The sequence below is a fragment of the Heterodontus francisci genome, chromosome 6 (genome assembly GCF_036365525.1).
Source record: "Heterodontus francisci isolate sHetFra1 chromosome 6, sHetFra1.hap1, whole genome shotgun sequence".
NCBI lineage: Eukaryota > Metazoa > Chordata > Chondrichthyes > Heterodontiformes > Heterodontidae > Heterodontus > Heterodontus francisci.
This window is the reverse complement of record NC_090376.1, coordinates 120,069,953-121,122,032: the sequence shown is the minus strand read 5'-3', so window position 1 is coordinate 121,122,032 and position 1,052,080 is coordinate 120,069,953. Positions and strand designations below refer to the sequence as shown.

Below are 1,052,080 nucleotides of genomic sequence, written 5' to 3'. Positions count from 1 at the left end.
TAGAGAGAGTAAGCATGAGACAGAGAGAGAGAGAGAGTAAGCATGAGACAGAGAGAGAGAGAACGCACGAGACAGAGAGAGAGAGAGAGAGAGAGAGAGAGAACGCACGAAACAGAGAGAGAGAACGCACGAAACAGAGAGAGAGAGAGAGAGAGAGAGAGAGAGAACGCACGAGGCAGAGAGAGAGAGAGAACGCACGAGGCAGAGAGAGAGGGAGAGAGAAAACACGAGAGAGTAGAGAGAAAACACGAGAGAGAGAGAGAGAAAACAACACAGAGAAAAAACACAACATACAGAGACTCAGAGCACACGAGACACAGAGGGAGCACACACGAGACACAGAGAGAACACGCACTAGACAGTGAGAGAACCCACGAGACAGTGAGAGAGAAAAACACAAAACATATCAGCGAAAGCCTTGTGTTATTTTCCAACTCTCAATATTGATTGACTGGGAGGATCGGACAAATCCCCATAACACACTGCATCATCAATATCAGTAACATTCACACAACTTGAGAAATCTGTGAGGTTAACCTTTGAATACATGAATATATTTTTCCAGTACTAATAGCATGGGTTTAAAAAAAAAAATTTATATTTCTGTTTATAACATGAATAAAGAGAATGATTCTTATGAATTGTTTGACTCTGCTATTTTAAATATTAAACATTAAGAGAGCCATAAGATACGATAGCAGATGACTGCAGTTTACACTGTGCAATCTATAGATACTGCCAAAAGACTTAATTATTATTTGAAGTTCCTATTTATTCTGTTGGTTAGCTTTTTAAAAAAAGTGTTCAAAAATAGTACACAGTGCAAAGTATTGTGACATTAAACCACAAAGAGAAACCCAAAATAACTCACTGCAGTTCATTTCCACAGTTCTGGAATGTGACAATCCAACACTCTCAGAATAAAACTGGATATTTATGGCTTGCAGATTGATGGGATTCAGATTCTGAGAGAATCAAATTATGCTTCAAGCAAGACTTGGCTGCCACACAGGTGCCTGTGGTTTAGCCTCGAAATGCACGAAATTCGGATGATTGCACGGAAGTACCACATCACAACACTCACTCTACACTAGGTACAGAGGTCAATGAATATTTTGTAATACCTTCATAAATCATACAAGATTGCAATTATTAAAAAAAGTGTTCTTTGAATTCAGTGTTGGTTGAAACAGTCTTGTGTACTTAGGCAGGTCTGTAATCCAAACTTTCCTGTTTCATTATACAGAGTTTTTTAGATTGCTGTCATGCCATCCAATTGGTTGTTTTTTATTCAGTGTATGAGAAGGCAGCTATTATCTTTTTGTTCTACCAGGAAATCAGTTTTGTTTTGCACCACCTCAGCTATGGCTTAAATTCCCAGAGGCACTCTGACAATCCGCCTTGCTAATCAGACTTGTAATCATTTTGTGCCACTTGGCAGCAGTGACTCTGAGCTGGGGTAACCCACACACATTCAGCAATAAGAACAAAGAGAGGAACTTGCATTTATATAGAGCCTTTCACAATCTCTGGACATTCCAAAGCGCTTTACAGCCAGTGAAGTACCATTTTTTGAAGCATTGCCATTGTTGTAATGTAGGAAACATGGGAGCCAATGAATGCACAGCAAACTTCCACAACCAGCAGTTTGATAAAAAGATTATCAGGTCCCAGTAGCTCCTTGACACACGGAGTGTCAATGGAAAGGAGCTGTCTCTATTTTCACACCTAGATTGGCAAATGGCAGCATCAAAGGGACAGAGGGAGATTCTTTTTAATTCATTCATGGGATGTGAGCATCACTGGCTAGGCCAGCATTTATTGCCCATCCATAACTGTCCTTGAGAAGGTGGTGGTGAGCTGCCTTCTTGAACCGCTGCAGCCCATGTGGGGTAGGTACACCCACAGTGCTGTTAGGAAGGGAGTTCCAGGATTTTGACCCAGTGACAGCGAAGGAACGGCGATATAGTGCCAAGTCAGGATGGTGTGAGACTTGGAGGGGAACTTGCAGGTGGTGGTGTTGCCATGCATCTGCTGCTCTTGTCCTTCGAGGTGGTAGAGGTCACAGGTTTAGAAGGTGCTGTCGAAGGAGCCTTGCGTGGTCGGTAGTGGCTGCCTAGAGATCAATGCTGGAACATTTGCTATTCCTATTTTCTATCAATGCTGTGGGATAAAGGCCTGCTACCCGACCCAAACCCGACAGGACCCAACGACATGTGTGGGGGGTCGGGTCGGGTCGCTCTTCCGGGCAGCTTTCGGGCTCGGGTCAGGCCGGTTCCCAATCAAACACACATACCTTTTGCTCTGCTGGGAAGAAAAGGAAAGTTGAGTAAGTAAGGATCAAAATTTGAAAAACCCGCCTGAGCTGGGAGTGCAGGACGTCAAGGAGGGAAACGTGCATCCGGGCTCTACAGACTGAGTCTGTGCAGTGAGTGAGTGAGCATCTCTATGACATCATCGTGCACATGCTGCAGCTTCCTTCCATTCCATCCATCCAAAAGTGGTAAGTACAGTGAGTGCACTATGGTCGGGTCAGGTCGGGCGTCGGAAAAAATGGAAGGACTCGGGCCGGGTCGGGCTCGGGTCCAATGTGGTTCTGTTCGGTTCAGGTCGGGTTTTATTTCCAGACCCGAGCAGGCCTTTAATATGGGAGTTGCGATCGAGACAAAACTGTCCAGATTGGACAATAGCACCAATATATGTGTTGAGAGGGTCTGGAACAGATATAACTATTTCACAGACAGGGTGGTGGATATTTGGAATGGAGTGGTGATTTACAGAGAGAGTTACACAAATATTTAATGAGAAATTCAATTGAGGGTATCAGCGGTAAAGCAGGCTTTCTGTTTCTGAATGTCAGGGTCAGCTAGATGGACCAAAAGCTTCCCTTTCCGGACCTGTGTTTCTACATGTCAAGCTTAGGTAACCCACAGAGAAAGCAGCTTCCACACAGCGATATTGAGGGTCACTGAGCACATGCAAGATTGAAGCCATGTTAATTTCCACTGGAGATTTTCATCCTGGTTTTCAAATCCCTCCACGGCCTCGCCCATTCCTATATCTGTAACCTCCTCCAGCCCTACAACCCTCCAAGATCTCGGTGTTCCTCCAGTTCTGGCCTCCTGCATACTAATGATATTCACCACTCCCCCATTGGCTGTGCCTTCAGCTGCTAAAGCCCTAAGCTCTGGAATTCCCTCCCTAAATCTTGCCACCTTCTCTACTGCTCTCTCCTCCTTTAAGATGCTCCTTAAAGCCTTTGACCAAGCTTTTGATCTCAATGCAAATTGTTGTTGTAAACCGGAACTCAATCCCAGATCATTACTGCTGAATCAGATAATAGCTGCACGCTCCGTGAAAATCCTGGAACTCCCTCCCTAACTTTGAGAGCACCTTCAGCACAAGGACTGCAATGGTTCAAGACTGCGTCTCACCACCACCCTGTCAAGGGGAAATTGGTGATGGGCAATAAATTCTGACCTTGTCAGCAATGCCCACATCCTCAAGAAAGAATATTTTTTTTAAAACTCTCAAATGTAATTTAGCAACTTCAGTACAGCTGGGATACGTACTTCTGATTGAAAGAGCTGAAGATACAGAATAGAACAGCAATACCGAATGTCCTCCTTCTGTGCTGAAACCATTCTACAATTTTATACGATAGAAGTCTATAAGCAACTGGAAAGCACAGTCTATGCCAGCTGCAGTTATAGCGTATCTGTCACTGCCCTCTCTTCAATGCTAGGTGAGTTCTTGCTGACGTCAAGGTTAAAACCAAGCAGTTAACACTATGCATTTCTGGAGTAGGTCACTGCACTTGGACTTTGCTCATTACAGTTTAGAGAGGGAAATATAACAAAGTGTAATAGATGGGGATTAATTCTATACTGAGCAAGTCAAGTGTTCGAGGCAGTTCTGTAAAGAGAGAATCCAATTAGGAAAAACGGTTGACACTTTTGATAAATATCTGAAGGTTTGTGAAGATGAACCACACAGACCATAGCAAAGATAAATCAAACTGACCGACATCTCCATTCAGTTAAGCAATGCCAGTGGTTAGACTAAACAACAGGATTGTAACTGCATGACAGGAAATGGGGAGTTCTTCCCAGCAAACACTCCCCCACTCCCCACAGCACTTGAATTTTGACACAACTCATGCAAATCCAGGAGAAGAGGCTGCGGCATCTTGAAATAATCAGGCACCAACACTGGAGACAATAAAAGCTTTCAAATCATACATTTCGACTGGTATCCTGAAGCTTATAAGCCACAAGCTCCTTTACACACGCTGACATGTCACTTGGTGAGTTTAAATACTATACCAAAGTACACAAATTATTTTGGTTAAAACAAAAATCCATGTATTCTACTTAACAAAAAAAACTCCCACTCAAGATGCAGGTTAGTTATTTGAGGATGAATCAATGAAAAAAAAGCAAAACCAAAATGCAACCCCATCTACACTTCCAAAGAACACAAGAAATAATAGCAGGAGTAGACCATGTAGCCCTTTGAGCCTGCTCGTCCATTCAAAACGATCACGGCTGATCTTAGACTTCAACTCCACTTCCCCTCCGCTCACCATATCCTTTGATTCCCTGAGCCAACAGAAGTTTAAATAATGGTTACCCCAGCCCACATACAATTTACAGAAGTGCAAGTGAATCACGATGACCAAAATTTTCCTTGTGCCTTTCTCACTTTACAAGTCCTATCTACTCTCAAGGTTCTTGCATTGTATATGTTTTAAGTGTAGAATGTACAGTGCAGAAAAAGGCCATTCGGCCCAGCTGGTCCATGTCAGTATTTCTGCTCCACAACAGCCTCCACCCAACCATCTTCAGCTCACTCTAACAGCATAACCTTCTATTCTTTTCATGTGTTCATCTAGATTCACCTTAAATGCATCTACATATGCACCTTAAATATACAAAATCTTGAATTTAGTTTCAAGTATTCCAGGCTTATTCATTTTGAATTCTGACTCAACTTTGCCAGTTGGTTCAACTAACTCAAATCTTTACTTCCTTCAAGATTATTTATAACTAATGGTGGATGTAAGATCACATGACACAGCAGTGTTTACATACTGCAACACATAGCCTTAAGGACAGCCATGTTTGTTCTCTATAGACCTCCTATTGATGGGTATGAGTTTGATTCATAGAATAGTATAGCACAGAAGGAGGCCATTCAGCCCATCGAGTCTGCGCAGCTCTTTCAAAGAGCAATCCAGTTAGTCCCCCCACTACCCCACTCTTTCCCCTTATCCCTTCAATTTTTTCTCCTTTAAGTATTTATCCAGTTCCGTTCTGAAGGCTCCAATTGGATCTGTATGCCCCGCTCTGTCAGGCCGTGCATTCCAAATCCTAACCACCTGCTGTGTTACATTTCGCCAAATCGTTTATCTTACAATTATGGAACAGCATACTCCTCTTATATTTTTGAAGTCTCATGAAAATAGATGAATTTTATGTAGGGTTTACTTAGAAAAAATATAGAAACCTTGTCTTCTGAATAAAGCACATAGAGTGCAAAAGCAAGGAGGTTATGCCAAATATCCAGTTTAAAAAAACTGGTCAGACCTCATCTGGAGTATTCTGTCCAATTCTGGGCACCACACTTTAGGAAGGAAGTCAGGGCCTTGGAGAGGGTGCAGAGGAGATTTACCAGAATGGTCCCAGGGATGAGGGACTTCAGTTATGTGGAGAGACTGGAGAAGCTGGGATTATTCTCCTGAGAGCAGGGAAGGATAAAGGGAGATTTAATAGAGGTGTTCAAAATCATAAAAGGATATTGATAGAGTAAATAAGGAGAAACTGTTTCCACTGGCAGGAGGATCGGTAACCAGAGAACACAGACTTAACGTAATTGGCAAAAGAGAAAGGAGAAGGAATATTTTTACACAAGTTGTAACTTTCAAAAGAAAAATTTTGCAGGGCTGTGGGACTAATTGGATAGCTCTTTCAAAGAGTTCAAAGTGTCATGATGGGATCCTTTTAACAAAGAACAAAGAACAAAACAGCACAGGAACAGGCCATTTGGCCCTCCAAGCCTCCAAGATCTTGATGCCTGCCTAAACTAAAACCTTCTGCACTTCCGGGGTCCGTATCCCTCTATTCCCATCCTATTCATGTATTTGTCAAGATGCCTCTTAAACGTCGCTATCGTATCTGCTTCCACCACCTCCGCCGGCAACAAGTTCCAGGCACTCACCACCCTCTGTGTAAAGAACTTGCCTCGCACATCCCCTCTAAACTTTGCCCCTCTCACCTTAAACCTATGTCCCCTAGTAACTGACTCTTCCACCCTGGGGAAAAAGCTTCTGACTATCCACTCTGTCCATGCCGCTTATAACTTTGTAAACCTCTATCATGTCGCCCCTCCACCTCCGTCGTTCCAGTGAAAACAATCCGAGTTTATCCAACCTCTCCTCATAGCTAATGCCCTCCAGACCAGGCAACATCCTGGTAAACCTCTTCTGTACCCTCTCCAAAGCCTCCACGTCCTTCTGGTAGTGTGATGACCAGAATTGCACGCAATATTCTAAGTGTGGCCTAACTAAAGTTCTGTACAGCTGCAGCATGACTTGCCTATTTTTATACTCTATGCCCCGACCGATGAAGGCAAGCATGCCGTATGCCTTCTTCACTACCTTATCCACCTGCGTTGCCACTTTCAGTGACCTGTGGACCTGTACGCCCAGATCTCTCTGCCTGTCAAGACTCCCAAGGGTTCTGCCATTTACTGTATACTTCCCACCTGCATTAGACCTTCCAAAATGCATTATCTCACATTTGTCCGAATTAAACTCCATCTGCCATTTCTCTGTCCAAGTCTCCAACCGATCTATATCCTGCTGTATCCTCTGACAATCCTCATCACTGTCCGCAACTCCACCAACCTTTGTGTCGTCCGCAAACTTACTAGTCAGACCAGCTACATTTTCCTCCAAATCATTTAGATATTCCACAAACAGCAAAGGTCCCAGCACTGATCCCTGCGGAACACCACTAGTCACATCCCTCCATTCTGAAAAGCACCCTTCCACTGCTACCCTCTGTCTTCTATGACCGAGCCAGTTCTGTATTCATCTTGCCAGCTCGCCTCTGATCCCATGTGACTTCACCTTTTGTATCAGTCTGCCATGAGGGACCTTGTCAAAGGCTTTACTGAAGTCCACATAGATAACATCCACTGCCCTTCCTTCATCAATCATCTTTGTTACTTCCTCAAAAAACTCAATCAAATTAGTGAGACACGACCTCCCCTTCACAAAACCATGCTGCCTCTCGTTAATAAGTCCATTTGTTAACAAATGGGAGTAAATCCTGTCCCGAAGAATCCTCTCTAATAATTTCCCTACCACTGACGTAAGGCTCACCGGCCTATAATTTCCTGGATTATCCTTGCTACCCTTCTTAAACAAAGGAACAACATTGGCTATTCTCCAGCCATCTGGGACCTCACCTGTAGCCAATGAGGATGCAAAGATTTCTGTCAAGGCCCCAGCAATTTCTTCCCTTGCCTCCCTCAGTATTCTGGGGTAGATCCCATCAGGCCCTGGGGACTTATCTACCTTAATGCTTTGCAAGACACCCAACACCTCCTCCTTTTTGATAATGAGATGACTGAGACTATCTGCACTCCCTTCCCTAGGCTCATCATCCACCAAGTCCTTCTCCTTGGTGAATACTGATGCAAAGTACTCGCCCATTTCCTCTGGCTCCACACATAGATTCCCTTCTCTGTCCTTGAGTGGGCCAACCCTTTCCCTGGTTACCCTCTTGCTCTTTATATATGTATAAAAAGCCTTGGTATTTTCCTTAATCCTGTTTGCCAATGACTTCTCATAACCCCTTTTAGCCCTCCTGACTCCTTGCTTAAGTTCCTTCCTACTGTCTTTATCTTCCTCAAGGGATTCGTCTGTTCCTAGCCTTCCAGCCCTTATGAATGCTTCCTTTTTCTTTTTGACGAGGCTCACAATATCCCGCGTTATCCAAGGTTCCCGAAACTTGCCAGACTTATCCTTCTTCCTCACAGGAACATGCTGGTCCTGGATGCTAATCAACTGACATTTGAAAAACTCCCACATGTTAGAAGTTGATTTACCCTCAAACAGCCGCCCCCAATCTAAATTCTTCAGTTCCTGCCTAATATTGTTATAATTAGCCTTCCCCCAATTTAGCACCTTCACCCGAGGACTACTCTTATCCTTATCCAAAAGTATCTTAAAACTTATGGAATTATGGTCACTGTTCCCGAAATGCTCCCCTACTGAAACTTCGACCACCTGGCCGGGCTCATTTCCCAATACCAGGTCCAGTACGGCCCCTTCCCTAGTTGGACAATCTACATATTGTTTCAAGAAGCCCTCCTGGATGCTCCTCACAAATTCTGCCCCATCCAAGCCCCTAGCACTAAGTGAGTCCCAGTCAATATAGGGGAAGTTAAAATCACCCACCACGACAACCCTGTTACCTTTACATCTTTCCAAAATCTGTCTACATATCTGCTCCTCTACCTCCCGCTGGCTGTTGGGAGGCCTGTAGTAAACCCCTAACATCGTGACTGCACCCTTCCTATTCCTGAGCTCCACCCATATTGCCTCGCTGCCTGACCCCTCTGAGGTGTCCTCCCGCAGTACAGCTGTGATATTCTCCTTAACCAGTAATGCAACTCCCCCACCCTTTTTACATCCCCCTCTGTCCCGCCTGAAGCTTCTAACTCCTGGAACATTTAGCTGCCAATCCTGTCCTTCCCTCAACCAAGTCTCTGTAATAGCAACAACATCATAGTTCCAAGTACTAATCCAAGCTCTAAGTTCATCTGCTTTACCTGTTATACTTCTTGCATTCAAACAAATGCACTTCAGACCACCAGTCCCACTGTTCTCCGCAACATCTCCCTGCCTGCTCTTCCTCTTAGTCTTACTGGCTTTATTTACTAGTTCCCCTTCATTTATTTCACTTGCTGTCCTACTGCTCTGGTTCCCACCCCCCTGCCACACTAGTTTAAACCCTCCCAAGTGACGCTAGCAAACCTCGCAGCCAGGATATTTGTGCCCCTCCAGTTTAGATGCAACCCGTCCTTCTTGTACAGGTCCCATCTGTCCCTGAAGAGAGCCCAATGGTCCAGATATCTGAAACCCTCCCTTCTACACCAGCTGTTCAGCCACGTGTTTAGCTGCACTATCTTCCTATTTCTAGCCTCACTGGCACATGGCACAGGGAGTAATCCCGAGATTACAACCCTAGAGATCCTGTTTTTTAACTTTCTACCTAACTCCCTAAACTCCCCCTGCAGGACCTCATCACTCTTCCTGCCTATGTCGTTGGTACCGATATGTACCACAACCTCTGGCTGTTCACCCTCCCCCTTCAGAATGCCCCCTGTCCGTTCAGAGACCCCTGGCACCAGGGATAGGTCAATGACGACAGCTGCTAACTATTCATTTTTAATGTTTTTTTCCATCATCTGTCAGCCTGCAATACACATTCTCCCCTTAACTAAGAGGGCAGGCAGTTAACAAATTCATACTAAGGTGGCTCTAAGTCAGCCACTAGTGCGAGAAATTGCCTCAAGTCATCCAGGAATCTGATTTACACTCCTTCCCAGAAAGGATGCACCCATCATTCAAGAGGCTTTTCCCAGGCAGCACCCAGCAGAGATGGGAAATTACTTGCAGGCATCACAAATGAAAGATGGTGTATTCTTTAAGTCCGTACTCTCCTGGGTCAATATGTCAATGCAGCACCGGATGTTCAAGAATTTTCTTTTCAGATAAGTTAATGCAATCCTTTAGGAGAGAGTCCAAAACTAGGGGTTGTAAGTAGAAGATAGTCACTAATAAATCCAATTGGGAATTCAGGAGAAACTTCTTTACGCAAAGAGTGGTGAAAATGTGGAACTCACTACCACAGGGAGTGACTGTGATTAATAGTACAGATACGTTTAAGGAGAAGCTAAATAACATGAGGGAGAAAGGAATAGAAGGATATGCTGATAGGGTGAGATGAAATAGGGAGGGAGAAGACTTGTACGGAGCATAACCACTAGCATGAACCAGATGGGCCAAATGGCCTCTTTCTGTGCTGTAAAATCTATGTAAAAGAGAAAAGAAGTTGAAGAGTAGAGGAACTGGTGCATAAAACACAGAATCAGAAGTACAGCGACAATTCCACATCCATCTGTAGAGAGCAAGCTTATTCCCGTCACTTGGCAGAAAAGTTACAACTCAATTCTTCAGAAAGTTTTCAGGAAACAGGTGAAAAAACAAACCACATTAAACATTAAACCCGAGCTCAGTTGGTTCGACTGAAGCTGCTGCGAAGGTCACCGCCCTTTCAAAGCTAATCTTCGTGAACAAAGGCACTGGAGTAGAACAGACACGTGGGATTATATCCTGTCCCTTTGAAGCTGCTCTTGGCTTTGCTCCTCTCTTCCCAGACCAGAGCTGGGCTTCCTGCTCGGCAAAAGAATACTCCTCCACAACACCTTTCTTATATTAGTGGCAGGACTTGGTGGGGTTGTAATTTGGCTGTGTGCACACACAGCAATCTTTCTAGACCACTCAAACATCCTCAAATTTAACTTAAGGGGTTCCAAAATTTGTCACAGTGTTCTCCGGTCCTCAATGAAACGTTAAAAAAAAAATCCATCCCTTCCTCATCACCATCTTCCTGTGGTGTTTGGCCTGCAAATAACTCACACTGAGACTCTACTTAATCAGCTATGTTGTCTCCCACCTTTATTCAAATCTCCTCCCACCAGAGAGGGCAGTATTACAATATGGTCAGCTTTTCCCATACAGTGGCACCTTTACAAATCTCCTGCCAGTAGCTATCCTCTCAGAATCTTGCAGCACAGAAGGAGGCCATTTGGCCCATTGTGCCTGTGCTGGCTCTTTGAAAGAGTCCCACTCCCCCTGCTCTTTCCCCCTGCAAATATTTCCTTTTCAAATCTATATCAATTCCCTTTTGGAAGTCACTACTGAATCAGCTTCCACCGCCCTTCAAGAAGTGTATTCCAGATTGCATAGGAATGTATTAAACCATCACTTTAAAATAAAATTAGGTCTCACCACAAATCTACCACATTGCATTAACTTAAAGTCATTTTTCTTCAGAAAAGCTTGTGTCTAATGTTTTGAAACAGTAAGTGCCCTCTTCCAACCTCACTTGCTTCTGTGTCCGAACTTCCAAAATTCTCTCGCCCAAACCGCTTGCAGGTGCATTCCCTGAATCCTGGTTTGCTGAATAGGAGGGCAGAGTGACGGGGCATAAGATAAAATAAAACTTCTAGCCAGCTCCAACATTCATCACACATCCACCTTCCAGCAGGAGCAGACATCATTCCCAATCCTACATCCCAAGTCCTGTCATCCCAAATTTCCTATTATGGGCAGGACAGAGTTGGGAACAGTACAATGTCTTATTTATTTAACATGACAATAAAGACTTCCTCATGCAGGAAATAAGTTTGTGACACCATTCCCCATTTACAAATCTTGTCATTACCATACCCTACAGCCTCACCAAATCGCTTGATCATGGGGTCTATTTTCTTTTGCCAGCAGTAGTTCGGAGTGCGTATAATGACAGCCAGTGCACTTCTTATAGAAAGCATCCAAACACTGAAGGATTAGTGATCAATATGAACTGCAAAATACTGAGAAAATAATTAGAAAATTAGCAGTAAATAAAGGCAGCACTGTATATATTGCAAGATCATTTTGCAATTCTAATATTGTGGAGGAGGATTTCCTGGAGTGTGTACGTGACGGTTTTTTAGATCAATATGTTGAGGAACCAACTAGAGAACAGGCTATCCTAGACTGGGTATTGTGCAATGAGAAAGGATTAATTAACAATCTTGTTGTGCGGGGTCCCTTAGGGAGGAGCGACCATAACATGATAGAATTCCTCATGAAGATGGAGAGTGAAGTAGTTGAATCCAAAACTAGGGTCCTGAATCTAAATAAAGGGAACTATGAAGGTATGAGGTGTGAGTTGGCTATGGTAGATTGGGGAACTTTACTAAAAGGGTTGACGGTGGATAGGCAATGGATAATATTTAAAGAACATCCGCATGAATTACAACAATTATTCATTCCTGTCTGGCGCAAAACTAAAACTGGAAAGGTGGCTCAACTGTGGCTTACAAAAGAAATTAGGGATAGTATTATTTCCAAAGAGGAGGCATATAAAATTGCCAGAAAAAGCAGCAAGTCTGAGGATTGGGAGCAGTTTAGAATTCAGCAAAGGAGGACAAAGAGGTTGGTTAAGTGGGGGAAAATAGAGTATGAGAGTAAACTTGCAAGGAACATAAAAACTAACGGTAAAAGCTTCTATAAATATGTGAAGAGAAAAAGGTTAGTGAAGACAAATGTAGGTCCCTTACAGTCAGAAACGGGGGAAATTATAATGGGGAACAAAGAAATGGCAGAACAACTAAACACATACTTTGGTTCTGTCTTCACAAAAGAGGACACAAATAACCTCCAAGAAATGTTAGGGAAGCAAGGGTCTAATGAGCGGGAGGAACTGAAGGAAATCAGTATTAGTAAAAAAAGAATAGTGCTAGGGAAATTAATGGGGTTAAAAGCTGACAAATCCCCAGGGCCTGATAATCTACATCCCAGAGTACTAAAGGAAGTGGCCCTGTAAATAGTGGATGCATTGGTGGTCATCTTCCAAAATTCAATAGACGCTGGAGCAGTTCCTACAGATTGCAGGGTGGCAAATGTAACCCCACAATTTAAAAAAGGAGTGAGAAAAAACAGGGAACTACAGACCAGTGAGCCTTACATCAGTAGTGGGGAAAATGCTAGAGTCCATTATCCACCGTCAACCCTTTTAGTAAAGTTCCCCAATCTACCATAGCCAATTCACATCTCAGACCTTCATAGTTCGCTTTATTTAGTTTCAGGACCCTAGTTTTGGATTCAACTACTTCACTCTACATCTTAATGAGGAATTCTATCATGTTATGGTCGCTCCTCCCCAAGGGACCCCACACAACAAGATTGTTAATTAATCCTTTCTCATTGCACAATACCCAGTCTAGGATAGCCTGTTCTCTAGTTGGTTCTTCAACGTGTTGATCTAAAAAACCATCACGTACACACTCCAGGAAATCCTCCTCCACAATAAAGTTCTGATAGCAGAACTCCTGGAAGGCATAAACAGGATTGGGCAAAGTCAGCATGGGTTTACAAAAGAGAAATCATACTTAACAAATCTACTGGAGTTTTTTGACGATGTAACTAGTAGAACATATAAGGGAGAACCAGTGGATGTGGTGTATTTGGATTTACAGAAAGATGTTCTTGCCATGGAGGGAGTGCAAAGAAGATTTACTAGGCTGATTCCTGGGATGGCAGGATTGACGTATGAGGAGAGATTGGGTCAACTAGGCCTATATTTACTAGAGTTTAGAAGAATGAGACAGGGTCCCATAGAAACCTATAAAATTCTAACAGTACTAGACAGGCTAGATGCAGGGAAGATGTTCCCAATGGCTGGGGAGTCCAGAACCAGGGGTCACAGTCTCAGGATACGGGGTATGCCATTTAGAACCGAGCTGAGGAGAAATTTCTTCACTCAGAGGGTGGTGAACCTGTGGAATTCTCTATCGCAGAAGGCAGTGGAGGCCAAATCATTAAATATATTCAAGAAGGAGATAGATATATTTCTTAATGCCAAAGGGATCAAGGGTTATGGGGAAAAAGCGGGAACAGGGTACTAAATTAGATGATCAGCCATTTTTGGAATGGGACAGCAGGCCCAAAGGGCCTAATGGCCTACTCCTGCTCCTATTTGCTATGTTTCTATGTTTAAAGCTGAATATTAAATTATTTAATAGCCTTAAAAACAGTTACATCATTCATACGCTTCTTTAAAAACTGCAAATTACATTGAAATGAATTGGAGAAGTTTAGAAAATTAAGTGGCACACTCCGCACAAGAGTAAATCTAGACATGGTAAAAAGGTACACTTTTCCAGCTACAGATTATCAATCTCAATGATCAGTCAGACTTCAAAATTCATGATCTGTTGGAATTGATATCCTTGGGGACACATGCAGTTTTCTTGCAGTCTCCTTATGGCTCCGGGTTTAGCCAGTAACTCAGACAAATTGAGGAAGTATGAGGTTCCATCCCTGGATTATCTCATCTCAGCCTTACTCCAGAGACTTGAGCACAAAATCTACGCTGACACTCCCAGGGCAGTACTGTGGGAGTGCTGCACTGTCGGAGGTGCCACCTTTCAGATGAGACGTTAAACCGAGGTCCCATTGTTTTTTTTCTATTTGTACGTTAGGGATGTGGGGGTCGGTTAGCACAGATGGCTGGAGTGTGATGTAAAAATATGCCAACAGTGCAGGTTCAAACCTCGTACTGGCTGCGGTAATTCGTAGAGCCTGCCTTCTCGCCTTTCTCACGCTTGTGGAGTGGTGCCCATCAAGCTGTACATTACCAACTAATGGAGAGAAATGCCTATGGTAAAGGCCTGCTACTATACCCAAACCCGACGGGACCCAACGACATGTGTCAGGCTTGGGTCGGGTCGAGTCGGATCAGACACACTCTATCATCACCTCAGGTAAGTGACTTTAATGTTAATTTACTTTTTGGACTTTAAAGGTGGTTTTATTACAGTTATTTTAAGCTTGTGGAAGTAAGAAACAAAGTGAAAAATGGAAGGCAGGTTAACTGATGGTCGGGTCGGTTGTGGGAAAAAATGGAAGGACTCGGGGGTGGGGTCGGGCCCGGTGTCAGATGGGGTTCTGTCGGGCTCGGGTGGAGCCTCGTTTACAGACCCGAGCAGGCCTTTAGCCAATGGTCCTTTGGGAATATGGCTACAACAACAACAACAACTTTACAGATGTGGATGTCACTGGCTAGGCCAGCATTTATTGCCCAACCCTAAATGCCCTTGAACCACCACAGTTCTTGAGATGTTGGCACACCCACAGTGCTGTTAAGAGTTAATCTACTCTCTCAGGTGGACATAAAGATTTCATGGCACTATTTTGAAGAGCTGGGGTGATCTGGCCAATATTTATCTCTCAACCAATACCACTAAAACAGATTATCTGGTCATTATTACATGACTGTGGGAGCTGGCTGTGCGTAAATTAACAGTTGCCTTTCCGACATTACCACAGTGACTACACTTCAAACATAATTCATTGGCTGTAAAGTGCTTTGGGACACTGTGAAATGGTGATAGGTGCTGCAGAAATGCAAGTTGGTTAGAATCACACAGCACAGGAGGCGATTTGGCCCATCGTGCCTGTGCTGGCTCTTTGTAAGAGCTATCCAATTAGTCTCAATCCCCAACTCTTTCCCAAAGCAAGTTTTTAATGTTTCAAATATTTATACAATTCCCCTTTCGAAAGTTATTGAATCTTTCAGGCAGCGCATTTTGCTTCATCGACAAACCCAGTCGAAGAGCGTTTTGACTTGTATTAATGATGTTTGAGGCAATCAGCTGCTCTGTTGGTCAGGAGGCGCCCACCCCTCACTTTGAATTAGATTTGTAGCAACAGCAACGAGTGAGGACCAGGTTTAAATAACATCGCTAAAACCTACCTGCAGAGACCGGACATTCCAACCCAGGGTCACTGTGCAAAGATCAATTAAAACCGAACTTCCAGCTGACTCAGGAATACGGAAGTATTTAACATTAAGCCATGGGAGGGGTCTTAGACCAGCTTTTTAATAATACACCACAGTTTCAATGTGAAGCCAGGCAGGGTGTTTTTATTGTGTGTCTTCCTGATGCTTCTTACAAATTAAAATTACACCAAGACTATACAAGCTGCCTCTCCAGGAATTAAAGCAAATTTCCTAGTCACCGCTTCAAGCATAATCCTGGAAGTTCTCCTTTCACATTGCGGCATGATGGAAAAATACTGCAGAGGGGCGGGGCTGATTGACTGACAGTCAAGAATCAACCAATCATAGGATGAAGAATCTATTTGCTTTCTGATTGGAGCAGGAAGACAATAAAAATTAAAGATGGATGTGTTGCCAAACCAATGGTAAGAGGGAAAACCAAACCTCTGGAAATATTTACAACTAGAGCAGGCAACTGTATTTGGAAGGAGCTTTGATGAGGTGGCATGAATGGGAAAGATTTGAGTTGATACACAAGGCAGAGGGTACATCAAAAGCTCTTGACGGTAGTACGCTTAGCCATCTCATCTTCTTCCTTGGCCTCCTTGTCTCGGGAGACAATGGGTAAGCGCCTGGAGGTGGTCAGTGGTTTGTGAAGCATCGTCTGGAGTGGCTATAAAGGCCAATTCTAGAGTGACAGACTCTTCCACAGGTGCTGCAGATAAAATTGGTTGTCAGGGCTGTTTCGCAGTTGGCTCTCTCCTTGCACTTCTGTCTTTTTTCCTGCCAACTGCTAAGTCTCTTCAACTCGCCACTCTTTAGCCCCGCCTTTATGGCTGTCCGCCAGCTCTGGTGATCGCTGGCAACTGACTCCCACGACTTGTGATCAATGTCACAGGACTTCATGTCGCGTTTGCAGACGTCTTTAAAGTGGAGACATGGACGGCCGGTGGGTCTGATACCAGTGACGAGCTCACTGTACAATGTGTCCTTGGGGATCCTGCCATCTTCCATGTGGCTCACATGGCCAAGCCATCTCAAGCGCCGCTGGCTCAGTAGGATGTATATGCTTGGGATGTTAGCTGCCTCGAGGACTTCTGTGTTGGAGATATGGTCCTGCCACCTGATGCCAAGGATTCTCCGGAGGCAGCGAAGATGGAATGAATTGAGACGTCGCTCTTGGCTGACATACGTTGTCCAGGCCTCGCTGCCGTAAATTTTTGTTTTTCAGATTTTAGAGATACAGCACTTAAACAGGCCTTCGGCCCACCGAGTCTGTGCCGACCATTAACCACCCATTTAAACTAATCCTACACTAATCCCATATTCCTACCACATCCTCACCTGTCCCTATATTCCCCTATCACCTACCTAGGGGCAATTTATAATGGCCAATTTACCTATCAACCTGCAAGTCTTTTCGCTGTGGGAGGAAACCGGAGGAAACCCACGCAGACACAGGAAGATCTTGCAAACTCCACACAAGCAGTACCCAGAATTGGACCCAGGTCGCTGGAGCTGTGAGGCGGCGGTGCTAAACACTGTGCCGCCCCTAAGCAAGGTACTGAGGACACAGGCTTGATACACTCAGACTTTTGTGTTCCATGTCAGTGCGCCATTTTCCCACACCCTCTTGGCCAGTCTGGACATAGCAGTGGAAGTCTTTCCCATGCGCTTGTTGATTTCTGCATCGAGAGACAGGTTACTGGTGATAATTGAGCCTAGGTAGGTGAACTCTTGAACCACTTCCAGAGCGTGGTCGCCGATATTGATGGATGGAGCATTTCTGACGTCCTGTCCCATGATGTTTGTTTTCTTGAGGCTGATGGTTAGGCCAAATTCGTTGCAGGCAGCCGCAATCCTGTCGATGAGTCTCTGCATACACTCTTCAGTGTGAGATGTTAATGCAGCATCGTCAGCAAAGAGGAGTTCCCTGATGTGGACTTTCCGTACTTTGGTCTTCGCTCTTAGACGGGCAAGGTTGAACAACCTGCCACCAGATCTTGTGTGGAGGAAAATTCCTTCTTCTGAAGACTTGAACGCATGTGAGAGCAGCAGGGAGAAGAATCCAAACAGTGTAGGTGCAGGAACACAGTCCTGTTTCACGCCACTCAGGATAGAAAAGGGGTCTGATGAGGCGCCGCTATGCTGAATTGTGCCTTTCATATTGTCATGGAATGAGGTGATGATACTTAGTAGCTTTGGTGGACATCCGATCTTTTCTAGTAGTCTGAAGAGACCACGTCTGCTGACGAGGTCAAAGGCTTTGGTGAGATCGATGAAAGCAACGTAAAGGGCCATCTGTTGTTCACGGCATTTCTCCTGTAGCTGGCGAAGGGAGAACAGCATGTCAATGGTGGATCTCTCTGCTCGAAAGCCACACTGTGCCTCAGGTAGACGCGCTCAGCCAGCTTCTGGAGCCTGTTTAAAGCAACTCGAGCTTAGCCATCTTTTGTTATAAAAGGCACCAACATTTCTATTGAGTGTATAAAATAACAAAACTCTCAGCAGTTTCCTGGAATTACAAGTTTTGCTGCTTACCGACTCACCCCAGAGCTAATACCCCAGATTACTTATTAAAATACTTGTAAACTTCACACCACACTTACACGTTACACAGTCCTTTTTGATGGCAAAATCCTTTCCAGTTAAAAGTCTCAAACTCCTCCCGGTAGCAATGGGTTGGACCTCCCAAACCGTTCCAAAAATCAATGTCCTCTTTGCGCACTTCGCTGAGCACTACTGACCTAGATGTCTGTGAAGAAGGAGTTTCCTGGTGATCTTGCTGGTCTTCTACTTCTCTGCAAATTTCAACTTTCAAAACAGGTTCAAGTCTTCGCCACCTTTCGCTGTATCAAGATTCCGAGAGCAGGTGTTCCCTCTCTCTCCCTCTCGAGGCCGCCACTGTTGGTTATCTTCCTTTCTTACAGCCTCCTTGGAGGCCGCAACCGCTGGTTTCTTCTCTTACAGCTTGTCTGCCTTCAGAAAGTCTGTGAAATTTATCTGGACTCAAAAGGCAATAGCTTATTGACCTGTTTCAATATGCAGAGTCCAGAAGTCTGGTTTCACAGAGCCACTTGGGGCTTCCATTGTTTCCAGGTGTTAACAGCTGCCTGGTACATATGCATCTTCCAAATTAATGACTCTTTTTTTACGACCCAAAGGTCTGAGAGGGCGAAAGCCATTTTTCTTCAGGTGTTAGCCTTGCCGTGTCTGTTTTTCAAAAGAAAGACATTGATGTGTTCTCTGTTGCCCTGGTAACCAAGACTTCTGTCTTGTCTTTTTGCAGAGTGGATGTGACTCCATCTTGAACTTTTAAAAATCACTTTTTAAAACATATTCATGTAACAGGGTCCAGCGTTCATAACATCAGTGGCAGCTGAGGATGACCTGGGGGGTTTGCTAACCCTTCATGATTGTCCTAGAGTCTCCAGGAATTATTCTCCCTGGCCACTGCTGCTTGCAACCCAAGAGGAAAATCGCAGAGGAATTAAAAAATGGTCTCATTTTCATTTTCATTGAATATTTTTATAAGTTGTAAAATGTATTTGGTGATGCAAGGACAGGCTGATAGCCAAATATCATCCAATGGGATAATGAAGAGTCTATTTGTTTTCCGATTAGTGTGAGGAAGCAGTGCACAGTGAGGATGAACGTATAGGGCAACCAATGGCAGGAGTGTGGTGCTGGGCGGTTACAGGCACCAAGGTCATATTTTTCCTCTACCTCCATGTTAGATTTCGATAAGACGCAACGTGTTAATATGTTTCTTCTTCCCTTCTCAAAATCTTCCTCTTTATTACCTGACACATTTTCTCCATTGTTACCTCCAGCCTTAACTGTTCCAACACACTCCTGGATGGCATCCTACATTCTAGCCTCTATAAACTTGAACTTATACAAAACACTGCTGCCCATATCCTAACTCACACCAAGTCCCATTCATCCTTGAGCGCACTGACCTACACTGGCTCCTGGTTAATCAGCATCTTCATTTTAAAATTCCCACCCTTGTTTTCAAAGCTCTCCGTGGCCCTGCCACCCCCATCTCCCCTCACAACCCTCTGAGATCTCTGCACTCCTCTACTCTGGCCTCGTGAGCATCCCTGATTTTAATCACTCCACCACTAGCAGCAGTGCCTTCAGCTGCCTCGGCCCTAAGCTCTGACATTCCCTCCCTAAACCTCTGTCTGTGCTATTAATAGCATCACCATCCCTCTATGCCATGCTGTGTGCTTTGGCTACTGACCAACCTGCCATTGAAAAATTTCCAAAGTAATTTGCAAGTATCTGGAATGTGGTAGGGAAATAGTATTAAAATCGTCTATCATACAAACGTACGAACATACAAATTAGGAACTGGAGTAGGCCACTCGGCCCTTCGAGCCTTCTCTGCCATTCAATAAGTTCATGGCTGAACTGATTACTCCACATTTCCACCTACCCCCGATAACCTTCCACCCCCTTGCTTATCAAGAATCTATCTACCTCTGCCTTAAAAATATTCAAAGACTCTTCTTCCACCACCTTTTGAGGAAGAGAATTCCAAAGACTCACGACCCTCCAAAAAAAACATTCTCATCTCTATATTAAATGGGCGACCGCTTATTTTTAAACAGTGATCCCTAATTCTAGATTCTCCCACAAGGGGAAACATCCTTTCCACATCCACCCTGTCAAGACCCCTCAGGATCTTGTATGCTTCAATCAAGTTGCCTCTTACTCTTCTAAATTCCAGCTGATACAAACCTAGCCTATCCAATCTTTCCTCGTAAGACAGCCCACCCATTCCAGGTATTAGTCTAGTAAACCTTCTCTGTACTGCCTCCAATGCATTTACATCCTGCCTTAAATAAGGAGACCAGTACTGTACCACAGTACTCCAGATGTGGTCTCACCAATGCCCTGTATAGCTGAAGCATAACCTCCCTACTTTTGTATTCAATTCCCTTCGCGATAAACGACCACATTCTTGACTGTGATCTCTCCACATATTAGTAAAGGGTGTAATATTTTACCCCTTCATTCCTTCGGTAACTTTGCCGTATTACAGCATAGAGTAAACTTTCCCAACTGCACATTTTTTTAATTCGTTCATGGGATGTGGGCATCATTGGCTAGGCCAGCATTTATTGCCCAACCCTAATTGTGAGCTGCCTTCTTGGACCGCTGCAGTCTTTGGGGTGTAGGTACACCCACAGTCCTGTTAGAAAGGGAGTTCCAGGATTTCGACCCACCGACAGTGAAGGAACAGCGATATAGTTACAAGTCAGGATGGTGTGTGGCTTGGAGGGGAACTTGCAGGTGGTGGTGCTCCCATGCACCTGCTGCCTTTGTTCTTCTCGTTGGTAGAGGTTGCGGGTTTGGAAGATGTTGTCGAAGGAGTCTTGGTGAGTTACTGCAGTGCATCTTGTAGATGGTACACACTGCTGCCAGTGTGTTGGTGGTGGAGGGAGTGAATATTGAAGATGGGGTGCCAATCAAATGGGCTGCTTTGTCCTGGATGGTGTTGAGCTTCTCAAGTGTTGTTGGCGCTGCACCCATCCAGGCACGTGGAGAGTATTCCATCACACTCCTTGTGCCTTGTCGATGGTGGGCAAGCATTCAGGAGACAGGAGGTGAGTTACTTTTCACAGAATTCCCAGCCTCTGACCTGCTCTTGTAGCTACAGCATTGATGTAGGTGGTCCAGTTTCTGGTCAATGGTAACCCCCAGGATATTAGTGGGGGAGTCAGTGATGGTAATGCCATTGAACATTAATGGGAGATGGTTAGATTCTCTCTTGTTTGAGATGGTCATTCCTGGTACTTGTATGGCGTGAATGTTACTTACCACTTATCAGCCCACCCTGAATGTTGTCCAGGTCTTGCTGCATATGGACATATGAGTGCGAATGGTGCTGAACATTGTGCAATCATCAGCGAACATCCCCACTTCTGACCTTATGACGATGGAGGGAAGGTCATTGATGAAGCAGCTGAAGATGGTTGGGCCTAGGACACTACCCTGAGGAATTCCTGCAGTGATGTCCTCGGACTGAGATGATTCCAACAACTACAACCATCTTCTTTTGTGCTGGGTATGACTCCAACCAGTGGAAAGTTTTCCCCCTAATTCCCATTGACTCCAGTTTTGCTAGGGCTCCTTGATGCCGCACTTGGTCAAACGCTGCCTTGATGTCAAACAGCCGTCACTTTCACCTCACCTCTCGAGTTCAGCTCTTTTGTCTATGTCTGAACCAAGGCTGTAATGAAGTCAGGAGCTGAGTGGCCCTGGCAGAACCCAAACTGAGCATCAGTGAGCAGGTAATTGCTGAGTAAGTGCCGCTTGATAGCACTGTCGATGACCCCTTCCATCACTTTGCTGATAATTCAGAGTAGACTGATAGGGTGGCAATTGGCCAGGTTGGATCTGAGCTGCTTTTTGTGGACAGGACTTACCTGGGCAGTTTTCTACAATTCTTGGTAGATGCCAGTGTTGTAGCTGCACTGGAACACCTTGGCTAGGGGCGTGGCTAGTTCTGGAGCACAAGTCTTCAGTACTATTGCCAAAGTGTTGTCAGGGTTCATAGTCTTTGCAGTATCCAGTGCCATCAGCCATTTCTTGATATCACGTGGAGCGAATCGGATTGGCTGAAGACAGGCATCTGTGATGCTGGGGACCTCAGGAGGCGGCCGAGATGGATCATCCACTCAGCACTTCTGGCTGAAGATGGATGCAAATGCTTCAGCCTTGTCTTTTGCACTAATGTGCTGGGCTCCCCCATCATTGAGGATGGGGATATTTATGGAATCTCCACCTCCTGTTAGTTGTTTAATTGTCTACCACCATTCACTACTGGATGTGGCAGGACTGCAGAGCTTAGATCAGATCTGTTGGTTATGGGATCGCCTAGCCCTGTCTATTGCATGTTGCTTCTGCAGTTTGGCATGCAGGTAGTCCTGTGTTGTAATTTCACCAGGTTGACACCTCATTTTGAGATATGCCTGTTGCTGCTCCTGGCATGCTTTCCTGCACTCTTCATTGAGCCAGGGTTGGTCCCCAGGCTTGATGGTAATGGTAGAGTGGGGGATATGCCGGGCCATGAGGTTACAGAATACAATTCTGCTGCTGATGCTGATGGCCCACAGTGCCTCGTGGATGCGCAGTTTTGAGTTACTGGATGTATTCGAAATCTATCCCATTTAGCATGGTGGTAGTGCCACACAACACGATGGTGGGTACCCACAGTGTGAAAACGGGACTTTGTCTCCACAAGGACTGTGCGGTGATCACTCCTACCAGTACTGTCATGGACAGATGTATCTGTGATCGGTAGATTGGTGAGGACGAGGTCAAGTAGGTTTTTCCCTCTTGTTGGTTCCCTCACCACCTGTCGCAGACCCACACTAGCAGCTATGTCCTTTAGGACTCAGCCAGCTCGGTCAGTAGTGGTGCTACCGAGGCACTCTTGGTGATGGACATTGAAGTCCCCCACCCAGAGTACATTCTGTGCCCTTGCCACCCTCGGTGCTTCCTCCAAGTGGTGTTCAACATGGAGAAGCACTGATTCATTAGCCGGGGCGGGGTGGAGGTTGGAGGTGGTAATCAGCAGGAGGTTTCCTTGTCGATGTTTGACTTGATGCCATGAGACGTCGTGGGGTCTGGAGTCAACGTTGAGGACTCCCAGGGCAACGCCCTCTTGTCTGTATACCACTGTGCCGCCACCTCTGGTTGGTGTGTCCTGCTGGTGGGACAGGACATACCCGGGGATGGTGATGGTGGCGTCTCGGTATTTAACCCCGTTTTTTGTCAGGCTGTTGCTTGACTAGTCTGGGGGACAGCTCTCCCAATTTTGGCACAAGCCCCTATATGTTAGTAAGGAGGACTTTACAGGGTCGACAGGGCTGGGTTTGCAGTTGTTGTTTCCAGTGCCTAGGTCGATGCCGGGTAGTCCGTTCGGTTTCATTCCTTTTCTTAGCGGTGTGATACAACTGAGTGGCTTGCCAGACAATTTCAGAGGGCTCATATGTAGGCCAGACTCAGTAAGGATGCCACATTTCCTTCCCTAAAGGACATGAATGAACCAGATGGGTTTTTACAACAATCGACAATGGTTTCATGGTCACCATTAAGACTAGTTTATAATTCCAGATTTTTTTTATCAATTGAATTCAAATTTCACCATCTGCTGTGGCATTCGAACCCATGTCCCCAGAGAATTAGCCAGGGCCTCTGGATTACTAGTCCAGTGACATTACCACTAGGCCACTCCAACACCAGATGAACACTGGAAACAGAACCAATCTGCTACAAAATACTTCCTCCATATGACAGGATCAGAAACCATGTCACACACGTTTAATTTAGAGATACAGCACTGAAACAGGCCCTTCGGCCCACCGAGTCTGTGCCGACCATCAACCACCCATTTATACTAATCCTACACTAATTCCATATTCCTACCACATCCCCACCTGTCCCTATATTTCCCTACCACCTACCTATACTAGGGGCAATTTATAATGGCCAATTAACCTATCAACCTGCAAGTCTTTGGCATGTGGGAGGAAACCGGAGCACCCGGAGGAAACCCACACAGACACAGGGAGAACTTGTAAACTCCACACAGGCAGTACCCAGAATTGAACTCGGGTCGCTGGAGCTGTGAGGCTGCGGTGCTAACCACTGCGCCACTGTGCCGCACATAAAGTCACAGAGGACTTTATGGTTATGAAAGGGTTTCAATAGGAGAGACATAGAGATGTTTCCACCTGTACAGGAGACCAAAACTAGGTGCCATAAATATAAGATAATCACTAATAAATTCAATAGTGAATTCAGGAGAAACTTTTTACCCAGGGAGTGGTGAGAATGTGGAACTCACCACCACAAGGAGTGGTCGAAGAGAATAGCATAGATGCATTTAAGGGGAATCTGGATAAACGCGAGGGAGAAAGGAATAGAATGTTATATCAATAGGGTGAAATGAAGAGGAGTGGGAGGCAGCTTGTGCGGAGCACACACACCAGCACAGACTAACTGGGCCGAATGGCCTGTTTCTGCACTGTAAATTTGATGTAATTCTATCAAGGAAAATCTACTTATTTTTGTGTTTCAGTAAGAGGTGAGGTAGACACCAGTTACCACTCTTGAAATTGGTCACATTACAAACATTTAACCTAACAAAATAGAACAAAGGTTGGATGTAAAAGCATATTTTAATGACAATATAAATGTTTTACATGTTAAAATATGTACAATTCAAAACATGCCATTAATATACTCACTGGATAACTAAGTTTCATTATAAACTCACTGTTTGCTTAAATGTTCTCTCCCGATTTTAGGAATTCTCAAGGTGATCCAAATGAAGGCACATTTATAAACAGTGTAAGATACTTTAGCAAATTGAAAAGATTGAATGCTTTCATTCAGTATCTTTCAGGTGCTGATGGGGTCTTGCTGTGATTTCTCTACATCTCTTTTCAATGATCACAAGAAACAGGTTTCAAACTGGGAAAACTAAACAGAAGCCAGTTGCTCCCTGCTCTCTTCTATCACAAACATCATCCGCTTTGGACCCAAGAAAGGTCGATCAGACTGTTTTCTAAATGGTGAGAAGCCATGCACTGTGGAGAGATTTAGGGATCTAAGTACAGAAATCACAAGAAGCTAGTGGACAGGTACAAAATAAAATTGAAAGGGCTAATGGAATGTTGACCATTAATCTCAAGTGGTCTGGAATACAAAGGGCTGAATGTTAGGCTACAGTTGTATAAAAGTTCTGGTTAGACCCCATTTAGAGTCCTGCATTCAGTTCTGGGCACCGCACCTGAGGAAGTATATATTAGCCTTGGAGGGGGTGCAGCACAGATTCACCAGAATGATACCAGGGCTCAAAGGCTTAAATTATGAGGAAAGTTGCATAGACTGGGCTTCTATTCCTTCCAGAATAGAAGATTAAGGGGGAATTTAACTGAAGTGTTTAAGATGATTAAAAGGAGTTGATATGGTAGATAGAGAGAAACTATTCCCTCTGATTGGGGGGAGTCCAGAACAAGGGAGCAGAACTTAAAATTAGAGCCAGGCCGTTCAGGGGTGATGTCAAGAAGCACTTCTTCACACAATGGGGAGTGGAAATCTGGAACTCTCTCCCACAAAGAGCTGTTGAGGCTGAGGTTCAAATGAAAATTTTAAGACTAAGATTAATAGATTGTCATTGGGTGAGGGTATTAATGGTTACAGAATGAAGACGGGTAAATGGAGTTAAGATACAGATCAGCCATGATCTAATTGAATGGCGGATCAGGCTCGAGGGGCTGAATGGCCTCCTCTTCCTGTTCCTATGTATGCTACCTCCTGTGCATCTGGGTTAAAACTCATGACATTCTACAATTTGTGATCAAAGGGGTTTATCATCAGATTCTGGCAATGCTATCCCAGATTCAAAACTCTCAGTGTCTGTCAATATTTGGAATTTGACTGGGGTTTCCAAGAAGCTGAGTCAATCACAACATTTAAGAGGGAATTAAGCAAACATTTGAAGAGGAAGGGTACAGGGAAGCACAACTAAGCAGATGTGGAATGAGCGTTGTCACAGTACAAACATTATGGCTTACACTGAGATTGCTTTGGGAGTCTCATTCACTAGTGTTGCAGTTAACCATTTTCTAACAGTGAGAACTTATAATTTTAGTTATCCTTCAACTTTCTCCCATTATTGTCAGCCTTTCTTCACTTGTTCAAGTTTTTTCTTCAGCAAGTTGTAGTTCTCCACGATCCCCGGCGAGGCTGGATCAAGCCTCAGAGCAAGCTTGTATTGTTCACTGGCCAGATCGAGTCTCCCCCAGCGATGGTAAAGTACAGCTGCAGCCGAAGCACAAACTTTCCATTACTCAAACATGGTTAAAATGTATTTGGGTTGCAGACTGGTGTTCTAGGATAAAGGACTAGTAAATGAGTGGAGAAGCTGTGCTTGTTCTCCTTGGAACAGAGTACACTAAGAGGAGATTTAATAAAGGTATTCAAAATTATGAAGAGCTTTGATAGTTTCTCCTTCGTTACTCTGTTTCTACTGGTAGGTGGGTTGGTAACTAGAGGACACAGATTTAAGATAATTGGCAAAAAACTCTGGGGGAGAAATTTTTTTATTTTTTAAAATGCGAGTTGTTGTGATCTGGAATGTGCTGCCTGAAAGGGCAGTGGAAGCAGATTCAATAACAACTTTCAAAAGGGAATTGGATAAATATTTGAAAAGGAAAAAATTGCAGGGCTATGGGAAAAGAGCAGAGGGAGTGGGACCAATGGGAAAGGTCTTTCAAAGAGAAAGCACAGGCACGATGGACAAATGGCCTCCTTCTGTGCCATGTGATTCTACGATTCAGTATGAGCTGCATGTGAGATTTTGCTTCAAGTGTACTACTGGGTAAATATAAAGGGAGTTTTATCTTTTATTTAGTAAATCCATACATATCTGTTCAATAATAATGGGTCTGTAGATGCTCTGCCTGTTTACAGGTATACACTTGAGGTTTTTGCTCGAAGGAAAAGCCATTTTCCCCACTAATTATCAACCTATAGTTAGAATAGACAGCAAATCCTCCTGATGTCTTTGATAACTCTCCTGTGAAGCAGCTTGGGACGTTTTACAACATTAAAGGTGCTATATAAATGTAAGGTGTTGTTGTGCAATGAGTCATGTCTTTCGCTTAACAACTCTCTCATTGCACAGCAACAAGTTGCATTTATATAGCACCTTTAACATAGTTAAATGTCCCAAGCTGCTTCACAGGAGAGTTATCAAATTTTGTTTGATAACGAGCTATGTTAGGAGATATTAAGACAAATAACCAAAAGCTTGGTCAAAGAGGTAGGTTTGACGAAACGAGGAGGAGAGAGAGGCAGAGAGGTTTATGCAGAGAATTCCAGAGCTTAGACGCTTGACAGCTGTAGGCATGACCACCAATGTTGGAGCGATTAAAATCCGGGGTGCACAAGATGTCAGAATAGAAAGAACGCAGAGATCTCGGAGGGTGTGGAGGACATTACAGAGATAGGGAGGGGCGAGACCACAGAGGGATTTGAAAATAAGGATGAGAATTATAAAACCAGGACATTGTTGGACCGGGAGCCAATATAGGTCAGCGAGCACAAGGGTGATAGGTGACTGGGACTTGATGCAAGTTAGGATAGCAGCCACAGTGCAGTTCTTAATAGACATTAGGTCACAACACTGCCACACTTTGATTGGCAACAAATATTCTTTGGATGCATAGTAAAAATCATTATAAAATGTATTTACTTTCAGGGTTCACTGAATTCGTATTTTTTAATGTTAATTTATCAGTAATAATACAACCATCAGTATTTTGTCTATCTTTAAGCAATTACAAGGAATGCTAGAGACTATTAACAGGATAAAATAATATTCTCCATACAGTAACAAAATCTGGAAGATATACTGGTACAACTTTGCTAGTAAAAGCAGCAAGTAGTTTGAAATACGTTCAAGGTTTCAGTTGCTTAGAAATGAAACCTACCTAAATTTCCACGGTAGCTTGCTATGGTAGGATTAATCTGAATTGCTTTTAGAAACAGACCTTCAGATTCCTGTATATACAAAAACAGTTAACAGTTCACACACGTTTAAAGGTAAAATCTTAAAATTATGAACTTAAAGAAAAGCTACAGAATAAGGTCCATATCAAATGAATTGTCAAGAATAAAGTTAATTACACCATGACTATGTGCCAGTTCTGTTGCTTCCATTAGTTACATGTCTGTGTTCTGTTATTGTGGTTTTTAATTATTGACAGCAGTGGCTCAGTGGGTAGCGCTCTCACCTATGAATCAGAAGGTTGTAGGCTCAAGTCCCACTCCAGAGATTTGAGCACAAAATACAGGCTGACACTCCATCCAGTGCAGTACTGAGGGAGTGCTGCACTGTTGGAGGTGCTGTCTTTCAGATATGTTAAATTGAGTCCCTTCCTGCCCTCTCAGGTGGACGTAAAAGGTCCCAGGGCCACTATTTAGAAGAGAGATGGAGTTCTCTCCAGTGTCCCAGCCAGTATTTATTCCTCAAAACGACATCACAAAAAAACAGATTATCTGATCATTATCATGTTCCTGTTTGTGGGAGCTTGCTGTGCGGGAATTGGCTGCCATGTTTCCCATATTACAGCAGTGACTCCATTTCAAAAGTACTTCACTGGCTGTAAAGCGCTTTGGGACATCCTGAAGAACTCTGTATAAATGAAAGTCTCTCTTAGTTATGAACTGCAGAATTAAAGCACAATTGCCAACTTCTTGCAAACATACCTTCAGGCACACAACATTGTCAGTTATTATGGGGTATAAGGTGTCACATTGCTGAGAACAATTTGTTACCTTTCCTAAAGCATTAATTATGTCAAATCAAGAAACATAAAAGGAATCTGGTTTAAAAAAAACTTGCATTTATACAACACCTTTCATAACCTCCCAAAACACCTGCTCTTCAAAATAGTGCCATGGGATCTTTTATGTCAGAAGAAGCCTCAATTTAATGTCTCAACTGGAAGACGGCACCTCCAACAGTGCAGCACTCCCTCAGCATTGCACTGTGAGTGACAGCCTGGATTTTGTGCTCAAGTCCCTGATGTAGGGATCAGTGTTGGGACCCTTGCTTTTCCTGATATATATTAATGACCTAGACCTTGGTGTACAGGGCACAATTTCAAAGTTTGCAGACGATACGAAACTTGGAAGCATTGTGAACTGTGAGGAGGATAGTGTAGAACTTCAAAAGGACATATACAAGTTGGTGGAATGGGCAGACAGGTGGCAGATGAAGTTCAATGCAGAGAAATGTGAAGTAATTCATTTTGGTAGGAAGAACATGGAGAGACAATATAGAATAAAGGGTACAATTCTATGCAGGAGCATAGGGAACTGGGTGTATATGTGCATAAGTCATTGAAGATGGCAGGACAGGTTTAGAGAGCAGTTAATAAAGCATACAGTATCCTGGGCTTTATTAATAGGGGCATAGAGTACAAGGGCAAGGAAGTTATGTTGAACTTGTACAGGACACTAGTTCAGCCTCAGCTGGAGTATTGCGTCCAGTTCTGGGCACCGCACTTTAGGAAAGACGTGAGGACACTGAAGACCGTACAGAAAAGATACACGAGAATGGTTCCAGGGATGAGGAATTTCAGTTATGAAGATAGATTGGAGAAGTTAGGACTGTTTTCCTTAGAGAAGGCTGAGAGGTGATCTGATAGAAGTATTCAAAATCATGAGGGGTCTGGACAGAGTGGATAGAGAGAAATTGTTCCCACTCATGAAAGGATCGAGAACGAGTGGGCACAGATTTAAAGTATTTGGTAAGAGAAGCAAAAGTGACATGAGGAAAAACTTTTTCACACAGCAAGTGGTTAAGGTCTGGAATGCTCTGCCTGAGAGTGTGGTGGAGGCAGGTTCAATTGAAGCATTCAAAAGGGAATTAGTTATATGAAAAGGAAGAACGTGCAGGGTTATGGGGAGAAGGCAGGGGAATAAACTGAGGAAATTGCTGTTTCAGAGAGTCAGTGCGGACACGATCAGCCGGATGGCCTCATTTTGCACTGTAAGGATTCTGTGATGTGGGACTTGAACCCACAACCTTCTGACTCAGGAGCGAGCGTGCTACCCACTGAGCCATGGCTGACAGTATTTAAAATGTGAACCAATGGTTTGAAAACAGAATAAAAAGCACTTGACTTCACGTACCCGAGAGCAGAATTATGAGCGCGTTTCTTATACTTTAAAAATGAACGCGTACAAAGTTTCCAATTTGTGGCAACTCACCTTGTACTTTTTCAATTTACCGAGCACATTTGCAAATGAAAACATGATTGTGTGATCACTGGGTAGCAATTTTAGGGCTTCTTTTCCAACTGCTTCAGCTTGTGCTAAATTGCCTAATTATTAAAACAACACTGGTTTAGATATTAAAATAGCAGTTATTTACAGCAGTTGTAACTGGGGTATAATTTCCACTTCTTTATGCTTTTTTTTTTAAAGCAGATTACGGCCTAAAATTGCCTAACTGGTGCAAAAGATTGCAGAACTTTAAACACAAATTACATTCAGCACATATCTAATTTCTGCAACATTTGCCGTTAGTTTTAAAAGAGATTCTGCTGGACGCAGAGCCCCGCATACAAAACTGGCCACGCCCCCAGGCTGAATTAATTGACATGATGAGTTTCTGCTAATTGTGCTCATTTGTGGACCTTCCAGGAGGCACCAAACATTTAGCTGGATTTCTTTTTGGGTGCAGGAACACTAATAGGAATGTTTTGAAAGGTTTTGAATGATTTTTTTAAAGTTTACTAAGGAGCTGACTATTGTATCCCAATCGAACTAGAAAATGGTTCTGTATTTTTTTTAAAAGTCATTTTCCAGTAATTTCAAAGCAAGTTACTCAGAGATGATGGATTGACCTGTCATTTAAAATGCTTATTTTTTGTGATAAACCCAATCAAACTCCATCAAATTACTACTCTTAAATATATCAAGAAACATTTTAAAGCAAATTTTTTTGAAATATTGTTTTAAAACACTACTTGATTGTGCTGGCTTGCGGCAGATTTTGCATTTGGCAATATGTAAATGAGTTTGAGCAGAAAATTGAGGGGGAAAAAAACTTCTCGAAAAGGGAAAAATTTGTGACTGGATTGCTGATTGTGCCCAAAGCGGAAACTGTAACCCCATACATATATACAGTTTGCAGCAACTAAATTAACCTTTTGCGTAACTTACAATACAAATCTTGAAAACAGAGTTTATAGTAAATTCACTGTCAAACATTAATTTCAACTTTGTTTTTAATATTTGTTTTATTTTATTCATGCTTGATAGTCTCCTTCTCCCGAAGAGGTGTTCAACATAATGAAGGGTTTTGATAGAATACATTAGGAGAAACTGGCAGGAGGGTCGGTAATCAAAGGACACAGCTTTAAGGTAACTGGCAAAACAAAAGGGAGAAATGTTTTTACACAGTGAAGTTGTTGTGATCTGGAATGCGCTTCCTGAAAGGATGATGGAACTAGATTCAATGGAAACTTTCAAAAGGGAATTGGATAAATATTTGTACAGGTCAAATTCACAAGGTTATGCAGAAAGAGTAGGGTAAGTGGGACTAATTGATAGCTCTTTCAAGGAGCCAGCACAGGCACGATGCGCTGTCAAAGGCCCTCTTTCCTTTCTGTGCTGTGTAATTCTAAGTCATTGGCAGGAGAATGTACCAAAGTAATGTACATTTTAAAATAGAATGTTATGCTTGTGTTGTAGAAAATGCAGCAGAACCTCCTCAACATTCCAGCCTCACTGTGTGCAGGGGAGCATTGAAATGGTGGAAGGAGATAGAGCAGCAGAGCTCAAAATTATGTATTATCCCTCAAACTTCACTAAAAACAGATTATCTGGTCATGATCTCGTGGGTGCCTGTGGGAGCTTGCTGTGCACAAATTGGCTGCTGCGTTTCCTACATTACAACAGTTGGCTGCACAGCACTTTGGGATGTGCTGAGGTCATTAAAAGCACTATATAAACACCAAATTCTTTCTTTCTGATTGGTCTTGAAGAAATGCTTGTAATGGTTTTGATGCAATGTCTCACCCACTCAGTGGCAACTCCGGTGTAAACTTATCAGGTCCACGATCACCTGCTATCAGGAAGACCCGCTTGTACAAAAGCAATATACTGCAGATGCTGGAAATCTGAAATAGAGTCAGAAAATGCTGGAAATACTCAGCAGGTTAGGCAGCATCTGTGGAGAGAGAAACAGAGTTAACGTTTCAAGTCTGTGACCATTTTATCAGAACTTAAGGACATAAAACAGTGAGTTTTGGTAAATGTTTGTTTTTCAGACTGGAAGATGGTGGACAATGGTGTTCCCCAAGGGTCAATGCTAGGACCACTGTGTTTTTTGCTATACATAAATGACTTGGATCTTGGAACACAGAGTAGAATTTCAAATTTTTTTAATGATACCAAACTTGGAGGGGTGGCAAACAGTGAGGATGATACGAACTGCCTGCAACAGGACACAGATAAGCAAACAGAATGGACAGAGAAGTTGCTGATGGAATTTAATACAGAGAAGCGTAAGGCGATGCATTTTGCAAGAAGGGATAGGGTGAGGCAATATAGACTTAATGGCACAGTTCTAAAGAGCGTGCGGGACAGAGGGACCTGGGGGTACATGTGCATCGATCTTTGAAGGTGGCAGGACATATTGAGAGAGTAGTTAGCAAATCATATGGGATCTTGGGCTTCATAAATAGGGACATTAAGTACAATAGCAGGGAAATTATGCTGAACCTTTATAAAGCTCTGGTTAGACGCCAATTACAGTACTGCATCAAGGTCTGGTCATCACACCTTAAAGGGATCTTGAGAGGGTGCAGACAAGCTTTACCAGAATGGTTTCAGGGATGGGGGATTTTAGCTACAAGGTTTGTTTGGAAAAGCTGGGGTTGTTCTCCTTGGAGGAAAGGAGACTGAGGAGAGATTTGATAGCGGTGTACAAGATTATGACAGGCTTAGATATGTTAGACAACAAGATACTGTTCCCATTAACTGATGGCACAAGGCCTAGGAGACACAGATTGAAGGTTTTGGACAAGAGATGCAAGGGGAATGTGAGGAAGAACTTTTTTACGCAGCAAGTGGTAATGACCTGGAAGTCACTGCCCACAAGGGTGGTGGAAGCAGAGATAATCAATCATTTAAAAGGGAATTGGATGAGCACTCAAAGGAAATAAACTTGCAGGGCTATGAGGATTGAGCAGGGGAGTGGGACTGACTAGACAGCTCCACGGAGAGCTGGCATGGACTCGATGGGCTGAGTGGCCTCTTTCTGTGCTGTACATGACTCTATGAAACATTAACTCTGTTTTTCTCTCCATAGATGCTCCCTGCCCTGCTGAGTATTCCCAGCATTTTCTGTTTTTATTTAAGACCCATTTATACCAGGTTTATCCCACTTTGCAATGCAGCAGTTTCCACAATGTGGTTGCCATCAGGTAAACCTGCCCTTCAGGAATGGAAAGTACAAGCATCCCTCAGAGCCCAACGTAAAGAAGTAACCATTCCATACGACACTGTATTAAATTCCTCTCTTTCCCAACAACAACTAATTGCATTTATATAGCAACTTAACATTGTAAAACATCCCAAGGCGCTTTCACAGAAGCGTTTAAACAAAATTTAGCACCGGTATGGGGAAAATGGGAGCTGTAGCATTGTGACAGTCTTCATCTGAACCGTGCTGGGACCAGTGTTCTGGCGAGTCGTATTAACTAGAGCAGTAGAGAGGGCTTTAAACTAAATAATGGGGGCGAGGAATCAAGTGAGGGAAAATGTGATAAATTAAAAAGAGAGAGGACAAGGCAAGACAGCAAGGTAGCAGTAAGGGAATTGATAATCTTGAGTGTGGCCGGAAGGAACAGAGCATACAAACTTCAGAGTACGCCATCAGATAAGGCTAGAAGTTGCAAAAATAATAAAAGGCAGAATTTAAAGGCACTCTATCTGAATGCACACAGCATTTGCAACAAGGTAGATGAACTGACAGCACAAATAGAAGTAAACAGGTATGATCTCGGCCAGTATTTGTTGCCCATCCCTAATTGCCCTTGAGAAGGTGGTGGTGAGCTGCCTTCTTGAATCGCTGCAGTTTGTGTGATGTAGGTGCTCCCTCAGTGCTGTTAGGGAGGGAGTTCCAGGATTTTGATTAAGCGACAGTGAAGGAATGGTGATATACTTCCAGGTCAGGATGGTGTGAGAGTTGATGGGGAACTTGCAGATGGTGGTCTCCCCATGTATCTGCTGCCTTTGTCCTTCTAGGTGGTAGAGGTAGCGGGTTTGGAAGGTTAACTGATCTCAGCCAGTTGGTTTGCAACAGTTGCCTCAAGATAGACCAAAAGGACAAGAACAAGTAATCTTTTTAATTTTTTACCACATCCCTTATTGCTAAACAGGAAAAAGCCTGGAAATTTAAAAAAAAATCATCTTAACAATGAATTACTCAGAATTATTATCTTAAACTAAACTACCTAACTTCTACAAAGAAAGAAACAATACTGTACAAGTCTAGAACACAATCTGTTACCTGTGTTATCAAGTAATATGATTAAGTTATTCCAAGCCAGACTGTGGTTAGGTTTGAGAAGGGTAGCATTCCGCCAGGCGTTGAGAGCATCTACAGTCCGGTGCAGGTCTGCGTACTAAAAGCAAAAGGAAAGATTAAAAAACAGATGGCAGAAAAATTATATCACGTAATAAGTTGACATTTACCCAAAGTTTTATGGCCAATTGCTTCTTATTTCTAGCTCTAGTAATGCAGTGAATTTTATCACTGGAGTATAATCTTACATCTTCTGGTGACTGGCTGAAGGGCAACAGTGGTGGGAACCTGGAGATGTGTTAGTCACGGATCTACCCAAATGAGGATGTCTTCCAACCAGATAATGCAGGGTGAAAATGATAGGGGTGCGGTGTAATAAAGGAATATAAAAGCCACCCACAAATGTTAGTAAGCCACCGACAAAAGTAGAGGTGAAATGTTAGATTGGGTAGAATAGCTTGTGGAAATGTTACAAAACACAGAGCTGAAACAGAGCAAATACCCAACACTTAACTTTGAAATTACTCCATATAGAATTTACAGCACAGAAACTGGCCATTTGGCCCAACTGGATGGTTTAAACTCCACATGAGTGTCTTCCCACCCCATCAATATGTCCTTATATTCCTTTCTCCCTCATGTGCTTAACTAACTTCCTGTTAAATGTATCTACGCTATTCACCTCAAAGTCTCCCTGAGGTACGGAGTTCCACATTCTCACTACTCTCTGGGTAAAAAGGCTTGTCCTGAATTCCATATTGGATTTATTAATGACTGTCATATTTATGGCCCCTAGTTTTGGACTACGTCACAAGTAGACAAGTTATTCATGTGGAAACAATTTAAGTTTGTACTTCTGACAAGTACAAGGATGCTTTTATCATATTTAAATTCAGACACACTGACACCATATTTCAAACATACCTACCAGACGTCCTAAATTGTAATAGCAGTCTGGATATTTTTTTCTGTATTTTATTGCTGTCCAGTAACTCCTTTCAGCCTCTTCAAATTTGCTCAAACTATTCTGTACGATTCCTAGATTCATCCAGGCAGCAGCGAAATCAGGTCTGTGCATCAGAAACCAAGTGTGAAGATTAAATCCTCATGCTTTCAAAACAAGCTACGATTGAACAGAATTACATAGAATTAACAGCACAGAAACAGCCCATTCAGCCCATCTGGTCTATACTGGTGTTTATACTCCACATGAGCCCCCTCCCACCCCTCTACATCTCATCCTATTAAGAGCATAAGAAATAGGAGCAGAAGGCCATTTGGCCCTTTAGCCTCTCGGGCTTGCTCCACCAATCAATACCATCATGGTTGAAGTACCCCACCTACATCTTCCCAAACTATACCAATATCCCTTAATTCTCTTAGTCTCCAAAAATCTGCCTATCTCTGACTTGAATATACTCAATGACTGAATATCCACAGCCTTGTGGGACAGAATCCAAAGATTCACAATCCGTTGAATGAAGAAATTTCTCATCACCGTCCTAAATTGCCTATCCCTTATTCTAAGACTGTAACCCCATGTTCTAGGCTCCTCAGCCAAGGGAAACATCCTGCCTGTGTCAATCCTGTTAAGTCCCTTAAGAATTTTATGTTTCAATGAGATCAGCTCTTATTCATCTAAATTCCTGGGAATATAGGCGCATTCTACTCAATCTCTCCTCTCTCCATGGGTGGGACAGTGGCGCAGTGGTTAGCACTGCAGCCACACAGCTCCAGCGTCCCGGGTTCAGTTCTGGGTACTGCCTGTGCAGAGTTTGCAAGTTCTCCCTGCGACTGCATGGGTTTCCTCCGGGTGCTCTGGTATCCTCCCACATGCCAAAGATAGGGTTGATAGGTAAATTGGCCATCGTAAAAAAAAAAATTGCCCCTAGTGTAGGTCGGTGGTAGGAGAATTGAGGGAAGGTGGGGATGTGAGAGGGAAAAATAGGATTAATGTAGGATTAGTATAAATGGGTGGTTGATGGTCGGCGTAGACTCATTGGGCCAAAGGGCCTGTTTCAGTGCTGTATCGCTCTATGACTCTATTGGACAGACCTCTCATCCCAGTGAACCTTTGTTGCACTCCCTCTAGGGGTAGTATATCCTGCCTTAGGAAAGGAGACCAAAACTGCACGCAGCACTCCAGACAGTACTTCAGTAATCAAGGATTAACCTTCTACTCCTTTCTCCGTGTGTGTTTATCTAGCTTCACTTTAAATGCATCTATATTATGCACATCAATCCCTCCTTATGGTAGCAAATTCCATATTCTCAACAATCTATAGGTAAAGACGTTTCTCCTGAAATCCTTATTGGATTTATTAGTGACTAACAGTTATGACCCCTCGTTTTGGTCTCCCCCACAAATGAATTAATTAAAATTAAACATAAATTGAAACATACTGAATGGCTACAGCTCTGGAGAGTAGCTTCTCTGCTTCATGTAGCTCCTTCCTTTCCTTTAAGATGTTTCCGAGATTGTTCATAGCATGGACATACTTTGGATTGAGTCTGAAAAATAAAATGAAAAGTTTCTAAAATTTTCACCACAATTAAATTTGTTTCTATTTAAGGAGTGAACTTTGCACCTTCTATAATATAATTCTTAACTAATAAAACAAGGTGTGTGAATACCTAACAGCTTCTCTATAATACTGGATTGCAGATATCTCTTTTCCTCGGTCAGCTAGATTTTTGCCAACATTGTAGTGTACCTGCAGAAAAAAATGGCTTCATCAGTATTGAATGACAAGGGCTTCATAATGCACTCCAGTACACAGCGATTAACAGAGTCAGCTGTGGCTCAGTTGGCAGCACACTCGCCTCCGAGTCAGAAGGTTGTGGCTTGAGCACAAAATCTAGGCCGACAGTCCCAGCGCAGTACTGAAGGAGTGCTGCACTGTCAGAAGTACCGCCTTTTGGTTGAGACGTTAAACCAAGGCCCCGTCTACCTTCTCAGGTGGATGTAAAAAAAATCCTCTGGCACTAGTTTGAAGAGCAGGGGAGTTGTCCCCAGTGTCCTGGCCAATATTTGTCCCTCAAAACAACATCACTAAGAACAGATTATCTTATCATTATCACATTACTGTTTGTGGGAGCTTGCTGTGCACAAATTAGCTACCCCGTTTCCTACATTACAACAGTGACTACACTTCAGAAGTACTTCACTAGCTCTAAAGCGCTTTGAGACGTCCTGGGATTGTGAAAGGCGCTATAGAAATGCAAGTCTTTTAGTGCATGGGCAGCGTATTGAGCAAATTAAATTCAAATGTGCATAAAATTTCATTCATAATTTAGTCATTAAGAGTATTATCTTCCAATATTTTTCTAAATTAATTATTCCAGAAAATTTGCATTAAGTTCTTTTTATTCTTATTAAGCATCTTTTCTTACTTTGGCATTGAAGGGACATACTGACAAAGCACTTGTGAAAAGATTTTCTTCTGTCCTCCAATGGCAACTACGTCTGACACATTGCATAATATTCAGAATTACCAAGCCTGTCACAGCAACAGAGATGATGTTCTAAAGAAAATCACAAAGAGAAAATTAAAAAGTGCGATTCATAACCCATTTTAACCCTGCAATTTATGAAGCTTCCATTTGTTAACAGAGGGACGAGGAAGTAAAAATGTGTCCCTACCTTGATTCTCCTGCCTTGTCTCGACAAAATGCAAATTCCATAAGCTAATAGCATGCAGTAACCAGCACTGGAGAGATAGATAACCCTCTCTGCAATCACAAACCCTACTCTGAAGAAAATGTTTGATGCAGGAAGGAACGGGATGACCACAAGTGTGATTCCAGAGGCAAAGATTCTGTAAATGTATTCAAATACATTTGTTTACACATTATGTTTGCAGCTTAGAAAACGAATATCAGATCAACATGACAATATGGATTTTAGTTACCTTAAAAGTAGACACAGAGTTAAAAAGTCTTTTGGAGAGACAGCCAAGTTACCTTAACATTAGCCACATGCAAACACAAATATGCAAATCTTTTTAACATTTGCTTTGGGAGTTGAAGGGCAACATGCAAATCAAAGGTTTGCTCCTGGAATACAACCCAGCTAACGGTATTAAAAAGATTATCTCAGTTCCGCGCAGCAATCTGCAATGTACTGGGCAATGCAATAAGCAGGCAACATGCAAAAGAGAAAAAATTAGAGGAACCACTGACTGTGAGACCCTTAGCTCTAAACTCCCCAGCCAAGGGAAACATCCGCCCAGCATCGACCCCATCAAGCCCCTTAAAAGGAGTTTACTTCATTTGCAACTGGTAATGGTAAATATTTATCAAAACCAAACACCTTACCTTCTTTCATCTGTGTTGGTGGAGCATAAAGCTTGCCACATGATCCCGATAAGGAAGAACCAAAGTACGAGGGGGGCAAATATTCTAACGTCGCTGATTGATTTAATCAGAGGTAAACAGCCCATTGACCAATCAAAGCACAGCCACCAGGGATACACTAGTAGCCATGTGTTCAGAGAGTAGTAGTAATTATAATTAATAGCCTGATAAACAAAATAAACAAGAACATTAGCTTCTTAAAAAAAATTAATCCATTTCACCAAAAGCAATGCTAAATAACCAGGCTAGAATCAGTTGTATAACAGAGATGTATTTTACAACAAAAACAAAACCACCTTATCCAGTGAAAGACTGAAGCTGTTACTTCTTGTTTTATATATCAGGTGGCACTGGGAGAAGCTGCAAGGAGTGACAGCTCGTGACTTTGATACTGGTGGTGGTTGGGAGCACAGAAAATCTGGACAACTGGTACTGCAACACTAATGAGCAACTCACATTTTTGAATCATACAGCGCAGGAGGAGGCCATTCAGCCCATCGTGCCTGTGCCAGCTCTTTGAAAAATCTATCCAATTAGTCCCAATCCCCTGCTCTTTCCCCATAGCCCTGTAAATTTCGCATTTTCAAGTATTTATCCAATTCCCTTTTGAAAGTTACTATTGAATTTGCTTCCACTGCCCTTTCAGGCAGTGCATTCCAGATCACAACAATTCACCGCGTAAAAAAATTTCCCCCATGAATTATTTTTGCTAATTACCTCCAATCTGTGTCCTCTGGTTACTAACCAGTGGAACCGCCAATTGAAACAGTTTCTCCTTATTTACTCTAACAAAACCCTTCATAATTTTGAACACCTCTATCAAATTTCCTCTTAATATTCTCTGCCCTAAGGAGAACAATCCCAGCTTCTCCAGTCTCTGGACATAACTGAAGTCCCTGGGACCATTCCAATGAATCTCCTCAGCACCCTCTCCAAGGCCTCAACATCCTTCCTAAAGTGTGGTGCCTAGGATTGGGCGCAATACACCAGCTTAGGCCTAGCCAGTGATTTTATAAAGGTTTAGCCTAACTCCCAACATCAAAATCATTCCCCAAATGGAGAAATGCAAAAATACTGGCTACAAGGGTTAGGAAATACATACTTGGTAAAATTTGCGATATATAAAAACAGTACAAGATGCATGTAAGGGGAAGCTAGATAAGCACATGAGAGAGAAAGGAATAGACGTTTCTGCTGATAGGGTGAGATGACAAGGGGAGGGAGGAGGTTCGTGTGGAGCATAAACACCAGCACAGACCAACTGAGCTGAAATAGCTGTTTCTGTGCTGTAGATACAATGTAATATAATATATATTCACAACATGAATACTTAAAATTTAAATGCACTGGGTTGTGAACTATTTGACTTTGGATTACAAAAAAGCAGAGCACTTCACTTTCAAAAGTAGTGACCCCAGCTTACCCGCACAATAGCGCTGTCTGCAAAAGATGCTGGGTTATCCACTTCAGTGAAAGCTGGGGGGCCTGTGCCCATGATCCTCCAGCGGCAGTACAGCAGTGTGATTCCACCAGATGCCACCAGGAGAATTCGGGTCAAAAATCCTCTTTTCCACGGTAGAACTTTCTAAGAATCAGGCAAAAAAGAAACAGAAAACTTAACAAACCAGAGCAGCAAAATGTTTCCGAATATTATGAATTTCCTTTCCACATAAATGAACTGAAGCCCTCACGTAATTAGCTTTTATAACTTTACTGCTTTTTTAAAAAAAAACAGGAATGCATTCTTTTAATATAATTATATAGAATTTACAGCACAGAAACAGGCCATTTGGCCCAACTGGTGCATGCCAGTGTTTATGCTCCACACCAGCCTCCTCCGACCCCTCTTCATTTTGCCCTATCAGCATAGCCTTCCATTCCTTTCTCCCTTGTACAGACATTACAGAAGGAGGCCATTCGGCCCATCGAGTCCATGTCTCAACTAGCTTCCCCTCACCGCTCTCTGGGTAAAGACGTTTCTCTTGAATTTCCTATTGGATTTATTATTGACTATCTTATATTTATAGCTTCTAGTTTTGGTCTTTCCCAAAAGTGGAAACATCTTCTCTACATCTACCTGAATGACTTACAGTTTCGAGTCATCACAGGCCATTCTCAAACACTTGAGCTGGCTCAAGTTGCATTGTAGATCCCTCGGTGCTGCTTGTCTCCCTACAACCTCACATTTATTTTAAATAAACAGAAAAGAAAACTTTACAGAAACAAAACTTCCAGTTCAACGGTGTTTTTTGATGAAGAAAGGGATGGAACAGCTGGAACCCTCAGACCCATTACACATTTCCCAACTGGAAGACAACAGGAGAGGCCCAAGACCAGAATGGAATGTGCATGGGCATACATAGAAATAAAAGGAATAGGAGCAGGAGTAGACCATTCGGCCCTTCGAGCTTACTCCGCCATTCAGTAAGATCATGGCTGATCTTCTATCTCAGCTACACCTTCCCACACTATCCCCATATCCCTGGATTTCCTCAGCATCCAAAACTTTATTGACCTCTGTTTTGAATACATACAGCAATTGAGCATCCACAGCTCTCTGGGAAAGAGAATTCCAGAGATCCACAACCCTTTAAGTGAAAAAAATTATTCCTCATCTCATCCTAACTGGCTGACCCCTTATTCTGACACTGTGACCCCATGATCTAGACCCTCCAGCCAGAAGGAAACAACCTCTCAGCAGCTACCCTGTCAAGCCCCTCGAGGTTAGTATATGTTTCAATGAGATCACCTCTCATTCTTCTAAACTCTAGAGAATACAGACCTAGTCTACTCAATCTCTCCTCACAGGACAATCCCCTCTTCCCAGGAATCAGTCTGGGTTGGGAGTTGAAGTGGGGAGAAAAGTGAGAACATAAAATGAGGGAAGAAGGAAAACAAAACCTTACACAACAACAACTTGCTTTTATAGTGCCTTTAACTTGGTAAAATGTACCAAGGTGCTTCACTTGACACCAAGTCACATAAGGAGATATTAGGGGCAGGTAACCAAAATGTTGGTCAAAAAGGTAGGTTTTAAAGAGCATCATAAAGGAGGAGAGAGAAGAGGAGGAGAGTTTTAGAGAGGGAATTCCAGAGCTTAGGGTGAAGGTAGGCGAAGGCACGGCCACCAATTGTGGAGCGATAAAAATCGGGAGAAGTGCGAGAGGCCAGAATTAGAGGAGTGCAGAGATCTCGGAGGGTTGTGGGCTGGAGGAGATTACAAAGATAGGGAGGGGCGAGGCCCTGGTGGGATTTGAAAACAAGGATGAGAATTTTAAATTTGAGGTGTTGCCAGAGTGGCAGCCAATGTAAGTCAGCGAGCACAAGGGTGTTGTTTGAATGGAATCTGGTGCAATTTAGGACACAGGCAGCAAAGTTTCAGCTAAGCTCAGGGCTGAGATTTTACCCTTGACGGACGGGAGCCGTCCACTGACTGAAAAGTCAGTGGCGAACCCGCTTCCGCCTGGCCTGGGGATCCGACCCGTATTTTGCAGGTCCCCAGTTTTTAATTGGCCTGAGGCAGGACTTCCACCTGCTTGAGGCAGGATGTCCTGTCTAATAGAGCTGCCAGCCGGCAGCTCTTAGTCCCAGCAGCGCACTGGGAGCAGTGGCGACTGCTGGGACTGCAGCCCAGCTACCCGAAGATGTCGGGGAGCCCGAAACCAAGGTTACGTTTTGGTTGCGTCGCCGAGGGTGATCAGTCGGGCCCCGGCAAGGCAAGGGTGGTCGATTGAGGGGACGGGGGGAGGGTGTATTGGGTGTTGGGGGTGGTTGGGACAGCGGGGGTGGCCCTCCATCGGGTACAGGGTGCCTGATCATGAAGCCACCCCCCTCGTCCCCCCACCCTCAACCCAAGCCATCAGACAGCCCCCTACCTTTGTCAGCCAGCTTCTCTTGCCCTACCGGCCATGGGTAAAATCTCCATGGCGGTGGGCGGAGGCCCTTAAGTGGCCACTTAAGGGGCTCGATTGGCCTGAGGCAGACTGGCCGTTTTTCCCTTCCGCCATCCTGTGTAATGCGGTGACGGAGGCAGGAGCGGGTGGGGAAGGGCCCCCTGAGCCTCCCACTCCATTTTATGCCCCCCACCCGCTACCTTCCCACTCTTTGGGGGATTGTAAAATTCAGCCCCAGATTTACAGTGGGTGCAAGTTGGGACAGGGAGCCAGAGAGCAGTGGAATGGTCCAGTCTGGAGCTAACAAAGGCAATGATAAGGGTTTCAGTAGCTGATGAGCTGAAGCAGGGAGGAGAAGGGCAATGTTACCGAGGCGGAACTAGGCAGTCTTCGTGATGGAGTGGATATGGGGTCGGAAGCTCAGCTCAGGGTCAAATTGGAAACAAATCCACGGGGGAAATATTCTAAAGTCATAGTTTTACCTCAGACATATTGTCTTTTCGTAACAATGCCATGCCTAGTTGCAGGATATCCATTTTGCAGATCACAAGCGCATCAAACACTGTATTCACACCCTGTGAGTACGGACAAATGAGATTAATAAACCTGCATTCAGCTAGTAAATTCCCAACAGCAACTTAAACAGACTGAAGGCCAGCAAAGCACAAACATGTATTTTTCCACCTCAATAACTGACACTTTCTCACCAGGACTGTGATACCCTGTTCTTTGCAAAGCATCGCTACTGCACAAAGCAACAAGCTGACAAAGATCCAGTGAAAGGAGAATTCTCCTACTGCATCATCTGAAAAAGAATCAGTGCAATAATTGGTCTTAATTCCGATTTAGTAGATAACACCACTGCAAAAGTAACAACTTTATTGATAGGGGTGCATATGCATAGATCTTTGAAGGTGGCAGGACAGGTTGAGAGAGTGGTTAGTAAAGCATATGGGATCTTGGGCTTCATAAATAGAGACACTGAGTCCAAAAGCAGAGAAGTTATGCTGAACCTTTATAAAGCTCTGCTCGGCCCCAACTGGAATATTGTGTCCAGGTCTGGTCACCACACTTCAGGAAGGATGAGAGGGTCCTTGAGAGGATATAGAGGAGATTACCAGAATGGTTCCAGGGATGGAGGATTTTAGTTACAAGGTTAGGTTGGAAATAAAAACAGAAAGTGCTGGAAATACTCAGCACATCTGGCAGCATCTGTGGACAGAGGAATAGAGTTAACGTTTCAGGTCTGTGACCTTTTTGATGTTCTGATGAAAGGTCACAGACCTGAAACATTAACTCTATTCCTCTGTCCACAGATGCTGCCAGATGTGCTGAGTATTTCCAGCACTTTCTGTCTTTATTTCAGATTTCCAGCATCTGCAGTATTTTGCTTTCATTTTAGGTTGGAAAAGCTGGGGTTGTTCTCCTTAGAACAAGTGAGATTGAAGGGAGATTTAATAGAAGTGTACAAGATTATGACAAGGCAAAACTGTTCCAATTAACTAAAGGTACAAGGACTAGGGAACACAGATTGAAGGCTTAGGGAAGAGATGCAGGGGGAATATGACAATGCACTTTTTTTTAATACAAAGTGGGTGGTGATGACCTGGAACTCGCTGCCCACAAGGGTGGTGGAAGTGGAGACAATGACTTCAAGAAGTAGCCACCTGAGAGAAATAGACTTTCAGAGCTGTGGGGGTTGAGCCAGGGAGTGGGACTAACTGCATAGCCCCGTGCAGAGCCTGCCTGGACTCAATGGCCTCCTTTTGTCCTGGAAATGACTCTATGACTATGACTATAACTACCCATCTACGAGGCACAAGTCAGGAGTGTGATGGAATACTCTCCACTTGCCTGGATGGGTGCAGCTCCAACAACACTCAAGAAGTTCGACACCATCCAGGACAAAGCAGCCCACTTGATTGGCACCCCATCTACAAACATTCACTCCCTCCACCACCGACACACAATGGCAGCAGTGTGTACCATCTGCAAGATGCACTGCAGCAACTCGACAAGGCACATTCGATAGCACCTTCCAAACCCATGACCTCTACCACCTAGAAGGGTAGCAGATACATGGGAATACCACCTGCAAGCTTCCCTCAAAGTCATACACCATTCTGACTTGGAACTGTATCACTGTTCCTTTATTATCACTGGGTATAAATCCTGGAACTCCCTCCCTAACAGCACTGTGGTAGTATTTATACCACATGGACCATGGCAGTTCAAGAAGGCGACTCACCACCATCTTCTCGAAGGCGATCAGCGATGGGCAATAAATGCTGGCCTTTCCAGCGATGCCCACATCTCATGAACATATACAAAAAGCATGGTTATAATAAACAACTGGCATTTATACAGTTCCTTTAACATAGCAAAACATTATAACACTCTCCATTAATGAATATCAACGCTGAGGGGTGTAAAGCCAGGATTTCCATCCAATCCCGTGAGTTTCCTGCCTGATGTTAAGTTAAAATTACCACCGTCTACGTCACCATGCAAACAGGTAAGCCACTGATGTGTGGTGTGCATATTGTAGAAACACACAAAATCGCTAAACAATCATACATACATTTTCTGAAGGCTTTACAGTAGCTGATGAAGGACAGTAGAAAGAACAGAGCACAGAGGAGATCTGCTCTGCCAACAATTCCAGCAACCTGGAAGACAAGAATCAAAAAAGTCTAGTGAGTGCGAACATTACTACTGTAAGGTGATTTGTGCAGCACCTGCACTCCAGGCCAGCCTCCCACCTTCCACCCTCCCTAAACCTCAGCTCATTCAAAACACTGCTACCAATATCCTAATTCGCAGTTAACCCATCACCCCTGTGCTCGTTCACCTACGTTGTCTCCCTATCCAGCAATACCTCAATTTAAAAATTCTCATCCTTGTGTTCACATTCCTCTACGGCCTCACCCCCTCCCTTTCTCTGTAACCTCCTCCACCCTTACAATCCTCCTCAATCTCTGCACTCCACCAACTTTGGCCTCTTGTACCTCTCCTACTTCCTTCGCTCCACCAGTGGCAGCCATGCCTTCAGCTGCCTCGGCTCTGAGCTCTGGAATTCATAACTTAAACCTCTCTGCCTGTCCCTCCTTCTTTAAGATGCTTCTTAAAATCCAGCTTTGACCAAGTTTGTCATAATATGACTCAGTGTCAAAATTTATCTGATAACGTCCTGTGAAGCGCCTTTGAACAATTTACTACGTTAAAGGCCCTATATAAATGCAAGCTATTGTTTTAAATGGAAAACTGTCATTCCTATTGGAGGGGATAGGAGATTTAGGCTCTTAGGGTATTATTATTTATAATACCCAACTAATTTCCTGAAATGTGCAATACTAAAGGTGGACCGAAACACATTGTACTGAAGTGTTGATGTAAAGTGATGAGACCCAGTGAATTCCCACAAACTTACATGCAGTTTTAAACCTGCCTTGAAATAATTTACTTACACTTTCCGTGTGTATCGGATGCACAGCAAAGAGCACTGCAGCTAGAAATGATGCCTTTGGTGCCCTATTGAGCAGCCTCCCTTTCTCATCATATGCTAGACCACCTATAAGCACTGAGAACACATCGAGGATCATTACAGAAATCACACTGTGGAGTGCAATGTTGACTACGTGAAACCCAACCGGATGTAATCCTCCCGCTATCAGGTAGTTCAACCTAAGAAGGATGAAAATACAGACAGATGTAAAATTAAAGTGTGTGTACATAATTTGGACTGCTCTGGATTTTACAAAGTGCTGCTATAAGATTTTACACCACATACTTTATTCTTGCACTGCTTCTATGCATTTATGTCGATTTCTACCAAACTACAACATATCGATACTGGCACTAGAATAATGGGTTATACAGACATAACCTGCAAGTGCAGGCACACAGATTCTTTTTATTCATTCAGCAAGGTCGGCATTTATTGCCCATCCCTAATTGCAATATTGGTGGGTTGAACATCAACAACTTGAGATAAGCAGATGACACTGCAGAGTCAGAAGAGGCCCTGCAGGAAACTGAACAAAGTAAATGTAAGGAGTGTTGAATATGGATTAAAAATGAAGGTGAAGAAAACCAAAGCTATGGTGATAATCAGGGACCTAACCCTGGAAAGTGAAAACTGAAGTAAATGGACAAGTACTGAAACAAGTGAAAAGGTTTACAGACCTTGGGCAGCTTATCACAAATGATCAGATATCTAACTGTGAGATCCAAAGGAGAATTAAGAACCAAGACCAGCTTTGTCAGAATGAAGGGCCTGTTAATGTCAAAGAAACTGATCCTGAATCTTAGGAAAAGAATGCTGAGGTGCTACATTTTGTCATCTATGTTCTCTGTCTCAGAGACATGGACATCAAATAAAGCGACTATTAATAAGCTGAATGCATTCGAGATGTGAACATATCAGAGGATATTCCATATATGCTGCACAGACAGAAAGACTAATGAGGAAATGCTGGAAATGGCTGAAGAGGAAATTAGTGCAGAACACCAAAGAGAGAAAGATACAATCCTTCAGTCACGTCATTAGATCAGAAGGTGGACGGAGACAATTATTGGAAGGAAAGATCGATGGCAAACGTAGGAGAGGGAAGCAGAAAGAAAATGGATGACAGATATAATGAACTGGATGCAGTTGACCTGTGCAGAATGTGTAAGGACAGCCCAGAATAGACAGAGATGGAGATCCATGTCAGTCAACCTTCTGGTAAGAAGATGACACCAACGAACGAATGAATTGCCCTTGAGAAGGTGATGATGAGCTGCCTTCTTGAACCGCTGCAGTCCATGTGGTGTAGGTACCCCCACAGTGCCATTAGGGAGGGAGTTCCAGGATTTTGACCCAGGTGATAGTGAAGTAACGCTGATATAGTTTCAAGCCATGATGATGTGTGTCAGTAAGGTGGTGGTGTTCCCATGCTCCTGCTGCCTTTGTCCTTCCGAGTCAGGGGTCTGCAACCTGTGGCTCATTACGGACTCGTGCGGCACCGACCTTCATCGATCAAATCCATTTTGATGGTAATTAAATGGCTTGTTTCATTTTTAAAAAACTTTTATTAACATTGTACTTGAGAGAAAGTATCATTCAAGTAGCAACTTTTTTATAAAAGCCTTTAAAATGTTGTTGAAATGGTCCCTGTCTTGTTTTTCACTACTAATTGGCATCTGAGTAACAGCATTGCAGCTCTTAAGATATTGTATTTTTGACTAAATTTTTAAAAATGGTTCTTCTTGGGTATCACGCTTCCCGAACCTTGTTCTAGGTGATAGAGCTCGCAGTTTTGGCAGATTGTAAATAATACTGAACAAGAGGATTGTACTGCATCCACACAGATTGTGATGGCAAATAAAAACAACTTCTTCCCCCCCCCACTTCCATTTCCCTTGCTCACAGCCGATTACATTTCCAACCTTTGCTAGTTCTGAGAAAGGTCACAGACCTGAAATGTTAACTCTGTTTTTCTCTCCACAGATGCTGCCAGACCTGCTGAGTATTTCCAGCACTTGCTGTTTTTATTTCAGACTTCCAGCATCTGGAGTATTTTGCTTTTATTATTGTGATGGCACATGGTACCCACATTGCCCTACATAGTGTTACGACCAGATGAGAAGGGGTCAGCCTTTGCCTGGTTTAACCATAACAGCGTTTAATTTTAAAACACCGTCTTTTTAGCTCCCCCTCAGTGAATCCTTGTTCACTGCTCCAATTGTAAGGCAAAGAAATCAAACAGGTTTCCTTAGGTTTAAACAAGAAAGGTAGAAGTTTATTAATCTTAAATTCTAATTCGGTTAACGAATACGAATTTGTGACGCAACCACGCTAGCATGCATACACGATAAACACACATGCAGTTAGAGACAGAAAAAGTAGAAGGAATGAAGGGGAAAAGTTAGAGGCAATATCTGGTAGTTACAGTCCTTTAAGTTCAATGTGGAGTCTTTGGTTGCCGGTAAGTCTTGCAACTAGTTGGTGCCCAGTTCACGCTTCAACTTGCTCCGATGTAGGAGTCTTTTCTCTTGAGGTTTATGTGTCTTCCGTGGGTCTGGTGGCTTGGGAGAAAGTGAGAGAGAGAGAGACAGCCAGAAGAGAGACTCGCTTGTTTCAGTTTCGGTTGCACACTGCTTTCTGAATTCAAACTGTCCTGTGGCTATTTCAAAAAAGCCAGTTAGTCATGTGACCAGCTGATTTAACCAGTCCTGGCTTTGTGGATTGTATCATCTTAGCATGGTCTGGAATTCGCTTCCTTACCCCTTCAACGTCTGGTGATCAAAATCCATTTGGGTTAATTGGAGCAGGGAATAGCCCTTTGTCTCCACAAGCAGCGTCTCTTAGTATGAAAATGTCCTTCCAGCCCAGTGTCTGGTGATCTTCAATCAAGTCATTTCTTCACTCCAACAGTTTAAAACCAATGTTCATATGACAAAATTAATATGCCTCATTCTTGGCAGGTGGGGGGGGGGGTCTGCATGAGAATAGTGGAACACATTAGTACACCCAAGGACTTTTGATTGAGTCTTGCTGAGGCTACTGTAAGCAGTCAAGGTGTCTTGGTTGCGACCTCCTGAAAGGTTCTGGGTAAGGGAGTTGAATTGGTACCTATACTTCATACACATGGCATGCAAGGGGTTATGTTGTAATTGATTTGATTTAATAAAGAGTATTAACCGGATGTTTCAGTGATTCCCTAATCCTCAAACTTGCATTAGAGGTAAAGGATGTACAGCAATATCTATAATACCCCACATAAGGGATATATGCCAATATCCTGCAATAAACCAAACACTGCTACAAAGTTGGCCTTCCACACTGTACAAGAAATATACCATTAGCCACATCAACAGAATGACCGCCTTCACACGCAACCACAAGAATGTCCTTATTTTTTATGCTTTGACTTTCACCACACCATTAGCTTTGCCTTTGCCCCATGATCTCCTTGTCAGTTAATCTCTCCAGCCTCTGTCCTATCACACACCTTTGCTTTTGTTCTCTTTCCCCCGCCCCCGCTTTACTTGCTTAAAACCTGTCTACATTTGTAACCTTTGCCAGTTCTGATGAAGGGTCACAGACCTGAAACGTTAACTCTGCTCTTCTCTCCACAGATGCTGCCAGACCTGCTGAGTATTTGCAGCACTTTCTGTTTTTATTTCAGATTTCCAGCATCGGCAGTATTTTGCTTTGACTTATTTATTCCACTCTCTGCACTATAACTATAGAGGTTATGCACACTATTAGATGGCACTAATGCACACAGTACTGCTGGAATGATATCTTTAATGTAAAGAAACATAAAGCTAAGAGTTTGCTCATTCTACTTTCATTTGTTGAGATGATAACCCAACCATGCAACATTGTCCAGAGAATAAATTTTAATAAAATCAAACAATCCTAATGATTTGCTGGCAAGTAGCAACCTACATCTATCTTTAATTTGTTTTTAAATTTGCTGTTAGTGCTCGGTACAAACTGTCACATTTACCTACATAACAGTGATTGCACTTAAAAATGGGGAAGTAATTAGCTGTGAATGTCTTGAGAATTTCTGTGTTCATATTCACTGTAAGTCGTACTCCATTAATCCAAGACTAAAAACGCAAATGATAACTGTTAAGTTTTGTAAGAGTTTGTGCAAGAACCTTAATTTCTATCGATTTAAAGGTATCGAAAACCATAGCTTTAAAATAAACTTCTACTTGCCTGATATAACATGCACATATTACCGTATAAAAATAAACCAAACCCTTTCACAATAACAAACAGGCTTACCTAAATGTAAGGACCGTCAACGGTCGATAGGATTTATGACTAGTGTTGCTAATAAGGTTAGTCCCCCAGAAGTCATGTTCCCAAAGGCTGCTAAGTGATGTCTCTGGTCGAAGATCCTGACATATGAAGGAAATACCAAAAGTTAATTGATGCAATGTTCCCTTTCTTAAGATGTTTTACTTGCTTTTCCACCACTGTCCCTCCATGGCCTCACCTCCCCCGATCTCTGTAACCTCCTCCAACTCCACAACCCTCGGAGATCTCTGCACTCCTCCAGTTCTGGCCTCTTGTGCTTCCCCAATTATAATCACTCTTCCAGAGCTGGCTACGCCCTCAGCCCTCCTAAACCTCTCCACCTCTAAGACACTCCTTAAAACCTGCCTCTGCCGCTAGTAGTGGTTTAACTGAGTGGCCACTTCAGAAGGAAGTTAAGAATCAACCACTGGAGCGATTAATGGACGGCAGATTTTCTTCCCTAAATTACATCGCTGAACCACTTGGGTTTTTAACAACAACCCAACAAGCCCACGGTAAGCCTCCGGATTGCTAGTCCAGTAACATAACCTACCTGCACTAGCACATATCGCCCTTATAGCCATCAGAAAGAAAAGGATTTTCATCCTATTAGTCTGGGCTGCTTTTGACCCAGGTTCTACAGGTGAAATGCACTAATTGACTATGAAAGTCTCTTCCTCAATTACACAGTTACTTCTACACAATTACATGAAGTTTACAGCACAGAAACAGCCCATTCGGCCCAACCAATCCATGCTGGTGTTTGCACGACACATGAGCCTCCTCCCAAATCTCTTCATCTCACCCTATCAGCACATGCTTCTATTTCTTTCTCCCTCAAGTGTTTATCTGGCTTCCCCTTAAAAAGCATCTCTGCTATTCACCTCAATCACTCCCTGTGGTAGCAAGATTCACATTCTCAACACTCTTTGGGTAAAGAAGTTTCTTCTGAATTCCCTATTGGATTTCTTGGTTCCCATCTTATATTGTTGTCCTCTAGTTTTGCTTTCCCCCACAAGTTGAAACACCTTCTCACTGTGCCTACTGTGTCAAGACCTTTCATAATTTTAAAGACCTTAATAGTTCACCCCTCAGTCTTCTCTTTTCAAGAGAAAACAGCCCCAACCAATTCATCCTCTTCTGATAAGTATAAGTATCATCCTTGTAAATCTTTCTGCACCCTCTCCAGGGCCTCTATATCCTTTTTATATGGCAACGAGAACTGCACAAAAGTGTGGTCTAACCAAGGATCGATATAAAGTTCAGCATAACTTCTCTCTAGAGAATAGAACGGGAATAAAATCACATAAATTATTAAGAGCAACAGCAGTTCACAAGAAATCAAGAAATAGGAGCAGAAGTAGACCATATAGTCCATCGAGCCTGCTCCGCCATTCAATATGATCATGGCTGATCTTGGGCTTCAATTGTACTTTCCTGCCCGCCCCCCATATCCCTTGATTCCCTGAGAGACCAAACATCTGTCTATCCCAGCCTTAAATGCATTCAACGATCGAGCATTCACAACCCTCTGGGGTAGAGAATTCCAAAGATTCACAACCCTTTGAGTGTAGTAATCTTCCTCATCTCAGTCCTGAATGATTGACCCCTTATCCTGAGACTGTGTCCCCATGTTCTAGATTCCCTGACCAGCGGAAACAATCTCTCAGCTTCTACCCTATCAAGCCCTTTCAGAATCTTGTATGTTTCAAGTTTACCTTAACTACTTTCACTTTTGTCAAAGAATCCAACAATAATTAACTTGTAATAATCGTCTTGACTTTTAATTGCAAAGCCACATACCTTATTATTGATAATTGCTTCTGAGTCATCAAAGACAAAGTCCCCATCGTAACTGATGCCAAAGCACAGAAGAGCGAATACACCAATAATAGCTTTTGCCCAAAACTGAGGGAGCTGTGGCACTGGTAGAGTGTTGTCCAAACTCCATTCAGACTGCAACATCATGCTAAACCTTACACCATACCTGGGACTCTGGCATTCTGCTATCCATAACCTAGGAAGGGAAGCACAAGATCTGCATAAACATCTCTGGAAAACTACAAGAATATCATTTTGACGGGACAGAAAATCATGGGCTACATACACAGTTTGAGAGATATGCACCTCTGTTGAATGCACGGTTGCCAACTCTGGTTATACATATTCCTGGAGGTTGTGTGACATGAAATGTGGTCAATCATCACAATACACTACCTTCCCACACCAATTGGATAATCAACAAACTCTCTGTTACCTGATTGGATGATTCCTGACTGCCAATCAAACTGTCTTCCACCCCCCCCCCCATCTCCAATATTTTTATAAGTAATGAATGAAAATGTTTCAAAAAAAGTAAATAAAACAAATTTATTTTTAAATGATTTTTCTCATGGGATTTTGCTTGCATCAATGTCTTGGAGATCAGTCTTCTATTCCCAGAATTTCGAGACCATCCTGGAGGATTGGTAACCCTTATGATCAATCTTGCCTTTCAGATTTTGTTAGTGAATCAATTCCAATCGCCAAATGTCGAGGCACAACACGAAAAATAATGGCAGTCTGTTAAGGGTGACCATCACTCATAGAGCTGTACCCTAATATGTCCTGACTCTTGTTGGGGGCGTGGGGTCATGGAGAATGTAGGAATAGGAGGCCATTCAGCCGCCCCCCCCAATCTTATTCTGCCATTCAATTAGATCATGGCTGATCTGTATCTAACACCACCTACCTGCCTTGGTTTTGTAACGCTCCAAACCCTCACCAAACAAAAATCCATCAATTTCAGAATGCAGAGAGGGATTGGGACCCACAGTTTATTATTTTTCAACTTTATTTCAGTGGGTAGCACTCTTGCCAGAGTGACAAGGTTGGGGGTTCAAATCCCACTCCTGTGAGTTGAGCAAAAAAATTGAGACTGACACATGCAGTCCAGTACTGTGGAAGTACCACACTGTTGGGAGGTGTCGCCTTTTGGATGAGTTGTTAAACCGAGGCTCCACCTGCCCTCTCGGGTGGACATAAAATATCCTGTGGCACTGTTTGAAAGAAGAGCAAGATGAGATTTATCCCTCAATCGACAACACAAAAACAAATTATCCAGTCACTACTACATCGTTGCTTGTGGGATCTTGCTATGCACAAATAGGCTGCTGCGTTTCCTACATCACAACAGTGACCATGCTTCAAAAGTGTTTAATTGACTGTAAAGTGCTTTGGGACAGCCTGGGGTTGTGAAAGATGCTATATAAATGCAAGTCTTCCTTTACCTTATTGTTATTTAATTTCCACACCTTTTCATTGAAGTAACCCCTTTCAATTTGAAAATAACCTCTTCAAATCAAAGATAGACTCTTCAAATTGGAGATAACACACTTAATTTCGAAATAATCTGTTTAAATTGAAAATAACCCTCTTTAATTTCTAAATAACGCAACACAAAACTTTTTTTTCAGACCTGCATACGGTGTCACAGCTGATCCTCACCCTGCAGAACAAAAAAAGCTCGGAAATGTACTTTTTTGTTATTTTTATTTTAGTTTTATTTATTTTTTTTACCTCAAAGGAAAAATTGTCCGCACACCCCGGAACCATCAGTCCACATCGCAGAACCGAGAAGTGAACGCTGTGCTGGCGGGATGTAGGTGGGGCACATTTTGGTGTGGGACCCACTTCCGGTGTGGGCACGGCGGCAGGTGCGCATGCGCATGCGCAGATTTCGCAGCCCCAGATACCTGAGCTGTCAATCAAATCGCAGCAGCGTTGCAGATGCACCAAGTGGCGCAAATCTCTGCAGGCAAGCTGCAAAAATACCTGCAGAGAAGCCAAAGCCAGAGAGGAAAGAATGTGATGGCAGAGCACATGGAAGCCGAAAGGCAAAATCTAAACGTAGAAAGTGCAAAAAATTGCTTTTTGCATACCTAGGAGCAGTTTGAATTTTTATAATTTTACATTAACACGATGCGTTCTGGCTCATTTTAAACACTTTTATAACGACATCACAATTTATATAGCACCTTTAACGTAATAAAGCATTTCGTGCCACTTCACAGGAGCTTCATAAAGGAAAATTAAACCCAGCCACATAAGGAAATATTCGGGCAGATGGTCCAAAACTTGGTCAAAAAGGGAGGTTTTAAGGAATATCTTAAAGAGACATAGGCGGTGAGGTTTAGGGACGGAATTGCAGAGCTTAGGGCCTTGGCAACTGAGGAAACAGCCGTCGATGCTGGAGTGATTAAAATCAGGGAAGCTCACAGCTAATGAGGATATTAAATCTTAGAAAAACAAAGTGACATTCAGATTCTCAACAGACCATCCTTCCCCCAATAGTCACCTCAACAGTTTCTCTCCCAGGCTCCAGTTGGCTCAAATTGCATCTCAACAAAACCAACATCCCATGGATGCTGGAAATCTGGAATAAAAATGGAAAGTGCTGGAAACACGCAGCAGGTCAGACAACATCTGTAGAGAGAGGAACAGAGATAATGTTTCAGATTAATGACATTTCATCAGAACTGGGATAAATTAGGGGTTTAACAGGTTTTAAGCAAGTACAGAGGCAGGGAAAGGGGGAGGGGAAGAAAAAAAACAAAAGGGAAGGTCTATGATCGGGTGGAGGCAGGAAAGATAAATGACAAAGGGATGATTGTGCAAGGCAAAAGGAGATGGTTATGGTAATCCATTTAATCATGTCATTTAATCTCCCTTGTTTTAAGTGACAGGCAATAGCCCTGTCAAAAAGAAAAAAGCCTGGGACATAGATGCCAAATTTAACCCTAGGATTGCCAACTCTTTTTCAGCATAGTTCATCACATGAGCTCCTGCCTCTGACTGCAAATTGTAATTGTATGAAACAGTCAAACAGTCCTTTGTTCCACTGCCAATATTTTTCTAAATAATTGAAGCAAGAGTCCAAAGAGCATGAAAAAGAAACACAGACAATTTATTTAAAGACCCTATGATTTTTCTCCTGGGTTTATTCACAGCAGTGTCCTGGAGAAGAATCTGTAATTCCCGGAGACTCTAGGACATTCCTGAAGGGTCGGCAACCCCACTTGGCCCACATCAGGTGTTGAGTGAAGCACCACAAGGACGTAACCAACCTATCTTTTGATAACAACAACAACTTGAATTTATAGAGCACCTTTAACTTAACAAAACATACCAAGGCGCTTCACAAGAGCGATGTAAAACAAAATTTGGCACCAAGCCACTTGAGGAGGTATTCGGGCAGATGATCAAAATCTTGGTCAAAGAAGTAGGTTAAAGGCGCATCTTAAAGGAAGTAAGAAAGATAGAGAGGCAGAGAGTTTCAGTGAGGGAATTCCAGAGCTTAGGGCTCAGGCAACTGAAGACATAGCCGCCAATGGTGGAATGATTAAAATTGGGGATGCTCGGGGAGCCAGAATAAAAGGAGTGCAGATATCTCACAGGGTTGTAGGGCTGGAGGAGGTTACAGAGATAGAGGGTGAGGTCATGGAGAAATTTGGAAACAAGGGTGAGCATTTTAAAATCCTGGCCTTGCTTAACTGAGACCCAATAAAGGTCAGTGAGCGCAGGGGAGATGGGTGAGCGGGATTTAGTGCAAGTTAGGACATGGGCAACAGAGTGGATGTCCTTAGGTTTATGAAGAATAGAACATGGGAGACTACCCAGCAGTTCATTGGAATAATTAAGTCTAGAGGTAATAAAGGCATGAATGAGGGTTTCAGCAGCATATGAACTGAGACAGGGGTGAAGTTGAGCAATGTTATGGAGGTGGAAATAGGCGGTCTTAGTGATGGCGCAAATATGTGGTTGAAATCTCATCTCTGGTTCAGATGTGAAAACAGGGTTGTGAACTGTCTGTTCCGAACTGTTCCGAAGAAGGGTCACTGACCCGAAACGTTAACTCTGCTTCTCTTTCCACAGATGCTGCCAGACCTGCTGAGTGAATCCAGCATTTCTTGTTTTTGTTGTGAACTGTCTGGTTCAGCCTCAGACAGTTGCCAGGGAGAGGGATGGAGTCGGTGGCGGGGGAATGGAGTTTCTGGTGGGGACCGAAGACAATGGTTTTGGACTTCCTAATATTTAATTGGAGGACATTTTTGCTCATCCAGTACTGAGTATTGATAGGCAGTCTGATAATTTAGAGACAGTGGCGGATTCGAGTGAAGTGGTGGTGAGGTAGAGCTGGGTGTGGTCAGTGTACATGTGGAAGCAGATAATGTTGCTGAGGGGCAACATGTAAATGAGAAATAGGAGGGGGCCAAGGATAGATCCTTGGGGGACACCAGAGGTAACGGTGTGGGATTAGGAAGAGAAGCCATTGCAAGTGATTCTCTGGCTACGATTAAATAGTTAAGAATGGAACCAGGTGAGAGCAGTCCCACAGTCTACCACAGATACTTTTGGCAGAAGTGAAGTTGAATAAGTACTTGAAAAGGAAACATTTGTCAGGCTATGGGGAAAGAGCGGGTGAAAAATATGACTATTTGGACAGCTCTTTCAAAGAGATGGCACAGGCACAATGGGCGGAATAGCCTCCTTTTCTGCTGTATTATTCTATGCTGTACTATTCTGAGATATAGTGCTCTACTGCCTGTATCCTAACTTCCACCAAGTCCCATTCACCTATCAGCCCTGTGCTCACTGATTTACATTAGCTCCCTGTCCGATAACACCTCAATTTAAAATTTTCACTTTTTCTTATCAAATCCCAAAGCCTCCTATCTCTGTAATCTCCTCCAGCCCTGCAATCCTATGTGATATCATCGCTCTTCCAATTCTGGCCTCTTACACATCACCAATTTTAACTGCTCCACTACTGGCGGCCATGCCTCCCGCTGCCTGGGCCCTAAGCTCTAGAATTCCCTCCCTAACTGCTCTGCCTCTCGACCTCTCCCTCCTCCTTTAAGATGCTCCTTAAAACCTGCCTCCTTGACCAAGCTTTTGGTCATCTGTCCTAATATCTCCACATGCGGACCAATGTCAAATTTTGTTCAATAATGTTCCTGCGAAGCACCTTAGGATGTTTTACTATGTTAAAGATGCTATATAAATGCAAGTTGTTGTCACTCACTGACATTAATATGTAGCTCCAAATTTAACAGGACAAGAAATAAAAACAGGAAGTGCTGGAAATACTCAGCAGGTCTGGCAGCATCTGTGGAGAGAGAAAGAGTTTAACATTTCAGGCCAGTGACCTTTCATCAGAACTGACCTGATTACTGACTTCAACAGGCCAGATGTTTGTTTGTTCAATGAAGGCACGGCTTTGTTTTATAAGAGTAAAAGAACAAACCTAGAAGAGTATTTCAAATATAGACTAAAAGAGGCTTTGTGGATTTCTTATTTGGACAATTACTTAAGGATAACAATTTTTGACCAGTTTTTAAAGTTCAGCAGTTTAATATGTCACGGGAGATGAATTGAATTTCAAAGAACAAAGAACACAGAAAATTACAGCACATGAACAGGCCCTTCGGCCCTCCAAGCCTGCGCCGATCCAGATCCTCTATCTAAACATGTCACCTATTTTCTAAGGGTCTGTATCTCTTTGCTTCCTGCCAATTCATGTATCTGTCTAGATACATCTTAAAAGACGCTATCGTGCCCGCGTCTACCACCTCTGCTGGCAACGCGTTCCAGGCACCCACCACCCTCTGCGTAAAGAACTTTCCACGCATATCCCCCCCTAAACTTTTCCCCTCTCACTTTGAACTCGTGACCCCTAGTAATTGAATCCCCCACTCTGGGAAAAAGCTTCTTGCTATCCACCCTGTCTATACCTCTCATGATTTTATACACCTCAATCAGGTCCCCCCTCAACCTCCGTCTTTCTAATGAAAATAATCCTAATCTACTCAACCTCTCTTCATAGGTAGCGCCCTCCATACCAGGCAACATCCTGGTGAACCTCCTCTGCACCCTCTCCAAAGCATCTACATCCTTTTGGTAATGTGGCGACCAGAACTGCACGCAGTATTCCAAATGTGGCCGAACCAAAGTCTTATACAACTGTAACATGACCTGCCAACTCTTGTACTCAATACCCCGTCTGATGAAGGAAAGCATGCCGTATGCCTTCTTGACCACTCTATTGACCTGCGTTGCCACCTTCAGGGAACAATGGACCTGAACACCCAAATCTCTCTGTACATCAATTTTCCCCAGGACTTTTCCATTTACTGTATAGTTCACTCTTAAATTGGATCTTCCAAAATGCATCACCTCGCATTTGCCCTGATTGAACTCCATCTGCCATTTCTCTGCCCAACTCTCCAATCTATTTATATTCTGCTGTATTTTCTGACAGTCCCCTTCACTATCTGCTACTCCACCAATCTTAGTGTCGTCTGCAAACTTGCTAATCAGACCACCTATACTTTCCTCCAAATCATTTATGTATATCACAAACAACAGTGGTCCCAGCACAGATCCCTGTGGAACACCACTGGTTACACGTCTCCATTTTGAGAAACTCCCTTCCACTGCTACTCTCTGTCTCCTGTTGCCCAGCCAGTTCTTTATCCATCTAGCTAGTACACCCTGGACCCCATGCGACTTCACTTTCTCCATCAGCCTACCATGGGGAACCTTATCAAACGCCTTACTGAAGTCCATGTATATGACATCTACAGCCCTTCCCTCATCAATGAACTTTGTCACTTCCTCAAAGAATTCTATTAAGTTGGTAAGACATGACCTTCCCTGCACAAAACCATGTTGCCTATCACTGATAAACCCATTTTCTTCCAAATGGCAATAGATCCTATCCCTCAGTATCTTCTCCAGCAGCTTCCCTACCACTGACATCAGGCTCACCGGTCTATAATTACCTGGATTATCCCTGCTACCCTTCTTAAACAAGGGGACAACATTAGCAATTCTCCAGTCCTCTGGGACCTCACCCGTGTTTAAGGATGCTGCAAAGATATCTGTTAAGGCCCCAGCTATTTCCTCTCTCACTTCCCACAGTAACCTGGGATAGATCCCATCTGGACCTGGGGACTTGTCCACCTTAATGCCTTTTAGAATACCCAACACTTCCTCCCTCCTTATGTCGACTTGACCTAGAGTAATCAAACATCTGTCCCTAACCTCAACATCCGTCACGTCCCTCTCCTCGGTGAATTCCGATGCAAAGTACTCGTTTAGAATCTCATCCATTTTCTCTGACTCCACGCATAACTTTCGTCCTTTGTCCTTGAGTGGGCCAATCCTTTCCCTAGTTACCCTCTTGCTCCTTATATATGAATAAAAGGCTTTGGGATTTTCCTTAACCCTGTTTGCTAAAGATATTTCATGACCCCTTTTAGCCCTCTTAATTCCTCAAAATTCAGATTTGTCCTACATTCCCGATATTCTTTCAAAGCTTCGTCTTTCTTCAGCCTCCTAGACCTTATGTATGCTTCCTTTCTCCTCTTAGCTAGTCTCACAATTTCACCTGTCATCCATGGTTCCCTAATCTTGCCATTTCTATCCCTCATTTTCACAGGAACATATCTCTCCTGCACGCTAATCAACCTCTCTTTAAAAGCCTCCCACATATCAAATGTGGATTTACCTTCAAACAGCTGCTCTCAATCTACATTCCCCAGCTCCTGCCGAATTTTGGTATAGTTGGCCTTCCCCCAATTTAGCACTCTTCCTTTAGGACCACTCTCGTCTTTGTCCATGAGTATTTTAAAACTTACGGAATTGTGATCACTATTCCCAAAGTAGTCCCCTACTGAAACTTCAACCACCTGGCCGGGCTCATTCCCCAACACCAGGTCCAGTATGGCCCCTTCCCGAGTTGGACTATTTACATACTGCTCTAGAAAACCCTCCTGGATGCTCCTTACAAATTCTGCTCCATCTGGACCTCTAACACTAAGTGAATCCCAGTCAATGTTGGGAAAATTAAAATCTCCTATCACCACCACCCTGTTGCTCCTACATCTTTCCATAATCTGTTTACATATTTGTACCTCTATCTCACGCTCGCTGTTGCTAATTTCTGAAGCTAATTAATAGTGAGGGAATGACTGTGCAATGAAACAGAATAGTAACAAGGTATTAATGCCTTCAATGGTGAAACATAGAAAATTTATGGCACAGAAGGAGGGCATTTGGCCCATTGAGTCTCTGTCAGCCGAAGTAGAGCTATATCCAAGTGTTTTTTAAATGCAATGAGGGTTTGTGCCTCTAACACCCTTTCAGGAAGTGAGTTCCAGACCCCCACCACCCTCTCGGTGGAAGAATTTCTCTTTAACTCCCCTCTAATCCTTCTGTCAATTACTTTAAATCTATGTTCCTTGGTCCTTCCTATCCACTCTGTCTCGGCCCTTCATAATTTTATTCTGTTCGGATGAAAGGTCACTGACCTGAAACATTAACTCTGCTTCTCTCTCCACAGATGCTGCCAGACCTGCAGAGTATTTCCAACATTTCTTGTTTTTATCCCAGCCTATCCAATCTTTCCTCATAGCTAAAATTCTCCAGTTCTGGCATCATCGTTATAAATCTCCTTTGTATCCTCTCTAGTGCAATCACATTCTTCCTGTAATCATAGAATCATAGAATGGTTACAGCACAGAAGGGGCCATTCAGCCCATCGTGTCCATGCCAGCTCTCTGCAATAGCTACTCAGCTAGTTTCACTCTCCCGCCTTTTCCCCGTAGCCCTGCACATTTTTTCTCTTCAGGTAATTGTCCAGTTCCTTTATGAAGGCCACAATTGAATCTGCCTCCACCACACTCTCAGACAGTGCATTCCAGATCCTAACCACTCGCTGAGTAAAAATGTTTTCCCCCATGTCACTGTTTGCCAATAACCTTAAATTAGTGTCCTCTGGATCCTTCCACCAATGGGAACAGTTTCTCTCTATCTACTCTGTCCAAACCCCTCATGATTTTGAACACCTCTATCAAATCTCCTCTCAACCTTCTCTTCTCGAAGGAGAAAAGCCTCAGCTTCTCCAATTTATCCACATAACTGAAGTTCCTCATCCTGGCACCATTCTCGTGAATCTTTCCTGCACCTTCTTTCAATGCCTCAACCTCCTTCCGAAGGTGTGAGGCCCAGAACTGCACATAGTACTCAAGCTGAAGCCAAACCAGTGTGTTATACAGGTTAATCATAACTTCCTTGCTTTTTTTCTCTATGGCCCTATTTATAAAGCCCACGATCCCCTGTGCTTTATTAACCGTTTTCTCAACATGCCCTGAATGTTCAATAATTTGTGCACATATACCCCCGGGTCCCTCTGCTCCTGCGCGCCCCCCCCCCCCCCCCCTCAAATTTCCCCTTTATTTAAATTGCCTCTCCTCGTTTGTGGTGACCAGTACTGTTGCTAAAGTCTAACGGGATGGTCACAAGTTTGCAGATGTGTTTAATGTTGAATAAATACAATGCAAAAAAAAACAGGCACTTTAAGAAGTATCAGCTTTGCTCTTCATTGTGACTTGTCCAGTTTAGGAGGATGGTGTTTGCAAAGAAGTACAAAGCTGCAAAGGTTAAAATCCGAACCAGAGGACACCGAGTTAAGGTGAGTGGCAAAAGAACCAGAGGGAAAACTTTTTTTGCGTAGTGAGTGGTTAGGATCTGGAATGCACTGCCTGAGAGTGTGGTGGAGGCAGGTTCAATGGTGGCTTTTAAAGGGGAAATGGATAATTACCCGAAACTATTTGCAGAGAGCCAGCACCAAGGCTGTAGTCATTCTAACATTCAATGAGTGTATAATGCAACAACTTGCAGAGAGCAGATTATCTAGACTCTTACTCAACCCATAGTATGCAATTCCTCGGTAGTATAGTGGTCAGTATCCCCGCCTGTCACGCGGGAGACCGGGGTTCAATTCCCCGCCGGGGAGGTACCTAACTTATTTTACACATCCTACAAAATACATCATTTAACAAACACACTCACAACCTTCTCCATTTTCTCTTTCTCTCTCTCTGCATTTCTCTTCTTGCCTTTTCCTCTATCGTTTGCATCACCCCTCAGCATTACTACTTCACTTCTCTGCTCACACATCTTACCATTTCAAAATACACTCTCAAAAACGTTCTGCACAGCAAAAATACTCAACAGAAATACTGCAACAACATGGCTAAACACTTCTCTGCGCTTGCTCACTGCCACAATAAGCCCCTTTGCTTCAGTCTCTTTAATCCATGCACAGGCTTTAAAAACAATTAACACCTCAAAACTCTTGCAACCCAACTACACTTATAAGTTTTTATCTAGATTTTTTGAAGGGACGAATTATCATCATTGTTTTTAAGACATGCATAAAGGATGTACATTCCTATATAACTGTACACATCAGAGGTGTTATTACTGTATGTTGTCTGTAATCCGTTCAATTATTATGGGAGGATAAATGTCTCAAAATTGCAAATGAATTGTGTGTCAGCCCTGGTCACTGTGCAATTTGCTAAAAGCCCAAAGAGCTTTTACAAAGAAACTGAACAAACCTAGCTATGAATCAAAATGCAAATATTCCGGAAATAGTAGCAAAATGCTGATAATGTTTAGCAGGTCAAGCAGTATTTTCGTGTTGTGCAAACATTTCTGCTTTGTATTTTTTTAAAAAAGAAAGTGGATAATGAATACATTTCATTCTAATTTAAGCATTTGTCTCTTTCAGTGCTCACTTGAATTTGCGAGCGGTATTTATTACGTGATTTTTCAGGACAGTTTTGCACAGTGCTACCTCCTCGCGGTTTTTTGGAAATAATGCAGCAGGGCATGCTTAGATTGGAAAAGGTGCCTATACTTTGTATTTTACGATGACTCAATTCCTTTGCAAAAGCTCTTTGTACATTGACACGGTCTAAAACACACAATTCATTTGCAATTTTGAGACATTTATCCTCCCATAATAATTGAACGGATTACAGACAACATACAGTAATAACACCTCTGATGTGTACAGTTATATAGGAATGTACATCCTTTATGCATGTCTTAAAAACAATGATGATAATTCGTCTCTTCAAAAAATCTAGATAAAAACTTATAAGTGCAGTTGGGTTGCAAGAGTTTTGAGGTGTTAATTGTTTTTAAAGCCTGTGCATGAATTAAAGAGACTGAAGCAAAGGGGCTTATTGTGGCAGTGAGCGAGCGCAGAGAAGTGTTTAGCCATGTTGTTGCAGTATTTCTGTTGAGTATTTTTGCTGTGCAGAACGTTTTTGAGAGTGTATTTTGAAATGGTAAGATGTGTGAGCAGAGAAGTGAAGTTGTAATGCTGAGGGGTGATGCAAACGATAGAGGAAAAGGCAAGAAGAGAAATACAGAGAAAATGGAGAAGGTTGTGAGTGTTTGTTAAATGATGTATTTTGTAGGATGTGTAAAATAAGGTATTTACCTCCCCGGCGGGGAATTGAACCCCGGTCTCCCGCGTGACAGGCGGGGATACTGACCACTATACTACCGAGGAACTGATGTCAAACGCTAAAAGCTACTCTTCATGAATATAAATTACAACTTCTGTATGGAAAGGCAACAAAATTTTAGAATCCTCACAGTGCAGAATGAGGCCATTCGGCCCATCGTGTCTACACTGGCTCTCTAAAACAGCAATTCCCTCAGTTCCATTCCCCTGCCTTCTCACCAGAATCCTGCACATTCTTCCTTTTCATATAACTGTCTAATTCCCTTCTGAATGCTTCAATTGAACCTGCCTCCACCACGTTCTCAGGCAGCACATTCCAGACCTTAACCACTCTCTGCATGAAAAAGTTTTTCCTCATGTCGCTTTTGCTTCTCTTACCAAATACTTTAAATCTGTGCCCTCTCATTCTCGATCCTTTCACGAGTAGGAACAGTTTCTCTCTATCTACTCTATCCAGACCCCTCATGATTTTGAATACCTCGATCAAATCACCTCTCAGCCTTCTCTTCTCCGAGGAAAACAGTCCTAACTTCTCCAATCTATCTTCATTACTGAAATTCATCATCCCTGGAATCATTCTTGTGAATCTTTTCTGTACTCTCTCCAATGCCCTCACGTCTTTCCTCAAGTGTGGTGCCCAGAACTGGATGCAATACTCCAGCTGAGGCTGAACTAGTGTCTTATACAAGTTCAACATAACTTCCTTGCTCTTGTACTCTATGCCCCTATTAATAAAGCCCAGGATACTGTATGTTGATTAACCACTCTCTCAACCTGTCCTGCCACCTTCAATGACTTATGCACATATACATCCAGGTCCCCCTGCTCCTGCACCCCCTTTAGAATTGTATCCTTTATTCCAAATCGTCTCTCCATGTTCTTCCTACCAAAGTGAATCACTTCATATTTCTCTGCATTGAACTTCATCTGCCACCTGTCTGCCCATTCCACCAACTTGTCTATGTCCTTTTGATGTTCTACACTATCCTCCTCACAGTTCGCAATGCTTCCAAGTTTCATATCATCAGCAAATTTTGAAATTGTGTCCTGTACACCAAGGTCTAGGTCATTAATATAAATCAGGAAAAGCAAGGTTCCAACACTGACCCCTGGGGAACTCTACTACAAACCTTCCTCCAGCCCGAAAAACATCATTACTTTTTGTTTCCTGTCACTCAGCCAAATTCATATCCATGTTGCTACTGTCTCTTTTATTGCATGAGCTATGACTTTGCTCACAAGTCTGTTGTGCGGCACTGTGTCAAATGCCTTTTGGAAGTTGTTACGACCAGGTGAGGAGGGGTCTAGGGGTTCCCTCTCAGCCTTTGCCTGGTTTAACCGTAACAGGGTTTAATTTTAACAAGACCTGTTTTTAGCTCCCACTCAGTGAATCCTTGTTCACTGCTTTCCAATTATAAGGCAGAGAAATCAATCAGACAGATTTTCTTAGATTTAAACAAGAAAGGTGGAAGTTTATTAATCTTAAACTCTAATTCAGTTAACGACTATGAATATGCGATGCAACCACGCTAGCATGCAAACACGATAAACACACATGCAGATAGAAACAGAAAAAGTAGAAGGAATAAAGGGGAAAAGTTTGAGGCAATAGCTGGGTTTCTATTTATAGTCCTTTGAGTTTGATGTAGAGTCTTTGGTTGCTGGTTAGTCTTGCTGTTTCATTGGAGACCCAGTGCACACTTTAAAACTTGTTTTGATGTAGGAGTCTCTTCTCTCTTGAGCTTGAAGTGACTTCAGTGGATCCGGAGATTAGAGAGAGAGAAAGGGAGGGCTCTCTTCTTCCAAGTTTAGTTGCAATCTGCAGTCTGACCCAAGCTGTTCTGTGAGCAGTTCAAAACCAGACCAGGCCAGCAAGTTAGTCATGTGATTCACCGTTTAAACAAACTCCTATGTTTGTGGATTCCAAAGCTCTCCGTGGGGGGTGTAGTGCTGTCTCTTAGACTGACAGGATATGGATCACCACTGCCCAGACCAATCTCTGTTAATTGAATCAGTGAGCAGTTCCCATTGTCTTTTCCTAGGCGACTGTCTCTTAGAATGCAAATTTTTTTCCAGCCACTGCTGTTATCTCTTTAAACAAGTCATCTCTCCATTCCAGCAACAGTTTAAAATTAATGTTCATGTGACAAAATTAATATGCCTCATTCTTGGCAGGTGGGGGTTTTCATGACAAAGTCCATGTACACCACATCAACAGAATTAGTATCATCAACCCTCAACTTCCGTAAATTAGATAAACACAATTTTCCCTTAACAAATCTATGCTGGCCTTCCTTAATTAATCCGCATTTGTCCACATGACTATTAATTTTGCACCGAATTATTGTTTCTAGAAGTTTCCCCACCACCAAAGTTAAACTGACTGGCCTGTAGTTGCTGGGCTTATTGTTACACCCTTTTTTGAACAAGCCTGTAACATTTGCACTTGTCCAGTTCTCTGGCACAACCCCTGAGTCTAAGGAAGATTGGAAAATTGTGGCTAGTGCTTCCACAATTTCCCTCACATTCCTCAGTATCCTTGGATGTATCTCATCTGATCCCGGTGCCTTAACAACTTTAAGTACAGACAGCCAATCTAATACCTCATCCTTATCAATTTTAAATGCTTCTAGTGTATCAATTACCTCCTGTTTCATCATGACTTGGGTTGCATCTTCTTCTTTGGTAAAGACAGTTGCAACATTAACTTTACTCATTCATGGGTTGTCGGTTTTTTGCCCATCCCTAATTGCCCTTGAGAAGGTGGTGGTGAGCTGCCTTCTTGAACTACTGCAGTCCATGTGGTGTAGGTATACCCACAGTACTGGGAGGGAGGGAGTTCCAGAATTTTGACCCAGCGGCAGTGAAGGAACGGTGATATATTTCCAAGTCAGGATAGTGTGTGGCTTGGAGGGGAACTTGCCGATGGTGGTGTTCCTATGCATCCTTCTAGTTGGTAGAGGTCACGGGTTTGGAAGGTGCTGTCGAAGGAGCCTGTGCATCCTGTATATGGTACACACTGCTGCCACTATGCGCCGGTGGCGGAGGGAGTGAATATTTAAGGTCCTGGATGCCACATTCTACTCTGTAAACTTGAGGTCATTCAAAACTCTGCTGCCCGTGTCCTAACTCGCACCAAGTTCCATTCACCTATCACCCTGTGCTCGCTGACCTACATTGGCTCCTGGTCAAGCAACATCTTGATTTAAAAATTCTCATTCTTGTTTTCAAATCCCTCCATGGCCTTGCCCCTCCCTATCTCTGTAATATCCTCCATCCCCACAACTCTCTGAGATATCTGTGCTCCTCTGATTTTGGCCTCTTGTGCACTCCTGATTTTAATGGCTCTACCAGTGGTGTCTGTGCCTTCAGCTGCATAGGGCCCAAGTGCTGGAATACCCTCCCTAAACCTCTCTGCCTCTCTACCTCCCTTTCCTCCTTTAAGACACTCCTTAATACCCATCTCTGACCAAGCTTTTGGTCATCCGACCTAATATCTCCTTTGGTGGCTCAGTGTCGTACTTTGTTTTATAATGCTCTTGTAAAGCACCCTGGGAAGTTTCATGACATTGAAGGTGCTATATAAATATAAGGTGTTGTTGTTGGATGGTGTCGAGCTTCTTGAGTGTTGTTGGAGCTGCACCCATCCAGGAAAGTGGAGAGTATTCCATCAGACTTCTGACTTGTGCCTTGTAGATGGTGGACAGGCTTTGGGGAGACAGGAGGTGAGTTACCGCAGGATTCCTATCTCTGACTTGCTCTCGTAGCCACAGCATTTATGTTTTACTATATTAAAGGCTGTATATAAAAATACGTTGTTGTTGCAGGCAAGACAAATGCATTTTAAATGGCTGTTCAAAGTCATTTTCATCTGCCTCAGCTGTTCAGCTCTGCAGGTGATCCACTGTGAAGGCAGATACTCATGAAATCCACAGGATTCGCAAATCCTGAATATCACGGAAAACCACCCTGTTAACTTTGAACACTTGCAGGAACAAGAAGTCTCAGCCTTAAAACTATCCTTTTGTTTAAAAGAATCCTTCAAATGTTCTACAATAACACTTTTACATGATGCATTATTTAAAAGCTGAAGAAACCCATGTTCTGATCTTTGCTGAAGGTGGGTTACATTTTAAACATGAACTGGAGCAACATCTCAAACACTCCTTCCAGGTGAAGCCATGATTTACTTGTACTTCTTTCAATTTAGTATACTGCATTCGCTCACAATGTGGTCTCCTCTACACTGCGGAGATCAAACGCAGATTGGGTGACCGCTTTGCGGAACACCTCCGCCCAGTCCGCAAGCACGACCCCGAGCTTCCAGTTGCTTGTCATTTTAATTCTCCACCCTGTTCTCATGCCCACATTTCTGTCCTTGGCCTGTTGCAGTGTTCCAGTGAAGCTCATCACAAGCTCGAGGAACAGCACCCTCATCTTCCGACTAGGCACTCTACCGCCTTCTGGACTCAACATTGAGTTCAACAATTTCAGACTATGACTGCCATTTTGATTGTTTTTTTTACCATGTGCCAGTCTTAAACTTGTTTTTCATGTTTTTGCTATTGGTTGAAACTGTTCATTGTTCTGCCATTAACACCCTCTCTGGACAAATGCTTTGTCTTTTACAACGGCGATTACTACTTCCCTTTGCCCTTTGATCCACGATATCTTTGTCATTTAATCTCTCCTGCCCTCCCCCCTAACACACACCTTCCCTTTTGTTCTTCTTGCACCCCCCCCCCTGTCACTTTTGCAAAGCCTATTACATTTCTAACCTCTGCCAGTTCTGATGAAAGGTCACGGACCTGAAATGTTAACTATTTCTCTCTCCACAGATGCTGCCAGACCTGCTGAGTATTTCTGTTTTTATCTCGATACAGCGTATGTGTTGCTCGTAGCTCAGTGGGTGGCACTCTTACGGTGAGTCAGAAGGTTGTGGATTTGTAGTCCCTCACCAGAGCCTTGAGACCCTAATCCAAGGTGAAACTCCCAGCGCAGTGCTAACGGAGTGCTACACTGTTAGTGATGCTGTCATTTGGATGAAACCAATGCCCCATCTGTCTCTCAGGTGGACATAAAAGATCCCATGGCCACTATTGCGAAGAGCAGGGTTCAAGGGCAATTTATTCCTCAACCACCACCTAATAAAAAGGTGTTTGGTCATTTAGCTCATTGTTGCTTGTGGGATCTTGCTGTGCGCAAATTGGTTGCTATGGTTCCTACATCACCACAGTGACTGCACTTAACAGTACTGGCGGTGAAGCACTTAGGGATGACCCATGATTGTGAAAGGCACTATATAAATGCAAGTCTGTCTTTCTTTTCAACCTTTCAGTTTATTGCTAATGCGGAAATAGACCATTTGGCAAAATATAACTCTGTGCATTCCTGAATTTCATCCATGCTGTGCAGATAGGTCTTGAATAATTTATTTGAATTTGATTTCATCCAGGAAGAAAGACTGCTAATTCCTATAAAAATCAGTAACTGTGACCATGACAGTAGATTTCAGTCAGTGTTGTTACAGCAGGATTGAGCAAATATATATGCATGAACACCTGTAATTACTTGATACATTTTTTCTTTGCCAAAATAAATTTCTGAAATATAACACAGCTTGTTCATTTGACCAAGAAATTCTACAGATAGGCAACATCCCCTTTTGGAGTGCATTCCCGGGTACCATTAATGTACTATTAATAGGACACCTTTCCAATGTGATGGAATCACATGTATACTTACTTTCCAAACAGTGTTCGTGATCTGTAATTTCTGTCTCTGGCTGGTATTGAGTTGTGTTGAATATAGAAAAGAAGGGAAAATGTTCTGCTATTGCAAATTACAACCACAGGCACAAATAGTTTTTGATTTTTTTATTGAGTTGGCAATTGTGGTTCAGTTGGGAGCTCTCTCACCTATCAGTCAGAAGGTTGTGGGTTTAAATATCACTCCAGAGACTTGAACACAAATTCCCAGGCTGCCACTCCAGTGCCAGTCAATGTACCATCTAATTTTTTGGGGAGTGTGGGCGTGGTTTATTTAAGTGCATGAGCCCTTTAATGCACACACATTAACCTAAAGGGGCCAACTTGTGCACGGCCTGCTCAGGAACTTTCTGGTTGCTGTGCGGTCAAGCAGCTGATAGGAAACATTTTTTTTTATTCATTCATGGGATGTGGGTGTCGCTGGCTGAGCCAGCGTTTATTGTCCATCCCTAATTGCCCTTGAGAAGGTGGTGGTAAGCTGCCTTCTTGAACCACTGCAGTCTATCTGGTATAGGTACACCCACAGTGCTGTTAGGAAGGGAGTTCCAAGATTTTGACCCAGTGACAATGAAGGAACGGCGATATAATTTCAAGTCAGGATGGTGTGTGACTTGGAGGGGAACTTGCAGATGGTGGTGTTCCCATGTATTTGCTGCCCTTGTCCTTCTAGTTGGTAGAGGTCGTGGGTTTGGAAGGTGCTGTTTACGGAGCCTTGGTGCCTTGCTGCAGTGCATCTTGTAGATGGTACACACTGCTGCCACTGTGCGTCGATGGTGGAGGGAGTGAATGTTAGTGGATGGTGTGCCAATAAAGCGGGCTGCTTTGTCCTGGATAGTGCTGAGCTTCTTGAGTGTCGTTGGAGCTGCACCCATCCAGGCAAGTGGAGAGTATTCCATCACACTCCTGACTTGTGCCATGTAGATGGTGGTCAGGCTTTGGGGAGTCAGGAGGTGAGTTACTCGCTGCAGGGTTCCCAGCCTCTGACCTGCTCTTGTTGCCATGGTATTTGTATGACTACCCCAGTTCAGTTTCTGGTCAATGGTAACCCCTAGAATGTTGATAGTGAGGGATTCAGCGATCGTAATGCCATTGAATGTCAAGGGGAGATGGTTAGATTCTCTCTTGTTGGAGATGGTCATTGCCTGGCACTTGTGTGGTGCAAATGTTATTTGTCACTTATCAGCCCAAGCCTGGATATTGTCCAGGTCTTGCTGCATTTCTACATGGATGAGGAGTTGTGAAAGGTGAACATTGTGCAATCATCAGTGAACATCCCCACTTCTGACCTTATGATGGAGGGAAGGTCACTGATGAAGCAGCTGAAGATGGTTGGGCCTAGGACACTACCCTGAGGAACTCCTGCAGTGATGTGTTGGTACCAGTACTGAGGGAGTGTCAGAGGTGCTGTCTTTTGGATAAGTTGTTAAACTGAGGCCCTGTCTGCCCTCGCAGCCGAATGCTACAAGACATTTTCTCTTTGCACAGAAATTATTTTTTAAAAACTGTTTTGATTGTTCATCTACAATCAGGCCACTGTGCCCTTGGAAACACAAACTTTTTCTATTGGCAGGAGGGTCGGTAACCAGAAGAGATAGATGTAAGGTGATTGGTGAAAGAACCAGGGAGGAGATGTGTAGAACTGTATATGCTAGAACTGTATAGACCAGGGGTCTGCAACCTCCGACTCCACAGCCGCAATGGGGCTCTTTACCATCTCATTTGCGGCTCCCAAACTTTTCCAGTTGGATCACATTAACATGCAAAAAGCCTAAAAAAAGCCAAGAAAACTAAGAGTCGTGTTTCTCTTAGGGGGATAAAAAGCTAATCATGCGGTACTTTACGATTTCAAATGATTGTTTTAATGAAAAAATCATCGTGCTGTAAATAAACCTTCTCGAGTGGTATAGTTACACTATGGTTATTAATAATGCTTTTGGTTTGATGAATAGGTTTTAATGGTTGTGACCGTTACTGTTTCTAGTGTAGCTGAGATGATAAATTATTCTGAATGTGCTATTAGAAGCAATTCTTTTTATCACCAGAATCAATAGTCGAAAACATTGCCGTAATTCTACACACCTTAAGTCAAACTTCGTTTTAAGATGACTTCGCTGACAAACTAATAGCTAAAAAAGTCACAAAAAATGCAACAATTCAGAGTTAGGTCCGATTTTAATTTTGATTTTTTTTCTATTGATATATAAATTCAATACATGTATTTTATTTATTATCGATACAAATTATGCATTCTACCAGAGACAGCTGGCAATTTGCCAAGTATTTGGTTTAAAAATGTCGAATTTTTGTCTTGTGGCTCCCAATAGTTTTTATTTTAGGCAATTTTTTAAAAAGGACTCTTCAGGTAAAAAAAGGTTGCGGACTCCGGTATTGAACACAAGTTAGACCACAGCAAGAGTACTGCATACAGTTCTGGTCACTGCAGTGGATGTGATCGCACTAGAGAAGGTACAGAGGAAATGTATGAGGACGTTGCCAGGACGGGATAGGCTGGGATTGTTTTCTTTGGAACAAAGGAGGCTGAGGGAGATTTAATTGAGGTGTGCAAAATTATGAAGGGCCGAGATACAGTGGATAAGAAGGATCTATTTCCCTTAGCAGAGAGGTCAATAAACAGTGGGCATAGATTCCCAGTAATTGGTAGAAGAATTAGAGGGGTGTAGAGGAAACTTCTTTCACCCGGAGAGTGGTGGGGAGTCTGGAACTCACCATCTAAAAGAGTGGTAGAGGCAGAAACCCTCATCATACTTAAAGTTGCTTGTATATGCACTTGAAGTGCCGTAACCTACAGGGCTACGGACCATGAGCTGGAAGCTGAGATTAGGCTGGCAGGGACATGCTGGGCTGAATGGCCTCCTTCAAGTGCCACACCTTTTCCTATGCTTCTAAGTTTTTATCTCATCTGAAAGCCAACATCTCCGACAGTGCAGCATACGTTCAGTACACACTAAGCACACATTCAGCGCATGCTCAGCGCACGTTCAGCGCACTCTCAGCGCACACTCAGAGTACACTCAGCGTACACAAAGTACTGCACTGGAGTTTCAGAATGTATCAGGCAGTCAAGTCTCTGGAGTTGGATTTGAACCCACAACCTATGACAACACCAGCAGCAACAACTTGCATTTATATAGCACCTTTAAAGTAGTAAAATGTCCCTAGGTGCTTCACAGAACCATTAGCAAATTTTGACACTGAGCCACATGAGGATATATTAGGGCAGGTGACCAAAAGCTTGGTCAAAGAGGTAGGTTTTAAGGAGAGTCTTAAAGGAGGACAGAGAGGTAGAGAGACGGTGAGGTTTATTAAGGGAATTCCAGAGCTCAGGGCCCAGGCAACTGAAGGCATGTTCGCCAATGGAGGAGCAATTAGAGGATTGCAGATATCTCGGAGGGTTGTGGGACTGGAGGAGGTTACAGAGATAGGGAGGAGTGAGGCCATGGAGGGATTTGAAAAAAAGGATGGGAATTTTAAAATTGAGGCTTTGCTTGACTGAGAGTCAGTGTAGGTCAGCGAGCACAGAGATGATGAGTGAACGGGACTTGGTGTGAGTTAGGACATGGGCAGCAGAGTTTTGGATGACCTTAAGTTTATAGAAGCTGGAAGATGGGATGCCAGCCGGGAGAGTTTTGGAATAGTCAATTATAAAGGTAGCGAAAGCATTGTTGAGGGTTTCAACAGCAAATGATCTGAGGCAGAGGCGTAAGTGCTACCCACTGAGTCACGTAATGCTAATTTAATTCATAATAAGAAGTCATGGAAAAGCATAGTCTTTTTCTCTCAGGCTAAGATATTAGTTTAGTTCAGTAAGTGTGATTCATTGAAAAGCAGAATATTGCCATTTCTGAGTGTCTGCAGCAAATTATTTCTGTCAAACAGCTTCGCCAACACCCAAGAGGGACAGAGGAGTCAGGGCCCGAGTCATTGATCAGAACAAAGGAAACACTATGAAACTCTAAATCTTGCTGTGAAACAGTTTTACACAATAGCTTACTGTAAAAGATTTATGCATTTACTATTCTGCTCTAACATTCCAATAACTCAAATCTAGCAACATTCTGAAGAAGTGTCTTTCAGCTGAGACTGCGATAGATAATATGAAAAACCCGACCGGCAAAGGTTGTATTAAATTTATTTGCTCAACAGGCTTTTGATAATTAGTGGTATCCTGGTTCTATTCCCAGTGCCCTCACTTTGAGAAGGGCTTTAACCAAGCATATCTCACAGTTTGTTTAATCCTTTCCCACATCGAGCCCTCTCGAGGGGCTGCCTCTCTCTCCTTGCCGAGTCTCAAAGATGAAAGTGAAACTCCTGATCACATAGAGAAAGTGAGAAAGTTCACTTCTGTTGTCTCAGTAACTGCTGCTGGAGCTGTCTGAGAGTAGACTCAGATTTGGTTAATGGAGAGAAATATCTTGACGTGATATGAATTAATCGTCAATCTATGATTGTCACTCAACAGCTTCTTCAGTGTAAATGACAGCGCTCTGATTTAAAGTCTTTAATCATCCTGCTAGGTACTTAATTTAAGGGTATTAAATATTGTTTGATAATGCTTCTGTGAAGCACCATGGGACATTAAAGTTGCTATATAAATGCTGGTAGTTATTGTTGCAATCTGAATATTAATGTGCCATTGATTCTAAAAAATAACAAGTATGAAAAAAATCTGCCAAGCACTAATTTATATAAAATAATATTTTTGGTACATGGTATCTGGAGCTTTGTTACTTGTGAGAATGTAGAACAAGCCTGTTATATGATTTCCCTTAGGAGTGATGCCCCTTTAAGATCTTAGTATTCTTTCTTTTTTCTTTTGGGCCTCCTTATCTCGAGAGACAATGGATAAGCGCCTGGAGGTGGTCAGTGGTTTGTGAAGCAGCGCCTGGAGTGGCTATAAAGGCCAATTCTGGAGTGACAGGCTCTTCCACAGGTGCTGCAGAGAAATTTGTTTGTTGGGGCTGTTGCACAGTTGGCTCTCCCCTTGCGCCTCTGTCTTTTTTCCTGCCAACTACTAAGTCTCTTCGACTCGCCACAATTTAGCCCTGTCTTTATGGCTGCCCGCCAGCTCTGGCGAATGCTGGCAACTGACTCCCACGACTTGTGATCAATGTCACACGATTTCATGTCGCGTTTGCAGACGTCTTTATAACGGAGACATGGACGGCCGGTGGGTCTGATACCAGTGGCGAGCTCGCTGTACAATGTGTCTTTGCGGATCCTGCCATCTTCCATGCGGCTCACATGGTCAAGCCATCTCAAGCGCCGCTGACTCAGTAGTGTGTATAAGCTGGGGGTGTTGGCCGCTTCAAGGACTCCTGTGTTGGAGATATAGTCCTGCCACCTGATGCCAAGTATTCTCCGAAGGCAGCGAAGATGGAATGAATTGAGACGTCGCTCTTGGCTGGCATACGTTGTCCAGGCCTCGCTGCCGTAGAGCAAGGTACTGAGGACACAGGCCTGATACACTCGGACTTTTGTGTTCCGTGTCAGTGCGCTTAGTATGCTGGTGAGTTAAGTACCAGGCTGTAGTCATGTGACTCAAAGCCAGAGTAACTTTGCAACTGTAACACCCAGTGTAAGGTTCTGTGAATAGTTTGTTCTGTACTGTATATAATATTTTAGCTGTAATAAGCCTCTTTGAGATCTTCAACCAACTGGACTCCTCGCATCTCATTTATGTTGCATCAGACAACATAAAGAACTTATTATAAAACCTAAAACATGAATAGAATAAAATCAGAAAATGGGTGAAATACTCAACAGATGTGGCATCATCTGTGGAGAGAAACAGAGTTAATATTTCAGTTCTGTGACCTTTCACCAAACTGGGATTTTCTGTTTTTATTTCAGATTTCCCCAGCATCCGTAGTATTTTGTTTTTGTAGCATGAATGAGAGTTAGGTTTGTGTGATGTGTTGTCTCTTGCACGAGTCAAACATCTGCACTGGATAACTGGTGCTAATAAATACATGGAAACAGATCCTGAATCAATTTAATGGCAGTGTGCAGAGATGCATTGTTCTGAAATCACAGTTATACCAACTTGAAACCCTGAGCTGGTAGCATTGGAGGAACAGCATAGTGAGAGGTTTACTGTATTACAATCCTGGTGCATAGAATTCACACTGCAAATTTCCCTCTGGAGCTAACCCAGTATTGTTTCTTCTCTCCAATGGGATTTCCGTTTGTCTCTTTTACCATGTTCACCTTCATTGCTTTCCATTTCCCTCCTGGTGTTTGATCGGGTATCTACCAAAACTCGTTTTCATAGCCACACGTCCCTCCTCAGTGACTGTCTCCAATTCCAAATTATTCCACGTGGATTCCAACTGAAGTTCCATTCTTCATGTTTCGAATCCACCCAGGATTACAGATATCTCCGAGATATACTCCGGACTGCTGTTCTCGCCGCAACCTGAGATCCACACTCAGTGCCATGCACCTCTACTTGTACACACTCGACTTCTCTCTCCAGAAGCACCGACTCACCCTATCTCAAAGCTGTCCTGCTCCACAGTTTCATTTCATCCATCATCCCAGTACTTGCTGACCTACATTGACTTCTGGTCTGGCAACACCTCGATTTTAAAATTCCCATCACTCCATGCCCATCACCATTCCCTATCTCTATAATCTCCTCCAGCCCCACACTCTCTGCACTCCTCCAATTCCGGCCTCTTGAGCATCCCCGATTTTAATCGCTCCAACATTGGTGGCTGTGCTTTCAGTTGCCTGGACCCTAAGCTCTGGAAATTCCTCCCTAAATATCTCCATCTCTCTATCTCTCTAACCTAATTAAAGATGCTCCTTAAAACCTATCTCTTTCACCAAGCTTTTGGCCGTTTGTCCCAATCTGTGGCTCAGTGTCAAATTTTGTTTGATAATGCACTGCGATGTTTTACCATTTTAGAGGTGCTATATAAATGCAAGTTTTCTTTAGATGTTAACACCTCTACTTCAGCAACTTGTATTTATATAGTGCTTTTAACGTAGTAAAACATCCCAAGGTGCTTCATAGGAGTGTCATCGAACAAAATTGACACCAAGCCACATGAGGAGATGTTAGGACAAATGGCCAAAAACTTGGTCAAAGCGATGGTTTTAAGGAATGGATTAAAGGAGGAGAGAGAGGAAGAGAGGATAGAGATGGCACAGAAAGCTGGAGTTTATTTCTAGTATAAATTATCTAAATAACAACCATTTATTACTGATCAACTAGCAGAGAACCGCTAAACATTGGTGCTCAAACTAATATCTTTATTACTGCAAACAATCAATTAATTTTACTGATACTGGGGCTAAAAGGGTTAACTACCAGGACGGGTTGCAAAGACTAGGCTTGTATTCCCTCCAGTATAGAAGATTAAGGGGTGATCTACTTGAGGTGTTTAAAATGATTAAAGGATTTGATAGGGTCGATACAGAGAAACTCCGTTCGGGGTGATGTCAGGAAGCACTTCTTCACACAAAGGGTAGTGGAAATCTGGAACCCGCTCCCCCAAAAAGCTGTTGAGGCTCGGGGGTCAATTGAAAATTTCAGAACTGAGATTGATCGATTTTTGTTGGATAAGGGGATTACAGGTTATGGAACCGAGGTGGGTAAGTGGAGTTAACGTACAGGTCAGCAATGACCTAATTGAATGGTGGAACAGGCAGCACAGTGGTGCAGTGGTTAGCACCGCAGCCTCACAGCTCCAGCAGCCCGGGTTCAGTTCTGGGTACTGCCTGTGCGGAGTTTGCAAGTTCTCCCTGTGACTGCATGGGTTTCCGCCGGGTGCTCCGGTTTCCTCCCACAGCCAAAGACTTGCAGGTTGATAGGTAAATTGGCCATTGTAAATTGCCCCTAGTATAGGAGGTGGTAGGAGAATGGTGGGGGTGTGGTAGAATTAGTATAAATGGGTGGTTGTTGGCCAGTACAGACTTGGTGGGCCGAAGGGCTTGTTTCAGTGCTGTATCTCTAAATAAACAGACTCAAGGGAGCTGGATGGCCTCCATCTGTTCCTATCTCAGACAAAACAATCTAATCCTTCAACTAGTGAATGGTGGTACAGCAAATTTATTCTAAATTCCCATCTACAAAGTTTGACGCCTCATAAATTACTGTGTTTACAGTGGTACTAGATAACTGCTTGTCCAAGATACCCATTACCTTTCAAACAAAATGATTCATGGCTCCCTAGTCAAATCTAAATCATCCACCTTTTTCCACTTTCATTAAAGCCGTCTTGCTCAGCTATACTTTGCTAACTGTGCCACTAGTTTGCAATGAAAGCAAGCATGTGAATGGTTTCAGATGGCTGGTGAATCTCAGGAAAATGTCTAAAGGGAGTTACACAGGCAGCCAGTGACATCTGTATTTAAGCTGCTGTTGGAAGTCTGTTTAATTCTCCAGCGCTTCAAGATCTTGGCCTTCTTCCAATTCCGGCCTCTTACACATCCCCCATTTCCTTTGTCTCACATTGGCAGTTGTGCCTTTAGCTACCTGGGCCCTAAATTCTGGAATTCCCTCCCTAAACCTCTCCGCCTTGCTACCTCTCTTAAGAGAGCTGGGGGAAGTAGCGATCCAGATTATTTTTGTTGGGGCAGCTGGAAAAAGACTTGCATTTCTATAGCGCCTTTCACAACCTCAGGACACCCCAAAGTTCTTTACAGCTAATGAAATACTTTTTGAAATGTCATCACCGTTGTAGGAAATGCGGCAACCAATTTGTGCACAGCAAGCTCCCACAAACAGCAATGTGATTATGGCCAGATCATCTGTTTAGAGATGTTCATTCAAGGATAAATATTGATCCAGGACACTGGGAAGAACTCCCCTACTTTTCTTCGAAATAGTGGCCATAGGGATGTTTTACATCCACCTGAGAGGACAGATGTGGCCTCAGTTTAGTGTCTCATCTGAAAGATGGCACCTCTGACAGCGCAGTGCGCTGGGAGTGTCAGCCTGGATTTTGTGCTCGAGTTTCTGGAGTGAGTCTCGTACCCACAACCTTCTGATTCAGAGATGAGAATGCTGCGAGTTTATAAGCTGGTATCCCGCGCTGCGATTTCAGTTACAAAAGCAAGGCGCATCTTTTGACCCAGATAGTCCAATAGGTCGGGATTTTAATTGCTTGAGCAGGCAGCCCTCTTTACTCACAGGGAACGTGTGCTTATTCTAAAAGCTGGAATGGGCAGTTGGCACTGGAGAGGTTAAACAGAGCACTCGTCTGCTGATGAAGCCATTGGGTGGCAGTGAAGTCTGTCTCATCTCAGAGTAAGCAACAATAATGAACTTTGTTGGAGATGCTCTCCTGACAGTTACTGACATCCACCAGAGGGTAGCAAGTTTGATTCCCAGTCATGACTGTCATTCAAGCCTGGCTTCCTCCCTCCTCACACTGTGAACTAAGAAATGATTTGTATTTCAGTCCATTGCTCTGATCCTACCACATAATGTTCAGCATAAAAGGAGAACCCCAGGCTGACAATAATGTACGGTTATTATACAGCTAGCTTACCTGATGAATGACACTCGTTTATCTTTATTATGACAGGTTATCAATGAAAGTCTCACAAAGTAAGGATTTGGACTTACTGAGAGAAGCCATCAGCAGTGGGGAATAGACAAAATTAGGTCACACTTGCTAGAGCAGGGAGACAGGGGAGATTCAAGGGGGGGCATACTCTGAACTTGCAACTATTTAAAATGTTCATGGCAAATAAAACAGTAGGGGCAGGGGGCGGTGAGGTGAGATCTCAGTGGGTAAGTGCATCATATGCAGGGCCACAGTTTGAAGGATAGGTGAATGAGTCGAACCACGTTTTTATTATGAGGAATTATAGGATCTTTGTTGGTGTGTTCAGGATCCACAATTCCATCTATTTTTCCGCAAGAAACAAACACAAATCAGAGGCTGTGGTCATGTGGTGCTGCACTGAGCCATGAGGTTCAGGAGAAGTCCAGGATCAATCTAAGGGGAATTAGTCAATCTCAATATCTCAGACATCTTATGGCAATGGTGTCACCTGAACTGGATTCAACACCCACTGGATAAAAAGTCAGCCCGATTTCCTGCTGTCGATCACAGTCCATTGAGAGATAAAACCCAAGAAAAGAGAAACTCAATAAAATCACTCATAATCACTAAATGAGACAAACACTGTAGGTCAACCCAATATGGAGAAATGAATAAAAGTTGTTTGAAGGTGATGGTGAGAGTGATAACTTTGCGAAAGATGATTCTACGGTTTTACACCATGTGAAATCTGCTCTGAAAAGAGCAGTTGTTTCCTGGAAAAAGGAGTTCTTCTGCCTGTCGTTAGGAGGAATAACTGGAACGGGTGAAAACAGTGATATGTGGCGGAGAATGGGAATGTGGACAGGATCACAGTGTAAAACCAAAAAATGAATAGTTAGTCTGAGAGTGTAGTAAAAATAACTGGTCTGACAAAGTTGCAAAAGGATGTGAGCAAAGAGCAGGGGGGAGTGGGATTAATTGGACAACTCTTTCAAAGAGCTGGTTCAGGCACGATGGGCCGAATGGCCTCCTTCTGTGCTGTATGATTCTATGATTTAAGGCATTAGGAAACCAATATAGGTTAGTGAGATTGGGGGTGATTCACAAGCAGAACCTGATGTGGGAAAGTAGAAGGCTAGTGAAAATCTAGAATTCTTACCCTCAAAGCTGTTGAGACTGAGGGAGGGGGGGGGGGGGGGGGGGCTGGGCGGCGGGGTGGAGGGGGAAATCAGTGGAAAATTTCACAACTGAAATTGATAGATGTCTGTTGGGTAAGGGTTTTAAGGGCTACGGAACTGAGGCAGGTAGATGGAGTAGAGATATAGATGAGCCATGATCTAATTGAATGGTAGAACAGACTCAAAGGGCTGAATGGCCTACTCCTGTTCCTCTGACCCTGTGGTAGGATACAGGCCAACAGAATTAGATAAGCTGAAGTTTACAGAGGATTGAGCTTCTCTTTTCCCATGGTGTACTTGAGGAAATTAAACACAGAATCTTTTCAAAAGTTAACAAAGGAATCCTTGATTACGGAATACATAGAATTGGGGATAGAGCAGGAACAGTAGGCCCAGAAGATAGACTGGGATCAAACTGATGTTGACTGGCCAAAGCATACTTCCCCTGTGGGACAATTTTGTTTGTTATAGAAATATTGGAAATGGGGAGGAGGGGGAGGCTCTTTATTATACAGGGTTGTTGGAGGCAGGAGAGCAACATCCAGGAATACGTCCAACCGGAGTTGGCAATCCTAATGTAGAGCCACTTGCATTCCCAGCAGAGGCCCCCAGGTAGGTCCTGGGAGGGGCGGGGGGTGGGGGGGGGGGGGGGAGGCGGGATCTGAGTGAGTTGCGTGGAAGGGGGCCAATCGCAACTCCTGTAGAGTCAGGGCAGCATTCTTGATATCTGCCCTGCTCAGTGGGGATTAATTTCATCGTGAGGTCATTCCACAGACATCGGGTCTTGAAATTTTCTTTAAGTGCTCAGAATTGGGCAAAATACCCCAGCTCAGGCCTGACTAATATTTTATAAAGGACTGGAGTAATCTCCTTGCTTTTGCACCCTATGCCTACATTTATAAAGCTAGATGCTTTAGATCCTAGATGCTTTTCAACAGCCTTCTCAACGTGTCCTGCCACCTTTGATGACTTGTGTACACATAACCCCAGGTCTCTCTCTTTCTGTACCTCCTTTACAACTGTACCATTTTGTTTATACTGCCTCTCTTCATTCTTCCTATCAAAATATATCACTTTGATAGCCCTGTTAATGTAATAAAATGCCCTGAGCTGCTTCACAGGAAGGTGATCAAACAGAATTGGTCATCGAATCATATTAGGCGAATTTAGGAAGGTGACCTAAAGCCTGGTCAAAGAGGTATGTATTCTCATTGTCCATTTTTTCTGTGAAATGCCTTGGGACGTTTCTCCACATTAAAATACTACATTAATGCAATTTCCTCATGTTTTATGAGAGAATGAAGGAGAAATCCTTCTTTCTCCTTTTACGGTACTTCCTGATGTGTTTATTCTCTGCCCCAATGGGTCACTCTCTTGCTCCTGAGTCAAGAGGGTTGTATGTTCAAGTTCCCTGCAGAGACTCAAGCACATATTGTAGGCTGACAACTCCGGTGCAGTACTGAGGGAGCGCTGCACTGTCAGAGGTGTCATATTTCGGATGCGATATAAACTGAGGCCCTGTTTTCCCCCTCAGATGGGTGTAAAAGATCCCACAGCACTATTTTGAAGAGGAGCAGGGGACTTCTCCCTAAAGGCCTGCTCGGGTCTGCAACAAAAAACCCAATCCGGCCCGACCATCAGTTAACCTACCTTCCGTTTTTCACTTTGTTGCTGCACCAGCTTAAAATAACTAACAAAACCACCTTTCTACTCCAAAAATTACACTAATATTGGAGCTACTTACCTGTGATAGAGCGTGTCTGACCAAGCCCAAATGCTGGACCCGAAAGTGCAACCCGATCCAACCCGAACCATGTCCTGCATTTCCTACATTTCAACAGTGATTTGGGACATCCTGAGGTCATAAAAGGTCTTTCTGTTTTTTTTAATGTAAACATCCTTACTTTATAATGACATCTGTCTTCTGTCCAAAATTGCGGATGTTGTAAAATAATCTTGATCCATGTTTCATGACTGCCTCTACATGTGCCTAGTTACCTTCTTAGACAGCAAGAGAAAATATTTCTTGCAAATATTTTAGGCTATACTGAAATGGTACAAAGAAGGTTCTGGACTCGGAGTTGAAGCTACCTTTATAGATTTCACTTAAGGCACTGTCAGCACAGAGGAATGGTGCTAGGTTACCTTCTTTCAGAAGCAGTTGTGTTATGCTTTTTCATGCTCTGACTGTTGTCGTTGCAGTCAAGACTGGCAATGAAACGTGTATATGACCAACTCCGTGCACCTAAGGTATTGTTTTTTTCTGAATATGTAGTTAAACCCAAGCCATCAAAGGGTTGCATCAGTAGTTAGGCCTTTACTGACTCAGAGTATCCTGCTGCTACCTTTATCTCTCTGAGTGAATTAGGCAGTATCACAGCAAAGTGCATCTTGCATCACTCGGGCACAGTGCTGCAATTATGATTTCTTACCATTCAGTGCTTATTGAAGAAACCTTCTGCCAATGAATTATTTAGTTGCAATTTACACTCGGGGAGGTGATTTTCGACAGCTCATTAAAGTGCTTAAGAGCCTCCGATATGGACAAGATAGGATTTTGAACTGAAACGTCAGTTTAGCCCCTGTTTCGTGTAAGATGCCAGCTTGGTAAAGGGGTTGGCTTGGACCGGCCTCCCAAAGAATCATTAAGCAGCCAGTAGCCACTTGCATCATCTGCTAGCCCTCATTAATAAGGCTGCATGGATTTTGGTGGGTAGTGTCCTAGCATCACCTTGACAGTGACCAAATGATTGGGAGCAAACACGTCATTGCTGAGGATTTTGAGCATACTCACAGATATATCACCTTTTACTATTCACTTGCTGCTGGAGGTTCGAAAAAAATGTTTTGAGACACTTTGGCAGATTTTCTTGACACTTTGTCAAGACTTCACCAACACTCTACAAACATTTATTCCGGATACTCTCTGAGGAGTACAGCTAAAGTATGAGTGCTCTGCTACTCCACCTTATTGGAGTCATCAGGAAAAAGGGTGTGCTTAGTCATTGGCATCTCCTTAGGGGGACCCTATTGGTCTGCAGGAGCAATGGGAGCAGGAGCTGAGACAAGGCAGAGCAGCTGCTGTAGGAGAGGGGGACAAGGTGGGCTCCTCCAATGCCCCTGAGGGTACAGGACATCTCTCCTATGCTGAATTCTCCGCCAGGATCCCCAATGCCAGGTCCAAGAACCTGTGCGCTGTCTAACTCAGTCCCAGTGCCATCCTGCAACCCATTGGTGTGTATGTCACCATCAGTGGAAGTGGGTGCATGGAGTCCACATATAGAGCTTCATGAATCAAATCGGTGTCTCTGCTTAAAGTAAATAAAGAGAAACTGTTTCCGCTGGTAGAAGTGTCAGTTACCCTAGGACACAGATTTAACGTAAATGGCAAAAGAACCAGAGGGCAAAATGATTTTTTTTTTTACACAGTGAGTTGTTGTGATCTGGAACGTGCTGCCTGAATGGGCGGTGGAAGCAGATTCAATAGTAACTTTCAGAAAGGAATTGGATAAATACTTGAAAAGGAAAAATTTGCAGGGCTTTGGGGAAATAGCAGGGTGAGTGAGACTATTTGGTAGCTCTTTCAAAGGGACAGCACAGATATAATTGGCCAAATGGCCTCCTGTTGTACTGTTATCCATAATTTTATAAACTGTTGCCAGCACGAGTTGAGCACTGAACTGAGAATTAAAAGCATTTGTCCAATATTGTCCAAACACTTCAATTGAAAAAATTGCAATGTGATTTATAAAGGGCAACAGTGCCTTTTACTGGCATAAAAATATTACAGGAACATTTCTGTTCTTGAACCACAAATCTAATAATTAAGTACAGCTGATGCAACATGCATCAGGTACACAATGTACAGGAAGTGCTGGTCTCTCCTTCCCCCACACTTGCAGCAGAGACTCAAGGTCAGTAAAAGTAATGGCATTATTACTAGCAAGACTCACCTGCTAGTGGAAACAATTTCTTTCTATCTATTCTGCTGTCAGGAGAACAATCCCAGGTTCTCTAGTCTCTCCACCTTTTATAGATTTTTTTTTTATTTCCAAAATATACTTTATTCATAAAAATCTGTAAAAAATACATTACCGGTTTCAAACAGCACCAAGTCAAAAATTACAAACAGTGCAAAGGTGATCAGTTTCCTTCAATACAATCATGTGCTGCCTCACAACCCTTCCATTTCATTGTCATGCCATATACATTTTTACATTTTACAGCACACAAAATTTTCCCGATACAGTTCGAGGGGTTTCCCATGGATCCAGCCCCTCAGTTCAGCTTGGTGGGAGGACCTTACACTGTGGTCTTTCCCCATTGAGCCTTTGCTGCGGCTGCCCCAAGCTTTAGTGCGTCCCTCAGCACGTAGTCCTGGACCTTGGAATGTGCCAGTCTGCAACATTCGGTCGTGGACAACTCTTTGCGCTGGAAGACCAGCAAGTTTCGGGCAGACCAAAGGGCGTCCTTCACCGAATTGATAGTCCTCCAGCAGCAGTTGATGTTTGTCTCGGTGTGCGTCTTTTGTAGATACGCCTCCTATCACCAAATCTGTAAAGCAGAAATATGTTGGAAATCGCCATGCTCCAGCAACCCATATAATCCTTTTTGCTTTTGAGTACGTACTCTGAAATGTGCTGCTATGAAAACTGTCATATAATCAGGTGTAGTTAGATTTTTAAAAATTTCTTGAAGCCCACGGTGTCTCTCTAGGTACCTAGAAGAAATGCATGTGCACGCAGGATAACAATTAATTCATAATGACTCTGTTATTAATATCAAAGGTGTTAGGACCAAGGTGGGAGGAGTGCACTGTCTTTTTTAGTTCCACTTCTCCACAGGTCACAACATATATTTAAATGTATACCCAGTTACCGATGCGGTCAATCATAGACTCTATTTTTTTCCCAGAATAAAATGCACCAACCAGGTTTCTTTAATAAACAACAAAATTATCAGTTTATTATAAAACAAGACAAAATCAATAACAAAGCAAATCATTAACACACAGAGTGAAATATGAAAGTTCCCTTTTACCTTAGCCCCTTACTCACACACACATCGGTCGATAAAAAGAGACAAAAAAAAAAAAAACTTTGGCCAAATACTTGCTAATTCTTGAAGAAAAAAAAAATATGGCAAGATATCAGTTGTCCCTTTTTGGTTTGGCGTCCCAAATAGGCATAGACGGCTGTCACTGGGACCTTTCTAGAACAGTTCTTTTCAGGCAACATCGAAGATCAGTTTGGCAGGTTTTCCAGAGAAAAGCGACAGCAGGGGTTTCTGGCAGGCTTTCCGGGAGAAATGCAGCATCAGTTTCTCTATTTCTTGCACTTGATTCTCAGGACATTCTGAGAGAGATGGAAGAGGGTGCTGACGTTGACTGCTCTCTTGACTGGTTTTCTCCAACGCCCTTCAAAACAGTTCACACCCCAACACACTGTCCAAAGTGAAACGAAAAACAACATCTCAAGAGTAAAGCCTCCTGACCTCTATAAATCTTGACCTGCCACTTCTCTGTAAACATCTCCCCCAAGTAAAAAAAAACCCCTGCTGGATATTCATCTGAAGACAGATGACTTCCAGTAAGTGTTGTTTTCAAACAAGACCTCTCAGTGTCCTTTCAATGACCCCAGTGAATAAATATCTGTGGAATCCTTTTCAGTTTTTCTTAAAAAAAAACTTTAAAAAGTATAGAGGCACCATCATTACAACAGCCAAACACTTATTTTAATTCAAATCACAATAATAAATGGGATTGACCCAGGTTTCAAAATTACCATCATTGCTCATACATTTCCTAGCAATTTAAAAATGGCTAAAAAAAACCCCTACTGTGTTGGAAGAGGAAACAGAATGTCTGCGCCCAGTTCTGTTGTACAATAGGCACAGTGGCGCAGTGGTTAGCACATCAGACTCGCAGCTCCAGCAACCCGGGTTCGATTCTGGGTACTGCCTGTGCGGACTTTGCAAGTTCTCCCTGTGACCGTGTGGGTTTGCGCCTGGTGCTCCGGTTTCCTCCCACAGCCAAAGACTTGCAGGTTCATAGGTAAATTGGCCATTATAAATTGCCCCTAGTATAGGTAGGTGGTAGGGGAATTGAGGGAAGATGGGGATGTGGTAGGAATATGGGATTAATGTAGGATTAGTATAAATGGGTGGTTGATGGTCGGCACAGACTCGGTGGGCCGAAAGGCCTGTTTCAGTGCTGTATCTCTAAATAAATAAATAATATTATAACAAGGAAATCAAGGCACTAGTGTGGCTGCAAAATAGATTTACAAGGATGACATCAGAACTGAGAGGTTGCAGCTATCGGGAAAAACTGAACAGGCTGGGGCCTGAAGAGAAGGCTGAGGGGTGGCCTGATAGAGGACATTAACAATATGAAAGGGCTCAACATGGTAGACACAGAGATGATGTTTCAATTTGTGGGTAAGAGCAGAACTAGTGGCATAAATATAAGATAGTCACTAATAAACCCAAGGGGAATTCAGGAGAAACTTCTTTACCCAGAGAGTGGGGAAGAATGTGGAACTTGCTACCACAGGGAGTGGCTGAGGTGAATAGTATAGATACATTCAACGTGAGGCTAGATAAGCATACGAGGAAGAAGGGAACAGAAGGCTATGCTGATAGGGTGGGAGGGGGCTTGTACAGAGCATAACACTGGCATACATCAGTTGGGTCAAATGGCCTGTTTCTGTGATGTAAATTCTATGATCTTTGATCAGTATTTCAATCCAAGTACTTTCTGCAGCTAAAGGAAAATCGAGACTGTATTCACCAAGTCTGCATCATCCTATTTCGTATACAGCTTTTACTGAGGGTTACTGCCTCAGGGGCCTGATGATTCAGAGTCTCCTTAAAATGATATACGATTTACAGTTTACTGTAACTTGGCCCTGAATCCAAATGTTATCTGATTTAAAACGGCTTATTTTGCCAGGAGGCACTTTGTAGTATTAACATCAGTTCACAGCCACCAAAGTAGATTGCACAGTACTTTTAAGAAGAGACTCTTAGACCACAAGCTGTGACAAAGCTATTCAGTCACAACGGATTTCAAATGAAGTACGATACAAGAGAGTGCACAGGAAATACATCCGATATGTGTAGAGAGGGAACTGAATGCTACAAAGTAAGTTACAGAGCCATGGGGAGAGAGTGAGGCAGTTGGATTAATTTGAATTCCTTGAGCAAAGAGTTGTCACAGAGCTGGGGAAATCAAATGACATTCTTCTATGCCATAATTGTCTTGTTCCAGGAGAGGAAATGCTAACCTTTGCCAATTTATGGAGAAGTGAAGGTGAAATCACACCACCCCCCCCACCCCCAACCCCCCACCCCATCATGTCTCTGTATTGCAAACTTTTCATTTCTGGAACTTGTAATAGACTCGTGAGGTGTTTTGCCTAAGGACAAGAGGAGACCATTCAGCCCCAACTATTCTATTAGATCATGGCTGACCTCTATCTGACCCCTATCTACCCGCCTTGATCTGCAACCCTTAATACACTTACCCACCAAAAATCTATCAATCTCAGTTTTGAAATTTTCAATTGACCTCCAACCTCAACAGCTTTCTGGGGGAGAGAGTTCCAAATTTCCACTCCCCTTTGTGTGAAGAAGTGTTTCCTGACATCACCCCTGAATGACCTGCCTCTAATTTTGAGATTATGTCCCCTTGTTCTAGGCTCCATGCCCCACCCTTCAACCTGGGGAACTGGTTCTCTCTCTACCCAATCAACTCCTTTTAATTGCTTTCGGAAGGATGTGAAGGCTTTGGAGAGAGTGCAGAAAAGATTTCGGAGAATGGTTCCTGGGATGAGGGACTTCAGTTACACGGATAGATTGGAGAAGCTGTTGTTCTCTAAGAGAAGGTTGAGAGGAGATTTGATAGAGGTGTTCAAAATCATGGTCAAATTAAATCACATGATCAAAATCAAATCAGTTCTGATGAAAAGTCACAGAACTGTTTCTTTCCCCACAGATGCTCCCAGACCTGCTGAGTATTTCCAGCATCTTCTGTTTTATTTCAATATCGTGAGGGGTCTGGCCTGAGTAAATAGGGAGAAACCGTTCCCATTGGCAGAAGGAGAACCAGAGGGCACCAATTTAAGGTGATTGGCCAAAGAAACAATGGCGACATGAGGAAAAACTTTTTTAATCAGCGAATAGTTAAGATCTGGAATGCACTGCCTGAGTGTGTGGTGGAGGTAGATTTAATCATGGCGTTTAAAAGGGAATTGGATAATTACCTGAAGGGAAAGAATTTGCAGGACTCCGGGGAAAAGGTGGGGGAGTGGGACTAGCTGAGTTGCTTTTGCAGAGAGCTAGCATGGGTTTGACGGGCCCAATGGTTTCCTTCCATGTTGTAACCATTCTATGATCATCTTAAACATCTTGATTAGATCACCCCTTAATCTTTCAAAACTGATAAATTGTGTAATCTCATTTGGCAATTCAGCACCGTGTTGAGGGATTACTGTTTTGTTGGGAGGTACCAGTTTTGGATTGAGATATTAAAATTGAGGTTCCTTCAGCCTGTTTAGATAAATTTAAAAAATTCCATGGCATTGACTGGAAGGAGAACAGGAGAGGTGTCCTGGAAATCATTTATAATCATTCCACACCTTCAAAATTAAACGAATGAACCAACCCCTCAACTGTGAAAACGAGGTTGCACTTTCTTACAAAACAACAGCACACACTAGAACTAACTGGTTGTGAGTGGTTTTGGGATGTTCCAGGGTGTGAAATGTCACATTAGCAATGCAAGCTCTTCCATCATTTTGAAACAAGTTGTTTTGTGGCTCGTTAACTGATGACTTACCAACTTCATGAATATATTTCACAGTGAGAAACTCACAGTCTCTTCTGTAATAACTCAGAGTTGAGCCGGTTGGGGCTCATTTGCACATAGTTATCTGTTTAATAGTGTTGCGCCTAATCTGCTTAATGGATGAAAAGAGGTTTTGTTAAATGTCCACTTTAGCACCAACTTGACATTGGTAATGTCACAATTTTGAAAGCTATACAACTGAATAAAAAGCATTTGATCTTTATCGATGTAAAATGGATAATGAAACCAAACTTCTGGCAGACCAAATGATGGATTCTTTATTGATATTTTATATTTAAAATATTTAAAATAAACTGGTATGGTACCCTCACACAATCTCCTGATTAACAATGGCAATAATGTAGGAAACACACAGAGAAACCAACAGTGGGTAAGTATGGTTAAATGTACAATGCAATTAAAAAGAATTGGAAATATTCACTTTGAATATTCTTCTGCAAATAAAAAAATGCTTTCGATCAGACGTGAACATTTAGTAAAGGCACAGTATGTTGCAATTTCAGTTTACTCACACTGATGGATTATAATCAAACAAAGGTTATAACTACCTTAAGTTCACACATACACACACACACACACACACACATATTTGTATTAACCACTGACATTTCTATAAAAAGGTTTTACATCCAATATGGTTATGAGAACGAAAATGTAAATTCCACAAGTTTCGGAGTAAGGGTTGATCCTCACTGAAGTAGTTATGGCTTATTTACTGCAGTCTGTCTTTGGTTGTGACTTCTCAAGACACTGCACTCAACAGAATTCCACACCAGAGGGCAGCAAAGCACAGAAATCATTTTTAAAACTCGCAAGCTCTTTGCATTAAATGTGAATGCAAATAATTTGACGTGGATCTACCCAGGCAGGCAACATCCAATGGACGGTTGGCAACCTCCAGGATTGGTCTGGAGTTTCTATGAGTTTGAAGACTGATCTCCAGGACACTGCTGTGAGCAAACCCAGGAGAAAAATCATAAGGGCATTAAAAGAAGTTATTTTTTCATATTCTATGGACACTTTTTTGTTTAATTGTTATTTTAAAAAACTGGAGAGAGGATTAAAAGGTTGTTTGACTGACAGTGAAGAATTATCCAACTGGGTAGTGAGTGTCTGCTGGTTCTCTGGCCGAGGGGGAGGGGTGCCATGAGGATTGATGTGTCAGGTGACCAATGGCAGGAGTATGGGGGTGGGGTGGTTGAACGTAGGAGTTCATGAGATGAAACCTCCAGAAATATGTCCAGCCAGAGTTGGACACCCACTAATCCAATGTCTAAAGTGCAATTTGTGGTGGTGTAACTTAATCCCCAAGCTTTAAAACCGAGCAGATGCGCATCTCATTCTGATGGTGATCCATGATCAAGATGGAAAAACATCACAGAATCGTTCAGCACAGAGGGTAGCCATTCAGCCCATCATGCCTGTGCCAGCTCTTCAATGAGTTATCCGATTAATCCCACTCCCCCCTGCTCTTTCTTCCCCCCCCACCTCCACCCCACATTTGGATAACCTCAATCCAGGTCCCAGTGGAGATGAACCTATCACTCAAACCTCAGCAACCACCCCCTCTGCCGCAAACATTTGGCAAGATCAGACAGACAAAGAATACAAAAAGAATGAGGAAATTGTGCTCCTCCAGTAGGCAGTGCTCGTCTGAGGCTGGTGCAGGCCTTCTATTTGGGCAGTGACAGGGCAGCTTTGAGTCTGAAGGATATTTGATGCTGTATTCTGGTGCAAAGTTAAAAATCTGCATCTCCAATATTTTGGTTCTTCACCTTGAGAAACACAAATATACAATACACATTTCAGAACTCATGGATCGGTTTTTGTAAAGGTTCAAAAAAGCAAAAAGATCTCTAGAGTGGGAATTTCCTTGGATTTGCTTTTGGTGCAACATGGCCGGATGTGAAGTGAGAATTCTGCTTAAACATTCACGTCCTCCACCACCGACGCACAGTGGCAGCAATGTGTACCATCTACAAGATGCACTGCAGCAACTCACTAAGGCTCCTTCAACAGCACCTTCCAAACCCGTGACCTCTACCACCTAGAAGGACAATGGCAGCAGGTGCATGGGAACACCACCACCTGCAAGTTCCCCTCCAAATCTGGGGCTGTTCTCCTTAGGGAAGAGAATATTGAGGAGATTTGATAGAGCTGTTCAAAATCATGAGGGGTCTAGACTGCGTAGATAGGGACAAACTGTTCCCACTGGTGGGAGGATTGAGAACGAGAGGACACCGATTTAAGGTGATTGGTAAAAGAACCAAAGGTGAAATGAGGAAAAACCTAAGCAGCGAGTGGTTAGGATTTGGAATGCATTGCCTGAGGGTGTGGTGGAGGCAGATTCACTTGAGGCCTTCAAAAGGGAAATGGATAAGCACCTGAAGAGAAAAAATATGCAGGGTTACAGGGAAAGGGCGGGGGAGTGGGACTAGCTGAGTTGCTCCTGCAGGGAGCCAGCAAGGACACAAAGGGGCTGAATGACGTCCTTCTGTGCTGTAACCATTCTATGATTCTAAGCCACTCGCCATCCTGACTTGGAACTACATTGCCGTTCCTCCACTGTCACTGGGTCAAAATCCTGGAACTCCCTTCCTAACAGCACTGTGGGTATACCTGCCCCACAGGGACTGCAGTGGTTCAAGAAGACCACCACCTTTTCAAGGGACAATCCAGGATGAGCAATAAATGCCAACATCCACATCCCAAAAGTAAATAAATACATGCATGAACAGGGTTTTTGTTGCGCTTCCTGTAAAGTCATGGACGATGAGTGGAAACAACTGCAAGGAAATTCAGACCCCAGATCAAAGCTCTGAATATTGCAAATAAATAACAAACATCAGATGGTGGTAATTCGGAAACAAAAAGTTACTTCACTCATTATCTACATGCAATAAGCACAGGCAAGGAAAGCAAACATTTCATATCCGTCCAAATAGTTGCATGTCACGTCAGCCTAGGCTGTAGGCTATTTGACTGTGAGAAGCATCACGAATGAATATAATCCTCATCTCAAGGTCCAGAATTTCCTTGGCGTGATTTACATTAGTTTGTTTTTTTTTATTTAAAAAAAAAGTGTAAGTATCCTTGGGTATGGTCATATTGGTACAAATAATCGGGTTAAATCAGTGCAAGCAGGTGAACCAACAGGCAATTTCCGTGCAGCCTTTAAGAGGCACTATTTTGCAACGCACTAATCATTGGGACACTAAAGAACAAGAAGGTAAGGCAGGAAAACTGCTCAGCTCTTTAATTTCTCTTTCAAAGTTCTTCATTATGCAGCTTCCCAGTATTTTTTGTTACACAGACAGAATTATGAGTAATTGCCATCCTGTGCCTCTGAGCAGCTGGACATTTCCATGGACCAGAATCTACCGCTGGACTCATTCAGACCTCCTGGAGGGGTACTGAAGGCAGATTGAACACATTCCTGGGTGCAGCTGACACCAAGTAACACAGAATTATAGGAACATAGGAACAGGAGCAGGACATTCAATCAGATCATGGACTTGTATCTTAAGTCCATCCATTCCATATCTTTGCAATTCTCTACCTCAGAGAGCTGTGGAAGCTCAATCACTGAGCATGTTCAAGGTAGAAAATCAACAGATTGCTGGAGACTTATGGCATCAAGGGATATGGGGATAGCACGGAAAGTGGCGTTGAGGTAGATGATTGGTTATGAGCTAATTAAATGGCGGAGCAGGCTCGAAGGGCTGAATGGCCTACTCCTGCTCCTATGTTCCAATGTTCTCCTGCTTTGGTTCCATATCCTTTTCTACCCTTGTCTAGCAAATCTATTGATCTCAGATTTAGATTATTCTTTGAGCCCCATCATCTACTGCTATTTGTGGGAGAGACTCCCACACATCTACTACCTTTTGTGTGAAGAAGTGTTTCCTAATTTCACTCCTGAATGGCCTGGCTCTGATTGTAAGCTTTTGTCCCCTTGTCCCACACTGTCTCACCAGCGGAAAAAGTTTTTCTCTATCTACTCTTGTCAATTCCTTTCCAAATTCTAAAAACCTCAATCAAATCACTCATTAACCTTCTATATTCCAGGGAACACAAGCCGAGTTTATGGAATCGCTCCTCACAATCTAACCCTTGGAGCCCTGGTAACATTTGGGTGAATCTACACTGCACTCCTTCCAAGGTGTGGTGTCCTGTACTGTACACAGTGCTCCAGATATTGTCTAACCAGGGCTTTGTATAGCTGTAGCAAAATCTCCTTTCTTTTATATTCTAGCCTTCTAGTTATAAAGGCTAATATTCTCAAGCCTTTTTGATTATATTTTGTACCTGACTGCTACATTTTAATGATCTGTGTACACGGATCACTGAATCTCATGTTAACTGAGGGATGGCACTAGCGCTGGCACTGACTGCCAGCTCCCTGCCTCCCAGGGCTAGACACCAGTGATGCATGAAGCTGCACATTCTCAGCAGCACAGGCCATGAAACACACTGGGACATCTCTCCCCAATTTCCTTGGGGACCTGCACCCAAGAAGCATTCAGCCACAAGCGCAGTTGTTCCAGTTTCCAAAAATCTTCCTTAAATATTTTCGGTCCTCTATTTCAAGAACTCCTCATTTCTGCCTTTCATAGGATGAACTTGAGCGCATCCAAACTCTGCTGCCCGTATCCGAACTTGCACGGAGTACCATTCACCCGCTATGCTCGCTGACCTACATTCGCTCCCACTCTGGCAACGCATCAATCTTAAAATTCTCATCCGTGTGTTCAAATCCCTCCATGACCCTCACCCCTCCCTAGCTCCGTAACCTTCTCCAGTCCCACAATCCGAGATTTCTGCACTCCTCCAATTCCAGCCTCTTGTGCATCCCGAATTTTAATTGCTCCACATTGGTGGCTGTGGCTTCAGCTGTCCAGGCCCTAGGGCTGGATTTTGTTCTCCTCCGGGTGTGCTATCCTTGTTGGGTGGGTGGGTGGTGATGGGGGGGGCTGAAGTTGGCTCTGTACCTTGATGCCAGTAGGCCCCAGCCCAATCCTCACAGAGGTGGCGGCCCACCCCACCCCTGCTGCTGCAATTTACCTATTCAAATGAATGAAATTAATAAATTTACATGGACGTACCTGCGATCTTGAGGGACCCCCGCAATCTTTGGCACGGTGGCCGGCACTCCTGCACCTTCAGATCCCCGTCCAGGGAAACACGGCACCGCACAAGTGGGGAGGGAGGCAGGAGGTACGTCTGTCAGTGCGGGGGGGTGTGGGGAGGAAACGGTTAAATATATGTAATGGGTGTAGGGGATGGTGGGAAGAGTTGAACCCTAAACTTTGTGCAGTCTTGCGGGGGAAGGTTAGATGTAAAAGGTAAGTGTTTTGGGAGGAAGAACAAATAGTTAATGTAATCGTTATTTGTGGGGGGAGGGGTTGTGGGAAAGGGGCATTAGAAAATTATTTATTTAATTTTGTGGGGTAGGAATTAAAAAATTTAAATTGGGCGGCAAGGCTGGCTACCCTTTAATAATGGCACCAGCTCCTGTGCACAGGCAGCTGACGCCTTTGCCAGGGATGGACAGCCCACCCCCTCCACCGCTCTGAAAATCCAGCCCCTAAGCTCTGGAATTCCCTCCCTAAACCTCACCGCCTCTCTATTTCTCCCTTTCCTCCTTTCAGATGTTCCAAAAACCTGCCTCTTTGACCAAGCTTTTGGTCACCTGTCCCAATATCCCCTTTATTTGGCTCGGTGTCAATTTTTTCTGGTAACACTCTGTGAAGCACTTTGGGTCATTTTACCATGTTAAAGATGCTATATAAATGCAAGTTGTTGTTGTACCCACAGTCACTGGGCTTTGGTGAAACAGGTGTAATTCACCCCGTGTTTACTGGTGCAGTAAAGTTTGTGCAACTGTCACCCAATGTGCACAGGTCACAGATTCTGTGTAGAGAGCATTGAAATGGCTCTCTACTAACCACAACGCACAGTGTAAAAGCCACAGAAAGTCTGTGGGCAGGTGTAAATCCAATAACCAGCGAGCTCTCTTCCTTCGCCACTGACTGCAAAATCTGGGCCCTTGCTCTATGTCTAAAGAATGGAAGACTTGTATTTATATAGCGCCTCTCATGACTTCCGAACGTCCCAAAGCGCTTTACAGCCAATGAAGTACTTCTGAAGTGTAGTCACTGTTGTAATGTAGCTCTACCCTATCGAACCCCTTTCTCATTGTTAAGACCAGTCTCAGGTCATCCCTCAGCCTTTGCTTTTTTCTGATAGCTTTTTGTTGTACTTAGCAAAATATCAATTACCCACTTGATACACTGGATACCTATTGTAGATTAAATGATAGAGACATAATAATATTAACTAGGAAAGCAGTCACACCATCACCTACCACCTTTTCAGAGTCCTCCATCTATCTTAATTAAATATCTAAGAGATCGTCTGCACTCTCATCACTTTCCACAGTTAGTTGTCGGGTCCACCATTTCTTCACATCCGATCCTGAAGAGGCAGCATCTGACATCGGGTTAATTTTGCACATAACGGACCTAATGGCCGTACGACCTCCGAATCGTAGATTCACTGTCGACACGGAGTGGCTGATAGGTTTAGGAGCTGGAAGGCCAATGGAAAAGCTACATAAGCAATTTTATCTTCAATTAAGCCCAAGTCAAACCAAGTTCAAAAACATGGGCCAGTGCAGCAACTTTATAAAATAATTGCAAACTTAATACAAATTACTGATAATAAACACAGAAGTTATGACACAGAAACAGCCCATTCGGCCCAGTTGGTCCATGCTGGTGTTTATGCATCAAATGAGCCTCCTACCACTCTATTCACTTCAGCTCAACCTTTCATATCCTTTCTTTAGGAAGGATGTCAAGGCCTTGGAGAGGGTGCTGAGGGGATTAACATCATGATACTAGGGATGAGGGATTGCCATTATATGGAGAGGCTGGTGTTCTCCTTAGAGCAGAGAAAGTTAAGGGGAGATTTAATAGCTGTTCAAAATTTAAACTATTTCCATTAGCAGAGAGGTCAATAACCAGGGGCATAGATTTAAAGTAATTGGTAGAAGGAGTAATTTTTTTCACCCAGTGGGTGGTAAGGGTCTGGAACTGACTGCCCGAAAGGGTGGTTGAGGCAGAAACCCTTATCGCATGTAAAAACATACTTGGATATGCACTTGAGGTTCCATAATCTACAAGGCTACAGACCAAGAGGTGGAACGTGGGATTAGGCAGGATAGCTCTATTTCTGCCAGCACATACATGATGGGCCGACTGATCTCCTTTTGTGCCATAAATTTCTAAGGCTCGACATAGGGTTTTAATAGAATAAGTAAGGAGAAACTGCTTCTGTTGTCACACCGACACAAAAGTATTGGTAACCAGGACACAGATTTAAGATAATTGGCAAAAGAACCAGAGGAGGAGATGAGGAGAATGTTTTTTTTTTACACAGTGAGTTGTTGTGATCTGGAACGCGCTGCCTGAAAGGGCGGTGGAAGCAGATTCAATAGTAACTTTCAAAAGGGAATCGGAGAAATACTTGAAAAGGTAAATCGCAATGGGGAAAGAGCAAGGGAATGGGACAAATTGGGCAGATCTTTCAAAGAGCCAGACATGATGGGCTGAATGGTCTCCTCCTTTGCTGTAAGATTCTATGATCAGAGAATGGTGTTATTACACAGCAGACAGAAGCCCTGAAGTCAATGGCTACTCACCCCTCGGCTTTGCAGCAGTACCTGCATTTTTACCCCTCAATTCTGGCCGGTGTTGGGCCATGGATTGTGACCCGAATCCAGGTGGGTTCAGGTCATTGGGCAGAGTGCTCTTTGAACCTGCTCTGCCTGACTGTGCCCTGGCAAACAGGCAACGAGGAAATTCAAGCCCAGGTATTTTTGGGGTTTTCTTTTGCCTCTGTCCACATCACAACATCATTATTCAATCGAGAAGGTTCATTGGTAACTAGTTTGCAGACCTGTGTTGATGTCACTCCATGCAGAAATATGAATATTCCTCCTCCTTTTCTTTCCTGTAAGATAATGTAAACTAAGCAAAATAGGAACAGACTGGACATTGGTGGCTCTTCTATTCCCAGTGGGCAGCGAGCCTTTGGAATACTTTGCATGATGGTGCGGCGGCTGCTGACCTTCTATCTCTTCAAGTAGGAGCTGGACTCGTCTTTGAATGGTGCACAGATCGTATTATATAGATGGTGAGTATATTTACAGTAACACTCAGTCTGTGTGATCTCCTGGACTGGTTTTGATCGACTGAGGGGAGGGCTGGTTGGAGAGGGATTTCCCAGGAGTATTTTCTCCCTTATTGCCTGAGTTTTTTCGCCATCCCATGAGACTAACATGGCACTGGGAGGGGGTTTGAGAGGAAAGGTGTGTTAGTTACAATGCTCTGGCCATTGTGGGGAAAGGGCAGACTCGATGGACCGCTAACCTTCCCTGCCGCCAGTGTTCGTTTGCAACGGTCATCTTTTGCTTAATGGAGCAACTAGGTTTCACCATTAATCATGGAAAAAATGACTAGCAACGTGCCACGAATGCAGACTCTCAGCTGTCCCTGTGGTAGGAGATCCTTTGTTCCTGTTAAATGATCATCTTAGTTATTTCTGCAAATTCTTTCAGAGCTGTAGTTATGACAACACAAGACACGACTCTCAAAGTACCTGATGGGAGGCGCCACTGACCAAATTTTCTTTGAGGCTTTCCAATATCGGCAGCGTCTGATCGATAGCCACCCCTGTCCGAATGTGTGGGACTAAGCAGCTGCTGTTGACTACTGGACTGCACAGGAGACAAGAGTGATGATTGTTGACAATCTCATTATTGTTGAGTTAGCAATCACTCTATCATTATCAACAGGAAGAGCAATCAGCGGACAGATGCTCCTTTTCCGGTAATGACTGTGCATGCCACCATAAATCACATTTTATATAATTATACAGCAGGGGAACACTAGTCCAGTGGTTACAATATTAAACTATTAGCCCGGGCGTGGGGAGTTCAAATCCCACTGCGCAAAGTTTAATTTAACCAGTCTGGTCATGTGTGACTGGCCACTAACTACTAAATCGTTCACGAAGGTCCTTCAGGGAATAGAACCTGCCATCCCAATCTGATCAGGCCCATGGTGAGGGAGAGCTTCCGCTACCTTTGTGCGCTAAGACCAAACCAGCACAAAACCACTGGCGTTCACTTTTATGCTGGATCAAGATTCAATTCAAAAGTGGGCAGTAATGGGACAATAAAACAAAAGATGGCCCAGAGGAGCGGGACATGACAAAAATAAAATCCATCATCCCTTTTGCCATTAATCTCTCCTGCCCTGCACCCGATCACAAACCTTCCCCTGTTTGCTCTTCCTCTCCCTCCCCTGTCTCTGTACTTGATTAAAACACGTTAGACTTCTAACTTTTTCCAGTTCTGATGAAAGGTCATCGACCTGAAACAATTAACTCAGTTTCTTTCTCCACAGATGCTGCCTGACCTGCTGAGTATTTCCAGAATTTTCTGTTTTTATTACAGATTTCCAGCATCCGCAGTATTTTCCTTTTCTATTGATTAAACTGTCACTGATTATTACTAACTCTTAAATACATCAAGCAATACTTATTAATGGAGAGATATAAGAAACAGTTATGTCCTATTATGCTGCCTGATTGCACTGGCTCATGGAAATTTTAAGTTTGTGATTATGCAAATTAATTTTGGCAGAAACCTGAAGCTGAACCTTAGCAGTGCAATTTCAAGCGCATATGCTAGGCTCAATTTCCTGATTGCACCCAAAGAGCTTAATTCCCTCGGTAACTAGCAATGGACAATAAGTATTGGCTTGCCAGTGTCACCTCCATCCCAACAGCAAATTTTTAAAAATGCTATTGGTTGTGGTACGTTACAGGTGAAAAGGTTCTCACAGATGCATAGATTGAGGATCATTCATAGTTCTATATTCCTGGATGGCATTAAGCTTTGGAAGAGATGGTTGATTTTCAACACTGTGTAGGAAGGTGCATCAAGGACACACTGAATAGGTGTGGGCAAAGTTTCAATAGGGAGGCATTGCTGGGCAGTAAGGAGCTGGGACCCTCATTTTTCACAGTTGATCACAGGTTTCCTTCGGCTGTGTTGGTTCTGGGTCTGTGGAAGGAGATGGTCTTGACTTACAGATTCTCCTTCATTCTAATGCATTTTCCTGTTTTTATAGATAAGCAGCAGTGTGGCTATGATGTCTTGTGCTTACAAGGTCTGGGGACCCAACCCACATGACAATTCATGTTCCGAAGTTTTTACACCGTTGCACACCACAGATTATTAAATACACAGGGCCTTGTTTTCAAATGTCTCCAAGGCCTCACTCCCCTCCCTATCTCCGTCACCTCCTCCAGCCCTGCAACCCTCCAATTCTGGCCTCTTGTGCATCCCTGATTTTTAATTGCTCTATTTCTGGTGGCCGTGCCTTCAGCTGCCTGGGCCCAAAGCTCTGGAATTCCCTCCCTAAACCTCCCTGCCTCTCCACCTCTCTCTCCTCCTTTCTAAGATGCTCCTTAAAATCTACCTCTTTGACTAGGCTTTTGGGCAACTGTCCTAATATCTCCTTATCTAGCTCGGTGTCAAATTTTATTTGATGATCGCTCCTATGAAGCACCTTGGGACAGTTTATCACTTTAAAAGATGCTATATAAATACAAGTTTTTGCTGTTGCAATGCACTCTGAAAGGCAAGAGGTTTAAGAAATGTATAATGGTCATTGTGAATATGAAAGGCAGAAGGGAATTACCTACCTCAGGTGGAGCTTCACTATCTTGATTGCTGGCGAGCATTTCTTCACTGGCTTGGGTTGTTTCAATGCTGGGAGGTATAAGGAACCTGCTTAGTTCCTGCTGCTGACTCTCTCGCAAACTGTGGATGATGCTGCAGGACTGTTGCTGTTTCTGAAGACACAGGATAACATTTGCTCAGGAAGGTAAAATATCAGGTCTGAAAATACTTACAGGCAAGACAGGCAGTGAATCCATTAGGACAGTAGGCTGTGGGCATAATATTTGATTTTTATGGCCCCCTGGAGAAGAAAAGCTGAGAACGTGGAGTCTCCGCTAAGGGTCCAATGGAAAACTGTGCCCAGAACAAGACCAACACTGTGCCTGTTTGGCTGAGCTGTCACGCAAACTCTTTAGCAGAAGCACGAAGGTGAAATCTCCTGTAAATCAGTGCGATTAAACAGCGTAATCAATCGGAATTGATCTGTGACTGGAGCACAGTCAATGGGGCATCGTAGAGAGGATTGGGATGGCCAGGTCATGAAGCATTCTTTGTCTTTTTAAAGTAATTGATGATTTCTATAGCAGCAGGACAGGACTTGTGGCGGTAAATGACTGCTAGCAGGGTGATTAATGCTGGAGTCGTGTGATCATGGGGAGCCTGTGCACCTGTAAATCTGGGCGCAGTTCATTGAATGAAAGGAATAGGCGAAACTCGCCTGTGTGACCCGGGCGCGTAGCCAGTTTTGTGGGCACAGCTTAGTTCGGGCGAAGGGTCTGTCGAGCGGACTTCAAAGATCTCATGGATACTTGGGGAGGAATGCAGATATGGTTGCAACTTTCTTACGCTCAAAATGCACCAACCTTTTGCATATTTGATTTGATTCCGCCCAGATTAAGCTGTTATCTGGGTGGAAATTACACACAAACACCAGGTTATGATGTTAAAAGCGAAGTTCACTGTAATTGGAACTTCGGCGAGACCACACTTGGAGTAGTGTGTGCAATTCTGATTGCCATATTATAAAAAGGATATAGTGACATTCTTCAGACTACTAGAAAAGATCGGATGTCCACCAAAGCTACTAAGTATCATCACCTCATTCCATGACAATATGAAATGCAAAATTCAGCATAGCGGTGCCTCATCAGACCCCTTTCCTATCCTGAGTGGCATGAAACAGGGCTGTGTTCTCGCACCTACACTGTTTGGGATCTTATTCTCACTGCTGCTCTCACATGCGTTCAAGTCTTCAGAAGAAGGAATTTTCCTCCACACAAGATCAGATGGCAGGTTGTTCAACCTTGCCCATCTTAGAGCGAAGACCAAAGTACGGAAAGTCCTCATCAAGGAACTCCTCTTTGCTGACGATGCTGCTTTAACATCCCACACAGAAGAGTGTCTGCAGAGTCTCATCGACAGGATTGCAGCTGCCTGCAACGAATTTGGCCTAACCATCAGCCTCAAGAAAACAAACATCATGGGACAGGACGTCAGAAATGCTCCATCCATCAATATCGGTGACCACGCTCTGGAAGTGGTTCAAGAGTTCACCTACCTAGGCTCAACTATCACCAGTAACCTGTCTCTCGAAGCAAAAATCAACAAGCGCATGGGAAAGGCGTCCACTGCTATGTCCAGACTGGCCAAGAGAGTGTGGGAAAATGGCGCACTGACACAGTACACAAAAGTCCGAGTGTTTCAAGCCTGTGTCCTCAGTACCTTGCTCTACGGCAGCGAGGTCTGGACAACGTACGTCAGCCAAGAGCGACGTCTCAACTCATTCCATCTTCGCTGGCTCCGGAGAATCCTTGGCATCAGGTGGCAGGACCGTATCTCCAACGCAGAAGTCCTCGAGGCGGCCAACATCCCCAGCTTTTCCACACAACTGAGCCGGCGTCGGTTGAGATGGCTTGGCCATGTGAGCTGCATGGAAGATGGCAGGATCCCCAAGGATGCATTGTACAGCGAGCTCATCTCTGGTATCAGACCCACCGGCCGTCCATGTCTCCGCTTTAAAGACCTCTGCAAACGCGACATGAAGTCCTGTGACATTGATCACATCGTGGGAGTCAGTTGCCACTGATCGGCAGAGCTGGCGGGCAGCCATAAAGGCGGGGCTGAAGAGTGGCGAGTCGAAGAGACTTAGCAGTTGGCAGGAAAAAAGACAGAAGTGCAAGGAGAGAGTCAACTGTGTAATAGCCCCGACAACCAATTTTATCTGCAGTGCCTGTGGAAGAGTCTGTCACTCTAGAATTGGCCTTTATAGCTGCTCCAGGCGCTGCTTCACAAACCACTGACCACCTCTAGGCGTTTACCCATTGTCTCTCGAGACAAGGAGGCCAAAGAAGAAGATAGAGAGACATTGGACAGGGTGTAAAAAAAGATTTACAAGGATGACACCATAACTGCAAGGTTATCAGGAAAGACTGAACAGCTTGGGGCTCTTTTCCCTTGAAAACAGAAGGCTGAGGGATGACCTAATAGAGGTCTTTAAAATGATGAGAGGTTTTAATGGAGTAGACAGAGAGATAGTGTTTGCACTTGTGGTGAAAAGGAAAATGAGAGGCCATCAATATAATATAGTTACCAAAAAATCCAATCGGGAATTCAGAAGAAACTTCTTTACCCAGAGAGTGGGGAGAATGTGGAACTCACTACCACAGGGAGTGGTTGAGGTGAATAGTATCGATACATTTAAGGGATAGTTGGATAAACACATGAGGGAGGGAGGGAGGGAGGAATAAGGGTTTTGTTGATAGAGTTAGATGAGAAAGGATGGGAGAAAGCGCGAGTGGAGCATAAACACCGGCATGGACTAGTTGGGTTGAAAGACCTGTTTTTGTAAATTCTGTGTAATTATATTCCTGTTACCACAGTAGAAGAGGCACAAAAAAGCACCCAATTCTGAAGAAAGAAATAACTGTTTCATTGAGAACAGCTCAATCTTTTTGTGGTACTTTTCTGTCTTATTTTCACATCTTATCAATTGTTCGGCATGACTCATTGTGCTAAAGACACAGCAGCTCTGAGCAATAAAGTCACCCAACCCTGTTAAAATGGCTCAGTTGATAGCACTCTTGTCTGAGTCAGAAGATTGTGGGTCTAGGCTGACACTCCTAGTGCAGTACTGAGGGAGTGCTGCACTGTGTTTTGGATAAGACATTAAACTGAGATCTGTCTGCCTGCCCTCTCAGGTGAATGTAAAAGATCCCATGGCACAATTTTGAAGAGCAGGGGAGTTCTCCCCGGTGTCCTGCCCTGAAAAAGCATCAGTAAAATAAAATAAACAGATTATCTGGTCATTGCTATTTATGGGGGCTTGCTGTGCACAAATTGGCTGTCGTGTATCCTGCATTACAACAGCGGCTGCATTTCAAAAAATACTTAATTGGTTGTAAAGCACTTTGGAACATCCTGAGGAAATAAAGGGCGCTGTATAAATGCAAATCTTTATTTCTTTATACAAATACAGAGGCTGATACTTGAAGCCTGTAAAACCTGCCAACATATAGTCTTCTCTTCTGCTAGGAACTCACTTCTTGAATATCTTGTGACATAGACTGCAAATGCAATGCATACTTTATATTCACAGTGCGGTCCATGATATCAACAGCTTTTTAATTTTATAATTGATGCTATTCAGATAGGGAAAAGAATCGTTGTTTAAAGTGGTGTAAGTGCAAAGGTAAAAAGGATGTTACATTTAGTAAGCATTTAGAAAGTAAAATTGATTTTTCATATTTTTTGCGAGCCATCCAGGTCCCTAAATTACCCATTACAGTCTAAATCCCTAATGCATCGCTGAAACATTACTCACGTCCAATTTGTTGTCTGGATTTTGGAGAGTGAAAGAGGAACACTCACCAAAAGCAGTTATTACTGATTGCTCTGCTCTGATTTTCTATATTGAATTTCCACTGAGCTTCACTCAAACTTTTCTCTATCAGCAAGTTAAAAATTACAGTCCAATTGTCATGGTAGTATCACTGCACAAGGCAATTAATGAAGTAGCTCATGCAGTAAAAGCCATTCTTGCCCCTCTGCTCCTTCACGCTTTAGTCAATTCTGAAAGATGTGACCGTCAAATTATGGAAGCCCCTGTGGCTCCTTTTCAGAAGCTATCCCTGTTTCTTATTCCTTTTACTGACACCCTTCAGCATCAATTGCTGCCTAGATGTGTAGCTTTCATATTATAGAATGGTGCAGCACTTACTTGTGGGAGAGTCCATAAGTACAAGATAGTGACTAATAAATCCAATAGTGAATTCAGGAGAAACTTCTTTACCCAGAGAGTGGTGAGAATGTGGAACTCGCGAGCACAGGGAATGGTTGAGGTGAATAGCAAAAGGAAACCAGACAAGTTCACGAGACGAAAGGGAATAGAAAGATATGCTGAGAGGTTGAGATGAGATAGATGGAATTGGAGGAGACGCGTGTGGAGTATAAACACCAGCACAGACTAGTTGGGCCAAACGGCCTGTTTCTGTGCTGTATATTCCAGGCAATCAGAGGGCATTTGGCCCATCGTGCCTGTGCCAGCTCTTTGAAAAGGCTGTCCCACTTCCCTGCCCTTATTTAAAGGGAGCTTCACTGAGTCATATACATGAATTGATAAGAATTTACAGCACAGGAACATACCATTCGGCCCAATTGGTCCATGCCGATGTTTATGTTCCACATGAGCTTCCTTCCACCCTACCTCATCTCACTCCATCAGCATATCCTGCTATTTCTTTCTTCATGTATTTTCTAGCTTCTCCTTAAATGCATCTATTCATCTCTACCACTCCCTGTGCTTGTTAGTTCCACATTCTCACCACTCTCTGGGTAAAGAAGTTTCTCCTGAATTCCCTGTTGGATTTATTAGTGACTATCTTATATTTATGGTCCCTAATTGTGGTCTCCCCCACAAGAGGAAACATCTTCTCTACATCTACCCTAATTTTGAATTTTAAAGTCCTCTATCAGGCCACCCACTCAACTTTCTCTCTTCTCAAGAAAAGGTGCCCAAGCTGTTCAACCTTTGACGAACATAAAAATTAGGAGCAGGAGTAGGCCACTCGGCCCCTTGAGCCTGCTCTGCCATTCAACAGGATCATGGCTGATCGGATTGTAACCTTGACTCCACATTCCCGCCTACCTCCGCTAATCTTTCACCTCCTTGCTTATCAAGAATCTATCTATTTCTGCCTTAATAATATTCGGACTCTGCTTCGACCACCTCTTGAGGAAAATTCCAAAGACTCACGACCCTCAGAGAAAAAATTTCTCCTCATCTCTGTCTTAAATGGGCGACCCCTTATTTTTAAATAGTGACCCCTAGTTCTAGATTTGCCCACAAGAGGAAACATTCTTTCCACATCCAACCTGTCAAGACACCTCAGGATCTTATATGTTTCAATCAACTCCAGTGGATACAAGCCTAGCCTGTCCAACCTTTCCTCATAAGACAACCCGCTCATTCCAGGTATTAGTCTAGTAAACCTTCTCTGAACTGCTTCCAACACATTTACATCCTTCGTTAAATAAGACCAATACTGTACACAGTACTCCAGATGTGGTCTCACCAATGCCCTGTATAGCTGAAGCATAACCTCCCTACTTTTGTATTCAATTCCCTTCACAATAAATGATAACATTCTATTAGCTTTCCTAATTCCTTGCTGTACCTGCATACTAACCTATTGCAATTCATGCACTAGGACACCCAGACCTCTCTGCATCTCAGAGCTCTGCAATCTCTCACCATTTAGATATGTTTCTTTTTTATTCTTCCTGCCAAAATGGACAATTTCACATTTTCTCCACATTATACTCTATTTGCAACATCTTTGCCCACTCACTTAACCTATCTATATCCCTTTGTAGCCTCCTTATGTCATCTTCACAAGTTACTTTTCTATCTATCTTTGTGTCATCAGCAAATTTAGCAACCATACCTTCAGTCCCTTCATCCAAGTCATTTATAAATTGTAAAGATGTGAGGCCCCAGCACTGATCCCTGCGGCACACCATTCGCTACATCTTGCCAACTAGAAAATCACCCATTTATGCCTACTCTCTGATTCCTGTTAGCTAGCCAAACTTCTATCCATGCCAACATGTTACCCCCTATAACAGGAGCTATTATTTTTCACAATAACCTTTGATGTGGCACCTTAGCAAATGCTTTCTGGAAATATAAGTACAGTACATCCACCGGTTCCCCTTTATCCACAGCACATGTTACTTCTCAAAGAACTCCAATAAATTGTTAAACATGATTTCCCTTTCACAAAACCATATTGACTCTGCTTGATTACCTTGAATTTTTCTAAGTGCCCTGCTATAACGTCTTTAATAATAGCTTCTAACATTTTCCCTGTGACAGATGTTAAACTAACTGGCCTGTAGTTTCCTGCTTTCTGTCTCCCTCCCTTTTTGAATAAAGGAGTTACATTTGCCATTTTCCAATCTAATAGAACCTTCCCCAAATCTAGGGAATTTTGGAAGATTAAAACCAATGCATCAACTATCACACTAGCCACTTCTTTTAACACCCTAGGATGAAATCCCTCAGTACCCTAGGACTTGTCAGCCCGCAGTTCCAACAATTTGCTCAGTACCGCTTCCCTGGTGATTGTAATTTAGAGTTCCCCCTTCCCTTCCATTTCCTGATTTACAGCTATTTCTGGGATGTTACTTGTATCCTCTATAGTGAAGACCAGTGCAAAATACCTGTTCAGTTCATCTGTCATCTCATTATTTTCCATTATTAATTCCCCAGATTCACTTTCTATAGGACCAACGCTCTCTTTGTTAACTCATTTCTGTTTTAAAATATCTATAGAAACTCTTACTTTCTGTTTTAATATTTCTAGCTAGCTTTCTCTTGTACTCTAATCTTTCACTCCTTATTAATTTTTTAGTCATTCTTTGCTGTTTTTTATATTCTGTCAAATCTTCTGACCTGCCTCCCATCTTTGCACAATTATATGCTTTTTCTTTAAGTTTGATACTACCTTTAACTTTTTTAGTTAACCATGGATGGTGGGTCCTCTCCTTGGAATTTTTATTTCTTGTTGAAATGTATCTATTCTGTGTATTCTGAAATATCCCCTTAAATGTCTGCCACTGCATCTCTGTTGACTTATCCCTTAACCTAATTTGACAGTTCACTTTAGCTAGCTCTGCTTTCATGCCCTCATAATTGCCCTTATTTAAGTTTAAAATACTAGTCTTAGACCCATTCTTCTCACCCTCAAACTGAATGTAAAATTCAATCATTTTCGGATAGTTATAACCTCTCAGTTGTGTTATCATCCTTGTAGATCTTTTTCTGCACCTTCACCAGTTCTTCTCTATCCTTTCTGTAATTATGGAGATCAGAATTGTGTACAGTACTCAGAGTGTGGTCTAACCAAGGTTCTATATAAAAAAAAAGTCATTGTCTATTGTACATCAGTTTCCTTCTGCTGACTGAAGCAATTTTTGGGGGGAAATTACTTACTGCTCTAATGCGTTTTAAACATTTCTTCAGCCACATTCGTATCGTTTGTTTTGCCACCTCTTCTTCTATAGTGTATTCAAGTTGTTCTCTTGCGAGCAGTTCTTCGAGCTGAAGGCTTTTTCTGATGTCCACTGATCTGTATGAAAGCATGCTGGCAGGAGAGTAAAGAACCTTGGTTTATTATATATACATGTATATAAATGACTCTTTGCATATTTCAGCCTGAATCTTGTTTTTGCAGCTGTTCATTATTCTACCATTCACCTTCTCCGGATACATGTTTTGTCTCTTTGCTTGTCCTGTTATTACTCCCTTTAGCTCTGCCCCACCAACTCATCATTTAATGTCTCCTGTCTTCCACCCTATCACAGACCTTCCCTTTTGTTCTTTTTCCACCCTCCCCATTTGAACAACTTAAGACCTATTAACATTTCTAACTTTTCCCAGTTCTGATAAAAAGTCATCGTCCAGAAACGTTAACTCGGTTTCCCTCTCCACAGATGCTGCCTGACCTGCTGGGTTTTTCCAGCATTTTCTGCTTTTATTATAGAAAATTTCTTTAGTTGGTTGAAATCATGTTTTATATGGAGCAGAAGCAAGGGCTAAATAATGGAGGACAGGTTGCAAAGACGAGACTTGTATTCCCTCTACTATCGAAGATTAAGGGGTCACCTAATTGATGTGTTAAAGGTTGGTTGGCATCCTTTCATCTACGAAAGATGATGGACATGAAGCAAACAATCCATTTCGGTGGGCTGTCTTCTCTTGGTGCACCTTTGCTGATGGTTGTGAAGGTCAATCCTTGAGAGGCAGGTTCTGCCACAAGTGCTACACGTAAAGCTGCCAAGTGACGCTCTGAGTTATTGTTTTTGACATTGGCACCTGTTGCTAAGCTGCTATGGCAACAGGTCATTGTGGTAGTGCACAGTCCACAGGATGTGTCGCCATTTCCCTCTTTCGCCAGCTAGTGACTCCCGGGTGCGATAATCGCCATTTAGGGCCTTCATGTCATGTTTGCAAGCATCCTTGAAACGGAGCTTTGGGCACACCACTGGTCATCTGGCCACAACTGACTCACCATAAAGTAGGTCCATTGGTATGCGACCATTTTCTGTCCTGCAGGCATGTCCAATCCACCGAAGCTGCCCCGGTTTGATTAGTGCCAACATGCTTGGGAGCTTCTTTTCCTGGTAGCTGTAAGTCACCCTTGTTTCACAGCCATTCAGCAAGGTGCTGAGAACATAGGCCTTATAAACCATCAGCTTGGTCCTAAGGGTCAGCTTGGTGTTATCCCACGCATGTTTTGCAAGTTGGCCTAAGGTGGTAGCTGCTTTCCCTATGCGTGTATCGAGCTCTGCATCAAGGGACAGATTATTTATCACTGTGGACCCAAGCTAGCAGAATTTGCTAACCACTTCCAGTGGGGTGTTTTCTATTATGATTGGTACGGGGATGCGACACTTTGTCCCATGAACACAGTTTTCTTGACGCTTATAGTCAGGGAGAACAAGTTACAGGCATGGGAGGGACAGTCCACAAGTCTTTGCAGCTGAGTTTCCATGTAAGCAACTAGCGCAGCATCATCAGTGTAGAGGAGTTCTCTGATCAGGATGTAATGTGTTTTTGTCTTTGTTTGATAGATTGCCATCTGACCTAGTGTGCAAGTAGACTCCTTCCATATATGCAGGGAAGGTGAAGGAGCCTGGAGAAGAAGATGCCAAACAGATTGGGGGCTAAGACACAATCCTGTTTCATGCCATTCTTTACTCCAAAACTGTTGGAAGTGGAACCATCAAACTGTACAGTGCAGTGCATGTTGTCATGGAAGGAGTGGATGAGACTGAGGAGCTTTGGTGAACAGCCAATTTTTCCCAAAATCTTGTTGAGCCCTGCTCTGCTGATCGTGTTGAATGCTTTAGTGAGATCTACAAAAATAAAATGGTATACTCTGTTCCCTACACTTCTGTTGTAGATGGCGTATGGAGAAGATCCTGTCCACAGTGGATCTGCTGGCATGGAAACCACACTGAGTGTCTTTTAAGTATGACCCTAGCAAAGGCCTTCCCCATGACGCTAAGGATTGAGATGCCCCTGTAGTTGTCTCCTCTGTCACTTTTGTTTTGGTATAGTGTGATGATTTTGGCATCACACATCTCCTGTGGAGCAGAGCCTACTTGTTAAAGATAATTAAAGGATTTGATCGGGTCGATAGAGAGAAACTATTTCCTCTGGTGGGGGGAGTGCAGAACAAGGGGGCAGAACCTTAAAATTAGAGCCAGACCGTTCAGGGGTGATGTCAGGAAGCACTTCTTCACACAAAGAGTCATGGAAATCTGGAACTCTCTCCCACAAAAAGTTGTTAAGGCTGTGGGACGACTGAAAATGTCAAAACTGAGATTGATAGATTTTGGTAGGCAAGATTATTAAGGGTTAAGAAACCAAAGCGGTTAAATGGAGTTAAGATACAGATCAGCCAAGATCTAATTGAATAGCAGAGCAGGCTTGGTGGGGGTGGTGGGGGGTGGGGGGGGGGGGGTGGGTGGGTTTCAATAGTCTCTTCCTGTTCCTAAAATAAATGAAAGGAAGGTGGAAACACAATGTTACAAATGCATTTTAAAATTTAAGGTCCCTAATTTTGGAATACTGGAATTTAATAAGACATGCATTCACAATATGAAGTATCCTCATGCTGTTAATTCATGGCAAATCATAGAATCGTACAGCACTCAAGGAGGCCATTCGGCCCATCACACCTGTGCCTGCTCTGAAAGTTAACCAATTAGATTCGCTCTCCCTGCTCTTTCCCCATAGCACTGAAAATGTTTTAGAGTGCATATAATTCAATTCCCGATCACTCTTTCAGGCAGCACATTCCAGATCACAACAACTTGCTGTGTAAAAACATGTCTCCTTACCTCCCCTCAAGTTCTATTTGCCAGTTACCTCAGTTAGAAACCTGTATTCTCTGGCTATTGATCCTCCCGTCAGGGGAAACAGTTTCTTATTTACTCTATTGAAAACCTTCACAATTTTGAACATCTTGAATAAATTGCCCGAAGGTGAATAATGGGAATAATAAGGTGGACTGCAGTGGTTCAAGAAGGCAGCTCACCACCACCTTCTCAAGGGCAATTAGGAATGGGCAATAAATGCTGGCCTTGCCAATGACGCCCACATCCCATGAATGAATTAAAAAAAAATCTCAGCTTCTTCAGTGTCTCCACTAGTAAAGTTGGATCTCCACATTGTTGTGGTCAAGTGAAATGAAAAGCACATACTGTCAGCTGTTTCTTCTCCTAGATTTAAAATTAGTACTAGGATAATACAATTGCTGGAATATTATTAAATAATATTAAAGATTTTACTGTGCTTTTCACCTCAACTACTCCCTGTGGTACTGAGTTCCACATTCTCCCCGCTCTCTCGGTAAAGAAGTTTCTCCTGAATTCCTGATTGGATTTAGTAGTGACTGTCTTCTATTTATTGACCTGTAGTTCTGGACAACCCCACAAGTCTACGTCTACCCTATCTAACCCTTCCTAATCTTAAAGACCCCTATCAGGTCACCCTTCAGCCTTCTCTTTTCTACAGTGAACAGCCCCCGCCTGTTCAGTCTTTCTAGCTGAAGATATTGAAATTGTTACTGCCAAGACAGTTGAGTCTTAGGAAGAAAGCAAAACTGTTCTGATACCTCAGTACATCATGAAATGTGACATCTCCACCATTGTGCAGCCTTTCCATCTCATAACACATGTGCTTGAAAAGCAGCTTATCCTTCTCCAGGTCAACTTCCAGCCTCCCACGTAGCAGGCGCAGCAAGAACTTCACACGGGAGGTTGGGATTGCTCCCTGGTGTAGAACAACATTTTTGATAAGTTAGCTTGGCTGCTTGTAACTTTGGAAGTGTTGGCTAATGGAATAAAACAAACCCCAGCCTCTTCAGCTAACAATAACAACTTGCATTTACATAGCACCTTTTAATGTATTAAATCAGTGGTTCTGAAAGCGTGGTCCGTGAGGATCCTATAGGTGGTCTGCGGGCTGCTCCAAAATTGAAGTGACTGACGTGCAACGCCACGACCGAGGCCATATCAGAGAACAGATCAGAACCACTCGCATGACGTTACACAACCAGACTGGGTCTCGTGTGCATTGCACCCATTGTCATAAGCACGAGCAACAACAATGTGGTTTTATTAGTAAGATTTATGTTATTGTCACAACATACAACTGTGAGATCAGATTTTCAACACTTGTGGGGCTGAAAACAAAGGAGGAGGAACCGGCTGAACGTGGAGCCCGACGTGAGACTGAAACTCTCCAGCTTGGAACCAGACATCACCTCACTGGTATCTCATCAAAAGGAGTTCCGTTCTTTCCATTAATTCTGATGAGTTTTTTTGCGGAGGTGAGAGAGAGCGGGTAGATTAGGACCGGCAGGTGGTCCATGAGGTCTTTTGTCCTTCCTAAGCGATCCACGGACGAAAATGTTTGAGAACCAGTGTATTAAATTGATTGATTTTTGTTGCGTTAAGGGTATTGAGGGTGATAGAATCAGAGGGGGTTAAGATACAAATCAGCCATGTTCCAATTGAACGGTGGAACAGGCTTGAGGGGCTGAATGGCCTACTCATGTTCCTATGCCACCAACTGAAAAGCTCCTGGTAACAATCTCAGATTCAGCCCCCAAAAGGCCATCTGAACTTGTAGAAAATGAAAGTTGTCTGCGCAATTAGGTTAAAAATTGTAATAGACTTACATTTATATAGCACCTTTTATGACGTCAGGATTGTCGCAAAGCACTTTACAGCCAAGTAATTACTTTCGAAGTGTAGTCACTGTTGTAATGTAGGAAACGTGGCAGCCAATTTGCGCACAGCAAGCTCCCACAAACAGCAATGTAATAATGACTAGATAATCTGTTTTAGTGATGTTGATTGAGGGATAAAGATTGGTTAGGACACCTGGGAGAGCTCCCCAATTCTTTTTCAGGATTGCGCAGTGGAATCTTTTACATCCAGCTTAAGGGGACAGACAAGACCTCAATTTAGCATCACGTCCAAAAGATGGTGCTTTTAACAGTGCGGCACTTCCTCAGAACTGCACGGAGAGGCTCAGCATAGATTTTTGTGCTCAAGTCTCTGGAGTGGGACTTGAAACCACAACCTACTGACAGAGAATCAAGAGTGCTACTCAACTGAGCCATAGTTGACATGGGAGATCTGTGTCACCGTGTAAATAAATGAGGCGATAATTTAGAATGAATTACATCTTCATTGTGACTCTGAAGGCTTCATTGCTTTTCTTTGTACCAGTCCCACTGATTTGTCCAGTGCACATGATGGCTGGTATAACGTTAATAAGACTAAAATATAAAGAAACAGAAATCCAAATCAGATTTCATAAACCCACACAGTGCTGGTTGGGCACCAGAAAGTTAATGGCACTGACTTAATCTGAGGGTTCCAGTACTAACAAACTGCTAAACTTCCACCATCATGGATTATATCACTCAATGGAGTTGGCGTCTTGTGATTGACTTTCTCCCACCGACTGTCTCCTGTGCTGCGGGCGGGGGGGGGGGGGGGGGCGGGGGGGGGGGAGGACTTGGAACATTTTCCTGTGATAATTAAGCAGCATTTTAAATTGTAGAATAATCGGCAACCCAAGGCAAGTGAAGTCTGCCTTAATAGGGCTCATTTATTAAATTCAGTGTACCTTAACGAGGCATCAACTACAGCAGAAATACAGAAGTTTCCTCTTCAGTTAAATTACAAGGAGAGATTACACAGACTAGGGTTGTATTCCCTGGAATTTAGAAGGTTAAGGGTTGATTTTATCAAAGTTTTCAAGATATTAAGTTGAACAGATAGGGTAAAGAGAGACAGAAACTTCCCCCTGGTTGGGAAGGACAGGACTAGGGGACAGAGTCTAAAAATTAGAGGCAGACTTTTCAGGAGTGAAATTAGGAAACACTTCTACACACAAAGGGTGGTAGAAACTTGAAAGTCTCTTCCGCAAATGGCAATTTTAAAACTGAGATTCGATTTTTGTTAACCAAAGGCATTAAGGGATATGGAGCAAAGGAGTTAGGTCACAGATCAGCCACGATCGCACTGAATGGCAAAACAGGATCAAGGGGCTGAATACCCTCCTTCTGTTCTGCATGAAATAAACACAGCGCTTAAGACACTGTAACCGGCAACTCTGAAATTGACATTGATGCAAGTGGTTATTGCTCATCGCTTTTATGGCCGATGTAAGCAACTGCCCATTTTAAATGTGGGTGTTTCAAGTGTGGGGCACACAGCACTAACACTCCTGAGTTCAGAAACAGAGTCACTATTCACTTTTTGTAAATGTGTTTCTCAGGCAAATGGCTCCTGAACACCTGATTCTCATTTATTTTATTTTTTTTATTTAGTGATACAGCACTGAAACAGGCCCTTTGGCCCACCGAGTCTGTGCCGACCAACAACCACCCATTTTATACTAATCCTACATTAATCCCATATTCCCTACCACATCCCCACCATTCTCGTACCACCTACCTACACTAAGGGCAATTTACAATGGCCAATTTACCTATCAACCTGCAAGTCTTTGGCTGTGGGAGGAAACCGGAGCACCCGGCGGAAACCCACGCGGTCACAGGGAGAACTTGCAGTTGGCTGGTCTGCCCAGACTCTGCAATAGCACAAAAAAGCACCCAAAATAGATACCGACAAGGCAGGACCACTCTGCTTTCAGAAACTCTTTCTTGAGCTGGTTGAGGAGTGAGAGGAGGGAAAAAAATAATCTTCACACTCAAACTTAAACAAAGCCAGGATGATTTCATATGTTGTAAATAATTTAACCAACGGTCACCTACCTCCCTTTTGTCATCCACCATGTTCCAAATTATTTGAAAATGTCGAAGATCGTTGTAACTCAGCAGCTGATCCTCTTCAGTTGAATAAAACAATGAGAAATTTTCTACAATGATAGCTGATGGAAAGAAATAAAAAAATGATTAATTATTCAATTTCCTTCAAAGAAAGGATCTTTTTGCAGGACTAAACCTGGGAGATAAGTTTGTTCCTTTATGGCATATAGCCCTACGAGATGCAGTGCAGCAACTTGCCTAGTCTCCTTCGACAGTACCTCCCAAATCTGTGATCTCTTCCACCTAGAAGCCAAGGGCAGCAGATGCGCGGGAACATCACCATCTGCAAGTTCCCCTCCAAGCCACACACTGTCCTGACTTGCAACTATATCGCCGTTCCTTCACTGTCACTGGGTCAAAATCCTGGAACTCCCTTCCTAACAGCCCTGTGGGTGCGCCAACACTACATGGACTGCAGCAGTTCAAGGGCAATCAGGGATGGGCAATAAATGTTGCAAGCAATGCCCATATCCCAGGAATGAATAAAAAACAAAATAAGGGGTTTTTGGCCCCATAAAGGGGTATGCTTAACTCCTCGTTTCCAGTTCTGATGAAGGGGCAGCATTAGAAAGATTAACCTGCTTCCAGATACTGATGGAGCTGCTCTGTATTTCCAGAAGTTTCAGCTTTCCAGGGTAAAAAAGCATTTCATACCAACATGGAGTCATGGAGTCATGGAGTTAGACTGTTGGTCCCATTGATAACTGAGGTCCCAGATGCCCCATTGTGCTGTTATCTACTTGCACATCCAGCAAAATGCAGCATTAAAAAAAAATTCCAGCCTGAAGGTTGAGGGGAGAAAACATCGAACAAACAGGCATCACCGTGAGAAATCCCACTTCCGCAAAGTTCTGGGTCATTACTTTTCCACCAAATTATTTCACCCTGGTTTGAAAGATAAAAGCAGGCCTACTTACCAACAAGCAGATTTAACATTATATATGCAATGATGACATAAAAAGAACAAAAGTACATCAGAGCTCCTGCATAGTTTCCGCAATCCGTCTCCCAGTAATTCTCATCGTCCGGAGTACAGAAAGGTGGCTGAACCTGTACCAGAGATACAAGAGATATCAATGATCTGGAAACAGGGGTTCAAATCCCACCACAGCCACTGGGATATTTTAATTCAGTTAATTAATTAAATAAATTTGGAATAAAAAGTTAGTATCAGGAATGGTGACCATGAAATGACTTGATTGTTGTAAAAAGCAATCCGGTTCATAAATGTCCTTTAGGGAAGGAAATCTGCTGTCCTTACCTGGTCTGGCCTACATGTGACTCCAGACCCACAGCAATGTAGTTGACTTTTAACTGCCCTCTGAAATGGCTCAGCGAGCCACTCAGTTGTGCAATTGTGGGTGGGCAATAAATGCCAGCCTTGCCAGCGACGCCCACATCCTGTGAATGAAAAGAAACCCAAAAGAATTGATAACCCACTAGGAAGAAACCTCTGCTGGGGTTGCCAACCCTCCAGGATTGACTTGTAGTCTCCAGAAACTGCTGCAAGCAAATCCAGGGCAGAAAGATCATGGGGTATTACAAAAACGTGTGTTTCTTCCCCATTTTCTTTCAATGCTTTTCTTTATTAGTTATATAAAAAAAATTTGAGGTGTGAAGTCATGTGATGAAACCTCCAGGAATCCATTCAACCAGAGCTGGCAACCCCTAGATGACAAGCACCACATGTTTTGATGCAATTAGTGAGGTTAGCTTTTTTATACTTGGTGTACTCCTTTGTCCAGGAGGGGTAGACCCAGGGCTGGTGGCAGGATATGAGACAGAAGGCAGCTCACTGCAATGAGAAAACACAAGAACAGGGAGGAGGTCATTCAACTCCTTGAGACTGTTCTGCCAATCAATTAGATCAGGGCTGATCTATTTCTTAACTCCATTGCCCCGCCTTGGTTCCCTCACCCTTAATATCCCTTATCCAACAAAAATCTATCAGTCTCAGTTTTGAAATTTTCAATTAATCCCCAACTTTCTGGGGAGAGTGTTCCACATTTTCACTCCCCTTTGTGTGAGGAAGTGCTTCCTGAAATCACCCCTGAACGGCCTGGCTCTAATTTTAAGGTTCTGACCCCTTGTTCTGGACTCCTCCCACCAGAGGAGATAGTTTCTCTCCATCTACCCTATCAATTCCTTTAATAATCTTCACAAGCTCGATTATCCCTTTATCTTCTCTAACTCTTGTCTACGCAGCCTGTCCTCATCATTAAACCTTTTCAGTCCTGGTATAATTCTGGTAAATCTTCTCTGTTAATCCTCTGAGGCTGGAGCTACTGGGATAGGTCACTAGACGTTGATTGTGGGCAATGGTGTCGCTGTTGGTCCAGTGCCAGCTGCGGGTACTGTACTCACCATGCAGTCATGCATGATCTTATTCCAATCTTCCCCTGTAACAATGCGGAATAGAACTGTGATGGCTTTACCAGCAGAGGAGAAATTTGCATGCCTGCGTGGGAAACAAGAGGATGATTCTTTATAATTAGCGAGACAGTGATGAACTGAGAAATAGATCACCTCTAGCAATCAATCTCTAAAACCGTGAAAGTAGTCAACACACAACCTACCAATTTAAACAGTTAACTCGTGTCATTTCCTTGTATAAAATATAAAATAATTCTTTTTCAGTGAAAAAGTATTCCTTGCACACCATATCTCCATCATTACTACTGTAAATACTGCCTTACTATTTGGTTAACCACTAACCAGTATATGCATCATACATTGCCTAGTATGAACTATAAATATATCTAGAAACTGCACAATTACTGGAAACATCAGACCAATATACAAATAAATTACTCTGGCTGTAATGGAAGGTAAAAAGGGACAGGGTGTAAAATGGACGGCTAATCTTCTTCCTGTCAATTTCTCGCCTCTGAGTCACAAGGTTGTGGATTCAAGTCCCACTCCAGAGACTTGAGCACAAAATCAAGGCTGACTGAAGTACTGAGGGAGTGCTGCACTGTCAGAGGTGCCGTCTTTCAGATGAGATGTTAAACTGCGGCTTCATCCGCCCTCTCAGGTGGATATAAAAGATCCCGTGGCACTATTTCGAAGAAGGGTAGGGGAGTTCTCCCTGGTTTCCTGGTCAATATTTATCCCTCAACCAACATCACAAAAACAGATAATCTGGTCATTATCATGTTGCTGTTCATGGGAGCTTGCTGTGCACAATTGGCGGCTGCATTTCCTACAACAGTGACTACACTCAAAGTACTTTATTGCCTGTAAAGCGCATTGAGATGTCCTGAGGTCGTGAAAGGCGCTATATAAATGCATGTCTTAATTGTTCTACTGCACGAGGACCAGGAGTCTTGGTCATCTGCTTCTCTACCGCTTAGAAGAAAATCACCACACAAACATTGACAGCACTGGCTCATTTCAGGCAGCCACTGCTGATCTCTGAGATTTGGGCCAGGCTGCAGTAGATGCACACATTTGACAGGTGATCGATGCCCTTCTCGGAATAGCTGGAGGCATTCATCGCCTTTGTCCCTATTGTGAGGCAGCATGAGATGTTAACAACAACAACTTGCATTTATATAGCGCTATTAATGTGGTAAAACATCCCAAGGTGTTTCACAGAAGCGTTATCAAACAAAATTTGACAAGGAGCCAGATAAGGTGATAATAGGGCAGGTGACCAAAAGCTTGGTCAAAGAGATAAGTTTTAAGGAGCATTAGGAGCAGAGAGGTTTAGGGAGGGATTCCAGAGCTTGGGGCCCAGGCAGCTAAAGGCATGTCCGCCAATGGTGGAGGAATGAAAATTGGGGAGATGCACAAGAGGCCAGAATTGAGGAAGTGCAGGGATTCTGGAGGGTTGTGGGGCTGGGGGAGGTTGCAGAGATAGGGAGAGGCGAGGCTATGGAGGGATTTGAAAACAATTTTAAGATTGAAGCGTTGCTTAACCAGGAGCCAATGTAGGTCAGGCAGCAGAGGGGTGATGGGTGGACGAGACTTGGCTTTTATTCCAGCGACGGGTTGGAAGGTGTGACGAGACCCCGCCTTCGCTCTCCATTGGACCCCAATTGCTATTTCATGGTGGGTAGGCAATTAACTGCTTGTTGTTGGAGACGCCATCCATTTAGGGGACAAGTTCCCGCCTCCAGAGCTGCCAGCCAATAAGAAGATCAGGAGCGGTGTCCGGTACTGCAGGAGGCCGTGCAGAGAAGACCCCGGGAGAGTTAAGTGGGGTCTGGGTCACCGGGGCCATTCAGGCAGGTACTGGCAACGGGGTCGGTGGGGGTGGAGGGGGAACGGGCGGGTGGTGGTGTTAGTGAGGGTGTGGGGGTGTCTTCCCACAGGGCCAGCCATCACAGCCAGGGGTGTCCTGGATTGTTCCCAAGGGAGGGATTCTCCCCCCCCCACCACACACTGATCCCACTAGAAGGCTGCCATCTCCCCACAATGGCAGGCCCCTCCGCCTTCAACAAAATTGTAAAGGAGGCGGGAAGAGGTCCTTAAGTGACCATTGATTGGCCACTTAAGGGCATCAATTGGTCTGGGGTGGGAAGGCTGGCCTCAATCTTCTCTAACCTGAATTAAATGGCAGGGGGCCCGGGAACGGGACCCCCTGCCTTTTTGTTTGTCCCCCACCTCCATGCCGACCTCCGAAGGCAGAACAAAATCCTGCCCTTGGTGTGAGTTAGTACATGGGCAGCAGGGTTTTGAATGAGCTGCAGCTTATGGAAGGTGCAAGATAATGTCCAGTTTAATGGGGTTAAGAAGCAGAATACCTCTTCGGCTCTCTCCCTGTGAAGCACACGCTCAAGTAATTATCATTTCTACAGACTGAAGAGACATGTCTCAAAGCATTTCAGGGTGCCACTGGGGGAATAAAATTACAAACCTGTTGATGTTCTCCCCGTATTTGACAGTTCCAAACAAAACAACTCCAGCAAAAGCGTAACAGATAAGCAGTAGGAACATCCCCACTATAATAAAAAAACTCTTGTACATACTGACAACCACAGTCAGCAGCAACATCTTCAGTGTCACCTGGAACCAGAAAGCAAAGGAATTCCACTTCACTTGACTGCATTCAAACACTAAAAGTAATAGCAGGGAATCCAAACTACTTGTAAACATAGATTTGTCAAAGTTTCTACTTTAAAAAAAAGGCTCCAGAACTTCAAACTCTACACTTTTTGCAAGTCATTTTATGAGCAATAGTCTTAGCAATGTAAATGCCATGTTACCCAACTCAATGAATGTATTAAATGAAGTTCTGATGAAAGGTCACAGACCTGAGAAGTTAACTCTTTCTCTCTCCACAGATGCTGCCTGGCCTGCTGAGTGTTTCCAGCACTTTCTGTTTGTATTAAATGCAGTATCAGCCTCAACAAAATGGAAAACCTCCAACTGACAGATGGCACTTTAAAGGTAAATCCAATGTTTTACTTTTTTTTTTACTCTGCGATGACCTAAACTTCTTTAAAAAATGGACCTGAAGTGGGAATGGCTCAACTCCTTGAAGTGATCAGATCTCTGCACCGTCTGGTCACCAGTAACGATGGACACATCAACCCACACAGTGACATCTCGTTGTGGGCGGTCGAGGGAAACGAGAACCACATCAAAGCAAATAAAAACACAAATGAATGCAATGAATGGACGTAAAGCATGTTACAGCATTATTCATTCCACACAAGACAACAGGAACATGATACACAGCGTGTGTTTATAGCACACATAAATGAAGGCATGCAGCTGCACATTTATTTGACTGCAATCACCAAATGCAGCACTTGCTCTGTAGAATACGTTGCTGTTAATTTAGCTTGCGTACTCACGTGCTTTCCACAAATGGAAAAGAACCTGAACACAATTACACAGGCTCCCATCATGTACGTGTATTCATTCTGTAAATTAACAATAAATACATTGAACATGCAAACTTTTACAGACTTATTGAGCCTGCAGCACAGAAACAGGCCATTCGGCCCAACTGATCTATTCTGGTGTTTATGCTCCACACAAGCCTCCTCCCATCCTAATTCATCTCACCCTATCAGCATAAACTTCTATTTCTTTCTCTCTCAATGTGCTTGTCTAGCTTCCCCTTAAATGCTTCCATGTTATTCACCTCAACCACTCCCTGTGGTAGCGAGTTCCACATTCTCACCACTCTCTGGGTAACGATGTTTCTCCTGAATTCCTTATTGGATTTATTAGTGACTATCTTATAGTTATGGCCCCAAGTTTTGGATTCCCTACAACGAGAAACATTTTCACCATGTCTACCCTATCAAAACCTTTCATTATCTTAATCTCTTAAAAGTTCATTTCCTTTAGTGCCCTCTAATTCACAATTCCTTTCATAAATAAAGTACTTGGGCTTCTTTCAATCTCATCAGTAATATCTGAATAATAGTGCAGGGTTAAGTTAGAGGACAAGTTGCATTGACTAGGTTTGTATTCCCTCTGCTGTATGATTGCCTTTAAGAGTGATATCCCTTTAAGATCTTAGTATGCTAATGAGCTAAGTACCAGGACATATTCATGTGACTCAAAACCAGAGTCACTCTGCAACTGTAACAGGAATGTTCTGTAAATAGTTTGCTCTGTACTGTATACACTTGTTTAGCTGTAATAAACATATAGAGAGGGAGAAAGAAATAGAAGGATATGCTGGTAGGTTGGCATGAAGTAGGGTGGGAGGAGGCTCAAGTGGAGCTCATACATTGGCACAGACCAGTTAGGCCAAATGGCCTGCTTCTGTGCTGTAAAATTGACGTACCAGTGAGGAGCTTGGTGACACAGGGGTGTCATCACATCACGGATTGCAGCTATGTTTAAAAACATTGGCAGGAAACCGTATTCAGGCCTCCCTGCAATAGCTGCCAAAATGGGAATCTGCAAAAGAGGCTGTTTCAGGGATCCGGCTGGTCCTAATCTCTGTCAGTAAATGACACTACTCCTTTGATTTTACATATTAAAATGGGCATCAGTGAATTGTTGGACTACTTACAAGTAAAGCAAAGTGTAACACGACCCATATTACACCAAGTGATGTCACTAATAGATCATAACGGTTCCGCCTACTTTGCCAGAAACCAGATGGTGACATGGCAGTGATCTTCATAGTTACCTGAAAGAAACAGAAACATCACCTTGTTCAAACACAGAGATACATTAAGGTCAAATATTCAGCTCAGAAACCTCTTTACAAAGCTTACATCAAATGTTACAGCACAGAAACGGGCCATTCAGCCCATCTCGTCCATGCTGGTGTTTATGCTCCACATGAGCCTCCTCCTACCCCCTCTTCATCTCATCCTATCAACATATCTTTGCATCCCTTTCTCCCTCATGTGTTTATCTAGCTTCCCTTTAATTGTATCTATGCTATCCACCTCAACCACTTCCTGTGGTAGTGAGTTCCATATTCTCACCACTCTCTGGGTAAAGATGTTTCTCCTGAATTCCCTGTTGGATTTATTAGTGACTACCCTATATTTATGGCCCCTGATTTTAGACTCTCCCACAAGTGGATTAAAAACACCCATCAATGAATAAAGAAATAATGCTAATGCATTGGATTTTCGCCACTTGACAAGTATGTGAAGCTACAGTGCGCATTTGGAATAATAGAATGGTCTATGAGCTCTATTTGTTCATTGTTAGGCAGATCTGAACCATACTTTAGTGAGAGCTCTGGTCATGCATGGGACATTTGAACTGATCCCTGTTGGAGTGCAAGAGTTATGCAGAGGATAAGAAATTAAATTAAATGAGTTTACTGGGAGGCAGATCTTTATTGACTTTAATTAGGATCAATCAATATCGAAAGACATGTTTTGAATACTGAGAGTTTACAAGTCCTGATGAATTTGATAGCGTACAGGGCTATGTTAATTTATTCCTTTACATCAGTCAGTGTAATAAATAGCTAGACTTTTCAAATTGTGTGATGAGAATCTGCCATCTATCATTGTCTGAGTGTCTGTCTTCAAGAAAATTGCAATGGAAAGTGGTGTAAAATTTCTGCTTCTTGTGGTTGCGATAAGGTGTAATAGCTTTTATCTCTCATTTATGACATAATCTCAGTTCTTCTAATGGATTATCTTGCTACCCTGCAGGGTGTATTTGCTGCAATTTGTAGTGAAATGTGATTGCTCATCATTTTTCCTCTTTTTTTGCTGTGTCATCTTCAATATAAACTATATTGTGCTCTCCAATAATTTCCACTCTGAAAACAATGGCTCGGATTTTGCAGTGGTAATGATGGTGAAACTGTCAGCATTCATCGTCATTACTTCACGGGAACTGACAGCAACTTGTGGAGTCTGCACATGTGCAGGAAAACGCAGGGACAAGCATCTTTGATTCACCGCTGACCGCAAAATCTGGGCCATTAAGTGAGGTTTGATCATAAATTGTATATCACAATCCAGATTAAAATAACTCGCTGCTTGTGCACTGCAAGTTGGAACCTTGCCTCCCAGTAGCACATACTGGAAATTTGGGGGGGGAGAGGGTGTGTGGGGGGTGGTGGTCGGTGGTGGTGTTGAACACCATTTTCAAACCGTTCATTAAATGGTTGGAAAATCTTGCACAGTATCCTTCTAAATTTCCAAAATGTACTTCCACAGAAACTCCTCCACTGGAAGTTTGGTCAGTAAAGGTACCACATATATGCATAAATTAAACATTGCAACAGTTTGAAAACTGCCCTGAGCTTAATATTTTTCAATTATTTTACATATTTAATTCGAATTTTCTCATGCTTTGGGCCATTTTCCCTTAAAAAGGTTTCAGTAAAGATACTGAACCTATTCTCCTGGTTTCAATTACCTATGCCCTGTGTGTGAATGGTTAGAAAACGATCTCCCATCGAAGACACTTTAGTGCCCATTTTATCACCCGAAAACTGGGCATTGCTCCACCCAATTTCTAGTGTGGTGCCAAAAGTTAATGAGTTCCTTTAGTCTCATTACTCTACCAACATTTTCTTTCAAATTCAGCCAAGAATGCCAAGTAATTATGAAATGCAGAGCTCATTAACAATTTGACCTTTAATTCTCAAGAGTTCATTAGTAAATAATAGATTGCAGGCTCCGTGTTTCCCTAGAAACTAGAACACATCCAACAGATAATCAAAGCTAGTCAAGAGTAGGTAACATTTTGGAAACTAGTTGTTAACTGCTCTTATGCCAAAAGTCATGTACAATCTACTAATGAACAGTCAACCAACTGGATTTCTATCGTGCTGGTGAAAGATCCTACACTCTTAGCTTTCAAACAATATTCAGCTTTACAGAATGATACTTGGAATACAAGAATTTAATTATATGAGGACAGGTTGCATAGACCAGGCTTGTATTCCCTTGAGGAGAGAAAATTAAGTGGTGATCTAACTGAAGCATTTAGGATAATTAAATGATTAGACATGGTAGATGTAGAGAAACTATTTCCTCTGGTGGAAGAGCCCAGAAGAAGGGGACAGAACCTTAAAATTAGAGCCAGGCTGTTCAGGGGTGATGTCAGGAAGCACTTCTTCACACAAAGGGGAGTGGAAATCTGGAACTCTCACCCCCAGAAAGCTGTCGAGTCTGAGAGTCAACTGAAAATTGCAGAAGTGAGATTGAGGGAGATTAGCTACGATCTTATTGAATGGCGGAGCAGTTTTGAGGGGCTGAATAGCCTATTCCTGCTCCTATTTCTTATGTTCAAAGTGTATTATAACCACTGAAGAATTTTTGAAATGTAGTCACTGTTGTAATATAGGGAAATGAAGCAGCCAATGTGCACACAGCAAACACCCACAATTAACATTGAGATGGATAAAATAAAAATCCTCCTGACAAAAGGTCATTGACTTGAAACATTAACACTGTTTCTCTCACCACAGATACTGCCCGAGTTGCTGAGCATTTCTTTTTATTACAGACTTCCAGGTTTTGCTTTTGATTTAATGTGATAAAAGATCAGATAATCTGTTTTCATTGATGTCGATTGAGGGATAAATATTAATTCAAGATAGAGGAGAACTCTCCTGCATTTTTTTTGAAATAGTGGGCTGGGATTTAATTGAGCTCCATGCCAGGTGGGGTGGGCAGGTGGTGCTGGAAGATTGTTCCGGCAGTGGCCTGCCGTGGAGACAGACGCTGGGAGGGCTGGGCCTGATCTTCCCGATGGTGACGAGGCTCCGTAGAGGCCCACCCCCCCCCCCGGTTGCTGAGTGCTGGGACCGGATTAACATATTTAAATTCATGAAATGAATACATTTAAATAAAATCAACAGCGATCTTATCTTCGGGCCACGATCATTTGAGTGGCGGCTGGCACTTATGTGCCTTCACTTTCCCGTCCAGGAAAAGCAGGCGCTACCATGGTGGGGGAGGGGGGAATCTTATGATTTTTAGTGCAGTGGGTGGGAGGGTGGGGGGAGAATGGTCTCTAATGCAAATTACTAGTGTATGGAAGGGTGAAAAGGGATGACCTCTGTAGTTTGATTGGTTTGTGGGGGGGGGGGGGGGGGGAACAAAGGTGAAGTGTTGACGGTAAGTGTTTTTGGGGGGGCAGGGCAAATGTTGAATTTAATTCTTATGGGGGAGGAAGGGGTGATAGATTTATTTCCGGTACATTGGAGGGGGGGGGGGGGGGGGTAGCCCTTTAAAAATGTAAACGGCCCGGCAGGGCAGGCTGCCCTTTAAAAATGTGCACAGGCAACTGACGCCACTGTCGGCATCGGAGAGCCCGCCCCCTCCATGTGACCAGCTCATTATCCTAGGACGCCACTTGGAAGATCGTGGCAGCGTGGGGGCGCGTGGCTCGCAAGTGCAGGCTGTCATTTTTTCTGCCCGCCACTGCTCCCTATGGCGGGAGTGGAAAATTCAGCCCGTGGTGTGGGTTCTTTTACGTCCACCTGAGAAGGCAGATGGGGCCTCAGTTTAACGTCTCATCCAAAAGATTGATGGCATCTTCAGTGGGATAGAGAGATGACGTTTGCTGTCAAAATTATTTTTTCCCCCCCATGATTCCACAGAAGAGAATGTAAACATATACTGAAGCTCAGTTCCAGAAATATGCTTTTTTCATATTTAAACTATATATTCCAATTACGTTTACTGTAACTGCAATATTGTTACTCAACGTTGATGCTACTTTTTACAGTTAAATGGATTTTACACCCAACACCGAATTGATCAATGCTACATGATGCAAAGTCAGTGCTCTTAAGACTGAAGATACATTGCATTTACAGTTGGGGTGTTAACTGTATATTAATTGTGTTTAATTGTATGCAGGAGGTGGGTATTAACTGGGGATTCACTTGTGCTCCTATGAATATGAACAGACTGAAATTGAGGTAGTTGGGTGAGAAGGAGCATGTTTGTAATGTGTATCTCTGTAAATAAAAGCCTATAAAAAGTGGTCAAAGATTGGCTCCAGTTCTATCCTTCACCACCTGACTTTCTGGAATAGAATATGGGGACAACAGTTACACCTTCTATGTTGGTACCAATGTCACATGTGAAGGAATGGAAACATAGGCAAATTATTGGAGGGGACTGGGTGCCTGTGAAAGTGACACCCTTGCACAAGTCTCTCTTTTCGGGAAGGACAACAACATCAACAGGAGGAGAATGGGAAATAGATTTCCAAGGTATGTCCTTCAGCAAAACTGAATATAGAGAGAAAACCTATAAAAAAAAAGTAATTTAAAAAGAAAAAATAGAACTTGGGGTCACATCTCGAGGAAAGTTATTGTATTTACTCCTAGATGACTTCACTTCTTAAAAGTAATTTCATACTGCAGTTGCCGGTTGTTCTCATCATGACATTGTGTTATTCCCAGTGCACACATCTATGTGTGCAGCATTGAAAACCATCAGTAGAGGTAATAAGTTCAATCTATTTACAAATGAATTAAGAAATTCCACTGCACATCTGTGAGGTTTTCATCTAAACTAAATAGGGCTACATCATTTATTTTTACATGTGGCTCCTCCACTGTAGCCATTGCATCAGTTAAAAAGAAAAGGTCTTGTCAGTAAAAATGACCTTATTCATCAGTAAAAATAAGTTTCAACAGTGGCTGACAACCGAGAATATATAATAATGAAAACTGGTATTACCCGAGCCAAACATTTAGCAGAGAGGGAGAAAGGAAAATACTAAAAATGTTACCTCAAGGACAAAAATAAAGGTGAAGATGACTGACATTGTTGCCAGAGGAACTGTAACTGGATTGTCAACGTCCCACTGTAACACAGAAAGAAATCAAATTCTTAGTCGTGTATTTATTTACAGGCACTGAATGAAGGCAGCACTTTATTTTCAAGAAAATTACTTATCCATTGTGTGTGAATTATATTTTTATAACCCCTTTCATGACCTCAAGATGTCCCAAAGCTTTTTACAGCCAATTAAGTACTTTTGAAGTGTTGTCACTGTTGTAATGTAGGAAACATAGCAGCCAATATGCACACAGCAAGATCCCATAATGACCAGACAATCTGTTTATTTATTTAAAAAAAAAATTTGTTCATGGGATGTGGTCGTTGCTGGCAAGACCGGCATTTGTTGCCCATCCTTAATCGCCCCTTGTAAAGGTGCTGGTGAGCTGCCTTCTTGAACAGCTGCAGTCTGGGTGGTGTAGGTGCTCCCACAGTGCTAATAGGGAGGGAAATCCAGGATTCTGACCCAGCAACAATGAAGGAATGGCAATATATTTCCAAGTCAGGATTGTGGGTGACTTGGAGGAAACATGCCACTGGTGGGGTTCACTTGTGCGCGATGTTGGTTGAGGGATAAATATGGTGCACAGTACTGCACAGGGAGTGCCAGACTAGATTTTGTGCTCAAGTCTCTGGAGTGGGACTCAAACCCACAACCTTCTGATTCGGAGGAGAGAGTGCTACCCACTGAGCCACTGCTGACACCAAACATTAGCTGACCTGGCTAGGAGAACACAAACGGATGGAACATTGTTTGGCTCTTTGTTTGGTATTTTACGAGTTTGGATGATGTACTCTAGCAGCTCAAGCACCTGTAGGTACATGAAAGAAGTGACTCAAAGCTCACAGGATCATTGCTTCATAACACATATCATTTTGCAACAAGAGTAACAACCTCCCATTAATGCAAAAATCACTAATTCCTGTCCATAATGTAAAGTACCTTCAATGAAAGCAGCACAGACTGGGCAAGGACTAGGACTGCAATGGTCCTCTTGAAGAATGGGTGCTGGGTTATATCGTACATTTTAGCTCTGAAGCCACCATTGTCTGGAAAACAAAACACAATAAAAGGAAAGTTGCTTCAATATACAGCACAAAAACAGGCCCAAACCATCCATGCCAGCTCAAGCTTCTTCCCGCCCCACTTCACCTTACCCTATCAGCAGAACCTTTTATTCCTTTCTCCCCAATGTGTTTATCACGCATTCCCCTTAAATGTATCGATACTATTCACCTGAACCACTCCCGGTGGTTGCGAGTTCCACATTCTCAACACACTCTGGGTAAAGAAGTTTTTTCTGAATTCCCTATTGGATTTCTTGGTGACTACTTTATATTGATGTCCTCTCGTTTTACTCTTCCCCACAAGTGGAAGCACTCTGTGTCGACTCTAACAAAATCTTCCATGATTTTAAAGAACCTATTAGGTTCTCCCTGCCCCCGGACCTCCTCTTTGCAAGAGAAAAGAGACCCAGAATGTCATCATTCCATGACAGGAAGAGCCTCAGTTCTGGTATCATCCTTGTAAATCTTTATTGTACCCTCTCCAGTGCCTTCATATCATTTTTACACTATGGACACCAAAGTTATCAAACGCAAGCTTTTAATTTAAGGAATGAGTCCAAGCCCCTCATTTCACACTGGGGTGGAACTTCCCCAGTTTTACATCTTTTTAAAAAAATTATAATGTATTTGTTGAAAATGATTCACCTGCAAAGGTAATCCAAATTCTGAAGAATGTAAGATTTACTGGTTAGAAAAAAACCCAGAAGAGACTAGATTGTATGATCTAATCTGCATACAGAACATAAACTTGAGCTCCAAAATTGTTTAATTGGCAGATTAAGTCTCAATCCATTACCGACAGAAACCAACAAAACTTGCATAGATTTCTCAGCTTTCTTCAAAAAAGGACATAATTTAAACTCCCACTGCTACAAATTTTTGATCATCTTGTATTCAAATCATCAGATTCTTTAAATCTTATTGTATTTCAAGAGTTTCATTTGTTTAATTACCACCAAATTTCCATTTCATAACCATTAGCATTCATACAGCACCTTGAAAGTCAAAAACATCCCAAGGTACATCGCAGAGGAGGAAGAAAAATATCGTAAACAAAAGAGGGTTTTGCTCATTGTTTGTCTAGCCACTTGTGAAAGTTAGGGGCGTGACTGAAAGCTGGATTGAAGATAAGGGACTACTCTTTGACTAATTTATGAAGTTAAAAATTCTCCCGTGCAAATTTAGAAAGAGGATGTGAAGATGCTGCAATCTGAAATGTTTTCTCAATGAGACCAAAGGGAATTGTTTCATCTTTATGCTGTTTTCTGGTTCCCAGATGTTGGAAAGAATCTCACCTTAAACTTGGAAAAGGCTGGAGTCAGTCTTGTTTATTTCAGCACCAGGCTGTGTCCTATAGAACCTGATTCCACTGGTCCTTGTGTTACATATAACATGACACCTCAGTGCAGCCATGAATGTGCACCCCCCCCCCCCACTGGAACACCTAAACATAACAACTAGTTCCTAGCTAATTAGTTTCTAATACTTTACAGATATCTAACAATATATACGTATAGAAAAGGAATCTACCAGGTCGAGCTGCAAGGTGAAGAGGTTGGGCAATCTTTAGTCGACTTTTCAAATCCTCCCACCTCCTCTGGTCCACAGTCAGTAAGGCTGTGCCCTAGAAAATCAGGACAAGAACATTAATTCACTGATCAGTTCACTTCATTTTGAAATTCATTTTTCAGCCTAATTAAGAAGATTAATTGGATCACTTCACGTAATATATCTTTTCCAGTCAACACATACAATAACTTTTGATTTTAGTTCAACAATCAAATCTGTGATGTTTACTGTAAAATAACTATAAAAATCCGATGAAATTATTGAGGGGTATGATAGAGTTTGAAAAGCTACACATCTTTTTTCATTACATTACATAAATCGTCAGAATGACAGCAATAACTTTGACATTTAATTATGGAAAACACAGGGAGCTAAGAGATCAAATTGTGCCACAGGTTTAACAAAACAGAATGGAATCAGTTCTTTTTCATGCATTTAGATCTAGTTTGGAAACAGCATTGGATGAGCACAGTAAGGGGTTTCTTTAATAGTGGTGACTAACCCCTACCTTATTTTCATTGAAATTAGCGATGACAACTCCAACAAAAAGAGTCAATCCAATCATGCAGCCGAGGAACACAAAGACATGGATGTAGATGCCGTGAATCTGTGGGGGAGAGAGTTTGGAGTTAGACACAGTGACATGGATTTTGTGTTCACAATAACAGTGAGGATATCAGCACTCAACTTTGTTAAGGAGTAAATCCAACAGCGATTTCCAGCATTCGCATGTGTGCAGTTAAATACGGAAATCAGGAAGTTGCTGTTTAGGTTGCTCTGCTTCTCACAAGCTTCGCTAAGTGGTGCTTCATCAATAGGCTCAGAATTAAAACACACGAAGAGTGTGAATTCATCCAGTAATTACGCCAAAAGGTTTGGGCTGGTGCATTCAGGTGTAAGTGAATTTCTAACAGCGTGATAAGTCTTAATTACTGCCAAACAACCTCTCTGACCCTGCAAATGTAATTTTACAAGTATGAAGTCTCATTCCATCTGAACGTAATTATTGTTGGAGATTTGAAATTTAAAAAAAAACTTTTTCTATTTTCTTTCTCAATCCAATCTTTCTTTGCCTCTCTTTATTTCATTTTCAGTACCTGATTTTACAATGAGTTAAATATTCTAATTTATACTTCCTGGTTTACATTCTGCATGTCTTGATTGTTTGAAGAGCTTTGATGTTGCTTGCCCTCCTCACACATGCCACAAATCCCCTGTAGATGGCGATGCATTGAAAAGGAGCTCTACATATTGTAAGTTGCCACTCAAAGGTTCACAAAGAATCTGTGGGCAGCTGTTAATGTAATGAATGGCTAGCGTTGTTACTTTGCTGCTGACTGCAAAATCTGGGCTAGTGGACATAAGAAATAGGAGCAGGAGTAGGCAATTCGGCCCCTCAAGTCTACTTCGCCATTCAATAAGATCATGGCTGATCTTCAGACTTAACTCCACTTTCCTGCACCATCATATCCCAATTCCAAAGATTCACATCCCTCTGAGTGAAGAAATTCCTCCTCATCTCAGTGTTAAATGGCTGACCCTTTACCCTGAGGCGATGCACCCTAGTTCTGAACTCTCCAGCCAGGGAAAACATCCTCTCAGCATCTACCCTGTCAAACCCCCTCAAAATCTTATATGTTTCAATGAGATCAACTCTCATTCTTCTGAACTCCAGTGAGTATAGGCCTAGTTTACTCAATTTCTCATCGTAAGACAACCCTCTCATCCCAAGAATCAATCTAGTGAACCTGTGGTGCACCATCTCCAAGGCAAGTATATCCTTCCTTAGATAAGGCGACCAAAACGGTGCACAATTCTCCAGGTGTGATCTCACCAAAGCCCTGTACAACTGTAACAAGACTTCCTTATTCTTGTACTCTAACTCCTTTGCAATAAAGGTCAACATGCTATTTTCCTTCCTTATTAACATAATTGTTCCAAGCTGTTAGAAATATATGATGCAAATGTTCTTACCGGGCCCACTCGATGAATGATGACGTCCCTGACTTCCACCCAGCCTTTCAACGACAGCACTTCAAACAAGGCCAGCAACGCACTGCCAACATTGTCAAAATTGAAATTTCGAGGATTGGCCCTGGAAAACAGAAAACCATCCTTTTTGTAATTTCCACAATCAAATTATAAATAAATTCTCCAGGGTCTCTAGACAACAAGAAGAACAACTTGCATTGATGTGACGCCCTTAACATAAAATAAATCCTAAGCCACCTCACAGGAGCCTGATGGGTGAATGACACTTGGTGTGAATTGGAACACAGGCAGCAGAGTTTTGGATCAGCTCTGGTTTATTGAGGGTGGAAGATGAGAGACTGGCCAGCAGACCATTGGGATAGACGAGTCTGGATATTTCAATGCTAACTATGGCTTTCAAGTTATTATAAGATCACAACAACAACTTGCATTTATATAGCGCCTTTACTATAATAAAACATCCAAAGGTGCTTCTCTCTCTCTTTCTGTAGCATATCACTATGGGGCAAGGCGAGGAGGCAGGCCCCAAGAACTACCTCAGCTGGTATAGGCACTGAAACCACGTTATACTGCACCACACTATAGCCATCTAGCCAACTGATCTAACTGACCCCTCAAAGGTGCTTCACAGGAGTGATTAACAAACAAAATTTGACATCATCACATAAGGAGATATTAGGACAGGTGACCAAAAGCTTGGTCAACAATATAAGTTTTAAGGAGTGTCTTAAAGGAGAGAGGCCATTCCAGAGCTTGGAGCCCAGGCAGCTGAAGGCATGGTTGCGAATGGTGGAGCAATGAAATTCGAAGATGTGCAAGAGGCCAGAATTAGAGGAGCTCAGAGATCTCGAAGGGTTGTGGGACTGGAGGAGATTACAGAGATAGGAAGGGGCGAAGCCATGGAGGGATTTGAAAACAAGGATGAGAATTTTAAAATCAAGACGTGGCAAGACTGGGAGCCAATGTAGGTCAGCGAGCACAGGGGTGATGAACCTTTATTGGGTGCATTATTATTCAGAGTCAAAACATAATTATATCTGATATAAGACAGTGCACTGTCTTTCTCTAGTTCCACTTCTCCGCAGGTCACAATATATATTTAAATGTTTACCCAGTTACCGATACGGCCAATTATATACTCTATTTTTATTTCAAAATAAAATTCACCAACCAGGTTTCTTAAATTAATTATTTTGTTGTTTATTAATTATAAAACAAGACTTATTCAGTAAAGATGCAAAGTATTAACACACAGATTGAAATATGAAAGTTCCCTTCTAAATTAGCCCAACACACACACACGTTAAAGAAAAAAAAATGTTTTCTCTGCAGAGATCTCTTGACAAAAAAAAGCCAAATAAAAATTTTGACCAATAACTTGTTAATGCTTGAAGGAAAAGGAGAAGATATGGAATGATATCAGTTGTCCGTTTATTCTGGCATCCCAAATACACGTAGATGGCTGTCACTGGGATCTTTTTGGAGCAGTTCTCTTCAGGTGATGTCGAGGATTAGTCTGGCAGGCTTTCCAGGAGAATCACTGCATCAGGGGTTTCAGCTATCACACTGGATTCTCAGGGTTTCTCAAAAGGGGTGGAAAAAGGATGAGCAGGGTGCTTCTCTCTTAGCAGGCTGACCCCCAACTGACTCAAAACAATATCCAAAATGAAACCAACTCTTGACCACCATAAATCTTGACATGTCACTTCTCCGTAAACAATTCCCTCTAGTCAACAAGGCTCTTACTGTTTATTTAGCTTAAGACATATGACATCCAGTAAGGGTTATTTTTAAACAAAATCTCAAGTCCTTCCAGTGACCTTTTTTTTAAAAACCAAAGTCCAGCATCTATGGAATCTCTTCAGTCATTCAAATGAATCCATTTCCACAATTTTAAACTAGAATCCTCAAAAAATATTTACTGTTACGACCAGGTGAGGAAGGGGTCTCAGGCTCCCCTCTTAGCCTTTTCCTGGCTTGGCCATAACAGGGTTTAACTTTTAAAACACAGTGTTTTTAACTTCCCCTCAGTGAGTCCTTGCTCACTGCTCTCTAATTATAATTGTAACCAACCAGACAGGTTTTTTCACATTTAAACAAGAAAGGTGTAAGTTTATTAACCTTAAAACCCTAACTCAGGTAAAACTACTAAGAATACATGACATGACCACGCCAGCATGCATACGCGATAAACACACACACAAATAGAGACGGAGAAGGAGAAAAAATTAAAGGGGAAAGGTTTGAAGTAATAGATGGAATTCAGTTACTGGTTTTGGGTTGGATGTAACGTCTTTGATTGAAGTTAAGTTTTGCAGTTCTCGTTGGGGCCCAGTGCACACTTTCAAACTTGTTTCGCTGGTATCAGAAGGTTTCAGGGGTCTTCTGTCTTGAAGCTTACGTTACTTCCATGCGTCCCTAGAACTTTGAGTGAGAGAGAGAGCTGCTTTCTTCTTGAAGTTCAATTGCAGTCTGTCTCAAAACTTTACTGTGAGCATAATTCAATCAACTCCAGGTTGACCAGCAGCTTAGTCAGGTGACTCACTTTTTGTCTGAAACAGCATCACCTGCAAAGTTTGTTAATTCTTCCAAGCTTACCAGACACACTCAGTGGGGGTGGGTGGGGGGTGGGGGGTAGAATGCTGGCTCTTACACATTCAATGACTCTCAATGTCTCTTGATCATCACTATTGACAAAACCCATCTGGCTAATTGGATCAGGGAGTACTTCCATTGTCTCTCTAGGCAACTGTCTCTCAGAATGCAAATGTGCAGCCATGTTTTCAGCCACTCAGTCCTGTGGTCTTTTTAAACAAGTTAATTCAATGTCCAGAAAACATTCAAATTATGTTCCATATGACAAAATTAATATGTTTCCTTTTGGCAAGTGTGGTTTATGGCATGGACTACCATAGGAACATAGCAGCAGGAGTAGGCCATTCAGCCCGTCGAACCTACTCCGCTATTCAATTAGAGCATAGTTGATCATCTACCTCAACTCCAATTTCCTACGTTATCCCCATATCCCTTGATGTCATTAGTATCCAGATATCTATCGATTTCGGAATGGTCTGTTTCAGTGCTGTATATTCTATGTAGAAAGATTTAAAGTACATTTATTAAGAATGTTATGAATATTGAGTGGAATAGGAGCATCACTTCACAAGATAGATACCATTTCATTGATTGAAAGGAGCACTTGCATTTCTGTGGTGCCATTCACAAGCTCAGGATGTCCCAGAGTGCTTTATAGCCAATTAAGTACTTTTTTAAGTGTAGTCACTGTTAATGCACAAAACATAGAGACCAATTTCCACACAGCAAGATCCCACAAACAGTAATGTGATAAAGATCAGATAATCTGTTTCAGCGATGTGGGTTGAGGGATAAATATTGGCCAGAACACTGGGAAGAACTCCCCCATTCTTTTTCAAATTGTGACAGGGGATCTTTTATACTTGAGAGAGCAGGCTGGGTCTCGGATTAAGACCTCATTCGAAAGCCAGCACATCCGAAAGTGTAGCACTCCCTCAGTACTGCATGGGAGTGTCAACCTAGCTTTTGTGCTCAAGTCTCTAGATTGGGACTTGAACCCACAACCTTCTGACTCAGAGGTGAGAGTGCACAGTTATAACACTGAATGACCTATAAGCTGACAGCGACTCATGTGAAAAATCAGAAACTGAATATCTCTATCTTGATTCTACCCACGGCAAGAAATTTCCACAATTAGCGTGGTGGACTGTTAAATTTGTCTAGTCTGACAGTAGGGGAAGAAAAGGCTGGTCCACTGACTTGACCAAGGCAGAGACAAAAAACCTATACTTTTTCAGACAGACACAAAAACGTGCAGAAATTCTCCCTTGGCAGTCAATAAAAGCTTCAGCATCAGCAGTACATGAGTTCAGTTAAATGCACCTGGGGAATCTCAATGGTTCCACTCTAATCCCCTCAGCTACTCAGAGTTATTTTAAGCTGCACCTTTCAGGCCAACTTTTGATAACTACTGGCTGTCAGCTGTCTTACTAACAGACCAGCATCACTCCTCTCTGAGTATTGCTCAGGAGATTGCAAGCTAATCCTAGCATTTCCTCACATGCAGCAAATCCTTCCGTGTCAGAGAACCGCTGTCCTTTGGCAGTTACCCTGTACATCATAAAGTGACTAGAGAATCTGGGATTGTTCTCCTTGCAGCAAAAGAGGTTAAGGTGAAGATTAAATAGAGGCATTCAAAGTTATGAGAAGAGTAAATAAGGAGAAATTGTTTCTACCAGCAGGAGGGTAGGTAACCAGAGGATTGAAGGTAATTTGCAGAAGAACTAAAGGGGAGAATAAGCTAAATAATGACATAGGATTACATGGAATTTACAGCACAGAAAGAGGCCATTCGGCCCAACTGGTATATGCTGGTGTTTATGCTGAACACATGCCTCCACTCACCCTACTTCATCTCACCGATTCAGCATATCCTTCCATTCCTTTCTCCCTCATCTGTTTATCCAGTTTCCCCTTAAATGTATCCATACTATTCACCACAACCACTCCGTGCAGTAGCGAATTCCATAGTCTCATTATTCTCTGCTTTTTTTCTAGTCAAATGCAAAGCTTAAACTTGAAGCTGACAGATTTACTGAAAATTTCATTATTACGATTATTTTTGTTTAACTAGCAACTGCAGGTAACTCAGTGCACAGTTCCGGTCTCCATGTTGCAAAAAAGATAGAGAGGCACTGGAAAAGGTGCAAAAAGATTTACAAAGATGATACCAGAACTGAGAGGTTATAACAATCAGGACAGATTGAACAGGCCGGGGCTCTATTCTCTCGAAAAGAGAAAGCTGAGGGGTGACCTGATAGAGGTCTTTAAAATTACAAAAGGGTTCGATACAGAAGATGTTTCATTTGTGGGACAGTCCAAAACTAGAGGCCATAAATATAAGATAGTCACTAATAAACCCAATCGGGAATTCAGGAGAAACTTCTTTACCCAGAGAGTAGTGAGATTTTTAGATTTAGATATACAGCACTGAAACAGGCCCTTCGGCCCAATGAGTCTGTGCCGACCATTAACCACCCATTTATACTCATCCTACACTAATCTCATATTCCTACCACATCCTCACCTGTCCCTATATTTCCCTACCACCTACCTATACTAGGGGCAATTTATAATGGCCAATTTACCTATCAACCTGCAAGTCTTTTGGCTGTGGGAGGAAACCGGAGCACCCAGAGGAAACCCACGCAGACACAGCGAGAACTTGCAAACTCCACACAGGCAGTACCCAGAATTGAACCCGGGTCGCTGGAGCTGTGAGGCTGCGGTGCTAACCACTGCGCCACTGTGCGTAACTCACTACCACAGGGAGTGGTTTGGGTCAAATAGGATAGATACATTTAAGGGGAAGCTAGATAAACATGTGAGGGAGAAAGGAATAGAAGGATATGCTGATAGGGTGAGATGAAGAGGGGGTGGGAGAAGGCTCATGTGGAGCATAAACACCGGCATCGTCCAGAAGGGCCGAATGGCCTGTTTCTGTGCTGCAAGTTCCATGTGATTTTATATAATACAGAAAACACTCCATGGCAGGAGATAAGACCCATAGAACCATAGAAATATTATGGCACAGAAGGAGGCCATTCAGCCAGTCATATCCGCGCCAGCTGAAAAAACAACCCGCCCAATCTAATCCCACCTTCCAGCACCTGGTCCATATCCTTGCAGGTTACAGCACTTCAGGTACATGTGCAGGTACCTTTTAAAAGAATTGAGGGTTTCTGCCTCCACCACCGTTCCTGGCAGTGAATTCCAGACACCCACCACCCTCTGGGTGAAAAAGTTTTTCCTCATGTCCCCTCTAATCCTTCTACCAATCACCTTAAATCTGTTCCCCCTGGTAATTGATCTCCTCACTAGGGGAAACACGTCCTTCCTGTCTACTCTATCTTGGTCCTCATAATTTTGTACACCTCAATTCAGTCACCCCTCAGCCTCCTCTATGCTAAGGGAAACAACCCTAGCCTATCCAATCTTTCCTGCTTTTGTATTCTATACCTTGGCCAATAAAGGAAAGCATTCCATATGCCTTCTTCACCACTCTATCTACCTGTCCTGCCACCTTCAGGGAACTGAGAACATGCACTCCAAGGTCTCTCACTTCTTCTTTCCCTCTCAATATTCTGCAATTTATTGTGTATTCCCTCGCTTTATTTGCCCTTCCCAAATGCATTACCTCACACTTCTCTGGATTGAATTCCATTTGCCACTTTTTCACCCACTCAACCAAACCATTGATATCATTCTGAAGTCTACAGCTATCCTCTTCATTAACAACTACACGGCCAATTTTTGTGTCATCAGCAAATTTCCCAATCATGCCTCCCACATTGAAGTCCAAATCATTAATGTATACCACAAACAGCAAGGGACCCAACAATGAGCCCTGTGGAACGCCACTGGAAACAGCTTTCTATTCACAAAAACATCCATCAATTACTATCCTTTGTTTCCTGGCCCTGAGCCAATTCTGGATCCAACCTGCCACATTCCCCTGTATCTCATGGGCTTTCATTTTGCTGACCAGTCTGCCATGTGGGACCTTGGCAAATTCCTTGCTAAAATCCATGTAGACCACATCCACTGCAGTACCCTCATCAATCCTCCTTGTTACTTCCTCAAAAACTCAATTAAGTTAGTAAGGTAGGACCTTTCCTTAACAAATCCATGCTGACTATCCCGGATTAATCCGTGCCTTTCTAAGTCACAGTTTATCCTGTCCCTCAGAATTGATTCTAACAATTTACCCACCACCAAGGTTAGACTGACAGGCCTATAATTATTTGGCCTATCCCTTGCACCCTTTTTAAACAATGGTATAACGGTCGCAGATCCCCAATTGTCTGGTACCTCTCCTGTATCTAGTGAGGATTTGAAGATGATCCTCAGCACATCCGCTTTTCCTCCCTGGCTTCCTTTAATAACCTGGGATGCAATCAATCCGGCCCTGGCGATTTATCCATGTTCAAGGATGTCAGACCCTCTAGTATTTCCTCTCTCATTATGCTTACGGTATCTAATATTTCACACTCCTCCTCTTTAACTATAATGTCTACATCAACCATCTCCTTTGTGAAGACAGAGGCAAAAAAACTCATCAAGAACCCTGTCCACATCTTCTGCATCCACACATAGGTTCCCTTGTACAACTCCGATAGGCCCTACCCTTTCCTTAGTTATCCTCTTGCTCCTAATGTACTGATAAGACATCTGGGTTTTCCTTGATTTTACCTGCCAATAATTTTTCATATCCTCTCTTTGCTTTTCTAATTTCCTTTGTTACTTCACCCCTGCACTTTCTATACTCCTCTAGGCTTCCTAAAGTATTAAGATTTTTGTGATCGTCATAAGCTTTATTTTTCTGCTTTAACTTACCCTGTAAGCTTCTAGATAGCCAGGGGCTCTAGATTTGGCAGTACCACCCTTTATCTTTGTGGGACTCTGCCTGTAGAATCTCGCTTTTGAATGTCTGTACTGGTTTGCCACTGATTTTCCTTCAAGGAGCTGTATCCAGTCCACTTTCACCAGATCACCTCTCAGCTTCTTAAAATTTGCCTTCCCCCACTTTTGAACTCTTACTCCTGTTTTATCTTTGTCCTTTTCCATGATTATGCTAAAACTAATTGTATTATGATCACTATCTCCAAAATGGTCACCCACTGTCACTTCCTCCACTTGCCCAGCTTCATTACTGAAGACTAAATCTAGAATTGTGTTCCCCCCCATCCCCCTTCATTGGGCTCATTACGTGCTGGCTAAGGAAGTTCTCTTGAATGCAGTTCAAGAATTTTGTCCCCTCTGTTCCCTTCACACTGTTTGTATCCCAGTTTATATTGGGGTAGTTGAAATCCTCAACTATTATTGCCCTATAGTTTTTGCACTCAGAAATTTGCCTACATATTTGTTCTTCTATTTCCGTCTCACTATTTGGGGGTCGATAGTACACTCCTAGTAGTGTGGCTGCCCCTTTTTATTTCTGAACTCCACCCATATGGCCTCATTTGATGATTCGTTTAGCAGATCATCCCTCCTCAAAGCTGTTACTGATTCCTTAATTAATAATGCTGCACCCCCTCCTTTTTTATCTCCCTCTCTATCCCACCAGAAAACTCTATATCCAGGGATGTTGAGTTGCCATGCTTGCCCCTCCTTCAGCCAAATTTCCATTATAGCAATGATATCATGCTGCCATGTGTCTATCTGTGTCCTCAGCTCATAGGCTTTATTTACTATACTCCTTACATTTAAATAAATACCCTGGACCTGATTAAAACCAATAATTGTCTTGAATTAATAACGCAGCACATGCTTAGTTATCATTTAATATTTCAATTTGTTGAACAAATAATCAATCATAATTCAGTTCTGATGTCAATGGTCACTCTAAGTGTGTTATTGTTTTATTTTAACTACATCGACAACTGCAAACTTTGGTGCTCACTAAATCTAAATGAATTGGTGCCAGTGCAGAGACAGCCTTATCTTTAGAACTCCAATAGTTTTGTTTCTCACTCTTGAGACCAGAAAATCTTCAAAGAAAGACCACACTGCATGAGTCATGTTAAATTCTGAGTACACGCAAGCTGATGAACTTCATTCAAGACTTTTTTTTTCTATTGGCAACTTCCTCTCAAGAAGCCGTTGATATTATCTCGCCCGACTCTGTCCCTGCCTCAGCTCATCTGCTGCTGAAACCCTCATCCATGCCTTTGTTACCGTTAGACTTGACTATTCCATTGATTACCTGGCCAGCCTCCCATCTTCCACCTTCCGTAAATTCAGCTTATCCAAAACTCTGCTGCCCACGTCCCAACTCAGTGAGTGTTGGAAGGTTATTCAATCATGGGGAGTATATCGTGCCAGATCCCTTCACCCAGACATTCCGCAAGGACACATCCAGCAGGGGTTACCAGATGATCATTGGGAACTTTGGCTGATTTCCCCCTTTCCTCCCCAGCTAACTCAGCACAAAGCACTGATCAAACATCTGCACTCTTTGCCTTCTCGCGGAACGAACTTACTGAATAAATGTAGAGAATATAGAGGCACTGGAGAAGGCACAAAGAAGATTCACAAGGATGATGGTTATCACCTCTCAGTTCTGCTATCAAGACAGACTGAACAGGCTGAGGCTCTTTTCTCTAATTCAAAGAGACAGCTGGATGGTGATAGAATACAGCTCTTCAAGATTATGAAGTGGAGTGTGATAGAGCAGATGTAGAGAAGATATTTCCAATTGTGAGCGAGTCCAAAGTTGGGGTTCATAAATACAAGAGAGTCACTAATAAATCCAATAAGAAATTCAGGAGAAACTTCTGGTTAGAATTCTGGAGTGATGAGAATGTGAAACTTGCAGCAATTGAGGTTAACAGCATTGCTGCCTTTAAGGGGAAACTAAGTAAGTACATGAGGGAGAGAGGAATAGAAGGATATGCTGATAGCTTCAGATGAAGAGGGGTGGGAGGAGGATCATGTAGAGCATAAACACCAGATTGGAACAGTTGGGGCGAATGGCCTGTTGCTAAGCTGTAAATTCTACGTAACTCCATCAGTGGAGTCCTATAACAGATTTAATCTTGAATTTATTTCATATGTGTAACATTTTACTGTTCAGTGCCTCATGACTGTGCGGTGATATTAATCCCTGTGTTAGCAGTAGAATTATAAACTGCACTCTGCCACTATGGGTGACACAACCCTCCGAGATCTCTGCGCTCCTCTAATGCTGGTCTCTTGTGCATTTCCCAGTTCAATTGCTCCACCATTGGTGGCCGTTCCTTCAGTTGTCTAGGCCTTAAGCTCTGGAATTCCCTCCATAAACCTCTCTGCTTCTCTCTCCTCCTTTAAGACACTCCTTAAAACCGACCTCTTTGACCAAGCTTTTGGTCACCTGCCCTAATAGTGCCTTAGGTGGCTCAGTGTCAGGTTTTGTCTGATAATCGCTCCTGTGAAAACGCCTTGGGACGTTTTGTTATGTTAAAGGTGCTATATAAAAGGAAGTTCCTGTTATTGCTGTTCGTGATGGTGTTGCATGGAGAGGAGCTGAGCAGGATCCAGCAGTATCCAGGGCTAGTGCTCCAAATGAAAGCCAAAAGGGAAAGGAAAGAAAATAAATCAGAGACACTCGTTTAAACTGTTTTATTAAAGTGCCTTATTGACTAGAGAAGCTGGGAATTGTTCTCCTTAGAGCAGAGAAGGTTAAGGGAGATCTAATAGAGATGTTCAAAATTACTTTAATGCAGTAAATAAGGGGAAATGGTTTCCAGTGGCAGGAGGGTTGGTAACCAGAGGGACACAGATTTAAGGTAATTGGCAAAAGAACCAGAGGGGGAGCTGAGGAGAATTTTATTTATGTCGTGAGTTGTTGTGATCTGGAACGTGTTGCCTGAAAGGGCGGTGGAAGAAGATTCAATAGTAACTTTCAAAAGGAGAATTGGATAAATACTTGAAAAGGAAATTATTTGCAGTGCTATTGGGAAAGAGCAGGAGCTTGGGATTAATTGGATAGCTCTTTCAAAGAGCCAGCACAGACACAATTGGCTGAATGGCCTCCTTCCGTGCTGTGTAAATCTATCGGGCTTGTGTGTTTTATTTAATTTGTTTGGGGGAATGTGGGTGTCGCAGGCTATGCCAGCATTTATCACCCATCCCTAATTGCCCTTGAGAAGGTGGTGGTGAGCTGCCTTCCTGAACTGCTGCAGTCCATGTGAGGTAGGTACACCCACAGTGCTGTTAAGAAAGGAGTTCCAAGATTTTGACTCAGCGACGGTGAAGGAATGGTGATATAGTTCCAAGTCAGGATGGTGCGTGGCTTGGAGGGGAACTTGCAGGTGGTGGTATTCCCATGCATGTTGCCCTTGTCCTTCTAGGTGGCAGAGGTCGTGGGTTTGGAAGGTGCTGTCTAAGGAGACTTGGTGAGTTGCTGCAGTGCATCTTGTAGGTGGTACACACTGCTGCCACTGTGCATTGGTGGTGGAGGGAGTGAATGTTTGTGGATGGGGTGCCAATCAAGTGAGCTGCTTTGTCCTGGATGGTGTTGTTGGAGCTGCACCCATCCAGGCAAGTGGAGAGTATTCAAATACACTCCTGACTTGTGCCTTGTAGATGGTGGACCGGCATTGAGGAATCAGGAGGTGAGTTACTTGCCGCAGAATTCCCAGCTTCTGACCTGCTCTTGTAGCCACAGCATTTATGTGGCTGGTCCAGTTCAGTTTCTGGTTAATGGTGACTCCCAAAATGTTGAGAGTAGGGGTTTCAGCAATGGTAATGCCATTGAACGTCAAGGCGAGATAGTTATATTCTCTCTTGTTTGAGGCAGTCATTGCCTGGCACTTGTGTGGAGCGAATGTTACTTGCCACTTATCAGCCCAAGCCTGGATGTTGTCCATGTCTTGCTGCATATGGACAAGGGCTGCTTTAGTATCTGAGGAGTCGTGAATGGTGCTGAACATTATGCAATCATCAGTAAATATCCCCACTTCTGACCTTATGATGGAGGGAAGTCATTGATGAAGCAGCAGAAGATGTTTGGGCCGAGGACACTACCCTGAGGAACTCCTGCAGTGATGTCCTAGAGATGAGATGAGATGATTGACCTCCAACAACCACAGCCATCTTCCTTTGCGCTAGGTTTGACTCCAACTAGCGGAGAGTTTTCTCCGATTCCCATTGACTCCAGTTTTGCTCAGGCTCCTTGATGCCATACTCGGTCAAATGCTGCCTTGATGTCAAGGGCAGTCACCCTCACCTCACCTCTGGAGTTCAGCTCTTTTGTCCATGTTTGAACCAAGGCTATAATGAGGTCAGGAGCTGAGTGGCCCTGGCAGAACCCAAATTGGACATCAGCAGCAGGTTATTGCTGAGCAAGTGCCACTTGATAGCACTGTCGACGACCCCTTCCATCACTTTGCTAATGATCGAGAGTAGACTGATAGGATTGGCTGGGTTGGATTTGTCCTGCTTTTGTGCACAGGACATACCTAGGCAATTTCCCACATTGCTGGGTAGATGCCAGTGTTGTGGCTGTACTGTGTCGCCCCTGAGGTGGGGTCTGAGGTGGGGGGGGCACAGAGAATTGTGAAGGGTGGCAGTGGAGGGCCCGTTGCTTTCTCATCGCCAAGCGATCTTCCCAGGGGCGGAATAGGCCGATGGCCTTTCCGCCCAGAGGTCAATTGCGGCTCTTAAATGACCTATTAACGGCCAATTAAGGGCCTCTTCCCACCGCCGCTGGGATCTTACCGGGGGGGCCTCCGCCACGCAGGGAGGTCGCTTTGTAAAACAAGGCACCCTCCCTGGGGGCTTGGGGGTAGCCCCCTCCTCAGTGGGTAATCTGTGGTCCAAGGAGGACCCCCACCAGGAACCAGTTTACCCCCGGGACCCCACTCCTCCTGGACATCACAATCATCACCCCCGCAACCCCCCCCCCCCCCCACCCCGCAGGCCCTCTTGCCGGGGGCCTTCTGGACTGGCCCCAGTGACCCCGCCTCACCTACCTCTGCTCCAGGGTTCCTGTGCTGGGCCTGGGTCTGAGGCGTCTGCAGTACCGGAAGTGACCACTGCTCCCGGTGACTCTGCCGATACTATTGAGCTACCAGCTCTCTGATTGGCTGGCTGCTCATGGAGGTGGGATCCCCGTCTTTAAAGGGATGGAGATCCTGGCTCCTGAAACTGTGATTTAGAAAGACCGGAGATTTGCTCTGGGGCGGGGGTGCGAAAAGGCAGAGGCAGGGTTTCGGCCGGGAGCCCCACCTCCAACACAACATCCATTCCCCTGATTTACCAAGGACTGATGTTAAGTGAGCTATGTAATTGCTGTTTAAAAATGGAAAGATTGCAGCAAATGCACGGAAGACATTATGGAAGAGATACAGGTAATCATTTGCTTTTACGAAAGGTTTCAGTCAAAGCCCCCGTTAAACAGTTAATATCCAGTGAATCATTTCACAACAGATACTAAGCAACAAGCATAACATTTACTTTAGACCAATTTTTCTCAGCAATGAGGTATCGATGCTGTCTCCTGATGTACTTTGTCTTGTTCTTTCTCTTTGAACTTACCAAACTCGAGGTACCCAAAAGCCCGGCTTTTTTTCACCCGCTTTTAACTTCAGGTTGAGATCCTTCGAGACGCTGACGTTAATTCTGAACATGCCGTGACAATGCTCCTGAAACCCACAACATGGAACGTTAACCATTCGCAAAATATTCAACGATTTACTCTCAAAGTTCAAAAAAAAGATAAAACAATGGAGATATATAACTTTAATTAAAACCTTCTAGTGTACTATCTATGACAGAAATATCCCTTCTCCTACATATTTAAATAATAAAAACAGTCCCCAGTGCTTAAAGCAGGGTTTTTTTCTGTGAACACGATTTGCCTGTGATACATGATGGGCTAGTATAATAGGCTAGTGCTCTGACAGTATCTACCACATACCACAGTGGAGTTGGAGTCTGGGAATAAGGGGAAGAAGCCTGAAAATTTGAGCCAGACAGTTCAAGAGAGAAATTAGGAAACACTCCTACACACATGTGGTGATTGAAGTTTGAAACTCTTTTCCGCAAAACTGCAATTGATATCAGATCAATTGTTAATTATAAATCGGAGATTGATAGATTTTTGTTAGCCACATATTAAGGGATACAGGGCCAAGGTGGGTAACACAAGAATACAAGAAATAGGAGCAGAAGTAGACCATACGGCCCATCGAGCCTGCTCTGCCATTCAATACAATCAGGGCTGATCTAGGGCTTCAATTCCACTTTCCTGCCCACTCCCCATATCCCTTGATTCCCTTTAGAGACTAAACATCTATCTATCCCAGCCTTAAATATATTCAATGATGGAGCATCCACAACCCTCTGGGGTAGAGAATTCCAAAGATTCACATCCCTTTGAGTGAAGTAATTTCTCCTCATCTCAGTCCTGAATGATTAGTCCCTTATCCTGAGATTGTGTCCCCGTGTTCTAGATTCCCCGACCTGTGTGAACAATCTCTCAGCTTCTAAATAAAGTTAGGTCACAGATCAGCCACGATCTCATTAAATGATGGAACAGGCTCAAGGGGCTGAATGGCCTCCTTCTGTTCCTATGTTCCTAGATCACTATTGAAGTTATGTTTGCTACGACAGTCTGTGCTTGGTACAAACTGTAACCCCACAGCATTTATAGGGGATTAGAAGGGTTTAAGTAAATAAAAGGTAATTGGACCTTATTGTGTCTGTTCTTGCATTCAGTGCACCTTAATGAGATGTGAATTGGTGCATAAATACAAAAATAAACAGATGTTGAAGATGCTGTAACCAGCAATGTGATATTGACAGGAATGCAAATGGTTATCACTTTTTGGCTGAAATTATCTAGCATTGGCATGATGGGCTGAATGGCCTCTTCCTGTATTATCCCATTAGTGACAGCCCATTTTCAAGGTGGATGTTTTAAATGGTGGAGACTATATAGAAATATAAAAGCCAGGTAACCACTACGAGAGAGCCAATAACTGTCCAAGAAAATCACAGCCAGCAATAGCACAGCTTGATCATTAAAAAATGCATCTATTAATTGTATCTGATAAAAAAGTAGTTTCAGAAAGATATTAGATCCTATAATCACCATTACATAATAAATAGGAAGATTCATGACAGAGGAGTTGGGTTTGAATGATTTGCTTTTACAAATGAAGAAGCATCAGCCAGCTCTTCCTCTGTGAAAGGCATCACTGGAGAAGGTTGTGGAAATTATCCAAACTAGAGGAAGACACAAAGATGAGAATACTTGGCAGGGACTGAGCTTAGACTGCTCTAGACTGGCCAAGTGACAGGAGCAATTACACTCACTGCAACTCCAAGTGGCAGATGGGCTCGGTGGGGTTCCCCTTTGCCAACACTAGTGTGGCATGTCTATTCCCGTTCTTCATTAATTAAAAGGGATGTCTTTCTGGGCTCCGCATCAAATATGAATTTCTCAAGAAATAAAGATGGTAATTAACGAATGACATGGCACACAGCACTAAAGGCATCCCAGAGATTCACAATGGGGCTCATTGCAAATTGGCAAGTCCTGGAAGTTGCAATTCACTGACTTGAAAAGTTATACATTTCACCAAGTTTAAACAGGACCATAGACAATTAGGCCAAGCACCGAAACAATACAGATTCACAGTTAAATATCAAATATTTTTGACCAGTGACAATATTGATAAGCCATTAGCTTGAATACCAACAGTCAGTATTTGCTTGACCTTGATATTTTACCAAGCACTCGACTGAAAAGAACACAGCTTCAAAGATTTTGTTTTGTAAGTCCTTTCCCTCGGGAAACAAACTTGGATGAGCTCAAACAAATTTAAAGATGACTAAGAAAGATGGAGTTTCATTATCAGTTTAATGATGATAAATCTCTTACCCGTCTGGTGATGTGTGGGTCATTGCACTTTGCAAGTTTTCCAGCAAAAAGCTGAACACCAAAGCTTGCAAAAACTAGCATCAGTGTCAGCAACAGGATTGAAACCTGAAGGAAGAGAAGGTTATCAGTAGACTGTTTCAAAAATGAATAGCACAGGCTCACAGTCAACTCAAATTCAGTCACAACTTTAAAAAGGTGACTTGGCTAAATATCTGAAGATTAAGTATTTGCATTGCTGTGGGGAAAGAACAGGGAAGTAGTGTAACTAAATTGGATAGCTCTTTCAAAGAGCCAACATAGGTATGATGGGCCAAATGGCCTCCTTCTGTGCAGTAAGAACATAAGAAATAGGAGCAGGAGTAGGCCATTTGGCCCTTCAAACCTGCTCCACCATATGAAAAGATCATGGCTGACCTTCTACCTAAACTCCAATTTCCTGCCTGATCCCCATGTTCCCTCGATTCCCTTAGTGTCCAAAAATCTACTGATCTCAAACTTAAATATACTCAACAATTGAGCATCGACAGCCCTCTGGAGTAGAGAATTCTTAAGACTCACAACCCTCTGAGTGAAGAAATTTCTCCTCATTTTCATCCTAAAGAACTGACCCTTTATCCTGAGACTATGATCACTAGTCCGAGACTCTTCAGCCACAGGGAAACAGCCTCTCAGTTACTACCCTGTCAATCCCTCTCAGAATTTTAAATGTTTCAATTAAATCACCTCTCCTGTATCATTCTATGTGTTGGGAGTTTTGACACATTGCTGTTGTTGTTTGCAAAGACACAATGGCAAAAAAGAGACAAATGACTTCTTGACATCTCTAAAACACAGCTACTCAGAGACCTATCGGAGTAACTCTTCCCCGTTTGCTGCAAATGGGCCACACCATAAGGAAGGCTCTTTTGTGGATTACCTAGGGAATAAATAAATCTCCCTTTTGTGTCTCAACTCTTCATCTTCTAAAACCAGTAGTACACAGGGGAAGCCCAATTTCTTACTATTTAAGCAACAACTTGCATTTATATAGCACCTTTTAATATAGTAAAAAATCCTAATGCACTTCACAGGAGTGTTATCAAACATAAGGAGATATTAGGTCAGGTGACCAAAAGGTTAGCCAAAGAGGTAGATTTTAAGGAGTATCTTAAAGGAGGAGAGAGAGGTAGTGAAGAGGAGAGGTTTAGGGAGCAAATTCCAGGGCTTAGGGCCTCAGCAGGTGAAGTCACATCCACCAATGGTGGAGCAATGAAAATCAGGAATGCGGAAGAGGCCAGAATTGGAGGAGCACAGAGATCTTGGAGAGACAAAAGCAAAATACTGCAGAAGCTGGAAATCTGAAATATAAACAGAAAATGCTGGAAATACTCAGAAGGTCTGGCAGCTGTTCATTATTCTGACATTCACACCTCTTCTGTCTCTTTACTTGTCTCATTACCACTCCCTTTGGCTCTGCCCCACCAACTCTTTTGTCATTTCATGTCTCCCTTCTTCTGCCCTATCACAGACCTTCCCTTTTGTTATTTTTCCACCCTCCCCATTTGACCTACTTAAAACCTATTACATTTCTAACTTTTCGCACTTCTGATGAAAGGGCATTGACTCAAGATCTCGGGGAAGGTTCCAGCGATTAGCAATACAATAGTACTGCGGCATTCCTTAACATTTGGAATTGGGAAAGTGGAGACAACTTTAGAAAGCAAGATGATTCTGCATTACAATAAAGAAACTGCACTGAAATAATCTGGCCAAACCTCTGCTCCACCCACAACTAGTGGCTTCAATCCCTTTTGAAGGAGTTTATTAAGAGTAACTACACTGTTGGTGCTGAGAATGGGCTTATGAAACGATCAGCAATGTTGTTCCCTCGACTGAGCACCATGTACATTTCTTACAAGCATCTGATTTGAAGCAAGATAAAGAAAGTCTAGCAGTTCTTTAGCGCCTTTCATGACCTTAGGATTTGATTTTTTTAAAATTCATTCCTGGGAGGTGTGAGCATTTGCTGCCCATCCCTAATTGCCCTTGAGAAGGTGGTGGTGAGATCCCTTCATGAACTGCTGCAGTCCACCTAGTGCAGGTAAACCCACAGTGTTGTTAAGACGGGAGTTCCAGGATTTTGACCCAGTGACAGTGAAAGAACGGTAATATAGTTAGAAGTCAGGATGGTGTGTGGCTTGGAGGGAAACTTGCAGGTACTGGCGTTCCCCTGCATCTGCTGCCTTTATTCTTCTAAGTGGTAGAGGTGCGGGTTTGGAAGATGCTGTCAAAGGAGGCTTGGCGAGTTGCTGCAGTGCATCTTGTAGATGGTACACACTGCCACTGTGCGTCGGTGGCGGATGGGGCTGCTTTGTCCTGGGTGGTAAAATAAAAGAAAAATACTGTGGATACTGGAAATCTGAAATAAAAACAGAAAGTGCTGGAAATACTCAGCAGGTCTGGCAGCATCGGCAGAGAAAGAAGCAGAATTAACGTTTCAGGTCTGTGACCTTTCATCAGAACTGGCAAAGGTTAGAAATGTAATAGGTTTTAAGCAAGCGAAGGGGTGGGGGGGGGGGGGCAGGGTGGGAAAGAGAACAAAAGGGAAGGTGTATGATAGGGCAGAGGGTTGGAGAGAATAAATGAAAGATATCATGGGATGAAGGAAAAGGGAGTGCTAATGCTTGTGGTGAAAGACAAAGCTTTAGTCCAAGGAGAGTGTTAATGGCAGAATATTGAACAGCTCTGTCCAAAAGCACAAACATGAAAAAACAAGTTTAAGGCAGGCACACGGTTAAAAAATAATAAAAGAAAAGAAAAAGAAAAAAAGGCCAGTCATGCTCTGAAATTATTGAACTCAATGTTCAGTCGGGAAGACTGTAGAGTGCCTAATCGGAAAATTAGGTGCTATTCCTCGTGCTTGCGCTGATGTTCACTGGAACACTGCAGCAGGACAAGGACAGAAATGTGAGCATGAGAGCAAGGGGGAGTGTTGAAATGGCAAGCAACCGGAAGCTCGGGGTCATGCCTGTGGACTGAGCGGAGGTGTTCCGCAAAGTGGTCACCCAATCTGCGTTTGTACTCCCCAGTGTAGAGGAAACCACATTGTGAGCAGCGAATAGTCTAGTAAATTGGAGTACAAGTAAATCCTTTCTTCACCTGGAAGGAGTGTTGGGGTGCTGTGCAAGGGGAGTCTGGATCTTGGGTGCTTTACAAGGGAGTTGGGGGTCGCTGTCTCCAATGGGACTGCCGGCTGAGCAAGGTCTCAGGTGGTCTGCAAGGGGGGAGCTTGGGTTTGAGTGGTTGTATTGGGTAGCTACTCTGTTGGGTGAGATGTTTTGTTGCCCATACTGCTGGATGAGAAGGTTGGCTATCAGCAAGGGTGGGCACTGAGATCAATCAGGGAGTCTGCTGGAAGTAGTAGTAAAGGGAAAACTGCCAAGGCTGGCAGGTCTCTGCTTTGACAGTGCTCTGTAGGCCCACTGATTACCTGGCATGGGTCTCATACACCCTTTCTTATTGGACCCCCATGGCGTGATTCAGCCCCTCTGGCAGAGGGAGGGCCAAGAGGTAGCTGTTCCTGCCCATGAAGCTAGACGATGAGAGCAGCAGTAGCTGGCCTTGCCAAGAAGGGACCACGTGCCAGACAGCGTACCGGACTCAGCTCAGCTCCCTCCAAATGTCCGAGTGGCATCGTCAGCGAAGACTACAGCTCTCTATGTGACTAGCGGGAAGTAGTGTGAATCCAGAACAAGGGGGCAGAACCTTAAAACTAGAGCCAGGCTGTTCAGGAGTGATGTCAGGAAGCATTGCTTCACACAAAGGGGAGTGGAAATCTGCAACTCTCTCCCCTAAAAAGCTGAGCCTGAGGTCATTTGAAAATTTCAGAGCTGAGATTGATAGATTTTTGTTGGGTAAGGGGATTAAGGCAGGTGGATGGAGTTCAGATACAGATCTGTCATACTCTAATTGAATGGTGGTACAAGCGTGAGGGGCAGAATGGCCTCCTCCTGGTCCTATGATACAATGCAACACACAATAGCCATTGTAAGATACATATATGACTACGTACCAGAAAAATCTCTTTGAAACCGCTAAATAGTTCTCGTAACACTTTCCTCATTTGAGGAACTAACTTGAATATGCGGAGTGGTCTGAGGCACCGGAGCATCATCAGAAGTTGTGCCCCAGATTTGGCAGGAACGTTATGTGGCATCCAGCACAGAAAGATCAAACTTTGCTAAACAAAAGCATAATAGGGGAAGCATCATTAAAACAAGAAAATGTCTTTTACAGCATATCCTTCTGCTCCTTTCTCCCTCGTGTGTTTATCCAGCTTCTCCTTAAATGTATCCATTCTATTCACCTCAATCACTCCCTGTGGTAGCGAGTTCCACATTTTCACCACTCTCTGGGAAGTTTCTCTTGAATTCACTATTGGATTTCTTTTATATTTATAACCCTTAGTTCTGGTCTCTGCCACAAGTGGAAACATCTTTTCTACATATACTCTATTAAACCTTTTCAGAATTTTAAAGGCCTCTATTGGGTCATCACTAGAGATTCTAGAGAAAAGAGCCGTAGCATGTTCTGTCCTGATAGTTACAACCTCTCAGTTCAGGCATCATCCTTGTGAATTGTTTTTTGCGCCTTCTCCAGTGCCTCTACATTCTTTTTGTAATATGGAGACTAGAACCGTTCACAGCATTCAGAGTGTGCACAGATCTTAGATTTGTCATTTATTTACATTCAGTTAACTTTTATTAGAGCTGATATTATTCACTGTTCATTCTTGTTCCTTAGAGATCTCAATAGCTGGCCTTAAGAACTTAGCTTTAAGGTACAATTCCAAAACTTACAAGGTAAATAAAGATGTCCATCACTCCTCCAAAATCCCTGATGACAGCTGTAGGTGTGAAGAATAGGCCATCTGCCAAAATCTTCAGATTCAGCTCAATGCTCATGAAAATTACAAAGGCGTACTCGGCAATCTGGAACATAAAACACATCAATAAATGTAAATGCACGCAAAATGGAAATGCAAATCATACCTCATCAAATAACATTCGTCACTAATCAGGAGCGCACAGGTGTAAGATAATTGGCAAATAATATGGTGGGGTGGGTGGGAATGAGGAAATTTTTATACGCAGGAAGTTCTTATGATCTGGAATGCACTGCCTGAAAGACTGATTTAATAGTAACTTGCAAAAGGGGAACTGGATAAACACTTGTAAAAGGAAAACATTTACAGGGCTATGGGGCAAGGGCAGGGGGAGTGGGACTAATCGGATAGATATTTCAAAGAGTCAGCACAGCCACGATAGGATGAATGGCTTCCTGCATGATGTGCTGAATGATTCAATGATATAATTTTAAACAAATCTACAAATTGTTAATAATTCAAGGATATTTTTCTGCTGCAATTAAAAATTGGATCAAGTGTATTTTAGAACATAAAGCAACAATAATCTTTACAGTTTTATTTATTTGTAATAAATAAGTTGATTATAAAATGACGACAACCCTGATTGTAAGGGCCTTATATGATTGTGTTACACATGGAAACGGGCCAAACAATTTGGCGTAAATGGGTAATCTTACTCAGTTCCTGCACTGCTTCAGAAAATTAATTATTATTGATGTAGATCTCTTTATTGGGAAACGCTTATCCTTTTAATAACACATTCATGGAAGCTAGGTCGTAGCATGTATGACAATTAACTTCATTTGTTACTGTTTCTAAACATTCATCACGACTATGTACAGAGGACTCCACATAGTCCTACATCTAAAGACATCGTGTGTAAAGAACTCCCTGGAAATTGTCTGCAATTGTCTGTTTAGGTTGTTCATATTGGCTCTCCCTGAAGGTAGCTAACTGAGTTTTGATTTCTATCCCTCCTTTATTCCATGTTAAAAACAATTGTGTATTGTCCAATTCTTGATGAGTTAACTTTGTTAGGTCATCAAATAGATTGTGGGACACACACATCCATATAAAGGGCCTCGTCCTATCAACATTCGGTTCCCACTGCACAAAATTTCATTCTCCTCGAGTTAAAAAAAACTTGCATTTTTACAGCAGCTTTCATAATATCAGGATGTCCCAAAGGGCTTCACAGCCAATAACAACAATAGCTTGCGTTTATATAGCACCCAAAGAGCTTTACGGGAGTGTCATCAAACAAAATTTGACATCAAGCCACATAAGGCAATATTAGAGCAGATGGTCAAAAGCTTGGTCAAAGAGGTAGGTTTTAAGGAGCATCTTAAAGGAGGAGAGAAGTAGAGAGATGGGAAGATTTAGGGAGGGATATTCCAGAGCTTAGAGCCCAGGTAGCTGAAGGTATGGCCACCAATGGTGGAGCCATGGAAACCGGGGACGTGCAAGAGGTCAGAATTAGAGGAGTGCAGAGATTTCAGAAGATTGTGCGGCTGGAGAATATTACAGACCTCAGACCCAGCCCAATTAATATTTTGTTTTTACATTGAGGGTGCCGCCCTGCTCAATATCACGAGTCATCATGCCTCAGCGCAAGCAGCTTGACTCTAACAAAGCAAAGTATAAATTCTGATTGTTTTGCATTTTGTTGCACTTTGCTTTTTTTTATTTAAAAAAATGCACTATAGCAAGAATTGCAACCCTCCACGTTCCTCAAATTACTAACCTGAGGAAAAATATAAATATGAAGAATGGCAAACACAAGTAAAATCATGTGGGATTGTTCTAATTTTCAGTGTCGATTTTATACAGGAGATGTTTTGAAATGGGCCAATAATTCATAATTAAGGGGTCAAGTCAAACCAGAAAACAAACTGTATTGCTTAGTCTTAATTTTAACTTTTTTTAAATTATCAGGTATGAGCGACTAACTCAACAAGTGCAGAGTCCTTACAATAAATCTACCTCAATCCACTAGGGCCCTGCCAGAAAGGAACCCTGAGATTAGAGTTGACAAAATCCCATTATATTTTAGTAAACAACATAAAAACCCATGTCAAGGCAGCTATCTAAGCTACAATGTGCATTTAAATATCCCCTTTAATGCAATAAAACATCCCAGGGTTATCAGGAAACGTTTATCACCGAGCTACGGAAGGAGATACCAGGACAGAAGACCAACATTTTGGTCAAAGCAGTAGGATTTTAAGGAGTGCCTTAAAAGGAGAGAGAGGTGGACCTGCAAACAGCTTTAAGGAGGGAACTCCAGGGGTCAGAGCCTAGGCAGCTGAAGGCACGGCCGTAATGGTGGAGCAATTAAAATCAGGGATATGCAAGATACCAGGATTGGAGGAATACAGAGATCCCGGAGGGTTGTAGGGCTGGAGGAGGTTAGACTAGTTGTGCAAATAGTTTTATGTTTATTCATTGGCTTTATTCTGCCTGAGAAAATCGTATCACAAAAATCTATTGCAGCAGCAATAGGCTACAGCTAGGATTTGCCAACCCTCCAGGATTGCTCTGGATTCTCCAGAAACTGAAGGTTTATCTCCTGGACACTGCTGCGAACAAACACAATGCAAAAGTGATGCAGTGGTTAGCACCACAGCCTCACAGCTCCAGCGACCCGGGTTCAATTCTGGGTACTGCCTGTGTGGAGTTTGCAAGTTCTCCCTGTGTCTGCGTGGGTTTTCTCTGGGTGCTCCGGTTTCCTCCCACAAGCCAAAAGACTTGCAGGTTGGTAGGTGAATTGGCCATTATAAATTGTCCCTAGTATAGGTAGGTGGTAGGGAAATATAGGGTCAGGTGGGGATGTGGTAGGAATATGGGATTAGTGTAGGATTAGTATAAATAGGGTGGTTGATGGTCAGCACAGACTCGGTGGGCTGAAGGGCCTGTTTCAGTGCTGTATCACTAAACTAAACTAAAAAAAAATCAGCAGGAGCATAAAAAAAATGGGGAGATGGGAGGGGCAGATGGAGGGCTGAAGTCATGTGATGAAAACTCCAGGAATACGTCCAACTAGAGTTGAAAACCCAAATACAGGTTCACACCACGTGACAATTTCCAGTTGAGAGAACTTAACAAGTCACATGATCTTTATCCACACATCAAAGCTTCACATTTGCCAACATTTCCAGCCCTGGTGTGGGGAGTAATGAGCATGTTCAACATTGTGCACTACCTTTTTTTATTCATTCATAGGATGTGGGCATCACTGGCAACACCAGCAGTTATTGCCCATCCCTAAGTGCCCTTGAGAAGGTGGTGGTGAGCTGTCATCTTAAACCGCTGCCGTCCACGTGGGGTAGGTACACCCACAGTGCTGTTAGGAAGGGAGTTCCAGGATTTTGACCCAGCGACAGTGAAGGAACGGCGATATAGTTCCAAGTCAGGATGGCTTATGGCTTGGAGGGGAACTTGCGGGTGGTGGTGTTCCCATGCATTTGCTGCCCTTGTCCTTCAAGGTGGGAGAGATTGTGGGTTTGGTAGGCGCTGTTGAAAGAGCCTTGATGAGTTGCTGCAGTGCTTCTTGTATATGGTACACACTGTTGCCAATGTGTGCCTGTGGTGGAGGAAGTGAATGTTTTAAGGTGATGGATGGGATCCTGATCAAGCGGGCTGCTTTGTCCTGGGATATGTTGAGCTACTTGAGTATTGTTGGAGCTGCACTCATCCAGGCACATGGAGAGCATTCCAAAACACTGCTGACTTATGCACGTTCTGCACATGCACGGAAACATTGCCTATGCACAGAAGTGGCAGCGATAGATCCGAAGCACTGCATTAGTTGCACGGACAGTGACCTGAAACAGTGGCCGATTGCTCTTTTAAGCAGTCGACACCAAGTAGAGAGAGATAATGGGCCTTCTGCTGGTTACTCAGGGTGTTGCCAGAGTTACTCCATCAGGGCAGCAGGTGTGTATGTTAGGAATTCAGGCATGTGGTACCCATGATTTTCTAGCGATAATTTTAAACAACTGGAAACTCAGGAGCAGGTCCTGCCCACATTTGAACACTCCGAGTAGATCAGGCATCCTACCAGGAGCATGCAGATTGAAAATCACCCCCTAAAACACAATGACTATAATTAAAATTAAGAGCAAGAAAGAACTTGCATTTATGTAGTGCCTTTCACAACCTCAGAATGTCCCACAGCGCTTCCCAGGCAATGAAGTACTTTTGAAGTGTAGTCACTGCTGTAATGTAGGAATTTGCACACAGCAAGATCCCACAAACAGCAATGTGATAATGAGCAGATCATCGGTTTTCAGATGTGGGTAGAGGGATAAATATTGGCCTTGACACCAGGGAGAACTCCCCTGCTCTTCAAAATAGTGCCATGGAACTGTTTCTGTCCCACCTGAGACAGCAGAAGGGACCTCATCTGAAAGATGGCACCTCTGACAATGCTGCACTCTCTCCACTGCACTGGAAGTGCCAGGCTAAATGTTGTTCTGCAGTCTCTGAAGTGGGACTTGAACCCACAACCTTCCGACAGAGGGGAGAGTGCTGCCCACTGAACCATGAATGACACTGTTAATGTAGTGATCGATTCATTTAAAAATTGAAGAATGCATGAGTGGAAATGCAACCCTGGAGACTTAACCTGGAAACTGTAAGATGCTTTTATTACACGTCATATTTTAACGTGTTATATTTTGGCAGAAGTAGGATATTTACTGATTTAAGAGCAGATGTGTTACAGATGTAAGTTTACCTGCAGAGTAGGTGTGTGCATAACTGTTGTAAAAGGTGTTTCAAACATCATGGATATACACGAGCAGATTGTGACGACAATCATCACCCAGTCTAGGTATGTGACCAATCCAAGCAAATCACTAGGAGACAGTACAATAAAAGAGTTACTCTTTAAAGGATACTATCGAGTTATTACATCAGTAACCAGAGGACATAAATTGAAGATAATTGGCAAAAGAACCAGAGAGGAGATGAGGAGAATTAATTTTATTTTTTTTTTACACACAGCAAGTTGTGATCTGGAATGCGCTGCCTGAAAGGGCGGTGGAAGCAGATTCAGTAGTAAATTTCAAAAGGGAATTGGATAAATACTTGAAAAGGGAAATTTCCAGGGCTCTGGGGAAAGAGCAGGGGAGTGGGACGAATTGGATAGATCTTTCAAAGAGCAGGCACAGGCACAATGGCCAAATGGCCTCCTCCTGTGTGGTATCAATATTTTCCCTTCGGCTCATTTCAATCTGCAGGATTACACTCTGACTTTCTAGGGGTGGGGATCAGGTTGAGTCAATGGGAGAGCTGGTGATGCACCTTTCCAAGAGAGGCAGCTTGCTCGAGCTATGAGGATAATACCGATCCCAGAACATATGGGAATCTGGTCTTGGAGGAGGGCTGATGGAGATTCCTCACCATGGCACTTACACCAATGCAGTGCTGTGAGGGCCTCCTGGAAATTTCCAGATTACCTTCACAGCTATTAACTTTGTGTTTAAACCATCACCGCGCGCAATACATTCTGAAGTTATAAAGTCAGACTTTGACATAATTAACACGCAACACTGCTCACATTAAACAAGATGATGAACAGAAAAGAAACTTACTACAGTTGATGGTATTTGGTATTCTTTACTGCTCCTGTAATTGGATCAGTCTTTGATCTACAAAATAAGAGCCTGGTTGTGACATGTGAAAACAATGTTCTGATTTTAAAATTCTCATCCTTGTTTTCAAAACCCTCCATGGTCTCGCTCGTCCCTATCTCTGTAATCCCCTCCAGCCCCACAACCCTCCAAGATCTCTGCACTCCTCCAATTCTGGACTCTTAAGCAACCCTAATTTCCATCGCTCCACCATTGGCAGCCATGCCTTCAGCTGCCTGGGCCCTAAGCTCTGGAATTCCCTCCCTAAACCTCTCTGCCTCTCTCTCCTCCTTTAAGTAGTTCCTTAAACCCCACCTCTTTGACCAAGCTTTTGGTTACCTGTCCTAATATCTCCTTACATGGCTCGGTGTCTAATTTTGTTTGATAACGCTCCTGTGAAATACCTTTGGGCATTTTGCTATGTTAAAGATGTAATATAAATCCAATTTGTCTTTGCTGCATAGAGGTGAAAGTACAAGTCTTCATGTCAGTAGTAGAAACTAACAGCTTCTGCCCCCATAATTTAAGTCCAAGTTGGTTGATCTGCTGATGTGCATGAAGTCATCAGTAAACTTGCTTGAATTTTTCTTGTCAATTTTTCCCCCCAGATGTGACCATTTGCTTTAACCTTCACAATAAAACCATGAAAAAAAGAACAAGACTAAATAAATAACGCGTTGGTCCAGAATTTGCTGGCGTGGGGCTTCTTACGGTGAGTGACAATGAATTAGCTTTTTCCCACACCTTTTAAGGCCCTGTAACTTGCTGGGTGTGAGCTGATAACAGTGCATGAGGGGCACTGGAGCATCTGGGACCTCAGTGTATGATAGTATCAACAGTCGATCTCCTTAACCAATGAGATTTAAGGATTGAGAAAGACACAGAAGAACGACAGAGAAGGAAATCGGGTGAATTAGCGTTAAATCAGGTAGAGAAAGAGAAATAAAGCGAGGGAAAGAAAGATTGGATTGAGAGAGAGAAAAAAGGGGCAAAAAGGAAAAGTAATTTAACATTTAAAAAAATCTAAGAACAATTTACTACCTGCAGGAGTGAGACTCCACAGTTTCAATTGTTCCCTTTCCGAACGTGTGGGGTTGAAGTTCACATCAGGAACATAAATCTCATCAGTAAAAGGATTCTTACGTTAGAGAGATACAGCACTGAAACAGGCCCTTCAACCACCCATTTATACTTTCTTTTGGGCCTCCTTATCTCGAGAGACAATGGATACGCGCCTGGAGGTGGTCAGTGGTTTGTGAAGCAGCGCCTGGAGTGGCTATAAAGGCCAATTCTGGAGTGACCCATTTATACTAATCCTACATTAATCCCATATTCCCTACCATTCTCCTACCACCTACCTACACTAGGGGCAATTTACAATGGCCAATTTACCTATCAACCTGCAAGTCTTTGGCGGTGGGAGGAAACTGGAGCACCCGGCGGAAACCCACGTGGTCACAGGGATAACTTGCAAACTCCGCACAGGCAGTATGCAGAACCGAACCCGGGTTGTTGGAGCTGTGAGGCTGCGGTGCTAACTACTGTGCCGCCACATTGCTAAGTACCAGCACAAACTTTCTGCTGCAAGCTTAATGGGTAATTAATGTGCAAATGCAGAAATTTCTGAAACTCAAGTTGTCGTGAGGCTAACAGCAGAAGGGATTAAATCGTCCAATAACTTGTAGCGATTCACAACTCACAGGGGACCTCTTCCTCACCACAAGATTTTTTTTTTTTAAAGCATTAATGACAGTGAGTGCCATTAAACTCACCATTATTTTTTTCAGCAATTTCTGGGTTAATAAAACCTAAGCACATAAGAAAACATTTTCTTTTGCAGAGCGAAAGAGAGAGACTTACGCATTAAATCGAGCCCTCACTACCACACGGCAGAATGTTCTAAATCTGTGCTCTCGGCCAACTATAAAGAGAGGTTTGTCAAAATAAGGATGATTTTCACGTAATTCTTCTTCTTGAACCTTGCTGAAGAGAGAAGCAAGTTGGGAAATTTTTAATTAAGACTGTTCAGAAATGTTTCTCGGAAGATAAAAACAGAGTTGAAAATGTTTGCAGAGAGCAGCAAACTTACCGTTTCATTTCAGCTTGTTCCTTCTTTTCCTGAATCATCTTTATTTCACTGTCTTCCCTCTGAGCGTTTCGGTATCGGACTGTGCTGGAGTGCTAGACGAAGAATGTAAAATTATTTCCCATGTATTGAGAGAATTACACATAAGAAACCGGTGTTATGACAGCAACTGAGAACAAAAGTTGTGCATAGGTACGGTAGCGTAGTGGTAATGTTACTAGACTAGTGATCTAAATAATGATCTGGAAATATGAGTTCAAATCCCACCACAGCAACTGTGGAAATTTAATTTCAGTTAAATAAAAATAAATCTGGAATAAAAAGTCAGCATCAGTAATGATGTCATTAAAAACCCATCTAGTTCACTAATGGCCTTGAGGGAAGGAAATCTCTTGTCCTTACCCAATCTGGCCTGTATGAAACTCTGGTCGCACAGAAATGTCAAGCAAGCCACCTAATTGTACTTAAGAAGGCAGCTCACCACCATCTTCCCAAGGGCAATTAGGGATCAGTGATAAATACTCCATGATGCCCAAATCCCATGAATGGATACAAAACAAAATTCCATTTAGTGGCATTGATCTAAAATAATGGACTAGATTTTGCAGTCATTCGAAATAAAAACAGAAAATGCAGGAAATACTCAGCAGGTCAGGTAGTATCAACCTAAAATGTTAACTCTGATTCTCTCTCCACAGATGTTGCCCGACATGCTGGAGTGTTTCTGCATTTTCTTTCAGATTTCCAGCATCTGCAGTATTTTGCTTTTTGCCGTTAGTTAGACTCGCACTTGCGCGTTTAGGTTTTAAGCTTTCTTGTGCGGCAAGTTGCTGAAAGTGTGAGCTGAGACTGTCGCAGTGAGGGAAAGTGTGTGAACACGGCAACAATTGTGTATCTCCTTAACCAATCAGACTGATGGGTTGTGAAATTAACAGCACAGGGCTTAAGATGGAATTGTAAATTAGGGTGGGTGAATTCAATGTCAAAGCAGGCACAGAGAGAGAAATAAAGACAGGGAAAGAAAAAGAGGAGTAAGAGAGAGAGGAGAAAAAGAGAGACAGAAAGGAAAGTTAAAAAATACTTTAAAATGTTACATTTTTAAAGTCTCCAACAACAGTTAGAAGCTGAAGGAATGATATTCCACATAGCAAAAGTTTTCAAGGCCAGAGAGATTGTTTAGCGGTAATTAAGACTTAACACATTCTTTAAAAGGGTATTTAGATGGAAATGGACATGCCTAACTTTCTGTGGTGAATTCAGTCCATGTCCATGTACAGGAACCTCATGGCGTTCAATACATTTCAATGGTGAGGCAGATAGTGAGATGCCGTTTTTTGTGCAGATCATGATGCAGCAGCACACCTCAGCCAACAACTTTTGGATTTCCGTGTTTAACCAGGCATCTGTTCTCGTCGAATGCTGTTGTTTCCATTTATTTATAAATAACGGGAAGAGCCATTATTCTCAGCGTTATTTTGACAAGAAAATTTGGCCCAATATGTTGTTGTTATTGATATTCCCAAGATTTAGTTCCTGGTCTTAAGTTTAAACTATATCTTTGGTAGTCATGGAAACATACGAGCAGCAGTGGAGGACAAGCACTATCTATACTCCCAAGGTTATTTTCTCACTCACGTCTTGTGTCAGCGTTTCCAATGATTTCCCTCTGCTGATTCTCTGACTACTTGAACCATGTCGGAGGGACCTGGAGTGTCAGAAACAATAATCAAAGCACTGTATTCAAATGAACACCTTCACCCAGAGAGATTATAGTATGGAAATGAAAAAGAGAATCACAAAAATTATCTTTTATATAATTGCAGATTCCCGATAACAGCTTGTGCAGGGAGAAGTCGTGCATTATAAAGTGTGTGAATTTTTAAAAAACCTTATGTTAAAATTGCCTTTTTAAATGAATGCCAATCTCGATAATTGAAATATGCGAAATGTTACATTTGGAGACTGATCTTAAAATGTCAATGTCACGATCAATATCCATTACTTTTATAAAGTTGTTCTCTGCCGTTCTCCCCTTCCATCCTCACAGCCCCAGTAGACAACACACTTTGCCCAGAAAGTGTGGCTGGAGATTTTGGTCCCAAATTTCCTATATGACATTTTACATCTACCTTACATAGAATTTGCATAAAGATTTACAGCACAGAAACAGGCCATTCGGCCCAACTGATCCATGCTGGAGTTTATGTTCCACATGAGCCTCCTCCCACTCCTCATCATCCCATCCTATCAGCATATCCTTCTATTCCTTTCTCATGTGTTTATCCAGCTTCCCCTTAAATGTATCTATACTATTCGCCTCAACTACTCCATGTGATGGCAAGTTCCATATTCTCACCATTCTCTGGGTAAAGAAGTTTCTCCTGAATTTCCTATTGGATTTACTCACGATTCAAGCCAAAGAATCTACAAGCTACGATGGTAAACTAGTTAACCCACCAAGCTAACCAGTACCTAAAGTGGTTTTAATGATTTCCATTAATAAACACGGCAACTATTTTGGATTAGCAATCTCTGACATTCATACAGCTAAATGTTGACCTAAAATCCCCTGAAGTTTTAATGGGCTTCTGTCTCACATATTTTAACGGCAGCCTTTAACACGTCTGATCGTCCAATTACCTGCGTTCTTGACGGATATGGTGCTGAACACTTAAAATAGAACGTTCTTTTGCAGGTTGTCCTTCAAAAGATCCACTCAACATTCGCTGTCGAGTGCAGGCCCTGCAGAAACCAAAATAAATTGACGCAAATATATTTTTATTTTCAACTGAGCGCTAAACAATTTTCTTTTACAACACTCAATCGCACTGATTTTTTAAAAAGTATGAAGGGGCAGAGTTTCCACTTCGGGCACAAATTGTGTCCATTTTGTAAAGTTTATATTTCTCCCCATGAGTTTATGCTCAAACTCATTTGCATATCACCAGATTCAAGATCTGCCATGATTCCAGTGCACTCGGGCAGTATGTTAAAATGTAATTAATTTTCTTTAACAAATTTTGCTTTCAAAGATATTCTTTGGTATATTTAAAAGTGGTAAATTGGTAAAGTTTGACTAATACAGCTGAAAATGAGGTTATCAAAAAAAATAAACATTTTAAATTAGATTATCAATCCACCGTGAGCATCCCGATGTTAAATAACTGAAAATTACTTAAAAAAAAATATAAAAGACCATTTTCTAGTTAGATTGGGGTACAATAGTCAGCTGCTTAGAAGATTTTAAAAAATCATTCAAAATCTTTTAAAACATTCCTATTAATGTCCCTGCACCCAAAATATCCAGTTTAATACTTGGAGCCTCCTCAAATGACTGCAAACCTATTAGCAGAAACCCGTCACAAAGACAAATGCATCCTGGGGGAATGGCCAGTTTTGTGGACTGGGTTGGCTTTTAGCACAATCTTCTCTAAAATTAGTGCAAAATATCGCAGAAACTCCAATTAGGCTGAATGCAAATTGTGTTTACATTTCCGTGATCTTTTGCAATTGTTGCCCTAATATTGGAGGAATAGCGCCAGAAAAAACAGTGCAATCAAGCGGAAACTCCAGGCTGATAACTTTTATTGGACAGGAGGTCGTGTACAGGAGTACTGTCAACCAGTCACATTCTTTCCAAAAAACGGTAAAAATATTAATCTTTTGTGTATAACTCATACTAAATCTATTGCCGTTGCAATTAAACACCAACAGTATTAATGTGCATACAAGTGATGAATGTGCTATGTTTTCATTGATTTGATGAAATGCTTATTGAGCAGCTGTAGTATTTTTATACTTCATGTTCCCAGTTTCCCTCCAACACAGCATCCCATATAATAGAACATTCCCAGATTCTGCCATTAGCCGAGGAAACAGGCAGGAAAGAATGGTCTGTGGCCGAGCAGCTCTGCCACACCACAGACAGGAACTTGTTCATTCAGACCTGTTCTGTTTCACTCAGGTTGTTAGACAGTGGGCTGACTTTTGACTACAGTGGGGTTAATACAACTGGTGTAAATCCTGCCCCGAAAGCTCTTGCAACTAAGAAGACTAATTTTTTTTCCCTGATGTGAACTCATTTACAGAATCGTTCACCCATCCAGGTTAGCAATGAGAAAGGAAAATTGCGTGCAATTAAAATTCAAAGGGATGGAAATAACTAGAGGGGCTGACAATCCCATGGATCGCCTCGGGACATTTTCCTATGTTAAGAGGTGCTATATAAATGCAAGTTGTTGTTGACGGCTTAGGGCAGGATTTTGCCCTTTGGGGTCAAATGCAGGTCACAACCCCACACTGTGAGGAACAGTCAACTGGCAGTGATTTTCCCCAAATTGGCCAATTAGTGGCCACAGTGCGGGCTCGCCTCCCAATTAAGGATGTGGGCGGGCTCACAAAGCTGGAGGACAAATAGGAGGCCTTCAAGCATGGAAGCAACAGCAGGCTGCCTTTTCAGGTAAGAGATCGGAGCGGGAGCTGCAAGATAGAGGCACCGTCTCTCCAACATTTTAAACTTTAAAATAAAAGATAGACTCAGCAGCTGGGCCATCATTGTGGAGGGTAAACCGCTCCACAGGGTGGCCTGCACCTGAAGCCAAGCAGACTGGGAGGGCCATTTTTATTAATACATTTCTTTTTAATTTGTTTGGGGATGTGGGTGTCGCTGGCTAGGCCAGCATTTATTGCCCATTTCTAATTGCCCTTGAGAAGGTGGTGGTGAGCTGCCTTCTTGAACCGCTGCAGTCCATGTGGGGTAGGTACACCCACAGTGCTGTTAGGAAGGGAGTTCCAGGATTTTGACCCAGTGACAGTGAAGAAACGGTGATATAGTTCCAAGTCAGGATGGTGTGTGGCTTGGAGTGGAACCTGCAAGTGGTGGTGTTCCCATGCATCTGCTGCCCTTGTCCTTCTAGGTGGTAGAGGTCGTGGGTTTGGAAGGTGCTGTCGAAGGAGCCTTGGTGAGTTGCTGCAGTGCATTTTGTAGATGGTACACACTGCTGCCACTGTGCGTCAGTGGTGGAGGGAGTGAATGTTGAAGGTGGTGGATGGGGTGACAATCAAGCAGGTTGCTTTGTCCTGGATGGTGTCGAGCTTCTTGAGAGTTGTTGGAGTTGCACCCATCCAGGCAAGTGGAGAGTATTCCATCACACTCTTGACTTGTGCTTTGTTGATGGTGGACAGGTCTTGGGGAGTCAGGAGGTGAATACTCGCAGCAGAATTTCCAGACCCTGACCTGCTCTTGTAGCCACAGCCTTTATGTGGCTGGTCCAGTTCAGCTTCTGGTCAATGGTGACCCCCCAGGATGTTGATAGTGGGGGACTGACTGATCGTAATGTCATTGAAAGTCAAGGGGAGATGGTTAGATTCTCTCTTGTTTGAGATGGTCATTGCCTGGCACTTGTGTAGTGTGAATGTTACTTGCCACTCATCAGTCCAAACCTGGATATTGTCCAGGTCTTGCTGCATACAGACATGGGCTGCTTCAGTACCTGAGGAGTCGCAAATGGTGCTGATCACTGCAATCATCAGCGAACATCCCCACTTCTAACCTTATGATTGAAGGAAGGTCATTGAAGCAGCTGAAGATGGTTCAGCCTAGGACACTACCTTGAGGAACTCCTGCAGTGATGTCCTGGGACTGAGATGGTTGACGTCCAACAACCACAACCATCTGCCTTTGTGCTAGGTATGACTCCAACATAGATGGGTAATATAATTTAACGGTCTTTTGTTGTTCCTTAACATGAAAAATCTTACCTAAGGATTTTATTTATCGCATTTTCCTTTTCAAGAAGATTTCGGGCACAGATGCTGGAAACTGATCGTCGCAACTGAAAATAACCATGAATATGAGAGCGAAGTTAAACCAGGACCTTCCTGGAAATCTAAAGAGACAGTTAATGCAGTGTGATCTTGCTATTGTTAATGGAAGTGAGTTAGACATAACTCTTGGGTCTAAAGGGATCAAAGGGTATGGGGCAAAAGCGGGAACAGGTTACTGAATTGGATGATCAGCCATGATCATAATGAATGGCGGAGCAGGCTCGAAGGGCCGAATGGCCTACTCCTGCTCCTATTTTTCTATGAAATGCAGCTAAATCTCGGGTTTTTAAAGAGAATAACCTTTTCCCAAATAGGCCACAGGTTATATCCACCAACACTGCAGTTTGCTTTCAGGTTATTCGCTTCCATTGCTTCTAGTCAACTTCGGCAGTATAAGTTGTGACACTGGGCTACATTTTCCTCCGCATTAGCACATTTTAGTTTGACACTGTATTTGCAGAAAAGGCCACACACCATAAGATCTATGACAATGGCACCTTTTTTGGAAAGTTCCACTCCAGGGACATGAACACACAATAAAGCTGGCACTCCCAGTGCCGTACTGAGGGAGCTGCACTGTTGGAGATGCTGTCCTTCAAGTGTGACATTAAACAGAGGCCCCGTCTGCCCTCAGGTGGGCCTAAAAGATCCCACAGCCATTATTTGAAAGAAGAGCGGGGAGTTTTCCCTGAGCTAGTATTTATCCCTCAACCAACATCACAGAAAACAGATGACTATCTGGTCATTATCACATTGCTGTTTGTGGGAGCTTGCGGTGCACAAATAGGCTGCTGTGTTTCCTACATTACAACAGTGATTACACATCAAAAAATACCTCATTGGCTGTAAAGTGCTTTGGGACATCCTGAGGTCATGCAAATTCTTTCAAATTTATGACATTTCCAAAGGCATCAGGCAATTTTCTGGAAATCAATTACTGCAATACTATTCTGAAGCAAAGGTGCAATGTTTGGCAATAAAGTCTGTACTTTCTGACCAAGTTTTGCAGAGAACAACCTTGTTTTTCTGTAAGAGTGTCATTAATATTGCTACAGTTTTACCTTCTGATCAATATATTTATTATCCTCAATACAGGATCGTTTAGAATGGTCACATGATGACGATCCTGAGGGTAACCTGCGGAGCAAACAACTCGTGTCTTGCTGCTGACGATCAATAAACTGCTTCATAAAACTTTCCCTAAAGATAAAAACAATGAGGCAGATAGTAAGACAAATAAAGTCTGATTTACAAGTACTCACTACATGCCATTTATGATAGGGAGTTTAATTTAATAAAACAATTTGCTATGGTGTCCATGGCACCTTCTTCATTCAAAGGGTTGTGAATTTTTGGAATTCTCTACCCTAGAGAGCTGTGAATACTCAGTCATTGAGTATATTCAAGACTGACTGATAGATTTTTGGACACCTAGGCAATTAAGGGATGTGGGAATAGTGCAGGGATGTGGAGTTGAGGTGGAAGATCAGCCATGATCTCGTTCAGCGGAGGAGGAGGCTAAAATGGCCAACACCAGCTCCTGTTTATGTTCTTACAAATGAACATCCTGCAGATTCAGAAACAGAACTGTATTTTACGGTGGTATTTTGAAACTATACTGGTTAAAAATTAAACTAATGTGCGAAAAGAAAATGCTGGAAATACTCAGCAGGTCTGGCAACATCTGTGGTGAGAAAAACAGTTAACGTTTCAGGTCGATGACCTTTCATCAGAACTGTTCTGATGAAAGGTCTACCCCCAGCCTGCTTTCAGGAGAAGCATTTCCAACACTACTGTCAAAACCTACCGGATTCTGGGAACTGAGAAGTCCGATGGTAATTTAGATATTTTCACCATCTGTGGTCTGTTGGGGAACTTTTCAAAGATTCGTAAGCGAAGTGGAAGCTTTTCCTTAGTATCAGCATTGGCTTCACTTTGTTTAAGCTGAAATTAAAATAATATATATTATAAATCAGTGATAACTTGTTTTGAAATTTTAAGCTAGCCTGCTTTTAGAATTCATTCATGGGATGTGAGCATCGTTGGCAAGGTTTTCATTTATCACCCATCCCTAATTACCTGTGAGAAGATGGTGGTGAGGCACCTTCTTAAACCTCTGCAGTCCAGGTACACCACAGTGCTGTAGGGATTTTAACCAAGCAACAATGAAAGCCGTTGCCTAGGTTGATGCTGGGTGTTTTGTCTTATTAAAAATCGGGGATGCTCAAGAGGCAGGAATTGGAGGAGCGCAGATATCTCAGAGGGTTGTGGGGCTGGAGGAGGTTAGAGAGATAGGGAACGGTGAGGCCAAGGAGGATTTGAACACAAGGATGAGAATTTTGAAATCAAGGCATTGCTTAACCAGGAGATTAAGTAAGATGTGGAGTCGGTAGACTTGATTTGCTCTAAGATAGACTGTTTGCTATGAGTCTTGCCATAAGACCTGCCCCAACTCCAACTCATTGGCTGACTGTGGGGTCAATGAACATTCTGGAACTTTATGGAACTTACTGTAGAATACAAGTCAGTGGAAACTCCAATTAAATGACAATGTTCTGTTAGATGACACCCTCAGCACTACATCCATTTCTGGTCACAAGGGAGCTAGCCCAATGAAATGCCAACAAGGCCGACCCAAAGTGATCCAGACTAATTTCAAGGCCAGTGTTTTACTTTTATAAATGTTGATCTACAAAGTGTTACCGCAAAATAGTGATACGTGTAGTATTGATCATGTGTAGATATTGCGCAGGGAAAGAAATGACTGACATTTCCAAAATTAATTGCTGGAATTTCCAAGGCATAATAGGTAGTTTTAAAGTTAGGTTTAGTGATTTTTTTTTTTGAGAATTATGTTTTATTCATGTGTTACGTTCTGAATTAAATTTTTAGGTGTATATTGGTCAAATGACACAGAAAGCAACAAAAAAAGTTACCAAAACAAATTTGATAGGTCGGTTTAGTGGTGATTGCTGGTTTGTGGATAAAAACTTAAAACAATTCACCTGTTGGACAGTTCAGTCTTGTACTCACAGATAATTCATCATCTTTGCTAACTGCCTCATGGATGAAACTAGTTTAATTGGTTTGCGTTTAGTCAGTTCGAATTGGAGACCTGCCAGTGAGGTTACCTCGACTGGGAAGTAGTTTCTTGACCCAAGCACCATTTCCTAATGATCTGGAAACAGGAGTTTAATTCCCACCACAGCAACTGGGGAGTTTAAATTCAGTTAATTAAATAAATCTGGAATTAAAAAGATAGTATCAGTAATGGTGACCATGGGATTACTGGATTGTTGTAAATTCCTATCAGTTCACTAATGTCCTTTAGGGAAGGAAATCTGCCCTCTTTACCTGGTCTGGGCCTACAAGTGACTCCAGACCCACAGCAAAGTGGTTGACTCTTAACTGCTCTCTGCAATGGCCTAGCAAGACACTCAGTTGTAATAAACCACTATGAAAAAGTCATCATAGCAGTACCTTCATCGTCACATCTCCGGGTCTACACTTAGGGACCGATAAAGTGGACGAGGCCTCGGTGACACCCCCGCCAAACTGCATCACATGGACTGCAGCAGTTCAAGAAGGCAGCTCACCACCACCTTCTCAATGGCAATTAGGGATGGGCAACAAACGTCAGACTTGCCAGCAGCACCCACATCCCATGAATGAATAAGAACCACCTAATGAACCTTTGTCGCACCACTTCTACGTCCGGTATATCCTTCTCTAGGTAAGGAGCCAGAACTGCAGTTTACACCTCTGAGGAATTTCAGGGCGATCGACAGTACTTCACTGTCACTGGAAGATCTTCTACAAATTCTTTTCATTGTAATGTCACTTCCATACACAGGACTTTCTGTACCTATGTCTGACTCATCAGAAATGACACCTCAGGAGATCTGATAGCAATAACTAATAATAAAAAGGCTTGCATTTATATAGCACCGTTCAAGGTCCCAGGACATCCCAAAATGCTTTATAGTCAATGAAGTACTTTTGAAGCCTTGTCATGTAGGGAATGCGGCAGCCAATGTGTGCACAGCAAGCTCCCAGAAACAGCAATGTGATAATAATCAGATTTTTTTTTTTTAAAGTGATGTTGATTGAAGAATAAATATTGACCAGGACACCCGGGAGAACTTCCCTGCTCTTCAATATAGTGCCACGGAATCTTTTATGACCACCTGAGATGGCAACCAAAAGATGAAAGCACATCACAACATAGAATGATATAACACAGAAGGAGGCCCTTCAGCCCATCACGCCTGTGCCGGCTCTTTGAAAGAGCTATCCAATTAGTCCCACTCCTCTGCTTTCCCCATAGCCCTGTAAATGTTTCTTGTTTAAGTATTTATCCAATTCCCTTTTGAAAGTTACTGTTGAATCTGCTTCCACCGCCCTTTCAGGCAGCGCGTTCCAGATCACAACAACTCACTGTAAAAAAAAAAATTCTCATCTCCTCTCTGGTTCTTTTGCCAATTACCTTAAAACTGAGTGCTATTGTTACTGACCTTCCTACCAATGGAAACTGCTTCTTCCTTTTTTTAAAATTCATTCATGGGATGTGGGCATCGCTGGCTAGGACAACATTTATTGCCCATCCCTAATTGCCATTGAGAAAGTGGTGGTGAGCTGCCTTCTTGAACCACTGCAGTTCTTGGGTTTACGTACACTCAGTGTTATTAGGATGGGAATTCCAGGATTTCAACCTTGTGACAGTGAAGGAACAGCAATATAATTCCAAGTCAGGATGGTGTGTGGCTTACAAAGGGAACCTGCAGGTGGTGGTGTTCCCAGGCATCTGTTGCCCTTGTCTTTCTAAGTGGTAGAGGTCACAGGTTTGGAAGGTGCTGTCTAAGGAGCGTGGGCGCATTGCTGCTACTGTGCCTCGGTGGTGAAGGGAGTGAATGTTTGTAGATGGGGTGCCAATCAAGCGGCTGCTTTGTCCTTGATTGTATCAAACTTCTTGAATGTTGTTGGAGCTGCACCCATCCAGGCAAGCGGAGAGTATTCCATCACACTCCTGCCTTGTAGATGGTGGACAGGCTTTGGGAGTCAGGAGATGAATTACACGCTGCAGGATTCCTAGCTTCTGACCTGCTCTTGTAGCCACAGTATTTATCTGGCTGGTCCTGTTCAGTTTCTGGTCAATGGTAACCCCCAGGATGTTGATAGTGGGGAATTCAGCAATCGTAATGCCATTGAATGTCAAGGGGAGATGGTTAGATTCTCTCTTGTTTGAGATAGTATTGCCTGGCACTTGTGTGTGATCAAGAATTATTCATTCAATCAGGTCTGTTGGTTTTCCAATTGGTGTGGGGAAATGATGTGTTACAAGGATGAACACATTAGATGGGGAAAGGGATGCTTGGAGGAGGTCAATCATGTGATGAAAGCTCCAGGAATACTTTGAACCAGAGTTGGAAACCCTAGATTAAGGGCAGAAGACTTTGTATCTTCTAACATACCAGGAGCAATGCCGCGGGAGATCGGCTAGTACTGTACATAAGCAACGCAGGATGAAGATTAGTGAACAGCAAGATTGCAAATTGTGGAGTGCTCAGAAGATGGCAGTAGAGAACTGTGCACCATAGCAGGTGAGGCCAAAAGAGTAAGCACAATCTTGTGATCATCGGTGAAGATTTCTGGCTACTTTCCAAACACATCAAATTGAGAGTTAGGTGTGATGCATTAGGACAATGAAATGAACACTAAAGGTGAAAACAAACATATAGAGACAGTAATTAGCGAACTGCAAACCTCCAAACCTATCCCAACAGGCATAACAGGTTGTCAACAGATGTTGTTGGAGCCATGTCTTTAGCTGCCTACATCCTTGAACTTTGCAGTCCTCCAGGGGAGGTAATACTCTGCAGACCAAGGATTTTGGGTCAGAAATGGCTGGGAAGTTGAGTCATTGGGATAACGCATTACCGGCCCTCACTTTATCAATTCATTAACAAAATCCAGGAATTTGCAGAGTTAAGTATATTGGCCTTGGAAGAGGTGCAGCACAGATTTCCCAGAATAATACTGGGGCTAAAAGGGTTAAATTATGAGGATAGATTTAATAAATTAGACTTGTATTCATTCCCGGAGGTGTATAGAAGATTAAAGGGTGATCTACTTGAAGATAGAGACAAACGATTTCCTCTAGTTGCGGGGGTGGGGGAGGGCGTGCGGAGTAGTTCAAATTCCCTTTGCAAGCCACACACCATCCTGACTTGGAACTATATTGCCGTTCCTTCACTGTCGCTGGGTCATAATCCTGGAGCTCCCTTCCTAACAGCACTGTGGATGTACCTACCCCACCTGGACTGCAGTGGTTCAAGAAGGCAGCTCATCACCACCTTCTCAAGAGCAATTAGGGATGGGCGATAAATGTTGGCCTCGCCAGCGATGGCCACTTCCTGTGAATGAGTGAATAAAAAAACATAAGGGGCATAACCTTAAAATTAGAAAAGCAAAGCTGGAAATTTGAAATAAAAAGAGAAAATACTCAACAGGTCGAGTAGCATCTGTGGAGACAAATCAGAGTTAATGTTTCAGGTGGATGACCTTTCATCAGAACATATTTATTACCTTAAAATTAGTGCCAGGTCATTCAGCAGTGTTGTTAGGAGGCACTTCTTCACACAAAGACTAGTGGAAATCCAGAACACTCTCCTCAAAAAGCTGTTGAGGCTGGTGGGGTCAATTGAAAATTTCCAACCTGAGAGCCATAGATTTATTTTTGGGTAGGAGTTATTTAGTGTTACAGAACCAAGGCAAGTAAATGGAGTTAAGATACAGATCAGCCATGATCTAACTGAAAGGGGGAACAGGCTTGGGGGGTTGAATGGCCTCCTCCTATTCATTTGTTCTGGGATACACCAGGAGTTCTGACTCTCTGCATGTTGCTGGATGATTTGCATTGTTCTGCAGTCAGCTTCGCTAAAACTGAATAAAGAACCATCTTGATATGAGGCTCCCCTTTGAACCTAATGGTGATCTTGAAATTGCTGGATTTAGGGCATTTTTAAGAAATATTCCTGATAATTAATGCTGTAGAGGACCTTGTTAATGACCTCTTTCATGGTCCTGACATGACACTCAACAATGGAGGCCCAGAACAGAACCAGCAGAAGCGGAGGAGACACTCTCACTCTAGCAGGCAGTGAATTGTTCCTAGAGGTTTTTTTGTTTTATTCTTTACTGCTTTGGCAGTAGATTTGTGCCATCCTTGCATTCACACTCCTGTTAGTGTCTGAAGGCAAACGTTTTCAGGGCACAGAGCTGTTATGACACTCAGAAGATACAAATTAGATATATTGCTTTCAGAAATTAACACTTTGGGATCCAGTGTCTGAGTAACTTGAGACGCGACGGGTGGAGCTATCGGCCTGCTTGTAACAGGCGACGATGGTTTCTAAAGCTCTCCACCACTGGGGGGCTTTTCCTCACCTCATTTCTGGGTCTGTTGTAGACCCTTTGATATAGATTGATCACTGTGATGAGTCAGTAACTGCATTATTATTGTATCATATGACAAGCAGGATGATAGACAGTGAGCTTGATAGACCAGGGTCTATCAGCTAGCAAATCCCATGAAAAAAGTGCAATGATGCACCCACTGGGTTTTCCACTATTCCTGATCATGATGGACAGGCAGCTGCTTCTGTATTTCATGAGTTCAGAATATTTGAACTTTTTACACATTTGCCAGTCACTCTCAATTCTCACGGCCCAATACAGCACTTCCTAAACTCAACCTGATTACTGTGTCTCTTTTAAATTTCTTACTTTTCCTTTCTCTCAGCCGTGGCTCAGTGGGTGGCAGTCTCAACTCTGAGTCAGAAAAAAGAAAGGACTTGCATTTATATCACAGTTTTCATGACCACAGGGTGTCCAAAGATGACATGCTTAAGTCCTGGAGTGGGACTTGAACCTATGAACTTCTGACTCGGGTGAGAATGCGACCCACAGAGCCATAGCTGACACACAAGAAGGTTAAGGGTTCAAGTCCCACTCCAGAACTTGAGCATAAAATCCAAGCTGCCACTCCAGTGCAGTACCGGGTGAGTGCTGCACTGTTGGATGTGTTGTCTTTTGGATGAGATGTTAAACTGAGGCCCAGGCTACTCTCAGGTGGGTGTAAAAGATCCCATGGCACTATTCTGAAGAAGAGCAGGGGAGTTCTCCCCAGTGTCCTGGCCAATATTTATCCCTCAATCAACAACACAAAAACAGATTAACTAGTCATCATCACATTGGTGTTTGTGGAATCTTACTGTGTGCAGATTGGTTGATGTGTTTCCTTCAAAACAGTGACTGCACTTCAAAAAGTACTTAATTGGTTGCAAAGAGCTTTGGGTATCCTGTCGTCATGAAAGGGGCTATATAAATGAAAGTCTTTCTTTCCATCTCTTTTCTACTCATCTAGTGAGAATTATTTTTTGCTCATTTATCAGGCCATGTAGATTGCCTTGACATTAATTTGAGACTAAGAATTATAGGGTAAAAGATGTGATTAATGACTCATGGTGCTTTACAGTGTCCACCCTCTGATTACTTACACTTAATTGCATACTAGTTAATCTCCCGTGCTGTTCCACACAGAGAGTCAAGACCCACTGCAGTATTCAGGTCAAGCAAAATTAGAGGGCGGCGAATAAATGGACCCAAATCGAGGTCAGGCAAAGGATAGAGGGGAGGAGGAGTTGTCATGCTGCTCAGTTGAGGACAGGACGTGGTTGGGGAGGGTGGGAGGGGTGGAGGGGGTGGAGGGGTGAGGGTTTGATGAAATGCTGTTCAGTTGCAGGGGCAGAGGGAAGGCTCCTGTTAGATGACAGAAGCGAAATGCAGCACTGTTATGATCCACTCATTGATTTTAATGTACAAGAGATGCAAGAATGATGATCAGAGGGAGAAGCAGGCTTTCACATAGTTTACCATGATTTGTGCATAACTTTGAGAAATGGTGTATGTTAACCATTCTGTTAGTGCAGAGACGTGCTTGCTTTACAGAAGCATGCAGTGATATTGGGCACCCATTACTAGAAGCAAGAAGTGGGGGGGGGAGCGGGAAGAAGGGTGGGCAGGGGACAGGGGTGGGCAGGGGAGATTCAGAGAGTGGCATGTGATCTTGCAAGGAGTCTAGTATGGAGGGGGAAGGGGAGGAGCCTTCACAGGGGGCCTCACCCTTGTTCATAGGGTCCACACCCCAGAGGAAACTAACTGTACCTCAGTAAGGAGTAGTGTGAGCGAAGACTGTTCTTACCAGAGAAGGAAGTTGCAGTTAATGGCCACAGCTGGTTGCATTGTCTGTGACATTGTCTCTTGAAGTTCTATGAATCACTCAGGGTTTAGCTGGAGACAGTCATAGAATTTACAACACAGAAACAGGCCATTCAGTCCAACTGATCAGTGTTTATGCTCCAGATGAATCTCCTCCCACTCCTCTTCAACTCACCCTATCAGCCTATCCTTTTTATTCCTTTCTCCCTCATGTATTTATCTCGCTTCCCCTTAAAATGCATCTACGTTATTTGCCTTAACAGCTCCCTGTGATAGTGAGTTCCACATTCTCCCCACTCTGGGCAGAGAAATTCCTCCTGAATTCCCTTTGGATTTATTAGTGACTATCCTATATTTATCACCCCTAGTTCTAGTCTCCCCCTGCAAGTGGAAACATCTCCTCTAAGTCTACTCTACCAAAACACCTTCATAATTTTAAAGACCTCTATCAGGTCACCCCTCACCCTTCTCTTTTCTAGAGATAAGAGGCCCAGTGGTACATTAGGGGCTGAAGGTTGAAAAATCGTTGCCCAATTTCTTCACCCCAGATAGAACCTTAGTGTCCTATACTGGAACTGCAGCAACCTTGTGTGGATTGGCGGGGGTGGGGATGGGGTGGTTTGGGGGTGGGTGGGGGTGTTGGGTGACAGCATTTCTGCTAATGTATCCCTGGATTTGGGTCAGCATCTATGGATTTCAATCTGGTTGGTCATGAGGACTCCTCCACCACGCATATGCCAACTAACTGGCCTATTGGCATTTTGGTCCCAGTTTATATGACCAAGGGGAGTTAAAATACAGTCGCCAACTTTTGTGGCAACATTTCCTCATGTGTTGGCCCTTTAAATGTAAGGAACGCACAAACCCTCTTCACAAAATTGACAAAGATTTGCATAATTTTGCACTCACAGATGCAGCCCTGCTTTTAAAAAAAATAAATACCAGAATAGAAACTCATTAAAATGTTCAGTGAATCTGTACTGCATTTGACATCAAGTACCTTGGTGATTGACATACACCTCCCCACTTCATGTTTCGAGTGCTAAGAGCCAATTTAAAACATTTTTCAAGAACCCTCGGTATCACATTAATATACAATACAAGCTTTTTCAAAAAGTATTCCAGCAGTATATTATTACAGAACATATATAGAATTTACAGCACAAAAACAGGCCAGTCAGTCCAACTGGTCTATGCTGGTGTTTATGAGCCTCCTTTCAACCTGACTTCAGCTCACCCTATCAGCATATCCTTCTTTTCCTTTCTCCCTGATGTGTTTATCCAGCTTCCCCTTAAATATATCTATGTTATTCGCCTCAACCACTCCCTGTGGTAGTGAGTCCCACAGTCTCACCACTCTCTGGATGACGTTTCTCCTGAATTCACTATTGGATTATTAGTGACTATCTCATATTGACACCTCTAGTTTTGGTCTCCCCCACAAGCAGAAATGTCATCTCTACATCCAAGTGAAATATTCGGGAAGAGAAATGTAGTATTTGTCGCACGCTAACTTTCAATGTCTGGTAAAGAAATAATAGACGCATTTGATTATTTCACTGCATAGACAAAGACACACAAGATCACAGTTGAACATCATCTAATGTAATCAGAGGGAAAGAGATGGAGGGGCCAATCACTCAAGCCACTCTTGTGCATTGCTTAGTGCCTGGTTATAGAAACTTGGGAGTTGGTCACTTAACAGGGCTTGGGAATAATGTATGAGAGACAAGAAAAAAATTCACCCCACACCTGGAATAAATAAATAGAAATTTCAAAGGTTTGATATGTGAGTTTCAGAAAGGGGAGAGTTTGGTGGTCAGCACAGCAATTTAAAACAGATGAAGCAGTACTGAACAATGGGAAGTGTATCCTGCTTTTCAAACACTTGCCATACAATATTAGCACCTGTATTTCAAGTCAGGAATTCCCAATATGTTTCCTGTTAAAATCCCAATTAAAGACACTTTTCTGGCTATCCAAATTTTTAAGAAAAAAATGTATACATATGTTACATAAATAGGATCATAAAATAATATTCCCGAATGGATGGTGGAAGCAGATTTAACAATAACTTTCAAAAGGGAGTTGGAAAAATACTTGGGAAAAAGGGTTGCATGGTTATGGGGAAAGGGAAAGTGGTGGAACTAATTGGAAAAGCTCTTTCAAAGAGATGGTACAGGCACAATGGGCCGAATAGCCTCCGCCTGTGCTATATGATTCTACAACAAATTAAATTGAACTTGTGGGAAATGATTGCTTGAATACATTGCAATGAACTTTCTCAATCCTGTACATATCTATGCACTTAATCCAAATTAGCATGACGGATGTGGCAAGTTCCTGGGTTATCTATGTAAGGTAATTGTTGCAGATATCGAACGATGAAGAATCTTATGTAGTGCATGGATACCTAAGCATGATTGTCACTCTCTCGACGTAGCAAATATAGGTTAAACCAAAGCCTTCATTTCCATATCAGTAGCTTTCACAGCAAGTTTGCACACAGAAGAACATCTTGGGACTCCCACATCACACCACTGTTGCGATTAATTAGCATTTTTAAATCCTTTTTTAAAAATAAAAACTTAAGCTCACTGGCATGACAATCTATTAATGATCTCTACAAGTCTCCTTTTTTAAAAAGACTAAAAAAAAAGTGTTTTCAGCATAGAATCCAAGTAACAACCAATGATTTAAAAGCCTAGCTATCACAAGTAAAGGTAAATAACAGATACGTTTAAGGGGAAGCTGGATAAACACACGAGGGAGAAAGGAATAGAAGGATATGGTGATAGGGTGAGATGAAGAGGAGTGGGAGGAGGCTTGTGTGGAGCAGAAACAGACATAGAACAGTTGGGCCGAATGGCCTGTTTCTGTGCTGTAAATTCTCTCATTTTTAGTGATAAACCTTTCGAACTGACATAAAATATGGTTAATAAAAATTGTCAAGCTAGAATATTTCATGGATTTGACAGTGGTACATGGACATACTGGGAACTTTTATTCTATGTTTTCCATAGATTAGTTTCCTTCTGGGTTCAGTGAGTTGACAATCAAAGTACCTGAGCTAAAAGCAAAATACTGCAGATGTTGGAAATCTGAAATAAAAACAGAATGTGCTGGAAATATTCAGCAGGTCTGGCAGCATCTGCAGAGAGAGAAGCAGAGTTAACATCTCAGGTCTGTGACCTTTCATCAGATGTTCTGAGGATAGGTCACAGACCTGAAATGTTAACTCTGTTTCTCTCTCCACAGATGCTGCCAGACCTGCTGAATATTTCCAGCACATTCTGTTTGTATTTCCAAGTACCTGAGCTATTTTGCAAGTAGCAGTACATATGATCCCAACCAGCCAATTTCAGCTATTTACCCACTGCCTAGGATGCTTTGCAAACTCTTTCCCAAGCACGCATTGTCCCACTCAAAGTACACAGTCAGAATGACACTGCAATAACAGATTAAAACTCAACCCTCAAGAATCATCAAATTTTCATTGCAGTTGAGATAGGAACTATGGAGGAGGCGAGAGTGTTAGGAATCCAAGAACAGAAATCATGAAGCTACTGGACAGATACAAAATGTTAATAGAATGTTAGCCTTTGTCGCAAGGAAAGAGGAATACAAAGGGGTAGAATTTAGATACCGTTGTATCAATCTCTGGTTAGACCACAAATGAAGAACTGCACTCAGTTCTGGACACTATACCTCAGGCAGCACATACTGAGCTTAGAGGGAGTGCAGTGTGGATTCATCAGAATGATACCAGGAATAAAAGAGTTAAACTATGAGAACCAGTTGCATAACCTAGGCTTGTATTCTCTTGAGTATAGAAGAATAAGGAGTGATCTAATTGGGGTGTTTAAGATGATTAAAGGATTCGATAGGGTCGATAGAGAAAAACTATTTCCTCTGGTGGGGGGGGGGGGGGGGGCGGTGGAGTCCAGAACGAGGGGGCAGAATCTTAAAATTACAGCCAGGCCGTTCAGGGGTGATGTCAGGAAGCACTTATTCACATAGAGGGGAGTGGAAATCTGGAACTCTCTCCCCCAAAAAGCGGTTGAGGCTCAGGGTCAATTGAAAATTTTAAAACGCGATAGGCATTATGGTCGGCATGGACGCGGTGGGCCGAAGGGCCTGTTTCTATGCTGTATGACTCCATGATTGATTTGTGTTCGGTAAGGAGATTAAGGTTTATGGAATTAAGGCTTGAAATGGAGTCAAGATACAGAACAGTCATGATTTAATTGAATCTATTGATCTTAGTTTTGAAATTTTCAATTGACCCCAGCCAAGCCTCAACAGCTTTTTATTGGGGTGGGGGAGTGAGTTCTTGCTGCAAACTGTTCAAATATCTGATACGTCTGATAACTTTATAAAACACTGGTTCGGCCTCAACTGAAGTATTGTGTCCAATTCTGGGCACCAATCTTCAGGAAGGATGTGAAGACATTGGCGAGGGTGCAGAAAAGATTTACGAGAATGATTCGAGGGATGCGAGATATCAGTTACGGGAATAGATCGGCAAAACTGGGACTGTTCTCCTTGGAGGGGAGATTTGATAGAGGTGTTCAAAATCATGAGGAGACTGGACAGAGTAGATAGAGAGAAACAGTTCCTGTTGATGGAAGGATCGAGAACCAGAGGACACTGATTTAAGGTGACTGGCAAAAGAACCAGAGGCGGCATGAAGAAAAACTAGGTTACACAGCGACTAGTTAGGATCTGAAATGCATTGCCTGAGAGAGTGGTGGAGGCAGATTCAACCATGGCTTTCAAAAGGGAATTGGGTAATTACCTGCAGAAAAAAAAAGATTTTCAGGGCTATGGGGAAAAGGCAGGGGAGTGGGACTAGGTGAGTTGCTCTCATAGAGAGCTGGCATGGACATGATAGGCCAAATGGCCTCCTTCTGTGCTGTTACCATTCTACGATTCTATGATTCTAAGTGTTGGTATGGATGAATCAGCAAGTTGATGCTTGTTCAAACTGGCTGAAGGCAAAGCGTCTGCTTTTGTGGCATTGTGAACAAATGAACAACAGAAAACGATGTAGAAAGGTCATTCTACTGCTTTGTGTCCTGCAAAAAGTGTCCCATTTAGGCCATTGTCCAAGTAAATGAATAATTGTACAGGATAGGAATTATTAAAATAAAGCTAAAACATAAACAGCTCAGGAAGTAACACCTAAAGAAAATGGAAGAAAAAAGTGAGAATAAAGATTAAATTGCACAACTTTAAAATACGTTATTAATTAATGCATTTTACTCTGGCTGTATAACCCAATTTTAAAATTATGGTGTGATGTCATCTTTTGTCATGTCTATGCCTGGGATCGTTAAATACATTAAATCTTCATCATAAAACAAATTTTAGGAACACACCGACTGGGCTTCTGATCAAGGCCACACTGCAATCAAGCAAATTATGAGCAGTCTTTTACTTAAATCAAATTGCGTTAGAATGATTAGAAATTTGCAAACTATAAGAGGGAGATTGATGACTACATTATTTCATTTAGAATTGAAGACTGGGAGAACTGCACTCAAACACTTGCACGTGATTCCTGATAGAAACATTTAAATTATACAGATGCAGTGAAATAGATTGTTAGCCTAGAACTAGATTTAGGATCGATATTAGATCTGGTATTCCCTTGCTTTCTAGTTTTCATATCCAATGCCGGAAATGTTTCTTTCAAAGAGAAACACACTATAAAATAATGGAGAGCTTTTTTTTTTGCCTTACTGGCAGTTTTATCTGAATCTAATGCTTACGATCATGTCACATCACTCGATACCGGACTCTCGGATGCAATGATATTGGGAGCTGGGTTCCGAACTGAAAGACCGAAGGAACATTACGGATCCCAGGATCAGTACCGGAAAGAAATTGATGGAAAACTTGTTGCCACAACACATTTAGCAGCAATGCAAACAAACAAATACCTCACTTAGTATGTACATTCAGAACTCATTTAATCATCAACATATCTTTAATCAGCCTTCCAACAGGACTTCCTTCCTTCAAAGCTATGACAAGTCCAAAGGAATCAGAACCACACTTTTTCCCTTCACCATTCAGCCCATCGTGCCTGTGCCAGCTCTTTGAAGGAGCTATCCAATTAATCCCACTCTACCCTGCTCTTTCCCCATAACCCTGCAAATTTCTCCTCATTGAATATTTATCCAACTGCGTTTTGAAAGTTGCCATTGAATCTGCTTCCCTTTCATTCTAGATCACAGTAAATCACGGTGTTGTAAAACATCTCTCATCTTGCTTTTGCTTTGGTGCTGACAAAACTCACTTATGTTTACAAGTTATCTTATTTTTAAAACCCTATATTGTCAAGGAATTCTGGCTTTCAGACAATAAACTCCTATTCAATAAATCAAGACGCTAAATATTTTATTTGTTTGTGGGAGTCACTTGGCTAGGCAACCATCCCTAAATACCCTTGAACTGAGGGGCCTGCTAGGGCATTTAAGAGTCAACCACATTGCTGTGGGTCTGGAGTCACATGTGGGCCAGACCAGGTAAGGACGGCAGATTTCCTTCTCTCGTTAGTGAACCAGATGGGTTTTTACAACAATGGTTTCATGGTCAGACTAGCTTTAAATTCCAGATTTATTAATTGAATTCATATTTCACCATCTGCTGTGGTGGGATTTGAACCCATGACCCCAGGGCATAAGCCTGGGCTCTGGATTACTAGTCCAGTGACATTACCACTAGGCCATTGCCTCCCCTATGAGACTATATTTGTGGCACTAGGTTAAAATGCTAACCGTGCTACTAAAAAGAATTAAAAATCCCTTCAAAAATGTTTTACAAAAAAAAGTTGAGAAGTTTGAAATAAAAATTTTCATATGGAGGTTGGTGTGAACGTTAAACTTTGAAAGCAACGCAAACAGATTTTATTCGGAAAAAGAGCTTTCATTCTGAAATTTCATTTTGCAAGGATTCCCAAGGCCTGTACTTGAAGGTAACACTCATGCTATTGTTATGGCAAGAGCTTACGCAATGGCTAATGTTGGATTCAGTGGTCAGAAAACGGAAGCATAGTTGTTTTCGACAGCTCGAAACTTAAATCTGCAGGTCAGACGTGTTTAACCCTTTCAGTTTTTCCAAAACAGAAGCCCAGCAAGTTTGAAGAGAATTTTCAGAAAGAGCTAAGCATTAAATTATTGTTGTCCTATTAACATCTCCCTTTTGTTATTTAATCTCTCCTAGCCTCCTCCCTATCGAAGATCTCCCCTTTTGTTCTTCCCTCCCTTACACCTCACCTCTTTTCCCTTGCCTCTCTACTTGTTTACAAAGTGTTAAGTCTCAAACATCTTCCAGTTCTGATGAAAGGTCATCAACCTGAAACATTAACTCTGATTCTCTTCGCAGATGCTGTTCGATTCGCTGAGTAGTTCCCGTATTTTCTGTTTTTACTAATTACTCATATATCAAGCTCCCCTTCAAGTCACACACCATCCTGACCTGGAAATATATCATCACTTCTTCATTGTCGCTGGGTCACAATCCTGAAACTCCCTCCCTAACAGCACTGTGGGTGTACCTACACCACATGGACTGCAGTGGTTCAAGAAGGTAGCTCACCACCACCTTCTCGTGGGTAATTAGGGATGGACAACAAATGCTGGCCTTGCCAGTGATGCCCACATTCAGTTAGCAAATAAGAAAGATATGCATTTAGTATACTATTCACTTTTATCCACCTATATATAATTTCATGTAAGCTCTGGTTGCTGGGAAATTAGATGAACGTTGAGCCAGTGTACATCCTAATTGGCAGGTCCATTTATTCAGCCTCAAGGTTAGTGAAGCAGAACCAGAGAGGTCTATTTACTATGGCAATAAAAAACATACAAGCCCGTTTAGTCTTGTTTGATCAGTGAATAGAGACAATTTCATGACAATGCATTAATTCTGCCTTGGATTTAAATTAAATTCCCAGAATGGTCCCAAAAAAAAAAGTGGAAAAATCTACAAATACAGGCAATTCCTGAGTACCATCAGCTGGAAACAAAGGAGGTGATTCCTTGTTTCCTTTATTCTGAGATTCTAAATGCATGCATAAAAAAAATTAGGATTTCAATACAAATTGGTCAAGACTACGGAATTGTACCCTGAAATGAATTGGATATCCAGTTTTGATAAAGATTCCAAGCTTTGTAACATAGCAAAAAGAACTCATGCACAAAGGTTTTGGATCACAAGATGTTGCTGTGTGCATATTAATATTTAAGTCTAAATTCTGAGAGCCCCCGTTGGTGATGCCAACTCTGCTTGGATATATTCTTGCAGATATCACCATATGGGACCTCCAGCCTCCAAAGGCCCCGCCTCCACACTCTGGCAATTGGTCATCTGACATGTACATCCTCGCGATACCCCATCTTCCCACAGCCAACTGGAAAGCAAATGATCTCCTCATTGATAGTCAACAGTCATCCAATCAGGCAAACAGCTTCCCCACCCCCCTGTCCACTATTTTTACAACTAATAAACAAAAGTATTGAATGAAAATTACATTGTTTTTTTTTGCGATTTCTCTCCCAGGTGTTTGCTTGTAACAGTGTCCTGGAGATTAATCTTCAGTTCCTGGAGACTTCCTGGCAACATTAGCTCATACTGATGGGCTGATACCTTGGGCCTGATTTTAACTCTATCTCAGTGAATGGTGTTGAGATGTTAAAATCAGGCCCAAGCTCGTCTCCCACACAAACTTAGAAAATTAATCTCTTCATGAGGAGAAATTTCTTCACTTAGAGGGATGCAATTCTTTAGAATTCTCTACCCCAGAGGGTTGTGGATGCTCCATCATTGAATATATTTAAGGATGGGATAGAAAGGGAATTGAGGGATATGGGGAGCGGGCGGGAAAGTGGAGTTGAAGTCCAAGATCAGCCATGATCGTATTGAATGGCGGAGCAGGCTCAACGGACTATGTGGTCTACTTCTGCACCTGTTTCTTATGTTCTTAAGTGAACATTAAAAACCTTTGTTTTAAGTTTTTCTGTTTATAAATCTATAATAATGTTAATAACTTCCATCTGCATGCACTTTATGTACAAAACCTTATTTCCTGTTGTCACATTATTGTCACACTTCAGTGTCAGGCATGGCTCAGTAGGTAGCACTCTCACCTCTGAGTCAGAAGGTTGTGGGTTCAAGTCCCAGTCGACTTGAGCCCAAAATCCAGGCTGACAGTGCAGCACTCCCCCAGCACTTCACTGTCAGAGGTGCCGTTTTTCAGATGAGACGTTAAACCGAGGCCCCGGTTTCCCTCTCAGATGGATGTAAATGATCCCATGGCCACTATTTTGAAGAGCAGGGGAGTTCACCCCATTGTCCTGGCCAATATTTATTCCTCAACCAACATCACTATAAAAACAGATTATCTGATCATTATCTCATTGCTGTTTGTGGGAGCTTGCCGTGAGCAAATTGGTAGCTGTGTTTCGTACACTTCAAAAGTACTTGGCTGTAAAATGCTTTGGGACATTCTGAGATCAAAGCAGGCGCTACATGAATGAAAGTCTTCATTATAAATTCCTATACTTACATTTTACTGGGAGCTGGCAAAATGAACACTAACTACACACTCATATCAGTGGTGGCGCTCTCACCCCCATAGCTTCACATCTCACAGCTCTTTAACGTATACTTTCAGGGAAACTCTAACCAGCTCAACTACTTTGCTACCCTAATTGCTGGAAGCTTTGCTATTAAACATAAAATTAAAGTATTATACAAAAAAAATACAGAATATGACTTTATAAAAGGGAGTGTATTACTTCCCTATGCTGCCTCTGCTATTATCTCATGCGTTCAAGTCAGCTTCAACCTGGAGACCACACTTGGAGCTGGATTTTATGGGCTCCCCTGGGGCGGGGTCAGAGGCGGCGATGGAGCAGGGAGAATTGCGACAGGTGGCGTGGGGCGGAGAGCCCATTGCCTCCCCATCACCAAGCGATCTCACCTGGGATGGGATAGGCCGACATCGGCCTTTCTGCCCAGAGGCCAACGATGGCCCTTAAGTGGGTTGGGGGGCGGGGGCACGAAAAGGAAGAGGCGCGCTACCGCCACCTTTTCGGCCTGGTGATGGAAGCCCCGCCTCCAACACAAAATCCAGCCCTTGATTTGGACTACAAACGTGGGACAGGAGCTCCAACAGTTTAATAGGAAATTTTACACAATGTACAGCACAGGAACAGGCCATTCAGCCCAACCAGTCCATGCCAGTGTTTATGCTTCTCATGAGCCTCCTCCCACCCTACTACATCTTACCCTATCAGCGTATCCTTCTATTCCTTTCTCCCTCGTGTGTTTATCTAGCTTCCACTTAAATGTATCGATGCTATTCGTTTCAACTATTCCATGTGGTAGCGTGTTCCACATTCTCTCCATTCTCTGGGTGAAGCAATTTTCTGTGACATAAAAAAAATCAGATAAAAGCCAAAGGCAACTTAGGTTTGTAAATTGAGAAAGGCCAAAGGTCAAAGTGCAGACACCACCGAATCTGAAAAGAAGCAGGAAATAAAATGAGGGTATTCTAGAATTAATGGAGTTGATGGAAAATGTAAGAGAGGGGAAGCAGAGAAGAAAATGGATGACAGATATAATGAACTGGATGCAGTTGACCTGTGCAGAATGTGTAAGGACAGCACAGGATAGACAGAGGTGGAGATCCATGTCAGTCAACCTTCTGGGAAGAAGGTGATACCAACGAACGAAGAAGCAATAGGGACACACTTTCTACAGAAACAGCCATGAGAAACCTCCCACTTTGTAATTCAAAGAAAAATCCATGGCATATTGTTGCTGTTAAAAACATAAGTTTTGTTAGTGATAGGTCAAATGCTTGTTTATTAGTTATCCTGAAATAAGACTGGAGTCAAATAAAAATACACATATCGATTGGAAGCCTTGCAAGAACTCCAGTGGGGTTTTACAGCTGAACAGATTATCTGTGAACTGAAAATGGAAAAGGTCTCTATTTTCCGACTCTGCATTTTGTGTGTGCAGTTCATAGATATGTTATCACAGCGATAGCAAGTATGAAGCTCGTACTTACATTACAGATAAACCTCTTCCAAATGGTTTTTATTTTGGAGGGTGCAGAAGAGATTTCCTAGACTGGCACCAGGTATGAAGGGACTCCAGTTATGTGGAAGATTGGAGAAGCTGGGATTGTTCTCCTTATGGCAGGGTACATTAAGGGGAGATTTAAAAGAGGTGCTCAAAATTCTGAGAGATTTTAATAGATTCATCAAGGAGAAACTGTTTCCACTGGCAGGAGGGTCAGTAACCAGAGGGTCAGTAAACAGATTTAAGATAATTGGCAAAAGAACCAGAGAGGGAAATGAGGAGTTTTTTTTTTTACACAGTGAGTTGTTGTGATCTGGAATGTGCTGCCTCAAAGGGTGGTGGAAGTAGATTCAATAATGACTTTCAAAGGGGAATTGGATAAATACTTGAAAAAGAAAAATTGCAGGGCTATGGGGAAAGAGCAGGGGTATGGAATTAACTGGATAGCTCTTTCAAAGAGCCAGCATAGACACGATGGGCTGAATGGCCTCTTTCTGTGCTGTAGGATTGAATGATACTAGGACAGAATTTCCCCTTCTAACAAAAAGGAAAAAAATTCAGCACATTTTATAATTCATCAAACGACACAAATATTTATACCATTCAAACATTAATATCAAAGGTTATTACAGTATGCAAGTTTTTCAGAACGTGAAATATTTGGAGACATTCCACATTTGTGCTTTTCTTAAAAAAAGGGTTTGCAATAAAGGATAGCAAACCCTTAATTTTGTTAATCATAGCCCATATAAAAGAGTAACATTCTAGAATGCAGCAGTTAAAAGCTACAAGATATTCAATGAAAGGTGGTTGCCAAAAAACCCCAATAGTTTTAATCAGTTGTTAATAGCACGCTGTTAAGTGATTTGGATTTACAGATGCCAATCGGCAGGCACCACTACAAACAATTTTTTTTGCTGGAAGAGAGCTGAAGCAGGGTTTTAATTAATTTGGCTCCAGCTGGACTCCATTTGCCTTCACACTCCAGTAAGAGCTACGCAGAAGTGAGCATTAACCCCAGTCACCTGCCACTAGTCCACTTCATCCATCAAACAAATGTGTTCTGATCGTAAAATGATGTGACTATTTAGACGGTACTTCATTAAAATAGCAAAGTATTCATTATGTTAAAATCTGCCTGCAAAACACAAATTATAATACTTCCTGAACAGGTGAATTATTCACTTTTCATCATAACTTGGAGAACATTGCCTCTTCACACACACATCACAAACACACCCCACCCCACAAAAGATTAGCTTACCAAATGTGGAAAAAGCGTAGGTTACAGTTGCCTCTTTAAAGCTTTATCACTTCCTGCTTCTGTCAAACATCGCCTCCCTACCAACATCCACAAACAAAGCAAACTTTCTTCTTTTTGACCAGTAAAGCACCAAGTCTCGTTCCCCCATCACCCCTGTGTGCACTGACCCACATTGGCTCCCGGTTAGGCAACTCGTTGATTCAAAGATTCTCACACTCGTGTTCAAATCCCTCCATGGCCTTGCCCCTCCCCATCTCTGTAACCTTCTCTGATCCTACAACCCTCCGAGATCTCCGTGCTCCTTCAATTCAAGTCTCTAGCGGATCCCTGATTTTCATTGCTGTGCCTCCAGCTGCCTGGACCCCAACACTCTGGAATTCCCTCTCTAAACCTCTCCACCTTTAAATGCTCCTTAAAACCCCTCTTTGACCAAGCTTTTGTCATCTGTCCTAATATCTCCTTATGTGGTACAGTATCAAATTTTGTTTGATAACGCTCCTGTGAAGCATCTTGGGATGTTTTCCTATGTTAAAGATTCTATATAAATACAAGTCGTTGTTCCCAAACTGCAACTTTAACAGATATCAAACGAGGGATGACAGAGACTCTGCGAAGCATACACGTGTCCCTGTAACATTCACCATTATCCTTAGTTGATAAATGTATGTAGCTTGTATAGACAATTTATAAAAATAAGAATCAAATATGTTAAATTAAAGTATATCAAGTACAACAATTAAATCGCCATCAACTGTCAGTTTACATGTGTGTTTATCTATTGGTCAGTCTTGTCTAATATGTAATCTTAAGTGTAGATGGTTATTATCACTAGTTTCTTAGCACTGTGAAAGCTAATAACAGATCTGAGACATCCTGTTCCCTTAGCGTATTCTTCTTTGAATCAGAACAGTATGACAAAGTCAATTAAGATCAAACCGTGAGTCATCCCATCACAATGTGAAAATAACATAACATTTCACTGCTTTCTTTTAATTTAAAAAACAAAATTACAGTGAAGTCCAAACAAATTGAAAAATAATATTTTGCAGCTGAAAAGCTGTAATAGCAAAAATGAAAAAATCTGAAAACTGAGATACCAGAATTGAGAGGTTATAACGATCAGGAAAGAATTAACAGGCTGAGGCTCTTTTCTCTAGAAAAGAGAAAATTGAGGGGTGACCTGATAGAGGTCCTTACAATTATGAAAGGGTTTGACTTATGCTATTCACCCCACTCTTTGTGGTAGCAAGTACCACATTCTTACCACTCTCTGGGTAAAGAAATTTCTCCTGAATTTCCTGTTGGATTTATTCGAGACTATCTGGAATCTACTGCCAGCTCCTTAGACAGCACCTTCCAAACCCGTGAACTCTACTAGCTAGAAGGACAAGGGCAGCAGATGCATGGCAACACCACCACCTGCAAGTTCCCCTCCAAGTCACACACCATCCTGACTTGGAACTATATCGCCGTTCCTTCACTGTCGCTGGGTCAAAATCTTGGAACTCCCTTCCCAACAGCACTGTGGGTGTACCTACCCAACACAGACTGCAGTGGTTTAAGAAGGCAGCTCACAACCACAATCTCAGGAATGATAATAAATGCTGGCCTTGCCATTGATGCTCACATCCTGAGAACGAATAAAAAAGGGAAGAAATATCATATGGAGCATTGAAACAAGTGTTTTTTCCCACACTTTTGTTTATTAAAATATTGGAGATGAAAGGGTAAGACAGTTTGATTGGGTGAGGTGAGGTGGTTGGAAACAGGAGGACATGTCATGAAACCTCCAGGAATTAATAAAGAACATAAGAAACAAGAGTAGGAGTTGGCCATACAGCCCTTTGATCCTGCTCTGCTCGTAAACAAGATCGTGGCTGATCTCCAACCTCCACTTTTCCACATTATCCCCTTGTCCCTTAATTCTTCCAATCAGAGTTGGCAATCTCAACTATGACATGTTGTGGACCTCGAATGCCTCAAGCTTCTACCTTGGATAATATAGGTGTCTACTGTTGTATTATCTGTCGCAGAGAATTAATACTTAACCAAAGAGGAAGAAGAAAACGGACTAATAATTTGATATAGGCGACAGACTTAACAAATATAATGTAGGTAACAGGCCAGAGTAGGGGTTGCCAACCCTCCAGGATTTGTCTGGAGTCTCTACCACTCGAAGTTTCATTGCCAGGATACTACTGCAAGCAGACCTGGGGAAAAAAATCATTGAGGAGTTAATTAAAAGTGTGTTTAATTCCCCATTTTCCTTGAACACACTTGTTCACACTTGTGGACACAATTTGAAAGTTTGCAGATGATGTGAAACTTGGAAGCATTGTGAACTGTGAGGATAGTGTAGAACTTCAAAAGGACATAGACAAGTTGTTGGAATGGGCAGACAGGTGGTAGATGAAGTTCAATGCAGGGAAATGTGAAGTGATTCATTTTGGTAGGAAGAACATGGAGAGACGATTTTGAATAAAGGGTACAATTCTAAAGGGGGTGCAGGAGTAGAGGGACCTGTGTGTATATGTGCATAAGTCATTGAAGGTGGCAGGACAGGTTGAGAGAGCTGTTAATAAAGCATACAGTATCCTGGGCTTTATTAATAGAGGCATAGAGTACAAGAGCAAGGAAGTTATGTTGAACTTATATAACACACTAGTTCGGTCTCAGCTGGAGTATTGCATCCAGTTCTGGGCACCGCACTTCAGTAAAGACATGAGGGCATTGGAGAGAGTACAGAAAAGATTCATGAGAATGATTCCAGGGATGAGGAATTTCAGTTATGAAGATAGATTGGAGACGTTAGGACTGATTTCCTTCTCAGAAGAGAAGGCTGAGAGGTGATTTGATAGAGATATTCAAAATCATGAGGGGTCTGGCCAGAGTAGATAGAGAGAAACTGTTCCCACGCGTGAAAAGATCGTGAACGAGAGGGCACAGATTTAAAGTATTTGGTAAGAGAAGCAAAAGTGATATGAGAAAAACATTTTCATGCAGAGAGTGGTTAAGGTCTGGAATGCGCTGCCTGAGAACGTGGTGGCGACAGGTTCAATTGAAGCATTCAAAAGGGAATTAGACAGTTAAATGAAAGGGAAGAATGTGCAGGGTTATAGGGAGGAGGCGGGGGAATGGAACTGAGTGAATTGCTCTTTCAGAGAACCAGTGCAGACATGATGGGCTGAATGGCTGCCTTCGGAACTGTAACAATTCTGTGATTCTGTTTATTAATTATAAAAATATTGAAGATGGAAGATAAAAGTCTGCTTGATTGACAGTCAAGGATCATCCAATTGAGTAATGAACAGTCAATCACTTTCCAAATGGGAAGGCTGAGCAATACAAGGATGGGCATGTGAGGCGATCAATGGCAGGAGTGTTGGGGCGGGGCATTTGGAGGCAGGCAGTCATGTGATTAAACCCTCCAGGGATACGCCCTTGTTGGCCATTCTAGACGAGGGATAATTTTATGAGTTGGTGCTCCTGTTGGGAAGCCTTGCCTACTAGGAGGGAGCAATATAGCTGTGCATTGCCCCAGTTTCCCAATCCTTAAAATAAAATGATGTAAAACTGGTAAGCACATGTGGCCTGAATTTCCAACATGCGTTCCTGACAGGCAAGCAACCCTCTGTGACCATGGAATTATAATATCACCACCTCAGTGCATGTAACAGACCAAGAAATGTCATTAGAGAGCTAGAACACATCATTGGCATCATGAGCATTACCATTACATTCTCTTTATCATTCACCCCTATTCTTAAATGCAATTATCTCCAGAGGCAAGAAAGTGACTTGTATAAAACGATACCAAGATTAAAAGCACCATTTGCTTTTTCAATCGCACATTCAGGTACTCTGATGGTGACTGTTACTTTCAGCAGGCCATGATAATTAATTATTTTTACAACTTATTTTGTAGCACTGCAGTAGTGCACAGCATCTCATTGCAGTCGAGATTGGACAATTATTCTCAATAGGGCATTCTGCTCTAATTTGTACAGAATGTGTACACAAGGTAAAACTAGACAAGTACATGAAGGGAAAAAGGAAAAGGAGGATATGTTGATAGGGGCAAGTTGAAGAGGGGTACAAGGTGGCTCATGTGGAGCATAAACACCAGCATGGAATGGTTGGGCCAAACGGCCTGTTTCTGCCCTTCTTTGAAATATCGGATTGTTCGTCTTGTGATGGATGGGTATGCAGAGATGGGCCTTTCATAGAGTATTGTTGACTATGCATAAGCACTGAGTGCACAGTGGTGTAGAACGGGTCATTCGGGAGATACATTTAACTTAACACCAGGTGGAAACTAAATTAAAGCGAATCAGCTTCCCATTTTACATTCTCGCAGCTCACAATCACATCCCTCCCTCCCCCCACCAATTCACTATCACCCATTGTTAGTCCAGTGAGAAAAGTTGAAATTACCCTCATGGTATTTCACTGATGCCCTGTTTATAGTGGGCAGTATGGTTGGCATGGAGATGCACAGAATCTGTTGCAGGTTGATTCCAAGATTCAGCATCCGCATTATATCGTCCATCATATCAGGGTCAGTGTCTTCATAGATAACACTTGGTCAGTGTGTTAGTCTAGGGAGGAGTGTCTAGTGGTGATGTTCAAACCATCGTGAGTGTGTGGGGCAGGTTTAATGACGCTGCTCGTCTTTTCCTGCCATCATGTTTAGGCCATTGAAAAATCGTGTTTATTTTTAATGTCCTCCCTGATTCAAGCATCATCATTTAGAGAATTAGAAATTTAGTGTTAGGGTTTCCACAAGAAGATACTGAGGGATAGGATCTATTCCCATTTGGAAGAAAATGGGCTTATCAGTGATAGGCAACATGGTTTTGTGCAGGGAAGGTCATGTCTTACCAACTTAATAGAATTCTTTGAGGAAGTGACAAAGTTGATTGATGAGGGAAGGGCTGTCGATGTCATATACATGGACTTCAGTAAGGCGTTTGATAAGGTTCCCCATGGCAGGCTGATGGAGAAAGTGAAGGCGCTTGGGGTCCAAGGTGTACTAGCTAGATGGATAAAGAACTGGCTGGGCAACAGGAGACAGAGAGTAGCAGTAGAAGGGAGTTTCTCAAAATGGAGACGTGTGACCAGTGGTGTTCCACAGGGATCCGTGCTGGGACCACTGTTGTTTGTGATATACATTAATGATTTGGAGGAAAGTATAGGTGGACTGATTAGCAAATTTGCAGACGACACTAAGATTGGTGGAGTAGCAGATAGTGAAGGGGACTGTCAGAGAATACAGCAGAATATAGATAGATTGGAGAGTTGGGCAGAGAAATGGCAGATGGAGTTCAATCAGGGCAAATGCGAGGTGATGCATTTTGGAAGATCCAATTCAAGAGTGAACTATACAGTAAATGGAAAAGTCCTGGGGAAAATTGATGTCCAGAGAGATTTGGGTGTTCAGGTCCACTGTTCCCTGAAGGTGGCAACGCAGGTAAATAGAGTGGTCAAGAAGGCATACGGCATGCTTTCCTTCATCGGACGGGGCATTGAGTACAAGAGTTGGCAGGTCATGTTACAGTTGTATAGGACTTTGGTTCGGCCACATTTGGAATACTGCGTACAGTTCTGGTCGCCACATTATCAAAAGGATGTGGATGCTTTGGAGAGGGTGCAGAGGAGGTTCACCAGGATGTTGCCTGGTATGGAGGGCGCTAGCTATGAAGAGAGGTTGAGCAGATTAGGATTATTTTCATTAGAAAGACGGAGGTTGAGGGGGGACCTGATTGAGGTGTACAAAATCATGAGAGGTATAGACAGGGTGGATAGCAAGAGGCTTTTTCCCAGAGTGGGGGTTTCAATTACTAGAGGACACGAGTTCAAAGTGAAAGGGGAAAAGTTTAGGGGGGATATGCGTGGAAAGTTCTTTACGCAGAGGGTGGTGGGCACCTGGAACGCATTGCCAGCGGAGGTGGTAGATGCGGGCACGATGGAGTCTTTTAAGATGTATCTAGATAGATACATGAATGGGCAGGAAGAAAAGAGATACAGAACCTTAGAAAATAGGCGACATGTTTAGAGAGAGGATCTGGATCGGCGCAGGCTTGGAGGGCCGAAGGGCCTGTTCCTGTGCTGTAATTATCTTTGTTCTTTGTCATCCCTTGTTACTCTCAGTATCAATCACTCATTGTATTTCCATGAGCATAATCAAACTTTCCTCACCAAAGATGTTATAATAGATTCTAATTTTTGCGTCATTCACTGTAGAAACTGAACGAAAATAATTTTGCTAAGTTTATGACTTCATAATAGGGACTTTCTACAGGGATGAAAGTTGTGCAGAGACTGGAGAAGCTGGGATTGTTCTTACTGCAAGAGAAAATTAAGGGGTGATTTAATAGAGGTGCTCAAAATTATGAGGGGTTTCATTAGAGTAAGTAAGGAGAAACTGTTTCCAGTGGCAGGAGGGTCAGTAACCAGAGGACAAAGATTTAAGGCAAAGGAACCAGAGGAGAGATGAGGAAAATTTTACTTATGTAGTGAGTTGTTGTGATCTGGAACGCGCTGCTTGAAAGGGTGGTGGAAGCAGATTCAATAGTAACTTTCAAAAAGGAATTGGATAAATACTTGAAAAATAACATTTACAGGGTTAATGAGGAAAGAGCAGGGGTGGGGTGGGGGGTGCGGTGGGACTAATTGGATAGCTCAAAGAGCCAGCATAGGCACGATGGGCCGAATGGTCTCCTTCTATGCTGTACGATTCTATGAATACATACATGGCTTCCTTCAAAATATACATTTGTCAGTCAACTTCAGATCAAGCTAGGTAATAATGGATGTGTGGGTGTTTAGAAGGTTGGAATTGATGATAACACAGCTTGAGTGAAGGACAGGTCTACAACTGCATATCCTCAATTACAACCTACCACACACCCACACATACATTACTGCTATTCAATTATACTTCCCCTCCCCTTTTATCTATTTAATATTTTATACCAAATTAAAAATCTTTTAAAAATGTTTCCATCACGTCACTGGTTCTGGCAATGCTTCAGGCAGTGATGTTTAATGATAACTTTACTAATGGATGTCTGTATGTCTGGAGATAAGTTTTTTTTTCTAAATTTAAGGTCAGCTTAACTTAACTGGCAGCACAATGTGTCTGAGACAGACGCCCCACTTGGACATTCATCAAGGCTGATGCATGAGCTAAGAAGCACTTTGGGACGTTCCAAGGTCGTGCAAAGTGTTATATAGAAATGCAAGCTGGTTGTTAAAATTGAAACTCTGTTCACCTGTATAAATGGACATTAAAGTTCTCATAGCACTATTTCAACAAAAGAAGGGAGTTCTTCAATGGCCTGACCAACGTTCCATGGAGCCACTGAAGACGAACATTCAGCAAATTGGGTCCGAACCAGCTATTTGCTAAAGCAGAATTTTTACCCTTTGCAACAATATAATTTCAAGGCTTTTGACAATAACTTAATAAAATACAATCATCAGAGTTCCTGTTTAATGGTTCATTCACCCTATTTGGGAATGCAGGATTGCAAATGAGTGGAAGCTGATTAGGTCATAAGGATAAGGGAGCTCAGTGCACATCAATAACCACCTCACTCCCTGCAAGTTTCTAGAACATGTTTTCTTCAAAGTTCTTTAAAAACTCTATAAACTTTACATATAAACATACAGTTGAAAGAATGCTGAAGATGGTTCTAGACATAATGTGCACTCACACACACAGCGAGAAATGTTCAGACGAGGAAGTCGGGTCAACGTGTAAATCTTTACCTGTTTTAGTTTCTTTAAATCTTCATCCAATTCTAGATTGTCCAGAATGACAGCAACAAACAGACTCAATAGAATCTGCAGTGTGATTAAAAACACTTTTCAGATAAAACTTTCATCATGTTAAAACAGTAATTGTTTTGTAACTCAGTTTAAGGAAACATAAATACATACAAAAAAAATCTGAATTTGAACACAACATGCAAACAATTCATATGACAAACAGTAGAAGTACAGGCAGAATATGTTTGTTCAATTGGTGTAAAAATATTAAAATGAGCAGGCAGTTGTTTTGTTAAATTACAAAATAACTTTTTATACATGAACTTCACATAAAATTCATACACTCTACATAAAAATAGAATTACATTAATTTTACAGCACAGAAACTGATCTAAGCTAGTGTTTATGTTCCACAAGAGCCTCCTCCCACCCTACCTCATCTCATCCTATCAGCATATCCTTCTATTCATTTCTCCATGTGTTTATCCAGCTTCCCTCTAAATATCTCTATACTGTTCACCTCAACCACTCCCTGTGGTAATGAGTTCCACATTCTCACCACTCTCTGGGTAAAGAAGTTTCTCCTGAATTACCGGTTGGATTTATTAGTGACTATCTTATATTTATGGCCCCTAATTTTGGACTCCTCACAAGTGGAAACATCTTTGAGTTGTTGTTGAATTCCCTCCCTACACCTCTCTCTCCTCCTTCAGGACTCTCCTTAAAATCCACATCTTTGACCAAACAGGTGTCCCAATATCTCCTTATGTGGCTCGGTGTCATATTTTGTTTGATAATGCTGACGTTTTCATGGATTAATCAAGGATAGTCAACATGGATTTGTTAAGGGAAGGTCGTGATTGAATTTTTTAAGGAAGTAACAAGGAGGATTGATGAGGGTCGTGCAGCTGATGTGGTCTACATGGATTTTAGAAAGGCTTTTGACAAGGTCTCACATGACAGACTGGTTAAAAAGAATAAAAGTCCATAGGATCCAGGGAAATGCAGCAAGTTGGATACAATATGGGCTCAGTGGCAGGAAACAAAGGGTAGTTGTTGAGGGTGTTTTAGCGATTGGAGGGTTGTTTCCAGTGGGGTTCCGCAGGGCTCAGTACTGTGTCCCCTGCTTTTCGTGGTATATATTAATGATTTGGACATAAATATAGGGGGCATGATCAAGAAGTTTGTAGATGTCACAAAAATTGGCCGCGTGATTGATAGCGAGGAGGATAGCTGTAGATTGCAGGAAGATATTTTGCGTGGCCCAGGCCTTTAATTGGCAATAGCACCACCCTTGTCCACAGGTTTGATCACAATGTTGTAGTTAGGCCTGAGAGAACAAAGTGCAGCAGGTTCAGAGGGAGACAGGCTAGAGAGTGAGCAAAGGGAGCTGAGAAATTGAAATGGCCGATGTCAGACCGTTGGTTCTCAATGAAAAGATCAAGAGCGGGTAACAGGTCAGAGGGAGGGGTCCAAGTGGAGGGAGAATACTAGGGGTGGGTGAATGGATCTGCTCTTCGGGGGTAGGACTCCTGGTCAAAGAAGTGAGCCAGATTGGGTGACTGCTTTGCGGAACACCCCTGCTCAGTTCGCAAGCATGACCCCAAGATGCTGGTTGCTTGCCATTTCAACCCACCACCCTGCTCTCACACCCACATTTCTGTCCTCGGCCTGCTGCAGTGTTCCACTGAACATCAATCCAAGCTCGAGGAACAGTACCTCATTTCCCGATTAGACACTCTACAGCCTTCTGGACTCAACATTGAGTGCAATAATTTGGGAACATGACTGGCCTTTTTATTATGATTTTATTTTATTTTAACCATATGCCTGCCTTAATCTTGCTTTTTCATGTTTGTGCTTTTGGGGAGAGCTGTTCATTCTTCTGCCATTAACACTCTCTCTGGACTAATATTTTATCTTTTACCACAAGCAACAACACCCCCTTTGCCTTTGTCCCATGACATCTTTGTCATTTAATCTCTCCGGTCCTCTGTCCTATCACACGCCCTCCCTTTTGTTCTCTTTCCCCACCACCCTGGTTTCACTTGCTTAAAAGCAATTACATTTCTAACCTTTGCTAGTTCTGATGAAAGGTCATAGACCTGAAATATTAACTCTGCTCCCCTCTCCACAGTTGCTGCTAGACCTGCTGAGTATTTCCAGCATTTTCTGTTTTTATTTCAGATTTCCAGCATCCACAGTATTTGGCTTTTATTTCAAGGAATAGAAGGATATGCTGATGGGGTGAGATGAAGTTTGGCTGGAGCAGACACACCAGCAGAGACCAGTTGGCCCGAATGACCAGTTTCTGTGCTGTAAATTCTATGTAATTCATATTTACCATCTCAGTTTCTCAATCAATAAAGTTTAAGTGCAAGACTTGTGTGCTATACATACGTGTATGCATATGAATTAGGAGCAGGAGTAGGCCACTCGGCCCCTCGAGCCTGCTCCACCATTCAATAAAGTCATGGCTGATCTGATTGTAACCTCAACTCCACATTCCCGCATACCCTTGATAACCTTCCACCCCTTTGCTTATCAAGAGTCTATCTACCTCTGCCTTAAAAATATTCAAAGGCTCTGTTCCTCAAAAGGCAGTGGAAGCAGAGTTCCAAAGCCTCACTTATGGTTGGCTGAACTTTCCAAATTTTGTATCTGCAAAGTGTTTCAGCTCATGCGTAACACAATCAACTGTGGGAATAAGCTCCCTTCAATCTCCCCCAATAATGTGTCACCTTCCCACCACTACTCTTAACGCACAACTGTTAAGCACATTGGGCTGAATCTTCCAAACTTTGAAAATTTTCGGCAGTCGGGACTATTTCTGTGTCCCGACCCCATTCGCAGCAGCAGTGCACCTCCCAGAGTAATTTTATAGAAGGCGCCCAATTAAGATGCTGCCTCTGGGATCATTGTCCAATTGGGGATGGTGAGTGGGTTGCGGAGGTGGGAGGATGAGACAGTGTGGGAGGATGAGACAGTGTGTGAGGCCTCAAGGCCAGCCGACAGCCTTCACTGTGTCTGCAGTGAGAATGCTGCTGGTGTGCATGGGGCACAAGAGGACAAGACAAAATGGAGGAGTGACATGGCTGGAGGCAACGGCTGTCACTTCCTCACCACCTGCACTGTACCTTACTGCAGTCTCCAGGAGACTGGAAGGAAATTGCAAAGCCTCTGCCTGCAGAGGACCTCAGGCTGGTAATTTGCATCTTAAGGCGGTTGATTTAATTTATTTGTTTATTTATCGTGGCACTCTGACCTCCCGCTCTGCACCGCCTCCTGTTACCAGACGAGCTGCAGACACAGCAGGGGAGGGTGGGGGATGGTCCCATGTGACGCCAGTAAAACCTCATTTCCACCAGAAAATTGCTGATGAGCCATCATTGGCTTCCCATCACTGCACTGAAGCTGCCTCCAGGAAAAACGTGAGGAGGCAGGAACATGTCAGGGAACCAGCAGTGCGATTTTCCCTGCACCCCCCGCCCCCCACCTCCACCACCCGGTCCCTGCCGCCTCCAAACATATCTCCAGGTCCCTAGGAAGATTCCTCCCATTGATTCTGAACTTGCTCTGGGCTTGGGGCCCAATGCAGGGTGAAGGGGGCAGAAAAGATGATTGAAACATTGGATAAAATATCCATTCTGCCAAAGACTGGAATCTCAGTTGACAAAGCACAGAAAGAGGCCATTCAGCCCATTGTGCCTGTGGCAGCTTTTTGAAAGAGTTATCCAATTAGTTTCACTCCAACAGCTCTTTCTCCTGCTGAGAAGATCAAGTTTCTGATTGGGAGTCAGTGATGGCACTTTGAACTCCGAGATACCCTTGTAAGGTCAGGAGAGGAAAAGGTCAGTTGCGCCGAGCTGGACCACGAATATGTGGCCCGATCATTGTCATGAGCAAGGTGTGGGGCAAGAGAACTGAATGGTAAACAGTCCTGGGCTTAAATTCACCTGCAACTGTTTTGACACCATCTATTTTCCTTCCCTATTTAAATTTCTATAATGCCTCTCATGACCTCAGGACGTCCCAAAGCACTTCTCAGCCAATGAAATATTTTTGAAGTGTAGCAACTGTTGTGATGTAGGAACACTGTAGCCAATTTGCACACAGCAAGATCCCACAAACAGCAATCTGATAATGACCAGATAACCTGTGTTTTGTGATGCTGGTTGAGGGGTAAAAATGTTTTGCAATTTTTAATGAGCATTTTACATATGTTCTCAGCTACTGATGGGGAAATTTTACAACAACAATTAATGCAACATTTGCACTTTAAGTCTGCTTACCGAACCATTTGTTACAAATTTACACAATTATTAAATACAAATGTGCCAAAATGCTTCTTAGTTTAATTTATATTGTACAAAGCGTTTGCATAATTTCCATCAGTACTGATTATATGCAACAGAACACTTTCAAAACCCATGTGATATTTCTGTCACAACCTTCTGGTACTTGCTTAAGAATTGTATGAGATATAATGACCAGCAGTATTTTAATGACCTCATTTTGTTCAGTAATTACAATGCTGATGGGAATCCCAGGAACAGCAGAATTCAAGGTTGTGCAGCTTGAAAATCACTCAAGCAGTCTGCCATAAAGAGCTCTTCACTAAATAACTGCTGCACATTTACAGTGCAAGCTGTGCTCAGCACAAGCATCTCACTGGGACAGACGATGACTGCGCTGGATTTAGAGAGAAAGAGGGATTCCTGTGCAGCAGGAGAGTCAGGTGCGCATGCACCTCCTGGTATCCGACGCTCAGTTGCAGACGGTCCAGGAATTACCTCGCGATGGGACCCGTGCAGAACTATTTGGGCATGCATAATCTAAGCCAACACTCGCAGCACCATATTGAAGCAGTGCTGCACTGCCATCCTTCAGGTGAGTTGTTAAACCAAGGGCCTGCCTGCCCTCTCAGGTGGGAGCAAGAGTTCTGTTGGCAGTGCACTAGCATGAACTTGCATTTACAGAACATCTTTAATGTAGTTAAACGTCCCATGGTGCTTCAGAGGCACATGTCCAAACAAGATTTCACATCGTGCCACATAAAGAGATAGAGGACAGGAGAGGTAGGCTTTAAGGAGTGTCATAAAGAAGAGGAGAGAGGTGGAGAGGTTTACGGAGGGAATTCCAGAGTTTAGGGTCCAGGCAGCTGAAGGCATGGCCACCAATAGTGGAGCGATTAAAACTGGAGAAGTGCAAGAGGATAGAAAAGCAGGGGAATTCTCCCCGGTGTCCTGGCCAACATTTCTCCCTCCTCAAACATCGCTATCCTGACCTGGAACTATATCGCCGTTCCTTCACTGTCGCTGCATCAAAATCCTGGAACTCCCTTCCTGACAGCACTGTGGGTGTACCTACCCCACACGGACTGCAGCAGTTCAAGAAGGCAGCTCACCACCACCTTCTCAAGGGCAATTAGGGATGGGCAATAAATGCTGGCCTGGCCAGCGACGCCCACATCCCATGAAAGAATTTAAAGAAAACAAAAAACAGATTATCTGGTCATTATCACATTACTGTTTGTGGGAGCTTGCTGTGTGTGAATTTTCTGACACATTTCCTACATTACAACAGAGACTACACTTCAAAAGTACGTAATTGGCTGTAAAGCGGTTTGGGACATCCTGAGGTTGTAAAAGATGCTAAAGAAATGCAAGTCTTTTTTCTTTCCCTTTTTCTCTCTCCCTTTCTTTCTTTCTTCCTGAGATTGAGCAGGGAGGCAGGCATCAATTTGTGTTGTTTACAGGAAGCCACATTTCAATCTGGAATCAGCATGGTTACAGCCCTCGAGTACTTCAAAATAGAATTCTGATTATACTGGCTGATTTATTTTCTTCAGATGCCTGTCCTGGGTTTCTAATTATGGCCACAAGGTGCAGAGTTTTTCTTATTGAAAATTAATTATGGTAAGCAAATTAATACCATGGGAAGGAGACAGAAAAAGATCTAGTGATTCATAAGTTTGAATTTCCTAGTCTTCAGAACTTGTTTATTTTTTTTTTAAAAGGCTGTGTCAGCAGCTTTGCTTCACAGGTGTGAGATTTTTTTCCTCTTAAATTATGGAAATTATTGGTTGATTTCTCACGAGAGTTTTCACAAACAAAAAGAAAAGCCCCACATTTCCTTGTTGGTTTTAGCAGAATCAGGGGAGTTAATTGCAGCAAGGAATTTTTCTGGCAATTCATTTTGGGAACCAGGAGAAGCAGCTCAGAAATTATAGGAGGAGTTCAACGAAATATGTAAATGGACAGAATTTTGGGTCAACTCTGGTGCCAGCCTTGGCTCAGTTGGTAGCACTCCTACCTCTGAGTCAGAAGGTCTTGGGTTCAAGTCCTACTCCAGAGACTTGAGCACATATTCCAGACAGACACTCCCAGTGCAGTACTGAGGGAGTGCTGCACTGTGGAGGTGCCATTTTTCGGATGAGACATTAAACCGAGGCCCCATCTGCCCTCTCAGGCGGACATAAAAGATCCCACGGCCACTATTTTGAAGATGAGCAGGGGAATTCTCCCCTGTGTCCTGGCTAACACTTCCTCGAAGGCCATCACTAAAACACATTATCTGGCCATCGTCACATTGCTGTTTGTGGGAGCTTGCTATGCTTAGCTGCCACATTTCCTACAAGTGACTAACTTCAAAAAGTACTGCCTTGGCTGTAAAGCACTTTGCGACATCCTGAGGTTGTGAAAGATGCTATAGAAATGCAAATTCTTTCTGAAGAGAAAATGAAGGCCAGTATCATGCACAAATAAAAGCTTTGTTACATGAGTAAACCTACCAACGTAGCAAATAGATGGTACAAGATGAAATAAATGGCAACCAATGGTGCCCACACACGTCCTACTGCGATCAAAGTTTGATCCATTACGTCAACCCATCCTTCCTGTGTAATAATCTGGAACATGGACATAAAAGCCTGGAGAAAAACAAGCAAAAATTATAAACATTAGTCAAGCATACATAGTCTTGTATGGAAGAGAATTGCTATAATTACTAAGAACACTGGCTAACCTTCTGTCAGATTTTACTTGAAGACATGCTTGGGCAATTTGGCTTTTTCACAGCAGGCTGCGGCAAAGCACAGCAATTCTAATCACTCTCAAAATGTTACTTATTAGCCATCAGTTGAAAGCTTCCTGTTTCAGTGAAATGGAAGTGACTAAATACGTCTCTGTAGTGAGACGTAACTTTGCTCTCCATATTATAAAAAAGAACATAGAGGCCCTGGAGAAAGTACAAACAAGATTCACAATGATGATCCCAGAATTAAGGTGTTATAACTATCAGGAAAGACTAAACAAGCTGAGGCTTCTTACTCGAGAAAAGAGAAGGCTGTGGTAACCTAATAGAGGTCTTTAAAATTATGAAGGGAGTTTAATAGGGTAGATTAGATTGATTAGATTAGAGATACAGCACTGAAACAGGCCCTTCGGCCCACCGAGTCTGTGCCGAACATCAACCACCCATTTATACTAATCCTACACTAATCCCATATTCCTACCAAACATCCCCACCTGTCCCTATATTTCCCTACCACCTACCTATACTAGTGACAATTTATAATGGCCAATTTACCTATCAACCTGCAAGTCTTTTGGCTTGTGGGAGGAAACCGGAGCACCCGGAGAAAACCCACGCAGACACAGGGAGAACTTGCAAACTCCACACAGGCAGTACCCGGAATCGAACCCGGGTCCCTGGAGCTGTGAGGCTGCGGTGCTAACCACTGCGCCACTGTGCCGCCCTAAGACGCCGTGAAAACTTTTGAAAGCATCTAAAACTAGGGGCCATAAATATAAGATAGTGATGAATAAATCCAATAGGAAATTCAGGAGGAACTTCTTTACCCAGAGAATGGTGAGAATGTGGAACTCGCTACTACAGGAAGTGGTTAAGGTGAATAACAAATGCATTTACGGGGAATCTGGATAAACACGAGGGATAAAGGAATAGGTTATACTGATGGGGTGAAATGAAGTAGAAAGGGATGAGGCCCGTGTGGAGCATTGACCAGCTGGGCCGAATGTAATTCTATGTACTTTCCTAACCAGGATCGAATATTTTAGTTGAAAATTGTAAAAGATTTTGCTCCTCCAGCATTCCCTCAAGAAATTAAAAAAGGTCATGCCATTGGATTGAAATGGTAATACTGAATTGAAGCTGATGTTTAAATCAAAATGCCTTATCATTAACCTGAGGAGTTTAAACAGAGCAGCCCATATGGAAATTTCAGCACAAGATCTATTTAAATACATCTCCTTCCAGGTTAGCAATACCTGTTGTGACAAATTTTAGTGGTCTGGAGATAAGTAGGTGCCAGTCCTCCCCGCAACCAATATTTATCCTTCAATCGACATCACGAAAACAGATTATCTGGCATTATCACTTTGCTATTTGCGGGATCTTGCTGTGCACAAATTGGCTGCCTCTTTTCCTGGATTACAACCGTAATGCAGCGTAATGATGACTTCACCTTTAAGAAACTGTACCTTTGAGACCAGGCCACTGATGCAACTGGTGACATCATCAGACATATATGAAGAGGGGACACTATTTTGAGAGGTACGCTCAACATATTGGTTGGCACACGCAGACAAACAGACACACACACACACATATACACACACAAGAGGAAAAGACCTGGATCTGAGATCATTCAATGTAGATAAGTAAGACAATAAATAGTTTATGTGTTGAATCTGAATATAAAGCATGTGGTTATCATTTAATGAAGGATTAAGAACACTGTACAACACTACATTTTTCTGGCATCGAGGATTAAATAAAAAAAAGAAACCATACAGACAATCCAGGAACATACAGAAGTCTTGCACTAAGGATTTCAGATTTTACAAAAAACAATCACCATGTCTGTGCAACAACTGCCACTCTTTCCAGCCTTTACAGAGACAGTCAGCAACCCAAGGCCACAGTGGAGCAAATGGCTAGCAAGATTCGAACACCTAACAGTGACGCTCGATATCGTTACAACCCAAGAAAGACAGCCTTACTCCTACACTATTTTGGACCAATAGTCAATGATATGTTCAATACACTAACAGACACCGGAACGGACGATGATTATGATGCAGCAAAGTATGCTCTAACAAGATATTTTCAACCCAGGGAAAATACTCACTACGAAATTTATGTCTTCAGGCAAGTAAAACAAGATAAGTCCATTATGTGACACGACTCAGAGGTCTGAGTCAGAATTGCAACTTCACAGATGTGGACAAAGAAGTTATCTCCCAGATCATTATGATGTGCTAATCACCAAGACTAAAAAGGCAAGCTCTTAAAGAGGGAAAATTGTTAAACTTGCAAAGGTTACTCAATATTGTGAGAACGCTGCAAGCCAGTGAAAGACAAGCTGAAGTCTTACAAGGAAAAGAGGCAAATAAGATGAGAATCTCCTGAGGCCAGGTCAGGATTGTCGACAGAAATCAGTGAATACCACACGTGGAAAGTTTCACCAGAGAAACAGACCAAACACAAAGGAACAGAGGAAACCCAGGAGTAAAAGGTCCAAGGCACATCAAGAAAAACCAAGACAGAGTTCACATCACATAATGTTTGAACAAGCTATCATTGCAGTGGTGCATTTCCTCACTACAAAATATGTCCTGCCAGACTAAAGAAGGATCCTGTCAGATGGTTCCCTGAGCAGACTGCCAAAGTCATTTGGCGGAATGCCTCATCACCAGAACTTTCAAACAAGCACCAAGATGTAGCTTGGCTGGTGGTGAGAAGAGCCCTCCCTGTCAGATCCATCCTGCATGCCCGAAGTCTCACCCCTTCCGCACAATGCCCCCGCGGTGGCTGTGGGGGGGGGGGGGGGGGGGGGGGGAAGGGGGAAAGAAACGGTTGCCCACCTCCTTCTGAAATGTGTCTTTGCAAAGCAGGTGTGGAAAGAGATGCAGTGGTTTTTGTCAAGGTTCATCCCAAGCAGCTCTGTAACACAGGAGTCTGTGCTCTACGGGCTGTTCCCAGGGACGCACACCGAGATAAACATCAACTGCTGCTGGAGGATCATCAATTCGGTGAAAGACGCCCTTTGGTCTGCCCGAAACTTGCTGGTCTTCCAGCGCAAAGAGTTGTCCACGACCGATTGTTGCAGACTGGCACATTCCAAGGTCCAGGACTACGTGCTGAGGGACGCACTAAAGCTTGGGGCAGCTCAATGGGGAAAGAGCACCGTGTAAGGTCCCCCCACCAAGCTGAACGGAGGGGCTGGATCCATGGGGAACCCCTTAAACTGTATCGGGAAAATTTTATCTCCTGTAAAATGTGAAAATGTATCTGGCAAGACAAATGTGAAATGGAAGGGTTGTGAGGCGACTCATTATTGTATTGAAGGAAACTGTTCACCTTTGCACTGTTTGTAATTTTTGACCTGATGCTGTTTGAAACTGTTTGGTAATGTATTTTTTACAGATTTTTATGAATAAAGTATATTTTGGAAATTAAAAAAAAACTAAAGAAGTGTAACACCTGCAGAAAAAATGGGACATTTCACAAGAGTATGCCTATCGAAGACATTAATAAAGTTGAAGGCCAGAAGGAAGATTACATATTCGCAGAATGAGAGATTTTTGTTGCTCACAACCACAAATACCGACGACGCCTGCCCATATGCGATGTGTTCATAAGCAATTTGACAATCTCTGCAGTAATTGACTCAGGAGCAACAGTCAACATAATGGATGCCCAGACATTCCACAAGTAACAGAGAAAACAGAAACTGCAAGTGAACAAGCCGATATCTAAAATCTTCTCCTACGGATCACATACTCCTCTACTGGCCCTAGGGATCATCCAAGTTACTCTGAAATCCTCCCATGGGTCCACATGTCAGACTAGGTTCCATGTTGTAGACTCAAGCAAGGGAAATCTGTTAAGTTTCGAAGCTGCCAGGGAATTGAAGCTGTTCATGATCAACACCATCAGCGGACAGAACTACCTGATGAAAAAAGACATTCGGAAAAAGAATTCACAATTATTCAAAGGCATCGGCAAAGTGAAAAACAAGAAAATCAAGCTCCATATAGATGAGTCAGTCCAACCCAAACAACAGGAGGATTCCATTCCATACCAGAAAAGAATAGAGAAAGAATTGGACAGACTGGAGAAGTTGGACATCATTGAAAAAAGAGAAGGGCCAATGCCACAGATCGGTCCAATTGTTGTAGTCCCCAAATCCACAAGACAAGTATGAATTTGCGTGGACATGAGAGTGATAAAAAAGGCCAACAAAGTGATAAAAACAGGAAAGGCTCCAAATGCCAAGGCTAGAGGAGATAATTGAGGACATGAATGGGTCAACAATCTCCAATACCATGGATTTGACTGCTGGATATCACCAATTTAAGTAGGATGAATCCAGTCGATACGTAAATACCTTCAGTATCTGTTGGATTAAGAGGGTACAAGTGCTTAATGTTCAGAGTAAACGCAGCCTCTGTAATCTTTCAATCAGCAGTAACAGAAAGACTTACAGGCCTAAATGGTGCCAAGGGTGTCTCAGATGATATTATTGTATATGGGAGAACACGAGCATGATATGACAAGCACTTAGAAGCAGTCTTGGATCGACTCCAAGTGCACAATTTGTGACTCATTGAAGACAAGTGCACTTTTTCAGCGACAGAAGTGAAGTTCAAATGGACACAAATTTAATGAAAAAGGTCTATCTCCAGATTCTAAGAAGGTGGAGGCAATGTTGAACGCAGATCCTCCAGCAAATGCAAAACAAGTCAAATCTTTCCTAGGATTAGCATCGTACATTGTGAGATTTATCCCAAAGTGTGCCTCTATCACAGCCCCACTTTGACAGCTCACTTGACAAGATGTCAATTGGAAATAGGACAAGGCAGAAATGCAGGCATTTCCGAACTTAAAGGAAACTCTGACAAACACTGACTTATTTCGATCCCAGAAGACACACTGAGTTGATAGTACATGCTAGTCCAGTTGGTCTCTGAACCATGCTCTGCCAAGACAACAAAACAATATCATGTGCAAGCAGACACAGAAACAAGATATACACAGAACAGAAAAAGGAACGCTCGCAGTTGTATGGGGAGCAGAACATTTCCACTTATACGAAGCAAAGTTTAATGTCGTGACAGATCACAAACCATTGCAGGGCCTTTTCCCGCTGGTGAATATATTTTAATCATAATAGATAATTACAGCAGATATCCTGATGTAGAAATAGTGACATCGACATCTGCAAGAGCAACTTACCCAAATTTGATGCCGTCTTCACAAGACGAGGGATACCTGATACAGTAAGAACAGACAATTGCTGCCATTTAATGGTCATGAATCTGCCGATTTTGCTACCCACTTAGGATTCACCCATCAAAGAATCAAACCCTTACGGTCGAGAGCAAATGGAGAGGTTGAATGTTTTAATTGCACCCTAATGAAAACCATATTAGAATTAGAACATTACAGCGCAGTACAGGCCCTTCGGCCCTCGATGTTGTGCCGACCTGTGAAACCATCTGACCTACACTATTCCATTTTCATCCATATGTCTATCCAATGACCACTTAAATGCCCTTAAAGTTGGAGAGTCTACTACTGTTGCAGGCAGGGCGTTCCACGCCCCTACTACTCTCTGAGTAAAGAAACTACCTCTAACATCTGTCCTATATCTATCACCCCTCAACTTAAAGCTATGTCCCCTCGTGTTTGCCATCACCATCCGAGGAAAAAGACTCTCACTATCCACCCTATCTAACCCTCTGATTATCTTTTATGTCTCTATTAAGTCACCTCTCCTCCTCCTTCTCTCCAACGAAAACAACCTCAAGTCCCTCAGCCTTTCCTCGTAAGACCTTCCCTCCATACCAGGCAACATCCTAGTAAATCTCCTCTGCACCCTTTCCAAAGCTTCCACATCCTTCCTATAATGCTGTGACTCCATTTGCCATCTCTCAGCCCAGCTCTGCAGCTATCTATGTCCCTCTGTACCCTACAACATCCTTCGGCACTATCCACAACTCCACCGACCTTCGTGTCATCCGCAAATTTACTAACCCACCCTTCTACACCCTCTTCCAGGTCATTTATAAAAATGACAAACAGCAGTGGCCCCAAAACAGATCCTTGCGGTACACCACTAGTAACTAAACTCCAGGATGAACATTTGCCATCAACCACCACCCTCTGTCTTCTTTCAGCTAGCCAACTTCTGATCCAAAGCTCTAAATCACCTTTAACCCCATACTTCCGTATTTTCTGCAATAGCCTACCGTGGGGAACCTGATCAAACACCTTACTGAAATCCATATACACCACATCCACTGCTTTACCCTCATCGAACTGTTTGGTCACCTTCTCGAAAAACTCAATAAGGTTTGTGAGGCATGACCTACCCTTCACAAAACCGTGCTGACTATCGCTAATGAACTTATTCTTTTCAAGATGATTATAAATCCTGTCTCTTATAACCTTTTCCAACATTTTACCCACAACCGAAGTAAGGCTCACAGGTCTATAATTACCAGGGCTGTCTCTACTCCCCTTCTTGAACAAGGGGACAACATTTGCTATCCTCCAGTCTTCCGGCACTATTCCTGTCGACAATGACGACATAAAGATCAAGGACAAAGGGCTCTGCAATCTCCTCCCTGGCTTCCCAGAGAATCCTAGGATAAATCCCATCTGGCCCAGGGGACTTATCTATTTTCACACTTTCCAAAATTGCTAACACCTCCTCCTTGTGAACCTCAATCCCATCTAGCCTAGTAGTCTGAATCTCAGTATTCTCCTCGACAACATTTTCTTTCTCTACTGTAAATACTGACGAAAAATATTCATTTAACGCTTCCCCTATCTCCTCTGATTCCACACACAACTTCCCACTACTATCCTTGAATGGCCCTAATCTAACTCTATTCATTCCTTTATTCCTGATATACCTATAGAAAGCCTTAGGGTTTTCCTTGATCCTATCCGCCAATTACTTCTCGTGTCCTCTCCTTGCTCTTCTTCGCTCTCCCTTTAGATCCTTCCTGGCTAGCTTGTAATAGCTCACGCTGAAGGAAAGAGCTGTAAACAACTCTTCATATTTCTAAGAGCCTACAGGGCAACCCCTCATTCGACCACAAATATATCACCAAGCTTTGCTCTAAACGGAAGACAGATAAAGTGCGAACTGCCACAATTCACGCCCACACAACCCTACACTCATTCAACAGAAAGCTTGACGGATAGAGACAAGAGTCAAAAACAGAGGATAAAGACACATGCAGACTGCCAGATGCTCGCAAAAGACAGAGAGAGAGATAAAAGGAGACAAAGTCCTGGCTCAACAAGAGAAAACATCTAAAATTAGCTCACCATTTGACCAAGACTGCTTACGGTAGTTCAGAGAAAAGGAAGCATGCCCATCATGAAGAAAGGAAACTATATTGTGAAGAGAAATTTAACCTTCTTCCAAAAACTTAAATGCTAAACACTTCCAGACGACAGTGAAAACAACTTGATGACTTCACACCTGCGACAACTGAAGAAGCAGCTCAGCCAAACCAAGCAGAGACGAGATCGATACTGCAAGATCCATCATCGAGACCTCATTGATTCCTGTTCGAGTTAAAGACTATATCCTGCATTGATGAAAGGAGCCAGGGGGAAGAAGTCTGTTGTTGAGGGTGGTGTGCTTGAAACCGCTCCCCTCCAAATTTTCAAACTTCAGTCCAACCGAGTTTTGTTCAATAAAATTTTACATTAAGTAGCTAGAGAGTAATTGTTAATTATTAAAGGGGTAAACTTTAAATTTAAAAGGGGATATTGTAATATAGTATATTGGTGACTTCATCTTTAAGAAACTGTACCTTTAAGAGACCAGGCAAGTGATGACATTATCATACATATATAAAGGAAGAGACACAATTTTGAGAGGCACATTCAAACACACGGCTGGCAGAGCACACACACCCCCAGAGAGGAAAAGGCCAGGACCTGAGAACATACAATGTAGATAAGTAAGACAATAAATAGTGTTTGTGTTGAATTTGAATATAAAGTTTGCGGTTATCATTTAATGAAGACTTAAGAACACAGTACAACACTACAATAACAGTGACTACACTTCAAAAGTACTTCATTGACTGTGAAGTGCAGTGAGATGTCCTGAGGTTGTGAAAGGTGTGAGATAAAGACAAATCTTTACTTCTCAAGGACCAACTACCACTGGTTACAAAAACAGAATAAATATGTGCACCTATCTTGGTTACTGTGGCTTCTGCCACAAACATTGCTCGTTTGCTCACTATCCTGAGATGATTGCGAGGACCAAGAAAACCAACAAACATTGGACAGATTGAAATAAAAACAGTAAAATGCTGGAAACACTCAGCAGCTCAGAGGGACATGTTGAGGACTTCATGCTTTGAAATTTTAATCCTTCATTCTTCTCTTTACACATGCTGCCTAAGCTGCTGAGTGTTTCCAGAATTTTCCTGATTATATTCCAGCTTTCCTGCATTTAGGTGGGGAGTCTAGGACATAGGGACATAACCTTAAAATCAGGGCCAGGCCATTCAGGAGAGAAGTTAGGAAACACTTTTTCATGAAAGGGTGGCAAAAGTGTGGAACCTTCTCCTACAAAAAGCATTAGACGCTAGTGCAATTAATAATCTAAATCAGAGATCAATAGATTCTTGTTAGACGAGGGTGGGGAGGGATACGGAGCCAAGGCAGGTAAATGGAGTTTTATTGTGTTAAAGGCACTACATAAATGTGCAAGCTGCTGTTGCTACAAAAAGAGGAAAACTATGTAGATACTGACCCTGGGAAATGTTGTAAATCTGTCGAGCTCCTCCACAAAACAGAACATCTGAAGGCTGATGGAGGACATCACAATCAAAAGACTGGCTGTGAAGACCACCAAACTGCCAAGCTTTTTCCCAGGCCCGAATATTTTATATACAAAGTCCTCCAGAGCTGGGGAGATTTTAATCAGTCGGACAACCCTGAGCACCTGACAGAAAGAAAAATTAAAGAAACAATTACATTTCAACTTGAGAAAATAATACTTTTTTTATTTTTAAAAAGTCAAATAGTTCTCATGCACAATTGAAAGTCAATATGGTTTCATATTTATTGATACCATTGACCAGAAACTGAGCTGGAATAGTCATATAAATACCGTGGCTACAAGAGCAGGTCAGAGGCTAGGAATCCAGCGGCGAGTAACTCACCTCCCGACTCCCCAGAGCCTGTCCACCATCTACAAGGCACAAGTCAGGAGTGTGATGGAATACTCTCCACTTGCCTGGATGGGTGCAGCACCAAAAACACTCAAGAACCTCAACACCATCCAGGACAAAGCAGCCTGCTTGATTGGCCCACCATCCACAAACATTCACTCCCTCCACCACTGACACACAGTGGCAGCAGTGTGTACCATCTACAAGATGCACTGCAGCAACGCACCAAGGTTCCTTAGACAGCACCTTCCAAACCCGCGACCTCTACCACCTCGAAGGACAAGAGCAGCAGATTCATGGGAACATCACCACCTGCAAGTTCCCGTCCAAGTCACAGACCATCCTGACTTGGAACTATATTTCCGTTCCTTCACTGTCGCTGGGTCAAAATCCTGGAACTCCTCCCTTCCCAACAGCACTGTGGGTGTACCTACCCCACATGGACTGCAGCGGTTCAAGAAGGCAGCTCACCACCACCTTCTCAAGGGCAATTAGGGATAGGCAATAAATGCTCACATCCCATGAATGAATAAAAATCTACAATACTGTCCTTAATTATATATCAAACATATTAATTGGGTTACAATATGTATTCAACGCTCCTATTTTAAATGCATCCTATGGAAGATCCCATTATAAAAGTTCCCACATTTCACGGAATCCTACTGGACAGAAGGAGGCCACTTGGCCCATTGTGCCTGTGCTGGCTCTTTGGAAGTCCACAAGTTGTTGCTGTTGTTGTTTCTCTGCTCTTTCACCATAGCCTTCCAAATTTCTCCTTTTCAAGTATTTATCCAATTGCCTTTTGAAAGTTACTATTGAATCTGCTTCCACTGCCCTTTCAGGCAGCGCGTTCCAGATCACAACAACTCACTGGGTAAAAAAGTTCTCATCTCCCCAATTACCTTAAATCCGTGTCCTCTGGTTACCAAACCTCCGGATGGAATCAGTTTCTCCTTATTTATTCTATTAAAACCCCTCCATTAAATCACCCCTTAATCTTCTCTGCTCTAAGGAGAACAATCCCAGCTTCTCCAGTCTTTCCACATAAACTCAAGTCCCTCACCTCTGGTACCATTCTTGTAAATCTCCTCAGCATCCTCGAAGACCCCGATAGATTTATTGTGGGTGCCCTTGCCTCATTTCACATTGTGGGGTTTCTGTCCTTGTGACTGTGCTCTCTGGGTGCTCGAGGTTGTACAAATGTGCAGCACCATCTCGTTCCATGTGCTCTGGGCAGCTCAGCCTGGAGGATGCTCCCTGGCATGGACATCAGGACCACTCTCCCCCAGCCCTCTGTATATCCATGCTCCCGACTACTCAGAAATTTCAGCCGCCAAAAAACATCCTCTCTAGTTACAATGTTACATGTAACAAGAGATTGAAGTGCACCAGATAAATATTTACTTCATGGGCTTTCTGCTTGTAGTACTACATTGAGGCTACCCTTTAATTAAAGGCCACAATTATCTGTGAGGTTACCTGAAAATATGTAAACTGAGAATGGTAGAGGTCTGGATAAATGTGCAGCGTTGTTCCCACCACCAGCAGTAGCTCAAACTTGTGAAGGGAGGAGCTAATGTAACCAGTGAAACCCAAACACCAGATTTTCACAAGTGCCTCCAGGTCAAACAAGATGGTGAAAGCAACCTAAAAGACAATTTAAGAAAATAAACATGAAAGATGTTTCCAAATGTTAATCAGAATTAATAGATTTTCTAAAATAAATGCATTTACCTTGTAAGAAAGGTTTTGAGTTCAGAAATATCAGACAAATTGGTATGCTTTATTTTGAAGTACAAATTAATAATGAGCCTGTAACAAAGACCTGTTTACACTATTTGAGTATTAACAATGACCTCCATTTCAAACTGGAAAGGTCGCACATGTTTCCATCATGACTGTAATAGTATGGGCTATGGGGAAAGAGCAGGGGAGTGAGATTAATTAGATAGCCTTTTCAGAGAGCCAGCACAGACACATTGGACCAAATGGCCTCGTTCTGTGTTGTAAGATTCCATTCTATAATTCTATTCTAAAAATGCACGAATGTCATCATCAAAATAAATTTATCACAGGATCAATGAATAAACCCCTATAGTACATTCAATCTCATTCATTTAGAATAACTATCATCCCATTGAAAAATCTAGCTATTTCTCTTTAAAAAAAAGCATCTAGGATTCTGGCTCCAACTACTCTTCCTCACAGTAACAATCTGTATTCCATTCCTAGCAAATTAGGCAACTCTTGCTTATTAAAGAACATTTAGTTTAGTTTTAGTTTAGTTTAGAGATACAGCACTGAAACAGGCCCTTCGGCCCACCGAGTCTGTGCCGACCATCAACCACCCATGTTATACTAATCCTACACTAATTCCATATTCCTACCACTTCCCCACCTGTCCCTATATTCCCCTACCACCTACCTATACTAGGGGCAATTGCTAATGGCCAATTTACCTATCAACCTGCAAGTCTTTGGCTTGTGGGAGGAAACCGGAGCACCCGGAGAAAACCCACGCAGACACAGGGAGAACTTGCAAACTCCACACAGGCAGTACCCAGAATTGAACCCGGGTCGCTGGAGCTGAGAGACTGCAGTGCTAACCACTGCGCCACTGTGTCTAGACTGGGAACTAAATATACCAGGTTATAAGGTCTAATGGATAGGGAAAATGGAAGAGAGGGAGGAGTAGCCTTAGTGATTGAGGATAATTTACATGGAATAAGCAACAGTAATTATATTAAGAAAGTTTCTTTTCAATTATTACATGCATTGATGTGTTAGAAATATGTCTGCTTCGCTTGGGATTTAAACATACAAAGACTTTTTTGTCCAGCCAGAATTATTTTTCCACTTTTGCTTCCCAATTCTTCTGGCTCGCGCTAATAGGATTAAATCAGACATCTACCCGAGGAATCAGTCAGTAAATCACTCAACCTCCAATATTCAAACAAACTTGCAGGACCAGCAGATTCTAAATACCTGTATCTAAAATTGACAACTTAAACTTATTTGTCTTTGCCTGAGCGCATCTCATTTAATAAATAAAATAGGTGTTTACATTAGTGATACACTTTAATTTGTACAAGTTTCCACCATCTACAAGGCACAAGTCAGGAGTGTGATGGAATACACTCCACTTGCCTGGATGGGTGCAGCGCCAACAACATTCAGGAAGCTCGACACCATCCAGGACAAAGCAACCCACTTGATTGGCACCTCATCCACCACCTTCAACATTCACTCCCTCCACCATTGCTGCGCAGTGGCTGCAGTGTGTACAAACATCAAGGCTTTTTGACAGCACCTCTCAAACCCGTGATCTCTACCACCGACAAGGACAAGGGCAGCAGACACATGGGAACACCACCACATGCAAGTTCCCATTCTAGTCACACACCGTCCCGACCCACCAAACACCACTGCATACCTACACCACATAGATTGCAGCAGTTCAAGAAGACAGCTCACCACCACCTTCTCAAGGGCAATTAGAGGTGGGCAATAAAAAAAAAACTTGCATTTCTATCATAACCTCTTTTGAAGTCACTCGTGTAATGCAATGTGGCAGCTAATTTGTACACAGCAAACCCCCACAAATCAGCAAGGAGATAATGACAAGTTAATCTGTTTTAGTGATGTTGATTGAGATAAATATTGGCCAGGACACTGGGAGAACTCCCCTGCTCTTCTTTGAAATAATGCCATGGGATCACACATCCACTTGAGGGGGCAGATAGGGCTTCTAACACTTCATCTGAAAGATGGCAGCTCTGACAGTGCAGCACTCCCTCAGTACTACACTGGAAGTGTCAGTCCTGATTTCTTTGCTCAAGTTTCTGAAGTGGAACTTGAACCCACCACTTTCTGACTGAAAGGGGCGAATGCTACCAACAGAGCCACAGCTGACAATAAATACTGGCCTTGACAGCAACACCCACATCCTATGAATGAATAAATAAAGTTAAAAAAAATAAAGGTTCATTAATTGCATATCTTGTCTGCAAGAATCTATAACCTCTTGCACCACATCAACATTTAAAATTATCACAAGATACAATGAATATGCTTATTTGGAAATATCCAATGTACCATCCAGTTTTTTAAAAAAAACAGTAAGCACATTTTATTCTGAGAAAACAGTCAATCACAGTCTTCCTGCCAAAACAATAAGATTCTATGGTCCACTGACAGATAAATGTTACTGAAATATTTGTGTTTCACGTGGACAATACAGAAGAGACATCTTTCCCAAGCCAGTCTGGTTAAAACTCAGCTTGATGTTCGAAGGGAGATTTGTTTAACTTTAAATTTCCGAAGAATAGCATCTCTCTTGTCATTTCAGGTAACTTTGGGGAAATTTGGAAACTTGTTTAAGTGAAAGTTGAGAACACAATTTGACAACTGCCCTCTGCACGTCAGAAAGTTGTTGGTGCTCTTTTTGGAGAAGGTCGTTTGCTTTTCCAACATTTCTGTACATTTTAATAACAAACTGTACTTTTTGCAAACTAAAAATGAACTATGAGGTAAAAATCAAGTCTTAAAAACGCTCTGTTCACTTGACAGTCGGGCAATTGAGATATTTAAGATGATCAATGGAGTTGATCCCATGAAACTATTTTGAAGAGGAGCCGGAGAGTTCTCCCCAGTGTCCTGGCCAATACTTATCCCTCAACCAACATCACAAAAACAGATTTTCTGGTCTTTATCACATTGCTGTTTGTGGAAGCTCCGTGTGTGCAAATCGGTTGGCATATTTCCTACATTATAATAGCGACTACCCTTTAAAAGTACATCATTGGCTGTAAAGTGCTTTGAGATGCTCGGAGGTTGTGAAAGGCACTACAGAAATGCACGTACGTTCTTCTCAAACTCTGGCATAGGCAATTAGGTCAATTGGCCTGTTTCTGTGCTGTAAATACTATGTGATATAAACTTCAACTTAAAATAAGGTTGCTTCCAGGAACTGTTATGTAACTAATGCTGCCCGTTACTCAACTGGTGGCAACAAGTCGAACTAGTCACCACGTAAAGCATTTGGATGTTTCGGTCTGCTGTCAGCTCATTACCTCTTGGCATTTCCAATCAGAAAACACATCCAGGGAGCAAGCTGACAGCTTTCTACACTGTCAGACACTGGCTGAAGCCAGTCAGTTCGAGGTATATCAGGATGCATAAGGGAGTAGAGAATGGCATGTGATTAAAACACTCTTGAACTAGAGTGGCTTTGCTATTTCTCTCAGGAAATATCCAAGTAGTTTATGGCACACACCTCTGCCAGATAAAACATATCGTACTGGCTCCTGGAATTCTCCCCCTTGTAGTAATTGCTGGCAGCTACAGTGACATCAACAGCGACCATACTCAGAACAAACATGTGGAAAATGGAAGATTGCATCATTTTCTGAAAAAAAAAAGGCAAAGGTTAGATTTTTAACATTATAGAAGGCAATTCATCAAGTTGAATGCTTAGCATGTTCACAATATAGACAGGCTTTCATTTCTAGACCATGAGCTATAATCTGTCCAAAAGCATCTGTTTAAAAAAAGCATACGGGATCCTTGACTTTAATAGGAGGCATAATGTAGAAAAGCAAAGAGGTTACACTCAACCTTTATAAAACACTCGTCAGACCTCAGCTGGAGTATAGTGTTCAATTCTGGGCCCCACACTTTAGAAAGGCCCTGGAGAGGGTGCAGAGGGAATTTACAGTCAATGAAGTACTGTTGAGGTGCAGTTACTGTTGTAAGCTGGAAACAAGGCAGGCAATTTGAACACAGCAACATGATAATGACCAGATAATTTTTTTTTAAAAAAAGTGATGTTAGTTGAGGAATAAAGATCGGCCCCAGGACACCAGGAAGAACTCCTCTGCTCCAATATATATTATGATATATAAATACACTTGGCCAGACTTTCCAATTTGTCACTGGGCATAAAACTGACATTGCAGATTGGTCTCACGTACAATTATTTCCAATGCCGGTCAGGATGAGTGAAGACTTGGTCATGTATTTTTAATTAAAGTTCTCCCTCCTCTTGCTGATTTGCCTAATGGATAAGATGGGGCCATTATGCAAATTCAATTACTCCCTCAAAGAGAAATATAGCAAGTTCACCTCGCGGACCCCTGGGATATTAAGCATGTACAAGTTTCACATTGTTAATTGTCATCAGTGCTAAGGACCATTAAAGTCACTTTTACAACCAATTAAAAAAAAACTCAGTGGGTACATTTTCACCTTCAGCGCATCTGCTGGTAATGTGGCAAAGCAGATTGTGCACCTGATAGAAACAGCCCAACTTTCATCCCAGATGAGAAGATTTTCATCAACAGATTTTTTTTGTTTTAAAGAAGTTATAAATAGTTCTCACACCTAAATAAATACAAATTGTCCAGATCTTGTTTCTTTTCTGTTGACAAAGAGGCACTCATCTTACATTTGTGACATCAAACACAACACATGCACTATGCAATGATGGAGGTGCCTTGGTATGCAAATCTGATTTTTGTGAAGAAAATATTGTGAAACTACTTGGTGGTGGCAGTGATGGGGGAGGAGGGGATGGGGGAGGAGGGGATGGGGGAGGAGGGGATGGGGGAGGAGGGGATGGGGGAGGAGGGGATGGGGGAGGAGGGGATGGGGGGAGGAGGGGATGGGGGGAGGAGGGGATGGGGGGAGGAGGGGATGGGGGGAGGAGGGGATGGGGGAGGAGGGGATGGGGGAGGAGGGGATGGGGGAGGAGGGGATGGTGAGAGGGGATGGTGAGAGGGGATGGTGAGAGGGGATGGTGAGAGGGGATGGGGAGGGGTGGGGGGAGGGGTGGGGGGAGGGGTGGGGGGAGGGGTGGGGGGAGGGGTGGGGGGAGGGGTGGGGGGAGGGGTGGGAGGAGGGGTGGGAGGAGGGGTGGGAGGAGGGGTGGGAGGAGGGGTGGGAGGAGGGGTGGGAGGAGGGGTGGGGGGAGGGGTGGGGGGAGGGGTGGGGGGAGGGGTGGGGATGGTGAGAGGGGTGGGGGGAGGAGAGTGAGACTAATTGGATAGCTCTTTCACAGAACCGGCATCGGCACGATGGGCCGAATGGCTGCCTCCAGTGCTGCATCATTCTCTAAAGTCAGTAAAATCTGAAGGTCCCTGGTTTGCTGGGATTCTAATCAAACCATCAAACATCAAAATACAACAATCAAAATCAGCCAAGTCTAAAGGCTTCTTTCTATAATCATCAACATGCCTCGAGAGGTTTCAAAGAGATAAGCCTTACTGCTGTTAGATAGATGCGTTATTTTGAACTAAGCTAGTTTTAATGAAAATTTTGGAGGTACTTTTCTAATGAGCTGGTGTTCATTGTAAATTTGAATGCATTGATTGAATCATGGCTCACTGCATCACTTGAAGATGAATGTCTGATTTCAGAGTAAATGTTAACAAGTTATTTAGCATGATCCATTGTGCCAATATGCTTTAAATCATTTCTTTATCTGTGCAGAAACAGTAGTAACGTACCCATAAATAGCCCTAGAGCACAAAGTCCAGTGCAGTACTGAGGGAGGGCTGCACTGTTGGAGGTGCCATCTTTCAGATCAGATGTTAAACAGAGGCCCTCACCTTCCACTTATGGAGTGGGTGCCTGCACACCCTCTTGTGAGTATAAAAGATCCCACATCACTATCTTGAAGAAGTGCAGGGGAGTTCTCCATGGTGTCCTGGAAAATATTTATCCCTCAACCAACATCACAAATAAACAGAATATCTGGTTGTTATCACATTGCTGTCTGTGGGAGCTTGCTGTGCACAAATTGGCTGCCGCATTTCCTGGAGCTGGCATCAACCCACTGTTCAGATGGATGGAATTGGGGGACGCATGCAGCATAAAAAAACCAACCCCTCATCACTGGGTCAACAGCAGAGGTTCCTGTCTTCAAGCTCCCTCAAAGACAGTGGACAGCCCTCAACTGAATCCACACAGGGCATGGGCGTTGCAGCCACCTGCTCCATAAGTGGAAGGTGAGGGATGACCTGATGTGCAATTGTGGCCATGAGTCCCAGACCATGGAACACATCACATTGACCTGTCCACTAAGATCTGTTGTGGGAGGCACCTCATTTCCCCACTCGGCATCTTAGGAGGCCATCGAATGGGTTGTCAAACCAGACATCCCATTATAAGCCTTTCCCATCATACAAAAGTGGTATCAGTTCTCTACAGGGAATAGCATAAGTACCCACTGACTCAAATCTTCAGTGAAATCATACGATCATTTTAACCATTCAATCGCTCTTAGCTTTTACAGTGATAGCTTCCAGGAACTACACTTCACAAGGTTTCTGTTTCCCTAATGGCTACTTAACATTTTGTAATAAAAATTAATTAATCATTTAAACAGATATGAAAATGATACCAAGCTATTTATTTTTGTAGATCAATTTGTTGCGATATCCCATATCACTAATATGCCACTTCAGCAGAATTTTATGCTCAAGTTTTATGAATCTGTAGGAAATTATTGACTTGTTTTAATATGAAAGTACCTACACGGGTTAAATATTTCTGAATTAATCCTTACTGCTCGAGTGCTTAGACAGGGAAGGAAATATTTTTCATTCATTCTATTTCATTTACATTGTTAATGAGTAAATGTGAAGTCAGGTTGAAAACTGGAAATACGGCTGTAAACTATACCACAGTTCCAGAGAGTCAGTGATGGCATTACAGTGCAAGCTACTGTTACTTGCTTTAACAAAGATAATTCCAAGAGATACACTGAAACAGAATCACTAATGTTTAAGAGAGGAGGTGGGGGGGGGGGGGGCAAATAAGAGGAGGGTGGAAAGCAAGAGGCAAAGAAGATAAGAAAGAAGAAGAGGAAGAAGAGTGGGAAATCTTGTTCTGTAAGTGGGAGGTGGTGCAGGCTGGTAGGAAGAATAAGGAGGCCACATCCGCCTTGACAAAAAGAGTATACATAGGATAGAGGAGTAAACAAATCACATCATTAAACAGGTTAACATGGCTATAAAAACTGTAAAGCACTGGGAATTATTTCTAGAGGAATAGAATTGAAAAACAGATAAACATTATGCTAAACATATATAAAACTTTAGTTAGACCACACTTGCAGTACTATGCACTGGCAAACTGGCAAAGGTGCAAAAGAGGTTTACAACGATGACCAGAACCGAGAGGTTATAGCTATCAGGAAATACTGAACAGTTGTTTCTCTAGAGAAAGGGCGGCTGGGGGAGGGGGGAACCGGATACAGGGCTTTAGAGGGTTTTGATAGAGTAGACGTGGAGAAGACGTTTCCACTTGTGTGGGATTCCAAAACTAGGAACCATAAACATAAGATAGTCACTGATAAATCCAACAGGGAATGCAGGAGAAACTTCTGTACACACAGGAGGGTCAGTAACCAGAGGACACAAATTTAAAGGTAATTGACAAAAGAACCAGCAGGGAGATGAGGAAAATTATTTATTTTTTTTTTTTTTTACACAGTGAGTTGTTGTGATCTGGAACGCGCTGCCTGAAAGGGCGGTGGAAGCAGATTCAATAATAAATTTCAAAAGGGAATTGGATAAACACTTGAAAAGATCTTCAGGATTACAGGTACAAAGCAGGGGAGTGAGACTAATAGAATAACTGTTTCAAAGAGCTGGCACAGGCACAAAGGGCCAAATGGACCCCTTCCGTTCTGTAATAAAAACAAAGTGCTGGAAATACTCAGCAGGTCAGGCAGCATCTGTGGAGAGAGAGAAAGAGAGAGTAAATGTTTCAGGTCTTTGATCAGAACACTCCTGCATTGTTCTATGATTCTATGAGTTCAGAATAGTTGCTGTAAACACAACCCGGGTTGGAGATACATGTACATAATCAAGTGTAATAAATAAAGTCACGAAATGTCAATCTGGCAGCTTAGAATTTCTGTTGGTTGAACGTATGAGCTGGTGAGTAGACAGATAAATCCATGTTAACCATCATGAGCACCAGCGTATGGATCACCAGGAGGAGAAGCAACTACACTGGAATCGTGAACAGCAACAGCCTGATGATCCTCAATGAGTGGTTTAGGTCTGTAAAACCTGCCGGAGAGCTTGCCTCTCTTGTATCGAGCTTATCAGCAGCATAGTCATCAAGACCTGTTCTCTTTCTGGCTCAGCTAGAGTAGCATCAGCTATGGCTCAGTGGGTAACAGTCTCACCTCAGGGTCAGATGCTCGTGAGCTTGAGCCTCGCTCCAGAGAACTGGACATAAAATCTAGGCTGACGCTCCCAGTGCAGTACTTTTGGATGGATGTTGAACCTGAGGCCCCGTCTGCCCTCTTAGGTGGGTGCAAAAGAGCCCATGGGACCAAAGTGCATGGCCTTTGAAATGTTTTTTTTTACAGACATGCACGTGCAGTAACTTAAAGGGGCCAACTTGTGCATGACCTGTGTGGGGACTTTATGGTTGCAGCATGGCCATGCAGCTTAGAGGGAACATTGCATGGCACTATTTCAAAGAGAAGGCACGCACTAAAGCTTGGGGCAGCCGCAGCAAAGGCTCAATGGGGAAAGACCACAGTGTAAGGTCCCCCCCACCAAGCTGAACTGAGGGGCTGGATCCATGGGAAACCCCTCGAACTGTATCGTTAATATTTTCATTTGCTGTAAATGTAAAACGGTAATTGGCATGACAATTGTGAAATGGAAGGGTTGTGAAGAAACTCATGATAGTATAGAAGGAAACTGATCTCCCTTGCAATGTTTGTATTTTTTGATGCTGTTTGAAACTGTTTGGCGATGTAATTTTTGCAGATTTTTATGAATAAAGTATATTTTGGAAATAAAAAAAAAAAATTTCAAAGAGAAGGCGAGTTCCCCCTGGTGCTCTGGCTAATATTTATCCCTCAACCAACATCACAGACAGATTATCTGATCATTATCACAAAGCTGCTTGTGGAAGCTTGATGTGCATAAATTGGCTGCCGTGTTTCCTACATCACAACAGTGACAGGAATTCAAAAAAAAGCACTTCATTGGGAGGCCATGAAAGGCCCTGTGGAACGCAGCGCCTCTTTTATTTTCTTTTACTAGGGTTGTCATCAGAACAACTATCAATCAACAACCTTGCTCTGTAGCTTGTTCTTCTGGCTATAACTGTGAGCTCAATTGTTTCTGTTCAGTTTGTAGATGCTGCCATTTTATATTCAGGTATTCATATGGTGAAATTGAAAATGATTAGTTCTTGTGCTTTAGGCGTCTTTCACTAGAATGGAACATAGAACACGATTTTCATTTGCTTATTTTACCCGTTTGTATAAAGAATATAAATTGCTGAGAAACACACTTAATTCCAGTGGCAACAATGAATGGACTTTTATCCTCTCCTTAAAATGATACAGCACAGGAGGCCATTCAGCCCATCATGTCTTTGCTGGCTCTTTGAAAGAGCTATCCAATTAGTTCCACACCCCTGTTCTTTCCCCATTGCCCTGCACACTTTTCCTTTTCTAGTATTTATCCAATTCCCTTTTGAAAGTTACTATTGAATCTGCTTCCACTGCCCTTTCAGGCAGCGCGTTCCAGATCACAACAACTTGCTGTGTAAAAAAAAAATTATCTTCTCCCTCTTTGGTCCTTCTGCTGATCACCTTAAATCTGTGTCCGCTGGTTACCAAACCTCCTGCCAGTGGTAACAGGTTTTCCCTTATTAGAGTAAATTCATGATTTTGAACACCTCTATTAAATCTCTCCTTAACCTTTCCTGCTGCAAGTAGAACAATTCCAGCTTCTCCAGTCTCTCCAAATAACTGAAGTTCCTCATCCCTGGGACCATTCTAGTAAATCTCTTCTGCACCCACTCGAAGCCTAACAACCAGTTTAATGTTTAACTGTGAGAATCACATTCGAGGCTCTAATCGACAGGGATGATACCAGATCAGAGAGGTTGTTCCTATCAGGAAAGACTGAACAGGCTGCGACTCCTTTCTCTCGAAAAGAGAAGGCTGAGGGATGACCTGGCTGAGATCTTTAAGATTATAAAGGGTTAGATAGGTTAGATGTAAAGAAGATGTTTCCACAAGTGGGGGAGTCCAGAACTACAGGTCAATAAAATAGAAGACAGTCACTAATAAATCCAAAAGGGAATTTAGGAAAAAACTTCTTTACCCAGAGAGTGGTGAGAATGTGGAACTCGCTACCATAGGGAGCATAGATGTATTTAAGAGGATACTAGATACACAGGTGAGGGAGAAAGGATGCTGAAAGGATGAGATGAAGTAGGGTGGGAGGAGGAGAGTGTGGAGCATAAATACTGGCATAGATCAGTTGGGCCAAATGGCCTTTATGTTGTAAATTCTAGAGAATTAGAATGCCGTCTAATTGATATGATTGCTGATATTGGGTGTATCGTTTACAGCTACCAAAATAGCAGAGGAAATGCACGACCAGCCATCTATAAACATACAAAAATGTAAACACTGCAGTTGCTGAAAATCTGAAATAAAAACAGAAAATGCTGGAAACACTCAGTAAATCAGGCAGCTTCTGTAGAGTGAGGACTCAGTAGGATTAATGCAGTCGGGCACCTTCCTGAAAGAGAAGTGCCTTAAGGTTAAGCTGAGAGGATGTTGAATAAATGTTACCAGTGCAGCAAAAGATCAAAGCAATTCACTTATTTTGAATGCAATTTTTTTTTTTAAGCTGATTAAATGTATAAAACTTCAACATAAACTGACAGTGCATAATTGCATCAGCACAATTACCTTTACAAGAATAAATGAGAACGATTCATGTGTCTTGTGCAAAGGTTACCGTAGGCTATTTTTCAGAATCCAAAGCTATCCAATCGAATATAATAATGCAGATGCCTAAGAAAATATTCTCTCATAACATCAACAACTTATGCTGTTCCTGACCTTGTTGATATGCTTGGCTTCATACTGCTCTCCATCCTCTGCCAGTCATATCACATTATTTTAATTAAACCACCAATGTCAGTGGAAAGTTTCCATTTGATAAATCTAACACAACTCAAACCTCAAACTGCTCAATGTTCCAAGCATAAGAACATGAAAACGTTTGATAGGGTAGACGTGGAGATGATGCTTCCATGCGTGGGGGAAACCAAAACTCGGAGCGATAAATATAAGATAGTCACTAATAAATCCAATAGGGAATTCGGGAGAAACCTCTTTACCCAGAGAGTGGTGAGAATGTGGAACTCATTACCATAGGGAGTAGTTGAGGCAAATAGTATAGATACATTTAAGGGGAACCTAGATAAACACATGAAGGAGAAAGGAATAGAAGGATATGCTGATAGGGTGAGATGAAGTAGAGTGGGAGGAGGCTCGTGTGGAACACATGCACCAGCATAGACCAGTTGGGCCGAGTGGCCTGTTTCTGTGCTGTAAATTCTATGTAATGTTACAAGTTCTGCCCCAAATCAACATTGCAAATCCAAAAGCAGTGGATGTTCACTTTTGGCAGGATTGGAAAACTGATGATGATGAATTGATTACCTGATATAAACCACTGAAATCGAATGAAAGGAAAAAAAAAAATCAGGAAGGCAACCTACTACTGCCAAAAGTGAACCTTACACCCAATCTAATCTACTTACTGACCCAAGGTTTATTCCCTCAAGCCTGTTGGGATCTGGAAAGTGCTGCCCAAAAGGATGGCAGAAATAGATTCAACAGTAACTTTCAAAAAGAAAGAAATTGGATAAATATTTGAAAAAGAGATATGTACGGGGCTATGGGGAAAAAACAGGGGAGTGGGACTAATTGGATAGCTCTTTCAAAGGGCTGGCATAGACACAATGGGCTGAATGGCCTCCTCCTGTGCTCTAAGATTCTACGATTTTAATAGGAAACTGGCACAATTCGACTTATTCTTCAGGAACTGAACTGCCCGCTGTTGATCATGGAGAATATCATTAATCAATATTGAGAAATCCAGAATACAAAACTTCCTCCCATATTCCGGAGAGGAATTTAAACAACTTATTTATATATCAATACATATCTCTGATTGTCTCAGATTACTACCCTGGTACAATGGTATCGACAATTTTTGTTGGCCTGACTGAAGGCCCCAAGCTCTGGAATTCCCTCCCTAAATCTCTCCATCTCTCCACCTTCAAGTCGCTCCTTAAAACCTACCTCGTGGATGAAGTTTTGGTCACCCGTTCCATTATCTCTGTGGCTTGGTGGCAAATTGCGTTTGATCATCGCTCCTGAGAAGTGCCTTGGAACGCTTTACTATGTTCAAAACTATGTTAGCAATGGACTTTATTGCAGAAACCCTAGTTTGAGAGGAAACATGCCCATGTTAAACAGTGACCGTGTTCATACCTGCAAGCATGCTGGGGCTCTGCCCTGAGGCTTATTCATGTCCACCGCGACCAGCTGCCATCCGCCAGCAGCATCTTCATGGAACATCTATAGGGAAAAGACAATTCTGTTCACCAACATACTTGCTTTAAATAACCAGAAAATAGCACATTGATTCAATAATATTTACCATACAGCTATGTATAGAGGCTGGAGAAGCTGGGGGTGTTCTCCTGAGAGTAGAGAAAGTTAAGAGGAAATTTAATAGAGTTGTTTAAAATTATGAAGGGTTTTGATGGAGCAAATAAGGAAAAACTGTTTCCACTGGCGGGGTGGGTGGGGGGGGGGGGGGGGGGGTGGCGGTGGTGGTCAGTAATGAGAGGACACAGATTTGAGGAAGAGGAGGAGAATGCTCATTTCACGCAGTGAGTTGTTGTAATCAGGAATGAAACGGTGGTGGAAGCCGACTCAATAGTAACGTTTAAAAGGGAGTTGGATAAATACTTGAAAAGGGGAAAGAGCAGGGGAGTGGGACTAACTGGATAGATCTTTCAAAGAGCCAGCACAGACACAATGGGCTGAATGGCCTTCTTCTATGCTGTATAATTCTTTGTTGTGGAGTAGGTGACGTAATTTGAATCACTATTTTCACATAGTGTTAATACAACTTACAGATCACTGCCACTCAGTGAACTCAATATTGGCCCCAATATTTACTTAGTGTTGGGAATAGAGTGGTGGGATGTTTCAACATGAGACCCAGAAGCGAGGCTTTCTTGAAGATCCTGCTGAGTATAATGGTAGGACATCTCAAATTTTTTCAACAGATTTCCCGCCTGCCAGCCACATTGACGGGGTAGCTGCCTGTTTGGGAGGAAAGCAGTCAGGGAGCGGAACTCAGGATGTCTCCAGCACTGGCACACAGTGGCAGCAATGTGTACCATCAACAAGATGCACTGCAGAAACTTGCCAAGCATCCTTTGACAGCACCTTCCAAATCCACGACCTCTACCAACTAGAAGGGCAAGGGCAGCTGATGCATGGGAACACCACCACCTGCAAGTTCCCGTCCAAGCCACACACCATCCTGACTTGGAACTATATCGCCATTCCTTCACTGTCACTGGGTCAAAATCCTGGAACTCCCTTCCTAACAGCACTGTTGGTGTACTTACACCACATGGACTGCAGCGGTTCAAAGCGGCAGCTCACCACCACCTTCTCAAGGGCAATTAGGGATGGGCAATAAATGGCATCGCCAGCGTTACCCACATCCAATAAATGAATAAAAAGCGAGTCTTGTGTTGTCAGTAGGGGTGGGTGGGAGTCAGACATCAATAAGGGCAGGGTGTGACGATCGGGGGGTTCTGATTACATGGCAAGAAGCTTGTTGAGTCTGAAGAAAACACTCGTGCTCCTCTTGGCCCACAAGCAGTGCTGGAAATACACTTACCTCATGGATCCAGCCCTTCCTGCCTCCTTTTATCTGCCAGAAATCCAGACCTCCACGTGATAAAAATCTCCTTAAAGATTTCAGTCAGGACCCGTCTCCCGAGCGTGGACTAGTTGCCCCTCCCCCAGCGGAATTTAGTTAAAACCAGAAGTGGGGTCAGGTTTGAGAATTTTTATAATTTTACCTTCCTGCTCGCCTGTCCTTGAGGGTTAAACCCCTCCCCCCACCCCGTGAAGCTCATTGGCATGATAATGAAATTGTGCGAGTTAGCAGTATAAGGCTGATTTCGCAAACGCGCTTTGCCAGTAGACAGACTTGCCTGCTAGTCATTTCTATTTGAAAGACTGGCCCTTATACATACAGGAAATAAAAAAACCTAAACAACAAACATACACACCGTCCTTTCATAGAAAATTGTTATACTTTAGTGGCAGAGCATAGCCATTGCAATATTACAAAAGAGAAATACTGCAGATGCTGGAGCTCTCGAAGAAAAACAGAAAGTGCTGGAAACACTCAGGGTTTCTGGCAGCATTGGTGCATCTGTCACAAATTTTCACAAATGCTGCCTGACCTGCTGGGAGTTTCCAGCACTTTCTATTTCATGTCTTTTTGCATATTTTTGTGGTTAACAGCGTAGGGGAGGGAACTTTCACAAGGTGTGAAAGACCAGGAATAGATTAACACTAGCAGCGTATATGAGTTAAGCAACATTTTGTTTTTAAAATTCTCTTCGTTTTTTCACATCCCTTCATGGCCTTGCCACTCTCCATCTCTGTAATCTCCTCCAGCCCTACAACCCTCCGTGATCTCCGCGATCCGCCAATTCTGGCCTTTTGCGCATCCGCAATTTTAATCACTTCACGATTGGCGGCTGTGCCTTCAGCTGCCAGAGTCCCGAGCTCTGGAATTCCCTCCCTAAACCTCTCCACCCCTCTCTCCTCCTTTAAGACGCTCCTTAAAACCGACCTCTTTGACCAAGCTTTTGGTCACCTGTCCGAATATCTCCTTATTTGGTTTGGTGAACAATTTTCTTTTATAATGCTCCCTTCAGGCCTCTTGGGACATTTTATGATGTTAAAGGCACAATAGAAGTACAAGAATACCATTCTCAAAAATAAATGACCACGTCACAGTTTACTATTCTATTTCATTGCTGGGTTTATAAATACATCTTTGTGTTTCAGACTATTAAGTCAATTCAAGGTGCTTTTCTTTTTTGACATTTCCGAGGCATGAGCAATCCCGATTCTGGACAGTAAAATTATACATCAAAGCCATGACATGAAGACATGACTTATCACCAGCGAAACTGAATTATGGTTATTCTTTCAAGTGTGAAAAGCTATAATTTACGATTGCTAGATATGTGAATGTAACTCACTGCCACAGCTAACAGCATCTGCTAAATTTAAAGGGCAAGGTCCTGGTGGAGATCTGAAAAAGTAATCTTTCTTTCATTTTAAAAACCCATTACACTGAGCTATGACTAACTATGATTCCATTTGGTGAACGTTCAATTTTGGGAGAAGTTTGGGAGGAGGACTGTTCAGGTGGACAGTAGTGGAATACGCAATGGAAATTTGTTACACTGGATCTTTTAACATTCATTCTAGGAATGGCATTGCTGGCAAGGCTGGCATTTATTACCCATCCCTAGATGTCCCTGGGTTTGATACAGCTGAGTGGTTTGCTGGGCCACTTCAGAGGGCAGTTACCAATCAACCACTGGTGTGGGACTGGAGTCACAAGGACGGCACATTTCCTTCCTTCAAGGACATTAGTGAATCAGTAGTGTTTTTAGTGATAACCCATCAGTTTCATGGTCACTTTTAAATGATAGCAGCTTTTTATTCCCAGAAATATTTTCTTTTAAATGAACTCTCTTCAGTTGTGCATCCATGACAGTTTCCACCCTCATTACCAGCAGTCAACATTGTGGCTTAGGCTGAGAAGTGACAAACAACATTTATGCCACACAAGTGGCAGACAATGACAACCTCCAACAAGAGAATGTCTAACTTCCCCATGATGTTCACTGGTGTTACGATCAGTGAATTGGGGTTGGTATCTCTCAAGCAGGCTTAATACCTTCATTGTTATTTATGGAACTAAATCAACATAACAATCACAATGAAACTACTCCTACCTACCTACCTTAGGAATGGTTTATTTGAGGATGTTGACAGACGGTTTGCAACCTTGCCATCCCCCTATTGGGCCCTGACATCAGCCAACCTGTGATCTTTCCTTCACTAAGACTGCCTACTTCCACCTCTAACATTGCCCATCTCCACTCCTGCCTCAGCTCATCTGCTGCTGAAACCATCATCCATGCTTGTATTATCTCTGGACTCAACTATTCAAAAACTCTCCTGGCCAGTTTCATACCTTGCACCCTCCTTCAACTGGAATTCATTCTACTGTACGTATAGTAGCTCATGCCAAATACCCATCATCCTGTGCTCACTCACCTATATTGGTTCCTGGTCTGGCAATGCCTTGAATTTAGAATTCTCATCCTTGCATTCAAATCCCTCCATGGCATCGCCCCTCCCAATCTCTAACATCCTCCTGCCCTACAACCCTCCAAGATATTGCGCTCCTCCAATTCTGGTCTCTTGCGCATCCCCATTGGAGGCCATGCCTTCAGCTACCTGGGCCCTAAGCTCTGGAATTCCCTCCCTAAAACTCTCCACCTTTCTACCTCTCTCCTCCTTTAAGATGCTCCTTAAAACCTTCCTCTTTGACCGAGCTTAGTGTCAAACATTGTTCAATAACGCTCCTGTGAAGCACCTTGGAATGTTTTACTAAGTGGAAGGTGCTATATAAATGCAAGTTGTTGTTGCTTGATTTTTCCATACGTGAACTCATGGTAGGTACATCACCTGTGTAGTGGCAGTGGAGGTCGTGCTGCTTCTTGGCCCCCACATCTGCTGAAATTGAACTCGTATTTCTGCAAATGTCTCGATGATAACTGCAATGAATACATTCTGAAATTAAGGGGAGAGAGAAAATTAACAAAATTTATAAGCACATGAGGGAGAAGGGAATAGAGGGTTGTGCTGATAAGAGTGAGATGACGAAAAATGGGGGGAGGTCCAAGTGGAGCATTAATGCCAGCGTGGACTGGTTGGGCCGAACGGCTTGTTTCTGTACTGTAAACACTATGTAGTCCTAATGCAAAAAAAGTAACAATTTAATAGTGGAAAATTCATGAAAAAGTGCTTGGCAAACTGCAACAATCAATGTACATATGAACATGGAAATAGGAGCTAGAAGAGACCATTTGGACCTTTGAACCTGCTCCACCATTCAATAAGATCATGGCTGATCTTATACCTCAACTCCACCTTCCTCGACTATCCCTATATCCCTTAATTCCCAAAAATCTATTTATCTCAGTCTTGAATATACTCAGCGACTGAGCATCCACAACCCTCTGGGGTAGAGAATTCCAAAGATTCACAAAATCTCCAAGTGAAGAAATTTCTCCTAATCTCAGTCCTAAATGTCCGACCCCTTATCCTGAGACTGTGAATCCGTGTTCTAGATTCCCTGACCAGAGGAAACCCTTTCTGAGCAACTACCCTGTCAAGCCCCTTAAGAATTTTTGTATGTTTCAATGCAATCACCTCTTAATCTTGAGACTCCAGGGAATATAGACCTAGCCAATTCAATCTCTCCTCATAGAACATAGAACATAGAACATTACAGCGCAGTACAGGCCCTTCGGCCCTTGATGTTGCGCCGACCTGTGAAACCATCTGACCTAAACTATTCCATTTTCATCCATATGTCTATCCAATGACCACTTAAATGCCCTTAAAGTTGGCGAGTCTACTACTGTTGCAGGCAGGGCGTTCCACGCCCCTACCCCTCGTAGGACAATCTCCTCATCCCAGGTAATAACACAAATTCTCGTTGCTTGCTCTGGTGCAAGGTCATTGAACTGAAATGTTAACTCTGTTTTTCACTCCCTCCACAGATGCTGACTGAAAAGCTGAGTGTTTACAGCATCTTCTGTCCTCATATTACGTTACTTGTACACACTATCATCCTTAAAAAAATAGGGCCTGTGTTTTTTCCCTCAAGAAAAAGTTGTTCACACCAGAATGATGCTGGGGCTGAAAGGGACAAGTTGCACAGACTAGGCTTGTATTCCCGCGAGTATAGAATACTAAGGAGTGATCTAATTGATGTGTTTAAGATGATCAAATGGTTTTGATAGAGAGAAATCAACCCTATTTGCTCTGTGGCGGGGGGTGGGGTGGGTGCATAGCCTTAAAATTAGAGCCAGGCCGTTCAGGGGTGATGTCAGGAAGCACTTCTTCACACAAAGGGGAGTGGAAATCTGGAGCTCTCGCTCCCCAAAAAGCTGCTGAGGCCGGGGGTCAATTAAAAATTTCAAAACAGAGATTAATATCCTAACAAAAAATCCATCAAAGATTACAGAACCAAGGCAGGGGAATGGAGTTGAGGTACAGATCAGCCATGATCCAATTCAGCGGTCATCAACCTTTTCTTTAGTGAGAGCTACTTCTGATAAAGAAAAAATATCACAAGCCACCCACACCACCCGCCACCCCCCCCCCCCCCCGCCTCCTGTTCGCACCCTGCATCATTCCCCCCCACTCAACCCTTGTCCCATTCTGATGTCAGTGCGCGGTGACGTCAGGATGCATTGTGCAATCGGACTGTGTTGTCAGGAGCTTTATGCGAGCTACTCAAAGGCCAATGTGAGCTACCAGTAACTCTCAATCAACATTCTGGCGACCCCTGATCAAATTGAATGACAGAACAGACTCGAGGGGCTGAATGGTCTCCTGTTCCTAAGTTCCTTCCTATTTATTCATGAAGACATCGTCTAAAAGAGAAATAGTCAGGGATAATTTTATAGGTTTGCAATCCCAATGCAGAACTTTGTGTATATGACACTGCCTGAAAGGGCAGCGGAAGCAGATTCAATAATAATTTTCAGAAGGGAATTGGATAAATAGTTGGAAAAGAAAAGTTTCCAGGGCTATGGGGAAGGAGCAGGGGGAGTGGGACTAATTGGATATCTCTTTCAAAGAGCCAGGACAGTCACAATGGGCTGAATGGCCTCCTTCAGTGTTGCATTATTCTGTCACCAATGCAATTTGGACTCACAACCGCCATGATTTCCCTTTAGTAATGAATAGGACATTGAGGGCCAGGCTTCCAAATGTGCTGTCTATGTCCAAAGCTCGAGGCTTTTAAAATTACCCCTATATCTCAATCTAAATACTTTCCATGTAAAAACAGGGAGGCGAGGGGAAAAAAAAACATAGAATCATAGAATATTACAGCTTCAAGCATTTATTCAACTATTCTTTTGAAAGTTACTATTGCATTTGCTTCCACCGTCCTTTCAGACAGCTCATTCCAGATCACAACAACTCACTGTGTAGATTTATTTTTCCACATCTGGTTCTTTTGCTAATTATCTTAAATCTGTGCCCTCTGGTTACTGACCCTCCTGCCAGTGGAAACAGTTTCTCCTTGTTTACTCTATTAACAGCTTTCATAATACTGCAATTATGAAATTAAATGAAATCTCCTCATAACATTCCCTGCTCCAAGGAGAACAACTCCAGTTTCTCTGGTCTCTCCAAATCCCTGGTACCATTCTAGTAAATCTCCTTTGCATCCTGTTCAATGTCTTGATATCCTTCCTGAAGTATGATACACAGAATTGGACACAATATTCCAGCGGAGACCATACCAGTGATTTAAACTAGATTTAGTGTGACTTCCTTGCTTTTGTACACCATGTCTCTATCAATAAAGCCAAGGATCCCATATGCAATAATAAAGACAGAAAATGCTGGAAGTACTCAGCAGGTCTGGGAGCCTCTGTGGAGAGAGAAACAGAGTTAATGTCTGAATGACCTTTCAACAGAACTGGAAAAAGTTAGAGATGTAAAAGCAAAATACTGCGGATGCTGGAAATCTGAAATAAAAACAAGACATGCTGGAAATACTCAGCAGGTCTGGCAGCATCTGTGGAGAGAGAAGCAGAGTTAACATTTCAGGTCAGTGGCCCTTCTTCAGAACTGGTTCCAGTTCTGGTGGAAAGATGACCCCCCCAGGCATGAATCGATATTGGATCTCACAATAAAAACACCAGCCCATCCCCAGATGAAGTGAACACCAGACCTCGAGGCTGAATTGAACATTGATTCCTTTCCAGAATGATAACTAGGAAGAATGATGGTCACGTTTCCATGGTGACAACCTAAACACTGTTACAAATTTACAGCACAGAAACAGGCCATTCAGCCCAAACGGTCCATGCTGGTGTTTATCCACGAGCCTGCTCCCACCCAACTTTATCTCATGCAAGCAGCACAGCCTTCTAGTTAAACACATCACATGAGCATCTTTTCTCAGAGACTCAAAGCATTGCCATGTGAGACTGATATTTCTTAACTGCCGATTCCCTCCCCAGCAACTGAATACGCCCAGCTTTTGTTCTCGCCATTGCAGTACCTTTTAAGAGGACTGCTTTGGATTAAAAAGAACACTTCTTCACCTTCCTCATGACAGTATCACTTCCCTTTAAATAAAAGGAAAAGCATCCACTAACTGATAACATTAATTTTCTGCATCAGCGTCAATGAGGCAGATTAGCAAACTAGCCAGGTATCGTCCCACTCAGTCGTGTTTAGTATCTACAACTGTGAACTGCACCTTAACGAGCCAAGCGAGGAAGAAGATCAAAGTGATGAAGTAGAAGTATGACCGCCATCGCGGGAAGCTGTCAATTGCCCGGTACATGAAGAACACCCAACCTTCCTGTGAAGCAGCTTCATAAACCGTGAAGATACTGGTGCCTGGTGAGAGACACAAGACATCCAACAAGCATTATAAGGACTTTGAAAACTACAAAGATAAAAGGTTTGAAATAAGTTCAAACTTTTCTTCTACCTACACACAGGACTCACTGTTGTTCTTCCTTTCATGAATAAAGTAATAACTTGTGACTGTACAAGTTTACAGTGACAGAACCAATTCTGTCATTTTAAATAGATCTTGTTCAGATCCTTTAAGAACCAGAGGCAAGATGAGGATTTTTTTTTTTAAATGCCACAAGTTGTTGTAATCTGGAAATCGCTGCCTGAAAGGACAGTGGAAGCAGATTCAATAGTAACTTTCAAAAGGGAATTGGATAAATACTTGAAAAAGGCGAAATTTGCAGGGCTATGGGGAAAGAGCTGGCTAGTGGGACTAATTGGATAGCTCTTTCAAAGAGCTGGCACAGACACGATGGGTTGAATGGCCTCCTACTGTGTTGTAGCATTCTATGATTCTATATATGCAACAAAATGCTATGTGCTCAAAATCCCTCCATGGCCATGGCCCTCCCTATCTCTGTAACCTCTTCCAACCCAACAATCCTCTGACATCACTGCGCTCCTACAATTCTGCCCTCTTCCATGTCCCCGGCTTTCATTGGCTCATCACTGGTGATGTACCTTCAGCACCCGAGGCTCCAAGTTCTTGCATTCTCTCTCTAAACCTCTCCACCGGTTCTTCAACTATCCCAATATCTCCTGCTGGGGCTCAGTATCAATTTTTTTCTGACTTATGCCTGTGAAGCGCATTGGGAGTTTTGCTGCATTGAAGCCATCATGTCTGGCACATGATGGGCCGAATGGCCTCATCAGTGCCCTTATATTTTCTATGCTTCTACATAAATGCATGTTGTTGTTTGAACAGATAGCAATAGATGTTGTAATCCTTAGGAATAGAAAATATATAATGTCAAAATTTCATCATTGACACATTCCTCTTTGTCATGTACATCTTAACATTACAATCAAACCAAATATCGTGACAACAGCATAAAAACCTGAAAAAATTTTGGATGCATCTTGTTCCTAAACTAACCCTGACAGCATGAAGCAAATGACAGATGTCTGCAGTGCATCTGACTTAATGTTCATGTCCACGTTTACACCATCCATTTTCCTCTTCAACACTTCTAACATATTTGCTGAAACTGCCTCTGGATTCTTAACTAATTTCAGTCCTATTATTCGGAGTGCTGACGTTAATTGTATTTGGCTGGTTGGGTAGCATCAATGGTTATGAAAAATAATTAATTCTATTAACATAGCCAACATCTACGACAGGCATTTATCTAAAACATTGTTCATGCCTAAACGTTTGGAAATTGAAAATGCTTTTCACTCTTGGTCAGTTTACAGGTGTTGTGATTTGATTCAAAACTTCTCTGGATTCAGGTCATTCATTTGCTGTTTTCATGAGCAAACCCATTTTCCTAGTAAATTGAAAATTAAATAACTTAAAAGAACTGAATTGGAGCTGTGGGCGTCAGGGTTAATATGCTCTGCATGTAATGCTGGATTACAGATCAGTAACCACATGGATTATCAAGTCTATAGTTCCAGATCTTTTTGGACTAAGAAAACCACCGTACTATTGGACAGGACTATTTATCTCACAAAAAGAAAAATTGAAAAACTTGCATTTATATAGCGACTTTCACAACCACAGGATGTCTCAAAATGCTTCACAGGCAAATGAAGCACTTTTGAAGTGTAGTCACGGTAGCAATGTAGGAAACATGACAGTCAATTTGAGCACAGCAAGATTCCACAAACAGCAGAGTGATAATAACCAGATAATCTGTTTTAGTGATGTTGGTTGAGGGATATATATTGGCCACGACACCGGGGAGAACTCCCCTGCTCTTCAAAATAGTGCCATGGGTTCTTTTACATCCACCTGAGGGGGCAGACGGGGCCTCGGTTTAATGTCTCATCCAAAAGACAGCACCTCTGACTGTGCAGCACTCCCTCAGTACCACACTAGGAGTGTCAGCTGAGATTCTGTGTTCAAATCTCTGGAGTGGGACTTGAACTCACAACCTTTTGTCTCACAGGCGAGAGTGCTACCCACTGATTTGTAGCTGACAATCCACACAGTCCAGGTGGATAATTACCCTCCTATATTTGACAAAGAGGTCAATGCTGGAGAGAGATCAGCTTCTTCCAGTTAAAGACTCGGCAGGGGTTAGGGGTGAAATTTTGGATGGGGCACAAAAAGGAGCGTAATGGATGAGGCTCCTGGCTTATACGCCCCCTACCCAATTTTCCTTCTTGTTTACATTTGCACCAAAGTTGAATTTCAGCCCCATCTCTTCACCAGCCATTGTGGTCAACTTAGAGCAAGGTCTTCCAACTACTTTCAACTTTTCTGATAAACGGCAAACCTTTATTGGCCATTCTGCTTGGGCACCAGAACTGCGTCCTGGAGAGTTCTAAAGAGTGAAATTCTTTAAGCTAAAACTTACATAAATTGACTTCAGATGTGGACTGTTTATTGCCCATCGTGGAGGCAGACTGCAGTCAATATGTATTTCCATGTGGTGGGATCAGTAATAAATGGAGTTAACAGCTGTTAATATTATTAACCTTTGATGTTATCACACAATGCGTAGTTTGTGTCTTTAAAATATATGTTCAAACGTGCTTTTTGTTTCGAGTATTCAAAATTTTAAAACTTTGAAATAGAATTAAAAAATGTAACTAAAAAAGGAAACTTCTGACAAAAATTTTATGAACTTTCCCTTCTACTGAACCAGGACACATCTTGTGTTAAACTCTAGTTTTACAGTTCTCTCCAAAACACCTTTGAGCAGTGCAGCAAACCTTCAACATCTGCTTATTTCTTGTAAAAAAATTTTTTTATCATTCCTGAGCACGGCAAACACATTTATGAAAAGCAGTTGAATAATAAAACCTGGCGCTGACACGTGAAACTGTTACAGAAGTTGAGGGTCTGCCTTGCAAATTGGATCCACCAGATGTGCACTGCCATATGTCTTTGCATATGGTGAACAGCAAATGATGCTTCGCAATGGAAGGTGCAGGGAATACAACTTATACAAGAAAAATTTTTTCATTCATTCTTACCCAAAATGGAAAGTGCTTTCAGAAATCTGAATGTAATTAATACTCTGCACCATGGCTGCAGACAGAAGGGAATGGGTTTATTATTTTTATTCAAGGTGGGCACGGGAGTGAATTTTCAAAGATGTATTTTACAGCTCCTTGGTAACGTAATACAAAATAAAATGGTAACACCAGGTAACTATGGCAACCTTGTTCCATACTGAGCCTTCTAAGGCAAAGAAAGTTGATGGTCGTCACTGTGCACGAGACAGCTTTAGAAGGATAAAGTGTCAGATTTCCAGCATCCGCAGTATTTTGCCGTGGGATAAAGCATCAACCGTACGCACACCTGAGACTTAAAAAAACAGACTAAATAGAATTACTTTAAATACAAAACTTTGGATGCAATAGAATTTTTGGATCTCTCTTAAATAAGCTTTTGCAAAGTGGAAAAAGTTTGTGGCAGTGGAGATACAAATGGGAAGAGAAAACGCACTGCTGATTTGCTATCGCCAGTTTTACACTGTAAGAAGATATGAACATACGGATTAGGAGGAGGAGGCCACTCGGCCCTTCGAGCCTGCACCACCATTTAATAAATTCATGGCTAAACTGATTACTCCACATTTCCACCTAACCCCGATAACCTTCCACCCCGTTGCTCATCAAGAATCTATCTACTTCTGCCTTAAAAATATTCAAAGACTCTGCTTCCACCACCTTTTGAGGAAGAGAATTCCAAAGACTCACGACCCTCAGAGAAAAAAATGTCTCCTCATTTCTGTCTTAAATGGATGTCCCCTGATTTTTAACTGTGACCCCTAGTTCTAGATTCTCTCACAAGGGGAAACATCCTTTCCACATCCACCCTGTCAAGACCCCTCATGATCTTGTATGTTTCAATCAAGTCGCCTCTTACTCTTCTAAATTCCAGTGGCTACAAGCTTAGCCTGTCCAATCTTTCCTCGTAAGACAGCCCACCCATTCCAGGTATTAGTCTAGTAAACCTTCTCTGTACTATCTCCAATGCATTTACATCCTTCCGTAAATAGGAGACCAGTACTGTACGCAGTACTCCAGATGTGGTCTCACCAATGCCCTGTATAGCTGAATCATAACATCCCTACTTTTGTATTCAATTCCCCTCACGATAAACGATAACATTCTATTAGCTTTCCTAATTACGTGCTGTACCTGCATAATAACCTTTTGCGATTCATGCACTAGGACACCCAGATCCCTCTGCATCTCAGAGCTCTGCAATCTCTCACCATTTAGATAATATGCTTTTTTATTCTTCCTGCCAAAGTGGACAATTTCCCACTTTCCCACATTATACTCCATTTTCCAGGTCTTTGCCCACTCACTTAACCTATCTGTATCCCTTTGCAGCCTCCTTATGTCCTCTTCACAACTTACTTTCCTACCTATCTTAGTGTCATCACCAAATTTAGCAACCGCACCTTCGGTCCCTTCATCTAAGTCATTGCACAACAGTCAGAATTACCGCCATTGACTGATTTTCCCAATGTTCACCTGCAGGAAATTATGGCTCATTCAATACTGGATGCCGGACAAGCAGTCTGACAACACAGAGGCAGTGCAAAGGTCAAGAGAGGTGCAGCCGGCCATGTTGAAGCTGACCTCATGTCAATGGATGACGTGCAGATTGGGAAGAGAATGGAGCCTCGAAGGACTCCAATGGTGATGGTGCAGGAGTGAATTAAAGAGAAGCCATTGCAATCAAATGCTCTGGCTAACAACGGATCGGTAAAAGTGGAACTAAGTGAGGGCAGCCACACTGAGCTGGACAAGAGGAGTGGCATAGGAGGATGGTGGTGTGGTCGGCTGTGCTAAAGAATGTTAAGGATGGAGCCTCTGCCTGTCTCAAACATGGCCAATCGTTAAGAGGGGCAGGGCCAGAAGTCAGATATCAGGAGTTCCTGCTTTCTTTGCCCTCAATCAAATCCATTGTGAAGTTAGCAATAGCATGTCAGCCTTACCTCAGTGGGTGGCACTCTAGAATTGGAAAATTATGGGTTCAATTCCCACTCCAGAGACTTCAGCACAAAATCTAGGCCGACTCCCAGTACAGACTGGGGTATTAGGAGAAATTCTACAGAAATTGCATTTCTATGGTGCCCTTCTAGACCTCAGGACATCTCAAAGCACTTTACGACCAATGAAGTACTTGGAGTGCAGTCACTGTTGCAATCTAAGAAATGCAGCAGTCAATTTTGCTCAAAACAAGTTCCCACAAACAGCAATCTGACAATGATCTGTTTTCATGATGTTAGTTGAGGGATAAATATTGGCCGGAACACCAGGGAGAACTAAAATAAAAGCAAAATACTGCGGATGCTGGAAATCTGAGCAGGTCTGGCAGCATCTGTGGAGAGAGAAGCAGAGTTAAAGTTTCAGGTCTGTGACCAAAAGGTGATAGTCCATCCACCTGTCGCACAAATGTGGAAATACTCAGGTTTTATGAAGAATTATGCAGGACAATGAAATCAATCCTTATTATTGGGCAATATATGAATGTAAAGCTCAGTAAATAAATACAGCTTGCTACTCATTTCATAATACAAAATTGGAATGGAGTAGTGCTTGCTGATTACACCAAGGAATTCAACTGCTGGCCCACAAATTATAACGTTGCAAAGAACAGGGGAAACGTTGGGATATATAAATTTTGACAAATGCTTAGGAAGCACAGCTGAATTGAAACTCAATTCAGAAAGAAAAAAAGTGGAAAAATAGCATCAGGAATTTTACAACTCGTTTAATACCAGGCAGTTCAGACCATAAGAGCATGATAGAAAACACTCATCTTAGCTTGTAGGGCTCACAGAACAAAATGGAAATTTAGACTAGAGTGAAATCAGCAACACAAAACACCAACATTTATTAACAAATTTACTAACAAATTTTCCAAACTTTGCAATAAAAACGTGAAAAACGCATCAGAAGAATACTGACTCTAACTAAAAGCAGTAGCTAAAGAAGCAAAGACTATCTCAAGAAAACAAGTTACTGGATGAAATTCAATCTCAAAAAATGATCCCTACATCTTGCCCCTGCAAGGATCAGATATTTTTTCTGATGCAGATGGCATTCAGGTTTCCAGCTTTATAAAGGCCAGTTTTCCATCAATTACTGCCTCAGATCCAGCAGAGCCAATGCAAGAAATAAGAGCTGCAGGAGGCCATTTAGCCCTTTGAGCCTGTTGCACCATTCAAGATGATCATGGCTGACCTTCTACCTCAACTCCACCTTCTTTCACTATTCCCACATCCCTTAACTTCCTTAGTACGTAGAAATCGATCGACCTCAGTCTGGAATATAACCAACGACAGAGCACGCAGGGTAGAGAATTCCAAAGATTCACAACCCTATATAGGCGAACATGCACATGTCCAGACTCACTTTGTCATTTGGAAGTTGAGGTCTACAGGATCTCTTAGCTTTCTCTGTGTATCTGGGCCTCGTCTAAGTGACGAGGCCCAGCCAAGTAGTGAACACCAGAGCAGAGTAGTGTTGCTCAGCACTATAGATCCCAGAAGGCACTCAAGCCTAACCCCTAACCTGGGGATGAGAGGATTGTCCTATGAGGAGAGATTGAGGAGGCTTGGCCTATATTCCCTGGATTTCAGAGGAATGAGAGATGATCTCATTGAAACATGTAAAATTCCTAACGGGTTTGACAGGGTCATACTGAGGAATTCCCTGGCTGGGGAATCTAGAACACGGGGTCACAGTCTCAGAATAAGGGGTCGGCCATTTAGGACTGAGATGAGGAGAAACTACTTCATTCAGAAGGTTGTGAATCCTAAGAATTCCCTACCCTGGAAAGCTGCAGATACGTAGTCAGCATGACTGAGATCAGTAGATTCTTGGACACTGATGGAATTAAGGGATATGGAGACAGGGTGAGAAAGTGCGAGATGAGGTAGATCAGCCATGATCTTATTGAATGGTGGAACATGCTTGTGGGGCTGTACGGCCCACTGCTGCTCCTATTTCTTATCTAATCCTAACCAAGAGGAACAAATCATTGTTAAAAAACTTCTGTTTTTAAAACCTATTATGCCCTGCAATATACTATTTGTTTTGTGTGACATGTTTAATTTTCAACTACAGTGAGGATACAGTTGCTGTATTAAACAGTGACCATACTCTGCTCTGTAGAAAAGATATTTCCTTTCTGAATTAAAGCACACCAAGCAAACAGTGATCATAACTGAAGTAACAGGATCTGGTGGGACCCCTCACACTAGATGCTGATCCACCTACAGAAGCCTGTAAAGTCCAGAATTTGTACATTATCCGAATTGGAAAAAAAAATCTCATAACAAACTGACAATTCTCACAAGCAAGAACCAGTGTGGTATTCTCAACCATAATGATCAGAAAGATCCCAAATTCAAATCACTTGACTGTATCAAGTTGGGGCTTTTTTCATTGAAAAAAGGAAGATCAAGGAGACCTGCTAAAAGTCTTTACATTATGAATGGATTGTACAGGGTAGATGTGGAAAGATATGTGGGAGAATCCAAAACTCAGGGCTATAAAGATTAGATAGTCACTAATAAACCAAATTGGTTAAACGAGTTTCTCCTGAATTCCCTGAGATTAGTTAGAATGTGGAACTCGCCACCACATGGAGTAGCTGAGGCAAATAGTACAGAGGGTTTCAAAAGGAAACTAGACGAGTACGTGAAAGAAAAAGGAATAGAAAGATATGCTGAAAGGCTGAGATGTGGCAGATGGAATGGGAGGAGACTCATGTAGAGCATAAACACCAGCACAGACTACTTGGGTTGAATGGCCTGTTTCTATGTTGTATATTCTAGCTAATTCTAAATTAGCCGAACACAGACAGAAGAAGGGAAAATGGGACTTTCTACAATTGGACTGCGTGTTCCTGTGCTGTGGATGAGTAAAGTCAGACCAGGTTATTGTTCCTTTCACAGTCAACTGACCCCAGCTGGATGTGGACAGAATGTGTGGACAGGCACCAGTTTGTACTGCCCCAGTCCAAAGGCATAACAATATTCATTATCTGGTCTCTCGCACTGAGGAACAGCGACATCAATGAAATATCAGACAGCTGGCCTCTGCAGAATCAGATTCCTATATGAAGCTGAGCCTTCAGAACAGTATGTGAAATGGACTAGGCCATTCTGCCCCTCAAGCCCTGGTCTGCCATTCGGTTAGATCATGCCTGACCTGTATTTTAACTCCATCTACCTGCCCCATCTATCAGACACTAGGAAGAAAGGCGTCTTCTGCCACTCCCAAGCTGGGAGGGATTGTGAACACCTCAATTATATCAATCCTTAATGTTCTATATCAGGGGAATACAAGCCTAGACTATGCAACCTGGCCTCATAAACTAACCCTTTTAAAAAGAAGCTACTAGAAAATAGAGTTGTTAAAACCATGACAGACCTAGTTCATTAAATCCACTGTAGCCCAGCTCTTGTCTGGTAAGGCCAAGGTCTTCAAGGTCCATGCATTTAAATCCCAGTGGGCACTGATATCCCTCTCCATCAGGTGAGCAGTGGGTGTCCGGGATAGCCAAGTTATTCCAGGTCACGTTCCTGCAGAATAGAAGGAATTGTAAGCTCACCTTTATAGCAACATCATTCATTTGACGTGAATATTTAGAACTGCAGGGCAATAAGGGGAGTAGCACCTGTGTGGACCATTTCACCAGTTCCCATACATCGAGTCTACAGCACAGAAATAGGCCATTTGGCCTAGCTGGTCTTTATACTCCACACCAGCCTCCTCCCACCCGACCTCATCTCACCCTATCAACATATCCTTCTATTCCTTTCTCCCTCGTGTATTTATCCAGCTTCCCCTTAAATGTGTCTATACCATTCGCCTCAACCAGTTCCTGTGGTAGCAAGTTCCACATTCTCACCACTCTCTGGGTAAGGAGGTTTCTCCTGAATTCCCTATTGGATTTTTTAGTAACTCTTATATTTATTGCCCCGAGTTTTGGTCTCCCTCACAGGTGTAAACATCTTTCCCATGTCTACCCTATTGAACACCTTAATAATTTTTAAAAACTCTATTAAGTCACTCTTCTGCAATCTCTTTCCAGCAAAAAAGAACCCTAGCTGTTCAGTATTCTGATAGTTATAACCTCTCAGTTTTGGTATCATCCTTGCAGATCAGAGCCTGCGATATGATCCTTTTTCCTCCACAATCCTCTACAAGTACACGCCCCAACTGCCTTTTGAAATTAAGGCAGAAAGGCTAAAAAAAAAGTGGATTGCCAAAGGTTGACAAAGAAACATCTAGGCTTTTATATTATCAGGCTCATAAAATCAGGTTGAACCAGAGAGTACAATGAAGGGCATCAAAATGCAAAACAATTGTCTCAATGACACCTCCAGATCCAGATATTCAAATTCCCACAATGAAAGCTGGTGAGCAGCTTCTACAGTATTTAGTTTCATTAATGCTCGCCGAGACTTCATAAAAATAATTTAAAAAGTAATAATAATAATAGATGGTGGAAAGAGATTCAATAGTGACTTTCAAAAGGGAACTGGATCTGTACTTAAAAAGGAGAAAATTTGCAGAGCTGTGGGACTAATTGGATAGCTCTTTCAAAGAGCCAGCACAGCCACGATGGGCCAAATGGCCTCATGGGTCGCATCATGCTATGATCAGATAATGGTTCTCAAACGTGATCTCGATGGTTTCCGAGAGTACAGTAAGTGCTCTCTGGAAAGTTGTGTACATAGTGACTTTACTGGAAAATAATTGGCAAGCCTTTTATTTGCTAAGCAGATGAACAACAGTTCGGCTTCTACACTCACCAATCCTCCACCCAGTTAACACAAATAAGCAGAAAATTTCAAGTGGGGAAGCACAGAAGCAGAGTTTTTAGCCGAGAATTATTGACACAATTCACATTAACAAGTGTTGTTATTCTTCGGCAATAGTTCAAGAAATCTATTTCGTATCTAAGTTATACAGACTAGGGAAGTTTCTAGCTTTATCCAAAAGCTTGGAATTTCCTGGAACTACAGTGCAAAAGCAGGGTAGAACCATTTCTCACTAGGAAATTTGCTGCTCTTTGTTTTTCTGTCTGAATTTTTGTAATAAGTCTCCTGTGAAATAACTTAGGAAACACATTCTGTAAATCTATGTACCAGATCTATTGCATTTCCTTTATTTATGAACCAATCAGCTCCTTCAAAACAACATGGAGATATGAGTAGATGCATGGCATTCCAGACAGAGTCACTTGATGAAAAACTCCAGAAAAATGAGTGGGGTTATAAACCTGGAAAATGAAAGGAGTTTCCGACCACATCACTAAGACAGTCTATTTCCACCTCCATGAAGTTGTCCGACTCCGTCCCCACCTCAGTTCACCAGCTGCTGAAACCCTGTGTTACCACAAGACTTGACTATTCCAATGCTTTCCTGGCCAGCCTCTCCCACACAACCCTCCGTAAATTTGAGGCCATCCAAAACTCTTGTTGCCTGTGTCCTAACTCGCACCAAGTCCCATTCTTCCATCATCCTCATTTTCAAATCCGCCAAAGCCTTACCCCTCCCTTTCTCTGTAAACTCCTCCAGTCGCACAACCCTCCGAGATCTCTGCACTGCTCCAATTCTGGCCTCCTGATGTTTTCACTCCACCATTGGCGGCCGTGCCTTCAACTGCCTCAGCCTCAAGCTCTGGAATTCCCCCGCTAAAGCTCTCCGCTTCTCTACCTCTCTCTTCCCTCCTTTAAGTCATACCTTGGTCACCTGCCCTAATAGCGCCTTATGTGGCTCGGTGTCAAATTTTGCTTTATAACGCTCCTGTGAAGTGCCTTGGAATGTTTTATGATGTTAAAGGTGCTATATTAATATAAGTTACTGTTGTACAACTGGTTTCCACAAAAACACTAGCACGCACTAACCCCTTTGACCATTTATGACTCTTCCGACATTGAAATCCTCCACTAATAAATTTCCTAGCTCCACGCCCTCATGCACAGGATTAGTTCCAGGAAGCTTCCTGCATTTACACCGGTAATGCACTGGTGTAGATTTACACCCAATGATTTAGGCACAGCATAGTTCAATGCCACCTGACAAATCAGAGATGCGCAAGAGATCAGAATTGGACGAGCACAGAGAGCTTGGAGGGTTGTGGGGCTGGGGGTGACTACAGAGATAGGGAGGGGCGAGGCCATGGAGGGAATTGAAAACAAGGATGAGAATTTAAAAATTGGGTGTTGTTGGACCAGGGGCCAACGTAGGTCAATGAGCACTGGGATGATAAATGAACAGAACATGGTGACAGTTAGGATAATGGTCAGTTCAGCGATCCAACAGAAGGTTCCAGCACCTGTGGAGATGTACTGCAGCCTTCAGGAGAGGAAGGAAGGAGAAACAATTGGCGGGGAAAAGAGAATAAGTAAAATATTGCATTAGCACATTGCAGAAGATTGTTGTACTAAAAGTGACAGGATAGGCTCATGTCCATTTGTCTTTCCTCATACGACACACGGTTATCCATTCTCATATCACACAATAAACCAGGGACTAAAAGGGTTAGAAACATAGAAACCTAGAAACATAGGAGCAGGAGTAGGCCATTCGGCCCTTTGAGCCAGCACCGCCATTCAATACGATCATAGCTGATCATCCAAACTCAGTACCCTGTTCCCGCTTTCTCCCCGTATCCCTTGATCCATTTAGCCCCAAGAACTATATCTAACTCTTTCTTGAATATATTTAGTGATTTGGCCTCAATTGCTTTCCGTGGTAGAGAATTCCACAGGTTCACCACTCTCTGGGTGAAGAAATCCCTCCTCATCTCAGTCCTAAATGGCTTCCCCCTTATCCTTAGACTGTGATCCCTGTTCCTGGACTACCCCGCCATCGGAAACATCCTTCCTACATCTAGTATGCCCAGTCCTGTTAGAATTTTGTAGGTTTCTATGAGATCCCCTCTCATTCTTCTAAACTCTAGTGAATACAAGCCTAATCGACCCAATCTCTCTTCATACATCAGTCCTGCCATCCCAGGAATCAGTCTGGTGAACCTTCGCTGCACTCCCTCCATAGCAAGAACATCCTTCCTCAGATAAGGAGACCAAAACTGCACACAATACTCCAGATGTGATCTCACCAAGGCCTTGTACAATTGCAGCAAGACATCCTTGCTCCTGTGCTCGAATCCTCTCGCTATGAAGGCCAACATACCATTTGCCTTCTTAACTGCCTGCTGCATTTGCATGCTTACTTTCAGCGACTGGTGCACAAGTACACTCAGGTCTCGCTGCATCTCCCCCTTTCCCAATCTATCCTCATTCAGATAATAATCTGCCTTTCTGTTTTTGCCACCAAAGTGGATAACCTCCCATTTATCCACATTATACTGCATCTGCCATGTATTTGCCCACTCACTCAACCTGTCCAAATCACACTGGAGCTTCTCTGCATCCTAATAAATTATGAGGACAGGTTGCATAGAATAGGCTTGTATTCCTTCAGTATAAAAGATTAAGGGTGATTTAATCAAGGTATTTAAGATGATTAAAGGATTCGATAGGGTCGATGGAGAGAAACTATTTCCTCTGGTGGGGGGAATCCAGAACAAGGGGGCAAAACCTTAAAATTAGAGCAAGGCCGTTCAGGGGTGATGTCAGGAAGCACTTCTTCACACGAAGGGGAGTGGAAATCTGGAACTCTGTTACAGCTGGGGCTCAACTGAAAATTTCAAAACTGAGAGTGAGAATACCCTTATCCAACAAAAAAAAATTAAGGGTTATATAACCGGGGTGGGTGTAGATGGAAAAGATCTAATTGAATGGCAGGACAGGTGCAAGGGGCTGAATGGCTTCCTCCTGTCCCCATCATCCTAAAGTAAATATCAGAGCACAACAGTTAGTACAATGGATTTTCAGCATAAGAGTTAATACAAAGCAGAAACATCTCGAAAATATTTTAGTTAAAAAAGTTACTTAACTAGAAAGAAATTTTATTGACACTAGGAGGAAGCACAGATAAGAATTTAGAATCATAAATATTACCTAATATTGAGCAAGAAAATCAACATTTGTATGCTCACCCTGGCTGTGTATCATTCGTTACACAATGGTAGGTAAAGGTACCAAACATCTGAACTCCCAAAATTCCATATAATAACAGAAAGAAGAGCAGGAAAATGGACACACTCCAGATTTGTTCTCCCGATCGCCTGCAGTAAATCAATGTGACAAGATGTAAACAATGCACAGTTTCAAATATTTTGCTCATCATTCATAAACCCATCAGACAATGGGCTGCATTTTACGCTGCCCCAGCGGGTTGGATGGTGGCGTGGGGGCAGTGTAAAATTGAGCGGGAGGCTCCCGCCTCTGGTCAACTTTATGGCATCGGACGGTGGGAGGGGGAGGGGGGAGGGGGGGGGGCGGTGGAGGGGGGTAAATGGCCCGCCCGACTGCCTGAGGCCGATCAAGACCCTTAAGTGGCCACTTAACAGCCACTTAAGGGCCCTCGCCTGCCTCTACGGGTATTTTACCCATGGCAAGCAGACGTGCTGGGGATGTGAAAGGCTGCCCAGCGATAGCTTGGCCTTTCCGCGCGTCGGGGTGGGGCCTGGCAGTCGGGCACAGGGTATCCAATTGGGGGCCGCCTCCGCCTCCCAACCCATCCCCGGGAACCAAGTCGCCCCCCCCCGCCCCCCAAAACGACCACTCCAGCCTCACCAGGGAAGGACCGATCTCCCTGGTGAGACATGCCCAACTTACCTGGACTCCTAGCTCCATCTGGTCGGCTGGGCTGCAGTCACAGCAGTGGCCACCGCTCCCAGTGGTGCTGCTGGGACTAAGAGCTGCCAGCTCGCTGATTGGCCGGCAGCTCACTGAGGCGGGACCTCATCCCTCAAGCGGGTAGAAGTCCCGCCTTGGGACAATTAAAGCCCGGGGACCCGTAAAATGCGGGATGGATCCCCGGGCGAGGTGGAAGTGGGCTCGCCACCGACTTTTACATCGGTGGCGCATTCCCGTCCGCCTAAAGTAAAATCTACACAATGATAGACATCACCCCATCTTAGGTCATCGGCCATGGCTCAGTAGGTAGGACTCTAACCTCTGAATCAGAAGGTTGTGGGTTCAAATCCTGCTCCAAAGACTTAAGCACAGAATCTAGGCTGACAGTCCCAGTGCAGTACTAAGTACTGAGGGAGTGCTGCACTGTCGGAGGTGCCGTCTTTCAGATGAGATGAGGCCCCGAATTCCCTCGCAGGTGGATGTAAAAGATCCCATGACACTATTGGTGACGACGACCAGGGGAGTCCTGGCCAATATTAATCCCTCAACCAACAATGCCAAAACAGATCACCTGATCGTTGACACATTGTTTGTGGGAACTTGTGTGCAATTTGGTTGTCGTGTTTCCCACATTACAACAGAGACTACACTTCAAAAAGTACTTAATTGGCTGTGAAACACTTTGGGACACCCTGAGTTTGCAAAAGAAATGGGAGTTCTTTTTCTCGATCTTACTTCAGAATGTTTGTAATCCTTGTACGCGGGAGCTCAAACCGAAAGTAGATTCGAAATGCTCGAATCATGATGAGTGGCCTTGGGATTCGCAGCATGCTCAACGGTGACATCTGGTCAACTATCTGAGCTATTTCAAAGACCTGAAATGTAAAGATTAAGAATTTGTACGAGAGTTTGACAGTTTACTCTGTGGAAAACTGAAAAAAAACTTAAGAAATAGCACAAACTATTTGGCAGTACCTGTAATACTAGGGACACCCAGAGACAGAAGACCATGAACCCATCAAACACACACCACCGGTCTTTCACATATGAGTTATCGCCCTATGAAACAAGAGTAATCTGTCATCAGAACTGGATGGAAAAACAAAAGTCGATGTACAGCTACCAATATTCAACCTCCTGGGATGTGGATATAAACTTGAAAAGGAAAGATCGACAGGGCTATTGGCTAACTGCAGGGAAGTGGAATTCATTAGATATCTCATTTAAAGAGCTGGCATGATGGACCGAATGCCTTCCTTCTGTGCTGTATCATTTTACAATCTGTGTATTACTTATTCCAGCTGAATTTCTGAATGCATATTCCCAGCTCAAAACAAATGGGTGGAATGTGATGGGAATGTATGAGTGACTTCCTGATGCACCCACCTGGTGGATGCAGCTTGGAGTCATAAGCAAACATTTGGAAAAAAAAGTCCTATCCTTTCTGCGATGATTAGGCTCAAAAACAAAATGCATGCAGAGGTAAGGTTAAAGCAATGTTAAACATCAAATCCATTCATATATTTGACACCAAACACATGGATAATGGCCAAGTACCATGAGCCATTTCAGGTAAAACTAAAGTGGACCTCAACTGAAAGAAACACAGTTGAACTGCACATTCCAAGTCACTCATTAATTCATCTTGCAATCAGAACAGCAACATTTCCAAACTCTGAGATAATCTTCTTTCATTATTCCAACTGAATATGTAGTTTCTCAAAAAGATGGCATTTGAGATAGCTGAACTGTCAAAGAGAAAGTAGTTGTGTGTGTGTTAGATCCATCACCATTGCTCTACCGTAGTGCAGAATGCATCTATTATACATTAAATTCAACACATGCTGTGCACGACTAATTGAAAGCTTTCAAACGAACCTTGTTCCCATGGGGGAAAACCTATACTAGTGCCTGCAGAATACCAGATATACTTGTTAGTGGCACTGTGGCAGGAATTTTCAATGTTAAAGCGTTTCACATCTTGCCTGTCACTCAGCCTGGTGACCAACAAATGTGACGGCAAGGGTAGGGTTATGAATTTTAAATCTTAAAGGAAGTAGGGAAAATAAAAGCCGTGAAAAGTTGAAACACTACCAAACTGCCTTTCGAGTTGCCAATAATTCTAGTCATGATGGAAAGGAACAACAACAAAAAACCAAATGTAGATAGCATCACAGGTACCAAAAAAGATATTTCAAATCAGGCCAAACTGCACTGGTTTTTAACAAAAAAAAAAAAACTTGGTTCAAAGAATTAATGTCGAAATGCAATATTCTTGCTTCTCTTCCTCCCGTTCTTCACTAGGCCTTCCGAGCCATCGCTAATCCTCACTAACCCTCCCTAGCCTCCATCACCCGCCCTCCATAACCATCCTTTTAGATCAGGCCAGCATCAATAACTCAGTGGAAATTTAAATTAGAGTTGAATTTCACCCCCCACCCCCCCCACCACCCCACCTCAGTTCTTCTAAATGGTTATGACCCACTCTGAAAGTTCACGTTACTGCTGTACATTGCAATAGCACCCGTAATGCATAGGCTTCAGCAGTTGCTCTGAGCACAAACAGTGCTGACAAAAGTCACTTCCTCTCACATAATTTGTCATTTTATAAAAAGGAGGACTGATGGCCAAGCTGGAGTAGAAATAAAAAGCAAGTTATACACAGAGCTATTTTACAAAACTATAAATGATTTCACATTGAGAAAAAGTAAAAATGAAAAAAAAAATTAAAAGCTCCTTCAGCATTTTAATGCCAACTTAATTATACCTTTCAATAACAACTTGGATTTATACAGTGTCTTTAACATAGTGAAAACATCCAAAGGAGTGATTATCAAAGTTTGACACTGAGACACATAAGGAGATATTAGGACCACTGACCAAAAGCTTGGTCATAGAGGTAGTTTATAAGGAGCAACTTAAAGGAGGAGAGAGGTAGAGAGGCAAAGAGATTTAAAAGAAGGAATTCCAGAGCTCAGGGCCCAGGCAGCTGCAGGTATAGCTGCCAATGGTGTAGCGATGGAAGTCAGGTATGCTCAAGAGGCCAGAAGTGAAGAAGAGTAGATATTAACGTTTTACAAAGTGTGCAATATTATTATCTTAATGAATTATAGGCAGCTGCATTTAGGTAGCTGTGGACTCAAGGGATGATAAAGAAATTGTAATGAGGAAAGAAACAGGACAGGAGGGATGTGATTGGAATCAAAGTACAATTTTTCCTTAGTTATTCTATCGCAACATCTTCATAGTATTGTTAGGGTCAGTTACTGTATTTTACAATGCTATACAAAGTTTTCTGCATAATTTTACATTTTGAAAATAGGAAAATGGAAAAGAAACTCCCACTGAACAAAGATCCTTAACTGAAGTTGCTTCAGGGGAGGCCCAGGCTAATCTTGCCAGTTGGCTGGTCTAATGGAACCAGGCACCAGTGACCATAATGGACAGATGTCTGCACTTACTGAGCAGTGTACATTGTTAATCAGAAACTTGCTGCAATTTGTGCTGTAAATTAGACTATTTAAAGCCATGCCATTTTACAAACTATAGTTCTTTCAAGGCAGCAGGCGCACAGGAACACCACCACCTGCAAGTTCCCCTCTGAGTCAGACACATCATCTTGACTTGGAAATATATCGCCGTTCCTTCACTGTCACTGGGTCAAAATCCTGGAACTCCCTTCCTAACAGCACTGTGGGTGTACCTCCCTCACATGGACTGCAGCGGTTCAAGAAGGCAGCTCACCACCACCTTCTCAAGGGCAATTAGGGATGGGCGACAAATTCTGGCCTAGCCAGCGACACCCACATTCCATGAATGAGTTTAAAAAAAAATTAGCTTCAGTAAGGACACAGCACAACTCGCCAATGTTTTGCTCCAATAGTTTAAGACTTGTTGCAACATTGGGCCAACCAATCTGAAGACTGTTCAGCTACAAGAAAGGATCCTTCAAGTGAGTCGCTATTTGCCCCCATGGTGCATTTGAGACTAGCGAGATGGCAAATGATTGGCAAGTTATTTAATAATCAATCCAGGCTTTCAGGGAGCCTGGTCTTGTTAGCATTTCCAAGGCCTTTATGGATGCATAATGAATGTGTGTGCGATGATTCTGACATTTCCTAGCAATGATTAGGAAGCAGTTATGCTGTATGTTAATTTGACATCATGCTTCATTACATATTTCCAGTACAATAGTCTTTCAAATCAACCTCCCATACTTCAGGCATGACAATAACTTTACCAGTTCATGCAAGAATATCTTGTCTAATACTTCCATAACCTCACATGTCACTGTATAACCTGACTGCTTTAGCAAAGCTCTTCTCTACACTCCCAATACATTCTTATTATCGCTGTTCGAATAACTTCTGCAGGGGAATGGTCATGCATTCTGCATTTTAACATTCCTGGTATGTATGTGTGCTGCATAGTGTTGGCCAGTAACTGGGCAAGATGATGTTTGCTGGGACAAGATCAAGAATTGTGATATTTCAACATATGATGATGCTGAAGATGGTTCCTAAAATGCGCAAGATAGATTGAGCAGTTGGGAAAAGTGGCTAGGTGTGCTCAGGATGTTTTGCCAAGTTACATGGGCTGGAATTTTATGTTCAGGCAGAGGCCCCGCCCACTGGCTGAAAGGTAGGAAGCGAGCCCGCCTCCGCCAGGCCTGGAAGCCACGCAGCGAGTTTGAGTGGCCCAGGCCCGCCTCCGAGAGCTGCGGTCAATCAGTGGGCTGGCAGCTCTGCAACCGTCATTGGGAGTGGTGTCCACTGCCGGGACTGCACCCAGCCAGCACCAGCAAGATGGAGGTAAGTGTCTGGACCTCGGTGAGGCTGGGGGGAATGGGAGTGGGGGCGGGGGGGGGGGGGCGTGGGGAAGGGGTTGATTGAGAGGGCGGGGGGAGGTGGTCCAGTGGGGGGCAGGGGGTGGGACCGTTTTCCACCTCCCCTGCCACTGGTACAATAACAGTGGGGTGGATAGGCAATGGGAATGGCGCCCCCTGCCTCCCACTTGATTTTACAAGCCCCCCCCCCCCCCCCCCCCCACAACATCCGCCATCTCCAGCCCACTCCCGGGAGTGCAGCCAGAGTATCTATCCAGCTTCCTCTTAAATGTATCTATACTATTCACCTCAACCACTCCATGTGGTAGTGAGTTCCACATTCTCACCACTCTCTGGGTAAAGTAATTTGCAGTATTATGAGTTTAAAAGGAAGAACTTAAAACAGTGGAAGTTTTTACGTTAAACCCTAAACAAAGTTTTACCCCAAAAATCACAGTGACTTCTCATTTTCTCCTTTTTCTAATTTCCAATTTTCTTACTGTTAATTAGAACTTCTAACCAGTAAATTTTAAGTTAATAGCTTTTGCTGATATTAACAAGAGTTTCATCTGTTCTTTTTATTGGCTATCTGGCTCTTTTACTAGAAACAAAAGCCAATATCAGGTAAGCTGGAAATTCCCTGCAGAGAATCACATCAACCCGGAACAATAACGACGTGTTAAAGACACAGGTTATTAGTGCGTAAATCATCGGGTGAGTTCAGAGGCTGAAGAGAGACGCCGTGAGATGTGAATCTCCAGATCTTGCCGGTTAATTTACACTGTTTTACTGTTTGCTTCACACAAAGGGCATCTCACCCACAACCTCCTTGTTATTTTTAAGACCTTACTGATAACGGCACAGTGAGGGCAATGGGGCACCTGGGACCTCAGTGAACGACAGGACCAACAGTCTATCACCTTAGCCAATGAGATTTAAGGATTGAGCAAGAAACAGAGGAACGACCGAGAATGAAATCGAGTGAATTGAAGTCAAATCAGGTAGAGAAAGAGAAATAGAGAGAGGGAAAGAAAGAATGGTTTAAATTGCTTAATTCCAGGGCCAAATAGATCCATCAAGAACTTACTGAATTTGCACAATAATTACCAATTAAACTCAACACATAAAATTAGGGCTGTAAATTAAGAGTGTAAGTACCTTTTTAACAAAGTTCTAATTTGAGGATTGCTGAAAATAGAGACATGTTGTTGAAGCTTTTCATCTTGCACTCATCAGGACAATGCGCAAGAATAACCAATGTAAGGGAAAACAAAAACTTATACTGCATGAGAAGAGAGTGCTGATTGGTTGGCAAGTGAACTCTGATTGGTAGAGGCAGTTGCCATGGAGAATGCACCAGTTTACAATATGCGCAAATGCTACATATATTAATATACAGGGCCCTGTTCTTTGCAGACAGAAAGAACATGTGCACACATTGTGCCTGTTTCAGCTGAACAAAATGAGTGACAGTCATTCACCGGTTCATTCCTCAGGGCAAATTGACCAGAGTCAAGCTGCCTGGTTTAAATTTCAAACAAAACTTGGCAGTTAACTATCAGTCACCATAAACTAGGGCATTCTCCATGGCAACACTAACCAAACAGCACTCTCTTCTCATGCAGTACAAGTTGTTGTTTTTCCTACGTTGATTATTCTTGTGTATTGTCCTGATGAGTGCAAGACGAAAAGCTTCGACAACGTTTCTATTTTCAGCAATTCTCAAGTTCTGTACTACCAAACCACTATCTGAAGTGCTAATTGTTAATTCAATTAATCTCTTTTTCCTCATTCTAAATCCAATCTTTCTTTCCCTCTCTATTTCTTTTTCTACCTGATTTGACTCTGTTTCACCCGATTTCCTTCTCTGTCATACCTCTGTCAGTTGCTACTTGATACCCTGGGTTGGATTTTCCTCCTCCTGCCCAGACAGTAACAGTGTGGGACTTCTTCCCACCACTCCAACCCCAGCACTGTTTCCTGTGCGGGGAAAAGTGGGGAGAGGGCAGTAAGAATTTAACCTTACTTCCAAATCTCTACGTGGCTTTGCCCCTCCCTATCTCTGTAACCTCCTCCAGACCTAGAGCCCTCAGTGATCTCTGCGCTCTTCCAATTCTGGCTTCTTGCGCATCCTCGATTTCCACTGGCCCACCATTGGTGTCATGCCTTTGGCTGCCTGGGTCCCAAGCTCTGGAATTCCCTCCCTAAATTTCTCTGCCTCTCTCCCCTCCTTTAAGACATTCCTTAAAACCTACCTCATTGACTATGTTTTTGGCCACCTGTCCTAATATCTCCTTACGTCACCTTTGGCTTGAAAAATCTCTCATGAAGTGCTTTGGGATATTTTACTATATTATGGGTGCTATATAAATGCAAGTAAATGTTGTTAGAATCCCTGCCAGTAAGTGAGGGGGGGGGGGGGGGGGGGGTGAAAAACCAATGGTTGTGAGCAAGGTGCAGCCAGCAGAATCTCTGGAAAAAGCAGGAATTGCATTGAAAAGGTCGAGACAACAGGAGATCTTCCAGGTGAAGGTTGCAGGTGAGATGGAGGCTTTCAAAGAGACATATGCTGGAGACAATTAAGGGACAGGAGGCCATTACAAGGCTCTCTCTTCCTACCAGGGAACTTTGGGGTCTGCCTGTTACTACCTCAGGGACCACTTTCAGGCTTCCGCTTGTGGTCCCAGTTAGTGCCAATAATTACTCAACAAGTCCGTAACAAGCTACCCTAGTTTCTTTAGCACTTTACACATGAGAAACAGGCACTACCCAAAACTTTTATTTATTTATTTAGAGATACAGCACTGAAACAGGCCCTTCGGCCCACCGAGTCTGTGCTGACCTTCAACCACCCATTTATACTAATCCTACATTAATCCCATTACCCTCTCACATCCCCACCTTCCCTCAATTCCCCTACCACCTAGCTATACCCTATACTAGGGGCAATTTATAATGGCCAATTTTCCAATCAACCTGCAAGTCTTTGGCTGTGGAAGGAAACCCACACGGTCACAGGGAAAACTTGCAAACTCCGCACAGGCAGTACCCAGAATTGAACCCGGGTCGCTGGAGCTGTGAGGCTGTGGTGCTAACCACTGCGCCACTAAAACTATCAGATTTCTGTACCAATTTATGTCTTTATTTTGTGAAGCAGCTAGTCCCATAAAGAGAGGGGGGTGTAGGACTAATGGGATTGTTATTGTGCCTGTGCCAGTCCTTTACAAGGAATGGGCCAAACTGTCGCCTTCTGTGCTGTATCATTGTATATATGAATTAGAGAATAGGTGTGTGTCAGCAGTTGTACCATTTTTGACTGTGCTGTTTTCAATTGTTACAAGTTGTACCATGTGATCAGACTCCAGAATTTTCTGGATTGCACTTTGGGCAGAAACTTGTAAAGAAAATATGGACCGTACATAGATCCTCACACACAGAGCCAACATGAGTTCAGTAACAGTGTGCTGGTCAACTGGCATTATTCAACAGTTACTCTTCCCACTAAAGATACACATACCTTGACTATGCCACGAATGTGCATCTTTGCAATCATCTCAGAAGTGTACAGAAACATCAGGAGTGTGTCCAGGGCAAACGTTACGTACTGAAGTGGCGGATAGTGGTGAAAGGTCTTTGGTGTGTTCATGCAGACGGAAATAACACTGATGATGGCGCAAACTCGCAGCAAAGAGTGAACCCACTACACACAAAGAGAAAGCATTAGAAACAGTGTCTTTCCTCTAAGGAACAGGGAAACCTGGAAATGACAGATAACTCAGGGACTAGCAGCGGCTGTGCTGTCTTTACAGTTGTTCTTATTTTCAAAATGGTTATTGTATATACTGAAGAGGCTGTGGGGTGATTAAACCTCGGGTATAGGCAGCAACAGATTATCACTGGATTTCTTTCCTCAGTCATCACAATCTTCAGAATCAGATACAGTGCATACTTTGAACATTTTATAGCGTGACGTCCCGTGTTTTAAGTTGTAAACGGACTGTGGGGCATCAAAGGTTGCCCATGGTTTGTAATTTGCGAGAGTCCGTGGTTTCAAAGTGTTTCCTGTATCGGTTATAACACAAGTTATTTGAGTCTCTCAACAAGCGTGTTTGTTTCCAGGTGTCCAGTTTTTGGGAGTGTTTATTTATACAGGATTCACTGTAAATCACAAGTGCTACCACAACCTCAACTGGCACATTCTGGATACAGTGCAACTATTAAAATCATTCATAAAAACAGAAAGTGCTGATGATGAGTAGCTTTTATTCTTTTATAATGGTGTAAATTAAAAACAGTAATGGTTTGGATGGATGGTTGAAGGACAAAGAATGATATTGTTATGAAGGCAAAATACTGTGGATGCTGGAAATCTGAAATAAAAATGAAGTTCTGGAAATACTCAACAGGTCTGGCAGCATCTGAGGAGAGAGAAACGGAGTTAACGTTTCGAGTCTGTGACCTTTCATCGGAACATTAACTGTTTCTCTCTCCACAGATGCTGCCAGACCTGTTGAGTATTTCCAGAACTTCATTTTTATTTCAGATTTCCAGCATCCACAGTATTTTGCCTTCATAACAATATCATTCTTTGTCCTTCAACCATCCATCCAAACCATTACTGTTTTTAATTTACACCATTATAAAAGAATAAAAGCTACTCATCGCATTACAGCTCTTTCAATTCACTGACGCTCACGTAGGGTTCTGTCAGGGCCACTTAGCTCCTGACCTCATTACAGCTTTGGTCCAAATATGGACAAAAGAGCTGAACTCCAGAGGTGAGAGTGACTGCCCTTGAGATCAAGACAGCATTTGACCGAGTATGGCATCAAGGAGGCCTAGCAAAACTGGAGTCAATGGGAATCAGGGGGAAAACTCTCCGCTGGTTGGAGTCATACCTAACACAAAGGAAGATGGTTGTGGTTGCTGGAGGTCAATCATCTCAGTCCCAGGACATCACTGCAAGAGTTCCTCAGGGTAGTGTCCAAGGCACAACCATCTTCAGCAATTCACAAATGACCTTCCCTCCATCATAAGGTCAGAAGTGGGGACGTTCGCTGACGATTGCACTATATTCAACATCATTCACGACTCCTCAGATACTGAAGCAGCCCATGTCCAGGTCTTGCTGCATCTGGACAATATCCAGGCTTGGGCTGATAAGTGGCAAGTAACATTCACACCACACAAGTGCCAGGCAATGACCATCTAAAACAATCTAACCATCTCCCTTGATGTTCAATGGCATTACCATTGCTGAAACCCCCACTATCAACATTCTGGAAGTCACCTTTGACCAGAAACTGAAATTGTGCAGCTACATAAATATTGTGACCACAAGAGCAGGTCAGAGGCTGGGAATTCAGTGGCGAGTAACTCACCTCCCGACTCCCCAATGCTTGTCTACCATCTACAAGGCACAAGTCAGGAGTGTGATGGAATACTGTCCACTTGCCTGGAAGGGTGCAGCTCCAACAACACTCAAGAAGCTCAACACCATCCAGGACAAAGCAGCCCACTTGATTGGCACCCCATCCACCACCTTCAACATTCACTCCCATCACCACTGATGCACAGTGGCAGCAGTGTGCACCATCTACAAAATGCACTGCAGCAACTCACCAAGACTCCTTCGACAGCACCTCCCAAACCCGCGCCCTCTACCACCTAGAAGGACAAAGGCAGCAGATGCCTGGGAACACCATCACCTGCAAGTTCCCCTCCAAGCCACACACCATCCTGACTTGGAACTATATCGCTGTTCCTTCACTGTCGCTGGGTCAAAATCCTGGAACACCCTTCCTAACAGCACTGTGGGTGTACCTACCCCACATGGACTGCAATGGTTTGAGAAGGCAGCTCACCACCACCTTCTCAAGGACAATTAGGAATGGGCAACAAATGTTTGCCTTGTCAGCGACGCCCACATCCCACAAACAAATTCAAAAAAAAACCCAAGCTTTTGTAACACCATTCTTCCATTGCTTTTAATAGAGTTTTCATCTCTGCAATTTGCAGTATTTTACTTTCATCCATATTAAATTTCATTCACCGAGCAACTATTTCATCAATTGTATACGTTCTAATTCATTTCATGCTGAGCAAATTCAACTTCCCCGAACTTGCACAGAAAGCCAGTTTGAAGTGAGATTCTGAATGCATGGGCAAGATTTTTACCCCGATAATTTCACACCGCCAGCCGCCTGCTGGTTTGGTGGCACCATCATGCCCCTGAACCATATTGCTGGAGGCTGGTTTGGGCGTGGAATGGCAAGCAGCATGTAGCTTGTTGAGATCATTTAAATATCAAAAAGAGATCCCGTGACGTCTGGAGCCCAGCAGATGCCTGGAAGCAGCTTCATGTCTTTGAGGTCCTCCCTACCTGCCGACCAACCTACCTGGCCATAGCTGCAGCCGCAGGCTGCCCTGTGGACGGTGGTCCAGCAGCTGTGGCAATTTTTTAATTCACAAGTATTTAAAGTGCTGAGATGGAGGACCTGCATCTGCAGGCTGAAGCTCCTTCAGTGCTGGGGGGGGGGGGGGGGGGGGGCTTCCTATTAGCCCTCCAGCTTCAAGAGTCCACCCGCCATCCTTAACTGGATGGCAAGTATGCGCTCTGGCTGCTCACTGGCCAATTCAGAGAAAATCATTGTTGGGTGCTTGCTCCTGACACAGTCTGTGGTCGATACCCCCACTTGACCCTGACGTCAGGGTCCCAATCCAAAACCCAAAATCATGCCCCAAGTTGCTAATGCAAATTGAGAAATAGAGACACCACAAATGACAGAAATCGCTAGTGAACTCCGCTCAAAACTTGTACCTCGCCCCTTCATACAAACATTACTCCAATGACAAGATCCTTGCACAGGGTACAGAGGAGATTTACCAGAATGATACCAGGGATGAGGGACTTCGGTTACATTAAGGGACTGGAGAAGCTTTGATTGTTCTCCTTACCGCAGAAAAGGTTAAGAGGAGGTTTGATAAAGGTGTTAAAATCATGAAGGATTTTGATAGAGTAAATAAAGAGAAACTGTTTTCAGTGACAGGAGGGTCAGGAATCAAAGGGCACAGATTCAAGGTAACTCGGCAGAGGGTGGGGAAAAGAATATTTTTCTTGAATAAAGACAGTGAGTTGTTGTGATCTGGAATGCGCTGCCTGAAAGGGCAGTGGAAGCAGATTCAACAGTAATTTTCAAAAGGAAATTGGATAAATACTTGAAAAGAAAAGTTTGCAGGGCTGTGGGGAAAAGAGCAAAAGAAGTGGAACTAATTGGATAGCTCTTTCAAAGAGCCGGCACAGGCACAACTGGCCGAATGGCCTCCTCCTGTGAATTTCTTTTTCAGGCACGTATCCAATTCCCTTTTTAAAAGATAGTATTGAATCTGCTTTCAGCACCTTTTCTGGCAGTGCCTTCCAGATTAGGTAAAAAGTCTGGAAGAGATTGCAAATTGTATCCAAGCACTTAAATGGACAGTTCAATGTTAATGAAGGCACAAGTTATCAGCAAAATATACAAAACGTTATTTATTAAGGCATGACAGCATAAAGTGATATTTCAGGTTGGGACCAAGCACAGACAGAAAAGCCAATTTTGTTAAAAATTTGGTCATATAGAAGCAAGAATATGATAATGTATGAGTAAAAGCAAAATACTGCGGATGCTGGAAATCTGAAATAAAAACAAGAAGTGCTGGAACCACTCAGCAGGTCTGGCAGCATCTGTGAAAAGAGAAGCAGAGTTAACGTTTCGGGTCAGTGACCCTTCATGTATGAGATCAGCTGGATGATATTTAAGGGCAATCTAGGTAAACACATGGGAGAAAGGAATGTAAGGGTATGCTGATAAGGTGGGAGGAGATTCGTGCAGAGCATAAACACCAGCAGAGACCTGCGGGGCAGAATGGCCTGGTTCTGTGCTGGACATTCTGTGTCACAACCAGAAGGAGGAGCTATGGCACAGCGTCCCTTTTTCCTACTCAATAATATTACAATTGTCAGCTAATGGAGTCGAGTTCAACATTTTAATAGGTGGCAGAGTGAAACTGCTGCCAACTGATCAAGACCTCAAATTCTCTTTTGATGGAGATGAATTAAAATCAAAAGCCTACCTAAAGGACGAGGAAATACCACAGCGTAGACAGTGCTGGCCAGAAAATTCTACTCAGATTATTAGGATCCATTAAAATAAGAGACCCTTCACCACATTCTGAGATAGATGTGCAATGCCTCCTTCTTTGAGATAGGGAACACTAACCTAGAAGTGGATTGTTTTCAGAAACATTGGGTCCACAATTCTGATGATGTCCCCATTCCATCAGAACCAAGGCAGAGAGAAACTCCTACCTGTTCTGAGCTTTTGGCATTAACCTGATGGTAAATAGCAGAATGTATTTACATACTCGTGGGAATCACAGAATCTTACAGCACAGAAACTGGTCATTAAACCCATCATGTCTGTGCCGGTTCTGTCCAATTTACTCCCACACCTTAGGTTTTTCACCAAAACCCTGAAAATTAGTTCTCTTCAAATACATGTTCCACTATCTTTTGAAAGTTACTTTAGAATCTGAGCTCACAATCCTTTCAGGTAGTGAGTTTCAGACCATAATCTGTGTGAAAAAATTCTCCTCATTTCCCCCTGTATTGCTTTCACCAATTATTTTAAATCAACGATCTCTGGTTCCTGACCCACTTGCTACCGGAAACAGTTTCTCCCTATCGACTTGATCAAAACCCTTCATGATTTTTAACACCTCTATTAAATCTCTACTTAACCTTCTCTGCTCTAAGGAGAACAATCCCAGCTTCTCCAGTCTCTCCACATAACTGAAGTCCTTCAAAATTGGGACGATTTTAGGAAATCTTCTCTGTACCCTCTCCAGGACTCAATATCCTTCCTAAAGTGTTGCCCAGAACTGAACAAAACACTCCAGCTGAGGCCTGACCAGTGATTTATAAAGGATTAGTATAACTCCCTCGTTTCAGAGACAATCTGGCTAAATGCAGCGTGCAATATGTCACATATGGCAGAAGGGATGGTAGTGGCAGGGGATATTTGAAACAGGGCAAAAAGCCAGTTAACAGCCCAAGATGGGCCATGAATGGTCATGGGGCGGGGGGTGGGGTGGGGAGCGGGAGCGGGGGGATGGGAACGCATCAGGCAATACCTGGAGGAGAGGCAGAGACCCAGATATTTCATATTTTAGACATTACATTAATTGCAGATATAGAAAAGTTACTTTGAAGTAAACAACAACTTGTTCAACATAATTAAATATCCCAAAGCATTTAACATTAATGTTGTCAATAAAAAAAAATAATTTTGTCACTGAGCCAGTAAGGAGATAATAAGTGAGATGATCAAGAGCTTAGTCAAAGAGGTAGGTTTTAAAGGAGGAGAGAGAGAGAGGCAGAGAGGTTTAGGGAGGGAATTCCAGAGCTTAGGGCCCAGGCTGCGGAAGGGAAGGTTACCCACGGCAGAGCGAAGGAAATCGGAGATGCTCAAGAGGCCAGAATTAGAGGATCGCAGAGTCCTTGGAGGCTCGTAGGGCTGGAGGAGATTATAGAGATAAGGAGGCAATTGAGGGATTTGAAAACAAGGATAAGAATTTGAAAATTGAGGCGTTTAACCTGGAGCCAACGTACGTCAGCGAGCATAGCAGTGCTGGGTGAACGGGGCTTGGTGAGTTAGGATACGGGCAGCAGAGTTTTGGATGAACGGACACTGATGGAGAATGGAACCTGGGAGGTCGGCCAGGAGAATGTTTAGAGACTTCTGAACTGAAATATTTGTGAGGCCTTTGCCACAAATCAAACTTACCGGCTTGTTAATCCACAGAATATCGGCATTGTCTGTGAGCATTTCATCAGGTCCAAAGTCTGTGACAGGCTGACTCTCCACTCTTGAACTTTGTTTCCGTTTCAGCATCTTTGAAATGAACTTTTTCTAAGAAATAGAATTCTGTCAACGTAAAAAACAGGAAGACAAAAATAACACATCTCTCCTGCCTCCGCCCTATCAGACATTCCCTGTTGCTCCTACCTCTCCTTCCCCCCTTTCCCTGCCTCTGTACTTGCTTAAAACTTGTTCAATCCCTAACTTTTTCCAGTTCTGATAAAAGGTCTTCAACCTGAAATATTGGGCTGAAATTTTACCAGCCCTCTGGGGACGGGTTGGGAGGGAGAGGTGTCCGTAAAATGGCGAGGGAAGGTGAGGGGTGGAATTCCTGGCATCTTCCCATTGCCATGCCATTGACCCAGCACAAGGGAAGGTGGAGGATGGCCCTCCTGCCCAGGGGCCAATTGAGCCACTTAAGTGGCCAATTAAGGGCCTCTTCCCACCACTGCTGGCATTTTACCAGCTGTGGGAGGGCCCTCCACCATGTGGACAAGCAGCCAGCTAAACCCTGTGGCTTCTCAGTGGGCTGGGGGTTGGGGCACCCTCTTATTCGGGCACCCTTTGGCCCATGGACGGACCCCTCCGGTGGCAATGGTTGTCCCTGTGGCAATGGTGCTGCCTGCCCTCACCAACACCTGCCCCCAACCCCTCTCCATGGTTATTTGACTGGCCCCAGTGCGGCCAACGCTCCCGGTGGCGCTGCTGAGCTGCCGGCCATCTGATTGGCTGGCAGCTGCTGGGGGCGGGCAGCAGCCAATTAATTGGCCCTCTGGGGATGGACCGCCGCAGGCAAGATGTGGTCCTGGGTCCCGCAGACCACCAAAGTGGAATTGCGCCCCCAACCACCTCCTCCTCCTTTCGGGCCAGTAGGTGGGACCCACGCTGCAATAACAAAATCCAGCCCATTGACTCTGTTTCTCTCTCTACAGATGCTGCCTGACTTGCTGAGTATTTCCAGCATTTTCTGTTTTTATTTCTGATTTCCAGCATTCACAGTATTTTGCTTTTATATTGATGTCTATGGAGATTCTCTGGATCAGAGTGTGGAGTGAGTTATATTCTTAGTTTGCTGAATACTCCACCCTCATTCTCACTTTCTATCTTTTAATTGTAATTGGGAAGGCTGCATCCCCTCAGGAAACAAACAACAACAAAACCAACAGCATTATTAATCCTTAAATTTCACACTTATAATTTCTTTTTCATCAGTGGAACATCTGTGAAGTAAAAAAAAACACTTTTGGACGTTGCAGCATTTTCATTTTTCAGATGTCCAAACAAAGTGGTTAGCACCGCAGCCTCACAGCTCCAGTGACCCGGGTTCGGTTCTGGGTACTGCCTGTGCGGAGTTTGCAAGTTCTCCCTGTGACCACATGGGTTTCCTCCGGGTGTTCCGGTTTCCTCCCACATGCCAAAGACTTACGGGTTGATATGTAAATTGACCATTGTAAAAATTGCCCCTAGTGTAGGTAGGTGGTAGGAGAATTGAGGGAAGGTGGGGATGTGAGACGGAAAAAATGGGATTAATGTAGGATTAGTATAAAATGGGTGGTTGATGGTTGGCCCGGACTCGGTGGGCCGAAGGGCCTGTTTCGGTGCTGTATCTTTCTATGACTCTAATTGATCTGCAAACAAAAATAAAGTTCACAATCTCAGTAGTTCTCAAACCTTTTAGGCTGATGGACAGCTTTTCAAATAGATTAGTAATCACGGGCACCCCCGTCTAAATTATAATACTGGATATGAAAGCAAAGCAGTGTTTTAATATTACTTTGAGGAAACCAGCTATTTGCTTGTGTGCCACACTCAGTGCTCCTCCATACGTGCTCCCCTCCTAGGTGAGACAGGCAGCCCACACTGTGCTGCAGACGTGGTGATTACACCCCACTCCTGACTCCCACTTTCACATTATTTTGTGGAGCCCCTGGAAAGTCTCTACTGACCCCCAGGGTTTCTGGGACTCCAGTTTGAGAACCACTGCACTCTCTCACAGTAAAGAATAAAGTTAGATACCTCGTCCTCCAAGGATTCAAAAACGAAACCAAAGCCCAAAATAATCATTCTCATGCTGACAACAAAGTTCACAGGGTGCTGGGAGAGGGGCCTTTGCTAGTTTGGGGACAAGGGGGTGCTCTCACCTGCAGCCCCACCACCACCGCCCCCGATAAAGAACCTGTGAAGACGGGTGGAACATGGCCAGCTTAGATGTGTCAGATCTCTGCACACTTTGTGCCAGAACAGGAAAGAGTCTTGCTCCAAGCTCCACGTCAGGAGACTCATTTCAACATTAGAAACATAACAAATCGTCCCTCTGCTGTCTTCAGGTTTAATCCCAGCCTGGACCCCAGCCAGGTTTCACTTCAACTGGTTTTGGTGAGGCATGCTTGGTCAATATCCAAGACAAGCCATAGGCAGTGCCCTCACAAGTATGTATCCAGGCATATTCAGGCCCCGATCACATTTGTAGTCATTACAGCAACAACCACTTGTATTTATATAGCACCTTTAACATATTAAGATGTCCCAAGGTGCTTCACAGGAGCGTTATGACACTGAGCCACATAAGGTGAGATTAGGACAGATGACCTAAAGCTTGGTCAAGAGGTAGGTTTTAAGGAGCATTTTATTTTTTAAATTATTCGCTCATGGGATGAGAGTGTCGCTGGCTCGGCCAGCGTCAATTGTCCATCCCTAATTGCCCTGGAGAAGCTGGTGGTGAGCCATCTTCTTGACCCACTGCACTCCATGTGGGGTAGGCCACACCCACAGTGCTGTTTGGAGGAAAGAAAGAGATGCTTAGAGAGGGAATTCCAGGGCTTAAGGTTCAGGCAACTGAACGCACGGCCACCAATGGTGGAGTGATTAAAATCGGAGATGCGCAAGAGGCCACGGAAGGTTGTAGGGGTGGAGGAGATTATAGGGAGGGTCGAGGCCATAGAGGGATTTATAAACAAGGATGAGAACTTTAAACTCGAGTCATTTCTGGACTGGGAGCTAATGTAGGTCAGCGGACACAGGGGTGATGGATGAACGGGGATTTGGTGCGTGCTAGAATGCAGACAGCAGAGTTTGGAGGCGCTTAATATTACAGAGAATAGAATGTGGGAGACTGGCCAGCAGAGCACTGGAATAGCCAAGTCTGGAGATCACAAATACAGTGCCATGAATCAGTTATTTTCAGAAGATCAATTTTTGGTCATCCACAGAGGGACATACACTAAAACGACATTCTCACCATACTTACTATCTAGCTAGGAATTGAAAATGTGGAATTAGTATACAGAAAATTAATCTCAGCGCTCGAAAACAATTCCTATTTGCACCGACTCAAAACACAATTTCTGCTTTTGTTGGGGATGGCTGGGAGAAGGATGTTAAAATTATTACAAAAGATGAACGTGCAGAGCATCTTATTTGGGAAAGATACTTTAAAAAAAAATGTAAACGGCTCTGATTCCTGGGCCTGATTTAAGTCTGTCCTCATCTGCTTGCCTGAATGATGTAACCATGGCAACAGCCCTTTAAATCTGAGTTTATTCGTCGGCAAATGCATCTTTGGTCATCTGCATTCGCAAAATGCTGCAGCCTTTAACGCTTTTGCATCGACAAGGAAGGGCAAATTGTTGTAATTCTCGACCAACCTCTTCTTTAACGTCCCAGATATTTATTTGGAAGGTTGAATTGATGCTAAACTCAATGCCAAGACAAACCCTTCAATGAAATAGACTTGAAATGAGCAAGATGACAATTACACTCATCACCTACCTTCCGATTAATACCTTCAATGCGATGAAAGGGCCGTTTCTACATTTTTCTTTTTCCTCCACTAATTCTAGTAGAGACCTTGGTACCGGAAGTGCAGAGCCTTCTACTGAGAGGAGGCGGGACTTCCGGTGAGAGCAGGTGAAATTGCCATGAAACTCACCTGGTGGTGTTCCTTTCTCAATAAAACCACAAAACCTTGGCTTGTCCCCTGTGTCAGTCAATGGTAACCCTCATAGTCGTGCCCCCTTTGTAAGGGGGCACAACTAATAGAGAACTAAATCATAACACAAAGGAAACTTACAACTTAAAACAGTAAGATTATTGGCAAAAGATCAAGAGGTTACATGAATACTTTCTGAATGCAGCAGGTTGTTGTGATCTAGACAGCACTGCCTGAAAGGGCGATGGAAACATAAGTTACAGCACGATTACACCCCTTCAATGTATCTATGGCATTTGCCTCAACCACTCCCTGTAGTACTGAGTTCCACATTCTCCCCACTCTCTGGGTAAAGAAGTTTCTCCTGAATTCCCTGTTGGATTTATTAGTGACTGCCTTACCTGATGGCCTCTAGTTTCTGTCTCCCCCACAAGTGGAAATATCTTCTCTCCAGCTACCCTATCGAACCCTTTCGTAATGTTAAAGACTTCTATCAGGTCACCCCCGAGCCTTCTGTTTTCTAGACAGAAGAGTCCCAGCCTGCTCAGCAGATTTAATAATTTTCAAAGGGAAACTGGAGAAATACTTGGGGTGGAAAATTTACAGGGCTATGGGGAAAGAGAAGGAGTGTGGAACTAACTGGATAGCTCTTTCAAAGAGCCGGCACAGGTACGATGGGCTGAATGGCCTAATTTCTGTGCTGCATCATTCTGTAATTATGTTGCCACCTGTTCTGTTGACTCTGCCCTCCAGTCCTCAGGGGGGCCATTGATCGCAAAAGGTCTTAGGTACACTGCCTGACACCAAGTGTTCCCTCTCCAGGTCACCTGGGTACAGACAAAGCTGTGGAAGAGAGCTAGGCAGCCGGAGTGAACACAGCCACTGGCCAAGTCCATCTTGGACCTATGAGGGCCATCTTGGCCAGGTCCGGACCAAACCCATGAAGAGGTCATAGAATCATAGAATGATAGGGCACAGAAAGAGGGCATTCAGCCCATCGTGCCTGTGCCAGCTCTTTGAAAGAGTTATCCAATTAGTCCCACTGAGAAACAACAACAACTTGCATTTATATGGTGCCTTTAACATTAGTCAAACATGCCTAGGCACTTCACAGGAGCATTATCAAACAAAATCTGACACTGAGCCACATGTTTTCCCTTAACGGAGAAGTCAATAACCAGGGGGCATAGATATAAGGTAAGGGGTAGGAGGTTTAGAGCGGATTTAAGGAAAAAAAATTTCGCCCAGAGGGCGGTTGGAATCTGGAACGCACTGCCTGAAGAGGTGGTTGAGGCAGGAACCCTCACAACATTTAAGAAGTATTTAGATGAGCACTTGAAACGCCATAACATACAAGGCTACGGGCCAAGTGCAGGAATATGGGATTAGAATAGTTGGGTGCTGGATGGCCGCATAGACACGATGGGCCGAAGGGCCTGTTTCTGTGCTGTATAACTCTATGATTCTATAAAGAAATGTTAGTACAGGTGATCAAAAGCTTGGTTAAACAGGTAGGTTTTAAAGAGCATCTTAAAGCAGTAGTGTAGGTAGAGAGCAGAGAGGTTTAGGTAAAGAATTCCGGAGGTTAGGGCCTAGGCACAGCCACCAATGGTGCAGGGATAAAAACTGGAGATGCGCAGAATTGGAGGAGTGCAGAGATCATGTGGGGTGTGGGGCTGGAGGGGATTACAGAGATAGGGAGGGACATGGCCATGAAGGGATTTGCAAATAGGATGAGAATTTTAAAATTGAGAATCTGCTGGACCAGGTGCCAATGTAGGTTAGCGAGCACAGGGATGTGGAGATAATCTAACATCCCAAGGCGTTTCACAGGAGTGTTAATAAACAAAATGTAATAGCAATAGTATCAATATGCAATATGTGTACCATTGAAAGATAAGCATTTTATATCTAGCAGCACTTGGTAGGATGGAAAGATTGGCTGCACTTTACGAATATTTCTGGGCTTTGCTACCATAGCAGCGATGGTCTTTTCTATTTGTGTTGGGGTGGGAGTTCTGTATTTTAGCAGTACTGAGAGGTCTTGGAGAGGGTGCAGAGGAGATTTACTAGAATGGTACCAGGGATGAGACACTGGAAAAGCTGGGATTGTTCTCCTCAGAGCAGAGAAGGTTAAGGGGAGATTTGCAGAGGTGTTCAAAATTATGAAGGGTTTTGACAGAGTAATTAAGGAGAAACTGTTTCCACTGGCAGGAGGGTCAGTAACCAGAGGACACAGATTTAAGGTAATTGGCAAAAGAACCAGAGGGGGAGACGAGGAGAATTTTTTTTTTACACTGCGAGTTGTTATGATCTGGAACGTGCCGCCTGAAAGGTCAGTGGAAGCAGATTCAATAGTAACTTTCAAAAGGGAATTGGATAAATATTTGAAAGGGTAGAATTTGCAGGGCTATGGGGAAAGAGCAGGGGAATGGGACTAATTGGATAGATCTTACAAAAAGCCAGCACAGGCACAACGGGCTGAATGGATTCTCCCTGTGATGTAAGATTCTGTGATTCTGGGTTGTGATGATGAGGTTTCTGAGGTTTTCCAGCTTGGTGATGGAGAGGGGTGTATGTGGCAGGGATGGTGTGGTGCTGGTGGGGATCTTGTGTTCCGTCATTGTGTAGAAGAACTGGAGGTTTAGCAGAACCGGAGGATGGAATGTGAGGTATGGCTCACTGGTGGATACTTGAGATAGGACAGCAGTGAATAAAGGGATGGTGTGGACCAGACAGCAGTGAGACCATCTGAGAAATCGTTGCAAGCAATGGATTCAGAGTTTTGGAATTGGTTCCTGGATGTGTAGGAACATAAGAACAGGTGGAGGCTATTCAGCCTCTCAAGCCTGTTCTGCCATTCAATTAGATCATGTCTGATTTGTATCTTAACTCCATTCAGCCACCTTGGTTCTGTAACCCATGATATGCTTACTCAACAAAAATCTATCAATCTCAGTTTTGAAATTTTCAATTAACCCCCTGTCTCAACAGCTTTTTGGGGGAGTGAGTTCCAGATTTCCACTACCCTTTATGTTAAGAAGTACTTCCTGACATCACTCCTGAATGGCCGGGCTCTAATTTTAAGGTTCTGACCCTTTGTTCTGGACTCCCCCCACCAGAGGAGATATTTTCTCTCTATCGACCCTATCAACTCCTTTAATCATCTTAAACACGTCAAGTTAAACCTTTTAGACCTGGTATCAAGAAGCAGTTAGACATAGCTCTTGGGGTGAAAGGGATCAAAGGATAGGAGGGGGGGAAAGAGGGAACAGGTTACTGAGTTGGATGATCAGCCATGATCATAATGAATAGCGGAGCAGGCTCGAAGGGCTGAATGGCCTACTCCTGCTCCTATTTTCTATGTTTCTATGTTTCTATCTGGTATGTATCTGTCTATCTATTTCCTTCTCAATGCCCTGAGGGGCTGGTGCTGGGTCTAGTCCTAGAATAGCTGCAGTCTTTATGGTGATCTGGGCTCAGAAATGGTGTAGGGTCAGAAATTACAGGATTTTGATGGAGCAACGAAGAAGGAACAGCAGTGTATGTGAACAGCAGTGTATGTGAACAGCAGTGTATGTCCGAATCAGGATGCCTTATGACTTGGAGGGGAACTTACAACTATTGGAAGCAGTGCATTCTGGACAAATGATCACACAAGCCTTACAAGGATGGAGGTTGGTGTGGCCACCCTTATAGAGTGAATGCTAGTCTGTAACACCATCTCCTTCCTTGGCGGTTATTGAAGGCAACATATCTGTTACCTACTGATTGATCAGAACTCTCATGGGCTGAAATCCCTGTCGAGGGCAGAAAGTGGGCAACTTGGCTGGTGGTGAATGCAATTTGCGCTGGATCTCAGTTTGCGAGGATTCTTATTCATTTTCGTAGGTAGCCATAAGAATGGGGAGGGGCTGAGGGGAGGGAGGGGGAGGGTGCGGGGACTCTCAGTGGATCTTCTAGGGAGTAATCCGTTCTATATTCAATGCTTAATACCAAAGCTGGAAACACACACATTTTCCATGGACAAGTTGTAAATAAAAAGGAGACCTAGTTTTTCCACAGATTTGCTAAATTTTGTACTTGCTGACTGCAAGCAATGAACCATCTGGTTGGAACAAGTGTTTCTAATTATCTTCCCTACATCTCTGGAATTTGGTTCTTTGGCACTAACGTTCCGCCTTGCTCGTTTCCACACGGCCAAAACTAATCAGATACACTTGCATGAGTACAATAATAAGCCAATAAAGATTTAAGGCGGTCTTGGCTAGTTTGAAATCAGCTTTAGTTTTGCCGTCTGCCCATTAGAGAATGTCCGAGGCGCCTGCAGACATTAAAAGTTTAATTTTGTCACCTTCAGCCTAAACATGCACGCAGACGTTCTGGTAAATTCCATCGTTTTGCTAAGTGTTGTGTTTGTTTCTCAAAGCTTCTTGCAGTCTGCAAGGTGAGTACAGCACTCCTGGAGTGCTTCATTATCTGTTATTATGGACATCTGTTAAACTCTTATTTAATAGGATTGCAAAATACCAGGAAAAAACTTTTGACGGCTGTGTAATGACAGCGCTACATGTAAGAGAATTATAAAAATAAACCAGGCAAGTACATATCTGCAAAAATAATAGAAATGCACGCATTGCTTTCTTGAAGAAAATTGTGAATTTGTACTAGAAATCACAATTAAAAATGAACAAGTTTCTTTATATCACCTTCTTGCATACTGTGCAGATTGGTAATTTTCTCATTTAAACCTGATATGAGACAAGATGACTTTGGATGTTTGACTACAGATTTTGTTACAATGAAGAGAAGGTGAAATTGTCTTAAGCAACATGTATCTGTTATCAAACAAACAATATAAATCCATCTTCTCAATTGATTATCCATTGTTACAGAGATGTGATAGGAACGAGAACGTTTCCATGATCTAGGGGATCTTACTACCACAGTGTTCAGTCAATCGATAGTTAGAATCATCCCATTAACTTCAATATTGGAATATGTTTCCTGATATATATTTAAAATAAGAGTTTATTATTTTTGCTCACCTCTTGAGAAGTTGTGAGAGATTTTGAATACCATTTGGAATTAAGTACTGAAGCAATTGATTTGAAAAATATTATGAAAATACTTCTATGATGCAGAAATTATTAATAGTTAAAGTTACTCGAGGTTATTAGTGTTTGAGGTATAAGGGCTTCCCTGGTAATTTAAAAAGGCAGGGATTAGGGTGAACGAATCCTTAATATGACTTTTGATGCACTAACAGCAATATATCAAATCAAAAGGGGAAAGCATAACGCATGAAGATAGCAAAACAGTTCTGACATAAAAATGCAATGGCAGAGTAATTTACTGTCTGGTAATTTAGTGCTAGCGATAAAATAAACCACCTAGTGATAAATTAAGTGAATTCATTATACTTCAAAAACAGAAAGTCAACCAATTAACCTTCGCTAATGAGTCTGGTCCAGTGATTTCCTTTCATTTGTTCTCAGGTTGTGGGCAGTGCCGGCAAGGGTGGCATTTATTACCCATCCCCTAGTCGCCTCTGAGTCAGAAAGTCATAGGTTCAAGTCCCACTCCAGGGACTGGAGCACAAAAATCTAGGCAGACACTCCCCGTGCAGTACTGAGGGAGTGCTGCACTGTCAGTGGCGCCATCTTTCAGATGAGATGTTAAACCAAGGCCCCATCTACCCTCTCAGGTGGATGCAAAAGATTCCATTTGGAAGAAGAGCAGGGGAGTTCTCCCCTGTGACCCGGACAATATTTATCCCTCAATCAACATCACAGAAATAGATTACTGAAACAGATGATCTGGTCATTAGCACATTGCAAAGAGAAAACAGGAGTAAAACTTCTAAATTGGGGGAAGGCAAATTTTACAAAACTGAGAGGTGAGATACAGCTCCTTGAAGGAAAACCAGTGGCAAACCAGTGGGAGGCATTCAAAAGCGAGATACTACAGGCACAGTGTAGGCATGTCCCCACAAAGATAAAGGGTGGTTCTGCCAAATCTAGAGCCCTCTGGTTATCTAGAAGCTCACAGGGTAAGTTAAAGCAGAAAAAGAAAGTTTATGATGATCACAAAAATCTTAATACTTCAGAAAGCCTAGAGGAGTATAGAAAGTGCAGGGGTGAAGTAACAAAGGAAATTAGAAAAGCAAAGAGAGGATATGAAAAATTATTGGCAAGCAAAATCAAGGAAAACCCAGAGATGTTTTATCAGTACATTAAGAGCAAGAGGATAACTAAGGAAAGGGTAGGGCCTATCAGAGATGTACAGGGGAACTTATGCATAGATGCAGAAGATGTGGGCAGGGCTCTTAATGAGTTTTTTTGTCTCTGTCTTCACAAAGGAGAGGGTTGATGTAGACATTATAGTTAAAGAGGAGGAGTGTGAAATGTTAGATACGATAAGCATAATGAGAGAGGAAATACTAGAGAGTCTGACATCCTTGAAAGTGGATAAATCGCCAGGGCCGGATGGATTGCATCCCAGATTGTTAAAGGAAGCCAGGGAGGAAATAACAGATGCGCAGAGGATCATCTTCAAATCCTCACTAGATACAGGAGAGGTACCAGACAATTGGGGATCTGTGAACGTTGTCCTATTGTTTAAAAAGGGCGTGAGAGATAGGCCAAATAATTATAGGCCGGTCAGTCTGACCTCTGTGGTGGATAAATTGTTAGAATCAATTCTGAGGCACAGGATAAACTGCCGCTTAGAAAGGCATGGATTAATCAGGGATGGTCAGCATGGATTTGTTAGGAGATGGTCATGTCTTACTAACTTAATTGAGTTTTTTGAGTAAGTAACAAGGTGGATTGATGGGGTAATGCTGTGGATGTGGTCTACATGGAATTTAGTAAGGCATTTGATAAGGTCCCACATGGCAGACTGGTCAGTAAAATGAAAGCCCGTGGGATACAGGGGAATGTGGCAGGTTGGATACAGAATTGGCTCAGTGACAGGAAACAAAGGGTAGTAGTCAACGGATGTTTTTGCAAATGGAAAGCTGTTTCCAGTGGCATTCCACAGGGCTCAGTGTTGGGTCCCTTGCTGTTTGTGGTATATATTAATGATTTGGACTTAAATGTGGGAGGCATGATTGGGAAATTTGCTGATGACACAAAAATTGGCCGTATAGTTGATAGTGAAGAAGATAGCTGTAGACTCCAGAAAGATATCAATGGTTTGGTTGAGTGGGCGGAAAAGTGGCAAATGGAATTCAATCCGGAGAAGTATGAGGTAATGCATTTGAAGAGGACAAATAAAGCGAGGGAATACACAATAAATGGGAGGATATTGAGAGGGGTAGAAGAAGTGAGAGACCTTGGAGTGCATATCCACAGGTCCCTGAAGGTGGCAGAACAGGTAGATAGAGTGGTGAAGAAGGCATATGGAATGCTTTCCTTTATTGGCCGAGGTATAGAATTCAAAAGCAGGGATGTAATGCTGGAACTGTATAAAACGCTGGTTAGGCCACAGCTGGAGTATCGCGTACAGTTCTGGTCACCACATTACAGAAAGGACATAATTGCTCTGGAGAGAGTACAGAGAAGATTTACAAGAATGTTGCCAGGGCGTGAAAGTTGCAGCTATGAGGAAAGTTTGGATAGTTTAGGGTTGTTTTCATGAGCACAGAGGAGGCTGAGGTGTGGCTTAATTCAGGTGTACAATATTATGAGGGGCCGAGATAGAGTAGACAGGAAGGACCTGTTTCCCCTAGCAGAAAAGTCAATTACCAGGGTGCACAGATTTAAAGTGATTGGTAGAAGGATTAGAAGGGACATGGGGAAAAACTTTTTCACCCAGAGGGTGGTGGGTGTCTGGAATTCACTGCCAGGAATGGTGGTAGAGGCAGAAACCCTCAACTCTTTTAAAAGGTACCTGGACATGCACCTGAAGTGCTGTAACCGGCAAGGCTATGGACCAGTTGCTGGAAGGTGGGATTAGATTGGGCGGCTAGTTTTTTCAGTCAGCACGGTGGGCTGAATGGCCTCCTTCTGTGCTGTAATTTTCATATGGTTGTATGGTTGCTGTTTGTGGGAGATTGCAGTGCAAATTGGCTGCCGTGTTTACTACATTATAACAGTTACTACACTTCAAAAGTACTATATTTGCTGTAAAGTGCAGTGTTTGATTGAACTAGGTTTGATTGTATTAGTCTGTCCATTGATCTGTGTTCATGGTGTTTGATTGCTTAAGCCTATGGTGGAGCTTAAGAGTTAAAACCAAAATTAAATGACAGAGCTAGAATCTTCTGCAAAAAACACACTGACTGCTCTGAGAAGACATAGTACTGAGATCTAGTTAGAACTGATATATTTTACAGTGCTGTAAATAAACCAGTTTGTGATTTAATACAAATGCGATATTTGCATTGCTCCGATATAAATTAGATATACATAATATATCCATCAACCCAGCGTAAACACAACATAAAGTGCTTTGGGATGTTCTGAGGTTGTAAAAGGAACTATATAATTGTAAGTCTGTTTTTTGAGAAGGTGGTGGGCTGTTCCCGAACCTCCAAAACAAAACTAGTGAGAAATTAAGGGTCAATTGTGAACAAAATCAGTAATTCTTGCATTTCATTTGATGCCGAAAATTTATATCATAGAATTTAAAAAAACTATAGTTGGCAAATTTGTTGATTGACTTGACTATTGGTTCAATAGAAACAGATCACGACACCCAGTACTGGATGAGCAGAAATGTCCTCCAATTAAATATTGGGCAAACCAAAGCCATTGTCTTCAATCCCTGCCCCAAGCTCCATTCCCTCGCCACTGACTCCATCCCTCTCCCTGGTCTCTGAGGCTGAACCAGACTGTTCATGTCCTTGGTATCCTACTTGATCTTGAGCTGAGCTTCCAACCCAATGTCTGCTCTATCATCCAGACCACCTACTTTCATCTCCATAGCATTGTCCATCTCTGTCCCTGCCTCAGCTCATCTACTGCAGAAATCTTCATCCATACCTTTGTTACTTCCAGACTTGATTATTCTAATGCTCTTCTGGCCGACCTCCCATCTTCCACCCTCTGTAAATTTGAACTCATCCAAAACTCTGTTGCCTGTGTCCTAGCTCACACCAAGTCCTGTTCACCTATTACCCCTGTGCTCGCTGACCTACATTGGCTCCTGGTCCAGCAAAGCCTCGATTTTTAAATAGTATTCAAACACCTTCATAGCCTTGCTCCTCCCTATCCCTGTAACCTCCTCCAACCCTAGAAACCTTTGAGAACTCAAATTCTGGCCTCTTGCACATACCCCATTTTAATCGCTCCACCATTGGCCCTCAGTTGCCTAGGCCCTAAGCTCTGGAATTCCCTTCCTAAGCCTCTCTACCTCTCTCTACTCCTTTAAGATGCTTCTCAAAACCTACCTCTTTGATCAAGCTTTTAGACATCAGACCGAATATCCCCTTATGTGGCTCAGTGTCAAATTCTGTTTGATCATGCTCCTGTGAAGCTCCTTGATGTTTTACTTTGTTAAAGGTGCGATAATAAATGCAAGTTGTTGTGATAGTGTGTTTACATAGTGGAAGGTATGATTAGATAGTGTCATGTTAACTATTATGTTTAATTATAGAATAGAATCTTACAGTACAGAAGGAGGCCATTCAGCCCATTGTGTTTGTGCTGGCTCTTTGAAAGAGTTATTCAATTAGTCCCACTCCCCTGCCTTTTCCTTATAATGCTGCACATTACTCTTCATGTACCTGTCCTATTACCTGTTGAAAATGCCAAGGAATCTAATTCCACCACCCTTTCAGATAGTGTGTTCCAGATCTTAACTACCCTCTGTGTGAAGAAATTCAAAGCTTGCTACATAATGATTCTCCTCATGTGCCTAACTCTCTTGCTGGTAATAATCGGTGACATTCTTGCTTGTGTTTGCTGAATCATAATCTGCGTGTTGAAATGGGGAAGGAGGGCAGTACAATGTGAAACATGTAGCCAGTGGGATGCAGCATCAGCAAGACAAGCTACAAATCCCAGGTTTGAGCTATTGCAACAAACCATCCCACAGAACAAGAGCTCAGCAAGGTGAACTGAAAAAAGTGAAAAGACTTGCATTTATATAGCACCTCAGGATGTCCCAAAACATTTTACAGCCAATCAAGCACTTTTTGAAGTACAATCTCTAGTGTAATGTAGGAAGGTCAGCCCTTTGAAGTGCTGGCATAAATCAACATCACTTGCTTCAGATTTCCACTTTGTTTTTGGATGCAGAAGTGCAGGGCAAAAAAATTGGAGCAATGGTGTTTCTCCATTTTGATAAATGTGTAAGGTAAACCAGTCACTAGAGGGGCTCCAAGCACAAATAACACAGGGAGAAATCGCCAAAATGCTATTGCAGGTTCCTCTCTCTATTCGTTACAGATGTGTAATTATATATGCGAGGCTATCATTTGCCTTATCTTTTAGTTGGGGAATAGCGTATAGCTTAGGATAATGTTTTAGGAACATTGGAACAGGGGTAGGCCATTCAGCTCCTCGAGCCTGTTTCACCATTCAATGTCTGATCTGTAACTTAACTCTTAACTCCATCTACCCACCTTGGTTCCATATCCCTTACCCAAAGAATCTATCAGTCTCTGTTCTAAAAGTTTCAATTGACTCCCAGCCTCAAAACATTTTATTTCAAAAATAAAGAGAAATCATTTCGTAAAATTAATAATAGTGCTTTTAAAGAATCTGTCTTTTTTAAACAAGACACAAACATGCAATTAATTGCTATGTAAGACCTAAGTGAAAAGAGGAAATATTTATATGTTTACAAATCAATACATTATTATTTTTCTACATCTGAAGGCTTAAATATATATCCAGAAAATTTCCCTGCATTCAAACATTACCATCAGCTGATCAGCAGATTCTTTATTTCAAATATTACATCTTCAGAAGTAACAGATTTTTCATGGCTTTGTAATAATGTTTTCTGTTGATAGAATTGTCTCACATGTAATGTGCAAAGTAAGTTCCCTGTTTATTATATTGATTACTTGAATTTTTGAGATAAAGTAAAATAATTATTAAATATTTTAGGGGTTTTATTTGTTCTAAAATTATGCTTCTTTTTCCTCCCGTGATGTAACTTAAAGGCATACCTCCGGTTCTTGCAAGTTATCATTGGAAGCATCAGAAAAGCTCTGCCAATCTCTGGATGGTTTGATCTGCAGCGGCAGAGGACAATGCGATTGTGGAATATGTGTCTGCCTTGTCAGTGAATCAGGCAAATTCTATGGCTCTCGGTGTGAGTGCCTGGACTGGCTTTGTGAAAGTTACGATGGGAAGATTTGTGGAGGTAAACAATTCCTACTGCATCTGTGTCTGAAGTCAGGTGATACTAGCGCATGCCAACCTTTCTAGAATTGCCCTGGAGTCTCCAGGAATGGCAGATTAATCTCCAGGGCACAGCTGACAACAAACACAGGAGAAACTTCAGAGGGGCTGTTAAAATAAATTGCCTAGTTTTGTTTTAATTTTCTTTGAGCACTTCAGCTTATTAGTCAGAAAGGTATTGGAGAGGGGAGGGGTAATAGGCTGTTTTACTGACAATCATGAATCATCCCATTGGGTAATGAGCAATCAATTCACTTTTCAATTGCTGTTGGATGCAGAGCACCATGACAATGAACATGTTGGGCAAGCAATCTTGGGATCGTGGGGACAGGGCTGTTGGAGAGCATGTGATGAAACCTCCAGGAATACATCCAACCAGAGTTGGCAACCCTTTCCGTTACATACATGTGAACTGACCTAACAATATAACACATGGGCCATGTTGTGCTTGGTCAGGTTCAAGAGTTGTTTGCATGTTGTATCACACCAGAACTGGAGTGATACCCCATTTATACAGTGACTGCAAAAGTTACTTGCTAAAATGTGCAAGTTTTCCGCAAATGATGGTAAATGAAATAAAAGGCATAATTTAGTTAATGTGCTAATGTTTAATGTCACATCTTTATGGTTTGTAGTTTTTTCAGAATTTGTGTTTTTTTAAATTGCGTTTTATTAGGAGAGAAAAACTAGACTTTAGATTTTGAACATTCATTCATATATTTAATGAAACTGTTATAGCAAGGTATACATTCAAATATTTTATGAGGCCATTGTACAGTTAAGGGTATATTTATATAGATATTTTAAGAGGTTACTCTGTATATTGAGGTGTACAACCACTTTCGGCTGCTTACACTTGAAGCAATATGGGGTCAGAGGCCAAGGCAATGTATTTGGTCAGGAGTGTTGGTTAGGATTGAGGGGCCGGTGCCATGAATACTGATGGTCATGTTGACTGGAGTTGGTGCTTCTCCTGTGTAGTGGGTGTGTTCCTGCGCTAAGGGTATACTTTGTGTTGGATGGGTTTTCTTGAATCAAGGGGTATCAAGGAATATCAAGGGATATGGGGATAGCACGGGAAAGTGGAGTTGAGGTAGGTGATCAGCCATGATCTAATTGAATGGCAGAGCAGGCTCGACCGGCTGAATGGCCTACTCCTTCTCCTGTGTTCCTATGGGTCCATGACTGCCTAGTATTTTCCCAGTTCCAGACAGTTATTCATTATGATTGATGGATATCCCTGGTGTGTTCAAAGTTTTTCAAAGTATTTACAGCACAGAGACAGGCCATTCGGCCCACAATGTCTATGCTGGTGTTTATGCTCCACATGAGCCTCTTCCCTCCCTACTTCATCTCACCCTATCAGCATAACCTTCTATTCCTTTAACCCTTACATGTTTACCTAGCTTCCCCTTAAATGTATCTACACTATTCACCTCAACCACTCCCTGTGGTAGCGAGTTCCACATTCTCACCACTCTCTGGGCAAATTCTCCTGAATTCCCTATTGGATTTATTAGTGACTATCTTCTATTTATGCTACCTAGTTCTGGTCTCACCTACAACTGGAATCATCTTCTTTACATCTACTCTATCAAACCCTTTCATAATTTTGAAGACCTGTATTTGGTCACCCCCAGGTCTCTGTTTTCTAGCGAAAAGAGTTCTAGCCTGTTCAGTCTCTCCTGATAGTTATAACCTCTTGGTTCCATTGATGTTTGTTATGGATGGGTCTGCACCCCGCACAGACATGGATGGCATCTTCTTGTAGCCAGCAACCAAACCTACTCAATGCGTGGGCCGCTTTCTCCCCAGTGGGTCGACCATAAAGCACTGAGCTTGGTCCTCAGGGATCGTGCAGCTGGCTATGTCCCTAATGATCTCTCTGATTGCTATGGCTAGATACAGGAAGTTGACCAAAGTATGTAATAGGGAGAGTTCCCTTCAAGTTGCAACTCCCTCCCCCACCTCCTTGCTCATCCGAGTGATGATCTGTAAAGGAGAAGTGGAATTTGTGGAATATGTATGGGTGCAACATGTGAATTGTATGGTTTTGATTGGCCTTCCTGCATGTTGTTGCTGGCTAGGGCTTTAACTGTTCCCTTTGCCATTCCTCCTCCTTACCAGTCAGCCGCAGTCGTATTCCCAGACTTCCTGCAGGTTTATTGTTCCAGTCAAGGAAATAAGAATTCCCTACAAGGTGGGGATCCATCCACATAGGACCGTAGGAACAGGAAGAGGCCATTCAGCCCCTCGTGTCTGTTCCGCCATTCAATTAGATCATGGCTGATCTGCATCTTAGCTCCATTTACCCGCTTTGGTTCTGTAACCCTTAATCCCCTTACCCAACAAAAATCTATCAATCTCAGTTTTAAAATTTTCAATTGACCCCCAGCTTTTTGGAGGGGAGAGTTCCAGATTTCCACTCCCCTTTGTGTGAAGAGGTGCTTCCTGACATCACCCCTGAACGGCCTGGCTCTAATTTTAAGGTTCTGCCCTCTTGTTCTGGACTCCCCCCACCAGAGGAAATAGTTTCTCACTGTCTACCCTATCAACTCCTTTAATTATCTTACATGCCTTAACTAGATCACCTTTAAACTTCTATATTCATGGAAAACAGAGGCCTCGTCTGTTCAAATTATCCTCATAATTTAACATACACGGTTGGAGAGTGGAGGACATTTTTGAAGAGAGTTAGCTCAAGCTGCGATCAATAAAATTTTGCAGGGATCTGAAGGAAGTGTTTTATCTGGAGACAGCAGTATTTGTCATGTTAGGTGAGATAATACTTGTGTGCTTGCTGATGCAAGGTTAGTATCTGACCTTCATGGGGAAAATGGCTTAATCTTGTCTTTCCTTTCTCAAACTAGACTCTGCATCCAGCTTAGGAGATCCGTCTTGGAATAACGTTTTTCAGATATGTAGAAATAGCTATGAGGCTCCGAGACTTTCCTTGAAATCGCTTTGGGACAGCCTGGAGTCGATAAAAACTCTGTATAAATTCAGGACAGTCTGTCTTTCTGCCTTACTTTCTTTCCATTCTATTTCCACCACAGTTTCTAATATGAAATTGCTTTTTCAAACCTCTTCCTCTGTTCTTTTAATGGTCTCAAGTTTATGCCCTCTAGTAACTGGCTCACTGATGAATGGTAATAGATTTATCTCCATCTACCTCATCAAAACCCTTCATTATTCAGAAAAAAAAAGGCATAAGCAGTTGAAGTTCTACCTCTTTATATCTCATTAATTATCTTCTGAGCAGCATTTGTGGGATATGGGCTAAAGGGATGTCACTATCAATTTGACTAACATACACCTGGTTCTATTAGGAAAACTATTAATACTGTACTGAGTCATGGCAGTAACAAAAAAAAAATGAGACAATGTTTTTAAATTACATCCTAGATGTATTTTGCCAGCTGTTTGTGGTATCACTCAACCAGTAAGAACCCAGTAACCCTGAGATTATGGCTTTTACCCAACCCGACCACAGAAATAATAATGGTAATCACTGCCTCCAAACAAAATTAAATGTCATTCCTAACTGTATTTATGGTAAATTACATGGTCTGGCCTTATGTTATTTGTCAGTGTTTTAAAACTCTTAACTGTTTGTGAACTGCACTAGGGTTTCTGAATTTTCATCCAATGTTGAGGTAAATTGGGAAGTGATGGGAATATTGGAGGGCTGTGTTGGTACTCTACAGTGGTGTTCCAGTGAACTGTGGCATTAGGCATTGTGTTCAAAGTTCCCACACAGTAGGGGGAATGTTATGCGCTCCCCCATGTTGGGTTTGGAGGCAGGAAGAGCAGATAATCAGGCAGGATGGGAGCACGTCTAGCAAACCAGTGTGGGTCACTTGCTGACTCTGCGGGGGGTGGGGCAGTTTTCTCATTAAAAGGCATAGTGTCTGAATGAGGGGCCCGGCATCAGAAAGGGGAGGGCCAACTGGGAGCATCCAACCTGCCCTTGCTGCCGATCCCTTTACACCCCACCTCCCCTGTGACCCCCCCACCCCACAAAACCCCTTCTGCCCTGACTGTGGGCTGGATCCAGGGCCTTGGGTGAGTCCATAGAATCATAGAAAAGTTATGGTACAGAAAGAGGCCATTCAGCCCATCGTCTGCACCGGCTGAAAAAACTAGCCACCCAAACTAACCTCACCTTGCAGCACCTGGTCAGTAGTCCAGTACCGGCAGCGGCCACTGCCTCCACGGTAGCGCTGCTCAGATAAAGAGCTTCTGGCCTCTGATTGGCCAGCAGCTCTCAGCAGGTGGGACTTCTGCTGCTGGGGGTCCTTGATCCCAGGGAAGGCCAGCCGCTGTCCAAGTAAGTGCCGAATTGGCTCTTGATTTAGTGTGCCTTCTCCAGAGGAGGCGACGCGGGGCTCTCACTGGCACCTTTGCCGGTGGTCGAGACCCCCATCTCCTTGATAAAATCCCGGCCGGTATTTTTCTGATCCAAACTGCACCATAAAGGAGGAGAAGAAATAAACAACTGCCAGGAATTTTGCTCAAGGATGAAGAGAAGGATTAAAGGATGCTCCAGCTCAGACACTTCTTCCATATAGAATCATACAGCACAAGAAGAGGCCATTCAGCCCATCATGCCTGTGCCAGCTCTTTGAAAGAGCTATCTAATTAGCTCCACCTCCCACTCTTTCTCCATAACCCCTCAAATCTTTCCCCTTCATGTATTTATCCAATTTCCCTTTTGAAAGTTACTATTGAATCTGCTTCCACTGCCCTTTCAGGCAGCGTGTTCCAGATCACAACAACTCACTGTGTAAAAATAATTCTCCTCATCTCCACTCTGATTCTTTTGCCAATTACTTTAAATGTGTTTTCTATTTAGAGACCCTCCCGCCACTGCAAACAGTTTCTCCCTATCTACTCTATCAAAACCCTACATGATTTTAAACACCTCTGTTAAATCTCCCCTTAACCTTCTCTGCTCTAAGCAGAACAATCCCAGCTTCTCCAGTCTCTCCACATAACTGAAGTCCCTCATCCCTGGGACCATTCTAGTAAATCTCCTCCGTACCCTCTCCAATGCCTCGACATCCTTCCGAAAGTTTGGTGCCCAGTTGTTTAATTTAAGACTAGTATTGCAAACATACAACAGTTCAAACCCACATAGGAATTGATTGAAAGCAGGTAAATGGCAAAAGATAGAAATTACAGAAAGCTAAACAGAGAATTGTGTAGACAAATAGGACAAATACTAAACAGCAAACTGCTTTGGCAGTTAATAAATAAATGTATCTTGTAAAGTTGTGAATATTGGTCAATTGAATAAGATCCACTTTGGCCATGCAATGTTGTCATCAAATACTCCAAGGTGAGGTATAGTTTGCATAAATGCAGAATAAAGCTTCCTGTACTCTCTCCCAATGGGCCACATCTTGCTGAGTAAGGCATCTCATGCAGTGCTCCATTAGTTAGACTTCTTCTCTCACCCTTCAGCTGAAAAATGTTTTGCCCTGTAACTTGCTGGGAGTATGAGCTGGTAACGGTGTGGTGAGAGGCAATGGGTATCTAGGACCTCAGTGAACGATGGGAACAACAGTCTGTCTCCTTAACCAATGAGATTTAAGGCTTGAGAATGAAACAGAGGAATGATGGAGAAGGAAATTGGGTGAATTAGAGTCAAACCAGGTAGTCATAGTCATAGAGTCATAGAGAGATACAGCACTGAAATAGGCCCTTCAGCCCACCGAGTCTGTGCCGACCATCAACCACCCATTTATACTAATCCTACATTAATTCCATATTCCCTACCTTCCCCCAATTCTCCTACCACCAACTACACTAGGGGCAATTTACAATGGCCAATTTACCTATCAACTGAAATAAAGAGAGGGAAAGAAAGATTGGATTAAGAGAGAATAAAAAATCATGAAAGAAAAAATAAGAAAAAAAATAAAAATTATAACTTTGACATTTTCTTACATCTCTAAGAGGAATTTAGTTCCTGCAGGAATGAGACTCTATAGTTTAAATTGTTCACTTTCTGAGTCAAAGAGGTTGATTGACATTGCATTGACAATTATCACATTGTTCAAAGGGGACTTATGTTCTTAATTACCAGCACTATCTTTGTGCAAAGACTTTTTGGGCAATTAATTCACAAATCCAGCAAGTTCTTAAAAATAATGAGAGGGGTGAGGACGAGATGCCATTTATGTGAAGCAAATAGCAGAGCAGCATTAATCTAGAGATTCACAACTCGTGGTGTATCTCCTCATCCCCTGAACCTGCCGTACAATTTGTGCATTAATAACGGTGTGCGTTATTAATACATCGTTCTTGTTCCAGCAAGATTTGGCCCAATATTTTGCCTTAACATCAATATCTGCACAGCACTAATTGCTGTGACAATAAGAAATCTTCCTTTTTCCACAGCAGTCATCCTTCCTCTGCTCTCTGACTGAGACTAACACATCTTACAGAAATATTAGCAGTTTTATGCAATGACCATCTGCTTATAATGAAGTGGCAGACGCTGCCCATACTGATGGAATAGAGTCAGTGATTGTTGCCATCACCTTGGGAACAGTTACTAGTGAATAGAATGTCTTCCACTGCTGTTGCTTCGAAGGATAAATAGGTTTTCATTTGACGTTATATGCTGGTTAGCATCCTTCCATCTATGAAAGATGATGGACATGCAGCAAACAATCCATTTCGGTGGGGTGTCTTCTCTTGGTGCACCTTTGCTGATGGCTGTGAAGCCCAATCCTTGAGAGGAAGGTTCTGCCACAAGTGCTGCACGTGAAGCTGCCAAGTGGCGCTGTGAGTTGTTGTTTTTGATGTTGGCGCCTGTTGCCAAGCTGCTGTAGCAACTGGTCGTCATGGTAGTGCACACTGTCCACAGGATGTGTAGCCATGAGTCTTTGCAGCTGAGTTTCTGTGTTAGCGATTAACGCAGCATCATCAGCATAGAGGAGTTCTCTGATCAGGACACAATTTTTTGTGTCTTTGCTTTCAGCCTTGCTAGATTGTAGAGCTTGCTGTCTGACCTAGTGTGCAAGTAGACTCCTTCCATATCTGCAGTCACACTTTTTATTGTCTCACTGCTAAATAGAATGTCTTCCATTGCTGTTGCTTCAAAGGATAAATAGGTTGTTTTTTGACATTGTACAACAAGGTGCTATATAAATGCACCATTTTTTGGATGAGACGTTAAATCGAGGCCACATCTGCCCTCTCGGCTGGATGTAAAGATCCCATGGCACTATTTCGAAGAAGAGCAGGGGAGTATCCCCCGTGTCCTGGTCAATATTTATGCCTCAACCAACATCACTGAAAAAAAACCCATATCATGATCTCATTGTTGTTTGTGGGATCTTGCTGTGTGCAAATTGGCTGCTGCATTTCCTACATTACAACAGTGACTACATTTGAAAAAGTACTACATTGGCTTTGGGATGTCCTGAGGTTGTGAAAGGTGTTATAGAAGTGCGAGTTCTTTCTTTTATCTCAGGCACCATACTGAGAAGAGAGCCCCAATATCTGGAGCATTGTGTACAGTTCAGGACACCACACCTTAGAAAGGATATATTGGCCTTGGAAGGGGTGCAGGTCAGATCCACCAGAACGTTACCAGGGCTCCAAGGATTAGATTGTCAGGAGCGATTCCATAAACTCGGCTTGTGTTCCCTGGAATATAGAAGGTTAAGGGTGATTTGATAGAGATTTTTAGGATTTGGAAAGGGTAGATAGAAACTTTTTCTGCTGGTGGGGAGCCTAGGTGAAGGGGACATAACCTTAAAATTAGGCCAGGCCATTCAGGAGAGAAATTGAGAAACATTTCTTCACATAAAGCTAGGTAGAAGTGTGGAACTCCCTCTCACAGGAAGCAGTAGATGCTGGGGCTCAATTAATCATTTTAAACCTGAGTTTGAAAGATTTTTGTTAGCCAAGGGTATTAAGGGATATGGAACCAAATCGAGTGAATGGAATTAGGATACAGATCAACTATGATCTCATTGAATGGCAGAACAGACTCAGGGAATTGAATAGACTCCTCCTGCTCCTATGTTGCTATTTTAATTTTGCTTACATGTTTCGAAATCAGAGCATGCAGGATCATGTAGAGCAGTCAGGAGGCCAGCTATCTGGCAGAAACCAATCTGTTATTTCTAAATGTTAATCTTTTGTCCAGCACAGCCTGAAATCCATACATAGTAACAGTCAAAGCAACATAATGGGTAATGTATATTCCAGTTCTAAGTTTGCAAAGTCATGTTGCAAGACAAACTGTATGTCAGTGCTGAGACCAGTTAGTCCACAATGACAGTATCTTTCCAACTCACCTCCACCTCTGTTAAGTTATTCCAGATAATGGACTGAATTCCTGCCGAGAAAGTACCCAGTACAGCACCCATTACTGGATCTTTGCACTACTGTAACATTTTTGCACATTGGCCATGTCATAGGCAGTTTTGGTTTGATCACACTTGGAGTATTGTGCACAGTTCTGGTCTCCATGTTCTAAAAAAGATATGGGGCTGGATTTTACACTGGCAGACGGGAGCTAGCCACTAACGTAAAAGTCGGTGGTGAACCCATTTCCGCCCAGCCTGGGGATCCGACCCGCATTTTATGGGTCCCCGGGCTTTAATTGTTCTGAGGTGGGACTTTTACCCGTTTGAGGGAGGAAGACCCGCCTCATTGAGCTGCCGGCCAATCATCGGACTGGCAGCTTTTAGTTCCAGCCGCGCCACCGGGAGCGGTGGCCTCAGCTGGGACTGCAGCCCCGACGGGGTACACGGAGCCAGGATCGAGGTAAGTTTGGTTTGCCTCACCGGCCAGATCAGTCGCGACCTGGTGAGGCAAGGGTGGTCATTTGGGGGGCAGGGGGGGTGGGGGGTGTCTCGGGTCCTGGGGGTGGTTGGGGAAGCGGGGGCAGCCTCAATTGGGCACCCTGTGCCCGATTGTCAGGCCCCCCCACCCCCCGGTGCGCTGAGAGGCGAAGGGCCTTAAGTGGCTGTTAAGTGGCCACTTAAGGGCCTTGATTGGCCTAGGGCAGGCAATCCGTTCCCCCCCCCCCACAACCCGCAGCCCACGTAAAGTAGGGCGGAGGCGGGAGTGGGTGGGAAGGCTTTCCAGAGCCTCCTGCTCAATTTTACGCCCCCCCCCCACCCCACCATCATCCGGCTTGCTGGGATGGCGTAAAATTCCAGCCATTAGGTCAGTGGAGAAAGTGCAAAAAGGATGATACTGGATCTGAAAGCGTACAACTATCAGGAAAGCCTGAACAGACCAAGGATCTTATCTGTAGAAAAGAGAAGGCTGTCGGATGACCTGATAGGGTAGTTATAGAGAAGCAGTTTCCACAGCACCGAAACATAATATTGTATATAAAAAATGCTGCAGGAGTACTAAAGAAATTGAGGGGAAAAGGTGACTGTGAAAGACTTTCAAACGGCATATTTTGGTAATTTGATTTCCATTGTTCCGTGATGTGGTGCCAAAACCAACAAGCACAAAGATAGATCCAGATGCGTCGTTTCAGAAACGATGCATGAAATCATATGGTTGTGTTATCTTTGAATAGCAAAGCACTTTTCAAAGTAGGAAAAATAACATTCAAAAGAAAAATACTGCAGATGCTGGAAATCTGGAATAAAAACAGAAAATGGTGGAAATATTCCGCAGATTTGGCAGCATCTGTGAAAGGGAAACAGAGTTAACGTTTCAGGTCAGTCACCTTTCATCAGAAAAATAACATATTTATTAGCACAAAGCCAACCTTTACCCCTTTTCATGGCTTACCTCAGCAATACCTCAAAACAAGGAGAAAGCAAAATTGGAGCATGTAGCTTGGGGTTGCCAACCCTCCAGGACTGGCCTGGAGTCTCCAGAAATTGAAGGTTAATCTTCAGGACACTGTTAGGAGCAGCACCCAGGAGAAAAATCATCATGGTCCTAAAATAAAAGTGTTCTTTTTATTTTATTTGAACAAGTTTGGTTTATTAGTCACAAAAATATTGGCAACGGGAAAAGGGGCTGTTTGGCTGACAGTCAAGATTTAACCAATTGAGTCATGAAGAGTTTGTTCAGTTTCTGATTGGCCGTGGAGAGGTGGGACACTGCGAGGATGGACATGTCAGGCGACCAATGGTGGGATTGTAGGGGGGAGGGAAGGGCGGGTCGGTTGGAGGTTGGAGATTGTGTGATGAATTCGCCAGGCATATGTCTGGGCAGAGTTGGGAACCCTAGGTGTAACTTTCATGGCAGTAACAATTTTATCAGAAATGTTGCTGCCGTGCCATTTGTTTAAAACCCTAATTTGAATGCTTCCAGTCAATTGCAAATTTCAACACTGAATTTAATAGATTTTTGTTGGGTTACTGACCTGAGGTGAGTAGATGGAGTTGAGATGCAAATGAGCCATAATCTAACTAAATGAGGGGATAGGCTCGAGGAGCTGCATAGCCTATTCCTGTTATTGGCTTATATATATGTGGAAGCAGCCATCTTCTTCAATTCAATTGGTATAAATCACCGAGAAGCCTTATTTAATATAGTTTTGAAAAAAGTTGATATTTATTGCCCATCCCTGAACTGAATGCCTCACTAGATCATTTCACAGCATAGTTAGATGGGTTATGGTAGCATAGTGGTTGTATTACTGGGTTAGTAATCATAGATCAAATCCCACCATGGCAGCTGGGGGAATTTGCAAAAACAAACATAGGTGGCTCCATAGCTCAGGGGGTTAAAGCACTGGTTTTTATAGACCAGGGGTTGTGAGTTCAAATTTCTCTACTTCTAGCTCAGTTTTTCAGACTTTATAAGGTAGCATCGTGGTATTGTTGCTGGGCTAGTAGTCCAGTCACCTAGATTAATGATCCAGGGATGCGTGTTCCAATCCCAACAGCTAGTGGAGTATAAATTCAATTAATTAATAAAATCTGGAATTGAAAGCTAGTGTCAGTAATGGTGCTGTGCAACTTTCATCAATTCTTCTCCCGTGAGCAGTGGAGGCTGGGTCATTGAATTTATTCAAGGCTGATTTAGATTTTTGATAGACAAGGGAGTCAAGGGTTATGGGGGGCAGACAAGAAAGTGGAGTTGAGACCACAACCAGATCAGCCATGATCTTATCAGGTTTGAGGGGCCGAATGGCCTACTCCTGCTCCTAATTCTGATGTTCCTTAAGAGTCAACCTAATTGGTATGGGACTGGAGTCACATATAGGCCAGACCTGGTAAGGACAGCAGCTTTCCTTCCCTAAAGGACATTAGTGAACCAGTTTCAGTGCTGTAATTCAATGGAACTCTCTGGAACATTATATTTCAAGCGTTCCTAAATAATACTACACCTTTCTTGGTCTAATTTCATACTTTGACTTGCATTTCGCTATCTAGATCTTGTCAGTATTCAATGGCAGTGACAAAGAGAATCTTGTTTTAACCAAACAGTAAAAACATTGAATATAATCACATGGCACATCACATCAAAACGCCCTCACAGATTTTTGTTTAACAGGAAACTGTTTCAACAAGTTAAATCAATGCACTTGCTAGGAATGATGTGTTAAAGGTCAAATATCGTGCTGAAATGAAAACACCTGCCCCAGATGATATGATTTTGCAGACTGTTCCTTTTTGATGCCAACATGAGCTTCTGACCAGATACGCACGCCATTACTAAAATCACCGATTTCCACCTCCCTAATCTCACCCGAATCCCTGCCTCAGATCATCTGCTGCTGAAACCCTCATCCATGTCTTTGTTACCTCGAGGCTTGAATGTTCCAATGCTCTCCTGGCTGCCCTCCCATATTCTACCCTCTATAACTTGAGGCCATCCAAAACTCTGCTGCCTGTGTCTTAACTCACACCTATTCCCTGTTCACCCATCAGGCCTGTGCTTGCTGACCTACAATTACTTCTGCTTGAGTAACGATTCGATTTTAGAATTCTCATCCCTCTGTTCAAATCCCTACATGGCCTCACCCCCTCTCTATCTTTGTATTCTCCTCCGGCCCCACAACCCTCCGAGATCTCTGCACTCCTCTGATTCTGGCCTCAGGCATCCCCGATTCATCGCTCCACCATTGGCAGCCGTGCCTTCAGTTACCTGGGTCCTAAGCTCTGGATTCCCTCCCTAAACCTCTCCACCTCTCTATCCCTCACCTCCTTAAAGATGTTCTCAATATGTAGATCGGCCGACTAGAGGGGAGGCTATGTTGGACTTGGTGCTTGACAACGAACCAGGCCAGGTGGCAGATCTCTCAGTGGGAGAGCATTTCGGTGATAGTGATCACAACTCCCTGACCTTTACTATAGTCATGGAGAGGGACAGGAGCAGACGGGATGGGAAATATTTAATTGGGGGAGGGGGAATTACAATGCTATTAGGCAGGAACTGGGGAGCATAAATTGGGAACAGATGTTCTCAGGGAAATGCACGACAGAAATGTGGAGGTTCTTTAGGGAGCACTTGCTGCGACTGCTGGATAGGTTTGTCCCGATGAGGCAGGGAAGGGATGGTAGGGTGAAGGAACCTTGGATGACAAGAAATGTGGAACAGCTAGTCAAGAGGAAGAAGGAAGCTTACTTAAGGTTGTGGAAGCAAGGATCAGACAGGGCTCTAGAGGGTTACAAGGTAGCCAGGAAGGAACTGAAGAATGGACTTAGGAGAGCTAGAAGGGGACATGAAAAAGTCTTGGCGGGTAGGATTAAGGAAAATCCTAAGGCGTTCTACACTTATGTGAGGAACAAGAGGATGGCCAGAGTGAGAGTAGGGCCGATCAGGGATAGTGGAGGGAACTTGTGCCTGGAGTCGGAGGAGGTAGGGGAGGTCCTAAATGAATACTTTGCTTCAGTATTCACTAGTGAGAGGGACCTGGTCGTTTGTGAGGACAGCGTGAAACAGGCTGATATGCTCGAACAAGCTGAGGTTAAGAGGGAGGATGTGCTGGAAATTTTGTATGATATGAGGACAGATAAGTCCCCGGGGCCAGACGGGATATACCCAAGGATATTACGGGAAGCGAGGGAAGAGATTGCTGCGCCTTTGGCGATGATCTTTGCGTCTTCACTGTCCACTGGAGTAGTACCGGATGATTGGAGGGTGGCAAATGTTGTTCCCTTGTTCAAGAAAGGGAATAGGGATAACCCTGGGAATTATAGACCAGTCAGTCTTACGTCGGCAAATTATTGGAGAGGATTCTGAGAGACAGAATTTATGATTATTTGGAAAAGCATGGTTTGATTAGAGTCAGCATGGCTTTGTGAGGGGCAGGTCATGCCTCACAAGCCTTATTGAATTCTTTGAAGATGTGACAAAACACATTGATGAAGGAAGAGCAGTGGATGTGGTGTATATGGATTTTAGCAAGGCGTTTGATAAGGTTCCCCATGGTAAACTCATTCAGAAAGTAAGGAGGCATGGGATTCAGGGAAAGTTGGCTGTCTGGATACAAAATTGGCTGGCCCATAGAAGTCAGAGGGTGGTAGTAGATGGAAAGTATTCAGCATGGAGCTCGGTGACCAGTGGTGTTCCACAAGGATCTGTTCTGGGACCTCTGCTCTTTATGATTTTTATAAATGACTTGGACGTGGAAGTGGAAGGCTGGGTTAGCAAGTTTGCCAATGACACGAAGGTTGCTGGAGTTGTGGATAGTGTGGAAGGCTGTTGTAGGTTGCAACGGGACATTGACAGGATGCAGAGCTGGGCTGAGAAGTGGCAGATGGAGTTCAACCTGGAAAAGTGTGAAGTGATTCATTTTGGAAGATCGAATTTGAATGCGGAATACAGGCTTAAAGACAGGATTCTTGGCAGTGTGGAGGAACAGAGGGATCTTGGGGTCCACGTCCATAGATCGCTCAAAGTTGCCACCCAAGTTGATAGGGTTGTTAAGAAAGCGTATGGTGTGTTGGCTTTCATTAACAGGGGGATTGAGTTTAAGAGCCGCGAGGTTATGCTGCAGCTCTATAAGGCCCTGGTTAGACCACACTTGGAATATTGTGTTCAGTTCTGGTCGCCTCATTATAGGAAGGATGTGGAAGCTTTAGAGAGAGTGCAGAGGAAATTTACCAGGATGCTGCCTGGACTGGAGGGCATGTCCTATGAAGAAAGATTGAGGGAGCTGGGGCTTTTCTCATTGGAGCGAAGAAGGATGAGAGGTGACTTGATAGAGGGGTACAAGATGATGAGAGGCATAGATAGAGTGGATAGCCAGAGACTTTTTCCCAGGGTGGAAAGGGCTATCAGCAGGGGGCATAATTTTAAGGTGATTGGAGGAAGGTTTCGGGGAGATGTCAGAGGTAGGTTCTTTACACAGAGAGTGGTGGGTGCGTGGAATGCGCTGCCAGCGGTGGTAGTAGAAGCAGATACATTAGGGGCATTTAAGCGACTCTTGGATAGGTACATGGATGATAGTAGAATGAAGGGTAGGTAGTTAGTTTGATCTTAGAGTAGGTTAAAGGTTCGGCACAACATCGTGGGCCGAAGGGCCTGTACTGTGCTGTACTGTTCTATGTTCCTTAAAATGTACCTCATTGACCAAGTTTATTGGTCACCTGCCCTAATATCGCCTTGTATATCTTGGTGTCAAATTTTGTTTGATGAAGCTCCTGCGAAGTGCCTTGGGACATAAGAACATAAGAAATAGGAGCAGGTGTAGGCTGTTCGGTCCTTTGAGCTTGCTCCACCATCCAATACAATCACCTCAACTCCACCTTCCAGCAATATCCCCATATCCCTTAATTTCCTTTAGAGTCTAAAAATCTATCAACGTCAGTCTTGAATATACACAACCAATGAGCAACCACAGCTCTCTGGGGTAGAGAATTCCAAAGATTCACAACCCACTGACTGAATGAAGAAATTTCTCCTCAACTCAGTCCTAAATGGCCGACTCCTTACTCTGAGACTGTGACCCCTGGTTCTAGTTTCCCCAATCAGGGGAAATATTTTCTCAGCAACTACCCTGTCAAGCCCTGTAAGAGTTGTATATGTTTCAATGAGATCACCTCTCATTCTTCTAAATTCCAGGGAATCTAGGCACTCACTCCTCGTAGGACAATACCCTTATCTCAGTGATGTTTCATTACATTAAACACGCTAGAGAATGTACAAGTTGTTTTTGTTATTGCATTGTAAGTAAATGCACGATATCCAATTTATTGTGAGATATGGATCCCTTTTTCTTTAGTGATTGAATGTTTGGTTAGATCAATTTCTTTGATCACTTCAATGCAAGCAAAATACAGATTTCACCGATATTGCCTACAATTCCTTCAAAACCTTTTAACCAAACACTTTCCTTATCATATGACTAAGTTATTGCCTGTTGTGTGAGAAATGGGCTGAATTTAGTTGTGCTGGTGGGGCTCCCGGTACTGGGCCAAAAAAGTGAGGGGAACCCGCCTCGGCCTTTCAGAACCCCCCGCAGTGTGATTCAATGGCTCTCAGGCACATAACTGCCCAGCTCCGGGGTCCCTGTCCCTTTAAGAACAGGGATCCTGCCTCCAAGAGCTGCCAGCCAATCACAGGGCGTGCAGCTCAGTAGCATCAGCAGTGGCCACCAGGAGCGGTGTCCACTGCCGATGCTACAGGAGGCCCAGGACCAGACCTGAGTGAGGCTGGGTCACTAGGTCCAGTCCAGCAGGCCCTGGTGATGGAGGTGGGCGAGGAAAACAGGGTAGGTGCATTACCGGAGGTCTGACCTTTGTCATCGGGGACCCTCCGTGGGCTACGGATTGCCTACAGAGGAGGCCCGCACCCCAAGCCTGCAGGGAGGCCGCATTATTTTACTGGGCAACCACCCCACGTGGCGGAGACCACCCCCCTCCCCCAACCGCCACTGCTGGTTTAATTCGACTGCTCCTGATTGGGCACTTACGGGCCTCAATTGGCTTCTTGGTGCGAAGGCCATCTTCAGCCTTTCCCGCCCCTGAATTCATCACCGTGCAATGGGCCCTCTGCCCTCCGCCTTCCATCGCAATTCTATGGGCCCCCCACCTTCTTCCCGCCTCCTAGCCTGTCTCCGGGGGTGGCATTAAATTCCGCCCACTGTGTGCAATCGTCCCATCATATAAGCACTTTAATACTAGAGCTGGTAATAGAGATTCCTCCTTATAAACAAAAATAACACAAATGCCAGCTATTTCTCCAGCAACGTTTTATACAGATGTATAAGTGGCCAGCATAAGTTTTTTCCTATTGAGTCATACATTAACAGATTCAAATACCTTGTTAGAATTATATAGAATGTGCAGCACAGAAACAGGCCATTTAACCGAACTGCTCTGTGCTGGTGTTTATACTCCACCTGCACCTCCTCCCACTCCTCTTCATCTCGCCCTACCATCATAATCTTCTATTCCTTTCTCTGTCATGTGTTTATTCAGCTTCCCCCTAAATACATCAATGCTATTCCCCTCAATCACTCCATGTGGTAGCGAATTCCAAATTGTCACCACTCTCTGGGTAAAGAAGATTCTCCTGAATTCCCAATTGGATTTATTAGTGACTGTCTTATATTCATGGACCATAGTCTTGGACTCCCTTTTAGTGTTAGCAGAAAATGTTGGGCAGCAACATAAACAACAACAAGTTGCATTTGTATAGTGTCATAAATGTAGCAAAATGTCCCAAGGTGCATCACAGGAGTGATTATCAAACAAAATTTGACACTGAGCCACATAAGATGATATTCGGACAGGTGACCAAAAGCTTGGTCAAAGAGGTAGGTTTTAAAGAGAGTCTTAAAGGAGGATAGAGAGGTAGAGTGCGGGAGTTTAGGGCATAAGCACAGTCCAAATGTACCATCATATATATTGTGAGAGGAACTACGAAATATGTGTCTGGTGAAGGGATAGTTCATTACTGAAGATGAAAAAAGAAAATGATTTGTGTGTGTTCATTGACCATTCATCAAATTCACTCACGACAGTATGCAATTTTACGCACCCCATTCTCGAATGGATATTAATATGTTGGATAATGAGGATTGTTAAATCATGATTGAGGACTAAAACAAATTAATTTGATTTTCCTTAGCACTGACCTATAAAAATAAGAGAAAATATAGTGCAGGTCTTTTAAAATATTCTGGGAATACATAATAAACATGTAAATAGGCAGTGTAATTTGGACTACGACTATATAGCTGGAGAACAAAAGTACAAACATGAAAAACCTCAACTGAGAAGATTTCGAAGAATATTTTCCACAGAGTAACAGACATGATGGGCAAAATTATTAATGCTCTGACGAATAATTCCTTTAAAACAGTTTGATGACTATCCAATTTGGAAAGGGACTGTTGAAGAAGTTGTGTCTCAGTGAGTAGCATGCTTGCTGCTGTATCGCAAGGTTGTGGTTCCAAGTCCAACTCCAGAGACCTGAGCACAAAATCTAGCTGACGCTCCCAGTGCAGTACTGAGGAGGTGCTGCACTGTCACAGGTGCCGACTTTCGGATGAGATGTTAAACAGAGACCCCCATCTGCTGTCTCAGGTGGACATAAATAATTCCACAGTGCTGTTTTAAAGATGAGCAGAGGAAAACAACTCGGTATCCTGATCAATATTTAGCCCTCGACCAACATCACTAAAAACAGATTATCTGGTCATTACCCTGTTGCTGTTTTGTGGGAGCTTGCTGTGGCGCTGGCAAATTGGCAATCCCGTTTCCTACATTACTGACTACACTTCAAAAGTACTTCATCGGCTGTAAAGCACTTTGGGACGTCCTGAGGTTGGGAAAGACGCAATTTCTTTCTGGAAGTTTAAGCTTGTATATCCAGAAAAGGCTATCAAAGTCCATACATGCTAGCTGCCAAAGATGATTAAGAACTCTGTGGACCTGTGTTGCTGGAGCTATGGAAACATGCCACAGAAAGCGATTGACAAAATGAATGATATAGGTTGTAAGGTTAGATAGATGTTCTGGCACTTTGCTCAATTATTTTTCCAGCAGGCAGAAAGAAACGTTTCAAAAATTTCCCCTCAAGGTACGATCAAAACAATTTAAGAGGCAAGTTGTGCATGCGGGACTCTGGAAGGAGTCATCTTAAAATCCATCACAAATTTCCTTTTCACAGGTCATTTAAAAAAAAATTCTTAACCTTTATTTAAATTTGTTGTACTTGTCTCACTTATTTCACACGTCGCATCTTTAGAAGAAAGTCACAGTACTGCTGTCACGTAAGGAATATTACCCCAGCAAACATGTCCGATACTAAAAAATACTCTAAAAACACGAGTAACACAGAAGATTTTTCAAAAATCCTTCTGAAGCATTAACAGTTTTCTGTTATCTTTTCCATAAAAGTCCCATCTAAGTAATAATTCCTTTTAACTTATTTATCTTAGACTCATTTAATTTTTTTTACCTTTTTAAATAGTCATGGAGTTGATATATTTTTCCCTGTGGATTACTTGCATATATCCCAAAAGGGCAGTGGAAGCTGATTCAATAGTAATGTACAAAAGTGGAATTGGATAAATTCTTGAAAAGGAAAATTTTGCAGGGCAAGAGGAAAGAGTAGGGATAGTGGGCCTAATTGGATAGCTCTTTCAAAGAGCCAGCACAGGCATGATGGGCCGAATGGCCTCCTTCTGCGCTGTATGATTCTATGTTTTAACCTTTTCTCCATAGGTGGGTAATTTCACTGATCCCACACTCAAGTCTCAGGGATCACAAGCAGGAAATGTGGGCGTTTGTTGGAAGAGTAGAATTGTTATCATGTCAAACACCTTCTCCTACATTCCCCCAGCCCTCTCTGACAGAGCACAAGATGGACAGAAGCTCTTGGTCCACTCCCAGTATTACTCTAATAACTGGTTGTTTAGAGGTGCATAGGATCTGTCCAATGTGAATCTCCATCTGATTTTTCTTCATCCTGCTAGGAAATGACCTTGTAACCTTTCCCTGCCTACTCATCACTAGCTTATTATTTTATTCATTCATGAGATGTGGGCGTCGCTGGCTAGGCCAGCATTTGTTGCCCATCCCTAATTGCCCTTGAGAAGGTGGTGGTGAGCTGCCTTCTTGAACTGCTGCAGTCCTTGTGCTATAGGTGCACCCACAGTGCTGTTAGGGAGGGAGTTCCAGGATTTTGACCCAGTGACAGTGAAGGAACAGCAATATAGTTCCAAGTCAGAATGGTGTGTGACTAGGAGGGGAGCTTGCAGGTGGTGGGGTTCCGATGCATCTGCTGCCCTTGTTCTTCTAGATAGTGGAGGTCGCGGGTTTGGAAGGTGCTGTCGAAGGAGTCTTGGCGAGTTGCTGCAGTGCATCTTGTAGATGGTATACACTGCTGCCACTGTGCGTCGGTGGTGGAGGGAGTGAATCATCACCACATGAGGCATCTTGGTGCGAATCTACCTGTTCAGCTGATTGTACCACAATGGTGTCTCCCAGTTTGGATCAAATTTTCTTTATTCTTCCACCGCTGTTGAGGAATGAAATGACTTGAATTTATTTTGTCCCTTCAGTCATCAGTGGGAGAATTATGGGATCGATTTAAAAAATGAAATAATTCTTAAGATGTGAATGTCACTGGCAAGGCCAGCATTTATTGTCCATCCCTCACTGCTTTGACAACTCAGTGCCTTACTAGGCCATTGCAGAGGGAAGTTACAAGTCAACCACATTGGCATGGGACTGGAGTCACATAGAGGCCTGGACCAGGTAAGGACGGCAGATTTCCTTCCCTAAAGGACATTAGTGACCCAGCAGGATTTTTAAGACATTCTGATAGCTTCATGATCACTTTTACCTAAAAAGCACTTCTAATTTCCAATTTTTAAAATTGCCCCTCGTGGTATTTGAACCCTTGTTCTCTGAGATTATTAGTCCAGTCATATGGCCACTACACTACGATCCCTCATTTAAGTCCATGGTCCAGAGGTGAAAGGACATTATTCTAAACCACATGGCTCTTGATCTTTCAAAACCTGAAACTTGCATTAATTAGCACTGTGTTGTGCGTAGAAATCCAAGCAGACATCTGTACCAGCCTATACAAACTTAGAGACTGTATTTCCCCAAAATAATCATGCAAATTCTAGTTAAACAGGAATAACATTTCTATATTTTTGGGCTCATACTTACAAGCTATAGATAAGCACATTATTGCTGGAACAATAATGATATAACAATGCACACTTTTATTAATATGTAAATCATCAGCAAGTTCTGGGAATAAGAGAGATGCCATGAGTAGCGAATCTCCAAAACTTGCTGGTCGATATATATCACTACGCTATTTGCTTCACGCAAATGGCATCTCGCCCTCAGCCTCCCTGTTACTTTTTAAGAACTTGTTGGATTCACAGATTAATTGCCCATTAATTTCATTGCCCAATGTTAGGACTGTTAATTAATAGCATAAATACCCTTTTAACAATGTGATACCTCTCTGGCCCAGAAAGGGAACAAGTTAAACTGTGGAGTCTCATTCCTGCAGGTAGTAGATTGTTGTTAGAGATTTTGGAAATGCCCATTTTTTTCATCATTTCTTACTTTTCCTTACTGTTTCTTTTTTCTCTCTCAATCCAATTTTTCTTTATCTCTCTTTATTTCCCTTTCTGTCCCTGACTTGACTCTAATTCACCCAATTTTCTTCTCCGTCATTCCCATTTCTTTCTCAGACCTTAAATCTCATTGGTTAAAGAGAGTGACTGTTGGTCCCTTTGTTCTCTGAAGTTCCAGATGCCCCGTTGCCTGTCGCCGCACTGTAATCAGCTCACATCCCAGTATGTTACTGGGCAAAACATTTTGAGCTGAAGGTTAAGGGTAAAAGTCCCACTAAAGGGACATGTCGCAAGATCACCCACTCCAGCAAGATATTTGACCCAGTGTTTTCAAAGCTGCTTCTTAATTTAAATTGGAATCCTGTTACTGTTGTCATCCTGGGTGTTTCGTTATTAAGCTGAGATCCCTGATTAAACAGATTAAAGATCCTAATTCACTAATTGAAATGAGGAGGTTAGTCCTGATTGGCACCTGAGCCAAATTCCCCAAAGAGCCCGTGCCAGCGTCGTTTCCCTAAAGCCCAGGATAAATGAGATGTGACATTTCATGCTGCCTTGATGAAATAGCTGTAAGATAAATAGAAAAAATATATCACACTAAGATGCAAGTCAGCCTTTGATGTTATGGTGGTCACTATTTTGATTTTTTATTCTGCTTGTGTTTGATTTATAGATCTATTCGCATCCTACTTTGATACATTCTGAGTTTCAGTAATATTTCATCCTTACTTCATTTGTGACTGGTTGGTTTTGCTGCCATCTTACCTGTAACTCATGTCCTCATTCCTGTTTCCACCCCTATCTGTAAGCTATTTTTTAGAAAATGTCCACGCTTGATTTAAAATTTGCATTTAAGTTGCGTTTTTCTGCCGTAATATAAATCATTTGTACAGCACTATACAATACGTTTTTTTGAAAAACAAATATGCAGTCAGTTTGACTGTGCTTCAGGCCTCTGATGACTGCATGGCCATGTGTTGCATGTTGCAGAGAGCTCCAAGGCTGCCTGAAATGAGGCTGTGCCGTTAAGGTTGAGTGTGGTAGTCAACTTCATAGCCATAGAGAGTGCAAACAAATGACTGTTATTGTAGACCCTCATGCAGCCATGGTTCAGTTTCCCTGTTACCTCCTTAACATGTGCACACTTAATGTACACATGGAATTGTAGAAACCCACAGCGCAGAAGCAGGCCATTCAGCCCTTTATTTCTGAGCCAGCTCTTTGATAGATCTATCCAATTAGCCCCACTTCCCTGTTCTTTCCTCCAAAGACCTGCCAATCTTTTCCTTTTCAAGTATTAATCCAATTCCCTTTTGAAAGTTACTATTGAATCTACTTCCACTGCCCTTTCAGGCAGCACATTCCAGATCACAACAACTCACTGCGTTATAAAATGTTTCCTCATGTCCGCTCTGGTTCTTTTGCCAATTACCTTAAATCTGTGTCCTCTGGTTACCGACCCTCCAACAGTAGAAACAGTTTCGCCTTATTTACTCTATCAAAACACTACATAATCATGGGGGTCAGTGGGTGTGGGTGTTGGGGGGGGGGGGGGGGGGCGGGAGGGGGTCAAGGGTTAAACTCTCCTGCTGGTCTCACACTGTCAGAAGCAGTGAGCTTCAGGTCCAGGCCTGGGTTAGCAGAATGGCCAATAACAATACAAATTGCTGCAAAGATGCCATTCCTCGCTACTGAAATTATTTGTGAAATTCTCCACAGTCTCCTGGGATGTTTTACTGTGTTAATGATGCTATATAAACACACTTGTTGCTGAGTAAAACTTTTCAATGCTTTTTAACTGTAAACAGTCTGGAGTATAAGTAAAATACAGAATTCTTGCAACTGACCTTTTCGGATCAACAAGTCTGAAGGTTTACATATTTATGCTAAAGTCATAGCCTTGCTACGCTTGTGCAAGGACCGTGCTAATAATACCTTCTGTGCGTTTTGATTTATGAGGCTTTCAATGTGTTTGTGGTCCTGGATGCTTATGATAGTAGCAGAAAAAAACCTTAATGCTGATCATTTGAGCCTTTTGTTCAGATAATGTTCTGATGATATTGAAACTGAGGAGCTCATGGCTCGTCAAGTTGTTCGGTATGTTCTTTGAATGAAAAGGAAACTAAAGAACGGATATTTTACAACTAATTGAGCTCTGGAGTCAAAGGGTAAAAAGTTAATTCGTTCCCTAGAACTCCCTAGGATTTACAGCACAGAAATAGGCCATTCGGCCCCACTAGTTTATATTGGTGCTGGTGTTGTTCACAAGCCTCATCCCATCTTACTTCATCTCACCCTATCAGTGTAGCCTTCCATTCTTTTCTCCCCTGTGTGTTTATCTAGGTTCGCCTTAAATGTATCTATATTGTTACGACCGGATGAGGAAGGGGTTTCAGGCTCCCCTCTTGCCCCTTTCCTGGTTTGGCCATAACAGGGTTATCTTTTAAAATGCAGTGTTTTTAGCTTATCCTCTCAGTGAGCCCTGGCTCACTGCATTCTCATTACAATTGAAAATGAACCAATCAGACAGGTTTTCTTAGCTTTATTTATTTATTTTTTATTATTTTATTTAGAGATACAGCAATGAAACAGGCCCTTCGGCCCACCAAGTCTGTGCCGACCATTAACCACCCATTTATACTAATCCTACACTAATCCCATATTCCTACCACATCCCCACCCTCCCTATATTCCCCTACCACCTGCCTACACTAGGGGCAATTTATAATGGCCAATTTACCTATCAACCTGCAAGTCTTTGGCTGCGGGAGGAAACCGGAGCACCCGGCAAAAACCCACGCGGTCATAGGGAGAACTTGCAAACTCCGCACAGGCAGAATTCAGAATTGAACCCGGGTTGCTGGAGCTGTGAGGCTGCAGTGCTAACCACTGCGCCACTGTGCCGCCCATCTGTTGGTCCATCCCATATCCTCATGGAAGTCGTTTACGACCCACCTCATTGTTTGTCAAACTCGTTTTGCGACATGAGCAAATTTTAACATCATGCTCCTTACATCTAAGTTCAAATTTCATTACCATCAAGCCGAGGGACCAACCCTGGTACAATGAAGAGTGCAGGAGCAGCACCTGGCATACCTCAAAACGAAGTGTCAACCTGATGAAGCTACAACCCAGGGCTACTTCCATGCCAAACAGTGTAAGCAGCTTGTTTAAACAAGAAAGATGTAAGTTTATTAGCCTTACCACTCTAACCCGGTTAAAATAATTAAAATACGCGATGCAACCACGCTCACATGCATACGAGAGGCACAAACATACAAATACATACAGAGGGGGAGAAAGAATTGGTGGTGGGGGGGGGTTGTTGAAGTAGAGTTTGTAGTAAATGGAATTCAGTTACTGGGTGGTAATGTCCTTGATACAATGTCCTCAATTGAAGTTAAGGTCTTGGAGTCCTCACTGGGCCTCAGTGCACAATTTCAAGCCTGCTTCTCTGGTGCCAGAAGGCTGAAGAGAGGCTTTGTCTGTAGTCTTGAAGTGTAGAAGCTGTCACCATGGATTTCCTGGGACTTCGCTGGAGAGAGAGAGAGAGATCTTCTCTTTGATTTTTCAAAATTGCAGTCTGTTTCCTTTCTGTGAGGCACAATTCAAAAAGCCCCAGTCTTACCAGCAGGTAGGTCATGTGACCATCTCTTTGAAACAGCAACTTCTGGGAGGGTTGTTGGATTTCAGAGCCTCCCAGACATACTCGGTAGGGGTGGAGTCTTGCCTCTTACAAACTCAAAAACTATCGGTGTCTTTTGATCAGCACTATTGTCCAGACCAATCTTGTTAATTGAATCAAAGAGCACCCCCATTGACTCTCCATTCATGGCTCTCAGAATGCAACCATGTTTTCAGCTACTCAGTTCTGTTTTTTTAAAAAAAAAGGTTCTTTGCAATGTCCAGTAAAAAAGGTTTAAAGTAGTGTTCCATATGACAAAATTAATTTGGCAGGTGTGATTTCCACCACAATACTATTCACCTCAACCACTCCCTGTGGTAGTGAGTTCCATATACTCCCCACTCTCTGGGTAAAGAAGTTTCTCCTGAATTCTCTATTGGATTTATTTGTGAATACCTTATAATTATGATCTCTATTTTGAAACTCCCCCACCTCTTCTCTACATCTACCCTATCAAAGAACTTCATCAGGCCACCCCTTCACTTTCTTAGAGAAAAGAGTCCCAGTCTGTTCAATCTTTCCTGATAGTCATGACCTCTCAGTTCCAGTATCATCCTTATAAATCCTTTTTTGCACCATCACCAGTGTCTGTCTATCCTCTTTATAATATGGCAACCAGACGGTGCACAGTGCTCCAAGTGTGGTCTAACCAATGTTCTATACAAGTTTAACATGGCTTTTCAAATCTATTCCTCTAGAAATGAATCCCAGTGCTTCATCTGCATTTGTATGTGGCCTTGTTAACCCTTTCCTATCACTTTAATTGTGAATACATTTTAAGAAACCTTTGGAAATGACTGTGATTTTAGACATGTCAGTTTTGACACTGACACTTAGCTACAATGCTACATAATCACAGTGCTATGTGTAAACAGAACTTTATAGTCACATCGATATATATAGATGTGGAGCAATGCAATTTCAGTACCTGGTAGTCAGTGTGCATGCGTGTACTCACAGCCTAGGGTAGTTATTGTGCTGAATGTACTCTGCAGTCTCTGTTATATTTAGTTCCAGTGCCGTGCAATCATGGAGCTATGTGGTCACATTGTTGTGTGGTTAAAGAGCTGTATCATGGAGAGGCAATGCCTTTACGATGTTTTGTAGCCACAAGTACTCACAGTGCAATGTGATCATACGTATACAGTGCTGAATAGCCACAATAGCATGTAGTTCTGGTGCAACTAATTATCTCTCTGTCACACCTTTTGTCTCTTATTTTTCATTTCTATTTCTAATTTATCTATTAGTCAGGATACTCTGCGTCACAAAACCTATGTTGTCTATAGTCATAGTCGTTTGCACAATGACAAAGCTGTGCAATAGAGGTGACATTGAGTCACGGTTTGTTAATGTCACTGTGATCTGTGATATCTTTTGATTCTAACTTATGCTGAGGTGCAGGCGTGACAGAGACTTTCCCAAGATTTGTTTGAATTGGAACTTCATTTCAAACACATTGATTTGCTTTTGCATTGCTGTCACGGGAAACAGCTTTGCCTTTTTCTGCAGTCTGACACCAACTATGGTAACATAAACTGTGAGGGAAATTACAGGCGATCGCAGTCTAGCAGAATGGGTGAAAGGCAGCAGACGATGAGAAATGTGAAGTCGTACATGTTGGGAAAAAGAATAGTGAGAAAAAATATTCCCTAAACAGGAAGAGTCTTGGATTTCTTTGCTCTGAGTAATTCTAAGTGAGGATACTAGCTGCTCGATTCTCAGCCTCAGTGTTTAATATCGCTCTGATTCAAAGGGCTCAATATTAACGGGGCGATGGGGACAGTGTGAGTGAGCTGGGTCGTGGGCGATGAACCTGGCAAGGATGAGGGATTAGCAGGAGTGACAGGGATGTATTCAAATAAAACTCTGCAGAGTCCTGCCTGAGACCTGGTCAGATTGACTGCAAGGCTCGAGTGTGAGAGCGGGAATTTGATGGAATCCATGGGAACGGCCCATCTTCCTTTGTGCTAGATTTTACTCCAACCAGTGGAGAGTTTTCCCCTGATTCCTATTGACTTCAGCTTTGCTAGGGCTCCTTGGTGCCACACTCAGTCAAATCTTGCCTTAATGTCAAGGGCAGTACTGTCACAGTTCTTGAGTTGAGCTCTTTTGTCCATGTTTGGACCAAGGCTCTAATGAGGGCCGGAATTTTACGGCCCCCCCACAACGAGTAGGCTGGTGGTGGGGGGGAGGGGCCACAAAATTGAGTGGGTGGCGGGGGATCGCAGGGCAGTGGCAGCGAGAAATGGCTCGTCCGCCCCAGGGCAATCAAGGCTCTTAAGTGGCAATTAACTGTCACTTAAAGGCCTCCTCCCACTGCTGCGGGTGTTTTACCCTCGGCGGGCTGATGGCAAAGGCCCCAAGAACACCGCCAGGTGAACGCTGGTGGCCTTCTTGCGGGCTGGGGGCTCCCTCCTGATCGGGCACCCTGTGCCCCATAGAGGGCCGCCCCCGAAGCCCCAACCGCCCTCACCGCACAACACTCCTCCCTTCCCCCCACCCACTCAAAAGACCCCCCCTTGCCTTGCCGGGGCCCAGCTGATTGTCTCTGTTGAGTCCCTAAAAACTGAGTTTCATTCCGGGGCCGTCCTTCACCTTGCTTCTGATGGCTGCATGTAATTCCAGTATAGGCCACCGCTCCCGGTGGCGCTGCTGGGACTAAGAGCTGCAACCCGTTGATTGGCTGGCAGCTCCATTAGGCGGGACTTCCTGCCTCAAGGAGGTGAAAGTCCCGCCTGAGGCCAATTAAGGGCCTGGGGAGGAAAAAATCCTAACATGGCTCCCCATGCCCAGCAGAGGCTGGCTCGCCCCCGACTTTTCAGCCGTTGGGTGGGGCTTCCTGCCCAATGTAAAATTCCGGCCAAGGTCTGGAGCTGAGTGGCTTTGGCAGAACCCAAACTCAGCATCTGTGAATAGGTTGTTGGTGAGTAATTGCTGCTTGCCAGCACTGTCAATGACACCATCCATCACTTTGTTGATGATTAAGAGTGGGTGTATTTTACCTGATTGATTTATCTTGCTTTTTGTGGACAGGACATACCTGGGCAACTTTCCACTTTGTTGGTGAGATGCCAGTGTTGCAGCTTTAATAAATGTAAGATAGTCACAAATAAATTCAATTGAGAAATCAGGAGAAACATCTTTACCCAGAGCTTGGTGAGAATGTGAAACTCACTACCACAGGGAGTGTTTTTTTAAATTTATTCATGGGACATGGGTGTCACAGGCATCTCTAATTGCCCTTGAGTGGCTTGCTAGGCCATTTCAGTGTCAACCACACATTGCTGTGGTTCTGGAGTCACATGTAGGCCAGACCAGGTAAGGACGGCAGATTTCCTTCCCTAAAGGACATTAGTGAACCAGATGGGTTTTTAACAACAATTGACAATGGTCACCATTGTCTTTTTAATTCCAGATTTATTAATTGAATTCAAATGTCACCAACTGCTGTGGTGGGATTCAAACCCATGTCTTCAGAGCATTACTTTGGGCTTTCTGTATTGTTAGTTCAGTGATATTACCACTACACCATCATTTCCCCTAATTGAGGTGAATAGTATAGATGTATTTAAGGAGAAGCTGGATAAATACACACAGGAGAAAGAAATAGAAGGATTGTTGATCGGGTGAGATGAAGTCGGTGAGAGGAGGCTTGTGTGGAGCAATAACACCAGTATAGACCAGCTGGGCCGAATGGCCTGTTACTCTGCTGTAAATATTGTGTCAGTCTATATAAGATTTTAGTATTATTGTCATTTGTTATGGCCTTCAATAAATGTTGCTGTAAAGTATTCTTATGATGATAATTAGTCTACCTTGTACACACACCAGTTAGAGGAAGTGCTTACTACCTGTCTCTCTTCCCACATGTCCTCCTACTCACAAAACATAATGAAAAGCCCACCAACCTCTATATGTGGATCAAGCAGGATTTGTGAAAAGCAGATTCACACCTGGTAATATTAGGCAGCTTCCAGATTTAGTTGCCCTGCAGAGTCAATAACTGCAGCAAGTAGAGAGACCTGTCAACTTATAGCTTGTAGTGTTAATGGAACTTAAAAGCACTGAACCTCAAGGGATGTATGAGTTTACCTGTTTAATTGTGCCAGGGGCTCGATGAACTGTGGGATTCTCTGTTCTGAGAAAGAATAGCTTTTCATCTTCTGGATCTAATTCCAAGTCAGCACCAGCCCTAACAAAAAACAGATTATCTGGTCCTCATCATATTTCTGTTTGTGGGAGCTTGCTGTGCACTAATTGGCTACCGCGTCTCCTATATGACAACAGTGACTACACTTCAAAGTACTTTGTTGGCTGTGAAGCACTTTGGCACATTCTGAGGTCGTGAAAGACGCTGTAGAAATGCAAGAGACCAGAAATAGGGAGGCCATAAATGTAAGATAGTCACAAATAAATTCAATTGGGAGTAACTTCTTAATCCAGAGAATGGTTAGAATGTGGAACTCACTATCACAAGGAGTGGTTGACATGAATAATAAATACATTTAAGGGGAAGCTGGATAAACGCATTTGGGAGAAAGGAATAAAAGGATATGCTGATAGGATGAGATGAAGAGGGGTGGGAGGAGGCTCGTGTGGGGCATAAACACCAGCATAGACCAGATGGGCCAAATGGCCTGTTTCTGTGCTGTAAGTACTTTGTATCTTGTGAACACCAGCCTCCTGGTGGAAACCAGCTTAAAGGCCTGCTTGAGTCTGCAAATCAAACCTGACCTGTGCCCGACAGAACCACATCCGACCCGAGCCCAACCCTGCCCAAGTCTTTTCATTTTCTCCCATGCCCGACCCGACCCGACCACCGGAATATAATCAACTTTGTTGAAGAGGTTGCGCTCTACCTTGGATGGAATCGCTCACTGCAGACTAGTGCAGAGTGTTTCCCGCCTTGACATCCTGGCTGTCACTGTGTCCGACCCGGCCGGACCTGACCCGAGCCAGAATGCCGGACCACCGGAAGAACGACCTGACCCGACCCGAACCTGATACATGTCGTTGGATCCTGTCGGGGTCGGGTCGGGTAGCCACGCTCTAAACCAACTGACGATCTCTGAGACTGGGAGCCCTCTCCTCCCAGTACTGCCCCTCTGATGCAGGGAACCATGTTTGGAGTGGGCAGGCATTCTGTGCCTTCAGCTACCTGGGCCCTAAGCTCTGGAATTTACTCCCTAATCTCTCTGCCTCTCTACCTCATTCTCATCCTTTATGATGCTCATTTAAACCTACCTCATTGACCAAGCTTTTGGCCACCTGTCCTAATATCTCCGTATGTGGATCAGTATCAAATTCTTTCTGATAACTCTCCTGTAAAGTGCCTTGTGATGTTTTACTACATAGGTGCTACATAAATGCAGGTTGTTGTTGAATCTGGGAGCATGCGAGAGGCCAAAGGATTTTTTCAGCCTTAATTAATATGTTCAGTTAATTTTGAGTAGCTTGTTGTACTCATTGATTTTTTACAAAAATATCAACTGTTTGATTGGGCTTGATTCATACACTCCTTTAAGATGCAGGTAAAGTGCGAAAAGCTGTTTCGTATAAATGGTGTTGCTTATAAAATGCAAATTGCAAACATAAAACATAAATATGCTGACTGCCCGTAGAATAGTATAATTAGACTGAAAGCTTGTCAAAAACTTCACATAATACAGTCATTGATTCATTTAGATGGATTCTTGAGAAATGCATGAAATATCACTGCTGTGCATAAAAAACAGAATATCAGATTTTCGAGTCTAACATATTTGAAATGGGAAGACAAAGGGCCAGAGGATGCTGTCTGCGATGCACTGCTCCATCATAAGCTTCCTGAAAACAGCACCTTGCCGTCTGGTTCCCCATGCAAATGTATTGAATAGTGTCAAGATCCTGTACTCCCACTGTGGATACTGACTAAACTCACCACTTTTAACAGTGTGATATGTTTAATTACTGCCACAAAATCTCTCTGGCACTGAAAATTAACTTTTAAAGTGTGGAGTCTCATTCCTTCAACTTTTAATTGTTCGAGATTTAAAAAAGAAAAAAGAAATAATTTTGTTTACTTTTTCTTTGTCTTTTTCTCTCTCTCTTAATCCCATCACTCTTTCCTTTTCTTTATTTCTCTTTCTACTGATTTGACATTGAATTCACTATTCTAACTTACTCTTCCTGGTTCAGACACTGTGCTGCTGATTGATGATTCTTCAATGTAATTGCTTAAGGAGATACACTATTACGTGTCCTGTTCACTCAGGTTTCAGATGTCCAGTTTCCCTTACTGTGATATTATCAGCTCACAGTTTCAATAACTTGCCATGCCAAAAATGTAAAACCCTAAATGTGCAAGGCTGAGTCTAACTAATGGTAGATGCTGTTAGGTGCCCGGCTACAGCAAAATTATGGCCCAATATATTTTCATAATTTAACTCAATGCTAGTTTTTATTTATTTTTCCATGACTCATTGGCAACGTAAAGCTCCTTACAGCCAATTGTGGCTCAAAGTTTCAGAGAAATTAAACAGATGAAGGCATCAAACAGACTAAGTTTGTTAGCTACAGTATATTCTGGCCCAATGAAATCCATTATATCTTGTTAATGGTACATGAGGACGCATAACAAAACTCAGCTCCCCAGAACTTGTATAAACAATCTGAACTGCTCACATTGAAATGACTGACATTTACCTCGGGGTGAGGTTTAATGGCAGTGGCAATTCTGACAAATATGGGCAAGTACCAGTATAAACACATAAAAGCACTCTCTCGTAAATCATTGTGTGTCTCACATGCCACACTTGATACTCTCCAGGTACTGCGGCTATTTTCCAACCTTAACAACTAATATTATTAAAAATGCAAACATTGTGGGTACATATGACTCTTGTATATGGCAACAATTTTAATGTAACTGTTTTCCCAAATCCTTCTGTGTTTTTTCTTCTTCTCTTACTCTGTTATCCTAAGGTGGTGACTTGGTTGGACAGCAGCTCAGTGGCCTCCAGACCTCAGTGACCATTCTAATGTGTGGAGCCAGGGCATCAAGAGTGCAGTTAAACATAGAAAATATTGCAATGAAGCCAGAAAAAAAGACTTGTATTTATGTAGTGCCTTCCACAACCTCAGGACATCACCAGCGCTTTATAGCCAATGAAGTATGTCCGATGAGTGATCACCATTGTAATTTAGGAAACACGGCAGTCAATTTGTGCACAGCAAGCTCCCACAAACAGCAATGTGATAATGACCAGATAGTCTGTTTTTTTGTGACGTTAGTTCAGAGATAAATATTGACAGCAGGAAGAACTCCTCTGCTCTTCTTCAAAATAGTGACAAGGGATCTTTTATGTTCAATGGCGAGGGCAGACTGGGCCTTGGTTTAACACCTCATCCAAAACACTGCGCCTCTGCCAGTGCAACACTCCCCCAGTACTAAACTGGAAGTTTCAGCTTAGAATTTGTGCTCAAGCTTCTGACTCAGAGGCAAGAGAACTACCAACTGAGCCATGGCTAACAATCTAAATCTGTCTGAGATGTGCAACTAGTTGAAGGTGGTGAGGTGATTCACATTCATACGCAGGCATTGCTACTGCATGTTGTGAGGCTGTATTTCCAGTGTCATGCATTTGTCACACTTCCTCTGCTCATCCTCTGACTCTGTGTAAGCAATGATGTAGATAACCTATTACATAAACAGTATAACTAGTATGCTCCAGACATTACATTGCAGACTTCACACTTCACACTTTGTTACAGAGGCAATGCGATCTTAAAAATAGTCAGGTTGTTTTTCTAATGGTTATGGCCTGAAACTTACAAGCAGTTTCCAATCTGCAGGATTTCCTGACCAAATCACAATTAAGTTCCAACTTGCCCCTATGATTACGAATCTATAATTATATTTTGTGACTTTAATATGCACAGCTCCACCTGAACAGAGTAATACAGTGTAATGTCCTCATTAAACGGCTCATTATTAATTATCGAATCTTACAGCATAGAGGGAGGCCATTCGGCCCATCATGCCTGTGCCGGTTCTCTGAAAGTGCTATCTGGTTGGTCTCACTCATCCTCCCTTTTCCCCACAGAGCTGCAAAGTTTCCCCTTCAAGTATTTATCCAATTCCCTTTTGAAAGTTACTATTGAATCTGCTTTGACGATTCTTTCAGTGCAAGCCAGACCATAACAACTCGCTGCGTAAAAATGTTTCCTCATGTCACCTCTGGTTCTTTTGCCAATTACCTTAAACCTGTGTTCTCTAGTTACCGACCCTCCTACCAGTGGAAACAGTTTCTTCTTGTTTACTCTATCAAAACCCTTCATCATTTTGAACACCTCTGCTAAATCTCCCCTTCACTGTCTCTGCTCTAAGGAGAACAATCCCAACATCTCCAGTCTCTCCACATAACTGAACTTCCTCAACCCAGTACAATTCTGGCAAATCTCCTCTGCACCCTCTCCAAGGCCTGACATCCTTCCTAAAGTGGGGTGCCCAGAATTGGCCACAATACTCCAGCTGAGGCCTAACTAGTGTTTTACAAAGGTTTAGGGTAACTTTCTTTTTCTTCTTTTGTTTTCCAAAAATATACTTTATTCATAAAATCTGTAAAAATACATTACATAACAGTTCAAATTTGACATTACATAAAAGCGCAATACAGATCAGTTTCTTTCAATGCAGAATTTGAGGTGTTGAACTCCACTTGCCTTTATAGGTTATATTTACAATGTATAATAACATTCCATGTCAAACATTCTCTGGTGCATTCTCCATGACCCCACCACCAAACATTAAGCCACTGTCTCCAGGACTGTCACTGACCTCAACTCCTCCGGAGATCTTCTCTCTACAGCTCCCAACCTCATAATCCCACAGCCCCGGACAGCCCGCTTCTACCTCCTTCCCAAAATCCACAAACAGGACTGTCCCGGCAGACCCATTGTGTCAGCCTGTTCCTGCCCCACTGAACTTATTTCTTCCTGTCTTGACTCTATCTTTTCTCCGCTGGTCCAGTCTCTTCCCACCTACATCAGTGACTCTTCTGACGCCCTACGTCAGTTCGACAATTTCCTGGCCCTAACTGCCTCTTCTTCACTATGGATGTCCAGCCTCTCTACACTTCCATTCCCCACCAGGACGGTTTGAGGGCTCTCTGTTTTTTCCTTGATCAGAGGCCCAACCAGTCCCCATTCACCACTACCCTCCTCCACCCGGCTGAACTTGTTCTCACATTGAACAACTTCTCCTTCAACTCTACTCACTTCCTTCAAATAAAAAGTGTTACTATGGGTACCCGCATGGGTCCTAGTTATGCCTTTTCTTTTGGGATATGTCGTACATTCCTTGTTCCAGTCCTACTCAGGCCCCCTCCCTCACATCTTTTTCCGGTACATTGATGACTGTATTGGTGCCGCTTCCTGCTCTTGCCCCGAACTGGAAAACCTCATCAACTTTGCTTCCAATTTCCACCATTCTCTCACCTTTGCGTGGTCCATCTCCGACACTTCCCTTCCCTTCCTCGACTTCTCTGTCTCCATGTCTGGGGATAGGCTGTCTACTAATATTCATTACAAGCTCACCGACTCCCACAGCTACCTTGACTACACTTCCTCATACCCTGTTTCCTGTAAGGACTCCATCCCATTCTCCCAGTTTCTCCGTCTCTGATGTATCTGTTCTGATGATGCAGCCTTCCACAACAGCGCTTCTGACATGTCTTCCTTTTTCCTCAACTGAGGTTTCCCTCCACTGTGGTTGACAGAGCCCTCAAACGTGTCCGACCTATTTCCTGCACTTCTGCCCTCACCCCTTCCCCTCCCTCCCAGAACCGCCACCTTGTCCCCTTCCCATGGCACCTTCCCATGCAATCGCAGGTGGTGTAATACCTGCCCTTTTATCTCCTCTCCTCACTATCCAAGGCCCCAAACATTCCTTCCAGTTGAAGCAGCGATTTACTTGTACTTCCTTCAATTTAGTATACTGTATTCACTGCTCAGAATATGGTCTCCTGGATATTGGGGAGACCAAATGCAGATTGGGTGACCACTGTGCGGAACATTTCTGCTCAGTCCAGAAGTATGACCCCAAGATTCTGGTTGCTTTGCCATTTCAATTCACCACCCTGCTCTCATACCCACCTGCTGCAGTGTTCCAGCGAACATCAGCGCAAGCTCGAGGAACAGCACCTGATCTTTCGATTAGGCACTCTACAGCCTTGCGGATTGAATATTGAGTTCAATAACTTCAGAGCATGACTGGCTTTTTTTATATTTTTCTATTTTTTTTATTATTTTAGTTTATTTTATTTTTTAACCATGTGCCTATTTTTGATGTAGACAGAGCTGCTCATTATTCTGGTATTAACACTCTCTCTGGACTAATGCTTTGTCTTTCAGCACAAGCATTAACACACAATTTGCCTTTGTCCCAGGACATCTTTGTCTTATAATCTCTCCTGCCCTATCAAACACCTTCCCTTTGTTCTCTCCCCCACCCGCCTCCCCTTCACTTGCTTAAAACCTAATTCTTTTCTAACCTTTGCCAGTTCTGAGGAAAGGTCACAGACCTGAAATGTTAATTCTGCTTCTCTCTCCACAGATGCTGCCAGACCTGATGAGTATTTCCAGCACTTTCTGTTTTTATTTCAGATTTCCAGCATCTGCAGGATTTTGCTTTTATTCTCTGGTGCATGCAGCCTGAGGGGTTTTACACATGTTCGAGCCCCCTCGGTATACTATGGTGGGAGGACCTTATACAGTCGCCTTTCCCCGTGGATTCTTTGCAGCGGCTGCCCCAAGCTTTAGTGCGTCCCTCAGCATGTAGTCCTGGATCTTGGAATGCTTTTGTACTCTATTCCTCTGTTAATGAAGCCAAGGGTCCCATAGGCTTTTTAACAGCTTTCACAACTTGTCCTGCCACCTTCAAAGACTTGTGTACATACACTCCTAGTACCTGCTCCACATGGACTGCAGTGATTCAAGAAGGCAGCTCACCACCACCTTCTCAAGGGCAATTAGGGATGGGCAATAAATGCTGGCCTGGCCAGTAACGCCCACATCCCAGGAACGAATAAAAAAACCTCCTAGTTCTCTCTTTTCCCACACCCCCTTTAAAATTGTACCGTATCATTCATGTTTTGATTATATTACATACTATAAATTATATTTTGTTTTCATTCTGGTAATCTAGTAACAGGGGGAGAGCTTATTAACATATGTAAAACTTCATTCTCTTGAATTTTTAATTCAAATTATTTGTTTTTGTTGTGTAGCTCACTGACAGGAGGTACCCAATAAAAAAGCAAAATACTGTGGATGCTGGAAATTGGAAATCAAAACGAAAAATTCTGGAAATACACAGGCATCATCCGGAGAGAGAAAGAGAGTTAACTTTTCAGGGCAATGACCTTTCATTAGAGCTGGAAGAAGTTAGAGATGTAACAGGTTTTAAGTAAGTACAGAGGCCGGGAAAAGGCAGAGGGGAGGAGGATGATAGAGTGAAAGGCAGGAGAGATTAGCTAGAATCATAGAATGGTCACAGCATAGAAAGAGGCCATTCAGGCTGTTGTGTCCATGCTGGCTCTCTGCAAGAGCAATTCAGCTAGTCCCACTCCCACGTCCTTTCCCTGTAGCCCTGCAATTTTTTTCTTCAGATATTTACCCAATTCCCTTTTGAAAGCCACGATTGAATCTGCCCCCACCACACTCTTAGGCAGTGCATTCCAGATCCTAAACACTCACTATGTAAAAAAGGTTTTCCTCATGTTGCCATTGGCTCTTTTGCCATTCACCATAAAATCGCCGTCCTCTCGTTCTCGATCCTTTCGCCAATGGGAACAGTTTCTCTCCATCTACTCTGTCCAGACCCCTCATGATTTTGACCACCTCCATCAAATCCCTGTCAACCTCCTCTTCTCTAAGGAGAACACGTAACTGAAATCTCTCATCCCCGGAACCATTCTCGTAAATCTTTTCTGCACCCTCTCTAATGCCTTCATGTCCTTCCTGAAGTGTGGTGCCTAGAATTGGGCACAATATGCTAGTTGAGCCGAACCAGCGTTTTATAAAGGTTCATCATAACTTCCTTGCTTTTGTACTCGATGCCTCTATTTATAAAGCCCAGGATTCCTTACGCCTTATTAACCACTTTGCCAACCTGCCCTGTCACCTTCAACAATTTGTGTCCATATACCCCTAGGTCCCTTTACTCCACCTTTAGAATTGTATCCTTTATTTTATGTTGCCTTTCCTCATTCTTCCTACCAAAATGTATCATTTCACAATTTTCTGCATTAAATTTCATCCGCCATGTGTCCACCCATTCCACCAGCCTGCCTATATCCTCCTGAAGTCTATCACTATCCTTCTCACAGTTCACAATAATTCCAAGTTTTGTGTCATCCACAAATTTTGAAATTGTGCCCTTGTCAACTTTGCTGACAAGCCTGTTACGTGACACTTAATCAAATGGTTTTTGGAAGTCCATGTACACCACATCAACTGCATTACCCTCATCAACCCTCTGTGTGGTCTCACTAAAAAAGCTCAAATTATTTAAACATAATTTACCTTTAACAAACCTGTGCTGGCTTTCCTTAATTCATCCACATTTGTCCAAGTGACTGTTGATTTTGTCCTAAATTATTGGCCGGAATTTTACACCCCTCCCCCACATGAGCAGGCTGGTGGTGGGGGAGGGGGGGGGTGTCATAAAATTGAGTGGGAGGTGTGGGGTGGGTGCCATCCCTGATGCCTTCCCACCCCAGCTGCACTTTTATCAGGGGCGGCAGTGGCGAGATATGGCCTGCCTGCCCCAAGCCCATCAAGGTCCTTAAGTGGCCAATTCACTGCCACAAGGGCCTCCTTCCACCACCACTGGTATTTTAACAGTGGCCGGCGGGCACCTTAGGCTCCACAGAGGTGGCCTCCTTGTGAGCTGGGGCAGGGCTTTCCTGATCAGGCACCCTGTGCCCCATGGAGGGCTCCCTTGAAGCCCCAACTGTCCCCACTAAAATAAAGACTCACCCCGCCCTCCCAAACTGGCCCCCCCTTGCCTCGCTTGGGAGGGGCAACATGATAGAGGTTTAGAATGTTATGAGCGGCATGGACAGAGTGGATAGTCAGAAGCTTTTTCCCAGGGTGGAAGAGTCAGTTACTAGGGGACATAGGTTTAAGGTGAGAGGGGCAAAGTTTAGACGGGATGTGCGAGGCAAGTTCTTTACACAGAGGGTGGTGATGCCTGGAACTTGCTGCCGGGGGAGGTGGTGGAAGCAGGTATGATAGCGATGTTTAAGAGGCATCTTGACAAATACATGAATAGGATGGGAATAGAGGGATACGGTCCCCGGATGTGCAGAAGGTTTTAGTTTAGGCAGGCATCAAGATCGGCGCAGGCTTGGAGAGCCGAATGGCCTGGTCCTGTGCTGTACTGTTCTTTGTTCTTTGTTTGTTCTTTGATTGTCCCTGGCAAGGCATCAAAACGTACCTGTCTTTTGGGGTCAACATCCACGATCTGACTGTTAGCTGGGTGCAGTCCCAGCAGTGGCCACTGCTCCCAGTGGTATTGCTGGGACTGTGAGCTGCTAGCCTGCTGATTGGTTGGCAGCTCTTGGAGGTGGGACTTCCTTCCTCAGTGAGGTGGAAGTCCCGCCCAAATCCAAATAAGGGCATAGGAAGCGTAAAGTCCTGGCGCAGCTCCCCAGGCCAGGCGGAGACAGGCTCGCCTAATGTAAAATTCCAGCCCTCATTTCTAAAAGCTTTCCCACCAGTGAGGTTAAACTGACTGTCCTGTAGTTGCTACATTTATCCTTACACCCTTTTTTGAACAAGGGTATAACATTTGCAATGCTCCAGTCCTCTGGTACCACCCTTGTATCGAAGCAGGATTGGAAGATTATGGCCAATGCCTCCACAATTTCCACCCTTACTTCCTTCAGCTTCCTTGGATGCATAAGATCCAGTCCTGATGACTTAGTAACTTTAAGTACAGCCGGCCTATCTAATACCTCTTCTTTATCAATTTTTAGCCCATCCAGTGTCTCAACTACCGTCTCTTTCACTATGACTTGGGCAGCATCTTCTGCCTTGTTAAAGACGGATGCAAAGTACTCATTTAGTACCTCAGCCATGCCCCCTGCCTCCATGCGTAAATTCTTTTTAGGTCCCTAATTGGCCCTACTCCTCCTTTTACCACCTTTTTACTATTTACATGCCTATAGAAGACTTTTGGATTCCCTTTTGTTAGCTGCCAGTCTCTTCTCACACTCTTGTTTTGCTGCTCTTATTTCTTTTTCCACTTCCCCTCTGAACTTTCTGTATTCAGCCTGGTTCTCACTTGTATTATCAGCCTGACATCTGACATACGGACACTTTTTTCTGCTTCATCTTACTCTCTATCTCAAAAGGGATGATGGTTTAAGGCAAAAGGAGATGGTAAAAAGAAAAGAAACAAAACACTGGTCTAGAGGAGATGTAAATGGTTACAGCAGAATCACAGAGGGGGAGGGAAGAGGAAAAGAATCCCATGGCCTGGGGGGGGGAAATTTTACGCTTTCCCCCATGGTGGGTTTGAAAGCAGGAAGAGCATAAAATCGGGTGAGATGATGGTGGTGCGGGGGGTGGGGGGGGGGAAGTGTTCCCACTAACATTTACTCCGGGGTTGGAAGGCCTGTGAATGGCCTTTCCCACCCTCCCCCACGCCCCGCTGCCAATTGAGGCCCTTAACTGGGCAATTATAATCCCCAATTTAGGGCCTCTTCCCACCACAGCTGCAATTAGCCTTGCAGTGGGTGGCCCTGTTGTTGCATGGGAACATGGAATGGTGGCGCTGCAGCTGCTGGCCTCTGATTAGACAGCAGCTCTGTAAGGGCGGGACTTCTGGTGAAGGGGGTCCTTGATCCCGTGGAAGGCCCGCCACTGTCCACTTAAGTGCTTGATTGGCACTAAATTCTACGGACCTTCCGTAGAAGGGCAACATGGAGATTAGAGAGTCCGTTTTTCCCCAAATAAGGGCATAGGAAACCCCCCGCTGCCTGGATAAAATTCGTCCCCTAGGGAATGCAGTGAAGAGAGGTGGATATCCCCAGGGGTTCAGCTTCTGGGTCAACCCAGACCTACCTTCAGCTGTTTCCCCCTGTTCTGGTGGATTTAGTTTCCTTCCACTTGTTCCCTTTCCTTGATAGCACCAGACGAGATCAAGACACTTACTGTGCGGAAAATCACAAGAGTACATTCACCTTATTTTGACTTTGAAGCAGGCCAGTTAGAAACCCCTTAAAGATCCAACGCAATTCTGAGTCCTCCTCATCGTTCTACTGTTACCATGGCGATGGCACCACTGGATCCTCTCTGATCATGCACTTTCCTCTGCACAATTTGCAAACTGTTACCATCTCTCTGTTTAAACAATGAGTACAAAGGAGTACACTGAAAAATTAGTCCGTGTGGCGAACTCCAACACAGTTGGAAATCCACCTTGGCCCCTAATTGACTGCTGTATAATAAAGCATCAGTCTGTTATAATATAGAATGTTGATTGGCCCCAGCTGTCACAATGTGGAGCAGTGGAGTTTCCCTTTCATGATTCACTCTATAAAATATAATGATCTCCAGACGTGCTCATTTTTTTTCAGAGTCACAGTTTTTTACAGTTTATTACTTTGTGTGTTGCCAAAGGCTGCCTTGATGTTCAGAAGTTCTCCTATTAGATCCATTCTCCCTTCACAGAACTAACACATATTTGTTTCCAGGATAATTCAGTATTTGATCTTGTTTCTTGGTTATCATTCTTTATCTTGTATTCACTTCAAACTTACTCTGCTTTGTACGTTAAACATTTGGCATCAGTACTGATTCTCTTCAGCTAAAACTAAAACGGACAAATATGCTTCAATATATTGATAATGAGACCACCTGAAAGAGTGCCTTTCAGCTGTATTATTGAAGGACGCTGTGTATTGAGCCTGCACTAAAGGGTGAACCTATTAGGGTCAGAATTTGTGGAAAATATAATGGGGGCTGAATGGTGCTCACTGTTATTGTGCACAAATTATTAATGCACAAATTATTCAGCAACTTGTGGTGAGGGAGAGATTCCCCGTGAGTTGTGAATCACCACAAGTTTCTGGATGATTTGCTCCTCTCTGCCAGTAGCCTCACAAAAACGGCAGCTTGTCCTGAACCTCCCCATGAGTTTCAAGAAATAGCTGCATTTGCACATTAATTACCCATTAAACTCACCGCAGAAAGTTAGGGCTGGTACTTAACAGCGTAAGGGCCCTTTTAATAGGGTGATAATTGTTACTAACTGCCAATCAACCTCTATGGCCCAGAAAGGGAACAATTAAAAACTGTGGAGTCTCATTCCTTCCAGTTATGAATTGTTGTTGGAGATTTTTTCTTACTTTTCCTTTCTATCTCACTTCCCTCTCTCTCAATCCAATCTTTCTTACCCTCTCTTTATTTTTTTCTCTACCTGATTTGATTCTAATTCATCCGATTTACTTCTCTGTCGTTCCTCTGTTTCTTTTTCAATCCTTAATTCTTAAGGAGATAATCTGTTGGTCCCATCATTCACTGAGGTCCCAGATACCCCACTGCCCTCATCATACCGTTATCAGCTCACACTCCCAGCAAGTCACACAGCAAAGCATTTTTTTCAGCTGAAGGGTGAGCAGAAAAGGTCTGACTAATGGGGCATGGTACAAGATGCCCCACTCAGGCAACATCCTTCCACTTACCTTTTAACATTAAACTGCTTTCTGCAGCACATTCCCTTGTTATTTATTTACATACAGATAACTCAATTGATTGAAAATAGTTAATTCAGCATTGCCTTCGGAGCAAACTGTCAAACAGTGAAATGTGGCGGGGAAAAGCTTTTTTCACTGGTAGATGAATTGTAACGAGTTGGCATAAATTTAAGATCATTGCTAAAAGAATGAAGGGAAAAGCTAGGAGAAACCTGTTTTACAACAGCGACTTGTATTTATATTGTGTATTTAAGTTGTAAAGTGAGGTAATGTTGTGATGTCCTGAGGAGTGATTATTAAACACACATAAGGAGACATTAGGACCGGTGACCAAAAGCTTGGTCAACCTGTATTATGCATGCCAGTGATATTTCAAACATTTCTCGAGAATCCATCAAAATGAATCACTTGTCTGGATTTTATGACAAGCTTTCAGTCTAATTGTGGAATATGGGAAGTCAGCATATTTATGTTTTATGCTTGAAATTTGCATTTTATAAGCAAAACCATTCTTACCCCAAACAGCTCTCCACCTTATATCTGTCTGCATCTTAAAGGAATGTGTGAATGAAACCCACAAAGCAGTAGTAAAAACAGAAAATGCTGGAAATACACAGCACAGCAGATCAACTGCCCGAGATGGTCTTGCCATCGGGTCATTCTACCGACAGCTGGACAGGAAGCAGAGAGGCTGCCCCGGAGTGGGCAGCCAATTTCCATAATTAAAGGCCCAACTAGGGGCCATCAGCATTTTGATGATGGCATGTGGCCCCCTGTCGTGTGGGGAGGTCTCCCTTTTGTTCTTTCCTCCCCTCCCCCCTTTCCCTGCCTCTGTACTTGCTAAAAACCTATTAAATCTCCAGCTTTTTCCACTTCTGATGAAAGGCCATTGACCTGAAACGTTAACTCTGTTTCTCTCTCCACAGATGCTGCCAGACCTTCTGAGTATTTCCAGGATTTTATGTTTTAGTTCCAACCAAGCAGTTGATTTTTTAAAATAAAAAATGTAATTAAAAATATCTAATAAAGATTAATTGAACAAATTAAGGTGGCAAAAATCTATTCCCAGCATGAGGCAACAATAACAACTTGCATTTATATATTGCCTTAACATAGCAACATGTGACAAGGTGCTTCACAGGAATGTAATCAAACAAAATTTGACACCCAGCCACATAAGGAGACATTAGGACAGATGACCAAAAGCTTTGTCAAAGAGGTAGGTTTTAAGGAGTGTCTTAAAGGAGGGGAGACAGGTTGAGTGGGCAGGTTTAGGGAGGGAATTCCAGAGCTGAGGGCCCAAGCAGCTGAAGGCACAGCCGCCCATGGTGGACCAACTAAAATTGGAGATGCTGAACAGGACAGAATTGGGTTGTTAGGAAATGGAATGCTCTATCAGAAACGATGATGGAAGCTGAATATATAATTGCTTTTCAAAGGGATGGGGTTGCCTATGCTGGCTGTTCAATGAAAGAACAGTCATGCTTATTTTCATCTCCTCTTTATTTGTCTATACCTCTGTAAGTTCCTCATCCTCAAATACCTGTCCAACACCCTTTTAAAATTATTTATGGAATCTGCTTCCACCACCTTTCCAGGTAGATCCTTCCAGATCCCAACAACTCTCTGAGTGAAAAAAACCCCCTAATTTCTTTGTTAGATCTTTTGCCAATGTTTTTGAATCTATGATCTCTGGTTATTGATCTGCTCGCCAGAGGAATAGGTTTTTCTCAATTTATTCTATCAAAACCCCTCAACATCTTGAAAACCTCTACTCGGACACCTCTTATGGAACTGAGTGAATAATTCATTCAAGGAGACAGTATAGACATGATGGGCTGAATGGTCTCCTCCTTTGCTATAAAATTCAATGATTCTATTATTTCATTTCATTGTATGGAGTTCAACATTTTGTATAGAATGGGTTCTATACTACCGTGGGCACAACGTTTAGATATTCATGTATGTTAATTAGAATTTGTTGATATGGTTTGATCCCCAACTATTGATTTACGTTTTCCTGGACTAGGCAACAAGGACGTATTCATCAGCTGCTGAGAAACATTTACATATACTCACTTCCAGGCTTGAAATAGAGTTATTTCCCATTTAATGATAATCAGTCATAAAACATTATGTGAAAGGGACATTATTTTGGTATAGTTTATCGGACTCTTTCATAATTCTAAAGACCTCTATCAGGTCACCCCTCGGTCTTTTCCTTTCTAGAAAAAAGAGCCCCAACCTGTTCAATCTTTCCTGATAGCTAAAAATCTCCCAGTTCTGCTATCGTCCTTGCAAATCTTTTTTGCACTCTTTCCAGTGCCTCGATATCCTTTTTTAATACAGCAACCAGAACTGTAAGCAGTATTTCAGGTGTAGTCTAACAAAGGTTTGATAGAAGTTTACCTTTGATATAATGCAATGAAACTTTATTAAAGCAGAAATATTTAATGGCTGTGGAATAAGTGTTCTGAAATTGAGGCCAGGCATTGTGCAAGCCACTGGCTAATGGTGGAATATCTAATGCAACCTCAGAATGACATATACTTGTTTCATTTACAGTTAAGACTAATCCAATGTAGAATTCCATCTGAACTCATTATACCTCAGATTTTCAGGGTTTATTGTTTGTCACGGTCAAGTGAGGAGGGGTCAAAGGGCTTCCTTCTTTTCCCTCTCTTTGTTTGACCACAACAGGTTTAATTCTTTCTTGAAGTGGATGTCCTGGCCAGTTCATTCAGTAAGTGTTTGACTGATAACTTACTTGCTATGATCATAACAAGAACCAGACAGGTTTTCTTGTGTTCAACAAAGAAAGAGGTTAACTTTATTGTACCTAAACCAAACTAATGAAAATAATAAACTTTCACCAACTTTCACTCACACACACACACTAGAGGTTTACACTCACACAAATAGATTACAGAGTAGGGAAAGATAGATTGGTTGAGTTAGAGTCTATAGAAAAGAGGTATATAGTCTATGGCACTTGATGATTCGGCTGGCTTCTAGCTGAATTCAGTGGCCCTGAGGCTTTTAGTTTAAAGAGGTAGATGACTGGTTCAGTAAGTCTCTTGGAGACAGAGATGTGGATGATTTCCTCCAACGGGGTTTCTGATTGTAGCCGGAGTAGGCGGAGGTAGTTAGTCAACAGGCAGGATTTGAAAGTTTTCAAGCTGGAATGGAGACAGAGAGGGAGACTCCCACTTGGGTCTGCACTTGTCAGAGTCCAATAGCTTCTCCTTTGGCTGCAGAGAAACACAAGCTTAAAAGCACAGATGGGGAGGGGCTTGTCACATGACAGTCACTCAGTGATTCAAACATAGCAGTTATCAGTATTTCTCCTTACTAAAAAGAACAAGTAGTTCCCTTAAATTTCCTGGGTCTTGGTTCTTGCTGGGGATATGGGCAGACATTTCATCTCCCTCCTCACAAGCCTTGCATTGTCAGACACAGTGTTGCAAATTAGGTAGCCATCTTAAGCTGCTAGCAAAGTCATCTTTTTTAAATGTCTTTAAAAAAATATATAAATTCAGATTTCCAGTCAGTGGATTAAAGAAAATTATCATTCAACAAAGCAAGTTGGCGTGACAGTTTACATCAGTGCTATTTTGACTTCAGGCTTATTTCCTCTGAGGCATTCTTTCTGATCCACGCATCTTCGAATCTGATTTGTTTTGATGTTGTGATGGTGGAGTCAACACTACATTTACCCTTTTCCGGTGTTCCCCATGACAATTAGTTCGATTTCAGACTTGAAAATCAGTGAACTAATCCTTTCTTAGATTAAGGTTTATGTTGAAACAGATGTTACGAAACATATTACCATATTATTAATTAAATAGCAATTCAACTAACTAGAGAAAATGGGATAGAATAATTAGAAATTTACATAAAGGTGATTATTTCCCCTATATAATTGTAACCCACAGTTGTTTCCAGGTAGCTGTTGCCTGATTCAACCATTATAATCTGGCATTGTATTTCCATGTACAACAACAACTTACTTTGTGACCAAAAGCTTGGTCAAAGAGGTAGGTTTTCAGGAGCGTGTGAAAGGAGGAGAGAGAGAGGGACGGAGAGGATTAGGGAGGGAATTCCAGACCTTTGGGCCCAGGCAGCTGAACACTCGGCCGCCAATATTAAAGTGAAAGAAATCAGGGATGTGCAAGAGGCCTAGAGGAGCGCAGAGATCTTGGAGGGTTTGTAGGACTGGAGGAAGTTACAAAGATTGGGAAGGGGCGAGGACCTGGATTTGAACACAAGAAGACATTCTTCTAGTTACTCTTGATGGTTAATGACTGATTACAGTCTATTCATGTTTTCTTTCCCATTTTATTAAATCTTTATGGAGCTTGCTCAGCTTCTCACGATGTTGGTCATTCTGTTGAACTGTCTTGCAACCTCCACCTAAGACTTTCTGAGAAGATGGTGGGATTATGTTGGTTTCACTAATGGAGCCTCTCTGGGCTATTTCCTCCTCCGAGCATGTTTATTATTTTCTTTCAGTTATTGGTTTTCAATAAGGTTACCATCAAAATTAATACGTGGTTATTCACAGGAGTCACAGGAATTAATTATTTTTTAAAGAAAGAACTTACAATTATGTCATAGAAGCATCGAATGATACAGCACGGAAGGAGGCCATTTGGCCCATTGTGCCTGTGCTGGCTCTTTGAAATAGCTATCCAATTATTTCTATTCTCCTGCTCTTTCCCCACAGCCCTGTAATTGTTTCATTTTGAAATATTTATTCAAATCTCTTTTGAAAGTTATTATTGAATCTGCTTTCACTGCCTTTGCAGGCAGTGCGTTCCAGATCACAACAACTCAATGTGTAAATTTTTTCCCTCATGTTGCCACTAGCTCTTTCATTGATTACTTTAAAAAAAAATACATAACCTCAGGACATTCCAAAGTGCTTGACAGCCAAGGAAGTGCTTCTGAAGTGTAGTCACTATTGTAGTGTAGGAAATGTGATAGTGATCTGTCAGAGGGCAGGCTCTCTGCTCATTTCTCCATGCCTCGAGGTCTTGCTGTTTCCTCTTCAGTTGCTCGTAGGAACCTTGCATTTTCAATTCCAAGTTGTGTAACATCATCATTCCCTTTCGCCCTCTTGGTCTACATCTCTCTAATCTTCCTTCAATCACCTCCTTCAGCAAGTTCTCGTGCCTTAGAATATGGCAAATCCAACCTTGTTGCCTTTTCTTGATGATATTCACTAATGATTTATCCTCCCCCTCCATCCTGAGAACTTCTTCATTGCTCTTGTGTTCTCTCCAAGTGACCTGCTCCATCCTTCTCCAGAACCACACATTAACACACAACGTGAAATGTGTGAATATAGGAAGTGTGGCAGCCAACTCGTGCACAGTAAGCCCCCAATTTTTGCTTGTCCATAAACCTAACTGTGATCATTACCCAACGGTGTAACTTACTGCTTGAGATACGTTAAAGGAGACTGGCTCAGAACATTGCACGTCAGCGTCTTGGTGGTTACTGAACATTGGGTTGAAACTAAAAGTACCTTGATGCCTGCAAGTTAAAATGTCGGGCCTGAGAAAAAGCTTTTGCTACTAATTAAATTCAAAGAGTAAACTACACAGATTTTAAGAAAATGCATACCAGTTTTATGTAAAATAAATTCTAATTGTTCATTCCCATTGAATGAATATAAACATGAACTGACAGTGAAAAATGGCACATTTTTCAGAACATATGATGCATAAATACTTTATAATTACAGCTGCAAGTTTTATTCCATGACCATTTTTTAAATTACGTTTCCACAGGATGAGTTTCAGTAATTACTGCAAATACTTTTGTGTAGGAATCATGGATAATTTTTTAAAATCAGAGCCAAACAAACATGTTACACTTTTCCTTCTGTCACATTTTAACAGCTGTAATTAACATTGGTGTCAAATTTTGCATACTGGTGCATTTAGTATGTATGCAAGGTTAAGAATAAGTTCCAAAAACCCCTGCCAGATTTTTCAATTTTTGTTGAATTTCAGCAGGGCAGTTTTCCCAGGCACACAACCTTTCCACAAGTCACTGCAACTTTGCAGCAATTGGGAAATTTGATTTGAATTCACAGTGACTGCTCCACACATTGCTGCTGCTGTTGTGCGCTGGCATTATCAGACAAATGGAAACTGGGACCAGGAGCTATTTTAAATAATCGTCACAATGGAAGTCAGAACCTTTTCTTCCAGCCAAATGACTTTAAGATTAAAGAAAGACTTGCATTTCTATTGCGCCTTTCACAACCTCAGGACATGCCAAAGTGCTTTACAGTCAATGAAATACTTTTGAAATGTAGTTATTGCTGTACTGCAGGAAATGCAGCAGCCAATTAGCACACAAGAAGTGCTCCTCCCGAACCTGCAACTATGCCTTGAGATTCCCCGATTGTGCCGTAAACCTCCCTAAACCTCTCTCTCCTCCTTTGAGACACTCCTTAAAACCTAACACTTTGACCAAGCTTTTGGTCACCTGTCCTCATACCTCCTTATTTGGCTTGGTGTTAAATTTTGTCTGATTCAAGCTTTTGTAAAGTGCTTTGGGGTGTTTTACTGTGTTAAAGGTGCTACATAAATGCAAGTTGTGGTTGTACTGATTTAATTTAATCGGGTTGGTGAGTGGCTGCAAAACACATATTGCACAAAGCTTGGGACATCACAGACAAGATATTAGTTTTCAGGTCAGTGATTTAGCTATGTTGATGGTTATTCTGAGTCACATGTGCTTGAATTCACCATCCTGACCCTTAGGACCAAGCTGATGGTTTATAAGGCCTGTGTTCTCAGCACCTTGCTGTATGGCTGTGAAACATGGGCCACTTACAGGAAAAGAAACTCAATAATTTCCATCTTCGCTGTCTGCGTATATCCTGGCACGACAAAATCACAAATGCGACAGTCCTCTTAAAGGCAGAGCTCCCAAGCGTGTTGGCATTAATCAAACAGAGCCGGCTTCAATGGATCGGACATGTCGGCAGGATGGAAGGTGGTTGCATATCCAAGGACCTTCTGTATGGTGAGGTAGCCGGGGCTAGACGACCAGTGGTGCGCCCAAAGCTCTGCTTCAAGGATGCTTGCAAGCGTGACATGATGGCCCTAAATGTCGACAATTGCACTTGGGAGTCACTAGCTGGTGAAAGAGGGCATTGGCGACACATCCTGTGGACTGTGTGCACTACCATGATGACCAGTTGCTACGGCAGCTTGGCAACAGGTGGCAACGTCAAAAACAACAACTCAGAGCGTCACTTGACAGTTTCATTTTCGGCAATTGTGGCAGAACCTTCCTGTCAAGGATTGGCCTTCACAACCATCAGCAAAGGTGCACCAAGAGAAGACACCCCACCTAAATGGATTGTTTGCTGCATGTCCATCATCTTTCACAGATAGAAGGATGCCAACCTAACCATGTGCTTGGAATCTTGGAAGATTAGTTGCTTTGCAGAAATAGTCCAAGGCATTCCTTGCCCTGATACACAAGACGTCACAGATTGCTAATCATCCCTTCACTCTCTGCTCGGTTCAGATTGTACATTTGCATTAGGGATGTAAATAACTTCCTCTTGTTCCCTCACTGAATGTTTTGCAAAAATAAACTCTTTCATTTAAGTGTTAGACATTTAGTTTTTTTGTGCAATCTTTTCTGATTCACAAGATGTGTTTAAGATTTCAGTTCATCTTATGAAGATCTCCCATAATTGTAATGGGTGTGGTTAACCCTTAAGCATTCCTTGCACTTTGCACTGCACTTGCAGTGAGATTCTTGGACAATGAATTAAAATGATGATGCACTTTGTTTTGCTTTCTTCTCAATGCACCTGTAACAACTTAATGCAGCATTTTGCAAACCTGCACAGTTTAAAACTGACATTTGAATTTAACCTTGATGCTCCATTGAGAACAAATTTCAAGAAAATGTAAATGTTCAGTTTCTGCCAGTCTTGATTGATTTAAAGCATAGACATTATCCTCTCAGATGCTCCATAATATTGTTTCTTATTTCTTAACAGAAAGGAGGATGAGGTTCTTATATAATAGACTTTATTCTTAAAGTAAATTACACTATTTTACAATAAAAGCTTTGGAGAGAGTGCAGTGAAGATTTCCCAGAATGTTACTGAAGATGAGAGACTTCAGTTATGTGGAGAGACTGGAGAAGCTGGGATTGTTCTCCTTAGAGCAGAGAAGGTTAAGGGGAGATTTATTAGAGGTGTTACAAATCATGAAGGATTTTGATGAAGTAAATAAGGAGAAATTGTTTCCACTGGCAGGAGGGTCGGTAACCAGAATATTCAGATTTAAAATAATTGGCAAAAGAACCAGAGGGAGAGATGAGTTCTTTTTAACACAGTGAGTTGTTGTGATCTGGAATGCGCTGCTTGAAAGGGTGGTGGAAGCAGATTCAATAGTAACTTTCAAAAGGGAATAGTTGAAAAGAAGGAACATTTTCAGGGCTATGGGGAAAGAGCAGGGGGAGTGGGTCTAATTGGAAAGCTCTTTCAAAGAGCTAGCACAGGCATAATGGACTGAATGGCCTCCTGTGCTGTGTTATTCTATGAGGGCCGTACCCAGTATAACCTGTGTTTAATGGACTGGTTTGTACTCTGCTGACTGTGGCCTAACAAACACCAAATCCTGTTCACCCATCACCCCTGTGCTCGCTGACTTAATTTTAAAATTCTCATCCTTGTTTTCTAATCTCTCCATGGCCTCACACCTATTTCTGCAACCTCCCTGCACCCCCCCCCAACCCCACCAACCACCCCCAGTCCCACAACCCTCCAAGATCTCTGCACTCCTCTAATTCTGGCCTCTTGTGCATCCCCGATTTTAATCGCTCCAACATGTACTCCCAGAGTACTAAAGGAAGTGGCCCTAGAAATACTGGATGCATTGGTGGTTATCTTCCAAGATTCGATAGACTCTGGAACAGTTCCTACAGATTGGAGGGTAGCTAATGTAACCCCGCTATTCAAAAAGGGAGGTAGAGAGAAAACAGGGAATTATAGACCAGTCAGCCTGACATCAGTAGTGGGGAAAATTCTAGAGTCCATTATCAAAGATTTTATAGCAGAGCACTTAGAGAACAGTGGTAGAATCGGACAGAGTCAGCATGGATTTACGAAAGGGAAATCATGCTTGACAAATCTATTCGAATTCTTCAAGGATGTAACTAGTAGAGTTGATGAGGAAGAGCCAGTAGATGTGGTTTTTCGGACTTTCAGAAGGCTTTCGACAAAGTCCCACTTAAGAAGTTAGCATGTAAAATGAAAGCGCATGGGATTGTGGTAGTGTATTGCGATGGATAGAAAATTGGTTGGCAGACAGGAAACAAAGAGTAGGGATAAATGGGTCTTTTTCCAAATGGCAGGCATTGACTAGTGGGTTACCGCAGGGATCGGTGCTAGGACCCCAGCTACTCACAATATATATTAATGATTTAGATGAGGGATCTAAATGTAATATATCCAAATTTGTAGATGACACAAAACTGGGTGGGACGGTGAGTTGTGAGGAGGATGCAGAGAGGCTTCAGGGTGATTTGGACAAGTTGAGTGAGTGGGCAAATGCATGGCAGATGCAGTATAATGTGGATAAATGTGAGGTTATCCACTTTGGTGGCAAAAACAGGAAGTCAGGTTATTATCTGAATGGCTATAAACTGAGAGAGGGGAATATGTAACGAGACCTGGGTGTTCTCGTACACCAGTCACTGAAGGTAAGCATGCAGGTGCAACAGGCGATAAAAAGGGCAAATGGTATGTTGGCCTTCATAGCGAGAGGATTTGAGTACAGGAGCAGGGATGTCCTGCTGCAATTATACAGGGCCTTGGTAAGGCCACACCTGGAATATTGTGAGCAGTTTTGGTCTCCTTATCTGAGGAAGGATGTTCTTGCTGTAGAGGGAGTGCAGCGAACGTTTACCAGACTGATTCCTGGGATGGTGGGACTGACATATGAGGAGAGATTGAGTCAGTTAGGATTATATTTGCTGGAGTTCAGAAGAGTGAGGGGAGATTTCATAGAAACCTATAAAATTCTAATAGGACTTGACAGGGTAGATGCAGGAAGGATGTTCCCAATGGTGGGGGAGTCCAGAACCAGGGGTCATAGAGTCATACAGCACAGAAACAGGCCCTTCGGCCCATCGTGTCTGTGCCGGCCATCAAGCACCTAACTATTCTAGTCCCATTTTCCAGCACTTGGCCCATTGCCTTGTATGCTATGGCGTTTCAAGTGCTCATCTAAATACTTCTTAAATGTTGTGAGGGTTCCTGCCTCTACCACCACTTCAGGCAGTGCGTTCCAGATTCCAACCACCCTCTGGGTGTCCCCCCTCATCCTTCTCTGTTCTAAGGAAAACAACCCTAGCCTTTTCAGTTTCTCTTCATAGCTGAAATGCTCCAGTCCAGGTAACGTCCTGGTGAATCTCCTCTGCACCCTCTCCAGTGCAATCACATCCTTCCTATAGTGTGGTGACCAGAACTGTACACAGTACTCCAGCTGTGGCCTAATTAGTGTTTTATACAGCTCCATCATAACCTCCCTGCTCTTATATTCTATGCCTCGGCTAATAAAGGCAAGCATCCCATATGCCTTCCTAACCATCTTATCTACCTGTGCTGCTGCCTTCAGTGATCTATGGACAAGTACACCAATGTCCTCTGACCTTCTGTATTTCCTAGGGTCCTACCATCCATTGTATATTCCCTTGCCTTGTTAGTCCTCCCAAAATGCATCACCTCACACTTCTCAGGACTAAATTCCATTTGCCACTGCTCTGCCCATCTTACCAGCCCATCTATATCGTCCTGAATTCTAAGGCTTTCCTCCGCACTATTTAACAACAGCACCAAGTTTCGTGTCATCTGTGAGCTTAGTTATCATACCTCCTTTATTCACGTGTAAATCATTAATGTACACTACAAACAGCAAGGGTCCCAGCACCGATCCCTGCGGTACACCACTGGTCACAGGCTTCCACTCGCAAAAACAACCCTCGACCATTACCCTCTGCCTCCTGCCACTAAGCCAATTTTGGATCCAATTTGCCAAATTGCCCTGGATCCCATGGGTTCTCACCTTCTTAACCAATCTCTATTGCGGGACCTTATCAAAAGCTTTACTGTAGTCCATGTAGACTACATCAACTGCTTTACCCTCATCTATACATCTAGTCACCTCCTCGAGAAATTCAATCATGTTAGTTAGACACGATCTCCCCTGACAAAGCCGTGCTGACTATCCGTGATTATTCCCTCCCTCTCCAAGTGGAGAATAATCCTGTCCCTCAGGATATTTTCCAATAGTTTCCCAACCACTGATGTTAGACTCACCGGCCTGTAATTACCTGGTCTATCCCTGCTACCCCTCTTGAATAACGGTACCGCATTCGCTGTCCTCCAGTCCACTGGCATCTCTCCCGTGGCCAGAGAGGATTTGAAAATTTGTGTCAGAGCCCCTGCTATCACCTTCTTTGCCTCACATAACAGCCTGGGATGCATGTCATCTGGGCCTGGGGATTTATCCACTTTTAAGCCCGCTAAAGCATCTAATACTTCCTCCCTTTCAATGTTAATATGTTCAAGTATATCACAATCCCCCTCCCTGATCTCTACACCTACATCGTCATTCTCCACAGTGAAAACAGATGAAAAGTAATCATTTAAAACCTCACCTATGTTCTCGGCTCCACACACAGATTGCCACTTTGGTCCCTTTTTGGCCCTACTCTTTCCCTGGTTATCCTCTTGCCCTTAATATACTTATAAAACGCCTTAGGATTTTCCTTTATATTGACTGCCAATGTTTTTTCCTGTCCCCTCTTTGCTCTCCTAATTACTTTTTTAAACCCATCTGGTTCACTAATGTCCTTTAGGGAAGGAAATCTGCTGTCCTTACCTGGTCTGGCCTACAGGTGACTCCAGATCCACAGCAATGTGGTTGACTCTTACATGCCCTTGAAATGGCCTAGCAAGCCACTCAGTTCAAGGGCAATTAGGAATGTGCAATAAATGCTGGCCTAGCCTGCGACGCCCACATCCCATGAATGAATTTTTAAAAAAAAGTATCCCCCTACACTTTCCATACTCCTCTAATGTCTCTGCTGTTTTCAGTGCTCCTAATCTGCCATAAGCCTCCTTTTTTTCCTGATCCAATACTCTATATCCTTTGACATCCAGGGTTCGCTGGACTTGATGGTCCTACCCTTCACCTTAACGGGTACATGTTGGCTCTGAACCCTCACTATTTCCTCTTTGAATGACTCCCATTGGCCTGATATAGACTTTCCTACAAGGAGCTGCTCCCAGTCCACTTTGGCCAAATCCTGTTTTATCAAATTGAAATCGGCCTTCCCCCAATTCAGTATCTTTATTTCTGGCCCGTCTTTGTCCTTTTCCATAACTACCTTAAATCTAACAGAGTTATGGTCACTATCCCCCGAAATGCTCCCCCCGACACTTCTACCACTTGTCCAGCTTCATTCCCTAGGATTAGGTCCAGTACTGCCCCTTCTCTTATCGGACTTTCTACGTACTGGCTCAAAAAGGTCTCCTGTATGAAGAATTCCTCCCCCTTTAAGCCTTTTGCACTAAGACTATCCCAGTTGATATTAGGCAAGTTGAAATCCCCTACTATTATTACCCTATTATTTTTACACATCTCTGAGCTTTGCTAATATATCTGTTCCTCTATCTCTCTCTGGTTGTTTGGAGACCTGTAGTACACGGTAATAGGGTCATAGTCTAAGGATGCAGGGTAAATCTTTCAGGACTGAAATGAGGAGAAATTTCTTCACCCAGAGAATGGTGAGCCTGTGGAATTCATTACCATAGAAAGCAGTTGAGGCCAAAACATTGTATGTTTTCAAGAAGGAGTTAGATATAGCTCTTGGGGCGAAAGGGATCAAAGGATATGGGGGAAAGAGGGAACAGGTTACTGAGTTGGATGATCAGACATGATCATAATGAATGGCGAAGCAGACCTGAAGAGCCAAATGGCCTACTCCTGCTCCTATTTTCTATGTATCATTGGTGGCCGTGCCGTCAGCTACCCAGTCCTCAAGCTCTGGAATTCCCTCTCTAAACCTCTCCAGTTCTCTCTCCTACTTTAAGATGATCCTTAAAACCTTCGTCATTGACCAAGCTTTTGGTCACCTGTCCTGACATTTTCCTATGTGGCTCGGTGTCAAATTTTAGAAACGTCGAAAAATTCACAGCACAGGAGGAAGCCCTTCAGCCCATCATGTTCATGTGGATGCAAAAGAGCTTTCCGGTCTAATCCCAATTTTCTTTTAATAATTGCTCCTGTGAACCATCTTGGGATGTTTTACCATGTTAACGGTGCTATATAAATGCAAGTTGTTGTTGTTAGTCAGTGAATTTTGGTAAGATATTTTACTATGGAAGGCACAGCAGCTGAACCCCAATCCTCTCTCCCTCGCAGTGTCTACATACACAAGTTTCCACAAATGATTTGTGGAGAGAAGTGAAATTAAGGGAGGCTGGGGATGCAATTTTAACCAGACCTGGCTGTCGGGGACCCATGTGATTGGGTAAATCACTAGTCTTATACCCTGCCTGGTTTTACTCTGCATTGAAGTAAACATTGGTGAGGGGAGGGGGGTGGGGTTGTAAAATCAGCTTTCCATCCCATCCAGTGGGTTTCCCGTGCTGCGTGCTCAGTTAAAATTGCCCCAAGTGTTTCAGGTCAATGAACTAGTTAAACAAACTGGGGTCGTATTCCCTGCAATTCAGAAAGTTTGGGGGTGATTTGATTGATGTTTTCAAGAAATTAGGGTAACAGATAGGGTAGATAGAGAGAAACTATTTCCGCTGGTTGGAGAGTCTAGGACTAGGTGGCATCATCTAAAAATTAGAGCCAGACCTTTCAGGAATGAAATTAAGTAACACTTCTACACACAAAGGGCGGTAGAGGTTTGGAAGTCTCTTCTGCAAATGACAAGTGGAGCTAGGTCAATTGTTAATTTTAAATCTGAGATTGATACATTTTCGTTAATCAAAGGTCTTCAGGCATATGGGGCAAAGGTGGGCATATGGAATTCAGTCGCAGATCAACCAGGATCTAGTTGAATGGTGGAACAGAGTTGAGGGGTTCTATGGCCTCTTCCTGTTCCTGTGTTCCTATGCCCTAACTTTCTTTCATTCTAATGAAGGGTCATTGACCTGAAATGTTGAGCTGAATTTTGTCAGTATTTGAGATGTCCTGCCCCCGGAACGAAAACGGGAGCCGACCCTGTGCCAACCGGCAGTGGGACCCGGGGCGGCATTTTGCCGGTGGTGGCCAATTAACAGGCTGCCACCTGGACTGCTGTCCAATTGAGGATGGCAGCCACCTCTCAGAGCTGCTGGCTCAATCAGAGGGCTAGCAGCTCGGCAGTGCCACCGCTAGCATGAAGGAGAGGGTGCCTCAATGTCGAGGCGCCCTCATAGAGGAGGTAGGTTTTGTGGATTGGTGGAGGTTGGCCCTAGTTTTGGTCTCCTACACAAGTGAAAATACCTTCTCTACATCTACCCTTTCAAACTCTCTCATAATTTTAAAGAACTCTATCAGGTCACTCCTCAGCCTTCTCTTTTTCTGGAGAAAAGAGTCACAGCTTGTTCAATCTCCCCAGATTGTTAGAACTTCTCAGTTCTGGATCGTCATTGTAAATTATTTTTGCACTTGGTCCAGTGCTTTGATATCTGTTTTATAGTACCGAGAGCAGAACTGAGCACAGTACTTTATTTCATTTTTATTGTTAAAAATTGGAAAAACAAGAAATTAGTTGACTTCCGTTCCTTGCAATCTGATAACTTACTAAATTGCTGCTAAATCGTTGACCAGTTTTTAACCAGCATTTACCTGTTTGTTAAAATGTAACAGTGGATATAATGGCCACATCTGACCAGCAGAGGTACTTTCGTGTTGGGCAATAATTCGTTTTTAAAATGTAATTGAATGCTGGAAAGATTATGCTGTGATTTTAGAGGCACTTTCTGAAGCTGACAACAGAATTCTTTCTCTTGACATTTACTTAAGCATCAGTTCTGTGCCACTCGCTCTTGGATGTCATCGAGTAATTCTCTCAGCAGAACTGGCTCATCTCACTGTTAGTGTGAATCAGTATGCTGATTATTGAAGCCAACAAAAGCTTTTGGAGGCTTTGATTAATTCAGTTGTTCCACCCACGCCATCAAAGTGCCTTCAGAATGAATGAAAGGAAAGACGAGCTCTTGCCTCTCGATGCAGTATTTTTCTCTGGCCTCCTTTCCTCCACAAAATAGAGGCAATCATACAACAAAACACTTTGAGTGTGTCAGCTACTTTTTCACACGTCATTTTTGAATGAAAGAAACAGATCAGCCAGTTTTTTGCGATATTTCCAGCGGTGACAGGGCAAAAGTTGTTAGCCCCCCTGCCCCCCACTCCTGAAATTAGTCACGATTCTGGTTGGACATAGGGATGGTGCTTCAGAACAGAGAGGTGCTCAGGCATTGAAAGAAAGGGAAGACTTGTGTTTATCTAACGCCTTTCATGGCCACAGGAGGTCCTAAAATGCTTTATAGCCAATGAAGTATTTTTGAAGTGTAGTCACTGTTGTAATGTAGTAATCACAGCAGCCAATTTCTACACAGCAAGCTCCCAAAAAACAGCAATGTAGTAATGAACAGAATATCTGTTTTAGAGAGAGGACAGACAGGACCTTGGTTTAATGTCTCACCCAAAGGAGACCAGCACTGACACTGCATTACTCCCTCAGTACTGCACTGGAAGTGTCAGCTTTGATTTTTCTGCTCAAGTGCTACAGTAGAACTTGCACCTACAACCTTCTGAGGTGAGAGTCACAGCTGACCCAGCATAACACAGGCGAGCTGCGGACACCAATTAGCTTCCGGAACACAGTGCGCTTGTCAGGGCAAATCCATTACTGATCAGTGGCAAGGGTCATGGGTAAACACAGGGGTAGGCAATCGGGAGGTGAGTGGTGGGGGGAGGGGGGCAGGGGGGGCAAGGGCGGGTGGTTCGCAGTTGTTTCATTGAGCCAGGAGCTGCATTCCTCCTTCTGACTAAGAGTTTCCAACTCCGCTTGGGTGTATTCCTGGAGATTCCATCACATGACCTCTAGCCTTGAACCACCCTACCCCCACACTCCTGCCATTGGCGCGTCCTCCAGGCGCACATCCTTCCTCAGCCAATGGGAAAGCAAACAGGCTCTGTATTACCCAATTGGATTAACCTTGACTATGACTGAAACAACAATTTTTCTCTCCCATCTCCAATATTTTTATAACTAATGCATTAAAATATTCAAAGAAAATTTAGAAAAATCAGTTTTCTTCATTGTCCCAGTAATTTTTTTTCTGGGGTGTTGCGTCCAGGCGATTAATTTTCAATTCCTTGGAACTTTGTACCAATCCCACAGAATTGGCAACCCCTTTTCTGCCTCCAGACACACCACATTCCTGTAAGGTTTGGGGTCTTTTTTGGGCAGCCTCCATTTGCAGGCCACTGGTTTGGCCCAAAAATACTAGTCAGACTGATACTGACTAGTCCAAATGAATTAACAATCCAGACCTGATAAGAGTGCAAGTCTCCTATTTCAATATTGAGCTGAGGTCTGCACTCAATTCGGGTCAAGCTAGGGCTTCCTAAAGAAAAAAGCCCCAATCAACTTAACTGTGGCCCAAACTCACTTGCAGAACAGGAGCAGGCCTCTGCCCGGCTAAATCGGTTATCGCTGCACACGTTTTAGGCCGATATAGTGGGTGCAGGTGATGTTGAATTAGACGCCAATGTATCTGAGCCATCAGCACTCTGGCAAATTCTCCAAGCACTGTCCAGTGCAGGACTGAGGGTGTGCTACACAGTCTGAGGTGCCACCTTTTGGGTGAGACAATAAACTGAGGCCCCGTCTGCCTCCTCAGGTGGATGTAAAACATCCCATGCCACTATTTTGAAGAAGAGCAGGGGAGTTTTTCCTGGGGTGTCCTGGGGCTAATATTTATCCCTCAATCCCTTAATCTGTAATAATAAAAACAGATTATTTGGTCATGATCACATTGATGTTTGTGGGACCTTGCTCTGTGCAAACTGGCTACTGTGTTCCCTATATTACAACAGTGACCATACTTCAAAAAAGTACTTCATTGGCTGTGAAAGATGCTACACAAATTCAAATCTTTCTTCCTTTTTAAATTAACACTTGGATCTGAAGGCTGTCTCTTAGCCTAACCCCAGAGATCTTAATTCTAGACACCTGTTATTGTGGGTCCAATTGTTTGTACTTGGTAAATAAATCTTCTCGACTTTAGATTCATCGCAACCAAGGCTTACTTTTCGATTCCCTCTTGGCCCTTTCAATTTAATTAATCCCTAATATTTATTTAGTAAATGACCAAAGGGAATTAGAGTTTGGCTAAATGAATTTGGCAATACATGTTGTTTCACCACAAACCTCGAACAGTTTAATGCACCATTATGTGAGCAGAGAGTTGGGGGACAAAGAGGTCAAAACTAACCACTAATTCACATTGTTTTTTTTGATATTTAAGTATGAAACAGTGTCTGAAAACAATCTTATTTTACTTATCATTAATAGGCACTGAACGTCCATCAAGCTCAATATCAAAACATAGAATCTTACAGTGCAGAGGGAGGCCATTCTGTCCATCGTACATGTGCTGGCTCTTTGAAAGAGCTATCCAATTAGTCCCGCTCCCCCTGCTCTTTTCCTATATCCCTGCAAATTTTCTTCCTTTTAAGTATTTTTCCAATTCCCCTTTGGAAAGCTACTATTGAATCTGTTTCCATCACCCATTTTGGCAGCGCATTCCAGATCACAATAACTAGCTGCATAAAAAAAAAATCACCTCGTCTCTCATCTGGCTCTTTTGCCGGTGATCTCAAACCTGCGATCTCTGGTTACTTTGTGATCTCTTGGCAATGCTATGACACAAATAGAGTTCGATTTTAACTCCGTGTAAGTGAATGGGTTTTGTAGCGGATGGAATGATGGTTCCATGACCAACACATCCCCCATAAGATTCAAATATAGTTTGCACACCAACGAAACTTACCTTCAAAGGACAGTGTGAATACTGTCTGTGACATGAAAACAGCCACAACTTATATTTATATACCACCTTTAATGTAATAAAACATTCCAAAGTGCTTCACAAGAGCATTAGAAAACAAAATATGACACTGAGCCACATAAGGAGATATATCAGGTCAGGTGACCAAAGAGGTAGGTTTTAAGGAGTGTCTTAAAGGAGGAAAGCGAGGTGGAGAGGCGGAGAGGTTTAGGGAGGGAATTCCCGAGCTTGGGGCCCAGGCAACTGAAGGCACAGCCACCAATGGTGGAGCGATTAAAATTGGGAATGCTCAAGACTCCAGAATTGGAGAAGTGCAGAGCTCTCAGAGGATTGTGAGGCTGGAGGAGATTATAGAGATAGGAAGGGGTGAGGCCATGGAGGGATTTGAAAAAAGGATGAGAATTTAAAAATCAAGAATTTACTTGATCGGGAGCCAATGTTGGTCAGCGAGCACAGGGGAGATGGGTGAACGGGACTTGGTGCGAGTTACGACATGGGCAGCAGAGTTTTGGATGACCTCAAGTTTACGGTGGGTAGAATGTGGGAAACCAGCCAAGAGTGCATTGGAATAGTCAAGTCTGGAGGTAACAAAGGCATGAATGCGAGTTTCAGCAATAGATGAGCTGATGCAGGGGTGAATTTGGGCAATATTACGGAGGCAGAAACAAGCAGTCTTAGTGATGTCACAAATATGTAGTCTTAATAATGTTACTTCAGTCCTCTGATGCTTCTAGATGTGAATAGAGTGACAGGATGCAAATTGTGGTCATGCTACAAAATTGCATCACTCTAAAAGTCGTAACAGAATACAATAATTATAATTTCTGTCATGTAGATTTGACTATATTTGAGGTAGATCACAGCCCAAATAACCTGCCTTTACGGATGAAATTTGGCTGAACACAAAACGAATATGACTGAAAAGTTATACCATTTAAACACTCCTGAATTGGGCAAAATTACTCAATTCTGCACTGCAAGTTTAGACTAATGGCAATCCCAGCAGTTGAGTGGGAATCAGTGAGTGCCCATAAAAATTGTATTTATTTAGTTTTAAGCATTACAAAAAATTAAAGGGATTAATTACACACAGAAAATCTCATTTGTTACAGAGCTATTTATAGGCTATTTTAATTACTCTGTGCAAGTTGAAAATCTTCTATTGTTGACATTAATCCTGTGTAATGCCCGCTCGTTCTGATCATGGATCCAGTAAATTAGGATCACTGCCAACTCAATTTGTAAACTTTGCATGTGTGCAGAAAAAACTCAGAGTCATGCAGCAACATTTAAATATCGCAGCTAAATCATGTAACAAATTAGCTTTTCTGGCAGCAAAGTCTTTTGCTTATATTTAAAACCTAATGAATGTGTTTTTAGGCCATTTTAGATTTAATTATGTAGATTCTGCTCATGAATGCCACAAATAGAGTGTAGCTTGGAGCTCCATTCATTGTAGAGTGATTGATGGAGCTGCACGAAATCAAATAAAGTTCATCACAATCATATTCAAGGTACCCTTCAGCTGTATAAGAGCTGGTTGTCCTGCGATTTAAGAGAATAAAATATATTAGGAATTGGAGAATTAACTAGTCTAATCAGCAAATATTCTCAAATCAGTCTTGAACTCCATCTTGAACCGGTTTATATTGTCAAAGGTTTGGAAGCCTATGTTTTGCACGTTACCATCCCATTTCCAGTTATTAATCTTGCTGTTTCAAGCCCTTCATGGCTTCATCCCTACCTAATATCTCCTATCCTTCTTCACCGCTACAACTCTTTGTTCCTCTGCCCTCCTATGCCAACTTCAATTGTGCAAAATTAACATGCCAAGGAATTCATATAAATGAGAAAGAGTCAACATGCTATCATGTGTTTGACACGCTAACTTCCAGTAGAAAAATTTAGGAGAAAGAGCACAAATTTGCACCACTTTATTCAGGTGAACAATAGTGTTTATTCTCTTAATGCATTATTAGTGCATTCAGTAATTCCAATGCTCAGGGCAAATCAAAACCCTCGTCTCCCCTTCAGCATTCTTTATTTATTGTATCATGTTTTAGACAACATATGAGGCAAGGATCAATATAATGCTTTATTTTAATTCCTTCACTTTTTCACCATACTGTGGGTTTAAGTATGCAAATTAGCCAATGACTGTTGCATGTGATTTTGTATTTCTAACCAGAGTCTGTACCATAGGGAAAATATATTTGCTTTCGTATTGATTTAGAAAATTGTAGTGACGTGGACGGTATTTTGTCAGGCAGGAAGACAGAACAATTTTTGGAGAAAAGATCTGGAAAGATGCAAGTTAGAGTGATCAAGACACAGTAAGAATGACAGACGAACAAAATAGGGGAAATACTGCATGAATTATCCAGAAACAAAGACAGATGTATAAGAAAAAACAGTAAGGCTGATCAGAAAGCTATGATGCTGATTAAGAAGGAAGGATGATAGTCTGGGATGGAAAGTGAAAAAGACACACAAAGATTAGAGCAGAGTTGGAAAGAAGCTGAATGACATTGTGACCCAATTGTAACATTCATTGCAATTTAATCAGGTGCACATATAACTCCACTTCCACCAGTTTCACATAATCAATGTTGGTTCTTTTGATATTTTAAGGAGGAAGGTTACTTGGTGGATAATAGCTCTCATGAATGGGGGTATGCCAATAGCAAAAAAAGAAAGCTTGCATTTATATAGCGCTTTTCACCACCACAGGACATCCCAAAGTGCTTTACAACCAATGAAGGACTTTTTTGAATTATAGTCACTGTTGTAATGTAGGAAACATGGCAGCCATTTTGTGCACAGCAAGCTCCCAGAAACAGCGACGTGTTAATGACCAGTTCATATGTTTTTGTGATATTGACTGAAGGATAAATATTGGCCAGGACACCGGGGATAACTCACCTGCTCTTCTTTTAGTCATTTTGAAAGGGCGGTGGAAGCAGATTCAATAGTAATTTTCAAAAGATTATTGATAAAGACTTGAAAAGGAAACATTTGCAGGACTACAGGGAAAGGGCAGGGGAAGTTGAACTTAGTGAATAACTTTTTCAATGAGCCAGCACAGGCTTAATGGACAGAATGGCCTCCCTCTGTGTTGTATGAATCTACTGTTTAGTATGTCTCGTTCATTTTACTGTTGCCACAATATTGCATTCTTGGTGGATTTGCAAATATGCAAAAGGCAGTTAGGAAATAAAGGAAACTGAAAAATTAGTCACCTGTCACAGTTTTGGAAATTGGAACCTTCATTGTACCCTCATATGTCACAAATGTTTTATTTTTGAACATTCAGACATTCTGATACTGCTGCACAAAAGACATTCAGACTAACAAAGAGAGGGTGAGGACACTGGGTGCATGTTAACTGTTTCGTTAGACAGACTTTTCATTTTCCAAAACTGAGATCTTCAGAGTAACATGGTTTCATGGGAGCCTCTTTGTTAAAAACTGACAGAAAGGCAATGTTTAATGTAAATGTTAACAGTAAATGTGCTCTTTTCTTCCATCACTTTGCTGATGGTGACAGACAACTGTGCATGCAGCAACATTGCTACAAACTGGATCTTGTTAATAGAAGTTTCATAAATCAAAATCCTGACAATAGGTGAATGCAACTTTTTATGGGTAAATTGTGTCAAATACCCGACATGTACTGTACCTAATTACTGATTTGAGCAGGTACAGAAAGTGCTGGAAATGTGCAAGTTTTATATATTTTATATATACTGTATAAGAAAATAAAAATTTTATAGAAAGTAAATGGAAATGAAAGTAACAGTTGGTTCATGCGATCCTCTGGAAAGGTTTCCATCGCCTGAGAGAATGAGACAGGAATTTTCCAGGGTATTTTTTCTCCTTGTTCACTTCTTCCTTTTTTTTACTCTCCCAGGTGAGTACAAGGCTGTTGGGGAGGAGAGGTGGTGGGGAATTTTGGGAAGTGGGAAGTGTCCAGTCACATTGCTCCATCCATCATGAGGTACTGGGGCAGGCTTGATAGACCATTTGATCTTTGTCTGCACATCTGGAACTCACTGCCTGAAAGGGTAGTTGAGGCAGAAACCCTCGACTCATTCAAAAGGAGTCTGGATGTGCACCTCAAGTGCTGGAATCTGCAGGGCTATGGACCAAATGCTGGAAGATGGGATTAGACTGGGTGGGTCGACACGATGGGCCAAGAGACCTCTTTCTGTGCCGTGAACTTTCTATGATTCTATGATCACATTTGTATCTTCATAAATGTAAATCGGAGGTCCTATGATGTAATTAGGCAGTGGTGACATCTTGTAATTACACAGTGACTAGTTTACATAGGAAGTTACTGCTGTAAACATGGACATAGGAATATACAAATAAAATTGACCTGAACAGAGGAAGGAACATAGGAACATGAGGAGGCCATTCAGCCTCTCAAGGCTGTTCCGTCATTCAATGGGATCTCATGGCTGATCTGTATCTTAACTCTTATTTACCCATCTTGGTTTCCTAACACTTAATCCCCTTACCCAACAAAAATCTATCAATCTCAGTTTTGAAATTTTCCATTGACCCCCGGCCTCAGCAGCTCTTTGGGGGAGAGAGTTCCAGATTTCCACTCCCCTTTGTGTGAAGAAGTTCTTCCTGACACCAGCCCTGAACGGCCTGGCTCTAATTTTAAGGTTCTGCCCCTTTGTCCTGGACTCCCCCCCACCAGAGGAAATAGTTTTCTGCCTCAGGGAACCAGTTCAGCTCCCTCTTGGAGGTGATGCAGAGAGACATCACCCACAACACCAGAATGAGGAACCCACCCTGCTTTCAACAAATCCATTTTCCACCACAGTCAGTTTCTGAGTTAAAATTGCAGTCAGCGGGTTTCCACCAGGGATGAACAGGAGTTCATTGGTTTTCAGTTTTAACCATATGTGCAATTGGAAGGAAAAGTAGAAGTGCAGTAAAAAGCGACAAAGGGATACAAAGGCAGTAATCAAAGATACTAATGCTGACAGCAAAAGTTTTTACAGATATATTAAAAGAAAAAGAGTGGTAACAGGGAATGTGGTCCATTAAAGTCAGGTGCAAGGAGACTATAACAGATAATAAGGAAATGGCAGACTTAAGGGATGACTTGTACCCGTTTTCACAGTAGAGGAAGAGGATGAATTACAAGCCATACAAGGGAACCTAAAACTAAGACAAGGCGAGGAAGTTAAAGGATTTACAGAATCACAGAATTGTTACAGTAGAGAAGGATGCCATTCGGCCCATCGTGTCCGCACTGGCTCTCTGAAAGAGCAATTCCCTCAGTTTCATTCCCCCACCTTCTCCCTGAAACTCTGCACATACTTCCTTTTCATATAACTTTTCATATAATTCCCTTCTGAATGCTTCAATTGAACCTGCCTCCACCACGTTCTCATTTAATATAAGTAATGGAGAAAATAATGTGACTTAATATAGATGAATCTCCAGGACAGTGTCAAAAGAAAGAGCTGTTAATTATTTTTTTTATTCATTCATGAGATGTGGGCGTCGCTGGCTAGGACAGCATTTATTGCCCATCCCTAATCTCCCTTGAGAAGGTGGTGGTGGTGAGCTGCCTTCTTGAACTGCTGAGCCCATGTGGGGTAGGTACACCCACAGTGCTGTTAGGAAGGGAGTTCCAGGATTTTGACCCAGCGACAGTGAAGGAACGGCGATATAGTTCCAAGTCAGGATGGTGCGTGGGTTGGAGGGGAACTTGCAGGTGGTGATGTTCCCATGCATCTGCTGTCCTCGTCCTTCTAGTTGGTAGAGATCGCGGGTTTGGAAGGTGCTGTCGAAAGAGCCTGGGTGCGTTGCTGCAGTGCATCTTTAGATGGTACACACTGCTGCCACTGTGCATCGGTGGTGGAGGGAGTGAATGTTTGTAGGTGGGGTGCCAATCAAGCAGGCTGCTTTGTCCTGGATGGTGTCGAGCTTCTTGAGTGTTGTTGGAGTTGCACTCATCCAGGCAAGTGGAGAGTATTCCATCACACTTTTGACTTGTACCTTGTAGATGGTGGACAGGCTTTGGGGAGTCAGGAGGTGAGTTACTCACTGCAGTATTCCCAGCCTCTGACCTGCTTTTGTAGCCACAGTATTTATATGGTTACTCCAGTTCAGTTTCTGGTCAATGGTAACTCCATAGATGTTGATAGTGGGGGATTCAGTGATCATAATGCTATTGAATGTCAAGCGGATGAATCATAATTTTCCAAAAATCTCTAGATTCAGGAATTGTGCTTTTGGATTGGAAAATTGCAAATGCCATTCTGTTATTTAAGTAGGGGTGAGAGAACTCCAGGCAACCAGAAACCTGTCAGTTTTGCATCAGTTGTGAGGAGGTGATGGCTAATCGATATGGACACTGTAATTGACCAGTGTGGATAGGGTTAATCAGGGCAGTAGCAGAAATCCCATGGCTGTCTCGATTGCTGAGTGACTCTGCTAGTCTTGTATTGCTTTGCTTAATCTCAGTGTAAATTTTAACTTTTATTGGTTAAACTTACTTAAGCCACAATTTATAAAATAATTAATGCACGTCTAGTAACTGTTTAACTGTTGTGTGGAAAGGAAATGGTTTAAAACAGATGGTCTTTTGAATGGGCCAATGACTAAGGGAGGTGGTTGAAGTTGGAATGAAACAAGTCAGGTATGGCTTTGCAATGAAATATTGCACGACAGGATGTGCAAACTTGAAAGTTGCCAGGTTTTTACATGGAGGTCCCTCCCACCGGCTGAAAAGTCAGGAGCGAGCCCGCCTCCGCCGGACCTGGAAGCTGTGCAGCGATTTTACATGGCCCAGGCCCTTAATTGGCTTTGGGTGGGAGTTCTGCCCCTCTCAGGCAGCCACCTGAGGAACATCGGCCCTGAAAAAGGTAAGTGGGGTTTCGGGCCTCGCCAGGGACAACCGGCTGGGTCCCGGTGAGAGGGTTGGGGTTGACCAGGAGGGTGTGGGTAGGTGCTCCAGTGGGGGCAGCTTGTGCTGCTGGGGGGCACAGAGTTCCCAAAAGGGGGACCCTCCAGGGAACACAGGGTGCCCGATCAGAAGGGCCCCCCCCCCGGGACTGCACGGAGGCTGCCTCATCAGCTGACAAAGTGCCCAGCTGCCACTGGTAAAATACCACCGATGGTAGGAGGAGGCACTTAAGTGGCAATTAATTGGCCACTTAAGAGCTTCAATTGGCCTGGGGCAGGCGGGCTGTTTGCCACATCCACCGCTGCTGGTAAAATGGCAGTGGGGGAGGGGGGGGCACGGGTAGGTGACAGGAACGGCACCCCCCACCTCCTGCTCAATTTTATGCCGCCTCGTCTCCAGCCAGCTCCCTGGGGGGTGTAAAATTCCGGCCTGGTGACTGGATTCACATGGTTAAACACCATTTGACTGCAGGAAGAATGCACTGGGTGATTGGGCTTCTGGAACTTATTGATCCAAATGGCAAGGTACCATTGTGTTAATTTTCCTTCCGTTACATAATAAAGTTTATGTCAAGCCTGGGAGACAAAGGGAAGCTACTGCTGGAACAGGTTGATGAGTGTCATGGACAGTCATAACAAAACGCATAAAGAGAGTGTGTCTGCACCTAGACTGGGAGCAGCAGTGAGTCCTCCACAGAAGTCAGTTGGCCTGATTGTTGGCACGGAGATAATCACAACATCCTACACAAAGTATTTTCAGCACAGAAACAGGCCATTCGCCCCAACTGGACCATGACTGTGTTTATGCTCCACACAAGCCTCCTCCCACACTACGTTATCTCAACCTATCAGCATACCCTTCTATTCCTTTCTCCCTCATGTGGTTATCCAGCTTCCCCATAAGTGTATTCATACAACACAGACACGATGGATTGAATGGCCTCCTGCTGTGCCGAAATTATTTTATGATTCTATTCTCCTCAACCACTCCCTGTGGTAGTGAGTTCCACATTCTCGCCACTCTCTGGGTAAAGAAGTTTCTCCTGAATTCCCTACTGGATTTATTAGTAGCTTATATTTATTTATTAATTTTATTTACCAATACTGCACTGAAACAGGCCCTTCGGCCCACCAAGTCTGTGCCAACCAACAACCACCCATTTATACTCATCTTACATTAATTCCATATTCCCTACCACATCCCCACCATTCTCCTACTACCTATCTACACTAGGGGCAATTTACAATGGCCAATTTACCTATCAACCTGCAAGTCTTCGGCTGTGGGATGAAACCGGAGCACCCGGCTGAAACCCACATAGGGAGAACTTGCAAACTCCGCACAGGCAGTAGCCAGAATCGAACCCGGGTTGCTGGAGCTGTGAGGCTGCGGTGCTAGCCACTGTGCCGCCCTAGTTCTGGTTGCACCCCCACCCCCGCCAGTCAGGCAGGCCCTAGTGGGTGGGGTGGGGGTGCTGGTTGTGAGTTCTTCCAGAAGACTCGGGCCTTGCCATGGGTGGGGGCCCTCCATAGGCCACAGGGTGCCCAATCAGGAGGGCCGCCCCACAAGGCTGCAGGGGGGTCGCCAGCTTTTACAAGGCAGCCTCCCCATGTGGCAGAGGGCCATGCCCCTCCACTATTAAAATACCAGTGGAGGCAGGAAGAGGCCTTTAAGTGGCCTTTAATTGGCTACTTAGGGGCCTCAATTGGCCTCTGGGCAGGAAAGCCATCCTCAGCCTTACCCGCCCCTGCTAAAATTCCTTGGCGTCGGGAAGGCAATGGGCCTTCCCTCGCCGGTATAAGCTACCCTTCCCCCGCCTCCTTCCTAAATTCCAGCCCAGAGTGACTGAGCACTTGGACAAGATCAACTGATCAAAGACAGTTAACATGGATTTGTGAAGCATCGCTCATGTCTGACTACCACTGTTGAATTTTTTTTGCAAAGGTCACGAGCATGATGGACAGGGGAGTGTCTATGGATGTTGTCTATAGCCATTTGATAAGGTTCCATACAAGGGATTATTACTAAAAAGTAAAAGCAACTGTATTAAAGGTAACTCTGTGACGTGGGTTGGTAATTGGTTGGGAAGATAGGAAGCTGATTACGGATAAAGGGACCATTCACTTAATGACAGGATGTGACAAGTGGTGTTTCCCAGGGATCTGTACTGGCGTCTCAGCTTTAAACCATATATATTAATGATTTGGATGAAGAAATGGAGAGTTGTCTATCCAAGTTTGCAGATGACACTAAGTTAGCAGGCACAGTAAAAGGAGCATTGCTAGATGCAGTGTGGATCTAAGTGTGGGAGATGGAGTTCAATGTGGAGCAGTGTGAAGTCATGCACTGCATCCAAGAAAGATAAATCGGAATATTTTCTTAAAGGTGAAAGACTAAGAACTGTGGAGGGGCAAAGAGTTTTAGCTATTCATGTACACAAATCACTAAAGGCTAGTGGATAGGTGCAAAAGTCAATCAAAAAAGTCAATGGAATGTTACCCTTTATCTCACAGGGTTTGGACTACAAACAGGAGGATGTGATGCTTCAGTTATACGGAGTCCAGAGCCTGGCCACCATCTACAAGGCACGAGTCAGGAATGTGGTGGAATACTCTACACTTGCCTGGATGAGTGTGGGTCCAACACTCAAGAAGCTCGATGCCAACCAGGACAAAGCAGCCCACTTGATTGGCACCCCATCTACTACCTTCAACATTCACTCCCTCCATAACCGGCACAGTGGCAGCAGTGTGTACCATCTACAAGATGCACTGCAGCAACTTGCCAAGGCTCCTTAGACAGCACCTTCCAAACCCATGACCTCTACCAACCAGAAGGACAAGGGCAGCAGATACATGGGAACATCACCACCTGCAAGTTCCGGTCCAAGCCACACACCATCCTGATTTGGAACTATATCACCATTCCTTCACTGTCGCTGGGTCAAAATCCTGGAACTCCCTTCCTAACAGCACTGTGGGTGTGCCTACCCCACATAGACTGCAGCGTTCAAGAAGGCGGCTCACCACCACTTTCTCAAGGACAATTAGGGATGGGCTTGCCTGCGACATCCACATCCTATGAACAAATAGAAAAAATGCCTGGCCAGATCCTAATGGGTGAAATGCATTCCACTCTGGGCACTAAACTTCAGGAAGGTTCTTGGGTTTGGAGAGGGTGCAGTGTAGATTCACCATGCTCTGCACGATAGTTTAAAATCCACCTGAATCATTTCATACTGTTTTCTGCTGACCTGGACTGAGAGTTTACAAAGACCTGCAATCTGAAAATGGCCCACAGCAATAACAACAATAACAACAATTTGTCTTGATACAGCACCTTTAATGTGATAAAGCATCCCAAGGTGTTTCACAGGACTGTTATCAAGCAAAATTTGACATCACACCACATAGGGTGATTTTAAGGCAGGTGACCAAAAGCTTGGTCAAAGAGGTAACTTTTAAGAAGAGTCTTAAAGGAGGAGAGAGAGGTGGAGAGGTTTAGGGATGGAATTCCAGAGCTTAGGGCCTAGGCAGCTGAAGGCACAGCCACCAACGGTGGAGCAATTGAAGTTGGGGATGCTCAAGAGGTCAGAATTGGAAGAGTGCTGAGATCTCAGAGGGCTGCGGGCTGGAGGAGATTACAGAGGTAGGGAGGAGCTAGGCCCTGGAGAGATTTGAAAACTTGGATGAGAATTTTAAAATTGATGCGTTGCTTACTGGAGCCAGTGTACGTCAGTGAGCAGACGGGTGATGGAGGAACAACATTTGGTATGAGTTAGGACACAGGCAGTAGGGTATTGGATAACCTCAACTTTTCAGAGGGTAGAATGTGGGAGGCCAGCCAGGAAAGTGGTAGAATGGTCAAGTCTAGAAGTAGTTCATTAATTCAATGGGAATTAACCCCTTATTAACCTGTTCAATTTAGTTTTTGTAGTCTTAAAGGGATAGGCTAGATTATACACTCTTGCACATTAGCGGCAGTGCAATTTATCATGCTATTTATGGTATTAAAGCTCTTACTGCTGTAAATCAGCAAATCTTTACATAACAGGTATCAGCCACATCTCAGTGAGTAGCACTCCCATCTCTGAGTCAGAAGGTTCATAGGGTTAAGTCCTACCCCAGCAACTTGAGCCCATAATTTGGGGTGACACTCCCAGTGTCGTCTTTTAGATGAGATGTTAAACTGAGGGCTTGCCTGCCCCCTCTCAGATGTAAAAGATCCCGTGGCACTATTTCGAAGGAGAGCAGGGGAGTTCTCCCCGGTGTCCTGGTCAATATTTATCCCTCCAACCAACATGACTAAAAATCAGGTTATCTGGTCATTATCACATTGCTGTTTGTGGGATCTTGCTGTGTACAAATCGGCTGCCGTGTTTCCTACATTACAACAGTGAATACATTTCAAAAGTGGCTGTAAAGTGCATTGGGATGTCCTGAGGTTATGAAAGGTGCTATATAAATGCAAGTCTGTCTTTTTCTTTTCCTTCTTCTGAATTGCCAAGGGAAAGTCTCCTGATGTGAAAGGAAAAGATAAACTAAAGCTTCAGGCTGAATCTTTGATCAGAACAGACGTGAGGGAGGCATTTTCCCAAAACATTAACCCATCTTTCCCATTCTGATTTAGGCAGGTTCATCGAGCATTTGCAGCATTTTCTGCTTTTATTTTCGAATTTCTAGCATTTTCAATTCTCTCCTGTTTATCTCACTTACCTGAACACTCAGGTTCTGACATTTCTGGCATCATTCCAGAAGGTTCTGCAGCTCTATATCTTCCACAGAAGCAGCAATCATTAGTTATTTGCTTCTAGCAGATCCAGGCTGTTAATTGTATCACACAGCAGTTAACATAATGTAGCATTGTGAATCCTGCTCCTTCGATGCTTTTCTTACACAATATACTTTTGTAAAAAGTTATTATGAAATATGCTCATTTTTAAATCATTGTAGTAATCTGTTATTCAATTCAGTTTCCTAATGATGGACCTGTTTCAGAATAATCACTGATCTTCATTATCTGACTTAAGGGTGCATCAAATATTGCTTTTTTGAAAAATAGACTTCTGATTCTCTTCATTATTTTGTAATTATTACTTGAACATTTTGTGATTAAAGAAGAAACATTGTAATTAGACTTAGGGCATTGGTCAAAAATACAGTATTCAATTCATTGTGTTAGTTAAACCAACGGAAATTGGAATAAAACTAGAAAGATAATTGTCTACACTCACCAGCTTAATCAGAGTTTGAAATAGAAAAACAAGCTGATGTCTTGGCTGGTGACTTTCATCAGTTACATAAAGCTTTGGTCAGACCCCATCTGGAGTAATTACATTCAGTTCTGGGCACCGCACCTCGGCAAGGATATATTCGCCTTGGAGGAACTGCAATGGAGGTTCACCAGAATGATACTGGGACTAAAAGGGTTAAATTATAAGGACAGGTTGCATAGACTAGGCTTGCACTCCCTTGAGCATAGAAGATTAAGAGGTGATTTAGCTGAGGTGTTAAGATGATTAATGGAATTGATAGTGTAGATAATAATATTACCAGTGGTGGGGGAGGGGTGGGGGGGGATAACTTTAAACTTAAAGCTAGACCGTTCAGGGGTGATGTCAGGAAGCACTTCTTCACACAAAGGGTAGTGGAAATGTGGAACAATCTCCCCCAAAAAGTTGTTGAGATTGGGGGTCAATTAACGATTTCAAAACTGACATCAATTGATTTTTAATAAAAACAGAAAATGCTGGAAATACTCAGCAGGCCAGATAGCATCAGTGGAGAGAGCAACTGAATAGGTGTTTCAGGTCTGTGACCTTTCATCAGAACTATTGATTTTTGTTGGGTATTTGGGTATTAAGGATTATGGAACCAAGGTGGGTGGATGGGTTAAGATACAGATCAGCCACGATCTAATTGAAGGTAGAGCAGGCTCGAGGGGCTGAATGGCCTACTCTTGTTTGTATATTCCCAGAATACATTAGAATACTGCAGGTACCTGGATGAGTACTGTTGGGTCAGTCTTTGGCCTTGTAATTGGAATAACTGCGTTAGAACGATTACGTTAGTTTTAAATTTTTCTCTCCTTTGTTTTAGCGGAGGTGTGAAACCCGTTTATTTTTAAGCAGGGAAAGAAATTTCAGGGAAACACATTAATCATTTGTACACTAGTGTCCCGCAGCGTATCTCCAAGGTCATGTGGCATGAATTTTCTGGCAAGTTGTAAACTATTAAAAACATTTTGTGGACGTTTCATTTGAAATTTCTCTTATAGCACAAGGAAAATTTATTATCTGTTTGTTTCTTCGATGCTGCAACTAGGTCATGGGAAATGCGATTGTGGGAAATGTATCTGTGACCCCGGCTGGTCCGGGAATGCTTGTCATTATCCCAAGACTTGCAACCTCCCGAGGAAGAAAAGCAATGAAATGTGTCGCAGTTCGGAGGGTCTGATATGTTCCCATGCAGGTCAGAAAAACTGTTCATTATTGCATGTTCTAATCAAACTTTAAATGGCTGTCACTGATTTGAAATATGCAAAAAATCTGAGTGCCATAAATATTTAATATCTCCAGGGGTGCAAAGTGATTCCTCTTTCCTCACCATTACAAAATACTAATGTATGTCTTTAGGCATGATCGGATATTTTAATCATTTTGCTACACTCAGCTAAAGTATATCAAAAGCGTTGCTTTTAGTATGCATTTGCTATGTCTCGCTTACTTCCTGTCACACTTCAGACATAACACATAACATATCCTCTTATTTGCCACAAGAAATCTACAGGAAATACACTAGTAATACTTCAAATGTTTTGTGTGCTGCATACAGTTTCTGAAAGTATCTCCTTTACTTTCTGTAATTCTATCCCTGTCATACTTTCCCCATCACTGTTGTTGATATCCTTTTGTTATAAACAGCCTACTCATGGATTCATTGGATTAACTGTTAAACCATGTGTGATAACAACAATAACTTGTATTTATATAACACCTTTAACTTAATAAAACATCACAAGACATTTCACAAGAGCATTATAGAGGAAGATTTGACACTGAAGGCCATATTAGGGCAGAAGAACTTGGCCAAAGAGGTAGGTTTTAAGGAATGTCTTAAAGGAGGAAAGTGAGGCAGAGAGGTGCAGAGGTGTAGAGAGCTGAAGAGACAGCTGCCAATGGTGCACTGATTAAAATCACTGATGGACAAGGGGCTAGACTAAGATGAGCGTGGATATTTTTGAGGTTTGTGAGGCTAGAGGAGATTACAGAAATGGAGAGAAGAGGCCATGGAGGGATTTGAAAGCAAGGATAGGAATTTTAAAATGGAGGTATTGCTTAATGGGGAGACAATGTAGGTCAGTGAGCACAGGGCTGATGGGTGAACAGGAACTTATAGTATCAATATGATAGGTACAAGGCCAAAATGGTAAAATATTGGGACCAGGGTTGCAGAAGTAATGAAAGAAATGTTACAATATTCCAAGGCAAATGTTGAGGTATTATTCCCACCAAAACATCTAGCCTGGACATTTGGAAATGTTTCAGTAACCTTGTTTTACACTATTGGCACATAATGATTTGTCTGAACTTATCAAACAGTAGTGAAAATTACTGTTCATTTGGAATGAACAAATAATCATGACCAGCTAAAGAGCCATCTGTATAAGCTAACTGTTGATGCTAATTAAGATTAGCAAGTTAATTGAACCATGACTATTGCTAGCTGGTAACACAATGCAGAATTTAAAACCTTGTTCAATAATGTCATTTAATCTCTATTGCAGACCATCTCTTTTGCTCTTTTTCCGCCCTCCCCTTCTTTCACTTGCTTAAAACCTGTTACATTTCTAACTTTTCCCAGTTTTGATGAAAGGTCATTGATCTGAAACGTTAACTCTGTTTCTCTTTCCACAGATGCTGCCAGACCTGCTGAGTATTTCCAGCATTTTCTGTTTTTATTGCAGAAAATATGAGATACTTTAGTTCAGGGCCAGAGTTTGATGTGTTGTGTAAAACCTTATGCTTTAATTTAGGCCACGTACCTACCATTTGAGGTGACTAGTCTGGATGTGCAAAATTAATTACTGTTGGTCCCAATAATTAATTTAGGCTCAAAGTTCTAATAATAAGGGCCTAAAATTCCTGTATACGACCTAGGCAATCACCCTCTTTTCCTGTCCTTTTCTGTGTCTCTGAACATCTTGGCTAAGTTTAGCAAAATTGTAGGCTTGAGTACGAGCTGATGTAATGTCAAGAGAAAGAATCAAGCGATGATTCATTTGTGTTCCACACTAATGTGAGTATTCATATTGTTTCAAAAAACCCAATGACACATGAGAAAAACAGCCCAATTATTGCCTATTAAAGGTCATTAATGGTAGGTTTGTGCAGAATTTCTTAACTGCATAATAAAAATCAAGAAGTAAATATATTACTCCAAGCTAGGCTTGTTTTCCTTGGAGCAGAGAAAATTAAGGGGCAATTTAATGGAGGTGTTCAAAATTATGAAGGGTTTTGTCAGAGTAAATAAGGAGAAACTGTTTCCACTGGCAGGAGGGTTGGTAACCAGAGGGCACAGATTTAAGCTAATTGGTAAAAGAACCAGAGGGGGAGATGAGGAGAATTTGTTTTACGCAGTGAGTTGTTGTGATCTGGAATGCGCTGCCTGAAAGGGTGGTGGAAGCAGATTCAATAGTAACTTTCAAAAGGGAATTGGATAAATACTTGAGGGGGAAAATCTGTAGGGCTGTGGGGAAAAAGCGAGGTGGGGGGGGGAGTGGCACTAATTGGATAAGACACGGTGGGCCGAATGGCCTCCTTCTGTGCTATATGATTTGATGACGCAATATAGCCCCAGCTTCTGAAGCCTCTGCACATGACTGAACTCCTTCATCCCTGCTACCGTTCTAGTAAAATACTTGTGTCAGGACAATTTTTTTTCTTAATATCTTTAACGACTGCTACCTTCCTGCATATCTATCTATGGCTTTTGCTGCAAGTTTAATATTCATACTTTATCTCTGTGCTCTTCTTTAAGTTATACTACATCTTCTAGACTTCCAGCAGATTTCTCAAGTAGTTAACGCAAAGTTCAGTAATATATATTGTCGTTCTTTGTGTAGTTGGAAACTGTCTCCCTTGATCAAAAAATGTGCACATATCAGTCTATGACAATAGATACCAGGACTTGCTGATAGGGTTAGATAACGAAGGGTTCGAGGAGGATCACGTGGAGCATTGATGCCACCATCGACCAACTGGGCCAAATGGCCTGTTCTGTGCTGTAAATACAATATGATTCTATGTCTTGTTGCTAAATCGTGATTTATTCTCACTTGTTCAACAGATTTGTGTGCACTCCACAACAAGATTGATAATCCTTTTGACATTAACATCTGTTTGTGATTTGATAATTGCTTGGAGAGATGGTTAAAAGTTTGTTATTGTGGGTGCGTTATGACTTTCTACTCATTTGTGATGCCGCAAGTGAAATTGCATCTTACAAAGCACTGGGTTTCTATACGTATAACAGGAAACTTTTCTCCCATTTTTCATGCAAAGGGTAACATCAGGCTTATATTGATAGTCCATTTTAATGAGTAGTAAACTATTTCCTCTCAATTAAATAATCGGCAAGTGCACTGAGTATTTGGGTACTATTTTCTAATGCATGACAGCCTATCACATTCAGCATTAGTAAATAACATTGCAACATTACACACTCCGTTCAGCAAATCATAGAACAGGATGATACAACGCATAAGGAGGTCATTCGGCCCATCGTACCTGTGCTGGCTCTTTGAAAGAGCTGTCCATTCGTCCCACTCCCCGGCTGTTTCCCCATGCCCCTTCCATTTTTTTCCTTTTTAAGTAGAGATCCAGTTCCCCTTTTGAAAGTTGCTATTGAAATATTGGAAAGAGGAGGAAAAGGGAATCTGTGGAATAACTGACAAGTCCAATCAACAATAATTGTAGCCTTTCACTAACTCTCTTCAATGACATAGACTATTATAACATGGATAAAATCATTTGATAGAGACCCACAGTGTTTAATCTCACACAAATATGAGTATGACGGAAATAACTACATTCATAAATCCTTTAAATGGTTTTGTCTGGAATTCCAGAAGTTACTTCATTCGAAAGAACAATGTGAGTTTCCAAGACTATAGTGACATTGCCAATGTTGAAAAGACAAGAAGAGAATAAATTAATGAATTCGAAGCATAAGGTGCCATTAATCTCAGATTTTCCTTAAATGCATCTATGCTATTCCCCTCAGCCACTCATTGTGGTAGTGAGTTCTACATTTTTACCACTCTCTGAGTAAAGAAATTGCTCCTGTATTCCCGATTGGACTTATTAGTGTTAGATTCAAAGAAAAAGCTAAAGAGTTGGAGACATAGCAATGAATCTTTATTACAACACAGAGAGGATGCAGAGAGGAGGAAGTGCATGTAGAATTGTGCTATAATTGCTAATATATTTTATAATTAAATCATGTTTTATGTATCTATTTTATGATGCAAAAGACAATGGAATTCATGCAAGCAATGTCAACTATGGACAAAAACTAAGTGGCCCTTATTTTTCACATTTTCTAGGTACCTGTCACTGTGGGAGGTGCATATGCAACAATCCTGGGGATGACCAACTGATTTATGGAAAGTTTTGTGAGTGTAATGACCAAGATTGCATTGACGATGAAACTGGCGAGATTTGCGGAGGTACACACTAATATATTTCATTTTAACACTTGCTGCATTCCACAGTACTTACCAAAACTTCAGTAGAATCTCCAATGGTGCCATTTGTTAGAACTTTCATGTTACATTTTATAAAACTTGCCCGAGGCTTCCTGTTATGAGCTTTGAAAGAATCCGAAGAGCATACGACTGAAAGAAATTGAATTTACTGAAGATAGGTTTACTGGGGTATTTTGTTGCATTTGAGACATCGTTTAAAAATTGTGTTCCTCTACAAAATGCCACATTATGTTAGTTTCTGATTAATTGGGAAGTTAGTATAAGTAGAATTGGGCTATTCTTTCTATCTGATCCTGTAACAACTGATGACATTTTCCTGAAAGTTATCTTGTTCATTAGATTGTATGGTAATGACAAACTTCTTGTAGATGTTGTCCAATTTTCTTCCCTTGTCAAAATGTTTTGCTTTATGCTCAGGTATTAATTTTTTTTTGGGTGAAATAAAAGCTAAACTCTACAAGATTTGTATTTAATCTTATATATCCCCCACATTCTATAACTTCTCCATCACAAAGAGTGCTACTTATACCTCCATAACATTACTCATCTCCCCACCCCCTGCCCTCAGCCCATCAACTCCTGGAGCCCTCAGCCTTTGTCACTATCAAACTAGACTATTGCAATGCTCCCCTGGCAGGTCTCCCATCTTTCACCCTCCATAAACTACAGCTGATTCCAAATTCTGCTGCCAGTATCTTATCCTGAACCTATCACCTACCAGCCCTGTTCTTACTGAGTTCGAAGCTCGGAGGAATCTGAATTTTATTGCTCCACCTGTCACTTGGGTGTCAGCCATAACTCAGTGGGTAGCGCTCTGAGTCAGAAGGTCATAGATTGAAGTTCCATTCCAGAGATTTTGAGCAGAAATTCTAACTGGACACTCCCAGCGCAGTATTGAGGGAGTGCTGCGCTATCAGAGGTGCTGTCTTTTGGACGAGATGTTCAATTGAGGCCCCGTCTGCCCTCTCAGGCAGACATAAAAGATCCCATGGCACTTTTTGAAGAAGAGCAGGGGAGTTCTCTCTGATGTCCTGATCAACATTTATTGCTCAATCAACATCACTAAACCAGATTTTCTGATCATTCATCTCATTGCTGTTTGTGGGCTCTTGCTGTCCGCAAGTTGGCTGCTGCGTTTTGCTACATCAGCGACAGCAGCTCAAAAAGTACTTCATTGGCTGTAAAGCGCTTTGGAACATCCTAAGATTGTGAAAGGCGCTATAGAAATGCAAGTTCACTCTTTGCTTCCTTATTGACCTACATTGGCCCCCGGCCCGCCATCAGCTGAAAATAAAATTCTCATGCTCGTGTTTAAACCCTTCCATAGCCTATCTCTGTCATCTCTTGCAGCCCTATAATTCACACAAATTGCTTTAACTCTGGCCTCTGTGTATTCCCTCCTTTGGTCATCCAATGACGGTCATACCTTCAGCTGCTTAGACCGTACACTCTGAGATCCAGTGACTGTCCACTCGCCCCACCTCATTTCAAACCCTCCTGAAAGCCCACCTCATTGGCCTATCTTTTGGTCACCCCTCCTCGTGTATCCTTTGGCTCAGTGCTTTGGCTTCCTTGTTTCCCTCCTGTGAAACACCTAGAGGCGTTTTTCTGTCAAGGGCGCTATATAAATGCAAATTCTTTTTGTTATGTAAGCTACTAAAACTTTTTATTGAACAGGACATATTTTTTGAAACTCCTTTATGTGTTGTTGGGGTTCTCAGGGAAGCCTGCTCAGGTTCTGTTGAATTATTTAGAATCATTTTGGAGCAATGTGTGGAACGAACATTCTATTCTATTTCTCTTCTGACTAAGATTCATGATCCAGCTCACCTGTCATCCAAACAGGTCACTTACTTTGGACAGTTCTCTGGCAACTGCAAGACTGAATCATGGTTTATCTTTAATTAAATCTTTTTAACCACTTCCGTGCAATAGTTGGGTTGTGTGCGGGGAATTTTCTTGACATTAGAAACCTGTGTGTTTGTACTATAATTGTAAATTATTTTATATGCCTAGGATAACATCTGTCTGGAAGTATGTCAAATTACTTCAAAATTAGTCACAGAGTAATTACTAAAAAATCAATCTGTGAAATAAAAATGCCAGCTAAATATTGCCAAAATCTTCTTAAATTGTGATTTTGTTGCATTACCCGATATTTCTTCTGGTTTAAGGGCATGGAAGGTGTTACTGTGGTAACTGCTACTGTATGCCTGGTTGGCATGGTGATAAATGTGAATTTCAGTGTGACATTACCCCATGGGAGAGCAAGAGGAAATGCATGTCACCAGACGGCAAGATCTGCAGCAACCGAGGTGTGTCTTTCGAAACAGTTCAAATGCAAAAAATGCTAATGATAAAGATTGGAAGTTAGAGCAAATTATGTTACCCACTTCTGCTCTGATTGCTTTGGTTCATTATGGATGAGAGCACTACCTAATGCGATAATGTAGCTATTGTTTGGTGTCTCCGAAAGACTCTCAAACTTAGTATACGAATATTTCAAAACCTGGCAAAGCTGTTATTTTCTGATTTGTTACTGTTTTTAAAAAAGAGCTAATGAATATGCTGAACGCAAAGAATAAGTGAAAGAGAGAGAGAGAGACAGCGCATCATTTCAGGAGCTGTTCTACTTGGCTACCCCAGAATGACAGTGAAAATTGAGAATGTTTCTGTGCTGGCTGCTGTCCAAAAAACTATTACACAATGCAACCGGAATCCAGGGCTCGCAGGTTCCCAACCTTCAGAGTGTGTAGCCATGCCATAACACATAAACAATTGCCAGAGTCTGGTCAGAGAATGCTTGTGTTAATTTTAGGCAGATTTAAAGCCTGTATGAAATCACCTCATTGAGCCAGCATTCACATATATTACATACTGGAATTTAAACTGCACCCTTACTGGCCAGTTTTGCTTTTATGAAAAAAAAACAAGGGTGCTAAGTGTCTTTCTCGTCCGATACCACGCTGAACTAGTGAGGACATTCTTCTTCATTAGTTAAGGAAGGAACTGTCGAGCATGAGCATATCAATATGATCTCCTGCTTCTTACTCTTATGGCTCTTGTGATTTAAAAAGGAACTGCTTGAACAGGAATACTGGAGCTGTTAAGTGAATTGAAAGGAATGATAGAACACTGGGTGCAGCAATAGAAGAGAGGATGAAGATAAGGTGTGATGAAGTGGGTTGGTAGGAGGCTCACGTGGAGCATAAACACAGGCTGGGGCTCTTTTCTCTGGGAAAGAGAAGGCTGAGGGGTGATCTGATAAAGGTCTTTAAAATTCTGAAGAGTGATAGGACAGACGTTGACCAGATGTTTCCACTTGTGTTTGGGTGGGGAACTAGAGGCCATAAATATAAGATAGTCACTAATAAATCCAATAAGGAATTCAGGAGAAACTTTTTCACTCAATAGTTGAGTTGATTAGCATGGATGCATTTAAGGGAAAGCTAGATAAGTGCATGAGGGAGAAAGGAATAAAAAGGTGAGATGAAGAGGGATGGGCGGAACCCAAACTGGTTAGGCCAAATGGCCTGTTCCTGTGATGTAAATTCTATTCTATGTAATTTACATACGTAATTGCCTCATTTTTTTATTTTGAATTATTCTGCCAATTTTTGAACCACAAATTATCAAAGTTTTACATCAACACTTGAAGATGTTAAACATTTAAGAGCACTGGGAGAGATCAGGAAAATGGGAGTTGTATAGGTTTCTCTAGCGTGGAGCTAGCAATGATACAGACTCAATGGGATGAAGTTACCTCCAGTTGTGCCTGAATTTCTGTGATTCTATAATTGCTGGGGGTGGCTTTCAGTAAATGTTGTGCATTGCAGTGATTTTGGGGAGATGGTTGAAAATTCCTTCAGTAACCCATCGTCAGGCACTGATCAGAGGAGGTGTGTACAGCCCACACCATCATTTTTTGCTTTACTGATCTTTATCTTGTACAAATGTCAGCAGCTGAGTAAATTTAATACTATTAGCACAACTTTTGGATAGAACAGTTTTAATTTCTTCCCATGTTGGGTTTCAACCCTCTCCTTGGGGCATTGTCTGGTGAGGCTGAGCATTTATTCCAATTGCACTTTCAAATAAAATGACCAACTCTCATGTATTTTGTTTTCCTTTCAATGCAATGGCCTAAAAATTTGATTGGACCCCAGAATCCAGTGCGCAGAGAGTGGGACGGTGTTTGCTGCCTACGTCTGTAAATATGGGCACAAGGACAAAGTATAATGGGCATGACCTTGCTGGAGTGGGGCATCTAATGGCGTGCCACATTAGTTAGACTTTTTCTCTCACCCTTCAGCTCGAATTTTTTTTACACCATAATTGATTGGGAGAGTGAGCTGGTAACAGTGCAGCGAGGGCAATAGAGCTTTTGGTATTAATTGTATATCAATTGTGTGTTAACTGTATTCAGGTGGTGAGTATTAGTTGGATTCTCACCTGTGCTCATATACATAAGAGCAGGCTGAAAGAGAGGAAGATGAGTTGCTGGATATATAATGTGTATCTCAATAAATGAAAGCTTGGAAGTGCATAAAGACGAGACTCCAGTGTTCTATTCTTCATCACCTGGCTGTCCGAGTTTCAGCATCTGGGACCTCAGTGAATAATGGGACCAGCAGTCTATCTCCTTAACCAATGAGATTTAAGGGTTGAGAAAGAAACAGAGAAACAAAGGAGGAGGAAATTGGGAGAATTAGAGTCCAATCAGGTAGAGAAAGAGAAATAGAGAGGGGAACAAAGATTGAATTAAAAGAGAGATAAAAAGAGCCAGAAAGGAAAAAAAATAAAGATTTTTTTAACAACATTTAAATAAAGAATGTAAAACAATTTACTAGCTACGGGAATGAGACTCCACAGTTTCAAATGTTCCCTTTCTGGGATGGAGATGTAGAGTGGCATTTCAGGAACAGAAATCTTGGCATTAAAAGGGTCCTTACACTGTTAAGTGCCAGCCCTAAGTTTCTGCAGTGAGTTTAATGGATAAAGAATGAACAAATGCAGGAATTTCTTGAAACTCACAGGGAGGTTGAGGATGAGCTGCCGTTATCCCGAGGCTAACAATATAGCGGAGCAAATCATTCAGCGACTTGTGGCGATTCACAATTGACGGGGAATCTCTTCCTCGCCACAAGTTGCTGGAGGATTTACACATTAATAAAAGCGAGTGCCATTAAACTCAGCATTATTTTGCCAGAAAGTGCTGGGCCAATGAGCCAGGTCTGCAGCCAACACTATGTATGCTGTTCATTTGCTGTGTGCCTGTTTAGGAATGGTAGAAATTGGGCTTCACTGATATTGCAGACAGAGGGGAAACTTCAGGGAAACCACTGGTTGAAAAATGGCTTCAAGGGGATCCAGAGGGAGCACTCCCAGGTTCTCTGATGCACCATTGGGATCCCTGGTCCAGGCAGTGGACAGGAGGTGCGAATATCCTGTTTTCCAGGTTGGAGGGGAGGGGTGCGGTGTTGGGGGATAGAAATCCCGCCAGGCCATGCCCCTAGCCAAGCTGTCCCAGTATGGCTAAAACACTAACATCTACCTGACAATGTGGAAAATTGCCCAGGTATGTCCAATTCCACAAAAAGCAGGGCAAATCCAATCCAGCCAATTACTGCCCCATCAGTCTACTCTTAATCAACAGCAAAGTGATGGAAGGTGTTGTCGACAGTGCTATCAAACAGTATTTAGTCAGCAATAACCTGCTCACTGATGCTCAGTTTGGGTTCCGCCAGGACCACTCAGCTTCAGACCTCATTAAAGTCTTGGTCCAAACATGGACAAAAGAGCTGAACGCAAGAGGTGAGGTGAGAGTGACAGCCCTTGACATCAAGGCAGCATTTGACCGAGTATGGCATCAAGCAGCCCTAACAAAATTTAAATCAATGTCTAAGGCCAGTGCGTCAAATTGAATGAAATTAGAAGCATTACACACAGTACTAAATAAGTATCATTCATGTGCCACAATTAATAACCCAAGGCAATGGAAGTAAAGCTTAGCCCGGAAATCGTATCACTTAGGGATCTTTTTAGGATGAGATGGTCTGCTGATGGTCTTTGTCAGAACAAGTATGCCACTTCAACAAGAGATTGTGATGGGGGCATGAGAAAGGAAAAGTACTTGCAATGACTACGTAATAAATATAATTTACACCAGACAAGTATGGATTACATAGCATGGGTGGCTTTGATGACAGCACAATACCATCCTTCTCAATTCATGCTGTGATTTCTCTTTAGGGAATTGCATTTGTGGTGAGTGTACATGCTATGACCTGGATCCCAGTGGGGAATATGGTGACATTCATGGGGCAACGTGTGAATGCGATGAGCGAGACTGCCATGCTGTATATGACAGATACTCTGATAGTTTTTGTTCAGGTAAACAAACTCTATAATACACAGATTCGTGGCTGACTTTTATTTTAAAACAAGTTGGCAAATAATTGTCCAGATTTACTGTGCTTCACTCCCCCTCTATTATTCTGCTGTAGCTATTTAGAGCTGCACCAGACCCATCTTGTGTTTCTTTACTTGTCCCATTGCCATCTTCTTTTGCCTTGCCCCATCATCCCTTTGTTGTTTAATCTCTCCTGCCTCCACCTTATCACAGACCTTCCCTTTTGTTCTTTCCTCCCCTCCCCTACTTTCCCTGCTTCTGTACTTGCTTAAATCTCTAACTTTTTCCAGTTCTGACAAAAGATCTGAAACGTTAACTCTGTTTCTCTCTCCACAGATGCTGCCAGACCTGCTGAGTGTTTCCAGCACTTCTTGTTTTTTTTTTTACTGCCAACATCTTTAAAATCTGTTTCTAATACAATATAGTTTTCCTTCGAACAAGCATGCCCTGGTCACCTGATAAGGGTAGTGCACAAGAGATGTGGTTCAGAAGAAGGAGTCCCTGCATATTCTATTCCACATGAGCCATCTGTACATCCCACAAGATTTTCAGATGCAGAATATAGGAGCAGGAGAAGGCCATTCAGCCCCTCAAGCCTGTTCCACTATTCAATTAGATCATGGTTGATCTGTATCTTAACTCTATTTCCCCGCCTTGCTTCTGTAACCCATCACCCCCTTACCCAACAAAGATCTATCAATCTCAGTTTTGTAATTTTCAATTGACACCCTCAGCATCAACAGCTTTTAGGGGGAGAGAGTTCCAGATTTCCACTTCCCTTTGTGTGAAGAAGTGCTTCCTGACATCAGCCCTGAACGGCCTGGCTCTAATTTTAAGATTCTGCCCCCTTGTTCTGGACTCCTCCCACCAGAGGAAATAGTTTCTCTCTATCGGCCCGATCAAATCCTTAATTATCTTAAACGCCTCAATTAGATCACCCCTTAATCTTCTATCCTCAAAGGAATACAAGACAAGTCTATGCAACTGGTCCTCGTAATTTAACCCTTTTAGCATTGACTGCTTCAAATCCACTTGTTGGGAAAAGAGTAAAAAAAAAACTTGTCTGTGAAATCTTCAGCTCAACTCTAGAAAACCCTGCAGATTCTCCAGTTCATAGGGATCTAGGGATTAGGACCTGGTGGCAACTACCTTCAGGGACCTATGCTGGACTGCCCAAGGAGCATTGGAAGCAGGAGGCAAGGAGTTCACACTCGGAGTTCTGTGCACAGTTCTGGTCTCTGTATTATAAAAAGGATAAAGAAGATGCATTACACAAGGTACAGGAATGAAATACCAGGATGTTACCTGAACTGAGAAGATATTCTTAAGAAAGATGGACCAGGGCTTTTCTCTCTAGAAAAGAGAATGTTGAAGAGTGACCTGATAGAGGTCTTTAAAATTATGGAAGGGTTTGATCGGGTAGTCATAGAGAAGATGTTTCCACTTCTGGGGAAATGGAAACGAGGCGCTATCAAAATGAAAGTCAATAATTCGAGGAGAGACGGTTGCCCACCTCCTCCTGGAATGTGTCTTTGCAAAGCAGGTGTGGAAAGAGATGCAGTGGTTTTTGTCGAGGCTCATCCCAAGCAGCTTTGTAACACAGGAGTCTGTGCTCTACGGGCTGTTCCCAGGGACGCACACCGAGATAAACATCAACTGCTGCTGGAGGACTATCAATTCGGTGAAAGACACCCTTTGGTCTGCCTGAAACTTGCTGGTCTTCCAGCGCAAAGAGTTGTCCACGACCGAATGTTGCAGACTGGCACATTCCAAGGTCCAGGACTATGTGCTGAGGGACGCACTAAAGCTTGGGGCAGCCGCAGCAAAGGCTCAATGGGGAAAGACCACTGTGTAAGGTCCCCCCACCAAGGTAAACGGAGGGGCTGGATCCATGGGAAACCCCTCGAACTGTATCGGGAAAATTTTGTGTGCTGTAAAATGTAAAAATGTATAAGGCATGACAATGAAATGGAAGGGTTGTGAGGCAACTCATGATTTTATTGAAGGAAACTGACCTCCTTTGCACTGTTTGCATTCTTTGACTTGGTGCTGTTTGAAACTGTTTGGTAATGTATTTTTTTACAGATTTTTATGAATAAAGTATATTTTGGAAATTAATAAAAAAATTCCCAATAGGGAATTCAAGAGAAACCTCTTTACCCAGAGAGTGGTGAGAATGTGCAACTCGCTACCACAGGGAGTGGTTGAGATGAATAGTATCGATGTATTTAAGGGGAAGCTGGATAAACACACGAGGGAGACAAGAATAGAAGGATGTGCTGATGGGGGGAGATGAAGTAGTGCGGAAGGAAGCTTGTGTGGAGCATAAACTTTGGTATAGACCAGTTGAGCTGAATGGCCTGTTTCTGTGCTGTAAAATTCTCTGTAATACTATGGAATGCCCCATCTCCATCCTCAGTTACATAGGAACAGCAAACAGTACCTACTACAGGCACAGGCTGGAATCTGCTAATAGGCGAGCCTAAGGAAATGCCAGAGAAAGCAAGAGGTGATGGAGTGGGTGCGGATATCTAACAAAGCTGCTCTCAGTCTCTTTTTCTTCTTCACTGTGTGAGAAATGCTGATTCCTCCTGCTCCCGCTAATTGCAGTGAACAGCGGAGCATTATCAGATAACCATTTGATACTGAGTCACATAAATAGATATTAGGGCAGATGACCAAAAACTTGACTAAAGAGGTAGGTTTTAAGGGGCATCTTAAAAAAGGAAAGCAAGGTAGAGAGGCAGAGAGGTTTAGGGAGGGAATTCCAGAGCTTAGGTGCTTGGCAGCTGAAGGCACGGCCACCAATGGTGGAGCGATTAAAATCGGGGATACTCAAAAAGACCAGAATTGGAGGAGCGCAGAGATCGCATAGGGTTGTGGGGCTGGAGGAGGTTACAGAGATAGGGAGGGGCAAGGCCATGGAGGGATTTGAAAACAAGAATGAGAATTTTAAAATCAGGAAGTTGCTTGACCGGGAGCCAATATGGGTCAGCGAGCACAGGGGTGATGGGTGAACGGGAATTGGTGCGAGTTAAGACATTGGCTGCAGAGTTTTGGATGAAGTCAAGTTTACAGAGGGAAGAACATAGGAGGCCAGCCAGCAGAGTGTTAGAATAATCTAAGTCGAGAAGTGGCAAAGGCATGGATGAGGGTTACAGCAACAGATGAACTGAGACAGGGCAAAGTTGGGCAATGTTATGGAGGTGGAAATAGGCGGTCTTAGCGATGGCATGATTATGTGGTCGGAAGCTCGTCTTGGGTCAAATATGACATTAAGGTTGTGAACAGTCTGGTTCAGCCTTAGACAGTTGCCAGGGAGAGGGATGGAGTCGGTAGCTAGGGAATGGAGTTTGGAGCGCTGACTAAAAACAATATCTTCAGTCTTCCCAATATTTAATTAGAGGAAATTTCTGCTCATCCTATACTGGATGTCGGATAAACAGTGATAATTTAGTGACAGTGCAGGGGTTGAGAGGGGTGGTGGTGAGGTAGGGCTGAGTGTCGTCAGCATACATGTGAAAACTAACGCTGTGCTTTCGGATGATGTTGCTGAGGGGCAGCATGTAGATGAGAAAGAGGAGGGGGTCAAGGATAGATCCTTGGGGAACACCAGAGGTAACGGTGTGGGAGCAGGAAGAGAAGCCATTGCAAGTGATTCTCTGGCTATGATTAGATAGATAAGAATGGAACCAGGTGAGAGCAGTCCCACCCAGCTGGACGACAGTAGAAAGGCATCGGAGAGGATGGTGTAGTCAACCGTGTCAAAGGCTGCAGATGGGTTGAAAAGGACGAGGAGGGAAAGATTACCTTTGTCACAGTCACATAGGATGTCATTTGTGACTTTGATAAGTGCTATTTCGGTACTGTGTAGGGGGCAGAAACTGATTGGAGTGATTCAAACATAGAGCTTGGAGAAAGATGGATACGGATTTGGGAGGCAACAACATATTCATGGACCTTGAAAAGGAAAGGGAGGTTTGAGACAGGTGGTAGTTTGTAAGAATGGAGGGATTAAGTGTTGGATTAATGAGGAGGGAGGTGATGATGACAGATTTGAAGGAGAGGACAGTACCTGAAGAGAGAGTACCATTAACAATATCAACTATCATGGGGACTGGGAAGGGAAATTGGATGGTCAGTAGATTTGTGGGAATAGGAATGAGGGCGCAGGAAGGGGGTCACATGGAAACCAAGACAAGCTTGGAGAGGGAATGACAGGAGATAGGAGAGGAACAACAAAAATCTACAAAGAGAAAAATAATCTTTTAGTGTATCTGCCTACTTAGCAGGAATGAACTCTGGTTTCTGTCTCACATCATGTTTTGCATGGTCAAGTATTTGTCACATATCTCTCAAAATCATCAGGCACTATCTGTATTCCTATGGGTTTTAGGTGTGGAAGGAATGTTCAATTTGCAATGGTTCCTACTCATGCTGTCGATATATTTGAAGTCATGGTTTTTGTCCACACCAGTGAGCAGGGATAACAGTTTTTTTTGAGATTTGGAATTTGGTATTCATGTCCTGAGCATTTGGTGCAAGCATTTCCACTGCCTGCCCTGTGAAATACATTCCCCACGAGCATCTGAGTAGGTGAAACTCTAAGAAAGGGCATTATCCTAGTCATCTGATCAGCTCACCCAGCCTTTCCTGTTCTTTTTCAATTAGAAATCAAAATTAATCCAAAATTAAGTTGATTAAGAACAATTCACAGACACAATTAGCCATTGTAAAATGATTCTGCTTGTTACTTGTCTTCTTTTTTGTCAGTTGAGGATTTCATAACCATTCTGCTTTAAAAGGCAGTGAAAATAGACAGAAAGGATCACGCAGGGACTACACCATGTAGCATTTATAATATCTGGAGCACTCTTAATCCTGAAGTTGCTGAGCCTGGAAGACTGAATACATATTTTGATCTCGTCTGAGACTGATCAAACTGAGTCAGATCAGAATCGCAGTGAGACTCGGAGACTCAGAGGAGGGAAGTATTTCCCTGTTCCTGCTAACCAGAGCAGGGCTTTCACTGCGTGTTTCCTGACAGTTTTAATTGGAAATGGTGGAAGAATAATGAGGGAAAGAAAGATTGTGTTCAGAAAAGGATGGATTAAAATATCATTCTGTTTCCCCCCATTTCTACCTCTGTAATAATGCTTGACTGCCCTGCGTCAGCTCATCTGCTGTTGAAACCCTCAAATGGAATTCTTGTTCAAATTTAGTTTTGCATAGAATTACATTGAATCTACGGCAAAGAAAGAGGCCATTCGGCCCAACTGATCCATGCTGGTGTTTATGCTGCACATGACCTCTCTCCCGCTGTACCTCATCTCACCCTATCAACATATCCTTCTATTCTTTTCTCCCTCGTTTTTTTTTAGCTTCCTCTTAAATGTATCTATACTATTTACCTCAACCACTCCCTCTGGTAGTAAGTCCTACATTCAGATGCAGAACAACAGATGCCCCTCTACATTGCTTTCATTGATATCACCAAAGCCTTTGACCTCGTCAGCAGACGTGGTCTCTTCAGACTACTAGAAAAGATTGGATGTCCACCAAAGCTACTAAGTATCATCACCTCATTCCATGACAATATGAAAGGCACAATTCAACATGGTGGCTCCTCATCAGACCCCTTTCCTATCCTGAGTGGTGTGAAACAGGGCTGTGTTCTCGCACCCACACTTTTTGGGATTTTCTTCTCCCTGCTGCTTTCACATGCGTTCAAATCCTCTGAAGAAGGAATTTTCCTCCACACAACATCAGGGGGCAGGTTGTTCAACCTTGCCCATCTAAGAGCGAAGTCCAAAGTACGGAAAGTCCTCATCAGGGAACTCCTCTTTGCTGACGATGCTGCTTTAACATCTCACACTGAAGAGTGCCTGCAGAGTCTCATCGACAGGTTTGCGGCTGCCTGCAATGAATTTGGCCTAACCATCAGCCTCAAGAAAACGAACATCATGGGGCAGGACGTCAGAAATGCTCCATCCATCAATATTGGCGACCACGCTCTGGAAGTGGTTCAAGAGTTCACCTACCTAGGCTCAACTATCACCAGTAACCTGTCTCTAGATGCAAAAATCAACAAGCGCATGGGAAAGGCTTCCACTGCTATGTCCAGCCTGGCCAAGAGAGTGTGGGAAAATGGCGCACTGACACGGAACACAAAAGTCCGAGTGTATCAGGCCTGTGTCCTCAGTACCTTGCTCTATGGCAGCGAGGCCTGAACAACGTATGTCAGCCAAGAGCGACGTCTCAATTCATTCCATCTTCGCTGCCTCCGGAGAATACTTGGCATCAGATGGCAGGACCGTATCTCCAACACAGAAGTCCTCGAGGCGGCCAACATCCCCAGCTTATACACACTACTGAGTCAGAGGCACTTTAGATGGCTGGGCCATGTGAGCCACATGGAAGTTGGCAGGATCCCCAAAGACACATTGTACAGCGAGCTCGCCACTGGTATCAGACCCACTGGTCGTCCATGTCTCCACTTTAAAGACGTCTGCAAACGCAACATGAAATCCTGTGACATTGATCACAAGTCGTGGGAGTCAGTTGCCAGCGTTCGTCAGAGCTGGCGGACAGCCATAAAAGACGGGGCTAAAGTGTGGCGAGTCGAAGAGACTTAGTAGTTGGCAGGAAAAAAGACAGAGGCGCAAGGGGAGAGCCAACTGTGTAACAGCCCCGACAAACACATTTCTCTGCAGCACCTGTGGAAGAGCCTGTCACTCTAGAATTGTCTTTTATAGCCACTCCAGGCGCTGCTTCACAAACCACTGACCACCTCCAGGTGCTTATCCATTGTCTCTCGAGATAAGGAGGCCAAAGAAGAAGAAGACTATTTACCTCAACCACTCCCTCTGGTAGTAAGTCCCACATTCTCACCACTCTCTGGGTAAAGACGTTTCTCCTGAATTCCCTATTGGATTTATCAGTAACTATCTTTTATTTATGGCCCCTGGTTTTGGTCTCCCCGACAAGTGGAAACATCTCTATATCTACCCTATCAAACCCTTTCATAATCTTCAAGGCTTCTGTTTGATCAGCCCTCAGCCTTCTCTTTTCCAGAGAGACGATCCCCAGCCTGTTTAAGCTTTGAAAGTTGAGACGTCTCTATTAATTATTGGGGAAGAAGGGATGTTCAGAACATGTATACTGGATTAAATATGTACACTCTTTCCTGATCTGTCTATTATTTACGTATGCAGGGTATGAATTTGAGCCTTCCCTTTTGTTGGTTGCTCATTTGCCTAGTTATCCCAATAATTAATTACAAAATTAAGATGGAATAAAACACTTTCGACAAACGAGTGTAAATTCGAGCAATAAGTGTTGATTTTGATAGTTTGACAATATCTATTCCTGTAATGTTGCACAAGTAGTTGAAATATTGCAGCTCCTGGACAAAGTGCCGAACTGGAACATTCATTTTATTGCATTATCAACAACAACTTGCATTTATATAGCACTTTTAATGCAGTAAAACATTCCAAGGTACTTGACAGGAGGATTATCAGACACGAATTTGACACTGATACAGAGATATTAGGACAGGTGACCCTGGTCAAAGAGGTAGGTTTTAAGGAGCAGAGAGAGGCAGAGAGGTTTAGGGAGGGAATTCCAGAGCCCGGGGACCTCAGCAGCTGAAGCTGAACAATAAAACTTGGGGATGCTCAAGAGGCCAGAATTTATCACGGATTAGTGAAGAATATTGGTTTTGATGGTGTAACATTAACTCTAATATCTGACTTTTGGATTTAAACTGAAGGTGTTGGGCAATGCAACTGTGGAAGATGTGACTGCAGGGAAGGATGGACTGGCAGAATGTGTGAGCATCCAGTCTCGTGTCCCATGACAGCTGAGAAAAGTTTAAGAAAATGTCGTGGAAATTCTAATTTGCCCTGTTCAGGACGAGGTAGGTGAAATCTCACTTTTTGTAGCTACATTAAGTTTGTGCCATTTGCTTTAATATTAACAAAAATATATCAGATATTTGTCACGCAGTCAACATTCCTCTGATAATTCTCATTCATGCTCTGTAATCATGATGGAAAACAGAGTTTACAATTTGTACAGTTTGGTACCCGAGGAAATGTCAACTGTGCAGGATGCAGATGCAGTGTGTTCCTTCCTTCAAGCGAAGATGTGACAATTAATGGGCAAGGGATTGGCATCCAACCGTGTCTACTCTCAAGCAACATATAGTGCTGGAAAGACCGAAAAAAGAAAAGACTTTCATTTAGTTTAGTTTAGAGATACAGCACTGAAACAGGCCCTTCGGCCCACCGAGTCTGTGCCGACCATCAACCACCCATTTATAGTAATCCTACACTAATCCCATATTCCTACCACATCCCCACCTGTCTCTACCACCTACCTATACTAGGGGCAATTTATAATGGCCAATTTACCTACCAACCTGCAAGTCTTTTGGCTGTGGGAGAAAACCGGAGCACCCGGAGGAAACCCACGCAGACACAGGGAGAACTTGCAAACTCCACACAGGCAGTACCCAGAATTGAACCCGGGTCGCTGGAGCTGTGAGGCTGCGGTGCTAACCGCTGCACCACTGTGCCGCCCATAATTTCTATAGCACCTTACATGTCTCAGGATGTCCCAACGTGCTTTGCAGCCAATGAAGTATTTTTTGAACTGTAGTCACTGTTGTAATGTAGGAAACGCAACAGCCAAATTGCACACAGCAATCTCCTACAAACAGTAATGTAATAAATGACCACATCATTTTTTTAGTGAATTTTTACATTCATTCATGGAATATGGGTGTCGCTGGCTATCGCTAATTGCCCTTAAGAAGGTGGTGGTGGTGGGCCACCTTCTTGAAAAGCTGCAGTCTGTGTGGTGAAGGTTTCCACAGTGCTGTTAGGTAGGGTGTTCCAGGATTTTGACCCAGCAATAATGAAGGAACGGCCAATACATTTCCAGATCAGTATGTGGTTCGGAGATAAATATTGGTCAGGACACCAGGGATAACGTCCTTGCTCTGCTTCAATTAGTGCCATGGGATCTGAAAAGGCAGGAGGGTTTTTGCTTTAACATCTCGTCCAAAGAACCGCACCTCCGACAGTGCAGCACTTCTTCAGCACTGCACTGGCAGTGTCAACCTTGATGATGTGCTCAAGCCACTGGAGTGGGACTTGAACCCAGAACGTTCTGAGTCAATGGGCAGAATGTTGCCCACTGAGCTACAACGAAGGTAGATTCATGGTATTGGGGATAAGGTAAGTGGGTTTGGCAAAGAAGGTTTTATTTTAATTTCTTTACATTATTATTGAGAATTTTCAAAAAATATTTTCATAACTTGAAATTTATTTTAACATTTCATTGCTGATTTGCATTTTTTGAGGTGGCAAAAAATAGAGACAACATTGCGATCTGGGCCTGGAATTTCCTGAACTTTTCGGTGCAACTACAGTGTAAGACTGGTGTTGCGCGGCTTGTTTGCTATGAATCGATTTATGCTGCTTTACATTCAACCACGCTTAAATCAAATCTCCTTGATTTGTCAAATGCTTCCGAGATCAGTCTGCCAGAAGCCTCCGTCCACTTAACATAACGCTGCACGCATACAGGAAAAAAACAGCTCGTGTAACTTTCTGTGTAAGTGCAAGCCAGGAAATTCTGAGCCCTGGTCACATGGTACAAGTTGAAATAAGTACTGTCAAAAGTGGTACAACTGCTGAATCCTCACCTATTTCCTAATTCATTCATATAATGATAGGAGGATGCAGCAAAGAAGATAATTCAGCCCATTGTGACTATGCCGGCTCTTTGAAAGAGTTATCTAATTAGACCCATTCCCCCTGCTCTTTCTCCACAAACATTTCCTTTTTAAGTATAATCTAATTTCCTTTTGAAAGTTATTATTGAGTCTGCTTCCATCAGCCCTTCAACCAGTGCAATCCAATTTCTCCTCACCTCCCTCTCTGGTTCTTTTGCCAATTATCTTAAATCTGTGTCCTCTGATTACTGACCCTCCTGCCAGTGGAAACCATTTCTCCTTATTTACTCTATTGACACCCCTCATAGTTTTGAACATCGCTGGTAAATCACCTCGTAACCTTCTCTGCGCTGAGGACTATCCCAGCCCCTCCAGTCTCTCCACATAACTGAGCTCCCTCATCCCTGGTGCCATTCTATGAAATCTCCTCTGTACCCTTCCCTCAGTGTGAGTAATAAATGTGTTTTTTGATATACCATTTGCGCATCATATTTGATCCTGTGTTTTCTACATTCTCAGCACCAAAGCAATAGTTTCCATGACAATAACTCTCTGCTGGCTGCAGTGTAGTTGTAGATATGCACCTTACTACTGTATCATTAAAGCAGCTAAATTATAACCTTTTCCATGACTGTGATTTGCAAAGCCAGGACAACTGCAGCAATATTAAAACAATAACAGCTTCATCTCCTTAGGAATCAAAATTAGTTCAGACATCATTCAACTGAAGCTAAATCCAAGTGCATTGCTGTTTAAAATATTTTACTCCCAGAGATAAACTATTCCCTCCGGTGGGGGGTGCAGTCCAGAACAACGGGGCAGAACCTTAAAATTAGAGCCAGGCCATTCAGGGGTGATGTCAGGAAGCATTTCTTAACACAAAGGGGAGTGGAAATCTGGAACTATCTCCCTCAAAAAGCTGCTGAGACCAGGGGTCAAATGAAAATTTCAAAACTGGGATTGATCGATTTTTGTTGGGTAAGGGGGTATTATAGATTACAGAACCAATGCAGGAAGACGGAGTTAAGATACAGATCAGCCATGATTTAATTGAATAGTGGAACAGGCCCGAGGGGCTGAATGGCCTCCTCCTGTCCCTGGAATTATGTAGAGTATATGAAATTACTGTCTAACAAAATTTAAAGAACACAATGAGGCCATGATCACTATTATCGAGGGAATTATAGCATGCAAAGAGCAATTGTCAGCACCTGAAAGACGGGGGCAGGTGAGATGGGAGGTAAGGGGTAGGTGGGGTGACGGGTTGGGGAGGCGAGGGGGTGAGAGGGTGGGATGGTGAGGTTAGGAAATCTTATTGGGAATCAATCCAACATAATAGTTGAATCCAGGAACTTCCTTCTTGTACAAATATTGCATGTAATTTTTTTTTAACCATTTTCTTTTCTTATTAAAGATTTTAAACCTAGACAAAATGTATCATTGCAAAACAACAGCTTGCATTTATATAGCGACCTTAATGTAGTAAACCATCCAAAGATGTTTCATAGGAGAGATTATCAAACAAGCCACATTTAGAGGTATTAGGACAAGTGACCTTGTACAAAGAGGTAGGGTTTAAGGAGCATCTTAAAGGAGGAAAGAGAGGTGAAGAGGTTTAGGGAGGGAATTCCAGAGATTTGGGACTAGGCAGCTGAAGGCACGGTCACCAATGGTGGAGCAATTTAAATTTGGGGATACTCTAGAGGCCAGAATTGGAGGAGTGCAGAGATCTCAGAAGGTTGTCGGGCTGAAGGAGGTTCCAGAGATATGGAGGGGTGAGACTATGGAGAGATTTGAACACAAGGATGAGAATTTTAATATTTTAAGGCATTACTTGACTGGGAGCCAATGTAAGTCAGTGAGCACAGGGATTAGGGGTGAACAGAAAGTATTGTTGCAAAACGGATACAGTCACAAGTCAGAACAGTGATTATTGCAGTTGCAATATGAAGGTGAGTAAATATGAGCACAGTCCTGTCGCTCCAGCCTGTTAGGAATGGGTTGGGTGCATTTTAATTAGGAATAGTTATCATGCGACCATTCACTAGAAATCCAGATTTACAGCAGGGAAGTTAACTGGGAATTTAGATTGTATAATTCTGCAAATAAAGCTAAAAATTACAAACTCTGAAAGGACAAATTTCCCAGGCTGTTAACTGATACATCCTTGTCTCACAGCAGCAGGAGAGGGAAGGTGATCAGGGAGGGGGTCCAGTTTTCAGAATCTTGTTGGAAGGATATACAATAAATCTTTTCACCCCATCCTTAAGCGCTCTCGTTCAAAATGTGCGCGAGCTCAATTTCAATACTGATTTTGATGAAATGTAATACGTCTTTGTGCTATTTCCTAGAGCTGCCCATGTAAATGACTGTTAAAGGCTAGAATCTCACTGGTCTTTCTCCTTGTCATGGATTAAACACAAACAGTGACCTCCTCATGATTAAGTAATTTAACTGCTTTCATGGTTTAAAAGCACTTAATCTGGTTTTGCATATAATGTCCCAAATGGTACAATTTTAAAGGGACAGAGAGACCTGGGGGTTCACATACACAAATCTTTGAAGGTGGAAGGACAAGTTGAGAAGGCTGTTTTTTTCCCTTAGATTTATTAATAGACGCAGAGAGTACAAAAGCAAGGAAGTTATTATAAAACTTTCTCAAACACTGGTCAGGCCCCAGCTGGAGTATTGTGTTCAGTTTTGGTCCACACTTTAGGAAGGATATCGAGGCCTTGGAGAGGGTGCGGAGGAGATTTACTAGAATGGTGCCAGGGATGAGGGACTTCGGTTATGTGGAGAGACTGGAGAAGCTGGGATTGTTCTCCTTAGAGCAGAGAAGGTTAAGGGGAGATTTGATAGAAGTTTTCAAAATTATGAACAGTTTTGAAAGAGTAGATAGAGTGAAACTGTTTCCACTGGCAGGAGGGTCAGTAACCAGAGGACACAGATTTAAGGTAATTGGCAAAAGAACCAGAGGGGGAAATGAGGAGAATTTTTGTTGTGATCTGGAACACGCTGCCTGAAAGGGTGGTGGAAGCAGATTTAATAGGAACTTTCAAAAGGGAATTTGATTAATACTTGAAAAGGAAAAAAATCACAGGGCTATGGGGAAAGAGCAGAGGAGTGGGATTAATTGCATAGCTCTTTCAAAGAGCCAGCACAGACACGATGGGCCAAATGGCCTTGTTCTGTGCTGTAGGATTCTATGATTCTAATCCTGCTGTGCACCATTTTAGATAAAGCATTGGAAAATAAGCCCTTATGTTGGAACAAATAGTTTGCCCGAATGATGTCTCATTATTCCAGAACATTCCAGAGTCTCTGATGAATTCACTTCCACCACTGCCAAAACAAATATCCTGAAATACAGAACATTTGCTGGCTATTTTTGTTAAATTGATATGTTCAGCTTTTTAGAAAGAGATGCCTTTATTACATTTGGAAAAGTCTTAGTGAATTGTAAGACTTAACTAACAGTGAGTGATTGTCGAGCCAATTATCCCAGTAATTAAACAGGAAAATATAAAGCTGAATATCCAAGCAACTTCCAAACTCAAAGTGACATTATTTCCATTAGTTCAACCAAATTGGGAAAGTGTAATCACACAGCTAATGAAACAGCCACCTGTTTTGAGTTGTGTTTTGTTCCTGGCTTTGACCAAACTTCTGATCATCTGTCTGAAAATCTCCTTATGTGGCTTGTTGTCAATTGCAGTCTTGCCTTCACTAGCCTGAGCCCTCTGAAATTCCCTCCATAAAACTGTCCACCTCTCTACCCCTCTCTCTTCCCTTAAGAAGATCCTTAAAACCAACCTCTTTGACCATCTGTCCTATAACCTCCTTATGTGGCTCTGTGTCAAAATTTGTCTGATAAAAGCATCCTGTAAATTCACACCATTAATACACGGGGGTTCAGAGAACACATAGTGCTCTCAGTCCTGAATTCAGAGAATGCACAGCAATAACACTCATAAGTTCAGACAAATTGTCAATCACCACAGTTTAGAGAACGCAGTGTTAGTGAAAAGGGCTCTATCGTGGCACGTTTTTCTTTCTCAACAGCATAATTGATTGTTAATATTTATTTTAAAGCTCTGTAAATCGGGATAATCGGGCACAGATATAGAGCAGTCTGTACAAAGACCTGCTTAGCTTTACTTTGAACTGTCTCCTTTAAGAGTCACTTATTGCTGTTAAATTATGGGGCTGCTTGGTGATATATAACAATGTCTTCATTCTTTCGTTGGTGTCATCTTCTTACCAGAAGGTTGACTGACATGAATCTCCACCTCTGTCTATTCTGGGCTGTCCTTACACATTCTACACAGGTCAACTGCATCCAGTTCATTATATCTGTCATCTATTTTCTTTCTGCTTCCCTCTCATACATTTGCCATGGATCTTTCCTTCCAATAATTATCTCTGACTACCTTTTGATCTAATGATGTGACTGAAGGATTGTATCTTTCTCTCTTTGATGTTATGCACTAATTTCCTCTTTTCTTCAGCCATTTCCAGCATCTCCTCATTAGTCTTTCTGTCTGTGTAAAATATACGGAATAGCCTCTGATATGTTCACATCTTGAATGCATTCAGCTTATCAATAGTCTATTTGTTGTCCATGTCTCCGAGGCAGAGAACATAGATGACAAAATGTAACATCTCAGCACTCTTTTCCTAAGAATCAGGGTCAGTTTCTTTGATGTTAACAAGTCCTTCATTCTGACAAAGGTGGTCTTGGCTATCCCAATTCTCCTTCAGATCTCACAATCACATCTCCCATTGTCTGTGATAAGCTGCCCAAGGTAAGTAAACTTTTTCATTTGTTCCAGGACTTGTCCATTTACTTCAGTTTTCACTTCCAGGGTTAGGTCCCTGATTATCACCATTGCCTTGGTTTTCTTCACCTTCATTTTTAATCCATATTCAACATTCCTTATATTTACTTTGTTCACAGTTTCCTGCAGGGCCTCTTCTGACTCTGCAATCGGTTCAGTGTCATCTGCCTATCTCAAGTTGTTGACTGTAAGTCCACAGTCTACTTTCAGCTAAAACTACTTGAGTCACCTGCAATCTTCCTTGGCCAAAATCTTCCTTTCCCCTGGCAGGATTTAATTTCTGTCTCAGTGATTAAGAGAATGGCCGTGGGCATTGCCTAAAGTTAGTTTGCTGAGTACAGGACTGTTGGAACTAATTGGGATTCATCATCTAACAGTTAATTAGATATTAGTCAGACATTCTGAGGGTGCTCTGAATTGTGTGGAGCACAACGGTGAAATGTAAAGCATAAGAAACAATACTAGAGGTTGCCATAGGTGACAAATGATAATGCAAAATGCAAAACCGCTTATTGAGAATAGAATAAAATCAGCCTATTGTCGCAATGCCCAGTGTATTGGCTTAAACTGATATCAACGATTTCTTCTGTGAACACATTGCATTGGAGGTGGTGGGTTGGGAGAATTGATTCTATTCTTACACTATTGTGCTCTGGCGCGGAGTGGGGGGAGGGGGGGGGGGTTGTTTGCCGATGTACTGGGAGTGGGGGCAATGGGGAGGGTGGGGCTGGGGGGGAAGTCAGTCATTCACAGGAAACCTAGAACTTTGCATTTCCCTGCATGATGTGGAGTTTTGTCCATCTTCCATCATTGACAGGTTCCGGCCTGATATTCAGCCTGATTGACTGGCTTGGTTTCCAGTCAGGCAGGGAGCACTCGGGAGGAGAGTGCGGGAGCAGGTAGGTCAGATCCCTGACCCTGAAGGAGGGGAGGAGCCAATCCCAGACCCCGGCGAGGTTCAATCCACAATCGCAGATGAGGGTGTGGTTCCATCCTGGGGCAGGGGTGTCTGATTGTGGAGGGGGTTGGGGTTTGTATGGGGGCGGTGGGTGGGGCGCTGAGGACCAGGAGGAAGCACCTCTGCTCCTCGTGGCCCACAAGGAGAACTGTGAAGTCCCTGCCCTCACCTTGTTGCTGTTGCTGAGTTTCCAAAGGCTCAGGAAACCCAGGCAGCCTTAGTCGAACCTGCAAAGTGGGTTTAAAGATTTTGATAGAGAGGTTGAAAATCATGAAGGGTCTGGTCAGAATAAATAGGGAAAAACTGTTGCCATTGGCGGAAGGATCAAGATGCAGAGGGCATCGATTTAAGGTGATTGATAAAAGATAAGAAAGCGAGATTAAGAAAAGCTTATTTTACACAGTGAGTGGTCTGGATCTGGAATGCGCTGCCTGAGCGTGTGGTGGAGGCAGATTCAATCATCGTTTTCAAAAGGGAATTGGATAATTATTGGAAGGGGAAAATTTGCAGGGCTACAGGGAAAGGGCGGGGGAGTGGAAGTAGCTGAGTTGCCCTTGCAGAGAGCCAACATGGACACGATGGGCTGAATGGCCTCCTTCTGTGCTGTAACCATTCGATGATTCTATGATCCGATCTGAGGCTTCCAGCCTCATGCAACACACCTCCTGAGAGCGGATTGGCTGCCTGTACCTCTCCCACCTCAATAAAACCCGTTTCCATTGTTTGCTCATTTAACCCCCCTGCCCCCCCCCACCATATTCACACCCGGTCCTACCCACTCACCCATATTAAATCTCCCTGCTCTAGTTTCAAATCTTATACAGGTGTTTCAGGCCTTGGAATAGGGATGTTTATATATGAAGTGTGGGATTCTTGAGGGATCACCATCATCCAGTAGCAGCCCACTGCTGCCAACTGGGAATTCATCGGCATTACCGAGAGAAATGGAGCCCAGATTAAAGGTCAAAGAAACATCAAAGATAAGAGAAAGGCCCAAAAAATATTTTATATAGCAACTTTCATGGCCACTGGATGTCCCAAAGTGCTTTGCAGCCAATTTGAGTACTTTTTGAAGGGTAGTCACCGTTGCAATGTAGGAAACGCGGCAGCCAGTTTGTGCACAGCAAGATCCCACAGACAGCCATGAGAAAATGACCACATAATCTGTTTTTGTGATGTTGATTGAGGGATCAAATATTGGGACAGAACACCGGAGACAGTGCCAGTGGGCCTCAGCTAAACATCTCATTCAAAAGATGACACCTCCGACAGTGCGACACTCCTTCAGTACTGTCCCTCCAACAGTGCAGTGCTCCCTCAGTGTTTACCCTCCGACAGTGCAGCGCACCCTCAGTACTGACCCTCCGACAGTGCGGTGCTCCCTCAGTATTGACCCTCTGACAGTGCGGTACTCCCTCAGTACTGACCCTCTGACAGTGCGGTACTACCTCAGTACTGACCCTCTGACACTGCAACACTCCCTCAGTACTGACCCTCTGACACTGCAGCACTCCCTCAGTACTGACCCTCTGACAGTGCAGCACTCCCTCAGTACTGACCCTCCGACAGTGCAGCACTCCCTCAGTACTGACCCTCTGACAGTGCAGCACTCTCTCAGTACTGACCCTCCGACAGTGCAGCACTCCCTCAGTACTGACCCTCCTTCAGTGCAGGACTCCCTCAGTACTGACCCTCCTTCAGTGCAGGACTCCCTCAGTACTGACCCTCTGACAGTGCAGGACTCCCTCAGTACTGACCCTCCAACAGTGCAGCACTCCCTCAGAACTGACCCTCCAACAGTGCAGCACTCCCTCAGTACTGACCCTCCAACAGTGCAGCACTCCCTCACTATTGTGCTGGCAGGGTCAGCCTGGAATTTTGTGCTGGAGTTCATGAAACAAGTAAAGCTTCAAATAATGATAACATGTTACCTTGTTCTTCACAAAAATGCTGATCCCATGCTTCATTATGTTTGCTTGAAGGTATAAAATTTCTAAATAACATTATAGGATCATAAAATGGGATTCCATTACAGAAAGAGGCCATTAAGTCAAGATTTGTCAGTTTCTACTGGCCAGTGTGTGTGTGTCTGATGGAGTGTGTATGTGTGGCGGGTGGGGGGAGAGTATGTGAGTGTGTGTGTGAGTGTGTGTGTGAGCGCGTGTGTGAGAGCGCGTGTGTGTGGGACTGTGTGGGATTGTGTGTGTGTGAGAGTACATGAGTGTGGCGAGGTGGGGAGGCTTGTGACAGTGTGAGGCAGATTCGCTGGGGGGTGTGCTGTGTGGAAGAAGCAGTAAGTGTGAACAAGAGGGGAGGTTGTTGGCTGAAGAAAGTGTGTAAACTGCAAAGTATCAAAGAGAGATATGTAAATGGACAAAGTGCATTTCTGTTGGTGACTAATCCCACATCAGTTGACTGTGGAGGCATATTTAATGTCTAAATGTACATTGTGATTGGGTGTTACATAGTAACCTTGGTTGAATCTTCAAAGTACCTGGTTTGTACACAGGTGGCAAGGGTGATAATCCAGTCATGTTTACATTCTAACTGGGTTTCTAAGATTAAAACAATGTTGGGGATCAGATTTTGCAGCTTCGACTGATGACTTTAAGCATATGTTGAAACCTGCATTCCGTGCTGTGTGCTTTGATGGGAATGAAGCAGTCAGAATTCGACCAGTACGTGCAGAGCAGAGTGCCTCTTACACAGTAGTTTGCAGGAATTGTTGAGGCTGAGCACAGTTTGCAGAATGTAAAATTGAAAATCCAATCATTGGTAAGTGCATGCGTTACAGGCAGTGCAGCATTTCATTAGAGTGAACACTACCTTTAAAACAGAAACAGTTTCTTAGCTGCACATTGTGGAAAAGTATTAAGCAGGAACAAACAGCGATCAGGGTGTGTAACACCACAAGGCTTGGTTATGAATTTCCTGGCAAATGATTTCCAAGACCTAGTATCAGGTGTTTACATTTGCTTTCAGAAGGATCATTGGGTAAGAAGATCCAGCAACAACTTGCATTTATATAGCACCTTTAACGTAAGGCAGTTTAATCCCATGGTACTTTCTAGGAGTGTTATCAGACAAAATTCAGCACATAAGGAGATGTTAGGATAGGGGACCAAATGCTTGGCCAAAGAGGAATGTCTTAAAGGAGCAGTGAGAGGTTTAGGGAGGGAATTCCAGAGCTTAGGTCCCAGGCAGCTGAAGGCACGGCTGCCAATAGAGGAGTGATTAAAGTCAGGGATGCTCAGGAGGCCAGAACTGGAGGAGAACAGAGATCTTGGAGGGTTGTGGGGCTGGAGGAGATTAGAGATAGGAAGGGATGAGGATTTGAAAACAAGGATGAATCATTGCTGGACCAGGAGACAATGCAGGTCAGTGAGAGTAGGGGATGATCATCATTTATGATTCTCAGCTGTTCTCATCCGTTCTCCAGGGTCTCTGACTTTTTCCTGCCTGAGTTACAGGAGGGGATTGGAACAAATCTTTCAGGACCAATATCTCTATTTATCCACAGAACTCACCTTCAAATAAAATATTTATGTTGCCTAGAATTACAGAGAATGTACAGGACAGAAACAGGTTATTCGGCCCAACTGGTCCATGCTGGCATTTATGCTCCACACAAGCCTCCTCCCACCCTACTTCATCTCACCCAATTAACATTTCCTTCTACTCCTTTTTCTTATTCCTTTTTTTAATCTTTCATGGGATGTGGGTGTCGCTGACAAGGCCAGCATTTGTTGCCCATCCCTAATTGCTCTTGACAAGGTGGTGGTGAGCTGCCTTCTTGAGCTGCTGCAGTCCTTGGGGTGTAGGTACACCAGCACTGCTGTTAGGGAGGGAGTTCCAGGATTTTGACCCAATGACAGTGAAGGAACAATGATATAGTTCCAAGTCAGGATGGTGTGTGGCTTGGAGGGGAACTTGAAGGTGGTGGTGTTCCCGTGCGTCTGCTGTCCTTGCCTTTCTAGGTGGTAGAGGTCGCAGGTTGGGAAGGTGCTGTCAAAGGAGCCTTGGTGAGTTGCAGTGCATCTTGTAGATGGTACACACTGCTGCCACTGTGTGGAGGGAGTGGAAGTTGAAGGTGGTAAATGGAGTGCCAATCAAGCGGGCTGCTTTGTCCTGGATGGTGTTGAGCTTCTTGAGTGTTGTTGGAACTGCACCCATCCAGGCAAGTGGAGAGTATTCCATCGCACTCCTGACTCATGCCTTGCAGATGGTGGACAGGCTTTGGGGAGTCAGGGGGTGAGTTACTCGTCACAGAATTCCCAACCTCTGACTGCTCTTGTAGCTTCTCTCTCATGTGTATATCTAGCTTCCTCTTAAATATATCCATGCTATTTGCCTCAACCACTCCCTGTGGTAGTGAATTCCACATTCTCACCAGTCTCAGGATAAAGAAGATGCTCCTGTATTCCCTATTGGATTTATTAATGACTATATCTCCTTCTGTGTTGTAAGTTTCTACAATTCCATGATTCGATATTTATGGTCCGAATTTTGGTCTCCCATCATTTAGTAGTTTTATACTCTATCCATTATATATTTGAAGAAACTTCACTGTGGAGCCAATGTCCTGTTTTACTGCCTAGTTAATTTGGGCCTGATCCCATTTGAAACATATCCAACACTCTTACGTTTCACTCTCCATTATCCTTTTCTATTTTTAATTGAACTTAATTATATGGTGCTTACTATTCCCCAAATGTTCTCTTTTAATCATTTTGAGCATATTCTTAGACCTCTCTGTTTAATTGCCCCATTTATGCTTCTTGGGAACTGCTACATACTCATCTTGGATATTGAGCAATAGGTTTTAAAATGGTTCTCTTTGCCTTAGTTGAAACATTCGGGATAAGTGGGCATAACCTTAAAATTAGAGCCAGGCCGTTCAGGGGTGATGTCAGGAAGTATTTCTTCACACAAAGGGGAGTGGAAATCTGGAACTCTCTCCCCCAAAAAGCTGTTGAGGCCAGGGGTCAATTGAAAATTTCAGAACTGAGATTGATCGATTTTTGTTGGGTAAGGGGTATTAAGGGTTACAGAACCAAGGTGGGTAGATGGAGTTACGAAACACATCATTGAAGAGGACTTTGTGACTAGAACTGAGAGGTTATAACTGTCTTAAGATTTACATTGGCTATGGAAAAGGACAAGGAGTAAACCAGAGTAAAAATAATTAATTGGGGGTGGGCCAACTTCAATGGGGTGAGAATGGATCTGGCCGGGTAAATTGAAATCAAAGGTTGGTAAGCAAAACTGTAGCAGAACAATGGGCTGCCTTTAAAGAGGAGATAGTTCAGGTACAGTCGAGGTACATTCCCACAATGGGGAAAGGTAGGACAAACAAAGCCAAAGATTCCTATGGGAGTAGAGGGATACGATCCCCGGAAGTGCAGAAGGTTTTAGTTTAGGCAGGCATCAAGATCAGCGCAGGCTTGGAGGGCCGAATGGCCTGTTCCTGTGCTGTACTGTTCTTTGTTCTTTGTTCCTGGGTGACAAAAGAGATAGAGAGTAAGATGAAGCAGAAAAAGCAAATGAATCAGATGAACACAGATGTCAGGCCAGGCTGAATATAGAAAGTTCAGAGGGAATGATAAAAGAAATAAGGGAAGCAAAGAGACAGTTTGAGAAGAGACTGGCAGTTAACATAACATGGAATCCAAAAGTCTCCCATAGGAATATAAATAGTAAAAGGGTGGTAAAAGGAGGAGTGGGATTGATTAGGAACCAAAAAGGGTATTTATGCATAGAGACAGAGGGCATGGCTGAGGTATTAAATGAGTACTTGGCATCTGTCTTTACCAAGGAAGAAGATGCTACCAAAGTCATAGTGAAAGAGGAGGTAATTGAGACACTGGTTGAGCTAAAAATTGATAAAGAGGAGGTATTAGAAAGGCTGGTTGTACTTAAAGTTGATAAACCACCAAGACCGGATGAGTTGCATCTGAGGATACTGCGAGAAGTAAGGGTGGAAATTGTGGAGGCACTGGCCATAATCTTCCAATCCTCCTTAGATACAAGGATGGTGCCAGAGGACTGGAGAATTGCAAATGTTACACCCTTGTTCAAGAAAGGGTGTAAGGATAAACCCAGAGACTGCAGGCTAGTCAGTTTCACCTCAGTGGTGCGAAAGTTTTTAGAAACGATAATCCAGGACAAAATTAACATTCACTTGCATATAGTCACTTGATTGAGACTTGATGAGGTTACAGAGAGGATTGATGAGGGTAATGTGGTTGATGTGGTGTACGTGGACTTCCAAAAGGCATTTGATAAAGTGCCACATAACAGTCTTGTCAGCAAAATTAAAGCCCATGAAACAAAAGGGGCAGTGGTAGCATGGAAACGAAGTTGGTTGAGTAACAGGAAACAGAGAGTAGTAGTGAACAGTTGTTTTTCAGACTGGAGGAAGGTATATAGTGGGGGGTTGCCCAGGGATCGGTATTAGGACCGCTGCTTTTCTTGATCTATATTAATGACCTAGACTTGGTTGTGCAGGGCACAATTTCAAAATTTGCAAATTACTTGGAAGAAAACTTGGATTGTGAATTGTGATGAGGATAATGATCGACTTCAAGAGGACATAGATAGGTTGGTGGAATGGGGGGAATCACAGGGCAGATGAAATTTAATGCATAAAATAAAGGATACAATTCAAAAGGGGGTGCAGGAGCAGAGGGACCTGGGTATATATGTGCAGAAGTCATTGAAGGTGGCAGGGCATATTGGGAAAGTGGTGAATAAAGCATATGGGATCCTGGGCTTTTTAAACAGGCATCGAGTACAAAAGCAAGGAAGCTATAATGAAACTTTATAAAACACTGGTTCAGCCTTAACTGGAGTATTGTGTCCAATTCTGGGCACCGCACTTTAGGAAGGATATGAAGGCATTAGAGAGGGTGCAGAAAACCAGGGATGAAGAACTTCAGTTATGTGGATAGGTTGGAGAAGCTGGGGCTGTTCTCCGTAGAGAAGGTTGAGAGAAGATTTGTTAGAAGTGTTCCAAATCACGAGGGGTCTGGACAGAGTAGATAAGGAGAAACTGTTGCCGTTGGTGGAAGGGTCGAGAATCAGACGACACCGATTTAAGGTAAATGGCAATAGGTCCAAAGAGACACGAGGAAAAACTTTTTTACGCAGCGAGTGGTTTGGATCTGGAATGCACTGCCTGAAAGTGTGGTGGAGGCAGATTCAATTGTGGCTTTTTAAAAGGGAATTGGACAATTATTTGAAGAGAAAAACTTGCAGGTCTACGGGGGAAAGGCGGGGGAGTGGGACTTATGCAAAGAGTCACATGGACACGATGGGCTGAATGGCCTCCTTCTGTGCTGTAACCATTCTAGGATTCTCGGATTCTGTAGGCTGAACAGGCTGGGGCTCTTTCTCTAGAAAAGAGACAGCTGAGGGGTGACCCAATAGAGACCTTTAAAATTATTAAGACGTTCAATAGGTTATTCAGAGAGAAGATGTTTCCACTTGTGGGGGAGACTAAAACTGCGGGCCATCAATATAAGATAGTCACTAATAAATCCAATAGGGAATTCAGGAGAAACTTATTTACATAGGGAGTGGTGAGAATGTGGGACTCACTACCACAGGGAGTGGTTGAGGTGAATAATATAGATACATTTAAGGGGAATCTAGATAAACATATGGGGGAGAAAGGAATAGAAGGATATTCTGATAGGGTGAGATGAAGAGGGGTGGAAGGACTCTCGTGTGGAACATAAACATCAGCATAGACCAGATGGGCTGAATGGCCTGTTTCTGTGCTGCAAATATTATTAAACTAATATCTTGGTCTTTGAGCTGTCCTTGCCTGATTTCCTGATTCAGTGGCATAATGACCAAGTTCTGTTGTGCACTTTAATTATTGCAGATCTTATGTATTGGCACATCTGAGCTTTAATCCTGTATGTTGAACTGAAAGTGTAAAGATTGTAATTTTGTTTTCATCTCCCCCAACTCGCAGTGCTGCTGTTTTGAAGAGACAAGCCACAAATCAGTAAAACAAAAAGAAACATACAATTCAAGTGGATAAATAATATGCTGTTTGGCTGCTCAGGGCTTTGAGGGCTGGAACAACCCCACTCAACCTTTAATCTCACAAGAAACAGAGGTCAGAAACCAGTGGATGATTCACCTCGTACCCCATTCTCTGACTTCAATAATGCCTTTGTACTTCAAATCCCAGCAAGTGAATAAAACATTCATTAGAGAAGGAATATAGAAAAATAACATCTGCACTAAGACTGGAACTGAATAAACAATCTCTAATAGATGTTTAACATCAGGCAAGGAGCAATTTAAAGAAAAACCTTGCATTTTTATCGCCCCTTTCAGCTCCTCCCAACATCCCAATGCACTTTACAGCCAATGAGTTACTCTTGAAGTGTTGTCACTCTTGTAATTTAGAAAGGTGCAGCAGACAGTTTGTGCACAGCAAGCTCTCAAAAACAGCAATGTGATAACGACCAGAAAATCTGTTTTTGTGATGTTGGTTGAGGGATAAATATTGGCCCCAGGACACCAGGGATAATTCCTTTTGCTTTTCTTCAAAATAGTACCAGGGGATCTTTTACGTCCACCTGAGAGGGCAGAGAACCAAGATACAGCACCTCTGACAGTGCAGCACTCCCTCAGTATGCACTGCAACTGTCGGCCTAGGTTTTTGTGCTCAAGTCTCTGGAGTGAAATGTGAGGAAAAATTATTAGTAACTTATGGGTTTTAAATAATTACCACTTGGTGCAATGTGACCGACATGTTCTTGATTTATGGATGTATGTTTTGTGGTATTTGTAACAAATAGGGAAATATAGCAGCATAACTAAAATCTATGGCTGCTTCTTGTGGCGTTCTCAGATCATAGATTGATACAGAAGAAGGACATTTGGCCCATGGTTGTGCTGCTTGTTTGAAAGAGCTATCCAATCAGTCCCACTCTGTCTGCCCTTTCCAGGTAGATATACAGTGAAATCAAGCAGTCAGGGCCCATATTCTCAGAAGATGGAGTAATGAATGTATTGGTGCAATGAACTGCAGGAACTGCACATTGGAGAGGCCTGATAGGAATTGGTACAGCATTAATGAGGCAGTAAATTAGCATCTGCTGTGAGTTACTGACTGGAATAAACAGTAACTACAAACTGGTTGTATGTCAAAATTGCTTTTTATGTTACCATATTTTATGCAGCACAGTGAAGGAAAAGTTTTCTATGGTAGATTTAAATGTCTTCAAGTTTAAGCTCAGTATTATATTTAAGTATTGCATAGATAAATTTCTTCTTCTTTATTATCTTTCCTTTCATTGGTCTCTTCCCCGCCCCGCTATGCTTCACACTATTCTTGGCCAAAGTAAGTGACCTGCTCTGCTCAACTTTGCTTAGTAAGTGTCTGTTAGAAAGTGTCTGAGAGCAGCATGGGGTGGGGGTGGGGATGGGGGGTGCGGTGGGGTGGGGGGTGAGGTCTCTCTAGTTTTTCCTACGTCCTTATCGCTCTTTAAAGAAAACTGACAAGCTTGCATTTACATAGCACCTTTCATGACCTCAAGACATCCCGAAGCACTTTACAGTCAATGAAGAACTTTTGAAGTGGAATCACTTGTTATGTAGAAAACATAGCAGCCAATTTATGCACAGCAAGATCCCACAAACAGCAATGTGATAATGACCAGATAGTCTTTTTAAGTGATGTTGATTGGGAGATAAGTGTTGGCCAGGATACCAGGGAGAACTCCACTGCTCTGCTTTGAAATAGTGCCATGGGGTCTTTAAAGTCCACCTGAGCAGGCATTTGGAGACTCAGTTGAAGGTCTCATCTAAATGACAGTACCTCCAACAGTGCCGCACTCCCTCGGTACCTCACTGGGTGTGTCAGCCTCGATTTTTATCCTAAGTTTCCAGAGTGGGACATAAATCCACAACCTTTTAACCCAGAGGTAAGAGAGCCACCCACTGAGCCACAGCAGACACTGTTGAATGATACTTCATCATAAATCATAACTTTGAACTTGCACCTGACCACTTCCTCAAACAATATTTGGGTATTCAATGCATTGAAAAGGAGAATTTTGTTTAACGCAGTGAGTTGTTGTGATCTGGAACGCGCTGCCTGAAAGGGCGGTGGAATCAGATTCAATAGTAACTTTCAAAAGGGAATTGGATAAATTATTGAAGGGAAAAATTTGCTGGGCTATGGGGAAAGAGCAGAGAGTGGGACTAATTAGAAAGCTCTTTCAAAGAGCTGGTAGAGGCATGATGGGCTGAATGTCCTCCTTCTGTGCTGTATCATTTTGTGATTCTATGGCTACATTTGAAATGAAAAAGTTAAGGTTACATGATCTTGCAGTTATCTTTAATTCCTAAAAAGCAGAGTATTCGGGAGGGAGAAAAGTCAGGGCTGGCATCTCAGTGTTGCAATTATTTAAATGCAGTAACTTTTCTGAACAATTTTCCTCTATTTCGCAGGTTAGGAATTGATTCATGCCCCTCTTGCTTTATAGACTTGAAATAGGCACCTTAGGATCCAATATGGCAGGCTGCAAGTGAGCACTCATCCTACGCCAGATCTGCGCTGTCCGCCATATTAGTAAAAGGTCGTCGAGCATGTGGGCTTGACTCGGGCATTAAGCAATTAGTGGGACCAAGTCTTGTTTGAGCCCTGTGTGCTGCGGTCAGTATTTTCGGTGCCTAGCAACTAAAACAGTAATCCTTAGAGGATGAGAATCTGACATCAGAGAGATAAGCTTTCATTCCATTCCTTCACTTATTGTGGAGCTGGGAGGAACCAGAAATTTGCGAGCCACTGCCAACTGCAGCTCGCCTCTCCCCTCTGACCCTTCCCAATTGCTTCTCTGCACTCCCAGAGACCCTTTACCACCTCAGCCGCTTTGTACACTGCACGATCTCACCAGTCCGCGGACAACAGTTGTTGAAGATGTTTTATCACTGATTCCATCCACCTTTTTAATAATTCTCAAAAGACACTTTTCCAGAGAGCTATGTCCCTTTAAGATTCAGCTTAAAGAACAATTAATGCATCGAGATAATATATTATTTAAAAGAGAGCGAGCGGAAATAATTTGTTGTTAAAGTCCGCCCACAACCCTCTGAAAAGAGAGGAAAAATGTCTCATGCTTGAGAGAAGAGATTCTTGGTTTGGCTCCTGTAAAAAAAAAAATGCTCAGATATTTATCATCTCAAATGTCCTAGCTAGAAAATATATGTTAAGCTGACATTGAACTTTTGGTCTTGAATTCCAATGCTGGCCATAAACTCAGCATTGGGAACATAGGAACAGGAGGAGGCTATTCAACCCCTCGAGCCTGTTCTGCCATTCAGTTTGATCATGGCAGATCTGTGTCCTAACTCCAGCTACCCACCTAGGTTCCATAACCTTTAATATCTTTACCCAACAAAAATCTATCAATCTCAGTTTAAAAATTTCAATTGACCCCCAACCTCAACAGCTTTTTGGGGGAGTGAGTTCTAGATTTCCACTCCCCTTTGTGTGAAGACGTGCTTCCTGACATCACCCCTGAACGGGAATACGACTTGTCCTCATATCTTTACCTTGTTAACCCCGTTATCATTCTGGTGAGTCGACACTGCACCCTCTCCAAGGCCGATATATCCTTCCTGTGGTGTGGGGCCCAGACCTGAGTACAGTTACACCAGATGGGATTTGACTAGAGCTTTATACAACGGTAGCATAACTTCCTCCCCTTTGTATTTCAGCCCCCTTGAGGTAAAGGTTAATATTCCAATAGGCTTTTAAATTATTTTTTTGTACCTGTCCACTAGCTACAAAGGATAACATTCTTTCAAGCAGAAATTCTCCATCTATTTCTTAGATTCTTCTATTATGCTGTTGAATCTAAATCCCGATAAACCACAGCAACAATATGCATAGTTTTTCCAATAAGCTTCAAGACAACAATTTGCATTTATATAGCACCTTTAACTTAGTAAAATATCCAAAAGAGATTCAGAGGAGCGATTATCACACAATATTTGACACTGAGTCACAGAAGGAGATATTAGCACAGGTGAGCACCAGCTTGATCAAAGAGGTAGGTTTTTTAAGAGCATCTTAAAGTAGCAGAGAGAGGTAGAGGCTGGAATTTTACACCCCCCCCAAAGAGCAGGAAGGTGACGGGGGTGGGGGGAGGGTTGTGTAAAATGGAGCGGGAGGCTCGGGGGGCCTTCCCGACCCGTTCCGGCCTCCACCACCAATTTACACAGGGTGATGGTGGCGAAAAACGGCCCGCCCGCCCCAGGCCAATCAAGGCCCTTGAGTGGCCACTTAATGGGATTTTACCCCTTGCTGGTGGGGTAACCCAGACACAAGTGAAGCTGCTTGACAAAACTAGGCGGCTCTCTGACGGCCTGTGGTGGGGAGGGCCCTCATGATCGGGCACCCTGTGCTTGAAGGAGGGCCACCCCCACTGCTCCAACCACCCCCAACACGCCCCCCCCCCCCCCCCCCCTCCGTCTCCCCAATCGACCACCCTTGCCTCGCTGGGGCCCAACCGATCACCCCCGGCGAGGCACCAAAAACTTACACTGGTTCTCCAGGCTCCCCGACATCATCTTTGCGAAGCTGGGTTGCAGTCTCAGCAGTGGCCACCGCTCCCAGCTCAATGAAGCGGGACTTGCTCCCGCAAGCGGGTGGAAGTCCCGCCTCAGAACAATTACAGGCCGGGGAACCGCAAAATGCGGGTCTATCCCCAGGCCAGGTGGAAGCGGGTTCGCCATCAACTCTTCAGTCGGTGGACGGCTCCTATCTGCCAAGGGAAAAATCCCAGCCAGAGAGTCTGAGAGGTTTAGGCAGGGAATTCCGGAGCTCAGGGTCCAGGCAGCCAATGGTGAAGTGATTAAAATCGGGGGATGCACAAGAGGTCAGAATTGGAGGGACACAAGGATCTTGGAGGGTTGTGGGGCTGGAGGAGATTACAGAGATAGGGATTTGAAAACAAGGGTGGGAATTTTAGACCAAAGATGAAGATAGTTAAGACCTAAAGTAATAATTTTTTAAACGTAAATAAAAAAAAGCATAATTTAAAAAAAAAGATTGACAGAAATTTCAATACGCTGTGCAAAGGAATGGTGGGTCAAAGATTGAGAACCCTAACACTAAACCAGACAACCTCCCAATCTCACCATGCTATCAGGGCAAGTTCTGAATTTTGGCCCAGTACATCCAGGACTGCTGAAAAATGCTGGCAGATAAATTAACCCAGGGAGTTCCTCAGCACAAGCTCAATGATGGAGATGTTGGCCAAGGAATCATTTGTGACTGTAAGAGATAAAGCAAAAAGATACAGCAAATAGGCAACAATAAAATAGTCATAGAATATCAATCTCAGTTCTGAAATTTTCAGTTGACCCCCGGCCTCAACAGTTTTTTGTGGGACAGAGTTCCAGATTTCCACTAGCCTTTGTGTGAAGAAATGCTTCCTGACATCACCCCTGAACGGCCTGGCTCTAATTTTAAGGTTCTGCCCCCCTTGTTGTGGACTCCCCCCATCAGAGGAAATAGTTTCTCACTATCAACCCTATCAAATCCTTTAATCATCTTAAACCTCGATTAGATCACCCCGTAATCTTCTATTAACAAGCCCAGTCTATGCAACCTTTCTCATAATTTAACCCTTTTAGCCCCGGTATCATTCTGGTGAATCTGTGCAGCACCCCCTCCGAGGCCGATTAACGAATACTCAATAACTGGTAGCAGTTAACAAAATCTAATTTTTATAAGTATGTGAAGAATTGATTAGTGCTTGATGTCGAGTAATGAAACACGATCAATATGTTCCAAACTATCAAGGATTTGTTGGTAATAATTACATAATGCTAAAGTGGAAAAAGTTATTTAATGGAAAAGCCTGGGCCATCAAATATATGTGAGAGATTAAACTCAGGCGATCTCTAATTATAAATGAGTCAAGCTGTTAAGTTCAGCCCACTCATATGTCATTTATATTTAGATGAAAGAAATGCAAAGGTACCTTCTAGGCTTTACTGAACAACAGTAACCCTGAAAAGCATTGAAGAATATTCTTTAGAATGTGATAAAAAGATGTCTATCTGCATATGTTTTAAGAGTGCTCAACTTGTCACATTGGGCAGAAGTATACCTGTTCCTTGGTGGCAGGAACGGAGCTGCAGAGGCTGATGAAAGATCAGGCTGCCTCTTCGGGATGGCTCCCTGATGCAGTCCCGCCGCTGGGGAATTTTCCCGGTGGTTGGCTGCAACTCGGATTGGCTGCCTGCTCCAAGGAGGTGGGCAGCCGATTTGCATATTTAAAGACTCTATTAACGGGCCATTTTACAGAGCCACTGGCATTTTGCTATGACGGAGCGATGGAGCGACCCCCCCTCCCACCGTCGTATGGGATGCCGCCAGCTGAATGGAGACAGCCTCCCTGTGACAGCCCAGGGGGTCATCGGAACTGGAGGCTCCATGCCCCACAGAGTGGGCTGCAGGCCGAGAAGGCAGCCCTGTTTTCCCAACGATCTCCCTGGAGAGGTGTTCCCACTGACCCTTGTCCCCCCTGAATTTTTCATTTTTTATTCACTTACCTGCAGGCGCCTAGAGGTCTCCTGCCTGCCTTGGCAGTGCCCACCTCTCTCGGTGGTGCTGCTGAGGCTTCAGAGCTGTCGACCCTCTGACTGGACCAGCAGTATCCAGAGCTCGGCTGCCATCCTTAACTGGACGGTGGGCCTGCAGGCATCCTATGAGGAGGTGACCTGCAGTAAAATGGCCGAGCTGGTCCCGTTGCCGGCAAGTGTGGGCTCGGGACTCGCATTTTCCCAAACATCGGGGTCCCAAAGCCTGCAGTAAAATTCAGCCCATTGGCTCCCAGTCCGGCAACACCTCGATTTTAAAATTCTCTTTCCTCCTTTGAGATGCTCCTGAAAACCATCCACTTTGACTAGGTTTTTGGTCTCCTGTCCAAATTCGCCTTATGGGTCAAAGGTCATCTGATGACACTTCTGGGAAGCTCCTTGGGATGTTTTACTACATTAAAGGCGCTATATAAATGCAAGTTGTTGTTTGCATTGAACAACAGTGATAAATTTCACACTTGTGCCTCATGTCCTTAACCATTGTGAATTAACAGGCAGGTCATCAGAGGGTCATCTAAGAAAAGGTGAATGTAATAATAACTTATCAGAGATAATGCTGCACAATGGCCTTGCAGCAGAGGGTGGATTAATGCAGCATCATTCATTTCATGGACACGAATGAGAATTGCATCTCAAAGAAAGGCATTTAATCAGGGGCAAGATTAGTCCAGATTCAGGCTTAACATCTTCCATCATTTTCAGAAAGAAAGTGATTTACGGCAAATCATAGATGTTCATGTCGTCCCAGGCTGTTTTGATGAGCCATCTAATACACACACAGAAGCTTCACACCACCAAGAAACCCCTAGATCTGGGCAATGAACGTCCCATTTCCCTTTGTTGAAAATAGGGAGTCATTCTGGCAGAGAGAGCATGCTGCACTGTCGGAGGGTTAGTACTGGGGAAGTGCTGCACTGTCAGAGGATCAGTACTGAGGGTGTGCCGCACTGTCAGAGGGTCAGTACTGAGGGACTGCTGCACTGTCGGAGTGTTAGTACTGAGGGAGTTCTGCACTGTCGGAGTGTTAGTACTGAGGGTGTGCCGCACTGTCAGAGGATCAGTACTGAGGGTGTGCCGCACTGTCAGAGGGTCAGTACTGAGGGAGTTCTGCACTGTCGGAGTGTTAGTACTGAGGGAGTTCTGCACTGTCGGAGTGTTAGTACTGGGGGAGCGCTGCACTGTCGAAGGGTCAGTACTGAGGGAGTGCCGCACTGTCAGAGGGTCAGTACTGAGGGAGTGCTGCACTGTCGGAGGTCAGTACTGCGGGAGAGCTGCACTGTCGGAGGGTCAGTACCGAGGGAGTGCTGCACTGTTGGAGGGTCAGTACTGCGGGAGTGTTGCACTGTCGGAGGGTCAGTACTGATGGAGTGCTGCACTATCGGAGAGTCAATACTGAGGAAGCGCTGCACTGTCGAAGGGTCAGTACTGAAGGAGTGGTGCACTATCGGAGAGTCAGTACTGAGGGAGCTCTGCACTGTTGGAGAGTCAGTACTGAGGGAGTGCTGCACTGTCGGAGGGTCAGTACTGAGGGAGAGCTGCACTGTCGGAGGGTCAATACTGAGGGAGTGTTGCACTGTCGGAGGGTCAGTACTGAGGGAGAGCTGCACTGTCGGAGGGTCAGTACTGAAGGAGTGCTGCACTGTCGGAGGGTCAATACTGAGGGAGCGTTGCACTGTTGCAGGGTCAGTACTGAGGGAGTGCTGCACTGTTGGAGGGACAGTACTGAGGGAGTGCTGCACTGTCGGAGGATCAATACTGAGGGAGAGCTGCACTGTCGGAGGGTCAGTACTGAGGGAGCACTGCACTGTTGGAGGGTCAATACTGAGGGAGTGTTGCACTGTCAGAGGGTCAGTACTGAAGGAGTGATGCACTGTTGGAGGTGCAGTGCTGAGGGAGTGCTGCACTGTCAGAGGAACCATCTTTCACATAAGACATTAAACTGAGACCCTGTCTACCCTCTCAGGTGGGTGTAGACGCCTCATGGCACGATTGGGAGTTCTCCCTCAAATATACATTACATTCTCTGCCAATTGTATTTTTAAAATATTTGTTGTGCCAACATTAGGGAATAGAAATAACATAGAATCAGACAGCGGAGAATTACCTGGAATATACAGTACAGAAACAGGCCATTTGGCCCAACTAGTCTATGCTGGTGTTTATACTCCATACGAGTGTTCTATTCTATCTACCTCATCTCAGACTTTCAGTGTATCTTCCACTCCCTTTCCTCTCATGCGTTCACCTGTCTCTTCTTAAATACATCTATGTATATTGCCTCAACCACTTCCCGTGGCACCGAGTTCCACAATCCAATCACTCTGAGTAAAGAAATTTCTCCTCCTTTCCCTATTTGATTTATTCGTCAGTGTCTTATATTTATGACCCCTAGTTTTGGATTCTCCCACAAGTGGAAACAATCTCTCCACATCTCCTCTGTCCAACCCATTCATAATTTTAAAGACCTTTTTCAGGTCACCCCTCAACCTTCTCTTTTCTAGAAGAAAAATTCCTAATCTTTTCTGACAGCTGTTCCAATAACATCCCTGTGAATCTATTTTGCACTTTCGCCAGTGCTTCTGTGTCCTCTTAATAGTACTGAGACCAGAACTGTGCTCAGCATTCTATGAAGGCCATTCAGCCCATTGTGCCTGTGCTGGCACTAACTTTCAGCAGAAATTCCAGCACAGTGGCGCAGTGGTTTGCACCGCAGCCTCACAGCTCCAGGGACCCGGGTTCAATTCCGGGTACTGCCTGTGCGGAGTTTGCAAGTTCTCCCTGTGACAGCGTAGGTTTTTGCCGGGTGCTCAGTTTCCTCCCACAGCCAAAGACTTGTGGGTTGATAGGTAAATTGGCCATTGCAAATTGCCCCTAGTGTAGGTAGGTGGTAGGGAATATGGGATTACTGCAGGGTTAGTATAAATGGGTGGTTGTTGGACGGCACAGACTCGGTGGGCCGAAGGGCCTGTTTCAGTGCTGTATCTCTAAATAAAAAAATAAATGGTGTACTGCTTTAATGGAGAGGACTGGTTTCCAGAAATAAAGGTTTTGACAGCTCTGTCAGATGAAAATTTGCATTCCAAGTGACATATGTCAAATGATAGCCATATGATTAATAGTCATATACCTTTCTGCAAATATTTCAATGAGGTGGAATGAGGTATTAATGGAATAACCTCTCTGCCTTCTCTGATAACCAAGTCAAGCTCAGGTCCCTATCTATCAGAGACGCTGATGGTTGTCACGCAGTAAAAATTAAACTGTATTATTATTTTCTTATTTAGCAGGTGATAATTAGGCATCTGGGTGAAGGCTTAAGTGTCTGTCAAAATACATCTGTTGTGATATAGACATGAACTATGGCCTCAGATCAAAGTGAGCGAGTGTATGTTTGTAGAGAGTGACAGTCTGTTTCAGGTAATGAATATAGTTAACATTCTGGTGATTAAAGCTTCCCAAAGCTGTTGGCATTTTTCAGTAAATTAATCTCCAAATCAGATTTCCCTGCGGATTTCAGTCCTGCCTTCTATTGCAAGGTATGTCATTAAAATTGGTTCACAATCAACTCACCGAAGATGATAAAACCAGCAAAATGCATGAAGCAGCTGAGACATGAGGGGCTCAATTACCTCTGAGCAAATCTTTAACTCTTTGGGGAATGGCAGTCGACTTGGAATGAACCAGAGAGAATGGAAAATAACTGGTAGTGAGAGGGATTATAGAACCATACAACACAGAAGGATGGGCTATTCAACCCATCTAGCCTGCGCCGACTGTTTGCAAGTGATTTCCTGTTGCAAAGGCGACATCTTAAACTATGGGGGAGAAACTCAAATGGCCTATTGTTATCTGGTCTGTCAGATGAGATACATTTCAGTGGTTTCCATCCATTGTTTTATAAATATTAACAGATATTTCATGACGAAAATTGAAGTCAGACCATTTAGTGCCTTTGCTGGAGTCTGAAAATGTCTCATTTTGTCTGTCATTATCATTATTTGTGCCCATGTTACTCCATTCAGTCAGTGTGTGTTGATTCTCTTCATAAAGGCTCTTCTTATACAGAAGCACAGTACATCAAATGCCATTTCAAACCTTGGTGTTAAGCAAACATTTAATAGCCGACTCTAAACTGGTGGTCATTTCGCTCAGTTTTTCGCAGATCGTTTTGCTCATTTTCAGATGGTAAATAACACTAATGGTGCATGTTTGGGCGTACTCTGTAAGATAAATGATAGGTCAATTCATTTTAGAACAATAAGTGTGTTAATGATGCTTACCACTTTTAATGCGTAAATTGACGAGCAAGTTCAGGGGATGAAGGGAGACGCCATGAGTTGTGAATCTCCAGAGTTTGCTGGTCGATTTATGCCGCTCGGCTATTTGCTTCACACAAATGCAATCTCGTCCTCAAGCTCCCTGTTATATTTAAGAACTTGCCGGATTTGCAAAATGAATCGCCCATTAAACTCTCCGCAGAAAGTTAGGGCTGGTAATTAACAGCATAAGGACTCTTTTAACAGGGTGATAATTGTCAATCCAATGCTTATAAATCTCTCTGGCTCAGAAAGGGAACAATTTAAATTGTGGAGTCTCACTCCTGCAGGTAGTATATTGTTCTTAGAGCTTTTTAAAATTTTAAATGTTAAACTTTTAAATTCATTCCTACTTTTCCTTTCTGCCTCTTTCTCTCTTAATCCAATCTTTCTTTCCCACTTTATTTCTCTTTCTGTCCCTGATTTGACTCTAATTCACCCGATTTCTTTCTCTGTCGTTCCTCTGTTTCTTTCTCAATTCTTAAACCTCATTGGTTAAGGAGATAGGCTGTTGTTCCCATCATTCACTGAGGTCCCAGATGCCCCACTGTCCCTCTCCGCACTGCTATCAGCTCACACCCAGCAGGTTACAGGGCAAAAATGATATTCGAGCTGAAGGGTGAGGAGATGGCCTAACTAATGGAGCACTCTGTGAGATAACTGACTCCAGCAAGATGTGGCCCAATATGTTTCTCTTGTGACTGACTGCTGTTTAATTCTTTAATAATAATGGAGAAAAGAGGTCCCGTCCATGAGTTTAGAAGAAAGAGGTGATCTCATTGAAATGTGTAAAATTCTTAGGGGGCTTGACAGGGTGGATGCTGAGAGGCTGTTTCCCCCTGGCTGGAGAGTCTAGAATGGGGGGGGGTATAGTCTCAGTATTAGGGGTTGGCCATTCAGGGCTCAGGTGAGAAGACATGTCTTCACTTAGAGAGTTCTGAATCTTTGGAATTTAACCCAGAAAGGTGTGGATGCTCAGTTCTTGAGTATGTTCAAGATTGAGATTGATAGATTTTTGGACACTAAGGGAATTAAGGGATATGGGGATTGTGCAGGAAAGGAGTTGATGTAGAAGATCAGCTGTGATCCTATTGAATGGTGGAACAGGTGCAAGGGGCCTAATGGCCTACTCCTGCTCCTATTTCTTATGCTCTCATGATGTATTTAGACAGTGAACTCTTTATTTCCTTACAACTGCAGATATATCTGACTCATGGCAGTATACCAGAAATAAGCAAACTAAATCTGCCTGAAGTACTTCAGCCTTGTAGCTATCTCTTTCTGTGCCTGATCCTTTGACTTCACAGCACAGTTAGTTCACAAAACAGTTGAAAATTTAGAGGCTGCATGAACCTGCATTTCTGTAGTGAGGTTTCCAGAGAATCCCACAGCACAGAAGGAGCCCATTCCGCTCATTGTGCCTGTGAAAGAACTTTCTAATTAGTCCCACTCCTCTGCTCTTTCCCCATAGCCCCATAACTTCTTTTCCTTTTCAAGTATTTATTCAATTCCCCTTTGAAAGTTACTATTGAATCTGCTTCCACCGCCCTTTCAGGCAGCGCGTTCCAGATCTCAACAACTCGCTGTGTAATAAATTCTCCATCTACCTCTCTGGTTCCTTTACCAATTACCTTCAATCTGTGTCCTCTGGTTACCGACCCTCCTGCCACTGGAAACAGTTTCTCCTCATTTACTTTATCAAAACACCTCATAATTTTGAACACCTCTATTAAATTCTAACAAATATTGTGATGTGAGGTGATTGCCATCATGGAGAATCAGTGTACAAGAGAAATCGTAGGATTTACAAGTTTATCTCACGTTCCCTGCAAATTCTTATTGGTATTAGGGACTGAAAGAGACATCCAGACTTCACTTTCAACATCAAAGGCAACACATCAAGCATTTCATCTTTCAAGTGTTTTATTGATGTCAGAGTGCAAGGACAGTTCCAAGGTCACAGCAGAGCTCATCTCTTCAATACGGGTTCCTTGACTGATTGTAACAATTCAACCCTTTCCAGTTCAAGTAAACACCTGCTTCATCACTTTAGATATTGCAGTTGTGATCCTTTCAAACCAAATACAAACTGTTCCCTCTTCAAAGCAAACAATGCACAAACCTGATTTTCATCACTCCACCATTAGCGGTCATGTCGTCAGCTGCCTGGGCCCTAAGCTCTGGAATTCCCTCCCTAAACCTCTCTGTGTCTCTACCTCTCTCTCCTCCTTTAAGATGCTGCTTAAAATCTACCTCTTTGACAAACCTTGTGGTCATCAGCCTTAATAGCTCCTTATGTGTCAAATTTTGTTTAATGTAATAAAGCATCCCAAGGTGTTATCAATGTGGCTCAGTGGGTAGCCCTCTCATCTTCTAGCTCATCGGGTTGTGGGTTCCTGTCCCACTCCAGGACTTAAATACAGAAATCAAGGCTGGTACTTGCAGTACTGAGCGAGGTGCTGGCTTGTGGATAAGAGGCACCATCTGCCCTGTCAGGTGGATGTAAAATATCCCATGTCGCTATTTTGAAGAGCATGGGAGTTCTCCCTGGTGTCCTGGACCAATATGTATCTCTCAACCAACATCGTGGAAATAGATTATCTGGGTCATTATCACATTGCTGTTTGTGGGAGCTTGCTGTGCGCCAATCGGCTGCTGCGCTTCCTACATTGCAACAGTGACTACACTCCAGAAGTACTTCATTGGCTGTAAAGTGCTTTGAGATGTCTTGTGGTCACAAAAGGCGCTATTTAAATGCAAGTCTTTATTTAAAGGGGCTATATAAGTTGTTGTTGTCGTAGTGAGTCTTTCAAATTTTATTGCATAGAATTACAGAGAATGTACAGCACAGAAACAGGCTATTGCACTCAACTGCTGGCATTGATGCTCCACATGTGCCTTATCCCATTCTATTTACTTCATCTCACTCTATCAGCATTTCCTTCTATTCCTTTCTCCCTCATGTACCTTTTGAGCTTCCCCGTAAATGTATCTATGCTATTCACCTCAACCACTTCCTATTGTAGTTAGTTCCACATTCTTGCCACTCTCAGTAAAGAAGTTTCTTCTGAATTTATTGGGACTGTGAGCTGTTAACAGTACAGTGAGGGCAACGGGGCACGTAGGACTTCAGTGAATAATGGGACTAACAGTCTATCAGAGAGTTAAGGTTTGAGAAAGAAACAGAGGAATGACAGAGAAGGAAACCAAGTGAGTTAGAATCAAATCAGGTTCACTTTCTGGGCTGGAGAGGTTGATTGGCAGTCATTAGCAATTATCATGTTGTAGTAGCGTACTTACATTGTCAATTACTAGCCTTCACTTTCTGAAGTGAGCTCAATGGGTAATTAATGTGCAAAAGCAGAAATTTCTTGAAACTCATGGGAAAGTTGAGGACGAGCTGCCGTTTTTGTAAGACTAATGGCGGAGCAGAGCAAATCATCCAGCAACTTGTGGCCATTCACAACTCACGGGGAATCTCTTCCTTGCCACAAGTTGCTGGAGGATTTACACTTTAATAATGGCGCGTGTCAATAAACAGCAATATCTGAGCCAATGCTCTTTAATAAGTGCTCTTTATAATCATTGTTCATGTCCCTTCATGGAGATTATTTTAATCTACTGATTGACCATTCGATTTAGGAAAGTGCCAGTGTGGCCAGTGCTCCTGTTTTCCACCGGGAGATAGACGTGTCTACAGGAAAAACTGTGAATGTGATGACCGTCAGTGTGAGGACAGTGAAGGAAGCATCTGTGGCGGTGAGCGGTTTTATTTTTGTTCTGGAATACATGAAGAGACTAGGCATTGTCCCTAAACACAGAAATTCTTTTATTCACTGAATTGTTTATTATAACATTTGCTGCATAAGTCATACCTCTACCTTAATCATCAATATAGACACCTCCAGTGATTCTGCCAAGGATAAGTTTGCATGACTACTTTTTAATTAATTTTGGGATTTGGACGCTGCTGGCAAGGCAAGCATTTATTATCCATCCCTAACTGTCCTTGAGCAGGTGGTGGTGAGCTGCCTTCTTGAACCACCGCAGTCCATGTGGGGTAGGTATACCCACAGTGCTGTTAGGAAGGGAATTCCAGGATTTGGACCCAGCGACAGTGAAGGAACGGCGATATAGTTCCAAGTCAGGATGGAGTGTGACTTGGAGGGGATCTTGCAGGTGGTGCTGTTCCAAAACGACAATGATTGTTTTGTCATTAATTGAAATAACACAAGAACATTTTCAGTAGCTCCAAAATGCTTAGGGTTGGAAACAATGAAGAATTAATTTCAATTGATACTGTTAGTAAAAAACGACACGGCAAACTAACTGAATGCGTCTCATCATCATAACTCATACAAACCGCCAGTTGTAAACTCGATTACAGTGAAGAGCAGAGTAATCTGATTAATCAAATCTTCAAACAAACCATGATTCGAATGGAAATGAAGATAAGATCACGTTATGTTAATTAATGTGTAATATTCAAATGGAAAGAAGGCCAGGCCAATCACAATGCAATAATTTATAATTAAAATGACAACAAGCCCACGCTGGTTATATCAGTGAACCTCACAGTCCGGAGCTCATTTTCCACATCTCAACACAAAATCCATAATTACAACTATGTTTCTACATGAAATTATTACACACAGTAAAAATCAGATAGGAAATACTCAAGATTATTTATGTCGTTATCTTTGTATTAGTTCTTTTTGCCGGTTAGTTTTGGCATCACAAAATGAGTATTAAATCTGCACACACATCTCTAATATGTTTTAAAAACTTTGAGAAATGTGGCTGCGAACTCACAATTGATGAAATTGAGCATAGGATAGGAACTTTGGGACAGAAGGAGGCCATTCAGCCCTTTAAACCTGTACCGCCATTCAGTTAGATTATGCCTGATCTGTAGCTGAATCCATCTACCCGCCTTGGCTCCGTAACCTTTAATACCCTTTACCCAACAAAAATCTGTCAATCTCAGTCTCGAAATTTTCAAAGTCTATGCAACATTCCTCACAATTTAACCCTTTTCGCCCTGGTATCATTCTGGTGAATCTACACTGCACCCAGTCCAAGGCCAAGAAAGTACTCCTGAGATGCAGTGCCCAGAACTGAGTGCAGTATGATCAACCTCATGTGCAGACAGAGTTTCACAGCATAGAGTTAAATTTAAACACATCAGAAATCCGTGTGCGGATTGAATATACACACAATGGCACCTTGTGATGTCAAATCTAATGTGCAAGAGAAAAGGAACACAAAGTTTTCAACATAAACAATCTCGAGCTTTTGTGATTTTTTTTTACTGTGGGGCTAAAAATATGTACAACATTTTAAAACAAAAGAAACATTTTCATGATCATAACTTCAAGCGTAAGAAGGTTTAAGGAAATTTCCAGTGAAGTCTGTTCATCACTGTGCCAGTAGAAAAGTACTTATTCACTTGCATTTTTCTACAAAAGTGTTACAATCTTCTTTACTGACAATGATTTTATAAAAGGCTGGAACAACATTCCTCCTCTAGGTTGCAAATTCTGAACTTAGCCTGGCTGGTGTTTACTTATTCTCATTAATGTCTTAAATTAGGCATTGAAACCCCGATACTGTTTATCGTCATTTCTCATCTATCTGTTTTTTTCCAATATACTAGCTGAATTCATGTGGTATAAAAACAGAAAGTGCCGGAAATACTCAGCAGGTCTGGCAACATCCGTGGAGAGAGAAACAGAGTTAACGTTTCAGGTCTGTGATCTTTGCCAGCTCTGATGAGTGTTTCCAGCACTTTCTGTTTTTATTTCAGATTTCCAGCATCTGCAGTATTTTGCATTGAATTCATGTTGCTCACAGGCAAAAACAAAAATCTTTATGTATGCGAATGTTCAATCTGTTCGTTCACGCTTGATATATGATGGCCTGAATTGGGTGGTATAATTGGGGAGGAGTTGGTAAAATGGAGTTGGGTAGCCTACTGCCAGATCCCTGACCTTAAAACTATCGTCGTAACTCCCCTCCTTCCACCCTCAAACAGATATTTTATGGTTTCCCCTTTGAAGTGCTGACAATCCCAACAACAACAACAACTTGTATTTACCTAACACCTTTAACATAGTAAAATGTCCCATGGCGCTTCACAGAAATGATTATCAAACAAAACTTGTTACTGAGCCACTTTAGGAGATATTCGGACAGGTGACCAAAAGCTTGGTCAAAAAGGTAGCATCTTAAAGGAAGAGAGAAAGCTGGAGGTGGAGAGACTTGGAGAGGCAATTCTACAGTTAAGGGCCACCAGTGGTTGAGCGATGAATATTGGGGGTGTGCCAGAGTCCAGAATTAGAGAAGCACAAAGATCTTGGACAGTTGTAGGGCCTGAAGAGATTACAGCGAGGCAATGGAGGGATTTGAACACAAGGATGAGAATTTTAAAATTGAGGCATTGCTGGACAGGGAGCCAGTGTAGTCAGCAAGCACAGGGGGTGATGGGTGAACAGGACCTGCCTCAAATTATGATATGGGCAGCAGAGCTTTGGATGAACTCAAGTTTGTGGAGGATGCAAAGTGGGAGGCCAGGAGAGCTGGCCAATATCATTCTATATGAAACACAATAATAATATTGCAACATTAACAAACTAAGTACAAGATCATAACTGTCAGGCACCTGAAGCAAGATGAATTAATTAACTGATATTTAAAAACAAAGACAAAGATTATCAACCAGAACTAGACTGAAGCGAACTAGAGGAGGCCTACTTAGACCTGGTATTGGCAGCACTCATTGAGATCGAGGATAGCAAGTCATGAAGTTTGGCAGGATTCAAGATGTCCAAAGGATTAGTCTAACAAGAGGGAAAAGATATTTTGTGCTGCTAAGTAAAGATTTGATTTTAAACACGGAGGCAAACGATCTTATGATTGACTGTAAAGCATTTATTGTCTTTTTTGTTTATCTTAATTACTTTTAACTGATTGTATGAAACAACTTAGCAAATTGAAACTGAATATTGTGTTTTGATTGATTGCTGGTCTTTAAATCCAACCTCTGTAAAGTGAGAGGATCACCATCTTGTGAAAAGCATTTCATTGATCCCCCAACAGATCTAATTACAGTTCAGACTTAAAGTTCTGTGCATCCCTGTAAATGCTAATACATTCTAGCTCGTAACAAACAATATTCTGCCTATGTTTCTCTGGTCGCTGTGCACATTGTACAAGAATAATTGGACAAGTCCAAACATTTTGAGCTGCAGTGACCTGCAATCAATAACCGGGGCTAGTAATAGCAAGGTGACTGAATTTATTGAAGCTTCTTACAGTCTTTGATTAAACAATATGAAAGAGTCCCAGATGGATACAACCACTGATTATAGATGTGCTTGACGATTCATAAGTCAATAAAGGAACCAATTTGAAGAACTTTAAGGAAATTGGAAATTTCTCAAATATTACTCTAAGGTTTAGACTTAATGGATGTTTGTAGGCTTGCAGTTAATTTAGACAGCTGGAGCTAGATTTACCAATGGAGAATACAATTTGTTTTTAATATATGGTCATTCTGTACTTACCCACTGAACAGGCAATGGCATCTGTTCATGTGGTAGATGTATCTGCAACGATGCCTGGTTTGGGAAACACTGCCAGCATCCGAGGATTTGCAACATGTCGGAGAAGAGGAGCAGGAGTCTGTGCGAATCATTCAATGGAACAATCTGCTCCGGCAAGGGTGAGAAGCTTCCATGTAACTTCTGAAATTATTATTTATCTTTTATGTTATGTTTATAAGTGTAGAATCATATAGCGCAGAAGGAGACCATTTGGTCCATCGTCCCTGTACTGTTTCTACAGTTGAACTATCCAATTAGTCCAATTTCCCTGCTCATTCCCCATAGTCCTGCAATTTGCAAGTGTTTGTCCAATTTCCTTTTGAGAGTTACAATTGAATCTGCTTCCACCGTCCTTTCAGGCAGCGCGTTCCAGATCACAACAACTCGCTGCTTAAATGAAATTTTCCTCATCTCCCCTCTGATTCTTTTTCTAATTAGCTTATGTCTGCATCCTCTGGTTACTGACCCTCCTGTCAGGGGAAACGGTTTCTCCCTATTTACTCTATCAAAACCCTCAATGAAATGCATATCAGTCCAGAGTATTGCGCACCTTGGCAAGTGGTGTGAGTGGGACATGAGTTCTCAGAGGTTGCTTAGCTTTATTTAGTTTGTAACATTTATTGCTATGATTTTTTCATTGACTTGACGTTGCAAATCTTTTCCAGGTTCCTGCCATTGTGGGAAGTGTATTTGTGGCTCTCCCCAGCAATGGTATATCTCGGGTGAATTGTGCGAATGTGATGATCGAGAATGTGACAAGCATCAAGGTGTCATCTGCACTGGTAATTACTGCACCTCTTACTTTTCTAATCATCAAGGTAGTGCACATCATTGCAGAAACTGTAGTGCGCCTGCGGCCAGACTAAACTTTACAGGCTCTGCATGTTCTTCTAACCTGATCTTAGTAACAAATTCATTGAGAGATTTGTCAGGTAAGCTCCCCACCTGCCAAGAATGAGGAAAATTAATTTTGCCACATGAACATTGATTTTAAACAGTTGTTGGTGAAGAAAGAACTTGCTTTAAAAAACATTTGGTGACTTTGGCAGGAGAGAGACATTAGCATATCAACAGACAAGTACTGCGAAGGATAAAGGAACTATTGCCTGCTCCACTTTAATCCACAATGGACTTTTGATTACCAGCTGAGGAACCAACAAGAAAACAGGCCATCCTAGACTGGGTATTGTGTAATGAGAGAGGAATAATTGACAATCTAGTGGTGCGAGACCCCTTGGGAATGAGCGACCATAACATGATAGAATTCTTCATCAAGATGGAGAGTGACATCGTTGATTCTGAGACTAGGGTCCTGAATCTTAGTAAAGGAAACTATGAAGGTATGAGGCACGAGTTGGCCATGACGAATTGGGAAACGTTACTTAAAGGGATGACGGTGGATAGGCAATGGCAAACATTTAAAGAGCGCATGGATAAACTGCAATAATTGTTTATCCCTGTCTGGCACAAAAGTAAAACGGGAAAGGTAGTCAAACCATGGCTTACAAGGGAAATTAGAGATAGCATTAGATCCAAGGAAGAGTTATATAAATTTGCCAGAAACAACAACAGACCTGAGGACTGGGAGCAGTTTAGAATTCAGCAAAGGAGGACCAAGGGATTGATTAAGAAGGGTAAAATAGAGTACGAGAGCAAGCTTGCAGGGAACATAAAAACTGATTGTAAAAATTTCTATAGGTATGTGAAGAGAAGAAGATTGGTGAAGACAAATGTAGGTCCCTTACAGTCAGAAACAGGGGAATTTATTATGAGGAACAAAGAAATGGCTGACTAACTAAATGCTAAATGCATACTTTGGTTCTGTCTTCACAAAGGAGGACACAAATATCACACCAGAAATGTTGAGGAATACAGGGTTTAGTGAGAGAGAGGAACTGAAGGACTGAATGGCCTACTCCTGCTCCTAGTTTCTATGTTTCTATGTTGAAGGTGGAAAGGCTAGCATTCCAGGTTATGCTAAGATGGCCGAATACACAAACAGACGTGGTCTGACCGGTTTGGGTCACATGACTAACTGAATGTTGGAGTTTTTTTAATTTAAACTTCCAGCAAGAAATTTGAAATCAGAAAGCCGTTTTCTCCTGGACTGAGAACACCTCTCTCCTGTCTGCTGTCATCTCACTCTCACCAGCTTCGGAAACCATTGAAGACAAATGAACCCCAAGACAGAAAACAAGATTTAAGAAGAATTCTGGGCCCCAATGAAAAGCAAGACTACTTACAAAAGAACTACAGTGAGCTCGAAGCACAGTAAACAAGAAATTCTTCTGATATTGCCTCAAGCCTCTCCATTTTATTTTTCGTCTGCTCTTTTCTGTCCCTATTTGCATGTATGTATCGCGTGTGCATGCTAGTGTGGGCGCGTTGTATATCGGTAGGTATTAACCATATCAGAGTTTAAGTTTCAGGTTTAATATATTTCACTTTTCTTCTTTAAACCCAAGAAAGCCTGTTTGTGCTCATTTCTTTGCCTTATAATTGGAAACGGTGAACAAGGATTTACCAAGGGAGAGCTCAAAACACAGTGTGTTTAAAATTAGACCTTGTTACAATAAGACCAGGTGAAGTCAGTTAAAGACCCCTGGACACCTTTCTTACCTGGTGGTAACAGAGTCTAAAGGGTTGAGCCATGAGATTAATTAGGGACAAGCTGCAGGGTGATTCTTCAGTGACTGAGCATCTGATTTCAAACATTTCTGTTTTTGGGGTTATTAATCTTGGGGGTCACGGCCAGGAACTTCAGGGAGTAATATAACCCATTGTATAGCCTTCCTTCAGATATTAGAACAGCTATACTGGAACAAAACATCTACAAAGCAGATTTGGATTTATACAAATATCAATGTAATTGAAGCATAGAAGGCTTGTATGCTAACTGTTTTGATATAAATGTTCTTCTGATCCAAATATAATTTTGATTAATGGAATCATAGAATTATGTTGCACAGAAGGAGGCCATTTGACCCATCATGCCTGTGCTGGCTCTTTGAAAGATCTATCCAATTAGTACCACCCCTTCCCCCACCCTGCTCTTTCCCCATAACCCCGCAAATTTTCCTTCTTTTCAAGTATTTATCCAAATCCCCTTTGAAAATTACTGTTGAATTTGCTTCCACCAGCGTTTCAGGCAGCGCGTTCCAGATCACAACAACCCTGTCCATAAAAAAAATCCCATCATTCCCTGGTTCGTTTTCCTTCATTCTGTGTCCTCTGGTTACTGACCCTCCTTCTGGAGATTCAGGCATAAATGTTCTTGATAAACTAATGATTAATTTCTGAGTATTGAGTGGTGGCCCTAAAAAGCCAATAGAATTAACAGAGTTACATAAACATCACAGCACAGAAACAATCCATTCAGCTCGATTAGGCTGGTTCCACATGATCCTTCTCCCACCCCTCTTCATCTCACGCTATCAGCATATCCTTCTATTCCTTTCTTCCCCATGTGTTTATCCAGCTTCCCCTTAAATGTATCTAGAGTTTTTGCCTCAACCACTCCCTGTGGTAGTGAGTTCTACATTCTCACCACTCTCTGGGTAAAGAAGTTTCTCCTGAATTCCCTGTTTGATTTATTAGTGACTATCTCATATTTATGGCCCCTAGTTCTTCTCACAACATGGTATAGCATGTGGGCGTTTTGAGATAACCTATTTACTGGGGAACCTTAACCTTATTGAAAGAAATAAAGTCTGCATAATGTAACTGTATGGATGTACCAGACTCGTACAAATACTGAGGGTGATTCCAAGATTCAGTGCTACCTGTGGGAAGTAGAAGTCCCAGGGATTGCATCTCTGGAAGTAAGGAGCACACAGCTGTAATTTCCCATTTGTTAATTTTAAATTGTTTCCACACCTGCTCCCGATAAGTGATGTTTCCCCCTTGGGAGCATCTGATTGTGGAACTCGCGCCTCGACAATCCTCTTTTGTTGCCCAATTCACTGAAAGGTAATAGCATTCATGAAGTGCAATAAAGTCCTGCCAAGGTTTGCGATTTCTTTGTTATAACTGAAGAGATTGCAAACATTGTTAACTGTATATTAATTGTGTGGATGCAGGTGGTAGGCATTAACTGGTGATTCACTTGAGCCCCTATGAATAGGCACAGACTAAAACTGTGGTTGGTGGGTTCAGAAGCATATGCTTGTAATGTGTAACTCTGTAAATAAATGTAAAAGTTGGTGAAGATTGGTTCCAGTTCTATCGTTCACCAACTGGCTTACTGGATTGGATCAAACAGATCTTATATCTTGACAGGTGTACAGTGCAGCTGAAAATATCTAGCATGTCCATCGTACCATTTAAACAGTAAGAAATTAAATTGGATTATTTTTTATAAATACACAGACGCAATTTGGGGATTGAGTTTTCCACCGATTGCACAGTCGTATCTCGGACTGTTTGAAACATCCAGTCCACTTTTTACTGGTTGCTTTGACATTCCCCTAACTATCAATCTGTTCCTGTGCCTGTTTCCTCTACTTGCATTTCTCTCTCTGCTTGGTGCCTGAAAACTGACTTCAATTGAAGGAATCTTAAACTCTCCAAACCATTCATTAGCACCCCACTCTCACCAATCACATTTCCTCTCTATCTCTCTCTCTCTCTGCAGGTCTGCTACCCGCTTGCCAGGCTGTTGATTACAGCTCTCTCCTTTTTATATAGCAGCTTTCACCTTGTTCCATCTTCTACAGTGGCATCTGATTCTCCTATTTGAAAAGAAATAATTATGATTGCTCCATTCCTCTCCTTTAAATCTGCTCTGTTATCCTCAATAGTTTAGTTTTAACATCCTAACTAGCAGATTGAAAGCGAATGGCCCCAAATCTTTCTGGAAAAATAACAACTTGGTCAGAGGTGGGTTTTAAGGAGGAGAGAGAGGTAAAGAAGGGGAGAGGTTTAGGGACAGAATTCCAGAATTTAGGGTCTAGGCAGCTATAGGCTATAGTCAGGTACAAAAAAATAATCAAAAAGGCTAAAGAATGTTATCCTTTATAATCAGAAGGCTAGAATGTAAAGAGGAGGAGTTTTTGCTACAGCTATACAAAGCGCTGGTTAGACAATATCTGGAGCACGGTGTACAGTTCAGGACACCACACCTTAGAAAGGATATATTGGTCTTGGAAGGAGTGCAGTGCAGATTCACCAGAATGTTACCAGGGTTCCAAGGGTTAGATTGTGAGGAGCAATTCCATAAACTCGGCTTTTGTTCCCTGGAATATAGAAGGTTAAGGGGGTGATTTGATAGAAGATTTTAGTCATTTGAAAGGAATTGACAGGGTAGATAGAAAGAAACTTTTTCCAAGAAACTTGGACTGGTGGGGAGTCTAGGGCAGTGGGACATAGCCTTAAAAATGGAGCCAGGCCATTCAGGAGTGAAGTTAGGAAAAACTTCTTCACACAAAAGGTAGTTGATGTGTGGAACTCTCTCCCACAAAAAAGCAGTAGAAGCTGGGGCTCAATGAATAATTTTAAACCTGTGTTGGATGGATATTTGTTAGACAGTGTATAAAAGGACACAGGACCAAGGCAGGTACATAGAGTTAAGATACAGATCAGGTATGATCTCATTGAATGGTGGAACAGACTCGAGGGACTAAATGACCTCGTCCTGTTCCAATCTTCCTAAAGCATGATTGCCAATGGTGACTCTATGAAAATCGGGGGTGCTCCAGAGGCCAAAATGGGAAGAGATCTCAGAGGGTTGTAGGGCTGGAGGAGGTTACAGAGATAGGGAGGAGCGAGACCGTGGCAGGATTTGAAAACAAGGATGGGAATTTTTAAATTAGGGCGTTGTTGGACTGGGAGCCAATATAGGTCAGTGCACACAGGGGTGATGGGTGAATGGGACTTGGTGTGAGTTCAGCTATGGGGCGGCAGAGTTTTGGCTAAGATGAAGTTTATGGAGGGGGGAACAAACAGAGCGGGATTGCTACATCTGGCTTCACAAAACAACTGTAGTCCTTTCTGATCACCTCCCTTCCACCTGCCCCACACACATTCCCAGATTTACCTGTGGGCCTTGGAACAGGGTGAAATTAATAAGGGCAGAGAGGTGAGCTGTCTCAGAGTGCCCAATTGGTGTCTGCAGTTTGCCTGATTTATTGTGCTGAGGCCCAATTGCAAGTTTAATTTGGCAATCAGGCCTTTCTATTCCAGTGAACCATTTCTTGAGTGGTGTCTGTTTTGGGAAGTAAAGGCTAAGGAATTTAAACCCCCCTATTTCTCTCCCTACTCCAATGCTGGTTGAAGTACAAGACCTCAGCCAAGAAAAGGTATTACATTTTTCAGTCTTTGTTGCTAATCTGCTCCACTTAAGCGGTTAATATGCCAGTAACATGGTGAAGAGTTCCTCTCACAGATATGCCATCAATATCTGCTGAGGCAAAATCCCAGTCCCCCATCAGCATTGTACCAAGCAGCTGGCGGAATGTGACAGCTGCATTTTTCATTCCGAACAGCAAGACTGTGAACCTGTAATTTTTCTGAGGGTTTAGCAGATGCAGAGTGTAACTTGGCGTCTGTGCTAAGATGCACTTGCCAGCAATCTTCTGTCAATTCTAAAGGCATCAGATATTTGCTGCCTATTTGCTTTCTCCAGAATCTTTCCTTTGTGGGTCATTTGGTTGTCAATTACCTCTGTGAAATCACCTGACTTACAATAGTCAATGCAAAACCAAGAGATCAACACCACCAGTCAGCAGCTAGAGTATTGTGTTCAGTTTGAGGCACCACTCTTTAGGATGGAGGACAAGGACATAGAGAGGGCCAAGAGGAGATTCACTAGAATGGTATCAGGGATGAGGGACTTCAGTTATGTGGAGAAGCTGGGATTACTCTTTACATAGAATTTACAGCACAGGAACAGGCCATTCGGCCCAACTGGTTCATGCCAGTGTTTATGCTCCACATGAGTCTCCTCCCACTCTCTTCATCTAACCTGCTCATCATATCCTTCTATTCCTTTCTCCCTCATGTACCTATCGAGGCAGGAATACAATTGGCTGCCAGCGCCACAGAGGCAAGCTGACAATTTAGATAAGGAGTGATTTAGATGGCCTGCCGGCGGAGCAGCCCCGTCCCCTGCACCCCCACCCCCCCCGCCCCATGCGGAGGCCGCCAGCTCCCCGCTGCAGGCTGGGGGCCCATCGGAGCTACAGGGTCCATCCTCCAAAGAGGAGGCTGTCAGCAGCAAAGGTCGCACTTGGCAGTCCAAATGCTGCTTCTCTCTGCTCTGAGGGATAGGCCTGCTCGACCCCTCTGAATTTTTACTTTAACTTTATGCCTCTGAGGGTGCCTCCATTTTGAGCTGCCCTCACATTCTCCTGCCTGCTTCAGCAGGTCCCACCTCTCCCGGTGGCTGTACAGCTGCTGGCCCTGTGATTGCCCTGGCAGCTGGCCCAGGGCGGCAAGCGTGGAGGCAGCAATTAGGAGACCGCCTGCAGGAAAATGGCTCCCTTGGTCTGGCCACCAGCAAGTGAGGGCTCAGGGTCTCCATTTGGTCCCAACATCGGGGCCCTAAATCCCACGGGGAATTCCTGTCCATCCTGTTCAGCCTTTCCTGATGGTTATAACCATTCACAGACTTCCGGTAATAAGAGACACTTTCAATGATATCCATTGCCAGTAAAGCCAGAAAATGAAAATCAAGAATTAGAGCATCATGAGGTTCCAGGAATTAATGTTTACAGTCTTGGATGTTTATTTTTGTAGGCTTTACATTGAAACATTTAGGGTATTGTCATGTACATTATTGATGTACACCTTTGCTTACAGGGTGCCTGTGCTCAATAATTTACAGATCAATTTCTGAGAGTCAGGATCATTAGCCCATGCTTGATTGATCATTTTCCAGTAATGAGGTACAGCTTTGGTATTTGCAGCAGACTATTATGTTAAGAATTAGGATATGAAAATAATAGTTAAAACAAAAATCTTGATTCAGTGTCCAAAGTTTCCTAAAGATGAGCATCCTTACAAATCTTAATGTACTCTGCACTTAGAGATTTAAGGTAGTTCTAAGGACAGCATTAGTGCTAAAATGTCAGTGTTGGAATAAGAATGACCTTCTCTAGTTATTCACAAAGTATCTGTGCTCATTACTTTAACGAGATGTTAATGAGGGCAGTAGTCATGGATTTGCACTGAGATCTAACATCTTAATCTCAGTTTAGCACTCAGGGGAATGGGAGGAGGCCTTTCAGCCCCTCAAGACTGTTCCGTTATTCAATTAGATCATGGCTGATTTGTATCTTAACTCCATTTCCCCGCCTTGGCTGTGTAACCCATAATCCCCTTACCCAACAAAAATCTATCAATCTCAGCCTTGAAATTATCAATTGACCCTCAGCCTCAGCAGCTTTTTGGGGAGAGAGTTCCAGATTTCCACTCCTCTTTGTGTGAAGAACTGCTTCCTGACATCACCCCTGAACGGCCTGGCTCTAATTTTAAGGTTACGCCTCCTTGTTCTGGACTCCCCCCATCAGAGGAAATAGTTTCTCACTGTCTACCCTATCAACTCCTTTAACAATCTTTAACACTTCAATTAGATCACTCCTTAATCTTCTATACTCAAGGGAATACAAGGCCAATCCATGCCAACTGTCCTCATAATTAAGCCTTTTTAATCCCGGTGAATCTGTGCTGCACCCCCTCTAAGGCCAATATATCCTTCCTGAGGTGCCCAGAATTGAACACTGGACTCTAAATGTAGTCTAACCAGAGCTTTGTGCAGCTGTGGCATAACCTCTTTGGATTCCAGTCCATTGAGATAAAAGCCAACATTCTACTACCTTTTCAAATCATTTTTGTGCCTGTAATTGTGACAATAGATTAACACTCATGGTGCTATTAGGTTGTTTCTGAGTGTCCTTGTCACCCTCTTTGTGTTGAGTGTTTCCGACGCATGATCCCAAATAGGCCACCATTCACTGCCTGCTCGAAGCAGGAACATTCCACTCCTGATAGGGAGATTCCAGGCTTCTATAGCCTGGAGGAGTTCTGTGTGTAAGACATCAGATTCATTTTAGTTTTAGTTTTAGAAATACAGCACTGAAACAGGCCCTTCGGCCCACCAAGTCTGTGCCGACCATCAACCACCCATTTATATTAATCCTACACTAATTCCATATTCCTACCACATCCCCACCTGTCCCCTACATTTTCCCTACCACCTACCTATACTAGGGGCAATTGCTAATGGCCAATTTACCTATCAACCTGCAAGTCTTTGGCATGTGGGAGGAAACCGGAGCACCCGAAGGAAACCCATGCAGACACAGGGAGAACTTGCAAACTCCACACAGGCAGTACCCAGAATTGAACCCGGGTCGCTGGAGCTGTGAGGCTGCGGTGCTAACCACTGCGCCACTGTGCCAGCATTTATTGCCCAAACCTAATTGCCCTTGAGAAGGTGGTGTTGAGCTGCCTTCTTGAACTGCTGCAGTCCATGTGGGGTAGGTACACCCACAGTGTTGTTAGGAAGAGAGTTCCAGGATTTTGACCCAGTGGCGGCAAAGGAACGGCGATATAGTTCCAAGTCAGGATGGTGTGTGGGTTGGAGGGGTACTTGCAGGTGGTGGTGTTCCCATGCATCTGCTGCCCTTGTCCTTCCTGGTGGTAGAGGTCGCAGGTTTGGAAGGTGCTGTCAAAGGAGCCTTGGTACGTTTATGCAGTGCATCTTGTTGATGGTACACACTGCTGCCATTGTGCATCGGTGGTGGAGGGAGTGAATGTGTGTGACTGGGGTGACAATCAAGAGAGCTGCTTTGTCCTGGATGGTGTTGAGTTTCTTGAGTGTTGTTGGAGTTTAGAGTCATAGAGAGATACAGCACCGAAAGAGGCCCTTTGGCCCACCGAGTCCATGCCGACCATCAACCACCCATTTATACTAATTCTACATTAATCCCATTTTCCCTCGCACATCCCCACCTTCCCTCAATTCTCTTACCGCCTACCTACACTAGGGGCAATTTTTTTTACAATGGCCAATTTACCTATTAACCCGCAAGTCTTTGGCATCCGTCCAAGTAGAGAGTATTCCATCACACCCCTGGCATGTGCCTTGTTGACAGTGGACAGACTTTGAGGAGTCAGGAGGTGAGTTACAAGCCTCTGACCTGCTCTTGTAGCCACGGTATTTGTATGGCTACTCCAGTTCAGTTCCTGGTCAATGCTAACCCTCAGTATGTTGATAATGGCAGATTCAGCGATCATAATGCCATTGAATGTCAAGGTGAGATGGTTAGATTTTGTCTTGTTTGAGATGGTCATTGCCTGGCACTTGTGTGTCACAAATGTTATTTGCCATTTATCAGCCCAAGCCTGGATATTGTTCAGGTCTTGCTGCATTTCTACACGGACTGTTTCAGTATCTGAGGAGTCGTGAATGATGCTGAACATTGTGCAATCATCAGCAAACATCCCCACTTTTGACCTTATGATTGAAGGAAGGTCATTGATGAAGCAGCTGAAGATGGTTGGGCCTAGGACACTACCCTGAGGATAATAATGTAGCTAAGCATACAAACATCAATGGAGAGCAGCACAACTGTATTAGCAAGCAAAATAGTGTGCAATGCCAATGCGAATTACTTTTGTTGACAGAATAGAGCTAGCTACACCACGTCACCAGGTGGTAGATGGAACTTATCGAATGACCTCTGTGGATTCACACTGTGTCAGGAGTGTAAGTTCATCCAATAAACTATGAAACTCAAGGAGAGGATTGTTATTGTTGTCATTGAGGTGAAGCAGTAGAAAAATCAGCAATAGGAAGACAGACCATTTCTCAGATTGCTCTTGTCACAAGACAATTTAACCCATGATGGTCTCTGTTTGTGCAACTTCTCCATCTGCTTGTAATATGTGTCTGAAGACAGGGCAGCCAACAAAAGGGCAGTGATCTCCAAATCAGGAGAATTTTATCGGGTGAAGCAGATCATACTTCAGAAGAGTCATGTAAAACATGAAAAGCAGAGTGGAGCAGGAAGGGACAGAGAGATTAACGGTAAGGAGCCAAGACTAGTTTATTCATCTTGACAGGCTGTGAAACCAGGTATCTCTCATGAACAAAATGTAATTTGCTCACCAAAGCTAGTGACAAAATTAGATAAACACAATTACAAATAAAGAGTGCCCTTCAGTTCCTCCAGTAAAGCTATTCTCAAATTCACATGTCTATATTTCAGTCTAACACTGTCGATTCCGATTCAGCTCTGACAAGATAATTATTAACAAAATGTTTTTATGCAAAAAGTTGAGCGGTTGTTACTGCATGTATTATTTAGTTACGAAATGTTTAGTCATTATCTGTAAGATAGTACTCCAGACTAACCAATTTGTGTTGTCATGAAAACCACACCTGCCAAAATGAGACATATTAATTTCGTCATATGGAACATTAATTTTAAACTGTTATTGGACTGAAAAAAAACTTGGTTTAAAAGGCCACTGAAACATGGCTGCACATTTTGCATTCTAAGAGACAGTTGCTTAAGGGAGACAATGGAACTACTCACCGATTCAATCAACAAAGATTGGTCTGGGCAGCAGTGATGATCCACATCTTGTCTGTTTAAGAGACAGCACTAAACCCCCCACCGAGAGCTTTGAAATCCAAAGACTGCAGGAGAGGTTGTTCGAAATAAGGGGTTAGTCACGTGACTAACCTGCTGGCCAACTTGGAGTTAATTGAATTGTGCTCACAGAGCAGTTGTAGAAGAGACTGCAATTTGAAGACAACAGAGAAGGAAGGTCTCTCCCTGACTCCCTTTCTCTCTCTCTCATGAAGTTCCAGGGATCCATGGCAGCCACTGAAACCTCAAGATAGAAAACTCCTGCAGCTAAACAAGTTTGAAAGTATGCACTGGGCCCCAATGAGAACTGCAAGACAACTGCAATCAAGTACTTTACATCGAATCCAAAAGCCAGCAACTGAACTCCAGCTATTACTTTAAACCTTTCCCCTTCTTTCTCCTCCTCTGTCTCTATTTGCGTGTGTGTGTTTATTGCGTATGCATGCTAGCATGGTAGCTTCACATATTTCCAGTAGTTTTAACCGAATTAGAGTTTTAAGGTCAATAAACTTACACATTCCTTGTTTAAATCTGAGAAAATCTGTCTGGTTGATTTCTTTGCGATCACAATTAGAGAGCAGTGAACAAGGATTCACTGAGGGGAAGCTAAAACACGGTGTTTTAAAAATTAAACCCTGTTACGGCCAAACCAGGAAAAGGCTGAGAGGGGAGCCCTAGACCCCTGCCTCACCTGGTCATAACAATGTCCAAGCCAAATCTATTACCCGTTAGCAAAGGTGCACTTTTAACATAATGTAATTATATGACACAGACAACTTTCAAATGACATTGGCCACTCAGGTTATCTGCCCTCAAACTAGATAGTAAATGATGTACATTGCAGTTACTGATCTTTGACATACTTAGCTGCTAGGTAGCTGCTAGGTTATTTTAAACACAAGGTTAAAGGCTTAAAGCAGGGGTGTCCAACCTTTTTACGTGGGGGGGGGCACATTACAATTTTTGTCTTATATAGAGGGCTGCTGAGACAATTTCAGACAGGTAAAGCCACTAAAAATGTATCTTACTATCAATCAAAACAACAAGAAATGTATATTTTACGAACATACGAATGCATGAATTAGGAGCAGAAATAGGCCATGCGGCCCCCTCGAGCCTGCTCCGCCATTCAATAAGATCATGGCTGATCTGTGTGTCTCGAATTCCACACTCCCATCTACCCCCAATAACCTTTGATTCCCTTGCCTATCAAGAATCTATCTACCTCCGCCTTAAAACTATTCAATGACCCCGCCTCAACCACCTTCTGAGGCAGTGAGTTCCAAAGTCACACAATCCTCTGAGAGAAAACATTTCTCCTCACCTCTGTAAAGAAGCTTTAAATGAGAAGACTAATTTATTGACTTACTTTCTGTTCACTATGTTGGACACTGATTTAGTGAGATACCTGTCATTTTTTGCTTGCACAAGTAGTCAATAGTTTCCTGCACACTTGTAGCGATACAGTATTCCACATAGACATCCATCTGTCAGGAGTGATCTTGATTGCTCTCTCTCCCTCCATCCCCCTCTCTCTCCCTCCTTGTCCCTTTCTCTCTCCCTGCTCTCTCTCTCTCTTCCCTCTTCCTGTCCCCTCTCACTCTCTGCCTCTGTCCCCTCTCACTCTCTCTCTCCCTGTCCCCTCTCTCTCTCCCTGTCCCTCTATCTCTCTCTCTCTCTGTCGCCCTGCCCCTCTCTCTCCGTCCCCCTCTCCCTCTGTTCCTCTGTCTCTCTGTGTCCCTCTCTCGGTCCCTCTCTTTCCCTCTCTCTCTCCCTCTGTCTCCCTGTGTCCCTCTCTGTCCCCCTCTCTCTCTGTCCTTCTCTTTGTCTCTTTCCCTCTCTCTCTCTCCCTGTTCCTCTGTCTCTATCTCCCTCTCTCTCTTTGTCCCTCTCTCTCTCTGTCCCTCAATGATAGTTGCAGAATGCGGGAACTCTCAGTCGAGCAGTTTTGCGATTGGTTAGTTTTAAAAAAAAGTCACACCTGTCACTTTCACACTGACAGGTGATTGAGCAATTCACCTCCGATAGTGCAGCACTCCCTCAGTACTGCCCCTCCGACAGTGCAGTGCTCCCTCAATACTGACCCTCCGACTGTGCAGCGCTCCCTCAGTACTGACCCTCCAACAGTGCAGCACTCCCTCAGTACTGACCCTCCGACAGTGCAGCACTCCCTCAGGACTGCCCCTCCCACAGTGCAGCACTCCCTCAGTACTGACCCTCCGACAGTGCAGCACTCCCTCCGTACTGAGCCTTCGACAGTGCAGCACTCCCTCAGTACTAACCCTCCGACAGTGCAGCACTCCCTCAGTACTGACCCTCTGACAGTGCAGCGGTCCCTCAGTACTGACCCTCCGATAGTGCAGCACTCCCTCAGTACTGACCCTCCGACAGTGCAGCACTCCCTCAGTACTGACCCTCTGACAGTGCAGCAGTCCCTCAGTACTGACCCTCCGACAGTGCAACACTCCCTCAGTACTGACCCTCCGACAGTGCAGCACTCCCTCAGTACTGACCCTCTGACAGTGCAGCAGTCCCTCAGTACTGACCCTCCGACAGTGCAACACTGCTTGTGGTAGTGAGTTCCAAATTTTCACCACTCTCTGGGTAAAAGAAGTTTCTCCTGGATTTCCTGTTGAATGTATTAGTTACTCTTTTATTATATTGATGGCCTGTAATTTTGCTCTCCTCCACAAGTGGAAACATCTTCTCTCTGTCTACTCTATCAAACACTTTAATAATTTTAAAGAACTCTATCAGGTCAGCCCTTAGCCTTCTCTTTTCTCGAGAAAAGAGCCCCAGCCTGTTCAATCTTTTCTGATTGTTATAACCTCTCAATTCTAATATCATCCTTGTGAATCTTTGTTGAACCTTTTCCAGCACCTCTGTATCCTTATCCAACACTGTGCTCAGTGCTCTAAGGGTGCGACTGCGGAAAGTAGCGGTTCGAACTTTGCACTCAAATCCTAGAGTAGGACTCAAACTGACAACCTCCTGAGCAACTGAACCAACCTTCAATCACTTCCTAACCACATATTAATCTTCTCCAGTGCAGGAATTCATTAACAGAGTATTCAGTGATTATCCACTGCCCTGTTCGTGTAACCAGGTGAGACGAGATGGTCGAAGGTTTCTTTGAATGCTTTGTGTTCCTTTAGGATTTCTAATTCATCTCAGCAACCATCATCAGTTTAAAAACCTGCATATATCTACTGGAATATAGCAACATTCAGCCCCTTGAGCCTGTTCTTCCAATGAGGTCGTGGCTGATCTAACTCCAGAAACCTGCCTTTGCTGCGTATCCTTTAATGTCTTTGGTTAATGAAAATTTATCAATCACAGGTTTAAAATTAACCATTGATCTAGCATCAACTGTCCTTTGTGGAAGAGCGTTCCAAACTTCTACCACCCTTTGTACAAATGTTTCACTCCTGAAAGGTCTATCTCCATTTTTTTTGTCTTTACCCCCTAGTCCTAGACTCACCAACCAGCAGAAATAGATCTTCTCAATATTACAACAGTGGTTACAATTCAAAAGTACTTTATTGACTCGAAAGCACTTTGGGATGTCCTGAGGTCATGAAGGATACTATAGAAATGCAAATGTTTCTTTCTGAATGGGGGAAAGGTTCTGTTACAAAGCAGAAGAGGGTTTTGGCTGAGGTTTCACAGAAGATTGAGAATATTTAAGAGTATCGTAACAAGGTTGTATGTCACTCACATGCACACTTCCTCGATCCTTTACACTGAAAATTGGCATAACTTAGTACTTGTGCATGTAAATTCCAAGAAGGTTCAGGACCATAATCATCTGGAAAATGCTTAAAATCCATCTTAAAATGTTGTCACTGTGGCAACTGTTTGTAATTTATAAGAACTCTCCTAGCTATTTTCCAAATTCTCTATTTGCTTCCACAGTCTCATTGTAACATTTGCTACAACCTCCATTCACTCGCGACTCCTACAGACAGCGGCCAAAAAATAGCAATTACACTTCTTGTCAAACCTTTAGGAAATTGTGTCGACGATGCGGAGACATTCTGAAATCCTTGGAGATTGAGGGGAAGTAAATGACTTTCTAAAAAACAATGGAGAATAGACAATTGCATTATGTTGGAATGTTAGATCCAAACATGCATAACTCTAAGAAGTGTAAATTAGATTTAAGTCACATACAGAAATGAAAATAAAGATTGGTAAAGAACAATGTGATTAGGCGACAGGTTTAGATAGAGGATCTGGATCGGCGTAGGCTTGGAGGGCCGAAGGGCCTGTTCCTGTGCTGTAATTTTCTTTGTTCTTTGTTCTAATGTTGCATTGAAACTTTGCAGTAAATCTATTGATAGAGCTATTTCAGAATGAGGCAATGCTTAACATTTCAATTGGTAACATGAAGATTTACATATATTAATGATGCCAATTAAATATACATCAGGACCAGAAAGATCTCAGAAAGAGCAAATGGCCATTTAAAAAAAAATCATCCATGGTATGTGAACGTTGCTGGAAAGCCTGGCATTTATTGCCCTCGAGAAGGTGGTGGTGAGCTGCCTTCTTGAACCGCTGCAGTCCATGTGGGGTAAGGACACCCACTGTGCTGTTAGGGAGGGAGTGCCAAGATTTTGACCCAGCGACAGTGAAGGCGATATAGTTCCAAGTCAGGATGATGTGTGACTTGGAGGGGAACTTGCAGGTGGTGGTGTTCCCATGCATCTGCTGCCCTTGTTCTTCTAGGTGGCAGCAGTCTGTAGTGAATTAAATAATACAGCTTTCCTGGAATTTCTGCTTTCCTGCATTTAATATGCCTTTAAATGCCCTCCTGTCATAACTGCAATTATTTTTATATGGATGAATCTCCACATCACTTTGAAATGGTACTAATATATTTTAGAATAACAATGTTACTGAAGAGATAAAAAATGGATATCAGAATGCCTTTTTTAAAAACTTGGTAAATTCTGGAAAAGCACAATGGGTCATCACAGAATGGTTACAGCACATTCGGCCCTTCGTGTCCATGCTGGCTCTCTGCAAGAGTAACTCAGCTAGTCACCCTGCCTTTTCCCCAGAGCCCTGCAAATTGTTTCTCTTCAGATAATTATCTAATTTCCTTTTGAAACCCACAACTGAATCTGCCTCCAATACACTCTCAGGCAGTGCATTCCAGATCCTCACCACTCGCTGTGTAAAGAAATTTTTCCTCATGTCGCCTTTGCTTCTTTTGCCAGTCACCTTAAATCCTGTCCTCTGCTTCTCAATCCTTCCGCCAATGGGAAAAGTTTCTCCCTACCTACTCTGTCCAGACCCCTCATGATTTTCAACATTTCTATCAAATCTCCTCTTAATCTTCTCCAAGGAGAAAAGCCCCAGCTTCTGTAATCTAACCACATAATTTAAGTTCCTCATCCCTGGAACTATTCTCATAAATCTTTTGTGCACCCTCTCTAATGCCTTCACATCCTTCCTAAAGTGTGGAGTCTAGAATTGGACACAATACTCTAGCTGAGGCCGAACCAGTGTTTTATAAAGGTTCAACATAACTTCCTTGTTTCTGTACCCTGCCTCTATTTATAAAACCCAGGATCCTGTATACCTTTTTAACTATAGTCTCAACCCATCCTGGCACCTTCAACAAATTGTGCACATATATCCCCAGGTCCCTCTGCTCATGTACCCCTTTTAGAATTGTACCCTTTATTTTAATATTACTTCTCCTTGCTCTTTCTACCAAAATGTATCACTTCACACTTGTCCGCATTAAATTTCATCAGCCATGTGTCTGCCCATTCCACCAGCTTGTCTATGTCCTCTTGAAGTCTATCATTAACCTCTTCACAGTTCCCAATACTTCCAAGTTTTGTGTCATCTGCAAGTTTTGAAATTGAGCCCTGCACACCTAAGTCCAGGTCATATATATAGATCAAGAAAAACAGTGGTCCTAGTACCGATTCCTGGGGAACCCCACTATATACCTCCGAGAAACAACCGTTCACCACAACTCTCTGTTTACTCTCACTCAGCCAACTTCATATCCATGTTGCCACTGTCCTTTTAAGTCCATGGACTTTAACTTTGCTGGCAAGTCTGTTAAGTGGCACTTCATCAAATGCCTTTTGGGAGTCCATGTACACCACATTAACTACATTACCCTCATCAACCCTCTCTGTTTATCTCATCAAAAAACTCAACCAAGTTAGTTAAACATGATTTGCCCCTAATAAATCTGAGCTAGTTTTCCTTAATTAATCCACATTTGTCCAAGTGAGTGTTAATTTTGTCCTGGATTATCCTTTCTAAAATGTTTCCCACCACTGAGGTGCCTCCACAATTTCCACCCTTACTTCCCTCAGTATCCTCGGATACATCTCATCCAGTCCTGGTGACTTCTCAATTTTAAGCACTGCTAGCCGCCATAATACCTCCTCTTTCTCAATTTGTAGCCCATCCAGTGTCTCAACTACCTCGTCCTTCACTATGACTTCAATCAGTAATTGAAAAACAAACCTGAGAAACTTCCAGTTGGTATTCTTCCCAGAATTGCCCTGATCCTGATCAAACTGCTCTACATATCGAGCATTTTCTGATTTCATTTAACATTCTTAATGATATTAATGTATAATAATTAGTATTTTGGGTTATAGATTTCTTAAAATATTATATTGTAATATGCAGCTCAGTAATGAAGGAAGAAGAAATCGCTGTCTATGATGTTAAGAGATAATGAAAGATCTAACCTGCAATTTATTTAGTGAATCAGCTATCTACACTCTGTGTTGTAATTGTGACACCTATGCTCTTTTAACGCAGGGAACGGCGTGTGTAATTGTGGAATCTGTGAGTGCTGGGATGAATGGACCGGGAATGCCTGTGAAATTTGGATTGGATTGGAAAGCTATTGAAATTCCACAGTAACAGAAAGGACTGCTGAATGTGGTATCGCTTCTGCTGCATGACTAAGGATATTACCAGAAGCAGTCTTCAAAATGCACTGCACTCACAAATAAACATCCTCTTTTGCTAACATATCCATTTTAGGTTTGCTATTTGGCTTGCACCATCGGAAGCCAACACACCAATATAAATGGCAAAATGACCTTTAGTGACAAATGTACTGGGGTCATTAGCATGGGTGTCCAACAGCTATGTTGCCTTTTAATGAGATGAGCTTCTATAGCCAATAATCTACAGGTATGCTAGCAAACTGTTTTCTTGTATGCCGAGCAAATGCTTAGGAATTGAGGTCACAACAGTATTATTTTGGCTGTTAGCAAATGTGCTACTGATTATTTCCCCATGTTGGCAGTAAATCTGTGAATGGCTAAGAGATTTGACTGATCGGCAAATGACTGTTGTAATAAATATGGACTGGTGCAGGAGCTGCCTGTTCTGACAGTCATTCAATAAGTGATTTAAACAACTTATACAGCTTCCTAGTGTAGTCTATTTTTAACCATGCTTTTACAAAGATGTACTTACAGTTTGAATAAAATGAATGACATTATTAAGCAATGTGTCTGACTTGTCAGTTTGTATTACTTCTAGATGCCACTTGGATAATACCAGATGAAATGGTTATTTTCTCCATTAGAAAAAAAATCATCAATATAAGATAGTCACTAATAAATCCAATAGAGAATTCAGGAGAAATTTCTATACCCAGAGAGTGGTTAGAATGTGGGACTTGCTACCACAAGGAGTAGCTGGGGTGAATAGCACAGATGCATTTAAGGGGAAGCTGGATAAACAGGGAGAAAGGAATAGAAGGATATGCCGATAGGGTTGGATGAATCAGGACTACTAGCCTACCCGGTGACTGCCTTTTTATAGTTTATGCAGTCTTTCATTCACCATTATTTCTAGCACACCTGCCTGTAAACTATTCTGTTCAGTCCCGCATACTGGACTAGACAAGGTGCAATCGCTTACCGAGTGAGTTGTGAATCTTTGGAATTCTCTATCCCAGGGAGCTGTGGATGCACATTCGTTGAGTATATTCAAGGCTGAGGTTGGTAGATATTTGGACACTACATGAGTCAAGGGATATGGGGATAGTGCAGGAAGGTGGAGTAGAGGTAGAGCTCTGATCTTATTGAAAGGCAGAGCAGACTCGAGTGGCCAAATGGCCTACTCCTGCTCCTATTTCTTATGTTCTTATATTGATAGAATTTTTTTTCACTATGTATTTTCAGAGCGTTATTTAAAATCTATTTGCTCAAGGGATGATGGTAGAACTGGTGAGGATACATTTATTGCCCATTGTAAATTGGTTTGAGCAGGTGATAGTGGTGAGGCTTCTCAGTGAACCAAGCAAGAGTTTATAACCGAGTGGCTCATTTGACTGATTTAGAATCAAATACATAGTAATTAACTACTGTATGTCACATGCATTATTATTGTTAAACTTTACACTATACAAACTAATATTTGACCCAAACACCAAACACCAGTCTCCCAGCGTAGATGGGTTTTATTTGTGACTGTGTTAAACCACATACCTGTTTGATTCCATCAGTCCCATCAAACAGAAGCACCTTATGTTAACCACAATTCAACAGCAATTTCTCGAGCCCACTTAAGAATATGCAAATAGACTCTGTGCCAAAATTATTCAGAGCACCCTCTGTCCTTTTATGTATAATTCTGCACATCACAAGTCGATTTCTGGAATCATAACCCACGTGCCCAGTGGGAAAAGGTTTATAAACATTCTGACCACACTCAATGATGGCCTGATGTGCACACTTACAATTCAGGGATGAAAATATGTAAAAAAAAAAATGGGCAATGGAGCTAAAATGGATCTTTGTTGTCCCAAATCTCACCCTGGACAGAGCCAGAGCATACTGGCCACACTTTATCCTTGTAAAGTTTATGGGCTATTGGTGCATTATGGCTTCATAGAAATATTTTATTCAATATGTTGTATTTGTGTACAACAAATGATAAACATTTAAACTGTACAATGCAGACAAACTTTTTTGCATATATGTATGTAAATTTAGTAATACATACCAACAGTTCTTGATACATACAACCTACTACATGCAGTTCTGTTTCATCATTGCCATCCTTCTCCCATGCAACAAATGAGACAACAGACAAATTAGGAACCGAAGCACAAAGAACTAATATCACCCTCTGCTGTACTTTTTTTTTTAAAGAAAACATGATAAGAATTAGTTTGTCAAGGACAACCATTCATTTGGAAAAAACACTCTCACGGACAACTCATGAACAATAAAAGGAAAAAAAAAACAGAGGGGTTAACAACCATTGTTATTAACAAAAATAAATTCAGCCTAAATTTAATAAGCCAACTGGTTTGCGAGGGGCAAACGGTAAGGGCTCACTGCCGAAAACTGCGTGTTGTATGCGGTCTCTGGGAACACCAACTCCCCCATAAAGCCAAAATCAAAATTACTCTTACAAGTGGTTTTATTTTTAATCACAGCATTTAATTAGCTCAGTACAGAGACTCCGCGCTGGCTGGCCGATGTGCTTAAATCTTCTTTTCTGCTCATTTAAAAAAAAAGAAATCAACACAAATATTTCATTGGACAAACAATGAATTATAAATTGCTAAAAGTTATCAGATGTAACACACTAGCAGCGTAGCAGCAGCAGAGCGACATTTCCTACTCGTTAAGAATCTGCAGAAATTGTAAAATAAATCAGAAATATTAGAAAGGCGAAATACTTATTAATAGATTTCAAGCTTGTAAGAACTGCAAAACCTGCAGCTTGACAAACAATTCCTCGTAATGCGGAAACACTTTGACCATCTATATTACAAGTAAATCTGATGAGAAAATGCGAAAATGTTTGCACAATCTGGTTGAAAATAAAATGGTTGAAACATACTGAATAGTGCCAGACTACAGAATGGCTTTCATTAGTACAAAGCTTGTCTTTGAAAATTCACATTTATAAAGCCCTACTCATTATTTTCTAAATTAGTCTTCCTTCACAGTGCAGCAAAGTCATTATTTTCTGATTGTAAATTAAACTCAGTATTCACACTTCTCTCCTTTTTCAGTTAAAATGCATTTTTTATGATTTCCATTCTCCATTAGATTGGATCTCGTTATATTTATAGTAAGCGGCCATGACTTTCACGACTCGTCTTTGTTCTGAGGCAGTGGTGTTCGTAAACATGTTTCAGAATAATTTTCATTCAACAAATGACAGTTTAGCTAGGTGTATGGGATTCATACTTGACTTCATTTTGGTAATACTGCCATTGTGTACTATATTTCCAAAGATTTAACTTAGCTTTATAAGGATAGTTTTTCCTGAATTAAATACAACTTTTTTTTTGCCATTTTACTTAGTTTGATGCTTTCTCAAATCCTATGCTCGGGAATTATAACATCTCAACTTTCTGTTCAATATTCATCAGAATAAAACACTTCTCACTTGGTAGAATTACAGTAGAAAGTATGTTGAAGAAATTTATACCTAACACGTGTTAAAATTAGTGGAGGAGCACAGTTAAAATATAGATGTTGCATTTTGGTTTTTTTTTTATCAATGTTTCAGCACTTTGAAGACTGTTTCGCTAGAATCCTGCAGTAAGCAGTTATCAGAGTAAAATGAGAAGTTCTAGTTAGAAAATTAGTTGGCTGAAAAAGACTCAAATTGTTCCCTTTTCTGGCTTGTTTATTTCAGTGGAATAAGATAAAACATGGAACAAATCCAATTTGAAAATAAGATGGAGCTTTTTGACATTGTCTTGCGATTAGAAAAAATACTATTTGAAGCACTTAAGAATGACTGAATAGTTCGGACAAATCAATTATCTGGAGATTAATATGACTCACGGTAATCGCCTCCTTTTCCACTGGGGCTCTTGGTTTTGGTATGCATTTAAAAACAAGGCAAATCACCTTCAGCCCAGCAGTTTCCAGTGACTAATGGCCAGCTGCATGCTGGGCTAGAGGTATGCTGGCACATTGACCACAATGAGCAGTACTTCATGCTGAGCTTAAAGAGGAAAAGAACATAAAAAAAACCTCTCTCACAAATCTCCCTCACAACCATTTAAATCCTTGTTTTTATATCCTCCAGGGTGATAACAAAAGTATCTCCTTTGAGCCCCACCTCTTGTTGCCATGGCAAGGACACACACCAGTAGCTTTGCTTATGCTGGACAGGAGTGGGTCAGAGCCCCATGACTTGTCGTTTCAGCATCTGTAGTGGGCCACGTATAGCACAATCCCAGGTTGGTGAAAGTGCAACTCAAAATTTCCAAGGATGCAAGGGGGGGGAAGGAAGGAGGGAGAGAAGGAAGGTTTGGCTTTTGTGCACGGACTACCCAGATTTCCTAGAGTCCAGACACAATTTGGGTGTAGTGGGCCCTGCTTACTGGACAAGGTATATGGCACCACTACCATGTGTGTGGAACACAATGTCACAAGAAGGGAACTGTGGAGGAGCTTGGTGCTAATCAGAGCACCTTCTACTGATTGTGATTGACTCGATTCCCTCTACATTACCACCAATCTAAAGAGCAATTCATCAGACTCTGGGCAATCTTTTCATTTACATGTCTAGTCAATAGTCTGAGACATTGATTCCATTGCCCATTGATGCACATTGTTGTGATAATATTTGCTGATGCTCCCCATATCCCTGATAACTGGTTTGTGTTTCCAACATTGGAGTCAACCCAGCAATGGCGTTTTACTTTTCCTGTCGTCTACTTTTTCTTGATAGCAAAAAATACACAACAGTCCCTGCGAAAGAAAAAGAGGTTAGGACAGTGCATAGAGCAGCCATGTTAAAAAAGGAGAGAGGGACTTAGTCCTGGATGAGCAGAGATTTACAGCGATGATCTGCGATCCCCACTGCTGTCTACTGCGTTACAAATTGAAAGGTCCGAAACACTTAACCTTCTCCGGGACTCAAAAAAGAGAGACTCTTTCAGGTGTGTGTTTAGCAGGCAATGTACCAAATGCAGTTGTGAAATACGTCATTCTCATGGAGTGTCACAGTTAAGAGGAAATAGATAAAAGGCATTCCATTATCTTGGTAGGACATCCATGGTCAGAGTTTAGCTGGTTCTCCAGATGTCTTCTTGTTGTGGAAATAGCTACGCATTGGGATTTATCCACTTGCAATGAAATAGACCAAAGACTGCAATGAACAAGGGTTCACTTGCTTTACCTGATCCACAGACATTAGAAGGAGATAGTCTGCCAGGAATAAATCACACAACAGTGTAATGGTTTAGGAATTCACGTCCTCACCAAGATCAGGCTGGCTATGTTGATTTGTTCTTTTTCACTTGCTTTCCTCCATTCATTATTGCAGAGGTACTTGTGCTTTTACTGGGGGTGGCTGCGTTTTTCGGTACGGTTTCACCAATGTCGTGCAGTGATGGCTCACGGTACATGGCAACTGCAAGTGATCGGAGAAAATGCACATGTGAAATAGCCTCCTGAGTTTTTGATGGGCAGCATTTGTATTGTTCACAACAAACTCTAACTTGCCTTTGCTCCATGACCTGCTGGTCAGTTATTCTCTGTGACCTTGTCCTATCAACACCTCTTTTGTTATCTCTTGCCCCGTCCCCTCATTACTTGCTTAAAACCTATTACATTTCTAGCCTCTGCCAGTTCTGATGCAGGGTCACTGACCTGAAACGTTACCTCTGTTTCTCTCTACACAGATGCTGCCAGACCTGCTGAGTATTTCCAGCATTTCTTGTTTTTAGTTCAGATTTCCAGCATCTGCAGTATTTTACTTTTATCTAAATTGCCACAACCTTTCAATAATTATAAGGATTGGGTTTTGTTTGTCAGAGGATATGAACCTGGAAAGCCAGGTATCATTTTGTTCCGGTTTCAGATCCAGTAATATATTTCAATGTAATTTACAAGCAAGAGGAGGTTTGCCAAACCCTTTAACATAAAGTGGTTATGCTTTTGCATAATTGAAGAGCAGAGAACTTGCCTCCCTGATTGAAAAGCCAGAGAATGTGGTTTTTCTTCGTAATTAATGAGCTTGCTAATAAAATTCCATTCTCAGCTATGGCACGTTCCAAATTTTAACCTTGAGTAGATTTCAGGTGTGGGGAGGAGTGGTGGAGCTGAGGAGCTGGTAGGTGGTGTAGGAAGTGTGGTGAGGATGAGGGAAGGGAGGAGGAGGGGGAAGGGGGAAGGTGGGGTGAGGGTGGGGTTGTGAGTGAGGAACTGCAGTGGGTGGTGGTGAGGGGGGAGGGGAGACAGGAGCCCAGGAATGGGGTAAAATGACAGCATGGGGAATTGTGTAGGTGTGTGTGTGTGTGTGTGTGTGTGTGTGTGTGTGTGTGTGTGTGTGTGTGTGTGTGTGTGTGTGTGTGTGTGTGTGTGTGTGGTGGGGGGGGGGGTGGTGAGTAGAGTATTGGGGGAAGGGAAGAGTGATGGGAAGGGGATAGGATCAGAGGGAGAGGGCCAGTGCAAAACGCCAACACTGTGAAAGAATTTCAGAATATCCAGAATTGGAAGAGTGATGGGAAAAATACAGGGAGAGTGGGACAAATTGGATAGTTCTTTCAAATTGACAGCACAGGCAGGATGGGCTGAATGACCTCCTTCTGTGCGGTATGATTCTATGAACTCCTGGGCATCGTCTCCATGCCACCTGTCAGCTGCCCACCCCCAAACATACAGGAATCAGCAACGATCCAGTTGGCAGGACAGGAAGTTTAGGAGACTCCGGGGTTTGCTTAGCGGACTAACACAAGCATTAGCGATACCAACCCTCCAGGATTGGCCGGAGTGTGCAAGAATTGAATATTAACCCCCCAGGACACTGCTGAGGGCAAACATCCAGGAGAAAACTCACAGGGACATTAAAAGCAAATAATTTTCGTTCACCACTTTTGTTTATCAGTTTTAAAAATGTTGGAATTGGGAAAGAAAAGGATATTTGGGTGACAGTCAATCAGGTTACAGAGAGTCTGGTCATGGGAAGGCAGGGCACCGGGGGAATAGACACGTGGGGGTGCCCAATGGGAGGAGAGAAGGGGTGAGGCAGTTGGAGTGAGGAGGAAATCTCCAGGAATTGGAGTTGGCAACCTTAGAAAGGTACTCCTCCTGCCCCCCCCCTCCCCACCAGGAGTGTGTTGGGGTTAGCAGGGTTCAGCATGGTCCCACAGGTGTGCAAGGGGTGAGGGAAGAGCAGATAGTCCTCTCTCAGCAATCTGTCCCTCCTGAGCCTTATAAGGAAGAATTTGACATGTACCATGGAGGGCAGCTTCAGTCTGGCAGGAAATCCTCTTCTAACATTTGCTTCAAAAATGAGAGTTGGCAGACAGAGCATGCCCAGCAAAGCTACCATTTGGCCTGAGCCATCTTGAGGCCCAGGTAGAGTTGGCCAACTCTGGTTGGATGTATCCCTGGAAGGTTCATCATATGACCTCCAACCTCTAAATGCCCTGCCCTACGCTCCCACCATTGGTCGCCTGACACATCCATCCTTGAGGTGCCCCACCTTCCCGCAACCAATTAGAAAGTGAACAGACTGTTACCCGATTGGATGAATCGTGACTGTCAGATGAACAGCCATTTTACCATTGCCAGTATCTTTATGACTAATTAACAGTAGTGTTGAAAGAAATGACATAAAAAAGGCAATTTATTTTTAATGTCCCTAGGATTTTTCTCCTGGATTACTTGGGCAGCATCCTGGAGACTAATACTTAATTTCTGGAGACTCCAGAACAGTCCTGGAATTGGCAACGCTAGGCCAATGGGCTTTATTTGCTTGGCTCTGGTGAGCTGTGTGTGCCATTTGGGATAATAGCTTGATACTCACACCTGGAGGTGATGGGGCAAGGGGGGAAATCAGAGCATTGATGTGGTATTGCACTGGTGTATTTCTGTAGGGCATTCCTGCTCTCCTGGAGGGTTGGTATCGCTAATGCTTGTGTTAGTCCGCTAAGCAGACCCCGGAGTCTCCTAATGCTCCTGTCCTGCCCACTGACTCGTTGCCGATTCCTGGATGTTTGGGGTGAGCAGCTGACCTGTGGCGTGGAGATGACGCCCAGGAGTTCATAGAATCATACCGCACAGAAGGAGGTCATTCAGCCCATCGTGCCTGTGCTGTCTCTTTGAAAGATCTATCCAATTTGTCCCACTCTCCCTGTATTTTTCCCCATCACTCTGTAAATTTTTCTTTTTCAAGTATTTACCCAATTCTGGATATGTACCCTGGATTGAAAGTCTTTCACAGTGTTGGCGTTTTGCACTGGCCCTGTCCCTCTAAGCCTCCCCTCTCCCCATTACACCTCCCCTCCCCCAACACCTTACTCACCACCCCCCACACACCTACACAATTCCATGCTGTCATTTTACCCCATTCCTGGGCTCCTGCCCCCCCTCCTCCCTCACCACCACCTGCTGCAGTCCCTCACTCACAACCCCACCCTCACTCATGACAATAAAATATGAAAAATGTTTTTTTGAGCAGACTCTGCAAGGAGTTTTGGTTAGGCCACTCAATGCCAGTGTAAAGCAGCAGACGTGCAAAAGGCATTTGTGCCTTAAAATCACAATAGGATCCTAGGTACCAAATTGCATGCCAAAAGTGACCCTCCTGCCTGAAACAGGCAGGTGCTTGAGCTGCCTAAGGTCCCTACTAAGCTGATGGCCACAAAACCATAGCTGATGTTATTTTCAAGTCAGTTCCAATCCTATAACTTAGATAATTTACCTGAAGTAGAACTAATCCTATCCAAACTGGGAGTTTAGATGGCAAAAAGACTTTCATTCAGGTCCATTAATAATCATTCCGAGATAGAGGGATGCACTATCTCAGCCAGATTCAAGCTCATTCTGAGAGATGAAAAAGATGTTTATAATAACTGAAGGTGATAGGATCTGTTTTCCCCAATCAGATTAAAGGAAGCAGCTTTCAGAGGATATCTGCCTAGTGACAGTGGATTATAGCAGTTATCTGTGAACATTCCAAAGCAACTTGCGATAGTTGAATACACAGTGATCGAATCATAGAACAGTACTTCAGGAAGGAGGCCAATCAGCCCATTGAGCCTGTGCTAGCACTTTCGAAGAGCAATTCAGGTAACCCACTCGCCCGCTCTTTTTCCATAGCACTGCACTTTTTTCTCCTTCAAGTATTTATCCAATTCCCTTTGTTATGCTACTATTGAATCTGTATCCACCACCCTATCAGGCAGCGCATTCCGAATCCTAACCACTCGCTGTGTTAAAAAGCTTTTCCTCATGTTGCCTCTGGTTCTTTCCCAATCACCTTAAAGCTCTGGTTATCAGTCCATCAGCCATTGGATACTTTCACTTTATTGACTCTAAGCCACAAATAGCGAAACGTTTACAGCTCACTATCACTATTGATACACCAGGCCCTATGTCACATATGTTTCACTGGCAAAACAATATTTTGCAGTAGGGGAACATTTGCATTAGTTGCCAGATAGATATAGACTACTGTCTAGTTGTTGCTTCACAAGGAATTGTGCACCAAGATTCACAGCACCCCAACTTCAGTACTATGGCTACAGCATAAGAAAGTAGTAAAGGTTAAATATTACAATCAATATAAAAAAAGGTTATTCAAAGTGGCATCTATGCAGAATTCAATTATTAATCAACAACATCTTGAATTCATATAGCACCTTTAATGTAGTAAAACATCCCATGTCGCTTCACAGGAGCGTTATCAAACAGAATTTGACACCGAGCCACATAAGGAGATAATAGGACAAGCTTGGTCTAAGAGTTAAGTTTTAAGGAGTGTCTCAAAGAAGGAGAGAGAGAGATGGATAGGTTTAACGAGTGAATTTCAGAGCTTAGGGCCTAGGCAGGTGAAGACATGGCCAGCAATAGTACAGCAATGGAAATCGGGGATGTGCAAGAGGCCAGAATTGGAGGAACACAGAGATCCCAGAGGATTGTGGGACTGGACAAGATTACAGAGGGCCATGGAGGGATTTGAAAACAAAGATCAGAAGTTTAAACTCGAGGCATTGCCAGACTGGGAGCCAATGTAGGTCAGCGAGCATAGGGGAGATGGATGGACAGGACCTGGTGCAGGTTAGGCAGAAAGGCCAGAATTGGAGTAGCGCAGAGATCTTGGAGGGTTATAGAGCCAGAGGAGGTTACAGAGATAGGGAGGACCATTGGAGGGATTTGAATGATAACTATTAATAATAATTAGATGTACACTTAATGTCACATTTTCGATAATACGAGTCACTGGAGAAGTCACACATTTATGGTTCTCGAACTCGAGCGGATTGGCTGGTAATGCCTTATCGAATTCTCAATTATTAATTCTAACCACCCACTTTCTAAACCTTTCCTTCCACCCTGCTACATGCCACATGTTCATTTGCATTACATCATCTAATTAGTTGCAAGAACTTTAGTTTTAACAAGAATTGTTTTCCAATCCATCACTTTGATTGAATTGTCAATTAAATCACTCAAGTGGAGGCAGTTACAGGGAACTGAGAGAACATAGGCCGTGTTTGCTGAAAGAGCAGAGGCCTGAAACGTTGACTCTGTTTCTCTCTCCACAGATGCTGCCAGACCTGCTGAGTATTTCCTGTATTATTTTTTTATTTCAGATTTCCAGCATCAGCAGTATTCTGCTTTTGTGTTAATTCCTCATACTGTGAGTCTCTGTTGCAATTTTCAGTTACTGAAAGGGATTCCAGTCAATGTTTTAGCGGATAAGGAGGATCAGCAGAGACTACACACTGCCTTTGTGAGATATCGATGAGCATGCTTTGACTATTGCTTTGAAAAACCATAGCTTTAGATGGTGACTCCTCCAAGGGCGGCTGTGTAACATCCAAATAGACAGGCCATTCTTCCCTATAACTGCCTGCATTTGAATGATTGGATTGATTTTACCCTCTGCTCTGATGTTAGAGTGACTCATTTCTGAAATCAAGAACTAGCTTATTTGTTAATTTCCAAAGATTTATTTAAAACTAGTTTCTACTTGTATTTATGGGAGTGCTACAAATACAACAACAGGGGTGCAGGGGGTGAGGGGGCGTGGCCTCTGTAGAATACAGACTTTATCCCATTCATTGCTGGATAACTCATGGGCTTCGTAACTGAGTGCCGTACCATCAATTCTATAGCATTTTACAGTCTGCAATCTAAACACCAGTGAAAAATGGATGGGTTTGGTCGGATACATCAAATAATTGAGTCACCAACAAGTCTAACGCAACTGATGATGAGCAATTTACCTTCCAATGGTTTGGGCAGGAAATGAGATGCTGGTTTGGTTTTCTTCACGCGATTTCCCTTCATGATTTGGCCATCCTTGTTGAAACCCAGATACCAAGCTCTACCAGATTCCTGCTGTCTGTACAGCATTGATGAATAGATCACATAGTAGTTCTCATACACTGATTCCTTAAACTTGCATTCAGGTGTAAAAAGTTCCTGTGGAGCAACAACATCAAAAATGGTTTTAACCAAATGTTTGAGTCAGATGGCAATCTATATCTTTAAAAAAAATTACATTCCTCCTGTAGAATCATAGAATGGTTACAGCACAGAGGAGGCCATTTGGCCCATCATGTCCTTGCTGGCTCTCTGCAAGAGCAACTCAACTAGTCCCACTCCCCTGCCCTTCCTCCATAGCCCTGCAATTTTTTTCTCTTCAGGTGCTTACCCAGTTCCCTTTTGAAAGCCGCTATTGAATCTGCCTTCACCACGCTCTCAGGCAGTGCATCCCAGATCCTAACCACTCACTGCGTTAAAATGTTTCCCCTCATGTTTGATTCTTTTGCCAATCACCTTAAATCAGTGTCCTCTGGTTCTCAACCCTTCCACCAATTGGAACAGTTTCTCCTTATCTACTCTGTCCAGACCCCTCATGATTTTGAACATTTCTATCAAATCTCCTCGCAACCTTCTCTTCTCCAAGGAAAATAGCCCCAGTTTCTCCCATCTATCCACGTTACTGAAGTCCCTCATCCCTGGAACCATTCTTGTAAATCTTTTCTGCACCCTCTCCGATGCCTTCACATTCTTCCGAAAGTGTGGTGCCCAGAATTGGACGCAATACTCCAGCTGAGGCCGAACCAGTGTTTTCTAAAAGTTCATCATAACTTCCTTGCTTTTGTACTTCCTCTATTTATAAAGCTCAGGATCCCATTGGTCTTTTAAACTCATATCCTGGATTTTGGAGGTACTGGTAAAATTCCAGTTGCTGCCAAACTTGGTGTTTTCGATCTTATCAACATAACTTTCCTTCTCCTTCTCACTAAGTTGAAATGAAGACTCAACACTGAACCCTCTTTTCCCCAGGGCATTGATAACATGGAACGTCTCACCTTCCTTTGTCTTCTCTTGTCACTGCAATCGTCATATTTTTGAAATTCAAATTTGGTGCCATCTACCATTTCTGCCCCCAACACAGCTGTGTCTCAATGGGTCGCACTCTCTCTAGAAGGTTGTTGCACTCCAAAGACTTGAGCAGAAAATCTAGGCTGACACTCCCAGTGCCAGTACTGAGAAAGAAAGAAAGAAAGATTTGCATTTCTGTAGCACCTTTCACAACCTCAGGATCCCCCAAAGTTCTTTACAGCCAATGAAGTACTTCTCAAGTGTAGTCACTGTTGTAATGTAGGAAATGCTGCAGACAATTTGTACACAGCAAGCTCCCACAAACAGCAATGCGATAATGACCAGTTAATCTGTTTTAGTGATTTTGATTGAGGGATAAATATTGACCAGGACACTGGGGGGAGCTCCTCTGCTCTTCTTCAAAATAGTGCCATGGAATCTTTTATGCCCATCTGAGAGGGCAGACGGGACCTCAGTTTAACATCTCATCTTAAAGACAGCACCTCCGACAGTGCAGCACTCCCTCAGTACTTGCACTGGGAGTGTCAGCCTGGATATTTTGTGCTCAAGTCTCTGGAGTTGGACTGAAACCCAGGACCTTCTGACTCTGAGTGCTACCAACTGAGTCATAGTTGAGAGAGTGCTGCAAAGTGGTTTGGGATGTCCTGAGGTTGTGAAAGGTGCTACTGAAATGCAAGTCTTTCTTTCTTTGAAGTTTAGAGCACAGAAGCAGGCCGTTCAGCCCATTGTGTCTACACCAGATGTTTGCTACAGCAATCCAATGTAGGTATTGCATTTCTTTCTTTTTTACAACAACAGCAGAAGCTTTCACCTTCTTATTTTAAATGAATTAACACTGACATTAAAATAAGAGACAGAAAAATGTCATAATACATTAAGCACCCATTCAGTCATATCACAAATAATAAATGTTAAGACTTATACCAGTGACACCTTGGTCCACAATAACGGACATTGGAAACCCATTTCATTTCTCTCCATTTGTCTCCCTATGTGTATTGATTTATCTACCTCCTCCCCAACCTCCAGCAGCATCTGAATGTGAGTAGCTATTCCACCAATTTGCATTGAAAGATAATAGTTTTATCTTCTAATTGCAGTTTGTGCTCAGCACAATTTTTGCATATTTATGAGGAGGTCCCGTCACAGTGAGCAATCTCATTGATTTTACTCTCTGCTTGTAGAATAGCTCGAACTTTGCGAACCTTAGGGTCGACACCTAAACACGCCTCTTCTCTGAGCTTTGGGCAGAAGAATGTTCTGAATTGACGAGGTGTTTGTAAACCCCTATTATATAAAAGCTCTGCCTGGGCAGGCACTGTGTTATATGGCATGAACGCTATTTAAAAGGGACAATAACCTATCATATTTAGCTGGGTAGAATTACTGTCAATCAGCATGTCCACATTTCCCATTGTGAAAATTGAGTGCAGTACCTGGATGAAAGTATGAATTTAGATTACATAGTTCATGTGCACCTTCCCTGAACCTGAGAGTTAAACAAAATATTTTATTTTAAATGCTGATGATCTCAATTAATTTATGACGAGTGGGGTGTGGAATAAATTGATCAGCTGTTCAGACAAAGATATTAAAGAATTCCCAGCCTCTGATCTGCTCTTGTAGCCACAGCATTTATGTGGCTGGTCCAGTTCAGTTTCTGGTCAATTGTGACCCCCAGGATGTTGATAGTGGAGGATTCAGCGATGGTAATGCCATTGAACATCAAGGGGAGATGGTTACATTCTCTCTTGTTGGAGATGGCCATTGCTTGGAATTTGTGTGGTGCGAATGTTACTTGCCACTTATCAGCCCAAGTCTGGATGATGTCTAGGTCTTGCTGCATATGGACATGGACTGCCTCAGTATCTGAGGAGTCGCGAATGGTGCTGAACATTGTGCAATCATCAGCAAACATCCCCACTTCTGACCTTTTGATGGAGGGAAGGTCATTGATGAAGCAGCTGAAGATGGTTGGGCCTAGGACACTATCCTGCAGTGATGTCCTGGGACTGAAATGATTGGCCTCCAACAACAATCCTCCTTTGTGCTAGGTATGACTCCAAGCAGTGGAAAGTTTTCCCCTTGATTTCCATTGACTTCAGTTTTGCTAGGTCTCTTGATGCCATACTTGGTCAAATGCTACCTTGATGTCAAGGACAATCACTCTCATCTCACCTCTTGAGTTCAGCTCTTTTGCCCATGTTTGGACCAAGGCTGTAATGAGATGAGGGGCTGAATGGCCCTGGCTGAACCCAAACTGAGCATCGATGAGCAGGTTATTGCTGTTTAGGTGGTGCTTGATAGCATTGTCGATGACACCTTCCCTCATTTCGTTGATGATCAAGAGTAGACTGGGCAATAATTGACTGGGTTGGATTTGTCCTGCTTTTTGGGGATAGGATATACCTGGGCAATTTTCCACATTGTCGGGTAGATGCCAGTGTTGTAGCTGTACTGGAACAGCTTGGCTAGGGGCGTGGCGTGTTCTAGAGCACAGGTCTTCAGTATTACAGCTGGGATGTTGTCAGGACCCTTTGCTATATCCAGTGTCTTCAGCCATTTCTAGATAGCACGTGGAATAAATTGGATTGGCTGAAGACTGGCATCTGTGATGCTGGTGACTTCAGGAGGAGGCCGAGATGGATCATCCACTTGGCACTTCTGGCTGAAGATCGTTGCAAATGCTTCCGCCTTGTCTTTCGCACTGATGTGCTGGGCTCCCCCATCATTGAGGATGGGGATATTTGTGAAGCCACCTCCTCCAGTTAGTTGTTTAATTGTCCACCATCATTCATGACTAGATGTGGCAGGACTGCAGAGCTTAGATCTAATCTATTGGCTATGTGATTGCTTAGTTCTGTCTATTGTATGCTGCTTACGCTGTTTGACACACAAGTAGTCCTGTGTTGTAGCTTCACCGGGTTGACACCTCATTTTTAGGTATGCCTGGTGCTGTTCCTGGCATGCTCTCCCGCACTTTTCATTAAACCAGTGAGGGATGGAGTCCATCATTGTGGTTTGAAACAACTGAGTGGCTTACTAGGCAATTGCGGAGGCCAGTTAATAGTCAACCAAATTGCTGGGTCAGTAGTTACATATAGGCCAGACCGGGTAAGAATGGCAGATTTCCTTCCCCTAAGTACATTATGGAACTAGATGGTCTTTTTACAACAGATAGGGAGAGCAAGGCCATGAATGGATTTGAAAACAAGGATGAGAATTTTAAAACCAAGGCATTGCCTAACCAGCAGCCAATGTAGATCAACCCTCCGAGATCTCTGATCTCCTCCAATTCTGGCCTCTTGCGCAGTTCCTCCTTTAAGACATGCCTTAAAACCTCCCTCTTTATAAAGCTATTGGTCATCTGTCCTAACACCTCTCTATGGGTCTCAGTGTCAAACTTTGGCTGATAACACTCTTGTGAAAAGCCTTGGAATGTTTTGCAACACCAACTGGAATTCATATAGCACCTTTAATGTAGTGAAACATCCCAAGGAGTGTCACAGGAGTGTTATCAAACAAAATTTGACACAGAGCTATTAGGACAGACGACCTAATGCTTGGTCAAAGGCACTATATAAATACAAGTTGTACTGGAACTTATGATAAATTAGCAGTGACATTAGGAGCTTTCTAAAATAAAACAATCCAGCAAGAAAGAGAAACAGAAACTGAGAAGAAAAGGCTTCAAGGCAGGAATGGAGAATGCAACAAGAATGTGACAGAATAGGAATTAAAGGATTAATTGACTAGTTGCATACTAATGAGAGGGGAATGCAACAACAGCAGATGTGACGATATCGGGAATCTCACAAATCAAATTTAGGTTAGTCACAGTTAACTGAAATAACAGAATGTGGAACTACTTCTAAGATGAAATAGGACCAGTGATATAGAATATTTTAGAATCCTTTGGTGAATAACAAAGACTGACTTGCATTTATATAGCGCCTTCCACAACCTCAGGATGTCCCAAAGTGCTTTACAGTCAATGAAGTACTTTTGAAGTGTAGTCACTGTTGCAATGTAGGAAACTCAGCAGCCAATCTGTGCACAGCAAGCTCCCACAAACAGCAATGGGATAATAACCGGATAATCTGATCTTTCTTTAGTGATGGTGTTTAAGGGATAATTATTGGCAAGGAAACTGGGAAGTACTCCCCAGCTCTACTTTGAAATAGTGGCCATGGGATCTCCTGTATCCACCTGACATGGCAGACGAGGCCTTTGTTTGACATCTCATCTGAAAGCCAGCATTGCCGACAGTGCAACACTCCCTCAGTACTGCCCTGGGAGAATTAGCCTGAATTATGTCTTCAAGTCTCTGGAGAGGGACTTGAACCTTCTGAATCGAAAAGAGTGCTACCCCCGGGCCATAGTGGACACCTGAAGACATCATTGGGTTGCCAGCACATCTGTGTTACTTAAAGCCAACAGCGTACAGACTGGTCCTTTTTGAATAATAATTCAATTTCTGCATATCTGGGCCCTGAAACTCTTTCAATCTAGTATGTGACTAGAATTGACGCTTCTGTCTTGCGAATTACATAGTTTATAAACTACATATAAACTATGATAACCCAGATTAAAATGGTGGCTGTTCAAACAACCCGATTTGAAAATGGTCGATCGGTGATGTTTAAACTGTGAGAAGAGGCAGGTTTTTTGATCAAGGACTAGTTAATCGGAATGCTCAGCACACTGAGCTTAAAATGCAAATAAAGTCGGCAAGATGTCAGGATCTGAGCAATTCTGCCGTAAATTATAGTGTTGTATTTTAGAAGGATCCACGTTAAGTGCCTGCAGCAAGAAGCAAAATTGGGTTTTCACCTCGGGGAGTAGCATGTGAGTCCATGTTATTGCCACAGGCACAAATGCTTTTATATTAATATTTAATTTAATCAAGGTTGTGTGTTCAAAATCCACTCCAGACACTTGAGCAAATAACGTGAGCTGACACTCCAGTACAGTACTGATGGAGTGCCGCACTGTCAGAGGGTCAGTACTGAGGGAGCGCCGCACTGTCGGAGGATCAGTACTGAGGGAGCGCTGCACTGTCGGAGGATCAGTACTGAGGGAGCGCCGCACTGTCGGAGGGTCTGTAGTGAGGGAGCGCTGCACTGCCGGAGGATCTGTACTGAGGGAGTGCTGCACTGTTGGAGTGCCGTTTTTCCAATGAGACATTAAACCAAGGGTCCCATCTGACCTCTCAGTCGGACGCTGAAGGTCCCCTGGTCACTATTTCAAAGAAGAGCAGGGGAGGTCTCCCTGGTGCCCTGCCAATATTTATCCCTCAATCAGCATTAGTAAAAAACTGATTATTCTTAAGGTCTTTTTTTGGATAGAGTTCTGCAGTTATCGGGCTGAATTTAGTGAGCCCGTTGCGGGTCCTGGCGGCAGACCTGGCAATGTGCACCATTCCACTAGTCATGTATTTGGCTGGCCCACCGTAATCACGCAGCGGGCGAACACTTTACATAATGGAGGTGTGTGGCCTGTGCAATCACGCAGCAGAGTGGAATGCGAGACACCGAATAGGCGTTGGATGACTCCAGAGCAGGTGCTGCCTTGGACTCATTTGCAGTCTCTCTGGTGAATTCTTTGCAGTTGTGACTGCTGGACACCCCCACATCTGGAGACGGACCCCACAGGATGGCAGAGGCAATACACATGATGGCCCATTGTTTAGCAATGCCTCCCTGGACATTCTCCTCCAGGCTTTAAGGAAAAGGTGGGAGGTCCTCTTTCCCAGCAATGGCAAGAAGAGGTCCTCCTGCCTAACCAAGCAAGCCTTGATAGAGATCGCTGAGGAAGTTCACAGCCGTAGGGTCATCCCCCCGGACATGGTTCAGTGCCGCAAGAAGTAAACAACCTCCTTCATTCTGCCAAGGTCAATGCTCCATAACTCTCTCTTTTTTTAGTGATTTCAAGTGGCTACGCAGCAGAAAGTGGGACATGAGGAGGGAAGCACCAGAAAGGCACTGGCAAAGGGGGTTAAGCATCACCTCATCCTGACAGATCATTGGTTGTATCTCACTTATAAACATGTAAAGAAAACACCTAGAGACACTTGGAGTTTCATGAGTGTTCAAAATTTGACGTGCTGTATCATATAAAGTTCTTTGGTTTTCGAAATTAACCTTCATTGTGTAAAAGTGATTATTCTATTATGTATTAATTATGAGCTGCTGACTTCACCCTTCCCCCTTAGTGGATGCCAATGTAGGCACAGCCCTCATTTGAATAAGGTCTCCCGTGGGCCGTAGCATGCGGTTCCGCTGGGCGCTAGGCACGGAACACAAATAGAAAGGAGGCGACAGACAGCATGCATTGAGGTGAGTCTTTGTTGTTTTTACTCTACGTGGCCATTATGGTGGCTGGAAGTGGGTAAATATGAGTTTGTCTCTTGCCATCTTGGCCCATCACTCAATCTGCCTGGCCTCTGGTACAAGAGCTTCAACATCCAGTGCTGCTTGCTCATCTCCCCCCTCTGCATCCTTCTCGTTGGTGGAGGTGTGTTGTTCAATCACATCCTCATCCTGTTTGGCCTCCCCCCTCTGCAGTGCTAGATTGTGCAGAGCAGAGCAGACCACCACGATACGCGAGACTCTCTGGGGCATACTGCAGGGATTCACCAGATCAATCGAGGCAATGGAATCTATCTTCAGCAGCCCAATAGTCTGCTCAATGGTCGCTCGGGTGGAGGTGTGGCAAGTGTTGTATCTCTCCTCCACTGCATTGCAAGGGTCCCTCGCAGGCGTGAATAACCATATCTTCAATGGGAAGCCTTTGTGCCCGAGACTCTATCCCTGAAGGTGAGCGGGGCAGGGGGGGGGGTGCCTGGAACTGTCGAAGTAGGCATCATGGTTGCTTCCCGGGAAGCGGGCACACACCTGCAGGAAATGCTTTCGGTGGTTGCAAATTGATTGAATGGAAGCCCTTCCTGTTGTTAAAGGCGGCTGGCTGGTCCGTTGGAGCCTTGATGGCCACATGCACGCAGTCTATCGTACCTTACACCCGGGGGAATCCAGCGATGGCCATGAACCCAATGGCCCTCTTGACCTGACTGTCAGGGTCGGTCCATTAGTGCACATGATTGCTGGTCCTCTTGAATAGGGCATCGGGCACCTCCTTGATGCAGTGGTGGGTTGCTGCCTGAGAGACACCAATCATGTTCCCGGTGGATCCTTGGAATGATCCAGAGGCATAAACGTTTAGTGCCACAATGATCTTCGGGGCCACCGGTTTAGGGTGACCTCCCAAAACCTATAGATCAAAGAACAAAGAAAAGTACAGCACAGGAACAGGCCATTCGGCCCACCAAGCCTGCGCCGATCTTGATGCCTGGTTGCAACTCGTCCTGAAGCAGGACACTTAAGTCGGTGACAGTGTCCCTGGAGAGCTGTAGTCTTCACTGACAATGCCGCTTGGACATTTGGAGGTAGCTGAGCTGAGTCTGGTACACTCTCTGGCACTAGTGGGCCCCTACTTGGCATGGCCAGCTGCTGCTGCTCTCGTCGTGGAGCTTCACGGACAGGCGCAGCTGCTGCTTGGCCCTCCCTCTATCGGAGATGTAGCATTACACCACTGGAGTCCAAAGACACAGTGTATGAGACCCATACCAGGTGTCGAGGGAGCCTCCAGAGCGTCGTTGATGCAGAGACTACCTTGCCTTAGCAGCTGGGCTTTTGCTACTTCTCCTAGCAGACTCCTTGCTGACCCTCAGTGCCCACCCTTGCTGATAGCTAACCCCCTCATCCAGCAGTATGATGACCAAATATCCCACCCAACAGTTTGCCCACTCGATCCTGGCACCCAAACCCAAGCTTCCCCCTTGTAGACCACCTGAAACCCTGCTCAGTCGGCACTCACACCCGAGACCCTGCTCACTCGGACTCCTAACTGAGACTGAGCACACCCATGCAGAGCACACAGCACTGTTGGCTGACAATGGCCTCTGTTCGCTCCTCTTCCCCTATGCAGTGCAAGTCATGGCTGCTTACCCGTCGCAACCCAGCCTTCAACGGGTGGAGATCCAAAGGTACGTGAGGGCTGCCCATCGTCCACTTAATTCCAAGCCCCCATAGAATCACGATGAATCACATGCTAATGTATTAAAAGTGAGTGTTCTACAATTTAAATTGCAGTTCTGTTGCGTCAGGGTGCCAACACCACCTTGGTGCTTTCCTGCTTCTGACTAAATCCAGAACTGATGCCATAACGTTGGATTTCCGGGTGGGCATGTCTGACACGATTCTCCGGCCTCCTCCCCCGCACCTCTGTTCCCACTCCAAACGGCTGCACTAAATTCAACCCCTTCTCTCATTCTCAATGTGTCAGAATGAACAGTCCTTTAGCAAATAAAAATAAGAAATGCTGGAATTATTCAGCAGGTCTGGCAGCATCTGTGGAGAGAGAAGCAGAGTTAACGTTTCGGGTCAGTGACCCTTCCTTGGAAGTTCTGAAGAAGGGTCACTGACCCGAACGTTAACTCTGCTTCTCTCTCCACAGATTCTGCCAGGCCTGCTGAGTATTTCCAGCATTTCTTGTTTTTATTTCAGATTTCCAGCATCCGCAGTATTTTGCTTTTATTTTAGTTCTTTAGCAAAGATTGCGTGACACACATTTCCATGAAATGTGGTATCACAGAACTGAGAGACATTGTTGGTTCTGTAATTAATGGAATTGTTGCTTTTGGGGGTCAAAGTTTCACTCTATTCCAACTCAATCCTGACAGGTCTCCTGTATTCTACCCTCTGTAAACTTGAGCTCATTCAAAACTCTGCTTCCCATGTCCTAACTCACACCCAGCCCCTTCACCATCACCCCTGTGCTCACTGACCTACATTGCCTCCCAGTACGGCAATGCCTTGATTCTAAAGTTTATATCCTTGTTTTCAAGTCCCTCCACAGCTTCGCCCCTCCCTATCTCTGTGACCTCCTCCAGTTCCGCCACCCTCTGAGATCTCTGCACTCCTCTAATTCTGGCCTCTTGTGCATTTCCAATTTTAATCACTCCACCATTGGCGGCCATGCCCTCAGTTGCCTGGGCCCTGAGCATTGGAATTCCCTTCTAAACCTCTCTTTCTTCCTTTAAGACACTCTTTAAAATGTACCGCTTTAACCATGTTTTTGGCCATCTGCCCTAATATGTCCTTATGCGACTTGATACCTAATTTTACTTTATAATGTCTCTATGAAGTGCCTTGGGATGTTTTACTACATTAGAGGCATTACATAATTGTTGCTGTTTTTGCATTGCATTTCTATCTCAAGAATATGGGGTATTGAATTTCCATTTTTGAAGGGTAGGGGTTTCTACAAAGGTAACATGAGCAAGAATTACAATCTCCTGTGTCTTTCAGTAGTCAGTCTTACGTTCTGTTTCCCCCCTGAGATATTTGAGTCATACTTAACTCATTCAGGATGTGTGTGTTGTGAGCACTCCACAGAGGACAAGCATCTAACTGCATAAATCTGTGCCCATGACCACGCACCATTTGCCTGTTAATGGAGCAAGAATTTTGCTCATAAAAGGGTGACAGGTGCAGGAAAAGCTCACGAGTTCAGTCAGTGGTGCTTTGCATCTTGGGAATGCCACACATCTCAAAAACTTCCATCTGCTTTATTCAGCTGTTCCTAAAACTAAAATCAGTAAGTTCAGACTAACCAAGAATAAACATAACACCATCCCTTTGAAGTGTAGTCACTCTTGTATTGTAGGAAATGCAGCAGCCAATTTGTGCACAGTAAGCTCCCACATACAGCCATGTGCTAATGACCAGATAATCTGTTTTAGTGATGTTGGTTGAGGAATAATTATTGGACCAGGATACCTGGGAGAATTCCCCTGTTCTTGATTTTTATTTATTCATTTTCAGGATGTGGGTGTTGCTGGCCAGGCCAGCATTTATTGCTCATCCCTAATTGCTCTTGAGAAGGTGGTGGCGAGCCACTTTCTTGAACCACTACAGTCCATGTGGGGTAGGTACACCAACAGGGCTGTTAGGAAGGAAGTTCCAGGATTTTGACCCAATGACAGTGAAGGAACGGCGATATAGTTCCAAGTCAGGATGGTGTGTGAATTGGAGGGGAACTTGCAGGTGGTGTTGTTCCCATGCATTTGCTGCCCTTGTCCTTCTATGTGGTAGAGGTTGTGGGTTTGGAAGGTGCTGTCGAAGGAGCCTTGGTGAGTTGCTGCAGTGCATCTTATAGATGGTACACACTGCTGCCACTGTGTGTCGATGGTGGAGGGAGTGAATGTTGAAGGTGGTGGATGGGGTGCCAATCAAGCGGGCTGCTTTGTCCTGGATGGTGTCGAGCTTCTTGAGTGTTGTTGGAGCTGTACTCATCCAGTCAAGTGGAGAGTTTTCCATCACATTCCTGACTTGTGCCTTGTAGATTGTGGACAGGCATTGGGGAGTCAGGTGATGTATCACTTGCCACAGGATTCCCAGTCTCTGACCTGCTCTTGTAGCCACAGTATTTATATGGCTGCTCCAGTTAAGGATCCAATAAATGGTAACTCTCCAGGATGTTGATAATGGGGGATTCAGCGATGGCAATGCTATTGACTATCAATTTTTTTTTTGTTGGTCATTGCCTGGCATTTGTGTGGCGCGAATGTTACTTGCCGTTTATCAGCTGAAGCTTGAATATTGTCCAGTTCTTGCTGCATATGGGCATGGACTGCTTCATTATTTGAGGAGTTGCGAATGGTACTGAAAAATGTGTAATTAATACCAAACATCCCCACTTCTGACCTTATGATGGAGGGAAGTTGATTGATGAAGCAGATGAAGATGGTTGGGCTGAGTACACAACCCTGAGGAACTCCTGCAGTGATGTCTTCTTTGAAATGTTACCATGGGATCTTTTATATCCAGTTGAGAGGGCAGATAGCGCCTTGATTTAACGTTTCATCCGAAAGACCTGCTTTACTCACTCATCGGACCTTTGTCACCCCCTTTCAGTGACTGAGCATCATCTTCAATTGGCAAAAATTAGTGTGAGGTGTGAATAGACCTTCTCCTGAACGAGCTTTCACACGACCTGTCAATTGCTCATTAACAAATAACAAAACATTTACCATGGGTCTGTATGCTGACATGGCAAGCAAGTATTGTGGGGAGGAAGAAAATGTGAAGCGGTGAAAATTCTATTGCACCAGTCGTGCAAGTCTGGAGTTTGTATTGGGAAATGGCATGCCCTTAGTCTCCTGTTAATGTTCAGTTCCTGATGTGCATTCCCCGTGTGTACCAGAAGCAGGTATAGCAGAATTTTTATCCTTATTCTAAAGCACAAAATTACTATCTGATAATACTTATTTACAATCTATACAGATGAAATGTACACTTAACACTTTTAGAATCAAACAGTGCAGAAGGAGCCCATTTGGCCCATCGTCCTGTGCTGGCTCTTCAAAGAGTTATCTAAATAGTCCCACTCTCCCCTGCTCTTTGTACAAATCCATGCAGATATTTTTAAAAAAAATCTTTTTAAGCACATATCCAAATCCTTTTTTGAAAGTTACTTTCAAACTACACATAGAAATATTTCTAAATCTCACAAATGTTTACGTAAGCCTGTCAACTTGAAGAAAAATCAAAACAGCAACCATACCGCAAAAGAGTCTCTTGCATTTCAACACCGAAATATTGAAAATGGTGAGGAATGTAAATAAGCGTGATGCTACACAGCTCATGGATTTTGTAGTTGCAGAATTTTTTTTTAAATTGTACATTTTAGTTATTTTCTCTCCTTGTCTTTCCTCCCTCCAGTGATATTTATCATTTCCTGGCTGAGAGACTGAGCAGACTGCCAATGCAGCCCCAGTAACAGACAGCCGGGAGGTGTATGAGAGAAGCCCAGGGTGATTCATCCTCTATTTTCACTCCTTCCTGGTGGGAAAATAACTTAATTTCCACTTTGAGCTTCCACTAGAGGCTGCTTGGCTGTGATCTGCAAGCTTGCTTGGTAGGAAAATCCTGAAGGCGCTCTCAACTGCGGCATCGTATTAACTTCTAGACATGGCAATCTTCCTGTGACCTTCAGGCATCAAGGCTGCTCTGACAGAATTCAAAAGCGTTGGTCCTTATCCCCTGTTCTATAACGATGGGAAATTTGTTGTTTTCTTTTTGTCTCCCGTACGCACTGCATTCTTACATTCACAGACCACCTATGAAGATCATTTTTGCACACACTACCCTGTCATCCATTGACTTTACTCTGTGCAGGAATTTGGAAAAGATAAGTCAAATTCTGATTTTGTTACAAGGGATTTATTTTAATAGTGCTCTAAGGATCACAGCCTCTGATTCTATTTGTTAGTTCTGTGAAAAATTAAATCGAATTGTCCTAATCATGACTAGAAATGACATCCTAGATATTACCCTAGGCATGTTGCCCAATCAGAGAACTGCATTAACTGTTCATATTGTATAACACTAGTATGTTTCTGCCTTTAGCACTCTAAGTACTTAGGCTTTTATTTTTGGTCAGTAAGTTTAACCAATTTGATGTTGATGCTTTGGTTGAACATTTAGCCTACATCCCCCACTGACTGCACAGTTATTGTTGTCAACACTGAAGTCAATGATAGCAATTTGAGTCAGAAGGTTGTGGGTCATGCGCTACCCCAGACACTTGAACACAAAATCTAGGCTGACACTCCCAGTGCATTACTGAGGGAGAGGTGCACTGTCAGAGGTGCCGTCTTTCAGATGCGACATTGAGCCGAGGTCTCTCAGGTGGATGTAAAAGATCCCATGGCCACTATTTTGAAGAAGAGCAGAGGAGTTCTCCCCAGTGTCCTGGAGCCAATATTTAACTTTCAACCAACATCACTAAAACAGATTATCTGGTCATTATCACTTGCTGTTTGTGGGAGCTTGCTGTGTGCAAATTGGCTGCTGTATTTCCCACATTACAACAGTAACTATACTTCAAAAGTATTTCATTGGCTGTAAAATGCTTTGAGATGTCCTGAGGGTGTTAAAGACACCATATAAATGCAAGTTCATCAATCTTTCTTTCTTTCTTTCTTTCTAATTCTTTCGTTGGAGAGAAGCTGGGCGCAGGCCTATTCTTTGATCCATCGTCCGAATGTAAGCAATGCTGGGTAAGCTGTTTTCATTGTATTGCTTCTTGAAAGGCTACAGTGGTGCTGTGCTCCCATGGTGGTATTAGATTAGGCACTTTATAAAGGTTTTGTGCACTGTTGTGCTAAGCAGAGGCCCCCTGCTTCTGCACAGCCTCAAAATGGACACTATTTGAGGATTGGGAAGTTAAATGAGAAGGAAAGCTGGCAGATTACAAATATCAAGAACAGAGGAAGGAAGGAACCAGGTAAACACAGACCTGTAGGCTTGACATCACTGATGAGGAATTTTTAAAAATTCTTTCACGGGATGTGGGCATCGCTGGCAAGGCCAGTATTTATTGCTCACTCCTAATTGCCCTTGAGAAGGTGGAGGTGAGCTGCCTTCTTGAACCGCTGCAGTCCATGTGGGTAGCTACACCCACAGTGCTGTTAGGGAGGGAGTTCCAGGATTTTGACCCAGCGACAGTGAAGGAATGGTGATATAGTTCCAAGTCAGGATGGTGTGTGGATTGGAGGGGAACTTGCAGATGGTGGAGTTCCCATGCATTTGCTGCCCTTGTCCTTCTAGGTGGCAGAGGTCACGGGTTTGGAAGGTGCCGTCGAAGGAGCCTTGGCAAGTTGCTGCAGTGCATCTTGTAGATGGTACACACTGCTGCAGTTACTGGAATCTATCATCCAGGACAGAGTGACTAAACACTCAGACAATTATAAGCTGATCAAAGAGAGTCACCATGGATTTGTGAAGGGTAGGCATATTTGACCGGTTCATTCTTTTCAGAAGGTCACCGAGCATGGTGGTCAGGGACTGTGTATGGATGTTGTCTATATAGACTTCCAGAAGCCATTTAATAAGTTCTGCCCAGGAGATTATTAGCAAAAATGAAACTGCATGGAATTGGGGGTAACCTTGTGACATGAGTTGGTAATTGGTTGGAACGTAAGAGACATTGAACATAAGAAAATAAGAAATAGGAACAGGAGTAGGCCATTTGGCTCTTTGAGCTTGCTCTGTCGTTCATAGAATCACAGAAAGTTTAAGGCACAGAAAGAGGTCTCTTGGCCCATCACGTCCGTGCCGGCCAAAAAACGATCCACCTATTCTAATCCCACCTTAAAATAAGATCATAGCCAAACTTCTACATCAGCTCCACTTTCCTGCACTATTCCCAGATCCTTTGATTCCCTTACAGTCGAAAAACTATCAATCTCAGTCTTGTCTCAGTCTTGACTCAGTGACTAAGCATCGACAGCTCTCTGGGGTAGAGAATTCCAAAGATTCACATCCTCTGAGCGAAGAAATTTCCCCTCATCTCAGTCTGAAATGATTGACCCCTTATCCTGAGATTATGCCCCTAGTTCTAGATTCTCCAGCCAGGGGAAATATCCTCTCAGCATCTAACCTCTCAAGCACTCTCAGAATCTTACATGTTCCATTGCGATCATCTCTCATTCTTTTAAACTCCAGAGTATCGGCCCATTCTACTCAATCTCTCCTCATAGGACAACCCTCTCATCCCAGGAATCAATCTACAGACAGAGCCATAAATCTTTCACTCTGTGATTGGGGGATATGATCTATATCATATATATCAGGGATACATACTCAGTTTTTCACCATACATATTAATGACTTGGATGAAGGAGCAGAGGGTTCTATATCCATGTCTGCAAATGATATTAAGTTGGGATGGACAGTAAGTTGTGTGGAACAGAGCAGGAAGTTGCAAAGAGAGATTGATCGATAATGTGAATGGGCAAAACTGTGACAGATGGCGTTCAATGTGGGAAAGTGTGGGATCATCCACTATGGATCTTAGAAAGACAAATTGGAATATGTTCTTATTGGCGAGCGACTAGGATCTGTGTGGGAGTAAAGAGATTTAGGTGTCCATGTGCACAGATCAATAAAAACTAGTGCACAGATACAAAAATAAATCAAAAAGGCCAATGCATCAAGGGGAGACAGAATACTAAAGTGAGGAAGTGATGTTTCATTTGTACAGAGGCTCCGTCAGACCCAACCTGGAGTAATTGCGTTTAGTCTGGGCATCAAACTAAGGAAAGATATATTGGTCTTGGAGATTCTACGGAATGATACGAGGGCTTAAAGGGTTAAATTATAATACAAATTGGCTTCTATTTCTTTGAGTTGAGAAGTATCTTCTGTTTCTGATGAGAAAGGGATTCAATGAATAGATACAGCAAAACTATCTTCGCTGACGGAGAAACAGTACAAGGAGGTATAATCTTCAAATTAGAGCTATTCAGGGATGAAATCAGGGAGCACTTTTTGACATAAAGGGTAGTGGAAACTGGAACTTGCCTCTCCAAAAGCAGATGAGGCTGGGGATTAATTGGAGATTAGCTCGATAGATTTATATCAAGGAATATAGAACCAAGGCAGGAAGATGGGTTTAGGATATAGATCAGCTGTGGTCTAATTGAATGGCAGAACAAGCTTAAGGGGCTGAATGGCCTCCTCCTGTTCCTATGTATACAACTCTCTCACTCTATTAACATGTCTGCCCTTTATTTGCACTAAGGTCCAAGACCTCTGCCTATCCCCAGGGGCAACCCTGGAAATCCCCACGCAACGTAAAGGGGATGGAGACACAGTCTCATGTCAGTCCATCCTCCTTTCCTTGCCTCCCGTTTAAAGCATCTTAGTTATTAGCTAGGCTAAAAGAGCTGGGACTTTTCACATCAGAGAAGTGAAGACTTAGGGGTGATCTGATCGAAGTTTGTAAGGAATGAAGGGAATTGACTGTGTTCCAGCTGATAATTAGTTCCAGTTAAATAGGTTAGGGAGAACCAGGGGTCACAATTTTAAGTTCTCTCAGGCTAGATCTAGGTTAGATATCAGGAGGTTTTTTTTTACTCAGAGAATGGTGGTTCCTGGAATAGTCTGCCGTCTCGTGCAGTGGACTCTGATTCATCGAACTCCTTCAAGTGAGAGCTGGACCTGTTCCTGCCGGGAGCAGAGATCACCTCGTACAAAAGGGGTACAGCATGGAATTCAGGGCCAGAGGGATCTCCTGGAATAGTTATGATTGCCTGGGGGGAAGCAGGGTGGAAGGGGGGTGTTGGGGGGTACAGAAAAGAATTCCCCAAATTTCCTTCCACCAGCATGGTTGAGATGAATAGCAGAGATGTATTTAAGGGAAAGCTAGATGAACACATGAGGGAGAAAGGAATTGAAAGTTATGCTGAAAGAGTGAGAAAAGGTAAGGTGGGAGGAGGCTTGTGTGCAGCATAAACACTAGCATAGACCTGCTGGGCTGAATGGCCTGTTTCTGTGCTGCACATTTGGTGCAAATTGGTCTGGGTTTTGATCTAGTTTCTCGTCTCTTCCAGGAAGACACATGGTTCTTGGGTGGGGCAGAACATCTAAATTTTGAAACACAAAAGTATCACAATTGCGTGGGACAGGCTGGATGGAGCTGAGAGTCTTTGCCCATCAAATGAATGTATATTCCCCGGGCATGTCTGAGAGGAACATCAGGCTTATCAATACTAGAGTCTGTTTCTATGATAAAACAGCAGTGGTGTCTTACACTGGTACAGGAGAGTGAAATACCTGACAGAGCCTAACCCATACATTTTCTGGACACCTGGCAAATGGAAATCAAAGTTGTATATTTCCCACATCGTCCTTACTGTGTATTGCAATATTTCAGTGTGTAATCATAAATGAGTAAGATGGAATAAATGATACAAAGCAATGCAAAGAGAGTTGTGTGAGTTTCCACTTCTCAATATATTTATTGCAGTCGACTGAGGCATAACATGTTTTTCTTGGCAACAGATAGAGGCAGCCAATAGTTAGAAGGCAGCAGCTGCCCTGAGTATCAAAACATCATCAAAATTAAAGAACCCCAGGAGGGAGTTTTTCAAGTTTAATTTACTCAGCTGTTTCGGTTTTACAAGCCTCAAAAGGGAGTGAGCATTTAAAAGGTGCTTATGTTAAAATTGAGCATGAAAGACATGTTCACTTTCAGACCTATAGCCCAATAATTTGTCATAATGGGCCTTGACAGATCTAGGCCAACAATTTAAAGCTTTATTGACTTGCTGCTGTTCTGAGGAAGAGGAGAGGGTCTCGGAAAAACATCAGGCTAACAATGATCATATGCCAAAGGCTAGAAACTAACTTCCTTACAAGTCTCAACAATAGAAAAAAATATAAATTCAAAGAAATTTGGAAAATGTGGGGGGGTGAAAGGGGTGAAGTGTGGAAGAGACCAGAACTAGAGGCCATAAATATAAGACAATCACTAATAAATCCAATAGGGAATTCGGGAGAAACTTCTTTACCCAGAGAGTGCTGAGAATGTGGAACTCGCTACCACAGGGAGTGGTTGAGGGGAATAGTATCGATACATTTAAGGGGAAGCTGGATAAACACATGAGGGAGAAAGGAATAGAAGGATATGCTGATAGGGTGAGATGAAGTAGGGAGGGAGGAGGCTCGTGTGGAACATAAACACTGGCACAGACCAGTTGGGCCAAATGGCCTGTTTCTATGCTGTAAATTCTATGTAATTCCATGAGTTTCTTTTGGATTACCAGGTAATAGTTTTCCTAAAGTTTGTTTTTCCTTCTGAATTAGAAATATGTAGTGCCATTTCTTTCAACTGTTGAAAAGCCAAGGTGAAAACCAAGGCTTAAAATCCCAGACTCCACCAAGGACAGAAGTGGATTAAAGACACTGGGATATTTTCTGAAACACCCAGCATCTAGGCACTGGACAGGTGCACAGAATTACACAGAATCTACAGCAGAGAAACAGGCCATTCGGCCCAGCTGGTCTATGCTGGTGTTTATGCTCCACAAGAGCCTCCTCCCAACCTACTTCAACTCACCCTATCAGCATATCCTTATCTTCCTTTCTCTGTCATGTGTTTAATCTACTTCCCCTTTAAATGTATCTATACTATTCCCCTCAACCACTCTCTGTGGTAGCGAGTTCCACATTCACCACTCTCTGGGTAAAGAAGTTGCTCCTGAATTCCCTATTGGATTTATTGGTGACTATCTTATATTATTACTAGCCAGTGTGTTGTGCCTTTCCAGGTTGAGGTACTCCTAGATTGCGGGGGAGGGGGGGGGGGGGGGGGAGGTTGCTGGGTCATTAATATGGGCCCAATAGCCCTCCCCTCACCCACCCCACCCTCCCCAGCACAAATACAGCATCATAGATTTCTCATGCTTCTTCATGACCTTTGTTCTTCAGGACTAGGCGCTTCCCTAATGATGACCCCAGGAAAACTGCCCCCACCTCACCACCCCCACACTAAATAGAGTTTAAAAGGCCTGTAGAAGTATGAGGAGAGGAAGACTGGTAGGAGGAGTAGATTTGGAAAAGGAGGAATTGGAGTAAGAAACAGTAATTTGAACACAGTGGAGATGTAACAAGGAGAAAGAACATCCAGTGTGGTGTTTTGGGGCTTAGGAGAAAAAAGAGATAAATGTTTAGTGCAGCAAGATCATGTGAAATATTGCAGAAAGGGATGACACTGAAATCAGTATAAGTTATCGATCTATTTTGGTTATAGAAAAGCTATATCATTGTTCACTAAAGTTATTGCCCAAATTTTAAAAAAGACTTGTATTTATGTCGCGCCTGTCACCACCTCAGGATGCGCCAAAGTTTTACAGCCAACGAAGTACTTTTGAAGTGTAGTCACTGTTGTAAAGTAAGAAACACAGCAGACAATTTATGCGCAGCAAGCTCCCACAAACAACAATGTGATAATAATCAGATAATCTGTTTTTTGTGATGTTTGGTTGAGGGATAAAATTGGCCAGGACACCACCTCTGCACTTCTTTGAAACAGTGTCATGGGATCTTTTATAACCACCTGAGAGGATAGATAGGGCCTCAGTTTAATATCTTGCCTGAAAGACAGCACCTCCAACAGTGTAGCATTCCCTCAGTACCAGCATTGAAGTGCCAGTCTGGATTACATGCTCTTATCTCTGGACTGAGGCTTACACACACAACCTATTGGCTCAGGGATAAGATTGCTACCCACTGGGCCACTGCTGACTCCTAAACTAATCCTTCAAATAACGCAAAGTTATGGTTTAAGGATTGACAGTTTTTTTTGTTGGTGAGTATTTGCAGTTTGTTTACAGAATTGTAATACAAACATCCGGGATTTAAATTGATTAGGTTTCCAATTGACAAATACGGATTCTTTGCATTTCTTGGCGTAAAGTAGTAACTAATGATGATTTTGATTTATGCACCCGAGTGTCTTTGGGCCTTCATATTGGAACCTGTTTAATCAATGACAAAAGCTTGTATTGATTTGTTCTGTAGGGATTGAGTATACCAGAGCATGAAATTATTAGACCACAGGAGCACAGCATCTATAATTTGACTTGTATAACATAAACCTCGTAAAACCACATTTATTTCACATGAAGATAAAGTACTTATTATTTCTAGGTAGTTGCCTTATCAGGCCAATTAAAACAAATGAACAATGTCAACTGTACTTTACTGGGAGTTAAGGCAGTAAAACCGATGGGCCAAAGCTTGCTGGGACAACAACTATGAGTTAACGACGCTCGCTGTTATTAATGTAAAATTCCGCCAGCAAGTTCAGGGGATGATGAGAGACGGAGTTGCGAATCTCCAGATCTTGCTGATTGATTTATGCAGCTCTACTGTTTGCTTCACACAAAAGGCATCTCGCCCACAACCTGCTCTTTATATATAAGAACTTGCTGGATTTGCACATTAATCCCCATTAAACTCACCATAGAAGGTTAAGGCTGGTAATTAATAGTGTAATAGTGAGATAGATAGATTTTTGGTCTCTCAGGGAATCAAGGGATATGGGGAACAGGCAGGAAAGTGGATGTGAAGCCCAAGATCAGCCCTGATCGTATTGAATGGTGGAGCAGGCTCGATGGGCCATATGGTCTACTTCTGCTCCTAGTTCTTGTGTTCTTGTGTAAGGACCCTTTTAACATTCCTGCAGGCAGTAAACTTTTCTCAGCGATTTAAAAAAAAATTAAATTCTAAATTCTGTCTCTTGTTTTTTGCTCTCCATTAATCCAATCTTTCTCCTCCTTATTTCTCTTTCTGTCCCTGATTTGACTCTAATTCACTGGATTTCCTTCTCTGTCATTCCTCTGTTTCTTTCTCAATCCTTAAATCGCATTGGTTAAGAAGATAGACTGTTGGTTCTGGTCATTCACTGAGGTCCCAGATTCCCCATTGCCCTCACCACACCGTTATCAGCTCACACTCCCAGCAAGTTACAGGGCAAACGATTTCCAGCTGTAGAGTGAGGGAAAAGGTCTAACTAATGGGGCATGCCACAAGATGCTCCACTCCAGCAAGATTTGGCCTAATGTTTTACAAGTGCATCTTAAATGAAGAATACCTGTATTACCCACGCCTCCAATCTGTAGAAACTGCTGAATGAACATGGGCAGGAAAGAACTGCTTCAGAGCTTGCAGACTGGGTCAAATTAAATTATTTTGTTAACAGTAACAGACAAACTGTTTTGACAAAATGTGGACACCAGAGTCATCATGTACCCACAATCAAATTTGTTCCAACAATCATAAAGCCACAAAAGAGAGCTGGTGCCGCAATAAATTGGAGAAATACTTGGAAAGGAATAATTTGCAGAGTTATGGGGAAAGAGCAGAGGAGAGAGTGGGACTAATTGGAAAGCTCTTCCAAAGAGACAGCCCAGGTCCCATGGGTCGAATGGCCTTCTTCTACGCTGTAGGTTTCTATGTTTCTATGAAATTAAGAGTCCTTTCTTTCAGTTTTAACTCACCTAGTTCCTTGACTGTCATGTTCTAGCTTGTCCACCCAATATTCCCTGTGCCCCCTGAAGTCCACAGATAATGCTAGCAGTATTCGCTGAGCAGTGATCCTAGGTACAGAATGGCCCTTTGGCTGTTTGTGCCCCAAGTTCTGGCTTCCACCCCACTTCTATTGTTGTCAGTGCATCATGAGCTACAAGCAGGGAATGAGCTGATTGTGCATCGTGAACAGAGGTAGGGGCAGACTGGCTTCCCGAAAGAGTGTGTCATTTTTCAGGACTCTTACGGGAGAATCAGGAGGATGTATTGGCATTATGGCGATATGAAGCCATTCACCGGCACACTCTCCCAAATCCCCATTTGACTAGTTTGACCCTACTGTGCAGGTATTGATCTGGGCATTGTGTAGACAGGATAGCATAATTGACCCCTTAAGTTGACATAAAATTGAAATGATCAATAATGCTTAAGAGTCACTAAAGTAGCATTTGTGACTCTCTATAAGCACAGAGTGCAGAAGGAATTTCACTCTGCACCTAATCCAGGCACACTGTGGGAGTCGAGGAGGAGAGGATTTGAACAGAACGTCTTAACAGCCTTGGACCTACAAGATGGCCCAGGGTAGACAATCATTTTGGGCAGCATTCAGTTGACTGCCTGTATACACGCCACTCAGTGCTCAGTTCCATAGCAGTCAAAGGAATTCTATATTGGGCGAGGAGTAAAGTGGGCACCTGATTTGGTACTGTCCATATTGCACAGCAAGATCCAACTTATCCCTCGATATTTGTACTTCCTGGGTTATCATGCACTCTAAGGCAACTCACCAAGGCTCCATCGAAAGCACCTTCCAAACCCGTGACCTCTACCACCTAGGGCAAGGGCAGCAGATGCATGGAAAGACCACCACCTGCAAATTCCCGTCCAAGCCACACTGCATCCTGACTTGGAACTATATCGCCGTTCCTTTAATGTCGCTGGGTCAAAATCCTGGAACTCACTTCCTAACAGCACTGTTGGTGTACCTATCCCAAGGACTGCAGCGGTTCAAGAAGGCAGCTCACCACCACCTTCTCAAGGGCAATTAGGGAATGGCCTAGCCAGCGACACCCCCATCCTCCAAACAAATACAAAGAATACAGTTAGGGGTTGCCAACTCTGCTGAGATATATTCCTGGAAGCTTTATCACCTCCAGCCTCCAACCGTCCACTCACTCAAACAGTCTTTTTATCTAAATCGAGGTGTTGCTGGAATGGGAAACAATATTGGGTCACAGATCAGCCGTCTCATTGAATGATGGAAGAGGCTCAAGTGGCTGAATGGCCTCCTCCTCTTCCTACCTCTGATACTTTTTTTTTACAAACAATGAAGGATTGCATCTAAAGAACATGAAAACACAGACACACACACACACACATACACATACACAATTCTGTTTAATGTCCCCCCTCACCTCTTGATATTTCTCCTGGTTATTATTTGCTGGCAGCGGTGTCCTGGAAATTAATTTTTAATTCCTGGAGACTCTAAGGTAATTGTGGATGTTTGGCAACACTTTCACACAGTGGAAGGTAGATGAAGCCTCCACAAAGTTCAGCATGTATCTATCTGGCTGCAATAAATTGCACAAGACTGAGGAGTAGTGCATGTAGAACACTGCAACATTAATACTTCTGAACAGCAAGTATTTGTTCCCAGTGATGTCTGAAAGGACCAATTGGGAATGCTTCCAAACTGAGTAACAATTATGAGCATGGACAGAGTTACTTTGGAAAAAAAAGCCTTAGGTGAAAAAGTGCCTTTGTTCTGTCTCTCCACGACAAGCCTACAGGGAGCATTAAACTGTTATTAAAATGGTTGAATGTTTTACAGCCAGTGCTCGCACTGTGCAGGGTACAATCTAAGATGGCTTTGCCTTAAAGCAGTAACAAAATAACTAGAATAAATTAAAGTTATCTACCATCAAAGTGAAAACATTAACTTGAAGTGCAGGAAGAATACAAAGACTGAAACAGATTTAAAATACCGCTCATGAATCTCACCTACAAAACCACTCACTCCAGTCCAACTATCTTAATTATAGGGAATAATTTAACATGAAGTCACACTGAGGGGGTCACTGTGGTGTTTGCAGTATGTCAAGAGGTCACAGAGTGAAGTAAACCTCAACCATCACACCTCTGTTTGCTGTCCTACATTGGCTCTCAGTCAAGCAACACTCATTTAAAAATTCTCATCCTTGTTTTCAAATCCCTCCCTATCTCTGTAACCTCCTCCAGCCCCACAACCCTCCCTATCTCTGTAACCTCCTCCAGCTCCTACAACCCTCCCTATCTCTGTAACCTCCTCCAGCCCCACACCCCTCCCTATCTCTGTAACCTCCTCCAGCCCCATAACCCTCCCCATCTCTATAACCTCCTCCAGCCCCACAACCCTCCCTATCTCTGTAACCTCCTCCAGCCCCTACAACCCTCCCTATCTCTGTAACCTCCTCCAGCCCCACAATCAATTGGCCAATTTTCCTTGCTGCCTTTCCAATGCAAGAATTTAGCTTGTTACCGAGAAATAGGATTTATAGCACAGAAACAGCCCATGCTCTATGCTGGTGTTTTTAATATGTCACATGAATCTCCTCCTACCCCTCCTCATCTCACATTATCAGCCTAACAAACAAAGCCAGAGCTCCCTGGATGATGAAAGAGATATAGAGTAAGATGAAGCAGGAAAAAGGGGGCATATGACAGATGTCAGGTTGATAATACTAGTGAGACTATAGAAAGTTTAAAGGGTAAGTGATAAAATAAATAAGAGAAGCAAAGAGAGAGTATAAGAAAAGCTTGGCAGTTAACATAAAAGGGAATCCAAAAGTCTTCTCTAGGCATATAAATAGTAGAAGGGTAGTAAGAGGAGGGGTGGGGATGATTAGGGACCAAAAAGGGGATCTACGCATAGAGGCAGAGGGCATGGCCAAGGTACTAAATGAATATTTTTCATTTGTCTTCACCACGAACACAAGAATTAGGAGCAGGAGCAAGTCACACGGCCCATCGAGCCTGCTCTGCCATTCAAAACGATCATGGCTGATCTTAGAATTCAATTCCACTTTCCCGTCCACTTGTCATATCAAGGAAGGAGGAAGGGTGGGGAGTGGGACTAGGTAAATTGTAGAGAGCCTGCATGGGCTTGATGGGTGAATGGCCTCCTTCTGTGCTGTAACCATTCTGTGATTCTATTCTATAAGTTATCTTAATGCAGCGATCATGCCGATTGTTGATCTATCGAAACGGAGGCCACACTGACTCTCTGGATAAATACAGTCAGCAAACACTTGAGATCTGTTAAGAATGACTTGCCAGCAACACTGAGGAGATGAATTGCCCTAAAGCTGCTGCAATTGCACTGATCCCCTTTTTGTTTTTGTCTAATGGAATGATCTTGGCATCCCACATGTCTTGTGATACCTCTCAAACAAGCAAGGAGGACCTTGTGCAGATATTTGAGCACAACCTGTACCCCTCATTTTGGTATTTCAGAACTGGAATTCCACCTTTGCTCACAACCTTTCCGGATGCTCAGGAAGGTGATTGCTTTTTCAAGCTCATTTATAGATAGCTCTATATCAATCTCCTCAATGGCCTGAGGACTGCATTTCACACTGCTTCAGAAGCAGTGTTACCATGTAAATAAAATTCATGTTGGTATTCTAGCCAGAATTGTGTGTGCTTGTCTCTTTCACTGATGATATTCCTATGGCGGGATTTGCATGGTGCAAATCTTCTTGACTGAAGAACTAGCAGACAGACCTTTCAGCCCTTTAATTCCAAAGGCCCTTTGTATCTTCCCACATAGAATTACCTAGTATAATTGAACACATTTCCTTGCTGTTGGTTGCAATTTGGTTTTGGCTGCTCATAGATTAGCACATGTCTCAGGAGAGGGGTTCAGCCTGTGATGGAGATGTGCATTTTGCACTGATAACTGGACAGATGTCCTCAGAGTACACTGTGAACCAATTTTTATCCCGTACAGTCTCTTTTTTTAAACCATCAGTTAAGACTGCTTCTTTATGTATTAGTTCTGACTGGATTCCATGCTGCATCAACATTCAGAGATGGTGGAATTGATAACTTAGTTGCTTCAAAACTCGCAGTCAATTGTAGAAACCTTTTGTATTTTTCATATTAGTATGTGGGTGATAACTCTGTTTGGTACAATGAGATTTCCTGAGTGAAAGGATTATCATGCAGCATGCAAGTGTGTGTCACAATCTGCACTGTGAAAACGGCGAGTATGAAGAACATCTGCAGATGTTTTCTATGGATGAAAATTAATGGGAGGACAAAGGAACAAACAGGTGTGTCCTCCAAGACACAGATATGCCAAGTATAGAGGCCATGATAATCTCACATCAGCTGAAATGTTGTCAGAATACCCGATTCAAGACTGTTCAAACAGGTGCTCTACTCAGAGCTATTTACAAGAATGTTGCCAGGGCTTGAAAGTTGCAGCTGTGAGGAAAGTTTGGATAGGCTAGGGTTGTTTTCCTTAGAGCAGAGGAGGCTGAGGAGTGACTTATTGAGGTGTACAAAATTATGAGGGGCCTAGATGGAGTAGACAGGAAGGACCTGCTTCCCCTAGCGGCGAGGTCAATTACCAGGGGGCACAGATTTAAGGTGATTGGTAGAAGAATTAGGGGGAACACGAAGAAAAACATTTTCACCCACAGGGTGGTCGGTGTCTGAAATTTGCTGCCTGGATCAGTGGTGGAGACAGAAACCCTCAACTCATTGAAAAGGTAGCTGGACCTGCACCTGAAGTGCTGTAACCTGCAAGGCTATGGACCAGGTGCTGTAAGGTGGGATTAGATTGAGCAGCTAGTTTTTTCGGCTGGCGCAGACATGATGGGTTGAATGGCCTCCTTTTGTGCCATAAATTTTCTATGGTTCTATGCCAGGGAACCCATTCACATAGGAGCCAAAAGAAAACAGTCTCAAAGCCTCCATGAAGATCTGCTCTATTAACATCAACACATGGGAAGCAGATGCCCAATCATGAGCAAAATGGGAATCCATCATCAAAAATAGTGTCAACACCTTCCAATCAACAAGAGCAACCAGTGAGAGGGCAGCTGCTCGAGCCAACAATCTACCACCACCTTGAGCCGACAACTGACGTCCTAACTGTGGGAGAGCCTGCAAGGCTAAGATAGGGCTCGTAACCCTTCTGCAAACCCACAGCCAACACTGACATCTCAGCTGGCCAGCCACCCACAAGGAATAATCATCCTCAACATGAGGGATTGCCAAAGAAGAAGATGAAGAGCATCCTGCAGATACTTTCTACGGATGATGATTGAGTCGAGTTGGGTGTTATTTCCCAGATCTGGGGCACACCATGAAACCCATTCAGTCAGTGGTGAGGGCCTTGGGAGGAGGTGTTGGTAAGTCACAGTCTTTGATGAATGGAAATCTCCAATCGTTCTCATCCAGCCATGACTCAATTTAAAAATGCTCATCCTTGTTTTCAAATCCCTTCACAGCCTCTCCCCTCCCTAGCTCGGTAACCTCCTCCAGCCCTACAACCCTCTGAGATCTCTGCGTCCCTCCAATTCTGGCGTGTTGCACATCCCCAATTTTAATTGCTCCATCATTGGCGGCCGTGCCTTCAGCTGCCTGGGGCCCTAAGCTCTGGAATTCCCCCCCACGAAACCTCTCCATCTCTCTACCTCTCTCTCTCTCTCTTATTTTAAGACACTGCTTAAAACCCAAGTCCTTTCCTAATATCTATGTATGTAGTTCAATGTCAAATTTTATTTGGTAAGTACTCCTGTGAAACACCTTGGGATGTTTTACTACATTAGAGGTGCTATGTAAATACAAGTTGTTGTTGTCTTTAACCATTATCATTCATTTGTCTCACACCATGGTGAGCAATATGAAGCAGTCACATCTTATGATCTGATATGTCTCTAGTGTTAAAGTTTCCGAGCAAAGATAATCACTCAGCCGCACTAACTCACTGATAGCACTGCCAAATCAGATAGAACAGGTTGCTTATCTACAGAGGGGGAGGAAAGTGCTGGGGCATTTATCTTGGTGATGTTAACAATGTCCCAGCAGTAGAGATTCCTAAATATAAGAGGCAGCAGTGTGTACCATCTACAAGATGCACTGCAAAAACTCAGCAAGGCGCTTTCAACAGCAGCTTACAAATCCACAAACTCTACCACCTAGAAGGACGAGGGCAGCAGATGCATGGGAACACCACCACCTGCAACTTCCCCTCCAAGCCACACACCATCCTGACTTGGAACTATATCACCCTTCCTTCACTGTCACTGGGTCAAAATCCTGGAACTCCCTTCCTAACAGCACTGTGGGTGTACCTACCCCACACGGACTGCAGCGGTTCAAGAAGGCAGCTCACCACCACCTTCTCAAGAGCAATTAGGGATGGGCAATTAATACTGGCTTAGCCAGTAACACTCACATCCCATGAATGAATAAAAAAAAAAATCAGCCTTGAGTTTTCACTAGGAGGACGCAATTGGGAAAATGCACTCCAAAGATGCTGGAAGTTGGATTTTTCAAGTTGAAGTGGTGTCCTAACCCCTCCTCACTTGAAGAAACCCACACGTAAAATCCCCCATGAATGAGTGATATCAAGCAGTGCAATTGAATGGAATCAATTATTGATGGGAACAAAACCAATGGGGCCTCAAGGTGACTGAATTAAAATGAAAACATACTCCAAATAATTGCTGCAACCTAAGAAACTGGCCAATCCGTAGTTTCAGCTGACTGCTGGTCTAAGGTCATATACTCCAAGGTCCATATTAATTACTGAATTTGAATTCATTTAAACTGAATTTAAAGTAATTTGAAATAATTGTGCTATCAGCAGGGGTAACAGACCTGAGCCAGACCTGAACTGACCACTGGTCATTGCAAAGGGCAGGTCAGTAATAATGGATTAATGTGACCAGAGGAGCCTGTGAATCCGCAGTTCTGGGCACAATGTGATATACACTCTGAATGGGTCCAATTGTTGACATACACCATGCCGACCTAGGGCATGGCCAGTCTTTGAGGCGGGGACTGCTTCAGGCAAATTGACCTTCGAACCAACGTCAAAAATTGTGGATACTCCAGTGTAAATGGTTATGGGTGTAACTCACTTAGCTTTAAAATTCCGCCATCTTTTGTGCTATTTCAGTTGATTCTGCCCAGAATGCCCCAGTATCTGGGTGGAAAACTAGCTGGCACTCCGGGCCATAATACGCTCTGCTATTGAAATGGGACTTTCAACCATGGTTAGCAATAAATTTTATTTACAAATACCACACTGATCCTGTTGGCTTTTACCATGACTGAAGAAGGTGTAAGACATCTTGCATAGAGGCCCTGAATCAATTAGTCCAGTCTTGATGTAGCAATTTCAAGTTTTAACAACTCTCCATTGATGATGGTAGTCTTTTGTCAAAAAAGGAGGTATTAGGAGGAGTAAAACTTTGGTCACGGATGTTGACTTAAAGGAGCCATTAAAGGAGGATGGAGAGGCAGAGAGGTTTAAGGAGCAAATTCCAAAGCTTTGTATCTAGGTGGCTGACAGCACGGCCGCCAATGGTGGACAAAGGAACTGAGGAAAGTCAGACACGAAGACATTTGATTGATAGGCTCCTCAAAGCTGTTAACTTGTCAGCTATCTAAGGAATTACTCAAAGAAGTCTCACCAATTTATGACTTCAGACTCTGGTCAGTGCTATAGTTAATACTCAGCATTACTAGTGAAGATCTCACAGGCACTGTTGCCAAAAAGAGTAGGGGAGTTCTCCCTCGTGTCCTGGCCCATATTTATCCCTCAACCAATGTCACTAAAACAGATGATCTGGTCATTATCACTTTGCAGTTTGTGGGAGCTTGCTGTGTGCAAATTGGCTGCAGTGTTTCCTGCATTACAACACTTCAAAAACTACTTCATTGGTGGTAAAGCACTTTGGGACATCCTGAGGTGTTGAAAGGCGCTATATAAATGCAGATTTTTCTTGACTTTAGTCAAATTGCTACAATTTATTATCCAGAAACATGCCACGTTCACCAATCTCTATCAGCGTACAAATCTTTTCCACCATTCTCTATTAAAGCTGATTGATTAGAAGAAGCTATAGAAGAAACTGCCCTACCCAAGTCCTCATGTACCCAACGTGACTGTTCATATATTGAATTACAGCACAGAAACAGGCTATTCTGCCCAACTGGTCTGTTCTAGTGTTTATATTCCACATCAGTCTCCTCCTGAGGCTTAGGTCACTCTTTTAATTTCACTGTGTGGCTGAGTTGCTAGTCTAATTGTATTTACAAGCTTCTCATTGCCATAAAGAATCCATTAAATAACTTAAAATAGCTTCTGCTTAACTTAAAATTCTCAGCTGCCATGTCCAGATTAAACTCCCACCCACAGATCTCCCATGTTCACACTGAATCCCCGTGACCTACTGCTTAATCAATTTGCTCTGCTTCTACTCATTCCACCTCCTCATCTTCATTCATCTGGACTTTTCAACATTCATCTTATTTAGTTATTTAAGGAGAAAACCTTTTATTCCCCAAATGGAACGTTCTAAAGGTTTCTATTACCCACCACTAGAGGGCTGCATTGTGGCTGGTTGGTGCGACAGTGGGAGGAAACACTGGTTGTAAATGTCTCATTGATTGATTTAAAGTGGAATATTGCTAGGGAAAGATTCCACAAATTACATTAATTAATATCAACAACAACAGTAATATCATTAGATTATAAAGATTTAGATTATAAAGATGCCCCTTTAAGCAACAGCATTTTGCATTTATATATCACCTCGAATGTAGTAAAACATCCCAATGTGCTTCACAGCAGTGTTATCAGACAGAATTTGACACCGAGCCACATAAGGAGATATTAGGACAAAAGTTTGGTCAAAGAGATAGGTTTTCAGGAGTGCCTTAAAGAAGGAGAGAGAGGTAGAGAGGCGGAAAAGTTTAGGGAGAGAATTCCAGAGCTATGGCCCAGGCAGCTGAAGGCACAGCCGCCAATAGTGGGGAGATTAAAATCAGTGATACTCAAAAGGCCAGAATTGGAGGAGTGCCTCGGACGATTGTAGGGCTGGAGGAGGTTACAGAGATAGGGAGGGGTGAGGCCATGGAGAGATTTGAAAACAAGGATTGGAAATTAAACTTGAAGAGCTGCTGGCCAGGGAGCCGATGTAGGTCAGCAAACACAGTGGGGTGATGGATGAACAGGACTGGGTGTGAGTTAGGATACAGGCAGCAGAGTTTTGGATGAGCTCAAGTTTACAGAGAGTGGAGGTGGCAGGCCAGCTAGGAAAGCAATAAATCGTTCAAATTGTGTTGTGTGATATTTAAAATAAATGGGTTAGTATCTCTGATAAAACAGTGAACAAAGATATTTCATAGGCTCACATTAATAGGTTTGTTACTAATATCACATAGTGAAATTTCAATTGAACCATCTGTTACAGCTGTAGAATATTTAGGGGGGTAGGAATAAAAGAGATGGACACAGTGGTATCACAAATGTGTTATGTGAACCAGTATCAAGTGGACAATAAGCACCATTACATCCTTTTATCAGATCTTACTTTAATTGTATTTTTGGCTGCTTTCATAATGCAAGGTGGTACCTTCACGTAATAATAATACTTGCCTTTACATTTTATATCCACCCTCTTGAACCCATTCATAATGTTAAAGACCTCTATCAGGTGACCCCTCAGCCTTTTCTTCTCAAGTTCAGTCATTCCTGATAGTTATAACCTTTCAGTTTCCTATGATTCTTGTAAATCTTTTTTTTTTGCACCATCTCCAGTCCCTCTTTTTCCATGTTGTAATATGGAGACCAGAACCGAGCAGCGAGTGTGGTCTAACTGTTTATACAACCAGTGTGGGGATGAAGAGACATGCTGACAGGTTGTTAGCAAAACAGATGTGAGATATGGTGCTTGTCAGATTTACATTTGATAACACCAGACCAGAGCTATATTGCCATGCATGGGCAGAAATGAACAGCATTAGTTTTAAGTCAGCTGTTGAACTGACACATTGAAGAGCATTTCATTGTTAACGAGAGACAGGCACTGCTCTAATGGTATAATAAATACAATACAAGAATGAATTACATTCCACTTTGAAAGGAATTCTAAGGGTTAGTGCTAGGGCATGCCTCATTGACATTCATTTTGCTTTAAATGTAACATTAAAAAATTCTTCAGAATGCATAAAGTGGTTTTAAACATTGAAATGTTTTTATTCATTTCTTAGTTACATTTAACAAGTACTAGTGATAGTGAAAGAATCAGTATAGAGCTATTTCAACAGTAGGATTGCAACCTGAAGACACCACTCTTGCAGTGCTCTTGTGTCTCACTATATACCATGCTTTGAATAGTCCCATCCATGCTATGCTAGCGAGAATACGCCAGCAGTCACACACAGCTAGGACAGTTCAAGTATGGCATGTAATTGTCACACATAGTGACCACATGCATTATTGAAGGGAAAGGTATGAAAATAATTGCCCTAACAAATAATAAAGTTGTCATCAGCAGCTCAGTGGTAACAATCTTGCATCTGAGTCAGGAAGTCATGGGTTCAAGTTCCTCTCCAGAGATTGCGCACAAACTCTAGACTGGCATTCCCAGTGTAGTACTGAGGGAGTGCTGCACTGTTGGAGGTGCTATCTTTCAGATGAGATATTAAACCTGAGGCCCCATCTGCTTACTCAATATAAATGTAAAGCCTCAAACAGCTGTCCTGCCCACTGACATTTTGTTTTATTCATTCTCAGGATAGGGGAGTTACCGACAAAGCCAGCATCTGTTGCCCATCCCTAATTGTCCTTGAGAAGGTGGTGGTGAGCTGCTTTGTTGAACTGCTGTAGTCCATGTAATGTGGGTGCTCCCGCTGTGCTGTGGGAAGGGAGTTCTGGGATTTTGACCCAGTGATGATGAAAGAACAGTGATATAGTTCCAAGCCAGGATGGTGTATGACTTGGAAAGGAACTTGCAGGTGGTGGTGTTCCCATTCGCCTGCTGCCCTTGTCTTTCTAGGTGGTGGAGTAGATAAATTTGGAAGGTGCTGTTGTGGAAGTCTTGATGAAATGCTGCGGTGCATCTTGAGGGCAATAGATACCAACACTGGCAACTACCCTAAAATGTGGAAATATGTCCTGTACATAAAAAAAAAGGCAGGGCAAATCCAACCCGGCCAAATACCCTACCCCATCAGTCTACTCTCACTCATCAGCAAAGTGGTGGAAGGTGTCATCGACAGTGCTGTCAAGCACCACTTAAACAGCAATAACCTGCTCACTGACGCTCAGCTTAGGCTCCGCCAGAACCACTCAGCTCCTGACCTCAGTACAGCCTTAGTCCAAACATGGACAAAAGAGCTGAACTCAAGAGGTGAGGTGAGAGTGATGGCTCTTGACATCAGGACAGCATTTCACCGAGTGTGCCTTAGCAAAACTGAAGTGAATGGAAATCAAGGGGAAAACTCTCCACTGCTTGGAGTCATACCTAGCACAAGGAAGATGGTTGTGGTTGTTGGAGGCCGATCATCTCAGTCCCAGGACATCACTGTAGGAGTTCCTCAGGGTAGTGTCCTAGGCCCAACCATTTGCAGCTGCTTCATCAATGACCTTCCCTCCATCATAAGGTCAGAAGTGTGGATGTTTGCTGATGATTGTACAATGTTCAGTACCATTCGTAACTCCTCAGATACTGAGGCAGTCCTTGTCCATATGCAGCAAGACCTGGACAATATCCAGGCTTGGGCAGATAAGTGGCAAGTAACATTTTCCCAAACACAAGTGCCAGGCAATGAGCATCTCCAATAAGAGAAATTCTAACCATCTCCCCTTGACGTTTAATGGCATTATCATCGCTGAATCCCCCACTATCAACATTCTGGGGGTTACCTGTGGAGTGAAATAACTGGGGTGGGATCAATTCTCGAATATTTTAATAAATAGCAATCTATTTTCACTACTGATAAATAGGCTGCAGCCACAAACCAAACTGGTGATAATGAGAACAGATTATTCCCCACTTCCAAACTAATTCTCTAGATAGCAAAAAAACTTAAGAAGCAATAAATCATAATTAAAAATTGAGCATTAAAGTGTGCTGCATCATTTCTTCTGTTATCTAGGGGAAATATCTTCAACGTAAAAAATGTACTTGTCATTCTTTGTCCAAGGAAAATCCTCCAATTCAACAACAAACTTGCATTTATATAGCACCTTTAATGTAGTAAAATGTCCCAAAGTGCTTCACAGGAGTGTTGTCAGACAGGATTTGTCACTGAGCGACATAATAAGATATTGGGACAGGTGACCAAAAGCTTGGCCAAAGTCGTAGGTTTTAAGGAGCAATTTAAAGGAGGAGAGAGAAGTAGAGAGACGGAGAGGTTTAGAGAGGGAGTTTCAGTGCTTTCGGCCCAGGCAGATAAAGGCATGGCTGCCAATGGCGGAATAATTAAATAAAAACAAGAAATGCTGGAAATACTCAGCAGGTCTGGCAGCATCTGTGGAGAGAGAAGCAGAGTTAACGTTTCAGGTCAGTGACCCTTCATCAGAACAATAGGAATAATTAAAATTAGGGATGCTCAAGAGCCTGGAATTGGAGGAGTGCAGAGATCTCAGAGGGTTGTGATAGGGAGGGGCGAGGCTATGGAGGGATTTGAAAACAAAGATGGGAATTTTAATCGAGTCATTGCTGGACTGGGAGCCAATGTAGGTCAGCGAGCACAGGGGTGATGGGTGAAAAGGACATGGCGTGAGTTCTGAATTGGGAGCAGAGTTTTCGATGAGCTGAAATTTACAGAGGGTGCTAGGTGGGAGGCTGGCCAGGGGATACAAGTCTAGAGGTAACACAGACATGGATGAGGGTTTCAGCAACAGATGGGCTGAGGCAGGGGTGGAGGTGGGCATTGTTACAGAGGTGGAAGTGGTTGTTCTTGATGATAGAGAGGATATAGGGTCAGAATCTCAGTTCAGGAACAAGGTTGCAAGCAGCCTGGTTCAGGCTCAGATAGTGGTCAATGAGGGCAATGGAATCAGTGGCTAGAAAAGAAAGTTTGTGGTGATATCCAAAGACAATGGCTATGGTCTACCCAATATCTAATTGTCGGGAATTTCCACTTAATTCCTTGCTTGACTAGACGCATTGTCTGCACCATAGCTCCTCAGCTACTCCCTTTAAAGCAGACCAGCATTATATAATATTCCAACCACCTCATCTAACCCTAGTCAGGCTGAATGAGTGTTCTGATTAGGATCCAGTGCATGCTGTCACAAAAATTACAAGATGGTATATAGAACCGAACACTATCTGACTATAGCTTAACCACAAGAATTGCAAACCTAAAGGTATGAATTGCTTCTATTCCAATACAAGAATCTGGTTGGACAGCTGTCAGAAAATATGGTCTTGGATTTTCGGAAATACAACATTTGCCTTATTCATATCAGAGGAGACCCAAACAAAATATGACTTGCATCACAGAACACGTTCTTCAGCAAATTATTATTCAGAGGTCTGTTAAAACCTGGAGTTCTGTATTCTTAAAACATTTAATACAAAGCAACAATGAAATAATCAAGCCACATTCTGAAAGCATTCTCTGATAGATAGCATTGGGAAGTTCTTAGAACAATGTCGTAAATCTCCCTTCTTGTTTCAAAGCAGTTGACTCGGTTATTCACACTACAGTGAGCTTAAAGCTGATTCACACATACACTATGTACGGGCATTCAATTAATCACCTTGAAGACAAAATTCTAGGAGATCGATCAAGAACCTCCCCCACATCCCACTGAACGCGTGCCGCCTTTACATATTGTCAGGATCATCCCATCTCCCGGAGCACCCCTGAGATCAGACTGGGCTTCTGGTGGGCCTGCCATGGAGCTCTTACTGGAATGTCCTGTCAATCTCATCGCTGAGCACTGTGCGAAACGGTGAACAACTGCGAAACCACACAGCTCGACCGAAACACAAGAAACAATGCCCTTGTGCTAATTGAGTATTTGCCACCTCCACATTTCTAGATAATTAGTAACAGTTATAAAGTATTATCCCTGTATCATTTCTTTTAATAAAAATCCATCCTCAGTTTTGAATTTAAGCAATAAAACTTGCTTTCCTCACATTTCATTGTCTCATATATGCAATGTCTTCAAATCTCCCATTTTTTAAATTCACACTTCACTGAACAGTTTAATAATTGCAAGGTCAAATTAAAAACATTGACTAAGTGATGCAAAAACATTGTCTAATTTGAATTCAATGGGCTGAATCTTCCGTGCCCGCTGCCAATGTTGACGGTGGGCGAAAAAAAGCGGTGGCCCAGTCGCAAAGCCGCCGCAATCTTCTGTGCGGCGGCTCATTTAAATAGCTGGGGTGGCTCGCCCACCACCAACCCTCCCACCCCCTCCCCGACCATGTGGTGGGACTGAGTTGTCCGTCCCCGGCAATGGTATCAGCTGTATGTGTGCAGGCGCTGATGCCACTTTTAAAGGGTTGGCAGCCCTACTGGTAAATTTAAATATTTAAAGATGATGTAAATAAATAGAAATAGAGACATTTCTTCAGCCCCTCTCCCAAACCCCAATAACAATAACATTAATTATTTGCCCTTTCCCTCCCCAAAACACTTACCTTGTCCATGTGACATTCTCCCCCACCCCCTGCAAACTGCACAAACTTTAAACTCCAACCCTTCCCACCATCCCCTACACCCATGATACTACTTTGAGCACATAATCTAGGCTGACACTCCAGTGCAGTTACTGAGTGAGTGCTGCACTGTCAGAGGTGCCAGCTTTCAGGTGAGACGTTAAGCGGAAGCCCCTTCTGCCCTCTCAAATGGAAGAGAAATATTCCATGCTCTATTTTGAAGGAGAGCAATGCTCCCCAGTGTCATGACCATTATTTATTCCTCAAACCAACATCACTAAGAACAGATTATCTTGTCAATACCACGTTGCTGTTTTTGGGAGCTTGCTGTGCACAAAATGGCTGCTGCATTTCCTACATTACAGCAGCGACTACACTTCAAAAATAATTCATTGGCTGTAAAGTGCTTTGGAAAGTCCTGAGATCGTGAAAGGAGCTTTATAAACATAAGATATTCTTTACTTTTTTCATGGCATTTTGAGAATTTTAATTCCGTTTAAAAAAATCTGGGCTAATATGTACACTTGAAAGGACATGTTCCCATTGTTCATATCCCACGCTTCTTGCCCATTAATTTCACTGAGGTGTTAGGTCTTGTGACTCTTTGTAAATCAAATTTATCTTTGAAGGGGACAATCTTTACACATTTTGTATGTCCTGTCAACATTATGGTATTAGTAAAAGTTTATTTTGTTAGAGACCTTTCCTTTATCCTGTCAGAGCAAATTGTTATTTCTAAAGTAGAGATGGAATGGCCTGGAGGATAGACTTGGTACTACAAAGGGGCAATGTCTGATCCACTCCTACTGCCTTTTCATCAGCTGACTATCATCCTTTTATGCTGTTACAATAACTGGACAATGGCACAAGGTTAGCCAACTCTAGTTATACATATTCCTGGAGGTTTCATCACATGACCTCCTGCTTCCAAAGGCTCCACCCCTACACGCCCACCATTGGCTATCTGACATGTCCATCCGCGCAGTGCTCTAACGTCCTACACCAATCAGAAAGCGAGTGGCCTCTTCATTACCTGATTGGATAACTCTTGACTGTCCGTCAAACAGCTTTTTTCTCATGTCTGATAGTTCCATAACTAGTAAACAAAGGTGTTGAAATATTTTTTTTGTAAAACACAATTTTCTTTTATAGCCCCTGTGTTTTCTCTCCCATGTTTTTTGCTTGCAGACGTGTCTTGAAGATTCCAGGGCTTGAGCGCAAAAATTAAGGCTGACACTCCCTGTGCAGTCCTGAGGGAGTGTAGCACTGTCAGAGGTGGTATCGTTCAGACGAAATGTTAAACCGAGGCCAATCTACCTGCTCAGATGGATGTAAAAGATCCCATGGAGTTATCCCCAGTGTCCTGGCCAATACTTATCCTTCAATCAATATTGCAAAAACAAATGATCTGGTTATTATCACATTGCTGTTTCTGGGAGCTTGCTGTTCACAAATTGATTGTTGCTTTCCCTATATTGAAACTACACTTTACAAAGTACTTCAACGGCTGTTAAGCACTTTGAGACATCCGGTGGTCGTGAAAAGTGCTATATAAATGCAAGTCGTTCTTTTCATGGAGACTCCAGGACAATTCTGAAGGGTTGGCAACCCTACAATTGGCAAAGACCAGTTTAGATTATCAGCACGACTAGAAAATTTATAGACAAACGCTGTTAACTAGTCTATAAACTACAATGATGAGGTCTTAGTGACAACAAGCTGATGATCAGAGACAGATGCAGATTATTTACACAGGACACAGCTGTGTCCACACCTCGGGCTGGAGTTATTTAGCCCATTATGGGTCCCGGTAGCGGACCCGGAAGTGGGTGCCATTCCCGTGATCACGCGGTGGGTGGCCAATTATAGTAATGGAGGCGCAGGGCCTGGCCAATTACGCGACTGTAGCGGGATTCGAGGCACGAATCTGGCGTCAGATAAGTCTGGAGCGGATGCTGCCGCCATATTTAAAGGGCTACCAGCTCTGCATTCACTCCTGCCTGGTTTAAAAGACTGCTTTCCTGAATGCCCTCTGCTGTCCCAGGACCCGTTCTGCTACCGCAGGGCCTGTGCTGCTGCCTCTGCTCCCTGATAGGTAAGGAGCTGAAAGCAACCCTGCAGCAACCATGGCCCCATGGTTCAGCGACGCCTCCTTCAAGATTCTCTTCCAGGCTGCAAGGAAATGGCAGGAGGTCCTCTTCCCCAGTGATGGCAAGAAGATGTCCTCCCACCTGACCAAGATCGCTGAGGAAGTTAGCAGTAAAGGTCTGCAAAGGAAACCCGACCGAGCCCGAATGCCAGACCCAGAAATGCGTCCCAACCTGACCCGAACCCGACACATGTCGTTGTGTCTCGTCGGGGTTGGGTCAGGTAGCAGGCCTGTACATGAGCACGTGGCTTCTCCATCAAGAGGTAGGTGACCCTCATGGCGAGCCAGATCCCACAGATGCGCACAGACCTGCACACCATCACCTTGGCCATGAGCTCAATGCAGCAGTGGCAAGGTGAGAGAAGGACATGGCGCCTGGAGTCTTCTCCAGCTCCTTGAGCAGGGAGGTTCAAGCAAGCTTTGAAAGGGAGGGGGAGAAGCTGACCTCCACATCTAGGGGCTCCCTTCAGGGCGCACTGAGTGTGGACAGCGGCTCTTCAGCCCCTCCGCCAGTGAGCCCAGCTCCAGTAGCCACAATGCCCGAGGACAGTCCAGCACCAGTGCAGGAAATCCTCAGGCAGCCAGGGTCCTGCAGGCCTCAGGCAGCCAGAGGACAGCCGCCAAAGTCAGCACAGGCCAAGAGGCAGCCTGATCAGCAGCCCATCTACAGCCCAGCTGCTAACACAGGGGTCACACCTCATCGAAGCACATATACAAATCTAAAGAAAACACCTAGAGACACTTTGGGTTTCACAGGTGTTTGAAATTTGACATTTGTTTTCTCTTAGAAAGTTCTTTTTTGAAATTAACCTTCATTGTGTAAAGGTGATTACTCTATTATGCATTAATTATGAGCTGCTGACTTCACCCTTCCCCCTTAGTGGATGCCAATGTAGGCACAGCCCTCATCTGAATAAGGTCTCCCGTGGGCCATAGCATGCAGTTCCGCTGGGCACTAGGCATGGAACACAAATAGAAAGGAGGCGACAGACAGCATGCATTGAGGTGAGTCTTTGTTGTTTTTACTCTACGTGGCCATCATGGTGGCTGGAAGTGTGTAAATATGAGTTTGTCTCGTGCCATCTTGGCCCATCACTCAATCTGCCTGGCCTCTGGTACAAGAGCTTCAACATCCAGTGCTGCTTGCTCATCTCCCCCCTCTGCATCCTTCTCGTTGGTGGAGGTGTGTTGTTCAATCACATCCTCATCCTGTTTGGCCTCCCCCCTCTGCAGTGCTAGATTGTGCAGAGCAGAGCAGAGCAGACCACCACGATACGCGAGACCCTCTCTGGGGCATACTGCAGGGATTCACCAGATCAATCGAGGCAATGGAATCTCATCTTCAGCAGCCCAATAGCCTGCTCAATGGTCGCTTGGGTGGAGGCGTGGCAAGTATTGCACCTCTCCTCCACTGCAAGGGTCCCTCACAGGTATGAATAACCATATCTTCAATGGGTAGCCCTTGTGCCCGAGACTTTATCCCTGAAGGTGAGCGGTGGGGGGCCTGGGACTGTCGAAGTAGGCATCATGGCTGCTTCCCAGGAAGCGGGCACAAACCTGCAGGAAATGCTTTCGGTGGTTGCAAATTGATTGAATGGAAGCCCTTCCTGTTGTTAAAGGCGGCTGGCTGGTCCGTTGGAGCCATGATGGCCACATGCACGCAGTCTATCGTACCTTACACCCGGGGGAATCCAGTGATGGCCATGAACCCGATGGCCCTCTTGGCCTGACTGTCAGGGTCGGTCCATTAGTGCACATGATTGCTGGTCCTCTTGAATAGGGCATCGGTCACCTCCTTGATGCAGTGGTGGCCTGCTGCCTGGGAGACACCAATCATGTCCCCGGTGGATCCTTGGAATGATCCAGACGCATAAAATTTTAGCGCCACAATGATCTTCAGGACCACGGGCATAGGGTGACTCCCAAATCCCACAGGCATACAACCTGTCCTGAAGCAGGCCGCACAAGTCGGTGACAGCCTCCCTGGAAAGCTGCAGTCTTTACCGACAATGCCGCTCGGACATCTGGAGGTAGCTGAGCTGAATTCAGTACACCCTCTGGTGCTGGTGGGCCCTTCTCGGCATGGCCAGCTGCTGCTGCTCCCATCATGCAGCTTCATGGGCAAACGCAGCTGCCTCCTGGCCCTCCCTCCATCGGAGATGCCGCATTACATCACAGGGGTCCAAAAAGACAGGGTGTATGAGACCCATGCTAGGTGGCCAGTGGGCCTTCAGATCATTATCGATGCAGGGAGGGCCCTGTCCTCCCAAATGAGCTTTTGACACTTCTCCCAGCAGACTCCCCATGGCCCTCAGTGCCCACCCTTGCTGATAGCCGACCCTCTCATCCAGCAGTATGGGGATCCGATACTGCCACCCAAACCCAAGCCCCCCGTTGCAGACCAGCTGAGACCCAGCCCCACCCCGGTACTTCCACCTGAGACCCAGTACCCACCACCCATCCCACCACTGCCCCCAGTACTGCCACCCGAGACCCAGCCCCTCCCCGGTAATGCCACCCAAGATTCAGCTCTCCCATGCAGAGCGCACAGCATTTAAGACCGTGGCCTCCACATCCCCCTCTTCCCCATGCACCGCTGGATTTGGCTGCCTACCCGCCGCGGCACTGAGGCCTTGCCTCGGTGCCTTCAGCTTTCAATGGCTCGGGTTCCAAAGGCACGTGAGGGCTGCCCGTCGTCCACTTAATCCCAAGCCCCTGATTGAATTGCTTACAATTACATGCAAATGCATTAAAACTAACTATTCTGCAATTTAGATTGCAGCCCCGTGACGTCGGGATGGCAAGGCCACTGTGGTGCTTTCCCACCACTGACTAAATCCGGAACCAACATCACAACGTTGGATTTCCGGGTGGACGCGTCTGACCCTATCCTCCACCCCCAAGCCTCCATTCCTGCTCCAAATGGCCTCATTAATTTCAGCCCCTTGAGTGCAACTGATGATAAACCAGTGGACTGGTATAGCTTCTAAAGTCAAAATAATCAGGAACCTAAAATATGTTTATAAAGCTTACAGAGAGAGGGGAGAAAGAGAGATTTTAAAAATGTGAGAGGAGTGAGAAAGAGAGTACATAGAATCTACAGCACAGAAGCAGGCCATTCGGCCCAACTAGTCCATTCTGGTGTTGATGCTGCACATGACCCTCCTCTCACCCTTTTTCATCTCACCCTATCAGCATATCCTTCTCTTCCTTTCTCCCTGATGTGTTTATCCAGCTTCCCCTTAAATGTATCTATGTTATTCGCCTCAACCACTCTCTGTGGTAATGAGTTCCACATTCTCACCACTTTCTGGGGAAAGAAGTTTCTCCCGAATTCCCTATTGGATTTATTGGTGACTGTCTTATATTTATGGCCCTTAATTCTGGACTCCCCCATCTGTGGAAACACCTTCTCTACATCTACCCTGTCAAACCCCTTCATAATGATAAAGATCTCGATCAGGCTCAGCCTTCTCCTTTCGAGAGTTCCACTTCACCGAGATGTGTCCTTACACTTTCGGAATTGTGGTTAATAACTTTGATTTTGAAGACGTGGCCAAACATAGACAGACATGAGCATTATGATACAAAAACAAGAAATGCTGGATTCACTCAGCAGGTCTGGCAGCATCTGTGGAAAGAGAAGCAGAGTTAACGTTTCGGGTCAGTGACCCTTCTTCGGAACTGACAAATATTAGAAAAGTCACAGATTATAAACAAGTGAGGTGGGGGTTGGGCAAGAGATAACAAAGGAGAAGGTGCAGATTGGACCAGGCCACATAGCTGACCAAAAGGTCACGGAGCAAAGGCAAACAATATGTTAATGGTGTGTTGAAAGACAAAGCATTAGTACAGATTAGGTGTGAATATACTGAATATTGAACATCAGCAAGTGCAAACCTGAAGAAAAACAACCTGAAAAAAACAGTGGGTGAGCAAACTGAACAAACTAAGATGAACTGAAATAAATACAAAAAAAGATTGTAAAAAATGTAAAAAGGAATGCCCAAAAAAAAAAGGAAGAAAAAATAACTAAAAATGAAAGTAAAGTGGGGGGCTGTCATGCTCTGAAATTATTGAACTCAATGTTCAGACCGGCAGGCTGTAGTGTGCCTAATCGGTAGATGAGATGCTGTTCCTTGAGCTTGCGTTGATGTTCACTGGAACACTGCAGCAATCCCAGGACAGAGATGTGAGCATGAGAGCAGGGGGGAGTGTTGAAATGGCAAGCAACCGGAAGCTCAGGGTCCTGCTTGCGGACTGAGCGGAGATGTTCCGCAAAGCGGTCACCCAGTCTGCGCTTGGTCTCCCCAATGTAGAGGAGACCACACTGTGAGCAGCGAATACAGTATACTACATTGAAAGAAGTACAAGTAAATCGCTGCTTCACCTGAAAGGAGTGTTTGGGGCCTGGGATAGTGAGGAGAGAGGAGGTAAAGGGACAGGTATTACACCTCCTGCGATTGCAAGGGAAGGTGCCCTGGGACGGGGACGAGGTGGTGGGGGTAATGGAGGAGTGGACCAGGGTGTCGCGGAGGGAACGATCCCTTCGGAATGCTGACAGGGGAAGGGAGGGGAAGATGCGACTGGTAGTGGCATCACGCTGGAGGTGGCGAAAATGGCGGAGGATGATCCTTTGGATATGGAGGCTGGTGGGATGAAAAGTAAGGACAAGGGGAACCCTGTCACGGTTCTGGGAGGGAGGGGAAGGGGTGAGGGTAGAGGTGCGGGGAATGGGTCGGACACGGTTGAGGGCCCTGTCAACCACAGTGGGGGGAAATCCTCGGTTGAGGAAAAAGGAGGTCATATCAGAAGCACCGTCATGGAAGGTAGCATCATCAGAGCAGATGCGTCGGAGACGGAGAAACTGGGAGAATGGAATGGAGTCCTTACAGGAGGTAGGGTGTGAAGAAGTGTAGTCGAGGTAGCTGTGGGAGTCAGTGGGCTTATAATGGATATTGGTAGACAACCTATCCCCAGAGATGGAGACAGAGAAGTCGAGGAAGGGAAGGGAAGTGTCAGAGATGGACCATGTAAAGGTGAGAGAAGGGTGGAAATTGGAAGCAAAGTTGATAAAGTTTTCTAGTTCAGGGCGGGAGCAGGAAACGGCACCGATACAGTCATCAATGTACCGGAAAAAGAGTTGGGGGAGGGGGCCTGAGTAGGACTGGAACAAAGAATGCTCGACATATCCCACAAAAAGACAGGCATAACTAGGACCCATGCGGGTACCCATAGCGACACCTTTTACTTGAAGGAAATGCATGGAGTTGAAGGAGAAGTTGTTCAATGTGAGAACATTATGATAATGCTTCCTTGTAACTTTCCTTCACTAACATTTATTGAATTGAATTGTTTCATCAAGTAGAAGAAAAATGAACATTAAATAGACAATTCACAATAAGCAATAAAGGTGACAAAATGATTAATGAATTAAAGCTTCTTGGAGTGTATAACATGAACATAACAAATTGTTCAGCAGAGACAATTATTTTTTAAAATGTAATGGATTAAATTGAAATAATCTATGTTATTAGGCAGTGAATATCTGTATTGAATAAATGCTAATGAGTGTCATAGCAAAGATATTTATACATGAAAACGGAAAGCTTTAATATGACACTGAATACCTGACTGATCACAATAAATTATACATTTGTAAACAAAACATTGTTCATCTAACCAAGGTGTCAGCTGTGTCTCAGTGGGTAGCACTGTTGCCTGTGAATCAGAAAGTTGAGAATGCAAGTCCCACTCCAGAGACTTAAGCATAAAATCCAGACTGACACTCCTAGTGCAGAACTAAGGGCATAAGTGCAATTCTGGCCTCTTGAGCATCTTCAATTTCCATCACATCACTATTGGCGGCAGTGCCTTCAGCTGCCTGGTTCCTAAGCTCTGGAATTCCCTCCCCAAACCTCCCCATCTCTGTAACAATCACTCGTCGTTTAAGATTTTAAAAATTCTTTCATGAGATGTGGGCGTCACTGACAAGGCCAGCGTTTGCTGTCCTCCCAATTGCCCTAGACAACTGAGTGTCTTGCTAGGCCATTTCAGAGGGCAGCTAAGGGTCAACTACATTACTGTGGGGCTGGAGTCCCCTGTAGGCCAGACCAGGTAATGACGGCAGATTTCCTTCCCTAAAGGGCATTAGTGAACCAGATGAGTTTTTACGACAATTGATGATAGTTTCATGGCACCATTACTGAAACTAGCTTTCAATTCCAGATTTTTATTAATTAATTGAATTTAAATTCCACCAGCTGTCATTTGAACCCATGCCTCCAGGCCATTAGCCCGGACCTCTGGATTATTAGCTCAGTGACATTACCATTACACCACCATCTCCCCTTTCCTTAAAACCTCTCTTATCCAAGCATTTGGTCACCTGTTCTAAAATCCTCTTAAATGGCTTGGTGCCAAATTTTGTTTGATGTGCTGTGAGAAACTTGCCTCCCCTCTCAGGTGGAAGTAAATGATCCTACAGATACTATTTTGAAGAAGAGCAGAGCTGTTATTCCCAGCACCCTGGCCAATATTTATCCCTCAACCAACGTCACTGAAAACAGATCATCTGGTCATTTATCACACTGCTGTTTGTGGGATCTGCTGTGTGAAAATTGGCTGCCATATTTCCTATAATGTAATAGTGACCTCAGTTCAAAAAGTTCTTCATTAGCTGTAAAGTGCTTTGGGACATCATGAGGTTGTGAAAAGTGCTATATAAATGCAAATTCTCTCTTTATTTTGGAAGTTGAGCAGTCTCCATGCCAAACAGTGTGGTCTATTTCAGTAATAAATGCACAAATGAAGCACAAGATTTATAGTGAACGATTCTGGGGAAGAAAGTTAACAGTACATCATGACCATTTGGAGCCTCAAATGACCAGTGTTGTTTGTAATATGTAAACCTCTCTACATTAATTCTGACCTTCAGTCTTACCAGTGTGGCAATTTACATCAACAAAAGCTCCAAATGTACTGAGTTGCAAAACGATAAACATGTTTGGGCTACTCCATTGCAAAATCTTTAAAGATAAATTGTTCTTACAAATACATTTCCAGAAAAATTATTCACATTAATGGAAATGTCAAAACACAGCCATAATTTAAAACATAAGAAATTAGGAATAAATAGAGAATTCAAGCAGACTTGTACATAAGAGGTAATAGTCTCATCAAAGAAATGATAAGGAAAATCATTATGTATTTAGATTCCAAAGAAATCAGGTCAGATTCTGGAGATTGATGGACGTGGTAAGAAGGGGTTGAGATAGGAGCATGGGAACAGGAGTAGGCCATTCAGCCCCTCGAGCCTGTTCCGCCATTCAATTAGATCATGGCTGATCTGGATTTTAACTCCATTTACCCACCTAAGTCAGAGACCCTTAATCCCCTTACCCAACAAAAATCGATCAATCTCAGTTCTGAAATTATCAATTGACCCTCAGCCTCAACAGCTTTTTGGGAGAGAGAGTTCCAGATTTCCACTAGCCTTTGTGTGAAGAAGTGCTTCCTGACATCACCCCTGAATGGCTCTAATTTTAATGTTATGCCCCATGGTTCTGGACTCCCCCAACCAGAGTAAATAGTTTCTCTCATCTACCTCATCAAATCCTTTAATCACCTCAATTAGATCACCCATTGATCTTCTAAACTCGAGGGAATACAAACCTACTCTGTGCAACCATTTCTCATAATTTCGCGCTTTTAGCATCAGTATCATTCTGGTGAATCTTTCTAAACAAACGACTTGCATTATATAGTGCCTTTAATGTCATAAAACATCCCAAAACACTTCACAGGAGCATTAGTAAGACAAAATTTGACACTGAACCACAAAAGGATATATGAGGACAGATGATCAAAAACATCTTAAAGGAGGAGAGAGTAGAGAGGTGGAGATGTTTAGGGAGGGAATTCCACAGCTTAGGTCCAGAATTAGAGGATGCAGAGATCCTTGTAGGTCTGGAGGAGTTTATAGAAATAGGTAGGAAAGAGGCCATGAAGGGATTTGAAATCAAGGATGAGAAGTCTAAAATCGAGGCATTGGCAGATTGGGAGTCAATGTTGGACAACAAGGATGGGAGGGATGGGTGAATGGGTGATGGGTGAATGGGATTTGGTGCGAGGTAGAATATGAGCAGCAGAGTTTTGGAAATGAGTTTAGATTTATGGAGGGTGGACGATAGGAGGCTGGCCAGGAGAACATTGAAATAGTCAAGTATGGATGTAATAAAGACATAAATAAGAGTTTCAGCAGCAGATGAGCTGAGGCAGAGGTGGAAACGGGTGATGTTACAGGGGTGGAAGTAAGCGGTGATGGAGTGGATATGTGGTTGAAAGGCCAACTCAAGCACAAATATGAGACCGAGGTTGTGAACAGTCTGGTTCAGCCTCGGACAGGGAGAGGAATGGAGTTGGGGCCAGGGAATGGAGGTTGTTGTGGGTTTTAAGACAATGGTTTACACCTTTCCAATGGTCAGCTGAAGGAAATTTTTGTTCATCCAGTACTGAATGGCAGATGAAACAATGGTGGTGTTGAGAGAGTTGGTGGTGAGGTAGAGCTGGGTGTCATCAGTGTACATGTGAAAACTGATGCTGTGGCTGGAATTTTTCCAGCTTGCCGCTGATCTCATTTAGATGGCCAGGGCAGAAGCCCCCTGATGACATGGAGGGGGCGAACGCTCCATTCCCAGCAACGGTGTCAGGCACCACTGCGCAGGCGCCGGCACCATTTGTAAAAGGCTTCAAGCCCTTCCAATTCATTAACATTTTTAAAGGTATAGGAAGTGTAACTTAAAAATGAAAACCTTAATAAAAATTTCAATACCCTCTCCCACCACCCCCCCCCCCCGACAAAACAAATGATTACTTGCCCTCCACCAACCCCCCCCCACCAAAAAAAAACTTATCTTGCGGTCCCAACCTTCCCCCCTCAAAGTTTACAAACATTGAACCTTACCTCTTCCCATCACCCCCGAGACCAATCAAAAATGTTTCATCCCGCTCCCCCCGACCACCACCCTGAAAACCTACCTCCTCCCTCTCCGGTCAGAGATCCAAAGGCACAGGAGACCCGACAACTGGCTGGAATATGGCAGAAAGACGGCCGACGGGAGAAGGTAGGTAATTAATTCATTAATTAACATATTTAAATCCTGCTCCTGACGCCGAGCGGTGGGGGGCCCGCACGAGGCCTCGCCATCGCTGGTACTATGGGGCAGGGCCTTCCCGGCATCGAGGCCCGTGGCGGGCCGCTCACGAAGGCATTTCCTGGGCCAGTAGACATCAGGGGATTGGTAAAATCCAGCCCTGTGTTTTCAGTTGATGTTGCCGGGGTGCAGACTGTAGATGAGAAATAGGAGTTGCCAAGGATAGATCGTTGTGGATGTATTAGATAAGAATGGAACCAACGAGTGCAGTCCCACCCAGTGGAGAGGAATTGGAGGAGGATGGTGCGGTCAGCCAGGTCAAGCAGGACAAGGAAGGATTGTTTAACTTTCTGATAGTCACATAGGACGTCATTTGTGACTCGGATTGGGGCCATTTTGGTCCTGTGGCAGGGGCAGAAACCTGGTTAGAGGGATTCAAACATGGAGTTCTGGGAAAGATGGCACGGATTTGGGAACTGATAACATGTTCAAGAACTTTGGAAAGGAAAAGGAGATTGAAGATATGCCGGTAAGGACGTTGGGTTAACAGTTGTTTTTTTTTTTGTTTTTTTGTTTTTTTTTTGAGGTGGGGTTGTTGACGGCAGATTTGAAGGAGAGGGGAACAGTACTTGAGGAGAGAGAACCATTAACAATATCAGTTAACGTGGGGGCCAGGAGGGGAAGTTTAATTTAGTGGGAATAGGATCGAGGGAGCCCAAGGTGGGTCTCAGACAAGATGCGAGCTCAGGGAGGGCACGAGGGGAGATCGGAGGGAAACTAGAGAAAGATGTGAGCTCAGGGCTAAGGAGTGGAGTGGTTGTGGGTTTGGGGGGGGGGGGGGGGGGGAGGGGGTGGGTGGGTGGTGGATCCTCAGGGGCAGTTTGACCGAGTGGGCTGGGGAAAGGTTAGTACAAAGGCTTTTTCCTGTTCCTGACATTTCCTACTTTCCTAAAGCATAAAACATGTCAAAAAAGTTGGCAGAGAGAAACAAGGGTGCTGTAATATTGTTCTATTTTTCTGGATTATTTGTATGTATAATACACAGGTATTTTTTGTTACGACCGGGGTGGGAGGAGTTCACTGTCTTTCTTTAGTTCCACTTCTCCACAGGTCACAACATATATTTAAATGTTTACCCAGTTACTGATACAGCCAATTATATACCCTATTTTTATTTCAGAATAAAATTCACCAACCAGGTTTCTTTAATAAACAAAATTATCAATTTATTATAAAACAAGATGTATTTAGTAAAGATGCAAAGCATTAACACACAAATTGAAATATGAAAGTTCCCTTCTAACTTAGCCCAACACACACAGACACAATGAAGAAGTTTTCTCTGCAGAGATCTCTTTACAAAAAAAAAACTTGTTAATTCTTGAAGGAAAATGAGAAGATATGGAATGATATCAGTTGTCCCTTTATTCTGGCATCCCAAATACACGTAGACGGCTGTCATTGGGATCTTTTGGAACAGTTCTCGAGGCAACGTTGAGGATTAGTCTGGTTTTCCAGGAGGAATGCAGCATCATGGATTTCAGCTCACACTGGATTCTCAGGGTTTCTCAGAGAGGAGGAGAAAGGATGAACTGGTCTTCTCTCTTAGCAGGCTGACCCCCAACTAACTCAAAACAATATCCAAAACGAAACTAACTTCTGACCACCATAAATCTTGACATGTTACTTCTCTGTAAACAACTCCCCTAGTCACCAAGGCTCTTACTGTTTATTTAGCTTAAGGCATGTAACATCCAGTAAGGGTTTGTTTTTAAACAAAGTCCCAAAATCCTTCCAGTGACGTTCTAAAAAATAAAACAAAGTCCAACATCTATGGATTCTCTTCAGTCCCAAATGAATCCATCTCCACAATTTTAAATAAAAGCAAAATACTGCAGATGCTGGAAATCTGAAATAAAAACACGAAATGCTGGAAACACTCAGCAGGTCTGGCAGCATCTGTGGAGAGAGAAGCAGAGTTAATGTTTCAGGTCAGTGACCCTTCATCAGAAATGAAGAACTGAATACAGTTCTGAAGAAGGGTCACTGACCTGAAACGTTAACTCTGCTTCTTTCTCCACAGATGCTGCCAGACCTGCTGAGTATTTCCAGCATTTCTTGTTTTTATTTCACACTTTTAAAACATGACTCCTCATAAAATATTAAAAAATGGCAGCATTTTTATAATAGTTTGTGTAATTGCACAGTTTTGTACTACAATTGCACTATTCAATAAGACAGTTTGAATAGCTGAACAATAAAGCCAATTATTGTTTTAGTTAGTGCTACATTTACAATGTCTGCACTCACATGAATACATCTTTGGTTGCCAATCATTGCTAAAATGTTTTATCTGTTCTTGTACTTCCTTGTCCTACCCTGTGTTGTTTAGAATACTGTCGCCAATTACTAGTCTATTTATGCAAAGCCACTATTTCTAATGAAATCCATTTACAAAATATGCAGAAAGGTCTCACTTGTAATCGCTGGAAAATAGAAATGCCCCATTCAATGAATTACTTTTCAGGTGTAACTGAATGAAACACTTATACTGAAATCCCATTATGTTCATGGAACTGACTCATAAAACAGGTGATAATATAAGCAGAACAGATACAGATTCATAAAACAGAGTTAGTTGAATCTTATCCTCATGGGTTTGTCATTACAAATGATCTTTCTTTCATACTTGTCTGGATGATAGTAACAGGGGAAGTGAAGCATATTCAGTACCAATTAAGTAACAGAAATTGCAGAGATGTGGAAGAATATGGCAAGACTGTCTCATTGTGCTATTTATGTCTTCGTTATTTCCAGTGACTGATGCAATGGGAAACAGTAGTGCCTTCCAGAAATTCCTCTGGTTAGATATCCAATTCCACTCATTTCTCAACAGCTATAGCAACTACTGCAACAACAACTTGCATTGATATAGCACCTTTAATGTAGTAAAATGTCCCAAGGTGCCATTTTTCCCATGTAGTGTAGAATCATAGAATGATGCAGCACAAAAGGAGGCCATTCAGCCCATTGGGCCTGTGGTGGTTCTTTGAAAGAGCTATCCAATTAGTCCCATTTCCTGCTGCTAGTTCCCCACAGCTGCCAGTCACAGTTTAATGACTAGTGCACCCTAGTGAGTCCTGCTCCTGACTGGAAGTGTCTGATCAGGATATCGGTGCCTTGCTTGTGATTTGTTGGGTTGAAGCCCTGAATGATTCACTTAAATTTCAGCCTCCATCACCAAGCCCCTCCCTCCCTCAATTTCTACTTGGATGGGTGACTAATTGAGATGTAACGTTATTTATAGGATATCTCAATGCTAAGGAAAAAAAGAAAGAAAGAAAGACTTTCATTTATACAGCACTTTTCACGACCACCAGTCTTTTCAAAGTGCTTTACAGCCAATTAAGTACTTTTTAAAGTGTAGTCACTGTTGTAAAGTAGGAAATGCAACAGCCAATTTGCATGTAGCAAGCTCCCACAAGCAGCAATGTTAAAATGACCAGATAGTCAGTTTTTGTGATATTGAGCAAGGGATAAATATTGACTGGTACGCCAGGGAAAACTCCCCTACTCTTCTGCAAAATAGCGTCTTGGGATCTTTTACGTTCACCTGTAAGGGCAGATGGAGCCTCAGTCTAACATCTCATCCAAAAGGCAGCACTCCCTCAGTACCACACTGGAAGTGTCCACCTTGATATTTGTGCTCAAGTCTGGAGTGGGACTTGAACCCATAACTGTGACTGAGAGGTGAGAGTGCTACCCACTGAGCCACTATGTTGGGTCAAAGCCCTAACTGATTCACTTGGAGTGCAACATCCATCTTGCTCAACACCAAACCCTTGCCACTCAATTCCTACATTGGATAGGTGGCCAACTGAGATGTAATGTTATTTAAAGGCTATCTCCAGACTAAGGACACACTCCTGCATACTAAATGACTAAAACAAATCTCAAAAGACTTCATAGTCATGAATTTCAAGTTCCAGTCTACATATATTAATGAGTAAAATGTGCTCCTTGGCCATCAGAGTTGCTCTTTAATTCATTATTTCTCAAGCTTCCTTACACTTCCATTTCTGCTTTTGATACCTCACATTCTAATTACTTATAAAAAAAAAACAGTATTTAATAAAAATGGCTGCCCAGCAAAACATCAATAAGCCAAATATTCCTCTTGCCCCTGTACATGGGTACCAGGCAGAGGGAATGCGCCTGAATTTTGGCTCCAATTACTCTGTTCAGGGGAAGCACTGGAGATCCCATGGTAATGAGGAGGTCCATGATACTTAGCCTATGCCTAGTGTTGCCAACTCTGATAGGGTGCATTCCTGGAGGTTTCATCATGTGACTTCCTGCATCCAGCTGCTTCACCCCCATCCTATTGCTAATGGTCACCAGATACGTCCATCCTCCCACTGCCTTGCCTTTCCCACAGCCAATCAGAAAGTAAACAGACTTTCAGTACCTGATTGGATAATTCTTGATCTTCAGTCAAATAGGTCCTTTCCTTTCCCCATTTAAACAAGCGTTCCAAGAAAATTTTTTATAAATGCAATTTTTTTTAATGCCCAATCTTTGATTTTTCTCCTGGGTTTTGCTTGCAGAAATGTCCCGGCGATCTGTCTTTAATTCCTGATGACTCTAGGCCAATCCTGGAGGGTTGGCAACCCTGTCTCTGACCCTCTTTCTTCTGTTTTGTGCCTTGGGCATAGGCAGAATGAAACAGAAGACAAATGGCCTGAACTACTTTGAGAGGGGAAAGAAAGGGGGGAATTTCAATAAAAGTAAAGAAGGAAGCAAAATGGACAACTCCTGTATAGTATTTAAATAAGTTCTACATCAATAAACAAAATATTCTTTCTGTGTTCCTCTGTCACTTAATAATGTATGCTTTTCTGTCACAAAGGCTCCAGGTGAATAGGCTTGACAAATGGTCTTCATTATTCACAAGAGACAAAAAATATTTACAGAATATTTTCAAAATATCCAAACATTTCAGAAAATGACAAGCCATTAAAAAGTTCAAAACTCAATACAATGCAAATTTTCAAAACGGAGATTGATAGATTAAGCAAACTAAGGGATGCCGAACCAAGGTCAGTAGCTGGCCTTTGAGGTACAGATCAACCATGATCTAATTGAATGGTGAAACAGGCTTGAGGGGCTGAATGATCTTTCAGCACAAGTGGCTTCCATGGATTACTATTCGACCATGTATCAGAAACTTCCCATTTTTGTACTGTTGGAGACTTCTAGAACATTTGGAAAAGCCATGTGTCAGTTGTTTGGTTAACCTTTCAGAGAAAATGTTGACAGTAAATCAGTAAGGTAATGTTCCATAAATATATTCTTTCAAGAATGTTCATACAACAGTTTGTGAAGTACCATATACTAAGTTGACACATTCAAATAACTGAGCACATGCCAATACAGATATAGTACAAGCCCTCATCAATCATAAACCACCTGCTATATTTAAAACCGGAACCCTTTTTATTAAAAGCCGTAAACGAAGGAGAAGCTAGGTTAAGTATATCAGGGGGAAAGGGGCCATATTGTCTACTCCTGCTCCTATTTCTTGTGTTCTTACAAGGCTACGCTGATAGGGTGAGATGAAGTAGGGTGGGGGACCCCAACATCAACCAGTTGGGTCAAATGGACTGTTTCTGTGCTGTAAATTCTCTGCTCTGGGTGCAATTGGCGATTCCAATGCAAATTGCACCCAAAATTTGCATTTGTTCTGAAAAGTGCTTTCTTTCTCCGAGTTTCCGCTCAAACTTATTTGCATATCGTAGAATGCAAAACCGGCAATGATTCCAGTGCAATCAAGCAGCGCTTTAATAGGTAATTTCTTTTTAAAAAAAGTTTTGCTTTGAAAGATATTCCTTGATGTATTTAAGAGTGGTAGCTTGGTAAAGTTCAACAATACAGCTGAAAATGGTATTAGCACACAAATTAAGCATTTTAAATCACAAGCGAATCCACCACCTGTGAATAACGCGACTTTAAATTACTGAAAATTATTTTTAAAAAATATGTAAACCTATTTCTAATTAGATTTGGGGTACAGTCCTCAAAACCTTTCAAAGCATTTCTACTCCTGTCCTTGTGGCCAAAAGATCCAGCTGAATTTTTGGATCCCCCTCAAAGGCCAGCAAATAAACACAATTAGCGAAATCTTGCAAAGGTGATTTGTCCATCTTTGAGGAGTAGCCAGTATCGTGGGCAGGTTCGGCTACTAGTTCGATGTTTTTAAAAACTAGTGCAAAAGATGGTTGAAACTTCAGTTGCACTGAACACTTAAGAATTCCGTGATCTTTTGCGCAGGTTACTACAATATCGTGGGGAATACACCGGAAAGGCAGAGCAACCGAATGAAAACTCAACCAATACCAGAGAGTTTTCTCGACCAGTTCAGAATCCAAATGCTGATAATAGATTAGTTGAGCTTCATTCACACGTTTTATGACATCATTGAAATCCTCGGACTAGATTGTTAGTTTACAATTAACTGAAGTATTCATTGTGTTTTATGTAATAATTCTCAATTATCCACTTTCTTACTTGTAAATTGAAATTATCAGTCAATCACCAGGACAGATCAAACCAGAACAATTATCTTCAATTACTGACATACTGCACCCATTAATTGCTGAGCTTTGACTGTTTTCAACCCACTAAAATGTTTTTCTATTGCAAAAGCCTGGAAAGAAAGCCTTCTGCAAAATTTCATTTAGAAAAGCTAATTTGAAGAAATACGCATAATTACCTCCCTCATGTGTTTATCTAGCTTCCCTTAAATGCATCAAAACTATTCACCTCGGCCACTCCCTGTGGTAGCAAGTTCCACATTCTCACCACTCTCTGGGGAAAGACATTTCTCCTGAATTCCCAATTGGATTTATTAGTGACTGTCTTATATTCATGGCCCATACGATTGGTCTCCCCCACAAGTGGAAACATCTTCTCTATGGACACCCTATCAAACCCTTTCATAATCTTGATGACCTCTATCTGGTCACCCCTCAGCCTTCTCTTCTCTAGTGAAAAGAGTCCCAGCCTCTTCAATCTTTCCTGACAGTTATATCAGTTCTGGTATCTTCCTTGTAATGCTTTATCGCATCTTCTCTAGTGCCTATATATCCTTTCTTGAATATGGAGACCAGAACTATATACAGTGCTCTAACTATACGCACAGCTATTACACTTTACCTATTAACAGTCACTTCTGATTAAAACTAAAATCCTTCACTATTGTGGAAAGAGAACTCTCAAAATATCAAACCAATAGTCTACTGCCAATGCTCTGTCCACCTCTAAATACTCAAGAAGGCACGATTTCCACATCTCCCCCTGACATTGCTAATTGTATTCAATGCTATGATATGTAGGAAGTTTGCTACAACAATTAAAATGAAGATGTATTTCTCATTATCAGTGGTTCAGGCTTTTGTATTCTGTTATTTGAGGGACATTAATTCAACGTGCTGTTTTGCCGATTATACAAAGTGGAGCATTGCATTAGCGTTTCCTACACATCATTTTGCAGATTCAGTATTGCTGCAAAAAAAATCATCACTGTCGTGGCAGTGATATAGTCACAACATCATACACAATGTCACAGGTTTTGCTGCCCAAGTAACAATGAGTTTAATGGTGCTCAGTGTTATTGCTGTGTAAATCCTTCAGCAACTTGAGGCCAGGAAGAGATAAAAGCAGGACAAATCCAATCCAGCCAATTATCGACCCATCAGCCTCCTCTTGATCACCAGCAAATTGATGGACGGTGTTGTCGACAGTGCTATCAAGTGACACTTACACAGCGATAACCTGCTCACTGACGCTCAGTTTGAGTTCCGCCAGGGCACCATGGCTCCAGTCTCATTTCAGCCCTGGTCCAAACATGGTCAAAAGAGCTAAACCCAAGAGGCTGGGTGAAAGTGACTGCCCTTGACATCAAGGCAGCATTTGACTAGGCCATCAAGGAGCCCTAGCAAAATTGAAGTCAATGGGAATCAGGAGAAAACTCTCCGCTGGGTTGGAGTCATACTCGGCACAAAGAAAGATGGTTGTGGTTGTTGGAGGTCAATCATCTCAGTCCCACAACATCACTGCAGGAGTTCCTCAGGGTTGTGTCCTAGGCCCAACTATCTTCAGCTGCTTCATCAATGACCTTCCCTCCATCATAAGGTCAGGTGGGGATGTTTGCTGATGATTGTATAATGTTCAGCACCATTAGCAACTCTTCAGATACTGAAGCAGTCCGTGTCCAAATGCAGCAAGACCTGGACAATAGTCAGACTTGAGCTGATAACTGTCAAGTAACATCCGTGTCACACAAGTGCCAGGCAATGACCATCTCCAACAAGAGAGAATTTCGCCAGCTCCCCTTGATAGTCAATGGCATTACCATCACTGAATCCCCCACTATCAACAGCCTGGGGGTTACCATTGACCAGAAACTGAACTGGACTAGCCAGATAAATACTGTGGCTACAACAGCAGGTCAGATGCTGGGAATTCTAAGGTAGGTAACTCACCTCCTGACCCCCCAAAGCCTGTCCACCATCTACAAGGCACAAGTCAAGAGTGTGATGGAATACTCTTCACTTGCCTGGATGCTTGCCGCTCCAACAACACTCAAGAAGCTTGACACCATACAGGACAAAGCAGCCTGCCTAATCAGCACCCCATCCACCTTAAACATTCACTCCCTCTACCACTGACTCACAGTGGCAGCAGTCTGCATCATATACAAGAATCACTGCAGCAACTCACCAAGGCTCCTTCGACAGCACCTTCCAAACCTGCAACTTCTGCCACATAGAAGGACAAGTAGATACATGGGAACATCACCACATGCAAGTTCCCCTCCAAGCCACACACCATCATGACTTGGAACTATATCGCCGTTCCTTCATTGTCACTGGGTCAAAATCATGGAACCGCCTCCCTAACAGCACTGTGGAAGTACCTGCACCAGATGGACTGCAGCGGTTCATGAAGGCGGCTTATAGCCACCTTCTCAAGGGCAATTAGAGATGGGCAACAAATGCTGGCCTAGCCAGCGATGCCCACATCCCATGAAAGAAGGAAATAAATACCCCAGTGTTTGTGAATTGCCAAAAGTGACTGGATGATTTACTCCGCTCCACTGTTAGCTTCACGAATATGGCAGCTCACCCTCAACCTCCCAATGAGTTTCAAGAAATTGCTGCATTTGTATATTAATTACCCATTAAACTCACTGCAGAAAGTTAGGGCAGGTACTTAACAGTGTAAGGACCCTTTCAATGATGAGATTTCTGTTCCTGCAATGTCATTCAACCTGTCCGGCCCAGAAACCATGGAGTCGCATTCCTGCAGCTAGTAAATTGTTGTTAGAGATTTAAAAATTTTGAATTTTCACATTTTTCTTACTTTTCCTATCTGTCTCTTTTTCTTTTTCTCTCTTAATAAAATCCTTCTTTCCCTCTCTTTATTTACCTTTCTTTACCTGATTTGACTCTAATTCACCCGATTTCCTTCTTCCTGTATTTCTTTCCCAATTGTTAAATCTCATTGGATAAGGAAATAGACTGTTGGTCCCATCATTCACTGAGGTCCCAGATAGCCATTGCCCTCACCACGCTGTTATCAGCTCATACTCCCAGCAAGTTACCGGGCAAACATTTTGAACTGAAGGGTGAGAGAAGAAGTCTAAGCAATGGGACACACAACGAGATACCGCACTGCAGCAAGATCTGAACCAATGAGATTGGAGGCTCGGAGAGCTCTGATGATGTTTATTTAGCAGCATTTTTCTATAGTCACATTGTACGTGATGTAATCATTATTAATTATCAATCAGCGACATACCAACTTTAACAGAACAACCATGCTACTCGAAAGAACAGTTACATCCAATTTCCAGCACAGAAACAGGCTATTTGGCCCAACTAGTCCATGACAGTATTTACGCTCCACACGAACCTTCTCCCACCCCTCTTCATCTCACTCTTATCAAAATGTCCTTCTATTCCTTTCCCCCTCATGTACTTTCCAGCTTCCCCTTAAATGTATCTATGTTACTCACCTTCGCCTCAATCACCTTCTCAAGGGCAATTAGGATTGGACAATAAATGCTGGCCTTGCCAGCGATGCCTACATCCGATGAAAAACAAATTAAAAATAACACTCCCTGTGGTAGTGAGTTCCACATTCTCCCCACTCTCTGGATAAAGAAGTTTCTCCTGAATTCCCTATTGGATTTATTGGTGACTATCTTATATTTATTGACCTCTAGTTCTGATCTCCCCCACAAGTGGAAACATCTTACCAACATTTACCCAATCCAACCCTTTCATAATCATAAAGATCTCAATCTGTTTATCCCTCAGCCTTTTATTTTCTAGGGAAAAGAGCCCCAGCCACTTCAGTCTTTCCTAATAAGTATATCCTCTCAGTTTTGGTATCATCCTTGTAAATCTTTTTTTTGATTTCTCCTGTGCCTCTTTACCATATTTATACTATGGAGACCAGAGCCATGCTGTGTACTCTGAGTGTGGTGTACAGATCCCTTCCCCGACAGGACCTTGCTGAAGCACAACCTGTCTCGCCATTTTGTAGAAATGTTAAGAAGATGCAGAACTATATTCAGTGGCACTGGCGGTAGAAATCTCTGCCTGTAAATCCAAGAAGAGCGTAAGTGACAGTGTTATGAATGCATATGAGTTACAATTTATACAGCATTTATGTACAATGCCTTCAATCATCAAGCACAATCTGGGAGAGTACAAGATTTGTGCTATGCAGTTCAATGCTGCTAACACCGTGCGTGAACAAGGCTCATTTTCTTATCTATTCTTCATCATACTCATTTGCACTAAGTTATTACATTCTGGGCATTTGGCCAGTTAATGAATCCTGGTAAAATATCAAAGGCCCAAGGGTCAATCTCATGGATTCTTTCCAATCATTTATATCCTGCTACTCAACAATGTTTCTGTGATTATCAGTCGACACAGTTCATGCTTAGTCCTTCCCTGCTGCCTTATGAGCCTCCCCCTACTTAGTGCAGATTGGAGATTGTGCAGGTAACCATGGATACAGAAAACTTAGGGAGGTGGGGAGGAGAGAAAGCACGAGAAAGTAAACATGAGGAACAATAAAGGAAAAAGAATAGGAATAAAAGGGGAAATAATAAAAGATGATTTCCAAATAAAATAATTAACTAATTTAATTTAATTAATTTAACCAACATCGCAACAGTGATGTTTCTTTTTTAAAGTACTTCATTGGCTATAAAGCACTTTGGGACATCCTGACGTTGTGAAAAACACTATATAAATGCAAGTCCTGCTTTTTTCTTTAAATACAGAAATATTTAATAATTAGTGTGCTACCACATTACTCAGAATGCCTTAGAGGAGTCTGCACCATCTGCACAATCACCAAGGTGCTTATTTCCACCTCCGTAACATCCACCGACATTGCCCTGCCTCAGCTCATCTGCTGCTGAAACCCTCATCCATGCCTTGGTTATCTCTAGGTTTGACTATTTTATCTCACTCTTGATTGGTCTCCCACAATCAATTCTCCAGAAATGTCAGGTCATCCAAACCTCTGCTGTCCTTGTCTGAATTCGCACCCAAGTTCCATTCACCTATCACTCCTGTGCTCGCTGACCTCGCAGACTGGCTCCCGGTCAAGCAATGCCTTGATTTTAAAATTCTTATCCTTGTCTTCAAATCCCTCCATGGCATTGCCCCTCCTTATCTCTGTAACCTCCTCCAGTCCTACAACCCTCCAAGATATCTGCGCTTATTTAATTCTGGCATTGAGTTCTCGATCGTCATCGCTCCACCATTGGTGGCCGTGTCTTCAGCTGCCTAGGCCCTAAACTCTGGAATTCCCTCCCTAAACCTCTCCACCTCTCTACCCCTCTTTCCAAAGCTTTGGCCATCTGCCCTCAAATCGCCTTTTGTGGCTCGGTGTCAGATTTTGCTTTATAACGCTCCAGTGAAGCACCTTGGGACGTTTAATTGAGTAAAGGTGCTGAATAACCAAGTAGTTGTTTTCTAAGTCTAAAGTTAAGGAACTGTGGTATAACACTTAACTCCAAGCTCAGCATACTCGCTCATATACAATATCTCCAAGATCACTTTTCTTATCTCTAAAATAATGCCCATCTCCACTGCTGATTATCCTTCTCTGCTGTTAAGACCCAATCTATATCTTTATCTTCCCATGGTTTTCCTTTTCCAACTCCCTGCTTGTTGGTAACATCACTTCCATCCTCCAGAATTTACAAGTCTTCACATCCCCATCGCCCAGCCCTTACCAGGATCCAATGGCATTCAATGCCACAGGGATTCTGAGCCCCCAGCTTCAATTCTCTCCATGATCTCTCCCCTTCTGGGATCTCCTCCAGTATATGTCCCTGTACACACCTTCCACTTCAACACTAGCCTCATTCCTGTTTCCCCACTTGCTCTGCTCCACCATTGCTGGTCACTCCTGAAGTCACTCTATCCACACTTTCTGAAACTTCTTACTTCAGCGTCTCTACTTAGTCACCTCCCTCCCTGCCATCCAAAACCCACCTTAAAATCACTCTCGTCCCTCCAGAGCCTCTTCCCTGTCTTGCTTTTGCTTGATGTCCAATCGCTACCTGTCACTGATGCAGAGAAGGGTGAAGTGATGCATTTCAGTTGAAAGAACGAGAAGGTGCAGCGACAGAAGGTCCTGGGGTTTACAGGACAAATCTTTGCAAGTATCAGGGTAAGCTGAGAAGGTGATGAAAAAAGCATGCAGGATCCCTGATGTTATTAATGGAGGCACACATTACAAAAGCAAGGAAATTATGCTAAACCTTTACAAAACACTGATTAGACCTCAGCTGGAGTATTGTGTTCAGTTCTAGGCTCCACACTTTAGGAAGGATGTCGAAGCCTTGGAGTGGGTGCAGAGGATATTTACTAGAATGGTACCAGGGACGAGGGACTTCAGTTATGTGGAGTACTTGGAAAAAGTGGGATTGTTCCCCTTAGAGCAGAAAAGGCTAAGGGGAGATTTAATAGGGACGTTTAAAATTATGAGCGTTTTAACAAATTAAATTAGAAGAAACTGTTTCCAGTGGCAGGAGGGTCAGTAACCAGAGGACGCAGATTTAAAGTAATTGGCAGAAGAACACGACATGAGAAAATTCCCCTCTGGTCCTTTTGCCAATTACCCAAAGGCTGAAACACAAACAAGAAAGTGCTGGAAATACTCAGCAGGTCTGGCAGCATCTGTGGAGAGAGAAGCAAACTTGATGTTTCAGGTCAGTGACCCTTCATCAGAATCCAAAGGCTGCGTTTGCTCACAATGTAACCACTAGGTGGTACAGTGCTGGCACATGCATAAATGCAGCCTCATGCACTGAAATGTCACCGTCTGCGACGTCTCTGGCAGCTGCCAGTAATAAAGATGGTGCAGTTCAATTTATCACAAAAACAAATTAAACCCGAATCCTCTCAATGGCTGCAATCGCCACCTCCATCCCACCCCCAACTGTATCCCGCTCCCCCCTGCCATCGTCGTTTCTCTTCGCCACTCCCTTCCGCGCCCATCTGCTCGCTCACCCCTTGCTCCCCACCTCGCTGCTTCGGCCGCTTGTTCCACGCCTCGCCACTTCCACTCCTCGTGGCCGCTTGCTCTCTGCTGCACCACCCGGAGAAGCGGCGGGGGTGGGTAGCAAGTGGCCGAAATGGCGAGCGAGCAGCCGAGGGGGTGAAGCAGCGAGGTGGGATGGAGTGGCAAATAGTCAGAAGCCACTGAAGGGTGAGGCAACGTTCGGATGTTATCGCACGGGATTGTCAACATGCGCATGTGCACATTCATACTGGCAAGCTGGCAAATGTTTGAACGCACTGATGGCATCGACAATCACTCCATGCATGTTCTGCATTGTCAGGAGACACTCCGTTACCCAAATTTCCCCTCACTCTGTGAAATGAGATTTTTTTTTACACAGTGAGTTGTTGTGATCTGGAACGCGCTGCCTGAAAGGACAGTGGAAGCAGATTCAATAGTAACTTTCAAAAGAGAAATGGATAAATACTTGTAAAAGAAAGATTTGCAGGGCTGTGGGGAAAGAGAACGGGGAGTGGGACTGATTGGATAGATCTTTCAAAGAGATGGTGCAGACACAATGGGCCAAATGGCCTCCTTCTGATTCTATGCTCTGAATTCTCAGGGCTCTCTAAAGGTAACAATCAATAAGTTATTGCTGTTTTCACAGATGTGAAAGTCTCTTAGATCAGTCGTTAAGTGATGATCCCCTTTTACGTCAGTGAGAAAGTGTTGGCTAATATGTTTAAACATAGACAATAAAATCTATTCCAGTCACTTTGAGTTCAGTTTGCAATTTGACATTAATCCTCTGTGAATGAGTTCCACATGTGCATTTGAGGCTTTTGTCTTTTCCAGATTTACCTCAATCTGTTCCATGAAACATTATTCGGTAAGATATACAATTAGACTGAAGCCAGCTGTCTCCTTTAATCATAGGCACTGGTTTAAATTTGACCACAAGTCCAATAATAAAAATAAATAGTTCCAAATATAAAAACTGCTCTATTACAAGGGGCTCCACTAAAAACATTATTTTGATCAATAGAAAATGCTGGAAATGAACTGCAGGTTAATCACCATCTGCAAAGCCAAGAAAAGTTAATGGTTTTGTTGTAAGAGCTTGTCAGAACTGACCAGTTCTGACGAAAGGTTACATTTAAAATATTTACTACTTTTTCCCTTTCAGACTTCAATCAGCTTGTTCTTTTCCAGCCTTTCTCTTTTTTTATTATTTCAGTTTTCCAGCATTTGTGTTTTCTTAAATGAAACGTGACATCTAAATTGGATCTTCCATAGTAACCTGCCTCCACTCACCACCTCCAATTTCACTCGGCCAACCTTATAAAGTCAGTAAAGAAGTGAATGAGCTTTTGTTTAAAAAATCGTCTACAAAATATTGCAAATATGCAAAATATTGACACTAGCCATCATTGCAAAAGGGGCCATCAGCTTATCCAATACCCCTGTGCTCGCTGACCTACATTGGCTCCCAGTCAGGCAATTCATGAAATTTAAAATGGAGTGTCTCCTGACAACACAGCCAAGCACCAACATCATCGCTATTGTCTGACTGCGCACATGTGCAGAACGTGTTTATCCTTGCACTTGTGCAAATTGCACCCGGGCATGTGCGCGAATACATCAACACGCAAAGGGACGTCAGCCTCCAGCATGAGTTTTGGTAAATGGCCTCAATCACTGCTTCTCTTCCCTGCTTCCTCCTGCCATTCTGTCTGTGCCCACCTGCTCGCTGCTCCATCCTGCTACTCGCTTCCCGCCTCGCCGCTAGCACTCTACTCGCTCCCCCTCCCCCCACCAACCCGCCACTTCTCCGGGTGGTGAGGCGGGGAGCAAGTGGCGGGAGGGACCGGCGAGAAGGCAGGCGTTGGAGGGGGCTGGAAACTGAATGCGGCGACTGAGCCGGCAATCGCAGGAGGGAGCAGGAAACAGAAGTGGTGATCACGAGAGGGAGCAGGGTACTGTTGGGAGGTGTGGAGGTGGCGATGAAAGCTATTGAGGGGTGAGGAGGTTTGGGTTCAATTTTCCTGTGCGTTAAGTTGAGCAGCGCTATCTTCATTCCTGGCAGCTGTCTGAGACGTCGCAGACAGCGGCGTTTCAGTCGGCTCCATCTTTATTACTGGCAGCTGTCTGAGACGTCGCAGACAGTGACATTTCAGTCGGCTCCATCTTTATTACTGGCAGCTGTCTGAGACGTCGCAGACAGTGACATTTCAGTCGGCTCCATCTTCATTACTGGCAGCTGTCTGAGACGTCGCAGACAGTGACATTTCAGTCGGCTCCGTCTTTATTACTGGCAGCTGTCTGAGACGTCGCAGACAGCGGCGTTTCAGTCGGCTCCATCTTTATTACTGGCAGCTGTCTGAGACGTCGTAGACAGTGACATTTCGGTCGGCTCCTTCTTTATTACTGGCAGCTGTCTGAGACGTCGCAGACAGCGGCGTTTCAGTCAATGAGGCTGCACTTACGCATGTGCCAGTACTGCGCCACCTAGTGGTTGCGTTGTCAGCAAACACAGCCAAATTAAAATTCTCATCCTCGCATTCAAATCTCTCCATGACCTGACCCCTCCCTATCTCTTTAATCTTCTCCAGCCGGACGACACTCCAAGATCTCTGTGCTCATCTAATTCTGGCCTCTTGCGCATTAGCTTCAAGAGCATGGCAGAGGCTGGGAATTCTGCAGTGAGTAACCTGCCTCCTTACTCTCCAATCCACCACTTTCAACATTCATTCTCCCCACCACTGACACACAGTGGCAGCAGTGTGTACCATTTACAAGATGTAATGCAGCAACACACCAAGCCTCCTTCAACAGCACCTTCCAAACCCATGACCACAACCACCTAGAAGGGCAAGGGCAGCAGATGCATGGGAACACCACCACCTGCAAGTTCCCCTCCAAACCGCACACCATCTTGACTTGGAACTATATCACTGTTCCATTACTGTCGCTGCGTTAAAATCCTGGAACTCCCTCCCTATCAGCAATGTGGGTGTACCTACACAACATAGACTGCAGCGGTTCAAGAAGGCAGCTCACTACCACATTCTCAAGGCCAATTAGAGATGGGCAATAAATGCTGGCTTTGCCAGTGACGCCTACATCCCATGAACGAATAAAAGAAAAAAATTGCTCTACCATTGGTTGCCATGCCTCCAGCTGCCTGGGTCTTAAGTTCACAAATTCCCTCCCTGAACCTCTCCGCCCTTCTACCTCGCCTCCTTTAAGACACTCCTGAAAACCTACCTCTTTGACCAAGCTTTTGCTCATCAGCCCTAATAACCCCTTATGTGACTTGGTGTCAAATTTTGTTTGCTGACACTTTTGTCAATGCCTTGGGATGCTATATTAAAGGCACTCTATAAATACAAATTGTTGTTCTATTGTTGACTGTTGAATGTACCAAAGCAGCCTGCAGAAGGCCTTGAAGCAAAATGTATTTGTATGTCATATGGGGGTCAAGTACTACAGTACTGTACAGTATGTGGTTTACTGAAGAATGTATAATGCAGCTTCACTGGAGAGTATTCTGTTCTGCTGGTGACATGTGTGGCAAAGGGGATGGTATGAGATTGATTACATGGAATTAACGGTATCTAATGCAAAGTATTTTTGTATTACTGGAGATTCCCTGTGGAACAGACCTTTGTGACATCACAGCAAGGGACATTTATATAAAATTCCATCCAGCGGAATGTCATTTATAGATTTTCAGCACCGAAACTGCCCAACATTCAACACAAGTCTCCTCGCACCCATTCATGTTCAACTAACCCAATCTGCATACCCTGCGATTCCTTTCTCCCTCATGTGTTCACCAAAATACACAGGATCTTTTATACCCACAGTATATACCCACTGAGGGGGCAGATAGGGCCTCAGCTGAACATCCCATCCAAAGGGCAGCATCTCCAGCAGTGCAGCACTCCCTCAGCACTGAATATATAAATTACTGCTTCAATAAGAATGAACATTCCAGTCTCTCTGTTAGATTTGACTACATGGTGATGCGTTTTAAGTTCCCAGAGCATTAATCGCCTGATTTTGATTCAGCCTGTTTGGAAAAGGAGGAAATGAATTCAAGTACAGCATTGAGGCTGTAAAAAAAGACAGCTCCTTATTGCTTGAATGGTTGCTCTTCCTGGTTTAATTACTTAATATATTAACTACTGTAGTATCAATTTCTTGATTGCATAAATATGTATTAGAAAACATATCTTCAAACTGAATTTTATATCATTCTAGACAGTGAACTAGAAATCATCATTGTGTGAGACAAATAAGAATTTAATGAAATTCTTCACGGAGGATATTACTTCGTATATGAATTTTTTGACATGGATGTATTTGTTTCTTTCCAGATTAAACTCAGTACATATTTCACAGAATATTACATCGTAACACAGCATATTGATATGGGCGTCGCTATTGATTCTCCAATTATTGCTGTGCCAAGGAGGGTTTTACCAAGGATGCTGTTTTTATGTTGAAGATTCCTGATGGGCAATCTCTCAAGCCTGGTCAGGTTCAGTGGAAACCAAGTGTTTTTTCTATGAGGGAGGGCATGGGGTGGGGAGGAATGAGGGCAAACTAAAGAGTAAGTTCAAAGAAGCACGGGAGAAGGTGCAAAACAAGATTTACAAAGATGATACCAGAACAGAGAGGCTATAACTATCTTCTATAACTATAACTCCTTCTTGAAAACATACAATGTTTTGGCCTCAACTGCTTTCTGTGGTAGCGAATTCCACAGGTTCACCACTCTCTGGGTGAAGAAATTTCTCCTCATCTCAGTCCTGAAAGGTTTACCCCATATCTTTAGACTATGACCCCTGGTTCTGGACTCCCCCATCATCGGGGACATCCTTCCTGCATCTACCCTGTCAAGTCCTGTTAGAATTTTACAGGTTTCTATGAGATCCCCCCTCACTCTTCTGAACTCCAGCAAATATAATCCTAACTGACTCAATCTCTCCTCATACGTCAGGCCCGCCATCCCAGGAATCAGTCTGGTAAACCTTTGCTGCACTCCCTCTATAGCAAGAACATCCTTCCTCAGATAAGGAGGCCAAAACTGCACACAATATTCCAGGTGTGGCCTCATCAAGGCCCTGTATAATTGAAGCAAGACATCCCTGCTTCTGTACTCAAATCCTCTCGCTTTGAAGGCCAACATACCATTTGCCTTTTTTACCGCCTGTTGCACCTGCATGCTTACCTTCAGCGACTGCTGTATGAGAACACCCAGGTCTCGCTGCATATTCCCCTCTCTCAGTTTATAGCCGTTCAGATAATAATCTGACTTCCTGCTTTTGCCACCAAGGTGGATAACCTTGCATTCATCCACATTATACTGCATCTGCCATGCATTAGCCCACTCACTCAACTTGTCCAAATCACCCTGAAGCCTCTCCGCATCCTCCTCACAACTCACCCTCCCACTAGTTTTGTGTCATCTGCAAATTTGGAGATATTACATTTAGTTCCCTCATCTAAATCATTAATATATATTGTGAGTAGCTGGGGTCCTAGCACTGATCCCTGCGGTACCCCACTAGTCAATGCCTGCCATTCGGAAAAAGACCCATTTATTCCTACTGTTTGTCTCCTGTCTGCCAACCAATTTTCTATCCATTGCAATACACTACCCCCAATCCCATGCGCTTTAATTTTACACTCTAATCTCTTATGTGGGACTTTGTCGAAAGCCTTCTGAAAGTCCAAATAAACCACATCCACTGGTTCCTCCTCATCAACTCTACTAGTTACATCCTCGAAGAATTTAAGTAGATTTGTCAAGCTTGATTTCCCTTTCATAAATCCATGCTGACTCTGCCCAATTCTACCACTGTTCTCTAAGTGCTCTGCTATAAAATCTTTGAAAGTGGACTCTAGAATTTTCCCACTACTGACGTCAGGCTGACTGGTCTATAATTCCCTGCTTTCTCTCTACCTCCCATTTAAAAATAGTGAGGTTACATTAGCTACCCTCCAATCTGTAGGAACTGTTCCAGAGTCTATAGAATCTTGGAAGATGACCACCAATGCATCCACTATTTCTAGGGCCACGTCCTTAAATACTCTGGGATGCATACCATCAGGCCCTGAAGATTTATTGGCCTTCAATCCCATCAATTTCCCCAACACCATTTCTCTACTAATACTGATTTCCTTCAGTTCCTCTCTCTCACTAAGCCCTGTGTTCCCCAACATTTCTGGTATGATATTTGTGTCCTCCTTTGTGAAGACAGAACCAAAGTATGCATTTAGTTGGTCAGCCATTTCTTTGTTCCCCATAATAAATTCCCCTGTTTCTGACTGGAAGGGACCTACATTTGTCTTCACTAATCTTTTTCTCTTCACATACCTATAGAAACTTTTACAGTCAGTTTTTATGCTCCCCGCAAGCTTACTCTCATACTCTATTTAGGGCGGCACAGTGGCGCAGTGGTTAGCACCGCAGCCTCACAGCTCCAGGGACCCGGGTTCGATTCTGGGTACTGCCTGTGTGGAGTTTGCAAGTTCTCCCTGTGTCTGCGTGGGTTTTCTCCGGGTGCTCCGGTTTCCTCCCACAAGCCAAAAGACTTGCAGGTTGATAGGTAACTTGGCCATTATAAATTGTCACTAGTATAGGTAGGTGGTAGGGAAATATAGGGACAGGTGGGGATGTTTGGTAGGAATATGGGATTAGTGTAGGATTAGTATAAATGGGTGGTTGATGTTCGGCACAGACTCGGTGGGCCGAAGGGCCTGTTTCAGTGCTGTATCTCTAATCTAATCTAATCTATTTTCCCCTTCTTAATCAATTCCTTGTTCCTCCTTTGCTCAATTCTAAACTGCTCCCAATCCTCAGGTCTGTTTTTTTTCTGGCAAATTTATATAACTCTTCCTTGGATCTAACGCTATCTCTAATTTCCCTTGGAAGCCATGGTTTGGCTACCTTTCCCGTTTTACTTTTGCGCCAGACAGGGATAAATGTAAAGTAGATGTAGAGGAGATGTTTTCACTTGTGGGGAAGACTAGAGCTTGGGGCCATCAATATAAGATAGTCACTAATCAATCCAATAGGGAATTCAGGAGAAACCTCTTTACCCAGAGAGTGGTAAGAATGTGGAACTTGCTACCACATGGAGTGTTTGAATTGAGTAGCATAGATGCATTTAAGAAGTTAGATAAACACATGATGGAGAAAGGAATAGAAGGATAGGCTGATAAGGTGAGATGAAGAGGACATGGGAGAGGGCTCGCATGGAACATAAACACCAGCACGGACCAGTTGGGCCAAATGGCCTGTTTCTATGCAGGATACCCCTGCCGACTCATGGAGAGACTGGAGAAGCTGGGATTGTTCTTCTTAGAGCAGAGAAGCTTAAGAGGAGATTTGATAGAGGTTTTCAAAATTGTTAACAGTTCTGATAGAGTAAATAAGGAGAAATTGTTTCCAGTGGCTGGAAGGTCGGTAACCAAAGGACAGTGATTTAAGGTAATTGACAAAAGAAGGAGGCGGAGATGAGGAGATTTTTTTTTTACTCAGCGAGTTGTTGTGATCTGGAACGCACTGCCTGAAAGGGCGGTGGAAGCAGATTCAAGGGTAAAAATTTGCAGTGCTCGGGGCAAAGAGTCGGGGAGTGGGTCTAATTGAATAGATCGTTCAAAGAGCTGGTACAGGCACAATGGGCCAAATTTACAAGAAAATATGATTTTGGCATAATTCTGGCATAAAACTGATATTATTAAAATATTTCATTTTAATTTAGCTTCATTCTGTATCTTCATCTCAATATTTAAGTGATGCGTGGCATAATCAATCTTGACTTTTACCCAGTAATAAAAATGACCTTCTGGGATTTGTTTTCCTGTCGTGTTTTGCATCCTAATTTACTCCAACGTGTGCATTTTCATTGCAGATGCATGCTTTTGTAAAAAAATATATTGTTCTCATGGGTACGATATTGAAATAGTTCAGTCTGCGAGTAATCTTCCTCTTTGTTCTGAGCCAGTCACCCTCGATTGTTCTTAGCCTTGTCTTAGTGTTTGCTTTTAACACCAATGCTTCCAAGTAGCTGGTTCAAGTGGGTTTATTGAGGTTGTCAGTAAGTTCACTTGTGTAACATCGATCAAGAGGAAAATACTGGAATCCATTATTAGTAAAGTGGTATCAGGGCACTTAGAAAATTATGATATGATTAGGCAGAGTCAACATGGTTTTAGGAAAGGGAAATTGTGTGTTGACAAACCTGTGAAGAGTTTTTTGAGGATGAAAGCAGCTGGGTAAATAAAGGGGAACCGGTGGATGTAGTATATTTGAATTTTCAAAAGGCATTCGATAAGGTGCCACATGAAAGCCTGATGCACAAGATAAGGGATCAGGGGCTTAGGGATAATATGTTAGCATATATAGAGGATTTCTTCAAGGATAGAAAACAGAATTTTATGGGGCGAGCAGCAGCAGGATAGGAGGAGGAGGGGTGGGGGGGGAAGGGGGTGTGGGGTGGGGGGGGGGGCGAAAAATAGGGAGGGAAGGCGAGGGCTGGAGTGCCTGTCACCTTCCTGCTGCATGGCATTTTGCCAGTGGTAGGGAGGATGGAGGACTGCCCTCCCATCCAGAGGCCAATTGTGCCACTTAAAAGTGGCCAATTAAAGGCCTCTTCCCATGGTTGCTAGCATCTTCCCAGTGGCGAATGGGCCCTCCACATGCCTTAGGGGTGGGGTGCCCTGCTAATCGGGTACCCTGTGGCCCACAGAGGAGGCCCCAGTGGCAATGGCTGCCCCCCAAAGGCAACACTCCACCCTACCATCACCAACAAGCCCCATCTCATCAGGGCCTGCCTGACTGGCCCCGGCAACACCCCACCTCACTTACCAGCTGCAAGCCCTGTATCCATCACTGCATCTCTCAGCTGGGTGCTGTTTCAGTAGCAGTCACCGCTCCCAGTGGTGCTGCTGGGACTGAACAGCTGATGGCCCTCTGATTGGCCAGCGGCTCTTGGAGGCAGGCTCCCATCTTTTAAAGAGACAGGAGCCCTGAGAGCAGCTCATTAGAACATAGAACATAGAACAGTACAGCACAGTACAGGCCCTTCGGCCCACGATGTTGTGCCGAACCTTTAACCTACTCTAAGATCAAACTAACTACCTACCCTTCATTCTACTATCATCCAAGAGTCACTTAAATGCCCCTAATGTATCTGCTTCTACTACCACCGCTGGCAGCGCATTCCATGCACCCACTGGCATTGAATGCAGCTGGGGCTTCCCCAAACAGCCGAGGCAGGGTTTCCCCTGCTTTTCCAGCGAGTTGTTGGGGCCATCGCCAACTCGACAAAATCGAGCCCCCAAATGAGTCATTTAAGGTTTGGTAGGCTGCTATTAGTGAGATGCTGTAAGGACCAGCTATTTACAATCTATATTAAAGACTTAGATGAAGGGGCTGAGTGTAATGTATTCACATTTGCTGACAATACAAAGTTAGATGGGAATGTAAGCTGTGAGGAGGACACAACAAGGCTGCAAAGGGATATGGACAGGTTAATTGAGTAGGCAAGAAGATAGCAGATGGAGTTTAATTCAGGGAAATGTGAGGTTATTCACTCTGGTAGGTTGAATAGAAAAACAGAATAGCTTTTAAATTGTGAGAAACTTTTACTTTTCAATGTACAGAGAGGTTTGGGTACATACAGGAAAAACAGAAAGCTAATATGTAAGTACAGTAAGCACTTATTGCAAGAGGGTCAGAATACAAGAGTAAGGAAGTCCTGCTGTAATTGTACAGGGCTTTGGTGAGACCACACTTGATGTATGTTGTACAGTTTTGGTCTTCTTACCCAAAGAAGGATATACTTGCCATAGAGGGAGTGAAACAAAAGTTGACTAGACTGATTCTGTGTTGAGGGGATTGTCCTATGAAGAGAGATTGAGTAGACTGGGTCTATATTCTCTAGAGTTTAAAAGAATGAGAGATGATTTCATTGAAACATGAAAGATTCCGAGAGGGCTTGAAAGGATAGATGCTGAGAGGCTGTTTCCCCTGACTAGATTCTAGAACTAGGGGACAGTTCTCAGAATTAGGGGTCAACCATTTAAGACTGAAATGAGGAGGAATTTCTTCACTGTGAATCTCTGGAATAAAAGCGTGGCTACCTGACCCGAACCCGATCAGACCCGACGACATGTGTAGGGTTCGGGTCAGGTCGGGTCTCTCTTCCGGGTCCAGCATTCGGGCTCGGGTTGGGTCGGGCTGGACGTGGACAGTGCTGCTTTGCTCCAGGATGTAATCTTCAAATGAACCTTCAGTAGGTCAAGGTGGGAAAGTCCGGTCTCCACACTCTGCAGTAAAGCCTGGCTACCCGACCAAACCGGAGTACATGTGTTGGGTTTGGGTCGGCTCGGGCATTTAAAAAAATTAAAGGACTCGGGCCTGGGTCGGGTTCGGGTTGGCTGTTGCCGGGTTGGGCCTGGGTTGGGTTTTAATTTTATACCTGAGCCAGGCTTTACTTTGGAATTCTCTATCGTAGAGGCTGTGGATGCTCAATCATTGAGTATATTCAAGGTTGAGAGCGACAGATTTTTGGACACTAAGGGAATCAAGGGATGTGCGAATCGGGTAGGAAAGTGGGGTTGAGGCCAAGGACCAGCTAACAAACTCGAGCAGCTGTATGGCTTACTTCTGCCCATATTCCTTATGTTTTTTTTGAGATACAGCACTGAAACAGGCCCTTCGGCCCACCGAGTCTGTGCCGACCAACAACCACCCATTTATACTAATCCTACATTAATCCCATATTCCCTACCACATCCCTACCCTTCTCCTACCACCTACCTATACTAGGGGCAATTTACAATAGCCAATTTACCTATCAACCTGCAAGTCTTTGGCTGTGGGAGGAAACCGGAGCACCCGGCGAAAACCCACGCGGTCACAGGGAGAACTTGCAAACTCCGCACAGGCAGTATCCAGAACCGAATCGGGTGCTCTGGAGTGTATCACTGTGACTGTCCATGTGTGTGTTTGTCTATATGAGTCTATGTGCCTATATGTATGTGTTGGAGTGTGCGTTCGAGGGTATGTGTGTGTGTGTCTGTCTGTTTCTCTATATGTGAGTGTGAATGTGTGTGTCTCTCTGTCTGTGTCTATATGTGTGCATGTGTTTTTGTTGGAGTGTGTGAGTGTGTGTGTGTTGGAGTATCTGTGTATCTAAGTGTGTGTGTTTGTTGGAGTGTCTGTGTGCGTTGGAGTGTGTGTATGTGAGTGTGTGTGTGTTGGAGTATCTGTGTATCTAAGTGTGTGTGTTTGTTGGAGTGTCTGTGTGTGTATGTGAGTGTGTGTGTGTTTGTGTATATCTGTGTGTGAGTGTCTGTCTGTTTCTACACCCACACATATACAAAACCCTGAGAGCCTCAGCTACAATCACAATTCCAAATGCAAGCATTCCAATGTGTCTGCTCACTCATGTTACTGCACATTTGCCAGCAATGAAATTAAACAAAGCAAAACAACACTAAACAGAACAATGTGCCCATTTGGGCAATACCTGCCCATTTACCTCCTCTCTCCTCACTATCCCAGGCCCCAAACACTCCTTTCAGGTGAAGCAGCGATTTACTTGTACTTCTTTCAATGTAGTATACTGTATTCGCTGCTCACAGTGTGGTCTCCTCTACATTGGGGAGACCAAGCGCAGACTGGGTGACCGCTTTGCGGAACATCTCCGCTCAGTCCACAAGCAGGACCCTGAGCTTCCGGTTGCTTGCCATTTCAACACTCCCCCCTGCTCTCATGCTCACATCTCTGTCCTGGGATTGCTGCAGTGTTCCAGTGAACATCAACGCAAGCTCGAGGAACAGCATCTCATCTACCGATTAGGCACACTACAGCCTGCCGGACTGAACATTGAGTTCAATAATTTCAGAGCATGACAGCCCCCCACTTTACTTTCATTTTTAGTCATTTTTAGTTATTTTTTCTTCCTTTTTTTTACATTCCTTTTTACATTTTTTACAATCTTTTTTTGCATTTATTTCATTTCATCTTAGTTTGTTCAGTTTGCTTACCCACTGTTTTTTTCAGGTTGTTTTTCTTCAGGTTTGCAGTTTCTGCTGTTCAATATTCAGTATATTCACACCTAATCTGTACTAATGCTTTGTCTTTCAACACACCATTAACATATTGTTTGCCTTTGCTCCGTGACCTTTTGGTCAGCTATGTGGCCTGGTCCAATCTGCACCTTCTCCTTTGTTATCTCTTGCCCAACCCCCACCTCACTTGTTTATAATCTGTGACTCTTCTAATATTTGTCAGTTCCGAAGAAGGGTCACTGACCCGAAACGTTAACTCTGCTTCTCTTTCCACAGATGCTGCCAGACCTGCTGAGTGAATCCAGCATTTCTTGTTTTTGTTTCAGATTTCCAGCATCCGCAGTATTTTGCTTTTACTAAACAGAACAATACCTGGTTACTCGAACATAACACCGCTGTAAAATAGAGTCATTTAAAATAGAAATCCCCTTAACTCTACTGTTCGGCAGTGACTGACTATTGTATAGTTCATCGGGTGACAATAGCCCTCTGGTACTTTGCCTAAAGACCCACCTATGCTTCATGCAAAAATGAACAGTGAATCTGACCATCTCTTTCTTTTTCTCTTTCATGTATTTTACTAAACTGTCCCCCCATTGCAGCTTATATGAACTAGAAAATGCGAACAATCAGATGACTTATTTTGCATTCAACCAAAATATTGCAGTAAAAGCCAATTGCAAAATCAAACTGTATTTTTGCACTGTTCCAGGACAGCGAGCTCAATTTTACTCTCACTTCTCGGCTCTGAGCTGGTCTTTTTAGCATTGCTGGGTTCCTGAGGGAGATTTTGGTGCATGGTATATATAAGAGGGATGGAGTGGTGGGACCTGGCAGACAGGAAGGGACAGGGCAGGATTGGGAGAAGAGGGGAATAGTGTGGAGAGGTGGGGCATGGTTGCGAAAGAGCAGGACAGGGCAAGGAGCAGTAATAAACACAGTGAGAAGCCTGAATGGTTGGATCTCCATTGACTGTCAGGCAAGCTGCCTGTGTGGTGTCTGAGTTTATCGGTATTGGGGCGCAGGGTTTTCAGCAGGTCTAACGCCTATATAAAAGGTGCATCGCTCTCTATCTCTGCAACCTCCTCCAGCCCTACAACTGTCAGGGATCTCCGTGTTCCTCCAATTCTGGCCTCTGCAGCATCCCTGATTTTCATTGCTCCACCAGCCATACCTACAGCTGCTGAGGCCCTAAACTCTGGACTTCCCTCCCTAAACTTCTCCTCTCCACCTTTCTCCTCCTTTAAGGTCCTCCTTTCTGGAGTGTATTATTTTTGAAGGTTACTTTATTAAATTTCCTTCCTCCACTTTATGTATCAGAACTCAGTCAAGAAAGCTCCTACTTTCTGAGCTCTTCCAATGTTTGTTCCGATCACTAGGAGCTGTGTGGAGTAGCCTGTGGTGATGGAACCTCACATTCTGTCTCCTTCACTATGTCTGCTGCGTGTTTGGCAGCTCCCGCTGATTGCGTAATTCAACTGGGAACGTAAATCGCAGGAAGAAACCCTTTTCCTAACACTCTGCAGCACAGTATGCTGGAGCTCTAATGTGCTAAACCAATAGAGATTATGTTTAACAGATGTCACAGCAATAACGTGGGAACAAATGGGAATCGTGCATCACAGAGGATGCAGGAAGTACGCTGTTTCCTTCAAGCAAATTAAATCAGTTTCCTCGTTGGTGGCCGCTGCTTCAATCAGTCTCCTGCTTTGTAGGAACAGAAGGAGGCCATTCAGCCCCTCGAGCCTTTTCCCCCATTCAATTAGATCATGGCTGACCTGTATCTTAATTTCATTTCCCCACCTTGGTTCCATTAGCCTCAACCCCTCGCCCAACAAAAATCTATCAATCTCAGTTTTGAAATTTTCAATTGACCCTCAGCATCAACAGCTTTTTGGGGGAGAGAGTTCCAGATTCCCACTCCCCTTTGTGTGAAGAAGTGCTTCCTGACCTCACCCCTGAATGGCCTGGCTCTAATTTTAAGGTTCTGCCCCCTTGTTCTGGACTCCTCCTCCCCCGCCCCCCCATCAGAGAAAATAGTTTCTCTCTATCGACCCTATCAACGCCTTAAATCATCTTAAATACTTCAATTAGATCCCCCCTTAAACTTCTATACTCAACCTGTCAATCTGTGCAACCTGTCCTCATAAATTAACTCTTTCAGCCCTGCTATCAGTCTGGTGAACCTGCACTGCTCCAAGGCCAGTATATCCTTCCTGAGGTGTGGTGCCCAGAAGTGAAAACCATACTATAAATGGGGTCTAACCAAAGCTTTGTATAACAGTAACACAACTTCCATACAAGATTCATGGAGGCAAATAATGGTGCCAAATTAATTAAAGCATTCCTGTCAAAGCCATCATTGCAGTAAAATCAAATGTAGCTTGTACACAGAGAGCACAGTGGAGGTACAGTGCCTAAAATGTCATTGAACATATATTTCACACACACAGGCAGGTTATGTCTAATCAACCATGCTATACTCCCTTATTCTGTCTGTTTGCTTTTAAACATGTTCTTAAAGACAATGCATGCTGCACACACTGAGTTGAAGAGCAAGGAGGTTAGGCTAAACCTTTAGAAATCTCTGATTAGGTCTCAGCTGGAGTTTTGTTTCCAATTCTGGCCTGGGTGAGGGTGCAGAGGAGATTTACTGGAATGGGACCAGGGATGAGAGACTTCAGATATGTGGAGAGACTGGAGAAGCTGGGATTGTTCTCCTTAGACCAGAGAAGGTTAAAGGGAGATGTAATAGTGTTCAAAATTACGAGGTGTTTTGAACGGAAAATAAAGAGAAACTGTTTCCAGTGGCAGGAGGGTCAGTAACCTGAGGACACAGATTTAAGATAATTGCAAAAGAACCGGAGGGGAAGTAAGGAATTTTTTTTTTACACAAATTGTTTTTATGATCTGGAATGCACTGCTGAAAGGGTGGTGGAAACAGATTCAATTATAACTTTAAAAAGCAAATTGAAAAAATGCTTGTAGGGAAAGCTTTTGCAGGTCATTGTGGAAAGAGCAGGGGAGTGGGACTAATTGGATAGCTCTTTCAAAGAGCCAGCATGGGCATGATGGGACAAATGGCCTCCTTCTGTGCTGTATCAGTCTATGATTCTACAATAATTCTTGTCCTGTGCTGTACCATGGATGCCCATAAATAATGTTTTTTCCATTTAAAGTTTGCTTAGTTTATCTCCTCATATGTGTATAGCCAATAACTGCGTATTCAACCATCCTGTAAGTCTACAGCTTACAAACATTGTCCCCTCCTCACTGCTATTAAGGTGTGTGTAATATGATGAGGGAAATATTATGCAGCTTCTGCCTTTAACTGTCATCCTTAAAAATGCTAATTTTTTAATCGTTAATCAATTGCAGTTGATCATCTCGAAGAATTGTACTCTAAATTTTTTAAATTATTAGCTGTCTAATTCGTCTAAATAGAAAAGATAATCTTTCTAATTAAAATTTATTTTTGCAATAAATTATAGATTACCTGCATTTTGTACAACACCCTTCAATACGTTGCAGAATAAATTGTGGTGTTTCAGTTCTGAGCTTAATAGGAGTGAATTGGATGTAGGGTGTATGTAAACAATCAATAGCTGTCTCTTCTGCCATCTAAATCTACCTGAAGCAGTGATTGAAAACTTGTGATATACAGTAACAGTTTAAACACAAATTAAAACGGAGGAATTTTTAACAAGGTCTTAGAATTCAGATCAATCCACGAAGTGAGATGATTCAGAATAAATTAGAAAAATGTTGGTTTGAATCAATCTCGATGCTCAATATTTAGATGGAGTTATTTATAATAGTTTGGTGTGTGGGTGTGTGCCTGCATGTGTGTATGAGATTTCTTTTTTTTTTGCACCATCAACAGTTTGTGCGTGGACACAAGGACTGGCCAGGGGAGAGGCGAAAGTGGTTGCTCTTGAAGTCAAGGCAGCATTCAACCAAGTTTGGCACCAACAAGGCCATGCACAAATAAGGCAAACTGAAGTCACGGGAAAGCCCTGCTGTAGCCGGAATCATACCTAACACACATTAAGATGATCGTGGTTAATCATTGCAGCCCTAGGATATTATGGCAGGAGTTCCTCAAAGTGCCTTAGGCCCACTATTGCCACTATGAATGACCTTTTCCCTATCATAAGATAGGTGTGAGGCCATTTCTAATAATACCACAGTGTTCAGCTCCTTTGATGATAAACTAGTAAGATCCACAACATCCAGATTTAGGCTGACAAGTGGCAGGTCAAGCATGCCTCACAACAGCACCAAGCAATGGTCAACCTCATCAAGGAAAAGACCAAACATGTCTCCTTAACCTTCAATGGCACCACCATCACAGAGTGCCCTGCCGTCAACATCTTGAGGGTTCAACAGTCACCAAAAATATAGAGCTGGATTTTTGTTCTGGGGTTGGGAACCCAACGCCCCGAGCATGTCGGGGGTCCCGACTCGGACATGTCACAACGCGATTTGGAATGCAAATGCCCGAATTGGGTAGGGAGATGGGCTCAGCACCCAATTCGAGGCGGGAGCTCCCTGCCAGGGGCTAGTGGCAAAGGCAGGTGGCAGCCATATTGGGAGCTGCCACCTGTCTTGCTGTGAAGTGCAGGCAGCTCCTGAAAGGGCCAGGGAGGGGACAAGGACGGAAATTGACCATGGAGGCCAAGTGAAGGCACAACATTCGACCTGGAGCTAGTTGACTCCTCAAATTTATTTCTAACACACTTTCTGATAAAATTTATTTGGCCATGTGGTGACCTTGACAGTTGTGCACCAGACCAAGGGCGGCACAGTGGTGCAGTGGTTAGCACCGCAGCCTCACAGCTCCAGGGACCCGGGTTCGATTCCGGGTACTGCCTGTGTGGAGTTTGCAAGTTCTCCCTGTGTCTGCGTGGGTTTTCTCCGGGTGCTCCGGTTTCCTCCCACAAGCCAAAAGACTTGCAGGTTGATAGGTAAATTGGCCATTATAAATTGTCACTAGTATCGGTAGGTGGTAGGGAAATATAGGGATAGGTGGGGATGTTTGTTGGGAATATGGGATTAGTGTAGGATTAGTATAAAATGGGTGGTTGATGTTCGGCACAGACTTGGTGGGCCGAAGGGCCTGTTTCAGTGCTGTATCTCTAATCTAATCTAATCGCTGAAATCAGAATTGAAAATTGCCTTCCCGAATGCCCTGGCCCCTTAACAAGCCCCTAAAGGAGCTTAATGGGCTGTTAATTGGAAGTGAAAATCGGGAATTCCAGAGGTGACCTCTGGGACTGCACTTTTCAAATCACGTCTGCTTCAGTTCCCCACCCCACTGTCCTTTAGTAATCTCAAAACTGCTCCTCTATTTACAAGGCAAAGTTAGGAGTGTGAGGAAGTCCCACCTCTTGCCTGGACTTAAGGTTCAACATCATCCAGGAATCAGCAACCCCACCTGATTGGTGCCCTTGTCATTAAACTTAATAACCCACTACACCACTGGCACACAGTGACTGAAGTGAGTACGATTGACAAGTTATACAGTAGCAACTCACCAAGTTTTCTTCAACAGAAATTTAAGTGTGGTAATTAAGAGCTTAAGTTCCCTTTTAATGAGGTCGTGATTGTTGATGCAATGCTCAACAACTTCTTTGGCCCAGAATGGGAACAATTTAAACTGAGTCTCATACCTTCAGGTGGTAAATTGTTATTAGAGGTTTTGAAAAAGTCAAATTTTAATATTTTAAAAATTTTTTCCTTTCTATTTCTTTTTCTCTCTCTCTTAAACCACTCTTAATTTCCCTCTCTTTCTGTCCCTGATTTGACTCTAATTCACCCAATTTTCTTCTCTGTCATTCCTCTGTTTCTTTCTCGATCCTTAAATCTCATTTGTTAAGGAGGCATAATGTTGGTCCTGTTGTTCACTGAGGTCCCGGATGCCCTGTTGCCCCTCACCTTGTTGTTATCAGCTCACACTCCGAGCAAGTTACAGGGCAAAAGCTAAAGGGTGAAGGACAGTCCAAGTAACGAGGCACGCAGCGAGATGCCCCAGTTGAGCAAGATTTGGCCCATTGGAAATGGGTGACCTTAGGAAATTTTTGTATTGTGAAAGCTCTAAACAAAGAGCTGCTCTGTGGATATTTTCACTTGTTAAGTTATGGCTTTAGTGCACTGTACCTTTTAGCTTTGAGGTATTACTGTCACAAGGCGATGGTCTTTTGAGACCATACCTAGGAGATCAGATTTAAGGAAAAACAAGATCAGTACCAAGTAGAAATGAGTTCAGGACCAGGAAAAATCAAGGTGAAAAAGATATCAGGGCAGTGACAAGCGGTGATTACCTACAATAACATTTCAAAACGGAATTGTCAGCCTCATAAACCTTCGAGAGCAAACAGGAATATGTCAGCTGTAAAACCAAATAAATGTTGGTTGTCATTTCACGGCACATTTAGAATATTTGAATGTTTAAATGAGATCTAATGTTACATGGAAGTTACAGCACAGAAACAGGTCATTCGGCCCAACTGGTCTATGCTGGTGCTTATGCTCCACAGGAGCCTCCTCCCACCCCTCTTGATCTCACCCAATTAACATATCCTTCTATTTCTTTTTCCCTCGTGTTTCTCTAGTGTCTGAAATGTATCAATACTATTCACCTCAACCACTCCCTGTGGTAATGAGTTCCACATTTTTACTACTCTTGAGTAAAAATGTATCTCTAGCAATCCTCTTTAATAGAATCTTCTAGGTCTGACAAAAGGTCATCAACCTGAAACATTAACTCTGTTTCTCGTTCCACAAATCCTGCCTGACCAGCATTTCCTGTTTTTGATTTCAGATTACCAGCATATGCAGTATTTTGCTTTTGTTTTCTTCTCTTTAATAATAAATAAAATGGTCTTGTTGTATAAATGGTGGTATACACACAAACACCTGGGGAATAAAATGAGATGTAGTACATTTGCAAGGAGTAAAGGTTTTAATAAAACTGATAAAAGATATTCTACTGCTCTGTTGGAGGATGTTTAACGTGGGAATAGGAAAAGGGAGAGAACCGCACAAGAGATAATTTAGTACAGTTCAGCAGTACTGTAAGTACACTTATTCTAAGATTTCTTTAACACATTTAAATTCAGTTTTCTACACGTGATTCAGCTTTGAATTCTTTTTGTTTAACTTAGAAAAAAATTTACTGGCAATTCTTGAAAGAACTTGAAGCTGATTTAAAGAAAGTTAATCCAAAAACATGAGCCGATAATCCAGGCACACACTCCCAGTGCAGTACTGAGGGAGTGCTGCACAGTCAGAGGGACAGTACTGAGGGAGCGCTGCACAGTCAGAGGGTCAGTACCGAGGGAGCGCTGCACTGTCAGAGAGTCAGTACTGAGGGAGCGCTGCACCGTCGGCGGGTCAGAACTGAGGGAGTGCTGCACTGTCAGAGGGTCAGTACTGAGGGAGTGCTGCACTGTCAGACGGTCAGTCCCGAGGGAACAGTGATTGTCGGAGGGTCAGTACTGAGGGAGTGCTGCACTGTCGGCCGGCCAGTACTGAGGGAGTGCTGCACTGTCAGAGGGTCAGTACTGAGTGAGTGCTGCACTGTCAGAGAGTCAGTACTGAGGGAGTGCTGCACTGTCAGACGGTCAGTCCCGAGGGAACAGTGATTGTCGGAGGGTCAGTACTGAGGGAGTGCTGCACTGTCAGAGGGTCAGTACTGAGGGAGTGCTGCACTGTCAGACGGTCAGTCCCGAGGGAACAGTGATTGTCGGAGGGTCAGTACTGAGGGAGTGCTGCACTGTCGGCCGGCCAGTACTGAGGGAGTGCTGCACTGTCAGAGGGTCAGTACTGAGTGAGTGCTGCACTGTCAGAGAGTCAGTACTGAGGGAGCGCTGCACTGGCGGCAGGTCAGTACTGAGGGTGTGCTGCACTGTCAGAGGGTCAGTACTGAGGGAGTGCTGCACTGTCAGACAGTCAGTACCGAGGGATCACTGCATTGTCAGAGGGTCAGTACTGAGGGAGTGCCGCACTGTCAGAGGGTCAGTACTGTGGGAGTGCCACACTGTCGGAGGGTCAGTACTGAGGGAGTGCTACACTGTCGGAGGGTCAGTACTGAGGGAACACTGCACTGTCGGAGGGTCAGTACTGAGGGAGTGCCACACTGTCGGAGGGTCAGTACTGAGGGAGCGCTGCACTCTCGGAGGGTCAGTACTGAGGGAGTGCTGCACTGTTGGAGGCGTGGTCTTACAGGTGCGATGTTAAATCGATGCCCTGTCTGCCCCGTCAGGTGGACCCAAAATAACCCACGGTACTTTCTGGAAGATAAGGGGCGTTCTTCCCAGTGTGCTGGCCAATATTTATCCCCTAACCAATATTAATAAAAAAAGATTTTTTGGTTATTATCACATTACTGTTTGTGGGATTGTACTGTGCGCAAATTGGCTGTTTTGTTTCCTACATTACAACGATGACTACACTTCAAAAGTCTTCATTGTCTGTAAAGTATTTTGGGCCATCGTGAGATTGTGAAAGGCTCCTCAGATATACAAGCTTTTTATTTTCAATTGCAAGCCAGTGAGTTCTGCTGTCTACTGAATGCTTTCTCAATAATGGGATTAGTTTGTTTAATATACTGGATACTCTTGTTTGTCACTCTCCGGTGGGATCTGATATTTATCTCACAGATCAATCAGTATGGATTCTCCCTCACATGTGGTGTGAGAATTAGATCGATTCCCCATCATAGCGCTGAATATTTCTGCAGTGAACAAGTGAGGATCGTTACTTTCAACTGCACAAAAGTAAGTTAGGAATGATTGCAACATAATACTGACTGACGGTCCAGTGGAATGTTTCTGCAGAATTCTAGATTCTGTTGAGTATTATCTTCTGAAAGTGTTCGTGGTGGAAGTGATGTAACAGCAACAAATAAATAGGTCAAAGAAGAGGGAAGACTTGCATTTATACAGCGCCTTTCCTGACATCAGGATGTCTCAAAGTGCTTTGCAGCCAATGAATTATGGTTGAAGTGTAGTCACTGTTGTAATGTTTCAGCTGATGACTCCCACAAACAGCAATGTCATAATGACCAAGTCACCTGTTTCAGTGATATTCTTTCTCTTCTCTCTCTTTGGCCTCCTTGTCTCGAAAGACAATGGGTAAGCGCCTGGAGGTGGTCAGTGGTTTGTGAAGCAGCGCCTGGAGTGGCTATAAAGGCCAATTCTAGAGTGACAGACTCTTCCACAGGTGCTGCAGATAAAATTGGTTGTCGGGGCTGTTACACAGTTGGCTCTCCCCTTGCACTTCTGTCTCTTTTCCTGCCAACAGCTAAGTCTCTTCGACTCGCCACTCTTTAGCCCCGTTTTTATGGCTGTCCGCCAGCTCTGGTGATCACTGGCAACTGACTCCCATGACTTGTGGTCAATGTCACAGGGCTTCATGTTGCGTTTGCAGACGTCTTTAAAGTGGAGACATGGATGGCCGGTGGGTCTGATACCAGTGACGAGCTTGCTGTACAATGTGTCCTTGGGGATCCTGCCATCTTCCATGTGGCTCACATGGCCAAGCCATCTCAAGCGCCGGTGGCTCAGTAGGGTGTATATGCTGGGGATGTTGGCCGCCTCAAGGACTTCTCTGTTGGAGATATGGTCCTGCCACCTGATTCTCTGGAGGCAGCGAAGATGGAATGAGTTGAGACGTCGCTCTTGGCTTACATACGTTGTCCAGGCCTCGCTGCCGTAGAGCAAGGTACTGAGGACACAGGCTTGAAAGAATCGGACTTTTGTGTTCCGTGTCAGTGCGCCATTTTCCAACGGAAAGGCGGACGCCTTTTCAGTGATATTCTTTACAAAATAAATATTGGCCGGGATATTGAGGCGAACTCCTCTGCTCTTCAAAATTGCGTCGTGGGATTTTTCCACATCCATCTGAGAGGGTGGGCAGGGCCTCAGTTTAACATCTCATCTGAAAGACGGCACCTCTGACAGTGCAGCACTCCCTCATTGTGGCACTGGGAGTGGTAGCCTGGCTTTTGTGCTCAAGTTTCTGGAGTGGGTCTTAACCACACAACCTTCAATCTCAGAGGTGAGAGCATTACCCACTGAGCCATGGCTGAAAGACAGTTTGTGGTTTAAGTGATCACGTTCCATAATTGTTTAGCGACATCTAATCATATAAATAATCAAAAATCCTACAATTATTTGGGAGGATATGTAAATATAATTAGTCTGGATTGATACAGCTTGAGTGTCAGAGACAAAATTAGAGCCTTTAATTCTTTTTGTGAACTTAGATGAAGAGTGAAAGAATGAGGGACTGAAAGTGTTTTCACCATATGCAATACCATCTGTCCATATTGGAGCTTCCTTTATGCCTTAACACTAATCCCAGAAGAGCACTCCCACTTACTAGACTAACCTGCCATCTCTGTTTCTCACACCAAACATCCTTGCGGCTTTTCAGTGAAACTGGCAACTGACTGACATTTAAACATGGAATTGTGGTGATCTTTGTGATGTGGACTCATTCCCACTAGAAAGCTGGCCTGACACTACCCAAATTGGCTGACATGTTCTAGTCTTTAGCTTAGTTTTAGTTTTCGAGATACAGCACTGAAACAGGCCCTTCGGCCCACTGAGTCTGTGCCGACCATCAACCACCCATTTATACTAATCCTACACTAATTCCATATTCCTACCACATCCCCAACTGTCCCTACATTTCCCTACCACCTACCTATACTAGGGGCAATTGCTAATGGCCAATTTACCTATCAACCTGCAAGTCTTTGACATGTGGGAGGAAACCGGAGCATCGGAGGAAACCCACGCAGACACAGGGAGAACTTGCAAACTCCACACAGGCAGTACCCAGAATTGAACCCGGGTCGCTGGAGCTGTGAGGCTGCGGTGCTAACCACTGTGCCGCTGTGCCACAGATGTACACTGTAGAATCATAGATTCTGACAGCACAGAAAGAGGCAATTGAGCCCATCGTGCCTGTGCCAGCTCTTTGAAAGAGCTATCCAATTGATTCCATTCCTTTGCTGTTTCCCCAATAACCCTGAAAAATTTTCCCCTTCAAGTATTTATCCTATTTCCTTTGAAAAGTTACTATTGAATCTGCTTCCTCTGCCCTTTCAGGCAGCGCGTTCCAGATCACAACAACTCACTGTGTAAAATAAATTCTCCTCATCTCCCCCTCTGGTTCTTTTGCCCATTACTTTAAATCTGTGTCCTCAGTTTATCGACCCTCCAGCCAGAGGAAACAGTTTCTCCTTATTTACTATATCAAAACCCCTCATAATTTTGAACGTCTCAATTAAATTTCCCCTTAACCTTCTCTGCTCTCAGGAGAACAATCCCAGCTTCTCCAGTCTCTCCACATAACTGAAGTCCCATTCTAGTAAATCTCCTCAGCACCCTCTCCAAGGCCTCAACATCCTTCCTAAAGTGTGGTGCCCTTTCTCTTCCAAATGGTACTGCAGAGACGGTCAGCAGATTTCATTGAAATTAAGTAAAATCACAAAATGTCACTCTGTGAATCCACAGCCACAAAGTGTTCAGGCAAAGCAACATCCACAGTTCAAAGTGGGTTCTGTTTGTGTATTGAGGGCTTCTTTTTTCAAGTGGTTTTAATCTGGTGCACAAGTGTAATTTATCATTTCCTTCCATGACTCCCACCACTGCAGACAGACCCAGTCAGTCAGCACACTTTCCCAAATTAATCTGCTTCTTTACAAGTTCTTTCACAGCTCGAGGTAGTTTACTGACTGGCAGCTGTGCAAGTGAAGCTTTGGAATCAATTTGATTCTGTCTTCTAACTTCGCCTCTCCTTCAAAGATATCTTGTTTTGTAAATTTTGGTGAGCCCTCCATCACTATCATCTTCTGATGACTCCCCATCACAGGTTGCAGATGTTAAAAGTTTTTGCCATCAAGTACCCCTCTAAATCCAAGAGGAACTATCTGAAATTAAATGTTGTACTTCTTGCACAGAAATACATACATTTGTAACACAGAAACAGGCCATTCGGCCCAACTAGTCTGTGCCGGTGTTTAAACTCCACATGAGCCTCCTCCCACTTCTCCATGTACTTATCAATCTTCCTCTTAAATGCATCTTACTGCTCTTGAGGTCTTAAAACCCTGACACTTAATTTTCACAATACTTTCACTTCTGTTTTAATGAGGGTGTGTATTGAAATGTTAGAATTCTGCAGCTCTATCTGCCACTCCAATCATCAAGCAAATTCAAGAAGCAATTTTAAACAAACCTGCCCATTGGGAAATGAATTGGGATGAGGTACAACACTGATTTTACATCCGCTCAATTTATTCTCCTTCGACTGCATGGAGATTGATTCCAGGCGGGGTGTCATACCAGCTTTCCCCCAACCCCGATCCCCTGGATCAATGCCTTAGGTTAAAATTACAGCCCTCAGTCTCAGCTAGAAGCTGCCACTTCACACAAAGGTGAGTGGAAATCTGGAGTTCTCTCTCCCAAAAAGCTGTTGAGGCTGGGGGAGGATTGAAAATGCTAAAGCTGAGATTAATAGATTTTGTTGGATAAGGGCATTAAAGCGGGTAGATAGAGTTAAGATTAACCATGATCTAATTGAATGGCGGAACCAGTTCGAAGGGCTGAATGGGCTCGTCCTGCTCCTACGTTCTGATAGCACCACAGTCCAGCTGTGTCAAGCCTCATTCTTCCTGATATGCAATTTTCCACCGTATCCCTGGTCTATTTCAGGAGCTTTACAAAATTTCTTAATGTCTTTGTTAGTCTCATCAACCTAAAATTGTTTCATCTCAGTTCAAACAACCTTGACATTCATCTCGACACAGTCGTCCTTTTCAAACTGGTGAGAGTCAGTGACTCTCCACAGCAATTATGACATCTTTTAACTGCTTAAATCAAATGTGATACAATTTCATAAATGCCCCAAATTCCCTTAACAGTCATTCTGTTGCTCGCTGGGTAGCTTGCCAGCTTTAGTTTGGTTGCAGATTATACATTTTGAATAATGGATTCACAGAACAATACAATGGCTGCATTCTTGGCACTTAATATTTGAATTTTCTGTTTTACATGATATTTCAGCTGAAGTGGTCACACAGTTAAAGACAAACACTGTCGGTAGAGCATGGCTACCCACCCCGAACCTGACAGGAACCGACGACATGTGTCGGGTTCAGGTCAGGTCGGGTCGCTCTTCCGGGTCCGGCATTCGGGCTCGGGTCAGGTCGGGCCGGGTCGGACAACCAGGACGTCAAGGTGGGAAACGTGCATCCGGACTCCGCACTAGTCTGCAGTGAGCAATTCCATCGAAGGTAGAGCACAACCTCTTTAATATAACTAACTTTATTCCGGTGGTCGGGTCGGGTCGGGTATGGGAAAAATGAAAGGACTCGGGCCAGGCCGGGCTCGGGTCGGATGTGGTTCTGTCGGGTTCGTGTTGGGTTTCATTATTAGACCCGGGCAGGCCTTTAACTGTCTGTTCAATTCGATTGATTTCAGAGCAGATCTTTGAAGTTGCAGGACGTTGGGTCTCCAATGCTTCAAATGGTTTTTATTGTCCCCCTTTCTGACTCCACCTTGAAAACTTTCTGTTATTTTTAATTTTGCAACTAAGTAGATTTTGCTCTTTAGTTCATTTGGTAACAAATCAGAAGACTTCTGAGCTTCAGAGTTTGTGCCATGCATTGATTGGCCATTCCAACAAAGGTATGTGCCACCATCAACCATACAAAAGCTCTCAGGAATTTTCCAGTACTTGACTGAGTGCACAAGTTCACACCAACATTGACTCTAGTACCTATAGTACTCAAAAGAGACAAAGCACTGATAGAATCATGGAATGATTATGGTAGACTCCTCATTGTTCCGAGTATGTCCAACCTGTAAATGATTTCATCATCATCAATGGGTCCTCTCATGAATGAAGAGTCCGAGTCAGGATCGGCATAGACGTCCACAGAACTGACAGTTCATATTGTCATTGTTGGTGCTTGGGGGCACTTATGCAGCTGTGCCACTTCTGGCCTTCCTCTGGGCACATCAGATGTTGTGAGTTTGCTGTAGATGGTCGTTGAAACATGCTGAACCAAACCATGGAATGATACAGCACAGACGGAGGCCATTTGATCCATTGTGCCTGTCTGTGCTGGCTCTTTAAAAGAATTATCTAATTAGTCCCACTCCCCCTGCTCTTTCCCCATAACCCTGCAAATTTTTCCCTGCAAGGATTCATCCAATTCCCTTTTGGAAAGTTACTATTGAATCTGCTTCCACTGCCCTTTCAGGCAGCACATTCCAGATCACAACAATTCGCTGGGTAAAATAAATTCTACCCCTCTTGTTTTTTGCCAATTATCCTCAATCTGTGTCCTCTGGTTACCGACCCTCCTGCCACTGGAAACAGTTTCTCCTTATTTACTCTATCAAAACCCTTCATGATTTTGAGCATCTCTATTAAGTCTCCCCTGAACCTTCTTTGCTCTAAGGAGAACAATCCCAGCTTCTCCAGTCACTCCACATTCTCTGATCCCTGGTACCATTCTGACAAATCTCCTCTGCACCCTTTCCAAGGTATAGTGCGTGTTACGACTGAGGTGGGAGTAATGCACTGTTAATTCAATCCCACTACTCCACAGGTCACAGCATACTACTAACTTATCCCACCTACGGAAAAATAGCCAAATTAATCACTTTATTTATCCCGAGAATAAAGAACGCCAAACCAAGTTTCTTTAAACAACAACAACATTAACTATTTATTAATAAACCAAGTTTTAAATGATAATGAGATGAATCTACATGTATGAAAAGACTTTATAGCTTCTTAATCTTCCTAACCCTCATGCACACACATAAATTCAATTACCAACGGTAACCGAGGAAAAGGGTTGTACTGACTTTACAAGAGTCTCTTAGGAATAAATAAATAACTGGGTTGTAACGTTTGGTTGTATTTTCCTGGATCGGTGAGGTGTCCCAGTGTCAAATATGCAGATGCCACTTGATGTCTTTCCAGGTGGAATTAATGAACAGTCTATGATGGGTAGGGGTTCAAGGCAGTTCATCTGCAGCAGGCATCACTCAGATCTTTTAGCAACCTGTTGTAGCAACAGGGTTATTTAAATTTTAAAGTAGCAGTCTAACAGTATAAACTTTCTTGAGAGTTCACGAGCTTCCAAAAATACAAAAGTCAACAAGACGTACTCTTACAAAGAAGCCTAGGAGCCTTCTCCACAGAGTATAGCAATTACAGAACTCACTCTTCAGGTAGGAATCCTTGAGTGAAGGCAACAGCAACTTTCCACACTTGAAAGAGATTTCCTTTCTCCAAAGCAGTATTTCTCCACGGAGGGTAGCAATTTCCCTTTTCTCTGAGTCTCTTCCTCTCTATTCAGGCAGGTCAAAACCTCACCTTCAATGTAACACTTTTTCCCTTGAAATGCAGAGCTTATTTTCAGAGATAATAGGCCTTTTTCTCTGGTCTATCAGCAACTCACAGCTCCAGCCACTGCTCACAGCTCTCTCTCTCTGTCTTATTTCACTGCAGAACTGCCACTAACAGATTTTTTTCACAAGAGTCATAAGACTGTCATAAAATCTTGCTGTTGCACGGATACTAATTGCCCTGTACTCTTCAAACCCCAAACGTCAACACTCAATGCACAGAAGGTCTTTTTTTCTCCTCAATCTTAAAGGCACACAGACCTTTTAAAACAAAACTCTTATGACATATGATATTCTAGAATAGTGCAACCCCAACCCCCCAACCCGCCGGCCAGGTTTCTTTGTACTGAGGCATAGAAACTTGAAATAACTGTTAGAGAACTGGCTTTCAATCTAAAATCTTCTAGAGGATACAAGCACTGCAGAATCTGATATTGTTTGCTATCCTCTCCTCTATCTTGGCACCAAGATATTAATCTATAATTCATGTACTTTTGCGAAGCTAATCATGCTTAATGTTTCTTTTAATGATAGTCCATTGTGTGTTTTTGTAAAGCCCAGAGATTTTAACATTTCCCAGTCGACAGCTCAATCCACTGGTAAATTAAAACTGGATGGTTAGGATGCCAATCTTTACCTCACTGGGAAGGAAGATCATAAATCCTGTATCATAGATTTGGCCAGTTCCCCAGTGTTAAGCCTCAGCTGGAGTATTGTGTCCAATTCTGGGCACCACATTTTAGGAAGGATGCCAAGTCCTTGGAGAGGGTGCAGAGGAGATTTACCAGAATGGTTCCAGGAATATGAATGGCGTCAATTATGCGGAGAGTCAACAACAACAACCTTGATTTATATAGCACCTTTAATGTAGTAAAACATCTCAAGGTGCTTCACAGGAGTGTTATCAAACCAAAATTTGATACTGAGCCACATAAGGAGATATTAGGGCAGATGACCAAAAGCTTGGTCAATGAGGTAGGTCTTAAGGAGTGTCTTAAAGGAGGAGAGAGAGAGAGGTAGAGAGGCGGAGAGGTTTAAAGAGGAAATTCCAGAGATTAGGACCTTGGTAACTGAAAGCATGGCTGTCAATGGTGGAATGAATAAAATCAGGGATGTGCAAGAGGCCAGAATTAGATGAGCACGGGGGCTGGATTTTCAAAGGGTCGCGGGGTCGGGAACCAGTGCGGGAATGATTTCAAAATCGTGTTGCTGGAGGTCGTCACGGTATCCCGCCACCTCCAGGACAGTTTGTAATTTTGAAAGGACCAGTGGCGGGGGAGGGAACTGGAAAACGGCTTGCCTCCAACTAACGGCCTCTTAAATCCCTTAAGCAGTTTGTTAAGGGGCCTGTCTGGTGCAGAATGGAATTTTTAAACTTTATTTTGGTGCACTCAAACAGTCGAGTGCATGTTAGTGCTCAGCTGTTGGGTTCGTTGAAGGGCCAAACAAAGTTCATGAGTCTGTGTTCTGACAGTATTTTCTAATCTACCTTCTTGCCGAATGCTAGGCACTGGACCTTCATTTTCCCCTCTGGGCCACTTCCATCCCCGGGTACACTGCTGGCCCGATTAGGAGCTGCTTGTTCTCATCGGCAAGGCAGCGAGAGCCCCCAACATGGTGTCTGCCAGCCTTTACTGCTGGTGTCAGGCAGGCAGCTCCCGTCTCCTGGAGGCACTCAGCACCTCTAATTGGACACCAAGCTCACCTCCTGCCCAATTAGGGCACTTACATTTAAAAATGGTGTCGCAAGAGCGATGCAGCTGAGACGTGGGATCAGGAAGCCGACGCCCGGATTAATTCCGGGTCCTGACCCCGATTTGAACACACGGGTGATTGGTGAATGGTATTTGGTGTGAGTTGGAATGACCTCAAGTTCACCGGGGGGTGGGGGGGGGGGGTGGTGGGTAGAATGTGGGAAGTCGGCAGATGTGCTTTGGAACTGTCAAATCTGGAGGTAACAAAGGCGTGGATGAGAGTTTCAGCAGCAGATGAGCTGAGGCAGGGGCGAAGTCAAGGTTATGGAGGTGGAAATATCGGTCTTAGTGATGGCGGAGTTATGTGGTCAGAAGGTATTCTTGGGGTCAAATACAATACCAAGGTTGCGAGCAGTCGGTTGAGCCTCAGACTGTTGCCAGGGAAAGGGTTGGGAGCAGTGGTCAGGGAATAGAGCTTGTGGTGGGGAAGAAAGACAATGGCTTCAGTCTTCCCAATGTTTAGTTGAACAGAAAATGGGATTGTTCTCCTTAAAGTGGAGAAAGTTAAGGGGAGGTTTAATAGATTCAAAATTAAGGAAGGTTCTGACAGAGTAAATGAGAAACTGTTTCAATAAAAGCAAAATACTGCGGATGCTGGAAATCTGAAATAAAAACAAGAAATGCTGGAACCACTCAGCAGGTCTGTCAGCATCTGTGGAAAGAGAAGCAGCGTTAATGTTTCAGGTCAGTGACCCTTCTTCGGAACTAACAAATATTAGAAATGTCAAAAGTTGAGAAGGTTGAGAAACTGTTTCCACTGGCAGGAGGGTCAGTAACCAGTGGAGACAGATTTAAGGTCATTGCTGAAAAAAAGAGGGGAGATGAGGAGAATTATTTTTACGTAGCGTGTTGTTGTGATCTGGAACGCACTGCCTGAAAGGACGGTGGAAGCAGATTCAATAGTAACTTTCAAAAGGGAATTGGATAAATACTTGAAAAGGAAAAAAAAATTGTGGGGAAAGAGCAGGTGAGTGGGAATAATTGGCTGTCTCTATCAAGGAGCTGGCACAGGCAAGATGGATCAAATGGCTTCCTTCTGTGCTGTAGGACTCAGTCCATACAATAAGTCTGAGTGTCTGGCTGTCAGAGCCACTTAGCAACATTGAAAATTCCTTTTTTTGGTAAACTTTTGGAGGACAAGTGAACCAGGGAATTATATACATCAAACCCATTTTCCAGTTGACTGCTGCCTCTTCGTAAGGCAATGTTCCCAGTGCTGGATCCTGAAACAGAACTATTACAGCTTTATTTACATAAGACGAGTGACCTTTGGCTGCCGCACACCCTGAACTTAAGATCTGTTGTATTTTGCTGAGCAGCCAGTCACTCACATAGGCTATTAACTCACCAGTTTAAAAAAGCTCTGCTGAATTCTCTTACTTTCCTTCAATCTTGCATGACTGCATTCCTCAGGAGACCTTCTCCAAATCCCCTCCCCAATGGAAGTCAGCTCCAATCACTGTACGTCTCCAATGTTACTTGGAGGTTACTTGGCAGAATTCTTTTCAGCCTTTTCTTTTCTTGGGTAGAAGCAAATCATTGGGGTAGAATTTTCGTAAACAGCAAAATCAGCGAGTTACCCCAAAATTTGCACTGGTTCTTGCACTGATGTTTCCGGCACTGAAAAATCCTGCCAAATTCATCAGCATATGTCGGAGTGATAAAACTGGTGTAAATAATCGGGGCTGCAAGGAAAGAGCACATGCTCATGCTTTAAGTTCCCCTTTAACTAAAAAAAATTTCAAACCAAGAAACTGTTATTTATTCACATTTAGCACAGAAAGTTCAAGAAAATGCAAGTAGGAAGACGTTTCAATTTTTAATTCAGTCAATTTTGATGCTAGAAAAATGCATTCCAAAACACAGAAAATATTGTATGGGTCTCAGTGAGAAGAAATTAAAATACATTGGTTAAAATATCACATGACGGGGAGGGGTGATGATGGGGCAGGGTGATGGTGGGGGAGGGTGATGATGGGGAGGGGCAATGATGGGGCAGGGTGATGGTGGGGGAGGGGTGATGATGGGGCAGGGTGATGATGGGTGAGGGGTGATGATGGGGAGAGGCAATGATGGGGCAGGGTGATGGTGGGGGAGGGGTGATGATGGGGAGGGGCAATGATGGGGCAGGATGATGGTGGGGGAGGGGTGATGATGGGGAAGGGCAATGATGGGGTAGGGTGATGGTGGGGGGGGGGCAATGATGGCGTGATGAAGGGGGAGGGGCAATGATCGGAGGGTGATGATGGGGAGGGGTGATGATGGGGCGGGGTGATGGTGGGGGGGGCAATGATGGGGTGATGAAGGCGGAGGGGCTATGATCGGAGGGTGATGATGGGGAGGGGCGATGATGGGGCGATGATTGGAGGGTGATGATGGGGAGGGGTGATGATGGGGGAGGGGCAATGATCGGCAGGTGATGAAGGGGAGGGGTGATGATGGGGGAGGGGCAATGATGGGGTAGGGTGATGGTGGGGGAGGGGCAATGATGGGGCGATGATGGGGAGGGGTGATGATGGGGAGGGGTGATGATGGGGGAGAGGCAATGATCGGCAGGTGATGAAGGGGAGGGGTGATGATGGGGGAGGGGCAATGATGGGGCAGGGTGATGGTGGGGGAGGGGCAATGATGGGGGTCATGAAGGGGAAGGGGCGATGATAGGAGGGTAATGATGGGGCAGGATGATGGTGGGGGAGGGGTGGTGATGGGGGTGATGAAGAGGGAGGGGCTATGATCGGAGGGTGATGATGGGGAGGGGTGAGGTGGGGGAGGGGCGATGATGGGGTGATGGGGGGGCGATGATTGGAGGGTGATGATGGGGAGGGGTGATGATGGGGAGGGGCAATGATGGGGCGGGGTGATGGTGGGGGAGGGGTGATAATGGGGGTGACGAAGGGGGAGGGGCGATGATCGGGGGATGATGGGGAGGGGTGATGATGGGGGAGGGGCAATGATGGGGCAGGGTGGTGGGGGAGGGGCAATGATGGGGGTGATGAAGGGGAAGTGGCGATGATCGGAGGGTAATGATGGGGCAGGGTGATGGTGGGGGAGGGGTGATGATGGGGGTGATGAAGGGGGAGGGGCAATGATCGAAGGATGATGCGGAGGGGTGACGGTGGGGGAGTGGCAATGCTTGGGAGGGTGATGATTGGGGTGATGATGGGGTAGGGCGATGGTGGGGTTGGGCGATGGTGGGGTAGGGCGATGGTGCGGGACGGCGACATTGGGGTGGGGTGATGATGGAGGAGGGGCAATGTTGGGGTGGGGACGGTAGAACCCATCAGTTCCTTTAAAGTGGAATCGGGGGAATAATCCTGGAATCACCATTATGGACTTGTAGCTGTCTTGACAGAAAGACCGAGAGAGAGAGAGACAGAGAGAGAGGGAGAGAGGCACTAAAGCAGATATTAGAGTTTAGATGCCACTCACACCTTCAGCTAAGAAAAACTGAGAAGAAAACCAGGACAAAAAACAGAAAAAAGGAACACAAACATGAGAGGTTAGGAGGCAAAGGCTTGTTGACTATGTATTCTTCCTCTGCATTGATATGTCTCATTCTGTATTTTAAAAAGTCTGATGAATTCTTCAACCTTTCCAAAATCAATCTCAGGCACAGACATGATGGGCCAAATGGCCTCCTTCTGTGGTGAAAATTTCTATGATTCTATAATTCAATCTGACAAAACATCATTGACCTGAAACATTGGCCAGGATTTTACCCTAGGCGGACAGGAGCCAGCCACCAACTAAAATGTTGGTGGCGAACCCGCTTCCCCCTTGGCTGGGGATCTGACCTGTATTTTGCAGGTCGCCGGGCTTCAATTGGTGTGAGGCGGGACTTCCACCCGCTTTGAGGGAGGAAGGCCCGCCTAATAGAGTTGTCAGCCAATCAGCGGTCCGGCAGCCTTTAGTCCCACCGGAAGCGGTGGAACTACAGCCCAGCGTGAAGAAAAGAGTTCAGGGAGCCTGGAGCAGAGGTAAGTTTTGGTTGCCTCGCCAGAGTAACTGGTCGGGTCCTGGCGAGGCAAGGGTGGTCGGTTGGGGGGAAGGGGGGCATGTTGGGTTTTGGGGGTGGTTGGGATAGCAGGGGTGGCCCTCCATTGAGCACAGGGTGCTCGATCATGAAGGCTCCCCCCCGCCCCCGCCACCCCGGGACATTCGAGAGCCGCCTGCATTTGCCAGGCAGCTTCTTTCGGGTCTAGGATATCTGCTTGCCACGCATAAAATCCGTGTGGAGGCGGGCGAAGTACCTTAAGTGGCCGTTAAGTGGCCACTTAAGGGCCTTGATTGGCCTGGGGCAGACGGGCCGTTTTCCGCCGCCACCGCCCTGCGTAAAGTGGAGGTGGAGGTGGGAGCAGGTCAGGAAGGGCTCCCCCCGAGTTTCCTGTTCCATTTTACGCCACCACCCCCCGCACCACCATCCCACTCTTTGTGTAAAATTCAGCCTGTTTCTCTCTGCCAGATCCACTGAGTGTTTCCAGCATTTTAATTATTCCAATACATAGCAGGTAGCTGTTGAATTTTTTAATAATGAATTGAACATCTTTCCCCTGTTGACTGAATGTGTCTAAACTTGTAAGTAAAGAGTAATGTGGAGCTTGCGATGTAATTATTTGTATTTTTAAATAAGGATCCATTTTTACAGTCACCAGTAAATCTACCATGCATTTGCTTTTGTTAAAATGACTATTGCATTTCTACCAGCCATTGGTCTACTGAACATTTTTTTTATATTGACATTTTTACATCTGTTTTAATTACAGATTTCCAGTATACACAGTATTTTGCTTTTGTTTTACAATACTTTCTGAAGATGCTTATCAGACTGTGCAGGCTTCTACTCCCTTCCAATATTCCAGCAAAGTGATATTAATAGGACATGAAAAGGAGATACAGAGAAATGTAGGTGGGTGAAAAAGCTTCCTGCACCTGCCTGGGAATGGAATTGGAAACCATTAAAAGACACCCAGTGGGGCGTGAAATACCAAAGCTACGTGCTGGAGAAGATTTTATGGAAGATCTTTGGGTTTTAAACCTGTTTTTTGAACAGTCTGTATATCAATGAATTGATTCAAGCTCCAACTGACCTGCATTTGCTGTGCGTGATCTTTTCAAAAATATCTGAGCTCAGTATTACTCTGCAATTCCTATGTCTGTATTCACCAAATAACAGACAGCATTTTCCCAGTACTGGCAGATGTAAAAGATGTGGAATAGAAGATTAATATAAAAGATATTCAACAGATCGATGTCTGGTAAAAATGCAATAGTCATTTTAACAAAATGAAATGCATGATACACTTAACTGGTGACTGTAAAATAAATACATATATAAAAATACAAACGATTACATCCCAAGCTGCACATTATTCTTTAATTACAAGTTTAGTCGTACCCAGTCAATGGGGGAAAAGATGTTGATTTAATTAAGATTCAGCAATTACTAGCTATGTTCTGGAGCGATTAAAATAAAATAGAAAATGTTGGAAATATTCAGTAAGTCAAACAAGTCTGTGGAGAGAGAAACAGAGTTAACATTTCAGCTCAGTGGGCTTGTAGCTCTCTACAGATGCTGCCTGACCTGCTGAGTGTTTCCAGCATTTTCTGCTTTTTATTTTAGATTTCCAGCATCCACAGTATTTTGTTTTTGTTCTGGAATGATTACCTGGTCATATAATATTACCATGAGGACAGTTTATCTTTTCTCTAATGCTTGCATTTTATTTTTGAAAACACACCCTTAATCTAGCATTTAATAAAATTTCAAATGGACATGTATTTATGACATTATAAGAGTTTTACCGCATTCTATACATTCCTTAAATCATCTTCTCTGTAAAATAATGTGTTATATTTAATATTATTTTAATGACCTGATAGATGATAAATTAATAGAAAAACTACCCAAATAATATCCAATATATAAGCTGTTTAAAATTGCATAGAATTTTACAGCACACAAACAGGCCATTTGGCCCATCTAGTCTATGCTGGTATTTATGTTCCACATGAGCCTTTTGCCACGCCCTCTTCATCTCACCCTATCAACAGATCCTTCTATTCCTTTCTCCCTCATGTGTTTATCCAGCTTCCCCTTAAATTCATCTCTGCTATTCACCTCAACCACTCCCTGTGGTAGCGAGTTCCACATTCTCAGCACTCTCTGGGTAAAGAGGTTTGTCCTGAATTCCCTATTGGATTTATTATCTAGCAAAATGATCTCAGAAAAAGTTCAGCAGCAAAGTATATGGATGCATTAAAGTTTAAATCTGAAATTGCAGAATTGATTACACCAAAAAAAAATTCAGTGAATCCAAATTCCTAGTAATGGTACATTTTTGTCCAATATAATCTTGAAAGCAGGATTCATTTTAATTCTAAAAATTCAAAGCCTTTGCATACTTAAAATTTCAAAGAGAGAAGTAATGTCCTGTCTTATATTCAAGATAAGCATGTGTGCTCGTTGGCCTAGATCCATGGTTGTGTGTGGGATATGAATGCTGAGGGTGATTGAGCCTCACCTCTGAGTACAGGCTAGGATTGTGTCCTAGAACTGATAGGAAGGACAGAATTACAGCCTCAAACCATTCAGACAATCTTGGCTGGGTCTCCAGCTCCCACTCCCATCAGGGAGTTAGCTTGTAGTGGGGCAAAAACGGCTAGTTACAGCCTCAGCGTTGCTGATGGAAATCCTCCCAAATATTTATTTTCTTTTGCAATGTGGCATCTGAGCAATCAGTTGTCCATCTGTAAACTGCATGGCCTTTTGGGACATTGAATTTCCCCCAAACTTGTATCCTGCCCTCAGCAAATGGTCCAGATTTCCCATTATTTGCATATTATTAAGGCTCAGGGGCTCGGTGTTAAATCTTGTCTGACAATTCTCCTGTGAAACACCTTGGGACAGTTTGCTACATTAAAGGTGCTATATAAATGCAAGATGTATTTATATAGAAAGTTCTCAATGGTTTGAGATAAAACTGTGGGAATATTAATCTACAAATGCACAAAGTTCATATAAAAAGGACTAATGCTCCAATTAAAATAGTAAGCAAAGGAATTTTAAGCATTCACACGGCCTTATTCACACAGTTTCATTTCAAATCCTTTTCTGATGTACTTTAAGCTTTTCAAATGTTAAGCACCTCCTGAGTGCAGTAGATGTGGCACTAGATTTTAACCTCCACTAGCCGGGTGACAATTTGGCAGAGCAAATCGCCTCCCATTACAGAACCCACCCTGTACTCACATCATTACAATCGAGTGGGCGAAAATCAGGTGGGTTCCATAAGGGACGGGAAATCTGCTTGTCCAACTCTTCGCCCAATTTCTAATTCACTACTTCAACAATTCATTTCAGCCAAAACCCTGTTAAAGTCCAGGAAATAGATTTGGTTCAAGCGCAGGGCTTGGGAGATTCCAATTTACATTAAAACACCAACATTTTTCATTTAAAAAATATTGTAGAGGCCTCCATCATTTGGTGCTTTCTCCTCTAAGTCTCACTCTACTTCCCATCCTTGTTATTTACTATTCCTTGCTGAGAGGTCATGCTAGCAAATTGTTTCAGGTTTCTCGCAACGCTACGCTGTAACTAGATACTAAGGGCCACAGGGGTATGATACCAGGTAATTTGTTCTGATCCTACCTTCTTCTCTGTAGCTCAGTACCTGGCCTCTGCTTGGCTGGTCCCCCCTAATGACCCAACTGAAATCATCAATTCACTGTTCTGATGTTCACCACCCGACCAACACACCGATAGACCAGGGCGAACCGAAATAAAAAAAAATACAATTCAAGACTTGTTTACTCATTAAATCTCAAATTGAAATGATTGTTGAGGTTTGACGAACAATCAGAAGATGCAAAGGTTTGCACTCAATAATAGCATTTGTGTCAAGCTTCCAAAATCCTAACTATAATGCCACTTGCTGCATTTACGAAACTAATCAAAAGCGAAGAGTAATGCCTGTGGGCCAGTAAGCTGTGAGAAAACTGAGCTCTAACACTGCCATTGCATCACAGAGTCTCTGATTTATACTACACAGGACAATGAATGACAGACAGCTGTTGACAGTACGCAGAGAGTGTGCTTCAGTCTGACTCCCGATGAGTCATGATTAACTAATCTTTGTTTGTTCTTTACTTTAATCATGAGCAATAAGCATAGTGAGAATGAAGTACAAACCTCGCACGTCAGTACAGCACATACACAGCAAAGGCAGTTCAGATACCATTGACGTTTTTCATTCTTGGTTTAACACCATGACAATAATTAAATGAAAAGGATTTGAAATAAGGAACTCTTTCCAAAGCCCATACTGCAATTATTACCCAGTGATTGTAATGCGGTCAGAGCCCTTCCTGCCGTTCTCACTGATTAAAATATCACCTTATGGAAGGATTACCCCTTTCAAATTATGGACAATCAAGGATATGACATTCAAGATGCAATGGTTTGTATGTATTTTTACAGACAAAGACTGAGAGTCGGTCTCATTTTTCATACAGACTCCTACTACCTCTGAAGCGATGCCTCAGCTGCAAAATTTGGAAGTACTCACTGATGTGTAAAGGTATCCTTCACCATTCATGGCAACGTACAGCCCTGTCTTCACACCCTGAATGGCAACGACGCGGAGTCCCACTGGCACAAGGTTGAACAAAGCTGGAAGCACAAACAAGCACGTTAATAGGATGCCTAGAGCAAATTCTGACTGCAAATATTAAAAAGAACCAGAGAAAGATCCACATAGAACAAGCAAACAAGGATGATTCCAGAACGGAGAGGTTCTAACAATCAGAAAAGACTGAACAGCCTGGGGCTCTTTCTCTAGAAAAGAGACGGCTGAGGAGTGACCTGATAGAGGTCTTTAAAATTAAGAAGGGGCTTAAATGGGTAGACACAGAGAAAATGTTTCCACTTGTGGGGGAAACGAAAACTAGGCACCATAAATATAAGATAAGCGCTAATTCCCAATAGGGAATTCAGGAGAAAGTTCCTTACTCAGAGTGGTGAGAATGTGGAACTTGCTACTACATGGAGTGGTTGGATCAAATAGCAGAGATGCATTTAAGGGGAAGCTAGATAAATACAAGCGAGAGAAAGGAATAGAATAATATACTGATAGCGTGAGATGGAGGTGGGAAGAGGCTGGTGTGGAGTATAAACATGGTACAGACCAGTTGGGCCAGATGGCCTGTTTCTGTGCTGTGAATTCTACGGCCAGAATTTCACAAGGAGGCTGTGGACCCGCCAACTGGCTGGAAAGCCGGGGGTGAGCTCGCCTCCACCAGCCCTGGAAACTACGACACTATTTTGCATGGCTCAGGCAATTAATTGCCTGAGGTTGTGGCTTCCACCCCCTCTGAGGCGGGTTATCCCACCTCCTAGAGCTGCCAGCCAATCACAGGGCCGAAAGCTCTTCAGTCCCAGCAGCGCCAGTGAGAGTTGGGGCCACAGCTGGGACTGCAGCAGGCCCCAGAACCAGCCAGTGCTGGAGGTTGGAGAAGAAGGTAAGTGGGGTTGAGGCTCGTTGAGACCAAACAGCCAGGCCCTAGTGAAGGGTAGGGGGTCAATCGAGAGGGTGGGGGGATCTACCAGCAGTGGCAGCCCGTGCCACCCAGGGGAGCTCTCCATGGTGCACAGGGTGCCCGATCAGGAGGGACACCCTCCCCCAAACCTGCAAGGAGGCCGCCAGGTTTTACTGGCCCACCTCCCCAGGTGGCAAAGTGCCCATCCACCACTGGTAAAATACCAACGGCAGTGGGTAAGCGATGGACACAGAACCCCCTGTCATCCCAGCCGATTTTATGTAGCCCTTGCCTCCCAGCCTGCTCCCGGTTGGGGGAAGTTGAGGGGAGCATAAAATTCCAGCCTTATACAGGGTCAAATCCAAACTGTATTGGTCCCAATATGAAACTGTCCCTTCCATATCATTTCCTAATTGATGGAATTTAATTCTAATTTTTTTTTTGATGTAACAGCTTTTTTTCATATTAGGCAACTAATCATTCCTGGTCATATGGAGTTGTTTATCATCTTCCTGCACTGGAGGTAACAGCACCATGAGAACACAATCAAAACAAGACCATTGAAGAGGCACATGAACAGGAAAAAAATTACAGGGCTATGTGGAAAGAACAAGGAGAGTGGGACTAATTGGATATGTCTTTCAAAGAGCCATCCCAAGCGTGATGGGCTGAATGGCCTCCCTTTGTGCTGTGCTAATCTATGACTTACATATGTTCGTAGTTTAGGATGTGAACAGTGACATTCTAAGGGGTTCGTTCACCAGCTCCATTGTTTATCAATGATGAAGTTGTGTCATCAGTCTTTAATATAATTGAAATTATTTTGTGATAATTCCTAGCAGTTCAGACCAATTACTGACTGGTTTAGCTGATGTGTGTGTGCGTGCGTGCGTGCGTGTGCATGCGTGTGTGCGTGTGTGTGTGCGTGTGTGTGTATGTGTGTGTGCGTGCGTGCGTGCGCGTGCGTGTGTGTGTGTGCGTGTGTGTGTATGTGTGTGTGCGTGTGTGCGTGCGTGTGCGTGCGTGTGTGTGCGTGTGTGTGTATGTGTGTGTGCGTGCGTGTGCGTGTGTGCGTGTGTGTGTGTACGCGCGCGCGTGTTTTTAATTTGTTGCATTCTATATTTTCTTTTCAAACTGAATTATCTTCTTGTCAAAAAGATGGAGAAATACATAGCGGATTGCTGTGGTTTGATTGATGTGTTTTTGATGGACTACTGGTGCAGTCCGCTGGGTTTGCCAAGTGCTGTGTGATTCTATTACACGTCATTGCACTGCGATGTGAGGTAGATTACTAGCCAATGTTAATCCGTCCTGCTTCTCTGCATAAGGTTCTCTGGCCTACAAACACCAATCATCGATTGCACTATTGACATGGCCCATTCATAAAGTGCATAGCTACAATTCAATGTTCAAGTATCACAAAGGCTTCCTGATAAGATGCACTTGATTTTCATTGCTTATGTAACGTACGTTTTTTTTTATTCGTTCACGGGATTAGCTTGTCGCTGGCCAAGCCAGCATTTATTGCCCATCCCTAATTGCCCTTGTGAAGGTGGTGGTGAGCTGGCTTCTTGAACTGCTGCAGTGAATGTTGAAGGTGGTGGATGGGGTGCCAATCAAGCAGGCTGCGCTGTCCTGGATGGTGTCGAGCTTCTTGAGTGTTGTTGGAGTTGCACCGATCCAGGCAAGTGGAGAGTATTCCATCACACTCCTGACTTGTGCCTTGTAGACGGTGGACAGGCATTCAGGAGACTGGAGGTGAGTTATTTGTCACAGAATTCCCAACCTCTGACCTGCTCTTTTATGTGTTTATGTGTTTTTTTGGCTACTCCAGTTTCTGGTCAATGGTAACCCCCAAGATACTGTTGGTGGGGAATTCAGCGATGGTAATGCCATTGAATGTCAAGGGAGATGGTTAGATTCTCTCTTGTTGGAGATGGTCATTGCCTGGCACTTGTGTGGTGTGAATGTTACTTGCCACTTCTCAGCCCAAGCCTGGATGTTGTCTAGGTCTTGCTGCATGTGGACATGGATTGTTTCAGTATCTGAGGAGTTGGGTTGATGGGGTTAATGGTGCTGTTGTGGTGTACATGGACTCCCAAAAGGCATTTGATAAAGTGTCACATAATAGGTTTGTCAGCAAAGTTCAAGAACATGGAATAAATGGGACAGTGGCAGCACGGATATGAAGTTGGCTGAGTGACGGGAAACAGAGTGTCGTGGTGAACAGTTGTTTTTTGGACCGGCGAAGAGATATGGCGGGGTTCCCCAGGGATCGATATGAGCACCACAGCTTTTCTTGATACATTAATGACCTAGATGTGGGTGTACAGGGCCCAATTTCAAAATTTGCAGATGAAGCAAAACTTGGAAGTATTGTGCACTAGAAGGAGGATAGTGAGAGACTTCCAAGAAGAGATTAACAAGTTAGTCGAATGGGCGGACATGTGATGAAACTCAATGCAGAGAAACGTGAATTGATACATTTTAGTAGGAAGAATGAGGAGAGGCAACATAAAATAAAGGATACAATTCTGAAAGGGGTGCAGGAACAGAGAGACCTGGAGGTATATGTTGCCAAATCATTAAAATTGGCAGGGCAGGTTGAGAAAGTGGTTAAAAAAGCATATGGGATCCTGGGCTTTATAAACAGAGGCATAGAGTACAAAAGCAAACAATTTATGGTGAACATTTATAAAACACTGGTTTGGCCTCTGCTGCAGTATTGTGTCCAATTCTGGGCAACACACTTTAAGAAGGATGTGAAGGCTTTAAGAGAGGGTGTAGGAAAGATTTACGAAAATGGTTCCAGGGATGAGGGACTTCAGTTACAAGGATGGATTGGAGAAGCTGGTGTTGTTCTCCTTAAAGAGAAAGCTGAGAGGAGACTTGATAGAGGTGTTCAAAAATCATGAGGGGTCCCTTCAGAGTAGATAGGGAGAAACTGTTGTCATTGGCAGAGGGTCAAAAACCAGAGGACACCCATTTGAGGTGATTGACAAAAGAAGCAATGGCAACATGAGGAAAAATGTTTTGTCGCAGCGAGTTGTTAGGATCTGGAATACACTGCCTGAGAGTGTGGTGGAGGCAGGTTCAATCCTGGATTTCTAAAGCAAATTGGATAAGCACAAACAGAGAAAAAATTTGCTGGACTATGAGAAAAGGTCAGGGGAGTGGGACTAGGTCATCTGCTCTTGCAGAGAGCTGGCTTGGATGTGATGGGCTGAATAGCCTCCTTCTGTGCTGTAACATTCTATGATTCTATGAGTTGCGAATGGTGCTGAACACTGTGCAATTATCAGCGAACATCCCCAGGGCCTAGGACACTACCATGAGGAACTCCTGTAGTGTGTCCTGGAACTGAGATGATTGACCTCCAACAATCTTCCTTTGTGCTTGGTATGACTCCAAAAAGTGCAGAATTTTCCCACTGATTCCCACTGACTCTAGTTTTGCTCGGGTACTTTGATGCCACATGTGGTCAAATGCTGCCTTGATGTCAAGGGCAGTCACTCTCACTTCACCTCTGAAATTCAGCTCTTTTGTCTATGTTGAGACCAAGGCTGTAATGAGGTCTGGAGCTGAGTGGCCCAGGCAGAAGCCAACTGCACGTCAGTGAGCAAGTTATTGCTGAGTAAGTGCTGCTACATAGCAATATCGATGACCCCTTCCATCATTTTGCTGATGATCGAGAGTAGACTGATCAGGTGGTAATTGGCAGGATCGGATTTGTCCCACTTTTTGTGGATGGGATATACCTGGGCAATTGTCCACATTGACGGGTAGATGCCAGTTTTGTAGCTGTACTGGAACAGCTTGGCTAGGGGCGTGGCTAGTTCTGGAGCACAAGTCTTCAACACATAGCTGGGATATTGTCAGGGCCCAGAGTCTTTGCTGTTTCCAGTGCCTTCAGCCGTTTCTTGATATTACGTGGAGTGAATCGGATTGACTGAAGACTGGCATCTGTGATGGTGGGAACCTCAGGAGGAGGCCAAGATGGATCATCCACTCGGCACTTCTAGCTCATGTTGGTCTAAATTTATAGGAATATAGGAATAGGTAGAGGCCATTCAGCCCCTTGAGCCTGTTCTGCCATTCAATTAGTTCCCAGCTGATCTGCATCCTAACTCCATTTCACCTCCTAGATTCCATAACCCTTAATCCCCTTACCCAACAAAAATATCCTGTTTATATGTGTGTGAGTGTGTGTGTGTGTGCTTGTCTTAGCTTGTGTGAGTATGAGTGCGTGTGAGAATGAGTGTGAGTTTGTGAGACTGTGTGAGTTTGTGAGTATGAATGTGTGAGTGTGTGCATGTGAGCGAGTGTGAGTGTGTGTGAGAGCATGTGTGTGGATGCATGTGTGTGAGTGTGAGAGGTTAGTGTGTGTGTGTGCGGGAGAGTGAATAATGATGCATGACAGAGTGTGTGTGACTTTGAGTGAGTGAATGTGCGTAAGTGTGTGTGTGTGAGTATGAGTGTGTCTAAGTGTGTGAGTGTGAATGAGAATATGTTTGTGTGAGGGTGTGATGTTATGAAGGTGTATGAATGTGAATGAGTGTGTGTGTGTGTGTGTGTGTGTGTATGTGTGATTGTAAGTGTGTGTGTGTCTATGTCAGTGTGTGGGAGTAAGCATGTGTGTATGTTTGTGTATATGTGTGTTTAACAGCATGCATAAGAGTGTGTGTGAGTGTACGGGCTGAATTTAGTCGTGCTGGTGGGGCTCCCAGTGCCGGACCGAGGAAGGTGAGGTGAACCCCACCTCAGACCTTCGGATTCAACAGCGCTCCGGGACTTAAGTGCCCAGCATCGAGAGTCCCGTCCCTTTAAGGACAGGGATCCCGCCTCCAAGATCTGCTGGCCAATCAGAGGGCCTGCAGCTCAGTAGTATTGGCAGTATCACCGGGAGTGGTGGCCCCTACCGGTACTACAGGAGGCCTGGACCCAGGCCCAGCGCTGAAGAGCAGGACCAAAGATAAGAGAGGCAGGGTTGCTGAGGCCAATCAGGCAGGCCCCAGCGATGGGGGGAGAGGAGGGTGGGTGATGAGGGTGATGGGGGTGGGGTGGGTGTTAATGGACGGTTAGCCTTTGCCGCTGGAGGTCCTCTGTGGGCCACAGATTGCCCATGGAGGAGGACCCAGATTCAAGCCCGCTGAGAGGCCGCCTTGTTTTACTGGGCGACCTCTTTGTGTAGCAGAAGCCACCCCCACCCCCCATTTCTGCTGGTTTAATTCCAGCAGCAGCAGGAAGAGGCCCCTAAGTAGCTAGTGATCGGCCTCAAATGACCTCTGCGCAGGGAGGCCGACTTTGGCTTTTCCCGCCCCCGACTTTATCGCGATGCGACAGAAAGGCGACGAGCCTTCTGTTGTAACTCTATGGGCTTCCCCCCCACCCCACCCCTAGCCTCCTAGCCCGTCTCCAGGGGGGGGGACCATTAAATTCTGCCCTATCTGTGTGAGTGTATGAGTGTGAGTGAGTGTATGCGTTAGTGTGCAAGTTGTTGTCATTGGACGCTCCAAGGTTTACACAGAAAGCTGATTGTTGCTTTGTTCTGTGTGGTCTGCCTCATGCCAAAATGAAACATTACACAGTTACTCAACAAAACACATTGAGTTGTCAATCAATTGCTTCTGGCTAATGACAGAAATAAACTTCAGCATTATGTGCAGTTGCTCTCATTTCAGTCTTCATTCCAAAGTATTACTGTACAAAAATTGTGTCACATCTGCTCCATACTGGGGTCACACAGGGTCAGGCAAAACTCAGGATTTCATTTGGACAAATTTGTGTGTGGAATTTATTTTTTTTCTGTTGAAAATTGTACGGTGATAGAATTTTTTGGAAGATATAAGCATTACTTTTCCTGCTCCAGTAGTGGTTATGTTACTAGACCGGCAATGCAAAAACCTAGCACTAGTTAATCCAGAGAATATGATTCGAAATCTCACTGTGGCAGTTTGAGAATTTGAATTCAGTTTAAAAGTCTGTAAAATCCGTTATCAGTAGAAGTGACCATGGAGCTGTCGGATTTGTCAAAGCCCAATAGGTTCAGTAACGTCCTTTAAGGAAGGAAACCTGCCATTCTTAACTGGTCTGGGCCTATATGGTTGATTCTTAAGTAGCTTCTGAAGAGGCCTAGTAGTATTGAAACACATTCACCACACAGACTGCAGCAGTTCGTGGAAAAGGCCCATCACCATCATCTCAGTGAAATACAGCTTGGCCTTGCCAGGAGAGGCCACATCTTGAAAATGAATGTTACAAAAAGCTTTGCCTTTAGCAGTGGAGGAAATACTGCTGGTTTCAGAGCAAGAGGGGAGCTGCCTGATGAGACATTGAGTGGGGCAAAAATATCACTTTTGACGCAATTTTCTTCTTTGTCAAGATCTTTGATTACCAGGACCAACTGGTTCATCTCATTCCACTTTCGTTGCATGCATTGGTAGTCTGCTGCTTATCAAATTTTGCTGATATCTCTTTTGCTTTGCTTAGAAAAAACCATGGAAGTTCAAGGCAACAGTTGATTAGAGATACAGCACTGAAACAGGCCCTTCGGCCCACCGAGTCTGTGCCGAACATCAACCACCCATTTATACTACTCCTACACTAATCCCATATTCCTACCAAACATCCCTTCCTGTCCCTATATTTCCCTACCACCTACCTACACTAGTGACAATTTATAATGGCCAATTTACCTATCAACCTGCAAGTCTTTTGGCTTGTGGGAGGAAACCGGAGCACCCGGAGAAAACCCACGCAGACACAGGGAGAACTTGCAAACTCCACACAGGCAGTACCTGGAATCGAACCCGGGTCCCTGGAGCTGTGAGGCTGCGGTGCTAACCACTGCGCCACTGTGCCGCCCCTGTGCCTTTACAATCTCTTGTAGATCTATCCCAGTTTTCCAGGTTTTGGCACACTCCCATGACTGCCTCACTAGTGAATCAGAGGTAACAATGGCAGTTCTCCTCAGGCATGTCCAGGTGGGTGAACCTTTGCCTCTACACATAGATCTTTCACGTCCACCCGAGAGGGCAGACGGGGCCTTGGTTTAACGTCTTAAATTAAAAGAATTAAAAGCATTTGAATTCATATAGCACCTTTCATAGCCTCAGGACTTCCCAAAGTGCTTCACAACCAATGAAGTAATTCAGCTACTGTTAGATTGAAATAAAGTTAACACTTACTGGAATTGGTGCTGTCATCTTTTGTTCCATCGACAGCTCCATCGGGGTTCATTTGCAAGTAGAAGCCTTGCCTGCAATATAACCTGGTCACTATACCCTTGAGCTGGGAATCTGAAAAACAGTCGAAGGTTCAGGTTGAGATTTGCTCTCACTGCACCAGTCTGACATTTGCATTTCCACAATAACCCTTCAATTCTTCTCAAAGCTAAGGTCACGGAATTAGTGATCGTTAATGCTGAGTTTGAGATTTCTTTTGTACTCAACATTTGTTCTACTGCCAATTACACTGAGACACTCAATGCTATTCTCACGCCTACTCATCACCAATAAGGATGTCAAGGCTTAGAGATGGTGCAGAGCAAATTTACCAGAATGATGCAGGGAATGAGGGAATTCAGTTATGTGGAGAGACTGGAGAAGCTGGGATTGTTCTCCTTAGAGCAGAGAAAGTTAGGGGGAAATTTAAGAGATGTGTTCACAATTATGAAGGGCTTTGATAGAGTAAGTAAGGAGAAGCTGTTTCCACGGCCGGAGGGTCAGTAACCAAAGGACACAGATTTAAGGTAATTGGCAAAAAAACCAAAGGGGAATTAAGGAGATTTTTTTTGCACAGTGAGTTGTTGTGATCTGGAATGCACTGCCTCAAAGGGCGGTGGAAGCAGATTCAACAGTAACTTTCAAAAGAGAATTGGATAAATACTTGAAAAGGAAAAATTTGCAGAGTTATGGGGAAAGTGCAGGGGAGTGGTACTATCTGCATAGCTCTTTCAAGGAGCCAGCACAGGCATGATGGGCTGAATGGCCTCTTTCGGTGCCATATGATTAATCCTAAGAAGAAAGGACATTGTTCCTCTTTTTGGGCTGGCTCCAGGATTAAAAGGACAATGTCCCATTACCCTATAATGCTCCTGGGCCAGACCACACAGGATGTCAGAAACATCTATACTGTAAGAATATCTATAGAGATATCGGTGCAACAAATAAACTGAACATGTAAAGCATGTTTATACATAATTCTTACGATATTCAATATATTTATGAATGCATTAGAAAAGGGGTTTAACCAAAAATCATTGCTAAAAGCTGTTCTCTAAATGTTTTAATCAACTACTTAATTGCAATTCAAGCAGCAACAACATTAAATATTACTTGTTCAAGAACTTATAATGAATTAACTCATCAGTCTTTCAAATTGCTTGTTATACAGTTTGACAACATTAAATAAATCCCATTGCACAGCATAAAGAGGGATTTTAATTAAAGTTTAAAATGAAGGGGAGCTGACAATCCATGGGTTGAGTGGATGTGACCTGGGGAAGTGTAGGGACCTTCCCCACTGCTTCCAAAAATTGCAAGGTCAGGGGGAAAACCCTTGATTTGCATCTACTGATGTGCCCATCTCCTTCCACAGACAATCTGTGGTACATCTGTTGTCGCTCTGGGGTAGTGCCAGAATATTTTCCCCCACGTCCTCTCCCCAACCCCAGGGAAAGACTGCCAGTTTCAAGGGGAAATTCTCTCTCTTAAAATAAAGAGGTGCCTTTGTTCAGGGACCCTTTGCTGCTGGTGTAATCCTCATCTTTCTCCATCTCTGCATCAACAATTTAGCTTGGAATGGAAGGAGCTTCTGTCCCACAAGGCCAGACAGAAGCACCGGCTTTATCCCTGTCCATATCAAATTTGAGATGTTTCCATCACACTCCCACTGGAGTTACGAGAGTGTGTTACATTGAATTACACGGAATTTACAGCACAGAAACAGACCATTCGGTCCAATTGGTCTATGCTGGTGTTTATGCTCCACCCACCTCCTCCCACCCTACTTCATCTCACTCTTTCAACATATCCTTCTATTCCTTTCTCCTTCATGTGCTTATCCAGCTTCCCCTTAAAATGCATCTATACTATTCACCTCAACCACTCCATGTAGTAGCGAGTTCTACATTCTCAATATTCCCTGGGTTTCTCCTGAATTCCCTTTCAGATTTATTAATGAGTATCTTATATTGATGCCCACAGTTTTGGATTTCCCCAAAAGTGGAAACATCTTCTCCTTGTCTACCCTGTCAATCCTCTTCATACTCTTAAAGTATGCTGGTCACCCCACAGCCTTCTCTTTTCTAGAGAAGAGAGCTCCAGCCTGTTCAATCTTTCCTGATAATTAAAACCTCTGAGATATGGTATCATCCTTGTAAATTTCTTTTTGCACCTTCTTCAGTGCCTCTATATCCTTGATGTAACATGGAGACCAGAACTGCTGACAGTTCTCCAAGCGTGGTCTAACCAAGGTTCGATACAAGTTTAACATTGCGTATCAGAAGGACTGTGGACTTCTGAACCCATAAACTCCTGTTCTTAACCAATCATTCCTGCAGCCAAACTATCAATTAGAATTAAGTGACCTGCCTTTGCACTCAGTGTACTCAAAATCCCCATTTTTACTTCTCTCCAATATTTCTTGTAATGACATTTAAGAAAAGGCATAAGAATGTCCATAACTCCTTTGGTTAAAAGGCAGATTTTTAATTAAAGCAAGTTCTGGTCCACAAGATGTTCCAATTAAAGTGAGTCACTGGATTTTAATATCACACATTTTATGTCTAAAGACACAGAGAAGAAGAGATCAAAATGAAAAGATTCAGAGGAACAAAGCAATTCCAATCAAAGGACAAATCATACAGTTCTTCAAATCTAGTTCCCAATACAAGTTTCACTTTTAGATGCTTTACAGCAATAGCGTGGCTTAGAATTTCCTTTCTAAAAGTTTTATTTGACCTTGTTCACATCTTTGTTACATTAAAAAATGTTTTTTTTTAGATTTTAAAACATTGGATTAAACTGAGGGATCTTATCTCCTCTCGTCTTGTCTCCAACTTTGGTGTTACGTTAGATGCAACATTGGTTCAGATTTTGCTATTTAACGGAGCTCACTGTTAATAATGTGTAAATTCTCCAGCAATTCGTAGCGAGGAAGAGATTCCCGGTGAGTTATGAATCAACACAAGTTACTGGACGCTTTGCTTTGCTCCGCCATTAGCCTGGTGAAAAAGGCAGTTCGTCCTCAACATCCCTGTGAGTTTCAAGAAATTGTTGCATTTGCACATTATTTACGCAGTAAACACCGCAGAAAGTTAGGGCTGGTACTGAAACTTTAACAGTATGATAATTGTTAATAACCGCCAATCTACCTCTCTGGCCCAGAAAGGGTACAATTAAAAACTGTGGAGTCTCAACTAGGGGTCACTGTTTAAAAATAAGGGATCTCCCATTTAAGACAGAGATGAGGAGAATTTTTTTCTCTCAGAGGGTCATGAATCTGTGGAACTGTCTTCCCTGGAGAGCAGTGGAGGCAGGGTCATTGAATGTTTTTAAGGCAGAGGCAGACAGATTCTTGACAAACAAGGGAATTAAAGAGTATCAGGGGTAGGCAGGAAAGTGGAGTTGTGTCCACGAATAGATCAGTCATGGTCTTATAGTACAGCGGAGCATGCTCGAGGGGCCGAATAGCCTACTCTTGCTGCTAGTTCATATGTTCATATTCCTTCCAGTTGTGAATTGTTGTTGGAGATTTTTAAAATGCCAAATTTTAAATCTTTAAGTTTTCTTCTGACTTTTCCTTGATGTCTCTTTCTCTCTCTCTCTCTCAATCCAACCTTTCTTTCCCTCTCTTTATTTCTCTTTCTTTCTCCACCTGATTTGACTCTAATTCACCCAATTTCCTTCTCTGTCATGCCTCTGTTTCTTTTTCAGTCCTTCAATTTCATTGGTTAAGGAGATAGACTGTTGGTCCCATCGTTCACTGAGGTCCCGGATACTCTGTTGCCCCTCTCCATGCTGTTATCAGCTCACACTCCCAGTTAGTTACAGGGCAAAAAAATGGGGCTAGCTAAAGGGGCATGCAGCATCATGTTCCACTCTAGTAGATTCTAGGCCCCTGCCATCTATTTGAAAAGCTGTCTGTTTATTTACTTATGCAACTTCAATTCTTTTTCTGGAGTTGAGTAGGGGAAGGTGAATAGTTGTCAATCACTGTCCCTCCCACTCAGTCTATCTACATTAAAACTCACAATCGTAGCATGTTATTATGAAACTTAACCTACTTTTAATTAAAAATGCTTACATGCTTTAAAAAAATCTACCCTTGACAAACAAATAGTCTGCAGCCAACATCACCACAGTAAATTTTGAGGCTCCTTTAACTCCAGATCACAAATGATTAAAGATTCACAATGTGCTTGTAGAAATGTGATTAATAAAATTACTTTACAAGTTGTGTTTTTAAATTATAATTGTAATTCTGGTTTTACTATATGAAGGAATTTGGTTGAGTAAATAAGAAGAAACTGTTTCCACCGACAGAGGAGTTGGTAACTGGAGGACACAGATTTAATATAATTGGCAAAAAACCAAGGGAGAGATGAGGAGAAATGTTTTTACACAGTGAGTTGTTGTGATCTGGAATGCGCTGCCTGAAAGGGCGGTGGAAGCAGATTCAATAGTAACTTTCAAAAGGGAAATGGATAAATACTTGAAAAGGTGAAATATGAAGGGCAATGGGAAAGATTTAGGGTGGGAGGGTAAGTGGGACTAATTGGATAACTCTTTCAAAGAGCCAGCACAGGCCGATGGGCTGAGTGGCCTCCTCTGTGCTGATTCTATGACATTAGAAATGTGCACTGAAAGTATACCACTAGATTCCTTAAATGTTGACCTTTGTTAACTGTATCTACTCAGAAATCTGGATCCATGGATGACTTCTCCAATCCCTAGAAGTGATTAAATGAACACGATAAATCGGAACTGTATAAATGAATTAGTATTCGTACCATTGAATGAAGAAAACTTTGCTTTCACTCACTGTCATATCTGTTTTACTTAAACATGTTCACACTACAATAATATCACTATAAATGTCAACTTTGATTAAAACGGCATGCTTTATTTCTTGTTTAATGATGACAAAGGTATATCTGTGACTCTTTGATAAGCCCAAATGGGCATAAGGTAGGATTTTGGGTTTAATGGACCATCCTTTAAAAATACCCTTGAAAAAAGTCTAAAAAATGAAATGATTTTCTTGAGGATAAAACACTCCTGAATGACGGATTGGCAATCCTTAAAGCACCAACTTGTGTTCTTGATGGGTATCATTTAAGAATCTTGACAAAATATGAATGCAATTTGATTCTGAAATATATGAAGCCCATCCTTGTAGTGATAGTCTTATTACTGAACCTTTTTAGCAACAGCACAGTTCTACTTTTAGTGATAATACTGATTGAAAGATGGTGAATCTAAGTCAAAGATGTCCAATGGAGGGGGCTTGACAGGATAGATGCTGAGAGGATGCTTAACCTCCTGGGGGAATCTAGAGCTAGAAGGCACAGTTTCAAAATAAGGAGTCTCCCTTTTAAGATGGTGATGAGGAGGAATTTCTTCTCTCAGAGGGTCGTTAATCTTTGACATTCTCTTCCCCAGAGAGCAGTGGAGACTGGGCCATTGAATATAATCAAGGCTAAGATAGATTTTTGATTTACAAGGGAGTCAAGGGTTATGAGGGGCAGGCAGAAAAGTGGAGTCAAGGCCACAATCAGATCAGCCATGATCTTATTGAATGGCGGAGCAGGCTTGAGGGGCCGAATGGCCTACTCCTGCTCCCATTTCTTATGTTCTTAAGTAAGTCACAAAATAAAAGATGTGCACCATCACACAATAGTTAACAGCAGTAAATCTGTTAGAATGCTTCAGATAGAACAACGAAGAGCTAAACTGAATGAAAAATTAACACTGTCATTGCCTATTGATAAAATAATTATACATCCATAAAGGTTGACAGCAGCTATATTTCTGTGCCATTATATTGTGTGGTAACAATTGCAAGTAAGGTAGCATTCACAATAACAATCTATGTTTCACGCTGCTTGTAAAGTCTCAAAATCTGAGTCACTAATTCCATAACATATTTGATATTCTATATCAAATTTTATCATCTGTTTTATCTCTTTTCAGTTCATAAATGATTGAGGAAAACAGCCTTTGCTGCAGGACGATAGGAAGGATCTCAAACAAGTTTGCATTTAAAAGAAAATTATGTTGACTGAAAGTTATTGACGGATATTGTCAACTGTATCCATCGGTTTGCAAAGGGATAAGATCAGAAGTCGCCAAAACATTATTTCTGTTAAAATATCACGATTTCCTCATCACTTGGAGGTAGATTTTTGTCTTTACTGGTTGAGTGTTAAGCATTGACTGGACAGAGCACAGATAGAACAATCTGGCAGGGAGGACCCTGCATCCCTTACAGAACCTTCCAGATTTTGATAGAATCATACAGCACAGAAGGAGACCATTTGGCCCATCGTGCCTGTGCTGGCTCTTTGAAAGATGAATCCAATAGTCCCACTCCCCCGTGACCTTTCTCCATAGCCCTGTATTTTTTTTCCCCTGCAAGTATTTATCCAATTCCCCTTTTGAAAGTTACTATTGAATCTGCTTCCACCGCCCTTTCAGACAGCGCGTTCCAGATCACAACAACTCACTGCATTAAAAAAATTCTTCTCACCTCCCCTCTGGTTCTTTTGTCAATTACCTTATATCTGTGTCCTCTGGTTACTGACCATCCTTCCAATGGATGTAGTTTCTCCTTATTTAATCTCTCAGAACCTTTAACAATTCTAGCTTATCCAGTCTCTGCACATTACTGAAGTCCTTCATCCTTGACCTTATTCTTATTAAGAATACTATTCTTTCCTTCTATTCATTTGAGAGGCAGGAAAATGAAGTGGCATACAAAATTTCACCCAGGTCTTTAAAGTACTGTCATAAGAAATACAATATTTTTGTAAAGTTACTACATGGACTGAATGGAAGGTTCGAGTGACAATTTCAGTCTGACTAGTTTTGCTCACATCTCGATATTTCTCAGGTAATTAACATTGCAATGGGAGACAGCAATAAGCCCAGCAGTTGTACGCAATCTTTTTTTTTAAATGGTGGATTAACAGTGATTGATGACATTTTAAGCAAAGCATGTGACACGAGACTTGGCGAAAAAATGGAATCAGTTTTCATTTAGCAAGAGCTTAGCTAGATAAAGAGCATACAGCATAACTTCTGCCACCGGCTCACAGACAGACAGGGAGTAAAATGAATCAAACAATTCTTGCAGAAATGTTACTTATTGTCCAAAATCAAAACTCCAGGAACTGTTGTCAGAAACCACCACACATCTATCCGTCAAATAAACATCACTAACCATTACAACCATCTGATTAAGCTAATATACAACAGATCTAAATCAGAATGCCACACGTGAGGGGCTGAATTTTATTCGCGCAGTGGCGCCCTTTAAACTCAGCGGGGGGCGCCCACATTCAGCAGCCGCTGAGCAGACCCCGCGATATTTCCCGCAGGGGCTCATTTAAAGAGTGGGGTCGGAGCGCCCGCCCCCGGTGACATGCAGGCAGCTGCCATGTCCCTGGCAATGGCTTCCTGTGCCACCGTGCAGGTGCGGCACCATTTTTAAAGGGCTTTAAGCCCTTACAAATAATTATAATTTTTAAAGGGAAAATATAATCGATTTTTATTAAATATAAATGATGGAGGCCCTTCCCCACCACCACCCCCCCCAATGGCCATTTCATTGCCTGAAATGACCATCCATTGATTTTTCAAATACCCGAACTTTCCCCCACAACCTTCAGTCTTTTGCTCTTCAACCCCTTCCCACCATCCCCACATCCAATAAAAATTGATTTCCCCGCGCCTCCACCCCTCCCACCCTGAAAATTTTATTACTCCCCCCTCCCCACCAGGTTCTCGCCTCGGAACTCCATGTGCAGAATTTTACCGGCCCCCGCGCCGCGACCTGCAGCATCGAGGGGCTAGTAAAATTCAGCCCGAGATTTTCATTAACGTCCATGATGATATCCCGTCAAGTTCATTTAAAATTCACTGAGCAGTGAGAAGCCCACAGAAAAAAGCCACAAAGCCTGAAGTTACAACAACATCTTGCATTTATATAAGGCCTTTAAAGTAGTAACATGACCCAAAATGTTTCACAGGAGTGCCATCAAGCAAAATTTGACCCCGAGACACTTAAGCAGCTATTAGGACAGGCGACCAGAAGCTTGGTCAAACAGGTAGGTTTTAGGAGCATCTTAAAGGAGGAGAGAGGTAGAGAGACAGAGAGGTTTTGGAGAGAATTCCAGAGCTTAGGACCCAGGCAGCTGAAGGCATGGCCGCTAATGCTGGAGCGACGGAAATTGAGGATGCATGAGGAGCACGGAGATCTCGGAGGGTTGTGGGGCAATTACAGAGATAGGGAGGGGTGAGGCCCTGGAGAGATTTGAACACAAGAATGAGAATTTTAAAATCAAGGTATTCCTGGAGAGTGTGTCAGCATAGTTCAGCGAGCACAGGGGTGATGGATGAAAGCGACTTGCTGTGTGTTAGGATACGGGCAGCAGAGTTTTGGATGAGTTCAAGCTTACAGAGAATGCAAGGTGGTATACTAGAATAATTTATATACGAACACTTAATATGCTCATCTCACTTTCCTCTCTACTATTTTAGTATAGGCACAAACTGTTTAAAACAATAACAGAGCAGGAAATTTTCAATAAACATGTTAAATGTTTGCGCAATAGTATCCCATTGCATAATTTCAGGGACAAGGCTAGCTGGAAGATTCAGAGCTTCAAATATAACAACTAGAAAGAAAAAACTTGCATTTATATAGCATCTTTCACATTTTCAGGTTGTCCCAAGGTGCTTCACAGCCAAGGAAATAATTTTAAAGTGTATTAATTGTTGGAATGTAAGCAAATGCAGCAGCCAATCTGCGCACAGCAAGCTCCCACTTTGGGCTATGAGATAACTGACCAGATGATACAAAGGGCAGGATTTTCCCTGCGGATTTCTGAACTCCTCCATCAGGCTCAAATGAGGGTCAGAAGCCCACACTGTGGGGGGCACAGTCACCCAATATGAATTTCCCCAGAAAGGCCAATTAATGACCAGAGGGCGAGCTCACTGTCCAAATAAGGGCGGCGGTCGGGCTCTCGAAGCTGAAGGGCTAATCAGTGGCTTTCTAGCTTGAAAGCAGCAGCAGGATGCCATGGGTAGGTAGGTGAGGGAGAGGACGCTTCAACATGGAGACACCCTCCCTCCAACTTTTTTAAAGTTAAAATAAAAAATGGCCTTTGCAGCCTGACCACCACTGTGGGGGATGAGGGGCTGGGGGTGTAGCCCCTCTACAAGGTGGCCTGTGGCTGCCCCTGCAACTTTTAGCCTGCCTGGAGCACAGGCCCATAAAATCTGCCACTGGGAAGCGACCTCCAGGCAGCTAAACTGTCCCCCGCTGCCTGCGGGAAGCTGGAAATTCCCAGTTGGCTTTCATTAACAGGCCTTAATAGTCTTTAACTGGGACAATTGGCTACCCATCACTTGTGGACGGATAGGTATGCCACCTACCTCTGGGAAAATGAGCCGGGAGTGCGATGGAGCCGGGGAACCGGCACACAGGCCAGCGGCACGAAATTCCATGCCCATCCGCTTCTGTTTCTGGCCCCTGCAGGAGCTAAACATCCAGTCCCAAATTTGGGGTTTAACCAGATAGTCATACACTTCTAAACAAACCCTTTACATCCATACAATGTTTCAGAGAATCTGAACTTTCTTTTATAAAGATGTGTTTAATAGAGCAAGTTTTGCAGAATTGTATTTTACTAAGTGTTAAATCAGTTTCAACCAGGGGAAAAGTGCCAAGTATGGAAATGCTATTTGCTTCAGTACTCTGACACAACACTCATAATTCACAGCTGGAGCCAAGTCTTCAACAAATTGTTATTACTAAAAATTGCTTTCTATCAACTCTTATTTTTTAAGAGGGGAGGAGAAAAACTAAATCACTTTAAAATCTGTTGGCACCTTGGCAAGTTTTTCCAAAAAAAACAATGCCAGATGTGATTTTTTTTTGCTCCTATTAATCTCGTCAGAACATTAACTTTGTATTAATTGAACAATTAGGCAGATTAATGTTAATGCCAAACAAATCTGGCTATTTCTCCCTTCAACATTTGGGCTGCAGAGAGTGATGCCACTATCCCCAGCCAGAATGCAGGTGATTGGCTAATTCGCCCGTCAATCATTCCTGGAGCCCGCACTGCTGTAAGTGACTGGGATTGATTTTAGCTCATCATTTGCATCATGTAACTATCCTCCACTCACTGCATTTTGCTGCAGAAATAATCCTGCTTTTATCAGGAGACTTCGCTGTAGTTTTGGTCATGAGTTCTATTTGCTGTAGTTTGTAGAGACTCTTTTTAAATAGACGCTGTGGACTGTTCGCTGTATATTTTACACATCCTTTGCTATTGTTGTCTGATTATTGTATCCTTCCTTCAGTACAGTCAATCAATTACTTTAATTGCAGTAGCTGCTGTGCAGTATCAGCTTTGAACTTGTAACTTTCAATCAATAGTTGGGAACTTTTAAATTCTCTGATTACTGACCCAGTGGAAATTCCCTCATGACTGCTTATGGCAAAAGGAAACCTTATTTCTGAGGAAGCAGCTAGAAAAAAGGAAATAACTTGCAATTCTATTGCAACTTTCACGACTTCAGGAAGTCCCAAAACACTTCACAGCCAATTATAATACTTTTGAAGTGTAGTCTCTGTTGTGATGTAGGAAACACAGCAGCCAATTTGTGCACAGCAAGCTCCCATAAACAGCGCATTGATAATGACCCAATAATCTGCTTTATAGGTGTTGGTTGGGTGATAAATATTGGTCCAGGACACCGGGGGAGAATTCCTCTGTTCTTCTTTGAAATAGTGCTGTGGCCCTGTCTGCCTTCTCAAGTGGATGAAAAAGATCCCATCACACTATTCAAGATTTGGGCTCTGAACCAACAAATGGTTTATTTACAATATAAAACAGTGAATCATACACTTCACTGCCCTCCTTGATATATGCATGCTAGGAAAATACTTGCAAGAGTCCTGCTAAACTGCTTAACACTGCATCTTGAACTAGTCCTTCTACCAGAGAGTCAATGCGACTTCAGAAACGGTCGTGATGCAGTTGACATGCTGTTTGTTCCATGTCAGCTCCTGGAGAAATGCCAAGAACAGAGTTGCAACTTGTACTCAACATTTGTTGATTTGACTAAAGCCTTCGAACAGTTAATCACGAGGGTCTATGGAAGATCATGGCAAAATTTGGCTGTCCAGAAAAATTCATCATTATGGTTCAGCAATTCAACGACAGTGCTGATGTCCTGGATGGTGAAGAGTCTTCTAACGCCTTCGTATTCACAAATGGAGTGAAGCAGGGCTGTGTGTTGGATCTTACCCTCTTCAGTATGATGTTCTCTGCGATGCTTTCTGAAGCATTCTGTGTTAGCGAAAGTGGCATCCACATTAGATATTGCACAGATGGCAAAGTCTTCAATTTGAAGAGATTACAAACCAAAACAAAAGTGCATGAAGCTGTGGTTTGTGACTTTCTTTTTGATGATGAATGTGCCCTAAATGCCTGTTCAGAACAACAAATGCAACATAGCATGGGCTGCTTCTCATCTGCATGTGAGAACTTCAGTCTCACCATCAGCACCAAAAGACGGAAGCCATGTATGAACCCACCCCACAAAAGCAGTTTGTGAAACCAACTATTATAGGCAAAGGTCAAAGGATTGAAGCAGTCGACAAATTTACCTACCTCGGCAGCACCCTCTCCAGAGCAGTTCACATTGACAATGAAGTCAACGCCAGAATAGCTAAGGCCAGTGTTGCCTTTCACAAGCTATGAAAAACTGCCTGGGAGCGAAGAGGAATTAGTCTCTCGACAAAACGAAGGTATACAGAGCAGCTGTCCTGCCCACACTCTTGTATGTTTGTGAGACGTGAACAGTTTATTCCAGGCGTGCAAACAAGCTACATCACTTTCACATGACCTCCTTCTGGAGATTACTCAGGATCAGATGGCAAGACAGATTCCTAATGCTGAGATTCTCTCCCTGATTGACATGCCGAGCATCCACACTCTGCTGAAGAGAGCTCAGATAAGATGGACAGGACGTGTTGCCAGGAAGCCTGATGAGCGATTTCCATAAAAGCTCTTCTATAGCGAGCTAACTGAAGGGAAACGTTCACATGGATGCCAGAAAAAATCACTTCAAGGACACCCTGAAGGTCACATTGAACAGTTTCAACATCGCCCCTGAGACATGGGAGAACCTTGTACAGGATCGCTCAATATGGCGCAGTCTCATTAGCAAAGGCACTGCCTCCTATGAACAGAATAGAGTTGCACTGGCCAATAGGAAACTTGAACTTCGCAAGCCCAGAGCCGCAAGCACCTCTTCCGCACCAATACACGTGTATCCAACATACAACAGATCTTTTTGTGCTCATATTGGACTGATTAGTCATCCTCAAACACATCGCACCTGAAACTTAACTCAATGAATTCTGGTTGATGTCATGGTCATCTTCGACTATGAAGTACAAATGAAGAAAGAATTATATTCAATAATCAAGAGGCTACTCACTTGCTTTCTATCAATAGAGTTGAAAACAGAAGATCAATCCCCAGGTTTTGAACTTGGTACAGATTCAGCCTTCCATGCTGTGCAACACAATCTTAAACACAAAACCCTGCAGTTGACTGGAAAGCTGAAAGTGACTCTCAAATTATGCAAATTGAGCCCAGCATTAACCTCTCATTGTAGATCCCAGCCACGAAAACTATCACTCAGAGAGGACACAGACAATTAAGCATCCTTCTCAAAGGCTGCAGACACAACTGTCAATCAAGCTCTCCGTCCTAGGCTGGGCTTGATTCATGGATTTGTGCCAAGGTGGTTTGGGACTTCCAATGTAGAATTGAGCAAGCAGCCCTTTTGAAAAGGATTGAGATATTAATCTTTTACAATGAAAAGAAATCCATGTCTTTCTATTGTTATTTAAAGTTAAGAAAGTATAAGTGTTTACAACTAATAGGTGGACCTAGCTGTTTTCCAAAACATATTTTATACAGTGAGTTGCTGCAATCTACAATGCGCTGCCTGAAAGGGTGGTGGAAGCAGATTGAATAGTAACTTTCAAAAGGGAATTGGATAAATACCTGAAGGGGAAAAATCTGCAGGACTATGGGGCAAGAACATACAAACATAAGGAACATGAGCAGTAGGCCATTCAGTCCCTCGAGCCTGCTCTGTCATTCAGTAAGACCATGGCTGAACATCTGCATCAACTCCATTTTTCTGCACTATCCCTATATCCCTTGATTCCCTTAGTGCCCTAAATAACTAATCTCAGCCACGTACACAATCATTGACTGAGCATCCACAGCTCTCTGAGGTAAAGAATTCTAAAGATTCACAACCCTCTAACTGAAGCACCTCCTCAGCTAGGTGCTAAATGGCCAACCCCTTACGCCTTATCCTGAGACAATGCCCTCTAGTTCTAGACTCTCCAGCCAGAGGGAAACAGCCTCTCAGCATCTACCCTGTCAAGCCCCTTAAGAAATGTATATGTTTCAATGAGATCACCTCTCATTCTTCTAAGCTTCATGGAATACCGGCCCATTCTACTCAATCTCTCCTCATAGCACAGCCCTCCCATCTTAGCAATCAATCTAACAAACCTTTGTAGCACCTTCTCTGAGGTAAGTAAATATCCTTCCTTAGGTGAGGAGACCAAATGTGTGCACAGGTCCCTGGTTGTGGTCTCAACAAAGAGCAGTGGGAGTTGGACAACCAGAGCTAGCACAGGAATGATGGGCTGAATGGCCTCCTGCTCCACCACTCTATGGTTGAAATTTCCTCTTTATGTGTGCCTGACAAATATGGTAATGACAGTAATAAATTCTTGCAATAAGGCGCGACACTCAAAGTGGCCACAATTCAACAAAATGTCAGAGAAAGAGATTTACTTTTAAAATGTTGTATTAAAGGTTAGATTTTTGCTACTAAAATCAGATTGATCAATGTTTATTGAGACAGGAAAAGGAAGGTGATAGGGGTTCAGACAGACTTACTAATTTATAAATATTCTTTCATGGGATGTGGCCATCACTGGCTAGGCCAGCATTTATTGCCCATCCTAATTGCCCTTGAGAAGGTGGTGGTGAGCTGCCTTCTTGAACTACTGCAGTCCATGTGGTGTAGGTACACCCACAGTACTGTTAGGAAGGGAGTTCCAGGATTTTGATCCAGCTACAGTGAAGGAACGGCGATATAGTTCCAAGTCAGGATGGTGTGTGGCTTGGAGGGGAACTTGCAGATGGTGGTGTTCCCATGCATCTGTTGTCCTTGTCCTTCTAGGTGGTAGAGGTCGCGGGTTTGGAAGGTGCTGTCTAAGGAGCCTTGGTGAGTTGCTGTAGTGCATCTTGTAGATGGTACACACTGCTACCACTGTGCATTGGTGGTGGATGGGTTGCCAATCAAGTGGGCTGCTTTGTCCCGGATGGTGTCGAGCTACTTGAGTGTTGTTGGAGCTGTACCCATCCAGGCAAGTGGAGAGTATTCCATCACACTCCCGACTTCTGCTTTGTAGATGGTGGACAGGCTTTGGGGAGTCAGGAGGTGAGTTACTCATTGCAGAATTCCCAGCCTCTGACCTGCTCTTGTAGCCACAGTATTTATGTGGCTGGTCCAGTTCAGTTTCTGGTCAATGGTAACCCCGAGGATGTTGATAGTGCGGGATTCAGCGACAGTAATGCTATGGAATGTCAAGGGGCGATTATTGGATTCTCTCTTGTTGGAGATGGTCATTGCTTGGCACTTGTGTGATGCAAATGTTTTTTGCCACTTATCAGCTCAAGCCTGAATGGGCTGCTTCAGTATCTGAGGGGTTGCAAATGCTACTAAACATTGTGCAATCATCAGCGAACATCCCCACTTCTGACCTTATGATGGAGGGAAGGTCATTGATGAAGCAGCGGAAGATGGTTAGGCCAAGGACACTATCCTGAGGAACTTATGCAGTGATGTCCTGGGACTGAGATGATTGACCTCCAACAACCACAACCATCTTCCTTTGCGCTAGGTATGCCTCCAACCAGCGGACAGTTTTCCCCCCGATTCCCATTGACTCCAGTTTTGCTCGGGCTCCTTGATGCCATACTCAGTCAAATGCTGCCTTGATGTCAAGAACAGCCACTCTCACCTCACCTCTTGAGTTCAATGTTTGGAGCAAGGCTGTAATGAGGTCAGGAGCTGAGTCACCCTGGTGCAACCCTAAGTGAGCATTAGTGAACAGGTTACTGCTGTGTAAGGGATGCTTGATAGCACTATCGATGACCCCTTCTATCACTTTGCTGATGATCGAGAGTAGACTGAGGGGGTGGTAATTGGCCAGGTTGGATTTGTCCTGCCCTTTTTGTGTACAGGTCATACCTGGGCAATTTTCTGCATTGCCGGGTAGATGCCAGTGTTGTAGCTGTACAGGAACAGCTTGGCTCAGGGAGCTGCCAGTTCTGGAGCACAAGTCTTCAGTACTATTGCTGGAATGTTGTCAGAGCCCATAGCCTTTGCAACATCCAATGCCTCCAGCCATGTCTTGATAGCAAGAGGAATCAGCAGCAGTTAATACCATCAGAAAGAACATAGGCATAGAATAAGATACGATTCATGCAGAAATATTGAAATTCATGTATTCATGTGTTGTACTGATATACACAGGATTTTAGATTCAATGGTAGCTTTCAAAAGGGAATTGGATAAATGCTTGAAGGAGAAAGAAATTGCAGAGATAGGGGGAAAGAGCAGGGGGGTGAAACTAACTGGATTGTTCTTCGAAAGAGCCAGCACAGACTCGATGGGCTGAATGGCCTCTTTCTGTGCTGTACACTTCTATGACTTTAAAAATTGAGGTTTGGTGGACATCACTTTTCGAGAAAGATGTACTGACTTCTGTTCAATTGTTGTGTATTTGGTCTATAACTTTGGACTTTCCAAATTTCTTGCATAAAATTTCCTCTTTTTTATTTTTCTTACAACCCAACACCTTGGAAATTATATTCGTTAAGTCTTTGACTGAAGCATTTACTGTCATTCCGCCCACACTGTGTCATGCTATGAGTGCTCCAGCCCTCTTTCCTTGCTTTGCAAAAAAAAAAATTAAATCTTGCAAACAGGAAGCTGAATGGTGTGAATTAAATTAACACTTGTCATAAAACATCAAACATTTTGCAGCTACAGTTTAATTTGATTTTTTAAATAATATTCTGGTGCCACAAAATAATAAATGAATGAAGGTGGATGAAGAGAGCAGGAAGTATTCTGGACTGTGAGTAATCTTTTCCATTGAATATTTCTTTAATGCACCAGAACCCAATTAACAAAATTTAACCCAATACGACAAGAATGTTTAAATTAAGTTTGGAATTGTATTATCCATTCCCATCACCTCAATATTTACAAGTGCAATCTACCTTACTGTTTGAGAACAGCAAAGCTATAAAAAACACACAAATTATGTAACATGGAGGTGTCAAAGACAAGGATTAATTTTAGATGATAAATAGACATGAACTGTCAGGACTTGTCTCGAGCATCAACATGAAACTATATCTCTGAAGATTTTACTTTCATCCAACTCCCGAGACTTGAACACATAACCCAGGCTGAGACTCCCAGTGCAGTACTGAGGGAGTGCTGCACTGTCGGAGGGTCAGTACTGAGGGATTGCTGCACTGTCAGAGGGTCAGTACTGAGGGAGTGCTGCACTGTCAGAGGGTCAGTACTGAGGGAGTGCTGCACTGTCAGAGGGTCAGTACTGAGGGAGTGCTGCACTGTCAGAGGGTCAGTACTGAGGGAGTGCTGCAGTGTCAGAGGGTCAGTACTGAGGGAGTGCTGCACTGTCAGAGGGTCAGTACTGAGGGAGTGCTGCACTGTCAGAGGGTCAGTACTAAGGGAGTACTGATGAAAGGACATCAAGCTGAAACATTGGTTGGAATTTTAAAGGGCCTGTGGTGATGGGCTGGAGTGTTGGGGGGCAGACAAAATGGGGTGGCACAGGCAGCAGGCACTGTGGCAGATAGGAAGTCCACTGAGAGACCAATGGAGCCAGTTGTGGCCCATTAAGGACCACTTAAGGGCCGCCCCCTTGCCTTCGCTGCCATTTAGCCAACATCAGAGAGGCCTGCTACCATGTGGAGACACTGCCTGGTAAAACCTGGCATCTCCTTTGATTGGCTGGCAACTCTCGGAGGCAGGCAGCCATCCTTGGGATGGGAGCCCCAATGGTGGGCAGTTAATTGCCTGCCTGGCGTTGAATGTGGCCAGGGGTCCAACAAATAGCCAAAGCAAGGTCACCTACCCCCAATTCCTGGCCCGTCACCCGGGAACCCCGCCACCAGAATAAAATCCAGCTGTTAACCCTGTTTCTCTCTCCACAGATGCCATCAGACCTTTCCAGCATTTTCAATTTTTATTTCAGATTTCCAGCATCTACAATATTTTGCATTTGTAGTATTTGCTGCACTGTTGGAGTTGCCGTCTTTCAAATGAAACGTTAAACTGAGGCCCCGACTGCCCTCTCAGGTAAATGCAAAAGATCCTATGGCACTGTTTCGAAGAAGAGGAGGGAAGTTCTCCCCAGTGTCCAAGGTAATATTTATCCCTCAGCCAACATCATGAAGCAGATGATCTGTTCATTATCATGTTGCTGCTTATGGGAGCTTGCTGTGTGCAAATTGGCTGCCATGTTTCCAAATTGCAACATTGACTCCAATTCAAAATCCCTTCATTGGCTATAAAGCACTTTGGGTCATCCTGAGGTCGTGAAAGGCGCTACATAAATGCACCAACAAATGCACCAAAGCACAGTCCACATCTTAAGCACTATCAAACATGCTTTAATGAACAATGTTTTATTCATTAAAAGAGGAAGCCGTTTTCTCTTTGATGGTAAAGTTATTTTCTTCAGTAGAAGCATGAAAATCACAACGTAAGACGTAAGAACTCATTTTATTTAGCCTTGAGGTATCTTTTTAACTCTGGATAATTTGATATACGAAAGTAATAGCGGAGATCTAAAACAATCAAATCCATTCATGATTGCATATGCAAAGTCCAAAATCCTCTTTGAAAAACACTCTGGCACATTATGTTTTCATTTGAAACAGAGAAATTGTGCTCAATCAATGACAGACAAGCAGAACAATTATTTTAGCAGATTTACTGAACAGCAAACAGTCCAAGCTAAGGCACTTAGAAATACTGGTAAACAGAAGAATGTGAGGTCTAGATCATAATACAAGAGTTTTAAAGTACAGTCATTTCTCTTTTTCATTTCAATGTTATCATAAAGAAATGTATTTTCTTCGTATCAGTTATTAGGGAAGGAAATCTGCCATCCTTACCCGGTCTGGCCAATATGTGACTCCAGATCCACACCAGCGTGGTTGACTCTTAACTGCCCTCTGAAATGGTCTAGTGACCCACTCAGTTATATCAAAAACCATTGTTTGGGGCTACTAGTGACAGGCAAAAAAATCCTGGCCTTGCCAGCGATGCCCACATCCCGATGAATGAATTTTTAAGAATCGCATCAGTGCACGCAATCATCGTTTTTTTTTGAGAAGCAAAACGATCTTCAAACATTGGTTGTTTCTGACCAACAGATCTAACCTCCAGCCTAAAACTGGAAACCAGGAGCAGACTTTAAATCTGGGGTAGTTTTTGGTGGTTGAGTTTTTAATCCAACCATTATAAAAATTGCTCTTGGTAGGATCTTCCTGTGTGCAAATTGCCTGCCACGTTTCCTACATTACAACAGTGACTACACTTCAAAAAGTAGTTAATTGGCTGTAAAGCACTTTGAGACATCCTGAGGTTGTGAAAGGTGTTATATAAATGCATGTCTTTCTTTCAATTACATGGTATGACCCTCTTGTCATTAAAAAAACAGCGAAACATTTGAATTTACCATGAACAATCCCACAAGAGACCTGCTGGTTCAAAATAACAATTTATAATGGTCTATAGAGACTGAAGTGTGTTGATACTGCAAAGGCAAAAAAAGGCACAGAATATTCATGACTGCAAATTAAGTCCAATTGTCTGATTTTATCATGTTAGCTTTTTGACTTTGAAAGGCTGGATTCTAACAGTGATTTCACAGTCTTAAAATATGTTTGCTGAGATTTTACGGGCCCCCAAAGCGGGGTCGGAGCCGGGGGCTCACGGAGTATCATGATGGGTGGCGGGAGGGAGCGACGGGGCAGAGGGCTTGCCGCCTCCCAGTCGCCCAGCGATCTTCCTGAGGGCAGGATAGGCCAATGTTGGCCTTCCCACCCAGAGGCAAACTGAAGCCCTTAAGTGGCCAACTAAGGGCCTCTTCCCATTGCTGCTGGGATCTAACCAGCAGCGTGGGGGGGGCCTCCACTGCATGGGGAGGTTGCTTTGTAAAATGAGGCACCCTCCCTGTGGGCTTGGGGAGGGGCCCTCCTTCATTGGCAATATGTGGCCCACGGAGGACCCCCACCGGGAACCAATTCGTCCCCATCCCCAGGACTCCCCTCTGCCCCACCCCCCCAGACCGCAAGATCAACCCCCCTCGTCGGAGCCTTCCAGACTGGCCCTGGCGACCCTGTTTCACCTACCTCTTCTCCAGGGTTCCAGCGCTGGGCCTGGGTCCGAGGCCTCTGCAGTACCGGCACTGGCTACTGCTCCTGGTGGCACTGCCGATACTGCTGAGCTGCCGGCCCTGTGATTGGCCGGCAGTTCTTGGAGGTGGAATCCCTGTTCTTTTAAAGTCTTTAAAAGGACGGGGAACCTACCTCCTAAAACTTTGCCATAAAAAGACTGGAGGATCACTCCGGAGGGAAAGGCAGAGGCGGGGCTCCCCGCCTTTTCGGCCCAGTGCTAGGAGCCCCGTCAGTTTTAAAGCGCACCCACTCCCATTCTCTACCCCACGGGCAACTGAAAATATCGACCTTGTTGGTGCTTTAACCCAGAATCACACTGATTGTTCACTCATTATCCACTCTTCTCTGTCCCTGTCTGCGGATGTAACATAGAGATATCTTTGAAGTGTTCACTGTTCCACCATACTTGCCCCATAATCAGTAACCTGTGCACAAAATCATTTGCCGCAGTATGTCAGCTTGAATGAGATCTGGGTGTCTTTAGGGTGTATTTATGTCCGTGAGAGATCCCAAAGCTGATCCTAAGTTTAGAAGCAAAATTCACAATATAAAAGAAATGGAGCAAGTCCAAATATATGGATAAAAACATAGCGATGAGTCTTTGTTAACTTTCTTTTTACAGTGAAATAGCTCATTGCAAAATGATACAACTCATTCAGTTACTGCCGCGGAGCAAAGCTAACAATGCATGGGCATGTTATCAAGGAGGTGGAAAGGATCCAGTCAGTTACGATTAGCCATTTCACACAGTCCTGAATGTCACTAAAGACTACAATAGAGGGTCTGGGCTCTGTCTAACCCACAGATTCACGTAAAGCTGCTTATTTATACTGTTAAATAACAGAATCAGCTTTAAGACGTAAATTTTCAAAGGACTGGTTTTCCCCTCTTGTCTCCCATAGAGAGCGGGATTTTTATTAGCTTGTGAGGGTGGGAAAGAGGGTAGGCGGTCCCATGCTGGTTCAGCATGCTGGTTTCCCAATGTGAAACCGGCACGCTCCGAGTTCACAAGGTAGCATCAGCAGCGGGAAGAGGCGACTTGCGGATGGCCACAAGCCCATTAACATACTTGTTGTCAGCTCGTTAAAGGGCCAGTTTTATATTTTCTTTCTAAGGATGCACCATCTGCCATGACAGGGAGGAGGAGGCAGAAGCACAGCAGGGAACGAGTTGGAAGGGCAGGACTGCAGCAAGAGGCAGCATTGAAGAGGGAAGGCTCAGAGAAAGCCCTCATTCACAGGCAACCAGTTTGCTGAGTCAGAAGAATTACCTGTCATATCTCTGCACTCTTGACAAGGGCATTCTCAGGGGCCAGGATTGGGGGGAGGGAAGGTGTAGCAGGAGAAACTGGGTCCTTCTGCTAACAAGTCTCATGGGCTCATGACGGGTTGGGGGGAGTGGGTGTTCAGGAAGACTCCACATTCCATTGTCAACAAAGGAAGGGCATTAGAGGAAATGGGATTGAGCTTTTCCAATAAAAGCAAAATACTGCGGATGCTGGAAATCTGAAATCTGTCCTCACTTTTCATCCCACCAGCCTCCATATCCAAAGTATCATCCTCCGCCATTTTCGCTACCTCCAGCGTGATGCCACTACCAGTCGCATCTTCCCCTCCCTTCCCCTGTCAGCATTCCGAAGGGATCGTTCCCTCCGCGACACCCTGGTCCACTCCTCCATTACCCCCACCACCTCGTCCCCGTCCCAGGGCACCTTCCCTTGCAATCGCAGGAGGTGTAATACCTGCCCATTTACCTCCTCTCTCCTCACTATCCCAGGCCCCAAACACTCCTCAGGTGAAGCAGCGATTTACTTGTACTTCTTTCAATGTAGTATACTGTATTCGCTGCTCACAGTGTGGTCTCCTCTACATTGGGGAGACCAAGCGCAGACTGGGTGACCGCTTTGCGGAACATCTCCGCTCAGTCCGCAAGCAGGACCCTGAGCTTCCGGTTGCTTGTCATTTCAACACTCCCCCCTGCTCTCATGCTCACATCTCTGTCCTGGGATTGCTGCAGTGTTCCAGTGAACATCAACGCAAGCTCGAGGAACAGCATCTCATCTACCGATTAGGCACACTACAGCCTGCCGGACTGAACATTGAGTTCAATAATTTCAGAGCATGACAGCCCCCCACTTTACTTTCATTTTTAGTCATTTTTAGTTATTTTTTCTTCCTTTTTTTTTTGCATTCCTTTTTACATTTTTTGCATTTATTTCATTTCATCTTAGTTTGTTCAGTTTGCTTACCCACTGTTTTTTTCAGGTTGTTTTTCTTCAGGTTTGCACTTGCTGATGTTCTATATTCAGTATATTCACACCTAATCTGTACTAATGCTTTGTCTTTCAAAACACCATTAACATATTGTTTGCCTTTGCTCCGTGACCTTTTGGTCAGCTATGTGGCCTGGTCCAATCTGAACCTTCTCCTTTGTTATCTCTTGCCCAACCCCCACCTCACTTGTTTATAATCTGTGACTTTTCTAATATTTGTCAGTTCCGAAGAAGGGTCACTGACCCGAAACGTTAACTCTGCTTCTCTTTCCACAGATGCTGCCAGACCTGCTGAGTGAATCCAGCATTTCTTGTTTTTGTTTGAGCTTTTCCAAGCTTGCTCCGACCAGCTGTGAGCAGCAGAGGCAGACCCCTGGCCAACGGAGGCGAAGGGGTGAGGAAGGAGGACCAGGAAGGTTCCAAACTCTCCACCTTACACAATCTTCACCAGCTCACTCCATCGGTCTGCCAACCCTCACTTCCCATTCTCCTGCACCTCATCAACAAGAAATGGAAACACACAAGTCAGCCTTAGTGCAACAACTTTCCCAGTGCTTTATCGCTTAACAGTAAACTATTATTTACATTAAAAACATCCAAGTGACCCACAAAGTGACAATCACCAACATGGTGGCCTGTGCTCACAGCCGCTCCAACGAGGTGCTCCCCCTGTGGCTGAGGATAAGGTGGAGGCAGACTGCTCACGAGTGCCTGTCTGGGACTGAGATACCCGTGGTGTTCGGCCTCAGGGGGGAGGTGGTGGGGAGGTGGGGGAGGGGGCACCTCCTCCAAAGGCTGCTGTACCGGCAGCGCTGCAGGGGCAGCCGCTGTCACAGTGCGTAACTCCACAGATGCTTCGCCCATCAGAGGGGCCATAGAGGTGGATGATGATGAAGGAGTGCTGTGAGGAGTGGCCCCTCATCAAAATCTGTTGCCTCCTCAGCCCTTTCTTGGCACCCTTAATCGCTGGAGTGAACCACGAGCTGGGACACAGCTGGCATCCACTCCATTGCGCCATTTGTACCACTGACCGGGCAATGCTCCAGACTGCAGCTTGTATTCCTTGCACTGTTAGTGCACTGTTCCTGCATCCACTCTGAGTGATGCTGCATTTGGCTCTCCATGAGGTTGGCCACTCTCTCAATGGAGCAGCTCAAAGCATTGAGACATTGTGGAGACATGAGATGAATGGACTCCTCCATTCTCATCCCATGACTCCACTGTGCCTCAGGTATCCTGTGCCACCCTCTTGAATAACGTGCGAGGACTGATTGAGATATGAGTGTCTGCACTGGTGGAGGGTGCGCAAGAAAGATGTGATGCTGCAGGCTCTGAGGTGTCTTCCTGCTCTGACTCCTCGAGAACTTGTTGTCTTTGTCTGGCCTCCTGCCCCTCTTTGTCTGGCCCTGTGGGAGACATAAGAGGAGATCTGGACTGTCAACAGATGCTCACACTGCTAAAAACAATGAAATGATGACTTAGGCATTGACAGCTCGTTGCACAGAGAACATTGCCATGCATCCCCTGAACGTGGAGATGGTGAGATCTTTTCACCCTGTCTATGATGGACTCCTCTTTCTCCGTTCCCAGCATCCCAGTGGCTTGACGCTCTGGCCAAGTCAAGGGTGAGCTGTGGCAACCGCCATCCAGACATCCCCTCTCCTGCTCCCTGGCATTCAACTCCTGTTGGCCTGCAAGGTGAAGAAAGATGCCATTAGGACTATGTCTCTCTCCCTCACCATTCACAGCTTTTCAATTGCATACGCTGATGCAGTCTGCACTCCAGTCTCCTGTCCAGCAGCACTAGGGTTATGGACTATGCTTATGGGTCATCAGAGATGCTGAGCACAATCTCTCCCATGGTCAGGAGAGCTCTATGTGCCCTCAGGATGTCTGTCTCTTATTCACTCTGGTGACTGCTGACCAGGAGGTAGGTTTACAGTTGGACTCACCTTTCCAGACCTGAGAAGAGTTTCCTGCACTGCACCCAGTTCCTCCGCGCCACTCCTCTGCTGCTGACCTCGTGAACCACCTCCAGCCATGCCCTCTTGGTCAGTCTTGCAGGCTTTCTGTTGCCACTGGCAGAGGACAAGATGTTTCTGCACTCAGTCACCACCTCCAGCAGCACCTCCTGTGAGGCATCAGAATAACAGGGGCTGCCCTGGCACAGTGGGTAGGGTGGGGGGCAACCTCAGCAATAGATGCCGCCCGCCCATTAATTCAGGCCCATTGCTGCCTAAGTCATGCTTCCTTCCCGTGTCCACCACCGCTAATTAAGCGGCAACGCAACTCCAGGCCAATTATCTGATTTCCATAACATGCTGATGCAGTGTGGAGTGACTACGAACTCAGGTCCCGACCCCAGAATGGAAATCCTGCCCATAGTGACTTAAAAATGGGTCCCATGTTCAATGGGTACTGAAGGAATCTGGAATTTTACATATGAATATACAAACATACGAATTAGGAGCAGGAGTAGGCCACTCGGCCCTTCGAGCCTGCTCCGTCATTCAATAAGTTCATGGCTGAGCTGATTACTCAACATTTCCACCTACCCCCGATAACCTTCCACCCTTTTGCTTATCAAGAATCTATCTACCTCTGCCTTAAAAAGATTCAAAGACTCTGCTTCCACTGCCTTTTGAGGAAAAGAATTCCAAAGACTCATGACCCTCTGAGAGAAAGGATTTCTTCTCATCTCTATATTAAATGGGCGACCCCTTATTTTTAAACAGTGACCCCTAGTTCTAGATTCTCCCACAAGGGGAAACATCCTTTCCACATCCACCCTGTCAAGACCCCTCAGGATCTTATATGTTTCAATCAAGTCCCCTCTTACTCTTCTAAATTCCAACGGATACAAGCTTAGCCTGTCCAATCTTTCCTTGTAAGACAGCCCACCGATTCCAGGTATTAGTCTAGTAAACCTTCTCTGTACTGCCTCCAATGCATTTACATTCTTCCTTAAATAAGGAGACCAGTACTGTACACAGTACTCCAGATGTGGTCTCACCAATGTCCTGTATAGCTGAAACATAACCTCCCTACTTTTGTATTCAATTCCCCTCACGATAAATGATAACATTCCATTAGCTTTCATAATTACATGCTGTACCTGCACTAGGATACCCAGATGCCTCTGCATCTCAGAGCTCTGCAATCTCTCACCATTTAGATAATATGCTTATCTTTTATTCTTCCTTCCAAAGTGGACAATTTCACACTTTCCCACATTATACACCATTTGCCAGGTCTTTTCCCACTCACTTAACCTATCTATATCCCTTTGTAGCCTCCTTATGTCCTCTTCACAAGTTACTTTCCTACCGATCTTTGTGTCATCACCAAATTTAGCAACCATACCTTTGGTCCCTTCATCTAAGTCATTTATATAAGTTGTAAAAAGTTGAGGCTCCAGCACAGATCCCTGTGGCACACCACTCGTTACATCTTGCCAACCAGAAAATGATCCATTTATGCTTACTGCCTGTTTCCTGTTAGCTAGCCAATCTTCTATCCATGCCAATATGTTACCCCTTACACCATGAGCTTTTATTTTCTGCAATAAACTTTGATGTGGCACCTTATCAAATGTCTTCTGGAAATCTAAGTACAATACATCCACTGGTTCCCCTTTATGTAACTCCACATGTAACTCCCTTAAAGAACTTCAATAAATTGGTTAAACATGATTTCCCTTTCACAAAACCATGTTGACTCTGCCTGATTACCTTGAATTTTTCTAAATGCCCTGCCATAACATCTTTAATAATAGCTTCTAACATTTTCCCTAAGACAGATGTTAAGCTAACTGGCCTGTAGTTTCATGCTTTCTGTCTCCCTCCCTTTTTGAATAAAGGAGTTACATTCATTATTTTCCAATCTAACGGAACCTTCCCTGAATCTAGGGAATTTTGGAAAATTAAAACTAACCCATCAACTATCTCATTAGCCACTTTTTTTAACACCCTAGGATAAACTCCATCAGGACACGGGGACTTGTCAGCCCGCAGCTCCAACAATTTGTTCAGTACCACTTTCCTGGTGATTGTAATTTTCTTGAGTTCCTCCCTCCCTTCCATTTCCTGACTTACAGCTAATACTGGGATGTTACTTGTATCATCTATAGTGAAGACCAATGCAAAATACCTGTTCAGTTCATCTGCCATCTCCTTATTATCCATTAATAATTCCCCAGACTCACTTTCTATAGGACCAACGCTCACTTTGTTAACTCTTTTCTTTTTAAAATATCTATAGATACTCTTACGATCAGTTTTTATATTTCTAGCTAGCTTTCTCTCGTACTTTAATTTTACCTTCCTGATCAATCTTTTAGTCATTCTTTGCTGTTTTTTATATTCTGTCCAATCTTCTGACCTGCCTCCCATCTTTGCGCAATTAGAGGCTTTTTCTTTAAGTTTGATACTATCTTTAACTGACTTAGTTCATCACTGATGGTGGGTCCCACCCTTGGAATTTTTCTTTCTTGTTGAAATGTATCTATTTTGTGTATTCTGAAATATCCCCTTAAATATATGCCACTGCATCTCTATTGACCTATCCCTTAACCTAATTTGCCAGTTCACTTTAGCTAGCTCTGCTTTCACGCCCTCATAATTGCCCTTATTTAAGTTTAAAATACTAGTCTTGGACCCACTGTTCTCCCCCTCAAATGTAAGGTTCATTCATATTATGATTGCTGCTACCTAGGGGCGCCTTAACTATGAGGTCATTAATTAATCCTATCAATACCAGGTCTAGTATAGCCTGCTCTCTGGTTGGCTCCAGAATGTATTGTTCCAAGAAATTATCCCGAAAACATTCTATGTACTCCTCATCTAGGCTATCTCTGCCCATCTGATTTTTCCAGCCTATATGTAGGTTAAAATCCCCCATAATTATCACTGTACTTTTCTGACAAGCTGCCATTATTTCTTCCTTTATATCCCATCCTACAGTGTAGTTAAAGTTAGTTGGCCTGTACACCACTCCCACAAGTGACTTCTTGCTTTTATGATTTCTTATCTCTACCCAGACTGTTTCTACATCCTGGTTTCCTGAAGTTAGATCATCCCTCCCTATTGCGCTAATACCACCATTAATTAACAGAGCTACCCTCCCACGTTTTTCTAGCTTCCTGTCCTTCCTAAATGTCATGTACCCTTCAATATTCAGGTCCCAATCTATGTCATCCTGCAGCCATGTCTCTGTAATGGCTATCAGATCGTACTTATTTATTTCTATTTGTGTTCAATGTGGATTTTTAATGCCAGTTTTAAAGAAAGTTATAAGGATGGGCTGGAAACCCTGCATTATTTGCAAATAGAGCAGAAATTGATTAAAAGTATTAACAACAAAGAATATTTTGTGGAATTTCCAGACTAAGGTTTGCAGAAAGGATTCACAAGGGTGAGATCAGAAGTGAGAGGTTATAACTATCCAGCAAATTAGAACAGATTGGGGTTCCTTTCTCTCGAAAAGAGAGGGCTGATGGGTATTCAATCGAGGTCTTTAAAATTATGAAAGGGTTTGATAGGGTTCCCCCCAGAGCAGGGAACCCCCTGACCCCGCTAGCAGGCTGCCAGACTTTACCTGACAGCCTCTCCCGCAGCAGCGGGCCCCTCTGCCTTCAGCAAAATTAAGGTGAGGGTGGGAAGAAATCCACTTAAAGGCCTCAGTTGGCCTGGGACAGGAAGATCATCCTTAGCCTTCCCTGCCCCGGATAGGTGGCAGGGGCCCTGAGTGACATCGGGAATGGCACTCCCTGCCATTTTGTTTTCCCCCTCCGCCTCCGTACTCTTTTCCAAGGTTGCCTGATGTTTCTACTTGTTGGCGAGACCAGAACTAGAGGCCATTAATTTAAGACAGTCCAATAGGGAATTCAGGAGAAACTTTTTTACCCACAGAGTGGTGAGAATGTGGAACTCACTACCACAGTGAGTGATTGAGGTGAACAGTGTAGATACATTTTAAGGGGAATCTGGATAAACACATGAGGGAGAAAGGATTAGAAGGATATGCTGATAGGGTGTGATGAAGTGGGGTTGGAGGAGGCTCCTGTGGAGCAGAAACACCAGGATAGACCAGCTGGGCTGAATGGCCTGTTTCTGTGCTGTACATTCTATGTAATTCTATGATAGAACACAGAGCTGTTATAAAACAGTATGCTGGGAAGCTTGACCAAGTTTAAAAAGGAGATTATTATTGTTTCAGACTGTTTAGGAGGCTATCTGAACCCATGTACCTCCGTGGATTTAAAGGAGGTTGAAGATGAGGCAGCAGCCTAGCTAGGCCTTTAACTGACTGTGGAAAACTTTAAATGCTATAATATAAATTGCAGTTGCATCTGTGAGAAGGGCAAATCAGCTGGAAACCTTTTTTTGCTAGCAGCAGACCGATATAAAACCAACCATTTCATTACGTTTGAGGAGATTTTCCAGAGGTATGCTAAGATGGCTGGAGAATTAACCCCTCGAGTCTTTGTGACTGGTCCTAATGACTGAGATTTTAAGCATTTCTCTTTGTGAAACTGTCATGTTTAAATGTCAATAAAACCAGTTATTAGAAAAGTATAATTCCCTGGTTGATCCTTATCTCTGGCTTACCCTAAAGAGCAAAGAGAGTGTTTAAAAAAAATCTTCAGTGCTGATCCTTTCTCCCTCATCCTGCACTCAAGTTGGCATTGCACATGAGCATCCTGTAAAGCTGCGCCTAACCACACCTGAAGAGGGTTCAGTGATGCTAATGGACTGGGGTCTGTGCACACAAATTTCCTCTAAACTGTGCCACTTATGGATTCTTTTTTAATTCATTCGTGGGATGTTGGCAGGGCCAGCATTTATTCCCCATCCCTAATTGCCCTTGAGAAGGTCCAGGGCAGATTCTTCTCTTCTTCTTCTTCTTTGGCCTCCTTGTCTCGAGAGACAATGGGTAAGCGCCTGGAGGTGGTCAGTGGTTTATGAAGCAGCGCCTGGAGTAGCTATAAAGGCCAATTCTAGAGTGACAGACTCTTCCACAGGTGCTGCAGATAAAATTGGTTGTCGGGGCTGTTACACAGTTGGCTCTCCCCTTGCGCTTCTGTCTTTTTTCCTGCCAACTGCTAAGTCTCTTCGACTCGCCACACTTTAGCCCCGCCTTTATGGCTGTCCGCCAGCTCTGGTGATCACTGGCAACTGACTCCCATGACTTGTGATCAATGCCACAGGACGTCATGTCGTGTTTGCAGATGTCTTTAAAGCGGAGACATGGACGGCCGGTGGGTCTGATACCAGTGACGAGCTCACTGTACAATGTGTCCTTGGGGATCCTGCCATTGTCCATTATCCCTATTATAAAAACCTGGTGCTCCTGCTATCTGGGCTGCAGTGTTTACCTTGCTATTTATCTTCAGGCATGGGGATTGTCAAGAAAGGGCCATTACTTTCAGCTTCTTGAATAAAAAGTGTTGCTTCTTCAGTATTTGTTGTGGAGTCTTTCAGGGATGGAGGCCTTGCTCTTCCACTGATTGGCTTAATTTGGGCAGAAAAAAATGCACTGCTTCCCAGATCTGTGTTTCACCAATTCCGGCCTCTTGTGCATCCCTGATTTCCAGCGATCCACCATTGGCGCTGTTCCTTCAGCTGCCTGGGCCCTAAGCTCTGGAATTCCCTCCCTAAACCTCTCCACCTCTCTATCCCTTTTCTCCTTTAAGACTCTCTTTAAAACCTACCTCTTTGACCAAGCTTTTGGTCACCTGTCCGAATATCTCTTTATGTGGCTCACTGTCAAAATGTTCTTTTATTGATAACTCTCTTGTTGAGTACGTTGGGACATTTTACTACATTAAATGCAAGTTGATTTGGTTGTTTGTTCATTCCTTGGTATTTGACTGATTTAGTCTGATGTTTGGGAGGCCAAAGGGAGTCTGAGACCTGCCTCGCAGCTTTTTGCAGGCCTGTACTTGTCTGGCCTGCCCATTTGAGACTGACCACTCACTTGTAAAGCACGGGGGCTGAGGCAGCTGTAATTGTGAGTTTCCAGAAAGTGTAACCTCAGCCCCCACCCAGCACCAACATGATGATCTTTGGTCCCTTTTACTTCCATCCTAAGGGTGGTATACCTGTAGAACATGGAGACAAGGGAACATAGCCTTAAAATCAGAACCAGTCCATTCAGGAGAGAAATTAGGAAACACTTCTTCACACAAAGGGTGGTAGAAGTGTGGAACTCTCTCCCATAATGAGCAGTAGATGCTGGGGCTCAATTAGCCAAGGGTATTAAGGGATTAGGAGCAAAGTAGGTAACTGGAATTAAGATACAGATCAGCCACATTCTAATTGAAACACAGGACAGGTTTGAGGAGCTGGACATCCTCCTCCTATTGCTATGTAGAACTCAGAAGGGGTCATATACAGACTCCCCCTGGATCCCTGGATAACCCAGGAGCCCATTTATGATCACCATTCTCAAAAAGGAAATATTCAACATGGGGCCCACAAGCAACAATACATAATCTCACAAAAAGCAACACTTCAACCCTGTAAGATCTCTCTCCAGCCTTCTTGATTTTCTACAAACCAATTAGAACTCAAGGATTGTTGCCGAACTATCTTCATCGACCAAGTGCATATTGTCCCTATAAACAGTACTAAGACTTCACTAAGTAAATATTTAAAAAGCAAGACTTGCATTTCTATAGCGCCTTTCATGACCTCAGGAAGTCTCAAGGTGCTTTACAGCAATTTTTTAATTGCACTTTCTATTATAATGTAGGAAATGTGGCAGTCAGTTTGTGCACAGCAAGCTCCCACAAACAGCAATGTAATAATGACCAGACATCTATTGTAGTGATGTTGGTTGAGGGATAAACATTCTTTTCACCAGCAGCACCAGATCGCAGAAGAAAATAATCAATTACTGATTCAAACCCAAAACTATAAATAAATTGAACAACTTACACCTACTCAATACATGCTAAGGGTGCACTTAGCTTGCTGTTAGCAGCCGAAGAGCATTAGATGCAACTGAAGGTTCACTAGGAAGCGCCACCAAGTATCTATTGAGCTCATTCACACCATTGGGCATGGGTTCCCTCAATCTATGATCTGCAGATGTCATCAACAATCCTTGTCTACACTAAAACATCCAAAACAAATGAACAATGTGGAGAGGATGTTTCCACTTGTGGGGGAGATAGAAACTAGAGGTCATAAATATAAGATAGTCACTAATAAATCCAACAGGGAATTCAGGAGGAACTTCTTTACCCAGAGAGTGGTGAGAATGTAGAATTCACTACCACAGGGAGTGGTTGAGGTGAATAGTATAGATATAGTTAAGAGGAAGCTGGATAAACACATGATGGAGTAAGGAAATAGAAGGATATGCTGATAGGGTGAGATGAAGAGGGGGTGGGAGGAAGCTCGTGTGGAGCATAAGCACCAGAATAGACCTGTTGGGCCGAATGGCCTGTTTCTGTGATGAAAATTATGTGTAATGATTTCTTTTGCTGAATTGAAAACTGCCTTACTTCTTATGCTGTCATAATTATAATTTTGTGGTGCAGTGGTTAGCACCGCAGCCTCACAGCTCCAGCAACCCGGGTTCGATTCTGGCTACTGCTTGTGCGGAGTTTGCAAGTTCTCCCTGTGACCGCGTGGGTTTTCACCGGGTTCTCCGGTTTCCTCCCACAGCCAAAGACTTGCAGGTTGATAGGTAAATTGGCCATTATAAATTGCCCCTAGTATAGGTCGGTGGTAGGGGAATTGTGGGGATGTGGTAGGAATATGGGATTAATGTAGGATTAGTATAAATGGGTGGTTGATGGTCAGCACAGACTCGGTGGGCCGAAGGGCCTGTTTCAGTGCTGTATCTCTAAATAAATAAATTATAATTTTTTGTTAAATTGGGTCATACAGCAAATTATATTTATGTTTATGTTAAAGATATATGCTATTTATACATTAATTTATTCTATTTATACATCAGAAATGTGCAGGCCTATGCAAGTCAAACAATGATTTTCTACACTTATTAGCTTGACCTATTTGCAGGATTTCAAATTACTCATGTCAGTCATTTTGCATACCTATAACAGAATTTGCATATAGAGTACTGTGCTCAGTTCTGATCTTCATATTGTGGGAACCATGTGGAGACAGTGGAGTGGGGAGATTTACGAGGATGATACCAGAACTAAGCGGTTATACAGGAAAGATTAAACAGGCTGGGACACCTTTCTCTAGAAAAGAGAAGACTGAAGGGCTGACCTGATAGAGGTTTTTAAGATTATGAAGACATTTGATTGGGTAGATGTGGAGAAGATGTTTCCAATTGTTGGTGAGACCTAAACTAGGTGCCAGAAATATAAGATAGTTCCAATAAATCCAATAGAGAATTCAGGAGAAACATTTTTACCCAGAGAGCGGTAGAAGGAGTAGTTGAGGCAAATAGCATAGATCCATTCAAGGGGAAACTAGATGTGCATGAGGGAGAAAGGAATAAGAAGGATTTGCTGTTAGAGTGAGATGATGTAGGGTGTGAGGAGGCGCATGCGGAGCATAAACACTGGCATGGACCAGTTGGGTTAAAGGGCCTGTTTCTGTGCTGTATATTCTATGTAATTCTCTGTAATAGTGATTCAAAGAGGGTTATTTCTACAAGTGACTTGAGTAAACTACATGTTTGCCTTTTTGTTGTGTTTAATGTGAACATTCAGAGCACAGTGTAGAGTGTGCAAGATGAAAACCCCCTGCTAAGCAATGTAGACAACATTAAGTAAGGTCTTCAACCTGCACCCGACAGCACGTTGGCTCACAATACCATTATGCAAGTTGAATCCGCTGTTTGGATCATTTCCACAGCACTAATTCATCAATGCTTTATCTTCAAGGCCTAACATTGCTTCATAGCCAAAGGGTAAGATCCACTTTTAACAAGCAGGTAGATACTTTAAATAATGAATGAGTACCAATCCTAACAATAAGTGTTTGAATGACAGTGCATCCTTTGACAGCAGTCACGCCACGATGCACAATTCCGAACTCCAATTCTTAGTAAGGAGTCAACGAGAAACAAAAGAAGATAGGAACAGGAAGAGGCCCTTCAGCCCCTTGAGCCTGTTCGACCATTCAATGAGATCATGGCTGATTTGTATCTTAACTTTGTTTACCCGCCCTGGCTCCATATTCTTTTTTTACCCCTGATTAGCAAAAGTCTTTCAATCACAGATTTAAAATTATTAGTTGAGCCCCAGCATCTACTGCTTTTTGTGGGAGAGAGTTCCACACTTCTACCACCCTTTCTAGGAAGACATGTCTCCCAACTTCTCTCCTGAATGGTCTGGTTCTGATTCCAAAGTTATGCCACTCACCACAGATCCTAGGTTCCCTCACCAGCGAGAAAGACTTCTCGCAATTAGCCCTAAGACTGGGTGTGTAAGAGATGGGTGTGTAACGGTCGGTGTATAATGGACAAGTGTGTAAAGGTAAAGTGTGTAATGAACAGATGTGAAACGGGCATGTGTGTAACAGGTGAATGTGTAGTGGGCGGGTGTGAAATGGGCTGGTGTATAAAGGGCAGATGTAAAATAGGCATGTGTAACAGTTGGATGTGTAACAACAGGTGTCCAACAGGCAAATGTATAATGGGTGGGTATGTACTGAGCAGCTGTGTAACGGGTGAGTGTATAACGGGCGAGTATATAACAGGCAAGTGTGTAAGGTGTGTAAGAGAGGGTGTGTGTAATGAACAGGTGTGTAACATGTGAGTATTTAACATGTGGGTATGTAATGGATGGGTGTGTGACAGGTGGGTGTGTAACAGGCAGGTGTGTAATGGGCATGTGTATAATGGGCAAGTGTGTAACAGGTGGGTATATATCGGGTGGGTGTGTAACAGGCAGGTGTGTAACAGGCAGTGTATTACAGGTGGGTGTGTAACAAGTGGGTGTGTAATGGGTGGGTGTATAACAGGCAGGTGTGTAACAGGCAAGTGCATAAAGGGCAGGTGCATTATAGGTGTGTGTCTAATGGTGGGTGTATAATGGGCATTTGTGTAACAGGCAGATGTATAATGGGTGGGTGTATAACAGGTGGGTGTGTAACAGACAGGTGTGTATCATGCACGTGTGTAACAAGGGGTGTGTGTATAATGGGCAAGTGTGTGACAGGCAGGTGTAAAACAGGTGGGTGTGTAACAGGCAGATGTATAACGGGTGGGTGTGTAACAGGCAGGTGTATAACGGGTGGGTGTGTGTGGGTGTGTAATGAGCAGGTGTATAATGGTTGGGTGTGTATCAGGTGGGTGTGTAACGGGCGTGTGTATAACAACCGGGTGTATTAGAGGCAGGTGTATTACAGGCGGATGTGTAACAGGCAGGTGTACCACAGGCAGCTGATCTGCATCTTCCCATTTTGTTCTCCCACCAACATTGAATTTCAACCTCTGTAAGCATGCAATGAGTTGAACTGAATCAGCACATGAAGACATAGGAAGAGAACTATGTGTAATCGTTCATTAATCACACTCAGTGTCTAGACAAAGCAGCAAAGAAATTTAAAAAAAATGTTGGATTGATAACCAGAAGAATAGAATACACTCTAAATGTACAAAGTCCTAGTTAAATCATAATTGAAATTGTGTTCAACACTGGCCACCATACTATCAAAAGAAGACATACAAGCATTAAAGATGATAGAAAGGAGCAGCAAGGTTAATTCTTCCGAAAAGGGAATGTGTACTGAGGAAAAATTAAAAATACTCAAACCAATAGAGGGCTGTTGAAGAGAGAACTTAATTGACACGTGGGGAATATTAAATGGTTTAGATCATTAAGGTAAAACATGGATAGTATTTCACAGTAAGTCAGGAAATTAATGACCAAAGAACACAACTTCAAATGAATGAAATAGATATTAGGAGAACTTTTATTCAGAGTGATAAATATTTGGCATGGTTTCCCAGATAAGATGATGTAAAAGCATGAGGACTATTCAAAGGATAGCTGGGTGTTGAGATGGGAGCAATAGGATTCTACAGGGATGAGCTTCAATTTTTTCCATGCTTCACTTTACTGATGTTCATAGCAAAGACAAGATTAATAGTCATCTGATTGGTGAAGTAGATTATATAAGATACAAGGCAACATTTCTGCAGTAAACTAGCTGCACATTCATTATCTACAGGATATGCTCATCTATCACAAATATGAGAGGGAGTAACCCATGACTACTCAAGGGGGTAATTTCTTGAGGATGTGCTGGTGTTGCAGAATTCCAGGAGTCGCTGCAGGTATCAGAAAATTACAGGCAGACTGCTCGCAATTTTCTGACTTGCTGGTTGCCGGTGAGGTTCCCCAACACTGACACATACTCCAGATATTATCCCATCAACATGAATCCAATCTCTCAAGGGTTTCCTCACAAATCCAAACATTGGAATGCACATTGGATATGCAACCATATTCTGTTCTATTCCGTTCCTTCTATTATTTTTAATTTGGTTTCGGGAGTGAGATGACTGATCAGCTTTAAAAACAGCGCAATGTTTATTTCACTTATATGTTTTAACAAAATATATTACATCTTCTGGTCTTTAACAGTTAAAAATAGTGCCAATATAATAGTGTTTGAATGTTGTATTTCTATCAAATAATACTGTAGGGGAGCCACAGGTAAGAGCAAAACCAATAGATTTATTGAGATTGCAATATCTATACTGTCCATTAGATATTTTGTTATGGTATATGATAATGAAACCTACAATTTTAATTAACTGACAGTCAGACTCAACACATGCAAAAGATTACATGAGAAAAATACCTTATATAGAGAATCAAGGGAAGTCTAATAACCTTCCCAAAAAGGTAGTTAAAACTGAGGCAGTTTATATTTTATTAATAACAGCAGTAATTTACCAAAAATACAGAAATACATGATCTGGCAGTCCAATAATAATGATGCAAACAGAATGATCGGCAGAAGATTGGCACAACTGTTTATAAAGAGTTGGGGCAATTCCAGGATTTTGAAAGGGCAGATATCTAACAAAACAGAGAGGCGTGAAGACACATGACTTTCTCCTGCCCCTCTCTCCACATTGGTTCCAGCTATGGAGCAGCAGACAGTGACTAAACATTTGTAATCTTAATGGCATGGTAAGATGATGTCACCATTTGCAAGAGTGAAGCGAGGCCAATTTATAATCTCTAAGACTCTGAAATGATAAAAGAAAGACTTGCATTTATATAGCGCCATTCATGGCCACAGGACATCTCAAAGTGCTTTACAGCCAATGAAATACTTATTGAAGTGTAGTCACTGTTGTAATGTAGGAAAACGCAGTAACCCATTTGCATACAGCAAGATCCCACAAACAGCAGTGTCATAATGTGAAAATGACCACATAATTTGTTTTAGTGATGTTGTTTGAGATATGAATATTGGCCCAGGACACCGCAGATAACTCCCCTGCACTTCTTCAAAATAGTCCCATGGGATCTTTAATGTCCACGTGAGAGGGCAGATGGGTGCCTCATTTTTATCATTTGATCCAAAAGACAGCACCTTCAACAGTGCAGCATTCTGTCAGTACTGCACTAGGAGCAGAATTTTTACATTCAAGTCCCAGAATGGGGCTTAAACTCACAATCTTCTAACTCAGAGGTAAGAGTGCTACCCACTGAACTACAGCTGACACCATCATCATAAGTAATAATTGCATTACAAACCGTCATGTTTCAGTGTCCTATACTATACCGTTGTGGGACTATCGCAGAAGGAACATGCCAGTGACTTAATTTTATTTCTTTTTAATGTGTTGTTATTCTCCGGCTAATGAATGTTATCCATTAAAACATAGGCTGACATATTTGAAGAGCATTGCAATGATTGTTTTAAAATTAGCTGTGTCATTTTTGAGATACCATTTGATAGCCAACTTCAGCTGCTCAGTGACATTAACTTGCATTTATATAATGCCTTTAACATCCTGAGGTGCCTCACAGAGCATAATCAGAAGAGACATTAGGACAAATGACCAAATGGTAGGTTTAAAGGTTAAGTTTTAAGGAGTATCTCAAAAGGTGCAAGAGAGGCGCAGAGGTTTAGGGAGAGAATTACAGAGCTTAGGGCCTTGTAGACTGAAGGGTCGGCCACCAGTCAGTAGTGGAAAGATGGAAATCAGGGATGCACAAGAGGCCAGAATTGGAGGAGCGCAAATATCTTGGAGGTTCGTAGGGCTGGAGGAGGCTATCGAGGTAGGGAAGGGTGAGGCCATGGAGAGATTGGAATGAGGATGAGAATGTTAAAATTAGGTGTTGCTGGACCAGAAGCCAATGTAGGTTAGTGAACAAAGGGGTGATTGGCAAATGGGACAGTAAATTCCATAAAATTATAGAATCATAAAATAGTGCAGCACAGAAGGAGGTTATTCACCCCATTGTGTCTGTGCTGGCTCTTTGAAAGTGTGATCCAATTAGTCACACTCCCCACCTGCTCTTTCCCCCCAGCCCTGCAAATCTTTCCTTTTCAAGTATTTATCTAATTCCCTTTTGAAAGTTATTATTGTATCTGCTTCCACCACCCTTTCAGACAGCGCATTCCAGATCACAACAATCTGCTGTATATAGAAAAGAGTTCTCCTCATCTCCCCTCTGGTTCTGATGCCAATCACCTTAAATCTGTGTCCTCTGGTTACCGACCCTCCTGCCAGTGGCAACAATTTTTCCTTAACTACTGTATCAAAACCCTCCATACTTCATATAAGGTAACGCAGGAGGGTGAATTTCCATGGGGGAATTTCTTGCCTGTCCATTGTAGCTATGGAAGAACAGCTGCAAAATTCCAGGTAAGTGTTTACACCATTTTCCAGGGGTTCCATGGTTCCTTCAATGAGGTTAAGACAGACAAGTTCATCAGAATTCACCCCTGTATCTTTAGGTTGTCACAAGACATGAGGCAATAAGGTTTAGAGAAGTTTGGATTCTCTGAAAAACTTCAAGAGTGAAGCTCAAATAATTGATCCATATCATCTCAATCTTGAAATATGAGAGATAGACATTATTACTATTGTTTTATTATTTGCACGGATATGATGGTGTATTGGCTTTGTTCCTGGAATAGAAATTCAGAGGCCTGGACAAGTAACAGCTTAAAGGGGGAGTGCGAGAGATATTAGAGAAACTGACTGAAAGGATTTATTTTAACACATTTTAAGATGACAATGTCTGTGCAACACATGATTAATTCCTGTATCTCTGCTATTGAGCAATGTTGGGGCATTGTAAATCCTTTCAGCCAGTTCCCATGATAATGCTATTAGCACTCAGCATTAAATAAAAATATCCAAATCATAAATGTAAGATAGTCACTAATAAATCCAATAGGGAATTCAGAGAAAAAAGACTTGCATTGATATAGTGCCTTTCGTGACTATCGGACATCTCAAAGTGCTTTACAGCCAATGAAATACATTTTAGAGGTGTAGTCACTGTTGTAATGCAGTAAATGCGGCAGCCAGTATGTGCACAGCAAGCTCCCACAAACAGCTAGGTGATAATGATCAGATAATTTGTTTTTAGTGATGGTGATTGAGGGATAAATATTGGCCAGGACACCAGGGAGAACTCCCCTGCTCTTCTTCAAAATAGTGCAATGGGATCTTTTACATCCACCTGAGCAAGAAGATAGGGTACAGTTTAACGTCTTATCTGAAAGACAGCATCTTGTCCTCAGTACTGCACCAGAGTGTCAGCCTTGATTTAGTACATAAAGCCTGGAGTGGGACTTCAACCCAGAACCTTGTAATACAAAGGCAAGAGTACTACCCACTGAACGGCAAGAACATAACACTCACGACCACATGGAGTAGTTAAGGCGAATAGCATAGATGGACTTAATGGGAAGCTAGATAAACACATAAGGGAGAAAGGAATAGAAGGATATGTTACTAGAATGAGATGATGTAAGGTGGGAGGAGGCTGGTGAGGAGCATAAACATGGACCAGTTGGGCCAAATGGCCTCTTTTTGTGCTGTAAATATTGTGTGTTCAGTAACAATGAACCACAAATTCTGAAAGTTCAATGATTTTATTTAGCCAATAGTTGAGCTGTGAGGACTAGAAATTTCTCAAGTTTGAATCCTAGTCTGAACTAGTTTAATTTAGCAAAAATGCTTTTAGAGGTATTACAATTGACCTCAAAATCCCTGAGTCAGGGTCAGCGAAATCAATCATTGCACCTCAGTTCAATTCCCACCATGAGAATTTGAATTTAGTTTAAAATAAGTCTGGAAATGTAGAAAAGCAGGTCTCAGCAAAAGTGATCACGAAGCTGTTGAATTGTTGTAAAAACCGAATAGGGTCGCCAATATTTATCAGGGAGAAAAGCCTTCCATCCTTAGCCGGTCTGTGTCAATACGTGATTCCAGCACCACACCAATGACTCTTAACTGTCCTCTGGAGTGGCCTAACATGCCATTCAGTTGTGTCAAACCACTTGATATCAATGGTCCCAGAAGAAGGTTCATTATCACCTTCTTAGGACAACTAGGGGTGGGCAATAAATGCCTTGCCAGTAATGCTCACATCTTGACAATGATTAATAAATTGGCTATAATTTTTTTAAGTTTTTATTCTTTGCTAATTGCGATTGGGCATCACGTTACCATAATTGAATGACAGGACTTGAACAAAAGGGATATCGGCCATGATATGACCAGCAGTGGTATTGCTGTGACTGTACATTACAGGGGGTTGGTAAAGCTTGGCAATGTTATTTAGGATAACAGAGAGCCAGCATCAACTTACAAGTCAGTAATATTATCAGTTGCTTCTGAAAGCATTCAGCCCACATGGGATGATCACAAGAGATTTTTTTTTCCTCATCCTCTTTTGAGACAGCTTGGGATGTTTCTCTACATTAAAGGTATCTATAAATGTACACTGTTGCTGTTTACAAACATCAGCACAACTCCGAGATTGGATTACTGCCTTAAGCGTAATAAAGGTGAAACCTAAAGACAGATAACACACTCTATAGTGCTCGAGGGCACATCTTTTTACATCTTGCCAGTTGACCAGGACATAAACTATAAAAGTATAATACATTTAATAAGGTGGATGCTTCAAAACTCAAGGAGCCATGCACATCAGGCAAACAACTCTTATCTGGAAAAACAACCTGGAAATAACAAACAGTATGGAATATAATCGGGATTCCTGTAACATACAAGAATTAATTTGTATTTCTACATATAATTTGTATAGAATTCAAAAATAATATAAATATACATTATATTATGAGCCTACTACCAGCTGCTATGATCGTTAACATACACTGAATTCCATTCACACTAGACGCCAGTGAAATATTTAGCTCTTGTACAGGAACCTGGGTGATTAATTCGAAAGCAAATCCCTAAAACATCAAACGCAAGCTACTCAAACAACAGCTGAAGAATTCTGATTTGATTTTCATGCTCATTGTGTTTAACCTGTCTGTATAGACTTCTGGGTTACCTCATGCTCATCGATCATTTGTGAACCAGTTTCAATATTTGTCCTTTTTAAAAAAAAAGAATCCAGACTAGTTTATTCTGAGAAAAACACATTTTATTTCTTTTCTGTTTGCAAATGAACTATGAGAGAGAGAGCTATGGATATCCAACACATAATCTTAACATAGTTGGATCCGAGTTAAGATCAATGGATTAAATTGAAAACAAATTTATATTTATTTCTTTATTGTGAAAGAAGGATGACACGTTCTTCCCAAATAAATCACAAACTTCATCCTTAACACAATGTCATTTAGTCCCAAATCTTTAATTTTACGTTTATCACAAGATTGATATTTCTAATACTGATATTTACTGACAGGAAATTAACGTGTGTCATTATTAAATCCCTGGAATTTTTGAGATTCTTTAATGCCTGGTTTACTTCGATCTAGCAGTTCTGCCAGACTCGACCTCAGAAACAAAGTAAAGATATAGTTTATAGAGATGACGTCTGAAGTTTTTCACACTGAAAGTAATTGAAGCTGGACTAACTATCATTCAGACAATGGCCCTCATGCGGGAACTATTTGTGGTCTGGGATTAGTTTGCAACACAAAGCGAATTTAAACAGCTCCGAATTGGAGTAAGAGATTATGGGGGAGTGTTACACTGAGCAGGGGTTAAAGCGATGTTAATATATTAAAACCTGGATTTTCACAGATTTAATAGTTCAACAAACAAATAATTAGAAAAAAATATCGATAACTTCCCCAATGGTTTTACTTGTAATGTGTAAAGGTGACTGATGTTTGGGGCAATTGGACACCCTTTCCCTGTCCCGTTAAACAATAACTGAATTTGCTCAAACTCTACCTGTTCATTTTTACTCAACTTCAATCTTCGCTTAATCGTTTTCCCGGAAAAAAAACTATTCTCCTAACGAAATTTAAATAGTACGCCAATGTTGGATCCTACAAATTGGATTGTTTTATTAATACTAGGTATTATATTGTCCCAAAATGTGTAAACCTCTGACTGACAGCAGCAATAACTCGGAGCACTTTTCCACTCCAACTTCAATGGGCTCCTGTTAGAGATTTAATGTATTAGACAGTGGACGCGCGCAAATGTTTCTTTCAAAGCAACTTTGAAAGGTCGCAAATATAGGATTAGGCTATTGAAGGAACAATTCCTAGCAGCGCCAATGTCACCCTCTCGGATGAACTGCTGTCTGGATTTGAAGAGCTTGTTGCTCAGATCCTGTCTCTACGTCGAGGACTGGTGCTTTTACAGCAATGATAGTGAGGAATGGAAAAGATCTGAGCCTTGAACAAATCGCCATGAGAAGTTTAATTAACATTAATGGGCAAGCAGTGCTTCAGACAGTTTATAGAACAGGACGATTTGCATTTGCCACGGGGTTTTTTTTTTGGTATTTATCTGAAAGTACGAACTCGATGCAAGATTTGTAATTTGCTACATTAGTGTGGTTTGACCATGGTTAGTGTTGACCTGGACAATTTGTGATTTATAGGGTGTTTTGCTCTGTCCTCTGGCAGTGCCTTTAGAGACTGAGAATCTACGGTGTGAGCTGCCGTCAGATGGAATGATCAGCTCCAAAATCTTCTTTAAGGCTGAAACATCCCAATCTGGATATGATTCTGCATGTTTAAGGAACGAGTAGCTGGGATACAGGTTTACCCCAACACTCAAAACCTGCAAATGTACCACCAAGTTTAAAATCTACACAGTTTATTGGGTTAGTGGGTTGTATGCGCACACACAAAATAAGTTAGGCTTAATAATGGAACACACGAATCCATTTTCGGGAAAAATATGCACCTTTAGTGCAAATTTCTGCGCCACAAAAATCCTTTTAGGTAGATTTCGAACGCAGCAAATTTCCAATTCCACATCACCGCTTTTCATGCTGTATTATCTGAATTGCAAGGATTTGCCATCAAGTTGAATTAAGGGAAAGGTCGGGATTATAAATGATGAAAGGGAATATTCCCTGTATTTACTGAGAAATTAGGTGATTGCTGCTAAATGACTTGCCGTGGCCCAAAAACAGCTCTTGAACTGCTGAAAGACCGGTTTCCTTGTTAAATATTGACACCATATCCAGTTTTAAATGTTGTCACAGTCCCCACCTGATGATTCTCCGGCTGATACATTCTCTCATTCCGGCTCAGGGAACAGTATGGAAACGACCCACACCTTATCAAACCAGCACATTTCCAATGCTATTTTAAAATCTGCTATTCAGTACTGTTCACCTGCCAGCCTCCTCTCAATATTTATGTAGCGGGAGCCGCTCCACAAATTAAATCAGGAAACATTTCTCTTACTCTCTTCAACTGAGCAAACACATTCTAATTACTCACACTGAATTTTTAATCGCCCTCCTAATTCCAAGGTAACATTGTCTGTCTGTGTTTATCTTTCCTAAGGGGAAAGATTTCTTTTTTGCAATTAAAACATTACAAACCTGGTCTCCTTAGCCTCCTCTTCTTCATCCCGAAGATCCTGACTTTGGAAAAGATATCTACCAGATTCCCATTGCAGATTCCTTTGTTTTTGTGAGGACTATTGATGCGTTTGCTAACCATCGGTCTTTCGAAATGATGCTCCCGGGCCTGCCGTTTCTGCCGGATCAGAGAGCTCGCAATAGCCGCTGCCATGGCCAGCTTTCGCAAAAGGGATTATTACACTGGGGGGAAAAAAAACAGCCCCTAAAAACAACAGCAATCCAACGCACCTTTCCACCTCTCAGTGCCTCAAATCCTGCATGGAGATTTGTTTTAAAAAATCTTGATTGGAATGTCCCTGGTTTAAACTTGTTATATGTTTAAGAGCGAACAGCCAAAGGACTCTCTCACTGTCAAGCACAGAATCTTCTTCATACTTAACCCCGATCCAGCAAGACCCTGCTCCCTCATCAACTCTTCCATCCTTCAAACAGATCTTTATTTCCAGTCGCCCATGCCAGGAATTCGCCTTACTGTACCCAGGATTGTCTTCTTGTGCTGCAGTTTCGCCACATTATTTAATCTCGGAACTTATTTAACTATCTCCAACAAGAGCAAGGCTGAATATGTTTCCCCCCCTCCTCTCGTTTTTATACCTAAAATCACCTTTACTGTGGGCGATGTCACATTGTCTAAGTAAGAATGGCTGGTAAAAGCAGCTCGCTCTCTCTCCACTCGGAGTGGACAGTCTGAGGTTACACCAGTCACAACAAAAGAAAATCCTTGCTCTTTCCTCGAGGTGACGTCTGCTCCGTGTGACAGCTGCGCACAAATAGTGAAAGTTTAGCAGACTCCCGGAGGGTGGCGGAAGATTCAGTCTGCAGGCAGGCTCACATCTACCTCCCTCGCCTCTTCCACACTCAGCTTCTTCTGTCAGAGGTGGTCTCCAGTGGGACCGGAGGATTCCCTCCAGCGGGACGGGAGGATTCCCTCCAGTGAGATGGGTGGTCTTCTGCAGTGAGCCGGATGGTCTCCATCGAGACGCGTGCACTCCAGTGAGATAGAAACATTCCTGCAGTGATGGGTGGTGTCCAGTCCACAAACACCTCAGTCTATCATTTGAAACAAGTTTCCGATCCCTCGGGGTCTAAACATTGCGGCTTGATCAAGCGGCCAACAGACAGAAAGCCGGGGCTTAGCACCTTTCTCCCCTGGCAGCACACAATCCCCCTCCCCACCACCCCCCCATCCAACATTACCCCTCGCCCATCCCACATTCCCCCTCCCCCAAGCAACATTCCCCCTCCCCATCCAACATTCACCCTCCCCCATAACATTCAGCCCCGCCCCCACCCCCTTTCCCCAGCGCTCTGCACATCAGCCCATTCGGAAGAAAACAGCCCCAAGCACAGACGTGACGGGGAAAGACCAGCGCAAGACGGTGCCTTCTCCTGAAGTTGCATGTGTGCAAAACCCCAGCCTCACCCCCAGCCACATTTTATGCGTTATGCACAAATAATTAACACAAGCGACGAAATGGGGGTTGTGGGAGGAGAGGGAGGGGTGCCTGTGATTTGTTTTAATATTGAGCTCGGTGAGGAACGGGGCTTTCCCACTTTCAGCACCGTGGACAGCGGCCGCTGCATTCAGCAGCATCGCACTGTCCAGTCACAGAACCGGGGGCTCTCTGTGGCCCAAAACCCAACACCAGGGAACCAGAACACAGCCAATTCCATCAAATAAACCCCTGGGATGGTGGGGGAGGGTGAAGGTGACCAATATAAATGTGCTTTCTCAAAGCCTGTGTGATACGTGATTTCAGGAATTCCTATTTCCCTTTGGACTGCACCTCCCCTTCCTTTGACTGAATCTCTGCTTGATTGTAATGTCAAGATTTCTGCCGGAATCCTTCAAGAAGGATAAAGAAAAATAAAAACCCATTCAACAGCAGATCGTGAAGCGGCAGGAATGTTGATGTGATGCTATTCTGTCTAATTGATGATTGCTGCAGGTTGAGCCCGCTCACAAAGCCTGCATTGTAATTCCGGATTTGGGTCACGTTTTAATAAAGGGGGTCTTCTCCAAGAGGAGCTGCCGGTACTACCGGGGACCCCCAACTGCCCTCTAAATACAGACCCTGCTCGCTCCCCAGTCAATCACAAAGCCACCCCCCCCCCCCCGCTCCCTCCACTCCAGGCTCCACTGCTGAAGCTACGCCGGGTTTTCCTGCTCTAAGCTTGGCCGGAAACTCGAGGGAGCCCTCTGCTGCCATACCTGGAGCGGTGCAATATCAAGCAAACTCAGTCCCAGCTCCAGCGCTGGATCACCGGGCAAATTTGTAATGAGAGTTAGAATCTCTTATGACAATATATAGATGTGCAAAGAATAATGTAAAGCGATACAATGCTTTTTTTAGAAATGCATGCCAATTTTCCAATGTTGTTTCTTAAATACAGGCGAGTCCAATGGTACATTGGAGGACTGTGGCACCTGAATGACAGCAGGATTAATTATTATCTTTCCTGAGGGATTATAAGTAAATGTGCTACCAGCTGTGCTGCCACACAGCAGGATCAAAGTCCAGTCTGTCTGCACTTAAATGATCTCAATCAGGACATTGCCAATAACACTAACACTGACTTTAGAGTTGCTGGGCTAGGGGAGTGGGGGTGGGGTGGGGTGGGAATCAGCCAGGTTCCTGTTCCTCATCACTATCCAAAGAAATAAAAACAGGCTTGCATTTCTATAGCACATTCACAACATCAGCCAATGAAGTATTTATTGAAGTCCAACATTTATTGCCCATCCCTAATTGCCCTTGAGAAGGTGGTGGTGAGCTGCCTTCTTGAACCATTGCAGTCCATTTGGGGTAGGTACACCCACAGTGCTGTTAGGAGGGAGTTCTAGGATTTTGACCCAGCAACAGTGAAGGAACGATGATATAGTTTCAAGTCAGGATGGTGTGTGGCTTGGAGGGGAACTTTCAGGTGGTGGTGTTCCCATGCATCTGCTGCCCTTGTCCTAGTTGGTAAAGGTCGTGGGTTTGGAAGGTGTTGTTAAATGTACATTGATGAGTTGTTGCAGTGCATCTTGTAGATGGTACACACTGCTGCCACTGTGCATTGGTGGTGGAGGGAATGAATGTTTGTGGATGGGGTGCCAATCAAGCGGGCTGCTTTGTCCTGCATGGTGTTGAGCTTCTTGAGTGTTGTTGGATCTGCACCATCAAGGCAAGTGGAGAGTATTCCATATCACTCCTGATTTTTGCCTTGAGGACAGGCTTTGGGGAGTCAGGAGGTGAGTTACTTGGCACAGAACTGCCAGCCTCTGACCTGCTCTTGCAGTCACAGTATTTTTGTGGCTGGTGCAGTTAAGTTTTGGTCATTGGTAATGCCCAGGATGTTGATAGTGGGGGTTTCAGCAATGGTAATGCCATTGAACATCAAGGGAGATGGTTAAATTCTCTCTTGTTGGAGATGATCACTTGTGTGGCACAAATGTTACTTTCCACTTATCAGTCCAAGCCTGAATGTTGTCCAGGTCTTGCTGCATACAGGAACGGTCAGCCTCAGTATCTGAAGAGTTGTGAATGGTACTGAACATTGTGCAATCATCAGCAAACATCCCCACTTCTGATCTATGTTAGAGGACGGTCATTGATGAAGCAGCTGAAGATGTTTGAGCCTAGGATACTACCCTGAGGAACTCCTGCAGTGATGTCCTGGGACTGAGATGATTGGCTTCCAACAACCACAACCATCTTCCTTTGTGCTAGGTATGATGCCAGCCATTGTTGTAATGTAAGAAATGCAGCAGGCAGTTTGTGCACAGCCAGCTCCCACAAACAGCAGTGTGACAAGTGGTCAGATAATATGTTTCAGTGATATTGGTTGAGGGATAAATGGTGGTCAGGACACTGAAGAGAACTGCACTGCTCTTCTTTGAAATAGTGCCACTGGATGTTTTGCATGCACCTGTGAGGGCAGACAGGGTCTCAGTTTAACATCTGAAAACAACACTTCTGACAGTGCAGTACTTTCTCAGTACTGCTCTGGGAGTGTCAGCCTGGATACTGTGCTCTAGTCTCTGATGTGGGATTTGAACTTACCATCTTCTGCCTCAGAGGTGTGAGTGCCACCTACTGACCCATTCAGCATACACATTTATGAATCTGCATAAGATTGGACAGGACTGTGACATCCCATGCCAGATAATTTACTGAACAGTCACATTCTAGGTTCCCATGTGGAGAATGGTCACTTGGAAAAATGCCCGAGGGCTAGCAGCACCAGTTCTCGGCAAGGATGGTGTTTTCAGAAGATTGGAAAGAATAGGAAGAACGTTGAAGAAAAATAATTACTAAAAGGTGATTTTGAAAAATGTAAACATCCAAGAAACAGCCACATCACAACAGTTGGCAATGCAGGGGACACATCTGTAACAAGGCAAACTACAGCCATTCGGGTGGTGGTGAAGGACAAGGAAGGAGATACACCAGCTGACTGTACCTTCTTCATCAAGAGAATCCTCATTGATTACTGTGGATTCCAAGCTACGGACCTCTTCTGCCTGCAGGACTTCCCCAGCAGTGGATATTTCGACGTGACGTTCAAGAACGTGGCGGGATGCATCAAGTTCCTGAAGGTGTTCAAGGAGAGAGGAAGCCAGGCACCGCTGTCCATCCTCAAAGCAGAGCCACTCTTCACGCTGCCATCACAATGTGACCAGGTGGTGACAATTCACCTCTATAACCCCCATGTTCCTGTCGTGGATGGACTCACCTTCCTCGCCAGGTACGTCGAGGTGGCTGGCAGCAGCACTGATGTCAAGGACCCATTAGGGATTTGGACCAGCAAGCGGCAGATCAAGGTGACCTTGAAGGTCGATGCCAATGGAGCCATCATCCACCCTCCCTCCAGCTTCGCTATCGGGGGTAGTCGAGGCTTCTTGGTCTACGCTGGGCAGCCCAGAGTTTGTCGCACCTGTGGCAAATCTGGTCACGTGGGAGCTAACTGCAGCACAGTCATCTGCAAGAACTGCAAGAAGGAAGGCCATCAGACCAAGGACTGTAAGCAGAGTAAGTGCTGCAACCTGTGCCGTGAGGCAGGCCACCTCTACAAAATCTGCCCCAAACGCTGCCTCAGTTATGCTCAGGCAGCAAGGTCCAAGTAAAGGCCGGAAGAAGGAACGACAAATGCGTCTGGTGCTGGGAAGGAGACAAACAACCCTCTCCACAGCGAGGAAAGTCTACTTGAGAAGGAGAAGAAAGGAGAGGCAGCTGAAACCAGCGACCCAACACCTACCCTGTGCCCGGAAACCCCTCCTCCACAGACAGAATCAATGGAGGAGGAGGCAGCAGATGGACAAACAGGCCAGTGGCAAGTGGTACAAAGGAAAACCACAAAGAAAAAGCCTCCAAAAGTGGAACAGGCCACCACCCAAACCTACCGTCTGAGACAGACTACAGCAGCTCCTCTTCACTGGACGAGGAAGTGTCGGAACGACGGCACCTACAAAAGAAGCGGCAGAACTCAAAGAAGCTGGAAGAGAAAGTCCCCCAACCCCTGGGCACTGGAAGTTGTGATGGGCCCAGCGCGCCCCAAACCCAAAGCGCCGAACCTAGCAACACGCCTAGCGCATCCCAGCTCCGGGACACCGAGAACAAAGAAGCATCAGGCGCTCTCCAGCTCCGGGAAGCTGGGAACAGTGATGTTTTCGAGGAGGAACAGAGGGGAAAGATACAAACAGCAGAGGACAGCCCAATCCTTGCTGCCTACAAGACCGCCCGCCCCCCCAATGTCACCCCAGTGAAACAAACCCTGCATGAGAAACCAGGAGGGGTTTCTGAGCCCAACGGCTTGAAACAACTTGTGTACACTACAGTATGTTCCTGCATACACAAAGGACTGGAACTAGCAAGGACAAATGGTGTGGGAAGCAACAACTAACTTAAAAATGGGTATAAAGATTGCTTCAATTAACGTGCGAAGCATTAAATCTACTACATGATATGTTTCAACCTTGGATTATCTCGCCAAGGTCAAAGCTGACCTACTGTTTCTGCAGGAGTGTGGAATACCACATCTCAGCACCTACAGGCAATAGTTGCGATGGTGATCCCACGAGCCATCGATCTGGTCAGGGAGTAATGATTCCCGTTCCTCCGGCCTGGGCATTCTGCTGCGGGGAGGTAACTTCACCATCTCTGAGATTAAGGAGGTGGTGGGCGGTCGCCTCTGCGTAACAGATGTAATGTACAACAATGCTCCGCTCCAGCTGATCAACGTGTACGCCCCGGTTCAATGCAACGAGCGGCTGACCGTCTTCCAGCAGCTCCCACTGCTGCTGGCGACGTCCAGGCCGGTCATTCTAGGTGGTGACTTCAACTGCATCATCGATGCGGCTGGACGATCCGGCAGAGACGACAGCAAACTGGATGCTACGTCCAGATTCCTAATAGAAACAGTTAAAGATGCCAAGCTGCACGACGTCTTCAGCAAACCGGCAGACGGAGCACAGCACACCTGGTCAAGATCAGACGGGTCTGCCCGTTCCAGGATTGACTTCCTGTTTGTATCCCGTGCTGTCACGGTCAGATTCACCGACATCAAGCTGATGTTCTTCTCCGACCATTGCCTCTTACTGGCCGACTGTCACTTACAGGATGAACAGCAGTTGGCAGGGGGATATGGAAGCTCAATGCTACACTGCTAACCCCAGAGAACGTTGAGGAATTCAAAAGGGATTACAAAGGTTGGGGAACCAAGAAACCTTTCTTTGAGTTTCCAGTTCACTGGTGGGAGGCGATCAAGGAGAACATCAAGAGGTTCTTTATCTTCAAAGGTGTTCAGAGGGCGAGAGAGAGAGACAGAGGGAAATGTCCTGACTCCAGAAAAGTATGCAAAATCTGCTCTGGCTGCATTCGATGGGGGTCAAGGTCAAGGAGGACCTCCATGAGCCAGCAGGCCTCGCTCTTTGCCACAGAGGCCTCCAAGATCATCTTCCGGTCTAGAGTCCGCTCCATTGAGCAGGATGAGACGTGCTCGCGTTACTTCTTCCAAAAGGTACACAGAGAGCTCTGTGATCAGCAGCCTGAAGAAAGAGGTTGGCTCGGTAACGTCTTCGCAGTCCGACATACTAAGGATCAGCAAATCCTTTTATGCTGGGCCCACGAACAGCAGAGCCTCCCAGTCCTTCCTGTCATCTATCACAGAGGTCTTAGATGACAGCATGAGGGAAAGACTGGACAAGCCACTAACTCTGGATGAGCTGACAAAGGCCGTCAAGTCCTTCGAGACAAGGAAAACTCCCGGAAGCGATGGCTTACCGGTTGAGATGTATTCAGCCCTGTGGGACTGGGTCGGCCCAGACCTGCTGGAAGTGTATGAGAGTATGCTCCTGGCCAGCAGCATGTCAGAATCCATGAGGAAATGCATTATCACCCTCATCTAAAGCGGAAGGGGGAGAGGGCAGAAATCAGAAATTGGCGGCCCATCTCACTGCTTAATGTTGACTACAAGATTCTGTCCAAAGTCATCGCCAGTCGAGTCAAGTCTGCTCTGGAGTTGGTGATTCACCCTGACCAGACCTGCACTGTACCCGGCAGGAAGATCTCTGATCGTATCCCTGAGTTGCGTGAGACTATCGCCTATGTATGGGACAGGATGGTGGACACCTGCCTCATCAGCCTGGACCAGGAGAAGGCTTTTGACAGGATATCGCACACCTACATGATGGACGTGCTTTCCAAAATGGGGTTTGGGGAGGGAATCTGCAATTGGATCAAACTGCTCTACACAAACATCAGTAGCGCAGTCTCAAAAAATGGGCGGGAATCAGAAAGTTTCCCCGATCCAATCTGGAGTCAGACAGGGCTGTCCTCTCTCCCCTGTCTTGTTTGTTTGCTGTATTAAACCCTTTGCTGAGTCTATTAGGAAGGATGAGAGCATAAGATGGGTGACAATCCCAGGCAGCGGAGGCACTCAGGTTAAAACCGCCTTGTACATGGATGACGTCGCCGTCTTCTGCTCGGATCCGCTGTCCGTGCGCAGACTGATGAGCATCTGCGACCAGTTCAAACTGGCCTCGGCAGCCAAAGTTAACCACGGCAAGAGTGAGGCCATGTTCTCTGGGAACTGGGCTGATCGATCCTTTGTCCCCTTCACCGTCAGGTCAGACTGCATGAAGGTGCTGGGGATATGGTTCGGAAGGGCTGGGGCGTACACCAAAACCTGGAGGGAGCAAGTAGCCAAGGTACAACACAAGCTGAATATGTGGGAGCAGCGATCTCTCTCCATTATGGGTAAGAACCTGGTCATCAGGTGCGAGGCGCTCACGTTGTTGCTGTACATGGCGCAGGTCTGGCCCATACCCCACTCCTGCGGCGTGGTGGTCACCCGAGCCATTTTCCGCTGCATCTGGGGATCCAAAATGGACCGGGTCTGGAGGGACACGATGTTCAAACCTCTGGATAAGGGCGGGAAAAATGTACCCGACGTTGCCCTTATCCTGATGACTACCTTTGTGTGCAGCTGCATCAAGCTGTGCGTAGAGCCCCAGTACGCAAACTCCAAGTGTCACTACATGCTGAGGTTCTATCTGTCCCCAGTGTTGCGAAGGATGGGCCTGGTCACATTGCCGCGGAACGCTCCATCCAGCTGGACCGTGCCGTACCACCTATGCTTCATGGAAAAGTTTTTGCAGAAAAACACCTTTGACCACCAATGCATCAGGCAGTGGTCTGCACGCAATGTCCTCAAGGCCCTATGGGAAAAGAAGATGGTGGATCCTGTCGGATGGTTCCCCGAGCAGACTGCCAAAGTCATTTGGCAGAATGCCTCATCACCAGAACTTTCAAACAAGTATCAAGATGTAGCTTGGCTGGTGGTGAGAAGGGCCCTGCCCGTCAGATCCTTCCTGCACACCCGGAGTCTCACCCCCTCCGCACAATGCCCTCGAGGTGGCTGTGGTGGGGAAGAGACATTTGCCCACCTCCTTCTGGAATGTGTCTTTGCAAAGCAGGTGTGGAAAGAGATGCAGTGGTTTTTGTCTAGGTTCATCCCAAGAAGCTCTGTAACACAGGACTCTGTGCTCTACGGGCTGTTCCCAGGGACGCACACCGAGATAAACATCAACTGCTGCTGGAGGACTATCAATTCAGTGAAAGACGCTCTTTGGTCTGCCCGAAATTTGCTGGTCTTCCAGCGCAAAGAGTTGTCCACGACCAAGTGTTGCAGACTGGCACATTCCAAGGTCCAGGACTATGTGCTGAGGGACGCACAAAAGCTTGGGGCAGCTACAGCAAAGGCTCAATAGGGAAAGACCACTGTGTAAGGTTCCCCCACCAAGGTAAACGGAGGAGCTGAATCCATGGAAAACCCCTCGGGTTGTATCCAGAAAATATGGGTTTGCTGCAAAATGTACATGGTACGTAAAATGCAATGGAAGGGTTGTGAGGCAACTCACTCCTGTATTGAAGGAAACTGATCTCCTTTGCGCTCTTTGTATTGTCAACTTGGTGCTGTTTTGTAATGTATTTTTTTTTTTTTACAGATTTATATGAATAAAGTATATTTTTGGAAAAAAAAGCAAACTAGAGCTGTGACCAAAATGGCAGCTGTGAAACCATTTTTTTATTTGTTCACGAGATGTGAGTGTTGTTGGCAAGGCCAGCATTTATTGTCCATTCCTAATTGCCCTTGGGAAGGTGGTGAGCGGCTTTCTTGAATCGCTGCATTCCTTATGGTGTAGATAGTTACATCATCAATAGACCTAAAGAGCAACATAGACATGCAAAAGCCAGCTTTTCGGGAACTTAGTGCTAACTGGTATGGCTATGAGGTCCTCACGATTCTTTTGAAGATTCTTCTTCATTGCTGCCCTCTGACCCTGCGACCTCCAGACATCTCCTCAGTCGCTTCAGGCCATCTCTGGACATCCTGCACATTGGACATCTTCTCAGCTCTGCTTTTGTTTGGAATGATTCCCTTCTCTAATTGTTTAATGTTGTCAGGATCAATTCTTACTGCTAACCAGTTTCCCAGCTTGTCATTGTGCACAGTATCTAAAACCTTGAAGACTTCCCCTCGGGGAAAATTCAAGCTTTGTGGACGTTCTTTCTCATACTCGAAGTGCGTTCTAATGAAGAACGGTGTAGATGGACTGCAGCGGTTCAAGAAGGCAGCTCACCACCACCTTCTCCAGGGCAATTAGGGATGGGCAATAAATGCTGGCCTTGTCAGCGACACCCATGATATGAATAAAAAAAGGTACACCCACAGTGCTGTTAGAAGGGAATTCCAGGATTTTGACCCAGCGACAGTGACGGAACAGCGATATAGTTCCAAGTCAGGATGGTGTGTGGCTTGGAGGGGAACTTGCAGGTGGTGGTGTTCCCATGCATCTACTGTCCTTGTCTTTCTAGGTGGTAGAGGTCATGGGTTTGGAAGGTGATATCGAAGGAGGCTTGGTGAGCTGCTGCAGTGCATCTTGTAGATGGTGCACACTGCTACCACCGTGCAGTCAGTTATCTTTGGAGGAGGCAGTTATGAGCGTATTCAAAAACAGAACTCACCAACAGAAAAACAATGGCCCTTATACGAGCTCGGCAACATCATTGCTGGCTAGAGAGGGACCAATAAACTAACTCTCTACCTAACTTTACTGTGGGAGTACCTTCATCAGTCAGACTGCAGCAGCTTAAGAAAGCAATGCCCAAATTCCAAGAGTTTGGGGCCTCAGTTTGACATCTCATCTGAAAGGCTCCCACAGTACTTCATTTGGAATGCCAGTCTCAGTTTTGTGCTTGCATTTCAGGAATAGGCTTTGAACTCACAACTTTCTGACTCAGAGGTTAAATTCTTACTCCAAAATATAGTTAAGTTTGCTTTGTAATCTTTCCCACATGCATAATAGTGCAGAAAATATGTTACTCAGACTGCATAAAATATCAACAACTATGAAATTCCATAAGGAGCCACATGGTAGATGAAATCTCAAACGGCTCATAAAGCCATAAAGTTATATGATTATATAGATGGATCTATACTGTTGTTAGTTTGCAAAGTATACAAGTATCAGAAGCATTGATAATAAAAATCCATAGTAATCTGTGTAACCACAGAGAGAAAACAGGAGCTGACAATTAAGGAGATGTGCAGAATTCTAATTAATGAATCAATTGTATTGCACCCATAATTCCTAAAGACTTTATAAATCATTATTTTAGTGTTAGGAGCAAGAAAACAATTCCCACTACAGGATAGAAGTGTCAACTTTGCAGCTGCAACAATGGTTTTCCAGGATTAAGTGTCTCTCAGTCCAGTTCAAAGGTGGTCCTACCACCTACAAGAATATGCACAATCTGTGTTTGTCCCCTTCCTCGGTAACTGAGATCAGTGATCATTGTGAGGATAGGAGGTGACCCTCACATTTTTAAAGCTTATTGCAAAAAAAAAATCTATGTTATATTTTACTCTGTCAAAAAGACTTTAATTGCTATCCACAATCTGCTACCAAAATGGCAGTTGTAAACGTTAATTTTCTGCAATACAATTTTATTAGAGACAAAGAAGGAACATTCAACCAATCACAATGCACCTGGAATATCAAGCCTCTGACATCACTCAAGCAACTAATGAAGCTTTTAATTGCAAATAACGGTGTCAGGTCAGTGTGCTGAACTAGCCACACTTGAGGCTATTAGTAGTGAATACCACAGTACACTCATTCAATGCAGGGGGAATATCTTTCACTGATGTATATTTACTTAATAAACACCGATCATCATTCTGTAACCAAGTAAAACATTCACAACTATCAAAAAAACACTCGCATACTTGGTGCTGCCGTTTTGACTAACAAGTTTCCAAAACGTTAAGCGTCACATGTATACCCTTAGGAAAATGAGACAGTGTCTACTACTCATTTTTTATCTACTAATCAGCAATGCAAATGGCCACATCTGGAATCCCAACATGTGGTTAGCATGTTGGACAATATGGCTGAGTGGCAGAAATTGGTTTGTGCACTTATTTCTGTTTTAATTTGCTTTCTGCGGATTGGACACTAAATCATCGGTTAAAAAAATTCAATTGCTGTTGATTAGAAAGTGTAAAACATTCGATACTTAGTTATAAAAAATCTCACTCACTCAATGAGTTGACTCACAGGTACTAAAGTACAAGCTTGAGGAAAAGTAATTCAATCTTATGTGATTATGGACTGAAATAATGGTTTGTAGCTTGATCCAAAGTAAGGTTTTAATATTGCAGAATTGATCTGAACAGCGACAGTTCACACAGAAATGAATTACATTTCATCAACATTGTACATCCAAATTCAAGGAGATTGAAAGCAAGGATTCCTCCCCTGTCAGGTGTTAATGTTTGAGGTTTAACATTAAAGCTGGTCAGGCAGTTATGAAGTCTGCCAAATAATGTTCTTGGATACTAAGAATGCAGTTTTACAAACATTTCTGCCGTTCTCACCTTCTATCAATACAAAAGTGGCAATGTAGCACCAGAGTTAAGCCCCTATCACACTCCAGACTGAAGTAGTGTGATACCCATGGGCAAGACCTTTCACACCACTTGGATTGACATCACATGGAGAATAACTCCAATACAAAAGAGCTCACAAAGTTCTCAAAGGTTCATTGAAGCTCTGGACATCTTATAAACTGCAGCAGAGCTCGTTTGGATGTTTCGAGATTGTGAATGCTCCTGCCAGTGTTCACACAACAATTACAATTTACCATCCGAGAGTGAAGATCTGCACATGTGTATCAACACATGTTCACTGAGATGACTGCTGCACCTGTATCAGCTGTGGCTCCGAATCAGAAGGTTTTCACTTCAAGTCCCACACCAGACACTTGAGCACAAAACTTAGCCTGACACTCGTACCGCAGTACTGAGGGAGTGCGACACTGTTGGAGGTGCTGTCTTTCAGGCAAGATGAGATGAGGTGCCTGTCTGCCCTCTCAGGTGGATGTAAAAGACTCCATGGCACTATTTCGAAGAAGAGCAGGTGAGATCTCCCCGGTGTCCTGGTCAGTATTTGTCCCCCAGCAACAACACTAAAAATAGATTATCTGATCATTATCACATTGCTGTTTGTGGGAGCTTGCTATGTGCAAATTGGCTGCCACATTTTCTCCTCTACAACAGTGACTACACTTCAAAAAGAACTTAATTGGTTCTAACGCATCTTGAGACATCCTGAGGTCATAAAAGGCACTATAGAAATGCAAGTCATTCTTCCTTTGCGCTGCGCATTAGATCTATAGTCATGTCGTGTAAACAAAGTGCTGTTTAAAATTGGGAGCTTGAACACATTTACGATTACAATTTACTACATCACACAAAGTACTTTCATTTCATGTCACTGCGACAGCAGAACATCACTTAAGAGACTTTCTGAAGATACTGCTGAAGACATTTTGCATGAAAACTTTCTACTTGCGATGCAGATCAACTTTAACTTCCCAGAGAATAAGGACAGTAAGGTGGATTATCCGAGGGTAAAGACATATTCATCAATGAAGATAGTCCTGTCTGTATTCCGCAGACTGTCAGCACAAATACATTTTTAAAATGCACCAATATACAGTTATAAGTACCCTATAACAATCAGTAACAAGGGGTAAGAATATTACAATTTACAAGAATTATGTCCACATACATAATGGGCGGCACAGTGGCGCAGTGGTTAGCACCTCAGCCTCACAGCTCCAGCGACCCGGGTTCAATTCTGGGTACTGCCTGTGTGGAGTTTGCAAGTTCTCCCTATGTCTGCATGGGTTTCCTCCGGGTGCTCCAGTTTCCTCCCACATGCCAAAGACTTGCAGGTTGATAGGTAAATTGGCCATTAGCAATTGCCCCTGGTATAGGTAGGTGGTAGGGAAATATAGGGACAGGTGGGGATGTGGTAGGAATATGGAATTAGTGTAGGATTAGTAAAAATGGGTGATTGATGGTCGGCACAGACTCGGTGGGCCGAAGGGCTTGTTTCAGTGCTGTATCTCTAAACTAAAGACATCTACTTAGAACATGAAATGCTTTATCACAAGTCATTGAAATAGTGAGATCATCATTTAAAAGGCAATTGGTTAAGTATTTGGAAATATACATTCTAATACAGTCTAAGTTATGGCAGTCAATGCCAATAATTCCATTGCAGAGAATTCAGAGCCATTATAATATAAAACAAGAAATCTATTAAAGGGAATGCAAGGTCGTATGAAAAGTTATAGGTTTGAATGGATCAATAAATGCACCTTGGGGAAGATTGCTTTGTGTGAGTAATATGGATTCCTCTTGAAAAGAACTGCTTACTGATAATTGTCGATCACAAAATGGTCCTTTTTTTAATAAGGAGTCAGAAGCTAGTTCACACATTCGGGATGAAAAGCTGACTTCTGGAAGACAGTAATAATGCAGGAATCCACCAGTGGGCACTATAGGCACAGCAATAAATCCTCAAAACCCAGAGAACCTTTCAGATCACAAACTCAGATCAAAGGATGATTTGCATTAAACTCGCACAGTCAGCAGCTTGCTGTTGCATTCTTAACTATTCCAGAGGAAGGCTATGCAATGGTCTTATCCAGAATCATTTGTATGGACAGATGTGGGGGTGCATGTACACAATTCATTGAAGTGAGCAGGTCAAGTTGAGCAGGCTGTTAAAAAGGATATACAGGGTCTTTGGCTTTATAAACAGAAGCAAAGAGTACAAAAGCAAGTCAATACTCCAAACATTTATAAATCACTGGCGAGGCCTCAGTTGGAGTAATGTGTCCAATTCTGGGCACCACACTTTGGAAAGAATGTCAAGTCCTTGGAGAGGGTGCAGAGGAGATTTACAAGAATGGTACCAAGAATGAGGGACTTCAGTTAATGAGGAGAGACTGGAGAAGCTGGGATTGTTCTCCTTAGAGCAAAGAAGGATAAGGGGAGATTTATTAAAGGTGTTCAAGATTATGAAGGGTTTTGATAGAGTAAGTAAGGAGAAGCTGTTTCCAGTGGCAGGAGGGTTGGTGACCAGAGGTCACAGATTTAAGGTAATTGGCAAAGAACCAGAGGGAGAGATGAGGAGAATTTTTTTTAATGCAGAGAGTTGCTGTGATCTGGAATGTGCCGCCTGAAAGCGCGGTGGAAGCAGATTCAGTAGTAACTTCTGTGCCATAATGACTCTGACTCTAATACTTGAAGGAATCTATGGGGATGGGAAGGGGAAAGTAGGACTATTTGGTATGATGGGCTGAATGGCCTCCATCTGTGGTGTATCATTGTCTGACACACATTTATAATACCTCACTTTCGTAAAACTATTCATCGGGTGGGATCTTATGGGGTTGGAGGTGGCACCAGGAGGCAAATCCAAAAGGTGGCAGTCAGGTCAGCGGGCTGACCCGTTTCTGCCTCTGGGCGATCTTGCCAGAGGTGGGTGTGAAACGGAAGCAGTAATGTGTCCAGCCGCAGCAGCGAGCCAATCAGTGGCAAGAAAACAGGCCACTTGGGGCCAGATTGGGGTCGCTGTTGGGATCTTACCAGCAGCAGACGGGACCTATTACCTGGGCAAAGGCCTGCAGTTCTCTGGAGGCAGACCCCCTGCGCCAAGCGGTGGGGGGGAGGGTGTCCAGCAAAGCGTCCATTATTTATCCACCCCCTTCCCCAACCCCCGCCCCTCCCCAGAGCTACTTCTGCCACAGGGCCACTGCTGCGGCTGCTGGTCATCCTGTGCAGGGGGTCCCCCTCCACAACGATGTACTGGCAGCTCTGCCACAAATAATTGAAATAATTTCACACATCTTCCAAGGGAGCTTCTGTTGTGTTCTCCTGCCTGCCACAGCAGCACCCACCTCTCCCAGTGGGACATTGCTGTGGGCACTCCCATTGAGCCAACTGGGTGCCTGTTCCGCCTGCCATCCTTAATTGGACGGTGCTCCTGAAGGCCACCTCGTAATTGGCCGCCTCTGGTAAGATTGCTCAGGCAGGCAGCTAGATATCACCAACAGGATCAGGAAAAAAATCAGGTTCTGACCACAGAAAACCTTCAAAGGTGGTAAGATTCCACCCAAAGTCTTTGTTTTTTTAAACTTACTCTCATTATCAATGATCTCCCACTACTGAACGAGGGAATGATAGGAGTGTTGGAAGGTGGACAGAGGAAACAAAAATGACCATTCTTAGAGGCAAAAATGTGGAACAACCAACAACAGGAAGCCAGTTATTGCATGGTAAATAATTCATAAAAATCTTAACCCTAACATTTAAGATAAATATACTTGAGGGCTCCTGCTTAAATAAAGACTTGTGTTTCACAACCTCTCTTTCTCTCTCTTTTGGGCCTCCTTATCTCGAGAGACAATGGATACGCGCCTGGAGGTGGTCAGTGGTTTGTGAAGCAGCGCCTGGAGTGGCTATAAAGGCTAATTCTAGAGTGACAGGCTCTTCCACAGGTGGAGAGAAATTTGTTTGTCGGGGCTGTTGCACAGTTGGCTCTCCCCTTGCGCCTCTGTCTTTTTTCCTGCCAACTACTAAGTCTCTTCGACTCGCCACATTTTAGCCCTGTCTTTATGGCTGCCCGCCAGCTCTGGCGAACGCTGGCAACTGACTCCCACAACTTGTGATCAATGTCACAGGATTTCATGTCGCGTTTTCAGATGTCTTTAAAGCGGAGACGTGGACGGCCGGTGGGTCTGATACCAGTGGCGAGCTCGCTGTACAATGTGTCTTTGGGGATCCTGCCATCTTCCATGCGGCTCACATGGCCAAGCCATCTCAAGTGCCGCTGACTCAGTAGTGTGTATATGCTGGGGATGTTGGCCACCTCGAGGACTTCTGTGTTGGAGATACGGTCCTGCCACCTGATGCCAAGTATTCTCCGGAAGCAGCGAAGATGGAATGAATTGAGACGTCGCTCTTGGCTGGCATACGTTGTCCAGGCCTCGCTGCCGTAGAGCAAGGTACTGAGGACACAGGCCTGATACACTCGGACTTTTGTGTTCCGTGTCAGTGCGCCATTTTCCCACACTCTCTTGGCCAGTCTGAACATAGCAGTGGAAGCCTTTCCCTTGCGCTTGTTAATTTCTGCATCTAGAGACAGGTTACTGGTGATAGTTGAGGCTAGGTAGGTGAACTCTTGAACCACTTCCAGAGCGTGGTTGCCAATATTGATGGATGGAGCATTACTGACGTCCTGCCCCATGATGTTATTGCTTTCATTGATCTCACCAAAGCCTTTGACCTCATCAGCAGACGTGGTCTCTTCAGACTACTAGAAAAGATCGGATGCCCACCAAAGCTACAAAGTATCATCACCTCATTCCATGACAATATGAAAGGCACAATTCAACATGGTGGCTGCTCATCAGAGCCCTTTCCTCTCCTGAGTGGCGGGAAACAGGGCTGTGTTCTCGCACCCACACTTTTTGGGATTTTCTTATCCCTGCTGCTTTCACATGCGTTCAAGTCCTCTGAAGAAGAAATTTTCCTCCACACAAGATCAGGGGGAAGGTTGTTCAACCTTGCCCGTCTAAGAGCGAAGTCCAAAGTACGGAAAGTCCTCATCAGGGAACTCCTCTTTGCTGACGATGCTGCTTTAACATCTCACACTGAAGAGTGCCTGCAGAGTCTCATCGACAGGTTTGCGGCTGCCTGCAATGAATTTGGCCTAACCATCAGCCTCAAGAAAACAAACATCATGGGGCAGGACGTCAGTAATGCTCCATCCATCAATATTGGCAACCACGCTCTGGAAGTGGTTCAAGAGTTCACAACCACAGGACATCCCAAAGCACTTTACAGCCAATGAAGTACCTTTGAAGTGTAGTCGCTGTTGTAACGTACGAAACGCAGCAGCCAATTTGCGCACAGCAAGATCCCACAAACAGCAATGTGATAATGACCAGATAATCTGTTTTTAGTTGAGGATAAATATTGGTCAGGACAACAGGGACAACTCTCCTGCACTTCAGAAATAGTGTCATGGGATTTTTTATCTTTAACTGAGAGGGCAGATGGTGCCTCAGTTTAACCTCTCACCTGAAAGGCAGTGCCTCTGACAGTGCAGCACTCCCTCATTACTGACCCTCCGACAGTGCAGCACTCCCTCATTACTGACCCTACAACTGTGCAGCACTCCCTCATTACTGACCCTCCAACAGCTTAGCATTCCGTCAGCACTAATCCTATGACAGTGCAGCATTCCCTCTGTACTGACCCTCCGAGATTGCAGCATTCCCTCAGTACTGACCCTTCTGACAGTACAGCAGTCCCTCAGCACTGACCCTACGACAGTGCAACACTTCCTCAGTACTGACGCTCCGTCAGTGCAGCACTCCCTCAGTACTGCACTCGAGGCATCCACCTGGATTTTGTGTTCAAATCTATGGAGTGAGGTTTGAACATACAACCTTCTGACTCGAGGCAATAGTGCTACCCACTAGGCCACAACTGACACTTTATTTGGAATATCGGCCTGGTCCAAGAGGAACAAATGATGGCTCCATGTATAATTCAGAAGTGAATACCTTCCCTGGAACCTTGGACAGTGCTCCTGACAGAAAGTTACGTGTATTTAAATTTAGATGAAATTTATCTTTAAGCTCATGAAATTGATGTGACTGCTCAATTTTATTTTCATGACATACCCTCGCAATGTGAGGGATAAGGGTCACGAACTCTGATTGGACATATTCCTGGAGATTTCATCACATGACTTCCCACCCCAACTGCCCCACCACCACACTCCAGATACTGGCTGCTTAACATGTCCATCCCTACAGTGACCTGCCCTTACTCAGCCAATCGGAAAGCGGATAGGCTTGGCATTACCCAATCGGATGTTTTGCGATTGTCAGTCGAACAGCTAATTTTCTCCCCAACCTCCAATATCTTTATAACTCATTTAAAAATCCAAAGAAAATGAACAAGAAACACAAAAGGCTTTTTTAAAATTCCCAATGATTTTTCTCCTGGGTTTGCTTGCAGTCATCTGGAGATTAATCTTCATTTCCTGCAGAGTTCAGGCCAGTCCTGGAGGGCTGGCAATCCTAAAAATGGAGGGTAGTGTCCTAGGCCCAACCATCTTCAGCTGCTTCATCAATGACCTTCCTTCAATCATAAGGTCAGAAATGGGGATGTTCGCTAATGATTGCACAATGTTCAGCACCATTCGCGACTCCTCAGATACTGAAGCAGTCCGTGTCCATATGCAGCAAGACCTGGACGATATCCTGGCTTGGGCTGATAAGTGGCAAGTAACATTCACACCACACAAGTGCCAGGCAATGACCATCTCCAACAAGAGAGAATCTAACCATCTCCCCATGACAGTCAACGGCAATACAATTGCTGAATCCCCCACTATCAACATCCTGGGGGTTACCATTGACTAGAAACTGAACTGGAGTAGCCATACAAATACTGTGGCTACAAGAGCAGGTCAGAGGCTAGGAATCCTGTGGTAAGTAATTCACCTCCTGACTCCCCAAAGCCTGTCCACCATCTACAAGGCACAAGACAGGAGTGTGATGGAATACTCCCCACTTGCCTGGATGGGTGCAACTTCAACAACACTCAAGAACGAGACACCATGCAGGACAAAGCAGCCCGCTTGATTGGCACCCCATCCACAAACCTTCACTCCCTCCTCCTCCAGCGCACAGTGGCAGCAGTGTGTACCATCTACAAGATGCACTGCAGCAACATACCAAGGCTCCTTAGACAGTACCTTCCAAACCAGTGACCTCTACCAACTAGAAGGACAAGGGCAGCAGATGCATGGGAACACCATCACCTGCAAGTTCCCCTCCAAGTCACACACCATCCTGACTTGGAACTATATCGCCGTTCCTTCACTGTCGCTGGGTCAAAATCCTGGAACTCCCTTCCTAACAGCACTGTGGGTGTACCTACACCACCTGGACTGCAGCATGCAGCGGTTCAAGAAGGCAGCTCACCACCACCGTCTCAAGAGCAATTAGGGATGGGCAATAAAATAAATGCTGGCCTTGCCAGTGACGCCCACATCCCCATAAACGAATAAAACAAAATCCTGAGGGAATCTTCCCAGTGCTGCTATTAAATTAGGTACTTGCTACTAAATTAATTCCTGCCTTCCTCTTCCTGACTAAAAGACAATGTGAAGGAGGACACCCCAAGGGAAAGGCCTCAGGGTGGATTTATTGGTCACTGTATTTTAGACAACCTTGAACAGCAAGATTTTGAAAAATTTGGTGTGTGGTGATACTGCAATCAGTAGTTTTTTTTTCTATTGAGGCTTAGTTGCTGTTTCTTTTAAAGTCCAACCTTGGATATAAAGGTTTGAATGAGGACAACCAGTGAACAATGCAGAACAATATACAGATTAGTAGGTGAACAGTGAAATTGCTCAGACAGGGCCTATTGCCATGGTAACAGGCTTGCTTGCTTCGTTAGCCCTGTACAACTCACCTGTCAAAAAGGCCACCAGCTACCACTAGTACAATCAGATTTATTAGCTGCTTGCGAAGCTGATGATAACACACTTGGTCGCCCATGAGTGACCCAGTCAACCCTCTCGTGGGATTTAAATCAGATTTTATGGCTTTCCCATACTGCCTAATTTCCTTTTCCTAATTGGCTCTTGTTCTCTTTTAATTTAATAAAATGTCTGAATACTATTATCCAATTGAAGTCAATATATAATGATGGAAGTGAACAATTTTAAATGTAGTGAATTAAAATGTGACTCAATAGTGTGTCTCAATCAAATTTAAGTGGATAGGTAAGATGATTGTGCTGAAATAACTCTTGTTACTCTCTCCACAGATGCTGCCAGACCTGCTGAGTGTTTCCAGCATTTTCTGTTTTTATTTATGCAAGTACTGTGTTGACTTTCAAAATTCTGTAGTCGACTCGGATCATTTTCTGAAGTAAATCATTTGGAATGGGAGTGCTCCTGCTTCATAACAGCTTGGAAGTACTGTTGTTTCGATGTGGTGAATGAAGCAGGGTGGGAATGAAGCTCGTGTGGGGCATAAACACCAGCATAGACCAGTTGGGCAGAATGGCCTGTTTCTACTCTGTAAACACGCAGCATTTCTGTGTAATATATTTCTATAGGGCAGGTTATTTAGCGAGCTTTTAGTTCCCTACAAAGCTCTGTTGGAAAGACTTAGAGAGAACATTGGTGTGGTATTATTTGAGGGGAGCAGAGGAATACCGTGTCCTCTTATTTCATGTTCTGGTGATAGTGCTGGCTTATGAAACTGCATGGAGTCTGAGCCAAACAACACTTACAGAGGTATCGTTCTCACAGTAAAAGTCTACACAGATTAGAGCAACAGGAGGAGGCCATTCAGCTCCTCGAGCCTGTTCCACCATTCAATTAGATCATTGCTGATCTGTATCTTAACCCCATTGACCTGCCTTGGTTCTGGAATTCTTATTCCCCTTACCCAACAAAAATCTGTCAATCTCAGTTTTGAAATTTTCAGTTGACCTCCAGTCTCAACAGCTTTTTGGGGGAGAGTGTTCCAGATTTCCACTCCCCTTTGTGTGAAGAAGTGCTTCCTGACATTGCTCCTGAACGGCCTGGCTCTAATTTTAAGGTTCTGCCCCCTTGTCCTGGGTTTCAGCCCCTATCCCCACCCCGCCCCCACAGGAAATAGAGCAGATAGGGAAAAACTCGCAACTCCTATAATCATCTGAAACATCTCAATTCGATCACCCCTTAATCTTCAACACTCGAGGGAATACAAGCCTAGTCTGTGCAACCTGTCCTCATAATTTAACTCTTTCAGCCCTGATATTATTCTGGTGAATCTGCGCTGCACCCTCTCCAAGGCCATCCTAGAAAGGGAAATGAAAGGCCCTAGTGGAAAGCACAAAAGTAGATGATAGTTAACTTGTACCTACGCTCTGAAAATTTCTCCCAAAACCTCTCTGCACTCTCCGTCTTTAAAATCCCCTCAAAAACCTACTTCTTTGGCTAAACCTTTGGTCACCTGTACTAATATCTCCATATGTGGCTCGGTGTCAAATTCTGTTTGATAATCACTCCTGTGAAGCACCTTGCAACATTTCACTATGTTAAAGGTATTGCTGAAAATAGAGAGATGTTGTCGAAGCTTTTCATCTTGCACTCATCAGAACAATCCATAAGAATAGCCAATGTAAGGGAAAACAACAACTTATACTGTATAAGAAGAGAGTGCTGATTGGTTGGCAAGTGAACTCTGATTGGTAGAGGCATTCTGGTGCATTCTCCATGGCAACGCCTCTACCAGCCAGAGTTCACTTGCCAACCAATCAGCATTCTCTTCTCATACAGTATAAGTTGTTGTTTTCCCTTACATTGGTTATTCTTTAGTTATTCTTGTGGATTGTCCTGATGCGTGTAAGATGAAAAGCTTCGACAACATGTCTCTATTTTCAGAAATACTCAAGTTCTGTACTACCAAACAACTATATGTTAAAGTTGCTATATCAATGAAAGTTATTGTTGTTGAACAGAGCATGTATTCGGATATCTTAGGGAAGCGTGCCAAGGGAAAATATTTGCTCTGGACTAAGTTTAGCAAAATGATAAATGCATTCTCTACAAATTTTATTAAGCTTAAAACACAAAGGAAATCATTCCAATGAAAGATCAGAGCCCCAACTTAATTCGCACTCATGTTCCCTTGAGTTACCCAATCTGTGCTACTCAACGGTTTGTTTTCTCTATTCAGACATCCTGTGAATAATACTGGCACGCAAGAAGGAGGAAGTTTTACCAGAATTAGAAGGAAACCAGGACACTCTGGGGGATAAATATTAATTCATGCTTCGGCATCAGTGCTGATGCCAATATCGGGGGAAAATTCACAGCACTGCACTGCGGAAAAATAATTTTGTTTGGTGCACAGTAGAACTCAGCACCGATAAACTGATATCAATGTCCCCACTTAATTGCATTTGCACAGCACATTTATGCCAGACCTGTCAGAATTAAAGAGATAGTGCTCGAGAGAAATGGTTCCTAGCAGCACAAACTCACTTCCTTCTGTAGGACAAAGAGGTCCTAAATGACACACATTCTGACATTGCCAGTATATTTCTAATTTGACTTTAATTCTCTTTTCATAAGGAAAAGGTGAGCCATATGATGAGGTAAGTTTCCATAAACATTGACTTAATCTTCCTGTGTGAGCCGCGGTGGTGCGTGTTGGCAGGCTGATCCACTGCAGGGGCATCACCGCTGAACCTGATCAAAGGCGCTATATAAATTCATCATAGAATCATACAACACAGATTTAAGGTAATTGATAAAAGAACCAGAGGGGAGATGAGGAGAAATGTTTTTACACAGTGAGTTGTTGTGATCTGGAACGCGCTGCCTGAAAGGACGGTGGAAGCAGATTCAATAGTAACTTTCAAAAGGGAATTGGATAAATATTTGAAAAGGACAAAAAAGACAGAAGGAGTGGGACAAATTGGATAACTGTTGGGCTGAATGGTCTCCTTCCATGTCACATGATTCTAAGATTCTATATCACATGGAAAAGTGGCAGCTTGGAGTCAGTTCAGGCCTTAACACCTAATTTTATACTCCACCAATTTAGCTCTTTTCTGAAGCCAAAGCAGCTACCCCTCCCCCATTGCCCTGCCAATGTTAATCAATATTTGACTGAGTAGGGTGGTTGAAGCAGGTGAACACGCGATGAAAATTCCAGGAATACATCCAACCAGAGTCAGAGTTGCTAACATTAGTGCAGTTACACGACCACTTACATGCATTCAGATGTGTCCATGATGTGATAAGATTGGCTGCAGTGGGAACAGCATTTCAATGGCAGTGCGGTCTTGGGTGAAAATTACTTACATTCAAAGCCTCACAAAAAGATTCATGGCATGTGGGGCTCGGTGGAAAGGCCAACATTTATTACCCATCTCTAATTGCCCTTGAGAAAGTAGTGATGAGGCGCCTTCTTGAACCACTGCGGTCCATGTGGCTGTGCATTTAGAAAGCGTCGTTCATATCCTCAGGACATCCCAAAGCACTTTCCAGCCAATGAAGTACTTTTGAATTTAGTCACTGTTGTAATGTAGGAAACACAGCTGCCAATTTGTACACAGCAAGAACCCACAAACAGCAATGTGATAATGACCAGATAATCTGTTTTTAGTGATGTTGATTGAGGGATAAATATTGGCCAGGACACTGGAAAGCACTCATGGAATCACAAAATTGGTACAGCGCAGAAGAAGGCCATTTGGCCCATTGTGTCTGCACCAGCACTTCAAATGAGCAATTCACCTAATGCCATTCCCCCACCTTCTCCCCGTAACCCTGCACATTCTTCCTTTTCAGATAACAGTCTAATTCCCTTTTGAATGCCTTGTGATTGAACCTGCCTCCACCACACTCTCAGGCACTGCTTCAAAATGATGCCCATGGGATCTTTAACATCTACCCGAGGGCAGTCAGGGCTTCAGTTTAATGTCTCACCTGAAAAATGGCACCTCTGACAGTGTAGCACTCCCTCAGTACTAAACAGGGAGTGTCAGCATAGTTTACGGGCTCAAGCCTCTGAGTGGAACTTGAACCCACGACCTTCTGATTCAGAGTACAGCAGTGGCACTAAGTTACCGGCTAATGAGCAAAAGCAAAATACTGTGGATGCTGGAAATCAGCTGCAGTGAATACAGTATAATAAACTGAAAGAAGTAGAAGTAAATTGCTGCTTCACCTCTCTCCCAGAACTGTGACAGGGTTCCCCTTGTCCTCACTTTCCACCCCACCAGCCTCCACATCCAGAGGCTCATTCTCTGCCATTTCCGCCACCTTCACCTTTGTACTGATAAAACAACAATGTGTTCCAATTTCCTTACAGCCGTCAATCATGTTGAAATAAGTGCGCGTATACAAGATCACAGCAAATTCAGGTGTCAAGAGTTGGCTAGTAGCAGATCAGCTGTGAGGTTCGCAGTGGAAATTTATAACACTTTACAAAATGGGGCACAAGTTAATATTTGAATCCATCGTCTTATTTTCACTTAACTAAATAAAATCTCAAACACATTCCGATGTTATTCTGCCACCTACAGGCTAAAGCTGTAAGGAGGGCACCAGATAATCCCTGGAATGGAATTCATCGGGGGAGAAGAATAAATAAGAGCCTAAGAACATAAGAAATAGGAGCAGGAGAAGGCCATTTGGCCCCTCGAGTCTGCTCCACCTTTCAATAAGATCATGGCTGATTTTCTACCCTCCCAAACTATTCCCATATCCCTCGATTCTCCTGGTGCCTAAAAATCTATTGATCTCTGCCTTGAATATACTCAATGACTGAGCATCTACAGTGCATTTTCTGGTGATTTTTATATTTGTGTTGTGGTTAAGAGGGTGATGTGATGGTCAGTGATAGAGGAAAGGTAAGGAGCCTGGACATGAGCCAAGTAAGATAGATGCTCCAGCATGTAAAAGTCAATAGTTGCTGCCTAAACAACAGGCCAGACACAGATTTTGCTGCAACAATGTAACAAACAGTGTCTGCTGTTAGTTAGACTTGCTCCTGCACCCATCAGCTCAAAACATTTTTACCCACTAAGTTGCTGAAAAATGTGGGCTGATAACATCACAGCAAAGGCAAACAGAACATCTGGCACCTGAGTGAATGGGGCAAGCGACTATGCATCTCCTTAATCAGAACAGACTAGTTGGGCCAGATGTCTGCTTCTATGCTGGATAATTCATGTAATTGAAGGATTGACATATTAACAGAGCAAGGTCTTGAGAACGAAGTGTAAATTAGAGTGGGTGAATTCAAGGTAGATACGGAGACGGACCGAGAACAAGAGGACACTGATTTAAGGTGATTGGCAAAAGAACCAGAGGTGACGTGAGGAGATATCTCTTTATGCAGCGAGTGATTAGTATCTGGAATGCACTGCCTGAGAGTGTGATGAAGGCAGATTCAATTGTGGCTTTCAAAAGGGAATTGGATAATTATCCGAAGAGAAAAATTTGCAGGGCTACGGGGAAAGGGCAGGGGAGTGGGACGAGCTGAGTAGCTCTTACAGAGAGCTGGCATGGAGATGGCAGGCCGAATGGCCTCCTTCTGTGCTGTAACCATTCTATGGTTCTATGATAATGTCAAATCAGGTACAGAAAGAAAAATAGAGAGAGGGAAAGATGATTGGATTAATAGAGGAAAAAAAAAGAAAAGTAAAGAATAACATTACAGAATTTGATAAGCTGCCACACAAGAGGTTGTTATACAAGATTCAGACTCATGGGATTGAGGATTGGTTAATGGACTGAAAGCACAGTGTAGGAATAAATGGGACATTTTTGGGTTAGCAGGCTGTAATTAGTGGGATAGTGCTTGGGCCTCAGCTACTTACAATCTATATCTTTGCTCTGGATTTTGCCGTCGGTGGCTAAGCAATGTTGGACGGTCCCCCGCTAAGGCTGAATCCTGGCAGGTACCCGATGGCAGGCCGGAGAGACCATCAACGCCTCCTCTCAATCTCCCCATCACACAGCCACAGGCAACAGAAGTCCCCAGCTGTGACCATAAGCACTCCTGTAGAAGGTCTCGCCCTTCACAATGATGGCCTGACAGCTGTGGCCACGCTTCATTTTTAAACCTTCATAAGCCTTCAGAGAACGTCTCCATCTTGAGACCCCTTGCGGTTCTCTACCTGCTTCAGCAGCTCCTACCTTTCCTAGTGGGCCTGCCAGCCATCCACAGCATCAGGCCCTCTGATTGGGCCTTCCGCCTCGGGAACTCGACCATTGTCCTCAATCGGACAACAAGCATGGTAGCGGCTTCTTAATTGGCCGCCACCCGTAAGATTACGACACTGTGCGTCCAGCTGACATCATCAGGGTCAGGATCCACTTTGGTCCCGATGGCAGAAAAATTTCAGAGGTGCTAAGATTCTGTCCAAAAATTTGTAAAGGGATATAGGCAGGTTAAGTGAGTGGGCAAGATAGAGTATGATGTGGGAAATGTGAGATTATCCACTTTGGTAGGAAAAAAGAAGGGCAGCTTTTTTTTAAGAGGTGAGAGACTAGTAAATGTTGGTATTCAGAGGGATCTGGGTATCCTTGTACACAAATCACAGAACATTAACATGGAGATACAACAAGCCTAAAATTGCTGCACCATTTACACATAAATAACAGTAAGCAGCATTAGCCTCACCCCGTCTTTGGCAGCAAACTGATCCAATGTGCTGTCAGTTACAGCTGAGACTGTACTCAGCATGCACCCTGGACAATAGTGTGTAGTCTCTTCCTGTGTGGTTATCTGTGTTATGCTCTTTACCAGTATCAGTGGACACCTTTTTTCCGGTGCAATAATTAAAAGCACAAGTGGTTCATTCATTTAGAATTTCAACCGAATTAGAACATCAGTAATTAACAGCAAGGCTCCAGGGCAGATACAATGCAAAGAGGGTTTAGCATTCTACTGAGACAACAAGTCAAGTATTGAAGAGAAAGGTCAGGAGGCCGCATCAGTAATAAGTACATATCCATAGATTACCTCCCTCAATTTTGTTTTTGAATTTTTAATAAACTGTGTTTACAGAGCTTCCCCCACACAGCCCTGCACACATCCACGTGTACTGGAATGACAAAGGGCAAGAGAGATTCTCCTTTCAGTATCTGCACTCCAATGTGGTGACATTCTGGATTAGGTTCTCTTTAGAGATCGATCACAGGCTAACTGTGGATTTTTAAAATGGAATCATGGTCTCTTATAGTACAGAATAAGGCAATTTGGCCCATTGTGCCTGTGCCATCTCTTTGAAAGAGCTTTGTGTCTTGCACAGCAACCTCTTGTGTGGCATTTTTGGTGTGTGGCTTGGAGGGGAACTTGCAATTGATGATGTTCCCATGTGTCTGCTGCCCTTGTCCTTCCAGGTGGTAGAGGTCACAGGTTCGGAGGATGCTGTCTAAGGAGCCTTGATGAGTTGCTGCAGTGCATCTTGTAGATGGTACACACTGCTGCCACTGTGCATCAGTGGCGGAGAGCGTGAATGTTAAAGCTGGTGGATGGAGTGCCAATCAAGCATGTGGTTCCTACAGGAAATAGGTGGCTGGGTATTCTGCTGCGGTTGAGCTACAAGAAACGCTTGCGTTCAAAGAAACCCTTCAAGTATTAAGTTTGCAAAAAGTCAAAGACAGCAATGGAAAACTGTAAAACACATGATGATGTTGGGGGATTATTTAGACTTAAGATCTGCACAGTGACTAATCTGTTTCAAATGAACTAGGTCTCACCCAGTGCACCCAATCTACACCTGCTATTATGGACTAATCCTCACATATGTCAGGTGTTTAATGTCAGTGATTTTGTGCATTGCCCACACTGCTGACCTGCAGCATGATTAATAGTTGAGTTTTTTCCTTACTTTAAAGTAGCACCTGTGTGCTGTATCTCACATTCATCATTCCTGTGTCTTTCTTAAACATAGGGCTGGATTTTATGCTCTGTTAGAAGGTGGATTTTGTGGTGGTGGGTCGGGGGGGGGGAGGGGGGGCAGAAAATCGCGCGGAGTCATCCGCCGTGGAACTCGATGCCATAATGCCAGTTTCCAATTTTCTCGGAGGCGGTGAAGTTCCGTGTTGGCACCTCCGTTGCACGCGATGGGATCATAATTTAAATGAGTTCCAATGAGGGTCACTGACCCGAAACGTTAACTCTGTTTCTCTCTCCACAGATGCTGCTTGACCTGCTGAGTATTTCCTGTTTTTATTTCATAATTTAAATATTGTTTTATGTGAATTTGTATCTAATGCGCTGGGATCCTACCAGGCATTTGCAATCTTATGCATGATATACGGCACTCACGTGCCTTCACTTTCCCGTCTTTGTGACAGTCATCAGTATCTGCAAAGGTTTGATAAGTTATCAGTTGTTATCTTGTGGAATTTTTTTCACATTGGTTAGTGCCACTGAGTTCAATCTGCAGATGCGCAGGAAGGAGGGATCTCTGTAAGTGGATACTGTTGGGGAGAAGGGGGAACGCTACAAGTGGATACTGTTGGGGGGAAAGGGGGAACTCTACAAGTGGACAGTTTTGGGGGGAAGGGTGAAGTCTGCAAGTGGACACTGTTGGGGGAACTTTGCAAGTGGATACTGTTGGGGGAGGGGCAACTTTGCAAGTGCATACTGTAGGGGGAGGCAAACGGGGGAAACTCTGCAATCCAACAGCAGGTGACGCTGTTAATGGCATTGCTAATATGCCCCTACGACATGATTGGGGAGGATGGCCGCCATCATTATGCTAAGTGGCCATCTGCCACATAATCGCGTCCGTGCGGCCACTAACATCACAGGCGGGACATTCGCCATTTTGCGCACACAATAAAATCCAGCCCATAGTTCCTGTCAATAAATCATAGAATGATACAGCACAGAAGGAGGCCATTTGGCCCATCGTGCCTGTGCCAGCTCTTTGAAAGAGCTATCCAATAAGTCCCACTCCCCCTGCTCTTTCCCCACAGCCCTGCAAATTTTCCCCCTTCAAATATTTATTCAATTCTCTTTTGAAAATTACTATTGAATCTGCTTCCACCGTCCTTTCAGGCAGTGCGTTTCTGATCATAACTCACTCCAGATTCCAGAGAGAAGTAATCACTGGAATCCCTGGAGCTGGTCGTCTTATGTGGAGTGTGAATCTAGATGGTGTAAACCTGGCTTACAATGTGCTCCTCCTTTAAATCTAACTCAGATCTCAGTTATGTTTAAAGAACAAGGCTTCTCCCCTCAACACTCTAAAGACATTTACTAACTATTATTAATTTGGTGTCCCAGTCAACATTCATCCTTCAACCAACACCACGATAAAATGAAAACAAAATACTGCAGATGCTGGAAATCTGAAATAAAAACAAATACCAGCATTTTTTTGTCTTTTTTGTTTTTGATTACTCATTCATTTACAGGTCTATGGGAGCAGGCAGCGAAATGTAAATAAGGATGAAGATAGGGACCAAGATCAGATGCTTGGAGGCTCCAGAGGCAATGAAATGGGGGCAAGGGGCAGGAGGAGAAGCCATTGCTGGAAATGCTCTGGCTACAATTGAATTGATAAGAAATAAGCCAAGCAAGGGTCATTGGACAGAGCCGGATAATGGAGGAGAGGTGTTGGAGGAGGAGGTGTGGTCACGGCTGTCAAAGGCAATAGACAGAAGGATGAGGATTAATAGCGTTCCATTGTCACAGTCACAAAGGATGTCATTTGTGACTTTCATTAGGGCTGTTTCAGGAGACCTGGTTGGAGAGATTCAAACAGATTTGTGGCAAATTACTTAACGCAAGAAATTTCTTTTAAATGAGAATGTCTGTTAATCAATTGTATATCCTAATTCCTCCCCAGCTCTGCCAACAATCACTTCTAAAAGTACATCATTGGCTGTAAAGCACTCTGTGACATCCTGAGGTCATGAAAGGTGCAAGAGAAATGCGCCTTTAAGTGCCCCCAACGCCCAATAAAAGGGGTCACTGGGACAGTCACTCCCCCTTTCCAGGAGTTCCTGGTCTCTTTGTTGGGAGCGTCCGCAGATATGATGGCTGCTACTCATGAACACTGGGGCCATAAGGTCGAGCCGCACATCTTAACAATTATGTCAGAAGTGTATAACCAATGTGTTTTCTAGGCTATTGTTGGAAGACAGGAATAAATGTCAAAGGAAAATGTCAAGAATAGAAGAGAAAAACAGGAGGTTAATTGTTTTAGCTAAAAATAAAGTAAATTAGAGGTGTGCAGACGAGCCTCGATTTTAAAATTCTCATCCTTGTTTTCAACTCCCTCCATGGTCTCGACCCTCCCTATCTCTGTAATCTCCTCCAGCCCCACAACCCTCCCAGATCTCTGTGCACTTCCAAATCTGGCCTCTGCAGTATCCCGATTTTAATCGCTCCACCATTGGCGGCCGTGCTTTCAGCTACCTGGGCTCTGAGCTCTGGAATTCCCTCCCCAGGCCTCTCCATTGTCAAAGTTTATTCGATGGTCGCTTCTGTGAAGCACCTAGGGATAGTTTACTACCTTAAAGGCACAGTATAAACACAGGTTGTTATATCACAGGACAATTACAATTTATTAGCAGCTCTCACTGATGACGAGCAATTTGCTTCAGTCAATGGTCATGACTCCTCAAACCGCTACAAAGTCAATAAGGAATGAAACTGGACAGACCACCAGGCATCGACCTAGGCACCGGAAACGACAATGGCAATCCCAGCCCTGTCGACCCTGCAAAGTCCTCCTTACTAACATCTGGGAGCTTGTGCCAAAGTTGGGAAAGCTGTCCCACAGACCATTCAAGCAACAGCCTGACATAGTCATACTCACGGAATCATACCTGACTGACAATGTCCCAGATACCGCCATCACCATCCCCAGGTATGTCCTTTCCCACCAGCAGGCCAGATCCAGCAGAGGTGACGGCGCAGTGGCATACAGTCAGGACGGAGTTGCCCTGGGAGTCCTCAAAATCGACTCCAGACCCCATGAAGTCGCATGGCATCAGGTCAAACATGGGCAAGGAAATCTCATGCTGATTATCAGTTACTGCCACCCACCCCCCCGCTCCCCACTTAGCTGATGAGTCAGTACTGCTTCATGTTGAACACCACTTGGAGGAAGCACTGAGGGTGGCAAGGGTGCAGAATGTACTCTGGGTGGGAGACTTCAATGTCCATCACCAAGAGTGGCTCAGTAGCACCACTACTGACCAAGCTGCCAAGTCCTAAAGGACATAGCTGCTACACTGGGTCTGCGGCAGTTGGTGGGGGAACCAACATGAGGGGAAAACATACTTGACCTTGTCCTCACCAATCTGCCTGCCGCAAATGTATCTGTCCATAACAGTACTGGTAGGAGTGACCACTGCACAGTCCTTGTGGAGACGAAGTCTCGCCTTCACATTGAGGATACACTCCATCGTGTTGTGAGGCATTACCAACGTGCTAAATGGGATAGATTTCAAACAGATCTGGCAAGGCAAAATTGGGTAGCCATGAGACGCTGTGGGCCATCAGCAGCAGCAGAATTGTACTCAATCACAACCTGTAACCTCATGGCCCTGCATATCCACCACTCTACCATTACCATCATGCCGCGGGACCAACCCTGGTTCAATGAAGAGTGCAGGAAGGCACACCAGGAGCAGCACCAGGCATACCTCAAAATGAGGTGTCAACCTGGTGAAGCTACAATCCGAGACTACTTGCGACCAAACAGCATAAGCAGCATGCGATAGACAGAGCTAAGCGATCCCATAACCAAGCTCTGCAGTCCTGCCACATCCAGTCATGAATGGTGGTGAACAATTAAACAACTAACAGGAGGCGATGGCTCCACAAATATCCCCATCCTCAATGATAGTGGAGCCCAGCACATCAGTGCGAAAGAAAAGGCTGAAGCATTTGCAACAACCTTCAGCCAGAAGTGCCAAGTGGATGATCCATCTCGGCCTCCTCCTGAGGACCCCAGCATCACAGATGCCAGTCTTCAGCCAATTCGATTCACTCCGCGTGATATCCAGAAACGACTGAAGGCACTGGATACTGCAAAGGCTATGGGCCCTGACAACATTCCGGCAATAGTACTGAAGACCTGTGCTCCAGAACTTGCCGCACCCCTAGCCAAGCTGTTGCAGCACAGCTACAACACTGACATCTACCCTGCAATGTGGAAAATTGCCCAGGTATGTCCTGTACACAAAAAGCAGGAAAATCCAACCCAACTAACTACCGCCCCATCAGTCTACTCTTGATCATCAGTAAAGTGATGGAAGGTGTCATCGACAGTGCTATCAAGTGACACTTGCTCAGCAATAACCTGCTCAGTGGCGTCAGTTTGGATTCAACCAGGGCCACTCAGCTCCTGACCTCATTACAGCCTTGGTTCAAACAATGGACAAAATAGTTGAACTCAAGAGGTGAGGTGAGAGTGACTGCCCTTGACATCAAGGCAGCATTTGACCAAGGATGGCATCAAGGAGCCCTCGCAAAACTGGAGTCAATGGGAATCAGGGGAAAAACTCTCCGCTAGTTGGAGTCATACCTAGCGGAAAGGAAGATGGTTGTGGTTCTTGGAAGTCAATCATCTCAGCTACAAGACATCACTGCAGGAGTTCCTCAGGGTAGTGTCCTAGGCCCAACCATGTTCAGCTGCTTCATCAATGACCTTCCTTCCATTATAAGGTCAGAAGTGGGGATGTTCACTGATGATTGCACAATGTTCAGCATCATTCGCAATTCCTCAGATCCTGAAGCAGTCTGTGTAGAAATGCAGCAGGACGTGACAATATCCAGGCTTGGGCTGATAAGTGGCAAGGAACATTCGTGCCACACAAGTGCCAGGCAATGACTATCTCCTACAAGCGAGAATCTAACCATCTCCCTGTGACATTCAATGGCATTATGATTGCTGAATCCCCTACTATCAACATCCTGGAGTTACCACTGACCAGAAACTGAAATGGAGTAGCCATATAAATACCGTGGCTACAAGAGCAGGTCAGAGGCTAGGTGTCCTGTGGTGAGTAACTCACCTCCTGACTCCCCAAAGCCTGTCCACCATCTACAAGGCACAAGTCAGGAGTGTTATGAAATAGTCTCCACTTGCCTGAAAGCTCAACGCTATCCCGGACAAAGCAGCCCGCTTGATTGGCATCCCATCCACCACCTTCAACATTCACTCCCTCCACCACCGCGCACAGTGGCAGCAGTGTGTACCATCTACAAGATGCACTGCAGAAACTCACCAAAGCTCCTTAGACAGCATCTTCCAAACCTGCGATCTCTACCAACTAGAAAGACAAGGGCAGCAGATATATGGGAATACCACCATCTGCAGGTTCCCCTCCAAGCCACACACCATCCCGAATTGGAACTATATCGCCGTTCCTTCACTGTCATTGGGTCAAATCCTGGAACTCCCTTCCTAACAGCACTGTGGGTGTACCTACCCCACATGGACTGCAGCGGTTCAAGAAGGCAGCTCACCACCAACTTCTCAAGGGCAATTAGGGATGGGTAATAAATGCTGGGCTAGCCAGCGATGCCCACATCCCATAAATGAATAAATTAAAAAGGATGCAATGGGAGGTTTGAAAATACAGAAAATACTAAATAAGCAAATTTGCGCAATTAAAGCAGGCAATGTTTCTAAAAATGCAATGTGCAAATGCTTGGAACAAACCACAAAATCTTAGTTGACTTCTTTCAGTTTTCACACTTGTCTTCTGCATGACTTGGCTGCCTTCATCATGCCATGCTGTATTATCTGATGTCTGCTATGATTCTTTGGTACTACATTTATGACCTATTTTATGCTTCCTGTAGGCAACAGTGACATCATACAAAGTGAATTAAATGAACATTCTAAACTCCACTCCTCTAATCATTTTCTACTTACCCTCAAATTAGCTACTTCAGGCAATGTGTGTTTCTCCCATTAGTAATTTGTGAGAATGGAAAGATGATTTATAACACAGACTGTAAAATGCTAAAACACAGGCTGTAATTCTCTGACAGAACCACTTGGAGCCATTCAAACACACACAACAACATGGACATAAACAGCAATTCTTTTCCCGATCCTAACTAAATGATTCCATAATCTTGCTAATTTCCTTTGCAGACCGGCACCTGTACCATTAGTATCATCAGTGGAATGAATTCAGGATAGGACACTATACGCATCTCGGTGCAAATAGGATTGAGAGGAAAGATGGAGTGTTTCAATTCACAGAATCCTATTACACCTTACACTTCTGTTTAACAATAAGATTTTAATTGAATTTTAAGCACACTGGCTCTGCTTTATCCTGCACTGTAATTTTCTTTAAAGAATAATGTTCATACTATCTTTGTGGGGAAGAAAAGCTAAACTTTGGAAAACACTGGTTAGGCCTCAGCTGGAGTACTGTGTCTTTCTTGCATTACAACAGTGACGACACTTCAAAAGTACTCCATTGGCTGTAAAGCGCTTTGAGACGTCCAGTGGTGGTGAAAGGTGCTGTATAAATGTAAGTCTCTCTCCTTAATTCTAGGCCACACTTTAGGAAGGATGTTAAGGCCTTGGAGGGAGTGCTGAGGAGATTTATTAGAATGGTACCAGGGACGAGGGATTTTAGTTATGTGGAGAGACTGCAGAAGCTGGGATTGTTCTCCACAGAGCAGAGAGGTTAAGGGGAAATTTAATAGAAGTGTTCCAAATGATGAGGGGGTTTTGATAGAGTAGATAGATAGAGACTGTTTCTAGTGGCAGGAGGGTTGGTAACCAGAGAACACAGACTTGTTAACTGGCAAAAGAACCTGAGGGGAGGTGAGGAGTTTTTTTACATAGCAAGTTGTTATGATCTGATGGGGCTGAATTTTACGGCCCCCCTGAGATGGGTTCGGAGGTGGGGTGCCAAAGAATTGGGACAGATGGTGGGGGTGGTGGGCCAGTCACCTTCCCGTTGCACTGGAATTTAGTCGGGGGTAGGATAGGCTGATGACGGCTTTCCCACCCAGAGGCCAATTGAGGCCCTTAAGAGGCCTATTGCGGGCCACTCTGCCACTCAGGGAGGTCACCCAGTAAATCAAAGCAAACTCCTCAAGGGCTGTGGGGGGAAGGCCCTCCTCTGTGGCAATCTGTGGCCTTTAGAGGTCCCCTGCCAGGAAAAACACCACATATGTTATCCTCCCTCCCCCTGCACAATGCCCAACCTCCCCACTCCTCCTCACTGGAGCCTGCCGGTCTGGCCCTGGGAACGTGCCTCACTTACCTTGGATCTGGGCTCCAGCGCTAGGCCTGGTCCAAAGCCTCTTGCGGTACCAGCAGTGGCCACCACTCCTGATGGTGCTGCTGATACTAGTAAGCTGCTGGGCTGTGATTGACTGGCAGCTCTTGGAGGTGGTGGCCCCATCTTTAAAGAGACGGGGATCTTGACACCAGGCACTTAAGTGGCTGAGCGGCATTAGATGGCACTGAGGGCAGGGGGGGGGGGCCCCTGAAAGGCCAATGTGGGGTTTCCCCCACCTTTTTAGCCCAGAGCCAGAAGCCCCGCCATTGGCACAAATTTCAGCCCCCGATGTGCTCTGTCTCACAGGGTGGTGGAAGCAAATTCAATAGTAACTCTTAAAAGGGAATTGGATAAATATTTGAAGGGGAAAAATTTGCAGGGCTATGGGGAAGGAGCAGGGGAGTGGGACTAATTGGATAGCTCTTTCAAAGATCCGGTACAGGCACGATGGGCTGAATAGGCTCCTCTGTACCGTGTTATTCTATGATTCTATAACAAGAAATAAATTTAAATTAATCAAAAGTAAATTTGAAATAGATATTAGGAGGACTTTTTTTTATTCAAAGAATGATACATTTTTGAGATTGTCTGCTAGCCAGCCTCTTTAAAATCTAGTGTGATGAAAAGAAAGACTTGCATTTATATGGCACCTTTCACGATCTCAGGACATCCCAAAGCACTTTACAACCAATGAAGTATTTTTGAAGTGTAGTCACTGTTGTAATGCAGGAAATACGGTAGCCAATTTATGCACAGCAAGCTCCCACAAACAGCAATGTGATAATGACCAAATGATCTGTTTTGTTGATGTTGGTTGAGGGATAAATATTGACCAGGACACTGGGGAGAACTCCCCTGCTCTTCTTCAAAATAGTGCCATGGGATCTTTTAACTTCACCTGTGAGGGCAGATGGGGCCTCAGTTTACATCTCATCTGAAAGATGGCACCTCTGACAGTGCAGCACTCCCGCAGTACTGCACTGGGAGGGTCAGCATACATTTTTGTGCTCAAGTCTCTGGAGTTGGACTCAAATCCACAAACAACTGACTCAGAAGTTACCAACTGAGCCAAGGCAGATACTAGAACAGGAGAGTTTGAATTGTAGGAAAATGAGTTCTGATGGGCTGAGTTACTTTTTCTTACTCAAGATATTCCGTATGTCTTTCAATATAAAGGATATACCAAACTACAATTTCTTTGAGCAACTAACTCAATAAATGCCAAAGGACTTTGTGCTTTACACCCACAGTACTAAGTCATGCTATCCCCTTTCAAACTTTGTGTATTACATGATATTGGCAATGAAATAAATATTATCCGAACAGAAAGTTTCAAAATCATTGGGCCAGATCTTGCTGCAGTAGGACATCTCGTGGCATGCTCCATTACTTAGACTTTTGCCTTACCTTTCAGCTCGAAAATGTTTTGTCCTGTAACTTGCTGGAAGTGTGAGCTGATAATAGTGCGGAGACGGTAATGGGGCATCTGGGACCTCAGTGAGTGACTGGACCAACAGTCAATCTCCTTAACCAATGAGATTTAAGGATTGAGAAAGAAACAGAGGGACAAGGGAGAAGGAAAGCAGGTGAATTTGAATCAAATCAGGGACAGGAAGAGAAATAGAGTTAACACTGTTATTTTTCTAGCAAGTCCCAGCACAATATATCGTCAGCTGTGTGATGACAGGCAATTGTTTAGCCATAGCATTGTAAACATATTAGTTTTAACACAATATAACAGCCAATTGTAATGCAGGGCAACAGCAGATTGCAATGAGTTTGTAAATTTATCAAACGTAAGCTCATTTTTTTGTAATTTGCTTATCTTTCTTGGGATCTTGAAGTTAACAAATTGATGGGTTCCGATCACTGTAACCTCTGTGCTTTTTTCATGAAAGTCTACTTATCTCTAAAACAGTTACAGATGGAAGACTGCTAAAGCACAGATTTGGTTTTGTTTCTTCTAATGACTGAGTTTTCAGCTTATCTGCTGCTTCAGTGTATAGACCAAGGGTCGGCAACCTACCTTAATAACAAGAAGAACCAGTTCAAATTTAGTCAAAAACACAATATCTTAAGAACTTCAATGCTGTTACTCAAATGCCAATTAGTAGTGAAAAACAAGACAGGGTCACAGTTCAACAACATTTTAAAGGTTTTACAAAAAGAGTTGTGAATTGAATGATACTTTCTCACAAGTACAATGTTAATAAAAGTTTAAAAAAATGAAACGAGCCATTTAATTACCATCAAAATGGGTTTGATCAGGAGCTGCAGGTTGCAGACCCCCAGTATAGACGCCATCTTGGGCTGGGCAAATTTAATGATTAAACAATCTAACAACTGATGAGGCAACTGCACAATTTTCAGCTCATTACTTGTTGCCAATGAGGTGTGTCAGTTGGAGAAACTTTTTCTGATGTGCTCTATCAGAACTAAAATACCCTTGGGTATTAACCTTCATGCATTCTCTGTCATAAGGTTCAAGGACAGGAGATTGTGGAAATGTGTATAATGATGTTGACAATTCTGACTCTGCAATATCATGCAATCTTACACTACAGAACAGGGCCATTCGGCCCATTGTGTCTGTGCCAGCTCTTTGAAAGCGCTATCCAATTAGTTCCACTCCCCCTGCTCTATCCCCGTAGCCCTGCAAATATAGTGCAGCTGGCTTTAAAGAGACAACCTTCCACGTTATACCTGAAAAGTTATTTCCTGAGTGACATTGTATTCATAAGAGTCTAAATAGAGTATAAAGGCAAAACCTGTAGTAGATTTATGAGTATATCTGGTCCCCAAGATTTTTCAGTGAGATCAATGTGTAGTGAGCATTAAGTATGTATTTGAAGACTGTTTTTTCATTTGTCATTTGTAGGTTACTGTAGGAAGGTGACTTTTTTTAAAAGAAAAATTCCCTCTTCAGACTTTGCAACATCAAGGTCCAGTCTTTGTATACTGCAGGCTGCTAACCTCTGTGTACCCCAGCAAAGGGCGGACTGCAATTAAACTGATATTCACAGTGTCTTTCTTGCATTCTGTCTGAGAACAAGTGTCACCTAGGCCCCAAGTTCTGGAATTCCCTGCCTAAACCTCTCTTCCTTTCTACCTCTGCCCCTCCTGTAAGACACTCCTTAAAATTTTGCAGGGCTATGGTTACCTATCCTAATATCTCTTTTAGTGCTCAGTGTCAAATTTTGTTTGATAACGTGCCTTAGGACACTTTTCTATGTTAAAGATGCTACATAAAAGCAAGTTGTTGTAACCTAGAGAAACTGACATCAATGTAAATATTTGAAGTTTATCAAGGAGCTTATCTATGTGTTTGCCACTGTCTGCCATATATTCAATGTTATCAGGTTACGACAGGATGTTTTGTTAAATAGTATAGACAGACACTTCCATCGTGAACCTCATCAGGGAGGCCATCTGGTGACTATGCAAGATTTCACATATTTTTCTTATGAGCATTTTCAAACATCTGCTGAATGGTTGTTTCCTCTGAGGTCCTCTCAGATTCCCATGAAAAGACAAGATGAGTTTAGCAGTCCATGACATACTGCAGCTTAATGCATCGGACTTGATAAGCACTACATAGCAGAGCTGCCTGGACCATCTGATACAACAACAACATCCTGCATTTATATAGTACCTTTAACATAGTAAAATGTCCCAAGACGTTACATAGGAGCATTATTAAACAAAATCTGTCACCGAGAAACAGAGATATTAGGACAGATTTTTTTAAGGAGCATCTTAAAGGAGGAGAGAGAGATAGAGAAGTGGAGAGATTTGGGAGGGGAATTCCAGAGCTTAGGGCCCAGGCAGTTGAAGGCATGGGATGTTCAAGAGGCCAGAATTAGTGAAGAGTACAGATCTGGGAGGGTTGTGAGGCTGGAGGAGATTACAGAGATTGGGAGGGCGAGGCCATGGAGGGATTTGAATACAAGGAGGAGAATTTTAAAATAGAGAGGTTGCTGGACTGGGAGCCAACGTAGGTCAGTGGGCACAGGGGGCGATGGGTGCACGGGACTTAGTGCGAGTTAGGAAATGGACGGCAGAGTTTGGATGGGCAGAAGTTTACGGAAGATGCAAGATGGGAAACTGGCCAGGAGAGCATTGGAATAGTTAGATTTGGAACAATTAATGAAAACATGGATACTATCCTAATTATGTATTTGATGTGCTGTGTAGTGATAATGTGTTGTTACAGAAACCCAACAGGGAGGATTTGAACCTATTGGTGGAGATTGGACAAGCTGTTATTTACTCGTCATTTTATTCAATTTTAAAAGTTTTGGGTGGTTGATTAGAACTTTGGGACACAGTTTAGTGTGCATTACATGAGGTCCATGTATCACACCTGATTTTGCTCATTGAGATAGTAGGCAGCTATAACCATGTTGACACCCGAGACAGAATTTTTGATGTGTGTCAGAAGTAGGATTGGAGGCAGGAGGGCTGGAAAATTGGCCTCTGATGGCAGCGTGTCTGCTTTCTGGCATGTTCCTACCTCCAGGCCATTTTAACAGTGGATGGTTGGGAGAAGGAGGGGGGTGGGTGGGGGGTGGTGACAGTTACCCACCCACAAAGGGCAGGTAGCCAATTAAGGTCCTTAAAGGGCCTATTAAGGGCACAGGGAAGACGCCGACTGGAATTTCCCAGTCAGCAGTCGAGCCCCTCATGGCAGCCAAATGTCGGCCAATAACAGTAAACAAGAACAACAACAACTTATATTTACATAGCACCTTTAATGTAATAAAAGATCCCAAGGCACTTTACGGGAGCATTATAAAACAAAATTTGACACTGAGCCATGTAAGGAGGTATTAGGTCAGATCACAGAATCGTTACAGTGCAGAAGGAGGCCATTCAGCCCATCATATCTGCACCAGCTCTCCGAAAGAGCAATTCACTCAGTTCCATTTCCCCGCCTTCTCCCCATAACCCTGCACATTCTTCCTTTTCATTTAACTGTCTAATTCCCTCTTGAATGCTTCAATTGAACCTGTCTCCACCACGTTCTCAGGCAGCGCATTCCAGACCTTAACCACTCGCTGCATGAAAAAGTTTTTCCTCATGTCACTTTTGCTTCTTTTACCAAATACTTTAAATCTGTGCCCTCTCGTTCTCGATCCTTTCACGAGTAGGAACAGTTTCTCTCCATCTACTCTGTCCAGACCCCTCACGATTTTGAATACCTCGATCAAATCACCTCTCAGTCCTCTCTTCTGCAATGAAAACAGTCCTAACTTCTCCAATCTATCTTCATAACTGAAATTCCTCATCCCTGGAACCATTCTCATGAACCTTTTCTGCACCCTCTCTACAGCCTGCACTTCCTATCTAAAGTTTGGTGCCCAGAACTGGACGCAATACTCCAGCTGAGGCCGAACTAGTGTCTTATATAAGTACAATATAACTTCCTTATTCTTTACCAACAGATGACCAACAGCTTGGTCAAAGAGGTAGGTTTTAAGGAGTAAATGCTTGATGGAAGCAGCCTCTCAGCAGCAGACCTGGTGGGGCCAGCACAAATAACTTTTCTAACCATCGCCCCAGCAACATCCCCGCCCCCCAACACCCTCCACCATGGCCGCCACTGTGAGATGGTCACAGCTCAAGCCACAGGCCGCCCTGGGGAGGGATTCCCCTCCAAGTAGTGGTCTGGCAGCTGTGGCTAGTACAAACTTCACCTTGGTTAAAAAGTCTTCAGAGGGCACCTCCATCTTGCACTCTTACCTACATTGGCAGCTGCCACCTCTGAGGTGGGGCTGCCAATCTTTCATGGCTGGAGCGCCTCCTCTTGGCCACTGGGTGGTGAGCATTCAAAAACTGCGCCAGGCCTCAGGTGCCAAAGCGTTGCAGAGTGGGGACCAGGAAGTGGTCCCAACATCGGGGTCCCAACCCCAAAACAAAAATCCTGCCCCCATGCTACTTTTCAAAAGCAATAACCATAGAACCCGAGTATGACCCCAAAAACATCATTTTTTAAATTCATTCATGGGATGTGGGCATCGCTGGCTAGGCCAGCATTTATTGCCCATCCCTAATGGCCCTTGAGAAGGTGGTGGTGAGCTGCCTTCTTGAACCACTGCAATCCATGTGGGGTAGGTACACCCACAGTGCTGTTAGGAAGGGAGTTCCAGGATTTTGACCCAGCAACAGTGAAGGAACGGTGATATAGTTCCAAGTCAGGATGGTGTGTGGCTTGGAGGGGACTTGCAGGTGGTGGTGTTCCCATGCATCAGCTGCCCTTGCCCTTAGGTCATTGATGAAGCAGCTGAAGATGGTTGGGCCTAGGACGCTACCCTGAGGAACTCCTGCAGTGATGTCCTGGAGCTCAGATGATTTACCTCCAACAACCACCAGGTATGACTCCAATCAGTGGAGAGTTTTTCCCCGATTCCCATTGACTTTAGTTTTGCTAGGGCTCCTTGATGCCATACTCGGTCAAATGCTCCCTTGATGTCAAGGGCAGTCACTCTCACCTCACCTCTGGAGTTCAGCTCTTCTGTCCATGTTTGAACCAAGGGTGTAATGAGGTCAGGAGCTGAGTGGGCCTGGTGGAACCCAAACTGAGTGTCACTGAGCAGTTGCTGTGCAAGTGCCACTTGATAGCACTGTTGATGACACCTTCCATCACTTTACTGATGATTGAGAGTAGACTGATGGGGTGGTAACTGGCCGGGTTGGACTTGTCCTGCTTGTTGCATACAGGGCACACCTGGGCAATTTTCCACGTTGCCGGGTAGATGCCAGTGTTGTAGCTGTACTGGAACAGCTTGGCTAGGGGCGTGGCAACTTCTGGAGCACAGGTCTTCAGTACTATTGCCGGAATATTGTCAGGGCCCATAGCCTTTGCAGTATCCAGTGCCTTCAGTTGTTTCTCAATATCACGTGGAGTGAATCGAATTGGCTGAAGTCTGGCATCTGTGATGCTGGGGACTTCAGGAGGAGGCCGAGATGGATCATCAACTCGGCAATTCTGGCTGAAGTTTGTTGCAAATGCTTCAGCCTTATCTTTTGCACTGATGTGCTGGGCTCCCCCATTGAGGATGGGGATATTTGTGGAGTCACCTCCTCCAGTTAGTTGTTTAATTGTCCACCACCATTTACGGCTGGATGTGGCAGGACTGCAGAGCATAGATCTGAACCTGAACAAATATTAGGAGATAAATCAGCAACTAGCCCTTTTAATTGATTCTCGCAGAGGAGGCGTCTAATTGTTCACATCTCGATGATTGTTCTACACTAACACTTTAGAACGATGAATAGGTAAAAAGGAATTAAAGATAAGTGTTATATTAAACATCCAATTAAAACAAATATTTGAAAATAGCATCTCATAAAAATAGCAATCTAAGCTGACATTACATTCATTCATTATAGTGAAATGATATACAAAAGATTATGGATCATCAAATTTAAATTTATTCTATCAAATTAATAGATGCAGATGGTACTATATATATATATATATAATATTTCAGCAAGATATTTAAATGGGTCTAAAATAATTATTTCTACTGTGCTTAGAAGCATTTAACAGGAACCTGGATAAATACATGAGGGAGAAAGGAACAGAAGGATATGCTGATAGGGTGAGATGAAGCGGAATGGGAGGCGGCTCATGTGAAGCATAAACACCGAATGGCCTGTTTTTGCACTGTACATTCTATAACTGTGCAAATTACAGATTGTTCAATGGTTGAGGGACAAATGATCCAGAATTTCCTTGGAGCATACAGCATCCTAGGTTTCATTAAAAGGGGCATAGAGGACAAAAGCATGGCAGTTATGTTAAACTTGTACAGGACACTGGTTTGGCCTCAACTGGAGTATTGTGTCCAGTTCTGGGCGCCACACTTTAGGAAAGATGTGAAGGCTTTAGAGAGAGTGCAGGAAAGGTTTACAAGAATGGTTCCAGGGATGAAGAATTTCAGTTACGTGGATAGATTGGAGAAGTTGGGACAGTTTTCTTTGGAGGAGAGAAGGTTGAGAGGAGATTTGATAGAGGTGTTCAAAATCATGAGGGGTCTGGACAGAGTAGACAGGGAAAAACTGTTTCCATTGGTGGAGGGATCAAGAACAAGAGGGCACAGATTTAAGGTAATTGGCAAAAGAAACAATGGCAACATGAGGAAAATCTTTTTCACACAGCGTGTGGTTAGGATGTGGAATGCACTGCCTGAGAGTGCGGTGGAGGTAAATTCAATGGAGGCTTTCAAGAGCGAATTGGATTGTTATCTGGAAAGGAAGAATGTGCAGGGCTACGGGGTCAAGGCCAGGGAGTGGCACTCGGTAAATTGCTCTTTCGGAGAGTTGGCTCAAACATGATGGGCTGAATGGCCTCCTACAATGCTGTAACAATTCTGTGATTCTGTGATACTCTGCAGCCATAACTCAACACTTGCGGGAAGGCTGTGACAGTGAAGGCTGAAATGCTCAGAGGAAATTCCAAGCCAATTTCTACTTAATAGTTGATCTACCATGAAAGGCTGAGCAGCCAAGTTCCCTCCGCTGATACAAAAGTAAAATACTGCGAATGCTGGAAATCTAAAATAAAAACCGTAAATGCTGGAAATACTCAGCAGGTCTGGCAGCATCTCTAGAGAGAGAAACTGAGTTAACATCTGAAAGACCTGAAACATTAACTCTGTTTCTCTATCCACAGATATTGCCAGACCTGCTGAGCATTTCCAACATTTTCTATTTTTATTTCAAATTCCCTCCAATGTTCTCTTGTATAAAAAGGCAGGGTTGATTTTTTGACATTAAAGTTTCCAGTTTTTAAAATAAAATAGATACCTACATCATTGTAAAAGTCTAGAAAATGTTGAACTAGTGATACTTCTAGAATTAACTATTGAGTTCAATGTAAGGTTATTTTCTCATTAATTATGCCTAGGGCACACGTTTGAACTCTGCATCTTTGAATCCCTTTTGCAGTGGATTGACTGTCAATTTGCCATGACTTTCTCGGTGCAAATAAAATTTCCCACAAAATGCTATCCCAGAATGCATGATTTCCCCTGTGAATTATCCAACTTCATTCGCATTACCTACTTCTTTACGTCATGCACGTCCAGCTAATCTCGTTCACAAAAGTACCGGTCTGCTGGCATAAAGCCCACTTTCATATATTTCCTAAGCTCTGTCTTAGCTGCGATCAGTACCCAGCTCAGCCTTTTGTCCGACATGCGTTCAGTCTGGTGCATAGATTCACATTGTGATATGGATGAGGGATTGACTTTGTAACTAATCACAGGACATGGATCAAAATCCTGTCAAAAGCCCATATCAAGAAAAAAACACGATTCAGTCACTTTGCGAAGGACACCCAGTGCAAACAAGGAATAGATGCAACATGAAAAGAAGAAATGCTGTCTTTGTATGTAAAATAAAACCTGACATACCAACGCCAGGGCTACAGAGCAAAGCAGACGCTTTAGATTATATATCAATTTAAACAATGATTTACTGGAAGAATGAGAAAATGCTTCTGAGCAGAATGATGACTAAGCTATTAGAAAGATGGCACTGTCAGTTGTTTTCGTAACACAGTGAAAGAATACTGCGGTCTAGAAATGCGGCACCCATTGTGTACACAGCAAGCTCCCACAAACAGCTCTATGAAAATGACCAGATAATCTTTTATTTAGTGATGTTGGTTCAGGGATAACTATTGGCCAGGACACCGGGGAAAATGCCCCCAATTTTCTTTCTAATAGCAGCTGGAATTTTACCGGCACACTGTGAGTGCCGACCTCAGGACCAAATGCAAGTCCCGAGCCCGCACCAGCGGGCAGCAGGACCGCCGAGATTATTTTACCAGCGGCTGTCAATTAAGAGGCCACCCTGGGACCGCCATCCAATTAAGTACACCAGCCAGCTTCTCCAAGCTGCCCACCCAATCAGAGGGCCGGCAACTCTGTAGCCTCTGCAGTGCCACCGATAGAGGTGACCACTGCTGAGACTGTAAGGGGAAAGAGAGGGCACCTCCCACAGATAAGTAGCAACTTTTACATAGAAAATAAGAGCAGGAGTAGGCCATTCAGCGCCTCGAGCCTGCTCCGCCATTCAACTAGATCATGGCTGATCTTCGACCTCAACGCCATTATCCCACCCTATCCCCATATCCCTTGATATCTTCAATATCTAGAAATCTATCGATCTCTGTCTTGAACGTACTCAATAACTGAGCCTCCACAGCCCTATGGAGTAAAGAATTCCAAAGATTCACCACCCTCTGAGTGAAGAAAATATTCCTCATCAGTCCTAAATGGCCTACCTCTTACTCTAAGACTGTGCCCCGTGCTTCTATACCACCCACCCCCCACCCCCAGCCAGGGGAAACATCCTTCCTGCATCTACCCTATCTAGCCCTGTAAGAATTTTGTATGTTTCAATGAGATCACCTCTCATTCTTCTAAATGCTAGAGAATACAGGCCCAGTCTCCTCAATCTCTGCTCATAGGACAATCCTGCCACCCCAGGAATCTGTCTGGTGAACCTTCATTGCATTTCCCCTAAGGCAAGTATATCCCTCCTTAGGTAAGGAAACTGTACACAATACTCCAGGTGTCATCTCACCAGGCTCTATACAATTGCAGCAAGAATTCTTTACTTTTGTACTCAAATCCTCTTGCAATAAAAGCCAACATACCATTTGACTTCCTAATTGTTTGCTGCATCTGCATGTTAGCTTTCAGTGACATATGAACAAGGAGACCCAGGTCCCTTTGGACATCAACACTTCCCAACCTCTCACCATTTAAGAAATACTCTACTTCTCTGTTTTTCCGACCAAAATGGATAACTTTCCACATTATATTCCATCTGCCATGTTCTTGCCCACTCACTTAACCTATCTAAATCCCCCTGAAGTCTCTTTGAATCCTCCTCACAACTCACATTCCCACTTAGGGGTGGATTTTACCAGCCCCCCCCCCCCCACCCCGACATTGGGGGTCGTGGCAGGGGGGCCCGGAAAATACCTCTGGGAGAGGCCCACTACGGGCCTCGATGCCGAGAAGTCTCTGGAGTGGGTCTTAAATCCATGACCTGCTGACTCAGGTGAGAGTAAATGTGGAGACACAAATATAGGAGTTCTACAATGGGTCATCCAGCAGAAAAGCCTTTCAAATTCGAAGAACACTTCCAAGGTGAGAAACGAGAAAGCGTGTGGACATTACTGGCCTGCCAAATGCAGAGACTGCTATATTTTCAGGTAGCCAATCAGAGCGCATAGCAAGCGTGAGCTCTTTTGAAAACTGGTACAGGAGCATCAGAAAAAGAACCTAGAAAAAGTGATAGTCGGTATGATTGTAGACTCACAGTAATGATTAACATATACAGCTGCCAATTATAGTGACTGGGCTGCAAAATTACCAATAGGAGACACTGTTAGCTTTATCTTTTATAAAATTCCAAAACTGACTGTAGCAACAGCCACATACTGTAGATTCTAGTTCCTGAGATTACTAGGCTACTAGGCTAAGCCAACATAAAGTTTGGTGCTGTTGCCATTTTTTAGCACTTGCTGGCAGCATTTTGATGTCACTTTTTTTGGCTGCAAGTTTTGGTTCAATGAAAGGGCACAATTAATTTCTGGTTTCATTGATGAGCCATAGATTGTTGCTCAGTCAGGGCAAAGTGCCACAGTCACCGGTACAAGATACATCATCTGGATTAGTAGTGGATTCCTCATGAGGTCATTAGACCGTCCACTGTTGCCTTTCCATCGACTCCTCCATCAAAGTGAGTCTTGCTGTTATAATCGTGCTTCACAGAGTAAATAGCTGAGTCACTCTTCCATGAGGTTTCATCCTCTGCTCTTCTGGATGTCTGCCAGCCCACTTAACTGCCTCAAAGAACATGAGAAATAAGAGCAGGAGTAGGCCATTCAGCCCCTCGAGCCTGCTCCGCCATTCAATAAGATCATGGCTGATCTTCTCCCTCAACTTCACTTTCCCGCCTGTTCCTCATAGCCATTGATTCCGTTAGTGTTCAGAAAACTATCGATCTCTGTCTTGAATATACTCAACAACTGCCCTCTGGGTTGGAGAATTTCAAAAATTTACAACCCTCTGAATGAAGAAATTTCTTCTCATCTCAGTCCTAAATGACTGATCCTTTATCCTGAAACTATAACCTTTAGTTCTAGACTCTCCAGCCACAGGGAACAAACTCTCAGCATCTATCCAGTCAAACCCGCTCAGAATGTTTTTAAAAAATTCATTCATAAGATGTGGGCATCGTTGGCAAAGCCGGCATTTACTGCAAATCTGTAATTACCCTTGAGAAGGTGGTGGGGAGCCTGTGGAGATGGGTTTTTACAACAATCCAGTATGGTCACCATTATGGATACTAGTTTTTTAATCTCAGATTTATTTAATGAATTGCATTTATATTCCCCAGATGCTGTGTCGGCATTTGAACTCATGTCTCCGGATATTATATGTTTCAATGAGATCAACTCTCATTCTTTCAAACTCCAGAGAATACTGGCCCATTCTACTCACTCTGTCCTCATAGGTCAACTCTCTCATCCCAGGAATCAATCTTGTGAACATTTCTTGCACTCCCTCTAAGGCAAATGCATTCTTCCTGAGGTAAGGAGATCAAAACTGCATAGTATTCCAGGTGTGGTCTCACTAAAGTTCTATATAATTGCAGCAAGACTTCCTGACTCTTATACTCCAACCTACTTGCAATAATAGTTAACATACTATTTTCTTATTTTCTTTAGTGGTTTCCTAATTGCCTGCTGTACCCACCTTCTCCTTCAGTTCTGGCCTATTGGGTATCACTGATTTCCATCACTTCACCATTGGCAGCTGTGCCTTCAGCTGCCTCGGCCCTAAGCTATGGAATTCCCTCCCTAAACCTCTCTGCCTTTTTCTTCTCCTTTAAGACACTCCAATATGTCATAATTGTTGCTATAGTAATTGTCAATGTAGGGTAAAAAGCAAAATTAAGTTTTCTTGCTCATATTTTCTACACTACAACAGTGACTAAAGTTTAAAAGTACTTAATTGGCTGTAAAGTGATTTGAGAAGCCCAATGGATGTGAAAAAGCGCTATATAAATACAAGTCTTTCTCTTCTTTAACAAGCCACAATTCCATTACTTGTGCATTAACCCAGTTCGAACTTTGTCACAATTTGTTTATGGCAAAAACATACTAATATGTTGTTAAATAAAAGCAGAAAATGCTTGAAATACTCAGCAGGTCAGGCAGCATCTGTGGAGAGAGAAACAGAGATAATGTTTTAGGTCAGTGACCCTTTACTCTGAGGCCCCAATTTGCTACATATTAATAAAAAAAGACAAAACAACTTGCATTGCTATAGTACCTTTCATGGGTGTGGGGATGAGTTGCTGTGATCTGGATTGTGCTGCCTGAAAGGGCGGTGGAAGCAGATTCAGTAATAAATTGGACAAATTGTTGAAATGGAAAAATTACAGGGTTATGGGGAAAGAGAAGGGGTGTGGGACTAATTGGATAGCTCTTTCAAAGAGCCAGCACAGACACAATGGGCCAAATGGCCTCCTTCTGTGCTGTAAAATACCATTATTCCATGATTCAAACCTGTGACCTTTAAAACAGTTTTACTAGTACAGTTTAACACTGCCATGAGTAGTTCACAGAGGAACTGTAGGTGATATAGAAAGGGGGTGAAGTTCCTTGGAGGTTGTCCTACATTGCCGTTGTAACTTAAAGCGATGGAACCAGAGAGTTGCTGAGGAAACATGGCGAGAAACTCCACAGCATTTTGTTAAAAGGCACAAATCAAGGCTATTATCTCTTCAGGTTATTTCACAGGTTGAAAATGTTTGTTCTTTACGCCTGCCAATGGTGGTAAAGCAATGTTGACATATTTGAATATTATTTTGTCCATTATTTTACTAGATGTACTAACTCTTTTAAAGTTAGTAAAGTTAACACCTGTGTTAAAACAGCAGGCAGAGGATTCCATCACTCAAACACGCAAAGCACTTGATCACTGATATGAGTAATTGTACGGTCATAATAATAACATGTTCTGATAGTCTTGACAGATAACGCAAAGTAAGGCTACAACATCAGCAGTAGCTCAGTGGACAGCACTCAGAATGTTGTGGGTTCCGGGACCTCTACCAAAACTTGAGCAAAAATCCAGGATGACACTCTGATGCAGTACTGAAGGAATGCTGCACTGTCGGAAGACCTGTCTTTCAACTGAGCTATTAAACCAAAGCCCTGTCTACCCTCTGAAGAGGACATAAAAGATCACCCGGCACTATTTCAAAGTAGAGCAGGTTGTTCTGTCCAGTGTCTTGGCCAATATTTATACCTCAAATAACATTACTAAAACAAATTATCTAGTCATTACCACATTGCTGTTTCTGGGAGCTTGCTGTGTTCAAATTGTTCACCGTGTTTCTTACATTGCAACAGTGACGATGCTTTAAAAGTACTTCATTGGCTTGGAAGCACTTTGGAACATCCTGAGGTTGTAAAAGGTGCTATATAAATGTGGGTTTTTCTTTCTATAATGTCCATTCATGCTGATTAAGAATGACAGCTCAAAGACCAGGCAACACTACTAATTAGACCTAATGTGGAATATGCATTGTGTAATTGCATTTAACAAGGCAAGCTGCTGGGACAGTCCAAACAGATGCTTCTAAATTACACATGTATTCCATTTTTCCACCTGGGATTAATACAGTATGCAGGTGCCCCTGACAGGCTTATAACAATATACACCTGTATATAATAGCTGAGTCATGGGTGGCTTTATTCATGTTCGATAATAGGCCCTGAAAACCAGCAGGGGACATATTGCAGCCTACATTTTGAGATGTGCCCCTGACGAACCTTTGCTGCAGATTCCTTTTGATGTTTCCGGTCAGGAGCAGCTTTCCTACTTTATATTGCAATGATAGGTGAGGTGGGGAGGATTGAATTAGGGCATCAGCCCTAATGAAGAGGTCAGAAACACCTGGCTGAATTTTGTTTAGGAGGCGGGGCTCCCGGTGCTGGGCCGGACAGGCGAGGGGAACCCAACCTTGGCCTTCTCCTGCAACCCCAGAGCGATTCTTCAGTCTTTTTACATCAGAGTTTCACAAGCTGGGATTGCCGTCCCTTTCAAGACAGGGATTATGCCTCCATGAGCTGCCAGCCAATCAGAGGGCTGGCAGCTCAGCAGTATTGGCAGTGCCACTGGGAGCGGTAGGCAGAGGCCTCAGACCCAGGCCCAGTGCTGGAACCCCGCAGCAGAGGTAGGTGAGGCGATGTCACTGGGGCCATTTTGTAAGGCCCCAGCAAGTGGGGAGGGGTGGGGGCGGGTGATTGTGCAGTCCAGGGGGAGGGGGTCCCGGGGGTCCTCCGTCGGCCACAAATTGCCCAAGAGGAGGGACCACCCCAAAGCCCGCAGTGCACCTCGTGTAAGATCCAAGCGGAGACAGGAAGAGGCCCTTACTTGGCTGTTAATAGGCCACTTAAGGGCCTCAGTTGACCTCTGGGCAGGAAGGCTGTTGTTGGCCTATCCCAGTCCCAGTAAGCTTTGCGACTGGGAGGCGATGGGCCCTCCGCCCCCATCCACCCGTCGTGATACTCCATGCCCCCACTCCCCCCTGCTTCCAGCTCCGCCTCAGGGGAGCCCATGAAGTTGAGCGCACCTGGTCTAAAAGGGTTAAATTATGAGGACAGGTTTCACAGACTAGGCTTGTATTCCCTCGAGTACAGAAGGTTAAGGGGTGATCTAATCGACGTGTTTCAGATGATTAAAGGATTTGATAGGGTAGTTTGTTGGGTAAGGGTATTATGGGATACTGACAAAGACAGATAAATAGAGGTAAGATACAGAAGAGCCATGATCTAATTGAATGGCAGAACAGGTTTGAGGGGCTGAATGGCCTCCTGCTGTTCCTAAGTTCAGTGATCATTTATGAGCCGGTGGTGGAGAGGGGTGCAAGGATAGACATGGGTATAATCATATAATATTGAGCCAGAGAATTGTTAGGATAAAACACACTTAAGAACTACTGTATCAGAGAGGCTTTTAGCACAGCTGCAGGAAGGTGTGAGTCAATAGCTGAATCGACTGCAGTGTGGAGCAATAAAGATTGGAGGAAATAAGGCATCAAGGACATGCACAACAAAGGGCAACAGCTAATCTTAAACTAAATGATAGCAGCTGCATCAACCGCATACACACAGAGGTAGTGACAATATTTTATACACACATTTGTCCTATGTAACGAAACAACTTGCATTTATATAGCACTTTTAATGGAATAAAACACCCAAAGTGCTTCATAGCGGTATTTTCAGACAAAATTTAACACCAAGACACATAATGACATATTAGGACAGCTGATCCAAAGCTTGGTCAACAAGGTAGGTTTTAATGAGTGTCTTAAAGGAGGAGAGAGAAGTAGAGAGGCGGAGAGGTTGAGGGAGGGAATTCCAGAGCTCAGGGCCCAGGCAGCTGAAGGCATAGCCGCCAATGATGGAGTGATTAAAATCAGGGATGTGCGAGAGAATTAGTTGAGCACAGATATCTCGGAGGGCTGAAGGACATTAGAAAGATGGGGAGGGGCAAGGCCATGGAGGGATTTGAACAGAAGTATGAGAATTTTAAAATTGAGGCACTGCTTAACCAGGAGCCAGTGTAGGTCAGCGAGCACAGGGGTGAACAGGACTTACAAATCAACTGTCCTCAATTGACACAAGAAAAGGTAAGACCTTCACAACATACCTTATAAGAGGCTTAAAAACAACAAAGTGCTATTTTGAAAAGAGGAGAAATAGTAGCTAAGTAAAGAGCAATAAGAGGTTGTGAAGGATCAGCTGCAGCAAGCAAATCATGAATTGTTTGAAATGGGAAAACAAATCAATATATTGGGTTGTTTATTTTTGAGAAGCGCATTAGGGCTTGCACCTATTTTATTCTGCATCAGGAAGTGGCATTTCATGTCACTGAATAAATATTAATGAAGCAATTTAAATGTGTTTTTCAATTGGCACTTGCACATCAACAAGCCAGAATCTCATTGCAATGTTGCAAATTCAAATCCTACATCACAAACTCACAGCCACATCCTGCCTGGGGTGCAAAAGAAAACAAGAGCTGATTAAGGAAAATCTTAATTAAGTGACATATTTTGTAAAGATAAAGTTGTCTCACCTGACAAACACAATGTTCACTAGATTGTTTTCTGGGATGGGAAGGTTGTCCCATGAGGAGAGATTGAGTAGATGAGGCCTATATTCTCTGAAGTTTAGAAGGAGAGGTGATCTCATTGAAACATATAAAATTCTTAGGGGGTTTGACAGAGTGTGGATGCTGAGAGCTGTTTCCCCTGGTTGAAGAGTCCAGATCTAGGGGACATAGTCTCAGGATAAGGGGTCGGCCATTTAGGACAGAGATAAGGAGAAATTTTTTCAGTCAGAGGGTTTGAAATTCTCTATCCCAGAGGGCTGTGGATGCTCAGTTGTTGACTATATTCAAGACTGATTTTGATAGATTTTTGGGTGTAAGGGAATTCAAGGGAAATGGGAATAGGGCGGGAAAGTGGAGTGAGGTAGAAGTTCAGCCGTGATCTTATTGAGTGATGAAGCAGACTCAAGGGGCTGAATGGCCTACTCCTGCTGCTAATTCTTATATTCTTATGGAATCATATAGAATGGTTATAACCCAGAAGGAAGCCACTCGAGTCTACTTCAGATCTTTGTAAGTGCAATTCGACTAGTCCCACTCCCCCGCCATTTTCCCGTAACCCTGAAAATTTTATCCCTTCAGGTGCTTATCCATTTCCCTTTTGAAAGCCGCTATTGAATCTGCCTCTACCACTCTCAGGCAGTGCATTCCAGATCCTAACCACTTGCTGCGTAAAAAAGCTTTTCCTTATGCCGCCTCTGGTTCTTTTGCCAATCACCTTAACTCGGTACCTTCTGGTTCTCGATCCTTCCGCCAATGGGAATAGCTTCTTTCTATCTACTCTGTATAGACCTCTCATGATCTTGAACATCTCTATCAAATCTCATCTCAACTTTCTCTTTTCTAAGGAGAGCAACCCCAGCTCCTCCAATCTATCCTTGTAACTGAAGTCCCTTATCCCTGGAACCATTTTCGTAAATCTTTTCTGCACCCTCTCTAAAACCTTCACATCCTTCTTAAAGTGCGGTGCCCAGAACTGGACTCAATACTCCAGCTGAGGCCGAACCTGAGTTTTATAAAGATTCATCATAACTTCCTTGCTTTTGTACTCTATGCCTCTAATTATAAAGCCCAGGTCCCGTGTGCTTTATTAACCACTTTGTCAACCTGCCCTGCCACTTTCACGATTTGTGTACATATACCCTCAGGTCCCTCTGCTCCTGCACTCCCTTTAGAATGGTACCCTTTATTTTATTTTGCCTCTCCTCGTTCTTCTTACCAAAATGTATCACTTCACATTTCTCTGCATTAAATTTCATCTGCCAGGTGTCTGCCCATTCCACCAGCCTGTCTATGTTCTCCTGCAGTCTATCACTATCCTCTTCACAGTTCACAATATTTCCAAATTTTGTGTCATCCAAAAATTTTGAAATTGTACCCTGCTCACCCAAGTCCAGGTCATTAATATAGATCAAGAAAAGTAGTGCTCCTCGTACCGACACCTGGGAAACCTCACTATATACCTTCCTCCAGTCTGAAAAAACAACTGTTCACCATTAGTCTCTGTTGCCTGTCACTCAGCCAATTTCGTATTCATGCTGCTACTGCTGACAAGGCTTTTATGTGGCACTTTACCAAACACTTTTTGGAAGTCCAAATACACCACATCAACTGCATGACCCTCATTAACCCTCTCTGTTACCTCTTCAAAAACTCAATCAAGTTAATTAAACACGATTTGCATTTAACAAATCCATGGAGGTTTTTCTTGATTAACCAGCACTTGTCCAAATGGCTGTTAATTCTTTTCCAGGATTATTGTTTCTAAAAGCTTTTCCATCACAGAAGATCAACTGACCGACCTGTATTTGCTGGGCTTATCTTTACATCCTTTTTTGAACAAAGGTGTAATATTTGCAATTCTCCAGTCCTCTAGCACCACCTCTGAGTCCAAAGAAGGTTTTAAAATAATGGCCAGTGCCTCCACGATTTCCACTCTCACTTCCTCAGTATCCTTGGATGCATCTCATCCGGTCCTGGTGACTTGTCAACTTGAAGTACATTCAGCCTTCCTAATACATACTCTTAATCAGTTTTTAGCCCATCCAGTATCTCAATTACCTCCTATTTCACTATGGCATCTTCTTCCTTGGTAAAGGCAGATGTCAAGTACTCATTTAGTACCTCAGCCGTGCCCTCTACCTCCATGCATAGATCTCCTTGTGGTCCCTAACTGGCCCCACCCACCGCCCCCTCCCCCACTACCTTTTTACTATTTGTATGCCTATAGAAGACTTTTGGATTACCTTTTATCTTAGCTGCCAGTCTCTTCTCATACTCTCTCTTTGCCTCTCATTTCCTTTTTTACTTCCCCTCTGAACTTTCTATATTCAGTCTAGTTCTCAATTGTATTATCAACCTGATGTCTGTCATATGCCCTCCTTTTGCTTCATCTTACTCTCTATCTCTTTCACCATTCAGGGAGCTCTGGCTTTGGTTGCCCCACCTTTCCCCCACCCCATCACAGGAATGTGCCTTAACTGTACCCGAAATATATTGGTGCCAGTTGCCCAGCCATTCAGTTGTTACAGGTGTTGTCTCTCTTTGATAGCATACCATAGAAGAATATGTTGTGGGAAGTGACATATCTAGATTAGCATTGTACAAGAAGGTATGTGATTTGTGGAGCTAAGAATCTCTTGAACAGAATTCATCCACTGCTGTTACTTGCAAACTGGTGATTTACTTTGCTTTTCAAATCTAGAAGAATAGAATTCCTGGAGGAATGAAATTCAAAAGCAGAGAAATGATGTTAAACTTGTACAGGACCTTGGTTTGGTTGCAATTAAGAAGACTGCGCACACTTCTGGTTTCCATATTACAAACCAGATAGATTTACAAGGATGATGCCAGAATTGAGAGGTTATAACTAGCAGGAAAGACTGAACAGGCTGGGGTTCTTTACCCTAGGAAAGATAAGGCTGAGGTGTGACCTAATAGAGGTCTTTAAGATTATGAAGGGGTTTGATAGGGTAGCCACAGAAAAGAAGTTTCAACTTGCGGGAAACCAAAATTAGGGTCATAAATATGAAGTCATTAATAAATCCAAAAAGGAATTTGGGGAAACTCCTTATCCAGCAAATGGTGAGAATGTGGAACTCGCTACCATATGGTTGAGGTAAATAGTATAGATGCAGCTAAGGAGGTGTCATGCAGGGCCCCACATGAACATTGATTTTTAAACTGTTACTGGAGTAAAGAAAGAAATTGCTTTTTAAAAGACACTTGACTGGAAAGACATTTGAATATTTACAGTCAGTGCTGAAAAGGGACAAAAAACCATTCCCTGATACATTCAACCCACAATGGACTTTTGATTACCAGACACTGAAGGTGGAGGAGCTAGCATTCCAAGTTGACTGCTAAGATGGCCGAATACACAAACAGACACAGTCAGACCAGTTTTGTCACATGACTAACTGACTGCTCAGGTTTTTTTTTAACTTGCCACAGAGAATTCAAACTCAGAAAACTTTTTGCTCCTGGACTGAGAACATCACTCTCCTGTCTCCTCTCATCTCTCTCACCAGCTTCGGAATCTATTGAAGACATATGAACCCCAAGAGAGAAAGTCTCCTACAGTGAACAAGGTTTAAGAAGAATACTGGGCCCCAATGAAAAGCAAGATCTACCTACTAGCCAGGACTACAGCGAGCTCGAAGCACAGTAACAAAAACCCTTCTTCAGAGATTGCCTCAAACTTCTTCACTTCTGCTCGTTTCTGTCTCTATTTGCATGTGCATATCGCATAAACATGCTAGCATGGGGCAAGGTGTGTATCCGTAGGCGTTAACCAAATTAGAGTTTAAGTTGAAGTATTAATACATGTTACTTTTCTTCTTTAAACCTAAGAAAGCCTGTTTCTGCTCATTTCTTTGCCTTATAATTGGAAAGCAGTGAACAAGGATTCACCAAGGGGGAGCTAAAAACACAGTGTGTTTAAAACAGAACCCTGTTACAGTAAGACCAGGTGAAGGCTGAAAGGGGACCCCTAGACACCTTTCTCACCTGGTCATAACAGGGAGCTAGATAAGTACCTGAAGCAGAAAAGAACAGCTGGATATATTGATATAGGGAGATGAAGTAGGGTGGGAGGAGGCCCGTTTGAGTCTAAACACCGGCATGGACAAGCTGGGCCAAATGGCTGCTTCTGTGCTGTAAAATTCTTTGTAATTCTATGTAAAGATCAACAAGTGGAATATAACACACTCTCTGATCCCATGCACTACAATAATGGAAAAAGATTGCTACGTGCTATTTTGGGACATGTTACAAACTCTATAATAGAGATTCAATAGCAAACCTCCCCTAATCCATAAGAAGCTGTATGAATGCATGTGAAACCCTCTGAATAGATTGCGAAGCACTGAAGTATAGTAATGGTGGTTACATCATTAATTTCAGTTTGTATTTATATACAAGGTCTTAAAATAGATGTTAACAACCACTTCAGCTTACTTCAAGTTACTACAGCTGTCTTGGTATGACTGCAAGAAATGTTGGCTTCAAATGGAAATTCTAGCAGATTTAGTGCAATCAATCCACTGTTAAAGCTTATCATTGCATTTTATCAAGACCAGGAGTAGAACCTCACTAAACAGCCATAATCAATTGGCAGGTAGGTGTCATTAAAGGTTATGAAGAGAGATGTTGGAGTTAATGGACTTTTTCTCATTCTAAAGGTTATTCTCAACTTTGTAGCACAGCAAGAGGACATCCAAAAGGGTTAAATTATAAGGGCAGGTTCCATAGTCTAGACTTGCATTTCTTTAAGTATAGAAGTTTAAGTCCCTCAGCTTAATATCGCATCTGAAGTTATGCCCCATCGACAGTGCAATGCTCTCTCAGTACTGATCCCTCCAACAGTGCAGCAGTCCCTCAGTATTGCCCTTCTGACAAGCAAGCACTCCCTTAGTAGTGCCCCACTGAGAGTGTAATGCTCCCTCAGTACTGATCCTCCGACAGTGCAGCACTCCCTCAGCACTATCCATCTGACAGTGCAGCACTCCCTCGGCACTGCCACTCCGACAGTGCAGCACTCCCTCAGGACTGACCCGACAGTGCAGCACTCCCTCAGTACTGACCCTCCGACAGTGCAGCACTCCCTCAGTACTGCCCCTCCGTCAGTGCAGCGCTCCCTCAGTACTGACCCTCCGACAGTGCAGCACTCCCTCAGTACTGCACCTCTGACAGTGCAGCACTCCTTCAGTACTGCCCCTCCGACAGTGCAGCACTCCCTCAGTACTGCCCCTCTGACAGTGCAGCACTCCCTCAGTACTGCCCCTCCGACAGTGCAGCACTCCATCCGTACTGACCCTCCGACAGTGCACCGCTCCCTCCGTACTGCCCCTCCAACAGTGCAGCGCTCCCTCAGTACTGCCCCTCCGACAGTGCAGCGCTTCCTCAGTACTGGCCCTCCGACAGTGCAGCGCTCCCTCAGTACTGCCCCTCCGACAGTGCAGCGCTCCCTCAGTACTGGCCCTCCGACAGTGCAGCGCTCCCTCAGTACTGACCCTTCGACAGTGCAGCGCTCCCTCAGTACTGTCCCTCTGACAGTGCAGCACTCCCTCAGCACAACACTGAAGTGTCAGCCTAGATTCTGTGTTCGTCCCTGGAGACGGACTTGAAACCCACAACTTTCAGACTCCTGGCAAGGCTGACATCAGTCCAACACTGTAACTAAGATGTTTCAGATGATTAACGGAAGTGGATACAGAGAATTGTTTTCCTCTGGTCGGGGGTGGAGTCCAGAGGGGACAGAAGGGGGAAGAACCTCAAAATTAGAGCCAGGCTGTTCAGGGGTGATGTCAGGAAGGATGTCTTCACACAAAGGGGAGTGGAAATCTGGAACTCTCTCCCCCAAAAAGCTGTTGAGACTGGAGGGGGTCATTTGAAAATTTCAAAATTGAGATTTTTGGATTTTTGTTGGGTAGGGGGATTGAGGGTTATGGAACCAAGGCAGATCGATGGAGTTACGATACAGATCGGCCATGATCTAAATGAATGATGGAGCAGGCTCAATGGGCTGAGTGGCCTCCTCCTATTCCTACATACGCAATTATTTAATATACTACAATAAACTGAGACAACAGTCACTCTAGGTGCCAATTATTATCACCTTCCTACTGCTATGATATATTCTGGGTGCTGGGGAAGCATTGTAGTGTAGTTTATTCAGTTCCACTGCACTTTACCATAACATGGCAACAGGTATCTCCATGCACAAGGTTCCCCTATTGATAAGTTGTCAATCTCAACTGATTGTCACCAATTGGAGGCTGGACCCCTCCCCATACAGACAGATATAGACAGATAGAGAGAGAGAGAGAGTGAGAGTAACAGAGAGACAGAGTGAAACAGAGAGGCACAGAGAGAATAAGAGACAGAGGGCAGGATTTTGGGTTTTGAGCTGGGAACCTGACACCAAGATTAAATGGGGGGAGGGGTCTGACCCCACACTCTGCGGGAAACATTCACCCCCAGCAGTAATTTTCCCTGAATTGGCCAACAGCGGGCGGGCTCTCAAAGCTGGAAAGCTGGATGGCCTCCATCTTGAGGAACCCTTTCAGCAGCTTTTAAAGCCTTTGAATTAAAAAATGGCCACAGCTGTCAGGCCACCAGTGTGGAGGGGAAACCTTTTCCAAAGAGCAGCCTGTGGCCACAGCTGTGGCTAGGTGGGTGGGGAAGGCTTCAAAGCCTGCCTGGAACACTGACCCCCATCCCCCACCCGCCCTCTGGTGCCGGGAGGCTGCCTCCAGGCAGCTGGCTGTTCCCAATGCTGCAGGGGGTCTGCAGGCTGACTGGAAAATTACAGTCAGCCTCTGATAATTGGCCTTGATTGGCCATTAGCTTACCTTAATTAGCTACCCGTTGCTTGCAGGCTGGTAGCCCTACTGCTCCTAATCCCATCTCGGGGAAATGGCCCAGGAGTGGCATGGTGCCGACAAACCAGCACGCCAGACGGCGGTGTGAATTTTCATGCCTGCCTCCATTCCCGCTCCTGTACGACAGCAAGAGAGAGAGACAGAAAGAGGGTGAGACAGACAGAGAAAGAGACATAGAGAGGCAGAAAGAGAAACAAAGATATAGAGATGGAGAGAGAGATGGGGGAAAGAGAGGGACAGAAAAAGAAAGAGAGGCATTGCATCTTGGACTCACTTAGCTTGTCAGAGCAGAATTAGAAATCTGGAAGTAGATCTCAAAGCTGTCTGTTGGTTGACACAGCTACAGGACATGGAAGTGCTTGAAGTTAGCAAAGTAACTTGCAATACAATTATGTTTGCAGAGAACGAATCGACTCCCAGATGTCCCCTTTCTATATAAAAAAAAAGTATCCTGCATCTTCTCAAAGGATGCATTCAAAATATTCCACATCATATCAGGTCTGTTTAGTCACAGTTGAATGGAAATGTCACACTTTGCTGCCTTCACTTGTGCAATAGTTCTCCCAAAGCAACTTCTCAATTAATGCAACCAATGCCTTTACACAATAGCTTGTAATAGGAGCAAATGGCCACCTTCTTTGTACAAAAATTAACCAAATGTCCTTTCTGGTGAATACAATATTCTTCAAATTAAAAGCAGTAGAGAGGAATTAACAAATAAATCCCATGTCCGCCCCACTTTCAACTGGAATTTGAGCAAATTTATTTTTTACAAACAAAAGTAAGTGTGGCAAACACTCAGCGGGTCACGCTGCATCTGTGGAGAGTTTCAGCTTGATGATTTGGTGTCAGAACTCAGATGCTCCCTGACCTTCTGAGTGTTTCCAGCATTTTTGTCTTTATTCCATATTTCCAGCATTCGCTGTATTTTGCTTTTAAATTTATTCTTCTGTTTTTATCTTTCTTTCTTCTTTCTTTGGCCTCCTTATCTCGAGAGACAATGGGTAAGCGCCTGGAGGTGGTCAGGCGCTTTTTTAGTCAGGATTAAATCATTGTATTTATTCTGAAGTTATATTTTTTTAAAAGTATTCCTTAAGTGTAAAAGCAAACCAGAACCATTTCTTGATTCTGGTAGTGCAGCTACAAAGTTATTTCTGAAAAGCCTGCATCATTCTAACTCAATATTTTTAACTGCTTCTTCTACAGGTACTGCAATAAAATGTGATAAGAAAAGCAAACTTACATTTCTATAGCACCTTTCATAACCTCAGGATGTCTCAAAATGCCAAGGAAATATTTCTCAAGTGCACTCACTGTTGTAATGTGGGAAATGCAGCAGCCAATTTGCGCACAGCAAGCTCCCACAAACAGCAACGTGGCAATAACCAGATAATCTGTTTTTATGATGTTGGTTGAGGAATAAATATTGGCCAGGACACTGGGAAGAACTCCCCTGCTCTCCTTCAAAATCGTGCCATGGAATCTTTTATATCCATCTGAGAGGGCAGAAGGCCTTGGTTTAACATCTCTTTTGAAAGATGGCACCTCCAACAGTGCAGTGCTCGCTCAGTACTGTCCCTCCGACAGTGCAGCACTCCCTCAGTACTGTCCCTCCGACAGTGCAGCACTCCCTCAGTACTGCCCCTCCGACAGTGCAGCACTCCCTCAGTACTGCCCCTCCGACAGTGCAGCACTCCCTCAGTACTGACCCTCCAATAGTGCAGCACATTCCTGACCCCGGTGCAGTGGAATCAAAGTCCTATGGGAGTGCTGCTTCAGGTCCCTAAAAGGAAAGCTTTGTCTCCCCTCTAATAAGGAAAAGAAATTAGAATATAAGAATAAACTAGCAAGAAATATGAAAATAGACATTAAAAGCTTCAACAAGCATATAAAAAGGAAGAGAATAGCTAAAGTAAATGTTGGTCCTTTCAAGGATGAGACTGGGGATTAATAATGGGACACAAGGAAATGGCAGAGATTTTGAACAAATATTTTGTAACTGCCTTCATGGTAGAAGACACTAAAAGCATCCCAAGTAATAGAAAATTAGGGGCAAAAGGGTGGGAGGAACTGAAAACAACAACTATCACAAAAGAAAACATACTGGGAAAACTAATGGGACTAAAGGCTAACAAGTCCCTTGGACCTGATGGCCTGCATTCCAAGCTTGTAAAAGAAGTGGCTGCAGAGATAATGGATACATTGGGTGTAACCTTTCAAAATTCCCTAGATTCTGGAAAGCTCCCAGCGGATTGGAAAACTGCAAATGTAATGCCCCTGTTCAAGAAAGGACGGAGAAAGAAAGCAAGAAACTATAGGCCAGTTCGTCTAACATCAGTCTTTGGGACAATGCTGGAATCCATTATTAAAGAGGTAGTAGCAGAACATTTAGAAAATCATAATACAATCAAGCAGAGTCAACATCGTTTTATGAAAGGGAAATTGTGTTTGACAAATTTATTGGAGGTCTTTGAGAATGTAATGGGCGGCACAGTGGCGCAGTGGTTAGCACCGCAGCCTCACAGCTCCAGGGACCCAGGTTCAATTCTGGGTACTGCCTGTGCGGAGTTTGCAAGTTCTCCCTGTGCCCGCGTGGGTTTTCGCTGGGTGCTCTGGTTTCCTCCCACAGCCAAAGACTTGCGGGTTGATAGGTAAATTGGCCATTGTAAATTGCCCCTCGTGTAGGTAGGTGGTGGGGAATATGGGATTACTGCAGGGTTAGTATAAATGGGTGGTTGTTGGTCGGCACAGACTCGGTGGGCTAAAGGGCCTGTTTCAGTGCTGTATCTCTAAAATAAAAAAATAAAAAAATTAATGAGCAGGGTGGATAAAGGGAAACCAGTAGATGTAATGTATTTGGATTTCCAAAAGGCATTAGATAAGGTGCCACATAAAATGTTACTACATAAGACAAGAGATCATGGTGTTGAGGGTGATATATTAGCATGGATAGAGGATTGGCTAACTAACAGAAAACAGAGTCATTTTCAGGTTAGCAAACTGTAACAAATGGTGGGGGGGGGGGGGGTGTCTTGCAGATGCCCACCTGCCAAGAATGAGGCATATTAATTTTATCATATGAACATTGATTTTAAACTGTTGCTGGAGTGAAGAAAGGACTTGTTAAAAAAATCACCAGATGCATGGCTGAAAAAACATTTGCATACTAATAGACAGTGCTTGTGGAGACAAAGGACTAATCCCTTATCCACTTATCCTAAAATGGACAATCACCAGGTATTGTGTGTAAGAAGAGACATTCCAGGGTTAGCTAAGACAAAAGAATCCACAAACACTGACATGGTCAAACCAGATAGTCACATGACTAGCCTGCTGGGCAACCTGTGTTCTTTTGAATTGTACAAACAGTTTGAACTGAGAGAGACTGTTTGCTCCTGGACTGTAAAGACCTCTCCTGGATGGCTCGCCACAGCCTCTCCTGTCTGCTCCCATCTCTTTCTCACGGAACTCCAAACCCACTGACGACAATGACCTCAAGAGAGAAAAGTCTCCTACATCAAACAAGGTTTAAGAAGAATACGGGGTCCCAACGAAAAGCAAGATCTACCTACAATCAAGGACTCTACAGCGAGCTCGAAGAACAGTAACCAAAACCATCTTCAGATATTGCCTCAAACGTTTCCATTTTATTTCTTCTGCTCTTTTCTGTCTCATTCTGCATGTGTGTATAGCGTATGCATGATAGCGTGGGCACATCATGTATCCGTAGGCGTTAACTGAATTAGAGTTTAAGTTTAATAAATTTCAACCTTTCTTCTTTAAACCTAAGAAAACCTGTTTGGCTGGTTTCTTTGCCTTTTAATTGGAAGTTAGTGAACAAGGATCCACAAAGGGGGAGCTAAAAAAATGGTGTTAAAAATAAAACACTGTTATGGTAAGACGAGGCGAAGGCTGAGAGGGAACCCTAGATCCCCTTCTCACCTGGTCGTAACAGGGGGGCCACATGGATCAGTGCTGGGGCCTCAACTATTTACAATCTATATTAATGACTTGGATGAAGGGACAGAGTGCATTGTAGCCAAATTTGCTGATAATACAAAGAGAGGTGGGAAAGCAAGTTATGAGGAGGACATAAAGGGTGGAATTTTACGCCCTTCCCCCGTGGCAGGTTTGGATGCGGGGAGAGCATAAAATTGGGTGGGATGGTGGAGAGGGAAGACCCCACAACAATCCCTCCTCCGCTGAAATATAGTCCCAGCCTTCCCGCCCTGCTGCCAATTGAGGCACTTAACTGGGTAATTAACCCCTAATTAAGGGCCTCTTCCTGCCACAGCCGCAATTACCCGTGCGGCAGGTAGCCCTGTCGCACAGGAAGCATGGCATGAAAAACCATGTGGGCTGCTTCCCTGCTATGTGGGGGGAGGGGGGGCCACATTCTGCCCTTGCTGCCAACCCCCCTACCCCCCCTCCCCCACGGCCCACACCCTGCGGCACCCCTCCTGCCCTGACCTACACTGAGCCTGGCTGCAGTGCCTCTCCTTGGTGTCTGGTCACTGCAGCTACAGCAGCAGCCATCACCACTGTCTCCAGCAGAGGCCAGCAGCTCTGCAAAACGAGGCCTGTGGCGACGGTATCCTAAATCATATGGAAGGCCCACCGCTGTCCGGCTAAGTGCCTGATTGGCACGAAATTCAGTGGGCCTTCCATACAAAAGACGACGTGGGGATCTCGGCATTGATTTCCCCACCGCCAGCATAAAATTCCACCCAAAGAGTCTGCAAAGGGATATAGATAGCTTATGTAAGTGGGCAAAAATTTGGCAGATGGAGTATAATATGGGAAAATTGTGAGGTTGCTCACTTTGGTGGGAAGAATAGAAAAGCAGAATATTATTTAAATGGAGAGAGACTGCAGAATACTGTGGTACAGAGGGATCTAGTTGTCCTTGTACATGAATCACAAAAAGTTCGCTTGCAGGCACAGCAAGTAATTAGGAAGGCAAATGGAATGTTGGACTTTATTGCAAGAAGAATGGAGTATAAAAGTGGGGAAGTCTTGTTAAGTACAACTGTACGTTGGTGAAACTGCACCTAGAGTTCTGCGGACAGTTTTAGTCTCCTTACTTAAGGAGGGATATACTTGCATTGGAGGCAGTTCAGAGACAGTTCACTAGATTGATTCCTGGGATGAAGGGGAAGTCTTATGAGGAAAGGTTTAGCAGGTTGGGCTTATACTCATTGGGGTTTAGAAGAATGAAAGGTGATCTTATTGAAACATATAAGATTCTGATGGGGTAAAAACAAGAAATGCTGGAACCACTCAGCAGGTCTGGCAGCATCTGTGAAAAGAGAAGCAGAGTTAACGTTTCGGGTCAGTGACCCTTCTTCGGTCACTGACCCGAAACGTTAACTCTGCTTCTCTTTTCACAGATGCTGCCAGACCTGCTGAGTGGTTCCAGCATTTCTTGTTTTTATTTCAGATTTCCAGCATCCGCAGTATTTTGCTTTTATTTTAGGATTCTGATGGGGTTTGACAGGGTGGATGCTGAGAGGATGTTTCCCCTCATGGGGAATCTAGAACTAGGGGGGCACAGTTTCAGAATAAGGGTTCTCCCTTTTAAAACAGCGATGAGAAGGAATTTCTTCTCTCAGAGGGTCATTAATCTTTGACATTCTCTTCCCCAGAGAGCAGTGGAGGCTGGATCATTGAATATATTCAAGGCTAAGTGTTTTTTTGATCTACAAGAGTTATGGGGGGCAGGAAGGAAAGTGGAGCTGAGGCAATGATCAGATCAGCCATAATCTTATTGAATGATGGAGCAGGTTCGAGGGGCTGAATGGCCTACTCCTGCTCCTATTTCTTATGTTCTGTCCTTGACTCCCCTCTTCCCCAACCCCCTGCCCCACTATTGACTTACCAAATGTTGGGGAACACTCCTTTGGGAGTTTCAAATCTTCCAGGCTTTACCCCACCGAGGTCAAGACACTGGTCACCTGCCTCGGCACTTATCCACCTGCCCAATTAATGCTATTTTCTCCATTACAAGATATTACAGTGGATTATCCACAAAATACGCCTTGAGTAACGCTTATTGATTAAAGATGAATTGATGGAATACAATACTGGTGCGATGAAATTTTATCGGTGATTAATGAACACTTTATTCCAGTGAAATTCTGATTAGCTGCTTCCGAAGTTTGAAAAGAATGTCACACAGACTCAGATTGTGAAGGCAATCAAGTTAACTCTCTTTACCCGTGAACACACTTAATTGTTTCAATTTAAATCTTAAATCTGTCTGTCAGATGTGACTTTAAAACTGAGGTCCCTGCCATCCCTCTCAGGTGGACATAAAAGACCAGGGGAGTTCTCCTTGGTGTCCTGGCCAATATTTATCCCTCAACCAACATCACTAAAACAGATTGTCTGGTCTTTAAATCTGATGAAAGGTCACTGACCTGAAATGTTAACTCTGCTTCTCTCTCCACAGATGGTGCCAGACCTGCTAAGTATTTCCAGCACTTTTTATTTTTATTTCAGATTTCCAGCATCTGCAGTATTTTGCTTTTATTATTTGGTCTTTATCTCACTGTTGTGTGTGGGAGCTTGCTGTGCGCAAACTGGCTGCCGTGTTTCCTACATTACAATAGCGACTACACTTCAAGAGGTATTTCATTGGCTGTAAAGCGCTTTGGGAAGTTCTGAGGTTGTGAAGGGTGCTATAGAAATGCAAGTCTTCCTTTTGTTTGTTAGAATTTTGGTCAAAAGACATATGTAGCAGAGAATTACAGGAGAGTCACTGATACCATCCTCTTTGTAGCTGATGCAGACCCAAGACACTAAGACAATATTAGCTTTCAGACTCCAAGTTGTATATCTTTGATCTATTACTCAATATATTTTTAAATTGTCTGCAGTATAAAGGTTAATACGCATTGGCAGTCATCCAGGCTTATTAGCTTGAAAGTTTAATAATCTATTTTATTTTGTATTCTGTCTCTTAAAAGATAAATCTAATTTTTGACTCATCTTAAAGCACTTGGACTGTATTCAAATAACATAGTAAGAACCTTAAAAATAGAAGCAGAAGTGAGCAATATGGCCCCTCAAGCACGCTCTGTGTTTCAATAAGATCATGGCTAACCTGTTACCTCAACTCCACTTTCCTGCCCCATCCCAAGATCCCTTGATACCATTAACATCTGAACATCTACCAATCTCATGTTGAATATACTCAAAAACTGAGTATCCACATGTGCTCCACAGAATTCCAAAGATTCACAACCCTCTGAGTGAAGAAATGTCTCCTAATCTCAGTCCTAAATGGCCGACCCCTTATCCTGAGATTGGGAGCCCTGGTTCTAGACTCGCCAGTCAGGGGAAACAGCCTCTCAGCATCTACCTTGTCAAGCCCTCTAATTATTTTTTAATGTTTCAATGAGATTAAAACTCATTCTTCTAAACTTCAGAGAATATAGACGCATTCAATTCAGTCTTTCATTATAGGCCAACTCTCTTCACAGGATGCCCTTCTCACAAGTTTCTTAAAAGAAAAGATATGTTTCAGTCTGAACACAGAGAGAGTTGTCAACTACAACATCTTGTGCTTTTAACACTGTAAAACATCTCAAGGTGCTTTATTGCAAAGAGCCGAGGGCACAGATAGGTAAAGAAAGGCAAAAATGGCAGCTTAACATCCCTGGATATAGAGTTTTCAGACAGGATAGAGAGGGGGATAAAAAAGGAGGGGGTGTAGCATTATTGGTTAAAGAATCAATTACAGCTGTGAGGAGGGATGATATGCTAAATGAATCATCAATTGAGGCCATATGGGTTGAGCTCAGAAATAAAAAAGGGCAGCCACACCACTAGGAGTGTACTATAGACCCCCAAATAGAGACAGGGAGATAGAAGAACAAATATGTAGGCAAATTTCTGACTCCAAACCAATAGGGCAATAATAGTTGGGGATTTCAATTACCCTAATATCAACTGGGATCCAAACAGTGTGAAGGGCACAGAGGACAAAATTTTAGCCAGCACATAAGCCCAACGAGAGGGGGCGCAATTCTAGTTTTAGGAAATGAAGCTGGGCAAGTGGATGAAGTAGCAGTGGGTGACCATTTTGGAGATAGCGACCATAATACAGTTAGATTTAGCATTATTGTGGAAAAGGACAAAAACAGGAGTAAAAGTTCTAAGTTGGGGGAAGGCAAATTTTACGAAGCTGAGAGGTGATCTGGCGAAAGTAGACTGGATACAGCTACTTGAAGGAAAATCAGTGGCAAACCAGTGGGGGGCATTCAAAAGCGAGATTCTACAGGCATAGTGTAGATGTGTCCCCACAAAGATAAAGGGTGGTACTGCCAAATCTAAACCCTCTGGTTATCTAGAGACTTACAGGGAAATATAAAACAGAAAAAGAAAGTTTATGACAGTCACAAAAAACTTAATACTTCAAAAAGCCTTGAGGAGTATAGAAAGTACAGGAGTGAAGTAAAAAAGAAATTAGGAAAGCAAAGAGAGGATTTGAAAAATATTGGCAGATAAAATCAAGGAAAACCCAAAGATGTTTTATCAGTACATTAAAAGCAAGAGGATAACTAAGGGTAGGGCCTATCAGAGATGTACAAGGGCACTTATGCGTGGATGCAGTAGATGTGGGCAGGGTGCTTATTCAGTACTTTATCTCTGTCTTCACAAAGGAGAGGGATGATACAACATTGTAGTTAAAGAGGATTGTGAAATATTAGATATGATAAGCATAATGAGAGAGTAAGTACTAGAGGGTCTGACGTTCTTGAAAGTGGATAAGTCACCAGGGCCAGATGGAATGTATCCCAGGCTGTTAAAGGAAGCCAGGGAGGAAATAATGGATGCTCTGAGGATCATTTTCAAATCCTCATTAGATACAGTCGAGGTAGCAGAGGATTGGAGGTCTGCGAATGTTGTACCATTGTTTAAAAAGGGTGCGAGGGATAGACCAAATAATTATAGGCCAGTCAGTCTGACCTCGGTGGTGGACAAATCATTGGAATTAATTCTGAGACAGGGTAAACTGTCACTTAGAAAGGCATAGGTTATTCAAGGATAGTCAGCATAGATTTGTTCAGGGAAGGTCATGTCTTAATAACTTAATTGAAATTTTTGAGGAAGTAACAAGGAGGATTGATGAGGGTAGTGCAGTGGAATATGTCTACTTGGATTTTAGTAAGGCATTTGACAAGGTCCCACATGATAAACTGGTCAGAAAAGTAACATAAGAACATAAGAACTAGGAGCAGGAGTAGGCAATTCAGCCCCTTGAGCCTGTTCTGCCATTCAATACGATCATGGCTGATCTCATTTTGGCCTCAACTCCACTTTTCTGCCCATTCTCCATAATCCTTCAACCCATTACTAATTCAAAATCTGTCTATCTCCTCCTTAAACTTACTCAATGTCCCGGCATCCACCGCACTCTGGGGTAGTGAATTCCACAGACTCACGACCCTTTGAGAGAAGTAATTTCTCCTCATCTCTGTTTTAAATCTGCTACCCCTTATCCTAAAACTATGGCCTCTCATTCTAGATTGCCCCACCAGAGGAAACATCCTCTCTACGTCTACTTTGTCAATCCCCTTAATCATCTTATATACCTCAATTAGATCTCCACTCATTCTTCTAAACTCGAGAGAGTAAAGGCCTAAACTGCTCAATCTCACTTCATAAGACAAACCCCTCATCTCTGGAATCAATCTAGTGAACCTCCTCTGAACTGCCTCCAATGCAACTACATCCCTCCTCAAGTAAGGAGACCAAAACTGTACGCAATACTCCAGGTGCGGTCTCACTAATGCCTTGTACAGTTGCAACAACACTTCCCTACTTTTATACTCTATTCCTTTAGCAATAAATGCCAAAATTCCATTTGCCCATGGGATTCAGGGGAATGTGGCAGGTTGGATCCAAAATTGGCTCAGTGACAGGAAACAAAGGGTAATGGTCAACGGATGCTTGTGAATGGAAAGCAGTTTCCAGTGGCGTTCCACAGGGCTCAGTGTTGAGTCCTTGCTGTTTGTGGTATATATTAATGATTTGGACTTAAATGTGGGCGGCATGATTGAGAAATTTGCAAATGACACAAAAATTGGCCGTGTAGTTAATAGTGAAGAGGATAGCCATAGACTCCAGAATGATATTAATGGTTTGGCGGAAAAGTGGCAAATGGAATTCAATCTGCAGAACTGTGAGGTAATGCATTCGTGGAGGGCAAACAAAGTAAGGGAATACACAATAAACACGAGGATATTGATAGGGGTAGAGGAAGTGAGAGACATTGGAGTGCGTGTCCACTGGTCCCTGAAGGTGGCAGGACAGGTAGATAAAGTGGTGAAGAAGGCATTTGGAATGCTTTCCTTTATTGGCCGAGATACAGAATACAAAAGCAGGGATGTAATGCTGGAACTGTATAACTGTTAAGCCACAGTTGAAGTACTGCATACAGTTCTGGTCATCATATTACAGGGAGGACATAATTACTCTGGAGAGAGTACGGAGGAGATTTACAAGAATGTTGCCAGGGCTTGAAAATTGCAGCTATGAGGAAAGATTGGATAGGCTAGGGTTGTTTTCCTTAGAACAGAGGAGGCTGAGGGGTGACTTAATTCAGGTGTACAAAATTATGAGGGGCCTAGATAGAGTAGACAGGAAGGACCTGTTTCCCCTAGCGGAGAAGTCAATTACCAGGGGGCACGGATTTAAGGTGATTGGTAGAAGGATTAGAGGGGACATAAGGAAAAACCTTTTCACCCAGAGGGTGGTGGATGTCTGGAATTCACTGCCCGGATTGGTGGTGGAGACAGAAACCCTCAACTCATTTAAAAGGTACATGGACCTGCACTTGAAGTGCTGTAACCTGCAAGGCTACGGACCAGGTGCTGGAAGATGGGATTAGAATAGGCGGCTAGTTTTTTCAGCTGGCATAGACACGGTAGGCTGAATGGCCTCTTTCTGTGCCGTAACGTTTCTGTGGTTCTATGCTTCTATGGAGCGTAGTCAGACAAAATTTTACACTGAGTCACATATTAGGACAGGTGGCCCAAAGCTTGGACAAAGGGGTAGGCTTTCAGCAGCATGTTTTATTTATTCATTCATTCATGGGATATGGGTGTTTTGGGCAAAGCTGGCATTTATTACTCATCCCCAATTCTCCAGTTCAGAAGATAATGGTGAGCCTTCTTCTTGAAATGCTGCAGTCTGTGTGGTGAAGATGCTCCCATAGTGCAGTTAGAAAGGGAGTTCCAGGACTTTGACCTAGCGTGGTGTTGTCTGTGGAACTCAGTTGCTCCCATTCTTCACAGCGCACCTCTGCCCCCCACCTAACCTCCCCCAGCCCCTTACACAATGCCGAAAAGTAATTTGATCTGAAAAGTCGAAAAGCACGTTACCAGACAAAATTTGACATCAAGCCAAATAAGGAGATAGTAGGACAGGTGACCAAAAGCTTGGTCAAAGAGATAGGCTTTAAGAAGTGACTTAAAGAAGGGGAAAGAGGTAGAGAGGCCGAAATTAATATAAGCCATTAAGTGAACCATCCAGATTTTCAAATACTTTTGCCCTCGTATATGTCCTTGTGGAATAAATCAGAACAAGACATCAATGATCTTTGGAATAGACAGTTTTGTTTGGGGGAGGGGAGCGGGGCGAGGTTATTAAAGAGAAACACAAGAAGGTCATACTTCCCTTTTATTAACAGCATCTTTCTGCATGGTCCCAAGTGCACTTTCATCCCAACACTAAATAATCATATTAACTATTGGTCATTCCCTGAGGACTGCTAGCATGGTAAGATTCTGATAGTTCCAACAAGCAGCGTCTGCTTTGTAGATGAAAAAGCCATTTGTCAGACATCCCACACAGCTATGTTGAACTCTAATGGCTCAATTATAGCAAATGACATTCTATGGTATATGTTTTTTTGAAAAGCTCCAGTCCCGATAACAGTCACTTATTCATCAATCTAATGAGCGGTTTGAGTAGAGCAATATTTCTTAATGGAATGTATCATTTCTGTATGATGGACTCTTGAGATACAGTACAATGTCATCTGATCTAGGACTGAATGTAGAAGCTTGTGATTTCAATGGGTTTTGTTGCTTTAATTTTTTTTTCAAATAACAGGCTATTTAAACTGGGCAAATAAATTGATGAAGATTTGCTTGCATGCTGCAGAAGGGAGAAGGAATCAGCCTTATTTTGTTTGGCACAATTACCGTATTAAAACATAAATTTGAATGTTGTATTTGAGCCTCTTACATAATTCTCAGTGGAGTTCTTCGAAAAGCTTTAAATGTAATTGTTTGCAACAATAATATGCTTCCCGACCCAGTTTATGAATTTAATTTCTAATAATCCACAAAAATGCTTCAACATTTTAGTTCCAGTTAAAATCTGCCTGAGTTTTCTCTCATTGACGTGTAGGGAATGGCAGAAACATCATGACAAACAGAATGTGAGCAATACATAAACAAATACGTATTTGCCATTATTTTCAGGCAGACATAAAAGATCCCATGACACTATTGGAAGAAGAGTAGGGGAGTTCTCCCCAGTGTCCTGGCCAATATTTATTTCCCAATAACCTCTCCAAAACAGATGATCTGGTCATTGAAACACTGCTGTTTCTGGGAGCTTGCTGTGCACAAATTGGCTGCTGTGTTTACAACAGTCACTACACTTCAAAAGCACTTCATTGGCTGTAAAGCTCTTTGGAGCATCCTGAGGTTGTGAAAGGACGCTATATAAATCAAGTCTTTCTTTCTATGCCACAGAAATGCCATTGGGGCTGACGACTGTGGCCCAATAGTTTTGGTCCAAGTAAGTTTTGTTGGAAAGCTGTGATACAAAAGAAATAAATTAACAACTGGGAATTTCTGTATACCAATGGGGCAGGAGGAAGAAATTGATTTGGAATTATTTGAACAAATAAAAAGTTCATCAGGGAGATGGAAGATGATAATTACAAAGGACTTTAATTAGACTAAATTAAAAGGAGGGAAGGCATTCTGCAAAACAGCAATTCACAAAGCTAACACAGAACTGCTTCTCGTTTCAACATGTTAAACAAGTGTAAAGAGGCTAAACCTGTTGACTAAAAGCCTCCTGTGTGACATTGGTAACAAGTCTACTTTTTAAGCAATAGCAGGAGAGGTTGGAGGTAATACTACAGTACCTGGAGCTTTATACTAGAAGTATTACTAGAAGTATTCACGATGGGCAGAAGGGCTTGTTTCTGTGCTGTATAACTCTATGACTCTATTCCTGCAGTCCATTATACTCACAGGCCATATGAGTCATAATGGAATGTCTGAAGTAACTGTGTTCAGTTCTGGGCCCCGTACCTCAGGAAGGAAATATTGGCCTTGGAGGGGTGCAGTGCAGATTCACTAGAATTATACCAGAGTTTTGAGGGTTAAGTTAGGAGGACATGTTGCATAGACTAAGCTTGAGTACAGAAGATTAAGGAGGGATCGAATTGAGGTGTTCAAAATGATTTAAGGAGTTGATAGGGTAGACAGAAACTATTCCCTCCGGTGGGGGGTGGAGTCCAGAACAAGGGGGCAGAACCTTAAAATTAGAGCCAGGCCATTCAGGGGTGATGTCAGGAAACACTTCTTCACACAAAGGGGACTGGAAATCTGGAACTCTCTCCCCAGAAAGCTGGGGGGTCAATTGAAAATTTTAAAACTGAGATTGATAGATTTTGTTGGGTAAGGGGATTAAGGGATATGGAGCAAAGGCAGGGAAATGGAGTTAAGATACAGATCAGCCATGATCTAACTGAATGGTGGAACAGGCTCGAGGGGCTGAATGGCCTCCTCATGTTACTATGTTTCCTTGGAGAGAATAGTGTGAATTAGTGGAGGGAATTGCAGGCTGATTAAGTCTGTTGGCATTGGTGTTATTTCTGTAGCTTCATACTCTACCCTTGGATAATTAAACACTTGAGGAATCCTGTTCCTCATCCAGTTCCAAGATGTGATTCCGGATTTCACTTCATCAGTAATTCACTCTGTATACAGGGTGATCGTTTCCTGAGACGAGCATTCCAGGCTCCCTTATGTGGTAGGGCGGACTGTACTACTGCTCACACTGAACACCTCGAGGTGAAGCACATGCAATAGGAGTCACTAACTTCATTGTATCCTGGGCCTTCTACAGTAAGCAGGTCTGCTTTTGACAGACTACAGTTGTCTCTCCATTCCTAAAGTAAACTGTTTTCCCTTAAAAATTTAATACAACAACTTAGTGTTTTAACATCACAAATTTAATTTTATGCCAACTGCACCTCAAGGCTGCTCTCCCACCGAGGTGTCAGCTGTGTCTTGGTGGGTTACACTGTCATCTCTAAATCAGAAGTTGGGTTCAAGTCCCCCTCCAGAGACTTGAGTATGTGTTCTAGACTGACTGTCCCAGTACAGCACTGAGGGAGTGCTACATTATTGGAGGTGCTGTTTTTCAAATGAGATGTTAAACTGAGGCCCTGTCTGCTCTCTCAGGTGGATGTAAAAGATCCCTGTTTATAGAAGAACAGGGGAGTTCTCCCCACTTGCTTGGACAACATTTATCTCTCATTCAGTATCTGGTCATTTATCTCATTACTGCTTGTGGGAGTTTGCTGTGCACAAATTGCTTACCACATTTCCCATACTACAATACTGACAACAATTTAAAAGTACCTCATTGGCTGCAAGTACTTTGGGATGTCCTGAAGTCATGAAAGGTGCTATATAAATGCAAGTCTTTCCTTTCTATTGTGCAGTTGGAGCCCTGATGTTTGGATGTCATTTACTGCTCCACTGCCTGACTGCAATGCCCCCACCCCCACCGCATGTTCCCATTTCCTCTTTCCCCTGAGAGACACAGATACAGGTGCATTTCCAATGTGAAAGCCATGGTGACCTCTTTAGAAAATGGAAGAGTGTAATCGCATGAGGCATGGAGGTAAATATTGAAGCATGAGCTGTAGCAGAAAATGAATTCACCAAGAAAGGTTTTGCAGCACTCTTAACATACACACAGTGACCCTTATAAATTTACTTTCACTACTTGTAGTGTGCAGCAATGCTGGGTGCTATTTAATACAGGCTTTAGCTGCATTCAGCAATGTGGAGGCTGTAATGACAGAAAATCGAACGCTTGATGTCACCATTTCATTGCTACTTCATTTATAAACACCTGCCCATATTTGGGTAGGTGCTTCCAGCATCTGGCAGAAAAAACATCAGAGGCTAAAAATGGGCAGACATCTCAGAGTAACAGGTGCTTATCCAGTTTCGTAGCTTTACCCACCTCAATGCCACCCGAAATTGGGCAGAAAATCAGAGGGAACTCTCGGCTGCAGATGGGGTTAATTAAAAAAGGGTAGCAAGTGGCAGAGAATGATTCTGTAACTGGAACTGGAGGTCAGGTAAATTTTGTCCCTTATTGGCAAAAATCTTAGATAGACTCCCCACAAGTACATCATCCTATCAAACCCCTTCATTAAGACCTCTGTCAGGTCACCCCTCAGCCTCCACTTTTCTAAAGAAAAGAGCCCCGGCCTGTTCAATCTTTCTTGATAGCTATAATGGGAATGGTAGTGGAGTGGTAATGGTACTGGACGAGTAACCCAGAGGCCTGGACTAATGTTGCAGAGACATGAGTTCAAATCCCACCATGGCAGCTGGTGGAATTTAAATTCAGTTAATTAATTAAAAATATCTGGAATTAAAAAAGCTACTCTCTGTAATGATGATCATGAAATTACTGGATTGATATTAAAAACCATCTGGTTCACTAATGTCCTTTCGGGAAGGAAATCTGCTGTCCTTACCTGGTCTGGCCTACATGTAACTCCAGACTCACAGCAATGTGGTTGACTCTTAACTGCCCTCTGAAATGGCCAAGTAAACCACTCAGTGGTATAAAACCTCTACAAAAAAGAATAACACTGGATGGACCACCCGGCACTGGAAATGACAAAGGCAACCCTGCCCAATCGACCTTGCAAAGTCCTCACCAACATGTGCCAAAATTGGGAGAACTGTCCCACAGACTAGTCGAGCAACATTGCCATACTCAAGGAATCATACCTTACAGACAATGTCCCAGACTCCTCCATCGCCATTCCAGGGTATGTCCTGTCCCACCAGCAGGACAGACCCACCAGAGGTGGCAGCACAGTGCTATATAGTCAGAGGGAAATGGCCCTAAGATTCCTCAACATTGACTCTGAACCCCATGAAGTCTCATGGCATCAGGTCAAACATGGGCAAGGAAACCACCTACTTATTACGCCTGCTGCCCTCCCTCACCTGAAGAATAAGTTCTCCTCTTGGAAGAAGCACTGAAGGCAGCAAGGACACAGAATGTACTCTGGTTGGGGGAGTTCAATGTCCATCACCAAGACTGGCTTGGTAACACCACTACTGACCGAGCTGGATGAGTTCTGAAGGACACAGCTGTCAGACTGGGCCTGCGGCAGGTGGTGAGTGAACCAACAAGAGTGAAAAACCTTGGCCTCACCAATCTACCTGCATCAGTCCCTGACAGTATTGGCAGGTGTGCCCACAGCACAGACCGTGTGGAGACAAAGGCCTGGATTTTATCCAAGTGATGGTCAAAGGCACCGCCGAGAACCCTGCATTGTCGCTTCAGTGGGAGGCCTGTTGAATGAAGTGCCAAGTAGACACTTAACTGGACAGCGGCAGGCGTTCCACGGGATCAAGGACCCCGGGGATGGAAGTCCCGCCCTCTGAGAGCTGCTGGTCAATCATCACCGGCAGCTCTCTAACTGAGCAGCGCCATTGTAGAGGTGGTGGCTGCTGCTGGTGGAGCATCTACCTGAAGCCGAGGAGCGGCTCTGGACCCAGGCTGCAGATGGATCAGGGCGGGAGGGGTCTCGCGGGGTGGGGCTTATGGGGAGGGGTTGTGGGGGTCAGCAGCAAGATCAGGGAGTTGGCTCAGCAGACACTTCCCTCCCTCCCTCTTCCCAATGCCAGATCCCTCATTGAGGCACTGTGCCTTTAAATGAGGGATCCCCATCCATGAAGCCAGCAAGCAATTTGTACAGTTTTCCTTTCTGTGTTTCCCGTGCAGCGATGGGCCCACTTGCCACTCAGCTATTTGTGGCGGTGGCGGGATAAGGCCAGGACTTAATTTAGGCGGAGGCGAGAAGGTGAAGGGGTCCCCCCCCACCACCATCCCACCCAATTATAGGCTCTCCCTGCCTCCAACCCCCCGCAGGAGACAGCATAAAATTCTCCCCAAAGTCTTGTCTTCACACTAAGGACACCCTCCATGTTGTGTGGCACTAGCACCGTGCTAAATGGGATAGATTCAGAACAGACGTAGCAACTCAAAAACGGACATTCATGAGGTGCTGTGGCTATCAGCAGCAACAGAATTGTATTCAACCACAATCTGTAACCTCATGGCCCGGCATATCCCCCACTCTACCATTACCATCAAGCCAGGGCACCACCCCTGGTTCAATGAGGAGTGTAGGAGGATGGAGCAACATCAGGCATACGCAAAAATGAGGTGCCAACCTGCTGAAGCTATAATACAAGGCCACGTGCTTGCTAAACAGTGGAAGCAGCATGTTATAGACAGAGCTAAGCAATCCCACAACCAATGGATCAGATCAAAGCTCTGCAGTCCTGCCACATCCAGTCATAAATGGTGGTGGACAATTAAACAACTAACCGGAGGAGGAGGCTCCACAAATATCCCCATCCTCAATGATGGTGGAGACAAGGCTGAAGGATTTGCAACCATCTTCGGCCAGAAGTGCCGAGTGGATGATCCATCTCAGCCTCCTCCTGAAGTCTCCACCATTACAAATGCTAGTCTTCAGCCAATCCGATTCACTCTGCGTGATATCGAGAAATGCTGAAGACATTGGATATGGCAAAGGCTATGGACCCTGACAACATTCCGGCAATAGTAATGAAAACTTGTGCTCCAGAACTAGCTGCACATCTAGCCAAGCTGTTCCAGTACAGCTACAATATTGGCATCTACTCAGCAATGTGGAAAATTGCCCAGGTATGTCCTGTCCACAAAAAGCAGGACAAATCCAATCCAGTTCAATTACTACCCTATCAATCTATTTTCAATTATCAGAAAAATGATGGAAGGCATCGTTGACAGTGCTACCAAGCATTACTTACTCAGCAATAATCAGCTCACTGACACTCAGTTTGGGTTCCATCAGAGCCACTCAGCTCTAGACCTCATTTCAGTTTTGGTCCAAACATGGAGAATTGAAGGTGAGGTGAGAGTGACTGCCTTTGACATCAAGGCAGTATTTGACTGGGCATTGCATCAAGGAGCCCTTGCAAAATGAAGTCAATGGGGAATCAGGAGGAAAGCTCTCCACTGTTTGGAGTCATAACTAGCACACATGAAGATGATTGTGGTTGTTGGAGGTCAATCATCTCAGCTCCAGGATATCACTGATGAGATCCTCAGGATAGTGTCCTAGGCCCAACCATCTCCAGCCGCTTCAGCAATGACCTTCCTTCAATCATAAGGTTGGAAGCAGGGATGTTCATTGATGATTGCACAATGTTCAGCACCATTCGCGACTCCTCAAATATTGAAGCAGACTGTGTCTATATGTAGCAAGACCTGGACAATATCCAGGCTTGGGCTGATAAGTGGCAAGTAATATTCGCACCACACAAATGCCAGGCAATGACCATCTCCAACAAGAGAGAATCTAATCATCTCCCCGTGACATGCAATGGCATTACTATCGCTGAATCCCCCACTATCAACATCCTGAGTGTTACCATTGACCAGAAACTGAATTGGACCAGCCATATAAATACTGTGGCTACAAGAGCAGGTCAGAGACTGGGAATTCTGTGGTGAGTAACTCACCTCCTGACTCTTCAAAGCCTGTCTACGACCTACAAGGCAAAAGTCAGGAGTGTGATGGAACACTCTTCACTTGCCTGGATGGGTGCAGCTCCAACAACACTCAAGAAGCTCTACACCATCCAGGACAAAGCAGCCCACTTGATCAGCACCCCATCTACCACATTAAACATTCACTCCCTCCACCATCCAAGTGACAGCAGTGTGTACCATCTACAAGATGCACTGCAACAACACATCAAGACTTCTTCCACAGCACCTTCCAAACCCGTAACCTCTACCACCTAGAAGGACAAGAGCGGCATATGCATGGGAACACCACCACCTGCAAGTTCCCCTCCAAGCCACACACCATCCTGACTTGGAACTATATCGCTGTTCCTTCACTGTCGCTGGGTCAAAATCCTGGAACTCTCTTCCTAACAGCACTGTGGGTATACCTACCTCCCATGGACTGCAGCAGTTCAAGAAGGCAGCTCACCACCACCTTCTCGAGGGCAATTAGGGATGGGCAATAAATGCTGACCTTGCCAGCGACACTCGCATCCCATAAATGCATTAAAAAAAACCTCAATTTTGATATCATCCTTTGAATCTTCTCTGCAACTTCTCAGCGTCTCTATAGCATTGATAGTTTCACTCCCTCTGTTCCCCACCCCCCCCCCCACCCCCTTTTACTGACGACACCAAGAGGTGCGCAACGTGAGATCAGGTAGGGGTGGGAGGAGGCTCGTGTGGAGCATTAACATTGGCATAGACCAATTGAACCGGATGGCCTGTTTCTGTGCTGTATATTCTGTGTTATTCATGCCATAGTATAACAGTACACACAGAAATTTATTTTGCAGTAAGTCAGTTGCACATCTTTTTTCTCTGACTTCACTAATTGCATTGTCTGTTGCCATTTGCTTTGTTTATCTCCTGTCTCTGTGTGTGGGTAAGAGAAACATGCTGATCAAGCCATCATTAGGTGAGGTAACAACATCCAAGTGCCTGCACCTGCTACTTGATGCATCACTTGGCAATCCCACAATTTTTAATATTTAATGATTTGAAATACAACAAACTGGCAGAAAGGATACAGACTTCTTAAATTTCATATTAGGTGAATTCTAGTTGTTGCAGTGTTTCATAAAGATATCCATTGCTGCTTAATTGAGGACCTCACGTTGTTACTAGACATAAACGAAGGTCATTCACCTTTGAGCAGGGAAGGTAAAGAGGAGTTTTACTAGAATGGTCCCAGGGATGAGGGACTTCAGTTATATGGAGAGACTGGAGAAGCTGGGATTGTTCTCCTTCGAGCAGAAAAGGTTTAGGGGAGATTTAATAGAGGTGTTCAAAATCATGAAGGATTTTGATAAAGTAAATCATGAGAAACTGATTTGGAAAGTGCAGTGGAAATAGATTCAATGATAACTTTCCAAAGGAAATCGGATAAATACTTGAAGGGGAAAAATTTAAAGGGCTATGGGGAAAGAGCTCTTTCAAAGAGCCAGCACTGGCATGATGGGCCAAATGAACATACAAACATACAAATTAGGAGCAGAAGTTGACCATTCAGCCCCTCAAGCCTGCTCCACCATTCAATAAGATCATGGCTGATCTGTTTGTGTTTTGAATTCCACACTCCCATCTACCACCGATAACCTTTGATTCCCTTGCCTAACAAGAATCGATCAACCTCCTTGGCTTTCTTCTATGCTATATCATTCTATGGTAAAGGGTCAAAGAGATGCTTTTCATTGTTAGTCTATGATTACTGGTAGTAAAAGGAAATCAAATATTCAGAGGACTCCATTCAAAATAAAACAGCTAGTTCATTCAATGTAAACAGCCCTTCATATCAGGACCCATCTGTCAAATAGCTCTCTGAGGAAGGGGCTGTAATGGAGTGGCAGTGAACAGATAGTAACAGATGCTGTGTGTTTATGCTCCCTGACTGGGTTTGGTGCAGTGAATGCCAGCTGAACCACGTTTCACTACATTAAGGCAACTTGCTACTAAACAACCCTCCCCCCAAAAGTTTGCAATCAACCAAAGATTCGGTGAGTAGACTTTAGTCCAGGGTGGTAAATTACCCACTTGCACTGGTGCTGCGTGCATTTTTGTCTCAGGTTCTGATTCATCTTTGAAAGCTTTTTTTTAATCAAGGGTGTGAAATCCTTATGGATTATTGAATACATAATTACATACAATTTTTAGATTGTCACAGAGAACATATTCTGATGACATAAATCGAACAACAAGGTGCATTTATATAGCACCTTTAATATAGTAAAATGTCGCAAGGCACTTTACAGGAGTGATTATCAAACGACAATTGAGATCAAGTCACATAAGGAGCTATTAGGACATAACCAAAAGCTTGGACAAAGAGGTAGGTTTTAGGGAGTGTCTTAAAGGAGGTGAAAGAGGTGGAGAGGTTTAGGACGGGGATTTCAGTGATTAGGACCTAGGCGGCTGAAGGCACGGCCGCCAATGCTGCTATGATGGAAAGTAGGGATGTGCAAGAGGCTAGAATTGAGGGAGTACAGAGATCTCGGAGGGTTGTAGGGCTGGACAAGATTACAGAGATAGGGAGGGGATGAGGTCATGGAGGCATTTGAAAACAAAGGATGAGAATTTTAAAAGGGCATGAGCAGAAGAGATTTGGATGAGCTCAAGTCTACGAATGGTGGAAGATAGGAGGCTGGCCAGGAGTGAGTTGGAATGGTCAAGTCTGGAGGTAACATTGGCGTGGATGAGAGTTTCAGCAGCAGATGGGCTGAGGCAGGGGCAGAGTCGGGTGATGTTATGGAGGAAAATCAGAGAAACATCAGCGGATACATATACTAGCTTGTAGTCATGGTCTGTAATATGGCTTTCCATGCTGCCTGTGGAAATCATATGGCTTAGCTAGCAAAGCTTGTACTCTTAAGGTGTCAGCTGTGGCTCATTGGGCAGTCCTCTCATCTCTGAATCAGAAGATTGTGGCTTTAAGTCCCACGGCAAAGTCTCATGCACAAAATCTAGACTTACACTCCCAATATAGTACTGAAGGAGTGCTGCACTGTATGTATTGGCGCTTTTTGGATGAGACGTTAAACCAAAGCCCCATCCGTCCTTTCAGGTGGATGTAAAAGATTCCACAGGACTCACTATTTGAGTTGAGGAAATGGGGTGGGAGGTGCCTTGTTGATTTTCTCCTGCTAAAATTGGCCACTGAGGTTTTCCTGCACTCCCCACACTTCGAGCGACCTGCATTGCCCACTTGCTGAATGTGCATTATGCCGAGGGGTTAGGACTTAGAGCTCAGGCTTTTCTTCCCTTTTTGAGTTGCTGATTGAGGGCAAGGCCAGTACTACGATTTCGAAATGTCACACTTGCCCTCTCTTTTTCAATGGCATCAGCCACTCTGTATTGTCCTCTAGCCCTACAACCCTCTGAGATCTCTGCGCTCCTCCAATCTGGCCCCTTAACCATTCCTGATTTTAATCGCTCAACCATTGCCTGGGTCCTAAGCTCTGGAATTCCCTCTCTAAACCTCTCCACCTCTCTACCCCTCTCTCCTCCTTTAAGAGGTTTCTTAAAACCTACCTCTTTGACCAAGCTTTTGGATACTTGTCCAAATATCTTTTTATGTGGCTTGGTGTTAATGCTCTTTGTCTTGTAACACTAAATGTAAAGCACTTTGGGATTTTACTATGTTAAAGGTGCTATATAAACGAAAGTTGTTGTTGACGCATTCAGGACTTAATGCTGCCAATCAGACAAGCCTCTCTTGAAATCAGCTCCATGCCAAGCTGAGGCGAATGAGACATTTCAATCCCTAAAGTGTGAATGTGTTCTAGAAAATATTTTTATGATATTTAACATTTGACAATATTTGACAGTAACTCTTCATCCTCGTTTCGAGGGATTGACAACAGCAATAACAAATAACATTGAACATTGACTCTCGCTATCGAACGAAACGCTCTAGGTGTTCATTTTCATAATTTTCATACTGACATAGGGGCCGGTGCTGAGAAAATAAAGCAAGTTTCAACTTAGATGTTAAAAATAAATTGTCCTTTTCATGGAGAAACAGCAACAATATCCAGAAATGTGACAGGCAGGAAGGAGGTTGTAGGGATCAATGGTGGCAGTCACCAGGCTGTATCAATAGTGAAGGCAACAAGATCAATCTGTTTGATCACTTCAGATGCTTCAGAAAGATTCCCTCTCCATCAAAATTCCTTGCATCAGAGTCAGCAATCTCTTCCCATGGTACAATTTGAAGAAGAGCAAGGGAGTTCTCCTCAGTGTCCTGCCCAGTATTTATCCCTCAACCAACATCATTCAGTACAGATAATCTGATCATTTATCATTACTGTTTGTGGGATCTTGCTATGCGCAAATTGGCCATTTTGTTTCCTACATTACAACAGTGACTCAAAAATATTTTATTGGCTGGGAAGTCATTTTGAGTGACCTGAGGTCATGAAAGGTGCAATAGAAATGCAAGAATTTTCTTTCATTTCTTTGCTTCTTCTGTTCTTCCGTACATGTTGACCCAACTTTTAGTGGCCATTCCCTTTTAAAGAGGGTAATGCTGCATTTCCCCCTGCCACAGTGGTGGACTCCCAATGTAGATACTACTGGCACTCTACGCCTTGACCCCAAACTAGGAAATTGAGACAAGGGCTGGAATTTTACATGGGACGGGAAGCCCCATCCACCAGCCCAAAAGTCAGGGGCAAGCCCACCTCCGCTGGGTCTGGGAGCCACGCCAGGATCTCATGCTTCCAAGGCCCGTAATTGGACTTGAGCAGGGCGTCCAACTCCTTGAGGCAGGAAGTCCCGCCTCCAAAAGCTGTCAGCCAATGAGTAGGCCAGCAGCTCAGTCTCAGTAGCGCCACTAGGAGCTGTGGTCACTGCTGGGGCTGCATCCAGCCAATGGCAGAATCGTGGATGCCGGCTCCAGAAGACAGGTAAGTTTTGGGGTCGTGCCGGGGACAATCGACTGGGCCCTGGCGAAGCAAATGGGGCCGGCTGGGGGGGGTTGCTTTATTTCAGTGTGGGCAGTTGGGTGCCCGATCAGGAGGACCCCCTCCCAGCAAGGAACTTCTGTGGGCCTGAGCCGCCCGCCTGCTTCCTGCCACCGATAAAATAACCAGTGGCGGCGGGAGGAGGCCCTTAAATTAATTGGCCACGTAAGGGCCTTGATTGGCCTGGGACAGATGGGCTGCTTCTCGCCGCTGCTGTCCCTACTAAAACTGCAGCAGGGGCGGGAAGGCATCGTGAACGGCACCCACTGCCTCCCACTCAATTTTACGACCCCCCCCCGCCACCCACCAGCAGCACCGCCCCACACCCCCCCGACACCAGCCCTCTACTGTCTCCCACAATCCCTCCCCCTCACCGTCCCCACATCCATGTATCTCCCTGTCCATGTCTGACAGTCGCTGGTAATGAGAATGTTGCCATTTTCTTCCAGCAAAACCCGTAATAATCAGAGGCTTTTTGTCTGTTTTCAAAATTGAACTCAGTCTGGGTGGGACTCACATTCATGTAACGTGAAAGGTCAAATCACCACACCACCCCAGTCCCAAATAGTTACATTCACATTTTTATGTCAATTGTGGGGATGTAATTGTAAAGGGTACAATGAATCATAATAGGGACCAGCACAGGATTCCTTATTTTGAGCGTGTGATTTAAATGGCTATCTAAACACAGATTTAACTATCTTTGATGTCCTTACAATGAACCTACCACTCAGTTTCCTTGTTACTGTGCCTCATAAATGGATAAACCTAACTTTTCTCTAAAATAGAAGATAAAGATTTACAGCAATTGAAATTTCAGTTCCTTGTATTTTGTGATCCGTTTCACTTTCACCTTTTTTTATAAGAACCACAACACCATGCACCATTCACTGCACAAGATAACAATCTGAAGAGTGGTTTGAGAAAGCTATTTTAAAGATTAACAGAGACCAGCAGTGCCTTTCTACTTCCATCAGACAAACCTGACAATTCAAACCTGTTCCAGAAAATAAATAGGAGCTGAGTGAGGTAAATCAATATTAGCTTCAATGTAAAGGTTCAAACACTGACCTGATAAAGCTCACTAATAAAAATGCAATTTCACACTGTTTATTCAGTTATTTTTAGTCTGCGTTTGCATCAGTGACCTTAAACCATTCTTGAAGATGTTCGAGGTTATTTTTGACAGTTGGATCTTCATGCGTTTGAATTCCATCTGGCGCATGGAGCACTGAATCCCTCCTGCCTCTAAAGTCTAGCTGCACTAGGTTTAACAGAATGCAATTTTAACCTAAACCTCCCGTCCGGTAACTGACGTGATTGGGTGCAACTCTGATTTTACATCCCGTCTGGTTTTACTCATCATTGATTCCAATGATTTTCAGAGTTTAGGGCCCAGCCAGCTGAAGGCACAGCCACCAATGGTGGAGCGATTAAAATCGGGGATGTGCAAGAGACCAGAATTGGAGAAGTGCAGAGATCTCAGAGGATGTAAGACTGGAGGAGGTTACAGAGATAGGGAGGGGATTCAAAAAGCAAGGATGAGAATTTTAAAATTGGCGTGTTGATTTATTAAATTGGTCCCTGGGATGAGGGGGTTGTCCTATGATGAGAGGTTGAGTAAATTGGGCCTATATTCTTTGTAGTTTAGAAGAATGAGAGGCGATCTAATTGAGACATAAAAGATTCTGAAAGGGCTTGATAGGTTAGAAGTTGAGAGATTGTTCCCACTGGTCAGGGAATCTAGAACACGGGGACACAGTCTCAGGATAAGGGACTAATCATTCAGGACTGAGATGAGGAGAAATTACTTCACTCAAAGGGATGTGAATCTTTGGAATTCTCTACCCCAGAGGGTTGTGGATGCTCCATCATTGAATACATTTAAGGCTGGGATAGATGGATTTTTGGTCTCACAGGGAATCAGGGGATATGGGGAGCGGGCAGGAAAGTGGAATTGAAGCCCAAGATCAGCCCTGATCGTATTGAATGGCGGAGCAGGCTCGATGGGCTGAATGGTCTACTTCTGCTCCTATTTCTTGTGTTCTTGGATTCTTAACCGGGAGCCAATGTAGGTCAGCAAGTACAGGGGGTGATGGATGAAAGGGTCTTAGTGAGAGTTAGGATACAGGCAGCAGATATTGGGCTATTTATGATCCTTGAGTTTACTCTTGATAACCAATTCTATTATATTAGATAGAATTGAAATAAGACCAATGGGTCTTCCATTGATTTCAGCTAGTTTATCTCCCTTTTTGAATATGGGACTACAAAAGCCGCTTTCGAATCTACTGGTATCTGCTTAGTCCAGTAATTCCCTCATTAGGTTACCAGTGGCTCTCAAATCTCTCATTGCTCTGGGATAAATATCATGTAACCCAAGCAATTCATTTGTTAAGTCCTTTCAGCTTTTCTAGCACTCCTTTATTATCAGTTATGAATTATGTTTTGTGTACTTTCCTTCGGGAGGACATGTTGTTCATCTGTACCCTGGTGAATACTTTGAAGATGTAATCTTCCAGAATATTTAATTATCTTCCTTTGCAAAGCTGGCTGTATATTTTTATATTCTCACTTCCTCCTTGACATCATGTCTGCTAACTTTAAAGACCGGGTGGATTATTTAACCTTTACGATGTTGGATAAACAGGAACTTCACATGAATAGCACAACAAATATTGTGATGGTTAATGTGGGAGTTGAGGAGATCACATACTGCGAATTATAAGTCAACATTACCACAAATGATAATTAAAGTCAAGCTTTTGACTTGCCCATTTGAGGCATGATTAATTATTGGATTTGCTAATACAATGATTGCTGGTTTCTCAGTCACTTCCCACCAACAGCACTGTTTTTAGACCATGTTTGCAGTATGTATCAGGGCCTGTGCCACATTCCGAAATCATATCTGACCATATGCACAGAAATAATGAATTCGGAAAATTCAGTTGGCTAACAGTTTTAATCTTATTAGACAGGATTTAGACATTTGCCAGCAATTTTATTACAGGTGTGATTCCTGTTGATACAGCAAGAAATCTATCCTGAACTCAGGGATTTGCTTCATACTGGGATATAAATCAATTAAGGGTAACATTTAGGGTCATCAGTCTGGTTTAGGTTGCAGAGAACACAGCAGCCAATTTACACATAGAAAGCTCCCACAAGCAATAGCCAACTCATCTGTTTTAGTGATGTTGTTTGAGGGATAGATATTGATCAAGACCCCGGGGCCCACTTGCCTGCTCTTCTTCAAATTAATGCCATGGAATCTTTCACATCTACCTGAGAGGGCAGATAGGATTAATGTCTCATCCAAACGACAGTGCCTCCAACAGTGGACTGGAGCATCAGCCTACATTGCATGGTCAAGTCTTCGAGGTGGGGCTTAAACTCACAACCTTTCCCCTCAGAGGCAAGAGCGCAACCACTGAACCACAGCTGACACTTGAGCTGGACTTTTTAACTGTTCTGCTGAGGAGAGTGTTTTGGACATGTCCATATATAAGAATTCTCTCACAACAGTCAGAAATGCAAATGTTTAGTCAGTAGGAACAGCAGAATTTCCACTTCCTACTGTTCATTTTGCAAACCAGGTACAATAGCGTAGTGGTTAAACTACTGGAATAGCCTGGATTATTACCTGATAACATGAGTTCAAATACTGCCACAGTAGTTTATGATTTGAATTCAGTTTAAAATATCTTGTGACAAAAACTGTCATTGATAAAAGTGACAGAGAGACTGTTGGACTTTCATAAATAACCTTTAAGGAAGCTGGCCTATATGATTCCAGCCTCACACTGATGTATTATTTTTATTCCTCGTTTCATGGGATGTGCACGTCGCTGGCAAGTTCAGCATTTATTGCCCATCCCTAATTACCCTTGAGAAGGTAGCCATCTTGAACTGCTGCAGTCCTTGGGGTAGGTACACCAACAATGCTGTTAGGAAGGGAGTTCCAGGATTTTGACCCAATGACAGTGAAGAACGGCAATATAGTTCCAAGTCAGGATGGTGTGTGACTTGGAGGGGAACCTGCAGGTGGTGGTGTTCCCATACATCTGCTGCCCTTGTCCTTCTAGGTGGTAGAGGTCACGGGTTCAGAAGATACTATTGAAGGAGGTGTGGTGAGTTGCTGCAGTGCATCTTGTAGATGGCACACACTGCTGCCACTGTGCGCCAATGGTGGAGGGAGTGAATGTTTAAGGTGGTGGATGGGCTGTCAACCAAGCGGGCTTTGTCCTGGATGGTGTTGATCTTCCTGAGTGTTGTTGGGGCTGCACCCATCCAGGAAAGTGGAGAGTATTCCATCACAATCCTGATTTGTGTCTTGTAGATGGTGGACAGGCTTTGGGGAGTCAGGAGGTGAGTTACTCACTTCAGAATTCCCAGCCTCTGACCTGCTCTTGTAGCCTCAGCATTTATGACTCTTTAATGCCCTCTGAAATGGCTGAGCAAGACACTGAGACTTATCAAGGAGTATTGTGTTGGCACCTTCACCACACAAATTGCAGTGTTTCTAGAATTAATCACCACATAGAAATAATGTGCCATTTAAATGGTGATAAAAGATCCCACGGCACTATTCAAAGGAGAGCAGGGGAGTTCTCCCCGGTGTCCTGGCCAATATTTATCCCTCAACCAACATCACCAAAACAGATTATCTGGTCATTTATTTCATTGCTGTTTGTGGGAGCTTGCTGTGCGCAAATTGGCTGCCACGTTTCCTACACTACAACAGTGACTACACTTCAAAAATGTACTTTATTGGCTGTAAAGCACTTTGGGACACCTTGAGATCATGAGAGGCACTATAGAAATGCGAGTCTGTCATCTATAAATGCTATCTTACTTTCTCGCTTCCTTTTTTCCTTTGTAAGCTGTTTGCTCTATACCAGTTGCTTTATTTTGACTTCTGTTGCTTTAGCTCCTCACAATTGGTTCTGCAACAACACTGCACAGGGGAGAACTCTCCTGCTCTTCTTCGAACAATGCTGTGGGATTGTTTACCTCCAACTGAGCATTTAAATGCCATACGCTTTATAGATAGTGACTAATTCTAAAAACACTGCAGTCCACGTGGTCTTTGATAAGACTGAGTGGCTTGCCAGGCCATTTCAGAGGGCAGTAAAGGGTCAATCATATTAGAGAGACCAGTGAAAAGCTTAAGTGTAAAGGCTGGAGTTTGGTGCTCAACTTTCTCGCTCCCAGTGCCAACTTGCTGCTAATTGCAAAAAAGAATAAACAGCCCTTGTATAGAAAAGTAGATGGTTATTTTTAACAAATCTAAGTTCCAGATTCTATCAACTGGAGTCACGTTTAGGCCAGACTGGGTAAGGATGGCAGGTTTGCTTCCTTAAGAAATAGTTATGAAAATTCAAAAACAGCATGGTCATTTGTATTCACTACAGTTTGCACACTTTCATTTTGCTGACGTCACTGTGTGTGCATTACAGCACCTTAGGCTCAATTCGCAGGCTATTCTGACACTAAGTATGCATGAGGCAGAGGTTGTTATGGGAGATAGTCTTGCAGAATGCATTGCCTCTGAACAAGCCTGTGCAATGTTTCTGGTATTCTGTTTGATTCGCACTGTAGCAACGCACTCATTCTGGAAAGGCTTGATGAAATATGGATGCTCAGTGTCTATTCTTTCATCCCGGTCTACTTATGGAATCAGACTTGGTTCAGGAGCTGCTTACTCTGTTCCTATAGAATCATAGAATGTTTACAGCGCAGAAGGAGGCCATTCAGCCTATCGTATCCATGCCAGCAAAATGAAAGTGTGTAAACTGTAGTGAATACAAGTGACCATGCAGTAGTTGAATTTTCATAAATATTTCTTAAGGAAGCAAACCTGCCAACCTTACCCAGTCTGGCCGAAACATGATTCCAGTTGATAGAATCTGGAATTTAAGATTTGTTAAAAAAAAACATCTGTTTTTCTATACAAGGGCTGTTTATTCTGCAAGAGCAACTGAGCTAGTCCCACTCCCCCACCCTTTCCCCATAGCCCTGCATTTTTTCTCTTCAGGTGCCTGTCCAATTCCCTTTTGAAAGCCATGATTGAATCTGCCTTCACCACACCCTCAGGCAGTGCATTCCAGATCATAACCATGCGCTGTGTAAAAACATTTCCTCATGTCCCCATTAGTTTTTTTGCCAATCATCTTAAATCAGTGTCCTCTGGTTTTTGACCCATCCGCCAGTAGGGACAGTTTCTCTCTATCTACTCTGTCTACTCTTATTTAAAAAGCTACATTCCACACTAGCAAATAGAACATTTCCAACTTTAAAGATGGGGGAAGGGTAAAAATTTGGATGACACGTCCACACACGGACACTTGGTACTAGAGTATTTGTCACAACACTATTATAAACCTCAAGAGATTTTGTTAAATGTGTGGTTTTCTTTCATAAGCAGATTAATGAAAGCTCTCGCAATGAAGAGGGGGAGATATAGCTGTGGGCTTGCATTCCTTGTGGGTATGCTATGCTTGCCAATTGATTACTTCTGACCTCAACAGGCTTCATTGCTGACACACGCTGGCTACCATCAATCTGCTGGGACTCTACACTGCTTCAGTGAATAGCATTAAATGATCACGTCTCCTTGTATTCTCAGTTTCACCCTGTGACATTATGGTCTACATTAGGATTTCTACTGTAGCTGAACTTCATTGTGTGTGAGTGAGTGATGAGTGAGCAAGTCAGCAGAAAATACATTAAGGGATTGTCCTACCAAATACAATTTATAATGATTCATTTCTTCATTTACCTCTGAAACATTGGCTGGAATTTTACGCATTGCCTATCCACCCCCACTGACATCTTACCAGCGGTGAAGAGGTAGCCAGTGACCCGCCTGCCCTTAGGTTAATTGAGGGCCTGAAATGGCCAATTAATGGTCACTTAAGGGCCTCTTACTGCCGCTGCTGGTATTTTGGTATTTTACCAGTGGTGGAAGGGCACTTCACCTCCTGGGGAGGCCGCTCAGTAAGGCCTGTGGCCTCCTTGTGAGCTGGGGATGGGTCCCTCCTGATCGGGCACCTTGTGCCCCACTGACAGCCCCCACAGTGGCGTGGACCACCCTCGCTGGAACCACCCCCCACCCCCCCCCCCCGCAATGCCCCCACTGGGGCCATCTGAGCCCACTTACTTTATTCCCCAGCCTCGTCATTGGCTGGGGCCGGGGCCTGCTGTAATCGCAGCAGTGGCCACTGCTCCCGGTGGTGCTGCTGGGACTGGAGCTGCTGGCCCTCTGACTGGCTGGAGGCTCTTGGAGGTGGGGCAACATGCCTCAGAGAGGCAGAAGCCACGACCTTAGGCAAAATAGCAGCGCCACTTCCAGTGCTGGCAGAGGCAGGCTTAGCCCCAACTTTCCAGCCGGTGGGTGGGGTCACCACATCCTAATGAAATTCCAACCCTTGACACTTGAAATTCCTGTGTACTTGCTCCCAGTGACCACAAAAACTTGTATTTATATAGCTCCTTTAACATAGTAAAATGTCCCAAGGTGCTTCACAGGAGCGTTATCAAAGAAAATTCAACATCGAGACACATAAGGAGATATTAAGACAGGTGACCAAAAGCTTGGTCAAAGAGGTAGGTTTTAAGGAGCATGGAGGGTTGCCAACTCTGGTTGGACATACTCCTGGAGGTGTCAGCATATGATCTCCTGCCCCCAAATGCCCTTCTCCACACTCCTCACCTCACGTGCCCTTCACGGTGCCCCGCCTTCCCACGGCCAATCAGAGAGCGTTTACACTTGCCACTACCTAATTGGATTATTTTTTTGCCCATCAGTCAAACAGCTTTATCTCTCCATCCGAGATACGTTTCGCATAAATAACTAAAGGTTACAAAGATTTTTTTTTAAACAGAGAACAATTTTTAATGGCACTATGATTTTTCTCTCTGGGTTTTTTTTCTCCCAGCAGAGTACAGGTGATTAGTTTTTAGTTCCTCAAGGCTCCAGGGCAATCCTGGAGGGATTGGCAACGCTTCCTCTGCTGCCCCCAAGTCAATGTCGGGACTTGGGTGGTGGGGGAAGCATATGGAAGAAGATACCCCTCCCTCTTCATCGGAATTTGCTGTGACTGCTTACAAAGGGCGGAAATCTGGTAGAGACAAGTTCCTGACTTCTGCCGTTAGTAGGGGTAGGACTTTGAGGCTAACATACAATTAATTGCGGTTAAAATTCTTGCACAGAGTTTCACAGATGGAAAGAAATATAGTATTCTTTTGTTCTGGTCTTCTGATACCTGTATTTTCCACCGTGAATAGTTTGACTCAATTGAGAGCATTCAAGATAATTATGACCTCGCATCAGAGCACAGGGTTTGTGTAAAATTGGCTTTTGCTTTTCGCAAGAGGCATCAGCAAGGGACCACTTTTCTCATTATAATAAATGTGAAACACTCTTATCCATGCCATGTGATATAAATACAGTGATATTAGATTCAAAGAATGTTACCTTGCAAAACACTTCAAACAGATCTACCTCAGTTAAAATGTATATCATTAAACTGATGGTAAATTCAAACAGGTTTTAACGAAATCAAAGAATACAACAGCATAAAATTCGGTCCACTGAGATCTCTCCAACAGCAACTTGTAATTCCCTCCCTAAACCTCTCCACCTCTCTCTCCTACTTTAAGACACTCCTTAAAACCTCCCTCTTTGACCAAGCTTTTGGTCACCTGTCCTAATATCTCCTGATGTGGATCAATGTCAAATTTCACTTCATAATTGCTCCTGTGAATTGCCTTGGGATGCTTTACCTCATTAAAGTTGCTATATAAATGCAAGTTGTTGTTGTTATATTGTGCCTTTAATTTAAGTGAATGGTCCCAGGACATGAGAGAGGAGCGTTATCAGACATGGCAGTTAACAGTAAGTCATCTCCCTCAATCACCCAGAAATTCAGCATAAACTCGGCTGATCTCCCAATGAATCTGCAGCAGGAGAAGTGACATCAACATCTGGTTTATGCCACTTGTTGGGGAGACAGTCACTAATGAATCCAATGGGGAATTCAGGAAAAACGTCTTTACCCAGGGAATGGTGAGAATGTGGACCGTGCTATTGCAAATAGCATAGATGTAGTTAAGGGGAAGTTGGATAACTGCATGAGGGAGAAAGGAATAGAAGGATTTGCAGATTGGGTGAGATGAAGAAGGGTGGGATGAGGCTTGTGTGGAGCATAAACTGTAGAGTGTAGCAGTTGGGCCGAATGGCCTGTTTCTGTGCTGTACATTCTATGTAATTCTATGTAGTGCTCCGAGCATACTGTTACTGAAGATGCAGTGTGCCTTTGAGCCTGTGTTTTAAAGCAGTGTCAGAATTGTTGAGTTTTAATGGCTGCAAGGGCCGCTCAGGATGTGCTATTGCTAGTTATGATCCCATTGACCTTCAGATTGGGCACAGACTTCTTTTATTCCCGACATAAGTTAGCAAACTTTTAGTCCATTTAGCACATCAATATAATAATTCATAGAATCATACAGAATAGAAGAAGGACATTCAGCCCATCGTGTCTGTGCTGGCTCTTTGAAAGAGCTATCCAATTAGTCTCACTCCCCTGCTCTTTCCCCATAGCCCTGCAAAATTTCCTTTTTAAGTATTTATCCAATTCCCTTTTGCAAGTTACTATTAATTAGAATATAATTATCCTGACTACTGCAATTGAATGTTAGAGCTGAATAATTCATTATAGATGGTACCTCAAAGCAAAGTAGTATTTAACAATGCGATCAATCTTGTGAATATTTCTTGCACATGTTTATTTCAGGAATTTAAGGCATTGTGAAATTTTTATTTTCCAAGAAAGTATACAGATTATTTAGTAACTCTTGGAGTTTAAGTAGAACTAAAAAGGAGCCACCTACCAATTAAATATAGTTGCATTTACATAACACCTTAAACATAGTGAAAGCATCCCATGTGCTACACAGGAAGGTTAAGAAACAAAATTTGGCACTGAGCTTCTTAAGGAGATATTAGGACAGGTGATCTGATCAAAGGTGTAAGCTTTAAGGAGCATCTTAAAGGACGAGAGAGAGGCGGAGAGACGGAGAGGTTCAGGGAGGGAATTCCGGAGCTCAGGGCTCAGGCAGCTGAAGGCACGGCCGCCAATGATGGAGCGATGAAAATCAGGAATGTGCAAGAGGCCAGAATTGGAGGAGTGCAGAGATCTTGAGGGTTATAGGGCTGGAGGAGGTTACAAAATAGAGAGGAAATAGAGAAGGGTGAGGCCATAGAGGGATTTGAAGACAACGATGAGAATTTTTAAATACAATAATATTAATTACGTCACTGTTCAGTAAAAAAAAATGATTAGACTATCAGTGATAAGCAAGCAACTGATAGATCATCGTACACAACCGGTCAGTATAGCAAACCCCTTTCTACACTGTACGCATGAAACTCCAACTCACCTGTCCTAGAGATGAGCAAAGACTGATGAGCATTTTAAAATCGATATAGGGACAGGAGTCGGCCATTCAGCCCCTCAAGTCTGTTCCATCATTCAATGATAACATGGCTTGCAGAAAAAGCTGGGCCTGAGGGACTAATTGGACAGCTCCTTCAAAGAGCCAGCACAGGCATTGCAAGTCAAATGACCTCAGTCTGTAATGTAAGATTCCACAGCTGATCTGACAAAACACGAAAGTTACAATTGCATTAGAGTTTCTGGCAGGAGCTAGTTGGTGGGATTTAAATGAGGCCTTGCTGTTAATGTGGACTGAATCCACCAACATCAACACCCAGACATGTAGTCCACTCATAAGGTAAAAATTCCCCAGTACCCATCAGGAAAGGATGAACAGGCTGGGTCTCTTTTCTCTGGAAAAGAGAAGGTTAATAGAAGTCTTTAAATTTATTAATGCTTTTGATTGAGTGTTTCCACTTCTGGGGAAGAGGCCATCAATATAAGATAGTTGTGATGGGACGACCTTAAGTGATGTTAGTGAAGGTCACTGCAGGAAGTGATGTTGCGTCACACATGACCAGGGAGTTGTGGGTGTAGCCCGACAGAGTGAGATGTGCTTAGATGCAGCAGTTGTATGTCATAGAGAGATACAGCACTGAAACAGGCCCTTCGACCCACCGAGTCTGTGCTGACCAACAACCACCCATTTATACTAATCCTACATTAATCCCATATTCCCCACCATTCTCCTACCACCTACCTACACTAGGGGCAATTTACAATGGCCAATTTGCCTATCAACCTGCAAGTCTTTGGCTGTGGGAGGAAACCAGAGCACCCGGCAGAAACCCACGCGGTCACAGGGAGAACTTGCAAACTCCGCACAGGCAGTACCCAGAATCGAACCCGGGTCGCTGGAGCTTTGAGGCTGCGGTGCTAACCACTGCGCCACCCCATGTGTATGTGTATTTTTATTTATTCGTTTTGTGGGATGTGGGCATCACTGGCATTTATTGTCCATTCCTAATTGCCCTTGAACTGAGCAGCTTGCTCAGCTATTTCAGAGGGCATGTTAAGAGTCAACCACATTGCTGCGGGTCTGGAGTCACATGTAGACCAGACCAGGTAAGGGCGACAGATTTCCTTCTCTAAAAGGACATTAGTGAACCAGCCAGTTGGGTTTTTAACAACAATTGACACTAGTTTCATGGTCGACATTAGATTATATTTTAATTCCAGATTTTATTAATTGAATTCAAATTTCACCATCTGCTGTGGTGGGATTTGAACCCATGTCCCCAGAGCATCAGCCTGGGCTCTGGATCACTTGTCCAGTGACATAACCACTACGCCACCACCTCCCGTATATATGTATGTGTGTGTGTGTGTGTTCTAGTTAGGTTATAATAAAAAACCACGTTTTCTTTGGGTATTAATTGCAGTCCTGTGAGTCTTACAATAGTTCACATATCAAAGGAACAAGTAACATTATAATTTTTTATTTATTCATTCATGGGAAGTGGGCATCACTGGCTTTGCCAGCATTTATTACCCATCCCTAATTGCCCTTGAGAAGGTGGTGGTGAGCTGCCTTCTTGAACCGCTGCAGTCCATGTGGGGTTGGTACACCCACAGTGCTGTTAGGAAGGAAGTTCCAGGATTTTGACCCAGTGACAGCGAAGGAACAGCGATATAGTTCCATGTCAGGATGGTGTGTGACTTGGATGGGAACTTGCAGGTGGTGGTGTTCCCATGATCTGCTGCTCTTGTTCTTCGAAGTGGTAGAGGTTGCGGGTTTTGAAGGTGCTGTCGAAGGAGCCTTGGTGCGTTGCTGCAGTGCATCCTCTAGATGGTACACACTGCTGCCACTGTGCGTCGGTGGTGGAGGGAGTGAATGTTTGTAGATGGGATGCCAATCAAGCGGGCTGCTTTGTCCTGGATGGTGTCGAGCTTCTTGAGTGTTGTTGGAGCTGCACCCATCCAGGCAAGTGGAGAGTATTCCATCACACTCCTGACTTGTGCCTTGTAGATGGTGGACAGGCTTTGGGAAGTCAGGAGGTGAGTTACTCTAAGAAATCCAGTAGGGAATTCAGAATAAACTTCTTCACAGGGTATACAGCAGGATATAGATCGGTTGGAGACTTGGGCGGAGAAATGGCAGATGGAGTTTAATCCGGACAAATGTGAGGTAATGCATTTTGGAAGGTCTAATGCAGGTGGGAGGTGTGCAGTAAGTGGCAGAACCCTTAGGAGTATTGACAGGCAGAGAGATCTGGGCGTACAGGTCCACAGGTCACTGAAAGTGGCAACGCAGGTGAATAAGGTAGTCAAGAAGGTATACGGCATGCTTCCCTTCATCGGTCGGGGCATAGAGTATAAAAATTGGCAAGTCATGTTGCAGCTGTACAGAACCTTAATTAGGCCACACTTAGAATATTGCGTGCAATTCTGGTCGCCACACTACCAGAAGGACGTGGAGGCTTTGGAGAGGGTACAGAGGAGGTTTACCAGGATGTTGCCTGGTCTGGAGGGCATTAGCTATGAGGAGAGGTTGGAAAAACTCGGATTGTTTTCACTGGAACGACGGAGGTGGAGGGGCGACATGATAGAGGTTTACAAAGTTATGAGCGGCATGGACAGAGTGGATAGTCAGAAGCTTTTTCCCAGGGTGGAAGAGTCAGTTACTAGGGGACATAGGTTTAAGGTGCGAGGGGCAAAGTTTAGAGGGGATGTGCGAGGCAAGTTTTTTTACACAGAGGGTGGTGAGTGCCTGGAACTTGCTGCCAGGGGAGGTGGTGGAAGCAGATACGCTAGCAACGTTTAAGAGACATCTTGACAAATATATGAATAGGAATGGAATAGAGGGATATGGGCTCCGGAAGTGCAGAAGGTGTTAGTTTAGGCAGGCATCAAGATCGGCGCAGGCTTGGAGGGCCGAATGGCGTGTTCCTGTGCTGTACTGTTCTTTGTTCTTTGGTTTTTTTTGTTCACCCAGAGAGTGGTGAGAATGTGGAGCTAGCTACAACATGTAGTGGTTGAAGTGAATAGTATCGATACATTTAAGGGGATGCTGGATGAACACATGAGGGAGAAAGGAATGGAATGATATGCTGATAGAGTTAGATGAGGAAGGCCGGCATGGACTAGTTGGGCCGAATGGCCTGTTTATGTGTTGTAAATTCCATGTAATACAATGGACCCTTTTATATAGAGCAGGAAAATTAACTACTTTAAGGAAGGAACTTTCAAACAAAAAACATGCCTACTTTTTAATTTGTTACCCTGTCCTTTATTAAATAATGATTTTACAGTAATTTTCCATTTTACACTACAGTATACTGTCACTGTGCAAGGTTCAGTCAAAGGGCACACGAGCTGTCAAGTCATTTTTAAATCTGTTTCTATCCAGATCTGACAAGCAAACATGTAGGTAAAGCTTAGGAAGGCACCGATCTCTGACCGAGCAGACCTTGAGCAACTCATTAAAATCAATAGGATTGTAGGGCTTGCTATTTCTACATAACCCCAAGCAATAACCTCCAGCATGAAGTTAATTTCCTTCCGCAATCTCACATCAATGCTGATGATGGATGATAATTGAATATTAATTCCTGTTGTAGTTAACCTGATGATGCCACAGGCTGTGGTTTAAAGGCTTATTATAGTTTTACCAATCAAAAAGAAAGAAAAGAAAGACTTGCATTTATATAGCGCCTTTCATAACCTCAGGACGTCCCAAAGCGCTTCCCACCAATGGAATACTTTTGAAGTGTAGTCACTGTTGTAATGTGGGAAATGCAGGAGCCAATTTGCACACAGCAAGCTCCCACAAACAGCAATGTTATACTGACTAGACAATCTTTTTTTAGTGATGTTGGTTGAGGGATAAATATTGGCCCCAGGACACTGGGAAGAACTCCCTTGCTCTTCTTCAAAACATTGCCATGAATCCTTTTACATCCACCTGAGAAGGCAGATGGGACATCAGTTTAGCATCTTATCTGAAAGAAGGCACATCCAATGCTGCAGCACTCCCTTAGTACAGCACTGGAAGTGTCAGCTTGGACCTCTGCGTTCATGTCCCTGGAGTGAGACTCAAGCCTACAACCTTCTGATTCAGAGGCAAGAGTGCTACCAGCTGAGCCACAGCTGACACAAAATGACCAGCAGGTATAAATGACCAAATAATCTTTTTTTTTTAATGATGTTGATTTGGAGACAAATATTGGTCAGGACACTGGGAAGAACGCCCCTGCTCTTCTTCAAAATAGTGCCATGAGATCTTTTACATCCACTTGAGAGAGCAGACGGGGCCTTGGTTTAAACATGTCGCCCAAAAAACGACAATCCTGCAAAACGTATAGCAAAATTTCTAGCATTCAGATCTAATCCTCGTACTATTACATTTGCTATGCATGGTTCATATTCAGACACTGCTATTGACTCCATTTTCTCAAAGTTCACATAACAGTCGACAATTGGAAGAGCCTTCAAAAGTGGGATATAAATGCTGGAAATTTTTATTTTTATTTCAGATTTCCGGCCTCCGCAGTACTTTGCGTTTGCATTAAAAAGTGAGAGGAGACTCATGTCGAGCAAAAACACTGGCATGGAGGTGTTGGGCCGAATGGCCTGTTTCTATGCTGGACATTTTCTGTAATTCTATGTAACACTCGCGGAATTGCACCCTGACTATGTTGAATTCTGCTTCAGATAAATTCCATATTTGTAATGAAAAACTCTTTCCGTCCTTTATAAATGTAATTAAATATTATTGTGTGAGCTGATAAAATCCCCAATAAATTATTAACTGGATAATTATGGAACAGCCAAGTCTGGAGGTAACAGAGGTATGGATGAAGGTTTTTGATAATTATGAATGGTTCAGGGCCAATAAAATGATTTATCCCCACCAATTGCTCAAATCTGTCATGTAATTAATGATTTAGGCGTATCTTGTCCTTGAGATCTCAGCCCTTACTTGCAAAGGAAGATTCTCAATCATGATTTTTTTCAAATGAAGCAATGGGGCTAATAATGTAATCCTTGTTTCCTTAGCCACTGACTCCATCCATCTACCTGACCCCTGTCTGTGGCTAAAACAGACTGTTCATAATCTCGGTGTCATATTTGACCCCGAGATGAGCTTCAAACACATATCCTCTTCATCACCAAGTTCTCTTGAAAAAAAAAAGCAAAGCCTGAGGGGTGACTTAATAGAGGTTTTGATCGAGTGGATACAGAAAGAATGTTTCCTTTTGTGGGAAAGAGCATAGCTATTGGCCATCAATATAAGACAGTCACCAAGAAATCCAATAGGGAATTCAGAAGAAACTCCTTTACCCAAAGAGTGGTGAGAATGGAACACGCTACCACAGAGAGTGGTTGAGGTGAATAGTATAGATGCATTTAAGGGGAAGCTAGACAAGCATATGAGGGAGAAGGGAACAGAGGGTTACGATGATAGATTTAGATGAAAAAAGATGTGAGGAGGCTCAAGTGGAGCATAAACGTCGACACAGGCTGGTCCAGACGAGTGGCCTGTTTCTGTGCTGTATATCCTATGTAATCCTATGTAAGTTTGTCTAACTTTCACCTTTGTAATATTGCCAGTCTCCACCCCTGCCTCTGTTCATCTGCTGCTGAAACCTTCATTCGTGCCTTTGTTGCTTCCAGACTTTACTATTTTAATGCTCTGCTGGCCGGCCTCCCATCTTCCACCTTCCATGAACTTGAGCTCATCCAAAACTCTGCTGCCCGTGTCCTAACTCGCACAAAATCCCATCACCTATCACCCCATCTGTTGGCTGTTCTACATTGACTCCTGGGTCAGCAATGCATTGGTTTTAAAATTCTCACCTTTGGTTTTCAATTCCCTCCATGGCCTCACCCCTCCCTATCTCTGTAACCTTCTCCAGCCCCACAACCCTCTGAGATCTCTGTGTTCCTCCAATTCTGGTCTCTTGTGCATCCATGATTTTAATCACTCCACCCTTGATGATATGAAATCATAAATGAATAAAGAATTAAGTAATTATGTGCTTCTAAAAATATGAAAAAAATGCTTTTATAATAAAGAAATTAAATGATTAGTGGAATATCGTTACTGAATTTAGCAATTTTTTAAAATCAAAGTAGTGTTTGCTAAATTCCAGTTTCAACAAATGGGTGAATAATTTACACATATTCAGCTACCCTGCAGCTTACATGTTAGCTTGGAGCCTCTCATATAATGCTCCTAATATGTAAACTCAATGAGGTAAGACCCACATTTAAAGCAATGTAGTGGAAATAAAGTACAGAGATGTGAAGTTAGAATGTGAAAACATTCCTATTTGCATTCAAACTAACTCACAAGGGGAATACAGTGTTTTAAGGTAAATAATTAATGATAATCTGGATTATTTGAAATTGGTATTCATTCATGTTCGTATATAGTTTATATTTAGTAAACTCCAATTGATATCTGTTTTGACATTTCAGCAGTTAAATCACTAATTTTGTGATCATATGTGAAAGTGGTAATTTATAATAAACTTATCAATCTGCCATGTCATGCCAATTGGAGAGTCAGAAAATATTGTCATAACTGTTCCTGCTGCTTGTAAAACCAGGCGGCCGTCTTGTGGGCTGGGGGTGGGGGGCCCTCCTGATTGGGCACATTGTGCCCCACGAAGGGCCATCCCCGAAGCCTCAACCCCACCCCTAATGCACAATCCCCCCGCTCCCCCTAACCGAACCCCCTTGCCTCACTGGGGCCTGGCCGATTGTCCTTGGCGAGGCCCTAAAAATTTACCTGTCTTCCGGGGCCATCCTTCACCATGCTGGCGATGGCTGGGTGTAGTCCCAGCAGTGGCCATCACTCCCAGTGGCGCTGCGAGGGCTAAGAGCTGCTGGCCCGCTGATTGGCTGGCAGCTCCATTAGGCGGGACTTCCTGCCTCATGGAGGTGGAAGACCCGTCCAAGATCAGTTAAAGACCTGGGGAGTGAAAAATCCCAGCCTGGCTCCCCAGGCCCGGCGGAGGCGGGCTTGCCACCAACTTTTCAGCTGGTGACCTCCCGCCCAATGTAAAATTCCAGCCTCTGTCCTTTTCCATTTTGCTTCTTTATTTGGTGGATTGGGCTGGTTTGGTGAGGAATGGAGTTGCGAAACTCTGCAGCAAAAGATTGCCCATTATAACAGAGACTCCTTTCTCACGAGGTCATTTAATGTTACTTTTCCAAAAATATAGATTTTACAAATTAATGCTGCCAAAGCATAGCTTTGTGCGATGATGGACTCTGCACCCACAATTGCTGATAAGCTACTTTGTTGGATAACACGCAGTAAGTCACTAAATTCTACCCCAACTTCTCTTGGGAGTAATCAGGGGAGAACATACATAACAAAAGATAACATAATGAACTTCCATTAAAACCCGTTTATGGATAATTTTTTTCAAGTGGAAGAAATATGAGCAATAGAGAGTGAGTCAATTGTGTGAGAGTCGCTAGGCAACACTATAATGTGAAAAATGATTTGTGTATATTTAGTGCCAAGGGGCCCTGCTTATTTATGTGGGCAATATTGATCTGTCAAATATTCCCAGCTTCTCCAAGAAAAGATGCTTGATATAATTCTGTGAAATCCCAATTCCCATAAATAAAGATGATAAAATATGCGGCATTCGCATCTATTGTCTACCGATTCCACTGTGTAATCTGATCGATCAGATACTGATCCCACTGTGTAATCTGATCGATCGGATATTGATCCTGCTGTGTCACATGATCCATCGGATACTGATCCCGCTGTGTAATCTAATTGATTGGATACCGATCACACTGTGTCACATGATCGATCAGTTACTGATCCTACTGTGTAATCTGATCGATCAGATATTGAGCCGCTGTGTCATCTGATCGATCGGATACTGATCCCGCTGTGTAATCTGATCGATCGGATACTGATCCCGCTGTGTCATCTGATCGATCGGATACTGATCCCGCTGTGTCACCTGATCGATCGAATACTGATCCCGCTGTGTCACCTGATCGATCGGATACCGATCCCGCTGTGTAATCTGATCGATCGGATAATGATCCCGCTGTGTAATCTGATCGATCGGATAATGATCCCGCTGTGTCACCTGATCGATCGGATACCGATCCCGCTGTGTAATCTGATCGATCGGATAATGATCCCGCTGTGTAATCTGATCGATCGGATACTGATCCCGCTGTGTCACCTGATCGATCGGATACCGATCCCGCTGTGTAATCTGATCGATCGGATAATGATCCCGCTGTGTAATCTGATCGATCGGATAATGATCCCGCTGTGTCACCTGATCGATCGAATACTGATCCCGCTGTGTCACCTGATCGATCGGATAATGATCCCGCTGTGTAATCTGATCGATCGGATACTGATCCCGCTGTGTCACCTGATCGATCGAATACTGATCCCACTGTGTAATCTGATCGATCGGATAATGATCCCGCTGTGTAATCTGATCGATCGGATACCGATCCCGCTGTGTCACCTGATCGATCGAATACTGATCCCACTGTGTCACCTGATCGATCGGATACCGATCCCGCTGTGTAATCTGATCGATCGGATACTGATCCCACTGTGTCATCTGATCGATCGGATACTGATCCCACTGTGTAATCTGATCGATCGGATAATGATCCCGCTGTGTAATCTGATCGATCGGATAATGATCCCGCTGTGTAATCTGATCGATCGGATACTGATCCCGCTGTGTAATCTGATCGATCGGATACCGATCCCGCTGTGTAATCTGATCGATCGGATACCGATCCCGCTGTGTAATCTGATCGATCGAATACTGATCCCGCTGTGTAATCTGATCGATCGGATACCGATCCCGCTGTGTAATCTGATCGATCGGATACTGATCCCGCTGTGTAATCTGATCGATCGGATACCGATCCCGCTGTGTCACCTGATCGATCGGATAATGATCCCGCTGTGTCACCTGATCGATCGGATACCGATCCCGCTGTGTAATCTGATCGATCGGATAATGATCCCGCTGTGTAATCTGATCGATCGGATAATGATCCCGCTGTGTCACCTGATCGATCGGATACCGATCCCGCTGTGTAATCTGATCGATCGGATAATGATCCCGCTGTGTAATCTGATCGATCGGATACTGATCCCGCTGTGTCACCTGATCGATCGGATACCGATCCCGCTGTGTAATCTGATCGATCGGATAATGATCCCGCTGTGTAATCTGATCGATCGGATAATGATCCCGCTGTGTCACCTGATCGATCGGATACCGATCCCGCTGTGTAATCTGATCGATCGGATAATGATCCCGCTGTGTAATCTGATCGATCGGATACTGATCCCGCTGTGTCACCTGATCGATCGGATACCGATCCCGCTGTGTAATCTGATCGATCGGATAATGATCCCGCTGTGTAATCTGATCGATCGGATAATGATCCCGCTGTGTAATCTGATCGATCGGATACTGATCCCGCTGTGTAATCTGATCGATCGGATAATGATCCCACTGTGTAATCTGATCGATCGGATACCGATCCCGCTGTGTCACCTGATCGATCGGATAATGATCCCGCTGTGTCACCTGATCGATCGGATACCGATCCCGCTGTGTAATCTGATCGATCGGATAATGATCCCACTGTGTAATCTGATCGATCGGATACCGATCCCGCTGTGTCACCTGATCGATCGGATAATGATCCCGCTGTGTCACCTGATCGATCGGATACCGATCCCGCTGTGTAATCTGATCGATCGGATAATGATCCCACTGTGTAATCTGATCGATCGGATACTGATCCCGCTGTGTCACCTGATCGATCGGATACCGATCCCGCTGTGTAATCTGATCGATCGGATAATGATCCCACTGTGTAATCTGATCGATCGGATACCGATCCCGCTGTGTCACCTGATCGATCGGATAATGATCCCGCTGTGTCACCTGATCGATCGGATAATGATCCCGCTGTGTCACCTGATCGATCGGATACCGATCCCGCTGTGTAATCTGATCGATCGGATAATGATCCCGCTGTGTAATCTGATCGATCGGATAATGATCCCGCTGTGTAATCTGATCGATCGGATACTGATCCCGCTGTGTCACCTGATCGATCGGATACCGATCCCGCTGTGTAATCTGATCGATCGGATAATGATCCCGCTGTGTAATCTGATCGATCGGATAATGATCCCGCTGTGTCACCTGATCGATCGAATACTGATCCCGCTGTGTCACCTGATCGATCGGATAATGATCCCGCTGTGTCACCTGATTGATCGGATACCGATCCCGCTGTGTAATCTGATCGATCGAATACTGATCCCACTGTGTAATCTGATCGATCGGATAATGATCCCGCTGTGTAATCTGATCGATCGGATACTGATCCCGCTGTGTAATCTGATCGATCGGATACCGATCCCGCTGTGTCACCTGATCGATCGGATAATGATCCCGCTGTGTCACCTGATTGATCGGATACCGATCCCGCTGTGTAATCTGATCGATCGAATACTGATCCCACTGTGTAATCTGATCGATCGGATAATGATCCCGCTGTGTAATCTGATCGATCGGATACTGATCCCGCTGTGTAATCTGATTGATCGGATACTGATCCCGCTGTGTAATCTGATCGATCGGATACCGATCCCGCTGTGTAATCTGATCGATCGGATACCGATCCCGCTGTGTAATCTGATCGATCGGATACTGATCCCGCTGTGTCACCTGATCGATCGGATAATGATCCCGCTGTGTCACCTGATCGATCGGATACTGATCCCACTGTGTAATCTGATCGATCGGATAATGATCCCGCTGTGTAATCTGATCGATCGGATACCGATCCCGCTGTGTCACCTGATCGATCGGATACCGATCCCGCTGTGTCATCTGATCGATTGGATACTGATCCCGCTGTGTAATCTGATCGATCGGATACCGATCCCGCTGTGTCACCTGATCGATCGGATAATGATCCCGCTGTGTCACCTGATTGATCGGATACCGATCCCGCTGTGTAATCTGATCGATCGAATACTGATCCCACTGTGTAATCTGATCGATCGGATAATGATCCCGCTGTGTAATCTGATCGATCGGATACCGATCCCGCTGTGTCACCTGATCGATCGGATACCGATCCCGCTGTGTAATCTGATCGATCGGATACCGATCCCGCTGTGTCATCTGATCGATTGGATACTGATCCCGCTGTGTAATCTGATCGATCGGATACCGATCCCGCTGTGTCACCTGATCGATCGGATAATGATCCCGCTGTGTCACCTGATTGATCGGATACCGATCCCGCTGTGTAATCTGATCGATCGGATAATGATCCCGCTGTGTAATCTGATCGATCGGATACTGATCCCGCTGTGTAATCTGATTGATCGGATACTGATCCCGCTGTGTAATCTGATCGATCGGATACCGATCCCGCTGTGTAATCTGATCGATCGGATACCGATCCCGCTGTGTCACCTGATCGATCGGATACCGATCCCGCTGTGTCACCTGATCGATCGGATACCGATCCCGCTGTGTCATCTGATCGATCGGATACTGATCCCGCTGTGTCATCTGATCGATCGGATACCGATCCCGCTGTGTCACCTGATTGATCGGATACTGATCCCGCTGTGTCACCTGATCGATCGGATACTGATCCCGCTGTGTAATCTGATCGATCGGATACTGATCCCGCTGTGTCATCTGATCCATCGGATACTGATCCCGCTGTGTAATCTGATCGATCGGATACTGATCCCGCTGTGTAATCTGATCGATCGGATACCGATCCCGCTGTGTCATCTGATTGATCGGATACTGATCCCGCTGTGTAATCTGATCGATCGGATACTGATCCCGCTGTGTCATCTGATCCATCGGATACTGATCCCGCTGTGTCACCTGATCGATCGGATACTGATCTCGCTGTGTCACCTGATCGATCGGATACTGATCCCGCTGTGTAATCTGATCCATCGGATACTGATCCCGCTGTGTAATCTGATCGATCGGATACCGATCCCGCTGTGTCATCTGATCCATCGGATACTGATCCCGCTGTGTAATCTGATCGATCGGATACTGATCCCGCTGTGTAATCTGATCGATCGGATACTGATCCCGCTGTGTCACCTGATCGATCGGATACCGATCCCGCTGTGTCACCTGATCGATCGGATACTGATCCCGCTGTGTAATCTGATCGATCGGATACTGATCCCGCTGTGTAATCTGATCGATCGGATACTGATCCCGCTGTGTAATCTGATCGATCGGATACCGATCCCGCTGTGTCATCTGATCCATCGGATACTGATCCCGCTGTGTAATCTGATCGATCGGATACTGATCCCGCTGTGTAATCTGATCGATCGGATACTGATCCCGCTGTGTCACCTGATCGATCGGATACCGATCCCGCTGTGTCACCTGATCGATCGGATACTGATCCCGCTGTGTAATCTGATCGATCGGATACTGATCCCGCTGTGTCACCTGATCGATCGGATACCGATCCCGCTGTGTCACCTGATCGATCGGATACTGATCCCGCTGTGTAATCTGATCGATCGGATACCGATCCCGCTGTGTCACCTGATCGATCGGATACTGATCCCGCTGTGTAATCTGATCGATCGGATACTGATCCCGCTGTGTCATCTGATCCATCGGATACTGATCCCGCTGTGTAATCTGATCGATCGGATACTGATCCCGCTGTGTCATCTGATTGATCGGATACCGATCCCGCTGTGTAATCTGATTGATCGGATACTGATCCCGCTGTGTAATCTGATCGATCGGATACCGATCCCGCTGTGTCATCTGATTGATCGGATACCGATCCCGCTGTGTAATCTGATTGATCGGATACTGATCCCGCTGTGTAATCTGATCGATCGGATACCGATCCCGCTGTGTCATCTGATTGATCGGATACTGATCCCGCTGTGTCACCTGATCGATCGGATACTGATCCCGCTGTGTAATCTGTTCGATCGGATACTGATCCCGCTGTGTCATCTGATTGATCGGATACTGATCCCGCTGTGTAATCTGATCGATCGGATACTGATCCCGCTGTGTAATCTGATCGATCGGATACCGATCCCGCTGTGTCATCTGATTGATCGGATACCGATCCCGCTGTGTAATCTGATTGATCGGATACTGATCCCGCTGTGTAATCTGATCGATCGGATACCGATCCCGCTGTGTCATCTGATTGATCGGATACTGATCCCGCTGTGTCACCTGATCGATCGGATACTGATCCCGCTGTGTAATCTGATCGATCGGATACTGATCCCGCTGTGTAATCTGATCGATCGGATACTGATCCCACTGTGTCACCTGATCAATCAATCCTGTCCCTGCATGTTGATCCATTACATACCAAACTTATCAGTACGAACTCATTTATGACAAATCAAACCACAACAACAGGTTTGAATTATGAGCTATTAAACGTTTCCCCGCAGTCTAATGTGTTACGTATCAAACCTGACTTTGTACCTAATGTGTTACATAACAAACTTGACCCTATTATTTCAACTGATCACATACTAAACCTGCCCAATCAGAATGTTATGGACCGAATAAACTAAACTCAATTGCTCTGTCAGCTGTTCTTGGAGACAGTTGAGCAGAGGTCTTTCTTCCTGGGGTCTGTGTCTTGGATCTAGCAGCTGGCAGCTCGGCTTCGCACACCCCTACACCAGGTCTTCTAGAGAGAGAGAGAGAGAGAGAAGGAGAGACACACCCCTCCTCGCTTCTGCACAGATTGAGTCTCTGGCTTGTCTGACTTGTCCAAGGGGAACTCCCAGCTTTTGCACAGATGGACAGTCACATGACAGTCTCAGTGTATTCTCTGGTACCTTCTACTGAGATTCAAGTTTAGGAATTTCAATCTCTCTCAGGCTTCATGGTGTCAATGTTCACCTATTCAATGTTAATGTCCCTGGATGGCCTTGAATGTCTTGTAATGAAAGCAATCTCGGGTAGTTTGATCAATAGGGCAAGCCATTGTTTTGGGTTAAGGCTAGTCAGACTTGAGTCTCCACTTTTATGCTTTGGAATGTGAAAGGTGTTCAAATGCAAATGGCAGTGGCCATTATTAGCTGTGGCAAAGTCTTTGTAAAAGTTGTCTGTAATATTCCAGCTTTCCTTTTCTTTTAAGTCTAATGTAGGTTTCCAACCGATGAATTAAAAATGCTAATTTGGCATAGCATGCTTTCTTGATAGGGGAAAGAGCAGGGGAGAGGGATGAAAGAGTTGGTACAGACTCAGTGGGTGAATGGCCTCCTTCTGTGCTGTACTATTCTATGATTCTATGTAAAGCACAATGTATTATTCTGCTGCTAAAGTGCAAGTGTGTGTTCCTTTAAGTCTACTAAGTTTTTTGCTGTTGTATTTTTACGTGTGATTCATTAAATCTCTAATAGGCCAGAGACACTCTGGAAAAGCTAAGGTGTTACTGTCCATAATCAGGAAAAGGACATCCCAGTGTGTTTAGTCTGAAAGGCAGGATACAAAGTCCAGGGAAGGAGATAGCCTTGCCAGCAATTTCCAGACAGCTACTCAGTATCAGAAAATGTTAAATTATCTCATGGGGTATCCAAGGTAACAGGAGGAAGGAATTTCTTAGAATCATATGGCACAGAAGGAGGCCAGTTGGCCGATCATGCCTGTGCTGACTCTTTGAAAGATCTATTCAGTTAGTCTGACTGCTCTTTTCCCCATAGTCCTGCCACATTTTCCTTTCAAAGTATTTCTCCAATTCCCTTTTGAAAGTTACTATTGCATCTGCTTCCACTGCCCTTTCAGGCAGCGCGTTCCAGATCACAACAACTCACTTCTGTTTTTTTAACCAGTTATCTTAAATCTGTGTCCTCTGGTTACTGACCCTCCTGCCACTGAAAACAGTTTCATCTATTTACTCTTATCAATGCCATTTATAATTTTGAACACCTCTATTAAATCTCCCCTTAACCTTCTCTGCTCTGAGGAGAACAATTCCAGCTTCTCCAGTCTCTCCACATTAACTGAAGTCCCTCAATCCTGGAAACCATTCCAGTAAATCTCCTCTGCACCCTCTCCATGGCCTTGACATCCTTCCTAAAGTGTGGTGCCCAGAAATGAACACAATACTTCAGCTGAGGCCTAACCAGTGATTTATAAAGGTTTCGTGTAACTTCTTTGCTTTTCAATCTATGCATCTCTTTATAAAGCCAAGTATCCCGTATCCTTCATAACAACCTTATCTACTAGCTGCCTTCAAAGATTTGTGTACGTGAATCCCCAGGTCTCTCTATATCTTCATAGAATCATAGAATGATACAACACAGAAGGAGACCATTTGACCCATCGTGCCTGTGCTGACTCTTTGAAAGAGCAGTACACTTAATCCCACTCCCCCTGCTCTTTCCTCATAGCCCTGAAAGATTTTCCTTTATAAGTATTTATCCAATTCCCCTTTGAAAGTTATTATTATAACTGCTTCCACTGCCACCCACATGGCTCTTTGTGGGATCTTGCTGTGCACAAATTGGCTGCCACATTTCCTACATTGCAACAGTGACTACACTTCAGAAGTACTTCATTGGCTGTAAAGCTTTGGGACATCCTGAGGTTGTGAAAGGCATTGTGACTTTCTTTCAGGCAGTGCATTCCAAATCACAACAATGTGCTGTGTAAAAAATGTTTACTTTATAGTCTCACCTATAAGGATGCAAAGTAATAAGCTTCTTGCTCAGTTGAGGCCAGTCTCATCTGCCACTTGTCAGCATTTCACGAGTTACCACAATAACCTTCACACTATTTTCCCGTCTCCTGCCAGTGCTCCTTTCGTAATAGGCCAGCATTTCGGGAAGCAGTGGAAGACTCACGTGGTAGCTATTTCATTGTCAGCACATCTCTTCACCCAAATTAAGGAGTGCCTTTTGAAACACGGTTTACATTCTACATGACAGCATGCTGACTAACTTCACTTTTCACTTTCTTCTAAAGGCCAGTAAATATTGCTTCAATCCCCAACAGCCTCTGTAGTACAAGGGTATCAAAGGGTTAATCCTGAGAGAATGTAAAGATTACCACCCCCACCCACCAGGATGAGGTAAGAGATCATGTGGGAGAGACTCGAGAACAGTTACAGCGTGGCTTTTGAAGGAGACACACAGGCTAGTGTGGAGTGTATATAGTTTACTATACAATAAAGATTAATGTTTAAACAGTGCAGTCTAAGTACCTCTCCAGCTAGACTCTATATGGTGGCAGCGTAAAGAACCAAATATATAACAGCTTCCTGCCTTAAATGATAAGCTAGGCACCTCTGGAGCTCCTGGGATAGAAGAAGTAGGAGACTAGGATTGACTGGGACACACAATAGTAAGTGCCCAGTGGAGGTGCAGTCATTTTAAACAGTCAGAAGTTGGCAGATTTTCTGTCATATGTTTTAGTCACTGACAGGAAGTTTGCAGTATGATCTGTGTGGGAGGTTGCGAGCCTGAAAGTGTAGCAGAATAATCTGCAAACTGGAGTCTTGATAGTTGTGAAGATGATCTACATGTCTCTGCCTCAGCTCATCTGCCATTAAAACCCTCGTACATGCTTTTGTTACCTCCAGACTCAAGTATTCTTGGCCAGCCTCCCACCTTCTACCTTCCATGTGCTTCAGCTCATCCAAAACTCTGCTACCCGTATTCCAACTCGCACCAAGTCCTGTTTACCCATCACCCCTGTGATTGCTGACCTACATTGGCTCCCTGTCCAGCAACGTCTTGATTTTAAAATTCTCATCCTTGTGTTCAAATCCCTCCATGGTCTCACCCCTATTTACCTTTGTGATTTCCTCCAGCCCTATAACACTCCGAGATCACAGCGGTAAATAGGGGAGACAGTGGTGCAATGGTAATGTCACTGAATTAGTAATCCAGAGGCCCAGATTAATCCCCTGGGGACATGGGTTCAAAGCCCACCATAGCAACTGGTGGAATATAAATTTAATTAATGAATACAAATCTGGAATTGAAAGCTAGTCTCAGTAATGGTGAAACTATCATTGATTGTCATTAAAAACCCCTCTAATTCACTAATGCCCTATTGGGAAGGAAATCTGCTGTCCTTACCTGGTCTGGCCTACATGTGACTCCAGACCCACAGCAATGTGGTTGACTCTTAACTGCCCTCTGAAGTGCCTTAGCAAGTGCAAGGGCAATTAGGGATGGGCAACAAATGCTGGCTTTGCCAGCGACGCTCACATCCCATGAAAAAATAATTTTAAAAAAGAGATCACTGTGCTCCTTCAATTCAGGCCTTTTGTGCATCCTAATTTTTAATTGCTCCACTGTTGGCAGCCTTGTCTTCAGCTGCCTAGGCCCTAAGCTCCGGAAATCCCTCCCTAAACCTCTCCACCTGGGCGGCACAGTGGCGCATTGGGCGGTACAGTGACGCAGTGGTTAGCACCGCAGCCTCACAGCTCCAGTGACCCGGGTTCAATTCTGGGTACTGCCTGTGTGGAGTTTGCAAGTTCTCCCTGTGACCGCGTGGGATTTCTCCGGGTGCTCCGGTTTCCTCCCACATGCCAAAGACTTGCAGGTTGATAGGTAAATTGGCCATTATAAATTGCCCCTAGTGTAGGTAGGGAAATATAGGGACAGGTGGGGATGTGGTAGGAATATGGAATTAGTGTAGGATTAGTATAAATGGGGGGTTGATGGTCGGCACAGACTCGGTGGGCCGAAGGGCCTGTTTCAGTGCTGTATCTCTAAATAAATAAATAAAATAAAGTACAGCATCCACATGTGTTGAGTGAGTGTATTACCTCCCTCTGCTCCTTTAAGATGCTCCATAAAACCTACCTCTTTGACCAAGCTTTTGATCATCTGTGGTAATATCTCCTTATGTGGCTCGTTGTCAAATACTGTTGCAAAACCCTCCTGTGAATTGCCTTGGGGCATTCTATTATGTTAAATGTGCTATATAAATGCAGGTTGTTGTTTTTGTTGTTGTTGAGGAATCATGGTGAATTAGTCCTGTCTGAATTTGTAAACAGGGAGGTGTGGGTACCAGTGCTGGAAGCTGGAGGTTGTCAGTGGGACTGATTCAGCCTGATTTCTCCTTGTTGGTCTCCTGATCCTCCTCTTAATCCTCCTCATAGCAGAAGAATGGGAGGAAGTCCAAGGGGAAACCCACAGGTTTTTGAGAACTAGCTTGCAATATTAAACTTTTTTCTAACAACTTTACAAAAAAACTAAAACTGAAAAAAAAACCATGATAGGAATACCAGGATGTTACGGGGGAAAAGGGATGGTGGGAAATTGCAACTGTGATAGTAAGATTTTTTTCCCCAGTTATGTAAGGAGTCTAAGATCAAGGCCTTATTGGTCTTTTTAAAGGTTAGGCAGACAGGTTGTAAATAATAATAAAGATGTGGCTCCAATGAGCTAAATAGATGCTTTCCAGTAGTCTTCACCTCTAGCTAAGGGAGCACTGGACTGTCGGAGGCACCGTCTTTCAGACGAGGCATTAAACAGAGGCTCCTTCTGGTGTAAAAGATCCCAGGGCACTATTTGGAGAAGGGCAGGAGAACTCTCCCCTGGGGCCAACATCTAGTCAGTTATCTCATTGCTGTTTATGGGAGCTTGTTGTGCATAAATTGCCTGCCGTATCTCCTAAATTACAGCAGACTTCAAAAGTCCTTCATTGGCTGTAAAGTGCTTTGGGATGTCCTGAGGTTGTGAAAGATGCTATATAAATGCAAGTTCTTTCTTTTTTTTCCTTTGAAAGTAATGATATTGTCTCAATATATTACAATAACTGTGATGTTAAAATTGAACACTGAACCTGGATCGGACCTTTTGCTGATTAATGTACTCAGTGCACATTAAGTGTATTACAATCCAGTATGATTAAATTGCTATTTGAGTTTATGAGCAAAGTGTGACACACAATTTTATTTCAAATTCAACTCGTGAAATGTAATATGCAAGAGTCTTCATTGCATAAATGTGGGGGAAATTCACTTTCCTTTACTACAAACATACATTGTATTACAAAGTATTTGCAGCACAGAAACAGTCCAACTGGTCCGTGCCAGTGTTTATGCTCCACATGAGCTTCCTCCCAGCCTTCTTCATTTCACCCTCTCAAAACAATGTTTCCAAGCTGTTGTGGTCTGTGTTCCAAAGAATATTAAGATAAACACTCTCATCTCAAGCAATTTACTTCAGAAAATAATCTAAGTCTACAATAGAATTTTGAAAATCAAAACTACCTTTACATAACTGCTTAAATTTGACACATTCACACTAGTGAAGCTCTGGAACTACTTTTGAGTCATATTTTAATTCATTATATTTAAAACTGCTCCCTTCCATCATTATATTTTGTGCTTAATGGACTAAGAATATTTATCTTAATATCCTTGGAACATAGGCTTGGGAACATTGTGCTGATGGTTTTAGTGACTGGTCCACTCACATCCCCAAGATCTTGCTCTTACAAGGAAATCCCAATACATTCTTACCCATCTCTTAATCCACATCAACCTTACTTCTGCTAATTCTCTTAATTTATATTTTCCTGTATTAATCTGCTTTTGGACAGCAAGAACAACAACAACTTGTATTTATATAGCCCCTCAACGTAGCAAAACATTTCCAAGGCGCCACATTGGAGCGACCGCCAAACCAAGTTTGACACTCATCCACACAAGAAGTGACCAGGGCAGCTGACTAAAAGCTTGACCTTTCAGTACCTGCACATGAGATAGAGATTTGTTGCAATATTATCAAAATTTGAGAACTACAATACCAATAAAAGTTGTTTGCAGGTTTTCATGGTGAGAGCGGTAATGTTGAATAAGACAATGTTACGGTTTTACACCATGTGAATTTGCTCTGAAAAGAGCAGCTGTTTCCTTGAAAAAGGAGTTCTTAGAAGAACTGGTAGCCTCGACATTGTGGGCGGCGTACTCTGCCCATCGTCAGGAGGAATAACAAGTTCTTGAAAAGAGTGAAAGAAAGTGACATACCTTAGAAGGCTGAGAATCATAGAATGGCAAACACACACTCAGGATTAAGATTGACACCGGAGCTAGTGCAAATATCCTACCATTCTGAATCATGAAGGACACGTATCGGGGTTGTTGGAAATTAATGATACAATCAACAACTGAAAAGTTAACTGCACACGACAGGATTTTTTCCCCCTTCAGGTGCTTATCTAATTCCCTTTTGAAAGTCATGATTGAAACTGCCTCCACCACACGCTCAGGCAGTGCATTCCAGATCCTAACCACTCACTGCGTAAAAAGAGCTTTTCCTCATGTCACCTCTGGTTCCATTGCCAATCACCTTAGCTCGGTACCCTCTGGTTCACAACCTTCCGCCAATGGGAAGTTTCTCTCTATTTTTTCTGTTCAGATCCCTCATGAATTTCAACGTTGCTACCAAATCTCCTCTCAACCTTCTCTTCTCTAAGGAGAACAACCCCAGCCTCTCCAATTTATCCACATAACTGAAGTCCCTCATTCCTCAAACCAATGGAATAACTTTGTTTGAATTGTATTTCACTCACAATAAGTCTGAACACAGAAGGATCTGCTTCTTTTAAGACCGAGTATTGTTTAAAAGTTTGCCAGTTTTCATTTCCAAATATATTGGTAATGCTAAAGTGAGACACAGTCCCACAATGTCCAACATTAGATGTGATTCCACGATTGGACAACATTTGCTAATAATCCACAGTGTGCTAAGAATTACGCTGACAACCAATTTAAGATTGTCAGTAGGGCTCGCAGTGTAACGCATTTGCACGTACTGGAAGCTACATATATTAATACACAGGGCCCTATTCTTTGCAGACAGAAAGAATATGTACACACATTGCGCCTGTTTCAGCTGAACAAACTAAGTGACAGCCATTCACTGGTTCATTCCTCAGGCAATGTCTTGACCAATCAGAGTCAAGCTTCCTGGTTTAAATTTTAAACAAAGCTTGGCAGTTAACTGTCAGTCACCGTAAACTAATGCTTTAGCCATGGCAACGCTTCTACCAATCAAAGTTCACTTGCCAACCAATCAGCACTCTCTTCTCATGCAGTATAAGTTGTTGTTTTCCTTTACATTGGTTATTCTTGAGGATTGTCCTGAAGAGTGCAAGACGAAAAGCTTCAACGACATGTCTCTATTTTCAGCAATACTCAAGTTCTGTACTATAAAACAACTATGAGATAAAGTTGTTAATCTGCCATGATCAAAGCAATATTGTTATTTTGAGATAAGACAATAGCGCAGATTATCCGAATACCTTTACTTTATTCTTTCAATAATGTTAGATCACAATACATTGATGAAGATCCTATTAAATGTTATTAAGACAGTACCACATGCAAGCTGGAATGTACTTCATTGGGTTGCGAAGCACTTTGGGCATCCTGAGGTCATGAAAGGCGTTATATAAATGCAATTTGTTTCTTTCTCTCACTTTCTCTCTCTGTCTGTTGCTGTCATTGGTCTTAGACTCAGTGAGTACAGCTACAGGATGGTAATATTTGCTGTCAAACAGAGAACACAGTAACCTAAATTTATACTTGGATCCCAGGTTTCAATCACTGTGAGTAAAATAAAGCATCTCGAAACAGGTAGTTTGGATCTTAAAATGTAAAATCCATCTTAGATCTGGATTACCTCAATTTCTAAACATATTGACAAACCAAACAAGGCAGAGATTCCTGTATATGTCACACCATTAACCCAATGTTAAATCAAATCCTTGATCATAGTACCTCAGACTTGTAATGTTGTCAATTTGGATCTCAATTCTGCTCACAAGGATATTAAAAGTACTTTTGAAGTATAGTCAGTGTTGTAATGTAGGAAACATGGCAGCCAATTTTGCACACAGCAAGCTCCCACAAACAGCAATGTGATAATGACTAGATAATCTGCTTTAATGATGTTGGTTGAGGGGTATGTATTGGCCAAGAAACTGGGAATAACTTCTGTGCTCTTGGAATGACATGGGATCTTTTATATTCACCTAAGAGAGCAGACGAGCCCTTGGATTAACATCTTATTCAAAAGACAGCACCTCTGACAGTGCAGCACTCCCTCAGTACTGCACTGGAGTGTTGGCCGACATTTTTGTGTTCAAGTCTCTGGAGTGGTACTTAAACTCACAACCTTCTGACGTAGAAATGAGAGTGCTGTCAACTCCAGCACAGCTCCCGCAAACAGGAAGATAAATGAACAGATCATCTATGCTTACAAGCTGAGGGAGAAGATTCTTCTTTAATTTTCACTCTTGTCGTTTATGATGTCCTTTAAATCCCTCAAGTGTTTTGTCTGTTACAAATATCAGTTGTTCGGATTTTTGCTTGTGGAAATCATGAATTCTGATAAAAGGTCGCAGACCTGAAACGTTAACTGTTTTTCTCTCCACAGATGCTGCCTGACCTGCTGAATATTTCCAGCATTTTCTGTTTTTATATCATTAATTCCTGGAAGTTTTACTGGTAATCAGACCCTGACTCTGATCCTTGAAGACTTAAACCATTGAATGAATGTCACAGACCCTAGGAAAATACAATATCAATCACATATTACAAATAGGGATATGTAAGGCATTGCAGCGAGATTCTGGATTATTAAGTACAACATATGCTGTACAACATACAATAAATCACATGGCCCTCAGGTAATACGGAGTACTGTTTAATGGTGTGAGATATTATCAACTCCTGCATATGTGGTCTAGCAGAAGCATGCTGCCACTGCACACATTCAGTGATCTTTGCTGTTATATCAAAGCAGATACAAGAAGCAATTGTAAGATTACAAGTTAGACAAACAAATTGCATTTATATAGCACCTTTAATGTAGTAAAACATCCCAAGGTGCTTCATAGGAGCAATTATCAGACAAAATTTAACACCAAGCCACATGATTAGGACAGGTGACCAAAAGCTTGGTCAATGAGTCAGGTTGTAATGAGCAACTCAAAGGAGGAGAGAGAGGTGTAGAGGTCAAGGAGGGAATTCCAGAGCTTGAGGCCCAGGCAGCTGAAGTCAATGGTGGAGTCATGAAAATGGGGTTGAACAAGTGAGCATTAGGTAATGGAATTGATGAGTTATACTCCAAAGCAAAAATGGAAATAATTTGAAGGCCTAGGTTACATTTTTTGAACAGAATTATAAGAGCTGCTTCCTCCCATTTCTGTAGTGCAGTCTCTTGACTGAGTATTCTCAACACTCATTTTGAAGAAATGCCCATTCCAATTTCCTACTTAGTTCCCTTTATCCTTGATTGCATCCTTGTTTTCAAAGCCCCTCCCTATCTCTGTAACCTCTTCCAGCCTTACCACCCTCTGAGATCTCCACACTGCTTCAGTTCTGGCCTCTTGCACATCCCCAATTTTAATTGCTCCACCATTGGCGGCTGTTCCTGCAGTTGCCTGGGCCCTAAGCTCTGGAATTCCCTGCCTAAACCTCTCCACCCCTCTATCTCTACCCTAACCCTCACTCTCCTCCTTTAAGGCAGACCTTAAAACCTCCCTCTTTAACCAAGCTTTTGATCACTTCTCCTAATATCTTATGTGGTTCGGTGTCAAATTTCATCTGATAAAGCTCCTGTGAATCACCTTGGGGCATTTTACGACAGTAAAGAAGCTATTGACAATATTTTTTTTATTAATTTCAGCACCACCATTTTCTGTTACTCATCCATATTTATTTTTAGGTTAAAAATTATAACCGATTGTAATTTGCTTTGACGGTTACAAAACGACGTTAACCATTGCAACACCTTATTGCATTATAAGAACATAAGAAATAACAGCAGGAGTAGATTATTCAGCCTCTTGATCCTGCTCCACCACTCAGTAATATCATGGCTGAACTTTTACATCAACTACACCTTCCCACCCTATCCCCATATCAATTGATTCCCTCAGTATCCTTTCATCAACTGAGCATCCACAGCTCTCTGGGGGAGAGAATTCCAAAGATTCACAACCCACTGAGTGAAGAAATTTCTCCTCATCTCAGTCCTTACTCTGACCATGTGACCCCTAGATCTAGACTCTCCTGCCCAGGGGAAACAGCCTCTCAGCATTTATCCTGTCAAGATCCTCAATAATTTTATATGTTTCAATGAGATCACCCCTCATTCTTCTAAACTAGAAGGAATATAGGCCTAGTCTACTCAATCAATCATAGAAAACAATTTGAGTAGATTCTGTATCCACGACATTACTAGGTAGGTGTTATGTCAAGGAAGGAAGTATGACAGAAGACCAACCAGTTAATCATAATTAAGGTCACCCGTGATTTATATTTAACTGCACAAGTAGGGATATTTATCTAATTTTTCACCTTGATCTAGCGATAATCCATATGAATGTTCAAATGACAGAACAACATTGTAATGAATATTTTGGCTATTTAATAATCTAAAGAAATTTCTTTCTGTCAGCCATGACTCAATGGGTACTCACCCGCCTCTGGGTCAGAAAGTGTAGGTTCAAGTCCCATTCCAGAGCACAAAAATCTAGGCCAACACTCCAGTGTAGTACTGCGGGAGTGCTGCCTTGTCAGAGGTGCTGTCTTTTGAATGACAAAAAAATTGGGGATGTGCAAAAGGCCAGAACTGAAGGAGCACAGAGATCTCGGACAGTTGTAGGGCTGGAGGAGTTTACACAGATAGAAATGGGCGAGGCCATGGGAGGATTTTGAATACAACAATGAGAATTTTAACATCAGGGTGCTGCGAGACAGGAAGCCAGTGTAGATCAGTGAGCATGGATGAAAGGGACTTGGTGTGAGTTAGGATAGGTGAACTTTGTGTTCTACTTCTTCAACTTCAATACTGGGCTGACCTAGATTTGTACTGTAGTAGCTTGATGAATGCAATACTGTACTAATATTTAACTGCTATATCGGCAATACAGATGAAGCATTAGACCCTAATGAGGTTTGCTAGAATGTACCTGATGTGCTATTAATGTAGAAATCTCTTCATTTAGATACTAATTATGCAGCAGGAAGATTCCCTTTAATGCTATTCAATGAACTATATACATTTCACAACTGAATATTGTTTTTAATCCCATGCTGTGCATGTCAGAACACACTCTTTTAGTCTTTATTACATGTGGGGAAAACAAACTAAACTGAATCATTTCTACACAAGTCAAGAGAGAAAGCAAAAAGAGTTGAGGTTACTTGTTTGATATAAAAGATGCAGGTGGGGAAGAAGTGAAGGGGAAGGGTTATGCTAAAGTAAGTAAAAATAAAAGGAAGTGGGATCTCAGTCAGAAGACGCATTCCTCAACCATTCCAATTTTTAGTGTGATGCACCATTTATCTCCTTATTGTTAGGCATTGATGGTCAAGGGGAAATGTTAGGAATGTGATGTACTTCCAAAAAGAGTGAGACTATGAGCTGATTTCAACAGATGGAGATCAGTTTATTCTTTTAAGAGTAAGACACCTTAGTCTTTATTTTTTTTAAATCAAAATGAATTAATCTCACTTTGAAATCCCCAGATTAGTTTAGTTTAGAGATACAGCACTGAAACAGGCCCTTCGGCCCACCGAGTCTGTGCCAACCATCAACCACCATTTATACTAATCCTACTCTAATTCCATATTCCTACCACATCCCCACCTGTCCCTAAAATAAAAGCAAAATACTGCGGATGCTGGAAATCTGAAATAAAAACAAGAAATGCTGGAATCACTCAGCAGGTCTGGCAGCATCTGTGGAAAGAGAAGCAGAGTTAACGTTTCGGGTCAGTGACCCTTCTTCGGAACTGACAAATATTAGAAAAGTCACAGATTATAAGCAAGTGAGGTGGGGGTGGTGCAAGAGATAACAAAGGAGAAGGTGTAGATTGGACCAGGCCACATAGCTGACCAAAAGGTCACGGAGCAAAGGCAAACAATATGTTAATGTATTTTCCCTACCTCCTACCTATACTAGGAGCAATTTGTAATGGCCAATTTACCTATCAACCTGCAAGTCTTTGGTATGTGGGAGGAAACCGGAGCACCCGGAGGAAACCCACGCAAACACAAGGAGAACTTGCAAACTCCACACAGACAGTACCCAGAATTGAACCCGGGTCGCTGGAGCTGTGAGGCTGCAGTGCTAACCACTGCGCCACTGTTTTTGAAATCAGCCTGCAAGTTTAAGGTGCCACATCTCAAACAGAATATACTTCAACAGAATCAGCATACAATCAGGCATTCAATTTCGCCTCTGACAAAGTTATCATAATGTATCTGGGCAAAGGTGTAAAGCTAAAGTTTCCAGGTTCTTGCTGGTACCTGCAGTCTCCAGAGCAAGGGACTATACTCATTGAGTTAATCAAACACAGATGTGATACACATAACTAACTTGACTGTGGTAAAATCAAAAGACAGTATATCTTATCTTATGCAAGCCACTTGCTGTGCAGGATCTTGGGTTATTTTAGTTAACCAGGGTTAATACAAAGAACTCAGTGACTTAGGAACATTGGAACAGGAGGAGGCTATTCAGCCCCTTGAGCCTGTTTCACCATTCAATTAAATCATAACTGAACTGGGGTGGATGATGGCCTGCTGCTGGAGCGTTTAAAGGCCAGTAACAGTCGAAATCCTCAAGCATCATCAAGATCATATTGGCTGAGGGAAGTTGAGTGAAGAAGGAATGTCTGGCTAATCTGCAGGAGGGCAAAGAGTCACCAGGATCTCAGAGCATGCAATGGAGGAATGTACGATAGAGGAAGGGGACTCTTGTCAGATGTAATGGAGGCAGTGAAAAGAGTTGACTGGGTCAAGTAACTATGGAGGGATATGGAAACCAATAGGACATCTGGTTATGGATTAGAATACTACAGTTATTTTGGAAGGTGAAATGTAGACGATTTAACCAGCCGTTGCATTTGTGACTGAGTCACTGCTAAACTTACATTGAGTTGACAGCACAGAAACAGAACATTCAGTCCATGCTCCACACGAGCCTCCTCCCACCCCTCCCCATCTAACTCTACAAACATATCTCTTAATTCCTTTCTCCCTCATATGCTTATCTAACTTCACTCAATGAAATCATGAGGTTTCGATATTAATAAAAGGTGGATTAACATGAAAATCCCTTATCTGCTGCTTTAACAAAAGGGTCAATCTCTTCATTTTAGCCTTTTAGTTAAAATAGAGGACAAAGGAGTTTCATGAAACTATGTTCATGCGCCAGGTGTTTCCAGAATTATTCTATTTATTACAGTATCATGCTGAAATGTGAATTGTTACTTTTCTAATTAAAATAACACAATCCATATGCAAATTTTCTTTTGCTCTTTGAGATGAGATATTTTGATAATCCATTTATTCTGATATAGATATAAACATGACCATAATCCAGTGAGCTGAGACATTGTATTCCAGACTGAACAATGTTGCCTGAGAATGCAATTTATTTTTGCTTATCTGGATACTCTCCCATGAGATTAGTTACGGATAAAATCAACAGGGAAGGTGGAATTTTCACCTTCATCATTTGATCATCTGCTCATTGTAGAACCCGCCTGATTTTCAACCCATTGGTTTTGATGGAAGACAATGGGGAAGGTTCTATAATCCACTCTGCCAGGTTACATTTTTTCATTCATTCTCAGGATGTGGACATCGCTGGCAAGGTCAGCATTTATTACCCATCTCTAATTGCCCTTGAGAAGCTGGTGGCAAGCTGCCTTATTGATAACTATGTGGCTTGCTAGGCCATTGCAGAAGGCAATTAAAAGTCAACCACTTTGATGTGTGTCTGGAGTCACATATAGACCCAGACCAGGTTGGGATGGCAGATTTCCTTCTTTAAAGGAAATTAGTACCTGAGGGTCTTTACAACAATCCAGTACTTTCATGGTTATCATTGCTGATCCTAGCTTTTTATTCCAGATTTGCTTAATTAATTAAATTTAAGTTTCCCAACTCCCATGGTAAGATTTGAACACACATCTCCAGATCATTAGTCCAGACCTCTGGACTAGTAGTCTAATAACATAACCACCTTCCCTCCCACCAGGGGGCTGAACATGACCCTCCATGTGTCTGGCTTCCTTGAACTGTGTTGTACTTTTCTCCCATTCATTTTTCTTCCCATCTTTCTCCCTCTGTCCTTTTATCTTCCACTCTTCATGTCTCCTTTTCCACACTCTATTGCTCTCTTCTACACTGTAGCATTTTTCTATCTTTTCCATCTCCATTTATCTCTCACTCTTTTTCTCATTCTCTTTCTCATCCTCTTCCCTTTACCTATAAAATAAATCTACATGGCCTTGCTATTGTTCTGCAATGCCTGTCAGTGCATTGCAAATGTGTTTTGATAAACATGTGTACAGACCCATGAGTGTTACCTGATCTCATTCCTCAATACTTTCTCAATAAATCAAGCTGAGCACTTAATGACAGCTGAGCCATTGTTTTGGAACTTTTCCTTTAGCTGTTTGGTGGAAAAGCAATGTGCTCAGTCTTGGGCTAAGGGTCTGTGCTTATTTGTGTTGCTGTGGAAGATAAACCATTAGATCTATCGCCGTTGCATCCTCAATTTTAATCACTCCACTATTTGCGGCTGTGCCTTCAGCTGCTTGAGCCCTAAGCTCTGGAATTCCCTCCCTAAACGTCTCTGATTCTTCCTCTCTTTACTCCATGAAACCTACCTTTGGCCAAGCTTTTGGTCACCTGTCCTAATATCTCTTTATGTGGCTCAGTGTTTGATGATGGTCTTGTGAAGTGCCACAGAACTCTCTACTAAAGAGGCTGTATAAATGCAGGTTATTGCCAGGGGCCCATCTTGTCCTCTGGATGCTAGCACTTGTATTCTGATTGATTGCTGGAGTGCACAGAGCTCCTTCATGGTTGGCTTTACAACTAGGAGTATATTTCTAGTCTCTTGGCTGCACTTCCACTTCATATATACTGGTTTGGGACTGGTTGTTGGGGTGTAACTTCACTAGATTAATTCCTGGGATGAGAGGGTTGTCCTATGATGAGAGGCTGAGTAAAGTGGATCTATACTTCCTGGAGTTTAGAAGAATGAAAGTTGATCTCATTGAAACATACAAGATTCTGAAGGGGATTGACAGGGTAAACACTAAGAGCTTGTTTCCCCTGGTTGGCGAATCTAGAACAAGAGGGCACAGTCTCAGGATAAGGGGCTGATCATTTAGGATTGAGATGAGGAGAGGTTTCTTCATTCAAAGGGTTGTGAATCTGTGGAATTCTGTACCTGACAGGGTAGTGGATGCTCCACCGTTGAATATATTTAAGGCTGAGATAGACAGATCTTTGGTGTCTCAGGGAATCAAGGGATATGGGGTGTGGGCGGGAAAGTGGAACTGAGGCCCAGGATCAGCCATGATCGTACTGAATGGTAGAGCAGGCTCGAGGGGCCGAATGGTCTACTCCTGCTCCATTTCTTATGTCCTTATGTTCTTATATCTGCAGTGTTAAATTCTCATCACTGAGTTTCTAATGTTTTGTATTTTTGGTTTGATTGCTATGGGATTTCAGTCTCTTGCTCATACAATGAAAAAAACTGGGATAAGAATGTTAGATCTTCAAAGAAATGAAGTGCAATCATCCCAGTCATCACCAAGATGCAGCAACATGGATGTTCTGTGCTGGTAACCCCCCAACTGGGATGCAAATAGATTTAAATTACACTTTAGTTCAGTCTGCACTGAGTGCTGCTGGAGGGCACAGAGTGTGAAGAAAGGAGTTTAGTAAGTGAGTAGATTTTAGGGGTTAATCTATCTAAAGTCTAGTTTTTGTTTTGTTTACATTCAGCAATTAACTGAAATTACTTCTAGAAAAGATAACTTGGGACAAAATCAATAGTCACATGGATAAATGCGAGTTAATTAAGGAAAGCCAGTATGGATTTCTTAAGGGAAAATCATGTTTAACTAACTTGCTGGAGTTTTTTGAGGAGGTAACAGAGAGGGTTGATGTGGTGTACATGGACTTTCAAAAGGTGTTTGATACAATGCCACACAACAGACTTGTGAGCAAAATTATAGCTCATGGAATAAAAGGGACGATAGCAACATGGATATGAAATTGGCTGAGTGACAGGAAACAAAGTGTAGTGGTTAATGGATGTTTTTTGGACTGGAGGAAGGTTTGTAGTGGAGTTCCCCAGTGTTGCTGATGACATAAAGATAGGTAGGAAAGTAAGTTATGAAGAGGACATAAGGAGGCTACAAAGGGATATAGATAGGTTAAGTGAGTGGGCAAAGATATGGCAAATGGAGTATAATGTGGGAAAGTGTGAAATTGTCCATTTTGGCAGGAAAAATAAAAAAGAAGCATATTATGTAAATGGTGAGAGATTGCAGAGCGATCTGGGTGTCCTAGTGTATGAATCACAAAAGGTTAGTATGCAGGTTCAGATAGTAATTAGGAAAGCTAATAGAATGTTATCGTTTATTGTGAAGGGAATTGAATACTAAAGTAGGAAGGTTATGCTATACAGGACATAGGTGAAACCACATCTGGAGTACTACGTACAGTATTGGTCTCCTTATTTAAGGAAGGACGTAAATGTGTTGGAAGCAGTTCAGAGAAGGTTTACTAGACTAATACCTGGAATGGGCAGATTGTCTTAAGAGGAAAGATTGGACAGGCTAAGCCTGTATCCACTGGAGTTTAGAAAAGTAAGAGGCGACTTGATTGAAACATATAAGATCCTGAGCGGTCTTGACAGGGTGGATGTGGAAAAGATGTTTCCTCTTATGGGAGAATCTAGAACTAGGGGTCACTGTTTAAAAATAAGGAGTCGCCCATTGAAGACAGAGATGAGGAGAAATTTTTTCTCTCAGAGGGTCGTGAGTCTTTGGAATTCTCTTCCTCAAAAGGCAGTGGAAGCAGAATCTTTGAATATTTTTAAGGTAGAGTTAGATAGATTCTTGATAAGCAAGGGGGTGGAAGGTTATCAGGGGTAGGTGGGAATGTGGAGTCGATGTTACAATCAGATCAGCCATGATCTTGTTGAGTGGTGGAGCAGGCTTAAGGGGCCGAGTGGCCTATTCCTGCTCCTAATTCATATGTTTGTTTGTATGTCTACAGACTGTTGATATCTGTCTCTACACATGCTTCCCAATTCAAGGTATGCTTTCACATTTTACGCACTTTTCGTACACTCTCCTTATATTCAATAGAATTTAATAACACAGAAGTCGGCCTTTCAGCCCATCGTGCCTGTGCCAGCTCTTTGAAAGTCCTGCTTGTTCCCCATAGCCCTGCAAATTTTTCCTTTCCAAGTATTTATCCAATTCCCTTTTGAAAGTTATTATTGAATTTGTTTCCACTGCCATTTCAGGCAACGCATTCCAGATCACAACAACTCACTGGGTAAAAAAGTTCTCTTCATCTCCACTTCTAGTTTTTTTTGCCAATTGCTTAAATCTGTGTGTTCTGGTTACCAAGCTATTGCTCAGAATTATTTACTGTGAATTTTCTGTGCCTATTTTGGTAAATTGCAATTTCAGTGTCATACATAGAACTGTTGAATATTATTTAAATTAATTAATTTAATTCTTTAAGAACTGTATTTGATTTAGTGCAGAAATGATGTACAACCCGAAGGATTGATTTAATTATGCTATTTACATGGGGCAATATTCCATGTAATTTCTATTATCAAAGTTGTCTACTTGGAACATTAGAATTTTATATGATCAGTGTGATGCTGAAAGACAAGCATTGTGCTAATTAATAAGTAGACTTTATTTTCTTCCACAAGTAAATCCTGAAAAAAATTAAGTCTCCTCAAGCTCTATGGCCCCATGTTTTGTGGAAACTTGTGCCAAAACAATGGCGTAAGTACAGCTTAATGCCAATTTACAGTGCAAAAGAGCAAGGGAATTCAAGTGTAATTGATTTAAGTTAGTTGCTATGCTCATGTTTCCTCGATCTCTGACACCAATTCAGCAAAACCTATGACTGAACTCTCTGTTGCTCATCAACATAGCTCTGCCCCCATGCAAAAGGCCAGAGAATGCACGTTTTCTGCATTTGTGTCAGCTCTGAACAGGTTGTAAATTTACATTCAAAATTTTTGACGCAGCAGAATCCATTGTCACCTTTCTGGTGTGTTAAGATGATTTTAAGTGCCTCTTAAAATTTCCCCCTCAATGAGATCTGCACTGCATTTCCTGAAACTTGAATGCATTTTTTTATGGTGTCAGAATGAGTTGGATTAGAAGTTAAAAACATTCCACAATTTCATTTTCCTCAATGCGCTGTGCATAATTTGAATAAATGATAGCTTGATGGTTTCAAACTTTATAGGAACATTCAGCCCCTCCAGACTGCTCCACCACTCAGTAAGATCATTGACTGGTTTGTCCCTCAACTTCATTTTCCCACCTTTGCTCAATATCCCTTGATACCCTTCCCCAATAAAAATCTATCGATCTCAGTCCAGAAAGCTCCAATTGCCCCAGTCTTCACAGGCTTTTTGGAGAGAGAGTTCCAGATTTTATTAACATTTGTGTGAAGAAATCCTTCCTGATTTCACTCCCCAATGGCTAGCTCTAGAAACTATCCTACAAAGAAAGACTTATGGGTGGAAGATAGCATAAATCCATTCTTTCCTCAGGCCTCCCTTTCCACATGCCAATTTTTAATTTCCAGACTAAGATTGGCAAGAAATTTTGGTGGAAGAACCGGTCAGCAAGAATGGTGTACAGGATTTGGGTGTAATTTGCTGCTTACATGGTTCCAGAAATTCCAGTACTATATTAAGTGCTCACATTTTTACATTCAGAATCAAATACTTCACACAGGCAATTACTCTCCTTAAACAATGTAAATTGCTTCAACTCAACCACACAAAATCAATTATGAACATATTGGATACAAATTCTTTTCAGCCAGGGGGAAAATACTAATCATTAGTATGAACTTTTTCTACTACTGTACCTTGTTTTACAAAGGAACACAGGAACAGAAGGAGGCCACTTAGCTCTTCAAGCCTGTTCCACCATTCAATTAGATTCTGGCTGGCCTGTATCTGAACTCCATCGACCTGCCTTGGTTCACTAACCCTTAATCCCCTTACCCAACAAAAATCTATCAATCTCAGTTTTGAAATTTTCAACTGACCCCCAACCTCAACATCTTTTTTGTGGGGAGAGAGTTCCAGATTTCCACTCCCCTTTGTGTGAAAAAGTGCAATTAGATCACCCCTTAATCTGCTATGCTCAAGGGAGTACGAGCTTAGTTTATGCAGCATGTTCTTGTAAATTAAACCTTTTGACTCTTTCAATCTAGTATAAACGCCAAGAAAATATTTATTAGAAATAAAGGAGAAGGGGGAAGAGCCGGTATAACAAGGCACTACTAGAGTTGACAATAGTAAGAGAGAAGACATGTTAAGTTGAGACTTAATGACTGGTGATACCAAAGCTACATCTTAAAAATCCTTCCATAACTTTGCCGCCCTCCTCCCCATCTCTGTAACCTCCTCCAGCCCCACAACCCTCCAAGATCTCTGCTTCCCTCTAGTTCTGGCCTCTTGAGCATCCCTGATTTTAATTGCTTCACCAGTGGCAGCCATGTGGGCCCTAAGCTCTGGAATTCCCACCCTAAACCTCTCTGCCTCGCTACCTCTCTCTCCTCCTTTAAAATGTTCCTTAAAACCTACTTCTTTCGCCAATCTTTTGGTTGCCAGTCCTAATATCTCCTTATGTGACGGTATCAAATGTTGTTTGGTAACACTCCTCTGAAGTACCTTGGGGCATACATTTTACTGCAGTGCGTCAGCTGTAGCATGTTTGGGCGCACTCTTACCTTTAAGACACAAGTTTCTGGGTTCAAGTCCCATTCCAGGACTTGAATTGTCTATAACTTGAGTGAGAGATAGACAGACCTGAGAGGAAAGCATAAAGAGCTAATAATTTCAGGGCTAGTAAATCTACTGCTTCTCAAATACTCTCTGCATAGTCTGACTTGAAATAAAAACGTATTACACATTAGGAAAAATCTATTAACATAAAATGAAAAAAAATTAAAATTCTAAACTGTTGAAAAATATTTTTTTTTTAAAATTACGTTTTAAATTGTTTGTCACTTTCCTAAATTGGCACTTTATCCAGTTTCCTTTCAGAGTCTGTTTATAACAGACCAGAGTACCTCTTAGTGAGGCTTTCAGGAAGATATTGAAAGAGTAAAGAGCCTTAATTAATGTGCTAGCTCTTGGCTTCACTAGGACCTCAATTCAAATGACTTGGAGTGAGTAACACAGGAGCACAGTTTCTAAAAGAAAGAAATCACCTCAGGCTGTTCACCTGTCACTCCTGTGCTCTTTGACCTGGCTCCTGGTTCAGCAACAGTGCAAGTTTAATATTCCAAACCTTGTGTTCCAATCAATGTACAGCCTTATCCCTTCCCTGGCCGGAATTTTACTCCTGTCAGATGGGAGCCATCCACCAACTGAAAAGTCAGTGGCGATCCCGCCTTTGCCGGGCCTGGGGATCCAGACTGCATTTTACGGTCCCTAGGCCTTTAATTGGTCTGAGGCGGGACTTCCACCTCATTGAGGCAGGCAGTCCTGTCTAATGGAGCTGCCGGTCAATCAGCGGGCCGGTAGCTCTTAGTCCCAGCTGCCACTGGGAGCAATGGCCACTGCTGGGACTCCAACCCAGCTTCAAGAGGAGGAAGAACAGCCCCGGGAACAGGTAAGTTTCTGGGGCCTCACCGAGGGTGATCAGTCGGGCCCCAGCGAGGCAAAGGTAGTTGATTGAGGGCACGGGGAGCCTGTTGGGAATCGGGGGTTGTTGGGGCATCGGGGGCGCCCTCCGTTGGGCACAGGGTGTCTGATCAGCAGGGCTTCCCCCCCCCCCCCACCCCCAGGCCGTCAGGAGGGCCCCCGCCACAGGCTGTCAGAAAGCTGCCTACCTTTAACGGGTGGCTTTTATCGGGCCTGGGCTGCCACGTGCCAATGGTAAAATCTCCATGGCTGTGGGCTGAGGCCCTTAAGTGGCCATTAACTGGGGAGGCGGTGGCGTAGTGGTAATGTCACTGGACTAGTAATTGAAAGCCCAGGCTAATGCTCTGGGGACATGGGTTTGAATCCCACCATGGCAGATGGTGAAATTTGAATTCAATTAATAAATCTGGAATTTAAAAAAAAGATAGTCTAATGATGACCATGAAACCATTGTCAATTGTTCTAAAAACCCATCTGGTTCACTAATGTCCTTTAGGGAAGGAAATCTGCCATCCTTACCTGGTTGGGCCTACATGTGACTCCAGACCCACAGCAATGTGGTTGATTCTTAAAGTGCCCTCTGAAATGTTTAGCAAGGCATTCAGTTCAAGGGCAATGAGGGATGGGCAATAAATGCTGGCCTAGCCAGCGATGCCCACATCCCACAAAAAAAGAATTAAAAAAAACTTAAGGGCCTTGATTGGCCTGGGGCGGGTGGGCCATTGTTCACCAATGCTGCCCCACGTAAAATGGCAGTGGAGGCGAGACTGGGTCGGGAAGGGCATCCCGAGCCTCCCACTCCATCTTACGCCCCCCCGCAAACCCCTCGCCACCATACCGCTCTTTGGGGGGGTGTAAAATTCTGGCCCCTATCTCCGTGATGTCCTCCAGTCTTGCAACTCTCAGATTTCCATTGCTACACTATTTCTGGCCTCCTGAGCATCCTCAATTTTCATGGCTCCACCATTGGTGGCTGTGCCTTCAGCTGCCTGGGCTCAAAGCTCTGGAATTCCCTCCCTAAACCTTTTTAGCTCTCTCTCCTCTTTTAAGACGCTCCTTGAAATCCACCTCTTTGACCAATCTATCCTAATGTCACCTTACGTGACTTGGTATCAAATTTTGTCTGATAATGTGAAGCCCTTGGGACAATTTTTATTGTGAAAGGCCCTGTATAAATTCAAGCTGTGTTGATGGGAGTCTACTTAGAGATTAATAAATACCTGCAAAGCCCAAAAAATAATTAAATAATTTCCAATACTAAAATGTACTTGAGGAACATGCGGTTGTTACTGATGTTTGCGAGTTCAGTGTTTGCCGAATATTGAAGTAATTTTTAGATGTGAAATGTACTTGTCTAAATGGAATGGTAGAGGCTCAGGATAAATTTAGTGAGGATTGGGTGGAAATGCTCCCAATCTAATCTCCTGGAGTTCATTTGCTCAAATCCTACCAGAAACCCCATTGCCACAGGACAGGAACCGGCTGCTCAGAGGCCCAGGGTGAAAAACTGAAACTATTGCCTCAATTTCTGAACTTTGTATTTGAACTTAGTTCAAAAGGAACAGAAAGTGGAATGATGTTGCAGAGGATACAGGGAATTCAGAATTTTGGAGCATTGCACTACACAACAATAAAAACCATAACAACTTAACTTTATATCACAGTTTTAATATAGAAAACCATTCCAGAGGGTCCACAGAAGGATAATCAGACAATTCTGGATGCCAGCCTGAAGAATAAGATATTAGGGGAGGTGACCAAAAACTTGGTTAAAGAGGTGAATTTTACAGAGAGGGAGCTGGAGACAGGAATGTCATTACTACAAGAAAAAGTTTGCATTTATATAGAGCCTTTCCCGACCTCAGGATGTTTCAAAGTGTTTTGCAGCCAGTGAAGTACTTTTGAAGTGCAGCCACTGTTGTAAGGGAGGAAACGTGACAGCCAAAATGCACACAGCAAGCTCCCACAAAAAGCAATGTGATAATGACCCAGATAATCAGTTCTTCGTGTTGTTGGTTGAGGGATAAATATTGGCCAGGACACTGGGGAGAACTCCCCTGTTCTTCTTCAAAATGGAACCTTTTACACCCACCTGTGAGGGCAAATGGGGCCACAGTTCAATGTCCCATCCGAATGATGGCACCTCCAACTGTGCAGCACTCCCTCAGTACTGGGTTAACTGCTGAGGTCTCTGGAGTGGGACTTTAAGCTAAAATCTTTTGACTCTGAGAAGGGATTGCTACTCATTGATCCTCAGCTTACACAACTAAAACTTTCAGAATATCAGAAGTAAAGCCCTTAAGACTATCTGTAGCATCAGAAAGTCAGTACATTATGCTCCAACATAATCTTCATGATACCCATAACAACCTCTTACTTCTGCTTGGGTGTCCTGTGTCACTACCCCCATTGTGATCTTGCAGAGCTCAGTGCACTATCCACATTTACATTGTCCACCTCAAAATCCATCTCAAATCTGCAACAGCTGACTACTAGCCAGAGAGGTATTATGATATCAATTTGTTATTTTGAGATCCAAAGTTTAATGAGGAAAAATTACCTCAACTGAGGAGCAGCATAGCTACTATTCCTCAAGGTTCACATTGGCCCAGACTCTGCTGCCAAAGTAATGGTGAGTTTAAAGGCCCTCACTGTTACTAATGTGTAAATCCTCCAGCAACTTGTCGTGAGGACGAGGTTCTCCATAGGTTGTGAATTGTTGCTGGACGATTTGCACCACTCCGCCATTAGCCTCGCAAAAGCAGTAACTTGCCCTCAACCTCCTCGTGAATTTCAAGAAATTGCTGCATTTTCGCATTAATTACCCATTAAACTCACTGACTGCAGAAAGTTAGGGCTAGTACTTAGCAGCATACTTACACTTTTAGTGATACGATTTATGTTCATGCAATGTCATTTAATCTTTCCAGCCCAGAAGGGAACAATTGAAACTGAGGAGTCTCATTCCTGCAGCTAATAAATTGTTCTTAGAGATTTTATACTTTTTAATTGTCTTCTTACTTTTCCTTTCTGTCTTATTTTTCTTTCTCTTAATCCAATCTTTCTTATCTTTATTTCTCTTTCTATACCTGATTTGACTCTAATGCACTCAATTTCCTTTTTGATCATTCCTCTGCTTATTTAACTACCTTTTAATCTCATTGATTAAGGAGATAGACTGTTGGTCTTGTCACTCACTGAGGTCCCAGATGCCCTGCTGCCCTTGCTGTGTGTTATCAGCTCACACTTCCAGTAAACTAGAGGGCAGAAGAACCTTTGAGCTAAAGTGTGAGGGGAAAAAATCAAACTAGCAGGGCATGCCCACTCCAGCAAAATCTGGGCCAATTTCTTGAAAGAGAATTTAAGTCTTGAAAGTTTTGAAATAGTTACATTTGAATTAAAGTTGCTGTTTTGCCACTTACTTTTCAGCCGTTTAAAAAATATCTCCCAAGCTTCTAAATAGTCAAAAGTTGTCCCATTAATTTTGGGTGCAATGCCTATAACTAAATGGACAAGACTTTCAGTATAGCATAGCACATAACAGAAAGATTTGAGATAGAAAGTGGAGGGAAAATTCTGAGTGATATTTTGCAGTTTTACTTGAAAATATGTTTTCAATCGGCAAGATTAAAAAATTTTTTTTTTAGACTACGAATAAAATGTTAACATGCATTTAGAACAGTTTTCGGAGAAGACTTTAGAAATGAACAACAGAATAAATTTTATGTCCAAGAAAGGTGAAAAGAATGAGAATTAGAACTTGCATTTGTATAGCACCTTTAATGTAACATTCCAAAGGTTTTTTTTTATTCATTCATGGGATGTGGGCGTCACTGGCCAGGCCAGCATTTATTGCCCATCCCTAATTGCCCTTGAGAAGGTGGTGGTGAGCTGCCTTCTTGAACCGCTGCAGTCCAGGTGAGGTAGGTACACCCACAGTGCTGTTAGGAAGGGCGTTCCAGGATTTTGACCCAGCGACAGTGAAGGAACGGCGATATAGTTCCAAGTCAGGATGGTGTGTGACTTGGAGGGGAACTTGCAGGTGGTGGTGTTTCCATGCATCTGCTGCCCTTGTCCTTCTAGTTGGTAGAGGTCGCGGGTTTGGAAGGTGCTGTCGAAGGAGCCTTGGTGGATTGCTGCAGTGCACCTTGTAGATGGTACACACTGCTGCCACTGTGCGTCGGTGGTGGAGGGAGTGAATGTTTGTGGATGGGGTGCCAATCAAACGGGCTGCTTTGTCCTGGATGGTGTCGAGCTTCTTGAGTGTTGTTGGAGCTGCACCCATCCAGGCAAGTGGAGAGTATTCCATCACACTCCTGACTTGTGCCTTGTAGATGGTGGACAGGCTTTGGGGAGTAAGGAGGTGAGTTACTCGCCGCAGGATTCCTAGCCTCTGACCTGCTCTTGTAGCCACGGTATTTATATGGCTACTCCAGTTCAGTTTATGGTCGATGGTAGCCCCTAGGATGTTGATAGTTGGGGATTCAGTGATGGTAATGTCATTGAATGTCAAGGGAAGATGGTTAGATTCTCTCTTGTTGGAGGTGGTCATTGCCTGGCACTTGTGTGACGCGAATGTTACTTGCCACTTATAAGCCCAAGCCTAGATATTGTCCAGGTCTTGCTGCATTTCTACACGGACTGCTTCAGTATCTGAGGAGTCGCGAATGGTGCTGAATATTGTGCAATCATCAGCGAACATCCCCACTTCTGATCTTATGACTGAAGGAAGGTCATTGATGAGGCAGCTGAAGATGGTTGGGCCTAGGACACTACCCTGAGGAACTCCTGCAGTGATGTCCTGGAGCTCAGATGATTGACCTTCACCAACCACAATCATCTTCCTTTGCACTAGGTATGACTCCAACCAGCGGAGGGTTTCAGGTGCTTCACAGGAGCGATTATCAGACAAAATTTGACATCGAGCCATGTAAGGAGACTGGAAGGATTCTCAATGTTTTCAACAGGTCTACATGAGTCATAAATCATGTCAAGGCTACACTGATTGCAACAACAGAATTTATGATAAGAAATTATTGATTCAGTCCATGTCAAAAGCAAGTCACTGTAGATTTGTGTCATTCGATTAGATTAGAGATACAGCACTGAAACAGGCCCTTCGGCCCACCGAGTCTGTGCCGAACATCAACCACCCATTTATACTAATCCTACACTAATCCCATATTCCTACCAAACATCCCCACCTGTCCCTATATATTCCTACCACCTACCTATACTAGTGACAATTTATAATGGCCAATTTACCTATCAACCTGCAAGTCTTTTGGCTTGTGGGAGGAAACTGGAGCACCTGGAGAAAACCCACACAGACACAGGGAGAACTTGCAAACTCCACACAGGCAGTACCCGGAATCGAACCCGGGTCCCTGGAGCTGTGTGGCTGCGGTGCTAACCACTGCGCCACTGTGCCGCTCAGAATTCTCTGAGTCACTGTGTGATCTAAGATGAGAGTTTAATTCCATTGTAATTGAAAATATCACCATTTATATTTATTAGACTTTTGGCCAACAGGGTGAAACCCATTAAGAAGCTGGTGGCACTGAAATAATATAATATTAATTATAGAGTATTAATAAGCCATAAGTCTACATGTCCTGCAGCTAAAATATTTTGTTCAAACATTTGGTGTAAAAATAATTTATCACTAAAATTGAAAAGTCACAATCTATTCATTAAGTAACAACAGCTTGCATTTAAAAAGCACCTTTAAAATAGTAAAACATCCAAAGGCACTTCACAGGAGCATTATTAGTCAAAATTTGACACCAAGTTATATAAGGAGATATTAAGACAGGTAACCAAAGCTTGGTCACAGAGGTAGGTTTGAAGGAGCATCTCAAAGCAGGAAAGAGAGAGAGACATGGAAAGGTTTACGGTAGGAATTCTTGAGCTTAGGATACGGGCATCTGGAGGCACGGCCACCAATGGTGGAGCGATGAAAATCAGGGATGCACAAGAGGTCAGAACTGAAGGAGCACAGAGATCTCGGAGGGTTGTGGGGCTGGATGAGGTTACAGAGATAGGGAAGGGCGAGGCCATGGAGGGATTTAAACACAACAATGAGAATTTTAAATTTGAGGCATTGGGGGACTGGCAGTCAGTGTAAGCCAGCGAGCACAGAGATGATGGGTGAATGAGGCTTGATGCAGGATAGGATACGAGCAATAACGTTTTGGATCAGTTAAGATTTACAGAGGGTGTAGGATGAGAGGTCAGCTAGGAGAGTATTGGAGTAGTCAAACCTGGAGGTGACAAGTGCATGGAGGAAGTTTTAAGTGGTAGCTGGACTGATGTAGGAGCAGAGGCCGGCAATGTTAGTGGTAGAAGTAGATGGTCTTTGTGGTGGAGGGGATATACGATCAGAAGCTTAGCTCGAGAGCAAATAGGACTCTAAGACTGTAAATAGTCTGGCTCATGATGATTCAATCACTGTGGGAAGGGATGGAATCAATGGCAAGGGTTTGCGGCAGGGGCTGAAGACAATGCCTTCAGTCTTCCCAATATCTAACTGGAAGAAAAGTGGCTGATCCAAGACTGGGATCACACACACAGGGCTCTATTTTACTGGTCCCTCAATGCCGCAAGTCGCGGCGTGGGGGCCGGTAAAATTCTGCGGGGAGAGGCCTGCCTCGACCCCCGACGTTGAGAAGGGCCCGCTGCATATTACCAGTGGCGTGGGACCTTGGTGCAGCCCACCAACCCAACCCCCGCAGCCTGGCAGCAGGCCCTTCATCTCCAAATGCAGATTGCCAATAAATGTATGCAAAATAACTTAACTGCCGTCCCACGCCGGTTTTATGGCCTCCGTTCGGCCTTTGCGCGTCTTTGAAACTCCGCACAGAGAAACTGGTGGGGAGGGGGGAGGAATACAATTTTCAAGGCGGGAGGGGTGGAGGAGTGGGGAAATCAATTTTTATTGGATGTGGGGAGGGTGAGAAGGGGTTGAAGGGCAAAAGAGTAAAGGTTGGTGGGGGGGAAGTTTGGGTATTTGAAAAATCAACTGATGGTCATTTCGGGCAATGAAATAACCATTGTGGGGGTTGGGGAAGGGCCTCCATCACTTATTTTTATATTTAATAAAACTCAATGATATTTTGTCTTTAAAAATTGAAATTATTTGTAAGGGCTTAAAGCCCTGCTGGCGCCACAAGCCGTTTCTGGGGACGCGGCAGCTGCCTCCACACGTCATCGGGAGCAGGGGCTCCACTCCCACTTTTTAAATGAGCCCCCATGCAAAATATGACAGGGGCTTCTCGGCAGCTGCTGAATGCGGGCACCCCGCTGAGCTTAAAGGGAGCCCGAATAAAATTCAGCCCACAGTCTGATAGCACAGACACATTAACAAGAGGTCAGCCTAAAAATATACTTGCGTGGAAAAGTTGTTTTAAGGAGGTTAAACAATACATTATCGATGTGAAAGTTTAGCTTAGAAAGAAGAAAATGATGTGGGATCAAACTGCTGGTAACGGTAGAATGCAGGAGCACAGGGTCAGTGCTTGAACTATTGCTGTGTGTGTACATCATTGCCCAGATTATTACAAGATTGTCATATGTTTGGTAATACTAAAATGGGGAGAGTAATGAACATCTGTAGAGAGATTGCATAATTGGACAGAAAAATGGCAAAATAAATTTTATACTGAGAAATGTTAAATATTTGATATTGGCAAAAGATGATGTATAACACCTACATAATATCATAGAATCATAGAACAGTAAAGCAGAGAAGGAGGCCATTTGGCCCATCGGTGCCAGCTCCTTCGAAAAGCAATCCAGTTAGTCCCACTCCCCACCTCTTTCCCCACATCCCAGCAATATTTTCACTTTTCAAGTATTTATCCAATTCTCTTTTGAAATCTATTATTGAAACTGTATCCACCACCCTATCAGACAGCACCTATAATAATCTTGCATCTGCCTGCACTTCCTCTTAACTTCTGTTACAAACTCCTTTGTCTAAATTTATAATGCAAATTGCCAATAGTAACACTCCCCGCAACACTCCCAAGTGGAGTTGCTGTGGCGGCACCATAAATAAAAGGAGGTAATTGCAGCGTGACAAGTTTACATCAGCAGATTCCATTATAAATATGGGCAAGGAGATTTACAATGGAAGTATAAAAACAAGGGCAGAATTCCATCTACACATTCTAGTCTAACTATCTCCTGCCCTACCTGAAAACTAAATTGCATCTTATCTCCCTATGTAGGTTAAATAGTAAATGCACAATGAACAGAAAAGAAACAGCACAGAGATTTAACAAGGGATCTGTGAGTATAAGTAGATCATCAGCTTCAATGTCAAAGCAATCGAATACTGAGATACATAGCCACACTGGTAGCAAGCAAGCCCTCAGAGGTTATGGTAAGACACTGATAGACCTTGCTTCAGAGTACAATGCTCAGTTATGGCCACAAGAAGGACACACATGCGTTGGCAAGGATACAGAGAAAAGCAACAAGTACAATCCCAACTTTAAATGGGATGGGGACAGATCAAAGAAGCCTAGAAAGAAAGCAGTTAAGGGAATTCTTATTTTGGTGTATTAATATTAATAGATATCAGTAAGGTAAACCCAGTTAACCTCTGTGAAGTAAAGTCAGGTTAGTCAAACTAATTGGCATGAATGTAAAGCAGTGAGAGATATATTACTAGACCTGGCATGTCATGAGAAGAATTGCTTTCTAAAAGCATGATAAACCTTTGGAAAAATCTGCCGGATAAGACCCATTAGGGCTGTTCATAAAACAGCTTGTTACTAGGCTGGCCTGCTAAGAATATTAAGAGGACAAACTACAATGGAACAAATGGAATTTTCTCATCCTTAATTGGTCTTATTTTTATGCTATTGTATGTTATCCAGTCCAGAAGCAGATAAATACAGAACAGCTTGAACATGGGGACATAGGAGCAGGTGAACCTTGTTTGAGCAGGGCTAACCAGGCAGGAATGAAGTGGGTTGAGAGGGCTGTCCAATTAGGAGAGATTGAGTAGAATAGCCGATACTCTATGTAGTTTAGAAGAATGAGAGGTGATCTGATTGAAACATATAAAATTCTTAGAGGGCTTCACGGAGTAGATGCTGAGAGGATGTTTCCCCTGGCTGGGGAGTCTAGAAAACAAGAACACAAGAGATAGGAGCAGGAGTAGGCCATGGGTCCCTCGAGCCTGCTCTGCGATTCCTGGCCTCAACTTCACTTTCCTGTCTGCCCTCATAACCCTTGACTCCCTTGTCGATCAAAAATCTGTCTAACTCAGCCTTGAATATATTCAATGACCCAGCCTCCACTGCTCTCTGGGGAAGAGAATTCCACAGACTAACGGCCCTCTGAGAGAAAAAAATTCTCCTCAACTCTTGTGAAATGAGAAATCCCTAATTTTTAAACTGCGTCCCCTGGTTCTAGGTTCCTCACAAGGGGAAACATCCTCTCGGCATCCAAGCATCTAGGAGTTGAGGTCACAAGTTCAGAATAAGGAGTTGGCCACTGAGGGTTGAGATGAGGAGAAATTTCTTCGCTAAGATGAAAGCAAATCTTTGGAATTCTCTACTCCAGAGCATTGTGGATGTTCAGTTATTGAGGATATTCAAGACTGAGATCAACAGATTTTTGGACACGATGGGAATCAAGGGACAATAGGGATAGGGCAGGAAGGTAGAATTGATTTAAAAGTTCAGGCACAATCTTTTCAAATGGCTCGAGGAACCATATGGACTCCTCAGCTCCTATTCATAGGAATAAATAAATAAGCCTTAATCCTGATCCAGCAGCATATAAAGTCAAGAAAATAAAGAAAGAAGATAAATAATAGGAACCTCCAAACGGAATTGTACTTCATTTTACACCCAGTAAAATGCCCATAACCTTGTGGGTTGGTACTACATCTAAAGGCAACAGGAAGGAAATGTAAAATCAACCATTATGTAATGTGTGCTTTGACTAGCCTGCATGGGCATCTCTAGATTTGATGTATATTTGCTGTCATGATCTGTTTACCTCATGTCTCCTGCTCTTACAATGAAATGGCACACACCAGCCCTCAAAAGTTTGTAATTATATAACTTCAATTTTATTATACAGGTTTGTTGGCATCCCTTCCCCCCATCACCAACTGTAATATTATTCCATAGAGTTTACAGTGCAGAAACAGGCCAGTCGGTCCAACTGATCTGAGCCTCCTTCCACCCTACTTCATCTCTCCCTACCAGCATAACCTTCTATTCCTTTCTCCCTCATTTGTTTATCTAACTTCTCCTTAAATGTACCTACACTATTCACTTTAACTACTCCATGTGGTATGAGTTCCACATTCTCATTAATATAAAAGCAAAATACTGCAGATGCTGGAAATCTGAAATAAAAACAAGAAATGCTGGAACCACTCAGCAGGTCTGGCAGCATCTGTGGAAAGAGAAGCAGAGTTAACGTTTCGGATCAGTGACCCTTCTTCGGAACTCGCAAATATTAGAAATGTAAAATTTATAAGCAAGTGAGGCGGGGGTGGGGCAAGAGATAACAAAGGAGAAGGTGTAGATTGGACAAGGCCACACAGCTGACCAAAAGGTCATGGAGCAAAGGCAAACAATATGTTACTGGTGTGTTGAAAGACAAAGCATTAGTACAGAAAATACACTCTAACCTGTCCCCCTCTGAACTTGAGGCACCCCGTTCTCTCAGGTCTAACCCCGACATGATCATCAAACCTGCAGACAAGGGTGGTGCTGTTGTTGTATGGCGTACCAACCTCTACCTTGCAGAAGCTCAACGCCAACTCACAGACACTTCTTCCTACCTCCCTCTGGACCATGACCCCACCACCGAACATCAAGTCACTGTCCAAAGGACTGTCACTGACCTCATCTCCTCTGGAGATCTTCCCTCTACAGTTTCCAACCTCATAGTCCCGCAACCCCGGACAGTGCGCTTCTACCTCCTTCCCAAAATCCACAAACGGGACTGTCCCGGCAGACCCATTGTGTCAGCCTGCTCCTGCCCCACTGAAGTTATTTCTTCCTATCTTGACTCTATCTTTTCTCCGCTGGTCCAGTCTCTTCCCACCTACATCCGTGACTCTTCTGACACCCTACGTCATTTTGACAATTTCCAGTTTCCTGGTCCCAACCACCTCCTCTTCACTATGGACGTCCAATCGCTCTACACCTCCATCCCCCACCAGACTGGTTTAAGGGCTCTCCACTTCTTCCTTGAACAGAGGCCCAACCAGTCCCCATCCACCACCACCTTCCTCCGCCTGGCTGAACTTGTTCTCACATTGAACAACTTCTCCTTCAACTCCACTCACTTCCTTCAAGTAAAAGGTGTTTCTATGGGTACCCGCATGGGTCCTAGTTATGCCTGTCTTTTTGTGGGATATGTCGAGCATTCTTTGTTCCAGTCCTACTCAGGCCCCCTCCCCCAACTCTTTTTCCCAACATTGATGACTGTATTGGTTCCCTGCTCCCGCCCCGAACTAGAAAACTTTATCAACTTTGCTTCCAATTTACACCCTTCTCTCACCTTTACATGGTCCATCTCTGACACTTCCCTTCCCTTCCTCGACTTCTCTGTCTCCATCTCTGGGATAGGTTGTCTACTAATATTCATTATAAGCCCACCGACTCCCACACACACCTCGACTACACTTCTTCACATCCTGCCTCCTGTAAGGACTCCATTCCATTCTCCCAGTTTCTCCGTCTCCGACGCATCTGCTCTGATGATGCTACCTTCCATGACAGCGCTTCTGATATGACCTCCTTTTTCCTCAACTGAGGATTCCCCCCCACTGTTGTTGACAGGGCCCTCAACCGTGTCTGGCCCATTTCCCACACCTCTACCTTCACCCCTTCCCCTCCCTCCCAGAACCGTGACAGGGTTCCCCTTGTCCTCACTTTCCACCCCATCAGCCTCCATATCCAAAGGATCATCCTCCGCCATTTCCACCACCTCCAGCGTGATTCCACTACCAAACACATCTTCCCCTCCCTCCCCCTGTCAGCATTCCGAAGGGATTGTTCCCTCCGCGACACCCTGGTCCACTCCTCCATTACCCCCACCACCTCGTCCCCGTCCCATAGCACCTTCCCCTGCAATCACAGGAGGTGTAACACCTGCCCATTTACCTCCTCTCTCCTCACTATCCCAGGCCCCAAACACTCCTTTTAGGTGAAGCAGCGATTTACTTGTACTTCTTTCAATGTAGTATACTGTATTCGCTGCTCACAGTGTGGTCTCCTCTACATTGGGGAGACCAAACGCAGACTGGGTGACCGCATTGGGGAACACCTCCGCTCAGTCCGCAAGCAGGATCCTGAGCTTCTGGTTGCTTGCCATTTCAACACTACCCCCTGCTCTCATGCTCACATCTCTGTCCTGGGATTGCTGCAGTGTTCCAGTGAACATCAACGCAAGCTCAAGAAACAGCATCTCATTTACCGAATAAGCACACTACAGCCTGCTGGACTGAACATTGAGTTCAATAATTTCAGAGCATGACAGGCCCCCCATTTTACTTTTATTTTTAGTTATTTTTTATTTTTTTATTTTTTACATTTTTTACAATTTTTAAAAAATGTTTATTTCATTTCATCTTAGTTTGTTCAGTTTGCTTACCCACTGTTTTTTTTTCATGTTTGTACTTGCTGCTGTTCAATCTTCAGTCCGTTAATACCCTATCTGTACTAATGCTTTGTCTTTCAGCACACCATTAACATATTGTTTGCCTTTGCTCCATGACCTTTTGGTCAGCTATGTGGTCTTGTCCAATCTACACCTTCTCCTTTGTTATCTCTTGCCCCACCCCCGCCTCACTTGCTTATAACCTTTGACATTTCTAATATTTGCCAGTTCCGAAGAAGGATCACTGACCCGAAACGTTACCTCTGCTTCTCTTTCCACAGATGCTGCCAGACCTGCTGAGTGGTTCCACATTCTCATTGTTCTCTGGGTAAAGAAATTTCTCCTGACTTCCCTATTGGATTTATTAGTGACTATCTTATATTTATAACCCCTGGTTTTGGTCCCTTACACAAGTGGAAATATCTTCTCTATGTCTACCCTCTTAAACCCCTTCATTAATTTCAAAGGCCTCTATTAGATCATTTCTCAGATTTCTCTTTTCTGGAGAAGAGAGACCCAACCTGTTCAGTCTTTCCTGCTATTATAACCTCACAGTTCTGGTGTCATCCTTGTGAATCTTTATTGCACCTTCTCAAGTGCCTCTATATCCTTTTTGCAATAGGAAGATCAGAACTGTTCACAGGGCTGCAAGTATGTTCTTAGCAAGTTGTTCACATTTTCCACTATGCACACTGAGGGCTGGATTTTGTTCTCCTCCAGGTGTCCGGTTCCGTGGTGGGGGGGGGCCTGAAGATTGCTCTGGATGAGGCCTGCCATGGACCTCGACGCAGAGAGGGCCCAGACCATTCCTCCTGGCGGCGGCGAGGCTCGGTAGTGCCCCCCACCCACCCCGCCGCTGGGCGACGGGACCACAATTTAATATTCAAATTAACTAAATTAATAAATTAAAATAGACTTATCTGTGATATAAAGGGCTCACCACGATCTTCGGCATGGCGGCTGGCACTCCCACGCCTTCAGATCCCTGTCCAGAGAAATGAGGCACCACACTGCTCGGGATCAAATACACGTAATGGGTGGGAAGGGTTGACCTTTAAACTTTGCTCAGTTTGTGTGGGGAAGATCAGATGTAAAAGGTAAGTGATTTGGGGGAAGGGCAAATAGTTATTGTAATTGTTATTGAGGGGGTGGGAAAGGGACGTTAGAAATTTATTTATTTAATTTGGGGTAGGACTTTAAAAATTTAAATTGGGTGGCAGGGCTGGCTGCCCTTTAAAAATGGCACCAGCGCCTGCGCACAGGCAGTTGACGCCATTGCTGGGGACAGAGCACGTCAGGTAATGAAGGCCCCAGGAATATTTCCAACCAGAGTTGGAAACTGTTAACCAGGAGCAGAGGGAGGCCAGGGAAATCCATCCTGTTTAAACTCTCCCCATCCTGTTAATCTGCTTTGTTCTACTGGAACAAAATTGACTACTTAACTTCACAAAGGGAGGTCACAGTATCCCCATCACCACCACTGCCCTCCCACACCGCCTGGCCCCTACCCACCGCCGTATCATTTCCCGACACACAGTGTGATAACACAAACCAACGCACATTTATGAAGATAAACTGGATAAGGGAGGGACAGCTAAGAGGTGGAAATGAGAACTGAAAACATTTGCAGTAGAGTTAGCCTGTCAGTGTCTGATAAGACAGGTGTAAATGTGTTAAACAGAGACACTGGGAAAAGCTTTCCTCTTTTGTGTTAGACTGGGGGGAATATTTAGGCAAGGAGGATAGCATGCCCTGTAACAGAACCCAACATTTTTTTGTATCTTGTTAAAGGGGCGGATCATTAAGAAGGGACAGAAAAATGACAAAAGGAAGGGAAGCCTCATGTGCTGTCTTGAGGCCACAGCTGACTGGTTCTGTCACTGGCTCTGCCAGCCCCATCGTGCATTTTAGCAGCAGATGTTCCTTACCACAGATGGCATGGGGCTCTCTGCTGACCAAAGCCCCTCTGAGAACACTTCCTTATAACTGTTGGCAGGTAATCACTGCAATGCTTGCAAATATGGCCAGAAATCACAGAATGATACAGTACAGTAGAAGGATATTGTGTCTGCCGGCTCTTTGAATGATCTGTCCAATTAGTCCCACCTCCCCTGCTCTTTCCCTATAGCCCTGCAAAATTTTCCTTTTCAAGTATTTATTCAATTCCCCTTTTGAAAGTTACTATTGAATCTGCTTCCACCGCCCTTTCAGGCAGCACGTTCCAGATCACAACAACTCACTGCGTATTTTTTTTTCTAATGTTACTTCTGGTTCTTTTGCTGATTATCTTAAATCTGTATCCTCTGGTTAGCAATCCTCCAGCCACTGGAAACAGATTTTCCTTATTTACTCTATCAAAAACCATTCATGATGTTGAACGCTTCAATCAAATCTCCTCTTAATCTCTTCTGCTTTAAGAAGAAAAAAATCCTGGCTTTTCCAGTCTCTCTACATAACAGAAGTCCCTCATCCCTGGTATCATTCTAGTAAATTTCCTCTGCACCCTCTCCAAGCCCTTAGCATCTTTCCTAATGTGCTGTGCCCAGAATGGCCTGGACGCAATGGCACAGGTCTTGTGGTGGTAATGAAGGTGGAACTGCTACTGTTCACCATCATTACTGTGCTGAAACTGACAACACTAACAGCAGAATAACGTAGAAATCCAGAAGGTGCAGTTAGTGATTCTGTGCTTCTCCAGAGGGTGGGTTATTGAGGCACTCCTCCCCACAACACTGCCCAGACTGCAATCAATGGGAAATCAACTGAACTGATGAGAATTTCCTCTTTTACCCTGTCAGTATCACTGTAAAAAGCCTTAAAAAAGGGTTGAATGAGCTGTAACTGGCTTTTTAATGGGTACTAACTTTATAATTACTGCTGGACACCCTCATAGTCTCCATGAAGCTAATCTTATATTTGTGGAATATCAAATTTCTCTGGAATAATAAAAATTTGACTTTTTTTGGAAAAACTGTTTTAAAGTTTATCTTTATTTTAGATTCTATTGTAACCCAATCATAGTTATTTATTTTAATATCTGAAAAAGTAAATTGAAAGCGAAGGATGTTCATTGCTTTTAATTTCCTGGTTTGCTGTCTATGAGAATACTTCAGTGTGATTGGCTACCTACCTGCTTGCTGGCATCACTGCTGCTGCACACCTGGAGATCCCCTTGACTTGGCACCAGATTTAAACTGTCATCGGGAAAGAGGAAAGCCGTGCCTGAGAGATCACTAGATCTTTGTGGGCAGCTGTCTTCAAGGCCAGCAGAGAACACCCTGGCTTCACCACTGACCGCAAAATCCAGGCCACGGTTCCAGCATGGACCTAGCTAGTGAATTTATAAAGGTTGGTCAAATCTTGGCAGATGAGGCCAATTAGCCTGTGGTGATTCTATAGATTATATCACTTGCTTGTTCATTATTAGTGAAATAAACACTTCATATTTAAAGATGACGTCGGCGCACCGGATGCGTTGTCAGAAGTCACTTTGTATCTTTAAACAGTGACCCCTGGTTCTAGATTCTCCCACAAGGGGAAGCATCCTTTCCACATTCACCCTGTCAAGACCCCTCAGAATCTTATATGTTTCAATCAAGTCGTCTCTTACTCTTCTAAACTCCAGCAGAACAAGGAAATTTAAATGTTATGGAGGTATAAATTAATCCAGTACCTAATAGCTGTTACAAAAGAAGAGTTCACTGTTCAATCCCTGGGCATGTTACCAATAATTTATCTGGAGCACAAGGCAAGGACAGACAGTTTCGAAGGTTTGGGGAGTTGGGAATTACCCAGGAGAGTAATCTGAAATGAAAGAACTGAAATTATCTAGGATAAGGAGGTTTAAAAAGTCCCAGAAAAAGCAACACCCTCCTGGGGGAACTCGCAGTATCTACACGCAGAATCTCTCAGACATATTAAGGTACAATTGTCCTGCCAGTACACACAGGTTGCTGCATAAAGCCAGCTCTTTCTTGAGTGCCTAAGGTGCACATCCACCTGCCTGGCATGCTTCTTCCAGAAGTCAAAGTGAATAATTATTAGGCAATCAAGTAAGTTGATAACAATGAATATTAGCTAGATACTCAAATCCCTCCATGGCCTCACCCTTCCCTATCCTGTAACCTCTTCTGCACCCCTCCAAGATCCCCGTGCTCCTCTAAATCCGGTGTCTTGCACAGCCCCAATTTTCATCGCTGCACCATTAGCGAGTGTGCCTTCTGCTGTGTTAACCCTTAGCTCCAAGATTCCCTCCCTAAACCTCTCCACCTCTCTACCTCTCTCTCCTCCTTTAAGATGCTCCTTAAAACAAGCCTACCTGTCCTAATATCTCCATTTGTGGCTCAGTGTCAAATTTTGTCCGATAACACCCTAACACCTTGGGATATTTTACTATGTTAAAAGGCGCTATATAAATGCAAGCTGTTGTAAATTGGGTCCAATTGCATCTGTGTGTGGCATTATCTTGGGAAAACAACAGAACAGTGCTTGTGTTTTCTCAAAGCAGGAAGGGTTTGTTACCACTCTCTTTGTTATAAGTAGTGTCCCTTTAAAACAGAAAACTTATGACTAAAAGAAAGAGCAGTTGCTTACCACAGGTGGCTGGTGAAGGAATAGAAATCAGGACAGCCTCACTGTGGTGGTTTCTTTTCCCTGATCACACTGGTTTAAGAAAGTCTGTGTGAGATCCAATTATAAAAATAATTAGCAACAATCTACCCTCTAATCTCAGTCCCTTCTCAATAGTAAGGACTGTACTAACTGTTAATAACTCTGATCTTGTCAGGGTGACTATGAACAATTTATAGTCAAATGGACAGTTTTTGACAATGTTGGACATTAGTGTTTCCTTTCAAGTGCACCGTATTTCACCAAAAATCTGTGACTTTGCAAAACTCATAGAGATGGGTCTGAAACTCCCAAACATTTGAAATAAAACATTGAAATGCACCCAAAGTCACTCATCAGTGTTTGAAAGAGAAAGTTAAGTTCACGTTCTGGGGCAATTTAACAATATTCTGCAGGCTCCAGTCGCAAATTTGCCAGATTGATGTTGGGGTTAAAAGGGTTAAATTATAAGGACAGGCTACATAGACTAGGCTTCTATTCCCTCGAGTATAGAAGATTAAGGGGGGAATTTAATTGAGGTGTTTAAGATAATTAAAGGATTTGATAGGGTCAATAGAGAGAAACTATTTCCTCTGGTGGGGGGAGTCCAGAACCCTTGGCAGAACCTTAAAATCAGAGCCAGGCCATTCAGGGATGATGTCAGGAAACACTTCTTCACACAAAGGGGAGTGGAAATCTGGAACTCTTTCCCCCCAAAAAGCTGTTGAGGCCGGGGGTCAAATGAAAATTCCAAAACTGAGATTGAACAAGAGAAGATCATTCAACCTCTTCAGCCTGTTCCACCATTCAGTTAGATCTTAACTGCATCTACCCATCTTGGTTCCATAAACTCTTATTACCCTTGCCCAATAAAAATCTATCAATCCCCACTTTAAATTCCTTATACATTTAGTTATGTTACTCCAAGCATGAAGCAAGAGAGAGTGTAGCCTGAGTTCAATATGTATTTGCAGCATATTGAAGGATGTAAAGGAATTGGAGAAAGTGCAAATAAGATAATACAACAATACTAGAACTGAGGCGTTATAATTATCACGAAAGACTGAATTGGCTGGGACTCTTTTCTCTAGAAAAGAGAAGGCTGAAGAGTGAGTTGTGTTTGATAGGGTTTTTTTTTATTCAGAGATGTTTCCGCTTGAGGGTGAGTCCAAAATTAAGGGCCATCAATATAAGATAGTCACTAATAAATCAAACTTCTTTACCCAGAGAGTGGTGAGAATGTGGCACCAGTTACCACGTGGAGTAGTTGAGGTGAATAGTATAGATGCATTTAAGGGAAAGTCAGATAAAGACATGAGGGACAAAGGAATAGAACAATATGTTGATAGGGTGAGATGAAAAGGATAAAGAGGAGGCTCGTGTGGAGCATAAATACTACCACAGACCTGTTGGGCCAAATGGCCTCTTTCTAATGCTGTAGACTCAGTGTAACTCGAAGCAGCATATGTGAGCATTAAATGATATTAATATGTTGGTGAGTAGGGATCACTGGATAAGAAGCCTGACTGAGCTTCCACCCCTTTGCACACTGAGGCTAACTAGCTAACAAACCCCATTTAGACCCTGGCTGAAATGACTGAATCCAGCAAAGACATGGATTGAACCTGCCTGACCTGTGTAGTTCAGCTCCTCACCAGGTAAATGTGATAACAACAAATAATTGCATTGATATAATACCTTTAATGTAGTAAAACATGCCAAGGCACTTTACAGAAACGTCGCAAACAAAATTAGACACCGAGCCACGTAAGGAGGTATTAAGGCAGATGATCAAAAGCTTGGTTAAAAAATAAATTAAAACAAAGGTCAAGTTAAGGCTACATTGAATATATACTTGAAAAAGAGAAATATGCAGGGCTATGACGAAGGAGCAGGGAGCAGTAGGACTGGTTAGATTGCTCTAGCATTGATGCAATGGGCCAAATGGCCTCCTTCTGTGCTGTTGGATTCTATGGTTGAAGATGTAGGTTTTAAGGAGTGTCTTAAAGTAGGAGAGTGAGGTAGAGAAGCAGAGCGGTTTAAGGAGGGCATTCCAGAGCTCAGGGCCCAGGCAGCTGAAGGCATGGCCGCTATAGGTGCAGTGATGAAAATCATAGATGCCCAAGGGGCCAGAATTGGAGGAATGCAGAGAACTCAAAGGGTTGTAGGATTGAAGGAGGTTACAAAGATAGGGAAGGACGAGGCCATGAAGGGATTTGAAAACAAGGCTGAGAATTTTAAAATCAAGGCATTGTCAGACCAGGAGCCAGTGTAGGACAGTGAACACAGGGCTGATCAACGAATATTAGCAGAGTGGCTTTCATTATTACATGAAGCAATGACAGCCATTTATTATGCGCCTGACAAGATAAAGAGAATGGGGAGTTTCCTCCTTTACTGTGGATTTATCTAGAATATCAAAAATGTAGAGGACAGGGACAGAGAGTTTAAAAGTAACTTACATGTTTCACATGGTTGGGAACATGATCTCTGACAATGACACACTACACATCTTTGAGAATGGTGATATGTCATGGGTAGTATCTACATGAATGTACAAATTATCTTCAATCGACTGAACAACATCAGGGGGGATGGTGTCTGTGAACCTGCTCCCCCCAGGAAATTTTGATTTTTGACACTTCTTGGTGCAGTTCCCAGCAATATGTAGCTGCAATTGACCCTTGATATTTACTTGAGCCGACTAAAACCACTGAGTGTTAAGAACTGAATTTGGCTGCGTTTTTGACTTAATCTTCCAAGTTCACATCAACATAGGATTCATTCCCTAGCCCTTACAATGCTTGGTCAAAGTTACATTACAGAAAAAGGGGTTATCTGGAGATAACGATGATTGCGACACTTTGAACACCATCACCTAATGACATGACATGCATCCTTAACCAAAGGCATATGGGCTGAGTGTTTTTTTTTCTCTCCCCTCAATGTACATGTCATTTTCAGTCTAAATGTCTTTCTCTTTCTCTCTTGTTCACTCTCTTTGTTTACTTTCCTTTTTCTGCATTGCTTTCTGTGTCACTACTTGAGATTTCTCTGTTTCTCTTTACCTGCAGTTTCTCATTCTCTCTCTGCATCTGCACTTTATTCTGCTATCTGTGCTTTCTTCTCCTCTCTTAAGGTGCTTTTCTCTTTCATGCAGGTTTTTGCTATTTGCCTTACATGGGCTTTACTCTGTATATCTTGCCTTTCATTCTCTTACTATCAGTGGTTTTATCTCTCTCTTTCTCTTCTATGTGTATCTATAGTTTTCTTGGTCTCTCCCCTGTGTGTGTCTATCAGTAGCATCTCCCCGTCTAGCACTGCTTCTCACTCTGTATCTGTGACTCCTGTGTACACTGCCTGTGGCTCCTTCTCAATCCTTGTGCTTACACTGTTCATCAATTCAACAGGTTAATATCGGTTATAAATGAATCTCAGCTGGTTTCAACTGTTGATAATGAAACTCCGAGAGATAGAACATCAATTCCATGAAGATAACCTTTGTTCATTCACTTAATGGACATTGGAGGAAGCAGCAGGTCTTTATCGAACAATGGCTGTAAATGAAACTGAAATTCTCCAAAGTGCTGGAAAAGACAGACAAGTAATAGCAGAGCATGGCTGCAATCAAATCTAACACAGTAATCAGGTCTGGGACGAAGGAGTTCATCTTTCAGACAGTTTTGTTGGATTCAAGCAAAAATTAAAGCTGGCACTACAAGTTGTAACTCAATACACCCTCAAATAATGGTTATTTTCAACCACTGTGCATGTTGGAACTGTTTCCCTTTAACCCTCTTTCCATGTCTTCTTCACCCACTTATCCATGTACAGACTGACAAAGATTATGTAAGATTAGATTCTCCTCCATGCAGTAGCCTCAAAGCATTTGCACCTAGCACACAACCAATCAATACTTCAGCTGGAAGGTTAGATTCACTCTTCTTTCCATGGCTGTTAGATTTTGACACCGGTTCACAGAGTTCACAAGTTCCATTAAAACAGGACTGGAACAATCTCAAGGCTTCCAAACACTAGCTTGGGACAATACCTGCTGGAGGAATACAGGACCAACTGATCATTGTTCATTAGCCATTGAAAATAGAGTTCTGCACTCCACACTCTGAATATTTCAACAAATATGCAACAGAGAGAGAGAGCACCGATAACATTAAAAACATTAAAAATTACGTTTCAGAAGTTTCATGAAGTCCGATTGCCTGCAAAGCCTTGTGTCGCAATTATGTGAAGGAGAAAAAATAGAAAGAGAAAGAAAAAAAGAGAGAGAAAGAGAAAAAAGAGAAAGAGAAGGCGAGCAGATTGTTAGGCTTTCTCCTCCTACCTAAATTTGCTTGGGGCAATTCTGTGCCTGAAAGACACTACAAGATGACAAAGAAGAACAAAAACAAGTGCTTACATTTCTACGTGCACCTTTAATGTAGAAAAACATCCCAAGGCACTTCACAGAGATGTGAGAGAAACAGACACCTAGCTATTAGGAGAAATAACCTAAAGCTTGATGAAAGAACTGAGTAATAAGTAATAATGCAGTGACAGAGGGAGATAGAAAGATGAAGATGAAGGAAAATGGACGGAGAGATCGAGAGGCAGAGGGAGATGGAGAGACATACGGAGCAAATATCTGAGAGTGGGAATCAGGTGACTGAGGGAATAATAATAGCAATGGGAGGGGGAAATACACTAGAGCTCAAAGAGTTCAAGGAGGGGCTGTTTGTAGGGCTGGAGATGGTCACAGACAGGGGGGAACCATAGAGAGATTTAAACACAGTGACAAGAACTTGAAATTAGTAGTTCTGTGAAATAAGGTGGGCTAGCGAAGACAGGGAGGATTGATTGAGAAAAACATGGGATGGGATAAGGGCAGCAGAATTTTGGATAGTCCTGCACAATTGCACCAATATGTAGTCGAAACCTGTTCATGGTACAAAAAAAGTCCAGTGTAACTGCACCCTGAGAAATAAGGAAGAACGAGGAGAGACAATATAAAATAAAGTATACAATTCTAAAAGGGGTGCAGGAGCAGAGGGCCCTGGCGGGTATATGTGCACAAATCATTGAAGGTGACAGGGCAGGTTTAGAAAGCTTTAAAAGGCATATGGGATCCTGGGCTTTATAAATACAGGCATCGAGTACAAAAATAAGAAAGTTATGATGGAACCTTTATAAAACACTGGTTCAGCCTCAACTGGAATATTGTGTCCAATTCTGAGCACCACACTTTAGGAAGGACATGAAGGGACTAGAGAGGGTGCGGAAAAGATTTTCAAGAACGGTTCCAGAGTTGAGGAACTTCAGCTACATAGATAGATTGGAGAAGCTGAGACCGTTTTCCTTGGAGAAGAGAAGATTGAGTGGAGATTTGATAGAGGTGTTCAAAATCATGAGGGGTCTGGACAGAGCAGATAGGGAGAAACTGTTCCCATTGGCAGAGGGTCAAGTACCAGAGAACACCAACTTAAGATGAATGGCAAAAGAATCAAAGGAAATATTGGAATTCCAAGTCAGTATTTTGAAAGGCAAGTTAATATTTCAGGTGAAGCTCATCCATAGATCACTGAAGGCAGCAGCACAGGTAGATAAGGTGGTTAGGAAGGCATATGGGATACTTGCCTTTATTAGTCGAGGCATAGAATATAAGAGCAGGGAGGTTATGATGGAGCTGTATAAAACGCTAATTAGGCCACAGCTGGAGTACTGTGTATAGTTCTGGGCACCACACTATAGGAAGGATGTGATTGCACTGGAGAGGGTGCAGAGGAGATTCACCAGGATGTTGCCTGGGCTGAAGCATTTCAGCTATGAAGAGAGACTGGATAGGCTAGGGTTGTTTTCCTTAGAGCAGAGAAGGCTGAGGGGGGACATGATTGAGGTATACAAAATTATGAGGGACATTGATAGGTTAGAAAGGAAGAAACTTTTTCCCTTAGCAGAGGGGTCAATAACCAGGGGGCATAGATTTAAGGAAAGGGGCAGGAGGTTTAGAGGGCATTTGAGGAAAAAGTTTTTCACCCAGAGGGTGGTTGGAATCAGGAACACACTGCCTGAAGAGGAGGTAGAGGCAGGAACCCTCACAACATTTGAGAAGTATTTAGATGAGCACTTGAAACGCCATAGCATACAAGGCTATGGGCCAAATGCTGGAAAATGGGATTAGAATAGATAGACTTGTGGCCGGCGTGGACACGGTGGGCCGAAGGGCCTGTTTCTGTGCTGAGAAGCTATGACTCATCAGAACTGCAGAGAATTTAAAAGAAAGACTCGCATTTATATAGCGCCCTTCACAACCTCAAAACATGCCAAAGCACTTCGCAGCCAATGAGGTACTTTTGAAGTGTAGTTACTGTTGTAATGTCGGAAATGCAGCCAATTTGTGCACAGCAAGCTCCCACAAACCGCAATGTGATAATGACCAGATTACTTGTTTTTGAGATGTTGGTTGAGGGATAAGTACAGAAACAGGCCCTTCGGCCCACCGTGTCCACGCCGGCCACAAGTCTATCTATTCTAATCCCATTTTCCAGCACTTGGCCCATAGCCTTGTATGCTATGGCGTTTCAAGTGCTCATCTAAATACTTCTCAAATGTTGTGAGGGTTCCTGCCTCTACCTCCTCTTCAGGCAGTGTGTTCCTGATACCAACCACCCTCTGGGTGAAAAACTTTTTCCTCAAATCCCCTCTAAACCTCCTGCATTGACACCTGCTCTTGGTTAGTATAAAGCCCGTGGAATCTTTTACATCCACTTGTGAGGGCATATAGGGCCTCAGTTCAAAGTCTCATCCAAACGATGGCACCTCCAACAGTGCAGCACCCCCTCAGTACTGCAGTGGGACTGTCAGCCTGGATTTTGTGCCCAAGTCTCTGGAATCAGACTTGAACCTTCTGAATACTACCCACCAAGCCACGGCTCACACACTTGTTAGGTTTTATTACAGTCAGTAGATATTGTGATTAATCCAGAGTACTGAAACACATATTCAAGTCTGCAATGTATTAATTCATTTTCCCACTTATTTGGGTATAGTAACTCTTCTAGCAAGTTTCCAGATGATGTGATCAGGGGTTAGTATTTAACTGAAACAATGATTTTTTAAAAATTGCTCCTTGCTTTAAAATTATGCTCTATGTATGACACCGTGTTGCCTTGATGCTAAGATCTATTCGACCCGACAAGATATCACGCCCACTTTTGTTACATTTTACTTGTTAGTCTTAATTGAACAGGTTGGAGCTCTTTTCTCTAGAAAAGAGAAGACCGAGGGGTGACCTATTCGAGATCAAGAATATGAAAGGGGTCAATAGGGCAGGCGGAAGAAAATGTTTCCACTTGTGGGGAGACCAAAACTAGGAGCCATAAATATAAGATAGCTATCAATACATCCAATAAGGAATTCAGGAGAAACTTCTTTACCCAGAGAGTGGTGAGAATGTGGAATTCATTACCACAGGGAGTGGTTGAGGTGAATAACAGATACATTTAAGGGGAAGCTGGATAAACACATGAGCGGGAAAGGAATAGAAGGATATGCTGATAGGATGAGATGACTAGGACGTGGGAGGAAGCTCATGTGGAGCATAAACACCGGTATCGTCCAGTTGGGCAGAATGGCCTGTTCCTGTGCTGTAGCTTCAATTCTGTGTAATAACAGCTACCTACAGTTAGATTTCTACAACTTAATTTGTTAGTGCTGAAGGCAACATTTAGTGAGAGAAGACACAATCTCAGCTTCACATAAAGCAGAGGCATCTCCAAGGGTAACATGTCTCTTAAACCATGAGAAATCTTCTTCACAATCTTAGCAAACAACGAAACAAAATGCGCCAAGTAAAATACATCAATTAAGACCTTCCACCCACAAAAGGTAAAATTTCTGTTGCAGGTATACTAAAGAGGTGCATCTGCAGGTACAGGACCTCTAACTTGGGTTTGATTTTGATCATGTGGGGTAAGTGGAAACTGCATGTCCCCCTCTCTCAATCATTATTTGGTTAATGTATAATTGCCTAGGCTCCTGTAGTGAAGTGCATTGTCTGATCTCTAGGTATGGGAGGACCTGAACACATCATATGCGAGTTAGCTCCAAACATTAATCCTTAGTCACTGCTTATTCTATAGAACCACCTTAACAAACAGCCAAACTGATGATAAATGCTACTTGACAATTGAGGTCAGTCAGCGTTTAACAGGAAAAATGATTAAATAGAAATAGGAACCATCACGAGAGAAAGAGAAAAAGTATAAATAAGGCATAAGAAATATTTGTTACTATTTATTCATGTCATCAGATGAAATATTTTGAATTGCTGGTAGTTGAAAAGTATCAATAGAATGAACTGAAACATCCTGAGCTTGTGAACATAAGAAATAAAAGTTGGAGGCGGCCATTTGGTCCCAAGACTCTACTCCACCATTCAATAAGATCATGGTTGATCATCTATCTCAACTCCACTTTCCTGCACAATCCCCATATCCATTAATTCCCTTAGTGCCCAAAAATCTATCGATCTCAGTCTTGAAGAAACTCAATGACTGAGTATCCACAGCTCGCTGGGGTGGAGAATTCCAAAGATTCACAACCCTCTGAGTGAAGAAATTTCTCCTCATCTCAGTCCTAAATGGTCAGTCCTTTATTCTGAAACTGTGGGCTGGATTTTGTGCTGGACGCAGGGCTCCTGGCACTGCGCCAAAAAGGCAGAGGGAGCCCTGCCTCTGCCTTTTCACACCACCACACCTCCACCACCCCCCCCCCCACTCCCCCCAGAGCGATCCTCCCGTCTTTTTCAATCAAAGTTTCAGGAGGCGGGATCCCCTTTAAAGCCTCCATGAGCTGCCAGCCAATTGGAGGGCCAGCAGCTCAGCCGGTACTGCAGAGGCCTTGGATGCAGGCCCTGCACTGGAACCCCAGAACAGACGGAGGTGAGGCGGGGTCAGTGGGGCCAGTCCAGAAGCCCCTGGCGAAGGGATGCTGGGGAGAGGTATTAGAGTCTACAGGGAGGGCGGGTCTCGGGTGGTGAATTCATTCCGGGTGGGGGTCCTCCTTGTGCCACAGATTGCTCACAAAGGAGGGACCCCCCCCCCACCCAAGCCTGCAGGGAGGGCGCCTCATGTTACAAGATGTCCTCCCTGCGTGGTGGAGGCCCCACCTGTCACTGGTAAGAGCCCAATGGCGGTGGGAAGAGGCCCTTAATTGGCCGTTAATAGGCCAGTTAAAGGCTTTAATTGGCCTCTGGGCGGAATGGCCATCGTTGGCCTATCCCACCCCAGGGAAGATCGCTGGGCGACGGGGAGACAATGGGCCCTCCTCCCCCCGGGCACATGCCGCGATACTCCGTGCCCGCACCCCCCCCCCACCCCCAGCCTCCGATCCCCCCTCATGGGGCTACACAAAATCCAGCCCTGTGACTCTGTGTTCCAGATTCCCCAGCCAGGGGAAACATTTTCTCAGCCTCTACCCTGCCAAACCCCTTATGAGATCACCTCTCATTCTTCTAAACTCCAGGGAATACAGGTCTAGTCTTTTCAATCTCGCCTAACAGGACAATCCCCTCATCCCAGAAAATGCAGAAATAAATCATCTCACCAACACAAAACAGGGTTGTTTTGAAATGGGAAAAATATGCATTACCCTAATTGGAGGTACAAAATAAAAGACTGTAACAAATGAATCAGCCCACGTGCCATTCGTGGGTGATGGAAACCTACTGCAATGTCGATGTCATAGAATCTGTCCCCTGTTGCTAAGATACTGCAGTTCATAAAATATTGCTTCATTGCACTTCTTACAATCTTATGCCTGTGTATCTCAACTAGCAGGCAAGCAGTGTTACATGAATGCCATTTATGTTTTATTTCCACAATTCCCCAAAATCGGAATTCTCTGAAGTGTGCACTTAAATATTCCGATTTTGTTCATCTGATTACTCACGGACTCTCAAGAACAGACACCATGAGCCAGAAAATCCGCAGGGTCGCGGAACACCGCAGATGACCCTGCTGAAATTAGTGAGGTCAGCAGGTGGGGGTGGAGGGGGATGTAAAAAGGCATCAGGGAACAGGCCTTTGACAGTTTGGGTTGCATTAGTAAGGCCCCAACCCATCTTGCAGAAGAACCCAGAAGGTCAACAGAAGCTGGTCATCCCTGGGGAGGGAAAGGGGACTGGATTTACCACTGGGATGGAGAATCAGCTGCCTCTAAGGGCTGGTTACAAAGAGGGTCATGTAAAAGGTAATAGAAAAACCCACAACCCATCTGGACCCCCACTTCTGCCATTTTTGGCCAGGTGAAGAGAGACCTGGTCGACCTGCATTAATGTTACTCCCAGTCTCTCAACCACCTACATGGCATAAGTCTGAAGTGTGATGGAATACTCTCCACTTGCCTGGATAAATGCATTTCCAACAACACTCAAGACACTCAACATCATCTGGGACAAAGCAGCTCGCTTGATGGCACCCCATGCACCACCTTAAACATTCACTCCCTCATCACCAGCGCACTGTGACTGTAGTGTGTACCATATACAAGATGCATTGAGCAACTTGCCAAGCCTCCTTCAACAGCACCTCCCAAACCCACAACCTCTACCATCTAGAAGGACAAGGGCAGCAGGCGCATGGGAACACCACCACCTGCAAGTTCCCCTCCAAGCCACATTGCATTTGACTTGGAACTATATCACCGTTCCTTCAATGTCGTTGAGTCAAACACCTGTAACTCCCTCCCTAACAGCACTGTGGGTGTACCTACACCACATGGACTGCAGTGGTTCAAGAAGATGGCTCACCACCACCTTCTCGAGGAAAATTAGAGATGGGCAACAAATTCTGGCCTGGCCAGCGATGCCTAGATTACAAGTGGTAATTTTTTTAAAATTGAGGTCCGATGTTCCAAGTGTTGCTTTCAACACCCATTATATCCATCACAAAATAAACAAAAAACATTTTTTTAATTTAAAAGGTGCAAGTTTTCTGTTGTAAAATTTGAGATGCCAAACTGAGGCCTATCTGCCCTCTCAGACGTAAAAGATACCATGACATTATTTCGAAGAAGAGCAGGGGAGTTCTACCAACTCCTGGATAATATTTATCCCTTGGCCAGGATCACTAGACAAATGATCTGATCATTATTTCACTTCTGTTTGTGGGAGCTTGCTGTGTAAAAATTGGCTGCCACCTGCCTACATTACAATAGTGACTACACTTTAAAAGTACTTCATTGGCTGCAAAGTGCTTTAGAATGCCATGATGGTGTGAAAGGCACAACAGAAATGCAATCCTCAGCTATGGGGGAGCCCGGCACATCAGTGCAAAAGACAAGGCTGAAGTATTTACATCCACGTTCAGCCAGAAGTGTTGAGTAAATGATCCATCTCGGCCTCCTCCTGAGGTCCCCAGCATCCACGTGATATCAAAAAATGGCTGAAAGCACTGGATAATGCAAAGGCGATGGGCCCTGACAACATTCCAGCAATAGTACTGAAGACTTGTGCTCAAGAACTAGCTGCGCCCCTAGCCAAGCTGTTCCAGTACAGCTACAACACTGGCATCTACCCGGCAATGTGGAAAATTGCCCAGGTATGTCCTGTACATAAAAAGCAGGACAAATCCGACCCAGCAAATTACAGCCCTACCAGTCTACTCCTGTTCATCAGCAAAATGATGGAAGGGGTCGTCGACAGTGCTATCAAGTGGCACTTGCTCAGCAATAACCTGCTCAATGATGCTCAGTTTGGGTTCCTCCAGGGCCACAGCTCCTGACCTCATTACAGCCTTGGTCTAAACATAGACAAAAGAGCTGACCTCCAGAGGTGAGGTGAGAGTGACTGCCCATCAACGTAGCATTTGAACAAGTATGGCATCAAGGAGCCCTCGCAAAACTGAGTCAATGGGAATCAGGGGGAAATCTCTCCGCTGGTTGGAGTCATACCTAGCACAAGGTAAGATGGTTGTGGTTGTTGGAGGTCAATCATCTCAGTCCCAGGACATCACTGCAAGAGTTCCTCAGGGTAGTGTTGTAGGCCCAACTATCTTCAGCTGCTTCATCAATGACCTTCCCTCCATCATAAGGGCAGAAGTGGGGATGTTTGCTGATGATTGCACAATGTTCAACACCATTCACGACTCCTCAGATACTGAAGCAGCCCACTTCCATATGCAGCAAGACCTGGAGAACATCCAGGTTTGGGCTGATAAGTGGCAAGTAACATTTGCACCACACAAGTGCCAGTCAATAACCATCTCAAACAAGAGAGAATCTAATCATCTCCCTTTGATGTTCAATGGCATGCCCATCGCTGAATCCTCCACTATCAACATCCTGCAGAGGTCACCATTAACCAGAAACTGAACTGGACCAGCCACTTAATACTGTGGCTACAAGAGCAGATCAGAGGCTGGGAATTCTTTGGCGAGTAACTCATCTCCTCACCCCCACCCCCCAATGTCTGTCCATCATCAACAAGGCACAAGTCAGGAGTGCGATTGAATACTCTTCACTTGCCTGGATGGGTGCAGTTCCAACAACACTCAAGAAGCTCGACACCATCCAGAACAAAGCAGCCCGCTTGATTGGCACCCCATCCACCACTTTCAACATTCACTCCCTCCACCACTGCCACACAGTGGCAGCAGTGTGTACCATCTACAAGATGCACTGCAGAAACTCATCAAGGCTCCTTCGACAGCATCTTCCAAACCCATGACCTCGACCAACTGGAAGGACAAGGGCAGCAGATGCATGGAAACAGCACCACCTGCAAGTTCCCCTCCAAGCCACACACCATCCTGACTTGGAACTATATCACCATTCCTTCACTGTCGCTGGGTCAAAATCCTGGAACTCCCTTCCTAACAGCACTGTGGGTGTACCTACCCCACATGGACTGCAGCAGTTCAAGAAGGAATCTCACCACCACCTTCTCAAGGGCAATTAGGGATGGGCAATAAATGCTGGCCAAGCCAGCGACGCCCATATCCCCCGAACGAATAAAAAAAACTCTTTCATTAATAACAAAAAGCTGTTCCAGTACAAGATGGTGGATTATAATTGGAGAGCTCATATCATCAATAAAAATGTGGAGTTTGACTCTGGTGTTTTATATCATCAAAAACAGTTTGCTTGAACTTTGGCCTTGAAACGTACTGTCAGCCATCTATTATAGTATGTACAGTCAGTGAGCTGAAAATAGATAAATTGGCTGCCAAGTGTTTAAAAAGGATGAAATATGCTCCATAAAATGACAGGGATGTCTACAATGATGTGAAGCCCAGACACATAGTCATTAAATGAGAATTAATGCACTGATAGCTTGAATCTGTAGGGCTGCACGTTCCATTCTAGATGTAGGGAGCTGATCCCATTGAAACATATATAATTCTTAAATGGCTTGACAGGGCAGATACTGAAAGGTTGTTTCCCCTGGCTGGAGAGTCTAGAATTAGGAGTCATAGTCTCCTTCATGTGTTTATTTTGCTTCACATTAACTGTATCTACACTGTTCACCTCAACTATTCCAAATGGTAGCAAGTTCCACATTCTCACCACTGTCTAGGTGAAGAAGTTTCTCCTGAATTCCCTGTTGGATTTATTAGTGACTATCTTATATTTATGGTCCCTAGTTTTGGTCTCCCCCAAGAGTGGAAACATCTTCTCCATTGCAACATAGCTTGTTGCTTTGGTTGTACTGGAGAGCGGCAATGGAAGACAGACAGAACTGGTGCCTTTCAATTAATTTTGGATTTTATTGCTGGAAGAGGTGCAAGAGCGGAAGATCGTGGGAATCCTGCTCAGCAACAACTTGCATTTATATAGCGTCTTTAACATAGTAAAATATCCCAAGGTGCTTCACAGGAGCAATAACAGACTAAATCTGACACTAAGCCACATAAGGAGATATTAGGACAGGTGAGCAAAAGCTTGGTCAAAGATGAAGGAACATCTTAAAGGAGGAGAGAGAAGTAGAGAGGCGGAGAGGTTTGGGAGGGAATTCTAGAGCTTAGGACCGAGGCAGCTGAAGGCACAGCCACCAATGTTGGGGCAATTAAAATCGGGGATGCACAAGAGGCCAGAATTAGTGAATTGCAGAAATTTTAGAGGGTTGTGGGGATGCAGGAGATTACAGAGATAGGGATTGGCAAGGCCATGGAGGGATTTGAAAACAAGGATGGGAATTTTAAATAGAAGTGTTCCCGGACCAGAAGCTAATGTAGGTCAGTGAACAGAGAGTGTGATGGGCAAACGGGACTTGGTGCGATTTAGGATACGGGCAGCAGAGTTTTGGGTGAGTTTCCAGAAGGTGGAAGGCTGGCCATGAGAGCACCCTAATGTGCAGGAAAGGTATCAGGGAAGTGAGAGGTCACTGTAGTCCTCTGCATCCATAAAACCTGAAAGCAGATGAGGAAGAATTTCTCAATGGTCTCTAAGATAGGACAGCCCTACTATAACAACTCAGCCAAAATATATGCCAACAGTACAGACGGCACAAGCATGGTGCTCCAGAATGGGAAGTGCTCTAAATCTAGAATACTGAAACTCAAACATTGTGGTTGCTACTTTGACGCTTTGACTTCCATTTCTAGCTGTAACATGTCCTGTGAAGTCAAAGTCTAACCCAAAGTTATCTACACAGTTGACTATTCCATTTCCACAAGTTGAGATATAAGCTGGATAATAGGTGCTACTCTGCATCAAATCCAACAGTAGAAAACATTTGTCCTGCCTATTTTTAAAGAAGGCTGCACACAACCACAGCAATAGGAATCAGACTGATGGCAAAGTCACCGTGACGAGGCAACTCTTCAAATTTTTGGAGTGGAGACAACAGTTGAGGCAGGCCACAAACAGTTTGGCAGTTTAGTGTCAGCAGAACAAGGCAACCGTACACTTAAAAATCAGCACTGCACTGTCAGAGGTGCTGCCTTTCAAATTAGACATTAAACCGAGGCCCTGTCTGCCCTCTCAGGTGGACTTAAATGATACTGTGGCACGATTTTGAAGAAGGGCAGGCGAGTTCTCCCTGGGGTCCTGGCCAATATTTATTCTTCAACCGACACCACTGAAAATAGATTATCTGGTCATTATCAAGTTTCTCTTTGTGAGATCTTGCTGTGTGCAAATTGGCGTCTGTGTTTCTGACATTTCAACAGTGACTGCACTTCAAAAGTACTTCAAAGTGCTTTGGGATGTCCTGAGATCGTGAAAGGCACCACATAAATGCAAATCTTTCTTTTTCTTAAACTGCTTCTCAATGCTCTCCACTCAAATGATCTCACTGGCACGTTCAATTTTGCCCAGTAGCAGCATTGCGATCGAATGTATTGCCTTTGGCACCATTTGCATTTCATTCAGCATCTCAGATACATCCACTTCAGTGAAATCTAATCAATGGGGTCAGAAGGGAGCATCTGCTGAAGTTCACCAGCTCATGGAACTTACTGCAAAGGAACAGTAACAAGCAAAGCAGAGAGTTAGAACCAGTCACTCCTCTGCTGCAGGGTCCAACACATTCTGAACCTTACGGGGCTGTCTGTATGGGGAGCTCATTTTTAAGGAGAATCACTTCCTACAGTCCTGTTTGAGAAACTTCAGAATCTATCATTAGAGCCAGGCCATTCAGGGGTGATGTCACTTCTTCACACAAAGGGGAGTGGAAATCTGGAACTCTCTCCCCCAAAAAGCTGTTGAGGTTGGGGGTCAATTGAAAATTGCAAAATTGAGGTTGATAGATTTTTGTTAACCAAGGGCATTAAGGGTTATGCAACCAAAGTGGGTAAATACAATTGAGATACAGATCAACTATAGAAACATAGAGTCATAGAATGTTTACAGCACAGGAGGAGGCCATTTGGCCCATCGTGTCCATGCTTGCTCTCTGCAAGAGCAGCTCAGTTATTCCCACTCCTCCACTCTTTCCCTGTAACCCTGCAATCTTTTTCTCTTCAGGTGCTTATCCAATTCCCTTTTGAAAGCCGCTATTGAACCTGCCTCCACCACACTCTCAGGCAGTGCATTCCAGATCCTAAACACTCACTGAACCTGCCTCCACTACATTCTCAGGCAGTGCATTCCAGATCCTAAACACTCACTGAACCTGCCTCCACCACACTCTCAGGCAGTGCATTCCAGATCCTAAACACTCACTGAACCTGCCTCCACCACACTCTCAGACAGTGCATTCCAGATGCTAAACACACACTGAACCTGCCTCCACCACACTCTCAGACAGTGCATTCCAGATCCTAAACACTCACTGATCCTGGATTCCAGATCCCAAACACTCACCGAATCTACCTCCACCACACTCTCATACAGTGCATTCCAGATTCTAAACACTCACTGAACCTGCCTCCACCACACTCTCAGGCAGTGCATTCCAGATCCTAAACACTCACTGAACCTGCCTCCACCACACTCTCAGACAGTGCATTCCATATTCTAAATACTCACTGAACCTGCCTCCACCACACTCTCAGGCAGTGCATTCCAGATCCTAAACACTCACTGAACCTGCCTCCACCACACTCTCAGACAGTGCATTCCAGATTCTAAATACTCACTGAACCTGCCTCCACCACACTCTCAGGCAGTGCATTCCAGATCCTAACCACTTGCTGTGTAAAAAAGTTTTCCCTCATGTCGCTGTTGCTTCTTTTGCCAATCACCTTAAATCAGTGTCCTCTGGTTCTCGACCCATCCACCACTGGGAAGTTTCTCTCTATCTACCCTGTCTAGACCATTCATGATCTTGAAAACCTCTATCAAATCTTCTCTCTACCTTCTCTTCTCTAAGGAGAACAGCCCCAGCTTCTTCAATCTATCCACACAACTGAAGTTCCTCATTCCTGGAACCATTCTCATAAATGTTTTCTGCACTCTGTCTAAAGCCTTCATTTCCTTCTTAAAGTGCAGTGGCCAGAATTGAACAAATACTCCAATTGAGGCCGAGCCAGTGTTTTATAAAGGTTCACTATAACTTTCTTGCTTTTATACTCTATGCCCCTATTTATAAGGCTCAGGATCCCGTATGCTTTATTACCCACTTTCTCAACCTGCCCTGCCACCTTCACCAATTTGTGCACATTTACCCCCAGGTCCCTCTGTTCCTGCAGCTCCTTTAGAATTGTACCATATATTTTCTATTTCCTCTTCTCATTCTTCCTACCAAAATGCATAACTTCACATCTTCTGCATTAAATTTCATCTGCCACTTGTCCGCCCATTCCACCAGCCTGTTTATGTCCTCTTGAAGTCTATCACTATCCTCCTCACAGTTCACAATACTTCCAAGTTTTATGTCAATGATCTAATTAAGTGGCGGAACAGGTTCGAGGGGCTGAATGGCCTCGTGCTGTTCTTATGTTACTTGCATGATGTATAAAACAATCTGCAGAAATGCCGCTTCAACAGACTAGTCAAGAAGAACAAGGAAACCTGCAGTTCAACACAGTGCCAGTGACAATATCTGCTCTGAGGATAGAGGTGCAAAACAACAACTTGCATTTATATAGTGCCTTCAATGTAGTAAAACATTCCAAGTCACTTCACAGGAGCATTATCAAACAAAATTTGACCCCAAACCACATAAGGAGAATTTAGGGCAGGAGGATTTAAGTTTTACAAAGTGTCTTAAAGGAGGAAGAGAGATAAAGAAGCAGAGAGGTTTCGGGAGGGAATTCCAGAGTTTAGGGCAGAGACGAAGGAAATTGGGAATGCACAATAGGCTAGAATTGGAGGAGTGTAGAGTGTAGGGAGGGGTGAGGCAAAACACAGGAACACTACTGAAATGTGAGGCTTTAGTCATAGGAGACCCCCACATTGCATAAAAATATCAGTTTGTGATAATGTTGGCAAGAAAATCCAGGTCGAAATCATTTGGGGGTAACACTGTAGTTGGCACAACTCTGTGACTACCTCTATCAACAAGTGTAGCTGGTCAAGGGCTGATCTGTTCAAACATCACTGGGGAGGTGAGCCTCGGCTTGAACACTGGGCTCCTGGGACCAGACCAACTGGGATCCAGCTGCAATTACACCTGCCTTTAGCAAGTCCTCCAAATCCATTGTTGTCAATGGGATCCCCAGTGGAATTAACACACTGAATCTTATGGCTGCTGCTAATGTAGCAACAATAGTGCCATGGGAATAGCATATGTACAGAAGGACTGTTGCAATGAGAAAATACATCAGCTAACACTAATAGTGACTTTCAGAGAATTCAGATGCAGCAAAAACAAAGAGCTTTAACCATCATCGTAAACTGGTATTACACCATTCAGAGGCAAACTTCTACAATTCAACTACTGTTGGTTGGCATCCTTCCATCTATGAAAGACAATGGACACGGAGCAAACAATCCATTTAGGTGGGGTGTCTTCTTTTGGTGCACCTTTGCAGATGTTTGTGAAGGTCAATCCCTAAATGGCAGGTTCTGCCACAAGTGCTACACGTGAAGCTGCCAAGTGATGCTGTGAATTGTTGTTTTTGACTTTGGCGCCTGTTGTCAAGCTGCTGTAGCAACTAGTCAGTGTGGTAGTGCACACCAGTCCATAGGATGTGTTGCCATTTCCCTCTTTCACCAGCTAGTGACTCCCAAGTGCGATAGTCGACATTTAGGGCCTTCATGTCACGCTTGCAAGCATCCTTGAAGCAGAGCTTTGGGCGCCCCACTGGTCATCCGGCCCCGGCTACCTCACCATACAGAAGGACCTTGGATATGCAACCGTCTTCCATCCTGCAGATGTGTCCGATCCACCGAAGCCCCCTGTTTGATTAGTGCCAGCACACTTGGGAACTCTGACTTTGAGAGGACTGCTGCATTTGTGATTTTGTCCTGTCAGGATATACCCATAATGCGGCAGACAGCGAAGATGGAAATTATTGAGCTTCTTTTCTTGGTAGCTGTAAGTTGGCCATGTTTCATAGCCATACAGCAAGATGCTGCATCAGAGGGAAATAGGTGGCAAAGGTCAATGATTTTATCGCACGGGGACCAATTTACATACAATTGACCACAAGTACAAGGTGTAATAAAGTTAAAAGTATGGTCTGTATGAGGGCTAAAGAAAAAAAGACTTGCATTTATATAGCACCTTTCACAACCACAGGATGTCCCAAAGTGCTTTACAGCCAATTAAGTATTTTTGAGCTGTAGTCACTGTTGTAATGCAGGAAATGCAGCAGCCAATTAGCACACAGCAAGATCCCACAAACAGTAATGTGATAATGACCAGATAATCTGTTTTTGTGATGTTGATTGAGGGATAAATACCGACCAGGACACAGGGGAGAACTCCCCTGCTCTTCTTCCAAATAGTGCCGTGGGATTTTTCTCCCTCCACCTGAAAGGGCAGACTGGGCCTTGGTTTACGGTCTCATCCGAAAGACAGCACCTCAGTTAGTGCAGTACTGAGTAATCCTCAGTATTGCACCAGGAGTGTCAACCTTGAATCTTTGTGCTCAATCTTCAACCCACAATCTTTTGACTCAGAGATGAGTGTGCTACCCACAGCTGAAACAAATCAAATGCCAGAAATTAGTAAATTCTTAAGCCATTGAATTCAGCACCTTGTGAATCAGGCAGAGAACCACAGCTGGTCAGTGAAGAATGCTGCTGGACTACCAATGGATTGAAGCCATCTTCATTCACCCATTGTCCCATCCATTGTTCACCTTACACCACTTCCAAAGTAGCAATATTCCTGGCAGGTGCACAACTCAATTTGCGAAGAGAGAAAGGTTCACTTTGGGTACAACCGATTATTAAAGCAAATTACAAATATTATTCCTCAGAAATGTAGAGAATACAGGGTCGATTTTCCAACTGGTCTAGAAGTCTAAAAATAGAAAATACTGCAAACATTCAGCAGGTCAGATAGCATCTGTGGAGAGAGAAACAGAGTTAATGTTTTAGGTGGATGACCTTTCATCAGAACAGTTCTCATTCAGAACAAGTCAGAACACATTCGTTCTGACCAAAAGTCATCAGCCTTTAAACGTTACCTCTGTTTTGCTCTCCACCAATCCTGAGTATTACCAGCATTTTCTGTTTTTATTTCAGATTTTCAGCATTCACAGTATTTTGCTTCTGTATTTGGTCTGGAAAGTCTGATTGTTACATTAAAAATGATGTATTCTGCTTCATTTTGGAAGAGGTTTATGCTTGCCACCTGTACATTACAACTGATTGACTGTTAATCTGAAAAATAAGTCAGTGGCTATTAGATAGTTTTGGGTATAATTCATGTGTAACAGTGCTGGTCATTCCTGTTAGGGGACTGAACATCTTATATTCAGGAATGTGCCCTTACTGACCAGTATCTAATTATACAAGGTTAGAACCTAGGCGTGTAACCGTAGCATCTTCTTGTGATTGGAACGGAACGTCATGTCTATCTCACAAGGCTTCATTTGCACATTTTGCATCTTTCTAAGGATGGGCTTAGTGAGCTGAGACCTGTTAGGAATTGTTAAACTATTTTATTTTACACACAGCAAGTGAGAATGCTGAGTAAGAGATGTACTAAAATCTCACCTTGATCATCTAACTACAGAAGCTCCTTTGCAAATAGGAAAAATAACAAAAGTGGAGAGCACTCCTCCTCCTGTGGGTGTACTTCACTTTTCATGGTTAGCTTTCTGATCCTGAGCAGTTCTGAACTTGGGTTAAGTGAGATATCCCCTTGCTAGGCTAATCTTTCTTCCTACACATAGCTAGTGGACTGACCTTCCTGTGCTCCTCTGTCCTATCCTACTCAGCTAATGGAATGCTCTAAAACTAGAACTTGCAGCCAGTGGTGTTCCCATGCACCTGCTGCTCTTGTCCTTCTCAGTGGTGGAGTTTGCAGGTTTGTGAGGTGCTGTCAGTTTAAATGAGAGGCATATGGTCTCATGGTTTTAACAACAAAATAAGCTCGCCAAAGCACTGGAAAAGCACACTTCCAGAAACTAAAAAAATCACCAAGAGTAAAAGCCAATCCCCTCCCAACAAAATCCCCACCATTAAATAAACAGTCTTGCTAAACAGTAACTCTTATTGGCATACAAATTAATTCATAGATTCACAAATGTGATGTTTGATCTCTGATAAAAGGCAACTGTTCTCTATGTTAATGGGCATTCAGTCTCTGGTTTAGAACATACTTAGCCGTCATGTAGAGAATGTGCATACCAATTAGGAAATGTGCACTGCAATACGATATAATTACACTACTGGCATTAAAGTGTTCAGCACAAAATAGCACCAAAGAGTTTTTTTCCAGCAATTCCCTGAACTGAAATTGAATTTGCAAATTGCCATGACTTCGGGTAGAAAATATTGCCCATGTTATTGGGCCAATGTTGTGGGGCTTCGTGGCCGGGTCTCTCGGGCACCAATACATTGAAAATCCAGTCCACTGTTTATAATACATTTATCAGTATTTTTTGTTGCTATTTTCTATGGGTTGGGGAGCCTATACAAGGAGCTAGGTTGTAGAAGATTTTATTTTATTGGTCCATCACAATTCCATGCACCATCATTCTTTAAGCCAAAACTGAGTAAGATGTTATGTTCCTACGATGCTGTAAACCCACTCATCACATCAGCAACTTTAAGTGCCACGAGTGGTATGTTTTATTGGTTCAAATTGATGATTCAATATAAATTAAATGATACAATTTTAAAGTGGGTGCAGGAGCAGAGAGATCTGAAGGTGCATGCACACAAATCTTTGAAGGTGGCAGGACAAGTTGCAAAGGTTGTTTAAAAATGGCATACAGGATCCTGGGCTTTATAAATAGAGGCATTGAGTACAAAAGCAAGGAAGCCATGCTCAACCTTTATAAAATGCTGGTTAGCACCCAGCTAGAGTATTGCATCCAATTCTGGGCACCACATTTCATGAAAGATGTCAAGACCTTGGAGAGAATGCGGAAGAGATTTACTAGAATGGTATCAAGGATGAGGCACTTCAGTTATGTGGAGAGACTGGAAAAGCTGGGATTGTTCTCCTAACAGCAGAGAAGTTTGAGCGGAGATTTGATGGATGAGTTCAAAAGGGAATAGAAGGTTATGCTGATAGGGTAAGATGAAAAGGGGTGGGAGGAGACTTGGATGAAGTATAAACACCAATTGCGCCAAATGGCCTTTCAGTGCTGTAAATTTGAGCCTTTGGAAGGCTGTTTGTGACATTCTACATTATGACCAATATGAAGGTAGCTTTTCTGAATTGGCATCAAGCTTCGTGCACTGGGAATAGACAATGGGAATCTGTGCACAGAGATCAAAAGGTCCCATAAGATGATTCATTCATTCATGTTAATTGATGGAACATCTTGAACTGATTGCCTCTGCACCCATACTCTGAACAGGCACTCTCAACGTGTGAAAGACCGTGTGTACCATTTGGCCGAAGGTGTACACAGTTTAAAGCACAGATTTCAGGGCATTCAAGGTTCTTAAGATTACAAGTCTCCCAGGCAGGGTTTGTCATTTGGCCTTTCCCTACTTCTGACTTTCCTGGTTCTGATTCCAATTTACATGGGTTAAGATTTGGTTCAATTCAGTCAAAAACCAGTATCTGAGGCCAGGATGTTTTACGCATTTTTGGTCATTTTACTTTCAAGTGATTTGATGTAGACCATTTTCTTTGAAATAGAGTTTGATATTTTGATCATTAAATTATCATTAAATGACTAATTGTCATTATGTTAATATAATTGCCAAATTTCATTTGAAGTTTTTGGATCAAGAGAATTTAATACAGGAAAATTTGTTTGGGTAGCTTTATGTGAATGTATGAGCTCATATGTAACAAGTACTCGTAATATTGGAAAAATCAACATCATTTCCAAAAACTGGTGTTGTGATTCCGTAATCGAAGTGCGGAAGTTAAAAAGGGCTTGCATTTATATTGCACCTTTCACAGCCATCAGACATCCCAAATGCTTTACAGTCAATGAAATACATTAGAAGTGTAGTCACTGTTGTAATGCAGGAAACGTGGCAGCTAATTTATGCACAGCAAGATCCCACAATGTGATAATGACGAGATAATGTGTTTTCTGTGGTGCTGATTAAGGGATAAATATTGGTCAAATCACCAGAGATAAACTCCTGTGCTCTTCGATGAAATAATGGATCCTATCCATTCACCTGAGAGGGCAGACATAGCCTCGGTTTAACATCCCATCCAAGAGGCTGCACCCGCTGGAATGGGACTTAAACCCACAACCTTCTGATTCAGGAACCAGGTTGCTACCCATTCAGCCACAGCTGACACTGTAAAGAAGCTATCTACAAAGTTTAGTTAAGAATTAATCCGTTCTCAATACCACTGTAATATTGGTCCGGAACTTACTAGAACAATGGCGATGCGTTAATGAGGCTCTCTGTTAATATGCAAATTTTCCAGCAAGTTCAGGGGATGAAGAGATATACTGTGAATGTCAAATATCCAGGATTTGCTGGTTAATTTATGCCACTCTGCTGTTTGTTTTGCACAAACAGCATCTTATCCTCAAATTCCCGTTAGTTTAAAGAACTTGCTGGATTTGTGCATTAATTGCCCATTAAACTCACCACAGAAAGTCAGGGCTGGAACAGCGAAAGTACCCTTGTAATTGTTAATGCAATGCTAATCAATCTCTCCGGCCCACAAATAAAAAAATTTAAACTGCTACTTTTTTTTACCAATTGCACATTCACACACCACGCACCACTCTCAGTCAATCCATCCAATCATCTACCAACGCTGCACTGAAATGAGGAACTTGGGACATACACACACATAGCCTGGAAATAATTCTCCATGCAATTTTTCTTCCCTGTGTGGAAGTATTGGCCTCTTTGTTTATTTCTACAAATGCACTCCTGAGATTATGGGAAATCAAGAATATGAATCCATGTTCAACCACCCATGATGCCAGTGATTGAACTACAATCCACCACCTCACCAGCACATTAACTCAAAACCCTGTTATATTGCAGACACCATGCACAAGATAGATAGATACTTAAAGCAACAGAGAGACAGCAGTGCTGAGTTATACTGCTGGCTCTGCACTGTTCTCTGATCAGAAAAAGTAGGGTTGTGTGCATGCATACAAGTACACACACACAAACAGTTCCATTCACACTCACACACACAGAGTTCCATTCACACTCACACACAAACAGTTCCACTCACACTCACACACACAGAGTTCCATTCACACTCACACACAAACAGTTCCACTCACACTCACACACACAGAGTTCCATTCACACTCACACACAGAGTTCCATTCACACTCACACACAAACAGTTCCATTCACACTCACACACAAACAGTTCCACTCACACTCACACACAGAGTTCCATTCACACTCACACACAAACAGTTCCATTCACACTCACACACACAGAGTTCCATTCACACTCACACACACACAGTTCCACTCACACTCACACACACACAGTTCCACTCACACACACACACAAACAGTTCCACTCACACTCACACAGAAACAGTTCCATTCACACTCACACACACACACACAGTTTCATTCACACTCACACATGCACAGTTCCACTCACACTCACCAAACTGGTTACCTTTCAAATGTTAAGAGAGCAGTCTACAAGATAGGCAGCTCTTTACCAACATTACAGAGATTGGAAATAAAGGGCTAAAAATCTGTCCACACGCTTTTTGAGCATGGAGATTGTCATTTGCAAGCTGCCTGCATCTGTTGTCATGGAGGCAGGTAGTGAGTATATTTGCTGTTGCCTCATGTACCTGATTGTAGCATTGGTCTGAGTAGCAGCTGTGCTGCTGACTGCCTGAGCACTCAGCAGGGGACCCAGCAGCATTCGCAGATTTCACATGATACAGCCAACCTGCTCCTCTTAAAGGGGAGCTGCATTCAGTGGAAGGGAACATATAGATAGATTCTTGTTAGACAAGGGAATCAAAGGTTATCATGGGTAGATGGGAGTGTAGAATTTGAGACATAAACAGATCAGCCATTATCTTATTGAATGGCAGAGCAGGCTGGAGGGGCCGAATGGCCCACTTCTGCTCCTAATTCGTTTGTTCATATGAACTGCTGCTGACTGCTTGTACTGACATTGTTTCACAAATGAAGCACCAGGGCAGAGAGAGGGCTCCTCGGTTCCTGGATGTGGTACTGGAGGCCTTAGCAGTGGAGGGGAACAAAAGGAGAGAGGGTGTGTTTACCCGGAGGGGAGGGCCAGGAGACCCTCATGGCCACTCTCAGAAGGAAATGGAAGCAGGTGGGCAGGAAGGTCAACTTCCAGAGTTTGGACGTCAGCACCTTGCAGCAGTGCCACAAGAGGTCTAATGACCAATGGTCAATGACAATGAATGCATCTTCACATGACATCTCCAATCATCACACCACCCAACTCTCACACTGCTCAATGCATCACACCCCACTCACCCAGCAACACTCATTGGCACTCAGGACTCATGCCTAACATCCAGCTACTCCACATCACCTTCACACACTTACCAATGATGCCAGCCTCACACCCACCTCTCACTGCCTCCACTAACCTCCAGCTATCCAGCAATGGCAGACATATCACCCAAACACAGTGCAACACAATCACTGATGTTCTGCCCTCTCTCTTGCAGGGTAAAGTAGCACACAATAGAAGGAAGAGCAGAGCTGGTGGAGGACAAGGAGACATGTATCTCTTTAGCACGATAGAGGAGATAGTTCTCTGCATTATCGGACCAGCTGCGATGGGACCTGTGGCATCCAACCTTGCTGACAACACTGAGGATGATGGTATCTTCCTGCCTTATGCCCCTTTTCAACTCCTAGCACACTCTCATCCGGCTTTCCAACCCATCCCTGACTTCCCTCACCCTAACGTCCCCTTTCTGAGTTCCTGTTTTCAGACACCCAAGAACTGCTGCCTGCCCAGTCACAGTAGCCCCTGGAGGAAGAGAGACCAACAGCACAGCATTGATGAAGAGACCCCATCACTTGATCTGACGCTCGCCACTACCAGCTCAGATATTGGCACTGCACGTACCTTGGAAGCTAGTGGAGTGTCAGAATCAGCACATGGTGAATTACTGGGCATGAGTGGGCTGGAGTAAAGAATGGTCCATGTGCCAACTCACCGGAGGGTGGGGTCGCAGAACAGCTCTACTACAGGGGACACAGATGAGGACCTCAATGGGGCAGCATACAGGAGAACGCTGATGGGTATGCTGGGGTGTACTGGCTGGCCTGCCAGACAGCCGCCTGTCACTGTCAAGGAAGATGGGAGGAGTCCGGCTCCATTTTGGCAGAGGGCATCGCACAGAACTTGCACTCTCTGCAGCCTCTGCTCCATCTCCCTGACGTGCTGCAGGCCCAGAGGCACTGCTACTGGAGCCCCCATACCTTTGTGCAAACAGGTCACCTACTCCTCTGCCCTTCCTGTGAGGATACAGCAACACTGCCTGCCAAATCCAGGAATTTACCACAAACACCTCCAAAAACTCTCCATAGTACTTCCAGAGGCTTTGCAATAGCAGATGTTATTCTAAATTACCTTACCTGCAAATTGGGTGCCTTGTTCTTTAAATAATGCTAGTGAAGGTCAACGTACCCTCTAATTTTATTTTTTGTGTGGAACGTGGGCAACTTGTGGAAGTGTGCAGGCCCTTTAAATTGTTTGCATGACCGTGCACAGGTGATAACTTAAAGAGGCCACTTGTGCGTGGCCTGTGTGGAAACTTTGAGGTCATTGCACCCCCCCGGCGGATTAGAGGGAACATTAGCGCTGGGCTCCTCTTGCAGCTGAATGCATATTCTTTAATAAGTGAAAAGTCAATATGTTGAATGAACCTGCGTGGTCCAAGTTTGCAGATAGAGCCTCAAATCAGCCATGTGGCCGAGTGACATCATGACAGCACCAACTGGGAGGCTTCCAGCACACCCGAGGCATGTCCAAGCCAGTGCCCTTCCCAGCATGGGCACTGGAAGCAGCTGGAGGCACAGCTTGCCCTACTCAGAGAGCCTCCAGCTTCTGTAGCCCAGTGGCAGCACAGATCCGAATGTAGGTAATTGATTCACTGAATTGATTAAAATTCTCTTTGCGCCAGTTCTAGTTAAACTGCACCTGATGCAAAGTGCAGTGTAAGGGCCTGAAAGGGTTAATGTTTCAAACAGTGAGAGTAAACCCCTCCCACTGTAGTGACGATAATATAATAGTCACATGGGTATTAGGCTGAGAAGAAGCTAGAAGCAGCATGAGGTGTGTTGGCTAGACAGGCTTGTGGAGAGTGTATATAATTATATCTATATAATAAACGAGTTATTCTTTAGCCCTACAAAGAACCCAAGAGTTCTTTAAACAACACTCAATATATGCTACAACAGGACACAACACAAATCTGATCTCTTTGAAATGGTTTCACACAGCTGCATACTTTGCAGTGAGTCAGAGCTAATTCCACTTCAATTTGGTGTTCGAACCTAACTGGGCCAGGAAACTCTCATCATTAAGCAGAGTCTAGCACCCAATGGATGCTCACTGATGATGCTAGTTTCCATTACAACTCACTTTGTTCAGCAAATACAGTTTCTGATTGAAAGGGATGTTTGCAAAAAAGCATAACGATATATATCAAAGGCAAGTTACTTAGGATTATATATAATTTACAGCACAGAAACAGGCCATTCGGCCCAGCTGGTCCATGTTGGTGTTTATGCTCCACACGAGCCTCCTCCCACCCCCTCTTCATCTCACCCTATCAGCATATCCTTCTATTCCTTTCTCCCTCATGCATTTATGTAGCTTCCTCTTAAATGTATCTATACTATTCGCCTCAACCACTCCATGTGGTAACGAGTTCTACATTCTCATCACTATCTGGGTGAAGAACCTTTTCATGAATTCCCTGTTGGATTTAGTAGTGACTATCTTATATTTATGGTCCCTAGTTTTGGTCTCCCACACAAGTGGAAACATCTTCTCTGTGTCTACCCTATCAAACCCTTTCATAATTTTAAAGACCTCTATCAGGTCACCCCTCAGCCTTCCCTTTTCTAGAGAAAAGAGCCCCAGCCTCTTCAACCTATCCTGATTGTTATAACCTCTCTGGTATCATTCTTGTAAATCATTTTTGCCCTTTCACTAGTGCCCCGATAATTTTTTTCTGCAACACAGGCCTTTATGTAAATGCAATTTATGCTCTTCTTTTGTTTCAAGCCACAACACTATGTTTCAATTGATCTGTGTCAATTTACTAATTTCACAGGGAGACACAAATCCTTCTTCATATCAGAGATAAATGGCCTGTATCTATCTGAGAAATGCGACACCATCGACAATTTCCCTCAATAACCACAAGCAGCCCCTGGTGACTGTCTTATTCAAAACTATTTACTGCACAAATCTAAACATTATCTGCCCAAAGGGAATATCTTTGACCTTATTACATGCCAATGCTTAACAACGCTGAGTTAGCAGCTCGACAGAGCAAGGCCCAGAAGCAAATGACAGCTGTAAAAACAAACATGCATTTCTATAGCACCTTTCACAACCTCAGGATGTTCCAAAGTACTTTACAGTCAATGAAGTGCTTTTGAAGTGTAGTCACTGCCGTGCTGTAGAAAACATGGCAGCAATTTGCACACAGCAAGATCCCAAACACAGCAATGACGCAATGTCCAGACATTCTGTTTTAATGCTGTTGGTTGAGGGATAAATATTGGCCCCAAGATAACAGAGAGAACCCCCCTACTCCTTTTCAAATAGTAGCATGGGATCTTTCACATTCACTTGTGAGGACAGGCAGGGCCTCTGTTTAACATTGCACCTGAAAGACAGCCCTCCAACAGTGCAGCACTCCCTCAGTACAGACCCTCCAACATAGAGTCATAGAGTCACAGAGTTATACAGCACAGAAACAGGCCCTTCGGCCCATCGTGTCAGTGCCGGCCATCAAGCACCTAATTATTCTAATCCCATTTTCCAGCACTTGGCCCGTAGCCTTGTATGCTATGGCATTTCAAGTGCTCATCTAAATACTTCTTAAATGTTGTGAGGGTTCCTGCCTCTACCACCTCTTCGGGCAGTGTGTTCCAGATTCCAACCACCCTCTGGGTGAAACAATTTTTCGTCAAACCCCCTCTAAACCTACTGACCATTACCTTAAATCTATGCCCCCTGGTTATTGACCCCTTCACTAAGGGAAAAGGTTTCTTCCTATCTAACCTATCAATGCCCCTCATAATTTTGTATACCTAAATCATGTCCCCCCTCAGCCTTCTCTGCTCTAAGGAAAACAACTCTAGCCTTTTCTGTCTCTCTTCATAGCTGAAATGCTCCAGCCCAGGCAACATCCTGGTGAATCTCCTCTGCACCCTCTCCAGTGCAATCACATCCTTCCTATAGTGTGGTGCCCAGAACTGTACACAGTATGCCAGCTGTGGCCTAAGTAGCGTCTTATACAGCTCCTTCATAACCTCCCTGCTTTTATATTCTATGCCTCGGCTAATAAAGGCAAGTATCCCATATGCCTTCCTAACCACATTATCTACCTGTGCTGCTGCCTTCAGTGATCTATAGACAAGTACACCAAGGTCCCTTTGACCTTCTGTACTTCCTAGGGTCCTACCATCCATTGTATATTGCCTTGCCTTGTTAGTCCTTCCAAAATGCATCACCTCACAATTCTTAGGATTAAATTCCTTTTGCCACTGCTCTGCCCATCTCACCAGCCCATCTATATCATCCTGTAATCTAAGGCTATTTACGACACCACCAATTTTCACATCATCTGCGAACTTACTGACCATACCTCCTATATTCACATCTAAATCATTAATATACACTACAAACAGCAATGATCCCAGAACCGATCCCTGTGGTACACCACTGGTCACAGGCATGCACTCGCAAAAACAACTCTCGACCATCACGTTCTGCCTGCTGCCACTAAGCCAATTTTGGAACCAATTTGCCAAACTGCCCTGGATCCCATGGGCTCTTACCTTCTTAAGCAATCTCCCATGTGGACCTAATCAAAAGTCCATATAGACTACATCAACTGCTTTACCCTCATCTACGCATCTAGTCACCGCCTCGAAAAATTCAATCAAGTTAGTTAGAGATAATCTCCCCCTGACAAAGCTATGCTGACTATCCCTGATTAATCCCTGCCTATCCAAGTGGAGATTAATCCTGTCCCTCAGAATTTTTTCCCAATATTTTCCCAACCACTGATATTAGACTCATCGGCCTGTAATTACCTGGTTATCCCTGCTACCCTTCTTGAATAATGGTACCACATTTGCTGTCCTCCAGTCCTCTGGTACCTCTCCTGTGGCCAGAGAGGATTTGAAAATTTGTGTCAGAGCCCCTGCTATCTCCCCCTCAGTACTGATACTCCGACAGTGCAGCACTCCCTCAGTACTGCCCCTCTGACAGTGCAGCGCTCCCTCAGTATTGACCCTCCAACAGTGCAACGTTCCCTCAGTACTGCCCATCCAGCAGTGCAGCGCTCCCTCAGTACTGACCCTCCAATAGTGCGACACTCCCTCAGTACTGCCCCTCTGACAGTGCAGTACTCCCTCAGTACTGCAGTGTGAGCCTCGGACTGGATTATAGGCTGAAGTCTCTGGAGCAGGGGTCGGCAACATGTCCATATACGGACACCGGGGGATGGACACAGAGGAGGAGGGGGAATAGACACAGTTGAGGGGAAGAGAGGGATGGACACAGAGTGGGGGAGAGGGGATGACACAGAGTGGGGAGGGGGTTTGATACAGAGGGGGGGGAGAGGGGATGGTCACAGATGGGGGGAGGGGGATGGATAAAGAGTGTGAGGAATGGACACAGAGGGGGGAGAGGGGGATGGATACAGAGGGGGAGATGGATATGGGGGGGGAGGTGGACACATGGGGGAGAGGGGGATGGACACAGAGAGTAGGGGAGAGTGGGATTGACACAAAGAGAGGAGAGGGGGATAGATACAGAGAGAGGGGAGGGAATGGACACAGGTCGGGGGGAGGGGATGACACAGAGAGAAGGAGGGAGAATAGACACAGATGGGGGGAGAGGGGGATGGATACAGAGAGGGGGAGAGGGGATGGACACAGAGAGAAGGGAGGATGGATACAGAGGGTGGGAGATGGACACGGGGGGAAATGGACACACAGGGGGATGGACACATGGGGGGAGAGGGGGCTGGACATGGAGAGGGGGAGAGAGAGAGATCACAGTCACTCCTGACAGATGGACATCTATCCAAATTCCCTGCATCACTACATTAAGTGTGCAGGCAGACTTCGACTACTTGTGCAAGCAAGAACAATGCCAGTTATCTCACTAAATAAGGAGAAATGTGTTTTAAATCAGACTGTGTTTTTATAGCGTTAGGTTGGTTGTACACTTTATATACAGATTAATTGTCCCCATGCCTGTGGCTGAGTCAATAATTTTGTCAAATGTCCATGGTGCAACATGTTGGTATCTCTCCCTGCTCTGGAGTGGGACAACCATTCTGACTCAGAGGCGAGAGTGCTACCCACTGAGCCACAGTTGACACCTTAAAGGCACTATTACCTTGCTCCTACATACCAGCTGTGCCCAAGATAAATACGGCAATAGAGCTACACATTCTAAGGTATTCGTGAACATGTAGAATTAGCTGTTGTATACCATTCACACAGGGAGTAGCAGTATACACGTTGGGGAATCAGCAGAAAACAGGATTCTTAATGGAAAGTTTTCAGTGACTGTGGAGTGCAGACATTTAACTAAAAACAATCGAAAGACATTGGATTATTGTAAAAGCAGAGAACTTTTACAATTGAGCAGTGGACTGATCCATTCAGTATTTTTGAAATCAGTGTTTTCCTAAACTGCACTATTAGTCAAGTCATTCAAATAGGGCAAAATTTGATGGTATTATTAGCGTAATTAATTTATGAATTAATTGTGTAATTAATTATAAGCATATTCTATTGCACGGCCTATTTTGTGGCAAAAGAGCTCCAGACGGACAAAAAGAGATCATATTGAGGACAAGTTTTTCAAGTAGATTGGATTGAATGGGTTTAAGCTACATTTATATAGCACAACTGTCATCTTAAAATAAATTAAACCCTAATGTCTAGGATAATATCTAGTTGTCTTCATGGACTGCATGTGTAGCAGGGGATAATTCAGACAAATATCCTTGCAAATCCTTGCAAGTACCATCCTGGTCTAATTGAGTATTATTTTACTGGATTGATTGTGTGAGCACGTGTGTGTGTGTGTGAAAGAGACATATACACAAAGAGTAAGAGAAAGAGAGAGACTGAGTGAAAAAAGAGAAAGAGAATGAGAGAGAGTGTGAAAGAGTGGGAGAAAGAGAGAAACAAAAAGGGAAAGAGAAAGGGAGAAATAAAGAGAGCAACAAAGAGAGAAAGAGGGAGAGAGAGGAGAAAGAGAAACAGAGAGAGAAAGAGAAAGAAAGAAATAGGAAGAAAGTAAAACAAAGAGAGAGAAAGAAATAATTTGGGAAGTCCTCATTTCACAGATGGGAGAATTCAAGAGCTACTTTGTATGCCAGTTACTCAAGGTTCGAGTCATGAAGTTAACTACAACAGCTCAATGACATTAACATCACACCTTTAACAGTGGACGACATCCCAAGGTGCTTCAAGATTGTCTGGGGTACTTATCAGCATATCCTGGCCAGTTAGTCTAGTGTACAACACGGTGGACTAACCCAGAAGGCAAATGCAAAGAAAAGGGAAAGAATTAAGATATCTGAAATTTTACAGAAACGGGGAGCCAAATACTCTACAAGTAGCATCAAAGTGAGTTGGTTCTGATTTGCTCAATTCATTTAAACATGACTCACTTCAGTGAGCAAAATTTGGTAAATTAAAATTGCTCATGTTATGACACTTTACAGAAGTTCTTATAATAATCATCGCAATGTCATGATCGTGATATTTTACCTCTCTACAAAGCTCCACAAGCTAAGCTATCTGTATAGAGATAGATACATCTTTTGAAATTGCAGTCAGCAATTTCCACTACTTGTATGCCAAAAGAAAGCTCAGCACATTGCTGATGCATGTGAGCTTTTATTGGTTTCAATAGGATATAGGGAGATCAAATTGTTTTTTATTGAAGGAACCAATATGTTGTCAGTCATGCAGGATTTATAGCCTGTAAACCAGGATCCAAACGGGGCTATAAATTGCTGGAATCTTAGAAAGATCCAGCACAGAAGAAGGCCATTTGGCCCATTGTGCCTGTGCTGGCTCTTTGAAAGAGCTATCCAATGAATCCCACTGCTCTTTTCCCCACAGCCCTGCCAATCTTTTCTTTTTCTAGTATTTATCCAATTCCCTTTTGAAAGTTACTATTGATTCTGCTTCCACTGCCCTTTCAGGCAGCGCGTTCCAGATCACAACAACTAGGTACGTTAAAAAAAAAAATTCTCCTCATTCCCACTGGTTCCATTGCCAATTATCTTCAATCTGTGTCCTCTGGTTATCAACCCTCCTACCAGTGGAAACTGTTTCTCCTTAGTTACTTTATCAAAACCGTTCACAATCTCTAAGTATGCCTTTGAACAGCTTCTCTTCCAAATGAAATAACTATCAGTTTCTACTTTTTGACTACATTGATTGATCAGTAAATCCTCAGCCAAAGTTATTTGGACTAGACAGAAGCAACACAGGATATATGCTTTAAAAGAAGTTATTGTAAAAGTTTGATGTTTTATTGACAATTTTTATTCTTTATTAACCTACAGCCTCTAACTTTATTCTGTTTCTGCCTTTATCCCCTCCTACTTTATCAATACAACTGTGTTTGTTGATCTCCAATATCACTAGTTTGCATCAAGGAAATAATGGCCACTTGTTAACATGCACAGTAGGGGACAAAAGAGTGGAGATCCATAGTGCTGATTCTCTGGCCTTTTACATTACTGTGAGATTTTTAGGGTTTCTCCCTGGGCAAAAGCTTATATTCCCTCACATATAGAAGATTAAGGGGTGATCTAATTGAGGTGTTTAAGATGATTAAAGGAGTTGATAGGGTCGATAGAGAGAAACTAGCTCCGCAGGTGCGGGGTGGTGGGGGGTGGGGGGGGGGGGGTGCGTCCAGAACAAGGGGGCAGAACCTTAAAATTAGAGCCAGGCCATTCAGGGGTGATGTCAGGAAGCACTTCTTCACACAAAGGGGAGTGGAAATCTGGAACTCTCTCCCAAAAAGCTGTTGAGGCTGGGGGTCAATTGAAAATTTCAAAACTGGAATTGATAGATTTTTGTTAGGTAAGGGGATCAAGGGTTACGGAACAAGGCGGGTGGATGGGGTTAAGTTACATGATCAAACTGAATGGCGGAACAGGTTAGAGGGGCTGAATGAGCTACTTCTGTTCCAAAGTGAAGCAGATGTAAATATTCATATCATATTTAGACAAGTTGGGAGTAATATAGTGGCAACTTGTATCCCCTTTTCATCTTCTGGTGCCTGACTTACACCCAGTCAAAGGTCCGGGGTGGATGAGGACAGGAAAATCAGTCCCTACACCTCTCATTCCTCCCAACATACAACTATCTCACCCACATACTATTGTTCTTTTCTGCATCTTCACTGTAATGAAAGACTTGAGGTACCATCTCATACATGGACTCATTCTTTTCTAGGGCCTCAGAACCATGAAATTTCTCACCTCCCTCAATTTTCCATTCCTCTTACAACTTACAATCTTTTAGAAATCTAGGTTTGGTGTCAATTACTTTCTATTCCTTCATTTACACAGTCGCCTTTTCTATTTAGAAAAAAAGTCCTGGTGGTGGCTCTGTACAAGTCTTAAGTTTTTTACCTCTTTCTCATTAAACAAACAACCTGTCAAACTATCCTGAACAGAAAGCATCACATATTTAACGTTTGGCATTGTATGCATGCCCCTCTCAATGTGAGTCGCATCTTCCATACGTCCCAGCTATCAATTGTTATTTTTAGTTTATTTGTGCCTATTGCGACAGTGACTAATGATTAATAGTTTGCTACTCTAGGAACATGTCACTTGCACGAGTTCTGCTTTAGAATGTGTTGTATAAACTGTGCAAATTGGCATTCTGTTGTTGTGGTATGAAACAGACCTGTTATTAAAAAAAATGTCACTGTGACCCAAATCCAGATAATTACCACCTATTGAAAAAGACTGACTTGCATTTCTATAGCACCTTTCACAACCTCAGGATCTCCCAGAGCGCTTTACAGCCAATGAAGTGCAGGTAAATAAAGACACTCAGCAGGTCTGGCAGCCTCTGCTCTCTACACTCTTCCGCCCACATTCTGTAAAAGTGGAGGTGACACCAGCCTAGGCAATAATTATATATAAACAGATTTGCATTAGACAGACAATATAATGGCCTTGGCTAAAACTGTGTACACCTTCACCAAAGCCCCACAAACCTTTGACCATGAGCTAGCCTAGCCTGGTCTTTAGGTCAGCTGGAACAAGACAATCCCTTGCAAGTGCAATCCCTTGGACATACCATTGGAGCTACCTTCATAATATATGACAATCCATCCAAGATGATGCAATCAGTGACATCATTCATTTACTCAGATGGCATGATGTCCTCCAATGTGGATGGTTTTCCTGATTGCCATAGCAGTGGTGCATTTACGAGTAATGAACTCCTTATTGCTTATATGGGGATCGATTGTAAGTTGCAAATCCAGCTCTTCAATACGTTAGTAATATCAATGATGTTTAAATATGGCTCAGAAATGTGGGTTAGCACCAAAGTAATGAACAGGCATATTGCTGGATTCGATTCTAGATCACTTCACACATGGCTGAAAAGGAGAACGAACAAACAAACTTGCATTTATATAGCATCTTTCACAATCTCAGGATGCCCCAAAGCATGTTACAACCAATCTTGTGTAGTCACTATTGTAATGTAGGAAATGCAGCAGCCTGGTTAAGCATTAGGATAAAATCATAAATGAGACTGAGGGCAATGTCAGTGTACCAGTTATTTTCTTGTCACCACCTCCTCTTGTTTGGACACCACTTGTCCACCCCAATATGGCCCTGCCACCACCAACATGGCAGAGGCCACCAGGCAGAGCCAGAACAAGATGGGATGGCAATATAAAATTGCTCCTTAATAGCCTGGGCCTTACTTGCCCATGAGGCATAAGCAAAGCAACACTCTCTTATGGATAAGCCCCCGAGATAGGGTTGCCAACTCTGGTTGAAGACATTTCTTAAGGTTTCATCACAGGCCTCTTGCTTCTAACAGTCCTCCACAGTCAAACAGCACATTTCCCACTTCCAATAATTTTATTACTAATAAGCAAAAGTGTTTAAAGAATATGAGAAAAAGTGTTTTTAATGCCTCCCCCCCCCAATAGGTTTTTCCTCCAGTGTGTTGCTTGCAATAGTGTCTGGGAGATTAACATTCAATTACTGGAGATTCCAGGAGAATCCTGGAGGGTTGGCAACTCTATTCCTAGACAATGACACCTTGCATCCTACAAAAGGCTTTTTCTTCCTTTGGTTACATTTATGTTGCATGTCAGTCCAGCATTGGTAAATGATACAGAAACGTGAACTCTGGGTTTATCAACTTAAAAGGAGCCCAAATATCAATGCAATAAAGTGAACTAAAGATAGGAAGGAAAAGTCTTCAACATATCTCTCATCTCATAAGGCCTCTCAATAAGGTACTGCAAGCCAATCATTCAAAAGGTATTAAGATCCACCTTAACATAGAATCACTTAACAAGTAGAAGTCCTCACCTCATCTAGGCCTTTTATTGATGCGTTGACCAAGAAAAATTGGATTGGGATCCAAAATTTCAACAGCATAGCTAATTTCAGATCAAAATAAATCTACACCTGTAGACAGCAGTGCTCTGGATCCTATCTGGAGAATTCATGATCAAAGACCACTGGTACAGCACAAAAGGAGGCCTTTTGGCCCATCGTGCCTGTGCCGGCCATTTGAAAGAACTATCTAATTAGTTTCACTCCCTGCTCTTTTCCCATAGCACTAGAAAATGTTTTTCTTTCAAATCTATATCCGCTTTTGAAAGTTATTATTGAATCTGCTTCCACCACTCTTTCAGGCAGTGCGTTCCAGATCACAACAACTTGCCTTCCAGTATTCAGATGTTCTTAAATCTTCAGCAACAGCTCACATTAAAATTCTTTACCGTTTCAATGAAAAACCCATTAATGCTCTCAAATGGCACACAAATCTTTTAATAAATGCACCTTGGCAATTGCATATTAGAGTGCAACAGCTCATTATTCCTTGTACCTCATTGGGCACAATGCTAATTAAAGCAACAGTGCTTGTGCAAAGTACCTGACTCCATTGCTGGTCTATTTTTACCTTTTTTGGACTTCTGAAGTTCTGCAATAATACATATTTACATAACCTGAGATGTGGGATCTCAGCATTTCCCCATTTCAACTCAAGAAAGAGCACAAACATAAACAAGGTTTCATGGCGCTGTTTCTGAAGAATGATGGATGTGCTTGGTTAATGAAGTGACGCACAACAGAAACACAGTAAATAATGCAAAGAATTCAGGGTTAGAAGAACTTCACTCTGCCGTCAATAAATCGAGATCTGCTGATTTCTTTTTTGGAAAATATGTAATGGTATAAAAAGAGCACCAATTAAATAAATGACCAATAACATTGGTAAGCTTTTTGCAGTTCCGTAACTACTAAACATTCAACTATTTAATGCGATGTGTATAATCAATCACATCTCGTGGAAGGAAAATTGAGCGGGGGAGGAATGCACCCTATAGTGGAGCCTGCATGATTTTACGGAGTTAAGTTAATGGAAAGATAATTGCGTGTGATCCATGATGGCTGTGTATCTCTCACTCTCCAACCTTTCCCCCTACATTCCACTTAGCCGATACCTTCTGCTCAAGTGATGAAGATGAAAATCTGCCCCCTTCTTTTCTCTTTAAATTTAATCAATAATCATTTTCCATGGATCTTTACCACAGAGTTACATCTACATCCAAAGACACAGCCAAGCTCTTCCAATGGCATATTGTTCAGTACCAAACACACACCACAAAGTGCCAGGTTCAATTCTCAGTCTGTTCTAATCTGGTTGGTTCTTCTGTGCTGCATCACTCTATGATTTCATGAACATCAGAAAATAAAAATGCACTTGGTTAACTTTACTCTGTGTACATGTGAGTTTATTGTACTTTGAGTAGGAAAGGCATACAGCATTGCTGTTTTACCAGATTCACTATCCGTGCCTATAAGATTAAATTTCGCCCCAATTAATATTCTCAGGAAACAGTGGCAGTGAAATCCCAATAACTATTTTAAATCAATAACCACACTGGTAAAACACACCTTTGAGATTTCATCCACACGGTCAAGCTAATAGCTTCGGTTCATCTGACAAAGATTAATCTTATTTCAAGAAAAATGAAAAGGTTTTACTAGGGTAGACGTAGAGAAGACATTTCCACTGCGGGTCAGTCCAAAACTAGGAGTCATAGATATAGGATAGTCACTAATAAATTCAATAGGGAATTCAGGAGAAACTTCTTTACCCTGAGAGTGGTGAGAATGTGGAACTCGCTACCATAGGGAGTGGTTGAGGTGAATAGTACAGATACATTTGAGGGGAAGCTAGATAAACACATGAGGGAGAAAGGAATAGAAGGATAAGTTGATAGGGTGAGATGAAGTAGGGTGAGATGAGGCTCATGTGGAACATAAACACCAGCACAGATCAGTTGGGCCAAATGGCCTGTTTCTGTGCTGTAAATTCTATGTAATTACTGGCAACTACAAGTCTCTTTAGTCAAGTACCCCACTGATAGTAAAGGTCTGCTACCCGACCCGAACCCGACGGGACCCGGCGACATGTGTCAGGTTCGGGTCAGGTCGGATTGTACTTCTGGGTCCGGCATTCGGGCTCGGGTTGGGCCGGGTCGGACATGCTCTATCACATGTAAGTGGCTCCAATGTTAATGTAATTGTTGGACTAGAAAGGTGGATTTGTTACAGTTATTTTAAGCTTGTGCAAATCAGTAACAAAGTGAAAAACGGAAGGTAAGTTAACTGATGGTCGGGTCGAGTCAGGTCGGGTCGGGTCGGGTCGGGTCGGGCGTGGGAAAAAATGGAAGGACTCGGGCTGGGCCGGGCCGAGCTCAGGTTGGATGTGGTTCTGTCGGACTTGGGTCGGGTTTTTTTTTCCAGACCCGAGCAGGCCTTTAACTGATTGGCTCTTGGGACTTAGTCTACAATATCCTCACCTCATCAACCTCCTTGCTTTTCTTCATGGGTAATAATTTTGAGGAGGCTAGCCATCTCACTGAAATCAAAATCTCATTTTTTTCAAGTTGCAAACAGTGAGATCAGCAATTAATTGATTGATTTACTGATGTGTTGTTTAAGTAAGGTGTATGTAGCATTGGGGTCACTGCTTTTTCTATCCGAACTTCTAAAACGCTGACATGTGCACTATGAATTGCTTTAGCACGGTAATTTTACAGAGATGATAAGCAATGTGCATTCCAGTGGGAGATACTCCAGATTATTACAGCCAAAAGCGCATTGCTGATAATGCTGGAAGTAAAACTCTCAACCACCAAGGTGTTGCACACAGTAAGTCAAAGAATATTCCCTTTCTTTCAGCTCTCACTGTTGCCTTTGTGTTGCTGTTCCTCTCTCGGTGTCTTCTCCTCTGCATCTGTCTCTCTCTCTTCTCTTCTACTCCTCTCCCCCATCTCACTTTGCTTCTCCCTTTGTCTTTTTATTTCCCTATCTCTGGAACTTCCGCCTGCCCAACAACCCTCGAAGATCTCTGCACTCTTCTAATTCTGGCCTCTTAAGCATCTTCAATTTTAATCGCTGCACCATTGGTGGCCGTGCCTTCAGCTACCTGGGCCCTAAGTTCTGGAATTCCCTCCCTAAACTTCTCCACCTCTCTACCTTTCCTCCTTTAAGACTCTCCTTAAAAGCTACATCGTTGACCAAGCTTTTGCTCACCTGTCCCAATATCTTTATGTGGCTTAGTGTCAAATTTTATTTGATATGCTCCTGTGAAGCATGTGGAGATGTTTTCCTATGTTAAAGGTGCTATATAAATGCAAGTTGTTGGGCAGTGCAATGGGTAAAAAGTTATGAACAGCAATAGGTTGGATTTGAGGTGGCAGATGTGGGGGAAATGTGGCCCTCAATGGCTCCCTTTCCCTTTCCTTTCCCAATCATTCACTCTCCCCCCCAAAAAAAACTTCACTCCCATTGTATCCCCTACAAATTCACCCTCCCCCAGCCCCTAAAATTTCACCACCCCTCAGGGTAGCTCCATGTCACTCCGATAGCTGAGCGAAAGCTCTGTGAACTCTCAAAGAGAATGTTTCTCTTTAGATCATCTGCTCTCCACAAAGCAAGTGGGCCTCTTTGGGAAAGACACAGATCCTCTCTTGCATCAATTAGCTTTCCTGGGAACTATTTTGGGTTTTTTAAGAATCTTGTTAGTGGGACTGATGCCAGCTTTCAGAGAAAAATTAGTCTGTCATTCCCAAATGAGCCCGAGAACACTCCCAGACATGCCCCACTTACATTGCGGCAATGGGCGGGAGGGGCGGATCTAACCACCTTCCCAAGATTCAGAAGGCCAATGGATCTGCGGTCAAATCCTGGGATAAGTAGGTTCTGTCCCACATTCCTGGCCTCCCCCGGCGTAAATGGGTTTTTCACCCTCTCCAGCCCCAAAAATCTGGCGCGCCTGAGAATCTCCACAGTCCTTTGAAGAACAATGATCTACCTTTTAGGACAGAACTAAAAACTAGGAGCTAATTTTTGGCTGAGGTCAGTCAGTGACCCCTGAATGAATGTTTTAGGGTAAGGATTCAAAGTAGTATTACATCACAGCCACAGAAAATAGAAATTACACACTGCCACAAAAGTATCTTTAACATATTTTCTCCACACACCAATTCATTGTAAGCACAATGGTGACTAACCATGAGTGGCATACAAATTCTGAAAATGCAATTTAGGAATGCTTGTCCATTGCATCACCTTTTTATCAGTTAAAAATAACACAACTACAAGTAATTTCAACAATCATTCCTGCTTGAGTGCTCAAAATTGAGTCATAGCTCAAAAGACACCTTCACTGCACCAAAATATTACCTTTTATAGCCAATTTCTGGTTGCAGTGCTTATCTAAATATGGAGACATTTTGGGACTGGCATATCCTATAAGGTAGTGAAATAAATGCTAGTTATAGACAATCAAATGCTCATTTCTGGGAGCCAATACTCAAGCCAGGGATGAACTGATCTTTCCTGGCATAAAAGATGCCACAACATTATTTGAAGAAGAGAAAAAGAGTTCTCCCCAGTATCCTAGCCAATATTTATCCCTCAACCAACCTCACTAAAACAGATGAACCGGTCTTTATTTCATTACTGTTGTGGGAGCTTGCTGTGCATAAATTAGCTGCCTTGTTTCCTACATTACAACAGTGACCACACTTCAAAAGTACTTCATTGGTTGTAAAGTGCTTTGGAACTTTCTAAGATTGTGAGATTTGTTACATAAATGCAAGTCGTCCTTTCTTTCCTTTAGTTAAATACAGGCAAAATCAAAGCAATCATTTTTAATTCTCACCAGGCCTTACATATCTCTGACTTAAGCTGCATAAACCTGTCCAGCAGCTCAGCTTGTACAAGATGGTGTACAGACTCCTAAGTTGTGCTGACCTCAACTCACTTGCTCAATTGTACTTGTTTCACTTTAGGAATCCGACCACTTTAACTCTCACACACTTTACTGCCAAAACCTTTATTACATTCCTTCAAGGTTAAATTTCTCAAATATCATTCTCATTGATTTTCTATGCTTTACAAATTTCATTTAACCCAGAATTCTGCCACACAAGTCTTCACTTACACAAAATTCCAGTACCCCAGCCCTTGCAAACTCCAAGGATTTGCTGTCTCCTGCATTTCTAATTCGTCCTCATTTTGAACGACAGAGTGTTGACCTGTCCATGAGGGGTTTTGATAGAGTAGACAGGGAGAAATTGTTTCCCCTGGCAGGAGGTTCGGTAACTTGAGGACACAGATTTTATCTAAGGTCCAAGCTGAAAGTTCAGAGCCTGCTTCCATTCTTATCTATCTAACAGTATCCAGAGAATCATCTGCAATTCTCCCACACCGTTACCTCTGGTGTCTCCCAAAGGATCTATCCTTGGCCCCCCTCCTATTTCTCATCCACATGCTGCCCCTCAGCAACATCAACCGAAAGCACAGAATTAGTTTTTACATGTACGCTGACAACATCAGCTCTACCTCATGACCACCTCTCTCGACTCCTCCACTGTTGCTAAATTATTCAGACTGCTTATCCGACATCCAGTGCTGGATGAACAGAAATTTCCTCCAATTAAATATTGGGAGGACTGAAGCCATTGTTTATGGTCCCCTCTCCAAACTTCGTTTCCTAGCTACTGACTCCATCCATCTCCCTGGCAACAGTATGAGACTAAACAAATCTGTTCACAAACTTGGTGTCATATTTGACCCCAATATGAGCTTCTGACCACATGTTCGCACTGTCACTAAGACCACCTATTTCCACCTCCATAACATTGCCCAACTTCGCCCCTGAATCAGCTCATCTGCTGCTGAAACCCTCATTCATTCTTTTCTTACCCCAAGCCTCGTCTATCCCAACGCACTCCTGTCTGGTCTCCCGCATTCTACTCTCTGTAAACTTTAGGTCACCAAAACTCTGCCGCCTATGTCTTAACACACACCAAATCCCATTCCCCTATCACCCCTCTGCTCGCTGGCCTACATTGGCTCCCAGACAAGCAACAGCTTGATTTTAAAACTCTCAGCCTTGTTTACAAATCCCCCCATGACCTCGCCCCTCTCCAACTCAGTAATCTCCTCCAGCCCCACAAACCTCCTAGATCTCTGCCTCATCTAATTCTGGCTTCTTGAGCATCCTCGATTTTAATCGCTCCACCAATGGCGGCCGTGCCTTCAGCTGCCTGGGCCCTAAGCTCTGGAATTCCCTCCTATCACCTCTCTGCCTCTCCACCTCTCTCTCCTCCTTTAAGTCACTCCTTAAAACCTCCCTCTTTGATCAAGCTTTTGGTCATCTGACCTAATATATCCTTGATGTCTTTCTTTGTTTTATAATGCTCCTGTGAAGCACCTTGGGAAATTTTATTGTGTTAAAGATGCTATATAAATATAAGTTTTTTTTGTTGGGAACACAACAGAAAGGGGAGAGACCTTTTTGCAAGAAAATATTATTTTAAGCTTCAGGAAATAGGATGAATAAATTAATGAATCGATTTGTGATTTTTCTTGCATATTTAATCAACTTTATTTTTCAATGATGTTAGAAATGTTTTACAGAGATATACACCCTATAGACACCTGCTGCAAAAGTTTTAATTACATTGATTGATTTTTAAATTACATAGAATTACATTGAATGTACAGCACAGATACAGGCCACTTGACCCAAACTGTCCATTCCTGAGTTTATACTCCTCTCGAGCCTCCTTCCAGCCTTCTTCATACAAATCTATCAGCATAACCCTCTATTCTCTTCACCCTCATATGCTTGTCAAGCCCCTCCTTAAATGCATTGATACTATTCACCTCAACCACTCCCTGTGGTAGCAAGTTCCACATTCTCACCATTCTCTTTTTTTATTTTTCACGGGATGTGAGTGTCACTGGCTAGGCCAGCATTTATTGCCCATTCCTAATTACCCTTGAGAAGGTGGTAAAGAGGTTTCTTCCGAATTCCCTATTGGATTTCTTGGTGACTATCTTATATTAATGGCCTCTAGTTTTGCTCCTCCCCAAGGTGGAGACACTCCCTCTGTGTCTACTCTACTAAAATCTTTCATAATTTCAAAGACTTCTATTAGGGCACCCCTCACCCCCCGGCCTTCTCTTTTCAAGAGCAAACAAACCCAGTATGTCATCCTTTCATGATAGGAAGAACCTCACAGTTCTGTCATCAATGTCGTAAATCTTTATTGCACCCTCTCCACTGTCTTTATATCCTTTTCATAATATGACGATCAGAACTGTATACAGCACTCTAAATGTGGTCTAACTAGGGCTCAATACAAGTTTAGCACAACTTCTTTACTTTTCAATTCTATTCCTCTAGAAATAAACCCTCGAGCTTGATTTTCTTTTTTATTTTGGCTGTATTAACCTGCATCACAACTGTTACTGATTAGTGTATTTATACTCACAGATGCCTCTGCTCCTCTTGCCCATTTAGATTCATATTTTTCAAGTAATATGTAACCCTCTTATTTTTCCTCACCAAAATGTAATACCTCACACTTATCTATGTTGAAATTCATTTGCCAATTATATGCCCATTCTGCAAGGTTATTAGTTGGAATGAGTGAATTCCTCATGTCCCACACACTAGTCCAATAATCTTTTGAATACACGATCTTTAATTTATTTTTACTTATTTATTATTTAGAGATACAGCACTGAAACAGGCCCTTCGGCCCACCGAGTCTGTGCCGACCAACAACCACCCATTTATACTAACCCTACAGCAATCCCATATTCCCTACCACCTACCTACACTAGGGGCAATTTACAACAGCCAATTTACCTACCACCTGCAAGTCTTTGGCTGTGGGAGGAAACCGGAGCACCCGGCGAAAACCCACGCGGTCACAGGGAGAACTTGCAAACTCCGCACAGGCAGTACCCAGAATCGAACCCGGGTCCCTGGAGCTGTGAGGCTGCGGTGCTAACCACTGCAATTTACTATTGAGTTTGGTTTTTATAGCACAAGTAGAGCATCAAATATATCAGTGTTAAGAAGTTCTGGTTTATTGCTGTATCAATTTCAATGTAGTTGAGGTGACTGCAAATGCAGAGTGTGCTTAAATACCTCTGATAGCTAATGTGATGTAACTTTCATCAAAAGATTCAGTGGGTTATCTAAAAAAATACTTGTCACCAGGGATTAACTTAAAAACTACGAGCTGGTGCAACCTCAAAACTGTACATTTTAATAATTTATCAAGGAGATAGTGTTACTTATAATCCTTTGACACTCTGTCTTTTTAAATATGAATAAGAATATTTTTATATCGGCAAAAATGAGCAAAAATTATGACAGATACAATCCCCACTTCAGGATATTCCCAACTTCATCTTTTCACTTTAAATTGTCAATGAGTCACGGAGACAGAAGTAGACACTAGCAAGGAGTCAAATGATTCAAATATATTGGCTAAGAATTGCTGGCAAAGTAATGGTGAGACTAATGGTTCCCATGGATGCCACAGTAACTTTAGGCAAAGAGCAGACATGTGATTGAACACAGAAATCAAGAAGTTACCATTCAAGATGCGTTATTTCACAGTGAGCTTCACCGAAACAGCATCTTGCTATCTGCCTTGCTATTGAAATGTCATGAAGTTGTTGTATTTGTGCAGTAGATTTGAAATAAGCTCATCACAGAAAGTTAGGCCTTGTCCATTTCAATCTAAGTACCCTTTTTAATGGGTGTGGTAAGTCTCAATTACTGCCAAACAATCTCTCTAGTACTGAAAATGAACTTTTACGATCTTTTAATTGTTGGTGGTTTCAAAAACTTGGCTTTCCTGGTTCATTTTTCTCTCTCTCGTAATCCAATATTTCTTTCCCTCTCTTTTGGCTGATGTTTATTAGCGGGCTTCACATTGTGCGACGAACTTTTAAGTCGGCAGTCCGCCCGTGTGCAACTGCCGCCGCTGAGCCCTTGCAATATTTCACGTGGGGGCAATGGAGGGGGCAGGGCAGCCGCCCCCGAAGACGTACAGGGGGAGTGGCTGCTCCGTCCCAAGCAGTGGCGTTCAGCGAAACTGCGCAGCCACTGGTGCCATTTTTAAAGGGCTTCAGGCCCTTCACTTTCATTTGCATTTTTAAAGGTGCTTTTTCGGTAGAAATTGCAGAACATTGTAACTTATCTTCATCACCCCACCCTCCCCCGAACCACCCACTGAGTTCGCATTTCATAAATTGACATTTCCCCCCCCAAAAAACACTTTGGAAATGCCGACCTTTAACCACCCCCACCCCAACCTTCAGAACATTTGACCATCAACCCCTTTCCACCAGCCCCACAACCAATCAGAGCAGTTTCCACCACTCCCGTACCCCTCCCGACCTGAATATTGAACTCCTACCCCCTCCTCACTAGTGTCTTGCCTTGAATCCCCAAATGGGTATCGGAAGGCGCGGGACTTTTGGCCACTGGCCGGAATATCAGCGCGGGACAACCGACCAGTCCAGAGAAGGTAATTCACATTTATTTGCATGAGTTTTATTAAGCAAATGAAGGTTCCCCTGCCGGGGCCGCACTGAGGCCTCACCGCCTCCGGTAAAATGCCATGGGGCCTTCTTGACTTCAGGGGTTGTGGCAGGCCTCTCCCAGAAGAATTTTCCGGGACCCCCACCCCAACCGCCGATACCAGAGGGCTAGTAAAATTCAGCCCTTTCTTTTGCTTTCTTTACCTAAGCTGATATTGAACTCAGTATTCCTGGTTTACACTCTGCACTGCTCATCAACAATTCTTCAATCTGATTAGGAGATATACAGTTGCTTGCCCAGTTCACACAGGTCTCAGATGCCCTGTGGAGGGTACTGCGCTGTTTCCATTTCCCACTTGCAGCATGTTGCTGTGCAAAAGCTCGTGAAGATTAGACAATCAAGGGCACATTTAAAGAATGATAGGCACCATTCCATCATTGACCTGTCAGCAGTTTTTGGGCCAATGCTTTTGAACCATTAACAAATCTGGTATGAATTGAGTTACAAATTATTCTCAGTCCACACAGCCAATCAAATTAAGCATGGTACAAGGACTAGGAGACACAGATGGTTTTGGGCAAGAGATGCAGTGAGTGGTAATGACCTGGAACTCACTGCCCACAAGGGTGGTGGAAGGGGAGATGATCAATGACTTCAAGGGGAAATTGGATGAGCATTTGAAGGAAATAAACTTGCAGGACTACGGGGATCGAGCGGGGTAGTGGGACTGACTGAGTTGCTCTGTGGAGAGCCGTCATGGACCTGATGGGCCGAATGGCCTCCTTCTGTGTCATAAATGACTCTATGACTCAAAGTGAGAGACAGATAAATAACTGAAACACATTCAGATTTCAGCACCTCCCTATTTATGTGACAAACAGTGCAGGCTGGATTTTAACAGCCTGCCGCCGATCTTAGCAGCGAGCTCAAAAAATGGCAACCTGAAGTATGGCGGCTCATTCAAATAGCCGGGGCGGCCCAACTCCCCCTGCCCCCAATCTCATGGAGGGGTTGGGCTGCTCGTCCCTGGCAACCGCATCAGCTGCCTGTGCGCAGGCACCATTTTTAAAGGGCAGCCAGCCTTGCCGCCTAATTTAAATTTTTAAATACATACCCCCTAAAATTAAATAAATAAATTTTTTATGCCCCTTTCCCACCCCTCAATAATGATTACATTAATTATTTTCCCTTTCCCTCCAAAACACTTACCTTTACCATCTGACCTTCCCCCCCAAATTGCACAAAGTTTGAAGTTCAACCCTTCCCATCATCCCCTACACCCATTACGTGCATGTGCCCCGCTCCTCCTGCACTGAAAATCTTACCTCCACAACCCCCTCCCCACCACTGTCACGCCGCCTTTCCCCTGACAGGGAATTGATGGCGAGGGAGTGCCGGCCACTGCGCCCAAGATTGCGGTGGGCCCTCAGGATTGGAGGTAAGTCTATATAAATTTATTCATTTGAATATTTTAATTGAGGTCCCGTTGCCCAGCGGCAGGGGGTGGGGTGGGGGGCACCACGTAGCCTCGCCACCACTGGGAGAATTGGCTGGGCCCTCCTGGTGTTGAGACCCATGGCAGGCCATATCCAGACCCAACTTCAGGCCACCCCCACCCCTGCCATGGATCATGATGTTGAGGGCTTGGTAAAATCCAGCCCTGCATGTGGCATTTCACTGCATAATGTGTATAGCATACTATGCATGCTGGAACTGGTAGCATAATGGTTATGTTACTGGCCTAGTAATCCACAGGCCTAGACTAATGCCTTAGAAACAAGAGTTCAAATCTCATCATAGCAGCTGGGGAATTTAAATCCAGTTCACTACATAAATCTGGAATTAAAAGCTAGTCTCAGTAATAATGATCATAAAACCACTGGATTGTTGTAAAGACCCATCTGGTTCACTAATGGCCTCTAAGAAAGGAAATCTTCTGGTCTGGCCTACATGTGAATCCAGACCCACAGCAATGTACTTGAATCTGAACTGCCCTCTGAAAGGGCCTAGCAAGCCACTCAGTTATATCAAACCACAATGAAAAAGTTTAACAGCATTGCGGTACATATGGACTGCAGTGGTTCAAGAAGGCAGCTCACCACCACCTTATCAAGGGTAATTTGGGATGAGCAATAAATGCTGGTCAGTGATGGCCACATCCCATGAGAAAATTTTAAAAAGTAGTGAACAAGCAGATTTAAAATTGCGTCACATCAATAACTTATCAAGGAGCTTCAAAGGATCAATACCTCACTATCTGTCAAGCTCGTGGGACGCCCTGAGGTTTTAGAAGGTGCAATGTAAACACAAGTCGTTTTTTTAAGGTTTACAGTGTTCCTGGATCTTCAGAGTAAGTATTCCACTACAGGATATGTGTGCGGACTTTATGGAATTTTGGCTCAAAAAAAAGGATAAATTCACATGTTGAGGGTCCTCTGCCATTAACTTTTCTTAAAAGAGGCAAGTGAAATAAATTATCTGAGTGATTGTGGGGGTGACAATAAATAGACAAGCTGATTTTGAAAATTAACTTGTGCAGGTTTCAAATAGAAGAGAAAACACTCATAAAATTGCCTCAAGCAATCTTTAACAAGAAGTAATATTAATTAAACCAGAATTAGAGATGTAGGGCAGAATCTTCTGGTGATGGTTTATTTTCAGGAGTCGGGATCATTTTTGAGTCCCGAACCCGCATGGGTCTGCTGTGAGCACTCTGGCACGATCTTCAATGAGGCAGCCTCCTAATTGGTCGCCCCAGCGTCCACCGTCCAATTAAGGACAGCGGGCGGCTCCTGAGGCTGCAGGCCCATTCAGAGGGCCCACAACATTGGAAGGCCGGCAGTCCCACTAGGAGAGTCGGCGCTACTCAGGCAGAAAAGAAAGCACGAGTGTGCCTCAAACTGCAGAGACCCTCGTAATTGTGCATAACATTTCAAAAATAAAGAGGCCCGAAGCTGGTTGGCCCATTGGCGCGAAGGATTCGTCTGGGCCGCACATGCAGCCTTTCATCCCCATTGGAGTATGGAGCCTTCAGCCCGATCGCAGGCATCCTCTCCCTCAGCCCGCCCCCACCCCGGTCCCGGGAGGGTCAGCCACTCCACAAAACTGCTGGGCTCAGCACCCAGTGGGTGCTGATCTGCCGCCATGAAAATCCTGGTGAAGTCCTTCCCGTCCCCTCAATAGGCAATTTGATTGATTATTGGCTACCTGCCCTTGCCGGGTAGCCACTACTGATGTTCACTTGCCTTCAGCAAGATCACCCAGAGGTGGGAACAGATCGGGGTGCCAGCCTGATGCCCTCATGGCGAAGTTTGCTTCCAGTTCCACCTTGAAACCACTGCCCACCCCCCTACCACCACTTGGCGGAACTGGGGAGATTTAGCCCGTAGCTTTGGAACCCAGAAGCTCAGGTTAGGTGATGCAAAAAAAAATGAATTCAGCAGTTAACAGACACATTTACTATTCTTGGTGAAGATTAGCACCATTACTAAATTTATCCCCCGACTCCATCATTCTATTTAAATAAGAACATTTCACATATAAAAATTGCTTCAATCTTCAGCAAAACACTGAACTAGTGAACATCAGCAACAATCTATCATTTCTCAAGTACATTTTAGTATTGGAAATTATTTAATTATTTTCCAGGCTGTGCAGGTGACTGTTCGCCTCTACATAGTCTCCCATCAACAACAACTTGCATTTATATAGCGCCTTTAGCTGAGTAAGACATCCCATGGTGCTGCTTCTTTGGCCTCCTTGTCTCAAGAGACAATGGGTAAGCGCCTGGAGGTGGTCAGTGGTTTGTGAGCAGCGCCTGGAGTGGCTATAAAGGCGAATTCTAGAGTGACAGACTCTTCCACAGGCGCTGCAGATAAAATTGGTTGTCGGGGCTGTTACACAGTTGGCTCTCTCCTTGCACTTCTGTCTTCTTTCCTGCCAACTGCTAAGTCTCTTCGACTCGCCACTCTTGAGCCCCACCTTTATGGCTGTCCGCCAGCTCTGGCAATTGACTCCCACGACTTGTGGTCAATGTCACAGGACTTGATGTCGCGTTTGCAGACGTCTTTAAAGCGGAGACATGGATGGCCGGTGGGTCTGATACCAGTGACGAGCTCGCTGTACAAAGGATCCTTGGGGAACCTGCCATCTTCCATGCGGCTCACATGGCCAAGCCATCTCAGGCGCCGCTGGCTTAGTAGGGTGTATATGCTGGGGATGTTGGCGGCCTTGAGGACTTCTGCGTTGGAGATACAGTCCTGCCACCTGATGCCGAGGATTCTCCTGAGGCAGCGAAGATGGAATGAGTTGAGACGTCGCTCTTGGCTGACGTATGTTATCCAGGCCTCGCTGTCGTAGAGCAAGGAACTGAGGACACAGGCTTGAAACACTCAGACTTTTATGTTCCGTGTCAGTGCGCCATTTTCCCACACCCTCTTGGCCAGTCTGGAGATCGCAGCGGACGCCTTTCCCATACGCTTGTTGATTTCTGCATCGAGAGACAGGGTACTGGTGATAGTTGAGCCAGGTAGATGAACTCTTGAACTACTTCCAGAGCATGGTCGCCGATATTGATGGATGGAGCATTTCTGATGTCCTGTCCCATGATGTTCATTTTCTTGAGGCTGATGGTTAGGCCAAATTAGTTGCAGGCAGCTGCAATCCTGTCAATGAATCTCTGCAGACACTCTACTGTGTGGGATGTTAATGCAGCATCGTCAGCAAAGAGGAGTTCCCTGATGAGGACTTTCCGTACTTTGGCCTTCGCTCTAAAACAGGCAAGGTTGAACAACCTGCCATCTGATCTTATGTGGAGGAAAATTCCTTCTTCTAAAGACTTGTGAGAGCAGCAGTGAGAAGAAGATCCCAAACAGTGTAGGTGCGAGAACACAACCCTGCACAAAGAACAGCCAGGCGCTGTGCAAATAACTACTGGCAACACCGATGCAGTCGTATTCAACTGGCCTCCAACACTGGAAACATCAGAGGAATGTATGATGGCATTAAGAGAGCTTTTGGGCTAACCATCAAGAAGATCGTCCTCCTCAAGTCTAAATCAGGGGAAACGATCACTGACCAACACAAGCAAATGGACCGCTGGATGGAGCACTACCTAGAACTGTACTCCAGGGAAAATGTTGTCACTGATACCGCCCTCAATGCCGTCTCTGCCAGTCATGGATGAACTGGATGAACAGCCAACAAAATCGGAACTCAGTGATGCCATTGATTCTCTAGCCAGTGGAAAAGCCCCTGGAAAGGACGGCATTACCACTGAAATAATCAAGAGTGCTAAGCCTGCTACACTTTCAGCACTCCATGAACTGCTTTGCCTGTGCTGGGATGAGGGAATAGTACCACAGGATATACGCGATGCCAATATCATCACCCTCTATAAGAACAAGGGTGACCGTGGTGACTGCAACAACTACCGTGGAATCGCCCTGCTCAGCATAGTGGGGAAACTCTTCGCTCGAGACATTTTAAACAGACTCCAGAAGCTGGATGAGCGTGTCTACCCTGGGGCACAGTGCGGCTTTCGAGCAAAGAGATCCACCACTGACAGGCTGTTCTCCCTTCACCAGCTACAGGAGAAATGCCGCGATCAACAGGTGCTCCTCTACGTTGCTTTCATAGATCTCACCAAAGCCTTTGACCTCATCAGCAGATGTGGTCTCTTCAGACTACTAGCAAAGATCGGATGTCCACCAAAGCTACTAAGTATCATCACCTCATTCCATGGTGCTCCACAGGAGTCTTATCAGACATTTTTTGAGACCGAATCTCATAAGGAGATATTCAGATAATTGGACAAAAGCTCGGTCAAAGAGGTATGTTTTAAGGAATGTGTTAAAGGAGGAGAGACAGGTAGAGAGGCGGAGAGCTTTAGGGAGGGAATTCAAGAGCTTAGGGATCAGGCAGCTGAAGGCACAGCCGCCAATGGTGGAGTGAAGGAAATCAGGGACGCTGAAGATGCCAGGATTGAAGGGAGCAGAGATCTCAGAGGGCTGTGGTACTGGAGCAGCTTGCAGAGATAGGGAGGGGCAAGTCTACAAAGGGAGTTGAAAACAAGGATGAGAATTTTAAATCACCATTTTATAACAGAACAGGGGAGACAACACCCATTTTCTTTCTTTCCGTCATCCCCCCCTGTGATCAATAGGCAGTGCTACTATCACATCACTGAAAGACAGCATCCCCACAGAAACTGCTGGAAACTTGAATGGGCTTTTGTCAGCTTTCATTTATCCCTGGTCAGTATGTGTTCCAAGGGATGGCAAGAACTGTTGATTATACACAGCATTCTTGTCCTATACAGCTAGACACATATCTGAAGGAGAAAAACTTCATACCATTGTCATTCTCTCGAGAGAGAGAGCAAGAGAGAGAGAGCATGCAGCAGACACCACAGGGTGCAAAGCGCCTGATAGATGCTCTGCACTGAAATATCTCTGACTGATGATTGCGAGAGGCTATTTTCGCCGCAGAATACAATCACACAATTCACCAGAGGCTGTCACAAGGGAATTATTTTCAGGTCCCAAGTGTAGAAATATTAAGAAATTAAGGGCCTGTTATAAATCGTAAAAAAAAGTTCCCAAGAGTGCAGCTGCGTGTCTCAGCAGTTTTTAGATGATACATTCTCCTTCAAGTTGAAGCTTCCTTCAGGTATTGGTTCACCATTCAGGATTCTCCCAAGTTGCTGTCATCTGACCAATGAAGTCACAGATCTGTACCAATATTAGGATCGTACAGCACAGAATGAGGCCATTCAGACCATCATGCCTGTGCTGGCTCTTTGAAAGACCTATTCAATTAGTCCCACTCCCATGCTTTTTCCCCATAGCTCTGCAAATTTTTCTTTATCAAGTATTTATCCAATTCCCTTTTGAAATTTACCACTGAATGTTCTTCCATTGCCCTTCCAGGCAGCATATTCCAGTTCACAACAATTTATTGCGTAAATTTATTTCCCCATTTTGTTCCTGACTCTTTTACCGATCAGTTTCAATCTGTGTCCTCTGGTTACTGACCCTCCTGCCAATGGAAACTGTTTCTCCTTATTTACTGTATCAAAACCCTTCATAATTTTGAACACCTCTACCAAATCTTCCCTTAAACTTCTCTGCTCTAAGGAGAGAATAATCCCAGCTTCTCCAGTCACCACACACAACTGAAATCCCTTACCTCTAGCAAGTTCTAGCAAATCTCCGCTACGCCCTCTCCAAGGCCTTGCCATCTTCCTAAAGTGTGGTACCTGGAATTGGACACAATACTCCAGCTGAGGCCTAACCAGTGATTTATAAAGCTTGAGCATAACTTCTTTGCTTTGGACTTTGTGCCTCAATTTATAAAGCTAAGGATCCCATATGCCTTTTTAATAGTTTTCTCAACTTGTCTTCCCACTTTCAAAGATTTATGTACCTGAGCCTCAGGTCTCTCTGTTCCTGCATCCCCTCTAAAATTGCACCATTTAGCATATATTAATTCTCCTCATTCTTCCTCCCAAAATGTATCATTTATTCAGAAATAATTTTGAATCTGTGCTGTGCCCTAATTATATCTCAGCTTTTTACTCAGAAACTGGGAGTATAGTGTCAACGTTTCGTGATGGCAGGGGAGCAGAGAATTCACTTTCTCTACTTTAAGAGCTTTTCAAATTGGGGAATCTGAGCTTCCCAAATTGGCAAACATAGTTTGATATCGAATCCAATCTGGGCTCTGCCCTCAGGTGCACACCACTCCCAATGTCAAGATAACCAGCCAAATCTTGCTGGAGTGGAACATCTCACGAGTACCACATTGGTTAGGCTTTTACCCTCACCCTTCAATTCAAAAAATGTTTTGCCCTATGTCTTGCTGGAAATATGAGCTGATAACGGCGCGGTGAGGGGAAACGGGCTATCTGGAACCTCAGTAAACAACAGGACTAACAGTCTAATATAAAATAAAAGCAAAAAAAGGCAGATGCTGCAAATCTGAAATAAAAACCAAGAAATGCTGGAAATACTCAGCAGGTCTGTCAGTTCTGATGAAGGGTCACTGACCTGAAGCGTTAAATCTGCTTCTCTCTCCACAGATATTACCAGACCTACTGAATATTTCCAGGACTAACAGTCTTTCTCCTTTACCAATGAGATTTAAAGATTGAGAAAGAAACAGAGGAATGAAAGAAAAGGAAATAGAGTGAATTAGAGTCAAATCAGGTGGAGAAAGAGAAACAAAAAGAGAGGGAAAGACAGATTGGATTAAGAGAGAGAGAGAGAGAAAGAGTCAGAAAGGAAAAGTAAGAAAAAAATTAAAATGTTGAAGCTCGAAGAACAATTTACTAGCTGCAGGAATAAGACTCCACAGTGTCAGTTGTTCCCTTTCTGAGCCGGAGAGGTTGAGTGACATTCTTCTTCTTCTTTGGCCTCCTTGTCTCAAGAGACAATGGGTAAGCGCCTAGAGGTGGTCAGTGGTTTGTGAAGCAGTGCCTGGAGTGGCTATAAAGGCCAATTCTAGAGTGACAGACTCTTCCACAGGTGCTGCAGATAAAATTGGTTGTCGGGGCTGTTACACAGTTGGCTCTCTCCTTGTGTTTCTGTCTTTTTTCCTGCCAACTGCTAAGTCTCTTCGACTCGCCACTCTTTAGCCCCGCCTTTATGGCTGCCCGCCAGCTCTGGCAATCACTGGCAACTGACTCCCACGACTTGTGGTCAATGTCACAGGACTTGATGTCGCGTTTGCAGACGTCTTTAAAGCGGAGACATGGATGGCTGGTGGATCTGATACCAGTGACTAGCACGCTGTACAATGCGTCCTTGGGGATCCTGCCATCTTCCATGCGGCTCACATGGCCAAGCCATCTCAAGCGCCGCTGGCTCAGTAGGGTGTCTATGCTGGGGATGTTGGCCGCCTGGAGAACTTCTGCGTTGGAGATACAGTCCTGCCACCTGATGCCGAGGATTCTCCAGAGACAGCGAAGATGGAATGAATTGAGACGTCGCTCTTGGCTGACATACGTTGTCCAGGCCTCGCTGCCGTAGAGGACATGGGCTTGATACACTCGGATTTTTGTGTTCCGTGTCAGTGCGCCATTTTCCCACACCCTCTTGGCCAGTCTGGACATAGCAGCGGACGCCTTTCCCACGCGCTTGTTTATTTCGGCATCGAGAGACAGGTTACTGGTGATAGTTGAGCCTAGGTAGGTGAACTCTTGAACCAATTCCAGAGCGTGGTCGCCGATATTGATGGATGGAGCATTTCTGACGTCCTGTCCCATGATGTTCGTTTTCTTGAGGCTGATGGTTAGGCCAAATTCGTTGCAGGCAGCCACAAACCTGTCGATGAGTCTTTGTAGACACTCTTCTGTGTGGGATGTTAATACAGCATCGTCAGCAAAGAGGAGTTCCCTGATGAGGACTTTCTGTACTTTGGTCTTCGCTCTAAGACAGGCAAGGTTGAACAACCTGCCATCTGATCTTGTGTGGAGGAAAATTCCTTCTTCTGAAGACTTGAACGCATGTGAGAGCAGCAGTGAGAAGAAGATCCCAAATAGGTGCAAGAACACAGCCCTGTTTCACACCGCTCAGGATAGGAAAGGGGTCTGATGAGTCACCGCCATGCTGAATTGTGACTTTCATATTGTCATGGAATGAGGTGATGATACTTAGTAGCTTTGGTGGACATCCGATCTTTGCTAGTAGTCTGAAGAGACTATGTCTGCTGACGAGGTCAAAGGCTTTGGTGAGATCTATGAAAGCAACGTAGAGGGGCATCTGTTGTCCGCGGCATTTCTCCTGTAGCTGGTGAAGGGAGAACAGCATTTCAATGGTGGATCTCTCTGCTCGAAAGCCGCACTGTGCCTCAGGGTAGACACGGTCAGCCAGCTTCTGGAGTCTGTTTAAAATGACTCAAGCGAAGATTTTCCCCACTATGCTGAGCAGGGAGATTCCACGGTAGCTGTTGCAGTCACCGTGGTCACCCTTGTTCTTACAGAGGGTGATGATATTGGCATCGCGTATGTCCTGTGGTACTGCTCCCTCACCCCAGCACAGGCAAAGCAGTTCATGGAGTGCTGAGAGTATAGCAGGCTTGGCACTCTTGATTATTTCAGGGGTAATGCTGTCCTTTCCAGGGGCTTTTCCACTGGCTAGAGAATCAATGGCATCACTGAGTTCCGATTTTGTTGGCTGTACGTCCAGCTCATCCGTGACTGGCAGAGACTGGGCTGCATTGAGGGCGGTCTCAGTGACAACATTTTCCCTGGAGTACAGTTCTAGGTCGTGCTCCACCCAGCGGTCCATTTGCTTGCGTTGGTCAGTGATCATTTCCCCTGATTTAGCCTTGAGGGGGGCGATCTTCTTGATGGTTGGCCCAAAAGCTCTCTTAATGCCATCATACATTCCTCTGATGTTTCCAGTGTTGGAGGCCAGTTGAATACGACTGCATAGGTGTTACCTGTAGTCATTTGCACAGTGCCTGGCTGTTCTTTGTGCAGTGCTTCTGGCTACTTTAAGTGCTACGGATGTTAACTCGCTGGGGGCTTTCTTGTAGTTCAACAGTGCTTAGTGGCTATGACAAGTTCCAACTCTTCAAAGTGAGATTGAATCCAGTCTGCATTCTGCTTCACACGTTTGCCAAAGGTGGTCATTGCTGAGTCATAGATGGCGTCTCTGATGTGGGCCCACTTTGTCTCTGCATCCCCTGTCGGAATGTTTTGAAGGGCTCTTTCAAGTGAATTTAGAAACTTATGTCACAGCTGTGGATGAGAAATTCTGTTAGTGTTGATGCACGGGCGGCCCTTCTGCTTGGAGTGATGCAGCTTCTTTGGTTTAAGTCTAACTTTGCTGCACACCAGGGAATGGTCGGTGTCGCAGTCCGCACTGTGGAAGCTGCGAGTGATTTGGACACTGTTTATAGAGGCTAGCCTTGTGACGATGAGGTCCAGCTGGTGCCAACGATGTGATCTTGGGTGTCTCCATGAAACCTGGTGACAGGGTTTATTATGAAAGAACGAGTTGGTGATGCAGAGGTTGTGATAGGTACACAACTCCAGCAGTCTCTGTCCATTCTCATTCATCTTTCCAATGCCATAGCGCCCAAGGCAGGAGGGCCATGAGTCATGGTCGGCCCCAACCCTGGCGGTAAAGTCCCACAGCAGGAACAAATGTTCGGTATTAGGAATGCTACTAATGATATTATAGAGTTCCTCGTAGGACTGGTCTTTAACTTCAGGTGGGGAGCAGAGTGTTGGAGCATAGATGCTGAGTAGGTGTACTGGACCAGAGGCAGTGAGCAGTCTGATGGACAGTATGCGTTCCAAACTATTTGAAGGTGGCTCTATCATGTTGAGCAAAGAGTTTCTGATGGCGAAGCCAACTCCATGCTGTCTTGATTCTTCAGGATCCGTATCCTGCCAGTAGAAGGTGTAGTCTTGCTCTCTTAGAGATCCGCTCGCAGGGAGGCGTGTCTCCTGAAATGCTGCAATGTCCACATTGAGTCTACTGAGCTCGTTGTTAATGATGACGGTCTTCCGAGAGTCATTGATTTGTGTAAGGTCTTCCGACAGGCCTGAGTTTGAGGTTGAGTGACATTGCAGGAACATAAATCTCATCATTAAAAGGGTCCTTAAGCTGTTAATTACCAGCTCTAACTTTCTGCAGTGAGTTTAATGGGTAATTAATGTGCAAATGCAGCAATTTCTTGAAGCTTGGGGGAGGTTGGGGATGAGCTGCTGTTTTCACAAGGCTAAAGGTGGAGCAGAGCAAATTGTCCAAAAACTTGTGGCCATTCACAAGTCACGGCGAATCTCTTCCTTGCCACAAGTTGCTGGAGAATTTACGTATCAATAAGAATGAGCACCATTAAACTCACCATTAATCTGGCCCACAGCTTCGCTGTCAGACATCAACCCCACTGTCTCGTTGAACCTCTGCTCAGAACTGACGTGCTCCCATTCATGGGCACGTGCAGCCCAACCTGATGCAGCCTGGTGTATTCATTATAGTACAAACCTCAAACCTTCGGTGTGCTAAAGGATACATGTTTGCCAAACCTGTGCAAGGAGCACTCCAATTCTAAATCAATAAATGATTACGTGTTTCCATAAAGCACCCACATAAAAGGCATTGACTCACATAAAATCACATACCATAATAATTAATGTAATGGGATCTCTGTCTGAACTATAGCATCAATATACAATTCATTTTGTGGAAGTCATTTCCTTTATTTCATGTATAATTAAACAAAGTTGTACATTGTGCCAGATATGTCCAAATTCAGAGACTGACTCTACCACTCTGTTACTGCTGTTTTAAATGTTCTTCATGTGATTTCCTGTGTACTTTTCTTTCTCCCCCCACCCCCCAACATCAGTCAGAGAATATTTATTTTAATTAATTATCTTATGCTCCTGATTTTTGTGCCTTCTTAATTTTTCCCTTTTTTCGGTTTGGTTGTATTCTCTGAATTAATTACTTCAGCAAAGTTGGTCCGGTTAATATAGAAGGGCATGATTTCTGCACAGGTTCTGTTGCTCAACACCCCACCCCGCCCCGCCCACTTCCTATGGTGGAAGAGGGAGAGAAATCACAAATTAATTTGCACTGACACCATTTCTCTGTGGTTCCTGCCGAGGTTACATTGGGAGATTGGGAAAATCCTCCAGTAATTCCGCCCTAAAGTTTAGCAATAGAAATCTATTTTCTATCGAAATATATGCTGCAACAACAACAACTTATTTATATATAGCGCCTTTAACATAATAAAACATCCCAGGGTGCTTCACAGGAGCTTTATAAAACAAATTATGACATCGAGCCACATAATGACATATAAGGTCAGAAGACCAAAAGCTTGATCAAAGAGGTAGGTTTTAAGAAGTGTCTTTAAGGAGGAAAGTGAGATGGAGTGGCGGAGAGGAATGGGGATTGAATTCCAGAGCTTAGGGCCTAGATAACCGAAGGTGGAGCGACTAAAATCGGGGATGCTCAAGGGACCAGAATTCGAGAAGCGCAGATATCCCAGAGGGTTTTGGAGCTGGATGAGATTACAGAGATAGGGAGAGGTGAGGCCAGGGAGGGATTTAAAAACAAGAACGAGAGTTTTTAAATCATGGCATTGCTTGACCGGGAGCCAATGTAGGTCAATCAGCACAGGGGTGATAGATGAACAGGACTGGGTGCAAGTTAACACACAGCCAGCAGAATTTTGGATGACCTCAAATTTACAGAGAGTAGAATGCGGGAGACCAGCCGGGAGTGCACTGGAATAGTCAGGTATACAGGTAACAAAGGCATGAATGAGTGTTTCAGCAGCAGATGAGCAGAGACAGGAGTGAAGTTGGGCAATGTTATGGAGGTGGAAATAAGCAGTCTTAGCGACGGCACAAATATGAGGTCAGAATCTCATCTTGGGTCGAATGTGACACCAAGTTTGCAAACAGACTGGCTTAATCTCAGACTGTTGCCAGGGAGTGGGATGGAGTCAGAAGCTAGGGAACGGAATTTGGAGTGGGGACCAAAAACAATAGAGGAACTAATATGATATAAAGAGTAAAATTGGAATATAATTAAGGTGAATAAAGGGCCAAAACCTTGCTGGTCTTTGCAGTGTGCTCCTATCTTAACTTTGATGAGCACACATCAGGATATCAGCTGTGACTCAATGGGTAGGCCTCTTGCTTCTGAGGCAGAAAGGTTGTGAGTTCAAGTCCCTAGAAACTTGAACACATAATCTGAATAGATACTTCAGTGCAGCACTATCAAAAGTGTCATCTTAGTGATTGAGGTGTTAAATAAGGCCCTGTCTGCTCTCTTGGATGGATGTAAAAAATCCCATGGTGCTATTTTGATGAGCAGGGGATTTCTCCTCAGGCTCCTGGCCAATATTTAACCCTCAACAACACTACTAAAACATATTATCTGGTCATAATCACATTGCTGTTTGTGAGATCCTGCTGTGCACAAATTGACTGCTGTATTTCCTACATTGTAACACTTCAAAAAGTACTTGATTGGCTGTAAAGCACTTTGGGATGTCCTGAGATTGTGAAAGGTGCTATAGAAATGCAAGTTCCTTCTTTGATGAAAGATCCAAAAATGAGGTGGAGACCCAGAAATGCCAAGTCTTGATCTTCTAGTGGGAACTTCTGGGACAGTCTGTAGGGGTGGAGAAGCTTGTCATAACTCTCAGCTGAACCATGGAAGGTGGACTCAGGAAATTGTTAAAATAAAATATTTCAACATGGCCTGCTACAAGTTGAAGATTCTGGTATCCTTGAAATATTCAAACAGAGGTTAACTTAACTGGTTTCATTTGTTTCCTTCATATAAATCATAGATTAGAATTATACAGCACAGGAGGAGGCCATTCAGCCCACTGTGCCTGTGCTGGCTCTTTGAAAGAGCTATCGAATTAGTCCCACTACCCCCCGCCCCCACCCCACTCTTTCCCTGTAGCCCTGCAAATGTCTCCTTTCCAAGTATTTATCCAATTCCTTTGTTGAAAGATACTATTGAATCTGCTTCCACCGCCATTTCAGGCAGCACTTTCTTGTTGTCTGCTGTACTGGCATAAATTTCTGATGCATCTAATTAAAATAATGCAATGGAATCAAAGTTAATTAAACATATGGCATTTGAAAGAACACAAAAGAAAATCAGCACTGTTAGCCCAGGATATTACTGTATCATTATATATTACAGCTATTGTCAGAGGTTTAAAAAAACAAGACCTGCTTGAATTATATTGGTTTAAGTTTCAATGTTAAAGTTGGATCCCAACTGTGATTTGTGTCACTGGTGGAGTAGATCGTCGTATTATTTGGAATTAGCAGTGTTATTTAAATTAATTGAAAGTGCCCCAATATTTACTTGAGATTCTTTTGGGCCTCCTTATCTCGAGAGACAATGGATACGCGCCTGGAGGTGGTCAGTGGTTTGTGAAGCAGCGCCTGGAGTGGCTATAAAGGCCAATTCTGGAGTAACAGGCTCTTCCACAGGTGCTGCAGAGAAATTTGTTTGTTGGGGCTGTTGCACAGTTGGCTCTCCCCTTGCGCCTCTGTCTTTTTTCCTGCCAACTACTAAGTCTCTTCGACTCGCCACAATTTAGCCCTGTCTTTATGGCTGCCCGCCAGCTCTGGCGAATGCTGGCAACTGACTCCCACGACTTGTGATCAATGTCACACGATTTCATGTCGCGTTTGCAGACGTCTTTATAACGGAGACATGGACGGCCGGTGGGTCTGATACCAGTGGCGAGCTCGCTGTACAATGTGTCTTTGGGGATCCTGCCATCTTCCATGCGGCTCACATGGCCAAGCCATCTCAAGCGCCGCTGACTCAGTAGTGTGTATAAGCTGGGGATGTTGGCCGCTTCAAGGACTTCTGTGTTGGAGATATAGTCCTGCCACCTGATGCCAAGTATTCTCCGAAGGCAGCGAAGATGGAATGAATTGAGACGTCGCTCTTGGCTGGCATACGTTGTCCAGGCCTCGCTGCCGTAGAGCAAGGTACTGAGGACACAGGCCTGATACACTCGGACTTTTGTGTTCCGTGTCAGTGCGCCATTTTCCCACACTCTCTTGGCCAGTCTGAACATAGCAGTGGAAGCCTTACCCATGCGCTTGTTGATTTCTGCATCTAGAGACAGGTTACTGGTGATAGTTGAGCCTAGGTAGGTGAACTCTTGAACCACTTCCAGAGCGTGGTCGCCAATATTGATGGATGGAGCATTTCTGACATCCTGCCCCATGATGTTCGTTTTCTTGAGGCTGATGGTTAGGCCAAATTCATTGCAGGCAGACGCAAACCTGTCGATGAGACTCTGCAGGCATTCTTCAGTGTGAGATGTTAAAGCAGCATCGTCAGCAAAGAGGAGTTCTCTGATGAGGACTTTCCGTACTTTGGACTTCGCTCTTAGACGGGCAAGGTTGAACAACCTGCCCCCTGATCTTGTGTGGAGGAAAATTCCTTCTTCAGAGGATTTGAACGCATGTGAAAGCAGCAGGGAGAAGAAAATCCCAAAAAGTGTGGGTGCGAGAACACAGCCCTGTTTCACACCACTCAGGATAGGAAAGGGCTCTGATGAGGAGCCACCATGTTGAATTGTGCCTTTCATATTGTCATGGAATGAGGTGATGATACTTAGTAGCTTTGGTGGACATCCGATCTTTTCTAGTAGTCTGAAGAGACTGAGATTGCCATTTACTATTTTGATAAACCTATATGAGAATTTGAGAAGGATTGTTAATACAACACCTTAGCAGCTTAATTACCATGTGGCAGGAAGTATGCATAACAATGACCAACACTGTCAATACAGCCTTCATTGTGTTGAATGAATTGCTCATGTACAGCATTAATTTCAGAGAGCTGTGGCATTCCAGTCAAAGCTTCTCATTGCCTCTTGGCAAAGTCATTATCAAATTGTGTCAATTGCACATCTTGCACTTCACAAAGAGCCCAACATGATACAGCATTGGGAATAAGAACTTGTATTTATATAGCGCCTTTAAGGCGCTTCACAGGAGCATTATGAAGCAAAATTTGACACCAAGCCACATAAGGAGATATTAGGACAGGTGACTGGAAGTTTGGTCAAAGAGGTAAGTTTTAAGGATCCTCTTAAAGGAGGAGAGTTAGAGAGGCAGAAAGGTTTAGGGAGGGAATTCCAGAGTTTAGGGTCCAGGCAGCTGAAGGCACGGCCACCAATGGTGCAGCGATGAAAATCAGGGTTGCTCAAGAGGCCAGAATTGGATGAGCAGAGATCTCAGAGGGTTGTGGGGCTGGAGAAGGTTACAGAGGTAGGGAGGGGCGAGGCCATGGAGAGATCTGAAATCAAGGTGCCATGTTAATTGCAAAAAGAAGAGAGCAATGGCAAAAAAACACACGTCAGATGGGAATAGCTGAGAAAACTTATATTTCAACCTCCAAAGGCTAAGATTGGTGAAAGGCTTGATTCAAAATATTAAATATTAAATAATGAATAGTGACATCACTGAAATTCTGTGCACTAATTTGTCGGTGGGCGGCAGCTGACATTGCCTGGGGATAGCTGTGATAGATTGGTGAAAAAAAATTCCTTTTAAATTAAAGCCCTAGGATAGCTACCTGTAAATTATTTGTTTTTACTGGCTATACTGGTGCTGTTTGTATGGAGTGAGGCTGTAAGTTAAGTGTGGGTATTTTCGTTGGCTGGGGGCAGTGGAATGTGCTCTTTGGTCTTTTTCTTTCTCAGTCTCAAAGGTACACAGGGATAAAAGCTGATTGTAATTGGTGGTAAGTTATTTCAACTAGCAAGTTTTCATTATAAAGTCAAGTAATGGCAGGGCAGCTCAGCCAAGCAGAATGTGCCTCCTGTGCAATGTGGGAAGTCGTGGAAGTGCCATGTGACCTTGGCGAACATGTCTGCAGAAAGTGTCTCTGGTTGCAGAAGCTTGAGATTCGGGTTTCGGAGCTCGAGCAGTGGCTGGAGTCACTGTGGCGCATCCACAAGGTGGAGGACTATGTGGATGGCACGTTTCAGGAGGTAGTCAAGCCAGTGCCTAGGCGAGCACAGTCGGGGAGTGACTGGGTGGCTGCCGGACGGACAAGGAAGTCAGGGCAAGTAGTGCAGGAGTCCCCAGAGGACATCCCACTTTCTAACCGATATTCAGTTCTGGGTACCGATGGGAAAGAGGGTTCCTGTAGAGAATGCACCGAGAGTCATGACCAAAACATCATGGGTGACTCAGCTGTGCTGCGTTGGAAAAAAAGGGACAAGGGGGCAATATTGGTAGGGGATTCTATGGTTAGAGGAACAGATAGGCGTTTCTGTGGCCGCAGACGTGATTCCAGGATGGTATGTTGCCTCCCTGGTGCAAGGGTCTTGGATATCACTGAGCGGTTACAGAGTATTCTGGAGGGTGAGGGTGCACAGCCAAAGGTCGTGGTCCATGTTGGTACCAATGACATAGGTAGAAAGAGGGGTGAGGTCCTGCAAAAAGAATTCAGGGAGCTAGGCAGCAGATTAAAAAGTAGGACCTCAAAGGTTGTAATCTCTGGATTTCTTCTGGTGCCAAAGGCTAGTGAATATATTAATAGGAGGTTAGAGCAGATGAATGCATGGTTAGGCAGATGGTGCAGGAGGGAGGGCTTTAGTTTCCTGGATCACTGGGCCTGTTTCTGGTGAAGGTGGGATCTGTATAAGATGGCCGGGTTGCACCTGAACCAGAACGGGACCAACATCCTTGCTGGGAGGTTTGCTCGTGCTGTTGGGGGCGGGGGGGGGGGGGGGGGGGGTTTAAACTAATTTGGCAGGGGGATGTCAAGGGATATAGAGGATTGGATAAGGATTCAGAGTGCTGAAAACAGCGGAGGCCCTAGAGGAGTATAGGAAGTGTAGGGGAGCACTTAAAAAAGTAATTAGGAGAGCGAAGAGGGGGCATGAAAAATCACTGGCAGACAGATAAAGGAAAATCCCAAGGTGTTTAGTAAGTATGTTAGGGGCAAGAGGATAACCAGGGAGAAAGTGAGGCCCATTAGGGATCAAAGAGGCAATCTGTGTGTGGAGCCGGAGGACATAGGTGAGTTTTTGAACGATTACTTTTCATCTGTGTTCACTATGGAGAAGGACGATGCACATGTAGTGATCAGGGAGGGGGATTGAGATGTACTTGATCAAATTAGCTTTGAAAGGGAGGAAGTATTAGCTGTTTTAGCGGGCTTAAAGGTGGATAAATCCCCAGGCCCAGATGAGATATATGCCAGGCTGCTATGTGAGGCAAGGGAGGAGATAGCAGGGGCTCTGACACAAATTTTCAAATCTTCTCTGGCCACAGGAGAGGTACCAGAGGACTGGAGGACAGCAAATGTGGTACCATTATTCAAGAAGGGTAGTGAGGATAAACCAGGTAATTATAGGTCTGTGAGTCTAATGTCAGTGGTAGGGAAATTATGGGAAAAAATTCTGAGGGACAGGATTATTCTCCACTTGGAGAGGCAGGGATTAATCAGGGACAGTCAGCATGGTTTTGTTAGGGAGAGATTGTGTCTAACAAATTTGATTGAATTTTTCGAGGAGGTGACTAGATGTGTAGATGAGGGTAAAGCAGTTGATGTAGTCTACATGGACTTCAGTAAGGCTTTTGATAAGGTCCCGCATGGGAGATTGGTTAAGGTGGTAAGAGCCCACGGGATCCAGGGCAATTTGGCAAATTGGATCCAAAATTGGCTTAATGGCAGGAGGCAGAGGGTGATGATCAAGAGTTGTTTTTGTGAATGGAGGCCTGTGACCAGTGGGGTACCACAGGGATCGGTGCTGGGACCCTTACTGTTTGTAGTGTACATTAATGATTTAGATGTGAATATAGGAGGTATGATCAGTAAGTTTGCAGACGACACAAAAATTGGTGGTGTCATAAATAGTAAGGAGGAAAGCCTTAGATTACAGGATGATATAGATGGGCTGGGAAGATGGGCAGAGCATTGGCAAATGGAATTTTTTATCCTGAGAAGTGTGAGGTGATGCACTTTGGGAGGACTAACCAGGTAAGGGAATATACAATGGATGGTAGGACCCTAGGGAGTGCAGAAGGTCAGAGGGACCTTGGGATGCTTGTCCATAGATCACTGAAGGCAGCAGCACAGGTAGATAAGGTGGTTAGGAAGGCATATGGGATATTTGCCTTTATTAGCCGAGGCATAGAATATAAGAGCAGGGAGGTTATGATGGAGCTGTATAAAACGCTAGTTAGGCCACAGCTGGAGCACTGTGTACAGTTTTGGTCACCGCACTATAGGATGAATGTGATTGCACTGGACAGGGTGCAGAGGAGATTCACCAGGATGTTGCCTGGGCTGGAGCATTTCAGTTATAAAGACAGACTGGATAGGCTGGGGCTGTTTTCCTTGGAGTGGAGAAGGCTGAGGGGAGACCTGATTGAGGTATACAAAATTATGAGGGGCATTGATAGGATATATAGGAATAAACTTTTTCCCTTAGTGGAGGGGTCAATAACCAGGGGGCATAGATTTAAGGTAAGGGGCAGGAGGTTTAGAGGGGATTTGAGGAAAAAAAATTTCACTCAGAGGATGGTTGGAATCTGGAACACACTGCCTGAAGGGGTGGTAGAGGTAGGAACCCTCACAACATTTAAGAAGTATTTAGATGAGCACTTGAAACGCCATAGCATACAAGGCTATGGGCCAAGTGCGGGAAAACGGGATTAGATTGGACGGGTGCTTGATGGTCGGTGCAGACGCGTTGGGTCGAAGGGCCTGTTTTTGTGCTGTAAAACTCTATGACTCTAAACCTGATTGTATGAATAAGAAGGGAGCACAAGTTACTGACAAGCTGATGATTGAGACATAGCTTAGTACAAACTGGGGCTGATTGCAGGGGACCAAGAAGGAGAGAAATAAGAGTAATTGTAAAACAGGGAAGTGAAAGTCTGAGAAACAGAACAAAAGGAAATCGAGATGTATCTTTCCATTGAAGCTCAATGAAAGCTTGAGGAACAGCACCTCATCTTTCAATTAGGCACTTTACAGCCTTCCGGAATCAAAGCCTATCCACCATCTACAAAGGCGCAAGTCAGGAGTATGATGGAATACTCTCCACTTGCCTCAAGAAGCTCGACACAATCCAGGACAAAGCAGCCCACTTGATTGGCACCCCATCCACAAACATTCACTCCCTCCACCGCCAACGCACAGTGGCAGCAGTGCGTACCATCTACAAGATGCACTGCAGCAACGCACCCAAGGCTCCTTAAACAGCACCTTCCAAACCCATGACCTCTACCACATAGAAGGATGAGGGCAGCAGATGCATGGGAACGTCACAACCTGCAAGTTCCCCTCCAAGCCACACACCATCCTGACTTGGAACTATATCGCCATTCCTACACTGTTGCTGGGTCAAAATCCTGGAACTCCCTTCCTAACAGCACTGTGGGTGTACCTACATCACATGGACTACAGCAGTTCAAGAAGGCAGCTCACCACCACCTTATTAAGGGCAATTAGGGATGGGCAATAAATGCTGGCCGAGCCAGCGTTGTGCACACCCCATGAACGAATTCTAAAAAAGCACCGAGTTCAGTAATTTCAGATGATAACCATTGCTCCTATATTTTCAGACAGCAGATGCTGGCAATGGTTCTGCTGTAACCATTTTTGGGTTGGCATGCTGCAATTAGTGGGATATGGCATAGATCAGTGCTTGGGCCTCGCTATTTGCAATCTATATCAATGACTTAAATGAGACGACAGAGTGTAATGTATCCAAGTTTGCTTACAATACCAATGGTTGATGGGAAAGTAAGCTGTGAGGACACAAAGAGGGTAAAAAGGGATATAGACTGGTAAAATGAGTGGCAAGAACATGGCTGAATGGAATATAATGTGGAGAAATGTGAAGTTATCCACTTTGGTAGGAAAATAGAAAAGTAGAATTTCTTTTAAATGATGAGAGACTGGGAAATATTGGTATTCAGTGGGACCTTCAGAGGTTTTCGTGTTCACAAATCACAGAAATTAACATGCAGATACTTACAGCTATTTATATTCTACATTAATGACTTTGAGAGGTGATCTAATTGAAACGTATAAAATTCTTAAGGACTGAACAGGCTAGATGCTGAGAAAATGTTTCCCATGACTGGGGAGTCTAGAACAAGGGGTCACAGTCTCAGAATAAGCAAGCATTTTGGAAAGCAAATGGTATGTTAGCCTTTATTACAAAAGGATTGAAGTATAAGATTAAAGAAGTCTTACTGCAATTATATAGGGCATTGGTGAGACCACCCCAGAGGACTGTGTACTGTTTTGGTCTCCATACCCGAAGAACGATATACTTGCCTAGGAGGGAGTGCAATGAAGGTTCACTAGACTGATTCCTTGGATGAGGGATTGTCCTATTAGGAGATATTGAATAGACTAAGCCTATATTCCCTAGGGTTAGAAGAATGAGAGGCTATTTCATTGAAACGTATACCATACTCAAGGGGCTTGATAGGGTAGATGCTGAGAGGTTGTTTTCCCCTGCACGGGGAGCCTAGAATTAGGGGTCACAGTCTCAGAATAAGGAGTCAACCATTTAGGGCTGAGATGAGGAGAAATTTCTTCACTCAAAAAGTTGTGAATCTTTGGAATTCTCTACCCCAGAGAGCTGCAAATGCTCCGTCGTTGAATATATTTAAGACTGAGATCGATAGATTTTTGGGTAGTAAGGAAATTAAGGGATGTGGGGATGTGACAAGGTGCAGTGGAGGCTAAGATTAGTCATGATCATATTGAATGTTGGAGCAGGTTTGAAGGACTGAATGGCCTACTCCTGATCCTTTTTTATGTTCTTATTTACACTTCCTCTGGACCCATCTCTTGTTTCACTTGTCCCATTAGCATCTCCTTTTGCCTTGCATCATCATCCCTTTTGTCATTTAATCTCTCCCGCCCTCCAGCCTATCACGGACCTTCCCTTTCGTTCTTTACTTCCCTCTGCCCTTTCCCTACCTCTGTATTTTCTTAACCATTAAATCTCTAACATCTTCCAGTCCCAACAAAAGATTATCACTGTGAAACGTGAACTCAGTTCCTCTCTCCACAGATGCCACTTGACCTGTTGAGTGTTTCCAGCATTTATTGTTAACATTTTATATGCAGTGATGGGCATCAGGCGATCAATTAAACACTCAACATGTTTCTATTTGTTCACTGTGATACAGCATGTAAACACCATGTTTTGATTTTTTTGATGTACTATGTACTCCATCCTGTATTTTTTAAATTTGCTTTGTACTTTACTTCAAAGTGAGTTTCAAATTGTAACATTGGACTAGAATCTTGCTGTAGTGTGTCATCTCACAGCATGGCCTGTTAAACTTTTTCTCTCAATCTTCAGCTCAAGATGTTTTGTCCTGTAATTTGCTGGAAGTGTGAGCTGATAAGGGTGCAGTGAGGGCAATGGAGCATCTGGAACCCCAGTGAACAATGGGACCAACTGTCTACCTCTTCAGCCAATGTAATTTAAGGATTGAGAAATAAACAGAGGAATGACAGAGAAGGAAAAGGGGCGAATTAGTCAAATCAGGTACAGAAAGAGAAATAAAGAGAGGAAAGAAATATTAGATTGAGAGAGAGAAAAGAAAAGTTAGAAAAAAATGTCAACATCTAAAATTTAAAAATTTCTAACAACAATTTGCTAACTGCAGGAATGAAATTCCACTATTTCAATTGTTCTCTGTCTGGGCTAGAGAGGTTGAGTGGTATTGCAGGAACAGAAATCTCCTCATTAGTAGTGTCCTTACGTTGTTAAGTACCAGCCCTAACTTTCTGCAGTGTGTTTACTGGGTAATTAATGTGCAAATGTAACAATTTCTTGAAACTCACGGGGAGGTTGAGGACAAGCTGCCGTTTTTGTGAGGCTAATGGCAGAGAGGAGGAAATCATCTAGTAACTTTGCAGCCATTCGTGACTCACGGGGAATCTCTTCCTCGCCACAAGTTGCTGGTGGATTCACACATTAATAAAAGCGAGTGCCATTCAACTCGATTATTTTACCTACAAATGCTGGGCCAATGATTTTGAAATTGATCATAAAGAATAAGGAAAGAATGTGCTAGAGGATTAAGGACAGTGCTTTCCAAACAGTCAAGAAATTTGACAGAAATTGACTCATGCCAAAAAAATTAAAACCATTTAATTTGATTTAAAAATGTATCTAATGGCAAATCAAGCAGGGCTTTAAGCCAACCATGTAATGACACAGTGCCTAAGAATCAAGTGAGTCAAACAATTCATTTTATAGCTATATGGAAGAGGGAGAATAACTGACAGCGTTGATGATGAAAATTACAGTAAAACAACAGTCTGGGCTTAGGAAATTCACAGCATCAGGCAGCAGGAGTGGGAGAGATTGCTCATGGTCAGGTCAAATTGTTGTTAGAGCATTTTCACTCCCAGTACCCAGCTAAAAGATGGAATGCTGGAAAGCAGTGATGTTGCCAGCAAGGACGGGTATCTTAAAAACTTGAAAGCTATTGCAGTTTTAATAAGGGATTGGATGTCTCCCATTACACTTGCTTCTAAAAAAATTGCTCAGTCCAAGAGTCAAACAGAAAATCAGCAATTATACCATTCAGAGGGAGCTAGCTGCACTGCACCAATTCTCAAAATAACTGCAGTGCTAGGAACTAAATCCATATATACACAAAAATAAAAATGGCAAAGCAAGAAAACTGCTGCCAATTCCACCAAGTTTCGAGTAAACCTATTCACTTAAATGACAATTCAAATCTTGCTGGAGGTTTTACGATTGCCCAAGTGAAGGGGCACCAAGAAACAGAAAAGTAAGTTTTATACATAAAGCCACAAGGGATCTTCACAATGATGTTGATGAATAACTTTCAGCTTGTGCCTGTGGTTTTAAAACCAGCCTGGGGTTTGAGATATGTAAGAGTCTATGATAAATATGACTAATTATTTTCACAAAGAGTCAGATTTGTTCTACAATTTAACATCCCGAATGTACCAACACATTAACACAGTAAATTTATATTTGGCAAAGAAATATTTTTCACTTTCATTCAGTAAAGCTCAGTGCGGAGGAGAGGAATCTAATACTGATGGGGATTAAACAAGATCTTTTTTCAAAAAGGAGAGAACTTTGTACATTTAGCTTTATCTTTCGCCAAACAAAAAAAACAGAGATTGTTGGATAAGACAGAACAAAGAGCAGGCAGAAACACAGCCGGAAGATTTTCAGCACAGAGAAAGAGTGAAAAAGAACTGCATTAAATAATGGATTTAGGTCATAAAGCGCCCACAATGAAACAAATGTTTGCTAGCTTTGTATATTTCATGACTCAGTGTTAAGCAAGTTACCGTGAATTTATTTAATCATTTAATTACAGAAAGGGACATCAGCAGCTGATCTCTGAATATACCGAACTGTTTTGCCACAGACAGCTTTAACCTTTCCACTTCAAAGACAGCGCAGATTGCCGAAGCTCTTATTAACACAGCATTGCAAGACTCCTTGCAATCAGCAAAAGGAATCTTGACCTTTCTAATGGCACCTGCCGTTAGATTGTAGGTCACAAAAATGATGTCATTTGCCCTTGTGTTTTTATTTTTAAATGTTTTTCCAATGCAGATGTGCTGTGCATCATTTAAAGGAGCCTGAAAAAGTGTTTCTTTACAATCACGTGGTATGAGACATTAAATCAAGTGCCTTTCATGACCTCAGGACATCCCAAAGTGATTTATAGCCAATGAAATGCTTTTTGAAGTATAGTCACTGTTGTAATGCGGGAAACGCAGCAGCCAATTTGCACACAGGAAGCTCCCACAAACAGCAATGTGCTAATTGCCAGATCATCTGTTTCAGTGATGCTGGTTGAGGTATAAATATTGGCCAGGATGCCGGGGAGAACTCACCTGCTCTTCTTCAAATATTGACCATGGAATTTTTAATGTCCATCCAAGAGGGCAGATGGGGCCTCGGTTTAACATCTCATGCGAAAGACGGCAGCATCAACAGTGCTAAACACTGCTGATTGATAGTTTAAACATTTAAGGGGATATTTCAAAATACAGACAATAGACACATTCCAACAAGAAAAAAAATTCCAAGGGATGGACTCACCATCCATGGTTAACTAAAAAAGTTAAAGATAGTATCGAACTTAAAGAAAAAGCATATAATTGCGCAAAGATGGGAGGCAGGTCAGAAGATTGGACAGAATATAAAAAACAGCAAAGAACGACTAAAAGATTAATAAGGATGGAAAAATTAGAGTATGAAAGAAAGCTATCTAGAAATATAAAAACAGATAGTATGAGTTTCGATAGATATTTTAAAAAGAAAAGTTAACAAAGTGAGTATTGGTCCTATAGAAAGTGAATCTGGGGAATTAATAATGGAAAATAAGGAGATGGCAGATGAATTTAACAGGTATTTTGCATCGGTCTTCACTATAGAGGATACAAGTAATATCCCAGAAATAGTTGTAAATCAGGAAATGGAAGGGAGGGAGGAACTCAAGAAAATTACAATCCCGGGGAAGTGGTACTTGGGGAAGAGCAAATTGTTGGAGCTGTGGACTGACAGGTCCCCGGGTCCTGATGGACTTCACCCTAGGGTCTTAAAAGAAGTGGCTACTGAGATAGTTGATGCGTTGGTTTTAATTTTCTAAAATTCCCTAGATTCGGGGAAGATTCCATTAGATTGGAAAATAGCGAATGTAACTCCTTTATTCAAAAAGGGAGGGAGACAGAAAGCGGACAGTTAGCTTAACATCTGCCATAGGGAAAATGTTAGAAGCTATTATTAAATACGTTATAGCAGGGCACTTAGAAAAATTCAAGGTAATCCGGCAGAGTCAACATGGATTTGTGAAAGGGAAATGATGTTTAACCAATTTATTGGAGTTTTTTGAAGAAGTAACATGTGCTGTGGATAAAGGGAAACTGGTGGATGTACTGTATTTATATTTCCAGAAGGCATGAGTGGTGTGCCACAAGGATCTGTGCTGGGGCCTCAACTTTTTACAATTTATATAAATGACTTGGAAGAAGGGACCAAAGGTATGGTTGCTAACATTTGCTGATGACACAAAGGTAGGTAGGAAAGTAAGTTGTGAAGAGGACATAAGGAGGCTACAAAGGGATATACATAGGTTAAGTGAGTGGGCAAAGATCTGGCAAATGGAGTATAATGTGGGAAAATATGAAATTGTCCACTTTGGCAGGAAGAATAAAAAAGAAGCATATGATCTAAATGGTGAGAGATTGCAGAGCTGTGAGATGCAGAGGGATCTGGGTGTCCTAGTGCATGAATCACAAAAGGTTAGTATGCAGGTACAGCAATAATTAGGAAACCTGATAGAATGTTATCATTTATTGCAAGGGGAATTGAATACAAAAGTAGGGAGGTTATGCTACAGTTATACAGGGCATTGGTGAGATCATATCTGTGTACAGTACAAGTCTCCTTATTTAAGGATGTAAATGTGTTGGAAGCAGTTCAGAGAAGGTTTACTAAACAAATACCCGAAATGAGCGGGTTGTCTTATGAGGAAAGGTTGGACAGGCTAGGCTTGTATCCACTGGAGTTTAGAAGAGTAAGAGGCGACTTGATTGAAAAATATAAGATCCTGAAGGGTCTTGACAGGGTGGATGTGGAAAGGATGTTTCCTCTTGTGGGAGAATCTAGAACTAGGGGTCACTGTTTAAAAATAAGGAGTCACCTATTTAAGACAGAGATGAGGAGAGATTTTTTTCTCTCAGAGGGTCGTGAGTCTTTGGAATTCTCTTCCTCAAAAGGCGGTGAAAGAAGAATCTTTAAATATTTTTAAGGCAGAGGTAGATAGGTTCGTGATAAGCAAGGGGGTGGAAGGTTATTGGGGGTAGGTGGGAATGTGCAGTTGAGGTTACAATCAGATGAGTCATGATCTTGTTGAACGGCAGAACAGGCTCGAGGGGCTGAGTGGCCTACTCCTGCTGCTAATTCATATGTAAACCTACCAGGTTACTTAAAACAACGCAGTTAAATAAATAGGAGATTCAATCACTATTGTGCCACATCCATTCATCTTAATGTAGCATCATAGAATGATACAGCACAGAGAGGAGGAGCCATCCAACCCATCATACCTGTGCTGGGATTTTTTTGTAGAGATGTATTTATTGTATTTCTAACTTTGTAAAGAAGAACTAATACAATTTCACATTCCATAGTTTACCATTTTTGCAACACTTACGGTAACTAAATGATAAGGTACAAGTTGCTTCATCTTAGCCTACGATTTGTCAGCAAGATTTAGGCCAGCCATGGTGAACCAGTGGGAGTTACTTTAGGTCAGGACTGTCAGCATTAGCCTGTCAGATACCATATCTTTTAGATTAGTTGTCTAACCGGAGGTCTATGCCTCTCTCTGTAAATTAGGCATGGCAAAATTGGTTCTGCTCCTGTTTTCCAGACTGCAGGTACTTGTGCTGGAGGATGTCTATGCCAGTGGCACTGGGAGTGTTGGAGGCATGAGTTGAGGCTGTGTGGTTGGGGGCCCTATCAGTACATGGCTGGGATGGTGGTCCACACCCCTAGGGTCTCCCCCCAACTTTCTCATCACAGGTTTGGGTCACGGGAGTCATGCCCTCATTCCCAGCTATTCCCGTCCCTTCTGCTATTCTGCTGATGCCATTTACACCTCCAGACCCATCTTTTGTTTCTTTACTTGTCCCATTTTCCATCATCCCTTTTGTCATTGAGTCACTCCGCCATTCCACCCTATCACAGACCTTCCCTTTTGCTCTCCCTCCCCTCTCTCCTTTTGCCGTGGTTCAGCGTTTGGCAATAAAACTGTGCATCACCAAAATCTTCTAGTTCTGATGTAAGGTCATTGACCTGAAACATTAACTCAGTTTCTTTCTCCACAGATGCTGCCTGACCTGCTGAGTATTTCCAACAATCTTCTGTTTTTAAATTTCAGATTTCCAACATCTGCAGTATTTTGCTTTTGGCGAAATCTTTGTTGGGCCATTTAAACTGCTCTCTGCACATTCCACACAGCTGGATCAATAAGATATTTGCCAATCACGCTGGTTACTGTTAATTGGCCATTTGAGAAGTGTGAGATGAGCAGTATTACAGGTCGATCATGAATGGCTGATTTTCTCTTGTATCCATTTTTGAATTGGTGTTGTTTCAAACTACCTGAAGTATAACTGCAGGTGCCAGCATTTTAATTGTATTTAGTGATACCAATCAAAAATAGAATAATTAACTCTGTCCAAAATATACTCAGTAAATATACCCTGTATCCACTTGTAATGCAGAATGCAAGTAGATATTTCTGATCCAGCAGTAATATCTATCTGCTTTAGACAGTCATCACTGCCTGAAACCCAGTACTTTCTCTTATTTGATCTTGCTTTAAATCACTTGCATAGAATCTGACAGCACAGGAGGAAGACATCAGCCCATCGTGCCTGGGCCAGCTCTTGGAAAGATCTATCCAATTAATCCCACTGCCCTTGCTCTTTCCCCATAGCCCTGAATATTTTCCCCTTCAAGTATTTAATTCCCTTTTGAAAGTTACTATTGAATCTGCTTCCACCGCCCTTTCAGGCAGTACCTTCCAGATCACAACAACGCGCCGTGTAAAAGAAATTTTCATTTCCCCCTCTGGTTCTTTTGCCAATTGCCTTAAATCTGTGTCCTCTGGTTACCGACCCTCCTGCCAGTGGAAACAGTTTCTCCCTTTCTACTTTTATTAAATCTCAAAATCGATCCCAGCTTCTCCAGTCTCTCCACATAACTGAAGTCCCTTATCCTTGACATAATTCTAGTAAATCTCCTCTGTATCCTCTCCAAGGCCATGGCATCCTTCCTAAAGTGAGGAGCCCACAATTAAATGCAATACTACAGCGGAGGGCCTAAACAGTGATTTTTAAAGGTTTAACATAATTTCCTTGCTGTTGTATTCTATGCCTCTATGGATAAAGCCCCAGATCCTGTATTTTTTTTTTAACAGTCTGATCGACTTCAAAGATTTGTTTATCTACACACCTCTCTGTTCCTGGACCAGGGAACATAAGTTTCCCATAAGATTCTGAGACCTAAGTTTAGATGGTGTGGTTTGATTATTTTGTGTCAAAACAAGTAATACCTTGTTTTTGACACACAGCCTCAGAAATATTAATTGTCTGTCAGAGGATTTTTTTATATTTGAAATGGGAGACCCATAATGTTTGATATAACAGCATTACACTATTTCAAATATGGTCAAAACTCTGTTGCAGTGAAGTTATTTTTTCTACAATCCACCACTGTAAATGTATAGAATTTTATCTTTCATAAGGCAGACTATAAATAAGGATGGGGTAAGCTGTGACATTGTACTTAAAAAGGATATCTAGAGCCTGCTTAACAATGGGCCTCCACAAATATTTTGGGCGCAGTTTTAACTCACTCACAACCCATTCACTTGCACAGAGTTAAAATCGGGCCCATTGTCCCAGGATCTGGAGGCTAATAAGTGGTTGATTGGTTGGTGTCCTTCCATCCACAAAAGATGATGGACACGCATCAAACAATCCATTTAGGTGGGGTATTTCTACCAAAAACGCAGAACTATAGATTCATATAGTATCGATTATTAACGAGTAATGTTTGGGATTGAGATGGTTTTGCTTTGTGAATTAACATGGCAATTCTTGTTTGTGACTTCTCAAAGTGGGGCCGATCACCTTGGGGAAGGAAATTACATAGAATTCACAGCACAGAAACAGGCCATTTGGCCCAACTGGTCTATACCGGTGTTTCTGCTCCTCACTCACTTCCTCTCACCCTCTTCATCTCACCCCAGTAGCATAACCTTCTATTCCGTTCACCGTCATGTGTTTATCTAGCTTACCCTTAAATGCATCGATGCTATTCACCTCAACTACTCCCTGTAGTAGTGAGTTCCATTCTCACCACTCTCTGGGTAAAGAAGTTTCTCCTGAATTTGCTAATGGATTTATTAGTGATTATCTTATATTTATGGTGCCAAGTTCTGGTCTACCACACAAGTGGAAACATCTTCTCTATGGCTACCCTATTGAACCCTTCCATAATTTTAAAGACTCCTCCCAGCTTCTCTATTCTAGAGAAAAGAGTCCAAGCCTGTTCAATCCTTGCTTATAGCTATAACCTCTCAGTTCTGGTATCATCTTTGTACATCATTTTTGCACTTTCTCCAGTACCTCTATATCCACTTACAGCCATAACATTGAACCAAACTGAGGCCTGTTCCTGGTGAGAGCTTGTCTAAAATAAGAAGGGAAATTAAAATCCACTTCACTTGAAATAGTGCTCAATAAAACAAATGAGCTTCCAATCCCATCATCATCATCATCACTAAGACCACCTTATTCCACCTCTGCAACATTGCCCGTCTCCACCTCTGCCTCAGTTTATCTGCTGCTGAAACCCTCATCAATGCCTTTGTTGCCTCTGGCCAACCTCCCACACTCTACCATCCGTAATCTTCAACTCATCCAAAACTCTGCTGCCCGTATCATAGCACGCGCCTAGTCCCGTTCACCCACCACCCTCCATTCGCCCGACATTGAGGTGTTGCCAAACTGGGAGCCAATTTTAAAATTCTCACTCTTTTTTTCAAATCCCTCCATGGTCTCACCCCTTCCTATCTCTGTAATCTCCTCCAGCCCCACAACCCTCCATGATATCTGCCCACTTCCAATTCTGGCCTCCTGAGTATCTCCGATTTTAATCGCTCCACCATTGGCTGCTATGCCTTCAGTTGCCTGAGACTAAGCTCTGGAATTCCCACCTTCAAACTTTCCGCCTCTCTAACTCTGTCCTCCTTTCAGTCTCTCCTTGAAACCTACCTCTTTGACTAAGCTTTTGGTCACCTGTCCTCATATCGCCTTATATGTCACGCTGTCAAATTCTGTTAGCAATGCTCCTGTGCACCACCTTGGGATATTTCATGACATTAAAGTGTGCTATCTAAATGCAAGTTGTTGTTATTGAAAAAATGTAAGTGTTTCCCTGATTTGCCCTATTCATACTTTACGCATCTGAGGAAGATTCCACATTGGTTAGGTCATGACTTTATTGACATGGAATAAATAAACACAGCAAAGTAGAGTTTCCAACGTGAGTGCACTCGGCAATCCGGATGCAAATTCTGACCAAAATTGGGCTAGTTTTCCAAAATGGATTTTTGGATCAGGTTTCTGCTCAAATGGATTTAAATAATCACAAATGTAAAATCTTCCATGAACCAGTGGAACTGGACAACGTTTTAGAAAATAATTGTTTATTTTTCTTTGTGTTCCGTTAAACAATATTCCTTGATATATTTAAGAGTGCTAACCTGGGGTAGTTTTACTCATACAGCTGAAAGTGGGTTTATCACAAAAATAAGTATGTTTAATTAGAGTGTCTAGTTCACCACTTGTGAGTAACCAGATTTTAAATAACTCAGAATGGCTTTAAAAAACTATACAGAACAATTTACTAGTTACATTGGTGTACAGTCGTCAGTTTCTTAGTAAATTAATAAAGCATACAGCATCCTAGGCTTTATTAATCGGGGCATAGGGTACAAAAACAAAGCGCTTATGTTAAACTTGTAACAAACACTGGTTCGCCTCAACTGATGTATTGTGTCCCGTTCTGAGCGCCGAACTTTAGGAAAGTTGTGACGACATTAGAGAGCGTGCAGAAAACCCTTGCTGTTTGTAGTGTACATTAATGATTTAGACGTGAATATAGGAGGTAATTTCAGTAAGTTCACAGATGACACAAAAATTGGTGGTGTCGTAAATATTGAGGAGGAAAGCCTTAGATCACGGGATGATATAGATGGGCTGGTAAGATGGGCAGAGCAGTGGCAAATGGAATTTAATCCTGAGAAGTGTGAAGTGATGCAAGGCAAAGGAATATACAATGGATGGTAGGACCCTAGGAAGTACAGAGGGTCAGAGGGACCTTGGTGTACTTGTCCATAGATCACTGAAGTCAGCAGCACAGGTAGATAAAGTGGTTAGAAAGACATATGGGATACTTGCCTTAATTAGCCGAGGCATAGAATATAAGAGCAGGGAGGTTATGATGGAGCTGTATAAAATGCTAGTTAGGCCACAGCTGGAGCACTGTGTACAGTTCTGGGCACCACACTATAGGAAGGATGTGATTGCACTGGAGAGGGTATGGAGGAGATTCACCAGGATGTTGCCTGGGCTGGAGCATTTCAGCTATTAAGAGAGACTGGATAGGCTAAGGTTGTTTTCCTTAGAGCAGAGAAGGCTGAGGGGGAACCTGATTGAGGTATACAAAATTATGAGGGGCATTGGTAGGTTAGATAGGAAGAAACTTTTTCCCTTAGTGGAAGGGTCAATAACTGAGGGCATAGATTTAAGGTAAGGGGCAGGAGGTTTAGAGGGGATTTGAGGACAAATTTTTTCACCCATAGGGTGGTTGGAATCTGGAAAGCACTGTCTGAAGAGGTGGTAGAGGCAGGAACCCTCACAACATTTAAGTAGTATCGAGATGAGCACTTGAAACGTCATAGCATACAAGGCTACGGACCAAGTGCTGGAAAATGGGATTAGAATAGTTAGGTGCTTGATGGCTGGCACAGACATGATGGGCCAAAGGGCCTGTTTCTGTGCTGTATAACTCTATGACTCTATGAAAATGGTACCAGGGATGAGGAACTTCAGTTATGTAGATAGATTGGAGAAGTTGAGACTGTTTTCCTTGGAGACGAGAAGGTTGAGACAAGATTTGATAGAGGCATTCAAAAAAATCATGAGGGGTCTGGACAGAGTAGACAGGGAAATACTGTGCCCATTGGTGGAAGGATCGAGAACAAGGGGGCACAGATTTAAGGTAATTGGCAAAAGAAGCAATGGCGACATGAGGAAAAACTTTTTCACGCAGTGAGCAAATGGTTAGGATCTGGAATGCGCTGCCTGAACATGCAGTGGAGGCAGATTCAATTGAGGCTTTCAAGAGGAAATTAGACTGTTATCTGATAAGGAAGAATGTGTAGGGCTACAGGGAAAAAGCAGGGGAATGGCACTGGGTAAATTTGTTCTTTGGAGAGCCAGTGCAGACACGATGGGCCAAATGGCCTCTTTCTGTGCTGTAACAATTCTGTGATTCTATGATTTAAAAGTTTTTAAAGGTACCTCTCCATGTCCTTGCGTTGAAGGAGAAAGCTCAATTTTAACAATTGCCTCGAAGGGCCGCAGAAGAACACAATTAGTAGAAACTCGCAATGGTGATTAATTCGACCTGGGGGTGTGACCAGAATTGTGGGTGGGGCCAGCTTCCAATGCGACTTTTTTAAAATCAATGCAAAAAATCGGGGAAACTCAATTTGCACTGATATAACTTGCACTTAAAATTCTGCAATCGTTTGCACTTCCCTTCGCCAATTTTGGATAAATTGCCCTGAAAAAACCAAAGCAACTGAGCCCAACCATTTTAGCAATAGCATAGAAATAAGAAAACCAGTATTACCCACTCCCACTCTCTCTGGGGAGAAATATCACTCCTGTCTCTTCCTTCGATTCTCTACGACAAGTTTTCTCTTTCTCCCTGTTTATATCATGTCAGTTGTGTCTCAGTGGGTAGTACTCTCACCTGTGAGTTAGAAGGTTGTTGGTTCAAGCCCCCTGTAGGGCTTAAAAACTAAGCTAATACTGTACTGTACTGAGAGTGTGCTGCACTGTCAGAGGCTCTGCCTTTCAGTTGAGGTGTAAAACTGAGGCCTTGTCGACCCTCTTGGGTGGACGTAAAAGATCCCATGACATTAAATTGAAGAAGAGCATAGGTGGTGTCCTGGCCAATATTTATCCCTCAACCGACATCACTAAAAAACAAATTATCTGGTCAACATCAAATTGTTGATTGTTGGAGCTTGCTGTATGCAAGTTAGCCTTGCCAGTGATGCTCACATCCCAAGAATGAATTTTTAAAAAAGGCTACTACATTATAACAGTGACTACACTTCATTGGCTATAAATCATTTTGGGTGTCCTGAGGTTCTGGAAAGTGCTTTGTAAATGTGAGTCTTATAAATTTTTCCCCTTCCTGTTGTCTCGTTTGTACACTTATTGGTCCAGGTTCATTGGCTCCATCTTTCTTGTATTGCTCACGTTACTTCGCATGCCAACCCACTTCATTAATATGAAAACTCGCCCGAAGATTGCGTGAAGATCGTAATCTCACCGTCTGTGCCCAGTTCCCATGATCAATAGCTTTCGTTGTGTGATCAAATAGTCAGTTCCACACCATGAAATCAAACAAATTCTCAGTTTGACCTGAAACTCTAGCATCAATTGAAACTTAGTAGACCCATGTTCAAATACAAACATAACGACCTTGCTTGCTTACAACACATCAGCTAAAGCAAAAGCCTTTTATCACAGTATTTATTTTTTGATGCGATAGTTTTGATCATTTAAAAAAAGAAACTGTTAATTGGAATTCAGTGACAGGGCATAGTAGATCTAAGAAACATTTATTTTGAAACTTTTGAATAGAATGTGTGTGGCTTTCCCAAGCCTGGACAGAGAAGATGGCATTTTTCAATGGATTAGAGAGAGTCCTTAAATCACTCATTGAATGAATTCTGGCAACACACCAATGCCTGATTGAGCTGATGGATGTTACTCTTCTCTGCTTCAAACTATTGGTCAATGATTCACAGTCAGCGCACTCTGGCACTGTGAACCTTCACACATGCCAAGGACTTATCCTGGCCAAGGTTTCACTGTAGTTAGATTTAAAAAGTTTTCTTATATACTTGGAGCAGCAGAATTTACCAATACATAGATACAATTGCCAAGCCATTCTTAACATTAGAATGTTTAGAAGTGTATGCTGCAACAACAACTTGTATTTATGCAGCGCCTTTAACATACAGAAACATCTCAAAGGTTTTCACAGGAGCATTATCAGACAAAATTGGACACCAAGCCACATACGGCAATATTAGGGTAGATGACCATAAGCTTGGTCAAAAAGGTGGGTTTTAAGGAGCATCTTATAGGAGGAGAGAGAGGTAGAGAGGTGGAGAGGTTTAGGGAGGGAATTCCAGAACTTAAGGTCTAAGCAACTGAAGGTACAGCCACTGATGGTGGAGCAAAGGAAATCAGGACTGTGCAAGAGAAATGTAATGGCACCAACAATTTTTTTTGTTACAAATTAGCTTACGTGCTTGAGCTGAATGAAAATAGTCGATGGTCCAGGCCTCATTAGAATGAAAAATTCAGACTGCTCGGAATAAATTGAGTTTCACTCTCAGGAGAAATATGTATGTAGGTTGTGGCTTTGCATGAAATTAGAGTTTTGTAAGATTCAGAGGAAATCCACTTGCATTTCTGTAATCAATTTTTGTAAGGCTTCCAAACTAATCACTCATGTAAGCTCTCATACAGCAGCTGGAAATTTCGGAGCACATGGTGTGTAATCTTGGATTTTATCCAGGATATGTAGTCCATCCCAAGAGCCATATCAGGGTAGATAAAACAAACACTCACTTGGGTACCTAATGAGATCTAGTCACCATCTTTAGCAAAGGAAGTTAGGAGACCATTCAGCCAGTGGAATTTGTTCTGCCTTTCAATTAAAGTCACTGCTGATCTGTACCTTAACTCTATTTACCCACCTTTACTCCAGACCCTCATTACCCTTACCCAACAAAAATATCCATCATAGTCTTGAGAATTTCAATTGACCCAGTATCCACAGCCTTTTCGTGGAGAGAAAGAGTTCCAGATTTCCAGATAAGTGGCAAGTAACATTTCACCACAAAAGTGCCATTCAATAACTGTTACGAGCTCACCGACAATAGTTTTGCTTGTACTGTGTCTTTGTTGAACTGCCTTCTGATGGAAGCCTGTAGTGAATGCCTCATGGTAGAGGTCACATGACTACAGCAGGCCAGGAGGCACATGAGCACTTTTATTCCAAACATCCCCCCTTTCATACAAAAAGACAAAAAAAAAATTGCATGCATTGTCATTTACACAGTGAGTTCCCCAAGTTACCCACTATGCACAGACCTGTTCTCATGTATTAGCAGTTTGTTATTCTCGTCAGTCTCTGTTCATGCATTGCACACATAGTCTTTAAATCATGCTGGTCTCTTAATGGTGTGCGTGCAGGTTATCGTTGGCTGTTCATCGGGATGATTTTCCTTCTCCAGATTGATCTGGCGAGCTCGGTCTAGCAGTCGCAATAGATTTAGATCATGGTCAGCGATGGTTTCTTCCATTGTGTCTCCGCATCCATAAACTAGCATATCATCCACTATAGCTTCCACTCCAGGAAGATCACTATCTCATGCTGTCTACGTTAATACTCCTCTGGAGTTGTGGAAATGCCAAACGGCATGCGCAACAATCTGTATCTCCCGAATGGCATCCAGAATGTGGTTAGAAAGCTGCTGCTTTCATCCAGTTTCACATTCACGTCTAGGGTAGTGAAGATTTTTGCATTTGCAAGCTGTGGCTAAATTCCTTCGAAGTTTGGCATGGGGTCGTGAGATCTCTTCAGACCTTTATTTTGATCCTTTGTGTCGATGCATACTCTCAGCTTTCCAGGTAGTTTCACTGCTAATCGTTTAAAATTCTTCCTGATTGAATTTCTGCAGGTGATCTCTCAATGTGACGTTGGCAGAAGATCTGTGGAACACCAGAGAAAGAGGTTTTTTCCTGGATATTCCCCCCTAGTTACGGTGTGCAATCAGGACAACACCCCTCGTAGAAAGTCAATCCTCCAATGTCTTCTTCCCAAAGACTACAGTTAAATGATTGATGGCAAAATACAATTCTTTCCTTTTCAGATTTTTAGCAAAGCTGCTACACTCCTGTCACTTACCTGCTGAAACAGATAAAGATACAAGAGATACAGCCCCACTCAACTTTCAATCACCTCTCAATAAACATTGCTTTTCTTGCCCGACCATACAATTTGAAAGTGAGACAGAAGTGTACAGTTTATTCCTGAAATGCACACCTTATCTGTCATATGATATACAGCTTTCTTTCCTGAGTGACAGGATTTATATTTTGAAGCTCAGCGATTGAATAATGTAGACATACTTTCCCAGGGAAAGCATTAGTTAGGAGATTTTAAACACAACAAAGTAACAGAGAGATTGCAAGTTTGATCCCAAGCCAATTCCTCACACGTATCAATGAATTCCACAATACAGCAATGTCACAGTTTGCTGCCTTCAGTATCAGGAATGACCAACTTGCATCACTTTACAGTAAATCTTTTTAGCATCAGATATCCAGTATATCTAAGTGTCAGTACTGAGAAGCACTGCACTGACAGAGAGGCAGCACTGAGGGAGTGCTGCACTGTCAGAGGGGCAGCATTGAGGGAGCACTGCATTGTCAAAGGGTCAGTTCTGAGGGAGTACTGCACTGTCAGAGGGTCAGTACTGAGGGAGTGAGTGCAGCACTATCAGATGTCAGTACTGAGGGAGCGCTGCACTGTCAAAGGGACAGCACTGAGGGAGCACTGCACTGTCAGAGGGTCAGTACTGAGGGATCGCTGCACTGAGGAAGCACTGCATTGTCAGAGGGTCAGTACTGAGGGAGCGCTGCATTGTCAGAGGGTCAGTACTGAGGGAGCGCTGCACTGTCAGAGGGTCAGTACTGAGGGAGTGAGTGCAGCACTATCAGAGGGTCAGTACTGAGGGAGCGCTGCACTGTCGGAGGGTCAGTACTGAGGGAGCGCTGCACTGTCGGAGGGTCAGTACTGAGGATGCACTGGACTGTCGGAATGGCAGTATTGAGAGAGTGCTGCACTGTCAGAGGGTCCAGAGGATCAACACTGAGGGAACGCTGTACTGTCGGAGGTGCCACCTTTTGGTGAGACATTAAACTACGGTCTGATCTGCCCTCTCTCATGGCCACTATTTTGAAGAGCAGAGAAATTTCACCAGTATCCTGGTGAATATTTTATCTGTCAATCAACATCACTAGAACAGATCATCAGGTCATTATCACACTGTGGGAGTTTGCAACGTGCAAGTTGGCAGCCGCCTTTCTTACAAACCAACAGTGATTAAACTTCAAAAACTACTTTATTGGCTGTAAAGTGCTTTGGAATGTCCTAGAGTCACAAAATGCAGGTCTTTCTTTCTTTAATGTGTAAATGATTCCACTAGTAGAACATACTAACATACAAACAAACGAATTAGCAGCCAAAGTGGGCCATTCGGCCCATCGAGCCTGCTCCTCCATTCAATAAGATCATGGCTGATCTGTTTGATTCCCTTGCCTAACAAGAATCTATCTATCTCCGCCTTAAAAATATTCAATGACCCCACCTCCACCACCTTCTGAGGCAGAGTTTTCCAAAATCGCACAACCCTCTGAGAAAAATTTTCTCTTCCTCTCTGTCCGAAAAGGGCGAAACCTAATTTTAAAACAGTGTCCCCTAGTTCTGGACTCACCCACAAGAAGACAAGAGAAGGGAACGTCCTGGAATTCAAGTTAACCCATGCATTCTAATCATAATGAATGTACATTGTTCATTTGTAAATCAGATCAATATTCAATGCATCTGGCAGTAATGTTTGGTTTGCTTATAAAATGACCATATAAACACACAAGAATATTGCAAAAAATATTTCTGCAACAGCAACATTAGCAACACAAACCGTAAATCTCACCGTGAAATTCACTGTTATAAATTAGCTGCAGATTTTGAGTTTTGTTAAATAAAAATACAAAGCAGTGAATCAGGTGTTGAATGATAATTCAAAAGTGGAATGGACAGCACATTCTGGAATAAGGGGAGGGTTTCTGTGAATAGGCAGCAGAACATCTTGATTCAACTGCAATCTACAATTATTTTAAGCTGTCGTGCCCCCTTTTCAAGTTCCGAGATTTTACTTAGTTTCACTGCTGTGCAGGACCACTGAACACAGGCCACTCTGAGACACTATGTTATAAGTGATCAATAACTTAATAATAAAATAATTAGTGGCTTTTATTTTCATGGAATACAAGAACATGACATGAACCAGGCAAGCTAGCCTTGAATTTTTCAACTTATTCAAAAGATCTAGTCTTGAATGTTGCAAATCACTGTGGACAGCGAAATAAAATTCTTAAATGATTTGCTGACACCTCTGAATAGATGAGCTTGAAAATTTTTTTAGGTATAAAAATATCATACAATCATAAGAAATAGGAGCAGGAGTAGGCCATTCAGCCCCTCGAGCATGCTCCATTCAATAAGATCATGGCTGATCTGATTGTGGCTTTAACTCCACTTTCCTGCCTGTCCCCCATAAACCTTGACTCCCTGTAAATCAAAAATCTGTCTAATTAGCGTTGAGTATATTCAATGACCCAGCCTTCACTGTTCTCTGGGGAAGAGAATTCCAAAGATTAACAACCTTCTAAGAGAAGAAATTCCCCCTCATCTCTGCCTTAAATGGGAGGCCCCTTATTTCGAAACTGTGCTCTCCAGTTCCAGATTCCAGGGAAGCATCCTTTCAACATCTACCCTGTCAAGCCCCCTCTGAATCTTATGTTTCAATTAGATCACTCTCATTCTTCTAAACTAAAATGAGTATAGGCCCAACCTGCTCAACCTTTCCTCATAAAACAACCCCTTCATCCCAGGAAAAAATCTAGTGAACTTTCTCTGAACTTTTTTTCAATTTCCAAAATACACTTTATTCATAAAAATCTGTAAAAAAAATACATGACAAAACAGTTCTAAACAGTACCAAGTCAAAAATTATAAATAGTGCAAAGGAGGTCAGTTTCCTTCAATACAATCATGAGTTGCCTCACAACCCTTCCATTTCATTTTTCATGCCATATACATTTTACAGCAAACGAAAATTTTCCTGATACAGTTTGAGGGTTTTTCCATGGATCCAGCCCCTCCGTTCAGCTTGGTGGGGGGACCTGACACAGTGGTCTTTCCCCATTGAGCCTTTGCTGCGGCTGCCCCAAGCTTTAGTGCGTCCCTCAGCACGTAGTCCTGGACCTTGGAATGTGCCAGTCTGCAACATTCGGTCGTGGACAACTCTTTGCGCTGGAAGACCAGCAAGTTTCGGGCAGACCAAAGGGTGTCTTTGATGAACTGCTCCCAATAAAAGTATATCCCTTCTTAAGTAATGAGACCAAAACTGTACACAGTACTTTAGGTGCAGTCTCACCTGTACAGTTGTAGCAAGACTTCCCTGCTTTTATACTCCATCCCCCTTGCAATAAAGGCCAACATTCCATTTGCCTTCCTAATTATTTGCTGTCCTCACACACTAACTTTTTGTGATTCATGTACAGGGACACCCAGATCCCTCTGTACTGCAGTATTCTGCAGTCTCTCTCCATTTAAATAATATTCTGTTTTTCTATTCTTCCCACCAAAGTGGACAACCTCACATTTTCCCACATTATACTCCATCTGCCAAATTTTTGCCCACTTACTGAACCTATCTATATCCTTTTGCAGACACTTTATGTCCTCCTCACAACTTGCTTTCCTACCTATCTTTGTATTGTCAGCAAATTTGGCTACAATACACTTGATCTCTTCATCCAGGTCATTAATATAGATCGTAAATAGTTGAGGCCCCAGTACTGATCCGTGTGGCACCCCACTAGTTACAGCTTGCCAACCTGAAAATACCCCATTTATCCCAACTCTCTGTTTCCTGTTGGTTAGCCAGTCTTCTATCCATGCTAATATATTACCCCTAACACCATGAGCTCTTATCTTGTGTAGTAACCTTTTATGTGGCACCTTATCGAATGCCTTTTGGAAATCCCAATACATTACATCTACTGGTTCCTTTTTATCCACCCTGCTTGCTACATTCTCAAAGAACTCTAATAAATTTGTCAAACATGATCTTGCTTTCATAAAATCATGTTGACTCTGCCTGATTGGATTATGATTTTTTAAATGTTCTGCTACTACTTCCTTAATAATAGATTCCAGCATTTTCCCAATGACAGATGTTAGACTAACTGGCCTTTGGTTTCCTGCTTTCCATCTCCCTCCTTTCTTGAACAGAGGTGTTACGATTACCATTTTCCATTCAGGTTGCACTTCTATAGCGCTTTCCATGAACTCAGGACATGAAGTGGTTTTTGAAGTGCAGTCACTGTTGTAATGTAGGAAACACTGCAGCCAATTTGTGCACAGCAAGATCCCACAAACAGCAACAAGATAATGACCAGATATTTGTTTTTGTGATGTTAGTTGTGAGATAAATATTGGTCAGGGCACCGGGAGAATTCCCCTGCTCTTCTTTGAAATAGTGTCATGGGATCTTTTATGTTCACGTGAGGGGGTAGACTAGGGCCTTGGTTTAACATTTCATCCACATAATGGCACCAATGACAGTGCAGCACTCCCTCAGTCTCTGCCGAGATTATGTGCTTAAATCTGTGGAGTGGAACTTAAACCCACAACCTTCTGACTTAGAGGCAACAGTGTTTCCCAGAGAGCCATGGCTGACACACTTACTCACAACTGATGAGATGGTGATGATTAATATGTAAATTAGAGTTATTGAAAAATATATATTTGTTGTGTCAGTGGCTTTACGAGATTGGAGATCAGGGATAGGGAAGAGGGGAGAAAAAAGTCATTTAAGTTCTGGGAACAATCTCCAAGTGACTAGGCTCCAGACACAGAGTGTGGCAATATTAAAATTAATAGTTCCAGGTGCAGGAAGTAAACACTCAAAGATCCCAGTTGTTTGAACTTTGTAACAGTCATACATTTTAGCAACTGGGAGCTTAACTCGGATCTTGGAATAATAAATCACTCTGATGCCAGGCCACCAACAACTTTCTATTTATGTACAAGTCAGCAGTGTGAATAATGGAAAAATGCAGGAAAATTGGGATCTCTGTTGATTTTAATGGGAGTGGGACTGTTTCCAGTGAGGGCAATTGCATAATAGTGCCAGGAAAATAACCGAGTGGCATAATTCATGGCTCCATAATTTACATCATTCAAGTGTCACTGTGATATGGATGCAAGTCCCAAGGAAAATCTGGGCCGTGATAATTAGTCTGCCCCAAGATTAGAAGTTTGCATCCCTGTTTTAGTTTTTTGGAGTAAAATAATTGCTGAGACTAAAGTGGTGACATTTATATAGTAATCAGTAATAAGGTGAAATCCCAAGAAGGAACCAATGTGTTACTCACTCATTGGCATTGCTCATTGGCATTGCTCATTGCTACACTCCACTGCACATTACCATCACATTGAAATGAACAGTGTTAAAGTTGCTAAATTGTATTTGTCGTCACTATGAGGGGATGGGGGAGTCAGTGAATTTGGAAGTAAAGCATACATTCAAACAATGCCTGATAAAGACCCTCTGGTCTATTCAGCCTGGCCCACACAATTGAGATACCTTGTGTATCATAAAAAATACACTCCCCACCCCACCCAAAACCATGTGCCTTTCTGGGAGTGGTGAAGAAACCAGATAAAAACCCAGGCTAATTTGTGAGGAAAAAATTTGGGACATTGCTCTCCAACGCCATGAGACAACTGAAACTAGTCCAGGAGATCACTCTAACCCTGAATTTGTTGAGTTCCTACTTTTTATGCAGGATGATAATAGTGCAGGGATCAGTGCTTGGGCCCCAGCTGTTCACGATATATATCAATGATTTGGATGTGGGGACCAAATATAGTATTTCCAAGTTTGTGGATGACGCAAAACTAGGTGGGAATGTGTGTTGTGAGGAAAATGCAAAGCAGCTTCAAGGGGATTTGGACAGGCTTATTGAATGGGCAAGAAGGTGGCAGATGGAATATAATGTGGAAAAATGTGAGGTTATCCACTTTGGCAGGTGAAACATAGAAACATAGAAAATAGGATCAGGTGTAGGCCATTCGGCCCTTCGAACCTGCTCTGCCATTCATTATGATCATGGCTGATCATCCAACTCAGTAACCTGTTCCTGCTTTCTCCCTATACCCTTTGATCCCTTTAGACCCAAGAGCTATATCTAACTCCTTCTTGAAAACATACAATGTTTTGGCCTCAACTGCTTTCTGCGGTAGCGAATTCCACAGGTTCACCACTCTGGGTGAAGAAATTTCTCCTCATCTCAGTCCTGAATGGTTTACCCATATCCTTAGACTATGACCCCTGGTTCTGGACTCCCCCACCATTGGGAACATCCTTCCTGCATCTACCCTGACAAGGAGGAACAGATGTGCAGAGTATTTCTTAAATGGTAAGAGATTAGAAAGTGTAGATGTCCAAAGGGACCTAAGTATCCTTGTCAATAAGTCACTGAAAGCTAACATGCAGGTGCAGCAAGTAATTAAGAAGGCTAATGGTATGTTAGCCTTTATCGCAAGAGGATTTGAGTACAGGAGTAGCGAAGTCTTGCTTTAATTGCGTAGAACTTTGGTTAGACCGCACTTGGTGTACTGTGTGCAGTTTTAGTCCCCTTCCCTTTACCTTTGATCAAGAAGGTAAGAGCCCATTGGATCAAGGGCAATTTGGCAAATTAGATCCAAAATTGGCTTAGTGGCAGAAGGCAGAGGGTGATGGTCGAGGGTTGTTTTTGTGAGTGGAAGCCTGTGACCAGTGGTGTACCGCAGGGATCGGTGCTGGGACCCTTGCTGTTTGTAGTGTACATTAATGATTTAGACGTGAATATAAGAGGTATGATAAGTAAGTTCGCAGACGACATGAAAATTGGTGGTGTCGTAAATATTGAGGAGGAAAGCCTTAGATTACAGGATGATATAGATGGGCTGGTAAGATGGGCGGAGCAGTGACAAATGGAATTTAATCCTGACAAGTGTGAGGTGATGCATTTTGGGAGGACTAACAAGGCAAGGGAATATACAATGGATGGTAGGACCCTAGGAAGTACAGAGTGTCAGAGGGATCACTGAAGGCAGCAGCACAGGTAGATAGGTGGTTTGGAAGGCATATGGGATACTTGTCTTTATTAGCCGAGGCATAGAATATAAGAGCAGGGAGGTTATGACTGAGCTGTATAAAATGCTAGTTAGGCCACAGCTGGAGTACTATGTACAGTTCTGGTCACCACACTATAGGAAGGATGTGATTGCACTGAACAGGGTGCAGAGGAGATTCACCAGGATGTTGCCTGGGCTGGAGCATTTCAGTTATAAAGACAGACTGGATAGGCTGGGGCTGTTTTCCTTGGAGTAGAGAAGGCTGAGGGGAGACCTGATTGAGGTATACAAAATTATGAGGGGCATTGATAGGATATATAGGAATAAACTTTTTCCCTTAGTGGAGGGGTCAATAACCAGGGAGCATAGATTTAAGGTAAGGGACAGAAGGTTTAGAGGGGATTTGAGGAAAACCTTTTTCACCCAGCGGGTGGTTGGAATCAGGAACCCTCACAATATTTAAGAAGTATTTAGATGAGCACTTGAAACACCGTAGCATACAAGGCTACGGGCCAAGTGCTGGAAAATGGGATTTGAATGGTTAGGTGCTTGATGGCCGGCACAGACACGAAGAGGGAGTGCAACGAAGGTTCACGAGACTTGTTCCCAGGCTGGCGGGACTGTCCTATGAAGAGGGATTGGGGAAATTGGGCCTGTATTCTCTAGGGTTTCGAAGAATGAGAGGTGATCTCACTGAAACCTACAAAATACTTAAAGGGATAGACAGGGTAGATGCAGGTAAGATGCTTCCCCTGGTTGGGGAGTCTAGAACCAGGGGACATAATTTCAAAATAAGGGGGAAGCCACTTATGACAGAGATTAGGAATTTAATTTCTTTAATTTAAATTAATTTCTTTACTCAGAGGGTTGTGAATCTTTGGAAATCTCTACCCCAGAGGGCTGTGGAAGCTCAGTCATTGAGTATATTTTACGCAGAGATTGACAGATTTCTAAACACAAATGACATAAGGGGATATGAGGATAGTGTGGGAAAAAGGCTTTGAACTGGATGATCAGCCATGATCATATTGAATGGTGGGGCAGGCTCGATGGGCTGAATGATCTACTCCTGCTCAAAGAACAAAGAAAATTACAGCACAGGAACAGGTCCTTCGGCCCTCCAAGCCTACGCCGATCCAAATCCTCTATCTAAACCTGTCGCCTATTTTCTAAGGGTCTGTATCTCTTTACTTCCTGCCCATTCATGCATCTGTCTAGATACATCTTAAAAGACGCTATCGTGCCCGCTTCTACCACCTCCGCTGGCAATGCGTTCCATGCACCCACCACCCTCTGCGTAAAGAACTTTCCACGCATATCCCCCCTAAACTTTTCCCCTTTCACTTTAAACTCGTGTCCCCTTGTAATTGAATCCCCCACTCTGGGAAAAAGCTTCTTGCTATCCACCCTGTCTATACCTCTCATGATTTTGTACACCTCAATTAGGTCCCCCCTCAACCTCCATCTTTCTAATGAAAATAATCCTAATCTACTCAACCTCTCTTCATAGCTAGCGCCCTCCATACCAGGCAACATCCTGGTGAACCTCCTCTGCACCCTCTCCAAAGCATCCACATCCTTTTGGTAATGTGGCGACCAGAACTGCACGCAGTATTCCAAATGTGGCCGAACCAAAGTCCTATACAACTGTAACATGACCTGCCAACTCTTGTACTCAATACCCCGTCTGATGAAGGAAAGCATGCCGTATGCCTTCTTGACCACTCTATTGACCTGCGTTGCCACCTTCAGGGAACAATGGACCTGAACACCCAAATCTCTCTGTACATCAATTTTCCCCAGGACTTTTCCATTTACTGTATAGTTCACTCTTGAATTGGATCTTCCAAAATGCATCACCTCGCATTTGCCCCGATTGAACTCCAGCTGCCATTTCTCTGCCCAACTCTCCAGTCTATCTATATTCTGCTGTATTCTCTGACAGTCCCCTTCACTATCTGCTAGTCCACCAATCTTAGTGTCGTCTGCAAACTTGCTAATCAGACCACCTATACTTTCCTCCAAATCATTTATGTATATCACAAACAACAGTGGTCCCAGCACGGATCCCTGTGGAACACCACTGGTCACACGTCTCCATTTTGAGAAACTCCCTTCCACTGCTACTCTCTGTCTCCTGTTGCCCAGCCAGTTCTTTATCCATCTAGCTAGTACACCTTGGACCCCATGCGCCTTCACTTTCTCCATCAGCCTTACTGAAGTCCATGTATACGACATCTACAGCCCTTCCCACATCAATCAACTTTGTCACTTCCTCAAAGAATTCTATTAAGTTTGTAAGACATGACCTTCCCTGCACAAAACCATGTTGCCTATCACTGATAAGCCCATTTTCTTCCAGATGGGAATAGATCCTATCCCTCAGTATCTTCTCCAGCAGCTTCCCTACCACTGACGTCAGGCTCACCGGTCTATAATTACCTGGATTATCCCTGCTACCCTTCTTAAACAAGGGGACAACATTAGCAATTCTCCAGTCCTCCGGGACCTCACCCGTGTTTAAGGATGTTGCAAAGATATCTGTTAAGGCCCCAACAATTCCTCTCTCCCTTCCCACAGTAACCTGGGATAGATCCCATCCGGACCTGGGGACTTGTCCACCTTAATGCCTTTTAGAATACCCAACACTTCCTCCCTCCTTATGCCGACTTGACCTAGAGTAATCAAACATCTGTCCCTAACCTCAATATCCGTCATGTCCCTCTCCTCGGTGAATACCGATGCAAAGTACTCATTTAGAATCTCACCCATTTTCTCTGACTCCACGCATAACTTTCCTCCTTTGTCCTTGAGTGGGCCAATCCTTTCTCTAGTTACCCTCTTGCTCCTTATATATGAATAAAAGGCTTTGGGATTTTCCTTAACCCTGTTTGCTAAAGATATTTCATGACCCCTTTTAGCCCTCTTAATTCCTCGTTTCAGATTGCGCCTACAATCCCGATATTCTTTCAAAGCTTCGTCTTTCTTCAGCCGCCTAGACCTTATGTATGCTTCCTTTTTCCTCTTAGCTAGTCTCACAATTTCACCTGTCATCCATGGTTCCCTAATCTTGCCATTTCTACCCCTCATTTTCACAGGAACATGTCTCTCCTGCACGCTAATCAACCTCTCTTTAAAAGCCTCCCACATATCAAATGTGGATTTACCTTCAAACAGCTGCTCCCAATCTACATTCCCCAGCTCCTGCCGAATTTTGGTATAGTTGGCCTTCCCCCAATTTAGCACTCTTCCTTTAGGACCACTCTCGTCTTTGTCCATGAGTATTCTAAAACTTACGGAATTGTGATCACTATTCCCAAAGTAGTCCCCTACTGAAACTTCAACCACCTGGCCAGGCTCATTCCCCAACACCAGGTCCAGTATGGCCCCTTCCCGAGTTGGACTATTTACATACTGCTCTAGAAAACCCTCCTGGATGCTCCCTACAAATTCTGCTCCATCTAGACCGCTAACACTAAGTGAATCCCAGTCAATGTTGGGAAAATTAAAATCTCCTATCACCACCACCCTGTTGCTCCTACAGCTTTCCATAATCTGTTTACATATTTGTACCTCTATCTCACGCTCGCTGTTGGGAGGCCTGTAGTACAGCCCCAACATTGTTACCGCACCCTTCCTATTTCTGAGTTCTGCCCATATTGCCTCACAGCTCGAGTCCTCCATAGTGCCTTCCTTCAGCACAGCTGTGATATCCTCTTTGACCAGTAATGCAACTCCTCCACCCCTTTTACCTCCCTCTCTATCCCGCCTGAAGCATCGGTATGCTGGGATATTTAGTTGCCAATCATGCCCTTCCCTTAACCAAGTCTCAGTAATAGCAATAACATCATACTCCCAGGTACTAATCCAAGCCCTAAGTTTATCTGCCTTACCTATTACACTTCTTGCATTAAAACAAATACACCTCAGACCACCAGTCCCTTTGCTTTCATCATCTGCTCCCTGCCTACTCTTTCCCTTAGTCACGCTGACTTCATTATCTAGTTCCTTACAGGCTTTAGTTACTACATCCTTACTCTCCACTGACCTCATTTGGTTCCCATCCCCCTGCCACATTAGTTTAAACCCTCCCCAACAGCGTTAGCAAAAGCACCCCCAAGGACATTGGTTCCAGTCCGGCCCAGGTGTAGACCGTCCAATTTGTAATAGTCCCACCTCCCCCAGAACTGGTCCCAATGTCCCAAAAATCTGAACCCCTCCCTCCTGCACCATCTCTCAAGCCACGCATTCATCCTGACTATTCTTTCATTTCTACTCTGACTATCACGTGGCACTGGTAGCAATCCTGAGATTACTACCTCTGAGGTCCTACTTTTTAACTTGGCTCCTAACTCCCTAAATTCTGCTTGTAGGACCTCATCCCGTTTTATACCTATATCATTGGTGCCTATGTGCACAACGATAACTGGCTGTTCACCCTCCCCCTTCAGAATGTTCTGCAGCCGATCTGAGACATCCCTGACCCGTGCACCTGGGAGGCAACATACCATTCGGGAGTCTCGTTTTCGACCACAGAACCGCCTATCTACTCCCCTTACAATCGAATCCCCGATGACTATAGCCCTTCCACTCTTTTTCCCGCCCTTCTGAACAGCAGAGCCAGCCACGGTGCCATGAACCTGGCTACTGCTGCCTTCCCCTGGTGAGCCATCTCCCTCAACAGTATCCAAAACGGTATACCTGTTGTGGAGGGAGATGACCGCAGGGGACACCTGCGCTGCCTTCCTGCTCTTTCTCTGCCTTTTGGTCACCCATTCCCTTTCTCCCTCAGCAATCCTAATCTGCGGTGTGACCAATTCGCTAAACGTGCTATCCACGACCTCCTCAGCATCACGGATGCTCCAAAGTGAGTCCATCCGCAGCTCCAGAGCCGTCATGCGGTCTAACAAGAGCTGCAGCTGGACACACTTCCTGCACGTGAAGGAGTCAGGGACATCAGCCATGTCCCTGAACTCCCACATTGAGCAAGAGGAGCATGTTATGCTCCTATGTTCCTATGGTCTCTGCCCCAGCCAGAAACAGGTCCAGCTCTCTCTTGAAGGAATTCAGCAAGATACTTTTTGCATGGTGCAGATATCAATGACAGCTTCACTAGATGTCATTACACTCATAGTCATTGTAAATGCTGCTCTCCAAGGTACTGAAAGCCCCTACACAAGTTCTATGATTTGAAAAAATTCAACTGATGTAATGTCCAGCAATTTGTGAAATACAAGACCTACATACATTGCTGACCATGCAATAATAACTTTAACCACCACCAGGCCCAGGGTATCTAATAATGGACAGAGATTTAAAAAGAAACATATTAGATAGATATATTACAAAACTAGGCTGACTTCAGAAAAGGATGCAGCCTCTGTCAATAAGAACTTATTAACAGATTCTTCGAGAAGTTAAGAGTATATAACTTTAAAACTCTACAGATTCACTTCAAGTGCTGCAAACATCCATAACATCCTCATTAAAATCATTACAAGAATCCAAGTGGAAATGTAATGCTATAGGTACTGGGACAACTCAATATACGTCCGTATCACTCAGTTAAAGCCCATACCACAGTGATGTTAATCGGGATTATTGTATTCGAGATTGGCGGGTGGTAAACTGAGTTTGCAGGGAACAGCCTGGTCTGTCAAATGTGTTCAACACACAAACTCCCACAAGATAAATATTTGTTTTCTGCTGCTAGTTGCAGACACAGATGTGCCTTCTTACCTCCATGCTTAGCTAAATAAGTAAAAATCCAGGTGTTGCTCAGAAAAGGAGCCATTCTTACCTTAATTAACTAGGACTATACACGATGTATACATAACAATATAGAACAAATAAACCTTGATCAATGTTATCATTTGCACATCACTGTAGCAAAAGTTAATGGAGACCTAAGAGGTTATAACCATTAGGAAAGAATGAACAGGCTGAGGCTCTGTTCTCTCGAAAAGAGAAGGCTGGCATGTGACCTGATAGAGGTCTTTAAGATTATGAAAAGGTTTGATGTAGACAGAGAGATGTTTCACTTTTGGGGGTTAGACCAAAACTAGATACCATAAATGTAAAGTTACTAAATTCAATAGGGAATTCAGATGAACCTTCTTTACCCAGACTGGTGAAAATGTAGAAATCACTACCACAGGGTGGTGTTGAGGTGAATAGCATAGATGCATTTAAGGGGAAGCTAGATAAACACATGAGGGAGAAAGGAATATGCAGAGAGGAAGAGATGAAGAGAAATGGAAGGAGGTTCACGTGGAGCATAAACACTGGCATAGACCAGTTGGGCCAAATGGCCTGTTCCTGTGCTGTAATTTCTAAGAAACTACAATATACAGAATAGGGAATTCCAAATACTCTCCAATGCACTTTCAGCACCTGATTCTACATTTAATTTTATTTTGCAATCCTTGCAAATACTCAAATTCCCTGACAACTTTGAAGACAAATTAATTGGTTTCCCTCACAAAAGCATCGATACACCTGTGCATTGTGTGCTGTATATAAGAGTTAAGAGAACATTAGGAACATTGACAGACTAGTCTCAGTTTCAATACACCTCCATGTTGATCACCAGTTGAGGGATGGGTGGCTCAGTAATGCCACCATTGACCGAGCAATTCCTTCATGGCCACTGGTTCACAATCCTGGAACTCCCTCCCCAGCAGCAACCACACAGACTGCAACTGTTCAAGGTGGTCCAATATCACCTTCTGAAGGGGAAACTAGGGATGGGTAATAAATCCTGGCCTTGTCAATGACACCCATATCCTGAGAATGAATAAAACAAAATAACTGCAAGAGTTTAAGAATTTTTCTGTCAGCTGCTACCTGAAGTCAGAAGCCACTCTTGCCATTTCAGTTCTACAGATCAGTCTGTATTGTGGCGCTGTGATCATAAAGCACCCGAATATGGCAGATTTATGGCAGTATTCAACAAGGAAGATGTTGTTCTAATCACAATGCACATACTACTGCCAGATGAATTCCCAGTCATGCTAGAGTCAGTATGATAAATACCAAGAGTTAAAAATGTTATCAAAACACTTGGGGCAAGAAAATGGGCCCATTTTCGGGCACTAAAAGTGCCATTAGGAGTTCCAAAATGGCATCTGCAGCAGCACATGCACACTTGTGGGCTGAATCATGTCAGACACCAAACCCGTGAAGGTGTTAGCATGCACAGTGAATGCCGGTTGCATGTATGTACAGCAGGCTGATCATGACGTCAATCAGCATACAACACTGATTTGACTCCAGTGGTACCCTTTTGAAGTTCAGCACTCCAGCCAATGTGCTCTCCAAACCTCGCACAGCTGCACATGCATTCAGTAGCAGAAAAGACCCAACACCAGTGCTATTTAATGGGATCATCAACTCCTTACTGATTAGTTGCTGGTTGATTTCCTCTGCTCTGGCTACGATTCTACAACTGGTTGGCATTTTCTATAATTGTTTCAAGTTATAAAAGTCTACAGGGAGTGGTGTGGAGGTGCTGAAGGAGTTTTTGCTAACTTCAAAGCTTCTGCACAAACCAGTTGTTTCCAGTCATGAATGCACTAGTAGAAATTCTCCTTGGATTACAGTATGACCTGGAGAATGAACAGAGGCCACACAGAACAGGACAAGCTGCTGGAAGGGGGAGGGGGAGGTGGAGAAGGGCTCTCAGCGGGAGGCCATATCCGCCCAGGGTTTTCAGGTAGCAATCCTCCTAGATGAACCTCAGTGAGCGACAGTGTGTCTGATACCTATGCTTCAGTAAGGATGTCCTTACTGAAATCTGCAACATCAGAGCAGGGCGAGGACAGCATTGCCAGTGGCTGTTAAGGTGACTGTGACCATGAACCTTTATGTGCCTGTCTCCTTCTAGGCTAGAGCTGGAGATATTTGCAATATCTTACAGTTTGCCATCCACTGTTGCGTAAGGGAGGTCACTGAATCTCTATTTTCAATGAAATCTGAGTACATTTCATTCTCTGTTGCCAGGGACAAGTAGGCAGAGTAAGTATACATCTTCGCTAGGATTGCAGGCTTCCCCATGATGCAGGATGCCATTGACAACAAGCAGATTGCTTTGCAGGTGCCACATGCACCTCTGCCCGATACCAGAACCAAAATGGATTCCACTTCCGCAACATCCAGCTGGTGCGTGGCCATAGGCAGTTAATCATGCAGGTCAATGCCTGGTACACTGGCAGCAGTCATGATGGCGTCACTCTGCAGCAGCCCATTGTACCAGCTACATTTGAGCCACCACAGCAAACCAATGGGTGGCTACTGGGTGACAAGGGCTATTCGCTGATGACATGGCTGCTGACTCTGGTGCGCAGCCCAGACACATGTAGGCAGCATGCATACAATGAAAGACATGCTGCCAGACAATGTGATAGAGCAGACCATTGGCAAGCTGAAACAATGCTTCCACTACCTGACTGCTCTGCAGAAACCCTGCAATACGCAGCAGAGTATTGGGTATCAAGATTTATGGTGGTCAGCCTCACAATATCACCATCATGAGGGGACAGCCCTTTACACTAGCTATACAGTGAGCAGCTGTGGAGGAGGAAGAGGAAGGAAGGAGGCAACACAAACGGCCCTTTTCTGCTCAGGCTGTACAAGAAGAACACATTCGAGTGTGATATCAGTAATCAGGGCCCCAAATCCCCACTCACACACAGTGTCACTCCTTACCTTCCCTCTGTCACTGACCATCACAGTGTCTGCTTGGCCACAATACATAAATAAAAGCCACCACAAAATAAACATTCCAAACCAAAATTTATAAATGAAACCGTGCCATATTGCATACAAAAGTCATCCCTTAGTGCCTGTCTTCCACATGTCTTTGTCTCATCATAGTGTTCCTACACACTGGTACCCAGAGGCTGCAGCATGGCTGATGGAAGGCTGCTGACCTTCAGGCCTTGGAGAATGACCTCTAGGAGCTCTGGGCCTAGAAGGCCTGGCTTCAGACTGCACCATCTCAGCACAGGCAGCAGCAGTCTGGCCTGGCTCACTGGCAACAGCAAGGGCACTGGCAGAGTGGCAGGGTAGGAGGATGATTGAAGTTATCCTGAGAAAGGACAGCAGGTTTGTCTCCACGGAGCTGCTTGTGCTGCAATGGAAGCTGAGACCTCGGCCATCAAACACTGAGGCATGGTTGGGTTCACAAATGTGCGAACGGAGTTGGTCATCACTTCCATGCTGAAAAAGATGGGCTCCGAGCTCTTTGCAAAACCCTGTGCCAAGTTGATGCTGGACTCCTTCATACTCCTTGACAGTGACCATAGGCTTTCTGACAGGCCTGCCAATGCACCAAGCATTTTGTTGTGCATATCTATCAGCGTTCTTTTGTGGGTTGCCCCAACAAAGTGCTTATACGAATCTTTGCAGTGGAACCCATGTCCTCCAGTGAGCTGGCACCTGTGCCATCCTTGCCCCCTGCCTGGCTGCAGCACATTCGTGCCTGGTGTCTTACCACGAGCAGATTTAATCTAAGCCTCTAATCTATCCAATAAGATACTCACAGTATCAGTATCTGAACTGGTCACCGTGAGTGTGAAATCGAGTGACGTGCCTGGCCTGCTTTGACCTCTTGTGTGTCTGAAAGGAAGAAGTCACAAGGGTAAGGTGGTGGCGAGGGGAGGGGGGGAAAGTACGAGGTGCATGCTTACACCATCTGCGACTTGTAAATCAGAAGAGAGTGTGGGATGAGGGGGAAGTGGGATGTGAGAAGAAGGTTTAGGTATGAGGCTATCATAATCTTTGACGGTTTCAGCACTACCACTGGCCATAGCCTCAGTCATGGCCGCTCCAATGATGGTCAGCACTGTCTCCTCCTTGGGGGGTTAGGACATGCAGGTGCATTTGTCCTCCTCCAGTTAGCTCCTGCTGCCTCGGGTTGTGCAGCACCTTATCCTGCAAGAGAGAAGGAAGTATGTCAGCCTGTGTCATGCAATCTGTTCGGGTGACGTGGCTGTCACGGTTGACAGGCTGCCAGTGTGTACAAGCTGTGAGATGTGGGTGTGAGGATTGTAGCAGCACTAAGTGTGTGAGGGTGAGGTGAAGCTACGAATGTTAGGTATGAATCGTGATTGTTGGTAGCTGCGTGATGGGAGTGTGGTGATTTGCGTAGTGTGTCAGGCTATTGGTGCAGTTGGTGGGATATGACTTTTAAAGATGCAGTCACCAACCTTGACCGCTCGTTTGAGATCATTGAACTTCTTGCACCACTGCATCCAGGTCCTCAGGGCTAGACCCCTGGCATTGGCCTTCATGGCTATCTGCTCCCACTGTCTTTTGATCATTTGTCTGGAGGGCTTCCTGGCCCTTGAAGATACAGGACATCTCTCCCACTTTCCACCTTCTCCACCAAGGCCTCCAGCGCAGCATCCAAAAACATTAGCGCCCACTCCCTGTTTTCCAAGTCGGAGTCACTTCCTGCATGACTGCTAGCACCTGCTCCAGTCACATTGCACCTTCCCTTTAAGAGTTGCATACTGGTTTTCTGCAGTGAATGTTTCCTTTAGCTGGTGCTGACGGTTAGAATTTTGGGCCCCCTGCTAATTCTGCAGCCAATGAATAGCGCAGTTAGTGCTGGCTACATGCAGCAATCATTCAAATGAGCGGGCAGTGAGGAGTTGGTACGCAGCCTTCATTATACTTAACGGGCTCTGGTTCAGTATGCATCATGATCCCCATACCCATTTCGGTGGTTATCCAATTTCGTTTCCATGGAATAAAACAAGTATGAGCATGACCAAGTTTTCAATTTTACTCGTAGTGATATTTACGCAGGATGCATATTTTCTAGCATTTCAACTTGTTGCCTTGTTCACATTAATAGAAAGACAGGGTTTGTTTGACATTATTCAGCAATCCTAAGGTTGTTTACCGAATGCTAAATGAAATGTTCTTGTACTGTGGTTTTGGTGTGTGTTATCTCAGGCAGAAAAAAGCTAATAGTTGAAGTGCCTGGATACAAAAAATATTCTTGGGTTTGTTTATGAATAAGCTGTTTTATGAAACATTATAAAGTTAGCCCACTAACTCACAAATAGCTGTGATACCCAACAGATGAACATCTAAATCAGCTGTTTTAAAGTTCAGAAAGGCTTATGCTATCTGAAATCTTTCTATTAAGCAGCTGGCTAGCTAAATACTTCACATATTTTATGCCATTTCTAGATGATAGCTTTATTTAGATTTCAGTCCATTCTAGAAAAGGAGATAATTTCAAATATTATAATTGGCAGATTACCGTAATAACTAGCCATTCCATGTCACAGTAGAGTCCCCTAGACAGCATCTGGCTGGTTAACAGAAATTAACTTATTAATCTATACATATTGCCTCGTCAATTGGTTAGATTGTTGGCTGTCGGTCACATCAATGTTCCCTGCTCTTAAATTATTGCCCATTGTCCATCTTTTACATAAACCAGAAATCCTAGTGTTTGCTTCCACCTTAAACCAAGTGATATTTACACCCCTGAGATCATAATGACTATATATAGTCGAGTCTTCAGATGCACCTCTTTTACAGACCCACTTACTTTGTGAAACTCAAAAGCACCCAAGAAAAGCAGATCCATTACTCGAGTATTATTCTTCATGGGAACTTCCCTGATAGATAACAAACAGAATTGCCATTGCTAAAATCAGCAACATGAAGGGTTCCACCATCATTAATGGGTCCATGTACACAGCTCATTAATGACACCATCATTAATCATTAATGACCCCCTCTGGGCAGAATTTGGGTTTTGGGTCGGAACCCTGAGGTCAGAGTCAAATGAGGGTCCCAACCCCACACTGCGGCCCTCCATCCTGGAAGGTGCAGCAGCCTGCCACCGCAAGTAAGGGAAAGAGAGAGTGCTTCCATCTTGAGGATAAAACATTTCAATTAAAAAATGGCCACAGATGCCGGGCCACCATAATGGAGGGGGAAATCCCTCCATAGGATGGCCTGCAGCCATAGCTATGGCCAGGCAGAGGGGAGGGCCTCAAAGCCTGCCTGAAGTGCTGACCCCCCAGTCTGCCACCAGAAGGCCACCTCCAGCCAGCTGGCCTGCTCCTGAAACATTCCAGTTGGCCTCTGGTAATTGGCTTTAACTGGCCATTAACACCTTAATTGGCTACCCACTGCTTGCAGGCAGGTAGCCCTTCTGTCCCTACTCCCACCAGGAAAATGGCCCATTGGCGAGACGGTGCCGGCAAACTAGCACGCTGGCCGGTGGCGCAAATTTACCTGCCTGTCCACTTCCATTCTCATTCCCATACAGGGGCGAAAATTCAGTCCGATAGTTTTGGTCAGTATTAAAATTACCAGCTGTTCTAACATGGGTTTGCTCTCAACTTTCTTTATTCATGCAAGATTTATAGAATTACATAGAATGTTGCAGCACAGAAACAAACAATTCAGTCCAACTGGTCCATGCTGGTGTTTATGCTCCACATAAGACTCCGCCCATCCCTCATCATCTCACCCTATCAGCATATCCTTCTATTCCTTTGTCCCTTGTGTCTATCCAGCTTCCCCTCTTAAATGTATCTATGCTATTCACTTCAGTTGCTCCCGGTGATAACACGTTCCACATTCTCACCAGTATCTATAGGTAGAATTATGCTTCCCACGATTATAATAGAGGGGTGTCCAACATCTTGTATTCATGGCCAATGGTGCATTGAGGGCCATATGCAAAGTTTATATTAACCTTCGCATTAATGTGCACATAACCCGAGCTGCGTAAGCCAACAAGATTTGAAGTTCTCCTTTACAGTTCATCCACCAGTGGAGCAACAGTGCTAAACGCAGCCTTTCCCAAACATCCAGACTCACAACATTCAAAGACAAGGCAAGCAGTAAAAATATAAAGTATAATTAGGACTGGGATGTCTGAACTTTTAAGGGTCGTATTGCCAGGATTTTGGGCCTATGGGTTGTGTACCTCTGCCCTAATGTGTGCCTCCTGATTAACATTTACCCTACGATCAAGATATTTTGGTCTGGAGATTAGATGGGTTGTTCGCCAGGCAAGATCTGGCCTCACGCTGTCAGAGCTTATCATTCAACTAACAGTGCAAATAGAATTTATTTGCAAAAATTAGGATTGAGGTTACGCAGAAATCAAAGAGTGCAGCAAAACATAGATGTGAATACTTATTTTTTAAAAAGACTGAATCAGTCCACAAAAACTTTAAACATATATCTTTGAGCATATTCTTTGTACAGTTCAATAAGCAACAAGATTGTGGATGTTAACTTTCATAGGCTTTCTGATATGATGATTGGTGTGCGGGAGAGGCAATGTACTTGCCTTGCACACAAAGCACAGACGCGAATAATACTAAATTGCGAGATCACAAGAATAAGCTACTCGCCCATCCACAGATATAAATGTCAATCAAGTCATATTAAAGACATGGTGATGCATCAAACAATACAAAGCAGCTTTTACTGGCTCAATTAAATAATCTAATCAGTGCTTTGGTGAGGCATATTCTCATTATCTGTAAGACAGACTCTCTGCATGCAGTAATCCGAAACATCAAATCATCCGCCCCAACTTCCAGCTTTCATTTTTTGGTTAGCCAGACAAGACAGCTTCAATTTTTAATATTAATAAAGTGCAAAACCAATTACATTACTGTATTTATAACCAACTTCAAAGAAAAATAAATTATCAACATTTTATCATTTGTAGCAGGACATAGTTCTGTTCTCACATAAAAATTTACAGCACAGCAACAGTCCATTCAGCCCATCTGGCCTATGCCACAGGAGCCTCCTCCCTCCCTACTTCATCTCACCCTATCAACATATTCTTCTATTCCTTTCTCCCTCGTGTGTTTATCTAGCTTCCCCTTTATCGCACCCATGCTATTCATCTCAACCACTCCATGTGGCAGCAAGTTCCACATTCTCACCACTCTCTGGATAAAGAAGTTTCTCCTGAATTCCCTATTGGATTGATTAGTGACTATCTTATATTTATGGCCCCAAGTTTTGGTCTCCCCAACAAGTGAAAACATTTTCAAACCAGGTATAATGCCCGAAATCCAAAATAGCCCCATGGGGGCAAATGTTTCCACTTTGCACTCATCCACGCTCACACTCAGCTACACTTTCAATTGCATTCAGTCACCTCACATGATGTTGGTGGAGACTCAACTAAAGATTGAACTGCTTGGGGCTATTTATCCTAGGAAAGAGAAGGCTGAGGCTGACCAGATAGAGTCCTTAGAATTATTAAAGGTGTCGATAAGGTAGATGTAGAGAAGATGTTTCCATTGGTTTCCACAAACTCAAATTTTTCACCCAAAAATCAGGCGGCCAGGGATCCATTTCTCCCTTAATATGTTCAAGATTGACAATGTTTACCAGGGATGCAAGATCCAGCTTAGAAGAGGGGGAACTACACAGTTTAGATTCAGCGATTTTACACAGATGTGTGGAATGAAACGCCAAGCGAGTCAGTGAAAGCTGATCATGGGGGAATCTTGAGGGATAGATCTTTGAGGAAATTATTTCATTGATGGGTATTAGTTTTTCAAACTGGACAAATGGATTGCAGTCTTGTCCTGTACTTTACTATCAACAACAAAAACTTGCATTTATATAGCACCTTTAACATAATGATATGGCCCAAGGTGCTTCACAGGAGCAATTATCAATCAACACCAAACCATAGAAAGAGATATTAGTTAAATTAGACACAAATCAACGTGCAAATGATTAAATATTTGAAATACAAATTTATCCTTACTTCATTACCTTTTGACTTAATACAACCTAATTTCTCTAACAGGTTACTTCACAAAATTAAATTATGTGACAGGTACAAATGATGCTGATGTGAGGGAAGCTGTAATGGAGCTTTGGGTAAGGGAGAAGCTCATGGTCTAGCCTCCAATTTTTTTTGGACAGGAAAAATAATTGCATTTCTATAGTGCCTTTCCTGACCCCATGTCCCAAAGCCTTACAGCCAGTGAAGTCACTGTTGTATTGTAGGAAATGCGGCAGCCAATTGCACGGAGGGTTAAATCTTGTTCTAGCACCACCGGGATCGGCAGCAGGTGAACAAAAAGGCGGCTGCCACGCACTGTCCCCGCGCCTCCACAATCTTGCATTCGGCGGCTACTTAAGATATGCACAGAGGCCACACCCCCAATCACGTGGTGGGGCCAGCCTCGCCGACGCCATTTACAGTGTCACTTGATGAAGGAGCAGGTGCTGGCGCAATTTTTAAAAGGCAGCCAGCCCTACGGACAGCACAACCTAGTGCAGAGTTCACCCCGCCCCATACAGTACATAGTGCAGAGTTCACCCCCTCCCCATACAGTACATAGTGCAGAGGTCACCCCCTCCCCATACAGTACATAGTGCAGAGGTCACCCCCTCCCCATACAGTACATAGTGCAGAGTTCACCCCCTCCCCATACAGTACATAGTGCAGAGTTCACCCCCTCCCCATACAGTACATAGTGCAGAGGTCACCCCCTCCCCATACAGTACATAGTGCAGAGTTCAACCCCTCCCCATACAGTACATAGTGCAGAGTTCACCCCCTCCCCACCTTGGTGACGCCAGCTTTCCATGCATGGGAAAGTGAAGGCGCGTGACTGCAACAACAATCAGATTGGGAATTGAAGATAAAAATCGCTGTGGAAAACATTTAAGTTAATGCAGTTATGTAATTAGCATATGGAAAGCAGGGCCCCGTCGCAGAACGGCCGCCATGGACCTTCCCCACCGCCAGGAAGATCAGACCCGGCAATCCTGGCGTCGGGTTCCATTGCCTCCACAGCCGCTCCAATTCTCCAGTACCACCAACCCCCCGCCCCCCGCCACAGCAAGGTCCCACAAACAGCAATGTGTTATTGACCAGATCATCTGCATTCTTTATAGTGAAGTTGGTTGAAGGATTAAGATTGGTCAGGACACTGAGGATAACTCCTCCACTCTTCTTCGCAATAGTGCAATGGGATCTTCTATGTCCACCTGAGAGAGCAGACAGGGGATCCGTTTAACGTGTCTTCCAAAAGACGGCATCTCTGACAGTGCAGCACTCCCTCGAGTCTCTGGAGTGGGCCTCGAACCCATGACCTCCTGCCTCAGGGATGAGAATGCTCCCCACTGAAACACAGCTGACACTAAAATAACTAATACTGGAGAGAATTAATCTAGGAATGAAACGGAAGATTAGACAGTTTGAATCTCTGCTATATTACAAACATTAGCAATGTTTTGACTTTCAATTATGTCAGATTGATTTACCAATCGTTGGGAGATATTATGCAAATCAAGCAGCAAACCTGCTGTCAAATTCACTGGTTCTCGGATATATACAACCTGGAACAACTGCAGGAAGTAAACTGGAAGTAGCAAGATAACTCATTTTGCATTGCTTTTTAAAAAAAACAAATATATGAACACTAAAACACTCAAGTTTTATTTGAAATGTTAAGCACCACAGGAATCATAGAATCTTACATCACACAAGGAGGCCATTTGGCCATTAACACCTGTGCTGGCTCTTTGAAAGAGCTATCCACTTAGTCTCAATCCCACTGCTCTTTCCCTATACCTCTGCAAATTTTCACTCCTTTCAGTCTTTATCCAAATCCCTATTGAAAGTTATTATTGAAATCTGCTTCCTCTGCCCTTTCAGGCAGGGCATTCCAGATCACAACAACCCACTGTGTAAAGAAATCCTCATCTCGCCTTTGATTCTTTTGCCAATTACCTTAAATTTGTGTTCTCTGGTTAGCAACCTTCCCACCAGTGGAAACAGTGGCCCGGATTTTTATTTAAATGCAAGGGCATGACTGAGGCGGGTGGATGCTTAAACCCACCCTTCAGGTCGGCTGTTAGTTAAACCCGCCCCTCAGGTCGGTGGGTCAGTTAAACCCGCCCCTCAGGTCGGCAGGTCAGTTAAACCTGCCCCTCAGGTCAGTGGGTCAGTTAAACCCGCCCCTCAGCTTGGCGGGTCAGTTAAACCCGCCCCTCAGGTCGGCAGGTCAGTTAAACCCGCCCCTCAGGTCGGTGGGTCAGTTAAACCCGCCCCTCAGGTCGGTGGGTCAGTTAAACCTGCCCCTCAGCGCAGCGTGTCAGTCAAACCCACCCCACCGGGTAGGGTGTCAGTTAAACCCACCCCATCGGGTAGGGTGTCAGTTAAACCCACCCCACCGGGTAGCATGCCAGTTAAACCCGCCCCTCGGGTCAACATGTCAGTTTTCAGACATTAAATCAAAACGCTGGAAGTTTAAAAGGCTCCGAGGAGAATGGGAAAAGGCAACTCACCTGAAATGTATAAATGGCTAGTTAAGGCAGTTAACAAGCTCGTGGTCAGTTATATCTCTTCACTCTGGACAAGGGCATTTTGGGGTGGGGGGGGCGCAGTGGCGGCTTTGGCAGGTGGACGTGTCTCTCTGCTTATGGGCCTCGTGGATTCATGACAAGGAGGGCTCAGGAAGACTGTACATTCCAATAGAAAGGAAGGACATAACAGGAAGTGGGATTAAGCTACTTCGAGATGGGGTCAAATAGTGATAAGGAGCAGCATCTGCAGGAGCAGAGTCAGACCCCTGGGCAACAGGGACACTAGGGTGAGGAATCAGGGGCAGGAAGGCAACAAAGGCAATACCCTCAGCAGAGGCTCTATAGCCAAAGAAGTAGCTATTTGGACATGTCGGAGTGTCAGTGTTGCAGAACGCTGCTCCTGTCCAGACAGATGATTGCTGACCTGTGTCATTGACGGTCATCTGAGGGTTCACAGGAACGGTTGCCATGGCCTTCCCGTGGTTGTAAAAGTCACAGTGGCCTTGTACTATTTTGCAACTACTTGCCTTCCAAGGAGCAGCAACAGACATTGGTGGCATCTCACAGACAGCAGCACTGCATCATTGTATCACGGAGTTAACGGATGCTCTGTTTGTGACGGCAGGAGATAACGTTGAAGTCAAGGTGCATATCAGCACTCAAGCTCGAAGGGCAGTGAGATCTGCCTCCCTCACTGGATTCCCTCAGGTACAGCAGATCATTGATTACACCCATGAGGCCATCGAGGCACTGACTGACCAGCCAGGGAGATTCCTCAAGAGGAAGGGATTCCACTCACTAAATGTTAATCTGGTATGTGACAACCACAACGGGCTGAATGCAGGTGTGTGCATGCTATCCTGGAAGCTGCTTTAACACCTTCATCCTCCAGCAATCACAGGCACCGCAACTCTTCATGGAGCCATTGGAAATTCATGGATGGCTATTAGGAAATAAGGTTTATCCTGTGAAGAGAGAGCTGATGATACTGGTGCATAATCCTACCATGGAGGCTGAGAGACTCTACATACAGCCAATGCCACCTGAGCCCAAGGGTCATCATGAGCTGGCCATCAGCCTTGACCAGTTGGGTGGCGCCCTCCAGTACACTCCCTCAAGGGTCTTGTGCATTGTAGTCATCTGTGGTGCCCTCCATTACATGGCCCTCCAGAGAAGTGTGGACCTTGAGGAGGGAGAAGTGCTGGAACGGCACAGCTCCTCAGAGAGGAGGAAGACAAGGAGGGGGGGGGGGGGGGGGGGGGAAGAGGCTGAAGGATAACAGGAGAACAGTTCCCATGTTTTGTAGGGATGTCACCATGGTAGGCTGAGGCGGTGAAGTACGCATCTGGCTGACAGGGACGCTAGGGCCATTCTGTTCCAGACATGTTTCACTCAAGCAAGACTCAGTCTGCAGGACATTTGGAGAGGAGAGTCTCCTTCATCTGAGTGACAGCAGTCATCCATTAGGAAAAAAAGTCAGTGTTGGCCAGGGGCTGCAAGAAGTACTGAATCTGTTACAAACTGCTGAACAGCTCATGAACTGAAGTAACCTGAGCTCAGACACTGGCCTGTACTGGTAAAAACCAGTTTGAACTAATTAATTTATGTGAAAGACAAGGGAGAGATCACAAGAATAGAGCCTTATTTGGACACAGAGTGATACCGAGGTCTTTGGGCCTGGGCCAATAAGGAGAAGATACGAACGAGGTGAGCAGGCCTAAACCAACAGGAAAGAGACAGCACAGCTCAAAGAGATAAGAAAGAGAATAAGTATGGAGAATCTCGGGCATAGAGCCAGCGAGAAACTCCGGAGACCAACCATCGTGGAAGTGGAAGACCCTGCGTCAGCAACACGGCGACGACGCAAAAGAGGGAGAGAACGGAACACCTGGCCAGCATCAGCTCTCCCCTTTTTCGGTCATTATCCTTTGTTTTCTGTGACTAGGTCAGGGAAGGTCAGAGGAACCTAGTGGGTGTGCGTATCGATTCTAGCTAGTTTTGTTATAAACTGTATAACCCAGTTTGAGTTGCATGCTTTTGTCTAACCAAGTGTATAAGCCTTATTCTTACATTGTACAACAACATGAATAAAGTAAATTGATAGTTAAAGAAAGGACGGAGTTTCCTCCTCTTTGTACTAAGCCATTAACCGTAGCCAGTGGATTATGTGGAGTGTGGCTCTCCTGTAACCCCGATATCCCAATCACCCAGCCTGAGCCTGAAATAAGAGGACTTAGTCCCACGTGACAGCCAGGATCAAGTGGGCGAAGGGAATAAAGGAGCCAAAGGGGAGTTGACTCCACGCCACGGTTTACATCAGCAACCATCCAATGGCACAAACGCAGCAAGGCTCCAGAGTCTTCATCTGATACACTCTTCCCCAACACACTCCTTTGCTTTGCTAACCCTTCTTTTCCATTCTCCTGTCTTTCGCCATGATGAAATGGAAATACAGAAGTTTGTCTTAGTGCAACAGCATGTGCTGTGCTTTATTGCAAAAGAGTTTGATATTATTTACAACAGAAACACCCTAGTGACCCACTAAGTGACATCACCAACATGGTGGCCTGTACTCACAGCCATTCCTACGAGGTGCTCCCCCTGTGGCTGAGGATGAGGTGGAGGCAGACTGCTCACTAGTGCCTGTCTGGGACTGAGATGCCCGTGGTGTTCGGCCTCAGGGGGGAAGTGGTGGGGAGGTGGGGGAGGGGGCACCTCCTCCAAAGGCTGCTGTAACGGCTGCGCTGCAGGGGCGGCTGCTGTCACAGTGCGTAACTCCACAGATGCTTCGCCCATCAGAGGGGCCATGGAGGTGGATGATGACAACGGAGTGCTGTGAGGAGTGGCCCCTCATCACCATCTGTCGCCTCCTCAGCCCTTTCTTGGCACCCTTGATTGCTAGTGAACCACCAGCTGGGGCACAGCTGGGGGCATCCACGCCATGCTTCATTGGGCCATTTGTACCACTGACCGGGCAATGCTCCAGACTGCAGCTTGTATTCCTTGCACGGTTAGTGCACTGTTCCTGCATCCACTCTGAGTGATGCTGCATTTAGCTCTCCATGAGGTTGGCCACTCTCTCAATGGAGCAGCTCAAAGCACTGAGACATTGTGGAGACATGAGATGAATGGACTCTTCCATTCTCATCTCATGACTCCGCTGTGCCTCAAATAACTGACACGTGGGCACATTCTCACATTGATTCTCCAGGTAGAGCCACCTGTTTTGTGACTCCCGAGGCTCTGCCTCTCTGCCCTGCCAAGCGGGGCTGCGCCTGTCCGCCATCCTCCGAGGGGAACTGCCCACAGCCGACTCTGCCTTTCCTGTCACCTCCTGCTCTGACGTGATGTGCACTTCACGCTCTCTAATAACATGCAAGGACCCACTGAAGTGTGAGTGTCTGCACTGGTGGAGGGTGCACAAGAAAGATATGACAATGCGGGCTTCGAGGTGTCTTCCTCCTCTGACTCCTCAGGGACATGTTGGCAGTGTGTCAACTCCTCCCCCTCTGCAGCTGGCCCTCTGGGAGACATTAGAGAAGGTGGTCATGAGAAATCAACACAATCAACTTCTGTTTAAGTTTCTGTTGCTTTAATTAATGAGATGAGAGCTTATGCATTGAAAGCTTGTGCATGGGGAGGATTGCCATGTATCCCCTGGACCTGGAGATGTTGAGATCTTTTCACCCTATGTTAGACTCGGTTTCTCCGTCTCCAGCATCCCTGTGGCTTGCCACACTGACCAGATCAAGGACCAGCTCCTCAAAATACATTAGTGACATGAGCTATGGCACCCTACTGTTCAAAGGTGCCCTCTCGCTCTCCCTGGCGTTGTTCTCCTGTTTGGTCTGCGGGATGACGAAAGGTGCAGTTAGGACAATGTCTCTCTTCCTCACCACTCACAATTTTTATTTTCAGAAGACGTTGCAGTCTTACTTTAGCTTACTGTCCAATAGCGCTCGGCTTATGAACTATGCTTATGGGTCATCAATGCTGCTGAGCACACATCTCTCCTCTGGTCAGGAGAACCCCATGCACCCTCAGGATGCCTCTTTCTTTAGCATTCTTCTGACTGCTGACCAAGTGGCATGCCATCTGGGTCTATCTCTGGACTCACCTTGCCACACCAAAGCAGGTCATTGAAATATTTCCTGCACTGGACCCAGTTCCTCCTCACCACTCCTCTGCTGCTGACCTCATGAGCAACTTCCAGCCATGCCCTCTTGGTCAGTCTTGCAGGTTTTCTTGTGCCACTGGCAAGGAACAGGATATCTCTCCATGCTGTCGCTCCCTCCAGCAGCACCTCAAGTGCTGAGAAACAGTTGGGGGTGGGGGGGGTGGATGGTGGGGGATGCGGGTGGAAAGTTGCCCTGGCACGTGGGGGGGTGGGGGGGCTGCCCTGGCTCGGGGACTCTCCCTACCCACTGCCCTCTGCTCAGCTCCTCCTTCTATTATTGAAACAAATGACAAACACAGCAATGACATTACTTGGCCTTTAAATCAGGTCCGCTACTTCCTGTGTCCCGCCTCCACACCACCGCTAATTGGACAGCGAATGCAACTCTGGGCTAATTACATGATTTTTCAATTGAAATTGCAACATGTGGGTGTTGCCACTGTGGTGTGGGGTCGGGATCTGAAAATGAACATGACATCCTGCCCAGTTTCTTCTTATTTACTCCATCAAAACCATTCATAATTTTGAACACTTCTATTAAATCTAACCTTAGCCTTCTCTGCATTCTAGATAATAACAATTCTCTGCATAGATCTGCAATATAAGATACATTTATATTCTTTCTTTTCTTTTGGGCCTCCTTATCTCGAGAGACAATGGATACGCGCCTGGAGGTGGTCAGTGGTTTGTGAAGCAGCGCCTGGAGTGGCTATAAAGGCCAATTCTGGAGTGACAGGCTCTTCCACAGGTGCTGCAGAGAAATTTGTTTGTTGGGGCTGTTGCACAGTTGGCTCTCCCCTTGCGCCTCTGTCTTTTTTCCTGCCAACTACTAAGTCTCTTCGACTCGCCACAATTTAGCCCTGTCTTTATGGCTGCCCGCCAGCTCTGGCGAATGCTGGCAACTGACTCCCACGACTTGTGATCAATGTCACACGATTTCATGTCGCGTTTGCAGACGTCTTTATAACGGAGACATGGACGGCCGGTGGGTCTGATACCAGTGGCGAGCTCGCTGTACAATGTGTCTTTGGGGATCCTGCCATCTTCCATGCGGCTCACATGGCCAAGCCATCTCAAGCGCCGCTGACTCAGTAGTGTGTATAAGCTGGGGATGTTGGCCGCTTCAAGGACTTCTGTGTTGGAGATATAGTCCTGCCACCTGATGCCAAGTATTCTCCGAAGGCAGCGAAGATGGAATGAATTGAGACGTCGCTCTTGGCTGGCATACGTTGTCCAGGCCTCGCTGCCGTAGAGCAAGGTACTGAGGACACAGGCCTGATACACTCGGACTTTTGTGTTCCGTGTCAGTGCGCCATTTTCCCACACTCTCTTGGCCAGTCTGAACATAGCAGTGGAAGCCTTACCCATGCGCTTGTTGATTTCTGCATCTAGAGACAGGTTACTGGTGATAGTTGAGCCTAGGTAGGTGAACTCTTGAACCACTTCCAGAGCGTGGTCGCCAATATTGATGGATGGAGCATTTCTGACATCCTGCCCCATGATGTTCGTTTTCTTGAGGCTGATGGTTAGGCCAAATTCATTGCAGGCAGACGCAAACCTGTCGATGAGACTCTGCAGGCATTCTTCAGTGTGAGATGTTAAAGCAGCATCGTCAGCAAAGAGGAGTTCTCTGATGAGGACTTTCCGTACTTTGGACTTCGCTCTTAGACGGGCAAGGTTGAACAACCTGCCCCCTGATCTTGTGTGGAGGAAAATTCCTTCTTCAGAGGATTTGAACGCATGTGAAAGCAGCAGGGAGAAGAAAATCCCAAAAAGTGTGGGTGCGAGAACACAGCCCTGTTTCACACCACTCAGGATAGGAAAGGGCTCTGATGAGGAGCCACCATGTTGAATTGTGCCTTTCATATTGTCATGGAATGAGGTGATGATACTTAGCAGCTTTGGTGGACATCCGATCTTTTCTAGTAGTCTGAAGAGACCACGTCTGCTGACGAGGTCAAAGGCTTTGGTGAGATCAATGAAAGCAATGTAGAGGGGCATCTGTTGTTCACGGCATTTCTCCTGTATCTGACGAAGGGAGAACAGCATGTCAATAGTCGATCTCTCTGCACGAAAGCCACACTGTGCCTCAGGGTAGACGCGCTCGGCCAGCTTCTGGAGCCTGTTCAGAGCGACTCGAGCAAAGACTTTCCCCACTATGCTGAGCAGGGAGATTCCACGGTAGTTGTTGCAGTCACCGCGGTCACCTTTGTTTTTATAGAGGGTGATGATGTTGGCATCGCGCAGTACCCCAGGACATTTATATACAGCAGTTTTAATCTGATCTTTAAAAGTAGAAAAATGTGTTTTGCTGCACTGTACTTTTAAAACTTTCTATTTTAGTATTTTAAACAACAACTTGCATTTATATAGTGCCTTTAATGTAATAAAACATCCTTGCACTTAGCGTGCAAGCAATCATTGTACAACAACACACATGTCTAACTATATTCACTTAATCTACTATCGGACAATTAATTTTTCCATTTAATTTTCATATTTTTATTGTTACCATCTCCCAGTTGTGTGACAGCCAATTGTGTGTGGGTTGTTACATTGAGCTCACTGATGCTTGCATTTAATTAATACACCTCAATCATCCCAAGATAACACAAACCAGGATGAGAATTTTAAAATGCAGGCATTACTTAATCGGGAGCCAATGTAGTTCAGCAAAAACAGGGGTGTTGGGTGAACAGGACTTGGTGCGATTTAGGACACAGGCAACAGAGTTTTGGATGTCCTCAAATTTACAGAGGATGGGACATGGGAGTCTAGCCAGGAATGCATTGGTCTAGAGGTAACAAAGGTATAGATGAGGGTGTCAGCAGCAGATGAACTGAGGCAGGAATGTAGTTGATGTTATGGAGGTAGAAATAGGAGGTCTTAGTGATGTTCCGGATATGTGGTTGGAAGCTCATCTTAAATGACACCAAGGTTGCGAACAGTTTGGTTCAGCATCAGACAGTCGCCAGGGAGAGGGATGGAGTTGGTGACTAGGAAAAGGAGTTTGGAGTTGAGACCAAAGACAATGGCTTTGGCCTTCCAAATAATTAACTGGAGGAAATTTTTGCTCATCCAGTACTCGATGTTGGGCAAGCAGTCTGATAGCATCGAAACTGTGGATAACTGGAAAAGCTTATCTAAAATTAATCAACAGTGTTCTGGTTTTATATCATAAAAGAATGTGACATATTTGGCTGAAAATATCTTAAGTTTTGCAACACTTATTTCAAGGTGAAAATGAATAGCCATAACTTTGCTGCATAATGTAATTCTGGCTGAGCATGGAACTAATTCTGTACAGGAAATAATCATGGCAAAAGTTGTCCTATCTGAAGACACTTCAAGCTGGCTAAGCTTAATTGTTTCCAAAATAGCTGAGGTCCCTGCTGTTGTTTTCAGACATTGCCAAAGATACGATCATACAGGTTTGTTAATAAGCGTGACGCTCATGTTTTTTTAAGTTAGTCAGAGATAGCATTTGAACAAATGCCTGATTTTAGAATAAAAGCAAGATACTGCGGATGCTGGAAATTGAAACAAAAACAAGAAATGCTGGAATCACTCAGCAGGTCTGGCAGCATCTGTGGAAAGAGAAGCAGAGTTAATGTTTCGGGTCAGTGACCCTTCTTCAGAACTGGAAGTCTGGAAGCCTGATTTTAGAAGTTTTATATCATTAAAACTTTGTTCCATTCTGCAACAAAAGTATCATTTGCACTTGGTCCCAAATGTGAATTGGTGTATGATCTTTCAAAGTCTCCTGCATAACGTGACAGGATTAGCTTTGCAAAAATGCAAAAGCGGGCATGAAACTCAGCACTTCTGCAATGTCTTATATTACAGTTTAACATCAATACATCGGCAGTGTCAGCGAACAAATAGATTAGCATTGGTATAATTAAGAGCTGCATATGGTGTCACCACTCGCCCTGGTCAGAATGGAGATGATTGGCTAATTCCCCTATCAATCACAGTCTGGTGCCTACTCTGTTGTAAGTGACTAGGATTGATTTTATATTCTGTAACTATCCTCCACTCACTGCATTTTGATGGAGAAATAACCCTGCTGTCATTGGATAACTTTGCTGTAGCTTCAGTCATGTTTCTGGAGATTCTATAGATGAAAATCAGAAGTCTCGCCCCTACCTCCAACTCATTGGCTGACACTGTGGTGTCAATATTCAATCCAATCATTTAAATGGCCCAGCTGCAAGTTGTGTTAAATCATCGAGTATTTACAGCATAGAAATGGGCCATTTAGCCCAGCTAGTGGTGTTTATGCTCCACACGATCCTCTTCCCACTCCTCTTCAACTCACCCTATCAGCATATCCTTCTATTGCTTTCTCGCTTATGTGTTTCTCCAGCTTCCTCTTAAATGAATCTATATTTTCATATATTCATATGTTCCATATTTTCACCACTCTCTGAGTAAAGAAGTTTCTCTTGAATTCCCCATTGGATTTATTAATTACTATCTTTTATTTATGACCCCTAGTTTTGATCTCCCCTGAAGTGGAAATCTGAAATCTCTATGTCTACCCTATCAAATCCTTTCATTAGTTTTGAGAACCTCTATTAGGCCACCCTCATCCTTACATTTTCTAGAGAAAACAGCCCCAGCCTGTTCAATCTTTCCTGGGAGTTGTAACCTCTCAGTTCAGGTACCATCCTTGTAAATCTTTCTTGCACTTTCTCCAGTGCCTCTATATCCTTTCTACGATATAGAGGCCAGAACTATGCAAAATGCTCTGAGTATGGTCTACCCAAAGATTTATATATGCAGTGTTATTTTGGCAATGTTTATTTTTCAGGCCTATATTTTCAGTATAAGGGGCTTGACTGAAATTGTTCCATTTTGTAGCCAGAGAAGCAAGAAGAGAGCGACAGATACGGAAGTGAAGATACCAAATATTTGTAACTACCGCAAGAAATAATGCATAGGAAATGAGTTCATCAATTTGACATGATGACAAAGTATACTTGTCTTAGAGGGAGTGCAATGAAGGTTTGCTAGACTGATTCCTGGGATAAGGGGATTGTCCAAGAGGGAGATTGAGTAGAATCAGCTTTCTTCCCTGGAGTTTAGAAGAATGAGACGTGATCTCATTAAAACATATAAAATTCTTAAGGACCTTGACAAGTTAGATGTTGAAAAAATATTTCTCCTGGCTGTGGAGTCTAGAAAACGGGATCATAGTCTCAGGATTAGGGGTCAGCCAATTCGGATTGAGATGAGGAGAAATTTCTTCACTCAAAAGTTGTGAATCTTTGGAATTCTTTACTCCAGAGGGCTGTGGATGCTCAGTCGCTGAGTATATTCGAGCTGAGGTCAACAGATTTTTGAATACTAAGGGAATCAAGGGATATGGGAATAGTGCAGAAAGGTGGAGTTGAGGAAGAAGTTCAGCCAAGATCTTATTGAATGGCGGAGTAGGCTCAAGGGGGTCGAATAGCCTACAGCTGCTCCTATATCAAAAGAAAAGTGAAGGGTTTTGATAGGGTAAGTAAGGAGAAACTGTTTCCACTGGCAGGAAGATCAGTAACCTGAGGACACAGGGTAATCATTTAATTTGTGGATTAATGGAATCACTGCTATCCTACCTCATGAGCTACCCACCATCAGCAGTATTCCAGAAATACAAAAAATAATTATCGGGGCTCTCTGGTAGTATGGTAAGTTGAGCTATTGATGACTGACCCATACAGAACAAGAAGGATCCACTTTGTACAGTTTGTCTCAGTACCTCTGGTCTTTGGAAGGGGAAATTAGTCAAGTTTTTTGCTTTGATCGCTATCTAGTGACTTCAGCAGGAACATTTGTAAACACTGGTTAAAGACAGGATTGAGCTGGGATGCTCGAGCAGTCCAGTAGCCTCAACATCAAAGGCTCATATGGGAATAATGGGAACTGAGATGAGATATCAGAGAATGACCAGAGTCAGTGGGCGACAGAACCCCCAGCAAGGGGTCAATACCCACGAGAAATGGAAGAAAGTTGGCAAGGAAAGGTGAAGTGCAACCTACAGTAATGCTATGGTCACCAGCAGACACAGCACCACCACTTAGAACACCATGGCCATATTGTTCAACTGTGAAATCCACACTTAGGCATGTGTGTTGACCAAACATTATAAATCTTCATTCGATGAGCATCTGACATGTTTCCATTGGGGAAAAAAACAAAAACATTACTGCTGTGAATTGCATTTAAATGATTTCACATCAAAAAAGGGACATCTGACATTTAAAACAGTCAGACATGCGATACAGTAATAAATTCAGTGTTATGAGGGATATTAATAGTCAAACTGCTAAAAACTGATGAGCTAATACTTCAGCTACAAAATGTTCCAGTTAATTATAGCTCTGTCTTCTGTTTACTGTGGTTGGCCATTTAAGTCCCATACAGGATTCATAGAATCTTACAGCACAGAAGGAGGCCATTCAGCCCATCATGTCTGTGCCAGCTCTTTGATAGATTATTAGTCCCACTGCCCTGCTCTTTACCCATAACCCTGTAAATGTCTCCTTTTCAAGTATTTATCCAATTCCCTTTTGAAAGTTACTATTGAATCTGCTTCCACCGCCCTTTCAGGCAGCACATTTCAGATCACAACAACTCGCTGTGTAAAAGAACTAGGGGTCACTGTTTAAAAATACGGGGTCGTCCATTTATGACAGAGATGAGGAGAATTTCTTTTCTCAGAGGGTCGTGAGTCTTTGGAATTCTCTTTCTCAAAAGGCAGTGGAAATAGTCTTTGAATATTTTTAAGGCAGAGTTAGATAGATTCTTGATAAGCAAGGGAATGGAAGGTTACTGGAGGAAGGTGGAAATGTGGAATAATCAGTTCAGCCATGAACTTATTGAATGGCGGAGCAGGCTCGAAGGGTCAAGTGGCTTACTCGCACTCCTAATTCGTATGTTCGAGAACAATCGCAGGTAATAACACTTAATGGGTTGAAAGTATAGTCATACACTGTAACCATGGCACAACATAACATCAGTGATTGCCCTGGACAATCCAAAATCAAATATAGGCAGTACTGAACTGAATGTAATAGAAGATTGCTGCAAGTTTTGAGTTGCTGTGTAGGGTAGCATAGTAATTGTGTAACTAAACTGTAATCCAGAGAACACTAGCTCAAATCTCACTATGGTGTTTGATAATTTAAATTAAGTGTTTTAAAAAAATAATCTGGAAATGAAAGGCTGGTATCAGTAAAAGTGACCATGAAGCTGTTGGATTGTCATAAAAAGCCTCCTTTAGGAAAGGATACCTTCCATCTTTGCCCAGTCTGGGCCTATATGCAATAAAAAAAAATCTTATGTTAGGAAATGTGACAGTGAAGTGATCAGATTGTTGTAAAAACTCAACTGGATCAATAATGTCCCTTAGGGAGGGAAATCTGCCATCCTTACACAATCTGGGCAATGAAAGCCAGGTGGTACCCATACCCAGAGAATTATTTTTTCTTAAGTTACTGCTGTTCTGAATTTGTACATTTAATTGTTTCATTTTATTTCTTGCCAAGTGCAAATTATTTGAGAACCTATTGACAATATAAGGTAAAACAAGTAATGAAAAATCAGACAATACTGAAAAAAATACATTGCAATAGTCTTGCACTAAATCATATGCACACCCATGGAACCAACAGAGATGGAGGCCCACCGTTCCTGTATCATCTCCCTGCTAGAGCAAGCTAAAACTAATCCCACTGCCCTGCTCTTTGCCTACAGTCCTCTATCCTCCTTTCCTTCAAGTTCTCGTCCAGTTTTCCCTTGAAAAGATACCGTGGTCTCTGCCTCAACCATTTCCAGTGGCAAAGCATTCCACACTCCACCAACCCTCTGCGTGAAGTATTTTGTCTTACCGTTTCCTTGATTTCTGAACAATCATTTTAAATCAATGACCTCTTGTCGCGAACCTCCGAATCAAAGAAATAGTCTTTCTCTATCCAGCCTATCAAAACCTTTCGTAATCAGAAAAACCTTTATTCCTCTCAGCATTAACTTCACCAGCAGAAAGACAGCTGTGTTTTTTTTTAATTCATTCACAGGATGTGGGCATCACATGCAAGGCCAGCATTTATTGTCCATCCCTAATTGTCCTCAAGAACTGATTGGCTGGCTAGGCCATTTCAGCGAGCAGTTAAGAGTTAACCACATTGCTGTGATCTGGAGTCACATGTAGACCAGACCAGGTAAGGACTGTGGATTTCCTTCCCTAAAAGACATTAGTGAACCAGATTTCTACTACAATCCAGTAATTGCATGGTCACCATATTTGATCCTAGCTTTTAATTCCAAATTTATTTAATTAACTGAATCTAAATTCCTAGCTGTCATAGTGGAATTTGAACTCATATCTCCAAACTTACTATCCCATATGTTTGGATTACTAGCCCAGTGACATAACCACGATGCTAACATACCTATGCCGCTTGCCTGTATCTTGAGAGATTTCCTCCTCATAACCATAGGTTCTCATCCTTGACACCATCCTGATGAATTAACACTGCTCTATGACTTTAATGACACTGCAAAAATGTGGTGCCCAAAAGTTAACAACTTGCATTTATATAGCACTTTTAGAGTCATAGAGTGATACAGCACTGAAGCATGCCGACCATCAACCACCCATTTATACTAATCCTACATTAATCCCATATTCCCTACCACATCCCCTCCTACATTAATCCCATATTCCCTACCATTCTCCTACCTACACTAGGGGCAATTTACAATGGCCAATTTACCTATCAACCTGCAAGCCTTTGGTGGTGGGAGAAAACCGGAGCACCTGGCGGAAACCCACACGGTCACAGGGAGAACTTGCAAACTCCACACAGACAGTATCCAGAACTGAACCCGGGTCACTGGAGCTGTGAGGCTGCGGTGCTAACCACTGCGCAACTGTGCTGCCGCATTTTTAAATCATGGCATGTAGGTAAAACTGTAGAAAAGCTGAACAGCGTCTGGGGTTTTATAAATGAGTGCACAGAGTGAAGAAGTTCTGATAAATTGGTACAAGGCATTAGTTAGGCTACAACTGGAATACTGTGTACTCGACTGCCCGTATCCTAACTCACACCAAGTCCTGTTCACCCATCACCTACTATGCTCGCTGACCTCCATTGGCTCCTGGTCCAGCAATGCCACAATTTTAAAACTCTGATCCTTGTTTCCAAATCCCTCCTCAGTCTCACCCCTCCCTATCTCTGTAACCTCCTCCAGTCCTACACTCCACTGAGACCTCTGCGCTCCTCCAATTCTGGCCTCTTGCGCATCCCCATTGGTGGCCATGCCTTCAGCTGCTTGGGCTCTAAGCTCTAGAATTCCCTCCACTTTCAGATAACTCTGTATTTTGGACCCTTAGGTCTCCCTGTTTTCCCAAATCCTCCATTATCTTTCCATTTAAGGGTATACTCCCATCCCTTCAATCATAAACACTTATAATACCTAATGACTTCACACAGCAGACTGGACAAATGAAGAACTACTCACCAGTTCTGATACATCTTAAAAACACAACAAAATATCACAAAAATAAATTCAAGTTTAGATCTTTAAAAATAATACAGGCAGAAAGCTTAGCACTAACTGCTGATAGCTTACGTAGAGAACAATTCAAAATGTTCACTTTATAAACAAACTCCAGAAACTCGAGCATATAATCGAAGCTTACACTCCCACTGTAGTATAAGAGAATACTGCACTGTTGGAGGGTCAGTACTGAGGGAGCGCTGCACTATCAGAGGGGCAGTACTGAGGGAGTGCTGCACTGTCGGAAATGCCATCTTTCGGATGAGACACTAATCTGAGGCCCCGTCTGCCCTCTCAGATGTAAAAGATCTGACTGGCCACTTATCAAATGGTTTAGCCAGTAAGTTTTACTGCTGTCTCTTATTTTATTTGTAATCTCTAATGTTTTTTCTCCATAAATATGCACACCCACACACACATGCACACATTACCAAGGCCTGTGTGTGTGTGAGAAAGTCAGTGTGAGTGTGAGTCAGTGTGAAGTTTTTGTGTGTGACTGTGACAGTGTGTAAGCTTGAATGAATTTGTGTGTGTGTGTGTATGAGTGAGAGCTTGTGTGTGAGTGAGTGTGTGGCAGTGTGAGTTTGAGAGTGTGAGTGTATGTGAGTGTGAAGTTTTTGTGTGTAGATGTGATAGTGTGTACGTTTGAGAGTGTGTGTGCGCGAATTTATGTATAAGAGTGTGATTTTGTGTGTGAGTGAGTGTGAGAGTGTGTGCATATCAGTGTGTGTGTATATGAGTGTGCGTGTGAGAGTTTGTGCGCGAGGGAGTGTGTGGCAGTGTGAGTTTGAGCGTGAGAGTCTGCGAGTGTGAAGTTTTTGTGTGAATGTGACAATATACACATTTGAGAGTATGTGTGAGTATGTGAATAAGTGTGTGAGTTTGTGTGCGAGTGTGTGAGTTTGTGTGTGTGAGTGTAAGAGTATGAGGGTGTGTGTTGGGTGTGTGTGTGAGAGAGCGTGTGTGTATGAGAGTGAGTGTGTGTGTGTGTGTGAGAGAGCGAGTGTGTGTGTGAGAGAGCGAGTGTGTGTGTGTATGTGTGAGAGACAGACATGATATGATTGTTGGGAATTTCTGACTTGCAAACCAGCTATGTTCAGGGCAGTTTGAGTGTTAATGATTCTTGGCAAACATGTTGAGTCTGCAACAATTCTTTATAATCTAGACATTTCCAAACAGTTTCATCGGCAGCATCCTCCATATGAAAATAAAGGCCACAACATTTCATAATAATTACTTCCATGTTTGTCATCTTTCATACACCCAAATTAGTTGTTTGCTTAATTGAATTTCTGGCATTCTCCTTTATTAATGAACGTTACCTATAATCAGTAATGAATTAGAACCACAGTGTATCTTGACAGAATTGCATTGAAATTAATTCCCGCCAGCAGACTAGCACCAACTGGAACCCCTGATATTGGGCCTCAGGCCTCACTAACATCCTGTAGGCACCTGCTGGGCATTCCCAGGGAGCTCACCAGTGAAGATTTCAGAATTCCGAGCTGTTGGTCTTAAAGGAGGAGGGGTGAAGCAATCAGGAGGGGGTGGGGAATGAGCATTGGTGGCTGGAGGAGCCGGCAATGATGGTGGCCTCCAGGGGCCTTGTGGTATTACTGTGGAGTTGGGAGGGGCATTCGCCCCACTTCCCAGCTCCATGTTCAGATAAAGTATTTTTTAACAAGCTAACCATTTTGATGGTTAGACTGCATCTCAACCTGGTTTACTTGAGCACAACCCGATTAAATTTAATAAAATGTCTGGAGTATGTCAAAATTGGAAAGCCACAATAATCACTGGTGTCGTCCTCCTCACACCAGCTGAGCGTGTCCTGGGGAGGATCACAACTAGCCATTCCTTAAAAATATGTCTTTATGATTTCCCTAACATAATACATTGTGAATAAAAATCAGATCGTTGTCAATTCCTTGGGAAATGTAAATTATTAGGGTCATTCCTTTATAAGGACAGCTGTAGAACATTGTGAGCAATTAACATTTTCATTAGGCCTTTGAGAGGAGTGGTACTCCTTGAATATAAAGGGCATCGAGGAGAAAAACTATGAAATACTTTTGAAGTTGTAGTTACTGTCCTAATGTAGGAAACGCTGCAGCCAATTTGTGCACAGCAAGCTCCCACAAACAATAATGTGAAAATGACCAAATAATCTGTTTTTAGTGATGTTGGTTGAGAGATAAATATTGGTCGGGACACCAGAGAGAACTCCCTGCTCTTCTTCAAAATAGTGCCATTGGATCTTTTAAGGCCTCTTCAGAGGGCAGACAGGACCTCAATTAAACGTCTTATCCAAAAGACGGCACCTCCAACAGTGCTGTACTCCCTAGTACTGCACTGGAGTGTCAGCCTAGATTTTGTGCTCATGTCTCCGGATTGGGACTTGATCCTGCAACCTTCTGATTCAGAGACAAGAGTTCTATGCACTGAGTCACAAAATATAAAGATACGTAGATAGGGCAAGATGAAATAGAGTGGGAGGAGGCTCAGGTACATAAACACCAGCATGGACCAATTGTGCGAAATGGCTTGTTTCTGTGCTGGAAGTCCTGTGGATGTAATATATAAAATAGGGATGAATATTAATACATGAGTAAATCACAACTAACAAAATGTATTGAATTTTAACTTTCTGGCTTCAAATACAAAAGAAAATGATTGTAATTGATCATTAATTATTACTTTACAATTGAAACAACCATTGCAAACTGAAATAGTAGTTGTTATAGTATCAATACCTTGGCAGCTGAGAACATAGCAGCAAATCTCATGGTGCACCTGCACCAGGTGATCTTTGCTACAGAGAGGCAATTAAGTGTGAGTTGCCATAGCAAGTCATTAATCCAGCAAGTAGAAATGCTGGACACGGTAAACAATATCTTTCCCTCTCAACTTGGAACAAAACATTACAGCTCAAAAAAGCCAATGAAATCCCTGGCTTTTCCGGTTTTAGGAATGCAGGAGCAGATTCAGCCATCGGGAGACACTGCAGCATGTGGGGTACTGACTGCGGAGGGGGGTGATGAGGCAATGGGTGAGAAGCCGAGTCCTGGCTTCCATGTCCACTTTCACCATCAGCCCCCTCATGGCCCAACCGCATTTCACTATTTTTCCCCAAAAATATACTTTATTCATAAAAATCTGTAAAAAAAATTAATTACAAAACAGTTCAAAACAGCACCAAGTTGCCATTCCAAAAAGTGCAAAAGAAATCAGTTTTCTTCAATACAGGAGTGAGTTGCCTCACAGCCCTTCCATTCCATTTTACACAGTGGTCTTTCCCCATTGAGCCTTTGCTGCGGCTGCCCCAAGCTTTAGTCCAACCCACAGCACATAGTCCTGGACCTTGGAATATGCCAGTCTGCAACACTCGCTCATGGACAACTCTTTGCGCTGTAAGGCCAGCAAGGATCGGACAGACCAAAGAGCGTTTTTCACCGAATTGATAGTCCTCCATCAGCAGTTAATGTTTATCTCGGTGTGCGTCCCTGGGAACAGCCCGTAGAGCACAGATTCCTGTGTTATAGAGCTGCTTGGGATGAACCTCAACAAAAACCGCTGCATCTCTTTCCACACCTGCTTTGCAAAGACACATTCCAGAAGGAGGTGGGCAACTGTCTCTTCCCCACCACAGCCACCTTGAGGGCATTGTGCGGAGGGGGTGAGACTCCGGGCATGCAGGAGGAGGGCTCTTCTCACCACCAGCCAAGCTACGTCTTGATACTTGTTTGAAAGTTCTGGTGATGAGGCATTCTGCTAAATGACTTTGACGGTCTGCTCGGGGAACCATCTGACCGGATCCACCATCTCCTTTTCCCATAGGGCCTTGAGGACATTCCGTGCAGACCACTGCCTGATGGATTGGTGGTGAAAGGTGTTTTCCCGCAGAAACTTTCCCACGAAGGATAGGTGGTATGGCATGGTCCAGCTGGATAGAGCGTTCCACGACAATGTGATCAGGCCCATCCTTCACAACACCGGGGACAGATAGAACCTCAGCACGTAGTGACACTTGGAGTTTGCGTACTGGGGATCTACACACAGCTTGATGCAGCCGCACACTAAGGTGGTCATCAGGATGAGGGCGGCGTTGGGTAATTTTTCCCGCCCTTATCCAGAGGTTTGAACATCGTGTCCCTCCGGACCCGGTCCATTTTAGATCTCCGGATAAATGGCTCGGGTGACCGTCACAGTGCAGGAGTGGGGTATGGGCCAGACCTGCGCCACATACAGCAACAACATGAGCGCCTCGCACCTGATGAGCAGGTTCTTACCCACAATGGAGAGAGATTGCTGCTCCCACATGCTCAGCTTATGGTGTATCCTGGCTATTCGCTCCTTCCAGGTTTTGGCGCACGCCCCAGCCCTTCCGAACCATATCCCCTGCACCTTCAGGTAGTCTGACGTGACAGTGAAGAGGACAAAGGATCGGTCAGCCCAGTTCCCAAAGTACATGGCCTCACTCTTGCCGTGGTTAACTTTGGCTCCCGAGGCCAGTTCAAACTGGTCGCAGATGTTCATCAGTCTGCGAACTGACAGCACATCCGAGCAGAAGACGGCGACATCATCCATGTACAGGGGGTTTTAACCTGAGTGCCTCCACTGCCTGTGATAGTCACCCCTCTTATGCTCGCATCCTTCCTAATGGACTCAGCAAAAGGTTCGATACAGCAAACAAATAAGACAGGGGAGAGAGGACAGCCCTGTCTGACTCCAGATTGGATCGGGAAACTTTCTGATTCCTACCCATTGATTGAGACTGCGCTACTGATGTTTGTGTAGAGCAGTTTGATCCAATTGCAGATTCCCTCCCCAAACCCCATTTTGGAAAGCACATCCATCATGTAGGTGTGCAATATCCTGTCAAAAGCCTTCTCCTGGTCCAGGCTGATGAGGGAGGTGTCCACCCTCCTGTCCACCCGTACATAGGCGATCGTATCCCTGAGTAGCGTGAGACTATCAGAGATCTTCCTGCCGGGTACAGTGCAGGTCTGGTCAGGGTGAATCACCAACTCCACAACAGACTTGACCCAACTAGCGATGACTTTGGACAGAATCTTGTAGTCAACATTAAGCAGTGAGATGGGCCACCAATTTCTGATTTCTGCCCTCTCCCCCTTCTGCTTGTAGATGAGGGTGATGATGCCTTTCCTCATGGATTCTGACATGCTGCCAGCCAGGAGCATACTCTCGTATACTTCCAGCAGGTCTGGGCCGACCCAGTCCCACAGGGCCGAATACAACTCAACCGATAAGCCATCGCTTCTGGGAGTTTTACTCATTTCGAAGGACCTGTTGGTGTTTGTCAGCTCGTCCAGAGTTAGCGGTTTGTCCAACCTCTCCCTCATGCTGTCATCTAAGACCTCTGTGATAGATGACAACCGCATTTTACGGCTGTCACTGTGCTGGAGAACACTTTGGTGCACATCAGTCCGGCTCTGTAAGGCCAAGAGTGAGGTATTTGTCATCCTATTTAAGTGGCAGGTACGTTGGCATCCAGACTCTCAGCATAATCAGCAACAATGCATATTGTCTATAACGCAAATCAATTTTTACCAAAACCAATTACATCGGGAGTACAGCACAGAAACAGGCCATTCGGCCCACTGGCCCATGCTTGTGTTTAATCTCCACATGAGCCTTCTCCCAGCCTTTCAACATATTCTTCTATTCCTTTCTCCCTTGTGTTTTTCTAGCTTCCCCTTAAATACATTCCCTTGAAAAGGCTGCTTGTTTGCAGACTTTTGGCAAATTACAATTGAGGCCTTGAAATGTTAGACCGCATACTTTAATCAAATTCCACTCCAGTAGTTAAAATAAACCGCTCGTAAAATAGTGGAGAGGGGAATTTGATACAAATGCATTAGTTATTTGCAATAATATCTTTGCACACCATCAATTTTGTCACAGTTAGCAAAAGACCATCTTTGAAATCTGAGATTCAATTCGCTGCTATCTAAAGTTGCAAAGTAAAATTACAACTATTACAAATAAAATCCCTATTTCATTTATCATTGCACACAATCTCGCAGCACAGAAGAAGGCCATTCGACCCATCGTTCCTGTGTCAGCTCTTTGAAAGAGCTATCCGATTAGTCCCACTCCCCCTGCTCTTTCCACATAACCCTGCAAATGTTCCCTTTTCAAGTCTTTATCCAATTCCCTTTTGAAAGTTACTGTTGAATCTGCTTCCACCGCCCTTTCAGGCAGCGCGTTCCAGATCACAACAACTTTAGATGCCTGTTTGTTTTGCTTTCATGTAGATACAGTTATGGTTCTTTAAGTCATGAATAAGAGAAAGACAGAAAAACAAAGAAAAAATAGTATTACATATGCTTCAAAAAATATAGGAACTATAAAGAACTTAAATATTAAACATGTTCTCTGTCTGTTTCACTTGTACACCAGCTTGCAGTGGTTTATACTCAATTCATCCTGTAAGACAGCAATATTGAACTTTCAGGCATGACCTATATATGTCTCCTATGTTCATGTAATTTTGTTAGTAATTCAGAAAGGGCATGTTAACCTCAGTTTACATATCATTTCCCCAGAGGTAAAATTTCTACTGAAATACTTAGAGCAGATAACTGTCATTCCACATGCAATTATATATATATTGCAACTACTAATGTTGGAAAATTAATTACATCAGATGATATTTTCTGCTTAAGGGCAGTACATGAAAAAGTTACATTGCTATGTTACCCAGCGAGCGGCTAGACAATCCAAGAAAGAAGCAAAGGTAGAAATAGCAGAGGCATGGTCACAATCTTTCAATCCTGATTGAATACAGGAGTAGTGCTGGAGGACTGGAGGGTTGTTAATATTATACCACTATTCAAGAAAGGGGAGAGGGATAAAGCAGGAAATGACAGGCTAGTCAGCCTAACCTGGGTGGTGAGGAAGTTACTGGAAACCATCATCAGAGACAAAATAAATGTTCATTTGGGTTAATCAAAGAGAGCCAGCATGAATTTGTTAAAGGCAAATTGTGTCTGACTAACTTGATTGAATTCTTTGAGGTAATAGAGAAGATTAATCAAAGCAGTGCAATAGCTGCTGCTTATATGGCTTTCAGAAGGCATTCGACAAAGTGCCACACAGGAGACTTCTTAAGAGGATGGGAGCCGACGGAATTAAGGGGAAAGTGGTAGTGTGGATAGAAAATTGGTTCAGTGATAGATTGGGACAAGGTTTGCAATGGTGTTCGCCAAGGGTCAACTACTCTTTTCATTTGTTTTATAAGACCTAGACCCAAGTGTAGGGAGCAACATTATAAAGTTTTCAATGATACAAAACTTAGTAAAGTAATAGATAGTGATGAAAATAATTGAAGGTTTCCAGATGATAGACAGGATGTTGAAATGGGCAGAAGCATGGCAGATGGAGTTTAATGCAGAGAAATGTATAGTGATGCTCTGTAGGAGGACTAATAAAAGACAATATACCATAAATGGCACGATTTTGAAAAGTGTAGATGAGCAGAGAGACCTTGTTGTCCATATACACAAATCCTTAAAGGTGGCAGGGGAAATTGATAGGGAGGTTATAAAAGTGTATGGATTAATTGGGTTTATAAATAGAGGAACAGAATGTAAAAGCAAAGAGATCATGCTGGAACTTTATAAATCACTAGTTAGGCCTCAGCTGGAACATTGTGAATAATTATGGGCACCGCAATTCAGGAAAGATATAAAGGCCTTAGCAAGGGTACTGAGGAGGTTTACCAGGATAAGATTATCATGGATAAGGAATAAATGCCTACCGCAAACCATTTTTAAAAAAAAGTAAGAATATATGTTTAATAAAACAGATGTATAAAAATGCACTGAATAGTAAATCTCTTTAATACATAGTTGTAACATTACATAGAAATTACAGCACAGAAACAGGCCATTCAGCCCAACTGGTCCATGCTGGTGTTTTTGCCTTTTTTTTATATAAATGATTTGTGGTCGGAATATGTTCCAGAAATATTTCCAGATGAGGGAATTCTCATATTAAAATCTGCAACATCCTGGACATCAGTTATGAGGAGAGGTTGGAAAAGTTAGGACTGTTCTCCTTGGAACAGGGAAGGTTCAGAGGTGACCAAACAGAGATTTTCAAGATGATGAGGGGTTTTGATAGAGTAGATGGAGAAAAGCTATTCCCTCTGGCGAATGGGTCAATAACCAGAGGTCATACATTCAAAATCACTGGCAAAAGATATAGAGGAGAAAAGAGGAGAATTTTTTTTCACTCAGGCTTGTTGGGATCTGGAATGTTCTGCCTGAAAAGTTGGTGGAAGCTGATTCTATAAATAATTTTTAAAAGGGAGCTGGATAGGTTCTTGAGGATAAGGAACTTACAGGGTTATGGAAAAAAGCCAGGATGTGAGACTAAGCACGACTGCTCTTTCAAAGAGCCGGAACAGGCACAGTGGGCTGAATGGCCTCCTTTTGTGTTGTAAGCTTGTGTGATTCAAATAAGGAACATGCGACCACCTGCAGTGTTTGAGGTGAAAAGCATTGATGCATTTAAGAGAAAGCTAGATAAGTGCATTAGGGAGAAAGGAATAGAAGAATATGCTAATAGGGTGAAATGAAGTAGGGTGGGAGTAGGTGGGTGTGGAGGATAAACATCAGCATGGACCAGCTAGGCCGAATGGCCTGTTTCTGTGTTGTATATACTTTGTAATATTACAATTATACATTAAAAGTGAGTTAGAAAGTGCTTAATTTCAACTAAATAGATTTAATGTTCAATGCATTCATATGCATATGTTTTATTACACATATATCATTACTAATGCTTTTTGCAAATGGTTTGTGGCAGGCATTTATTCCACAAAATCCCAATGAAGGGATTGTCATATTCAGATCTTCAAATGTAAAAAAAAATCCACATGACTCACATGACTACTAACACTACCTGTTACCACTGAACTGTGTACTGAATCTCAGGTGGCTGTGAGTGACTCTGAGAATCTAAAAAAAACACAGACACACTAAGACGCAGTGAAAGACCCAGAGTCAGTGCTCATTACCTTCTGTTCCAGTCTAACAGGTCATTTAATTGGTTATTGTGGTGGCTGAATCCTACATTAACTATAAGCTTATCCAAAATTATAACAATTTAATGTAAATTATCAGGTATGACATGTTTTGCTGATTTTAACTTCTGCAATTGACAGACACCCTCAAACCATGGCAACATTGTTCTTGTATCATTAGCATAATTCAACTTATAAAACCCCCATTACCCATTCACTTCAATGGCAACCTGGAGACCGAAACAAACCAATTTCAGCTGCTACTGGTTGCCAGGTTCCTGCACATCTGTCATGTCATGACCTTCCATGGAGCTCCACAAATTCAGAAACGTGACCCATGAGTGTTAAAATACTGTCCTCAACATTCCAGCTACAAGAGCTGTCACAGTGCAGTACCTGTACAGGTGGAACTGGCAAATAGCATGAAGTGGTTTGGATTGCAATGCACCACCTGAGAGGGTGTGGATACACATTCAATAGTAGCCTTCAAAGGGGAATTAGATAAGCACTTAAAGGAGAAAAAAATTGCAGGGATATGGGGAAAGAACAGGGGAGTGGGACTGCCTGGATTGCTCCTCAAAAGAGCCAGCACAGATTTGATGGGCCGAATGGCCTCCTTCAAGTGCTGTACTGTTCTATAATATCAAAAGAGAAGTACACCAGCACCTTCAAATTTAAAAAAATGTTGATTATTGATTGAAGAATAATCAATAAGGCTGATCTTCACAGAGCAAGGTGGCGTGTCCCCAAACATTCTACCATGCACAATTTAAACACAAGGAGCTACAACTGGCACAGAAAGAGAAACGGAAGAGGAGTCTAGGTGCACCCACAGCCTTAAAGGCACCAGCACCATTAAAGGAGTATACACACTTCAAAGTCTCATGCGAGAGCCGGAGGTTTTGCTTTTGATGTTGCAGATATTGGGAGTAGGATTATCATTATCTGCTGATGAACAGTAATTTTTTTAAATTATAATGTGTTGGCCTGAAGTGCTGATTTTCAGGTCTTGTCATTTAAAGTGGGTGACACCAATGTGCCAAGCGATAGGTAAAGGGAAATCTAGTGATCCAAATGATCCTTCAAGAATAGCAGGAAGGTGTTGGATGGACTGACCTTGTTTTACGGTCAGGTGGTGTGTAACAGTTGTGACAGGTGAGAGAGGGCACTCCTACTCTGTGGCAGGAAATACTCTTTGTAGCTCAGAAGTGATCAGGCAAATGACTTCTGCCCTTGCCAAGAGAGCTTGTGATGTTTTCACCTCTTTGGCATCCAAGTAATCCATACTACAAACAGGCAGATAGCTCATTACTAAGCACAGCCCCCACCATCTAGTGTAAAACTCTAACAGCAATCTGCAACAAGTGTGGAAGCAGCAAAATCAGTTTTTTATATCTTGGCAGAGAGGTTCTAGGAATAATGGAGCAATTCCTTGAATCTAGAGAGCTGAGAAGGGATGTATTTGGGTCTGGGAGCACTAGGGTTGTTCTGGGATCCATGAGTACTAAGACATGGTCCAGTAGTGTGTGAGCACTAGGGTACCAACCCTCCAGGATTGTCCTGGACTCTCCAGGAATTGAAGATCAATTTCCAGGACACTGCTGTGAGGAAACCCAAAAAAAAAATCATAGATAGGGGCATTAAATACATGTGTCATTCTTTTTCATTCCTTTTGAACATTTATTAGTTATAAAAATATTGGAAGCAGGAGAAAATGGTTGTTTGACAGACAGTCAACCAAAGTCCAATCGGGCAATGAAAAGCCCATTTGTCTGCCACTTGGCCTTGGGAAGGCAGTGTGCTCCGAAGGTAGGTAGGTTGAATGACCAAGGGTGGGACCATGGAGGAGTGGGATGGTTGGAGGCAGGAAGCCATGTCATGAAATAGCCAGGAATACGTCCAACCAGAGCTGGAAACCTCTAGTGAGCACTGCAAAGGGATCTGGGAGGATTGGTAGTCTAGGGATCACGGTCTTGAATCCTGCAAATTGGGGAATAGGTGGTTCAGCATTGACAATATTGAGGGGTTTTGAGCAGTGGGACAAAAACTGGTCTAAAGTAGGGAAACTAAGATTTAGGCATTCACATCTTCAAGACATCTGTACAGATTATCTTTTAATCTTAAATCCAATCAACTGATTGAGACTCAATTTATACAACATGTTCTCTGACATTCGGAAGGAAAAGAACCTTCTAATTTACACAAGAATATTAATCAGTAGGTATGGGTCAGTGCACACTGAGTAGCAATGTAATGAAGGCTTGGCACAGATATTACTCACTCAAAGCATTTTGCACTATTAGATGAACTTAAATACTTGTATATGTAACTAGTCCAATTGGCTCCATTTGATAGTGATGGATAGACTAACATAAATTGATAAAAAGCCAATAAAAAACTGAACTGAAAAAGGAAAGTACCAATATTCATTAACCTGTGAAATGCAGAGTCACATTACTCATTCAGCATTTATAGCAATACATAGAATGTACAGCACAGAAACAAGCCATTCAGCCCAACTGGTCTATGCTGATCTTTATGTTCCACATGGTCTTCCCACTCTACTCACCTCACCCTATCAGCATAACCTATTCCTTTCTCCCTTAAGTTTATCTTGCCTCCCCTTAAATTAATCTGCACTATTCGCTTCAACCACTCCCTGTGGTAATGAGTTCCACATTCTCACCACTCTCTGGGTGAAGAAGTTTCTCCTAAATTCCCTTTTGGATTTATTGGTGACTATCTTATATTTATGTCAAGAACAAAATACTGCTGATGCTAGAAATGTGAAATAAAACAGAAAATGCTGGGAATACTCAGAAGGTTTGGCAACGTCTATAGAGAGAGAAATAGAGTTAGTGTTTCAGGATGATGACCTTTCCTCAGAACTGATGGATGATTCCTAGTTTTGGTCTTCCCCACAAGTGGAAACATCATCTCTCTGTCCACCCTATCAAACCCTTTCATAATTGTAACGACATCTATGAGGTCACCCATGTCTGCTCAATCTTTCCTGAGAGTTGGGACTTCTCAGTTCTGGTATCATCCTCGTAAATCTTTTTTTGCACCCTCTCCGGTGTCGCTATATCATTTTTCGAACATGAAGACCATAACTGTATAGAATAATCCAAGTGTGGTCTAACCAAAGTATACGGATATCAGAACTGTACACAGTACCCCAAGTACGTTCTAACCAAGGTATATGGAGACCAGAACTGTGTACAGTACTCCAAGTGAATCTTAAAAAAGTTCTATACAAGTTTAACATGAATTCTTTTGCAAATCATGAGTGATATCTTATAAATGTCTCATTGTCTTTCTGGAGACACTCTGTAGCTATATACAGGCATAAAACATGAGTGCTTCCAGACATAGCCTGTTCATTTCCACAGGGTGAATTTCAGACACATTCCTCAGTTAGCAGCAGGGAAAGGAGGTGTGTGGGGTGGTGGGGAAGGATAACAGGAAGGGGGTCAATCACAGGCCAGCAGCACCACTCAGGAGAACTCTTCTGTGGAGAGTTCCTCTCCATCCATTGTTCTTTGCAGCTGCTGCTTGCCTGCAATGACTGCTGTAGAGTCCTGAGTGAAGCAGGCCCCGTACCTGCTCCAGCTTCAGTTAACATGGCAGTAAAGTCCTAAATCAGCATTGGGTTCCTCATTTATATATGTAGCTTGCCCAATGCCAGTTTATGCAACTGCCATTGTAAAACCATTGAGCCCAACATGGGATTGGACGTCATTCAGGCATTCTTGGGGTGCAGAATGGGGAAGTGGTGCACTTTCATCCCCATCGTATAAAACAAAGATTTACCTCTCTACAGTTCCAAATTCTTTCACAACTTTTTCAAAATAAATAGCTGATGCTGTGGCACTGCCTGTTTGAATGCCAATGCACAGCACCTTGATGTAGATATAACACCAAGGTTAAAAGGATTAGATAACCCATACTCCCTAGGTCCAGGTGATCCTGGACTCATACCCTGGAACATTTGTAAAATGGGCGGCACAGTGGCGCAGTGGTTAGCACCGCAGCCTCACAGCTCCAGGGACCCGGGTTCGATTCTGGGTACTGCCTGTGCGGAGTTTGCAAGTTCTCCCTGTGACTGCGTGGGTTTTCGCCGGGTGCTCCGGTTTCCTCCCACAGCCAAAGACTTGCAGGTGATAGGTAAATTGGCCATTGTAAATTGCCCCTTGTATAGAGAATATGGAATTACTGTAGGATTAGTATAAATGGGTGGTTGTTGGTCGGCACAGACTCGGTGGGCTGAAGGGCCTGTTTCAGTGCTGTATCTCTAAATAAAAAAAATAAAATTATGCCATAGAAATGTTCATTCTACAAAAGATGGTCTTGTTACAGACAGAGTTCTATTGGCAAAATATTCTGAAGATTACATTTTAATGAGTGCACAGTGAAGTTATGGCCTGTAGTCTTGATCTGGATCTGTTGTGATTTTAAATAATTTCACTTTCCCCTTCACAATTGACCCCTGGACAAGGACAAAATAATCATCTAGATGTGTTAAGTGAAATTACAGTAGAAATTGGAGCCTCAAAACATAACAGGCAATGATCACTCAATAAGTGGAAACAGAAGTCCTTGACTGGCTGTTACGTCATGTGTTTGGGGGATTTACAGTGTCTGCCTGTATTGCACTTCACCTGACAGAATGGGAAGAGTGAGGCACCTTCACGCTAATGTTCCAATGATTGACACTTTATGTAAAAAACGGATGTGAGATAAAGATAGATACTTCTCTGGTGAGTGGAGAATAACTCACCTTACAATTTCTCAGCTGCCCAATTATAGAGCCAGTTTTGTTCATGACAATCTCTCTGCTAATCCCCAAGTTAAATTGGTAATTTTTCTTAATCAGTTTGTTTTTACTAGTTGTTGCTGTGACTACTACTATCAGTAATGTGTGTGAATTCCTCACATTCATTACTTTATGTCCATGCAGAAAAGTTCCAATGATCTTTGAACATCTCCACGTCAACCATCTCTAAAAATAATCTGCATCTTAAAAAGGAAAATACTTTTTATTTGGACACAAGATGGTGTTGCATATCTTTTTAAAAACTATCACCCTGGGAACTTCCAGGTTTGAGATTTTGGAAGTCTTTTAAATTTTGATTAATTCCAATTCCCTTCATTTGGGATTAAAAAGAAAGTTCTGATATGATAGAATAATTATATTTCCAAGATTATTTAATGGAATGGATTTGGGTGCCCAACTGTGATTGTTCCCATTATACTACAGCTTAGGAATTATGAAAAAGAACCATAAATGATTTAATCATTATACTGCACAAAGCAAAATATAACCTGGGAGACAAAAACAGGAGATGGTAAATGGCTGTGACAGTTTGGGAAATAAAGCTTTGAAGTTATTTTTGTGTTACAGAACAAGAGGATCTAGTTAAATGTGTCGCGCCTGTTTTACGTAATGCTGGATTCATTCACAAATGCTAAAACTGATGTGATTATAGACTCTAATAGCAGAGAAGGGGGCCATTCAGCCCATCATGTCTGTGATGGCTCTTTGAAAGAACTATGCAGTTAGTCCCACTCCCCTGCTCTTTCCCCATAACCCTGCAAAATTTTCCTTTTCAACTAGGGCGGCACAGTGGCTAGCACCGCAGCCTCACAGCTCCAGGGACCTGGGTTCAATTCTGGGTACTGCTTGTGCGGAGTTTGCAAGTTCTCCCTGTGACCGCGTGGGTTTTCGCCGGGTGCTCCGGTTTCCTCCCACAGCCAAAGACTTGCAGGTGATAGGTAAATTGGCTGTTGTAAATTGCCCCTAGTGTAGGTAGGTGGTAGAGAATATGGGATTACTGTAGGGTTAGTATAAATGGGTGGTTGTTGGTTGGCACAGACTCGGTGGGCCGAAAGGGCCTGTTTCAGTGCTGTATCTCAAAATAAATTTATATCCAAATCCCTTTTGAAAGTTACTATTGAATCTGCTTCCAACGCCTTTCAGGCGCATTCCAGATCACAACAACACACTGTGTAAAAAGAAATTCTCATCTCCCCTCTGATTCTTTTGCCAATTATCTTAAATGTGTATCCTCTGGTTACTGACCCTCCTGCCAGTGGAAACTGTTTCTCCTTGTTTACTCTATCAAAACGCTTCATGGGATGATCAATTTGTGTCTACGGTGAATAAAGTTGGCATGATCTGGTCTGGTTTGCTTTTGATGAAAGCAAAGCCATCAAGTGTTGCTCAACACTGGTTGAGCCCTTAGGGGAAATCCTCACTTTTCCAAGCAGGGTGAATTTGATCCTTGGACTCAAAGATGATGCGTAACACCAGACACAAGCATTCAATTAGGATCACTCTGCTTTTCCACTGCCTTCATTAATATACACCAAGAAACAGAGTCCGGCAGCGTCGGAATTATACGTTAATGGATGGTAATTAAAAGAGGGGGCGGTTATTTGGACTGAAATTGCATAAAACACAACAATGAATGACTAAGTGGGGAAATTGCTCTGTGCGTAAACGCTTTGTCCCAGTCCTTGCGTCCTTTCTCACTGAGATCTGCCTTTTCACATAATCCAAGCCTTTTTATGGATGCATCAACCGGGTTATAGCAGCAATCATCCACTCCCCCGTTTTATCCCGACTCTGCTACCACGGCCTGTTTGACAACTTTGAAGCTTTTGTCGCAGATAGTGCAAGCTGGAAGCGAATGCAGGAGGAAAGCTGGGCAAGACAAGGCTCTGTGCCACCACACAGCAGCAGGTGAAAACACTCCAGCATGCGACACTCACTGTATTTACTACACTGCATTACACTGTAGGAAAAGAGCCGGGATCGACAGAGAATATATGGGCTGGTGTATGTGTGTGTGCATGCTTTCATTAAGCTACAGAATTACACAATGTATAAAAAAATATATAATGCATACATTAACAAGCACAGGGACCTACGCCATGTCAAAATTGGTGGTCATACATACATTACTGTCTTAGGGGCCACATGTATTTTCAATGTGTATACACACACAAACAGATTTCTACCTATATGAAATAGGTATCTACGTGTGTTCCATATATGGGACACAATGGCATCCTTACACACATTAGTCGGACGGTTACGTGGGAAGATACTGATGCAAGTCTGGATGTACATACAATGCTGGTATGTTGTATATCCGGCTGCATTCCTGGGTGGACAGAAAGCCTCTTGCAGAGAGCAAGGTAAATCAATGTAATGCAGTATTAAGCGAAGAGTGGGCTTTGCAGCAATCGCTGGTAAGGAAAGCGGGCGCCTTGGTTGATTTATGGATTCATCTGGGCTTCCCTTTGTTCGAAACGTGTCGCAGGAACAGATAATTTAGCCCAAATATATTGTTCTGCAAACTTCAAGGTGGTATTTACAAGCAAATACAGTGTATGCCCACACTAGGTTCTAGGAAAAATGGGCACAGCCTCTGCAGAGAGATCGCATCTTATTCCAAACAAAAGGTCTGAAGATTTGTATTTTTGGAACACCTGAACGATGCATTTGTGGTAAAATCAGCATTTTACTGGAATAAAGGAACGCCGCTGTAACGAAACACGTACTGCAGACCCAAACTGAATTGGAATAAGGCTAAAATGTAAATCAGGAAATCCATGGCTAAAATAAATATATGATAAGCTCCGAGGTAGTTATTTCAAATTTGCTTCCGTGAGGCTCCTAATTTCAGAGATTTAATGAAATATTCTTGTGTTTTTGTGTTTCTCTTTATCCCAGAGCAGAGAAATCACTGATACTTCAAAGGGGGGGGGGGGGGTTCAGAGGCGCTTTCTTTCCGATTCTTCCCGGATTTTCTTTCAGCTCAATAAAAGGACCAACTAATTCAATTACAGAGAATTACAGCCATGCCGCAGAAAACCCTGATTCCTCCAACATTTCCCCAGCCTTTGCCTCTCATTTCCAGCAGCTAATGAAGTTTTAATAATGAATGGGATTTTGGGGGACCAGGGCCCTTTCGGGTTGTCTCCTAAGCGAGAAAAGAGTCAAAGGGATACGAGGAAGTATAAATGGTAAACACACACACTCCCCCCCTCCCCACAAAACACATCCTGCAGCCAGTTAGTTTCAATGAAACGAAAGGTTCAGACACTGTCGCTCTTTAAGCAACGAGCAATAAGCAGAGATAGCTATCACATCAACCTCCACAGTTCTTAATGTAAACACGGTCATTAACAATTGAACATCTACATGTGTGAGACTCTCCTCAAACGCAGAGACTGCAGAGGTAACAAGATTGGTATGGCGCTCTCTATCAACCAGGGCGCTTTTGCCTGCCCAAAGCCCGGGTAACTTCCATTGGGCTTTCTATAAAGTTTTATATATTTAAGCAAGTACAGGCACTGTTAGAATTGGTATTGAATTTTTTGTGCCAATCTACAGGATTGTTAAGGTGCTCCGAAGAAATAGATTCTTGTACCCAAAACTTTTAGCTGAGGTTGTAACAGGTCCGTCAGTGGAATGTTGGATAATTCTTCCTACAGTCAGCTGAGTGAGAGACTTCACACTGACCTCAATGATCACACAACGGGATTAACCCAGTAATAATCAGAAATGCTCGTTCATATAAAGTAGCGCTTTATGAAAGAAGTATCTGTCTCCTTGAAGGAAGCACCATCTGATTTCCGCACTGATGTAGGGTTGGGTTATAAACACTGTTGGACAGGTTGTGCTGAACTTCATAAAAACTATAAAAGCTCACAACGTAAAGCCGAGTTAACAGGATGCCCCTCCCCCACTCAAAATAAATAAATAATCTGATCCCACCTTTCAAAGAGTTACTGAAACTTTATTGTGATTGGGTTGGGATCGTGTTTTCGAACCCACATGCACTAAAAAAAATCCTGCATTACCCACAATGTTCAAGTCACAGCCCCAAGTAACAGATTCTTTAAAACTAGCTGGAGAAAAGCACTTCACACAGTCTCAATAAAGCAGCCACGGGAAATGACTGCGATGACAGTGACCGTTAGACGATAAATGATGGCAAAGCACCGACACTCCATCCTATCCCTTTTTTTTAAACAAAAGGAACGGAACATCACGTAACTTTGATGCGCGATGCATCTGGGGGTGGAAAGGATTTCGGCTGGCACATTATATTACACACAGCTTCGTTTAAAAAAAAACAGGGACTTCCTACCAAGCAAAAAAAAACTCTTTGATGAAGTAGCAGCAATAAAGCTGTGCTCCTGGTTGATTCTAAGGTGTCAGAATGTCAAAGAAACGTTAATGATCTACTACACCGCAGTGTCAACGTCAGAAGCAAGCTTAGCCGTTCCAAACTGCTTCATTAGATATAGGCAGCAGCTGAGAAATAAAAAATCTACATTAAAAACATGTCAGCAGAACCCAGATATACGTGTGAGGGTACAGAGAGAGAAAAAAGGATGATTGCCCATCTAAAGGACCAGACGCTTACCAACTGGACTCTTGTTTTTCTTAAGACTCTTTCCACAAAGACACTGCAGCATATGCGTTCCTTTGCTGAAGATATTCCAAAGAAACCACATTGATTTGGGCGGAGAACAATCCAGCAGTTTAGACACCAAGAAGCAGATCCTCCCGGTTGCATAATAGACTCAGATCAGTCCGTCTGGTGACTAGTGGCACGAAATTTCGCATAGAAAATGATATTCCGGTCTCCCACACTCTGTGCCTCACGTGATTGTATCTCAGACTTCTCAATAAAGGTACCTGACGATGCTTACAGCAATATTGGAGCAGTAAACACAAGGCAGCTTGTTCTATTCTAGCGCAAGGTGGCCTGGGAGAGAAAGAAGTCGGTGTGTTAAGAAGGACACCCCCAAAAAGAAAAGCTAATCTGAAAACAACAGAAGGCAATTCAGCCCCAATAAATGAAGCATTGCCCAGCACTTGGTCGATAGGATAACCAGGAGGATGGGCGGATCTACAGAGCATCTGTTGGACCCAGAGGTAGAGAAACCCAACCAGATTGCATCCTCCTGGTGGCTTTCTTGTCCTCCCACCTCCACCGATTGGAGAGGTAGCCCCAGTTGGCGGAGTGTGTGCAAGCGCCGCTGCTGCTTCCTCCTTTTGCAGGAACGAGGGATTTTTTTTTTTACAGCGGTATTTCCCGGTGAACAGTGAGTCTGCAATTCTCAATCAGGCCACATAGATCAGGACGGAGCAGCAACATGGAAAATCCTGGCCACAGTCAGTCCGACCAATTAGTTGGACCTACTTCCACCTCCTTCCAACAACCCCCCACCCACCCACCCAAAAAGAGAAGCTAATGAGGATCCAGACCAATCTGCATCGCCAGTATGTACAGCCTGTGTGATGATGTGTTATGAGGAACTCACATAAACCATCGTCTTACTGAACACCAGCATCGCCGCCGAGTCGGACTGAAGCCGAGTTGAGATTGCTGGAGGGAGTTCATGTGTCTGCATTGTTGGAGGAACACTGGCGTTTGGTTGGATGGAGCGGTTTGGAAACTCTGCATCCATTCATTAGCATCGTTCGGTAAACATCCAGGAGGGCGCGATCTTTTTTTAAAATAAGCCCATTGCTTTCCTCCGGTAACGGATTGTTGAGATAAAGTCCACATTTATCCTGAATAATCCGGATCAATGCATTTCAACAAGTGTGTTTTCTGAAAAATGCATCCACATGCACATCCGTGTACAAATTGAGATATCTGTAAATAGAGGACCTCGGTTACACACAAGTGATTCATGTTCTGTTGGATGTACCTGTCTACATGGATCTCAGTTCACCGAGTTAATCCTCAATCCTTGAATCACATTCCTACACGGTAGAGTAAACACCAAGGTTCTGATTGGATATCTTTATAGGGAATAGACAGGCTGGCAGCCAAAAACTGGAGAGATTATAATCGCTTGAATCCCCAAAATACTAAAGGCAACATACAAGAGATATTCAATAAAAAAATAACAAAGGGATATGGGGATCGTGTGGGGAAGAGGCATTAAAGTGGATGATCAGCCATGATCATATTGAATGGTGGAGCAGGCTCGATGGGCTGAATGGCCTACTCCTGTTCCTATAAAACTCAAACCGGCTGCAGCAATGATATTTTAAATAGCTCCATTCCGAAACAGGTCTTCATATTTTTAAATGATTCCATTATTTTTCCTCCATTACCCCATGAAAAGTCTATTCGAATCATGGAATCATGCAGAACAGAAGGAGGCCATTCGACCCATCGTACCTGTGATGGCTCTTTGAAAGATCTATCCAATGAGTCCCACTCCCCTGCTCTTTCCCCATAGCCCTGTAAATTTTTCCCCATCACTTATTTATCCAATTCCCCTTTGAAAGTTACTATTGAATCTGCTTCCATTACCCTTTTTACTGTGTATAAACAAACTCCCCATTTCCTCCTCTGGCACTTTTGCCAATTACCTTAAATCAACAAGAACAACTTATATTTATATAGCACCTTTAAAGTAAGGAAACATCCAAAGACGCTTCACAGGAGTATTATAAAAAACAAAATTTGATATCAAGCCACATAGAGAGATATTAGGTCAAAGCTTGGTCAAAGAGGTAGGTTTTAAGGAGTCTCAAAGTAGGAAAGCGAGGTGGAGAGACAGAGAGGTTTAGGGAAGGGATTCCAGTGCTTTAGAGCCTAGGCAACTGAAGGCATGGCCACCAATGGTGTACCATTTAAAATTGGGGATGCACAAGAGGTCAGAATTAAAGGAGCACAGAGATCTCAAAAGGTCGTGGGCTGGAGAAGAGTACAGACATAGGGAAGGGCGAGGCCTTGCAGGGATTTGAAAACAAAGATGAGAATTGTAAAATCAAGGCATTGCTTGACCAGGAGCCAATGTAGATCAGCGAGCACAGGGGTGATAGGGGAATGGGACTTGGTGTGAGTTAAGGCACAGGCAGCAGAGTTTTGAATGACCTCAAGTTTACGGAGGGTAGAATGTGGGAGACCAGCCAGGAGTGCATTGGAATAGTCAAGTCTAGAGGTAACGAAAGCATGAATGAGGGTTTCAGCAGCAGATGAGACAGGAGCAAAGTCAGGCGATATTATGGAGGTGGAAATAGGCGGTCTTAGTGATGGCACAAATATGAAGTCAGAAGTTCATCTCAGGGTCAAATGTGACATCAAGGTTGTGAACGGACTGGCTTAATCTCAGACTGTTGCCAAGGAGCGGGATGGAGTTGGTAGCTAGGGAACGGAGTTCGGAGCGGATACCGAAAACAATGGCTTCAGTATTCCCAATATTTACTCGGAGGATGTTACTGCTCATCCACGACTGGATTTCAGATAAGCAGTCTGATACAATGGAGGAGCGAGCTAGTGGTGAGGTAGAGCTGGGTGTCATCAACGTACATGCAAAAACTAATGCTGTACTTTCAAATGATGTCGCCAAGGGGCAGCATGAGGATGAGAAATAGGAGGGGGGCCACCAGAGGTAATGGTGTGGGATCAGGAAATGAAGCCATTGAGAGGAATTTTCTGGTTATGATTAGATTGATAAGAATGGAACCAGGTGAGTGCAGTCCCACCCAGCTGGACGACACTAGAAAGGGGTTGGAGAGGATGGTGTGGTCAACATGTCAAAGGCTGCAGACGGGTCGAGAAGGACAAGGAGGGAAAGTTTACCTTGTCACGGTCACGTGGAATGTTATTTGTGACTTTGGTAAGAGTTGCTTCGGTACTGTGACGGGGCAGAAACCCGATTGGAGGGATTCAAAAATGGAGTTCTGGGAAAGATGGATATGGATTTGGGAGGTGACAACATGTTCAAGGACTTTGGAGAGGAGTGATACAAGGGAATGGTCAGAGATGACCTTATCTGTGATTGATACGATGGAACTAGCAAGATCATGTGAGATGAGAAGATCGAGGACTGGCTGTGACTATGAATTGGGGAGTTTATATGGAGGGAGAGATTTAGGGAGGATAAGAGGGCAGTGAACACAGAGGAGAGAGAATATGATGGGTCGAGATGGAGCTTGAAATCACTGAGGATGAGAAGTTGTTCAATACAGAGTTTGAAGGAGGAAAGCAGTGAAGATATCTCTACAAGAAAGTTATAATACTTGGGAAAGCAGTGGAGACCAATGATTTTGAATGAGAGGTGAAAGGGGTGGAACAAGGGGAGATGCTCGAAAGTGCCAGAGGAGTAGGGGGTCAGGCCAAGATGTGATCTGATGATAAGTGTCACACCACCACCACAATGGTCTTGGTGGGGCAAGTGGTGGAAGATTTAGCCAGGCTGGGAGGCTTCATTAAGTGGCAAAGTGTCGTCACCCCACTGCCAGGTTTCCGTTAAGGCCATGATATCGATGTAATCATCCGCAATAAGCTCATGGATGGCAAGGGTTTTGTTCACAAATGAACAGACATTCTGGAGGGAGATGCATAGAGGGATGGTGAGAGCTGATCTGCTGGCAGAGTCCACATCAGTACTTCTGTACTCTGTAAATCGGTACTCTGGTAACTGGCCTTTCTGCCATTGGAACAATTTTTCCCTATCTACTCTATCAAACCCCACCATAATTTTAAACACCTATTAAATCTCCCTATAAGTCTCTTAAATGTCTGCTCTAAGGAGAACAATCTCAGCTCTCTCCACACACCTGAAGTCCCTCATCCCGAGTACCATTCTAGTAAATCTCCTCTGCATCCTATCCAAGGCCTTGACATCCCTCTTAAAGTACAATGCTTAGAAGTGCACACAATACTCTACCTGCTCCTTTGTGTGAAATATTTCCTGACATTAATATTAAATTTGTTGGTTTCAAGCTAATTGCCCAAAAAATGCCTGTAGCTGGTGAATGAATGGCACCAGCTGTTAGTTAGACTTGCCCTTGCGAATTTCATCTCCAAGAGTTTTTGTATGGCAAGTTGCTGCAAGTGGGAGATCGAAATGGCACAATGCCCTTTACAGGGCATTGGGGATCTTTGTGAACTATGCACAGCATACAGCCTGAAGCAGAAAGTGTAAGTTAGAATATTGAATTCAATGTCAAATCAGGTACAGAAAGTGAAATAAAGAGAGGGAAAGAATGAATAGGTTACGAGAGAAAAAGGCATAAAAAGTTTTTTAAAAAGTATCTTTTTAAGTTTCCAACAACAATCAAAATGTGAAGGAATGAGTCTTTATATTTGCAAAAGTTAATTTTCAGAGCCAGAGAGGTTGACTGGCAGTAATTAACATATCATGCCCATAAAAGCAATATAGATTGAAATGATGACTTAATTTTCTGTGGCGAGTTTTGTTCACATTTACCAGGCAAATACAGGAACTACACACCACTCAATACATTTAAATAGTGAGCCAGACAGTGAGATACCATTTTCATGAAATTGATGACAGACTGCCCAACCTGGACAGGAACCTCTCAATTTCTGTCTTAAATCACACATCCACTCCTTGTCTGAAGTTGCTGTGGCATTTCTGCATAAGTAGCCGCCAGTGCCATTAATCTCAAGATTATTTTGACAGTGATCTTTGGGCCAATCTTATTGTTTAATGTGAAAATATATCTTCACCTTTCACTGTTTCACGAGTTGATCTTTCTTGCTGTTGCACAAACAAGATCAAATGCAGACTTAAGGTGAAGCAGATTAGAGAATAGCTTATAATTAAATCAGGTCATATAGGTATAATGGGGTCCCTATTTTAAAATCATATATTCTGCCCTTATTTTCATATATTAGTCGATATATTATTTATAGTTAAATGAAAATTTATGGCAATGAGAAGCAGAGTTGGTTCGAGGAAACTTAGGGTCCACAGACTCCAGTGCACCGCTCTCTCAGTACTGACCCTCCAATGGTGCAACACTCCTTCAGCCCTGCACTGTATGTCAGCCTAGAATATGAGCTCATTTCTCTGCAGTGGATCTGCCTACGCCTCTCTCACTAATGAACTTGAGCGCCATGATCATTTGATTCAGCCAACAGCCAGTAACTGAACTTCAACAAGTCACTAAACCCCTGACCTGAGCCTCAATCTGGCACCCAGCAACAAGTTTCACATTAAAAAAACAAAACAAATATAATATATATGCTTAATTATATAATGAATTTTAATGTCGAAATAAATACTTGTGTTGTGTTACGGGGATCCATGGAATTTTCGGAAGACTGGGGGAATCAGAAGCAAAATGGTTGGGAACTCCTGAGTTAGAGAAGAGGAATGTCTCTATAGCGTAAGCTCGGGAAAGCAACGCCTTGACACCCCAGAGATAAAGTGTGACATCTTTACAGAAACAGTTTTCATTAGCAATGATCACGTAGTGATTTATAATGGAAAAAGCTGATATTAAAGTGAACCAAAAGTGTGACAACAGCAGATAAAGCTTTCTACACAAGAATGATTAGCAGGTGTATGTTTTAATAAATTGTAGGTGCTGTATCCTTATATTTATAATAAATATAGTGTGGTGGGATCTCTTACATCCACCTGAGAGGCGGCTAGAGTAATTAACAAACCAGCCGAAAGACAGTACTTCCGACAGTGCAGCACTCCCACAGTACTGCTCCTCCGACAGTGCAGCACTCCCTCAGTACTGCTCCTCCGACAGTGCAGCACGCCCACAGTACTGCTCCTCTGACAGTGCAGCACGCCCACAGTACTGCCCCTCTGACAGTGCAGCACGCTCACAGTACTGCTCCTCCGACTGTGCAGCACTCCCTCAGTACCGACCCTCCAACAGTGCAGCACTCCCACAGTACTAATCCTCCAACAGTGCAGCACTCCCTCAGTACTGCTCCTCCGACAGTGCAGCACGCCCACAGTACTGCCCCTCTGACATTGCAGCACGCCCACAGTACTGCTCCTCCGACAGTGCAGCACGCCCTCAGTACTGCTCCACCAACAGTGCAGCACACCCACAGTACTGCTCCTCCAACAGTACAGCACGCCCAAAGTACTGATCCTCTGACAGTGCAGCACTCCCTCAGTACTGCTCCTCCGACAGTGCAGCACGCCCACAGTACTGATCCTCCGACAGTGCAGCACGCCCACAGTACTGCTCCTCCAACAGTGCAGCACGCCCACAGTACTGATCCTCCGACAGTGCAGCACGCCCACAGTACTGCTCCTCCGACAGTGCAGCACGCCCACAGTACTGCTCCTCCGACAGGGCAGCACGCCCACAGTACTGCTCCTCCGACAGTGCAGCACGCCCACAGTACTGCTCCTCCAACAGTGCAGCACGCCCACAGTACTGATCCTCCGACAGTACAGCACGCCCACAGTACTGTCCCTCTGACAGTGCAGCACGCTCACAGTATTGCTCCTCCGACAGTGCAGCACGCCCACAGTACTGCTCCTCCAACAGTGCAGCACGCCCACAGTACTGATCCTCCGACAGTGCAGCACGCCCACAGTACTGCTCCTCCGACAGTGCAGCACGCCCACAGTACTGCTCCTCCAACAGTGCAGCACGCCCACAGTACTGATCCTCCGACAGTGCAGCACGCCCACAGTACTGCCCCTCTGACAGTGCAGCACGCTCACTGTACTGCTCCTCCGACTGTACAGCACTCCCTCAGTACTGACCCTCCAACAGTGCAGCACGCCCACAGTACTGATCCTCTGACAGTGCAGCACTCCCTCAGTACTGCTCCTCCGACAGTGCAGCACGCCCACAGTACTGATCCTCCGACAGTGCAGCACGCCCACAGTACTGCTCCTCCGACAGTGCAGCACGCCCACAGTACTGATCCTCCGACAATACAGCACGCCCAAAGTACTGATCCTCTGACAGTGCAGCACTCCCTCAGTACTGATCCTCCGACAGTGCAGCACGCCCACAGTACCGCTCCTCCGACAGTGCAGCACGCCCACAGTACTGCTCCTCCAACAGTGCAGCACGCCCGCAGTACTGATCCTCCGACAGTGCAGCACGCCCACAGTACTGCTCCTCCGACAGTGCAGCACGCCCACAGTACTGCTCCTCCGACAGTGCAGCACACCCACAGTACTGCTCCTCCGACAGTGCAGCACGCCCACAGTGCTGCTCCTCTGACAGTGCAGCACGCCCACAGTACTGACCCTCCAATAGTGCAGCACTCCCACAGTACTAATCCTCCAACAGTGCAGCACTCCCTCAGTACTGCTCCTCCGACAGTGCAGCACGCCCACAGTACTGCTCATCCGACAGTGCAGCACGCCCACAGTACTGATCCTCCAACAGTGCAGCACTCCCTCAGTACTGACCCTCCAATAGTGCAGCACTCCCACAGTACTAATCCTCCAACAGTGCAGCACTCCCTCAGTACTGCTCCTCTGACAGTGCAGCACGCCCACAGTACTGCTCCTCCGACTGTGCAGCACTCCCTCAGTACTGATCCTCCGACAGTGCAGCACGCCCACAGTACTGATCCTCCGACAGTGCAGCGCTCCCTCAATACTGATCCTCCGACAGTGCAGCACGCCCACAGTACTGATCCTCCAACAGTGCAGCACGCCCACAGTACTGATCCTCCGACAGTGCAGCACGCCCAAAGTACTGATCCTCTGACAGTGCAGCACTCCCTCAGTACTAATCCTCCGACAGTGCAGCACGCCCACAGTACTGATCCTCCGACAGTGCAGCACGCCCAAAGTACTGATCCTCTGACAGTGCAGCACTCCCTCAGTACTGATCCTCCAACAGTGCAGCACGCCCACAGTACTGATCCTCCGACAGTGCAGCGCTCCCTCAGTACTGATCCTCCGACAGTGCAGCGCTCCCTCAGTACTGCTCCTCCGACAGTGCAGCACGCCCACAGTACTGCCCCTCTGACATTGCAGCACGCCCACAGTACTGATCCTCCAACAGTGCAGCACGCCCACAGTACTGATCCTCCGACAGTGCAGCGCTCCCTCAGTACTGATCCTCCGACAGTGCAGCGCTCCCTCAGTACTGCTCCTCCGACAGTGCAGCACGCCCACAGTACTGCCCCTCTGACATTGCAGCACGCCCACAGTACTGATCCTCCGACAGTGCAGCACGCCCAAAGTACTGATCCTCTGACAGTGCAGCACGCCCACAGTACTGCTCCTCCGACAGTGCAGCACGCCCAAAGTACTGATGCTCTGACAGTGCAGCACTCCCTCAGTACTGCCCCTCTGACATTGCAGCACGCCCACAGTACTGATCCTCCGACAGTGCAGCACGCCCAAAGTACTGATCCTCTGACAGTGCAGCACTCCCTCAGTACTGCTCCTCCGACAGTGCAGCACGCCCACAGTACTGATCCTCCGACAGTGCAGCACGCCCACAGTACTGATCCTCCGACAGTGCAGCACGCCCACAGTACTGCTCCTCCGACAGTGCAGCACGCCCACAGTACTGATCCTCCGACAGTGCAGAGCTCTCTCAGTACTGATCCTCGGACAGTGCAGCACTCCCTCAGTACTGACCCTCCGACAGTGCAGCACTCCCTCAGTACTGCGCCTCCGACAGTGCAGCGCTCCCACAGTACTGACCCTCCAACAGTGCAGCGCTTCCTCAGTACTGACCCTCCAACAGTGCAGCACCTCCTCAGTACTGACCCTCCAGCAGTGCAGCGCTTCCTCAGTACTGACCCTCCAACAGTGCAGCACCTCCTCAGTACCGACCCTCCGACAGTGCAGCGCTTCCTCAGTACTGACCCTCTGACAGTGCAGAATTCCATCCTTTCTGAACTCCTCCAAACATCAAGTGCTTCCACAAACTCAGCAAAAGCCTGTAGAAAGTAATAAGCAACTAACATTGTTGATGTTCCCTTTAAATAGCAGTGGTGAGTGATGATCCCTCATGCTGCTGAACACGGTGTTGTGCTCCCTCGGGACTGTGCCTCCGACAGTGCAGCGCTCCCTCAGAACTGTCCCTCTGCAGTTCTCTCAATACTGCCCCTCCGACAGTGCAGCACTCCCTCGGTACTGCGCCTCTGACAGTGCAGCGCGTCCTGAATACTGATGTTCCAACAGTGTAGTGCTCCCTCAATACTGCCCCTCCAATACTGCCATGCTCCCTCAGCCCTCCACTGCATGTCAGCCTAGACTATGAACTCAATTCTTTGCAGTGGGATTTGAACCTGCACCCTTTATACTCAAAGACGGGAGTGCTACTACTGAAAAAGGAACACCTTTATGATTTTGCTACACATAACAATAAGTAATCCTTCCTCCTGTATTTTTAATCTCATCTCTTCCTATTTCAAGCATATGATTAATGAGCAACTACAGGTGTTGCCTCTCGTAAATTAGGATTAGTTATGTTTCTATGGATTAAAACATAGAAATGGAGTATAGATTGGGAAAGGAATGTAATTGCTATTGTGATGTTAATCTGTGAAGGTTATTTTAGTTACAAATTTTTAAATATTGTACAGCATATTTTTGGGTAATTTACTGTCATAGCCGCTAAGCGCATTGCACTGTTGAACTACAAGAAAGCCCCCAGCGAGTTAACATCGGTAGCACTTAAAGCAGCCAGAAGCACTACACAAAGAACAGCCAGGCGCTGCGCAAACGACTACTGGCAACACCTATGCAGTCATATTCAGCTGGCCTCAGACACCAGAAACATCAGAGGAATGCATGATGGCATTAAGAGAGCTCTTGGGCCAACCATCAAGAAGATCGCCCCCCTCAAATCTAAATTAGGGGACATAATCACTGACCAACGCAAGCAAATGGATCGCTGGGTTGAGCACTACCTAGAACTGTACTCCAGGGAGAATGTTGTCACTGAGACTGCCCTCAATGCAGCCCAGCCTCTATCAGTCATGGATGAGCTGGACATACAGCCAACAAAATCGGAACTTAGTGATGCCATTGATTCTCTAGCCAGCGGAAAAGCCCCTGGGAAGGACAGCATTACCCCTGAAATAATCAAGAGTGCCAAGCCTGCTATACTGTCAGCACTACATGAACTGCTATGCCTGCGCTGGGACGAGGGAGCAGTACCTCAGGACATGCGCGATGCCAATATCATCACCCTCTATAAAAACAAGGGTGACCGAGGTGACTGCAACAACTACAGTGGAATCTCCCTGCTCAGCATAGTGGGGAAAGTCTTTGCTCAAGTCGCTGTAAACAGGCTGCAGAAGCTGGCCGAGCACATCTACCCTGAGGCACAGTGTGGCTTTCGTGCAGAGAGATCGACCGTTGACATGCTGTTCTCCCTTCGTCAGATACAGGAGAAATGCCGCGAACAACAGATGCCCCTCTACATTGCTTTCATTGATCTCACCAAAGCCTTTGACCTCGTCAGCAGACGTGGTCTCTTCAGACTACTAGAAAAGATCGGATGTCCACCAAAGCTACTAAGTATCATCACCTCATTCCATGACAATATGAAAGGCACAATTCAACATGGTGGCTCCTCATCAGACCCCTTTCCTATCCTGAGTGGCGTGAAACAGGGCTGTGTTCTCGCACCCACACTTTTTGGGATTTTCTTCTCCCTGCTGCTTTCACATGCGTTCAAGTCCTCTGAAGAAGGAATTTTCCTCCACACAAGATCAGAGGGCAGGTTGTTCAACCTTGCCCGTCTAAGAGCGAAGTCCAAAGTACGGAAAGTCCTCATCAGGGAACTACTCTTTGCTGACGATGCTGCTTTAACATCTCACACTGAAGAGTGCCTGCAGAGTCTCATCGACAGGTTTGCGGCTGCCTGCAATGAATTTGGCCTAACCATCAGCCTCAAGAAAACGAACATCATGGGGCAGGACGTCAGAAATGCTCCATCCATCAATATTGGCGACCATGCTCTGGAAGTGGTTCAAGAGTTCACCTACCTAGGCTCAACTATCACCAGTAACCTGTCTCTCGATGCAGAAATCAACAAGCGCATGGGAAAGGCTTCCACTGCTATGTCCAGACTGGCCAAGAGAGTGTGGGAAAATGGCGCACTGACACGGAACACAAAAGTCCGAGTGTATCAAGCCTGTGTCCTCAGTACCTTGCTCTATGGCAGCGAGGCCTGGACAACGTATGTCAGCCAAGAGCGACGTCTCAATTCATTCCCTCTTCGCTGCCTCCGGAGAATACTTGGAATCAGGTGGCAGGACCGTATCTCCAACACAGAAGTCCTCGAGGTGGCCAACATCCCCAGCTTATACACACTACTGAGTCAGCGGCGCTTGAGATGGCTTGGCCATGTGAGCCGCATGGAAGATGGCAGGATCCCCAAAGATACATTGTACAGCGAGCTCGCCACTGGTATCAGACCCACCGGCTATCCATGTCTCCGCTTTAAAGACGTCTGCAAACGCGACATGAGGTCCTGTGACATTGATCACAAGTCGTGGGAGTCAGTTGCCAGCGTTCGCCAGAGCTGGCGGGCAGCCATAAAGGCGGGGCTAAAGTGTGGCGAGTCGAAGAGACTTAGCAGTTGGCAGGAAAAAAGACAGAGGCGCAAGGGGAGAGCCAGCCCCGACAAACAAATTTTTCTTCAGCACCTGTGGAAGAGTCTGTCACTCTAGAATTGGCCTCTATAGCCACTCCAGGCGCTGCTCCACACACCACTGACCACCTCCAGGCGCTCACCCATTGTCTCTCGAGATAAGGAGGCCAAAGAAGAACTGTTAAAAGGACCCAGTAATAGTGCCACCTACAGAGATGAAAAGCAGTAAATAATTTTGCATTTTACCATAAGTCAAAATAAAACAACTTTATAAAAATTATATTATCGACTAGAAAATAGAAATTCACTAGGCTGTAGTAATTCAGGTTTGTAGTTCTCATAATGCTCATAAACAATGCAAGTCTCACAGTGAAACGGAAATTACTAATACTGGAAATCTGAAATTAAAGCAGAAAATGTTGGAAATGAATAACATTTGAAACAAGAAGATTGGTTAACGTTTGCTGTGACTCTGACTGATGAACAATTAGACATCAGATGCTAATTGATCTGTTATAAATGCTGTGCATTTCCAGCATTTTCTTTGTGATTTGATGATCACCCTTGAGGCTATTTGCCTCAGTTACTAACACTCTTGCCCCTAAATCAGAAGTTTGTCGGTTCAAGGTTGCATTGCAGGATTTAAGTACTTGATCTGTTCCACCACTACAGTGCAGTACTGAGGAAAGTGCTGTGTTGCCAGAAACACTGGTCGCAAAATTCGACACCGTAGCACCGCTGGTTTCGGCATTTAATGCTGATCTGCCATTTTCGTGCTTAAACACACAGCTGAACACGCGTTCAGCAGCATGAGGGATCAACCCTCACCACTGCTATTTAAAGGGATCATCAACAACTTGCACATTAGTTGCTTATTACTTTCTACTGGCTTTTGCTGAGTTTGTGGAAGCACTTGATGTTTGGAGGAGTTCACAAAGGTTGTTATAAAGTCTCGAGGGAGTGATGCCACTTGTGGGGAGGGCATTGGCTGCAGCTGCAGGGGCTCGGAGATCACCACTTGCTCCCAAGTCATGGGGGCTGTAGTTGCCACCAACGGAGAGAAGCTGCATGCAAAGGTAAGAACCGAGGTGGGAACGGCCTCCTGCTGAGAGCCCTTCCCCTCCTCCTCCTACCTCCACCTAAGCCAGAAGTGTGCTCAGCAGCTGCAATTTTTTTATTTCCAAAATATACTTTATTCATAAAAATCTGCAAAAATTACATCGCCAAACAGTTTCAAACAGCACCAAAAAATACAAACATTGCAAGGGAGATCAGTTTCCTTCTATACTATCATGAGTTTCTTCACAACCCTTCCATTTCACTATTGTCATGCCAATTACAGTTTTACATTTACAGCTCAGCAGCTGCAATTCATCAAGAAGGTTATCACAGAACAATACCACCTCTGCGAACCAGACCTGCAGCCTCAGAGCAGGGTGAGAATAGCACTGCCATTAAGGTGACTGTGACCCTGAATTTTCTTGCGAGTTGATCCTTCAAGCCTGGAACAGATGATACAGCCAACAACTCACAGTTCACCATCCATTGCTGCATCCAGGAGGTGACAGAGGCTCTACATACAGAGTCATTGCCTTCTTGTTAAACAGAGAGACACAGGAGAAGCAGGCGTGTGGTTTTGCCAGGATAGCAGGCTTCTCCATGGTGCAGGTGCCATTGACTGCACACATGTTGTTTTGCGAGCGCCACATCTCAAAGGTGAGAAGTACTGAAGATGCAAAGGTTACCACTCAATGCACAGTTAGTGTGCGACCACACCCAGCACATCATGCTGGTGAATGCCTGCTACCCTGGCCATTTTCCGCTTCATCTGGGGATCCAAAATGGGCTGGCTCCGGAGGGACACGATGTTCAAACTTCTGGATAAGGGCGGGAAAAATGTACCCAACGTCACCCTCATCCTGATGACCACCTTCGTGTGCGGCTGCATCAAGCTGTGTGTAGATCCCCAGTACGCAAACTCCAAGTGTCACTACGTGCTGAGGTTCTATCTGATCTCGGTGTTGCGAAGGATGGGCCTGGTCACATTGCCGCGGAACGCTCCATGCAGTTGGACCGTGCCGTACCACCTATCCTTCGTGGAGCAGTTTCTGTGGGAAAACACCTTTGACCACCGATCCATCAGGCAGTGGTCTGCACGGAATGTCCTCAAGGCCCTATGGGAAAAGGAGATGGTGGATCCTGTTGGATGGTTCCCCGAGCAGACTGCCAAAGTCATTTGGCGGAATGCCTCATCACCAGAACTTTCAAACAAGCACCAAGATGTAGCTTGGCTGGTGGTGAGAAGAGCCCACCCCGTCAGATCCTTCCTGCACGCCCGAAGTCTCGCCTCCTCCGCACAATGCCCCCGCCGTGGCTGTTTTGGGGAAGAGACAGTTGCCCACCTCCTCCTGGAATGTGTCTTTGCAAAGCAGGTGTGGAAAGAGATGCAGTGGTTTTTGTCGAGGTTCATCCCAAGCAGCTCTGTAATACAGGAGTCTGTGCTCTATGGGCTGTTCCCAGGGACACACACCGAGACAAACATCAACTGCTGCTGGAGGACTATCAACTCGGTGAAAGACGCCCTTTGGTCTGCCCGAAACTTGCTGGTCTTCCAGCGCAAAAAGTTGTCCACGACTGAATGTTGCAGACTGGCACATTCCAAGGTCCAGGACTACGTGCTGAGGGACACACTAAAGCTTGGGGCAGCCGCAGCAAAGGCTCAATGGGGAAAGACCACAGTGAAAGGTCCCCCCACCAAGCTGAACGGAGGGGCTGGATCCATGGAAAACCCCTCGAACTGTATCGGAAAAATTTTCATTTGCTGTAAAATGTAAAAATGTTAATGGCATGACAAATGAAATGGAAGGGTTGTGAGGCAACTCATGATTGTATTGAAGGAAACCGATCGCCTTTGCACTGGTTGTATTTTTTGACTTGGTGCTGTTTGAAGCTGTTTGGTAATGTATTTTTCACAGATTTTTATGAATAAAGTATATTTTGGAAATAAAAAAGAAAGAATGCCTGCTACCCTGGCAGCAGCCATGATATGTTCATTTTGTGTCAGTCCATTGTTCGAGCACTCTTTCTGGTAGGCGAGTACAAGGAGCATGGGGAATGGAGCAGTGCGTGAGGCTAATGGTGCTGTTGATGGGATGTAGCATGTGAGGATGCATTCACTGATCTTGATGACTTGCACGAGGTCATTAAATTTCTTTCGGCACTCCATCCTCGGAGCTAGACCGCTGGCATTGACCGCTACGGCTACCTGCTCCCACTGCCTCCTCAGTGGCCACCTGGAGGAGCTCCTGGCCCTCTGAAGATAGAGGACCTCTCTCCTCCTGTCCAACCCTTGCATAAATTCCTCCAAGACAGTATCCGAGAACCTAGGGAAGTGCTCTCTGGCATGTTGCACCATTTCTGTAGCTTCCTCCTGGTCTTCCACACTTCTTTAAGCCGCACCAGCCAGAATGCACCGCCCCTTTATGAGGTGCTGGGTAGCTTAAAGTGGTGTTAACCTCGCACAAAGTTGCACCCCCTTATGAGGTGAACAGCCAGTCAGGAGTGCATTCAGTTCTGGGCTGCATGTCACAATCATTATATTTAGCGGGGGACATGAAGTTTACATCATTTTGAACTGTGTGGGTTAATTGTGCATTGTGATCCCTGTGCCTCATTTTGGGGATTATCCAATTTAGCCTCCACTGTCTTTCAGATGAAATGATAAACCAAGACTATTATTCAAAGAGCAGAGAGCTCATCTGGTGTGCTAGCCAAAATATATCCTTTATTCAACACCAATAAAACAGATTAAGTGGTTCATTCTCATCCACTGCTGTTTGTGGGACCTTGCTGTGCTTGCTGATAAAATAAGTGACTACACTTGAAAAGTAATTCAGTAGCTGTGAATTATTTGCAATATCTTGTGGACATGAAGGGCATGATATAAATTCAAGTCCTTCTTTCTTACCAGAGTTATTTGTTGAATTACAATCTAACTGATTGTCAGCATTTTCCTTTCCATATTTGTCAGTTCCGAAGAAGAGTCACTGACCCGAAACGTTAACTCTGCTTCTCTTTTCACAGATGCTGCCAGACCTGCTGAGTGGTTCCAGCATTTCTTGTTTTTATGTCAGCATTTTCCTGTTATTCAGTGAATTTTACCCACTAGTGTAGGGATATCATTTAGATTTAACCTGAATATCAATAATACTTCATCATAATACTGATATTTATTCCCACCATAAAAATAAAGACTTGCATTTGTATAGCACCCTTCATGACTCAAGACATCCCAAAGTGCTTTACAGCTTGTGAAGTACTTTTTGAAGTATAGTCATTGTTGTAATGCAAGAAATGTGACAGCCAATTTGCACACAGCAAGCTCCCACAAACAGCAATGTGATAATGGCCAGATAATCAGTTTTTAGGTACTGGTCAAGTTATAAATATTGGCCAGGACACCCAGGGAGAACCCTCCTATTCTTCCTCGAAATAGATGGACGTAAAAGATCCCACAGCCACTGAGGGGCCAAACAGGGACCTCGGTTTAACTTCCCGTCTGAAAGGCAGCACCTCCGACTGTAAATTCATTTAATATTTTTCATATTACTGTAGTCAGACATCTTACACATGAATTTCAATATTATAGAATGAAGGCGTTCCCGCGATCAACATAAATGAGATCAGCAAGTCACTGAAAGATTCGAAACGTTCCATTTCAGCAGTGGCAAGGACCACGCTGATGGATTCCATTTGCGATTGCTTCACTCCAAATAAAAAGACTTTCCACAAAACATTTTGCCTCAAAAATAATGCTGAAAAAGGCATATTAATGTAATGAAATTACAAATATGTCTAACATATAATAAACCATGATTAAAGCAGAAATTGTATAGTTGATGGGTACTGTGGAGATGTAAGGCTTGATCTTCCTCCATTATCACATCCGTAATTATGGGGGATTGAAGTAGAAATGGCAGGAGAATGGGGCACTAAATGCTGCCTCCTTGCCCTACCCAAGATTCATTATTCCTGCCCCATTGGGGTATTTTGCACATACTCAGCACTCCTGCTACAGGACTGTTTGACAGTAGGCTGTAGGTAGTAGTAATAGGAACTCAGGCCATTCAGCCTCTCAAGCTTGCTCCACCATTCAAGTCGATCATGGCTGACATGTACCTCAATTTCATTTACGCTCCATGGATACAGGGGTGGTGTCAGACGACTGGAGAATTGCAAGTTTGTAGAAAGGGTGCAAGGATGAGCAACTACAGGTCAGTCAGTTTGACCTCGGTGATAGGGAAGCTTTTAGAAATGATAATTTGTGACAAAATTAAGAGTCACTTGGACAATTGTGGATTAATTAAGGAAAGCTAGCATGGACTTGTTGAAGGCAAATTGTGTCTACTAACTTGCTTGAGTTTTTTGATGGGATAACAGAAAGGTTTGATGAGGGTAATGCAGTTGATATGGTGTACATGGATTTCTAAAAGGAATTTGATAAAACGTCACAAAACAGGCTTGTCGGAAAAGTTAGAGCCCATGGAATAAAAGGGACAATAGCAACATGGGTCTAAAATTGACTGAGTGACAGCAAACAGAGGGTGAATGGTTGTTTTCAGACTGGAGAAAGGTGTGCAATGGGATTTCCCAAGGGTCAGTGTTAGGACCCCTGCTTTTCCTGATTTATATTAATGGCCTAGACCTTGGGTGTGCAGGGCACAATTTCAAAATTTGCAGATGACACAAAACTTGGAAGTATTGTGAACTGAGGAGGATAGTGGTAAACTTTAAGAGGGCATAGACAGGCTGGTGGAATGGGCAGACAAGGGACAGATGAAATATAATGCAGAGAATGTGAAGTGATTCCTTTTGGTATGAAGAATGAGGAAAGGCAATATAAAATAAAGGATAGAATTCTAAAGGGGTTTCGGGAGCAGAGGGACCTGGGGGTATATGTGCACAAAACAGTGAAGGTGGCAGGGCAGGTTGAAAAAGCTGTTAATAAAGCTTATGGGACTTTGGGCTTTATAAGTAGGGGCATAGAATACAAAAGCAAGCAAGTTATGATAAACCTGTATAAAACACAGGTTGGACCTCAACTGCAGTATTGTGTCCAGTTCTGGGCCCCATCAGTTAGGAAGAATGTGAGGACACAGAAAAGATTCACGAGAATAGTTCCAGGGATGAGGAACTTAAGTTACGTGGATAGATTGGGGAAGCTGGGGCTGTTCTCCTTGGAGAAGAGAAGGCTGAGACGAGATTTGATAAGAGGTGCTCAAAATCACGAGGGGTCTGGACAAAATAGATAGAGAGAAATTGTTCATGTTGGCGGAAGGATCCAGAACCAGAGGGCACAGATTTAAGATGATTAGCAAAAGGAGCAACAGCGCCATGAAGAAAAACTTTTTTTCCCGCAGTTCGGATCTGGAATGCACTGCCTGAGTGTGTAGTGGCATCAGATTCAATTGTGGCTTTCAAAAGGGAACTGGATAATTATCCAAAGAGAAAAAAATTGCAGAACTATGAGGAAAAGGCGGGAGAGCGGGACTAGCTGAGTTGATCTTGCAGGGAGCCAGCACTGACATAATGGGTCAAATGCCTTTTGTGTCATAACCATTCTATGATTCTTTGCTCCATATCGCTTGATACCCTTACCCAACAAAAAAATCTGTCGATCTCGGTCTTGAAAGATCCAATATTACTCCATCATCCAAAGTCTTCTGGAGCAGAAAGTTCCACACTTTGTGTGAAAAAATGTTTCTTGACTTTCGTCTTAAATGGACCAGCTGTAATTTTAAGATCATGTCCCTTTGTTCTTGGTTGCCGCCCGACCATCCCCCCAACCAGTTACTATTAAGATGTTGGTCAACAGACATAATATCTGAGTCAGGCAAAAAGGCAACAATAAATAACACTTAAATCAGTCTGTACATAAAATACAACTGTAGCTTTTAGGATGCAGGCCCAATGCTTGAGTGAAAACTACTTAATATCACAATCTAAATTAAAGATTCTAACCCAAGGGTGTAATAACATATACAGAAAAACGTTGATCAATAGATGGCTGGTTACAAATTGTCCCAGCAGATTTGCATCATGTTATTGGGTCTGCCAGTGTTTCGAACTGATCAATATTGTTTTTATGATACCTGGGTACTCCTTCAGTGAAGTAACTGTGATTCAAAAGTGACACCATAATGCTTCCGTTTATTATTAATAGGCGTTCAAGACAGGCACATACCTGCAAAGAGAAATTGTGAATCTATATAGAAAGGCAAAATGATTGATGGGTAGTGGTGAAATTGGACCTGTTCACTACTCATTTGCACAACATATGATTGTGTTTTATTTCTGGTTATGTTCACAGGCTTTAGGGTGCAGAATATCATAGAATGATACAGCACAGAAGGAGACCATTCGACCCATCATTCCTGTGCCGGCTCTTTAAAAGAGCATGGGCTGTATTTTCCTCGAGGGGGCAGAGTTGGAAGACACCAGCCATTCAGTGTTAGCTCCTCCTGGCAGGATTCTGTCACTAACAGGGAGCCTGTCAGGGCCCAAGTGGGGAATGAGACAGTGATGCAAGCGTGGACCAAAAGAGATGGTGATGAACTTTAATGGGGCAAAAAAGCCCCAAAAGGAGGATAGAGCTGCAGCCAAAGGCTTACAAATATGAGTGCTGGGAGTCAAATGGGAGGCAGAGGAGGTCCACATCATTTGAGCGAGAGAAACTGTTTCTTCTGGCATGGGAGGGTCCAGAACAAGGGGTCATAACCTTAAACTTAGAGCTAGGCCATTCAGAGGAGATGTCAGGAGCACTTGTTCACACAAAGGATAGTGGAAATCTGATGAAGGGTCACTGACCTGAAATGTTAACTCTGCTTCTCTCTCCACAGATGCTGCCACACCTGCTAAGTATTTCCAGAATTTCTTATTTCTATTATGGAAATCTGGAACTCTCTCCCCCAAAAAGCTATTGAGTTTGGAGGTCAATTGAAAATTTCAAAACAGTGATTGATAGATTTTTATTCGGTAAGGGTATTAAGAAATACAGATCCAAGGTGGGCAAATGGAGTTCAGATACAGACCAGCCACGATCAGAATGAATAGTGAGAACAGCAGCATGACAATGTGTGGTACAATTATATTCCAATAATTTGAAACTGTATCTCTCCAAAACAAACTCAATAAAGAAACAATGCAAATCTAAAAGCCCAGCACCCCCACCCCGGCTACCTTAGCCATGACTCAGTGGGTAGCATAATCGCCTCTCAGTCCAAAAGGTGGGTTCAACTTCCACTCCAGTAAATTCAGCACATAGCCAAGACTGATACTGTCAGTACAGCACTCCCACAGTCAAAGGGATAGCAAGGGGAGTGCCGCACTGTCGGAGGGGCAGCACTGAGCGAGTGCCGCACTGTCGGAGGGGCAGCACTGAGGGAGCGCCGCACTGTCGGAAGGGCAGCACTGAGGGAGCACCGCACTGTCGGAGGGGCTGCACTGAGGTAGCGCTGCACTGTCGGAAGGGCAGCACTGAGGGAGTGCCGCACTGTCGGAGGGGCAGCACTGAGGGAGCGCCGCACTGTCAGAAGGGCAGCACTGAGCGAGTGCCGCACTGTCGGAGGGGCAGCACTGAGGGAGCACCGCACTGTCGGAGGGGCAACACTGAGGGAGCACTGCACTGTTGGAGGGCCAGCACTGAGGGAGTGCTGCACTGTCGGAAGGGCAGCACTGAGGGAGCGCCGCGCTGTCGGAGGGGCAGCACCGCACTGTCGGAGGGTCAGTACTGACGGAATACTGCACTCAGGGGTGCTGTCTTTTGGCTGAGACGTTAAATCAAGGCCCCGTCTGCCAAGCTCATGTGCACGTAACGGTTCCCATGACACTATTTCAAAGACGAGCAAGGGAGTTCTCCCTGGCGTCCCAGCCATAACACAAGCACAGCACTGCTGAATTTCCACCTAGTAACACTCTACCAAACCAGCACCCCCACCACCCTCAACAAGATCCTCTTTAATGAAGTATTTAAAAGCTTCTTTCTGAATCATTACACTGAAATATACCAACTCATGTTACTTATTGACTAAAAAATGGCAATTATATACATATATGGTAACCAACTCTTGGAAGGCTGAGAATAAAACTAAATTTTCTTTATTGCATAGAATTTACAGCACAGAAACAGACCATTTGCCCATCTGGTCTCTGCTGGTGTTTGTGTGCCACATGAGCTGCTCCCTCCCTGCTTCACCTAACCTGATCAACAGATCCATCTATTCCTTTCTCCCTCCCTTTCCCAGCTGCCACTTAAATACATCTACGCTATTCGCCTCGACCACTCCTTGTGGTAGTAAGTTACACATTCTCATTCTGGGTAAAGAAGTTTCTCCTGAATTCCCTATTGGATTTATTAGTGACTATCTTATATTTATGGTTCCTAGTTCTGGTCTCCCCCAGAAGTGGAAACATTTTCTCGATGTCTACCCTATTGAACCACTTTCACAATTCTAAAGACCTCTATCAGGTCACCCCTCAAACTACACTTTTCTACAGAAAAGAGCCCGAGCCTGTTCAGTCTCTCAGTTTTGGTATAATCCTTGTGAATCTTTTTGCACCTTTTCTGGAGCCTCTACATCCTTTTAGTAATATGGAGACTGGATAAATTATATTATAAATTTCCTTACTTTCTGGGATACACATTAAATATTACTGTAAATCAATCATACTATAAAGAATGTTTCTATTAAAATGGATTTGCTTATTTTTTACAGATTTGTATTACAATAATTAAGCTAGAGTTAGTAATCAAGTTTGCTCACTTAGCAGTAAGTCAGCTTTGTAATTGGTAAATAAGAAACCATTTAACATCACCAGATTTTAACAGTGGCGGGCAAACAACATTTACAAATTAAGTAAGGTTATCAAATTAACTATCGTGGCTGCTCCCTTGGTCTCCATGAAAGGGCTGTAAATGCTTTATCCAGGAAACCTGCCCTAGTTGCCTTGATGGTACAGCCAACTGTTTAACAGATATTATTGATCAAAGTCTTCTTCTGACTTATTCAAATATTGCCTGCACCTTGTAAATCCACAAACATGATATATAGCCTACATGTTCTACCAAGAAATGGATCCTTTATTAAAACTATTCAGCTCATGTCCTTAGAACAACTAATGTAAAAATGTGTAGGCTTATATTAGTTTGGGGAAACACAATATAATATTTGATTTGGTAGCACAATTCAAAATCTTGTTCTAGTTGCCCCTGCAAGTCACACATTATCCTGATTTTGAAATAGATCAACCCTTCCTTCATCCCTGGGTTAAAATCCTGGATCTCCCTCCCTAACAGCCCTGTGGGAACACCTTCACCACATGGACTGCAGCGGTTCAAGAAGGGGGTTCAACACCACCACCTTCTTGAGGATAATTAGGGACGGACAATAAATGCTGGCCATGCCAGTGACATCCACTTCCTGCGATTGAGTACATTACATATCGTTGGGAGAACCAATACATTAACTTTGAAATTGCAAAGCAAATCTTCCACTTACATGTTTAACAATTGAATCCAGTGACCCACTGCTGAAGGAGCATTAATATCCACTGTGCACACACAAAAACCTCAAATGTTTTCATCCCATTGTTTTCAGCAGCCAAGCCTATTTCCTCCTGAGGGTTTCCTATAATATTTAGGAAGTGGGAAATTAGTTTAATGTTTGTTGCAGATACCTTGGAATCAAATGTGGGGAGGTTGTCTCTACAGGCACGTCATGCGGTGAATTGAACACTCGTATTCCCTTGAGTATAGAAGATTAAGGGGTCATCTAATTGAGGTGTTTAAGATGATTAAAGGAATTGACAAGGTAGGTAGAGAAAAACTATTTCCTCTGGTGGGGGAGTCCACAGTACAATGTGGACAAAAGGGGACGATTCACTCCCGTCTGCTACTGCTGTGTGTGTCTCAGTGTCCAGTTCTGACCACAAGGATGGTGGAAGGGGAGGCAATGATTTCAAAAGGAAATTGGATGGGCACTTGAATGACTCTATGATTCTATAACCTTAAAATTAGAGCCAGGCCTTTCAGTGCTGATGTCAGGAAGCACTTCTTCACACAAAAGGTAGTGGAAATCTGGAACTCTCTCCCCCAGAAAACTGTTGGGGCTAGGGGTCAATTGAAAATTGCAAAACTGAGATTGATAGATTTTTGTTGAGTAAGGGTATTAAGGGTTATGGAATAAAGGTGAGTTAAAGATACAGATCAGCTATGATCTAATTGAATGGCAGAACAGGGTAGAGGGGCTGAATGGCCATCTCCTGTTCCTATGACAAATGTTTAAATAGTGCAAAAAGGTAATTTGCTCTTTGTGAAAGTATTGAAGATATGATCAGACTCTTTTTCTAACCCATGCATTTTCCTACCAGTATTCTACAAAAGATTGGAATGCTAATATTTGTTTTTCCATACCTTGAGTGTAGCAAATATTTAACAAATAAAAAGAGTTTAAAAAATGCTGGCAATCTGAAATAAAAAATAGAAACTACTAGAGAGATACAATACTTGTCTTCTCATCCGATATAGTGAGTTAAAGCAAGCCACTTTTGTTTGAACAATTTGAAATGATTAAACTCAAAAGTTTAGGAGGAGATTTAACTGATGTGTTCCAAATCATGAAAGGTTTTGATAGAGTAAATAAGGAGAAACTGTTCCCACTGGCAGGAGCGTCATTAACCAAAGAACACAGATTTAAGTTAATTGGCAAAAGAACAAGAGTCATGGTGTCATTTACGGCACAGAAGGAGGCCATTCGGCCCAACTCGTCTATGCCAGCTCTCCACGGAGCAATGCAGTCAGTTCCACTCCCCCCCCCCCCCCTCAATCCCGGTAGCCCTGCAAGTCTGTTTCCTTCAAGTGCCCATCCAATTTCCTTTTGAAGTCATTGATTGTCTCTGCTTCCACCACCCTTGTGGACAGAATGTTCCAGGCCATTATCAGCCACTGTGTAAAAAAGTACTTCCTCATATTCCCCCTGCATCTTTTACCCAAAACCTTCAATCAGGGGGAAAATGAGGAGATTTTTTTAATGCAGTGTGTTGTGATCTGGAATGCGCTGCCTGAAAGGGCGGTGGAAGCAGATTCAATAGTAACCTTCAAATGGAAATTGGATAAATATTTGAAAGGAGAAATTTGCAGGTCTATAGGGAAAGAGCAGGGGAGTAATTGGATATATCTTTAAAAGAGCCAGCACAGGCACAATGGGCCAAATGCCCTCCTTCTGGAAGATTCGATGGAATCACTGAAAATGGTCAAATAAATATCGAATTAGTTGAATGTGGTGAAAAACACATTCATAACTTTCAAAGTAACTTCTTTCATTAAAAACTATACAAGAAACAACTTTTGTATTTGTTTCTTAGCAATTATTACACAATATTTTTCTATTATATCATCCTACATATTGAAAATAATTTTCTCCTTGTATAATCCCTATGGACACAATGCAGTGTCTATTACCATTAAGACATAGACAATTTTTTTAAATCACAAAAAGCACCAGGATTTTTGTTTTGCCTATGTCCTTATTGGGAGCTTTGATTTAACAGTAGCAATTGAAAGGTTATAGTAACTGTTTCTGTTCATTAATTCTTAAATCAGTATCCATTCGTTATTCCTTGGACCCCTCCAGAGTGTGTCAATGGTTTAATTCCACCTTTTATCATTTTACAGAATGGTGGAAAAGAGACTGACGTGCGGAACCAAAATAGCCTTCCAAATGAAGTGGAATGAATGGATTTTGCATGATAATGAATTAATAGGGTAGAGTCCATTGGTGAAGAGTCTATAAAAAAGGAACACAAGCTTAAAAGCAGAGCCAGGCTCTATCACGAAAGGCGTTAGGAAAATGTTTCTTCACACAAAGTGGGGTTGAAGCGTGGAACTCCCACAAAAAAAGCAGTAGATGCTGGCTCAGTTAATCATTTTAAATCTTGTGATTGATAGACTCTTGCTAGACAGGGGTATTAAGGTATATGGAGCCAAGGCAATGGATAGAGTTCAGGTACAGATCAGCCACTATCTCATTGAATGGTTGAACAGGCTCGAGAAGCTGAATGGCCTTCTCCTATTCCAATATTTCTGAGTGAAAATTAATGATGTGCTAAGTGTGAATTCTAACTTATTACTGTGACATTTTTAAAAACACAATTTCTGCTAGTCAAATTGAGCTTAAGGAACTAAGAATATTTTGAGATAATTAGAAGTATCACAGATAGTGTAACTGTTGTATGCAGAAATAAATTTAATCAGTCGTTTATCAAAATGCCTTAAAATTTGATACTAACTGAATTTGGCATTCTTGTGGCAGAATTTGAAATAAAAATGCACAATTAAAAAATAAATTAAAGACTTTAATTAGAGGAGGTTGTGAGTGCCATCCGCTCCCAACTCTTGTTTCTGAATTCAGTACAGCCCAAGCTATATCACAGAATCGTTACAGCACAGAAAGAGGCCATTCAGCCCTTCGTGTCTGCACCGGCTCTCCGAATGAGCAATTCACCTAGTGCCATTCCCCCGCCTTCTCTCCGTAACCTCGCACATTATTCCTTTTTAAGTAACAGTCTAATTACCTTTAGAATGCCTCGATTGAATCTGCCTCCAGCACACTTATTGGACTTGATGAGGATGGCTTCCTCCAATGGCAATGCCTCTACACCACCATCCAAACTTGGCCATGTTGTCAATATTGTTGTTATTAATAATCAGCAAATGGATACCAATGGAATGCAATACAAGTGACCGTCAATGCACAATGGAAGTTCAGTCTGTGCCCAGATTTTCAACCTGAGCACCTGTTCTGCTGTACCTGTATCACTAGCTTATGGCTATGAGAGAATTTATCCCCAGAAGGCCTGTTCTTCTATTCATAGAATCATACAGCACAGAAGGAGGCCATTCAGCCCATCGTGCCTCTGCTAACTTTTTGAAAGAGCTGTCCAATTTGTGTCTCTCCCTCTGCCTTTTCACAATAGCCCTGTAAATTTTTCCTTTTCAAGTATTTATCCAACTCCCTTTTGAGAGTTACTATTCAACTTGCTTCCACCAGGGTCAAATGTTTGAACACCTGTCAGTGAACATTCATTTATGTTCAGAAGCTGCTTTACTCTTTTGTTCTACTCCTCCTAAAATAACATATTTGCAATTTTATCACCAAGTTTCACTTTTGAATGGGCATAGCTTACTCATGCAACAGTATAAATCCTCATCTAAATATGACACGCAAGACTAATGAAGCCAGGGAAATAGGACAAGACAATGGACCCAATTTTAACTCTGTGCAAGTGTTTTGAGTGAGTTACAATCTTACCCAATGTTACTGAACTAGATTGGATCTGCTCCCTAATAATTGGATCAAATTATGTTTTAAGTCCACGAGAAGTCACCACTTACTCTTTGGTGAATCATATTGGAAATGTAATTAATTGTTAATATTGAAAAGCAAACTTTGGTGCTAAGATGATATTTGATATTGGTTAATAAAAGTAAACTAATAATTAAGTTATCAAAAGCAAAATACTGTGGATGCTGGAAATCTGAAATAAAAATGTTTAAAAAATGCGTTTGCCATTTACACCTCCTCTAGACCCATCTTTTGTTTCTCACTTGTCCCATTAGCATGCCTCATGGCATCATCACTTTTGTCATTTAATCTCTCCTGCCCTCCATCCTATCATAGACCTTCCCTTTTGTTCTTTCCACCCCTCCCCCCTTTTCCCTGCCTCTCCACTTGCTTTAAACCTGACACATCTCTTAACTTTTTCCAGTTCTGATGAAAGGCCTTCAACTTGAAATGTTAACTCTGTTTCTCTCTACACTGCTAACCCCAGAGAACGTTGAGGAACTCAAAAGGGATTACAAAGGTTGGAGAACGTTTACTGGTGGGAGGCGATCAAGGAGAACATCAAGAGGTTCTTTATCTTCAAAGATGTTCAGAGGGCGAGAGAGAGAGACAGAGGGAAATGACCCGACTCCAGAAAAATATACAAAATCTGGGGGTCGAGGTCAAGGAGGACCTCCATGAGGCGAAGAGCCAGCAGGCCTCGCTCTTTGCCACAGAGGCCTCCAAGATCATCTTCCGGTCCAGAGTCCGCTCCATTGAGCAGGATGAGACGTGCTCGCGTTACTTCTTCCAAAAGGTACACAGAGAGAGCTCTGTGATCAGCAGCCTGAAGGAAGAGGTTGGCTTGGTAACATCTTCGCAGTCCGACATATTGAGGATCAGCAAATCCCACAGACAGCAGAGCCTCCCAGTCCTTCCTGTCATCTATCACAGAGGTCTTAGATGACAGCATGAGGGAGAGATTGGACAAGCCGCTAACTCTGGACGAGCTGACAAAGGCCGTCAGGTCCTTCGAGACGAGTAAAACTCCCGGAAGCGACGGCTTACCGGTTGAGTTGTATTCGGCCCTGTGGGACTGGCTCAGCCCAGACCTGCTGGAAGTATACGAGAGTACGCGCCGTGCCAGCAGCATGTCAGAATCCTTGAGGAAAGGCATCATCACCCTCATCTACAAGCAGAAGGGGGAGAGGGCAGAAATCAGAAATTGGCGGCCCATCTCACTGCTTAATGTTGACTACAAGATTCTGTCCAAAGTCATCGCCAGTCGAGTCAAGTCTGCTCTGGAGTTGGTGATTCACCCTGACCAGACCTGTACTGTACCCGGCAGGAAGATCTCCGATAGCCTCGCACTACTCAGGGATACGATCGCCTATGTATGGGACTGGTGGGTGGACACCTGCCTCATCAGCCTGGACCAGGAGAAGGCCTTTGACAGGATATCGCACACCTACATGATGCAGTTGCTTTCCAAAATGGGGTTTGGGGAGGGAATCTGCAATTGGATCAAACTGCTGTACACAAACATCAGTAGCACAGTCTCAATCAATGGATGGGAATTGGAAAGTTTTCCGATCCAATCTGGAGTCAGACAGGGCTGTCCTCTCTCCCCTGTCTTGTTTGTTTGCTGTATTGAACCCTTTGCTGAGTCTATTAGGAAGGATGCGGGCATAAGAGGGGTGACAATCCCAGGCAGTGGAGGCACTCAGGTTAAAACCTCCCTGTACCTGGACAACGTCACTGTCTTCTGCTCGGACCCGCTGTCTGTGCGCAGACTGATGAGCATCTGCGACCAGTTCGAACAGGCCTCGGGAGCCAAAGTTAACCACGGCAAAAGCGAGGCCATGTACTTTGGGAACTGGGCTGACCGATCCTTTGTCCTCTTCACTGTCAGGTCAGACTACCTGAAGGTGCAGGGGATATGGTTTGGAAGGGCCGGGGCATGCACCAAAATCTGGAGGGAGCGAATAGCCAGGATACACCATAAACTGAGCATGTGGGAGCAGCGATCTCTCTCCATTGTGGGTAAGAACCTGGTCATCAGGTGCGAGGCACTCACGTTGTTGCTGTACGTGGCGCAGGTCTGGCCCATACACCACTCCTGCGCCGTGGCAGTCACCCGAGCCATTTTCCACTTCATCTGGGGATCCAAAATGGACCGGGTCCGGAGAGACACGATGTTCAAACTTCTGGATAAGGGCGGGAAAAATGTACCCAATGTGGCCCGCTTCCTGATGACCACCTTAGTGTGCGGCTGCATCAAGCTGTGCGTAGATCCCCAGTACGCAAACACCAAGTGTCACTACGTGCTGAGGTTCTATCTGTCCCTGGTGTTGCGAAGGATGGGTCTGGTCACATTGCCGTGGAACGTTCCATCCAGTTGGACCGTGACATACCACTTATCCTTCGTGGAAAAGTTTCTGCGGAAAAACACCTTTGACCACCAATCCATCAGGCAGTGGTCTGCACGGAATGTCCTCAAGGTGCTACGGGAAAAGGAGATGGTGGATCCTGTCGGATGGTTCCCCGAGCAGACTGCCAAAGTCATTTGGCAGATGCCTCATCACCAGAACTTTCAAACAAGCACCAAGATGTAGCTTGGCTGGTGGTGAGAAGAGCCCTCCCTGTCAGATCCTTCCTGCAAGCCCGGAGTCTCACCCCCTCAGCACAATGCCCTCGAGGTGGCTGTGGTGGGGAAGAGACTGTTACCCACTTCCTTCTGGAATGTGTCTTTGCAAAGCAGGTGTGGGAAGGGATGCAGCGGTTTTTGTCGAGGTTCATCCCAAGCAGCTCTATAACACAAGAGTCTGTGCTCTGTTCCCAGGGATGCACACCAAGACAAACATCAACTGCTACTGGAGGACTGTCAATTCAGTGAAAGACGCCCTTTGGTCTGCCCGAAACGTGCTGGTCTTCCAGCGCAAAGAGTTGTCCACGACCGAATGTTGCAGACTGGCACATTCCAAGCTCTAGGACTATGTGCTGAGGGACGCACTAAAGCTTGGGGCAGCCGCAGCAAAGGCTCAATGGGGAAAGACCACTGTGTAAGGTCCTCCCACCAAGGTGAACTGAGGGTCTGGATCCATGGAAAACCCCTCGAACTGTATCGGGAAAATATTTGTTTGCTGTAAAATGTACATGGTATGTAAAATGAAATGGAAGGGTTGTGAGGAAACTCACTCCTGTATTGAAGGAAACTGATCTCCTTTGCACTTTTTGTATTGTTTGACTTGGTGCTTATGGAACAATTTTGTTCTGTATTTTAAGTATATTTTGGAAATAAAAAAAACTCTGTTTCTCTCTGCACAGATGCTGCCTGAACTGCTCCATATTTCCAGCCTGAACTGCTGCGCATTTCCAGCACTTTCTGTTTATATTAAAGCCAACAACATTTGTAAATAAGATTGAAAGTTGTCGAATTCCATTCTCCTATTTTACAAATAACAGCTTTGCGCCTGCAAACAAGGGTTGGAAAAAATAATACATAATGCAATGAGTCTCAAATGAGCAGTTGGCAATCTCAATCCCCTGGAAAGGTGTGCCTCACAATATCATGCAATTCCCATGAAAGTGCAAATACTGGTTGCTATTGCAACTGAGCCGATGAGCATAAAGCAAAAAAAAACAGAGGTGCCTTGAGGAACATTGGCAAAGGTTTGCGTATTTAGCTCAGTTCAAATATAAACAAACAGAATTAAATTGATAATGTGAGATTCATGACTTCGTATGAATTTGCACTGAATTATTTGTGGGTGATACAGTGCTTTGTCCAAACATTCTCGGTAATCTTGTTAGCATGGCTTTTGAGATTCGACAGTTTGTTCTTGTTAGAGCAGAATCTGTGTTGTCTCACTCATGGGGGTCAGACCAAAAGTATGTTTATTCCACACAGAGTAGTGATTGAAAATGAAATGACATCACAAGACAACAAACAAGCAACAAACATCAAACCAAAGGGGATTCCAAATAAAGTCTAGTTTAATATCACTATGAACTGGGAATTAAATTAAAATATGCTCTCAACAGCTAGAAAATTATATGGCAATACTGAATCCGCTTACATGGGCAACACAGACGAACCTGCATTCAATGATCTCCTCAAGGAGTTCAGATAGTTTGCTTTAATCGAGTGCCCACAGGTTACAGCTAATGAATAAATAATCACACAATTGAAACAGCACAGGAGGCGGCCATTTCTTCCATCGTGTTTGCACTGGCTCTCCAAATGAGCAATTCACCTAGCCATTGCCCTGCCTTCTCTTCGTACCCCTCACATTCTTTCTTTGCAGATAACTGTACACTTCCTGTTCGAATGCCTCAATTGAATCTGCCTCCTCCACACTCTCAGGCAGCGCATTCCAGACCTGAACCACCCGCTGCGTGAAAAAGTTTTTCCTCATGTCACTGTTGCTTCATTTGCCAATTACTTTAAATCTGTGCCCTCTCATTTTCAATCCTTTCATGAGTGGGAACAGTTTCTCCAGACCCCTCATGATTTTGAATACTTCGATCAAATCGTCTTCTCTTCTCGAAGGAAAACAGTCCTAACTTCTCCAATCTATCTTCATAACTGAAGTTCCTCATCCCTTGAACCATTCTTGTGAATCTTTTCTGCACTCTCTCCAAAGCTTTCACATCTTTCCTAAAGTGCAGTGCCCAGAACTGGACCTGAGTCACACAAGGGTACTATACCATTTTATTAAGGAGGTAGAATTTTATTAAGGAGGTAGAGGATTCCAAAGATTCACATCCCCTGAAGTGAAGACATTCCTCCTCGTCTCAGTCTTAAATGATTGATCCCTTATTCTGAGGCTGTGTCCCCATGTTCTAGACTCAGAAGCCAGGTGAAACAGCCTCTCAGCATCTATCCTGTCAAGCACCCTCAGACTCAACTATCGTTCTTCTGAACTCCAGACAATAAAAGCTCATTCTACTCAATTTCTCTTCATCGGACAACATAGGAATTACTCCAAAACCCTAATGTTACTGGTGTCTTTTCATTCGTTCGTTGGTATCATCTTCTGCCCAGAAGTTTGACTGCCATGGATCTCCACCTCTGTCTATCCTATGCTGTCCTTACACATTCTGCACAGGTCAACTGCATCCAGTTCATTACATTGGTCATCCATTTCTTTCTGCTTCCCTCTCTTATGTTTGCCATGGATCTTTCCTTCCAATCATTGTCTCTGTCTACCTTCTGATCTAATGATGTGACTGAAGGATTGTATCTTTCTCTCTTTAATGTTATGCACTAATTTCCTCTTTTCTTCAGCCATTTCCAGCACTTCCTCATTAGTCTTTGTTTAAGATAGACGGAATATCCTCCGATATGGTCACATCTTGAATGCATTCAGCTTATCAATAGTCTATTTGTTGTCCATGTCTCCGAGGCAGAGAACATAGATGACAAAATGTAACATCTCAGCACTCTTTTCCTAAGATTAGGGGCCAGTTTCTTTGATGTTAACAAGTCCTTCATTCTGACAAAGCTGGTCTTGGCTATCTCAATTCTCCTTTGGATCTCTCAGTCACATCTCCTATCGTCTGTGATAAGCTGCCCAAGGTGTGTAAACCTTTTCACTTGCTCCAGGACTTGTCCATTTACTTCAATTTTCACTTCCGGGGTTAGGTCCCTGATTATCACCATTGTCTTGGTTTTCTTCACCTTCATTCTTAATCCATATTCCACATTCCTTACATTTACTTTGTTCACAATTACCAGTAGGGCCTCTTCTGACTTTACAATTGGTGTCTTATAGCCCCCTTTATTTCTGAGCTCCTCTGGTCATAGACAGCCTGATAACAGGCATTTTAGGTTTGATTTTTCTCTTTGTGATGTGCAAGATTTTAACCATTGTGTATTTTCCTCAACCCAAAAACAAGCATTCATTGTGTGTACCTATCACAACCTCTGCATCACCAACTCATTCTTTCATGCTAAACCCTGTCACCAGGTTTCATGGAGGCACCCAAGATCACGTCGTTGGCACCAGCTGGTCCTCATCGTCACAAGGCGAGTCTCTATAAACAGCGTTCATATCACACGCAGCTTCCACAGTGCGGACTGTGACACCGACCGCTCCCTGGTGTGCAGCAAAGTTAGACTCAAACCAAAGAAGCTGCATCACTCCAACCAGAAGGGCCGCCCGCGCATCAACACTAACAGAATTTCTCATCCACAGCTGTTACATAAGTTTCTAAATTCACTTGAAAAAGCCCTTCAAAACACTCCTACAGGGGATGCAGAGATCAAGTGGGCCCACATCAGAGACGCCATCTATGACTCAGCAATGACCACCTTTGGCAAACGTGTGAAGCAGAATGCAGACTGGATTCAATCTCACTTTGAAGAGCGGAAACCTGTCATAGCTGCTAAACGCATTGCACTGTTGAACTACAAGAAAGCCCCCAGCGAGTTAACATCATTAACACTTAAAGTAGCCAGAGGTGCTACACAAAGAACAGCCAGGCACTGTGCAAATGACTACTGGCAACACCTATGCAGTCGTATTCAGCTGGCCTCCGAAACCGGAAACATTATAGGAATGTATGACGACATTAAGAGAGCTTTTGGGCCAACCATCAGGAAGCTCGCCCCCCTCGAGTCTAAATCGGGGAAACGATCACTGACCAACGCAAGCAAATGGACCGCTGGGTGGAGCACTACCTAGAACTGTACTCCAGGGAAAATGTTGTCACTGATACCACCTTCAATATAGCCCAGTCTCTGCCAGTCATGGATGAACTGGACGAACAGCCAACAAAATCGGAACTCAGTGATGCCATTGATTCTCTAGCCAGTGGAAAAGCCCCTGGAAAGGATGGCATTACCCCTGAAATAATCAAGAGTGCCAAGCCTGCTATACTCTCAGCACTCCATGAACTGCTTTGCCTGTGCTGGGACGAGGGAGCAGTACCACAGGACATGCGCGATGCCAATATCATCACCCTCTCTAAGAACAAAGGTGACCATGGTGGCTGCAACAACTACCGTGGAATCTCCCTGCTCAGCATAGTGGGGAAAGTCTTCGCTCCAGTCGGTTTAAACAGGCTCCAGAAGCTGAGTGTGTCTACCCTGAGGCACAGTGTGGCTTTCGTGCAGAGAGATCGACCATTGATATGCTGTTCTCCCTTTGTCAGACACAGGAGAAATGCCGCGAACAACAGATGCCCCTCTACGTTGCTTTCATTGATCTCACCAAAGCCTTTGACCTCGTCAGCAGACGTGGTCTCTTCAGACTACTAGAAAAGATCGGATGTCCACCAAAGCTAAGTATCATCACCTCATTCCATGACGATATGAAAGGCTCAATTCAACATAGTGGCACCTCATCAGACCTCTTTCCTATCCTGAGTGGTGTGAAACAGGGTTGTGTTCTCGCACCCACACTGTTTGTGATCTTCTTCTCACTGCTGCTCTCACATGCGTTCAAGTCTTCAGAAGAAGGAATTTTCCTCCACACAAGATCAGATGGCAGGTTTTAGTTTAGTTTAGAGATACAGCACTGAAACAGGCCCTTCGGCCCACCAAGTCTGTGCTGACCATCAACCACCCATTTGTACTAATCCTACACTAATCCCATATTCTTACCACATCCCCACCTGTCTCTATATTTCCCTACCACCTACCTATACTAGGGGCAATTTATAATGGCCAATTTACCTACCAACCTGCAAGTCTTTAGGCTTGTGGGAGGAAACCGGAGCACCCGGAGAAAACCCACGCAGACACAGGGACAACTTGCAAACTACAGTACCCAGAATTGAACCCGGGTCGTTGGAGCTGTGAGGCTGCGGTGCTAACCACTGCGTCACTGTGCCGCAAGGTTGTTCAACCTTGCCCGTCTTAAAGCGAAGACCAAAGTACGGAAAGTCCTCATCAGGGAACTCCTCTTTGCTGACGATGTTGCATTAACATCCCACACTGAACAGTGTCTGCAGAGACTCATCGACAGGATTGCGACTGCCTGCAATGAATTTGGCCTAACCATCAGCCTCAAGAAAACGAGCATCATGGGACAGAACATCAGAAATGCTCCATCCATTAATATCGGCGACCACACTCTGGAAGTGGTTCAAGAGTTCATCTACCTAGGCTCAACTATCACCAGTAACCTGTCTCTCGATGCAGAAATCAACAAAAGCGCATGGGAAAGGCGTCCGCTGCTATGTCCAGACTAGCCAAGAGAGTGTGGGAAAATGGCGCACTGACACGGAACACAAAAGTCCGAGTGTATCAAGCCCGTGTCCTCAGTACCTTGCTCTATTGCAGCGAGGCCTGGACAACGTATGTCAGCCAAGAGCGACGGCTCAACTCATTCCATCTTTGCTGCCTCCGGAGAATCCTTAGCAACAGGTGGCAGGACCGTATCTCCAACGCAGACGTCCTCAAGGCGGCCAACATCCCCAGCATATACACCCGACTGAGCCAGCGATGCTTGAGATGGCTTGGCCATGTGAGCCGCATGGAAGATGGCAGGATCCCCAAGGACGCATTGTACAGCGAGCTCGTCACTTGTATCAGACCCACCAGCTGTCCATATCTCTGCTTTAAAGATATCTGCAAACGCATCATGAAGTCCTGTGACATTGACCACAAGTCATGGGAGTCAGTTGCCAGTGATCGCCAGAGCTGGCGGGCAGCCATAAAGGCGGGGCTAAACAGTGGCGAGTCGAAGAGACTTAGCAGTTGGCAGAAAAAAAGACAGAAGCGCAAGGGGAGAGCCAACTGTGTAACAGCCTCGACAACCAATTTTATCTGCAGCGCCTGTGGAAGAATCTGTCACTGTAGAATTGACCTTTATAGCCTCTCCAGGCGCTGCTTCACAAACCACTGACCACCTCCAGGCGCTTACCCATTGTCTCTCGAGACAAGGAGGCCAAAGAAGACAAAGAAAAAACAATTTGCTTTTCTATAGTGCCTTTCACGACCTCAGAACATTGGAAAGTGCTTCACAACTATTGAAGTTGAAGTGCAGTCACTGTTGTAATGTAGGAAATGCAGCAGCTAATTTGTGCACAGCAATCTCCCACAAACAGCAATGTGATGATGACCAGATAATCTATTTAATGATGATGGCTGAGGAAAAAATATTGACAAGGACATCAAAGTGGTGCCATTGAAACTTTTACATTCACTTGAGAGGGTAGACAGAGCCTCAGTTTAACATCTCATCCTAAAGATGGCACCTCCGACAGTGCAGCACTCCCGCAGTATACGGAAGTGTCAGCTTAGATTTTGTGCTCAGGTTCTGGAGTGGGAGTTGAACCCACAACCTTCTGATTCAGAGGTGAGAGTGCTACCCACTGAAACACAACACGTACTGTACATTTACATTTCTGTAATGGGTCACACAAAATTTGCACCCAGTAATGTAACTGTGACCTAACCATTGCCTTGTACAAAGTTATCATAACTTCTTGCTCTCACACTCAATGCTCTTACTTCTAAAACCCAAAATGTTTGATTTGTTGTAACAGCATAACGTACAAGCTTTCATACCTTCAAGGAATTTGAATCCTTAAATCTCTCCTTTACCGAGCCCATTCAATGTCTTTCCGTTGAGTGTATGTTCCCAATCTTTGCTTTTCCCTCCAGTGATTTACCCTACACTTCTCCACATTAAATTGCATTTATTTATTTAGAGATACAGCACTGAAACAGTCCCTTCGGCCCACCAAGTCTGTGCCGACCATTAACCACCCATTTATACTAATCCTACACTAATCCCATATTCCTACCACATCCCCACCCTCCCTATATTCCCCTACCACCTACCTACACTAGGGGCAATTTACAATGGCCAATTTACCTATCAACCTGCAAGTCTTTGGCTGCAGGAGGAAACCGGAGCACCTGGCGAAAACCCACGCGGTCACAGGGAGAACTTGCAAACTCTGCACAGGCAGTACCCAGAATTGAACCCGGGTTGCTGGAGCTGTGAGGCTGCAGTGCTAACTACTGCGCCACTGTGCCGCCCATCTGCCACCTGTTGGTCCATCCCACATCCTCTCGGAAGTCGTTTACGACCCACCTCATTGTTTGTCAAACTCGTTTTGCGACATGAGCAAATTTTAACATCATGCTCTTACATCCAAGTTCAAATTTCATTACCATCAAGCCGAGGGACCAACCCTGGTACAATGAAGAGCGTAGGAGCAGCACCTGACATACCTCAAAACGAAATGTCAACCTGGTGAAGTTACAACCCAGGGCTACTTCCATGCCAAACAGCGTAAGCAGCTTGCGATAGAGTTAAGCAATCCCATAACCAACGGATCAGATCTAAGCTCTGCAGTCCTGCCACATCCAGTTGTGAATGGCTGTGAACAATTAAACAACTAACAGGAGGAAGTATATCCGCATCCTCAATGATGGGGAGCACATCAGTGCAAAAGATAAGGCTGAAACATTTGCAACAATCTTCAGCCAGAAGTGCCGAGTTGAAGATCCATCTCGGCCTCCTCCTGATGTCCCCAGCATCACACATGCCAGTCTTCAACCAATTCGATTCACTCCATGTCATATCAAGGAACGACTGAAGGCACTGGATACGGCAAAGACTATGGGCCTTGACAACATTCCGGCAATAGTACTGAAGACCTGTGTTCCAGAACTTGCTGTGTCCCTAACTGAGCTGTTCCAGTACAACTACAACACTGGGATCTACCCGGCAATGTGGAAAATTGCCCAGCTATGTCCTGTACACAAAAAGCAGGACATGTCCAGCCCGGCCAATTACCACCCTATCAGTCTACTCTCAATCATCAGTAAAGTGGTGGAAGGTGTCGTCGACAGTGCTATCAAGCAACACTTGCTCAGCAACAACCTGCTCACTGACGCTCAGTTTGGGTTCTGCCAGGACCGCTCAGCTCCTGACCTCATTACAGACTAGATTCAAACATGGACAAAAGATGTGAACTCAAGAGGTGAAGTGAGAGTGACTGCCCTTGACATCAAGGCGCCATTTGTCTGAGTATGGCATCAAGGAGCCCTAACAAAACTGGAGTCAATGGGAATCGGGGGGAAAACTCTCTGCTGGTTGGAGTCATGCCTAGTGCAAAGGAAGATGTGGTTGTTGGAGGTCAATCATCTCCGCTCCAGGACATCACTGCAGGATTTCCTCAGGGTAGTTTCCTAGTCCCAACCATCTTCAGCTGCTTCATCAGTGACCTTCCTTCGATCAAAAGGTCAGAAGTGGGGATGTTAGCTGATGATTGCACGATGTTCAGCACCATTTGTGACTCCTCAGATACTGAAGCAGTCCGTGTAGAAATGCAGCAAGACCTGGACAACATGCAGGCTTGGGCTGATAAGTACAAGTAACATTCGTGCCACGCAAGTGCCAGGCAATGACCATCTCAAGCAAGAGAGAATCTAATCATCTCCCCTTGACACTCACTGGCATTAATATCGCTGAATCCTCCACTATCAACATCCTGGGGGTTACCATTGACCAGAATCTGTCCTGGAGTAGCCATATAAATACCGTGGCTACAAGAGCTACGTCAGAGGCCAGGAAACCTGCACGGAGTAACTCACCTCGTGACTCCCCAAAGCCTGTCCACCATTTTACAAGGCAGAAATCAGGAGTGTGATGGAGTTTTCTCCACTTGCCTGGATGGGTGCAGCTCCAACAACACTCAAGAAATTTGTTATTATCCAAGACAAAGCAGCCTGCTTGATTAGCACCCTATCCACAAACACTCATTCCCCCCACCACCGATGCACAGTGGCAGCAGTGTGTACCGTCTACAAGATGCACTGCGGCAACATACCAAGGCTCCTTAGACAGTACCTTCCAAACCCACAACCTCTATCACCTCGATGCATGGGAACACCACCATCTGCAAGTTCCCCTCCAAGTCACACACCATCCTGACTTAGAACTATATCGTCGTTCCTTCACTGTCGCTGGGCCAAAATCCTGGAACTCCCTTCCTAACAGCACTGTGGGTGTACCAACCCCACATGGACTGCAGCAGTTCAAGAAGGCAGCTCACCACCACCTTCTCAAGGGCAATTAGGGATGGGTAATAAATGCTGGTCTAGCCAGCGACACCCACATCCCAGGAACAAATAAAAAAAATCATGTCGGTTGAGACTGGCTAATTGCCTCTGCAGAGGCAGAGATGATTTATACCTCGGAAACTGGACTGTAGCTAGGAGTTGCCAACTCTCCAGGATTACCCTGGAGTCTCCAGGAATTAAAGATTAATCTTCTGGACACTGCTACGAGCAAATCCCCGGCAGGAAAATCAGAGGGGTGTTAAAATAAATTGTGTCCGTTTCATATTTTCTTTGAACACTTTTGCTTGTTTGGTATAAAAATACTGGAGATAGGGAAACTCTTTGCCCGATGGTCAGGATCATCCAATTGAGTAACGAGTCTCTTTGCTTTTCGATTGGTGTCGAAAGGCTGGGCGTCACGAGGATGGATGTGTTGAACGAGCAATGGCGGGACCGTGGGGCAGGGTAGCTGGAGGTGGGAGGTCATGTGATGAACATCTCCTGGAATACATCTAATCAGAATCTTTGCTTGCACAGAAGTCTTTTGATAGCAGTCAATGGATAATAAATACATTTAACTCTCAATTCTGCTGGCAAATTCTTGTGTAGTTACGTGAAAGCAGCACAAGCTATATGTATAGCAAATGTGTCACAATTCCATTTTCTGATCCACTTTCCCATGATGCATTTAACATTAATCATTGTGTTTCAAGAATAAGTGTTTAGAGCACAGAAACAGGCCATTCAGTCCAACTAGTCTATGCTGGTATTTATGCTCCACATTCCTACTTCATCTCACCTTATCAGCAAAACCTTCTGTTCCTTTCAACCTTGTGTTTATTTAGCTTCTCCTTAAATACATTACGTAAAGCAATACAGGGGTAATCTTTTGCAATTTTGCAATACTCAATATGAAATATGTATGGGAATTAGAGCACACACACCCCATGATTTTTCATCCATTAAATTGTGTGGCAAAGCTGCACAAATTCATCAAGTTGTCATTATATTTTAGGAGCAATTCCACAATGGTGGGGACTAGTCATTGCAGGCTTTGCATCTCAAGAAATACAACGTGCAGAGCCTGGAAAATGATGAGAAGTGAAATACCATTTCCATCCCTCGGAATATCGCTCATGCTAAATTGCATCGACTTCTTTTCACAAGTGTCCATATGACTGTGGATAGCATTCGCTCCCCTCCAAGTCCCTGGTTGTGGCTTCAAGCCCTACTCCAGACACATAATAAATAGGAGCAGGGATAGAGCATTCAGCCCTTCAAGCCTGCTCCACCATTTCAACAAGATCATGGCTGATCTACCTCAACTACAACTTCCCACACTATCCCCATATCTCTTGATGCCCAAAAATCTATCGATCTCAGTCTTGAATATACTCAACATCCACAGCTCTCTGGGGTAAAGAATTCCAAAGATTCACAACCCTTTGAGTGAAGAAATTTCTCATCATCTTAGTCTTAAATGGCCGACCCCTTATCATGAGACTTTGACCCCTAGTTCTAGACTCTCCAACCAGGGTATCATCTACCCTGTTAAGACCCTTAAAAATTGTATGATTAGATTAGATTAGAGATACAGCACTGAAACAGGCCCTTCGGCCCACCGAGTCTGTGCCGAACATCAACCACCCATTTATACTAATCCTACACTAATCCCATATTCCTACCAAACATCCCCACCTGTCCCTATATTTCCCTACCACCTACCTATACTAGTGACAATTTATAATGGCCAATTTACCTATCAACCTGCAAGTCTTTTGGCTTGTGGGAGGAAACCGGAGCACCCGGAGAAAACCCACGCAGACACAGGGAGAACTTGCAAACTCCACACAGGCAGTACCCGGAATCGAACCCGGGTCCCTGGAGCTATGAGGCTGCGGTGCTAACCACTGCGCCACTGTGCAGAATGAGATCAATTCTCATTCTTCTAAACTCTAGGGAATATAGGCCTAATCTATCCAATCTCTGCTCTTGGGACAAACCCCTTGTCCCAGGAATCAATCTAGCGAATGTGTTGTATTCCCCCTAAGGCAAGTATATCTTTTGTCATGAGTATTTTTCTTAGTGAAAAAAGAGATCTGTGTGCCTTCAAGACTAAGAAAAAGGACTTTCTGTGAACAGTAACTGCAAAGACTTCTTGTGGTATTTGAAGTGCAGTCTGCAAGGCAATTTGTATCCAAGCAACCAGAAAGTTTTATGACTATCTTGTGACTCAGTTGTTGTTGAAACGTTAGTTTCACTCTTGGGTTGTTCAGTTACTGCTAGAGATTGGCCAGGAATATAGCCTAGAAAACCCTTTCTCTTGAAAAATAATTCCTGTATCAAGCGAAATGCTAATTTCTTCACGAAGTTAAAAGAATTTTGAAGGAGTTACAATTCTAATGTATGGGAGATAAAACCCTGTTGCTGTTTATGCCTGAAGAGAAAAGAAAAGACCCAGAGAAAGAGGAGTTTCTGTTCTTTGTAGAGAAAGGTTCCTTTGCTGAGAGGAGGCCTGCATTGTTGCAAGTAGCAAAATTCCTATTGTCTCCAGTCTCTCAAAAATCTCTGCCTCAGGTGATTTCTTTTTTGTATTTTTTGAAGTTCCTGAAATCTTAAGAAAGTTTCTACTGTAAGACTGCTACTTTAAAGTCTAAGTAGACATGTTGCTACAACCTGTTGCTGAAAGATCTGTGTGATACCTGCTGCAGATGAATCACCTTGAAAGCCTACCCATCATAGACAGTTTATCAAACTCACCTGGAGAGACATCAAGTGGCATCAGACTACTCGACTCTAGGACACCTCACCGATCTGGACATATCCTACCAGAAGTTACAACCTAGTTATTTTATTATTCCTAAGAAACCACTGTAAAAATCAATACATCAGTTTTTCCCTGGTTAATCATTGTTTTTTGAATGTATGTGTGCGCCTGAGTGTTAGGAAAAATAAGGATTTATAAAATCGGTTCATATATGTAGATTTATCTCATCGTTTAAAACTTGGTTTATTAATTTTTTTGTTGTTTAAAGAAACCTGGCTTGATGTGCTTTATTCTGGGGGACAGATAAAGTGCTTCATTTGGTTAATTTCTAGTAGGTGTGAAACTTTCCTAATATGCAATGACTTGTGGAGTAGTGGGACTGAATTAACAGTGCGTTACTTCCGCCTTGGTCATACGTACATACGAATTAGGATCAGGAGTCGGCCACTCAACCCCTCGAGTCTGCTCCGCCATTCAATAAGTTCATGGCTGAACTGATTACTCAACATTTCCACCTACCCCCGATAATCTTCTACCCCCTTGCTTATCAAGAGTCTATCTACCTCTACCTTAAAAATATTCAAAGACTCTGCTTCCACCACCTTTTGAGGAAGAGAATTCCAAAGACTCATGATGCTCAGAGAAAAAAATTCTCCTCATCTCTGTGTTAAATGGGCAATCCCTTATTTTTAACCAGTGACCCCTAGTTCGAGATTCTCCCACAAGGGGAAACATCCTTTCCACATCCACCCTGTCAAGACCCCTTAGGATCTTGTATTTTTCAATCAAGTCACCTCTTACTCTTCTAAATTCCAGCAGATACAAGCCTAGCTTGTCCAATATTGCCTCGTAAGACAGGCCACCCATTCCAGGTATTAGTCTAGTAAACTTTCTCTGTACTGCCTCCAACTTATTTACATCCTTCCTTAAATAAGGAGACCAGTACTGTACACAGTACTCCAGATGTGGTCTCACCAATGCCCCGTATAACTGAAGCATAACTCCCTACTTTTGTATTCAATTCCCTCACGATAAACGATAACATTCTATTAGCTTTCCTAATTGCGTGCTGTACCTGCTTACTAACCTTTTGCGATTTATGCACTAGGACACCCAGATCCCTCTGCATCTCAGAGCTCTGCAATCTCTCACCATTTCAATAATATGTTTTTTTTTAAATTCCTGCCAAAGTGGACAATTTCCCACTTTCCCACATTATACTCGATTTGTCAGGGCTTTGCCCATCACTTAACCTATCTATATCCCTTTGTAGCCTCCTTATGTCCTCTTCACAAGTTACTTTCCTATCTATCTTTGTATCATCAGCAAATTTAGCAACCATACCTTCAGTGCCTTCATCTAAATCATTTATATAAATTGTAAAAAGTTGAGGCCCCAGCACTCATCCCTGTGGCGCACCACTTGTTACATCTTGCCAACCAGAAAATGACCCACTCGTAGCGCTTTCCTTAGGTAAGGAGACCAAAATTGTACACAGTATTCCAGATGTGGTCTCACCAAGACCCTATGTAATAGCAGTAAGACTTCTTTACTCTTCTAATCCAATCTTTTTGTAATAAAGGCTAATATACCATTTGCTTTCCTAATTGCATCCTATACCTGCAACCTAACTTCCTGTGATTCATGTACAAGGCCACCTAGGTCCCTCTGAAGACCAACAATTCTCAATTTCTCACGATTTAAAAATATTCTCTTTTTCTATTTTTCCTACCAAAATGGATAACTTCACATTTCTCCCATTATATTGCATCTGGCACATCCTTGCCCATTCACTTAACCTGCCTATATCCCTTTGCACCCGCTATGCATTCTCTTCACAACTTACTTTCCTGCCTAACTTAGATGCATTGTAGTCAGTTTCCTCATCTAAGTGATTGATATAGATTGTAAACAGCTGATGCCCCAGCATAGATCTTTGGGTACCCCACTAGTTACAGACTACCAACCTGAAAATGACCCATATATTCCTACTCTGTTTCCTGTCTGTTAACCAACCCCCAATCCATGCTAATACATTACCCCAAATCCCATGAGTCCTTATTTGTGTAATATTGGATCACATAATCTAGGCCGACACTTCAGTTCAGTGCTGAGGGAGCACTGTACTGTTAATGGTTGTGTCTTTTGAACAAGACATTAAGCCTGTTCAGTTAGAAGGAAATTATCCCATGGTCATAGTCATACAGCACAGAAACAGGCCCTTCGATCCATCGTGTCAGTGCCGGCCATCAAGCACCTATCGATTCTAATCGCATTTTCCAGCACTTGGCCCATAGCCTTGTATGCTATGGTGTTTCAAGTGCTCATCTAAATACTTCGTAAATGTTCTGAGGGTTCCTGCCTCTACCACCCTTTCAGGCAGTGTGTTCCAGATTCCAACTAGAGCATGGCTACCTGACCCGAACCCGACGACATGTGTCGGGTTCGGGTCAGGGCTCTTTTCTGGGTTCGGCATTTGGGCTCAGAGCGGGTTGGACACACTCAATCACCATGTGGCTCCAATGCTAATGTACTTGTTGGACTTTTAACTGTTTAGTTACAGTTTTTTTAAGCTTGTGCAGATAAGCAACAAAGTGAAAAATGGAAGCTAGGTTAATTGATGGCCGGGTCGGGTGCAGGAAAAAATGAAAGGACTTGGGCCAGGTCAGGCTCAGGTCGGATGTGTTTCTGTCTGGGGGTTCAGGTCGGGTTTCATTTGCAGACCTGAGCTGGCCTTTAATTCCAACCACCCTGTAGGTGAAAACATTTTTTCCTCAAATCCCTTCTAAACCTCCTGCCCCTTACCGTAAATTTATGGTACGGTTTTGATGAAGAACAGGGAGTTCTCTCAGCATCCTGACTGAAATTTAACCTTCAACAAAGACTATGAAAATATATTTATGTCATTGCTGCTTGAGGGATCTTTCTGTGCAAAAATTGGCTGCCACAATTGCCTGTGTAAGTAAGCTACAGCCCAAAAGGAATTCATGGGATGTCCCAAGGGACATGAAGTAATGTAGTTGATTCGTCTTATTTTATGCCTATAGAATTACAAAGAATTCACAGCACAGAAACAGTCCTGTCAGTCAGCCAAACAAGCCTCTGCTGGCATTTCTGCACCACACAAGTCTTCTCCCACTCTAATTATCTTTCCCCACCCCCATGCCACATCCCAACCCAAATAACCTCCAGTCCAAAAGATCTCCCCTATCTGCCAGAAGCTCCATTCCCAATTCTCCACTCCCAACTCCATCAAATGAGGATCCACATCAGGATTGGCTTTACAAAAAAATTCCCTTCCAGAATTAATCTCTTCTATCAGGTAGAACTATAACATGAAGCATGTAATGGTTGTATAGTTTGCTGCTACTCTCTGGTGTTCATAGATCAATGGTGCAGCAAAAATACAAAGTCAGAAAGACACCTGAAAATGTAATTAACAATGAGGGGACTAACGTTAGAAACACATGGACAGACTGGTGAAACGTACAAACACACAGATGAAATTTAACACCGAGAAATGCCTTTGATACATTTTAGTGGGAAGAATGAGGAGGTAACATAAACTAATACAATTTTAAAGGGGGTGCAGGAACAGAGACCTGGCAGTGTATGTACACAAAGCTTTGAAGATGGCAGGATAAGTTGATAAGGCTGTTAAAAGGTATATGGGATCCTTGATTCATTTATAGAGGCATCGAGTACAAAATCAAGGAAGTTATGCTAGTACTTTATAAAACAGCAGGAATATTTAGTTCATTTCTGGACACCACACTTTAGGAAAGATGCCAAAGCCTTGGAGAAGGAGCAGAGGAGATTTACTAGAATTATACCAAGGATGAGGGATTTCAGTTAGGTGGATAGACTGGAGAAGCTGGCATTGTTCTCCTTACAGCAGAGAAGGTTAAGATCAGATTTAGGAACATAGAAACAGGAGTAGGCCATTCAGCCCATCGAGCCTGCCACACCATTCCATACAATCATGGCTGATCATCCACTTCAATGCATTTTTCCCCACGCTATCCTCATATTCCTTTAAGTCATTAGTATTTAGAAATCTGTCAATCTCTGCTTTAAACATACTCAAGGACTGAGCTTCCACAGCCCACTGGGGTAGAAAATTCCAAAGATTCACAACCCTCTGAGTAAAGAAATTTCTCCTCATCTCAATCCTAAGTGGCTTTCCCCTTATTTTGAAATTAGTTCTAGACTGCCTAACCAGGGGAAACATCTTAGCTGCATCTACCCTGTCTATCCCTTGAAGTATTTTGTAGGTTTCAACGAGATCACATCTCATTCTTCAAAACTCTAGAGAATCCAGGCCCAGTTTTCCCAATCTCTCTTCATAGGACAGTCCCACCATCCCAGGAACAAGTCTGGTGAACCTTCGTTGCACTCCGTCTATAGCAATAATATCCTTCCTAAGGTAAGGGGACCAAAACTGTACACAGTACTCCAGGTGCAGTCTAACCTAGGTTCTACACAATTGAAGCAAGACTTCACTACTCCTGTACTCAAATCCTCTTGCGATAAAGGCTAACATACCAGACATGTTCAAAATTATGTATAGTTTTGATAGAGTAAATAAGGAGAAACTATTTGCAGTAGCAGGAAGGTCATTAAGCAGAAGACACAGATTTAGGGTGATTGGAAAAAGAATCAGAGGGGACATGAATACATGTATTTTAATGTGAGTGATTGTGATCTGGAATGTGCTGCCTAAAAGGGCAGTGGAAGCAGATTCAATAGTAACTTTGTAAAGGGAATTGGATAAATAATTGAAGGCAAAAAAACCCCAGCAGATCTAGAGGGGGCAGAATCATGGGGAGTGGGACTAATTGGATAGCGCTAGCAGAGAACAGGCACAGCCATGATGGGCTGAATAGCCTCCTTCACTTCGCTATGATTCTCTGTTGAATATTTGAAGTGAATTACATTAATAATTTGAAACTTAGCTACGCAGGAATACACTGTTTACTACTCCCTTTTAATGATTATAATTATATTTAATTAAATAATATTGCAATAAGTAGTTTGTAGTAATTATTCAGTAATACAAGCTATCAGAAAATTCAAAAAATAAATGCATCAAATATAATTACAGAGCCTGGCGAGGCAGGAATGATTTGAGATTGATATCTCATGCTGTGTGATCCTGAGATACTGGTCTTTGTGCAGAGGTTGCCAGTGAAGCAATCAGCATGTAGGAAACATGATTGGGTCCCAGACATGCTGTTGTTGTTGTCAGCCCCTCGAAACGAAGGTGACGTCTGCCAGTCTTCATGATTTGTGTGTCCTCACGTGACTCAGCAGGTCAATCCTGGAGCCACATGTCTTTGGGCAGAGAGGACAAGAGCTGCCCTGAGGGACGGGGGTTCTCAGGCCATGGTTCTGCAGACTCTCTCCTTCCGCTTTCGTCGCTTCTCCGCAGCAGAGTTTATACAGTTAGTTTCCAACTGTGTTGCAGCTTTCTGGAATGAGGCACTGCCATACAGTACCGCTTGTGGCAAGTTCCTCCAATGCACTGATGTAAATTCGTCCATTTTTTAATCAGGCCTTCAGAGTGTCCTTAAAACATCATCTCTGCCGTCGTTGAGATCAGGTGCCATCCTTAAGTTGAGAGAACAGGATCTGCTTTGGAAACCGATTATTTGGCATGTGGATGCAGTGTCCAGACCAGAGGAGATGGTTTTGCATAATCGTGGTTGCGATACTGGAGGAATTGGCTTCAGTAAGGATGCTGGAGTTTGTTTGTTTGTCTTCCCAGATGACTTTGAGAATCCTGTTCTGTACATTCAGAAAAAGAAAAACTTACATTCTATAACAATTTTCACATCTTAAGGTGTCACAAAGTGCTTTATCACCAATAAAGCACTTTTGAAGTGCAGTTGTTGTAATTTAGGAAATGCGGCAGCCAATTTGTGCATAGTAAGCTCCCACAAACAGCAGTGTGATAATTTTTTGGTGATATTAGTTAAGGGATAAATATTGACCAGGAGATCAGTGAGAGGTCAGTTGCTGTTCTTCACAATAGCAACCTGGCATCTTTTATAACCACCTGAGAGCAGGTTTAACGACTCCTCTGAAAGATGGCAACTTAAACAGTGCGGCACTTCCTCGGCGCTGTCCTTCCGGCAGTGCAGCGCTCCTCTGATGGGTTAATGACTCCAGACGCTGGCTCAAAGGCCCCGCCTCTCCGGTTGCCATGGTTTTCTCCTCTGTCGCGCTGCGATTGTCAGCGTGTCGCGGCGTGATGACGTAAGAGAGCGGGTGGGCGCCATGTCGTTTGTTGTGGATTCGGTGATCATGTTCTCGTCGCAGGTCAGTGCGGCCGGAGCCCGGACACTGGACGCTGACCAAGGGGGCCCTGTCGGGGGTGGAAACCGCGATATTCCAAACCAGAGGCCGAAACCCTTCCTCCCTCAGCCCAGTCCCTCCCTATCAGCTCCCATTCCCCCTCATTCACCCCTGCCCCTTCCCCCCCCCCCCCCCCCCCACAGCCTGCATCACCCCCGCCTCCATTACACTTGCTGCTCCCTCCACCCCTTCTCTCCCAGCACCTTCACACACTCCCTTCCACCAAAAGGGGAACTTTTACTCATTTGTACTCCTCGATGTGAGTGTTTATAACTTGATCGTCTGGGGTTTTCTGTTCTTTAGAATTAATTCGCACATTAGATAGACGTTTACAGCACAGAAACAGGTCATATGGCCCAACTGGACTGTGCCAGTGTTTATGCTGGCCGCAAGCCTCCTTCCACTTCATCTCACCCTATCAGCATATCCTTCTATTCCTTTCTCCCTCATGTATTTATCCAGCATCCCCTTAAATGCATCTATGCTATTCACCCCAGCTATTCCTTGTGGTAGCAAGTTCCAAATGTAATGTATTCTCATGGTGCCTTTTCGAGTACTGTCAGGATTCATAGCTGTCAGTTGCCAGGGAGAAAGCATTTAATCCAGAATTTTGGAGACTGAATCTGGAAAGTGGCGCAGCACTGAACATGTGTGCTGGTGTTTTGCTTGCAATAAGAATGCACAACTTAGCCCTGTGTCTTGAGCAGGCAAAGAAAGGGGGAAGTTAATCCAGAAATGGGGTGTAAAGCCACAGAAGCATAAGCCTGTAATTCTGTTGAAACTATCGTAGCCAGGGCTTTTGAGAATACCACTGAAATAGTGAGAACTGTGACTCTGTGATCAAAGGCATTCTCCCAAACTAGAAGAGCTTTTAGTTTTCTGTGTCAGTCATGGCTCAGTTGTATTACTCTTGCCTCTGAGTCAGAACATGTGGATTCAAGGCCCACTCCACGGACTTGAGCACAAAAATCCAGGTTGACACTTCCAGTGCAGTATTGAGGTAGTGATGCACTGTCAGAGGTACTGTCTTTTGGATGAGATGTTATACTGAGGCACGATAAAAGGACATACAAAATCCCTTGGCACTCTATTGAAGAAGACCAGGGGAGTTCTGCCCAGTGTTCTGGCGAATATTTATCCCTCAACATCACAAAAAGAGATTTTCTGGTCATTATTTCACTTTGTGGGAGCTTGCTGTGCACAAATTGGCTGCTGGATTTCCTACATTACAACTGTGACCTGACATCAAAAAGTAGTTTAGTGCCTGTGAAGAGCTGTGAGGCATTCTGAGATTGTGTAAGATGCTATATAGAAATGCGTCTTTCCTTTTTCCCTACCAGTGGCGCGGTGGTTAGCACCGCAGCCTCACAGCTCCAGCGACCCGGGTACTGGGTTCTGGGTACTGCCTGTGTGGAGTTTGCAAGTTCTCCCTGTGTCTGCGTGGGTTTCCTCCGGGTGCTCCGGTTTCCTCCCACATGCCAAAGACTTGCAGGTTGATAGGTAAATTGGCCATTATAAATTGCCCCTAGTATAGGTAGGTGGTAGGGAAATATAGGGACAGGTGGGGATGTGGTAGGAATATGGAATTAGTGTAAGATTAGTATAAATGGGTGGTTGATGGTCCGCACAGACCCGGTGGGCCGAAGGGCCTGTTTCAGTGCTGTATCTCTAAACTACCTCCTGTAATTGACTGGATTTGAAACCCCGAGCTGAGACCGAGTAATGTCTCCCCATGCCATGATAAGTAGTCGGATTACTGGTTTCAGCAATATTTTATGCAGGTGGATTTTGTGTCTCTACTGCCCTAAATGTGGCCCCATTGTGTTATACAGGAACACTTTTCTTTTTCAATTTGTTACATTACTGGGATGTCTGGTTCAGTTAAATTTTGAGTATAAAGTTACAAATAACATATGCACATAACCTGTGCTCGCTGGCCTACTTTGGCTGTTGGTCCACCAACACTTTGATTTTGAAGTACACATCCGTGTTTTCAAATCCTACCCTGGCCTTTTCCCTCTCTATATCTATAACCAGCTACAACCCTCTATGATCTCTGCACTCCTCCAGTTCTGGCCTCTTGCTCATCCTTCACTTCCTTTGCCTCCCACCATTGGTGACAGTGTTTTCAGCTGCCTCGACTCTAAGCTCTGGAATTCTCTCCGCAAACCTCTTTGCATCTCCACCTCAGCTTCTTTTATGACGCTGCTTAAAACCTACCTCTTTGACCAAATGTTTAGTCACCTGACCTGATATCTTCTCCTTTGGCTCGGTGTCAATTTTTGCCTGATTACACTCACAGTGCCTTGGGACATTTTACTACTGTAAAGATGCTTTATAAATACAAGTTGGTTTTGAGTGGTTTAAAAGAGACTTGCTGTCACGAGTATAATTGCTACTGGGTAGTGTTGACTTAATTATCCTTTGGTCTCATATTCTCTCCTCACCAGTCCCCACTCTTGCACACCACATAAACCTGAGCTCACCCAAAACTCTCCTGCCCGTATCCTAACTCACACCTCCTCTCATTCCAAGCTCTAGAATTCCCTCCCTAGAGCTCTCTACCTCTCTTTCTTCCTTTAAGACGCTCCTTAAAACCTACCTCTTTGACCAAACTTTTAGTCATCTGGAGTCAAATTTTGTCTGATGTTCCCGTGAAGTGCCTTGGGATGTTCTACATCAAAAGCAGTATATAAATGCAAGTTGTTGCTGTATTGTGCTAGTCTGAATCATTGGACTATTTCAGTCCTATATATGAGAATGCTGCACCTCCAATTGGTTTGGGATATTGACATTTTTTTGTGCATCACTTTTGCAGGTCCTGTTTTTTGGATTTGGATGGCTTTTCTTTATGCGTCAGTTATTCAAGGATTATGAGGTAAATTTCCAAGTGCTACAAAGTCAACTCAATGAGCTTACTGTTCATAGGACAAATATCCAGGTTGAGGTTCATTGTGGCTTGGGATGTTATTGGTTACAAATAATTTTTTATTAAATTGTTTGTACCTTGTTTGAATTTTTTTCTGATTTTGAGTGTAGTCATTTTAGTTATTTTTATTCTCTTTGTACTGTAGAGGAATAGATTTGAAAAGCAGGGAAATTATGTTGGCTGTAACTAGCACCTTGGGATGTTTTATTATATTAAAGGCACTATATATATATAAGTTGTTATTGAATGTAGAGAACCTTGGTTAGATGACACTGGGAGCACTCTGCACAGTTCTGGTCGCCATATTATAAAACAGATATAGAAGCACTGGAGAAAGTACAAAAAAGATATACAAGGATGGTACTAGAACTGAGAGGTTATACCTATCAGGATAGATTGAACAGGTTGGGCTATTTAGAAACAGAATTAATATTTAATAAATTTAGTAACCTGTCTTTGTCCTCCAAAAAATGAAATGATCCCAGTTTAAAAGTTTTCCCTCGATTATTCATGCAGTTTGTACTGTGTGAGAGAATTCTTTGCCATGCAGGCTTAGGGTTTCTGATTACAATAACTGGCAGTAATCCATCAAACATGTGTTCACCAATATCCCTGAGGGAAGGAAACCTGCCGTCCTAACCCGGTCTGGCCTGTAGGTGACTCCAGTGTCACACCAATACAATTGATTCTTTGCAGTGACCTAGCAAGCCATTCAGTTAAAGGCAACTAGGGTTGTGTAATAAAAGTGGCCTTGCGAGCAATTCCCAAGAATAAATGGTTTGATGATGGGGTGAAATAAGGTGGGAGGGGGCTTGTGTGGAGCATAAACGCTGACGTAGACTTGTTGGGTCCCATGGTCTGTTTTTGTGCTGTAAATTGTATGTAAATACATTTTTGATGGGAAGAGCTGTATCTCGTTTCCTTCTCTTCTTGCTACCAACAGTAATTATCGGCATTACATTGAATAACGTGCTTCTGTCAGTTTAATGCTCCTCTACCGAGAATAGCAGCTTTCTCCATGTTTGTATCGCTGGAAGCAGCAGTCACTTATCCTACACAGTGCTGAATACCATTTTTCTTCTTTCGTGCAGGTCCGACAGTATGTTGTCCAAATAGTTTTCTCTGTGATGTTTGCTTTCTCCTGTACGATGTTTGAACTCATTATCTTTGAGATTCTGGGTCTTTTAAACAGCAGGTGAGTTTGTATTCCTTATCAATATTTTAGGACTGTGTAGGGATGCACCTGCTATTAGTCAGCCCAAGAACATCATTCTGTGCTTTTCCAATTGTACATAAAGGTTGTCAGGTATTCTGGAGCTAATTGGAATTAATTGTATTGTTGTTACTTCACCAGTACAGTAAGCCAAAATAGGTTCCTTCCCTAACTCTTTTTCTCATAGAAATAAAACATGAACTTGCATTTATATAGCCTTTCAGTACCACAGGATATCCCAAAGCACTTCACATCCCATCAGATCCTTTTGAAATATTGTCTTTGTTATAGTGAGGGAATCAGAGGAGCTAAGTTGTGCATAACAAGGTCCCATTAATAGCATGTGATAATAACCAGATCATGTTTTTTTAGTGATGTTGGTTGAGGGATAAAATATTGGCCAAGTCAGTGGAGAGAGCTCAGAAAATGCTGGAAATAGTAAGTCAGGCAGCATCGGTAGAGAGAGAAACAGAGTTAACGTTTCAGATCTGTGACCTTTCATTTGAGCTGATGAAAGGTCAATGATCTGAAACGTTAACTCTGTTTCTCTCTCCACCGATGCTGGCAGACTTTCTGAGCATTTTCTGTTTTTATTTCAGATTTCCAAAGTAATTTGCTTTTGCACTTGGAGAGCTTCCCTACTGTCCTTTGAAATACTGTCATGGCCATGGGCACCACTGGCAAGGCCAGCATTTATTACCCATCCTTAATTGCCCTTGAGATGGGGGTGCTGACTTGCTGCCTTGAACTACTGCAGTCAGTGTGGTGCAGGTGCACCTGCAGTGCTGTTAGGGAGGGAGTTCCAGGATCTTGATCCAGTGATAGTGAAGGAACAGCGATATATTTCCAGGTCAGGATCGTGTGTGACTTGGAGGCAAACTTGCAGGGGGTGGGGTTACCATGCGCCTGCTGCCTTTGTCCTAGGTGAAAGAGGTTGTGGGTTTGGAAGGTGCTGTTGAAGGAGGTTTGGTGAGTTGCTGCAGTGCATCTTGTAGATGGTACACACTGTAGCCACTGTGCGCTGGTGATGGAGGGATCAAATGTTTAAGACGGTGGATGGAGTGCTAATAAAGTGGGCTGCTTTGCTTGTATATAGTAACTCCCCATTATAATCTATGTACGCACTGGGTGTGAGAGTTGAGATTGAATCTGCTTTTAATTTTTGTTCGTCATTTCATGGGATGTGGAAGTCACTGGCAAGGCCAGTGTTTGTTGCCCATCCCTAACTGCTCTTGAGATGGTGTGGTGAGCTGCCTTCTTGAACCGCTGCAGTCCGTGTGGTGTAGGTACACCCACAGTGCTGTTAGGAAGGGAGTTCCAGGATTTTGATTCTGCGACAGTGAAGGAATGGCAATATAGTTCCAAGTCAGGATGGTGTGTGGCTTGGAGGGGAACTTGTCCTAGGTGGAAGAAGTCACGTGGTAGGAAGGTGCTGTTGAAGGTTGCATAGTGTGTTGTTGCAATGCATCTTGAATATGATGCACACTGCTGCCACTGTTCATCAGTGGTAAAAGGAGTGAATGTTGAAGCGGATGGATGGGGTGCCAATCAAGTGGGCTGCCTTGTCCTGGATGGTGTCAAGCTTCCGGACTGTTGTTTGAACCGTGCTCATCCAGGAAAATGGAGAGCATTCCAGCACACTCCTGACTTGTGCCTTGTAGATCGTGGACAGACTTTGGGAAATCAGGAGGTGGGTTACTCACTGTAGAATTTCCAGCCTCTGACCTGCTCTTGTAGCTGCAGTATTTATGTGGCTTGTCCAGTTAGTTTCTGGTCAATGGTAACTCCCAGAATGTTGATAAGGGGGATTCAGCAATCGTAATGCGATTGAATGTCAAGGGGAGGTGGTTGGGTGTTCTCTTGTTGGAGGTCATTGCCTGGCACTTGTGTGACACGAATGATACTTGCCACTTATCAGTCCAAGCCTCAATGACACCAGGTCTTACTGAATATGGACACGGACTGCTTCAGTGTCTGAGCAGTCGCGAATGGTACTGAACGTCGCACAATCATCAACGAATATCCCCACTTCTGACCTTATGATGGAGGGAAGGTCATTGATGAAGCAGCTGAAGGTGTTTGGGCCTAGGACACTACCCTGAGGAACTCCTTCAGCAATGTCCTGGACTGAGGTGATTGGCCTCCAACAACGACAGCCATCTTCCTTTGTGCTAGGTATGACTCCAACCAGTGGACAGATTTTCCCCTGACTCGCATTGACTTCAATTTGGCTCAGGCTCCTTGATGTCACACTTGGTGAAATGCTGCCTTGATGTCAAGGGCAGTCACTCTCACCTCAGCTCTTGAGTTCAGCTCTTTCGTCCAAAAAGAACAAAGAACAGCACAGGAACAGGCCATTTGGCCCTCCAAGCCTGCGCCGATCTTGATGACTGCCTAAACTAAAACCTTCTGCACTTCCGGGGTCCGTATCCCTCTATTCCCATCCTATTCATGTATTTGTCAAGATGCCTCTTAAACGTCTCGATGGTACCTGCTTCCACCACCTCCCCCGGCAACAAGTTCCAGGCACTCACCACCCTCTGTGTAAAGAACTTGCCTTGCACATCCCCTCTAAACTTTGCCCCTCTCACCTTAAACCTATGTCCCCTAGTAACTGACTCTTCCACCCTGGGAAAAAGCTTCTGACTATCCACACTGTCCATACCGCTTATAACTTTGTAAACTTCTATCATGTCACCCCTCCACCTCCGTCGTTCCAGTGAAAACAATCTGAGTTTATCCAACCTCTCCTCATAGCTAATGCCCTCCAGACCAGGCAACATCCTGGTAAACCTCTTCTGTACCCTCTCCAAAGCCTCCACGTCCTTCTGGTCATGTGGCGACCAGAATTGCACGCAATATTCTAAGTGTGGCCTAACTAAAGTTCTGTACAGCTGCAGCGTGACTTGCCAATTTTTATACTCTGTGCCCCGACCGATGAAGGCAAGCATGCCATATGCCTTCTTGACTACCTTATCCACCTGCGTTGCCACTTTCAGTGACCTGTGGACCTGTACGCCCAGATCTCTCTGCCTGTCAATACTCCTAAGGGTTCTGCCATTTACTGTATACTTCCCACCTGCATTAGACCTTCCAAAATACATTACCTCACATTTGTCCGGATTAAACTCCATCTGCCATTTCTCCGCCCAAGTCTCCAACCGATCTATATCCTGCTGTATCCTCTGACAATCCTCAGCACTGTCCGCAACTCCATCAACCTTTGTGTCGTCCGCAAACTTCCTAATCAGACCAGCTACATTTTCCTCCAAATCATTTATATATACTACAAACAGCAAAGGTCCATGTTTAAATCAAGGCTGTAATGAGGTCAGGAACCAAGTGGCCCTGGTGGAACCCAAACTGAGCATTGGTGAGCAGGTTATTGCTGTTTAAGTGGTGCTTGATAGCACTGTCGACGACGCCTTCCATCACTTTGCTGATGATTAAGAGTCGACTAATGGGGCGGTAATTGGCCAGTTTGGATTTGTCCTGCCTTTTGTGGCTAGGGCATACCTGGGTAATTTTCCACTTTGAGTAGATGCCAGTGTTGTAGCAGTACTGGAACAGCTTGGCTAGGGGCGTGGCTAGGTGCGAGTCACAGATTTGCACCATATTTTGTGTGAATAAGTCTTGATTTCACCCCCGAATGGCATTGCTCTAGTTTTGCAATTATTAGGATATGAAGGTGGCAAATGGCATACGCTTCTTCAGAAAAGAGGAAAGGATGAACTACAAAACAAAGTCAGTTGACCTTGTTTCAGTTGTGGTTAAAAACAAGAGTTCTTTGGAAAAGTATTGGCTAATGGGCGTTAGTCAGCATGGATTTATAAAGCCGTGTCAAACTTGACTAGTATTTTGAGGAAGTCTTAGAATGTGGTGGATGTTGCTTATCCAGAATTTCATCCATCTTGTGAACCCTTTGAGTGAGATTGCTGAATTTGGGGCATCTTTATGCGGCGATTGTGATTGCACAAAACCATTCTATTTATGACCCTTACAATCAAGAAACTGAAGAGACTTTCATCCCAACAGTCTAGGCAGAAATGCAACAACTTGAACTCAGGACTGTTGGTTACTAGTCTGAGCCTCACTTTGGTTGTTTATTCACCCATTTACTGAAGAGGATGCAATCACATGTCTGTATGTGATCCAGTAAACCAGAGTACAATGGCAAGGGTACCCTGTCCAATCACTGAGCCTTGTTACATTGGCCGAGATATTGATCAGATAAAGCCACAAGGTGCAGCGTTCTTGACAATGCAGGAATTTTAACAGCATTTAACTTTTGTTGTGTTCCAGCTCAAGATATTTTCATTGGAAGTTGAATCTATACGTCACCCTTGTGGCACTTATTTTTATTGTCCCTTTCTACATTGGCTATTTTGTGGTCAGCAACATTCGGCTTTGTAAGTAATTGCAACCATTTCAAGTACCCAAGATAATACAACAATGCATATGTATATTAAAAAATGTTTAATTTCTGTTTTAAAATGAGTTGAGATACAATTTTGTTTTGGAAGATGCAGTCATAATTTCTCAATACTCCGATCAGTACAGGTGTCAAAGCATCTCATCCTGATGAGCTTGTTATTGAAACAGTCAAATCCTGAATTAAAAATGAATATTCTAATCACTTGTCCATTTGGATCTAGCATAGGACTGGACATTTACGTTGGTAACTTACCACATCAGATGTTTGATTCTTTTTCTACTCATTTTTGGCTGTTAGGCAACAATTGATAGTTGTCCTGTGTTGTGTGTGATAATAAATGGTATCTATAGTTTGACTTTTTGTTGACAGTTTTATATTATGGTCAATTAGTTGAATTGTTCATAAAATTAAAGTTAGAACTAGCTCTTACCAAAATCAAAGAAGACATGGTATTTATCCTTCAATAAAATCATTTTTTGCAGTGGGTAAGGTTCTTGCTAATATCTACTTGGAGCAAATATTTTGGAACTAATTTGTTGACATTAGTAATGGAGGTGTCACGTTCAATGTTCCCTCTAAGCTGCACAGTCATGCAGCAGCCCAAAAGTTCCCATGCTGGCTGCGCACAAATCGACCTCTTTAAGTTACCGCCCAAGTGCAGCCATGCAAAAAAATTTAAAGAGCACTTCAACAAATTGCACGCATACTACAAAGAAAAAGGATACATTGGTCACATAAGCAAATCACCACCTACAGTAGAGTGGTGACCATGTTGGAGCAGAGAAGGTTATGGGGAGATTTGATAAATGTGTTCAAAACCATGATTAAGTAAGTAAGGAGAAACTATTTCCATTAGCATGAGGGTCAGTAACCAGAGGACACAGATAACCTGTATGTTTTCTTTAGTACAGAGAAAGAGATTCCTATTTGCATGTGTCGTTTGGTTGACATTCATGTACTTTTTCTGGAAACTTGGAGATCCTTTTCCTATTCTGAGCCCAAAACATGGTGAGTCCATTCCAGCTTGCTGGGAAGAATGATTTATTACATATATTTTCATAGATAATGTATTGATAATTTTATATTACCATTGAAAGCCAGCTGTATAGTTTTTATAAAAACACCTGATAGATTGAACTGTATTTTGAGCAATAAGAGGCTGTGGAGCCAATCTGTTTAAATCTTATCATTGATTCCCAACTCAAAGCCCAGTCTGTTATAATAAGCATTCTACCTGATTGTATATTTATCAAGGTGTTTCTATTTCTTATGTTCTTAAGTAGATGTAATTTGTAGTCCATGGTTACATCCCACACCTACTTAGGAGACCCGTGACATGTAAAGTTGTCACGGTCAGTTTTCTTACACTAATTAAAATTACATTCTCATTCATAACTCAAAATAATTGTGTGGAAATATGTGATTTAATAGCAACCCTGTAATTTTTATTTAATTATTTGATTCTGGAATGTGTGTGGCAAACCTGATAGGTTTTGATAAATAGGTAGAGAAAAACTATCCCCTCAGGCAAGTGGGTCAATAATTAGAGGTCATTGATTTCAAATCATTTGCAGCAAATTTAGAGGGGAGATGAGAAAATTTTTTCACAGAGAGGGTTGTTAAAATCCAGAACGCTCTACTTGAAAAGGTGGTGGAATCAGATTCCATGGGAACTTTCAGAAGGAAAGTGGCAGTCTGCTTGAAGGCTTATGGATAAAATCTGGCATTTAGGACTAAACTGGACAGCCCCTTCACAGCATGACTGGTCGAAGGCCTCCTTCTGTGCTGTAAGATTCTATGATTCTAGACAGTTGGGTTTTTACTGCAATTGAGCAGCTTTTACAGTCATTTCTCTGGTGTTGGTCAATTTTTCATTTACCAGATTTATCAAATTAATTCTTCACATCTAGAGATGGTGAATTTGAACCCCTGCATTGCTAGTTCCAGACTGTAACCACTCCACGGACACACCCAGCAATATGTCAAAAAGCCCCTCAAAATCTTGTACAGTCATAGCTTTTCATAAATCTACTGATGGAGTGATTGGATGGAACGTGGATCCAAATCCAGCCCAGACGATAATGGGAGGAAAGTCTCTAAAGCAAAACAAATTTAAGCAGTCTCAACTCTGTGCTGCCCACAGTTGTTAACTAGCCACAAGCTGGCAAATCTCACTTAACAGAACAGCTGGTGTTGCAAATGGAAAAAGCACTGAGTGTTGTAGTTAGAAGGTGCTATTATGATGTAATATGTTATTTTACAATTTTGTGCATATCTTGAGAGCTTTCAACGCTACGTTGCTTGTGCTAAGGGATTCCACAGTCCCATAGCGAGAGCTATGATTTACTCCCTCCTTGATTTGCACACAGCTGAGAGAGAAGGCACATGACCTGCTCCTATATCTAATCCACTGCTGCTTCGCCACAGTGATATAGCTGAAATTGGTAACTTGAGCAGTTAAGTTGTGAGTGTAGTCCCAATGCTAAATATCCGTCCTCTCTCTACATCACAGTATACTATCAGTAAAATTAAAGCATTGTGTAATTTTGCTTGTACGTCACAATGATTTCAAGTATATGTTAAAACCATTTGGACGTTTTCTGGTGGGTTGATCTTAAATCAGAGGTTTATTGAGTTTTTTGCTGTCTGGACTAGTTGTAAAATCTGCATTTTGCTATTTCTAGAAATGTCAGTAAAAATATTTTAAAATCTTTCGCCTTTAATATGCCAATCCATTTGTGCTTAATTTGTTTTCCTTCTCTCCATCAGGTATTCTATCAATCGAACAATTGATCAGTAGAGTTGGGGTCATTGGTGTTACGTTAATGGCACTGTTGTCAGGCTTTGGTGCAGTGAATTGTCCATACACCTACATGTCATACTTTTTGAGGTGAGGACACAGGTAATTGGTTACTGTAAAGCCCCATTGCACCCTCAAATTCCCCCATTCTTATTTTAGGAATCATTTGTTGGGTGTACCCATTTAAATTACCAATGTCCTTCAATTTCAGCCTGTGTGTTTTATTTCATGTTTGACAATAAGAAGCTCCCCACTCCACCGATCAGCAGAGCAGACTACCTTCATAGTGATGCGTTCCTTCCCTGGCTATATTCCCTGTCATTTCGTCCTGACCTGAATCAGCGGATTTGCGCAACATTCAAATCACTGACAGAAGCCGCCAGTCACAATGACGAGCGTCTGTCTGATGGTAACCCTGAGACAGAGACCGCCCCTAGAATTCTGAGCGCACCCCCCCCCTCCAAATCTTAGAATGAGACAGACAATATTCTGAGTACAACCACTCCCACTGTCCCACCCCCACTGAGACCAAAAAGCTTCCTTGAATTTCAGAAGGTGAGACCATCGAGCCCTCACCTAGTTTTTCTATTTATTCTTGGGATGTGGGCATTGCTGGCAAGGCCAGTATTTATTGCCGATCCCTAGTTGCCCTTGAGAAGGTGGTGGTGAGCTGCCTTCTTAAACCACTGTAGTCCATGTGGTGTAGGTGCACCCACAGTGCTGTTAGGGAGGAAGTTCCAGGATTTGACCTAGCAACAGTGAAGGAACGGCGATATAGTTCCTAGAAACAATGGATCAGATATAAACTCTGCAGTCCTCCCACATCCAGTTGTGAATGGTGGTGGACAATTATGAAACTAACAGGAGGGGGAGGCTCTACAAATGCCCCCATCCTCAACAATGGCACATCAGTACAAAAGACAAGGCAGAAGCATTTGCATTCATCCTCAGCCAGAAGTGCCGAGTAGATGATCCATCTCGGACTCCCCCTGAGGTCCCCAGCATCACAGATGCCAGTCTTTAGCCACTTTGATTCATTCCACTTAATATCAAGAAACAGCCAAAAGCACTGGATACTGCAAAGGCTATGGGCCCTGACAACATTCCGGCAATAGTAATGAAGGCTTATGCTCTGGAACTAGCTGTGCTCCTAGCCAAGCAGTTCAAGTACAGCTACAACACTGGTATCTACCTGGCAATGTGAAAAATTGCCCAAGTATGTCCTGTGCACAACAAGCAGGACAAATCCAACCCACCAGTTACTGCCCTATCAGTCTACTTCCAATCATCAGCAAAATGATGGAATGGGTCATCAGTAATGCTATCTAGTGGCACTTGCTCAGCAATAACCTGCTCGCTGACGTGAAGTTTGGGTTCCGCCAGGGCCACTTAGGTCCTGACCTCATTACAGCCTTGGTCCAAACATGGACAAAAGAGCTGAACTCCAGAGGTGAGGTGAGAGTGACTGCCCTTGACATCAAGGCAGCATTTGACCAAGTATGGCATCAAGGAGCTCTAGCAAAACTGGAGTCAATGGGAATCAGGGAAAGTTCTCCACTGGTTGGAGTCATACTAGCACAAAGCCAGATGGTTGTGGTTGTTGAAAGTCAATCGTCTCAGTCCCAGGACATCACTGCAGGAGTTGCTCAGGGTAGTGTCCTAGACCCAACCACCTTCAGCTGTTTCATCAGTAACCTTCCCTCCGTCATAAGGTCAGAAGTGGGGATGCTCACTGATGATTGTACGATGTTCAGTACCGTTTGCAACTCCTCAGATACTGAAGCAGTCTGTGTCCATATTCAGCAAGACCTGAACAACATCCAGGCTTGGGCTGATAAGTGGCAAGTACCATTCATGCCACACCAGTGCCAGGCAATGACCATCTCAAAGAGAGAATCTAACCCTCTCCCGTTGATGTTCATTGCCTTTACTATCGCTGAATCCCCCACTATTAACATCTTGTTGGTCCCATTGACCTGAAACTGAACTGGGCCAGCCACATATATGCTGTGGCTACAAGAGCAGTTCAGAGGCTGGACATTCTGCAGTGTGTAACTCATCTCCTTTCTCCCTATCTACAAGGCAGAAGTCAGGAGTGTGATGGAATACTCTCTACTTGCCTGCATGAGCACAGCTCCAACAACACTCAAGAAACTCATCACCATCCAGGACAAAGCAGCCTGCTTGACTGACACCCATCCACCACCTTCAAAATTCACTCCCTCCACCACCAATGCACAGTGGCAGCAGTGTGTACCATATACAAAATGCACTGCCGCAAATCACCAAGGCTCCTTCAACAGCACCTTCCAAACCCACAACATTACCACCAGAAGGACAGGGGCAGCAGATGCATGGGAACACCACCACCTGCAAGTTCCCCATCAAGCCGCACACTATCCTAACTTGGAACTATATCGCCGTTCCTTCACTGTTGCTGGGTCAAAATCCTGGAACTCCCTTCCTAACAACACTGTGGGTGTACCTACGCCCCAAGGACTGCAGCGGTTCAAGAAGGCAGCTCACCACCACCTTCTCAAGGGCAATTAGGGATGGGCAATAAATGCTGGCCTCGCCAGCGACATCCACATCCCCTGAAAACAAAAGTCAGGATGGTGTGTCACTTGGAGGAGAAATTGCAGGTGGTGGTGTTCCCATGAGCCTGCTGCCCTTGTTCTTCTAGGTGGTAGAGGTCGCGGGTTTGGAAGGTGCATTGAAGGAGCTTTGGAAAGTTGCTGCAGTGCATCTTGTACGTGGTACAGACTGCTGCCACTGTACGTCTGTGGTGGAGGGAGTGAATGTTAAAGTTGGTGGATGGGGTACCAATCAAGTGAGCTGCTTTGTCCTGGGTGGTGTTCAGCTTCTTGTGTTGTTGGAGCTGCACTTATCCAGGCAAGTGGAGAATATTTCATCACACTCCTGACTTGTGCCCTGTAGATGGTGGACGGGCTTTCGGAAGTCAGGAGGTGAGATACTCGCCACAGAATTCCCAGCCTCTTGCAGCCACAGTATTTACATGGCTGGTTCAGTAAAGTTTCTGGTCAATGGTGACCCCCAGGATGCTGATAGTGGGGGATTCAGCAATGGTAATGGCATTGGACGTCGAATGGTGATGGTTAGATTCTCTCTTCTTGTAGATGATCATTATCTGGCACGTGTATAGCATGAATGTTACTTAGCACTTTTCAGCTTGTGTCGCCACATCCCACAAACAAATGAAGAAATATTGCTTCAGCTAGTTTAAGGGAGCTGAAAGCCTTTTGGCAGTCTTATTCCGAACATAGCAAGGTCGATATGTGGTTGTAGCTAATAGTCTTGAAGGGATAATATCTCTCGTGATCTTCCCCAATAAATTAATGTCTCAGAATTTACTGTAGGAAACCGATGAGATTGTCCATACTTGCTGTTGTTATTGTGACTATCAGGCAACAACTTCTGCACACATGCCGTTAAGCACGTAAAGTTGCACCTGTGATACCCTGCTCCTTCACAGGGTGCACTGTTGCAGTCTTCGCAGTTGGAATCATTAGAAATTACTGATTTGTTATGAACTTCGAACTATACACACTATTCTCACTGAAAGGACCAATGAAAATGTTGAGCCTTGTTCAATCCGGTGAAACTGGGTTTTTACTGGTGTACTAAGTCATAATTACTGCTGAGCAACCAAACTCATGGCTGAATAGAGGAATTCTGCACTCTAGAACCTGCAAATTCTTTGTGGGCATCTTTCTTGAGGTCACTGGCACATGCCGTTCCTTCACTGCTGACCACAAAATCCTAATCAGTAACCTTCGTCATGATATATCGAGTCTAACTTCAGTTAAAGATGAAGAATATTACAACAGTCTGGGTTTGACTGTTATATTCATAAATGGTAAAGGGTGAAGTTTGAGTAAATCGGTGAGGGACAGGTAACTACGTAGAAAGAAGAGAGAGGGCACAGAGAGACAGAGACCTACAGAAAGAGGGAAAAGAATCTGAGATGAACAGAGACTAGAGAAGGAAACATGGAAAGGAGATGAAGGATTGAAGACACAAGACAATGGATGGGAGTTGAGTAGCGAGGGAGTTTACACCTATAGAGTGAATTTATTTTATCTCAGTAATGCAACAGAAGATCAGCTGGCTTCTCTTTTAAATAGAATCTTTTTTGGCAAATTGGATCCAAAATTGGTTTAATGGCAGGAGGCAGAGGGTGATGGTCGAGGGTTGTTTTTGCGAGTGGAAGCCTGTGACCAGTGGTGTACCACAGGGATCGGTGCTGGGACCCTTGCTGTTTGTAGTGTACATTAATGATTTAGACGTGAATATAGGAGGTGTGATCAGTAAGTTCGCAGATGACATGAAAATTGGTGATGTCGTAATTAGTGAGGAGGAAAGCCTTAGATTACAGGACGATATAGATAGGCTGGTAAGATGGGCAGAGCAGTGGCAAATGGAATTTAATCCTGAGAAGTGTGGGGTGATGCATTTTGGGAGGCATAACAAGGCAAGGGAATTACAATGGATGGTAGGATACTAGGAAGTACAGAGGGTCAGAGGGACCTTGGTGTACTTGTCCATAGATCACTGAAGGCAGCAGCACAGGTGGTTAGGAAGACATATGGGATACTTGCCTTTATTAGTCGAGGCATAGAATATAAAAGCAGAGAGGTTATGATGGAGCTGTATAAAGCGCTAGTTAGGCCACAGCTGGAGTACTGTGTACAGTTCTGGGCACCACACTATAGGAAGGATGTGATTGCACTGGAGAGGGTGCAGAGGAGATTCACCAGGATGTTGCCTGGGCTGCAGCATTTCAGCTATGAAGGGAGACTGGATAGGCAAGGGTTGTTTTCCTTAGAGCAGAGAAGGCTGAGGGGGGACCTGACTGAGGTATACAAAATTATGAAGGGCATTGATCAGATAGATAGGAAGAAACTTGTTCCCTTAGTGGAGGTGTCAATAACCAGGGGGCATAGATTTAAGGTAAGGGGAAGGAGGTTTAGAGGGGATTTGAGAAAAAATGTTTTCACCCAGAGGGTGGTTGGAATCTGGAACACACTGCCTGAAGAGGTGGTAGAGGCAGGAACCCTCACAACATTTAAGAAGTATTTAGATGTGCACTTGAAACGCTATAGCATACAAGGCTACGGGCCAAGTGCTGCAAAATGGGATTAGAATAGATAGGTGCTTGATGGCCGGCACAGACACAATGGGCCGAAGGGCCTATTTCTGTGCTGTATAACTCTAATATAACAATTTATATTTTGAGGGTCTGTAACCAGAGGACACAGGTTTAAAATAATTGGAAAAAGAACCAGAGGGTTGATGAGAAAATATTTTTTAAGCAGCAAGTTGTTGTCTGGAACGCGCTGCCTGAAAGGACGGTGGAAGCAGATTCAGTCATAACTTTCAAAAGGGAATTGGGTAAATATTTGTAGAAGGAAAATTTTCGGGACTATGAGGAAAGAGCAGGGGGTGTGGGACTAATTTGATTGTTCTTTCAAAGGGCCAGCACAAACAGGATGCTGAATGGCTTCCTTCTGTGCTGTAGGATTTCATGATTAAAATATTTTTCAAAATCTGCTCTCTGGCCCATACTTGAAGATCTTATGCACCAATATAATTCCAAAACTTGCAGCTTATCTCATGTGCCATATTTTGAGCTATGGGTTCTTCTACTGTGTGTGATGAGGCATGTTGATAGGATCTAATTTGACCCCCACTTTGACTTGGATCTGATTTTGTAATGAGCCTTTCACTCTTTCCTTGTTTTTCCCATTCCAAGAAATGTGACTGAGAGTGACATTCTTGCACTGGAGAGACGATTGCTACAGACTATGGACATGATTGTCAGCAAGAAGAAGAGGTAGGAACTGTCAACAAGAAGAACATCAGCTTTTCTTTACAGCAGAGCTTCGGAGGAAGGGACCAAGTTCTTTGAAAAATGCATGCCTTTGAACAATACAACAACTTACATTTATAGAGTGCCTTCAACATAATAACAGCTCCCAAAGCTCTTCACAGCAGCGTTATCAAACAAAGTTTGACACTGAATCACATGGAGATATTAGGGCAAATATCCAAAAACTTGGGTCAAAGAGGTAAGTTTAAAGGAGCCTCTTAAAAGAGGAAAGAGAGGTAGAGAAGCGGAGAGGTTTAGGGAGGGAATTCCAGAGCTTGGGGCCAAGGCTACTGAAGGCATAGTTGTTTACTGCCCTCCTGACTGACCTTCCACTCTCCATAAATTTGAGCTCAAATTAACATACAGTTTTGGAGCAAAAGAATAGACTATGTAGAAACAGTATTATAAGTCCCGTCTGCCGATAGCAAAATTGGCAGCTGGATTTACAGTCCCATCTGATTTTCTTATCAAGTCGCACACCATTCTTACTTGAAACTATATCACCATTTCTTCACTGTCGCTGGGTCAAAATCCTGGAACTCCCTTCCTAAAATAGCACTGCGGGTATACCTTCACCACATGGACTTCAGTGGTTTAAGAAGGCAGCTTACCACCACCTTCTCAGGGGCAATTAGGGATGGACGATAAATGAAGGCCTTGTCACCGACTTCCACAATAAAAACCAATAAAAAAAAGAATTGGTTTATACGAAATTCCCAATTCTTTCAATATTCCTGCTACTAAGTTAAAGGCGCGACAGAAATGCATGGTGCTGTTAAAAATGCCAGTAATGCATTGTGATCACATGGTTATTCCAGTTGTGTTCCGGTTGACCAAGAAGAATTTCTTATAACCTGTTTCTACATAGTCTACTTTTAATTTGAAGCTGTCTGTTACCTGTTAATTTGAATTTTTTGGAGCAAAAGAAAATGTCATTGTATTCAAGTTACTTAATTAGAATTACTGGATGAACAAAAATGAATAAGGAGGAGTAGAGTGTATTTAGTGTTAAATGAAACACCCTATCCCCCCCAAGTCACTAAGGGATGTCTCCCAATAACAGTGTTGTCCAGTACATTAGCCAATGGCACTTGGGGCCAATTGGGAATCTAGATGTTGCTAATAGCATTTATTATGAGGAACTAAACTGAATAATAGACACAGTTGTTGGCCCTGTGATCTCAATACTCATGTTTGCACAGCAGCTGCATGAGAACTTTAAACTTTTTTGTGCATTTGTTGGTAAAGCAGTAAGTGGAAAAGCCGAGTGTGCAAGTGTTTTTTTGATTGTGAGTGCTATACTCCCTTGGTCACCGAACAGTGAGAGATGGTAAGTGAAAATACATATGTGACGCATATTTACCTGTATTGTGTGTATGGCATTTTCGACTGAAATGAGTGCATGTGGCTAAAACACTGTCGCCGAAGTAACATGTGGAGCTAGTCAGTGATTTCTATTGGACTACACTGTCGAATGAGGAATCAATATCTTGAAAATTCCCATCAGATCTATTAGTATTTAAAATAACTTGGCAGTTCAGTTTGTATTTTGCACTCAATGATATTATACAAAAATTGTTATAAAGGCCGGCTCATGTCTGCAAATGAAACCCGACCCGAGCCCGACAGAACCACATCCGACCCAGCCCGAGTCCTTTCATTTTTTCCTGCGCCCGCCCCGACCATCAGTTAACGCTTCCGTTTTTCACTTTGTTGCTTATCTGCACAAGCTTGAAAAAAACTGTAACTAAATAACTTTTCAAGCCCAAATAGTCCATTAACATTGGAGCCACATATCAGAGGTGGTGATAGAGTGTGCCCGACCCTGCCCAAGCCGGAATGCCGGATCTGGAAGAGCGACACGACCCGAACCTGACACATGTCAGCGGGTCCCGTCAGGTTTGGGTCGGGTAGCCATGCTCTACTTTGTTATGAATGGATATAATCAGACATGGCATCATGGCAGAAGTCTGCAAGAGTGACTATATCGATCTCAGCATGGTTTTTAAGTGTACAGTGCTTGAACCTTGCTGTGTATCTGCATTGATCGAAGTGCCTTGAATGATTGAAATAAAAACGGAATGTGCTGGAAATACTCAGCATCTATGGAGAGAGAAGCAGAGTTAACGTTTCAGGTCTGTGACCTTTCATCAGAACTGACAAAGGTTATAAATGTAATAGGTTTTAAGCAAGTGAAGCCAAGGTGATAGGGAAAGAGAACAAAAGGGAAGGTGTGTGTTAGGACAGAGGACCGGAGAGATTAACTGACCAGAAGGTCATGGAGTGAAGGCAAATAGAGTATGCTAATGTTGTAGTGAAAGACAAAGCATTAGTGAAGAGAGAGTGTTAATGACAGAATAATGAACAGCCCTAGCCAAAAGCACAAACATGAAAAACCCAGTTTAAGGCAGGCACGTGGTAAAAAAATGATAAAATAAAGTAATAAAAAAAGGGCCAGTCATGCTCTGAAATTATCGAACTCAATGTTCAGTACAGAAGTGCCTAATCGAAAAATGAGGCGCTGTTTCTCGAGCATGCGTTGATGTTTACTGGAACACTGCAGCAGACCAAAGACAGAAATGTGGGCATGAGAGCAGGGTGGGGGGGGCGGGAGGATGGTGGTTGTGGTTGAAATGGCAAGCAACTGGAAGTCAGAAATGCTCCATCCTTCAATATTGGCGACCACACTCTGGAAGTGGTTCAAGAGTTCACCTATCTAGGCTCAACTATCACCAGTAACCTGTCTCTTGATGCAGAAATCAACAAGCGCATGGGAAAGACTTCCACTGCTATGTCCAGTCTGGCAAAGAGAGTGTGGGAAAATGGCGCACACACGGAACACAAAATTCCAAGTGTATCAAGCCTGTGTCCTCAGTACCTTGCTCTACGGCAGCGAGGCCTGGACAACGTATGTCAGCCAAGAGCGACGTCTCAATTCATTCCATCTTCGCTACCTCCGGAGAATCCTTGGCATCAGGTGGCAGGACCGTATCTCCAACACAGAAGTCCTCGAGGCGGCCAACATCCCCAGCATATACACCCGACTGAGCCAGCGGCGCTTGAGATGGCTTGGCCATGCAAGCTGCATGGAAGATGGCAGGATCCCCAAGGACACATTGTACAGCGAGCTCGTCACTGGTATCAGACCCACCGGCCATCCATGTCTCCGCTTTAAAGACGTCTGCAAACGTGACATGAAGTCCTGTGACATTGATCACAAGTCGTGGGAGTCAGTTGCCAGCGATCGCCAGAGCTGGCAGGCAGCCTTAAAGGCGGGGCTAAAGTGTGGCGAGTCGAAGAGACTTAGTTGGCAGGACAAAAGACAGAAGCGCAAGGGGAGAGCCAACTGTGTAACAGCCCGGACAATCAATTTTATCTGCAGCACCTGTGGAAGAGTCTGTCACTCTCGAATTGGCCTTTATAGCCACTCCAGGCGCTGCTTCACAAACCACTGACCACTTCCAGGCGTTTACCCATTGTCTCTTGAGACAAGGAGGCCAAAGATTTGCTTTCACTATCTTAAGTGCTTCTGAATATTAAGGTGACTGTTCAAATGGCTGCCATACTATTAATCCCCAGTCAGTGGCACTATTGAGCTATTAGATACAACTCCTCAAGATGCAGCTTATAGGCACAGGAGTCGACCATTCAGTTAGAACATAGCTGATCTGTATTTCAACCCCATTTACCCACTTTAAATATCCCTTGAAACCTTTACCTAATAAAAATGTCAGTCTTGATTTCAGTTGATCCCCGGGTTGTTGGGAGAGGAGAGTTCTATTGCCCTTCATGTAGAAAAAGTACTTCCTGATTTTAAGCTTGTGCCCTCTTTTTCTGGATTCTACTACCAGAGGAAATAGTTTTGCCATGTCTGTCCCTGTCAAATCCTTTTATCATTTAAATGCCTTAATTAGATCACCAATTGACCTTCTAAGCTTAAGGGAGCATAAACTAAGCTATGTGTGTATTGTGGTTAGGCAATCTCATTCCTAAGGGGAACGAGTTTTTAAAGCATGGACTAGAGCCAATTTTATTGAATTGACGTATAGCTGTTCCAGTACTGCACAAAACTGTCACTCCTAGCCTGATGTTTGTATTAACCCAAGTTACTGGACATGCTTAGAAAAGTCAGTTAATAGAATGAATAACTTGCATTTATACTGCACCTTTCACAACCTCACAAAGCAGCCAAACGTCACAAATCCACAAGGTGATTGTGAAGGCAAATAGGTCTAGTCACTGCGACCCACCGGCCGCCCATGTCTCCGTTATAAAGACGTCTGCAAACGCGACATGAAATCGTGTGACATTGATCACAAGTCGTGGGAGTCAGTTGCCAGCATTCGCCAGAGCTGGCGGGCAGCCATAAAGACAGGGCTAAATTGTGGCGAGTCGAAGAGACTTAGTAGTTGGCAGGAAAAAAGACAGAGGCGCAAGGGGAGAGCCAACTGTGCAACAGCCCCAACAAACAAATTTCTCTGCAGCACCTGTGGAAGAGCCTGTCACTCCAGAATTGGCCTTTATAGCCACTCCAGGCGCTGCTTCACAAACCACTGACCACCTCCAGGCGCGTATCCATTGTCTCTCGAGATAAGGAGGCCCAAAAGAACTGCTGTAATGTCCCACAAACATCATTGTGACAATGATCAGGTCATCTGTTGATTGAAGGATAAATATTGGCTAGAACCCTGGGGCTAGCACCTCTGTTTTCTTCAAAAATTTCATACCTGTGGTTGCATTTTCTGTTCCTGTATTCAACTTTTTTAATGATCTGGAAACCTTTATGCTGTTGCCTTTTTGGGACTTCTTGTGCACATGGTTGTGGTTTAATTGTTCATTTCTCTACTGATATTCTCAATAATATGCGTAATATTGCCATAGGATAATACACAATTTTTGACGGGATGTGGTTTATCTGCATTGCAGCTAGAGACTGAAAGTTTTTCACCTTTTTACTGCAACTTAAAGCTTCTCAGGAAGTGCACATTCTCGGATCACTGCGGTTTTATGGTGCTTACCTTGTAACGTAAGTCTGACCTACATTACCGATTCACATAGTTTAGTTACACAAAGCACTTGTTACTGTAGCATAACAATAACTATTCTAATCAGATTAACATTGCAGAACCCTGGAATCTGAAAGAGTGAAGAACTGTTGAAGTTCGAGTGGAGATCGGAAACAACAAACAGTGGGACAAATAGGTGTAGCAATGTTTTAAGACAAGGTTGTGGCATTTGGCACAATGAAATTTTCAGTTTCATAATTGAAGGGAGGGTTGTCTAAAGTACTGCATCTTTCCAGAGTGTGACTTGCAGCACATTTCACATTCTGCCTTTTACAACAAGAGAGAAATTTGAAGATATATTTTTGAAGTACTGTACCACATGCTGATTAATTAAGGCAGAACAAATTTACATGTATGCAAGAAAAATAGATCATGCATTTAAATCATGCCTTTCACCACTTCAGTATGTCCCAAATAAAACAAATTAAATTGACTGTATGGAATAAATCAGAGGATGAATCATAGAATCGTACAGCACAGAAGACCATTCGGCCCATCTGTGCTGGCTGTTTGAAAGAGCTATCCAGTTAGTTCCACTCTTATGCCCTTTCCTCTTTGGCCCTGCAAATTTTTCTTTTTCAAGTATTTATCCAATTCCCTTTTGAAGATTACTATTGAATCTGCTTCCACTGCCCTGGCAGGCAACGCATTCCAGATCAGCATAACTTGCTGTGTTTAAAAAAATATTTTTTCATATCCCCTCTGGCTATTTTGCCGTTACCTTAAATCTGTGTACTCTGGTTACTGACCTTCCTGCCAGTGCAAACAGTTTCTCCTTATTTACTTATTAAAGCCCCTCATGATGTTAAATTAAATCTCTGCTTAACCTTCTCTATTTAAGTAGAATAACACCCACTTTTCTAGTTTCTCCAAATAATTCTTTTATTAAAAATAAGATAAAATGCATTCCTTTTCAATAAATTTGAAATATTTAATAGATGTGGAAAAGGGAATTTTACATCTTTGGAAGAATACTGCCCTTTTGTAAGAGATTTCCCTGCAGTGTTCCCTTCACAGAAAGCAGTGGAGGGATAAAAGCAGGTTCCTTTGTTCTTTCAGCTCACCAAAGCTGAACATTAATTTGTTTTTGGTTAACTCACCAGTGGAATTTTCCAGCCTTGAGAGGTGAGGGAAGTAATGGGATAGAACAGCTGAAGATGTTATTGAAAGGTCAGTGTTCAAATGCTTCAAAAAAAAAACAGTGAGCAAAGACCATCCAGACTAATGTTGAAAAATTGGTAGCTGACTTTCAGTTGATTGGAATACTGGATTTGAATCATGATTCAATTTATCTAAAAGCAGAAATTTCAGACACTACTGGACCTTTTAAATATCAACATTAGTCGCAGTCTACTGATCCATCATTTATAATTAAAAATAAATTGAATTACTGAATAATTTGAATTAAGCAACCTAGGTGTAGTGGGTAGCACACTTGCCTCTGACTTGGAAGTTTGTGTGCTCAAGCCCACACCAATGGCTTGAGCACAAAATCTAGGCTAACACTCCCAGTGCAGTACTGAGGGAGTGCTGCACTGTCGGAGGTGCCGTCTTTCAGAAGAGATAGTAAAATGTGGGCCCTGTCTGCCCTCTCAGGTGGACATAAAAGTTCCCATGGCCACTATTTTGAAGAAGAGCAGGGGAGTTGTCCCCAATGTCCTGGCTAATATCCCTCAACCAACATCATTAAAGCACATTATCTGGTCATTATCATATTGTTGTTTGTGGAAGCTTGCTGTGCACACATTACAACACTCAAAAGTACTTCATAGCTGTGTATCATTTGAGGTTATGAAAAGTTCTATATAAATGCAAGTCTTTCTTGTAAATATGACAGACATGTGGGAACTTATGCTTTAAAAAAGAATGATTGAATAATTTGAATTAAGGGGACTATTAGGTTGAGTCAGCATTATTGGTTAATCCAATAGTTTAATGGGCCGGGAAAATCCCAAAGTACTTGGGTTCCTTTCAAAATATTTTCATAATATGCCACAGGAATTTCCCACCTCCCTCTCCCTCTCCCCACACAAACATACACGCTTACTCTCTCGCTCACTCCCACACTCTTTCTCTCTCACTCTCACTTTTTCACTAAATTAAAAGCAAAATACTGCGGATGCTGGAAATCGGAAATAAAAACAAGAAATGCTGGAAACACTCAGCTGGTCTGGCAGCATTTGTGGAGAGAGAAGCAGAGTTAATGTTTTAGGTCAGTGACCCTTCTTCAGAACTGGCAAATATTAGAAATGTAAAAGGTTATAAGCAAGTAAAGTGGGGGTGGGGCAAGAGATGACAAAGGAGAAGGTGTAGTAAGGACAAGGTCACAGAATAGCTGACTAGAAGGTCATGGAGCAAAGATATGTTAATGGTGTGTTGAAAGACAAAGCATTAGTACAGAAAGGGTGTTAACGGACTGAAAACTGAACAGCTGCAAGTACAAACATGAAAAAAATAGTGGGTAAGCAAACTGAACAAACTAAGATGAAATAAAATAAAATAAACACAAAAAAAAGGAAAAAGAGAAAAATAAGTACAAATAAAAGTAAAATGGGAGGCCTGTCATGCTCTGAAAGTATTGAACTCAATGTTCAGTCCGGCAGGCTGTAGTGTGCCTAATAGGTGAATGAGATGCTGTTCCTCGAGCTTGCGTTGATGTTCACTGGAACACTGCAGCAATCCCAAGACAGAGATGTGAGCATGAGAGCAGGGGGGAGTGTTGAAATGGCAAGCAACCAGAAGCTCGGGGTCCTGCTTGCAGACTGAGCAGAGGTGTTCGCAAATCGGTCACCCAGTCTGCGTTTGGTCTCCCTAATGTAGAGGAGACCACATTGTGAGCAGCGAATACAGTATTCTACATTGAAAGAAGTACAAGTAAATCGCTGCTTCACCTGAAAGGAGTGTTTGGGGCCTGGGATAATGAGGAGAGAGGAGGTAAATGGGCAGGTATTACACCTCCTGCGCTTGCAAGGGAAGGTGCCGTGGGAAGGGGACGAGGTGGTGGGGGTAATGGAGGAGTGGACCAGGGTGTCACAGAGGGAACGATCCCTTCGGAATGCTGACAGGAAGGGAGGAGAAGATGCGTTTGGTAGTGGCATCACGCTGGAGGTGGCGGAAATGGCAGAGGTTGATCCTTTGAATATGGAGGCTGATGGGGTGGAAAGTGAGGACAAGGTGAACCCTGTCACGGTTCTGGGAGGGAGGGGAAGGGGTGAGTGTAGAGGTGCGGGAAATGGGCCGGACACGGTTGAGGGCCCTGTCAACCACAGTGGGAGGGGAGTCCTCGGTTGAGGAATAAGGAAGACATAGCAGAAGCGCTGTCATGGAAGGTAGCATCTTCGGAGCAGATGCATCGGAGATGGAGAAACTGGGAGAATGGAATGGAGTCCTTACAGGAAGCAGGATGTGCAGAAGTGTAGTCGAGGTAGCTGTGAGAGTCGGTGGGTTTATAATGGATATTAGTTGACAGCCTATCCCCAGAGATGGAGGCAGAGAAGTCGAGGAAGGGGAGGGAAGTGTCGGAGATGGACCATGTAAAGGTCCTGGGATTGCTGCAGTGTTCCAGTGAACATCAGCACAAGCTCGAGGAACAGCATCTCACTTACCGATTAGGCACTCTACAGCCTGCCGGACTGAACATTGAGTTCAATACTTTCAGAGCATGACAGGCCTCCCATTTTACTTTTATTTTTACTTATTTTTCTCTTTTTCTTTTTTATATATTTTTTGTGTTTATTTTATTTCACCTTAGTTTGTTCAGTTTGCTTACCCACAGTTTTTTTTCATGTTTGTACTTCCGGTTGTTCAATTTTCAGTCCGTTAACACCCTTTCTGTACTAATGCTTTGTCTTTCAACACACCATTAACATATCTTTGCTCCATGACCTTCTGGTCAGCTATTCTGTGACCTTGTCCTATCTACACCTTCTCCTTTGTTATCTCTTGCCCCAGCCCCACTTTACTTGCTTATCTTTTACATTTCTAATATTTGCCAGTTCTGAAGAAGGGTCACAGACCTGAAACGTTAACTCTCCTTTTCTCTCCACAGATGCTGCCAGACCAGCTGAGTATTTCCAGCATTTCTTGTTTTTATCTCACTTTTTCACTCTCACACTCAACACATTCTCTCACTCACTCTCTCACTTACTGAGTCAGTCTCTCTCACTCTGACGCATGCTGTCCCCCCCCGCCCTCTTCCCACCCCGCCCTCCCTGTGTCCTCTGGTTACTGACCCTCCTGCCAATGGAAACAATTTCGCCTCATTTACTCTTTCAAAACCCTTCAAGATTTTGAACACCTCTATCAAAGTTAACCTTTTCTATTCTAAGGAGACCATCCCATTTTCTTTAGTCCCTTATCCTTGGTCCCATTCTAGTAAATGGGCGGCACTGTGGCGCAGTGGTTAGCACTGCAGCCTCACAGCTCCAGCGACTCGGGTTCAGTTCTGGGTACTGCCTGTGCGGAGTTTGCAAGTTCTCCCTGTGTCTGTGTGGGTTTCCGCCGGGTGCTCCGGTTTCCTCCCACCTCCAAAAGACTTGCAGGTTGATAGGTATATTGGCCATTGTAAATTGTCCCTAGTGTAGGTAGGTGGTAGGAGAATGGTGGGGATGTGGTAGAGAATATGGGATTAATGTAGGGTTAGTATAAATGGGTGGTTGTTGGTCGGCACAGACTCGGTGGGCCGAAGGGCCTGTTTCAGTGCTGTATCTCTAAATAAAAATAAAATAAATAAATCCTCTCCAAGGCCCTGACCTCCTTCCTGAAGTGTGGTGCCCAGAGTCGGACTCCGTACTCAAGCTGAGGCTAACCAGTGTTTTATAAAGGCTTAATGTGACTTACTTACTTTTGTACACTAGACTTCTATTTATAAAGCCAAGGATCCCCTATCTCTTTTTAACAGTCTCTTCAACTTGTCCTGCCACCTTCAAAGATTTGTGTGCATGCGCACCCTGATCTCGCTGTTCCTGCACCCCTTTTAAAATTGTACCATTTAGTTCATTTTGCCTCTCCTCAATCTTTCTGTAAAAGTCCATCATTCCACATTTCTCCACATTAAATTTCATCAGCCATGCATCTCCCCTTTTCACCTGTCTATCAATATCATCTGCAAACTTTGAAACTATGCCCAATATAGCCAGTCCAGGTCATTGATAGATTATCAATTCTGTATAATTCCATTATTGTGGGTTGGCCTTTAGCACTTCATCCAAGTGGCCATTATTATGTGAGGCTTGAAAATGTGAGTCAACAAACTCTTCAACTGTGATGGTACACTTTATCCTATCCTCACATGACTCCCACACATGGGCAGTTTCTAACAGTCAGTAGCAGAAATATTAACTAATTTTCCCCTGTGGCCTAATGACTATTGTTAGCACCACCCAATAGTTGCCCCAAACATGATTAATTAATTCCACACATAATGGGAGTTGGATCCTTGGGTCATCTAGTCCGTATATAAAAGAAATCTTGCATTTATATTGCGCCTTTCACGACTTCAGAACCCTGCTCCCCACCCCCATCCCAGCCCGCCAAAAGCACTTTACAGCCAATTAATACTTTTAAAGTGTAGTCACTGTTTTAATATAGGCAAGTGGCAGCCACAAAGAGCCATGTGACAATGACTGGGTAATCTGTTTTAGTGAGGGTGAGTGAGGGATAAATATTGGTCCCAGGGCACCAGGGAGGACTCACCTGCTCTTCTTCCAGTAGTGCTGTGGGATCTTTTACATTCACCTGAAAGAGCAGACAGCTTAAAGCCTCATCTGAAAGATGGCACCTCCGACACTGCAGCACTCCCTCAGTACTATCCTTGAAGTGTCAGCCTAGATTTTTATGCTCTCGTCTCTGGCGTAGGACTTGAACCCACGACCCTCTGACTGGAAGCAAGAGTGCTCCAAACTGGGCCATGACTGACACATGACGAACTTTAGGAAGTGAACCATTCTGCTAGGACTTGTCTTCGTTGAAAAGTGTTTAGAAAGGAGGAAAGTAAGCTTTTTTTTTTCCTGGCATGACATCAGTGGTGCGAGGATGTATGCTGTGCACTTGTAAACAAAAGAAATGATTTGCCAAACACTATAAAATCGCCTTCACCTAGTTTGAGACTAATTAATGTTCTCCTGAACTTGATCAGTCATGTCATTATCATCTTCCGGGTAGCTGAATGCTGGAACAGCCTGTTCTGGATACCCTGGTCCTCAGCACTGTAATAACCCCAGACAAGGTTTGGGCTACAGGTACAATGTCTGTGTCGTAGCCGTTTTCTCAGAGAATGCAGGGATGTGTGAAGTGTCCAGTCTGATGCTCGGACCATCGTGAGCTGTGGGACAGTCTTGGTGGACCAGCTGGTCTTTCCTGCCTCATCAGTTTTGTATGTTCGTTATGCCATGTTATATTACAGCTTAAAATTTCACTTTTACTGCTGAACTATACAGTCACTGTGTCACTGCGCAATTTTTGTTGAGAGACTTGCAGTGAAATAACCAATTAAATGTTTGATTCACAAGTCAGATACATTTTTTTTAAAGTTTCTGCCACTAGAGGAGAGTAGATTTAATAGATTTTTAAAGTTATGATGGACTTTGGGTGAGCAGGGAAAGACTCCTTCCTTAGCTGAGGTGTCATGAACAATAGAGTCATAGAGAGATACAGCACCGAAACAGGCCCTTCGGCCCAACGAGTCCGTGCTGACCATCAACCACCCATTGATGAATTATTAATTTATAATGTTCACTGAGAGAGGGGACATGGTAAGAAATTTGTTGCAGCATGGGATGCTTTAGCACACAGACTGGCTGAAACGAAAACCATTGCTATTTAGGGGAAAAGGGGATTAAATATTTGAAACAGAGGAAGAAAGTAGTGTTATGAGGACAAATCAAGGTGGGGCAGTTAATTTGGATTGCCAAAGCAAAGAGCCAGGACAGAGGTGATGGGCCAAGTGGCTTCCTATGTTGTAAATGTTCAAACTTGCATAGCAATTACAGCACAAAAGCAGGCCATTCGGCCCAGCTGGTATAAGCTGGTGTTTATGCTCCTCCCACTTCCTCTTCATCTCATCCTATTAGCATATCTTTCTATTCCTTTCTCCCTCATTTGTTTATCTAGTTTCCCCATAAATGCATTGATGCTATTCATCTCAACCAGTCCATATGGTAGTGAGTTCCACATTCTTACTACTCTCTGGATAAAGAATTTTCTCCTGAATTCCCTATTTGATATATTAGTGATTATTTTACATTTATGGACCCTAGTTTTGAAATGTCTAACAGCTTTCTGTTTCATCTCCTACTTTCATGCGGAAGGTTATAGTACGTTGCCCACATTACCCGATGAGTTAATCTGGTTGTTTTTCTTGCTGTATATAGTTTCTGGTAAACTCCTCAACACTTTCCTTGTGCCTACACTGTCTGTGTTCGGTTCATTTGGTGAAACCAGCTTGCAGATTGAAGTGGTAGGGATTTTCCTTTCATGTTCAGAAGAAAAAGGTATTTGAATAAATGTTCTAGTTCCTACAGCTCTGTTTAGCTTTTGCTGAATTCTAGCTTCAGTTTAAAGATGAACACATTACACCGCCACACTGCAGCTCGCGATTCCTGTTTCCCACTCTGTTGCTGTATCCTTGTGCATTCTTTTCAAAGTTTTCCAACTTCCTTTTAAATAATGTTCCAATGTCATTTTCACTGTCCACTTCTGGTAAAGTATTCCATGTGCTAATAACTCTGAAAAGTTTCTTCTAATTTTCCCCTTCACTCTTCTCAAGAATAACCCTCCATAAACATTTGAAACTCTACTGCCCGTATCTGAACTCTCACCAAATCCCATTTGCCCATCAAATTAGCTCTCACTCCACCAAAGCCTCAAGTTTAAAATACCCATCCCCATGTACAGAGCCATCCAGGTCTTCGCCCTTCTCTATCTCCGTAACTTCCTCCAGCTCTACAACCCTCCTAGATCTTTGAGTTCCTCCAATTCTGGCCTCTTGTGCATCCCAGATTTTATTCACACCTCCAGCTGCTGAGGCCTTAAGCTCTGGAATTCCCTCCCTGCCTCTCCACATCTTTCTCCTCCCTTAAGAGCCATTTAATAACCGGCCTCTTAAACCAAACTTTTAATTACCACTCCTATTATCTCCATCTTTGGCTCATTGTTAGCTTTTTGGTTGATAACACTCACATTAAAGGTATTTTGTAAATGCAAGTTGTTTTTGAATTTATGCCCCTTGGTTGCACACGAATCAGTGAAGTTTGTAGAATCTTGTTCCCTAAAATAAAATCTTATGCTGCACATACACTACAATTACCCACCTGTGGCGCTCAGTATAATTTCCAGGCAGGTAAAAGCCCATTTATGCTGCCTGGTATAACACAGCTGCGCTTTCAGCATGTAAATATTAAAGAGTGTAGCCGAGGGCTTCTGCACTAAGTATCTACGTATCTCCAGGTAGGTTTTAAAAGTCTGCAGGAGAGCCAGAGAACTTGCCTGGAGAACACTGTTTAAATCTTGTTTGATACTGCATTGGACTTGTACATAACAAAGTGTCACACCCAAGTGGTGTGAGACTGCCTCCTCCTGTTCAGAATCAATGACTACTTCATCATCGGATCAAAATCCTGGAACTCCCTACTTGAGAGCTGTGGGAGTACCTTCACCACACATGCTGCAGTGGTTCAACGAGGCAGTTCGCCACTACCTTCATGAAGGCAACTAGTGATGGGCAATAAATTTCGGCCTTGCCCCCAGTGATGCTCACATTCTGAGAATTTGCACAGTTCTGGGCACCACACTTTATGAAGGATGTCATGGCCTTGGAGATGTTACAGAGGAGGTTTGCAGGGATGAGTTAAGTGCTGAATGGAGAAACCGGGATTGTTCTCCTTTTAGCAGAGAAGGTTTAGGGGAGATTTAATAGAAGTGTCCAAAATTATGGAGACTTGATGGAAAAAGGGTTTCCTCTGGCAAGTGAGTCATTAACCAGAGGCCATAGTTTTAAAATAATTGGCGAAAGAAGTAGAGGGAGAAATGAGGGCTGTTAAGATCTGGAACACACACAGTGTGTGGAATCAGATTCCACAGAAACTTTCAAATGGCAATTGGACTTATACTTGAAGAGAACTAATTTTCAGGGTAGTGGGGAGAAGGTTGAGGGGTAGGATGAAATTGGATAGCTCTTTCAAATAGCCGGCACAGGCATGATAGGCCAAATGGCAACCTTCTTTAGTGTAAGGTTCTATGATTCTATGAATAAATAAAATTTCAATTCCTCTGTAGTGAGAACGGGCTTTGACAAGGACATTCTATTGGGTGAAGCTGAACAAGGATTGGTGGTTTTCAGCTTAGTTGTCAATTGAGCTACCTATTCATCAAGTCTGGTAAGTCATCAAAGTAGGTGTGGTCTGAGTCTGTCAGACATGTGACCGGTTCAGGGCCATTTTCATTCATGGGATGTGGTCGTCGCTGGCTAGGCCAGCATTTATTGCCCATTCCTAATTGTCCTTGAGAAGGTGGTGGTGAACTGCCTTCTTGAACCGCTGCAGTCCTTGGGGTGTAGCTACACCCACAGTGCAGTTCCAGGATTTTGATCCCGCGACAGTGAAGGAATGGCGATATAGTTCCAAGTCAGGATGGTGTGTGGCTTGGAGGGGAATTTGTAGTTGATGGTGCTGCCATGCACCTGGTGCCCTTATCCTGAGAGGTGGTAGAGGTTGCAGGTTTGGAAGGTGCTGTTAAAGGCGCCTTGGTGAGTTGCTGCAATGCATCTTGTATATGGTACACGCCACTGTGTGTCGGTGGTGGAGGGAATGAATGTTTAAGGTGGTGGATGGGATGCCATTCAAGTGGACTGCTTTGTCCTGGATGGTATCGAGCATCTTGAGTGTTGTTGGAGCTGCACCCATCCAGGCATGTGGAGACTATTGCATCACACTTGTGCCTTGTAAATGGTGGACAGGCATTGGGGAGACAGGAGGTGAGTTACTCGCTGCAGAATTCCCAGCCTCTGACCTGCTCTTTAGCCACAGCATTTATGTGGCTGGTCCAGTTCAGTTTCTGGTCAATGGTGACCCGCAGGATGTTGATAGTGGAGGATTCAACAATAGTAATGCCCATTGAACGTCAAGGGGAGATGGTTAGATTCTTCCTTGTTTGAGATGGTCATTGCCTGGTACTAATGTTACTTGCCACTTATCAGCCCAAGCCTGGATGTTGTTCTGGTCTTGTTGCATATAGACATGGGCTGCTTCAGTATCTGAGGAGTCATGACTGGTGCTGAACATTGTGCAATCATCAGCGAACATCCCCACTTCTGACCTTATGATTGAAGGAAGATGAAGCAGCTGAAGTTGGTTGGGCCTAGGACACTACCCTGAGGAACTCCTGCAGTGATATCCTGGGACTGAGATGATTGACCTCCAACAACCACAACTATCTTCCTTTACGCTAGGTATGACTCCAACCAGTGGAGAGTTTTCCCCCGATTCCCTTTGATTCCAGTTTTGCTAAGGCTCCTTGATGCCATACTTGGTCAAATGCTGCCTTGATGTCAAGGGCAGTCACTCTCACCTCACCTCTTGAGTTCAGCTCTTTTGTACATCCTTGGACCAAGGCTGTAGTGAGGTCAGGAGCTGAATGGCCCTGGCGGAACTCAAACTGAGCGTCAGTGAACAGGTTATTGTTGAGCAAGTGTTGCTTGATGGCACTGTTGACGACCCCTTCTATAACTTTGCTGATAATCGAGAGTAGACTGATGGGGCTGTAATTAACCGAGTTGGATTTCTCCTGCTTTTTGTGCACAGGATATACCTGGGCAGTTTTCCACATTGCCGGGTAGATGCCAGTGTTGTAGCTGTACTGGAACAGCTTTGCTAGGGACGTGGCTTTTTCTGAAGCACAAGTCTTCAGTACTATTGCTGGAATGTTGTCAGGGCCCATAGCCTTTGCAGTATCCAGTGTCTTCAGCCGTTTCTTGATATCATGTGGAGTGAATCGGATTGGCTGAAGACTGGCATCTGTGAAGCTGGGGAAACTCAGGAAGAGGCCATGATAGATCATTCACTCGGCGTTTAGTTTAGTTTAGTTCAGCATGGATGCAAATGCTTCAGCCTTGTCTTTTGCACTGATGTGCTGGCTCTCCCATCATTGAGGATGGGGATATTTGTGGAACTGCCTCCTCCTGTCAGTTGTTTAATTGTACACCAGCATTCATGACTGGTTGTGGCAGGACTGCAGAGCTTAGATCTGATCCATCAGTTGTGGGATTGCTTAGCCCTGTTTATTGCACGCTGTTTCCGCTGTTTGGCATTCAAGTAGTCCTGGGTTGTAGCCTCACCAGGCTGACACCTCATTTTTAGGTTTGCCTGGTGCTGTTCCTGGCATGCTCTCCTACACTCTTCTTTGAACCAGGATTAGTTCCCTGGCTTGATGGTAATGGGAGAGTGGCGGATGTGGAGGGCCATGAGGGTACAGATTGTGGTTGAAAACAATTCTGCTGCTGCTGATGGCCTGCAGCGCCTCATGGATGTGCAGTTTTGCATTGCTAGATCTGTTCGAAATCTGTCCTTTTTAGCACAGTGGTAGTGCCTCGCAACACAATGGTGAGGACAGGACTTCATCTCCACAAGGACTGTATGGTGGTCACTCCTACCAAAACTGTCATGGATGGATGTATCTGCGACAGGTAGATTGGTGAAGACAAGGTCAAATATGTTTTTCCCTCATGGTTCCCTCACCACCTGCCGCAGACCCAGTCTTGCAACTGTGTCCTTTCGGACTCGGCCAGTAATTGTGCTACTGAGCTACTCTTGGTGATGGACATTGAAGTCCCCCGCCCAGAGTAGATTTTGTTTCCCTGCTACCCGCAGTGCTTCTTCCAATTGGTGTTCAAAATGGAGTACTAATTCATCAGCCGAGGGGGTGGGGAGTTGGCAGTAGGTGGTAATCAGCAGGAGGTTTCCTTGCCCATGTTTGACTCTGGTACCCTTGGCATCAGATCAATGTCGAGGACTCCCAGGGCAACTCCCTCCCAACTATATGCCACTGTGCCGCCACCTCTGCTGGGTCTGTCCTGCTGGTGGGACAGAGCATGCTCTGGGATGGCGATGGTGGTTTCTGGGACATTGTCTGCAAGGTATGATTCCGTGAGTCAGGCTGTTGCTTGACTCCCAATTTTGGCACAAGTCCCCAGATTTTAGTAAGGAGGACTTTGCATGGTCGACGGGGCTGGGTTTGCCGTTGTCGTTTCCGGTGCCTAGGTCGAAGCAGGTGGTCCGTCCAGTTTCATTCCTTTTCTTAGACTTTGTAGTGGCTTGATACAACTGAGTGGCTTGCTCGGCCATTTCAGAGGACATTTAAGAGTCAACCACATTGCTGTGGGTCTGGAGTCACGTGTAGGCCAGACCAGGTAAGGATGACAGATTTCCTTCCCCAAAGGACGTTAGTGAACCAGATGGGTTTTTTACAAGAATTGATAATGGTTTCATTGTCACCACTAGACTAGCTTTTAATTCCAGATTTATTAATTGAATTCAAATTCCACCTTCTGCCATGGTGGGATTCCAGAGTATTAACCTGGCGCTCTGGATTACTAGTCTAATGACTGGTGCTCAACCGTTGTGAAACCAAGGGTAGGACAGCAAAGTGGCAACTTTGACAACACTGTAGACCTCGGATATCAGATGTTAGGTGCTTGGTTCCGAATTCCTGTAGCCATCCAAAATCTCAGATCATTTCCAAGCCAAAGGAAGAGAAGTCCAGTTCCAAAGATAAGGTAAGTTGTTAATGCTTCAGCCTTTAAAAGTCATTGGAACATGGATCTTAGTACAATTATAGCAGTACAAGTAACAACAGTGAAAATAAGACCTACAACAACATATCTTGTATTTATATAGTGCCTTTATCACAATAAAATTGCCCGAGGCACTTCATAGGAGCATTGTAAGGCAAAATTTGACTGAGCCACATAAGCAGATATTAGAACAGGTAAAGAGTTAGGTTTTAAGAGCATCTTAAAGAGGAATAGAGAGGTAGAGGAAAAGGTTGTGCACCAAAGATAAAAAGGAAAGAAATTACATCTCTCTAGCATTTTTTACATCCCAAATTGTTTTACAGCCAATCAAGTACTTTTGAAGTAGTTAACTGTGGTGATGTATCAAATGCCGTCGTCAATTTGCGCAGAGCAAGCTCCCACAAACAGCTATATGATAATGAGCAGATAATCTGTTTTTTTAGTGATGTGGTTTGAGGGGTAAATAGTGGCCAGGACAGTGGGGAGAGCTCCCTTCTGCTCTTCGAATAGTGCCACGGGATATTTTCCATCTACCTGGGAGGGCATGCGGGACTTTGGTTTTAACGCCTCCCCCAAAAGACGTAGTGCAGCATTCCTTCAGCACTGCAATGAAGTGTCAGCCTGGATTTTATGTTCAAGTCTGTGGAGTGGAACTAGAAGCCACAACGTTCTGACTCAGAGGCACAGGTGCTACCCACGACTGGCATCTTGCACTTTCAATCCTTCAGAAAAGTCTGTTAACATTCAACTGTCTCAACCTCCTTCCTTTTCTTGTTCACAACCGCATGCTTTGAGTGAGCATGAGACACTTGATGGCTGAGTATACGGAACAGACTTTATTGATGTCCATTATTGGTGATCGATCTAACAGAAAGTGGCTTTTGGTTTCTGGTTTTGTCTTTAAGCCTTCCAAAGAACTGTTGAAGGCTATGCTTTAGATACAGCATATTTTTTGTGCATCAAAGGTACATGTCACAGATAAGAACTCATGGCGTTTCCATTTCTGAATCCTTTGAAAACGGTCTGTTCATGTAAACAGTTGTAGTTGTTTACTCCAAAGCTACTTCCCTCAAACAAGATTTCCTGACTTAACTGTTTCCGAATCTTTGAAGAGTAGGCTTTATTAATCATTATCTTTCCATACCAATACTAATGGATCCCTCTACCTATATTTATTAAAGTAGCCACCGAAGTTAAACTTCAACCACTCATGCTTGATGTCATTATTATTTATTTCCTTGCACAAACATTTCTTGTATACAACACTCAGGCACTAAAAGCAGAAGGCAAGCCATGCTTTCCTGAAGACTCTTCGAAGTCATCCTGTTTACTGTGAAAAGCCAGTTCCAAGCTTCAAGGAAGTTCAATTACTAATCCTTAACTTTTCAGCATGTCTAGCAGAGCCCTATGATGGCCGTTGTGTATTGTTGAGCAATATCAGGCAATGGGTAATAGTGATACTTGCAATGGACTCGTCAGTTGCAGCTGTACCCACTGACTGTACTGATTCAGCTAGAAGCATCCAGTAGTTAGGATAACAAATTTCTATGCTTGTAATAGAATAGCACTGAGGTTCTCTTCTCTTCCCCCATCCTAATGTCTTTTCCTTCCCCATATCCTGCCCTCCGCTGCTAACCTGGATCACTGGTGTCTAACACACTTAGTATCCTGACTCATCATAGAACTCTGGTAAGATTTAGTTCTAATCTGGGTTTCTGTCTCAATACTTTCCCTTGCTGTGTGTCTGTTGCGTTCTGGATAAACTCTCATTGACTGGTGGTATTTTGTTTGGCTTGGTAATGTGCCTGTCTGTATAAGAGATCCAACCTCATTTATTTCTCCTTTGTTCCCCTGTAGAATTGCAGTGACCAGGAGGATGATGTACCAGCGTGGAGAGGTGCTGAATAAGCCTGCAGGATTTTGGGGAATGATTAAAAGTGTGACATCATCATCTTCCAACAGTGAAAATATCCTTTTTTATGATGACAATAAGGGGTGTCACATTCTGGAACTTGAAATGGGGATAGGCCTTGTTATTTTACATAGAATAGATTTCATAGCTATCTGATATACCCTGAATTGCATGGAATTTATAGCACAGAAACAGGCCATTTGGGTTGTTTATGCTCCACATTAGCCTTCTCCCACCCTTCTAAATCTCACTTTATTAGCACATCCTTCTGTTCCTCTCTTTCGTTTACTTACCTAGTTTCTCTTTAAAAGCATTATTCACCTCAACGACTCCATTTGGTAGCGAGTTCCACATTTTCATCACTCTGTGGTTAAAGAAGTTTCTCCTGAATTTCTTATTGGATTTATTAGTAACTATCTTATATTTATGACCCCTAGTTTTGGACTCCCCCACCCCCCCCCCCCTCCCCACTAGTGGAAATCGCTTCACTATGTCTACCCTATCAAACCCTTTCATTATCTTTAACACCTCTGTCAGGTCACCCCTCAGCCTTGTCTTTTCTAGAGAAAAGAGCCCCAGTCAATTCAATCTTTCCCGATCGGTATAACCTCTCAGTTCTGGTATCATCCTTGTAAGTTTTTTTGCACTTTTTCCAGTGCCTGTATATCCTTTTACAATATGGAGACTGGAACTGAGCACAGTAACTCTTGAAGTATGTTAAATGTACACACACTTATCATTTCTTGTAAATACTTCTTCAGATTACAGGCATTTCCTTCCGTTACTTGTTCAATCTGCATATGGCTCTTTGTCACTCCTGCAGTTAAAGATGCATCTCATGAGTACCACAGCGGGTTTAGTTCACTTAAGTTGGAGCTTTCTTTAACATTTCCCTTCAGATCTCTCACTTATTCAGCAAGAAGTGGATGCGCTGGAGGAACTGAGCCGACAGTTGTTTCTCGAAACGGTTGATCTGCACGCGACTAAGGTATTGATTAAATTGGCATATTGTCCACCATCTAAAACAATACATACATGTCTTTGGTCACTGCGTATCTACAAGAATTTGTTCTGCTGAAAAAGATAGAAAGTAACTTTTTAATGATATATTAAAAATCTTCCACACTCCCTTTCTAGAAAACCTGATTCCTTCCATTCATAGAATGATATGGCACAGAAGGAGGCCATTCAGCCTATCGTGTCAATGCCGGCTCTTTGAAAGAGCTGTCCAATTAGTTCCACTCCTCTGCTCTTTCCCCATAGCCCTGCACTTTTTTCCTTTTCAACTATATACCCAATTCCCCTTTGAAACTTACCATTGAACCTGCTTCCACTGCCCTTTCAGATTTGTTTTAATCATAACTCCTGTTCACGTTGTCAGTTTTTTTTCAGCATCAATTCCTGTGTGCACATTTCTAATGGAAACTCTCCACATAAACTTACCATGCTGTAATTATAACTTCTTACCAGTGATGGTGCTGCAGCCTCAGTTTTGTCTCCTCAAATGGTTTTCTTCAAACCAGCTCTACATCTCTACGTTTTGCCATTTAACGATAATATAAAATCAGTATTGTATAAAAGGGCAGAGTGTGTAACTTTAATATAGAATTGAATTATGTCTGTGTGCCCTGATTGAATTATTTCCCGCCCCGCAACCCTCATTTCACTTGAAAACTATGGTCTTGTCTGCCTGGGCAATTGACTAATATATTAAGAATGGAACATCTATGTATGGGCACTTCTGAGCTGCACAAAGAAAGAAATAATGAACTTGCATTTCTCTAGTGCCTTTCACAACCTCAGGATGAGCCAAAGCACTTTACAGCCAATTAAGTATTTTTGAAGTGTCGTCACTGTTGTAATGTAGGAGCCGCAGCAGCCAATTTGTGCACAGCAAGCTCCCACAAACAGCAATGTGATCATGACCAGTTAATCTGTTTTTATAGTGATGTTAGTTGGAGGATCAATAGTGGCCAGAACACCAAGGAGAATCGTTCTGCTCTACTTCAAAATAGTGATCGTGGCATCTTTCACGTCCACGTGACAGGGCAGATGGGACCTTCGATTTAAGCCTGCGTTTGCTGACAACGCAATCACTCAGTGGCACAGTACTTGGACATGCGTAAATGCAGCCTCATGCACTTTAATGTCACTGTCTGCGACATTTTGGCAGCTGCCAGTAGCAAAGATGGCACTGCTCAACATATCACAAGAACAAAAACAAATGAAACCAAAATGGCCACTACTGGTCCCCACTCCTGCTCCCCGCAACGGGTTGTTTAATAAATTTTATTGACAATTATTTCAGGACACAAACCCGAATTTTAAACCAGTTAGTATTTTAAAAAGAGATTTCTAACATTTTTGGATGTTAGAACAGATAAATCCTAGGAGCTTGTGTTCTGCATGAACACCAGCAGAGAGCTGCTTCTGTGATGTAATAAGAGCCAAATCACCGATTTGATCCAGTATCACTTCAGTGAGCTTTGTGTTTAGACCTAAGCTCCAGGATAGCTGCATGTGTGGGATTGTGCGTGCATTTCAACAGAATCCGTGGCCTTACCCCTTCTTCCCCCTCAGCCCTCCCCTCCCCTTAGTGGCCTGCGACCTGACCCGAACCCGACGGGACACGACGACAAGTGGCTGGTTCAGGTCAGGTTGGGGCCGGCTTTTGAGCTCAGGTTGGGCCGAGTCCAAGTCGAGTTGGGTCGGGCTGGACACACACAGTGAATGCTCTGCTGGTAAGTATTAAAAATAAATAACTTACCTGAGCTGGGAGTCGGGGATGAAACTGAGTCTGAGCAGTGAGCAAGTGACGTCAGTATGACGTCATCGCGCATGCACTGCAGCTTCTTGCAGGTTCGGTGTCAGGAAGGTAAGTAAAGGGATGGTCGGGTTGAGTAGTGGCGGGATCGGGTCTGGTTGGGCTCGGGGCAAAATCGGAGGGACTCGGGGCCAGGTCGGGCTCAGGTCCGCTGTGGTTCGGTTGGGTTCTTTGGCCCAACCTAAAGCAGGCCTCCCCTGCTTATCTTGCCACACTCTCTCTTTCTTACCCCGTGCAGGGAAAAAAGGCTGCAGAAGCGGGAAGGAGCGGGGAGTAGTAGCGGGAGGGAGCGAGGACCAGAAGCAGACCCAGTGGCGGTAGAAAGCGGGGACCAGTAGCGGGTCCAGAAGTGGGAGGGAGCGGGGACCAGAAGCAGAACCAGTAGTAGTAGAGAGCGGGGACCAGAAGCGGGAGGGAGCGGGGACCAGAAGCAGAACCAGTAGCGGTAGAGAGCGGGGACCAGAAGCAGAACCAGTAGCGGTAGAGAGCGGGGACCAGAAGCGGGAGGGAGCGGGGACCAGAAGCAGAACCAGTAGCGGTAGAGAGCGGGGACCAGAAGCGGGAGGGAGCGGGGACCAGAAGCAGAACCAGTAGCGGTAGAGAGCGGGGACCAGAAGCGGGAGCGAGCGGGGACCAGTAGCAGAACCAGTAGCGGTAGAGAGCGGGGACCAAGAGCGGGGACCAGTAGCAGAACCAGTAGCGGGAGAGAGCGGGGACCAGAAGCGGGAGGGAGCGGGGACCAGAAGCAGAACCAGTAGCGGTAGAGAGCGGGGGCCAGTAGCAGAACCAGTAGCGGGAGAGAGCGGGGACCAGTAGCAGAACCAGTAGCGGGAGAGAGCGGGGACCAGTAGCGGGAGGGAGCGGGGACCAGAAGCAGAACCAGTAGCGGTAGAGAGCGGGGACCAGAAGCGGGAGGGAGCGGGGACCAGAAGCAGAACCAGTAGCGGTAGAGAGCGGGGACCAGTAGCGGTAGGGAGCGGGGACCAGTAGCGGTAGGGAGCGGGGACCAGTAGCGGTAGGGAGCGGGGACCAGTAGCGGGAGGGAGCGGGGACCAGTAGCGGGAGGGAGCGGGGACCAGTAGCGGGAGGGAGCGGGGACCAGTAGCGGGAGGGAGCGGGGACCAGTAGCGGGAGGGAGCGGGGACCAGTAGCGGGAGGGAGCGGGGACCAGTAGCGGTAGAGAGCGGGGTCCAGTAGCGGTAGAGAGCGGGGACCAGTAGCGGTAGAGAGCGGGGACCAGTAGCGGTAGAGAGCGGGGACCAGTAGCGGTAGGGAGCGGGGACCAGTAGCGGTAGGGAGCGGGGACCAGTAGCGGTAGGGAGCGGGGACCAGTAGCGGTAGGGAGCGGGGACCAGTAGCGGTAGGGAGCGGGGACCAGTAGCGGTAGGGAGCGGGGACCAGTAGCGGTAGGGAGCGGGGACCAGTAGCGGTAGGGAGCGGGGACCAGTAGCGGTAGGGAGCGGGGACCAGTAGCGGTAGGGAGCGGGGACCAGTAGCGGTAGGGAGCGGGGACCAGTAGCGGTAGGGAGCGGGGACCAGTAGCGGTAGGGAGCGGGGACCAGTAGCGGTAGGGAGCGGGGACCAGTAGCGGGAGGGAGCGGGGACCAGTAGCGGGAGGGAGCGGGGACCAGAAGCGGGAGGGAGCGGGGACCAGAAGCAGAACCAGAAGCGGGAGGGAGCGGGGACCAGAAGCGGGAGGGAGCGGGGAGTAGTAGCGAGAGGGGGCGGGGGACCAGAAGCAGAACCAGTAGCGGGAGGGAGCGGGGACCAGTAGCGGGAGGGAGCGGGGACCAGAAGCGGGAGGGAGCGGGGAGTAGTAGCGAGAGGGGGCGGGGGACCAGAAGCAGGTGGGAGCGGGGACCAGAAGCAGAACCAGTAGCGGGAGAGCGCGGGGACCAGTAGCGAGAGGGGGCGGGGGACCAGTAGCGAGAGGGGGCGGGGGACCAGTAGCGGGAGGGAGCGGGGAGTAGTAGCGGGAGGGAGCGAGGACCAGAAGCAGAACCAGTAGCAGTAGAGAGCGGGGAGCAGTAGCGGAAGAGAGTGGGGACCAGTAGCGGGACCAGAAGCAGGAGGGAGCGGGGACCAGAAGCAGAACCAGTCGCTGTAGAGAGCGGGGACCAGTAGCGGGACCAGAAGCAGGAGGGAGCGGGGACCAGAAGCAGAACCAGTCGCGGTAGAGAGTGGGGACCAGTAGCAGGACCAGAAGCAGGAGGGAGCGGGGACCAGAAGCAGAACCAGTAGCGGGAGAGCACGGGGACCAGTAGCGAGAGGGAGCGAGGACCAGAAGCAGAACCAGTAGCGGTAGAGAGCGGGGACCAGGAGCGGGGACCAGAAGCAGAACCAGTAGCGGGAGAGCACGGGGACCAGTAGCGGGAGAGCGCGGGGACCAGTAGCAGGACGGAGCGGGGACCAGAAGCGGGAGGGAGCGGGGAGTAGTAGCGAGAGGGGGCGTGGGACCAGTAGCGGGAGGGAGCGGGGACCAATAGCGGGAGGGAGCGGGGAGTAGTAGCGAGAGGGGGCGGGGGACCAGTAGCGGGAGGGAGCGGGGACCAATAGCGGGAGGGAGCGGGGAGTAGTAGCGAGAGGGGGCGAGGACCAGAAGCAGACCCAGTCGCGGTAGAAAGCGGGGACCAGTAGCGGGGACCAGAAGCAGGAGGGAGCGGGGACCAGAAGCAGAACCAGTAGCGGTAGAGAGCGGGGACCAGAAGCAGGAGAGAGCGGGGACCAGTAGCAGTCGAGAGCGGGGACCAGTAGCGGGACCAGAAGCAGGAGGGAGCGGGGACCAGAAGCAGAACCGGGAGCGCGCGGGGACCAGTAGCGGGAGCGCGCGGGGACCAGTAGCGGGAGCGCGCGGGGACCAGTAGCGGGAGCGCGCGGGGACCAGTAGCGGGAGCGCGCGGGGACCAGTAGCGGGAGCGCGCGGGGACCAGTAGCGGGAGCGCGCGGGGACCAGTAGCGGGAGCGCGCGGGGACCAGTAGCGGGAGCGCGCGGGGACCAGTAGCGGGAGGGAGCGGGGACCAGTAGCGGGAGGGAGCGGGGACCAGTAGCGGGAGGGAGCGGGGAGTAGTAGCAGGTGGGAGCGGGGACCAGAAGCAGAACCAGTAGCGGGAGAGCGCGGGAACCAGTAGCGGGAGGGAGCGGGGACCAGAAGCGGGAGGGAGCGGGGAGTAGTAGCGAGAGGGGTCGGGGGACCAGTAGCGGGAGGGAGCGGGGAGTAGTAGCGAGAGGGAGCAGGGGCCCGGGAATGAGGGATCGGTAGCGGGAGGGAGCGTGGGAGTAGTAGTGGGAGGGAGCGGGGGACCAGTAACGGGAGGGAGTGGGGACCAGTAGCAGGGCCAGAAGTGGGAGGGAGCAGGGACTGGGAGCGGGGACCCATAGCGGGAGGGAGTGGGGGACCGGTAGCGGGAGGGAGCGTGGACTTGACATCCTTTCTAAAGCGTGGTGCCCAGAACTGGGCGCAGTACTCCAGCTGAGGGCTAACCAGTGATTTTAAAAATATTTCCATAACTTTGGCAAGTATTTCAAACCACGATCTTGTTTTTCATATCACTGTATTGTTTTTTGCCTTTGACCCACTGTGATCTGAGGAAATGAAATAGCTTTGATGCAGTCAAGTGCAACACAGGTCATATGAATGCCAAAGTTGCATGGGAATGGAAATTAACTGGAATGAGAGAATTCAGATCTTCCCTGAAGGTTTAATGAGATTGTCCTTTGTGCTCCCTGACTGTAATAGAAACATCCTAGGGACACAGAAGTTTGGTGCTAAAAGCATGTGTCCTTTTTATCTTTTACAGGAAAGAATTGAATACTCAAAAACATTTCAAGGAAAATATTTCAATTTCTTGGGTTACTTTTTCTCTATATACTGTGTGTGGAAAATCTTCATGGTGAGTATAACTCTGCCACATGACACAGATGCACACGGAAAGGGCAAGAATAGATTTTGTGGATGTATTTTCTGTGTTAAGTAGCAAATTCTAAACCTCAGCCACAACACACTTCTCTTTTATATAAATAGTCAGTAAATCTGCACTTCCCTCCCTCTCTTCTGCACTGAACACTGAGAATGTAGGTAGACCAGTATTACTCTGCATGTAGCTGTATGTTACATTGGAACAGCAGGAGGCTGCTCAGCCCCTCGAGCCTGTTCCACCATTCAGTTAGATCATGGCTGATTTGTACCTTAATTCCATCTACCTGCCTTGGTTCACTAACCCCTTAACACCCTTACCCAACAAAAATCTGTCAGTCTCAGTCTTGACATTTTTAACCGACCCCCAGCCTCAACAGCTTTTTGGAGGAGAGTGTTCCAGATTTCCACTAGCCTTTGCGTGAAGAAGTGATTCCTAACATCACCCCTGAATGACCTGGCTCTAATTTTAAGATTCTGCCCCCTTGTTCTGGGTTCCGCCCCCCCCCCCCCCCCCCCCCCCCCCCGAGGAAATAGTTTCTCTCTATCTACCCTATCAAATCCTTAATTATCTTAAATACCTCAATTAGATCACCCCTCAATCTTCTGTGCTCGTGGGAATGCAGGCCCAGTCTGTGCAACCTAATTGGAAGTTGGCAAATGTTACACCGCTTTTCAAGAAAGGAGGTAGGGAGAAAACCGGAAACTACAGGCCGCTTAGCCTCACATCAGTCGTTGGGAAGGTGCTGGAAACTATTATTAAAGAAGTCTTAACATTGCACTTGGTAAAGCATAGTATGATTAGAACAAGTCAGCATGGTTTTACTAAAGGGAGATCCTGTTTGTCAAATTTATTAGAGTTTTTTGAGGATGTAACTACTCGGGTAGATAAAAGGGAACCAGTAGATGTAGTATACCTGGATTTTCAAAAGGCATTTGATAAGGTGCCACATAAAAGATTAATAGGCAAGATAAGGGCTTGTGGTTTTGGGGGTAATATATTAGCGTGGATAGAGGATTGGTTAACAGATGGAAAACAGAGAGTGGGCATAAATGGGGCATTTTCAAGTTGGTAGCCAGTGAATTGTGGGGTGTTGCAAGGAGATCAGTGCTGGGGCCTCAGCTATTTACACTCTATATTAACAATTTTATTTTATATTATATCATATAAATCATAGTAATGACTTGGATGAAGAGACAGAGAGTAATGTATCTAAGTTTTCTGATGATAAAAAGCTCAGTGGAGAGGTAAACAGTGGAGAGGACGTAGAGAGGCAGCAAAGAGATATAGACAGGTTAAGTGAGTGAGCAACAAGATGACAAATGGAGTATAATGTAGGGAAGTGTGAAGTTGTTCACTTTGGTCGTAAAATTAGAAAAGTAGAATATTTTTTAAAAGGTGTGAAACTGGTAAGTGTTGATGTTCAGAGAGACTTGGGGATACTCGTACAAGGAATGCCCAAAGTTAACATGCAGGTGCAGCAGTCTATTAGGAAGGCAAATGCATGTTGGCCTTTATTGCAAGGGGATTGGAGTACAGGAATAAAGAAGTCTTACTAAAATTGTACAGGGCTTTGGTGAGACCGCACCTGGAATACTGTGTGCAGTTTTGGTCTCCACATTTAAGAAAGGATATACTTGCCCTGGAGGCAGTGCAGTGAAGATTTACTAAATTGGACTTTGAGATGAGGGGTTGTCCTGAGATGAGGAGGCTGAGTAAATTGGACCTTTATTCTCTGGAGTTTAGAAGAATGAGAGATGATCTAATTGAGATATACAAGATTCTGAAAGGGCTTGATAGGGTAGAAGCTGAGAGATTGTTCCCACTGGTCAGTAAATTTAGAACACGGGGACACAGTCTCAGGATAAGGGGACGATCATTCAGGACTGAGATGAGGAGAAATTACTTCACTCAAAGGGTTGTGAGACTTTGGAATTCTCTATCAGATAGTTGTGGATGCTCCATCATTGAATACATTTAAGGCTGGGATAAATAGATTTTTGGTCTCGCAGGGAAACAAGGGATATGGGGAGCAGGCAGGAAAGTGGAATTGAAGCCCACGATCAGCCATGATCATATTGAATGGCGGAGCAGGCTCGACGGGCCATATGGTCTACTTCTGCTCCTATTTCTTGTGTTCTTGTCCCTAATTTAACCCTTTTACGCCCAGTATCATAATGCATTGCGAACAGTCCAGTTAACACTCCCTCTGACCACTTTCCTTCTTTTGTAAGAATCACCTACCTTCCCTCAAGTCCCCAAAGTAATTGAGATTGGTAACTCACCAAATGGAGAATCGCAGCCAAAACTCCTTTGCCCCCCCCCACCCAAAACTAATTTTTACGGCCTCCGATTTTCCCCAGATGTGATGTGTATATTGTAATTGTAGAATGATGCAGCACATAAGGAGGCCATTTGACCTGCCATGCCTGTGCCAGCTCTTTGAAAGAGCTATCCAAGTAATCCCACTTCCCTCCTCATTCCCCACAGCCCTGCAATACACAAATGATGAAAATACATCATCCAACATTGCACAAGAGATGCTGGTCACTCCCTGCGCCCAAGGTTTGGTGTAGTGGCAAAGAGAAGCAGTTTAAAATTTGACACCTTTAAGGCTTGTGGAATAAAGTTGCAATGTTTATACACAATTTTTGAAAATGTTAGTTTTTCTTTCCACACCTTTAACAAGAGGCACATAGAGGTCTGTGGCCACGCTGCACGATGATAGGTCTCCCTCCCAGCCAGTCTCCATCCCTTCCCTCCGAGCAAACTCCCTGGCAAAGACCCAAGAGCCAGCAAAATAGTCCATTGCCAGTAGTTCAGCCAGGGTCTGGGGACTCCTCTCTGTGGTGAATGGACATCCCACCACGGCGTATTTGCTCTCCAGTTCTGCAACATCGGAATACCTGGACCCTTGTCTCCTACTGCTTCTTTCTAAGATACAAATTGTGATGCACCTGTCACTATGGTGTATGGGCAGGAAAACACCAGTTGGTCCATCAAGCCTGCCCAACACACCATGATGCCCGAGCATCACAATTCGATACTTCCTCCCGCTATCTCCTCCCTCCCGCAGCCATGTAACCTCCTGGGAGAGGCAAAAAAGCTATAAAAAGAAACCCAGGACCCAAATAGGGAAAATAATTCTGGAGAACTCAGGCGATCGACAGCAGCCGGGGTATCACACAGCGCCTGTGTGCGTTAACTGTTAAACCGCTTCCCTATTATATGATACAATCTGTCCAATAGTCACAAACCGGTCCAATCCAACTGCATCGTTGGAAATATAGATGATCTATGTTACATCTATCAATCCCACTATCATTTATCGCTTCAGTAACTTTGAATGTTTGAAACAAAATCACAAAATATGGTGTACTTTTTTTCCTCTCAGCATTCTGTGAGAAAACTGAAAACCAGGCTTTGTTCAGTGTCTTGTTACTGTATGTATTATCGTAAGTCCTGTGTTGATATAATTGAACACACCTGCAAGTATTAACAGGTTCTGCCTTATTCCAGATGTGGGACAGGATGGTGCATCCATCCTGATTTAGTTCTGGTTGTAAGAATCTTGCTTGTCTGCTCCAGTCTTTTGCCCCTTACATAAGGTGCCTGTCAGTAGAAACATTTGCTAAGACACCTATTTACAGAGACAGTTTTGCTGCTGTTTTAAAGACTAGATTCAAAAGCTAGTGCTGCAACTAATTTATTGTTGAAGTAGTGGTTTGGAATCTCAGTGTTGCAATCAATGTTCGATTTCTGTAGAACATAAATTTCTACTATTCTCCTTCACTCAAAGGTAGTGGAAATCTGGAACTCTCTTTCCCCCAAAAAGCTGTTGAGGCTGGGGATAATTGAAAACTTTAAAACCAAGGTTGATAGATTGTTGTTCGGTAAGGGTATTCAGGGTTTCAGAACCAAGGTGGGTAGATGGAGTTAAGTTACAGATCCTCCGTGATCTAATTGAATGTGGGACAGGATCAAGGGGCTGAATGGCCTCTTCCTGGTCCTACGTTTTGTTGTTGCTGTACAACAGAACGACTACAGAGAGCTCAATGAGAAAGTTTTAAACACCCAGGTGCACTTTTTGAAGTCCGCATTGAATCTGATGCTGCAAAGTGAGGGTTCATTCAATCTTCTAATTACATTCTGTTATCAGTCTGGAATTTTAAGCTATTTGCGAGCTTAGTTCTCTTAGTTTTATAAAATGCGTTAATGTGGACAAACTCTGATGTAACTGAAATGTAATCCATTGTCGATAAACCTGGTCTTGGATGTTTGATTTGTATTTTTCCTCACTGGAACTGCAGGCAACCATAAATATCGTCTTCGATCGCGTTGGTAAAACAGACCCGGTCACTCGCGGTATTGAGATCACAGTGAACTATTTGGGCATTCAGTTTGATGTAAGTAAAAGTATTGTCCAGTGTGGCACCTGATTTCTGGATCTTGGAATCGTTCTTTTAAGGATGGACTTCTTGTAATGACAATAAGTAACGCTGGTTGAATCCCTACCATTCTGATTTTTAAACTGCGCAGTTCTTGCTCAACACCTACCTACCTGTCTCACACCTGCCGCTTTTCATCAAGTTCTCCAAAATAGATTTTAAGAATATAAATAGAGTTCAGGAGTGAGGGAAAAGGCGTTTGATTGTCAAAGCTCATCACTTCAATAAATGAGATACCAAGCTTTTGTTTTTGAAGGCTGTATGGTTGGTGTTTCATGGAGGCCACATACAAAGTTTTAATTAAGTCTTCATTCACTTACACATGTCTCAAGTTATTGGCGTTAACAGAGCTTAGGATTCCAATGTGGGATAGAATCTTACAGCACAGGAGGCCATTCAGCCCATCATTCCTGTGCCAGCTCTTTGAAAGAGCTATCCAATTAGTCGCACCCTTCTGCTGTTTCCCCATAGCCCTGTAAATTTCTCATTTTCAAATATTTATCCAATTCCCTTTTGAAAGTTACTATTGAATCTGTTTCCAATGCCCTTTTAAGCAGCGCATTCCAGATCACAACAACACGCTGCATTAAATTTCACCTCATCTTCCATCTGGTTCTTTTGCCAGAGATGTAGCCACCAGTGCAGAAACAGTCCTTTGATAATCTCCAGGCTCACAGAATCAAAACAAACCAACTACAGAGGAGGTGCTGTCATAGCTCCATACATTAATATTCCATAAAGGAAGTTGACCATTTTCACTTCTTTATCTCTTGGCATTTTATTTTATGGAACTGAGCTCAGGTCTGAGGAAAATAATTTGCAACATTTCCAGTTCCCTTTTGAATGTGACCTTTTCCCATACATCACATCAAAACAGATAGCTATCTCAACAACGTCCTTCACATGGCACTGATCAAAATAACCTGCTTGAAATTTAAGAGGACTAAGACAATTTTCAAGCAAAGCAGTGTGTATAATATGGAAAATTAATTCTGCCATGTGAATTCCACGTGAACCCTCACATTGAGTGTGGGTGGTCATGTAGGTGTGAATACTGTTCTTTCATTTTTCATAGCTGACAACATAAAAGTCAGGAATAAAAAACAAAGATCATGCAGTCCATCAAAGTTCAGCCTTCTGGTGCATGAACTTTTCAGTCATGTCATCTAATTGTACTTTGAGTAATCATGTTATCACGTTTGATAGATTGTTCCAAATATTTATTTTTTCCTCTAATATTTGTCCTTTTATGTCTGCTAAATATCAGTGGTGGCTCAGTGGGTAGCACTCCCGCCAGAGTCAGAAGGTTGTGGTTTCACGTCCCACTCCAGGACTTGAGCGCAAACTTCAAAACTGACTCTCCAGTGCAGTATGGAGGTGCTGTTATTTTGGATGAGACATTAAACCGAGGCCCTGTTTGCCCTCTAGGGTGGACTAAAAGATACCATGGCACTATTTCAAAGAGGAGCAGGGGAGTTATCCCTGGGGTCCTGGCCAATATTTATCCCTCAATCAACATCATAAAAATAGATGATATAGTCATTCACACATTGCTGTTTGTGGGAGCTTACTGTGTGAAAATTGGTTACCACATTTCTTACATTACAGCAATGACTACTGTCAGGCAAACCCCACCTGCCAGAACTGAAGCACACATTATTTCGCCACATGAACATTAAAAACTTTAAAAATTGCAATCTCTGACTGGAAGCAAACAGTGGGGACTCAGCACTTTCTCCAATACACAGAGTGGTCAAACCAGTTCTAGTCACATGTTTAGCAGGCTGGACCTTTTGGATTTGAACTTCCAACAAAGGATGTTGAAGAGACTGTTCCATAGAAGGAGCTAGTCACATGACTAACCTGCTGAGCACCCTGGGAGCTTTTTGAATTTGAAACTCCCAACAAAGAGACAAAGTCGTGTGCTCCTGAAAAAGATCATCTGGGACTGAGATCATCTCTCCTGTCTGCCTGCCTTCATCTCTTCCCACGGAGCTGAATCTCGTGAAAACATGTGAAACTCAAAGAGAGAAGGGTTTGCCATGTGAATAAAGTTTTAAGATTACTGGGCCCCAATGAATTGCAAGACCATAGCTTTAATCGAGGACTACAGTGAGCTTGAAAAACAGGAACAAGATATTGCCACAAGCTGTTCTACTTCTCTTCTCTATTCCTATCTGCATGTTTATATTGCGTGTGCATGCTAGCGTGAGTGCGTCGTATATCAGTAGGCATGAACCCTATTCAAGTTTAAGTTTAAGGTTTTTAATAAATTCCCTCTTTATGCTTTAAACCAAAGAAAGCTTGTGTGTGCGCAGTTCTTAGCCTTATAATTGGAAACTGTGAACACGGATTTACAAAAAGGGGAGCTCAACACACAGTGTATTTAAAATTAAACCCTGTTACGATAAGACGGGGTGAAGATAGCAAGAGACCCCGAAACACATCGCTCACCTGGTTGTAACACTACACTTCAGAAGTACTTCATTGCGGGTAAAGCATTTGGGACATCCTGATGTTGCGAAAGATGCTATAGAAATGCAAGTATTTTCTTTGTGTTCTTACCTGTGTTTTCTGCAATTATTTAATCGGCTCCAGATCAACTGATGAAATAAGGTTCTATAAATACCCATTACATGAAATATAATCCAGGTATCAGTTTTTTTCTCACTGGTGTAAGATATTAGCCCTGAGTTATTATACGTTTTCTCACGGCTCCTGGTTTCTGAGCAGAACGTGAAACATTCTGTCTTCAAGTAAACATTTACATGTTAGTTTCCTTTGAACACAGGTGAAATTTTGGTCTCAACATATCTCCTTTATACTTGTGGGAATTATTATTGTCACCTCCATTCGGGGCTTGCTGATAACACTCACCAAGGTATGTACAAGAACTAAATTTAACTTCTATCACGTGTTTTTATTCAGTGGAAAGGAAAGCTGGATTTTTATATAATTTCTATTAATCTGCTGATTTTCTTGCTTCTATGTAAAATTTATCTTATTTCTGTCATGGTTATCTGCCACAGCTGGTTGTTAGGTTTGAAATATAACATAGAACCATTGAAAAATTACAGCACAGAAGGAGGCCATTCACCCATCATATCTGTGCCGACTGAAAAAACTAGCCGTCCAATCTAATCCCACCTTCCAGCACCTGGTCCATAGCCTTGCAGGTTACATCACTTCAGGTGCAGGTCCAGGTACCTTTTAAATGAGTTGAGGGTTTCTGCCTCCACCACCGATCCGGGCAGTGAATTCCAGACACCCACCACCCTCTAGGAGAAAAAGTTTTTCCTCATGTCCCCTCTAATCCTTCTACCAATCACCTTAAATCTGGTAATTGCCCTCTCTGCTAGGGGAAACAAGTCCTTCCTATCGACTGTATCTAGGCCCCTCATAATTTTGTACACCTCAATTAAGTCACCCCTCAGCCTCCTCTGTTCTGAGGAAAACAACCCTAGCCCAATTTAGATTGGGGGTGGCTGTTGGAGGGTATATCAACATCTGACATGTGGGAGTCTTTCAAACGTCAGCTGATTAGAATCCAGGACCAGCATGTTCCTGTGAGGAAGAAAGACAAGTTTGGCAAGTTTCGGGAAGCTTGGATAACACGGGATATTGTGAGCCTCGTCAAAAAGAAAAAGGAAGCATTTGTAAGGGCTGGAAGGCTCGGAACAGATGAAGCACTTGAGGAATATAAAGACAGTAGGAAGGAACTTAAGCAAGGAGTTAGGAGGGCTAAAAGGGGTCATGAAAAGTCATTGGCAAACAGGATTAAGGAAAATCCCAAGGCTTTTTATACATATATAAAGAGCAAGAGGGTAACCAGGGAAAGGGTTGGCCCACTCAAGGACAGAGATGGGAATCTGCGTGGAGCCAGAGGAAATGGTCGAGGTGCTAAATGAGTACTTTGCATCAGTATTCACCAAGGAGAAGGACTTGGTGGATGATGAGCCTAGGGAAGGGAGTGCAGATAGTCTCAGTCATCTCATTATCAAAAAGGAGGAGGTGTTGGGTGTCTTGCAAAGCATTTAAGTAGATAAGTCCCCAGGGCCTGATGGGATCTACCCCAGAATACTGAGGGAGGCAAGGGAAGAAATTGCTGGGGCCTTGACAGAAATCTTTGCATCCTCATTGGCTACAGGTGAGGTCCCAGAGGACTGGAGAATAGCCAATGTTGTTCCTTTGTTTAAGAAGGATGGTAAGGATAATCCAGGAAATTATAGGCTGGTGAGTCTTACGTCAGTGGTAGGGAAACTATTAGAGAGGATTCTTCGGGACAGGATTTACTCCCATTTGGAAACAAACAAACTTATTAGCGAGAGACAGCATGGTTTTGTGAAGGGGAGGTCGTGTCTTACTAATTTGATTGAGTTTTTTGAGGAAGTGACAAAGATGATTGATGAGGGAAGGGCGGTGGATGTTGTCTATATGGACTTTAGTAAAGCCTTTGACAAGGTCCCGCATGGCAGACTGGTGCAAAAGGTGAGGTCACACGGGATCAGAGGTGAGCTGGCAAGATGGATACAGAACTGGCTCAGTCACAGAAGACAGAGGGTAACAGTGGATGGGTGTTTTTCTGAATGGAGGGATGTGACTAGTGGTGTTCCGCAAGGATCAGTGCTGGGACCTTTGCTGTTTGTAGTATATATAAATGATTTGGAGGAAAATGTAGCTGGTCTGATTAGTAAGTTTGCGGACGACACAAAGGTTGGTGGATTTGCGGATAATGATGAGGATTGTCAGAGGATACAGCAGGATATAGATCGGTTGGAGACTTGGGCGGAGAAATGGCAGATGGAGTTTAATCCGGACAAATGTGAGGTAATGCATTTTGGAAGGTCTAATGCAGGTGGGAGGTATACAGTAAATGGCAGAACCCTTGGGAGTATTGACAGGCAGAGAGATCTGGGCGTATAGGTCCACAGGTCACTGAAAGTGGCAACGCAGGTGGATAAGGTAATCAAGAAGGCATTCGGCGTGCTTGCCTTCATCGGTCGGGGCAAAGAGTATAAAAATTGGCAAGTCATGTTTGCAGCTGTACAGAACCTTAGTTAGGCCACACTTAGAATATTGCGTGCAATTCTGGTCGCCACACTACCAGAAGGACGTGGAGGCTTTGGAGAGGGTACAGAGGAGGTTTACCAGGATGTTGCCTGATCTGGAGGGCATTAGCTATGAGGAGAGGTTGGAAAAACTCGGATTGTTTTCACTGGAACGACGGAGGTGGAGGGGCGACATGATAGAGGTTTACAAAGTTATGAGCGGCATGGACAGAGTGGATAGTCAGAAGCTTTTTCCCAGGGTGGAAGAGTCAGTTACTAGGGGACATAGGTTTAAGGTGCGAGGGGCAAAGTTTAGAGGGGATGTGCGAGGCAAGTTTTTTACACAGAGGGTGGTGAGTGCCTGGAACTTGCTGCCAGGGGAGGTGGTGGAAGCAGGTACGATAGCGAGGTTTAAGAGACATCTTGACAAATTTATGAATAGGAAGGGAATAGAGGGATATGGGCCCCGGAAGTGCAGAAGGTGTTAGTTTCGGCAGGCATCAAGATCGGCGCAGGCTTGGAGGGCCGAATGGCCTGTTCCTGTGCTGTACTCTTCTTTGTTCTTTGTTCTATCCAATCTTTCCTCATAGCTGCAACTTTCAAGCCCTGGCAACGTTCTTGTAAATCTCCTCTGTACTCTCTCCACAGCAATTATGTCCTTCCTGTAATGTGGTAACCAGAATTGTATGCAATACTCCTGCTGTAGCCTAAGCAGCATTGTATACAGTTCCGGCATTACATTCCTGCTTTTATATTCTATACCTCAGCCAATAAAGGAAAGCATTCCATATGCCTTCTTCACCACTCTCTCTACCTGTCCTGCCACCTTCAGGGACCTGTGGACATGCGCTCTAAGGTCTCTCACTTCTTCTACCCCTCTCAATATCATCCTGTTTATTGTGTATTCCCTTAACATTCAGTCTTCCCACCACCCAGTCTGAGTCTTGAAGTTAGGGATGACGCCCTGCACCAAAGTGTCCAGGGGCTGGACTTTCATTTTTTTGAATAAGACCTGTTCCTTTCCCTCTCCTCGATGCCAGCCTGTGCCCCTGGCCAGATCCCCCTCATGCCAGCCTGTGCCCCTGGCCAGATCCCTCTCATGCTAGCCTGTGCCCCTGGCCAGATCCCTCTCATGCTAGCCTGTGCCCCTGGCCAGATCCCCCTCATGCCAGCCTGTGCCCCTGGCCAGATCCCCCTCATGCCAGCCTGTGCCCCTGGCCAGATCCCTCTCATGCCAGCCTGTGCCCCTGGCCAGATCCCCCTCATGCCAGCCTGTGCCCCTGGCCAAATCCCTCCCTTGGTCACCCTGAAAGCCAACCTGCACCGTGGCTTCCATCACTTGACAACTCATTTGAGCAAAGAGGAAAGAAATAAACATGAAGAAACAGGGAGAACGCAGGTGAACGAGAACATGAGAGAGTGAGAGATGACAAGAGAGACAACCAGACGTCCAAGGTAGAAGTAGGAGGAGATAGAGAAAGAGAAATATAAGCATGATATGGAGCAAAAACAGCACAGAGACAGAAACCCAACAAAGGGGAGAGCAGTACAAGAGAAAAAAAACAAGGAAGAAGTGCGCTTACGTGCAAACTGTGCCTCTCTTACAAATATACTATCAAACACATATATTGTCTTTCTCTGAACACTCTGGTGCTCAGGCATTTTGTTTCTGCGTAACTATATGTTAGTTCATAGTTACTATAGCTGTTTTTTTAGAATTAATTTGCAGAATGTGGATGTCTGCTGGCAAGGCTGACATTTATTGCCCATCTCTGGTTGCTGTTGAGAAGGTGGTGATGGGTCTTTTGCACAACCCACCATCATAATTTTGAACACCTCTATTAAATCTCTTAACCTTCTCTGCTCTAAGGAGAATAATCCCAGCTTCTCCAGTCTCTCCATAACAACCTCATTCCTGGTACCGTTTTGGTAAGTTAGCTCTCCATATCTTTTGGTCTGTTTTAATTTAATGTTTGTTCTGTTTTTCTCCTAGTTCTTTTATGCAATCTCCAGCAATAAATCTTCTAATGTTATCGTTCTCGTTCTCGCACAGATTATGGTAAGTAATGAAAGTAATGGCGGGTGGATGGGCTTGTTGATGCAGTGATTTACAGCCAGTCCAACTGAGGGGACAAAACCTTCTTCCATCTAACATACGAACATATGAATTAGGAACAGAAGTAGGCCATTCAGCCCCTCAAGCCTGCTCTGCCGTTCAATAAGTTCATGGCTGATCTGTTTGCTGGCTGTAAGAGCCCTATATGAAATGAGTTTGGGTATTTGCAACCCAGTTCCTAGAATGGAATTGCTCTCAATTCAGTGTGAAATTTTGAGTGATTTGGAATATTAAAAAAAAAACAAAGTGCTGGAAATACTCAGCAGGTCTGGCAGCATCTGTGGAGAGATAAACAGGGTTAACGTTTCAGGTCGATGAATTTTCATCAGAATTCCTGAAATGTTAACTCTGTTTCTCTCTTCACAGATGCTGCCTGACCTGCTGAGTATTTCCAGCACTTTCTGTTTTATTTCAGATTTCCAGCAACCGCAGTATTTTGCTTTTATTTTGGGATATTTAAATGTCAGGCGGATCATCTCACATTGGGGCCAAGAATAGGAATTGTTGTAGCTAACCTGAGATTAGATCCGAGATATCTGTGGTTAGCACTCTTGCCTCTAGTCAGGTTGTAGGTTTAAGTCCCAGTCCAGGCTGACATTCCCAGTATAGTATTGAGGGAATGCTGCACTGTTGGACGTGCTGTCTTTCAGATGATGTGCTAAACATAGCAAAACACCCAAATGAGCAGTTTCATTGATATCTCTTCTAATGTTGTGCAGTAGATGCATTTTACCTGATGTCTGAATGCAAGCTTTCTTTATAAATAATATAAAGGAATTTCTTCTCTCAGAGGGTCGTGAATTGGAATTCTCTACCCAGAGAGCTCTGGAGGATGTCATTGAATATAGTCAAGGCTGAGATGGACAAATTTTTGAACTATAGGACAGTCAAAGGTTATGGGGAACAGGCAAGAAATTGGAGTTGAGGCCAGGATCAGATCAGCCATGATCTTATTGAATGGTGGAGTAGGCTCAAGGGGCTGAATTGCCTACTGCTGCTCCTATTTTTATGTTCTTTAAGTGATCTTAGAGTGAATCATATGGCTGTTGTATGAATGATTGCTGTTCTATTTAATGTTCAGCTACAGAAATGGAGCTTATTTATAATACATTAGCACTTGAAATTTGTTTGCTTTTTCCAGACTGCTCCTGTTGTAAATTGCCACATTTTATAATGCGGGTTGCCTGTACAAACGGGTTGCACTGTAATTACCTCCTCTTCCCAGTGGAGGCACTGGTAGGAGGGTGTAAATGCAGAGTGACCAGTTGAGGCAGTTTACATTATAAATTGCAGGGAGGTTTGCTAGTGCTGTTGTGGGGGGAGGGGGGAAGTTCAACTAATTTGGCAGGGGATAGGATAGAGAGTGGGAGGTACTGTAGGGGGTGATGCACAGCCAAATATAGAACAGAAACTAAGTCAGTCTGGAAGGCAGAGCAAATATAGACCTGTTGAGGCACAAGCGAATAATGCAAGGCTGGATTGCATCTATTTTAACCTAAGGAGTCTTACAAGTAAGGCAGATGAATTGAGGGTGTTGATTAACACATGGGAATATGATGATATTGCTATCACTGAGACATGGTTGAGGGATAGGTAGGACTGGCAGCTCAATATTCCAGGGTATAGAACCTTCCGGCATGATGGGGGGTGGGGGGGAGGTGTAAAAGAGGAGGTGGCATTGCATTGTTGATCAAGGAGTCAATTACTGCAGTAAGGAGGGATGATATCTTCGAAGATTCTTCAAATGAGGCCATATGGGTAGAACTTAAAAACAAAAATGGGGCAATCACTTTTCTGGGAGTGTACTACAGGCCTCCAAACATACAGGAGCAGTGATATAGGCAAATCTCAGAAAGGTGTACAAATAATAGGGTAGTAATAGGGGATTTCAACTTCCCCAATATTAGTTGGGGTACTCTTAGTGCAAAAGGCTTAAAGGGAGCAGAATTCTTAAAGTCTATCCAGGAGAGCTTTTTGAGCCAGCATGTAGTGAGTCCTACAAGAGAAGGGGTGGCACTGGACCTAACCTTAGGGAATGAAGCCGGACAAGTGGTGGAAGTCAGTGGGGGAGCATTTTGGGGATAGTGACCATAACTGTAAGATTTAAGGTAGTTATGGAAAGTACAAAGATGGACATGAAATAAAAGTACTGAATTGGGGGAAGGCTGATTTCAATATGATAAAACAGGATCTGGCCAAAGTGGACTGGGAGCAGCTACTTGTAGGATAGTCTACATCAGACCAGTGGGAGTCATTCAAAAAGGAAATAGTGAGAGTTCAAGGCCAATATGTTCCCGTAAAGGTGAAGGGTCAATACAAGTCCAGGAAACCCTGGATGTCAAGGGATATGGAGGATTGGATAAGGAAAAAAAAGGAGGCTTATGGCAGATTCAGAAGACTGAAAACAGTGGAGGCCCTAGAGGAGTATACAAAGTGTAGGGGGGTACTTAAAAAAGTAATTAGGAGAATGAAGAGGGGCATGAAAAATCACTGGCGGGCAAGATAAAGGAAAATCCCAAGGCATTTTATAAGTATATTAAGGACAAGTGGATAACCAGGGAAACAGTAGGGCCCTTTAAGGACCAAATTGGTGAGGTTTTAAATGATTACTTTTCATCTGTGATTACTATGGAGAAGGACGATGTTAGTTGTACAGATCAGGGAGGTGGATTGTGATATACTTGAACAAATTAGCATTGAAAGGGAGGAGGTTTTATCAGGCTGAAAAGTGGATAAGTTCCCAGGCCCAGATGAGATGTATCCCAGTCTGCTATGTGAGGCAAGGGAGGAGATTACAGGGGCTCTGACAAATTTTCAAATCCTCTCTGGCCACAGGAGAAGTGCTAGGGGACTGGAGGACAGCGAACATGGTACCATTACTCAAGAAGGGTAGTAAGGATAAACCAGGTAATTACAGGCCAGTGAGTCTAACATCAGTGGTAGGGAAACTATTGGAAAAAATTCTGAGGGACAGGATTAATCTCCACTTGGAGAGGCAGGGATTAATCAAGGATAGTCACATGGCTTTATCAGGAGGAGATTATGCCTAACAAATTTGATTGAATTTTTCGAGGCGGTAATTAGGTGTGTAGATGAGGGTAAAGCAGTTGATGTAGTCTACATGGACTTCAGTAAGGCTTTTGATAAGATCCAGCATGGGAGATTGGTTAAGAAGGTAAGAGAAAATGGGATCCAGGGCAATTTGGCAAATTGGATACAAAATTGGCTTAGTGACAGGAGGTAGAGGGTGATGGTCGAGGGTTGTTTTTGCGATTGGAAGCCTGTGACCAGTGGTGTACCGCAGGGATCGGTTCTGGGACCATTGCTGTTTGTAGTGTACATTAATGATTCAGACATCACTCTAGGAGGTATGATCAGTAAGTGCGCAGATGACAGGAAAATTGGTGGTGTCGTAAATAGTGAGAAGGAAAGCCTTAGATTACAGGATGATATAGAAGGGCTGGTAAGACGGACAGAGCAGTGCAAATGGAATTTAATCCTGAGAAGTGTGAGATGATGCATTTTGGGAGGACTAACAAGGCAAGGGAATATACAATGGATGGTAGGACCCTAGGAAGTATAGAGGGTCAGAGGGACTTTGGTGTACTTGTCCATAGATCACTGAAGGCAGCAGCACAGGTAGATAAGGTGGTTAGGAAGGCATATGGGATACTTGCCTTCATTAGCCAAGGCACAGAATATAAGACCAGGGAGGTTATGATGGAGCAGTATAAAACGCTAGTTAGTCCACAGCTAGAGTACTGTGTATAGGTCTGGTCGCCACACTATAGGAAGGATGTGATTGCACTGGAGAGGGTGCAGAGGAGATTAACCAGGACGTTGCCTGGGCTGGAGCATTTCAGCTATGAAGAGAGACTGGATAGGCTAGGGTTGTTTTCCTTAGAACAGTGAAGGCTGAGGGGGGACCTGATTGAGGTATACAAAATTATGAGGGGGGCAGATAGGAAGAAACCTTTTCTCTTAGTGGAGGTGTCAATAACCAAGGAGCATAGATTTGAGCTAAGTGGCAGGAGGTTTAGAGGAGATTTGAGGAAAAACCTTTTCACCCAGAGGGTGGTTGGAATCTGGAACACACTGCCTGAAGGGGTGGTAGAGGCAGGAACCCTCACAACATTTAAGAAGTATTTAGATGAGCACTTGAAATGCCATAGCATACAAGGCTACGGGCCAAGTGCTGGAAAATAGGATTAGAATGGATAGGCTTAATGGCCAGTGCGGGCACGGTGGGCCGAACGGCCTCTTTCTGTGCTGTATGACTCTAAATGTTTAGTAAAGGAACTTATAATGGAAAATAAACATAAGGGCAGTAGGTAATGATTTTAAAAAGGGAACAGAATTACGTCTGATCAAATCCCCCATGGCTTCATGCCTCAGTCTTGACTCCAAACGCATGTAACAGCGCAAAGAATGAATAGTAGCATTGAAAATTTTAATAGGTATTAACTAACATCTATTCTGATGTGCAGAATATCCCAATGTTCACAGTTTTATCCTCTCATCCTGTCTCTTGGTGCAGGGAATGTATTTTGTGTCATCAGTATTGCTGATGAGAATGAGCATGCCCCTTGAATATCGCACCATTGTCACTGAGGTTCTGGGGGAACTGCAGTTCAATTTCTACCACCGCTGGTTTGATGTCATCTTCCTAGTCAGTGCACTGTCCAGCATCATCTTCCTCTATCTGGCACACAAACAAGCCCCAGAAAAGCACATGAGCTTTTAAACCACTACTGATCCAGGCACGCAACTTCTGTGTTCACATCCACTTTCTAAACCACTGGACCTTAAACTTCCATCAAAATCGGTCGTTCGAATATTGAGAGGACTTGAGAAAGAACAATATACAGACCAGCCTGCTTGGAGTCGACATACCTGGATAGTCGGTGGTTTGATGTAAAGGATATATAACATTTAACTTACAGAAGGCTTCATTTGGATAAATATCAAACAAAATCACTGCTAAAGTTTACAATTATTTTTGAATTGAAGGAATTGAAATCATATAATAAGTCAGTTTCTGAAAGCTGCCAGTTGCTGTTAGAAGGATTTTTTTTGTATGGTATTATTTTTAAAAAAATGTTATTCCATTCCATTCACTGTAATGGAGGAAAAGCTACGAGAAGTATGCCTGCAGTTTCCCAGTGTGTGCTCCCAGTAAGCAAGGCTGGGAGTGTGCATTTATAAAAGTTTACCCTTAATTCCCATCAGCAGATAACCTCAAAGCTTTAGGAACTTTGCGTAGGAATTTGATTGATTTCCCACTTTTTTTCCCACTAAAATTTCTGAAAGTTCTTTTCCTTGGCACGAATGGAATAATGAATTTTGATAAGACACAGCTCACCACCACTGATCTTGCAGTGTACTTTGGAGGGCTGTTGAGTGGTAATCCCAGCAACATTGTCACTTCTGTAGGTAGCCGCTCTTGAATCAGGCTTCTGATATGTGGAGTGTATCATCCTGACTATGCCTCATATTCTTTCAGTAAATGAAGTTCTGTGTCAATTCTGACCTTCAGATGGTTTTCACAGAAGCATCGTGTGCACTAGATGGAATTATCTACTGTAACTACATTGTATATCATCTGAGTCTACCTCAAGTGTGTCTAGATTTTTTGCAAGATCTGAAAGAGTCCTATTTTCTAGTATCTGATTTCCCCAAGTTCTTTATTACTTTGACTTCAGTGTTTCTATTGTGATGGTACTTCTGTTTTTTCCAAAAAACTGAAAGGGTCCAATAAATTTATTCTTTGTGCAAAAAGATTGCGTGTAGAAATCATGGATGTTTAATCCTAGCTTTAGCAGATGTTAAATTCATCATGCAAATGTGATGGCAAAGCCTTAATATTCTGAATATACAAGGTTATTTCCTTTTATTCAGCTCAACTTTCTTTGCACACACAGTACCTACTGTTAACACCTGTGCGAGGAGCTTGAGTGGTTTCTGTCCTCACCCACTGTTAACTGCCGATCTCCAAGATTTTGTTTTAAATCTCTATCTTGTGCCTTATTCTGTGCGTAAACCTCTTCGTAAACTTGTGGTCATCCAAAACTCTGCTGCCCGTGTTGTAACTCGCCCTGAGTCACGTTCACCCATCACCCCTGTGCTCACTGACCTGGATTGGCTCCTGCGTAAGCAACGCCACAATTTTAAAATGCTCACCTTTGTTTTCAAAACCCTCCATGGTCTCACCCCTCCCTATCTCTTCAGCCCCACAACCCTCCCAGATCTCTGCAGTCCTCCAATTCTGGCCTCTTGAGTATCCCCAATTTTAATTGCTCCACCATTGTGGACCATGCCTTCAGCTGTCTGGACCCTAGGCACTGAAATTCCCTCCCTGACACACTGCTTCCACACCTCTCTCTGCTCCTTTAAAACACTCTTTAAAACCTACCTCTTTGATCATGTTTTTTGGTCATCTGCCCGACCATCTCCTTATCTGGCTCAATGTCAAATTTTCCTTTAAAACACTCTTGTGAAGCACCTTGAGACATTTTATTATGTTACAGACACTGTATGAATTCAAGTTGTGTATGTATATCCAACTTTATTGTATATTCTTGCATTCTGGGTGTTAAATTACCAAATGAAGTGTATAGGCAGCCATTCCAGCGTCTACCGTCTAACAGTGTTTACTTTTCGATGATAATGTTGGATCGTGACATTCAAAGAAAGGATATGGCTAGAGTATTCTTTTATACAGCACAGAATAAACTGTGATCCATGTTAGTTGATCATTTTCATTATCTCATCTTAATATACACAGACATGCACAAACACACACACAAAGCTATAAACCGAAGCACACGAACTGTGGTTTACCAAAGGTTGCTTTAAACTTTGATAGAATAAAAATGAATTAGCAACTGAGTGAACTCGCTCGACCTTGATTAAAAAAGCTCCTGAGTTGTTAAGTCTTGAAAACGGCTACAAGGTCAGATGTGCTCATGAGTGTTGCTCAAGCACGACTATAATGGGAGCTTCCTGTTTATCAATCTCGCTTGACTGATGTAGGAAACAAAGCATAAAGAAAGCTGCAAATACTGAAAATTTGAAATGAAAACACAAAAATACTGAAAATACTCGACAGGTTCAAATGTATCTGTAAAGAGAGAAGACTCTTGGGTGTTGTCCCTTTTATCCAATCTAGTCAATGTATGCAACATTCACTTCTCTTTTCTCCATATAGATTCCATCGGATCCGCTGTGCATTTCCGGCACGCTCTTTTTTTATTTTAATGCATATTACATTTTGCTGTTAAGTGTGCCATAAATGTGTATTTTCAGCACTTTCTATTTTTGGTTCAGATTTCAAGCATTTGCAGTTTTTTAAAATCCGATCTTTATTTGTTCCTAGTTTGAATATAAATGTTGCATTGTTTGCAAGTTATTTGTGGTGAACTCCCAAGTCAGTCAGCTGCCTGAAGCACTGTTGATTTTTTAAAAATTAAGCAGCCCTTATAAAAGCAATCAAAGGTGCAAGTTCAGTGCATTGAAAGTTTCACAATAGTCTGATGTTTCTATTCACAGATAAACAGTCTGGCGTAAATACTAAAATGTACAACTTGATTTTCAGGACTTTACAATTGAATCTAAAGCAACTGAGCCACATTTTCCTCTTCAGGGCTCTCATAGGAACAGGAAGAGACTATTTCAGCCCTTGAGCAGTTAGATCATTGCTGATCTGAACCTCAACTCTGTTTACCCGCCCCCCCCCCCCCCCCCCCCTTTGCTCCATTTCCCTTGGTAGCCTTACCTTAAAGGCATGAGATGTAGAGAAGTTTAGGGAGGCAATTCCAGAGAAAATATCTAACACAGTCTTCAAAGCTTCAATTGGACTCTAGCGTTCACAGCCTTTTATTTATTTTTTATTTTAAGATACAGCACTGAAACAGGCCCTTCGGCCGACCAAGTCTGTGCTGACCAACAACCACCCATTTATACTAACCCTGCAGTAATCCCATATTCCCTACCACCTATCTACACTAGGGGCAATTTACAATGGCCAATTTACCTATCACCTGCAAGTCTTTGGCTGTGGGAGGAAACCAGAGCACCCGGCCAAAACCCACGCGGTCACAGGGAGAACTTGCAAACTCCGCACAGGCAGTACCCAGAATTGAACCCGGGTCCCTGGAGCTGTGAGGCTGCGGTAATAACCACTGCGCCACTGTGCTGCCCAAAGGGAAGTGTTCCATATTTTCTACTTCAGATTTTGGTTGAAGGATAGATATTGGCACAGGACATCAGGTAGAACTTCCCTGTTCTTTAGTGCCATGGGATCTCTTACATCCACCTGAGAGCGCAGACGGGGCCTCAGTTTAAAGTCTCATTCGAAAGACAGAGAGGAGAATTGGGTGGGTTTTTAATGGGGGCTAATTCACTGCTGCCAGATTTACACCATCCCTCCTTTATCCTCCAAATTGAATTTTACCCCTTTTACAGGAGACATTTTTTGAAGTTTTTTTTTAAAATGATGAAAAGGTTAGTCTCTCTTCTGTTAGTTAACTTAGTTGATATGGATACGGATGGGAAAATCAAGGAACATATGTACAAAATACATAGGGAACAAGTTAGGCTCGATGTTAGAAAATATTTCTTTGTCCTCTAGAATGTGTCTCTGAAAAATGCCAGAGAAAGGATTTCCTGCAATCCTCCAGAAGTGAGATGGACAAGTTCCTAGGAGTTACAAATGGTAAATTGCAGCGTAGGTGCCTTCAGCTGCCTAGGCCCTAAGCTCTGGAATTCCGTCATTAAACCTCTCCACCTCTGTATCTCTCTTTGCCTTTACCTGACACTCAGGTAAGACACTCCTTAAAACCTACCTCTTTGACCAAGCTTTCGGTCATCTGTCGTCATGTGGCTCAGTGTAAAATTTTGTTCGCTAATGCTCCTGTGAAGCATCTTGGAACGTTTTACTAAATTAAAGGGTCTATCAAATGCATAGTGTTGTTGAAAATGTTGGTAATAGACGGGAATATCTGTGATCACAATGCAGCCTGACCTGTTCGCTCATCATCAATATGTGAGCCTGGGTGGGAATGCAAATCGTGCGCCAGCAAATTGGCAGCCCGTCTCTTATACCCTGCCCTGTTTTCATTTTCAATGGCTGCCCCTTCCAACAAACGGTGTGGAAAGGATTGTGAGCAAGAATGGAATGAAGAAACTAAGATGTTCGCTAACTAAGAAGCAACAATATTCAGAATTGAAATTGAAGCATTTTAACCCCTGTGAAGCTCCTTGGGACTTGATGCCATGTTAAAGGCATAAGTTGTTTTAGTGGTAGTTGGAAAGCAGAAGAGACATGTGAGTTACAGGGGTCCAACACACCCTTGCTTGATTGTTAACATCAAAAATAGGAACAGGAGTAGGCCAGTCAGCCTTTTCAGCTTGCTCTGCCATTCAATAAGATCCTGGCTCATCTTCATCATCTCCACTTTCCTGCCCTATCCTCACATCCCTTAATTCCCTGAGAGTCCAAAAATCTATCGATCTTGGTCTTGAATATACTCAACAACTGAGCATCCACAGCTCTCTGGGGTAGAGAATTCCAAAAATTCACAACTCTTTGAAGACATTTCTCCTCAACTCAGTCCTAATTGGCTGACCCTTATTCTGTGACTGTGACCCCGGGTTCTAGATTTCCCCATATCATCTACCCCATCAGGCCCCTTAAGAATTGATGAAAGGGATTGGTGAAGAAATTCCCAGAGTTCTTCCAAAAATTGGTAATTGTTTCCTTTATTGCCCAGGTGATTGTATGATTGTGAAAAGAGGATGTTGGTGGGGGCTGGTGGTGGGAGATATCTTGAGCAGGCCAGGAATCAGGTAAGTAACCTCTAAACCCCATATTGCGGGTAGCGCTCCTATCATGAGGTGCAACATAGGTGCTAATGCGGATAATACATAGAATCTTAGAACTGTAATAGCATAGGAGGCAGCGATTCGGTCCATCTTTCACGTGCAGTGTAAACTCATCTAAAATTAAGTTTATATCGGGTCAGGAGTTTAAATTTAAATTAACAGGTCGATGCCTATGTTAAATCAAATTTTTTAGTGGAGTGTCTTGGCTACAGACTTTGGTTCATGAGAATCCATTTCAAATGGCTTCATTCTAAGGGATTTTTCAAAGAGCCAGCACAGGCACAATGGGCCAAATGGCCCCCTCTGGTGCTATAAGATTCTATGATTTAATTTTAAAGATAATGAATAATCATTAAGCATCATTACTTTGAAACATTTATATGTTGTAAATTTGCTTAAATGAGGAACACAGTTTGATTAGCAAAAAATGAATCCAAGCTATAAACCACTGAAGGTCATCCCAGTTGTGAAAAGCAGCTGAGAGGTGATTATGTTGCTCCTCTAAGATCTGTTTACAATTGTGTATCATCATCTGTATCCTCTTCAGCTGATGATGAGGAGGATGACTTGGCCTAAAAAAATAAAAATAAGGACTTTAAATATCCAATCTTGCACTAAGTCCCAGTTTCCACGACACCTTGTTGCTCGCTGACCTGGATTGGAATCCACTCCAGCAACACCACAAATTCTTGTCCTCATGTTAGACTCGCTCCATGGCCTTTGCCCCTCACCATCTCTAACCTCTTCCAGCTCTACAACCATCCAAGAGGGTGAAAGGAAAAGAAGGATATGCTGGTAGGGTGAGATGCAGAAGAGTGGGAGGAGGTTTGTGTGGAACATAAATACGAATTAGGAGAAGGAGTAGGCTACTTGGCCCTTCAAGCCTGCTGTGCCAGTAAATAAGTTTACGGCTGAACTGATTACTCCACAGCAGCCATAGACTTGATGGGCTGAAAGGCCTGTTTCTGTGCTGTACATTCTATGTAATAAAGAAGTTTTAGTTTTATTCTCAGCTTTGGAAGGGTTTTTTTTAATATATATATATATATAATTGACATTTTTTCGTCAACAAGGAACAGGAGTTGCTATGTTTCAGTGTAATATTCAGAAAGGAGCTTTAAACAATAATGACCATGGCGACTACAGACCATCCTATGGGGTTGGTTGGGGTGGAAATTCAACAGTGCTGCGGTTGTTTTCAGGCAAGAACACTGGAGAGAACTCCTTTGCTCTTCCTTAAAGTAGAGCCATGGGATCTTTTATGTGCACCTGAGTGGGCACATGACCCTCATTTTAACATCTCAGCCAAAAATGGCACCTCTGACACTGCAGCACTTCCTCAGTACTGACCCTCCAACAGTGCAGCACTCCCTCAGTACTGACCCTCCGATAGTGCAGCGCTTCCTCAGTCCTGACCCTCTGACAGTGCAATGCTTTCTCAGTACTGACCCTCCGACAGTGCAGCACTCCCTCAGTACTGACCCTCCGACAGTGCAACACTCCCTCAGAACTGACCCTCCGACAGTGCAGCACCCCTTCAGCACTGCCTCTCCGACACTGCAGCGCTCCCTCAGTACTGAACCTCCAACAGTGCAGCACTCCCTCAGTACCGACCCCCCACAGTGCAGCACTCCCTCAGTACTGCCCCTCCGACACTGCAGCGCTCCCTCAGTACTGCCCCTCTGACACTGCAGCGCTCCCTCAGTACTGCCCCTCTGACACTGCAGCGTTCCCTCAGTACTGACCCTCCAACGGTGCAGTGCTTTCTCAGTACTGACCCTCCGATAGTGCAGTGCTCCCTCAGTACTGACCCTCCGATAGTGCAACACTCCCTCAGTACTGACCCTCCGACAGTGGAGCACTCCCTCAGTACTGACTCTGATAGTGCAGCGCTTCCTCAGTCCTGACCCTCTGACAGTGCAATGCTTTCTCAGTACTGACCCTCCGACAGTGCAGCACTCCCTCAGTACTGACCCTCCAACAGTGAAGCATTCCCTCACAATGCACTGGAGTGTCTGCCTGGATTATGTGCCCAAGTCTCTGGAGTGAGACTGGAGTCCTAAACTTCACTAACAAACCCAATAGGTAATTCAGGAAAAACCTCTACCCAGAGTGGTGGGAATGTGAAACTCACTATGACGTAGCATATATGCCTCTAAAGGGAAGCTCGAAAACACGAGGGAGAAAGGAATAGAAGGATATGTTGATAGGGTGAGATGAAGAGGCCGTGGGAGGAGACTCATGTGGAGCATAAACACCGGCATAGACTGTTAGGGGGATTGCCTGTTTCTGTGCTGAAATTACTATGGAATTCCATGTAAATCTATTTTCCTCCAATCTACCCTCCAGCACATCCCCAATTCCCTTCACATTGGCGGCCGTGCCTTCAGCTGTCGAGGGTTTAAGCTCTGGAATTCCCTCTCTACCTTTCTCTCCTCTTTTAAGACTCCTTAAAACTCACCTCTGTGATCAAGCTTTTGGTCATCTGACCTAATATCTCCTTCTAGCTCGGTGTCAATTTGTGTCTGATTAAGCTCCTGTCAAGCAGCTTGGGAGGATTTTCTATGTTAACGGCACTATATAAATGTGGATTGTTGCTGTTGTCGAGTGATTTACCTGCTCTCTCCTTTCCTGGGTAGGACTGTCAGCTACTGGTTCCTGGGTTGCTGGCTCCTCGGGTATGCTTTCCTCTTCGATTTTCTCAGGAGAAATAACTGGCTCAGGTGTTGGCACTGGGATCACAGTCGGAGAGGTTGGGGTGTTGGTTGCTTTGAAATGACCATACCCTTCCTTTCCAATCACCAGCATGCTCAGCTTATCCCCACTGCACTTGATTTTTTCCACCAATTCTTCATGTGTATCGGCCTCCACATTGACGCCATTCACTTCGATCAGTATGTCATTCACCTCCAGGCCAGCCTCTTCAGCTATGCTTCCTTCAACAACCTAGTGGAAAGAGAGATTGGGAGACATTTCTTTATGTAGCAAATTGTCCTGATCTGGAATGCACTGCCTGAAAGGGCAGTGGAAGAAGATTCCATGATAACTTTCAAGTGGGAAATGGATATAAAGTAGAAAAGGAAATTTTTACACAGCCATGGGGAAAGAGTGGGGGAGTGGGACTAATTAGATAGCTCTTTCAAAGAGCTGGCACAGCCACGACAGGCCGATTGACCTTCTGTGCTGTAAGATTCTGTGTCAGGCCTTAAGTGCAAACAAACTGACTCATCCCCATATATTTAGGATCTTGGCATGTGTGTATCAATTTTTTGAGGGCTGTTTGTTTTAGCAAGTCCTTGTAACTTAAACTTGCCAAATCATTATTATACTGATATTGACTCAGATTGAAGGAACTCACAGTTAATTATTGACTGAAGGGTTACAGGAATGACCTTCCCCATGGAAACCATAATTGATCCCAATTGCTCCAAACATGTTTTCTCACTGCCACTTCTCTCTGCAGAAAACCATTGCCCACCCTGCATGTGCCTAAACATTGCAGTTCAGCAGTAAGTCATTGGCCGCCAAACACTTTGGAATGCTTGGTAATATGAAGGAAGCTTTACAAATCTGTGATCTTCAGTCAGCGCCAGTTCCTCCACTATCAACATCTTGTGGGTGATCACTGACTAGAAGCTTAACTGGACCAGCCTTAGCAATAACGTGGCTATAAGGGCAAGGCAAAGGTTTTTCTTTAATTCACACATGGGCATCGCTGGCAAAAACAGCATTTATTGCCCATCCCCAGTTACTCTTGGGAAGATGGTGGTGAGCTGCTTTCTTGACTACAGTTGAGTGACTTGCTAGGACATTTCAGAGGGCAGTTAAGATTCAACCACATTGTTGTGGGACTGAAGTCAAATATAGGCCAGACTGGCTAAGGACGGCTGATTTCCTTCCCTAAAGGACATTAGTGAACCAAATTGATCTTTATGACAATCCGGTTGTTTCGTTGTTTTCATTACAGATACTAGCTTTTTATTCCAGATTTATTCTCTGGAATACTAGTCCAGCAATGTAACCACGACCATACCCCTGTTGTTGGGTTAGGTATTCTGCTCTCCTCCTGACTCCTCAACAGTAATTTTCAAAAGGGAATTGGATGAACATTTAAAAAAGACTAATTGGATATTTCTCACAAAAGAGCTGGCACAGGCACAATGGGCCAAATGGCCTCCTCCATGTACCATAAGATTCTAAATTCCTACTTTGACCCCACACAAAATGTTTGTACCTGTTTAATAAACTGCCCTTGCACACCCTTGATTCCGTTGAGAGTGAAACCGTATCCTTCTGAACGTTTCGTGAGGTGGCACAGTTTGGGACTGTGCTTAGGACTGTCCCTCGATTTCTGGCTCTCTTGGGACTCCTCAATTTCCACTGACTGATGTGATCCATAAACTTCTTCCCAGTAGCAGATGGGAGAAATGCCAGCCTGTGATTGGATATTAAGAAGGTGACGTAAATTTGCACGTTAATTTAACCTGCATTTTCCACAGCCACAATAAAATAGTTTGATGATTCATTTTGGGGAGGTCACAGGTTCATCTTCCAGGTTATGGGGAACTAAAGTAATCTCAGCATCGGTAAACATGGGCAGAAGGAAGAACAATTCGTCTGCAGCCCCCAAGTCCGCCTCCACTGGCAATGGGCAATCCAAATAATCATGAGTAATGACAATTATTCTCAATAATCTCAGCACATAGAAAATATGCCCTGGGGGTAATTGTAAGGCCCTGTGTGTCACTGACTCTGGGAGTATTTGTACTGTCGGGTGTGTGACTGACTCTGGGGTATTTGTACTGTCCGGTGTGTGACTGACCCTGGGGGTAATTGTACTGCCCTGTGTGTCACTCACTCTGGGGGTATTTGTACTGTCCGGTGTGTGACTGACCCTGGGGGTATTTGTACTGTCCGGTGTATGACTGACCCTGGGGGTATTTGTACTGTCCGGTGTGTGACTGACCCTGGGGGTAATTGTACTGTCCGGTGTGTTACTGACCCTGGGGGTAATTGTACTGTCCGGTGTGTTAGTGACCCTGGGGGTAAATGTACTTCCCGGTGTGTGACTGACCCTGGGGGTAAATGTACTGCCCGGTGTGTGACTGACCCTGGGGGTAAATGTACTGCCCGGTGTGTCACTGACCCTGGGGGTATTTGTACTGCCCGGTGTGTGACTGACCCTGGGCGTCATTGTACTGTCCGGTGTGTGACTGACCCTGGGGGTATTTGTACTGTCCGGTGTGTGACTGACCCTGGGCGTAATTGTACTATCCGGTGTGTGACTGACCCTGGGGGTATTTGTACTGTCCGGTGTGTGACTGACCCTGGGCATAATTGTACTGTCCGGTATGTGACTGACCCTGGGGGTATTTGTACTGCCCGGCGTGTGACTGACCCTGGGGGTATTTGTACTGTCCGGTGTGTGACTGACCCTGGAGGTAATTGTACTGCCCTGTGTGTCACTCACTCTGGGGGTATTTGTACTGCCCGGTGTGTGACTGACCCTGGGGGTATTTGTACTGTCCGGTGTGTGACTGACCCTGGAGGTAATTGTACTGCCCTGTGTGTCACTCACTCTGGGGGTATTTGTACTGTCCGGTGTGTGACTGACCCTGGGGGTATTTGTACTGTCCGGTGTATGACTGACCCTGGGGGTATTTGTACTGTCCGGTGTGTGACTGACCCTGGGGGTAATTGTACTGTCCGGTGTGTTACTGACCCTGGGGGTAATTGTACTGTCCGGTGTGTTACTGACCCTGGGGGTAAATGTACTTCCCGGTGTGTGACTGACCCTGGGGGTAAATGTACTGCCCGGTGTGTGACTGACCCTGGGGGTAAATGTACTGCCCGGTGTGTCACTGACCCTGGGGGTATTTGTACTGCCCGGTGTGTGACTGACCCTGGGCGTCATTGTACTGTCCGGTGTGTGACTGACCCTGGGGGTATTTGTACTGTCCGGTGTGTGACTGACCCTGGGCGTCATTGTACTGTCCGGTGTGTGACTGACCCTGGGGGTATTTGTACTGTCCGGTGTGTGACTGACCCTGGGCATAATTGTACTGTCCGGTGTGTGACTGACCCTGGGGGTATTTGTACTGCCCGGTGTGTGACTGACCCTGGGGGTATTTGTACTGCCCGGTGTGTGATTGACCCTGGGCGTAATTGTACTGTCCGGTGTGTGACTGACCCTGGAGGTAATTGTACTGCCCGGTGTGTGATTGACCCTGGGCGTAATTGTACTGTCCGGTGTGTGACTGACCCTGGGGGTATTTGTACTGCCCGGTGTGTGACTGACCCTGGGCGTCATTGTACTGTCCGGTGTGTGACTGACCCTGGGGGTATTTGTACTGTCCGGTGTGTGACTGACCCTGGGCGTCATTGTACTGTCCGGTGTGTGACTGACCCTGGGGGTATTTGTACTGTCCGGTGTGTGACTGACCCTGGGCATAATTGTACTGTCCGGTGTGTGACTGACCCTGGGGGTATTTGTACTGCCCGGTGTGTGATTGACCCTGGGCGTAATTGTACTGTCCGGTGTGTGACTGACCCTGGAGGTAATTGTACTGCCCGGTGTGTGATTGACCCTGGGCGTAATTGTACTGTCCGGTGTGTGACTCACCCTGGGGGTATTTGTACTGCCCTGTGTGTTACTGACCCTGGAAGTAATTGTACTGTCCGGTGTGTTACTGACCCTGGAAGTAATTGTACTGCCCGGTGTGTGACTGACCCTGGGGGTATTTGTACTGCCCGGTGTGTAACTGACCCTGGGGGTATTTGTACTGCCCTGTGTGTTACTGACCCTGGAAGTAATTGTACTGTCCGGTGTGTTACTGACCCTGGAAGTAATTGTACTGTCCGGTGTGTTACTGACCCTGGAAGTATTTGTACTGTCCGGTGTGTGACTGACCCTGGGGGTAATTGTACTGTCCGGTGTGTTACTGATCCTGGGGGTAATTGTACTGTCCGGTGTGTTACTGACCCTGGGGGTATTTGTACTGTCCGGTGTGTGACTGACCCTGGGGGTAATTGTACTGTCCGGTGTGTTACTGACCCTGGAAGTAATTGTACTGTCCGGTGTGTTACTGACCCTGGAAGTAATTGTACTGCCCGGTGTGTGACTGACCCTGGGGGTAATTGTACTGTCCGGTGTGTTACTGACCCTGGAAGTAATTGTACTGTCCGGTGTGTTACTGACCCTGGAAGTAATTGTACTGTCCGGTGTGTGACTGACCCTGGGGGTAATTGTACTGTCCGGTGTGTTACTGACCCTGGAAGTAATTGTACTGTCCGGTGTGTTACTGACCCTGGAAGTAATTGTACTGCCCGGTGTGTGACTGACCCTGGGGGTAATTGTACTGTCCGGTGTGTTACTGACCCTGGGGGTATTTGTACTGTCCGGTGTGTTACTGACCCTGGGGGTATTTGTACTGTCCGGTGTGTGACTGACCCTGGGGGTATTTGTACTGCCCTGTGTGTCACTGACCCTGGGGGTATTTGTACTGTCCGGTGTGTGACTGACTCTGGGGGTATTTGTACTGTCCGGTGTGTTACTGACCCTGGAAGTAATTGTACTGCCCGGTGTGTGACTGACCCTGGGGGTAATTGTACTGTCCGGTGTGTTACTGATCCTGGGGGTAATTGTACTGACCCGGTGTGTCACTGACCCTGGGGGTAATTGTACTGCCAGGTGTGTGACTGACCCTGGGGGTATTTCTACTGCCCTGTGTGTCACTGACCCTGGGGGTATTTGTACTGTCCGGTGTGTGACTGACCCTGGGGGTATTTGTACTGTCCGGTGTGTGACTGACCCTGGGGGTAATTGTACTGCCCTGTGTGTCACTGATCCTGGGGGTATTTGTACTGTCCGGTGTGTGACTGACCCTGGGGGTATTTGTACTGTCCGGTGTGTCACTGACCCTGGGGGTATTTGTACTGTCCGGTGTGTGACTGACCCTGGGGGTATTTGTACTGTCCGGTGTGTGACTGACCCTGGGGGTAATTGTACTGCCCGGTGTGTGACTGACCCTGGGGGTAATTGTACTGTCCGGTGTGTTACTGACCCTGGGGGTATTTGTACTGTCCGGTGTGTGACTGACCCTGGGGGTATTTGTACTGTCCGGTGTGTGACTGACCCTGGGGGTAATTGTACTGTCCGGTGTGTTACTGATCCTGGGGGTAATTGTACTGACCCGGTGTGTCACTGACCCTGGGGGTATTTGTACTGTCCGGTGTGTTACTGACCCTGGGGGTATTTCTACTGCCCTGTGTGTCACTGACTCTGGGGGTATTTGTACTGCCCTGTGTGTTACTGATCCTGGGGGTAATTGTACTGCCCCGGTGTGTTACTGACCCTGGGGGTATTTCTACTGCCCTGTGTGTCACTGATCCTTGGGGTATTTCTACTGCCCGTTGTGTCACTGACCCTGGGGGTAATTGTACTGCCCGGTGTGTGACTGACCCTGGGGGTAATTGTACTGCCCGGTGTGTGACTGACCCTGGGGGTAATTGTACTGTCCGGTGTGTTACTGACCCTGGGGGTATTTGTACTGCCCAGTGTGTCACTGATCCTGGGGGTAATTGTACTGCCCTGTGTGTCACTGACCCTGGGGGTATTTGTACTGCCCGGTGTGTGACTGACCCTGTGGGTATTTGTACTACCCAGTGTGTCACTGATCCTGGGGGTATTTGTACTGCCCGGTGTGTGACTGACCCCAGGGGTATTTTTACTGCCCTGTGTGTGACTGACCCTGGGGGTAATTGTACTGCCAGGTGTGTGACTGACCCTGGGGGTATTTCTACTGCCCTGTGTGTCACTGACCCTGGGGGTATTTGTACTGCCCGGTGTGTGACTGACCCCAGGGGTATTTTTACTGCCCTGTGTGTGACTGATCCTGGGGGTAAATGTACTGCCCGTTGTGTCACTGACCCTGAGGGTAATTGTACTGTCCAGTGTGGTACTGACCCTGAGGGTAATTGTACTGTCCAGTGTGGTACTGACCCTGAGGGTAATTGTACTGTCCCGGTGTGTCACTGATCCTGGGGGTATTTCTACTGCCCTGTGTGTCACTGATCCTGGGGGTATTTGTACTGCCCTGTGTGTTACTGACCCTGGGGGTAATTGTACTGCCCGGTGTGTGACTGATCCTGGGGGTATTTGTACTGCCCGGTGTGTGACTGATCCTGGGGGTATTTGTACTGCCCTGTGTGTTACTGACCCTGGGGGTAATTGTACTGCCCGGTGTGTGACTGATCCTGGGGGTATTTGTACTGCCCTGTGTGTTACTGACCCTGGGGGTAAATGTACTGCCCGTTGTGTCACTGACCCTGGAGGTAATTGTACTGCCCCGGTGTGTGACTGATCCTGGGGGTAAATGTACTGCCCGTTGTGTCACTGACCCTGAGGGTAATTGTACTGTCCAGTGTGGTACTGACCCTGGCGGGTAGCTGTAGGTTTTTTTTGGATGACTGAGTCTTACCGAATGCACTGGGAAGGGCCCTGGCTGTTCATGTGTATCTTGCCTGCATGCTTGTTTTGTCTTCCGGGAAAGTGTATTCCAGTCGGCTATGTGACTGTGGACAATATTAGAACTGAGCTCATGGGAACATAGGAACAGAAGAAGGCCATTGAACCCCTCGAGCCTGTTCCGCCATTCAATGAGATTGTGGTTGATCTAACACCATATCCCTGTCTTTACCCCATATTTCTTCAACCTTTGGATAACAAAAACTGATCAATCTCAGTTTTAAATTAACAATTGATGGAGCATCAGTTGCTGTTTGTGGAAGACAGTTCCAAACTTCTACCAACATTTGTGTGTAAAAGTGTTTCCTAATTTCATTTCTGAAAGGCCTGGCTCTAATTTTTTGACTATACCCCCTAGTCTGAGACTCCCCATCTACTCTACTTGTTCCCCTTAATATCTGAAAAACTTCGAACAAATTCCCCATTAACCTTCTAAATTCTAGGGAATACAACCTTAGTTGGTGTAAATTTTCTTCGTAGGTTAACTGGTGAAGTCCGGGTTTCATTTTGGTAAATCTACGCTGCATTCCCTCCAAAGCCAATATATTCTTCCTAAGATGTGGTGTCAAGAACTGCTCACAATACCTCAGGTGTGGTCAAACCAGGGCTTTGTATAGTTGAAGCATAACTTCTACTCCTTTGTGGAAGTCATGCTCGATCTCTTCTTCCCATGGTGCACATGCACACTTACATTCCAGGACAAGTCACTGTTGGCAGTCAGGATCAGGAACTCTACCTAACTTGGGGATTGTGAGTGCATTCGTAGCATCTCAACTACTGGTGAATCAACAGAGCTGTGGCATGAACTCTCTGTTCACACTCTCCCAGGAAAGGACCTTAAAATTATGTCATGGTGCATCATAATAAAACCAAATGTGATTGAAATCCCCACAATTCTGGATTGAAAATTTAATATGGTACTGATTTAACAGAAATATTCAATCTGGATTAACAGTAAAGTAACGTAATTCTGGATTCCACTCCCAGTGCAACTGAGGTGAGTGACAAATGATTTACTCATTTGCATTTGGTTCCATGTTGATCCAGTCACCCACCTGTTTATATAGCTCATTCGTTGGTCTGTCGACAACAAGGAATGTGGTCTTGTTCCCGCTCTTCTTTATTTTATCAACTAACGATTCATGATCTAGATGGTCTACAACATTCCCATTCACAGCAATCAGAAGATCACCATCAAGTAGCCCGGATTTTTCTGCTGGACTGTTTGGGTCAATATCCCTGATGTAGTGACCTAGATGTTTACAAAGGAATGAAATTAGTGAATCAATTGGGTTTTTAAGCAATCCAACAGCTTCATGGTCACTTTTACAATGGTGCAGTCTTCAGGCTTGAAGATGCAGAGTTGGGAGTTAAACCCAGGGGTAACAGGGAGGGACTTTGTGGAGACAGATTAGATGGAGGTAGAACTTTCTGAACTTGATCTCAGGCATTTACTGTAACCATTACTGCATCTCTGATTATTCTTCATTTCACACACACCAGCCAACCTTGTTCCTTTTTGAACAAGATTCCCAACTTATTATCAAATTGTGGCACCCATTGGGCACTTTTGGAGAACAGGTGGAGATGGCTCAAAGGTGACTTTGCATTCCGCAGAGAAAGAAGACCCTAGTCTTTTGAGTTTGGTTTGAGTTCAAATGCAGATCACTGAAGTTAAAGCAATCGTGTTCTGTCTCCCCGTGCATACTAATTGAAATGTCCACTGAAGCTTAACTGTCACACGTGCTGTTCAACTCTGCACCAATCAGTGAAAGCAACCTCTTTATCCGCTGGCCACAGATTCGCAATTATAAGAGCATAGAAAATAGCAACAGGAATAGACCATTCGGCCCATCGAGCCTGCTCTGCCATTCAATAAGATTGTTAAACTTCAGAAAGCCTAACTTTACTCAGTTTCACATTTATTGTGCAGAGTAAACGGATTACAAGCATGTAGCTCCTCACTTGAAACCCTCCACAAGTCTCAGTGAGTGTCTGCTTATAAGTGCTCAAGTAAGACCCCAATTAATACCCTTCACCTGCATATAAACAAACAATTTCTACACAATTAACAGATTAACAAAGATCATGGCTGAGCCTCAACACTTTCCCATCCACTCCCCATATCCCTTGATTCCCAGAGAGTCCAAAAATCTGTTGATCTCAGCCTTGAATATATGCGACTGAGCACCCACAGCCCTCTGGGGTAGAGAATTAGTGAAGAAATTCTTCCTCATCTCAGTCTTAAATGATCAACCCTTTATCCTGAGACCATACCCTCTAGTTCTAGACTCCAGCTAAGGGAAATTACCTCTCAGCATCTAGCTTGTCAACCCCTCAGAATCTTATAATTTTCAATGAGATCACCTCTCATCCTTCTGGGGGCGGCGCAGTGGTTAGCACTGCAGCCTCACAGCTCCAGCGACCCGGGTTCAATTCTGGGTACTGCCTGTGTGGAGTTTGCAAGTTCTCCCTGTGTCTGCGTGGGTTTTCTCCGGGTGCTCCGGTTTCCTCCCACAAGCCAAAAGACTTGCAGGTTGGTAGGTAAATTGGCCATTATAAATTGCCGCTAGTATAGGTAGGTGGTAGGGAAATATAGGGACAGGTGGGGATGTTTGGTAGGAATATGGGATTAGTGTAGGATTAGTATAAATGGGTGGTTGATGGTCGGCACAGACTCGGTGGGCCGAAGGGCCTGTTTCAGTGCTGTATCTCTAAAGCTAAAACTAAAAACTCCAGAGAGTATTAGCTGTCTACATCCCTTTGCAGCCTTTGCGTTCTCCTCACAGCTTACTGTCTCACTCAGCTTCGTATCATCAGTAAACTTGGATACATTTCTCTCAGTACCTTCTTCTAAGTCGTTAATATTGGTTGTAAATAGCTGAGGCCCCGGCACCCTGCCAACCTGAAAATGACCCGTTTATTCCTACTCTCTGCTTTCTGTCCTTTAACCAGTGCTTGAACCATACTCATATGTTACCCTCAACCATGAGCCCTTATAGAGTCATAAGAGTCATTTTACAGAACAGAAGGCAGCCATTCGGCCCATCGAGTCCATGCCAGCTCTCTATGGAGCAATGCAGTCAGTCCCACTCCCCCGCTCAATCCCCGTAGCCCTGCAAGTTTATTTCCTTCAAGTGCCCATCCAATTTCATTTTGAAATCATGGAATGTTTCCACTTCCACCACCCTCGTGGGCAACAAGTTCCAGGTCATTACCACTCGCTGTATAAAAAACTTCTTCCTCACATTCCCCCTTTCCCAAAACCTTCAATCTTTGTCCCTTAGTCCTTGTACCATCAGTTAATGCACACAGTTTTTCCTTGTCTAACGTATCTAAGCCTGTCATAATATTGTACATCTCTATCAAATCTCCTTTACTCCAGGGAGAACAACTCCAGCTTTTCCAACCTAACCTTGTAACTAAAATCCCCCATCCCTGGAACCATTCTAGTAAATCTGCTCTCCACCCTCTCAAGGATCCTCACATCCTTCCAAACATGCGGTGACCATCTTGTGCAATAACCTTTTTATATAAGCTTGTATATTTAACAAGCACAAGAATCTCTTTGCCAAGACTAACAATAACAACTGACATTTATATAGTGCCTTTAACCTAATAAAATGTTCCAAGGCTCTTCACAGGAGTGATTATCAAACAAAATTTGACACTGAGACACACAAGGAAATATTTGGGCAGGTGACCTAAAGCTTCATCAAACAGGTAAGTCTTTACGAGCATGTTAAAGGATGAGAGAGAGGTGGAGAGTTTTAGCGAGGGCACTTGAGATCTTAGGGCCCAGGCAGCTGAAAGCACAGCCACCAATGGGACAACAAAAGAAATTGGGAATACAAGAATTTGGATGAAGGCAGATATTTCGGAGGGTTGTAGGGCTGGAGGAGATAGAGGGGTGAGGCCATGGAGGGATTTTCACATGAGGGTGAGAATTTTTAAAATCAAGGTGATGCAGGAACGGGAGCCAATGTAGGTCAGCAAGCAAAGGAGTGATAGGTGAACAGGACTTGGTATGAGTTAGGATATGGGCAGCAGAGTTTTGGATGAGCTTTAAGGAGGGTAGAAGTTGGGGGGCTGGTCAGGAAAACATTGGAATAGTCGAGTCTGAAGGGAACAATGGCATTAATCATTAATATAATGCACAGCGTATGATCAACTTTTTGATGCACTCTCCAGTTGATTGAGAGAGGGTTTGTGCTGGGAGTGCAAATATTAACCCATTAACCCAACCAGGAGCAAGAATAGGAGTGGGGGTTCCGGTTGATTTTAGTCTTCCCTCTATCAGGCAGGTTTCATTAAGGTTGAGAGTCACGCCCATGATTTCTTGATGCACACTCCCACTGGGAGAATGCTTTGCGCCAGGGGCACACACACAGAAAATCAAACCCTTACAAATAACACTACAGTTTACAATACCCTGTCTTCCTTGTTCCACTCTTAAAGAGAAACCGTAGCCTTGAGGCCCTTTGGTTAGCTGCGCTATGCGTGGTTTGTGAGGCAGTCCTTTCACACTCGCCATTGATGCCACAACCTTAATCATTTTGCTTTTGAAGTGTTTATCCGAGGCCTCGTCAACCAGCAGTAGCATAATATTGTTCCCCGATCCTTTCATCTGAAAAATATTCAACAGTTAAAAAACAGAAATCTTATATCGTGAAAGAAACTTTAAGCAGTAGCAATATTACAAAGGGGATATGCTGTGCTCAAACCAGTGAATTTATTTGGAAAGGCAACCACTGGTATTACTTCAGAAAATCTGGCAGCCAATTTGTGCACAGCAAGATCCCACGAATAGCAAATGCGATAAATGACCAGTAAATCTGTTTTATTAAAGTCGGTTAAGGGGCGGAATGATGGCCAAGGCATTAGGAGAGCTCCCTACTCTGTTTTAAGTAGCGGCAATAGATCTTTTACATCCATGGTACAGTTGAACAGGGTCTTACAATCGGAATTACAATGGGGTCACAGTCCTGAGGGCCCTGAGCCAGCAGGTTCAGGGAAGGAAGATGAGTGGTTGTTCTCCCTGGGGGCTGGCCACAGGAATCGGAAATGGCCTTTTTGCATTCCAGTTCCAGTAAACAGAATGAACCTTTTCTCCAAATATTCTCAGCATCAGACTCACGCCGGGGGGGGGGGGGGGGTGGGGAAGGCTTCCTCCAATGATCTAATTGTAGTGAGATCGCAAACTGCTCCTTGTGAATACGTTTACAACACTGCTACTCACAGCAATCTGAGAAACCTTACCATTTTGGTAAAAAAAAGATTGGCAGCATCAGGAGCTGTCTACATCTTGTACAAACATTTCATGCCTCACGAGCAGACCATTTTATAAAGAATGGGGGATTAGGTTCCCTAAAGTAGCTGGAGCCTTCTCTCTCCACCTTCTCTCCGCGTTATGTTGGGTGCCAGCAGTAACAGAGAACCTACCAGAGATCATTAGAGACTTCCACGTGAGCTTAGTCTGGTAGCACTCACACCTGCAGTCCTACTGGTGAGATCACATTGACAGGGTGAAAAATAAGTTCATGGCTAATATAAACATAATTAAAGAACCAGAGGGAGATGAGAAGAATTTATTTTACGCAGTGAGTTGTTGTGATCTGGAATGTTATGCCTGAAAGGGCGGTGGAAGCAGATTCAATAGTAACTTTCAAAAGGGAATTGGAGAAATACTTGAAAAGAAGGAAAATTTTCTGGGCTATGGGGAAAGAGCAGGGAGGGTGGGTCTAATTGGATAGATCTTTCAAAGAGCTAGCACAGGCACGATGGGCCAAATGGCCTCCTTTTGTGCTGTATCCGTCGATAGAGAGAAATCACATGTTTGATAGAATATTGATACCAGGTGTTATCTGTTTATTACATACTAGAGGTCACCTTGAAAATCATTGTGATGATTCCATGATTGTCCATTTGACGTGAAACCATCGAATCAGGAAAATTACCCCTCAGATACTGGCTGTGTACCAGGATTGGGATAATCCACCTTGGCAAACAAACATGATCAGTTACACAGCCAGAAGTGTTTTCCTACCCCATTACTGTCCCAGCAAGCTGCATTTATATAGCACCTTTATAACATAGTAAGGCATTACAAAACATTAAAATCTTGGTCAAAGTGGTAGGATTTAAGGAGCGACTTAAAGCAGGAGAGAGAGGCAGAGAGGTTTAGGAAGGGAATTACAGAGATCATGACCCAGGCAACTGAAGGCGCGGAGAAGGAAATTGGAGGTGGACAATAGGCTAGAATTGGAGGAGCACAGAGATATCAGACAGTTTTAGCGCTGGGGGTGATTACAGAGATAGGGAGGAGCAAGGCCATGGAAAGATTTGAACACAAGGATGCAGATCTTAAATTCGAGGCATTGCCAGACTAGGAACCGAAGTAAGTCAATGAGCACAGGATGATAGACAAATGGGACTTGGTGTGAGTTAGTGTACGCAGCAGCAGAGAAACAACAGCAGCTCCCAAAGCAAACATTGCCATGGCTAAAGTGCCTGATCAAATATTACTTTGCTCTCCAGAACTACCTGAATTAATCGAACCATTTTGGAATCTTTGCAAACTTTTCATTATGTAGCATTACAACCCTGCAAGATCTCTGCGTTCCTCCAGGTCTGGAGTCTTGAGCATCCCCGATTTTAATCGCACCATCATTGGTGGCCGTGCCTTCAGCTGCCTGGGCCCTGAGCTCTGGAATTCCCTCCATAAACCTCTCCACTTCCCTCTCCTCCTTTAAGATGTTCTTTAAAACCACCTCTTTTATCAGCTTTTGGGAGATACCTAATATCTCCTTATGTGTCTCGGTGTTTGATAATCACTCCTGGGACATTTTTATACATTAAAGGTGCTACATAAATACAAATTGTTGTTATAAAGGAGTTTCATTACACACTCGGCGAGTGAGTCAAGGCATTACATTGAGTACCTTAAATAAAAACAAGAAATCTTGGAAACACTCAGCAGGTCTGGCAGCATCTGTGGAGAGAGAAGCAGAGTTAACGTTTCAGGTCAGTGACCCTTCTTCAGAACTGGCAAATAAGGCAAACAATATGTTAATGGTGTGTTGAAAGACAAAGCATTAGCCTTTGCTCCATGACCTTCTGGTCAGCTATTCTGTGACCTTGTCCTATCTGTCCTTGTTATCTCTGGCCCGACCTCCACTTTACTTGCTTATAACGTTTCACATTTCTAATATTTGCCAGTTCTGATGAAGGGTCACTGACCTGAAACATTAACTCTGATCCTCTCTCCACAGATGCTGCCAGACCTGCTGAGTATTTCCAGCATTTCTTGTTTTTATTTCAGATTTCCAGCATCCGCAGTATTTTGCTTTTATTACGAGTACCTTAGTCACTATTTGCTGATGAGTGAGATTTTCAACATTTTCCCCATTCAGTTCAACTATCCGATCCTTGGATTGCACTCCAGCATTGCAGGCAGCACCGGACGGAATGATTTCGGTCATGAACAAACCAGGAACTCCTGCAAAAAGGAAGGTTTGAGTAAGTTCTAATGTCAGCAAATTCCCTGCTGAGATGGACAGATGGTGCAGAGTAGGAGATGCCAAGCGTGCTCCCTAAACGGGTTGTTAAAGCTCATTTCTCAGCATGCGGCTCACACATTTTAAAAAAATTAACCCTATAAAATAATACAATTACCACTTTTTGAACCATTTATCTTTAAATTGAACAACCGCTTACCTCCCCCAACCAGTAACAATTTGCATTCATGTCAATTTTAATATTGCTGGTTACAGCATCTTAAGTATCAATTTATTTAGCCAGAAACAGCTGTGTTTATGCATTAATTCTTAAAGTGCACTGATTACAATAACAGACAGAAGTTATTAACACTTCATTGAGATCCAATTACCTTTTGTATACTTAAACCCTATAAAGTGGTGAGGGGTTATAGTTTGGACCAAGCACAGACTGTAGTTTAAAGAAGATGAGTTGTGTTGCTTGCAATATTATTTTGTTTATTTAATGGTGATTCACAATATGCTTGTAGATTGCTATCACAGCACATCATTGTTACACTGCCCTTCACGCATATCAGGCAAATCGTGCACGCACAGACTCTCCGCTATAAACAGTGAGGTTTGAACTTTCCACCATCTACAAGGCACAAGTCAGGAGTGTGATGGAATACTCTCCACTTGCCTGGATGGGTGCAGCTCCAACAACACTTAAGAAGCTCGACACCATCCAGGACAAAGCAGCCCGCTTAATCGGCATCCCATACATCACCTTAAACATTCACTCAACCGCCACTGACGCACAGTGGCAGCAGTGTGTACCATCTACAAAATGCACTGCAGCAACGCACCAAGGCTCCTTAGACAGCACCTTCCAAACCCGCGACCGCTACCAACTAGAAGGACAAGGGCAGCAGGCACATGGGAACACCACCACCTGCAAGTTCCCCTCCAAGTCACGCACCATCCTGACATGGAACTATATCGTCGTTCTTTCACTGTCGCTGGGTCAAAATCCTGGAACTCCCTTCCTAACAGCACTGTGGGTGCACCTACCCCAGATGGACTGCAGCGGTTCAAGAAGGCTGCTCACCACCACCTTCTCAAGGGCAATTAGGGATGGACAATAAATGCTGGCCTGGCCTGAGTAAGTATAATGAAGGTTCTAATGTGCACAGGTTTTTCCAGCACACCCTTTCTTTTCGAGTTTCAGATAATTTATAAACTGTAGGCATTACAGAAATTCAATAAGTGAAATGTTTTCTTAACATAATGAGCTTTCTTTTTGTGGTAGAAGTGTTGCAGACTTTTCATTACAATCTAACATTGTCCCTTATACATGTGCTGTGGATGAAATAGGAGCTGGAGTGGGCCAAATGACCCTTTAAGCCTGCTCCACCATTCAGTAAGATCATGGCTAATCTACATCAACCGCACTTTCCCATCCTATCCCCATATCCCTTAATCCCCATAGTGCCCAGAAATCTATCAATCTCAGTCCTGAATATACTCATCAAATGTAGCTCTCTGGGGTAGAGAACTTCAAAAGTTCACAAACCTCTGAGTGAAGAAATTTCTCCTCATGTTAGTCCTACTTGCCCGACCCCGTATCCTGAGATTATGACTCCTTTAGCTGAATTTTATTCTCACGGCAGGGGTCCCAATGATGGGCCAGAAAGCCAGGAGCGACCCCACCTTAGCCGTTTGCAGGATCCACAGCCGCATTTTATCGAGATCAAGTAACTAATTGGTTTCTGCCAGGCCTGCCGTTCCTTTAAAGCCCCCAGGAGCTACCAGCCAATCAACATCACCGGGAGCACTGACCACTGCTGGGACTGCACCTGGAAGAAATGATGCATGGCAGGACGCCACCCTCCTGATCAGGTAGGTTTGGCCTGTGGGCACTGGGGCCAGTCAGGCAAGCCATGGCGAGAGTGGGGGTAGTGTTGGTGAGAACAGGCATTGCCGTTACCATGGGGAGGAGGGGGGAGGGGGGGAGTGATGGCCATTGCTGCCAGGAGGGCCCTCTGTGGACCAAAGAGTGCCCGAATAGGAGGGCACCCTCCACCTCCCCTCAACTGCCGAGCCCACAAGGGGGCCACCAGGGTGGCAGGAAGAGGCCCTTAATTGGCCACCTAAGTGGCTCAATTGACTTCTGGCCAGGAGGACCGTCCTTCACCTTCCCCACCACTGGCAAAATGGTATGGCAATGGGAAGACAACAGACACTCCACCCCTGCCCTCCCTCGCCATTTTATGGGTCTCTCCCACCTCCCATCTCCCAGACTGTCCCAGTGGGCTGGTAAGATACAGCTCTTAGTCTAGACTCTCCAACCCAGTGAAACAGCCTCTTAGCATCTACCCTGCCAAGCCCTCCTTTCAGTGAGGTTGCCTCTCATTCATCTAAACCCCAGCGAATACTGGCCCATTCTACTCAATCTCTCCTCATAGGACTGCCCTCACATCCCAGGAATCAGAATCTTTTCTGCACCCTCTCTAAGGCAAGCATATGCTTCCTTAGGTAAGGAGACCAAAACCATACACAGTAATCCAGGTGTGGTCTCACCAAAGCCCTATTCAAATGCAGCAAGACTTGCTTACTGTTACGCTCCAACCTCCTTGTAATAAAGGCTAACATACCATTTGCCTTCCTAATTGCACTAGATCAGTTGGTATACACCAAGTTATTTTAAAGCTTTACCTTCGATAGACTTCAGTGAAAATCCAAAGCTCGAATCTTGTTTCACCAGGTAGCACAGTTTTGGTCGTGACTTTTCTCCACTGACTCCGTTCATCACAGGCTGGACAGGGGTGGGATTAGGACTGTTTAGGTGAGATAGATTAATGCCTTGCTTCTTGGCCTGTATGTAAGAGGCATCATCCAGTACCAGAAGGGTGACAGAATTCTCAGAGTTTTTAATCAGCTCTACCACCTGAAAAGAGAGAGTGACAGTAAGGAATGTGGAGGTGTTGGGTTTCCCTACAAGACCATGAACATAGAACCATAGAAAAGTTATGGCAGTGGAAACAGCTTCCCCTTATTTAACACCCTTAACAAGAACATAAGAAATAGGAGCAGGAGTAGGCCATTTGGCCCCTTAAGCCTGCTTCACCACTCAATAAGATCATGGCTACTGCACCCACCCCCCCCCACCTCCTGAAAATCCTGTCCAATGTCTTTAAGTAGTCGGCATACAGAAAAATAAACAATATCTCCCCTGTTCAGTTTTCTGGGGGTAGAAACGTAACTTTTGTTGTTCCTTTTTGAATCCATCTCTCTCTCGAGAACTTGTTAAGAAAAGTTTAGGGTCTTTCTGGTCGTCACAAACAGAACTGTCAGTGCCAATTAATTATGACATGACAAGTGTTATTGCGAACAAGAGCCCCAGAAAGGATGTATTTCCTTCAAGACAACTGATGCCAACTGTTTTCATTCTGCCTCCATTGTTTCACTTCTTATCTCAAATCTGCCTTGGCTAACTGTTTCACATTGTTGCCATGAAAATAGATGAATTCTATAGTTTCAGCAAACGCCTAAACCACAATACCAGGTGAATAGCAACTTAACACATAAAACCCCACAGCATCCTGGGAATTAACAACTTTTTACCATTTTGTTAAGTGAAAAAACACTTTCATTTTATGAGATTAAACCAAATCTTAATCCCACATATATGTATAAACACAACTAGGGTATCTTACAATCATCTGTCAGACCCAGTATATGGGCCCATACCTGTTGGTGTTCCTCACTATCCACAAAATCCGTGTTGACCCTGAGGACTCGATCACCATCTTTCATTCCGACTTTGTCAGCTGGACCTCCATTCACCACACAACGAATCAAGTGCCCCTCTATATCCTTCTCTATCCTTAGGAAGAAGCCATATGACTCGCCTTCCTTCTTGGATAGTTTGCAAACCCGAGGCTGAGCAACAGCTGCCATCCCTTGGTGTTTCAAAGACCTAAAATGATAAAATATGTATCTATAACTGGTCAAATAAGAACTGGCTGGTTTCTGGTCTAAAGCTGCTTCCGTTTGTATCTATGGGGTAGAGTTTGTTTGCACTGATCTCTGTGATGTCCTTGGGACTTGAGTGAGGGTTAGCCGAGTTTAGTGTAGGATATGAAGCAAAGACAGAGACAAAAACTGCAGGAGCTGAACACAAAGGCCTCTCTTTTATTTTGTCTTAGTTTCACTTTCACTTTTGCTAGCATGTATGTTCTACAGCAGCTTCTAGAGTACACGATGGTTCACAAACCACTGACCACCTCCAGGCGCGTATCCATTGTCTCTCGAGATAAGGAGGCCCAAAAGAAAGAAAGAAAGAACAACACTACATCCCTCCCCTTCTTAGTAAATGAGAGACAGCATGTTTCAATAGTTTGTTTCTAAAACTGTAAACAATAAACTCAAACATAAATAGTTCACTTTGTAACAGTCACTTATGTATGGTGGGTGTTTTCTCACACAATTAGGATATTGTCTGACATCAGATGTGGTCTCATTTGATTCATGTTCTTCGTCTGAGATGTCGATGTTGGAATCGGAGTCAATGCTTGTGAGTGGTATTTTCAGTGCTTTGAAGAATGACGCGTTTCTTGTGATGATTTGTGAACTGCGCTCAGCAGTGATAATTAATCCTTTTGTGTTGGTCACAACAAACGGTTGGATGTCATGAGGGGTTGTTTGCTTTCCAAATGACCAGCACATTTCACAAGTACTTTACCTCTTGGCTTTAATGGTGGAGCTCTAAATTTCATGTTTCTCTCTGCATGTACCTTCATTCGATCCTTCTGTTCTCGATCGCGTTCATGTACATGGTGATCATTAGCTCTGCAGGGTAGCTGAGGTAGACGTGTGCGCATAGGATGTGCAAAGATAAGTGTAGGTGGAGGCTTTCCAGTAGTTGAGTGAGGTATCTCTCTGTAATTACGAAGGAAGTGATGTAGCTCTTGCTTTCATGATTTGTTCTCAGCTGTAGTTGTACATATAATTTTTTTCAAGATTTGCATAAATCTCTCGACTTCACCATTAGCTCATGGCCAATGGGGTGTGATTTTCCTGTGAGTGAACCCTAGGTAGTTTGCGAATTTACTGAACTCATCGCTGTTGAATGGGGGTCCATTGTCACTTCTCACCATTTGAGGGATTCCAAACAAGGCAAAGATCTGGTCATGTTTTGGGATGACTACTTTCATTGAAGTTGACATAACTAATTCCACAATTGGGAATCTGCTGTAGTCATCAGTGACAACAAGCAGGTGTTCACCTGTGGGCAAATCTGTGAAATCAATGCTGATTTCAATTGATGGTCCTGGAGGTAGTTCGGACATCTTGAGAAGATAATGAAGATATGACATTGTGGTCGCTTTACATAGCAAACACTGATTGATTTAATGCTCTAGCATCAAGGCAGCATTTGACCGAGTATGGCATCAAGGAGCCTCAGCAATGGGAATCAGGGGGAAACCTCTATCCACTGCTTGGAGTCATACCTAGCGCAAAGGAAGATGATTGTGGTTGTTGGAGGTCAATCATCTGAGCTCCAGGACATCACTGTAGGAGTTCCTCAGGGTAGTGTCCTAGGCCCAACCATCTTCAGCTGCTTCATCAATGACCATCCTTCAATCATAAGGTCAGAAGTGGGGATGTTCGCTGATGATTGCACAATGTTCAGCACCACTCGCAACTCCTCAGATACTGAAGCACTCTGTGTAGAAATGCAGCAAGATCTGGACAATATCCAGGCTTGGGCTGATAAGTGGCAAGTAACATTCATGCCACACAAGTGCCAGGCAATGACCATCTCCAAAAAGAGAGAATCTAACCATCTCCCCTTGATATTCAATGACATTACCATCGCTGAATCCTCCACGATCAACATCCTACGGGCTGCCATTGACCAGAAACTGAACTGGAGTAGCTATATAAATACCATGGCTACAAGAGCAGGTCAGAGGCTAGGAATCCTGAGGCGAGTAACTCACCTCCTGACTCCTCAAAGCCTGTCCACCATCTACAAGGCACAAGTCAGGAGTGTGATGGAATACTCTCCACTTGCCTGGATGAGTGCAGCTCCAACAATGCTCAAGAAGCTCAACACCATCCAGGACAAAGCAGCCCACTTGATTGGCACACCATCCACAAACATTCACTCCCTCCACCACCGACGCACAGTGGCAGCAGTGTGTACCATCTACAAGGTGCACTACAGCAATGCACCAAGGCTCCTTAGATAGCACCTCCAAACCCTCGACCTCCACCAACTAGAAGGACAAGGGCAGCAAATGCATGCATACACCACCACCTGCAAGTTCCCCTCCAAGTCACGCACCATCCTGACTTGGAACTATATCACCGTTCCTTCACTGTCGCTGGGTCAAAATCCTGGAACTCCCTTCCTAACAGCACTGTGGGTGTACCTACCTCCCATAGACTGCAGCGGTACAAGAAGGCAGCTCACCACCACCTTCTCAAGGGCAATTAGGGATGGGCAATAAATGCTGGCCTGGCCAGTGACACCCACATCCCATGAATGAATAATTAAAAAAAACTGCACCTAAGCCAACTGGGCTTGTATCCATGACTAGCCTGGATAGTTTTCTCTGGGTTGAAATAAGCATTTGTACAACTTGCTGACAAACGTCATTTGATCTGGTGTACCCCCTGTTTGTGTGATTTAGTCCATTCCCAATTCATGGTCTCTTTTGTCAGATCGCATAGGGAGACAGATAGCGTAGTGAGGTCCGGAATGAAGCAACAACAGTACATGACAAGTCCTAGCAGACTCCGGACTTCTTGCACATTTGTAGGATCTGCAATGTTTGCAATGGCTTCAACTTTCTGTGGATCTGGTGATATTCCTTTATCATTGAGTACATGACCGAAGAATTCAATTCTGCTTTCATTGAACAAACACTTGTCAGTGTTCAAGGTGAGGTTACATTCTCTGAGACCTTGTAGGCATGCATGTAGAAGTGTCTTGAGTTCCTTTTCGGGTGCGGTCATAGATGAGAATGTTATCATTGGTGTTCAGCGTGCCGTGAAATCCTTGAAGAGCGGATTGAATCACGTGTTGGAATATCTCAGCCACTGAATTGAATCCAAAGTTGAGCCTTTTGTATCAGAAAAGTCCGAAGTGAGTAGAGAGTACAGTAAGATATCTCAATTCTTCTGCAAGCTCGATTTGTTGGTAGCCTCCATTGAGGTCAAGTTTAGCAAAGTATTTAGCACCATTCACGTTCTCTATAATATCAGCGATTGTTGGTGTCAAGTGTCTTTCTCGTTGTATGGCTTGGTTTGGTGATCGCATATCAATGCAGATTCTAATCTGGTTCTCACTCTTGGGTTTCTTGTATGGGTGAGACCCAAGGGGAAGGCTCATCCCCAACTTTCTCAATAATGTCAAGATCAAGTTGGTGTTGAAGTTCCTTCTCTGTCTGTTTCCTGATATGAAATGGTATTCATCACCGTTGACTGGGGGCACATTAGGGTCAACATGCAGCTTGCACACAACAGCTTTCAGCTTGCCCATACCAGTGAAATGATCAGCATATAGTTTGAAAATGTTTTTGCTATGCGTAGGAATTGCGCATGTGACTGCAATCATGCCGATCTGTTGCTTTGTGGAAACTGATAAGTGTGCCATATTCTCCACATATGACATAGAATAGAGCATTTGTTCTAGTGCCTTCGAGTGAGACTGGTGTTTGTCACTGTTTGTCGAGCGGTTTGTCACTGTTGTAAGAAAAGTTTTCGTATTCCCTGGTTAACAGAGTATGGGGCAATCCTGAAGTTTGTTGAATGTTTTGTCTCCCAGGATATTGACAGATACACCTGTCTCTATGAGAGCATCTACATCTGAGCCAGCCAATGGTCACTGTCACGTAAGGCTATTTGCTGTGTCTAAGACAGAGGACAAAAGTACATTCAGGATCATCCGCCTTTACGGTAGCTACATGCACCTTTTTGCTGTGGTATGCATACGTGACACTTTTCTGTTGGTATTGGTCTTAGTAATTGATTTTTGCTGATAAGCCACAAACATGAGCAAAGTGGTTGGGTTTTCCACAAGCTTTACACCATTTACCAGTAGCAGGACACTCTGTCCAATGTGGAAAAGCCCCGCCACAGTGGAAGCATTCTTTGGATAAGTCACAGCTCTGTTTGTGAAATGGCTGTTGTTGCTTTGCAAGTAGTTTCCTGGCACATGAGCGATGAATAGTGTTCACAGGAGTTGAAATTGGAGTCTGGTAGTTGCTGTTAGCCTCAACTTCAGTAGCTATGGACTCACAGCGATAGTGATCTTGCTAACTCCAGCAATTCTGACAGCTTTCTGTCTTTCTCGAGTGCTTTTCAGCGTAGTTGACTGGAAAGAAAGCTTTCGACTATTTGTGCTTTGATTTCCTTTTCAATATCACTGAAGTCACATCTGGTTGCTAGTTGCCTCAATCATGTGCAATATTGGTCAATTGTCTCATTTGCTTCTTGCGTAGCGTGTCAGAAGACAATGGGTTTGTATATGGTGTTTTTCTTGGATGTGAAGTAGGTCGTTAGTGCATTTTTTGCCAAGTTGTCATTTTGCTCAGGTGTAAGTGTCTCAAAGATATCTTCTAATTCTTCACCTCCGTAGTGTGTCGTCTGTGATTGTGAAACCTGCTATTGTGCCTTTGAAATGTCACAGCCACTTTTACCAACATGGGGATACAGATAATGGTTCTGAATGTACATCAAAATGTGGTAGTTGGGAATAGACGGTGTCATACTAATGAGCAACGCTGTGATAAAGGATTTGGGATTGCGTTCCTTTCAGAGGAAACTTCTCTGCAATGATCCGAGATTATATATATTTTTTTTGATTTGATGGTTATTTTGGAGAGATCAGTATGTGAATATATACTGTAAAAGCTTCCTGTGTGTCACTCGAACAGTCTCCAAGTTAAAATGCTGTCTGTGAAAGTCGACAAAAACCTTCCAAAATTGCCACACCTGAAAGCAATGTTTCCCTTTTTATTTCATCCTTTTTCTGTTTACCATGTCACCATTGTGATATCCTCGGGACTAGAATGAGATTTAGCCAAGTTTATTATTGGATATGAGGCAAAGACAGAGAGACAAAGACTGCAGCAGCTGAACACAAAGGCTTCTCTTTTATACGGTCTTAGTTTCACTTTCACTTTTGCTAGCATATGTGTTCTACAGCAGCCTCTAGAGTACACAATGCACAATACAATTGCAATTTCAAAACATTACAATGCTACAATTTCTTCAGTGGAAATAACTCAGAATTGGCCAAACCAGTACAAAAGATTGGCAAACTTTTAAATGCAAGATATTTATCCACTGCAACTGGAGTACCCCCAGATCAAATTATTCACCATGATGAGTTTCTGTTAATTGTGTCCATTTGTGGGTTTTCAATGAGGATCTTCAAATTAAGCATTTTATTTTAGATGCAAAGGTACAAATAGGCACCTATTAAAAGCTTTTAAATATTTTTTTAAAAACTTAATTTCCTGAGAAATTTACACTAATGAAACTAGTAAATCATTCCGTATTGTTTTATAAAGTCATTTTTAGATATTTTAAATCAGGTTACTCACGAGAAGTGGACTTATTTTTGGTGATGAATCCACTTTCAGCTGTCTTAATAAAACTGCACCAGGTTACTGCTCTAAATATATCAAGGAATATTTTTAAAAACAAAAATTTATAAAGAATTATATTCTAAAGTGCTGCCCAATTGCACTGGTTCATGGAAGATCATACATTTATGATTTTGAAAATGAGTTTGAGCAGAAATTTGAGCAAAATAATTCAGTTTGGAAAACTAGTGCAATTTTGAGCGTGTTTGCTTTCGGATTTCCAATGCTCTTAAAACAGAAACTCAACCCCTATGTACAGAACAGATAGGGAGGACCCATTGGTGTAAATGCAATACAAAAGACATTATAATTGCATTTTCAATCATATCACTTTGAGTCAATTTTAACTCAACTTGCACATCAGAAAATTGATGCGTTCCAGTGCAACACTGTCTTTACACCCCTTCCGATTTTAATCTTTGTTGAAATCAAGATTGGGCATTGTGTAAAACCAGCATTCCACACGATTCCGTAGAATCCCACAGGATTTTCACTCTGACGAGAGTTCATCAATTTAAAACATTAACTCTGTTTCCCTCTCCACAGATGCTGCCAAAACTGCTGAGTGTTTCCAGCATTTTCTGTTCTTATTTCAGATTTCCAGCATCTGCAGTATTGTGTGTTTGTTCCCGTGGGATTGCTCTCTGCAGAGCTAGGGTAAAGTTACCCTTCTGGAAAATTTGAATACTCGGTAACTAATTGATTTGAGTTTAAATCCAGCAGTTCTCCCAGTACAGTTCTGAGGGAGTGCTACACTGTCGGAGGTGCTGTCTTTCAGATCAGAGGAGGCCATGTCTGCTCTCTTACACGGGTGTAAACGATGCCATGGCCACTATTTTGAAGACGAGCAGGAGAGTTCTCCCTGGTGTCCTGGGGCCAATATTTATCCCTCAACCAACATCACTAAAACAGATTATCTGGTCATTATCACATTGCTGCTTTTGGGATCTTGCTATGCACAAATTGGCTGCCAGGTTTCGTACATTACAACAGTGACTACACTTTAAGGGTTTTTCATTGTCCATAGAGTGCTTTGTGACTTCCTGAGATTGTGAAAGGTACTATATAAAAACAAGTTCTTTCAAGTCTTTTTACAGCACTGAGAGATCAGCCGAAGTAATATGCGCAGGTTTTGGTGTGGACCCTGAAACCACAGGGCTGCTAACTGAGAGCGGACTCGGAACCAAAGTGACATATATGAGGAACCAGAGCTAGGAAGTGGCCATTAACTTGAAACCGCTTCCCATTAACAATGTCAGTATAGGAATTTATAATGCAAAAGATTTACAGGATGGGTGGGTTGACATCGAAGAGTCAGCAACATTTGTGGGATGAGATTCCAGGGACAATGGCGGAAATGCTTCAGCCAGAGTTTGGGGGTCAGTGGGGGGTGAGTGGGAGGGAATATCATTTGCTTTTCAAGTAGCATGAGGTGAGAATTCCATTGGATTCTCCAATTGCTCCATGGGAAAAATTACAGCCCCTGAGAGGGAGGATTCCGGAGGAAATTCATGCCAATTGATTTAATATTTACCTTCAAAAATTACAAATCTTGGGATGGAATCACTTTAGCTGTCCTGATACACTGTGTCGGGATCTGAGTTGATTCCATACCAACGTTTCATTTCAGGTCAAACAAACCTCTGCTCCCGTCAAAGGGATTTTCCAGGTGATATGTTTAATATTCACCTGACTCATTTTCAGAGCCGAGGCTTCAAATTGAGCTGTAATATTTCTCACACATGTATTAATGTGGAAATATTTCGAGCAAAGGTTTGTTTCTTTAATGTTACACGCAGCACAGGTATGGGAATTCTGCTGACATCCAATTCTGTTATTCACTGACGAGCATTAACAGTGTTGCTGAACTTTCTGTCATGTTCATGATTAACTTGGCCATGCCAACAGTGATTACCCAATGTTGTGTAGCTGTGTTCAGTCGGACTCTCAGCCTGTTTAATTACATTGGGGGAAATCAGCACAGCTCATTCCGCAGAGGACCACTGGCAGCTGCTTAGAGCAGCTAGGACTGGAATCGAGCCCAGGTCCTAAGTAGGCAGGGTAAACTTAAGCTCATCTAAAATTCTGCTGCCCAAAACCAAACTCGCACCAAATCCTGTTCACCCATCATCCCTGTGCTCGCTGACCTACGTTGGGTCTCGGTCCCACAAAACTACCATTTTAAAATTTTCACGCTTGTTGCAAATGTAACACCTCTTTTCAAGAAAGGAGGGAGAGAGAAAACAGGGAAGTACAGGCCAGTTCGCCTGACATTAGTCATTGGGGAAATGCTGGAATTTATTATTAAGGAAGTCTTAACAAAGCACTTTCAAAATCATACTATGATCAGACAAAGTCAACATACTTTTACGAAAGGGAAATCATGTTTGACAAATATGTTAAATTATTTTGAGGATGTAACTAGTAGATGTCATATACTTAGATTTCCAAAAAGTCATTCAATAAGGTGCTACACAAAAGGTTAATATTCAAGGTAAAGGCTCATGGAGTTGAGGGTAATATATTTGCATGGATAGAGGATTAGTTAATGAACAGAAAGCAGAGAGTTGGGATAAATGGAGCATTTTCAAGTTGGCAGGCTGTAACTAAGTGGAGTACCACACGGATCAGTGCCGGGGCCTCAGCTATTTACAATCTATATGAATGACTTAGATGAAGGTGTTCACATCTGCTGATGATAAAAAGGTAGGTGCAAATGTAAACTGTGAGGAGGACACAAAGAGGCAGCAAAGAGACAGGTTTAGTGAGTGGGCAACAAGGTGTCGGATGGAGTATAATGTGGGGAAGTGTGAAGTTATTCACTTTGGTGTTAAGAATAGAAAAGCAGAATATTTTTTAAAAGGCATGAAACTTGCAAATGTTGATCTTCAGAGAGACAGGGAACACAGCAAGTTAGCATGCAGGTACAGCAAGCAATTAGGAAGGCAAATGGCATGTTGGTCTTTATTGCAAGGGGATTGGAGTACAGGAATAAAGAGGTCTTGCTACAATTATACAAGGCTTTGGTGAGACCACATCTAGAATACTGTACACCGTTTTGCTCTCCATTTTTAAGGAAGGATATACTTGCCTTGCTGGCGGTACAACGATGGTTGACTAGATTGGTCCCTGGGATGAGAGGGTTGTCCTATGATGAGAGGCTGGGTACTGGGTCCATACTATCTGGAGTTTATTTATTTATTTTATTTATTTTTTATTTAGAAATACAGCACTGAAACAGGCCCTTCGGCCCACCAAGTCTGTGCCGACCAACAACCACCCATTTATACTAACCCTACAGTAATCCCATATTCTCTATAACCTACCTACACTAGGGGCAATTTACAATGGCCAATTAACCTATCAACCTGTAAGTCTTTAGCTGTGGGAGGAAACCGGAGCACCCGGCGAAAACCCACACAGTCACAGGGAGAACTTGCAAACTCCGCACAGGCAGTACCCAGAATCGAACCCGGATCCCTGGAGCTGTGAGGCTGCGGTGCTAACCACTGCGCCACTGTGCTGCCCTTGTTGCTTCTTGTTACTTGAAGGTAGTTTATTATGAATGAGAGGTGATCTCATTGAAACATACAAGATTCTGAAGGGGCTTAACAGGATAAACACTGAAAGACCACCAATGGTGGAGAGATGAAAATTTGGGATGTGCAAGAGGCTGGAGTTGACAGAGTGCAGAGATCTTGGATCTGTGGGTTACTCCAGGGGCATTGCCCCATGGTACCCATGAGCATGGTTCCCACTGGAGTTTATAAGGTCAGTAGAAAGCCACCTGATTAGAAATGGTGTAACCGGATCCTTTGCCAAAAATGACCCACCACGAACCAGAGGAGTGTTAGAGCCATTTGGGGCAATTTTACAACCTCACACTCAGGGCACAAAGCTCCAACAACCAGGAGAGCGTGTCAGAAATTCAGGGCCATATCACTGTGATTTTCCAGCCATTAACATTAAGCTCTGACTGGTAGCACAGGTACATGTATTGTGTCATTGGCACAACATCAATGTTCCCTGTAAGCTGAGTGAATGTGCGACCACCCAGCTGTCTGGAATGTACCGCGCAATGTAATAAAAAAAGAAAAATTCAAGAGACCATTGCGAGGGATAACTGTCCAAGGTCGACACGTGACAGAGATTCACCCCTGAATGGCCTGGTTCTCATTTTAAGCTTCTGCCCCCTTGTTCTGGACTCCCCCCACCCCCACCAGAGGAAATAGTTTCTCTCTATCGATCCTATCAACTCCTTCAATCACCTTAAACACCTCAATTTAATTCTCCCCTTAATCTTCTATATCCAAAATTGGCTTAGTAGCAGGAGGCAGAGGGTAATGGTCGAGGGTTGTTTTTGCGAGTGGAAGCCTGTGACCAGTGGTGTACCACAGGGATCGGTGCTGGGACCCTTGCTGTTTGTAGTGTATATTAATGACTTAGACGTGAATATAGGAGGTATGATAAGTTCGCAGATGACACAAAAATTGATGGTGTTGTAAATAGTGAGGAGGAAAGCCTTAGATTACAGGACAATATAGATGGGCTGGTAAAATGGGCGGAGCAGTGGCAAATGGAATTTAATCCTGAGAAGTGTGAGGTGATGCATTTTGGGAGGACTAACAAGGCAAGGGAATATACAATGGATGGTAGGACCCTAGGAAGTACAGAGGGTCAGAGGGACCTTGGTGTACTTGTCCATAGATCACTGAAAGCAGTAGCACAGGTAGATAAAATGGTTAGGAAGGCATATAGGATGCTTGCCTTTATTAGCCGAGGCATAGAATATAAGAGCAGGGAGGTTATGATGGAACTGTATAAAATGCTAGTTAGGCCACAGCTGGAGTACTGTGTACAGTTCTGGCCACCACATTATAGGAAGGATGTGATTGCACTGGAGAGGGTGCAGAGGAGATTCACCAGGATGTTGCCTGGGCTGGAGCATTTCAGCTATGAAGGGAGACTGGATAGGCTAGGATTGTTTTCCTTAGAGCAGAGAAGGCTGAGGGGGGACCTGATTGAGGTATACAAAATTATGAGGGGCATTGATAGGCTAGATAGGAAGAAACTTTTTCCCTTAGAGGAATGGTCAATAACCAGGGGGCATAGATTTAAGGTAAGGGGCAGAAGGTTTAGAGGGGAGTTGGGGGAAAAAAATTTCACTCAGAAGGTGGTTGGAGTCTGGAATGCACTGCCTGAAGAGGTGGTAGAGGCAGGAACCCTCACAACATTTAAGAAGTATTTAGATTAGCACTTGAAACACCGTAGCATACAAGGCTACGGGCCAAGTGCTGGAAAATGGGATTAGAATAGTTAGGTGCACGATGGGCCGAAGGGCCTGTTTCTGTGCTGTATAACTCTATGACTCTATGACTAATGGAATACAAGCCTAGTCTATGCAACCTGTCCTCATAATTTAACCCTTTGACTGCTGTCAGTGAGACCCTGAGTCCCTCCAGCAGCACACACTCAGAAAGTTACTGTCAATGTGTGTAAAAGAAAAGTAGAAATATCTTGCTTTTAGATATTGCCTTCTCACTCAGAGGTGAGAGTGCTGCCACTGAACCACAGTTAACACCGAAAGATTTTGATCGAGGGTGTGTGGATCTCATTATCAGTGCTGTACCTCTACACAGGGTACCTAATGTGGTAAACAATGCATTTTGTGTTTGGTGATTACCCCATCTGCAGCTATTATTTCAGAAGTAAGTTACTGCTCTTAAATCAAAGATGTGTTAAAGTAATTTGGAAAATTGAACCAGGACAATGTCTGTTACTGGAACAAACAATGGGATAACACATATTCACTGAGAATTCCAGGCTGTCTGGATTTTTTTGCTTTGTTAAACTGTGAAAATGCACAGAAGCACTAGAATTTGTAATTAAAAGTTATTTACCTGCTTATTCAATTAAACCCAAATATTTGATGATTAATGTCAATATTTGACCAGCAACAAAAATCAAGACACAAACTAACAATGTGAAAAACAATTAAAACAGACACAGGGGAAATTAGAGGCACCTGTTACATTACAATGTAAGGAGCTGATGATTAAATTCAAGCCATATCTCCATGCAAAATTAATTCACATAAAATATGTGACAGAAGTGCTTACCAAAACTCTAGTTGGTTCAGTTCCGAGAGAATCTTTGAGCGTTCTTTTTGTAAGTGCAATTTGCACATATGGACTTTGATCTTGGGTTGGTTAAAAGGTTGAACAAATCAACAGGGGGACTGGAAAATGTAAGCAGAATATCAATAACATTCCCTATTTTGTTATGTCCAATAATTGATCTGATGCGGCTGCTTCACATAAGCAAGAGGTTGTACGACCCATTTTTTTGAGACGACACTTATTTGTGGAAGTCTAGTAATGATGGGAATCTACCAATTAAAGTGAAAATAACCCATCCACTTGGGCAGGACACTGTGAAAACCTCTTTACAATTTAGACACTAAGTGGCTGTGTGTTGCTCTAGGAGTCAGTCACTGTGGGTTAGCAAGGGTTTTCCTGCAGGAAGGGATAGTGTGTATCCTGTTGAAGGATTTTTTGAAGATATGTGAGGCAGCTTACCACAGTGTGAATGATGAGAGGAAGGGACGTCAAGTGGCAACATGAGGGGGAGTAGTTGTGAGTAGCTGAGTGTGCAAGTACTGGCAGTGAAATATCCCATTATGATTGGAGGATTGATTTGGGAAGTGGGGGAGAAAGGTATTGCTGGTGCTGGGGCCAAAGACAGACGAAGGGAGACGTTGAAGGGGAGTCTTACCTTTGTAGTCCTGGTGGGATCATTAGTCTTCTTCCTGGCACTGCTACTGGGTGCAACGATGCTGGCATTGCTCTCCTCTTCCACCTTGCCCCATTGTGATTGGCAAACCTGTCTGGGCACCCAGTACTGATCAGAGGGGAAGCCGGTCCTCCTTTCTGCTGTTCACTTGCATTTTGAGCTCCTCCAAGGCACCATCTGAAAATAGGAGGGGGGGGCCTGGACAAAGTGCTTTCACCAGCAGAATCAGAGCATCATTTTCCAGCAGAGGTACACCTTTTTCAGAGGCACAGGCTGCCTTTAAGTAGAGGTCCTCAGACAGTCAGAGCTGGTACCTTGTCCTCACCCATTTGAGCTGTGATGTGTGCCAAAAATCAAATGTGCGGAGGTAGACGTCAGTGTGCATTGTGCCTGTTTTTGGGTGGAAAGCAGACCAATTTAGCAGTTGGCTACATCCTGCTTTCAGCTCACTGCCGAATTAGCGGACCTAGTTTTTTATTTGTGAGCTCCCGCCTAAAACAGGCATCGGGCCCGTTGTAGGTGTAAATGTGGAGCTGGACATCGGTTGAAGGATTCCTCAACCCACCCACCCAGTTGGTGAATCTCATTGGGGTTAGGCATAGCAAATCCCATTCAGGATCCTTCAGCTGCCCATTTCAATTTCCGACCTCCTGCATGGAGATTACACATAGTGGCATCAAACTTTCACAGGCATCACACTGAGAAGGGGGCTCTAGAAGAGCAGCACCTCATGGCATTAAACTACCAAAGCATCGAGTGTCCATAAGGCAAGATAAACACCTTCCTGGGTAACACTATAGGAACAGGAGGAGGCCATTCAGCCCCTCGGCCTGATTCGCCACCAGTCAGTTTGATCATAGCCAATCTGTATCTTAACCCCATCTACCGCCCCCCCTCCGCCGCACCATGGTTCCATAACTCTTAACATCCTTACCAAACATTGAGATTTTCAGTTGAACCCCGGCCTCAACAGCTTTTTGGGGGAGAGTGTTCCAGATTTCCACTAGCCTTTGTGTGAAGAGGTGCTTCCTGACATCACCCCTGAACCTTAATTTTAAGGTTCTGCCCCCTTGTTCTGGACTCCACCCCCCACCCCCCCCCCCCCCCGCCCCCCCAACCAGAGGAAGTAGTTTCTCTTTATCGACCCTATCAAATCCTTTATTCATCTTAAACACCTCGACTGCATTGTTGGACAAATGTAAGATTTTCCAGGAGTCAGAAGGTTCTGGGCTCAAGTCCCACTACAGAGGCTTGAGCACAGATTTGACACTTCAGTGCAGTACTGAGGGAGTGCTGCACTGTCAGAAGGTCAGTACTGAGGGAGTGCTGCACTGTCGGAGGGTCAGTACTGAGGGAGTGCTGCACTGTCAGAAGGTCAGTACTGAGGGAGTGCTGCACTGTCGGAGGGTCAGTACTGAGGGAGTGCTGTACTGTCGGAGGGTCAGTACTGAGGGAGTGCTGCACTGTCAGAAGGTCAGTACTGAGGGAGTGCTGCACTGTCGGAGGGTCAGTACTGAGGGAGTACTGCACTGTCGGAGGGTCAGTACTGAGGGAGTGCTGCACTGTCGGACGGTCAGTACTGAGGGAGTGCTGCACTGTCGGAGGGTCAGTACTGAGGGAGTGCTGTACTGTCGGAGGGTCAGTACTGAGGGAGTGCTGCACTGTCGGACGGTCAGTACTGAGGGAATGCTGCACTGTCGGACGGTCAGTACTGAGGGAGTGCTGCACTGTGGGAAGGTCAGTACTGTGGGCGTGCTGCATTGTTGGAGGGTCAGTACTGAGGGAGCACTGCACTTTCGGAGGGTCAGTACTGAGGGTGCACTACATTGTCTGAGGGTCAGTACTGAGGGAGCACTGCACAGTCGGAGGGTCAGTACTGAGGGAGCACTGCATTATCTGAGTGGCAGTACTGTGGGAGTGCTGCACCGTCAGAGGGGCCATACTAAGGGAGCACTGCACTGTCAGAGGTGCTATTATTCGGATAAGATGTTAAAGTGGGGCTCTTAATCTTCAGCTCTTAATCTAAGCCTGGTCTATGCAACCTTGTCTCATAATTTAACACTTTAAGCCCCGGTATTGTTCTGGAGAATCATTCCAAGGCCAATATATCATTCCTGAGGGGCAGTGCTCAGAACTGAACCCAGTACTCCAGATGTGGTCTAATCAGAGAGTGCACACAGAATTGAGCTCCAAAGGTGTCGTATCTCATGCACTGCCAACCCATTGAGGAAGCTAAAAACCTTCCTGAACAACTCTATCCCAACTACAGCTTGATGAAGATGCCTAGGAACCAAGGGATTAAATCATGTAAATAACTAAGAGAACGGAGGAAAATTTTAGAGATGGAGCAGAACCGAAAGAACCAAGAAATAAAGCAAAATAAATAATATAAACTCGGACGAGGGAGTTTTAGGCAGAGAAGGGTTAAGAAAAAAGATTTGTATTGCACCTTTCATGACCCCAGGATGTGCCAAAGCACGTTGAAGTGTACTCACTGTTGTAATGTAGGAAACATGGCAACCAGTTGTTACAACAGTGCCTCTGTGTTGTGTTAAATTTATTCTTTGCTGATTCATTTTTGAAAGATTGAAAAAATGTTAAACTTTGGGGTTTTCAAAGGGGGTCATGTAAAGGCCACTTGACTTTGAAAAACAGTCCCTGGAAATGTTTTTTAAAAGGGTCACTGAAAAATCTTGTGAGGAAAACAAGCCTTTCTGGGAAACCACCTGACTTCCAGCAACAATAACAGTCCTTTCCAGGAAACCATTTGACTTCCAGCTCTATAAACAACAGAGAACTTTGGACACCTGGAGAAGTTGTTTACAAAGAAGTGACAGGTCAAGATTGATGGAGGTCAAAAGGTTGGCCTCCTGTTGTCGGTTTCACTTTTGAATTGTTTTGAGTTGGTGTTGAACTGTATAAAAAGGAAGAGAACTTCCAAGGAGAGAAGAGAATTCCCAAGGAAGGCGAGAAGATCACAAGCCAGCTCAGCTTTCCAGCACCTCTCTAGAAGACCCTGAGAAGTCCACTGTGTCAATGCATCTCATCTCCTGTCTTTGAAGAAAAGCCTGCTAAATTAATTCTCAATGCCACCTGAAAAGAACTGTTCTAAAAGATCCCAGTGACCCGTCTACGTGTACTCAGACACCAGACTGTATGTCATTTTTGGAACACAACATATCTCATCTGCTGTTTCTTCAAGAATGAACAAGTATTCAGTCCAAGTGTTTTGTTTTTGCCTGTAATAGAGCTCTAAAAATAAAAATCCTTTTATTTTTCCGGTTAACCGTTATATGTGTGTGAGTGTGAGGGACTAAGGTAAAAAGGGAGCTTTAATATTTCAGTCTGTGTGTTTGGGTTTTACTTCATTAATGGTCAAGACTTGTTTTATAATAAACTGATAATTTTGTTGTTTATTAAAGAAATCTGGTTGGTGTGTTTTATTCTGGGATAAAAATAGAGTCTATGATTGAACATATCGATAAGTGGGAAAAATATTCAATATATGTTGTGACCCGTGGAGAAGTTGAACTAGAATAAACAGTGCACTCCTCCCGCCTCAGTCATAACACAATTTGTGCACAGCAAGATCCTACAAGCAGCATAATATAATAGCCTGCCAATGTCTTTTAGTGATGTTTGTTGTGGGATAAATATTAGCTCTGATACCAAGATAATAGTGCCATGGGATCTTTTACATCCACTCAAAAGGAAAGATAGGGCCTCAGTTTAGTATCTCATACTGAAAGATGGCACTTCTGACAATGCAGCACTCCCTCAGTGCTGGGCTCGAAGTATCAGCCTGGATTTTACGCTCAAGAAAGAAAGAATGACTAGCATTTATATAGCGCCTTTCACAACCATAGGATGTCCCAAAGTGCTTTACAGTGAATGAAGTACTTTTTCAAGTGTAGTCACTGTTGTAATGTAGGAAACGTGGCAACCAATTAGTGCACAGCAAGATCCCAAAACAGCAATGTGATAATGACCAGATAATCTGTTTTTGTGATGTTGATTGAGGGATAAGTATTGGCCAGGACACCGGGGAGAACTCCTCTGCTCTTCTTCGAAATGGTGCCATGGATTCTTTTACATCCATCTGAGAGGGCAGACAGGATCTCTTTCTGGTCTCTTCAGCATCGCTGATTATCAAGGCTCCACCAATGACGGCTGTGCCTCAGCTGCCTCAGGCCTAAGCTCTGGAATTCCCTCTTTAACCCTCTTCACTTCTCTCCTGTCTCTCCTGGATTAGGACTATCCTTAAAACCTATCTGATTTGACATAATATATCTCCTTATGTGGCTCGGTGTCAAATTTTGTTTGAAGAACCTTGGGATGTTTAACTATGTTAAAGGTGCTATATAAAAGCAAGTTGTTGTGTTAACAATGGACGGAAGTACAACTTAGCAGAACTTAATGCCCAAACATTCAGAATGAACGCAGTTCTGCTGAAGACCTTTATCTTCACACTGGACACATGCATATGTTCACTTCCCAAATTGTGTGCTCTGCAAATTGTGGAATCAGCCCCAATGAATCTAGAAGTAATGTAGTTCCACATTCACCAGTTCTCATCCGTTTTTGAATGCATGCCATCTTTACACTGGATTGATTAATCGATATTACACTGCAATCTTATTAAACTCTTTTTACCTCCTTGTATAAATTGCCTTCCTTTACCTAGCCTGGGAGCTGCAGCATTTCCCCTCTAGCCTTCCCTGTCTAGTTCCTCCTTTTTAGCTCAAACCAAATCGTTTCATGTTTCACATCTCATCGTGACCCTTCATTTCCATATCACTCTTCAACTCTTTGGGAGTGAATCATTTTCAGCAAAGCCAGTTTAGGAGGAATTCAGAGTCCTGACTGCCACATGACAACATGACGTTGAAGATTAGGTTATAAAGAGTGCTCCATGTAAGCTTGGCAGCATGAGAGATAGCAGGTCACAAAGAACCTAAGAAAAAAGTTATTCCATAATCTCATCAATCATAATCACTGCAGTTGGAATAAAGTCCAATTTGGTTTCCAAAAATAGTTGATGTTAATCATTTATTGCCAGCAAGTGAGTATTACAAAAGTGCACACCAGATTAGGCTGGAGATGTTGGACTATGGTGTAGAAAGCAAACTGGAAAGTTGTCTGAGATTCTTTATAGAGAAAGGGCAATGCAACAACTCAATTCTGGTGCACGTGTTCAGAAAGTATTCTTTTTTTTATAACAAGTAGCTCATTATTACCTCAACTAAAATTCCATAAATTTTCTTTCAACTTTCCAGCGAACACAATTCTTTAAGTGAGAAATCTCCAGCATTCAGTAAACTTCAATTCAATCAAAACTCGACTGCAGGAATCCCACTAGCCCAACTCTCCAATTCCGGCTTCTTGCACATCCCTGATTTCCATTGCTCCACCATTGGCGGCCGTACCTTCAACTGTCTGGGCCCTAAGCTCTGGAATTCCCTCCCTAAACCTCTCCACCTCACTCTCCTCCTCTAAGATGCTCCATAAAACTTACCTCTTTGACCAAACTTTTGGTCACCTGTCCTAATATCTCCTTAAATGGCTCAGTGTCAAATTTTGTTAGTGCTTCAGTGAAGCACCTTGGAAAGCTTTGCCACATTAAAGGGTTACGTAAACGTAAGTTGTTGTTGTTGCCGGCCCTCATCGATCTCCATTGACTCTGGTTCCCCAACACCTCATGTTTAAATTTATTCTCCTTGTAGAATTATAGAATGATTACAGCACAGAAGGAGCCCATCGTGTCCGTGCCAACTCTGCAAGAGAAACTCACCTAGTCCCACTCTGTTCCCTTTTCCCCATAGCCCTGCAAATTTATTCTCTTCCAATAATTATCCATTTCCCTTTTGAAAGCCATGATTGAATCTGCCTCCACCACACTCTCTGGCAGTGCATTCCAGATCCTAATCGCATGCTGCACGAAAAGGCTTTTCCTCATGTTGCCATCGCTTCTTTTACCAGTTACCTTAAATCGGTGTCCTCATGTTCTTGATCCCTCCACCAATGGGAACAGTTTCTCCCTATCTATTCTGTCCAGACCCCTCATGATTTTGAACACCTTTATCAAATCTTCTCTCAACCTTCTCCAATCGATCCGCATAACTGAAGCTCTTCATCCCTGGAACCATTTTTTCTTGTGTTTAAGACCCTCCAAGATCTCACCTTTCCCTATTTCTGCAACCTTCTTCAGACCAAGACTTTCTTCCTCTGAGTCCATCGTTTGTGTGACCACCCCCCCACCCACCCTTTTGCATGATGAAGTGTTACTTCAGTTACACAGCATCTTGGTTAGACCCCATTTAGAGCATTGGGTTTAGTTCTGGGCTCGGCATTTCGGGAAGGATATATTGGCCTTGGAGGGGTTGCAGCAGAGATTCACCAGTCCCAAAAGGATACTGAGATTCAACTAAAGTTTTCAAGGCTGAGATCAATAGTTTTTTGCTGCACAACTGGAACATTCTAAATCAAAAGTGAGAAAGATACTGGAACTATACGCACCGCACAGTGATTTTTGAGGGTTAGTACCCCTTTCACTTCAATTTTTCACCTTGCCCAAGGGCGATAACTGAACATAGAGGATAAACCATGGAAGTTATCTATAAATCACTGGTTAGGCCTCAGCTGGAGTTTTATGTCCAATTCTGGGCACCACACTTTAGGAAGGATGTCAAGGCCCTGGAGAGGGTGCAGTGGAGATTTACTAGAATGGAACCAGGGATGAGGGACTTCATTTTATGTGGAGAGACTGGAGAAGCTGGGATTGTTCTCCTTGGAGCAGAGAAGATTATGGGTGTTGCTTCTCATTACAATAGGGAGATTTAAAGGTGTTTAAAATTATGAAGGGTTTTGTTTGAGTAAATAAGGAGAAACTAGTTCCACTGGTAGGAGGGTCAGTAACCAGAGGACACAGATTTAAGGTAATTGGCAAATGAACCAGAGGGAGCAATGAGGAGAATTGTTTTTACACAGTGAGTTGTTGTGATCTGGAACGCGCTGCCTGAAAGGGCAGTGGAAGCAGATTCAATAGTAACTTTCAAAAGGGAATTGGCTAAATACTTGACTAGGAAAAATCCGCAGGGCTATGGGGAAAGAGCAGGGGGGAGTGGAATCAATTGGATAGCTCTTTCAAAGAGCAGGCACAGAATCGATGGGCTGAATGACTCTATGATACTCTGTCCCAGGATGATATATAACCATCTGACTGGCCATCCTCTTTATCACATCTGCTATTTTGAGTTACCAGGAAGCCATTTAGAAAACACACTGCATCCAGTTGTCTTTCCCCATGATACAAACTATGATATTAAAGAGGACGAGGCTTTTCCATGCACACTTTGCATACCGCGCAGGACGGTGCATCAGTGACGGATGGTGATCTGTTCCACGTCCTGGGGTCTCTCATACCATGAGATCAAGGCGAATGGAAACTATTTGTTTAGAGAGGCGTCTGTGCGAGGAAGCATCTGTTCAGCTTTTGAGCCATCAAATGCAACAGTGCTAAAGATACACTGAGACAATTCAACAAAGCAAGCGTGCTATGAAGGCTCCGTCGGAGGTAATACCATTTATATCTGCAACGGATACAAAAGCCGATTGGTTTGAATGTCCAGTGTCATTTATTACCCTCAAGCAGTGCTCATTAGGACAGAGCATTACAGAAAACTACTTTCCTTTCTAGATTAATCAGGGTGATCAACTATGTTTGTGAGTGGAAATATCAGATGTACTTATGCAGTGTGGTTATCGCTGTGGATGGTACAAGTACAAGGTAGGAGCTGAGCACGCTAAAACAAACTCTCAGTTCAAAGGGAAGATTTGAGCTTTCTGCAGACTTATTGAAAGTTTTAGAACTGATTCAGTGTTAAATAATTACTGTGTTACATATAGTCACTAGAAATTACAATGCTCGAACATGCCTTTAATGTACTAAAATGTTGACTATTTTGTTGTAACTGTTACTGCCAATCAATATTTGCTTCATTATCACTGTGTTATCTGTCCATTGAATCTTTATGAAAATCAGCCATGAGAATATGGAACAGCAGCTCTGATTCACATCAGATTTCTCTGTAAGTTCTGGTTTTTGCATCAATGAGTTTGAAAGGATATAGAGGCACTGCAGAAAGTGCAAAAAAAGATAATACCAGAACTGAAAGCTTATACCTACCAAGAAAGATTAATCAGGCGGGGGCTATTTCCTTGGGAAAAGAGAAGACTGAGGGGGTGACCTAATAGAGGTCTTTAAAATGTTCACACAGCAAGATTCCACAAACAGTAATGTGATAATGATCAGATTTAGTGATGTTGTTTAAGAGATAAATATTAGGGAGAACTCCCCCACTCTTCCTCAGAAAAGCCTGAGAGATAACCTAATAGAGATAGTTAAGCTTATCAAGGGGTTTGGTAGAGTAGACGTAGAGAAAATGTTTCCACTTACGATGGAACTAGATGTTATAAATATAAGACAGTCACTAACAAATCAATAGAGAATTCAGGAAAAATTTCTTTACCCAGAGAGTGGTGATAAGGTGTAACTCACTACCACAGAGAGAGAATAAGTGGAAACTGGATAAACACACGAGGAAGAAAGAAATAAAAAGGGCCGAGTGGCCTGCTCTTTCTCCTAATTCGTATGTTTGTATGTTATGCTGATATACTGAGATGAGAATGGAGGAGGAGGCTTGAGTGGCACAAACCACATGTCTGAATGCCCTGTTTCTGTGCTGTAAATACTATGTAAGACTATAAATGTTGCCATCTGATCTTTTATATCCACCTGAGAGAGCGGAGGGGGCCTCACTTTAACATCTCAGCCAAAAAATGGCACCTTTGACAGTGCAGCACTCTCTCAGTATCACTCCTCCGACAGTCCGGCGCTCCCTCAGTACTGACCCTCCGACAGTGCAGCACTCCCTCAATACTGACCATCTGACAGTGCAGCACTCCCTCAGTACTGACCCTCTGACAGTGCAGCGCTCCCTCAGTACTGACCCTCCGACATTGCAGCACTCCCTCAGTACTGACCCTCTGACAGTGCAGCGCTCCCTCAGTACTGACCCTCCGAAAGTGCAGCACTCCCTCAGTACTGACCCTCTGACAGTGCAGCACTCCCTCAGTACTGAACCTCCGACAGTGCAGCACTCCCTCAGTACTGACCCTCCGACAGTGCAGCACTCCCTCAGTACTGACCCTTCGACAGTGCAGCGCTCCCTCAGTACTGAACCTCCGACATTGCAGCACTCCCTCAGTACTGACCCTCTGACAGTGCAGCGCTCCCTCAGTACTGACCCTCCGACAGTGCAGCACTCCCTCAGTACTGACCCTCCGACATTGCAGCACTCCCTCAGTACTGACCCTCTGACAGTACAGCGCTCCCTCAGTACTGACCCTCCGACATTGCAGCACTCCCTCAGTACTGACCATCTGACAGTGCAGCACTCCCTCAGTACTGACCCTCTGACAGTGCAGCGCTCCCTCAGTACTGACCCTCCGACAGTGCAGCACTCCCTCAATACTGACCATCTGACAGTGCAGCACTCCCTCAGTACTGACCCTCTGACAGTGCAGCGCTCCCTCAGTACTGACCCTCCGACATTGCAGCACTCCCTCAGTACTGCTGCTTTGTCAGTGCGGCACTTCCTCAGTACTGATGCTCTGACACTACCAAATTCCCTCAGTACTAACCCTCTGACAGAGCTACACTCTCTCAGTACTAGCTCTCCAACAGTGCAGTACTCCCATATTACTGCCCCTTTGACAGTGCAGCACTGCCACAGTACTGATGCTCCAACACTACAGTGCTCCCTCAGTACTGCACTGGGAGTGCCTGCCTGGATTTTGTGCTCATGTCTTTGGCCTGGGGCTTGACCCATGACTTTCTGACTCAGATGGAATAGTGCTAACCACTGAACTGTGTCATCTGCCAGCACAAATGATTAAAATTAACAATTGGGTGTGTCTAACCCATGGCCGTGTAACTCAGTACGCAAACATTCTTACTCAAACCACTCACGTATTTAGAACCTCTTCCACTGTAAGTGGTCCTGCAGTATAACAGGTGCCTTAATGGCTATCAGGTTCTGGACATTAGTGTATTGTATGCTTTCCATATTTGGATCTGATGCTTTTTTCCCCTTGATATTGCATCCTCAGTCCTGTTCATTTTGCATTCTTTAATCTTCTTCCAAATCACTGCAGGCGAGGAGGGAGAAGACCTGAAAATGTAAAATGCATCCTTTACCCTCACAGTAAACCTCACAGCTTTGTCAGTTTTATGGACTTTATTAGCTTATTGTTCCCACTTAGGTGAATTAAGTACAAATATGTTTTAAAAAATGGTTAAGGAGCTTTGCAGTTTGGGATAGGCTGCAGTTCAGAAATCACCAGTATTTTAAGGTGGTTTTACCTCTGTATGGAATGTTGGCCTTTATATCTCGAGGACTAGAATACAAGGGGGTAGAATTCATCCTTCAGCTATACAAAGCTCGGGTTAGACCACACCTGGAGTTACTGAGAGCAGTTCTGGGCACCACACCTTAGGAAGGATATATTGGCCTTGGAGGGAATGCAGTGTAGATTTACCAGAATGGTACCTGGACTCCAGGGGTTAAATTACGAGGGGAGATTACACAAACTAGAGTTGTATTCCCTAGAATTTAGAAGATTAATGGGTGAAATCATTGAAGTTTTAAAAAACATTAAGGGAACTGATGGGGGTGGATAGACAGAAACTATTTCCCTGGTTGGGGGTGTCTAGGACTAGGGCCTGTAAATATTAGAGCCAGACCTTTCAGGAGTGAAATTAAGAAACACTTCTACACACAAAGGGTGGTAGAAGTTTGGAACTCTCTTCCACAAATGGCAATCGATACTGGATCAATTGTAAGTTTTAAAGCTGAGATTGATAGGTTTTTGTTAACCCAACGTATTAAGGGATATGGGGCAAAGGCGGGTACATGGAGTTAGATCACAGATCAGCCATGATCTCACTAAATGGTGAAATAGGCTTGAGGGGATGAATGGCCTCCTGTTCTTGTGTGGCAGGCTCGAGGGGCTGAATGGCCTACTCCTGTTCCTATGCAGCAAAGAGTGATAGGCTGAGACACAGCAATTTTAATATTTAAAAATAGGTTATGGAGATATAAAAAATAAAAAGAAGAGATACACAAAGACAATATTATGATTTAAGGGCGATATTTCTACAGATATGTTTATTTTAACAAACTTATAATGTGCCATCTTAGTGTGCTGTATTATTGGTCCAGAATTCTTTTAGGTCCTGGCTGATCTGCACCTCAACTCCAGTTACCTGCCCATTTCCCTATCCCTTACTACCTTTACCCAACTAAACTTATCGATCTCAGTCTACACAGCTCGGTTCTAACATTACCTAACAGCTGTTAAAAAAACGATAGTAGCTGATGGCTTTGAACACCTCGCAAGTATTTCAGAGGCACAGCCCATGGTTTATGCATCTTTTGAAATTAAACCACAGCCCCTGTCTCTCCATGGCTTCGCAGACAGGAAGAGCGGAGTCGATGGTTGTTACAGTGTTTAATAAAAATACTTTTTATGCTTTTGCTCCAACTGCTTCCTGTCTACAGTACAGCCCAGTGCACCTACAGTGCTGGTGTGTGCTAGCTAATATCGCACAGTAATTGTTCACGGAAGTTCATTTGCTTTATCGGTGATCAGTAGTTTGGGATTTGATTGTCTACAACGATAAAATGATCGTGGTAGTAGATTTTGAAGAAATAAAAGACATCAGGTGGGGGGGGTATTTTGTTTCTATTGACTGAACAAGAACAACTGGCAATTACGGCCCCTTTAATGTAGTAAAACGTCCCAAGGTGCTTCACCGGAGATGTCAGGACAGGTGACCAAAATCTTGGTCAAAGCGGTAGGTTTTAAAGAGCATCTTAATGTCCAGACTGGCCAAGAGAGTGTGGGAAAATGGCGCACTGACACGGAACACAAAAGTCCGAGTGTATCAGGCCTGTGTCCTCAGTACCTTGCTCTACGGCAGCGAGGCCTGGACAACGTATGCCAGCCAAGAGCGACGTCTCAATTCATTCCATCTTCGCTGCCTTCGGAGAATACTTGGCATCAGGTGGCAGGACTATATCTCCAACACAGAAGTCCTTGAAGCGGCCAACATCCCCAGCTTATACACACTACTGAGTCAGCGGCGCTTGAGATGGCTTGGCCATGTGAGCCGCATGGAAGATGGCAGGATCCCCAAAGACACATTGTACAGCGAGCTCGCCACTGGTATCAGACCCACCGGCCGTCCATGTCTCCGTTATAAAGACGTCTGCAAACGCGACATGAAATCGTGTGACATTGATCACAAGTCGTGGGAGTCAGTTGCCAGCATTCGCCAGAGCTGGCGGGCAGCCATAAAGACAGGGCTAAATTGTGGCGAGTCGAAGAGACTTAGTAGTTGGCAGGAAAAAAGACAGAGGCGCAAGGGGAGAGCCAACTGTGCAACAGCCCCAACAAACAAATTTCTCTGCAGCACCTGTGGAAGAGCCTGTTACTCCAGAATTGGCCTTTATAGCCACTCCAGGCGCTGCTTCACAAACCACTGACCACCTCCAGGCGCGTATCCATTGTCTCTCGAGATAAGGAGGCCCAAAAGAGATTAATGGAGGAGGGAGAGGTAGAGAAGTGGAGAGGTTTAGGGAGGGAATTCCAGAGCTTAGGGCCCAGGGAGCTGAAGGTCTGGCCGCTAATGTTGGAGCAATTAAAATCAGGGACGTTCAAGAATCCAGAATTAAAGGAGCACAGAGATCTCAGCAGGTTCACCAAGATGTGTCAACTCGAACCCCAGCTGAGGCTGTAATACACGTCCCAGTGGGTGGGGGGTAAGCCGCGTACCCCCCACTCAATTTAATATGGAGGTGGAACAACCATTACTGCTTCCTCCTGGCTCCAAAATAAAGTAAGTAAAAAAAATAAAAACTTAACCATTCAGGAGTTAGCCTCCAGCAGCCCTTTAAAATCCACAGGCTTGGCTGCCTAGTGCCTGAGATTAGCAACTTAGTGTAATCTGTGGTCAGTCATGAACAAATTTTGTAAAAAGGGGCCTGAAACAGGCATGCAGCCCTTGATTTACAAAGGGCCTAATCCCCATTTCAGTCACGAGCTTAGAGATGCCTATGTGAGAGCCTTCACCAATATGGCAGGCTGTGCATTCCAGTGTGGAATGGGTGCACACCACTCGCCAGATTGAACACATGGAAGCCAATTCTGCACCTGTAAATTGGACATGGTGCCAATGAATTTCTAAGCCCCTGTACTTCAAAATCCAGTGCAGCAACAATCTTGGCAGTGGTCCATTTTCTTCTTTTCTTTCTTTCTTTTGGGCCTCCTTATCTCGAGAGACAATGGATACGCACCTGGAGGTGGTCAGTGGAGTGACCTCTCCATGGCGCATGCCTGGGCAAATTTATGGAGGTTGAGAGTTGCCCAGTCATCAAAACCCCCCTCTCGGCCTTTCTGGTGGGGTCCAAAGGAGTGCAGGGCACGACGTTTGGCACCAGTATGGCTGCAGGAACTGCCGGAAACATGCCAAAGGTGACACATGACCGCCTACGGGGTTCCGCTCCGGATTTTCTGTTAGGGTTTACTCCCTTAGCCTTGGTCTCTCCCGAGACGCCCACAAGGCAGTGGGGTTGTTGGGGCCCCTACACAGGTGATATCCCTAAAATCATTCATTGAGCACCATCAGATAACAACGATCGCTGCTAACTTTGTGAAATCCTGCTCTGACTGTTTCATGAACACTCAGACATTGCCTTCAGACTTAGGCAGAGAGATGATCTAATAGAGGTATTGAAGATTATGAAAGGCTTTGATAGGGTAGACATAGAGAACATGTTTCCACTTGTGGCGCAGAGCAAAACTAGGGGCCACAAATATAAGATAGGCACGAATAAATCCAACAGGGAATTCAGGAGAAACTTCATCCAGAGAGTGGTGAGAATGTGGAACTCTATCGCAGGGAGTGATTGAGGGGAATAACATAGATATACTTAAGGGGAAGAGGGATAAACACATGAAGCAGAAAGGAATAGAAGGATATGCTAATAGGATGAGATGAAGTAGGGTGGGAGGAGGCTCGCGTGGAACATAAACACCAACACAGACCAGTTGGACCGAATAGCCTGTTTCTGGGCAGTACATTTCCATGTTGAAAGAACCCACTGTGGTCAAACACATCAGGCTGCAGGTTTGCATATTGAAGAAGCAAAAGACACAAAAATTGCAAAATGCAAATGTAACCAGATTTACTACTATGGATGCTGACCTAAAACAGAAAAGACCCTACCATCGGAAAATATGACAGAAAGGCCCAGTGTTATGTCACCCACAATAACATAGAGGGGAGGGGGTTTGAGTTGCATCACAAGCCTTCATAATGGAAGTTGCAGGTTATGGCTTTTTTTTCTAATTATAGATCCTTTACATTTCATGTGGTAAGGTAAAACTCAGTGGGTTCCACCGTGACCAGACAACTTATATACTAGTGTCAGTTTCCACATGTACACTGACGACATCTCGCTTTAGCTTATCAATAACTCTCTTGACTCTCTGCTAAATTATCAAACTGCTTGTCCTACATCCAGAACTGGATGAGCAGAAATTTCCTACAATTAAATATTGGGAAGAGTCTTTGATTCTTCCAACAAATTCCATTCCCTAGCCACGGACTCCATCCCTCTTCCTGGCAACTCTCTGAGGCTGACTCAGACTGCTTGTAACCTGTCGTATTTGAGCCCGAGTTGAGCTTCCAAGCACATTTCATGCCATCACTAAGACTGCCTATTTCCACCTCTGTAGCATGGCCCAGCTCTGCCCCTGTCTCAGCTCATCTACTGCTGAAACCCTCATTCATGCCTTTGTTATCTCTAGACTTGATTATTCCAACAAGCTCTTGCCTGGCCTCCCACATTCTACCCTCCATAAACTTGAGGACATCCAAAACTCTGCTTGCTCTGCCCTAACTTGCACTAAATCCCATTCACCCACCACCCTTATGTTGCTGACCTACACTGTTCCCAGTTAAGCAATTCCTCTATTTTAAAACTCTCATCCTTGTTTTCAAACCCCTCCATGGTCTCGCCCTGCCCTATCTCTGTAATCTCCTCCAGCCCACGACACTCTGGGATCTCTGCGCTCCTCCAATTCCGGCTTCTTCAGCATCCCCGATTTTAATCGCTCCAACATTGGCGGCCATGCCTTCAGCTGCCTGGGCCCTGAGCTCTGGAATTCCCTCCCTAAACCTCTCCTCCTCCCCACCTCTCTCTCCTCCCTTAAGACACCCCTTAAAACCTACCTCTTTGATCAAGCTTTCGGCCACCTGCTCTAAGACCTCCTTATGTGACTGAGTGTCTAATTTTGTTTGACAATGCTCCTATGAAGCACCTTGAGATGTTTTACCATGCTAAAGGTGCTATATAAATACAAACTGATGTTGTCAACTGGCCGACACTGTGGCATTTCAATAAACAAGAGACACAAGCAAATCGTTGGCATTGCCCAGTGATTCTGAGATTGAATGTGGCCAGCAGCACTGTATGTGAGTGAAACTGTTAACTGATAGGGCTGATTCATGTGTTACACTTCCTGCACAGATAATAAACCTGATCTCATAGACATGCCTTTCTTATCATAATACTGCCATTTAACAGAGTCCAGGCTCAGTGAGATACAGTGCCATGCTTAAATATTGTTGGTCCGATTATAATTTAGACTCTTTTGTCATTTATTAACTTCTGCCCTCCACCCTCTCGCAGTTCTTTCCCTGCCTCTGTACTTGTTTACAAACTAAACTTTAAATCTCTAACTTCTTCCAGTTCTGATGAAAGGTCATCATCCTGAAATGTAAACTCTGTTTCTCTCTCCACAGATGCTGACAGACCTGCTGAGTATTTCCAGCACTTTCTGTTTTTATTTCAGGTTTCCCGTACTTTGCTTTTCTGCTTTTACACTCTGTTGAGTAACAGTACTGATCTAATTATTTACATTATCTTTGGCACTTAACCTTGTAATTAATTGTTTTATCTTTACTAATGTTAAGTCAATGAGGTGTTGATTAAGGCATCCCAGTCCACACATTTTGGCAAGCAGGAGTTAATTATTCATCACTCTGGTTGGTTTGGACCCAGTAACTACCGATATCTTTTGAACTGTTATGTGGGACAGTCCAGGAATGCAAAAGTATGTCAAACACAGATCACCTGCATAATATTGCCTGTCTCCACCCCCGCCTCACCCCACCTGTTGCTGAAATGGGTGGGAAATGAGGACCTGTGGACCTGTGATTCCCCATCGGTGCTTCTTTGACAAGTGCAGCTCAACACCAGAACACCCCAAGCCTAGGACCAGCCCCATAATCAGGTATCTGTGCGCTGCAGCAGCTTCTAAATGGCAGGAAACCCTGTGGGTCTCAATGGCCTCTCCCTCCCTAAAGTCTCGCCTCTCTCTCCTCCTTTAAGATACTCCTTAAAACCTACCTCTTTGACCAAGCTTTTAGTCACCTGCTCTAAGGTTTTATTTTGTTTGATAATCGCTCTTGTGAAGCACCTTGGCTGTTTTATTGTGTTAAAGGCACTATATAAATGCAAGCTGGTGTTGGATAAATACCTAGCAGTCATTCCAGTTTGGACAATCCCTGGGTCAGGAGTCAATACATAATACTTACAGCACAGAAACAGGCCACTCTGCCCAACTGGTCTATACTGGTGTTTATGCTCCACATGAGCCTCCTCCCACCCCTCTTCATCTCATCCTATCAGCATATCCTTCTATTCCTTTCTCCTTCATGTATTTATCTAGCCTCCCCTTAAATGTATCTATACTATTCACCTCAACCACTCCCTGTGGTAGCAAGTTCCACATTCTCACCACTCTCTGGGTAACGAAGTTTCTCCTGAATTTCCGATTGGATTTATTATGACTTTTACTGAGTCAGTGACATTGGATGGTAGAAAATTCTATTTTTAATCATATTTTATGTACCGTTGACAAGTATTGGGGGTGAAATAATTAGAATTGCAATGAATCATCTTTGCATAATAGCGATCCAATTATAATCTTCACTCCTTGTTCTGTTGTGTGTCAGAATTAACTCAATGGCTCGCTGAATAATCTTATCAGAAAATTCTAATCACATCATAAACTCAAAGACCAAAGTTCAAGTGGTTTATCACTGTCCTCGCAACCTCAAAATCAGTTCATATGCTTGAGAATCCTCTTCTAACTTTGTTCCGACCATCCTAAACTCTGCGGCCTGCATCCTAGCTCTCGCCTAGTCCCGTTCACGCATCACCCCTGTGCTTGCTGACTGACTTGGCTCCTGGTCCTCAAATTAATTATTCTCATCCTCGTGTTCAAATCTCTCCTTGGCCTCCTCGTCTTCTCCCTATCTCCTCCAGCCCCACAACCCTCTGAGATCTCTGCACTCTTCCAGTTCTGAAGTGGGTGGAAGTGTGTCAGTCTGGATTTTATTCTCGAGTCCTCAGTGTAGAATCCACATACGAATTAGGAGCAGGAGTAGGCCACTCGGCCCCTCGAGCCTGCTCCGCCATTCAATAAGTTCATGGCTGAACCGATTACTCCACATTTCCACCTACCCCTGATAACCTTCCACCCCCTTGCTTATCAAGAATATCTTTCTGGCCCAGAGGCAAGACTACCCACCTCGAGTCACAATCACTCAAAAGGTCAAATTCGATTGTGCTTCTGCAGCATCTCTCACAGCTTATTGCAGATTTTGGTAATAAATTTGGAGCTGACACTAGCACATAATTTAGTCAATAGATGTTACAGCAATACATACCCATCGTGCCTGAGCTGGCTCTTTGAAAGAACTGTACAATTAATCCCCTCACCAGCTCTTTCCCCATAGCCCTGTAAATTTCACCTTTTCAAGTATTTATCCAATTCCCCTTTTGAAAGTTACTATTGAATCTGCTTCCACCGCACTTTCAGGCAGTGCGTTCCAGATCAAAAGAACAGCTCATAAAATTAGTCACGCTGTTACTGTGGTGTGGCTCTTATCTTGATGAGATCAGATATTCAACAGCGTGTAGCTTCATATACTCGTTGTCAAGCAATGGTGTATTGTGGGGATCTTAAGAAGCAGGGAAATGCGGAAGAGAGGGGAAGAAGCAAATAAAGGACTGGTGGACAATCTGTGTTAGCCAGGCAGAATAAACCCAAAACAGAACAGTTATGACTGGTGAAAATCGTATTAAAATTACATTATTTGAATGATATGTAATAGGGAGTAAATATAGAAACATAAACTGTGAGAAAAAAAGCAAACGATGTATTTTTAGTAATACTCCTCAGATTCCAGGGCAGTGGTCTGCAGGGGATCACAGCCACTCAGAGATTACAGACTCACAAGGGTATTAATCAAGTAGATAGGGAGAAAATCTTTCCAGTGGCAGGAGGGTCGGTAACCAGAGGGACACAGATTTAAGGTCATTGGCAAAAGAACCAGAGGGAAGAGAAGAAGAGGATGTTTTTTTACGCACTGAGTTGTTGTGATCTGGAACGCTCTGACTGAAAGGGCAGTGGAAGCAGATTCAATCGTAACTTTCAAAAGGGAATTGGATAAATACTTGTAAAGGAGAAATTTGCAGGGCTATGGGGAAAGAACAGGGGAGAGCAGGACTAATTAGATAGATCTTTCAAAGAGCGAGCAGAAACACGATGGGCCAAATGGCCTCCTTCTGTGCTGTGTAATTCTAAAACTTATTAAGAACCATCAGCTAGATTGATCCTCATGACAACCAATGACTGACATTCCATCTGACCAATTGTTAGCTGGTCTGAGACAATATTCAGGTTACATATCCCTCCCTCATACTTTGCTTCCTCAATTGGTTTCAAATTAATTTCTCTAAGTGAAATTAATTATTTTGCAGGGTTTTATAAGGGCTAAATAAAAATGGAGGCAGAGCTGTTCCAACACGTATAACGCTAGAAAAAGTCCTCTATTAAAACTGATGGGCCTATGGTTTTAATAGTGGCCTTCAGTTATGCCATTATAGACCTGCCTCTACCTGGCTCTTACTTCTTCTCGTTGGAGACAATGAAAAACACTTCCTAATCCCACCCCAGGCAAACTGTGATGTCCCCTCCTAAATACCTCACCGCACACTCAGTCCATCACTGGTGAATCTCTCATCACAGGTCTAGCTTTTCATGCTGCTTTCTCATCTCTCCTGAGTTGTGGTCGTCAACTCTAGGTTGAGTTATTCCTGGAGGTTTCATCTCATGGCCTCCAACTGCCCCATTCCCACGCTCTCCCACCATTGGTCATCTGCCATGTCCAGCCCCATGACCACGGCCAATCAAAAACTGGACAGACTCCTCGTTGCTCAATTGGATGATCGTTGATTGTCGATCATGATGTCTTTTGTCCTCCAATCTCCAATATTTTTATATCTAACGCAGAAAGACAGTGGAATATAAAACACACAGCTTTTTAAAATTCAGTGTCCCTATGATTTTTCTTCCAAACCACTTGAAGGAGATTAATTCTTAATTTCTGGATGTTACACGACAATCCTGGCAGGTTGGTGACCCATTCCCAAGAACTATGTGTATTTACATTCACACTCGGCTAAGAGTAGAGTCAGTTATATAGAGAAAGGTGTAGAAAAGAAGCTGAGATAATATTGAGGCAGGAAGATTCAACATTTTTTTAATTCATTTCATGGGATGTGGGTGTCGCTGGCTAGGCCAGCATTTATTGCCCATCCCTAATTGCCCTTGAGAAGGTGGTGGTGAGCTGCTTTCTAGAACTGCTGCAGTCCATGTGGTGTAGGTACACCCACAGTGCTGTTAGGAAGGGAGTTCCAGGATTTTGACCCAGTGGCAGTGAAGGAACGACGATATAGTTCCAAGTCAGGATGGTGTGTGACTTGGAGGGGTACTTGCAGGTGGTGGTTTTCCCATGCATCTGCTGTCCTTGTCCTGCGAGCTGGTAGAGGTCATGGTTTTGGGAGGTGCTGTCTAAGGAGCCTTGGTGCGTTGCTGCAGTGCATTTTGTAGATGGTACACACTGCTGCTACTGTGCGTCGGTGGTGGAGGGAGTGAATGTTTGTGGATGGGGTGCCAATCAAGCGGGCTGCTTTGTCCTGGATGGTGTCAAGCATCTTGAGTGTTGTTGGAGCTGCACCCATCCAGGCAAGTGGAGAATATTGCTTCACATTCCTGACTTGTGCCTTGTAGATGGTGGACAGGCTTTGGGGAGTCAGGAGGTGAGTTACTTGACGCAGGATTCCTAGCCTCTGACCTGCTCTTGCAGCCACGGTATTTATTTGGCAACTCCAGTTCAGTTTCTGGTCAATGGTAACCCCCCAGGATGTTGATAGTGGGGGATACAGCGATGGTAATGCCATTGAATGTCAAGAGGAGATGGTTAGATTCTCTCTTGTTGGAGATGGTCATTGCCTGGTACTTGTTTGGCACGAATGTTATTTGCCACTTATCAGCCCAAGCCTGGATATTTTCCAGGTCTTGCTGTATTTCTACACGGACTGCTTCAGTACCTGAGGAGTCGTGAATGGTGCTGAACATTGTGCAATCATCAGTGAACATCCTCACTTCTGACTTTTTGATTGAAAGAAGGTCATTGATGAAGTAGCTGAAACTGGTTGGACCTAGGACACTACCCTGAGGAACTCTTGCAGTAATGTCCTGGAGCTCAGATGATTGACCTCCAACAACCACAATCATCTTCCTTTGCGCTAGGTACAATTCCAACCAGTGGAGACCTTTCCCCCTGATTCCCATTGACTCCAGTTTTGCTAGGTCTCCTTGATGCCATCCTCAGACAAATGCTACCTTGATGTCAAGGGCAGTCACTCTCACCTCGCCTCTTGAGTTCAAGTCTTTTGTCCATGTTTGAACCAAGGCTGTAATTAGGTCAGGAGCTGAGTGACCCTGGCGGAACCCAAACTGAGCATTACTGAGCAGGTTGTTGCCAAGCAAGTGCTGCTTGATAGCATTGTTGACAACACTTTCCATCACTTTACTGATGATTGAGAGTAGACTGATAGGGTGGTAATTGGCTGGGTTGTAATTGTCTTGCTTTTTTTGTACAGGACATACCTGGGATATTTTCCACATTTCCGGGTAGATGCCAGTGTTGTAGCTGTACTGGAACAGCTTGGCTAGGGGTGCGGCAAGTTCTGGAGCACAGGTCTTCAGTACTATTTCCGGAATATTGTCAGGACCCTTAGCCTTTGCAGTATCCAGTGCCTTCAGTCGTTTCTTGATATCACGTGGAGTGAATCGAATTAGCTGAAGACTGACATCTGCAATGCTGGGGACTTCAGGAGGAGGTCGAGATGGATCATCAACTCGGCACTTCTGGCTGAAGATTGTTGCAAATGCTTCAGCCATTTCTTTCGCACTGATGTGCTGGGCTCCACCATTATTGAGGATGGGGATATTTGTGGACCAACCTCCTCCAGTTAGTTGTTTAATTCTCCACCAACATTCATGACTGGATGTGGCAGGTCTGCAGAGCTTAGCTCTGATCTGTTAGTTGTGGGATCGCTTAGCTCTGTCCATCGTGTGCTGCCTATGCAGTTTGGCATGCAAGTAGTCCCAGGTTGTAGCTTCACCAGGTTGACTCCTCATTTTGAGGTATGTCTGGTGCTGCTCCTCTCATGTCCTCCTGCACTCTTCTTTGAACCATGGTTGATCCCCTGGCTTGATCGTAATGGTAGAGTGGGGGATATGCCGGGCCATGAGGTTACTGATTGTGGCTGAATACAATTCTGCTGCTGCTGATGGCCCACAGCGCCTCATGGATGTCCAGTTTTGTGTTGCTAGATCTGTTTAAAATCTATCCCATTTAGCATGGTGGTAGTGCCACACAACACGTTGGAGGGTATCCTCAACGTGAAGACTGGTCTTCGTCTGCACAAGGACTGTGCGGTGGTCACTCCTACCAATACTGTCATGGACAGATGTATCTGCAGCAGGCAGATGGGTGAGGATGAGATCAAGTATGTTTTTCCCCCTTGTTGGTTTCCTCATCATCTGCCGCAGACCCTGTCTAGCAGCTATGTCCTTTAGTACTCGGCCAGCTCGGTCAGTAGTGGTGCTATCGAGCCACTCTTGGTGATGGACATTGACGTCCCCCACCCAGAGTACATTCTGTGCCCTTTGTGATGAGGTGAAAACTTTCTCTTCTCATCCCACTCCATCCCTAGCTCTCCATGTTTTCTTTGCATCTTGTTTCCTGTTTCTGACTTTCTTTCAATGACTATTTTGATATTCTATCCAGTTATTACTTAATAAATTTCAAGTTCATTGTTTAGGTGTTTGCAATAATTAACTGCAGGGCAGTCTGTTCAGGGTCATAGCTTACAGTTGGAGAGTACTTTGAATATTGTGAGGTTTCACAGGGCCAATGACATAAAACTCTTGCCTTGAGCTGCTAATTCGTGCAAAACCAGCCACCCCGTGACCCTGTTACTGAACCATGTTCCCCTCCAGTGTGACTCCAAGTCGGGAGGGAGCACATCGCTTCCAAAGTTGTTCTGCACTGTACTCAGGCACTCATCATCCTTTCCTGTTCTTCACAGAGCATCAAGGGTTATTGCAGGTCATCTACCCATCAGCGCAAGTGGACATTGATGAAGGAAGGAGTCTGACTCTGAATTGCACTGTGAAATATATCACAAAAAACAATGAAAGGCCTGAAATTCATTGATCAGCGAAACTGAATGTTCTGGAATAGAAAATGACAATAACTATGAAGTTGGCTTCACGGAACTGAAACAAGATGAAAATGGGAGCATGGTAGTGTTCGCATTCCTTCAGTTTTTAAAGCTAAATCAATCAGATAGTGGGAACTATCAGTGCCAGGCCAAGACAACTGACACCCCGTAAATAACAGCACACGGACACATCATCACTCTAAACATTAAGAGTACGTAGTTTAACTTTTTTTACACCAGAAATTTAATTGCATCGCCTATAATTGTATATTCAACCAGGCAGATGTGTGAACAAGATAATATTTTCTGTTCTGGGCACTGAAAGTTTCTAACTGTCAGGAAAGACTGAACAGGCTGGGGCTCTTTTCTCTAGAAGAGAGAAGGCTGAGGGGGACCTGATACAGGCCTTTAAGATTATGAAGCAGTTCGATGGAGTAGACATAAAGAAGTTCTTTACACTTGTGGGGGAGACCACAACTGGACATCATAAATATAAGTCCTGACATCACCCCTGAACGGCCTGGCTCTAATTTTAAGGTTCTTCCCCCTTGTTCTGGACTCCTCCCACCAGAGGAAATAGTTTCTCTCTATCGACCCCATCAAATCCTTTAATCATCTGAAACACCTCGATTAGATCACTCTTTAATCTTGTATACTTGAGGGAATACAAGTCTCTAATTCACCTCACAATGTGCCTGATGAGACAACCTCCCCACATTTGATTCCAAGGTATCCACAACATTAAACTCATTTCTCCCCCTCCTAAATATTACAGAAAAACCTCAGGAGGAAATAGGCTTGGCTGCTGAAAACAATGGGATGAAAACATTTGAGGTTTCTATGTGTGCACAGTGGATATTAATGCTCCTTCAGCAGTGGGTCACTGGATTCAATTGTTAAACATGTAAGTGGAAGATTTGCTTTGCAATGTCACAATTATGGCTGTGCCTTTACTGTCTTGGTTCTACCAACAATATGTAATGTATTCAATCTCAAGATGTGGATGTTGTTGGCAAGGCCAGCATTTATTGTCCATCCCTAATTACCCTTGAGAAGGTGGTGGTGAGCTGCCTTCTTGAACCACTGCAGTCCATGTGGGGTAGGTGCTGTTAGGGAGGGAGTTCTGGGATTTTGACCCAGCGTAGATGAAGGAATGGCGATATAGTTCCAAGTCAGGATGGTGTGTAACTTGGAGGGATGTTCCTAGGTGCCTGCTGTCCTTGTTCTTCTGGGAGTTAGCATTCGCGGGTTTTCAAGGTGCTGCTGAAACTAGTTTTTCAGTATTAATCCCACACCTTGTTAATATCTGGTTTTATTTGTTGCTATCAATGTTTTAGAACCTGTTGTCTAGTTAAATATTCTCCCTTGCGCCTTAGCCAATATTTATCCTTCAACCTATATTTAAAAAATCATTTATTTGACTGTTTGTGGAATCTTACTGTGTTCAAATTGGCTGCTACGTTTCCTACATTACAACAGAAACTACACTTCAAAAGTACATCATTGGCTATAAAGCACTTTGGAACATCTTGAGGATGTGAAAGATGCCATATAAATGCAATTTATTTCCTTCTTTCTTTACTATCAATAGAGATAGTGAGCACCAGGGACACACCCAGGAGCTGAGTAATGGGGACCAAAGGTGAATGTAGAGACAGAGAGATAATGATATTGTTATGTCACAGTTACACGTTTGGCACTACTGGCAGAACTCTCATAATCTATTCTGCCCAACTAACCCTTATTCACGAGATCACAGGGAGCAGATTGTAAAACTCTAATCCATGTTTTGAAAAAATGACCAGGTATCTGTTTTCTTAGTGATGTTGGTTGAGGGATAAATATTGTCCGGGACACCAGGAAGAACTCCCCTGCTCCTTTTCAAAATAGTGTCATGGGATCTTTTACATCCACCTGAGAGAGCAGACAGGACCTTGGTTTAACATGTCATCCAAAAGATAGCACCTCCGACAGTGCAGCACTTCCTCAGTACTGGCACCGGGGAGTGTCAGCCTGGATATTATGCTCAAGTCCCTGGAGTGGGTCTTGAATGATCTTTAGTGTGTCGTTAGTTTTGTCCCTTGTGTCGATCTCTATTTGTTCCATGCATCTCTGGGTGCAGGATTGGGCCTTGTAACACTTTGATATTTGTTTTGTGACAGGTCACTTCCAGGAATTAATTAGCAGCGTGGCCTAGGAGAAACCTGATCAAAAGCTTTGATCTTCTGTCATCAGAGATTGACTCAGCACCGAGATAGCCTGGTCTGGCATTGATGGAATCTTCTCCTAGTTCAGTCGGTTTTAGTTTGTGTTCAATTTAAAACATGCATGCATGTCATTAAAAACAGTGTTATGGAAATATGAAACCTATTAAATTGACCATGTAATAAACAATTACATTGTTTAAAACAAGAGAAAATTACTGCAAATGCTGGAAATCTGAAATAAAAACAGAAAATGCTGGAAATACTCAGCAGGTCTGGCAGCATCTGTGGAGAGAGAAACAGAGTTAACATTTCAGGTCAGTGACCCTTCATCAGAACTGGAAAAAGTTGGAGCTGTAACATGTTTTGAGCAGGGAAAGGGGGGAGGGGAGGAAAGAACAAAAGGGAAGATCTGTGATAGGGTGGAGACAGGAGAGATTAAACGACAAAAGAGATGATGCGGCAAGGCAAAAGGGGATGTAATGGGGCAAGTAAAGAAACAAAAGATGGGTCTAAAGGAGGTGTAAATGGGAATATCAAATTCATTACCAACATGAAATAATGGGAGTGGTGATTATGATCTGAAATTGTTGGACTTGATGTTGAGTCCAGATGGTTGTAAAGAAACCAGTTCTGATGAAAAGTCATCAGCCTGAAACGTTAACTCTGTCTCTCTCTTCACCGATGCTGCCTGATCTGCTGAGCATTTCCAGTAATATCTGTTTTTGTTTAAATCTGTGTCTGGTTCCACACTAGTTTGATGTTCAGGGTAAGCTGAGTATTCCCATTATTAGAAGTGGATTCCATTCTTCAATTTTTCTCTCTCCTGTGTTTTTTACTTTCTTTCTGTATGTCATACATCTCAATAAAAGAAGAACCTGTTATTGGAAAGCGTATTGATGAGCTGCGAATCCTTCATACATTTTGCAGAGAGAATTGTCTTGATGGCAGGAAAATCTCGGAATATAGGAAGAGGAGGAGGCCATTCAGCCCCTCGTGCCTGTTCACTATTCAATGGCATCATGGCTGATCTGTGACCTAACTCCATACCCACCTTTGTCTCATGTCCCTTAATACCCATTGGTTAACAAAACCAGCGAGGCCTGGACAACGTATGCCAGCCAAGAGCGACGTCTCAATTCATTCCATCTTCGCTGCCTTCGGAGAATACTTGGCATCAGGTGGCAGGACTATATCTCCAACACAGAAGTCCTTGAAGCGGCCAACATCCCCAGCTTATACACACTACTGAGTCAGCGGCGCTTGAGATGGCTTGGCCATGTGAGCCGCATGGAAGATGGCAGGATCCCCAAAGACACATTGTACAGCGAGCTCGCCACTGGTATCAGACCCACCGGCCGTCCATGTCTCCGTTATAAAGACGTCTGCAAACGCGACATGAAATCGTGTGACATTGATCACAAGTCGTGGGAGTCAGTTGCCAGCATTCGCCAGAGCTGGCGGGCAGCCATAAAGACAGGGCTAAATTGTGGCGAGTCGAAGAGACTTAGTAGTTGGCAGGAAAAAAGACAGAGGCGCAAGGGGAGAGCCAACTGTGCAACAGCCCCAACAAACAAATTTCTCTGCAGCACCTGTGGAAGAGCCTGTCACTCCAGAATTGGCCTTTATAGCCACTCCAGGCGCTGCTTCACAAACCACTGACCACCTCCAGGCGCGTATCCATTGTCTCTCGAGATAAGGAGGCCCAAAAGAAAAGAAAGAACAAAAATCTATTAATCTCAGTTTTAAAATTTACAATTAATCAAACATCAATTTCCGTTTGTGGAAGAGAGTTCTCTTCTACCAACCTTTATGTGTAGAATTGTTCCCTAATTTCATTCCTGAAGTTCTGGCTCTAATTTTTAGACTCTGTTCCCTAGTCCTAAACTCCCCAACCAGCAGAAATAGTTTCTCTCTATCAGCTCTACCAGTTCCTCTTAACATCTTGAAAACTTTGATAAAATCAACCCTCAACCTTCTAAATTCCAGGGAATACAACTCCAGTTTGTGTAATCTGTCCTTGTAATTTAACCCTTGGAGTTCAAGTATCATTCTGGTAAATCTACACTGCGCTTGCTCCAAGGCCAATATATCCTTCCTAAGGTATGGTGCCCAGGACTGAACATAGTAACTCCAGGTGTGGTCTAACCAGAGCTTTGTGACTCTGCTCCTTTTCTGACAGATTAGCAATTGGACAGAGTATTCTCTCTGATACAGACCTCACTACTTCAGACACCCATAATTATATTGGGCATTAGTTAAACATGGCTATAAACATTAAGCATTTTCCATTACTTTTATTGTCAATCATAAATTTGCAGCTTACAGCAAGTTAAACACTCTGTATGTTTCAAGTGTGTGTGCATGTATGCGTGTGTGTACTGGTGAGTAGGAGTGTGCGTGTATGAGTGTATATGTGTGTGCGTGTTTGTACTGGTGAGTAGGAGTGTGTCTGCGTGTATAAGTGTATATGTGTGTATGAGTGTGAGAGGGTGTGAGTGTTTGTGTCAGTGTGTGTGTGAGCATGTATATGTGAGTATGTGAGGGTGCCTGTAAGCGTGTGTGTTTGTGTGTGTGTGAGTGAGTATGAGTGTGAGTGTGAAACTGTGTGTGAGTGTGTATGAGTGTGTGTGTGTGTACTGGTGAGTGGGAGTGTGTCTGCATGTGTGAGTGTATATGTGCGTGTTTGTGTGAGAGAGTGAATGGGTATGAGTGCGTGTTTAGTTTAGTTTAGTTTAGAGATACAGCACTGAAACAGGCCCTTCGGCCCACCGAGTCTGTGCCGACCATCAACCACCAATTTATACTAATCCTACACTAATCCTATATTCCGACCACATCCCCACCTGTCCCTATATTTCCCTACCACCTACCTATACGAGGGGCAATTTAAAATGACCAATTTACCTACCAACCTGCAAGTCTTTTGGCTTGTGGGAAGAAACCGGAGCACCCGGAGAAAACCCACGCAGACACAGGGTGTGAGTATGTGGGTGTGTGTGTGTGTGTGTTACTGTGTGACTGTGTGTATGTGGGGGTGGGGTGTGTGTGATTGTGTGTGTGAGTGTGATAGTGTGTGTGTGTGCGGGTGTGTGTGAGAGTGTGTGAGTGTGATACTGTGTGTGAGTGTGTGTAGGTGCGTGCGAGTGTTTGTAGGTGTGTGCGCATGAGTGTGATAGTGCGTGTGTCGGTGGGAATGGGCATGTGGGTGTGTGTGTGTCAGTATGTGAGATGTGTGAGTGTGTGTGTATCTGTATACATTAACAGTAAAAAAAACTTTATGGATTATTCTTTCATACGCCATTTACACATTGCTGCTATCATGGGTATATCCAAAGTTGTTAAAGTTTAAAGTTGTACTAGGACTGTCTAAACACCCTGTAATGTCTGTGTGCATATGTATATGTGTGTAGGCTTGAGTGCGTATGAGCATGTGTGATTGTGAGTGTGTATGTGTGAGCATGCATATGTATATCTGGATGTGTATATTTGTTTACATGTGTGTGATATGCCTCCATGAGGATGTGTGTGTGGTGAGCAAAGGGATTATCAGATGTTCAGCATCAGCTTTTCAATGTTTGATTTGAATGTTACAGTTTGTGGTAACACATGTACATTGTGTGAATGCAACTTTCCCTGCTGTTAGCTGAGTACTAGTGGAAACTGTGTAGGAGGCAGATTATCAACAGAAAGCACAACTTGTTTAGAATTGATGTGATGTGTAACTATGCTACACTTTGAATGCAGATGTGCTTAAGTCTCTCCCTGTCAAATGGTCTATGCATGATTAGAGACCCCTTTAATATCATCTCCACCCTGAAATCATTGCATCCTTTTGCAAACTATTGCACTTTATTGGGACTCTCACTTGATCCACATTTTCTGATGAAATGTTTACATCTCAAACAACTTTAGCAGTTCTGATGAAGTGTTTCTGACCTGAAACGTTAACTCTGCTTCTCTCTCCACAGATGCTGCCAGACCTGCTGAGTATTTCCAGTATTTCTTGCTTTTATTTCAGATTTCCAGCATCTGCAGTATTTTGCTTTTATTATAATTTGATCAGTTTGTCAGTTTTGATCAGATACGGATTCTCAAGAGTTATAAAAGAAATAAGGTTTTACTGGCACAACAAGCGCAGCTTGGGCTACGAACACACAGACATAACAACAACAACTTATATTTATACAGCACCTTTAACATGATAAAGTGTCCCAAGACACTTCACAGGAGCGTTATAAAGCAAAATTATACACTGAGCTGCATAAGGAGATATTAGGTCAGGTGACCAAAACCTTGGTCAAAGAGGTAGGTTTTAAGGACTGTCTTAAAGGAGGAGAGAAAGGTGGAGAGGTTTAGGGAGAGAACTCTAGAGCTTAGGGCCAAGGCAACTGAAGGCACAGCTACCAATGGTGGAGCAATGAAAATCAGGGATACTCAAGAGGCCAGAATTAGAGGAGCGCAGATATCTTGGTGGGTTTTGGGGCTGGAGGGGATTACAGAGAGAGGGAGGGGTGAGACCATGGAGAAATTTGAAAACAAGGATGAGAATTTTAAAATAAAAACGTTGCTTAACCAGGAGCAAATGTAGGTCAGCGAGCACAGGGTGATACGTGAACAGGACTTGTTGTGAGCTAAAACACAGGCAGCAAAATTTTGGATGACCTCAAGTTTACGGAGGGTAGAATGTGGGAGACCAGCCAGGAGTGTGTTGGAATAGTCAAGTCCAGAGGTAACGAAGGCATGAATGGAGGTTTTATATGTTTATAAAAGAGTCGAGTTTACTAACACACCCTCTGACCACAGAGCTTTGTGAGATGAGACTGTGTATTAGGAATTTGGACACAGATATTACTGGAGGTTCTCTGTTTACCTTTCACAGGCTCCTGTCACAGAGCCGTCAGCAATGGGAGCACAAATTCAGGAAAGTTAGCCTCATGAACCCGGAGACAGTAATTGTAACAGAGTCCCACACACTAGAAGGACAAGGGTAGCAAGCGCAGGGAACACCATGCCAATGACACAAAAATTGGTGGTATAGTAAGTAATGTAGACAGGGGCATAAAATTACAAAGAGGCAGTGATAGATTAAGTGAGTGGGTAACACTCTACAGATGGACTTCAATGCAGGTAAATATGAGGTCATCATTTTTGACCAAAAAGGATAGATCCAATTATTATTTAAATGTTTAAAATGGTGGAGTTCCAAAGAGACTTAGGGATCCACATACACAGATAGAGTTATAGAGTCATAGAGTTATACAGCAGCACTAAAATGTAATAGCCAGTACACAAAATAATCAAAAAGGCTAATGGAATGTTATCCTTTATAACTAGAAGGATAGAATATAAAGAGGAGGAAGTTTTGCTACAGCTATACAAAGGCCCAGTTAGACAATAGCTGGAGTGCTGTGTACAGTTTTGGTGTCCTTATCTAAAGAAGGATATACTTGTCATTGAGGCAGTGCAACGGAGGTTCACCAGACTGATTTCTGGGATGGCAGGATTGTCTTATAAGGAGAGATTGAGGAAACTAGGCCTGTATTCTCTAGCATTTCGAAGAATGAGAGGTGGTCTCATTGAAACTTAAAACTTCTTATAAGGTGTGACAGGTGGATGTAGATAGGATGTTTCCCCTGGCCGATGAGTCTAGAACCAGGGGACACAGTCTCAGAATAAGGAGCAGGCCATTTAGGACTGAGATGAGAAGGAATGGTTCAATGAAAAGTGCAGAAGGGCATGCCAGGAGCAGCACCAGGCTTACCTCAAAATGAGATGTCAACCTGGTGAAGCTACAACCCAGGACTACTTGCGTGCCATAAGCAGCATGCGATAGACAGAGCTAAGCGATCCCATAACCAACAGATCAGATCTCACAGAAACACAGAATTGTTACAATGCAGGATGAGGCCATCCGGCCCATTGTGTCCGCACTGGCTCTCTGAAAGAGCAATTCCCTCAGTTCCATTCCCCCTCCCTCTCCCCGTAACCGTGCACATTCTTCCTTTTCATATAACTGTCTAATTCTTTTTGAATGCTTCAATTGAACCTGCCTCCACTACGTTCTCAGGCAGCGCATTCCAGACCTTAACCACTCGCTGCATGAAAAAGTTTTTCCTCATGTCACTTTTGCTTCTCTTACCAAATACTTTAAATCTGTGCCCTCTCGTTCTCGATCCTTTCACGAGTGGGAACAGTTTCTCTCTATCTACTCTATCCAGACCCCTCATGGTTTTGAATACCTCTATCAAATCACCTCTCAGCCTTCTCTTCTCCAAGGAAAACAGTCCTAACTTCTCCAATCTATCTTCATAACTGAAATTCCTCATCCCTGGAATCATTCTCGTGAATCTTTTCTGTAGTCTATCCAATGCCCTCACGTCTTTCCTAAAGTGCGGTGCCCAGAACTGGATGCAATACACCAGCTGAGGCCGAACTAGTGCCTTATACAAGTTCAACAGAACTTCCTTGCTCTTGTACTCTATGCCCCTATTGATAAAACCCAGGACACTGTATGCTTTATTAACTGCTCTCTCAACCTGTCCTGCCACCTTCAATAACTTATGCACACATGCACCCAGATCCCTCTGCTCTTGCACCCCCTTTAGAATTGTACCCTTTATTTTATATTGTCTCTCCATGTTCTTCCTACCAAAATGAATCACTTCACATTTCTCTGCATTGAACTTCATCTGCCACCTGTCTGCCCATTCCACCAACTTGTCTATGCCCTTTTGATGTTCTCCTCACAGTTCACAATGCTTCCATCATCTGAAAATTTTGAAATTGTGCCCTGTACACCAAGGTCTAGGTCATTAATATATATCAGGAAAAGCAAGGGTCCCAACACTGATCTTTGGGGAACTCCACTACAAACCTTCCTCCAGCCCGAAAAACATCCATTAATCACTACTCTTTGTTTCCTGTCACTCAGCCAATTCCATATCCATGTTGCTACTGTCCCTTTTATTCCATGAGCAATAAGTTTGCTCACAAGTCTGTTGTGTGGCACTGTATCAAATGCCTTTTGAAAGTCCATGTACACCACATCAACAGCATTGCCCTCATCAACCCCTCTCTGTTACCTCCTCAAAAAACTCCAGAAAGTTAGTTAAACATGATTTTCCCTTAAGAAATCCATGCTGGCATTCCTTAATTAACACACATTTGTCCATGTGACTATTGATTTTGTCCCTAATTATTTTTTCTATAAGTTTTCCCACCACTGAAGTTAAACTGACTGTCCTGTAGTTGCTGGGCTTATCTCTACACCCTTTTGTGAACAAGGATGTAATGTTTGCAATTCTCCAGTCCTCTGGCACCACCCCCGAGTCTAAGGAAGACTGAAAAATTATGGCCAGTGCCTCTGTGATTTCCACCCTCACTTCCTTCAGTATCCTAGGATGCACCTCATCCGGCCCTGGTGCTTTACCTACTTTAAGTACAGACAGCCTATCTAATATTTCCTCTTTATCAATTTTAAACCCTTCTAGTGTCTGACTTACCTCCTCTTTCAGCATTGCCTGGGTTGCATCTTCTTCCTTGGTAAAGTCAGATGCAAAGTATTAATTTAATACCTCAGCTATGCCCTCTGCCTCCATGTGTAAATCCCCTTTATGGTCCCTAATCGGCCCCACTCCTCCTTTTACCACCATTTTACTATTTATATGCCTCCTTTAATGTTAGCTGCCAGTCTCTTTTCATGTTCTCTCTTTGCTTCTCTTATTTGCTTTTTCACTTCCCTCTGGACCTTCTATATTCAGCCTGGCTCTCAATCGTATTTTCTATCTGACATCTGTCATAAGCACACTTTTTCTTTATCTTAATCTCTACCTCTTTTGTCATCCAGGGAGCTCTGGATTTTTTTGCCTTACTTTTCCCCTTCGAGGGAACATACCTCGACTGTGCCTGAACTATCTCTTCTTTGAAGGTAGCCCATTGTTCATCTACCAGTTTTCCTGCCAGCTTTTGACTCCAATTTATTCGCCCCAGCTCAATTCTTACCCCATTGCAGTTGGCCTTCCCCCAGGTGAATTATTCTTTCCCTGATTGCTCTTTGTCCTTTTCCATAGTCAGCTTAAACTATAGGCCTGCTCAGGTCTTCAAAAAAAAAACCCGACCTGGCCCGAGTCCTTCCATTTTTTTCCAGCGCCTGACCTGACTCAACCATCAGTTAACTTACCTTCCGTTTTTCGTTTTGTTGCTGAGCTGCACAAGCTTAAAATAACTGTAAAAAAAAACACCTTTCTAGTCATAAAATTGCATTAACAGTGGAGTCACTCACCTGTGCTAGAGCGTGTCCGACCCGACTCAACCCGAGTCCGAATGCTGGACCCAGAAGTGCAACGCGACCCAACCCGAACCCAACACGTGTCATCAGGTCCCGTCAGGTTCGAATTGGGTAGCAGGTCTTTAGCCTAAACCTTGTGATACAATGATCACTATCCCTTTAATATTCTCCGACTAATACTTGATCCACTTGGCCCACCTCAATCCCAAGAACCAGGTCTAGCAGTGCCTCCTTTCTCATTGGACCAGTAATATACTGTTGTAGAAAATTTTCCTGAACACACTATAGGAACTCTTACCCCTCACTGCCCTTTACACTACAATTATTGTACTCTATGTTTGGATAATTAAAGGCCCCCATAATAACTACCCTATAATCTTTGCACTTTTCTGTAGCTCTAAGCTCTGCAGTCCTGCGACATCCAGTCGTGAATGGTGGTGGACAATTAAACAACTAACAGGAGGAAGTGGCTCCACAAATATCCCCATCCTCAATGATGGGGGAGCCCAGCACATCAGTGCAAAAGATAAGGCTGAAGCATTTGAAACAATCTTCAGCCAGAAGTGCCGAGTGGATGATCCATCTTGGCCTCCTCCTGAAGTCCCCAGCATCACAGATACCAGTCTTTAGCCAATTCAATTCACTCCGCATGATATCAAGAAATGACTGAAGGCACTGGATACTGCAAAGGCTATGGGCCCTGACAATATTCCAGCAATAGTACTGAAGACTTGTGCTCCAGAACTTGCCACACCCCTAGCCAAGCTGTTCCAGTACAGCTATAACACTGGCATCTACCTGGCATTGTGGAAAATTGCCCAGGTATGTTCTGTACAAAAAAAGCAGGACAAGTCCAACCCGGCCAATTATCACCCCATCAGTCTACTCTTGATCATCAGTAAAATGATGAAAGGTGTCGTCAACAGTGCTATCAAGCAGCAGTTGCTTAACAATAACCAGCTCAGTGATGCTCAGTTTGGGTTCCGCCAGACCACTCAGCTCCTGACCTCATTACAGCCTTGGTTCAAACATGGACTCAATAGGTGAGGTGACTGCCCTTGACATCAAGGCAGCATTTGACCAAGGCTGGCATCAAGGAGACCTAGCAGAACTGAAGTCAATGGGAATCAGGGGGAGAACTCTCTGCTGGTTGGAGTCATACCTAGTGCAAAGAAAGATCATTGTAGTTGTTGGAGGTCAATTATCTGAGCTCCAGGACATCACTGCATGAGTTCCTCAGGGTGGTTTCCTAGGCCCAACCATCTTCAGCTGCTTCATCAATGACCTTCCTTCAATCATAAGGTCAGAAGTGAGAATGTTCGCTGATGATTGCACAATGTTCAGCACCATTTGCAACTCCTCAGATACTGAAACGGTCCATGTAGAAATGCAGCAAGACCTGGACAATATCCAGGATTGGGCTGGTAAGTGGCAAATAACATTCGTGCCAAACAAGTACCAGGCAATGACCATCTCCAACAAGAGAGAATCTAACCATCTCCCCTTGACATTCAATGGCATTACCATCGCTGAATCCTCCACTATCAACATCCTGGGGATTACCATTGACCAGAAACTGAAATGGAATAGCCATATAAATACTGTGGCTACAAGGGCAGGTCAGAGGCTAGGAATCCTGTGGCGAGTAACTCACCTCCTGACTCCCCAAAGCCTGTCCACCATCTACAAGGCACAAGTGTGATGGAATACTCTCCACTTGCCTGGATGAGTGCTGCTCCAACAACACTCAAGAAGCTTGACACCATCCAGGACACTGCTTGATTGGCACCCCATCCACAAACATTCACTCCCTTCACCACCGACATACAGTGGCAGCAGTGTGTACCATCTACAAGGTGCACTGCAGCAACGCACCAAGGCTCCTTCGACAGCACCTTCCAAACCTCGACCTCTACCACCTCGAAGGACAAGAGCAGCAGATGCATGGGAACACCACCACCTGCAAGTTCCCTTCCAAGCCATATATCATCCTGACTTGGAACTATATCACTGTCCCTTCAATGTCACTGGTTCAAAATCCTGGAACTCCTTTCCTAACAGCACTGTGGGTGTACCTACCCCACATGGACTGCAGCGGTTCAAGACGGCAGCTCACCACCACCTTCTCAAGGGCAATTAGGGATGGGCAATAAATGTTGGCCTAACCAGCGACGCCCACATCCCAGGAACAAAAAAAAATTTCTTCGCGCAGAGGCCAGTGAATCTGTGGAATTCTATTTCTGGAGACTAAAAAGATCAAGGGATATGGGGATAGCGCGGGAAAGTGGCATTGAGGTAGAAGATCTGCCATGATCCAATTGGATGGTGGAGCAGGCACGAGGGGCTGAATGGTTGACCACTGCTCCAATGTTCCTATGGACAGTTCAGGATGCCTCACCTTAGAAAGGATAGATTGGCCTTGGAAGGAGTGCAGTGTAGATTCACCAGAATGTTACCATTGGATTGTGAGGAGCAATTCCATAATCTCGGCTTATATTCCCTGGAATGTTGAAGATTAAGGAGTGATTTGATTGAAGTTTTTAGGATTTTGGAAGGAATTGACAGGGTAGGTAGAGAAAAACCTTTTCTGCTGGTGGGGAGTCTAGGACAAGGAGACAAAAGCTTACAATCAGAGCCAGACCATTCAGGAGAGAAGTTGAGAAACACTTCTTCAGACAAAGGTGACAGATCAATTAACAATTTAAAATCTGAGGTCGATAGATTT

At 43.6% G+C, this 1,052,080-nt stretch overlaps 7 protein-coding genes, 1 long non-coding RNA gene and 2 other non-coding genes across 28 annotated transcripts in view; 4 read left to right on the top strand and 6 right to left on the bottom strand.

Moving 5' to 3' along the window:
* The window catches only part of LOC137371513 (gamma-glutamylaminecyclotransferase-like), a 36,962-nt gene extending 21,062 nt beyond the window's left edge, over positions 1 to 15,900 (bottom strand). Inside the window, exons 1-2 of one of the 3 annotated variants that reach the window (XM_068034223.1) lie at positions 15,603 to 15,899; positions 11,541 to 11,673 (exon numbers count right to left, since the gene is read on the bottom strand). In XM_068034223.1, the coding sequence (XP_067890324.1) occupies positions 11,541 to 11,631 (91 nt within the window). In that variant the 5' untranslated portion in view covers positions 11,632 to 11,673; positions 15,603 to 15,899. Of the gene's footprint in view, positions 1 to 871; positions 971 to 11,540; positions 11,674 to 15,602 lie in introns of those variants that run through there. The other 2 variants (XM_068034225.1, XM_068034224.1) reach the window with 2 other exon arrangements.
* Positions 15,901 to 24,810: 8,910 nt separating this feature from the next.
* On the bottom strand, positions 24,811 to 54,459 carry tmtc4 (transmembrane O-mannosyltransferase targeting cadherins 4). Of its 11 annotated transcripts, none has more exons than XM_068034204.1 (18): positions 54,373 to 54,459; positions 52,618 to 52,831; positions 50,800 to 50,915; positions 46,481 to 46,697; positions 45,595 to 45,682; positions 45,262 to 45,326; positions 43,496 to 43,588; positions 40,544 to 40,705; positions 39,082 to 39,284; positions 38,408 to 38,582; positions 38,158 to 38,289; positions 37,399 to 37,478; positions 37,168 to 37,275; positions 35,693 to 35,834; positions 34,750 to 34,864; positions 30,438 to 30,550; positions 28,151 to 28,220; positions 24,811 to 26,477 (listed from the first exon to the last, which is right to left on the bottom strand). In XM_068034204.1, the coding sequence occupies exons 2-18, from the start codon at positions 52,780 to 52,782 to the stop codon at positions 26,335 to 26,337; spliced, it is 2,187 nt and encodes a 728-aa protein (XP_067890305.1). In that variant the 5' UTR covers positions 52,783 to 52,831; positions 54,373 to 54,459; the 3' UTR covers positions 24,811 to 26,334. The 11 variants fall into 11 exon arrangements, with proteins under 11 accessions (XP_067890305.1, XP_067890303.1, XP_067890304.1 ...); XM_068034202.1 differs by lacking the exon at positions 45,262 to 45,326 and adding an exon at positions 43,721 to 43,818; XM_068034203.1 differs by lacking the exons at positions 45,262 to 45,326; positions 54,373 to 54,459 and adding exons at positions 43,721 to 43,818; positions 54,272 to 54,354.
* An 8,122-nt stretch (positions 54,460 to 62,581) lies between these two features.
* Positions 62,582 to 62,653, top strand: trnad-guc (transfer RNA aspartic acid (anticodon GUC)). Its single transcript has one exon. It is a non-coding gene; the product is annotated as a tRNA-Asp (tRNA).
* A 1,500-nt stretch (positions 62,654 to 64,153) lies between these two features.
* trnad-guc (transfer RNA aspartic acid (anticodon GUC)) lies at positions 64,154 to 64,225 on the bottom strand. The gene has a single exon. It is a non-coding gene; the product is annotated as a tRNA-Asp (tRNA).
* Positions 64,226 to 91,030: 26,805 nt separating this feature from the next.
* nalcn (sodium leak channel, non-selective) lies at positions 91,031 to 266,179 on the bottom strand. Its single transcript, XM_068032929.1, has 45 exons — positions 266,098 to 266,179; positions 262,255 to 262,395; positions 255,948 to 256,130; positions 248,581 to 248,664; positions 248,341 to 248,480; positions 246,903 to 247,031; positions 242,258 to 242,409; positions 233,577 to 233,719; positions 229,751 to 229,855; positions 225,431 to 225,517; positions 216,368 to 216,499; positions 212,572 to 212,739; positions 210,669 to 210,860; positions 201,642 to 201,779; positions 194,849 to 194,923; positions 167,240 to 167,376; positions 166,494 to 166,632; positions 165,367 to 165,440; positions 162,247 to 162,348; positions 161,242 to 161,311; positions 159,610 to 159,701; positions 159,381 to 159,503; positions 157,482 to 157,538; positions 156,623 to 156,743; positions 151,817 to 151,948; positions 151,030 to 151,197; positions 146,979 to 147,083; positions 144,629 to 144,735; positions 131,498 to 131,618; positions 130,032 to 130,130; positions 129,485 to 129,578; positions 127,830 to 127,936; positions 126,837 to 126,911; positions 121,672 to 121,791; positions 120,494 to 120,562; positions 119,551 to 119,699; positions 117,054 to 117,147; positions 115,607 to 115,739; positions 114,636 to 114,751; positions 111,456 to 111,613; positions 107,765 to 107,915; positions 100,296 to 100,445; positions 98,181 to 98,298; positions 95,884 to 96,107; positions 91,031 to 91,291 (listed from the first exon to the last, which is right to left on the bottom strand). The coding sequence occupies exons 2-44, from the start codon at positions 262,360 to 262,362 to the stop codon at positions 95,914 to 95,916; spliced, it is 5,211 nt and encodes a 1,736-aa protein (XP_067889030.1). The 5' UTR covers positions 262,363 to 262,395; positions 266,098 to 266,179; the 3' UTR covers positions 91,031 to 91,291; positions 95,884 to 95,913.
* A 4,383-nt stretch (positions 266,180 to 270,562) lies between these two features.
* Positions 270,563 to 421,975, top strand: itgbl1 (integrin, beta-like 1). Its single transcript, XM_068032928.1, has 11 exons — positions 270,563 to 270,704; positions 277,377 to 277,579; positions 349,941 to 350,087; positions 354,223 to 354,345; positions 356,559 to 356,699; positions 360,637 to 360,777; positions 368,571 to 368,717; positions 398,936 to 399,052; positions 402,870 to 403,016; positions 403,563 to 403,679; positions 421,299 to 421,975. Exons 1-11 carry the CDS (start codon positions 270,625 to 270,627, stop codon positions 421,388 to 421,390), a joined length of 1,455 nt encoding a protein of 484 aa, XP_067889029.1. The 5' UTR covers positions 270,563 to 270,624; the 3' UTR covers positions 421,391 to 421,975.
* Positions 421,976 to 424,172: 2,197 nt separating this feature from the next.
* Positions 424,173 to 583,495, bottom strand: fgf14 (fibroblast growth factor 14). 2 transcript variants are annotated; one of them, XM_068032926.1, is made up of 6 exons: positions 583,303 to 583,495; positions 540,396 to 540,506; positions 532,239 to 532,342; positions 432,718 to 432,916; positions 426,822 to 426,890; positions 424,173 to 426,582 (listed from the first exon to the last, which is right to left on the bottom strand). In XM_068032926.1, exons 1-6 carry the CDS (start codon positions 583,493 to 583,495, stop codon positions 426,485 to 426,487), a joined length of 774 nt encoding a protein of 257 aa, XP_067889027.1. In that variant the 3' UTR covers positions 424,173 to 426,484. The 2 variants fall into 2 exon arrangements, with proteins under 2 accessions (XP_067889027.1, XP_067889028.1); XM_068032927.1 differs by having other exon boundaries at positions 426,498 to 426,890.
* A 333,740-nt stretch (positions 583,496 to 917,235) lies between these two features.
* Positions 917,236 to 979,571, top strand: si:ch73-390b10.2 (Golgi pH regulator). Of its 2 annotated transcripts, XM_068034200.1 has the most exons (14): positions 917,237 to 917,330; positions 920,185 to 920,244; positions 921,387 to 921,490; positions 925,811 to 925,917; positions 926,850 to 926,951; positions 928,713 to 928,833; positions 934,517 to 934,597; positions 954,341 to 954,452; positions 955,297 to 955,383; positions 961,018 to 961,110; positions 965,445 to 965,540; positions 968,374 to 968,463; positions 972,624 to 972,689; positions 977,284 to 979,570. In XM_068034200.1, the coding sequence occupies exons 1-14, from the start codon at positions 917,289 to 917,291 to the stop codon at positions 977,488 to 977,490; spliced, it is 1,368 nt and encodes a 455-aa protein (XP_067890301.1). In that variant the 5' UTR covers positions 917,237 to 917,288; the 3' UTR covers positions 977,491 to 979,570. The 2 variants fall into 2 exon arrangements, with proteins under 2 accessions (XP_067890302.1, XP_067890301.1); XM_068034201.1 differs by lacking the exon at positions 934,517 to 934,597 and having other exon boundaries at positions 917,236 to 917,330; positions 977,284 to 979,571.
* Positions 979,572 to 982,834: 3,263 nt separating this feature from the next.
* pdzk1 (PDZ domain containing 1) lies at positions 982,835 to 1,015,639 on the bottom strand. Of its 2 annotated transcripts, XM_068034199.1 has the most exons (10): positions 1,015,414 to 1,015,433; positions 1,009,253 to 1,009,323; positions 1,003,383 to 1,003,611; positions 1,002,348 to 1,002,579; positions 999,516 to 999,652; positions 996,586 to 996,781; positions 993,210 to 993,406; positions 986,863 to 987,063; positions 985,245 to 985,574; positions 982,835 to 983,200 (listed from the first exon to the last, which is right to left on the bottom strand). In XM_068034199.1, exons 3-10 carry the CDS (start codon positions 1,003,590 to 1,003,592, stop codon positions 983,141 to 983,143), a joined length of 1,563 nt encoding a protein of 520 aa, XP_067890300.1. In that variant the 5' UTR covers positions 1,003,593 to 1,003,611; positions 1,009,253 to 1,009,323; positions 1,015,414 to 1,015,433; the 3' UTR covers positions 982,835 to 983,140. The 2 variants fall into 2 exon arrangements, with proteins under 2 accessions (XP_067890300.1, XP_067890298.1); XM_068034197.1 differs by lacking the exon at positions 1,009,253 to 1,009,323 and having other exon boundaries at positions 1,015,414 to 1,015,639.
* On the top strand, positions 999,567 to 1,042,360 carry LOC137371509 (uncharacterized). Of its 4 annotated transcripts, none has more exons than XR_010975238.1 (4): positions 999,567 to 999,672; positions 1,038,727 to 1,038,943; positions 1,039,637 to 1,039,765; positions 1,041,024 to 1,042,360. It is a non-coding gene; the product is annotated as an uncharacterized lncRNA (long non-coding RNA). The 4 variants fall into 4 exon arrangements; XR_010975236.1 differs by lacking the exon at positions 999,567 to 999,672 and adding an exon at positions 1,011,872 to 1,012,000; XR_010975237.1 differs by lacking the exon at positions 999,567 to 999,672 and adding an exon at positions 1,023,548 to 1,023,659.
* Positions 1,042,361 to 1,052,080: the final 9,720 nt, after the last annotated feature.

Excerpts from the sequence above, each read along its gene's own strand:
- tmtc4 (XM_068034202.1), bottom strand. The coding sequence starts at position 52,782 with ATGATGTTGCAGTCTGAATGGAGTTTGGACAACACTCTACCAGTGCCA. Across the intron at positions 43,819-45,594 it reads CTGTAAAGCCTTCAGAAAAT|ATGATGCAGTAGGAGAATTC; the intron begins GTATGTATGATT and ends ATTCTTTTTCAG. Across the intron at positions 30,551-34,749 it reads CATATTACTTGATAACACAG|GCAATTTAGCACAAGCTGAA; the intron begins GTAACAGATTGT and ends TTTAATAATTAG.
- nalcn (XM_068032929.1), bottom strand. The coding sequence starts at position 262,362 with ATGCTGAAACGGAAACAAAGTTCAAGAGTGGAGAGTCAGCCTGTCACA. Across the intron at positions 121,792-126,836 it reads CCTTTATTTTTGTCCTTGAG|GTAACTATGAAGATCACTGC; the intron begins GTAACATTTTTA and ends TGTTTCTTTCAG. Across the intron at positions 119,700-120,493 it reads TTTCCATTTGTGGAAAGCAC|GTGACACTGAAGATGTTGCT; the intron begins GTGAGTACGCAA and ends TTCTGGTTCCAG.
- itgbl1 (XM_068032928.1), top strand. The coding sequence starts at position 270,625 with ATGCACGCAGACGTTCTGGTAAATTCCATCGTTTTGCTAAGTGTTGTG. Across the intron at positions 270,705-277,376 it reads AGCTTCTTGCAGTCTGCAAG|GCATACCTCCGGTTCTTGCA; the intron begins GTGAGTACAGCA and ends TGTAACTTAAAG. Across the intron at positions 399,053-402,869 it reads TGAAGGAAGCATCTGTGGCG|GCAATGGCATCTGTTCATGT; the intron begins GTGAGCGGTTTT and ends CCCACTGAACAG.
- fgf14 (XM_068032926.1), bottom strand. The coding sequence starts at position 583,495 with ATGGCAGCGGCTATTGCGAGCTCTCTGATCCGGCAGAAACGGCAGGCC. Across the intron at positions 432,917-532,238 it reads AAGGATACCTTTACACATCA|GAACTTTTTACACCTGAATG; the intron begins GTGAGTACTTCC and ends GTTGCTCCACAG. Across the intron at positions 426,891-432,717 it reads CCTGCCCAAACCATTGGAAG|TTGCCATGTACCGTGAGCCA; the intron begins GTAAATTGCTCA and ends GATCACTTGCAG.
- si:ch73-390b10.2 (XM_068034200.1), top strand. The coding sequence starts at position 917,289 with ATGTCGTTTGTTGTGGATTCGGTGATCATGTTCTCGTCGCAG. Across the intron at positions 917,331-920,184 it reads TGATCATGTTCTCGTCGCAG|GTCCTGTTTTTTGGATTTGG; the intron begins GTCAGTGCGGCC and ends TCACTTTTGCAG. Across the intron at positions 954,453-955,296 it reads CATCTTCCAACAGTGAAAAT|CTCTCACTTATTCAGCAAGA; the intron begins ATCCTTTTTTAT and ends TTCCCTTCAGAT.
- pdzk1 (XM_068034197.1), bottom strand. The coding sequence starts at position 1,015,481 with ATGTGCAAATTGCACTTACAAAAAGAACGCTCAAAGATTCTCTCGGAA. Across the intron at positions 996,782-999,515 it reads ATCAGCAAATAGTGACTAAG|ATGAAAGGATCGGGGAACAA; the intron begins GTACTCGTAATA and ends AATATTTTTCAG. Across the intron at positions 993,407-996,585 it reads AGTGGAACAAGGAAGACAGG|GTCACTACATCAGGGATATT; the intron begins GTATTGTAAACT and ends GTAAACATCTAG.